The 1,030,449-nt window shown below is 29.5% G+C and overlaps 159 protein-coding genes, 5 long non-coding RNA genes and 1 pseudogene across 255 annotated transcripts; 83 read left to right on the plus strand and 82 right to left on the minus strand.

Moving 5' to 3' along the window:
- The first annotated feature begins 622 nt into the window (after positions 1 to 622).
- Positions 623 to 1,002, plus strand: LOC124495880 (uncharacterized). The gene has a single exon (XM_047059319.2). It carries the CDS (start codon positions 669 to 671, stop codon positions 972 to 974), a length of 306 nt encoding a protein of 101 aa, XP_046915275.2. The 5' UTR covers positions 623 to 668; the 3' UTR covers positions 975 to 1,002.
- A 108-nt stretch (positions 1,003 to 1,110) lies between these two features.
- Positions 1,111 to 5,244, plus strand: LOC124495873 (protein mesh). 3 transcript variants are annotated; one of them, XM_075733779.1, is made up of 5 exons: positions 1,111 to 1,235; positions 1,337 to 2,552; positions 2,608 to 3,241; positions 3,305 to 3,437; positions 3,507 to 5,244. In XM_075733779.1, the coding sequence occupies exons 1-5, from the start codon at positions 1,233 to 1,235 to the stop codon at positions 5,175 to 5,177; spliced, it is 3,657 nt and encodes a 1,218-aa protein (XP_075589894.1). In that variant the 5' UTR covers positions 1,111 to 1,232; the 3' UTR covers positions 5,178 to 5,244. The 3 variants fall into 3 exon arrangements, with proteins under 3 accessions (XP_075589894.1, XP_046915268.2, XP_046915265.2); XM_047059312.2 differs by having other exon boundaries at positions 1,134 to 1,235; positions 1,407 to 2,552; XM_047059309.2 differs by lacking the exon at positions 1,111 to 1,235 and having other exon boundaries at positions 1,303 to 2,552.
- A 3,796-nt stretch (positions 5,245 to 9,040) lies between these two features.
- On the plus strand, positions 9,041 to 14,260 carry Ctl2 (Choline transporter-like 2). 6 transcript variants are annotated; one of them, XM_075733789.1, is made up of 15 exons: positions 9,278 to 9,417; positions 9,714 to 9,961; positions 10,181 to 10,253; positions 10,984 to 11,106; positions 11,175 to 11,253; positions 11,325 to 11,529; positions 11,597 to 11,871; positions 11,934 to 12,377; positions 12,443 to 12,605; positions 12,673 to 12,787; positions 12,854 to 12,956; positions 13,032 to 13,163; positions 13,236 to 13,542; positions 13,620 to 13,704; positions 13,792 to 14,260. In XM_075733789.1, the coding sequence occupies exons 3-15, from the start codon at positions 10,187 to 10,189 to the stop codon at positions 13,890 to 13,892; spliced, it is 2,199 nt and encodes a 732-aa protein (XP_075589904.1). In that variant the 5' UTR covers positions 9,278 to 9,417; positions 9,714 to 9,961; positions 10,181 to 10,186; the 3' UTR covers positions 13,893 to 14,260. The 6 variants fall into 6 exon arrangements, with proteins under 6 accessions (XP_075589903.1, XP_075589906.1, XP_075589904.1 ...); XM_075733788.1 differs by lacking the exon at positions 9,714 to 9,961 and having other exon boundaries at positions 9,041 to 9,417; XM_075733791.1 differs by lacking the exon at positions 9,714 to 9,961 and having other exon boundaries at positions 9,041 to 9,417; positions 12,673 to 12,781.
- A 77-nt stretch (positions 14,261 to 14,337) lies between these two features.
- LOC124495879 (uncharacterized) lies at positions 14,338 to 15,276 on the minus strand. The gene has a single exon (XM_047059318.2). It carries the CDS (start codon positions 15,158 to 15,160, stop codon positions 14,453 to 14,455), a length of 708 nt encoding a protein of 235 aa, XP_046915274.1. The 5' UTR covers positions 15,161 to 15,276; the 3' UTR covers positions 14,338 to 14,452.
- Positions 15,277 to 15,415: 139 nt separating this feature from the next.
- On the minus strand, positions 15,416 to 22,442 carry LOC124495881 (uncharacterized). Its single transcript, XM_047059320.2, has 12 exons — positions 22,140 to 22,442; positions 21,950 to 22,065; positions 21,275 to 21,891; positions 20,612 to 21,218; positions 20,038 to 20,537; positions 19,509 to 19,984; positions 19,306 to 19,433; positions 17,998 to 19,245; positions 17,182 to 17,934; positions 16,533 to 17,127; positions 15,980 to 16,473; positions 15,416 to 15,925 (listed from the first exon to the last, which is right to left on the minus strand). The coding sequence occupies exons 1-12, from the start codon at positions 22,437 to 22,439 to the stop codon at positions 15,493 to 15,495; spliced, it is 6,267 nt and encodes a 2,088-aa protein (XP_046915276.2). The 5' UTR covers positions 22,440 to 22,442; the 3' UTR covers positions 15,416 to 15,492.
- Positions 22,443 to 23,800: 1,358 nt separating this feature from the next.
- LOC124495525 (uncharacterized) lies at positions 23,801 to 24,736 on the minus strand. The gene has a single exon (XM_047058918.2). The coding sequence runs from the start codon at positions 24,659 to 24,661 to the stop codon at positions 23,801 to 23,803; it is 861 nt and encodes a 286-aa protein (XP_046914874.2). The 5' UTR covers positions 24,662 to 24,736.
- Positions 24,737 to 24,752: 16 nt separating this feature from the next.
- Positions 24,753 to 37,780, plus strand: LOC124495523 (uncharacterized). 2 transcript variants are annotated; one of them, XM_047058917.2, is made up of 5 exons: positions 24,803 to 25,417; positions 25,473 to 26,521; positions 26,616 to 28,750; positions 28,813 to 29,552; positions 29,607 to 30,303. In XM_047058917.2, the coding sequence occupies exons 1-5, from the start codon at positions 25,244 to 25,246 to the stop codon at positions 30,123 to 30,125; spliced, it is 4,617 nt and encodes a 1,538-aa protein (XP_046914873.2). In that variant the 5' UTR covers positions 24,803 to 25,243; the 3' UTR covers positions 30,126 to 30,303. The 2 variants fall into 2 exon arrangements, with proteins under 2 accessions (XP_075589529.1, XP_046914873.2); XM_075733414.1 differs by lacking the exons at positions 28,813 to 29,552; positions 29,607 to 30,303 and adding an exon at positions 36,242 to 37,780 and having other exon boundaries at positions 24,753 to 25,417; positions 26,616 to 27,830.
- On the plus strand, positions 30,599 to 33,145 carry LOC124495730 (uncharacterized). Its single transcript, XM_075733415.1, has 2 exons — positions 30,599 to 30,692; positions 30,761 to 33,145. Exons 1-2 carry the CDS (start codon positions 30,632 to 30,634, stop codon positions 33,112 to 33,114), a joined length of 2,415 nt encoding a protein of 804 aa, XP_075589530.1. The 5' UTR covers positions 30,599 to 30,631; the 3' UTR covers positions 33,115 to 33,145.
- On the plus strand, positions 37,738 to 38,351 carry LOC142597750 (uncharacterized). The gene has a single exon (XM_075733416.1). It carries the CDS (start codon positions 37,738 to 37,740, stop codon positions 38,293 to 38,295), a length of 558 nt encoding a protein of 185 aa, XP_075589531.1. The 3' UTR covers positions 38,296 to 38,351.
- A 2,318-nt stretch (positions 38,352 to 40,669) lies between these two features.
- On the minus strand, positions 40,670 to 43,586 carry LOC124496270 (ethylmalonyl-CoA decarboxylase). Its single transcript, XM_047059777.2, has 2 exons — positions 41,654 to 43,586; positions 40,670 to 41,592 (listed from the first exon to the last, which is right to left on the minus strand). Exons 1-2 carry the CDS (start codon positions 42,281 to 42,283, stop codon positions 40,948 to 40,950), a joined length of 1,275 nt encoding a protein of 424 aa, XP_046915733.1. The 5' UTR covers positions 42,284 to 43,586; the 3' UTR covers positions 40,670 to 40,947.
- A 668-nt stretch (positions 43,587 to 44,254) lies between these two features.
- On the minus strand, positions 44,255 to 45,695 carry kin17 (kin17 DNA and RNA binding protein). Its single transcript, XM_047059781.2, has one exon. The coding sequence runs from the start codon at positions 45,584 to 45,586 to the stop codon at positions 44,318 to 44,320; it is 1,269 nt and encodes a 422-aa protein (XP_046915737.2). The 5' UTR covers positions 45,587 to 45,695; the 3' UTR covers positions 44,255 to 44,317.
- Positions 45,696 to 45,725: 30 nt separating this feature from the next.
- On the plus strand, positions 45,726 to 47,389 carry PheRS-m (Phenylalanyl-tRNA synthetase, mitochondrial). The gene is made up of 2 exons (XM_047059774.2): positions 45,726 to 46,436; positions 46,499 to 47,389. The coding sequence occupies exons 1-2, from the start codon at positions 45,825 to 45,827 to the stop codon at positions 47,279 to 47,281; spliced, it is 1,395 nt and encodes a 464-aa protein (XP_046915730.2). The 5' UTR covers positions 45,726 to 45,824; the 3' UTR covers positions 47,282 to 47,389.
- LOC124496261 (uncharacterized) lies at positions 47,262 to 52,004 on the minus strand. The gene is made up of 6 exons (XM_047059767.2): positions 50,415 to 52,004; positions 50,054 to 50,365; positions 49,622 to 49,962; positions 49,168 to 49,453; positions 48,793 to 49,084; positions 47,262 to 48,720 (listed from the first exon to the last, which is right to left on the minus strand). Exons 1-6 carry the CDS (start codon positions 50,869 to 50,871, stop codon positions 47,466 to 47,468), a joined length of 2,943 nt encoding a protein of 980 aa, XP_046915723.2. The 5' UTR covers positions 50,872 to 52,004; the 3' UTR covers positions 47,262 to 47,465.
- A 235-nt stretch (positions 52,005 to 52,239) lies between these two features.
- LOC124496269 (uncharacterized) lies at positions 52,240 to 54,289 on the plus strand. Its single transcript, XM_047059775.2, has 6 exons — positions 52,240 to 52,551; positions 52,603 to 52,782; positions 52,840 to 53,549; positions 53,611 to 53,746; positions 53,822 to 53,988; positions 54,055 to 54,289. Exons 1-6 carry the CDS (start codon positions 52,521 to 52,523, stop codon positions 54,178 to 54,180), a joined length of 1,350 nt encoding a protein of 449 aa, XP_046915731.2. The 5' UTR covers positions 52,240 to 52,520; the 3' UTR covers positions 54,181 to 54,289.
- Positions 54,290 to 54,377: 88 nt separating this feature from the next.
- On the plus strand, positions 54,378 to 55,864 carry LOC124496272 (uncharacterized). 2 transcript variants are annotated; one of them, XM_047059780.2, is made up of 4 exons: positions 54,378 to 54,495; positions 54,556 to 55,312; positions 55,367 to 55,667; positions 55,735 to 55,864. In XM_047059780.2, exons 2-4 carry the CDS (start codon positions 54,632 to 54,634, stop codon positions 55,848 to 55,850), a joined length of 1,098 nt encoding a protein of 365 aa, XP_046915736.2. In that variant the 5' UTR covers positions 54,378 to 54,495; positions 54,556 to 54,631; the 3' UTR covers positions 55,851 to 55,864. The 2 variants fall into 2 exon arrangements, with proteins under 2 accessions (XP_046915736.2, XP_046915735.2); XM_047059779.2 differs by having other exon boundaries at positions 54,387 to 55,312.
- Positions 55,860 to 56,791, minus strand: LOC124496275 (uncharacterized). The gene is made up of 2 exons (XR_012832386.1): positions 56,390 to 56,791; positions 55,860 to 56,317 (listed from the first exon to the last, which is right to left on the minus strand). It is a non-coding gene; the product is annotated as an uncharacterized LOC124496275 (long non-coding RNA).
- A 69-nt stretch (positions 56,792 to 56,860) lies between these two features.
- Positions 56,861 to 62,706, plus strand: heph (polypyrimidine tract-binding protein 1 heph). Of its 2 annotated transcripts, none has more exons than XM_047059769.2 (10): positions 56,861 to 57,162; positions 58,109 to 58,180; positions 58,242 to 58,771; positions 58,828 to 59,815; positions 60,412 to 60,445; positions 60,569 to 60,759; positions 60,979 to 61,259; positions 61,473 to 61,535; positions 61,756 to 61,821; positions 62,049 to 62,706. In XM_047059769.2, the coding sequence occupies exons 2-8, from the start codon at positions 58,172 to 58,174 to the stop codon at positions 61,522 to 61,524; spliced, it is 2,085 nt and encodes a 694-aa protein (XP_046915725.2). In that variant the 5' UTR covers positions 56,861 to 57,162; positions 58,109 to 58,171; the 3' UTR covers positions 61,525 to 61,535; positions 61,756 to 61,821; positions 62,049 to 62,706. The 2 variants fall into 2 exon arrangements, with proteins under 2 accessions (XP_046915725.2, XP_046915724.2); XM_047059768.2 differs by having other exon boundaries at positions 61,759 to 61,821.
- Positions 62,707 to 63,204: 498 nt separating this feature from the next.
- LOC124496259 (uncharacterized) lies at positions 63,205 to 74,670 on the plus strand. The gene is made up of 7 exons (XM_047059764.2): positions 63,205 to 63,633; positions 63,708 to 63,884; positions 63,953 to 64,540; positions 64,608 to 67,007; positions 67,065 to 68,827; positions 68,892 to 70,131; positions 70,196 to 74,670. Exons 2-7 carry the CDS (start codon positions 63,794 to 63,796, stop codon positions 74,494 to 74,496), a joined length of 10,383 nt encoding a protein of 3,460 aa, XP_046915720.2. The 5' UTR covers positions 63,205 to 63,633; positions 63,708 to 63,793; the 3' UTR covers positions 74,497 to 74,670.
- Positions 74,671 to 74,696: 26 nt separating this feature from the next.
- Positions 74,697 to 76,926, plus strand: LOC124496264 (uncharacterized). Its single transcript, XM_047059771.2, has 3 exons — positions 74,697 to 75,025; positions 75,090 to 75,861; positions 75,931 to 76,926. Exons 1-3 carry the CDS (start codon positions 74,772 to 74,774, stop codon positions 76,870 to 76,872), a joined length of 1,968 nt encoding a protein of 655 aa, XP_046915727.1. The 5' UTR covers positions 74,697 to 74,771; the 3' UTR covers positions 76,873 to 76,926.
- A 222-nt stretch (positions 76,927 to 77,148) lies between these two features.
- On the plus strand, positions 77,149 to 80,417 carry LOC124496263 (uncharacterized). 2 transcript variants are annotated; one of them, XM_075733527.1, is made up of 3 exons: positions 77,149 to 77,275; positions 77,927 to 78,907; positions 78,967 to 80,417. In XM_075733527.1, the coding sequence occupies exons 2-3, from the start codon at positions 77,936 to 77,938 to the stop codon at positions 80,044 to 80,046; spliced, it is 2,052 nt and encodes a 683-aa protein (XP_075589642.1). In that variant the 5' UTR covers positions 77,149 to 77,275; positions 77,927 to 77,935; the 3' UTR covers positions 80,047 to 80,417. The 2 variants fall into 2 exon arrangements, 1 of the variants encoding a protein (XP_075589642.1); XR_012832387.1 differs by lacking the exon at positions 77,149 to 77,275 and having other exon boundaries at positions 77,936 to 78,907; positions 78,967 to 80,146; positions 80,219 to 80,417.
- Positions 80,418 to 81,734: 1,317 nt separating this feature from the next.
- LOC124496271 (uncharacterized) lies at positions 81,735 to 82,159 on the plus strand. The gene is made up of 3 exons (XM_047059778.2): positions 81,735 to 81,795; positions 81,871 to 81,957; positions 82,020 to 82,159. The coding sequence occupies exons 1-3, from the start codon at positions 81,760 to 81,762 to the stop codon at positions 82,083 to 82,085; spliced, it is 189 nt and encodes a 62-aa protein (XP_046915734.2). The 5' UTR covers positions 81,735 to 81,759; the 3' UTR covers positions 82,086 to 82,159.
- Positions 82,145 to 83,560, minus strand: LOC124495718 (uncharacterized). Its single transcript, XM_047059146.2, has 3 exons — positions 82,415 to 83,560; positions 82,272 to 82,355; positions 82,145 to 82,198 (listed from the first exon to the last, which is right to left on the minus strand). Exons 1-3 carry the CDS (start codon positions 83,444 to 83,446, stop codon positions 82,145 to 82,147), a joined length of 1,170 nt encoding a protein of 389 aa, XP_046915102.1. The 5' UTR covers positions 83,447 to 83,560.
- Positions 83,561 to 83,798: 238 nt separating this feature from the next.
- LOC124496277 (chymotrypsinogen A) lies at positions 83,799 to 86,031 on the plus strand. The gene is made up of 4 exons (XM_047059784.2): positions 83,799 to 84,481; positions 84,929 to 85,173; positions 85,262 to 85,436; positions 85,538 to 86,031. Exons 1-4 carry the CDS (start codon positions 84,037 to 84,039, stop codon positions 85,849 to 85,851), a joined length of 1,179 nt encoding a protein of 392 aa, XP_046915740.1. The 5' UTR covers positions 83,799 to 84,036; the 3' UTR covers positions 85,852 to 86,031.
- LOC124496265 (myelin expression factor 2) lies at positions 85,882 to 88,090 on the minus strand. Its single transcript, XM_047059772.2, has one exon. The coding sequence runs from the start codon at positions 88,088 to 88,090 to the stop codon at positions 86,354 to 86,356; it is 1,737 nt and encodes a 578-aa protein (XP_046915728.1). The 3' UTR covers positions 85,882 to 86,353.
- A 190-nt stretch (positions 88,091 to 88,280) lies between these two features.
- On the minus strand, positions 88,281 to 89,342 carry LOC124496274 (oxysterol-binding protein-related protein 11). Its single transcript, XM_047059782.2, has 4 exons — positions 89,079 to 89,342; positions 88,892 to 89,017; positions 88,542 to 88,823; positions 88,281 to 88,477 (listed from the first exon to the last, which is right to left on the minus strand). Exons 1-4 carry the CDS (start codon positions 89,235 to 89,237, stop codon positions 88,307 to 88,309), a joined length of 738 nt encoding a protein of 245 aa, XP_046915738.1. The 5' UTR covers positions 89,238 to 89,342; the 3' UTR covers positions 88,281 to 88,306.
- Positions 89,343 to 89,501: 159 nt separating this feature from the next.
- On the minus strand, positions 89,502 to 111,442 carry LOC124496260 (low-density lipoprotein receptor-related protein 4-like). Of its 2 annotated transcripts, XM_075733529.1 has the most exons (16): positions 110,912 to 111,442; positions 102,593 to 103,420; positions 102,157 to 102,460; positions 100,132 to 100,842; positions 97,485 to 97,580; positions 97,216 to 97,365; positions 96,746 to 97,111; positions 95,653 to 95,772; positions 94,887 to 95,547; positions 93,153 to 94,801; positions 91,745 to 93,067; positions 91,192 to 91,674; positions 90,596 to 91,114; positions 90,224 to 90,538; positions 90,042 to 90,129; positions 89,502 to 89,982 (listed from the first exon to the last, which is right to left on the minus strand). In XM_075733529.1, the coding sequence occupies exons 3-16, from the start codon at positions 102,428 to 102,430 to the stop codon at positions 89,553 to 89,555; spliced, it is 7,185 nt and encodes a 2,394-aa protein (XP_075589644.1). In that variant the 5' UTR covers positions 102,431 to 102,460; positions 102,593 to 103,420; positions 110,912 to 111,442; the 3' UTR covers positions 89,502 to 89,552. The 2 variants fall into 2 exon arrangements, with proteins under 2 accessions (XP_075589644.1, XP_075589643.1); XM_075733528.1 differs by having other exon boundaries at positions 102,157 to 103,420.
- A 2,613-nt stretch (positions 111,443 to 114,055) lies between these two features.
- Positions 114,056 to 116,185, plus strand: LOC124495389 (motile sperm domain-containing protein 2). Its single transcript, XM_047058758.2, has one exon. The coding sequence runs from the start codon at positions 114,670 to 114,672 to the stop codon at positions 115,678 to 115,680; it is 1,011 nt and encodes a 336-aa protein (XP_046914714.2). The 5' UTR covers positions 114,056 to 114,669; the 3' UTR covers positions 115,681 to 116,185.
- Positions 116,186 to 116,759: 574 nt separating this feature from the next.
- On the minus strand, positions 116,760 to 125,950 carry LOC124495496 (uncharacterized). Of its 2 annotated transcripts, none has more exons than XM_047058886.2 (14): positions 125,050 to 125,950; positions 123,887 to 124,457; positions 123,232 to 123,830; positions 122,952 to 123,161; positions 122,729 to 122,869; positions 122,118 to 122,660; positions 121,252 to 122,058; positions 120,898 to 121,164; positions 120,494 to 120,817; positions 120,287 to 120,417; positions 120,142 to 120,183; positions 119,883 to 120,067; positions 118,236 to 119,773; positions 116,760 to 118,143 (listed from the first exon to the last, which is right to left on the minus strand). In XM_047058886.2, exons 1-14 carry the CDS (start codon positions 125,744 to 125,746, stop codon positions 117,404 to 117,406), a joined length of 6,795 nt encoding a protein of 2,264 aa, XP_046914842.2. In that variant the 5' UTR covers positions 125,747 to 125,950; the 3' UTR covers positions 116,760 to 117,403. The 2 variants fall into 2 exon arrangements, with proteins under 2 accessions (XP_046914842.2, XP_075589883.1); XM_075733768.1 differs by having other exon boundaries at positions 118,221 to 119,773.
- A 250-nt stretch (positions 125,951 to 126,200) lies between these two features.
- Positions 126,201 to 129,122, plus strand: LOC124495426 (astacin-like metalloprotease toxin 3). Of its 2 annotated transcripts, XM_075733530.1 has the most exons (4): positions 126,201 to 126,482; positions 127,957 to 128,166; positions 128,232 to 128,292; positions 128,358 to 129,122. In XM_075733530.1, exons 2-4 carry the CDS (start codon positions 128,080 to 128,082, stop codon positions 129,002 to 129,004), a joined length of 795 nt encoding a protein of 264 aa, XP_075589645.1. In that variant the 5' UTR covers positions 126,201 to 126,482; positions 127,957 to 128,079; the 3' UTR covers positions 129,005 to 129,122. The 2 variants fall into 2 exon arrangements, with proteins under 2 accessions (XP_075589645.1, XP_046914759.2); XM_047058803.2 differs by lacking the exon at positions 126,201 to 126,482 and having other exon boundaries at positions 127,867 to 128,166.
- A 284-nt stretch (positions 129,123 to 129,406) lies between these two features.
- LOC124495441 (oxytocin-neurophysin 1) lies at positions 129,407 to 130,608 on the minus strand. Its single transcript, XM_047058821.2, has 3 exons — positions 130,340 to 130,608; positions 130,058 to 130,265; positions 129,407 to 129,967 (listed from the first exon to the last, which is right to left on the minus strand). The coding sequence occupies exons 1-3, from the start codon at positions 130,604 to 130,606 to the stop codon at positions 129,909 to 129,911; spliced, it is 534 nt and encodes a 177-aa protein (XP_046914777.2). The 5' UTR covers positions 130,607 to 130,608; the 3' UTR covers positions 129,407 to 129,908.
- A 797-nt stretch (positions 130,609 to 131,405) lies between these two features.
- On the plus strand, positions 131,406 to 134,781 carry LOC124495521 (uncharacterized). The gene is made up of 2 exons (XM_075733531.1): positions 131,406 to 131,566; positions 131,651 to 134,781. Exon 2 carries the CDS (start codon positions 131,733 to 131,735, stop codon positions 134,718 to 134,720), a length of 2,988 nt encoding a protein of 995 aa, XP_075589646.1. The 5' UTR covers positions 131,406 to 131,566; positions 131,651 to 131,732; the 3' UTR covers positions 134,721 to 134,781.
- LOC124495522 (protein Jade-1) lies at positions 134,743 to 138,273 on the minus strand. Its single transcript, XM_047058915.2, has 7 exons — positions 137,986 to 138,273; positions 137,484 to 137,840; positions 137,121 to 137,428; positions 136,470 to 137,060; positions 136,248 to 136,399; positions 136,051 to 136,189; positions 134,743 to 135,989 (listed from the first exon to the last, which is right to left on the minus strand). The coding sequence occupies exons 2-7, from the start codon at positions 137,542 to 137,544 to the stop codon at positions 134,769 to 134,771; spliced, it is 2,472 nt and encodes an 823-aa protein (XP_046914871.1). The 5' UTR covers positions 137,545 to 137,840; positions 137,986 to 138,273; the 3' UTR covers positions 134,743 to 134,768.
- Positions 138,249 to 142,003, plus strand: LOC124495436 (cytochrome c oxidase assembly protein COX18, mitochondrial). Its single transcript, XM_047058814.2, has 2 exons — positions 138,249 to 138,785; positions 138,842 to 142,003. The coding sequence occupies exons 1-2, from the start codon at positions 138,360 to 138,362 to the stop codon at positions 139,337 to 139,339; spliced, it is 924 nt and encodes a 307-aa protein (XP_046914770.2). The 5' UTR covers positions 138,249 to 138,359; the 3' UTR covers positions 139,340 to 142,003.
- On the minus strand, positions 139,348 to 141,919 carry Mcm6 (minichromosome maintenance 6). Its single transcript, XM_047058813.2, has one exon. The coding sequence runs from the start codon at positions 141,917 to 141,919 to the stop codon at positions 139,421 to 139,423; it is 2,499 nt and encodes an 832-aa protein (XP_046914769.2). The 3' UTR covers positions 139,348 to 139,420.
- An 88-nt stretch (positions 142,004 to 142,091) lies between the features above and the next one.
- LOC124495380 (RNA-binding protein 47) lies at positions 142,092 to 144,661 on the minus strand. Of its 3 annotated transcripts, none has more exons than XM_047058742.2 (3): positions 142,878 to 144,659; positions 142,631 to 142,817; positions 142,092 to 142,572 (listed from the first exon to the last, which is right to left on the minus strand). In XM_047058742.2, exons 1-3 carry the CDS (start codon positions 143,535 to 143,537, stop codon positions 142,184 to 142,186), a joined length of 1,236 nt encoding a protein of 411 aa, XP_046914698.2. In that variant the 5' UTR covers positions 143,538 to 144,659; the 3' UTR covers positions 142,092 to 142,183. The 3 variants fall into 3 exon arrangements, with proteins under 3 accessions (XP_046914698.2, XP_046914700.2, XP_046914699.2); XM_047058744.2 differs by having other exon boundaries at positions 142,143 to 142,554; positions 142,878 to 144,661; XM_047058743.2 differs by having other exon boundaries at positions 142,143 to 142,566; positions 142,878 to 144,660.
- Positions 144,662 to 144,825: 164 nt separating this feature from the next.
- On the plus strand, positions 144,826 to 145,862 carry LOC124496092 (E3 SUMO-protein ligase NSE2). Its single transcript, XM_047059561.2, has 3 exons — positions 144,826 to 145,140; positions 145,213 to 145,574; positions 145,650 to 145,862. The coding sequence occupies exons 1-3, from the start codon at positions 144,901 to 144,903 to the stop codon at positions 145,759 to 145,761; spliced, it is 714 nt and encodes a 237-aa protein (XP_046915517.1). The 5' UTR covers positions 144,826 to 144,900; the 3' UTR covers positions 145,762 to 145,862.
- Positions 145,576 to 147,453, minus strand: LOC124496091 (solute carrier family 35 member E1 homolog). The gene is made up of 4 exons (XM_047059559.2): positions 146,996 to 147,453; positions 146,726 to 146,934; positions 146,287 to 146,655; positions 145,576 to 146,218 (listed from the first exon to the last, which is right to left on the minus strand). Exons 1-4 carry the CDS (start codon positions 147,315 to 147,317, stop codon positions 145,880 to 145,882), a joined length of 1,239 nt encoding a protein of 412 aa, XP_046915515.2. The 5' UTR covers positions 147,318 to 147,453; the 3' UTR covers positions 145,576 to 145,879.
- LOC124496093 (uncharacterized) lies at positions 146,726 to 148,169 on the plus strand. The gene is made up of 3 exons (XM_047059562.2): positions 146,726 to 147,042; positions 147,101 to 147,575; positions 147,626 to 148,169. Exon 3 carries the CDS (start codon positions 147,640 to 147,642, stop codon positions 148,093 to 148,095), a length of 456 nt encoding a protein of 151 aa, XP_046915518.2. The 5' UTR covers positions 146,726 to 147,042; positions 147,101 to 147,575; positions 147,626 to 147,639; the 3' UTR covers positions 148,096 to 148,169.
- A 796-nt stretch (positions 148,170 to 148,965) lies between these two features.
- On the plus strand, positions 148,966 to 152,678 carry LOC124495716 (uncharacterized). Of its 3 annotated transcripts, none has more exons than XM_075733547.1 (7): positions 148,966 to 149,545; positions 149,621 to 149,893; positions 150,651 to 150,836; positions 150,892 to 151,404; positions 151,458 to 151,717; positions 151,769 to 152,045; positions 152,145 to 152,678. In XM_075733547.1, the coding sequence occupies exons 1-6, from the start codon at positions 149,069 to 149,071 to the stop codon at positions 152,040 to 152,042; spliced, it is 1,983 nt and encodes a 660-aa protein (XP_075589662.1). In that variant the 5' UTR covers positions 148,966 to 149,068; the 3' UTR covers positions 152,043 to 152,045; positions 152,145 to 152,678. The 3 variants fall into 3 exon arrangements, with proteins under 3 accessions (XP_075589662.1, XP_075589663.1, XP_075589664.1); XM_075733548.1 differs by having other exon boundaries at positions 151,769 to 152,080; positions 152,145 to 152,231; XM_075733549.1 differs by lacking the exon at positions 151,769 to 152,045.
- A 211-nt stretch (positions 152,679 to 152,889) lies between these two features.
- LOC124495580 (glutamate receptor-like) lies at positions 152,890 to 154,283 on the plus strand. The gene is made up of 5 exons (XM_047058990.2): positions 152,890 to 152,937; positions 153,011 to 153,196; positions 153,248 to 153,760; positions 153,814 to 154,064; positions 154,118 to 154,283. The coding sequence occupies exons 1-5, from the start codon at positions 152,890 to 152,892 to the stop codon at positions 154,281 to 154,283; spliced, it is 1,164 nt and encodes a 387-aa protein (XP_046914946.2).
- A 550-nt stretch (positions 154,284 to 154,833) lies between these two features.
- LOC124495579 (putative glutamate receptor) lies at positions 154,834 to 156,457 on the plus strand. Its single transcript, XM_047058989.2, has 5 exons — positions 154,834 to 154,926; positions 154,989 to 155,174; positions 155,235 to 155,741; positions 155,810 to 156,087; positions 156,152 to 156,457. Exons 1-5 carry the CDS (start codon positions 154,879 to 154,881, stop codon positions 156,378 to 156,380), a joined length of 1,248 nt encoding a protein of 415 aa, XP_046914945.2. The 5' UTR covers positions 154,834 to 154,878; the 3' UTR covers positions 156,381 to 156,457.
- A 304-nt stretch (positions 156,458 to 156,761) lies between these two features.
- LOC124495715 (ionotropic receptor 40a) lies at positions 156,762 to 158,277 on the plus strand. The gene is made up of 4 exons (XM_047059144.2): positions 156,762 to 156,842; positions 156,919 to 157,629; positions 157,686 to 157,945; positions 158,031 to 158,277. Exons 1-4 carry the CDS (start codon positions 156,795 to 156,797, stop codon positions 158,275 to 158,277), a joined length of 1,266 nt encoding a protein of 421 aa, XP_046915100.2. The 5' UTR covers positions 156,762 to 156,794.
- A 30-nt stretch (positions 158,278 to 158,307) lies between these two features.
- LOC124495498 (pantetheinase-like) lies at positions 158,308 to 159,888 on the minus strand. The gene has a single exon (XM_047058889.2). The coding sequence runs from the start codon at positions 159,886 to 159,888 to the stop codon at positions 158,308 to 158,310; it is 1,581 nt and encodes a 526-aa protein (XP_046914845.2).
- Positions 159,889 to 160,024: 136 nt separating this feature from the next.
- On the minus strand, positions 160,025 to 162,898 carry LOC124495714 (85/88 kDa calcium-independent phospholipase A2). The gene is made up of 2 exons (XM_047059143.2): positions 160,465 to 162,898; positions 160,025 to 160,372 (listed from the first exon to the last, which is right to left on the minus strand). The coding sequence occupies exons 1-2, from the start codon at positions 162,780 to 162,782 to the stop codon at positions 160,153 to 160,155; spliced, it is 2,538 nt and encodes an 845-aa protein (XP_046915099.1). The 5' UTR covers positions 162,783 to 162,898; the 3' UTR covers positions 160,025 to 160,152.
- A 121-nt stretch (positions 162,899 to 163,019) lies between these two features.
- On the minus strand, positions 163,020 to 163,691 carry LOC124495500 (uncharacterized). Its single transcript, XM_047058891.2, has 2 exons — positions 163,502 to 163,691; positions 163,020 to 163,423 (listed from the first exon to the last, which is right to left on the minus strand). The coding sequence occupies exons 1-2, from the start codon at positions 163,689 to 163,691 to the stop codon at positions 163,020 to 163,022; spliced, it is 594 nt and encodes a 197-aa protein (XP_046914847.1).
- A 126-nt stretch (positions 163,692 to 163,817) lies between these two features.
- Positions 163,818 to 174,762, minus strand: MESR3 (misexpression suppressor of ras 3). 3 transcript variants are annotated; one of them, XM_075733734.1, is made up of 2 exons: positions 173,067 to 174,762; positions 163,818 to 165,350 (listed from the first exon to the last, which is right to left on the minus strand). In XM_075733734.1, exon 2 carries the CDS (start codon positions 165,282 to 165,284, stop codon positions 164,043 to 164,045), a length of 1,242 nt encoding a protein of 413 aa, XP_075589849.1. In that variant the 5' UTR covers positions 165,285 to 165,350; positions 173,067 to 174,762; the 3' UTR covers positions 163,818 to 164,042. The 3 variants fall into 3 exon arrangements, with proteins under 3 accessions (XP_075589849.1, XP_075589847.1, XP_075589848.1); XM_075733732.1 differs by lacking the exon at positions 173,067 to 174,762 and adding an exon at positions 165,473 to 165,552; XM_075733733.1 differs by lacking the exon at positions 173,067 to 174,762 and adding an exon at positions 165,489 to 165,526.
- Positions 168,739 to 171,027, plus strand: LOC124495419 (uncharacterized). The gene is made up of 2 exons (XM_075733561.1): positions 168,739 to 170,007; positions 170,098 to 171,027. Exons 1-2 carry the CDS (start codon positions 169,773 to 169,775, stop codon positions 170,412 to 170,414), a joined length of 552 nt encoding a protein of 183 aa, XP_075589676.1. The 5' UTR covers positions 168,739 to 169,772; the 3' UTR covers positions 170,415 to 171,027.
- Positions 174,763 to 182,245: 7,483 nt separating the features above from the next.
- Positions 182,246 to 186,759, plus strand: LOC124496129 (xibalbin-1). 2 transcript variants are annotated; one of them, XM_047059601.2, is made up of 5 exons: positions 182,246 to 182,495; positions 184,308 to 184,422; positions 184,519 to 184,659; positions 185,974 to 186,032; positions 186,159 to 186,759. In XM_047059601.2, the coding sequence occupies exons 2-5, from the start codon at positions 184,323 to 184,325 to the stop codon at positions 186,174 to 186,176; spliced, it is 318 nt and encodes a 105-aa protein (XP_046915557.1). In that variant the 5' UTR covers positions 182,246 to 182,495; positions 184,308 to 184,322; the 3' UTR covers positions 186,177 to 186,759. The 2 variants fall into 2 exon arrangements, with proteins under 2 accessions (XP_046915557.1, XP_046915558.1); XM_047059602.2 differs by lacking the exon at positions 182,246 to 182,495 and adding an exon at positions 184,007 to 184,135.
- A 2,111-nt stretch (positions 186,760 to 188,870) lies between these two features.
- Positions 188,871 to 190,168, plus strand: LOC124495415 (very long chain fatty acid elongase 6). Its single transcript, XM_047058791.2, has 2 exons — positions 188,871 to 189,372; positions 189,459 to 190,168. The coding sequence occupies exons 1-2, from the start codon at positions 188,953 to 188,955 to the stop codon at positions 189,951 to 189,953; spliced, it is 915 nt and encodes a 304-aa protein (XP_046914747.1). The 5' UTR covers positions 188,871 to 188,952; the 3' UTR covers positions 189,954 to 190,168.
- A 112-nt stretch (positions 190,169 to 190,280) lies between these two features.
- LOC124496083 (uncharacterized) lies at positions 190,281 to 200,938 on the minus strand. 2 transcript variants are annotated; one of them, XM_075733673.1, is made up of 8 exons: positions 200,229 to 200,938; positions 198,922 to 199,739; positions 198,807 to 198,858; positions 195,925 to 196,244; positions 192,780 to 192,963; positions 192,233 to 192,717; positions 191,436 to 192,162; positions 190,281 to 191,374 (listed from the first exon to the last, which is right to left on the minus strand). In XM_075733673.1, exons 2-8 carry the CDS (start codon positions 199,468 to 199,470, stop codon positions 190,977 to 190,979), a joined length of 2,715 nt encoding a protein of 904 aa, XP_075589788.1. In that variant the 5' UTR covers positions 199,471 to 199,739; positions 200,229 to 200,938; the 3' UTR covers positions 190,281 to 190,976. The 2 variants fall into 2 exon arrangements, with proteins under 2 accessions (XP_075589788.1, XP_075589787.1); XM_075733672.1 differs by having other exon boundaries at positions 198,922 to 199,884; positions 200,229 to 200,701.
- Positions 200,939 to 201,043: 105 nt separating this feature from the next.
- Cse1 (chromosome segregation 1) lies at positions 201,044 to 204,119 on the plus strand. Its single transcript, XM_047059231.2, has one exon. It carries the CDS (start codon positions 201,044 to 201,046, stop codon positions 203,996 to 203,998), a length of 2,955 nt encoding a protein of 984 aa, XP_046915187.2. The 3' UTR covers positions 203,999 to 204,119.
- On the minus strand, positions 204,047 to 205,468 carry Echs1 (Enoyl-CoA hydratase, short chain 1). Of its 3 annotated transcripts, none has more exons than XM_075733680.1 (6): positions 205,419 to 205,468; positions 205,155 to 205,258; positions 204,755 to 205,074; positions 204,373 to 204,697; positions 204,245 to 204,312; positions 204,047 to 204,176 (listed from the first exon to the last, which is right to left on the minus strand). In XM_075733680.1, exons 2-6 carry the CDS (start codon positions 205,237 to 205,239, stop codon positions 204,111 to 204,113), a joined length of 864 nt encoding a protein of 287 aa, XP_075589795.1. In that variant the 5' UTR covers positions 205,240 to 205,258; positions 205,419 to 205,468; the 3' UTR covers positions 204,047 to 204,110. The 3 variants fall into 3 exon arrangements, with proteins under 3 accessions (XP_075589795.1, XP_075589796.1, XP_046915192.2); XM_075733681.1 differs by having other exon boundaries at positions 205,386 to 205,419; XM_047059236.2 differs by lacking the exon at positions 205,419 to 205,468 and having other exon boundaries at positions 205,155 to 205,412.
- Positions 205,469 to 205,915: 447 nt separating this feature from the next.
- LOC124495804 (aldehyde dehydrogenase, dimeric NADP-preferring-like) lies at positions 205,916 to 210,840 on the plus strand. Of its 6 annotated transcripts, none has more exons than XM_075733674.1 (6): positions 206,123 to 206,183; positions 206,281 to 206,348; positions 209,021 to 209,164; positions 209,235 to 210,270; positions 210,335 to 210,470; positions 210,542 to 210,840. In XM_075733674.1, exons 2-6 carry the CDS (start codon positions 206,328 to 206,330, stop codon positions 210,711 to 210,713), a joined length of 1,509 nt encoding a protein of 502 aa, XP_075589789.1. In that variant the 5' UTR covers positions 206,123 to 206,183; positions 206,281 to 206,327; the 3' UTR covers positions 210,714 to 210,840. The 6 variants fall into 6 exon arrangements, with proteins under 6 accessions (XP_046915188.2, XP_075589789.1, XP_075589792.1 ...); XM_075733678.1 differs by lacking the exons at positions 206,123 to 206,183; positions 206,281 to 206,348 and adding exons at positions 206,903 to 207,012; positions 207,073 to 207,477; XM_075733676.1 differs by lacking the exons at positions 206,123 to 206,183; positions 206,281 to 206,348 and adding exons at positions 208,041 to 208,335; positions 208,424 to 208,911.
- On the minus strand, positions 210,760 to 212,366 carry DMAP1 (DNA methyltransferase 1 associated protein 1). The gene has a single exon (XM_047059233.2). It carries the CDS (start codon positions 212,364 to 212,366, stop codon positions 210,855 to 210,857), a length of 1,512 nt encoding a protein of 503 aa, XP_046915189.2. The 3' UTR covers positions 210,760 to 210,854.
- A 173-nt stretch (positions 212,367 to 212,539) lies between these two features.
- On the plus strand, positions 212,540 to 220,323 carry LOC124495799 (uncharacterized). Of its 2 annotated transcripts, XM_075733679.1 has the most exons (4): positions 212,570 to 213,559; positions 219,514 to 219,547; positions 219,636 to 219,805; positions 219,873 to 220,323. In XM_075733679.1, exons 1-4 carry the CDS (start codon positions 212,570 to 212,572, stop codon positions 220,287 to 220,289), a joined length of 1,611 nt encoding a protein of 536 aa, XP_075589794.1. In that variant the 3' UTR covers positions 220,290 to 220,323. The 2 variants fall into 2 exon arrangements, with proteins under 2 accessions (XP_046915190.2, XP_075589794.1); XM_047059234.2 differs by lacking the exons at positions 219,514 to 219,547; positions 219,636 to 219,805; positions 219,873 to 220,323 and adding an exon at positions 213,685 to 214,398 and having other exon boundaries at positions 212,540 to 213,623.
- On the plus strand, positions 214,850 to 219,044 carry LOC124495798 (uncharacterized). The gene is given in 7 exon segments (XM_075733682.1): positions 214,850 to 215,738; positions 215,841 to 216,468; positions 217,348 to 217,638; positions 217,702 to 218,074; positions 218,076 to 218,355; positions 218,433 to 218,668; positions 218,737 to 219,044. Coding segments are annotated over 6 exon segments (1,374 nt in total). The 5' UTR covers positions 214,850 to 215,738; positions 215,841 to 216,385; the 3' UTR covers positions 218,848 to 219,044.
- A 1,301-nt stretch (positions 220,324 to 221,624) lies between the features above and the next one.
- Sin3A (SIN3 transcription regulator family member A) lies at positions 221,625 to 229,419 on the plus strand. 2 transcript variants are annotated; one of them, XM_075733671.1, is made up of 9 exons: positions 221,625 to 222,259; positions 222,347 to 224,894; positions 224,959 to 225,048; positions 225,129 to 225,909; positions 225,974 to 226,555; positions 226,620 to 226,889; positions 226,964 to 227,133; positions 227,191 to 228,012; positions 228,158 to 229,419. In XM_075733671.1, exons 2-9 carry the CDS (start codon positions 222,387 to 222,389, stop codon positions 228,746 to 228,748), a joined length of 5,814 nt encoding a protein of 1,937 aa, XP_075589786.1. In that variant the 5' UTR covers positions 221,625 to 222,259; positions 222,347 to 222,386; the 3' UTR covers positions 228,749 to 229,419. The 2 variants fall into 2 exon arrangements, with proteins under 2 accessions (XP_075589786.1, XP_046915184.2); XM_047059228.2 differs by having other exon boundaries at positions 221,625 to 222,255.
- A 12,115-nt stretch (positions 229,420 to 241,534) lies between these two features.
- LOC124495800 (uncharacterized) lies at positions 241,535 to 243,511 on the minus strand. Its single transcript, XM_075733546.1, has 5 exons — positions 243,384 to 243,511; positions 243,161 to 243,291; positions 242,917 to 243,105; positions 241,719 to 242,755; positions 241,535 to 241,632 (listed from the first exon to the last, which is right to left on the minus strand). The coding sequence occupies exon 4, from the start codon at positions 242,703 to 242,705 to the stop codon at positions 241,746 to 241,748; it is 960 nt and encodes a 319-aa protein (XP_075589661.1). The 5' UTR covers positions 242,706 to 242,755; positions 242,917 to 243,105; positions 243,161 to 243,291; positions 243,384 to 243,511; the 3' UTR covers positions 241,535 to 241,632; positions 241,719 to 241,745.
- Positions 243,512 to 243,651: 140 nt separating this feature from the next.
- LOC124495801 (uncharacterized) lies at positions 243,652 to 245,330 on the plus strand. Its single transcript, XR_012832389.1, has 3 exons — positions 243,652 to 243,835; positions 243,915 to 244,912; positions 244,999 to 245,330. It is a non-coding gene; the product is annotated as an uncharacterized LOC124495801 (long non-coding RNA).
- Positions 245,331 to 257,455: 12,125 nt separating this feature from the next.
- Positions 257,456 to 258,422, plus strand: LOC124495430 (uncharacterized). The gene has a single exon (XM_047058808.2). It carries the CDS (start codon positions 257,659 to 257,661, stop codon positions 258,418 to 258,420), a length of 762 nt encoding a protein of 253 aa, XP_046914764.2. The 5' UTR covers positions 257,456 to 257,658; the 3' UTR covers positions 258,421 to 258,422.
- Positions 258,423 to 260,834: 2,412 nt separating this feature from the next.
- On the plus strand, positions 260,835 to 266,903 carry LOC124495350 (uncharacterized). The gene is made up of 7 exons (XM_047058702.2): positions 260,835 to 263,677; positions 263,872 to 264,189; positions 264,250 to 264,861; positions 264,938 to 265,295; positions 265,406 to 265,630; positions 265,746 to 265,899; positions 266,033 to 266,903. The coding sequence occupies exons 1-7, from the start codon at positions 263,497 to 263,499 to the stop codon at positions 266,624 to 266,626; spliced, it is 2,442 nt and encodes an 813-aa protein (XP_046914658.2). The 5' UTR covers positions 260,835 to 263,496; the 3' UTR covers positions 266,627 to 266,903.
- Positions 266,904 to 267,605: 702 nt separating this feature from the next.
- Positions 267,606 to 273,449, minus strand: LOC124496344 (potassium voltage-gated channel subfamily KQT member 1). 6 transcript variants are annotated; one of them, XM_075733687.1, is made up of 5 exons: positions 271,873 to 273,449; positions 271,047 to 271,199; positions 269,559 to 270,101; positions 268,879 to 269,486; positions 267,606 to 268,749 (listed from the first exon to the last, which is right to left on the minus strand). In XM_075733687.1, the coding sequence occupies exons 3-5, from the start codon at positions 270,073 to 270,075 to the stop codon at positions 267,793 to 267,795; spliced, it is 2,082 nt and encodes a 693-aa protein (XP_075589802.1). In that variant the 5' UTR covers positions 270,076 to 270,101; positions 271,047 to 271,199; positions 271,873 to 273,449; the 3' UTR covers positions 267,606 to 267,792. The 6 variants fall into 6 exon arrangements, with proteins under 6 accessions (XP_075589802.1, XP_075589800.1, XP_075589799.1 ...); XM_075733685.1 differs by lacking the exon at positions 271,047 to 271,199 and having other exon boundaries at positions 268,879 to 269,483; positions 273,039 to 273,449; XM_075733684.1 differs by lacking the exon at positions 271,047 to 271,199 and having other exon boundaries at positions 273,039 to 273,449.
- A 1,769-nt stretch (positions 273,450 to 275,218) lies between these two features.
- Positions 275,219 to 276,274, minus strand: LOC124496192 (uncharacterized). The gene is made up of 2 exons (XM_047059685.2): positions 275,464 to 276,274; positions 275,219 to 275,380 (listed from the first exon to the last, which is right to left on the minus strand). The coding sequence occupies exons 1-2, from the start codon at positions 276,265 to 276,267 to the stop codon at positions 275,327 to 275,329; spliced, it is 858 nt and encodes a 285-aa protein (XP_046915641.2). The 5' UTR covers positions 276,268 to 276,274; the 3' UTR covers positions 275,219 to 275,326.
- A 332-nt stretch (positions 276,275 to 276,606) lies between these two features.
- Positions 276,607 to 277,448, minus strand: Mesh1 (Metazoan SpoT homolog-1). Its single transcript, XM_047059687.2, has 2 exons — positions 277,119 to 277,448; positions 276,607 to 277,056 (listed from the first exon to the last, which is right to left on the minus strand). The coding sequence occupies exons 1-2, from the start codon at positions 277,376 to 277,378 to the stop codon at positions 276,744 to 276,746; spliced, it is 573 nt and encodes a 190-aa protein (XP_046915643.1). The 5' UTR covers positions 277,379 to 277,448; the 3' UTR covers positions 276,607 to 276,743.
- Positions 277,449 to 277,648: 200 nt separating this feature from the next.
- On the minus strand, positions 277,649 to 280,085 carry Idh (isocitrate dehydrogenase [NADP] cytoplasmic). The gene is made up of 4 exons (XM_075733690.1): positions 279,907 to 280,085; positions 279,301 to 279,820; positions 278,179 to 279,049; positions 277,649 to 278,119 (listed from the first exon to the last, which is right to left on the minus strand). Exons 3-4 carry the CDS (start codon positions 279,030 to 279,032, stop codon positions 277,735 to 277,737), a joined length of 1,239 nt encoding a protein of 412 aa, XP_075589805.1. The 5' UTR covers positions 279,033 to 279,049; positions 279,301 to 279,820; positions 279,907 to 280,085; the 3' UTR covers positions 277,649 to 277,734.
- Positions 280,086 to 280,192: 107 nt separating this feature from the next.
- On the plus strand, positions 280,193 to 283,450 carry Trs31 (trafficking protein particle complex subunit 31). The gene is made up of 4 exons (XM_047059686.2): positions 280,193 to 280,393; positions 280,526 to 280,802; positions 280,859 to 280,983; positions 281,080 to 283,450. The coding sequence occupies exons 1-4, from the start codon at positions 280,310 to 280,312 to the stop codon at positions 281,173 to 281,175; spliced, it is 582 nt and encodes a 193-aa protein (XP_046915642.1). The 5' UTR covers positions 280,193 to 280,309; the 3' UTR covers positions 281,176 to 283,450.
- LOC124495454 (uncharacterized) lies at positions 280,824 to 283,437 on the minus strand. The gene is made up of 2 exons (XM_075733691.1): positions 281,417 to 283,437; positions 280,824 to 281,348 (listed from the first exon to the last, which is right to left on the minus strand). The coding sequence occupies exons 1-2, from the start codon at positions 282,108 to 282,110 to the stop codon at positions 281,320 to 281,322; spliced, it is 723 nt and encodes a 240-aa protein (XP_075589806.1). The 5' UTR covers positions 282,111 to 283,437; the 3' UTR covers positions 280,824 to 281,319.
- aln (divergent protein kinase domain 1C) lies at positions 282,325 to 283,452 on the minus strand. The gene has a single exon (XM_047059142.2). It carries the CDS (start codon positions 283,432 to 283,434, stop codon positions 282,325 to 282,327), a length of 1,110 nt encoding a protein of 369 aa, XP_046915098.2. The 5' UTR covers positions 283,435 to 283,452.
- Positions 283,453 to 283,528: 76 nt separating this feature from the next.
- Positions 283,529 to 288,914, minus strand: LOC124495453 (receptor-type tyrosine-protein phosphatase epsilon). 3 transcript variants are annotated; one of them, XM_047058838.2, is made up of 11 exons: positions 288,504 to 288,914; positions 287,033 to 288,445; positions 286,737 to 286,845; positions 286,479 to 286,564; positions 285,672 to 286,391; positions 285,520 to 285,619; positions 285,389 to 285,465; positions 284,881 to 285,329; positions 284,676 to 284,811; positions 284,385 to 284,598; positions 283,529 to 284,319 (listed from the first exon to the last, which is right to left on the minus strand). In XM_047058838.2, exons 2-10 carry the CDS (start codon positions 287,912 to 287,914, stop codon positions 284,485 to 284,487), a joined length of 2,673 nt encoding a protein of 890 aa, XP_046914794.2. In that variant the 5' UTR covers positions 287,915 to 288,445; positions 288,504 to 288,914; the 3' UTR covers positions 283,529 to 284,319; positions 284,385 to 284,484. The 3 variants fall into 3 exon arrangements, with proteins under 3 accessions (XP_046914794.2, XP_075589798.1, XP_046914793.2); XM_075733683.1 differs by having other exon boundaries at positions 288,572 to 288,833; XM_047058837.2 differs by having other exon boundaries at positions 285,389 to 285,619.
- A 675-nt stretch (positions 288,915 to 289,589) lies between these two features.
- Positions 289,590 to 291,502, plus strand: LOC124495356 (uncharacterized). The gene is made up of 4 exons (XM_047058709.2): positions 289,590 to 289,818; positions 289,873 to 290,415; positions 290,470 to 290,994; positions 291,048 to 291,502. Exons 1-4 carry the CDS (start codon positions 289,626 to 289,628, stop codon positions 291,500 to 291,502), a joined length of 1,716 nt encoding a protein of 571 aa, XP_046914665.1. The 5' UTR covers positions 289,590 to 289,625.
- Positions 291,503 to 291,524: 22 nt separating this feature from the next.
- LOC124495357 (uncharacterized) lies at positions 291,525 to 292,302 on the minus strand. Its single transcript, XM_047058711.2, has one exon. The coding sequence runs from the start codon at positions 292,232 to 292,234 to the stop codon at positions 291,575 to 291,577; it is 660 nt and encodes a 219-aa protein (XP_046914667.1). The 5' UTR covers positions 292,235 to 292,302; the 3' UTR covers positions 291,525 to 291,574.
- Positions 292,303 to 292,403: 101 nt separating this feature from the next.
- On the minus strand, positions 292,404 to 299,026 carry LOC124495905 (glutamine-dependent NAD(+) synthetase-like). The gene is made up of 5 exons (XM_047059346.2): positions 298,597 to 299,026; positions 298,180 to 298,532; positions 296,637 to 298,115; positions 292,888 to 293,514; positions 292,404 to 292,826 (listed from the first exon to the last, which is right to left on the minus strand). Exons 1-5 carry the CDS (start codon positions 298,965 to 298,967, stop codon positions 292,513 to 292,515), a joined length of 3,144 nt encoding a protein of 1,047 aa, XP_046915302.2. The 5' UTR covers positions 298,968 to 299,026; the 3' UTR covers positions 292,404 to 292,512.
- Positions 294,376 to 296,377, minus strand: LOC124496041 (calcyphosin-like protein). Its single transcript, XM_047059500.2, has 4 exons — positions 295,875 to 296,377; positions 295,216 to 295,557; positions 294,755 to 295,142; positions 294,376 to 294,679 (listed from the first exon to the last, which is right to left on the minus strand). The coding sequence occupies exons 2-4, from the start codon at positions 295,362 to 295,364 to the stop codon at positions 294,578 to 294,580; spliced, it is 639 nt and encodes a 212-aa protein (XP_046915456.2). The 5' UTR covers positions 295,365 to 295,557; positions 295,875 to 296,377; the 3' UTR covers positions 294,376 to 294,577.
- An 87-nt stretch (positions 299,027 to 299,113) lies between the features above and the next one.
- On the minus strand, positions 299,114 to 301,115 carry LOC124495907 (acetylcholinesterase-like). The gene is made up of 3 exons (XM_047059351.2): positions 299,800 to 301,115; positions 299,334 to 299,736; positions 299,114 to 299,261 (listed from the first exon to the last, which is right to left on the minus strand). The coding sequence occupies exons 1-3, from the start codon at positions 301,013 to 301,015 to the stop codon at positions 299,114 to 299,116; spliced, it is 1,767 nt and encodes a 588-aa protein (XP_046915307.2). The 5' UTR covers positions 301,016 to 301,115.
- A 38-nt stretch (positions 301,116 to 301,153) lies between these two features.
- On the plus strand, positions 301,154 to 302,570 carry LOC124495908 (activating signal cointegrator 1 complex subunit 1). 2 transcript variants are annotated; one of them, XM_047059352.2, is made up of 2 exons: positions 301,154 to 301,398; positions 301,452 to 302,570. In XM_047059352.2, exons 1-2 carry the CDS (start codon positions 301,245 to 301,247, stop codon positions 302,561 to 302,563), a joined length of 1,266 nt encoding a protein of 421 aa, XP_046915308.2. In that variant the 5' UTR covers positions 301,154 to 301,244; the 3' UTR covers positions 302,564 to 302,570. The 2 variants fall into 2 exon arrangements, with proteins under 2 accessions (XP_046915308.2, XP_075589808.1); XM_075733693.1 differs by having other exon boundaries at positions 301,178 to 301,383; positions 301,455 to 302,570.
- A 350-nt stretch (positions 302,571 to 302,920) lies between these two features.
- LOC124495910 (fatty acid-binding protein) lies at positions 302,921 to 305,875 on the minus strand. Of its 2 annotated transcripts, none has more exons than XM_075733701.1 (5): positions 305,713 to 305,875; positions 304,101 to 304,357; positions 303,831 to 304,006; positions 303,347 to 303,451; positions 302,921 to 303,221 (listed from the first exon to the last, which is right to left on the minus strand). In XM_075733701.1, the coding sequence occupies exons 2-5, from the start codon at positions 304,183 to 304,185 to the stop codon at positions 303,165 to 303,167; spliced, it is 423 nt and encodes a 140-aa protein (XP_075589816.1). In that variant the 5' UTR covers positions 304,186 to 304,357; positions 305,713 to 305,875; the 3' UTR covers positions 302,921 to 303,164. The 2 variants fall into 2 exon arrangements, with proteins under 2 accessions (XP_075589816.1, XP_075589817.1); XM_075733702.1 differs by lacking the exon at positions 305,713 to 305,875 and adding an exon at positions 304,764 to 304,872.
- Positions 305,876 to 308,023: 2,148 nt separating this feature from the next.
- LOC124495909 (trypsin alpha-4) lies at positions 308,024 to 309,320 on the plus strand. Its single transcript, XM_047059353.2, has 3 exons — positions 308,024 to 308,469; positions 308,541 to 308,934; positions 309,009 to 309,320. Exons 1-3 carry the CDS (start codon positions 308,180 to 308,182, stop codon positions 309,153 to 309,155), a joined length of 831 nt encoding a protein of 276 aa, XP_046915309.1. The 5' UTR covers positions 308,024 to 308,179; the 3' UTR covers positions 309,156 to 309,320.
- A 206-nt stretch (positions 309,321 to 309,526) lies between these two features.
- LOC124495906 (uncharacterized) lies at positions 309,527 to 313,458 on the plus strand. Of its 3 annotated transcripts, XM_047059348.2 has the most exons (4): positions 310,284 to 310,686; positions 310,772 to 310,854; positions 310,965 to 312,606; positions 312,675 to 313,458. In XM_047059348.2, exons 3-4 carry the CDS (start codon positions 310,993 to 310,995, stop codon positions 312,969 to 312,971), a joined length of 1,911 nt encoding a protein of 636 aa, XP_046915304.1. In that variant the 5' UTR covers positions 310,284 to 310,686; positions 310,772 to 310,854; positions 310,965 to 310,992; the 3' UTR covers positions 312,972 to 313,458. The 3 variants fall into 3 exon arrangements, with proteins under 3 accessions (XP_046915306.1, XP_046915303.1, XP_046915304.1); XM_047059350.2 differs by lacking the exons at positions 310,284 to 310,686; positions 310,772 to 310,854 and adding an exon at positions 309,527 to 309,799; XM_047059347.2 differs by lacking the exon at positions 310,772 to 310,854 and having other exon boundaries at positions 310,149 to 310,686.
- Position 313,459: 1 nt separating this feature from the next.
- LOC124495431 (uncharacterized) lies at positions 313,460 to 317,692 on the minus strand. 6 transcript variants are annotated; one of them, XM_075733697.1, is made up of 4 exons: positions 316,864 to 317,692; positions 315,831 to 315,869; positions 315,148 to 315,710; positions 313,460 to 314,697 (listed from the first exon to the last, which is right to left on the minus strand). In XM_075733697.1, exons 3-4 carry the CDS (start codon positions 315,583 to 315,585, stop codon positions 313,912 to 313,914), a joined length of 1,224 nt encoding a protein of 407 aa, XP_075589812.1. In that variant the 5' UTR covers positions 315,586 to 315,710; positions 315,831 to 315,869; positions 316,864 to 317,692; the 3' UTR covers positions 313,460 to 313,911. The 6 variants fall into 6 exon arrangements, with proteins under 6 accessions (XP_075589812.1, XP_075589811.1, XP_075589813.1 ...); XM_075733696.1 differs by having other exon boundaries at positions 315,831 to 316,816; positions 316,902 to 317,203; XM_075733698.1 differs by having other exon boundaries at positions 316,902 to 317,177.
- Positions 317,693 to 319,579: 1,887 nt separating this feature from the next.
- On the minus strand, positions 319,580 to 322,133 carry LOC124496233 (ankyrin repeat domain-containing protein 13C). Of its 3 annotated transcripts, none has more exons than XM_047059734.2 (7): positions 322,063 to 322,133; positions 321,824 to 321,974; positions 321,373 to 321,768; positions 320,802 to 321,310; positions 320,164 to 320,736; positions 319,974 to 320,103; positions 319,580 to 319,909 (listed from the first exon to the last, which is right to left on the minus strand). In XM_047059734.2, exons 3-7 carry the CDS (start codon positions 321,752 to 321,754, stop codon positions 319,686 to 319,688), a joined length of 1,818 nt encoding a protein of 605 aa, XP_046915690.2. In that variant the 5' UTR covers positions 321,755 to 321,768; positions 321,824 to 321,974; positions 322,063 to 322,133; the 3' UTR covers positions 319,580 to 319,685. The 3 variants fall into 3 exon arrangements, with proteins under 3 accessions (XP_046915690.2, XP_075589886.1, XP_046915689.2); XM_075733771.1 differs by having other exon boundaries at positions 322,074 to 322,105; XM_047059733.2 differs by having other exon boundaries at positions 321,824 to 322,104.
- A 302-nt stretch (positions 322,134 to 322,435) lies between these two features.
- LOC124496234 (uncharacterized) lies at positions 322,436 to 323,921 on the plus strand. The gene is made up of 2 exons (XM_075733447.1): positions 322,436 to 322,922; positions 323,023 to 323,921. The coding sequence occupies exons 1-2, from the start codon at positions 322,436 to 322,438 to the stop codon at positions 323,787 to 323,789; spliced, it is 1,254 nt and encodes a 417-aa protein (XP_075589562.1). The 3' UTR covers positions 323,790 to 323,921.
- On the minus strand, positions 323,829 to 325,261 carry LOC124496237 (uncharacterized). Its single transcript, XM_047059737.2, has 2 exons — positions 324,491 to 325,261; positions 323,829 to 324,412 (listed from the first exon to the last, which is right to left on the minus strand). Exons 1-2 carry the CDS (start codon positions 325,042 to 325,044, stop codon positions 323,929 to 323,931), a joined length of 1,038 nt encoding a protein of 345 aa, XP_046915693.2. The 5' UTR covers positions 325,045 to 325,261; the 3' UTR covers positions 323,829 to 323,928.
- A 709-nt stretch (positions 325,262 to 325,970) lies between these two features.
- On the plus strand, positions 325,971 to 327,842 carry LOC124496235 (lysosomal acid glucosylceramidase-like). Its single transcript, XM_075733703.1, has 3 exons — positions 325,971 to 326,101; positions 326,163 to 326,650; positions 326,711 to 327,842. The coding sequence occupies exons 1-3, from the start codon at positions 326,050 to 326,052 to the stop codon at positions 327,704 to 327,706; spliced, it is 1,536 nt and encodes a 511-aa protein (XP_075589818.1). The 5' UTR covers positions 325,971 to 326,049; the 3' UTR covers positions 327,707 to 327,842.
- Positions 327,843 to 329,000: 1,158 nt separating this feature from the next.
- On the plus strand, positions 329,001 to 372,566 carry sick (sickie). Of its 4 annotated transcripts, XM_075733705.1 has the most exons (18): positions 329,001 to 329,134; positions 336,950 to 337,166; positions 338,374 to 338,519; positions 345,339 to 345,411; positions 345,818 to 346,187; positions 346,535 to 346,758; positions 350,341 to 351,054; positions 351,130 to 351,594; positions 351,772 to 351,976; positions 352,061 to 352,369; positions 352,755 to 353,985; positions 354,818 to 354,916; positions 368,980 to 369,175; positions 369,485 to 369,682; positions 369,856 to 371,419; positions 371,477 to 371,763; positions 371,834 to 372,279; positions 372,340 to 372,566. In XM_075733705.1, exons 3-18 carry the CDS (start codon positions 338,496 to 338,498, stop codon positions 372,439 to 372,441), a joined length of 6,507 nt encoding a protein of 2,168 aa, XP_075589820.1. In that variant the 5' UTR covers positions 329,001 to 329,134; positions 336,950 to 337,166; positions 338,374 to 338,495; the 3' UTR covers positions 372,442 to 372,566. The 4 variants fall into 4 exon arrangements, with proteins under 4 accessions (XP_075589820.1, XP_075589819.1, XP_075589821.1 ...); XM_075733704.1 differs by lacking the exons at positions 329,001 to 329,134; positions 369,485 to 369,682 and adding an exon at positions 335,818 to 336,835; XM_075733706.1 differs by lacking the exons at positions 329,001 to 329,134; positions 352,061 to 352,369; positions 369,485 to 369,682 and adding an exon at positions 335,819 to 336,835.
- Positions 330,677 to 334,385, minus strand: LOC124495712 (uncharacterized). Of its 3 annotated transcripts, XM_075733708.1 has the most exons (5): positions 334,267 to 334,385; positions 332,807 to 332,975; positions 332,492 to 332,728; positions 332,310 to 332,380; positions 330,677 to 332,228 (listed from the first exon to the last, which is right to left on the minus strand). In XM_075733708.1, exons 2-5 carry the CDS (start codon positions 332,904 to 332,906, stop codon positions 330,891 to 330,893), a joined length of 1,746 nt encoding a protein of 581 aa, XP_075589823.1. In that variant the 5' UTR covers positions 332,907 to 332,975; positions 334,267 to 334,385; the 3' UTR covers positions 330,677 to 330,890. The 3 variants fall into 3 exon arrangements, with proteins under 3 accessions (XP_075589823.1, XP_075589824.1, XP_046915097.2); XM_075733709.1 differs by lacking the exon at positions 334,267 to 334,385 and having other exon boundaries at positions 332,319 to 332,380; positions 332,807 to 333,421; XM_047059141.2 differs by lacking the exon at positions 334,267 to 334,385 and having other exon boundaries at positions 332,807 to 333,303.
- A 226-nt stretch (positions 372,567 to 372,792) lies between the features above and the next one.
- Ubc6 (ubiquitin conjugating enzyme 6) lies at positions 372,793 to 375,145 on the plus strand. 3 transcript variants are annotated; one of them, XM_075733710.1, is made up of 3 exons: positions 372,835 to 373,622; positions 373,708 to 373,914; positions 373,991 to 375,145. In XM_075733710.1, exon 3 carries the CDS (start codon positions 374,001 to 374,003, stop codon positions 374,493 to 374,495), a length of 495 nt encoding a protein of 164 aa, XP_075589825.1. In that variant the 5' UTR covers positions 372,835 to 373,622; positions 373,708 to 373,914; positions 373,991 to 374,000; the 3' UTR covers positions 374,496 to 375,145. The 3 variants fall into 3 exon arrangements, with proteins under 3 accessions (XP_046915284.1, XP_075589825.1, XP_075589826.1); XM_075733711.1 differs by having other exon boundaries at positions 372,860 to 373,622; positions 373,715 to 373,914; XM_047059328.2 differs by having other exon boundaries at positions 372,793 to 373,914.
- A 1,219-nt stretch (positions 375,146 to 376,364) lies between these two features.
- LOC124495887 (tRNA (cytidine(32)/guanosine(34)-2'-O)-methyltransferase) lies at positions 376,365 to 377,354 on the minus strand. The gene has a single exon (XM_047059324.2). The coding sequence runs from the start codon at positions 377,352 to 377,354 to the stop codon at positions 376,422 to 376,424; it is 933 nt and encodes a 310-aa protein (XP_046915280.2). The 3' UTR covers positions 376,365 to 376,421.
- Positions 377,355 to 377,835: 481 nt separating this feature from the next.
- Positions 377,836 to 379,432, plus strand: LOC124495883 (serine/threonine-protein kinase haspin homolog). The gene is made up of 3 exons (XM_047059321.2): positions 377,836 to 377,929; positions 377,994 to 378,732; positions 378,789 to 379,432. The coding sequence occupies exons 1-3, from the start codon at positions 377,876 to 377,878 to the stop codon at positions 379,229 to 379,231; spliced, it is 1,236 nt and encodes a 411-aa protein (XP_046915277.1). The 5' UTR covers positions 377,836 to 377,875; the 3' UTR covers positions 379,232 to 379,432.
- A 111-nt stretch (positions 379,433 to 379,543) lies between these two features.
- On the minus strand, positions 379,544 to 381,410 carry LOC124495888 (CD82 antigen). The gene is made up of 6 exons (XM_047059326.2): positions 380,998 to 381,410; positions 380,706 to 380,918; positions 380,451 to 380,627; positions 380,152 to 380,376; positions 379,984 to 380,067; positions 379,544 to 379,907 (listed from the first exon to the last, which is right to left on the minus strand). Exons 1-6 carry the CDS (start codon positions 381,076 to 381,078, stop codon positions 379,800 to 379,802), a joined length of 888 nt encoding a protein of 295 aa, XP_046915282.1. The 5' UTR covers positions 381,079 to 381,410; the 3' UTR covers positions 379,544 to 379,799.
- Positions 381,411 to 381,806: 396 nt separating this feature from the next.
- On the plus strand, positions 381,807 to 387,920 carry LOC124495885 (cytochrome P450 4d8). 2 transcript variants are annotated; one of them, XM_075733562.1, is made up of 7 exons: positions 381,807 to 381,852; positions 381,953 to 381,990; positions 385,271 to 385,652; positions 385,725 to 385,930; positions 386,002 to 386,216; positions 386,282 to 386,444; positions 386,513 to 387,920. In XM_075733562.1, exons 2-7 carry the CDS (start codon positions 381,984 to 381,986, stop codon positions 387,169 to 387,171), a joined length of 1,632 nt encoding a protein of 543 aa, XP_075589677.1. In that variant the 5' UTR covers positions 381,807 to 381,852; positions 381,953 to 381,983; the 3' UTR covers positions 387,172 to 387,920. The 2 variants fall into 2 exon arrangements, with proteins under 2 accessions (XP_075589677.1, XP_046915278.2); XM_047059322.2 differs by lacking the exons at positions 381,807 to 381,852; positions 381,953 to 381,990 and having other exon boundaries at positions 384,975 to 385,652.
- Positions 387,921 to 388,686: 766 nt separating this feature from the next.
- Positions 388,687 to 391,526, plus strand: LOC124495886 (uncharacterized). Its single transcript, XM_075733563.1, has 3 exons — positions 388,687 to 389,133; positions 389,381 to 390,074; positions 390,152 to 391,526. The coding sequence occupies exons 2-3, from the start codon at positions 389,642 to 389,644 to the stop codon at positions 390,781 to 390,783; spliced, it is 1,065 nt and encodes a 354-aa protein (XP_075589678.1). The 5' UTR covers positions 388,687 to 389,133; positions 389,381 to 389,641; the 3' UTR covers positions 390,784 to 391,526.
- A 113-nt stretch (positions 391,527 to 391,639) lies between these two features.
- Positions 391,640 to 394,086, plus strand: LOC124495352 (uncharacterized). Its single transcript, XM_047058705.2, has one exon. The coding sequence runs from the start codon at positions 391,735 to 391,737 to the stop codon at positions 393,898 to 393,900; it is 2,166 nt and encodes a 721-aa protein (XP_046914661.2). The 5' UTR covers positions 391,640 to 391,734; the 3' UTR covers positions 393,901 to 394,086.
- A 1,484-nt stretch (positions 394,087 to 395,570) lies between these two features.
- Positions 395,571 to 396,548, plus strand: LOC124495592 (uncharacterized). Its single transcript, XM_075733767.1, has 3 exons — positions 395,571 to 395,885; positions 395,957 to 396,030; positions 396,093 to 396,548. The coding sequence occupies exons 1-3, from the start codon at positions 395,682 to 395,684 to the stop codon at positions 396,244 to 396,246; spliced, it is 432 nt and encodes a 143-aa protein (XP_075589882.1). The 5' UTR covers positions 395,571 to 395,681; the 3' UTR covers positions 396,247 to 396,548.
- Positions 396,549 to 396,719: 171 nt separating this feature from the next.
- Vps11 (vacuolar protein sorting 11) lies at positions 396,720 to 400,543 on the plus strand. The gene is made up of 8 exons (XM_047059140.2): positions 396,720 to 396,841; positions 396,914 to 396,985; positions 397,059 to 397,833; positions 397,897 to 399,069; positions 399,130 to 399,374; positions 399,474 to 399,786; positions 399,863 to 400,229; positions 400,315 to 400,543. Exons 1-8 carry the CDS (start codon positions 396,827 to 396,829, stop codon positions 400,493 to 400,495), a joined length of 3,141 nt encoding a protein of 1,046 aa, XP_046915096.2. The 5' UTR covers positions 396,720 to 396,826; the 3' UTR covers positions 400,496 to 400,543.
- Positions 400,544 to 404,745: 4,202 nt separating this feature from the next.
- Positions 404,746 to 406,198, plus strand: LOC124495382 (uncharacterized). Its single transcript, XM_047058745.2, has one exon. It carries the CDS (start codon positions 404,908 to 404,910, stop codon positions 405,376 to 405,378), a length of 471 nt encoding a protein of 156 aa, XP_046914701.2. The 5' UTR covers positions 404,746 to 404,907; the 3' UTR covers positions 405,379 to 406,198.
- A 1,904-nt stretch (positions 406,199 to 408,102) lies between these two features.
- LOC124496323 (very long chain fatty acid elongase 7) lies at positions 408,103 to 410,299 on the minus strand. The gene is made up of 5 exons (XM_047059836.2): positions 409,883 to 410,299; positions 409,452 to 409,736; positions 409,140 to 409,308; positions 408,669 to 409,053; positions 408,103 to 408,586 (listed from the first exon to the last, which is right to left on the minus strand). Exons 3-5 carry the CDS (start codon positions 409,224 to 409,226, stop codon positions 408,195 to 408,197), a joined length of 864 nt encoding a protein of 287 aa, XP_046915792.2. The 5' UTR covers positions 409,227 to 409,308; positions 409,452 to 409,736; positions 409,883 to 410,299; the 3' UTR covers positions 408,103 to 408,194.
- A 559-nt stretch (positions 410,300 to 410,858) lies between these two features.
- Positions 410,859 to 412,366, plus strand: LOC124496322 (uncharacterized). Its single transcript, XM_047059835.2, has one exon. It carries the CDS (start codon positions 410,926 to 410,928, stop codon positions 411,979 to 411,981), a length of 1,056 nt encoding a protein of 351 aa, XP_046915791.1. The 5' UTR covers positions 410,859 to 410,925; the 3' UTR covers positions 411,982 to 412,366.
- An 8-nt stretch (positions 412,367 to 412,374) lies between these two features.
- On the minus strand, positions 412,375 to 413,886 carry LOC124496325 (uncharacterized). The gene is made up of 2 exons (XM_047059839.2): positions 413,119 to 413,886; positions 412,375 to 413,029 (listed from the first exon to the last, which is right to left on the minus strand). The coding sequence occupies exon 2, from the start codon at positions 412,999 to 413,001 to the stop codon at positions 412,666 to 412,668; it is 336 nt and encodes a 111-aa protein (XP_046915795.1). The 5' UTR covers positions 413,002 to 413,029; positions 413,119 to 413,886; the 3' UTR covers positions 412,375 to 412,665.
- Positions 413,887 to 414,015: 129 nt separating this feature from the next.
- Positions 414,016 to 418,076, plus strand: LOC142597765 (uncharacterized). The gene is made up of 2 exons (XM_075733537.1): positions 414,016 to 414,567; positions 415,926 to 418,076. The coding sequence occupies exons 1-2, from the start codon at positions 414,522 to 414,524 to the stop codon at positions 417,140 to 417,142; spliced, it is 1,263 nt and encodes a 420-aa protein (XP_075589652.1). The 5' UTR covers positions 414,016 to 414,521; the 3' UTR covers positions 417,143 to 418,076.
- On the minus strand, positions 417,453 to 420,753 carry LOC124495492 (uncharacterized). Of its 5 annotated transcripts, none has more exons than XM_075733539.1 (3): positions 420,551 to 420,739; positions 420,274 to 420,382; positions 417,453 to 418,783 (listed from the first exon to the last, which is right to left on the minus strand). In XM_075733539.1, exon 3 carries the CDS (start codon positions 418,562 to 418,564, stop codon positions 417,698 to 417,700), a length of 867 nt encoding a protein of 288 aa, XP_075589654.1. In that variant the 5' UTR covers positions 418,565 to 418,783; positions 420,274 to 420,382; positions 420,551 to 420,739; the 3' UTR covers positions 417,453 to 417,697. The 5 variants fall into 5 exon arrangements, with proteins under 5 accessions (XP_075589654.1, XP_075589655.1, XP_075589656.1 ...); XM_075733540.1 differs by having other exon boundaries at positions 420,543 to 420,739; XM_075733541.1 differs by having other exon boundaries at positions 420,607 to 420,737.
- Positions 420,754 to 421,277: 524 nt separating this feature from the next.
- Positions 421,278 to 421,773, plus strand: LOC124495491 (uncharacterized). The gene is made up of 2 exons (XR_006959296.2): positions 421,278 to 421,520; positions 421,595 to 421,773. It is a non-coding gene; the product is annotated as an uncharacterized LOC124495491 (long non-coding RNA).
- Positions 421,774 to 422,237: 464 nt separating this feature from the next.
- LOC124495490 (neurogenic differentiation factor 6) lies at positions 422,238 to 422,804 on the plus strand. Its single transcript, XM_047058881.2, has one exon. The coding sequence runs from the start codon at positions 422,238 to 422,240 to the stop codon at positions 422,802 to 422,804; it is 567 nt and encodes a 188-aa protein (XP_046914837.2).
- LOC124495489 (BBSome complex member BBS2-like) lies at positions 422,427 to 426,668 on the minus strand. The gene is made up of 9 exons (XM_047058880.2): positions 426,269 to 426,668; positions 426,070 to 426,193; positions 425,555 to 426,001; positions 425,293 to 425,487; positions 424,542 to 425,225; positions 423,756 to 424,469; positions 423,150 to 423,670; positions 422,940 to 423,088; positions 422,427 to 422,876 (listed from the first exon to the last, which is right to left on the minus strand). The coding sequence occupies exons 2-9, from the start codon at positions 426,190 to 426,192 to the stop codon at positions 422,782 to 422,784; spliced, it is 2,928 nt and encodes a 975-aa protein (XP_046914836.2). The 5' UTR covers position 426,193; positions 426,269 to 426,668; the 3' UTR covers positions 422,427 to 422,781.
- Positions 426,669 to 428,974: 2,306 nt separating this feature from the next.
- LOC124495710 (uncharacterized) lies at positions 428,975 to 430,042 on the plus strand. The gene is made up of 3 exons (XM_075733448.1): positions 428,975 to 429,105; positions 429,191 to 429,863; positions 429,955 to 430,042. The coding sequence occupies exons 1-3, from the start codon at positions 429,015 to 429,017 to the stop codon at positions 430,040 to 430,042; spliced, it is 852 nt and encodes a 283-aa protein (XP_075589563.1). The 5' UTR covers positions 428,975 to 429,014.
- On the plus strand, positions 429,976 to 435,323 carry LOC124495709 (uncharacterized). 2 transcript variants are annotated; one of them, XM_075733171.1, is made up of 8 exons: positions 429,976 to 430,038; positions 430,427 to 430,763; positions 431,221 to 431,586; positions 432,457 to 432,698; positions 432,804 to 433,180; positions 433,262 to 433,507; positions 433,586 to 433,738; positions 433,807 to 435,323. In XM_075733171.1, the coding sequence occupies exons 2-8, from the start codon at positions 430,491 to 430,493 to the stop codon at positions 434,607 to 434,609; spliced, it is 2,460 nt and encodes an 819-aa protein (XP_075589286.1). In that variant the 5' UTR covers positions 429,976 to 430,038; positions 430,427 to 430,490; the 3' UTR covers positions 434,610 to 435,323. The 2 variants fall into 2 exon arrangements, with proteins under 2 accessions (XP_075589286.1, XP_075589287.1); XM_075733172.1 differs by lacking the exon at positions 429,976 to 430,038 and adding an exon at positions 430,190 to 430,300.
- LOC124495979 (motile sperm domain-containing protein 2) lies at positions 435,184 to 436,880 on the minus strand. The gene has a single exon (XM_047059433.2). It carries the CDS (start codon positions 436,241 to 436,243, stop codon positions 435,356 to 435,358), a length of 888 nt encoding a protein of 295 aa, XP_046915389.1. The 5' UTR covers positions 436,244 to 436,880; the 3' UTR covers positions 435,184 to 435,355.
- A 257-nt stretch (positions 436,881 to 437,137) lies between these two features.
- LOC124495975 (long-chain-fatty-acid--CoA ligase 4) lies at positions 437,138 to 440,936 on the minus strand. Its single transcript, XM_047059430.2, has 4 exons — positions 439,044 to 440,936; positions 438,405 to 438,968; positions 437,822 to 438,339; positions 437,138 to 437,752 (listed from the first exon to the last, which is right to left on the minus strand). Exons 1-4 carry the CDS (start codon positions 439,792 to 439,794, stop codon positions 437,321 to 437,323), a joined length of 2,265 nt encoding a protein of 754 aa, XP_046915386.2. The 5' UTR covers positions 439,795 to 440,936; the 3' UTR covers positions 437,138 to 437,320.
- A 926-nt stretch (positions 440,937 to 441,862) lies between these two features.
- LOC124495978 (uncharacterized) lies at positions 441,863 to 444,272 on the plus strand. 3 transcript variants are annotated; one of them, XM_075733713.1, is made up of 6 exons: positions 441,863 to 441,948; positions 442,151 to 442,272; positions 442,365 to 443,053; positions 443,122 to 443,260; positions 443,330 to 443,478; positions 443,555 to 444,272. In XM_075733713.1, exons 3-6 carry the CDS (start codon positions 442,663 to 442,665, stop codon positions 444,091 to 444,093), a joined length of 1,218 nt encoding a protein of 405 aa, XP_075589828.1. In that variant the 5' UTR covers positions 441,863 to 441,948; positions 442,151 to 442,272; positions 442,365 to 442,662; the 3' UTR covers positions 444,094 to 444,272. The 3 variants fall into 3 exon arrangements, with proteins under 3 accessions (XP_075589828.1, XP_046915388.2, XP_075589827.1); XM_047059432.2 differs by having other exon boundaries at positions 441,926 to 442,032; XM_075733712.1 differs by lacking the exon at positions 441,863 to 441,948 and having other exon boundaries at positions 442,024 to 442,272.
- On the minus strand, positions 444,234 to 446,404 carry LOC124495976 (pantetheinase). The gene is made up of 3 exons (XM_047059431.2): positions 445,901 to 446,404; positions 445,248 to 445,844; positions 444,234 to 445,195 (listed from the first exon to the last, which is right to left on the minus strand). The coding sequence occupies exons 1-3, from the start codon at positions 446,105 to 446,107 to the stop codon at positions 444,374 to 444,376; spliced, it is 1,626 nt and encodes a 541-aa protein (XP_046915387.2). The 5' UTR covers positions 446,108 to 446,404; the 3' UTR covers positions 444,234 to 444,373.
- A 160-nt stretch (positions 446,405 to 446,564) lies between these two features.
- Positions 446,565 to 449,109, plus strand: LOC124495974 (RCC1 and BTB domain-containing protein 1). Its single transcript, XM_047059429.2, is given in 2 exon segments — positions 446,565 to 447,397; positions 447,399 to 449,109. Coding segments are annotated over 2 exon segments (2,271 nt in total). The 5' UTR covers positions 446,565 to 446,630; the 3' UTR covers positions 448,903 to 449,109.
- LOC124495980 (proton-transporting V-type ATPase complex assembly regulator TMEM9) lies at positions 449,017 to 450,099 on the minus strand. The gene is made up of 3 exons (XM_047059434.2): positions 449,568 to 450,099; positions 449,327 to 449,501; positions 449,017 to 449,261 (listed from the first exon to the last, which is right to left on the minus strand). Exons 1-3 carry the CDS (start codon positions 449,959 to 449,961, stop codon positions 449,120 to 449,122), a joined length of 711 nt encoding a protein of 236 aa, XP_046915390.1. The 5' UTR covers positions 449,962 to 450,099; the 3' UTR covers positions 449,017 to 449,119.
- An 88-nt stretch (positions 450,100 to 450,187) lies between these two features.
- LOC124495708 (uncharacterized) lies at positions 450,188 to 451,717 on the minus strand. Its single transcript, XM_047059136.2, has 3 exons — positions 451,291 to 451,717; positions 450,497 to 451,222; positions 450,188 to 450,434 (listed from the first exon to the last, which is right to left on the minus strand). Exons 1-3 carry the CDS (start codon positions 451,436 to 451,438, stop codon positions 450,292 to 450,294), a joined length of 1,017 nt encoding a protein of 338 aa, XP_046915092.2. The 5' UTR covers positions 451,439 to 451,717; the 3' UTR covers positions 450,188 to 450,291.
- Positions 451,718 to 452,010: 293 nt separating this feature from the next.
- Positions 452,011 to 461,499, minus strand: LOC124495973 (uncharacterized). The gene is given in 8 exon segments (XM_075733714.1): positions 452,011 to 452,408; positions 452,466 to 453,226; positions 453,288 to 453,454; positions 453,517 to 454,367; positions 454,502 to 454,528; positions 454,530 to 455,127; positions 455,218 to 456,349; positions 460,883 to 461,499. Coding segments are annotated over 7 exon segments (2,886 nt in total). The 5' UTR covers positions 455,487 to 456,349; positions 460,883 to 461,499; the 3' UTR covers positions 452,011 to 452,195.
- Positions 461,500 to 468,303: 6,804 nt separating this feature from the next.
- Positions 468,304 to 498,156, plus strand: LOC124495842 (uncharacterized). Of its 4 annotated transcripts, XM_075733716.1 has the most exons (12): positions 468,304 to 468,841; positions 472,931 to 473,117; positions 473,191 to 473,721; positions 490,207 to 490,772; positions 490,847 to 491,779; positions 492,524 to 492,544; positions 492,618 to 492,814; positions 493,328 to 493,593; positions 493,656 to 494,364; positions 494,610 to 494,676; positions 496,960 to 496,997; positions 497,090 to 498,156. In XM_075733716.1, exons 5-12 carry the CDS (start codon positions 491,209 to 491,211, stop codon positions 498,035 to 498,037), a joined length of 2,817 nt encoding a protein of 938 aa, XP_075589831.1. In that variant the 5' UTR covers positions 468,304 to 468,841; positions 472,931 to 473,117; positions 473,191 to 473,721; positions 490,207 to 490,772; positions 490,847 to 491,208; the 3' UTR covers positions 498,038 to 498,156. The 4 variants fall into 4 exon arrangements, with proteins under 4 accessions (XP_075589831.1, XP_075589833.1, XP_075589832.1 ...); XM_075733718.1 differs by lacking the exon at positions 468,304 to 468,841 and having other exon boundaries at positions 473,008 to 473,117; positions 473,208 to 473,721; positions 490,176 to 490,772; XM_075733717.1 differs by lacking the exons at positions 468,304 to 468,841; positions 472,931 to 473,117 and adding an exon at positions 474,969 to 475,238 and having other exon boundaries at positions 473,345 to 473,721.
- A 1,552-nt stretch (positions 498,157 to 499,708) lies between these two features.
- LOC124495843 (uncharacterized) lies at positions 499,709 to 502,503 on the plus strand. The gene has a single exon (XM_047059276.2). The coding sequence runs from the start codon at positions 499,792 to 499,794 to the stop codon at positions 500,845 to 500,847; it is 1,056 nt and encodes a 351-aa protein (XP_046915232.2). The 5' UTR covers positions 499,709 to 499,791; the 3' UTR covers positions 500,848 to 502,503.
- Positions 501,679 to 508,103, minus strand: brm (ATP-dependent helicase brm). The gene is made up of 7 exons (XM_075733719.1): positions 507,787 to 508,103; positions 507,546 to 507,671; positions 504,655 to 507,450; positions 503,365 to 504,602; positions 502,889 to 503,294; positions 502,212 to 502,828; positions 501,679 to 502,133 (listed from the first exon to the last, which is right to left on the minus strand). The coding sequence occupies exons 3-7, from the start codon at positions 507,446 to 507,448 to the stop codon at positions 501,969 to 501,971; spliced, it is 5,220 nt and encodes a 1,739-aa protein (XP_075589834.1). The 5' UTR covers positions 507,449 to 507,450; positions 507,546 to 507,671; positions 507,787 to 508,103; the 3' UTR covers positions 501,679 to 501,968.
- A 199-nt stretch (positions 508,104 to 508,302) lies between these two features.
- LOC124495845 (uncharacterized) lies at positions 508,303 to 509,832 on the plus strand. Its single transcript, XM_047059280.2, has 2 exons — positions 508,303 to 508,856; positions 508,925 to 509,832. The coding sequence occupies exons 1-2, from the start codon at positions 508,418 to 508,420 to the stop codon at positions 509,239 to 509,241; spliced, it is 756 nt and encodes a 251-aa protein (XP_046915236.2). The 5' UTR covers positions 508,303 to 508,417; the 3' UTR covers positions 509,242 to 509,832.
- Positions 509,833 to 510,544: 712 nt separating this feature from the next.
- LOC124495839 (uncharacterized) lies at positions 510,545 to 561,052 on the minus strand. Of its 8 annotated transcripts, none has more exons than XM_075733722.1 (11): positions 560,512 to 561,052; positions 535,690 to 538,633; positions 521,162 to 521,667; positions 520,753 to 520,931; positions 518,447 to 520,547; positions 517,144 to 518,379; positions 516,316 to 517,061; positions 514,823 to 516,205; positions 513,596 to 514,757; positions 512,501 to 513,531; positions 510,545 to 512,429 (listed from the first exon to the last, which is right to left on the minus strand). In XM_075733722.1, the coding sequence occupies exons 2-11, from the start codon at positions 536,649 to 536,651 to the stop codon at positions 512,352 to 512,354; spliced, it is 9,384 nt and encodes a 3,127-aa protein (XP_075589837.1). In that variant the 5' UTR covers positions 536,652 to 538,633; positions 560,512 to 561,052; the 3' UTR covers positions 510,545 to 512,351. The 8 variants fall into 8 exon arrangements, with proteins under 8 accessions (XP_075589837.1, XP_075589835.1, XP_075589838.1 ...); XM_075733720.1 differs by having other exon boundaries at positions 512,501 to 513,534; XM_075733723.1 differs by having other exon boundaries at positions 512,501 to 513,534; positions 535,690 to 536,614; positions 560,512 to 561,050.
- Positions 561,053 to 568,180: 7,128 nt separating this feature from the next.
- Positions 568,181 to 569,746, minus strand: LOC124495705 (fatty acyl-CoA reductase wat). The gene has a single exon (XM_075733449.1). It carries the CDS (start codon positions 569,744 to 569,746, stop codon positions 568,181 to 568,183), a length of 1,566 nt encoding a protein of 521 aa, XP_075589564.1.
- A 36-nt stretch (positions 569,747 to 569,782) lies between these two features.
- LOC124495704 (cell adhesion molecule Dscam2-like) lies at positions 569,783 to 615,936 on the minus strand (annotated as a pseudogene).
- Positions 615,937 to 662,530: 46,594 nt separating this feature from the next.
- LOC124495969 (uncharacterized) lies at positions 662,531 to 663,318 on the plus strand. Its single transcript, XR_006959321.2, has 3 exons — positions 662,531 to 662,832; positions 662,954 to 663,141; positions 663,232 to 663,318. It is a non-coding gene; the product is annotated as an uncharacterized LOC124495969 (long non-coding RNA).
- A 42-nt stretch (positions 663,319 to 663,360) lies between these two features.
- LOC124495703 (uncharacterized) lies at positions 663,361 to 665,766 on the minus strand. The gene is made up of 2 exons (XM_075733613.1): positions 665,218 to 665,766; positions 663,361 to 665,117 (listed from the first exon to the last, which is right to left on the minus strand). Exons 1-2 carry the CDS (start codon positions 665,733 to 665,735, stop codon positions 663,587 to 663,589), a joined length of 2,049 nt encoding a protein of 682 aa, XP_075589728.1. The 5' UTR covers positions 665,736 to 665,766; the 3' UTR covers positions 663,361 to 663,586.
- A 24-nt stretch (positions 665,767 to 665,790) lies between these two features.
- On the minus strand, positions 665,791 to 679,291 carry LOC142597766 (uncharacterized). The gene is made up of 3 exons (XM_075733614.1): positions 677,818 to 679,291; positions 666,489 to 666,892; positions 665,791 to 666,352 (listed from the first exon to the last, which is right to left on the minus strand). The coding sequence occupies exons 2-3, from the start codon at positions 666,794 to 666,796 to the stop codon at positions 665,791 to 665,793; spliced, it is 870 nt and encodes a 289-aa protein (XP_075589729.1). The 5' UTR covers positions 666,797 to 666,892; positions 677,818 to 679,291.
- Positions 679,292 to 700,623: 21,332 nt separating this feature from the next.
- LOC124495968 (uncharacterized) lies at positions 700,624 to 702,892 on the minus strand. Its single transcript, XM_047059419.2, is given in 4 exon segments — positions 700,624 to 700,897; positions 700,899 to 701,124; positions 701,209 to 701,833; positions 702,277 to 702,892. Coding segments are annotated over 4 exon segments (1,395 nt in total). The 5' UTR covers positions 702,614 to 702,892; the 3' UTR covers positions 700,624 to 700,690.
- A 7,028-nt stretch (positions 702,893 to 709,920) lies between these two features.
- Positions 709,921 to 713,566, minus strand: LOC142597756 (uncharacterized). Its single transcript, XM_075733450.1, has one exon. It carries the CDS (start codon positions 713,564 to 713,566, stop codon positions 710,117 to 710,119), a length of 3,450 nt encoding a protein of 1,149 aa, XP_075589565.1. The 3' UTR covers positions 709,921 to 710,116.
- A 1,534-nt stretch (positions 713,567 to 715,100) lies between these two features.
- LOC142597775 (uncharacterized) lies at positions 715,101 to 716,588 on the plus strand. Its single transcript, XM_075733792.1, has 3 exons — positions 715,101 to 715,659; positions 715,726 to 716,420; positions 716,489 to 716,588. Exons 1-3 carry the CDS (start codon positions 715,116 to 715,118, stop codon positions 716,552 to 716,554), a joined length of 1,305 nt encoding a protein of 434 aa, XP_075589907.1. The 5' UTR covers positions 715,101 to 715,115; the 3' UTR covers positions 716,555 to 716,588.
- On the minus strand, positions 716,499 to 718,556 carry LOC124496119 (uncharacterized). Of its 2 annotated transcripts, XM_047059591.2 has the most exons (4): positions 718,412 to 718,556; positions 717,918 to 718,309; positions 717,707 to 717,859; positions 716,499 to 717,637 (listed from the first exon to the last, which is right to left on the minus strand). In XM_047059591.2, the coding sequence occupies exons 1-4, from the start codon at positions 718,434 to 718,436 to the stop codon at positions 716,633 to 716,635; spliced, it is 1,575 nt and encodes a 524-aa protein (XP_046915547.2). In that variant the 5' UTR covers positions 718,437 to 718,556; the 3' UTR covers positions 716,499 to 716,632. The 2 variants fall into 2 exon arrangements, with proteins under 2 accessions (XP_046915547.2, XP_046915546.2); XM_047059590.2 differs by lacking the exon at positions 718,412 to 718,556 and having other exon boundaries at positions 717,918 to 718,398.
- A 210-nt stretch (positions 718,557 to 718,766) lies between these two features.
- Srx (sulfiredoxin) lies at positions 718,767 to 719,300 on the minus strand. The gene is made up of 2 exons (XM_047058819.2): positions 719,157 to 719,300; positions 718,767 to 719,091 (listed from the first exon to the last, which is right to left on the minus strand). Exons 1-2 carry the CDS (start codon positions 719,298 to 719,300, stop codon positions 718,888 to 718,890), a joined length of 348 nt encoding a protein of 115 aa, XP_046914775.2. The 3' UTR covers positions 718,767 to 718,887.
- Positions 718,803 to 732,497, plus strand: raw (NDT-like domain-containing protein raw). 4 transcript variants are annotated; one of them, XM_047058816.2, is made up of 10 exons: positions 718,803 to 719,328; positions 719,395 to 719,746; positions 728,365 to 728,819; positions 728,885 to 729,409; positions 729,490 to 729,728; positions 729,795 to 729,886; positions 729,953 to 731,604; positions 731,674 to 731,824; positions 731,894 to 731,977; positions 732,069 to 732,497. In XM_047058816.2, exons 3-10 carry the CDS (start codon positions 728,455 to 728,457, stop codon positions 732,207 to 732,209), a joined length of 3,249 nt encoding a protein of 1,082 aa, XP_046914772.2. In that variant the 5' UTR covers positions 718,803 to 719,328; positions 719,395 to 719,746; positions 728,365 to 728,454; the 3' UTR covers positions 732,210 to 732,497. The 4 variants fall into 4 exon arrangements, with proteins under 4 accessions (XP_046914772.2, XP_075589582.1, XP_046914773.2 ...); XM_075733467.1 differs by lacking the exons at positions 718,803 to 719,328; positions 719,395 to 719,746 and adding an exon at positions 722,716 to 723,562; XM_047058817.2 differs by lacking the exons at positions 718,803 to 719,328; positions 719,395 to 719,746 and adding an exon at positions 722,716 to 723,152.
- A 5,575-nt stretch (positions 732,498 to 738,072) lies between these two features.
- Positions 738,073 to 753,083, plus strand: LOC124495463 (sushi, von Willebrand factor type A, EGF and pentraxin domain-containing protein 1). Of its 2 annotated transcripts, none has more exons than XM_047058848.2 (17): positions 738,073 to 738,797; positions 745,736 to 745,903; positions 746,331 to 746,516; positions 746,806 to 746,991; positions 747,397 to 747,570; positions 747,860 to 748,033; positions 748,121 to 748,300; positions 748,755 to 748,934; positions 749,005 to 749,178; positions 749,323 to 749,703; positions 749,772 to 751,124; positions 751,200 to 751,373; positions 751,446 to 751,571; positions 751,648 to 751,947; positions 752,017 to 752,277; positions 752,348 to 752,536; positions 752,604 to 753,083. In XM_047058848.2, exons 1-17 carry the CDS (start codon positions 738,254 to 738,256, stop codon positions 752,840 to 752,842), a joined length of 4,989 nt encoding a protein of 1,662 aa, XP_046914804.2. In that variant the 5' UTR covers positions 738,073 to 738,253; the 3' UTR covers positions 752,843 to 753,083. The 2 variants fall into 2 exon arrangements, with proteins under 2 accessions (XP_046914804.2, XP_075589425.1); XM_075733310.1 differs by having other exon boundaries at positions 738,091 to 738,797; positions 747,860 to 748,027.
- A 2,715-nt stretch (positions 753,084 to 755,798) lies between these two features.
- On the plus strand, positions 755,799 to 786,046 carry LOC124495391 (uncharacterized). The gene is made up of 6 exons (XM_075733312.1): positions 755,799 to 758,420; positions 780,654 to 782,159; positions 782,261 to 783,102; positions 783,171 to 783,429; positions 783,534 to 783,637; positions 783,733 to 786,046. Exons 1-6 carry the CDS (start codon positions 757,562 to 757,564, stop codon positions 783,877 to 783,879), a joined length of 3,717 nt encoding a protein of 1,238 aa, XP_075589427.1. The 5' UTR covers positions 755,799 to 757,561; the 3' UTR covers positions 783,880 to 786,046.
- A 269-nt stretch (positions 786,047 to 786,315) lies between these two features.
- On the plus strand, positions 786,316 to 787,902 carry LOC142597742 (uncharacterized). 2 transcript variants are annotated; one of them, XR_012832374.1, is made up of 5 exons: positions 786,316 to 786,663; positions 786,857 to 787,005; positions 787,055 to 787,393; positions 787,520 to 787,558; positions 787,614 to 787,902. It is a non-coding gene; the product is annotated as an uncharacterized LOC142597742 (long non-coding RNA). The 2 variants fall into 2 exon arrangements; XR_012832375.1 differs by having other exon boundaries at positions 786,318 to 787,114; positions 787,169 to 787,393.
- Positions 787,903 to 788,586: 684 nt separating this feature from the next.
- LOC124495379 (pancreatic triacylglycerol lipase) lies at positions 788,587 to 790,497 on the minus strand. The gene is made up of 3 exons (XM_047058741.2): positions 790,298 to 790,497; positions 788,861 to 790,223; positions 788,587 to 788,767 (listed from the first exon to the last, which is right to left on the minus strand). The coding sequence occupies exons 1-3, from the start codon at positions 790,416 to 790,418 to the stop codon at positions 788,662 to 788,664; spliced, it is 1,590 nt and encodes a 529-aa protein (XP_046914697.2). The 5' UTR covers positions 790,419 to 790,497; the 3' UTR covers positions 788,587 to 788,661.
- LOC124495702 (pancreatic triacylglycerol lipase) lies at positions 790,404 to 792,993 on the minus strand. 2 transcript variants are annotated; one of them, XM_075733314.1, is made up of 5 exons: positions 792,699 to 792,993; positions 791,896 to 792,621; positions 791,496 to 791,842; positions 791,125 to 791,435; positions 790,404 to 791,059 (listed from the first exon to the last, which is right to left on the minus strand). In XM_075733314.1, exons 1-5 carry the CDS (start codon positions 792,790 to 792,792, stop codon positions 790,768 to 790,770), a joined length of 1,770 nt encoding a protein of 589 aa, XP_075589429.1. In that variant the 5' UTR covers positions 792,793 to 792,993; the 3' UTR covers positions 790,404 to 790,767. The 2 variants fall into 2 exon arrangements, with proteins under 2 accessions (XP_075589429.1, XP_075589428.1); XM_075733313.1 differs by having other exon boundaries at positions 791,896 to 792,627.
- Positions 792,994 to 793,176: 183 nt separating this feature from the next.
- On the minus strand, positions 793,177 to 797,957 carry LOC124495963 (uncharacterized). Its single transcript, XM_047059413.2, has 4 exons — positions 796,738 to 797,957; positions 796,199 to 796,678; positions 794,110 to 796,140; positions 793,177 to 793,920 (listed from the first exon to the last, which is right to left on the minus strand). The coding sequence occupies exons 1-4, from the start codon at positions 797,651 to 797,653 to the stop codon at positions 793,307 to 793,309; spliced, it is 4,041 nt and encodes a 1,346-aa protein (XP_046915369.2). The 5' UTR covers positions 797,654 to 797,957; the 3' UTR covers positions 793,177 to 793,306.
- A 1,355-nt stretch (positions 797,958 to 799,312) lies between these two features.
- On the minus strand, positions 799,313 to 801,903 carry LOC124495966 (inactive pancreatic lipase-related protein 1). The gene is made up of 5 exons (XM_075733315.1): positions 801,578 to 801,903; positions 801,285 to 801,436; positions 800,121 to 801,199; positions 799,721 to 800,058; positions 799,313 to 799,648 (listed from the first exon to the last, which is right to left on the minus strand). The coding sequence occupies exons 2-5, from the start codon at positions 801,364 to 801,366 to the stop codon at positions 799,522 to 799,524; spliced, it is 1,626 nt and encodes a 541-aa protein (XP_075589430.1). The 5' UTR covers positions 801,367 to 801,436; positions 801,578 to 801,903; the 3' UTR covers positions 799,313 to 799,521.
- A 943-nt stretch (positions 801,904 to 802,846) lies between these two features.
- LOC124495964 (pancreatic triacylglycerol lipase) lies at positions 802,847 to 805,354 on the minus strand. Its single transcript, XM_047059414.2, has 5 exons — positions 805,170 to 805,354; positions 804,898 to 804,998; positions 803,738 to 804,816; positions 803,323 to 803,675; positions 802,847 to 803,247 (listed from the first exon to the last, which is right to left on the minus strand). Exons 2-5 carry the CDS (start codon positions 804,977 to 804,979, stop codon positions 803,103 to 803,105), a joined length of 1,659 nt encoding a protein of 552 aa, XP_046915370.2. The 5' UTR covers positions 804,980 to 804,998; positions 805,170 to 805,354; the 3' UTR covers positions 802,847 to 803,102.
- A 6,961-nt stretch (positions 805,355 to 812,315) lies between these two features.
- LOC124495701 (uncharacterized) lies at positions 812,316 to 817,037 on the plus strand. Its single transcript, XM_047059130.2, has 6 exons — positions 812,316 to 812,584; positions 813,418 to 813,875; positions 814,769 to 814,868; positions 814,969 to 815,113; positions 815,228 to 815,591; positions 815,667 to 817,037. The coding sequence occupies exons 2-6, from the start codon at positions 813,521 to 813,523 to the stop codon at positions 816,956 to 816,958; spliced, it is 2,256 nt and encodes a 751-aa protein (XP_046915086.2). The 5' UTR covers positions 812,316 to 812,584; positions 813,418 to 813,520; the 3' UTR covers positions 816,959 to 817,037.
- Positions 817,038 to 822,732: 5,695 nt separating this feature from the next.
- On the minus strand, positions 822,733 to 825,399 carry LOC124495965 (pancreatic triacylglycerol lipase). The gene is made up of 6 exons (XM_047059415.2): positions 825,265 to 825,399; positions 825,015 to 825,196; positions 824,749 to 824,849; positions 823,589 to 824,667; positions 823,174 to 823,526; positions 822,733 to 823,098 (listed from the first exon to the last, which is right to left on the minus strand). The coding sequence occupies exons 3-6, from the start codon at positions 824,828 to 824,830 to the stop codon at positions 822,954 to 822,956; spliced, it is 1,659 nt and encodes a 552-aa protein (XP_046915371.1). The 5' UTR covers positions 824,831 to 824,849; positions 825,015 to 825,196; positions 825,265 to 825,399; the 3' UTR covers positions 822,733 to 822,953.
- Positions 825,400 to 826,774: 1,375 nt separating this feature from the next.
- Positions 826,775 to 827,913, minus strand: LOC124495700 (uncharacterized). The gene is made up of 4 exons (XM_047059129.2): positions 827,740 to 827,913; positions 827,552 to 827,673; positions 827,243 to 827,487; positions 826,775 to 827,155 (listed from the first exon to the last, which is right to left on the minus strand). Exons 1-4 carry the CDS (start codon positions 827,895 to 827,897, stop codon positions 826,853 to 826,855), a joined length of 828 nt encoding a protein of 275 aa, XP_046915085.1. The 5' UTR covers positions 827,898 to 827,913; the 3' UTR covers positions 826,775 to 826,852.
- A 434-nt stretch (positions 827,914 to 828,347) lies between these two features.
- On the minus strand, positions 828,348 to 829,512 carry LOC124495967 (DNA damage-regulated autophagy modulator protein 2-like). The gene is made up of 4 exons (XM_075733543.1): positions 829,276 to 829,512; positions 829,067 to 829,188; positions 828,760 to 829,001; positions 828,348 to 828,688 (listed from the first exon to the last, which is right to left on the minus strand). Exons 1-4 carry the CDS (start codon positions 829,311 to 829,313, stop codon positions 828,371 to 828,373), a joined length of 720 nt encoding a protein of 239 aa, XP_075589658.1. The 5' UTR covers positions 829,314 to 829,512; the 3' UTR covers positions 828,348 to 828,370.
- Positions 829,513 to 829,539: 27 nt separating this feature from the next.
- On the plus strand, positions 829,540 to 831,434 carry LOC124491261 (uncharacterized). Its single transcript, XM_047053895.2, has one exon. The coding sequence runs from the start codon at positions 829,881 to 829,883 to the stop codon at positions 831,357 to 831,359; it is 1,479 nt and encodes a 492-aa protein (XP_046909851.2). The 5' UTR covers positions 829,540 to 829,880; the 3' UTR covers positions 831,360 to 831,434.
- Positions 831,435 to 842,532: 11,098 nt separating this feature from the next.
- Positions 842,533 to 843,322, plus strand: LOC124495698 (uncharacterized). The gene is made up of 2 exons (XM_047059126.2): positions 842,533 to 843,165; positions 843,257 to 843,322. Exons 1-2 carry the CDS (start codon positions 842,533 to 842,535, stop codon positions 843,320 to 843,322), a joined length of 699 nt encoding a protein of 232 aa, XP_046915082.2.
- Positions 843,323 to 846,636: 3,314 nt separating this feature from the next.
- Positions 846,637 to 859,542, plus strand: LOC124496020 (uncharacterized). Of its 5 annotated transcripts, none has more exons than XM_075733429.1 (7): positions 846,642 to 848,908; positions 851,963 to 852,304; positions 852,385 to 854,403; positions 856,690 to 857,310; positions 857,384 to 857,609; positions 857,679 to 857,971; positions 858,075 to 859,542. In XM_075733429.1, the coding sequence occupies exons 1-7, from the start codon at positions 848,749 to 848,751 to the stop codon at positions 858,548 to 858,550; spliced, it is 4,137 nt and encodes a 1,378-aa protein (XP_075589544.1). In that variant the 5' UTR covers positions 846,642 to 848,748; the 3' UTR covers positions 858,551 to 859,542. The 5 variants fall into 5 exon arrangements, with proteins under 5 accessions (XP_075589549.1, XP_075589544.1, XP_075589546.1 ...); XM_075733431.1 differs by having other exon boundaries at positions 856,858 to 857,310; XM_075733430.1 differs by having other exon boundaries at positions 851,963 to 852,295.
- A 258-nt stretch (positions 859,543 to 859,800) lies between these two features.
- LOC124496023 (dual specificity protein phosphatase 21-like) lies at positions 859,801 to 860,999 on the plus strand. Of its 2 annotated transcripts, none has more exons than XM_075733435.1 (3): positions 859,801 to 860,341; positions 860,410 to 860,655; positions 860,753 to 860,999. In XM_075733435.1, exons 1-3 carry the CDS (start codon positions 859,801 to 859,803, stop codon positions 860,773 to 860,775), a joined length of 810 nt encoding a protein of 269 aa, XP_075589550.1. In that variant the 3' UTR covers positions 860,776 to 860,999. The 2 variants fall into 2 exon arrangements, with proteins under 2 accessions (XP_075589550.1, XP_046915436.1); XM_047059480.2 differs by having other exon boundaries at positions 859,801 to 860,329.
- On the minus strand, positions 860,663 to 862,262 carry LOC124496022 (uncharacterized). 2 transcript variants are annotated; one of them, XM_075733436.1, is made up of 4 exons: positions 862,121 to 862,262; positions 861,692 to 861,725; positions 861,441 to 861,612; positions 860,663 to 861,349 (listed from the first exon to the last, which is right to left on the minus strand). In XM_075733436.1, exons 2-4 carry the CDS (start codon positions 861,705 to 861,707, stop codon positions 860,770 to 860,772), a joined length of 768 nt encoding a protein of 255 aa, XP_075589551.1. In that variant the 5' UTR covers positions 861,708 to 861,725; positions 862,121 to 862,262; the 3' UTR covers positions 860,663 to 860,769. The 2 variants fall into 2 exon arrangements, with proteins under 2 accessions (XP_075589551.1, XP_046915435.2); XM_047059479.2 differs by lacking the exon at positions 862,121 to 862,262 and having other exon boundaries at positions 861,692 to 861,827.
- Positions 862,263 to 863,318: 1,056 nt separating this feature from the next.
- LOC124496021 (phosphoserine aminotransferase) lies at positions 863,319 to 865,577 on the plus strand. The gene is made up of 4 exons (XM_047059478.2): positions 863,319 to 863,930; positions 864,080 to 864,149; positions 864,228 to 864,459; positions 864,690 to 865,577. The coding sequence occupies exons 1-4, from the start codon at positions 863,795 to 863,797 to the stop codon at positions 865,383 to 865,385; spliced, it is 1,134 nt and encodes a 377-aa protein (XP_046915434.1). The 5' UTR covers positions 863,319 to 863,794; the 3' UTR covers positions 865,386 to 865,577.
- Positions 865,578 to 873,097: 7,520 nt separating this feature from the next.
- LOC124495695 (uncharacterized) lies at positions 873,098 to 900,368 on the plus strand. The gene is made up of 9 exons (XM_075733437.1): positions 873,098 to 874,533; positions 886,789 to 887,672; positions 887,770 to 888,438; positions 888,541 to 888,628; positions 888,856 to 889,326; positions 894,061 to 894,218; positions 897,116 to 897,276; positions 897,517 to 897,680; positions 899,184 to 900,368. Exons 1-9 carry the CDS (start codon positions 873,445 to 873,447, stop codon positions 899,556 to 899,558), a joined length of 4,059 nt encoding a protein of 1,352 aa, XP_075589552.1. The 5' UTR covers positions 873,098 to 873,444; the 3' UTR covers positions 899,559 to 900,368.
- Positions 900,369 to 908,513: 8,145 nt separating this feature from the next.
- Positions 908,514 to 916,888, plus strand: LOC124495530 (uncharacterized). Its single transcript, XM_047058925.2, is given in 8 exon segments — positions 908,514 to 909,016; positions 909,356 to 909,576; positions 909,844 to 912,529; positions 912,666 to 913,940; positions 914,024 to 914,949; positions 914,951 to 916,063; positions 916,129 to 916,380; positions 916,455 to 916,888. Coding segments are annotated over 8 exon segments (7,191 nt in total). The 5' UTR covers positions 908,514 to 908,640; the 3' UTR covers positions 916,797 to 916,888.
- Positions 916,889 to 917,397: 509 nt separating this feature from the next.
- On the minus strand, positions 917,398 to 920,102 carry LOC124495355 (uncharacterized). Its single transcript, XM_047058708.2, has 2 exons — positions 919,252 to 920,102; positions 917,398 to 919,185 (listed from the first exon to the last, which is right to left on the minus strand). Exon 2 carries the CDS (start codon positions 919,048 to 919,050, stop codon positions 918,106 to 918,108), a length of 945 nt encoding a protein of 314 aa, XP_046914664.2. The 5' UTR covers positions 919,051 to 919,185; positions 919,252 to 920,102; the 3' UTR covers positions 917,398 to 918,105.
- Positions 920,103 to 922,532: 2,430 nt separating this feature from the next.
- On the minus strand, positions 922,533 to 926,866 carry LOC124495694 (alkaline phosphatase). The gene is made up of 6 exons (XM_075733550.1): positions 925,559 to 926,866; positions 925,184 to 925,491; positions 924,928 to 925,108; positions 924,654 to 924,868; positions 924,413 to 924,593; positions 922,533 to 924,292 (listed from the first exon to the last, which is right to left on the minus strand). Exons 1-6 carry the CDS (start codon positions 925,791 to 925,793, stop codon positions 922,962 to 922,964), a joined length of 2,451 nt encoding a protein of 816 aa, XP_075589665.1. The 5' UTR covers positions 925,794 to 926,866; the 3' UTR covers positions 922,533 to 922,961.
- A 3,545-nt stretch (positions 926,867 to 930,411) lies between these two features.
- Positions 930,412 to 940,202, plus strand: LOC124495398 (uncharacterized). The gene is made up of 9 exons (XM_075733457.1): positions 930,412 to 931,030; positions 931,898 to 932,486; positions 935,440 to 935,621; positions 935,726 to 936,239; positions 936,323 to 936,414; positions 936,552 to 937,662; positions 938,927 to 939,507; positions 939,612 to 939,711; positions 939,780 to 940,202. The coding sequence occupies exons 2-9, from the start codon at positions 932,025 to 932,027 to the stop codon at positions 939,882 to 939,884; spliced, it is 3,147 nt and encodes a 1,048-aa protein (XP_075589572.1). The 5' UTR covers positions 930,412 to 931,030; positions 931,898 to 932,024; the 3' UTR covers positions 939,885 to 940,202.
- Positions 940,203 to 940,347: 145 nt separating this feature from the next.
- Positions 940,348 to 943,136, minus strand: LOC124495550 (uncharacterized). 2 transcript variants are annotated; one of them, XM_075733459.1, is made up of 6 exons: positions 942,443 to 943,136; positions 942,098 to 942,376; positions 941,884 to 942,023; positions 941,692 to 941,804; positions 941,453 to 941,627; positions 940,348 to 941,387 (listed from the first exon to the last, which is right to left on the minus strand). In XM_075733459.1, exons 2-6 carry the CDS (start codon positions 942,246 to 942,248, stop codon positions 940,827 to 940,829), a joined length of 1,140 nt encoding a protein of 379 aa, XP_075589574.1. In that variant the 5' UTR covers positions 942,249 to 942,376; positions 942,443 to 943,136; the 3' UTR covers positions 940,348 to 940,826. The 2 variants fall into 2 exon arrangements, with proteins under 2 accessions (XP_075589574.1, XP_075589575.1); XM_075733460.1 differs by having other exon boundaries at positions 942,919 to 943,082.
- An 83-nt stretch (positions 943,137 to 943,219) lies between these two features.
- Positions 943,220 to 946,371, minus strand: oys (lysophospholipid acyltransferase 6). The gene is made up of 7 exons (XM_075733458.1): positions 945,929 to 946,371; positions 945,211 to 945,711; positions 944,975 to 945,138; positions 944,725 to 944,901; positions 944,390 to 944,660; positions 944,186 to 944,276; positions 943,220 to 944,103 (listed from the first exon to the last, which is right to left on the minus strand). Exons 2-7 carry the CDS (start codon positions 945,244 to 945,246, stop codon positions 943,334 to 943,336), a joined length of 1,509 nt encoding a protein of 502 aa, XP_075589573.1. The 5' UTR covers positions 945,247 to 945,711; positions 945,929 to 946,371; the 3' UTR covers positions 943,220 to 943,333.
- A 2,824-nt stretch (positions 946,372 to 949,195) lies between these two features.
- LOC124496064 (uncharacterized) lies at positions 949,196 to 950,191 on the plus strand. Its single transcript, XM_047059527.2, has one exon. The coding sequence runs from the start codon at positions 949,409 to 949,411 to the stop codon at positions 949,706 to 949,708; it is 300 nt and encodes a 99-aa protein (XP_046915483.1). The 5' UTR covers positions 949,196 to 949,408; the 3' UTR covers positions 949,709 to 950,191.
- A 498-nt stretch (positions 950,192 to 950,689) lies between these two features.
- On the plus strand, positions 950,690 to 951,375 carry LOC124496065 (uncharacterized). Its single transcript, XM_047059528.2, has one exon. It carries the CDS (start codon positions 950,800 to 950,802, stop codon positions 951,097 to 951,099), a length of 300 nt encoding a protein of 99 aa, XP_046915484.1. The 5' UTR covers positions 950,690 to 950,799; the 3' UTR covers positions 951,100 to 951,375.
- A 439-nt stretch (positions 951,376 to 951,814) lies between these two features.
- Positions 951,815 to 958,326, minus strand: LOC124496062 (vitellogenin-5). The gene is made up of 5 exons (XM_047059524.2): positions 957,975 to 958,326; positions 957,741 to 957,913; positions 956,816 to 957,673; positions 953,181 to 956,735; positions 951,815 to 953,122 (listed from the first exon to the last, which is right to left on the minus strand). Exons 1-5 carry the CDS (start codon positions 958,024 to 958,026, stop codon positions 951,965 to 951,967), a joined length of 5,796 nt encoding a protein of 1,931 aa, XP_046915480.1. The 5' UTR covers positions 958,027 to 958,326; the 3' UTR covers positions 951,815 to 951,964.
- Positions 958,327 to 958,882: 556 nt separating this feature from the next.
- On the minus strand, positions 958,883 to 961,317 carry LOC124496063 (uncharacterized). The gene is made up of 3 exons (XM_047059525.2): positions 959,802 to 961,317; positions 959,497 to 959,715; positions 958,883 to 959,444 (listed from the first exon to the last, which is right to left on the minus strand). The coding sequence occupies exons 1-3, from the start codon at positions 960,990 to 960,992 to the stop codon at positions 959,265 to 959,267; spliced, it is 1,590 nt and encodes a 529-aa protein (XP_046915481.2). The 5' UTR covers positions 960,993 to 961,317; the 3' UTR covers positions 958,883 to 959,264.
- Positions 961,318 to 961,425: 108 nt separating this feature from the next.
- LOC124495513 (uncharacterized) lies at positions 961,426 to 968,524 on the minus strand. 4 transcript variants are annotated; one of them, XM_075733463.1, is made up of 3 exons: positions 968,223 to 968,524; positions 962,159 to 962,324; positions 961,426 to 962,061 (listed from the first exon to the last, which is right to left on the minus strand). In XM_075733463.1, the coding sequence occupies exons 2-3, from the start codon at positions 962,294 to 962,296 to the stop codon at positions 961,579 to 961,581; spliced, it is 621 nt and encodes a 206-aa protein (XP_075589578.1). In that variant the 5' UTR covers positions 962,297 to 962,324; positions 968,223 to 968,524; the 3' UTR covers positions 961,426 to 961,578. The 4 variants fall into 4 exon arrangements, with proteins under 4 accessions (XP_075589578.1, XP_046914861.1, XP_075589577.1 ...); XM_047058905.2 differs by lacking the exon at positions 968,223 to 968,524 and adding an exon at positions 962,637 to 963,397; XM_075733462.1 differs by lacking the exon at positions 968,223 to 968,524 and adding an exon at positions 962,857 to 963,094.
- Sgt1 (suppressor of G2 allele of skp1) lies at positions 963,315 to 964,508 on the plus strand. The gene is made up of 3 exons (XM_047058907.2): positions 963,315 to 963,456; positions 963,555 to 963,880; positions 963,940 to 964,508. The coding sequence occupies exons 1-3, from the start codon at positions 963,384 to 963,386 to the stop codon at positions 964,294 to 964,296; spliced, it is 756 nt and encodes a 251-aa protein (XP_046914863.2). The 5' UTR covers positions 963,315 to 963,383; the 3' UTR covers positions 964,297 to 964,508.
- On the minus strand, positions 964,448 to 965,565 carry LOC124495512 (transcription initiation factor IIB). The gene has a single exon (XM_047058904.2). The coding sequence runs from the start codon at positions 965,558 to 965,560 to the stop codon at positions 964,448 to 964,450; it is 1,113 nt and encodes a 370-aa protein (XP_046914860.1). The 5' UTR covers positions 965,561 to 965,565.
- Positions 968,525 to 970,820: 2,296 nt separating the features above from the next.
- Positions 970,821 to 973,079, minus strand: LOC124496082 (uncharacterized). The gene has a single exon (XM_047059550.2). It carries the CDS (start codon positions 972,880 to 972,882, stop codon positions 971,077 to 971,079), a length of 1,806 nt encoding a protein of 601 aa, XP_046915506.2. The 5' UTR covers positions 972,883 to 973,079; the 3' UTR covers positions 970,821 to 971,076.
- Positions 973,080 to 986,589: 13,510 nt separating this feature from the next.
- LOC124496167 (sodium-dependent phosphate transport protein 2C) lies at positions 986,590 to 993,410 on the plus strand. The gene is given in 9 exon segments (XM_047059658.2): positions 986,590 to 986,689; positions 986,875 to 988,058; positions 988,155 to 988,419; positions 989,990 to 990,262; positions 990,364 to 990,602; positions 990,604 to 990,681; positions 990,775 to 990,889; positions 990,955 to 991,078; positions 991,153 to 993,410. Coding segments are annotated over 8 exon segments (2,664 nt in total). The 5' UTR covers positions 986,590 to 986,689; positions 986,875 to 987,848; the 3' UTR covers positions 992,513 to 993,410.
- Positions 993,411 to 994,234: 824 nt separating this feature from the next.
- Positions 994,235 to 1,005,359, plus strand: LOC124495693 (uncharacterized). Its single transcript, XM_075733466.1, has 3 exons — positions 994,235 to 997,817; positions 997,894 to 997,989; positions 1,003,358 to 1,005,359. Exons 1-3 carry the CDS (start codon positions 996,123 to 996,125, stop codon positions 1,004,975 to 1,004,977), a joined length of 3,411 nt encoding a protein of 1,136 aa, XP_075589581.1. The 5' UTR covers positions 994,235 to 996,122; the 3' UTR covers positions 1,004,978 to 1,005,359.
- Positions 1,005,360 to 1,005,484: 125 nt separating this feature from the next.
- LOC124495572 (uncharacterized) lies at positions 1,005,485 to 1,026,944 on the minus strand. The gene is given in 14 exon segments (XM_075733465.1): positions 1,005,485 to 1,006,102; positions 1,006,173 to 1,006,866; positions 1,006,915 to 1,007,367; positions 1,007,426 to 1,007,823; positions 1,007,885 to 1,007,931; positions 1,007,933 to 1,008,141; positions 1,008,196 to 1,008,645; positions 1,008,711 to 1,008,906; positions 1,008,980 to 1,010,471; positions 1,010,538 to 1,010,662; positions 1,021,440 to 1,022,240; positions 1,022,354 to 1,022,754; positions 1,022,823 to 1,022,955; positions 1,026,145 to 1,026,944. Coding segments are annotated over 14 exon segments (5,910 nt in total). The 5' UTR covers positions 1,026,322 to 1,026,944; the 3' UTR covers positions 1,005,485 to 1,005,768.
- Positions 1,026,945 to 1,030,449: the final 3,505 nt, after the last annotated feature.

Below are 1,030,449 nucleotides of genomic sequence, written 5' to 3' on the forward strand. Positions count from 1 at the left end.
TGCTCACCGGTGTGCTCGCGTGACCAATGGTCATCATTTTTTTTCGTCATTCTCTCTCTCTTGCTCTAAATTTATTTTTGTCAATCTTAATGTTTGCAGAGAATTCCATATTCACGAATTCATAATTCGTGTTTCAAATTAAGAATATTTCCATCTGTTCGATTATAGGTGTTTTTTTTTGTTATCATTGTGAATGGATTTTTCATATTTTTTTTTTGCATATAATGAACTAAACACACTGTGTATGTTTTGAAAATGAAAACCTTGTCCCGATATAATTGATATTGTCTTTTTTTTCTGTTCAAAACCCATTAACTAACCATCTGGATTGTTACATTTATTTATTTTTTTTTTGTTTTATTTTGTTTTGTAATTTCAATTTTGTAATGTATGTCAGCAAATGAAAAAAAAACGGTAACAAAATTTCCAATTTAGATTTACCGTAAATACGATAAATGAAGAGAAAAATTTTTCATATCATGACAGCCATCTGGTGAGCAATAAATCTATTTTTCGTTTCATCATTAAAAAAAAACTCCAGACAATTTAATAAATCAACAAATTTAATTTTGTTTTTGCTAATTTCAGAATAAGAGTTCATTTTTTTTTGTTGATAAATTTTGATTATAATTCGAATTCAAAAAAATCTACTCGATCGATTATTTTCAATGGGTAAATATTGCAATGTTAAAAATAATCAATTTTGTGGTATTAGTTCAATTCGTGAACAGACAACGAAAACAAGAGACAATGGATTCTGTAATCATTGCTATTATAGTCGTTGTTGTGAATCCAAATCTAATGATATGAACGATGATAATTGTCATCGGAAATGTCCACCACCATATGATGTATTATGTTTTTATCTTAAACGTTGGTATTCACGTTTAGCCATTATTTTTGGTTATATTGCTATCATATTGATATCGTTAATATTGTTAATATGTGCTGGTTTTTTTACAAAACATTCATGATGAAAATATTTTTTGCCTACTTATTACCTACTTATATACTACTTGACATAAATTAAAATTAAAATATGTTTATTTTTCGTTGTCATTTTATACGATAATCATCATCATCATCATAAGGATTAACATATCATTTTGACTAACGGGGATTAATCGAATAACAACATCAACATAATTTATGGATGTTTTAAAGTAAAATTGATTACATTATCAAAATGTAATCATAAACGTAATTGATTCACTTTCAATGTCCAATCATAAATGGTAACTAATTTTTTTTTTGCTTCTAAATGGTTCAAATCATTTGACTTGTAGAATTTGTAGAAAAATACATCATTTATTTCTGTTTTGTTTTTATTTGAAAGGCGGTGGTAAAAAAAATGCAATCAACAAATTTCTCATTTTCATTTCTTTTGTTTTTTGTTGTTGGCCTAGTTTTTGTTACCAATGGACAGATCACCGGAAACCAAAGTGATAATGTGGTCAAACCAGCATTCGTTACATTTAATGATGAATCGGCAACCAAATATCAGTATCGAATGTCCGGTGATCCACGATTAATGTATCCATATACGACCGATGATTATGTACGTGAAATTAATTCAATGAAACAATTCCATGATCAACCATTGCCATTTCGATTACCATTCTTTGGTTTTGCTTATCATTACATTTGGATACATAAAGATGGTTATGTTTGTTTCAATCGTGGTCTAAAAAGTTATGAATTTCCCTTATCATTCCCAGCTGTTCCAGATGATCCGGAACGTGAAGAAGATCCATCAATGATGGCTATATTTTTTGCTCATCAAGATATACCATCATCGATATCTGAATCAGGTGTATACTTACGGATCGAATTGGTTGATCAAATATCCAATCCTGATTATAAACAAATGATATTGGATAATTTCAAAGAAGCAATGGCTGGTTCGGGCGGATTCACACCGAAATTTATCATCATTGTTACATGGAAAAATATGACTTTCGCAAATCGACGTTATGATCGACCATTAAAAACGAATACATACCAAATGGTTATTGGTACCGATGAAAAAGATACGTTTGTCTTTTTCAATTATGAATGGATAACCTGGATAACTCATCTGGATAATTATGACGGGCTTAATGGTCCTGCCGCTTATGTTGGTTTTAATGCTGGTAATTCCACTCGTTCACATGAATTTGCACCATATTCACAGAATCCACGTATATCACTATTGCCACTCATTGGCTATGCTAACAATATTCCTGGTCGTGCCGTATTTCAAGTTCATGATGTTCTTTTCCAAGGTTCATGTGTGGATAAATCATTGGACCCAACATTGCCCGATCGTATGGGTCTAACTACATCAGTAAATTATATCAGCAGTCTTGGTGGAGAATTGCTTGAAGTAACTGGACCTTGTTTTTGGCCTAACAGCCGAATAACTTGCCGTTTTGATTCTATTTTGGTCAAAGGCCATTATTTATCGACCAATGTGGCCATCTGTGTGACACCGTTGATTATGTTTGAAGGATTTGTCGACCTGATTGTTACTGTTGATGATAAAACCTATTTCTACACCCGAATGTATATCCGTAAGTTCATCATTTGTCAGTCGTGTTATCATGAATCTAATTGCTTCTAGTCTAGAATCTCCAGAAAGTCGCCGAGAATTTGATGTTTGGGTTGATCCGACTGAATTGATTGAAAAAAATCCTGATACAATCGATGAAGAACCTGAACAAATATTGACAATAAAATGGAAGACCGATATTGGTGATGAGAAAGATCCAGTTACTATCGGCATATGGGCTTATCAAGAATTGGATCAAACTCTATATCCAAGGGTCTATTGGATTCTCGATTTGACTCGTGATGCAACCAATAGTGGTGAATATCAATTAGACCTGAATCAATTGCCTTCATTTGATCACCTAAAGCGTTATGATTATCATTTTGGTTTTATTGGGGTAAACATAACCGGACGAGAGCTATCCATGACTGAATGGAGTCAACCAATGCCTTTAGGATGGCTACTTCGACATTATTGGCGTCGTGAATTCGGTCAAACTAAATGGCAGCGAAATTTTTGCCAAAAATGGTTCGAACGGGAAGATCAGAATGAATATTTTGCTACCACATTGTTTCGTTGTCCATGTACTTTGGCTCAAGCGTTACATGATAAAGGCCGATTTGCTCCTGATGAACGATGTAATGTTGTTGATAAGAAATGTGATCAACGCCATTTGGGCGCTCAACATTGTGTTCGTACAGCAAGACCATCGTATGTCATTGTTTCAAATATTTGTTGATTAATTCATTGTTAATATTCAATTCTTATGGCTAGAATTGGTGGATCCGGCCAACAATGCTGCTATGATGATTATGGAGAATTAATTCGTAGTGCTGATACTATGTATTCTGGCAGGCCATCACGAACATTCATTTATGGAAAACATCCATTCAAGATGCAAATGCAGGTTTGTGACTTTCTAATCATTAGCTAACAAATTAATTTAATCTTTTTTTTTTGCTTTCATTTTGAAAAGACACCTACATTGTCTTATTGGCAACATGATGTGATGCCATTCTACTATTGCTGTAAATGGCAACCCAAAGAAGATGATAGCGAAACTTGCATGATGTTTAACTATTTTCGAACGACACAGGATTGTAGTTCATATCAACCACCAGCCATAGCATCTGTTTTTGGTGATCCACATATCATAACGTTCGATCGAACAAATTATACTTTCAATGGTCGCGGTGAATATTCTCTTGTTCATGCTAACAATCCAATACATAAACTTGATATACATGGACGTTTTGAAAGGCTACCTGGTCACGTTAATGCTACTCAATTGACTGCCGTATCTGTACGAGACAATGTCTCATCGATTGTTGAATTTCGTATTAGACCCGATGGCTGCCGTTGGTTCAATCAAATATTTATCATTGCTGATAAAGAATATCTCTACTATTGGGATGATAATATGCGTACGATACATACACGTGGTGTGAGCATCTATCAACCTTCTGGCATTCGTAACATGTCACATTTGATTGCCATGTTTGATTCTGGTGCTGGTGTTGAAGTGTTGGTCAACAGCGCAGGAACTTTAACCATGCATGTATACCTACCGTTGACTTATGTGAATTCTACACAAGGTTTACTTGGTTATTATTCCAATGATCCGAATGATGATTTCATGCTTCCAAATGGTTGGATATTTACAAACGGACAAGACAAAAATATCAAACGAATTCATGAAGAATTTGGTATTAAATATCGTTTGCTCGAAACTGCTCAACAGAATATTTCACAGTCATTGTTTTTTCATGATGTTCTCACTCATTCACAATATGATGATGTAAAATTTCTTCCACAATTTGATTTGGATCCAAAAGAACTGGAACATTTGAATGATGTTGATCGAATCTGTTCGAATTCATTGGCATGTCAATTCGATTATCTAGCCACTGGTGATAGTGGATTTGCTGAGAATACAAAAAAAGAAGAAGCAATCGCCGAAAACATGTATTTAATTATTGCAGAATCAATTATTCGATGTCCAGCATTGAATAAACCGATAAATGGCCGTAAAAGTGAAAATCGTTATTGGCCCGGTACTATTGTTCGATTCAGTTGTTTGGATGGATATCGCCTTCTAGGCTACGAAGTACGTCGATGTCGTGAAGATGGCCTCTGGAGTTGGGGAGAGGATCCATTTTGTATGCCTGTAATACAATATAATATTCAGCTTTTATTCACTTATCTCATACCGATTATCGTAACATTTTTGGCAATATATATGGCTATATTTTTTCTCAAACATCGTCAACAACAGAAGCATAAAATGAACAACACTTCACAGAGACGACATTGGTTATTGTCTCGGCTAATGTCAAATTTTACCAATACCTCACAATATGGTGGACGATCATCCTATATTACCGGTGATAATGTTGATCAATTGATCGATGCTAATCGTTTGAACGAGTTAACAAATTCACCACATGCTGATCAAATTGACCACGAAAGCACTGATGACCAAAATGACGAAGATGATATACAGCAGTCTAATGTAGCACCGCCACCACCAACTGTTCCACCACCGTCAATAGAACATGAACAATCATTCAATAATTTTGTTTCTCCATTCTATCGACAAAATACGACTAATGAATCAGAAGATTCAGATAAAGCTATTCTTGTTTGAATGGCTTTCTTTTTTTCAGAATAGTAATAATAAAACTACTCTATATATTAATAAATCTTCCATTTTGTAATTTAAATGTGTGTTTAAATTTAAATTCTTTAGTTGACAATGTTGACTAAAACCTAAGTAATGATCAGTTTGGGTTTCTTCTTCTTCTTCATTTCTTCTGCTTCTTGTTCATTTTCAGTTTCAAATTTTCGGATACATTTGTTGAACCAAGTAATAGTCCATGTCAAACACGATGGTACATTTTTGAATAAAATAATTGTGTTTTCTACTTTATGATAATTAAATAAACGGTTAAAATAGATTCAAAGAAATGCATTAGATTGTGTTCCAATTAAATAAACGAACATTGTTAACAATGATTACAAGTCAAACACGATACTGTTTTTCAGTTTTGACATTGAATATGTTCATTCAATGTGTTGTGCGCCAAAATCACTATATATCTTAAATTTTCAAACAGTCAATTCAATGATAATTCTTTATACGTTTAGTTTTATTGCTTTGGTTCGATAGAACTTTGTGTGTGTGTGTGCATGTGTTTTTTATTGAAAACGATTTTCGTGCAAAAGAATCATCAAGAAATTCTTAATCCCCATGTTCAATCACATTTCTGAATTTGATGATGATGATGAGTAATTCATGCATCATCTACATTTCACCTATTTTTGTTATTTTTCAACCAGCTATAACCAATTTTTCAAAGTTTGGCAAATCAAACAAATAATGATGAAATTCGTAATGTTAATGAATATTGTCATCAGGTGGATGATTCAGGTTGCCAATTATTTCGAACCAATTATTATGGAATTAAAAGGCCTCGCGCTGCCTTCGCCCTTTCCGCTACAACAGGGCCAGCAGCTCAAAGCATGCTATTGAACAAATGTAAACGTCATACATGAACATCTGATTGTTGCATCGAATGATGAAAAAATTATTTCGTATGAATATACATAATTGGTGACCCTTGTGATAAATTTTTAAAAAAAAAAAAAATTGAAAATTATGCATCATCAACATTACATCAATCGTACGTTCATCATTCTCGAATTATGGATAAACGAGTTTAAGTGTGTTATTTTGTTTGTAATTTGTAAACTTTGTCATTTCAATTCTATTGTCATATCTTTGAATTTGTAATTTAATTGAAATTTTTTTTTCAAATCAATTAAGGGTTAAATCTACTTTATGATCCAACCCGGAAACTTGGTTAAAAACTTACCATTCCGATTGGCCGGTATTTGTACTATCACATAGCATCTCGTTTACCAAGTAAAGTTGCTGAAAGCATTTCCGATATTTTGAAATTCGATTATAAAAAAGGCATGTATGAAACGTTAATCGAACGTTATACGCCATTGAATTGCAAAATGGACATCGAAAACCGTCAAAATACATCAATTTGAGCCAAGACAACTTTCCGATAGACGTAATAATTGTTGCAAAATGTCCCACCAATCGTAGCAGCGGCAACTGAAGAATCAGCCAATGCATTAAACATCAAAATGGAAAAAAAACCATTTTTTAAAATTTATTATCATCATTACCTACAATTGAATTGAATGTTTTTTCTTGCAATTCTTTGCTAAAATTACCATCATCAAACACGACTAAAAGCCTGCTCAAAAAAAAATGTATCATGGCCAATTAACATTGAATTCATGGCTAACTTTTTTAAGTATATGCAATTTATTTTCATAAATGTATCATTCGTAATGAAATTTTTTTATATTGATTTTTACAATTTTTTCGTTGTAAATATAATGATAAGCATTTACATTCTATTATTAATAATATTCGAATGAATTAATTGTGAATAATAATGATTTGGTTATCGAAATCGTATATGGATGAACAATAAACCTAAAAACGATGGTGATGAGGTGTAAAATCATTTTTTTTTTTGTTGAACCATAAACAATGAATTTGAAGAAGGGATTGCTAAACATATTCAAAAAATCTCATTGGTGCGAGGATGGAATTTTCGCCCACCACTACTTCACAATTGAATTAAAACAAAAAGCATGTCAATCACTAATCGGTGTGCTTATATTAGGATCAGAACATCAATACTGATTTCAAACTCATGGCCAATTCAAAGATCGGCGAGATTAGTTTACATATATGAAAACTCACGATTAATCACTTTCAATAATCAAAATTGTGGCTGATTTCTTTGAAACAACTGAATGACAGCAACAATATATGATGGATATGAACCCTATTGATGAAGATAATAATAATGTTCCAATCACATCTGTTATCGAATCTTGGTCAAGATTATTATATTAATAAAGTTTTTACATCAACTGTGTACATAAACATCTCCAAGGAGAAAGGCATGGGCCAATTTTGAGGTTGAAAAATTAACAGTTTTTTTCTTCACATTCAGGCTACATCCGCCATAATTCCGGTTCTGAGCCATGATTTAGTCACTCACGATAGCCACTAATCCTGTCCATTCCCGAAAATTTCATCAAATTCTGAGCTATGGTTCTTGATATCACGCCGACCATGCTAACAGCTGATTTTCAACTGATTGTTTCATATTGAATGAATATTTTTTATTTTTTGTTTATGTTATATTATTCTAGGAATCCTAAATAATTACATGAGTAAGTTTCAAAAACTTCGGACGTTTCATTGAAGAGCAATCATTTAACAAAAAATGCGTTTTTTTACGCCCTCTACAGTTCCTATCCCCCTTAATTAATAAATCTTCCATTTTGTAATTTAAATGTGTGTTTAAATTTAAATTCTTTAGTTGACAATGTTGACAATAGATGTCACACCTACTGTTCTAATTATCATCAGGTTAAATTATAACTCTCAAAGAAATGATTGTGTTCCAATTAAATAAACGAACAATGTTAACAATGGATCATTTGGTAAACAAATTCAATGATAATTCTTTATACGTTTAGTTTTATTGCTTTGGTTCGATAGACGATTTTCGTGCAAAAGAATCATCAAGAAAATCGCGTTATTCTTAATCCCCTCAACACATCGAGTATTATGCAATCTACATCAAGTTTTTCAAAGTTTGGCAAATCAACAAATAATGATGAAATTCGTAATGTTGAATATTGTCATCAGGTGGATGATCAGGTTGCCAATTATTTCGAACCAATTATTATGGAATTAAAACTACAACAGGAAAAGCATGTTGAACAAATGAAACGTCAACATGAACAATTGTTGCATCGAATGATGATATTTCGTATGAATATAAGAAAATCTATGCACATCAACACTACATCAAGTGTAGTTCATCATTCTGATTCAAATATTCCTAAAGATGATGATCACAATTCTGAGATTGATAATTGATTTTTTTTCAAATAATTAAATTAAATCTACTTTATGAATTCGATTATTATCGCTTATATATACAGGAATTAAATTAAATTCTCTCATAAACAACGACGTATAGTTGAATTGAAAATGGCATATACATCAATGTTCATTGACCTTTGTCACAACATCCACAAACATTGATCAAAAAAAAAACCCTACGCCTAAATTGAATTCATGTCAAAAAAAAAAAGTATTTCAACATTGGAAGCATCCATTGGAAACGTCACACAAGTGCAGACAACTTAAAAAAAAAAATCGTGCAGAAGCACAAAAATACTGTCTACACGCGATAGAACATCATGATATCATGAAGAGAGAGAGAGAAAACGAGTCCATTTGTATTGTGGATACAAGATGAAGATTAGTCCGAAAGGAACACACTGCAAATAATTGTGTACAAACACACATATTTTGGTTGTATTTTTCAAAGTTGGGTAGTGTACACTGCCATGTTTTTTCTCTGTGTACATACATCTGAATGACGAAACCACATCACCATTATACTGGTTTGAACGTGTATGATGTGTGATGTGCAGATTTTCTTCATTGACATTTTTTTTCATGTATATTTTTTTCGAAATTAATTGTTTTCATGCCCATTTACAATTAAAAAAAAAATACGACAAACAAATTTCATTCATACGACTCAGACATTTCATCCTAATGGAAATATATAATCATCATCATCATTATAATTTCGCCTAATCGCCTAGTATTATTTCGATTTGGATATGTGATTTGTTTTGCTACTCTCTTTCAATGTCGATGTGAATTCACACAACAACAACAACAACAACGACAAAAGCCAACGACAGAAGACAGCAGGTGGACACAAATCATTGGATACGATCATAATTGTCATCAACATTTGGTACAGGTAAATCATTTTCGAATTTTTTTTTTTTTGACGCAGAAATAGAACCATCAAATGCATGGTGTGTGTGTGTTTGTTTGTTTTTTTTAATTTCTCTCAAGGACGGTAAGGTGCTTTTTGTAGGAGCCAAAAATAAAATAAGAATAAGTTTGTGGTTTTTATTGTTCTTTGAAAAACAGTAATATTATTGCAGAATTGTCGATCTGAAAAAGATCCAGACTGTCAAATCGAAATCGATTGTGTGAGAACACCCTTCGTTAAAATCAATAACCGTTAGCGTCTGTTTTTTTTCTGTTTAGAATTGATATAGAATATTATTGAACAAAAAAAAACAATTTTTTGTCAAGTTTGCAAGTGTGTGCATTTGCCCACAAATCATCATGGTTGACGCGGAAATAGCCTACACTTGACATTCAACAACAATAACCATAATAATAATAATAAATAGTGTATAATTGTCATTCTCTCCTGGGCAACGGCGTCATTGTTGTTTATATCGTTGCCGGACACAGGAAAACCTGATCACAATTGAAACCAGCTATTAAAGGTAAACGATCTTTGAACGAAATTTTCATTCACTCTATTCTTTCGTTCGTTTTTCATTCTCTCTCTCTCTCTTTCTATGTGTGTGCGTGTGCGTGTGTATGTATTGAATAATTTATTGATATACAAAATTTTATGATCACGAAACATACATCTTAAAAACTACTACTAATTTTTTTTATTATTATTATTTCAATTAACATTTATGAATTGGACAATAAAGAAAAACATGGGCCAACGAAATAAATCAAGTCCAACTCGATCATCGAATCCCGGTTCGCCACTCTATAACAAAGGTATGTGTCACAATGATGATGATACATTTGATAGGACTGCATTTCGATACTATTTTTCATTTTATATGTAATGGAATATCTCTAATTTACATTTTACTGATACATGCGATTGCATACATACTTTAATCGATATATGGATGTTTATGGATAATAATGATGATGATGATGATGATGATGATGATGATTATTGAGTTAAAGTGATCAGATATTTCCAAAGCGACAATCAATGTGTGCATATATAAACATCATATGTATACACACAGTAGCTTGAGCTTAGCAACCACCTATGTGATTAATTAAATAAGTAGAATTGACATTATCATTGAAAAAAATACACAATCTCACACTTTATGTGTAATAAACTGTCTGTCCAAAACAAAATTAAAATTAAAAAAATAACGACGAAGAATATTTATATCCATATGATTATCAGATAAAGTTTGGGTTTGTTTGATAAATAAACTGATTGATGTTTAGCAATAATGTACGCTGGACTTCAGCAACAACAACCTCCATTCATAAATAAGAAACGACTATTGGCTAGACATTATTATGGTGATATTATTCGTGTTGAAAATGATATGAATGAATTTTATGATGCCAATCGTCATCGATCAGGATCATCAAAGAGATTCAGTATGAAAACATTATCATGCTCATCCATCCATTCATCAATCAATCATCATCATTTTATTTAATTTTACTCACTTTTTTCTTCTTTTTCTCATAGGTGAATTTACATTTGAAAGCACTCGTCAATTTGGACCAACAAAACAACGACGATGTACAGATTGTGGTTGCTTGTTCATATTCATACTGTTTCTCGGAGTTTGGGCAAGCCTGATCGTATATTGTAAGTTTATTTAGATTGAATATATCATGATGATCATTTAACATTTCATCACTTTCACTGAACTACAGTTTTAAATCATGTAAATATTGAACAAGTGGTTTTTCCGTCTGATTCATTTGGTAATGTCTGTGGTAAAGGAGAATTTAGGTAATAATTCTTTTAAGATCATGCCCATTATATTGTGATTAATAAATCATTTGTTCTATCTAATAACATAGCGATCGTCCATATCTATATTTTTTTAATATTCTTAAATGTGCCGCTGACATAGAAGGTACCATCATAGATGGATGCAATACACCACAGGTGTGCGTCAAAGAATGTCCCAATATAACGTTCAGTGTTGGTGCTTCGAATGAAATGCGTCATATCGAACTTGAACATGCTATCTGTCAATATGGCATTTGGCCCAACAGGAACAATGTATGTAGTTTTTTTTAAACCTGTTTTTAATCCTGAAGATGTTTAACTCTAATCTGGATAATATTAGTTATACCAACTTACCCAGAAAGAATTATGTGCCAAATACTATTTTAAAAGTGATTCAGTTGGTGGACGATGTATCCCATCCATTTTACATTTGATAAATGATCGCTTGTTTGATGAGATTCGCAATCAATCCATTAAAGATGATTCCTCTGATGGTTCAGTCACAGCTGAAGAAATTGTCGAATCCAATAAAGCCATAAGCAAGTTGATGCAAGCATTAACATTAGCTAATCATTTGATCACCGATATTATTAGAACATGGAAATGGATCGCAATGTAAGTTTGGCTAAAGTCGTTTTTTGCTTGGATAATTGAGTTCTTTTGATTCATTTGTTTAGCGGTTTAATCTTGACCATGTTCATCGCTTTCTTGTGGATATCATTCATGCAGTGGATTGCCAGATATATGGTCTGGGTATCGATAATTGCGTTGTTTATATTAAACAGTTTGGTATTATATTATAGCGTCGATCAGTATTTAGATCTGGTCACTAATAAATCCAACAAGACCGATTTGGCTGATATGAATTCAATCATGGCCAAAGTGGTTCATCCAAATGAAGCTCACCGATATCTACGTACATCTCGGCGTGAACCTGATATGATGGATTTTGATTTTAAAAGTTTGCTCAAAGATAGTCTAGAACCTTATCTGGGCAGTACCAAACTATGGATCATTTTGGCAGTTGTGGCAGGTATCGGCCTATTGGTATTGACTATGATTACATTTTGTTTATGTAATCGTATCCGGTTAGCTGTGGCCGTCATTGAAGAAGCTAGCAAGTAAGTCAAATCGTTCAGAAAATTTAATTCTTCAAGTGTTTACAATTTTTTGTTTTGTTTTTTAGAGCTGTTAATAATACCAAGTCAACGTTGATGTTTCCGTTAGTGCCATTCACTTTGAAAGTCGCAATCCTTACATTTGCATTATTTGCATTCGTTACCATATCAACCGGCTCTCAAGCTCGTTACCGTAATCAATTGACTGGAACTGCATGTAGTCCATTGACGGTAATAACATTTTAATAATTTGCTCAATTTGAAAATATAATTCTTATATATTCTTAAAATTTAAAAGGAAATTGATAACAATTGTACGAAAATCCGACCATTCGATCGAAGTTTGGTCTATCTGGCTCATGGTTTTAATTTGTTTGCTCTCATATGGGTGCTTTACTTCATCTCTGGTCTATGTATGTCCGTTTTCTAATTTGAATTCAGCTCATAATCTTTTTTTTCATTTTTTTTCAAACTTTTAGTTTATGTAACATTATCGGGTGTATTTGCCGATTATTACTGGACAAGAGACAAACGTGATATATCATTCTTTGTACTTTTAAATTCATTTGGACGCTGCATTTTGTAAGAAGATCCCCATACTATTAACTTGTTTTTTTGTGTTGTTGACATTCCTTTTTTTTTCACTCATAACAATAGCTATCATTTGGGTTCGATTGCATTCGGTTCATTGTTAATTGCCATAGTTCGATTCATTCGAATTATATTAGAATACATTGATCAAAAATGTAAAAAATATCCGAATAATGTTATTTCTCGTTTCTTTATGGGGTTTGTTTATATTATTATCATCATCATTATATTTTCATTTTTAAAAACAATTTTTTTTTGTTATCATTTCAGCTGCTGCAAATGTTGCCTCTGGTGTTTGGAAAAATTCATAAAATTCATCAACAAAAATGCCTACATTATGTTGGCCGTACATGGAAAAAGTTTTTGTAGCTCAGCACATGATGCATTTCAATTGATCTTTTCGAATGGAATGCGTGCATTGGTTCTCGAATGTTTGAGCGCTTTCCTGTTATTCTTATCTAAATTAGCTGTCACATTCATTTCTGGCCTGATAGCATTTCTGATCATTACCAATCAGATAGAATTTGTTCATTTGGGAGATTTTGATGATCTCAACTATTATTGGGGTCCACTTGGGGTAAAGTGTTTTTACTCAATATACATTGACTTTAATTTGATTCCTTTATTTATTTCAATTATTTCAATTCATAATAGGTCTATCTCATTCTCAGCTATATATTGGCTTCCTCATTTTTTAATGTTTATGATGTTGCAGTTGATACTATATTTCTGTCATATCGTAAGTATTCATTGTGAGGTGGAATTTATTTTATTAATATATCTAATATGTCTCATTTCTTTATCATTATGTAAATGATGGCTACAGTGGAAGATTGTCACATCAACGATGGATCCAATGAACGTCCCTATTATATGACCAAATCATTGGCCAAAGTTTTTGGTCGTAAAAATAATCAAGCTCACTAATCATTTTATTTTCTTATTAACAATGTCATTTTTTTTGGAACAAATTGTAACATAATAGCCAAATATTCCACAAACAAAATCATCAACAATATGGAAGCATATGATCTCCAATTGGTAAAGATTGTGAATGCATCCCACTTCAAGGTGTTTAAATTATCACAACAACAGTCGAAATAATCATCCTCATCAAGAACATTTTTTTTAACATTCTGTTGAGATTGCTATCGTTCCTGTTTTTGCTCAATTTGTCTTTGTTAATTTTAATCAATCTTTGTTCATTAGTCATTAATACTTTGTTGCAATACTTTTCAATGTCTCATATAATTTCATTACTAATACTAATAAATGATATAGAATAATAAACAAAATGAAAATGGATAGATAAACAATTCAATCAACCGAAAAGTTTTAATTGAATCTATAAATTTGTCCAACTTGAATAAAATTCTTTATAATTCTTAATTCTTTTTTTTTATTTTTTTTAAGTTTCTTTAAAAAAAAATCAAAATGTCAATGTCATGATAAATACAATGAATTTGTCTATATTTATATGAGGTTATTCAATAATCATGTGATCTATTCAGTTCAGTGGTTGAAATCATTTCAACTTCTAATGGTTCCAAAAGTTGAAATTTAGCCATAGCCAATTGACGACGATGTTGTTGTTGAACAGTCCAAACAATGTAACCACTAAGCAAAAGGGCCGTTGATAATGTCATTGCTCCAAGTAATAAAACAATTGTAGTCAATGTATTGTGGCCAAAAAAACTATTCGATTCTTCATCACACAATTGATATTCAATATGTTCATTTGTCGGACAGAATCCATGTTGATCGGTTTGATCAAGTATCGATTCGGCACTTGTCACATCAGTTTCATCGCAAAGCATGAGCGAATAAAACGAATTCAATTCAATGGCACGTTTTATACATTTATGATGACGATAAATAATGCAACAAGCTGGCCATCGGCTAGCATATTCACTGCCACTGGTGATCGAATTGTCGACATCTTTATCGATTGCCATGTTTTTTACTTCTTCATCAAAATGTTTTGAACATTGATCGAATTTTTTGGCCATTGCTTTTAGACATCTTGGTCTAATCGCACGTTGTATAGCCTGCATTTTAGCCGGAATAATTTCTGTACGAAATATTTCTGATGTTAATTTTGTAAATTGTTCATCATTCATTTTTCGATCATTTTCACATTTGATCAGATGAATCAACGCTAAAACAAACAACAAAAAAATCAATTTCGAATGCATTATTTCTCATAGGGTGTTTGCGAATCACTTGATAATAACGACGATATAAAATGAACAAACAAATCAACACGCAAAGAAAAAAACTACGCAACTCATTCTAAAATGGAACCCGAAACATTGGCCACACATTGCATTTAATTGATACAGTATTACTTCTACCTAATGATTTATGCTTTCTATCTATTGGCTAATCCTAATGATGATGATAATTACTTTGGTTATCGGGTGTGGCGACAATATCTATGACAACATTGATTATAGTCAATCCAGATTTTATTGCTTTAATAATCTTTAAAATAACAGATGAATGAAATACAATGAGAGAGAATTAATTAAAATTTTTTTCTTTGTAAATTATGACTCGTCATTATCAATCGATTTTTCGAATGATTAATGACTTGTTCATGTTGATTGTGGTTAGTATTCTTGAGATACGTAAATGAATGATGCAATTGCTTCGATTTTTGCACTACATTAGTATTAACATTATCCTCTTCTGACGATGAAGATGATGATGTTAATTGTTCGGCAATCACACTTAAACTGGATGGTCCAGATTTGGTTTGATTCAGATTTGTTGTTTGATTGGTTTTTATAATGGGCATTTCTATCGATTCATGATGACTGCGATTGTTAGTGGATGTCGTTCGATTGGTCGTAGACAAACCATTTGATCTGTTCAGCGTATAAGATCCATTGTTTGGATTAGTATCGAATGAATATTTCATATCGGAAAAATTTGGCGATCTAATGACAAATGTCGATCTAGTGAGAGAAAAAACTTGGTTCATTAATTTAACTTGAACTTTAAACACTCACCGACACCATAGAAAAAGACTAATGATAGCAACCATGGCGACAACGGAAGCGACAACAATAACGACAATCAGCTCTATATGTTTGTTTTCCATATCTTTCTTTTTATTCAGACATCTATTTGTGCGAATCAATTGAAATACTCGGCTAATATCAATGTCCAATATTTGTTCGTAATGTTCGTAAATAGTGTTTTCCTCACATTGACATTCGATTCGTAATTTTTTCTCATAATTCGTTACGTTCCAGTTACTATTACAATGACCAGAGAAATTATTCTCTTGTGGACAGGTTTTTGAACACACATCGCTACTCAATTGACATTCGTAAATGAGCAATCCATTCTGCTCGAATGAATGACCAGTAGCATTCACTAGTTGATCATATTTTTTAAAATGTATACAATCACATTCTATCGATTCTTGTGTTTCATTGGCTGAGAAATTACAAGCAGTTCCAGAATATGGTGCACATTTGTTCAAATTAATATCACATGGCTATTAGGACAAAATCAAAAAAAAATTATTTCATAAATCCAATGAATAAAATAACCTACATTTTGCCATTGAACATTTAAATTTTCGATCGATTTCAGAATGATTGGTTCGCCACCGTAAGATGAATCAATAAAACACTGGTTGACATTTCCGTCGCGGAAAGGATTGCAATCGTTATGAAGTTGATCTGTTATGATCTTGTTCACTTCTTGTTGTTGCGATACATTATCATTTAACGTCAAAGCTACCGAACAATTCAAATAGGAATGCTGCTTGTCGATAGATATATTTGTACATTTTTCAATAACCAAATTCAAGTTAGGATATTTGGATTGTTCGACAGTTATATAACTTCTCATATAGCTTTCTATTGAACGTTCCATTAATATGGGCAAAAGCTTCTTCAATTGTTGACGAATTAATTTAAAATTATAATCATTATTGGCTTGTTGAAAATCTTGAAATAATTGTTGAATATTGAAATCACCCATCTTTGGTCGTAGACGTTGTTTGAACTTTTCCAATGGATTCTCATTTTGATATTGTTGTTTGAGCCATTGATTGGCAATATTGTTAGTCCAAAGAATCGATGCTTTCAATGTTTGCCACATGAACATTAGATTCATTGAATAAACACGTGTAGAATAAGTACAACTATATAGTAATTAATCAATTAATCAAATGAATTAATATTTTCCGCTCACTTACTTTTGTTTATTGTCGGAAATAATTGTTCCATGAGGACAGCGACAAAAATGTAACCAATCGTCATTCTTTGGCACAGAACTATGATCACCTAATGGATCACATTGGGCATTATGTGCGGCACACAAATTAATTATGGCTTGATCTTGACATTGATCCATGCAACGAATGATAGATTCATTTTTACCGTTTTCAGATTTATGGATCAAACGTTGGCCAGGTGGACATGTACACCGGTGATACTGTACATTATTTTCATGGTCAGTCAATTGGATCAAGCATAATGCATTCTGTTGCTGACATTCATCAAGCCCATATCCACCAGGACCGCAAATAGATTTCAGTTGACAATTTTTCCCATCAGACGATTGTTGGAAAACTAAATTGCCATCATCCAACGGGACCGAACAATCGCAACGTTTTGTCGAATTAATCTCGATCGGTTCGCGGAAGCCTGGACATTCAAAATTTTCTTCGGGAATTGGTTCACATTGATTGTCATTACTTGAAATTGCTCGGAATCCTTGATTACAAAGGCAAATATAATTCGCGTCACCTTTGAATGAAACAAAACAAGTTCCATTCAAACCGCAAGGTTTTTCATGGCAAGCGTCTCGTTTTATACAATTTGAAGTTGCATCTTCAATATAACCAAAATTAGTATCACATACACATTTATATCGCTCATCGGATTCTTTTCGCCATACTCGATTTTCTGGACATTTTTCGAGAAAGGGTTTGGGAACATCAGCACATCTTTTCAACAAAAAAAAAATCAAAAGTCAATAATGTTATAATTTTCCTAAAACAATCTACAACCTTAACGATGCATTGTTCCAATATTTACTGTCAGCCTCATGTTCGCAATCACAGCGGAAACGGTGTTCATAATTCTGACATTTCAAATGTAACTTTTGGCAAATTTCATTATTAGATTTGCGACAATAATTCACATCATGACAATATGGTCCAATAAATCCATCAGGACATTGACAATAATAATGATTACTATTGTTGGCAGAAAAATCAACCAAACAATTTGCCGAATGTTCACAATGATTGTCATGGCAATAGTCATCCATATCTAAATGCTTTATAAACAATTTATCAGCATTCTTCATACTATTATCGATGATACGAATTCCAATTCGTATATATTTCATGTCATAGTATGAACCTAGTTCGAACTCTAGTGATGAATTTGAGATCTTGATGGATATTTGAGTTGTAATATCTTGCATTCGATCATTCAGAACAATAGGTTGCCAACTAACCAATTGTGGTGATGGATTGATCACTTTGAAATTGAATTTATTTCGGATGTTCGTATGGTTTTTGCGTGAATAAGTAATCCATTCACTAAGTAGATACGATGTTCTGGGAATGGAATTTTGTAAAAAATTTTGATTGTTTCCTATGTACTCAATTATGTTTAAATCATTGGTCCAAACATTATTAGGAAAACGCAATGGCCATAATCGTTGCATCGTATTATGTGATTTTTTTTCACCCCAACTAGGTAAATAATAATCATTCGGTTTGGTCAGATCAACAACACTTATTGAATCATCATTTAAAATTAATGCGACAATTGATGCATTTGTTTTGTTGGTGGTATCACCTAAATGAGCTGAGAAAAAAGCTTCAACGTGATCAGAATTTTGTGAGGTCCATTCATAAGAACAGATATGCGTTTTTTCGGATATCCAATTGGGTTGGTTTGTCCATAAATAGTCATCGTTGGATGACAATTTTAGACCAAATCGATTCATACTTGACTTTGACAAATATTGCATATTAAAGCAAATGCCTTGATTTTCTAAAACCGTTCGGAAAGTAAAGTTTATAAAAGAATAGCCAGACATCATTGTGAAGTAGATTTTATCCGAATCATTGATTGATTTTCGTAATGATACATAATCGTCCATGAAATTTCCGATCGATTTGAAATTGAAACGATATTGCTCGATTGTTGTAGCTATTGATGTAACATCGGATAAAAATTTGTGTGTTGAATCAGTATCAAAAATAAGTTTCTGTGAGGAATAGGTCCATTTCGGTTGACAGCTAAAAAAATGATTTACATGCAAAATTTACTTCAGCTATGAATAACCAGCATTAACAAACCTTTCTTGTTTCGACCATTCCATTAAGTTTGGCCATGAACATGAACATTCAAAATGAGATGAATTTAAAGGAATACATTGGTTTTTTTCAAATGTATCGTCCAAAATGTTCTGACAAAATGACTGCCGCTGAATTCATTATAAACAAAACAAAAAAATTGAAATCAATGCTATATCAAGAGTTGAATCTGAAATAAAACAAACCTCTATACATGGATTATGATATTGACAATGTTCACCAAAATAATCTCGATGGCAACGACATCGGGCAGCTATGCCTAATTGATAGTCGGCATAACATTCGCCATGACCATTGCAATCGAATTCATGACATTTCAATGGATTCAATTTAAATTCTTTTAATTCAATCTTTGAATTCTCAAATTCTATTTCTATGGCTATCTTGAATAGAAATATTTGTTGCTCATTCGTGGATAGTGCCGTTAATCTATCGAATGTTAGATAATAGTGACCATCTATGTTGGAAGATTTTCCGTTGAGCGTCAAGTTACCAAACTCAATATTAGATTTATTCATCTTGAAATAATATATTAATCCGTCGATACGTTTGGGATTTTGTCCTGCCAACCAAGGTGAAGTTTCGTATTCGAATCTAATCGAATTCAACTTGGGGGCATAAGGGTGCCATTCAGTTTCGTATCGAAAAAGACCGGTTTTATCTATCAATTATAAACGTGATTATTATAGGCAATAAAAGAATTTAATTGCTTACCTATGATTGTTTCAATCTCAATCGCGTCATTATTAACATTTGAATAATTTTGGTTCATTTCTTGAATGAGAGATTTCAATTCAAAATGAATAGATTCAAATTCAATTGTGACATTTGTGTAGCTTTCCAAATAGTAGTGAATGGTGAATGAAGTCCAATTATTGAAGATTTGTTCCCAGATAGTAGAGAAAGCGAATAAATTGTCAACCAAACAGTACTGTATTGTTGAATTCTCTGCGTTCAGGATATTGTTGACGCCATAAAATGGAATCATTGATTCCGAATATTCGATGTATGCATTCAGTCTAACCATTCGGTTTCTTTCTCCAATAATTTTATAATTAATCGTTTGACAAAGATCGTATTGACTATATAAATGTTTAGTTTCCAAATCGATTGACATCACTAATTGATTCGTATGGCTTGTTTCATTTTTACTGTACACGAATGGCATTTTGTTATATTTCTTTATAGCAAAATTAACTTTTGGTTCAATACATCTACAGTAATTTAGGATTAGATCATTACAATATAATCTTGTAGGTGATAAAGATATTCACAAGAAAATAATTACCTTTCCTTTTTGTCATCCCATATGACCATGTCATTTTTCAAACACAAACATGTTGCGCCGTTTTTCGTATTGATGCATCCACTTTTACTTTTATCGGGACATTTTTTTCGATATTCTTGATGAATGCAAAAATCTTTGTTTTCACATCGATCACCATAAAAACCTTCTGGACAATCACAAAAAGCCGATGAATTGTTAGGATCGGATAAACAGCGGCCATTATTTTGACATTTGAATAATTCTGTTTGGCAAGGATCACCAAATCCATGATTCAATCGCAATGATCCTTCCAAACGTGATGATGATGATTGACAATAAGATCTATAGTTTTCAATTATAAACTCCAAACGAAACAGCTGTGTTTGTGGACGTTTGACCATTTGAAAATGAACGATTTTTGAATTAAGATTCAACTGAATTGATCGAACAGAAACATCCGAACAATGACCAAGCTGTGTACAGATTTGTGCAGTAATATGGGTATTATTATCGCTGTCATAGGAATATTCAAATATTCGTGTTGAATTGAAATTGAAATCATTGAATTGAATCCAACGCGATGATATACGCCATGTCATCAATTCATCGTTGTTGGAGAATCGACAATCTGTAGAGTGTTGTATTATATTGATAATAATTTATACATGACATTTAATGTCTTACCCAGATTAAAGTGGATAGCATCACCATTGAAATCAAATGTTCCATAATCATCATATGAGTGAAACCAATCCAAAGGCCAACGATTGATTAATCGATCAAATGATCTTAAAAAGTAGATAGGCGTTGTCGACCGTGAAACGTTCTGGGTTTCGACTTTTAATTCATCTTTATCGATAGTAGACTCGAGAAGAATGGTGTAATTTCGAGTGGAAAAATTGATAAATTCTTGTAGGCATATATGACTGGTAGTTTTGAATGAGTCCAAATTCAAAATAGTGATTGGTATGCGATACTTAGCAAGGGAGTTAATGTTCTTTTGATGGATTGAGAAAATTGGTTGCAAAAGATAGGAAATCCGGATTGTAGTATTGAAGACTACATTGTGACTGATCGATAGACAGACATTAGTTGGTGATTGGGTGAGATTTGTTATAATATAAGTAGAATTTGGATATAGTATTCGTTCGGTTGGTGGCTGTTTTTCTGAAGAAATAATTTGGAAATCTTTGAATGCCAGAAAATAGAATCCTGAATAGTATTCGATTTGAAATTTGGATATATTTCCACAATCTAATCGATATCGTAACGGATTCCATCGTTTTGTATAATTACTTAATCTAACAAAGTGATTACAAGTGATTGGATTCTATATTCAAATTACGAATAGTCACCTACATTGTTCTTAAATCGATACGGCCATACGGTAATGTGAGATACAAATCGTGTAATTCGACGTTACGAGCCATTGGAATTTTGACAGGAGGCTGGACATTTTTTTCGAAAAACCAAAGCTAAAATTGAAAGAGAAAAAGATATAACTCTGCCTGGCTGTTGTTTATTAAATTAGTTTAGAATGAAATGATACCTTGAAACTTATTATACAGTTGGTCGAATTAATCATTTTATTATCGATCATCGATTCATTGATACGTAATCGAATTTTTCTCAGATTAATTAGTTGTTCAATGTGATTATCTTGGAAGTAGAAATTATTCTCTGATGATGATGGTGCTGGTGGCCATTCATTGGTGAGAATATCCCAGCCTTGATTATCAATTCGTTCGATGCCATCATCATTATCGAGTTCTTTTGATTCTAACGGTGAGAATAAAATCGTTAGAATGAAAATCGCTTCAAATAAAAACTTATTCATTTGTGTGATCATTGAATGTTGGTGTTCAAAATCAGAATGCCATACTTATTGTCAAACGCCTAAAATTTACCGTTCACTAATCCTAGTGGCAATATATTTACGAATCCTTTTTTACATAGATAAACCATCTGTTTATTCGATATATAATACAACAATCTGTCTATAAATTGATCGCTAAACCATTGTTTGATTCAAAATCGATAATCGCTAATGGGAGTTTTATTACATACGTATTGTGTATCATTAATTTTATTTTTATTTTTATTTTTCAAAACAATTTATTCCGGCCATTCAAAAATGGAATAAATACCAAAACGTTGAGTAATTGAAATTTTTTTTGTTTGTTTGTTTGTTTTGTGCAACTTTCGTAAACTTTTCTCAATTCAAAATTTTATTTTATTTTTTTTTAATGAAATGTTTTCTAAAATCTGTGAAAACTTTTAAATCTGGCTAAATCTAATCCAAAGATGTTCTAATATATTAATACAGGTGTACTGTGTGTTTTTGTTATCGATATATATCGATATCTGTTTTCTAATTCTTTCTTCTTTTTTTTAGTGTTTTTTTTTTTGAAAAACTTTTGTCTTGTGATTAAGATGAGAATTGATGATAATTTTTTTTGACTCATTCATTACTCATTGTAAAGCAACCGTTTATCTGGCTATAGAAATTTTTTTTTCTAACTTTCGAATGTGCATGGATGTGTGTACGCATGTGCCGGCGCTGGATTTTTTTTTTTTTTTTGTTCGAAACGTAATAAAAACGCTCGATCTTTTTTGCTTCATTTTAGTTTTCGATTTCGATTTTGATTTTTCATTTGGTGTGATTTTTTTTTCTGAGTATATCGACTTGAAGTTTGAAATTTACCAGATTTAAACTTTCACACATTATCTCATTCATTTTGATTTATACAATGAGTTCGAATCGTGGTTATCGTGGTGGTGGCGGTGGTGGGGGTGCAGGAAGTAATGGTGGTGGTGGTGGTTACCGTCAACATAGCTCAAAAGTTACTGTGCAAATGACACGTGAAAATTCTCATGTAAGTATGGATGATTAGTAAACTTCGATTTTTCCTTTTACATTTTTTTTTTTATCAAATGACTTAGGTTCATAATGATGGAAGCCGTTGTTATCAACGTGATACTATCCAAGCAAGTGCACGTTTGCCAGTCAATCAAGCTCGTCAAATCGTATCGAATACCGGAAATAACAATGCTGGTGGTGGACGTTACATACAAGATTCTGGTTCTCGCCGTTAACACATCTATATAAGTTAATGGATATTGTGTTATTATCATTCATACAATAGAATTGAATTTAATGGCAATCTCTATCTATAAGATAAAAAAATAAATTTCAAAATTTCATTGTGATCACATTAGTGCTTTAACTAGAAAACTTCGAGTTATCTTTTTGTTTTCTGTTCGATTTCGACCACATTTTGTTGCTCTATTGTTCTTTTTGGTTATGGTATTCCGACTATATGAAATTGAATATGGCTGTCTTTCACCACCAGTGGTCGTCATGTTGTTATTCATTACTTTATCGGAAATGCTTGGTTCATTCTGATTCTGCACTATACGTTGACTGCCACTTACAGTCTTGCTAATGCCTCCTGTACCAGCACTAAATGAACGTGAACCAGATTGTACTCTAGATAATTTATCCACAACAAATACACTATCAACATTCGGTGTTGTGGCCAATGTAAATCGAAGTTCTGTTCGTTGTGGTTGTTGTCGTTTTCGTTTTTTTTCACTATATTTTATTTTATAAATTGCTTTACATTTTTTATAACCAACCAGACAAATAAGAACGATAATTCCTGTAGCAACTATTGTTGAACCATAGATGATGATTGTCAATAACCATTGTCGCCAATTTGATTTGAATGCTTCACATTCAGGTGAATTACCATTATTATCAATAGTGACTACATGTTTATCATAACATTTTGGTTGTATTCGACATGGATTTTTTCTAATAAACTTACACCATACATCATCAGCATCATTATTCATATCCAGGCGGCAATGTTGTTGTAAACATTTACACATAAAATATTCACTACAACATTTTAATAGAATGATTGATCCAGATTGGCCAGCTATTATATTGTTACGTTCATTATCACAGGTTACATTTAACATGGAAGCATTAACTTTGTTTACCATTTTGAAAACCATTAACAACATTATTATTATAATTGCCATATATCGATTTATTGATTCCATTATTATAAATCAATCAATCGGATTGAATCATAACGATTAATCTTATGCAATTGATCGTTTAATTTATAAAGTAAACCCTTATTCCGCTCGCCCCCCCACAAAAACAAAGTAATAATTCAATTAAAGAATTATTATTGGATCGATTTTTTTTATTATTATTATTCAATATAATTCATGTATACTACTACCCTCCACAGATGTCAGTAATGATTATTGGCCAAAAAATAATTGTCCACTGAATGTAACCTTTACTGCTAGAAGCAATGTTAAATGTTGTATATACCACAAAACGATCAACTATAGATTCGAAGTTTGGGCAACAAGTGGTCGACACTTTTGCTTTTGGGCATATATATTAATAATATGATCTCATTGTTCGTGCACATAATAAATAAATAAATGCATTTATTATGAACCAAATCTACTAATGTCTAACTGTCACAAGGTAAACGCATTTTTTATTTGGAACAATATCACACACACACAATGTAGCCCCACAAATGATCATCACATCAGCCAAAACCAGCTGTTATTTTTTTTTCAAAGAATGAATTTCTCTTACTCACTAAAGCGTAACGTGAAATGAAAAAAAAAATCAAAAAAACGACAACCACAACAACTACTGTCTCGTGTTTGTTTGTGTATGTATGTCTCATACATAACATTTCGGCCATAAAACGCAATCATTTCATCAATCTTTCTTGTCGCATTAATTTAAGAAAGATAGATGTGATTTTTATTATTAACGATCCACAAGTAAGTGAAAATTCAAAACATTTACCTTAAGATTGTGATTGTTTACTGATTTTAGGATTTTGATATAATTGTGTCTATACATTTGGTTGATAACGTATCCATACGTTTGAATGTTATGAAGAAAAATCGATATTCTCAATCGGACTATGAAAAAGTGACCAAAACTAGTCATCATGGGCCATCATTTGAAGATTACTACCGGAACAAATTTTCAGATTTTTATCATGCTCCATCATCAGCAACAACAGCAATCGTTGATGATCGACCATCAGTAATAACAGAATTATTAGTCGATAAAAGATTAAAAAAATCATCCATGTCTTCTTCAACAAACAATCGCAAGATCATGCGCCATGATAACAACGTCCATATTTCATCACAACTACAATTCGGCGGCATTGGTGGTGGTGGTGGTGGTGGTGGTTGTATGATGCCATTTCAATGTCATAATATCAATGTAGAGCAACAACAACATGATCAACAGCAGCTATATCGAACTACCACGGTGACCGATTGTCATAAAGATGATGTTGATGATATGTGTGAAGATCATTCCATGAACATGTTGAACAAACATTCAGATCATAGAAAATTATCGCCTAACATAGTAAAAGTTCGTTCAAAAATTATCACATTAGCCAATGAGAATACCAACAATGGTGATGAGAATAAATGTTCTACGATTACGATGAATATCAAATCATCATCATCATCACGACAACCACTTAAAAGTAACGGTGGTGGTGGTAGTTCTACGACCAGTGGATGTTCCACACAAAGTTCATCATCATCAATATCGATGCCATCAGCATTACAATTGTTTCGTAATCAATCAGCTGCCAATATGCTCATAAAAAATGATGACCGTTTCCATTTGCAAACCAATAATAGTTTAATGGATGTAAAAGAAGTAAAAGATGAAATGTCATCACCTAATTTATCATCATGGGCATCTAGGCGTCATTGTTCGTTAACATTATCATCAGGCACATCATTATCGTCATCATCATCGATTTCGTCAAAACCATCACCATCGATACGTACGTCTGGAACACAGTGGGAAAATGTTGGTGATTTTATTGAATCTTACGAACATAGTTTGCTGTAAGTATTGTGTTTATGATAGATTTATCTTGTATTTCCTGTCTTATATTTTCCATATTTGGTTATTGACAATTGTCATGTTTTTATAAAATAGACAATGTTTATCCAGCATTCAACAACAATGGATTCATCAAAATTCAAATATTTCATCGACTAGTCGAATAATAGATGACAACAACCATAACAAAAATGATTGTGATGATGATGATCACAGTGCCAACGATAGTCATGATGTTAATGACAAACAACAACATTTTCATTCAACATCATCAAATAATGGACATAATAGTTATGAAAATGGTGATTGCATCAAACATACTAACCAAACGCTGCAACAATCATCCAACCAAAACCATGTAAATATGAGATCATGGACATCGTCACCTAATCAAGAGGACAACAACAACAGAAAACATTCTTGTTATAATGTAAATGAACCAAACATGCCTGAAAAAAATTTCACTACCGATTCCGATTCCTCATCCGCACACCAATTACAATTACGTGATTGGATTCGAATACAATTGGCCAAAGTTGCCCATCTTCGCCAACAATACGAACATGGCAATCGATGTCAAGAAGCATTGGTTAAAATGGCCAAATTATCTACCAACAGTAGTAATCGTTGTCGAAAAAATTGCTATCGTGAATGGCGTTCAAATGAACGAATGTTACAATCATTGGCCGCCAAATTACAATTAATGATTGGTTCGTTTGAGATTCGCGTAGAAAACATTGAAGGTTGGGCTCGTATTTGTCCGCGGGATTATTATGAATTGGAATTTCGCCATGGACAACATAGGCAAATTTTGCGGGTTAAAATTGTTGGTCGTCAATTGCAAAGGATATGGGACTTTGACATCAACACTGTCCGATTTCAGGCTTCTCTTCAATCGCATATTACTTGCAGAATAAGAGAAATGAAGTCTGGCCTATGGAGATCGCTAGCAGTTTGGCCAGCCAGATATCGTTATGTCGACATTGGTACAACTTCGATTTCTCTAGCCGAACTATTACAATCAGTTGCCAAACAATGTCCCTTGTTGGTTGATTGTAACCCAAGCGGATCGCTCAAATTACGACTGAATTGTCAATGGAATCCGAATTGTCAGGATGATATTAACATTGAAATGGACAAGAAAGAATCTACCATACGTAGGTCGAGCCGTCGATTGCTATCTTCACCATTAGTTCAGTCAACTGGCCGTTTGATTCGTCGTGGTTCATGGATGACGCATTCCGAAAAATCATCGTCGATGATGAAACGAAAATGTAGTGATCAATTAGAACAACAGCAGCAACAAAGGGGGTCATTCGGTATTAATAAAAATATTGCACGATCATTATTATCATTACCTACATTCATTTCTTCATCAGATTTAAGTGATGCCTCGGGCACACATACACTCCCTTTTCGGATTAAAGCTATTGAATCTAATCATCATAATGATGGCGTCGATGATGATGATGAGAACAATGAATGCATTTCAAGTTCAGATTCATGGCCTCATTATTCTTTAAGACCTTGCTCTCAAACATCATTTTCTCCATCTTCGTCTCAGATTGAAACGAAGAATCAATTGGAATCAATGGTAATGATGCTAAAAACATTGCAAGCCTCATTACAAGATCATTATGGTCAATCGATTGAGATAACTCTCATGTCACAAACGGTGACACGATTGATTACCTTGTATGAACGATTGATGACAAAACTAACAAAATCTCAACCACACAATCAAGATGAGATTTCTGACGATGAACATTCAAATAATTTAAGCTCTGATAATGACAACGAATGTCTCTCTCATGATCAGCATCAGACTAACGAGTTTATTGAACAAGCTTTCGAATTTCTCGATCATTCTGACACGAGTGACCATGATAACTATAGAAGCAAAACCCGTATTCTCGCTTCATTTGATTCGAATGAATACGAACGAATGAATCGACCGCATTTGGAATCATCGCCATACTTGTCAAAAGATCAAGTTGATATCAATGAACTAATATTCCAGTGGAATCGATTACTTGCCATCCACCTTGAATCGGCCACCGAACAACTTAATTATGTTGGCACATGGATTCTAAAATCGAGAGAACAATGTGCACTTTTTCGTTTACAGGCTGACACATTTGCCATGGAACAAATTTATTTAATTTTATCGTCTATTTTTAAATATTATGATCAGAATCGAAATTTCCATTTTCTTAAAAATCAACCATTCGGTATGATTGGCATTAACAATTTATTTTGACCTTATTAATTTTTTATTTTTTTTCGCACATAGGTCAAGATGACCGAGTTTTGGAATTAGTCCGACATTTATGTCCATCAAATCATGATTATTCTTTGATCTTTTCATTTGATCAATTCTTTCATATTCTATCATCGATGATGCACAATTACATTTTGATAAAAGAATCGAGCATCAATGATTGTGAAGAAATAGATACTTTGTTTCAACACTCAGCTCGATGGTTGGCATTATCGATACTCTCTTGTGGAAGCAATTGTTTCATCTCATTTAGCAGTCAAAAACAGTTGTCGAGCACAGAACTGGTTACCATATTTCATGTGCGTGCTTTTTTTGAATTAAATCTATTTGATCGTCATAATTACCATTGTTTTTCAAAAATTGATGGATCAATGAAACAAACCCGAATACAACCAATGCAATTGGCTGATTTTTTTCACACAGCTTTTGATCTGAATTATTTGATGGCTAAAATACGTACGATAAAATGGCCTCTGTTGAATGTAGAAAAGATTTTATTCGGAAAGTTTGATCCACAATGTGGATGGTTGCCACCTGATTTAACATTACTTTTGTTCAATCTACTATATGAACATCATTATATGCATGAATCTACAATTCGTAAAAATTGTCATTCACGCATCAATTATGAATATTCACCATCTAATTCAGCACGATCTCTTGGTGAAGTGAAAAAATCGGACCGTTTACGAGAATTATCTCGTTTAATCAATCAATGGTTAATGTATCAATGGCAGCAATCACGGTTTGAGGTACAATTATTCATTATCCAATATTTTTATTAATTAGTCTTATTTTTGCACTAGATTCGTGAACATATCCTTGCTGGCTTAGAATCCTCATGTCCATCAACTCGCCAAGCATCTTGTTATGGTATAATGCATCTATTTCGTCTCATGCAACGTATCCAATCTCCTAATGAACCATCATTTATGGCGATGAAAGTGTTTTGTGGTAAAGAGATGGATTGTCTTCTTTATCTCTCAGTGGAAGATCCCGATAATCGAGTACGTGATGAAGCTCAAAATTCACTTCAATACTTAAGTTCATCATTGGGTCAACAAATGGAAAGTCGCCAAATGTCTTTTATTTTACCCCGAAGCTACTCTAATAGAGCAGCTAAAATCAGAAATTGTCCAACATCATCGCCAAAATTACGGAATTCATCGCCACAATCAATTACAATGTTCCGAAATGGTCATAGTTGGGTTTCTGATCATTCAAAGAATGCTATGCCTATTACAGTATCAAATCCAATTCTACGAACTAGTATGCCCAATTTATCCAGTCTTGCCAATGATATGGAATCGATCCGATTGAAATAACATAATTTTTCATGCCATATTTTTAGATGTAAATGATGATCGATTTTATGATTGATTGTTAAAATTTTTTTTTGGCATATAGCTGTTGCCATTCTTCCATTTTATTGTTATAACTTATCATAGATAATGTCAAACAATGATTTTTTTTTTCATAAAATAAAAATTGTTCTTTATTGTATATCAACATTTGTGGATTTTTATAAATTCTCAATTATTATGATTGCGATTAAAAATGCACAATGCAGAAACACCCAATTGTAATGATTGTCAATGTTTGTATTGTTTTCCGTATCTGATCAGACGATTAAACAATGAATAGGAATTTGGTAATGATTTGATTTCTGTATTGAATATCGTATATGATAATAACAAACAATGATCATTTTGAATGATTGTCATGTATTTTAATTTTTTGTTCTGGTTTTTATTTTCATATAAAATCATTAAATATTCTCATTAATAATGCAATTATTTTCAAATTTTGTTTAAAAATTAATGAATACAAAATGGCATCTAAATACTTTTTATTATCATTGACTTTGTCATTATTAGCCATCATCAATTTTGGTAAGCAATATTAATTTTTTTTTATTGATTCAATATATTGATCGGTGAATATTTTTTTTTCCAAAAAGTCTATTCTGAAAATTTGATTATTTCGGAATCCAATGATTCATTGATTGAAGAAATTGACAATGTTATTAAAAGAGCTAATGATTTTCTGAAAACGGTAGACAACAGTTCATTTATATCAAAGAAAATTAAAGAATTAATTAAAGATGTTGAAGAAGATAAAAAAAAATATCTTGAATCTGACAAGAATGATTTTCAAAAACGTCACACCAAACACGATATTAAAAAATTGACTGATTTCTTGGATAAATATCAACCTCCAACTTCCACAGTACCAACAACCACAACCACGAAACCAACAACGACAACCAAAAAACCAGCCCCAACAACTAAGAAACCAACAACCACAACCACGGAACCAACAACACCAACTACGAAACCAACAAACTCAACCACGAAACCAACAACACCAACTACGAAACCAACAAACTCAACCACGAAACCAACAACACCAACTCCTGAACCAACAACCACAACTACAGAACCAACAACGACAACTACGGAACCAACAACGACAACTACAGAACCAAAAACCCCAACTCCTGAACCAACACCAACAACCAAGAAACCAGCACCAACAACTACAGAACCAACAACCACGACTACGAAACCAACAACGCCAACTACGAAATCAACAAACTCAACCACGAAACCAACAACACCAACTCCTGAACCAACAACCACAACTACAGAACCAACAACTCCAACTACGGAACCAACAACGACAACTACAGAACCAAAAACCCTAACTCCTGAACCAACACCAACAACCAAGAAACCAGCACCAACAACTACAGAACCAACAACGACAACCACAGAACCAACAACGACAACCACGGAACCAACAACCACAACCACGGAACCAACAACGACAACCACAGAACCAACAACGACAACCACGGAACCAACAACGGCAACTACAGAACCAACAACCACAACTACCGAACCAACAACTACGACTACCGAACCAACAACGACAACCACGGAACCAACAACTACGACTACCGAACCAACAACCACAACTACAGAACCAACAACGACAACTACGGAACCAACAACGACAACTACAGAACCAAAAACCACAACTCCTGAACCAACACCAACAACCAAGAAACCAGCACCAACAACTACAGAACCAACAACCACAACTACGAAACCAACAACGCCAACTACAGAACCAAAAACCACAACTCCTGAACCAACACCAACAACCAAGAAACCAGCACCAACAACCACAACTACGAAACCAACAACGCCAACTACGAAATCAACAAACTCAACCTCGAAACCAACAACCCCAACTACGGAACCATCAACCCCAACGACGGAACCGACAACACCAACTTCTGAACCAACAACCACAACCACGGAACCAACAACCACAACGACAGAACCAACAACCACAACGACAGAACCAACAACCACAACCACGGAACCAACAACCACAACCACGGAAAAGCCAAAAAAAATCATAAACGAATGTCCTGTCTATGAAGAACTTGGTCCTTGTTTATGTTATCCATCATCTAAAACAATAATTTGTCCAAATCTAAATCATTCATTCATCGCGGAGTCATATAATTTTTCAAAATTTATAATTGAGAATCAAACCGGTGTAGAAAAATTGGATTGGCCAGATAATGTTAATATTCTCGTGGAACAACTAATTATTCGAAGATGCGATTTCGTAACAATCGATGCTCAAGTATTGAATATTAATGGCTTAAAAACTTTAACAATAATTGATATGCCTCATCTAATTTTGAACATCAGTATGATTAATATTGAATTATCTACACTGATAATATACAACATTTCTCGAATCGATCAGATAATTACATTGCAAAAACTAAATGGTCTAAATGAATTGACAATCGGAAACGTAACTGGATTTCCTTCGGATAAATTTGAATTATTTTTTCATTCGATAAAATATCTGGCCATTATCGATACAGATCTCAATGGAAAATTCACACTAGAAACAGGAAACAATTGTCAAGAAATAATTCTCAAACAAAATAATCAATTAAAATGGTTAAATATTACCGATTTAGAAATAAAAAATGATATTTTTGTAAAGAAAAGTAAACAACAACCTATAATGATCAACTTGTCTGACAATGAAAATTTCGATCCACAATTTCTTCTTTACATTGCAAACATTTTCAATCAAACTCAATCCAACAATCAGAATCCATCAATTATGATACGTATGAATCATGTACCCGTTCAATGTGATAATTGTACATTATATAAATTAACTGATAGACACAAATCAACATTACGATTGTTAAATGTATACTGTAAAGATGTTGGGGAATATTTAGAATATCTTGGACCAAAATGTCGTGAATAGAGAATAAAAATTTATTGATCAAATCTGGTAATCTTATATTATTTTGCATTGGGATGTGTTTTTTTTTTTGAATTTTTCAGCCTGCAGCAAAAAAAATGATGAATTAACACAATAGTGTGAACCATCATCATCATCATCTATATTCATCCGCATATATTTGCAAACACACCTACACATACACACATAATAATAATAATATACAGACACATACAAACCACCCACAGACAGTTTTTTTTGTTGTATATTTGTATGTTTGCATAAGAGGAGCCGCATTGTTTTTGAATTTATTCGACTTGATGATGATGATGATGAGTGCCAATCATAATAAAACTTTTTTTTTCTTTTGTTTACTCATCGATCCTGTCAAATGTCGAACATTTCAGCTAATTTGAAATGTTCGGTTTTTCATCGATGATGTTGATGATGATGATGATGATGATGATTGTGGTTTGATCGAAGGATCAGATGCAATGATGATGGTGTGGCAACAACAACAACAATGTAAATAAATGGTCTGCCCTCCTATATTTTTTTTTTGTGGTTCAGATTTGTTTTATTTTGTTTTTGTTGGTTGGCTTTTTGATGATGATGCGGCCAATAAAAAAAAACGGCAGTATGATGGCCCCGAACATTGTGTAAACAATATGTAAATCGAGCCATTTGAATCAGCTATTTCGGTTCATTTGTTCATTGAGACCATATGCATGAATTATTACCATTATCATCAACATCAAAAATAACTTTACATCTTCCATCCAATATATTTGGTAACAAATCAACCAATCTTGACCGATCGATCGTTGTTGTTGTTGAGTTGAATGGCCAATCGATAGATTTTTTGTGACATAATTATGTACATTTTTGTCATTGTTCAACTAAATGTGTAATGATTATCACACAAAATTGCTATTAGTTTTTTTTTTTAGTTCTTAGGTCAACATTGAAACTACCAACTATGGTCAGTTGTCTAGTATCAGATATCAAGTGAAATGTAACCCTTAGTATCAAAAATGAAAAAAAAAATTGGCCAAATGGATTTTACTGGATGTGTTGAAAACTTGAAGAAAAATATTCCTAGTATATATATAGAGAGAGAGCTGTTATGCACAAATCATCAGACCAAAACTAATTCCATACTGGTTGACATGATCAATCCAGTCAAGATTCTTTCTTTTTTTCTTCTGTATGATCCGATTTGCGCTAAAAAAAAAGATAGATCGATGTGCGTGTGTATGGAAAAATGTTTAAAAAAAATAAATAAGCTTTAAATGTCAATTCCTAAACAATCAACCAAGTTATCACTGTCATTCAGTCAACGATTTTGATTACATTGAACAAGATGAATGTAAAAAAAAATGAAAACAAAACAAAAAAATTCATGATGATACCATCTGTGGTCGTCTTTTCATTGGACAAAAAAAAAGACAATCATTAAGCAATCCACTCATGAACGAAAGAAACAGTTTATTGTTCAAGAGTTGGTATATCATCATCATACCCATATATAATTTGATTATATGAGAATGTTTTATAGCAGCTCTGTAACATCATACTGCAACAGTATCGATCGTTTTTTTTTCTTTCTCTCTCTTCATTATAGATTCAATTTCGTTTCCATCATTTGTGTGTTTATTATGACGCAAAAAAGTGAAAAAAAATAACCATCAGAGGAGACATGCCTGAAGATAATAATGGTGATGCTTAATATTCGCGGATGGATGCCAGAATCTACAGCATTTGTTAGAATCGGATAAAAATGCTGCTGCTGCTGTTGCTGCTACCATTCATATATATATCCTATTTATTATTAATGAAACAATATATAAAATGTGCCCATCATCAAAGTATCAACATATCTGTAGGCGGAAAGTCTATAGTTTGTTAGTCGCTATATTTTTGTTATTTATGTCTGAAATAGGCGGTACCAATCACTGGTTCAGATTTTACAATATGGATATTGTTCATCTGTGTTTGTGTGTGTTACAATTTAATGTAACTTACATAACATGGAAATGTAGTGATGGTGGTGGTGGTGGTGGTTGTGGTGGTAATGGTGGTGGTGGTGGTGGTGGTGGTTGAAAAATAAACAAAGTGAAACAATTTTCTTTTGATTTTCGTTTTTTCTTTCTGGTTTTTGTTGCAAAATTTTTTTTTCTGCCATCGTTACATCCTACTTGTGTCAGTGTATATATATATTCTGTATATTGGATGTTTTTGTTTTGTTTTTTTTTTGCTTTGTTTTTTTTTTGGTTTTGTAACGAAATTACAATGTTCACATCAAATGAATTGAACCTCCTTATTTGTAACATTGTTCAATACTTTTATATAGCTCCTCCTTTCTCTATATTTCATTGGAATGAAAAATCCAAAAAACAAAAAAAATTGGTTATATGGAAGTATAGATAGATAGATTTTGAACTGATTCAAGTGTGAATCAAATATTTTGCTATGAAAGCTGTGAACGAGAGAAAAAAAAGCAACAACAACAACAACAACAAAAAAAAAACCTCTAAAAGATATCATCAGAGAATCGAAAAAAATATCAAAATTATTGAAAAAGAAGAAACTTGCAAAGGAAAAAAATCCAATTCGTTTTTTGTTACCTTTGTCGTCAACACAACGCAACACACACACACAAACACAATTACAGAAGTAAAGCAAAGACCAATTTGCTACAGTAAATTGAAAAATTATTGGTGGTTCAGCTTTGTTATAGCGACTTTTAAATAGTGAACATCATCATCGGAAACAAAACAACATTGATTGGCCAATTGCTGATTGTTAATTTTTTTTAAATGTTACGTATGAATCCTGAAACACAATTGGCTAATAATAACGGTGATTATAATCATCGAATACCGTCACCACCACTATCAAATGATGAAGAAGATGAAGAAGTTGAAGTAGATGATAGAATTCAATCGACTACAATGCAAATAAAATCATCATCTAATATAATCCTTGATAATGAAGATGAGCTTGATGATGGTGACAATGTTGATGATGATGGTGATGTTGATGATGATGATGATGATGATGAGGATAATGTTGATGCCGAAAATGAAATTAGTATCTCAAAATCTGTTCGAAATCGCCGTAAATCAACCAAACAAATCGACAACAGTAGTGGCCTTCGTAAACCTAAATGTGCTCGTTGTCGTAATCATGGAATGATATCCTGGCTCAAAGGTCATAAAAGACATTGTCATTTTAAAGATTGTCGTTGTGCTAAATGTAATCTCATAGCTGAACGACAACGGATAATGGCTGCACAAGTTGCTCTTAAACGACGACAAGCGGCTGAAGATGCAATAGCTATCGGATTACGAGCAATGGCAACCGGAGCACAGGCCGTTAATGGTTATTTACCACAAGGACCAATATTTGGTCTAGAAATAACGGAACCAGAAACAAAAAGATCTAAATATTGTCAAGATTCAACACCACCACCAGAAATTAAAGAATCAGAAATAGCAGCCGATATTCCAATTGTCTCTAAATCATGTGTTGAAAAGACTAAACAGCCATCACCATCGATAACATCGAAAGGTAATTCGAATATCGGAAGCAATGGTAAACGGAATACAATTAAAGCTCAATCTGGCAAATCAAGTAATGTACGATGTTCAAAATCAGATTCTACTATTATTAATCGACAAGAAAATGAAATGATCATGGCCGACATTGTTACACCTGTCAATAGAGCTAAATTATTGGATGAAAATTTATCATTATTGACTGATGTTGCCGAAGATTATCGTTCTGGACGAGCATCACCAATATCAACATTGACTCGTCTATTTCCGGAACAAAAACTTCAAGTCATAGAACTAGTATGGCAAGCTACGGAACAATCAATGATTAAATCTATAGAACATTTTCTATCGATTGATGAAGCAGCAGCATTAAAACATAATCTAATGCAAAAAGATCATAATCTCAAGAGTTTGTTCTGTAAACATCAAATCAAACAACAAGCAACAACAACAACATCACCACCATCAATTCCTGTTCAACATCAACAATTGAAATGTAATCATCAATTATCATCTCGAATTACGACCGGCAGTAGTATAAATCAGATCAGTCATACCAATCGACAACAACAACAACAACAACAACAATCAAATCAATCATCATCTTGTAATTCAGATATAATAACTCATCAATCAATGCCACAATCATTACCTTATGATTACAATAAAGCAACTGCATTCTATAGCCATCCATCATGGAACACTCATCTTGTACCACCTTCAATATCTACGGCTTCAACATTACCGATGACTGCTGCATCAATTTCCACACGAACAACGACAACAGCACTGCCATCACTTCCGCTTGCAACACCATCACCATTGTTACTATCAAGTCATAATACACTTCCAATTCATGGTAACAATAATCATCATCATCACCATCTTCATTCATTTCCTTTCAATCCAATGTTCAATAGCCCATTCTTTCCGTTTCCAATGAATACGGCGGCCATTCCAGTTAGTTTGCTACCACCGTTGCCTCATTCAATCGATACGGGTCGTAATCAAGCATCATCATAATGATTCCTGTTTCAATTGTGACGATTCTTCTACATCTTTTTCATCGAAAACAAGCAATAAAATAATGCCACAACATATGATGGGCTCAACATCTACACTATATGGTATAACACCCATTGTAACAAAGTCTAATTGCAACAAACTTAACATGAGATCATCTCACGGATCTACATCGACATCAGCCAATGATGAACGAATATTCAATGTGTTAGCTAGTACAAGTCCAATGATACATTCTGAGAATTCAACTACATCTCCTACCTCATTGTCACGATCATGTGGACAGTTATTAACACCGGTGCTGCCATCGATTATGATGCCAATGTCACATACATCCGGATCATTGTTACCATTAGTGGCCGATTCATCGAATTCATCACCACCATTACTTTCGGCAAACGCCACCACCACCACCAATAATTTACCTTCCATGATGAATCATTTATTGTTTGATCCATTCCATCGTCATTTAGCACATAAAGCACAACTACCAAAAACAACAATGATGGACAACAATAGTTTGGCCGATACATTTAGATCTAATCGTATGCATGCAAGTGGTAATAATAATTCGGATGCTGTTGATTTGACCAAAACAGTCTCATCATCATCAGCTACGTAGTAGTAAATTATCGATCAAATGAATGAATTTATCTTTAAATGTTTTTTTTGCCTAAATTTTTTTTGTTTCATTACTCAATTTATCATTGCTAACCCGTTTGAAATTAAACAAAACAAAAACAAAAAAAAATTTTTTTCACTTTATGGATTCCATTTACGTTTTTTTTATGTTAATTCAATATCAGTATGCAAGACAAATAGTTTGATGATCAAATCTTTTGATGGTATTGAGAAAAACTGCTAAACACTGCTACACACACACTCTCTCTCTTTCTTTTTTCTCTCAATCATTATCGAATGAACGATGAACTGAATTTTGATTTGATTCATTGGATCAATATTTACATTGTGAAAATTGCCTGAAAATGAACAGCAGCCAAGCCACTACATACACAAATATTACATACAGAGAGTCTATTCTTTTGAATCGTTTGTTTGGTGTTTGATCTGGCTAGATTTTTTCAACATTGCACGTTAATAGGCCAGCTTGTTTCAATATAATTCGATTGTCGATACCCGAGATTTTATTTTATTTTATTTTATTTTTTTTTCTAGAATTATATTTGGTTCTTCGTTTCTGTCAATTTTTTTTTGTTTGTATATGTTTGATCCGACAAGAATCCAATTAGCATTGTGTATATACCACCAAATCAAAGCTCCACCTTTTTGATGTTTTTACTTGCCAAACTTTGACAAGCTTCTTCAAAATATGTGTGTGTGTTCTGGGGTTAGACACACTAACCATGACCACATCGTTTGTGACACAGGTGTAGCCTTTTGCTGTTGTTGTTGTTATGGATTGGATTCTATTGGAGCCCACCAGCCACGAATCATTTCAATTGTATTCCATAGTTGCACGCAGGTGGCCACAAACATTTTATGGTCTAATTTTTTTTTTATATGTTTGTCATCCAATACACGAACCACTTACTTGGTGGCCTTTTAAATGTATGTCTATGTGATCGTGATCCATGGTAATCAAATAGTCCAAATAAAGAAGAAGAGAGGAGCTCTTAACATAACATATCTGTTAATTTGTAATGTCAACACATCAACAATCATTCTATACAGATACAAAAGAATAGTGAGACTAGACAATAGACCTATGTGTGTGTGTGTTTGGGTCAATTTGTTCATTTTTTTTCTATCTCTATCTCTCTCTATCTCACTTGAAACCGACAGTTCAAGTGGTGGTGATCTTCAAAGAAGATGAGTTATAAAGCAAATTGGCTCATTCAAAGAATCAGGTGGTGTGGCCCTTAGGTGATGATGATGATGATGATGATGATGTGGACCACCTTGGCTGCTTCTACATCCTATCAAATCTTATCTATATATTCTATAAGGCCATATAATAATAAATATGAACAGCAGTGCCGAATAGGAAAAATATATATATTCGGTAAAGTTTTTGTTCATGGGAATATTTTATTCAATCTAATATTTGTCCTTACATTAGTGGCCATTGGCCATAAAGTTTATCTTTGAAAAAAATTTAATTTTACAATTTTTATTTACACATATGTGTATGACAAGTGTTTTTTTTTACCAAAATTCGTTAGGTTTATGACACACACACACACACAACACACATGCATATAGAGAAAATGATGACACTAATCTGACAGTAAATATATGGTTAGTTAACATGTGTTATAAGTTCCTAATCGATTGGACTCTTTTCTCTCTCTCTCTCTCTCTCTCTCTCACACACACACACACACACACACAAAATCTTAAGATCGGATTATATCCGGATTAGTGATTTTTTTTTTTTTTTTTTTTTGGTGATAGTCATAATTTTCATATACACAGATATGGTTCATCATGAGTTCCATAGTTTTTTTTCCAATGTGACTAATTTACATGATAAACACAACGTGTGTGTCCAATGTTTTCATTGGTTTACTTGATTGACTTGTCAAAAAAAAAAAAACATGTCACCATTAATGCATTATGCATATACAGAAAAATTATCCATGTCAAAACACAAAATGAATCTATCGATTATTCATTCGTTTTTTGTTTTTGTTTGAATAAGGTGTCATGTCTATTGTCGCCACCTGTTGTCCATAGTTGAAATGAACATAATGATGACACACACACACACATCAACTAGGTCACATTATCCATGATGATGATGATACATCCTTTGGACTTGGATATTGACTTGACAAACTAGTCTTGTCTCATCAACAAAGAAAATAAAAGAAAAAATTTGAGAGAATAGAGCCAGTCAAATCAATTAGAATATAGTTCATCACTGGACATTTTATATACATTGTTGTATTGTATCCTTCTTTTTTTTCAATGATTTTGTGTTTGTCACACACAATCATAATAATAATAATGGCTATTATGGTCATATTATTAAATTTACTTTCGGATAATTTTTCTGTTTTTTTTAATGTGAATTCAATTTCAGTTTAAAAAATAAAACAACATAAAATATATCTTGTATAAATTGTCACAACATCCATCCATCAATCAATAATATATTGTGGATGAATGATTAGAAATAGAATTCAAATATGACAATATGAATCGATAATAATCTAGTTATTGACAAATAAATGGTAAATTGATTTCTCCGATTAATAGATTTCAAATACACATGAATGGATGAATAAATAAATGGATAATTTTTTTTTTATTATCCATTATGTTTAATATTGCTAGCTAATGCTTTCATATGTTCTTCACGGCCCCAAACTGAACAGAATATATTTGCTTCAATTTCCAATGCTTTATCGGTGGAAATATTACACAGGCTAGTGGCTGCAATTGATTTGATTGCTCGTGATGCAAATGAACTGATTGAACCAAATTCATTACGATACCATTGTTTGGTTGCTTCTAAAGCTTCCATACCACGTATACCAGGCTCAAGAACATGTTGTACGAGACCAATTTTGTTAGCCGTTTTTGCATCGATCAATTTGGCTGATAACATTAATTGTAGTGCTGTACAAGATCCGACTAAACGTATCAAACGAGTACCGCCACCAAAACCTGGTGTAACACCTAGCCGTGCATGAACAAATCCGATACGAGCATCATGAATAGCGACACGAAAATCACAAGCGGTTATTATTTCAGCTCCACCACCTAATGCTTTTCCTTCAATCAACGCTACCGAAACTATAGGGAGTCGTTCCAGTCGAGTCAAATTTGAATGCATTAATTGGGAAATGTAATAGGCACCACATTGATCGGATAAATTATTTTGACGTATAGTTTTAAGATCAGCTCCAGAACAGAAAAAATTATCTGCTCCATAAACTATGATAACTTGACCCTATTGATTGAAATAAACCTTATTATTATTAATATATAGTGAATTTCGTAATCAACCTTACCTTTTTCCAACGTTCTAATTGATCGAGCAGATCTGAAAATTGAGCCATCATGAAACCGGAAAATGCATTTTTACGCTGTGGACTATTAATGCATAATGTGGCGATTCCTGTCGAATCATCCATGTTCAATTCTAGACGACCATTACAATTTGGATCGCATTGCCGTAATTGTTCTCGGATATGTTCGATACTTAAATCAGGTAATCGTGTTAGCACATCATCTGGTATGTGGACATTGTCCAATGTAGACGAGTCATCATGCAATTGTGACGATTTATTATTATGGTGTCCATTTTTGTGTATGTGATTACTATTGTTAACCATATTGTTATTCACATTGGCCATATAATTTGATGATGATGATGATGAAGACGACATTTTACGACAAACACGATGATGAAGACCAATTATTGATGATTCAATGACAAATTGTGACCTATTTAACTGATGTAGACCATTCAACAATTTACGTGCTGGACGATGATGATGATGAGAATTTTGAGAAATATTATTATTGATGATGATGGACACAAGTTTGATTTGCAGATTCCTTCGTAAACACCAACCACAAACTGAATCGATTAGCTGTTTGGCTGGCAATCCGTATGATAATTTCCAATACAACTGCATGTCCAACTAAATACACTACCACTCATTGGCCATCAATACACACACACACACACACACACACACACATACATACAAAAACAAAACAAGCTATCGATATATAATGGGTAGTTGCAAATGCGTTTTGGTCATAATCTATCGAATTCACTTGACGCGTTATATGATGATCATAAGCACATATAATATACACGGTTATGGGTTATCTTTTTAATGGCAATTTAACATCATGGCCATCAAAGTAAATGTTATCAACAAAACAATTATCGACATTGATTCCAATTGGGTATTATAATCAAGATATACATAATTACAAGGCCATATGTGACACTTATAACAAAATGGATTAATCCAATGAACAAAATGGACACAGTTCAGTGTCAAGTTTGATGTGATCGGTCTTTTTTTTTTAATTGTATGTATTATACGATGAATTTCTAATTTTGTTTAGATTGAATTGATTCAATCTAATTCAATTCAGGAGCTCGTTAAACAAACGATGGCCACGACGAAATGTACAAAAAAAAACACCTAAGGCAAACAAAAAAATGAATTTTCAGTTATCATTAGCAATGAGCGATAACGACCGAATCTTCGAGGGCGCAACAAGGAGAGATATAGAATGAAACATTCGTTGATGACAATGACAAAAACACATAGGCAATAGCTACATGTGATACGTTATAACAGAAATAAACATATATAACTTGTATGTTTGAATGTTGAATGCTCAGTGAAAAAAAAAATCTAAAACAACCAATCTCTCTCTCTCTCTCTCTCTCTCTTCGTCTAGTTTTGATTAATAATAATAGTTGTTGATATTCGAAAATGAAAGAGAAAGTTCGAGTTCGAGTACACATACTTTTTTGTTATGAGTTAAGGATTTGTACATCGAATGATGATGATGATTGCACTGTAGCATGTCGAATCTAGTTCAAAACTTGCTTAATTCAGCTCTGTTCAAAAGATGTTGATGATCCATCCCTGATGATGATGATGATGATGATGATGGCCATTTTATGAACGATAACGGGCCAAAATGGTCGACACAAAATGTGTCGACGTTTCGTAGTGAACAAATTTCGATGGGAGAAAAGAATTTTTTTTGTTTGATGATAAATAAAAATAATCAAAAAAAAAAAAAAAAAAAGTCGAAAGAGAAAGGTCGATGTTGATCGGTCGTAATTATATTTACTCATTACTGTGTAGAGGTGCGCCGACTCTTTAATCCATCGTTATTCATTGGATTATAATTTATATATCCAAAATATCATTGTTTGTTATCCAAATTCATTCAAGTCGATTCGATCTAAATTGAAAAAAAAACAAATCAAAAAGAGAAAGAACGAATGAAATTGGTTGATAGATGCGGAAACATATTGATAAACAATATTGTTCACAAATGTCCAACAAACGAAATATCATTTGTATATTTGTATAGAACTTGGTACACGTCACATTGGATCTTGTAAATATATTTACAAGATCCAATGTGATATACGACCATTTTCTTGCATTCATTGACATTATCATTATCGGTAATCAGATTTTCTCACCTGTTTCAAGTTATTGTCTTTCTCTCTCTCTCCCTATCTCTATCTCTTTTCACACTATCTGATTTTGTCTTTATTTCCTTGTTAGTTATAATATGACCAATGAGCATCTAAATAATTTTCATTTTGATATATACACACTCTAATACAACAACTTTGTTTTTAATTTCGTTGCATATATGAAATATATTTGAAATCCGAAAAAACATGATTGTTTTGGAATGTTGTCGTTCTCTTCCTTTCTCTTTATGGAAAGACTTGCTTATTGACCATAATCATCATCGCGTAACATTGATTGTTGTTTTTTTTGGCCATATGTCGTAATTTTCGATGATGGCGTAAGTGGTCATCATTCGAATTAAACATTATCATATTTTTAGGGATGATGGAGATAAATCGAATAATAATTCTAAATAGATATATATATGTTATCTAATTTGGCATATTTTTATTTACAAAAAAACAAAAATTCATAATTTAATTCAAATCAATCATATTTAGAAATTTGGTCGAAATTACAATGAATTGGTTCGGAGGAACCCGATGATCGACTATCAATGGTAACTAAAATTTTTTCGTTTTGTTCATCCACCCGAACAATAGTGGCCAATTGTCCTCGATATAAGCCTTTGAGTATCATCACTTTGGAACCAGATTTACTCGGTACCACTGTCTCTAGATGACGTTCATCCACACGAATCAAATCTCCATTTGATAATAACTTTATGATGGCAGCATAACCTGGCGATTCTATCGATTCGATTCGAGCTTTTTTTTCGTAATATTCAGATCCTAGTTGTTTAGTCACAATTCTTACGATGATGCCCGGTTGCATCCAGGTTTCCGATTTGTATGATCCACTATTATTATTCGAACGATGTTGTGAAGCAGCTTTACGAGCTTTCCATCTTTCTTGTTCTTCGAGTATCTCTTCGAGAGCAGATTTCTTTGATTTGGATTTTGATTCCAATGAGCTTTTCTTTTCAGTATCGACTTTATTCTGTGTTTTACTGGAAATTGAATCCAATGGCTTGACGTTATTGAAAATTGTTGCTATTGGCTGACAATTTAAAGATTTTTTAACAGCCAAAGAAAACGTTATCTTTTGATCTGGATCTTCTTTTACTAATATTTGTTTGGATGATTGATTTGATTCTTGATCGGTATCATCGGTGTTTTGGCTATTACGCAATCGATATTCAATTTCCGAGCGTTTACCGCGTTCAATTTGTTCTTGTATTAATTGTGCCTGACGTTCATCGTCATCACGAAACATTTTTTCTTTTTTAGCTTTATTCTCGTTGCGAAGCAAAGTTTCTGGATCACGATCAATGTAGGTGATAAACCAGCCTTTCTCGTTGTTCTCTACATGACAAATTCCTTTTCGTCCCATCCATTTAACTAATCCAGTTAACGTACACCATCGAGTTGAATTCATATGCAAATGATCACGATCTTTAATGTATTCTTGATATACCTGATTGGCAAGCACTCGTTTTGTAGAATAACGACGTTTCAATAGATGTAGAAAATCTTTGAGGAAATCCGAAGAAAATTCATCCATATAACGATTCGGATTCTCTGAGAATAATAGCAATTGTCGTTGATGGGCCTCCGATGTAAGATGACATTTGAATCCGTTCGCATCACGGCATTGTTTTTGACACATTTGACAATAAAATTTCAATTTTTGTAATCCTTTTGCTTTAATACGTTTGCCAATTGCTTTGGCCGTTAATGGTTCGTGTTTTCCCATTTTTAATTTGATGTTATTCAAAAAATTTATCAAGAAAATTATTGAAAACAAGAAATTTAAAGTGATGCAATTTAACAAATATCAACAAGCAAAACAATAACAAATCAAATGTCCAGCCGAGTTTCAATCCATTCATAGAGTATATGACGGACAAATTTTTCACCATGCCGTGACCGGCAATCCAAGATTCTAAATACAGACTTTGTCGATATTAAAATAAATTATCATCATTATCGATATGAATCAATCTGTCGTTCAAATCATCAAAATTTTTAGCAATTCTAGTCAACCATTTCTGTATCGGTCAACAGCCTATTTATTTCGACAATCGATTCGTTACAAATTCAAGCGTTTTGGTGATCGGCCCGTTGGTGAATCATTAAAAATCTTGGATCGCGAATATCGAACAGATGAATGGACTAATATACCAAACAAGGTGATCGATCTGATTGAACGACCTGATCCATTGTACAAAACACTGGGCAATCCAATTTATTTGATAGCCGAATCATTACGTCAACATTATAATGATTTTGAATGTTTTCATTATCCTGATCCAGTTGTGACCACTTGGCAAAATTTCGATTCTATTCTCGTGCCTAGCAATCATGTATCGCGATCGAAAGCAGATACATTCTATGTTGATAGACAACACGTTCTTCGTTCTCATACTTCGGCTCACCAAAGTGAATGTTTCAAACATCTGAAAAATGTAGCAAATCAAGCATCATATGATCCGAAATTCATGATAATTGGCGATGTTTATCGACGAGATGAAGTGAATCGTACTCATCATGCTGCTTTTCATCAGGCAGAAATTGTTCAACTCTATTCCGAACAACATTGCCGGGTAAATTATCATTTGATATTCACGATTGATGGTATTTGATGATATGATAATCTAATTCATAGATGACAACCAGTTTATTTGATGAATCAAACAAAAATCGAACCAATTATTGTCAAGAACGACATAATTTGGATGCCATTCGAATTGTGGAAAATGAGCTGAAATCTCAAGTTGAATCTTATATACATCTATTGTTCGATTCTAAAGATGGTGATCCAATACAAATGCGTTGGATCCCTGCTTATTTTCCATTCACTCACCCAAGCTGGGAGCTTGAAATTCAACTACCTCGCAAAAATTTCACCGATGGTGATAATGAAGACCTAGATAATTCTGAATGGTTAGAAATGCTTGGTTGTGGTATAGTCGAACAAAGCATACTTGATCGTGATGGTCATTCAAATCGAATCGGTTGGGCCTTAGGATTCGGTCTTGAACGGTTAGCAATGCTATATTATTCCATACCAGATATTCGTCTATTCTGGACACGAGATACCGGTTTTTCTGTCCAATTTGACCGATTAAAGCCTTTCGAACGATATCAATATCAAACTATATCGACGTATCCACAGAAAATTTTTGACATTTCATTCTGGCTTCCATTAGAATGTGTTGAATGGTCAGCCAATGATGTTCATGCTATTATATTAGAAATAGGAGGCCATCTAGTCGAACAAGCACACCTAATGGATGAATGGATTAGACCGAAAGATGGCCGTAGATCCAATTGTTATCGGATTGTATATCGTAGCCATGAACGTGCCTTAACTAACGATGAAGTAAATCTCATACATCATCGAATCGAAGAAACATTGGTAAAAGAATTGAATGTCGAAATACGTTGATATATTCTTTATTTTTTTTTAAATTTTATTTTAATTAAAATAACACAATTCCTATTTCATTATATTATAAGAGTGATGAATACAATAAAAAAAATCATTACAATTACGAAATAAGTTGATATATATCGATAATCATCATCAATTGTTTTAATGCAATTAAAATGAACACAAATTATCTCATGAATCATTCTAATGGTGGTGCCGAAGGAGAAAGTAGGTTTCTATTTTTCGATGATGATACTATTGGTGTCATCATTGTGGTACTGATCATCATGTTATTATTATTGTCATTGTAATTATTACTGGGAATCACTTGATATGTATTGATTAAATGTATAGGCTGCAACATAATAGTAGCTGTTGTATGACGAATTGGACTGATCGATGATCGCTGTTCATCATTATTTGTACTACCCATGGGAATGATTGAATATAGGATATAATGTTTGTCTGCACCAACACCACGGAACGGTTTTTTGCTAGTTCCAATTATTTCATTATCATCCTGATTATTATTTTTGATATCGGTGTTTTCTTGATCATCTTCATTTTCAAATTGAGACAGTATTTCTTGCCCAACATTCATATTATTGTCGATATCATTGCCCAATTTTGGTTCTGGTTTCTGAAGATGCTCGCTCAATCCTGTCATAGGAGATAAAATGAGAATTCGATCGACTATTGGCTGTTGAATTGTTATTGGTGATGATGGAACCGCTCTCATGCCAAATGTACCAGATGAAGCTGATGCCATTTGGTGCGAATGAAGTGTTGATGTCATTCCATATGCCGAATGATTAGCTGTTGTAGTAGATGTTGCCATTGTCGGTGATGGGGGCTGATTAAAATTAGTCCAGAATTTCCAGAACATTCTTGATGCTCCATTAAGTATGGGCGTAATAATACTATTTGTTTGCGGTTGTTGATGGTTCACATTAGCTGATTGATCAACGGAATCAGAATTTTGGTTATCGGATATTGATTCAGCTTTGTTTGTCCGATCACGACCATATGAATGCCGTGGCAACAATTCGAATAAGGGTGGAGATTGTCCATTTTGGTCTTGACTTAGAAATGGTCCACCTGCACTAGCCATATCATAATCATAAGATACATGCATTGGCTGTAAAGAACTTGGATTTGAGATGGCAGTGGTCAAGTGTTGTTCGGCACCTGTTGGTCTTATCATATAAGCTGCATAAATAGAAGGACGGACAGAAGGATGTGTATTGATTATGTTTGGTGGCCACGTTGTACCGGTTCTAACCGGCATTTGTTTTTGTGATTCAGGCACATTTATTTCATTGTTTTTCATATTCGGAAAAAGTCCTTGCTGATGATTATCACCGTTGAGATTAATAGTGCAATTAGTGGCAAATAATTTCAAATGAACCGGTACTGTATTAGGTAATGTGATTCGTTGTCGACAATATGTCTTGCTATAGCGTCAAAATGAATGGTTCTGTTAAAGATTTTTGTTCATCATTCAATGTACAAATCTATGGACTTACATGACAAAATTACTGTCCAATAATTCGATACGATCGATATGCCATTCATTTAGACCATAGTAGATCCAGCCTCGATATTTTGTATAGGTGAGGGTTATTTCACTCACATTCGTCAATTTAGGATGTGCCACAATCAAACCTTGGATTCGTTCCGATTCTTTGAGTTGATCCACCTCTTGGGTTAAAGTAAACGTTTCGTTCATTCCATCTGCATTTATCAATTGCAATTCGATCTGACCCCAGGTTACACCTTGTTCTTTAGTGAATTGTATTTGCACCCTAAACTGATTTACTAGCGATTGACAAAAAATAGAGAAACAAAGTTAAGAAACGCTGGTATCAAATTTATGAGACAACATAATGAAAAATACAAACCACAGAATGGCTCCTTATCTCTGGTGATCAGATACATTTGACCACGACCTTGTGATAGATTGGCAAAATAGCCCATATTCGAACATCGACGGCCATCAGGTCCACAATAGAAACATAGTCCGCGGACATAATCCTCATAGCTAGTGCAGGAGAATGCTCGAAATGTACAATCCTGATGTACAGAATCGATGAAAAAGCGGAAAGCTCGGCGATGATTACATAAAAGATTCCATTGTCCATGATACAGTATGTTGGTTAAGGCTCCCAACGCCGTACTACAACCAACCTGGACACGACCAAAAAAAAAATTGATAAAAACACAACAACAACAAGAAGACAGACTATAATGATGATCTAAATTGCTAAAAAATTATTCTTCACTTCCAATTTTTTTTTTCATTCTTTCAACTGACTTTTTGTTTTGGTTTGGTTTGGTTTTTTTTATTTTTTTTACCTGGACCCTACCACCATTTGGGTAAAAGTCAACGGAACCCATTGGTTCATATACGCCCAGTCCACCGCGTATAAATCCATCTCCATTCGAATGTATGACATCGACGAATTTTGCATCACTTGGATCAAGCCGAACATTAACCGGATATCCTTCAAAAAGTGGCGAGGCAGGATCAAGACCAGTGATGCGACTTATATTCGTTATTTCTTGACCAGCGAATCCAGCAACGTGAGCACCAAGTGAGAATCCAATCAAATGAAATCGAGAAGGAGGAACATAGTACAGGCGTTCAATCTTTCGGATTAGTCGTGCAATTTGTTTGCCCACCAATTGAGTGTTTGCTATAAAATATAAAAGAGATAGAAAGAAAGAGAGAGATAAAGATAGAGAAAAGTTAAAATCCTCGATTTATTCTAAAAAGATAAAACTTACCGGCTGCTTGCACATAATTGGGCAATTTGGAGCCATTTTGCCAATCTACGTTGATGATATTGAAATCATCCAATTGAAGTAGTACTTCGGTCATTTTTTGTACCCATGGCCGTTTGCTTGATGAACCGAAGCCATGTATGATTATTTTCACACCATTTGTACTATTGAATGAACTATGAATCGGTATTGATTTACCAGTCGTCGATGAATCCTGATCATTATCATCATCATCATCATAATCCAACGGTTCGCCTTCTATTGGATTTTTTCGCGTATGAAGACTGAAAGTGGTTCCGATTGATTCAGGTGAAGCTAAATTATAACGATAATAAATTTGCTTGAATGACTACATCATACTTACCAGGTAGAGTGTTGAGATAATCAAAGGGTCCTTTGTGCCGGAAACAGCCAAAATGTTCATAACAAACTTGTTGCTGTTGTGTTTGGGATTGCTGAACATCATCTTCACCTCCCCCCTGTAAAGATGAAAGCTGTTCCCGTTTTGTTCGAATTAATCGCCTATGGCGATTCACATCATTCGAATCAGCTGAGGCAAATTTTTGATTTCGATGCCAATCAGTCAAAGAGGTTTTAATGGCTTTCCATATCTCATAATCGGTTGGCAATGATGATGAAGATGATGAGGAACAATCTAATGAATCATAATAATCTTCGGATAATGGATGAACGCCAAAATGAGTTGATCGCGTTGAACACTGTTGATGACGATCTTCGAATGATTGACAATTGGAAATATGGGCAATGAGTAAAAACAATAAGCCACATATGTTAAGATACATTTGTGTGGTATTGATCATTGTGGGCAAAACATTCGGACATCAATCCGGTGGCAATATTGAATGCACACTATGCATACGTACATTGCCTAACACTTGAATGGATCAAAGTCTGTTGGCTACCTGCAACACCACCACCACCATCACCAATCGAATTGTATGTCAATGGTGATTAGATTTGGTCAACCGAGTAGATTTTTGCAATTGGGCTCTTCACCAATCTAACCACTCACAGGCCAACAAACAGATGATGATCCTGGAAAAAAAACCGAAAAATTCGCACACTCGCTTCTGGCACAGTTCGGTCGATGGTCGTTTGTTTCAAAAAAGACGATGATGGCCATAGCCATTATGACGATTATGCCATTATGGTACCATGAACGAATGAACGAACAAATATACGAAAAAAAGATGATCATCGTCTTGATGGTTGTCGTTTGACATGATGGCTAATATTAGTTCACATTCGGTCCGTTGATCTATTTTTTGTTTGTTTGTTGTTTTTCTTGGTTTTTTTCTGATGGCTCATTAAGGACATCATGCAGTGCTATCATCATCATCAGAATGACACTAGTTCGTTCGGTAAGGCATTTATTCGATTTTCTTTTCTTGATCATCATCAACACACAGGTTGACGGCAATCTAACTTGTTATTCATCAAAAATGTCAGTGAGAAACCAGAACACCTGAACAGACACACTATTGACAGTTATTTTGTCGTATTCGACTAAAATATTTGCCTACACCTGTTTTATCTTTATCTCTCTTTCTCTTTCTTTCTCTCTATATGGTTGATACGATTTGATCATCGGCCATTGACCAACCATTCAAATATTTGTGTGATTTTTCAACTTTCTCTGGCCTCATTTTTTTTTTTTTTTTTTTTTTGATTTGTTCATCTAACCAGAGAAAACGAAAATGAATAGGTCATCAACAACGATCGATCTATGATAAATGAATTGAATATTCAAAAAGAATTGCGCAAGGTATAGAAATAATAAATATGATGATGATGATGATGATGATGATGATAAGGTAATGACGTTATTATGAAAAAGCGCGAATGAAAGATATGAAAAACCAGTGATTAACCTGCGGTTAAATTAATCAATTACATGTACATTTTCAAAATTGAATAAAAATAGCAGATGAAATCATGTTATAGCTTCAATGATGGATTCTTATCGACACTTTTTTTCTCAGAATACGATTTCAATCATCATATGATTAAAATTCAAACTGCTGTCGCAAACAAAATTAGAAAATGGAAAAATGTTTATGGAAAACACATGAACAATGACTGGTGGTCATTTTGATGATGATGATGATGATTATTACTATAATCACTATATATGCTTCTGTTGTTGATTCAAGAGCGATCGTCATCGATTACAAATTGGCAATGCCGTTAAACTATTCATTTTATTTTATTTCAATTATTATGTTCGTCTCTTGTCACAATATACAATTGATTTCTGTTTTTCCCTAAATCAAAAAGAAAAAAAAACAATTTTCCTTCAATTTGTGCATTGTCTTCATTTGTAATTCCAATTTGTAACTGAACTCTGACAGATTTTTTTTCTGTTCATTTAAATCTGGCAACTTCAAATTTTAGTCTTTTATTCATTTGATTTTATTCAGTTTGATCGATCACGGTTTTAATCATAAGAATGTCAAAAAATAACATGGCTATTTTATCAGGTTTGTTTTAATGTGGAGAATTTTTTTTTCTCATTATTATCTCGACATTAGAATCGGTTCCAAATGGTAAAATAATCGAACATCTTAATGCTGAACAAATGGATCGATTATTTATGGAAAAATTTGGATCAAGAATAAATTCAAATGGTGAGATTCGTTTGCCTGATCCATCGGTGGCTGGTGTGTATGAAGTACAAGTGTTAATGCCATCGAATGAATCCATTTTGTATTGTAAGTATGACAATTGATATTGCTAATTTATTATCAACAATAATCATGTATGTTTAGCTGTTGATTTGCGTCGTGGCCGCTTAGTTCGTGGAAAGCCACCATCCGAAGATTGTGATTGTCGTGTTCAGATATCAGCTTATGATTTATTGAGTATGTTGAATGGTCAACTAGATTTTGCTCAAGGATTTCTTCAAAGGAAATTACGTATCGCACACGGTAATCAGGCTTCGGCATTCAAATTCTTGCATTTACTCATTGATATTGCCTCATCAACATCTACTGAAGATAGTAGTAAAAATTTAAAATCTAATGAAAATGATAAGATTTCCATAGTGCCCACTGATGGTCTCAAATCGGATGTTATATTCACAATAATTCAACGACGTTTGAGTAGCGAGCCAGAATTGGTCAAACAAATGCCGTTCATTATAGAGATAAATTTAACCCAAAATGGTCGTCCAATAGCTACATGGACATTGGATACAAAAACAGAAGGAGGTCGAATTTATCGTTATCAATCAAAAAATGATGATTCAACCAATACCAACAACCGGATTAAGCCAGACGCTGCCATCACAATCGATGATAATGATCTTGTTGCCATAATGTTGGGTAATATGAATCCACAACGAGTGTTTATCTCTGGTCGAATGAAAATTAGGGGAAACATAATGCTGCTTCAAAGGTTAAATCAATTTTGGACAAAAATTCAGAACACCCGACGTGGTCCAGACTTTCCATTTGTCAAGAAATTGTTAACAGATAATGTGTGTATTTTTTTTTTAATTGAAACCTATTATGAATGGCTAGAATTAAGCAATTCTTTAGAAATTCGAGACAGGTCTTGGAAGTGAAATGGTATTTTTCGATTGGATCGCTCGATTGGTTCGGCCGCCTTTCCAATTGGCCGACTGTACTATACATTTGATCATCACCGCTAAAAGAGAAAAACAAATCGAATGGGGTAAGAATTGAAGCTAGTGTATACAGTGTAACTATTGTGAATTATCATCTCTTTCTTTGTCCTACATGACCATAGTTATATTGTATGATTCAAATAATCAATTATCATCGATCCAGCGACGACGAATAGTCGGTGTCGAGAACTATGGCAATCATAATGATCATTCTCGATCGATAACATTGGAAATGGATGATCAGGAATTTTGTCGTCTGGTTCATTCTTCGGATCAAAACTTGATGCAGGTATATACACTTGAAACGTACCAAAAAAAAATATGACCATAATGGAACTTTATAATACATTTACAGGCTATTGACAAACGTCTTGTCCATGTCACAGGCGACGATCGACTATTATCCGACGTGTCTAAGTTATTTGATCAAATAGCCGATAACGATCAGACCCCTGTAGTTAGTTTGAAGGCCAAACTTTAAAATCAACTAACAATTGTTTGATTACTTATATTGGGTTTTATTTTAGAAATTGTAAAGAGTTAAACTGGTGGTATCTGTATGTTCTTGGTAATAAAATGTCTTTGTAAAACTATTGTTCGAAACTTATTCCATACAACATGCTAGTATGTGTCATTGCTGTTAGTCTTTGGTCAAACACAATGGTCAAAGATGGCTAGGATCAATAGATTTTTTTTCTCTAGATTGATTTGTAGTGTCACACAATCACTTGACGCTCTGACGCTCTGTGTAATTTTGTTGTGAACGTAAAAAAGTGTTCAACTTGAAAAAATAATGGTAAGTTTCATCGAATGTTGTAATTTTATTGCAATTAAATTGGTTTTTCCAACTTTTAAGAATTCATCGATGCTATTGTTTGGTGATCTTATTGATCACAAGCTATAATGATCAAGCGAATGGACAAAAGGCTGCTATGACAATGGCCAACAATTTTTTCAATCGTACAACGTATCCATTGATCAATGGAATATCAAACTTATTCACATTTTATCAGGCATATCGACCATGTCAAACTGAATTCAATACGACCGGAACTTGCCTGGCTCGATCCGATTGTCTTGCTAGAAATGGTATGGCTGCCGGAGCCTGTGTAGCCGGCGTTACCGTTTGTTGCGATCTTAAATTTACATGTGGTGGCCGTACTGATAAAAATGAAACCATATTTGTCAATCAAATGTATCCAATGGCCGACAATATGACCAATACGTGTCAGATAACGATCGAAAAACAACCTAACGTTTGTCAATTACGTTTGGATTTTGATGAATTCACTTTGGCACAACCGGATGAAAATGGTCAATGTACCACAGATTCATTTATGATTCGAACTTCAGTTGGTGAACGTTTACCAATATTATGTGGAGAAAATCCTGGACAACATCTCTACATCGATGTTGGTAGTGGTTTTATCAATTCAAATCCAGTTGTATTGTCTGTCGTAACTAATGGCGCCATTGGAGGCGATCTAGAACGTAGATGGCGAATCAAAATCAATATGGTTCCATGTGATTCGTTGAATATGGCACCATCAGGTTGTTTGCAATACTTTAGATCGCCATCTGGAACGGTTCAAAGTTTTAATTATGGTTCATCGGTAAGTGTCTTTCGGTCTTGAACATCGAATACTATCTAATCGTCATGAATATAGATTGTTAATAAAGCCAGATATTTGTCCAATCTTCGTTATACGGCTTGCATCCGAACCGAAGAGAATTTTTGCGGAATCAAATGGCGAACTGAACAGCCGAATTCTTTTTCATGGGGATGGCCAATTAACCGTTCTGGTCAAATACGTGAAAATTCCACCGCGTTAACATTCGCTGGTGGCCACTGTAATAGTGATGATTATGTTGGCATCGATCAAGCCACTTATGAGGATAATAACCCATTTGCATTGGATGAAGATCGCTTTTGTGGTCTTGGATTAATGGATCATGGCCAAGTATTCTGTGAGTAGCAATAAACAGACATGTGATGGACATGATTCAAACAGTCCTTTTATCTTTCTTTTTTTAGCTCGTTCAAAGCCATTCCAGTTGAAAGTTCGATCAAACAATGATCATCGATTGAATGGCCAACAATCTCAACAGGGTTTTAGTTTGCATTTTACTCAATTACCTTGTGTGCTTTGAAAATGGTAACAAACAAGCATTGATTGTTTATTCTATCATTTTAAAAATTTTTATAATTCAATAAAAACACAACATTCATTTTTAACAACATACAAAGTTTATGGCATTATATATTGATAATTTTCCTTCATTTTTGCCTTTTTGTCTACGTTTGAGAAGGTAATAAACGTTTCAGATTCCAGCATACCACTATGAGGCCAACAGAATAATTTCGAATACAATCGAATGGAAAGCAATAGTATAGCTAATAATAATGTCATCAACATGCATGACAAGCCAATATCGAATCGAAGATGATCGAGCATTTCTTGTCGACATCGTTTTGTTGCTTTTAGGTTCGATTCAATAATGGACACTTGAATTTCGTCATCATCATTTTCATCGTCAGTGAATAGCATACCTTCGATAATGTGTATGCCATTTTCATTCGATGGCGATTGATTCTTGTTTTGCCAACAATCGGCCAACTTTCATTCGAAATTGAAAAGGTTTATTATTATAAAAAAAACAATCTAACTATTCTATTAAAAAAAACTTACCATCGTGTCATATTCACGCAATGCAATGGTAGGAATTTTGATCAATAACGCACCAAACAGAATAAACAAAGAATAGAATAAAAGTCTTACGATTAACGAACAGGTGGTCATCATGGTTTGAATGGGTCCTGGTTATAAAACGACTTTACAAATGTCGTATTATAACCAATTTCGGATCCATCATTTTCATCATCAATATTTGATGATTGATAATTTCGCTCTTGACCTTTGAGAGCAAACATTATTATTTTTACTTAGAACACCAACAACATATTATTAATCGATCCATAATCCATTCACAATGCATTGACAATATATATATTGTATACAATTCACATTTGAATTTGTTTCATTCGGTGCTTTGGATAAAGAAAGCATGATCTGAGTAGTAGTAGTGGTTCAGATAATACCAAGCGATGTACTTGTATGAATGTTAGATGAATCAACTCATGCGTAATTGTTGCCTGTTGTTGTTGGTGGTGGTGGTCATTATATCTGCAAATCATCAAACGCGTATGGTGTGTATTTCCATTGTAGCATTCGTGGATACATCACAATATATATATATATTTGACTTATTCTCTGTCCATAAATTATCGTTCAAAACTTTTTATTTATTTTTTTTTTATTGGTCATCAATATTTGTGAATCGATTAATCATAATATATCACACACACATCACCAGTGCCTTTGTGTGTTTGTTTTATTGATTATAATCAAAAATTTTGTCCCAAACACATTATGTGATCATAGTGAGCGCATTGTGGATAAAGGTATGTTTATTTTAGCTCAAATCTCGATTTGGGCGTTTGTATCTCTCTCTCTCTTCTATTGGTTTGGTTTTTTTTGTGTTGACCCCCTTTTTTGTTTTTGTTGAACCAAAACGATCACACACACACACATCTGCTATTTCGATCAATAGTTTTTTTTTGGTTATAAAATGGCAATTGAACCAATGATAAAATATGGCATTTGCTCGATTTAGTAGTTAATACTTAAAAAATGAGTATATATGTCCATATTTAGAATTGACCATAACTTGCCGCGTTGGCGCTATCTCATTCTCTCTTTTTTTTGACCATTAAATAATGTCGTGATGGACATTGTTATCGATTCAATCGATTGAAATAGATAATGAAAATGACCGTCTAGCAGCAAAATCAAGAGGGTATTTACACCTGAGCCAAATTGATCATCATCATCATTATGATTATGGTTTTTGTTGTTTGGCTGGCAGCACGCACACCTTGATTGAACTGCTTCCTTTTTGCTGCCTTATATGGCCAAATGTATATACATAAACACTTGTATATTATTACCTTTCCTTAAACCGACCAACAAATGGCTTTTTTGCTTTTGTTTGGTGTTGTTGTGTTTGTATGTGTGTGTGTGTGTAATAGAGTGTGTTAGCTCTCCACAGAGATTCGTTAGTGTTTATGAAAGAGATGGGCTGTATACAATCATCATTCAAGCTATGGCTTTGACTTATTGCACGATTTTCATTGTCAGCAAACAACGCCAGCACCAACCACCACCACCACAATAATCAAAACGACCATCGATCGATTTCTGTAAAAACCAACAACAGTGTTAGTCCATGTTTAGAATCGGCAGATATTCTTTTCTCTCTATATCGATCTCACATGTGACATTTATTGTGTTTCAATAGCTCTAGTGAAAATATTTATCTGAATTAGTTTCCATTTCACCTATGTTTAGATCCAGATCTGTTCAATACGACAATCGCAAGAAACTTGGATACCCCTGCAGAATTTGGCAATTATGACAAAGGTATTTAATGTATATATATTCTGTCAACATTCTTTTGACATAATGTGATTGTATTGTTTAGCGTGGAATTGATGATTTATCATTCAACAGTGGTAATGTAACTGTTGTACAATCATCGACGTCATCAACAACTACAGAAACAATGAATTCGACACCAGCGAATTCATCGGCCATTCCGGTAAAAGTGGAAGACCGTGATTCCAAATCTATCGAAAAAAGCCTTGATTACTTAAATGGTAATGGTAGTAATGGTTCGACAATTCATTTGGAATCATCATCTGGAGCAATGCATCAAAATCATCATAGTAATAATAAGAAATTTAAATCTTCCTTGGAATCATCAGCTGGTATTTTGCCAGCATCGGGCAAATCTCGTGTTGTTCATATTCGTAACATACCAGCTGAAACTTCCGCACAGGAATTGATAATTCTGGCATCACCGTTTGGTAAGGTTACCAATTATCTCTTCGTACGAAGTAAATGTCAGGCGTTCGTTGAGTTTGAGTCTCATTTTTCGGCTATGCAAATGGCTGCTTATTGGATTCAGACCACAATTGGCGGTATACCTACTCATGTTCAACCTACTATCAAGTAAGTCAAAATCTGAAAACATATGTAATTTACTCTCATTATTCTTCTCTTTCCAGAGGTCGACACGTACATGTTCAAGTATCAAACCATAAAGAATTAAGGACACATGAGCAAAACAATGGTGCTAATAATGGATTGCCTTCCTCATTCTCTAATGGAATGGCTGATAGCTATGCAGAATTGATGGCTGAGGCCATTGATCAACAGCAAGCCGACGTTAGTCTTACACCTTCGCCTGTAATCCGGGTGATCATCGAGAATCAAATCTATCCGATCACATTAGATGGTCTATATCAAGCATTTTCTCGTCTTGGTGGTAAAGTGCTCCGTATCTTGACGTTTCAGAAAAATCAACAATTACAAGCATTAGTACAATTTGGCGATCTAGCCACAGCCATCCAGGCAAAAACAAGCTATGATGGCCAATCTTGTTATCCAGGTTCTTCTGCCGGTTTCAACGTGATGCGCATCGAATATTCCATTCTACAGAATCTGATTGTCAAATGTAATAATGACAGATCTCGTGATTATACAGCGAGTACTACGAATGGTAATGGTATTTCTTTAATAAATGGACAATGTGCTGCCACAGCAATCAATGGCTCAACAGGTCAATCGGTCTCGACATCAAACAGCAATTCCGCCGTCACGAATCATCTCACAGATCCTACCGAAATGGCCGCAAGTCTATTTAATCTGACTGCTGGTGCTGCTGCTTTATCAGCCAACAATTTCAGTTCACTAACTCCTTTGGGTGGAGGGGGGCTTACGACCAATGGACATCACCGTCATCATGCCACCAATTCAGCGGCCAGTATTATTTTGAATCAGCAACAGAATGCCTATCTGGCCGGTCATCCTTACACATCATTGCAACAAGCCATATTGGCTAATTGTGGTGCACCATCATTGGCCGCCATCAATCCAACATCAACAGCTAATGCGGCTGCAGCAGCGGCCATGTTTGCCGCTGGTTTGCCTGCTGCTGCTGCAGCTAATTTGGTATTCACTTCCGTAATTCACGTTTCCGGCTTGAATCCAGAGGTATGATGCCACTTGCCATTTTTGTTAATTTATTAACCTATATAGCTTATTTTCCTCATATGATCGGCATGTAATGGATCTAATTTTTTCGTTCATTTTTGGCTAATATTGATTTTTTCGATTTTTTTTTGTTTTTGTTTCCATTTTTTCATCTTTCTATTATCTCTCTCTATCTTTGTGCCTTGATTGATTGATTGACTCACTGACTGACTGACTGATTGACTATCGACCAAATATATCTCTGATCTGAATATTTCTGATGCACACGACAACCACAATCGACACTCACAATCATCTTTAAAAATCCACTTTTCTTATCACTTATGTTTTCTTTATCAATTGTTGATTGTTGTGTTCTACCTTCATTCTTCAATCTTGGACGTCGGTTCATCATCATTCATTCGGATAAAATTGCTATTTCAACCGATACGGTTCCATGATGTGCGTGCGTGCGTGTGTTTTCACCATTTTCCTAAAATAACTATATCATACACAAATATGATTGGAACGCACACACTGAAATCATGTGCTCTAAATTTCTTATATTGAACTTATGCTATCCTCACCCCTGTGTGTCTTGATGTCAAATTATGCAGCACGTCACTCCCGATGCTTTATTTACTTTGTTCGGTAATGCTTATTTTGTTGTTTCTCTCTATTAAGTAATTTCCTATGAACAATTTCCTTTCCAATTTTTTATGGTGTTGCTAAATTCTTAATCCTTTAAATTTACGATCTAATCTTTTCTCGTAGGTGTTTATGGTGACGTGATACGAGTCAAAATCCTTTTCAACAAAAAAGATACAGCATTGATACAGATGGCCGAACCAAATCAGGCACAGAATGCCATTTCTTATCTGGATCGAACTCGTTTGTTTGGTAAGACCATCCATGTGATGAGCTCCAAACATCAAATGGTGCAGATGCCCAAGGAAGGACATCAGGTAATTTAACTAAACAATTTATTCATTCTACCTGAACATTCTACCTTGATTGACCGTTCTTGTCCTTGATTTCTTTGTCTGGACTTTGAATTAGGTCTAATCAAGGAAAATAAAATATTGATTGTTTCCAAGTTCGTGGCAAACTTGTTTGTTATGTTAGCTATTGAATATTTCACCCAATCAACAATTGCTAAATTCTCATCTATTTAACTTGACTAGGACTCTGGATTGACCAAAGATTACGCGAATTCACCTTTACATCGTTTCAAGCGCCCCGGATCGAAGAATTACAATAATATCTACCCACCTTCAGAGACATTGCACGTTTCTAATATCCCACCCACATGTTCGGAGGATGATCTTCGTAGATCATTTCAACAGGAAACGGGCAAGCAAATACAAAAATTTAAATTCTTTCCCAACGACCATCGAATGGCATTGATACAATTCGACAGTATTGAAGACGCCGTCCTCTCATTGATTAAAATGCACAACTTCAAGTAAGTAGAATCATTTTTTTTCTTTATCCTCCTCTTTAGTAGGCCCTAACCGAATACACTGTCAGATTTCGGTTAGGTTTGGACAATAAGAGGTAGAAAATATGAATAATTGCAGTATAAACAAACACGATGCTAGTTTATTTATGCATTGTTTAGTTATTTATCTGCTTTGATCCCACATATTCATTATGAATTTTTTCATTTTTTTTACAGAGTCGCCGAACATTCACATCTTCGAGTTTCATTTTCGAAATCACCTGTTTGAGCATAAACGAGGTATATTTTTTCATTTTCATGATTATTTTCTCTCCTAGAGACGTTGTTTGATCCATATGATTCAAACAAACGTAAGACAAGAGAGACAAATGAAAGCCACTATTTCTTCTGTTCTGGAATCATACAAACCGAATATTTGATCGTTTGTAAAGGATTTTGGGTGGAGAAATACATTACCTAAAACAATCATACTGATTCAATGTTTTTTTCTTTCAATTAGCAGGATTTCGCTTTCATTATTGAATTCGACTTGCTCAACTTTATTTAATGATCATGTTTTAAAAGTGTAAGTATATATTTAATTTAATTACTGCTTTTTTGGACAATGCCTCTTGCTCAAAGGCTGTTCGACTCAACCTATTTTTTGCATGTTGATACGAACCAATGCAAGAGGAAAGTAACCAAATTATGCACAAAGTCCTGATTTTCATCTCCACTGTAAACTTTTATGATGAAAATTTTCGTATTTTGTTGTAACATTGTTTTCTTTTCTTTTTTTTTTTTTTGTTTTAGATTCCAATTTCAACTTCTTTAAACCCATCAAATTATGTTCCAATTCAAACGAAATATGTTGCCTTGTTCTTGGTCCATCCATGAATCGATTCTTCAATTGTGAATTCACTATGAATCATTCCAACACATCAAATTCACATAAAACACAATCGTTGAGCTTGCAATTTGGTGCCTTAGCACAGATTTCTTTTATTATTATAATGAACAGACCAAAAAGCCAACCACAACGCAAATAATAAATGCCAGGAGTATTGTCCATTGGTTCATATTTTTTCATCATCATCTTCACATTCATTCATTCATTCATTTATTTGCCTATCATAAGATTATTTTTATTTTTTTATCATTGTATTGGAAAATCATCGCTTATTCATCATATTTTGCCTTGTTTTGACCAAAAAGATCGATCATTAATTAGCCAAAAAAAAACGTGGTCCAACCAAAATTGCTGAAATTAGTCTTCCTTTTATTTTTTTTCGCCGCTTTACCGTTTGATCGGGCCAATTCATCCGTCCATTTTTTAAAATTAAAAAATTAATCGTTACATTCCAATCAAATGAATATAATAAAATTAATATCTCACACACACACACATACACACACAATAACACACACGTTAATTGTATATGAATAAACGAATTTTTCTTTATCATTATCATTGAATGTCTAATCTTTGATTGAACTTCATCATTATAATTTTGAGCAATCATTTTTTTTTTTGCTTTCTTAAGCGAATTTCTAATATTGAATTTGACGGATACACAAATGAAATTATCAGTGATTCAATCATTCGAAATCAGCAAACTTATGTCCAAATCGTGGCCAATCAAAAAAAAATAGCTGACTATTTTTTAAAATAATTTTCTCATCCATGCCCATAACCATTGTGGTCATAATGTTGATCATCATTTACATTATTTGCTAATGTGTTGATTTTGATTCATTCTTAAAAGAGAAAAGATTCATTAGTTTCATCCTTGTACATCAACAAGTTATATCAACAGTAATGGGTTAAAGTTTATGAATCTTTTTTTTTCAAAAATGATTCAAGTTGACTTTAATTTTTTTTTGTTCGAAAATATTTTTGCAGATGATTTAGAAAAAAAAGGAAGCCAGCTAAGCATAAAATGATGGTAATCGATGCCTCGATCCTTTCATTTTAAATGATCTCAGCATTCCTTTCATCAATGGATTTGTTGAGACCAAGTTTTAAATTTGGCCAGATGTACTTACAGTTGCAAAAGCTAGAAACCTATTCTAGGATTTTATCATTATCACAAATAATGATGATGATGATGATGATGATGATGTACAGTGTAGTGTTGATATCTCGCTGCCAAAATCCATATCGGCTAAGCAATAACAACAGCTAGCCAAGCAAAATTTATCTCGAATGCTTCGAGCAGCATTTTCCTGCATCTTCATTTTCAGGACCTAGATTAGCAGCCAGGTTCGATTGAAAGTAAGTATAAATATTGTTAGGATTCCATCATTTGGATTCATCATCGAAGAGTTGCTGAACATTTTTGTCTTCATCTTTTCGATTATACGAATTTTGTCATCTTCAATTTTTTCAACAAAAAATGTAAATATTTGTTGTTTGTATGACCCATTCATAATAATTCTGATTATCATCATTCTCTATTATATCCATCACAGATTTTTCTTTAATCTCTTCACAATTTCTGTTGGAATCGTTCGAATACCAACCGACAAACCAATCATTCATTTTTTATTTGGCCAACATGGCTAGAACTTTGGCTTGGGGCACGATACTTCTTGCCTCATTGCTTCTTATCAATCTGCCTCATTGGGCTCAATCATTTCGACTTGACTGTAACTATATATGATTTATACTTTATTTATTGTTCATTAAGTAATAATTTTTTTTCATAACTTATTAGCATATAACCAATTTTCTGATAAATCCATCAACTTTAAAGATGGTGATAAATTCACCTGTGCTCAAAGTTGTTCACTCTTGGAATCCTCTAAAAGTTTGATTGAATATCAAACTGGAACAACTTATAGCTATCAAGTACAACTATCAACCAAATTGAATGGTCAACAAGGCTCTATTGATTCATACAATCAAGTTCGAATCGAAGCCATCGCTGAATTGTCTGCATATGGACCATGTGAAATGGTTCTACGGTTACGACAAGTGCAAATCGATGGCATCGAAGATGAACGACAAGCAACAGAAATGAAAACTGAATTGGAAAGCCATTCCACACATTTTGCCGTTCAAGGTGGCCAAATCGAAGAGGTCTGCGCTGAACACGATGAATCTGAATGGACTGTTAACATCAAAAAATCAATCATATCATCGATCCAAATATCAGCCAAAAGTTTGACTGAAAAATCTTCAGTGCTTGAAACCGACATCAACGGCCAATGTTTAACCGAATACCAACCAATAAATGAATGGCGATACGGTCAAGACAAGACAACTATCGTGCAAATTGTCAAAAGCAAACAATTGTCCAAATGTAAGTGTTGTTTATTGTCGGTTTTAATTCGGGCTCATCAATTAAATAAATTAAACACATGTTTTAGGTAACAAACGACACCAAATCAACTTGGGTCTTTTCCCACGATCATACGGCCTTGATCAATTGATTCAATCCTCAATGCCGATCGTGAATGGTACCTATGAATGTCGACAAAAGATTCAGGACGGTATCGTCATCAGTTCAGATTGTTGTGACAAACAGACTATTTGGCCATTGAAAGTTACAGTCGATTCTGATGTTCGTTGTCGATTAATTGGCGAACAGCCAGTTTTGACCACACCAAAATCATCAAGCCGTTCAATGAAACGCCAAAACTTAGCATGGAACACAGCTTTTTCAAGAGAAAATCTGCTTAAAGGATCATTGCAATCTCGGGATACTGCTTACACTGTAGAGCAAGTAGAACAATTATTGCAACAGATTTGCATGCAAATCCAAGATTCAATTAAAATGCAAGTACCAGAAATGTTTGCCCAGTTGATTTATGCCAAACAATCATTGAGCGTTGACGATGAACAACGAATTTATGATCAAGTACAAAGTGGCCAAATTTGTCCATCGTCCAAATTGGTGGACATATATTTGGATGCTTCAGCTTTGTCTGGAACACCTGGATCGGTTCAAGTGTTGATTCAAGCTTATGAAAAATATCAACAACAACAAGACCAATTTGAAATTCTGCCACGATTCTCTTATCTCTTTTCATTGTTAGCTTTCACCAAAACACCAAATGTCGAAGCAGCTCAACGTCTGTTGCAATTTGTACAACAGCAACAACAACAAACTCCAGTTTCCCAAGATTTCGAACAAATCATTTTCGGCGTAACCGGATACGTACATAATCTCCGCCATTACACACAACAAGAACAGCAACAAGAATATAAAGAACATTCAATCAGTTGGACCGATGTCGAGCAAATTATTGGTCAATTGCAACAACAATTGATCAACCATCTGGAACAATTGATGCCACAAGTTGGCCAACAATCACAAGTGAACTATACCACTGTTCTCTCGTTGATTCATGGATTAGAAAACATTGGATACGAATTACCAACCAACTATCAGCAACAACAGCAAATGGTCAAACGCATGATTCAATTGTGTCAACAATATAATGGACAATCTCAAAGTGAATACTATACGCCCATTCGTGTAGCCATCATTCGATCAATCGTCAATGTGGTTGATGATGAATCAACTCGAAACTATTTGTTTGACATTTTCTTCGACCAACAACAACAGGAACCAAATGTCGTACGAATCGAAGCCTACAAAACATTAGTCATGTCAGGTGTGAAAATCTCCGAATTACAAAAGATCCAGCAGTACGTCGATTCTGTCTCCGAAAGCCGTTCTGTCGACTTGGTAAATTATGTTCGTTCTCATCAAGCCAACCTTCGAACCACTTCGGACATTTATCGCCGTTCGATTTTGCCTTTGGGCGCTCCAAAATTCTCTAAACCAACCAACATGTTTGGTGTATCGCGAAATTATGAATTCTCATATTTGAACGATGCATACCAGATGGGTGTAACTGCCGAAGCCGATGTTATCTATGATACCAAAAGCCAATCGAATGTCATCCCACAGATGATCTCTTTCAACCTCACATTACCAATCATGGGTCATGAATTTCAAGCAGTTCAGATTCGTGTCCACCAAAACGGTCTTGAACAAGTTTTAGATGGCAAATATCAACAATTGATTGCTGGTCAATCGAACAAACAGTTTGATGCAATCAAATTGATCAGTAAATTGATCGAAGTAGTCTCGCAAGATGGTGAACGATTATTGCAACAAAATCCTGAATTCAGCCTATTCGTTCAAGTCCAAGTTGACGGCAAAACAGTCGTTTTATGTGACCATAATGAATTGATCTCATTGGTCACTGGCCGTGGTGTTTTTGGAGAATTGTTCCGCAAGGTATTTACTGATCAACAATCAAATCTATCAATTGATCGAGCCTACTCGATTGTTCCGATTGATTTCGTTACATCGATGACCACATCGAGCGGTATGCCAGTCCAAGTGCAAGTGAACAGTACTGTCGTCGTCGGTTTCAAAACTGATATCAACTTTAATGTTGGCCGCCAAGATTCTTCAAACGTTGAATTGGCAATCTGGCCATCATTCGCTGGTCAAATGGAAGCACGTGTTCAATACTATGCTGGCCAACAGGTCAAATCGATCCAACATATGGCACGCCTTTATTCTGCACCACATGTTAACTTAGTAGTTAAGGTAGATGGTCAACAAGGCGTTAGCATTAAATCAACAATGCCCGAACAGAAATACACAGTGATTCGATATGAAACTGGTTTCTATGTGGATCAACAAATTAGTCGCTCTTCATTGGATACGGAAAAACGTAGCTTGATCTCGTCAAACGATGGAGTAGACGACCGACATCGATGCACAGAATTCACCAAAAAAATGCTTGGTATGTTGATTCTCATAAAATGATAAAATAATTCAATTCTAAATGAACATAATTTAGGTGTGGCTCTTTGCTACGATGTTGACTACGAAACTGATGACCGACAAAGTCAATTTGTAGCCGAAGTTAGTGTTCAGAAATTTGACGATCAATTGAACAGCTTCGAGCTTCATTTAGAAAATCCTATCCCATTCTTAAAATCAATTTCCGGTATGTCTTCTCGATCGAACAAAGCAAAACGATCGGTCAAATTTGTCTTCAACACTCCTGGTTCGCAAATCGACCGTGAAACGGTATTCGAATTGCAATTGCCAACTTTTGACAGAGAATCTGGTTTACTGTCGTCTGGTGCACGTCTTAATATCAAAAGTCCTTGGAAACAAATGCTTGCCGAAGCCGTTGTACGTAATCATCAAAGTGAACGATCAGTTAGCGTACAATTAAGTCTGGACAAACATCGTTACTTGCAAATGGAAATGGGTTTCGAAATGGTGAAACGTGGCCAAAAGACTGAATATCAAACCAAAATGATTTTGGATACACCAATTACCGGACAACCAATCAACTTAGTTGGTGTCTGGTCATACCAACAAGGCCGCAAATCGATTTTCCACGTTTCTCTCGAAGATGTAGAACAACAACGAAACTTAATTAAAGGCACCATAGTCAAGACTGGCCGAATCGATCAAGGTGATTTAAAATGCTCAGCCCATTTAATGCTTGATTTGCCAGGTGTAGCCTGTAAAGCCACCGGTACATTAGAACGTGGTGTAGGAGATCTCAAATTGGATTTTTCTACTGATTACGAAACTGAATCTAGTGGTCGTCAATCTGCTCAATTGTCGTTGAAACACCAGAATCTATCTTGGGGCAAAATGATCAAGTTTATCAATCAAGCCCAATGGTCATCTAGTCAGGCACCGAAATACAATGCTCAGTACAACCACCAATTAACTTATGGATCGAATGAATTTCTTGAACACAATTTGCAATTGAAATGGAATCACGATAAAGAACAAATCCGATTTTTTCAATCTATAAAATTGGCAGAACAACGTGGCCAATACGATGGTGAAGTAGAAGCCATTCTTATGGTAAAACCATTGGATATCGACTACCAAATTAAAGCTCAAACAAACATGATCGGGTTTGGCATTGAAAATGCAGAAACCAAACGATATGAATTAATTGCCACCGGACATCGACGTGATCAGCCAGAACTGGACAAAGTTCGTGCCGAATTGTCATACGAACAGCAATCATCGCAGCCATTGAAAATGAGTGTTCGAGCTGCCGTAAAATCCGATGAAATCGATTTCGTCTACAGCGACAACGTGGAAGAAAAACAACCAAACCATTATCATGGTCGTATGATGATCCAGTTGTCTCCTGAACAAAAATACAGTTCCCGTTATATTTACTCGATCAATAAGAAAAATTCTCAATTGACTGAACATCAATTAGATGCCACTTTCAACGATGAAATGACTAAAAAATTGACTGCTCGACATCATGGAATATTGCGTTTGATTCCAAATCGATCAATCGATCTTCAATCCAAATGGACCAACGAACAGGACGAAGATCTAATTGACAGTCGAATGAAATGGGAACATGACGGCAAAACTAAATGTCGATTTGAACATCACCCCAGTGAAACTCGTTGCGAATTTGATTGGGACCTGTATTCAAGCCCACTGAAAGCTAATCTTGACTTTGAAAACAAACAGTACAAACATGCCACAAAGATTGACTTTGATCAAATGAACAAACTGTTCACAATGAACTCGAAAACAAAACACAACGAAAACGACATTTTCTCCGTAAGTTTTGAAATGACTATTTTTCATTTTATAACTTATCACAATTTCTAATATCAATATACAGATTGATTCACGAATCTCGCCCAAACATCGATCTCATTTGGCTATCGATTCCAAAGTATTCAGCAGTGATTGTCACTATGAACCAGAATCGGAATCCGGTAATCGATACAAAAAATCAGCCAAAATTCAATTCCGTTTGCCTCAATCGTGGCAACACGAATCCCAATCATGGATGGACTGTGATGATGGCCGATATCAATTGCAATCAAAAACCGATTATGATGAAAAGAATGTGTTTGATTTGAATGGTAAATACCACCGAAACCAAGCAATAGGTTTAGCAGTGAAAACTAAATCAATTTCTGGAGGCTTGTCTGCTGAAAAAGGCAAACAATACCGATTGCAATTCGAAAACGACCGTTTCAAACATGATACTCGATTGAATTGTGAACAACCAGATTTGATTGAATTTGAATCTAAAACAACCAATAATGGTCAAAATGTCGCTGCCATTCAATATGGCTGCAACCAGGATAAAGTACATGAATTTAAAGTCGATTGTGATCGAGTGGTTAAAGCCAAAGGCCAATGTCAATGGCATTCAAACGAACCATTCGCCAATTTCAATGTCGATTGGATGGCCGGTAAATCACCCTTTCATCAAGAGACTCAGATTAACGCTAATCGACGTGAACAATCAGTTCGATTTGACAGCAAGACCAAATTATCGGACGAGAAAGTAGCTCAAATCAAAGCGGCAATTGCCAAGAATCCAACAGATCAGCAGCCTTTTGCTTCAGCTTCGTTTGAATTACCACAATTCGATGCTCATATTGGTTATGAACAACAGACAAATCGTTTTGATGATCAAGATAAACATCATAAAATTTCGTGTGTTTTTGATGGCAAAGAATGGAACCCAGAATGGCGACACCAAAGTCAAATGAAAATCTTAAAGAAACGATCGATCATAGAATTTGAGAGCGAAACTGAATCTAAAAAAGATAAATCCAATCATTTGCAAGTAAAAGGACAATACCGCCATTTGGATGAACAACAGCCATCACAATTTAATGTAAAATTGGGAAATATTTTGTCTACTGTAGGACAGATCAACCTGTTCAATAACAAGGAAAAATCATTGGATATGCATGGTCACTACTTTAATGGCCGTCGATACGAACACGAATCAAAAGTTAAATACTGGCCAGAAGAAGGTTCAATGAAATGGGACGGTAAAATCAGCAATGAAATTGGCAGAAAAATCGCTTCAATCGGATCTTTCATGAGCACTGATGCCGGTAAGTAGACAATCATCAATACTTATGAATCTTAGCAATTATTTCAATTTCACCTATTTTATAGACAAAACATCTTATTTGCGAGTTGAGTCTGAAGACAAGAAACAAGTGCCTGAAATCAAAATCGAGTTGAATCGACGATTGAAACGTGCTGCCATCGATTTTGATATGGATCAATATCAACACCAAACCTTGATTCATGACGATCAATCTGCTGTCAAAGTGAATACAATCACCACAAAAGATCAGCAAAACGTTTTCAATTTCAACACTGAAATTAACCGATATCCATCGGCCAAATCCCACGTCCATGTCAAAGTTGGTCCAAAATACGAAACTGCTATGCACGTCTACCCGAACAAACGATCAGGTGCATTCTCGATGATGACACCAACTCTAAGACATCAAACCGAATTCGATTTGAATAACCAGGTTGGTGGCCCGGCAAACGTGATTCAATCGACCACTCATTACCACGATGATTTGTTGGCCGATTTGGACGCTCGAATGGAAGGCCTTCGTGGTGAAAACATCATCAAAGCCAATGTGCCCGGTATGATGCGATTAGATACGACCATGGATGTACCTGGAAAGCGATTCTCATTTGACGCACAAGCTGATTCTCGTTACGGTGGCCGTCATGCCATGGGTTCAATCTACTCAAACCATGTTCGACGAAACAGTGCTGGTATTGAAGACCAACAATTCCATTTTGATTTTGCCTGGGATGTTGATCGTGATCCTCGATCTCGTGTCCTCGTCGACGTCTCTGCTCAACGTAAACCAGATCAGTCGGTTCAGTTTGTAGCTCGTGCTGATTATGCTCACAACAAACTCATCTTCGAAACGGAAATGATGCCACGATCTATTTTTGCTCATTCAGCTCGTATGTCGTTGTCATACGTTCCGTACGGTAATATCGACTCATTCCAAGTGATTTACACCCACCTGAACCGAATGCCACAAGTCGAATGTAAAGTTGATTTCATGTTCCGTGGGCAATTAAGATATTCGGCTCGATTGACAACCCAAGTGACCAATGAACGATTTGTCATTGGATTTCAGACCACTTCACCACAAAACATCGAGGCTCAAGTGAACGTAAACGTAATGGGTGTTGCTAATGGACAAGGTCCATACTATTTAAAAGGCAGTTTTCAACGAGCTGTAGAAGAACAGTATGAAGTGGAAGCCACCCTTGAAGAAGATAACGATTATCGAATCTATTCCGGCAAAGTAGAATTACGATTACCAAGAATTGAATCACAATCTATTGAATATCGAATTGATTTTCCAGGACGTTACATCTCAGTACACACTGTCAATCCACAAACTGGTGGTCGATTTGAATTAGAAGCTCAAATACATCCTGATCAAAGCTTGAAAATGTCCGTTAAATCGGATGTGGCCTATTTACCTGTGATTGATGGTAAGATGAGTTACGCTGCAAGCGAACCTGAATTCTATGCCAAACTAGATGTCAATCAAGAACGGTTGATTGAAACCCAATATAAACTGACCGGTATCGAATCGATAGGTAGCGGGCGATTCCATTTGTTGGCCAAATGGCAATCTGTCTTTACACCATCGTTCGAATTGAGCAGCTCAAGTGGTATTGAAAAACAAGCCAATGGACAAGAAGAATGGGTCCTCACTGTTGAAGGCAAATACAATGTTGAAAAGATCTTCTATGGTCAATTGAAACGATTGTCATCACAATCGAACGTCTATGGAAAACAATCGGTCGTTTTCGATATGGAAGGTTGGATTTCACGACCAAACGGTGTCAAACTTATTCGAACAGCTTCGAAATTCGCCTTTGACCAGCAAACAGACTCGTTGATCGAATACATGTTGGATATTGAACCAAACCGTGATGAATTGGAAACTATCGAACCGTTTTACGTTATCATCAACGGTGTACGAAAAGCCGAAGAATCATATAAATGGATCGGATCCATCAAAATTAGCAAAGGAGAAGAACGTCGTGATTTGATCGATGCAGATGTTGTCATTGAACAAGGTCATCACTATGGTCAAGATGTTCCAGCTGTTGTTGAATTGTATGGTATTGTCTTCACTGTTCCAGAACGTGTCATGACTACTGTGCGATATGTACCAACCTCGACACAAGCTACATTCGAAGTTTCAATCATGGAACAATTAGACATCGCCAATGGATATGGTAAAACTTTGTTTGATGAACAAACGATCCAACCTCAATTGCGTAACTTGCGTGTGATACGAAAATATCGAAACCAAGTGGTCGCTACATTGGACGAACAAAAAATTGGTTACGAAGTCATTTCCAGCAAATTGGCATATCGAAATACCTGGGAACATTCCGTTCGTCTTTATTCTCCACAATCAAATGGTCAATCAGTCCATTATCGAACCAGCTACCATTATTCACCTGAAACATTCACTTATGTCTACCGAAGTGAATTAAAATACGGATACCAAAGTGAACAACCAATCTATACTTCAACACAGGTGATCGCTCCAATCCCGAACAAACCGACCTCATACATGTTCTATTACGATCTTCATTCGCCTGTATTGGGTGGTGATGGCCATGTTTGGGCTCGAGCTTTCTTATTTGGTTCCGAGAACAAATATCAGGGTGTGATTGCTACATTGAAAACCACCCAAAATGACCAAATTACCTTCGAAGCTACATCACGAACAGAAGAAGAACAAGCCAACCAGATGGTATACTATGGACAAACAAATAAAGTAACCTACTACAACGTCAGCCTCTATACACAAGATCATCAAATCGATACCGGTGTTGATGGTTACGTTTCTGGTACGGGCTTAGAATTGAATTGGCACAATCAAAACCGATACAGTCACCGACAAACTGGTCAATATCGATTCCGATTTCTCGACAATAAGCAATTTGAAGCTGTAGTTGAACATGATAACCACGGATTTCACTGCAAAGGTCAATTGAGACCTAAACAAAGTGTCTACATTGTCGATGCAGTCGTTGAACAATATCATAAAGTGATCACCAATGGTCGATATTACTATGGTCAGCAAACGGAGAAACAAGTCAAAGGCCAATACAAAATTCACGTTGAAGCCAAAGATCAATGTATCCGTGCCGATATCGTCCGTGATTCGACTGATAAATATGAACAACAACAACAAGAATCTCTTGAAGGAAGCTACACTCAACAATTGAGTTTCTGTATGGATGATGATAAATCAAACATCTTAAACTTAGCTATCGATTCTATCAAAAATGGTCAAAAAACAACCGATTTGAATGTTCGTCTTGACACCCGTGAAGTTGTTAATTCGATCATATTGTCATTGAAATGGAACCCGAGATATGAACAAACCTACTACGGACAAATTTTTGAACAATTGCGACACGGCATTTATGACAAAAACGAAGTTGCTGAAGAAATCAAACATGTTGTGCGAGCTGTACGACGAATTCTTTACGAACAACATGATGGAATTAATCGATACCAAGTTTTGGCTGAACAATTCGTCCGATTGGTAGAAGATTTTTTCGGTATGGATGCTGGTGAAGTGCAACAAGTGATGAACGACTTGGTTGTTGTACCAATATTGTCAACAATTGAATCATTCTATCGATATGGTTACGAATACGGATATGTGGTTGAACAATGGCAACAGAAAGTGCAGCAATTTGTCCGAAAAGTTGAATACGAATGCTACCAGAGTGATGTTTGTCGTCAATCAGTGGAAGCTGTGATCGAAGCCTACAAGACTCCCGAACGATTCGTATCGGTTGTTAGCGATTATTTCGTACAAGCTTTACAGCACACCCATCGTTTCGTTTCAACTAGCTATTCTGGCCGTTTGATTCGTTCACTTATTCCATCGGCTTTTTACGATTATTTACCAGAATTGATTCATCAGATCAACTATTATTTTGTACAATCATACACAAAAATTGTTCATGGTAACTATCCATTGGCCGAATTTATTAACAACTTGGAAAATGTTTCACATGAAATGATGGTCGCCACCCATTGGCGTCAAGTACAATGGCATCAGGTAAAAGAAGCAATCAGTAAAATGATCGAATTAACTGTATCACCATGGCGATATATGAGCACCACTCGTGTTCTTGTATATGATCCACAACAAGGTCAATTTCAAATTGAACTTTATGGTCCAGCCGTAAAACATCCACGATACTATAAACAAATGATTCAACCAATGTTATCCCGCCATACAGATGTTTCAAACATGAACAACAACCAATCATGGTACACTGGCTATGGTTCTTATGGAAAAAACTACAACAAAGGTGGTTTCTATTATCCAGCTGGTGAGCAACAACCATCATCTATCCTCTCAAAAATGTTCGGTCGTGTTTAGAATCAAAAAAAAAATTCTTTTTCAATAAGAATAACAAAAAATTTTATTCAAATAAATAATTATATATTCCATCTAATTGTTTTAATTTATATTATTATTATATGATTTTGTTAACTATTTATAATTTCACTTGAATGCCAATAAAAAAAATGGCGCGTGACGCAATCCCACCTACACACATTCTAATCGATTATTTTTTTTTTTTTTTATTCTAAATGTCAAATTAATTAGATGATGATGATGATTTTCATCATGGAAGAGTACGACGGCAAATCATGAATGATTCACATATTTCATCATCCGTAAAGTTGAATGCAGCTTGGATTGAATTAATGTTGGCTCATTCTTCAAATCATAATTCATCCATGCCAATTCATTTGATCACCGAACAAATCGATTTAGATGATTCAAATTTGTCTAATAATCAGCGACAATTACATTTGTTTGATTTGAGCATATCCGAACAATCGGTAATCAATGTGAGCATGAAAAATGATGAACAACAATTGGACATCGGATTTGTCAGCTTGTAAGTACCAATTAATTAATGCATATTTCAACATTTCATTCATCGATGTGAAATTATTGATCAGTCATTTGCAAATTGGTTCCGATCTTCGATGGACAGCTCGAAATTCAGACAATAAAGATGAACCATTAAATTCAATACGTATACTGGGAAATACGTTTACAGTGTATCTACAAGAAAAGATTAATGAATCTAATTTATGGCTAAATCTTACCTGGACACCTCAGCGTCATCATTTGATCATTGACATTGAATTGGAAAGGCTCGAATCGACAACAACAAACATGACTATAGTGATGCGATCTTTGATTCGTTCTGAACGAAAAGATTCCTTGATGTATGGACAAGTTTCTATGCTTGAATTAATCGATGATGTTTTTCCTGATGATCCGTTTTTTTCTGCCGATAATCTTACCACATTGCTTCATAATGGAATGAATCTTCGGCAATCGTTATGTTACCATTGGTTCATGTATAATCGCATCAATCATAGTGAACCAGAATTACAAGCTTGTCATCGAATCCATGATCTTTGTAATCTTATTGGTCATTTTGTGCAACAAAAACAATTGTTTAGAACACCTAATCCATGTTTGTCTTGTCCTATGAGGCAATCTGTTCCAACCGTTTCATCTACAAATATTCAACGAGTTCGTTTCGGTTCAAGACAGATAGTCGAGAACAATGATCAAGCTCAAGTGATATATTTGCTTGATGGTACTTGCCATCAGCATGAACAACCCAAATTGACTTTGCGATTTTTTCTACAATTAAAACGGCTTTCTAAAGTTATCGAAAAGCAATTTCGTACTCAACGAATCAAAACGGAATTCTCGGTATTTAATTCTATTCTCTTAACCGAGTGCAGCTTACTGATTGTTTTTTTTTTTGACTTAATTATATAGCTAGTAACGGCAAATCGAGATTTTCATTATGAACAAAGCTGGGTACAAACAGAACCACAACTGAAATTTGATCATTTGGTCAAATTCCGATATCGCAATCTCAAACCAATACGCTTGTCTAATGGCTCATTCATATGGAATGAGACAATGTTTCGTCAATCATTATGGCCCGTTGATGGCAGACATTCGCTCGATTTTCTTTATCAATTTGCTTACTCACCAAGACGAACATCTCGACATTTCATCATGATAGATTGTAGCCATCTAGTAAATGTAACTGGCATGGAAAATGGAATAAGACATAATACATGTCAGGAAAATGATGTCGATTTCAATACGGCTCGCAACATACTACTACAATCGGCGAATTATTTTCATGTTATCACCGGAATTGGTTTGACTCAGCGACCATTCAGTTCTCCAAAGATGCGTCGTATAATTGGAATGGATTGGAATCAGGTTATGTTTGAGCAACAAGTTGCTGCCATATCCAAAACGAATGCAAGTTTGAACCAAAATCTGAATTCCAGTCAGGTCACTGTAGCTAGATGGTTACGGCAACACATAACGCCTAATCGTGATCTATGTCATGTGCTAGCATTGGAGACCAATGGATCAGTGTTTAACCATCGAGCTTTAAAACAGGCCAATCGTCAAACATTTGTTCAACGTTTGTTAGCAAACCATCAAACCAAATTATGTCAACGATGTGATTGTACATTAGCAAAAGATTATCTGCTTGCCCAACAGGAATGTTTCCTATGCCAATCACGATTACATACAGTTATGAATCGTTGGAATAACCGAGAAGCGGGAAATTTGAATGTAGATAATCTGTTGGATGGTCCACAAGAATGGACCGATGAAGATGAACAGCAATTTATGGAGAGCGAAAGTCACTCGTATGATAATGATCAGGAATCTGATGATTTAAATTTATGAAAATGAAATGAACTATAAAATCAATCAAGAATGATGTTCGTAATGAAATGAAAATCCATTTAAAATTTCAATCACTATATTTCACACTACGCATGTCTCTATTGTGGTATTTTTATGACGTAGTTGTAAGCCACACAATGCATGCATGTGGCTAATGTAAGGTTATATGCTACTTGATTATAGAAAAACATACCACTACTACTATCCATAAACCTGAGTCAAACACAATGCATTTGAAATTAATGAATGAATGAATGAATTATAGACAATTTGAGTACGTCGTTAATGAACGACAATCGAGTCTTAACGATTCCCTCTCTTTTTTTTTTGTTTGCGGCTTTTCTTTGGTTGTGCTCAAGAGAGTTTGAAGATTCTGTTTCATTGTTTGTTTCCATGTGTATAGGTATGTGTTTGTCAATACAAATATATATTCCATCGCTACTAAATTTGTTATGACAATTCTTTTAGTACGGCTGTGTGTGTGTGTGTTTTAATGTCTTCGATATTATGAATTATCATATATATTAATATAAAAAATGTTATATAATTATTTCAACTAATTTTGTGCATATTTCTTTCAACAATTCAATGTTATGAATTAATTCTGGTGTTGACAAAATAATCATGAAGACTATTGTCATCGGCTATTTAATCGAGTATCATGACCATATTATTGGACATTGTCACAGTAACAAGCCACAAACAGTTATTTAAAGCTATTTTTCACTATTTACAATCAATGAATTTATTTGGAACCGGCATAAGGCTCCTTTCTTATTTTTTTTCTGGGCTATATACTGTACTTGATGTCATGGGCACCTGTGTCAGCTGCTCGATTGTTGCTGCTACTAATAACCAACTGGTCTATATAGAGATAAATTAATAGCATCCAGCTAGAGCCAACGTAATTCTTTATATTGATTATGCATTTGTTTGTTTTGTTTCTCGTGTTTGTTATTGTCCATCTGTTTACCTTGTACTGAGTCGAACCATGTTCATCAAATAGATATTGGTGGATTGATTTCTATGATTATTATATGTTTGAATGCAATAGTGGGCAATCATGATGGCCAACATATCGTTACAAACGCAACAAAATACCAATCTGCAATCGATCATGCAAGTTTCGAATGGTACGGCATCATCAGGATCGGTTGCCAACAAAGTACTCATCGGTGGACATTCTCATCCGTTTACATCACATCATCATCACAACCACCATCATCGTCATACTTTGACATTTCCAAATCTGGAAACGTTATTTGGAACATCAACATCAACGACTAATGGATCATCCCATTCGATTTTAACGCCGACGACCAATGCCACAATAATAAACGGAAACAAAATTGTCGTACGGCCTGTCATCAGTAATCCAAAGTTAAACAAGAATACCACATTAGCTAGAATTCAACAAATAACCAAATTTCCTGATCATCCTTCAACTGAATCTAATAACAAAGGTGTGTGCTCGACAATCACTGGCGGCAATGGAAATTTGGTCCTATATTCTTCCAACATATGTAATTCGACGAGATCTTTGATCAACAATGTAAATTGTGTCATCAACAACAATAGTTCATCTGTCAAACATGCATTGGAACCAATCGTTCTCAAACCGAAAGCGGATGAACTATTGACTACAAATGATCGAATAAAATCCAAATCTTCATCGAATGCTACCTTGACTGATACTGCATCAAAGATCTTGTGGAAGCGGGCCAAATTTAACAATAACACGTGTACACAGCCATCATCCACGAATGCAAAATGTCATATTACGACCGTCAAAATAGAGAATCCCGAACAAATACAAGTTTCAATCAATCCGAAATCAATGTTCTTCACTCAATCAAATGTACAAAAGATGTCCGTTCCTCCTATCCATAATAAACAGCTAACTAGTAGCAATGTTAAATCGACCAATGATCAAATTAATACCGACAACGGTACACAGAATCAACAATCAACCAACAAGAACGCCACTCGATTTGTTGGCATCGTAAATCGGCTTAATTCATACCACAACGAAACGGTAAGATATTCTTTCCTGTAGTAAATATTTCTTTTAATATCATATTTGTTTATATATAGCTACCAGAAAATATCTTCGATACAGACGATGAAGATGATGACGATGATCTAGACATGAATTTCGGGCCTTATTATCATCACGATTCTACCACCATCGCTGGTGTTGATAATCTAACCACATCGAGTGGTTCACAATCTGATCCTATAAACACCAATTCTAGCCAACATTCATCGATTACCAGTCAGCCATTAAACACTATAATTCAATTGACCACACCGGATTCACTACAGCCGACGATAGCCACAAAAATTACGTATCCTAAACTATCGAATTTGTCGCTTGCTACCGATCATAATGATTCAACTACGATTGGATCAGTAAATGTTACGAATGGCAAATGTAATGATACACCTGTTCACTTACTTGATTCATGCAAGGCAGCCATTCCTGTTACTGGCACTATTCAACCACAACAATCCAATCTGACTACGACTCTACCGTTCATATCAAATAAAGTAACCGAAAATGTGGTCAAGAAACAGCCTATACTCGATTCCTCTTTCATTACCAACACCCAAAACCAAACAAATTGTACCATTCCTCATACGGCTACAATTATTTTAGCATCATCATCAACAGGACAGACGGAATTGAATTCATTCGATTCTTCTAAAACCACTTGTGAAAACAGTAAATCCAAGACGAAAAAGTCATCAAAACTCGTGAAAAGGTCGACCATTCATAAAGATGGAACCACAGGTCAATCGAGAAAAAATGGCCAGAGAAAAAAACCATCAGCGGTCAAAGCAACCAACCAACAGCAGCAACGTTTGCAGATGTTGCAACGAAAACGACGACAAGTTTGGTTTCAATTATTACCCCAGATCACGGCCAAAAAAGATCGAATTTCGGCTGCCAAAATCGAAAGAAGACAACGTCTTCGATTGTTAGCTTCCGAATGCCAGAAACAATATAGCAAACAGAAAAATACGACATCCGTACAAGGACCACATAAATTGGATTCTGTTTGCAATACGGCCACCCAATCATTTTTGACTCAAAGTGAAGTCTTGTCAGTTGATCATAGCAAAATACGTGAAACAACAATGGCCAAATTTGGTACATCGATAATGGCTTGATTGAGCTCCCTAAAATAACTAGAATCGAATAGATCTCCAATGTCAGTTGCTGATGGCACAGGAAATCACCATTAACATGGTTTCAAGTAGCAGACAGATTGTACGATTTTTTAACGATTATATCGAGCTTACGACTGCTATCAACAATACGACATTTCTCTTTATGGCTTAGCTTGTCTCGATAATCTTCATCATCATCATCATCTTTCGGTTCTGTGGTCGTCAATTCATCACTTGCGAATTTTTGCATATATTCACATTATAAATACATGCGCATATTGATTTCTTGTTTACTTTTCTATACTATATTATTGCATTGATATCTCATAATATATTTGATAATAAAATGAAGTCATGTTTTTCTTATCTAAGTGATCAACTATTACACACAAAAAAAAATGAACTTGAGACATTTATTTTAATTCAATCGATATTTATTGAAGAAATATAGCTAAAATTCATCAGTGCACAATAAAAAATCAAAACAGATTTGGTTGTCAAGGTTTTTCTTTGTCTTAACATTGATCAATATTTTCAAGTGCACCTTTTTCGATATAAATGTATTGAATGAATGTTTCCAGACTAGATTCGATTATTCAAAGTTAAAACACACAATTTCAACATTATAATCGATAAGTGGAAAAAATGTCTTTAATTCATTCAAACATTGGAATCGAATTCAATCAGAATCATATTCGAATAAACGGAAATGGAAATAAAATTGATTTAATTACTGCTGTCAATCGTTTATTTAGATTATATAATCTTCATCATGATCATAATAACATTCATCATCGAACTAATAATGGTTATGAAAATGTTTTGGCAATCATAATCGTTATAAATGGATTATATCTATTTGTTATGGCTATTATTCCGGATAATCATCAAGATATGTTGGCTATATTCATTAATCCAGGATCATTGATATTAGGTCCGAATAATCACCATTCAGGCAACATGTATTTAGCATTATATCAAGTATTTTTATTAATCATGTATACGTTACATTATTTCCATTATGATAATGGTTGGCTTAATAAAGCTAATTATAAATTGAATCATGGATCAGATTATCTACAAATTGATGAAAAAATTCAATTGAAAATTGATTCATTAAAACGTATTACATTGTTTGCTGTTGGTATTAATATATTATTCTTCATACTATATCCATTAATCATTTATCCAAAAGAATCGTTTAAAATAAATCAATATCCAATCATAAGTCATATTTATTTAATTGTTTTTACCACCAAAGTTACCTTTTATTCATCGGCATTTTTAAATGAATCATTTTTATTGATCGAAATTTGTATGGAATTTCTACGACAATGTCGAAAACATTTAGCCATTATGAATGGTCAATTGAACAGACATGGACGAATCATCTCATTATTTAGATTGAATGGCAAAAAAGTAATGAATGAATTGAAAAATATTTCCAATTTAATAATGTTGATTCAAGATATTGAAATCTATTTAAAACGTTGTTATTTAATTGTTATATTCTCAATCATTTGTTTGACTATTCCATCATATTATGGTGCATTCTATTCAAATTTTAGTCCAATTATTCGATTTATATCATCCATTTGTTGTGGTATTTATTTCTGCATTGTAGTAATCTATTCATCGAAATTTACTTCAATTGATTTTTATGCAAAAAATTTGGCAAATTTTCTATATAAAAATCTATTGATAGACAGAATAATGGAAACAAGAATGAATTTTACGTTTTTATTTGAGGTAATATAATAATAATAACAATCAGGTGTAATAATTATAATTCATTAATCATATTTATTTTTTTTCAATATTAAGACATCAAAATTATTGAATAGCTTAGAGAACGGTGCATTGGCGGTAAAAGTCATGGATACTGCGATTAATTTAAACGTCATAATAACGGTATAGATAAACGGTTATTAAATCTATTTATTATGAATTAATTTTACGATATTTTATCATAGATGATGACCATGGTAATGACCATTATTGGATTGGCTGTAAAAAATCTTTTTGTCAAAGCCTATTAAGATTATCGATAATCGATACTATGGAATTCGATAAACTGGATAATGATGATGAATAGTGATCAATTATATTTACGAAGTATAAGTGTTGAAATGGTGAAAAATATTGTTGTAAACTATATTATTAGCAATGAATAAATTGATAAAAAAATAAAGAATTTAAAAAAAAAATATTTTTTTTTGACATACCGTAATAATGGTTGTAGCATTTACAGGACTACCCATTATTTCTAATCCCAATGGTTTGCAAAAAGAATTTCCCATTCTGATAATCTGATTTATATTTAGAAAATTAGTTAATATTTAAAAAAAAGACAATTCAACCAACATACCTCATTAACATTTTGAAACGACATTCCAATGTCAAATTCTTCCTGTATGTTGGAACCATAATCACGATATTTTATAATATCGATGGCAAATTGTTTATAGATCAATTTTGAGCAACGTTTTGCTTCGATTTCGATCCGATTAGGAATGAGTGAAAAATAAATAATATATGAAGTGAATGTAATCAATGTGAATGCGGCAAAATAATTTAACAATTTATCAATATTATCGGCATAAAAAGTCATATAGAAAAATTCCAATGTTACGCCGAATAGACATGAAATCATTACCAGATAGAATGATTTAAGATAAACTTTAGCATTTTGAATCATCAATACGAGCACGGCAAATTGTTTCATCGTATGCAATTCGGTCATTGATTTTGATTCATATTTAATCCATTCATTATAGGTACGCAATGCACATGCACAAATATTATTGAGAAGATAATTTTGAATGACAAAAAATCCACAAAAATATGTAGTACAAGTGATGATTAAATGATTTAATAGAATTTCTTGCCATGATCGTAAACCGTTAGCAAAATAGCACATACCAAACAATACTATATTATAGATAATAGTAATGGTATTGGTCATACATTGTCCAAAACAAATGAGTTTCTTGTTCGAAGTGAATCGACGAAATTTATCGGGAATATTTTGCATCAAAATTTCAAAATGAGTATTTGTTTGACAGAACCAATCATAATTGTCGAAAAAATAGAATATATTATATAATTGAAATGAAATACAACGATAAGCAGTCATTAAAAAATTGCCATGACGTCGAAGTTTTGGTGAAAGAATTAAGCAACCAATTTCAAGAAAATAACATGGCTGTTTATCATCTGTTTGTAGGCCTTTGATCACTACCCATGTGCCCCAAATAATATCTGACCAACTTAAAATCAATAACAGGATCATTATCCATGTTGTCCGGCGATATAAATTATATTTATCAAAACTGAATCCATAGAATGACATTAAAATTTCATAAGATTTAATTAAATCTATATCAATATCGTTGTTCATTGTTCACTGAAAAGCAAATGCAATCATCAATAACAGAATATAAAATCAAACGAATACAGGAGTTTTAAAGTTTTTCATTCTGATTCTGATAATAATTCTCTAAATTGAATAATCGATTTTTTTTTTTGCTATGAATTCAAAATGTGAAAAACAAAATCTTAACGATTATTGTGATTTCTTTATCGGTTTGTTACCACGTCACCACAAGTTATTATTATTATTATTATTTATTTTACAATATTATTATTATCATAAAAACAATCATCATTTGATTTGAAGAAAGAAAACAATAATAACGAAAATCGATCGATCGTGCAAGGTTTTGCAGTTATTTAGTTCGTCGTATTGTTTTGATCATTGAATTTGACAAAATAATAAAATTCTATATGATTATTTAAATTATCGGATGACATTTAAATTACAACAAAAGATGGCGATACAGTATAAAATTGGTCATGATTTCAAAGATAAAGCAACAAGTAAAACTCTCACTATGGATATAATCAAAGCAAAACATCGTCATCGTCATCATCATCATCAACAACAACAAATTATTATTACTCGATGTTAAAATCATCGCTTATTTCATCATGACATCAAATAACCAAACAACAAAGGGGCCAAATATCAACTCGAAACAAAAATTACCAAAGTTGAACAAGTTTGCGAAAGCTCAAAAATGGTTTAGTAGGCTCAATTTTGCTTATGAATTATCCAAATCGATTAGGAATGATTTTCGTAATTACAAAGAAATAAATGAAGAAATTCTTCGCATTGAAGAGACCATCAATGAACTCGAAAATATCGATGACAATGAAAATGATGATGAACAAGAATTGCGAACAACAATCATTCATAATCTACAACAAAGATTACAAGATTTAATAGCACAAAGAACCAGATTTCCCATAGAAACGGCCCGATCGTTTGTTAAATATTCTGGTGCTGTTTTGGCTGAAACTGGCGTTACTTTAGCAGCAGGTATTTTAATGTCTAATCCACCAGGTTTGGTTATTACTGCCGGTTGTATTGTTAGTACAATGATTGGAACAAAATTATCAGAAAAAGCCTTTAATGTTGTCTATGATGGCATAAGAAGAAGATGATGATGATGATGATGAAATTGAAATCATCACTTTTTTTTAAAGATAATTTATGAATAAGGATTTTAAAATGCGAAAAAATCATCATTATTATTATTAAAAAAATTTAGCCTAATTAAAAAGTAATCGTTATCGATATTTTTTTTTTTTTTTTTGTTAAATTTTGTTTTAATTAGTAAATCTCATCATCATAAGATTTTTGATTGTACATATCTCATATTTCATTATTTTATTTCACTACATACAAAAATGATTAACCATATGATATACTTGGTGTTGATTTTGTTTGTTGTCATCATTTCTTCAACTTGTGATTCAATTCCATGTGGACAAAAAATTGATCTAGATAATGATGATGCACGAATAATCGGTGGTGAAGATGTCCAACCGAATCAATATCCATGGATGGTATACATGAAATTAAATTATCTTCCATTGCATGAATGGCAAAAACCAATGACAAGTTCATGTGATGGTTCCATTATCAATGATCGATGGATAATTTCAGCAGCTCATTGTTTTGCACCTAATGGCTATAATTTAAGTGAAAATATTGTATACTTAGGATCACATAATATCACTAAAACAGAGGAAAAAAATCGAAAAATAATCAAGGCTAAAAAGGTAATATATAAAAATAAACAAAAATCAATCGATCAATTGATTACAAAAATGAATATTCTGATTAAAATTATTTCGATCCACATTCCAGGCCATAATACATGAAAAATATGATAAATGGAATATAAAAAATGATATTGCATTAGTCGAATTATCTGAAATTATTGAATTCAATGAATATATATCGCCTATTTGTATGGCCAATTCATATGAAGAATTTGATCACGATAATTGTCAAACACTTGGATGGGGTAGAACGGGTGAACGTAATTTTTTTTTTTTTTTTTTTTTGTTGAAAATTGAACAATAATTTTTCGATGATGATATTAACCAATTTATTATTATTATTATGAATATTTATGGATAGATATGGAAAAATCCAGTACATTGAAAAAAGTTGTACAAAAATTACGAACATTGGATGATTGTAAAAAATTCTATTCAGATTTAGATGATACACAATTATGTGCCGGCACATTAAATCATGGACCTTGTACTGGTGATTCTGGTGGACCATTACAATGTTTAAATCAAAATCAATCATCATCATCATGGTTTATCAAAGGAATAGTTTCATATGGATCACCACATTATACAGAAAAACCAGCTGTATATACTAAAGTTTCAGCATATATTGAATGGATAAACAAAACAATTGAAAATAATCATCATTGTGAATGACGACGAATCCATCAAAAAAAAAAAAAAATGAAAAAAAAATGCGAGATCTTTATTGATTGTTTTGTTTTTCGAACATGAACATCTCTCCATTATGTGAATATATAATATTATGATTACTGAATCATCATTTGGATATATAATAATATTATATTTTATAATAAAAATGAAATGAAAACTAAATTAATTGATTTTTTTGTTTGTTCAAAAAGGATATTTATATTCATATATAATGATGATGATTGATGATGATTCAAATGTGGATCAAGTGGAAATTAGTCAGTTACAAAATGAAATAGAAAATTAGCAATTAGAATGACGATGAGTAAACCAAAAATTGAAAATTTCAAATGAAATGGGTTAAGATGAAAAAGAAAACAGAATATGCTGATACGTCAAAATTTCGAAGAAAAAAAAAAGAAATTGATGAACATATGAAAACGAATGAAAATGTTTTTTTTTGTTTTTGTTTGTTTGTTTGTTGAACGATAATGATATTATATTATTAATAATAAAGACTGACTTCAATGGCTCGATTTTCAATGCGAATTCCATTCATCAAATCTACTGCTCTTTGTGCATCACGATCAGATCCGAAACGAACAAGAGCAGTACCATGGCCTTTGATTTCAGCAAAACGAACTTCACCAACTTCATTGAAACGGTCACGAAGATTTTGCCAACTAAAATTTGGTGGCAAATTTCGAACAAAAATAGTATCAATTCCAGATGTTCGATATTTATCATCACGATAATCGCCACGTTGATCATATGTAGAATAAGAGCTTATTGGAGCATTAGGCGTTCCTGCATTAGCACTGTACGGAACAGAAGAAGTTGGTGGTGGTGCCGTACCATAACTGGATGGCGGCATCATTGGACTTGTAGTTGGATATGGGGCAGCAGGCTGTGCGGTACCATTTCCATGTGGAACAACCGAAGTATATCCACTATGGCCATAACCAGTAGCAGAAGCACCCGGAACTGTATTTCCAGAACCAGGAATATCATTAGTAGATGAAGGATAGCCAGTTGAAGCAGCCGGTTGTGGTGCAATTGTTCCAGAAGGATTATTAGAAAATTGTGCCAATGATTGAGTCAACGAAGGCAAATGACCGGCTAAGTTGCTCAAAACGTTGATGGCTGCTGTGGCTGCTTGTGGAGTAACATTTGAAGCTTGAGGTGTGATTGGTGATGGTACGGGCAACGACTGACCTTGCATGCTTGGTGCAGGACTACTGATACTTTTAGCTATATTCAACGGCTGACCATCAATACCAAGACCTTTGCCAATACTTTCAAGACCTCGCGGTAATTTGGCAGGCAAACCATCTTTGCCAAATGGATCCTCATTGTCAAATTTATCCAAGCGAACACTAAGAATTCGATCATAAAGTTTTTGATTGTTGAACATTGAAATTGCTTGAACGGCTTCGACAGGATGTTCAAATTCAACAACACCGAAACCTTTCGATTTTCCTTCATGGTCACAATACAATCGAACTTTGGTGACTTTTCCAGCCAATCCAAAAATGTCCTCAAGTTTACGTTCGCTAACTTTATAATCAAGATTAGCAACAAATACACGATTTGTCAATGGACCTTTGATACCAAGTGAATTAAGAAACTGTGGACTCAAACCATATGTATGATAAGGAGTAGAACCAGAATCAGAACCATTAGAATATCTATCATCATATCGATCTCGTCGTCTATCGCGATCACGTTCACGATCCTCTCGACCTGAAGAAAGAATCAATCGCCCGAAACGATCACGATCAATATCAAGGTCTTCTTTGACAACAAGTTCTCGACCTTTGTAATCAAAGCGATTGAGCACATCAATGGCTTTTTTAGCAGAAGCTGAATCTTCGAATTCAACTAGACCACAACCGCGAGGTTTTCCTTCTTCATTTTCGAAAAGTTGACAGAAACGAACATTGCCCACTTTATCGCGAAATAAATCTTTGAGCTCACCCCACTTTACATCAAATGGAATATTAGCAACATAAACACGTCGATGAATTTTGTTTGAACGATCTTCACGCGAACGAATTGGTGAACGAGAACGACGTCGTGAACGATTACGATCACGACGACCACCACTGCTGCTTCGACCAGAATCTTTGGAACGGCCCGAATCATTGCTGCTGCTTTTGGGCAAATCATTGTTTGAAGTATTTTGTTCAATTTTCTTCTCACCGTTTTCGTTGGATTCCATTTTCACAATGTTGTTGTCCATTAAAAGGATAAAAAAAAACACGAAAATAAATTCTTAACAATTCGACCGGCGAGAAAACAAGAAAAATAAGAGAGCCTGTAGCAAAAAAAAAGAACAATGGTTGTTTTAGTGTGTGTGTGCTCGCTAGCATTGATTTATATATAAATACCAGAGTTGGTCTATTTCGACATTAATGGTCGACAAATGTCGATTAAGATTTTTAAAGAATTTTTTATTTTATTTTTTATAATAATTATTATTACTATAATTCAATGATTCTAATACGGAAAAACATTGCTCCAATGAATTAATGGCAGCTAATGAAGTTGCTTTCAGGATTAATAAATCTTCGTCAGTATTGGAAATATTTTCAATTAGTTTCACTATTGTATCATGATGATCTTTGGCCTGTAATCGCAAAAAAATATCATCATTAATCCGTTTTGAATAAAATAAATAAATAAACACATACCACTGATAACTGATTTTGTACACCATCAAAAGAGCTTAATAAATCTGAATTGAATTTGATTGAATTTATTGTCGAATTTTGTTGTATTTTATCTTCTTGTAATTGTACAGCCAAACGTAGATTATCCACCCATATTTGTCGATCTTTTGCATTGGCTGCTTTTAATTTATAAACTTCTCCACCGGCAGAATGAACGGAAAATGTTTGCGAATCTTCATCAGATGGTATCACTTGACAATTGGCAAGACAAAAATAACCTCTCTGTTTATGTCTATCTTTTGACTAATTATAAGATGAATAATTTAAATAGAATACATATGATTGTTTATAATTTATCATATTTTTTTTACCGTATAATATTCAAGCATGCCACCAATAGAATTGATAACGAACCAACGATATTGCCAACCTTTAACCACATTGGTATATTTACATAATTGACCTTCAAAATTTTTTGATTCTTTTTCATCAAATTCCTGTAAACAGATTTTTTTCCAATTAGTTTTTCATATAATCACAAGTTATTCAAAACAATACCTTTGCACGTATCATTACTGAACAAAGATGATCCAATTCTTGAGAAGTTAATTTAGTATCACTAGATAATTCCCGTGTAGATTCATTTATTCTATTCTTCATTAATGTTGGCTCTTTCTGTTGTTTGATTGATTCAATATTTTGTATGTCTATTGGCATAGCATTTAATTTTGATAAAAATATCTCAATTTGATGATTAGAAAATATAATAATAATGAAGAGATAAAGAGATAAACCAGCAGAAAAACAAACAAAATAAATATCAAAAAAAAAAAAAAAAAATAGAAACGAATGTATTAAATTATTTTTTTGTTTGTCACATGATGGAGCTAAAATGCCCAAATGTGGAAAAATTCGCCATCTATCAGTCAGAATTGAAACTTTGAAATTAAAAAAAAAAAAAAAAAATTTTATTCATTAAAATAACGCACAAAATTATTATTGGCAGTTATCAGTAATTAGATTACAAATAATTCATTTTTGAAAATTAATTAATTTTCGATTAAATTGAATGGTTGGTGGATATTGATTGACAGGATTTTCCATACGAATACCATCACCATCATCATCGCCATAGATAAAATGCTGAGATCTAAAAGGATCATCATTAATTCTAATAGTTTTAATGTTTGATGATAATTTTGATTGAACATTGACTACGGGTGTCATATTCATATTCATATTGTTACTATAATCACTATAGATTGGTGGAAAAATTTCATCCAAAATTCGTGGCTGTGATGACAATAGCGCCGTTGTCGCCGTCGTCGGTGGTGGTGGTGGTGGCGGTAATGATGTATTATGATGTTCAATTCGTTTATTATTAAAATCATTATGAACATTGTTCGATCGATGATGATGGTTTTGGTGGTGATGTTTGTATCTATCTGTTTTTCGTAATTTTCTAATGAAAAAAAAATCAATAATCAATATTTATATACAATTATTTCATTAACACATTACCGTTTAAATAAAAACATTATGATGATACAAACAATAACTAAAGTAGAAACAATCAATAAAACTTTGCAGGCAACTTGTAAAAAATCTCCTACATCATGTATGCAATGATGACAAAATAAATAAAGTTTTGGTATTTAAAAAAAAAAATATTCACAATATTCATTGAAATTGATCATAAATACCGGAAAAATTGAATGTCGATGTAATACATTCAGAAATATTGACCATAGGTATATTGTAATTGTATAGATTCAATATACAGGATTGATTTACAACATGATTGTCAATTTCATCAATCAGACTGCTATCATTCAATGGATTGGTTTTTTCATTCGATTCAATATTGATGGAAAATTCATTCGATTCAACGACAATAGTTTTTTGTGTAGTATTCACAATAACATCTAAATTTTGTTGAACATCAATATCTGGATTCCAATCTGATGTTTGTATATCAAATGTTTTTGTTGATGTTAAATTATTAGTCTGTCCAGGAACTGATAGTTTTAAACATTAAAAAATTGTTTGAAATTTTATGCTAATTAAATAATTACCAGTCGAACATGGTGTATCAATAATCAAAGGACATGCACATATGTATCCATGTGAACGAAAAAGACAAAGATGGCTACATTGTCCATTCTGTTGGGCACATGGATTTGAATGTGGTATATTTGGATTATCGGGATTTTCTTCCCAATAAAAATCTATTTTTTGCTTTGATTCAGCAACCGCTCTGATCTGTTTGATGTTTTCAATATTATCGCTAATTAAATCATAATTGAAACCCGTCCAACGATTTGCTCTTTCGACAACTTTATGATAAAGATCCGACCAATAGATATAATCACCCAATACTGTAATACTGAATGGTAATGTCAATCCTGAAGCAATTATGATTCTTCGTTGAGTGCCATCGACAATGGCTGTTTCGATTCTTTTCAACACTTCATCACTCCAATAGATACGAGGCGTTCTATCATGATTTTCAATTCCATCATCAACAGCCAATCCATTAACTAATCCAATATTTGAATCAATCAATTTGATTCGAGAACTACCGTCTAAAAAAGCTTTTTTATGTGATGAAAAAAATGAATAAATAAAAATAATAATGATAATGGAAATAACAATAGAGTATCAATCAAACCTCTTTCAATTTTTTGATTATTGCCACCATTGATCCAGAAAAGAAAACCTGAATTAGGCATCACTTCTAGACATTTTGGCTCATCTAAATCAAGATCGATCAATATTTTTCGTGAAGAACCATCAATTCTGGCCACTTCGATTATATGACGTTCTTGATCGCTCCAATAAATATTATCAGCGATCCAATCGACAGCGATGCTTGTTATTTTTCTATTATTATCACTAGTGATAATAGTTATTGTTTTCAATAAACTTGCTTCAGCTAATTGGCTTAGATTTTTTCCTGAAACAATTTTCAATGATCGTATCTCATTTGTTTGAGAATCAGCATAAAAAATTTGCCCGTGACGATAATGAAAATCAAACGATACGACATCAATTAGGTTATTGATTGGCAAATAAATATCGATCCAATCTTCAATGTCTAATGAAAGACGTCTAATATTGTTTTCACAGGCAATCAATATTTGTTCACTTATTTCTGTGTGTACGAGAAAAAAAGAAACAATAATTTTAATCGAACGATAAGAAATTCTTAGCATACAAATTACCTGATTTACAAGTTGTCAAATCATCTAACAGGACAACACCAGAAGGGCAATGACAAGAATAACCGGGGTCACTATTCAGAAGGCACAAATGTGAACAATTATTATTTTCACGGCATATCGTTTTCATATGATGATTATTAGATAGAATTGATACATCTGGAACTTTATTCACAGCAACAATGTCAACCAAATTGTTCAATGATTTTGAAACCATCTCCATTTTAGAATTCATTTGAGCAGATACATATGATTCATAATCAGAACTTAGATATAGTCGATTAACTGATTTTGTTTGCCAATCAGTCCAATAAATGTAATCATCCATAATGGTAATACCATATGGTGATGGTAAATCTTTGATTAGGGTTCGCCTATTACTGCCATTCAAATCGACCATCTCGATCTTATGAGTTTTTGAATCTGTCCATATGATTCGACCATATTTGGTAAAAGTGATTCCATTTGGCCAGCCAAGATTTTCATTCACAATCAATGCTCGTCGTTTTCCATCCATATCGGCACGTTCGATTCGTACTTGTGATCCCCAATCTGCCCAAACCATGTGACCACTTTTACTATTGAGAGCAATAGCACGAGGAGAATCAAGATCTTTACTTAGCAAAACTTTTCGAAACATTCCATTTAAATTAGACACTTCGATTCGTTTTCGACCGGCATCAGTCCAATAAATTTTATGGCCAACATTATCGATAGCCAAACCATTAACGCCACTAAGACCGTAATTTAGTATTTTTTGAATTTCTCCATTCCGAATATTCGATTTATAAATGACATTTTCGTTAGTATCTGACCAGTACACAGTATCGGATTGAAAATGGACATCTAAAACAAAAGCATTGGATAGTCTTTGATTGAGTGGTAAACGTACATCAAAACGATATTCTGTATCAAGAGATATACGTTTAATATCGTTACGTGTTGTCATGATCAAATATTTTTGCATATCTGATGCACAAGTAATGTTATCGGAAAATAGCCGTATTCCGATAGGACAAAGACATTTATAGCCAGGCTGATTGGATGACAAAACACATAAATGTGAACATTTAGATCTATGACAAATATTTCTAATCGAGTTACGAAAATCATCTCGAGATGTACTATGGTTGTATTGAAATATGATCATATCCATTAGATTGTCAAGATTTTCGGCCACAATGCTACTCATACGTCCGGTGATTTTGTTAGCTTGTTGTATATTTCGAAAATGTAGATCTGACCAATAAACCAAATCATTTTTTATTGCTACAGCGAAAGGCTGACGAATATTTGCTGAATAAAGAGTACGTCGTTCGGATCCATCTGGATACGTGAAAAAAAAGAATAGAATCATGTCTCGGAATAAAATAATTGGTTTGTTCAATCAATTTGATCATTTAAAACATACCATAAAAAGAGTATTCAATTCGTGATTTACTAGAATCCGTCCAATAAAGACGCTTACTTGCATAGTCAATAGCTAATCCATGTGGTCTTGTTAGATTGGTTGAATGAATCTTCATACGAAATGAACCATCCATTCCGGATCTTTCAATATTTGCAGTATGATTATTCCATTGGGACCAAAACATTAGAGCTGTTTGTGGGTCTAGAACAATATCCCGAGGCTGATCTAATGATTGCCATATAACAAGTGAACGAAATGAACCATTGTTTTTAGACACTTCAATTACATTACGTCCTGTGTCGACCCAATAAATATTTTTTGTGATCCAATCATAAGCGATTCCTGATGGCGCTTCCAATGAAGAGCTAATAATGACTTTTTGATGTTGGCCAGTCCAATGAGCACTATTGATAGATTTATTAAGTAGATCGGACCAAAATATGGTTGATGTTGACCAATCATAATCCATGGAAACAACAAAAGAAATGCGAAGAATAGGAAGAACATAATCCAGATTAAATTCTTCATATGGATTATTTTGTTCAATCATTAATTTACGCTTCGAGAGATTTATGGCTCGAATTTCATTTCGACGAGTAAACAGCAACAATGAATCGGAATCTTTCTTACATTTTTTGCTGTTTTCATCTCTGAAACTGAATCCGAATGGACAAAGACAACGATAAGAATTATTGTTAGGCAAACAAATGTCAGAACAAGTATGTGAATGGCAAATATTAAATTCGATATCTGGCTGTCGTAATGGATGAAATACTTTGACATTAATATTCAATTGGTCATTAGTAGAATTGTCATGGCTCGTTTCTATTGTAGATATAAGCTTTCCACTCAGTTTGTTGACAATATTAATTTTTGTTGATTTAAGACCAGTCCAATAAAGATTATCTTCGAATATGGTCAATGTAATAGGATACTGTACTTCATCATGTACTATGGTATAACGATTGGAACCATCCAAATTCGAACATTCAATCAAATTTTGTTTGATATCTATCCAATAAAGTTTGTTGGCTGGGTAATCGATCGTAAGGCCAGTAGGGTTCATAAGCAAAGCACTTATAATAATTTGTCTGGCGGAACCATCCATAAACGAACTTTCAATACGTACAGGTTGGCCCCAATCACTCCAATAGATGGATTTCTTATCAGGATTTATGGCAATAGATTTCGGTTTCTCCACCGAATGGACAAACATTACTTTACGATTTGAACCATCCAGATTGCAATATTCGATTCTTGAAGCACCAGAATCGGTCCAATAAATTCTATCGTTGATCCAATCGACAGCAATACTATTTGGTTCAACAATGCCGGTTTCTATTATGGGTTTCACATTCTGAAGCCTAATCGGCAATAATGGGGAAGGCAGCTGGTGATTGACGGAAGAATGATTTGAAGCAATAAGATCTTTTGGATTGATCTCAACAAAGGCACTAAAAATTTTTCTTGTTTTTGAATTGGTCCAAAAATAAAGATTTTTCTTATAATGATAATCGTTGTAAATGAGTTCTGAATTCAATGAATCTATAGACAGTGAGTCTATAGAATCGATTTCAGAATAAAGTCTATTAAATGATAATGGCGCATAATAATTATTGACTAGAATAGTTGAATCTAGAATTAAAGCTCTATATAAATGATTGAACGAATTTTTGCATAAGAAAAATATGATTGATTAATGTAAAAGTTGGTTAAGAAACATATTTTGCATACCTTAAGTTATTAAAATTTGCGACAAGCAAAATTGGTTCAGGCGCTTGAATGGCTTTACATCGTCGTTTATCGACCCGTAGTCGATATCCATTGGCACATGAACATTGAAATCCTGGAACAGAATTTTCACATTTTTGTGAACACACTTGTATATTTGGCAGTGTCAACGCTTGATTACGATGGTGTTGATGTTCGGGATGATGATGATGATGATCAGTGAAGCGAAAATTGACATAATGTTCTAAATAATCCGATCGAAGGCTACCGACCAAACATTCATCAATGTCAATACATGATCGTCCATCACTAGCTTTACGGTAGCCTTCTTTACAGGCACAATAATGTCCGGTAGTGGTTGCAACACAAATATGTTGACATGGAAAGCCACTTTCATGACAAGCCATAATGTTTGCAATGCACGTCGAATTTGTATCTTCATCTGAACCATCCGGACAATTCGGAGCACCATCACAGACATTGGTTAAGCTGATGCATGTTCCATCACGGCAACGGAAATTACCACTAGTGCATTCTAAATTATCTAAACATCCTTCTTCATCACTATTATCATAACAATCTTTGTCACCATCACAACGGAGACTATTGCGAATACATTGGCCTGATCGACAACGGAATTCTTGTTTTGTACATGATTGACTTGCTATATAAAAAAAATAATCATTAAATGTGAAAAAAATTCAATTTAAGATCTTTGTATTATTCTGAAAACGGATACTAATGATTAAATAATAGTAATAATACATACGACAATTGGATTCATCAGAAAAATCTTCACAATCAAAATCACCATCACAACGCCAATCTTGATTTATACATTGTCCATTCTGGCATGGAAATTCAGTAACACGACACTTGAAATGGCCATCTATAATCAGAAAAGAATTTGTTTACATAATTACAAAAATTCAATTTAGTCAATGTAGAAAAAAATTTTTTTCCTTTTTTCTTTTCTCCTATTGAATATTTGAATATTTGAATTTGAACAAAAAAAAATTTACCACATGTGGTAATTGTTATAAGAAAAATTTTCAGAATATTCTTCGCTTATGAAATCTATTTTACATTTATCTATGAAAAATCAATTATAAAAATATGATGAAACAGAATCAAATGATGATGATGAGGAAAATAAAATTGAGTTTTCCGTATTTTTTTTTCTTTCAACATCATAATTATCAACACACACACACATACGCACACACTAATTATTGTACCAGAATCTGTTTTTGGTGAATGGAAATTCTTCATTAGGTTGAAATGGGAAAAGCAAACAAACACAGGAAAAAAAATGTTCAGACACAAACAAATTGCTTTAATTTCTCTCTGGAGATCGCAAACACACACACACACACACACAATCATCATAGAGGAAATTATTGTTCGTAAGGGAGTAATATCAAGTCAAGTTAAGAAAAATCGAATCGTTTGATTTCAAGATTTTTTTTAACAAACTGCCAATAACAGAAAATCGAACGTTATATACCTATATAGTGGTACCACGGTTATAACGATGGTAACCATTTTAAAGATTTGACCATCGTTATTAGAAACAATCGTTAATATCGTTATAACCAAGGTACCACTGTATATAAAAATAAAATTTATTGATTAATAATTGATTAATTTTTGTTTCTTTCATTGTATCGTTTTATCTTGTTCATTTTTCAAATACAAACGCACACACATACACATACACACACACACCAAAAAGTATAAAATGTAATTTTTGTTCCATAGAACAATAAATTTTAGTTTTTTTTCACAGAAATGCAACAACAACAACAACAACAACAAAAATTTTACATTCACTTCCGGACTAAATGATATTTGTTACTTACCACAATTTTTTTCATCCGACCAATCACCACAATCATTATCATTGTCACAATGATATAATTCGGAAATGCAAAGACCATTATGGCACATGAATTGTCCGTTTGGACATTTGGCTACTACTAGTAGATTATTATTGGCACCACCACCACCACCATCAATTTCTTGTGTTTTATTTTGATTTTTATTCACATTTAATATGGTTATTTTTGATGATCCATACGTATCGTTTGGCAATGATTGTGATGATATCGTACGATAATGGCAATCAAATTCATCAGACATATCCGGACAATCGGTTTTATTATTACATTGATAGATTAATGGAATACATTGGCCAGATTGACAACGAAATTCTTCCGGCGAACAAGCTAAGGAAAAGTTTATATGACATCCATATTTATTCATTCAATTGTTTTTACTGTTCGATTTTTTGTGTGTAATATAAAAAATAAATATAAAAAAGTTTACATACGATCAATGCATCTTTCATCACTTAGATCACCACAATCATCATAATGATCACAAAGCCATTCACTTGGTATACATCGGCCATTATCGCAACGTGTTTCGTTTTCAATATCACATTCTCTTGCCATACAATCGATTTCATCTGAATTATCACCTATTGACAATTATATTATGAAATGAAATTGAGTAAATAAATAAAAAAAAAGTTTTGTTTTTGTTTGTTTGTTTGTTTTTTCTTTTTTTAATTGAAAAATCAATAATCATCATACATACCACAGTCATCAAATTGATTGCAAAATAATTCTTTATTGATACATTTTGATATGGTTACACAGCTAAATTCTTTGCTTGATGAACAATTTGGTTTTTCTATTCAATTTGATTTTGAAATTGGTGAATGATGAATAAAAATAAAAAATAAAAAGAACACATCAATTAGAATTCAGAGAGAGAGAAAGTCATAAACTTGGGTAGAAATAGGAAAAAAAGAACATCAGTTGTTTTTGGCCTGGTTTTTTATGTGATATTTTACGACAACATTATCATCATAACTTTTATGGAACCCCATCATCATCATCATTATTATCATTATTATTATTTGTTGAGAGAGAAAAAAAATACATGCCCAACAATCATACTGTGTCGGAACGATGAATGAAGAAAGTGAAAGAGTGAGTGAAAATAAAAAAATAAAAAAAGTTTTTTTTGCCATGAATTTGATGTCATTTGTTTTCAGTATTTGAGAATCTATTGTACTTGTTTGAAAGAATTTTGTCATTGGTTATTATTTTGTAATGTTATTAATTAATCTTGCCAAGATCGACATCAACACAATAATCATCATCATCATTTGAAACAATGATTCAGAAAAGAAGAATGGGGGGCAGGTACGAATAAATGAATGAATGAATCTCATCACATATCACATCTAAAAAACAAATTCATTCAAATGATAATTCTGTTTGGTTGTTTGTTCTTGGTGTTTTTTTTTATCGCTTGTTATTATTATTTTCATTTCTTTTGCTTGTATTATCTGTCTGCTAATTGTAAAATGAACAAATGAATAGAGAAAAAAAAACAGATGGAATTTTGTCATGATTTTTTTCAAGATGATGATAATGACGATAAATAATAATGATGATGATGATGATGATAATGAATAGAATATGGTTTTAGATTTCAGATCACGTTTCAAAATTTCGTACACACATACCAAGCAACAACCGAACAAAAAGAAAAAACTATAAACTACTAATGTGTCTATTTTGGTTCACATTCGATTCTTGTGTATGTGAAGAGCAATATCTCATAATGAAGAATTTTTCCTTTTGTTTTTATTCTGTTCCCATTCTAAACCAGATGAAATGTAGAAATGTGTTTAGCAAATGATAATGATGAAACAAAACAAAACAAAAAAAAAATTCATTTTTCACTTCACTACACATCTATTGAAGAATTTTTTTTTTTTTTTTTTGAAAATTTTGATGTGATTCTGGTTGAATTTTTTTTTTGTTTTTTTTTTTGCTTCTAGTGAATTCAATGATTTTTTTTTCAATTAATTTTAATCACCAATTTTTTTTTGCGGTCACAAAAAAATTGCCGAATAACAGGAACAAGAAACAAAAAAAAATGATTTCCGTATTTATACAGATAGATAATATATATAATGAAATGAAATAAAATGAAAGTGGTAATTGTTTGTTTGTTATTTCGTTTAATTAAAAAAAAAAAATGAATCCGTAATGATTGTTGCTGTTGCTGCTGATGTTGAATCGAATTATTTATAGCCAAAGGGGTAAAATGAACGAGAGAAAAAAAAAGTTCATTCACAGAATGAATTGGAATGAAACAAAATAAATATTCTTTTCCATGTGTGTTTGTGTGTGTGTGGGTGTGTGTTTGTTTGGGTAATAATAATAATTAGCAACTTTAGTTCAACTGGAAATTTTTCATCATCATAATGATGATCATGGTAATGATGATGATGATGATAATAATAATTTTGTTTCCCTTTTGACTCTTTGGATCGACATATATATTAAAAATCGATGAGATTTTGTTTTTTGTTTTTTTCCAACCCATATATTTTGTATCTATAATTTTTTTTTGTTGTATGGAATTTTTCCTCTTTTTGTTTTTTTTCTGTTTTGTTGTTTTTTTTCTTGGCATCGAACAAAAACCGTATTTTTTTCTATTTATACATGTCAGTACATACATACATACATGTGTCAAAACATGGTAACATACCGTCGTCACCAATAACTTTTGTCTCAATTTTTTTTTTACTCACGTTCGTATTTTTTTTTTATTATTATTACTGCTTGTATACTTTATAATGCAAAACACAAATGTATATTATCGATTTTAATCGCCGATTAAATTGGCATTTTGTGCTGATATTTTTTTCTGTTCTTTTTTTTTGAGTAATAACAAAGTTACAAAAAAAAAAAAAAATTACACATCGTCAATGTATTGTGATGTTATGTGTAGATGTGTATATGTATGTATGTTGGAAAGTAATTGTCATTTTTTTTCACATGAGAAAAAAAACAACCTCTAATTCTTATTATTATTATTGTATCGTTCGTTCGATATATATTATATTTATATAAATTGTTCTTGATCATGTTTTTTTTTTGTTGCCATATATGGTTGTTTTTATTTGTTGACCGATAGAATCATCTCATTCATTCATTCATTCATTTTTTTTATTTATATACAGGATTGAAAATAAAAGAGATAAGAAGATATTCAGTAACGTTGTACATGTATTTATTTTTTTTTGTATTACATTCGAACATGTTTTGAATTTAGTTTGAATGAAATGAAAAATAAATCAACGGATACTATAACGAATGTGCTTAGTTCAAATATATTCGTTTTGATAAGGAATGAGAAAAAATTACGTTTTTTTACTTACCGCATCCGATTTCATCGGAAGAATCCGGACAATCAGGTTCACCATCACATTGCCAATTCAGCGGAATGCATGTACAATTTGTTGATGATGATGATGATGATGTTGCAATGGAATGTCGACGTTGTTTATCGGTGATTGTCGTTTGATTTTCATTTTTGGTTTGTTTCACTTTATTATTATTATTATCATTGTTGTTGTTGTTGCTGTTGTTGTTGTTGTTCAAATAAAATGAATCGATGGCTGTTGTAGAAAAATTTGTTTCAATATGAAAAAACTGTTTTTTTATTTGTGCTAGAGGCTTATATAACAATATTAAATTTGAATCAAAATTCGATGATGATGATGATGATGAATGTCGTAGTTGTTGAAATTTATTTTCATTGTAATAATGATGACCATTATTATCATCATCATCATCATCGGTATTGTGGTCAATCGTATTAAATTTTTGTTCATTATTATTGTACACCTTTTGTCTATTTGTTGTCATTGATTTTGATCCTGATTTTATTGTTGTTGTTGTTGTTGTTGTTGATGGTGGTGGTTTTATTTTTATCAATGATGGAAAAAAAGATGAAGAAGTAATTATTGTACTACCACAAGCAAAAGTATCCGATCCACATAAGCTACATAGATGATTATTACGACCACCACCAATGACAACACTGTTGATATCAATGTTTTTTCGAGCATAAACAAACGAATCATCATCTAGGAAATTATGTAATAATGTATATAAATAAAAAAAAACGCATAAAAGCAGAAATAATATCAAAAATCATAGACAGACAGATAGATAAGACAATGAACAAAAAAAAAAGAAAAAAAAACCAAGAAGAAAAATAAATAATCGAATTGTTTTTAGTTGTTATATTATGGTGGCCATGTGGGAATGATGCATTCGCATGACCAGAATTAGGTTTCACACACACACACACACACATAGTAATGAAAATCGATTCTGTTTGTGATTGTCGATATACATTCGTTATTGTTGTTGTTGTCGAAACGAAACAACAACAAAAAAAATTTCATGCACGGTTTGAAATTTATAAATTTCAATGTAACAACAACAACAACAGCAAAAAAAAAGAATGAATTTCATCTGTATATGTTTATTGTCACTAGAAACTAGAATTTGGGTGAAAATCTAATCGATTATTATTTTTGTTGTTGTTGTTGTCTCTCCCTTTCTCTTTTTTTTCTTTGGTTTATCGGGTTATTCGGTTGATGACCATAAACAAACATCATAGGTTTTTTTTCATGATCAACAAAAAAAAAATTCGACCACCCTATATAATATGACAAAAACAAAACAAAAAAAAACTGCTTATGAACAGAATTTTAATTCAAGACATAAAGAATAGAGAAATAGAATATTTTTTTTTCTCATCCTATTTCTTATCGGTTAATATAGAGAGAAAGACTTGATGACAGGCAGAAAGAAAAGAAAAAAATGTGTGTTTCACAGAATATATATATGTCCATATAGAATATTTGAAAAGAGAAACCTCCTGCGGTTTTTTTTGTGGATATGAGCGGAGAATTCTCAATTCTTTCATAGCCAATCTTATGGGAATGAATTTTTTTTTTTTTTTGGTTCGCTACCGTTTTGAGTGAAAAAAATCATCATAATCGTTTTTTTTTTTGAGATTTACAAAATATGATGATGATGGTGATGATGAGTTTATAAAAAAATTTTCTTTCTTTTCAACAAATGACTATATATGAATTCAATTTTTTTTTTCATTTAAATAATCCAACCAAAAATCGTAATATAATGGAATGATCTGTATTTTTTTTTTTTTGCAAATGTTTTAAATGAAAAATCTCAAAAATCTCAAGTGGCCATCAAAACGTGTCATAAAGATTTCTTTCATTGATTTTTTTTTTGACAATCAGCGTGTGTTCAAATATCATTATGTTATCATTGTGTCATTCTATTTTCATTTTCATTTTCATTATTAATTCATCAAATTCAAAACACACACACACACACACACAAACAAACATTCAAATACAAACCTGAACTTGTTATCAAAGAAATTGTATTGATCAAAATGATTATGATTGTCCATGATGATAAAGACGTTCTATATTTTGTTGTGAATGTTGATAATGATGGCAACTTCCGGTCATTCGTCTTGATTTTGGTCTTTGATTGTTGTTGTTGTGGTTGAATAACATTTTCTGATGATGATAAAATCAAATAGTTGCCATTTTGTAGTCGTCGTCGTCGTCGTCGTTGTTGTTGTTGTTGATTTTGACAAACGTTTTTGATGATGGTTGCTTTTTTCATTATTTTACATCATTCTTATTTTGTTTATACCTAACCAAAATAAAAACAGTTATTCGTTTTTCTTTTTTTTGAAAAATGATTGAATATTTTGAATGTTTTTCCTTCCTTTTTCTTTTCTTTTCTTTTTTTTTCTTAGCTATCTGTCATTCATTTTGTATTTACATTTATAACAAACATCAATGAAATCATGATTCATTCAATAATTTATGGAAACATTGCTTTGAGATTATGAAAATTCTTCTCTCTCTCTCTCTTTTTGTGTGTGTGTGCTGCTATAGCTGCTAAATGTCCATATTATTCAATTTTGAACGCACACACACACACACATGCACACCCCCACCCACAAATTCAGAGAAAGTGAAAGATACAAATATTGGTTTTGTGAAAATTCCTTCAAAATTGAAAAAAAAACTTTCGATACGCTTTTTTTCCAATCGCTTCTATCCAATGTCAATATAGCTTTTTAATATTGCCAGAATATTTGCTGTCGTTGTTGTTGCCCAGAATTTTTTTTTCTTGTCGGCAATAACACAACCGAAAACGTTATTATGATGGCAATTTGGTGTGTGTGCGTGTGTGTGGATGCAAGGCAACAAACGGCGAGCAATGATGATGATGATGTAAACGCAGAGAGATGAAATATTATTCATAGAATCATTGAAATGTTTTTTTTTGGATGAAAATTCAAATTTTTTTTTTATTTCAAACAATTTATTGATAACACACACACAATACACTTATGTGCGGCTGTTTTTTTTTTGTCTATATGATGATGTTGATCGGTTTTTTTTGGATATTCATGATCAAAAAAATTTTTTTTTTTCACATTTAATGGGGTTGTTGTTGTTTGTCAATCGATTATGGTGGCAACGGGACGATGATGATGATGATGATGATGATGAACTGCTGCTGTACCCAATTACAGCGATTGGAATATTTATTGAACAGCAGAAATGAAAAAAAAAATGTTGGCTTCTCCTCATTGCATTTCTATGGAATTATTTATTTTTTTTTTGTTGGAGAGAGAGAGAGAGAGAAAAAGGGAAAAATTATTCACATAAATTATTAAAATAGTGAGATTTTTGCTATCCAAATCTTTTTGCTTTTGTATGAAAGGTTAATGTGCTAATTATTTATTAGTATTAAATTCATATATATATGATGTATGATGGAAAAAGAAATCGAAAAAGAATTTGGAATATTGGGTTAAATAAAATAGGAAACAAAAATTGACTATCATCATCATCATCATCAAAATGAGATTTGCAATGATTGCTGATGATGATGGAAATACAGTTAGGTTATATTTATATTTATATCATATCTATTCAATCTGTACAACATGTCCATTGATGATGTGTGCAACGATTTTTTTTTGTTTTGTTTTGTTGAATGTTTTTCATGAACCAATCTTTTTCTTTTTTTTTGTTCATTTTTTCCCGTTCGTTCATTTATCGCTCATCATTCATTTATTCATTCATTTTTTCCATTTCACATAAATCATATAAATTGCGTTCATTGCTTATAATGTAAATTATTAAATATACATCGTGTAGGTCTACTATTCATACCCAAAAAAAAATAAACTAAATGGATTGTCGCCATATAATGATCATACACACACACACACAAAAATACATCTAATCATTACTAAAATACAATAAACCAAAAAAAAAAAAAAACGAACCAGAAAAATGAATGAATCAAAAATCAAGTCAAATAAACCAACAGACGGCCATATCTTGTATATATATCTTTTGGTTTATATTCACCATGATGGTACATTGTATGGAACTATCATTATTGCATAATAATGATAATGAAACCTAGGCAAATTCTTTCAAGAAAAATAAACAAATAAACAACAGCAGCATCATCATCATCATTATCACCGCTATGATCATCGAGCTTGAATGTTTCTGTGAGACCAGAAAACAAAAAAAAAACTGGTGAAAAATACATTTTATTCTTACATTTTTGGAGCTTTTCAATAAGCTTTTTCATTCATTTTTTTTTCTTCATATTCGTTGCCAAAAAAAAAAAAAAATTCAAAAAGGACTTTTTTTGGGGAAAACCAAAATTTATATAATAAAAGTGATATATGGAGAGAGAGAGTGAAAGAGAGAGAGAGAGAGAGAGAGAGAGAGAGAGAGAGAGAGAGAGAGAGAGAGAGAGAGAGAAAGGAAAACAAAAATGAATCACTTTATATAATAATAGCAACAAGCAAGTAAATATAATGAGACAAATAAGCAAATTGAGAACAAGAATAAGAATAATGAAGTGTAGAAAGAATGAATAAAAGAATGAAAGAGTGAAATTTCAGAAACATGACTGGAATGTATGCATACAAATGAAATATTATTCAACTAAAGGAAAAAAATCTTTATTCATCGTAGTTGTATTGTGCAGATGTATGGTGCAATTTTCTTTGTATTTATTTAGAAATGTTTTTTTTTTTTTTTTTTTGGTTAAATTATTGTCACTTTTATGCTTCATAAACATTCGTGTATTATTTTTTTTTGGGGGGGGGGGGTAGAAGGGCGATGAAGGAAGGAAGCAATGAGGGTTTTGTTGAAAAATGTTTTTCCAAATGAAAGAGTTGTTGTTGTTGTTAACAACAAGAAAATGAAACGTATACCCACATGCACATGCACATGCACACATACATAATGGATCTGAAGTGTAAAAATGACAAACAATAAACAGTGAACACTGATGAATGATGAACAACAATAATAACAACGACGACAACAACAACAACGACAACAACAACAACAATGATGTTTCAAAGGTTTCAAAAGTGAAAAGGAAACAGAACAAAACAAAAAAAAAAGATTTCAAAATAATGTAGAAAAACAAAATGGCAATCTGTTTTTTTTAATATATGAATATCATTTTCTTGATTTTGACACACACACACACACACACACACTTCTGGAACAGTTTGTATTGTTGGATGATGATTATTTTTCCCTTTTCTATTCATTCAGGATTTTTTCTTTTGGTAACATGAGACCAATTAATTTTTTTTTTGTCATAATTTTCTCTCTCTCTCTCTCTCTCTCTCTCTCTCTCTCTCTCTCTCTCTCTCTCTGTCATCGTTCTATTCTTTCCATCATCATCATCATGTGAATTTATGTATATGTTCATCATTCATTTTTCCTTTTTTTATTATCTTCTTTTTGTTGTTGTTTCTTTTTGTCATTGTCAATAAAATGTCTGCCAATTTTTTTGTGTGTGTGTGTCTGTGTGTTTATTTTGCTTCTCTCTCTCTCTCACTAATCCATGTGATATTTTTTTTATTCTTCTCCGAATAATAATGTTCAATGATAGATAGAAATCAATAATCAAATCAGATTAAACAAAGATGGCTAAAATTCATTTATTTATGGCTGATAGTGACAAAACAAAAAAAAAAAAAAGAAAAAATCTTTGATTATCATTTCATAGCCATGATGATGATGATGTGTTGCTATTATTATTATCATTATCTCTGTTATTAATTATGGCCAAAGAAAAAAAAAGTTTTGCTCAGTTCCAAAAAAAAATGATGATGATGATGATGATGACAAAAATAGAAAAGAAAGTAAAAAACACCATCATATTCTCTACCAACAAACAACAAAGGATTATGAATAGGTTAGGTTTATCTTTTGTTTTTAGGCCATAATCTTTTTTTTTATTATCAAGGTGCTGGTAAGATTTCCGTTTTAATTTTCATTTCACAGATTTCGTTTTTTTTCCTCCATTCACCAACATCATCATGGATGTAATCCGAAAAGATTCCGAGAATGAAATGAAGAAAACAGGGGTGAAAAAAATATCACATATAAAACAAAAATGAAAACGTAGGAATCATCATCATCATCATATATATATAGATGGTAAAAAAAATAAACTAATGGAAGGAAGGAAGCTAAAAAAAAAATGCAAGCAAGCATCTTCATTCAGCATTAATCAGAAAATTTTTTATTTTTCTTTTCTTACACAAAGAAAGAATTCAGAAATAGAAACCAGAAACATAGAAACCTTGTTTATGAAAGAACCAAATCATCCTTTCTCTGGTGGTCTTCAATGGTAACAAAAAAGAAAAAAAAATGTATGGCCATTTTTCACCATCTTTATTTTTGGCCATTTTTGTTTTTTTGTTTGTCTTGATAGAAATGAAAAAAAACCACGTTCATCTTGTCATCATTTTGTGTTATTAAATGTAAAAGTTTCATTTCATTTCATGTCTGTGTGTGTGTGTGTGTGTGTGTGTGTGTGTGTGTTTTGTACAATATTGTTATAATAATAATACTTAATGGCTACAATTTATAGTTTCAACAACAACAACAACAACAACAACAAGCAGCGACAACAACAACAACAATAACGATGTGAAGAAAAATTGGTTGTGAAAATGAAAATAAATAAATAAAAAAAAAATTTATCGAAATAGAAAAACGAATCAATGTTGAACCACAATATATACGATCATCATCATCATCAAGAAACGAGATAAATGAACAAAGCAAACATCATAGATTAATTTCAATCAAACACGGGCCAAATAATCATCATCATCATCATCATTATTGGAAATCAGCCACCCACACACTTTGATTAAGTGGCCAGAATTCGATTCAATTCATTCTTTCTTTCCCTTTTTCTTCATTATACTATATTGTCAGATGATCGAAGAAAAAGTTTCTCAATAAACCAGAATGACAAATAAAAAAAAAGTAACAAAAAAAAAACATTCATTTATTTTTGTCATCACTTCACACAAACCACAAGCACACATCAATCCCGGTGGTGGTGTAAGAAAACAAAAAACCACAAATCGATATGTGTGTGTGTGTGTGTATTGTTGTTGGTGTGGACAAATCTTTTCTGTTACTTTGTATTTTATTCTGTTCTATTCTGTTCTGTTCTGTTCTGTTTGTTTGTTTGTTTCAAAACACCAAGAATTCATTTCAAGTGAAACAATTTATTTTTCAATTGATTCGTTGAATCTTGCACACACACACACACATAGCCATCGGTGTTATCAAAGTTATTCGTTCTTGTTTCATTTTCATTCTCACTCTCTTTAGTTCTGTATTTTGTCATGAAAATTTGTTGTTTGTTTGTTCATTCATTTCACTTTGGATTCTTTAACTTTTTTCCATTGTCAAGCAAAATCCACCTTGCCATGTGTGTGTGTGTATGTCGTTGATTTTGATGAAAAATCTATCAAATCCATGGATTTTCAAACATTTTATATCTTGGCAAACAAACAAAAAAAAAATGTAACTGTTTAGATCTGCCAAAAAAAAGACCGAAGAAGAAAAATTGTCATTCGATTTTATTCTTTGGACATTTATTTTTCTTCCACCTCCTCATTATTTTTCAGCACCCGTAAACTTTTGGAAAAAAAATGAGCCAAATGAAAAATTGAAACCACCAATATGATGATGATGAAAATTGCACGCAAACATCAGAATTTTTCTTAACCAACCAACCAACCAACAGTAAAAGGACAAAAAAAAAGATTCATCTCTGTCAAATGTTGATTATGATTTTTCACTATGGTAAAAATCCTATATGCTAGAACCCTAGAGCGATAAAGAAAAAGTGAGTAAAATAAAAAAAAATGAGATTTAGCCTCTCACCAATAGATAATGACACATCTATAGAGAGTTAATGATTGTTCCAATAACATTCCCAAAGCCAAAACCAAAACCAAAAAAAAAAAAAAAAGTTATCAACCGTCAATATAATAATATATCCAAAACTTTACCAAACAACACAAAATTCAATATAGATATCAATGTGGGTGCTGCCAGAAGAATTCAAATTCAATCATTTTTGAATGAACAAAACCGGCCTATGAAAACTATGTATAGTATCGAAAAAAAGCGAAGAAAACTAATCTATTGTTGGCCAAATATTTGCCTTGGTTGGCCTATTTGATTGTTGTTGTTATTTTTTAAACTATTACAAAATGGACAATCACACGATCATTGATCATTGATCATTGAATAAGTGAAGTAAAGTAAAGTAAAGTAAACAAGAAAGAAGAAGAAGGGAAAAAATTCTTTCAATTTTTTTTTGACTAATGATGATGATGTGATTGTAATTTATTTGACCGGAACAATTCGCATTTGAAATTTTTTTTTTTTTATTTTTCGTTCACTTTCATTTTTGTTTTGTTTTGTTTTTGTTTTTGCTTCATTTTATTTATTTATTTATTTTTTTCCACTTGGTTATTATTATTTTGTGTGTTTTTGGGATTCCTGGTTGAAATGTAACTGATGATGATGATGATGATGACCAAATGAGGAAAAAAATGAGAAAAAAACAAAAGTAAAAGTAAAAGGCAAATCTCTATTTCACAAAAACAGCAACAACAACAACAGGAAGATTGAATTAGAATTTAGATTTCAAACAGAAATTTTATTTTCCATTTCACTCAATTCTCAATGCTCATGATCATCATCATCATCATCATGGATAACTTTCATGAGATTTTTCTTTGATTTTTTTTTTTGATTCTTTTTTACTCATCTTTTCTATGGTGAAAATTTATTGTCTTCATGGGAATAATAAAGTTCAAATAAGTAAAAATGGCAATGGGTAACCGAATAGAGAGAAAAAAAAACAAAGAATAAAACAAAAACAAAAGAAGAAAAAAAAATTCTGATCATCATCAAGATCACATTACGCATGCTGTATATATATATTAAATGTCTTTTGAAAATAAAAAAAAAACAAGAAAAAAAAATTGTTTCAGAATTATATTCTTTAGTAGTAAGTAGTAGTGCTGCTGCTGCTTTTGACATATGTTAATTCTGTTGTCGTTGTCATTGTTGTTGTTACACTTGAATCAAATGGCTAGAATGGAGTAAGAAAAACTTACACACACACACAGAGAGAAAGACAAACAATTATGTGGAAAAAATAACCCAAAAACAAAAAAAATGACAAGTAGTGTGTTTCATTATATCAATATATAAGCATACAGAATATCGTAGTGAATCTTATATAATTCTTATGATGATGATGATGATGTTGATGATAAAAAACTAAACACAAAATAACAAATTTTCTTCTTCACTCTCTCTTTATATGCCCACAATTTTTCATCATTTTCATTTCGCTTATTTTGTTTCCACAAAAACCAAAAAAAAAAAAAAAAAAAAAAAAAAAAAAAAAAAAAAGAAAATGAGGGAAATGGAATATAATGGATGAATCAGTCATTGTCATTGACATGGTTCGTTTGTTTTGACTATGTCCACAAAACAAACGAACATACACACACACACACACATACACACATGCATGCATGATAATGTGTCTCAATGATAAAATAAGAATATTTTTCTCTTCAAAAAAAAAAACAAAACCGAATCTTCATGAGATTCAACACACAAATGACAAAACAATAATAACAACAACAACAACAACAACAAAAAAACATAATGAGAAAAATAGAAAAAAAAATGTGAAATGAAGAAAAGCGGAAAAAAATTTCAGTAAAGAAAAAAAGATTCATTCACTTTCATTTGAATTTGTATCTGTGCATTGTGTAAATGCAAGTGTATCATATACATATGAATCAAGAATTTTCTCTCTCTCTCTCTCTCTCTCTCTCTCTCTCTCTCTCTCTCTCTCTCTGAGCATAAATCTTTTTTGAAGAATAAATGAATAAATTTAAAAGATTTTACAGACAGAATTATCCGAATGGAAATTTAGAAATATAAAAAAAAATTCCAGAGAAAAAAAATATATCAGTTTCAAGACCAAAAAAAAAACAAACTAAAAACTGTAAAAAAAATCAACGAATCGGCAATGATGATCATCACAATGATTCATCATAATCATAGTTGTTTTTTTTCTGATTCTATATATGATTTTAAGATCAGAAACGTCGTCGTCTTATTATTATTATTATATGATGATATAGTCTCAAATATTCATTGGAGAAAAGTTTTTACCAGTTGTTTGGGATATTTACAACACACACACACACATACAGAGACACATAATAAAGCTTAATAAGAAAAACAACAACAACAACAACAACAAGAACTTTAGCGATATGGGGAATAACATAGACAACGAATTTGCCTCGATCAGTAATCACTTTTGATGATGATGATGATGATGATGATAGCTTTATAGTTAATAGGGTAGAATTTTTTTGTTTTGTTTTCTCAGTTCCATGATCATCATGAAATGCGTACAAAATACCAACAAAGAAAAGAAATGATATGGCTAAGATGATGATGATGATGATGAAGAAGGAAAAAAAAAGTTTAAATACGATTAACTTGAATTTTTTTGTTGGCTGGCTGATTCGATTCATGTGTTTACCATACCAATATGATATTATCAATGTTTACAATGTAATATAAATGAATCTATAATCTACATTGGATGTAATTATTAGTTTTTTCGCTATTACTGCAGGAGAGAAAAAAAAAGTTTAATTCTACACAAATTCTCTTTTTTTACCGTTTTTTCGTTTCATATTTATGATGATGATCATCATCATTATATATGGATGAATTGATGAATTTTTTAAATTCACATATGAGATATTTACCAGATTTTTTTTTGTTTTGTTTTTTCTTGATAGATTGTTTATCTTTTTGAAAAAAAAACTTTGTCAATCAAATTTTGGATGGATTTGAATTTTGTTTGAATTTTTTTTTTCTTCATACACAAACACACATACACACAGAGTTAAATGAGAAATTTTTACAGATTTAGCATTGCATACAGGTGGTGGTGGTGGTGATGGTGGTGGCACGTAATGAAAAAAAAAATATTTTCACAATGAGGAAAACGATGGTCAAAAAAAGAACAAAAAATTATTAAATTGTAAAATGTAAACATTAGTTGTGAAATGAAGAAGAAAAAGAAGAAGAATCCGAAAAAAATGCGCCAATAAATTCAAAGTTTTTAATGAATGAATATCGTTGTCGATGGATGTGAAGAAAAACATTGACTTTACATGAATTCTTTTCTGAATTCATGTCAATGTGAGAATAAGCATTGCGTGTTTGAATGTTTTGTTTTTTCATTCATACTGTTATTCTTCAAGGAATCAACATCATCATCATCATCATCATCTTGAATTGCTATGTGCTATATTCGATTTCTATATATTTATATATGAATTGTATACACAAACACAAACATATCACATTAGGTTTCAACACATACAAATATATTTGGATCGGTTTTTTACCTATTTTTTTTCTCTTACACCATTTTGGATCCTAGAACATCCTAGTACACACACACACACACACACACACACACACACACACACACACACACACACACACACACACACACACACACACACACACACACACACACACACACACACACACACACACACACACACACACATAGAATGGTATATATGATATTCAATGCCTTGCCTCTTTGTGCATTTACGATGATAACATGGATGATATTGTTATGGCGCAGACACATATACACACACACACACAGAGATAGATATAACATCCAAATACAAAACATTCAAACATTAAAAAAAAAAAAAAAAAAGATACACGAAACATTGTATTGGCATGTCAAAAGTCATGCTTTGATGCATTCGAAATTGTAAAAAACCCACACACATATGACCTAACATGGTATTCATACAATGTTAAAATAGAATCGAATGAACAAAAAAAAGATATATCCCCTGTAACAAAAAAAAAAATGTTTTTTGGGTTCGATATAAATTTACTATATGATGATGATGATGTATGTTGAACATAATAGACCTTACAGACATATAGATAATATTCTGACAACCAGTGAAAAAAAAAGAAGAAAGAAGGAAAAAAAGAATCTACAATACACACACATAGAATTCACAAACCAGATAAAAAGGGAAAACAAAAACAAGAAAAATCAAACCATACTGAATTAAAATGCATTCTCACACACACACACACACACACACGAAACCTATGAAGTGAATTCTTCTTCTATTTTTTCTTTCTTTACATTCTTTGATTCAACCAATTTACCCATGCAGAAGAAATCAAAGAATCAAGAAAAAAAAATAAAATAAAAAAATACAGAATCGAAATATAATAATGGGAAAATGAGAAAGTGAGAATTATTCTGTATTCTTTGATATTGTTGTCATTTCATTCATGTTTTTGAATGATTATGATACAGACCGTATAGGAGAGAGCGAAAACATGCAAAGGTTGACAGACCAGAAATTGTGTCAACACAAAGAATTTTTTTTCCCCATTTATTCATTGATAATGTTCATATATACCGTTAAAATATATGGTTCAATTATATTTATCCATATTAGCTTTTTGCAGTAATTAGAATTCATCATTCCGGAAAGCTAATTTTTATCTATTTTTTTTTTTTTACAAATATAGGTGAATAAACATGAATGAGAAAAAAAAATAACCCAAATAAGAACATTCAAAATACAATGTACTTTTTAAAACTTTCAATAAATAAATGAATGAATGATGATCAAATAATGAAAAACAAATTCAAAAAAAAAAACAAAAAAAAAACATTAAGATAAATGAATGATGATGATGATGATGATAAAGTTTATGGAGCATAAATTATATAAATTCCATATGTGATTATCATGATGATGATGATGATGATGATGATGATGCGTAAAATAAAATTATGATCATCATCATCTATTATATATATAAATATATAGTGTTTTCCGTTCCATTTTTGTTCACATCCATTCGTTTGTTGATCCATAATTTGATTTAATATTTAATTTGTTTAAGGAAAGACAACAACAACAACAACAACAACAACAACAACAAAACCCGAATAAATATATGATGCTTCATAATATTAATATGAATTGGATCCATGTTGATATTTTGTACCAAAAAAAAAATAAAAAAAACATATTATACACCACTATTGTATTTGTTTGGTTTTAGCCAATGTCGCTAATTATAAATAATTTTTTTTTTTTTTGTTATTCATTTCCTTGCAAATATCAGGATATGTATTCATTTTGAATGGATGAACAAAATGGGGAAAAAAATTAATGACAATGTCAATGTATCCGTTTTTTGATGACGTTTGACGATCATCGATGATGATGGTGATCAATGATCATCATCATCATCATCTCTGTAAATGTGCAATGTCAAGCTTTTTTTGTTGTTGTTGTTGTTGTTCAAGGTAACTAGCCTTGAACAACAGAAACAAGTTAATTCTGATTGTTTTGTGTACAAAATGTAAATAATGATGATGATTGAGAGAGAGAGAGATTGTTTGTTTGTACATTGACAATTTAATTGGAAAGAATTTTTTTTTTTGTTGTTGTATGTACCCGAATATTTAAAATAATAATAAACCAACAAATGAATTACACAATTTACAATTACATTTGAAAAATTTTCTGGTCATAAAAAAACTCATTCATTCAATCAAATCAATAGAGAAAAAAAAGAGTTAATTGATTGTTTATAACATGAAAAAAAACCACACCGCATACCGCCATTACCATACTCAAAATCAAATTCAATTCAAATGTCCTTGAGGTATATATATATGCACGCAGATTTAAGATCGAGAGAGTTGTTGTTTTTATTTTCCACCACACTAAAAAAAAAAAAAAAAAAAACACTTGATGATCATAAACATAGTGTGTGTGTGAGGGGGGGGATATAAACGAAAATAATCATGGATTGGCTGTTTTTAAATGATTTTATGATAGTGGTATTCATCATATTGAAATTGGTAGCCGAAAAACAAAAAAAAAAAATCCCTTATCACATTTGATTGCAGCAACAACAACAACAACAACAACGACAACAACAACAGCAACATTCACCACACCATCAATGACCATTATATTATCATTACCGTCATCAAATTTTTTTTTTTTTTTTAATTTCACATCCATCAAATAAAATCGAGTATGAAATATAAAAATTAAAACAAAAAAAAAATTCACGAAAAAAAACCTTGCTTGAATCCTTGGCTTTTTGTTCATTCGTTAAAAATATTGCTTATTTGTTGCGTTTTTTTTGTTTTTTGTTTTGTTGTTGTTGTTAATGTGAAAAAAAACGTTCAGTTTGTTTTTGTTGAAAGTTTCAACGGTGGCCCCAGTGTATATCAAGAAATCATTGCGTGTGACACATTTTTTTTTCTGTCTGTTTGTTCAAAAAACTTTTTTTTTATCACATCATCATTTTTGTTACACATACAGCTACAAAGCTACAAAAAAAAAAATGAAATTACTCAGAGATTTAAATGTTGATCAAGAAATTTTAGAACAGCTACGTAATAAAATCTATGATTATGTAATTAATCATCAAGATGTTGATATTGAAGATGTTAGAAATCGAATCACACCAGTGTTCAATTCAACCAATAATAGTAACAACATTGATGTGAATAATAATAATGATAATGACAATGAAAATGATGATAATAACAACAACAACAACAACAACAACAACAACAATGTTAGTGATTGGATGCTCAAACGTTTTATAATTGCTGGCCATCGTAATGTGGATGAAGGGTTTGAAAAATTTCTTGATTTTTATCGATTTCGTCATGAATATAATGTGGCCAAATTAACACTTGCAAATGCATTGCCTACAGAAATTTTTCAATTACAAGCAATACAAAAACCTGGTATCGATAAACAAGATAATCAAATATTGGTTATACGTTTGAAATATTATAGAAAAATTTCGCAACTAGATTGGCTTATCAAACGTGCATTGTTCTATTATTTTGAACAATTCGATCTAGATTATGAAGCTCGACGAATCGATGGTGTTTGTATTGTTATTGATTGTCAAGAATTTGGCATATCGAATGTTGATCTAGATCTATTACAATTTCTGGTCAAACAGATACCATTTGGTTATTATGGTCTTGTAAGAAATGTACTTGTATATGAATTACCATTTTTGTTAAGCTATATTGTTAAAATTGTTGAATCATGGCTACCAACATATATAGACAAAAATGGTAATAAACAAAAATTTTTTTCCGTCATTGGTAAAAAAAATATCGATGAATTTATTGATAATGATCAACGGCCAGAAAATTTAAACGGAAAACTAGTGCTTCCTGTTACACTTCCAACTGAAGCCCGTCCATTTGGTGAATTTGTCAAACAATTCAATGGCCAAATTAAAGATGCCAATGTTATCAAAATTAGTCAACACATAAATCAAATGACCAAAGAACAACAACAAAACATATATAGTAAACAGATAAATTGAATTTCCTTCATATATGATGATGATGATGATGATGATGGTGGTACTCGGGTCGATCATTTTTTATAAAACAAAATTCCAATTGAAAAAAAAACCGAAGAGGCTCTTACAAAAAATCAAACAAAAAAAAAAAAAAATAGAAATCCACCAAAACTCAATTCACCAACCAACGAACCAACCAGCCAACCATATATTCACTTCATTTCACTTTACTCAAATACCCAATTCTAACTCAATCACTTTTTTTTACTGGCAAATGTTTTTCGGTTGAAATCAAAAAAAAAAAAAAAAGATTGTCGATCATCATCATCATCATCATTCCGGATGGAATCCATTGTCAGCCTTTATCATTTTATCGTTTATCAAATTTTTAATGCTGTGTGTGTGTGTGTGTGCGTTTGCTGCTTATATTTTGTTGTAGGAAATTTTGTTGTTGTTTTTTTTTAATTTTTTTTTTCGTTGAACAAAAAATAAAATAAAAAATAAAATGATGAGATGAAAAATAAAATCAATTTCTATTATTATTTTTATTTTTGTTGTTGTTGTTGTTGTTGTTGTAAGAAGACCAAAACAATTACCTCATTATTACAACAACAACAACAATGAAATCGATTTTTTTTCTCCCAAAACAACATATGAAAGTATTGAATTTTTCAAAATGTTGGGTTTTTACCATTGGAAAAAAATAAATAAAAAAAATTCATTGAATGAAATGATGATGATGATGATGATGAAAAAAAAATTGAAATTTGTATCAAATGACATGTGTTTGATTTGATGATCAATATATCAATATATATATATATTTTTGGCCACCACAACATATAGGCTGTACTTGTGATTTTTTTTTCTACTTCGTTCAAACAATCAATAAACGCGAATATATGCGAAAAAAAATTGCCCATAACACACATGCACAAATATTTTCCACTTGAAAAAAAATTCATCAAAACCCATCCACACCCCCCGCATTAAAAACTATTAGTTTAAAAGAGGGGCAAAAAAAATAATGATGATGATGACAAACGAATGTCAAAGTGTGGAAAGAATCCCCCACAAAAAAACTAAATGATAATGAAAAATGAATTCAAATTTTTTTTATTTACGATGATGAAAAATGGAATTGACATAAATAGAACGAATAAAAAGAGAAAAAGAATTGAAAAAAAATCCAAATTAAATCGAATGTGCGTGTGTGTGTGTGTGTGTGTGTATTATATAACACATGTATATTTGAATAGAAAAAAAAATGAAATCTCTCCACTACTACACACACACACCAATCAACCAGGCACTATAGTCAATTCATGAACCCGACAAAAAAATGGATCGATTCGTGAATGTTGAATTTTGTGTTGATTATATATAGAATAAATTTGTATATAATACAAGAATATGATTGAAATTGAAAATTATCATTTTGCAAGAAATGGAAAACAAAACTAAACAAAAAAAATGCTTAAAAGCGTCAAATATTCGTCATATTTCATTTTTGTTATCATCATCATCATCATTGAATATATGTGGCAAAGAATGTTATGAATGTATATTAAATTTAATATATTAAATGATGAATATATTCAATAATTTTTGTTGGGTTGACAATAATTATGGATGATGATGATGATGATGATGGTGGTGGTGATGTTGATGACAAAATAATTAACACTAAAGGATTGATTAATATAATATATGACAAACATAAAAAAAACCATCAGATCTATTATTATTTGGCCATTGTTGATCCCAATGATGATGTTGATGTTGTTGTACATGATGATGAATTTAAATCTGATGATCGATGATTAGGAAATTGATAATTATTAATACCAAAAAAACGTTGTTCACGAGGACCAGAAAAAAAAATATTACCATGATTAAATGTACTACGAATACTGCCAAAATTTTGTTGTTTATTCTGTTGCTGCTGCTGCTGCTGATGTTGTTGTTGTTGTTGTTGTTGATGATCATCGATGCCAAACCAAGATAATGGTTTTTGTTCAGATTGTTTGTTTGTTTTATTCGTATATTCATCATTAAATCGATTAGATGAATCATTATGATCATCATCATGATCATCAATGACAGCCAATACAGCATTTGGTGTTAATGTATCTTCATTCAAACTAGAACAATCATCATTTCTACTATAGGCTAATGTATTATTTGGTGATAAACAATGATTAAAACCGATAGACGATGAATTTGATAATTGATAATTTGCAGGAGCACCAACAACATTACGGATAAACATTAAATTTTTTCGATTAACATGATTATGGTGATGTATAAATTTTTTCGACTGTTTTAGTTTAGTTATATATAGATAAACACTGGCACCAAGAGTTAAATGTACAATGGTTACAATCAACGTTGTAATGAAAATAATGATTCCTGTATTCGTACAATAATCCATACAAATTAGTGGAAGATTTTCTTTCATTTTTGTTGTCGCTTTTGTTTTGTCTATATTTTGTTTAGATTAAATATAAAAAACAAAATTAACCCAATTAAATGAGGCACGAAAACATAAAGATACAAACCATGTTTTATTGCACCTAAATTATTACGTGTTTCAAGATGACCATGACGAGTCGTACGAATAGCGGCAGCAGCCATGTCAACATATTTTAGATTGTTTTGTTGCCGTAACCGATGGTGATGATGACCAAGGTCATTAGTGGCCATATCAAGATTGAAATTATTTTCTCTTTCTTTATTTTGTCCGTGGATTTCGTCATCTTGACTATGTTGATCATCATCATGATTAATAATTGCATCATCGTGGACATTGAATTCATTATTAGACGACGAATAAGAATTGTCATTGTTGTCATCATTTTCATCATCATGAACAGATGTAACAGCTGCAGCATTAGCAATAGAATCGTTATCTTTATCATCATCAACATTGCCATCCACCATAATTGCTAATGATAACGGTACTTCCGCTGCTAAATTTGATGTTGGCAAAGGAAGTGCAGCATTAGTAACGATAGGGTTAAAGTTTTCCATTTTCATCGTTGTCGTTGTGGCTATATTTATATTATCGGTAATATTTTCATTTTCATTAGAATTGACATTCTGCATGTCATTCATTGTACGGTCTTTGCTGTACGATCCAACAATATATGATTCAATTGTTGTTGTTGTTGTTGTTTTTGGCGAATCAACATTGCCATTGTCAATATTTTCATCCAATTCGTTAATGTTGACGTTGCCTGATAGATGCATGGCTGGTGTAGTGAAAATTTGATTGCCGTACTCATCGATAATATTGAATTCATCAGTTTTTTTCGCATCACCAACATCATGACCAATTGAATGATTATTACGATTACGATAGTAACGGTAATTGTTGGTTGGATATGTGAATCCAATACGAATACGTTGTACAAATTCATTGGTTGCTGTCCAGTTGTTGCCAGGCTTCAATGATGATTGATTTATTTGATCCATGTTCAATAGTCCATGATGATTGGTTGATAAATTGATTCTGGTCCAATTCTCTTGTGACTGATTCAAATGTTTTTTGTTGTTGTCACCATCATTCATATTGATTCGATTAGAATGCCATTTCAGTGATGGTTGTTGATGGAGAAAAAGTTCTTGAAAACTATTCACGCTACGTCGACGTCGTCTACCAAACGAATCGACATGGCCATTCAATTGAGCACACTTGACCGGTTCACAATACTCTTGGCAGAAACGTATTTGTACTTCAAAATTTACCACTCCGGTGGACGGAAACCGAAATGCTTTGAATTTCGAATACAACGATCGATGATCAATTGGATCCAATTGTAATGCCGGAAAGATGGACGAATCAATTGGACAGCCATTATTGTCAATCAAAAAAAGCGATTCACCATTCGAACTACGAGCATATAAATTTCTAGCAAAAATAGCATATGGTGAATAATTTTGGTCTCTTAATTCGATTCGTAGTATCAAATCATCTCCCAAACTGACTACTTGTGCATCTCGTCCACTAGGATCTAGTATACGCATTTGTATTGATGGGGGAGCAGCAGTATTTGCCACAAAAGTAGCCGGTGATTTCCGATCCTTGTAACTTCTTCCATTGGGATTTGTGCTATTTTGAATTAGAAAAAAAAGTGATCAGAATAGAAAACATTATGAATAGCAAATATGGTAGATGAAATAAATCCTAGAATACATTCATTCAAAGATATTTTACATACGAAACATCAATTCCGTTTGGTATAGGAACATTCTTTTGTTGTTGTTGTTGCTGTTCGATATTTCCTAGAGTTATAGTCTGATCGGATACTTCAAATGAACAAAGTACTCGAATCGTTCGATCATTATCGGTCATGATGACCGAATGCTGTTGAACAATCACTTCATTTACATAACTACTGGTACTCTGTAAATTGAGAAAATCTTCTTTCATTAGAATTTTCCATTTTTCTTTGTCTTTTTCCATAGCAAAACACATACCTCTTGATAAGTTCCACAACGAGAATCCAAAGGAATTGCAAACTAATGGGAAAAAATCGGATCATATTTTCTTTAGACAATAGAATCTTTGGACTTTTTTTTCTGTTTGTTTTGTTTATTCAACAACAATCGTGAATCAACATACCTGTAGTTGTAATTGTCCATTACCGTTTATAAAACATTCTGATGGATTACTTTTCGTATAAACTCGACCCATAAATGGACTATCGAAATTCAAAGTTAGCATCATGTCTTCTTGGTTACATTGGACGCTGACTAAATTCATTTAACAAATACAAAAATAAATTGAAAAGCAAAGGTAAATATAATCTATTCTATTGTTTTTGTTCACCTTGTTCACAATTTCCTTTTTCACTATAAATACTTCCATGAAGGTATTCGGTTATTGTTGATGCAGCTGAAACAACTTCTGAAACGGCAATAGGTGATGTTGTTTTGATATCATCATTATTGGCAACATTAAGCATTGACAATGAATCTTCGCTGGATAGGGCACAATCTTGTGTAATTGCATTATAATTAACTGATTTACAATGAAAAGAATATTCGGAATCACATTGCCGTTGACAATCAACCAATGTAGCTGCAATTGATAATTTATCCACATAATTGGAACGACGATCCTTGAAATCTCTATACTGACAAGTGGATAATTCTAAACCAAATAATTAAACATTACATATTCAAACGGTTTTTTCTATGAAAAAAAATTGACTAATCAATCATGTTCCAAACCTTTTGTACATTTGTTTTCAAAATAATCAACATGATCGGATGTCCTTTGAAAAGACTGCGGTTTTGATCGTCTTGTATTATGATATAAGCGGCAAATTCTTCGCCCGTAATCATAAGTCAACGAACGACAGGAAAAACTTTTCTCCAACAAACACAAATCTTGACAAGCTGTCCGAAACATTATTGAGTTGATTTCACGATCGGCCGTTTCATCCATAGTGTATCCAATGATTCTTTCGAATGTCCATATACTATCGCATGTCTTTTCTGTAATATGGTCAAAACAGGAAATTAATTTGTTTTGTCATCATTATGTGAGGGAAAAAAAGTGGGAAATATATTATGATTTCAAACCTCTGAGGCAAATTTTTTCATTATACGTCGTCCCCATTAGCTTGTTCAATTGATTTCGATTCTCCGAAGCAGCCTCAGAAAGGAAAAAACAATTTTGATTCTTATCTGAACCATATTCAATTATGAAAGCCATACATCTATCGCCACGTCGTATACATTCATCTTTGCAATAGTTGACAACACCAGATCGAGATACAATCGGAGCTCTTTCTCTTTGTGCATATCTTAGATCATAGCCAAAAGTTTTTTCAAATGTATATTCATCAAGTGAACAACGATGTGGAATATGTTGAAGTTGTACCATATTATTCACTGTTGGCTGTAAATCATCACTATTGAATCTACTTTGATTAATCATGTGCGTCTTATGAACAATATTAGGTTTAGGCGTTGTTGGATCAATTCTTCGAGCAGTTAATCCTTCTGGTTCAGAAGCATAATTAATAATCGGTCCGATCAATGAAGTTGGTTCTAAGTGATGTTGTTGGTTTAAAGTATTCTGTTCTTGATTTGGACGAAAACTTTTCTGATATAGGCAATCCTTTTCAGCGTATAAAGCTCGTGGTCTAAATTGAATAGATCCTTGATGACTGGTTGCACGATTATCGGCACTAAGTAGACAAAGATTGCCACCAGGAACAAGACTGCCATCCGGATTATCTAAATAAGTATATGAGCGGCAGTTAAATTCTCTTTCATAGTCACAAGCTTGTTCACAATGGAATGTTGATGTACCACGAACAGATTTTGTCACTGAAACAATACTTATATCACGTTCAATAGAATGATAACGACATGATTTGACATCTATACAAAAAGATTTGAAACAATGATAAACATATGAATGATGAAAGGAATCATAATACCTATGACGCATTGATTTTCCATGAAATCGATTCCTTTGCTGAATTGTAGATTTAATGAACCTGAATCTCTGGTTTCTGAATAAAGATGACATTCATGCGTGAATGAATTATAGCTGGCCGATGAACATCGAAATTTTTTCTCCTCCAAACATCGTGTACGGCATTCAGGACGAGAAACAAATCGTACAACTTCCTCTGGACGAGCACCAATTACCGCTTGATCTATGATACGATCGAATGGCCAGAATTTGTCACAATGAACAAAATTTGGAACACAAAATCCTTCAAAATAATCTTTTCCCATTGATAATCGTAGATCAAGTAAACCAACCGAACTATTTTCAAAAAGTCCATGACAGGTTTGATGATAATAATCGATAACAAAAGCTCGACACAATGAAGAATGTTCACAACGTCGGGCACATTCGGTTACAATTCCAGGATTTTGTAAATCTGTATACAATAATGTTAGATGACCACCAATTGGTTCAAAACTGGTGACTTTTTCAAACAAAAATCTTGAATTTGGTGCACATTTTTTATCTAGATTAATGGAAAATGATCATTGAAAAATTATTTCAATGATGATAAATATATCAAGCAATACTAACTGGATGAGTAATTTATTGGAAATCGTGTATTCATTTGATCAACATTTTCCGGTTGTAATGAATCATATGATGATTGGAGTTGATCATTATTCATTGGAGAATCCATTCCCGGATATCCCATTGATCTGGGACTAGAAGTAACTAATTGAAAATAGATAGATAAAAATTATCATGAGAAAGAAAATCAAAAAATAAATTAATTAATAAAATTTTTCATTTTTACTTATAGGAGATATTGTAGGCAAAAGTGATTCTGGAAATCGAGTTATCTTTGTTGTTATAATTCCACCAAGAGTTCCATTGATGATGACAACTTCTTTATTAACGTTACCAGAATCAAGATCTGGTGTTAATGATGAAGGTAATGATGACGATGATGATGATGGCAGTTGTGGTATACCGGGAGATAATGTGGATGTTTCACCTATTCGATCTAATAAAATGAATGAAGATTTCTTGATATAATAATATTATTATTATTTATGCATCCAAATTAATTATACCAGTTAATGGTGTCAATGGAATAGGATATTCATCAGTAGTCGTATCGACTAAATGGACCTTATCACCATTATTAGATGATTGATTTGCATTGAATGTTGAAAGTTTTGAACATTGTCTTTCATAATATACAATGTTTGAACGATGTTGAATGAATGATGAACCAGCACTAACAGAATCATCACCGGATAGAAAACATTGACTATTGCTAGAATAATATGCATATGATCGACATAAAAAGTATCTATTATCATTACATAATTTTTCACATTCTTCATTACTGGCAATACTGTCCGTTTCAACGATATCAGTATAGGTTGGATATGCATTCGTTGTTCGTTGATATGGACAAGATGAATGAATACGGACACATTGATTTTCAAGATAATTGATTTTCATATTACGTGAACGATAATAATGTCCAGGACTGGTTCGTCGATCTTCAGGTGATAGTTTACATTCAGTAGTCTCATCATTATATAATGCTGATCGGCATGGAAATTCACGTTCTTGTAGACAATATTCTTGACAATCTCGTCTACTTTGTACAAAGTTTAATGTTTTCACATACAATACTGGTGCCAATTCATAGCCTAAAACCCTACAATAAAAAATTAATGTTTTATAAATTCACACATATGTATTCCAGATAATGACCTTTCAAATGCCCAAAATTTATCCTGACATTGTGACATGATTTGTGGTACACGAAGACAAATTTTTTCAAAAAAACTTTCACCCTCAGAAACGGTAAGATCAGTAATGCGACCTTGTGTATTACGATCCAATCGTTCACATCTATTATTCTTGTAATTAATAGTGAATGCAGGACAATTTAATTGTGCCATATCACAACTTCCACGACACCAACTAGTCACACCTAATGAACTATATTCAGGAAATTCTACCGGTGTAGTAATAGCCGATCGAAGTACATGGCCAGTGATTTTTTCATATGTAAAAATACCATTAGTACATAGTTCAGCTACACATGTTCGTTCACCATAAGTGGCTCCTTTCATCGTTGTCAATGGATGTTTACCAATGGTCTTTTCATCATCACCACTAAGCATACATCGATTATTGATAAAACCATATGCACGACAATTGAATGATTGTTCACGATCACAATGAAGTTGACAATCTTCAGCACTGGATGCAAATTGAAGTGAATCCATGGAAAAAACATTTGTATTCATTTTGGTTGTGTATACACAAGAAGCAGGACCTAAAGGAAATTATTATTATTATTACGATTATTACGATTTATTCAACATAGTTAAATTGAAATCAAATGGATGGATGGATGGATGGATGGATGGATAATTATTAAAAATTGACGATCCATGACCATCCTATTGGGTACCAAAAATAGAATAATAATTGAATTCTGGGCAAACACCTGAGCATCATGATGATGATGATGATGATGATGATGATGCAATTTACCATAAATATCTAAAATCACTTGACCATGACAAACAAAATAAAGCCTTCATTTTCTATCATAAAATAATAATATAATTTATTCCTCGTTTTATTTATTATAGTTATAATATATTTTTTTTTTCATTTTAGCTGTTTCCTGAATGATGATAATGATGTACATACACACACACACACATCCACACACAATAATATACAATGAAAATATAACTGTATAAAACATCAATGTCATTGACAATTAACATAATAATAAAATCAAATGAAATAAATTGTTTCAGGTTCAACGATTCTCGTGCAATCATCATCAATCATCAAATGTAATGTATGATAAATTAAATTATCGGAAAAAAAAAATTTGAAATCTATAATCATACCTGCAGGAGCACATTGATTTTCAATATAATCACGTTGGCTATCTTTAACATAAACAAATGCTTGTGGCTGTGTACGACGATTTTCTTTGGATAATCTGCATATTCTTTTAACTTCATCGAATTCAGCACTACGACAAATGAATGCTGCTTCAATAAGACATGCTTTTGCACATTCTTCACGATCAACCATATTGGTTAATTCTTTTTCAACAAAACCATCCAAAAATGTATCTTTAACACGTTCAAATGCCCAAAGACGTTCATTACCGCAAACATGATCAAATTCTTGTCTTGAAATACCTTTCAGGCATACTTTTTCAAAAAGATTCGAATTCTTTGTAGTCTGTATATGATCACGATGACGACGAGAGCTTTCCACATATGCTAAACAACGAAATTGTGTATAATCAAGAAAAAATGTTGTACATCGTTGCTGTTGTCGGCAAAGATTAATACAATCTCTAGTCAATGCAACATTATCCTGTTGTAATAAAACACCAGCCATAGGCACTGTATTTGATTCAAAATTAGTTGCCGCTAATTTTTCAAACGTTTCAATACCACCAAAACAATTATCACTTGTAACTAAAGCTCTTGTGATCACCGATAATAGAACAGGTAACATGATGATTATTTTTATATATCGAATGATGATGATAAACATGTGAACAATATTATATTTTATAGGTTTATACATCTTATAATTACAATAATAATAATCATCTAATCACTATTTAAAATGATGATGATGATCGATATATTCATGGATGTTAAGATACAATTACATGATTGAATCGTGAAAAAAACAGAAATAATTCGATAATCAACTGAAATGAACAAATCGGACAATGATCTTGATGTAAACAACAACAACAACGGTATTCAACGTTTTGTTTGTAAATGGCCGCGAAAAAAAAATTAAATTAAACTGAGTGGTTTATGTCTGTGACAAAAAAAAAAATACTGGTTTCTGTCCAATCTATGTATGTGGACACCTGTTAAACAGATTACAATTGACAACTGAGCCAAAAAAAAAAAAAAATTATCTCTAACGATGATAATGGTAGCATCATGTTGATGATGATGATGATGAATATATCGAATCAACATCATCATATATGACATATAATAATATATAGAACTTGTGTATTTGCATTTGAATGCCCTGTGCTCGTTTTGTTTTGTTTTGTGTTGGATGGAATTATCGTTTTTATTTCAACAAAAAAAAAAAAAAAATTTGGACAAAAAAAGGTGGAGAAATATCATCATTATTCTCATCTTCATCCCTACAAAACAAAACAAAACAAAACAATTCGCATTTTATTCTTCTATATTGTAATATATCAATTCATCATCTTTTCTTGTTTGTATGTGAGCTATTTTCAATGATTTGGGCGTGATTTGAATTTTCAAATACACACACACACACATATGTATGTATAATAAATATCCAATGTCCATTTGATGTCATGTTCATTTTTTTTCTTTCAATTCTAAAAAGATTTTAGTGCGTGTTTATAATTTTTGTTGTTGTTGTTGTTGTTGTTGTTGTTGTTCTGACCACACATATATCCATACACACACACACACACATTAAATGTAAAAAAATGCGTGTGTGTTCAAAGTGGAAATAAAATCTAATAAATTATTCTCTCTCTCTCTCTCTCACTCTTTTATGTCATAAGAAATGATATTCAAAAAAACAAAAAAAAAAAATTTCAGCAATTGTCATTATTTATCATTCATTACAATTTACTTGAAACAAAAAAAAAACAAAAAATAAGATTCATTTGGCTATAGATTTCACAATAATACAAATTTACAAATGTTTGATATCGATTTTTTTTTGTTTTGTTTTGTTTGGGTTTCTTCGTTTAGACTCTAAACTTTAGAGATATATATTATATTATATCATTGATTTGAACAAAAATTAATGAGAATGTACAAATTTATTTATTTTATTGTAGGAAGTAAATGATAATCACCATATACCATGAAATATCTACCATTTTTTGCGGTATATTATCATCATCATCAAAATATCAGTATCATAAACCATTGATATATAGTTTGTAAAGTTTTTTTTTTCATAGTCTGAATTTAAGCCTCTCTCTCTTTCGCTCTTACTCTTGGTTTTGTTCATGTTCAACATTAAAGTCACGTAATGAATGGATGAATGAATGAAATAAATAAATTTTTTTTAGTTAGCCCCATGATGAGTTCATTCTTTTTTTTATTATTTGTCTATATCTCTGTATGTGTAATGTGTGTGTGTGTGTGTGTGTGTAATGTACGTTTTCCATCATCATTATCACATCACTATTCATAGATTATATAATAAATACAAGCGTCATAAAGAGATAGATATAAATTCATCATATCGGTATATCACATGGTTTAGGTCAGTCTCATTAATTTTCTCTTGAATCTTCTCTCTCTCTCTCTCTTTTTTTTTGATGATAATCAATGAAACATTTGTAAGTCACTTTGAATGAATGACGAATGACAATGATAGATTTCTAACCTCAAAAAAAAACAACATTGTGTTTATGGAAAAATCATTAAATGAATAATTTCATAATTTGCAAACGCATTTATGTATGTATAATCTATATCGATAAAAAAAATTTTTTTTTTCACACTGACTACAACACAAACTTATATAATCAACAACAATTACATGGTGTTGTTGTGATGATATAATATTTTTCTCACATTTATCTTTTGGAAATCCATTTGGTACTTTTTATTTATTTATTTATTTTTTTTTTTTTTGGCTAGAAAGTATTTGTTTGTTTGTTTGGTTATCATCTTATAAGACAATTGTACGAAACAGAAAAAAAAAATTACTGCGCATTATTAAAGGAAAAAAATTTTTTTCATTTTTTTTTTCTATTATCTCATCAGGAACACCCCAACCCCATTGATTATGGAATTTATATAAAAATTCCATTATCCATTATTTTAAGCAACTAAATCATCAATTTTTTTTTGTATTGAATAATTATTATAAATTATGGCTAAATTCATATGGCTTCAAAAATCTTTTTGTCTTTTTTCTTGATTTTTAACTTATACATCATAACAACAACATTGGCAGATGATTATAAAAGACATGTAAGAGTGTAATCGTAATAATAATTCTTGAATTTATAATAACTTATATATAATTCATATAATAGAATTATACGATATACCTATGGAAGAATGGCCGTATTCCATTTAAATTGGATGAATATCTGTGTAAATAAATTTTACTTTCAATATTTAATATTAATATAATCAATAATTTTGTTTTTCATAATTAGCCCATAAATATAAAGATATTATATTGGAATCAATGAATAATTTTCATCAATATACATGTATACGTTTTATTCCATATGAATCAAAATATCATCATCATCACCATCATCATATATATTATTATACGAATATTATAAAAGGTAAAAAATTTTCAACAAAACCAGGAGTGGATAAAGAAAATTATGTTACCACTGTAACCTTAAATCTTGATGAAGAAAATGGTTATAGACAACGATTAAGAGCCATTACACATGAATTGGCACATGTAGTTGGTTTATTTCATGAACATCAAAGACCTGATCGTGATCATTATATTAAATCAATACAAGAAACTTGTTCATGTACTTTTTTAGTTAATAATAAGGATTGGAATTGTAATCCATACAAAAATGTCCAATATTATAATGATTATCAACAACAATGGATCACAACGATTGATGATAAAAATACATCCAAATGGTTTGATGATTATTTTGATATGAAATCAATTACTTACTATCCGGATTGTTTCATAAAAATAGACTCCATAAGAGATGAACCAATTTTTTATTATGAATTAAGTCTTTATGATATAAAAAAGATAAAAAAACTATACAACTGTAAACGAAGGAAAAGACCGATGAACAACAACAACAAAAAAATTTATTGATTTTGGACAATCTGTATCCGTAAATTTTGTTTAATCCATTTTTGATAAATTGTACATACATATAGTGTATACAAAATCATGAATGAAAATTGTATGAATAAATGATGCCAATATCTGATGTCTGATTCATAATTATGATTATCATGTTGTTGTTGCTGTTGCTGTTGCTGTTGGTTCATTTGTTGTGTATTGATTGAATTGGTACCATCAAAATCTTTATAATTTACAAATAGAAAAATTTGTATCAATAAAAACCATATTAAAATAATGAAAAATTCATTACAAATATCGATATTTGATCGAATAAATTCCCAAAATGATCGCTGAACAAATCGTACTTTTATACCATTTGGTTGACATTGACAAATATCACAAACAAAACGATTATTGGCAATAATACAATTGACAAGACAAACATAATGTATATATTTAATTGTACCATTACAATGGCATGGACTAATTAATTTATTATCAATTTCATCTTGATCAGAATAACATATACGACATTGATTATTGTTTTTTATTGTATCATTATCATCATTGTTGTTGTTGTTGTTGTTGTTGTTGTTGTTGTTAAAAATTCTAGTTGACATTATATATGTTGTTTTTTTCAATATATTTATTTATTTATTAAATCTTTAAGTTCAGCAAAATCTATTTTTAAAATTTTTTTTTTAATACTAATTATAATAAAAACATTTGGATTCATTTATATGTGTTAAATTTTGATTTGCCCTCTCTCTCTCTCTCTCTCTCTTTCCATTCACTTGCTCATTGTTGGTTCGTAATTGAATTTAAATTATGATTAACAGAAAAATAATCAACGATTTTGTTTTTTGTTTTTTTGAAAATACAATCATCGTAATCAATCAATCAATAATGGAATGTGTTGGCAATAGTTAAGTTAAAGATCATTGGAATCGTTCGATAATTGTGTACAGGATTTATCAATAAAACAGCCATCTATATATAATATAATAATTGAATTAAGAATTGTGTAATTGAAAATTTTTTTTTTTTTTTTGCAGTAAAAAAAACAAATGAAATATTTACCATTTGTACAGCATGTTGCATTCAATGCACATACACCTTTACCATTTGGTCCGCAAACAGTACCAGGATTCGTGCATAAAATTGGATGATATGCTTCCAATGAACAGCGTGCAGCAGTAAAACCACCAATATTACATCCAGTCAATGGTGAACAACAGATATTCGGACCATAACATCGTCCAGACAATGATGGACCACAACGTGTACACTTTATTTTGATTTTTTTTTGTTCATTGAAATTATAATTCATAAAACAATAAGAAAGATAAAATATTGACTTACCTCTCTAGCCAGATGATTCGATCCTAAATTAGATTCAGTCATAATGGAACGTTTACCGGCTCGTGGACAATTAGTAATGAAACAGCCACGAACATCATTGAATAAACAGATCCATATTAAACACAATACAAGAATAATTTTCATCATTGAAAATGATTCTCGTCGAAACATTGTTATGTTTTTTTTCCTAGTGATTCTTGAAACAAAAAAAAATATTAAAGTAATGGTCAATAATAATATTCTTTCTGTGGATCGAATTGCAAACATACAGAGTATTTATATACAACCCAATCATCGATTTTTATAACAAAACATCATCATCATCATCATAAATAAATTATTCATCATATACACAACTACAGATCGGATGAAACAATGACCGAAATTGATGAAAATATTCTCACAAATATATCGATATAATCAATCAATCATCATCATCATAATAATAAGAATTTGCGTTGAAATCTTGTGATTATTTTTAATAATCATCGAAAAAAAATAAAAATTATCAATTATATCTAATATGAATGGCCAAAAACAAAACAAAAAAAAAAAAAAACGTCGACGTGGAATCCACAAAATAAATAAATCCCCATAATATTCTAGAATAATCGACCCAATAAAATGATGGAAACAATAATAAAAAATTTATTATTCACAATGACCATCATCATCATCATCATCAATTAAGATTTGGAAACACCATGGATTAATTGTCTATATATATGACCTATATGAATATTTGTGGCAACCAAATGACGCATTTCCGACATGATCCTAAGATAAAAATATCAGAAATAAAAACGAATAATAAAATATGAATGATATTCCAAAAAAAAATTATGATGAAATGAATAATAAAATTGATGAAAAAATATGGAAAAATATGTATATAATTTTGAATTTTGAAAATTTTAATTTGTAAATCAATAACGAAAGATGGCGTTCTCATTTTTTTATGTTTATTGTTCAGCTGATATGATAAAATGATGATGATGATATACGCTCGATAGTTGGCTATATTTTTTTTTTGTTTGTTTGTTTTGTTTTGCTTCGTTTTGTTTACATCTACATACCAATTAAATTGCCATTGATGACAATTCGACATTCAATGATAATGATTCATAAACAGTTTTTTTCTCTTTTCTTTATATTATATATGCATGAATGAGATTGTAATTTGATTCATTGGATACATTTTTTTTCACGGATGCCAAAATCGATTGTGTAAGTCTTCGATAATGTTGGCCAAGAATAATTTTCTAATCAATTTTAATTTTCAATTTTTTCATATATATGATCAAATGTTAGTGTCGTAACAACGCATCATCATCATAATCATATATTGATTAAGCATTTTATTTTCTGCTATAATAATAATTAACACATAATAATGTCTAATAATAAAGAACAACTGTGTAATGAAGATGAAACAATAAAATATGCCTCTGATTCTTGTTCATCAGATGATTCATCCAATTCGGAAGAATTTTATGATGCACCTGAAGTTATTCCATTGGAATTGGTCAATGATAATGACATTTCTAAACAAATACAATCAAATAATAACAACACTAATCATCCGGTATCATCATTGATGGCCGATAGTGGCATTTATTCCATGAATTCAAGTCATGTTGAACCATCTCAATCACCTGCAATCATGGAAACGATTGAAAACAAAATTGATTCTCTAAATTCGTCTGATAGAATCAAAAATGAATCTTTAATCGTTGAGCCCTTTTCAATATTAGCACCACTTCCTCCGCCAAGGTCTAGAAAAAAGAAAAATTTTATCAGAAAAACTAAAGCTTCTGATGAACTTGGCGAAACAAATACAGGCAATCATTCCTCAGCCGAAAGTCAAAGCGTCACTAATTCCATTGAATCTGCTACACATGGATTTCAAATCCATGGACAAAATTTATCCAGCATTCTTGATGATATTGCTAGTATAAAAGGTGATTTAAGCATAACTGAATGTGATAAACAAAGTGCGTTCCATGATGATATTATGGCTAACAAAGCAACAGAAAAAAAATTGAGTAAACAAGATTTCATTTTTTCTAAAGAACAGCTTGAAGAAATTTCAAGAAATTTAATCACTAAAGACAACAATTTACCAAGTCCTAGTAGTAGTGGCAGCATCAATGCTCCTGAACCAGAATGTCTAATGACTGAAAGCACACAATCAAGCGATTCGAATCAAGTAGTTATGATGAATACGGCCAATAATGAAGAAATACAACATATCCAATCGGATGATATTATGCCCAAATGTTTAAATCCATTGAGTTTACATCTGATGAAGCTGACTAATACAGAAATGTCCAACACTTCAATGGAAAAGGAAACTTCATCTACAAGTTTAGCTGATTCAACATTCAAAAGTGTAACATCATTGATTTCTTCCACATTGAACGACATGAAAATCGAGAAAAAAGGAACTCTAGACAAAAAGAATAAAAAGAAATTATTAGATTCAATTGAAAATGACGATGAATTTGATATCAATGATGATGATGACGAATATGATGAGTATGATAAAAATTATAGTGATTATAAAGATGGAAAATTGAAATCAAAAATTCGTGATTTAAAACGTATCGGTTCTGGTCTAATCAAAGGCGTTAAAGGTGTGAAAGCTACATCGGCTAAAAGACGTTCCACATTTCATGTTGATCCAAATGAAGGTGATATAATACCGCCTGCACCACCACGTTATAAATTAAAAGTCAACCACAAAAGAGGAAGTGCTGATTTTGAAGGATTAAAATTAATACAAGAAATCAATGATTGTAAAGGAGCCATTTGGTGTATGAAATTCAGTAATTGTAGTCAATTATTAGCAGCTGCTGGTCAAGATCATCTTTTGAGAGTTTATTGTTCGCAAAAATCATGGAAATATTTTACACAATTACGAAACAAAGCTTCTGGTCAGCATGTTTCACCTAATTCTACTAGAGAACGTAGTTCAAATGGTGATTCTTTTGGTAGAAGCCAAACACAAAAATCATCATCATATTCACGCAATGGAAGTCTCAATACCTGTGATTCGCACAACAATTCATCTTCGTCATCTAATTCATCTGCATTGGCAAAAGAATTCTATAAAGATGAAGACAATACCTTGTCTGAAGAAGGTCCATTACTACTTTTCACCATATATCGAGGCCACACTGCCGATGTGTTGGATTTGGCTTGGTCAAAAAATCATTTTCTTTTGTCATCATCGATGGACAAAACTGTACGTCTTTGGCACATCACTCAAATTGAATGTTTATGTACATTCAGGCACATTGATTTCGTAACCACTATTCAGTTTCATCCAAGAGATGATAGATATTTTCTAAGTGGTTCACTTGATGGAAAATTGCGTTTATGGAATATACCGGATAAACGAGTAACATTATGGAACGAAGTTCCATCATTGTCAAGCCAACGAGGTAGTGGTGGAATTAATAATGCTAGTGATTCAGATATGAATCCATCACATGGTCTTATAACAGCATCATCGTTTGTTCAGAATGGAAAATTTGCTGTAATTGGTACCTATGATGGTCGAATAATTTTTTATACAACAGATCAATTAAAATATTTCACTCAGATACATGTGAATAGCAAAAATTCGATCGGTTCATCAGCTGGCCAGACAGGTGCAGGTACTAGACGATTCCGTACGAATAAAGTAGCCGGTATCGAAAGTATTGATGCTAATAATAAAATATTGGTCACCACTAATGATTCACGTCTTCGATTGTATGATCTTCGTGATTTGTCATTAACATGCAAATATAAAGGCTGCATTAATCAATCTAGCCAAATTAAAGCATCTGTATCGCATGATCATAAATATATTATTTGTGGTTCTGAAAATAATTCATTTTATTTATGGCGTACCCAAGATAATTCGACCATTGGTCAGCGACGTGATCGTAATAAACAATATGAATGTATACGTTTGTTGAATATACCATTACAGCAAACGATTCCATCTGCAGTATTTCCAGCTACTACTACAACAACTACAACTGAATTATCAACTTCATCCGGTGTTAAAAATGATTCTAACAATTCAACTTATACAATTCCTAACCAATCGGAAACAACAAAAGAAGGTAACACAATCATCAATAAAGTGAACAATGTTGAATCATCATCAATGGCTAAATCAAAAGAAAGTTTTGATCTTAATATTCAGCAGCCACCATCGATAGCATCATCGTCAACATCAGCACCGATGGCTAAATCGATTGCAGCCACCAAGATTGTTACATCGGCCATTTTTGCATCGGTACCCGGTCAAATTGAAGAAAAGGCTCGTTATATAATAGCTGCTGCAGATTTCAATGGATACATTCGAATTTTCAGTAAACATTAATTTGATAACAATTTTAAATAAGTTTTTATTTACAACAAAAAATAAATTTTATTTGACTTTATTTCGAAGAGGATATTTTCTACTCAAAGACGATGTATCGGTCGAATCTGGATGATCATGATGTCTAAGTTTTTTGTACTGATGATGATTATTATTATTGTTATTGTTGCCATTCTGTGACAATGGTAAACGATCATCGGTTCCCGTTCGGATAATCATACGGCAATTGGATATTTTTGATGTAGGAGAAAAATGATGATGATCTATATCGCCATTCGAATTATTGATTTTTTCATTTGAATCTATATTTTCATTTTCATCGCCATTTATTGAAAGGCAAACGATCGGTTTTTGTAGCTGAGTATTCATAAGTTTTTTACCATTCTCATACGAACATTTCAGTAATGGTGTAATAGTTGTATTATTTGAGAGGTTATTTTTCGACAGCTGCTTTTTTACTACTTTATCATCTTCAAAGTCTGATTTATCAGAATTTACAAGAATCTCATGATATTTGTCGATAGATGATCCTTCGGTCGTTTCTTCTTCTTGACTATTACAATTGGATAGGGTAGACTTTCTTGATTTTGTAGGATTTAAATATACTCTTGCATATGGATTTTGTTTAGAAATCGGTGATCGTTTTAAACGTTTTAATTGTCTAAGCAAACTATTTGTTATTGAATTTTCAGAAGATCGACGCTTTGTGATGGCTGAAGTCGTAGCTTCAGTTTCGGGATTATTATTAATGGCATGTTGCGCAACTGGCATTTTTTCGGTCGAATTTCGATCTAAAACATTAGAATCAGATTTTTCCGGATAAATTGAATGATGTGTTATTATTTTGGAGAATAATTTTTGATGTTCCATCGATAAAGATTGACCACCATCCGATTTAATGGAAAGATCGGGATTGTCGACAAGATTTGATGTCTTTTGAAGAATCTCACGCTGTGTATTCAACCAATTCTGCTTGATTTTCTCACGTCTACAGACCATATAAGTTAATGTTCGTAATCGTTCCAGATGATAACGCAATAAAAGTATTCGATTTTTGTGAGATTTTAATTGTTCTTGGAATTTTTCCTCGAAAGTCATTTTGATCAATGAATTACCATAATTGGCCAAACGTTTCAACTTCCAATATTCATATATCAACTGTACAATCTGGTTCAATGATGTTTGATTAACAGAATAATTTTTAACAACTGAAAAAATTTCGCTATTATTTCCTATGATGCTATCATTATTGTTATAGATTTGAGAGATCTGTTTAAATAAAATATCTCATTAATCAAAATTTCTCACAAACACAAATGCTAAATTATACCTCTTGACAAATTTGATTGACATCGATATATTTCCAAAATTCACATTGTTGTGCATTCAATTTATCTTGTCCATCTGTTTCATTAGCATTTTCTCCAATGGAACCGGCATAAAAATCGATTTCGTTAATTTTAGTGTCACTATTAACAAAATAAAATAAATAACAATAAAATTAAAACTAATTGAGAAAAATCATACTTGTTCTTTTTTTGGCTGGTACATTGTTTTGAATGTTTCTCGCAATATGATTTCAATCGAATTTCAGATTTTTCATCGGTCAAAACAATTTTCATTTTTAACTTATGTTTAAATGCACAGGTTACATGATATGAACAACGACAATTTTTTTCCTAAACAAAATTCCAAAAAAAATGATAATGAAAATAAAGTCAACATTTATAACAATGGATAGATACATACGGCACAAATGATGGGAGCACCTTTTTTAATATTACAAAGCGAACAAACCAGATTCCATCGCCAATTTGGAATCGATTTAATTTCAATAGGTTCGAGTATATTACAATCAATAAACTTTGCCTCAGGTATCCAATATACACAGGATACATGTGCCCATTTATTTAGTTTGGTTGTCGGTTTTAATGCTCCGCCTACATTCGGACACAATACACAAAGAGGTTTCTTTTTATTGGTATCTAATTCTTGACAAGATCTACAAAGCCAATCACCATCGGGAATTTCATCGATACCATAACAGGCTTGATGTACACATATATTGCAGAGATCACAAAAAACCATTTCATTTCCGTCTTCACCATCTGGATTCTGGCAAACATCACACACAATATGCTCATCATATTCAATGCCAACTTGACGATCTTTAATATTTTCAGCACAATGTTGCTCAAATAGATTGATAACTTTTTCAAGAAAATTTTGTGATAGATCCAAATCGAGATCCGATTCACGAACGGTTTGAAGCCAACATATATCCTGTAAATCAAGTTCATAGCTAGATGTTTGGCGGTTATTCTCAGGAGTATTAATCGTCTGTAATAGAAAAAAATCATAATGAGTATTTCGAATATGTGATAAATATAAAAATCATACAGTTATCCATTCTTTAGGAAGGTTAAATTCTTTACTGCTTGATGAAGGAAGATCATTATTAATTTCACTTATCATTTCAACACTGGAATGTGGCAATGAATCTGGATTTACAGGAACCTGAACTCCTTTTTCCCATTCTTCACGCCAAGAATCAAGAATGAGAAGATAATCATCACGATTTAATGTTTCATGATCGGGCAATTTCATAGCCGATATTAAATCTTTTCGTACCAATTCGGCCGGTTTCTTTCTATATTCTAGATTATAAATTCTAGATTTATTGAATGATTCGTTGAAAAAGTAAGAATCTAAGAAAAAATTGAATAAAAAGTTAATCATGTCTTTACTGTCCATTAAATTTACCATTTTTATATCGTTTTGAACTTTTTGGTTCACTGGGACCAGCGAAATCTTGTGATTTCATATTTTTTTTTACTAAAATCAATCGAACTAGTTCGATTTAAACTTATATATGAAACAATAGTCCAAATTGGCGCCAAAAGTTTCAAAATCATACATGTGTAATGATCAATGGCTAGTGGTAATTGATTCAACAATGAAAAATGTTATATTGAACAAATTCAAAATTATTTTCAAGAATCAATAATATGACAACTAAATGAATGTCCATATGAGCAATTTTGTTTTGATGAAATTGTGGACGTGATTTGAACCATTGAGTATGACAGTATTGATTTTAGATATAAAAATCTTTATATTCTGTAAAAAATTTTAAAAACAATTAACAATATTTATTATTAAAAAAAAATCCATTATTAAAATAGTTGATGACAAATCATCATTCTATTATGTTTTGGGTAGAATAAAAAATCCAAAATCAATGATTACATTAATAAAAACTTACGTAAAAATGCACAGAATGAAGAAATTTTATAAATCAAAATGACATAAACAACCTTTCAATTATCTATTTTATTATTATGGAATATATAAATTGGAACGAAATTATGTCGATGGTGATAAACAATTATAAGTGGGGTGGTAAAAAAAAACAACTCGATATGTAGAAGGGGCGTGTTGTTAAAAAAAAAGACGTTATTAAAGACGACAAAGAATCTAAAAAGCGGGAAAATACGTTTGCGCATTGTTGTTAAAATATTAGAATAGTAAAAAACACATCACATCACTCATTGGTGACTATTTCGATCCGATTGTTTTTCATGATTCTACTGGTGTCTATTTCCACCCAGTTAATTCGTATATATTAATTGAAAAAAAATGATGATGAATTTCATTAATTTTTTAAATCGTCGAAATTTTCTAATAAAAAGTTTTAATAATAAAAATGGACACTATAATCACATTTCATCATTTCGATACACATCATCATCATCATCAACATTGGCCAATTTTAATTATCCTATTGCTAATTCATCAATTGTTCGACATACGATGGATGGTTTGATATCATTACATGAATATTTAAATATTCCATGGTTTTTGGAAATTTCAATAATCACAATAATGGCTAGATCGCTGGTTGCATTTCCTTTAACCGTTTTACAACGAAAAATAATGATTCGATATGAAGCGTTGAGGCCTGAGATTCAAATTCTTTCGAAAAATCTACGCAACCAAATGAAAGAAGAAGCTTATTTATTAGGACTATCATCAAGAAAAACTGAACAAATATATAGAAAAACGGTAATTATCATCAACAATCAAATTCATTCTAATTGTTTTTTTTTTGAAAAAATCAGCTAACTCGTGAAATAAATCGTTTAATTGTACGCGATAATTGCCATCCCATGAAGGCAACTTTAGTAGCATTATTCCAAATACCGATGTGGATAGTTCTTTCCAATTGTTATCGAAACTTTGCCTTATTACAACCGGATCCAAATGATGTAAAAATTATGATGGCACACGAACAACTTCAACATGAAGGTCTATTTTGGTTCAAAGATTTAACAATACCCGATTCAACGGGAATTTTACCTATTGCAACCTGTTTGGTTAATTTAACAATCATACAGATTCATATCAATGAACGACGTCGAAACAATCTACAAGATTCATTATTTGTTCGAATTTTTACCAATAGTGGACGATTGATTAGTGTTGCTCTTGTGCCTATCGGGTTGATGATGCCAAGTGATATGTGTTTTTATTGGTTTATATCATCATCAATGGGTCTTGTGCAAAATGTTTTACTAATGAATCCTAAAGTGAAAAAATTATTGAAAATTCAAAAATAGACCTTGAATAAAAACTAGTCATCATAAATTTTATTTTCAAATCATAAGAGAAAAAATTATAATTATAAAATAGATTATTATTCAAATATCATCGATTACATAATCAGGATGTACGACAAGAATATTATCAGGTTCAACTTTTTCTTGTTCATTTTCCATTTCTTGAGATACAGGCGATTTAAGTTCGATAAGAATATGATCGACAGTGATTAATTTATCAATGATTTTTTCACAAATCATTTTTCTCTGTATCAGTTCAGCTTGGGTTTCGATTTCATTTTCAATTTGTTCCAAGTACCATTCGATTAGTTGTGATTTACGGAAACCTTCACTTTCACCGGCTTCAATTCTTGCCTCTTCTCGTTGTAACTTGATGACCAACAGATTTGTTATTGTTTGATACATTTCATAAGATATTTTCAAACAACTTATTGATTCATTCTGAGATTGAGAATCAACAACATTGGAATCAGTTTGTTCAGATTGTGACATGGTTGTCTCATCCAATAAACTTATGTCTGGTTGATCAATTCTTACAATGGATTTATTCAATAAACGTGATGCTTCTTTAATATGTTTCACTTCGACAATATTTGAACAATGAAGACGAGCAATAGCTTCTGACAATCGAATCAATGATTCCAATTGACGAACAGTGATTCGCCATGATTGTTTGTTACTTTTGAAAACACCACCACCTGTTTCACCACAACCATTCAATCTTAGATGTTTGTATGTTTCCACCAGATATTTTTCTGATTCCAGTATCATTTTCGGTTTGAATTGTTTGGCAAACTTTATGTACATTCGAACCTCATCCAATGTGTATACTGTGTCATCATTATTGGATGGTTTATTTCCACTACATTGAAGATGTTGATCAATAATTCTGTCAGCAATGGCATAATCGACTGTTTCATTACATTCATCAAGCAATACGAAAAATAAATCAAAACGAGACATGATAGGCAATGAAAAAGAAAGATTTTTTCGTAACGATTTTGCACGATCATAGGTACCATTGATTGGATTTGCAGCAGCTAAAATTGAAGCACGAGCATTCAATGTAGCTTTAACACCAGCTTTCGTTATCGAAATGGTTTGCTGTTCCATAGCTTCATGAATGGCGACCTGATCACGGATTTCCATTTTGTCGAATTCATCAATACAACAAATGCCTTGGTCAGCAAGCATCAAAGCTCCAGCTTCAATAACAAATCCACCATCGTCGTCACGAACAACGGCTGCTGTAAGACCGGCAGCTGTGGATGCTTTACCACTTGTATAAACGGCTCTGGTGGGCGCAAAATTCGATACAATCTTCAAGAACTGTGATTTAGCTGTACTAGGGTCTCCAACGATACAAATATTTATGTCACCACGAAGATTGGTGTTTTCTTCAGTTATTTTTGGAGTACCACCAAACATTTGGAGAATGATGCCTTTCTTAATATCATCATTACCAAAAATTGAAGGAAAAACAGATTTGGCAAGATTGTTGAAGAGATTTTTATCCTGGGACATTTCTTCGATTCGATGCAAATCATCCTCTTTGAACATCATAAAATTCTGTTCCATATGATCTGATTCGAATTTTTGTCGTTCTTCTAATTGAATCGGTAATTCAGAACCTTCCAAAATGACTGAACAAGCCATGAAAGCCAATTTGTGTGTCATTTCTCGTACACCTAAAGCTTTAAGACCACGAATACCATCACCAGTGGCACCACTATCAGATTTGATTAATCCAGCCGAACCAGCAATCAATTGAGCAACGTCAGGTACGCTGATTAAACATCCAATAAAATCGGCACGATCACCCGGTTGCACACATTCTACACGATCACCACCACGAATAATGACATCGATACTACGAGGAATTGAACCTCTAGGTAAATCGGCTTGAAGTTCTTGAATACGTAATTTCTGGAAATCAGCAAAACGACTTTTGTGCAAGAGTAAACGAAATTTACTACGATTGTTGCACATTGGATTCTGACAAATCGTAGGCAATGTATATTTGAATTGTTGTTCAACGTTTGGAATTTCCGTACCACAATCCATACATTCGAATGTGCCCGAAATCAATTCAGGATGAACAGAATGTGTTCGAACAACTTGTCCAACAATTTTGACCAATTGTGAACATTTAATTGCTCGTAAACTACGAAGTTTAGTTCGTTCAGCAATACCATAGAAACCGATATAAAATTCTTTATTCATAATCAATCTTGAAGTAATCTGGTCCATTCCTTCCATTGTTTGATGTTTTTCATCGTTGATGAATGAAACCAATGCACGACATAGATATGGATAAAAACGGTAAAAATCCGTCTTGAGATCATTAGCCAGATTTTGATTATAATTGATTATATCACGATAATCAACAAACAATGTGTTACGCTCAGGTTTGATCAATGCCAATGTTTCATCATAATATTTTGGCTTCACATTTGATACATTCGATTCTGATTCATTCACATATTCCAAAAGAAATGATTTAAATAATTTTTGAACCTTTTCGGCAAATTCATCTTTCACTTGCGATACTTGAGCGGTACGATGTTCAGAAACATCCATTATTATGGCTTGAAAATAAATGAAATGAATTTAAATGTGAAATGTTAAAGAGCAGCTTTATTAAAACTCACACAGAACAAAGACAATGACAGTAAAGCCAATATATTGGGCATGCAGGTTGCAAAATTTAGCGCGCCAAAAAACCTGATAAAATGTCTATTCATAAATGACGTTTTTTTGGCGTTTAAATTTAAATTTAAAAAAATTTTATTTTATTCGCAAACATCAGAATAATTACGACAAATGAAAATTAAAAAAAAAAAATCAAGTGAAAATAATTTCAGGTGCATTAAAAATTAATGGATTCAAAACAAACGTATATGGATGCATAAAATTAGATTGATTAAAATTCATTGCACCAATGTTGATGTTGTTGTCGATGGCAGTTGTTGAATCACCATTACAGCTAAAAAAATGTTTCATTGGTCTATCACCACCATCACAAAGATAATTATGAAATTCATCAAAACTTTTTCTATTGGAATCTCGATAATATCTTGGTGGTTGTGAAGAAAATTCTTTGCTTCTCGGTGATCGCATACAATTGGTTGGTGATACGGATGACGAATGGATTGATTTATTTTTAGCCCATTTAATCTCCAATTCTTGATCAATTTCGTTGATCATTGTTTGTCCTAAATTAATTTCTATTCCTAGATTAATATATTCAAACATTTCACTATATATATTGTTTTAATTTAATAAACTTACTGTGGAAATAACTATAAGCCATTTGAGCATCTTTAGGATTTTCATAATGGATGAAGGCAAAATTTCTAATCTTTTTGACACGATTTATATTAAGTAAAGTTTGGCCATTGTTAATGAACGAGAAAAATTTCTTTAGATTTTCTTCAGTTATATCTGGTTTAATGAAACGTACATAAAGTACTGAATTCTGGAATAAAGAAAAAATTTGATTTGATAATAATTTTATCAAAAACAATTTGTCACTTACATTGGATACAAAATCATCATCAATTTCTTCTTCCGATTTGGCCCAATCAACTTTTGGCTGGCGATCAAACAACAGGATAGAGCCAGGAAAAAATTTTCGCCGAGCCAAAGCAGTCATTTTATGATTTTCGTATTCAACAAAACCAAATCCATTTGTTCGAGTAGAACCACCATAATAGATAGCATTAATTATACCCGAAGTATGTTTAGCAACCTCATCAATCATTTCCTGTTTGGTAATGTCATTGGGAAGATTACCAAAAAACAAACGATTATTGTTACGCGAAAGCATCACACCGATTGGCCAACGTTTACGAATTTCAAAATGGTTCAACATTTCTATAGCTCGTTGTGCATCTTTTTTATTAAAATATTGCACAAATCCGTAACCACGATTTTTTCCTGAAAAATCGATCATCAATCTCATCTTATAAATACGGCCCGGTTTTTCAAACAATGGAATCAATTCATTTTCAAAACAATCGCGTGGAATTTTACCAACAAAAACTTCAGTACCTTTTTCCGATATTATCGATTCTTCATTCCAATCTAATGGTGGGCCGAAAATACGTTGACCATTTTCTTGAGCAACACGATAATTAAGATTTTTTGCCAGACTGATGAGCAAATCTTTTGATTGATCTATTGAATTTTGTGTCATTTTTTTTCATCAATTTGTCTAATTTCTAATACAGAATACAGTGATCGGCCGACTTGCAATGCAACGTACGTATAATCATTGAATGAATAATGAGTGAAAAAGTTTTCCATAGTGATTGGTTTTTCGATTGTTCGAAAATTAGAACTTGACCAGCCCGGTACAGGCGCTTCGCGCCTGCCCCAGGCTGGCCCTGCGGGGCTGACTCCTGACAGTCAATATAGCTGGATACCCGCAGGTGTGGCGGCTGCGCCGCCCCCCCTGCTTGGTACCCAGCCAAAGGTATCAATCCTTGACGGTCAATATAACTGGATACCCGCAGGTGGGGACGGCTGCGCCGCCCCCCCTGCTTGGCATCCAGCCAAAGGTGTCAATTTTAACGCTTCGTGCTTTGTGCCTGACGGTGGATTTCTATGCACGGCGTTTTGCTTCCGGCTTTCGGTTTGGTACCGCAGGGTCAGCCATGAATTGTACCTGACACCTTTGAAAATGTTACGTAAATCCAACATCAACTTATCGATATCAAACAGCATACTTATGATTGTTCATCGATATCGATAAGTTGGCGAAATACGATATTTTTGGTGTAGATGCTGCGATCGTTGTTATGATTATGATGATGGTGATGATGATTGATGAATGAATATTATTAGAAATTAGAAATCAGCAATGCACACACAGGCACACAAAATGTTGATTTCATCATCAATTACACACACTGACACACAAAATGATTTCAATTCGAACTCTTTCTATGTTCTATTGAATGACTGCACCATCTATTGGATGCAAAAGCTGCAGCAACGTGTGCTGAGCTAGAACAATGAAAAAAAGCTTTGTCAAAGCTACATACCACAGATTGCGTTTCTTTGGAAGCGACTTCTACTTCTGAGCTGGACGAACTGTTCAGCGGCATTCAAAAGTTTTCCCGCATGCTCAGACACACACACACACAACACACACTGAGTAGCTCATACCAAATAGTTAGGTTTGTACTGAAAATAAGTAGGAATGTCCAGCTCGGCTTCGCCGCATTAAATGCCAAGTTAATACACAGTGCTAGTACACAGTGCAAGCACTTGGCGAGTGTAAAAGTTGCAGTTACACACATCCTTAGCGTCATAATATAGTAGATATATTTAAGAATTTGATATTTTTTTTTTCTATCATCAAAAAAACTTGTATGATTGTGGCAAATGTTGAATGTAACGTTTTTTATGAACGATTATTTTTGTAAATAAAATAAAATTTATTTTTTTGGGCCTCGCCGCGTTTTTTTCTTCTGCGTGTTCGAGTATGTATTTTTTGATGAAATAAATTTTCCTTTTCGCGAAAACAACAACAAAAATTTTCATCAACAAAAAAAATGTCTTATGCAACTATTGAACATGATGATGATGATTTCACTCCATTAAGTGAAGCAATTGATCAAGCTATTGAATGTGTTTTAGTTGTTGGCGAACAATTGTTCGAAGATAAAATTAAATATGGCACCAAGTTTGATGATAATGACAAACAACTATTGCAAGAAACAATGAATATAATTCTCAATTCTAAACATCAATACAGGTTACAATATAAAGTTTTACGATCAATCATCAATCAGGTATATTTATTGAGTTTTTTAAATTTCGAATTTATTTTAATGGAATAATTTTGTATTTTTTTAAAAAAAAAGATTGAATCTGAACAGCGCACATCGGAAGATCCCGATCAGCTATCGGATATTATTGGACAAATGGATAAATATGCTGATATAGAACAAGAATTTGATGAACACTTTCAACAATCCCTTCAAAATAATACCTTTGATATTAACAATCATGATGCCTATAGAAAATTACTTCGTTGGATCGACGATGATGATCATCATGAATCAGAACAAAACATTAGTGATGATGTCGAAATGATGGAATCAGAAGAATTTACCATACCCATTGATCCGATATGTAGAACCGAAATTAATATTCCAATTCGTAATAAACAATGTGGCCATCTTTATGATAAAGAAAATTTGTTCAATCTATTCAGAAATAATAGGTTTGTTATTATTGTAGAAAAAAACGATTTATTAAAAAAAAAAATATCTCTTATTCTCATATATTTCCTGAACAGTACAATCAAATGTCCGGTTTCAGGCTGTTCGAATAGAAAAGTAACCGCCAATGATGTTGAAGAAGATTCTCGACTACGAATTTTGATTGAAAAAGCTAGAGAAAAGGAATGATTGCAATGTGTGTAAATATTATAATAATAATCATTGAGTGACGACAAAAAAAAATTCATTTTACATAATAAAAATCACAGTTCAGGTTTCATGAATAAAAATGATTTTTTTTTTCGTTCTAAATATGCATCATATCTATTCGTCGATGATCACCATCAACATTATTATCAACATGATTATGTGACACATTTCGATGATGATAATGATTGTTTGACAAGTTACCATTATAATAATTTGACGATTGACTTGATTGATTGTAATGATGATGAGGATGAGGATTTATTGCCGTCACAATTGGTTTTGTAAAGTATCGTTCCTGTTCATTCGTGTCAATATAACGTAATAATAAATTTGTATCGCTGGATTTTTTTTTGATTGTCGTTTGAAAATTGTTTATTGCCTCTTTTGGATTTGATGTAGTGGGCAAGATTGGTTCGTTTCGAGCATCAAGTTTAGCCTGTTATTAAAATGGATATTAGAATTGTGTTTACACATTGATGTAAAATTAGATTTTGAAATAAAAACCTTGTTATAGTAGAAAACACCAAAAATTGCTAAAGACATTCCAAAAATATTGGTCATTGTAACGGGATTTTTGAGCAACAAAATCGAACAAGATATAACAGCTATTCTTTTTGATGCATTACAAACAGAATATGTCAATGGTGTGACCAACGATAACATCGTAAAAGCAATCACATTCTGTAGAAAATTACAAAGACCATCCATGAATAATAGACTACCAATGGCCCAGCCATCAATAGTGGAATTTTTTTCACCATAAATAATACTTGGTAAATCTTGATAAGCCCAAAACGGTATGAACATAATTAATGCATGTTTGGCCAGTATATAAAGTAAACGTAAATGATGGATGGGCGTTTCTTTCAATACCTGATTTAGAATAAATAATGAAAAAAATTAATTATGACTTAAGATAGATGATTATGATTATTCAACAGACCTTTTTTGAATAGATATTCTGTAATGAAAAAATAAATATTGAAAACAAAGCGGCAACAAGTCCAATTATGTTGAATTCTAATTCTGTAATCGATGCAATAAATACTCCCAATATAATTGGTATCAAAGAGATGTACACTTTGGTAGTTTGCTTTTCGCCCAATATAACACGAGAAAGTACAACAACAAACAACGGCATTGATGCTTTCACTAAAGAATAAATTAAGATTTAATGGCTATTATTATTATTTGCATATTTTTTTTCCTTTACCGGTATGAGCGTATGATACTGGAACGGCCCAAAGACTTATATGAGAGGTAAGTGATGCAAAAAATTTACCAAAAGATAATGGTATAATCAATTTAAAATAATAAGTCCATGTTATTATTGGTTTTCTTTTGGCACCGGGAATACAACGTAATGCTGGTATGGAATATATGGTGATCGATAAAAATTGAAACAAAGTAATTGTCGTTGGATATGCGAATGATTGTAGCACTAATTTTCCGATAACATTATTGGCAGCCGATGTAATATACCATAGTAGACAAAGGATGACAATTTTAAGTCCCAAATAAGCCGTTTTGGCCATCGTTTAGGACCAATAATTGACTATAGTTTAACATTCAGATATTAAATAATTTTTCCGTTATCACATGTTTGGGATTCAATATATTAAAAAGTTATTTTTAGAAGAAATGGTCAACGTCATTCATTCATTAATATATTTTTGACAACGTGTAAAACAATAATCTTTAAAAAAAATTGGATCAAAATAGCCGCTGAATCATCATCTGAGATGGAAATCATCCTGGGTGGAAATATCTTTCCAATTCATTCTCGAGTTTATGTATAATCATAATTTTTTCTATATTTTCTTTGATTTTATATTCTCGAAAGATTTAATTTTAATCATGGATATAGCTGCATTGAAACTTTTTGAACATGTTCCAACATTAACTGATAATAACTGGCCAATTTGGAAATGGAAAGTAGAATTGGCATTAAAACATATGGAAATGTGGCCATTGGTAAACGATGGTGATTTATCACAACCAAATGATGATATTAAAATACGTTCGTTAATTGGTCTTTGGGTCGATGATTCTTTAGTACCATTAATCAAAGATTGTAAAACTTCGCATCAAATGTGGACAACATTGACTGAACATTTCGAAAATGAAGTACAACCATCGACTAGTACAACAAAATTGCTTTCCAATTCAGAAAAAAATTCAGAATCCAAAAGCATTGAAAAACAAGAGCCAAAAATACGGCTAAAATGTATTTTCTGTGAACGTGATGGCCACAATGAAAAACAATGTTGGCGAAAAAAACGACTCGTACATAAATTGAAACCTGAAGGTTGAAATTACAATATTTTTTTTTTTTTTTTTTTTTTTTTTTGATTTCATGATCTCATGGAAAATAAACACTTGTTTGATTATATTATAATTAATTCCGATCAATGATTTTAATTTATATAAATCAATTATAATATTGCTGAAATTTTGTCAAAACAATTATTTGGCTACGTTTAAATAAATAAAAATTTTAAATTTTTTTGATTAAAATTAAAATTTCATTTGACAAAACAATGAGCGTTCAATTTGAATTTCTCATTGAAAATTATCAATCTGATCATTTATATTATATAGCAGAAAATCAATCATATTACTTGTAATATGATTTTTTTTTTTTAATATCCAGTAAAAGTTCTTCACTCAATAATTAATATTTTTTTTTTCTTTTATTTATCGATTGATTGGTATTGATAATTAACCAAATAATAAAAGTTTGAAACTATTCTTTGTAATATCAGAATAATTGTCCAAAGATTTTCTCCAATTGAAATGTGTCATTGAATGCAATGAATCATTTTACTGATCTGAATTCTTTTAAAGATGGAAAATAAAACGAGATTGAATCTGCAAAACAAAACATTTATTATTGAAGCCAGACCGGTATGTGTGATTATTATTTGTTATTTATATTAACACATTAAACAATATATTAACATGATGATGATGATTAAGCATCCTCCATTTTTACTTCCTATGGCACGTTGTGAGAATACTTGGTGTTTGAAACGCGGTTCTGAAGCAAAAATTATTGAAATGATGAGTTCGTATTTTAATTTTACTTATCAAATTTATCGACAATTGAATGTAAAAAATTCGAACATTTCTTTGGATGGAACGATTGCTAGATTATTCGAAAAGGTAAGTCAATAAATTTTCTTTTTTGATTGTTTCATAGAGCTAAATTGAATGAATAAATACATCTGTCATATATAACACAAATGTTGGCCAGAAAGTTGATATTGGTATTGGTGGAATCAGTATGACATATGATCGTTTACGGCTGGTTTCATTTTTGTATCCACATTCTCTTAGTTCAACTACATTTGTTACACCAGCGCCCAGAATTGTGAATAGTCAACAAATGTTTCGTCCATACAGTATCACTGTATGGTATTCATTTATTATTGCATTATTTATTTGCTTCATATTCGATCGAATACAAAGGAAATTCAATCGTACAGAATCCAATCTGTTTTGGATTTGTTTTGTTCAATTATGTCGACAAAATTATTTGCAGAAATCAATAAATCATTTCCATCAATCACTGTGGATAATATTTTGGACATTCGGAATGTTCATATTTACAACAGGATATGCAAGTTGTCTTTATTCACTAATAGCTATTCCATCGTATTCACAAACTATCAATACTATCGAAGAATTATTTTCTGCTGTTCGATCTGGTCAAATAATTGCTTCAAGTCGAAATAGTTCAGTATACATCAACATATTTAAGGTTTTGATGATGGAATTTTTTATTTTTTATTTTCGGATAAAATTCATCGTCAAATCTATTAATTTTTTTCAATAGGAATGGTTAGGTGATGCTAAAACCACTGTTGATATCGATCGTGTCTGGAATACATCTACGTCTGGTTATCGAGCAATGGCAAAGGTGAATATTTCTCGTATATCAGGAACACCTTATGCATATATAGATCAACGTGAAACACTTAAATTTGGAACAATACAAATAGGCGAAAAATTCTTTTACATACCACCGAACAATATATTTGCAACATTATTCACCGATCTTGTTGCCATTCCTGTACGATCTGATTTCCCTTATTATTCACAATTTAATGTGAGTAAAAATTTTTATTCAATTCGATTATTTTAAATTTAATTGAAAAAATCTTAATTTACACCAAAAAGTTTGAAACGAATTTCTTATTCAGGTCTTATTCATTATTGGACTCAAAATGTTTATTTTCATGAACGTTTGCGATTACATTCATTTCAAGTGAATGCTGAGAACGATGCAAAAACTTTCAATATTAATCAATTGAAAAGTTTTTTTCTTTTTTACATTCAAACCATTTTATTCTCTTTATTCATATTAGTCATAGAAGTGGCATGGCAATTGACCTCTACTGTACATCGATCTATTTAATTTTTCTTCAATTTGCCATCAGTGGAGTGTTTTTTTTCTGTTTCATAATTATTATTTAGACCATAGCAAAATGTTTCACGTGATAAACATTCAATGAAAAAATCAATAACAATCACGATATACTAGACACGAATAATTGAATTTTTATAGAATATCTGAAGAATTACCTGTTTTTCTATTTGCAATAATTTTCTGAATGGTTTGTGAGCAGATTTTTCATTGGACGTTCATACAAATTTTTTCCCTTCTTCATTTATTATTGTTCGATTAGTTGGTCATATGATACACATTCCTGTTCATCGAGTTTTTTTTAATCAGAACAACAAAATGAAATTGAATTTGCAGAATAAAACATTTACCATAGGAATAAATGCGGTATTGATTGATTAATTAATTAATTAATTGTCAATGATTCAATTTAAAAATTTTCAATGGTTATCTTTTAAAGAATCCACCATTCACAATGTTTTTATCATCATCTTTAAAATTAACTCGTGGATCTGAAGCACATTTTATTGAGACGCTTAGCTCGTATTTCAATTTCTCCTTTCGATTGGTCAACTGTAAACTATCATGGGGTAAGAAATATCCAAATGGCTCTTGGGATGGAATGATTGGCCTATTGACTGATAAAGTTTGTATTCTTTGAATTGTTTGAATAAATTTTAATAATGATTATTACCAATTAGAAAATCGACATGGGACTCGGTGGCACGTTGGTTGATTATGATCGTTGGAAAGCCGTTTCGTTTCTATATCCACAAACAGCAACTTCTATTACATTTGTGACTGCAGCTCCTTCTCTAACTCTATCAAGCCATAATTTAATTTTTCGGCCATTTCCTCTTTTTGTTTGGCTATCATTTCTGATTACATTATTTGTCTGTTATATATTCGATCATATCCAACGAAAATACAATCAAAATAAAATAAACATTTTCTGGATAAGTTTGGTGCAATTGTTTCATCAGGATTCATTCCGTAGAATGACTTTTCCACGTCATATATCAATTTATATAATTTTATGGAATTTTGCATCATTTATACTTACAATTGCCTATGCTGGATGTCTTTATTCAATGATTGCAGCTCCATCATATTCGAAAACTATTGATACTGTCAATCAACTATATACGGAAATTAAATCTGGTCATATCATCATAACAAGTTTTAATTCTTCTCAATACGCGAATTTTTACAAGGTTTGGTTATTTTTAAAAATTATCCATAATATTTAATGAATTTTTCCGCAAAGGATTGGCTCGGCGATGTTTCTATTGATTATTGGAAACCCATTCATTTTACATTTGATGGTTTCCAAATGGTAAATAATTCAGCCCATACAGGATTGCCACATGTCCACATTGGTCTACGAGAAACACTTCAATTTGGTGTAGCAGATTTTGGTGAAAAATTTTTATATTTACCCCAACAACCTGAGTCTTCACTCTTCACGGAAATAATTAGCATACCTGTACGTCCCGGTTTCTTATATTACGACATGTTTAATCGAGCGTAAGTTTTCTAATTTATTGGTTTCAAATATCAATATTTTTCAACCTTCAGACAAATACGTCTATTCACCAATGGATTGATGCATCTTTGGACAAATAGATGTTATGACATATTCAGAAATAGATTGATAGTGAACAAAATTAAATCTGCCTACGAACCAAAAGCATTTACAATTCATCAATTGAATAGTTTTTTTATGGTTTATATTCAATGCATAATAATCTCGACCATGGTTTTTACCATGGAGGTCGCTTTCCGATTAACCTATGGCTATCATAGAATTTCAATAAAATCATTGCTATTCATTCTGGACAGATTATTGTAACAAGTATGAATGAACATAGATATATCGAATATTTTCAGGTTTGTTTGGCTTATTCAAATGTCAATAATTTTTTTTTTTTTTGAATTCATTCAAAATAAATAGGATTGGATTGGAAATTCAACCAATGAAATTGATGATATCTGGAAAACCGTTCCATATACATCCACGGCAATCAAAGTGATACGTGATTCATTTATTAATAAAACGAAAGTTCATTATGCGTATATATAGATCAACGTGAAACACTTGAATTTGGAACGATACAAATAAGCGAAAAATCCTCTTTTTTCATACCACCGAACAGTATATTTTCAACGTTATTCACGTTTGCAATTACATTCATTTCAAGTCAATGCTGAGAACGATGCAAAAACTTTCAATATTAATCAATTGAAAAGTTTTTTTCTTTTTTTACATTCAAGCCATTTTATTCTCTTTATATTCATATCAGTCATAGAAGTGGCATAGCAATGGTTGACCTCTACTGTACATCGATCTATTTAATTTTTCTTCAATTTGCCATCAGTGTAATGTTTTTTATTTTCTGCTTCTTAATTATTATTTACACCATAGCAAAATAATTGTTTCATGTATTAAACATTTAATGAAAAAATCAATAACAATCACAATATAATAGACACGAATAATTGAGTTTTTTTATCGAATGTCTGAAGAATTTCCTGTTTTTCTATTTGCAAAAATATTCTGAATGGTTTCTGAGGGGTTGGTTTATTTTGTGGATTTTTGATTGACCGTTCATACAAATTTTTTCCCTTGTTCATTTATTCTTGTTCGATCAGTTGATCATATGATACACTCGAATTTTTTTTTCATTCAGAACGACAAAATGAAATTGAATTTGCAGAATAAAACATTTACCATAGGAATAAATGGGGTATTGATTAATTAATTTATTAATTGATTTTCAATGATTCAATTCAAAAATTTTCAATGATTATCTTTTAAAGAATCCACCATTCTCAATGTTCTCAACATCATCTTTAAAATTAACTCTTGGATCTGAAGCATTTTTTATTGAGACGCTTGGTTCGTATTTCAATTTCTCATATCGATTGGTCGACTGTGGACTATCATGGGGTATGAAATATCCAAATGGTTCTTGGGATGGAATGATTGGCCTATTGATTGATAAAGTTTGTGATTCTTTGAACTGTTGAACAATAATAATTATTATTACCAATTAGAAAATCGACATTGGAATCGGTGGCACGTTGGTTGATTTTGATCGTTGGAAAGCCGTTTCGTTTCTATATCCACAAACTACAACTTCTATTACATTTGTGACTGCAGCTCCTTCTCGAATTCTATCCAGCCATAATTTGATTTTTCAACCATTTCCTCTTTTCGTTTGGCTATCATTTCTGATTACATTGTTTGTCTGTTATGTATTCGATCATGTACAACGAAAATTCAATCAAAATAAAATAAATCTTTTCTGGATAAGTTTGGTGCAATTGTTTCATCAGGATTCATTCCATAGAATGAATGTTCCACGTCATATATCAATTTACATAATTTTATGGAATTTTGGATCATTTATACTTACAATTGCCTATGCGGGATGTCTTTATTCGATGATTGCAGTTCCATCATATTCGAAAACTATCGATACTGCCAATCAACTATATACGGAAATTAAATCGGGTCGTATCATTATAACAAGTTTTAATTCTTCTCAATATGTGAATTTTTACAGGGTTTGGATATTTTTAAAATTTATTCATAATATTTAAAGAATTTTTCCGTAAAGGATTGGCTCGGCGATGTTTTTATTGAGTATTGGAAACCCGTTAACTTAACAAGGGATGGTTTCAAACTGATAAAAAATTCAAGATTGCCACATGCCCACATTGGTCTACGAGGAACACTTCGATATGGTGTATCAAATTTTGGTGAAAAATATTTATATTTATCCCAAAGACCTGAGTCTTCACTTTTTACTGAAATTATTGGCATTCCTGTCCGTCCCGGTTTCTTATATTACGACATATTTAATCGAGCGTAAGTTTTTTTTAATTTATTGGATTCAAATATCAATATTTTTCAACTTTCAGACAAATACGTCTATTCACTAATGGATTGATGCATCTTTGGGCAAATAGTTATTATGATGTATTGAGAAAAAAAAATATCGCTTACAAAATTAGCTACTTATCTGCTTACGAACCAAAAGCATTTACAATTCATCAATTGAAGAGTTTTTTCATGGTTTATATTTAATGCATAATAATTTCGATCATGGTTTTTACCATGGAGATAGCTTTACGATTAACCTATGGCTATCATAGAATTTAATGAAAATCATTGCCATGAAAAATTATGCAGAATTCTGTAATTTTTAATCGATAAATCGATTCTAGTTTTGTATCGAATATAAATAGAATATGAATATCGATTTAATTATATTTAAATATATGATAATTATTTCACCTGAAAACAATTCATAATGAACAATCGTATTTGATTCTTTGGAATGTGTTAGCTTGACGTATAAATTTTTTCTCTGGTTTGACAACAACAACAAAAAAAAATACTCTTGAAAATGTAATTACACATGGATTATTATGGCATTTTCCGACATTAGTCGGAAATTGTTTGTATGTTTTTTACGTTGATTTGTGAGAAAAAAAAATATCACAACAAACAAAAACAACAAAATTGATTGGAATATATTTTTTTTTTTTTGCTGAATCAATAAGATTTTTTTTCCACTATAGAGAACTTTTTTCTCTTTCTTTCTCGTCCACTGATATTGCAATATTTGTCAATTGTTACATGAGTGATGATGATTCATTAATTCATCACAGAATTGGCAATGAAATTAAATCTACAAAACAATACGTTGACAATTGGTGTGAATGAGGTCAGTAATGCAATTACTAATTGATTAATTAATGAAAAAAAATTAATTATAAAATTTTCAAGGTTCCACCTTATACCCTACTTGATAAAGAATATCTTCATATGGATTGTGGATCCGAAATGGGACTAATCAAAGCGATGGCTTCATATTTTAATTTTTCAATAAATTTTATCAATTATAATAAAATTGTTGGCCAAAAACATCGTAACGGATCATGGACCGGTTTAATTGGATCACTGATTGATCAGGTTGAATTTTTTTTTCTAAATTTTATCTTTATAATTTTTTTTTCTTCCTAAAAAAAACAGCAAATAGATATTGGAATCGGCGCCATAAGTTTTGATTATAATAAATCAATTATATTACCATTTCTTTATCCACATTGTATAAGTTCGGTTACATTTGTAGCGCAAGCACCACGAATCATTTCAACACAAGTTTTACATCGTCCATTCGCTTCTTTTGTTTGGTATTCATTAATTTTTGCACTATTAATTTGTTTCATTTTTGATCGTATACAAAGACAATATAATTGGAAAAAAATTGATTTATTCTGGATAAGCTTTGCACAATTATTTAATCAAAATTCTTATCAAAAATTATCCTTACCATCATACATATCAATTTGGATGATATCATGGAATCTGGGAATGTTTGTTCTAAGTATCGCATATTCGAGTTGTTTGTATTCATTGATTGCAGCACCATCACATTCCATGACCATCGATACTATCAAACAATTATTCAATGCAATTCATTCTGGACAGATTATTGCAACAAGTTTGGATGAACCTAGATATATCGAATACTTTCAGGTTTGTTTGGCTTATTCAGATTGCAATAATTTTTTTTTCAAAAAAAAAAATTTATTCAAAATAAATAGGATTTGATTGGAAATTCAACCAATGAAATTGATGATATCTGGAAAACCGTTCCAAATACAATTTCGGCAATGAAAATGATACGTGATTCATTTATTAATAAAACGAAAACACCTTATGCTTATATAGATTTACGTGAAACACTTCAATTTGCTCGGACTGATTTTGGCGAAAGATATTTCTATCTACCATCCGAAAGTTCATTTTCGCAAATGTATTCAAATATTTTAGCCATACCTTTACGTACAGATTTTTCATTTTATAATGAATTCAATCAAATGTAAGTGTGATTTAATCACAATCAAACAATTATTATAATAATAATGATTTTTTTTACTGTTTAGACAAAAACGCCTATTTTCTTCCGGTTTATTAAACCATTGGCAACAAGAATGTTATATCGAATTGAAAGGTAAACGAAAAGCCAATACAACCCCATTGATGACAAAAAAAATGGCATTCACATTGAATCAATTGAATAATTTTTTCATGGTATATATTCAATCGATTCTAGTTTCAATCATAATGTTTGCCATTGAATTTTTTTGGCGTTTATTCTGTCCCATAAGATGACATGTATTTTTTTCTGACAAAAAAAATCTTTCATCGATCGATTCAGTTTTTTTTTACCTTTTCAAAAATCTATGAATTTCTTCCGAGACTAATTTATTATTATTCTCTTTATTATTGATAAATCATAATTATGTATTTTGTGAATAAAGAGATGATTCTGTTCCATAATATATACAAGAATATATGAACAAAAAAAAAACTTGTAAACATTATTGATCGCTTTCCAATGGGTGCACGATTTATGCAAGTGCAACGTTTATGTTGTTATGTTTCTATAGGAAAAAGTCTTTTTCTCTTACAATTGGTAATTTTTGATTGATCAATAATAAAAAAATCAACATGACATGTTCACAAACTCACAAACTTTTTGCCATTACTATTTTCATTTAACATTGTTTGAACAAAACGGCAATAATGAAGTTGAATTTTGAAAATAAAACCTTAACAGTTGGCATCAACGAGGTATGTTGGTTTTTTTTCATTCTCGAACCTGATCAAATATAATGGAATTTTTTTTTTGTTCTAAAATTTCAAACAGAATGCGCCATATACTTTTTTACGTGTAGACGATGAATTCGAAAAATGGTTTACAGTTGGTGGTTCAGAAACTCGTCTTTTGGAAACATTAAGTTTATATTTTAATTTCACATATAAATTGGTTAATTGCCACCGAAATTGGGGACATAAAAATGAAAATGGCACTTGGAATGGCCTGATTGGATTGTTGTTTGGACAAAATGCTGATTTCGGCATTGGTGGTGTGAGCATCAATCATGAACGAAATGAAGCTGTTTTATTTTTATATCCACATCAAATGGATCAAGTAACATTCACAACACCTGCAGCATCAATAAATGATTATTATAGACATTTTTTAATCGAACCATTTGAAACATCCGTATGGCATTCTTTTATTCTGTGTATCTCCATATGTATCATATTAGATCGTATTATCAAGAAATATGATCAAAAATCTGATCTTTTCTGGGCCAGTTTAGTGTTGTTATTTCGTCAACCACGAAATATTAGAACAAATTTATCTAGTCAACCATTTCTATCATGGATCATTTGCTGGAATATTGGAATGTTTATATTTTCAACCGCTTATGCAGGGCAGTTCTATTCATTGATTACTGTGCCAGAAATTCCTGATGAAATAGATTCAGTTCTTCAATTATATCATGAAGTTCAATCAGATGAAATGTTCGTTGTGACCGTTGCCAATTCTCTATATACTTCTATTGTAAAGGTTTGTCACCAAATTCATCAATAAAAAATGAAAAATCATTAATTTGAACTTTTCAGAATTTTCCATTAGATATTGGAAAAAATTCACAAGTCGTTGGAGATGCTAAAGAAGGATTCAAATTGGTTAGAAATAATAGTGAACAATTGCCACGTGTAGCATTTATAGCCGAACGAAAAAAATTGCTATATCATAGAATAATGTCTGGAGAAAAATTCTTTCATATACCACCAGAAAATTTTGATTCTTCATTATTTATAGATATATTATCCATACCAATGAGACAAAACTTTCCCTATGTAAAAGAATTTGATACAACGTATGTCTAATAATAATTTTACAAAAGAATCCATGATTTTTTTTCTTTTAATTCTTTTATTGATATGTTTTTTTTCTAATTACAGTATCCAACATTTAACAAGTATTGGATTCTTTGATTATTGGCATGAACGAGAATATCAAATTCTAACAAGAGTTAGAGAACGAATAATTGGTGATTCATTTAATCGGCAAACAATTGCTTTTGAATTGGTTCATTTGAAAAGTCTTTTCGTCATCTTCATTATCGGTTTATTGGCGGCAGCGATTGCGTTCATGATTGAAATCATTTGGAAAATGATTTACATTTTTCTTGGTTATAGTAAAGAATAAAGATTGTTAATAAAAAAATTTATTCATCATTCAATGTACATATACTGGATCATTATCATAATTTCGTCCATATAATGTTACAGCTACAACCGGTTCTTTTGGTCGAACACGGATAATATTTTCATTCGGTTCTAGATGTTGGTAAATCCATTCTTTTTGTATGGATAAAAGTAGTTCATTATTGCCAATGACAGATGGATAAACATAATGGCTAATGAAAGTAGCACTCATAAATATATAGTTGAATTCGATACCAGTATTTGTGCTGAATTTTGAACAATTTTTCGTTTCACATTTAACCATACCACAATATTCTTGATAAATTGGATATCTTGATTGTCCGATGGCACCAGAAATAGCCGTTCCAGCCAACAATGCATATATAAACTTTTCATCATTTGAAATATGTTTGAGTTCATAATAAAGTCGACAACATAAATATGAGCCAGGAAAACACCATTTTGCTGAACCGGCCTGACTATGTCGAAAATTTAAAATCAATATCGATTGTAATTCATTTGGATCCATGTGATTATTCTGTAATTCTTGACGAGTTTTATTTCGAAATATTATTATTGATTTCGGTTTTGATTCATGAATTACGGATGATGATTCTTTTTCTTTTGGATCAATCGGAATGGTTGCTATAGCTAATTTTGAATTACTATCCGGACTATTTACATAGATTATTGCACCATAATGTCCAGAATAGATACCACTACCGATTGTTCCAGTTTGTGGTATATGTGCACTAGCGCATAAAAAATTGATATCATGTGTCAAAGCAAAAGCTTGTTGCATTTGAACACTGGAAACAAATGGTAAATGATTAAACCAATATGTAGTATAAATGATTGTCTGTACACCATATTCTTTTACAAGCTTTATACCAGGTTGTTTGAACATTAAATCAAAACAAATCATAAATCCTATTCGACCAAATGGAGAATCATAATAAACAATTGGATCATGATAATGGGTTTTTTTCTTCGGTATATTATATTGAAATTCATAAAAAAGTTGCATCTTATGATATTTAGCCACAAGATTTCCATACCAATCGAATAAAGCAATAGTGTTGTAAAGATAATGACCATCTTGTGGACATTCTGAATCGAAATTTCTATTACATCGTACTTTATCACCAAATCCTAATGCAATGAACATTTTATATTTCATTGCCCAGCAACTTACAGTTGCCAGAACTGATTTTTTTCTTTGATCCATTGAAATTGTATCACAAAAATTCACAATCTCACCAATACGTGGATTAGGCATCGATTCTAAAATATGTTCAATCAACATTGAACGATTATAATGTTCTGAATTGATTAAACTATCTTCAGGAAACACAAGTAATTCAACACCATCTTCATGTGCAATATCAACAGCTTTTTCATAGATTTTTAGATTTTTATCAATAATTTCACGAAAATTATCGATTGTTTCATCTCCTTGTGGAACATGTTCAAAAACTGCCACCCGATACATTGTTGTTGATGATTGGCGTTTTTGTATGAAATTTTTCCTTCCATACCACCATACAATACGAGCCACCAACACAACAGTTACAGCAATCAGAAATTTTCTAACCATACTCATTGGAATCATTTTGAACCAACACAAAAGCACAAAACAAAATATTTTTTTAAAAAATATTTTTGCATGTTTCTTGAAAATTAATTCAATTTTATAGCTCTAGATATATATACAATTTAATTTCGATGAAAATTTAGTTATTGCTTATTTCTATTAAATAAAGAATTTTTTTTTGTTCATTCATATTCAACTTTTTTTTCGAATTCTTAAGAATCCTGTGTGTTGATTTTATTTTTCATCTTTATTGATGATGATGATGATGATAATAATCATCTATCATTTGTTGACATTTTGCTGCTCAGGGAATTGGGTAAATTTTTTCAAATATTTCACTATCTGTTCTACTTCATTACGTTTTAGATACATGAATCGTTTAGTTTCCCAAAGTAGATTGACAATTTTGAAATCCAATGTTTCATCTAACTCAATTAATTTGTTGAATTGTGGATTGATACGAAAAAACAGTATGTTGGCTGCTGAACAAAATCCTTCGGCTCTTTAGTAGGTTGTAAATGTATACAATATAAAATGGAAAGAAAAAAATAAAATGAACAAAATGAGCAATAATAATATCAATTATTTACTAACCTGTTTACAATATGATTATCAGTATTACAAAGTTCATACAGAAGCAGATTGGTCATTTGATATATATAACGAATCTGATTATTCACTTCCATTAAACTTAATGAAATTCGTGAAATATCAATCGGTTTACAAGACTCGGTCTGTTGACGGCCAGTGCCTAATGATAATACAAAACGAAGCTTTTCACATTCATCAGATCGGCCAACTTGTTTCAAAGCATTATTATAGAATTCGAATTCAGTCAATGCATCGATGGCCGGATTATTGGACATTATACCACCGTCAATAAATGGTCCAAATGAATTGAAATAGGTTGGAGCAGCACCTGAAGCACGGCATGCTTTCCACACTATTTGATCCTGGCAAGGATGTCGAGCAAATCCACGATCATAATCAGGTTTTTTTAATAGTTCCAAATGTGATGGATAACTACGAAATAAATGTAATTTCATCGGCACTCGATCATGAAGGGTGGCTGGTATGATAACATTTTTTCCATATTTGCCTTTCAAATCTTTCATCATCAGATTGGGGCCCAAATATTCTTTAATTAAACATTCCAATGGTTCTGGATCATATGGACGAGTACCGACAAATACTTTGTCTTTGAATTGAAAATAAATATTACGTATCTCGGCTAATGTTTTTCCAATAACCATATAGGTGGCAACCAATGAACCGGTACTTGTGCCAATAATCCATTTAAAATAATCAATAAATGGTCGTTCCATGTGTTTCTGGAATTCGAGCATCACCTGTACGATTATTAAACCACGTATACCACCGCCATCTAGACAGAGCATATTCACACCATTTTTATCATTGGCAATTTCTTCATCACTTTTTTCCATTTCTTTATCAAACATTTCTGAATTTTTTAGATTACTAAAAATCGCTTCATATTGATTAGTTAAATCCATGATGACAAAATTCCATCGTCCTTCAAAATCTCCATCATAACTACAACCTGAATTACAATTAACCATATCTTTGGGACATCTTCGTGCACCCAATGATGATACTAGATATAGAATGTGTTGTGAAAAAAATGACTGATCTCGTGTACTGGCCAATGCTGCTAAATGTCTGATTGATTCTTTACGATTATTGATAGCATCAATATTGGCATCAAATACGATCAATGCCTGTGACAATGTTATTTCATCAGCTTTAATTGCTCGATGTAATGCCGTGTTACCGAATTTATTTTTTGCATCAATTTTTGCTCCCGAACACAATAGTGTAATGACGCATCGAATTCGTTTACGTCTGACCATAACATGTAACGGTGTTTCACCATTAAGATTTCGAATATTCAATGGAAATTTATAAATATTTATCAATTTTTCCATCAATCGTCGATGTTTAACCCAATGTAATGGGCTGCCCACCATTTCAATATCTTGACGATCCAAATCGCCCAAATCTTGATCAGTGAAACGAATGATTTGTTGATTACCATTATCAATTTTTTGTGATTTCAATCGATTTTTCGGTGGCGATAATGTCAACATTTGAATGGTTAGTCCAAATTTTAGAAATTCATATACAATCAAATAATTTCGAGCAAAACAAGCCAAATGTAATGCTGTTGATCCTTGATGATTTTTCCATAAAATTCTATCAAACATGTTTGGTTGACTAAGAATTAAACGAAAAATATCTCGTCTAGAAAGTGCAGCATGATGTAATACAGAATATTGTTTAAAATCCAATAGATTTAGATTTGGATATAGATCTAGTAACACGATTTCAATTATAGCTTTATGATTATGATGGATGGCCAAATGTAATGGTGTCATTCCATCTGGTTGAATTTGTAGATTAATTTCCTTTATGGCGATATCTCTTTTATTTTTAAAAAATTGACTATAACCAAGCCGAGCAGCCACATGTGTTGTACTCCAATTTGGATTCGTGGATAGAATTTCCATAATTGTTTTAAGATTTTCGAATGCTTCGAATTTTATTGATGTCATATATTCAGATAGATTATTCAATACCGCACTTAGATGTTCAAAATATTGATCTGAATCATTCTTGCATAGACTATGAAATACAAGAAATGAATATTGTAATGGATTATTTTGCCTATAAACAATCTCATAACGATTGATTGTCGATCTATGTTCATAATGCCAAACATTACGATTATTTTTCAATAATATTCGATCTTTTTGTAACAATTTTTCATGATTTTCCCAATCAATTACTTCGATTATACCATAATTGATTGTATAACTTTTCGTTGTTATTGTTGTTGTTCGTCGAAAATATCGTGGTTGTTGTTTATTGTTCATTGAATTTGAATCACTCATTGTCTTTCTGGTCAGGATTGTTTTATGTTGTTGGCGATATACTTGATGACTTGAAAAAATACACTGTCTGTTTACAATACGATTAAAAACATTTGAAATAATAATTCTGTCTATGATAAACGAATTTGAGCATTCGAAATAGCATTGATTTTTATATGAAAAATTATTTGTTTGTTTTTTTTTTGATTATTTTATTATATTAATTTTAATTTCATTTGTTTGTTAATTCATTTGCATTCAAATTGTCAATGATTGTTGTCGACTTTTCAATTCTGGTGGTGTCGCAATCGACGATATATGGCTAAGAAATTTAACAGTATTTTCTTGACTAGATTCGAATGTTTTCCGTTGTTGTTGTTGTGCTTTAAGAATAATGGGTTGTGATAATTTTACTTTGTTTACGTTTGCTACTACCATGATGTTCGGAATTTGTTTAGATGAAGATTTAGTCGTACTTGTAGATCTTGTCATCGTTGCCGTAGTCGTCGTTGACATTTTTGGATTTACATTTATTTTTCTATTATTCGAGATTTTTGTTTGCCGTTTGATGGTTTGTTTATTTCGATAAGTATGAAAAAAACAATCATAAATTACATAGAAAATCAACAGTAATGATACTATGTTTCCAATTATGAAGAATGCTGTGATGGTTGATAATAGAGTGAAATTTTTTTTATGAAAATTTTCTATGAAAACATTTCCATATACACCATACTTACCAAATAGTCCTCGATTTAAACAGGTTAAAATTTCGATTACCGGTTGATCTGTATTTTTATCGAATGGATAAAATTTTTGCTGATTAAATGATGATGATGAATGTTTTTCTTTATGGAATGAATCTGATAACGATATTGGAATTGTTGTAGTAGCTACCAAAAATATTATAATGATTGGCCATACAAACATTTTATGAACACATTTCTATAATGTCAATTTCAGCATAACATTGGGCTGAATTTTATTCAATTTTATTCAATCTACTAATCGATCGAATTTTGATGTTTGAAAAAAAAACAAAAATTGAAATTCTAATTGGGTCAAAAAAAAGAAATTTTGTAATTTTATTTGAAATGATGATAAAAAAATACAATATTTACAATCATGAAAAAAAACAATGAAAAAAAAGTTGAATAAAATAGAATATTTGAAAATTTAACAATTTTAACAGACAAAAAATTTCAAAATATTGTTGTTTCTTCAATGGCACTGAAGAATAAGTTGTTTTTTGTTTCATTTCAATTTACGTTCCGTACTTTACTAGGCACTAGTCGAAGATGTTGTCGTTGATCGATGATTATGATGATGGTGATGATGATGATGATGATGATGATATGGAAATGGTGTCGAATAATCGGAACGTATTCTTGTGGAATAATTTTCAAATTTTTGATTAAAATCCGATTCTGTTGTAGCATTTGAATTTTCATCACCATTTTGACCGGTTATAGTTGAATCAAATTGATTGAAATTATGTAGATTAACGCTGGTTACATGTTGAAATAAACAAGGTGTCGATATATCTGTTTTACCTGGTGGTCGTTTATTTTTAGAATGATTATTCTTACTTTGATCATGTAAATCATAGAATGGAGATGATTCATTAGAAACATTATGATGATGATGATGATGAATATCATTGGATCTTCCAACACTTTTTGATCGTTGTTTACGAAATATACGAAATTTTTCGCCAGATTTTTTTCCAGCCTTTGGCCCAGTCAACGATATATTCAATGGATTGGCGGTAATAATTTCAATTTGACGAAAAAATTCTAATGCTGCAAATTGATTTTCGAATTGAAATCCAGCCATTTTTCGATGATCCATCGATAAATACATTGTATGAAATGTTGGTTTCAATGCATGATAATTGGATAGATTATCAATGATATCGGTCCATAATTGAAAACCGGTACCATGTTCAGCAATACAGATTTGAATCTGTCGTTTATCACGTGATCGTGTATCACCACGATTAAATAATAATACAGGAACACCATGACATATTTGTTTCCAATCTTTACTTTTAGGCCTAGATTGACGACCACCATCGACTAGTTCAGTTTCAGTAAACAATAATGTTACTAAACATTGACCAACATAAACAAATGTACGATGTGAACGATAAAACATTTCAATTTTACTTTGTTCAAATTCATCTAACAAACGACTAGTTGTTGTTGGTGATAATGAATGTGGTGGTGTAGTTCCATTAGAATCATTATCCATATTGGCACTTGAATTTGAAATGCTACTACTTCTTGATGGTGCAGAATCAGTTGAATGATTTGAATTTGATAATCGAGATATATTTGATATTGATCTAGAACGAATAGAATTCTGATTATGATTATTATTGTCTGAAGATGATGTTGAATCAGTTGTTGAATAATATTGTTGTGAATAACGATTTGATGATATTTTCGATAATCTAGATTGTGATGATGGTGGTGGTGGTGGTGGTGCCGGTGGTAATGTTCTACCACGATATGCCATCATGGTTCATATATATTCAACAGAAAAAAATACTGGTGAAATACAAACGAATCCAAATATCTAGTATACCTAGAATTAGAAGAAAAAAAAATAAATGAAATTTTAATTATATTCATTATAAAACATTAATTCTCAAGTGAACAATTTATCTCAATATAAATTCTATAGAATTTTGTTGACAAAATTAAAACCTTTTTTTTTACATACTTGTTGTTGTTATTCTTAATGATTGAATGAATTAAATGAGTTTATTATTATAAATGAATCCCAAGTGATGATCACAAGGGGAAAAAAACAGAAACAACAACAACAAGAAACCTGGCAATTCCCAATGCTTCATCATAGATATCATAACACTATGTCTATGGTGTCCAGGAAATTTTTTTTTCAATTTGAAATAATCAAAAAAAAAAAACGAAGATTCAAAAAAAAAACAACAATCCTACATTTGAATTTGAATACTTTCGTGTAATTCAATATATATATGCAATTTTGATTGAACAACAACAACAACAAAAACATTTGGTTTGTCTTGTATATATGTAATTATTACTCGATAAGGAAATCATCGATTTCAGTAACAACATACACAGACATAATTGAAATGTAATAGTTTTTTTTTTGCTTTACAACAAATATAAACGTTGGATTTATTTAATCATTATTATAATACACCTGAACTAGGCGAAACAAAATTCCATTGAAAAAAATGAAAAGAAAAGTACTACTAAATTGATGACGCCTACATTGAAATATTTTTTTTTTTATTTGTTTTGAATGTTCATGATCATATCTCATCATATATATATATAAAAAAAAAATCACAAGATATAAAATGAAATGGTTGTCCAGAAAAATAAAAAGTTTTTTTTTATATTTCCATTGAAAATTGTGTTAAATCCATTTGGTTTACACTATATGGATATAAAGTTATTATTATTGGTGGTGCTAGTTATTATCATCATCATCACTATACACAACAAGCATCCATATAACATTTTCAATTGTCTTTTGCTGCCTACGGTTTTTTGTTGTTGTTGTTGTTGTTGTTGTTGATATACAGACTTGTTTTGTATTTGGCATATATAAATTGAATCGAATTTCGTAATGTACTACTGTTTTTTTTTTTGTTTCTTCATATAATCTACAGATGATATAATTTGTAGGCGTTGTGATGAGTGATCACTGATCAACAATCACGAAAAAAAACACAAATAAAAATTTCCGCATATGAAATTCATCATCATTAATTGATTGATTCGAATGTTTTAATTGATTGATTATGGTCCAAATTATTTCCAATTCAATGCAATTAGTTATCCGATTGGTGGCCATTTCATTTTATTTTGTTTGTCATTGATTCATGGAATTGAACAAATTAGATCTAAAATCAATCAAAAGATTTACCTTATCATCATCATCATCATCATCATCATCATAATCATTGCCAAATCATGCCATTATCATCATCATGATGATAATTATTTTGAACATTTACTTCTTTTTTTTTATTCGTATGTGTTAATGATCAAAGATTTTTCTTCATATTCTTTTTCATTTGACCTTGTATACAATTTGTTGTTGAAAAAGTGTTTGGAATGAAATTCTTTTTGTTTTGTTTTGTTTCTTGAATTGTCTTAATGTTGTTGTTGTTGTTTTGTTTTCGACCAAAGAAAAAAAAAATGTGAATTAATTATAATTCGTTGACTCACAACAAAATGATTGAATCTAGCCACAATACAAAATGAAAAATGAAAAGGGATCGGCTGAACACACAGACAGACAAACAATGCAAAATAGAAATCAATTGGCCATCTCTTTTGTTTTAGCAATGAACTTTTAATTTTTTTTTTTTTTTTTTGTTTACTGCTCGAGGGGCAGTCTTCTATTAACAATTTGATGATCAATTTTGTTGAATTGATATATATATTTTTCATTAATCATTTTTTTTCGACTACAATCAAATGGTGTATTTTTGGACACACATGCACACACACACACACACAAAATTTATATAAACTTAATAAGAATCTTGAACAAAAAAAAAAAATTTCGAATTATAAATGATGATGATGATGATGAATATAATCTCCAAGATTACTCATTTTTAGACTGTTTTCTTTGGAAAAATAAATAAATAAAGATGTGATGTGATGGTTTTCAAAGTGTGAACGAACAAACAAACGAATGAATTGAATGAACAAATTTTCCATTGTGTGTATGACGATGATCATATATGATTGGAAATATAATAATTTTCTATATTCAAACAAAATGTTACTCTTTTTTTGTTTTGCTCATCCTTGTATGAATGTTAAAAAAAAAAATTCAATTATGATTTTGTCCACAGAGACAGGCCGAGAGAAGAGAAAAAGATTTTACGGTATGACCCGATGATCACGATGATATTGCAGTAGAAATAACAGAAGAAACGAATGGAAAGAATCAATTTGAATTTTGTCTCTCTTTACGTTTTTCCATTGGAATTCTATTCTAAAATTTCATTGTTCAAAACTTGTGTTTGAATAATATAATCGAGTAAATCGAATCGATTTTTGATTATCATTTATTCAAATTTCTTTGTTATTAATCAATTTTTTTTCTGAGAACTGAGAAATTTTTTTTTATTTCATTCATCAAAAGTAAATCATCATTTTTTTCATTCTTCTTCTTCTTTTGATTCAACAGTAGAATGACAGGAAAAAAAATATCGACCACTTTAATTCGATTTATGTTGCCTTTATTTTCGTTTTTGAAAATAATTGAATTTCAAACGTTTTTTTTCATTTTCCCACTATACTAAATATATTCTGTTATTCTAGGAATGGATCCATCAGTGGATAATATTCAACTGAATATATATTTACCATTTATCATTTGCATTTAAAATTCAAAAACAAATTCCATTTAAGAGATTATTATTATTATTTGAATAGAATAACTGGAAAACAGTTATTTATATAATATAACGCCTACGTCTACAAATATATAAAAATAACATACTACCATTTTTTTTATGAATTTTTGCAATCATAACTCATGATGATGATCATCATATTTTTTTTTTTTTTTTTTTGGTTCCGATTCTAACTGGAATCCATCATGATGATGATGATGATGATCATTGTAAACAATTTGATTTATGATGATCCTATATAGACATCATCATCATCATCATCATAATCAATTCATCTTGCAATGTTTTTTTTTCTTCAATTATTCATTTTGTTTTTCTATCTGTCCATCTTTCTCTTTCTCTCTCTATATCTTAGTATCTGTGTCCCTGAAGGTGAATTCGTTTGAACATTCATTCGAATAATAATAATGTTGTTGTTTTACGATTCTAAAAATCAGTAAATGAATAATAGAAGTGGTAGTAGTAGTAGTAACAGTAATAGATTTATCACACATTACGTCTTTGGTCAATTGTTGATGATGTTTTTGTTCATCATTTTTTTTTATTGTTTTGTTTTTTTTTCAGAAATAATTCTTTTTCAACTCCATTATCATCATCATCATCATCATCATCATCATCACCATTATTATTATCATGCATTTTTTTCAAGGATATATATTATTCATAGTCATCCATCACAAGAAAAGAACATTAATCATCATCATCGTCATCACTTATCTTTAATTTGCTTATAAAATTTATAAACAAATGAAAAAGATGTTTTTTTGTTGTTGTTTGTTTGTGTGCATCTAAATTCCATCCATTTCCGTTTGAATGACAATTTTGTTTTGTTGATTTGCTCGCCCCCTCCCAAAAAAAAGTTCATAAATGTGTGTGTGTCCAATTACAAGAATTTTCTATAATTCTATTAAGGAAAAACAAAAGATTCTCTCATTCTCTATCTCATTCTTTATGAAAAAAATTAGTCTTATCATCATCATCGTCACCGTTATTCTTGATTCTGTTTTGGACAGTGATGATCATCAAATTTTCTAGTACTTATCATCTACACATTTTTTTTACACTAAAAAGTCATGTACTCATTATTTATATAATTTTTTTTGTTCCAATTAAATTTTCATTTTTTTTACTTTTGTTTGATTCAATTTGATCTAATTCAAACTTCAAATTTCTGTGTGTGTGTGTGTGTATGTGCGTAGGAATGTTTTTGATGTTTATTTTTTTTTTTTTTTTTTTGTTTTTTTGTTTTTGTTTTTGATTCAATTAACTTCTGTCTTTTCTTTTTCATCGTAATTGGTCGTTTTCGTTAATTGGCTTGCAATTTCGTTGTTGTTGTTGTTGTTGTTATCGTTGTTATTAGTCAAAAAAAAAAAAATTTCATTGAAACAACAAACAAAATGGACCGAATAAACGAATAAAATTTTGTTCGAAAATTAAAATACAAATAAATCCATATAAATAATATGAATGGAAATGTTGGAATTTAATAATTTTTTCTGTGAATTTTGCTTCTGTTTAACTGTTTATTTTTTTCTGTTTTGTTTTCCACTTTTCATTGTGTATAGTGAAAAAAAATGAATACTAAAATATCCAATTATCATCATCATCAATGGCCAATATTTTCAATGAAAATTTGTTCGAATATTAATTCTTTAACATTGATAATAATTATGCTACTAATGATGATATCGTTGTTACCATCATCAGTAATGATGATGAAATCCAATGGTGGTAACAACAACAACATACAAATGGATGTTGATAATCATGGCACCATTACAAGTAATGATTCAGATGATACTTGTATTAGTAATTTTAAAATGAATGCCATATTATTATTGGATATTATTGGTCTATTGTGTTTACTTTTGATTATTTTTCGTAATCGTAAAAAACCAGAATTAAAACGTTCAATACATGCCATACAAACATCAATGAAAACAGCGGCAACAGTTGCCGCAACTGGTGGTGAACAATTAATGACAACAGTTTCACAGAATACACCAATTTCAATCAAATCAAGCTTTAATCGTGCACATAAAGCTATTGTTTCCGGTGCAGAATCATTGACACATGAAGCCGAACAAGTTGTTAAACGTGTACAAAATCAGATTAATACAGCCACTAACGGTATTGTTTCTCATCATAATCAACAACAACAACAACAACAACAGCAGCAACAACAACAACAAACATCACAGGCTAAACACAACTAGCCAATTGAATTGTATATGTGCATATGAATGATGAATGGTAAATGTGTATATGAAGAGATGATGAATGATGATGATGAGAAAAAAGAAAAAGAGAAGAGCAATGAATTTTATAATGATTAAAACAAAACAAAACAAAAAAAATTCCAATTTTACTTCATGAATTTTCATTTCATTGTTCCATTAATAGTTTGAACACGATTCATTATTGTTTGAAATTTTTTTCAATGATTTGATCTTTATAATCAATTTTTTTCTTTTTTACAACAACAACAACAACAACAAGATCGCTTATGAATTCGTGTGTATATGACCTTTTCGCGTGTTCCGTGTGTATTATAAATTTAATTGATTCCAATCAATCAATAATTCATTATTTATTGTTATTTCAAATGGGGGGAAAAACAACTGGCCCATATTAAAAAAAAATGATAATCATTCATGATTGTTTAGCTAAAAAATATTTACAAGATAAAAGTATTTAATATTTACGTTTATATTAAGCGCGGAGATCCAAATGTGATGAGAATCTCTTTTTTTCATGTTGTTTAAACATCCGTATCTTATATATTCATTTAATAATAATTTTCATTTGTAGCAAAAATACAAAATTATGTCATACAAACATATGATGATGATGATGATGACAGTTATTATATATATTGAAGTTTTAACAACCAATTTTTTGACATTCCAATTGGGCAAGAATCAAATATAACTATGTAAACATTCAATGAAAAAGAAAAAAATGTTGATGATGATATTATTTAATATTAAAATGATGATCATTTTAATCAATGTTTTGCACAACGTAATTAATAGTACATTTGACAAAGAATTTTTTTGCTGTGTACAAATCGTTCGTCATGAATATAGAAGAATTTATTCAATTTCTTATGGAATATTATGCTTCAAGTTTGTTCATTATGTTGTTTACTTGAATAAAGCTCAAATAAATGTTGTGTTTTGTTGAATGTGGTTTGTATGTGGATAAGAGAAAATAAAGGTGAAGGTTTTAACCAATTGTAGTCGCTCCCTATTGTGCCAATCTATTCTTTTGTTGTTGATCATTCATTCATTTGTTTGAATGATAACATTTGTGGCCATAATAAAAAAAATTTTTTTTTTTTGACTTTTTAAACAAATGAAACAAAATTTGACATTAGAGATGAGCATCAACCATACAAACAGACAAATGAATGAGAAATCCAAAGAAAATAGTACAAATTTGTTTTGTGTGTGTGCGTGTGTATGTCTACATTTGAATTCAGTGGATGATTCTGATGTTTGACATTTTATTTTCTCTAATCGAATAGTGAAAACTTGTTCCAAATTCGATTCACTTAAACAATAATCGTTTAGTATTTTTTTTTTGTCAAATTTTCCAATGATGATCATTGGGCTTGGTCAAATGAATGATGATGATGATGATAATAATGAGAAATGTAGAAAAAAATGATAAATGCATGTTCTTTTTTCACACATTTTTTCAAAAAAAAGGTCAACCTAGATGGTTTTTAAACAGAAAAAAAAAACATAAATCAATTGTTGTTTTTCTGGTTCATACTAATTAGTTGAGTTTTTTTTTATTATTATTCAAAGATGATCATAATTATCATGGCTTCCCATTGTTTGTTTTTTTTTATCATTTTCAATTAATCGATCTTGTTCAAAAGATTGCGTGCGTGTGTGTGTGTCCTAATTATCATCAAAAAAAAAAAAAAAAAATGAACATCATCGTTCAATTCATTGTCATATATTATGCAACAATCATTTTATAAATAAAAAAAACTTTCAAACAAACTTGACTTGGTATATTTATTGATTGTCACATGATGATGATGATTTATGTATGTCATCATCTTTATATATATATATATACATTATAAGTCATTAGAACAAAATAAAATCCAACAACAATTTTAGCAAGTAAATCAAGAAAAAAAAGAGATAAAATCTAGATGATAAAAATATTTTTAATCTAAAAAAAAAAAATGTCACCGTTATGGTCATCATTTATATTTATGAAAAAAAAAAAATGTAATGAAATGAAACAAAATACAATGTGTTCTAAAAATATACGTCGTGGCAAAATAATAATGACAATGATGATAATGATAATGATACGTTAATGAAAACTGAGTGACCACAAAGTGTGTTTTTATTTTTTCTTTTTTTTTATCTTTAGAAACTGTTATGTTCTCAAAAGGTGATGGATGGATGGATGGTCGTCGTCGTCGTAGTCATTACCGAATGAATGAGGTTAGAATTTCGTATTTTTTTTTTGTAATTATAATCAAAATATATTGAATGAATGAATCACCCCATAGGCAGTGAAATGGGGAAATGAAATAAGAAAAAAAATAATTTTTTTTTCGATCAAATTTGTTCATCATTGATATTTGATGATCATCAATATATTTATAACCGGAAGAAATCCGATATATTCGAATTTCTGGTTATAATCATCGAATCAAGTTTTTATTATTATTATTATTATTTACAACAAGTACATTCACCTTATAAATAGGTTTTATTATTCGAATTACTAGGCGATGAATCAACATCATCATTATCAAAAAAAAAATCGTGATGGATAGGTCACTTGAGATATTTATAGAGAGAGCAAAATAGAAAAAAAAACTTGAAACTTACCAATTTTTTTTCTCTTTGACACTTGATATACAATGATGATGATGAAAATGATATATAAATCGTCAAAAAATAAAAACAACAACAATGGCAATAACAAAATGATGAAACAAATACAAAACACTAATTAACGATTGTTGTAATTTTGGAATGGAAAAAAATTTTTTTTTTTCAAGAATTTGCAATCCAATAGAATGTGATTTGATGATTAATGTTAAGAAAAAAAAATTCCAAAATCCAGTCAGTAATTCATTGGAGTAGAAAATTTTATGTTTGAGAATCAGGCCTTCAATTTATTGAAGCGAACAAACAATTCATCGATGGACAATGGTAGATGAACAGAAAAAAAAATTATTATTAATGACAATGTACAATGATAATATTTGCAATGATAAAAACTTGTTGTTGCCATTGATATCTGAGAGAAAAAAAAATTTTCGCTTGTTTTATAACTTCGAGGCCTCTTGATAAATGTGTGTAAAATGATGATCATCAGAAAAAAAACATGAAAACCATATGACAAACGTGTGAAAAAAAAACACACACACACACAGAAAATTACATAACAAACAGACCGAAAACACGGTAATAAATGTTTGTGTGAAAAACAAAAAACAATTTGAATATTGATGGTCGTGTTACCGTTCAACCGGTACTACGAATGGAATTTTAAACTTGAATATAAATATTTCAAGAAGGAAATTGTCATTTGAAATGAATGGGTTGAAGCTTTGAATGACGATGATATTGCTTTGATGCAATAAAACATACGTTTTTTTTATGGCCACTGATGAATCATGTAGTTGTCAAGATAAATTGATGTTTGTTTATCGATATGGTACACACACACACACACACGACCATCAACATTATTTTGTTTACATATATTGACTGGTTGATAATGATGATTGTATTTAAAATGATCAACAGTTTGTTTGTGATGATTCGAATAAATAGACGGCGATAATAAAAATAACAACAACAAAGACAAAAAAAAACAAACTTTGATTGCAAATCAAGTATATTCGATAACTTGTTGTTATTGATTTGGATTGTTGTTGTTAGGTTGATTGGGGTTTTTTTTTTACTTTTGATTATCACCAACACTACCTAATTTCATCACTAGACAAATTGTTAATTTTATTTTATCTCTGATTGCCGTTCATTGATTCTGGATTCCGATGCAACACATGCACACACACACACACACATACACAACTTTTCTTAATGAAAAATGAAATCACCTCTTAATCAATCAACACAAATAAACAATACACTTTTGTACACACACACACCTGATTCATAACTGTTGGTTGAAACTAATCTCATACGAAAGGAAATAGATTCGATGATCATCATAATAATTTTTCTGTTTTGGCTGGTTGGTTGATGGTTTAGCGTGAAATTAAAAAAAAACAAGATGGGCGAAACAAATGTTTTTTTCAGATGACTTTGTGTGTGTCCAATATGATTGCCATCGAATGAACAAATGAATTTAGTAGATTGAATGAATGAATGAGTGAACAACGAAGCATAAAGAGAAACGCAAAAAGAGTAAAATCCAAACAGGTTTTGTTGTCCATTAAAAAAAACGATGCAGATCTCATCACAATGATGATGACGGCGATGATGATGATGATAATAGTCGTTGGTTGGTGGTAAAAATGGGGAAAACAAGTCACTTTGTGAATGTCCAACAAGTTGTTGTTGTTACTATCTAGTTTTTTGGAATGAATAAATGAATGATTTGGGAAAGTCTAGTCGTCACAACATGACAATCATTCAAGAGAAAATTAAAAATCAACTAAATCAGTTTGTATACAAACATAGAGGACAAGAGAAAAAGAGAGGGAGGGAAAAATGCATAGATGAAAACCGATGAATCTAATTCAGAAAAACTAACCATTTTCAACAACAACAACAATAACAAAAAATATCATGGACATGATGATGATCATCAACATTGAAATAGAGATGAAAAAAAATGGTTTGCCAGATCTTCGTCATTCATTTAACTTCAATGCCATTTTTTGTTAATAATGAAATGAATGAAGATGTTTTATTAGTAGTATCGATCAATTTTTTATATTGTGGATGTTTTGTTGATATATTTGCGTGTAGTTTCCTGGATATATGCACAAATACACACACATACACATGAGGATAAAAATTTTTATTTCTTCCAAAAAAAAAAAAGCAAGTAATCAAAAAATGAAAACCAAAGAGAGAGAGAAAAAAATACCAAACATTTTGGATGAACAAAAAATTTTCATTTCAGATCATCAAATCATGACGATGATGATGATGATGATGATGATTGCTAGATATAAAAATCTCAATTTCTAATTGATGATGTGCGTGCTTGTATGAATGAATGTATGTCTGTGTCAGTGTGTGTGTGTGTGTGTGCGTGTAATATGGAATAAATCATGTTATAGGATTTTGAATGATCATGAATTGGAATTGGATCTCATATAATAATCATCTATAGACTATAGTTGATTATTGATTAGATGATTAAATTATCATCATCATCATGAAAGGATGATGACCCAATCCTTGTGATTGATCTCTTTCTGTTCATCTGATCTTGTATTTATATTAATGATGTGTCTGCATCTCTGAATGGATCCATATCATCATCATCATCATCATCATCATAGATGATAATTGCTTGCTAATACACTGAAAACAAAATAAAGAAAACACATGTTTTAACGTATATTTATTTGATCCGGTTCGATGACTGATTGTTTTGTTGTTGTTTTTGTGTGTGTGTATGATTTGAGATTTTGTATCAAAATAATTCATTCATTTTGTGTTTGTTGTCATGATTTTTTTTCCTGTTGTCGTTTTTACTTTTACTATTGTTATATTGGACACACACACACACACACACTTCCGTTGGCCAATTTCTCCAATTAAATGGTTCATTAACATTATCGGATGAATTAAAATTGACTATGTTTGTATAGGTTTTTATTTCGTGCCATCATCATAAATATAATATATTCATGTTGTACAATGTACATGATGCAATGAAAAAAAATCATGATCATAATGAATGAAAGAAATTTTTTTCCCCATTTTTTCAAAATGAAAATGAAAAATAAATTCATCAAACACTGAATTCATTTAAATTCATTTTCCTCCGGACAACATGGTCAACAATTCATTTGAAAATGGGAAAATTAGATGATGATGAATTTTTTTTCTGGTAATGGCTAAAAATAAATTTTTATAAATTCAAAATTAAGCAATTATCATTCACTACTACTATGACATGTCAATGAATGAATGGATAATCGTAGATCTTGAAAAATTTGATTCAGCTCACACTACTACTGGTTTAATGATGATAGATCATGGGCTTTTTTTATGATTGTGAATTTCCGAACATACACACACACACACACACAAACCGCCTTAAGCATTTATTTACAAAGAAAATACCGGTTTTATTTCTGGAAAAAAACCGTTATTACGAAAATCCATTCAATCAATCAATCAATTGATCAATCAATGGTTTTTTTTTCTTCCATTTTCATCATCATTCTTCAAGCGTGTCGAATGTCAGTTTATGTTTTGTTTTTTTTTTTTTTTTTTTTTGGCAACACGCTCTATCATCAAACGCATCATTGAATTGACAATACTAATAAAAAAAACAACAACAACAATGACAATAATAATGATAAGTTAACCGTTCAATTCTAATTGTTTGATTGATACCATAAATTGATCAATTTACAAACAAACAAACAAAAAAAAAATCAAACAACAATGAGAAAAGTCTGTTTTTTTTTTCGTCTTTCCATTTCTATTTTCATTCATTCGATTTCACACATGTCTTTCGTTCATCAACACTGTCATTTTAGATCAACAGGTGGATAGATATTAAAATGAATGAATGAATGAATGAATGACCTATGAATGAAATGAATAAAGTATCGAATTAAATGAATGAATGAATGAATACAGGTGTTACAAATCATGATTACATATAGAAACCGAATGAAAGCAAAAAAAAAAAAATAGATGGCTGGGAATGAGGGCATTCTATTATTGTCAATTATTGGCTTTGTTTTTTTTTTCTTTATTTCTCAAAAAAAAATGCTTTGGGCATGTATCTTTTATATGGATTTTTCAATAGAATCCATAATTATCCATAACTACCATCTCATTATGATCATCTCCGGTTGATGATTTTTTTTTCACTCGTCATGATCTCTTTATTCATTTCAATGAAATGAAAACAAAAAAAAATTGTTCAACATCCGGTGCAAACAAAAATGAAATTGAATAAATGAAATTAATAAATAATGAAATAAATAATTATCTCCATTATACGCCCATTATAATTATCAATAGATTACGTGGTTCACAATTTGGCCATTTGGTTTTTCTTTCCAAACAATTAAATGTATCGCTATGTTTTTTTTCCATCTATCTGACTTGATTTGATTTAATGTTGACCTATCCAATGATGGTTGACATTCAATTTATATTTTGTTTATTCTCAACAAATTAAAAAAAAAAAAAATTTTCATTCACATTTCATTTCTTTTCCCATATGAGAATACTGGTAATTTCGTGTTTGTGTGTGTTTATGACGGTTGGATAATTATTGTTTGTCGTTGTTGTTGTCGCTGTTGTTGTTGATTTTTTTCTCTTATCTGGTTGATAATGATTATGATCCCGCTGTTATCAATGGTATCACATGTTGTTTCAGATGAAAAATTTTCTAAATTTTTCGATTTGTTCAATATGTCCGTACTTTGTTTGTTTGTGTGTTTGTGGGGGAAAAAAACCATACACATACACAATTAAATAGATAGAAAGATTTATTTTATGACGATAAATTGATTCTCTAGTCACAACAACAATCATAGTATGTCAGTCTTTTTTTTCTTTTTCTTCTTCTCTTGTTAATGAACTGTTGTCTAATTATTTTTTATCTGCCTGACTGGTTTATTATTTTAAACCACATTTTACGTATTCTCTTAGAATTGACCTAAATCTTATTATTATTTTTATTTTTTTATATATACTGAAAATCGTATTGTGAATCATGTGAATTCACTAGAATAAGAATGTATATGAAGATTTCTTAGGAATCCATGGAATCGTATGTCGTCATTCATTGATCATAATGATGATGATATGAAGAAAAAAAAATGTTTATTATAACCATACGATAACGTTATCAATCAAACAGTTATGTATGTATCATATAATCAATTCCGGGTCTATCCCATTATGTAAACTTTCAACAAAAAAAAAAATTTTATTATGAAATAAAATCATTCAATTTTTTTTTCTTTCCTCATGTCACACTACTGTCATATATGTACTAGTTTTTGGTCACCTCTTTCTGATATATCAGGATAAATAAATGAAAATTTATCTTGATGAAGTTTATTTTTCCTTGAAGAAAAAAATGAAATTTTTTTCTTTCCTATGTGTATTATGTAAATATGATATCTGTATACAATTTTGCTTGTCATCAAAACACATGAAAAATCATCACTCACGCACGTCTTATTTATTTATTTTTTTTTTACAATTATGACAATTTAATGATAATATATAAATGAACACAGTTTGATCAAAGTTTATTATACTCGCAGCGTGTTCATGTGTGTTTCGAATATGTGTCAATTATGTTGAATTTTTTTTTATTTCTATTCAATTTTTTTTTCCAAAAAAGCAATTTGATAGATAATTTTTTTTTTGGACAGCATCCAATAAATTTTCATCACAATTATCGTCAATTTGATTCATTCATTTTTTTTCTGTTAATTGAAATGATTCATCGTTATTCAATTCAAATTTTTGTATTAATTAACATTTAAAATAGATTTAAAATCAACCGAATGTTATGATTTTATATTTGTTTTGCCTAGGGCCTAAACAAACTTTTTTTTTGTTGTTGGAAATTTTATTCAAAAAAAAAAATTTTTTTTTTGCCATAAAATTTCACTCATCATCATCACTCATATGGTTGAAGGCTAAATTTTATTATTCATTCAAATAAAGGATGGAAATAAAATTTTTCCATTTTTTCACTTTAATCTCACAGAATTGTATCCAAATTCCGAAAATTATCTAATAGTTTCTTTAAACATGGTTATATTTTTTTTTGTTCATCTCATAAATTCTATCCACATTCAATGGTTCCAATTTGAATTTTGTTATTTTTAGAATTTCCATGATAATCATGAACCAGGGTACTTGAACTTATGAATAGTGACAAAGAAAAAAAATTCTGATTCATGTAACCCATACATTATTCTATAATTCTTTTGTCCATGAAAGTCGGCCTACTAACTAATAAATTTTCATTAAAAAGGCAACCTTCAAAATATCATCATTATTTAATGAATCTCAGAATGAACCATTATTCAGGTGCATTATGTTGGAAAAAAATTCCCATTTTTTTGGTCTTGTGTCGCTTTAACGGCAACGGTTATTAATTATACTGATATTTAATGTGAAATTTTTCATTTAGACTGTTCAGAACTTTCATGTGATGTGATTTGTTATTGAAAATGAAAAAGTTGTCTGTCTCATTAGGTTCTCATCGGAATTTATTTTAAATTTAATGGTCCCACATGTAAAATTATCGCCAAGTTTAAAACAGAATAACCAATAAAAAAAAAGAACAATACCAACTGCCAAATCATCATCATCATCGTTTATACACATACGTCACTATAGTTAGTTTGTTTTTTGTTGCAATTTAACCCGTGATCTTGATTGATGCAATCACCAGGATTCCAATCCGTACCAAACAGAAAAAAAATATCATCACTGTTTGTTTGATTGCTATTTTTAGTTCAATTCAAATGTTTTCTTTTTTTTCTTGTTTTTTCAATTCAATCTTTGTTTGAAAATGATTCTGTTTGTTATTTTTGGTTTTTGAAACAACGAAAACAACAACGAAAAAAAAAATTCAGTTGACATTATAATAGAACCAGAAAAAAATGCTGGTAGAAGAATAATGAATAACAAAACAAAACCAAAAAAAAAAAAAAAAATTCTGTTCATTGTTTTTCCTTTTAGATCTGATAACAACACAGATTAGAGAATTATTGTGTTCATCAGAAATTGTAATTGAATCAAAGGAGAAAAAAATTTCAATTCAATCGATTCAATCCAAAGACGAGAAAAAAAAACGATACCATACCATTTCCGTCGCACATGGAAAATTGTTCCTTTCTTATGCACAATATATATCGTTATATTAAATTAGTCAAACATATCAAATTTCATATCATTATTAATTGAGAAAATGGAATAAATTTCTATTATTTAGCTAAACACTGGATAATTATTTTTGTTTTGAACAAAAATTTCATATTAACATAATTAGCATGAATGCAGTCGTTCCTAACAACAACAACAACAACAACAACAACAGTGCTATGGAATAAATAAAAAAAAAGAAAAAAGAAAAATTTGTAATTATCCAATCATATATGATGATGTAAACAGAATTTCACTTTGATATTCTTCTATTATTCATTCTCATGTGATGAGAATTTTTCCAAAAAAACTATTCAAATTTATGAATATTCGTCACGAAATAATAATAATGATAGTAATGAAAACATCAGCAACAACAACAACAACAACAACAAAAACATTATTCTATTGGATGAATCAATTTCAAAAAAAAGTTAGCTGCTCAAATTCTCTCTCTTTCTTTGCTTTTCAAAGCAAAAAAAAAAAAACGGAACAAATGTTGAATTCCAGCAACAACAAGATGTTTCCACGTCGCCATGAAAATCTAAATCCATCTAAATATACTAGAAAAAGTTTTTTTTTCTTCTTCAATCTATAAAAACAACGAGAATAGAATCTGATTGTGAATTACAACTTTGCATATAATTAATTAATGATGAAATTAGTGATCAAAATCAATTGATTTTTAATCTGCTCGATTCAGTTGGCTAAATGTGAATTTTTCCATCATAAGACCATCATCCATGTACATAGTCCATCATTATTGGCACACTTCCTAGTATTCCATAATCATAGAGAATATTCTAGTTATAAACAAAAAAAAAAACTTTTACCATGTTTACATATATACACGTGTAGGCGGATGACATAATATTTTTCCACAATTTCCTAGTGATGATAACCCAGTGAAAATGAAAATGAAAATTTGATGAAAGTAAACATTTAGCCAGAAAAATTTATTTTCAGTTTTTTTCCAATATTGGCCAAAAAAAAAAATTTCATTACTTGTCGTTGTCGTTGTCGTTGTTGTTGTTGTTGTTGTTTACGTAAGTAAAAGAAAAAAAAAATAAATAAATAAATAATCTATCGACCTGTTTCATATTTAAATTCTATCGAAACTTTTCAACATTAACCTGTTTTTTTTTGTTTATGGTATTATTATCGATTCGAATTAGCCTTAATTGGTGCCTTGTTGATGATATGATAACAAGATTGATTATATAATAAATGGTTTACGGTATTTATTTGGTCATTTTGACTTGATTAGTTATATTATATGATGATGTCGACAATATTTTTTTTTTGTTTATACATGTAGTTGGTTTTTTTTTTGGTTCATCATTATGATGATGGAATTAAGCAAAAATAATATGGTATATCATGTGATTTTGCAATACACACACACACATACACATTATTAAAAATGAACATAACAAATATAAGAAAGGGGTAAATAAACCTGAATGAACAACGTAACAAAAAAAAAAAACGTAAACGTGATTCTGATTATGGTATTCAATTAATGAAAAAAAATTTCTCAGTGTTTGTGTTTTTTTTTTGCATTTGGACGATTCTCAGGACGGGCGTATTATTGTCGTAAGAATCAAAAAGAATCAACACACATTCCTATAAATTCAAAGGCGGAGAAGACCATGGTAATGTGAACAAAAATCATGGGGTTTTTTTTCTTTGATATTTGTGATAATCTTCATTGGGAGGGAAGAACTCTTTTTTTTTCAATGACTGATTCAGGACTACTACTAAACTCCTACTACTACTACAACTACTATTATCATTTTGAATAGCAAAAGATATTGCTAGTCAAAAAAAAAATACCAAAATTCCAAACTGAGCCTGTGTAAAGAATTCATGTAACAAAATAATGAATCCTGAAAACCGATTGCATATATATAAGGGCAATTTATGCCAAGTTGGCCAAATTTATTTCATTGAGAATATATCCACAATATCAAATAAATAAATGCAACAAACGAAACCTGCTGCTTTCCATCAACAATTCTATCATTCGATTGGAAATACTTTCATTTAATTGAACTTTTCATTTCGATCATCAATAATCACAAAAACAGTGTACGAATTGATTAATTTTAATTTCAAATTATTATTGTTGTTGTTGGTGATATATATCTGATCTGTTTATTTGTTTATTTATCACAATTTCCAAAAGTGAGTTACAGTTTGATTGATTTATTTTCATTTACTTATTATATATTGTTATATATATATGACAAACTTCAAGCATTGCCATTTAGCCACATTCGATTTGTAGAAGAAAAAAAACTCACTGATCTAGTGACAGTTTTTGTAATTATAGATAGCAGATTTTCATTTCAAATTAAATCTATTTATAGATTGAGTGGAAAAGATCAATTTTCAATCAATTTTCTATCCATAGTTGAAGTGTACAATAAAATTGAAAATGTTTATTTCATTCAAACAAACAAAAAAAAAGAAGAAAAAAATGCATTACAGTGAAATCAACGTTACAGGGGCCATTTTTAAAGTATTTTTTTTTTTTGAAAAGGAGAAAAGAATGATGGCTATAGTTCCCCAATGAATTGAATTGAATAGAATAATCTTCAATGGAATTCCAATCGTAATATTCCATATCTATATTTGTTTTATTATTCTATGACATGAATTTTGAATGAGTAGTTTGTTGATGATATTTCGGCTACGAATATCATTATCATCATCATCAATAATCAAATCGATACATTTATTCTGTTATTAATAATAATCAAAATGTAAATCACAACATTTTGGTTCACAAGATAAGAATTTCAATTAAAATCAAATCATTATTTATTTTCTGGACAATATTTATCCAGCTTGATATCGATATTATATATGAAATCGATTATTATTTGTCATTTGGTTTTACTATTTGGTTTCTGTAAGAATATGGAATTTTTTTTTCGTAATAAATTTCATTACACAAAATTATTATCGATTGCAATGAAGTGAAGAAAAAGAAAAATTGTCCAAATCATTCATTGATCTGTCGTTTCAATGATCTATGATTCTGTGTCGAATAGAAAGAAAAAACATTCCAGTCAGAATTATGAGTATTTGTATTATTACATCATCATGCAATTTAACCTGACCAAAAAAAAAAAAAAAAAAAAAAAAAATGGATACGAATGTGTTTTATTAACATTGCCATACAATCATTATAAATGGGTATCCTTGTAAAAGTTTGTTATTTTCTTTTTCCATTCATTCATTCATCCATCATTATGATCATCATCATCATCATCATCATTATGATCAAAATCGTTGCCACACACACACATACACACACACACACAAACATGAAAAAAAATCAACTAGAATAGATAATGATAATTTATTAGCCTGATAAATAATAACGGAAATGAGAGAAAAAAAATGAACATGGATTCTGTTGATCTGTATATGTTTGTTTGTAACTGTTGTTTTGGTCACTAACTAATTCCTTTTGATGTTCTGTAATTTTTTTCCCCGTTGTACAATTCTTTCCATATAATGATGGAATTCGGCTTAAATATTTTTTTTTTATTTCATTTGTTGTTGTTTTTTTTTAATATAAACGATGTTTGATTATTGAATGTACGTGATGATTACGATGTTTGTCTGTGTGTGTGTGTGTGTGTTGCTCGATAATGACATTAATCCTTTTTCGACCAGCGTTGTCTACTGACAGGATAGAATTTGCTCTGCACACACTCTGACATATCAGTGCTAGTGTTCATTTCCATTGGCATTAAATTTATGAAATTTTCATTGTATCTCTTTCATTCTCTATTTTTGTCTCCATTGGGAAAGTATGAACGATTCAGTTCATTAGTTTAGTGATATGATATGATCCAGATTCTAAAATTCTTAATTTTGGTTTGCTTATGTTTTTACATCCGAAAATAATCAATTAATTTATCAAGTTTTAATGAGTGAATGAATTTTAATGAATAACTTTGATTGATTTATCCATTCTCATAGCATATATCGAATAAAATGGCCAAAATGTCACGAATGAATTGTGTAACCATGACCATGTTGATTATCAGTATGATTGTTGGATATATGGCAGCCGAATACATGTCAACGGATGATAGTAAGTTTTTTTTTTCGTTCGTATAAAACAAAAATTTTTTTTTGTTGATCTATCAATCAATCAATCAATCATTTTGAATAAATTATTAATAACTAGATCAAGATGATCTTGATTATTATGGTATTATGTTGGCAAATTTGATAAACAATCGACAGCTTTTATCACCAGATAAACGTAGCTGCTTACGACGTGGTTCACCTTGCGATCATCGACCAAATGATTGTTGTCCACAATCAAGTGAGTGTTGTAAATTTATAAACAACAACAACAACAACAAAAATGCTATACATGTCATGCTATTTCCCCCCCCCCACTACAATCCACGGAAACAATATCATTTTTAACAAGAATTTTATTTTCATTCACCATTTCTTTAGATAAATACTATGTGTTTGTGTACAATTCAATATGTTCTTTTTTTTCATATTTTATCCTTTACGTTTAATCTCTCGAGGATTTAGTTTTCGTTTTTTTTTCTACTGATGTTGCTGCTGCTGTCGTTTTCATTTTATTCCATACTTCCAAAAAAAAAAAAAAAAAAAAATGAAACTTAATATCCGCTTTATATGTATGTGAAGAAACAAAAAAAAAACAATAACAGATCAACAAAAAAGTGAAACGTTTTAAATAATTCAAGCTCAGCTCTTTAGTTTTTTTTCTTCTTCTTATGATACGTGTATTCAGCCCACACATACACACTTAAATGTCTTATATAATAATAAATATATGTCGGGCAAGCCAATTGTTTACCCGAAATGGATAGAGTAAACCTCTTGATGCCTAAAGACATTTCATTAAAAATTCTTTGTTTGATGACAATTTTTTTTCTATTCTTCAAAGTGAATGAAAAATAAAAAAAAAATGTCAAATTAGAGCAACGTTTTATGTTTGAATAAGAGATTTTTTCTCAATTTTTTTTGTGTCGAAACAAAACAAAAAAAAATTGTTCCATTTTCGAGAAAGAAAAACAGGCGAAAAAAAAGTCGAATCATAAAAATGGATGAAAATTTCCTCGTTGTTGGTTTATTCATTGAGAAGAAAAAAAATAATCATCCAGAAAAAAAACAGGATTAATTCCCAAGGACGTTAGTTTTTTTTTGCCTTTGTATGACAAAAAATTTCCTTAGTAAAAATGCATTGAGAAATCGTGCCATACGTAAACGATCAATTCCAATATTCGATATTCATACGGTTTGTGTGTGTGTGTGTGTGTGTGTTTGTTTTGATAATTCAAAAGATTTATATAAGATTATATCATTGTCCATTGTGTGTGTATGTGTGTGTGTTATCAAATTCAAACCATCATATCGGATTCTAAACATTTCTTTTCATATTTTTCATAGCCATTCATCTAAATAAATAAATTGACATTTTGCCCGTTGTTATTTTTATTTTTATTTTTGATAGTTTTGAGTGTGTGTGTGTGTGTATTCTTATAATAATTTGACATCTACAGAATTCTTTTGATATGAATCGAATAATTCTAACTGTTTCTTGTGTCATGTATTTTTTTTTTTTTGGTTCGTATTTCATTTTCACCAATAAATATAGTATGCCGATGTAATCTTTGGGGAACCAATTGTCGATGTCATCGGATGGGATTGTTTCAGGTAAGCTGATGATAATTAAAATGAATTTCAATACAAAACAAAAATAAATGACAATGCAAACTCATTTTTGTTAAAAATTTTTCTCCCTTTCTTCTTCTGGTTCACTTTTATAAACATGAATTTTAGAAAATTGGTAAAAAGTAAAAAAATAATCGTGTCAGCTATCAACAATCAACAGACACAGAATCCAGAATACTACACCTACTAGAACAAAAACAGACACACACACACACACATACAAACACTTAAGACAATATCGGCCAAAATCAATTACTCAATCATCATTTTGGAAACATCTAGAATCACACACACACACACACAGAATGAATTAATAATACAAGTTTTTATACTTAATATATTTCATCATCAATAACAACATCAACAACAAAAATAAATTCAATCGATCATAATCTATTGAAAATTCTATCTAAATTTTGGAATCACACATGTCCATCATCAGTGATAACATCAGATTATTATAGAATTTATGAATTGAACAATATTGGACAATACATATCATGGTGATTATGATGATGATGATTATTGAAAACAATAATAAAATGATGATCCATATGAATTCTGTTTCTCTTATTGTTTGTTACCTATCAATCAATCAATCATACATAAACATAAACATAAAAAAAATAAAAATAAATTCTGTCTAACATTAAATTTGTTTGTCTGAATCTCAATCAATAAATTTATTTGTCTATTTGAAACACATAAACATATATGTATTTGAATTTGCATATTCTCTCTCTATTTCTCTACTAATCTTTCCTAATATATCATTGTTGGTTCCCTTGAATTTTAATCGATAACAACCGAATTTTTTTTTGAATGATGATGATAATGATGATGATGATGATGACAAATGAATAAAAAGAAAATTTTTCCGATTTTTTTCGATTTTTTTTTGACATTATGATTGAAACTTTGTCATTTGAACAACAACAACAACAATATAAAGCCAATGTGTTTCTCCTTGGAAATGACATGGTCAACGACGAAAAAGTATATTTTTTTTTCTTGGAAAACTTTACAGGTAACAAGCAAAACTTTTTTCTTTTTTTTGAGGACCATTCATCTGGATTTGTTGTTTTGTTTGACATTTATCGATTGAATGAAATTTTGAAATGTTTCATAATAGAAAAAAAAATTCACATAATCATAAAGATAAAAAAATAGTAATAATCAATAATGGTCGGAATTTAAAACAAATTTAAAGTTTGTAGTATGAAATTCAATGTCTATCCATGAATCATTCAACCATAGCCAGACAAACATGGAAGATTCGGATCTTGATCAAATTTGTCAAAGTTTGAAAAAATATTTTAAAATAAACAATGGAAATCATCGTTCAATATTGATGATTTGTATTGGAATTATTATTTGGACTGATTATCTTATTTTTCTTATCAATTTCGTACGATCTATCCATGCTGAAATCGATGAAGATTGTTTCCATTTTGAAATGGGCTGTATATTTTTTGGCCAATCAATGAGAGTGGTTGGCAATCTTTTAATGATATCATATCGAACGATTCTGTTTCTATTATATAATCGTTGGTATGTTGATGATCATCAATGGCTACGTATGGTTTATTTTCATTATGGTGAATTGGTTAAAGAAGATATTCAACTATCATTCGAAACAATAGATAAAACCATTCGTAAAGCATTGGTTATAACCATAATGATAACTATATTTTTAAATACAAGCTATTCTATTATTCAAGATCTAAATTTCTATGATCAACTATTGAATCATCTTTATATTACATTGAGTACATATTTATCTGGATTTTTTATCACATTATTATTCATTTTAAATAATATCTGTTTATCATTATTACAACAATATTATCAACGATTTCATTTACATCTAAGTGATGGTAGTTTAAAACCAAAATTTGTTCAATCATTCTGGAATCTATATCTAATGATTCAATATGCAAAAGTTTATTTAAAAGATTCATATATGATTATTGTTGGCTGTTTATTGACAACTGTTCTGGAATTTTATTATATTACATTCTATTCTGAAATCCAACCATTTAAACGTTATGTTTGTGCTATTTTACTATTTATTATCATACAGAATATTATTTCATTTTCAGTTATATTTAGCCATATTGATGTTGAAGCTAATGCATTATCCGATTTAGCTTATGAATATGTTAATGTTCGTCGTTTTCTATTACATTCAGAATCTAATCATAATAATGGTAAAGCTAATAATGTACAACCAAAATTTGGCTATTCAGGCTATTCAAAATTACCTGAAATGATTGATTGTTTGAATCAAAATCTTGGTGTTGAAGTGATGAATACACCTATTAATGCTGCTAATATAGTCAAGGTGAGTGAAAATTTTTGTTTTTGTTTTTTGCTAATAATTTATCGTTAATTTTTTTTATCACACAAAGTTCATTTCAGCATTCTTTTCAGTCGTAGCATTAATGTTTCAACATGGAGATCCTAATATTTTGATCGATATAACAAAATCTGAAGAACAATAGAAATATGATGATGACAATTGTTCATCAATACAATGAAACTCATGTTCATCAAAACATACAGATTTCGTACAACACACCCACACCCACACACACAATAGCACAGTAGCACTCTTACAAGATGATATCATATCCACTCTAAATGACAACGAAGTTTGATTATCATCATCATCATCATCATCCTACATGTAGCCATTGCGGTAAAATCAATTTTGCTTAATCATTATTGTCGGCATTGTCGTTGTACTCATTTATCCATTGATATATGTTTTTTTTTTTTTTTTGATTTTCATTCGGAAATTTTATTTTATTCGAGTTCATTCTATTGTATGATTAAAAGTGAAATTAATTTTTTTTCTTTATCAGAAAAAAAATCTCCATTCATCTAATGTGATTGAATCATGATGGATAATAATGATATGATGATGAATGATGATCGACAAGTACGTAAATTAACTACGTATTTAGAGAAAAATTTCCACAATGTTTCATTCGATTTTTCACAATATCCGGGTTTCAATTCAGCATTGAACATTGAACGTTTATTATTGTTAAATCTATCGAAATTAATATATTTTATTGAAAATAATCAATGGCTACCATTTGCCATTTCATTATTATATTTGATCATTGTTGTATGTTGGATTCCAAGATTGATGCGCAATCGTCAACCATATAGATTGAATGATGTACTTTCATTCTGGAATTTAACAATGTCTTTGTTTTCTATTGTGGGCACCTTTCGTATATTACCTGAATTGATTTTCATGATACAAAACTATGGTCTATTTCAATCGATCTGTGACGATCGTTATATTGACGTAAGTGTTGTTTTGACAATCTACGTCATCTAATATTATTATTGTACGCATGTTTTTATCTAATCAATTTTTTTTCGGCATTATAGGATCCAAGATATTTTCTTTGGATGTCTCTACATCGTATATCGAGAATTTTCGAGCTGCTCACCAGCGTCATTATTGTATTGAATAAACAAAAATTACTATCAATCCATTGGATTTATCATATAATTTCATTGTGTTATTCATGGCAAATGTTAGATATGCCAAGCAATTCTCGTTGGCTAATCTGTACAGATTTTCTAGTACATTCTTTTATGTATCTTTATTTTGCCATGAAATCATCCACACCGAATCAATTGCCATGGATATTACCAATGGTCATAACATTATTACAAATATTACAGGCAATAATTTGTTTACTAACCGAATGGGTTAACATATGGTATCCGCAACAGGTTTGCCATAAACAAAAATATCTATCCATCATTGGCTTCTTAATTTATGGCCTATTCTTCATTTGGTTAATACATTTATTCATTGAAAAATATCTTCCAAAAACGGATTATCAAACAAACGAAGAAATGAAGAAAAACGAATAATAATAATAAAAAAAAATAAATAAATTCATAGCCTGATGAATTCATATTGTGCTGCCATCTTCGGGTGGAGAATGAGCATTCATCAATTTTTAATCGTACAAATATTCATCATTTACTTTATTATGAGTGTCTAATAAAGAATTTAAAAAAAAAATGTTTGATGATATTCACAATACAAAAAGAAAACGAAATGATGATCGAGAATTCTATATTATTCATTTAAGTACCAATGTTTTTGTGTGTGCAGGTGTGTGTGTGTGTGTAGGTGTGTGTTCAATTTTATCAAAATCAAATTACACCTGACAGATATTGCAATGAAAAAAAAAATTTTTTTTAAATTTGTTTATACAATTTATTATTTAATGTTAATGATGATGATGACGATGATAAAATTGAAAAAGAATCTTATTCATTTGTTTTTCTTCGAAAAGAAAAAAATTTTTTTTTTTCAAAATACCAGAGAAAAAGTTACCTAGAAACTTATTATTTGTTTTATATATATATTACAATTACAATTTTTCAGAAAATATTTTCGTAAATATAAGTGTGTGGGTGTGTGGATGTGGGTGTGTTGGAGAAATTGGATCAATTAAAGCTTACAATATATAGAGATTATGTGACATAATTTGTATATGTGTATGTGTATGTGAGTTGATTTTTCAAAATAAAACTATTTACAAATGATGATGTTAATGATGATGATGATGTTGATGATGATGATGAGGAGTAGGAGTAGGAGTAGTAGGAGGAAAATGACCAAGCATTTTGAGAAATTTATAATACAACTACAAAGTTTTTTTTGTGGGAAAATTAAGGAAACTATAGGAGTATATATAGTGTCGAAAGAAAATATCACAATGAAATAGAATATATTCATTTTTTTTCCAAGCCGCATTAAAAATTTTGATGCTCAAGCCGATCAAAACAATGCAATATACGTATACGTATAAACCAAAAATGCTAAATAAATTGGATAGAAAATTTGAAAAAAATTCTAAAAGAAAAAAATGCTCAACTATATTTCTATCGTTGTTTTTGTTGATCATCAAATTCATCGATACCATATGATGAAATGGGAACCGGTGGTGTAGTCGTCGTCGTTACAGTAGTATTAGTCACGATAAATCCATTGGTTGAATTACCATTGATTTGGATCTCGTTAGATGATGAATCTTTTAAAGGAAAATCCGGTGGACTAGATGATAATTCAAGAAATGTTTGCCTTGACGATGATGCTTCGACAACAAAATGATAGAGTTTATTATATTTATCTCGAGCCATTTCGCGAACCATTAATAATTGATTATATTGATTTTCAAGGGAATCTTTTTGATTGTACATAGTGTCCACTTCGGATTGTAATCCCATTATTTGATCTAGTTTACGTTTGCGACAATTTTGTGCTGCAACTTTATTTTTACCTATTTAAAATAATCAAGAAAAATTTTTTTAAAATCACAATTATTGATAATAATCACTTACCTCGCCTTCGTATATCACGAATGAGTGATAATTGAATTTCAGTCAATTCATATTTAGTCAATCTTTCATTGAATTCATCAATAGGCAAATTGATAATATCTTCAGTTGATATAGGAATATTTAAAGCACGAGCTCTTTTTTCATCACGATTAAAATGATTATGTTCAGTATCGCTGCTGATACTATCGCTGGCACGTTGTTTCGAATGACGATTTGATTTTTGTTTATTATTGAGCACATTTTCATTCTGTGAATCATTTTCAATGTTTTCTTGTTTAATCCAATCATTCGAAGATGAACAGGACACATTTGTACTAGCTATCGAAGAATGTATTGGTTCATTATTATTAGGCAATTGAGCATATGTATGATTATGTTGTACAGCAGTTGTTGGATAATAATTGATTGAATTATAGTGGCCAATTCCATTCGAATCAATCATTGAATATGGTGTAGAATTTGAATAAAGATAGTTCATTGGGGGATATTCACCATAATAATCGGTCAATTGTACGATATTTTTGCCTTCATCATTCTTATTACTACTATCATCATTGGTATTCATACTAGTATTACTACTGCTAATACTGTTTTTACCAAAAAGGCGATATTTTTTCTTTGCAGCCGAATTATTATTATTATTATCATTATTATTATTATTACCACAGGATAGATTATTCATTTCACAATTATATGATGAAGATTCTGATGAAGTATCAATCAAATCCTATAAATAAATGAAAATGTAAATTTAATATAAAGATTATGATCATAACCAAAAATGACGGCACACTTACATTATCCGATAATGAATGAACACGATCAGAACTCATTGATGATACAGCTGAATCACTACTTTTATCGAAACAATCTTCTGTGTTTGTATGGACGAATTTTTGTTGTTGTTCATGATCGTTATTAGTATTGAGTAAGTTTTGTGATACAGGTGTTGAGGTAGTAGGTGTGGACTGTGTAGGAATTGTAGATAATGAATTATATTCAAAATTCTGTCCATGTTGATTGATATCTGATGGATAATTATATTCATCTAAATAGCCATTATAGAAACAATCCGGTACGGAATTATTGGTTGGAAATGATACATTGCTCATATAAGTACCGGCATCACCATTATTGAAACCATTATAAGACAAATCTGAATTCAAATGATGATCTTGACCATTGGACAGTGTTGTTAAGGAAGAATAAAGTACGGCACTTAAATTGTTGTGACCATTTTCATTTGTGTTATTGCTGTTATTATTATTGCAATAATATTGCCCTATGAAATGATTTATTTTTGAAATGTTTATTTGATCACTCTATCATCATCATTTAACATACCGGAACAATTATTGAGAAGTTGACCGTTGGAACTTTGTTCATAGAGATTACAATTTTGTGTAACATCATAAATCGGATATTCGGGACCATTTTCATCTGTAGCGATTGTTGTAATTGGATTCGCTTGATATCCATTATATGATGACCATTCGTTATGATGATTACCATATGAATCGGTTTCATTCTAGAGAAAAAAAAATCAAACAAAAATTATAAGAATTGAAAAACGTGTTTATAAGAAAAACAAACAAACAAAAAATGAAGAAAATTCATGACTAACAGATTTTTTAATCAGACAATAATCATTAATAGGATTAGGATTAGCTACAGCCGCCGCTGTCGTTGTTGTTGATGCTGTTGCTGCTGCTGATGCTGTTGTGAATGGTGAAGCCGAACTCAATATGTAAAGAGAACTGCAGGCACCGTTAGGATTTTCCATCATCATTTTGCGTTAATTGTCAGATTTAAAGACAAATATAATATTGACGATAAACAAATAAGAATAACAATGATGAACAAAAAAAAATACAAAGAATGAAAAAAAAATGAAAAACCCAAGATCAATTTGTCGATGACAATGTCAAAATTCGAAATGAACAAAATTGGATAAAATTTTTTGCGGCTAGAAACAAACAAACAAGCAGACAAAAAATATATATCGATCAAAGATGTCTTTGACTTCCGACGACGATAAAAAATCCTATCATTAGACTGAGGCCAAACTGTATATGGATTTTATCCAACATAGAAAAAAAAACATGCACCAACTACGACAATAAAACACCTAGGTGAATCATAATTTGGTATATATACCTAGACAAATATCTATACAATGCAACAGGTATCGCCTTTTTATTAAATGAAAACATATAGAAAAATAGGTGGTGGCCTGAAAAGGAGGCGCGGTCTTTATATGTAGTGGCAAATAAAAATAATAACCGATCATTGTCAAACCAACCATTCTATCTATTATTATTGTTCATCAACAGGTGACAATTGAATTATTTTTTTTCTGTCAATTGTCTAACCTACCATTGACTATACAACACACACACAGACACATCATCTTCATTATAGTATTACCAAAAAAAAAAAAAAAACAAAAAAAATCTTCCGATTTCTCATTGAATTCTGTATTCCTAGATTGAAAAAAAAATCTCTGAATCAAAATTTAAGAATTCGTTGGGAAAAAATTTATTATATTCACAACATCAACAACGAGATTGACATTTCACACATACAAATGATAGGATGCCCACCCACCTACATAGTGTCTAAATCGAAACAAACAATGAAAACCAAATACGTGACAAAGCATAAAAAAAATTCATAATCATATACGTATTAAGTGATCTCATTCTATAAATTCTTTGCATCTATTCTATATAAAAGTACGGATACAAATGCCCATCACCATCACAATGGCAATGTAGGATCATAATGTATATATTTTTTTTGTCTGTCTATGTGTGTGTGTGTGTGTGTGGAACTAATCATTGACAAATAATTGAATCATATGATGTATCACGAAAGTGCCAACGACACATTCCAGAAAATTCAAAATTTAAACACAAAAAAAAATAGTAGCTTAAACTAAAGTTCATCATACACACGAATACACGACGCATAATAATGATTTGATTCACATTCACAAACAATGAAGCAAAAAAAAAATTGAATTAATATATCCGTAAGGGATTATCATCATTTGGCTTTAAACTTTTTTATATCCATATATTCATTTCTGGTCATGGATATATCAAAGACAAACATTATAAACAAACAAACAAACAAACAAACAAACATAAATACATACAGATGTGGATGATAATCATAAATAATTAATTTTTAGCCCAAATTTGCGATTCAATTATTTTACCCAAAAATAACGAATGGAAAAAAAACGACAACGACAAGTTGACAATGCTTTTATGAAGTGCTTTTAGTTTTTTTTTTTTTTTTGGAAAAAAAATCCAAGGAAGTAACCCGAATAAATTAATTAAAAACAAAAAAAAATGGTAAAAATGAATCGAATCAAAAATGAATTATGGCTATTCATTTCCAAAAAAAGAAAAAAATTCATTCATTCAAAACAATAACCAATCAATGACCAGAAAAAATAAGTTTATATCCACACACACACACACACACACAAACAAACAAATACAGCTCGTGAATACACGAAGGACAAATGAATATTGAGAAAAAAAAATGGGTTTCCATTAAAGAAAATAATAATGTTCGACCTCCTGGTGGATATTTTTATTTCAATTTAAGATGGAACATGATACTTTCAATTTGAAAATGAAAAAAAACTAACTAAATAACTAGCTTTAAAAAAAATGAAACTCAATAATTCAACTACTACTATGAGCTTAAAGCGGGTCATTCTTATGATCATACAAACCGTATATATATAAATATAAATATATATCGATATTTCTCCGGTATATCGATGAAATCTACTTTTCTCTTTTGCCACTCTATCAATATGTCAGCAGTATGTTCGAGGTTAACATAGTAAATCAACAAGTGTCCTGTATAACATACACACACAAAAACATAGGTCGATCGGCCATTTGTCGCCAAATTTTTTTTCTTTCTTTGTAAGCAGCTGTCATTTTAAATTGCGAAAAATTGGTTTTTTTTTGTTTTAGTTTTGAAACGATTATTACAACAAAAAAAAAACGAACGAACGAACGAAAAAAAATTCTCATAGATCTCACTGCAAATGGGAAAACTTTTCATTGCTACTGCTGCTATTTTTTTTAGCTATATATTGCTGCAAAATATTATTCAGAAACCAAAAAAAAAAAGAAAAAGAAAGGAGATATAAATTATAATACACGTTGAATCATCATCATACAGGTCAATTAAAAAAAAACACTGGTGACTGTTTGTTGTTTTCTGTATAATCAATACCATGGGTAATAGATTTGTGAATAAGAGAAAAAGAAAGGAAACAAAAACAAACAAACAAAAAAAATGATGATGATCGGAAAATAAAATTTACATACAACACAAAAAAAGTCGAATAATAATTATTAAAGTCAATTTCCGTTCTCAAAAAAATAATCAGAGCAACAGAATAAAAACAAAAGATGAAAATATTTTGTTTCAAAATAAAAAAAAAAAGATAACTTACCGATAATAATAATTCAAGTTCATCAAATAGATCATTAACATCACCATTATCACCGGAACCAAGAATAGGTAAAATTTGATCATCATCATCATCGAGTAGAAATTCATCCAATGTTGATTCATCCACATTATTATTATTGTCGATATTGTTTTCAATGATTTCCACTTGTTGTTCTTGTTGTTGTTGTTGTTGTAGATCATTTTCATTAGATTTTTCTTCATTATTTTCATTTTTGTCAATTGTCAATCTATCCGGTTGTCGGTCATCATCATTATTATTATTGAATAATGACGAATAATCTTCAGCTTCGATCAATGGATCTATCCAGATGAACAAGGTATTGAAGGAAAATATAAAGAAAAATTTTTCATTAAAAAAAACAATGAATTAAATCACATAAAAAAAACACTGAAAATCAATCAATTTCAATTTCTTTTCAAAAATAAAAATAAAAATTCAAAACTCGTGTTTGTTTGTGTTGTTTGTGGCGGTGGTGTATGAGATAATAACAATTTTAGAAAATAACGATAATCTAGTAGCCACATAGTATACAACATAGATATTTTATCATTTTCATTCCTTGATGCATTATCATTATGACTTTTGAAAATAATAATATAAAAAAAAAATCTAAACAATCATCAACAAAATATATAAAATCGAATCATATATCACGTGTGTGTGTGTGTGTAACCCACACAAACACACCCCCATTATCATCGACATCATCATCATCGATGACTTGGATGATTCCAAGAAAATTCTGGTCATTTAGAATGCAATTTCGTTTGTTAATAGAAAAAAAAACAAACAACTACAAGGACGTGTAGTAGTAGGGCGAGCAAAAAAAAATCAATTTTTTCTCAACCAAAAAAAAAAAAAAAACAACAGGAAAATGATTTGTTTTTTATTATTGTTTTTTTTTTTGGTTTGCTATTAATGACCAAAATATTAATTGTTTCATCATCATCATCATCTTTGACAAATAGCCAAATCATTGTGAATGAGAAAAACATCGAAAATAATAATATCTTTGGTTGATGACAAAGTGATATGTTATGTGTGTTTGTGTTTGTGTACAAACACCAAAATTGGCCAATATCATTATCATTTTTTAAGATATAAGACTGGTCAATCAAATTGTCAATACATAAAAAAAAACAATGATGATGACATGTGCAAATTTCTTATATTTGATATCCATTTTTTTTTCTCTACAAATTAATTAGATTTTTATTATTATTATTATTATTATTAGAACAGAATAGAATGAATGAATCATCTTTTATAATAATAATTTTTATATCACACACACACACAAACACAAAAAAACAGGTAGTCACATAACATCCTAAATCATTTAGTCGACAAAAACAATGAAAGAAAGAAAAATCTAATCGAATTGAAATGAAATGATCAACCAACAACAGGTGTAAACATTTTTTTTTTGTTGTTCGATTTATCAAATATATAAAAAAATTCAAAAATTTGAAATCTGTAGCGCCATCCATTGATCATGATCATAACCATCAATCAAGTTCATTGTATTCGAAGGTTTTTTTTTCATTTCAATTTCAATCATTCCTCATTATGAATGAATCTAATCACATTCGAGGTTATATATTCTTCTTCTTTCAGGCAGCAAAAAAAAAAATGAAGCGCACTTTTAAAAAAACATTACTTTTAAATGATGAGTTTTTTTTTTGCCAATGTGAAGAAACAAAATTGAAATTACAATTGCTATAATATATTGTCATATGTGTGAACATTGGGGGAGAAACAAAAAAAAGAAGAAATTATTTAGAGGATCTTCACACACACACACACACATCGACGTCGATTTCATCTACAAAAAAAAAAAATTTTTCATCAAAACATTACAAAATATATCACGTACTATATATATATCACGTGGAGAATAATATTAGAGTTTTGTCAATCTGAACGATATATATATTTTTACCTACGCAAGAAAATTTTTTTGTTTTTTTAAGGCCATCTACCTCAGTTTATGAATGTAAATATGTTGCAATATTATTATCATCTAAAGAAAAAACACCTACCTACTCCTCCTACATAAACCTAAACAAAATAGAAAAAAAACAAAACCTCATTAAAGACTTTGTGTTTGTTCTAGTTGAATGCTGTTGCTATGATTATCATCATTGATATTTAAAGATCATTTCATTTTCAATTTGAGCAATAAAAAATTGAAAAGTTTTCTACCAAAAAAAAACAACATGGCCGACAAACAAAACTAATTAGATAGAAAAAAAGATTAACATTAGAAACCTACGACAAATGTATTATCTACTGGTTTTTAGGTGTGTACTTAAATGTGAGTTCAATACGATGAAAAAAAAAATGAAACCAGAATCCAATTCGAACGTAGGTTGTTTTTGCATCGAATGTTCAAATGCAATGTTCTTTTCGGGTTTATGATGATTATCATCATATAATAATCCTTTGATGTGAAATAAAGTTACAGAATCCTTAATCCTTAACAAGAATATTTTCAAGGCAATACCGAAAATACTTGTACAACCTACGATCAATAGGACAGATAAAAAAACATGCAATTGTATATGCAAATACCAATTGTAAGTGTTGTTTGATGCCAATAAACTCTTTAAAGATGAGGCCCCCATATCATTCATGTAACTCTATGGTCGACCTACCAACACCGATATACAATTACATTGAAGAAGGGTTTTTTTCATCTGTGTGTGTATTGCCAAAATTTAACAGAATTACATCACAATAAACATACACTCAACGATGAAAAATAATTTGGATCGATGTCAATGTTATGATGCCAATGTTATATATATGTTATTCGATGGTAGCAAAGAAAATAAATAAACAAATAAACACAGACATACCATCATTAAGATTGGGCCATATTGTATCATCATTGAATGGACAATTTTGTAGCTAATTGAAATGAAAAATAAAAGTTTATATATATATTTTAGTGAAAAATGAATGAATATTTACCTCAAAATCTATTTGATTTAAAATATCTGGATCAATTGATAATGGTGAACTATTGTCATCATTATTGATTGAATTTACATTAACATTTGATGACGATAATAATTGATTATTATTACAAACATCATCATCATTTTCCTGTTTGATGAATACATTGGAAGAAAATCCGCCGCTAACGGGGAATGCAATTAAATTTGAACTATGATGATGATCCAGATGATTATGGGGATTTGAATATCTACCTAATGAATTTAAATCATCAAGTATATTCAATGTTTCTCTTAATAATATCGAAGATTTTGTACGAAAATGTTGATCATGTGAATAATCATTTAAATGTATATCATCATGATGATAGAAATTATCAACACTAATCGGTCCATTATGATTATTATCGATACCAAAATGGTGATAATTTGGTAATAATAATGATCGCCGATAAGGTAATAATGATGACAATTGATGATGATCTGGTGGTGGTCGTATGGCCGTCATCAAAAGAGCAATATAAAACCATTCGGTTAATGTTGATGTTTTCTTTCGTTGTGCCATTATATTATTGTATATTTGGTTTAAAAATTTTCAAAAAAAAAAAAAAATCAAATTTTATGAATCACAAATCCAATACTCGTATGAATCGCATAGACACCGGATAATCGTTGACAATGATGAAACAGCATACAGCACAATAAAACACACTTGAATTGAATATATACATAAAGCCGAACAAAACAGACGAATTAGAATGATGATGATGATCGTTCAACCACTTTGCTCGTATAATAATAATAAAGAATGAATGAATGTGAATCTTTAAGCAGCTGTAAAAAAATAATATATATAATTGCGATTCAATTTGATTGGAGAATATTGAATTCAAAAAATTTTCTTTATCTTAGCTTTTTATGCGATGATGATCATAAGATGATGATGATGATGATGATGAGATCCCAATGCAATGCTTTTCTTTGTAAAAGAGCGTGTTAATGTATATGAACAAAAAACAAAATGCAAAGCATCTATACACAATATATATTGATATTGTTGTATTGAACATATAAAGAGCAAATAACACACAGTCTCAGAAGTCTCAATTTGCCAAAAAAAAAAAAAAAAAATTTTTTTTTGTAATAAAATTGTTGAACATTCACAGAAAACAGACAAAAAAACATACACACACACACACACAGAGAGGAAAAAATCTAAACAGCAATCATCAACAACACAAAAAATAACAGCAATAAAAGCAGAGTAAATCAAATCAGCGCCACCGTTTGGTCACTATTGGCGTCATTTTTGGATTCGAATACCTTTTTTTTTGTTGCATGCAGCCAAATAAAAAATCGAATCCAACAAGTTTTGTTTTTGCCAGTTTTGTCTTCCATCAACATCGATTGTTGATGATGATACATGTGACGCCCATAGGCCAATAGCACGATGATGATGATGATGATGGTGATGATCATAATATTATGATGATCACTTTGGCTGCTTGTTAAATGTTTCTTTTTTTTGTTTGTTTGTTTGTTATTGCTATTGCTTGCAATGACGCCCGATTACAAATCACAATGTTCAGCGTTTGTATAATTTGGGTAATGATGAGCTTGGATTTTGTGTCACCGATTAGTACATTTGACGGACATCATTTCATCATGTTAAAGACAAAAGATGTGATATTTTTTTTTTGTTGTACCCAAAGGAAAAAAATCCGTAGCTGTCAAAATAATATATGAATTGAATACACTTTTTATTGATATACATGGACAAATTGAAGAAATGATATAAAGATGAGCAAGGAAAAAAAAGTATGTCGAATGTATGAAATTTGATTTGATCGAATCAAAAAAAAAAATTTTTTTTTTTTTGTCAAATTCAAGATCAATCAATTTTGAATTTTTGAAAAACGAAAAAAAAAATTGACATCGATGTCCATGAACATTTTCGAAACGTCGTTTATGAATAATACATTCGAACACGGCTGATTTTTTGTTCGATTTTTTTTTCATTGTTGAAAATGCATGCTTGGAAAATGTGAAAAAAAGTTCATTTATTGTTATTCACAAATCATCATCATCATCACCAAAGTTTTTACCATTTGGACCGTTTTACAATCCACTAATCCATTATGGCATCATCAAATGGACAGCAGATCAATATTGAACAATTAATCAATTGTCTGATGCAGACATTGTCACACGATATCAATGTTCGAAAGCCGGCAGAAAATTTCATTGAATCTTGTTCGAATAAACCTGGTTATAGCCAACAATTACTTCAATTGATTGAACGTCCTAATATTGATGCTACTGTCAAACTTTGTGCTGCTATTTCATTCAAGAATTTTATCAAAAAATATTGGACCGTATCCAATGATGATGATGTTGACATGATCAATGCAAATGATCGAATGTATTGTAAAAATGTAATTGTTAATCTAATGTTGAACAGTGATAAAAAGATACAGAAACAGTTAAGCGAAGCTGTTAGTTTGATTGGTAAAGCTGATTTTCCGGAAAAATGGCCAAATCTACTTGAAAATATGATGGTCAAATTGAATGAAAGTTGTCAGCAGTATAATTTTAATATCATCACCGGCATACTTCAAACAGTGGATTCTCTATTCAAACGATATCAATATGAAGCTAAATCGGACAAATTATGGCAAGAAATTAAATATGTTCTCGACACGTTTGCCAAAACATTCACTGGGCTTTTCGTTTGGATCGTCAAATTGATACCTGAACATATTAATAATAAGCAAAACATACAAGTGATAATGCAATCGTTAGTGTATTGTTCGGAAATATTCTTCAGCTTGAATTCACAAGATTTAGCCGAATTTTTTGAAGATAATATGAATGTATGGATGACAAATTTTATTCAATTATTACAATTGAATGCAGAAACATTGGTAACAGATAGTGATGAAGAAATGGGTGTTCTTGAAAGTCTTAAAAGTCAAATCTGTGAAAATATTGCCATGTTTGCTGAAAAATATAATGAAGAATTTGATCCATATCTACCTGGATTTATAAATCAAGTATGGACATTGTTAGATTCGTTGGATACTAAAGCCAAATACGATATATTGATTTCGAATGCTATACGATTTTTATGCATTATTGCTGATCGTGGTCTTCATAAAGAAATCTTTGAGAAAGAACAAATCTTGCAACAAATGTGTTCCAGAGTTATTATACCGAATATGCAATTTCGTGAATCGGATGAAGAATTGTTTGAAGATAATCCAGAAGAATATATACGTCGTGATGTTGAAGGTGCCGATGTACAGACTAGACGACGTGCCGCTTGTGATCTAGTGAAAGCATTGGCAAAACATTTTGAAAAAATTATGACTGAAGTATTCAGTAAATATATTGAAACAATGCTAATGAATTATTCACAAAATCCAAAACAAAATTGGAAAAGTAAAAATGCTGCCATTTATCTGGTCACATCGTTGGTTGTCAAAGGTGGTTCTGTTCGATTAGGCACCACAAGCACATCGGATTTGATCAATATTTCCAGTTTTTTTAATAATGTCATTCGTACTGATCTTGAACGTCCAGAAATCAATGAGATGCCTGTTCTGAAAACCGATGCTCTTAAATACATTATCATCTTTAGGAATCAATTGCCTGTTAATGAAATTCTTTTGGCCATGATGCCGCATATTATCCGTCATTTATCATCACCTATTGTCGTCATTCATAGTTATTCGGCTATCTGTATTGAAAAAATTTTAACACTTCGCGATCCGAACAATATGTCAATACCTTTGATCAAGCCGGAAAATATAAGCCAACATTCTCTTCAACTTCTCGAAGGTTTATTTGGTGTTTGGCAATTTTCTGGTTCACAGGAAAATGAATATTCCATCAAAGCTATATTACGTGTATTCAGTCTGCTTCGTGAACAACTATTGCCTTATTTCAGTGTTTTATTACCGAAATTGACTGAAAAAGTTGCGCATGTTGCCAAGAATCCATCCAAGCCTAATTTCAATCATTATCTATTCGAAACACTTAGCATTTCCATACGAATCGCTTGTTCTAAAAGCACAGCTTCTGTTCATAGCTTTGAAAATGTTTTATTTCCAATATTTCAAACTATACTTGTTCAAGATGTTCAAGAATTTACTCCATATGTTTTTCAAATTTTGGCTTTATTGCTAGAAAATTATGGTAAAACAGAACCAGTACCTGGCCCATACATGGAATTATTTCCTTTTCTTCTTGTACCATTACTTTGGGAACGACCGGCAAATTACGGACCGTTAACTCGTTTGATTCAATCATATGTGAAATGTTGTTCCAAAGAAATTGTCAATCTTGGAAAATTGGAACCATTATTGGGTGTATTTCAGAAGCTTATCTCAGCAAAATCAAGTGATCATTTTGCATTTAAAATTATTGACTATTTAATTGTATTTGCTGATTCAACGGCAATCATGCCAATGATGAAACAAATATTCTTTATTCTTTTTCAACGATTAACGCACGCCAAAACTATCAAATATGTTCGTTCATTGTTGATATTTTTCAGTTTGTTCGTACACAAGTTTGGTGTCAAAGTGTTTTACCAAATGCTCGAATCATTACAAAACAGATTGTTTCGTATGGTGTTGGAAAAATTATTCATTGTCGATGCTCAAAAAGTAACAGGTGTTATTGATCGAAATACAGTATGTATCGGTATGACAGATATATTGACCGATTTGGATCAATTCTTTTCGACAACAGATGATTTGATTACACTGTGGGCACCATTATTACAATGTTTAATTGCTGTTTTTGAATTACCACAAGATAAAACCGAACAAGCTGATGATCATTTTGTCGAAATTGAACAAATGAACATGGGTTATCAGGCCTCATATTCGCGTTTAGTTTTTGCCACAAATCAAGAATTGAACTTAATTGCAGATATTGGACAACCAAAATTATATCTTGCACAAAAACTTCATCAACTTTCAATCCGTTATCCTGGAAAAATATCTACATTAATTTCATCAATGTCACCGGATGCAGCAAAATTTTTGCAAAATTATTTACTTGCAGCCAATGTTAACATTTCCTAAATATCATAATCATAATAATAATTTGAACAATTATGTGTAATCATCATTAAAAAAAATGCTAGCCATTTATTTTTTCAACTATAATCATTGAATACAATACAATAAAATTCATTTAAGAATCAGTGTAGTTGGGTTTTCGTTTCGCAATAAAAGCAGACATGCCTTCTTTTCGATCGTTCTGTTGATTATATTGAAATGAAAAATTTTAATTAATTAATCCGATTTTAATTTCACAAGAATACTTACCGTTGCAAATGTGCTATAAAAAAGTTTCTTTTCCGTTTCCAAGCCTTGTTTCAACGTAGTTTCATAAGCTAAAGACAAATAATAATGATGATTAATGGTAGCAAAATAAAATAAATTTCAAATTTTACCATAATTAACAGATGATTTACAGATGGCAACAATTATTTTAGAATTTTCACCAATTTTTTCAGCCAATTTTATAGCTTCATCGACAACTTGATCGGCAGGAAATATACGGCTTACAAGACCATATTCATATGCTTCTTGTGCATTGATCTGATTACCAGTCAAACACATTTCCATGGCACGAGATTTACCAATAAATTTTGTTAATCGTTGTGTACCACCAGCACCGGGAATGGTGCCGATAAGAATTTCTGGCTGTCCAAATCGTGCTTTATCACCAGCATAGATTATGTCACACATCATGGATAGTTCACAACCGCCTCCAAGCTATTGTACAATTAAACATATGAATCAATGATAAAACATTATGGTCATAAACATTACCGCATAGCCATTGACAGCAGCAATTATTGGTTTGGAGACTGCTGTAATTTTGTCCCAATGAGATAGGAAACCACCCAATGTAACCTGTTCGAAATTTTTATCCACCATCTCTTTGATATCGGCACCGGCAGCAAATGCTTTTTCCGAACCAGTCAACACCATGGCGGCAATATTCTTGTCCTTTTCGAATTTTTGCATAGCATCGACAACTTCATCCATAAGACCACCACAAAGTGCATTCAATGCTTTTGGCCGATTCAATGTTACAAGACCAACATTCTGTTTGGCACCTTTTAATTCAGTCGTGATATATTCATATGCTTTCCATGGATATAGTAATTTAATATTCATATATAGTAATTAATTCGATTTATTCAGATCAAAATAAAATTTCACCTACCTGTTGTTGACAATGCTCGAATAAATTGATTTCGATGAGTATTCAAAATTAAATTCGAATAATTTCTTACTAATGCAGCAGCCATTTTGACTATTTTTTTTATTCTATAGTTTAGTTTCAACCAAAAATGAAAAAAAAAGAAAGGAAAAATATTCGATCAAAAATTCACGATAATGATATCATTCAATAATAAGCAATTTGACATTCGTTCAAGTTCGACAATTAATCTACCAAAATCATGCAACATTAAACATATGAACCCACTAAATTAAAAAAAAAACTTGATCACGACATGTCGAACTAAATTCAGGTTTTGTTTATCTTCAAAAATACAGTAGAGACATCTATTGTTTTTTCTTATAAATTCTGAGACAGAATCATACTTTATATTCGAATTCAGGTTTTTTCTGATTTAAAAAAAAACAGAAAAAATTTTCCATTTGTTTTGATATATTAAAATTTATGACATATTTGATGATGGACATCCTGCATAATAAATAAATACATTGATGATCATATACTAATTTATTTATTTATCTATAAATCAAGGCTGATGTGTTCAATTTGGTAGTTAGCAAAATCAAAAAAAAAAAAAAAAAAAAACCAACATTGTCATGTGATTCAATATATCGATATATGGTGTGTAACATAAACGCGCATGCTTTAATTGTCAAAGAAAAAAAAAAGGATGGTAACAATTATCAATACACGCACTCAATTTTTTTTTTTACATATGAAATCTTTAAATGAAAAAATTAATGCATTAGTTTTTTTTGTCGTTAACTTTTTCTGGCCAGTGATGATAATTTGTTTTTGTGTTTTGAGTGTGTACCGTAAACTTGTTGTGGTTTGTAGTGGTAGATTTTTGTCTCTGTTCAATTAAACTTTATCAAAACAGAGAAAAAAACGCATTCTATTGATGTACCCGAATGTCATTTTTTTTTTTTTTTTTTTTGGTCCATAATAAGATTATTGAAAAAGAAAAAATTTTTTCATCATCATTCAACTGTCATTGTTTGATTCGATCAGGTGTGTGTGTGTGTGATCTGATAGAATTTTTTTTTCTTTCAAATTGATCTAACACTGAATTTTGTTACGACGTTCGATTTTTTTTTTTTTTTTGTAGCCAATAATTATCAATTCAATTCAATATTATTATCTTACTACAAGAAGATGGCCGCTGTCCTTGAAAAGGTATGTGTATATAGAAATCATCTTTGCCTACAAAAAAAATATCTGTGATAATCAAAAATTTTTTTTTTCTCATTAAAAAAATTAACATTTAAATTAATTAATTAATGTTGACAATCGATCAAATCGATCTGGTTAGTTGACCCTAGAAAGGAAACGTTTACGTAGGTTTTCCCTTTACCTCAATATCGATATGGTTCCCTTATCTATATAGGGTTGAAATTGTAAATAATTAAACAATGTTGAGGGTAGCTAACTAACTGGATGTTTCTTCACTATTTTTTTTTTAATTTTTATTTGTAAATTTTTTTTTTTGTTGGAATTCCCTCTTTATGTCATTTTATGTCGTTTTCGAATTTTTATTTTTATGCTTTTTTTTTGGCAATGTTGATAAAAGTGTGTGTGTGTGTGTGTGTGTGTGCGTGTGTTGTGATCAATTCATGTTTTTGTTCGCCTGGTTGTGTTCTACTGTAGTTATATATCAATGCCGTTTTTTTTTTAATATCAATCGATGAATGATGCGATTGATATCTTGGCCGAAAGTGGTTAACCAAAAAATATGCGCGTTGGTTGTGAACATTGAAATACCACATATTTTGTTACATGATCTATCATCATTGACTTAGTATTCGAATCATCATCATATGCATACACAGGAAAAAAAATGGTGAAATTTTTTTGTTTGTTTGTTTTTTGTTTCTGTGATTTGTTTGAATTTTAATTTTAGGTTGTTTTTTGTAACCATCAACCACAAAGAAAAAGACTTGAAGAAGGAACAAAAATATGTTTGCGATTATGATTATTTTCAGTCAATTGTCAGATTGATTGATTATCATCATATTTTCTGATATAAATGATTGCTGGTTTTTTTTTCTCAATAAAAACACTTACTTTGGTTAATCATCGACACTATTCTTCTTCTTTTTTGTTGTTTTTTTTCTGCTGAAATTTTTATTTGATTTTTCCCAATTTATTTGTCATTTTATTGCTAAAACGGTCAATATAATTTGAACGATAATTCACGTATACATTCATTCAATCAACCATTTAATTAGTGATAAAAAAAATGATTATCGCAATTGATGATCAAAATAATAATAATCGGCCAACAACAACGATATTATTCAATCAGGTCTGTGTGTTTGTTGATCATGATAATTTTTTTTTTTAAATTTCCCTGTTCATAATTGTTTCTTTTTTTTCTATCAAATTTCCGTGATTCAATTAAATTATCATCATAATCAGCATCATTATATGATCATAATCATGATTAACGATTATATCGATTATATCGATATATGACTCATTCGAATTTTTTTTCCCACCATTGTAAAACTAAACTATGTTTGTGCATATGATGATTCGATTCGAATGAATTCTTGAATTTGTATTTGGGTGACAAATACAATTTTTTCCTTATTATCATCATTGATCATACTATGTATGGAATTTATTTGTACCATAAATTTTCTTTTTTTTTTATAAAGAAATTGAATTTTAAAAAAAAACGACAGCAAACTTGGCAACAACAGTCTGTGGAGCAATCCTAGATATCCTTGTTATCTGAAGTTTTCCTTCATTTTCATTTGTATCTGTGATTAGAAACGATAGTGGTGGCGGTGGTGATGATGATGATGATGATTACAGGTAAAATTATTGTTAAAATGATTATGATACCAATGTGATGGCCACTTCTCTTTCCGTTTATTTGAATCTTTTTCTCTTTTTTTCGATGCATTGTAAAGTTTCTTGTTTTTCGATCATAAAGATGAATGATGATGATGATGATTGTGATCAGGACAGGATTGTAAAGAAGATGAAAAAAAACAACACTTCAAATCTAAAGAGTATGAAATTTAAGTTGTTTTTTTTCTCTTCTTCTCTTAAACATCAACATCATCGTAATGATTTTATATGTGTATACACACACACACACACAACAGTGTGTAATCACGCGTTATCATCATCAAATGTTTTAAATTCAATTCAGGTTTGGTCAAGCGTTTCGATTTGATTCGAATGAATAGTTTTCTTCTTGTTGTTGTTGTTATATTCTCTTATTTTTTTCCAAATATTAGAAGAAAATAATGTACAACATCATTGCTAAAATAAGCATCCATTTTCTTCCTCTATGCTGTGTTCATCATCATCTTTTTAATATTTTTGTTTCCTACATTTTCAATGGAAATAAATAGATTTTTATTTTCTTCTTGTTACTTGTAAATTGTATACTGCAATCGTCAACAATGATTATGATGATGATGTCAATATCTGAATTTTTACCACCGTTATCATTATTGATAATTTTAACCCTTTAATTTATACAAATTATCATCGTCATCATCTGAATCATTATTATTCTACACTGTTTTAATTTCATTTTATTATTGCAATTTTTTTTTTCGCTTCGATAACATATAGTGTGAGATTAAAAAAAATAATAATGACAAAACTTTTCAGACAAATCAGTGAAAATGATTCAGCCTGTTTGATTATGGTGGAACAAGATGACAACACTAGTCTACCACCACCATATAGTGAATCTTTTGTTGAAAATTATCTACAGGTGTTTATCAAACCTTAATGTGTCCACTTTAATTGTATCATTGTTTTGTTGTAACGACATCTAATCGATGATGTTTTTTTTTTTTTTTTTTTTTTTGCTCAATACATAGGCACTTCTAAAAGCACGTGATGCTTTTCATCGAAATATTACTAAAGATATCAATTTTCGTATCAAACAATTGGAACAATTGAAAAGATGTCTGAACGAAAATCAAGAAGAAATTGTCAAAGCTTTGGATGCCGATTTTCGAAAGGTAAATTTTTTGATTCAATTTATTTGGCAACATTTTTTTTTGTTTTCTCATTTTTCCTCAATTATAATAGCCTCGTATGGAAACTATTATCAGCGAAATTGATTTTGTCACCAAGGATATTGAATATCAATTGAAACATATTCGTGAATACATTAAACCTAGATATGTAGAGAAGAAAGGTGTTGCAACTCTTCTGGACAATTGTCATGTTAAACATGAACCATATGGTGTTGTGTTGATATTTTCGGCATGGAATTATCCAGTGCAATTATTATTGAGTCCATTAGTTGGAGCTATAACGGCCGGTAACTGTGCTATAATCAAACCATCAGAGGTAGCTTCAAATTGTGAAAAATTGATGGCTGAATTGCTTCCAAGATACTTGGATCGTGAATGTTTTCATGTCATCACTGGTGGACCTGAAGAAGCTACACGAATGTTGAACGAACGTTTCGATATGGTATTCTTTACTGGATCTACTTCTATTGGAAAAATGGTTTATAATTCGGCTTCCAAATTTTTAACTCCAGTCGTTTTGGAATTGGGTGGAAAAAGTCCCGTTTATATGGATGATTCAATTAACATGGAAATTGCTGTCCGTCGATTATTATGGGGAAAATGTATGAATAGTGGTCAAATCTGTATCGCACCTGATTATCTACTTTGTACGAAAGAAGTGAAAGAGAAATTCATCAACATTGCAAACAAAGTGTTGAAAGACTTTTTTGAAGGCGATGCAAAAAAATCTGAAAGCTTTGCCCGAATCATCAATGATAAAAACTTTGATCGTTTACAGAATTTGATCAATTCTACTAATGGAAAAATTGTTATTGGTGGTGATACCGATAAAGAAACGCGATACATTTCGCCAACGATAGTCACCGATGTGATCTCTTCTGATTCTTTAATGAAAGAAGAAATATTTGGACCAATCTTACCGATTATTACTATCGATTCGGTGGAAGAGGCAATTGAATTCATCAAAAGAGGAGAAAAACCATTGACAATGTATTTGTTTACGAACAAAAAACAAGTCTATCAAAAATTTATCAATGAAACATCAAGTGGTTCAGTTGCTGTCAATGAAACTATTCTTCAGATGACTGGTAAGTTTATTAATTTTTTTTATTATGAACTTTTTTTTGGATTAACAATTTAATTATTATTTAGTTGATGAGATGCCTTTTGGAGGTGTTGGTCCATCCGGTATTGGAAACTATCATGGCCGTTTTTCATTCGAAGCATTTTCACATAAAAAATCGGTCATGATTAAAGATTATAATCCTATTATAGAATTAATAGCCAGGTATTTGGATTTTTTAAAAAAAAATCAATCATTTCATAATTTAATTAATTAATGTTTTATCATCAAAATAGTTGTAGATATCCACCTTACAACGAAAGCAAATTGAAAAAGTTGAGAATGCTAGTCGGACGAACATTTATTGACGATGTTAATTTTGGCAAATTATTCGGTTATTTGATGACATTTTTGTTTGGCGCCATTGCTGCAATCACAGTGTTCATATTGAATGATAAATTCTTATAATCGAATTACAGAGTGATACTAACGAAAGAAATCAAGACTATAAATGTTTTGTCTTTAATAAATGTTTATTGATTCAATTATAAACTATGGATGGATAATGTGAATAAAGTCATGACAAAAATAAAAATGATAAAGATAATTTTAATTCTTTCGTAATTTTCTCATCAAATTCCCTTGCTCCATAGCGGCTTTTCGTTTACGTGGTGTTGAATTGGTCACATCGATTACTTCGGATATTTTTTTAGAAATATCATCAATTTTTGTTGGTGATTGATTAGTATGATGGTGGCTAGTGGCTGATCCGAATGTAGTGGTCAAATTATCTGGTAAACTGACAGCACTTAACGGCGTTGTGGGCACAAGTTGTTGTGCGGTTTTTTCATTTGTCACCTGCACATTATTCGATTCATATTGATGTTTTAATGATTGTAGATCGAAATCAAGATTGGTAAGAGCCATTTTCAATTCATATAGTAAGACCATATCAGAACGAAGATCGTTGAAATCTCGACAAATTTCTTCGGTTGGCATTGGATGTGGATCAACTTTAAGTTCTTTCAATAATTGATCTATGGCTTTCATACGTTTCTGGCCGACCGATGATGGTAATTTCATACGAGAACTACGAAGCCAAACGCCACAGGTTTTAGGATCTGGAAATTTAATACCGGCCGATTCAATATTGACCGTATTAAATGAATTTGCACCAACATCGCTGATTCGAGAACCTTTTAATTGAGAATTGGTTTTCTTTCTACTAGAACGTGATAATATATTCGATTGTCGAGCTTGATTCTGTTGTTCTTGTCTACGAAGTTCAGAAGTACTATCGGTAGAAATTAATTTCTGAATCTCCTGGGTAATCTTTTCACGTTCTTTTTTACGTTGTTCGATTTTACGTAATTCGGCAATCAGTTGTTGTTCTTCTTCATATTCTTCTGGCGTACGATTGTATAGTTTTTTTAATTGTTCTTTACGTTTTCGTTCATGTTCAGCATCGAATACATAGCCTTGTGGTTTTACATTCAAACTATTACCAACGGTAGATTCGTTACGTTGTTTAGCCAAAATGTCACATACAGAATAATATCTATCTTTGATATTTTCCACTGTTCGATATTTATACTGTGATGTATCCCAACGATCTTGAATGACAATAAAACGAAGATCATATTTTTTACATAAGCTAAATAAATAATCAGTTTCGTTTTTGCTCCATTCATTGCTTTGTAATAATTCTTGATATTCTTGATCAGTATATGAAGGTACGTTGATGACAACATTCATTTTGGCAAATGGATATTCTTTGTTTTTATCTGCTTCACGTCTCCAATGATATAATTGGAAGCCATCTTTTCGCGCCGGATTAGTAAACGGTACCCAATTCCATTTAATCACTTTACGAAGACTTAAATTAGCTTTAACCTTTTTGTAGCCGAAAGGTGGAAATCCAAATTTTGATCCAATAGCAAAATCCGATTGAATGAGCGATGCACTATCTTTGTTTTCGGAACACAACAAAGCATAAACCTCACGGTTCATGCCTTTAATGTTGGATTTCTTGACAGATTGTTCGGGGATACGTTTCTTTTTCACAATTTTCTTCTCACCAGATTCTCGATTTAATTCGAGAATATCACGAACGTCAGACATTTTTGTTTGCAGTAAATTTACAAATCTATTATATCTAATATAGATTTTTTAAAAAAATAAATTTGCAGAATAAAACTCAAAAAATTTTATCCCAACACATGAATATGAAACAAAAAACATCGAAATGAATCGTTCATATAAGAGGTATGTAAATACGGGAGAATCCAAAAAAATAAAAAAAAATTTAGGATCCAAACATTGACATGGATACTACAACGAGTATCGAAGAATTGATCGAAAAATTAACGACAAATGGCGGTGAAGAACTTGATCGGAAACAATTATCAACATTCAAAAAATATTGTAAAGCTGAACGTGATAATAATGAAGTTTTCAAATATTTATATCGTTTAATTTATCATCGTTTAAAACAGAATCATGCACAAATTCGTTATAGTTCTTTTCTTATTATCGATTATCTATTCGAACGATCACGTCTATTTCGATTGATTATATGTGAAAATTTACAAAGTATACTTGAACTTTGTCTGGATATGACACTTTCGAATAGCCGAATCGATAATGGTGGTCGGGAAAATCTTAAACAATCATCAGCTCATCATAAATCATTACGGCCAAAAATTTGGGCAAATAAATTGCATACAAAAATTTTGAATCGTTTTCAATATTGGCTTAGTGAATTTGCTGATGATTATCCTACATTGAGCCATTATCATAAATTATTGATTGAGAAAAAAGCTTTCACAGTACAACAATCATCTGTTCAATGGCAACGAATAATTCCGAATGAAACTATTGAACAATTACGAAAAGATTTCTATGAATTGGAAAATGATGTCAATCTGTTGATTATCCAAATTGATTCATGTTTTGAATTACTTATACCAAAGATTAATATAATTGAAAATAATGAATGCAATAATCAAACTAATGACAATCATTCAAATATTCGTCCAATGCAAGGCCTTTCATTCAATATCATACTTGTTTCAAAGATAGAAATTGTCCGTGATAAATCTAATAATGTGATAATTGATAATCTCCACGAGCTATGTAAAGAATTGAATAATATTGGGCGTAAAATTGGCCTTCTTGAAACGCAATCTAAATTTGCCAACGATGTACTTGGTGATGATATTAAACAATTACGAATGAAAATTGTATCAATATTGAGCAAAGAAAATGATATTAAAATTATCGAAGAATCATCGCCATCATCATCATCATCAGTAGTAGATAATGATGATAGTGATGACCTTGATGAAGATGATTTTGAAGAAGTCGCCGAAACCGAAGGTAATGAGTTTTTATACAATTTGTTATAAATGCATATAATTGAAATTGAATTTTTTTTTAGATAAAATTTTGTTAGCCAAAATGGAACAAGATAAAAATAAAAAAAATCAACAAGTGATGTCTTCAACAATAATTGCCGAGAATCAATGTCGAGCATTATTACCATCGGGACGTCTTTGTCCACGAAGAGATCTTATAAATTGTCCATTTCATGGAAAAATCATACCCCGTGATGAAGAAGGTCTACCATTGGATGGTGAACTTAGGCAACAAGAATTGGATGCTAAATTTCAACGTGAATCAAACGAATGGAAAGATCCACGTTATCTTAGAATTTTAAGCGAACAGATTGGTAAAGATTTACGATTGAATATCAAACGAAAACGAAATATCAGTCAAACTTTAATTAATTTAAAACAATTAAATTCAACTCCACGACAACGTTTAAAATCAAAATTGAAAATTAAATTAAAAAAATAGTTATTATATTGTTCTACTAAAAAAATTTCAATATCATTCAGGTGTTCTGTTATTACGACATTATGTTACGAACATGTCAAAAAAAAAATGGCAACCACCAGTGGCACCATTTACTTTCAAAACGATCGTGGCACATTTTCGTTTTCATTTCGTTTTGATATTGTAATCCAAACTGTATAGGCTGGTGTTTTCAACACATTGCTCAATATATGCTTGAATGGTGGGATATTGGCTCATTTATTATATTGCGTCTAAAATGCCTGATGCCTGGTGTGTGTGTGTGTTGAGTTGTGGTTTTCCTGGAATTTTAAAGCTAGCGTGGATAGTATATATACAAACTTCATGATGATTACTCATCATCGTGATCAGATCGGGCGTCAATATTCCCCGTATTTCTCATCGTGATTGTGCTATCATTTTTGGATTTATGGTGGCTGCTGCTCTCAATATTGTATACTACTACATATTTTATATATAGAAAATTTTTTCATATATATGTGTATCCAGGATTCCAGATACAGAGAGAACTCAAGTTGTTTGCTATGTTCTGGATCGCTTCTCTCTCTCTCTCTCTTTTTTTCTTGTATCACAAAGCGGTTATTGACGTCGGTAAATAGACTCGTGCGCATACATCGTTATCATCATCATCATCATATATAACGGTCATGAGTATAGAGAAAATTTTACCATTCCAAACAAAAAAAACAAGAACAAAATGAGCCAACGAAAGAGATAAATAGACAGATGACATGCGATTTTTTGTTAATTTGTATAACATATAGACTAATAGATAGATTTAATTATCTAAGAAGATTGCTTGTTTGACTTCATTTTTTGCTTCCTAAACAGAAAAATAAACAACAAACAAAACGATTAAAAGGCAAATCGATTAGTAATTTTCAGCTTTTCACTAATTGTTTGTTAATATATATTAGTTATTAATATATACTAAATGATTCGTCAGAAATCGAAATGATCAGTATATATAAAATAACCAACAATTTGGCTGTGATCACCATTTGTTTGTCATCGAAATTCTCGAAACGAATAATTCATCATTCATCATTTATAATATAAAATGTGAAATTTTTTTTCCTCTCTCTCACCCTCTACCTCGTTGATTCAATCACAATACCCGAAATAACCGAGTTTTTTTTTACTTACAAACAACAACGACGATGATGATGATGATGTTTTGTATGTGATCATCATCATCATTTTCATACCATGAATCAACACATATACCGAAAACAATCATTGGAGAAAAAAGAGATTTTTTCGGGTTAGAAAAACAGATACTCAAAATAAACTATTGAACATTGAGTAAACCTCTATTAGTGTGTATGTTCGTGTGTATGTGTGTATTCGAATTTCTTTTATACCCGACGATTTACATATAGTCGTACCGTCTTCGTGATCATCAACAACATCAATTCAACATTGTCGTTCTAGTTCATATATGATTGTTATTGTTCTTTTCTTTTTTCTCTCTATCTATCTTTCTCTCATATTCTCATCGATGTCTTTCTTGTCCTGAAGAGTTCTTTTTTTTCGGCCAACCAACCAACCAACCAAACAAAAAACCAACCAATCAAATCATCAAAACATTAGCCACGAAGGCCGTGTCGAGGTCGGGTAAGTTGGTCGATTCTTATCTTTTATTGTTGTTGTTTCGAGTTTGTTTTTTGTTGTCATGATGTCTCATTTTATTCTGTATAAATATTTTGTTTTCAACAGATTGTCACACCATTTTTATCAATCGTATCATAACGAATTCATCATTAAATCTAAGTGGCTATTTAGTTTGTTGAAAAATTTTTCCTTCACACACACACACACATTGGTATCAATCATCATCATCATGTCCAATTTGTGCATGTGGATACTGTCGTAGGATTCAAGGATCATTCGATTGCTATTGCCCATTATCATACGCCATCGCCATTTTTATTTACCACACTGTGTTTTTTTTTCTTCATGATTTTAGACCTGATGTAACTAAAATTGGAAATCTTATCTTTTTATTAAACGATGAAACATACTTGAGAAAAAAAAGGACCACCACCATCATCATCATAAATTTTTTTTTTCTTCCAATTTGACAACCATTGAAAGTAAACAAACAAAAATTTTCCTTTTTGTCCGACCATTTTAAATGATTTTGTCATTTTAATTTTTCATCGTCATCATCGTCATCATTTTTCAACAAATTTCACAAACATCAAATTGTGTTTTCATTATTTCATCGTCAGAAAACAAAAATCTACTATATATAAAAAAAAATGTCTTCAGTGTTGACGGAAAATGTTGTACTTGTACGTACACGATCTCATGATTTGAATTCAGTGAAAAAACTTAATTGCTGGTAAGTGGTATTTATTATATCTCAGATAGGTCAATTAATTAAATAAACTTTCGATCTTTATATTGATCAATCAATCAATCAATCAATTCTCCTTGTAGTAGATGAAATGATGATTCCAACAAATGAATCTACATGTTTCTTTCATTATAATAAAGCTTCTCGTGTCAATTTTTTTTTTTGGTTGCTCTTGATTAGCCAACCATATTATACATTGATGATTTCTAAGAATTTTTTTTTCGTTACTTTTTTTTGTCAGATCATGAATACTTGATCCTTTCGATTGGTTTTTTTTCATTTTCGTTAGGGCATAATTATCAATGATAAATATAACAGCAAGTGTTGATCTTTTAGCCAAAAAAAAAGAAAGAAAGAAAGAAAGGAATAACCATCTTATCTAATCGACGGATTTGATTATAGAAAAAGATCGAGAGTCTATCTTTAGGCTAGAATTGTTGAAGGGAAAAATAATCTGTCCAGCCATCATCATTATCATGTCAAGTTTATTTCTATTAATAACCGTTATTTTCTATGGCCAACATTCGTTGTGCAGGGCAATCATCATCAGGTTTAATGTTTGTCTGTGTGTGTGTGTGTGTGTGTGTGTGGTTCACCTATATTTTTTTTTCTCAATTCTCATTCCACTAGAAATAGAAAAAAAAACTTTTACGACCAATGCCAAAGTCCATTTTTGAAGATCGGTCAAGCCTTCGATATAGGATGATGATCTTTTGAGCAAAAAAAAAAATCTATTTATTATTTCAATTCACGAATATCTGATCATTGAATTATTACAATTTTTACAATCTTAAAAATAATAATCATCATCATTTTTTTTGTTTTCATTTTCCCACCGCCACCACTGCATCCGATAATAAATAGGGGATGTACATTGGAAGATGTGTCTATCGTGAATCGAATGCCTAATGTTGAAGTTATTTCTTTATCTATAAATAGAATCGATACATTGAAATATTTTGCATCATGTACATTGTTACAGGAATTGTATTTAAGAAAAAATGAAATTGAAGATATTAACGAAATTCTTCATCTATCACAATTACAATTTTTGAAGAAATTATCATTGGAAGATAATCCATGTACCAATGTTGATAATTATCGTTTGACCATACTTAAAGCATTGCCAAATTTAGAATTTCTGGATAATGTCAAGTAAGTTTTGTTTTAAATATAATTTGTTTATTAATCTTGAATCATTTTGTTATATTCATATAGAGTAACTGCTGAAGAATTATATCAAGCAGAAAAATTAGGTCGAGAATTAATATGGCCTGGAACGGAAACGGTGGACGATATTGGTGATGAAATTATTGAGAATACAAGTGGCAATGTCCAATATGATATGTCAAGAAATTATTCAGAAACAAAATCATCGTATCCAGTTTTATATCAGGAACAAGTGTCCAATAATAGCAATAATAGCAGCAGCAGTAACAGTAGTAATTGCCAAACAGTTACCTTAAGTAATGGATTGACACAGCAACAAACAAATGAACAATATCATCAACAACAGCAATCATCGATGAATGTTGGTGGATATATTGATCAACAACAATTGAATAATAGTGGTAGTTCAGAAAATGGTAGCAACTAATTCTGTAATCAATTCATCATCATCATCATCATTGTATGGTAACAATAATAATACATCCACAACGAATGGAAATCGTAATAATTATCAGCCACAACCACCACCAACACCGATGATGAATGGTGGTAATAATAGTTCATCGAACCTACAACATCATCTTCCACAGGCCAACATACAAAAATCGGCTAGTCCAAATAATAATAATCATCATAATAATAAAAAGACAAACATGGCAAAAGCAAATTCTTTATCCGATTATAATATTTATAGTACAAATGGTAAGTGTGTCATCTGTTTGTAATAATTTATTAAGTATTACCATGATTTTTATTGTTTTTTTTTCGGTGGAAAAAAGGCAATTTCCGTTGTTCTTCGCCAGCCTTATCGGGAAATCCTTATGAGCCAATAGAATATGGTTATGAAAATGGACAAAATATTCTGCATAATAATAATAATAATAATACTGGTCAATCATCATATTATATGCCTAATGTGAATTCTACACGTGCAAATCTACAAAGTGCTTCATCAACATCAAATCGTGAACAACAACAACAACAACGAATATTGCCTAAAGGCGGTAGAAATCGAGTAAGTTTTCTTCTTATCAATTATGATTCCATTTTATTGAATATTTTTTTTTGTTTCAAAAATTCTAGAATGCCAATATTCTTTCAGCTGTACTTTGTCTAATCAAAGAACTTGATTATGGAAGCTTAGAAGTGGTTGATACAACCATACATTGTCGTATGGAAGAGATGGAAGATTGAAACTGGTCCACTAATTGAATGATAATATTCGTTGCACATTCTCATCATCATTATCATTTTGATCATCAAGTGAATTGGAATATTCCTTTGATAATACATAATTTTCTTTCATCATCATTCAGATTCAAATTGCGATATTTTAGAATCGTTTTTTTTCCTAATTTATAAAAGCAGCTTAAGTTTTGTGACAATATTCTAACATTCCATTTATGATAATTTATTTTCCTTTTCTTTTCTTTTTGTTGTTGATCCAAAGTTTAATCTCTATATTCAGTTTCTGGTTTTTTTCTTTTTTTTTTTGTTTTTTCCAAACCAATCACACATACTGATTTTGATTGAATTGGATTTTTTTTTTTAATTTGAAAAAAAAATTTATATGCTATGCCACTAGATGGCAGAATGGATACAGAATAAACATTTCCGATTTTTACTGATGCAATTCAAAAAAAAGGCGTGTCTTGCATTTATATATGCACTTTACAGGCAATATTTCTCGTCCGGCAGCGTGGTTGTTTTTTTTTTTTTTTGTGAGCACACAATATTACAAACACGCATCGAATTATATTCGATTTTCTCTGTTAAACCACGACTATCTATTTGTACCAATCATCAAATTTTTGATATTAAATTATTAGAAAAAAAATGACACAAACTATTGTCGATGAGAAACCAGAAGAAGAGGTAAAAATTGAAGATCAAGGTATGTTTATAATAAAGAGAAATTAAATTTTATTATTAATTATTAATCTCATTTTCATATATATTGAATATAGTAAGTGGATCTGAAGAATCTGAAGATGAATCTGATGCTGGTGAAGGTACTGAAGAACAAAAGGATGAAAATTTGGCCGCTGCTGCTGCCAATATTCTATCACAGGATGATGCTGGTTCAAAGGGTAAACAATCTCGTAGTGAAAAAAAGGCCCGTAAAGCTATGTCAAAGCTTGGTCTTAAATTGGTATGACATTTCTGATGCAAATAAATTTACCTTTCCATTGATATATGTCAATTATATATCTATATAGATACCGGGTATCAATCGTGTGGCCATAAGAAAATCTAAAAACATTCTTTTTGTTATCAACAAACCAGATGTTTATAAATCTCCTGCAAGTGATACCTATATTATATTTGGTGAGGCAAAGATTGAAGATCTTAGCCAAAAAGCACAGATGGCTGCGGCAGAAAAATTCAAAGCACCGGAAGGAATTGGTTCTGGTCTTTCAGGTGTTGATGGCCAACCAGGAACTGTTGGTGAAAATATTGCTACAGCAACAATACCTGAAGAAGAAGAAGAAGGTGAAATTGATATGACCGGTATTGAAGAGAAAGATATTGAATTGGTCATATCACAGACTGGTGTTACAAGAACCAAAGCCATAAAAGCTCTACGTAATCATGATAATGATATTGTCAATGCTATTCTGGAACTGACTACATAAATTTCCAATAACCATCTTATTCAACAAGAGAGAGAGAGAGAAAGTAAAAAAAAACATCAAACAATAACAGCAAAATGTCTCATCTTAACTATATTTGTAGCTTTTCTCTTCATTTTATTATTATTGTGAAAGGATTTTTAATATATAACAAATGAAAAATAAATCCAATATACATCTTTTGTAAAAGTGAATTTAAAAAAAAATTTAAAAATCAAAATTTTTGAGACTTATGAGTGCCGCCTATATATTGTTTTTCGTCGCTGGAATAGAATAAAAATGAAAGGCTTAATTGTTGAAGATAAAGATGAACGATGAAAGAATCGAAGTGTGTGTAGCCATGTCCGTAATATTTTTTTTCGGGTTTATTTTTCTTTTGTAATTTTTTTTTTCTTTCTTACACTTTTCCGAAATCTATTGCGAGTATGCGCAAAATTTTCGAAAATCATTCATGAAACCAATTGAAAGACCATGGTGTTTGCACACCACCACCACCACCACCACCACTATAGTACGATATCAGGTTGTATCATGCATGATGATGGTGAATGGTTTCCAATTTGAAATGGCCAAAAAAAATTTAACCATGGCCAAAAAAAAAAATCATGATATATCGAAAGAGGAACTACTATGCTAACCAGCCAACCCAATAAGCATGATGATGATGATGATCATCATTATTATTATTATATACCACTACCATTAATTATTATATATTGGCGGGATACAAAAGTAGCGCCATCGAGTGTTAAAAAAAAAATTTGACCCTATTGAAAGAATGAAAGAATGAAAAAAAATAAAAAAAAAAATTTCCATCCTTTTGATTTTGCGTAGTATCGATCGATTTTAACTTTACCGCGCATAACGAGCAGAGCCACCATGGCAGCCATAATGAATTATTATATGTTATGTTATGTTATGAGTTATAAATCCAAAGAAAAATTTTTTTTTGTTGCGCATGCGTTATTTTTTTTGTTGTTTTAGTTGAAAAAAAAAATTTTTCGCTCGTTTTATTTCATTCATTCTTTGAGAGAGAGAGAGAGAGATAGTTTGTTTGTTTCACTTCTGAAAAAAAACCTGGTTGATTAAGAAAAATTTGCTTCTACCTTCTAAGTCTGTGTGTGTTGTGTTGTTGTTATTGACCACAATCGGTTGTAGTGGTTAGTGGTGGTGGTGGTGGTGGTGGTAGTAATAATGAATGTGGTAGTGGTAGCTATGTATAAAGAAGTAATAATCAATGGATGTATGTATTTGACTTTATCTTCCACATTGATTGAATTGAATTGAATTCATTTTTATTTTTATATGTAAGTGTGTTGTGTTGGTTCAAGTTTTGTTGCTTGCGTGCTCTTTTTTTTTTTTGTATATACTTTTGGTAATATCTTCAGCATCTTTCGACGACAAGACGATTCGTTCGTTTCGTTTTGGATATTTTTTTTCTTTTTTGTATTTTGGCTCGTTTAATGTTTCGATTCATCCAATGAACCCCCCACTTACTACCACCACAACCAAAAAAAAAAAAAACGACTAATAAATCCCAAATATACAAAACAAGCCATCAAAAATAAAATAAAAAATCATCATTGCGACTACCAACAACTGTTTTGTTGCATTTGTATTTTTTTTTGTTTTTCTTCATTCTATCCATCCAATAATATCATTCATCCATCCATCCATTTGGCTGGCATTCTCTTGATTGATATTTTGTATTAGCCTAGAAAAGAAAAGAAAAGAAAAAACCAGCCAAATAGACTCGATCATTTCAAAAGTTTTTTTTTTCTTAAAGAATCTTTTATCGTGTTGCCGTAGTCATCATCATCATCATCATCATAGCCGCTACCATCATCGTTGGCGTCGTGTGTTTTTGTCTCCATTTTTTTCGGCCACCACCATCAAATCAAAATATAATAAAAACAATAATAATAAAATAATTTTGAACATTTTGAATGTTCAGATAAATAAATTTCGTGTTTGTAATCAATTAATTTTTTTTTATATTTTATCTAAAATGACAATTGTTTTTTTTTACTAATCGTTTGTTTTTCTTTTCATGGTTATAGAACTAAGAGATGATGATAATAAAATAAAAATTAAGTCAATATGAATACAGCAAATGTGACGGCCAATAGTATCGTCAATGTTGGTGCTGTTGGTGCAACACAACCACCATTAACAGCCAATATAACGACGATAAAAACGCATCAACCTACCGCACTTTTACATCAACCAAATACCATTTCATTACCAGCCACAATTATTACAGCGGCCACAAATGAAACAACATCAAGGCTCAATAATACATCAACATCGAATCAAACACCACCGACTCAACAACAACCAACATCGGCAACAGTAACATCAAATCATGGTATTCAAATTCAAACTGTAAATGCTGTAGCAAATACGACATCTATAATGCATCCTGTGACAATCACAGGTGTTACAACCGCTGGTCCATCATCGGTAGTTTGTACGGCAACCATTTTACCTACTGGAGCCACAGTTAGTACCGCTGGCGGTCATCCACAAGTTACCGCAATTCCTGTTGGACCGAATACTGTTCTAAAAGCTCAACCTACCATGGCCACAATACCAATTGGACAAAGATTTCAAGCTACTAATGTTGCCATTGGTACTTCCGCTGGTCCACCACCACCCACTGGTACACCAATTAATGCTTTATTCATTCATCAAGACCCAGTTACTGCACAGAAGAATCTTTTGAATAGTTCTGCTCATACGAATATGGTAACGACATCGAATCATCCTCATCAGCAATCACATGCAACCATTCAACAGAATTCAACTACGACAGCGACTGTAATCAATACAAGTAATGTTTCAGTGACCGGTGTGCCTGGTACAACAACGGTTACTTTGCAGCCAATTTCATCACATTCAAACAGTCAACAACATCATACGACTGCTCCCATATTTGTCCAAACTGGTCCAAATACTAATCCAAATTCGAATACAGCAACGCCGAATAGTGCCATTTTCCATCAAATAGGTCAACATCATCCAAATTCGTCATCACAACCTACACCGTCATCTCAACCACAACAACCAACAAATCTATCGACGATTAATTTATCTACCTCTTCAGTGCAACCTTCGTCTCAGCCATCGGCAACAACGCCATCCCAATCGGCACCGCAACAATTTCAGAGATTGAAAGTTGAAGATGCACTTTCCTATTTGGATCAAGTAAAATTCAAATTCAATGATAGACCACAAGTATATAATGATTTTTTGGACATAATGAAAGAATTTAAATCTCAATCGATCGATACTCCCGGCGTTATACAACGTGTTTCAAACCTTTTCAAAGGTCATCCAGAATTGATTGTCGGATTCAATACATTTTTACCTCCGGGTTATAAGATCGAGATTCATTCAAATGATCAGGTGAATGTATCGATGCCAAATTCAACCAATGTTGTTTTAATGTCAAATACCCCAATAACACCATCGACGCATCAACAACAATCGATATCAGCTGCTACAACTCCTGTTGGTCATGCAATTGTTGCTTCAAGCCAAAATATTCATCAGATACCAAGCAATTTAGTTAGAAGTCCTTCGATAGCATCTTCAAACCAAAGCCTCCATCATGGTGGCCCGCCCAGTCATCATTCACTTAATACGTTTGTGAATTCTGTTCCACCGCGAAATGAAACAACAAACTTGGCATCATTATCATCGGCAACGGCCTTACCACATTCAACAAGCCAGAATGCTTCTTCATTCAACCAAAATCGTATTGAATCGACAACAAGTCACAATCATCGATCATCATCTGGACATATTGATTCAAATTCTCGCGGTCAAACTGCGAGCATACATCATCAACTAGCTAATGCTGGACAACAAAATGTCGGTAGTGTACCTGGAAGTGGACCGGTCGAATTTAATCATGCTATTAATTATGTCAATAAGATTAAAAATCGTTTTCTTGATCAGCCAGAAATATACAAACAATTTTTAGACATATTACAAAGTTATCAAAAAGAACAGGATAATTCTGGGCAAAAAATTCTAACAGAATCAGAAGTATTTAGCAAAGTTTCTAAATTGTTTGAGAATCAGCCTGATTTATTGCAAGAATTCAGTCAATTTTTGCCCGATGCTCACAATTCAAGCGGCAGCAGTACTGTTGGAGCTGTTGGTCCACATACGTTACATCAAAATCAAGCTACAAACGCCACTTCTCATCATCATCAACATCATCATATGAACAACAATAATAATAATAATAATGTAATTAATTCTTCTTCATCATATAGCATTCAAAATTCTGCGAATTCGACAACATCATCAATGAATCAATATAGCCAACATCATCAAGCTAATCTAGAACATAGTAGCTCAAATTATACCCATCAACCATCCAGCCAAACAATTCCTATCAGTCACGAACAACATAATTCGATGACATCGAAAAAAACAATTAGCGTAATCAATACCAATTCTGTTCTTCCAAATCGAACTTCAATTGCGAATACAAATACACCGAATGCTTTTCCAAACACGTTTCATCGTACGCCTAAGCGCTCAATATCAAACAATCAAATCGAACAATCGAATTCCACACATGTAACGTTTAAGGTTAGTCAACCATATTTTTTTTTGTTATAAAATACTGATAATGTTTTTGTGTAACAAATTTTAGCGTTCCAAATTGGCACCATTTCGTGAATCAGCTACGTCTGAAGCTGGAAAATATATGGGAGATCTTGTTGAATATGCTTTCTTTGATAAGGTATTATTATTATTATTAATCATTCTGTTTTGATTTTAATTCTAAATTATTCAATATTATCCTGATTATTATGAATACAGTTACGATTGGCAATGAATTCTCCATACAATTATGAAACATTCTTACGTTGTTTGATTTTGTTCAACAATGAAATCGTAAATCGTTCTGAGCTTGCCCAACTTGTTCATCCATTGTTTTCACAATGTCCAGATTTATATAAACGTTTCAAAGAAATGTTAAACATCAAAGAAGGAAGTTTAGCAATGAATTCTGTTAATCTCCAGAACCATAATCTCTACTATAATTTGTACAATAATCCATACATGAATAACTTGAGTAATTCATCATATCATACGAATTCGTATGCTAACAGTAGTATAGGCCATTTGGAAGGTCTCAGTAATCGCATTGCATCATTTCGTGATCGTCGAGATAATGAATTTGCTGAGGTGGATTTTGCTTCTTGTAAACGTTATGGTGTATCATATCGAACCATACCAAAATCCAGTGCTAAACAAGAATGTTCTGGTCGTACACCACTTTGTCGTGAAGTATTGAATGATACACTTGCATCATTTCCTTCATGGTCTGAAGATTCCACATTTGTGTCATCACGAAAAACTCAATATGAAGAATATGTTTATCGTTGTGAAGATGAACGATATGAACTTGATCTCATTATCGAAACAAATCTTTCGACCATTAGAGTTTTAGAATCCGTTCAAAGAAAAATGGAAATAATGTCTCCCGAAGAAAAGAGTAATTTCAAACTTGATGATACTCTGGGTGGTAGTTCGCATGTTATTCACATAAATTCTATACGTCGAATTTATGGTGAAAATTCTGTCAACGTCATTGAAGGTAGGTCAAATTTTTAATTTCTTTTTAAATGATTTGGCATTATCCTTTGTTTTCATTTGTGTAGGAATCAAAAATTCTCCTGCAAATGTCATACCATTGGTTTTACGGCGTCTTATATCAAAAGATGAAGAATGGAGAGACGCACAAAAACAATTTAATCGAAATTGGAGAGAACAAAATGAAAAATATTATTTAAAATCATTGGATCATCAAGGGATCAGCTTCAAGCAGAATGATATTAAATTTTTACGATCAAAATCATTGTTAACCGAAATCGAAAATATTGCCGAAGAACGAAGTGACCAAAATGAACAACAATCTTCACAAAACGAACAATGGTCATCACAACATTCAACTAGTAACGGTAACATGAATGATACATGTCAATCAGATGATCGAAAATCCGACACACTGCAAATGCCACACATGATTTTTGTTTATCCTGATAAATCAATGATAGATGTCGCCTGTAATCTAATCATTCATCATGTGAAGCGTCAAACTTCGATACATAAAGAAGATAAGCGTAAAATAAAGCAATTAATGAGGCATTTTATTCCAGACCTATTTGCCACACCGCGTGGTGAATTATCCGATGATGAAATTGAAGATGAGCCTAAAAACGAAAAAACTAAAACTCTTCTTGGTAAATGAATTGTGATTTCTAATGTAATTTGCAATAATTAAACGTTTGAATTTTTTTTTTTTAGAAAACATCAAATTGGAAAAAGACAGTGATTTGAACAAGAATGAAAAAGTTGAAATCAAACCACAGCCAATGTTTAATTCAAATCCAGATGAAGAGTATTCATTATTTTTCGTCAACAATTTTTGGTATTTGTTTTTCCGGTTACATAACATTCTCTGTGAACGACTGAGCAAGATGCATAAACGTGCTCAACAGATTGCCGCTGAAGAGGTTAAAGAAAATCAAACTCGAAATTCATCGCCATCGATATTACTTCGATTACGAAATAATCGTATGTATTATATATAGTAGCTATATATGTTGCATCAGTCAATTTTTTAATTTCTTTTCTTTTCTTTTCTTTAGTTAATGTAAAAGTTGAAAATTATTTTGCCACTTTGGTTGATATGATCAAACAAGTACTTGATGGAAATCTTGATTCGACCCAATATGAAGATAACCTGAGAGAAATGTTTAGTATTCATGCATACATTGCCTTTACTTTGGACAAAGTTGTACAAAATATTGTCCGACAGGTATTTAATCTTGTTATATTATTGTTTTAAATCAATATTCACTGTTTTTCCTATTAGTTTCAACATATCGTCGTTGATGATTGTAGTCAACAATGTACAGAATTATATCTTGAAGCTTGTAAATCAGGATCAGCTGGCGGATTATGTATTACTGCTCATCAACGAGCCGAAGCTGAGTATTTATATCAGAAAAATATCGAACAAATAATTCCTGATGATAATCGTTATAAAATTGTAATATATAAAGGTGAAGGTAAAATTACCATTGATTTATTAGAATCAAACGATGACGAAGATGAAGATTCAACCAACGATGGTGATGAAGATTCAAATATACCTCAATCGTCGCGTACATTACGATCAACAACGAAAAACATGTCTGCTAAAGAAAGAGAAAAATGTTTAATGAATGAACAACAAAAAGTGAATGAATTGGTAGTGGAAAAATTTCGTACAAATCCACCTTTTTTGAAAAAATATGTCCGTAAACATAAGGGATCATTTGATCCTATTACCCAAATGAATAGCGATTCTAATGAAGTTGAGCAACAATCTCCGAAACCAAATGAAGAAAGCAATTCAACTAGCAACAGTTCTGATAAGGAAACAAATACTAATCGTCCAAATAGTACGAATGATGAGAAAATGGCGAATAAAAATACGATATCGGACACTAACCAATCCACCATTACCACCAGAGGTGATGATGAAAATCAATTGTCAACGACCAATACTTCTACTAATAATGATAAAGATAAGACGAAAAATACGACGGAAGCCAATAATGAATGTGAATTTGACATACATCGTTTCAAATCATTAATATTCGTTCAAAATGAAACTGTACTATACCGGAAAAATATCGATAAACCAAGAATGGTAAATTGATTTTATTTTTTTTAATATTCATTAACAAAGTTGGGAAAATTTCAATAAAAAAAAAAATATTTTTTCTTTTGCTTTATCATTTATCCTTTCCCGTTACATACCTTATGCACATCCGAAAAATAATGAAAAAAAATAGAGTCATAAGAAGATATCACAATCGAAATTTAAACGATTCAATAAATGGTATTCAGATTGGGTCGATGCTAATTGTACCGAAAGTAATAAATACAAATATGAAAAATGGTTACTCGAACAGGACACGACTGATTTCCGTTTAAATCAATCAGATAACGAAGACAACGATAAAACTAGTAATGATAATAATAATAATAATGATGATGATAAAAATGCCAACTATAACGATGATCAAGATCAAAAGCAACCTTTAATAGAAAAAAAATCAAATATTGATATAAAATTGGAAAAAGAAGTGAGCAATAATGATGTAAATAAGCAAGCTAAAAATGATGAAAATTTAAAAACGGAAATATCGGTTAAAATTTCCGAACAAACGACAACATCATCATCCATTGAACAGCAACAACAAGCATCGATAACTACTACTATGACCACAATCAATGTGATTGATTCAACAAAAAAATCATCCAATGAAGATTCAACCAACGGTACGAGATCTGAATCAAATAAAGTGATTCAAAAAGTCAAATTTGATTCTGAATCAGTGATACCATATCGTATATATTATAAATATCTATTTAAATCTTAAACAGAATTTTATTTCACTTCAACACAATCATTTATGACAAATTCATGACGAATTTTTTTTTTCATCAAAACTTGAACCACGCATATTCTTTAATATAAATTTTCATCATCATCATCATTTGAATCGAAAATAAAATCATTTTTTTCCTCCATTTTTTTTCTCTTCATTACAATTTTACACAACATATTTATTTTTCAGAAAAATATTTTGGAACAATATAGGCCTCATTAAATTTTTTTTTCTTTTTTTTCATTATCTTTATTCAATCTGATTATGATTATCGATTGTTATTACATTTGCAATCATTGATCTTGAATTTTTTTTTCTTTTCACCTTATTCTTGCTCGATTTCTTTTCTCTCAAGCTTGATCGATTGTTATTTTTGTATCATATTTTTTTATTATCTTCTTTTTTTTTGTCTCTTTCAATGGATAATTGTAAAAAATTGGATGAAAAATATGACCACCATATATTTAATGATGATAATGACACACACACACACACACCTATAGAGATTCATAATCGATTTTTTTTTTGTTTTTTTTTCATCATTTTCAAATTTCGTTTTATTGATTTTTTTCTTTAAATTCTTTTTTCTTTTTTTTTGCTCATTGTACAAATGTCATCATCGAATGTGTTTAATTAAGAAAAGAATAAAATTATGAACAGAATTTTTTTTTGCTTTCATTCGTTTACTGATCTGTATGCGCATGCATATTATGAATGGCCAGTTTATTTGATTCAAAATGGAAATTTTTTTTACGAAATTTCACCCGCGTAATTAACCAGAAAATTTTTTTTTTTTTGGTTTTCACCATCACCAGTTTGTGTATGTTGAAAAAAAATTCATTGGACGAAATGGGTAGTTGTTTAAAATGATTTTTTTTTTCATTTCTGTTGCTCTTGAGAGGCGTGTATTTTTGTTGGTTTTGATTTTTTTTTAATTCTGTGGTTACCAGAGAAAAAAAAAAGTTGTTCACGATGTTGTATTTTATATTCCATTTTAGAAAAAAAAAATTTTTTCCATCCATTTTAAAAAGTTTTTCTCGTTGTCATTCGCGGCTCATACAATTCTAGCAATTGCACAATCACCCACCCACACATTTAATATTCTTGTGCTCAACTCTTATGTTCATTTTTCGTGTTTAAAAAAAAAAATTTTTTATTGAGTCTCGATCGTTTGTTTTCAAAAAAAAAAAAAAAAAATAAAAAAATTCGACAGAAAACTTTATATATTAGATCTTTTTTTTCGTTGGTATTTTGTACTATACCGGAGCAGTTCTTGATTTATATTCTCAATGTGGATAAAATAAATGAATGACTGTCTACTTTTGTGAATGTTAAAAAGAATTTTGTCATTTGAGAATCGAATTCTGTGTTAATATATGATGAAATGGCGGCGGAATAAGAATTTTGAAACAATTTCGAATAGATAACAGCCAGAACCACGGTTTACTGGTATCAATTCATTGGTTTTTTTTTCTCGTTTCTACTTATATATATCATCAAATAGTTTAAATTGAAATTTTTTTTATGGCAATAACATTCAAATAATTAACGTATTCTGTTGTTCACAATTGAATACATTATTTGTCATTTAAACAAGTCAAGATTTGAATGAAAAATCAGCCAAAAAAATGGAATGTCTGGAATCTGTCATTTCATGTCGGTGAAAAAAAAATGAAAATATTCGTACAAACAACAAAAAACCAAAATTGAATGAATATTTTCTTTGTTAAAAAAAATTTTGGTTTCATTTTTTTTATGAAGAATGTTGAAAATAATGTATTATTATTATTAGATCCATCTATTGAATAATCAAGAATTGTGATAGTTGAAAAAGAAAATTGTTTTCACTATAGTTTTTTTTTCTTGACTAAAATTCAATTCTGTTTTGGACATATTCGATTGTTATTGTTGTTATTGTTGCCAATGTTGTTGTTGTTGTTGCTGCTGTCTATGTTGTCATTCTCAGAATTGTCATTTTGTTTGAAAAAGAATCGACAAAGAATGGCCAATTTTTTTCAGATTATTCTATGGAATATTCTTTTTTTACATATATATTCATTGTTATGTTATTTGAATATATGAATTGTTTTTTTTTATTCCACGAAATCCACGAAATCCAACAGTAGAAAACAGTGAAACCAAAAATGAAATCGGATCAAGAACAAAATGAAAAAAGAAAAAAAAATCATCCAAAAAATAACTCTTTATTTTCCTGGATTTTTTTTTTTTTTTTTTGATTCAAATTTCAATATTTTGGTTGTTGTTGTTGTTGTTTGGATTTTTGTTTTCAATAAGCATCTCTTTACAGAGACAGGAGAAAAAAAACACAAGCACATTCGATTTGAATTTAATTTAATTCACATTCACATTCATTGATTCATAGCCGGGAAAAGTTTTTATTTTTCTTTTGCCTGGAAAATTGATTCGCATGGACGACAACAAACGATGATGACGACGGCGAAAAGATTTTTTTTTATATTCCATTTTTTTCCTGGATTCCATTTCGGTATTTCTTTTTCATCATCATCATCATCATTTGATCATGATGTGGTGATCCATATAGTTTGATATTCTGATTCTTATTCGTTATATCGTTTTATTTTCTTATTATTATTCTTGTGTTACCAAAGATCATGATCGTCATGATGATGATGATGATGATGATGATAAATATTGTATGAGCTCATACAAACACGAAGAATGAGAGAAAAAACAGATTTTTATTAGCATTACATACATGTACAATTTCGTTTCATTTTTTATTTTCTATTTCTATTGTGTTGAATAATATCATTCAACAACGACGACAAAAGATTTACAAAATGTAGAAAAAAAAGTTGTTTTCTCTTGTTGTTGTTGTTGTTGTTGTTATTATTATTCCTGATTTCTTACCCCTGGTATTGTAAAAAAAAATAAGAATGTGTATAGGATTCACATTTTTTTCTTCTTCTTATTATTATTATGGTTAATAATATTCTGTGTCTATAGCCAAAAAAAGAATATTGTTTCAAACATTTTTGTTTTGTTTTGTTTTGTTTGAGTGATTCACGTACGTGTATGAATGTGTTCATGTATTATCATTTAATACCAACAATTTTTTTTTTTTAGTGGCCACCGGAATTATTCTGTTCATTCTGTTGTCGATACTTTTCGGGTCGCCGAACATATTCGATTCATAACATATACAATTCGGTGTGGGTGGTGGCGGTGGTGGTGAGTGGTAAATACATAAATATTTAAAGAAAATATCTAATGATTTTTTATAGGAATGTGTATTTTGTAAATAATAAGTCAAAAAAAAGTAAAAAAAAAAAGTCATTCTCTGCTTGGTCCAAATTCAAATCTACACCATCATATAATCTCAATGGATATGATATTTTGGATGGTGTGTGTGTGTGTGTGTGTGTAGTTCCAGATGATTATTGTTATAATAATTTTGTCCATTACATATATATGTGCATGTTGAAATCATTATGTATCCCATAATGTATATAGAAAAGTATAAAGTTTTTAGTGAAATTTTTTTACTTTAAAAAAAAAAAAAATTCAGAATTTATGTTATGTGTGTACTGATGTGTGATGATAGTTGTATCGTTTTTTTTTTGCCAGAGACACAGAGAGCGAGGGTGGCAAAAACAAATTTCTTTTTGTGTGTGTGTGTGTGTGTGTGTGTCGAAAACCATAAATTGGATTCGTGCTTAGAGTTGTCAATATTTATTCGACAGCAAAAAAAAAGCATTGCATAAAGAAAAAATTCACTTGATATATCGCGGTTACGGATATTGTATATTGAAGAGCAAAGAAAAAAAAATTCCAAAATAGGATATCGTCATTTCCTAAATATTTTTTTTTTAAATGGTTATCTTTTGAATATTATTATTATTATTATTGAAGTGTGTCACAAAGAGTTGCTGATTCAAAACTAAAACTTTATTAATAATAAATGTTCAACAAACAATGAAAATACAATACATGGAAATCATTCATATATGCAGTGATTAAGAAAATATATATTAATTATGTTTTTATATTAACACTCCCCCAAAAACATAATTAATTTACAAAAATGTTTAAATGATGAAATGGATAATGCTTTTGTAAATATATCAGCCATTTGATTGCTAGATTCTATCCATTCCACAGTTAATTCTTCATTTTGAGACATTTGACGGATTAAATGATACTTCAAATTTATATGTCGTAATCGCGAAGAAATACAATCGGCGACAATCGTTGCTACTGTTGACTGATTATCGATAAACAATGTTGGTACATTAATTTCAATGTTGACAATAGAACAAATGTTCTTTACAAATTTCACATCTTTACAACATTGAGCAGCAGCAATAAATTCACTTTCACAGGTGTTATCTACAACACATCGTTGTTGTTTCGATTTCCATATAATTGGTCCATTTAACCAGACCAAATAACCAGTTGTAGATTTACGATTTTCTCGATCACCACCAAGATCAGCATCGGAATAAGCACGGAACGATAAAGATGAAGAACCACCAAATTTTAGCTTATAATCAATAGTACCTTTTAAATAACGAAAAATACGTTTGACAATTTTAATTGTTGTACTATTTGGCTTTTCCAAAAATTTGCTACAATAAGAAACAGCAAATAAAATATCCGGTCTAGTCTTCACTGCCACATATAGTAGACTTCCGACTGCCTGACGATATGGATAGTTTTCAATTACATCTGAAAAAGTTTCATTTAAAGATCCAGAAACAATTGGTGATGGTACAGATTTACAATTTGATAACCCAAATTGATCCAATTTTTGCTTGATATATTTCGATTGATCCAAATAGATTATCTTCTCAGTACGATTTCGTACATATTTAATGCCAAGAAAAGTGCAATCATTTACGATATTAATTTTGAATTTGGATTTCAGAAAACCATAAACGGTCAATAAATCTACTTTGTTAATTGATGCTACAAAACCATCATCGACATACAGGATAAGTAAAATTAATCGATTTTCAATACGTTTAAAGTACAAACAATTATCCAATGCACAATTCACAAAACCAAATTCAGTAATTGCATTATGAAATCGTTCATTCCAGGCACGTGGTGCTTGCTTCAATCCATAAAGACCACGATTCAATTTCCACACTCGACCAGATCCATCATCATAGCCACATGGTTGATACATGAAAATATCTTCTTTTAGAAGACCATTTAGGAATGCAGTAGTGAAATCAAATTGTAATAATTCCATATCATATGATGCCACAATACTAAAAAACCATCGAACCACATCAAACGAAATAACCGGTGCATATGTATCAAAATAATCAACATTATGTTGTTGTTGAAAACCACGAGCGACTAAACGCGCTTTGTAACGCCCATCGCTTTTGATACGATATATCCATTTTGATGTAATAACAGGATTGTTATTCGGTGGATCAACTAATGTGAATGTTTTATTTTCAATCAATGAATTCATCTCACTGGTCATAGCTTGAAACCACTTCATAGATTCCTCTGAATCTACAGCATCATCAAACGTTAGTGGCTCAGTACCAGCTGCAACGACACCAATTACATTTCGAGGTCGTAAAGAATTCAATCGTTCTTGATTAACTTCATATGTTTTATTTTGAGACCCCAATGGTCTCCCCCGTCTCGGTACATCATCATCACCATCACCAGAAGCATCTTCATCTTGATCATCATCATTCTTTTCAGCAACCAAACTAGTAGATGGTTCAGAAACAAAATTATCACCAGGAATTTCATATGCTACAGATCTGCATTTTGCTATTTCATCGAACTTGACAGCAGATATCAGATGGACTTCACGTTTATTCGGTAGATAGCATCGATAAATATGGTCACCTTGATAACCAACCATATAAACATCAGTGGCTTTTGATTCAAATTTGCCAACTTTATCATCATTCAATGCTTTACCATAGCTACCAAAAACAATAAGATTGTTGACGTTTGCCTTTTTGTTGAACCATTCATTATATGGGACTACATTTTTATAATTCATTGTACGATTAAGTACATACACAGTACAATTCACTGCTTCATCCCACAAAAATTTTGGCAAACCACTTGAAACCAAGATCGATGTTGCATGTTCATTGATGTTTCGTACATGACGTTCGGCTAAACCATTTTGTTGAGATACACCAACACATGCAAATTGATGAGTGATACCATTGGATTCAACAAAATCACGAAATTTATTCGATGAAAATTCGGTGCCACGATCACTACGAATACACAATACATTATTACCAGTTTCAAGTTTAATCTGATTGACAATTTTAATAAATTTGTTGAAGAAATCACCACGATTTTTCAGAAATTCCACTTTAACGTATGATGTTTTCTCATCTACACAGATCAAATAATATTTGTTGCCATGAATTGAACGATCTGTATAGCCAGCTATGTCAATATGAATTGATTCACCAGATTTAGCATACGACAATTTTTCAGTTGAACGATGTGGAACATCAGTAATTTTTCCATCACTACACGCATTACAGAAACCAACATTATCAGAACAAATGGTTGATAAACCATCCACAATTTTCGATTTAGCCATTCTGATAATTGTATTTTTGTTTACATGACAAAAACGTTCATGCAATAATGCTAAATCAACAGATGATGATGACAACAATGATACATTCGTAGATGAAGTACTATTCGATGACTTGACACGAATTGGTAAATAATACAAATTATTTAATTCTGATGATCGATAACCGGTAAGAAAACATTTTCCAGATTTAATGATCGAAATTTTACCACTGCTGAATGTTACCAATAAATTTTCATTACTACGTTCCAATTGGCCAATAGATATTAAATTGAAATTTTGATTTGCCAAAGCCACGTTTCGAATTAAAACATCGTGCCATACAGAACCAGTATGCAATTGACAATCAAGATCACCATATCCAACGATTTTAATTTGACCACCAGCAGTTTTAAATGATTCATTACAAGAACGGAAATTGATGAGCCACTCACGTTTATTAACGACATGCGATGATGCACCAGAATCAGCATAGAATCGATCAGTAATCATCATATCAGATTCTTTTGCAATAGTCAAAACAGCATTTCCCGTAACAAACTTTGATCTTGTATTACCATCGTCATTATTATTATTGTTGGAATTGCCATTATTGTTGTTATTGTTATTGCCATTTTTCTTTTCATTAATAAACTTGTAACATTTCTTTTTAATGTGGCCCAATCTATTGCAATAATGACACTTTATATTTTTCTTTTTGTCATTAGTCGTCGTTGTCAATGTAACCGATTTATTTAACGCATCATTTGAATGTTTAGCAATAGAAATACCAGAATCCCGATCTTTGATTCTTTGGCGCAACAATGATTCGATTTTCACCAATTTTAAATCAATATCACCATGATCCATATTGAATTCTGACATTACTCGAACTTGGCCCACAATATCTTGATGTTCTGGTGGTAAAATGGCCAAAACACGTTGACACATGTCAACTTCGTCCAGTTCACTTCCTAAAGCCTTCAACTTGGAATTTATATCTCGGATTTTGCCAAAAAACGAAAGTTGATCATCAAATTTAATGGTATGAAAATCACCTTTTAAGGCCATGATGCTAGCTGATTTAGAACCTTCGTATTTTCTACGTAATAAATCTAGCATTTCTTCTGGATTGTGGCTACTCATAACAAGATTAGCATCTTCCTCTGTTAAGGTTCCCAAAATAATAGCCATAGCACGACCAGATTCAGCTAATTCATCAGGATTTACAGCCAATGTGCCGGTACAATATTTCCAGATTTTAAGTGACATCATTGTCAGCTCAACGGAACGGTACCAAAGATTCCAATTTTTGGAAAGTTTCGGAATGGGTACCACAGAAGCAAAATGGTTCATTTTTAAACAATAGTTGACAATTATTCAACAACAGTTTAACAAAAAGAAACACAAAACAAAATTTGAGCAATTTGGAAAAAACAACAGATGCAAAAATTTTATAACAGCACAAAATTTTAATGTAGAAAATCAAGCATGGCAGGACCCATAACCTGTCACAAAGAGTTGCTGATTCAAAACTAAAACTTTATTAATAATAAATGTTCAACAAACAATGAAAATACAATACATGGAAATCATTCATATATGCAGTGATTAAGAAAATATATATTAATTATGTTTTTATATTAACAAAGTGTATTGTGAGTGTTTTATTTTTCTCATCTTGTATCATTTGGGATTTTTTTTTCTTTTCATTTTTATCAAATCGTTTATTTGTGTCAGACATAATTGTATTTTTTTTTCTCTAGTGGAGAAATAAAAATTCTATAATAGTACAGTTTATTCAATTCGATTCATTTATTTTGCCAGAATGTTCATCATGAAGAAGAAGAAAAAAAAATTTGCAATTCAAAAGATTATTCAATGAATCAAGTAATAAAGAAAATCAATCCTATATAGATTAATCGATCAAAAATCAATCATGATTGATTGTTAATAAATAAAATGGTGTATTATTTTATTGATACATGTATTATTATGTGTGAATTGAATTATCTTGATGATTCGAATATATTTTTTTTTCTTCATGTTTGTATTTCAATCACAGAAACATCCAAGTCATATCATCATTCATTATGAAGATGATAATTTATCAATGTATGTAAATGTAATTAAACAAATTCATACATACACAAATATACACGTTCATATTTGCATCAAATATTTATTTTTTTTTTACCTACCATTCATTCATTCATTCTATATTCGAGAATAAAAAAAAAATAATCACAACATCATTATCATCACACAGAAATAGAATTAGAAAATCATGTGAATCATAAATTCAAGTTAATTAATGTTCTTGGTTCTTGTTCGTTTGTTTGTTTGTTTGTTTGTCGAACGATGATGATGATGATAGTACGATATATATATATAATGATTAATTTGCTTGTAATTTGTGCTGAACCTTTAATTTCTCCATATACACAACCGGGGTTGCAATTCCATAAATTATGACTGAATTTTCATTACAATACAATAGTAGTGCAATGATGATGATGAAGTTTGGTTGCATCATTTTTTTTCTTTACTGGATTATGATTATTGATTAATTGCAACAAGAGCAAATAAAAAATTGATTGTTTTAACGTTAATGATTACCATAGTTTTTTACATGCACACACACACACAAGATGTGCTGACGTGTATTCTATGACTTTGGGTCAGTTATGTAATCAAATAAATGGATAATTACAAAACATTTGTATAAATTTCATGACATTTCATATACATTTCCTTTTTTTTCCTTTGCACACCATCCATTTTCAATAGTAGAGATTCTTTAATTTCCCTTATACACATCATTTATTTCTCCAGGGTATATTATTCATTAAGATGCTCATATTTTCCTTTGGATTTTTTTTTCTCTCTCTCTCTCTCTCTTCATACTATTCATTTGGATTCTCTTGATTTCGGATTTTTTTCATTTTCACCGTGTATATGTGCGTGTTATAATTGTGTTAAAGTTTTTTTTTCTAACTGTGCGTAAATAAGCATCAATGCACACAAACCCTTTTATTGAATGACGCCAGGTTGTGAACAATAACAATAATAAACTAAACGTATTTGTTTTGAACAAATTTTCAAAGAAACATAATAGCAATAATAATAATAATAACAGAATAAAAGAATGGATGCAAAAAAAATTTCATTTTTTTCATTCTGAATAAATGAATGAATGAATATGTTTCAAATTCAAAACAAAATTCTTCTTTTTTTAAATTCTAACCCTTTATACTTGTGGCTATATTATTTTTTTGTGTAATAGAAAAAAGTAAAATGAAAACATCATGTACACACACACAAGCTAATAACAAATTCTGGAAATTATTACAACTAGACTATTATAGAATAATATAACTAGTTAAAGTTTCATTTAAAAAATTTTTTTTTCTTCCAATATTTTTTATTTTATTCCCTATATACAAAAAAAAATCCAGAATATGAAAAACAAAATTGAAGGAACAAAAACTAAACTAAAAAAAAAAAAAATTGGATAGAATTTAGATTGAAAATTCTGAAGATTCTGTTCTATTCAATTTCCTCTATGATGATGCATACATTACAGTATTTTTTTTTTCAATGCTTGTTTTTTTTACATTAAATGGATTCACCTTAATTTTTTTTTCTATTCAATTAATTCGGATAGATGAAAGTTTTCTTCATGTTGATGTTGTTATTTGTGTTTTTTATTTTGGTCGATGTTGTTACAAGAGTATGTGATTATGATCACCACAAACAACAAAAACAAAAACAAAAACAACTGCTGATGCAAAACTCATTCATTCATTTTCACTTTTTGGTTATATTCCACTAATAATTAGATCTCTCTCATTCTCTCTCTCTCTCATCAACTTTACAAATTAGTTTTTCCAGTTGATTTGTAGATGAATACATGCATATATACATTATGAAGAAAATAATGCAAACATAAACCAGAGTAGTGTGTTTCCAAATGGGAATTTTTTTTTTGGCCATATTCCATTCCAGAATTCTATGTGTGTGTGTTTGTGTTTAATAATGCTTCTTTTTTTTGGTATATGATGATTTTCATCGTGTTTTTTTTTGTATTCTGTGAGGGGGTTTGCCCAAAGGCTTATATTATTAGTTTCATCTGGTATATCATATCGTATGGCATAGAATTCATGAAATAATCAAATTTATGATGATGATCATCATCAGTTTCACACATTTCACTAGACAAAATTATTTGACCCGAGTAATTCTTTTTTGTTTGTTTGTTGATTCTTTGTTTTCATTTTTTTTTTAATATTCATTAACTTTATAAAAACAATGGTGTTTTATAATGATGAATAAAATGAATGAATGGTTCTTGATGATGATCTTCTGTCCTATTTTCAACATTCATTCATAATCATTATGATGATGATGATGATGATATTGTTTGAAATGGATTTCAAAGTTTTTTTTTCAAACATTGAATGCATTCATTTTCATTTGTTCATTATAATTATCATCATCATCATCATCATCATCATCTTTATGGATATGATAAGGCAAAACTTTTTTTTCTTGTGCTTTGTTAAACGTAAAGGATTATATAATATGAAGGATTTGGTATATTAATAATAATAATCACCAAGTTGAGTTACAAAACAAAACAAAAAAAAAATCTATTTTATCATATTATATTCACACTTTGAACATTTTTGTTCTTGTTATTGTTGAAGTGGTGTGTGTGTGTGTGTGTGGTACCATGTGTGTGTGTGTGTGTGTGGTTGATGTTCCATAATAATAATAATGGCGACAAATAGAGCTTATATCCGGATTGAATTTATACTACCATTATTATTATTATTATTATGTAGACCTAAATATCATCATCATCATCATGGATAATTGAATTAGATTTTTTTTTTACATTCAGATATAAGATATTCTTCTTAAAATGAGGAATATTATTATTATTATTATTATTGTTAGATAAATAAATTCTGATTCCAAGTCATAGCGCATAATCATCATTATATTCTAAGTATACACACACACACACATACACAAAAACGTTAAATGTATGCATGTGTGTATTTGTATACTTAGGATATTAGAATGTTCTCGTTTCAAATTTATTATTGACTACTAACAACAAATTTCACATAAACTTATAACATCAACAACAACAGCAACAACAGAAAAAATTGAGTCAGCAAGTTACAAGGGCCAAATAAATATGATGATCATGATGATGATGATGATGATGATGAGATGGTCCGGTCGGTCGGTTCAAGTGTATGGCACTCATGTTATTATTCTTTTCTTTTTTTTGTTGTTGTTGTTGTTGTTGTTGAAGCAATTGATAGCAGCATCCTATATGGAATATTTCGAAAAAAAAATAGAAAAAAATCTCTCTCCACACACACACACACACATGCTTTTCATCTAATTCTTTATCGTTCGTTCGTCATCGTATAGTCACATAATGTTGTTGGTTATATATTGTAGCCAATTCTATGAATTCCAAGTTGGCATAGAATCCCTATTTTTATTACCCCCATACTAACATCGTAACCTACCACAACCAAAAAAAAAAAAAAAAAAAAAAAAAATTCTCTACGCACCGCTTATTCTACAAAAACGTGTCCCGGTATCGTATACTTCTTTTTTTTCTATGGGAATTATTTCCACTATACAGAATACATCATCATCATCATTATCAAACATGTATGCATAACAGTGATTCAAAAGCTAATTTGCACACAAACATCATTTTTAGCGTGCGTGTGTGTGTGTGTGTGTTTTAAAAGGGAGAAGGATACGGGAAACGTATGTTTCACCATCACCACCAACACCATCATCATCATTACCTACTGTATATATGGTGTTCCCATGGTGGTTTATCACCATCTTTTGTTGTGTTGTATTCATAATAAAGTAATAATAACAAAAGACAACACATGGACTGTGTAATGTTTATATATATGGCTATTGATGATGTGGCCTTTTTTTCTTGATTTCCTTGAAATTTTTAAAATTTAATTTACAAATCACATCATATACTAATATATAGTTAGTTATACAGTGGCCAAGAAATTGAAAATATCATTGCTGCAATGGTTGTTAATCAGAAATCTTTGTAGACATATTGACACACACACAAACACACACATATGCGATGCTTTTGAAATGATCCAATTTGTTTAAAACGAAATAAAAGTTTATTAAGACAAATTATATTATTCAAAATATGGATTTATTTAATTACTTATTTTATTATGAAATCATTTTTAACAAAAGAAAAAAATATTTGTATTCAAAATTGATTAATCATCATTCTCTATAATCAAAAAAAAAAAAAAAAAAAAAAAATTAGAAAATTTTCGTAATTATTTTCTCGTCTCATTTTGTTTGTTTTATTTTTACCTCAATTTCGTTTGTACAGTCGATCGTTCAAAAAAAGGTGGTCTGTTTTTTTTGCTGTACAAATTTCCAAAAATGCTTGCTTATTAATGATTTCAATTCGATTGGTAAAATCAGATAAAAATCTGATGGCAAAAATTTAACCAACAAATAATTCAATTTTGTTTTGACATTTGTATCGTAAGTTGTTGCAATAATTTCAAAGATCAACAGATCTTCAAATGGTTGATCAGTGGGAATGATTTTTTCATCAAGCGCTTGCTTCCAATCTGAATAAATTTCCAAATTTTGATTGAAACATAAATATTTGGATGAAATTTGTTTACAATCTTTCCATTCGAATAAAATTTCGTACGGTGAGATTAATGGCAATTCATTTTCAATTAATAATTCAAATTTTATGAATTTATCAATCAATTTTTGCACATTATTCTTTAAAGTATTTTCCGTTTTCATTCTTTTATATGGTTCAACATTGATATGAAGCCGACCATTTGATATGAATGAAACTGATTCTTCATCATTGTTTGGATCCGATTCGACACCATTTGATGAATCGATTAATGATTCATCAAAGATTTGATTAATGGTTTGTTTGAAGTATTGGTGAGAGGTGATGGAAAATTTTTTTAACCCGGCCAATGATAAAACCATCATCGGCGCTTCATTGTCTTTTACGACATTGATTGATAATGGGCCAATAAGCCAGCCAATGGAAATAAAAATTTGTGCTTGATTTGATGAATAAAATTTATCCACCACAAGCGTATCAAGCAATATTTTATTCACATTGGAATTTTCACTGGAAGGATCAATTACTGCTAATATTGGGATCCATTTTCTTTCAATGTTCAACAAATTAATCATAAAAAATTGTGATGATTTAATAATGCCAGTAGAAATTTTAAAATCAAAATTTGATGATTCATTTGATTCACCATTAAATTGATTATGATGATCTTGATCGGATTGAAAATTTTCTTCATTCATTTCAATTATTCGTGAATTTTCTGACAATTGAATGTTGTCCAACGTTTTGACTAAATTTTTAAATTCCATCATTAAAAAATGAAACGAAAAAAATAGACAAATGAAATGAATTATTGTTTATGCGATGATGTAATTATGAACTCTGAACAGATTCGATTCAAGCGAGCTCAAGTGTTTAACGAGGGCTTTTCATATAATACATAAAGTATACCTTTTTCGAGCACGAAAAATAAAAAAAAACGAGCCCGGTACAGCTTTTCGCGGCGTAGCCTCAAATATTTTCTGCACTGCCCCCTTACTTGGTATCCAGTCAAAAGTTAATGCTTCGTGCGAACCCTACGATTTTGATGATGATGTTGTTATTGCTCCATTTTTCTTATTTTAAATGATGAAAAAAAAACTATCAGGTATTTTAGGTATAATCAGGTTAAATCGGGTAAAATAAAATAACATACTTTTAGAATAGCAAGTGACTTTGGAATTTGGATTCAATGGTTTGCAAATAATATAATATAGAGTTGAGTTGAGTTTGAACAGGCATAAATACAGGAAATAAACAACGGCATAAATTCTTGACACTTAAATACTATATATATATATAATATTCGTAAGCAAATTCAATTATCGAACACATTCAACAGTGTTATATTAAATAACTGATAATAATCCAACACTTACCAAATTGACCAAATACAAAATGATGAGTAGATTATGGAAACAAAAAAAAATGAAAAAATCAGTCGAATGAATGCAGTCTACAAGCAAGATTTCATCATCAAATACTCACTCACAAACAGGAACACAAAATGAAAATCACACGTGTCACAATAATCAATTCGAATTCGAACTCTTACTATGTTCTATTGAATGACTGCACCATCTATTGGATGCAAAAGCTGCAGCAACGCGTTCTAATCTATAGAACAACAATAAATCACTAAGCAAATAAAGAATACGAATAAATTCCAGTTAAATCATCATCATCAGTCGAAATTCATTTGATAATAATAAATTCAATGTATCATCATCATCATCATCAGTCGAAATTCATTTGATAATAATAAATTCAATGTATCATCATCATCATCATCATCGATTCATTCAATGATGGCAAATTTAACAACGAAATGGTTTTTTTTGTTTTATTTTTAAATTTAATTTAATTACACACATTTCTCAAATATTTAAATTTTTCATTTGTCAATATAGGAAATTTGTGTGCATCATTTGTTCGCAAACACAATCAAATAATCTGATCGACGACCATTTTCATCTTTCAAATTGCCAATATATTTAGTCTCCACAAAATCGCATTCGATTTGATCGAGATGAAGATGAGAACATTTTTAGTTTATAAACAATGTTTATTTATTAATATTTGGCAAATGGTTGATGGTCATTTCATCGAAATTGAATTTGTTTTCTTTTCTCTCGAATCATTTGGGTTTAATAATAATTTAGTTGAATTCTGATCCATGTCTAATGTCTATTATCATCATCATCATCATCATTATTATGATTATTACCAATAAACCCGATAATCATTATCATTATAATAATGATTATTATAATAATATTCGATTTATCGTAAATCGATCAGTATCAAAGTCACATAGTTGTTTCATCCAATTCGTAATGATGATTGACCTTATATTACTTATTTTTTTTTTTGTATATTGGGATTACTTGGTAACCCGGTGATGTTGATGAAGTTGATGATGATTATGATGATGATGATGGCGGTGGCGATGAACGTGAAGAAAACCAAAAAATAAACAAAATGTGGTACTAGGTTATTATTTATATATTATATTTGCAGATTTTGTTCAGCTGTGCTTCATGTTCTTTTTGACTACAAACATTTTTTTTTCTTTGTTACCAAAAAAAACAACAACAACAACGATATCCAAATCATCATTATCATTTATATAAATTAAACAACAATATATATTCTCGTTTTTTTTCGGTTTTTTCCATAGATAAGATGTTCGAATATTTATTACATTTTCTTATTTGGATATGCCCGACTATGCCAGTGTGTGATTCACCATCAGCATAGAACATTGATAACTTGACCTCTCTTTCTGTCTTTTGTCCAAAAACAAAAACAAAAAAAAAATAAAAATAAAAATTCCTGTAATTTTTATCCACTTGTGTTTATATAAAACATTTAGACAATTAACCGTTGGCCATTATCATCATCATAGGTATGTTCTTACATGTCCAGATCTTATTTCCTGTACGATTTTCTAAATTGTTTTTTTTTGTTTTGTTCACTTTATTTCCATCACAGGTTACACTGTTTGCTTTAAATGTCTCTGTGGATTTAAGATAAATTCTTGTCGCAAACATCCAGATGAATGAATGAATGCATGCATGCACATGTATGAATGTGTGTGTGTGTGTATGTTTAAAAACGATCCATTGGCCAATTCTATTATCATCATCATCATCATAATGACCATGTCCAGAATATTATTTTTTTTCTTTTGTTTTTTGTTCATATATTCTATTATTATTTGCACAATAATGGTGTATGTATGGAACCATTGTCATGTTATGTAAAGACTATGGTGTGTATTGTTTTTTGTTGTGGAAATTAAAGAACAAAAAAAAAAGTTTAAATTCATTTTGCCATATAATTTTAAATGATGATGATCATGATGACAAAATATTGATTGTTGCATTGAATTTGCAATCTAGAATTTATTGATCTGATGAAATGAAAACAAAAAAAAAAATGTATCTCTTTAGTAAAGCTAATAATCATCAATACATGATTACAATGATAATATTCTGTTTGTTTCATTTATTCATCATTTGATTTAATTTTTTTTTGTTTTCGTTTTGTCTATTGTAATCATCAATGAACAAATTCATAATACCTCATCATTCATTCATGTGTGAATTTATACCACTAATAGAAATGATTGAAATGATGATTCACAAAGTTCAACGAGTTCCATGTATTCATGCATTCATGTTTCGATTTCGTTATTCGATTTTGTATCCGATTCATTAAATGAATTTCATGTCCATATTGTGATAAAGTGTATTGTATATATATGTCTGTTGTTGTCTATATATAGGAAAAAACTGTACATCTTTTCTTTTTTTGTTTCTGATCATATTTTATTATAACGGTTCCCGTGAGAATTTTTTTTCTCTGTTTTTTTTGTTTTCTTGAACAACAATCTTCTATGTCTTTGTATTTTCGTACATAGTTTTGGTTATATAAAAAAAACCTTCTCCACATTAATTGTTACTGGTTTATTTTTTTTTCGATTGAATTCTGTACTGGTCATTTATCACTAAATCAACCTTGTCTCATATCTTAGTGTGTGTGTGCATGTGTGTGCAAGTGTTTGATAAAAACAAAAACACATTGACTTTTAAAGTTAGCGATTCCAATAATAATAATAATCAAAAAAAAAAAAAAAAACACATCACACACACACAAAAAAAGTTATTCAGAAATTCATTTCAACTTTCTTTTCTTTTTTTTTTTTTTTTTTTTGAATACTTAAAACATTCAATGGTCCTGTTTACATTAAATATTTAAATCTTATTTAGATCAACATAAATTTTGTATATATGACTTTATTTCTACACACAAATCATTAAATATTCATCTTCATTGGAATTTGGTTTTAATTCTCTTCATTCCATTGTTTTTGGTCATTTCAATTCCATGGTTGCCGTTTTTTTTTCTCTATTCTGTTCTGTTATTGTTGTTATTGTTGTCAACATTTTTTTTTGTTTGTTTGTTTGTTTGTATCCAGAATCATACACACACACACACACAATGAATTATGGTCGAAAACAATAGACTTGTTTGCCATACTATATTGTCTTGTTTCCATACGCCCCGTAGAAGAAAAAAAAATTCTACCATTTGTTTGTATGTAATGAAATTTGAGTTCCTTTTTTTTCTTGTAATCAATTCATAATACAATGATTCTGTAGACAATGTTTGTTGTTGTTGTTGTTGTTGTTGATGATGATGATGATGACAGCCACAACAACAACAAACAACAATCTTTTTCTTTAAAAATTGAATTTTTTTGTTGTTGTTGATTAAAAAAATGACTATAATATGTGTGACACATTTATTATTATAGATAGATCGATGTATTGGAAAGTAGATAAATGAATTCAGGATGTTTACCATTGTCCTTAAAATGAACGATTGATTATAGATCTATCGTAGTCTTTTGAAGCTAAATTGATGGCGATTTTTGTTGGTTATTAACAAAAAAAAATTCCTTTGTTCACTGATTCTTGTTCACTGTTTTGTTTTTTTTCCGTAAAAAAATTCTATTTGGATGTTTTTTTTCTGTCTTTGTACGCGTTATGTATATGCCACAACCAACCAACCAACAACAACAACACCACACTCATCACATTTTTTTTAATCATTCGGTATTCTTAATTCTAAAATTTCTATCTGGTTTCTGTTGTTGGATTCGGTATTTTTCTATTTTTTTTTTATTTTACTTTATTAGATTTGTACCATTACATACATTACCACCGACACACACACACACACACAGGCCACATCAACATTAAAAATTATTTATATTTATATATACGATGGTTTGTATATAAAAGAATCCAAGAAACAAAAAAAATGAAATTAAATTAAATTAGATTCTGTTCACATATCCGTGTATAGATATACATATATCGAAAACTATAGACACGATAAAAGATGAAGAAACAATACACAAAACTTGTAAAAAAAAACAACTTAACATTACACATCAAATCATTCAATTATTCACATACAAACACACACACACACACACACACAGACAGACATTGGCATTCAGAAAGGAGACACACACACACACACAAGACACATATATTTCTAGACTAGATTCTACGTTGTTCCAGAATGGATACTATCGTCATCAACTTTGGATGACATCAAACATCCTACTGAAGAAACTGAAAATAAAGCAAACAAAAGATTTTGATTCTTCTTCTTCTTCTTCTTCTTTTTTTTCCATCCCTCATATAATTCTATTAGATTGTTGTTACGGTTTCTATTGTCGCTGGTTTTTTTTTTTTTTTTTTTTTGGTCGTAGGATGGAAAAAAATTGCATTTTTTTTTGTAATTTTATTTTGTCAAATGTCTTATGTTGTTTATGATGATTTTTTTTTTTTTTTGTTGTTCTTGTTGTTGTTGTTTTTTATAATTGAAATTAAAATTTACCACTGTTCCATGGGTATGTGTGTGTGTGTGTGTGTGGGTTCGGGTATTTTCATTTGTTCTAATTTAAATCATCATCATTTTTGTTGTTGTTTTTCCTGAATAATGACATTTCCTTTTTCTCACTCACAGTGTGTCTGATTTTTAATTAAATTGAATTTACATTCTTTAACATTATTTATCATAATTGTTTGAAAACAAAAGTATAAAGAAAAAAAAACGACGGTGCTCATAACGACAGAATAGGATACACACACACACACACATGGTGATGACATTAATAACCAAATTGAAATGATTAGGATGATGATGATGATCATCAAGAGCATTGATAATTTTTTTTTTATTATCATCATTACATCAATTGAACAATGATGATAGAAAAAGATGGCCAAGTTTGGCCATTATGATGGACATTTATGGCCGGTATCAACAAAAAAAAAAAAAATTTCGAACGATTATATTATAATATGTCGATAAAAGAACAACGATAATAATAAAATGATGATTTGGTTGCCAATAATAATAAATTCCAGATTAACTTTTCATGGATAATATATTGGCACATCTGTACAGCGTTATTTCAGTGAATGTTTTTTTTTTTGGTTAGTTGGTTGGTCGGTATTCAGTTGATCCGTTTTGAAAGCCAATTCTAATTATGATTAATATCGATTATAATTATTGAAAAATTTTTCAATTTTATTCGATCTATCAATTGATTTTTTTTTTCATTGGAAATTGCTTAAATGAAAAAAAACTACAACTTTAATAATTGGAAATTTCTAAATACTATTATTGGATATGATGATAGATTTAAACTTTCATTTCAGTTTATTTCAGATTCTGGTGATTCTGTTGCTACTATCACCATCATCATCATCACGAATTTTATTCTTGTTTTACACATGCGTAGTTAAATATATAATAACCAGATTATATTTTATATTTCAACTTTAACTTTTTTTTTTGGATGTCAGCTTATATTCCAAAAGAGCGAGAGAGAGAGACGGAGAGATTCACGATTGATGAAAAAAACACAATAGCAAAAAAAAAATTGTTCGAGATTATCATCACATGAATTATGATTCTGTGTGTGTGTGTGTGTGTTTGAATTGCTTGATTATGAATTATTGATCTATATCAATTCTGTTTATTTTTTTTTCATTTCAAAATTAAACTTTGATCTTGATTTATTGTACAGAATCCTAGATACCTAGATTTTTTTGCTCTCGATTGTTTGTTTTGAAGAATAAATTGACGAAAATAATTCTCAGTGTTTCAAAGTTTCATATATAAACAACAACAACAACAACAACAAAACCTACACACGAAATTTGTTCGTTTGCAAACAAACAAAGAATTCACTGGAATAAAAATGATTGAGAAATCTCTTTCGGTATTTATTATGACGGTATCCAGAATATCGTGTAGCATAACAGTACCGGTGACCATTATTTTGATTCTGGTATTATTTTTTTCTTTGCTTTCTGTTGTTGTTACTGTATTCATCAGCGTCAATTTGTTTTTTTTTTGTTGTTGTTGTTGTTGTTGTTTTTGAAGAATCGTTTGTTATATAAAATTATAAGTGAAAAACAACAACAACAACAACGAATAAAGGCAGAAGCACACATCTGTCTTGTGTTTATTTATTTATTCAATTAAATTTATATCCAAAAAAAAAACCAAAAAAACTTTCATTCTCTCTATTGCTTTTATTCTGAAATCTTTCCATTTATTGTTATGGTTGTTGTTTCACCATCACCATTATTCTTTCGGATGGTTGAACATTATCATTGATATATAAATGAATGATGATGTATATTTTGTTTGTTAGTTGATTATCCATATACACACACACACACACACAAAGTTGAATACAATACACTATTGGTCATGTGTACATCTCATCATCATATCTTGTATTTTCAAAATTTATTCACCAGAATTTTCAGGTATGATTCAGGATAAATGACTGTTTTTTTCTTTCAAAAAAAAACAGATTCATTGACACTAGCCAAATTACAAAAAAAAACTATATAATCATTATTATACGACTTTATACAGATGTTCCATGTTCATTCAAGCCTTTCTTTCTTTTATCCGACATCAAAAATCTTTTGATTTTTGCAAATCTAAATTGAATTTTTTTTCTTGGGGGGAGGGTTTCCTTTTCGCAATTGAAACAAAAATAATGTCAAATTAACTTTTGTGGCATTCAGAATTTTTTTTTATATATCTCAGATCGATTCATGATATGCTTTTCATATGTTTTAAATATATGTTTATATTATTACAATAACGTTCCATAATAATCAATCTTGACATGTAAAAAAAACAACTACTATTTGCCTTTTCATATTTGAAAATAAATTCCATGTTTGATGAATTGAAACGATTTTCTATATACGCGCTTGTGTGTGTGTGTGTGTGACCATGTCAAATTCATTTAGTTGAAATAAAAAAAAAAAAATTCTTGCCGCCTTGTCTTTTGTATTATATTCATTTCGTTTCGACGGTGAATACATTGCGACCAATAACAGAAAAAAAACAAGAGAAAAAAAAATGGCCGATCAAAGTCAGAATGTGAACAGAATTTATTTTTTCAATTAGAAGCCATCAAATTTTACATGTATGCAAAGTCAATAATAATAATAATATGTGAAATGTGTAAACTTCACACACACACACAAAAACACAGGAGAAATTTTATGATGAAAAACAATCCCGATGTTATTGACCATAATTTCTGTTTCTGTTCATATTCAACATTTATTCATAAACTGTTGTTGTTGTTGTTGTTTTTGTTTTTGCTGTTTTTGTTGTTGTTGTTGTTGTTGTTTATTACCTAATTCAATGAGCCCGGTTATTTTTTCTTTATCATCATCATCATTGTCATCATTTTCTCCATGATATTATACATCATTTATTCAATCACATTGTGTCTATATGTGTGTGTGTGTGTGTGCGTGTGTGTGATAATCCTAACCTTATTATCAAATAAAAAAAAAATTTCAATCAGCCATATTCATGTTTTTTTTTGTTATCATCTATATCCACTTTTCTAGCGCGCGCACACACACAAAAAAAAATTCCATTCATTTATGACCCATGTTTGTTAACATTTTTATCGGGCTAGTTTTGTTTTTCCTACTTATAACTTTTCTATATCTTTTCTATCCAATCCAAGACATACGCATGCATAATACATAGACACACACACACAGTGAATCCGAAAATCTGTTCACATATTGTTTCCAATATGAAGTTGATATATCATTCATATCAAAAAAAAAAAAAAAAAAATGCCATACCATCATGAGAATGTGAGAAAAAAAAATATATCGTCAACGGGGTATATTGAATAACGAAGCCGCCAAGTAATGCCGCAATGTTTTAACATACCTCAAAACTTAAAAAAAATAGCAAGCTGTTTGGATTTTTTATTTTCCTCTTTTTCGATCGTTTTTCACTTCTTTTTTTGTTGTTGTTGTTGTTGTTGTTGTCCTCTCCCCTTTTCTTGTCTAGAATTTGTTCGTTTAAAATAATAAAAAAAAAAAATGTAAAGAATTCTGTATGATTCTGTTCCTACGACAACGCCTGTTATATAAAAGTACAAGTGACTGCAAACAACAATGATGATGATGATGATGTAGATTTGGAACGCATGTTCCAAAATATAAAAAAAAAGAATCTCAAAACATTTGAATTTAAACAAACATCCGATAGCAAAATTACGCTTGGTCAACATGTATATAGAATATTTGAATCCTAATACGAGTGAAAGAGAATGAAAAAACGATTGATGTGTTCCAATGTCCTTTTTTTGTTATACTTCTTCCTCTTTTTTTTGTTCTTTTATTCAGTTGACGCATCGTTTTTTTTTTTGATTATTTTTCCAACTGATCACGAATCAGAAAAAGGAGTGATGAACCTCTTATACTAGCACATTTTTTTTTGTTTCTAGTGGCAATGGATCACACATTTTATTCTCATTCTGGGCAGTCGCTTTAGTTGTTCCAATATCCATGACACATTCCTATACATTGTCCTGCCAATATTATTATTATTATTATTATCCACACTATCCATCCACTCTTTCCAGCCATACATACCCAGGACAACAGAATAATTCTCTCTGCTGGTGTTCCAGCAATTCTCTACACTCTTCTCAGGTCTTTATTTTTTTTTCTTTCTTTCCGATGAAACTTCATGGCATTTTGTTCGCCCTTTTTTTTCTCGTTCATTTTTTTTTGTGTGTGTGTGTATGGTGTGAATAAAATTCATTGAAATCTTATATGATTACAACTATAGATATGGTCTGGACCATCGGATGCTCATATTCCGGTCTTGATGATGATAAACCTAACCGTTTGTAGTGGTGGAAGCATTTGTTTAAGCAAAAAATGAAAAAAAAATGAACGACACTCCTAGTCAACGTTTTGTTTTTTTTTCTCACTATTTTAGCTTATATTATCTCGTTTTTTTGGTCTGTTTTCTTCTTCTTCTTTTATTTTTTTTTCTGAAACAACATGGCAATGGCCATATATATTCAACATTCTGGATCATTTTATGTCTGGTATCCGGGTGTGATGGATGAGATTGTTCCAGTCGTTGTTGTTGTTGTTGTTTTTCATTTCTCGAAGCCATTGGCATCAAACAAAAAAAAATACATTTCCATGTATAAGTGCTCTTTGATGAATTGGTGTGTCTGTGTTTGTTATCTTCTCATGTGTATATTTTTCTTTTCATTTTCACTCTGAATTTGATTCAAGCAAAAAAAAAAAATATAAAAGATTTTTTTTTCTTTGGCCTGAAAAATTCGAATCGTCTTTTTTTTCAATTCAATATGTCACCATCACCATCACCATCACCACCGCCGCCGTCACCACCAGCACCACCATCAACTCTGATGATCAATTCAATCGATTCAATTTTGATTACAGAATATTTACTACAGAAAAAAAAATTCCAATTCAATCGAACCAAACTAAATAGGGTAGCTTAAATCATCATCATCATCATATTATAGAAATTTCGTCTGCACACGATACACATCTTTCAATTAGTGGAGCCTGAAAAAAAGAGAGAAAGAATCGTCTTCTTTTGTTTGTTTCATTTTTTTATTTCCATTATTCTTCAATTAAATTGTTCAAAAAAAAAACTTTTTATTTTTTGTTTTTTTTTTCTCGCCCACTTAACCAATCACATTATTTTTATCCATTGCATCGAAATTATTTATTTTTTTTTAATTTTATTTTTGCTAGAATGCATGAAACATCTCAATCAGAATTCTCTATTTGTTTGTTTTATTTTGTTTGAATTCTTAGTCTTTCTTTAGCCATTATCTTGATTCTTTCTCGACACACACACATACACATAGTTGTGAATTGTTTCAAATTCTTATTGTATTTTTTTTTTTTTTTGTTTTGCTTGTCGCTTTGTTTGTATGTTGCTTTTCTTGATAAGTCATGCTTTAGCACACACATACACACACACACACATCTGCAGACACACACATCAAATCTATCCATCTTCTTCTTTATTTTTTTTTCTATCTATAGTTTTCAATATCAATTCCATAATTCAAACTTTCAATGTTGAATCCAAACTGAATCTATCCATGATGATTCTGAATGTTTTTTTTTTCTATCATTCAATTTTCTTTCTTTTTTTTTGTTTGCTATATGATGATGATCAAAGGCATTTATAACTCAAACAAAAAAATAGAATGATGTGAAAGAAGTTCCACATATACATGGTTTGAAATATATGAAAAAAAAAATTCGACGAATCCTCTCTTGTATGCTATGCTATCACAGAACACAGACACATACAAATACAAATACAAAAATTCAAGTACAAATACCATATATTCAGAATCCTAGAATATTCGAATCAGTATGAATCAGCATGACTAACATTGAGTATATAACAAGAATATAATGACAACAGCAGTGATAGTATTTTTTTATTTCTTATTTTTTTTTTGTTTTTTTAACAACTTTGTTACTAGAACATCATTGCATATATACACATCAAATGAGAATGGATAAGATATTGAAATCGATCTTATTTTGCATCCACACACACACACACACACACACACACACACACACACACACACACACACACACACGTCAAGACAATGACCACTAACGAATTTCAATACATTATACACACACACACACACACATGCTCAAAAACAATGAAAAGGAATTTGTTTGGATTTTTTTTTCTTATGCATGGTTTCGTTTTTGTTGTTGTTGTTGTTTTCATTTTTTTTTTCTAGTTCCGGATTGACATAGAAAGCTTAATTTGTTATACAAATGCGATACTGTGGTTATAATGATTTTTTATCATCATCATCATCATCATCATTATCATGATCATCATCTACAACAACAACAACAAAAAACAACATCATTATTATGTTTGTGTGTGTGTGTGTGTGCGTAATTCTTAATGTTTCATTTGGTAACAATTTAGTCTCTCTAAAAAAAAAAAAAAAAAAATGGGAATCGACCTAAATGTTGAAAATTTTCAAAAACAATATTCGAATGTGGAATTTGACCATTAACACTATCATCATCATCATCATCATCATCATCATCATTATCATCTTAATCACGAATTTTAGCTTAACCAGAAAAAAAAGTCTCTTCGTTTCCTTATCATTTCAGCTGTCCAGACTTAAATAGAGAGCTGGACGGAGAACTGATAAGGGCAGGGAAAGACTACAAACTTCGTATATTTTTCACGTCGCATTTTTTTATTTTTTGATATAATAATAAAATTATCAAAAAAAAAAAAAATGACCAATGATAATTGTATTATCATCACCATCAAAATTGTCTTATGATGAGCATTTTTGAGAAAAAAAATTTTTTGTTGTTCACTTTTTTAAACATTCCATTCCGCTTGCGTACATTCAACTCTTTTTTGTTTGAATGTTTCTCACCATATCCTATATATTTGATTCAATTTTGATTTGGATGGAATAAAGAAAAAAATAAAAAAAAATTTTCTTTCCATTCATTTCTATCATTCGAATACAAATCCAATTTCCTTTTCAGCAAAAAAAAAAGTTTCACTTTTATACGCCCATTCACTTTATTTTTTTTTCTTCTTTTAGATTTTGGTCATTATGAACGATGATTATAGCTTTTCCTATGCTATTTTATATTCTTTTTTGCTTGTCATTCTGTGCATGATGATGATGATGATGATGATGGACATACCCATCCGAAATTGTAGAGAATCCATTGATTTCGGGACATTTTTTCTGTTTGTTTGTTCGATTATATCTATTGATTTTTATTATTCTTGCTGCATCAATTTATATATGTTTGAAGTGATGACTAAAAAAAAAACGAAAAACAACAAATGGCATGGATTGTGCATGTTTTACATTTACAGTTATTTTTTTTCTGTGTATTTGACACATTTTCCATTAATGTGGTTTTTCTTTTTCTTTTTTTCTCGTTTGGTCGTCATATGAATATATTGTCTTTTTGTATTTTTTTTTTCAAACATGGAATATTCTGTTGTTGCAATTTCAACTTTTTTTTGTGTGGAATTTTTTTCATCGTTGTATTCTGCCAGTGTGTGTGTGTGTGTGTGTGGTTTGGCCAACAAATTTGAAATTTTTATTTCAATTTGTTGGCCAAAAACGATGAATATCAACTGAAAAATTCTTTGTCCATCTTAAGAAGTGAATATTGTATCTTTGATTCAATTAATGACAATCTTCATTGATATGAATATGTTTAACGATAGAGATAGAAAGAGAGAAAAGGTAACAGAATAAATCAAGTAAATCATTTTGATTTGATTATCTAAAGAATTCATTTACATTTTAATCAAATCTATAGTATCAGTATATTGTTGTATATGGAATGTTGATGATGATGATGATGATGATGATAATCATTTGGTCGTGGTTATGGAACATGATCATTGAAAATGTACCACAAAAAAAAGTAAATAATTCAAATGCATTCCTTTTTCATTCTCGATCAATGAATTTACCACAATTTACATCAATGGAAGATGATGATGATCAAATTATATGGTAATAGCGAATGAAAATTCCTGCTCTTTTGATCGTTTCAATGATGTCAGTGAAAGAAAACAAAAAAAAAAGAGAATTGTATTCATAATGAAATAGAAAAAAAAATGTATACGTGAATGATGAATTGATTTTTTTTTCTGTTTTTCAATATATCCACATTTGTTCACATTTGTGTGTTTGAGCACCAATGTTTCCAAATATATTAGACAAAAATCATTTTGATTTTGTACTTTTTTTTGTTGTTTGAATCAAGATTTTAGCGGGTAAAAAAAAAATATTCGAAAACAAACGATAACAACAACAACAACAACAACAACAACAACAATAACAACAACAACAACAACAATAACAACAACAACAACAGGAAAACACACGCATATAATTTGAATAAATAAAATAAAAAATCGGTATAAACCATTTCACTATTATAGTGTGATTTATGAATGTTGTCGCAAGCTTGTGGTATTTTTTTTTCGTGATCTTTTTCTTCCTTCTCTTTACAACTTTGACTTTTAATGATGGACCATGCTTATATATATTTGTTTATTCATTCAACCCAAACCAAACGATTGAGGCTTAAACATCATACATTGCCATTGACATTTTCATATTTTTTTTCTGGTTGTTATTGTACTTGTTGTTGTCTATCTTGTTAAATATGTGTGTAGTGTGTGTGTGTGTGTGTGTGTGTTTTGTTCAAGTACAATGTTCACGATTAATGATGTTTCCAACATTAATAATCGATCAGTATTTGAAAAAAAAATGATTGAATCGAATTTTTTGTTTTCGATTCATATTTCATTTATTCATTCAGTTTGGTTCTCTTTCGGATGCAATGTGTGTGTGTGTGTGTGCACCTGAAAAAATTGTCATAATTTTTTTTTCTTTACAAAATTTTACTTCAATATGAAAAAAAAATCAATTAATCATCTTCTATTCTGGTCATCATCATCATCATCATCATCATCATCATTATTATCGTTGTTCATGCGGTAATTCCACAAGTTTAAAAAAAAAATATATGAAAAAGTCACAACCGAAATACACACAGGAAAATTCAATGGATTCACACACATGATTCATGAACGTGTAACCAGAACCAGAATGTAACATGAACGAAACAAAAGAAACAAAACAAAAAAAATTGAAAACAAAAAAAAATTTTTTTTTTTCTACATGTCCATTCATTATTATGTGAACAATAAAATGAAAACAAAAAAAAACCATCACCGTCCACACACACACACACACACACACGATGTTTGTATTTTATTTTGTCATAAAATTGTCGATTGTTTCCTTTTTATTTTTTTTTTATTTTTTTTGATAAATGAGTAACAATTTTTTTTTGTTATTTGGTTGTTGACAAGGTTTTTTTTATGTTTTACATTTTTATTCCTATTCTTGTGTTTCACATTTATACACTGTTTGTGTGTGTGCATCTACATTCTTTATGGGATTCCAAATTCACAAATGATGAGACAAGCCAAGCATATATAAACGTGTATGGTAAATGTGATTCATGGGAATATTTTTTTTTTTCGTTTTCGTTTTGTTTTCTGTTTTCTGTTTTTTTTTCTTGTATCATCATCATTTATCTATATCTACCATTCATTCATTACACTTATAATACAATTACGCTGTTAATGTAATGAATCCATCAAAGAATGCCGTTCCAATTGAAACATTCATTATTTGTCATTATTAAACGATCGAATATGATGGCTATTTTTTTGATGATTATTATTATGATGATGATCGATACATCTTATTCAATGCGTAATAGATCAAATCGTACTCGTTGTGTATTATATGGAAATCAACGAAGATGTTTAAATGATGGTTCTTCTGGACATAATTATCATCGTAACCAGAATAATCATAATCCCAATGAATGTAATCGATTTAATTCTAATATTGATAATTTCAATTTCAATGATGGTGACGGTGAAAATAATCAACAATCAAATTGGCGAAATAGAATGAATAACAATAATAATGGTACGAATCGACCATTGGATTCATGGCCTGGACAAAATCAATGGAATTCGAATCGAATGAATAATAATAATAATAATAATAATGGTGGTGGTAATTCTAATCGAAATAATGGCTACGGTGGTGGGAACTCATCAAACCAGAATTCTAATCAAGCAAAAAACAATATGAATAACCAGAATAATGGTGGTAATTCTAACAACAACAACAACAACAACGGTAATAATAAAGAGGTCACTACAACTGAAGCAATCAATGATATTGAAAAATTTTTAGTTGGTCGAAGGCGTCGTCGTAATGCATTGTGGATGAATCCAAGCCTTTATATGAATCGTGCAATTGGTCGTAGTTTATCCAATGGCTATATTCATAATAAAGATGATGACAATGGTGAAAATGATGATGATGAACATAATAATGGTATGAATTGATCATGGACTTTATGATCAAAATAATGGTAATAACAACAATCATCGTCATTTTGGTAACAACAATCGATTTAGTGGAATTCGTACTAGTGGTATTCGAGATTATTGGGAACGTATTGGTTCTGGTGATCGTAAAGATCATCATCATCATCATCAACAACAACAACAGCAGCAACAACAACAACAACAACAACAACAGCGAGATCGACAACGAGATTCATCATCAATGATGAATAATCAACAATATCCGATTCGGCCATTTTTTTCATTACAACAAACACGAACAACATTTCCATTGTTTAGACGTAATATTCGTTTATTTTGATTTTATCAACAGATTCAATAATGATAATAATCATAAACTATCATAAAAATCATACACTCCATTGAACATAATAATTACAACAATTAAAATCAATTGTAATCATCATCATCATCATTATCATCATCATTGAACTCTTAATCGCAGTATATTTTGTTTGTTTTCTTTTCCTTTGATCAATATACATATGGAAACAACAAAAAACAAATTAATTTTATCAACAAAAGAATTTCTTCTCATTTGACATGCAAATTGAATCGATTTTAATTATTCAATTTGTTCAGTGATGATGATGTGTTATTATTATATACAACGGAATACAAGCAAAAAAAAAACAAGGATCACAAACATTTGAATTTTCAATAATAAACATTTTCATCATCATTGTTAAATTCATTCTGGTTGAGAATTTGTGAGAAATGTCTTAATTTTTTGGCACTGCAAAAAAAAAACAATTAATCTTTCAAATTGATTTAGAATCTTGGAATTTTTTTTTCGAGTTCCGTATTTTTTTTTTGTTGTTGTTGTTGTTGTTCATGACCGATCAACCTGCAACAAAAAGAAAAAAGAAAAGAAAAATTGATTTATCATATGCACACATCAGACACATACACAAAAGATCTTTGTTCTTCATGTTTTACAATTAAATGATCATGTTTTGTTTTTATCGCTTCTTTTCTGAATACTGAATATAATAATAATAATAATAAATAGATGACCTTTGTTTGACCATCATCATGATGATCAGCTCATAACTCTTTCCGATCATATTATATTGTATGCAATCATCATTGAATTTAAATGCAAATTATATCACATTCAGAATTTTTTTTTCCTTTCAAAGACCAAAAATACCGCCACATAAAAAAAAAATATTTCAACCAGAAAAGAATACTTGTACTAGGTTTATATGAATATTTTTTTTTTCATCATGTAATTTTGTTGAAGAGGGTATATATCATATTATGCCTTTTTCTGGTATAATATATTGGGCATCTGTTTTTTATTTTGTGTTCTGGATATCAAGCAAACTGTCTTTTGTGTTGTTAGTTTTTGTTATTGTTGTTGTTGTTGTTGTTTGGATGAAAATTGTCCTTGTTTGATGATGATGTTTTAGTGGTAGACCAATTTATTCACTGGCAATCATTTCATCTTTTTCTTTTCTTTGAGGATGCTTGCACCAATTTTTTTTTTTTTTTTGGTATGATTCAATGTCAGGTGTACATAATGATAATGATGATGGTAGATTATTTTGCATATTTTTTTTTAGTCATCATCGTTTCATCACTATTATTTAAAATGATGACCATCATCATCATCATCATGATTCTAAACAATTTTTTGAATTGATGATTTAACCAAACATAAAAATTTATTATGGACAATAGATGATATACAAATGATAATAATCGATGATGTAATCGTTTGATTTTTTTTCTTCATTCTATTCAAATTGAAAATATCGATTAATTCATGTATATATATGAATTATTGACCTTTTCATCTTTACTATGGAGATGTCGATTACATTGACCAATTGAATATAACGCCTTGACAAAAAAAAATTTGCATAAAGAAAATAATCTTTTTTTTTCTTGGCTGAACATCATCATTATCATCATGATGATCATCATCGGTCATTCTTGTAAGTCAGTCAGTAAGTCGGTCTGTTGGTCGGTCGGTCGGTTGTTGGGTGATGGTATTTTGTTGATGGTCTGTATTTTTGTATGTTTGTGAATATTGTTTTCAATCATCATCAATCGTCATTAACATTTGGTTTTTTTTTGGTATGGATTGTGGTTTGTTTTTCTAGTTCACAGGATTTATCTATACTTATCTTTAATCTTTTGAACTTTGTCGACTTTTGAATTATTCAACATTATTTTTAACCTATGCAGGTATAGGTGATTTGTTTTAGTTTATTTTTTTCTACTAATCAATTTTCATTTTTTTTTATATAATGTAAACAGTCATTGTTTAACCAGGAAAAAAAATATGGGAGGAGGGGATAAATTTTTCCATTTTCATTATATTATTATTATCATCATTCACAAGGATTCTCCCATGGGTCAAACATATTAGATATATTTATGTATATGTATCTACTATTACTCCACTATATATGTTATTATTCCACTATAGATGTGACAATTAGTAGCTGGTGTTTGTTTGCAAATTTTATCATTCATTAGTTTGTTAGTTTTTTTTTTTGTTTGTTATTACTGGAAAATATTTATTTTAATTTTCCACATCTCTCTCTCCCTTTCTCTCATGGTTAATATGTTCCATTTACCCATCATCATCGTATAACACCCTTCATTCCAGGGAAAGATTCCGGTCGATGTTTGATGATGATGATGATGATGATGATGAGAATACTCCATTTACCCAATTCCATTTTTGCCATTATTATCATTTTTTTTTTTTTTTTGGTTATTAAAATTTTCACATATACACAAAACACTCATATAATGAATTTACTTTAATTATCATAATTTTTTTTATTCACATTCATGTTTGTTTAGATGAATGAATATAAAATCATCCATAATGATGAGATTCATTCGTTGTTGTTGTTGTTGTTGTCGATATCATCATCATTATCATAATGTGATATGAAATTTTAAACAAAATTTTACATAAAGATGATTTTGTTGTTGTTGTTGTTGAACCCTTATTTTCTCACCATTAATATCAATCAAAGTGAAGAGAACAAGAGAAAGAAAAATCTGTGATATATATAGTAATAATTAATGGTATATGAGAGATTTATGATAACAAGTTTTGTTGTCTGTGTGTAGCTGTACCCAGTGTTCTAACCAGTATCGGAAATCCAATTGTCAAACAATTGACATTGGACAAAAAAAAAAAAAAAGATTTCGTTTTTTTTCTCTACGTTCATGATAATATGATTATCATGAATGATGATGATGATGATGCATTATTTTTTCATGATCAAACAATTTTAATTTTTATTATATAATCCGATCTATTAACTAATGATTGATTGATTGATTGATTGATCGATTGATCGGTCAGAAAGATTCAAAGATTCAAAATTGTTATTATGTGTCGGATAAATTTATTCTTATTATCATCGAAAAAAAAGAGAGAAAGAAATATGAAAAATTTGATCATAGGTCATTGTCCAATCAAAGAGAAAAAAAACCAGATAAAATCATGAGGGTAAGAAACAACATATATAGGATAGGTCGGAAGACAACAAAAAAAAAAATCTTTTCCACTATCTATCTACTCTTTAAAAACCATATAATCTGGATCTTAAAATCCTGAATGAATTGTATTGAAGAAGAAAGTCTGTTCTTCATCATCATTATTATCATGATGATGAAGAACAGTCAACTCATTCACATTCGGTTTACCATCATCATCATCATCATCGATATATGAATTTCTAACCAACCACAATGGGGTCCTTCGATGTTTTTTGACTTCCATCACACACACACACACACACACACACACGATCACATCATTTAGTTATTGTTGTTGTTGTTGTTGTTGTTGAACAACGATGAACACATATCAACCTTGTTCGAATACATTCAAAACTACTTTTTGTTGTTGTGGTCTAGCAATCTTTGTCTAAACACCAACAACAACAACAACAACAAAATAATGGATATTATAAAAAAAATTCGAGCGAATAAAGAGAAAAAAAAGAGAAGAAGACTAGACGTTGGCCACAATGATGATAATATACACATCATATAGATAGGTAAAAAAAAAGAAGAATAAAGAGTTATATAAAGACAAATCTTACAATTCACACACACAAACAAAACAAAACGAAAAAAAAAATTCAACAGCCGAAAAACCACGAGATCATCAATTCAATTCTTTGAAATTGGTCAATGAGAATTGCATGAGTTTTTGTTGTTGTTGTTGTTGTTGTTAGTTGGTTAGATGGACGGCAATAAATTCAATTTTTATATTTGTGATTTTCAACTTCATTTAAACATTTAATTCATTGTATTGTAAATGTCTGCCGGTTATTTTTTTTCGGTTTGATATTTTGGCCACTTTATCGGATGCTTATACTTGAATTCATTTGAACAACAACATTACATTCATTCTAAATGATGATGATGATGATGATCAATGTCGTAAATTAAGTGTTTAGATTGTTGTTGTTTTTTTTTCCATCATATCAAAGGTATTTTTGACTTTATGTTATCAAAATCACTTTATATAGATGGTATACCGATGATATTCTTATAGTCTGATGAAAAGAATTTTTGTTTATTTCATCGATCGAAATTGTACGAATCTGTGTGTGTGTGTGTGTGTTTGTGTTTTAAAATTAAAAATGAACTTGTCATATATATTTGTAATTGTTATTGTTGTGTAAATTAACAAATTTTTTTTCTGTCATTAACTTGAAGCACTAAACGACGATAATAATAATGATGATGATGATGATGATGATGATGATAACATTAATATCATGAATTTGAATTCTTTGAAAAAAAAACTTTGTTAGTAAAAACAACAACTATCAACATTGTATATCTATCTACTTACCATCCGTATCATCATCATCATCATCATCATTATGAACGTTAATTGATGTGTTTGTTTTTTTTACGACCGTTCCATTATTTTTTTTTGTTTCTGTTATTGGATTCATTCGTTCGTTCGTTTGTTGTATTGGTAAATGTTACATGTTTATATGTGAATGAAATTCGTATCGATATATTGAAGTGTGTGTGTGTGTGGGGGTGTTTGTTGGGAAAATGTATAACCAACAAACAACGTTGAATGACGAACGAAAATTGTTTGCAATATATTTCTCATCATTATCACTATCGTCGTCGTCGGCGATTATGATGATTGTCATCATTTATCATTTAATATGTTCAATTGTTTTAACAACAGCTGATCAGTATTCTATACAACAACAGCAGCAACAAACGAGTAAGTTTTTCATCCAAACTCACCTGATTTTTTATAATTATCATTGATATTGGAAATGATGTCAAATCAAAGTTTTGTAGTATTAATTTTGGATCAATTTTCGCTTTTTTTCATCCCAAATGTTTGATAATTGATTCAACCAATGTTGATGTTTTTTATTTTTATTTTTTTTTTTTTTTTTTTTGCTTCCTTAGATCTATCAACAAAACACCATTCTAATTGCAATTTTATAACATTTATCATATATGACGGATATGAGTATGTAATCACAAACAATAATAAAAATGATGATGATCGAATGCAATCATCAATGCCATTTATTTCGACAACCATTGAAAGCAATCTTTATGATTGTCTGAGCTTATGTAGACAGCGTGATGATTGTAATGGAATCAATCATAATGGACATCATTGTCAATTAATTATCAATGTTGATGATGATGTCAATCGATTGATTAAATCGAATCAATCAGCTGTTATAAATATTCATGCTAAAAAGATTTGTATAGAAGGTATGAGAATTTTCAACTTTTTTTTGTTTGATTTTTAACTTTTTTTTTTAAAAATAATAGATCATAATGGTAATTGTGCCGGTAAACCATGGGCATTTGAAACGGTTATTGGATATACGATAACTTATCCAATTTATTTTCATAATACAGTAGTCAAACGAATCATGATCAAGAATATTCCATCTGTTCAACAATGTAGTGAACAATGTTTGAATGAAAAAAATTTTCATTGTCGTTCAGTTGTTTATAATGAAATTGATCAACATTGTATTCTGTTCAATATGAATCGTGAAACTATTGGTTTTTCTTCAACAAATCGTGTCAAAAAAACAGGGCTTAAATTTGTGCCAACAACACCGTTCACACAACAAGTACATTATATTGAAAATAAATGTATTGAAGAACCAAAAAAATTTTGTGATTTACGAAAAATCAAAAAATTCAAACTAAAAACAGCCGATTTGATCAAAACAAATGTCAATACACCGAGTGAATGTCGAGAACTATGTCTTTCAAATAGTGTGGTTAATCCATGTAAATCATTTGATTTTGATTCAACAATTGGTATTTGTCGTATTAGCCATCTGAATGAAGCATCGACCTTACACATGATTCAACCATACATTTATGATGAGGATGTAACCACATTTGAGATATCCACCTGTTATAATAGTATGTTACATATATGACTTTGAAATCTTGTTTCTAACATTTCAAATATATATAATAATAATGAAAATTATTATAGTCACTGTTTTATGTCAATCGAAAGAGATGAAAATTCAAATTGAAACATCTAAATTATTTAATGGAAAAATTTATGCACAAAATAGGCCACGAAGTTGTATGAATGATATTATGAATATGTTGAATTTTGAATTATCCATACCATATACCGATGATTACAATGCTACTACGACTACTACTGGTAATGATGAATTAGTACAATGTGATACTCGACAGCCAACACCTGGTCGTTTTACCAATGACATTATCATTCAACATCATGATCTTGTATTAACAACAAAAGATTTGGCATTGGGCATTTTCTGTAAATTTGATCTTCAAAATTCTAGTATTGCTCAAGTTGATCTTAAAATACAAGGGTATATATTAATTTAATATATGATGATGATGATGATCAAAATTGAAAAAAAAATTGTTTTGTTCTTTCTCATCAATCTTTTTCTTCTAATTTTTTTTTCATATTACACAGTGAAATTTCTACAGATAAATTAAAAGGCACGGCCAAACTTCCTGAATTATCATTACATCTAGTAGATGAAATGGGCAAAGATATTGATGAAGTTTCAATTGGTGATATACTTCGTGTACAAATTCGCATGAGTGACGAAGATACTTATGGAATTTTTGTTAGAAATCTTATTGCAAAAGACAATCAGGATTCGAACAATAATTTCACATTGATTGATAACAAAGGGTTCGTTTGGAAATGGATTTAATGTTATATGGTTCAATGATTATACTCACGTTTTCATTTATTATTATTTCCCATCAAATTCTTCTCCCATGCATATATATATATATAAATATAGCTGCCCGACCCAAATGAGAATGATGCGCGAAGTTCGTCTACTCAACGAGAACGGAAAAACACTTGAAAGTTATTTAGAGGCTTTTACTTTTACAGGCGGCTCTATTTTAGTCATACAAGTTGAAGTGGAAACTTGTCTCGATAAATGCAAACCGGTAATTATTGGTTTTGATAACGAAAATTCAATCCATTTTAATTGATTTCAATTGTATTCTCACTCTTTTATTGTTTCCATTATATTATATCTCTTTCTCCATTTCATTGATTCACACACACACACATATACAGGTTCAATGTCAAGTGGCCAATGGCCGCAGTTATCCAGGTGTTGAGATGGTTACATCATATGGCCGGCGAAAACGTCGTTCCGCATCAATGAATGGCGATTATGATGATGATGATGATGGTGGTGATGATGATCAAACTGAGATTGGTGACGTGGTTTCAATGACAAAATTATCAAAATCATTGCTAATACGTAAGAAACGTGAATTGATTTCATCGGATCTCAAAATAAATGCCAATATAAATGTCAAACAATATGAAGATGCAAATCGGACATTCACTTTAAAAGCATTCGATTCATTTCTTGCACCTTATCAAAAGATATCAATGTCTAGTAAAAACTATCTATGTTTTGAACCTACACATTTATTTGTAATTTGTGTAATTGCGTGCTGTGCACAAATTTCATTATTTTCATTAATTTTCGGTATAATAATTAGAGTGAAAAAAGTTCCCTGCCAAAAACGACATCATCGGTTCACATCTACTAGCCTTATTGGAGCTTCTTCTTCTTCTTCTTCTTGTTCATCATCATGGAATATGAATCCTTCGATCCATAATTCAAGTACACCATACAATTATATGAGCTCAATGTAAATCATTTTGTTGGCAACGATAATCCATATATACATTTGTATTATATTCACACACGACAACAACAACAAAAAACTTCTTCTTAATGGGATTTATACACCATTCGAACTTATTTAAGTCTGTGGTTTTAGAATTTTTTTTCTCTAGATTATTATAATCAAAAACATTATGCAACTTCGATAATTTATTTTGTTAGAATTTCTGTATTTGAAATTAAAAAACTCTTTTTTTTAAAAAGAAGTTTAAACAATTTTTTCACTGAATGATTACGAAATGAAAACGACACTTGGTTTAATTATCACCATAACTGCTGCGGTCGACATTATCATATCGTTATCATGTTTTTTTATTCAATCCAATCCAGATTGTATTGAAATGGTAAATATGCATTGGTTTTTATTCGTTTATTCTTGTTTTATTGGAATTCAAGGTATTCGAATGACAATTGATGGTGTGAAACAATCATTATCAAAATCAAAACATTCATCATCATCATCATCATCATCATCACCATCATTAATGTTTTCCGATTTTGGTATCATGACCATCAAAAGTTTACTATTGATTCTGACTGATCTTATTGTTTTATGCATTTATTTTACATTCACATCTTATCACAATAATAAGCTATTTCGATTATTCACCTGGATAGTGTATCTAACATTGATCATACGTATATTTGTATTTACAATCCAATGGAATCGGATTACAAGTTATGTTTATTATCATCCAAAACAGACATAAATCAATATGATATAAATAAATGAATATTTTAACAATCACAACAATAATCAATGTTAATCAATTTTTTGTTTTATTTTTTAATCCTTTTTCAATGTTCAGTGAAGAAAAAAAAATGGCAGCAACAGGTGTGTGTGTGTGGTTTTTTTAGGTGGTGATCAACCACTGAAATGTCGGCTTCCTTTCATTGACTTTTGAATGTTTTCACCATTCATATCAATCAAGTAAATCATGATCATAATTTATATAATAATAAAGTCATTTATTTCCATTGTATGTAAAGCATAAAACATCAAAAAAAAAAAAAAAAAAATATCAGATCTATATGTAGGTAAAAAAAGGTGAATTTAAATTATAATGAGAAGAGAAGAGATAGAAAAAAAAATTTACAAAAAAAACAAACAAACAAAAATGTAGGAGGCGTTTTGTCAAAATGAAAGCCGCCTTCTTTGGACAATTGTCTGTTGTTGATGAGCATGATTGATTTGCTGCTGTGAATAGGAACAAGAATGGCTATGACAATGATTATTATTATTATCATTGTTGTTGTTGTTGTTGTTATTGTTGTTGTTGTTGTTATTATTATTACCAATAACATGTAACAATACATCTTGATTAAAAGTTTGAAATATTTTTTCAAGTTTATCAACAAAATTTAGTTTATGAAATTGTGATAATAATTGTGTTGTTCGATTATTAGTATTGGAACAAACATTACATTCAGCCATTTGATTCAATCTACCGAAACGACAACGATTATTATTATTATTATTATTATTTGAAAGACATCTCAATGAAATTTGTTGATCAAGTAGATATTTTAATAGATTTTCAATGATTAACCGTGAATTCACCTGATAGTGCATCAAATCATTTAGATTGATTTGCATTTTTTGCATCTCATATTCAAGTTTACTTATATGTGTTAGAAAACGTAATCTAATATCATGCTGTGCTTTAGCTGAAATTGAATTCGATTGAATTTTTTCTAATCGATGATCCATGATTCGTATTTTTGCCAACATATCTGCATGGCCAGCGGCATATTGTTCTAATACATCTTTTATATCATATGGTTTGAAGGCTTTGACAAAATCTCTTTTTGATATACAAAATTTGACGGCAAATACAAAACATAGGCCATTCATTTCTTTCCAACTTAATGTTTTTGATTTATTTTTACTTGTTTCAAATCGTTTCCAAATGACTGATCGAAAACAGCTTAATGTTGATGCTGTATTACCATTGCCAATATTATATTTACTGCTATCTGATGTGCGAATCAATTCTTGTTCGGCGACATATAATTTCCATGCACATTGTATTAAACGAGCTGCTGGTTGTTTACGTTTGCTTATTTTTAGTTGCCGTTGTTGTTCTTGTACCTGGACATAAATTATCGATGAATGAATGTCGACAAACAATCCGATTGAAATACAATGTACAATTTTATATAAAATGAATAATGATAGGGAACAATAATAATAATAATAATAATAATAATGAAGACTTACCTTGAGAGCTAAACCAGTTCCAAGGATGCCGGCAGGTAGAGCAAATATCGAGACGCCTATCAACGAACAGATACATGCTAATAACTTTCCGGTAGATGTTTTTGGATACATATCACCATAGCCTATTGTACATAATGTGATTACCGCCCACCACATTGATGCTGCAAGGCTATCGAAATCTTCATTATAATCTTTTTCAACAAAATATATTACAAATGAGATGAGTATTAATGCCAAGAATCCCATATAGAATACAATGGCCAAATGAATTCGTTGTGAATAAACAACGGAAGCCATCATGCGCCATGGTCTAAATTTGAAATCCAATCGAACCATTTGAAATATTTGTATGAAACGTACACCACGTAATGATGTTATTAATAGTTCACCATGTATATTTGAGATCAACACTGCTAATGAAACTATTATGACGCAAAGATCGATGATTCGGATTGGATTCTTAAAGAAACGAATTTTTCCCTTCCATCCTTGATAGTAGGAAACACATTCTGATGACCATATACGTGCTAAAAATTCTACAATAAAAAATGTTACAATCATATAATCGATCGTATTAAGCGTTTTTGCCAGAGAATTTCCATATTCTGCTACATATTAAACCAGAAATATTAATTCATATATTAATAATAATATTCTTAATGGTTATTCATGCAACTTACTTGATGAAGTAGATATAATTGTTAAAATAAGACAATAAACAACTGCCAATGAAACAAATACATGATAGCCAATTGCCCATGCACCGGTAGGTCTTTGTAGGAAATTATAAACCAAAATTCTTTCATTATAAAATGGTACCCCCACTACCGAATGTGGATAGGTTGATAATCGACGATTTGGTGGTGGTGGAAAGAAAACTGTATCCAAAGAATTGCCACCTTGTTTGAGTTTTCGATATTTATAAATGGTATTATAAAATGAATTAGTTGATGATGATGTTGTAGTGACAGTATTATTATTGCCATTTTCTTCCAATTCAAATAATGGTTCATTAGATAGATCATGATCACAAATACCACCATTACCGGCAAACGGTGTTGGTGAACGAAATTCACCTAAATCTTCTATAGCCGATTCGATATCTATTCTTGGGGTCACTTGAAAACGGGATTTAGAAAATGATGAATCTCGATTATCATTATTATTGTTGTTGTTGTTGTTGTTGAAAATGTTCATTTTTATTTTCCAATTTCTTCTGGTTTCTATTGATATGCAAAAAAAAAACAAATAGCAAAACTTAAAATATCAAAGTATAAACTTGCAACAAAAAAAAAAATAGATCATTTAAATGTATTTTCCCAATATATATTTTTATTGGTTTTTTTGTTTGATTATGGTTGATTTTTGGCCGATGACATCAATTCAAATTCAATTTTAGAATACGAAGAAAAGAAAAGAAATTTTATATTATACAAATCATCATCATACCAAAATGAAATAAAATAGAACACACACACACACATTCATACATTCAAGTTAATTGGCCTGATGTGATTATGATGATGATGATGATTCGAATATTTATGTATTTTTTTTTTTTTTTTTTTTTTGATATTGCAATATCAATTACATAACATATATGAAAAATTTTTGCTGTTAAGATTTTGTTGTTTGTTTGTTTGTTTTACCAATATGGACAAACACATATTATTCGTAGAAAACTGTACTCCAATTTTTTTTTCTCATTTTATGAATGCTTCAAATCAAAAAATTTATCAATTCTCGCTTTAGTAGACACATATGACCATCCGATTGATGCCATACAAACAATGATGATTCAAATCAAACTACATATCTACATTATATTTGAATTTTTGGTCATCTTGCATTTTTTTTTTCATTAATTCTTTTATTTGTAGAAATATAATTAATATATAAATTAAGGAAATCTTATTGCCAATGACGAGGCAAATTGTTTAAACAAAACAAAAAAAAAAATCCATATCCAACATCAATGTCGATTGCATAATATGATATCTTTGAAAACATTAATGATGATGATGATGTGTTGATTTATCATCATCATCGATAAAAAAAATGAAAATAAATGAAAAGATTGTCTAATCATCATCGTCATCATCATAAAAATAATCTACGGGATGTCCTTTGTCATATGTTTATGTGTGTGTGTGTATGTGTGAACATACCTGGTGTCTTTTTTTTTCTTTCATCTGATCACAAGACATTTATCGATTTATTTGAAAACAATTTTGTTGGCCTCAAAAACTTCATGGTCATTATACAATTTTTGAATGATATTTTTTGATCATAAAATAACTGATGATGATGATGAAAATATACTAAAGTTGAAAATGAAATTCACATAAATATAATATATAAAAAATAAAGTCAAAAACAAAATCCAATGCCTTTTTTTCTGGTTGCGGTTGACTGACCATTCTAATGAATGGTATGTACGAGTTTCCGCAATCAATCGAACCAACAATAATATAGTCGATATATTGATAATTCATTATTTTGATGTTTAAGAGTGAATCTTATCAATCAATCAATATAACGTCAAGATTAGAAGACGACGACGACGACGACGATAAAAAAAACGTCATCATCAATTTGGATTAGAGATAAAAATGATCTTTATTTTGAATATATATAAATGAGAGAAAAAAAAGGATTTTCACCAGTGTTGTTTTTATTATTTATATTAAATTACATTAAAAAATGTGTCTGATTACGATGACGAATGCGGAACACCGAGAGCGGTAAAAAAAACCAAGAAATAATGATGATGATGATGATAGTGAGGATGATTTTTATAAAAACCAAAATAAAAAAATTCATTGAAATCATCCTACATTGACCGAAATCAACCAGAAATGATGGCTGTTTATTTTATTTTTTTTTCGAATCATCATCGGCAGATATATTGTTGCTTCCTTGTGTGTGTGTGTGTGTGTATGCAAATTTTGATTGAAAATTTTACATTTTTTTTCAAAAAAAAGTGTTACTCACATTTTTGTTTTGGATTTATTATTCTGGCGATTATTTTCACATTTCACAATTGACAATCGTAGCTGAAATTGTTTCTTTTTTTTCACTCTAATTCAATTTATTTTACAAATTATCAGATTGTTGTTGTTGTTGTTGTTGATTTATCATCGATGAAATTGATGATGATAATGTTCATCAGTTATTATACAATATACATGCAAACAAATTGAACAATAGCTTGTCAAATTAGAAAAAAAAACCACCAAACAAAGACAACACAACAAAATGCAAACAGAATCGTTTGATGTTCTGTGAATACGAACAAAACGAAAAAAAACAAGTAGACGTAATTGTCGTTGTCGACCAATGACTGAATATTCAAATAAAACATATATATGTGCTCAACAAACTAGAAGTCAAGCTGATTTTATCATAACATTAACAACAACAACAACAACAATAACAAATGAAATGAAATAGCCAAGCCATATCATCATCATCATCATGAAAAATTGTCCAATCCTGATTGAATGATGATGAATTTCGTTCGTTAATGTGTTATTATATCAATGTAAAACAATCTTAACAACGACAACAACAGTCACATGTTGTGAAAAAATTTCACATTTTATGGATACAACATGAATGAATGAATGAATGAATGATTGATTGATTGATTGATTGATTAATCAAATGATTTATGAATAATAATAAAAAAAAATCAACACTATTTGATGGGTATAGGGCGAGAAGAATCTATGGTCAAACATGAATATATTCATTATAATTATATATTCGTGTTTATGAAATTTTTCAAAAAAAAAAAGAGTTAAACATGACAACAACAAAAAATTTCATATAGAACACTATTCAACAGGTCTTTGTATAAATAATAATAATAAAAAATGTTTAACATTCAATTCTAGCCATGACAATCGATTGATTCGATGATCAAATGAAAAGAAAAAAAAATATTTCCGAAAAAGGGTTTCACAACAACATATGTCCATATACACACACACACACACACACACACACATCACAAACACAAACAAAAATGGAATGATCATAAAATTTTTTTTGTTGATGATGATGATGATGGTGGTGGTGGTTTAATTTCACTATCATTTACGTTTGATTTATCCACATATACAAACTATGATGAATAAAATGGCAAGAAAAAAAACCTTTCAATCGATTCAACTCAACATAACACATAAAACATCCATATGATTATGTTGGCGTTTAGTGGTGGTAGTTGTCGTCTCTTGGTGGTTGTCGTGGTGATGTATGAATGTGATGATCATGATGATCATGATGTATATGATGATTCTTTTCACATATGTTTAAAAAACAACAACAACAACATATTTTTAATTCAAAATGTGAAACATTCAAATTTCCAAGAATTATGGATGGGTTATGGATGGATGTATTATGGATGTATAGAATGAATCGATTTCATCATCATTATCTTAAAATTGTCAAATACGATCATGATGATGCCAAAATCCTCTCTATATAGACACATTTATGGGTTTACATTACACAAATTGTATATTGGATTTTTATTCGTTTTTTTTTTTTTTTTTTGGTTCAAAATCGAACACATGTTTTATATTCGTATCCTTCGTAACGTGGTTCGTAAAAAAAACACATGAAACAAACGGAACGAACATTGAATGAATTTTTTGACAAATAAAATAAAATAAAAATTGAGAGAAAAAGAAAAATCTGTCAGTAATGTTCATATTTGTGATCATTGATGTTCATGTGATGTTGACATTGTTGTTGTCGTTTGCCATAATAAATCAAATGATGAAATCCCGAAAACAAAAGGATAGTGATTTTATTTTTCTTTGGAACTTCAATGAATTTTTGTGACCATTTGTAATGTGCCAGTGTGTGTGTGTGAGTGAGTGAGTCAGTGGTGAGGGTAACTGTTATTTTGTTTATGTACAAATGAATAAATGGTGGTGGAAGAAATAAAAATAAAAAAAAAACAGAGCAACAGATTTTTTGACAATGACGACGATGAAAGAAGAAAAAAAAATTTTTTTCGTTTAACAAACTACGATAAACTACGAACTCTAGTGTCATAACTATTTTTTTTTTTTTTTTTTGCAATATGGCCATGGATATATACTGATACTGTATACGATTATGTGTATTTGTGCAGCTACAATGAAAATTAAAATTTATATGAACAAAAAAAAAAAAAAAAAAATCACGGCTGTCATGTTGTGTTGTGGTGGCCAAAAAAAAAAAAACAAAAACCAGACAATTCAACCATTCTCATCATATCAAAATTACTAGACATTAAATCATCATCATCATTTGCAATGAATTTTTATTCAAAAAAAAAAAAAAAAAAAATTTTGTGAGGCACCATGAGAAAACACTGATAAAATTTGATGACAATCAATCTATCCAGCCATCAATTCTCTCTTTCTCTTGTCTTCTCTCTCTCTCTTTGTTCAAAGATCCGTTGTTGTTGAATTTAATTAAATTTTTTTTTTATTGATTTTCCACCCTTTTTTTAGGGTTTATTCAAATAAAAAAAAAAAAAGATTTACGACGAAAAAAAAGGTAAAAAAGCAACTTTCACATACACACACACACACACACACACACAAAAAAATGGTAGAATTCAATAAGGAAAAAAACATTCATTTTTTCTGTTTATGCATAATAATGTGTGATGATTTATCTCATGATATGATTGGATTGGAGATTGCCTGAATCTTAGTTCAAACGATCTTGATCACCATCGATTTCGATGCTGATCATGATGATGATGATGATGATGATGATAATGGCAATAATTTGACTATATATAGTGCTCATTTGCTCATTCTTTCCTTAATAATAAATTCATTGCCATGGATAATTCAAATTTTTTTTAAGTTGATATATTCAGACTATTTTCTAATGTGAATTCTATATATGATTGATTGATTGATTGATTGATTTAAAATTCGAATTGAAATTCGCCATTTTCAAAACGCTATTAACGCCATCTATCAACATGAATTGTCATTTGAATCAAATTGTTTGTTTTCATATATTTTTTTCCCAATTATTATGATCAAACCATCAAAGAAAAATTTTATGATCAATGTCAAGGCTATGAATCAAAAAAAAAAATCAATCTTTTTTCATATGTGAACGTTGACAAATGTCATTGATGATGATTATGATTTTGATTGTTTCCGAAAATAATTTGATTATTACATAATCAATAATTCATGTTTGAAACATGTTTGTCAATATTATAGAATGTAGATTTTATTTTTTTTTCATTTTATTTCAACAGTACATTTGTTAGGAAATTAGATTATTATTGATTGACAATAAAATAAAAATTCATTGTATGCAAATTCTGTTTTATCCTCGAAAATGGCCGTATTCTGTTTTTTCTGTTTTGTTTTGTTTTGCAAGAATACATTGTAATCAATATTAAACAAGTTGAATGTTATTTCTTTTTCTGATAGAACAAAGCAGTGATGGAAAAGAATGCTGTAATGAACTAAATAATAATAATGAATTTAATTAATAAAAAAAAATCATTTGAAATATGTAGAGAAGAAAAAAAAATAAAATTATCATTACCTGTAAAACAGTGGCTGCATTGATCGGTGTATCCATCACTTCTAAACCAACCGTTTGATTAAGACAATCCATAAAATCATAATATCTAGAATATTCTGGATGTTTTTTGATTTCATCAGTAGAATTAATTTTACGTCTAGGAAAATATGGAATCCTTTTGACATTGACATCTTCATAAATCATATTGGATAATATTGATGCCTGTTCATCTACACGGCCAAAAATGACAGAAAATATAACGATAACCGAAACCCAAACAGCCAAGATGGATACATTTAAACATTGTATAAGTAGTGGCATATGTGAATAGAATGTCAGATGATACATTTCGAATAACATTCCAAAAAGACATCCCACTAGTATGATGTATGATTGTTTTATATAAATTTTCATATATTGAATCATTAGATAAAGATTGGGAAAATGTTTCAACAGTTCAGTATTCAAATCGCATTGTTTGATATTATCGCAAAATTTTTGATTATATTGTCGAAATAAATTCACACAGATTTGATTTAACAAATAATTTTGAATCAAAAAATAACTTAAAAAATATGTGTGCAAAGTGACAAATAAATGATTGAATATACGATCATACCAGGTTGGATGTTTAGTGGCAAAATTATTTAGATTATAGCTTACGATCAACCATGCTGTCATACGGAATGATTTTTTCACTGTTTTATCGGCCCAATCCATCGTTAAACAAACATCAATCTTGTCCAATTCGTTATAAAACTTATTGGCCATTATCAGCCAATTTTGATCGGTAAAAATCCAAACATTATATAAAAGAAATAGCATAGAACGAAAAAAAGCTAATAAAATGTTGCCTTGTATTCGATATTCTTCACCCAAAAATTGACAGCTCAATTCCATGACAAAACATTCTTGGCCTGGACTAGCATTCCAGGCTTTAAAAAACATTATCCAGAAATGGATATAGTCTATCCAAACAAGACAACCCATCACTAGGGATGCGTGTGAAGATTTCTTACAGAAACGGATTCCATAATATTTGGCCGCACAATCCAACATTGTCAAAAGATCACAATCCATGTTTCACGTTTGATAATCAAATGAATCGACTGAAACGAAGAAAAAAAGAAAAGAATGAAAACAACAACAAAAAAAAAACAAAAATTTCCTTGTTGACATGGCTATCTTCATGTTTTTTTTCATTAATTCTAGAATTTTTTACAAAATTTTCAAGATTACGTCAATAACATTGAAAATTTTTATTATTATTGTCAAAAATTTTATTGGCGAAATTTTCAATTTTAAATTGGAATAGATTTTGATTTGTTCTTTGTGGAGAATTGTTTGAGCGTTTGCGCCAATCGATTTTCAATGGCTTCATTAGTTCCGATCAAACCAGCTATAACTTGCGCAGACCATTCTGCATATTCTTCAACTCGTTTCTCTGACCAACCGATCGGTGTCGTCTGAATAAGATCTTGTAAATTGTATAATTTATCCGCTAATTTAACAAGTTTAGCTTCAATACTTGAATTTGGTGCATTTTCTATCTGTAGACGTTTACGTTCCAATTTTGGCAACGATTTGTCATCGGTTACTTCGGCCACAATAGATCTAAATAGATAAATGATAATGACATCAAAATTCATTTTCCATATATAAATCTATTATATTACCGAATATGATCACCAAATTCTCTTTGAATATCATCAAAAGTAACATCAGTATCTTCCACCGTATCATGCAATAAAGCAGCAGCAATGACTGCTGGATCTGAAACATTGCCCAAATCGGTCAAAATGTTAGCTACACCGATCGGATGGTTGATATAAGGGTTGATACCATCATCACGTAATTGTTGTCGATGAGCTTTGGCTGCGAAATCTGCAGCTTTAACTATCAATTTAATTGCATCTTCAGTTGAATTTGAATTCATTTTTAATTACCATCACACATGATTTAAAATCGAAAATTCAATGTTTATACAATGCAAGGGTTGCGGGTTAAAATAGCCAAATTGAAAATATCCAAGGCAGAAAATAGCCAAAACTGAAAACAGACCTTGGCTGTTTTCTGCCTTGGATATTTTCAATTTGGCTATTTTAACCCACAATCCAATGCAAGTAGTAATAAACGTTTAAATTTATTTGGTCTTTTGAATGAAAGAATTTTTTTTTTTGAAATGAATATGACAATTAAGTACTTAGGACCGGGATGAATTTCAATTTGTTAATTTGACAGTGTTCAAAATTGACATTTGTCAACATAAATAGAGACGAATTTATTGAAATTTTAATTTTTTCCTAGCTTAATGCGCAGATTATCGGCAAGTTTGTCCAAAAATTCAAAAGTGTTAAGATAATCACCACGAGTGATATTACCAGCTTTAGCACAAAGTGCCAAATCCTTTGTCATGAAACCACTTTCAATGGTTTCAACACATATTTTTTCAAGTTTTTCAGCAAAATCTGCAAGTGGTTGATTTGAATCTAATTTTGCTCGATGCAAAAGTCCACGAGACCAAGCAAAGATCGATGCTATAGGATTGGTCGATGTTTCTTTACCATCTTGATGCATACGATAATGACGGGTGACCGTACCATGAGCCGCTTCAGATTCAATTGTTTTACCATCTGGGCATATCAACACCGATGTCATCATTCCCAATGATCCGTAGCTAAAAAACAAAAATGTAAAAATGAGAATAATTTATTTAAAAAATTAAAAAAAAATTACCCTTGAGCCACTGAATCACTCTGAACATCTCCATCATAATTTTTACAAGCCCATACAAATCCACCTTCAGATTTCATAGCCTGAGCTACCATATCATCGATGAGACGATGTTCATACCAGATGCCGGCAGCTTCATATTTAGTTTTATATTGTTGATCATAAATCTGTTGGAAAATGTCCTTAAATCGGCCATCATACTTTTTGAGAATAGTATTCTTGGTGCTCAAATAAAGCGGATATTTTCGCTGAAGAGCATATTGCAACGAAGAATGGGCAAAATCATGAATACTTTTATCGGTGTTATACATGGACAAGGAAACTCCACCACCATCTTTGAATTCAAAAACTTCATGAGTGATCGGTGCCGAACCATCAGCTGGTACAAATTTGATTTCCAATTTTCCATTACCAGGCACAACGAAATCAGTGGCACGATATTGATCACCATAAGCATGACGACCAACCACAATCGGTTTGTTCCAATTGGTGACCAAACGAGGAATATTCTTACAGATGATTGGCTCACGGAATACTGTACCACCAAGAATATTACGAATGGTTCCGTTGGGTGATTTCCACATTTTTTTAAGACCAAATTCTTCTACACGTTTCTCATCCGGTGTAATAGTGGCACATTTTACACCCACATTATACTTGAGTATAGCATTGGCGGCATCGATTGTCACTTGATCATCGGTTTTATCACGATTTTGAATGCTTAAATCATAGAAATGAAGCTCAACATCGATAAATGGTAAGATTAATTTTTCTTTGATTAGATCCCAGATGATACGTGTCATTTCATCGCCTTGCATTTCGACAACTGGTCCACATTTGATTTTTTGATCGGCCATTTTTTTTCGTTGATTTTCTAAATTGATGACAAGAAAAAATGTAGTCAATTAATAATGATATGGAAAAACATTAGACTGATAATAACCAATTTGATAAAGAAAAAAAAACCGACAAATGCAAGTCTTAAATCAAATATATATATCAATATAACAACATGACATTTAACAATTATCTTCATACATGTAATTGATACATTGTCAAACATAGTTTTTAATAGGTCGAGGTCAAAATTAAAGCAACAATAATGATGAAAAAAAACAAACTTACTTGATAATATTTTAATTTCGAAATGAAATTTGACTAAAACAAAAGCGAAAATTTTTTGTTGTTGTTGTTAATCTAATAGCAACCGAATGTACGATTGATTGAATGAATGAGCAAGAAAAAAAACAGTGTTTTCTAACAGGAAATCGCCAAGATTAACGTCACAAACGACACGTCGAATAGAAAATAAAAATGTACAAAAAAATAATTGATTGAATGAATCAAGAAGAGTCGAATGATTTTTGTTTTCTTGTTCAAGCTAAGAGCTAAAAACCTATTTTATATCGATGGTTATTATAAACAAGTTGTGTGAATATTACACAGGGAAAAAAAAAGTTAAATAGACAAGATCACTGAATGTGATGGCTGGATGGAGAAACCAGTTTTTATATATACATTTTTTGGTTTGGATAGTACAAATGGACTCCTAACTGGTGACAATAATAATAATAATAATAACGAGAGATGGTGATGGTGATGACAAACTCGGTTTTTTTTCTGCTTTGACTAGTGATTTTTTTTTCTATATGCAATGAATGTAAATGGAATCACAAATTTTATTATATAAATAAAATACATTAAGTTTAAAAAAAAGAATTTGTACTGTACATTATAAGAAATATCAAAGTCAACATGCGACATAAATTGTTGATTTATTAATTATAATCAATATATTGATTGATGATTGCGAAAAATTTGATCATCGTCCAATTGATAATATCAAAAAAAAAACAAAGTGCTTATAAAAAAAAATTCATGTCAGTTACTCTATTTATTTTGTTGATGATAAAAATCCACACGTTCTATTTGGTCGGCTGATATTATACATGTATACGTTCTTTGTTGATAGACGATATTGGAATTTGGACATTGCGGAGCACGCATGCGTTATTTATCATATGATCGAAAAAAAAACTGACATGATCATGTCGACATTTTCGGAAAACAATAATTTTTTTTGTTTGTTTCACATCAATAATAAAAACATACATTTCAAATTTCAAATTTAATCATGGATACAACGCCCATTTTTTCCGGAAAATCTCGTTCCAGTTTTCTGGATAAATCAATAGAAAAAACTAAATCCAGATCAGATGTAATTATTTTTTATTTATTTATCTATAATTTGAATTTATTGATCACTGATTGTATAATTAATTAATTAACAATTCATTTGTTTATTTTTGTTGTCATCATAAATTTTATTATTATTATTATTTATTTACAGCAAATTAGTTTAAGCGCATTTGCCTTTTTATTTGCTGAATTAGTACAATATTGTGAAAATCGTGTACAATTAGCATCGGAAATGCAATCTAAATTATCGGAAATTGGCTATAATGTTGGCCAACGAATTGTTGATATGATGTTGATAAGGGAAAAAAATTTTAAACGTGAAACACGACTAATTAATATGTTGATATTCATTCGAAGTAAAGTATGGCCAATGTTATTTGGTAAAGAAGCGGATAAATTGGAACAAGCTAATGATGATAAGAATACATGTAAGTCTTGTGTTTCATTGACAACATTATAAACATTTCATTTTTAATTTCTACAGATTATATAATCGAACGTGAACCAATAGTGAATAAATTTATATCGGTACCAAAGGATAAAAAATATATTAATTGTGCCTCTTTTATTGGTGGTATAATCGAAGCCATATTGAACGAATGTAATTTTGTATGTAATATTTTGATTAATCGATTGGTGGGTGGGTTTATGAGAAAAATAATTTTCCTTGTTTTTTTTTTAAATCGATTGATCAACAATATTTAGCCCGCAAAAATCACTGTACATTGGCACGAAGGAACCACTTTTATGATCAAATTTGATGATTCAGTCATCGAAAGAGATCAACTAATTGAAAAATAATGATCAACAATTAATGTAAATGTGTATTTGTGTGTCTATGTTTTTTTACAATCTCTGGTCATCATCATCATCATCATATGAGGAAAAAATGAATGTACTTGTAAAATAAAATAAAAAAAAAAAATTTTCATTTGAATCGTTTTTTTAAAAATATCCAAAAATGTTTTTGTTTTCTGAAATTAAAAAAAAATATAATGATTAAAAAATTTTTATCTAGATGTTGAATAATCTCTGTAACCACCATTTGTATTGGTCATCTCTGGTTGATGAGCATTGAAACGATTATTGTAATGGCTATAACTATTGTAATGATTTAAGAATGATGGTGAAAAATATGGATTCGTACCATAACTCCAAGGATTCGAATATGATTGACTTGAATACGGCATATAAGATAGATGTGGAAGTAGATTAGGTAGAAATGGGAACGGATTATATGGATTCAATTGGAATGATTTTCTTGGAAATAAAGATAAAAATTTACTTCCAAGATAAGGATAAAGAGAATTGGCAAACGGTAAACGACCTGATTCTCCTTGATATCCACTTTGTAGACCACCACCATTTGTAAATTGTCTTTGTTGAATTGTTGCAGCTGAAATTGATGATGGTGATTGTTGTAATTGATTTGGAACCATGGCTTCATGGCTGCTGCCACTAACTTGTTGCTGTTGATTCTGATATAGACGCATTTCCAGATCTTTCATCAATTGTGAATGCATATAATCATCATTAGGTTCCTCTCGAGGAGCCGATCTTTTAAAAAGATATTCAGTTTTTGAATCATCATTTGAATCTTTTGAATTAATAATTTCACTATTAATTGGACGTATACCAGACAAAGTTAGATTAATCAATATAAAAATGGACACAGGAAAAGGTAGAGCAAGAATTCTATGATTATTAGCTTCAATAGATGGTGATGTTAAATTCATGTTTAATTATTCGATTTTCAATCGTAATGATCAAACATTACATAATATAAACATCAGATTTGTAGATTTTATAGGAAAATTGGCCCATAATTTTACAAATCATGCTCATGATCATCATTTGAATCTTGGTGTCATTAATCCGGGAAGTATCATCTTGATTAATCATTCAACAATAGCTCTGAAAAAAAAATCTCAATAATGATTCATCAGATTTTTATTCATGCATCAATAAATTGGATAGAATTTTTTCCATTTCTTTGATTATATAATTCAAATTCTGATGATCAACATCGAAACATAAACGATAGAATTGTTGTATAGAGATTTCGTCATTTTTTAATAATGACCAAGGCATTGCCAATAAACCCATATTTAGTAACGAATATAATTTACCAACGAATAAAATGTTTCGACATATTCGTTTCAGATTATTATCGGTCATGTCCAATAGACAGGAGCCTTGATGGCACTTGCCATGACAATCAATAAAATGACAATCATCATCTATTTTACAATCGGTCACGTGTTCGATTATATCAATCAATGAATGTCTACTTTGAATCAGATCAGAATCGAGCAACAATAGCGTACCATTTTCGTTATAACCAAAATGATAATATTTGACATCACATAATTCCATTGGCAATTTAGTATTGATAAATCGTTTTAGAAAATTCAGCAAATCAATTGCAACAATAATTTTATCGTTTGAAGTTTGTAATGGGAATGGTAGAAGATATGTCCAATCAATTATATTGTTCAATTTGGGTACAGCATAAAAATGACCACATGTGTACAGGATTTTTGGATAAAGATAATCATCATTAAATAATTTAGCCAAAACATATTCATGTTGTTTGATTAATAAATAATGATTGGTATCATTGAGCTGGTCTTCAGAAAATAAATCCTGTCCTAACGAAACATTTGAAAGTCCAATTATATCGTTTTGAATTCCTGAAATTTCAGCAAATTTTTCCTCAATAAGAGCTTTTGATTTGATCACAAGTGATACATTTGGCAATTTTTCGGCAAATATGACAACATCTTTGCCTATATGACTAGATGAACTAGGACAATCGATTAATTTGATTTGATAATCATCATAACTTGTATCACATAGTTGTGGACATAGATTTCCGAAAAAGATATTCTTCTTATAATTAGTACATATTTGAATATACGTTTCATCGATAATATAATCACAGCTATTATTTAATGAATCAAACTCAATCATCCAATAAGTGGAAAAGAAAATTGTTGAACATAAAATAAACCAGAATATTTGAATAGATAAAAACAGGTATCGTTTCATTTTATTCATGACAACAGGTGATTGTATTGACAAAAAAAAATTAATCGAATGGACTTTGATACTGATTTATCGATAGTATCGATAATGTATTTAAAAATAAAAATTTTTTTTATAAATTGCAATTTATTTGGAATATACGGAAAGATAATTGTTATAAATGCATGCATTATTTAAACATTTATTTCATGAAAATTTTTCTTGATCTTGAACAGATAGTTCAACCACAATATCCACGATGACAGGGTCTCCAATGACGAAAGTATGGTCTCCAATGATGTCGCCTATGGTGATATCCATGATGCCTCCATCCATGATGATGATGGAATGGTCTATAATGTCGTCGATGACAATGAGAACAAGCGTCTACCAATAACCCGCCAGCGTATCCATCTTCAGAATTTGTGTTCCATTCACGAAATTCATTCGTAACAAGAATAAATACGAGAAACAGTGCGATCAAATAACGGCCAGATTTTTCAATTTTCATTTTTGTAAAAGTTTTTTCTTGTCCTGATGTTTGTTAAAATCCACAATAAACAATGAAGTCTATCTGAAGCCATTTATATATTTTCATTTACGAATGAATTTAGAATTTCTTGTCAATTTTCTTTCGACAATTGGGTTTTCCTTTCTGTAAAACTCGTTGATTACAAATAATCTAATCGATTCTCGACAATAGATCTACTTTTGATATTATTTCAAAATATAGTAGAAAAGAAGAAAAAAATTTTTGACATTTGTCATGAGTTTAATTTTTTGAAGATGTCTTCAAGAGTCTCTTCAATCATCATCACCAATCCTATTGTCTTGACAAGTATGGAAAAAACAACATCGGTGGAAAAAACGCATTCAATTTCTGTCCAAATGATTGTAAAATTTTGCACTCATCATCAGCTATGATTGTCAAGGACAAAATAAAGTAACCATTGATGAAGAAATTTTAAAATTTCACTACTTACTTTGTAAAATCCCGATCCTCGAAATGGAATAACTTTCATTCTTTGAGAACCAAAGTTCATCACCATCATCAAATCTATGTTTTTTCCATTTTCCAAAAATTCACAACGATGGAGCATTTTTAGTGCTGGCTGCAGTTTTGAATACTTGATTATCTGTATTCATATAGTGGCTAACATAATGTAACGTTAAATCGTAGCAATATTTGTATTCCATCTGTATCGGATAAAATTTGAAAAAAAATAAAATGAGAAATCAGAATTCATTGATAAGTGATTCAATCAATCAATTACAATCGTTTCAATCAATGCTGATCGATGTCGTCGAACAGTTTTAACAGCATTGAATATATCGATCTCTTCATGTGCAACTACTTGTTCGATTGCAAAATTGGCCGCAATATAAACACCCACTCTTGATTTTCCATTCCTGTACGTGGATTTAATGGAATTTTTTTTATAACAAAATTTTCAAGTATTTTGTTTTTAATCAACTAACCCTGAAATAACCAAAACGGGACCATAACTAGTTCTTTGTCTCCATCGTTCAACCATGTGAATCAATTCGACCAATGCGTTTGTAGAGATGGGAACTTTATAATCATATGGCCAGGCTAAAAATTCAAAAAATTGAACGACTTTTGGTTCAGCTTTGATTCCTGCCATCAATTCGGTTAGAGAGGTCAATTTTTTCGTTATACGAAACACCCAACTATTGATCTTTGGTGGATTATTGTGTGATATGGTTTCGACGGTAAATATTGGACCATATTTACAGGTTTTTGAATCTCTGGGCCAAAATTCCTGGAATGATTTATCATTCTTTGGTACGCCACCTAACACTACAACAGTATTACAATCATGATCATAAATCAATGACCAAAGATTTTCCATTGTTTTTTTCAATGGCCATTCGGTCACAATATATTCACGAGGTCTTGAATAACCCTGAAATGAATAGACAGAAATAAACTAGCATGAAAAGTAATTATCACAGCAATACGTACATCAACAAAAACAGCATTAATATAGTCAGATTGATCATTCGATTGAACCGATGTCAAATATGGACGAAAATTGTCAGCTAGAATGAGAAAATTTATTGATTGGTGATGATTGACCAAATACCCGCACTTACGAGGTACGATTGAAACATCTCGATTTTTATCGCGATTTTCTAACCGATGTCCACCGGCACAATCTCCAATAGTAAATTTGGAAGTCATGCACATTAATTTCTGTAAAATATAGAATAGAATGAGAGTAGATTATTAATAAAAAAAAATTTACCTCGAATTCGGCTTGATATTCATTCCGTTTGGTGGCTTTATTCTTAATCGATTTATGTTTCATTTGTTGACTAATCTCACTAACATTGAACCATGTTTTACCGCAAATGTACCATTCTTCGATTGTTTCATAAATGAATCGATATTGTTCGAGATTTTCAATCATATTTGTCCTTGAATTACGAAGATTTTTAGCATAATTGAATATATCGACCACACCTTCATCATCGACAAGATCCAGATTTGCATCCAAACAAACATAAGTGCCACTTCTTCCACATCCATTGCTGCAATGAACGAGCAAAGGTCCAGAATTGACGGCCTGATTCTGATAAAGTTTAACTCGTCGTCGAAATTTAAGTATTGAATCCGAATACGGACATGCGGTGACATTCCAGCTTTGAAAATGCAATTGATAAATAGTTTGAAAATTTTCATTCGATTCATCGGCATTTAAATCACGTATTTTCATAGTACGACAAATATAATCGGCAAGTTGATCTTCTTCAATCAATGTAACTTCAAAACGATCATCAAACAATTCCGGTTGATTCAATTTACTTGGCCAATATTGTATGCACATAACTCTTATGAATTCGTATACTTTGGTCAACATGACAATAACTTGAATATTTTGCTGCCATATCATACGCCAGAAATGGCCCATTGTCTTTTCATTTGGGCCTTGAGCAACAATATAGGCATTTGGTTTGAGTAAACTCTATGAACAACATGAATTGAATAAAATAAACAAATTATATTCATTTATATTTATTTATATAATGTCAATTATTTCAAAACAACATACATCAATATGCGATGCATTAATGTAGTCCGATTCAGAACATTTATTACCATTTGGATTTAGTTCAAGTATCACTCGATTAAAATCATCTATTTAAATATTTATTATTATTGTGACGATTGATTGAATATAAAAATAGAATAAATATATAAAATTCATTTGAAATAAAATATTATGTAATCATCAATGGCCAATGATAATAAAAATAAAAAGTAAAATGTAAATATACTATACTATATTGATATAGTTTTTGTAACTTACAAGGAACGAATTTTTGATTAATATTTTTGCCAAAATTTTCCCGTTTATTTGCATGGCGAATTGTGAATGAATTTCGTTTACCACTGATATTTGATGATGTACGCAAAAACTGTTGAAATTGAGAACAAAAAAAAAAAAAAAAAAAGAAATTGGCAATAAATTTTTTTTTTATCAACACTGTAACTTAATAGTGGAGATGGATGAATGAATTTTTTTTCTATTTCATTGCATATTCAATTCATCGAATTTCCAATATATCAAATAATCAATTCAAAATAGTATTTGAAAATTCTTACATTGAATTCAATAACGGCTAGTATTTCATATTTCCGTATACGTCGAACATGTTTACTCAATGTATTGACCATGATTCTATTATGTGGAACGAATTGATTGAACACAGCATAAAGGAATGAATTACTTTGTAGCATTTCTTTATTTTCACCAGTAGCCGTTTCTTCCAGATATCGAACTGTTGATGCAAATAATGGAAGATTTAGTAATTTGAGCTGAAAACGGCAGAATGATTTAGATTTAGGTAATTTTATATAAATACTAGTTAACCATGATTCTTTAGGAACGTATAAATCATCACTAGTTTCTGTGAAACGATGAATAGTAGATCGACGATTAGTGTTCGATAAATGTGTATTATTAGTAGGAATAAGACCATTATTAGTAGTTTTGATTATTGTTTTTACTGGATGTAATGCCATAGAATTATTGCTAGATTCAATCACATGAATGGAATGAGATCGACGTGTTAACGATGTGCTAGCCATTGATGGAACGGATAAATGATGATTATCGTGTGATGTTTGAAAACGATATCGTGGCTTTGCATAAAGATATGGTTCACGACTCTTGATCAATGCTGGCAAAATATCATTCTCTTGATTGTCATTATTTTCACCATTACAATTATCTGTACCAATTGAAGTGATATCACCCGAATATTTACGAATATTACTACATAAAAATTCTATCGGTGGATCTGATACCATTCGTGTAATGGCTTCATCAATTGTAACGGTCTTGATATTTGTTTGATCAATAGAATTTTGAAGATATGAAGGTAAAGATGATCTAGGATGATCATTATTAGCATCCATCTGATAATTCAAACCGATATCCGCAGCGTTGACATGAACTTCGACAGTATTATTATTATGTTCCATCGTTGAAGTAGGGCTAATGCTGTCACAGGCTTTATTACGTTGGCAAGTTGTTGGTTGATTATAATAATACTTATCATAAAAATTCAAGACAAGTAATTTCAATCATTGTGGTGTGATAAATATAACTTTTTCTATAAAATTTTCATTACAAACATTCGAATGTTTGTTTAGACAGTTTTTTTTTTGGAGATTAGCTCTCACAGAATAATGATCGAATAGAGTTAATGTTTGTCGAGAAGATTTGAGAATTAGGCTCCATAGCTAGTAATACGTTCATCCATTGTGAATGTTACCCGTTGAAAACTCAATATAAGAAAAAAAAATTGGAGCCATCCAGAGCATCATTTTGAAATTGAGCATGAAGAGAAAAAAAACGACAATTCATTCATATACAAATCGAAACATGAATTTTCCATTTGGGTTCAAGTTAGTTGCTTTAAATTGTTATGAACGTCATTGATCGTGAATGCATAGAAACCAAAAAAAAAAAACGAACTCAAAAAACATACAAACATTGTATAAAATGAGAATCTGGAATGAAATGAGAAAAATACTGAAATCAGTGATGATGGAACGAAACATACATTACATTTTTATGTCTTATATTATATAGAATATAGAATATACGATTAGGTTTTTCTTTCGCGGGTACTTAACCGATAGTTATATAAACAATGTAGATGGTGGCCGCATCTAACGATGTTATGGAGACCAAGAATGGTGGTAAGCAATCAATTTAACCCACAAAAAAAATTGAATTAAAAACTATGCAAATAATTGGCGCCATTATGAATGATTTGCTCTTGCAATATGTTGATGATGATTTGATTTTAAAATTAGGACGACTAATAATAATGTTTTGTGAGAATATAGTTGGTTTTGGCGCTATTTTAACCAAATTACAGCAACATGCAAAGGTAGAAAGAGATTTTTTATTTTTTTTTTGTTATTTAGATTTCCGATTTAGAGAAACGTGTTTTTATTTCGAATTTGCATATTTACAAATGAATGCTTATGAAGAAATTGATGGAAAAAAATATGCAAAAAAATTGTGGTATGAATATAATTTTTTTCTGAAGTCTTATTAATAGTTTTTTTTTATTTCTATAGGATAAAAATAAAAATTTCTGTAGTTAAAATAATAGTTAAAATCCATGAAAATCAAAAGACAGAAATTATCAAATTATTGCAAATTGCATTATCTTTAATCTGAGAAGGACCTTTTGAATTAATGTCAATAATTAGATCCATAATAATTGTTTTGTTTAAAAAATATTTTAATAATTAACACAAACAAAAAATAAATAAATAAATAAAAATCAACAGTTGTTATCAGTACAAAAGTTGAATTTGTATATTATGTATGTATTTTATGTTCGAATACGATTCATTCCAACATTTCACATTTATGATTTGTGGTAACAACTCTATAGTGTTCCAGTAGAAATTTCTTAACGCAAATTTTTCATGAATTTAGACTTTTCGAATATGGATAAAAATATTTTGATTTTTCGTTCTTTTTGCGCAAATTTATTTTGCTGTTTTTGGTTTTTTTTTTGATTATTTTCAATATTTGGCTATTTTCAGCCTTGGCTATTTTTACTTTGACTATTTTAATCCACAATCATCCAGAAATATTGTTCAGAAATGAAACAATCACTAGATTCTATACAAATCAAAAAGAAAAACTTCCACCTTCCTCTTATATCAAATGGATCTAATAATGTCTACAGACGATTCTCATTTAGGTGGCGAAACGATCCTGAATGATCAAACTGAACAGTTATTCATAAATTCTTGGCTGAATCAACCACAACGAAAAGAATTGTTAACATCCATGCAAAAACATGATCCAGAATTTCAGCAAAATCATACCAGCAAAGAAAAGAAAATCGAAATAATCGGTAAAATTATCTTAAAATAGATCTGAAAATTTTCTAAACTTTCTTTTTTTTCAGAACTTGGTGATGATGATGATGATGAATTGATTTTATTGCCTTCTGTGAACACTATTTCTATGATAAAAAGTTCTTTCGAAGAAAAAGGAAATGATAAACGAAAGCTACAATGTATAAATGAACGAACAAAAGTTGAAAGTAGTATTGGATCCCGTTTCGTTGAATCTGATAAGCATGCACAATTTAACTATGCTACTGTGACAGAAAATTCCAGTATTAAAATTTCGGACTCTAGTATGGTAATACAATCTCGCTTCAATAAACAATCTGGATCAAAACCAAGAATACCAAGAACACTTCCAACTAAAGATGGAATAATTCATTTCAATCATCGATTTGACGATGAACAAATGGATCTAATAATGTCTACAGACAATTCTCATTTAGGTGGCGAAACGATCCTGAATGATCAAACTGAACAGTTATTCAAAAATTCTTGGCTGAATCAACCACAACGAAAAGAATTGTTAACATCCATGCAAAAACATGATCCAGAATTTCAGCAAAATCATACCAGCAAAGAAAAGAAAATCGAAATAATTGGTAAAATTATCTTAAAATAGATCTGAAAATTTTCTAAACTTTCTTTTTTTCCAGAACTTGATGATGATGATGAACAATTGAATTCATTGCCTTCTGTAAGCACTATTTCTATGATGAAAAGTTCTTTCGAAGAAAAAGGAAATGATACTCGAAAACTACAATGTCTAAACGAACGAGCAATAGTTGACAGCAGTATTGGATCTGATGAGTATGCACAATTTAACTATGCTACTGTGACAGAAAATTCCAGTATTAAAATTTCGGACTCTAGTATGGTAATACAATCTCGCTTCAATAAACAATCTGGATCAAAACCAAGAATACCAAGAACACTTCCAACTAAAGATGGAATAATTCATTTCAATCATCGATTTGACGATGAACAAATGGATCTAATAATGTCTACAGACAATTCTCATTTAGGTGGCGAAACGATCCTGAATGATCAAACTGAACATTTATTCAAAAATTCTTGGCTGAATCAACCACAACAAAAAGAATTTTCAACATCCATGGAGAAACATGATCCAGAATTCCAGCAAAATCATACCAGCAACGAAAAGAAAATCGAAATAATTGGTAAAATTATCTTAAAATAGATCTGAAAATTTTCTAAACTTTCTTTTTTTCAGAACTTGATGATGATGATGATGATGAATTGATTTTATTGCCTTCTGTGAACACTATTTCTATGATGAAAAGTTCTTCCGAAGAAAAAGGAAATGATACACGAAAACCACAATGTCTAAATGAACGAACAAAAGTTGACAGCAGTATTGGATCCCGTTTCGTTGAATCTGATGAGCACTTTGACAATGTTAACAGTGTACAAAATAACTATGCTACTGTGACAGAAAATTCCAGTCTTAAAATTTCAGACTCTAGTATGGTGATACAATCTCGCATTAATAAAAAAACTGAACCGAAACCAAGAATAACACTTCCAATTGAAGATGGAATAATTCATTTCAATCATCGATTTGACGATGATAAATTACCAGCAAATTTCAACTTTAACTTTTCATCGCGTAAAAATAAATCAAAATCTAATAAGGATGATTATGACTTATTGGACATGTCAATTTAATAATCCCATAAATATAAACACATTTCTTTTTGTGAATAAACTTTATTCAATCTTTTTCTTAACAATTCTCTTTTATTCATTACTCAAATACAAAGGAATATTGGATTCAGAAATGGATATTTTTGCAGGTTGCACTTCTTCGATTGTTGTAGTCAATCGATTTTCATCATCGCCATCAAAATGTATAGGAAGATATGCATCTGAAATGGAACATTTTGTCATTGATTGTTCGGATACGATTTCAGATGATTCACGATTTAAAAAATCTTCCATTAAACTAGATGATTCATCATTTATATTGATAATTTCAGGATCTTCAAAAGTAGATTTCTCATGAGATTCCTCATGAGACTCCTCCTCACTAATCATTGATTGCTTAGTAGTTTCGAAATTATTTACGGCAAACAATTTATTTCTTTTTGGTTTTGAACGAATTTTTCGATTTGTTTCTGCTTCAAATGCCAATGGTTTTTTCTTTCCATGACCATTACCCGTTCGTGATCGTTTATCTTTTGAAACAATGTTTCTTTTGTTATTTCGAATCTTTTTTTTGTTCCATTCATCTTTAGCACGAGCGGTCAACAATTCCAGTGGTAAAAATGGATATTTATTTCGTAAGAAAATTGTCGCGTTGTATAAAAAATCTTCATAATTATAATGATCTTTATAAGTTTTGCCTAAAAATTCAAATTGAAATGGAAGTTTTGACTTTTTTCCAGTAATTTTGGCCATTTTGAGCAAATAAAAAAATCGTCACATTCACTCACACAGTAACGATAATGATGAAAAATTGAACAATATTCTATCAGCAGGTTAGCTTGAAGGAAATTGCAAAAAAAAACCAAGCCTCTACTCACTATCGATACAATCAAAATTTTTTTTTTCAATTTAAATTCACAAGTTTCAGTGACAAGTTTTTATTTTATTAATTTGAAAAGAATCTATAAAATAACAAAATGATAGGCAATTTGTATTTACAAAAAAAAGAAAATGAATAATTTTCTATTATATTAATCATCCAAAAATGTTATTTGACCTGGACCACCTTTACGCATATATCTACGATATCGTTTGTAAGCAGAATTTTCAGCCAATTTTGCACGGACATCATCATCTTTTTTCTTTTTCCATGGTTCAAAATTTTCCCTGATCCATAATTCTTCGCGCATATATTCATCGATTTCATATTGATCTTTTTGTGCCCACTGGAATTCCGAAAGATTCATAAACTTTCGCATGATATAATGTTTTTCCTCTTCACCTAATGGCTCTTTTTTAATATCAAATTTATATATCCATCTGGCATGCCAATAAATGTATTGGGCTAAAATCATGAAATGAAAATAGAATTATAAAAATAGAAAATTTTGACAATTAGACATTACCAATAAATACTGGAATGAGAAACAACTGCACCCATAGGATATCTTTGTATGATGGTTTCGAATATGCACCTTTAATATTCATTTTATCTTCGATCACCTTACGTATACATGCTTCTTCTTCTTGTTTCAATTCTTCTTTAAGTTTTTGTTTATTACCCGATCCTCTTTGTTTTACACGACTTTTGCCATCAGATGTTGATGTTACTGTTGGCCATATACCTTCATCGATGGCTATATCTTTGGCTTGAATACGATATTTGGGCACAGTGACAAAATAATCGATAGCTTCTTTGTAACGTGAATTAGATCCATAATATTGATAAATAGATATCAGTGTAATAGTCACAACAATTACGATTCGTACATCAACTTTTGGTGCATAAACACGACGATAATATCGATAATAATGATGATAATATTCTTCAGGATTATCCAACATATAATCATAATCTTTACGTGATTCATCATCACGTAACACTTCATAGGCCTGAGCAATCAATTGAAATTGTTTGGTTGCAATGGCTTTAGCTTCTTCACCACGATGTAAATCTGGATGCCATTTACGGGCTAATGAACGATATGATCGTGAAATTTCCTCTTTACTGGTTTCACGTGTCACTTTAAGCACTATAAACAAAGAAAAAAAACAATTTAAAAAAAGAATCAATTTAAAAATTCATAACTTTACCATCATAACAATTATCTTGGCCACAATATAATCCTTCCAGAAAGGCATGGCAAAAATTTAAATTGTTTATTAATGTTGTGATGAATAATACGATAAATGTTATATTTTTATTCGTTTTCATCGTTGCAAAGAACTGATCAATTCCAATTCGATGATGTATACTATAGTTGTTGTTGGCAGAAATGATTCAGAATAACAAAAAAAATCAATTTAGTATTTGCTCTTTACTTTTTTTTCAAATCGTAACACATTCGATTCGAATCAACAGTTATCGTTAGTGTTTGTTGGTGGAACAAAAAAAAAATTCAACACAGAAAGAAAGAAAGAAAAAACTAAATTAATATATCAATCTTTGAGTAACTTTGGTAACATGAAGGAAATGGCAATGGATCGGTGTGTTTTTTTTACACGCACAATATAAATATATAGATAATTTTGCCACATTGGCAAAGCCAACCGGTTCATGAAATCGTGTGCAATGACATAAAACACATATATAAAAAATGCAATTGAATCAATGTCACCGATTATATCATAAAACAGGAAGTCTAATAATATTAATATTATCGAATTGAGACAAACGATTCAATAGACAATGGAAGATCCAATCCATTTGGAACGATTGGAAATGATCATATGTTGGATTTTTTTCAGCGAGAGCCAGAAATCAACAAAAAAAAACACGATTACGATTCTAACGCCATCTAACAGCGTGTTAATAAAACCAATGTGAAAACATTCAAAAAAAAAAAATTTTTTTTTCCAAAATTTTAAAATTAAAAATTAAAACATTGGGGTTCATCGAAACATATATTTTTATTATATCATAATGTTGAAATGTGTGTGTGGGTGTGTGTATGTGTATCAAACGGAAATTATAGCCAGCTAATATAATGGACAACAACCATAAACGGAAAAAAAAACTTGGGCTAAAATTTAAATTTCAACAAAAAAAAATGTTGTTTCCATTCGGTTCGACGACATAATAAACATATATATAGTTTATAATTTCCAAGCTTGTCGCATCATCAAATCAAAGTACATGTCTTCGTCTATTGAAGCACTTACGCCAGAATAGTAAGCCAAAAATTCTGTTTTGGTTAGCTGTAAAAGTTGAAACAAAAATACAAAAACTAAGAATTCGATTTGGATAAATATTTCAAATTTTTTGATAACTACCTGACCATCAGACGAGTCATTGGATTCGAATTTTTTGATAAAATCCTCCAACAATTCCTGTTCAGTTTTATTTCCATTCAAATATTCTGGATGTGATTTAATATTATAGACACCTTGTAGATCTTGTATGTTGACAATACCATCACCAGTTTTATCCAATTTATCAAATGCTTTTTCCACCAATGATATACGCATCATATTCATTGGTGGTCGAATAGCTTTCAGAAATTCATCATATCTAATGGTACCTGATCCATCTTGATCGAAAATTTCGAAAACATTTTTATATTCTTCATCCGATGCTTGATAACCCAAATCTTCAAGACCATTACGAAATTCTTGATATGAAAGATCGCCACTTCGATTATCATCCATGATACGGAATTGTCTGTCCAAAATAAGAATAATAATTTGTTTATCAAATTATTTGAATCAAAATTTTTAATTATTAATAAATTTACCTTCCCAAGGCCATAATACCGGTAGTACCACGTTGTAAACATAATAATCGAATTTTTTCAACAGGATCACTGGTAACGGCTAATTGACGGGTAGATTTTTCCATCAAAAGTTGTTCATTTCTTGTCTGTGCTGTGATTGGTCGAGGCATATTTGTAGAATTTATTCGATTCAATTTGATACCACAAATTTTGAATTTCAAAATAAAGTTTAAATCTTTGTTGTTGGTTGTTGTTGTTGTTGTAATAACACAATGTCAAAATGAATGGAATGATTTTTATTTGAAAAAAAAATTTGGAACAGATACGAATGTAGCTTTTTCGAACAATATGATTGAGTGTTTTCTATTTGACATAAAAAAAAACAATGTCAATGAAACAAAATAAATGGTCTATATATATATAATGGAATGGAATGTAATCTGAAATTCAACCACTATATGGTGACATATATACAGACGGCAAATAGATTAATTAAATTTTTTTATCTTTTCAATATTGTCACCAACAAAAAAAAACAAAAAGGAAATTGATGGTGGATAACAACGAAATGAAAAAGAATTCGATTTCGAAATTGAATTTTTTTTTGTTTTGATCAGGAAACTGATAGCACCACCACTACTACTATTGACAATGATTATTCGAAATCTTTGATTGCTTACCTCTTTTTTTGTTTAGATGATGAATGGATTTTCGTATGAAAAATACAAAAAAATCGTGTTTATTAATTACAATGTTGATTATCAAATCGGTTGCGTCACTTTGATTGTTGTTTGACTTGTTTGACTAAAATTCTGTTTATACACACGCAAAACAGTGTTTTTTGTGATGAATGTAGAAGTAGATGGCCGCCGCTTTAATGCTTCTTGGCTATTATTTTTTTTTTTTTATTATTAGTTAATGCGTATATGATTGCGAATGTTTGTTTGTGTGTGTATTTGCTGTTTGTTTGTTTGTTTGTGTGTGTTGGTGAATATATGATCCAGACACTTTTTTTCACACCAGCTACCAGGTAGACAATGGTAACCGAAAAAAAAATCGATCAGATTAAACTAAATACTAAACTATAGAAACTAGAGTAGAGTTACTAAAACAAATTAAATGTGTAGTATATAAGTATATTTTCAGTCAATAAACAGGCACGAAAAAAAAAATGTAATTCGAAAACACAAAAATTTGACGGGACCACACCACATATACATTTGTATGATGAGAGTAGGCGTGTATGCGTAAAAATGTATACATAAATAGAAATTACCGTAAAAATACGTCAAAATATTCAAGTGTTCCAAAAATGTAATGCAAAAATTAATGCTAAGAGACCAAAAATGACTTTTTAATTTTTCATATATATGGTTGTTTTTTTTTATTATTATTTTCAGGAAAAAAAAACCTGGATATATCTATCTATCCATTTAAAATTTGTTCAATCATTTTATCAATCTGTTCAAATTGCCATGGCCATTTTGTATTGAATAAAAATTGCCTATGATCAAAACGATTATCATCTGGTGAATAAGTTTCCGTATGAAGACTTGGTGTCAATATTGTTTGTTTATGACGATTACGTGCATATAATGTAAAGAATCGTTTTATTTTTGATGCTAATAATGTTGGTTCAACCAATTGTCCATTAAACACTTGTCGAACATGATCGGCATGACGATCATTCCAGATTTTACAAAACATTCCATATGGCCCATATGTACCATATATTCCACGACGTATACGGCCAAATAAACTCAGTTCATCATATGTTAGTCCTAAATCCTCTTCATCTTTCTGATCCTGACCAGTTAATTCGGCACTAGGAATAGCATTGATAATATGATCTAAAACTTGTTCAGAATTCGGAATAATTTGTTTCGAATAAATCATAAATCTTTTCAGATCATTTTTACTAATTGAACCAATTGGATTTAGATCAGCAGATGAACAATCATATTTGGTTAGATAGCCAACAAGAGCTTCATCCACATTTCCTGTAGCCAATACTAAACGATTACATTCGCTCATATAATAGGTGAGAACCATTCGAATTCTAGCTTGTACATTTTGTTGTTGTATGGTCACATCATCGGTAGATTTTGTCTTAATACCTAATGGTACTGTATCGATAATTTTCTGATAAATATCGGTTAAATCATATGTTTGAAAATCAGCTCCAACCAATTGGGCAAGATTTTTGGCACGATCATAACTATCTTGACCGGAAAATTTAGTACGTAAATAGCAGCAACGTAACAATCGTTGACATATATCTTGTGGTTGCAATTCATGAGCTTCTATATCTAAAATTGATTTCAATGATTTAATTACATTCTGATTTTTAACCGAATAAATTTGATGATGCAGAAATCGACAAAGTGAATAGACAATACAGACAACCGAAGATGAATCCAAGCCACCACTTAAAGGCACAATGAATCCTTTGATTCCACCAGGAATACATCGACGTAGATAATCCCATAACCATAATGAACAATAGCGCATTATTTCTTCTTCAGGACAAAGTCCTACAAAATTTTTGGCAATGTTAGTCTGTGGAATTTCAAAATTCCAATTCTTAAAAAATCCACAATTTTCTATCGTGATAGTATTTACATCAGATATGTTTGAATAAAGCATACTGCTATTTTCATAAGGTTTGCTATCGTTGAATTTGATAAATTTTTCCGAAACAGTACAACTTCGAATTGGAATATTATTTTGTAATCGAAATTGTTGAATATTGATTGGATCCACTGCCGATACGGTAACAGAAACTTCATCAAAAAGTTCATCAGACAATACATTTGACATTGAAAGTAAATTGCCATTTTCCATAACAAAACTTCGCCCATAAAAACAAAGACGACCACCGCCATCACACCCAATATTATTGACATAGGCATAGACACCACCTGAAATTTAATAAATTACAATTTAGAAAATTAATTTGATTCGTCTATGAAAAAATTCAATTACCAGTTTTGCTGGTAACTGAACGAACATGATTATATGCATTGTCTAATTTTCGGAGTTCCCAATATGAACTGGATGGGTTAACAACCAAATGGCATGCTCGTAGACCAAAATGACGATTACTTTGAGTGTCTGCATGCCATAATTCTTCACAGATTTCAAATCCAATTCGGAACACACCTAACGAAGCTTGTAAATCATTGTTTTCGATGACATTATCTTTGATTTCTATGATTGCCCCATCACCAAATGGTACTCGTTTTTGTTCGCATATTTCCGTTATTAACGGTGGCAATTCGAACCATGAAATAGATCCATTCGTTCCATCATTCCAGGGTTTAAAATAACGATTTTCTCTAAAGAATTTTGGATTGAAAAAACTACGTCAGCAGTCTATTTCATAGGTGGTATTAGAATTACCTATAATTTCCATGGATAGCTAATCTATTTTTAGCTCTGATATAAACAATTTTCGAATTATAAATAATCGTAACACAATTATATAGGCAAGAATCCTTAATGACAGGCATACCAATACATATTATAATGTTTTTATAATTTTTCTTGAGAATTTCACCAAGAACTTGCCATGAATGAAATACGGTATCAATTTCATAGAATGCATCCTCACAACCATAGCCAGTAATTTCGAGTTCAGGACCCAAACGAATAGAAGCGCCCAATTCGATGGCTCGATCGATGCTTGTCAAGATTCGAGATAAATTACCTTTGAAATCTAAACATAGTTGATTCAATGTACAAATGGCAATTCCAAATTTATATGAAGACATGTTTGATGATGATGAATAATTTAAAATTCGTGCATAAAAATCATATGACTGTAGAATTTGGAATTGGAAAAAATTCCCAGAAAATTTCCAGCCATTAATTTTTTTTTATACAAATTTCTCATGTTGTCTATTTTCTTTCTTTATAATTAAGTACTTTTATTTGAATAAAAATTATTCCATGTTTTTTCACAATCATAATTCTTGAAATTATTTCCAAATATAAATTTTTCATAATCAGAATCAATATTATAGAATATTTTATGATGAATATCCAACATTGGCCATGGTAGTCGTCTAGTAATAATAATAATAAAGGAAAATCTTGATAAATTCGGAGAAAAAAATAATACAATAAAAAAAATATACCTTTTGTGAATGAAATATTTAACCATTTGAATCAGTTCCATTGAAACTAATCGATCAGAATGATCAAATAATGCAGGTTGTAGAAATGGAATACCAAAAATGGCAAACATTTCAAACGAGTGACAGGATCCCATCCATTTGCCACACCAAACACGTTGGAATGTGTTCCAAAATATACTGGTTCGAGGATTACCTTTGTATTGCCAATAATATTGATATATGGAAGAATTTTTTGTCGCTAACAAAGAATCAATGAACTTTTCCATTGGACAAACAATATATCGATCACCAAGCATATTGGTTATGATACGATGCAGAATAATGGTGTCAACAGTAGTCATATCCATTTGTGTTGTATGAATTTTCAACAAATGATTTAAATAATAATCGATAATTTTCGTCTCTTTGTTGTTAATAATAACCATAACAATTTAAATGTTTTATTCATTAAAAATCAAATACTCACTATTGATCGGCAATGATGTAAACATTTTGTTCAGAAATAATTCGGCCGTACTCATTGCTTGATATAGTGATTGTATATGTGATCGTATATGTGTTCCGAATTGTTCACGATCTTCAAGCATTGCAATCCATGATCCTTCATCATTGGTATAGCCATAAAGTATGGACAGATTCTTTTTGGGTAAGTTGTTTAAAAGTTTGATTGGATTATTCGGTTGGAAATGACCATCAATCATAATCGGAATGTTTACAAATAATTTATCATCAGCCAATTGTTTCACCATTTCCATTGAAACTAAACGGCTTCGATTCTTAGCAATTTTAGAATCAACGCAATCGATCATATTTTCGGTATTATAGCAATTCATATAATGAAGATAATTTGACCAAAATTTGTCAACTTGTTCAGGTTCATTTAGCTCATTAACTTGTAATGGCGAACCACTCATCATAATGGCTTGACTAATCAAACCTTGACTTAATGGTGAAACAATGTGCATTCCTATCGATAGAGCTGCTGACGATTGACCTACCAATGTAATACGATTTGTATCACCATTGAAATATCGTATGTATTTATGAATCCATTTAAATGCTTCTACTTGATCTAACATTCCGACATTCGGTACAATATCGGTCATATTGGATCGATAGAAAAACCCATAGAAATTAAGACGATAATTAAAAGTGACAACAATGGCTTCGGCATGATGTGCAAGAAATAAACCGTTGTATTTGGATTCGGAAGCCGATCCAAATACAAATGCTCCAGTATGGATAACAACGATCACTGGTTTTAGTGAATCATTGCCGCCTGGTGACCATATGTTTAAATAAAGACAATCTTCACTAAAATTATAATTATTCAGCTGCAATGATTGATCAGGTTGCATGCAAGGATTCGGCCAATTAATTGCATCGATTGTTTCATTCCATTGCTGTTTAGCTTTGGGTGGCTGAAATCGTAATTTACCGATCGGTGCTTCGGCATATGGTATACCCAAAAATACCTGCATTCGATCATCATTAATTTTTTGATTGAAACCGGCAATTTTTCCAGATTCAGTATCGATGATGATTTTGTGCACATTCAATTTGGTTTTTATTCGATCATTGTTAGAAATTGGCGTTCGATAATATAGAACATAAATGATGACCAAAAGAATAGCATTCACCGTAGTTAGGCCAACAAGTGATTTATTGTAAATTTTAGACATTTCAAATGTTTACCATAGAAATATTGACGATGAAATGATTGTTTTCATCTTCATTTTGCATCCATTTACTTTAGAAGAAATATTTGTGGTTAAGATTTCGAATTCCAATTGCTATGATATCTATGGACAGACTATCTGAAATCAAATGAGTGAAACCTTGAATCTTCTTTGTTTATATATTTATTTTTAATTGTTTTTATTAAATTTCGATTGCAAAAACACTAGAAAAATGGATTATAATGCATCATTCGCAATGTCTCCTAAATTAATTCAAGTAGGAAATTCCTGCTATCGAAGATTGGATTGTAATCCCGATGGAATTATCGATAATTTGACTATCAATACACGAAAACTTGCATTGCAGCAAAATGTTACACAATCAGGTATTTTATCTCCAATTATATCAACTATATTTTGAATTATTCGCCCTGTATAGGACATGGTAATCCAAATAATTATTCCATTGATCAAATTGAAAGCGAAGATTATATCACATCGAATTCAATGGTTGATGATGATGGCGAAAATTATCAATTTCAGCTAGATGATGGTGAAGAATTGCGTTTTGATGAAAACTCTAAACGATTCATATTGACCATACATTTATGTAACACTTTTTTCGGTTACTTAATCGGTAAAAAAGGACAAACCAAAATGAATATCGAAACCGAAACTCGTACAACGTTGAAGATTCCAAAATTAAGTCAAAATGATAATCGTAATTATATTCAAGTTCAAGGCATGAACAAATCGAATGTGATCAAAGCTTTTAAACGTATTCGAGATTTAGAACATAGTTTTCGTTTGAAACAATCGTTAACACATTTTATCTCCATACCATTATCATTTGAGCCGAATATTAAGAAAAGTTTTATCAATTTCAAAACGGCAATTCTTTCCGATCCAAAATTATCGATTACCAAATCCATTGATGAGTCAGTATTTCAGTCTGAACATCGATTACATTTAACATTGCGTATATTATATCTCGGGGATTTATATGAACAAAAGAAAGCGATGAAATATTTGGAAAATTTTTATCAATCATATTTAAAATCTTTTCTTGCGGAATATCAACCAATAATGTTACATATGAAAGGAATAGACATTATGAATGATGATCCATCAGCAGCCAATGTTCTATATGCTAAAGTATTTGAAATTGGTCAACAAGATTTATTTCGTCAAATTGTCAACAAACTATATGATTGGTTCAGTCAATCTGGTTTAGAATGTGAATCAGATCGTTATGAATGTAATAATGAATGGAAAGTTAAAATTCATTGTACATTAATGAATACAAGATATCGTAATAAAAACAATGATGATGATGATGATGATTATGGATCAAATGATAAAACAACAATCGGTAATAGAAATGAAAGAAAATTACAATCAAAAATGAATGTTAATGCCATTCTGGAACAATTTGGTGATTATGATTTTGGTCTTGTCCATATGAATGAGATACATTTATCAACATTAGATTTTTATGATGAACAAAATCATCAACATTATTATTATCCATTGAATAAAATTTGTTTCTAAAATAAAATAACGGAACTTTTGATAATAATAAATGCGAATGAAAAATGAAAAAAAGATTTCTATAAAAAAAAATATTGAATGGACACTGATGTGTGTGGCCCTGACCGTTCTTCTTCTTCTGATGATGATGACCTGATTATACATTCAAACTGTAAACATGTTGTTTTGTTGATAATCATTATCATCATCATCATCTTATTATTATACTCGAAGGCATCATTTGTTGATCAATCAAATTAAATTTTTTGTGTTTTATTTCAGATTCGGTGTGAAATGATCATGATGATGAACACAAATTGTTTTTTTTTTGTTGTTTGAATACATTTAAATGTATATAATATTTACAATAGAATTAAATTACGTAATAAAATAATAATAAACGTAACGTCTGTTTTTATTATTTATCATCAATCGAATATTTATAAATCATATATGTCAAGTTTGAAATATGTGTGTATGTGTATGTTTTGTTTTGTTTGTTTGTAATAAATTATTGCACGTGTTCACACGGATGGCCAAATATTTTTCTCTCTATGTATTTATAATGATGATGATTGTCGTCATAAATATATATATGTTATGTTATGTTATCATTTATTTTCTATTCAGCAACTCGTTGATATACACGAAGACATTTGACATCATTGGCAATCGATGTCTATTGTCAATCGATTGGTTGATTGATTGATTGATTGATAACAATATTGAAAGAGAAAAAAAATTTCAAATAATCGATTATTAGTTCAGAACAAAAAAAAATTTGATAGAAAAAAAAACACTTACCACTTTGATTTGTTCACCATTAAATTCACGAATATATTTGATTTCCATATCACCATCACGTTGTGTTTGAATTAGTTGATTTCCTCCAACAAATTCGACTACAGACTATTGAACAAGAAGAAAAAAACAAACAAACAAACAAACACCATTTTTGTTACATTGATCAAAAATTTAAAATTTTCATGGTCATTATTAAGAAAATAGGATTATAGCTAATTGAAAATGTGAATGACATATAAACACTAATGACACGTATACGCAATGTAATGTCATAAAACGGAAATGAGAAAAAAAAGACATGAAGAAAGGTTAAAGATAAATATAGCTTTTGTTGTATTGTATCCAGGAAAATCGAATGAGTCACTCAATATTTGTATGTGTTCGTGTGTGTGTGTGTGTAAATGAAGTTTCGAAGTTCGAACAGATCAATGACATCGAACATAAAATGAAAAATATGAAATAGAAAAAAATAGAAAAATCTCACCTTGACCCGTTTACCATCAAGCCGGTCTTCATCGAATTCTTCGCCCAATTTAAATTTAGTTTCCGATGTTTTAATAACCGTATGTGATTTAAAAATTAGACTATCATTTTGATCTTTTATGAATTCAACCGTTGGATATGTTGTGTTGGCTAGTTTACGTTTTACAAGACCAACACCTTTTTCGTTTGGTTTGATTGTAACAAAAACAAAATATTTTATTAATCAATCAAAAAAAAAAAATTCTCAAAAAATGATAATAATCAGACTTACCAATTTCTTTGAGAAAGTTATCAAAATTTTCACTTGTAGCAAGTTTATATTTGCCATAAAAATTTTCAGGTATTGCTTGCAACATTTTTTTGTTTGTTTGTTTGTTTCACCAAAAAAAAAATTTATCAATTTGAATATTTCAGAACACCAAGTGTCAATTTCTTTTTATGTGACTGGATGGATTCGTAACCAAAATGATTATGACAAATCAGATGAATAATATACACGGTATTTATATATAAATGATGAATTCATGTCTGCAACAACAGCAACAACCACAACGACAACAACGACAACAACAACAACGACAACGACAACGATAACAATGTCAAGACATTACCGAACAAACAGATAAGAAAAAAAAACAAAATTTATCAGTCAAATATATAAATATTAGCATTCGATAATTTATCAATCACTAATTTGATTTGGGTGTAACAAATTCAAGCGCACACACTCATACACACACACACACACACACATACATACAACAATATCAACAATCAATGAAATGAGATAACAGAAGTAAAAAGAGAAAAAAAAACGGATGCGAACAAAAGAAAAAAAAATTCAAAAAAAAGAACCGTTTTACGATCTATTTATCTCAACATTATTCATTTCATACATGTGTGTTTTTTTTCTCGTGTGTTCATTTATATATACAAAAAAAATGATGATCGCTAACGACGACAAAATCATCATGAATGGCATGGTACCCAGGATTTTGTTTTGTTTTGTTTTGTTTTGTTTTTAGTCCATAGTAAACAAAAACAAAACAAAAAAAATCAAATGGACTGAAATTCTATATATATATTCTGTATATTCACTGATCACCGGACTATTCTGATATTTTGGATGACACACACACACACAGATACAAAAAAAAGTGCATGCTCCAATTGAATCGTCAGCAATATAAAATCAGATTCAACAATATATAGATTGGATATAAAGCGAAAATTGTCATACAATATTAGTCATCATTTATAAATACAAAATATAACTAGAACAAGCAACAAGTAATCAAAAAAAAAAAAAAAAAAAATGAATCTAATCGATGAGATTAGAACATGCCATATTTCAATCGATGATCATCATTTATATTAATCGTCCAATTTTTTTTCTTATTGATTGATTGATTGATTGCAATGTACAAATGTACCCGAATTGGAATTATTTTATATCCAGTTTTAATAGGATAACCTCTTTGTTCAACAACAACAACAACAACAACGAAATGAACGATAATAAATCAAACATCATTTGGATGAATGATCATAAAGATCAAATATTGAGTTGTTTTAGCTTTAACGATCACAAGTGAAACCAATAGTCATCAATAAAAATTATTTGATGATAATAATACTGGTTTAATGTCGATGTTCACTGAAATGTCATATCATATCATTCGCAATTAATCAAATTCAAAGAAAAAAAATTGCATTCATACAGAACTGATTTTTTTCAGTTATCAACAAGAATGTTATGTTTCAAAGTTCAAACAAACAAACAAACAAACAAAAACACGAAAAAAAAATCATATCAAATATCAATAAAGTTTTAGATTCAATTTTTGTTTTCCATGATGGAATATGAATCAATTTATACATACCACAGGCACATATTGTTACCTTGATCTGATGAAAAACACAACATTATTTAAACCGATAAAAACAAAAACACACACACAAGGAAACGTGGAAACGCGCCCGCACACACACACACACACACACACACACACGAAAATGTTATTTGTCTTGACAACAATTTGACATCGAATGAAGGAAGAAATGATGATCAATTATTTGATTTTGTCATATATGAATATGAATGATAATAATATATGTAATAATAGCCATTTCTGATTTGAGATTCATTTTTGTTTCAATTCAAATGATCAAATCGAATAGTAGTAGTAGAATCATTTTATTTGCCATAATGTCATTTGTGACAAATATAATAACAAGAAAAAAAACAAATACAAAAATGATCTCTTTTTTTCTTGTTTCTTTCTCTTTTTTTTTGTTTGTTTTGTTTTGTTTTACTAATGAATCTTCATTCTCTTCATATACATATGAATGGAATGGAATGGAAAAACAACAACAACAACAACAAAAGCAAAAGAAAAGCTATGATGTAACAACTTGTATATTGATGCAGGATGATGATGATATTGTGTACTTGACCGACTACAATTTAAGAAAAAATTTTTTTTTATTTGATCATGATAATGATTGATGGATGAATGACCATTTTTTTTTTGTGTGTGTATGTACACACACATGTGTTTATATTGAACTAAAATTAGACCACATATGTGGTTGTTTATTATTCAAAATTATTGATTGTCAATTCAATGCCATTTTCAATATGTTCGATTTGAATATTATCATTCGAATTCAAATTCGGATGTTTTTTTTTGATTCAGACCGAAAATAGCGAAAAATAAAATAGCGAAAGTCGAAAATAGCGAAATCCGAAAATAGCGACTGACGAAAATAGCGACTGACGAAAATAGAGAAAGCCGAAAATAGCGAAAACCGAGAATAGAGAAAGCCGAAAATAGCGAAAGCCGAGAATAGAGAAAGCCGAAAATAGCGAATGAAGATACGTATACGAAAAAAGCGAAAGTGATCAAACATATATAAATGAAATGAAATGTCGCTGCGAACAGTTCTCAAAAGCATTGTCAAAGTTACAGGCACGAAAATCATACCACATTTTACCCTCTTTTAGCGCTGTACCACTGTTTCTTTCTGTGGTATGATTTTCGTGTGTATACGCTTGTTTAGATTTTTCATAATTTGATAGTCCTGATAACAACTGTTGAATTTTTTTGTTTTTTATGTTAATGATAAAAATATTTTTTAATCAACAACTTATGGATCCAATTGACATTTAATCAAAAGGTCCTTCTTAGGGCCGAATGCTTTTCACAAATATTTCAATTTCACATCATAAGGCACCGATGAACCGATTTATAGTATTTTAGATTTTGCACCTAGATTGTTTGTCTCGGTTCATTAGTTTTCTCCAAACCTCACCGAAGGTGAGGTTTGGATTAAACTAATGAACCGAGACCACCTAACCTAACCTAACCTAACCTAAACTAAACTAAATTAAACTAAACACATTTTTGATACATCAATATTCGTTCGGCAATCCACCGGTGTAGTTCATCCGCCTAACCTAAACCATCATCATAAGCAAAGTTGAATTCGGACATAAAATTCTACTGAGCATTCGAGCTTTCTCTTTTATTCCACATTTTTATTCTTATGTGTTGAAATTTGAATTGATTAATTTAAATTAAATTGATTGAATAAAAAATTCATTTTTTTTATTTATTGTGTTAAATGGACATTCATAAATGAAATCATAAGTTTATGTTTGATCACTTTCGCTTTTTTCGGATACGTATTTTCATTCGCTATTTTCGGCTTTCTCTATTCTCGGCTTTCGCTATTTTCGGCTTTCTCTATTCTCGGCTTTCGCTATTTTCGGCTTTCTCTATTTTCGTCAGTCGCTATTTTCTTCAGTCGCTATTTTCGGCTATCGCTATTTTATGCCATCGCTATTTTTTTTTTCGCTGTTGTTGGTATGAACCTTTTTTTTTCTCTTTCCAATAACCACATATATGGTGTCGCAATCTAGTGATGAAAATAAGAACTAAGGTTTCAAAAAAAAAAAAAAAATTCATTTTATCAAAAAAAAAACAAAAAAAAAATTAAAAATTTAAATTACCCTACCATAATCATCATTTCAATTGAAAAAGGATGTGAAATTAAAAAAAAATTTTTTATATGATCACAGATTATGGATAAAAAACGCAAATATTGTAATAAAAATGAATATAGATGATAGATTACAAATGAAAATTAAAAAATAAAAATAAAAAATTTTACAACCTGATGATTCATTTTGATATATTTTGACATTATAAAGGTTGAACAATAACCATATTGTTTTTTTGGATATAAAAATCAATGTCATTTTTGGGATAAAAAATTCATTCTTAATCTCTCATATATTTTGAGATTTTTCTTGTTTGAACAAAGAAGAAAATCATCAATTTCATCATGAAATTCGCCACCATTTTTGTATTTATTGCTATTGGAACATCCGTAGTGATCGGTGATCATAGTGAAGAACAAGCTATTCGTCTTCCATTGCCTAAAGCTATAAATGAACGTTTTCCATGGATGATCAATGAACCAATCACAAATGGTGAAAGAATCGTTGGCGGTGAAAATGCATCACCCGGTGATGCTATTTATCAAATTGCATTGTTACGAAAAGATTCATTTACCTGTGGTGGTTCACTTATATCATCAAGAACCGTATTGACTGCTGCTCATTGTGTTTTTGGGTGAATAATTACCTTAATGGTTACCTTTCTAGGATTAAATTTAAAATTGATTTTTTTTCCATTTTAAATAGTGATGAAGCATCACCATCATATTTCAAGATCCGTTACAATACATTAGATCGAACTAATGGTCCAACGATTGGTGTTAGTAAAATTTATCGCCATAGTTTATATTCATCAACGACCATTGATTATGATGTTGCTACATTGATTTTATCTGAACCATTTACACCATCGGCAAATGCCGATATTATTTCATTGACCACAGCCGAACCAGCTGATAATACACAACTTCAACTTACTGGCTGGGGTAGACTTAAATCCGGTGGTACAATACCTACCCTTTTACAGATTGCAACTATATCGAAAATGTCTAGAACAAAATGTTCGAATATTTGGGGTTCAGTAAATGCCATCACTAATCGAATGTTGTGTGCACATAGTAAAAAACAATCAGCATGCAATGTAAGTATCTAACTGTAACAAAATCAAAACAAAAAAATAAACTAATTTCAAATCACAACAAAAAAAATCAACAGGGAGATTCTGGTGGTCCATTAGTTTACAATGGACATCTGGTGGGAGTTGTTTCTTGGGGCCCGTCCACCTGTCTGTCAAACACTTATCCAACCATTTATAGTAATGTTGCAACTCTACGTAATTGGATCATTTCGAATACAGTTTAAATGAAATATTATTAATTAATTATTGTCATTGTCATTCATCCATTAAGTCGCTTATTTTTTTTTTATTCATTATGACACTTGTTTTTGTGTGTGTCACATTTTTTCAAAATAATCCGGTTTACACTGTGCAAAAATAAAAATACTTGCCTTTTAATAAACAAAAAATTACAAGAATTGATTCTGGCGAAAAAATTTATTGTTTTTTCAAATATTCTCAATATTGTTCATTGATTCTTTTGGTTTTATTGATGATTTCATTGAAATTTTCAAAACAAAAAAACAAATCCGAAATTCAAGAATGAACATTGTTCATGAAAAGCTCCATCGGAATACATTTGAATTGTTCATTGAATAGTGCTGCTAGCTTTGCAATAGTGTTGCAAGCAGCTCATTTGTCATGATGATTAAATTCGATTCGAATTCGAATTTGCCAAAGATTTTTTTTTTCTTCAAACTTGATCATCAATTCATCATTTGATCAGTTTGTGTTTGCAAGTTTTGTATGTAAAATTATTATTGCATTACAATATATATCAAACACATTCGATTTGACTAAATATTCTTTCCAAAGTTATTGTGATTTATCTGAATTTTTCAATCAATCATCAACCGAAACTAAACGATTTTGATTTTTTTTTTTAAAGGTAATTATATATTGTAATTAAATTAAATTTTAAAGTGATCTTGGAAATCGTCGCGGTTTTTTTCAAGCGATATATTTTTTTTTGTGAGAAACTGGTTGTTTGATAGGGGTAAATCAGTTTTTTTATCTTTTCTTTCAATCTTCGTTTTTTGGTATCTATATGGAGAATAGACCACAAACTAAGAAGAATTTCTAGTTTTTTTCTTCCTGTTTTATTGTTTCTGCTCTATATACATGAATGATAGTGGATGTTTTTTTTCATGTATATTTCGGTTCATTGAAAAATATAGCATTTATTTATTAGTGGCACCATTTTTTATGAATTTTTTCGAAAAGAAATTTCTGTATAGAGTAGCACACTATATATCCTAAACAACAAAAAAAAATCGACCTAATCATCATTTTGAATCTTTTGGTTGTACATAGTTGGTGCATATAGAATTTTTTTTCCCCGAAAGTGCCTATTTCTATTTCTTGCTTGACAACGCAATTATTATATTGGTTGGTTGGTATATATACCAGAAAGTCTTGTATCCCGTTTATTTTGCTTGATGTGTTTGTGTGTGTGTGTTTGTTTGTGGATTATGCTCATCATCATCATTGTTGTTCGATGATGTTCATGTTTCATGCGTAATTCATTCGATTGTGAGTGTGTGTGTATATTTCATTTCATTTCATTTTGTTTTGTTTTTTTTTCGTTGTTTATTATTATTGTGATTCGATTTGTGATCGACTTGGTGGTTGACGATAATTATTATTGCCAGACATTATTTGTTATTGATTTTTATTTGATTTTTTATTATTATTATCCGAAATCAAAAATATAAATTTCATTTGTCATCACGAATCATATAATCAATCAAATACGCGTTTATAATACAACAAGAGGTTTGTATACGATATCTGATTGGTTGTTGATTGGACAAAAATTTTTCTTGTCATCAAATCAAACAAAATAATTTTTTTTTATTAGTTTCAATTTGAAGATTGCGATTTAATATATTGTTTTTTATATTCAATTTTGAATTTTATTGGTAAATCAACTGTTGTCATTCGGTAATTGGTCGTAGCCAAGAAAATTATTTTAATTTTATATATTCTATCTATAATTTTAAAACTAATTAATTAATGATTGATATTCATATCTTTTTTGTTCATATTTCCAGATTGGTTTCCCTTGAAAAGCATATAATAATGAAGATTCGCTTTGTCCTTTTGATCGTGGCATTCGTGCTTTGCACGAATCTTATTCATTCAACTATTGCCATGCCAGAACAATCAACAGTGGCCACAACCACAACGGCTACATCAAATAATGTGGATGAAAATAAATCTAAACTACATCGTGTACGTTTGATTTCATCATTGGATGATGATAATAATGATGAAAAGCAAAAAACATGGTCATCATTATTTGATGAATCAATGGTGACTTCTGATGAAAATAATAATAAACAGATTAATGCGACTAGTTGTTCAGAACAATGTAAAGATTTTTTCGGTACCACCAATGACGATTCGGAAAAATTTCAATCCTGCATCAATGGCTGTAGATATTATACAATCAATTTGATATTGACACAAAAAAACATTTCGGCCGGTTATACATCATCTTTGTCATCAGTTAAATCGGAATGCTTTAATTCCTGTGTAAAAGTCTATCCAAATGATACGAAATCAATAAGTATCTGTAATTTTGGTTGCCGATTAGCCGATAATGCTCAATCTGAAAAATCAAAAACACGACCAATAATAACGATTTCATCCGTAGCTACACACGACGAGTCCACTGACAATAATACGGTAATTGACGCTACTGAATCGGTAAAATCTGCATCAAATGATGGAAAAGACGAAAAGAAACGAACATTTTCAATGTTCATTCCGATTCGAACAATAACATCGGCAAATGAATTGGATGATAATTCACAACCGGAAAGTTTGGACAGAGTTTTCGCTCAAAACAATATGCCATCATCTTTATCTCAAATGATGATGTCTATGGTTCGTTCGATGGCTGAACGAGCTCGACAAATGATCGATTTCGCTCGTACACAACAACAAAAAATGGAAGATGACCGATTCTCAATGGATTTCGATTCATCGTCTAACACTGGTGAAGCTGGTGGCGAAGCTGTTTCCTATGAACGTTCAATGTCGGTAATGATGACCAAAGATAAGGATGGCAATAATAAATTGGTCGTAATGCGTGAACCACCAAAAATAACCATTCATCGAGCTTGGAATCCGTTAGGATTGGATTTTGATCGATTCAAAACTGAAAAAGCAACTGATCTTAATCAGCGTCTAAAACAGTTAGAACATGAGGGAGAAGAACGATTGAATGGTAATAAATTGAGAGTATTGATGCCATGGAAATGGTCTGGTGGTTGGGATAGCAATCGTGTTCAGCAAGAACAAAATGCTGATGAAGATCGATTAGGAAATCTTATATTTCACCGAATAAATTCGTTTGGTTTGCCTCAAAATCAACAAAACAATGATGATGTCAACCATGATGCTGATGATGATGATGTAATGGTTATCAATACTGTTGATCCGAACAAATCTAATTCACTTCCTTGGTCAACTTGTTTGATTTCCATGATGCCCTTGCTTTATTTGTTAATGGTCATTCTATTGTTGTACATCATCATCTGGCTTTTCTATTCTGTGCCAAACTATGTCATTTGCAAAAATCGACGGGGCCGTTCACATCCATCATCCTCAACGAATGGACGTAATTCATCGGAAACGATTCTACCATTGTCATTAGATGATGATAGTTATCGTGAAAGACGTCGTCGGGTAAGTGTTGACAAATAATCTTATCTATGGTCATTTAACCATTTGTACATTCAACAAAATCTTTATAGCTTTTCCAGAAATTATTCCACTTGAGTAGAGCACAACGTTATTGCAAATTATCAGCATTCACTGGTTTTGGCGAGAAAACTTCACCAATAACACCTGCTACTAAATCACCAAGCAGTGCAACAGGAAATGATTTAAGTCCAACTGGTTCAACATTATCGTTTCCTCCACCATATGCTGAAGCAGCAGCTTTTGATAAAACATTTTCTGTTCCTGAAACCACATTAAAGGTTAACGAATTGCTTACAACATTAAATTCATTTCCAGTTATCCAAAAGAAAAATGAATCGAACAAATAATTTGATTTGTTTGTGAAAAAAAAAAATTTTTTGGCTTGAAGTGATCGATTATATCCCCAATATATATGGATAATAAAGAAAGAACTACATATGAGCATAGTAATAATAATTATTATAATAATAATAACAACAATTATTATAATGAATAACGATAATATTCTTAATCTTTCTTCCTGTTTTTTTTCTATCATAATAACATATATAACACTAATACATACACACAAGAAGAATGAAAACAAATGATTGATGAAAAATTGATTTATTATTATCCAATTATGTTTGATATATATTATTAAGATTTCCACTTCATTATTTTCAGGATTATAATCCTTCAAAAATAAACACACACACACCACCATCACCACCACCACCACCACCATTCTATTCGTAAACACAAACGACATAATAATAATTAATAATCAAATATTATAGTTTAAAAAAAAAGATGAATAAAAATCTTAATTGTAATTAAAAACAAGAAGAAAAAGTTTTCAGTCTCTTGAAATTCATCATCATAATTTTTATTTTTCATTGATAAAAATATCATTAATAATCATCGTTCAATAATAATACAATTAAATTAGCCATTTCGGTGGTAATGGTGAATTTTTTTTTTTTTTTTTTTTTTTTGATTAGAATATTTGAAATAAAATAAATATATAATTCATAACTATTATAGATAGCCATTTTGTCCATCATCATCATAAATCAATAATATCGATATATATATATCGATTTATGATTCGCGATCATCAATAAAATAAAATCAGAAAAAAAAATTTCAATTGAAAAATCATAAGAATTCAAAAAAAAAATGACATCCATCAGTGTGTGTGTGTGTGTGTGTGTGTGTTTGGAACGTTCACACAATATTACAATTATAAGTACAAATATATAATATAATAATCTTATCTCTTTTTCCATATTTTTTTTTTAATTTTCAAACTAAATTAACCACAACATCGTCACCATCAATATCATCATCACGTTCAATATGTTTGATATTATTTTTATTAACATTTATTGAATTTGGCTGTGGATTTAATACTTTTAATTCTTCAGAATCAACATTATCTAATGTTTCTTTGGTTGGTTGTTTATGGCTTAGAATAGTTTCAATAGAATTATTTTGATGATGATTATGTTTATGATGATTGTTCTGTTTATCACAATGATAATGTCCATTATGATTTTGATGGTTATTATTACGATAGGAATTTATTCCATTCATTTTATTTATTGGACCTAATCCATTTTTATATGATGTTGATGATTTTTGTATTGTTGTCATTGTATATGATCTTTGATCACCTGTTGGTGGAAGACCATTAGCACGATATCTTTGTTTATTAATTCTTCGTCGTATACAATAAATTATACCACAACAACAGGATAATATTAGTGTACAAACCACAGTGATAACCACTATAATTAACCAAATCGGTAATGAACATTTACCCGATTCAATTGTATATTCTTGACATTCTTCAACCAATGCTGGCATTATTAGATCAGGTAATTTAAATACCATGTCTGCTTGTATTTTTGTACATTTTTGTCTAGCTGCTTTCATCCAACAATCACGTAATTTCCATGTACCACAGCATTTTAATCGTCTATTCCATTCCTGTGATAATTCAATTTGTCCCAGAAATGATTTGGCTTTTTCTGCACCTTTTTTATTACATTGTTCAAACTCTTTGTGCATTTGTCCGAAACATGATACCTAAATAATTCATTTTTTTTTATTTTCGGGATGACAATGGTGATAAAAAAAAAATCAGAGAAAGAGAGAGAAAAAAAAATTAGAAATAATAAGGAAGTTTATTATCAAATTTTGACATGGCAACTTTTGCTCTACCTATCGGTTGGCTTGAGATAGTGGGTTTGTGTGTGTGGGTGTGTGTAACAAATATTTGTCTATTATGATCACTCATAACTTTATGAGTTTTCATCATCTTTACTGTTATTATTTTATTATTACTTGAACTTATCATCACACATCAAATAAAGTGAGCAAACATAAGTATTTTTCAATCATTGTGTCCACACCCTTAAATGAAACTCCTATCATCTTAGATCTGATAATTCCGTTATTTTATTAGGATTTTTTTTTTATGTGAATAAAATTAAATATATGATGATGTTGCAACAACAAAAAAAAATCAATACTCACAAGTTCATTATATTCCAATAGTTTATCGATATTGAATGTATCACTTTTTGATTCGGCTGCTATCACCGTTCTAAATGACAATGATGAGATCATCATGACAAGAATGATTATTATGATGTTGAGCATGGCCATTTTGATTGATGATGATGATGATAAACAATTGGACAATGATGAATGTGATAATTGTGAATTATTATGACAATGATGATATTTCAATGATTGGTGATTCGAATGTTTTACATTCATTGTTTTACATTCAATCCTCCTGTTATCAATATTGTTATCATTGAAAAATTCATGATTCAACATAGAATTTGTTAATATTCTCATTTTATGAAATTTTCTATTGATAAAAACTGATGTATAACAAATACAACGATTGGATATTGATGAATTTTTGGCACAAAAATTTCGTTGATTATTTTCTTTGATCGGCATTTTATGTTTTGAACTTTGAAATTTTTTCAATCAATTTTTCATATTGATCTTTTCATTACGTTGTTTGGCACGGCAAAAAAATTTTTTTATTTTTTTCAAAATCAACAAAATCCAACGTCAAACTACTGGATAGGTAATCAATGATAAAAGAGTATATAAAAAAATAAAAATAAAATCATTTGATGTGGCAATCAAAACGGTGATGATAAAAAAAAATCATCAACAAAAACACAGTGTTTACTTACCTGTTATAGATAATAATTAATAAAAAGGGGAATTTATTACTATCAACAATGAAAAAAAAGAAAAAAAACGATATAGCACTGTTTAGCAACAAAAATAATCATTCAATCAGTTGATCATTTTGTAATTTTATGGCCATAATAATAATTTTCAATCATAATTCAATAATAATAATAATAATAATAATAATAATAATAATAATAATTCGCGAATTATAGAAGAAAAATTCGATCCGAAATTCGATCTTAAAAATTAATTCTTCAACAACAATGATAATTCAAATGACGATAACAATGAAAAAACTATAGTAATCACCAAATGGATTGAGAATCATATTAACAAACTGAAAAATTCATCTCTCTCTCTTTCTCTCTCTCACTCTATAAATGATTTATATTATCAACACATATCAGACATAAGACAATCATCTATTGAATGAAATTTTTCAATCAACAATCGATGACAAACATTGCAGACAATGTCCTTGTTGATGATGATGATGATGATGATGGCTATTCAAATGTTTGATTTAGTATTTTTACGTTTGTTGTTTGATGATGATGATGATGAAATATAAACAACGAATGAACCAAAAGTTGAATAAAAAGTACACTATGGACCACGTTTTTTTTATATATACTGATCATTATCATTCCAGATGATGATGATGATGATGATGAATAATAAAATAAACCTTTTCGGTCACGTTTGCAATGGCAATATGAATAAATAAAATAAATATATATTCGATTCGAAAACAGTAAACGATGAGTAGAGAGGATTGGAAAAAAAAGTGAAAAAAGAGACATAAATGTTTAAAAACACATAGACACAAACACACACACATATACACAAACAATCAAACAATACAATACAAGGTAATATATAAGATTCATCAATATAAATGTCTTGAAAATGATCACATCATCAACACTAAAAACATCATCTCATCTTCAATGGGCAGCAATGGACGGCTATGATTGAATAACTTTTGTGGGAAATGGAGAAAAAAAGAAGAGAAGATGGAAAACATACAACAGAAAAACCGGCTCTTGAATTTTTCTTGAATTTACCATTACACTTTATTTCGTCGGTCAATGATGCTGATCATCGTTTCTCATCATCGATTTTTTTTCTTTGACTTGAATCAATAGAGATAATGAATGACGATGGTTTCAATGTTCCAGATTTCTTTTTTTTTCCAAAGAAAAAAAACCTGATAGTTTTACCATCAATCAATTTGATTTGATTAATTTGATTATATGATTGTCATGTTATATGGATAAAAAATAAATCACACGTTTTTCAAACGAAAAAAAAAACCATTTATGATAAAAAATAAAATAAAATTCTCATATTCACTCACAATAATAATGATCAATCATGAGTAAAAATAATGATACTAATAATAATAATAAAAAAAATAAAAATGGACAATTTTCAGTCAAGACAGAGAGAATTTTTCTATATAGATTTTGGTTTAAATTTTTTCTTTTATAACATATATATATATATAGAGGATGTATTCAATGGATGCGGTTTCATTGATATATTCATTGAAATATATAATAGAATATATACAGAATCAAATAGAAGTAGAATCAAACAGAATGTTTAAGATATGATGATGCTACTAGAACAGATGTTGTAATGATAATGTCCAATGATTGGACCGTGTTGCTGTTCGTTGTTGTTGTTGTTGTAAAACAAGCAGTCTAGATAACCGCGAAATATACAAAACAAAAGTTATTTTTGGGTTCCACGGACACTGTAAACACATAGAGAAAGAGAGTACAAAGCGAGACAAACAAAGAAAGCAAATCTAGCTTGCTCGATAGTTTTAAATTGCTGGCCATTTTTGTTTAAACTGAAAAAAAAATATGCAGCCATGGACGAGTTAGTTCATGTGTGTGTGTGTGTGTAATTGACCTCGACAAGACATTCAAACACACACACACACAGACACACACAAACACTCTAAAGTACGAAGCCAATTCTTTTGAATAATGGCTAGCATATGCAAGGTAAATCTAGTTTAATTTGTATTTCCATTCACAAGTAAAAAGAAACAAGTGAGAGCTTCAGGATAGGGTAGCCTCATATACCTGTAAATGTAAATGCAACAACTGGCCATCATCGTGTTGGCGTCATCATTGGGGGCAATACAATCGTTTTCGGTGAATCATTATTATTGATTGCGTAAAAAAAAAGGTGAAATTTTTCGGATTATTTAAATGGCCAAACATCTTCAATTTAAATAAATTTTAACATATTGTAGACGCATGCGTGATTTAAAAAAAAATGTAAAATTCTCACAAACACAACAATGTGCGACAATCAATCATTGATCATTTGAAACATTTGAATTTGAATCGATTATTGCAATATATATGGTTTTTTTATTTCGAAATAATAATAAAAAAATTGGTTTCCATTCAATTAGATAAAAAAAACTATTACAGAATAATAGCTAGCAGAATTTTGGTGATTTTAATAAATTGAATGTCAATTACAATAATATGAATGTAGAAAAAGAGAGAGAGAGAGAGATGCTATATCAAATATATTCGATGTATATGTAAGGTTTCGATTCTGGATCCAGATACAACATAATAGGCCATGATGATGTCAACACAGACATACACGATCATTTGATTATTAACCGGTGTGTGTGGGTATTGTTTATCAACAATGAATTAATTTAACAAAAAAAAAAAAAAATATCTAAACATGATCTGTATGAGATGATGATTTGAAAAAAAATTCTTTTTCTATATACTTTTTTTTAAAGTGTATGTGTCAACAAAGTTGAATAATCAATACATTAATATTCGATAATCGGTATTATGTTAATAGTATCGAATGTTTGTTTGTAGTTGATGTGGATTTTGAGCAAATTAAATTTATTCATGTATGATGATTACATCTAAACAAAATAATATTATTATATCATCATTATATTAGAATTCTGTATTTTAGAAATCTGTATCTATTATCATTGTGTGTATGTTGTTTTTTTTGTGTGTATAATAATAAAATGCAGACAAAAATATAATGAAGATTCATCGTTATCGATTTTGCAAAAAAAAAATTGATAATGATAACTGTATAAATAATAAGAATATATATAAATTCCTGAAGTATAACGTAAATGAATATGATGATGATGATGAATATCAATTATTGTGGCTGGATGATATGGGGGGGAAAAAGAATTGGATTAGTATGTCGATTTGGTCGCTAGAAAGATTTGTTGTGGATTTAAAATAATAATAATTGAAATTGAAATTAAATGTATGGTAAAGATTTCTATTGTTTTTTTTGTTTTGTTTTCACATTTCACATTTATGTGTTACGGGTGTAGGCGTTGAATTTCATTATCATGATGTATGTCATGGACATTTGCATTATCAAATCAAATTGTGTGTTCATGTACTTAACATATGTGAATCATGTATGGATTGTGAGCTGAAGTAATCATCATCATCATTTCTTATGGTATGGAATTCATGTGAAGGAAACAAGCAAGCAAAAAAAAAATAGGGAAAACGAAATACAAAATGAAACAAATCATAAATTCTATATATGTTATCACAACAAGATGATTTTGTTTGCATTATAACAATAAATTTTGCAAAAAGAAAAAAAAATTAAAAACAATTTTTTGAAGTGAAATGAAATTACGAAAGAGAGAGAGAGAGGTAACATGTTCGAATGGTTTTTTTTTTCTTAGTTTGTAGAATCTGTTTCTGTGTATTCGGTGTTTGTTTTTTATTTATCATAAAAAAAATGTTCGGTTCTAAATATGTAATGAATTCAATAAAATGACTAAGTTTATCGTCCTTTTTTAGTTATCGTTAATCACAGGGTATATAATATTTATGTATCAACTTTTTTAAAAAAAAAAATTTATTAGAATTCACAAAAAATTTATTGAATATGGTCATTATAGATCCGGGAAATCGATTCGGATCTTCAGTATAATCGGCTGGAATTTCAAACATGTTGGCATCAAGTTTATCATTGTAATTGAAATTTAAAAATGTAACTCTTGCCAATATAGTTGCGATCATCGGAATGTCTGTAAAATTAATATAAGAATTTAGTCATCTGAGTTGTTGAATAAAAAATTTCTGTTAATTTACCAATTTTAACAGGAAATCCTGGTGGTAAATTTAAATTTATGAATTCTTTCAATTTTTTGAAATGTTTAAATGTTGCGAAAACTTCTAATATGTTCAACAATGATTCAATGGACAGTGGAAATTCTTGACTCTATATGAAAAATAGATACAATAAAAATTCTGAATAAAAAAAAATCTGAATATTACTTACCATAGCAATGGTAGCTTTTAAATTTTTTGTTCGTACTTTAAGATCCCATTGGCGACCAAGACATGGTGGCATACCTTTTGGAGCATTAATGTATTGCTCCCATGTGACATTAGTTTGTGTTGGCGGAGGAAGGGACCGCCGTGGTTTAATTGGTAATTGATCATCCTGACCGGACATGGCCGAAACCATAGCTGCTTCGATAAGATTTTCTTCATCATCAGTTTCTTCTCCACCATCACCACCAGAATGATGATCATCAGCATCCGTTTCATGAGATGTATCACCATTAATATGATTATTACCTCCATTGTTAGTCGATAATTGCTGTGTATTATTAAACTTGGAAGGTTGATCGATTTGGGCGATATCATCGAACGATGATGATGATTCTTCCAAAGATTTTTGCGATGATTTTCGGTGATTTTTTTGCTGTTCCAAAGATTTTTTCAATGTCTCATAAATTGCTTTATTCGCATAAATATCTTCTTCACTCAGATGTTCACGACGTTTTTTTGTTTCAATCATAAATCCATTTATGTTGTAGAAATCAGCATCGAATTGACCAACTTTTTCCTAACATTTTTTTTGGTAGCAACACAATAATTGATTCAGTAATATAAATAAAAAATCATTCTTACCGTCTTGTTATAACGATTGAAAAACCAGCCACTTTGTGCTCTTGAAAATGAAATCGCTTTGGTATTGGGTTGAAGATAAACTAAATCCGTGCTCATTAACATGTCGACATCTTCATCAATGTCCATTTCTTCATTATAACGAATGTATTGATAAACTTTAAGCTCATTATCCATGATAACCAATGAATGGCGATCGGCGGCTGTATTAGAACTTGAAGATTTTTTTCCAACATTATTACCGATAAACAAAAAGGTTAAATTGCCACGTCGCCAACGGCGATCATTAAAATCTAAAAGGGTTGTATCCAAACGAAATGAACAGCCACGTTTAGATATAGCACAAACATCCGATGGTAAGAAACGTTTCAATAAAGGAATCCACGAATGAAATTCCCAACGTAATTCCATTTGAAAATCTTTGATCGCTCGTAATGTTTCCATCAATTTAGGTGATCGATTACCCAATGATTGTCGAGCTTGTTTACGGCCAAGCAATAGAATACTTTTGACTATGAGTACAAAGAATTTTTTTTTTGATAAAAATTATCACAATAAAATCAATTTTAATTACTTATTTTACGATCTCCATAACTGATAGCTTCATCTAACGGTGTCCATCCTTGAATATTTTTCGTTTTGATTGGTGCATTCTGTTGAAGTAAAAAATTTATATGATCACGATGACCAAACATGACTGCCAAATGTAATGGCGTATTGCCATGAAGATCTTTTTGTCCAACAATATCGGCAATATCCATAGATTTGTTCCGTTTAGTAATGGACGATAATAATTCTGTAAGAAAGTGCAGTGGCCGATTTTCAAATACGGCACGATGAAGAGGAAAGGGTTCATTTTCAAAATCAGTAATGTTTATTGTAACCGGTGTTGTTTGAACATCATCAACAGCATCGACAAAATCTTCCGATTCTTCCGAACATGTTCCATCGGACATTTTTATGTAAGAAACTAGCGATAAAACTCTATCAATCAAAAGATGATTAACATGAAAATTAATTATTACCTCAAATGATGAACGAAAAATTGATTCGTGGATTTTTTTTTTTTTTTTTGGAAAAAAAATGAAACTTAACTAAAAAATCACTTGGCCTTATTTGGATGAATAATGATGATCGTTTCAATCTACTAAAAGATTGAAAAATTGGTTTGTACACCTGTAATTAGCAAGAAAACAAACAAATGTTGAACAAAATCTGATGAATTGATCAATGAGAGAAAGCAATTATAACAGTAAATAAAAACCTGATCGATACTTATGGAAAGTAAGGCAAACAGATTGACCCGAAATCCGAAAAAAAATATTTCCTTCAAACTACCCCTACCCAATCCGATGAACTTTATCATGATAGAATGCCACTACTATTACTATATGTCATATATGAAAAGGCATTTGCATTTTTTGCTCAATTCATCATCTGTTTATATATAAATCATTTATTTTCGAAAATCAACGAATGAAATTTTCTTGAATTTTTATGTTCCAAAAATGGATCATTTATCCACATCATCATCATCATCATCATCATCATCATCGTCGTCGTCGTCGTCGTCGTTTAACATTCCATTCAATTTCGATACTGTTCGTCCTTCACCACAGAATCCAATTGTTAAAGAAATGATTTCCAAATTGAATGATCGAGATTATGCTAGATTCTATGGCTATTCGATCCGTTATCGAAACGATGCTTTTTTATTTATGCATCAAATACGTAAAAAAGGTTGGGATCGAAAAAATGATAATGAAACATTGGAATCATATCAACAGCTATTGAAACATCCAGAATGGATATTGTTTGAATTAATATATAAAATCAATCAATCACGATTAATAGTAACACCTTTAAATGCTGGTGATGATAGAAAAATGAAGCTATTTTATATAGAATTTTTGCTTTCAATATTGTTGACAATAATGCTGAAAATGAGAGCACTTTCCATGCATAAAATTCATCTACTATTAGAGACAAAAAAAATTTATGCTGATTTGCTCAAGACAATGAAACTTTCTGAACAAGATTTCTTATTGCAAATCGACAAATGTTGGCTGGAAGATTATTTCGTTAAATATGATAAAAATTTTGAGTTAAGATTTAATATTCAAGGTTGCTATATGACAGAAGAAGAATCAGAATTTATAGCTGAAGAATCCAATGCTTTGATGTTTGGTTTTCGTTCGCAAATTCATAATTCTTCTGGATCAAGAATTGCATCGTTTTTTCGAAATGACAAAACAAAGACCAAAACCAATTCGAGAATATAATGGCAAAAAACATGAATTACCTCAATTCTTATTTATTGATTCAGTTTGTAATTCAACACCAATATTTTACACCAATGACGATGATTTTCAATTTGAAGATGAAGATGATTTAGCATTGAAAAATACTGAAGCTTTCAACAATGATTTACATCGAATTACATTGAGTACATCACCATTTCCTAAATCGATTCATAATTTATTTATAAATGACAAAACTATTTGTGATTGTGGCCGCAATGATTGTAATGGATGTTATCCAACATGTTTAAAATGTGGAGAAAAAAAATGCTTTGCAATTTGTCGATACAATGTAAATTACAGCTATTATGATGTATTTCATCAAGCTCAAACCATTAATAAATATGATCCATTATATAAGTCAAAAGATTCTATGAATAATAACAATGTAAATCAACAACAACAACAACAACAACAACATCGACAACAAGAAGACATGATGGAGACTGATGATGATAACAGTGTGGAAACACCGGTCGAACAATTATCACAATCAGACAGTATTGATGATGAACTTACTATCCTATCAACTGTGCCATATGGCCCGCATAACCATGACAATTTTTCATCCGAATTTCCGTCTCAATCTCTTACCGGTGATGAGGTGGAATCATTTTTCACTTGTTCACCTCCAACTGAATCTAATAAAAATTTTCATGAAAATAATAATGGAGAAACAAATTCAATTTGAAATGACATTTTTTTTAAAAAAAAAAAATCTGCATAATCATTTTCATTTTTAAATAACACATAACTTTTACCATCATAATTAATATTTAGTTTTTGAAATTTTTATAAATAAAGGTTTAAATTTAAAAAAAAACTTTCAATCAATTATTGATAAAATGAGTTTGTTGTACATGTCTATGTAATAGATGTGATCGTGTAAATTGTTTATTTGGACAATGTGGACATTGAAATTGTTTGATTTGGCCACTATGTATTAATTTGTGATTGTCAACATCGATTCGACGACATGAATTATAATTACAACCAGGCCAATCACATTTAAATGGTTTGTTAGCCTGATGAATCATTTCATGTTTACGAAGGTGAGCATTTTCCACGAATGTACGGCCACAATTTGGATGATCACAGACAAATATTTTCAAACCACAATGTGCTTTGCGATGATGTTCAAGATTACCTTTGACGGCAAAATTGGCCTCACATCCGGGCCAATCACAATTGTATGGTCTTTCACCAGTATGTTTACGCATATGTACTTTGAGATTACTTTTCTGAGTAAAACGCATATTACAATCAGGCCAATCACATTCATATGGACGTTCGCCAGTATGTGTTCGAATGTGTCTAATTTTAATGAAATGAAAAATGGAAAATTAATCTAAGAAAAAAATCTTAAATAATTGAAATTAATTAAGCACATACAATCGAAGCGATGATAATTGTGTAAAACTATGGCCACAATCATTCCAATCACAACGATATGGCTTCTCTCCACTATGTATTCGACGATGATCTTTTAGATGAACTGAATTGCTTGCAACATAATCACAATCGGGCCAATCACAGGGATATTTTCTTTTCAAAGATTTTCTTGGCTGTTGTAATCGTTTTTTTGTTTTTTTATTTTTTAATGATCTATTATCGATATTTTTATTACTTTTTTCTTGATATGATGTATGGATATTACTGGAATCAATGAACAAAAGTTTCGGAATTTCTGTTTGATTTCCATTTTTATGTACAATAATATGATGATTATGAATTTCTTCGAATGAATCAAACATTTGTTCACATGATTTACATTTATATTTTTTGATTATGATTATTTCGTAAAAATCTTTGGATATTTTTTCATTTGGATCCAATGAACTGGGTATGATGTCCAAATTTATATCATCATGATTTAGTATAAAATTTTCCGACAATTTGCCATCATCAAAATCAACATGTTTTTGATCTATCGTTGTTTTGGACATTTTTTTTGACACCAAAAAAAATGAGTTTTCGATACTGTTTTTAGGTTCGTCAAACAAACACAAAGAGCTTTTAATGTCGAAATAGAATGAAAATTTCAAGAAAAATTTATTTATTCAAACTTTAAAAAGATATATTTATCTAATTTTATTTTTTTTTACATATGGATTAAAACAGAATTGCCGAGCTGATAGTTGTATCATAAGCAAAAAAGTATCAATCATGTTGTTGTTGTTGTTGTTGCCGATATTTTTCTACCAGATCTCGATCGGTTATATATTTGAGTGGATATTTCTGTAAACGAACATCATCAGGTCTGATAACGATATAACGAGTCTTATGTCGTTTAAATGATTCATCATCAGGAATTTTAGTTAGATAATGATAAGCAACGCCAATGCAACTAATTCCAACCATTCCGAGTGAAAAATAAAAATAAGGAACCTGGTACCAACCACGGATTATTTCATTTTTCAATTGCTGTAATCGAAGCCTCAGAAAAATCATTGTTTCTATGTTTGGATTTAAAAATTATTAAAATTTTTATAGTAAATAAATTAGATTCAGAAGAATATCGTACCAGTTTTTTGATTATGATCATCAAATGATGAATTTATCAAACTTGAAAATAATTTTTTTTTTTTCGTAAATAAAAACCAAACAACCTTTACCAAAACAAGAGTATATATCGTGACTATCGATAGTTGTTTACAATCGATTATTTTTTTTTTATTCAAAAAAAAATGTCTTTAGCCAATTTTTTTATCAGAATCTTTTTCAATCATTATCAAAATGGAAGAAAATTGTTGTTGCGAACGATATATTTTTTCAAGTGTTTTGATGTTTAAAGGCATGAATGTGATTGATACAATTGATTAAATTTTAAAAAAAACACTTGAAAAATAAATTTCATTGTTTTTATCACAACTAGACAACAATAAAAGCTTAAAAAGTATATAAAATCCAGATCGAATAGTTAGTTGTGTGAAAAAATCTCATCATTTACAATGGTCGTAAAAATGTTTATCGTTCTTTTTTTTATTGTATTTTGCGTTTCCGGTAATTTTTCATAATAATCAATAAATAATTGCGAATAAAATTCTTTATACATTTCATTTAGATGTAACTTTTGCTGCGATCGGTTGTCAGCACAAAAGTTTTGGCCAAGAATCTACTGTTTGTGTTTGCAATTCAAATCATTGTGATACAATTGATCCAATTCAAAAGTCAAACCCGGGTATTATTCAACAATTTTCTACCAGTAAAAATGGAGATCGTTTTGCACGGAAAGAATTGCATTTTGAACAATCTTTATCCGGTGGTATTGAAGTGAATTTATATCCAGATCAGAAGATGCAAAAAATTATCGGCTTTGGTGGTGCTTTAACCGATACATCTGGATACAATTTTAATCGTTTATCGCATCAACTACAAGAACATTTGATTCGAGATTATTTTGGTGCAAATGGTATCGAGTATTCAGCTGTTCGTGTTACGATCGGTGGTTCGGATATGTCACAACGTGAATATTCTAATGATGATTCCAACGATGATGATACAGAATTTCATCATTTTGCTCTTCAACAAAAAGAAGATTTACAATACAAGGTATGAAGAACAAGAAATCAAATTTTTCGGTGATTAAATTTGTTTTTACTTGCGAAATAGATTCCATTTTTGAAAAAAGCACAAAGTACAAATCCTCATATGAAATTATTTGGCAGTGCATGGAGTGCACCAGCATGGATGAAAAACAATCATGATTTAGCCAATGGTGGTCATCTACGAGATCAACCTGGTGGTAAATATCATCGTGCATTTGCACAATATTTGGTTAAATTTATGAAAGCCTATCAACAACATAATATTTCCTGGTGGGGTTTGACCGTTTTAAATGAACCGGGTATAATAGTTCCCTATAATAGTTTAGAAATGAGTGGTGAAGAGCAAAAAAATTTTATCAAAAAAGATCTTGGTCCAGAATTGGAAAATCAAGGATTTAAAAATATTAATCTAATGATTTATGATTTTAATATTCCTGGAATGAAACAATTTGTCGAAACCATATTACATGATCATGATGCAGCTAAATATGTAAAAGGTATTGCTTATCATTGGTATGCTTCTAATGATCAAAATCGTCATGATTTGAAAGCAATACATGAAGAATTTCCCAAATATTTTGTATTATCCACTGAAGCTTGTGAATTTGGTTTTAGTGGCGAAAGTAGTCTAGGCGTATGGCATACTGCCGAAAATTATGCTAATGATATAATCAAAAGTTTAAAAAATTATGTCACCGGTTGGATTGAATGGAATATGATTGTCGATATGAATGGTGGTCCTAGCTGGATTAATCAACGTCTAAATGCACCGATTATTTTAAGTGCCGATCATCATGAATACTATAAACAACCTGCATTCTATGTTCTTGGTCATTTTAGTAAATTTCTTCCACCAAATTCTGTTCACATTCATTTGACAACAAATTCAAATCATTCTGATTATGATTTAATCGCATTCGAACGTCCAGATGGCGGTACTGTTATGATCATCTTTAATAAAGGAAATAATGAACAAAAATTTTTGATCAATGATCCACGACACGGTAAATCACATATTCATGTACAGGCAAATTCAATACAATCATTAATTTGGTATTGAACAATAGGTAATCCCGGAAATTTGCTGAAAACAAAACAAAACAAAAAAAAATTCCATGTTTTTTCATTTGTATTCACACAAAAAAAATAATGATAAAAATAAAAATGAAATAAAAATAAATTCTTTTGCTTGAAAATCTGTCGTTTGACCGGAATTATTATTGTTTGCGTGACCTTTAGTCATTAGGCAACAAAAAAAAATACATGGCAACACGACACAATTTTTTTTTCTTTCCTATCCTCATTGAATCAAATGAATCTCAAGTAGGAAGATTAAAATAAAAATCACCAAAGAAAAAAAAACATTATTATTTTCATTGTATACATATATAGTCACATTTGGAAGCCATAAAATTGTCACTAAGTACTAATCAAAGAAGTTTTTTTTTTGTCTGGAAAGAAAATCAAATGAATTGGCCAGCAATCTTTTGTGGTCTTCTTTTTTATTTGTGGAAAATAAAATTGAACCAATTTTTTTGATTTAATTTCTGATCATTCACCATTGTTATTTATGGCTTGAAGATGGACCATCTAACCAATAAAAACAACAACAACAACAACAGCCTAAGAATCTTTTTCCAATTATTATTGTTCTTGTTGTTCCAATGTGATCGATATCAATTCTTTATACACATACACACACACACACGTACATACAGAATAAAGAATCGCGCCAAACACTTGGAACTTTTATTTGTGCATCATATTACCATGCGCATAAATCCATGAAATCTATTCATTTATCTGGATCGGGTGTGTGTGTGTGTGTGTGTGTGTGTGTGTATGCGAAAAAGAAAGAAGAATGACGGCGCCGAAACACACAGTGGCTGTCTTTATACAGAATTCAGTCAACATTCAAACACCGGCACGGATAGAACATTCATTGAAATGTGTTTTTAATGTGATCCATAATAAAAAAAAAAAATAAAATGTTGTTGTTGTCATCTTCTATTTTGTATTATAATATCGATTTGTTATAATGATAATATTCATGATGATGGTAAATGATGATAAATGTATAAATCTGCTTATATGACAATTGAATATGTATAACAGAATATGTATTCAGAATAGCCACAATAATTATACCTGTATTATTATGACCATTAATCAAGGTAGAGGAAGACACTTTTTTTTGGATATAAATTTCCGATATTATCTGCTGTTGTATAGATCCTAAATGGTGGCCATGTCACAAAATGTATGTTTAGTTCAACAACCTACGGTAGCTACCACCGTATCAGCATCAAAACTACCACCATCATCATCATCATCATCATCACAATCGTCATCCTCATTATCATCAGCATTCAATTTGGATTCTAATGAATTTAACAATACAACATCAACGACAATCATTGATTATTATACAAAAGAACAATGGTCAAAATTTTTATCATCACGCATAATCCTACGTAAACAGCTTCAAGTAAGAGAATTTGATTTTGATTTTGTTTTCGTAAATTTAATTTCCGTTTATTTTCATCTCATCATTTAGTTTTATTGTGTGTGTTAGGTTATTCAAATGCAAATTTGAAAATTCTTATTTAAAATGATAATGATGTACGTGTGTGTGTGTGTGTGTGTGTCACCATTGGCAATATATGATGATGATAAACAAAGATAAAAAAAAATGTCAAAGATTCTCTTCGTCCAGAGTAGGTGGATGTGTCTGTGTGTGTGTTTGTGTGTGTGTATGGGGAATTAATTATTTTTTTTTCTCTTTTCAATTTCCCATTGGGAATTTCTTTCATCTTTACTCATCATGTTCTGAAATTGGAACTGAACTGTAGGCAAAACTGTAAGAAATGGAAAACATTCTTTTGTTTGATTTTATTGCGTGTAGCCAGAATTTTCAACTGGAAACATTTTTATTACATTTCTATATTCAATACTGTCGTAAATGTGTTTGGAGAAAACTTTTCACTTTTTTTCTCCCCCCCCACTGCATTTATTTACGCAATCATCAATGATTTTCAACCAATACTCGGTGTTCGGGAATATGAACATTTGTTACAATTAAAATGTACTGCATTCTAAATCGATTCGTAATCGATTCGTATGATTTTTTTTTGTTTCTCATTCTTTACTTATTTTCTGTTGATTATTGTCAATTGAACGATCGAATAATTTTCCTTTTTTTCATTTGATTTTTATTTTGAACAAAAAAAAACTTTAATTTTGAATGATTTATCTTCATCAATTGATTCCGAATTTTAAATTCTTTTTTTTTTTTTTTGGTCAACTGGAAAAAAATAGAAGAAAATTCGATGAACATTAAACAAAGAATTCACGAAATATCATTTGTCATCATTTTTTTTTCTTCACATTTTCCTTTTCAACCGGAAAAAAATGATAAAAATTATTTGTTCCGGTAACAATATTGAACAAAAAAAAAACAAAATCAAAGTTTTGGAAAATCTATTCAATCAGAATCTTTTACTTGATTCATCATCATTTATTCCATGACAATAAATATAAAAATGCTGAGATGTATGGAAAAAAAATTCCATAAAAATTCTTTATCATTACATAGTGATAAGAATCTATCTATAGAAAACTTGTAAAAAAAATGAATAATTAACCAGCATCAATAGTTGTTGTTGTTGTTGTTCATTTGATAAGTTCATTGTATGTTGTGAATTATTTATGATTATATAACCTTTTTTTTCATTTCAATTCACTACTAGAGTATACTACAGTAGTCAGGGTCATCAAATTTAATTAAGTCTATCATACACACACACACACGCAGACACACAAAAGATACACATCTCATTGACATCAGAAAAAAAACGTAAAAAAACTTTACCTGTCGTATTTCAATACCTCATTTATATATACAATATTGTTTGGTTGATGTTGTCAATTATTTATCATTCTCTCACTCACTCACACACACAAATTTTATCGATGTGACATGGATGAAATCCGGAAATTATGGAAAAAAAACGACAACATCTTTACATTGTTATTATGATAAATTTCTTATATTTATTCGATAATTTTATATCACATTCATTCGAGTTTTCTTTTTTTTTTTTTTGGTTTACTTTATACAAAAATTTGAGAATTGAAAAAAAAGAATTATAAATTATTTAAATATTATTTCAAACTAATATGGAAATGATGATTCGATTCTTATTTGAATTTGAGTTTTTTCAACATCAATTCGATTCGATGTTTCATAATGTTCTTTCAATAATGCCACGTATCCATGGTAGATAGGACCATGTTTTCATATATACACCAGGTAAATTTGGTTCAGCACATTTTATACCATGTGATACGGTACCAATCAATGTCCAAACATCATCACGTTTCATCATTAATGGTCCACCACTATCACCTTCACATGTATCACGGCCACCTTGTGTATAACCGGCACAAAGAAAACTATTTCGTATATATTTATAATGGCCAGCATCGGCAAACATTGTCTGACATAAGTTATTATCGATGATCGGTAATCGTACTGTTTGTAATACACTTGGTATCGTACCACCATAGCTTAATTTTCCCCATCCAGCAACATATGCTAATTGACCTACATAATCTTCATCTTTATTCGGCATACATATAGGCACAATATGTGGTTGCATTTCAAATGGTGTATCTAATTCCAATAAAGCAATATCATTATCAAATGTATCCGGATCAAAATCACGATGTACAATCATTCTTCGTACAGTTTTAACAACCGGTCGTAGTTGTCGTGAAGTACCATGAAGTTCATGTTGACCTAACATTACTATCAATGATCCCATCATACCTGGTTGACAATGTGCAGCCGTAAGAATCCATTTATAATCGATCAATACACCACCACATTTAGATTTGGTAAAAAATCCTAACCATGATTTTTCTTTGATCAACACTTGCCATGGCCATTCACCAAATTGTGCATTACGGCCACCAACAACACGTCCAGTTGGTCTTAACGGTCTTACACCGCATAGTTTTGGTGATGAAAAAGATCTGGTTGTCGTAGTCGTCGTGGTTGTTATACTTGCAGTAGGTGTCGGTGAAATTATCGGAAAATGTATGGGAATATCTTGAATAAATAAATTTTGATTCGAATTCGATGAATGATTATTATTAGTGATTGTTCCTTTGGTCATTGTTGTTGCTGATCGATTCAAAATAATTTCATAGAATTCATTTTGATTGATTTCAATTGGTCTTGGCGTTGAATATGCATTCATTTTTGTTGCTGTAATGATGGATTCTTCCATCGATCTGGTTGTTGGCAATGAACTTGACCAATTGTTGTTTTTATTATTCGTAATTGAATTGAAAGTCGAATTCAGATCCAATGGAATTGTTGTTGTAGTAGCTGTTTTATTCGAATTAATTGGATTTTGAACGTTTTCATTGCCATTATCTTTATCATTATCCATACAGTCAGCAAAATTTTTGGTTGTCATATTATTAGTGATGGCTGTTTGGTTTTTGATCATAATGATCTGTTCAGTAGTTATTGTTGTTGTAGATGTGAGTAAATCATCCGTTGGAATAGTTTTCTGGTTGAACAAAATTAAATAATTAAATTTTCGGTTTTTCATTCTCTCATTTTTTGGTCTATATAAATAGTGCTAAAGTACATTTCCTACCGAATGATGATTGCCTTGAGCATCGCCAGAATCGACAGCCGATATATGTTTACTTTGTATTTCTGCATGGTCAACGTTCGGGACATTGACCAAAAAAAAATAAAATGAAATTAAATCAAATAAAATTAAAAAAAACCGAATCTAAAACAAACAAACAAACAAAAAAATAATACCATTATTATTTGGATGATCAGAATTGATTTTGAAATGAAAAAATGTTTGCCTATGAAAATTGAGTATATCATCTTGTGGATCTGGTAACATACAACAACTAGCCACAACTAGATTAGTGAAACAATGTCCAATCGATATGCCACGATTTTGTACACATTCATAATGTGGTATACAACGTCCACGAAGATGTTCTAATCGTCGTGAACCACGACACCATTGACGGCGACCTTGACGAACTTGAAAAGTGATATTTTTTTTATAAATTATGATCATAATCATCATCATTAATATGTCATAGAAAAACATAAACTTACCACGAATTCTTGATGCATCGATCGATGTAAAAATCAATGATAATCCGATTATGATTATGATGATGAAAATAGTACAACAATATGATGAAATAAGCTTCATGATTATTATTTTGATTTTTAAAAAAAAATCAAGTACAGATAAAAAATTTATTGATAATAATGTTGTTGACTAGTAATTTGTACAAGATATTGAAGATCAAGTTGTTGTTGTTTTTTTCAACAAAAATGAACAAAATCCAGAAATTGAAATGAAAAAAAAAAATAATTTCAATATCAAATGATGATCAGATTTAATTATTGGATTCATTCATTCATTCATTTTGAACATAATCATTATGATCATCACTGTAGATGCGATCATCATCGATGGTAATGAAAAAAAAAAAATTTTTTTCGTTCAATTTGACAAACTTTTCAACGTTGTTTTATGAATGACAGTTAATTATTAACCAATGAAGACAGATCCTGCAAGCAACTAACGCACTAATAATAATAATAAAAAGATGTTCTTGTTTGATCAAAAATAAGGAAATGATTACAAATGAATGGGTGATTGTTGAATGTCAAATGTGCGTATGTGTGTGTATGGACCTACCATCTCTATATCCAGACTCTATCAACCGATTCACGACGAACTTCATCATCATGGTTATACCGTCTATATCGAGTCATATGTCAAGTTAACAACCTGTTTGATTAAATGATTGTCCGTGTGTATGTATGTATGTATGATGTACATCCCCGTAACTTGATTTTGGTCAAACTGAAGCAGGTATCCATCATCCAATAGCCAGAACAAAATATAAATTGAATATGTAGTGAATGAAAGAGAGAGAGAGAAAGAGAATGAGAATGAGAAAAAAAAATTTGAAAGAGTCGTAGACCGAGCAAAAAGATGACGAATTGAAAAAAAATTTCAAATACAATTGAATTGTGGAATAATACTAATATATATAATGATGATATTCAATTCGTTTCAAAAAATCAATTGAACAAATGAATTACTATTCAACGGGCTATTGGCCTCTCCACACGAATACAATTGAGTGAGAGAGAGAAAGAAAGAAGAATTTTCTCTTTTCAATAATTATTATATCACTAACAACAGATGTTTATGGCATAAATTTGAGCATTATCATATGTTGTTATTGTTGTTGTTTTCAATCCATTGAACATATATCAACAATATATTTTTTTGTGAAATAAAATCAGCAACAATGTTATTATTATATTACTAAAAAAAAAAAAAAATACATAAATTATTCGATTCCGGATCGAAAAATGCCAAAACATCAATAAGGCACGAATAAAAAAGAATCACTACATTCACACACACACACACAGTAGTCCAAACACTAATATATTTATTTACAATATAAATATAAAACATGCTTGAGAAGATATTCTCTATACATTTTCTCTTTGATATTTTGTTTGTTGTCAATTTTCTAGATACATACATTTAGTATTTATTGTCTTTGTCAATTCCATAGTGTGTGTGTGTGTGTGTATATATGTTGAAAAGTTCATTAACATCTTTCATCGACATCGACATCACATCACATCGGTGGTATCCAATAATTGACTACTACTGGATTTTATTCTCACTAATTGATGAACCATTCTCTATTGTTGTTGTTGTTGTTGTTGTTGTTGATGATGATGGAATAAATAACACATGGAGAACAAAAAAAAAAGAAAGACATTGATGATGATAATAATAATTTATTACACGAACCAAAAAAAAAACCGTTTGATTCCCATCTATAAATATGGAAAATAAAGATTTTTATTATAAAATTAAATGATGAAAAGAGTTTCCGTTTTTTTTGGTTGTTTTTTTTCTATCGATCAATTCGATCGATAATCATCGATAATGAACGTTAAAAATGTCTCGAAGATTTGCTGCTGTTGTCGATGTTGTTATTGTTCTGTTCTTCTTCCGCCAATGATAATGGTTAAACAAATGTTTTCGATTACAAAGAACGATGAACTTGTAATGAATCTAAAAATAGAATATTTTCACTATTAGTATCCGTATGTCATTTATTAATTCTTGACCTTTTGAACAGCATCAAACTTTTGCTGCTTTTCATTGCATCATTTACACATGAAGATGATGATTACAACTGTAACAATATTGTTTCAACATCTTCTGTATTCAATTGTTTTGTTTTTTTTCTGTTTCTAGTTATTTGTTATCGAGCCAAAAAAAAAATGGAAAAGAAATTCTACAATTTCAATTATTATAATCTAAAGAATTTTGAATTGTGATTTGTCATCAACAGATTCTGATGTTAAATGCACACATTTATAAAACTAGGTCAGAATTTATAAATTACATCATTCAAATTTTTTTTTGGCCATTTTTTTTATCACAACATTTGATAAGAACACAACAGCTTTCTCTTTCATAAGCAAACAAGAATCAAATACTTACAATAAGAATGTAAATGATGCTAAAAATTGTCACCGCATCGTTTCTATCTTTTTTTTATTATTATTTTCATCATCATCATCATTAGTTCTATTTATATATATATGAAAAAAAAGAATTTATTATTCTCAAAACTACTAAGCATAAGAATCTAAGAATTGAATAAGATGAATGACGACGACATGATACTTATGTCGCGCTATTCTTTTAAATGATGATGATGATGAAAACAAACTATGAACCTTACCAGTAACTGAAAATAAAAATTGGTGGTACACATGAATGGAAAGAATATCAGTTCGTCGTAAATATTATATGTTCGTATGATGCTTCTTAACAATTTTATACTGTGGCTACTGGGCGGCGGTTCCCCATTTTATGGTGAACGATGGCAAAATAGAAGTGGTTTTTTTGATGTGTGATGCAAAAAAAAAGTCGTAGGAGTCATCGCCATCAAAAAAAAAAACTTTGTTTGTCTCTTTAGGACACAAAATGATGATGATGATGATAATAATTATAGAAATAAGAATCATCTAACAAACAGCTAAGAAGAATAGTGTAGAAGTAATAATAATAATAAATAAAACAAAAACATTCTGTCCAATGTGTCTGGATTATTTAGAAATTTTTTTTTCTTGTTCTGTAAAATAAAACAATATTCATTGTGTTTTGGATGGAAGAAAACCGCGAAAACAAATCGAGATCGAATTTTCATCGATTGTGGTCAACTATGATCCAGTAGTTTTTTGTTTACTTCACTTTGTGTGTGTGTGTGTGTCTTCAATAATTTTGGATGCCAGATCAAGATCGAACATGTGTGTGTGTGTGTGTGTGTTTGATGATTTTTTTGTGTGCGGCAAACTGATTGATTGACTGAATTTAAACTTGAGTTTATAAAATAAACATTTCTTCTTGACTTTGAGATTTAATTTTGGATGATGATGATGATGATTTGAACAAAACAAAAGAAAATTTTTAGTTGATAAATTTCATTACCATCATCATCATCATCATTGAATCAAATAGAATTTTCATTTCAAAGTCCAGAAAAATGAAATTTTCATCATTCAACTAAACATTGTGAAAGAATTCATCTTTTTTCAATAATTTTTTTGGCTGTGAACAATGTGGATTATTGAAAAGAAGAATTTGTCTTTATGATGACATTTGTCGTTGTTGTTGTCATTGATGGCAGCAACTGTTGTAGAAAAAAAAATTATCATATCAATTTCAACACAACACAACAATGGTGATCAAATTTATTGATGAAATTAAGTCGCTGGATTCGTAAAGAATTTTATTTTTTTTAAAGAAAAAATAAATAAAATTCCTTGACCAGACGAATTCGAAGAACAAATGGTATAGAAATGGAATGGAAAAAATTTTCCGTAATGATCAATCATTAAAAGTTGGAAAATATTCCGTGCAACAAAATTATTTAGTTGATATTATGAAACCATTTTCATGACGAAAATTACTTGTTTTTTCTAGTACAATGAATGAAAATGAATCAAATTGGTGAAATGAATTCTTCGATAACATCAACAAATATCAACGAAATGATACAGAAACAAAAACAGACAATCATCAAGGTGTGATGATTGATTGATTGATTGATATATTGATATTATTTTGAATATATGCTGATTATCATTGATGTATTTTATCTAATTTCCGATTGTTTGTTCTATTTCCATAATAAACAGATTTATACTGATTGGGCTAATCATTATCTTAAAAAACGTTACTATGAATTAGATAAACAGCAAAGCCAATTATTATCCAACGACCAATCATCATCAAAAATTCCGGCAGCATCATCATCGAAATTGTGTAATAATCGAAATAATCGTCCATTAATCACGTCATTAATCAATGATTTACATGATGGTGTACTACTCATACATCTAGTCGAATCAGTTAGTAAGTAGAATGTTTTTTTTTCTCATTTTTTTTTTTTTTTTTTTGATGATAATTTTTGATTCTTCATCACCAATAACAAATAATTGATAATTATTTATAACGAATGAATGAAACGAAATTCTTTATACACCAAAAAAAAAATTTATGGCCCAAATTCCATTTTTAATATATGGCAAGAATTTCACTAACCATGATGATGATGACGGTGGTGGTTGAAATTCAAGATTATAATCATCATCATCATCATTATTATGGAAATTTTTTTTTCAGTAGAAAAAAAGGGAAAAATAGCTGAAAAATGATATTATACAGCAACTACAGCAACAACAACAACAATATTTCACCATTTGAAATGAGGTTTTTTATTGTTGCCAAAAAAAAAATGAAAAAAAATCATAACAATAATGATGATGATGATAGCTAATGGATGGTCATATAACCATTATAATGATAGATTCGAAATCATTATGTAGAGATGCATTGTCCATCTTGAATTGAATTTTTTTTTTTTTTTGTTCACTAGAATCAATTGTTCTGTTTCATCAGGTCATCTGTACTGATTCTTTTTGTTCAAGAATATTGAATTTAATTCAATTTCTGTCTTCAATTTGATTGATTGATTGATTGTATCGATCGAATCATTATTATTATATTCGATTATTACGAATTGCAATTCATCAATTCAATTTTTTTTTTCTTTTCGAGAGGAAAAAAAAGAAAAACAAAAACGAAAAAACAACAATTATGATGATGATAATGTCGAATAAATCAAAATTAAATCATAAATCGATTCATCTTGAATTCGGTACAACAACAATGAATATATTGTGTACGTCGCAAAAATTCCACAAAGATTTGTGTATTAGTCGTCGTCGTCGTCGTCGTTTTTTTTCTATTTGATTGATCATTTTTTTGTTTGTTTGTTTGTTTATCCATTTGTTTAAATTGTGTGTGTGTGTGTGTGTATGCTGAGGATTCTCTACTCTCCTTGATATAATGATGATGATGCTTTTACGAAAAAAAACCTAAAATTCATTCATTTATTTATTAATATCCTTGGCAAAGAATATTCTCTCTCTCTTTTTTTTGCTTTGATTCTTGATCGGTAAACGATTTATTAATTCCTTTTTTTTCTTATTCTTTTTCTATTCATTCGTCATCATCATCATCATCATCATCATAATTCTCTCTTTCTTTGTAAATTTAGCTGATTCAACATTATTAACGAAAAATGTTGATCATCATACATCAGCTGGAGAAGCTTATAACAATCATCAAACATCAACAACAACATCATCATCATCACTTACGTTGTCGACGATTACGTTGATGCCAAAAAATGTGAATCAAATGGTAAGTCTATATATATTTAATGAAAAAAAAGTACTGATCTCCTGGATCTTAGTATGGATTTTTTTTTGTTTGTTTGTTTGCTCCATGTGCGCTAACTTGCCTGACATTCAGATTCTCATTCACCACTTTGCTTAGATTCATTCAGGATCATTTGACTGAACATTTGAGGCTTACAGGAGCCATTTGAATGAATGGGGCAAATAAAAAAGGCAACATCACCACCATCATCATCATCAAATTTGAATTTATACCGGTGACTCACTTTATTATGGTCATGATGATGATTAGTATACATTCTAACTTTGTTAAGTCTTTTTTTTCTTTGGATCTTTTTAATAATTCTATATCCTGCAGTGAAAAATGTTATGCTTCAATGTGTTTGTGCATGCTTTGAACACATGGATGTTATGTGATTATTATATGTGTTCTATCAAAAAAAAAAAAAAAAAAAATTTCAGCAGTTAGTGTATGACTCACACATTTTATTCATTCGTTCATTCACCACTTATACGGTCAGATTGAATTCGATTATTGGCATCATTGTGTATTGAATTGGGATTTTTTTTTTGAATTGGTTTAATACTCTCGTACACACACACATGATGGTTCCAATTGATGGAACCAAAAAAAAAAAAAAAAAAAACGTTCAACATGATGCTTAGTCATACCTTCTCGATACGTGCTACAGTGTGTACGTTTTTTTTTCATAATCGTCATCATGTTATTATTATATTCTTATTATGAATTGAATTCTTTTTTATGTTATCTTTCAATTTCATTGTTTTATATTATTCTGGTTTCAGTGTGCACACCAGAATCGATGATGACTTTTTGGCTTGTCATAATAATAATTATTTTCTTTTTTTTCATAATGATAATGATCATAATGCTGTTATAATTGTTGCGTGAATTAATGAGTGAGAATAATAATAAAAAAAAATTCCTTCAAGCTTCTGTGTGTGTGTGGATAGTGGAACAATTTTTTTTTTGTTTTTGATTCACCACATCACTACTTATTAAACCATTTTATTGTGATTGTCTACCCACGTATATTCTGTGGTTACTACACATTACATTTCTAGTTTTTATTTTCATCAATTTTTTTTCCAGGTCAAAATATGACAAATTATTAGTCTTATTACTGTTTTTCTTCTGGTTGTTAGCGTAAAAGTGTTCATGAGTCTCATTCTTGTTTGACAAAAAAAAATATCAAATAACATCACTATCATTATTGTCATTCTGGTGAATTGAAATCTAAGCAATATGATGATGATGATGATGATGATGATGATAAGCCAAATGTCGCCAGAATTTTTTTTTCTCTAGTTTACCAAGTTTTTTTTTCTTTTTTGTTATCCAATGAATTGTTTAGGTAATAATAATACAACTAACGAATGGAAATGACGATGATGATGACGACGATCCAATTTTATTTCTAATATACACACACATACACACACACACACACACATGGTATACATCGTTTTTATGTAGGCGCCTAATTCTGGGCGTTATTGTACATGTGTGTGTGTGTGTGTGTGTGCATTGCCCTGGCATCCCATGATGGCTGTTTTGTTCTAATTCTATGTCATGTCTTTCCTTTTCAATCTCTCTATGTTTTGATGTGATGTGAAAGTTTAGAATCAAATTCTATCTCTATCTATCTCTCTCTCTCTCTCTATGTACATGTGTGAATGATTCATTCATAGGATGATGACTCACATATAGAACAACAACAACAATAACGTATAGAGGTATGTTGTACAAACAGGCAAACATCAATTCCATACGGCAATATATGGTTTGGTCCTGAATTATTTTTTTTTCTTTCACCCTGTAACCGTTATTTTATAAACATTCAACAGAAATAAAAATGGCCAGGCTATACTATGCACATCATCTCGTTTGAAATATTCGATTTTCTTACAAAGAATCAATTTTCTCTCTGTACACACACACACAGTAGGAACATTTTGTGAATGACAGAGAAAATAATTTTTTTTTTTTACTATTATTCTTAAGCATCTGCATCATTTAAAACATTTTTTTTTACATGTGTGTTTCTGTCTGTTTTTCCTCGAAATATACTTAAATTAAAAATAAGAAGCCGAAAAAAAACATCAGCTTTTTTGTTGGCTTCTTTCTTCATTTTATTCACTTTGTTTCGTTGTTGTTGTCGATGTATGTAGGCCATGAGGTGATTACCGGCAAACATTTTTTTTTTCGTTTGTTGTTGTTGTTATTGTTGGTTATTGAACCTATAGTGATCGATTTGATAATTCAACGATGACAGCATCAATTTTTCATTTCATTTGACAACATTTATTCCGTTTATATACAATGTAGGTAATATTTGCTTTAAAAATTCATTGGAATGTTTTTGAATCTAATCAATCAACCATCGTCATGTAGTGTCCTTTAGGGCAAACAAGTTGATTTTTAATCATCATCATCATCATCATCATCATCATCAACAACATTTTTAATGTTGTAGTATTTTCAATTTTTGCCAGATAAAGAGAGACAGATAGTGAACATTGCATAACCACCTGAGCCATTCATTTTTTTCCCCACTTTCCAAATGTAATGTTGTATGAAAATTTGATTCATTTGCATGTGTGTAAGCACGAACAAGAACAATGAAAGAAGAAAAAAAAATTCTTCAATTTCAGTTCCGGAACATTACCGGATGATGGAAATGAATCTGGAATTTTTCATTGTTTTTCTCTTTTGATTATCCTGTGTATATGATGACCTGTTTATATCTGTTTCTGTGTGTGAGAGGAGAGAATAAAAAAAAATTTCAAAGTTTCATTTCTTTTCCATTGAGATTGAGAGAGTTGGTTGAATTTGATTTTTTTTTCTTTCTTTCTTCACAACTTTCTTTGCATCCATTCTTTTTATTTTTATTGTAAGTTTTTTTTTCTACTTTTGTCATTATAATAATATCCATTCTATAGAGCATATGTATGGCTCCCGGAATTGTTTCGAATGAATAGAAAACCCAACAAAAAAAATAAAAAATAGTCGGGTGAGAGCCGGCTATTTTTATGTATGGTTTGAGTGGTTAAACCAATTCGACCGAATAATCGTTGTGTATGACGATTCTGTCGATTCTATTCATTCATACTATATCACTATTGTATCATCATCATCATCATTAATTCCAGTTGAATTCTTGATTCTATTCTATATACATGTTCAGATTGTAATAGAATTTTTTTTCCATCTTTATTCTTGAATTTTTTGTTTTGTTTTCATCATCATTATCTGGTGGATCTTATTTTCATGAATTCAAGTGCATTCATGTGATGAAACATTGTTCATGTGTGTATCATGATGCCGGAGTATATCAAGATTATGTTTCTGATTCCACTGATTCTGTGCTATTAGTTGTGATGAAATTGTCTTGAAATAATAATAATTCTGTTTTATTGTTGTTAACTATTACTTTATGGCTAGCCACATTTTCATGATGATGATGATAATGATCATATATGGCCAACAAACATTAATGAAAAAAAAACAAAGACAATTAAAAACTATGTACCGGAACTGTTGTTGTTGTTGTTGTTGTTATTGTTCGGATGTGAAGATTGTAGTTTGCAATATATGCAATTTCTAATTTTTATCTATCCACAATGTGTGATGACTTTATTTCTAAATTTTCATTTTTTTTCTGATTTCATATTCATTGCATCATCCATTTGTAGTAATGTTTATTTTTTTCGGAAAACAAAAGTTTTCTTTTTTTTTCGTTTGTTTGTGTTTTCACAACAACAACAACAACAACAACAACAACAGAACATAATCCAATTTATATATTGATCAAATGGTTTCAATTTGTTCATTTTTATTTAGTTTATCCTTGTGGTATTCTAGTAGTAGTAGTAGTAGTGGTGGTAGTTGTGTTGATTTTTCTTTTGTTTTTCGATAACCAGAAAAAGCGAAAGGAAAAAAAATTCAATTATCATTTGTGTACTGAAAAGAAGAAAAAAAACATTCAAGTCAATTTTCAATAAAAAGGAAAATTGAAAATAAATTTCAAATGTACCCATGTACCATGTTTCAATCATCAACCATGAATTTTCTTATATATTCGATCGATACTAATGATGATGATGATGATCTTTATTGTGCATGTGGATACAAACATCATCATTATAATATGTATGTGTGTATTCAATATCTTAAGGGCATGATTACTTGGAGGATAATCATAAGCAGAAGAAAAAATGAAAAAAAAAATTCCTTTATTTGCCACAAAATTGTCATCATCATAAATACACAGGATATACAGGATATACAGGTACACAAGTAGTAGTATCCTGACAAATAAACAAACAGCAAAAAAAAAGTGAAAGAATTTCCGTGTGGCATCCGAATGATATTTTCATCATTGAAAATGAGGAGAGAGAGAGAAAGAGAGAGGCTAACCAAACAATCAAACTCTACAATGGTGTGAATGACCAAAGTGAAGGTATTCTATTTTTTTTTTTTTTTAGGCAATGTTGATCATAGCGACCACCCAATATGAATTTGTGTTTCCATTCTCTCCTGTTTGATTTGGTTTGGTCATTTTTTTTTTTTTTTGGTTCATCTATAGCTTAATTTATGAATGAAAGTGATTTTGTTTGGGTTTTAGAGGAAAAAAAAACTCACAACAACAAAAATAAATGAATGAATGAATGATGGCCATGGGAAACGTGAAATAACATTTTTTTTCATTTTCATTTTGTTTCTTGACGACAACGACATAAAGTTGTTGTTGTTGATGATGATGATGATGGTAAACTACCATAATAATCATTATGGCCATCATCATCATCATCATCGTAATTCATGTAACATCAAATTCATGCTTGTATATAATGTGGTGTGGTATAAAGAATTTTGATGCACTACACACACACATGAATAAACAAACAAACAAATGTAATGTACATTGGATCATCATCGTCATTTTTTTTTCTAGATGAACTTTGTTCTTTTTATAATATTTGCCAGTAAATTTGAATACGTGAGTATGTAGCTTGAATATACACTTCAACGAAAAGTATATAAAGGTGTATTGCATGTTTATTAATGCAGTGGTTTTCAACCAATTTTTTTTTCTTTGTTTGTTTGTTCACGATTTTTTTGCATTTATGTTTCCATTAAATTTTGTGATCAAAGGGTAACATTTTTTTTTGTTTTGTTTGTACATAGTATGGAAACGCTTAAATCACTGCTTCTATATCGTGTTAATGAATGAATGAATGAATGAATGAAACATTCCAAAGTGTAAAATCTATGATTATCAATCAATCATTTTGTTGCTATTCCCCATACACTTGTGAATGGCAAAAAATCATGATGTTTTCTTCATTCATAAGAAGAAGAAGAAGAAGAAGAAGAAAATCAAAATCTAATCGAATCAGTAAAAAAAAACAAAAATTCATTCAGATCAAATCATTATTATGGCCAATCATTATTTCTTTTTTTTTTTATTCGATTTCGTGATCACGTTCACCATTTATTATGTATGTGGATCAACAAAAAAAAATTTTTTTTTTGTTTGATTTTCGTGTGATTGTTGCTGTTGTTGTTGTCGTTGTTTTTTTTACTTTGACGGATCTAGAAACTCTTTTATATTTCTCATTCTAAATCAAATATAAGAATTAGAAGGGAATTTTGTCCATGTTGTTTTCCATCTCCTGCTGCTGTTGCTGCTACAGTTTTCTTTTGATCTCCAATATCAGTATTTGTTGAATAATATTCAATACACTACACTACCTACCTAACATGTCGATGATTATCATCGACATTTGCTATAATGATGATGATGATGATAATGATCATACAGTGACAAACTAAACCGACAAAAAACATTGGTGGCCGCATCCAATGGCAACGTATGTTTGTAAATATATTTATATATATCGGTGTGATGTGTCTGTGTGTTTTTATGTCGCGATCGCAGTATATGAGGACATTCAACATTATATCGGTGAAAGAACGATGCTGATACTGGTGGTGATGATGATGATTTTGATTTTGATTTCGAAGGAAACAAGATACCACACCATTATATTGAAAATATTTCCTTGAAACACACACACAAACAAACATAATCAGTGCAAATTAATTCATTCAATATTTGATTATATTTTACGGCCACAAATAAAAAAAAAACGGATTGATTGATCCATCTATAATTGATCAATTCATTCATTCATCGATTGATATTATTTGTTAAAGAAAAAAAAATCTAAATCTAAAGTTTCCATTCATTATACACCATTGATTGTATATGTATGTATTTGGTGGTTATTATCATGATCATTGATAGTCAGTTTTTTTTCAGTTTGACATTTTCGAATTATTTTGATTTTTTTTTTCAATGTTGTGTGTGTGTGTGTGTGTTTGCAATTGATGATTAAAGCCATTGCCTTTGAACACAAGAGAATCTGTGTTATATTATTTTTTTGGCTTCATATTTTTTCCTTCTCTCTGTTCAAATTCTGAATTCTTTCGTGATTTTATAATTCTGTGTCAGTCATGTATGTGTGTGTGTGTGTTAGCTGTCAGACAAATGTCTTGAGATTTTTTTTTTGTTCGAGTTTCTCAACCAACATCACCACCACCAACCATCATCGTCATTTTTTTTTTCGCAAACATTTTGAAATTTTAGTTTGTTGCCTGTAGTTTTCTTCTTTATTTCATTCATTCATTCATTCATTCATTGCTGTTCGATAATTTTGTGTTTTAGTATTAATTTCATTCTCGTGTATTTTTTTTCATTCTTTCTTTTCTTTTTTTTCTGTTGAAAATAAATAGATTGCCAACATTGACAGCTGCATTTGTTTTCTGGAACGTTTAGGCATCAACACCAAAGGAATCTATGCAAAAGGTTTGGACATTTTTCAATTGTAAATAAATATACAAAACGATAGATTTTGGGACATATTTTTTTTTTTTGCATTCGTATACCTTGTAGTTTTTTTTAGCTTGTATATCATTTTAAATCGTTTGATGATTCGTTCGTTTGGTTTTTTTTCTGCTTAGGTTTGCTTAACTGGTTTTTTTTATTCTTGATTTTTTTTTCTCTTTGCCTGTTTCGTGTGAAAAATGACCAAATGATGTGTATAATGCTTAAGAATGCTTCGTCTATATATATATAAACTCTTGTGCTCTACTTTTCAATTTCAAAATTTTGATTCTCACCAAGAAAAATTTTCTTTTTTTCTTTCTTTTTTTTTCTTTACTCATTCTCCAATATTACTACGTAATGTGTGTGTGTGTGTGGTATTTATTAGATATCCATGAAGGAAATTTGAAATCAATATTGACCCTATTTTTTAACATTTCAAGATATAAACAAAGTTTGAAAAAACAGCAGCAGCAACAACAACGATACACATCCGGAGCCGGAACTCCGCCTATAGTGAAAAATCCACATCAAAGTTTATATCATAATGGTGATCTAATGACCATATCATCATGTACAAGTGGTGAAGAAGATGATAATAATACGGCTGGTGGATTTATGACAGATTTTTCCATTTCATCATCAACACAATCATTAATACTATCTTCATCATTGCCATCATCATCGAATGGTAAAAATTTCATAATATCTTCATCCAATATGGCACCACCACCGACATCTGGTGTTACGATTTCGAGGTAAGTTTTCAAAAAAAAATTTCTATCAAAAATTCTATACAAAATTGAAAATTTAAAACAAATATAATAGAACCAATCTTTCGGTGTGGTCGCTAGAATGTTCTATATTTATAAAAATCATTACGGGTATGACCGATACCCGGCACTATTATATTAGGTTGTAGTGGCAAAGTTCGTTGTCCTGCCTTTGTTTGTGTGTGTGTGTGTGTGTGTCTGTTCATGTGGATTCTGCTCCTGGAACACACACACACACACATAAAAAAGATCAATAGCCTCGTCTTTTATTTTATATTCTGTTTTATTTAATCGATTTTTTTTTCTAAATTCTTTGTCCATAATATAAATAGATTGCCTAACCAGAATCATATCAACAATAATTTCACTGGTTCAGGAAATCATGGTAATAATCATAATAATAAGAACAATAATACAGCAACAACAACAACAAGTAAACTTGTTCAACCAACAATCAACAACAATAATAATAGTGGCAACAGTAGTAGTATACCAACCATTCCCAGTATCCAGCAGCAACAAAATAATCGAAAATCTTCATCAACTAATGCCAAAGGTTTGTATACTATTTTTAAATTTTTGTTTTCCATGACCATTTTCCATAATCTACATTATAATGTTTCATAAGATGCGCATAAGATCTGTGTGTGTGTGTGTGTGTGTGAAGCTAAACACTTTCAATCTTAATGATGATTGATAGGATTGAATCGATTTAATTTTTTGAATTACAATTCAATTTTTTTTTTCTATTGTACAAGTCTAATTAATCATATCATCGCCGATGGGCGTTCATGCATAAAATATCATCATGGTAATCTGGTTAATGGTCCGAATCAGATTGTCCGTGGGAATTTCCTTCACACACAAACACACACACACACACACACGTATATTGTAACTATTTCTGACAAACTTTGAAGTTAATTTTTTTTTCGTTTTCAATGCAAAAAAAAACCATATGGTCAGCGAATAAGAAAAATATTGTTCGGATAAAATGATTTTAATTATTTACATTGAATTGTGTGATTAATTATAGTTGAATTTGATTAAATTGCTGATTTGTGTAATGTGTAATTAATCATTGAGTTCGCTTGTCCTTATATCTAATGACAATGATATTACAATGAGATAACATTGGTTCGAAAAATTTTTTTTTTCATTTCGTTTTTTTGAAATAAAGAAGAAAATAGTTCGCTAAATTTGGAACTTTAATACACACACATACACATGGGTGTATTAAAGTATTTGTTTTTATTATGAATGATAAGTGCATAATTATGTTTGAAGCAAGATTCAATTGTTCCAATTATATATATTATTACACATTTGCATGTTAATAATGACAATAACACTAGTATCATTGATCATTCCCAATGAAGGCAATGCTTGCGAGATTTTTTCATTTTCATTTTCTTTTGTTTTTTTTTTGCAATTATTTTCAATTGTACATCTTTCGTAAATTCATTTCATTCATTCATTCAGTTATTTCATTTCATCATGATGGTAAAAACATTAAATTTGATCGATACACATAATTCTTGTCATTTCAATTGCATTTAAATACAAGGGATTTTCCAATTTCATGTGTGTGTGTGTATGATGTGATGTTTAGTTTCACTTTTTCTATTGCATCCTATCCGGTAAATTTTGTCTAGGTCTTTTTGGTTTTTTTTTCACTGCATTATCGACAAAAAAAAATAATAATAATTCTATGAATTGATCGCGCATGACAATCTACTGAATGGATACTGAATCCATGCCTGTATTTGGTTCGTCGGTTTTTTTTTGCGCGGCTAGACATATATATTGTTGTATAAATATCATTTGGGTGTTTGTGTTTGCGTGTGTGTGTGTGTGTGTGTGTATGTATCTGTGACCATAGATGCGACAGACTGGAACATGGTCTGAATCCATCAAATGATGAAGGATGATATACATTTAGGCGTGTCAAACATCATCATGTGGTTTTGTTGTTGTTGTTGTTGTTGTTGTATTCAGGGCACTTTACATTTGTTGTCATTGATTGTTAGACTTAATTTTATGTGGTGGATAGCTAGTAAAATGTTCTTTGTCATTTACCATTTTGCCATTTAATTGACAAAATGGTAAATGTCGTTGAATCCATCCAACAGTTCAAATTCATTGAATCATTTAAAACATTCGATTTTCCGATGTAAAAAAAACACATCATTTCATATTATCATGAATAAAGTGATTTTGTTCATTTTTCCTATGTGTGTGTGTGTGTGATCGGTGAAAATGGTCAACTATTCTATTCTATCTTGCATCCATCTAAACAAATTGATTCATTCATGATTTTTTTTTTGAATTATCATTATTATGATAATAAAAATGATATAATTTCAATCACATCAATCAATACAATCTTTGATAGAACAAATGAGATAATAGCAATGAGAATCACGTGTCAAAAAAAAACTGAATGAATGAATGAATGAATGAACTGCCCTGTTGTTTATTGAATTTCAATTTTCAAAAGAAAATTTTTTTTATCTTGGAACACTTATAAAGGCTGTCATTTTTGATTAAAAAAATAAAAAAAAAATAAAGAAAATCCGCTGTCATTCATTCATATTTTACATCAAATTTTTTTTTTCATTTGATTTGATTTTATTTGATTTGATCTGTCCAAATATGAACAAAATAAAGGCGTTACATTTGTTTTTCATTTTGATTTTCAGCCACCATCAATGGTGGATAACCAATTTTGACTATAATAATGTGAATTTATTCTTTGAAAATTTGACTATTTGAAATCGACATCTTCTTGTCAAAAAAATTAAGTTATAGTCAATATCTTGCACCGTTTTTTTGTTTGTTGTTTGTTGTTGTTGTTCGTGTGGCCTTTTTGTAAAAAAATTTCTACAACACACACACACACATCTACAAATATGAGCAAAATGGCAAAATGAAAAATTCGTTTACTTTTTTTTCCATTTCTTTTTCTCTACATTATTATGTTAGATTTACTCTCTGAATTAAATGTTCCACATTTTTGATCCACCATTGTGTGGTGGTTGTTTTTTTCTGTTTTTTTTATTTTTTTTTTTGCCATGAACATTCGAAAAAAAAATCGCGTAACAAATTCATTAACACACAAATGTTAAATGTTGTTCAACAAGTGAATATTTTGTTTGTGGGCCAGGTTTGTTTGAAATATTTTTTGTTTTTTTTTTCAGTGAGAGTTATTGTCGGTTTCCATTCAACCGCTTATCACAATATGTGATAATGGCGCCGAAATATCTGTTTGTATAAGAAGAGGTGCTAACAACGAATCCTTTTTCACTAATCAATTGATCCATCAATTGATTGATTCGGAAAAGAAGTGTCAAATTATTCACTTATAGTTATCATCAACATTTTTTTTTTTTTTGTTGCCTTGAAGTAATTGAATGATGAAAAAAAAGTAAAATGAAAATAAAGTATCCAATGAATGAATAAATGAATGTGATTTGATTATGAAACGATTTTTTTTCTCGCTGTTGCCATGACCCAAAGATCTGTGTCTATGTGTGTGTGTGTGTGTGTAAATTTCCGCATTTAATACAAATCATATCATATTATGTGTGTGTGTGTGTGTGGACACCTACACGTTTTTTTTATTTTGAATTCTCGTTATTTTTTTCCATCTTCATTGATCATTTAATATAGTTTTATATGTGTGTGTGTGTAGAAAGAGTATGAATTAAGTTAAAATAAATAATAGGAAAAAAAATGTCTTCAACTTGGACATCATCGATGTTAGATTTTTATTACAATTTATCATCATCATCATCATCACCTTCATCATCATTGATTTCGTTGTCCACCACCACCACCAGCAACAACATTTACCATTTTTGTCCACAACAACAATTACAATTACGATCACGATTTGATCATTCAGCACATCGTCGTGCTACATCACAGTATTTCATTCTCAATGATCTTCATGATGGTTTGTTTTTTATTGTCATTTCGAGATTATTGGTCATTTATTAAATCTTAATCATATATTTTTTATGTCTGATAAAAACAATCAAAAATAAATTAATTGTTTTCATTTCTATTTTTTTGTTTTCATCATCCGCTTTCCAATCGGTTCGATTACAAAATATTTCCGGATCTTTCGATCTAGTAACAACAACAAGTTCCTCAAATCTTCAACAACAATCAAATAATAATAATTCAACATCCAATATTACATCATCGACTGCTTTACCACAAATCAATCGAATACAGCAACAACATCATCATCATCATCATAATCATCATAATCGTACGACTACACCACCATCAGATAGATTTGTTTCATCAAACACTAATCATTCACGGCCATCACGTCCACAATCGACATCATCTATACCGCAGATTGGTAATCTATCTTCGGTAGTTAAACCTGCTGTTGTACCGACAAAAAAATCTACTTCATCAACAAATTCTCGAATCACAACAAAAAATTCAAAATCTTCTAGTGATAATGAAAGTGTAAAAAATAATAAAACAAAATCATCCAATGGTCTGAATAATTCGGTATCACGTTTGAATCCATCACAAAGTGAACTAAATCTTCGTAAATCAACGACTACAACTGTTCCCGGGAAAAGTGGACGACAGCTTCAATTACGTCGACTACCAACACCAACAACAACCACTAGTGGAAATTCAAATCAACCTAGACGGCCAATATCGACCATAATTGAATCATCGATACCTTCAATGATAACAATGATGACAACAAGTTGTCCAAGTAGTACAACAACAATTACCAATGGTATCACTACAACAATGATGAATCCACAGCAACAACAACAACAACAATCAACTATGAAACCAACGGCCACCGTAAAAGGTTAGCAAAGAAAAAAATTATTTGGCCTGATGTTTAATGTCTTTTTTATTGAATATATTTCATTTCACATAATAGCCATGGTGACGCCAATAATGTCTACAATTGATTCTCCGAATCATAAAATTGATAAACAAACTAAATGTCCACAAAAAGGAATAATATCATCTCGATCGACTGATTCAACACAATCTTTGAATTACAAGAATGATGTCAATTGTAGTAACAATGATCATCATATGAAAAACAATAACATCAATGGATCATCATTGTCGTTGAAAAAAGATACAAATGATATGGATTTACAATTATCATTGAAAAAGAAATCAAATATTAATAGACGTCAAAATTCATTAGGATCTACAAACAGTGTTGGCAATGGTGGTGGTGATAGTACAAGCGATGGTGATGGAAATATTAGTGAAGATATGGAAACACCACCCATTATTCCACCAGTAATGGAACGGCCTTTACAAACAATTTCCTATCTTAAATCCAATGCAAATGTTTCAACATCAAATTCGACTACAAACATTCAAAATGGTAATTTTCATTTGATCATCATCATCATCATCATCTGCAAATCAATTCAATTTCTTATCATTTTTCTATTGATTAGCTTATCATTCACTTAGATTTTCAAATTTAAACTAGTATTTTTCCATTGTTTATCTTATTGTCATATTTTTTTTTCTCTCTCTCTCCGTTCTTATCAATCAGTTGTTGTACAACCAAACATTGGTTCATCGAGGACGACCACACCGACGATCATGTATCGTAAACCGGAAAATCAACAAACCCATTATCAACGTACAGGACGATCACATTATGAACCATTATATTCAAATGGTACGATGAATGTTCCATCCAATATACATCGATTAAGTCAAGGTGCCGATTACTATGGTTCAGATAATGATGATAGGTAAGATGAAAAAAATTGTTGTTGTGTTTGAATTTGTTTTTCTAGATTTTCCATACACGATCCATATAAAAACCCCGAATTTAGTAATAATACGGTTGATTTTCATAGTGAACCAGAATCACCAATGAAAAATCATCTCAGTGATTCAACAACATTGCTAAATTTGCACGTTATTCGCCATTCATCATCATCATCATCATCATCAACGTCTGCAACAAAATCAACTAAACAGCAGCAACAGCAACAACAACAACAACAATTGAATTCTCGTACAGATATTGGTCGTGATGGATCCCAGAAAAACATGATCCGTTTGAAACATTCATTTTCAAATCATAATCATTCTAAAAATAGTAACAATATAATATCACATGGAACCACAAATAATCGAGGGTAAATCATAAATTTTCACTACGAAAAATAAAGCTGGCTGAATGTTTTTTTTTTTTTTTTTTTGACCATCTGTCCGATCCAAATTGTCAACATAATAATAATTATCATAATAAATTGCATTGCATTAACAAATTGCAACTTTCAAATAAATAATCACTGAAATGGTGTTTTTTCTGTTGTCTTTGTGGTCATAATAATAACTGTTACATTCCATATGTGTTATATATTTATAAGAACTAAAAATTCTTTTCACTCATGTCTAACATAAACACATTGCTTTTATTTTATTTGAATATTTATTATATAAATAATCAAACATATGCCAACCATATTGTACTAATCAATTTTTTCAATGTTTTTTTTTCTTCTCTTTTTTTTCCTATAGTTTTGAAGAGAGTAGTTCATTAAGTTCTGATACCGGTGGTGGTGGTGGTGGTGGTGGTATTTGTGGTGTTGCCAATTGCAACGGTGGTAATGGTAGCCATTGTTCGGATGTTAGTACAACAACAACAACGACAACATCCTCTTGTTCATCATCATTAGATCCTCGTGTTAATCATATGCCAAAATCGTCCATAAAATTCAATCAGAATCAACAAAATCGATCAAATTCTAGTCCAAACAAATCATTATCGAATTCAACTACTGAGCTTTATAAAACAATTTCACCACCACAACCAATAACAATGACTAAATTAATGGGTCAGTCTGGAACATTACCAATGAATAGTAGTGGTAGTGGTCATTATACGAAGAATAATAATATCACAAATAATCGTTCAAATATTGTAAATCAAAATCAACGATTTTTGAAAAGTTCAAAATTACGTTCACAAACATTGGCCAATGATGGATCGGTAATCTATTCAGATTCTGAATGTCAACAGCCACAAAATCATCAATCACAGTCTCGTTCAACATTTTCACTATACAAACTTCCAATCGGTCCACAATCATCAAACGTTAATAATTCGCAACAAGTCGGCAATCAATCAACAAATATGATCCAAAACACTACTAACTTTTGTTCATCATCAAAAGATGGCGGCCATTATAGTGAATTGATTTATTCAAACATACATAGCGGCAATAATAGTAGCCGTCCAACTACGGATACTGATTCAATTGATTCATTAAATACAATTGGTTCGGATCGAGCTTCATCAATTGCGTCACAATCAATTTATGGTGTACATCCATCATTGTCACATCATACAAACAACCATCATCATCATCATCATCATCCATTATCTAAACCAGGTGATTTAATTTGTGAATATGAATCTGTAAATCGTTTACGTGAAACTATGTCAGCATCACCAACATCGAATAAAATGTTTACAAATTCAAATGGTGTTTATTCGGATACAAATTCTGGTACAAGCGGTAATAATAATAATAATACAGCTCATATAGGCCGTAGTGGTTCATTTCGTCTTCCAGGAACATCAACTAATCATCATTTACCACCGATACCGGCTCATTTGAATAAAATCAAACAACAACAACAACAACAACAACTACAACATGATCAACAACATCTGCCGCCAACATCAGAACATTCAGCATCATCATTATCATTATTATCATCAAATTCATCGGCAATTTTTACAACGGTAAATAATAATTTTATTTTTTTTTTGGTCCAATAAAATCAATTGCATTGCCGAAAATAATTGTTTGTTTTCTTTTCCGACTTAATTGAATTGTCATTTTTTTTATCATAATGATAACCAGGTTAGGTTGTGTAGCTAACTATAATTATTACTATACCTCATAATGACAAGTACTTTCTGATCATTCGAATATCATTATTGAATCGAATGATTTGTGGCCTGCCTGTTTGTTGTTGATGTTGTTGTCAAAAATCTAATCAGTTTTGTTAATTAATAGAGATTATTGTGAAGAAAAAAATTATTACTTGAACATTTCATTTGACAGCCAACTACATTTGATGTATGTATGTGTGTTTAGGAAGATATAAAATAATAATATCACTATGGTGATGATGGTCGACCTCATTCTTCATCATAATCATCATCAATATGACCATCATCATCATCATCATCATCATTATCATTAATATGTTGGCATTTTTAACGATGTGAACTTGAAATTTTGGTTTTTGCCACTTTTTTTTGAACTCATCATATTCTGAATGAAAATAGACTAAAAGAAGAGAGAAAAAAAGGGTTAATACACACACTCATACACACATTGTTATGGAGGCTGTGAATGTTCCTGAATTTTTTTTTCCTTTCACATTATTTTGCTTTGTCATTATGGCCATAGAATAGAATAGAAATTCGATTGCACTAGATTGTGAATAAGAAGAAGAAGAAGAACAGAAAAAAATTGTCATAATTTAACAACAAAAAAAATAAAATTAATTTTTTTTCCACTTGTCATTTTATTCTTTCACTCGCACACACACACACACAATTGTAGCCCGAAGAGAAATACATACATGAAATTCGACGTTTACGGCGAGAATTGGATCAAGCAAATGAAAAAATCTACACACTTACATCACAATTGACGGCAAACGTAAGTGTCACCTTTTGTTATATCAAATTTTTTTTTTGTTCATTATTATTGTTGTTGTTACCTCGATTTTTAAAAAAAAAAATAAGAAAAAAAATTGAATTCAATGAAAAAACGAAAAATTTCTTGACCATTTTTTTCCAATGATTATGATGATGATGATGATGATGAAATTTTTTTTTCTGGGCCATCTCATCAATAAAAATCATAGCAGCAGGTGTGTGCATATTAGATGAAGGCTTGTGTGTGTGTGTGTATGTCCGATTCGATTACTTTATCTGAATATTATATTATATTAAAAATCAAAAAAGCTAATTCATCACCCATATATTTACTTGATATTAAAATACCTGATATAAATTATGTAGTAACAGAAACAGAAAATGTTTTCCATTGGACATTGGTTGTAATCAAATTTGATTTTGGATAATGATGATGTTATATAGATGATGGTATAAATACAAAAAAAAACATTTCTGGTCTATCATCATCCTACAGATTCAGGTGGAAATTTTTTTTTTCATTTTTTTTCTGGTTGATTACTGATCAACTCATTCATCATAGAGATGCAGAAAAAAAACTGGTTTTTTTTCTGTCAAATTTACGTTTTTGAGTGGAAAAGAATGAAAAAACATTCATGTAAATAAACGAAAAAAAAAAATTTTTTTTTGTCTGTTTAATTTTTTGCAATTAAAATTCCAATCATTTCTTCCTGTATTTATATCAGTTTCGTTTTTCTCCCCCCACAACCAGAAAAGACATTTTAATGGACATTTGAATTTTTTTTCTGATGGTCAATCATTTTCTTTTCAATGTATGTTAGCATTTGATGATCGATTTCAAATCATTAAAAATTTTGTAATTGATTTTCTATTTATGGAATATCAATTATTTTGGATTCGATTTTTCTTTGATTCAATTACGATTTGAATTGAAATGGAGTGGCTGAATGAATGCATTTTTTTTTGCTACAAATTTTTTTTTCACATTGTAATCTAATCTAATCATGTTATTTTGTGTTTGTGTGTGTGTGTGTGTGCATGGTTAAAACTTGAAATGTTGAATTCCGATTCATCACAAAATGTCAGTTGCTTGAAGGTTTCATTTTTTTTTCTAATCCTAAAACCTGATTGAATGAATTCACCGGCATCTTTCTTCATTGTGTTTTGTTTCCAAATTGATAGGATTCTTTTTTTTGCTCCACTTTTTCTCATTGAAAGTGATGGAAAATTGAATTGAAAATTTTTGTTCATTTTTCATGATTCTCTCATATTAATTTCAAATCAAATTGCCAAAGGATTAAAATGACAAAACAATCAAAAAAAAATGTGGATTTTGATCTTGTCAGAAACAAATTTATGACATGAATGGATTTGAATTTATATTAGTAGAATTATGATTAAGTTAAGATGAAATGTTTTTTTTTCGTTGAAAACTTTTTTTTTACACCTCTATTTCACTGTTTATGTGAATATATTTATACATTAATTTGATCCCAATGGTTAGTTAGTTTTTCTTGCCATCAGGTAGTAAACATATGATGGCCATCCATGTATCTATCATCATCATCAGGGATGTAATGTTGATTATCATGATGATGATGATTATGCGTGTGTGTGCGTATAGGTTGCTTTACATTTTTTTTTGCACACCTTGATTTTGATTTTGATTTTGATTTTTTTTCATCTACCAATCCATCCATCGGTTGACCTGGTTGATTCTCTATTTCTATGTGATTTTGATGTTTGTTCACAAAATTTGATTATGATGTGTGGATGATGTTCATAAGCCGGATCAATTCATCATCCGGTGAATTAAATTTTTTTTTTTCTTCTCTCATGTTGAAATTTCAAATTATAATTTATTCCGTTTATTTGTTTGAATATTCGTTAAATATCTTCAAGTTTTAAAGATCAACAAGTGATTTTTTTTCTCAAGTTGTTTGTTTGTTTGTTTTTATAGTGAAAATCATCATTCTCAATATATCATATCATTTTTAAATTTCGCGCACAATACACACACACACGCATACAAACAACTGAGATGAGACTAGATTAATGAATCAAATATAAAAAAAAACCATATCCATGCATAAATTAGTGCACAGCAGCCAAATTCGATTGTCGATTCAATGACAATTTGACCAATTTTCTTAACTTTAGTCTTCAATCTCTAACTCATTATTATTACCATTGTTGTTGTTGTTGTTGTTGTTTTTCGTTTCTTGTTAACTAACCGTTGATTTGTCAATGATTATTCTCATATCCATTTGTTTTTTGTTTTTTTTTTTGCTGATGGTGATAATAATGATCATGATGATGATGATGATGATGATGATAATGATGATCATTTGATTCGATATTTACAGGAAACGTATGTAGAAACACAATTCGTTTATTTTTCATTTTGTCCTAGTTTTTTTTCCTTTTGTTTTCACAAATTATGTATACCTGTGTGTGTGTGTGTGTGTGTGTCAATTCATTTTATCCTAGATCATTCATCTCTGTTTGCGTGTGTGTGTTTACTACCTGATAACCGAATCTAGTTTTGCTTCATGCATGTGTTGATTTTTTTAGTTTAATTTTCAATCCAATTAACTTTTTTTTTGTTTGTTTGTTGTCTTTTACCTCATCATTGATCTTTTATTTGTTTGATGATGATGATGATGATGGCAATTATTATAATGATGATTAAAATCATCATCATCATCATCATTAGCAATCGAAAAGATTTTTTTTTTCTTCAATCGGTTTATGTTTGAGGTGTTTTAAATGTTTTTCGTTTTAAAATTTTTTTTTTTTCATCTAACCATGGCATTGTGAAAAGATTTTTTTTTCTCTCCCCGTAATGGTGGTAAACGGTCAAATATATTGATTTTGAGTTAATAGAAAAAAAAGATGTTTTCTGCGTCCATTTTAAATCCTCTTTAATTATCTTTAATTCATTCGATATTGAATAATAATAAGATGGTTGATTGATTGAATCCTACATTCAAATAATTTCTCTTTTTCATTTTTTTTTTCATTATTGATTTTAGTTTCAGTAAACAAAAAAAACAAACAAAAATGTAATTGACTAGTAAGTGTTGGAATTATTTAGACAGACAGATGTTTTACACCTGGCTAGTGGTCAAGTCAAGTTTGTTTGTGTTTGTGTGTGTGTGTAACGATTATGTTCAAAGTTCAAATGTGTTCTCATTGAATTTTTTTTCAATTTTTTGTTGTTGTTGTTGTTTGAAATTTTTGTCCATATAGAATTTGAAAATCAATCAACAAAACAAAACAAAAAATTTATTCGACTTATCTTGCCATATTTATATATTGATTTTATTATGTTCGTGTATATATGGTGTATTACGCCATAATAATCAACTACTATGTAATCAATTAATCACTGACACATATGTGTCTTGTGAACAATTGAATTCACAAAATTTTCTTTTGGCACGATCCACAGAAGAAAAATAAAAACACGATTAATTTGATTCAATTTCACAATTCTCATAGGATTATTGTGGTATCTATTTTTATCAAAGATAAATTTATTTGTAGATAACTTTTTCGATCTTGATAGTGATTTTTTCTGTTTTGTTTTGTTTTGTTTGGCTGGAAAAAAAATATATTACCACATCATAGTTTTATCAGTGTTAATCTCATTGGATTTTGAATGTGAATGAATGTGAAATTTTTCTCTCTTTTTTTTTCCTCCTTGTAACAAATATTTCCATAATGATTAAATACAGTGGATAACTTGGTTATATAATAATGATGATAAAGCCACAGCTAATGATTAGATGATTTGAGGATTTTTACCATTTTTTTTTTGCTGTCATCTTGCTTCCTATTCACAATTGTCATCCATCAATGGTTCATTCGATTTACATTCATTTAATATAACAATGGAAACTTGATGCTAACAGAGTAGTATATACCACGAATATTATCGTTCCTATTTCATTCATGGTATGAATGGTTTTTTCTTTCACATCCAAAATCCGCTTTATGGTAAATTCAATAATAATTTTTTTTCTTCTTCATCAGGTACATTTCAATTGTCAATTGTTTTATGGATTATGGATATTCATTTTTGTTGTGTTCATTCTATTTGACAATCATTAATAATCGTTATTCTAATATACCACATTGTAGAATTTTTTTAAATTCCATTCCATAAATATATATGAATCGAATCTTGAATAATATCCATAAATTTCTGTACATCTTATCAATGGTTGGATTTAAAAAGGATGGATCACCATCTTGATTTGATTTGATTGTAATGGAAAAAGAAATTGAGAACTCTTTTTTTCTACATTATTGTTGTTGTTGTTATTGTTGTTGTTGTTGTTGTTGTTGGTGTTGGTGTTGATGATGTGCTATTGATGTTGGCCCCATTATAAAAAAAAACGGTTTTTGTTATCCGGTAAATATATTTTCATATATAAAAAGCTTTTCAACATCATCAACACATTTATTTTCAATGATGATGATGATGATGATGATCAAAACAAAAAAAATTTTTTTTTCATCGTTTACTGCTCTAATAGCCTCATTATTTTATTTTTTTTTCATCAATCCATTACAATTACATTAAATCTTTGTTCATTCATTCATTCAAACAAAACATTACGAATAGAGTAATTTGACAAGAATGATGAAAGCCAAATGTCATCATCATCATCAATACATTGATATGAAACAAAAAAAAAAAAAATAACAAACCTCCCACCATTCTGGTCACATTGTTGTTGTTGTTGTTTTCTAGTATCATTTTAGCACCAGTGAATAACTTGTTGAATGGTTTTTCTTTTCTTTTCACAAAATTTTTTTGTATTTTTTTTTCTGATAATGACACCTGTCATTATGCACAACCATTTTTTTTTTTTTGCCACCAACATTGTTAACATTTTTTCTTTTTTTTTTTTTTTTACTCGATTGATTCAAATTATTGCCTGTTTTTTTCTGTGAATATAAATCATCGTTCTATATATAATAATCATAATGATTGTTATTGTTATTGTCACATAGATTTGTCAATTTGTTCGTTCAAATACTTGTGTGTGTGTGTGTGTGTGTGGGGAAAAAAATAGATCACACACACACACACGCTCATTCATACAAGATAATCATCATAGTATTTTATATGAATTTATTCAAATCTCGATACAACAACAACAACAACAAAAAAAATGATGACAAGAATCAAATGATTAATCATCATCTTCTTCTACTTTTTTTTACAGCAAATTGAATAATAATCATTTCAAATCACGATTGATTCCAATGAACTTGATGATGTCGTGCTTGGCAGTGTTATCGATTCAATAAATAGAATATCCAGAAAAATAAAAATTGCTAAATTCAAATTCATTCATCAATTGATTTATGGCTGCTGCCATCAAACAGCAAAAAAAAAACAAAAACAAAAATCAATTGAAACAACCAAAATACTATAGTTATTTTTTTCTGGTTGTTTTCAATTTAACACCGTCAATCTTTTTATTTATTTTTTTTTTTGCTGGTGGTGATCGTTATTTTTTTTCCAATTTGACCGACTTTTTTTCACGAAAAAAAAAATAAATATATTTGGAGCTTCTAAATATATATAAGAAGAAAAATAACTGATAAAATTTTTTTTTTCTCTTGGTGGTATACAGTATTATTGAATTGCCAAACATCGATTTCGATGATGATATGGTGGCGGTGATTGAAAAACGAGTTTTTTTTTGTCTTTCATGTGAAAATGTCTTATTTTACACTGTTGTAGTTTGATTTTCATCAGACACACACAAACACACACACACCTGTATCATCATCATCATCATCTTTATACAAAAGGCAATCGACATTTGTTATTTTATTTTTTATTTGGTAATAGAAATTGATGATAGAAATAGAAAGTGGCCATTTTTTTCCTAGTAGTTTTGAAAATCAAAAAAAAAAATTTTACTTTTTTTTGGAAAAAAAAGTGAAAATAATCAGTCCAATCTCTTTCAAACTACTTACCAGTTATGTAGGAAAATCTCGTGTGTTGTGCTTTATTTCACGAATTTATGTTTGAAAAAAGTTTGCAATCCAATTGACACATAACGAGAGAGTGAAGAAATGAAAAATCAAAAAACAACAACAACAAACCATCATCTGAAAGATTCACAGAATGATAAGCAAAACGAAATGAACAAAAATAAAATAAAAAAAAAATCAGAAATAAATAAGATACAAAAAAAACTTTTTAATGTTTTCATTCAATGATGTCAATAATATGATGATGATGATGATGATTGTAATACATCAGCAATATACATGATTAGATCTTTCAACGCTAAAATAATGTCTCTCGGTGTGTGAAAGAAAATCGAAAAATCCGATGTCAAATTCACTTTCATTTCGTTGTCATTTTGGAACCGAATTTTTTTTTCACTTGTCATCCCAATTTATTCATCGTGGGAAACTTGTATTTCCTATGACGATGACGATAATAATCATCTTCTTACTCGATTATATAACAAAAAAAATAATCAAAAATATGAAACTATCCAAATCAAATGGCATTTGTTTTCGTTTGTTTTTTTTCCACAACCGAGAATTATCGTTTTTTGTTTGAGAATCCGATTGTTTGCTTTTAAGTGCAACAACAACCACAATAACAACGAAAATCTTTTAATGAATAATGGGCAAAATTCCATCAAAATCAAGAAATAAATTTCTTTTCAAAATTCACATCCTTGAACGAATGGTATTTGAGTTTTTAAATTTTAAACTCTAGAAAAAAAAAACAATAAACATAATGACCATCACATTAAAACTATAGTCTGATCTGTTTGTTTTATTGTTTTTTTTGTTTTTGTTTGGAAAAAAGTGACCAAAAAAAAAATTGTTTGGTTGAACAATCATCAGTTTGTGTCTAAACTTGGAACATTATCATCATTGATAACGTTATTGTGCCGTAAATCACCTTGACGTTTTTACAATTTACTGATGTTATAATTAATTTATTTACTGGCTATTCACTAGTAGTTGCATATATGGATATTTCTGGCAATTTTTTTTTTTTGCTATTTTTCATATATGTTTTCATATCATAATAATTGTATATATAAAGGAGAACAAAAAATAAGAAAAAAATGTTGCACATTCTTAAAATAGAAAAAAGTCGAAAATTTTTCACAGTTGTCCAATTTTTTTTTTGTTTTTTTGTTTTTACTGTTTTCCATTTTTTCGCCCTATTTCTTTTGATGATGATCAATTTATTTCTGTGGCAAATTACCATGGATGATGATGATGATGATGATGATTAGGACCAATCGATTTAATCTATGGCGTCAATTTGTTTTTTAAAAAAGAATTAATTGATTGCCAATCAAATTGATATGAGTGTCGATCAATTTTATTTTTTTTTCAATCATCAATGTACACCAATAGGTATGTTAATGAATTTTCCATAATAAAATTCCTTTAATATCCAAAAAAAAAACGCCCAAAGGAGATCAAATCAACAGGTTGTTGTTGCTGTAGTTGTTATTGTTGTTTCTAATTTGTTGATTCTAATAAATCTTTTAGCGGGATTTTCTTTATCAACGATAATAATGATGATGATGATGATGGTTGCTTTACAAAACCGGCTAAACAATTTACTTGAAAATGATGTTGATGTTAATGTTAATGATAATGATGATGGCTCTTACACAATATATTATCAATTTAATTAATTACATTGACCGACGCCAACACTGCCATCGAATGAAAAAAAAAGAAGAAAGAAAACTGGTATTGTAATCTTCTTTCAAGGATTTGATCTTTTTTTTTTGGCAATAAATTTTTTTTTTCATCAAAAAATACCCAATATTATAACCAGATTATTGTAGCAGTGAATCAGTTCAATTGATTGAATGTAAATTTTACAATTTTAAATGTATTTAAACTAAACAATTGAAATAGATAAAAAAAATATGCAAATTTTCTGGTTGAAAAAAAAAATTTAAATCAACTCAAATCATCATTATTATTCAACAATCATAATAATAATCATCATCATCATCATCTCTTCTTTGTTCCTGATGTCAGTGTTTGCGTGTGTGTGTGTGTATGTTTATGCTATTCCATAAAATTCACTGTTCCAGATCGTGTCATTGCATTTTGTTGGCTTTTGCTTTTACATTCCACGTTTGATTGTTACTGCCGTTGTTGTTGTTGTTGTTGTTGTTTTTAATGTTTAATGTTCCGAAAATAGTCAAATATATCAAATATCTATCTAGTAAAAAAAAACGTAACGAAATTATATGGACATTGTTATTTAATGACGATCCGATACGTATCATCATAACAACAACAACAACAACAAAAAAACAACAAGATCCAATCGTATTTTTTTTATCTCTTTCCATGATATGGTGATGATATCGTATGTTTTCCTTTGGATCAAAGATAGACAGACAGACAAACAAACAAAACAAAACAAAACGAAACTAAACAAAACAAAACGAAACGAAACTAAACAAAAATAACGAAAATAAATAAAAAAAAAATTTCATGCCATGGACCACTATGAAGACGGTAAATTGTCCAAACAAGATTCAATTCGTTTGGAATGTATTTTAATGGTAAAATTAAAAACAAACTTTTTTTTTATACATACCATGTCAAAATGGCATCACTAAATTGAATATATTTATTTATTTTTTTCATGAAAAAAAACATTTTCTGTTTTCGGTTTTGTTTTAAACAAATTTCTAAATATAATATGATGATGACCAAAAAAAAAAAAAAAAATCAAGAATCTCAATGATCATTCGATTGGAGAGAAAAAAAATGATTATTTTATTGATTAAAATTGGTTTATTCGGACACACATGCACACGCACACACATACAAACAAAACCTACGCTACATAATTTTGGGTTTTTCATCATCATCATCATGATATCATTTCCATTTTGATTCGATTATGAATATCATAATATTTTGTATGATTCAACCATTTGGTGATTGGTGATGAACACGCGAAATTTGGTTTTTTTTTTGATTCGCATGCTTACATTTATAACATTTACAACGTGACCTCGTGTCATCATATAATTATCATATTTTTTTTTATTTTTTTTTTTTTGGATATGAAAACCAGTTCATTGAATGAATATACAATTTTCTATCGTGTTTGATTAGTATTGGTGTGTGTGTGTGTGTGTGTGTGTGTGTGTGTGTGTGTGTACGTACACCACCCTGTTTGTGTGTTTTTTTTTTTTTTTTAATTTTACTCTGATTTCTATGATCACAATATTAAAGATTATTATTATAACCATCATAATAATTTTGAAACGAAATTTTTTTTTGTTTTGTTTCACACCAAACAAAAGCAAAAAAAAAAATTTGTAAATGAAGCAAAAAACTGATTCTTTGATTTTTATTTTTCACCATCAAAGGCGTTTACCATTGATTTGTAAACAAAAAAAAAACATTATGGAATTTGTGATTCGATCGTATGGTTCATTAGCACAAAACAGGTTTTTTTTTGTTTATTATCCATTGAACCTGTCGGATTTGAATGGAATTAACCGATATAAACAGAATATATATTATATGCTTATCTTGCTTATCTGTTTCTATAATGAAAAAGGGTTATTTTACATCACAAGTGAAAGTAACTGCTGATGATTATTAATCTACATATATCACAAACGTACATCTTAAATGTATGGGATTTTTTTTCAAATGTTCAAGCTATCTATACTTGAGAATCTCATCATGATTCGTATGATGATGATGATGATCATCATCATCATTATATAACCATCAAAATTATTATTACCACAACAAACCATCATCATCATAATCATTCATCAGTGAACATGATGATGATGATGATGATGATTAGGACCTGAAAAGGAGAAACTTTCCTTTTCGATCATTTAATTTTGCTCTCCTTTTCGAATATTTCATTTCGTTCCATTTGTATTTATATTGGTTTCATTATTATTATATGGATGGATAGAAAAAAAAATCTGGAATGAACCAAAAAAAAAAAAAAAAACAACATAGGTTCAATCTTGTTTTAGTTCGATTGCTGCCTAGGTTTCTCTTTTTCTCTTTATCAAGCTAATAATATAGATTTGGCTTCTCTCAATTTCATTTCATTTTTTTGATTGAATTTGTTGCAAACAAACCATGTGATGCATGTATTACTATAGAGTACGACCGATACTGTGTGTGTGTGTGTCAGTGTAGGTTTTCATTTGCTATAACAGCAAACCAACCAACAAGATAAAAACAAAAAGTGGAGAATAATAAAATTCATATATAAACTTATCGAATGAAAAGAGAAAACACCTATACGAACAAACCATAGTATTGCTATGCAATTTTTTTTTCTTTTTTTTTGATGTTGATAGTCGACATCATCGAATGTTTTGAAAAGTTATGTCGAGAGAAACATTGAAATGAGAATTTGTGTATGTGTGAGAGAGAGAGAGATAAGCAAACGATGATGGTGGTGAAGACATCGTCGAATATTTATTTCTGTTTTTTTGTGGGCAATTTGTTTTAGTTGGATTTTTTTGTTCTCCTCTGTATTTTATCTGTTCAGCTTGTGACGGGTTTTTTTTACATCGATATTCCCGTCCAGTTTTTTGTTTTCTCTTGTCAAGTTTTTTTTTTGTTCAGTGTTCATGAACAATTTGTTCGTATCGGTTGATAGTGTGTATTTGTCTGTTGTGTCTGTGTGTGTGTGTTTTTTGTTTGTTTGTTTGTTTGTTTGAATAAAAATGTAGTTTATTCAATTCTGTTCATTCAATCAAACAATGCCAAAGTCAAATATTTTTGATCAAACATGATTGGTGTGTGTGTGTGTGTGTGTACGGTAGTTTGTACAAATACAATGATCAATTCATAATAAATTGTTGATCTCATTATATATAATCATCTCATCGATGAAATAAATCAAACTAAATGAATGAACATGTCTTTATATTGTACATTACCACGACGTAATCGTCGTTCATCAACATCGATAATTTCATCGGTCAATCCAACGTTATTGATCACAAACATTCGTGATAATGCGAATATTATGATGAATAATGATCTGTTATCATCACGTGGATGGATTTGTGGTGGCCTTGTATCATCGACAACATCTTTTGCTAAACCACAATCATTTTCAACAAACACTACTAATGATATATCATCATCATCATCAATGATACCGCCAAGACCTTATGGTAATGTTGGTGAACAATCTTGTAATGGACATTCGATTGAAACAGGATCGATAATGGCTCCAATATCACCACAATCCGATTATCTTAATTTCTATAATACATTAAATTACAAAAATCAAGATTCATTGTGTTCAAATCAAACATCATTGCCAACATCAACTAGTTTTAATGGCCACTTATCATCATGGACATCTTTCAATGATCATTATTATTCATCTCGTGTTGAGAATCATAATTTTCATCCAATAGCCATAACACCACCAACTGAAACATCAGATACAGTGACATTTACTGAATCTGTCACATCAACATTCGATGAATATTCATCCAATTCAGGACCATCAACAAAATTATATTATGCTTGTGATTCAATACAACTTCCATCACAATCATCATCGAATAATAATAATAAATCATCGTTGACTAGACCACGAACTATGCCCAATTTTTATGGCACAATCGATGAAGATGGATTGGATCCAGATGATGACGAAGATGAAGATGAAGAAGATCTACAAAGTTCAAATGAAGATTTTATTACAGGAGCTTCTGTTGATGCATACGGTTGTTCTGTTGAAGATATAACTGAAGTAGATGAAGATCAAGATAGTGAAGAAGATTATTTCGATGAATTAGAACGACAACAACGTGAACGTGTAGCTCGAATGTTTGATCTTAGTATTCCATCGAATTCTAAAAGCCATCATAATCATAATCATCATCATCATCATCATCATACAGGAACGAACATTTTGTCCTTTAATCGTTACTCATCATTTCGTTCACGTTCTAGACAAAGTCTTCGAAATCTTTCTATGCGTTTAAGTAAATTTTATCGTCCAAAAATTCTATCATCATCATCATCATCATTTGTCGATGATGAAAAATTTCGAAACAACAATAATCGAGCAACAACAACAACACAAACATCAACACCTTTATTAAACTCACGTAAAAACAATTACTTTTGTTATCGACCAACAATAACAAATGATTATGTTGAAGATCAATCATCATCGTTGCCTACATCCGCATTCAATGGAAAAAACAATCATGACAAGAACAACAAGATAAAACGACGATTACAAGAAAATTTTAACCATCATAATAGATTGAAAACATTTTGGAAGGATAAAATCTGGAGAGAATTTCTTATGTTGAAATCATCATGGAATTCGACAACTTCATCATCACCATCATCATCGACATTGCCTTCAATGATAAATTCGCGTGTAGGTGTTCGAAGAAATTCCATCAATGACTTTAATTATCGTCATCAAAAATGTTCGACAATCATCGATAATCATAAATTAGCAAACGGTATGCAGCAACAAACACATACATTATCAACACCATCAACAACGTCATCATCATCATCATCATCATCATCAACAACATCATCATCGTTTTCATCGCCATTGAATCGTTATTTCGAACGTTATTTTTCATCCTCTCGTTTTGCCAGTATGAGAGAACGTATATCGATGAAAAAGTTTCGTTCGATAAATCGATCAAATATTTCACTGCAACCAAATTATAATTGTTCAACAATGGTTATCAATGGTAATAATCTATATGATAATCAAAATGTACATCATTCTTCATCATCATCATCATTGATGAAGATGATGGCAAATGGTCAACGATCGAATATTAATGATACGTTTCGATTGCAACCACAACAACCGGAAAAATCGTCAATGACTGCCGGTATTATTAAAAAACGCCCATTGTCCATGACATATGATCTTGTTAGATTTACGAAACCGATCGAAACAAACGATGATGATGATGATGATGATGAAACTATGAATTCAACACAACAACAGCAAAACCAGCACAACGATCATAATAATGAGAATAAACAACAACAACAGCAGCAGCAGCAGCAACACCGATATCTCCATGGCAGTCAAGATAAGGTTGTTGACAGGTTGCAAAACAAAAAAAAATATTCAATTTTGTGTGACCACCACAGAGAACACACACACACACACACAGCGAACGACCAGCATGTTTGTGAACAAATAATTTTAATTATGGGAATTTCAGCTCATTTTTTTTTAATTTCCAATTATAATGAACAGAAAGTAATCTGGCTTGAACTTGAAATGAAAGATTCCCCTAAATGAATGAATGAATGAATTTATTTATAGTTTTGTTTTGTTTTTGAAACGATAATCAAATCATTGTTCGATCAATATTCAAAGAACATTAATGATTGTTGTATCGTCATGGCCAGGAATATATTTAAAATGATCCAAATGAACCATATCAAAAATGGATTTTTGATCTCTGTTGTCATTAACTGTCAACAACAACAACAAGTGTCTGTTGTGTTTATCGTTCAGATAGACAGAAAAATGAATGATTTCATTCATACTTGATTTTTTTTTATTATTATTATTATTCAAGCCATTTTGAATATATCTAAATGAATTTCAAGTAGTAGCGTACAGTTTAAATCAGTTCAAATACCAAATGTATAAAAAAAAACAATCATTAGAAAACATTATGATTTATTGAATTTGGTCAAAATTGGTGTATTTGTTTTACTATGTAAATATTATTGTTGTTTTCCATTGTTGAATATATATGCATCATAAACCGATGGCCTATTTTGGTCAATATAGGCATACCTGTTGACCGGTGATTTCTTTTTTTTTACCTTGAAAATATTACGACTATCCTTAGAGATTTAACAGCTTATATCAGTAATGTTAGGTCAAAATTTTATGTTTTTTTTTCTTTTTTGATTGTTTTATTTATTCTATTTTCAGTTTTTTTTTCGATATATACTAATTTTTTTTCTTCTCATTCATTCATTTATTTATTTATATCAATAAATATTTAGGCACATATGGTAGCCGCATTCGAACAATCATTATCATCGATGACCACACGTTTACAACAATTATCATCAACAAGTGAACTTAAAGATTGTGAATTGGAACGTTTACGTAAAACGATTGATGTACTTAAAAAACAAGGTGGATCATTGGTTGGACATGCAAAATCGGCAACAATCATGAATCCACTTGGTATCAATGGTAACGATGGTTATAATTCAATGATTCAGATATTATCTAAATATAAAGAAAAAAATTCTCATGCTGTGAATGGTGACGGCGTTGATGATGTCGACAATGATGATGATGATGATGATGATGATCTTTCTAACGATTTGATGAATGATGGCGATGATTTGATCACGGTGGACAAGCACGATCAACAAAACAATCACGCCCAATCAAATCAACATCATCGTCATCATCATGGTCATCGTTCGTTGAAGAATGCTAAAAATTTACTAATTCGTCGACATACATTTAATAATTCACTTGTTAACAATATAAAAGCAACCACTAATGCTTATTGCTCTTCCTTTTCCACCACTTTGAAAACTTCATCATTACAACGAAATCCTAAAAATCTTAACCATAATCTTTCTACTAAATCTTCTTTATCAATTTCTCCTTCTCCTATCCGTATTAACGATACTAATCATAATTTAACTAATGATACAACAGTTTTGGCTACTGGCCACATTATTGATGGTATATTTTTCTATTCGTTAATGTTTTTTCTTGTTTTGTTTTCCATTCAGCTTATTCCTTATTTCATTGCTGTTTTTATCACAAACAAATTTTTTTTTTTATTTCACAAAAATCCATATTTTATTTTATTTTATCCATGATTAATTTTCTTATCTTTTTGTATGATGTTTTAGGTGATAAATTTCAACGATATCTTTCCAATGAATCGGTTAATAGTATTTCCAGTTGTGGTGCTGCCACCGATAGCAGTATAGCTAATGGAAAAACGAAAAAGAAATCCAAACTTAAATTAACCGGTTCGAATACCAGTTGGATACGAAGTTCATTTAGTAGAGCATTCAAAAAGAAATCATCGTCCAAAACGCGTGATTCCTCACAACACGGAAGAGATGTAGCATCGGATGTTGAAATGACCAGTGGTACTGGCCAATCCGAACCTGAAGGTGATGTTCATTCTGTACCCAGTTCACCATTGATGTCGATACGAAGTCGTGCAAAATCTGCTGGTGTTAATATGTATAATGATCGAAATGCTTTAAGATCGACCAATCATCCTCAATCATTATCTGAATCGAAAGCTTTTGAATCAGATACTATGGCTGAAACATCAGATCCTGAAGAGATGAAAGATTTGCGAAAACAATTGCGTGAAAAAGAAATGCAATTGACTGATATGCGTTTGGAATCTCTTACATCAGCACATCAACTGGAAAATCTTAAAGAAATAGTCAATCAGATGCGAGCCGAAATGATGAATTTAAAACAAGATAATGATCGTCTTCAACGTCTTGTCCATCATAAATCGTTAGCATCATCACAAAGCTCGATGACCTCAGCAATAGGTTCACATGGTTCCAGTACATTGCCACCATCCGCAATTACTTTGGGTAATAGTGGACTGGTTGCTCCAATGGAAGATTCGAATAGTTTTGAAAGTGTCGATATGGATATGAGTCCATTGCATTCATCCAACACTACGAATTCTAATGATGAAAGTCCTAAATTAGTTACATTAGGATCAGGATCACATACATTAGCCACATTGACTATTACAACCAAAACAAATTGGGATCAACTAGACACATTGATCAAAAAGTGTTTCAAAGATCATTTGATTCGTGTGGATAGTTCATTGGCTTTGGGCATTACTGTTGATTCGTTGGCTTGTTATCGTGTTGGTACAGAAAAAATTCTTAGAAATTTTTATCCATTTAATCACCATCACAAACCAATTGTTCCAGAATTACTTCCTTTTGGTTATTTGGTGAATGAAAATCATATAAATCTTCAATTCAAAACAACTATTGATTCATTGGCGTTCGATACTTTGACACCGAAATCAGTACTTAATGAATTTATTTCGATGCTCATTGAAAATCGTCGTTTAATATTTTCTGGTCCTAGTGGAACAGGCAAAACTTATTTGGCACATAAATTGGCTGAATATATGGCTATTAAACAGATGGATTCTTCATCAGTGGCAATATATTCCCGAGCCGTACCAAACATTGGTGGAGCTAATTGTGTTCCACCATCCGGTGCCATTACAACTTTCAATGTCGACCATAAAAATGCTAAAGAACTTCGTGCCTATTTGACCAACATTGCAGAACAATGTCAATTGGAAGTAGCTCTAACACCATTGCCCACTGTGATTATTCTGGATAACCTTCATCATTCAATCGATTCATTGGAGGACATATTTAATGATCTTGATAAGATTTCGATCGCGAAAAGGTAAATTATATTTATTACTTTTTGATCCAATGATAATTTTGTTTTGTTTTCATATAGCCCTTATATAATTGGTACCATAAACCAAAGTGTTCATCATCATCAAACGATGCCCATGTTTCAACGACACAATTTTCATTGGATAATGTTGTCTGTCAATTCTGAAGCGGTTCGAGGCTACTTAAATCGTTTTCTACGTCGTAAACTTTTGGAGACTGAATCACGGTTAGCATTAAGCCAACAAAAAATTCAGCCTGAAGTTGTCCAAATCATCGAATGGATTCCCAAAGTTTATTCGCATTTGAATAAATTTTTGGAGAATTATTTCGGTGAAAATATATCTATCGGTAAATTTTGTGCTATTTTTTTGTATCTTAAATTCATTAATATATATTACATGTCATATCATTTTTAAAGGTTCACGTCTATTCACCTCATGTCCGATCGATTTGAATGGATCTCAAGCTTGGTTCACTGATCTGTGGAATTATTCTATTCTTCCTTTTATTATTGAAAATCTTCGTGAACATGTTCGACAAAATGATGGAAAATTAAAAGGAAAAATTGCAATCCACAGTTTCATTGATCCTACCGATTGGATTGTTACCAATTATCCATGGAGTTCTAATTCCGAATGGTCAGACCATTTGAATAGATTACGACCAGAAGATGTTGAAGACGATAAACAACAACATCATCAGCTTCCACCACCTTCAATGAATCAGAAAACATTGATTACGAATAGTCGGCCATCCTCATCAAACAATAATTATCATACCAATGATAATAATCAATGTTCATCTAACGGATTGGTTTCAGAACAATTCAATAAATCATCAGTCAAAGATATAAAGGATCCATTTGTAAGTTGTTAGAAAAAAATTCATAAAATTTCAATTCATAACATTGTTTTTTTTTCTTAGTTACAAATGTTACTAAAATTAAAAGAGGCATCCGAATATTCTAGTCAAGATATTGGAACGAATAATCAGAATTTGGCCGAACAAACTATAACAAGAACATAAAAATTTAAATAATTATTATCACTCTCCCATATTCTGTATTCATACATTACGATTCTTTTATATGTTTTCCACTTATATATTGTTCATAATAAAAAAAATTGTTCATATGTGATTCAAAAAAAAAATTCATGTTTTTTTTGAAATTTTATTTTTAAAACTTAAAAATCGACGATCGAATAATTTGATAATCACTGCTTTCAATATTAGATTCTATTCATTTTATCTTACGAGTGTTGCCATCTAGGAATTAAAAATTGTGAAATTCTCACTCAAGTGATGGTCGAATTTATCGATATTAGTGTGATTACGATAAAAAAAACCAACCAAATGCAGACTAATAAACAAAAAGTTGTCCTTCTTCGGTCATAGCCATAATCCTCTACGTATACGTCTACCACACACACACACGCAGACAGGATTGAGAATCGCATCGTTTATTTTGTCGAATAATAAATATTGAAAGGACCGAGGACAACATAACTGACTCACTGAATATTGAATGTTTTGCTATTTGTGAGCAAAAAGCTTGTTTCTTTTTATTTTTCTTGGAGCTTTGAACAATCGTAATACGCCTGTAACGACGACGACAAAAACAAAATAATAACATATAACATAACATAAAACATCAACAATAATTTTTTGTTTACCACTGGCGTCCTTATCGACTCTTCAAAACGAATACACACATCGCATACATGCAAAACAAAACAAAACAAAGAAAAAAAATCATTCACCTAAATATTCAACAACAATAATCATCATCATCATCAATAATTTAATCACAAATTGATTTTTATTTTCATTCATCCAGAATTCATTATTTTCCTGAAAGTATAGTCAAATTTTATTCGCCATTTGTCCATTTATTTGATTTTTTTTTGTTACATTACTATTCATACGCCTTAGCACATATGAGGCGTAACAATTACCCATTCAGATGTGATTCTTTTCTGGTCTCAAATAGATAAATTTCGTCATTTTTTTTCATCTCGTTATCATATTCTTGTTTTGTTATTAATTTCAACATCATCGTTCGATTTTTTTTTGCTCTTTTATACATACCCTGTGTTGAATTCTGTCTTTATTTTTTTTTAATTCTATATACGTAGTAGAATTTTTTTTTTCATTTTGCCTTCACGGAAGAACAAGACGGCGAAGTGTAAAAGAAAGAAAGCAGAATCGTAAGATTTCATATATTGATTACAACACATTTTTTTGTTCATTGCCAATTTTTTTTTGTCATTTGTGTTTATTTATTTATATAAGAATATAGAACCCCTTTGTGAAGGCAATTATTAGAAACAAAAACCTATATAGCGTTATTATCATCATTTTTTTTATTTTAAAAAAATTCATTCATCACAACAATCTTCATTATTATTACCACAAATTGTTTCGATTATTAATTGTAAATAAAATTAAAGAAAAATTAAAAATCATATTTTTGACTCAACTAGTTCTAAGGATTTGCCCGTAAGTACATTGTATTGTTGAACTATATAAATGAAAAATTGATTGAAATTTAAATTTTCTTGTTGACAAATCATAGTTGATCTGTGATGTCTACTCCGGCTCGTCGTCGTTTAATGCGAGACTTTAAACGTCTCCAAGAGGATCCACCTGCTGGTGTTAGCGGTGCACCAACTGATAACAATATAATGTTATGGAATGCAGTCATATTTGGACCACGTGATACACCATTCGAAGATGGTACATTCAAATTGACGCTAGAATTCACTGAAGAATATCCGAATAAACCACCAACCGTTCGATTTATATCGAAAATGTTTCATCCAAATGTTTATGCTGATGGAAGTATATGTCTTGATATATTGCAAAATCGTTGGAGCCCCACGTATGATGTATCGGCCATATTAACATCGATCCAATCATTATTGGATGAACCGAATCCTAATTCACCTGCAAATTCATTGGCTGCTCAGCTTTATCAAGAGAATCGTCGTGAATATGAAAAACGTGTAGCAGCGATCGTTGAACAGAGCTGGATAAATTTCGAAGAAGAAGAAAAATCCGGTAAAAAAGAATCAATCTAAATCACACACATCGCAGATGCACATTAAATATCGTCGATTATTAAACAGAAAGAATTCTTAACTATTCAAAAATAGAGATTTATTCTGATAACAAAATAATCTCAAGGCAATTTTATTTTATCAACCTATTTTTATGTACGTGTTTGTGAACCTGTGTATGTGTGTGTTTGTTTGTTTATGTTAAACTGGAATTCATGCACCATTTCTCTTCACCCAAATGAATGGAATACCATCCAGTCTGTGTGAACCATCACCTTTTTTTTCTCCTTTTCACTCTCCTACTACATTTTTTTTTCTTTATAAATAATTCAAAATTCACTGATCGTTATAATTGGATCTTATATGTTTAAAAAAAACATGAATAATACACTTATACACAAATGATATGATATATAAATTTCTGGCATTGTACATTTCGAACGAATGGAATCGATCGATTTCCTTTATAATCTCTTTTTTTTTCTTTTGTAAATTTTAGTTTTGCTAAATAATATCACACATAACAATACATAAGCTGAAAACATGAAAAAAAACAACGACAAAATGATTTGACCTATCTAGTTTTGTTTGTTATTCAATTTGATTCTAATAATTATTATATTCTTATTACTGATCATTATTATTAATTAAGAATTCTCTTTGATTGATTATTTCTTCTTCTTCTGGGTTAATATTCATTCACTTTTTTTTTCTTTTTATTTTAAATTTTTTCTCCGCTTTCTTCGAAAGATTCATTTTCATTTCGGAATTCAAAATACGAAATAAATAAATAAAAAAAATTTATATTGTTTTCCACTATTTTAACAAAAAATAACTTGTGTTGTTGATTTTGTGTCACACACACACACACACATAGTGCTCATATCCTGTGATTATTGTGTGTGTGTGTGTGTGTGTGTGTGTGTGAAATTGCATCATTGATCATTGATTGATAATAATTTATGAAATCATCATGTCAAAAAATTGGTTTCGTAAAGATTTTGATTATCTTGTTGGCCGTCGATTGCAACGTTGTCCACAACCATCAAGCAATCAAAGACAGAAAAGATCATCCGCCGATAGGCCACAACATCTTCCTCATTTAAAACGTCATAATCGTTTGGCACATTTGAAATGTGATGGAAAAAACTTTCAACAAAAATGTTTCGAAAATCGTCGTCATGTGAAATATACATTCACTGATCAGCCATTCAATTCGCGATTAACCTTGGAACCAAGACTTGAAATTTTTGGCCCGAATAAAATACTAGATGATGACGACATTCAGCTGGGATGGAATCCAGGTATATTCGCAAATAAAAAATCCGTTCGCATTAATGAACGTCGTAAACATGGTGACAAAATAAATAAAAACAAGCAACTTAATTATGTGGATGAATTTCTCACGGAAACGTATGATGAACCTATGAATGAATCGCCATTTCTACATTCACCGACCGTAAGAGCGACTGGTCAACAAATTCCCCGTCTTACAACCACAATTGAGCGAGTGGAAGAAAAATCAGCCAATCTGAATTCAAATGATTTAAATTTTCAAGGCAAATACATTCATGTGAACGAGACCGAATTAGACCTTCATTCATCGAATGATTACTCAATCATATCGTCGGAAGACAATTTATCTCAATTCAATCTTACAACACCGGACCATGAAACGATTTCATTTGAAATGGACGCCAATACTAATAATGATAATGATGATAATCCTTCTCGTAAATTATGCAAACATTCGAGCGGCATTTTTCCTGCCCACTATTTTCAAAATGATCCTTATTTCCATGATCCATTTAATTACAATCGTCATCAAATTAGATATTCATCATTTGATACATTTGATTTTTACAACGATGATGATGATAATATTGCTCATATATTTGAAAAATGAAATTTATTAATGATCAATATTTATTAAATTAAATTACATCATCATGTATCGATGCTATCAGATTTAAAATCCATTGGTTTATCTAAAGCGTTTGCTTTTCTCAATTGAACAGCTACTTTATATGGTGGATCTATTGGTTTTTGATTTGGTTCGTGATATTTATAATCTTTTTGATTGTCAATATTCAATGAATAAGTCGTATCCGAATCGAATCCGGATAGATCGCCACAAGCCATAAATGGAATGATAGTTCGATTCACGTGGAATTTATTTTCATCCAATTGTTCGAAATATTTTTGACATTCGCCTTCCATCAATGTGTTGAACATTGTAGGTTCATATTGATTAGGTGGATTATAGCCACGGCAAACAGTAAAAGCTTCAATCGATGATGTTCGACTACTGCGTGGTTTCGAAATGATTACTTCATCAAAAAAAATCTTCAATTGTGAATACAATAGTTCAACATCTTTACCACGAAAGATTTTAGCCACAAATGTTCCACCCGGTTTCAATATATGTGTGGTAATATTGACGCCTGCTAATAAAAGTTCAGCTTGAATGTATGTATCGATATCATGCAATCCAGTAACATCTGGAGCACCATCACAAACAACCAGATCCGCAGCTATTCCATCGAAATGATCGATAATGGCTGTGGCTGTAGAATGATTGGTTATATCACCTTGGAGCTGTATGACACCCGGTATTGGAGCCATAGCTTGTAGATCGACGGCTACAATTTTGCAACATTCTTTGTTGTCATTTTTATCGTCGGATACAAGAAGACGACGAGCCAAAACTTGTGACCAACTACCGGGTGCAGCACAAAGATCCACACAACGTTTGACACCGTTCAATATATGAAATTGATCATCAATTTGAAGTAGCTTGAAAGCTGATCGTGCTCGATAACCTTCTTCCTTGGCCAAACGATAATAGATGTCACGTTTATCTTTGCCGAATTTTCCCATTTATTTAATAAAATAAAATAAAACCATTTAGTGCAAATTTCTGGTAAAATTCGATGCCACTTTGTTTATTTTTTTTTTTTTTTTTTTTGAAAATCGATTTTTATTATTTGTTGACACTGCTTTAAGTGCAAACATGTGTGTGTGGCATGGATCTATAATGCATGCATGCATGTATCAGTGACACTATTATGCAATACAATCCATTCATAGACAACGTGGTCGAATAAAATATTGATTCACATTTGATAACTTATTTTTTTTATTTTATTCTTTTCGGAAATAATTTTTTCTTTTCCATCTGTCAAAAGACATTCACATATCTATATGGCGGCAAATTTATGTTCTACATTTCATTATAAGACGACAGTGTATTGCAACAATTGCAATTAAATTCAAAATTGATTTAATTTCAACACTAAAAAAAAAATGGAACCAAGTATATACTTCCTTTTTATAAATAGCACCAAATGTTTCGTTATTTTTTTCGTTAATTTTTTTGGTTCTTTAATTTTGTGGCCAAAATGATTCGAAACGATCGTAATCGATTAAAGGATTCACGTTTTTTCACCAAATTGGTAAGTTATATTTTAAATGTTAATTCATCTATTTTGTTATAATGTTCAATATCGATAAACTTAGTATAAACTTTTCCTTGAAAACGATCAAGGACGATCGAAAATTTTGGATGTGACAAGAGTTGATCGTCCAAAATTTGTTGAATTATCATTTGTTGGTTCCGGTTCGTATGCTGATGTGTTTCGTTCGAAAGCAAATGGTGAATTTGTATTGAAAATGATACGTTTACTACCGGATGAAATATTGAAACGAATTCAATCGTCTACTATATCCCGACATACAAGCTATTCAGATGCCTATCAAGAATGTAAAATTTCTGATGCATTATCACAATTACAGAATCTGGTTATCAAAAATCGTTCTTACCGTTGTTCAATATTTCCTCAGATATTCTCCAAATTCCTATCCAAAGATATTTCTTTTAATCATAAAAAAAGTTACCAAACATTTTCCGAAATTGAATGTCAATATTCAATTGATCCAATTGAACATTTTGGAATAAATGTTTCCAGAGAGAATCTTCTGATGGTCATGGAAGATTGTGGTCAATTAATGATCGATCTCATCGATGATCTTCACCCATATGCAATGTTATCGATATTGAAACAAATTATCGTAGGTCTAATGATTGCAGAACAAGTTTTTGAATTCGAACATCGTGATCTACATTCGGGCAATATTTTATTGCAGCCCTTTCAACAGCATTCAATTCCATTCACATATGATAATAAAGTGATATCGATTCCTAGCTATGGCTTTTTGGTAAAGATCATTGATACCACTTTTTCTCGTCTAAAATATGGTAAATGGTTCATCTATTAGTCATTTTTTTTTAATTTTCAATTTATTTAACCATAGATAACATAATTTACTTCAAAGACATGACATGTTTGTTTGAAAATTTTGAGGAAAAAAAATGTCGTCGTGCTAATGAAAAATGTCCAATACGTATGCAGGATATGATTTATGATCAAATGTCACAAGTTATTCAAAATGAATGGCAAAAATTTTATCCAAAAACTAATTGTATCTGGATAAAATATGTTATTTATAAGATGCGAAAATCTTTATCAACTCGTATGCAACAATTTGAATCTTCCACAGATTCGGTAACCAAAAATCGCCGTTCATCATTATCATCAATGACATATGCACATCGTGTTTACCGTTTGTTAGAACAATATAATAGATTAATGGATAAATGTTCAAATTTATTGCAATGTTTTTACACCATTATCAATGATCAATCTGGACTCAATGATTTTGTTCGAATAAGCTTTTTCACCAATGCTGATGAATGAATGGGGTGTGGTGGTAGTAATAATAATAAATAGTGATGAATGGTGTTTGTAATTCTAGATCAAAACACAGCAGTTTGAACACATTTCGTTATGGATAAAATAACATTCGGTCTTTTTTTTCTATTTTAGTGTGGCCAAAATGTGACAATATAAATAAACAATGATAATAAACAGAGTTTGTTTTTTTTTTTAGAAAAAAAATGCACTCAACTATCATTTCGATGATAACGTGTTTTAATCATTTTTTTTTTGTTTTTTTTTTTGAATAATCAATCAAATTTTTAATCTCTGGTGATCGATTATATTTTACAATCAATTCGATTTTTTTTTTATATTATTCGAAATATGTATACAATATAAAAATATAAATTGAATACATGAATGGGTTATCAATTTTGTTTTTGTTTTTTGTTTTGGTATTTACAAAAATAACCTTGTTGCCTGATGTGCACTTATTTTATATAAACAATAATTTTCTGAACAGGAAATTTTCATTATACATCGTTTTTTTTTTAAAAATACAATATATATCACCATCATCATATTTTACATTAATTCTATTCGTTCATCAATGAAAACCATGTCCACGAGTAATAGGAGTTTTTCTTGTTCTTTTTAGTCTTGGTGTTGAATGTACTGAACGACAAAAACAAATACTGGCCAATATACCGATAAACTTGAAATAGTGTAATGAAAAAAAATAGAAAATAGAAATAAATTAATTGAATGAAATAATTTGCAAATTAAATTACCGAAAATCCAGCCAAACCAACACCTAATCCGATAAACATTTTACATTCAGAACGTATGAATTCATCAACAAGTTGCATACATCCCTGTTTTGAAATCAATCAATCATCATTATTTATATAAAGTGAATATAAATAAATATAACATAACACGATATGATAATTAATTACCTTCTGATTTCGAAATGGTCGATTTTCATCATCATTATCTGATTGGCACATTGTTTCATTAATAGGCTTAGGATTAAGATGTGAATTTTTTTCCATACGATTGGCAAGCTTACAACATGTACGACTTACAATAAGTATACCATCAGGTAATCGATTTTCAATCTGTTTTTGTAACCATCGTGAATGTTGATAATCGGCTGGTGATTCAATACCACAACATTCAAACTATAATTTTATAAGAAAAATTTAACAAAATTAAAACAAAAAAAAAAACGAAAATTGAAAATTTGGAAACTAACTTTTGTTTGTGCTAAATCTACAGCTGCTGTAAATGATGAATGAATACCATATTCATTTTGTAAAAGTAGCACAAAATCAATGGTTGATTGTCTAGAAAAAATTCTTTCCTTGAATATAACGGCCAACATACCAATGGTCATTTCCAATGAAAATGTAAGCATCAATAAAAATGTGTACTACAAAGTGATTAAAAATTTAAAAATTTTTTTCATTTTTAATTCTAGTGTCGAAAATAAACAACGAAAACAACTTACAATGAACAATAAACATCGATTGTTTTCCATAGCAGTGAAACAACCACATAAAGCCATCAAAAATGTTAACGTTCCAAGAAAGACAAGAATCCATGCAAGCAATTGTAAAAGGGCCAAATTATTTCTTGGTGCAAAAAATAATAAAAACAATGATGCCAATTCATCTTGTACAAGATAATAAACACCAAAAATGAATATGATTATACTAGAAATCTGTATCAATTTAAATGCAAAACAAAAAACAAAAATAAAATAATGATATGATATTCGAATGATAAATCAACAAAATTACCCAGAATATTATGTTGAACAAAAACAAGAATCTCTTGGCACAGATTGCTTCGTCATCTGGATTAAATTCCATCATCATCATTTGGAATACAAATCAATGGATTAATAATATAGAAATCAATGAAGAAAAAAGTGAATAAGACATATTCATCATTCATCAATGAGCAATGTTGAATAACTAATCATCATCATCATCATGGATCATTGGAGTTATACGACGATGTTGTTGTTGTTGTTGTTTTTTTTTGTATTCGCGAACACTACATCTGGGACACATCAGAAACACAACAACAACAACAACAACAAAAAAATTTATAATACATTCACGATGATTTTGAATGAAGAAATGAAAAAAAAAGACTTTTCATCTATTTAACAATAACCAAATGACGACAACAATCAATGATGACGATGATTATTATTTTTTATATTATTGTTGTTGTGTGTCGTTGTTGTTTGGTCAACAGTTGACGTTTACAGTCGACATCATTATCATATATGACCATAATAATATAATATAACCATCTTTATAATTTTGAATGTTCATATATATTGTGGTTAACAGCATATACTGTATTTCCGTGTATATTTGTGGTGTGTTGTGTTCATTCATTCATTCGGGTAATTCATCTACCGTTTTGTGTGTGTGTGTGTGTTTACTACTAAATTCAAATTTGTTCTTCACTCTATTTCTTTCGTTTCAAAATCCAACTTTGTTCCAATGTAACTGAACAAAAACAACAACAAACAACAACAACAACAGCAACAGCAGCAACAACAACAACAACAACAATAATAATCTTGGGCGTCAATAATTATTTTCTCTGGTCTTTGTTTCATTTCCTTTGCAGCAGCAGTATGTGTATTCGCTTGGTTGATCTGAATATTATTGTTAATAAATAATGTCACTTCTTTTTTGATTTGTCTATTTATTTTTTTTATTTTTATACAAATAGCCACTCAAATCCTGAATACGCCCTTGATAATATGAATGGTGATGAGAATTTTCATAATTCATGAATTTATTTCTATTTCGTCATTCATGTTTTCACTATAAACATATACAGTGCCAAAAAAAAAAAATATTCGAATCCAACAAATCCATGACCATTCTATGATTATGAAAAAAAAACAAAACGACGACTCTGATTTAAATCTTTTTGGTATTTATTTGGAGATAGGTCAAGGTGAAAATGAATAGAATGTAAAAACCTCTTGAAGGCTATCATTATTTGTCACCATGAAAGAATTTCATTTTTTATCTTTGAATTTTTTTTTCCAATTATTGACAGCTGAATTTTGAATATTCAACATTCAACATTTAGATGCTGTTTTTTTTTTGATTAATGAATTTCAGCCAACATCATAATTTGTCAATCATTTCATTATAGGTCTGTTCACAATTCAATCAGTATAAGATTGAGTGTAGAAAAATTGATGAATTGGCTTTTGTATGTTAAAAAATCAATAAAAATTGATATATAAAAAAAAAATTTGAAATTTCTCGGAAAAATTGATGACAATATAGTTTTTTTTCACAGTATATACCATATTAATATTGAAAAATATTGATGATGTTGTGATATTTTTTTTTTTCATTTGTACATTGAATCAAACCCTATAATACACAACCACATGAATTGAATATGAATGTTTTAGCAATTTAATCATTCAAACGATTTGCGATATCGAATATTATGTGTGTATATGTGTTTGTCTATGTGTCTAATTGTGATATGAATGGCGTCATTAATTCATTTTCAGTAGCATCAAAAAAAAAAAAAAAAATTGATCAAAATCTTTCATCTTTTCATTATGTTTTGGAATGAAATTCAAGTAACGTTTAAGTTACTTCCGTCTGCAAATAATAGTTTCATAGTTGTGTATTTCTTTTTGTATTATTTAAATTATTATTATATGATTCATTTGAAATGACAATTCATTTTTTTTTTAATGATTATTATTGACATTTGCCATGTACTGAATTGACCTTTAAGTGCATATTATGAACCTATCGAATGTCTGACATTTCAATGAAATCACAAATGTTTTTCGATTCAAACAAGAAAACAAATGGCTTCTTCATCCATCTTCATCATCGTTATAAAGTAAATTTTCTTCCACTGGATTAGATATTAATAAATATATTAAATCCATTTATTTGTAGGTTTTTTTTAATCTATTGTCAAAGTATTGGTGTGTGTGTGTGTGTGTGAGCATCTAACAAAGAAAAAGATCTAATCACAATTAGGAAATTCCATTTATAACAAATGAGAAGATATGATGAAAAAGAATATCAATCGGTATATATACCATTATTATTATCATGTGATACAATATGAACGGAAATCCGATAATTCTGAAGAATTTCCTGGCAAAAAAAAAAGAGTTGAAATGATGATGATGATGATGATGATGTAACAATTAATCAATCATGACATAATCTCACCTAAATTTTGTCCACCTTGTTTCATTACTTTATTTTCCCCAACATTATTATTGTATTGTTTTTTTTTCATGGAAAAATGTCTCTGACACATCAAATTGATACTTTAAATTTATTATTATTTTTTTCATATCAATTATTGTTGGCACGCTTTTATCAGCTCTAATAAACATTATATATTATGCCATTTGATATATATATATACAATGATGATTTGTAATCATCATTGAAATTACTTCATCATTGTTATCGTTATTCAAATAAAAACAGTAATCAGATTCGTTCAATCACGATTGATCACGTTTTTTTTCTGTTTATTATTTATTATTTATCAGATAATTTGTCCGACTTTGAATCGACCCTTTTCGTACACAAATATTATGAACAAAAAAACAATTGAATGAAATTGCAATCAAATATCAATGTACCCGTTGTTAGGGTTTTCTCAATCAATCAATCAATCAATTCGTTTTACATTCATGATTATTATCATTAAAAAAAAAGCTAAAACTAAAAACAAAAATTACAAATTACACATATAATATAATTCAATATAAATTCAAATCATGATAATCAATATATTTATGATATTGATTTTGTTATTCAATAATAAAAAAAAATGTGATATTGATATTTAGCTATGAAGAAAAAAAGAAAATCGGAAACAACCAGATATGGAGACCAAAGAAAAAAAAACCAAAATAAGTAATATTGTTTTCCAATATTAATAGGGTAATAAATATACACATGCAATGCAATAATCACCCCTTTTTTTGCATTGTTATGTTATTATCGATATTCATTCACAGATTCATTTTTTTTCTTCATTTTTCTTCACTTTGTAAATTGATTGATTTTATTATCGATCAATTAGTAATGAATGAATGAATCTGTTGTGTTCGATCATGTGAGTAGTTTTTTTTTGTTTATCTTTTTCTTTTATTTTTTTTTTGCTTGAAAATAAAAATTCAAAAATTTAATCAAAAAAAAAAAACCGAAAATTTGCATGACGCATCAAAATTGGAACCCCTGATAACAATGATAATCATCAATATAATATATACGCATATGCAAATAAATGTGGTCAAAAATAAAAACCGTCGAATAATTCGATTCGAATGTTGTGATGGCAACAGTTAGTTAGTTAGTTAGATAATGATTAGAACATGAGATGTGTATTTTTTTTTCTTGATTTGAATACACATAAACAGGATATATGATTTTTTTTTGTTTTGTTTATTTCATTCAATACAATCAAATAAGAAATAAACAAAATATAAATCGAATCCAAAAAATATTAAATGATAATGATGATTAGTGGCGCTTCTGATACTAAATGACAATTAAATCGTCGATCATCGATTATCGAAAAAAAAATGGTTGTGGCTTCTTCACTGTAGCCTCACATATTTTTTTTTTTGCAATGTGCAAAAAAAAAATAGTAACAGATACCGTATACATTATTTTTCTTGTAGATCATGTTCACATTGTGTGAAGTAATAAATAAAGTTTTTTTTTTTTTTTTTTTTTGATTTTGAAGATAATAATGATGAACAGTGAAGAAAAAAAATTGAATCGTATGATTCCTGGAAATGGTGGTATAAATAAAAATTTGTGGCCAGCAAAAAAAAAATTCATTCAGAATTGATTCACAAAAATCGTGTGTGTGTGTGTGTGTGTGTGTGTGAAATTTATTTTTTTTTGTTGTTGTTGTTTTGCTCTCTTTCTTTTTCTCATTCATCGTCATTTATTATTGATAAACAAACACAAGTGAAACAAAACAAAACAAAACAAAAAATGATTTTAATTGTCATATTCTTTTTATTAGTGTTCATTATACATAGTTTTATTCAAATTATTCAATGGCTAATCAATCAACATCGTTTATATTTAATAATCAAAACTATACCTGGTCCAAAAATTAATTTTCCATTATGGGGAAACATTAATCTATTGACAGGAATATTACGAAATCAACCAATCGGTTTACAATCTAAAGCATTTATTAATCTAATGAATGATATTTGTGAACAATATGATCCAAATAATCGTATCGGTTTGATTCGTCTTTGGTTTGGACCATTTGTGCCAATCATAATAATAACCAATGCTAATATTGCACAAAAAATTCTAAATAGTAAAGATCATCTTGACAAGGCAACATTTTATTCATTATTTCGTTATGCAATAAAGGATGGTGTTTTCACCAGGTAATAATAAAAACAATTAATCAATATTCATTTTAATATCATGATGATCATTTTTGCTAATTTTCAATATAGCAAAACAGAAAAATGGCTACATCAAAAACGTGAAATACAAAACCATTTAAAATTTAAAGCTTTACAACGTTATATTGCCAACACGGAACGACATCTAGCGACATTGAATGAACGTATAGATGCCGTTATTGATGATATGAATAAAAATGGTCAAATTGATGATATAAAACCGATTCTATCAACATTCGTTTTAGATGTTCTTGGTGGTAAGTATAAAAAATTTTATTTTAAGTAATTTATTATTGATTATCATTATTTTAATTTATATTCAAATCAGAAAATCTATTCAGTACAAAATTTCATTCACAATCAACTGGTGTTGAACCGAAATTTGTTCGTTCGGTGAATCGAATGTTGGAATTAAGCTACATACCATTCTTACAGCCATGGTCATATTATTTCAATAAAAGCATTCTCGTATATCTTTGTAATTTGGCTATTTTTCTAAAAACCATGAACTATGTTAACAATTTTCAATATTCAGTTCGAAAGGTAATTATAATTATATATCCTAATAACCATTGTCACTCTATTATCATCTCTTTACTTTCATTTAGATAATATTGGATCGTTTTAAAATGAAAAAATTTGAACAAAAATCACGAAAACAATTATCATTACTGGATTCAATGATTGAATCACGAATTTCTTCGATGAATCCTGATCGAATTCTGAAACTAAATCAAATTGAAACACAAATCAATACATTTGTCGTAGCGGGTATGTTTGTGATATGTTTAATATGTTATTCTATTGATCGAATTAATAATTGTATAATCATCATTTAGGACATGATACAACGACCAGTGCATTATCATGGGCACTTTATCTGTTGGGTCATCATCCCGAACAACAGCAACGATTAATCAAAGAAATTGATGATTTTCTTGCCGATCTAAATTTGAATGGAGAATCAATTACATTGCTCAGTATGAGACAATTAAAATATTTGGAAAGTGTTATTCTTGAATCATTACGTCTATATCCATCTGGTCCATTTATTGCAAGACGATCACGATCGGAATTCAAATTGAATGAACAAACTACATTACCTGGAAATATTAATTACATTATTTTCATTCAGCATATGCATATGAATCCAGAATATTTTCGAGAACCGAAAAAATTTTATCCAGAAAGATTTTTACGTTGCCGTAAAGAAACAGAATTTGAATGGGTAAATCATCAGGCTTATCTACCATTCAGTGGTGGTCATCGTATGTGTCTTGGTAGAGAATATGGTCTAATGCAACAACGAATGTTTCTCATCAATATATTTCGAAGATATCGTGTGAAATCATTGGATCGTTTTGGTGATTGTCAGCCACGTTTTAATTTTTTACTATCATCAGCACATTTTCCAATACGTTTTGAAAGGCGACAGCCACAATCAACACCGGCAACACCATCATTTATGACTACTGTATCAAGACATAGTTTTCTTTAATAATCGATGATATTTCGGTGACGACGAATGAATAGAATTTTTTTTTTTTTAAACAGATAGATGACCATGTTCATGTTGCATTTTTTTTGTGATTTTTGAATCTTTATCGGATAACCATTACGAAACCACATTACAGAAATTCACAGAAATTATATAATTGTCATCCTCTTATCAATTACAATGTAACTGTTTTACGCCAATATGGAAACCTAATCAATCGATCAACAACCTTTTTTTTCATTTTTGTTGTTGTTGTTATCCTATTATTGTTAGGATAGTTTCTTTTTTCTCATATTGATCGATTTTTTTTCTGGTGATGATAAAAAATGAATAATTTTCAACAATGTCATAACAACAACAACAACAACAAACACATTCTTATCAGTATCATATCATTTTTGTTTTTCTGATTTTTTTTTTTTTGCCAAACGCCCGCCTGTTGCTGATAATTGATTTTCATGCAAACATACACACACACACACACACAAATAATCATATACAATGTGGACAATATATGATTATTCATGTGATTTGATTACAATCCATTTGATATATACATCAGCTAAATCTTTCAATCAAAACAATTAATCCATAATATATATACAGTCTTCCTACGATTATTATGAAATGAACTATGGATGATTCACTGTATTCATCATGTTGTCTAATTTTTTTTTTTTTTAATTGATTGTCGAATCTTTTTTTTTCTAATGATAATAAAAACGCGCGCGCGTGTATATCTTGTTTGTGTACATCATAATGGCCGATCACATTCTATGTTGTCTTCGTCGTCGTCGTCGTCGTTGGTATGGTATAGTAGTGGTGGCCACGGATATTTTTGTTTCTGTGTTTGTGCGTGTAAAAAATATACAAGGAAAACGAATACAAAACACACACACACACACAAACGATCACGAGAAAAAAAATCCTAGTTCGCGACCTTAGGTCAAATAGAATTCACGAATATACCACCACCACCACCAACACCACAACCATTTTATACAGCCAATTCAATCATGTCATTTTTTTTATGCATGCAGGTTTGACCGGCTGAACTTTATAATACCTACCATTTTTTTTTCTTCATTGAGATGATGATCTAGTTTTTTTTTTTTTTTTGATGGTATGTTGTCTTCGACATTTCTCTCTGTCTTATTTTTTTTTTGACCAATCATTCTTCGAAGATGTTTTCGTTGTCAAATATATCCACTATGTGTGTGTGTGTGTGTCTATTTGTTCAATTGATAACAAGAAAAAATTGAGCAAAAATTCGAAAAAAAACTAGAAAATGAAAATTCGAAAAAAAAAATTTTCCTATGAATTCTAAATGGCCCTAGCATATTTGCCACACCAATTTCTGGCTCATTTGTAACATTGCCTCTTCTACATTCGGGTTTCAAACTCTCACATTCTCTCCCACATACGGTGTGTTTTTAATACCGAGTTTTACAAAGTGCACTGTTCGGATTTTTTTTTTGTTTGTCTGTTTTTGTGTATGTGAGTGTGTTTGTACCATTTGGAACCAAATATTCGCTGCAGTGAAAGTTTTTGTTGTTGTTGTTGTTATCCGATGCGACTATTTGTATCTGGTTTCTCTCTTTTTCCATTTTTCTATTTTCTTGTTTGCTTGCTCTGTTTTGCCTGTATATATGTGTTATATGTACAGTACAGTATACAACACAACCAACCATCACATCAATCAAATAGACGCGCACACACACACACACAATAACGAGAAAAACAAAACAAAAAAAAAACGAAGACCTCAATGGACTTGTCGAACTCAAGAATGGTGACTTTTGAATAAATGAACTATGAAAACATTCCAACAATCGGATAAGTAAAGATTTCAAAATTCGTTTGAATTTAATATAAAATGTTGATAACATCATCATGAATATTTGCGAATTAAGAATTTGTTTATCAATCACCATCATTATCATAATATAATCAACAGCATTCGTAAGTGGTCAACGTAAAAATTTTTTATTTATTACCAATCTGATGTGATTGATCCTATTGGAATATATATACTTTCTCTCTTTTTTTTGTTGGTTTTCCATTTGGTCTCACCATTTTCATTCATATTGTTTTCTCCTTCGAATCGAATTTGTATTGTATTCACCATACACATCGTCATTGTTCCTTCTATATGACTGAATGAAACAAAAAAAAAATCAACTACTGCCGAAACAAACACGTCATATAGACATACAAACATACCTTCTTCATTCAACATCATCATCATCATCATCAACAACAACAACAACAACAACAACAACAATCCAACTGAAGACGAGCAAATCATTTCTGAGCATCATATGACAAGTGAATACAAACCTAAACATCATAATATACACAAACAAATACCGATAAGACATATTTTGATATAACAGAAGAAAATTTTCATTCAAATTATAGAGATTTATTACAAACCGAATTATACGTTGAAAAAATAATATCAATTAACATGGACGATTCCAATTCATGGGATTGTTCCGTTTGTACTTATCGTAATAGTGCTGAAGCATTTAAATGTTCAATGTGTGATGTACGTAAAGGTACATCAACCAGAAAGCCAAGAATTAATCCTGAAATGGTGGCCAAACAGGTGGCCCGACAACAGGAACAGATTAAACAACAAGCATTAAAATCAGCTGTTAAAGATCATCATCATCCTCATCATCGTAATAGTAAATCATCTGAACATAGATCATCATTATCATCATCATCATTGAAAAGAATTGATGATACAAATAGTAATTCAAGTGTGGCCAGTACATGTAGTAGTGGACGTAATAGTCCAGTAGTCAATTCAAATTCGAATTGCTCAAATAGTTTGGAATCATCAACGAATCAAAGTTCCATAAATACGATTGCCAATAATTCATTATCATTTTTTGGTATGAAATTTGTAAATAAACAATGTATATTGATATTGATTGATTTTTAAATATTTTCTATCTATTTTTGAAATTAGGTCATTCAATTAAACAACAATCCCAAAATACTGCCAACGCATCATCGAAATTTCAAATGCCTTCAACTTCATCTTCATCATCAAGGCATTCATCATTGACAAATAATTTTGATGATGAAAATGATGAAAATAATGATAATGACAACAACAATGATAATGAATTTGATACAAACAATCACAATGTCTCAGAGGAAAAACCACCAAGTAACAATAAAATTAAAAGCCGAAAAAATAGCAACATTGGTAAAATTATGGCAGTACCACCGAAAGCCAGGCTAAAGAATGTGGACCGAAATGATGTACAAGTGGAAGAAGTAACGGTCAATAATATTACCGTGGTTATAACGGAATTTAAACCAAAACGAAATAGTAAAATTCATCATAATTCAATCGAACATACAAGTCCACAAAAATCAGAAACATTGACTATGAAAAGAGATTCAATGTCGAACAAAGAACAAAAATCCAAAGATGGCCGAAAGTCAAACAATAGTAGTAGTGCAAGTAATCAAGATGGTAAATCATCTAAAACAAAAAAACGTTCTTCAATCGAAATGAATGATCATCTAAATCATTATAATGGTCAATCATCGTCATCAACAAAACGATTAGCTGCAGCCAATGCTGATTGATATTTTTTTCTTTCGTCTGATATTTAAATCAGAATTTTTTTTTTGTAATTCGAACCAAACCAAACGACACCTCTTTTTTTCCATCTACACACACTCACCTTAGTATAACTAATAATCCTTTTTTAAAAAGTATATATTATAATCATACACAAACACACTCATCCGTCTTATAACTATTTTGCTATCTTTAATTTTTTTTTCTTGTTCTCATTCAAATCTACCTGTCAATTCATTTACACTAATTCTCCATTAATATATTGATCTAATCAATTTTCTACCTACAACATACAGACATACATAAATTTTTATTATATATTAATATTAAAGTCAACCAGAATTTAGTGGTTTGTGTGTGTGTGTGTGAGTGTGTTTTATGTGTTGATTGCTCGTGCAAACAAAACAAAAACGAAAAATTCAAATTGTCATCATATTCATGTTTTGATTTTCAATTTATCTATCTTTTTTTCCATATTTCTCTCTCTCACTTTCTTCTTATATATGTATAGAATTGACTGAAATCTGTACATCTGTACATTTTATTTTATTTTTTTTTTTTTTTGTTCACTGATGATTTATCGTCTTCTGTATAATTTTCTGCATCATTCAAAATCAATCAATACAAATATGTTTGATTTAAACAATAATTTCTATATTTGAAATATATTTTGTAATTATAAAATGGTTAATCATCATCATTCAGATGATGATGATGATTAAATTAAATCTTTTGTTTCATTTTCTCTTACATTTTGATGATTTATTTAAATGGAAAGAATTTCTTCATGGTCCTAGTGTTTATGAAATGCTCTTTTTATTTAATAGCCATGCTGCTATCATCATCATCATCATCAATATTAAATCGAGCTGCTCGCTCATTGCGCGGTTTTTTAATTCCAAATTTTTCTCAAATTAATTGATGGAATGAATGAATGAAATTGTTGACGCAATACGATGGCTCCTGTAACACGATCTAGTTTGAAGAATATTGTAAATAATAATGTGATTGATAAATGTAAAGTTAAAAAAAACAAAACTCCAGTGAATAAATCGAAGAAAAAATTGATCAAATCAATTGTTGTTGAAGATTTTGATGATGAAATCGATAATGATAAAGATTGTGATTTTGATCCTGAAGAATCTAGTTCCGAAGAAGATGATGAAAAAATGGTCAATAATGATAGTGATTTTGATGTTGAATCGGATAAAAAATCATTAAAAACGAAATCTCAATCCGTTAAAAGACGAATAAAAAGTGATTCGAAAAACACACCAGCAAAAATGAAAAAAATCGCGTCAACAAAGAAATTAGATGATAATGATGAAGATAGTATCAACGTAAATGTTTCTATTGGTGACAATGATGATACTGATGGCGATGACAATGATGATGATGATTGGGAAGAAGTTGAAGATATTGGTGTATACAAAAATGGTGATGATGACTTTAATCTGGAAAATTATAATCCAGATATTCCGGATAAAATTCAGATATCATTTGGCAATCCAAATGGTCTTCGTCAAAAGAAAAATAAATCAAAACAATGGGATTGGGTTCGTCAATGTATTCGTGTTGATATGAATCATGAACGTAAACGAAATCAAATATATGCACATCAAACACATTTATTATTATCGATATATCGAATTCAATATCTAAATTCAATAATCCAAGATGATCTTGTTCAAGCATTGATTCTATCATCGAAATTATTTCAACAATTGAAAATAAAAAATAAAACAAATAATATGGAAAAAATGATTGAATGGTTCCATGAAATTTTCAATGTATCGATCAAAAAAGGAAAAAAATCAACCGAAAATATTCGTAAAGAATTAATGAAAGCATTTGAATCGAATAAAATAACCTGTCCATTAATTTTACATCTCATAATGATTAGCTTTCTTCGCCATGTTGGACTTAAAGTTCGTCTTTGTTATCTATTGTGTCCAGTACCAGTGAAGGCTATGAATTTGCTTACAGCAAAAAGTAAATTTGAAAAAAACAAATCCGAACCAATATTAGGAGGTGATATTCCAAAAATTGCCGAATCACAATGTTATTGGTTAGAAATTTTAGAAAATGATAAATGGAAAAGTTTTGACCTTTTCAATGAAATTTACAATGATTCATTGGCAATCACAACAAAAAGAAAACGGCTAATAACGTTCGTATCATATGTATTTGCTATAGATAATGGTGGATTTATTGCCGATGTTACACAACGATATTGTTCGCTTTGGTATAGCCGAAATCGTGTTAAGAGTCGTGTGGATGATCAATGGCTACAAATAACTATGCAACGATTTCAACGTATAGAAAATTCACCCGAAATGAAAGCGGATCAAAATGAATTCGATAAAATGTTGGAAAATGCTGAGCTTCCTCGTTATCGAACCAATTATAAAGATCATCCATTGTATGCATTGGAACGTGATCTACTTCAATATCAAGCATTTTATCCACCTAATCCATCAACATTAGGTTTTATCAATAATGAACCAATCTATTCTCGTGATTGTGTTCATCTATTAAAATCTCGTGAACGATGGTTACGTGATGCACGTACGGTTAAATTGAATGAAACATCATATAAAATTATAAAATCTCGTTTGAAAAGAAAACGAAAATCATCATCAATGATGATGGATTTTGATGGCGGTGGTAGTGAATATGGCCGTGAAGAATTGGAACTATTTGGCTATTGGCAAACGGAACCATATATTCCACCTGTCGCCACAAATGGTATTGTTCCTCGAAATGCTTATGGTAATGTTGATCTATATCAGAAATGTATGCTACCTAAAGGTACTGTACTATTGGAATCGAAACCATATCTTATGCGATTAGCAAATCAAATGAATATTGATTGTGCATCGGCTATCATTGGATTTGCATTCAAAAAACAACCTAATCGAGTGAATTTTGGGCCTGTTTGTGGTGGTTATGTTGTATGCGAACAGGACAAAGATAAACTATTGAATGCATATGAAAAATATCGAATAGAACAAGAAACTAAAGATCGATTGGCAAAAGAGAAACGAATTTATGGTAATTGGCGACGATTAATTCGTAGTGTTATTATTCGTCAAAATCTTAAAATAAAATATGGAAAATAATTATGATGATGATAGATGGCGCTTTGTGTTTGTAATTTATAAAATTTAAATTTTTTTATTATTATTATTTTTATTATTCTTTGTTTTTTCTATTTTTTATATATTAATTATTGTAAATGGTAAACAAAAATGCTGTTAATGTTAATGATTAAAATTGTATAAAATAATAATATCATTTATTATCTAATGTTTGTATTTTAATTTTGTTTTTCCAATTGCTTATATTATTATTATTATTATGATTGTTTAAAGCTGTGAAATAGAATTAAATGAAAATTAAATATAGCAGTGGGCATTTTTTTTTTTTTTTTTTTTTTTTTTTTTTTTTGATAACCATAGTTTACTCAGTTATCTATAATGAAATAAATGAAAAAAAATAAAATAAAAACAAATGTTTGGATTTTTTTAGTCATAACAGAAGTTAATGACAAAAATATGTTTAAATTATTACAAATATTGACCCTTTCATTATTATTTGGACTTTTGTTGTTGTTGTTGTTGTTGTTGTTGATTTGAGATAAATTCATTTATTTTTTATTTACATTTCAAATGATCATTTATATTATAAGAGATAATATATTATCAATCAATATATGTGTAATGTTTATATTTCGATTATTCTCTCATTTCATAGAAGATCTTTTGGTCTTCAAAATTAAATTGAAATTTAAAAAAAAAAATTTAAAATGCAAAATGAGAAATTCGAAGGCGTTTTAAAAAAATTTTGGTGCAGTTTTTTTTTAACATAATAACAAAAAATATTAGGATTATATTAAGTGATGATGAGAGGAAATGATGGTGGATTATTATTATAAATTTTACATTGATGATAAAACCATCAAAATATTGTAAAGGATCAAATTACTTTGAAAACAGATTTTTCTTTTCTTTTTCATTTTGCTCTTTCCATCCATTCACCCACCCACTTTTCTCATTCAACTTACGTTAAACACATATACGCCAATGAATCGGAAATCTTTGATCTAATTTAATACAAAGTTAGAGATGACTTGAAAAAAAACAAATGACTGAAGATTTTTTTGATAATAAATTTTATCCAGGTACCTATGGTACCTTTTGAGAAAGTTTTGTAATTGGATTAACATTTTGGTCATCGTTGTCGTCTTTGTTGTTGTTGTTGTTGTTGGCAAGATATTCAAAAACACAGTAGTTAAGAAACATGCATCTCTCGAAATTCAATTTTCAAGATACAGAATAAATCTTATAATTGTCTGATAATAATTAGTATGGTTAATTATTGATTTTTTTTATCAGACTTGTGAGTAATAAATACAATTGATTTTCAATTGTTCTAATTACATTTTAATCTAATTAAACATTGACATTTCTTCGATGGTCATTTTTTTCAATTGTTTTTTTTTGAAATTTCAATTTACGTAGTTTGTTTTTTGGTCCGGTAATAGTTTTATTTATCATCATCATCATTATGTCTGGTTTGTTTGTTCGTTGGTTTCGAACTTCCATAAACAACGACATTTTTCGTTACTTGTTCCATTGTAGATGTTAAACTCTTGGCGCATGGTTAAATCAATTTTTATTTTGTAGTTGTGGTTAAGATTCTTATTGTATCCAAAATAATAATTTCCTGTGGATTAGACAACACGTAGTAGAGAATAAAAACACGGATTCATTCGTAGTTGTTATTCATTCGTAAAACCACTTTCATTTTAAACACAGAACAAAATTCTCTTTTCTGCGCTTCATATTTTTGGGATCTTTTTTCTTGGAAAAAAATTATCACCATCAAATTATTTGAAAAAATGTTGATGAAAATTTTGCTAATTTTCTCGGCCATATCATTGATCTATTCAATGGATCAAAATGAATTGATGTCGGCAAAAAAATCGAAAGTAAATGGTAACAATGATGATAATCTATTGATTCGTTCGCCGATAATCGATTTGGGTAATGATTGGTATCAAGAATCCATTGTCAAAGATCCCGAATATCATGATAAACTTAATGTAAGTTTCAAGAAATAAAAAAAAATTTCTCTCGTTCAAATAATCAATGAGTTTTTTTTTGGTAAATGCAGAGAAAAATATTGTTACGAAGATTGTTGGCACAATTGAATTCCAATGCCGAAACATTGATCGAAAAAGAGAAACGGTAATAAATTTTTAATGACATCAACATTCGTTATTTTCTTTTTTTTATTATTTAAAAAAAAGAGAGGATGATATTCCACCTGGTTTCATTGGTGTTCGTGGTCGTAGATTTCCATTTACTTTACGAGATCTTCGTTCTTTATTTCATTTGGTACCGAATCAGAAAAAAGATGCGTCCAGTATTTATAGAGATGGATTTCTCGGTGTTCGTGGATAATTGAAGAATAATATTTGATCAGCAATAAATATGAATATAGCGGATAATCATCATTATCACCATCATCGCCCTCACTGTTATAATCATCGTTATAACCTTTTTCAAATAAATGAAAGAAGTAAAAAAATTTCAAGTTGTTTCCATCATTATTGAATTCATGAACCAATTTGTTTGTGATAATGTCATGCATCTTTTTCACTTTAGAAACCAAAGAAAAAATTGAGTAAATTGTATTTTATTGAAAATTCTTTCCTTGCAAAAAAAAAACATAAAACCCAAATAAACAAAAGAATACACATTGATTGTTATAATGAATTAACAAATTTTTATTATAATAAATCAATGTGAATGGATGTGTCGTGTCTGCAATTTCTCCATTTGTTTATGTGTTGTTTGATGATGGCGATTTTTGAATATATTTTATTCTATCATATATGAATGGTGCCAAAAATCATCATCAACAGAATCAAATCAAAATAATAAACACACACAAAAACATTTGATTTCTGATTCTTGCTGAATCAATCTTCTTACTGATTTAGTTTGAGAATCTATTTAATTTATTTAAATCCACTTATCAATGGCATTCCTTCAGGTATAATTTGAATAAATTTTTTTTCGATTCATGTTTAATTTCTTTTTTGTATTCTTTATATCATATTCAAAGTGGAGGCGTTTTAATTTTTTTGAAAAAGAAATTTTCAGCGAATCTAAAGATCAATTGATTGAATTGGCCAAAGTATTTCAGAATTATATTATTTTTGAAAATTCAAAATAATAATTTTTTTCACTTGTGTCCATCATATCTCTAGTCATGTCAGATTACTTGTTCATCATCTGGTCAAGGTTATTTGATTCTTGGTGACAGTCTTGGTCTTATCAGTTTTGTCACACGTCAACATTCAATTTCATCATTTACTGCTTATAAAATTGCTGTTACACATTGTGCTAGCATTAAAACAACATCAACAACTGGATCATCGAAAGTTTCAATCAAATCTAATTTTTATTTGATTACAATTGGAACCGATAATGAAGATTTGATTCCAATTCTGAAAATATGGACGGTTAATGAAGGTTTCATATTGGCAGTTAAAACACAATCATCGAATGTTGAACAATCAACATCCGAAACAGGCAGCAATTCTTCATCGGTAAATCCTTTGGCCCAATGTATTCGAACATTAAAACTTTGTTGCCATAATTCAACCATATCACAATTATCCGCTTTAAGAGTTCATTCAATGGTCACAGCATTAGATGTACTTGGCGATTCAATGTTGGCTATAGGTTTCAACGATGGACATTGTCTACTCATAAAAGGTGAATTGATACGTGATCGTGATCGAAATCTTCGCATCAAATTATTAGAAGTATCACAAAATGATTCTGTCACTAATGTTGCGTTTGCTACGAATCTGCGAACTATAAACAAGCCATCGAAATCGCTTCGTGGATCTTCTTCCGGAGAAAATATTGTTCGACAATTTGTCACGCTGTTTGTTTCTACTCGTAAAGAAATTTGTTCATACAATCTTACAACTACTGGACGTGATAAAGATCATCTTGAAGAAAAATTTCTTCTCGGTTAGATATTTATATTCATTTTTGTAATTAATTTCAAATTGTTGAATTTACTAATTGATTTAGATGCTTTCGGTAGTGAAATTGGAGCCAGTTGTTTGAAATGTGATCCGAAAAAGCTGGAATCTATACAATTTATTGTCGGTCGAAAGGATGCTATCTATTTCTATAATACCGATGGCCGTGGACCATGTTTAGCGTATGAAGGTCAAAAACTATTTCTCACATGGTTTCGAAATTATTTAGTTGTGATCACCTTGAATGACAATTCCAATCTTCCAAAATTGTCGAAAAAAAATCAAAAAATGGATGAACAAGAATCAACCACGCCAAATAAGGGTACACCATCATTATCAAATCCAAATCCCAATCTGATTACTATCTATGATATTGAACAAAAATTCATTGCCTTTTCATGTCCGATTCCGGCTGTAAGTCAATTAATTTCTGAATGGAGTGAATTGTATGCAATCACTACAGATGGTCGTGTGATTATATTCAAAGAATGTGATATTCAAACCAAATTAGAAATATTATTCAAAAAGAATCAATTTTCTTTGGCGATCGATTTAGCTCGTACACAGATCTATAGTCAGGATGTATTGGCCGATATGTTCAAACAATATGGTGATCATCTCTATCAGAATGGTGATTATGATGGTGCAATCAATCAATATTGTCAAACATTAGGATATCTTGAACCATCTTATGTCATTCGGAAATTCCTAGATCTTCAACGTATACACAATCTAACTTCTTATTTACAAGAAATACATAAACGTGATTTAGCCACCGAAGATCATACAACATTATTGATTAATTGTTATGTGAAATTAAAAGATGAATCAAAGCTGAATGAATTTCTTCGTTCATCGGATTTGGTTTTCGATGTTGAAATCGCAATTCGAGTGCTACGTCAAGCTGGCTATTATGATAATGCAATATTGTTGGCACGAAAACATCGTAAATATGATTCATACTTTTCTATATTGTTGGAGGATAAAGCCGATTCCCGTACCGTGTTGGATTCATTCACTGAAATGATCCATGAAGGCGAAGATAATTATCCTGTTGTTGGACGATATCTACGAAAATTTGGCAGAATGTTAATGGCCGATGAACCGGATAAAAGCACCGAACTTTTAAAACAATTATGTTTATTTTATATGAAAAAATTATCCGCTCAACAACAAATGGCTGAAAAAGAAAAAACTAAAGATTCTGATTCAAGAAGTTTAGGTTCGTTCAATTATTATGTAAATTTTTATATACATTGACATTAATTATAAACCGTTTTAGATTTGCTAACAGATTTGATCGTTGATATTGATGGACAACAAGCTGAAATTGAACAAAATCGTCCAGAAAAATATCTTCACATTTTTCTTAATCATCATTCAAAAATGATTGAATTTCTTGAATATATTTCAGACAAATGGAAAAAACTACAAAATTCAGATTCTGTAGCCAAAGTGCCTATTGAAATTAGTAACACATTGTTGGAAATGTACATGCATTCATATAAAAATGAAATTCAAGAAGATGTATGATACAAATATATATCTTTCTATTTCTATAAATGTTTAAAAAGGTAACAAAATTCTGATGTTTTTTTATTCTTTTGTTTTTTGGAAAACATTCAGGGACTTGCCGAAAATCGTAACAAAATTATGGCATTCTTACAGGATCCTGATTCTAATTTCGATATAAAAAAGGCGATGATTCTATGCCAAATGTCTAATTTTATACCGGGCGTATTATTTTTATATGAAAAGTCACGAATGTATAAACAAATTCTAACTCATTTTATACAACGAAAAGATAGCGATGGTGTAATGCAAACATGCCGAAAATTTGCTGATAAAGAATGTCCACAATTATGGGTGGATTCATTGCAGTATTTTGCTGAAATTTATAATCAAGAACAAAAGGCAAATATTGCCACTGTACTTGAAAGTAAGCTGTTCGGATAAGATTATTGTAAAAAATAAGGATTATTTCATTTTATTTTTTTGAAAAAAAAAATTTTTAGAAATTGAACAACATCAATTATTACCACCACTAATGGTGATTGAAATCATTTCGAAACCAGGCAAAGTTACACTTGGTGTTTGTCGTGAATATCTTATGCAATGGATCAAAACACAACAAGCAGAGATTGATGAAAATGATCGATTAATTGATGAATATCGTGATGAATGTGAACGTACACGTAAACATATTGATGATATTCAAAATAAACCAAAAGTATTCCAAGCAACTAAATGTGCCGCTTGTTCACATGTATTGGAATTACCATCTGTACATTTTATGTGCAATCATTCATTTCATTTAACTTGTTTTGAAAGTTATATTACCGACAATGATCAAGAATGTCCAAGTTGTCTACAGGAGAATAGGTAAATTTTTAATTGAATTTTTTTTTGTGCATGACATTCAATTTTCTAATTTTTTTTTTACTATTTTATTTTGTTTGTAATCAAGAAAAATCCTGAACGAAATCAGTATGTTTGATAATGTAAAAAATGTAAACGATTTATTCCAAAAAGAATTACTTGAATGTCGTGGCGATCCATTTGATGTGATTGCCAGATATTGTAGTCAAGGTTTATTTAATCCATTGACCGTTGTTACTGATGATGGTGTCATACAATCAAATATTTGAATTGATTAAATTTTTTTTTTTCAATAAAATTCAATTCGATTCTTATTGTATGTGTAATGTATTCGTTTTCAATTTTCAATAGTTTTTTTTTAAATGATGTTGCAATTGAATATTCAAAAAAAAAAATCATTCATTGATTAGACTACTAATCCTTTATCCACAATCACATTCAACATCTTGGTCGTTGTCTTCATATATCATCAAACCGAAATTGTTGCCAACAGATCATCATAATCAAAAAGAAAAATGGAAAAAAATAACATTTTCGCGTGCCATATGAATTTGTTCATTGCTGAAAATTGTTTGTATGAAAGTGTGTGTGTGTGTGTGTGTATGAGTTGGTAACATTTTGGCGATCCTATCGCATTTCATAGTTATTGAATTTATTATCACACAAATATATTGCACGAACGTATTTCGAACGTAGATGGATCACACAATCAATAACAATTCAATTGATGATGATGATGATGATGAATTTTTTTTTTTGCCGATTGCCACAATCATCGGTTACATTTATTATATTTATCTATCGCTGTAATTCTTTGTTTCCAAGAGCCAAATCGAATCGAATCAAAATGATGAACATTCAATTTGGTATGATACAAATAAAGAGGCGTCAATCGAATACTAGTCGGGATTTGGATGGTGGCCAAAATAACAAATTGTTTTTTTTTGACAGAAAAAAAAACGAAAAAGAAAAAATTTTCGTACCGTATGAAAAAAAATGATTTTCGGCATATTTTTAAATAAATGAATGAATAAAATACCGACTAACTAACTGATTGATTGACTGACTGACTGACTTATTGAATTTTTATGGCGTGTGAACGTGTTGATAAGAACGTTGGCCAAATCAACAACGATAATTTATCAAATCATCAAATATTTATATGAAGTTTTTTTTTCGCCATTATCAATTTAGTTAGCCAAATTTCTAACAGAGTAACTTCGATATTAAATGAGTTATTATATTATATCCAATATATAATTCAATGAAAAAAAAATGTTACAATGAAAATATTATTATATTATTATTGAAAATTTATTTCTGATTAACATGGTCATTCGATTCAAAGGTAAATGTAATACTTGGATTATATCAACCAAAAAAAAACGACAACACCATCAATAGGTTTTTTTTTATCATTCAAGGATGTTGTTGCCAGAAATTCGGTCATCTTGATTTTCAATGATCACTGCATACATTCATGATCAATTGTTGATAAACATTTGGCCATTATTAAGAAAGATCTATTATAATTTTATTGAAATAATCAAAACAAACAAAAATCAAAATGATCTTGATCAATTTGTTCCCGATACATTGGGAATTTTTATCATAATTTTTATCCCAATTTTCAAAAACAAAAGAAAAATCGAATGGCCGGAATCTTAAAATACATATGAATATAAGTAATAATAAATTATAAAATCGAAACTAATAGAAAATTATCATGAGAAAATCCTGTACTATTTAAAAGTTTATAGTCTTAGTACACGCTTTACATTTATCAAATGATTTAAAAGTCACATGAATAAATTTCATTGATCGTTCAATACGATATTAACGATGTGTTTTGTGTGTGTGTGTGTGTGTGTGTGATCTATCAAATGAAATCACAAAAATCAATCAAACAAACAATTGGGTTGAATGAAATGTTCATTTTTGGATCATTCTCATCACCGTAGCGATCATCATCCTTAGTGAAGAGAAAAAAAAAGACAAAACAACAAAATTTTAAAGATATGATCAATAAAACTAATCAAACTTATGATTATTGATAAATAAACTAATATATATCATCAAGTCGTTTTCTATGAAATAAAGATAATTGTTTTTGGCATGAATTTGTCAACATTTATTCATCCTCCTCATCATGATAATGATAAAATTTGAATATCATGACAGGATCAAGATTTTTTTTACTTGATTTTTTTTCAATGAAAAAAAAAATCTTCAATTATTGATCATTGAAAGCGAATTTTCTATGAATATATCGAGCCGGACATGAAATTGACAAATCAGAAAAAAATTGCACGTGTCACGTGCCTTCATAATCGATGATATCCATTGAGAATTATTTGGTAAAAAAAAACTATGAATGCTGTTGGGATTGTCCATCAATCTTGAAATAGATTTTTGAAATTTGACCTATTAGATCGGATTCGAATGGCCAAGTGTAAATGATTTTGAAATTATGATAACTTTGAATATTATGTTTAGGGATTTTCTCATAAACAACTTGATGTTTATCCTATGATTATGATGATGATGTTGGTGGTGGTGGTGGTGGTACTTGTGGTGGTTCTCTTAGACCAAATTCCGAAATCCAATTTTTTTTTCTGTTGTTTTGACTAAATAATCTAATCATAATATCAAAGTTTGATTATTTTTCAATTTTTTAATCAACACGAGAAATCTCATCACCATCATCATCTTTTTTTTTCATTACAAATCTTTGGACAATATCATCAATGATTTGGTGAAAATCACAGAAAAACAATTTAATATCACAAGCTTAGATAAACATGTGAATTTTTCATATCATAATGATGGTATGACGGTTACTCGTGATATATATTCATTAGGCCATCGTTTTTTTTCAATAAACAAACATTAAAAAAAATTGACTTTTCATTTATCAAATAAAATCAATGATGCTTAAATCAATCATATCTTACCCTTTGTCGTAATTGATTGAATGTAATCACGGATTAATGAAACATCATTCTGGGGAGCAAAATCTTTTTACAGAATAAAATTGTGAATTTACGAATCGAAAGTTAGCGTAAATGAGAACGAAAAAAAAAAGTTTTTCAGAGAAAAAAACATAACACAAAGACACAAAAGTTTATTGATCAAAATTATAACTGTCCAGGACAGAAACGAAAATCAAATTGAATTATAGAAAAATTAAGACTTTTTGAACAAATACAGTAATCTAATTTGTGCCACTTTGACTCAAACATAATCATTTTCAACTTAAACATATGCATAACGTTTTTATAGTTTTTTTACATACTACGCCAGTGAAACTAACACCAACACAAAAAAAAACAATTCGAGTCAAACGCTTAAATGCAGTTAGACCAATTCTTTGATATTTTATATCGTAGAGTAACAAGAATTGATCATATCCAACAACAACGATACGATTATGACGAATATAGTTGAATATATTTCAGACAAATGGAAGAAAGTACAAAATTCAGATTCTGTAGTCAAAGTGCTTATTGAAATCGAACGATCCATTGATTATTATCATCAAAAACAAATTCAACTGAAATCTGAGCCAACGATAATTTGGTATCATTTGATGTTTTAGCAATACGATTAACATCCAACAATAGAACATTAGCCAAAACAGTATTCGATCTCTCGATTTTGGATATCATTCGAATGCCTACACATGTTATATGGGTATAAATCATCATCATCATCGGTCATGAATAGAATGAATGTTGATTTGATTTGTTTTTTTGTTTTGTTTTGTTTTTGTTTGTATTTTTCTTCTTTTTTTCTCATTAATTCACATTTTTTTTATCATTTTCATCCATTCAATTCAATTAAAAAAAATCAATTAACGTGGGGGTGGAAAAGAGAGAATAAATAGAAATTTTTTTTTTCTTTTTTGGCCATCAATTTGATTTGATTCAACCAATTGGATTTTTTTTTTTTGCTCGATCGTATGCAAGTACGAATATCGATTAGATAAATTTTACTAAAAGCAAAAAATAAAAAATAAAATAAGAAAGCTTTGCCAAAAAAAGTCTTAATCTCTTTATAATTTTAATTATTATTATTATTATTATTATTATCGATATCTTGAAAAAAATTGATTTTTGTGGCATGATATGTGATCACACACAACTAGAGAGAGAGAGAGAGAGAGAGAGAGAGAGAGAGAGAGAGAGAGAGAGAGAGAGAGAGAGAAATGATCGCACGTTCGTACAAACAGAGATATATTCACAATACAATTATTCAGCCTTTTTTTTCTCTTTTTTTCCCTCTATATCCCGCTTTTTTTTGCTAAAACGTTCATGTGAAATGTTTGTGAGAAATCATTTTTTTTTTTTATTCAAATCAAGATTTGATCTTATTTTGTTGTTCTCTTTTACTTTTTTTTTCTTGATAGAGATCATTATGATTAGTTGTATACACTTTTATCTTCTATAGTGGATACACGCCTTTCATGATGATGATAAAAATTTCTTATTGAAACCAATTCAAATTCAATGATTAGTATAAATACCGTTGGTAAATTCTGATATACCATCATAAACCAGTTCGTTTCAGTTATCCCATGAAAATATACTTCGAGCACACGACCAACACATCAATTCGACCAGATATTAAATTGAATCTATTTTTTTAAAAAAAACAACACATCGAAAAAAAAATTTTCAAAATGTCACCATCATTATTTACGACAAATGAAATCATCATTACGGCATCTATAATTTGTTCATTTTTTATATTGTTTAATAATTTAGCCATCACTTGTAATGGTTTACCAATGGACATGATTCAAAGTAAATTATTATTTGATGATAGCGATTCATTTGTACCGGATAGTGGTGATTTACAAAGAAATTCAGCACGATTACATCGTACATTGTTCCTATTGGACACCAGTAATCTATTGAAAAAAGCTCGATTATTAGGTGTAACCGGTGGATCATTAACATCATCAAGTAATAGCAACAGTATCAACAATATGGCTGAAAGATCATCAAGAATTTTTCGATTTAGGCGTGAAGCAAAACCACCAAAAGTTGAATCAACAAAATATATAAACATTATCAAGGTTAGAAAACCATTTTTAAGTCTGGATGGTGGATCACAACGACCAGGATTGTCGGAAGCAGCACGACGTTGAAGAAATAGATAAAAAATGACCGATTTTTTACCATTTATTATTAAGACAAATATGGACACACCCTCTACGCAAACACATATATAAAAACAAACAACTATCCAATGGTTTCCTATTCATTCATTAATTAAATTTCGATTCCTAATCATCAGATCGTCATTATCAAAATCACCATCATAATTTATCCATTATTTACTGAATAGAATCAACATAACCAACCTGATGAATGTGATGACAACATAATTCTTTCAAGCATATTTGTTCATCATTCAACTAAAAAAAAAAAGAAGAAGAAAAAAAAATACATATTACTCTCTACTAAAATGCTACTTAAATGCTTTGTGAGAGTTTGAACACAACAAATGAAAACACAAACTTTACGTAAAATCAGTTACATCTTAATAATCCTGAATTATTCATACAATTTCATTTATTACGACAAAAAAAAAATTTATCAACATTGGCTTCAAACAAATATATATATCGATTCTTCTTAAGTTTACAATTTTTCTTTATTTTCAATATTTGTTTTTTTTTTATTTTACAAAGAATTATATTCTGATTCTATAATTGTAAATGTAAATATTTTTTTTTTCACATTAATTTTTTGTTCCTATCATTATTTCTATTATATCTATTATATTATCATTATTCAACAAAAAAATGAACACACACCCACACCCACAAAACACACAACACAACATTTAACATTTGAAACTCAACATTATTGATATGATTTTTGTAAATTATTATTATTTCTATTTGATAGGAAGTATAATGTTTCATATATGAAATAAATCTTATTTTAATTTCATTTTCTTAATTAAATTTTTGTTTTGAGTGCGTTGATGTGTTTGTTTTTGTGTGGACGGCATTCGTATTGTTATTTTAACACAATGATAATAACATGTGATGATTCCTTAGACAAGCGAATTTAAAAAAAAAATGTCATTGTTTTCAATTTTACATTACTATATAATTTTGAGGAGGTTGAACGAAAAAAAAAAAAAAATTCTTAAATACAGTTAACACCCGACTGACGCGTGATATTCCGCTGAGATACAATGTTTGTTTTAGGCGGTAATTTTTTTTTTTTTTTTTTTTTTTTTTTTTTTTTGGTGTAATCTAACAAAAAAAAAATGTCGACATATGGCCAAAATTGACCATTTTTGTCGACCATTGATGTCAATGTAAACCTTTAATGTTAATCATGGGCTGCCAGTATCAAATAACCTTCATTACCTTTTGTATATCGAATGACATCTTAGATGTGAAATAATCTTTACCATTATTTTTTTTTCCTGATTTCGAATTGGAATGTTTTGTTGCTGGTTAGTTGTTCGGTCGATGAATATACGTCAGCGTAACATACATTCAACGGTTTTTTTTCTGGTTTGAACTAAATTGATAATTGTAACGACTATAAAGCCTTGTGTTATTCTATCTTAAACCAACGAAACTGTATGAATCCTTGATCTTTGGATTCACATAATCATATTTTTTTTTCCTCTGATTTGCATCTATTTGTACGTGAGATAAATTGTGAAAATAAAAATAAGATTCAATTCACGCTATTTATAACCATAATAACGATAATAACAAAACATTGTTTATCACTAGAATGAAATTTTTTTTTTATTTAAGTCATGAAATGAACAAAACAAGACTGCAAATCTGACACTTTCAAATCGTATTAGATGAAATTAGGTCATGAAGTGATTATGTTAGGTTCCATTGTTGGTTGTTTTGATTATTTATCATTGTCGTTTTTTTTTTTGAATTATGGAATTTTTTTTCATCATTGATAATCGAATCTTCGATATGGAATGGATCAAGGATATCAAAAATGATTGTGTGAATGGATAAAGATATCGATCGCAATCATTCAATGTAGAAATTGTCAAATTAAATTTCATCATTTGTTTAATGTACCTTAATCCATCTAAAAAAAAAATTCGGGTTTTTTTCACTTTAATTTGGATGGTTGAATCTTATCCACTTTTTTTTCTCACTGCTGGATAAGTGAATTGAGATCTAAATTTGAAATCTTTTTTTTTTTTTTTTTTTGTTTGACCGAGGACAAAAATGGAAACATGAAATATATGAGAGAAACATATCAAGTGAAATCGAGAGTGTACGAGAACTTTCGATTTTGGTTTAACTATTAATTATAGGCAAGACAGACATGAATAACAACAACAACAAGATCTTCAACCTGATTTTTCATGTCATGTGATTGGTCATTTTTATAATTTTGGACAATGACTTTAGAACAACTTTGGTCAACAATTTTCATTTTTTCTTTACGAAAATTTCGTATATGAGCAAATACATCTTCTTTTTTTTCTGAAGAGATAAATTTACTATTTTAAGCATCCATTCTATTGTTGGCCATCATCATAATCATCATCTACATTATCAGAGATCATTGGGTTAAAAATAGACAAAAAAAAATTTTTTTTTTTTTTTACATTCGTCTTGATTATTTAGTCGGACGACCAATCAATTCGTTCAACTAAATGAAAATTAAAAAGAAAAATTCTCCATAAACTTGTTGCAACATAAAAAAAAAATTGAAATAAAAATCACAATTTGTTTGTTTTTTCAAAACTTGGTGTGCCATCTATTAGCTGCAACAAAAATTACATTGTTTGTAAACAAAAAATTTTTGTAATTTTTAATAAAAACCATCCATAGTTGATCATCAAATTGTGTTGATTTAATTTGAAAACATAATAAAAAATTTATTTAAATTCCAAAAATTAATATCAATCAACATGTCTTCAATGGATTGATTTGTGTGTGTGTGTGTTTTTTTTTCATAAACCTTTTTTCCCATTACCATTCATAATGTATGTGGATTTAAATTTATCATTTTTATCCAATTTTTTTGATTTATCTTGATATGCTTGTCGATAAAAATCATAAAACATGTAGAAAAATATTGGATTCTGTCCAACGGCAACAATAAACCATATCATTGGATAGCCAGTTTGTTGAAAGTAAAGTAATATTCCATATAGTCCACAAACCATAAATTGTAATAATTGTAATTGTGTAATATATTTTTTCCACCATAGATATTTTTGCATTTCTGGTCCAAACGATGCTATTGCATAATATGAATACATAATTACATGAATGACCGTATTGAATGCTGCAAACAACATTATGATCGGTATTAATGGATTTAATTTGAATGAAAACCAGCCTGCATTTAAAAAAAAAAAAAATAATAATAATAATAATAATAAAGCATCAATATGGATATGGATTTCGAACCTAAATCTTACCTAAAAAAGGTACAATCATATGATGATATACATGTAAAAATGTGATTTGATTATATTTTTTTCTCAACACAAAGAATATCGTATCGAACATATCGAAAAATCGTGATATATAACCAAACCATGAAAGCCATAACATTTCCATAGCCAATGGGCTACGATCATTACGATCTGGATATTTAAAATCAAAAAACCATTGAATTTCAACATATTTGATGAGAAAAAAGAAGAATGCAGCATTCGTAAGAATCATCATTAAATTGTAGATAAGAATCACAGTTTTCAGATCATATGGTGGACGATTATGCATATAATTTGGTAGAATTTTTTTAACTAATAGCCAATAGCCAAAAACAACGATGGCAATCTTCCATGCACCGCCGCCGATCTGAAATTTAACGAGAAAAAAAGAAATTATTTGTTCACTTTCGTTGAACGCAAAAAAAAATTCACATCCAATCATTTAACACTAACCATTGCATAATCGGCTGTACGTGGATCTTGAATATCGATCCAATATTGATGACAATAATACCAAATAGTTTCAAGCATATGAGTCATGTTGTTTGTCAAACAAATTGAAAATAAAATCAGTAGATAACCAACCGTATATGATCACAAACAACCAATATATGGTAAATTTCTAATTGAGAACAAGGAAATAAATGATAAAACAAAAATGGACACCAGGAAAAAATTTGATATGATTTTCATTTTTTTTATATACAATTTATTCTATTTCCATATTGATAAATTTCTATTTTCGATAATATACAATAAACTTACCTGAGAATCAAGTTGAAATAAAAATTCGATCCTATTCAATTGAAATTTATCAATGATGAATGAAAAAAGAAATAAAAAATTTTTCGACACACAGAAATGATTGAGATCAACTATATATACGTAATTTTTCGATGTTTCTTGTGTGTGTGTGTGTGTGTGTGTATACGTAATTGTCAATATTTCCAGATCAGTAATTGTGATTTTTTCTTTTTTTTTTCTTTGCTTCAGGTTGATGAAATTCTAATTGAAATACGAACAGATGATGATGATCAACAATGACGATAACTATAACATGGTGTGATAATTTGAAGATACACATACACACACACACATAAATTGACAAAAGTAAAAAGATGACAAAAAAAATGAGAAAAAAAAATCATATTAACCAAGTATATGACAGCTAAATTGTCAAATTGAATTTTTCTTACATTTTTTTTCACGTTGTTAATATTATGACGAAATAGATCAACAATAAATGGAAGGTTGATAACTTCATAACTTTACTTTTTTTTTTGAATTATATCTTTGAAATTCCATCGACCTTATGGAAAATGAATTTAATTTTGTTTTTTTTTTGCCAATCAATCAAAAATTGGATTTAATCGAATAATTGTAATGAAAAAAAAAAATTTTTTAATTTGAAACAACATACAAACAATCAGAATTGTTTCGTTTGAAAACACACACACACACACACACACAATTGATTATTATAGTCAGGCCATAGAAAAAACAGATTCAAATTGTTGTTGTTATCAACATGAGAAAAAACCTTGTTTAGTATGAACATTGTATGATTGGAAATTTTTTTTTTTAATTTTGTTTGACGATTAGATGATTGTTGAGATTCGTGTTGTCGGCATGTTGTTGTTGTTGTTGGTTTGTTTTTTTTCTTTTTTTTTGCACAAAAAAAATATCCATTCATGTCATGTTTCAAGCCTCTTATTATTGGACATTTAGTTTAGTATAATTTTTTTTGTTTCTTTCTCAACTGATAATGCGAATCACATTATGAATTGCCATCTCTATTTGGAATCATTTTTTTTTTTTTTTTTTGGATGCATTGGAAACATCCAACACAATTGAAACCGGTTTCTCTTGTACCATTGTTATGGAAAAAAGGTGCGAGATGGAAAATTTCATCTTAGTTTTTTTTTATTGTTTGCTGAGAAACATTGTCCTTTTATATTTTATTTTTTTTATTTAGCAAAAAAAACCACAATTTTTTTCATTTCCGATTATCTAACCTCAATGTAAAATTTTTGTTAGATTTAAATTTTCCCGCCTAATAAAACTATATATATTTCCATCTATCGTCGAAATGATGAAACATACCGGTAACGTACTCTAATGATAGAGCAACAGATGTTTTTATTTTTTTTTTTTTTGTGCGCGACCGTTAAATTAATATTTTGTATTGGAAATTTTATTTTTAAAAAATTGTTCATCAATTAAGAAAATTATTATCATCATGAATTCACATCGTAAACAATTTAAAGGTTTGATTGAACGTAAAAAATATTATATTCAAGAATTTTTTCAAAAATTGGCTGAAAGTGATCCAGAAAATTTGTATTTCAATAAAAAAGAATTGATTGAAATACATGGATTCCTTAGAAAGGAGGCCATGATATCTCCTTGGCTTTACAAATTGATTGAGACAATCGTTGATGATGGAATTTTTCTCGATGATTCTACATTGGAAATCAACAATAAAGATTCGAACGATGTGGAATGTACGGAAAATCAAATTGCTCAACTACAACAATCATTGGATGAACAAATGGAATACAAAAGATTAGCCGAATTTAATCGTAATCGACTTCAAGTAAAAAAATGTCCAGAAATCAATGATAAAATAGTATTGGAAAATAATTTTGATATCATGGAATCTTGTCAAAAATTGAAACAATCACTTAATGAAACATATGAAAATGGTGTGGGCAGCCAATTTGATAATAATAAATTGGATAATTTTATTAAAGAATCATTAATGCGACTAAAAGACGTCATCGACCAATACAATCAATCGATATTTAAAATAACTGAACGTTTCAAGAATGATATGCAAAACGAAATCGATTCCGTTCTATTGAAATATTTGAAAATGAAATCCATGAATGAATGTGATAACGATTTAACGGACTTGACCGATTTTGTTGAATCAAATTTAATGCCAATCAAAAATCGTTATAGTAAATTAATTGAACAGTTAATGGATTTGAAAAATTTGCTGGAAAAATATCAAGAAAAACTTAATCAATACTATGACCATTGTCAACTTCGAGATGAATTGAAATTGTTGAAAAATCCAATCGAACAACAATTGGATGATATTCGTAACAATTTTATGTCGATGAATGAAATAAACAATCATTCATATGATAATGATACCTATGAAGAAATTTTTTCTGCTATCCAGAATCTAAAACCTGAATCTATTTATGACAAAATTTTACTATTGATTAGAAAATTTGATGCTGAAAAAATGCTTCTTGAACATGAACTGGAACTTCAATCAGCTTAACACAACAATATAAAATGCAAATATAGATACTGGTATCGTTTGTCAATAATTTTATTTCATTTCATTTCATTTCATTTGACAAACTTTAATTCAAGTGTTTCATTGACAGCCTGATTATCACATATCATTTTACACTATTCATATAATAATTTTTATTTGCTAATCGCAATGTTTGTTTGTTGTTTTCCATTGCATACCGATTGTCAATATTTCAAGGTTTTATAATGATCACATTCATTCATTCAGTCATTCTGACAGAAAAAAAAATGTTCAAACTATTCAGATTTTTTTTTATTTACATTTCCACTCATTTTTTTTCCACCAATATTGCTTTGTAATTAATCCAAAAATTTTTCGATTGAAATAAATGAAAATTTTTTTTTCTCTACACAATTTGTTCAATTATCAAATTTTATTCGATACAAAAAAAAGAAGAAAGTAAGGAAGTATATAGGTGATAAACAGGTATGATTAAATGAATATATAAGTGGCATGTGTCTGTGTGTTGACTAAACATATTTAGTTTGATTCTAAATAAATCATCATCAATATAATGATGATCACATTTAGAGCCAACCATTTTTATTGAAAGTTTTATCATTATATTTCAGAAAAAAATTATATTATTGTTTTAAGAATGAAAAATTTCATAGGTGTGTGTAATGTGTATGTGTATAAGTGTTTCTAGAAATGATTTAAACAAATCATCAAAAATACACTGGTAATCATTGCAATCATTGTATTTGCTTGTAATGATGATGATTTATTAAAAGTATTCATTTTAGGCATTCCTTCTGCAACTTTATTGGCCATATCACCAACACCTTCGACTGTTTTATTGACTGCATCTTGTACAGATTCAGCAACATCACCGGCAGCTTCTTTTACTTTATCTGCAGCATCTGATACAGCTTTTTTAGCTTGTTCCATTGATGATTCAGCATCAGTTGGATTACCATTGATCAATAAGGCCATACATAAAACAACCACAATGGTCATCATAATAATAATGCGTTTCATTTTTTATTGTTTTGGTGATGATTTCTGTCTATGATTTAAAAAGATCAAAAAAAAAAAAAAGAATTGAAATTTAGATTTGAAAGTTAACTTTTAAAGATCAACAACAACATATTTTACTTGGTCAAAAAAAAGTGTTGAACAAAAGATGAAAATGTTGAGCGTGAAGAAAAAAAAATTTGATTCGAATCGATTGACGATCTTTTGAACGTAATTTTTTGTTGTGTCGTTTAAAAAAAATATATATATTTGTCACGATTCAATGTTAATATGACGATTATTATTGTAATGATGCTGCTGCTGATGATGAAGATGATGATGTTGTTGTTGTTGGTGATCAACGAAAGCAATAGATGTGCTGACACATTCAAATGTCATTCGATTATTAAAATGACTGACTTTTTAGTTTTTGGTCGGTGTGTTAGAGAGATTGTATTATGAATATTTATGTATGTATGGATGGATGGATTGGTTGCTGAGTTGGTTTTGTCACATATATATTGTAATGATGATGATTGGATTGAATAAAAAAAATTATTTTTTTTTTACTGATATTCAACTCCTTTCATTAGCTATCAGCTATCATCAAAAGGGAACAACAACAACAACAAAAAATGATACCCAAATGTCTTTGGTGGTGGTCTCCTTTGTCGTTTTGGGTTTTTTTTCACTTCTTCTTTTTCTTTTTTACTCCCTTGCTTTTATTGTTAATTGACTCTTTGTATAAAAATAATTTTGTGCATTAAATATAATATATACTCATACTCATAGAAATATATGATGGTCTTCATCTTCTACGCATTCATAGTATTTTGATGTGAATGTTTTATATTCTGTGTGTGTGTGTGTTACATTACATTAAACAGCTATCTATATCTATAGATGATAATAATAAAAAAAAAATTCAACCTTAACATATATATACACATACAACAATAATATCTCATCATATCAAAACCAAATATATAAATACACATTTGTTATCACCATGTGTGTGCGTGTGTACGTGTGTACGCCCTCCGCCCATTATTATATCATCAATACACATTGAAATGATCAAATTTTGTTTTGCCCACACTATCCATTCCATTCCATTCCATTCCATCCATCCATCCGCCGGTACTTGTTGTATAATTAAATTCATATATACAATATGATAATTCGATTTTTTTTTTATATCCGTCGACAATTTTCTGTTTTTATTTTTCATATTATTAATCAAACACATAATCAATCGGCGCATGTATTAATATATCTTTCGTTTGTTTGTTTTTTTTTTGTCTGGTTCCTGATTTTCATAATCTCATTTTTTTTCACTTGCTTTATCCATAATGCTTAGACCTGTTTCTGGTTGTAACTGGACTCTATCGTCCTTTTGGATTCGTCGTCGTGGTCGTCATCATTGTGTCGTTGTTGACAAAAAAAAGAAAAAAAAATCCACACATAAGTGATACTTTTATGTTCTCATTTTTTTTTGTTCTTCTTATCACATTAGATCCTTTCATCAAATCTATACTGGTGAAATGAAGTGTGAAGCCATTTCAATTTTAACAGAAAAAAAAATAAATGGTAAGCCAAGATACAAGTATAAAACATACAAACAAAAAATGTGGGTGTAAATGCAGCACTTGTTAGTTTACATGGGTAGTGGTGGTGGTGTGTGCTATATATGATGATGATGATAACTAACAAAAAAAAAAAATGTTCGAAAATGACGAACAACAGAAGTAAAAATTTTTTTTTCTTTTTTTTTCTTTTGACAACAAATCTATGCATATGAAGCCATTAGAAAATTATGATGAAAAATAAAATGTGTGTAGACAACACCCAAAGTGAAAGTTATGAAGAAAGAAAAAAAAAAGAGACAAAGATATCAACAATCGTATATGTCAAACGAATATTATATATATAAAATGTATATGTATTATCATTACAAAAATTATTTTAAATACAGGAAAACAAAGATTAAATAAATAACACACACAATAGTTCAATAGTGGTGTGTGTGTGTGTGTGTGTTTATATGTCATCATCATCATGATCATTTGGTTGATTTGATTGATTGATTGATGATGATGATGATGATGATGATGATGATGATGATGATGATGTGAAAGAATATGGATGAATGAATGAATGAATGAATGGATAAATGTAACGTTTGTTTTATATTATCCATCCATAATATTATAAAAATATTGTGTGTTTTGAAACAAAACAAAAAAAAAATTCCTGAGTGATTTATGACGGGGCGTTTTCTTTTCTCATTAATTTCACTGTTGTGTTTGCTGTTGTTCATTCATTCATTTATTCATTCATTCGTTTGAAAAATGATGAATCAAATCATTCATTTCCTATCTGGCATATGTGGAAAAAATCTTAATAATTTTTTCTTCCCCCCCCCCCTCCAGTTAACTTTGTTAAATTTTAATTGAAAATTCATTTCATTTTGAATATTATAACAATATCAACATGTTGTTGTTGTTGTTGCTGCTGTTGTCTTTGATGATTATTGCCATTCTTATCTTCTATAGACACTTGTGTAATTATCATTCAAGAGATCAACTGAACGTTGATTTAGACGAAAATAAAAATAAAAATTGTTATGAATAAGATAGGAATCAATGAAAAATTGTTGATAAACTTGATGAAGAAATTTGATATCCAAAAAAATGATGATTGTGAGTTTTTTGTTATTTTTTTTTTTTTATTATTACTCGAATACAAGGACAGATTTTTCTAATTGTACTATTTTTTTTGTGTGTGTGTGTTTGATGATTCATTGAAAGGAATTTCATAAATAATGCGATTGTTAGGATCGATAGAATTTTTAATTACATTCCGATGACTTTTTTTTTGTTGTTCTGAGAAAATTGAAATTCTTGAATTTTAATTTAATTTAAATTCTTGTTTTATTATAAATACAGAAAATATTTGCCAACATTTTTTTTTCTTGATGAATATAATCGCGTTGGTAATGGGTAATGTTGGATTACCATCATCAGGAAATAATGAAAATATTAAAAAACGTGATTATTTCAAGGAAAAAAAATCACCACGACATAATCAACGAAATTCACCATCGAAAACACGACATCGAAAATCAAAAGGTGGTAATCAACGTTCACGAAGATCATCAACATCAAGAACATCAATATCAAGAACATCAACATCAAGGCCATCAACAAGAAAAAATGAATCAAAAAATAAGGATTCAAAAAGATTTGATACCATTGCCAAACAATCTAGTCATCGATGGTCAAATGTTAGATCATCACCATCGGTCGCAATGAAAAAAGAAAATGAATTGCCACCGATAATCACATTAAACAAAGAGAAAGAATCATTACCTGTAATCACATTAAACAAAGAGAAAGATACAATACCTGTGAAACTTGAAGTAAAACCAAAAAGTTTTGATAGAAAAATGGAAAAAATTCATTTGAATACAACAATGAAACAAACTAATGTTATTGAAAAGAATAATAAAGAATTTAAAATTCCAGAAAAAGAACCAATCATCAAACAAACAATAATACAGATAAATCCTATTCCGATAAAATTACCATTTTACTTTACAAACGTTGTCTATGATGTTAATGATGTTAATGATGATGATGATGATGAAAAATTAGATTTTTCCACATTACCTTTGGATATTGTTGAATTTGAATCAATGACATTGGCCAAAAGTATAATCAATAATAAGAATCGTTCGATGATCAAATGTAAAAACTCACCAATTGATGATGATGATGATGATGAAATCTATGAAACAAGACCATGGATTAATGACTATAATGGAAAATATAGGAATCCATTTATACAATATCAAAAAAAACAACAGCAACAATTTCCAATGATTATGAATAAAGAAAATAATCATGATGGTGTTGATGACCAACAACAATTAGGAAAACATAATAATAATTCATTAATAATGGGAATTAAACAAAATAATGAACACCGGAAACAGCAACAGCAGCATCAGGGCCTGTATAAATTATTAAAAATTTTTGCACATAAAATGCACATCAAATCACCAACCAAATTATTTGATTTGGTTGAACGGCAACAAAAACGACAACAACAACAAAAACAACGACAATCAATGGAGAATCGGAAACAAAAAGAATATCAATGACGAAAAAAAAAGAGCCACACCACAACACTCATCAATCTTTGGCAAAAAAAATTTTTTTTTCATGAAAAAAAAATTCAACAAAGAAAAAAAAACAAACAAAATGATAAATCAAAATAATAATAATAAAAATAAAATAATTATCATCGATTATCAAATGTGTGTGTGAATGGTGTGTGTGTGTGTGTAAATACAAAATTTTTTTTTTTGTCAAAAGATGAAATGTTTGTGTTAATCAATTTAAAAATTGTGGAAGTGTGGGTGGACGACATGTGTGAATGTTGTTCCAAAAAAAAAATTAATAGAATATCAATCAAGATCAAATTTTAATGATCAATCATCATTCAGTTTATTAATTTATGAATTCCACATTTATATGTATACCCAATTAAGAATTCATTGGAAAAAAAATGTTTGATAAGAAATAATAAATTATTATCGATTTTGTCATTTTTGTTTTCATTCGAAAATCAATCGATATGTTGAGCAACAATGTATTGTATTGTATTGTACGATTTTCAATGTATTTGGATTATTAAAATAAAATTATTATTATTGTTACAAATTATTGTTCATTTCTTCTTGATATCTTTTAGTTATGAATTTGGCGGCTTTAGTAAAATGACCCATTATTGTATATAATGCCGATAAATGATACATAAAACAACCGGTAATCTGATGTACATGATCTTCAGGTGTTTCATTACCATCATCAAACGTATGGCCAGCGGCAGCCAATAAACTTGATAGACTTGTTGCACGGCTTACATAGCTCAATGATAATGATGGCAACAATGATGTTGGTGACAATAAATCTAATGAAGAATCATCATTAGGTGAATGCATCATTGGACATGGGCTTGATAGTTTACGATCGAATTGTGTTGGAGGCAATAATAATGTTGGTGAAATTTTTGTACCATTTGTTTGTGTTCCATTCGTTGTTGTTGTTGTTGTATTGTTTATCAAACCGTTGCTCGAACCAACTGAATATGAACTTCGACGACTCAATGAATGTGTTGGCGTTACACGACCACTATTCTGTCCACTGTTTGAAGCGCTTGGATTTGGTTGAAATGTTTTATAAAATAAAGAACTGCTGAACAAATCTTTTTTAACCGTATTCAACATTTTATAAAAAGAATATAGATCAGAATTTTGTGGCATCAATTCATTTGCTTCAGTTTCACGAACTTCAATGTCACGTAAACGGCTAGGCACAAGAACCTCATCATTCATTTTACAAACAGCATCAACAAATGCCATAATAGCACGATTTGTATATGAATTATGTGTATATGGTTCAGGTTTAGTATTAGATCCAATCAGATTGAGATTTAATTGTGATTTTCGTCGTGATTGTTGTTCGGCTCCCATTATCAATACATCATCAACATCCAAATGATTAGGACTTGAATTGATCATTTTTAATATTAAATATATGTTGCTTATAACAGGGAAAGAATATTATTTTTTTCTGTTCAAATCGTTGTCTTTTTTTTCAACTTATTGACTTTGAACGTTTTGTTTAAATTTTTTTTTTTTTTTTTTTTTGATTCGTTGATGACGATTGCCAAACGGGAAAAAAATAAATGCAAATAATCCGATTTATACGAGGATCGATTAAAAATAAAATAATTGTGTCTGTAAGAGGAGGAAATTTTAAAAAGAAATTAGAAAAATTTACAACAAAAAAAAATTGAATTAAAATGAAAATTTAAGGTATCGAAACAATGTTACAAACAAACAAAGAGAGAATGACATAAAACTAGCAATACACGTACAATCCGATAATGATTTTGATCTAAGAAGGACAGAACAAGCACAATTTAATAATTTGAAGGTAAAAAAAAATCACAACAACAACAACAACAACAACCAAAGTGATGTTTTTAATTGAACAAAATTTAGAAATAAAAGCAGAACTGTTTGCCACATAGACACACACAGATGAAATATGTTTGAAACAAGAACATACATGAAACATGGAAAAAAACACACAAATTTTTTTCAGATTCCGGTTTTTTTTGTTGATTCAAATAAACACCGATATATTCAATAAGCAATCGAATTTCAATTGATTGAAACACACACACACACACACACACACATGAAAACATTCATATGATATGCATATTTTGATATGGCTGTTTTCCGATGTTAGTAATCGAATATTTTGGGTATGAATTTTCTTTATTATGAAGATAATAATAATATTCGAAATGATAGTGGCGTTATTGAATTAAAATTTTTTTTTTTAACGATTAAGAAAAACTGGTTGAATGGTTGATGGTTTATCTATCTATTGATCATCTAAATCAATGCTTCTCTCTCTGTCTCTTTCTCTTCACAACTTTTTTTTTCTTTCTTTCTTTCTCTAATATATCCATTTAGCTATAGATATCACTGCTTGTGCTATCACACATATTATCTTTTTCTTTCTCTCTCTTTTCTTTTTTTTCACTTTCTCTTTATAGAATTCATCATTTGCAAAAAAAAAAAAAGATTTGATTGAATGACGCACATATATCGACAGGTACATATGATGATGATGATGATGAAGAAATTGAAAAGTATTTCAACATCAGGTTTTTTCCATCGGAAAATAAAATTTTTCATGATGATGATTATAACTCAATGAAATAATAATAATTGAATGAATTAATATATGAAAATGAAATTAATGTCTTTGATGATTGTGATAAACAATGTCAAAATATGAAAAAATGAATTAAAGAGATAGATAGATAGATAAATAAACACTAGCTATTGGCCTATTTTGTTTGATAATGATCATTATTATCATTTGGATATATCTGATATTATTGATAATCATATCTATGGATCATCAATTGTCAATCATAAATAATTGTTGGCTAAAAATTGTCAATACATAGGATATACCAACATTTATGGGTGATGAATCGATAAAATTCATGCATAATAAATTCAATGGTTACTGTATAAGTACGATTGATAAATTTTTTTGTCCTCTTTTTCTTGATTTCTACATTCAATCAATCATCAAGGATAGAATCTAATATCTGTCTGTTTTCATTCATTCTAGCTCAAAAAAATATTTGAAAATGAAACGCAATCATTGAATTGAATTGAATGCAGAAAATTTTACAGACCTTTTTTTTACAGAGAAAATGGTTGGATTTTTCAAAATAAAAAATTTTTTTTTTGCTTGATTTCTTAATTGCTTGTTTGTTTGTTTGTTTGATCATGTGATTAAAATGGCTGTTGACGATTATAGGTGATGTTATGTTATGTTTGATGATAATTGATCAGGTAATCATTGGAAAAACAAAACAAAACAAAAAAAAATTAGTATCGAATCGATAAACAAAATTCGTGATAACGAGAATAACAACAAAAAACAAAAAACAAACAAACAAACAAACAAACAATGGCAAGGTTAACGACAACTTTGAGATTAAAGGAATTTTTTTTTTATTATTCACCGATCATTTCGGTAGCGAATGTGAACGATGATGTCCAAGTTTGAAATCAAGAATTGAATTGAAAAAAAAATTAAAATTTCCAAAAAAAAAAAAAAAAAAAATTTTCTCTTTTTGATGTTGATGGTCAAACGAAAAAAATCGAAATGAAATGTAATGATCATCAATGATCAATGATGATGATGATCATGTTTAATGATGAGAGGATGATTTTGTAAGCAGTAAAACATAAAAAGTTCAAAAACAGGTTGATAAAAAAAAAAAAAAAAATTTTCATTTTGGGTACTCGTAATTGTGTACTTATCGTCAACGACAAAATAGAAAAAATTTTTTTTTTTTTTTTACTCTTCTATTTCCACTACTTCATCTTTTTTTTGTGTGTGTGTATGTTGATTATACATGACGATGTCTGTGTGTGTTTGTGTGGTTGATTCAACACACACACACAGGAAATTATTGATTCATTTGTGAGTGCATCGAATCGAATGAAATGTAATTGACAAAAAAAAAATTAAATGAAAAAAAAAATTTTGTAAAGACAAATAGAAGGATGGTCAAAAAAAAAAAAAGACAAGAAAAGAAAGACAAAAAAAATCGATAGATTCAAACGTCAATAATAATGATGATGATGATAATTTTTTTTCTCTCACTACATACTAACAACTATGGGAAGTCATATGGGATGATTGTTTCTATATGTTCAATATCAATCAATCATTTATTTTGTTGATCAAATTACGTCATTTTTTCGTAATAATCGTTACGTTTAAAACCAATGACGTCATCCACCATTATCATTGATTATCAATCATCAATATATATTGGTATAATTACTACAGCGGAAATTTTTTATTTTTTTTTTTTGCCATTTAGTTTCATAAAAAAAACCCGAATCTATGTATAAATAAAAAAAAGGGGTAAATTTCACACTATTTTGTGTTCATTTGTTGTTTTTTTTTGTTGTTGAAATTTTTTTAATTTTTTTCGATAGAAAAAAATTGGACAATCAAAATCGAATGATGATGGATGGATTTTTTACAACGAGTAAGTCCTAAAATGTGTATGTTTTGGGGAAATTTTCATACGAAAAAAAATATGCAAAAAAAATATTGCATGGCCATGAGAGAAGATCATTTTGGGGGTGGTTGTAATCACCCGAAATTGTTGTTGGTAAGCCCAGATAATCAATGGATATATTGCATATATTGTTATATTGTCATCATTTTGTTTTAAAGAAAATTTTTTTTTTTCGCTTTCCAGAAAATAAATGGATTTCATTTTTTTTTTTTTTTGTTACATTTTATTTATTACAACCATAAATGATGATTTTATTTTATTTTATTTTTGTTGTTTTGATGTTGATATGTGATCCATATTCATCTGGATCCCATTAAACAAGGATCTAGTATGCAAAAGTTCTATGCAAAATCTCGTTTGCATTTGTCAATATTTATTCATTCCAAAAAAAAAAATGATCCAATAATCGATTATTTGGGCTTATCACGATTGCCATAGTTATGAAACTAAAGAATCAATTTGCAATGTAGTTTGATTTATTATGGATCAAGAATTTGTTATTTATATTCCAATAAAAATTCATTTGAAAGTGTATCATTCATTTGAGTGGAAAAAAAATGAGTAAAACAAAAACATCCAATAGTACAAATCCTAAACGATGTAAAGCTAATGCTCGTGAACGTAATCGTATGCATGGCTTAAATCATGCATTGGATCAGCTTCGTGCATGTATACCATTGAAACATCTTCAATTGAATCAAAATGTTTGCAATCAAAAAATACAAAAATTATCCAAAATTGAAACATTACGTTTGGCAAGAAATTATTTAATTCTATTAACTGAAATACTACATTGTCATAATCAGTCACAAAATGATGGTCAATCATCATCATCATCAATTGATAATCTAATGATGGGACAAATATTGGCATATGGTTTAGGTCAACAAAGTTTAAATCATTTGTCCATACAGATGAATGTTTCCAGTGTTCGTATGTTGAGTCAACCATCATCAAGAGTACAGCAAATTTTCGCCAACTATGGTTGTTGTTCACTAAAATCGAATGAATATGTTTGGTCAATGGGTAATGAAAATTCTATTCAATCATCATCATCATCATCATCGTCAATACCATCATCATTTAATTGCATGATGAATTCTAATCCTCATTTATTATCTTGAATAATTGTGAGAAATTTTTCTGTTTAATAGATTCACGGCAAGAATTGATGAATGCCGTTTTATAAGATCCAACTATGAAAAAGAAATTAAAATAATTATATTAAAAATAAATCATCAAATTTTCAAATATCTTACTTCGAAGATTTGATGCTCTTTGTATAATGATATTAATCTGTTTGAGGCTATCGACTAAATCTTGATGATTCTGGCAACGAATCTGGTATTCACGCATTATATCTTTATTCATCATTCCTAAATCATTGTAGATTTGTTTCATTTGATGACTGTAAAAGTATTAAAAACATGAAAATAAAATTCATTTCATTTGATCTATTTAAAACTTACTATTGTTCTGTTAGTCTTGCATCTTCTGCCTGTACAACGGCTGAACGAATCATATTGGCATTGTCAGCCACTTCCACTACTAAATGTTGTCGTACGTTTTGAATCTCTTCAACACGGTCTACTAATTGTCTAAGTTTATTTATTTCATCCAGAAAACTGGCCCGATAACAAGGAAGATTAATGATTTTAAAATGATCACCCAATGATTGTATGCAATTTCCGGCCACCTCAATTGATTCCGAATAAATAGTTATCAATGATTTAAATAATAAATCTGGTGAATCAGATGTTTCCGTTGATGGATCCATTATATCTGAATGATAATATTCTTCGCCATAAGTTTCATCAATTTTTTGTCCATTATTCCAATCTTTCGATTGTGATTTATTCTGCGAACTGATTCTAGTTAATTCAATAATCAAACCACTTTGATCGCGTAGTGAAATAAACTCGAAACGTCGTTCTTCTTCATTATTTTCTGATTGTAAATCAAGCAGGAAATTGGCTGTGATCCATTCAACCTAAAATTGGTATATAATAGCAAAGAACAAAAAAAAGATACATCGATAAAATTAATTATTATCTCATTGACGACAACGGACATACTAGATTTTCTATTTGTTCATTTATACGAATAGCCACATAGCTTGAAGGTTGTCGAACTTCAATATTGGCTGCGATTGGGGATTGTTGAAACGTATTTTGATTCATTGACATCACATCAACACTTTCATTGTATCCTGCATTAATGGCCATACTATCAAAGTTGGCGTCTTCATTCATCATATAATGGTGATTTTCGATATCGTCAATTTGATCGTAATATTTTTTAAGATTATCATCATCTTCAAACAATGGACTTTCATCATCTAAGCCTTTGATTTGTAAATTATCACTAAAATTTTTTCGCCAAAAAGGTTTTGAATCTTTTGGAATTTTGTCGTTTCGTTGTTTTATTTTGGAACGATTATCGTCTACCGTTATGTTGTTGTTGCTTGGCATGGTCAATTTCAATTGATCAGTTTCATCATGACCGATGTAGATTATACGAATGAAACTATACATTGAGAATCGTGGTAATCGTCTTGAAAGTTCGAATACATGATAATGAGTACTCGAACGAAAACCAACCAATGCCTTTACATGCATATCGACTGGTACATCTTTTGGGGGCCTCAAAGGCACACCAATCATATTGCTAACTTCTGATTCGGGTGGATAAATGACAATCGATTCATGTTTAAATATTCCTTCCGCAAATATTATTGCCGCTCGTATACGAGTATTATTAGTTGTTTCCAAACGTAATTCAATAAAATCCTAAAAAAAAGATATCAGAAAATTTTAGAATTTTATCAATATTTTATTTTATTCATAACAGATACTACTAACTGGAAGAGAATCATCACATGATTGAAGAATTAATGATGATCGTAATTTTGTGCTGGCCGGTATGGCGCCAAAATGATCACCTTTTTCTGTTAAAACTTTTCCTTTATTCATCACTAATGGATCGGCTAAATTTTGTATACGGGCATTCTCTTCATAATTACGAAGTTCTTGCATTAATGTTTGTTTTCTTTTCATCAAATCTCTTATTGTATCTTGTTCGATATTAAAATTAACCTGTTGATGTCTTTCTTCTTGATTTTCCATTCGATAACCATAAACATCACCAGAAACGGTACATACAATTAATTCATCTTTTCCATCCATATTATAATCGGCAATCATAATACCAGCTACTGAACATTTATAATTTTCACGATATAAAACCTCTCCAGTCATAGCGATTCGAATGTCTAATTTTCCATTTGACCAACCAGTGAGTAGTTCCATTTGGCCATTATTATTGATATCAGCACCAAACAATGTCATGGCTTGATTTTTTGATTTAATTCGCCAAACTCTTTCCTTATTCTGATAGACACCAACAGTACCGTTGGCTAAAGCATAAGCAAATAATGTTGGTCCAAGTGGACATAAATGCGTAACACAATCAGTTTCGCTCATCTCACAAATAATAGCATCTTTTTTGAATACTTGAATTTCACAATCTTGAGATCCTACTACAAGCTATGAAAAATATCCATCAGATGGCAACACTGTTTTTGATTAAATTAAAAAAATTTTTATTTCTTACTTCATTTTGTTGATCACTATCAATATCAACCAATGCCATTGCCGTTATATTATCACCGGTAACCATCCAATATGTATCATGTCCTTCACGATCAAATCCATGGATAGCACAATTACCGCCGATCAATGCTAATTTTGATCCATTTAATATTTGTCCAAATTCACCAATCACCAATGTATTGGCTCCATCAGGTATCTAATAAATCAAATAGAATATTATTTCCACCAATATTCTGAATAAATAAAATGGAAATTAAACCAACTTCCTTATAGTAAAGATCCGTGTTATGTAAAATATCATATGCATGGATTGATGTTTTTGTTCCGACAATAAGAATATCATTATTCTTATTGTTGTCTTGTTTTTGTAGATTTTTTGTCCTTAGAGAAATTTTACGACCACTACCAGCACTATTAATCGATGTTTTTTTATTCGATGTATTCACTATGACAGAACTGCTAGTATGAGAAGCTAAATCCGTATCGTTTACCGTATCTTTCAACGATAACGACGAAATCGAACCAGCAGCAATACAAGTAATTGTCTGATTAATGTTAAGAAAATTAAGATCAGAAGCGATAGTGGAAGAAGTGTGTTGAGCCAATCGACTTCCATCATTAGTTGGATGATCACGATTCAGTTTTGATTGTTGTTGTTGTGTATCGTATGGATCGTTTAATGAACGATTATGTGGATTATGGACAAATATCTGTAAAAAATGAATGCATTGATTCAATTTAATCATGGCTAATAATAATTAAGATATGGAAAAAATACTTTATCTGATCTAGTTACAGCAACAATACTTGGATGTATACCATCAAAATAACCAATATTAACTTTATCCGGTTTAATTGGTTCACTTAGATTGATAATAAATTCACAATTTAACATAGGCATTCTGATGATCGAAATTATGATCAAAATTATTATTATTATCAATATAGTTATTATTCATTGATATAATCATATTTACATTTATTAAATTTTTCAAAAGAAAAATTATCATTATTATTAAACAAAACAACAATATGGAATCAAATGAAATGAACTTTTATTGTTGTTGTTGTTGTTGTTTTGTGTTTTGGATACCCAAACATTGGTTTCCATTGGTAACAATTCATTTCATTTCATTTTTTTTTTTTTTTGAATTAATACAATATATACGTTATATATATATATACAGATTGTCATTGTGTATTCATTTTGAACAATTCAATTCATAATCGACAATACGGACAATTTATTATTGATATGATGAACCCTCGGAAACAGAGAAAGAAAGAAAGAAAGAAAAAAAGAAAAATCATCATTTTCAATTGAAATTTTCTAAATAAAAATAAAAATTGATCAGACAATAAAAATAAATGTGAAACAATTAGGTTCATGAACATGACTGTTTACCATTTGTTTTCAAAAATTTCCAGCTTTGGCCAATATATTTGGCATCGATGTTTTTTTTCAAAAAAAAATCAAATTGTGAAATAAATTTTTCAACCTCAATAAACAATAAAAATAAAATGGGAGTGATCTGGTTCGAATTTTTTTTTTTTTAATTAAAATGTATGTTATTTGTTCAAGTGGCAAATATATTACACGTGTCAATATATTTATTTTTTTTTCCAATAGACAATGTCTATACGCGTGATATATATATATTGAATATATAAATCGTTTATCAATCAATCAAAAAAAAAAGAGAGCGAAGAATTTATTACCGATAATGTGATAATCAGATTGTCATTATTGTAATCATCAAAGACCATGATGATGATGATGATGAAATCCTCTCCATATCCTACACGTGGCAAGGCATGTACACGCTTTTGGCAAACAGCTACCGTATTACAAAAAAAAAAAAAAAAACACGCGTAGCTTATATATATGCTTTATATTCACAATGGATCATCATCATCATCTTCCAACATTCATTCATTCATTCATTCGATCGTGTTTCGTATAAATATTCAATCACAATTACAATGTCAAAGGTCGTGTATTATTGTTGTTTGCCAGTACTCAAATTGTTTCTGTACCAAAAAAAAAATTACCGATTCGTGCTCTGTGTAATATTTAAATACTTGTATTGTATTGTATTCATTGTATTGCCATTATTACAATTGAAATGAAGAGACAAATAAATCTCATTTTGTTTGAATAATAAACTTTCAACAACAACAACAATGACAATATATTGTACCGTAACATATACAGATATATGGTATGTGTAATCAAAATTATGAAAACGAAACAAAACGTTAGAACTATCTAAAATATCACAGATGAACAAAAGTTAAATTTGTCCATCAATTTCATCATTGTATGGAGAATATCGGATATCTTTTGAAATTATAATTAAAAACCAAAAAAAAATAAAAACTACTACCATCAAACACATTATATTGAAGCATTTCATTTTCATTTTCATTTGTACATAGAATCATCACCAAAAATATAATAATAATGGATGGATGAAAAGAGTTTCAAATTTTCCTCTGACTATGATGAGTATATTTTGCAATATATGATGGTCGTTGAATTCTTTATTCATATTTCTCTTTGTTCAATTTGGTTGGCTAGCATCCATCCAATAAATACAAAAAAAAATAATAACATGCACTTGTGCACACAATCACCAGAAATTGACCAGAAATAATAATAATAACCCGTTTATTCTAAAATTTCATCTCCATCGTGCAAGTGTCCAGTGTGGAATTTTTCTTTTATATTATTTTATATAATAGAAATTCTTTTGCATTCATTGAAGTAAATTTCAAATTTTTTCTCTTCTTTCACTTCTTCTTCTTCTTGTCTCTATGCAAGATTTCAATTCAATTAGGAGAATTGTATTCATTTATCAGGAATTGTATTAACACACATACACACACACATGCATGACTCGATGGCAACCAAAAAATTTTTTTTTTCCATCTCAAATCTAATGTTTGTACCTAGAAAAATAAAAGACAAGCAACACAACATACACACACACACAGAATTGAGCAAGTAATGCATGTTGTAAAGAGTTGTTTCCGTTTTTTTTTCGTTTTTTTTTTGATTGATATTAAAAATAATAAAAGAATTGAATGATATTATTTGCATACCATTGAATGGAATCTTTGATTATTCTAAAAGAATTTGAAAACAAAAAAAAAGAGAAAAGAAGAAAAGAATACCATCTCATACATAGATCAATCATAAGAATCGAAATTAGATAAATCAGATTTTAATTTGAAACAATTGATTCTTTCTATTGATCAATATTAAATTTTATCGATTCGATTTGTTATGTTTATACGATTGCTCGGGTATTTTTTTTAAAGTTTATTTTCCTATTCGAATACCGATTGTATTGTACTGGTACCCGTATCAGTAACCGTAACCGTAACCGTACCATTTGAACACACACACATAGATAAGATCCTCCCATTTTTTTTTGTCATGGATAGCTTTGAATTACCCGCCATAGGATGGCCGCCCATTTAGAATATATATAGTATGAACATTCTTGATTGGTTCATTTTCAAACAGATTGGGCCGTATATCATTGGATTGGATTAGATAGTGAGAATAATGTGAATATAATACAAAAAATATAATCGAGCTTGCCAATCATGGATGATAGTGACAATTTTTTGTTGTTATCATTTGATGCAAATCATCATCATTTAGTAAATGGTGATGATCATATCGGATAAAATATTTGAAAAAAATCAATAAATATGTCTGATCAAGAAGAAACGAATATGGATGATAATTTTAAACAATCATCATCATCATCATCATCATCATCGTCTTCATCGTCGACATCAAGTAATTCATCGAATGATGTGAAAAATTATAATTAATTTTCACAAAAATTAATCTGTAATTTTAACAATTTCATTTTCTAATCTAGATTATCCACATTTGGAAAATCATTTTGAACAAAATTCACAGGCCAATAATCAGCAATCATTGGTCGATAATTGGCCATCATCATATCTAATGCTTGATGAGAATGGTAGTTCATATCATCATCATCAATATCAACATCAACCTAATCATAATCATGATCAACATGGATCAAGTAATATTAAACCAGAATACAATCACTATCCATCTGTTTCAGATAGTGATGTAAGAAATTTTACTAATGAATCGTCTTCATTTGATCCAGCAACATCGTTTCAAAATACCCAAGAACAAAATCAAAAACATTTGATTACTCTTGAAAGTAATTATAGTTCGGCTACCGACGAAGTGCCCAAGCAACATTCAGTGACAAATGGTAAAGAAATTTTGAAAAAAATTGAAACAGTTAAAAACATTCTACCATGTAATGGTAATAATGTACAAAAACCGATTACCTTACGGCCACATTCAACTCCAGCAACATTAATGTGGCTTGAAAATAATTACGAATTAGCCGAAGGTGTTTGTATACCTAGATCAGTTTTATATTTACATTATATTGATTTCTGTCAAATCAATCGTGTTCAACCGGTAAATGCAGCCAGTTTTGGTAAAATAATTCGACAACAATTTCCACAATTGACCACTAGAAGATTGGGCACCAGAGGACAGTCCAGGTTTGTTTTTATTGTTTTGTTTTGTTTTGTTTCAAAATCCATTATAAATAAATTCCTAAATACACGTATGGAATATATATATATATTACAGATATCATTACTATGGAATCGCTATCAAAGAAAATTCACCATATTATCAACTATCATATTCGAAAAAATCTGTACAATTACAATGGTAATCTATGTTTTTTTTCATGTGACTAATTGCCATTACTAATCATAATAATAATCAGATTAAAAACAAAAAAATAGTATGAAGAATGGAATGAAATGACAAAAAAAAATCTAATCAAAATAAGATTATAATATATCTATGTGTGTGTGTGTGTGTCCAAGCAATAATAAATAAATTTAATTGACTAATTTAATAACTCAATTTACCGATTCTGATCCGATTATTGCATTTCATTGGTAGTTATAATCGGATTAAAGTATTTGTGAGTTGTGTGTGTGTGTGAACACGTGCATATTGTGTTATTTGATCAAAAATTAGTGTTTTTTTTTTGTTTGTCTCACATTTAACCCTTTTGATATTTATTTTTTAATTTTTTATACGTAAAAAGTTCTGAAAATGGTCGAAAATATAATAATGGTAATGGTAATAATAATAATAATAATAAATCGATAATGAAAAGAATATCATCACGTACATCATATATGGATAATATATCATCAACATCAACATTGATGACAAGATCACAACAACAACAACAACAACATCAAAATCAATATTTTAACACATCTGATGGTAATCAATCTCAAACAATGAATCCTACATCATCATCATCATCATCATCGATTTTGATCACCAATTCAGAAAACCATCATCAATCCAACATCATTATTGGTTCGAATCAACATCAACAACAACAACATCAACAACAATCAAACGCTAAAATGGTGAGAATTCTTTGGATATATTTTTTTAATCAATCGTTATTACCGCTCGAATTGATAGATACAATGCTATTATAAATAATGAAAAAAAAGTGAAGAGGGAAAAAATTTTTGTGGCCACGCGACCCAAAAACTTTTGCTTGATATAGAGAAAAACAAAAACAAAAATTCATCGCCGAATAAATGAATCTGAATTGTTAAGTGTGTTGAACTCACACACATTCCACAAACACACACACAATCATAGAATTATTAAAAAACAAAAATTCTTTTACGGTTTGCGGATTCTTCATTTTGTTGTTGTTTGTGGCTAAGCATTATGAATGAAAAAAAAAGAAGAAAATTGTTTGCTCGTTTCTTATGTTTTATTTTGTTTTTTTTTTTTGTCTAGAAATTTTTGTTTTTTTACATATTAATTATACTGGTAATGGTTTCTGTTTTCCCTTCCAAATATTCACAGATTGATTTAAATGTCAACTATAATAAAGAAAATAAAATTCGTCCACAATCCGTTCGATTGTTAAATGATGATACGATTAATCATCAACACCATAATGGTCAATTTCAATACTCTACTTCTTCCCCCTCCTCGTCATCGTCGTCATCATCATCATCATCGTCATCATCGGTTATTGAAGAAGAAGAAATAATTGAAGAAGAACCAGAAAATGGTCAACCGAATAGTCAACCAAATAATCTTCAATCGAATAATAATAATAACAATTATTATTATCATTCAACTAATACGGCTAATTTGATGCCCGTATTACCACCATTTCCTACAAATGAAGAATTACAATTATGCCATAATTATCACAACAATTTGGTAAGTGTATATATATGTTTGTTGGATTTTTTTTCTTTCTTTCATCGAGTTCTAGAATCTTGAAATGTTTTTCAACATACATAAAACTTGCATAACAAATCATTTCTGAATGTTTGCATACCATAATGATTGTCAATAATGATGATGATGATACTACTTGTGCTGAAGTCGACAATAATGAGGATATAGAATTGTTTCGACAAATTTTCGATGAACAATTTAAAATAGATAAGTTTGTTGGTATTTCAAAGAATTTTCGTATAGATACAATGGATGAAAAAACATTGGATAAAATGATGACAATAGTAAATTCATGTGAATTTAGAAAGACAATTGCATTTCTCGATCATGATAATGGGTCAAGTATATTTGAGTTTCCGGTAAAACAACAACAACAACAACAGCAACAGCAAAGACAACAACATTCAAATGAACAAATAAATGATGTTGATTTACAAAATTTATTAGCCATCGATGAACAATGTGAATGTGAAATATTATCACGATTAACTGGTATTAATGTTGCATTTCGTAAATCAAATTCATTTACTAAATCTGAATTAAAATCATTAATTCATTATGAAATGAATAATGATAAATGTAAACGGAGAAAAAATTTTGATTTTAAAAAGAAATTTCATAATGGTCATAATTCATATTGGTATCAATGGAAACAACGTTTTCGTATCTATAATTTTTATCTAATAAAGAAAATGTTTGATTCAGTCAATTGTGTGATGATTTGTTGGATGCTTTGTTTTTGTACCAGCATGTTACGTTAAATTATATTATAATTATCATCATTAATAATAATAAATAAATGAATGAATGAATTGGATAAATATGAATAAAATTTCTTATATTTCATAGATACCGACATTTTTACTTATGTATCGTGCACATTGTCAACGTATATTGGATGCAATTGTACGTGCCAATTTTGATGAAGTACATACACTTGTATATCATTTTTGGCAACAAATACCTACACATCTTACACCTGTAATGAATAGCCATTTATTTATCAATCTATTGGCCATATGCGATATTCGTCTATATAGAACAATAATTAAAATTGTTTCAATGACATTTGTACAACCACTTTCACAAATGTAAGTAATTTTTTTTTTTTTTTTTTGAAAATCGATAAAAAAATAAAATTGAATAATTGTTTTTGAATATTGAATTGTATTGTAAATGGTATAATAATCATATAGAGCTTATGGTCAATTAGAACATTTTGCTGCTGCATATGATTCCGTTTTACAGGCTGCTTTACCACGTGAAAATGTTCTATTGATTCAGATTAAATTAGAATTGGCCAGACATTTTATCGTATTGATCAAATGTCTATTAAGACATTGTCGTCTATTTCATACTTTACAGAATCAATTATTCAATAATTGCCATAATAGCGTAGTAGGAAATCTACTTAAACAATTACATCAAGATTGGATGCGAATCGATTTGAATAATCTTTGTGATAAAATTATTGAAATTTATTATAAAACCGGAACGATCAATTATTTGAGCGGAACAACAACAATTTATCCAACAAATGTGTATGAAAAATTACATAAATTATTATATAAATGTAAGATAAGATGATTGTGTGTTTTTCGGCCAAATTTATTCATATACAATATTTTAATCGATTGAATAAAAATGGATTTAGATTTTTCTGAATTTAAATTATTGGTTGCCAATATGGTTGATTGTACTCAATTATTGGATTGGTTTGAAACTACATGGAACGGATCGATGAGAATCTATTTTCAACATCGACAACAACAAACCCAGGAAGAGCATTCAGCAACAACTTTTTTCGACACTGATTTTGCTCGCCATTTTCTAATCATTTGGACATTTGTTAAATGGCAGATTATACAAGAAATGATCAAAATAAAAGCTTCAAGTCATGGTTTGTTTAATTTCACATTTTTGTTTTATGAATTTCGAAACAATTTTAATTCTTTTTATATATACATGCATTATATAGATTTATTCATAACTTTTGGTGGACTATTCGATGATTTTTGTATTTATAAAATCAAGGACATTTATTTTGATCATTGTGTTAAATGGTTTTATGCAAATGCAGCAATGAATTCTAAACCATCGTGGCCACAAAATCATTGTTATGATCCTATGGGTTAGTAGAAACAATCGAATATTAACATTTTCAGAGCTGTTCTTATCACATATTATTTAATTATTTAGAATTGATTCACCATACAACATCATTGGCAAGTAATCTAGCTAGCCAACAACAACAACAACAACAACAACCAAATTCGGATCAATTTATTGAAACATTTAGCGATGGTAATACATCATCTGGCACAGGTTCAAGTTTTTGTTCGAATAATGGCTGCAGTGACAACAACCATTATCATCATCATCATCACCATCAACATTATCATCAAAATCCATATCAAACGAATATAATTTATCCAGAAGTTGATGGCTATGCCAGTACATCTTGTACGACTGAACAACAGCAACATCAACAGTATAGGAATAATAATAATCCTAATCATCATTATACCCAGCAATATCAAACAAGACAAGATAGTTTAATTTGTTTTTCAATGAATTTTCATGCCAATTCTATTCAGGTAATGGCAGCACCTTCATCATCATCATCATCATCATCAATAACGGCTACTGGTATTGGTGATGTATGTCCAACACCGATAACACCAACAACAACAACAGCGACAACAGAAACCACATCATCATCAACATCAATAAATGAATCACGACATCCTCATTATCAATACCATAATCATCATCATCATCATTACCATAAACAATATCAAACATCAAACAATAATATCCCTGTGAATGTGGATACATCACCAACAACAATTACAACATCAACGAATATAGGTCAACAAACATCATCATCATCATCATCAATGGCCAATAATGGTAAATCGATACGATATTATTTCACAACGGAAAATTGTCAAAATATTTACAACACTAATAACAGCAATAATAATAATAATAATCGTTGAAATTAATATGACACACACAGACAGACAACATCGCAAACATAAAATTGAAAGTTTTTATTTGGTCTATGGAAAAAAAAGAATGTTTTTTTTTGTTTCTTCTATATTTATTATATCATTGTTTTTTATCGATCCAAACGGATTGATCGATGTCATATATCGTAAGGTTATATGTATGATGTGTGTGGGAGAGAGAGAGAGACAGAGCTGTGAAATGTGTATTTATATGTGAAAAAAGTAGTAATATTAATAAAACAAAAGAAATAAATTACCTTGACCCAAAAATATTGACCACACACACACACACACACACACACATAGCCAAAACAATGATCTGATGATGATGATGACAATGATGACACATGACCTTGTCTCCGGTTTTAATTTAATGAAACACAAAATGAATTTTTCTGCTTTTGATTTCCATTCTAATAATAAGTAATAATATTATTCAGTGAAAAAAAAATTGGCTGTCAAGATTTTTCAATTTTATTGATGAGATCATGACTACTGAATCACTCGTATTCAACATTATTCTCTCTCTCTCTCTCTCTCTCTCTCTCTCCATGCAATCTCTCTCTCTCTCTTTGTTTGTTGTTTCTGAATCACAATATATATTGATCGGATTAATTTTCATTAATAATCAATCAAAATACCATATAGATAATATAATGTCATAATATTGAATTTATTAAAAAAAACTTGTTTTTTAAATTTTTTAATAAAAAATTTTTTTCTTTAAAAAATCACTATCGAACACCATATTTGGCCAATTTTTCTGCTTCTTCAAGATTTGGTTCAAATATTTTATAATATTTTTCCATCTCTTTTTCAGTGAAACCATGTTTAGGACCCAATTCTTTGATCGATGGACATTGTCTTGTTACTTCTAGATCAGTGAAATCTAAATCACATTCACCACCAAGATAACGTGGTAGATTTTCGGCTGGAATATATTTTAGAATTTCTTGACCATCACAAAATCGTATAGTTCTTTCGGTACTTCCAAGAAAAACTTTAGCAATCGACCACATTGGACGTAATTTACCTGGTACATTATGACATAAAGTATATCGTAAACCATATGGATAATATGATTGTACTAGTTGAATCATAAATTGTAGAAATTCCAGATCTAGATTCCACCAACTCATTCCGACTGCATCAAACATAAAAACAAAACCATTTGGACCACTTTTTTGATCAACATAATCGATGACACCGGCAACAAATTGTTTAAAAAAATTATTTAATACTTGAATTCTTCTATATACTTTGACACGTATATAGATAACATTACGACCTTTGTAATCGGTACCCAATGGAAACAATGCGGCTGATTTGGCAAATTCAATAGGCAAATCTTTAGCATCACGATCATTGATACCAAAAATTTTTCGCCATTTAAAAGCATCGATCATTTGTTTAAGAGCTTTATCTTCATTATCACGATTCCATTTTATGAAACGCAATGTCCACCAATCATTCATCATGATCATATTGATATCTTTTTCATGAAATAATTTTGGATCATTTCGATAGTGATTCAAAAATTTATTACGAACATTTACAATTGTATCGGAATAATTTTTCTGTGAAGAATCGTCATTATCGTTGTTGTTTTGATTTTTGTCCATTATTGTTGATTTTTTTTTGTAAAAAAATAACTAATTGATGATATTTAAACAAAATTTCGATTGAAATGATGACCAGATATTTAGATTAGACGTGACAATCTTAATTTTGTTTGTCATATACTCATCGGTTGACCACGTTGACAACGACGAATAAAAAAAATGACACAAATGAAAAAAGTAGATGCTCATGAATGAAACAACAAACATATAAACAAAAAAATATTATTTACGTAAAATCTATATGTGTTCAAACAATAACGATCAGTTCGTCATTGGGGCCAGATTTTCGCGTTTTCGTTTCATTTCATTTCTTCATCAGATATTGAAAAGTACATTCAAATAAGAGTGTGAGAGAGAGAGAGTGAGAGAATGAGAGAACGAGAATAGTAAAAAAAATGAAAATTGTTTCGTTTCAGCAAACACATCTGCACACAACCACCGTATAGCGCGTAGTTATGTCATGCCGTATTTTCAAGAAAACAAAAACAAAAAAAAAACATAAATTGAACAACTTTGACCAAAAGTTTACATTGGAAATTTGTGTGAAAAAAAAATCTCTCACTCTCTTCGATCGATCGATCGATAGACATTTCCATTAATTATGAGGATGATGATGATGATGATGAGAATACCTTGGAAAATCAACATCTCTCACATGAATGTGTGTACCAACTTTTGTCATATGTAAATTCTATCATAACTTCATCGTCAATATATGTTTTTTTTGGCCATAAAATGATTTGGCAAAAAAAAAATTTCAGAACGATTGCAATCGATATACATTTTGAGTGATGATGAATCGATATTGATGTTTTATATCTCAAGGACAAACGATATTGCTAATGAAGATGATTATGATGGGGAAAGACAGAATTTTTTTTTTACACCAAAATATTCAAGAAAAAGGTGAAAAGTTTTATTATTAAGTCAACTAATTTATTGAATATACATCATTGAATCATTGTTAATAAATGATTGTCATGAAAAAATTTTTCTTTTTCTGTAAAATTTAAAATGTCATTTTTTAAAATTGAATTGAATTAAATTTTCACAACAAATTCAAGTGTAAAAGAAAAATTATTTTTTTACTTGGACACGAATTTTTTCCGGATTAGTTTGTAATGTTGACCACATTCGTTGTAGATCATTATTATAATGTTTGATAATATTAGCTCGTTTCAATTTCATAGCTGCTGTCAATAGATCATTATCGGGTGCCCAAATTTCATTGCACAAAGAAATTATTGATGGTAATTCAATAGATTTCAAACGTTGTCGAATACCGACAGCAATAATATTTTCATGTAAAATTTTTATAATTTCTGGATGATCATGTTGAATATTGTTTGCATTTGAAATGAGTCCATTTGATGATTCGAATTGTTGTTTTTCCAAGGTTTTTATAGACATAAAATTCGGCACAACCAATGCGGCCAAACAATTTAATGTTGCATTTGGAACGATACAAATATTATCCACATAACAGCTACTTTTTAATATGGCTTCAATCTGAATTTTGGAAAAAAAATATAAAGAAAATTTTCAAATTTTCCCAATGAAAATGATATAATTACAAACCTTTCCTAATGAAATAAATTCTCCATTAGCCAATTTTACTATATCTTTTTTACGATCAATTATAGAGAATGTACCGTCTGAATGAATTTCTGCAATATCGCCAGTAATGAACCAATGAAAACCATCTGAATCGAAAAATGCATCTCGAGTAGCTTCTTCCAGATCAAGATAACCGGAAGATATCATTTTACCACCGATGATCAATTCACCACGAGGATTTGGCTTGTCATCAATAAAATAATTGCCTTCATACCAATTCACTACACGTACTCGTACACCATTCAATGGTGATCCAATTCGTCCATAGGAAAGATCTTTGAAATCCATAGAGAATACACCACCCGATGTTTCTGTTGATCCATAACCTTGAATCAATGTTACATTCAAAGCACATTTGATTCGTTTTTGTAGATCATATGCTAAAGGTGCTCCACCAACCACCATATAATGTAGATTACCGCCAAATTGTTCTTGTACTTTTGAACAGAGCAGCTTATTTACTATAGGGGTAGAATAACCTGTAATAAGAAATAAAAAAAATTGATAACTTCAAATCTTTGGAGAAATTCACTCAAAATCATACCTTTGCTAATCCAATGTGCTTTATAATCGATAAGATAGTCAAAAATTGCTTTCGAGAATGGAGTTCGTTTTTGTAATTTATTATAGATCTCTTTTTGCATTCGATCCAAAACTAACGGAACACTGATCATCACAGTTGGTTTTAATAATTGAAGATCACAGATTTGACCTTTAGCTAAACCTGGTGCTGATTCATTCAATGTAAATGGTGTTGCATAACCAACTTTGACACCACCTAGGAATAAGAATAATTCGATGGAAAATTCCAATACATGAGCTTGTGGTAAATAAGCTATATAAGTGTGGCTCGGTCCGGTCATAATAACATCGCGTACAACTTTTCCAATGGTCATTGCAGCTTCTTTCATTTGACGTTGCGTGATTTTGACTCCTTTAGGAATGCCTGTAGTTCCAGAAGTGAACATGACACCAAATAAATCGTCTGGTTCTAAACATTTTGATTCAATATGTCGATATTTGTCCAAACGGCCCAGATTTTTGATCTCATTCAATGTATAAACTTTAATATTGGAATCGAATGTTGGAATTTTTTGCTTTTTAGGTCCTATTTTTTATTATTATTAAATTTACAGATTGAAATGGACTACTAACAATGTATGAATTGAACTGCAAAACTTACCTTCATAATAGATGATCGTTTTAAGATGTGGACAATTCTTCACGAAACCATGAACACGATCCACCAATTCAAAACTAACAAATATAATTTTAACTTTTGTTTGATTGAGAGCATGAATTAATCCTTGATCAGTAAGTGTATGGAATACCGTTACAATTAAAGCACCGGCTTTTCCACTAGCAATCATTGATATCATAAAATCGAATCCAGTTTCCGAATAAATGGCAATAGGATCATGTTTTTTGAAACCAACGGCATACAATCCACGATTAATGGCTTCAACTTGTTCCAGAAAATCACCATATGTTACCCATTTGTAATTACTTAATTTATATTTTCGTAAAACTTTTCCATCAATTTTGATTGGATTACCCGATTGATCATGTTGAATTTCTTCTTCCAATATTTTTCGATAACCAATCGATGGTAGATCATTTGGATATAATTCTGATCTTGCATATATAGCTTCAGTTATTGTATTACATTTCATCAATGGATGATGCGGTATTGGTACATCATGTTCGAATTCTAAATATTCAGCATTTGACAATGATTCTGGTATGCCATTTTGTCGTATGAATCGTCCACGTTTGATAAAATTTGCGCCACACATTCCGGCCATTTTCAATGTTTTCCATGGTTTTTCAAGTAGATAATAGATTGGTATGGTGAAAAATGTATAAACATAAACCACAGATTTGACAATATTGACTACAATAACTACCAAAAATTCTACTAAAGATAAGGCCATTTTAGTGATAATTGCACTGCGAGCGATTTTTTTTTCTTAATAATTTTTTGCTTGTCTTTATGTGATGATGATAGTGGAATAGTTGAAAAATTGAAATTTATTTTCAATTTCAAAAAAAAAGATTTTGAATTAGTCCAAATTATTGATTGTTAAATGTAAATTTCAATTTGTAAAACTTTTTATAGATGATGATGATGATGATGAAAGTACAGGATATGCACAAAGAGGTCACGAAAATTTTTTTTTTATCTCACCCACACACACACACGCACACATTTAACAAAAAAAAAAAATTTAAATTTGTGATTACACAATTTTTTTACGCAGAAATTCTGACCAGATTAGCGGATATGTACGCAAATAAAAATGGGAAGTTATTTCTTCTTATCGATAACTGATATGAACCCAATGAACACGAACAAATTCAAATTCGAACATACAAAATAGATATTTTTTTGTTGTCATTCGTTTGACATTGGTTTGATGAATTTTCTTAGTTTTTCATGTTATATGATGAAAAGTCAAATGATGATAGAATACTGTGCACGAAATACGAGGAGATGAAAAGGACATGCAAACAATATTTTTTTTTATTTTTTTTTTTGCACATTATAAAAGCCCCAAGTGTCCACTTTGTATATGTGGTGTGTGTGTGTGTGTGTGTATTCGATGCACTGTAAAGAGAAAAAAAACACTGCTGGAAACAAAGAAAATTTGTCCTGGATGGAACACAATGGTCATCAAGATTTTTCTTCTTTTCCAATTGTTGTTGTTGTTGTTGTTGTTGTAAAGGGAAATGAAAAATTTATTATTTTTTTTTTTTTGCATTTAAACTTTTAAATTTGATTGTTGTTCATTTCCAATAGACACACCAATTTACACGCCTACTTATTTATTCGATATTTTGAACACTTTTATAACAACGATTAACAACGATGATGATGATGATGTGTGCGGCTTGGAAATTGTGTTTATATGTACCAAATCAATCAATCAATCATTTTTTTTCTGTGGACAAATAAAGGCCATCCAACAGTGATGATAATGATGAAAAATACTTTTAACACACACACACACACACACACACACACACATTCTATTCGATTCGTTTTCCTAGCTATTACATACATACACCATATGCAATGAAAATTTTTGGACAACAACAACAAAGAAAATTTGTGTCAAAGATAAACGTAAGGAAAACGAATAATTGAACGGAACATTTTTTTTCACATTTGCACATTATGGACTTGATCATTTTACCTTTGTTGTTGTTGTTGTTGTTGTTAATCCTCAAGTTGTTGTTGTTGTTGTTGTTGTTGTTCGTTACAAAAACGAACAAAAGATACGGATGACCAAAACGTACTTTGACTTTCTCTTTCACACACGCACACTTATAATTTCTCACTTTTTTTTGAATTCCATTAAGTAATGTAAAAAAAAGACAATTCCAAGAAAGTGAATACAACAACAAAAAAACTGGATACCGAGGCATCCTTTATTTATTTGTCACTACATGTGAACATTTCCTCCCCTCCTTATGTTGTTCGATTGTTGTTGGTGGATCTATTTTTAGGTTTTTAGGTTTAAAAACTCTTGCATATGTATGTATGGCAAATTTGTATTCCATAATTTAAATTATCAAAAAAACAAACAAAAAAAAAGAAAAACCATAGTCATTTGTCTTTATGTTCATTTTATGCTTCTCTATCATCATCTATCATAAAACGGGTGATGATGATCGATTTTTTTCGCCATCATAACCGGTTTTTTTTTCTTTTCTCTATTTATTCAACGATATGTGAGATTTCTTTTGTTATCCAAATATATGTTTTTCATTTGAATTGTATTTGAAAATGAAATTGACCGAAACAAAACTTACAACTATTGATTGATCAGATCATTTGTCATTTTTCTAAGCCATTAAATACCGCCAATTTTGTTGTGTGATGAAAAATTTAAATAATTTCAAATGTTTATTTGTCTACACTAGATGACACTACTGGGATCCAACTTTAATTTGATATTTTGTTGTTTTATGATGATAATAATAAAAAATGACGAATTTCCACATTCAATCAATTCTCATTTTGACAATGGACAATCATTTTTATCATTGCATAATGGAATTTTTTTTATGTTCAATTATGAAAAGTAAAAAAAAATTTTTTTTTTGTTGCTGGTTGAATCGCGTACACTGGCCAGGATGATGGATATGAAAATGACATCATAATTGGGGTTTTTATTTATTGTTTATTTCCATCTTTTTTCCTTTCATTTTTGATCAATTAACAAAGAATTTTTTTATTCATTTTTTTTCATTTAAATTGATTCTCTTTTTTTTCTTCTCTACCAGTTATTCGATTATTCAATATTTTGCATGGAAAAAAAACAATCATTCATATTCGAGTCGATATTGGAAAACAAAGAAAAAACTATTTGAAACAGATTGAAATCTAAATTGATATTTTATTGAATGTATGTATTTTAAATGATATTATTATTTTCGAAATTTTACAATAAGAATTCATTTGTTATCTCAATTATCAATCGAATCGTTTTTAAAATAGTTATGGCTGCCATCATCGATAGACATAATCATTCAAGTTTTTTCAATGTCAATGTTAAAATATCTAATTATCTGACTAAATTCACCTTGGAATTTTTTTTTTTTTTTTTGGAAATTTTCAATTTTTCTCTCATTCATGCAATCACTGGCTTTGAATTCTCATCTTAATTGTTTGTCAGTATCTTTCACACGAAATACGTAAAAAATTTTCCAATTGAATTGTTTTTCTTCAATATACGGTGTATTATTCAATCAAATCATCATCAGCCAATATAGGTAGTTTGTCATCAAATTTAATCATGCATCAATCACAATCTGGCGGTAATCAACAATCGATTTGGTGGTGGATGGCAACCAACCCATCACCATTATCGTCATCAACTGAAGAGAAACTGAAAAAACTTGTTGTAAAAGCAAACAATAATAGCACGAATGAAGATACCTGGTTATTCACAACGAATCCTATTCAATTTCATTATCCTTTGAGTCATCATCAGTTTGATAATAATAATAATAATATTTTTGTGCATCAAAAATTGAATAAAAATAAAGAAAAAATGGACACACTTCCCAGAACATTCAACGAGATGGCCAAAGATCTTCATGATGACCAACATGGAATTGTTCATAAAATCAACTATAAGCATTATGCCATTATGACTGTTTTGTTCACTATTCTTGTGCTTTCCAGTAAGTTTTTTTCAGAATATTTCAACGAATCTTATATAAATTCATTGATCTATTATCATTGTAAATAGTGATCTGGCTTTTGGCTCATGATTCGCATAAATGTACGGTTGATCAACATACAGTCGATACTTGTCTACGACGTTTGACATTTTTCTCAGAAATTAATCATTTTCCTACCAATGGAAAAGAATTGGACAAATATTGCAAGTACGGATCCCCATTAAGTTCATGATTCATTGGTGTTGACTAATAATGATTTTGTTTGTTTAATCAAAGAGATAAAATGGAAAGTGTCAAATGTTTAAGACATTTTGTCGAAGGCTGCCTTGAACCGGATAAACTTCAACGCAGTTATTTCAAAAAATTTGTCTCCAACTATCAACGACAATTGGACAAGATTTGTCTTCGTTATACTGAACGACAAAGTTTGTTTGATTTATATTAACGATAAATTATTATTTCTTCCATAATAACTAATTAATTAATAATTAAACTTGATAGGATTCCTTGAATATTCGGATTGCCTTTCCGAAAGTGATTTAATACACAATGTTTCCACCTGTCAGAATGCATTTCAGAATCAATTGATTTACATTGCACAGAATCTGGATGGCGAACAACGACTTCAAGCTGCATGTTGTGCTTTTGGTGCACGTTCTGATTGTTTAGATCGAACAATATCAACCGTTTCTTGTGCTAGTAATAATCAAGTTAGAAGTTTTGTTCTGGATCAAATCGAAGGACCTTTTCTTGGAATCATCGATTCAGTATGTGAACCATATCATTCAACACGATACGGTTGTCAACAATTAGTCGAACCAACACTGTATGAGAAACTATTCGAACATCCGGAAACATTGATTAGAAAATATGATCAAACAAAAATGCTTTCATCGGATGAAATGGATTTTTCATCACCATCATTGGTCAATGATTCGATTACTAATTCTACGAATTCAATCAGTTCTCGATTCAAGGTTGTTCAATTAATATTCTATGAAAAATTTCTTTCCTATTTTATCATAATCCGGTCAAATTAATTTCAATGAAACAATGAATTCCATTTAATTATTGATTGTTGAGCTTTGTTTAATGATAGATTTGTCATCACCATTCATATATATACTATAGTAATAAGGTATTTATTGTAAATATAATATAACAATAATTTTTAAAAAAATTTTTCCTAAATAAAACATATAACAGAATTTTATTTCATTTATTATTTGAAAAATTTGTTTAGTTCAAAATAGCATTGATTTTATCGTAGATTATTAGAATCCAACACATGAAAATATCACGAGCAAATATAATTAACCATCACAAATTGATTGGAACTGGTTTTTGTTTGTACGTTGGGTCAAGATCATAATTTCGACCATATAAAGCTAATGTGCTTAATTCAATAGCTTTACTTTCCGGATTGTCTTTGGCACCTAATTCAACGAAATGTTCAGGTTTATCCGGTACATTTACTTTCCAATATTTCCATTTATTTTCAGGATTAATGAGCTGATTTTTAGGACCAACGGCACTGGGATATACGGCAGTACTTTCACTAAATGCTCCTCTTAGTTTTGCGTAAACGAATCGAGAATTAAGTTCTTGATTTGAACCAAATTGTGAACAATCTTTTTCCACTTTTCCAATGTTCCAACGTGATGATGGACAGACAACAACGGCACAAATCTCTTCAGTCCAACGATAAGTACCTGGTCGCGTACGATTAGCCACCATTAAATAGTAACGTTCTTCGGGAGTAAAATATTCAAGCATATTTGCTAATAATGGTACACGATCCACCCATGACTCCCGCGGTTGATCTTTCACAGCTAAACGGTATTCAATCTGGCAACAAACACCTTTATAGCAGATATGAAATTCAGAATCTTTTGAAGATAATTCCACTAATGTTACATCCAAAAGATTCATGTTAAGATGATGGTATTTTACAGAATTTGGAATCGGAATCTGTTGAGGTACTTCAATAATTTCGCTATCCAAAGGACAAACAGATTTATCCGTTTCTCGGGGCTTGATGGGAACATTTGCCAAAACTAAACGTTCAACAGAATCATCGTATAATGCTGTAGCTAGTGTTTGATGTGGTCCAACATAAATACCACTGCCACGTGAGCCCAGCTAAAAAATAAAAATTTAGAAACAATCAAACAGAGAAGACTTATTTTTATACCTCGACACGATGAATGTTTGAAGCTAATAATGTGACATTGTTACCAAAGGCCCATGCCATTTGATATTGACTAGAAGATAACATTGGGGCTTCATCAAACCACCACGTCGGAAAAAGCATGGTATCAAATTTGTTTTGTTCTGCTAGAAAATGTCCGGGCGTCTTAAAGATCATGTCGAAACATATTTGCATACCAAGCCGTCCTAATTCTGTATCGATGACCAGTAATTCTGGTTTCGGTGGAATATTCATGGTCATCTCACCGAACAAATGCATTTTGTGATAACGTCCCAAGAGTTTACCTTGGCGATCGAACAAGACGGCCGTATTGAATAAAAATTTTTTATCAGCAGGGCAAGAATCTGATGTGTTGCTAATGCCTAATTCTTCGCATGATTTTCGATCAATCAAATCTGCTACAACGAATATTTCATGTTTTTGAGCTAGACATGCTAACCGATTATACACAGACTTTGTTTCCAGTGTACATGCATTTGTTTCACCATCGGGAATATCCGAAGCGAATTCGTCAGCTTTTTCACGTGAAGCAATATTATAGATGAGACCATCTTCGGGAAAAACGATAATATCGGCACCCTAAATACAAAATTAAAATTTTTAAAATTAATTAGTCAATTTTTTGAGAAAAATACTTGTTTTTTAGCTAAGGCAGCTGCGTCTTCATAGACTTTGAAATTCAATTCTATTATCTTGGCGAAATCGGATAATTGGCGAACATTTGTTTGATGAACATGATCAAGAACGGCGGCACGAAAGCAACCTTCGGGTGCTTTTTTCGTTTCAATCACGATGAATGTCATCAACGATAACAATAACCAACATCTCAATGGTTGCATCATGCTTGTAATTTTATTCGGCAATAATTATGGTTTCAAATGAGAAATTGACTTGATGAGCGATAGAACTAGATAATTTATTCATTCGTCCAGATTTATATATTATGTTTATTTATACAATTTTAAGTACATATTAGTGAAAAATATCTAAGAAAATTAATTAAATTAGATATGTTTCAAGTATCAAGAGGATGTACTGATTTTATCATTGGAAAAAAACCTCTTGAACTCGATTAAAATAACGAAGTAATCAAAAAAAAAACGGATGATTTTTATTATTATTGATGCGCGCATGTCTTTGTTTTTCAAAACACGCAGAATTGTTTCCAAGCATTTTTTTTGCAATGTATTCTCATTTTACGAATACGTCCTTTATGAGGAATTCACTAGTGTTGCAATTTTTCCGTTCAAATGTTTCCTGCTCAAATTTTTTTTTCTCACACATTCACTTTTCGTTCTTTGTTTAATTTTGTTAAATTTGATTTCTTTCGTTAAAAAAAGGTTTTTTTTTGTAATTTTTTCAAAAATGGATCGACGTTTACCACCATTAACTTGTGACAATTGGAATGAATGGAAAAAAGAATCTAAAATCATATTAAATCGTTTGTATTTATGGTCTATTGTCGATGATGATCAACTTTCGGATAAACACAAAGCTTTGGATGATGCAATCGTCGAAATGATTCTATTTTCTATCGAAGATAAATCCTTGATGATTTCATTGGCAAAAAATTGTTCGTCATCAAATAATTTGTGGCAAAAATTATGCGAACATTTCGAATCCTCAGCAAGTGTTAATATTGAAACAAATGATGAAATCGAATCATCTAATTTTGCTGCTATACAGATCAAAAAGGATACTCACGATGTTCAAATACAATCATCATTGTTGGACTTATCCGGATCTCTACCCGATGATTTCGAAGAACTTTTTGCTCTTGTTCAACAATTAGAAATTAAAGTAATTGAAACTTTGTCTGAAATCAAAGATGAATCATTGGTCATCGAAAAAGGCATCAGAATTCGACAGCAATTTTTGGATTTCATTGGTGTTGTCGAAAATTTTTGTGTTCCTTGTGAAACAGAAACTATTATCACATGTGATTCTCCACGATCTTCGAATTTAATTAATGATGTTTCTGACTTTAAACCACGTGAAATTGAAACCATTGATGAAACTAAATGTAAATCGAAAAAGTCAAAACCAACAGTTTCTGAATGTGAAAATGAAATAACATTCGAAAATATCACGACCTGTGAAAATCAAAATAATTTTTTGGATGATCAACATAACAAAAAGTAAAGACGAAGAAGTTATTGATGAAATTTTGGTATGTTTAAAAGAACCTACTGCAAATGACACTGTAGTGGAAAATGACTCATCTTTTTTGAGACCTAATAACGAGAAAAATGATAATCTTCCCTGGTTAAAAACTAACGATTTAAATCTATGGTCTCGTTTGTTGATTCTTGATCAGACATTTTTGTCAAAATTGGATAAATTTTATTGCAATTCTAGTGGTGAATATTGGCTTTTTGATGATGATGGCAAAATATTCCGTTATGGTCATCATGATCGAAATCGAGAAGATTTTACTGATATCCAATCACCAATATTAATCAATGAATTGAGTAATGAGCTTATCAAATCGATTGTCCCTTGCTTTAATTATAAGAGTACTTGGTCTCTGATTCTAACCCAAGATGGACAGCTCTATGCTATTGGCGATAATCAGTATGGACAACTTGGCATTGGTAATACAGAATTTCAACATAGACCAGTTTTTGTTTCGGGAAATATTCGTAAAGTTTCTTGTGGTATATACCATGCCTTGGCGATAACTAATGATGGAAAAGTGTTAAGTTCTGGCTCGAATCAATTTTTTCAAAACGGACACAAAATAAAAAGTCATGGTAAATTAACACTTAGCGAAATTGATTCATTTCGAAATGATCGAGTCATGGATATCACTTGCACTATTAATGCTTCAATAATTATGAAAGAATTTCATGAAATATATCTGTTCGGTTCTTTTAATCGAAACATTTTTTTTCCACCAAAACTCATCATTTTTGATTCATTCATAACAAGAATTGTTGGTGGCCGAGATGAATTTCTTGTTCTTTCCAATGAAATGAAACAAAATCATGATCGTACTAGTGAACAAGCTCATATCTATCAATCGAATAATGAATCAAAATTTATTAGTCACAAGATCAAATTTGATTTTTCGGAATCTAAAATAATTGCTGTTTATCCTCAAATTTATTCCAGTAATTACGTATTTGTTACTGAGGATGGCTTATGCCACATCATCTGTTACCAGCAACCACGACAAATAATAACAACAAAATTTTCATCAGTACCCGATGTTTTTTGTTTGTTTCTTTATCCACAAACGGGATCAATTATTCGTTTACCAAAAGAGTTGACCCAGAATCTCGATCGTATTTCAACATTGAACAATCCAGGTGTGGCTGATATTATTTTTAAAATTCCAAATTCAAATGTATTGTATGCTGAACGTGAACGTTTAAGTGGACGTTCATTTTTTTGGCACAACTCATTCAATTGCCAATGGGCGAGCAAATATCCGGCCACTATTCATTTTAAATATTTGCCATTCTATCTTTATTTACGTTTTGTTTATGAAATGCCCGATTTGAAAATGATCAATTTGTTGGATTTCATTGAAGAATTGTATGATTTGGGCAGAAAATTTGAAGATGGTGATTTTATTCATTATCTTAATAATTTAGCCAATCGTAAAGCTAAAATCAATAATAAGCCAACTTAAATGTTAATTTTTTTTTCGATTTCCGAAAGAACCCTTTAAATAATTTTGATGTTTCATTTTTTTTCCATTCAGATACATAATCTTTTTGTAAATCAAATTAATCGATAAAAATAATTTTTTCAAATATAATTTGTTTATTAATGATAAGATATAATGATAATAATAATGAGATTTAATTGAATAAAGAATTATATAATTCACAATGGATTTTTTCTGTTCAATTCAATATGGTATGATTATCGAAAATATTACGACGCTGTTCTTTTACTTGACGTTTCCATTTGTTTTGTGAATGACCAACACGATTCAATACACCGATTGGTCCGGCTGCCGTTATATTTACATCATCGGTTATACCACTAAATTTGAATGAAAAAAAAAATTGAATGGATTTCTCTAAAAAAAAATTATTAACAATACATACGATGATGATGATATTCGATGTCTAGCGGATTGACTATCCGAATCTCGTTGAGGAGGTTGTTGATGTTCTTGTTGTTGTGGTTGTTGTTGTTGTTGCGATCCATCCGATGGCTGTTGTTCATGTTCTTCTAATGAAACTTCTTCATTGAAATATTTATAACTGTTCCTTGATTGACCTGATTGAAATCGAATAGAATATAAATGAAAAATTTGTTGATAATTGCAATATGAAAAATAGATACGTTTATGAATCCATGGATCAAGAATCATTAGAAACAGCATATAAATGACCAGAAAAGATATGACACCAATGATGAATATGACAAAGAAACGAATAATGGATGTATCTCTTGATTCATATTTACATTCACAGCGTGGACAAAATTCTTTTGCTTTCGATTGAACATCGGATGATAATTGTGGCAGAACAACGAAATCACAATTACATTGATTGGGAGCTACATTTCTAATGTATAATTTTCTTGTAGTACCTTTGGTTGCATTGCTTACAACACTAGGCACTGGACATATACATTTACATCGAACATCTTCATATTGGCCATCGACCGATCCAATGATCAACATAATAAATGGTAAACATGTTAAAAATAGACAGAAATTTACTTGATTTGCCATTTTTTTTACAAGAAAAGTCTCAACAAAAACAACAGAATATTAGGTCATTTTTAAATTTAAGATTTTTATTCAAAAATGATCTTGAGTAGGAGTTTTTTAAAATATTGACATGGCAAAATTTGTCAAATCGCAAAAATTGATGGCAAAAAAAATGTAAACAAAAGACTGTTCAAATAGGACGTATGGAATTTAAAAATGACGCGCCAACAAATTGAAAAAAAATTCCTATGAATTAATCATTTATTTCAATACAAATATAGAAAAAGTTAAAAAAATTTCTGAAAAAACAATCTTCAATAAGTTATGATAAAATTTCAAAAAAAAAAAACATTAATCCCGATGAAACCTTGCGATATATTCCACAATGTTATTTGTCTTGTTCATTGTTACAATTTTGTCTGTCCAACAAATAAAAATTTCTGGAATTTTCTTTTGAAATATTCGTTTAACATTTTCACAACTTTGACGATTTTCTGAAAATAAATTAACAATGAATCTATGAGATCAATATATTCGAAAATTATATCAATCTTACGTTGAAACCAAAATTCTCGCAAATTATTTAAATGATAAACATTATTCGGAAATATGGTTATTTCGTTATTATCCAGATGTAGATGTGTCAAAGAAGATGGTAGTTTCCAATTAGCTGGCAACCATCTCAGTTGATTATAACTCAAATCAAGTGAACGAAATTCTTTGGAATCAGCTGGAAAAAAATTTACATTATCAATGCTTGTCAGTTGATTATGTGCCAACGAAAGCATCCGAAGATTTGCCACATTTTTCAATAGATCTACACCGGCCAATGATTTTATATTGCAACGAATCATATTTAATGTTTTTAATTTGGAATATACTTCGAATGGTTGATTGAATATGAGAAAATGATACGGTGGTTGTAATCGATCATCATCAATCAATTGATATGAATCCAAATGAATCATTTCAAGATGATTCCATGATGATTGTATAAAGTACAATAATTGTCGATACATTCGAACGTTTGATATAACCAATTGATGGATATACAAATTTTTATGCTGACTGGCAAATTGATAGGAATTCATATCAATATTTGAAATTTCTAGCCAATTTATTTCCAATGAATCATGCTGGAATATCAATTCAGGATTCAAACTTCTTATGATGAATTGATCGACAAATATTTTTCCATCATTAATTTTTTCAATCAATTGATTTAAATGTTGTTGATCGTTATGATTATTAGCATCATCTGTTTGTTTACCATCACAGCAAACTGATTTTTTTTTGGCCATTATAATTAGATATAATAATAATAAAAAGATGCCTAATGAATATACTTACGGAAATCAATACGTTGTCGAGCATCTTCGGGTACATTAAAATCATACGAATGAGCTTTACAATTGCATGATGATCCTATGATTGATTCACATTCAGAATAATATGTTAAAATGATCCAAATAAAAATTTGTATAAACATCATCATCATTATCAATACAAAATCATCATCATCATCATCAATATTAATTGTACATTCGTATTACCAATATCGAAACGAAATAATAATTGTCGAGCCAAGTTAAACATAAACATAAATTGATTAATTAATGACAATTATAATTGTATGTGTGTGTGTGTGTATGTGATAAAATGATTATTCAAGTACATAATTGAGCAGATCGAATCATCACATTATTAAAGTGGAGAATGGCTATGCAATTTTTTTTTTAAATAAAATGCTTGTTGTAATTTTTCTCCATCTAATCATTACAATGCAATCGAGTGTCCGTGGTAACCATTCGATGAGTGGTAGTCGTTTTTTTTTGTTGCTGTTTTTTTTTCCATCTAATCATTACAATGCAATCGAGTGTCCGTGGTAACCATTCGATGAGTGGTAGTCGTTTTTTTTTGTTGCTGTTTTTTTTTGCCATCAATCATTTTTTCAAATTCCTTAAATTCCATGAATGACATTGGTAAACATTTACAATTCAAATAAACTAAAAAGTAATCTTTATTATATGGGCATAGATTTTTAATAATAGGGCAAAAATTCGATGAATACAAATAAACTAAAAAGTAATCTTTATTATATGGGCATAGATTTTTAATAATAGGACAAAAATTTGATGAATAAGAAATAACAATAAAGAATTTATATTATAGTTAAATTTTAACAAAAAAAAACTTTTATGAATATCACAGATTTTATTCATATTGGTTCGGAATTATTCACTTTTTTTTCATGTTTAACATTCTGTTTCCACTTTGAATGCAACTTCTGGACTAGATGGTGGTTCTGGACTAGTAGCCATTGATCGTCTTGACAATATGGGTGGTGTCACTCGTGATGATGTTGGTAAACTTGAAACAATCGATGCACGACGACCAATACTAACAACGGAAAATCTACGAGGTGCTATGGTTCTCAATTCTCCATCATTATCATCGTCATCTTGATTCTATTTGAGAAATAATAAATTCATAAAAACAGATCATTTAGATAGATAAAATTTTACCTCTATATTGATGACGATATTGCTAACATGACCATAATCAGCCAATGATTTACGTCGACGCATTTCGTACAATATAGTTGTGAATTCTTCTTTTAATTCTTCACAACGTTGAACAACTCCAGGATCACCCATTTCATATGCTCCGGATAATTGATTAAGTTCATCTTGAATTTCATGAAGTTTATCGGAAAGATCGACAGACCCAGCAATAGCCGGAACTTCAATTAGTGAAGTAGCTTGTTGATTACCATATAATTGTTGCTGTTGAGCAGCCAGTTGATCACCAAGAAACATCGGACGTTTTGTACGTTTTGATTCACCAGGTACACGTCGTTTTGATAACAATTCATGAAGAGTATCAATTTGACCACAAAAATGACGCATCAATTCCTTTGAATTGGTAATCAATTTTGAACTGGTTGCAATTGATATGTAAATATTTTGATCATAACTGAATATATTATATACAAGCGAACAGTATGAAGGCGGTGATAAAAAATAAAACACTTTATTTAAACGATGTGATCCAATACTTAACGCAGTCTCTGGACCCGTCATATTCGACATGTAAACCGAAGAATTTCGATTGACCAAATTCATTAACACACGATATATACTCTGTGGCAGGAATCGACTCAATAAATAATGTGAACCATACATTACTGCCGTATCGGCCGAAGTTTTGAGCTCTTCCATCAGATGACGTACTTCCCACAATCGAGGAATAGCACCCTCTGTATTTGTTGGTATGGGTGATGAAGCTAGAAAAAAAAATCATAACATTAGATATAAAAGTAAGTCATTCATATAGAATACAATTACTTAAAACATAATTAACTCCAGTTAAGCTTGCTTCGATTGGCGTCTGTGGTTTGATATCGACCGGAATAGAAATCGTTAAATCCGGTGGATTAATAATATTAGTTTTGGTTGTAAGATATGAACGTATAGAACCGGCAATACAGGCTAATAGAACATCGTTGAGAGTGCTGTCGATTGATGAAAAAATGATCAATCGTTAAGGTAATCACCATAATCATTGTTTACTTACCTTCTGGTCACTTGTTTGATTCTGTAAATCTTTGGTAAATCTAATGCTGACCAATGTATTGATTTAATTTCTTTAGCTTTGGTTAAATAGTTGTGATGACGACGAGTGAACGCCCACATAATCCAAAGAAAAAATGTTAATGGTCCAACAATGATTGCACGTAAAATATTAATAGACAAAGTGGCCGAGCCAAAACGAGCTTTTTGAGCCGAACACATGGGTACTGAATCGCAAAGATAATGAGTTAAAATAGATACTAAGCCAGATTGTGAAAGGGTTTGATGAACACGAATAATGAGAATAACTTGATCACAATAGGAAGCAAGTGAATAACGGATTTGCCATAATGGCTTGTCCATCGGTAATGATTGACCCATAAAGGCCATTAATCTTTTGCGCAATGATCGTTTACAATCGATAGGTTCATCTTCGATAACATGGTCATCAAAATTATTCAATTCTGGTTCATATTTCCAATATTGTGAACCACATAATCCACGACGAATGAGACGTGATTTAAAACGGGCAAGTTCTGGCTTTGTTAGCAATCGTGTGGCAATAACATCACGAAGTTGTTGTATGGACAAACCTTTGTCCAGATACATTAGGCAATGGGTGATATGTCCCTTTTGAAGCCAAAATGAATCAACTGATGAAATTGGCTCTTGATCGGTAATCGATGTGAATAATGTACATTGAAAAATTCGCTTTATAAAGATGAATATTGGCAATAATATCAACAAAAACAGTACTGTTGGCGCACCGGTTAACAATGCCAATATGGTGAAAAAAATTGTCAGCAAAAATATGCCAACTATTGAACGATCCAATGGATGTATCAAAGTTTTTAGCTATTTTTAGCCAAACAAATAAGAAACAAAAAAGAACCATTAAAAGTATTAGCCATACAAAATCAATAGGTTTCTATGGGTCAGCAAAAATTTTTAATAATTACTGAATTGGCAGTTTTCATTCAAAATGTTACCTTTTTTGATTTTAGACCACCATTTGGTTTTTTTGGTATGTATGTCAATGGTCGTTTGATGTTGTGATTGTTGACGTTGTGAATTAGATTGTTGTGTGGCTAATAAACTTGAATTACAACTGGTTGGATCCGATGTTGATGATGCAATCGAAGAAGCTCGTGATTGATGTTCCGTATGATGATGATGATGATTTGGATGTATATTTGTTGTGGTTGCTGATATTGGAGGAGCTGGAATGGTTTCCAATGAAACAGCAACAGAATTTTTTGTTCGAAATGAAAATCGAAATCTTCGTCGTTTAGAATCACGATGACGACGTTTTTTATGATGATGATGATGATGATGATGATAGGCTCGGGCCGTATCAACTGATTGTGAATGAATAGCACATCCATGATGATGATGATGATGATGGGTAAAAACAGCTGTCGATGAACCTTGTACTGGATGGACAGGATCATGATCAACATCAACATCAACATCAACATCATCAACGACCACAGGATATTCATAATGTTGATGATGATGATGAAGAGGTAGTTTAAAACTATTGGGCGGTGGAGGAGGCGTTGGAACTGGTGTATCACTTTCATTTAGAATTTGATGACTATTATTATGTAAATTATTGGTTTCATGTGTATGATAATGGCTATTCACTGGTGATGTTGATGATGATGATTGTTGTTGTTGTTGTTGTTGATGTGTACTGGTTAGAATTAATTTTTGAGCATGGCTCGTATCAATACTGAGCTGTGGAAATTTTCTCACCGCACTTGTCGGTGTTATCATCGTTGGTGTTGTTCGTACAGATGGCTGTGGTGATCGACATGGTGATGGTAATTCTTTTTGTTGATGGATCAATGTTGATTCTTCATCAAGACCAACTAACATTAAATTAGATCTGGATGATGATGATTGTTTACGTTTCGGTTGTGATGATGACGATGATGATGATGATGATGATGAATGTGATTGCATCATCATCGTTTTTTTTCACTTTTATTGAATTTCAAATAAAAAAAAAATTATATTCCACACTCCAGATAGATTGGAATAATAATAAAAAATAATGATCACTGAATTATAATCGATAATATTTGATCATTGTTATGGTAGAATATTTGGCATTTTGGTTTTTTTTTGTTGTTGTTAATATTGCAATAATTGACAATTTATTCTTATTATTATCATCATCATCATTATTTTTATTAAGTAATAGTGGATTTATATTCTTCATTCGTGAACATTATTTTCAAACAAAGTAAAAAAATAATGTTTTTTGTGTATGAGATGAATGTGTCAGCCGTTATTGTCATTGATATATATATATATACAATTGAATTGAACAATAAAATTGTAATCGATCGATTTTGTTCCGCTTTTTTTTTGGCCCATTCAAAATTGTTTGTGCTATTATTATTATTATTTGCCAATAGCCAAGCCCAAACAATGATGATGATGATGATGATGGAATCATAAAGAGAAACGAAGAGAAAGTGTCATGAAAAAACTACTCATTCAATGATTATGGCCACGAGAGCGACGATATTTTCTTCTGGATTCTGGTTCTTTTTTCTTTTCTTTTCGTTTTTTATGAAATTTGTTTGTAATGAACTTTGAGAAAGTTTTTAAGCTCGAAACACACGAGAGAAAAAAATGTGAACCAATGAAGAGGAAAAAAATTGCTGATGATCGATTAATAAATTACACGCGCGCGCACACACACACACACATCATTGTATTAATTAAACTTCAATGAAACAAAATCAAATTGAATTCCATATGGCCAGACCAATTGAAAAAGGTCACTGTGTGTGTGGTGGATGATTGAATTTCATGATTCAATTCTGCAAAAATTGAAATGAAATGAAATATTAATATTTAACTCAAACTAATTAATAATAAGTGCATAAGGATCTAATTAATCTATATGGATAGGTCTAAAGAATTTTTTTTTTGTTTTGTTTCAAATTTTCATTTCCAATTATTGTTCAAAATTCACTCAACAAAAATCAACATGAAATATTGACTAAACAATAGAAATTTTTTCAATACAAAATTTCATTCAAATTCTGAAACAAATTCCATAAGAATAACCAATGAATGAATGAATGAATGAATGAATTAAATATAATTGAAAAGTTCTAGTTGGCCAGATTTTTTTTTGTTGAAAAAAGTATTATTAATAAAAACTTTTCATATCACAAAGTGAGAATACAGAAGAAAAAAAAAGATTATTATTAGTTCGTTGAAAATATCGTTGAATTTTGTATTTAAAAATTGTGATGAAAAAAAAATGAAAGATTTAATTTTTGTTTTGTTTTTCATATTTGATTCTTGTCATTCTTGTTTGTTTTTGTTTTTCATTCATTTCAATGATCAGGATTATTCTTGAAATAATCATCATGATGATCATTATGATGGTTTTGGTTAGGAATTTTTTTTTTCATTTTCATTTTCATTTTCAATTTATTACTTGAAAACAAATCAAATGTCATACATAGAGTTAAGTAGTTATATTTTTCCGCCAAAATGATGTGGATCAAGTAATGCACTCATATCAATGTTGTAATTCTTCATTATAACTTGGCTCAAAGTGGATGGAAATGAAAATGAAAATGAAAATGTTTTTTCTTTATTTTTTCATTTTCATCTAATAAATAATTCAACATGCCAGACAACTGGAAAAAAATGAACCGATGTTTTTTTTCATCATCATCATCATCTCATCTCCTTGTAAAATGGTTGGATATTCATTGAAAAATTACGAATTTTGTTTACTTACAAACCGAACTCAAACACACACACACACAATCTGCATACTTTCTTTGGGGATTTTCTTTTACATTCCCATTTCATGATGTTATTAATATTGAATTTATTTCTGGCCAAAATAATGAAAAAAAAGGAAAAAAATTAAAAAAATAAAAACATACATCCATGCAACAAAAAAAAGAAACAAAATCCCAAAACACTAATAATACTGACGGATAAGAATTGAAATCATGAATTATCAAGAATTTCATTTCATTCAATTTCAAATTAAAATCGGTTGGTTGATAAAGTCTCTGTGTTTTTTTTTCTTTCTTTCTTTATTTCTTGTTGTTGATAAATTATTGAATATAAAAAAAAAACATTGTGCTGTTGTGCATATTGTATAACAGTATGATGTGATGGTCTTTATAATGGTTAAAATAAAAGTACGATACGATAACAGCACAAATATTGCATTTAGAAGTTTCAACGAATGTTATGTCATAATTTTTTTTTCATTGAAAAAAGAACCGAATAACATTTAACAAGAATTTAAATTTAATCGAAACAAAAAAAAAGATTCGGTAGATGGGTTTTTTTCTTTGAAAAAAAAATCGAATAACAAAATCATCAAACACATCAAATATCATAAAGAGAGAAAATTTAATTCAATTTTATCACGGCAAAAGAAAGGTTGCCTCTTTTATGTTGTTTCAAAATTCGTTGACACACACACACACACACTATGAGCAAACATTATGATAAAAAAAGATGAAAATATAAAGAAAATTTATATTTCAAATTGTGACAAAAACATACCAACCATATCAAACAGGCTATAAAACAAAGAAAATACGAAATACCGGTTTGAACGAGATTTTTTTTCAATATATAAACACCCGACTTTTTTTTCTGTCATTTACAAACACCAAACACCCGGATATAATTCCTTTATTATTTTGAGCCCATAATATCCAACGATGTGTATAAAGATTCGGACATACATGAAAAATAAAGAAAAAAAAAATCTTATCTTACCTCCCACTCGTATAATTTAGCATTGGCTGTGTGTGTGTGTGTGTGTTTTTGTTTCATCTGACATATTATATTATACCCGATGCATCGTTTTACTCATTTTTTTTTTTTTTTTTGGTTTCATTCATTCATTCATTCATTCCCATTTTCCATCAATTCCCATGACATTTATCTTTGAATCAGTTTATTATCATTTTTTTTCTTTGGAACATACTGACATATTTGATGTGTTTATACGTTTTTCATTCATTTATTTTGTTGATTACATTGAAATGGATAGTTAATGTGAATGTTTGTGTTTGTTACTGTCCAGTAAATAAAAAAAAAATTAATTATTAATTATATATCACAACAGTTATATACAAATGATGATATTGATATTGATATTCTTTTTTTTCTTTGTTTCTGCAAAGTTTTTTTTTATCTGACCGGAATTCTTTAAGAATTCAACATAACTATGGGCAGAAAGAAATTTTTTTCTGTTATTCCGATGATTGGAGATCTGTTGTTGTTGTCCATAAATGTCCGAATAAATTGAACCCGACAAATAGATTAATTAAATGAGAAAAAAAATGAATGTATGTAATCCATGTCTATGCGGGTATTATAAGTTATTAGATTAAACAGATGGATATGTTTAATTTACACGATAATATCCCGAATCATATATTTTATGATGATTCATTATAATTGACCAGTCGTCATTTCAAATCTTGATAATGATCATCAAGTTTAATTGACCATGACCAAAAAAAAAAAAAAAATGATGATGGAAGAAAGAAAAAATTTTCTCCACTCACTCTTGCACTCTCATATTACTATGAAATATTTGTAATCATAAAAACATAATAATTTGAATTGATCTAATGAAAGTTATAGCCTGATGAATGTTTCTAATAATTGATTGGAATACTAAAATTATCAGTATCCATTGATTAGCCTGTGATCTATGATTAGGCTTTATTTTATACATCAATTGATCTGATTATCATTGTATTCATTTTCTCATCGATAGAGATCAATGGATAGGAACAATAAACAAAACAAAAAAAATTTATATTCATAGACACAACATTGATTTAATTTTATCTTCTCATTGAATTTTGATGTGATAATTATTGCTATATTTGATTTCGACGAAAAAAAAACGATTTGATTTGTCGACATTCATATTATTATTCAAACGAACGATGATCTTGATCTATATTTAATCAACATGTGATTGATTGATCGATGAATGGTATAATAATAACATTGAGTGGTACAATGAACTTTGATGAAATGAAATGAAAAAAAAAAAAAAATGTTCACCTGGTTAACTATTACATATTCGGGTGATTTTGATTATTTAAATGTAAATTTTCATCAATCATCATCATTCAATGAATTGAATAGACGACAGACATTTTGTTTTATTGTGTGAAGAAAATATTTGTCAATTTATATATAGACTTCTTTTTTTTTTGGATAAACAGGTACAATTTTTGACAAATGTGGTGCAAGTGAAAAATTTTTTCTTCTTCTTCATAGTGACAGATTTACATAGCTACAAAAATCCAATATATATATGAAATGAATGAAGAAACGATGTGTGTTGAAATTAATTTTATTTACACACACACACAAACACATTACTAAAAAGTAAGTGAAAAAGTAATAAAAAAAAATTTTTTTTTTTTTGGTAAATTTTTACCAAATAAATTATCAATATGCAAATTATATTCTGATGATGAAAATGTGTGGGATTCTCCATGAGAGTTGTATGCATGGAATGATGGATAACATCTGTCAACAGAATTTTTCGTTTTTTTTCTTCACCTACAACTTTATTTGTATGGGTTTTTTTTTGGTTGAAAATTTAACCAAGTAGGTAGGTAGGTAGGTAGGTAGTGATGATTTGAGTTTTGGATTGTCATTTTTATTTGACTTGAAATGACAATCTCAATCAAGTGTAGAGATAAAAAAAAAAATTTTTTTTTAATGTCATTTATTCACTTATATCTATGGTATTTTTAGACATTTATAACGATATTGTTTATCTAAGAATCGATAAGATAAAGTAATGTGGAACTAAGAAACTGAAACATTTTTTACTTTGCGTGATATATCAAGTTTTTTTTGTTTTGTTTTGTTTTGAAGAGTTTTTTTTTCCATTTGTTTATTTATCTGTTTGATGACTATTTAGATCAATCTTTCTGTTGTTACCATTTTATACGGAATCATCGACAGCAGTAGCGGCAATTTTTTATTTTTATTCTATGCTTGATACATATATGCGTCAGATGTGATTGTGATTGTGTTGAAAATTTTTTTTTCTTTTCAATTTTTTTTATTATTCTAGACATGGAAATTCGTGAAAAAAGTTTTTTTTTGTTTTGTTTTGTTCTTCTGTAAAGTCAATCACAACAAATTCACATCAGAGATAATTAGTTTATGCACAAAACATGCATACAAAATCAAAAAAAAAAGTTTCATAATTTATGAATTCCAAAATTAGAAACAAACAACCAACCAACCAACCATCTCTTTTGCTTTATTTTTGTTTCAAGAATTTTGTTGCTATGCAAGAAAAAAATTTTTTTCATAAATACCTGATACACTACAATGATGATGATGATGGTTATGTTTTTTGATATTATTTCTTTTTCAACAAAAAAAAAACAAAAGAATCGGCTCTCTCTCAAAAAAAAATCCACACATTTAAAATCACAGCAAAATTGTTCAAACAAAATCAAAGATAACAGAATAATAAAGTGAAGAAAACAGACACACACACACAAACACAGAATTATTCTTTTTTTTCAAATACCAGAACTGGACCACACATTATATTATTATTATTACAGTATAAATTAATGGATGAATAAAAAAAATTCCATGCATTCATGATCGCGGTCTGTTTTCGGTTGATTTTTGCTTGTTTTTTTTCTTCTTCTTCACTGATTTGTTAGCTGTTATGGATTTTGTTGTTGTTTTTGGATGTTGACGGATAATGGTAGTGATGATTTTATATATTCTTCTACTAATGGGAAATTTTTTTTTTCTTCACAATTCTCAAATAGAAAATATTTCACATATAAAAAGGAAATTATTAAATTTTTTTTTTCTACTCTCAATCATCATCAAATATTGAATGTTGAATGTTTAGCTACCAATTTCAATTTGATGTATGCCGTATGGTGGTTAAATGGACACTAATACTTAGACAATCAAAGAACAACAACAACCACCACCACCACCACCAACGACTAAAACTATGATCGGAATCAATCGTATATATACAGAATACATATAGTGAATAGAAATAGATCAAAAAGAGCTCATCAAAACAATAGATTCTTTAGATTCCATCTGGTTCTTGGATGTTTGCTACTACTTAACTACTACTGAACACTTACGCCGATGCAGACAAACACACACTAACACACACTCACACAAAAGATTTGGAACCTAATGGGAAACCAAAAGAAACATACTCAGTTGGTGGCTGTGGCTGTGGCGGCGGTGGCGGTGGCGGTGATGAGGATGTTGATGGCGATGACGAACATCGAATCGTTGGTAATGATGGACCAAATGAAATTCTATCCCACCCGTTGTAAAATTTAAAGAGTCGACTCTGAAAACACAATTATTACTATTATTATTATACCTAAATACAGAAAAAAAAAATGAAACTTCTTTGGATCCTGTGTGTACAAATGTATACAATATCAGAATATATTGAAGATATATACACACACACATAAAGAATTGTTTCCGAAAATAACGAAAAAAAAAACGAAGAAGTGGCTGTGTTATTACTATAACATTGCAGCAACATTGAGCATCCGAATATTTCATCGATATTAAATCAAGGAATAAAATTCCAAAAAAAAAAACAGCAAATTCTCACCATTACTAACTGAATGTGATAACATAAAAAAAAATACGACAGATCAGCATAATACAAATACACGATATAATTTTATACATTCAATTCATTCGGGAAGGATCAATTCTGGTTGACCGAATTTTTTTTCCCGTCAATGGTTGAATTTTAATTTTAACTTTTTTTTCATATATATATATTGGTTTTTCATAGCAACAAAAGCAAAAGCAAAAAAAAAATTTTTGATTTTCTTTTTGTCATTCTTTCTGTTTTCAAATATATAGATCGAATAATAAAAATGTTGATATAATCAAAACAAGTAAAATGTCAAATTGGTGAATAAATTTCAAATGAAAATCATATTGAAAATTTGGTTAGAAAAAGAATTCCATCATCATCATTTTTTTCAATGGAAATAAAATGAAAATCAAAATTTTTTTTCTTCTTCTTTTTACAAATGTTGATGATCGACAGTTGCCATTTGAAAAAAAATTGTGGAATTTATTTATGAATGTCCATATGTGTATGTGTGTATATGTAAATCTGTTTATAGTGATAATATTCCTAAAATTTGATAAATAGCAGTCAGTTATAGACTGTTATAGTTGTTGCAATCAATCTCTAATGTTGTTGATGATGATGAAATGGCAGCAAGTCAATTTATATTATTATTGGACAGCAAAAAAAAAAAGAAAAAGAAAAAGAATGGCAAATTTTATTTTCCCATTCAACCAATATTTGACAGGAACAATATTTTTCTCCGGTTACCACCACCACCTTCAACGAATATATTTTTTTTCATTTTCATTTTCATTCATTACAGATTTATTCTTTGTGAATATATTTTTATTTCACGCCTTAAGAATTTTACCATGGAGAATGCATTCCAATAAAACGAATGATGATGATGATGATGACTACACTACTGAAAGATTGACAACAAACAATGTTGAAACGAGAATCGAATATAAATCAAAATCATCATCATACCAACAACAACAACAACAACAACAACAACAACAGCGACGGCAGCAGCAAAACAAAACGGAAAACATACTAGAGAGAGTGTTTCAAGTTTCGAAAAAAAAGAAACATAAAAAAATGTTTTGATCATGGATTTTTTTCTTTTCACAACAACAACAACAACAATATGCATTTAATATTGATTGTTCATTATGTAAATGAAAACAATTATTTCTTCACATCATCATGTTGCCATTGGCATAAAAATTAGAATTCAAACCAAATGATAATTGGCAGAAAAAGAAAAACACATTAATAATTTGACAATTAAAATGAAATTATTATTAGAATGAATAATTTTACGAATGAATGAATGAATGTCATCATTTTTCAACATTTTCTAATAATTAATTTCTTGGAACAATCAAAATTTTTTTTCCCCGTTCACACGTTTGACACATTGAATGAAAATTTGAAAATGAAAAAAACGTCTTTTTTCCCCCGCCTCCACTGCATAGTTGAACGAGTGCATCATCATCATTATCATCATGTTGTTCTAGGCCCATTTCTTTGAGTGAAAGAGAAGAAAAGTTTCCATTTGTGTATTGGTAAAGAATTGATAAAAAAAAAATTTAAATTTTAAATAATTCAAAACATAAATTTGTTTCTTTTCTACTTCAATTCTCAATATGAGTGTGTCTGTGTGTGTGTCGGTGTGTATGTGTTAATAATGGGCAAATTTTTTTTTTTTTTTTTGTAGCCTCAAGATGAATGATGATGATGATGATGATGATGAAAAATTTGGTTCTCATTTTTTTTTCTTTTGAATCATAATTTGTTCTTCTTCACAATGTGTAATGAAACCATAGAAATTGAAAAATTTGTCTTCAAGTTTATCGATTACTCTCGCTCTCTCACTCTCAGGAATCATTTTACAGTTTTTTTTTTGTTTTTGTTTTTGTTGAACACTTTAACCATGATGGAAAAGATCGAAAGAATATGGCCATTTTTTTGATAAATACTAAGGAATTTAATAATAACCAAAAGAACAGAGACATTAAAAACGAAATGAATGGATCAAAAAAAAAAAAATTTCTTTTCGAATTGATTCTAAAGCATTGTATTCAAGCTGTTGTTGTTGTCACGATCACGATTGCATATTATCTCTCTTTCTCTCTCTCTCTCTCTCATTATGTAGTAAAAACAGTGTTTGTCAATTCCAATTATTTTATACAACTACATCATCATCATCATCGCTATTTTTTTTTGGTGAACCATTTATTCATGTTTGGGTGTGTGTACTCGTGGGAGTATTTGTTTATCAGTATTTTTTTGCCATACAACCAATTATTCATGTTTTCATATATATATATTAATTTTAATGACAAGTTTTGGTTTGTTTTATCTATCCATTTGAATCGATTCTATTACATATTATATTCATAGCATAAATATATTCTGTCGATAAATGTTTTATTAATGATAATGAATCAAAATCAATTTGTTTCATTTTAATGGATTTTATTTTCTTTCTTTCTAATATATTAGTTTTTTATTCACTTTAAATTATAATCATTTCCATTTACGAACTGAACGAATAAATAATAATAATAAACATGTTTATGACGGCTAATTTTATGATTCTTGTTTGTTTTATATAAATTTTTTATATATATACACACACAGATTCTATGATGCTAATTTAGAATTTTTTTTTTGTGTCTAGAATTCTGTGTGGGTGTGTTTGTTTGTCTGTTGTACACAGTAGTATCGTTGACAAAAAAAAAATCTTGACATTGCGCAAATTATCATTCTGATTTTGTTGTTGTTGTTGTTGTTGTTGTTGCTGATAGTAGAGAATTCAATCCAATTTGTGTTTATAGCCGGAAAAAAAATTTCAAGAATTCAACAAATATACAATATATACACACACACATATGTAACATTCAGACAATTGTTTAAAATTTTTCATTGTCATTGACAAAGTGTTGACAAATTTTATATTCATTGACCTAATCACAGATACAAATACATATATTGTAAATGTAAACAATATTTGATAAATTGAAATTCTAACAGAATAGAAAAAATTCTTTTTTTTTCCTTGTTTCAAGAATAATTTGAAATCAGTTTAGATTTGCGTGCTGTGTGTGTGTGTGTATGAAAAGCATCCATTAAAGAAAATGAAATGAAAACAAAAACTTTCTTTCCGCTAATTCTGCTTGAAATTAGTAGTAGTGATTGTGTTGATTGTGTAACGAATTTTTTATTCTTTATTTGTACATTCTAGTCACATTCTAACAACCGAAAGAATGGCATGCAATCTTTTTATTCTTTTCCTTTTTTTTATATTTATTCTTCATCACTTCTTCCTAATAATATCATCATCATGCTTATTATTATTGTTGTCGTTTCAACTCGTTAACGATTGGACAATAACCAATGTTGTTGTTGTTGTTGTTGTTGTTATTCATGTTGAACAACAAATACTTTTTTTTATATAGAATTAAAAGACCAGAGAAAAAAAATAGTATGAGAATAGAGAGATAGAATCATCTTTTCAAGATGAAAACGAATATTCTGAATCTCAAATCTAGAATTCAGAATCGTCAACGGAATTTTTTTTTTCGTTATTGTTGAATTGTTGAATTGTCTTTTCGACTATTTGCTCATGGTGTGGGTGTGTATGCATGTTTCTGTGTGAATTTGAATGTGAATGAATGAATGAATGAATGAATGAATTGGTACATTTGGTAACCATTTTGGACATCATTACATTTTATATTATGTGAGCATTGTTCGCGAACAATTGGACATTACACGACAGAATGAGAAGGAATCAACGAACGGGAAATTTTTTTTTTTGAAATGCATCAGATTATTATTATATACAGAAATGTATGATTTTTTTTCCTTTGTTCGAATTTGAAAATACTAAATCTATTCACATTTATCTCATGTAATTGAATCCATGATTTGATTTGATTTTTTTTTTTTTTTGGTCATTCAAAATAAAAAGAAAAAGATAAAAATGAGATGAAATGAAAAAAAAAATTGATTTTCATGGTCAATCGATCGATGGATAGAATGGCTTAGATGGATATGATGCACGAATTCAAATATTTCGAGAAAAAAAAGAAGAATTGATTAGTGGCCATATACATAACTTCAATGGTATTTTTAAATTGAATTCCACTTCAGTTTACATTCATTTTTATTGTGAAATTTTTTTTTTGTAAGGTAAAATTGAAATAAATTTGAACACACGAAAACGATGATAACAACAATTTGCTAGAAACTTTTTTTCCAATGAATTGAATTCCAATGGATTCGGCATTAGATTTACATGATAATTTTATTCTGATTTAGATTTTAGATGGTGAGAAATCAAAAAAAAAAATTTTTTTTCCTATTAAAATCTTTCAATTCCATTGAATTCGAACAGAAAAAAATGGTAGAATAGAATTTACATTACAAAGCATATTTGATACCGGAAACCAGAATGTTGGTTTTATTTTTGAAAGTGGCACATATTGTTATTTCATCATCATTTGACTCATATTCGGAACTGAAAATCAAGATATATGATGATTATCGAAAAAAAAATTAACATCAAAAATGCAAGGACAACCAGTTTTTTGTTTCTCATTTACCTGATTTCTTTGGCTGTTCTATTTGCCACCATTTATAATTAATCAGGATTACATTAGACCAATTACATCAGCAGAAACAAAAAAAAGAAACTTTTCTAAATGACTTTCAAATCAGTTTCCTTTCATTTTTTTTTTGGTGTTTGGTCCCTTCTCTTCTTTTTCCATACATACGCTATATTTGAATTTTGTAGACGTGATCAAACAACATTCATTGGGAATAACCTAGGGATTGCCATCATCAACGTGAATGTATGTTTGACAAAAAAAAACATTCTCAGACTATGGATGCAGGTGAGATGATGATTTGGGCTATTTGAATTTTATGTGTGTGTGTGTGTACAAACCGTGCATGAACTTTTTTCCTGTTTTTTTTTTTTTTTTTTTTGTCCTATCCATTAGACAAAAAAAAAATAATCAGATTTTATTTGGTCTGACCTTGTTCATTTCCCTTTAAAATTCAATGAGCCAAGCCTATTCGTGTGTGTGTGTATGTAGATTGGAATTGGGACATGGTGATAAAATGATAATAATAATTCAATGCCAAGTCATCAACATTAACATTTTTTTTTCTTTTTTTTTTTTTTGGTTGGTTGGTTGAAAGTTTGATGATGATGATGATGATGATGATGATGATCATTTTTTTTTTTATTTCAAAGTCCATTCTGTCCAAAGTTTGGTATCCAAAATAAAAAAAATGATTAAATTCACTTATGTCATCCATTCAAGAAGAATATTCTGCTTGTCAAAACAAACAAACTAAAAAAAAAAAAAATGTTATCGACAATGTCAAAAAAGTTTCAAACGTATAATTTATTATTATTTGATTGACAATATTATCACCGCCACCGCCATCACCACTACTACCACCACCACCACCACCACCACCAAATGACCAGAATGTATGCCGGAAAGCAACTATTAGAAAATCATTTTAAACACACACACACATACACCCATTTACGAACAGATGTTGGCAATCAATTATATTGTCACATCCGAAAACCAACACATACACACACACACACACACACATAAAAATTGAACAAATCAATCAATCTGACTAACACACATATATATGTGGCACACAGGCAGGCAGGCAACAAGCGAAAAAAAAATTTCTTTTCATACATTTTTGAATTAGTTGTATATATTTATTGTATTAATACATTGCCAGGTAAATTGTGTGGCTTCACAAAACCACTTGTTTGTGTTGAACCTCTACCTTGTTGGTGTGTTCATATGTATGTATGGGAGGTGGGGGGTATCACGTATATATCTCAATTGAAAATCAAAGATTTTGATCTCTCTCTCTCTCTCTCTTTCATTTATTGGATTTCTCTTCATTTCAAACATTCAATGTTTTTTTTCTGGTCATTTTTTTTCTTATTTCTCAGATTTATGAACCACCACCATCACCACCACCACCACCACAATAGCTTACAACCACAATCGATAACAGCATCAAGCAAACAAACAGCTAAGGCCATTCGAAATCATTATAAAATTCAGCAAGCTAAAAAAGCAAATTGATCTTGGATGGTTTGGCGTTTTTTTTGTTTTGTTTTGTTTTCATTGATCGTCATAACAATGGCATTCGAATGATGATGATGATGATGATCAACAAATAAATAAAAATCGCAAGTCAGCCAGCTGTTTTTTTTTTTTTTTTTTTTGATATTCTAGATATCGATCTTTTTCAACTCAATGTTTGTCATATCGATTTGATCAAAAAAAAACATATTAATGGGTTAGCAGCAGCATTCATATGATGATCATGCTGCGCGCGAACAACAACATATTGCCGGCCAATTATTCTTTCCATCCAGTTTCTATCTCTGTATATATGTGTGTTTGATGTGAGTGATATGAAACACATTGTGTGCATATATGCTTTATATGTTGCCGCCACAAATGCACAACAACAACAAAAGAAAAAAAAATGTCCCTTGGGTCTTCAAAAACAATAACGACAAAAATTTACTAATTAAGTGTGTGTTTCTAATATAATAATTATAATTATTATTATTATAATCACAGCAACAAGTCAATGAACTACATTGGAAAAGGTAAGTTTGTTTTTATAACATTTAAAAAAAAAATTCATTAATTCATCATTCCATTGGGGGTGATCCAGAAAGATTTGCTTTTTATTGGACAAAAAATTTGTCATAAGAATTTTGACAATAAACGTAACTGTGTAACAACATATTGTACCATTATCGTGAATGAAACGTGAAAAAAAAGATTCTAAATAACAACATTCCACACACACACGCACACACACACATTGAATTCCTATATGCATCATTGACCATGATGAACTAAACAATATAGAAAAAAAAATTGTTATGGTATGAATTTTCCTGAGAATCAATGAAAAAACAATCATGAATTACAATTTCATTATTGGCCCTTGAATTTTATTTTTTTTTTTTTTGTTATTCAATGATTCAGTTCCTGGGAATTCATCAAGAGCATTTTGTTTTGATTCATCAGAACAAAATATCACATATCACACACACACACACAAACGAACGAAATATAGTGTGATGAGAACATTTGACCGCGATATATTAGTTTCTTTTTTTTTGTAGATAAAAATGGTAGACATTTGATATGTGAAAAAGATTTTTGTTCTTCACGAATTTTTTAATTTTTTTTTCACATCAAAATAAAAATCCGATTGGATATTTTCTGGTTGATGATGATGATGATGATGAAATTGATGATTAGTTTTATCAATATGTAGTTTCTTTTAATTTCTTCTTTTTTTTTTTTTTTTTTTTTTGTTGGATGAAAATATTTGATCTCCGATTCATTGATCCTTTACATATGAATTGGAATTGGAATTTGATTCTAATTATCATCATCATCATCATCATTATACTTATCACGTTGCTTGGTTGATTTCGAATGATCAATTGGTTGGTTCTGGGGATTTTTTTTTTTTTTTTGATTATCTTTTCATTCAACTAAATAAAAACTCGATCACATTTACTGTACATTCATCATTGAAAATCTTTGCTATCCAGAAAAAAAATGCCCACTGAGAGATATTTTTTTTTTCGTTTCTTTATCATCATCATCAAATCTGAACAATTATTTCTGACAAATAGATATGATCTTCAAACGATTCAAATATAATATGTTGATCAATAATCGTTGTATATTTATTCAGTATGCAGTAGCCATAAATGATGACGATGATGATGATGATGATGATGATGACCACTACGGAAGTCATCTTTAATAAAAAAAAAATTGGCAATCGAAATATGTGTATTTTTCATTTTGCAAAAAAAAATTATCATCGTAAATCGTTGGTCAATTGTTGAATCGACATGGTCAAAAAAAAATAAAATAAAATAAAAACAATTGATCCATCGATCATCAAATCCGAATGTCAATGAAGAACAAAAGATAATTTTCGATCATATTGTGGCCACACGTTTATCAATCAACAACAATCTAATCAATCATTTGATCATCATCATCATCATTTTTTTTGTTTATTTCTATTACAACTTCCATATACGATTATGAATGATTTGACCATCTGTTTGATCACCAATTACATATGAATTTGTTTTTCTAAAATGTTGGCCATGGCCAAAGATGCCCTGATGAATTTGATCATCTTTTTTCATTCGATATATGACATTCAATGATGATGATTTTCATTACAAAACAGGTACTGGTGGAAAAAATTATCATAGATCAACGATTCACAAATGGTATGTGTCAATAATGATTGGTATTATACATGCATATAATCATCTTATCATCATTTCATTTTATTTTTCCATTCCTTCAATGATGATGCCTATGTTGATATTCATTTCACTTTTTTTTCTTCTTCTTCTTCTTCTTTTACAGACATCAACGTATAATATTCAATGATGATCAAAATATCATCATTTGACGTATCAAATATATTACAAAAATATCCAAAACAATTTTCAAGATCATCATCATCATCATCATTTCAAGATTAACTTTCACTTTGAAATGAATATTTATGATATACAAATGCGAAGAAAACAATGGTAGTAGTAGTAGTCTAAATTATCTTCGTGGTCATCATCATCAAATGAACATTCGTAACGTCCGTAAAATTTTTTTTTTTACACATTTCACAACTACAATACAATTTTAAAAACTAACTAAATGATCATCATAATCATAATTATTATTGTCTATGATGCATTCATTTTCATTTTCAATCATTCTCTATGTTGTTGTCAATATAAAAAAAAATCAAGGATAATTTTTCATACCATAGTAACAACAGTGAAAGAGGCCAATCGGTATTATTATATTTTTTTTTATTCATTCAGATTCAATTTTACGTATACGTATTGTTTCTGTAATCGCGTATTCCATTTTCAACAATTCATTTGATTTTTTTTAAATTTTATTCTTAGACGTAGAAAATGAGCAAAAACAAGAGAAAAAACTTTAAAATGATGATATAAATTTTAAAAAAAACGCCAACACTGACAACAACAACAACAACAACAACTGAGAATGCAATCAATGATTGTTTTCTCAGTTTTTTTTTTTTGTTCATTCATTGTCCTTAAATCATAAGAAGATTATCGTTTTATATAGTAAAACTTTTGATGAATTTATACCATTTCGCTTTTGTTGATTCTATCAAAGTTTATTTTTTCTTAGTTATATTATATTATTCTGATGTGTATATGAATGTATGAATGGTCACTACCCTCGACATTTATTTCGAAATCAAGAATCGAAAGTTTTTTTTTTACTTTTGATGGATATTTGGACAGTTGGCGTTGGCCAAACAGCATATATATAGTTAATAATAATAATAATGATGTTCATCATCAACATCAAGGCCATAAAAGGCTCTTTTGAATCTTTTTTGTTGTTGTTGTCGTTGCTGTTTGTTGCCAATTATAGCCATTCATAGAAAGATAGTTTTTTTTAATGATGATGAAAGTCTAGTATTTTTTTTTTACTGATCTGTTAAACGGAAAATGAAATCATATGAATAGTATAAACCTACCCCTACTACCACCACCACCAATGCCATCACCACTCCTCAACTTTTGAATTGGATTTATATATGTGAAACAATACTCTACCATCATTATCCATCATAAATCTTGAATCTAATCACCGATTTTCTATTTTCTATTTTTTTTTATATATTAGAAAGACAAAAAAAGATCATCATCATCATCATTTGTAGAAATATAATGAAAAACAATAAATTTTTATAATGATGATCCATATGAAAAATCATTGGACCATTCGATAGTTGTCGTTTTTTTTGTGTGTGTGTGTATGTTTGAATGTTAAGTAAATTGTGAAACACTTATTCAATAGGAAAATAGATGATGAATATAATGGTTTGATAATAAAGTTTTCTCTTTATTTATTAACATTGTAATGTGTATATACAGATGTAGCTGAATATTTCTTGGTTAAATATATCAATATATATATATATAAATGTTTATGTTGTGTAAACTTTGTCTTCCATCATCATCATCGTCATCATCATTTGGATCAACTATCATATAGTGAATATTCATTGTTGAATCTGAAACTTTATGATGGAAACATGATGATGATGATGATGAGATACACTTTTTTTCCAACGAAAAAAGAAAACATCTTTCTCATGAATAAACAAACAATTCCAGTGTATATTTTGGAATTTATAAATATTCTTTTATATACATTGGACTAAAACACATATTTATCAAAATATTTGAGTAAAAAAAAAGAAAAAAAGTTTCAGGAACAATATTACATTTGAGAGCTTTGGATACAACAGTGACAACAACAACAACAACAACAATGATTCAAAGCTAACCCAAATATTTAGATGAATGAATGTGTAAAGATATTTTAAGAATTATTTCTTTGATGACATTTACTATCAAATTCTGTTTATGTTTGTGTTGTATCTATCCATACAATCAATCCGAATCGACAAATTCATCATTTGTTCTATTACATTGACAATTGACAAACCTTGAATTCTATCGGGATGGTTATTATTTTCCAGTAGCAAATCTTGTGTTTATCATTTCTCTTCGATTCACCTAAATATAATAATGATCATTCTCTTTTTTTTTCGTGATTTTTCTATTTTATTTTTTTTTCTCTTTTTTTTCTAGTTTTTCTTCATTCATTCATTCATTCATTCATTGTATGTTTTGTTATCCAACTAAATGAAATTTTCGTCATCTTTGTTGTCTCTTCTGTCTTTCTTTTTTTTTTTTGTTCGAATTGAACGATATTATCTTACTCTCTCTTGCCTTTCTTCAAAATTACTTCATGCAGCAGTATGGTTTATCCATTCATGTAAGTGTGTCTGTATGTGTGTTCATTCTCTTTTTCTGTTATTGTCACTAACTAACTAACTAACCAAAACAAGCTTTCCCATTGCGCCAGCTATCCATCCATCCATCCATCTATCCATAGTTACGAATCAACAGTAGTAGTTCATTGGGATGAAATGGTGGTCCTACACCCAAATGAAGAAAAAAAAACATCCAAAAAAACGATGAAGAAAAAAAATTGTGGCTTGTCTAACTTCGACATCAAAACCCAAACGGGCAAACAACATCATTTACCATCCACATCATTGAATATTTGGTGAATGAAATTGTGAATATGTTTGTGTGTGTTCGTATGTTTGATGTTTGAATAACAACAATCAAAAAGAGAAAGTATTTTTTCTTTCTAATTATATTAGCTGAGATTTCACATCGTATAGTATAGTATATTTGAAGATTTTCATTCGTATATATGGTTAACACAAGAGTGAGAGAAAACTAAATGAGAGTTCAAAGTACGCCCGGATAACATCATCATCGTCATCATCATCACACATATGCTACGATCATTCAACAAGAAACTCTGAACAACGACGACGACGACAACAACAACAATAACAACAACTATGGTTAGTGTCCGTATATTTGTTGCTAATATAAGTGATGTGTGTGTTATGTATGATGTTTGTATTTGAATCAAAAAAAGTGCGGAAAAGAATGATGATGATGATGATGATAATAACCCGACGCACGCGGATATGATCACCATCCTGAAGATGATGATGATATTTTTGAAATAATTTCATCTAAATCATCATCCATTTTGGGTATATATAGTCATCATATAAATTTTTTTTCAGATAGATATATTCTGTTATATCTGTTGTATGTGTTTTTGTGTGTCTGTTTATGTGTGTGTTCCATTTGGAACATTCATTCATTTCAACTAAAATTGTAGTTTCCATGTGGCCATATAGTTTATATCATTGCCTCTTCCACAACATTTTTGGTTTCCCAAAAGTCGACCGACAACGACCCTATTTCATGTTCCATGTTTATTTGGGTGTATATATGTGTGTGTGTGTGTGTGTGGGTGTAAGTGGTATTTCTATGTGGTGAAACAACAAAAGATACACATGTTTTTATAGCGACATATACAACAGCCAGTAAAAAAAAAATCAATTAAAAAATAGAAACGAAAACAAAAATATTTCTGGAAATATTTTAAATGTTTCAAAAGAAAGTTTTCGGAAAAACCATGTTCCAGAAACAATAACAATAATAAACAACAACAACAACAACAATGAAACATTCATTCATAAACACATAAAAACGATCATTATTATTATTATTATGAAAACCGCCCAAATCACCAAGACTACGGCCAAGATTTGATCATATTTTTTTTTTTTGTTGCCGATTACTGAATATAATTTGAACTTGTGAAAAAAAAATAAATGATACACGTTTCATCAATCTTTTTCTTTTCATATGTTTTTTTTTCTATTTAATTTCTTTTTTTCCAGTTAGTTTCAGAACTGATTCATCCATCCAATCCATCCATCCATTCATTCATCATCATCATCAACAACAACATCGTCAAATAGTAAAAAAAAAAGAATTATTTGTTGTTGTTGTTCGTAGTCCATATCCGCTCCAAACAAAAAAAAACAACAACAACAATAATTTATTGCTCCAATTTTCTTTTCTTTTTTTCATTCCATAATTTTTTTTTCGAGTTTTAATGCAATAATTTTGTGTCTGTTTCGTGTACATGTAATTTTTTTTTCACATATATTTTGGTGTCGGTTGGAAATTTTGTTTCATATTACCAAACTGAATGTTTTGATCCAAAAAAAACGAAAACGAAAGAAAGAAAAAAAGAAACGGCGGCCATGTATTATCATCATCATCATATGTATAATAATAATCATTGGTGATTCGAAATCTTTATCTCCACCCAAAAAATATTTTTTTTTTTGTATGTTTATGTTTATGTCTGCTTTTTGTGTGTGTGTTTGTGTTTTTGTGTTAATCAAATGATTCATTGCCTCATATTGGAACACATACATTACGTCAAATAATAACCCGACATTTTACCATATAATCGATTGATTGGAAAAGTTTTCGAAAAGTTTTTCTTTTGGTAAGTTTTCCAATTTTTTTTCTTTAATATTTATTATCTGATGATTGATAACAAGTTACAGACACATACAAAATTGACAAAACACAAAAAGCTTTTGTATATAAGAATGTGTGTGTGTGTGTGTGTGTGGTACACAAAAGATGATGTAATTAAAAATTATTAGGGCATATAGGAAGAAATAAAAAAAAAGAACAACGACAAAAAAGAAAATTTTTTTTTTTATTATTCTTTTGTGAAATTTTTTCTTCTTCTTCTTCTTCTTCCACTTCTTTAGAGTTCAATGTGAAGAGAAAAAAAAATTTTCTTTACATTGAAATATATTTCAACAATCATGAACAAATCAGCCAGATATACAACCAGCTTTCTCACTCTCTCACTCACTATTTTTTGCCATCCAATGTATTATGTGATGGTGTCATTTTGCATCATCGACACAATGGCAATGTTGTATAATTCTAGTACATAGCACACCCCCCCCCCCACAAAAAAAATGAAAAATAAAACATCTGGTGTTATATTTTTCGATTTCGAATTTGTTCGTTGTATCGAATATTTATTGAACAATCTAATAGTTTGAGCCCATGGCCTAACCATATAGGCTCTCCACACATAAATCTGCTCGTTTTATATGTCGTTTAGATTTGGTTTTTCTAGTTTTTTTTTCTATTTAGCTGTGTAACCGGAACCACAATTGTATTATGGCTGGGCAAAATCTAATCCAACTTTATGGGATAGAAATTTTATATGAAAAATTATCTCTTATCCACCACCACCACCATCATTCTTATAATGTGTAGATTAGATGTGTTTGTAGCCAAAAAAAAAAAATGAAAAAAAAACAAAAGACATTGGAATGAGTTAAGAATCTAGCCACTAAACAAAGACAATGATGGACATTACGATGAAAGTTTCAATTTTTTTATTTTCAATATTAGATAATGAATGTTGTCGATATAAGTAAGTAAATCTTGTTCAAAGAATTGAAACTCTATGTCTAATATATCTGTTATATTTGTATTGTATGGGGATTTAATTCAATGAAAGAAACAAAATGAAATGAAAATGAAAAACAAACACCAACAACGATTGCTTTAAATCTTTGCAACGAAGAATGAAATAAACATTTAACGAACAAAGAAAATGAAAATAAGAATCTTGTTTTATCATTTTAATCTGTAGCAATCTGACTGTGTGTTTCTTTTTTTTTTTTTTGCTTTCTTTCTCTTGATGGTAGTTGGCAACGATTTATTCTGTTCTTTTATTCTCATTGTTTAGATTTGTTACTATTTTTTGTTTTTTCATTATTTTTTTCTGGTTCTGGTCATTTTTTTTTGTTTGTGGTTGTGTGTGTTATATATATAACACAAGTATATTAACCGGAAATACAAAAAGACAGATTCATTGATTCATTGGTACAATAAACAATAAAGCTAAAGCTAGAATATTCTATGTGCGTCTGTTTGTTTTGGTTTAATAGAATCTTGAATGGAATCAGATTGAAATATTTCTATATCACTTTCACACCAATACGTACATGCTAATAGCATGGATTGGAAAAAAAGGGTTCAATGTCCATATATTCATCCATTCTATACAGACACATTCAACCAGTAACCAAAACTTTCGTTGATTCTTATATATAGAGAGATTGAAATTCGGTTTTTTTTCATCATCATCATGTTCATTGTTCTTTCGCATACATCGATAATGATGATGACGTTCTGATTGATTGGTTGGTTGGTTCAACGTTACAAATATTCATAATTCTTTGTATACAAAACAAAAAAAGTTTTAATCATTAAAACCAGATTAATTTACAATACGAAAAAAGAAAAAAAAATTCGGTAAAAAAGAAAATGAAAACAAAACAAAAAGCAATCTCATTCTATTCTAGGCACAAAAAAAAATTCTTCCGGGTTTTGTTTGTTTTTTTTTATATCAACAGAAAAAAACCTTTTGGCTTGAATTTTTTGTTTTTTGTTTTGTTTTTTATGTTTGTTCAATGTCCTGATGAGAATGTGATGATGATGATTATTTTCGTTTCTCGTTTGATGTTTAATGTTGTCGCTCATCAAAATCCTTCCTTGTCGTTTTTTTATATTCATACCATTTATTTTTTTGCTTAATCATCATTATCATCATCATGTTAATTATTTTCCCAGTACAACAACAGACAAAAACTTTGCAACAATTGTCATCTATGTTGTTTATATGATGATGAGCCTGCGAAATATGTATCTATCTATATCGTAATTAGAACGAATATAAAAAAAGAGGAACATGATAATTAGATGATGATTATTGTTCATTGTTACAGGTACAGACCACATATATAATAGCTGTCAATAATCGATGTCAATCGAAATTGATTTTTCTTCTTTTTTTAATTTTTGCGTTTGTGTGTGTGTTTGTGACTATCCATCAAATCATTTTTCTTCGTCTTCTTCTTCGTTTTTTCTTCGAGAAAAGATCGAAAGTATTCAATAAAAGATAATTGATACTTAACTCTTTTATTTTTTTCATTTAGTCAAGTTCTCTCTCTCTCTGTGTGTGTGCTGAAGGAAATTGAAGAAATCGAGGTTACGAACAAATCACGATTAGGATCACGTTTCGTATGAAAAAAAATGAACATACACACACTTTCGACACACACATACACACAATATTCATTTCGATTGATCTCTGTATTTGGCTCATGATGATGTGTCTGTAAATGTATTGATGATGATGATGATGATGATGACGAGATTTCCAATCCATTCGATCCGCCAATGATGGCATGTCAACTAATTTTTTTTCTCCTTTTTGATCGACAATGAAATGGATAGAATTGTTCATAAACGATGATGATGATGAAAAAAAGGCTATAACAATCGATGATTGATTGATCGATTTGATGAATCTTTTTTTTCTCCTTTATATCAAAAGGCATGACATTATTGATGAATGTATACTTGATCTGTTGTTGTTGTTGTTGTTGTGTCGTCAATTGTCTAGAAAATGGGCTTGAAATTTAATGATCCCCATCCGGTTTGAATTTGAATCATTCAATTGATTTATTCAGCTAATGGTGTATGTGTCCATCGTATAGTTTTTTTTTTGATGAACAAAATAATCCAAATTTTTTTTTCTCATTTCTTCAAACAAAATTGAGCCATTATCACAATCGAAATATCAATTACAATGGTGATTATGTGCACACCTTTCTATGGAAAAATTGATCTGAACTTTGCACACACACACACACACACAAACATGCACACACAATCCATCGATTGGAATCAATGTTCATCTGGATGGAATGTAATGGTCATTATATATCGATTTTTTTTCATTATTTCCATCTTTAATCCCGTTATTCTATCATTGAATTTTTTTTCAGTGCAAATTTCATCGATTCGATTTGCTTCTAAATATCTGGAATATTTTTATTTTCCATTATTTCATCAAAAGAAAAAATTTTCTTCATTTTTCAACAACAATGATGATGATGATGATGATGATGATGGGCTTCAGTGATGAAAAATGACTTTAAAATCATATATCTTTATATGTTCCATTTGGATCACATTTTAGTTGTCTATGTTGTTGTTGTCGTTGATGCTTTTATCATTATTGATTCGAAACTTTCAAATATCGTTGAAAGCAGGCATACATACACACGCGACAAAACGATGTTCATCTTATGCCATTATTGTCGTTGTCGTCGTCTTCATCATCAGTGTTGTTGTTATTGGTCTAAAGACAATGCAAAAAAGATGTGAAAAAAGAAAAAAAAGTCGTCAGAAAGGATGCGTGACGAGAAGAAATCGTTCGTTCCATACTGCATCCTTACTCATGAAATCATTCTTTTTAAATAAATGAGGGGGATGCTTATCATTTTGGTCTTTTATTTTCAACCGATTCCAAGAATCGGCAAGTTTATTTTTTTGTCAAACTATTGCCGTTAGCTTTGAATTCAATGGAAAATTGTCGTAAGAAACTAAAAACTGAATCTAAATTTCTTTTTTTTTCCATATCATTCATTCATTTATTTTCATCGAATTTCTCTCGGTTGGTGGCACTAACAAATAGTGATAGTATAGTGGAATATAAATTGTGTAATCATCAACGAATGATGATGTTGATGATGTCATCGATTTGATGGGCCAAAAAAAAATTGTTCATTGTAATAAAAAAAAACATTGTCATTCATTTGCAAGAAACAAGTATCATTACTCTTTTGGAACTCTTTTTTTTCATTATTTCATATGGCCCATATATGTGCGTGTGTGCGTGCGTGCGTGCGTATTGATATTGTTATTGTCGACCATGTAGTTGATCACTGAAATTTCAAATTAATCATTTTCTATCCTCAAAGGAGTCAATCAAATTGAATTAAATTTTGAAAATTAAATTTTCCATCTTTTGTTGTTGTTGTTGTTAATCTATATGATTGTTATGTCAATATTTCATCACAATATAAATGTTGAATCAAAAATATTTTCATCTTATATACATCTTGATGATCTTTATATATTTATTTCATTAGTTTAAATTTTTTGAATAATATCCAGATATGTGTCATTGATATATTTGTTTTTCACCGCCAACCCCCCCCCCACTCCCTTCCACATTTCTTCACCTTTTTTTTGTCCGATGTGACATGATTTAGAGATTAGATATACACACTCAAAATATACACAGGACATATGAATTTATATGGTGTAACAAGTTTGAATAGAAAATATTATTTTTGTAAATGTATCCTGTATACTTGTTTAAAATTTTTTTTTTTTTTAAATATATGTGATCGAGGTTATCATTATATGTGAACGGTGCAATACTAACTAACTTATTTTTATTTTTTTGGCTAAGTAACAAGTGAGAGAGAGTGTAGATTTAAGACCAATTTGTTTCATTCGTTATGCTCTAAATTTTGTTCAACAACAATGATATACCACACATTTCATACAGTGAATTTTTTTTCGGGTAAATCCAGTAGATTTTTTTGTTGTTGTTGTTGTTTGAAATGAAAAGACAATTTGGATTAACTTTTTTTTTGCTATTACTTTCCTAAAATGGTAAAATTATATCACATATATGGTCAGCTGGTTCATTTTTTTCATTCTTTTTTTTTGTTTTGTTTCGTTTGAGTCATTCGATTCGGTCAGGGTCATTGAAACTACTCATCAATTATGATTTGTCATGAACAATAAAATATCGATATTGATCGATATATATGAATGATTGTTATGAAAACAAAAAAAAACAATAATGGTCAATGATCTATACTCAATCATGATAACAAGTTCATGGCCATATATTTTTTTATTATTATTTCTATTCAACTCTTTTTTTTGGCATATGGTACAATGAGATGATTATATCGGAACCTTTTTTTTGTTGTCTTTTATGTTTGATAAAATTCTTTTGCCTTTTTTTTCATTCAGTAGTAGCCCATTTTATATATATTATTACATCCGTAGATAGTTAAAGTAGATTTTATTGTATTTTCACTTCAAACAACAATTGTCAAATAATTTAATCGAAGAAGGAAAAGAAAGCCTTGCGGCACATCCAAGTACTATTGGTTTTCAGGTGTTTTTTTTTTTCATTTCTTGTTTGTCCATTCATTTATTCATTCATTCATATCATTTGTTACAAATATCTGAAATGAAGCCCCAAAAAAAAACAAACAAAAAACAATTTCAAATACACAAATAACGAATGAATGCTTGTTTGTTGTTGTAATACAAATCGATTATGATTGCGCCTGTAATATTGTTGTTGTTGTTGTTGTTGTTGTTGTTGTTGTTGTCTTTTCTTCTCTTGGTTTGACCACACACACTTATATATTACTCATTATTATTTTGTTTTTATTGGTGTTCTCGTTATATATGAACGATGCTTAACGAAAGAAAAAAAAATCCGCTATTGTGATTATTGTCCATTGTTGTTGTTGTTGTTGCTGTTGTTGTTGTTTTTTTCTTCACAATAAATACGACAAGCCGGTTTTTTTTCATTTTCTCTTATTTGTTTTTGTTATGATGATTTTTTCTGTCAATTTTTCTCTTCATTTTTTTTTTGCAAATATTTTTTCTTTTTATGAGTACACTAACCAACATTTCCTATTTTTTTTTTTTTTTATCATTATTATGGAAAAGTGGCAACACACCACACCATGGTTATATTATAAAATCTTGAAATTGATCTCATTTGTTGATGCTTGATTTTTATGTTTTAGTATTTTATATATGATGATGATTATTTTATATGATTTATGGTTGATATGGCAATGGGGATTACACACAACATCTAGCCCTACTCTGACAATGGAAGATTACTCAATCCGAATTTTTTTTTTGTTCGTTGAATCTAGTATTGATGTACGCGTGTTTTGATCCTCTATTCATAAAGTGGTATTAGAATAGATGTAAAAAAAAATAATATCCACCTTGGTTGATTCAACTGACCGATTTCTTTCTTTTTTTTTGATGGATTTGCTTATGACGCCCAACATTTTTTTTTTATTTTGTTCAATTGGTAAATGATGATATAATCTTATTGTGGATTTAGATTTACATAAAAAAGATTTTATGATTTCCTTCTTCTTATTCTTCTTTTTTTTGATAATTAAAACAATCGATTTTAGACAATCGAAAAGATGAAAAAAAAAATACCGATTGATATTATTAGCTTATCCATATCAAAAACCATTAACCATCTTTTCAGCTACTATTGAGTCGATTTTTTTCTGTTGTTACAATCACATAAATAATCAGTGAATCATAATCATCATCGTGAATCATTTTTAAAGCCTCTTTTTTTCATGATGATCAATGATCAATGATCAATGATCGATGATGATGATGATGATGAAAACTAGAGGTGAGATAAGTTTTTAAAGATTTTTTTCCATTTCATTTTAGTTGTTAATAATATAAGAGATGGTAGATGATTTTTTTTTCTTCTTACCACCATTAACATATATATATAAGTATGCCAATCATTATTGATGAATCATAATTTTCCGGAAGAAAATGATCATCATCATCATTTTTTTCGGGATTGATCAAATGATCATTTCCTGAATGATGGACATATTTTTATAATGATTATTATGATGATGATAATAATAATGGCCATACTAGCCATTGAATCATCATCATTGGTGGTAATTGTCTTGCATTATCAAAGAAAATATTTAGCAATGTTTAACGCAAAAAAAAAATCATAATCGAATCAGATTTTGTTTGGACAAAAAAAAAATTTGCAACATTACAGCAAAATAAACCGATTGATTAACACTATAGATATAGAAGCACAAAAAATTAAGACCACAGACAATGATTTGTTTCTCTTTTGTCGTTTTTTTCTTCATTCAAAAAAAAAAATGATCAGCGATGAGTTTCAACATTTATATCCGATACACACCTATGCAATATTTCATTTACACATTCGAACAAGACAAAAAATCTAGAACAATCATCAAAATTTTGCTTACTAAACTTTGAATCCAACGAAATCATTGGCCAAAACAAAAAAATCACATCACATCACATCATCATCATCAACATCGCCGTATAGACAATGAGAAAATTAGTTCAATCAATTACTGGTCAATGAAAGAAAAAAAAATCAAATCTGGATAATTTTTTTGATCATCATCAAATCATCTTATCGAATAGATGAGATGACTAGCAATGAAAAAAAAAATTTAAACTAAATCGAAATGAAATTCACGAATTTTATTTTTTGATTTTTTGTTTGTTTTTTTTTTCGTCTAAATATATTATGATTATTACAACCATCCTATAAATAGAGCAAGACCAATTTTTTTTTCTCTCTCTCACACTCCACATTATTGTTTGATTTGTATGATGATTCGATTTTTCAATAATAATGATAATGATGATAATGATGATGATGATAATCATGTTTGACACGAAGACCGTCAATCATTCGTTGTTCTAGTCAAATATTGCGTGAGAGGATTCTTTTTTTTGTTTTGTTTTGTTTTTTTTCGTCACTGTTGTTAACGTCAATTATGCATATGTACTATGTACCCGCCAAACAACAACAATTTTTGAATTTTTTTTTCTCATTTTTTTTCATTTATTCATTTATATTCATTTGGTCCTGATTCTTAATCTTATTTTATTCAAGAATTTCAATTGAATATAATGAAAATGAATAGGAAAAATTCGTAGTGGCAATGATCATGATGGTGAATAATGATGAAAACATCATTCTGAAAACATTCGGCTATCCTTTTTCTCCATTTTTTTTTTTTTTTAATCGCCTCATTCAATTTGTTTATTTTTTTCGGCTTTTTTTTTGTCTATAGAAACAAAAGAGTTAAACATTTCTAAATTTGTTTTTCTCTACTAATCATCTCATTATTATCAATGAAACATTTGAACGAAAAAATAAAAAAAAATTTATGATTAGAAATGACAAATATCCACACACCAAGGAAATGGAATTAATGTTTTGATCACAGTCAATCATTCGTCGATCAATCGTTTTTTTTCGTAGGAGGAGGGAGAGAGAGAGTATATACAGTTTGAAAACTTTTTGAATTTATGAAAAGATGAATGAAAAAAAAATAACAAATTCAAATGAAAAAATTGTATCAAAACACACTTATACACACATGTATGTGTATGGGAAATCAAACAAAAACCATTTACCAAAAAAAAGTATTTCTATTGCATTGGTGTGTATCTAATTTGAAAAAAATAAAATAAAATCAACCAAACAAACAAACAAAAAAAAATTTCGATCAATCAATCAATCAACCAACCGACCGAACGACCGATCAATCAGCCATTCAAAATGGGCAAAGAATCAATCGAAATGAAAATTGAATCTTAAATCAGGAAGAAAATTTTCAATATGAATCAATTTATGATTATTATTCACTCATCTACTATTACGATTTGGTTGTTTGTTTGATTGTTTGATTTGAGAACAACAGCAAATTTTTTTTTCTTCTCCTGGATTTAAATGTTGTTATAATTTTCTCGCCTCGTTTTTTTTTATTCCGATAATCATTTCAATTTACAATGATTATTTGATATATCCGGTTTTATGTTTGTATTTTGTATCCAGTGAAAAAAAAATTGATTTCAACAAACAACAAAGAAGAAAGAAACAATCCTTTAAATTGGTCTACATTTTTTTCCATTTTGTTTTGCAACATTTCCGGTTTTTTTTTTGATTGATTTTCATTCAATTAAAAATATCCATTCGAATGGATCCATTTTTTTATGCTGTTGTTTCGTCTTAATTAAAGATTTCAGTTGTAAATTCTGACAACTGGGATTTTTTTTTTGTCACACACAAAAATACCTACTAAAAGCTATTAATATAACATATAAATACCACTCATTTCGTCAATGTGTAATTGATTGTTGTAATAATAATTTTCACTGATATAAATGATTGATGTATTTTAGTGGGGAAAAAAAATTATTATTACTTATTGGTTATCTATGTGTGTTCTCACATTTTTTTTCTTTTTCTTCTTCTTCTTTATATTCGATAACACAAATTATTTAAAATCACGTTTTGGCTGGCTCAACGGCAACTTTGGTATTAAATTGGCCATGATGACTATATGTTATTGTTGTTGTTGTTGTTGATATTCAAACTTTAATTATCCATTGAATATTTTTGCATGTTTGGGGAAGCTTTTCGTTAACATCATCATCATCATTATTTTCATTGAAATTGTAATCATATCATGTTACAGATAATTGATATTGATTGAATAAAAAAAATAGAAAAAAGAAATATCGATCTCATATATCGACAATGTAATGTTGATGTCTATGTCTATGCATGCCTGGTTGTTTTTTTGTTGTTGTTATTGTTCCACTTGCTACAAATGGACAAAACATGCATACACACATACATCAAACAATTGAAAAAACCAAGAAAATTTTTTACCATTTCCAAACATCTTTTCAATTTCAATAATGATCAAAAATGTAAAAAAAAAACCAAAAAAAAAATTCCTTTCTAGTCATGTTAATATGAATCCTTATATACTACCTTCAATACCACCACACACACATGACCTATGGGGGGTTATATTGACCTGAAATGAAAACTATTTTTGTGATTGTCATATATAATAATTTTATTAAAAAAAAATTTCTTTCCTCATCTTTTGTACCATGTCTCTATTATTATTATTATCATCTTTAATGCCATTTATATCTCTCATTTTTTTTTCTTAAATAATAATGACCTATCATATCGTACATCATGACTTGTGGAAGGCCAATCATTTTTTCTTGTTTCCCACGTTCGACTATTATAGTAAATATCACGCTAATAGCTTTGACCAATTGATTCGTTTTTTTTTATTTATATATATCATATAAACAATTTTTCATGATAAAGAATTTTTTTTTTCGTCTAGGCTCCCGGTTGTTTGTGTTGTATTGATGTTTCTTGACCAATTGTGTCCATCATTGTCATCGTCATCGTTTTTTTTCTTCTTTAGTTGACCAGAATGTACATAACATTGTGTAATAGGCGCCATATATATATATATGCATATTATATACAGTATAAATATAGTTGTCAAATGATTATGACCAAAATGATGATGATGATGATGACAATTTAATGACTACAATAAACCAATATAATATATTGGTTTATTCAATTGTTGTCTTATGGCTCATATAATAATAATATGCGGTGGTCGATGGTAAGATATGACCGTGTATAAAATTTTTTTTTTCTTTTTTTTTTGCCTCTAAATTTTTATACAACATGGTCAATGTTGAATTGCTTATAATAAAAATTTGAATTATTTGTGTCTTCATTTTTTTTTTTTTTTTTTTTTGAATGATGATGCTTATAATGTCAACCCATTTTATGGTGATGGTAAAGCATAAAAATTTTTTTTCGGTTAGAAGGTCTCTCTCTCTCTCCTCTATGAGAAAATGGCTTTTTTCTTGATGATGATGATGATGATATGTTGAAATTTTGCTCTCTCTCTCTATATTTACATGATTATGAATAAACACATCAATGCCATCATCATCATCATCATAAATGCACTATACGCAAATCTTTACCAATCGATTCATTATTTTAAACATATTTGAAGCCTATTTGATGATTTTTTTCGTATTGCTTTTTTTTCTGTTGAAAATTGCTCATTCGAAAAAAAAAAAATTTCATTTTTGTTTTTTTTTCCTTCATAATTCGTAAAATATGAATATGTGGCTTTACAGAATTTATTCTGACTTGATACCATTATGATTGAATAAACATAAGACATTCTTGTTTGTTGACTTTGATTACTGTTCAAATAGTATGGAATTTTTATTTTTTTCATAATAATCATGATGTGTATTTTTGTAAAGTTGAAAAGTTGATTGTTTTGAATCATGATGAAACATTCATCTCGGTTATTAACGGTTTTTTTCTCTTATTGTAAGCCTAATGCCCGATCGAATAGTGTGTGTGTGTATGAGTGTTAACAATAAGAAAAGAAGTAATAAATTGATTATTATTATTACTACTACCGAATCACTCATTTCATCATCCATCAACATAAAAAAACTTTCGGTTCTTAGTAATTCTTTAGTATTTGAGTTCTATCGAAAAAATTTAGTGGTAAAAGTTTTTTTCACACTACCAATCATCATCATCATCATCATTGTTTGAATTCAATCAAGATGCTGCTATAACTTTGTTCTCTTTTTTTTACACAACAACAACAACAATTGATTGAATTCAATAATTTTGACAATGTAGATGAATGAGTTTTTTTTTTGGTTATTTATCCAATATATATCTATCTATCACCATGAGGTGAAAACATCAAAATGGATGATGTTCTTGTATATATAGCGTCCATTTGCAATTTACAAACAAACAAAAAAAAACGATAAACATTCCAAATAAATGAGAAATGATCAAAAAAAAAAAAAAAAAAATGATCGACGGCTAGCTAAATATAAAATTAATGTAATGTGATGTAACGAGAAAAAAAAGAGAGTAACGAAATTGTTTCAGTGCATTGTGAATCTAGGAGCCATCCTAATGATAATGATGATGATGATGATGATGATGACGATGGAGAAAAATCCAATTGAATGATGTATCCAAAATAGTAATCAAAGATTGCTGTTTTGAATGTTGTGCTCTATATGTCACATCAATGAAATCTTTTATCGAAAATCATTTATATATATATGAAAATACTGACGGTTTTTGACGGTAGTAGTTTTTTTTTGTTGATGGCCATGTTTGTATTAAAGAAAAAAATGCAAAGATCTTCATTCGTCATTCATTCGTCTTGGCCTTCGAAAATGGAAGCAAAAAAAAAAAAAAAAGAAAAAATGGGCAAAGTAACGGGAAAATTGTATCTCATGTCAATCGAATCCATTGGTCTATCCAATCAATTCCCCTCAGGCTTATTTGATATTCTGTTTTATTTTGTTCGTTTTTCCTTCTATGTCTCTGTGATGTTTTTTTTTCCATCATCTGTATTCATTATCATCATCATCATCATCATCAACGTTGTTTATTTGTATTAGTTTCGAATGAATTTTTTTTCCATTTATTTGTTGGTATGTTTGTGTGTTAATGAATATGTGTGTGTGTTTAGCGAATGTCTAAATGCCCTTATTCGAATGAATTAGACCTTGATCTGATGGCACATAAAATGAAAATGAAGATATAGTGCAAAAAAAAGAGTGAATGAAAGACAGAAAGTTTTGATGATTGGCTAAATTATTAATTAGATGATGATGATGATGATGATGATGTGTTGATGAAGAATTTGATGCCAAACGATTGAAATTATTATTTAACAATTTTCATTATTCTACAACTCACACACACACATATGTAACACCCTACGGGCATTAATTATTAAAACCTTTTTCTTTCAATATACCAATTTCACATCAAACACTGAATGAAAACACAACACAACAATTAGATATATTTTAATCTATTATATGAAAATAAATAAACAAATCGATAAGATCGAGAATATTCTTGATCTTTAAAAGCAAAAATCTTTAGATGATGATGAAGATCTTTTGAAAATTAAATATTGTTATAGATGTAATAATGAAATTCAAATGTTTGTTTTCCATCAATAATCATCATCATCATCATCGTCATTATTGACCTAAAACTTCAACGAAACGGAAACAAACTTGGTTGCCACACACAATTTGGAGTTCTTTATCTTTTTTTTTTGTTCTTTATTTTGTTTGTTTGTTTGTTTGTTTGTCACATATATTGTAAATGCTTTTATGGTAATGAATATTACTCATCATCATCATCATCATCATTAATACTCATCAATATATATATAGTTTATTGTCAGATTTTTTTTTTGCAACTTAATGGCTGCAATCACCATCAATATATTCATAGTTAAATGAATGAATGAAATGAAAAGAAAAGAAAAATGGATGCATGGATGGACACGATGATGATCGGTTCATACAAATACAAATACAAATGTTTTGATCCAAATGTAAAAAATTTTCTTATTGTTATTTTGTGTCGTTTTTTTTGTCTCTCAATATTCAGGTGTTTTATTGTTGAATAAGTTAATGCACCAATGAATCAAAATCTATAAAAATGAAAGGTAAAAAAAATAAATTTTCTTTATTGACACCAGAAGATTCTAGTTATTAATGATTTTTTTATTATTGAAAATAATAAAAAACAATTGAAATTTACTTCAATAATGAACAGCAATAACAAACTGTCACGCAATGTAGAAATTTTTTTTTCCATTTTAAATTACGATTATGATTATTATCGTCTCGGGAACCATGATTCAAATATAGTACTACTAGACTTTAAAGAGTTTCATTGAGTTTCATTTGGTAGTAATTATGAAAATGTGACATTTTAGATTCTTGATTCAAAAACGTGAAAGATAAACAAGAATGTTTCATTACTATCGAGGATAATGATGATGATGATGCTTGAAATTGATTATGATTATGATTATATGGAGAATTTTATTACTATCCATTTGGGAGATATAATATATAGTTTTGGCTTCACTAATAATGATTGTTGAGAATCTGAAAATGTTCATGATGATAATGATGATGATGATGATGACTGAGAGCAAAAACAAAATCGATTAATACTAATGATTGAAAAAGCCAAATCAATTAATTTAGCTAAATCCATTCAGATATTCTATAGAAGAATAAATTGACAAATATTTTCTTGTCATCATCATCATCATCATTTATCTTTCACACTGCTGGTGATCAGCATAATTTTTCCTTCTCTTTTCATCATCAAGGAATATATTTGCTGCTCAATACGTTTGTAATATTTATCACAACTTGTCACCTAGATTTTTTTTGATGCTCAAAATAGCAAACATATTAATTTCAATATATGTAATAAATTTCATGAAAAAAATGATGAGAAAAAATTGATATAATGAGATTTATTTCGTTTGAAAAAAAAGTGTGGAAAAATAATGTCATTTTTTTTTAGAAAAATTTTTCACTAGCCATTCCTTTTTTTGTATTTGATCCTTGCTTATTGAAATTATCGATTGCCATTATCACCATTACACATCCACCTAATGCATCTGGTAATCGGGTGGTAATACAAAAACACACACACACACACTAATACTATGATGATCGAATGAATATTGGGAAAATCTATCTATATTGATGATGATCGGATATTTTTTTTTTTTTGCAAAAAAAAAATTCAAAGAATGTCTGTATGCTTACTCGTAGGTGGCAAATTCGAGCAACAAAAAAAAATTGATTACATTTTTTTTCCATACTTTTTTTTTATCTATCATTTTATATGATCATCAAAAAATGGATAAAAGAGTGTTCACTTTTTTTTGTTCTTCAATAATATAATTATACAAAAACGAAAAATTCTTTTTTTCTTTCTTCTTTTCATTTATCACAGATTTTTTTTCTTGTTTTTTTTTGATTCACAGACAGGCTTGCCATTGATGATGAAGATAATTGGAATGGCTAAATTTACCACGACCAATTGAATAACAAACGAACAGACGGCCGAACGGAAGTGTACAGTGTTCGAAATAATAAATGGCAAAAAAGAGTGGTATATCGTCAAAATTGATAATACATTGCTTCGTTTTTTTTCTTGGCTACATGTTGCATGATGTGTTGTTTTTTTTATATATTTATATACATTGTTTGGACCATAACCACAATATAACTGGAAAAAAAACAGGTTAAAACACGCGTGACCAAATTGAATAATCATCATAAGTGTGGCATAAATGGCTATTTGCACCACAGGCGGCAGCTTCAACAATAAGAAAATTGTTCCATCATCATCATCATCATCATCATCATGTTGATATAAACATTATTGTGTAACAATACAAGGAAGAAAAAAATAAAGAAACAAACAAATGAAATAACGAGAAAATAAATGGCACACGTCGAAAATGATTTTATTTTTATTTGTTTGAAATGATTTTTTTTTTCAAACAAACAAACAAACAAACCACAAATGATTCTAACAACATTTCTGGTCAGTTTTTGTAACAACTTGTAAACTTATTTTTCATCGTTTTGTTTCTTCTTTGTTTTATATTCAATTTTTAGATGAATATGATACTAACTGGTTTTTACAAACAAACAGCAACAATATTTGTTTTTTGAATTTTGGCGCCATTTTTTATTATTGTTATGTCATAAATGTCGATTCAGCCACATTCGATTTTTGTGTTGTTACCACCAATGCGTTACCATAAGAGGCCATGAATCATGGAATAGAAACAAAATAATTTTGTTCATTTTCCGTTGTCAATATTGAATTATCTGATTTTTATTTTTTTTTTTTTTTTGCTATTTTGCCATCAAGATTTTTATTTCGTCCATTTTTTTTTAAATTTTACGATACGATTTTAACTTAACTTGTCTTATATACATACGTTCACCTCAATTGAAAAATAAACCTCAACCAAATGAAAATGCCATCATCATCATCATCATCAGTGACATCTATATTACCATCATCAACATCGTTACCATCATCATGTACCATAAATGGCAACAATCATCAACTTGACCAACAACAAATGTTAACCATTTCTAATGATAATGGTATGGATGTTGAACATCCTATCAACACCAACGATGTAAAAATGTCATCAAATGGCCATTCGGTTAACAACGATTCACCAACAACAACAACAACAACAACATCGTTGCAACAATCACAATCTATTCTACAAAATGATGAAAATAACGATTTGGACATGAACACATTGACCAGTCGATTAATCGAACGTAGTTCTTATCGTAACAGTCGTCGACGAAATCATAATGGCTCATCATCATCATCACATAGACAGTGTTTCGCCACAACATTTAAACATGATGAAAATGTCATGACAAATATGGTGCCGATTTCTAGAAAATTCGTAGATTGTTCACCGACAACTATGACCGAATTGACAACCGACAAAGATTATCTTGATTATATAGCCAAATTACAAATGGACAGTTTGATTCCACTTAAAGAAGATGTTGCCGGTAAGTTATTGTCATTATTTTTTTTTTCGCAAAAATATTTCTGTATCATTTATCTTAATTATGTGTAATATGAAATGGTCTTTATTATTGAAAGTTGTTTTCGTGGAAAAAAACAACACAGTTTGTATGTCACAAATCTATCACGAATTATCATCATTTATGTGATGACAACAATTGGAATTTTTTTTAGTGATTTGTGACAACGGTGTTTTTTTTGTTGTTGCAAAATAAATTTTTACCTCACTTGAAATGGAACATTTCTTCACTATTTACACTCATGGAATCGATCCGAAAATAGATGGCACTAGCAATTATATATGATTGTGATGATGAGTAATTTTTATTGCAGCTAAAAACTTCAAACACTGAGTACATTTTTTTTATCGTCGTTTAGTTTAATTGCTAGTTGAAAAAAAATTATAAACAAAATTTTGCCTGAAGTGATCAACATTGATCATCATCATCATCATCATCATGATCCGAATGATGAAAATATATATGCATTCAAATTATGAACAATTTGAACCTCTAAAATGGATAGATAGAAAGAAAATATCTGATGAAATTGATCATGTTTTGTATATCCATTAGTGATGATAATGATAAAATCAATAACTATCGATTGATCGATACTTTATAATTGGCCAATATATAATCAATCTAATCGTTAAACTGTTATTTATATTAACAATTTTTCATTTTTCATTCAATTTTCTTTTTCTTTTTTTTTTATTCAATCAACAGATTGGCTTAATCGTACTCTTAGTAAGTAACAAATCTATCATCTATCATCATTTTTAAATAATTTCAAATTTTTTTACATTATTTTTTTCTTTAGATTTAGATGAATCAATTAACATAGATAACTTTATGGAACGTCTAGAAAATGGTGTGCTTGTTTTTAAATTGATACGTGTGATTGAAGATCAAATCTGTGCTAAACATCATTCCGATACGAACATGATGATTGATGGTACACCTATAATGATTAATGATAACGGACGAAAATTGGATGGATCTCAATCAGTCACCAAGGTTTGTGTTTGTTATATCAAAATAAAAATAAAAATATCACCACACACAAGTCCATACGATTCTATAAACAATTTTCAATTTGTTTTTGTCTTGAACTATCCATTATTGTGATGACTTTATAGACTAAATCAAAACACTTGAGACCAATCAATGATCCAACAATCATTCATTTTGACTTTATTATTTGTCATCATCATTCTTTTGTAAACAGCATGAATTCATTGCTATGCATGCATGTTTGCAGGTTTTGTATAATAATGTTTTATATTTATATAATCAGGTACTATAGGTATCAGGAAATGATCGTTGAGAACACAATCTGAATTGAACATTTTTTTTTTTTTGAATTCAAGCTTGATTGATCAACCAAAACACAATCAAACAGAGTTTTAAGCATGGTTATAAAAGATTTTTTTTCACGACTATTCACTTTAGATTCTAACTTATATATATTGTCCTTAAAATCCTAGTTATGTAATCACTCATTTTTCATTTTTGTTTTCCACTTACCAGAAATTCATTACGATGAACAAGATGAATGGTCATCATCAACTTATTGGTACGACAAATTCATTAAATCGTCGATGTTCATTACCGATTGGCAATGAAAATGTTTCTGGTTCACAGCCAATGTTCAATTCTATTGGGTTTTTAAGTGCATATCATATGAAATGCTGGGAAAATGCTAAGCCACATACATTTTTTGCTCGAGATAATGTCAGTAATTTTCTTGAATGGTGTCGTAGGTTTGGTGTAAAAGATGCTGTACTATTTGAAACGTAAGTTTTTCTTTGACTCAATTGATTCGATATTTTGTTTATTTGATCATTATTTTTATTAGTGAGGATCTTGTATCTCATGTCAACCAACGAAACGTAGTTCTTTGTATATTAGAAGTGGCACGAATTGCATGTACTAAGTATTCATTTAGTCCGGCACCCGGTCTTGTTGAATTGGAACAAGAAATTGATCGTGAAATTGAACGAGAGCTTCAACTACAAAAACAAGCCGAGCATACCAGAGTGACTAGCAATGATGATCGGAAAAATTGCCAAAAACCCGAAATTCCCGATAAGCCAGCTACATTAAGAACAAAAACTGCTCAACATCATTCCAGAAATATTTGCCGCCAATTATGGCCTAACAATGAAAATGATGCAACCATCCAACAAGATGATATTGATTCCATCGATTCGACAAGATCATCCTTTGCCAATACAACTCCTTTAACGCTAGTCAATCAACAATCTAACGGTTCAATAAACAGAGAATGTCGAGATGATGATGAAGAAGATATCACTCTTATTTCTGCTCAGAATGATTCAAAAGATGTAGGATTTGTTGATGCTGATTCTGGTTGTTCATATTCATCATCGAATCATTCTGATTCAGTACTGCCAAGATCACCTAGTTCAAATTCTGTATTAAGTTCAACATCAAGTTCAGCAGCATCGGCTACATATTTTGGTGATCATGGTGGTTGTACAACCGAAACATCTTCGACATGTTCATCGACACCTACGCCAATGACCTCTGAACTAGATCACAAGGTAATGACATTATCTTAAATAAACAACGTAAAATGAAATATGCACATTCAAAATGACAAGATATGCATTCATAATTATTCTTTGTGATAACTATACATGTTCCGTTATAATTAATTAACATTTCTCTGGATAATAATCTATTGTATATACCGTGTCATAATTATCATTTGTCGTTAACAATGATTCATTTATCTAACAATTTACTTTATTTTTTCTAATATTTCATTTAAACATTATATATTTAGGTTATGCAAATTGCCAAGACTTATTATGGGAAAGAAGCTAGACAAGGTGTACAAAGACTTTCTGAAGGTAAGTTTGACCAAAGTTACGCTTTTTTTTCTTTCCACTGCCATAAGTTATTATATACGACTATTTTTCCGCCCTTATGCACATTACATTGATGAAACTTTGTATCAATCATATTAAAGGATTTTATTTTATATTTTCGTTAGTAGTGAATGTCTGACAAACAAAAAAAAACTGTTACTGCTAAAGGCTATCATCATCATCATCATTTAAATTGTCGAAAAGCTATTAATGAATGTTCATTTCGTTGTTGTTGTTGTTTGGTTGACTGTTCAAGTATATAGCTTTTAGAATTCTAGATATATAGATTATGAGTAGTGGTTCATTAAAGATTAATTAATTAGTTTTTACTCAGATTTTTTCAAGACAACTATGAAAAAAACAATTATGTTACACTTTGTTGTTGTTTATCATTATTGTTTACCGTTTTGGCGAAAAAAAAAAATTTTTTTTGAATCCCAGAAAACAGTATTGGAGAAAAGCAAACTGATTCAGATTATTCATTTTTGTTTTTGGCATTTAGTTTTTTTTCAAATGAATAATCCTGTGTTCAATTTGGTTTCTATTATACAATTATTATTACATGTTTGTAAATTGGTTACTCACTCAAATCGAATGCAAACGCGCCTAATACCATTATTATCGAATTAAGGATTTAATCGATGATGATGATGATGATGATGATTATGATGTTCAATTGATGGATATTTTTGGTTTATTTTATTTTTTTTCCTGTTTCAATCATGTTGTTGTTGTTGTTGTTTAACACAACATTTGAATCGACAATAAATAACAACAACAACAACAATAACAACAACAACAAAACTCTAATGAAATGACGATGATGATGATGATTAAATTTCATTTCCTATTGAAAAGAATAATCACATATATATACAGACAAAAGAAATTAAAGAAAGAAAAAAAAAATAAAATAAAATAAGAATAAAAACAAATCAGGCTGATTGATAGTTTGATTTCAAGAAAAAAAAATAAAAAAAAAATAAGCCAAGCTAATCCTGAATGGTGGATAGACAACAACAACAACAAAAAAATTTGCTTTGCTTTTTTTCATGGCTTCTTTTATCTTTTTCTCTATGTGTATATAATCATCAATAGATTGGCATTTTTTTTCATTTTCTTATTCCACAATGTGCAATGAATCACGTTCTCTAATAGTTGCACATTGTTCCTACATTTGTTTTACATTCCATTTTCCGGGATTGTTTCCAATGGATGAATGAAAATATTCTTAGATAGACAAAATCCAGATTAATTCAATCATCAAACTATTAAATCAGATATAAATGTGTCTATGTTGTGATGATGTGAAATAATAAATGTTTATCTGTGACAAGAGAGAGAGAAAAAAGAACAGAGAAAAAAAACCATAACGATTATATCAAATGTGTCAAAGATGAACAAAAAAAAGGGTAATGGTTGGAAACGAAAAACAAAACAAAACAAAAAAAAATTCCACACAATATTTGACATACATAATTAAGATGATGATGATTCATTCACATCATCATTATTAATCTCAAATGTCCGAAAACAAAAAACAAAAAAAAATAATTTCACACTGAATATCTTGTTGTATCCTTAATGTGTCAAATAATAAAATGAATTATACATTGTTCTATGTATAATGATGATGATGATGATAGGCACGAACGGGACACAAAAGCTGATAACCGATATATTGATGTTCATTATTATGATTTTTATGATCGGTAGGTTCTATGCACTAAACTAATTTAGCTTTCATTCAATACACATGTGATGATTATGATATTTTTTTTTGTTTTTGTTTTTTTTTCACTGGTGATCCAATTCCCACCAAACACTATTGCATACTATCCATTGGTATCATCATCATCATTATAATTATATCCTGATACATACACGGTATATTATATTTGTTGATGATTAGCATTATGTGTGTGTGTGTGTGTGTGTGAGTGTGTTTTTGTATACGGAAAAATAGCTCTGAAATTGATGGACATTTTTTTCCACTAAAATTATTTTATTTTTGTTTTGCCATTTGATGTTTTGGACACAATAAAGCAATTATTGTCTCGCCTCCTGTATTGTTTTTAGGGCGAAAAAACATCATCCATTGAATATTTCCACCATTATGTTGATGTCATTTATTCGAGTAAAGTGATTTTTTTTTTTAGTTTTTGAAATTAATTTACTTTTCTCATAACTGTCTATTGTGTCTTGTTATCGTTGTATTCATTATGTCTTTTTTTTTGTTTTTTTTCTTTTTAAAATTATAAATAGGTAAATACAAAATAGCCAACCGAATAGTTTTTGTTCGAGTAAGTCATCATTCTTGTATTATTGTAACTTTGATTAGGTTAATTGATTTGACATTTTTTCTTTCTTCCGTTTTTTCCCACATCATTCATAGCTACTAAAAGCTCGTCATGTGATGGTTCGTGTTGGTGGTGGCTGGACAACATTAAGTCATTTTCTTGCACGTCATGGTGGTGACCCGAATCAACAGATATTGCCAGATGAATTACTTCCGTTAGATACAAAATCAAGCCAAATGAATTGTCCGAACGGTGGAATGAATAGTCAATCAAGAACGGCCAATGCTAATCGTCATCATCATAGCCATCGTATTCATAATAATAACAATAATGGAAGTACAACCCATACTCTAGTCATTTCAACGACAACAAAAACAACTACCATTCATAATCCAAATAATAATGTTGGTTCAGCACGAAAATCATCGATGACATCAGATTTATTGAAATTGACCAATAATAATGGTCAACAGAAATTTATTTCGACAAATGGTCGAAATGTTGGTATGATGTCAATCAATTCAACACCTGTAAGCCGTCGTAATTCGGTTTCATCAACAGCTGATAGTCCAGAACCATCATACCATTCGACATCAGCAACCAACTCTGTACTCTCCACTATTGCACCATTATCATCGCAAACAAAAATTCCTATATTGCGACAAACCTCACGTTCAAGATTGCCATCGATGATTGGAAATGAAACAACACCATCATCCAAACAATTACTACGGTCAACCAGTTCCATAATCAGTATATCACCATCTCAGGAACTTTCAACGTATCTGAAACAGCAACAATTACGACAACAAACAATGACCAATGGTAAGATACAATATACACAACATTCAATGATACCTCGATCAACAACCGAATTTGGACAAATGCGTAGATATGCAAATTATCTACGTAGTTCACAACATATAACCAATAAAGAATCCATAGCAAACAGCAACACATCCATCAATAGTCAACAATCACAAACACCTACTATACGGCCAAATCATCGACCTAGCACAGCTTTTGGACAGAAAACATGTTGATTACAATCTGTCATGATTGATATAATTGTTTTAAAATCTTAAATTATAGAAATAATGGTTAATAATTGAAGAAATCCTGTTATTCTGGTTATCCATAATTAGCAAAAAAAAAAGAAAAATATGTGTTCATTGTTTAAAATTTTTATTTCTGTATACATACATGACAATAAATGAATGAAAAAAATGGATCATCATATAATGTTTATAACCATTCTTCAACTATGGAACTTTTTTTCTAATATTTCTTTTTCACATTTTTATCATCATCATCATCATCATCATCATTATAATTATTAGTATTACTATTCGATTTAATAATGATCATTTCAAAACAACATTATCTATGATTTTTCATTTTCGTTATGTTAAATTTCAATTCGATAGTTCTCTCTCGTTTTTTTTTTGTTATAATTTTTTATCATCATCATATTCATTTCTTTTCTTTTTTTTTTGTTCAACACAGCCAATGATTCATTTTTTTCAATTTGTCAATCAATTCATTCAAATAAAGATGGCCATATTGTCATATGGACAAATATAATAAAATAAAGTATTTATATTATATTTATTGCTCACTTCAATTTTTTCGAAATAATGCTTGCATGCCACCATTGACGCCATCTGGTGTTTACAATTTGTAATACAATGAATTCGAAAAATGAAAAAAATATATAATTGGATTTTTGTTTTTTTTTAACAAAAATTAATTCATATGAATTGGTATTATAAATTCTAACTAAATGAACCAAGTATGTCTTGCTGCTGAATAATGGTGAACGTAATGGTGACAATTTTGGTTAATAACCTGTCATGGTTAATACCAATCATCATAGCACAGGAATTTAAAATGAATACAACATATTTTCCAATGGAAATTTTATTTCAAATCTGTTACCGAAAACGTTTAGAATGGCTTTCCGGTAAAGAGCGAACACAATTTGCCGAATGTTGTGGCCAATTATATATGTGTTCTTGTTTGTTTAAGATGTGTGCTAAAGAGTATTGGATAAAACAATCTTATTGGTGTCAAGGAGCACCTTTTGCGGAATGTCATATCGATGAATTTTGTAACTATATATTCGCCAATAAAACACATCCTATAGAAATAATTTGCGCACATCATTTAACCAATCGTTTAGGATTTTGGTCAAACATTTTATTTCTATTATCAACAGTGTTCGTAATGTTCCTAATGATTTTGATGGTCTGGATCGGTAGAATTGTATTGCAGAATAATAACAATAAAAATCAAAATGACAATATGCAAATTTCGCCGTCAAATGAAAGTATCAGAGAAAGCAAATCACGTATCACGAATAAAATTTCATCGATAAATAATTCTGCGACTAAACGACGATCCAGTGAAAAGATAAAATCAAATAGACAAACTCGAAAGACTTCGAAGGTGAAACAAAAACGTCAAAAAAGTGTCAGTAGTAATCTGACGGTATCAAAAATAAATTTTTATTTACAATAAACCAATATATTTGTTTAACAATTATAGTAATTCTATAGAATTCGTTACATCGACTAATTGTCGTTGTATTCATGATCAAGATTTTAAAGTTCAGATGTTCAGAGCGGATTGATGAAACCCATATGTACAACATATATTTAGCTTGACGTTGAACTTTATTTTTTAAATAATGGTAGAAATAGAAACAGCAAATACCCATTTCAACAAAACGATTGAAAATGATTTTCATCTGAAGTAATAAAAAAAATATATTGATTAAATCATACACAACATAAAAATGGTAAACAAAAATTTATCTGATCATCAACCATCTGAAACATCTTTAGAGATGGCTGTTATTCCAAGAAGAACCGATTATTCGAGAAGAAATAATGCCTTATCAGTTGAATATGATTTGTTTTCTTTTAATAAAAAAACAAATCAAAATGATCGAATCATATTCTCATTATTAGGAGCATTAGTTTTGATTTTATTTCTATTTATAATTCATCTATTTATTCTTAAGCCATTGATAATATCAACAAATTCCATTTCTGATCGATTTACGGATGATTCATGGATTCATATGGATCAAATTATAAGAAAAAATGTTGGCTACATACGTCATAAAAACGCCAACACTTCGGATGATGATGACAATCTTATTTTAATGAGTACCGATCTCAAATGGTTGAATCATTTACAATTAAATTCTGCAAATGTTTCATTTTGTTATAAACAAGATGATTTATCATTATTTTATCATTATTGTGTTGATGAATCTCAATATCCGATTATCTATGATCAGGATTGTTGGCCACATTCTATTGATCTGTATCAACAACTCTTAATGACCAGAAATCAAACAAATTTAGCCAAGTTGAACACATCTGTTATTGATGAATTCGTTCAGATTTATCATCGTTTTTTGAATAACAGTGATGGATTAAAATCAATAAAAAATGAACAACTATCATTAGCATTCTCTTATGCGAAAAAAATTGGCCGTGATTGTGAACATTCGGAATTATGGCAGCAAAATTTCAATCTATCATTACCATCCGGTCGAAATGAGAAAGAAATGTGGGAACTATATTGTTTACGTCACATACGATATCCTAATATAGTAAGCATCAATACTGGTAAATATTATGTGCCCGAATATTATCTTCAATTGATTGAAAGTGATTCGAATGGAAAAAGATCACTGGCTTCGGATGAGAAATGGATGCATCGATGGATGGTGGAAAAATTCATTCCACTATATCGATCAAATTTAGTTTTACAAAAACGCTTTGAAAATGAATCAAAAAATTCGATAATTTTTGCAAAGAAAAACGGTTTAGAATGTTGATTATTATAAAAATTTCACCATATGTATTAATTTATTTTTAATCAAAATTCATTTAGTAAAAATATTCATTAAACCTTCATTTTCGCTAGTTTCAGATTTAAATGTGATACGTTTTTTTAATGTTAAATAAAATGTGTACGACGAAAGTGATAATGCTACCAACACTGTAGCCATTCCCAATGTTGTAATAAACAGAATATAAAAGTTGCGATCGAAATAAAAATTATTACATTTAATTTGTGACCAAATATTTTTTGGACATCGTATAATCATATCAGACGAATTTTGTGTTTCATATTGTTTATCCAATCCAATCAGAATCGATTCGACACTTAATACATCAATCTCATCACAGAAATCCAATGAATATGTGTTGATCCTTTCGATTGATTTCATCACGCAATCATTATAATGACTTAAAGCACAGCAAAATGATTGCTGAAAATGTAAACGAACATCGCCATGGTGATCATTATCAAAAAGAATATTTTTTGTATAGTTAAACGTAGATTCAAATTCAACCTTACATGAATGTGAAATTGGCTCCATCAATACTCGACATGCAGGCTTGATTGCTTTGATAATCAGCTCGGCTTTTTTAATTAAAATTGTTGATTGATAAACATTGTATTGCGTAATCAGTGAATTCACGTTTTCATCACCATGGACCATATATTTCATAGAAAAAAGTTTATAAAATACAAATAATATGAATAATAATTGCATTTTCGTTTTTGTAAAAATGGTAAAAACATTGATGGATAGACAATATCAAAATAAAAGAATAACAAAAAAAACCATTATTAACTCGGAAACAAATTCCACGTATTCTTTTTAAAAAAATACTGCGTATACTATTTAATCAGTGATCTTAGACAATAAAAAGATATAAGTATCATTCATAGTGCATTTTTTTAATATTAATAAGCTAGTATTTACACAATTAAATTTCATCCATTTCTCGTAAATAACACTCAAAAAAGATAAAGTCATGCATTTTTTTTGTCGTTACGTTAATCCATGTTTACGTATTAAATATGAAATAAAATGATATTATAGGCAATATAAATGAATTTAGAGATGAAAAAAATCCTTTTTTTGAATATACAATAATAAGAACATCATTCATCAGTATCATCCGAGTCATCATCGGATATGTAGCGTTTAGAATTGGTTTTGGCTTGTCTTCCTGGCCGACCAGGTGTACGACCGGTGGAAGATGTTTTCTTCTTTTTCTTAGGCAAATCTTCTTCATCTTCATCTTCGTCTTCATCAGAGTCATCAATCTATGAATTAAATAAGTTTAAAAAATGATTAAATTTTAAATGGAAACACATTTTCAATCACAAATCGGAAAAACTTACCAAATCGTCATCATCATCACCTTGATCGGTATCACAACCGGTTGTATTTGCACCGGAAGTTCCAGCACTAATTCCTCTTGCAGAGGCAGCTGCAGCAGCCGCTGCTTCTTTGGCTTCAACTTTTTCGGTAACTTCATCATAAATTTTCTGCAACATAAGCGAATCTTCATATATTTGCGATTGTTCCATATTATATGTTTGCGCATTCTGACACATTTGAATGAAATCATCACGAAGTTCTTCTAATGAACGATATTTATGATTATTAATACGTGAACGAATTTTTTTAATATCCAATGGTCGCCGAATAAGTTCATAATAATCCGGCAACTCTTTTCTAGATGGCAGTTCCATGAATGCATCAGCAATATGCCGATATGCCATACCAGATTCATCATTGTTGTCTTTGTTTTCAACATCTTCTGGTTGTGGCGACGCTTCAGGATCAGGAACCTTAAAGTTCACAATCTCGTGGATGATTCGACGCATTTTGTTCATTAAATTAGGTGGATTGGGAGGATTTTTCTCAACCGTTGGACGACCACGTTTCTTTTTAGGCTTTTCATCATCCTCATCATCGTCGTCATCATCATCATCAATTCGTCGTCGTTTGCCACCTGTGGTTAAGAAAAATTGATTAAGAATTCAACATTATCAATAATTGAGAGTATACCCACTTTTAGATTTACGTCGTCTTGATTTACCACCCGTGTTGAATTCGATCTCATCATAATTACCATCTTCAATGGCCTTCAACCATTGACGTTCGGTAAGTGAATCAGAATAATCAACTTCTTTCCGTTGACGTGAACCTCGACCAAATAGTTTATCTTCTTCTTCTTCATTGGCCAAACGTTCTACTTCGAAATCATCTTTCAAAAGCCATGATGGTAGTTCTGATTCTTCCATTAATCGTGGTTTACGTTTTATATTTCGTGCCTCTTCACGACGACGATCCAAATCCATCTTTTGAAACAATTCGAATTCTTCTTCTGTACGAGCGATCATTTGATTGATGGTTTCATCATCTGGTACTTCATTCTCATCATCTTCTTCGTCACCATCGTCTTGTTGTAAAATTGCCTATGAAATGATTTTTTTTGATTAAATAAAAAATTTAAATTCTGAATAAATTAATCAAAGATAAAAATACCTGTAGAAATTGCTTTCGCTCAGATCCAGTAGATTTTTGATCAAACATGCCAGCTTGAATGACTTTTTCATCAAGGTTTAATTTATATTTAGCGGCAGCTAAAATACGTTCTTCAACTGAATTGACGGTAACCAAACGCAATACACGTACTTCATTCTTTTGACCAATACGATGAGCACGATCTTGTGCTTGAAGATCTTGGTGTGGATTCCAATCTGAATCGAAAATTATGACAGTATCGGCTGCCTGTAGATTTAAACCCAAACCACCAGCACGAGTAGAAAGAAGAAAAACAAAATAATCAGAACCAGGTGCATTGAATTTACACAAGAGGACACCACGATCTTCAGCTTTGGTTGTACCATCCAATCTTAGATATTGATACGATCGATAATTAAAATAATCTTCCAAAATGGTCATGGAAGTTGTCATCTGACAGAAAAGAAGCACCCGATGATTTGTGGCTTTGAATTTAGGTAAGATACGATCCAAAAGTTCAAATTTGCCAGCCGCACGATAAAGATCAGGACCTGAGACAATACGATCGCTTAAGCCCAAATGTTCGGCATAAGATTCTTCAATTTGTTGAAACATGAATGGATGATTACAAATTTTTCTCAATTGCATGATACTATTCATCAATGTACGGGTTCCACCACGGCCTTTTTTATCTTTTTCGGAACCATCGGTCAAAAGGACACCTTTACTTTGCATATGGCGATATAAATAACGTTGAAGTGCGCTCATATCACACTTGACTACATATTCAACTTTATCCGGTAACTGTGATTCTACTTCTTTTTTTAAACGTCGTAGTAAAAATGGCCGGAGTACTTTATGAAGACGGCGAATAATAAGAATAGTTTCTTCTTCATTCAATTCAACCTTTTCACCAGTGGTTGCAAACGGCGCATTAAACCATTGTTCAAACGTATTACATGATTTAAAGATTGAAGGCAAAAGAAAATTCAACAATGCCCATAATTCCGGTAGTTTGTTTTGCAATGGTGTACCGGTCAAAAGAATTCGATGAGGAGCAGTATAATGTGTATTCAAAATTTGCGTCAATTTACAATGATGATTCTTCATACGATGTCCTTCATCGATAATCATGTATTTCCATTTTATTTTGGCTAGTACTGCTTTATCTTTGATTATGTATTCATATGTAGTCAATAATACGTTGAATTTATTTGATTTCAAATTGGTCGATAAATCTCTACGAGCTCCGGGTGAACCTAAAAACAAACTTTAAAAAAAAACAGTGAAAATAAATATAAAATACTTTACCTTTATAAGGGATTTTGATGACTGTAGGAGCCCAACGATCAAATTCCAACATCCAATTCGACATAGTTGATAATGGAACAATAATCAAATATGGACCATTGTTACGCTTCTTTTCAATTAGATAAGTGATTAATGCAATCGTTTGGATTGTTTTACCCAGACCCATCTCATCAGCAAGTATACCATTCAAATTATTATTATACAATGAGACCAACCATTCAAGACCATGAATCTGATATTCTTTTAATTTTCCATTACGTAACAATGATGATTGCTCAGTAATACGTTCTCGGATACCATGAGCAATATTATAATAATTAACTTGATCATCACCACCTTTGTATTCATCATCTTCAGCCGAAATCTGTGGGGTAGGTTTTAATGTTGCTGTGGAACTATTTTCACCATCACCATTATTTTTCATTTGAGAATCTTGATTAGATTTTTCATCATCATCGGTCTCCGATTCGGTAGCTTCTTCATATTCGGATTCTGAATCACCACCGGCATCACCACTTTCTCCCGGTTGTTTTTCACATTTAGGAGCAACAGACCATCCAGGATGTTCTTGAAGCCATTGATCTAATTCCGATGCTAATGGTGCATCTTGTCGGGTTAATAATTTGCCCGATTCGGTTTCGATAACATTAACACGAAGTTCACCTCCTTGACTATTTTCATCGAAAGCGCCATCCGGTAAATTTTTAGTTCCATCCTTATTTTCTTTATTTTCACCTTCTACCCCATTTTTCTTTTTCTTCTTTCGTACTTTACGTCGTTCTTTACTTTTCCTTCTTTGTTCTTCTTTGTGTTGTCGTACCATTTCGGTAAGATTACGAATATATTCATCGGTTTGCGATAACAAAAATGCCAACCTTTTATCTTTCTTTTGATCAATCAATTTTCGATAACCTTCTTCATCTTCGGCCATTAAACGTCGCATACGTTCTTTTTCGATTCGTTCTTGTTCTTTTTTCTGTTCACGTTCTGTGTTAGCATGATAAACAGCAACAGCTTTATTAACACGACCGATCTTGGCCTGAATATTACGATGATATTCTTTGAAATCTTTGGCATGTTGCAAAATAGCACTAATATATTCCTGATGTTTTTGTTTACGACGTCGTTCTTGTTCAAGTTTTTGTTGTTTTTCCAATTTTTCAGTAATTCTTGCTTCACGTAGACCAATACGTTTAGGTTTACGATATAATTTCGGATTTTGTCCGGTTTCAAGCGTTGTATCGCGTCGCATACAAGCAATCACATCGGCACGTAATTGTTTCTGAAAATTTAACAATCGTAATGCTCGATATTCAATCATAGCACTAATACGTAAATCTTCGGGAATATTTGCGGCTAAGTCTTGCAGCTCTTGAATACGATGAGCAATACGTTGTGCAATACAGTTTTCGCGCTCTTTTTTTAATTCAATTGGATCCAGACCGGCTGGTTTGGCCACTGGAGTTACACGAGTTAGTTTAGGCTGTTGAAGTTGTGATGCCATTGCATGATATGCATTCATATCGCGTTCATTCATGGTTGGCGGTTGATGAGATGGGGGAGGTGGCGGCTGTGGTTGTCCACCTGTTGTTGCTCCAGGGCGCCAATGTGGCGGAAATTGATGTTGTGGTGGATGATGTGGTCCAGGATGGTGACCATGATGTACACCTGGTTGTTGTTCAGGACCTGCTATCATTCCGGCGCCACCATTCATAATTGGACCAGAACCAGCAGATGGAACATTGGGTAGTTGCACAGAAGGACCATTCATTTGCAATGGCTGTGAAGGAATCATACCCGTTGGCTTCATGGGCATTGGCCCGCCATTCATGCTATAACCACCCGATGATGATGGTGGTGCTATTTGATTAGGTGGACCTTGTTGCTGTGGAGTTTGTGGTCTTTGCTGTTGTTGTTGATGAATTATATCAGGTGTGGATGGAGTTGGTGGACGAGGCCATCCTCCATGTTGTTGCTGTTGCTGATGCATTTGTGGTGATTGAGGAGGAAATTGCAGGGAACGTTTTCCTGAATGCTGTAATGCCATACTAACTTGTTCGGGTATTGGTTGATTTCGTGCCAAATATCGATATGCTACAATTTGATGCCGTAATTGATGCAATTGATGAGCCGCAAATTTCGCATCAGGATTTGGTATGCCACCGTAACCAGTAATAGGTGCAGGATATCCACCAGCATTACCACCTTGTTGTTGGGGTGATTGTCCATATTCTCCATTGGTGATATGCTGCCCAGGATAACTGTATGCTCCACCCTGTGATTGAGGTGGTGGCGTTGAATAATTTCCGTGAGGAGTAGACGATGGTGGACCTGGTTGTTGCGGTGGTCCAGCCATTGGTGGCATAGGTTTGCCTTGGTTTGGAGGTTGAGGACCTATTCCGCCATGATGATTCATGTTACGATGTTGAGGAGATGGTGCCATCGCAGAATTAGGTGGCGGTGGTAACCAAGTTTGTTGTGGTGGTGGACCATAAGGATGATGTTGTTGTGGTGCAATTGAATATGGTTGCTGAGGATTATGTGATTGTTGTGGTCCATGATTCATACCAGGAGGAATTTGTTGCATATGAGATGGGGGTAATTGTTGATGAGGATGTTGTCCAGGAGGTGGTGGTGGCATCATTCCAGTATTGACATGGTGTCCAGGAGGAATTATCTGAGGTTGTGAGGAAGCGGGAATTGATGATGGGGAAGGTCCAGGAGAAGGTTGTGGTACACCAGATTGTGATGACACTGGGACTGCACCCTGAGAACTGTTTGAATTTTCATCCATTTCTTGTCAATAAATTATAAAAAAGACTATGTTAGAAAAAATTTATTTAAAACATATTGAATGATGATCATAAAGATTTTTTTTTTACATTACATACTTAATTTAGAATTTTGAATATATGAATGACAATTACAACAGAAATTGTGTGAGTCGTTTCAAGACACACACACACCGATATGCGACCCCAGAATCGATTCGACGTTAGGTATCTACAGATATTTTACTGCTAATTAATAATAATTCCGAAATTTCCGTACACAACAAAATCGAGCGAAAATGAACAGAAAAATTTTCAATACAATTCATGAAACACATCAGGCAAACACAATTATACTCACTAAATAAATGGCCCCTCCAAAAAAAAAAAAATGCTGAGCTGAATCTTTTGTTTGCTTCGTTGGTTGTCCGTCATTAAATGACGTATCATTCTATCAAGAATTATTATTCTAATAATTCTGATGATGATGATTTAAATATCCATATTATAAATAAATCAAATATATACAAAATTTATGCATGTTTCAAATGAAGCGAAATGGAATTGAAATCCAATTTTGATTAGAAAAGATTTTCTTTTTTCAGAATGAAAAAAAAAAATGGATCTTTATTGTGTAGCTTTTGACTTGATAGAACGCGTTACATGTACGTGTGTGTGTGGTGTGAGAGAGAGAGAAGCAGCTAAAACATTACCGGTATATCGTTGTGTGTGTGTGTCCTTTATTGGCCACAAGCATGCGTACAAAGGTGTATTAGCGTATAGCTCGATGCATCGAACAATGTGAAGGGCGTTTCACTATAATTCATGTACAATGGATAACACTCTCACATACATATCGATGGTATCGATAAAAATTGATTAAAATTTTCATCTATTCAATTCAATATAAATGATTTTTTAATTTTTTCTTTTTTTTGAAATTTTATTCATTTTGATGATTTTTTTTTCATAAACTTTTATTTTTATTATCAATGGGTAAAATACGACGTTCATTCACTGCAAATAAAAAACTTCAAGTGATTAAATATGCCGAAAAACATGGTAATCGTTCAGCTGAAAAACAATTTAATGTGGCCGAATCGAATATAAGATTTTGGCGAAAAAATAAAACAATCATTGAAGCTATGCCTGAAACATTACGATCATTGCGATATTCACGTGCACGTCATCCACAATTGGAAGAAGAATTGAAAACAATTATAATAGCCGAACAACAAAAACATCGTGATGAACAATCAAAAACAACGGAAATGTCGAATCGAATACGAACCTGTGATATCCGTCGATTGGCTTTAAGTTTAGCTCGTAACAAATTCGGTCTTACCTCACAGCAATTTTGTGCTCGTCCTACTTGGGTGTTTAGTTTCTGTAGAAGAAATGGTATTGAAATTGGCAATAAAAAACAATCCCGTAAGTTTGATGATTTGATTTTGATGAAATTTAATTTTTTAATTTTTTTTTTTGTTCAAATATCCAAGTTAAAAACAAAGAAGCACGAAAATTATGGGCTTTATATAGAGAAAATCGTGATCATTCATATTATAAATTGAAATTAGACAGCAAATCGGAAAAGGAAGAAACAATAACTGAAAATAGTGATGATGATGATAATGATATAGATTTTCCCGTCGATATATCCGAACATTTTGTGGAGCATTCAACAAAAAACGACAATACAACCATCGAAGATTCTTCAATAATTATGAAATTACCAGAGCAATCTGTATCGAATAACGATGCTTCTACCACTAATACAATTTTTATCATATTAAATTCACAAACTAAAACATGTTGATATTTGGCTGTTTGTCCTGCAAACAATCCAAAATCTTATCTTCTTTTTTTTGAGGTTGCATATTTTTCATTGCTTAGCATGATAACCATTCATTGGTGGTTCATCACAATCACAAAGTTGTCCACCCAATTCTGGATCATGTTTACATAAATTATCACAAAGTTTTTTGATATCGAAATGGTTATTGTTTAAATCAAATTCAGTGGTCATAAACATTTGCGTCGTATGTTCCAAAATACGCCGCCTGGCCGTAGTTGTCGTTTCAGAGGTAATAAGCATTATTTCATCCTGTTCTGCTTTTTGAAAATTTTTTTGTTCCACAATCGACCAAACAATGATGATTGAACATATTATAATGAATGAACAAATAATAAATGCAGCCAATAATGCCCATCGTGAATGTAATAACCAATGGCGAAATTGTTGAATTTTACGTTGAAATGAATCTAAATATGATTCAATACTATTAATGTAAAACATTTATCAATTTGTAATGTATAAAATCATATTATCATCAGATATATATTTTTTATGGTTCATAAATTAAATCACAAAAACAGAATTCAATTGTTAATCGTCAATCAGATGTGTATTGTAAGATTATTGTCGATATTTAAAGGATGGCAAAATTTTTTGTAAAATATATACACGACAATGGTGGCTATATAATCTTTGACTACGTTTTATTTTTTCTTACACATTACACATTATTATTACATTTGATGATGATTAAATCTTAAACATTATCAATCATCAATAAACGACTGATTTTTCATGAGTACATTCTTTGTGGTTGTTCAAACAAATTGATTGAGCCAAATGTATAAAACAAAACAAAAAAGAAAAAAATCCACATCCCATTCAAATACCCATAGTGATGATGATATTTTTTTTCTTTTTCAAGTTAAAAGTTAAAATTTCAAGTTTCATTTCAATAATTTTTTTTTATTTATTTATTTATTTTCTTCTTTCAAAAATTTATAATAATAATAATATATAGCTTTTCTCATTCGTTTGTTTATTTGAACGTTAATTGTTTGTTTGTTTGTTTGTTGTATATGTTTATATATGTGTCTATGAAGATGAATGTGTGTGTGTGTGTGTGAGAAAAGAATCAAGAATCAAGAATCAAGAATAATAATTATTGAACAAAAAGAAAATAATGAATAAAATGAAATGAACAGAAAAAAATAATAATAATAATAATAATGAGATGCTTTTCAATCATGAGAAACAATGAATGATACAAACGACTGGAATAAAAATATGTAAAGAGAAGAGAAGAGAAAAAAAAAAAGATTGATGAGATCCTCGTCATGTCATTCTTATTTATGGGAAATACATGGATGTGTGTGTGTGAGTGTGTGTGTTTGTTTGTTTGTTTGTTAGTGTGAGGACTCTTGTTGTTGATAATCAATTAATAAAAATAAAATATGAATTTATATTACAAATAAACAATCAATAAATGTGGAAAGGTTTGTGTGTGTGTGTTTGTTGGTGTGTATGCCACGAAAATATAAATTCTTTTCAATCAATCAAATATAGAATTTCTCAAGTAATCAATAATCAATAATGTTCGTTTGTTGTTTTTTTTGTTTTGTTTCAAATGTAGAATATTTTTTTTTCGCTCTTATTTTTTTGTTTTTGTAATTAAATTCTTTGTCAATGGCTGAAAACAAACAAACAAACAAACAAATGAACAAACAACATCCAATAACAAAAAGATATATAGATATTCAAAGGTCCATCATATTTCCATCTGTATATTATTTATAGATCAATGTGAATAATAATAATAAGAATATATATAATAATAATCATTTCAATAGATCAATAATGATAAAATTTTTCTCTTTTACGAAATTTTCGTTTGTGTGTGTGTATGTTTTTTTAAGGAAAAATGTTCAGATGATGATTATGACGATGGTTACGAAACAAAAACAATCTAATGTTTTATGGATGGATTTGATTCCGGATGGTTAATTGATAATGGTCAAATGATGATGATGATGATGATGATGATTTTTTCATGTGATGAATTTATGAGGTACAAGGAGCAATTGAAAAATTTGTTTGAAATGATAAAAATTCTTGAGATTCGTGTGATCACTATGATTCATGATTCACAACATGTTACAAAATATTTTTTGTTTTACTGTGTGTGTGTGTGTATGATGGATGAAATCGGATTTTTTTTTTTTTTGCTTGTTTTTGAATAGAAAAAACAATTTTCGTATCTACAAATGATGAGGCTAGCAAATAATTCTTGAGATTTTGTGCCTACAGGATTGGGATTTACAATTTTTTTTTTGCTTGGATCTCTTGTTTTATTCTTCAATAGTCCAAGACGGCAACAACGATGACAACACATCGACATCATCATCATCATTAACAACAACAACAACAACAATTAATATAATAATGTCAACAAACCCAAACGAAAAAAAACACTTTATCTTTGTTTGTAATAATAATGGTATAGAAATGGATTGAAATCATTTTAGTTATTTAATGACGTGGCGTATGTTGATGATGTAATAAAATGTCAATAATAATAATCAATAAAAATGTTACAAATTAAAAAAAGGAAAAAAAAGAACACAGATAGACTTAAACAAAAAGATGAGATTTTAGCAGGAAAAAAATGAAAATAAAATTGACAATTGAAATCTAAAAACACAAAAAAAATGATCACATCAGACAGACAAAAAAAAATAACAAACGATTCAGAAGAATTTTTGAAAGAAAAAAAAATTTTTCTTTAGTTATATATTCACTATAATATTTGATGATGATTGATGAATATATATATATCATTTATGAATCTCAACACAGCCAACGTTCGAATTCGAACAGATAAGGGATAAAAACTTAAGGCAAGACAAAAAGGGGAAAAAATGTCACATCATTCATGATGAATGACTTAATTGTCACATGATGGATAACGATGATGATAATGATAATGGCGATTTCTACCATGATTATTTCAATGCAAAATGAAATGAAAAATTTCAGATTGAAATCCAATGGATGAGCAAATGTGATTGGGGAGGTAATTTACGAAAAAAAATGGATGAATCTCTTCCGGAAAGTTTCGGATATGATATCATTCAACTATTGCCACTATCATGTGATAATAATCGTTGTAATAAACTTTCCGTATTGGATCTTTGATTTTGATCATTATCCTACAAAATAAAGGTGAATATAAATCTGATATTTAGAAACAAAATTGAATTAATTTACAAAAAAAACTTACCATAGAAGTGCTGCGACCAATTGTCGTCGAATCATTATTATTGCCAACTATTTGTTGTCCTAATGATTCTTGCTGTAATTGATTATTACCGGTGATTGTCACCATATTAATACTGTTTGTGCTAGCTGTATTCGACAATGACATCTGATTCGAATTAGATGTTTCAACAAATTGATCAAAAAATGAATCCTCAAATTCGACATATGATGTTTCGTCCAATGATAGTGATGTTGAATTATTCGGTGTTGATTGTTGAGGTGTATTTGGTTGTTGTATAAGAATCTGTTGCTGTGATGTTGTTGGCACGGGTGTTTGTGGCTGCTGCTGTTGTTGTTGTTGTTGTAATATTACTTGATGTTGTTGCTGTTGTACATTACTACTACGTTCACTAACAAATGAATTCAATTTTTGTTTCACATAATCAGATGTTGGTTTATTATTGGGATTATTGACCGATGATGATGTTGATAAACGGTTATCATTCACTGATAATGCATTATTTCCAGTAGATGTGGTAACATTGACTAATCCATCGAGATTATCGAATCCGGATAGATCATTAAGATTGATTTGTTGAGATATTTGTGGCTGTTGTTGTTGTTGTTGAGAGAACATAGACGAAGCCGAACTAATTGTATTGCCATTATTAGCACCACTAATACCAACAAAACTATTATCAACAACACTGGCCGTTATTTTTTGTTGGGATTGTATCGATAATTTGACATTCGTTTGAGTATTAATTGTGAATGATTGTTGTTGCTGCTGTTGAATTTGTTGTGTTTGTATAGGCATTCGTAATGTCAATCGTCGTGGTTGTATTAAATGTTGAATATTCGGTATGGTCATCGGTTGTTGTTGCTGCTGTTGTTGTTGATGATGATGATGAGTTTGTTGGCCAGCAAATTGTTGCGCTAAATCTCCGTTGTTTTGTGGTTGTTGTTGAACAGTTTGCATTGCAAATTGGCCTTGTCTTGATGGGAAAAAACGAGGTCCTTGTTGACGTGTAGAACGGGCAAATCTTTGAAGTCCTACTATAGAAAAGATGGATATATTTAATTTTAATATATTAATCCAGATTAAAAAAATAATTACCACCAGAAAGCTGAGCATTTAACATCGGATTTGATTGTTGCTGTATCGATACTAGATTAGGAGTTGTAACCGGAGATTTAGGCATTGTAGTCGGTCCTGATGGTGACATGACTTGTTGAGCCGGTGATGGTACATTATGATTATTGCCGGATGAAAGTCGATTCGAAGTAGTTGCAGCTGGTGATGCTTGTTGTTGCCAACTAATCTGTGTGATTGGCTGTTGTTGTTGATTATTTACTGATTGTGGTGATTGTACCAACATTGGAGATTGTGGTGGTGCTGGTGATGGTGATGCCGATGTAGACATATTGGAATTACCAGCAACAAAATGTCCTGGCGACATATGATTTGTTGACGAAAATGGTGATGGAACTTGTTGACCACCACCAGTCGCTAATGTCGTTTGTGGACTAGTAGCATATGAAGCGCTATGATTATAAGATGATGGGCCATTATTACGTAAAACAGCAGAACTAGATACAACACCACCGGAAGTTGGACCTTGTACAGGACTTGGACTAAGAACTTGTGCAGGACATGGTGCTGGAGATTGAGGTAGTATGGGCGGTGTAGAAGGCACTTGAATGTTACCGCTAGTATTATTATTACCACCAATTACATATCTTGGTGACATTTGTGTAACAATTACGTCCTGTTGAACTGTTGCTTGTTGCTGTGATGGCAGAGCTTGTCGAGGTTTGACAGTAATCTGAACATTGGGTGCTACAGTGTTATTGATCGAATTTAATCCATTTATATCGAATCCTCCATCGGATGGTTTAACATTGAAATCTTGTTGTTCTTGATGCATTAATAATCGTTTATGAGCAACATTCAAATTAGGTGGTCCCTGTCCAAGAACAATAGCTTGTGTTCCGGTCACTCCCGAATTAATCGTTCCTTTGGGCATTCGTACTAATTGGATTTGTGGCTGTTGTTGACCTGTGTTGGTTGTAGTTGTTGTCTGTCCAACAAGAAAGGTATTACCGGTTCCAGAAACTTGCTGTACCTGCTGCATAGCAGCCACTCTTTGCATAACTGCTGTATTCGATTGTTGTTGTTGTTGTTGTCCAATACGAGCATTCATCATACTAACATTAGCTCTTTGTTGTTGCATCAATTGTTGCATAGTTGTTTGCTTTTGGGGCATTATACGATTAACCTATGTGGAAATAAAATCAAAATAAAAATAATGGCAAAAAAAAAATTAAAGGAATTTTCTAATACCTGTGAACCGATAGGTGGCTGTGGATTGTTATTGATGAAAGTATTTGATACCTGAGGATAGGATGGCGGTGGTTGATAATTCGGTGGTGGTACCTGTTGCTGCTGTCCAGGCGATAGAATCGAATGTTGTTGCTGTTGAATTGATGATTGACCACCAATAACATTATTCAACATTGGTGATTGAGGTGTAGGTGGTTGTGATGTATTCGATGAAAATATCTGATGATTTGATGAACTGACGTTTTGTTGATTTTCAACTTTCATCAATTCTTTACGTATTTCACTTATAGCTTGTTGTTCATTTGTAGTGGTAGAATTGAGTTGTGCAAGACTGCCAGAAGAATCTGCTAAATTGAATGCAATCAAATCGATATCATCATTGTTAATACGACGATTTACAGTGGTCGTAATGTTGCAAGCATTGCCACCACTAACGCTTGCCATATTAGCTGTATTCGAGAGCAATGAACTCAATGAAGGTTGATTATTGATATTCATCACGTTTCCAACGCCAACAGTACCACTATTAGTATGATTATTATTCAATTGATTAACATTATTTACGATCAAAGATGTTGATGATTGATTGCCACTAATCATTGTATCATCTTGAAGTTCGATTACTTCATCCAAAATCTGTGAAATCAATGCCGGATCTTCCAGATCGATCGAATCATTCACCAGGCTAGCATTATTATTATTATTAGAACTTTGGTTATGATGATTAGCTGATGTAATCACTGGGGCCGTTGTTGTAATATGCTGTTGAGGATTCGTTGAGATCTGTTGTTGAGCTGCTGGTTGATGTGTCACAATCGTATGTTGCTGTGATGATGGTTGCAGTTGACCACCGGATAATGTATGGATAAATCCAACACCAATTGGTTGTTGTTGTTGCGTCACAGATTGCGGTTGAATCGTTGTCATTGTGGTTCCATGTTGTTGTTGAACTTTTGAAAAATTACGAAGCATCGTAACACGTTGATTCGTGGTCGCTGTTAATGTTAACATACCACTTTTTGAAATCATTGCACCACAATTATTAACATTGATTGGATTGACTGTGGCCATAGCAGAACCAGGTACATTATTAGATGATGGTACAGCATTACCAGATGCTGTTGTAAGGATTTGGGTCAAAAAATTTGTTGTTTTTTGACCAGTACTGGTTTGTTGTTGTTGTTGTTGCTGCTGCTGTTGTTGTTGTTTTAATTGAAGTTTTTGTTGTTGAACAATTTGTTGACCAACCGACATAGTTGCTTGTGGCTGAAGAACGGGTTGTTGTTGTTGTTGTTGTTGTAACAATTGTTGTAGGTCTGAACTATTGTTTATCTGTTGCTGTCTCAATTGTAATCGTTGAACAAAATTTCCACCTGCTGCAATCTATATTTTGTTCGGGTGTGTGTAATCATTCAAACGAAACGTAAAATGGAAATACAAATTTAACGATCCATGAAATATGAACAATTTGTTTATTGATAATTGTTGCTTACCTGTTGCTGTAATTGGCTTTGGTTCGTATGATGAATTTGTTGTTGTTGTTGCTGTTGGCCAGATTTAATAGCTATAGGTGCTGGTACCAAACTGGTAGTACCACCAGGACCAATCGTTGTAATTAAATGTTGTTGCTGTTGAGTATGTTGTTGAACGATATGATGCTGTTGTTGTTGTTGTTGTTGAATTTGTAATTGAATATCTTGGATATGTTGTTGTTGCTGCATTAAATTAGCTTGCTGTATCGTAATCTGATGTTGTTGAGATAGATGTTGATTCGAATGCGTTTGTTGTATTTGCGATGATTGATTAACATTTGCTCCTGTAGTTGGAGGCGTTGGAATAATTTTCTTATCTAAATTGGGTGGTAATTTAACGTCCGGTGTCGATGAGATCATTGATGGTGGAATTGTTTGAATTTTTTCCTCTGGTAATGATGTAGGCGTTTTGGCCAACATTGATGCCAACATTGGATTCTGACAGGCCAATAATTGATGTGATGTTCCTGTATTAACACCAATACTATTGTTCGAAGTAGTCGATGTTGTAATATTCGCTGAAACGATTGCCAGACGTTTAGATTCGGAATCTTGCATCAGATAAACATCATTTTGATCAAAAGGTGATTTTCTTTTATTAGGATTGAAATTATATTGTTGTTGTTGTTGTTGTTGTTGTAGTTGTTGTTGTTGTTGTTGTTGCATAGATACATCTTCATTATTCGATGAAAGCAATGAGTTTAATTCTGTATTTGTCAAATAAAATTCCAGAGAAATTATTAATTATAGAATCAATGAAAAACACAAATTGAATTTGTCAAAACATACCAAACATAAATTTCTGGCCATTATTTCCAGAAATGTTGCTAGATGAATCTTGATGTAGATGTTGTTGCTGATCTTTCAACAAATGTTCCATTAGAACATCATTTTGTGAATTCTTATTAACACTGGCTAATTTCATTCCACGTGTTGATTGATTCGCAGCCAATTTGGCACTATCATCATCATTTAGTAACATACGCAACATGTTATTCGATGATGATGATGATGAAGCAGTCGTATTGGTGGCTGTTGTCATTGTTGATTGATTACTTGAATTAACAATCATAGATTTCGTATCATTCAATAGATCAACAAAACTTGATGCCGATCCTATGGATGTTGTATTTGTTGTCATCGTTGATGAGCCACCACATCCAGATAAATGTAATAAAGTGGATTCAGATTCTGGATTACCCGTTCTAATATCACCCGTTACATTACCACCACTAACATTGAGTTGATCATCTGCATTGTCCAATAATTCACGTAAAATATTATCACTACTGTTACTATTATTTGATGATGAATGTTGCAATGATGAACTAGTTTTATTGTTCTTATTATTTTGATGACTTAGATTATTATTGTCATTTGAGGAGAATTCGGAAGTCTGATCAGAATTTAGCGTACCAATACCTAATGAGGAATTCGGATCACTAGTGAGCAAATTTCTGAGCTTATCATCCATCATCACTCTATGTTGTTGTTGTTGTTGTTGATGATGATCACTATTATTTGCAGTGGTCATAATCATTTGTTGCTGGTTGTTCGGCCCTAATTGGCCAATTCCAATTGATGAGTGTATACCTTGTTGTATCAAATTATTTCCACCAATCGTCGAATTTGATGATGAAAACATTTGAGGATGTGATGAGATCATCGTCATTTGTTGTTGATTACCACTACCGGCACTTGTATTAATCATCATCGACATTGATGATGTAAAAGGAACGGATGTATAAATTTGACGAGGGTTCCCTGAAGAAGATGATGAAAATGATGATGATGATAAGACGATATTTTCAACAGTAGTTGTTGGCTCTTCTTGTTGTTGAATCATTGCATTTGATGATGGAGTTGTATCACTAAATTCCCATCTATTCGAAAACATTTCATCAAAATCATCAAGATTCAAATCAATTGCCGTTGGTGTAGCTGAAACAGCAGTAGATGATGAAGATGATGATGAGGTCAATGTGGTCATTGAATTATTGAATTGAGATGCTGATGAACAGGCAACTAATGTGATTTTAGAATTTGAAAAATATTAGAAAATTAAAAGAATTGAATAGAATCAATTACTTACCATTTGATTGTTGCATTTGCATTGATGATGATGATAAATCTGGTGGAGCCTGAGGTTGTTGAAATGGATTATTTGTCCATTTATGATTCTGCATCATTGGATTTGTAGTGATTAGATGATTTGAATTCATCATCCCAGATGATGTAACACAAGAGGATGCTGACGATGATGAGGATGATGTCGATGATGAAAATTGATGCAAATGTTGTTGCGTTGTAGACGAATCGTGTTGTTGAGGATTATTTGTCGTCGATATAGATTGAGATGAGGAGGATGTTGATTGTTGTTGCTGAGACTCGTTGCTACTGGTTGTATGATTCGGTTGTTCATTACCAATCAATGTTGTGTTTGATGATGTTCCAATATTATGATTACCACCACCACCAGCATTGTTGAAATTGCCTGACATAGTCGTATTTGTTCGATTCTCAATCATTGATTGATCATCTTCCTCTTTTTTTACTGGTGATAATGTATTCTGTTCAAAAAAGATGGAATGCTTGGCCATCATGGAATTATTTTTTAATAATTTTGTTTTTGTCAAAACTTTTGCATATTGATCAGGACCAACTTTAAGACGATATAGCTTTGATACGGCTGGCGGTGATGAACCACCAGCATTAATAATGGCATCTTTTAGATGTTGTTGAACCTTATTCAGATCATCTTTATGTACGGAATCATGAAATAAACGATTTGTTGTTAGATTATTTCGTAGGTGGGATATTTGCCGCTGTATATTAATATTATTTGAAGACATTGTCGACCAGTCTACATAGTTAATACATCCATGTATATCCAGACGTGTACTGAAATGCTTTATTTGAAATTTAGTTTGACCAGAATTTCCAGATGGATGTTGTTCCGAATTCGGTAGACGACGTGCAATACATAATACACGCGATTCTTCCGTCATTTGGTGACCACCTGCAGTACTCGGACCAGAGAATCCAACAAATGTAGAATTATTTAGACTTAATGTCGTGCTCAAGGAATCTATTTGTTTGGATTCAGAATTCGAAATGAACCTAGTGTTCACTTGCATCAATTCATATTGAGGTAAACATGATTCTAAATTAGATGATACTTTTTGTTTTTGTTGTAATTTTTGTTTCCGTTTTTGTTGTTTGAGCAACAATAGACGTTGTTTTTGTTTCACAATGTCCTGATTATTATGGTCTAATTTACCCATTGATATTGTCGATGATGATGATTCGGCTTGTGCAGCATCTAAAACAGCAGCTAAATCAGAATCCAATACAGATGAATCATCATTTTGGGCCAATGCTTCATTATCATCGAAATTTAAATTATCTAAAAAATGTCCATCATCATTATCACGTGTGGAGAGATCATCATCACCAAAGCTTTCATCGTCATCACCATAATCATCATCATCTTCGTCATCATTTTCACTTGAATGTATTGGGCCTTCGGATTTGACCAAAAATCTTGAATTGAATGAATTAAATTCATTATGGCTACTGCTTTGGTTCAAACTGGCCAATGTTCCAATTAATGATGATGATGAGCTAGATGATGAAGAGGTTGATCCTGAGCAAGTATTGTTAGGATTTGATGCTGATGATGAACCTAGATTGGCAGATTGATTGGTTGAACCCGAAGACACATTACTTGTAGTGCCGGATGTAGCTGTAATAGCTAAATTACCGGTTATATGGATGGAATTCTGTTGTTGTGATTGATTTGAAGACAACGATGTGGAAGTGTTATTTGTTGACGTTGTCGATAAATTCTGATTCAACGACGATGATGAAGAAAAGTTGTTGGAATTAGTTGTCAATGTTGATGATGAACTATTATTATTATTATTGTTGTTGTTTCGAATCATCTGCGATTGATCCAACATGGATAATGATGATGATGATGAATTGGTGTTGTTATTGTTTGTGCCAGAATTGATGTTATTACTGGCCGTTGTTGATGATGGCCAACATTGAGAATTATTAACACTATTATTATTATTAGAAGATAGTCGTCTTCCATTGTTGCCAATTGCCATTGGCAATAATAATGCATTGAAACGTGGATGATCGTCTGGATGTAAAATATCAAATATTGACTTGTTAATTACTTCACTCTATAATTTTTTTTTGTTGTAATTCATTATCAATAATTTTGATGTATCGAAGGATGAATAAAATTGTCGATGGAGAAAATTTATATGTGAAAAAAAACGACAACAAAAAAAACACAAAGATCGATTAGCAAAAAAAATAAAAAATAAGCCAATTAAAATTAATAATAATATTGAATTGAATTAATAATTTTGCAAACAGACATACCTGAGTGAATTTAAGATATTGGTTAACATTTTCACTAATATATTCAACATAACCATCGGCATTCAATGTGAATAGGAAACAATTCAATGCATCCAATAGCAATGAATTTAGATCCGGTGGTAATATGTTGGGTTTTGATGAGGAGACTTCCGATGCTTGAAGATCATCTGTTGTGAGATCTATATTTTTTATTGTCACATCATATAATGTGAAATTTAGTGAAAAAAAAACAAAAATTAATAAAATATATATATTTCACAAAAGCCAATTCTTTTATTGTTGTTGTTGTTGTTGTTGTTGTTGTCTCAATTTTATTCAATAACAACAACATAATGGATATAATTGAAACAAACAAACAAACAAACAAAAAAATTATGGATCTAGCTAATCCATTTATTTATTTACTTACTTTGTTTATTGATGTTCTGTATCTGTTTAACAGTCTCCTGTAATATGGCACACTTGTCCGGCTTGACCGATAGTGAGTTCATTTCATTAAAATTGCCTGCTGCCGAGATCAGCTCTGCTAACTCTTCAATATAATTTTCTTCGTCGTCGCTGTCTTTTTTAGTATTTTCACGATGATGTTCTTGTTCACGTCGTCGATGTTGTCGCTGCTGCTGTTGTTGTTGTTGTTGTTGCCGAGTTTCAATTTCAGCTTCTTGATGCTGTTGTTGATGTCGTTGATCTTTTTCTTCTTCTTCTCGCTGTCGTCGTTGTTGGTCGTTATTATGATGATGATGATGATGATTTGGATGGTGATCGTGGCTGTTGATGCTGCTATAATGATGATGATTATGATGATGATTTTGTTGATTATTTGACTGCTGTTGCTGTTGATTATAGTGACGACGTTGTTGTTGTTGTTGTTGATGATGATGTTGATACTTCTCATCGAGAATGAGGCACTTGTTCCTAGAAACATTAGGGGAAAAAAAAGAAAACGATGTAAGAATCGAAAAAACAAATAAAATAGACAAATAGAATTCGAATAAATGGGCCAGAAAGAAAATGAAATGAAAAACAAAATTTTAGCAACCAAAAAAAAAAAAAAAAACAACCACCAACATTATTCATCACCGGAATCAGTATGTATCCATTAAGAATTTCTTAGGAATCAATTCATTATAAAAACGATGAAAAGAAAAACATTACACATGCAACAGGCATCTAATCATGAAATCAGAAAATTCAAAAACTGAATTGATAATGACAATAAAAAAAAAGATGTATATTATAAGATTATTAAGAGAGAGAGAAAAAAATTAACATTTTTTCAATTTTTTAATCTAATCTCTTTCTTTCTTTCTTTCATTACAACTGTGTGATGATGTTGGGATCGATCAATCCATCCATCCACATGAATTACATAATAATGTTGTTTGATGATGCGACATCATCATCATCATCATCATCATCATCATCAGAAACAGATATTGATAATGTTGTTGTCGTCCATTTGATGATATCAATTTTACAGAAAAAAAAAATGCAATGATCATCATCATCATCATCATCATCGAAAAAAAATGATGGTCAAGATGATGGTGGTAGTGTTAACGATGATTTGATAGAAATCGGATTATTTTCATCATCATTCCAAGTGTGATATCAGAAAGCAATGGATGACGATCCAATCATTTTCATCATTATGAACGTCATTTTTATATGGCAACGAAAAAAAAAATAAAAAAAAAAAAATTTCGTCTTCATTTTTATATGGACAAAAAATTTTTTTTTCTTTTTTTTGCCTTTTAAAAATATTTGAACACACACACACACACACTGTATAGAAAAAAAAATTGAAACATCATCATCATCATCATCACTGATCATGAGCCAAAAGAAATAAGAAAAAAAAATCAACATAGCTATCGATTTAGAAAAGAATCTGGAATTACAATCATCAATTTAGTGTGTGAAAATTCATATTTCAAATTTTTGATGATTTAATGTAGAAGAAAAAAACAACATACACACGCTTCACAAGACAACAGTTTCAAATACACAAAAAAAATCAAAGAACAAATCATTGTAGGAAAAAAAACCAGGACCCTATACAGAACACATTTGAAATTGAAAACAACGATGAAAACAGACAGGCAAACATACACACACACACACAAAACACACACACCACAAACCAAAAACCAGATAAATAGATAGTTGAATTGATTATTTATATATGATATATTGAAGCTGAACAAAAAAAATGTGAATGAAAAAAAAACATCATTTCTATAATAATCAATAGATGATTTTTATCAGTGAAAAAAAAATATCAACTAACCAAGAAATCAATCAATCAATCATAATAAATCAATCAAACAAAGATCAGCTCAACGTGTTTGTTGTTTGATTAGATTATAACCAGGACATCAATGAATACACACACACACACACAAACATCAATATATGAATAATAATATGAACACAATTCAATAATTAAATTTGAAAAAAAAGACAGAAAGAGAGCGAGAGGGCTTAAAGATTTTTCATTTCATTTGGGAACAAAAATTCTTGAAATTGAAAATTTTTCAATTTTTTTTTTTAAAGTCTTAGCATAGATTTTTTTTAGAGAAAAAAGGCAACTACTTCATTTTGATTGAATAGTAGGAAAAAAATGATTGGAATTCATTCATTTTTTTTTGTCAATTGTCTTTTCATATTTGCTTTTAGGGCATTTTTTTCTCCTATTTTGCATTGCATTGCATTGCATATGTCATCATCATCATCATCATAATGCCATTAAAATGAATCACTATTGTTGACAAAACAAAACAAAATCTCATATTATTCCCCAACTATTTATTCATTCATTCATTCATTTATAATCAAGTGAATGAAAAGCTTTCTGGGACTTTGGGAATTTATTGTCACATCATAAATATATCACAATCAAAATCATTATTACCATTTGGACCGTTGGCATTTGAATCACATTCATCATCAACAACAACAACAACAATAAAAAAGATTCAATGTTGTACAACATCATCATCATAAGCAATGAACCAAAATAAAGAGAAAATAGAATCGAGAAACAAAAAAAAATCAAACAAGAACCATTGATTGTGGTATGCCATGTATACATACACACTTAAATTGCAAAAAATACAAATTACACATTGACAAACCAAGAATTCATCCAAATGAATAAGTGATAGGCCATTAATGTTGTCGACAATCAAAATGATGATGAAGAATCATCATTTTGAATTGAAAAAAACAATTGCTCGTCGCTAATCTGTCAGGTAACTCTTTTCAGTTATTAGATTCAAAACAAATCAAAATGAAAATAAAAACAAATGATGATGATTTTTGATGATTATTTAATTTGATGATGATTGTTGATGATGGATTTCGATGCTGTTGTTGTTATTGTTTTTAATCAATAATTAAATAGTAATTCAATTCAATTGATGATGATCATTGGTTTACATTGATAAAAAAATTTTTTTGTTTCAGTGTTTCATGTTTATACTATTACTCTAATGATGGAAGGATTTTAACCTTTGATTTCAAATCAAGATCAAATCACATCTAGTCTAGTATGATTAATTCATCAATCGATGATGATGGCAAAGATTCAGATTATCTAATCGTTTCTATTTTTTTTTATATTTCAGTCAAATTTGATTGAATATTGATTCGAAATCGATTTTTATGTTATATAATAATATATTGACAATCCGGTTATGGTTATTAAAATTTGTTTGTTTGTTTGTTTTTCTTTCATTTGTAGATTCTATTTGAATTGCCGTTATTTTGACCAAAACAACAATAACAACAAATAAAAACAACAACAACCGTACGAACAATTTGATTTTAATGGCTTTCAAGATTTTTTTGTTTTGTTTTGTTTTGTTTATAGTTGCCTGCTGTTTGGTGATGATGATGATGATGATGCATACATTTCATTCATCACACATTATTGTTGTCATAGTTTAATTTGTTTCATGTGAGATTAAAAAAAAATAAAAAATAAAAATAAAAAAAAACCTCAATACATTGTTCTTGTGAAATTGAAATCTAATTAAATGATGGTACAAACACACACATACACACACAAAGATGATTATTAACGGATTCAAGTTGAGTGTTTTTTCGCATTTCTCATCGTATAACAACAAATAATGATCTTCATTATATAAAAATAATTACAGTATAATAAGAAAAGAAAAAAAAACACTGCCAACAAAATCAAATAAAATACAAAATTCGATCCATGATCGATTTAATGATGATGAAAAGATTTGACGGGGGGACGAAACAGATCTCAAGAGAAAGTGAATCTTTTTTCAGTTAGTTTATGGATCAAAATGAATTGAACATGATGATTCAAAAACACACCGAAAAAAAATATATATACATCCATTGATGTCTTGTTTGTGCATCCAAATCACAACGATCAAATATAAAAAAAAATATATACATAGACATTCAGTTCAGATCTTAGAAAAGAAAAAAATCTCGATGATCATGATCATGGCGATGATTACGCCTGGCATACTAAAAACAAAACAAAACAAAAAAAATTGTCAAAAAGAAGTAGCATCATCATCAATGACAGCCGTTTGTATATTATCATCCACCATCAACATCATCATAATATAATAATCATATTCATCCTCTCACTCTCATATACCATAAATATTACTCAAAGATTTTAGTTATATATATACATGCATTACTATAGTGGAAAAAAAGGTGATTGAAAACAACAACAACAAAAAAAAAAACAAGATCATTGTTGTTGATGATGATGATGATGATAATGTTGATCATGATCATCGACATTGAACAAATTGAAATAGGCAAACTATGAATGAGGTTTTTTTACTTACAGAATTTCCAAATTTTTTGTTTGTGAAGACAACACATGAGATGTGTAGTAGATGTTTAAAATTGTTTTTTTTTATTCTTGAATCAGAAAAAAAATACAACAAACACACACACACACCTATATTATCATAATAGACACACACACAGGTCAATTGTGAAATTGATCATCATCATCATCGAAATTATTTTCAGTGATGATTAATTCGAATAAATTTTTCTGGTCATATTTATGCATATATACATTGGGTGTGTGTGTGTGTGTGTTTATGTGCCTGTGTAGGTCGTTGATGTTTATGCGTGTTTTTTGTTGTTGTTGTTGATTTCAATCATAATAATATCAAATCACCAACACATCAATCAATCAAAAGATAGCAAAAAAAAACACACACACACACAAACACAAAACACATCGAATTAAGATGCATGTACGTGTGTGTGTGTGTGTTTAGGTGAAACAAAAGAAAAAAAAGGTAAAGATGAGTACAATGCACAAAACAACATAACTAAATGATGAAAATATTAAATAACATATAATATATAAATAATAATCTGAAGAATCGATCGTTTTGGATCATTTGGATCATAGTTGAATTTTATTTTTTCATTTTGATAATAATAACATTGAATTTCAAACATTGATTGCCGTTGATCAATTTTGTTTTTTTGGTTGTGGTTGGTTCATTTGTTGAAAATATATCATATCATATCATTCACATACACACACAAACACAACAAAAAAATTCATCAAATTCATAATCACCATTTTTTCTATTACAAAATAAAATTCAATCAATTAAAATTTCTTTCTTTCTTTTTTTTGAGGTTGATTCGTAGATATTCGGCTCTTTATTATTATTATTATCATCATCATCACCAACCATTCATTATTATTACTGCCACATTCGGATGATAATCATCATCATCATCACAATAACAAACAACATCTTGAGTTTTTTTTTCCTTTACTTTCCTAAAAAAAATATATATTGCGTGTAGTGTATTTCTGTTGGAGTAGCATTTGTGGAAACCAAAAAAAAAAAAAGTTTTTTTTTCTATGATTTTTTTGGATGATCATGAAAGGAAATTTGAACATTCACACTCATTGATTGTGTATTATATTGTTGATGAGAACCAAAATGAAACCCAACAATTTCAATATACAATGAATGGTAGTAGTAGTAGTAGTTGTATTTCTTCTACGTTTCCTTCTCCTTCTTCTTCTTCTTCTTCTAGTTTTTCTTTTTGTTCCTTTCTAATTCTCATTTTATATATATATATCCTCTATTTGTCCATAGGTGTTTCATTCCAAAAACCACTACCACTTTGACGGCATTTTTATGACAAAAAAAAAATACCAATACACGTTTCCAAATTTTAAGGATACAAATACTATTCACTTCTGCTTCTGCTACAATCTGAAGCTGAAGATTTTATTGACCGCTACTACAATTCAAGTATATATATGTGTGTGTGGATACAATCAAAAAGATCCTTTTAGAACCATTTCAGAGCGCCGCCGCTGTCAAATATCAAGTAAATTTATGTGGATACAATATCCTCTTTTCTCTAATGCTGATACTAACCATAAATGGTGACAATAGTAGCAGGCAAAAAAATTATAAGCAGGTGTGCGCTGTATATTATATATTTATGGTCACAATGTATTACACAAGACAATTAAACCGGATCTTAAAGAGATACATAAATGTATACGTTCTATGGTAGTAGCATTGATATTTGTGGTCAAAATTGGACGTAAATTCGTTATGGCCATAACTAGAATGTTTATATGTGATGAATGGATTGAAAAAAAAAGAAAAAAGAATCGCCCATTTTGAATGCGCAAGCGTGTTTTTTTTTTTTTTGAATAAATTCTCAAATAATAATAACATGGAATTTGAAAATTGAATTCAAAATATGTAAAAGTTTTCGACTTAAGCCGATGATGATGATGTGTAAATTGAGAATTTCAAAATCAAGAAGATTTTCAAGTTCGTTTCGCAATACAATGACTACATTGAATGCAAAAGAAAAGTAAAACTTTTGATTGAATTGAGATTCGAATCAAAAAAAACTGGATTCTTTCAAAACATACCACTCAAATTGATTATGATTAGATTTTCTGGTTCTATACTACCCATACTTATATGATGGTGTATTGTGTACTGTACTGTAGCCACAACTATTACAAATTATAAAAAAAAATTGAATGGATGAAGGGGTTTTCTTTTCTTTCTTTTCTTTTTTTTTGCAACGATAATTTTTGATGATTGGTTACAACAAATGATGGTAGTCGTAGTAACCAATCAACAACAACAACAACAACAAAATCATGACAGATCTTTGTTATGGCGTGAAACATACATACACAGCTGCATCAACATCAACAATCATCATCATCATGGCGCCAAGATCATTGGCACAATTTTTTTTATATTTTTATTGTTCTTGGCTTCATTGTGTTTCTATATTGGATTGCCAATGTCGATAACATTTGGTTTAGGTTTTGCAGGTATAATACTACATACATGATACTAGTACCTTTTCATCTTTTAATCCACAAGGAATGAATGAATTTTTTTTTTTTTTTTTTTTGGTTTTAGTTTTTTTGTGGAAATACAAATCATTTTTTTTTTTGGATCACAAAAATCATCAAATATCAATCTATGATTAGCTATGATATAACTACGACGCCATGTTTTGGATGAAATCAAAAAAAAAATAAAAAAAATTCTTTCATTATATATTCGACCGGTTTCTCTTTCGTTCATTCACTACTTTTTGCTTGTTTGTTTGTTTGTTTCTTTACAAACAAACAAATTATAATGAAAATTTGTTTCGTAGATATATAATATGCCCAATGCCAACCACACACAGCTTATATAATCACCAAAAAAAAAAACCAGATTCTGATTTTTTTTTTCTCTTCACTGCCACAATGATTCGGTTACCATGTTTATACAAAACACACACACACACAGACAGAGTGAAACACAATCGCTACAAAGAATATATATATACAACAAATAACCTTTAAGCTTTAACATGGAAAAAAAAATTCTAGTAGGTCAAAAAAAAAACGTATTGTTCACTATAGATCACATCGGATATTGGCTGATTAGAAGAATGAGAGAGAGAGGGAGAGAGAGAGCAATAAACAATAAAAACCAAAACAAAAAAACGAAAATTTAAGGTTATTAACCAGTTGTTATATAAACCTATCAAAAACCAACTAAACAATACACAATATTGGCTCCTGTTACCACGAATTGACATTGTCATCATCATCATCATCATCGAAATATATTGCCCATATGATCAATGATGGATTAATAATTTTTTTTATTTTCTAGAGTGCAATAGAATTCGTCAATGGTTATAACCGTTATCATATACTAAGTCTTTGTTTTCTCTCTATCTATCTCTCTTGAGAGGAAAGAATAATGCAAAAAAAAGCCACTGGTTATTACCGGTTCTTGAATATAAAATATATGAATAGATTCATTCATGAATAAGAATTTGATGAATTCTGGAGAAATTCTTAGCCATGAAAAGCAAAAACAAAAAAAAAAATAATAAATGAATACATGAACGTCATGACAAGTACAGAATAATAATAACAACACAACCAAAAAAAAAAAATAACGAACCGGAATAAACATCGATTTCCGAATTTATATAACCGCTAACAACAAACAAAAAAAAATAAATAAATAAATTGAAAAGAACATTTTGTACGATGATGATGATGATGATTGTTGATGTTTATTTTGTTGCTCATCATTCTTATGAGGTTTATTTTTTATTTTATTTCTTTCTGGTGGCCAAAGCACTTATATAAAAAAAAATGGGCGCAATGTGTGTTTGTGTGTGTGATTATAAAAAAGTATGTGTTGTTGGTAATGATAATGATGATGATGATGATGGAACCCAGTGCGTTCAATAACCGAGCTTCATCGTCATCATCATCTAAAAAACACACATAAGTAAACAGGAGAAAAGTAGGTTCATTAGTTTAGATTTTTTTTCTTTCTCTATCTCTCTATGTTTTTGCTTGATTTCGAAATACCAAAGATTTTTAAATTCATTTTATTTCAATATTGTAGTTTTTTTTCCCGTTATAGACAATGATGATATTTTGGATTCTATTTGTTGTTGTTGTTGTTGTTTTTTTTTTTTTTTTGTTACTGGTGCCACAATAATAGATGTGAAGCAATGTTTTTCAATAGAAATGGATTTCAATTTTTTTTGTTGTTGTTGTTGTTTCTGTTTCAGTCTATCGTACAGAATATTAGGCTGTGATTGTGGAATTTTTCAATTTAATCCGATTTTTTTTTCATTCTTTGTTTTTATTCTTCTCTCAAGGTTTCAATACATTCATTCAAGAATAACTAAAGCCATAGGGGGGCGAGCTAAAGAGATAAAAAAAGTGCACTGATTCCATAGACACACACTAGAATCCAGAATAAAGTAAAATAGAAAAAAAACTGATTAGAAAAAGAAATGAACCAAAGAATTTTTTTTGTTGTTTTTTTTCACTATTATACAATAAGTAGCAACTGTTTCGATGATTTTTAATATGCATATGTTTCTTTTGTCATTTCATGTCTTGATTCGATATAATTTTGTTTACTACACACACACACACACACACACACTCTAACGAACTAACGAATAAAAATGATGACCAAACAACAGGTTCATTATGGTTGATAATAATCCCAAATGAATTGAATGTAATTACTAAATGAAATCCATAGCAACAATGATGACAATTTAAAGAATTTGATGTGAAAACAGAAAAATTTTTTTGTTGTTTTTGTTTGATTGAGTACAACAATCTCATTCAACACTAATTTGATGATTCAATTAATATCTATATCTGATTTATATTGTCCAAAAACAATGTTATATTGTCATCATCGTCATCATCATCCATAAAATTGAATTGAACGAAAGAAAGAAAACAAAAAAAAGAGAACCAAAAAAAAAATCTTTTCCAGTCAAGATACTGCATCGTTGTCGTTGTTGTTATCACTATGGTAGTATTTTATATGTTTGGATATAAAAGTATTTTGTGTGAATGATGGAAAAAAAAGGTAAAAAATAAAATGTAAATCCATAGATATTTTTTTTTTATTATATTTGTTCCAAAATATTGCGTTTTGAACATTCCAAAAATTAAAAAAAAAAATTATGATGTTGTAATCTAGGTCATAGAACCCTTATGATGATGATGATGAAAAAAGGGCGAGGGTTTATAATTTTTTTTTTTTTTTTACTATAGCGCAATTATACTCATCATCATCATCATCATCATAAATATAACAATCAAGATTGAGATAATATCCATGCTAGTGTGTGTGTGTGTGTTTTTTTATTTGGAATCACATGTATCAATAAACGTGTATCACTGATCATTATCAATGATGTTCAATATTGATTGAAAAAGAGAAAAATTTTACGAAAAAACAAAGACAAAACTTGTATAAGAAAATCAACAAAATAATGTTCAAAATGAATTTATCGAAAACCATGATTAATGAGAGAAAAGAGAGATAGTGAGAAAACTGTTAAAATTATTGCTATCACATTTCATCATCATCATCATCATCATCATCATCGAACACAAGTAGAAAATTAATTTTGTACGATCGTAATAAATATATATATGTGGATGGATTGTCTGTGGCAATTTTTCTTCTTTTCTTTTTTTTTTTTTTTTTTTGGTCACCGCCTATTACTGTTTCAAATATTATCGTATATATAAATCGATTTACAGACACACACACACACAGAATGACACACTATGTCATTGTCATTGAAATACATTAACGTTATTTTTATTTTTTTTGTTGTTGTTCTAATATTTCTTCTTGATTCTTGATGATCATCATCACCATCATCATTATCACCATGAATAATTTTCATTTTCAGTTTTGGTTTCGTTGGTTCATGTGGTTGTAATCAAAAATAGAGAGAAAAAAAAATATATCAAATGAAATGAAATGAATGCATCATGACAAAAACAAAACGGATGGAAATATGTGTGCGTGTGTGCGGGGAAGAGAAAAAAAATGGCATGAATATGTCGCGCCAAATAAATATTTTGTGTGTTTATAATGGCATCCCAGCAGCAAGGAAACGCGCCAAATTTTTTTTTTGTTTTGTTTTCATCATAATTCGCAGGCAAACAGGCAGGCAGGCAAGCAACCACATTGAACTGAAAAGGGCATTTTTTTTTGTTTTTGTTTCACTTTTACATCATCATAAATGTGTGTGTTTAGAGAAAAGTGTAATTGATTTTTGCGAAATCGATATTTTTCCGTTTTTATACAAATAAACAATATATATTGATTATGAGATAAAGAGTGTGAGAGAGAAATTATTCTTGACATTTGATCATTATTCTCAATGATGATGATATTCATTCAGAAGAAAAATTTTTTTTTTTTACTTTTTTCCACGAAAAACCGAATATACGAATATTCACAGATCGAATGATGAACAAATTCCCAAACACACACACACACACACACACAAAATACAATTGTATGTCATTGTCATTTATCCGGGTGATATACTGGATGATAGTGTAAACCGAAGAAGATAGGTTACCATGACGAATGAAAAGAATAATATAGCCAAAAAAAAAGATAAAAAAAACTGAACAAACGACATATTCATTGGAAATGATCAAAATCAACACAAAACAAAGCAACAACAACGAAAAAAAACCAACGAACATAACGTAACATAACGTAAAATGAACGCATATGAGAGTTCATTGAATTTTTATTCGACAATCAATTTTTGTTTTTCTTTGTTGTTTTTGTGTTTGTTTTTGTTGTTGTTGTTGTTGCAATCGAAACAAGTCGAGTGTATATAAATATATTGAAAATGAAACAAACCAATTGCCAAGAACATGTGAATATTCTGCACGAAAAAAAACTCACACACATATACAGCGAACATAATGTCTATTTGTATTTGTAGAATAAATTGAATGAATCGAATCATATCATTTCATCAAATCATTTAAATTACATTCGACAGACAAGAATTTCGAAGATTGTTTTTTGTTCTGTCATTCACTCTCTCTCTCTCTTCCACATACGCACACACACACACAGAATGGCAGACCAGAAAAAAAATTTTCACCGGGAATCCAAAAAAAAATAAAAACGAAATGAAATGAAAAATAAAACCCTCTTAACATCAACTTCAAATGACGCGTTTTATGAAAACACTCACTCACTATTTTTTTTTCAATTTATCAAATGTTTACATTTCTCTCTCTCTATCTCGCTTTCCAGTAAACTTTTTGTGAATTGTTTATTATTGTTTTTTTTTCTATTTGATTTGGTTTATATTTCATTGGAAATTTAAAATTTGATTTTTTTTTCTCGTCCACTCTCCATTGTGGTTTTTTTTTGCATCATGTGACATAAAATAGTGGACAACGTTTAGTCTTTTTTTTTCATTTTCATTTCATTTTGCTTGTAATTAGCAATATTTTTCTATTTATCAAATTTTCAGGAAAAAAACAACATATGATAAATGAATAAATGATGATCATACTGAATTACGACCAAAAAAAAAAAGAAAAAAAATTCTGTAAATGACATTTCATTTGGAGAAAAAAAAATTGCTCAACAACATGCCATTATATATGGTGTGGGAGTAACTGATTATTATGAAAAAAAAACTGAAAATTCAATGGCAAAATTTCCACATTTCTTTTCCATTTTTTTTCATACAAATAGAATGACGAAGAAAGAGACAAAAATAAATGATCGGTCGATTTCAATACTATCTACCTACCACCTACCTAACTACCTACCTACCTATCTACCACTGACTAAAACAAAAAATTTTCAAGTGAAAGTTTTATTTTGAGAATCCTATCATCATCATCATCAAGATGATGATGACGATGATGACAAAATTGACAAGATAAACATTTTCATATGCAAAAAATAATTCAATGTTTTCGTTTGATGAAAAAAAAAGTATTCAAAATGTGTACATGTGTCAGATTTTTTGAACAAATATGAAAATAAAAATGATGAGAAAAGAAAATTCATAAAATTGGAAAAAAAGCACGTAATCATTTCACATTCACACACACACACACACACATCACTCACTTGATTGGTTGAATGATCTTTGTGAATGTTGAGAAAAATTTTCTAATCTTGACTATTTTCAATATTATTTTTTTTGCCGGAATCATTTGATGACTCCATCTAATAATTTGGCGACATTTTTTCGACTCACTTTGTGACAAATTATGAAAAATTTTCCATCATTAAAACTGCAAAATGAAATAAATACAGAGTATGAAAATTGTATTCAGATTCATTTAGAATCAGAATTAGATGAAATGAGAGAAAAACAAAAATACTGAACAAGAAATGGCCATTAACAAATAATGAATACTGCCAACTACTGTGATTCAAATGATTTTTAATATTGAATTTCATCGATATAAATGATGTAAAAAAAAACAGTGAAAACAACAACAACAACAACAACAAGAACAATAACAACAACGAGGATGTATCGAATAAATAAATTAATCAATGCCAGAATCTAATACATTTTGTCTACATTACATTAGTATGGTATCCTAAATAAAGAATAAAATATGGGAATCTAATCAAAAAAAAAAAACTTCCCCCGGATATTCTACAATGGCAGTACAGAGAACTTGTTAACAACAACAACAACTTAACATTTATATTCAAGAAAATTTGGTGAATAATTAAGAAGAATAAAAAAAAATATGTCCATCCATCTGTCCACAGCAAGTGGGAAAGAGAAAAAAAACTGTCTATATAATGCATATACATATATTATAAACATTCTTTAAGGTTTTTTTTTGGGTCAGGTTCTTTTCAGATATTCTTTATATCTTTACATTTTGGTAATTCTGATGACGATGATGAAGATTTTGCCGTCATTCATTCATTCATTCATTCGTATTTTATTTCTTGCCATTGGATTCAATTTTCAATGGTCCCTAACTTGCAATTGTATTTGGTAGACATACACATACAAACACAACACACACACACCATGCTGACAAAATTGTGTGTAAAGCAGCAAAACAAAGGAAAAAACATACGAGAAACCAAAAAAAAACAACAACACTGTATGGCACCCAAAGAAATGAAATGAAATGAAAAAAAAATGTGACTGACCTACATACAGTTTTGCTATTGCTGCTGCTGTTGTCGATGATGATGACGGTGCACCACAATATATTTTGGAAGGAATAGTACCAAGAACAAAACAAAAAAAAAACGGGAGTACAATTGTGCCTGTGTGTGTGTGTGTGTGCATGGCATTTTCTATATTTCACAAACCTATTTAAAGTCAAAGTTTTTTTGGATTTCTTGGATGATGACGCCAATCTTAAATACTATAACCAATCTAAATAACCAAACTTAACTAACTAACTAAGTAACCAATAAACAGAAACACACACACACAAACATGTACAAAGAGAAATAAGAATCCAACATTTTTGTTGATGGTGTCCATAGGATCAAATTTTGTTGTTGATGACGATGATGATGATGCTGGAGATGTGCAATCAACCATCATCATCATCATCATCACCATAATAATAATCATAAGAAACATTAGACTTGACCTAAAAAAAAACAACTATTAAACAACAGGAACAACAACAACAAAAAAAACCGAAAGTCAAAACCAAACCAGAAGATTAGCGTATTTTTACCATACAAATGGAAAAAAATAACAGAAAGAAAGTAAGGCATTGAAATATTTTGTGTGTGTGCAAAATGAAAATTGTTGCCGGTTATTTCTTGTGACTAAACCAAATGAAAGCAAAAAAAAAAATGTAACATTTGAACGAATCGGATGATTGGTTATATATTCATGGCTCCACACAATGTGTGTGTGTGTGTCTGTGTAATACGATTCTGCATTGTCAAATCAATTTCAATGTTCATTCATTGTTAAGAATCTTAGTGATTTTTATTTTATTCTTAAAATTTGTGTGTTTATTTTTATAGAGTGGGAATTCTTTTTTTTTGTTTTTTTTAATTTTCAACTTACATTTGTTGTTGTTGATATCGTCGTTGTTGTTGCTCTTGTATTTGATGTTCATCATTGCCGTTGTCAACGTATTCTTGTTCGTGTTGCTGTTGTTGTTGTTGTTGTTGTTGTTGTTGATGCTTGACATTGGCATCAAAATCTTCAAAATTACTATTACAACGACAATGATTATTACTAGGACAATGACAATAGTATTGATGATCTACAATGCTACAACAATGATGATTTTGGTCGATGTTGTCGTTATTGTTATTGTTGTTGTTGTTGTTATTATTATTATTATTATTATTATGTATGACGTTGTTATCGAGATCCTCGAAATTAAAATCACAATCTGTTATAGTAGTAGTAGTAGATGCTGTTGTTATTATTGTTGTGGGTGGTATTAATTTATTATTGGTTACAATTTTCAATGATGTTGATGATACCGGTGATAATGATGTTTTTGTTGTTGTTGTTGTTGTTGTTGCTTTATTCACAGATTGAATATTTGAATTTGAATTATTAACCGCCAATATTTGATGATCACAATTATTAGTTATTTGTTGTTGTTGTTGTTGATGATGATGATGATTTGATGATGCTAAAGCTGTCGTCGTATAATAATGATGATCATCATTGACAATATTATCATTATCATCATTATTATTATTATCTTCACTGTAATCATCAACCTCTTGTTGGAGATCATCAAAAAATTGATCCAATTGATCAAAATCAATCAATTGATGATTGATTGAATTGATATTATTATTAGTATTATTTGTTGTTCCTGTTGTTATCGATGATGATGATGATGATGATGATAATGGTGATGTTGTTGTTGTTGTTGTTGTCAATAATCTTGATGACAAATGATGGCGATGACCAATCGTTCCAATTAATGTACTGGTCACACCGCCTATCTGTTCATCATTTGTAACACCTACGGATAATGTTGAAACAGGAGGCAATAAATTCATTTTTTATTAAAATTTTTCTTTGCAATTTAATAATAATCGAATTAAATCGATAATAATAATAATAATTTGGATATTTTATCCTATTCATTGATAATGATGACATTAATGTTGATGATGATGATGATGATACGATTTCAATTTGAAGATTCATTTAAATTGATGAATGAAAATCGATATACACACACACACACACATAAAACCTATTGAGATGATTGAGATCGAAATTGAAATTTGAAAATAAAAAAGATTAAAATTCCAATGATGATGAGATCACAACAAACAAACAAACAAAACTGAAAAAAAACAACAACAGAAACAATAATAATAATAATAAAACTAAAAAATAGGAAAGATGGTGCAAATGATGTGGTTGATGAAACAATTTTCAAATTGGAACAGAAATTTTTTTTTTCATAAAATTTCAAAAAATCCAAAATCGACAACAAGAATCACTGTGGCAACATTAACCGGATAACTGACAATGATTGACTAAGAATCCAGATGCAATGATATTATTGATGTGGCTGATTTTGTTGAGTCGACAAAATGGATTTGATGCATCGTTTAGCATTGTGTGTGTGTGTGTGCACACATACCATAAACCGATGTTGATGATGATGATGATCAAAACGAATGATGAGAAAGAAGAGAAAAGGAAAAAAAAGGATCTCATTGAAAAATACGATTTCTGGATACAACAACATCAACAAACGACATCAACAACAAACAACAACAACAACCACAATCATATAACTACCACAATATCATCATACAGCAACATTAAAAGAAAAAACCACCACCATTAACACAACGATCACGATGACTACTACTACGGCGTGATCGATGAAGAAAAAGAAAAAAAAAGTAGAGAATGAATGTGAATGAAGTGAATGGAAAAAAAAATTTTTTTTTCTTCTTTTTTTTTCCTTTTTGGCCACCAAATTTTAGAAGAAGATATATCACAGTATAATAATCATTGTCGCCGCCACCACCATCAACAACAACGACATCATCAAGTTGACATTATTGGCCGATACGATGCAATGGAATTATTTTATATCTTTCAAATGGAACCAAAAAAATCACATACGATACAATGAAAACATGAAACAGGCAAAATAGCATCGTTATTCAATAAGATGATGATGATGATGATGACGATGATGACAATATCATTGTTGACGACAAAGAAGACGACGACGACGACGACATACATTCGTTTTGATTGTCATTTTTTTTTTGTTTTGTTTTGTTTTGTATGTGTTTGTGTCTAATTTCTATTCACTTAGTTATTTAGTTTTAGTTATCACTTTGTTCTTAGTTTGTTGTTGTCTTGGTTGTTGTTATTGTTGTTGTTGTTGATGATGATGATGCTGATAAACAACTTGTCGTATTTAAATTCTTGTTGCATTGTTATATAGTGAAGGAGTGAGAGAGAGAAAGAGGGCCAAATATCGGAATTCAATTGTCAAATTGTGTGTGTGTGTGTGTGTGTGAGTGTATCTTGTAACGAATGAATTGCCGGTACAATTGAATCAACACGCACATAAGCACAAAAACGATGACAATGATAACGATGAAAACAATAGAATCGAGGTTTTTCTGCTTCGTTTTTTTTTCTATTATTTTGGCCGTTGTTGTTGTATTTTTTTTTGTTATTTCACACTGAACTTGGAATAGAAGTAGAAGAAAAAAAATCGAATCAACGGAATGGATTTTGTTGTTAAGTTCAATGACAATTCTTTTATTTAGTGAGATGAATTGTGATGATGATGATTTGATGTGATGTGAAATTTGCGTTTTTTTTTCTCTCACTGTTGTTATTATTATTATTATTGTCAATGGTCGTAATTTGTTTTTGTTTTCAAGTGAATGAATGAATGAATGAATGGGAAAAAAATTCAATATAATTCACGATTCTTGAACAAACCAATATTCATTTCTCCACCTACGAGAATGACACGTCAATGACATTTATGTATCTAGAATAAACAAAAAAAAAACAAAACAAAAATTCAATATGAACATTATTATTCTTTTTTCATTTTTTTGTGTAGAATTATAGTGGAAAGAAAAGATAGAATTTTTTGTTTTGGGTTTCTCAAAGTATATTCCAGAAATAGAACCAAACATGAATAAGAATTTTTTTTTGTTTTTTTTTGAATTCCAATTCATTAGTACAAATCAATGAGTTTTGATTATGATTTTTTTTTATTGAAACAAATGAAAAAACGACCACCAAGGCTACCCCAGTTGCCAAGAAGAAAATGATGATGATGATAATGAAAAATCAAACAAAAAAAATGAAACAAAAATAAAGATCGAAATTCTTTCGGAATTCATCATTAACTGTTTTTTGAACTTGATTCTGGCAAAAATTTTTTTTGGCCCATTGTCATTATTGATTTTTTGGCACAATTGTTTGTTTCTAGGTTACTATAAAAACCATCATCATCATCATCATTCTTTGGTTGGCAATCATGTTGAATGTTGTCAATTTTTTTTTGTTTTTGTTTTATTTGAAACTTTCTGATAATAATAATAATAAATGACGATGATGATGATGATGATGGAAAAAAATAGAAGAATTTCATAGAATTTTGCAATAATAATAATCATTGAAAAATTTCATTTTGAAACAAACATTGAAAACAACAACAACAACAACAACAACAACAATGACAACAAAAACAATCCGAAAAGTTTTCCCATTTTCGATCCAAATAAAATGAAATTTGATTGAAGTTCTTGTTTTATTTTTCCATTCAAAAACATTTGAAAAGGGGATGAAATTTTTTTTCTTTCTCTCATCATCATTTCAAATCAACCCAAATGAATGGATGGGATGAGTTTTTTTTTTTGTTTTTTGTTTTGTTTTTCATTCATTTCGCATTGATCAAATTGACCAATTTGATTCCTGAAAAATATTTGTAAGATTAAAACTTTTTATTATTTCAAATGACAAATCTCTTGTTGCTTGATTAGTGACATCAAATTAAAATTTGAATCGTTCAGTTTGAAAAAAACCATGAAAAAGTTAAATCAAAGGGCAACTACTATGCAGATGGACCAGGATGTTTTTTTTCTGACCAATTAGCCAACACATTGTTATTTTTGTCAAAATAAAAAACAAAAATTAATTTTTTCCTGTTGTTTTTTTTTCATTGACAGATGTTATCTGATTAATACAGTGGATACAAACATGGAATGACAGGAGAAAAAAAAACAAAAGATAAGATTCGAAATTTGATAAAAAAAAATTCATATCAAAGATTCCAGATGGCAAATTGAAAGTGATGGATAAAAAAACAAGTAAGAGAAGAAGAAGAAGAAAAAAAATCCTGGTTCCGAGAATAAAATGTGAATGAAATGTAGGATAATATATTATTGCATCATATACATGAAAAACTACTACTTGTTGTATACAAGTGAATTTTGTTTCTTTTTTTTTCCATACAACAATTGTGAATAAAACAAATTCTGATGAAATTATGTATTTTGTTACCAAATCATTCATTGATGATGTTGTTGTTGTTGTTGATGATCATGATGATGATGATGATGTTTAATAATAATTTGTAATGTTTATTTTCAAATTTGAAAATGAATATCATTATTATTATTTTGAAGAATAACAAAAACAAAGTATAGAAAACGCAAACACACACACACACGAATTACCCCGATCAGATCATCATCAAATCATCGACCGAAAGCATCTGTCGATTCGTGCGTTTATATTTATAAGTTGTTTAATGTTTTATGATAATCATTTTTTTTTGTTTTGTTAAACATTGAAATAAAAAGGCTATTGTGCTCATCGATTGGCCAAAAAAAAAAATGATTATGATGATGATGATGATGATGATTATAAGGTTGGCGTGTTTGCTTACCATGCCTATGTGGTGGTATGTTTGTATGTATATATACATATATACAACACAAGAGTGCATCAACATTGAAATCGACATTAAGATTTTTCTGTTTTTCCTTATATAAACAGAATTATATATATAAAATTATTATTATTATTACTACGAAATATGTGTGTGTGTGTCTGTGTGTGTGCGTAAAGGGTAGAGAAAACAAAAAAAAAGTATAAGGTGGATGTTTTTCAAAAATTTGAAATTCATATTCATGTTATATATAGAAAAAAAACTATTTTCATCATGATCAATTATTTTGACCTTTAGCAATTTTTTTTTTCCCATTCATTGGAGATATTCGATCATATTATATCAATTAATGATTGGTTTTTCTGTAAGAATAAAATAGGAAAAAAAATTAACAAATTTTTTTTCGGACATCGTAGGCGTATAAAAAAAGGGGTTTTTTCCTGTAATTTGCAAGGATTATCTGTGAAAAAAAAAATGGAAACTTGATCGCCATTGAATTGAATATATATGAAAAGCCAATAGGTTCCTGTGTGTGTGTGTGTGTGTATGTGTCAGATATTGTCAGTGGCGTGTGGTCAATGTCCAATGAAATAACATTAAGTTCAATTACATTTATCATTTATATATGAACAAAAAAAAAATACACTCGTATATCTGATTATAACATTTGACCAGTAGTATAGTATATTATATAAAAGTATAATTTTGGCCAATTCGTTACATTGCATATATTATAATATATATGTTTGAAAATAAAATCCTCATCAGTAGATAGGGATTGAAACAGATCGAATTTGATGTTTAAGATGATGAAATATACGTATATATATCAAGTTTATTTGTCGCTTAAAGCGAATGTAGAAAACAAAAATCAACAGGGAATGTTTAGTGGAAAAAAAATAAGAACCAAGATTATGAATGAGAGTTGCCTCTCCATCAACAACAACAACAACAAAAACAACAACAGCAACAACAACAACAAGTCCATTTCATCAACCAAGTTCAAATTTGTTATTGAAAAAAAAATTAAAGACAAGTTATTATGCATATGTAATGGCCAAAACATCAATCCATCTATCTAGTTGACTGTAAAAAACGAAAAAAAAGCAGAAATATTTTCATTTCATCTTGGACAATATTTCATTTTGATTCACCTGTTTTTGGTTGAATGATGTGGAATAAAATGATGACCATCATAACCAAAAAAGAAAAAAAACGCTATGTCATCCAAACATGATCAACAACTAGTTATCGTCAGCATCATGGTGAATTGGAAAAAAAAGCTCAACATAATCAGTTTTATAATTTGATTTTTTTTTCGTTCAATCAATTTTTAATTTCAAATGAAAATTTTTTGTCAAACAAACACACATAAACACCTCTGTCAGAAGTGATAATTTAATAAATATGTATGTATGTGTGTGTGTGTGTGTGTGTATGTTCCATGATCGATAAAATAACTGAATGATTCCCATGTTCCATTTTTTTTCTGATTATTAATTAAAAATTTCTTTCCATAAAGACTCATATAACTCTAATCATTGGGATCTTTTTTTCATTTCTTCTTTCATCATTTCGATGATCAAAAAAAAAAATGTTCACAGTTTCTTTTTACTTGAGAGAAAAAAATCTGATTTTGACACTTTTGTTCTGTGACACACAGGTATGCCATACATGATGGAACCATAAGTTGTTGACAAACAATCATCATCATCATCATCATCATCCTGATCATTATCGATCGATCGATCGATCCAAATCAATAATTATCGATTAAATTAGATCATTAGATCATTGTTGAATTGATGAGAAAATAAAACAAAAAAAATGTCAACACTCATGTTATTGTTATGAAATTGAAAAACATTCATGCTGTTTTATTAGCAGAAAAAAAATATGAATATGAAGCTTATTGACCTATTTTTAGCGAGAGAAAGAGAGAGAAAGAATCTAATGATCGACTGTGGAGAAAATATAATGAAATTTCATAATTAGCTTTATTTGCTGTTCGGTTTTTTTTTCTCCCAAACTTCATAATGATTGATTGAATTCTATTTTAAAAAAAAATCATCAGCAAAAAAAACACACAACTGTGAATTGATTGATTTCAGAATCGTTTTTTTTTTGTTCCGTTGTTGAGAAAACACACACAATACAAAAATCAATGTCAAGGAAATGAAAAATTTTTGTTTTCTTTTTCTTGAATTGTATCCAATTGATGTAGTTTTTTTCTTTTGGTTTTGGTTTTGTTTTGATCCATTTTATTCGTAAGGCCCTTGGGCCATGTTGGATTATTTACCACTCAACATCAACTTAATCTCACTGTTGATCATTAGAGTTGAACGTTTTTTTTTTCATTCGTTTATATTTTAATCAACTCCATTCATTGTTGCATTATTGATCAATACACAATGAATTTGATTTTGTCATTTTATCGGTTTTTTTTTTTGGTATTGTTGTTGTTGTTTGAAAAAGACTCACTTTAATTAGGAATTTTGATGAACAAAACAAGAATAATAACGGAATATTGCCAACGATTGTACAATTTTCTCATTATATTTATTTTGTTATTGGTGATATTGTGTGTGTGTGTGTGTGTGTGTGTGAACATTATCGTATGAATCACATTTCATCAAGGCCAATGACGTTTGGACAAAATGTTTGGTTGATGATGATCAAGATGATGGTTTTTTTTTGTTTTGTTTTCATTTCATTTCATTTTCCATTCATTTTAAATACCAATATATTCTATTGCTGATCATCATCATCATCATCATCATGATCATTTATTGTAATAATTATTGTAATCATTATCATTGATGACAATAATAATAATGACGATGATGATGATGATGATAATAATGATAATAAACAAAAAGAAAAATAAAAAGCTCAATTGTCATTATATGATCATCATCATCATCATCAAATTATCCTATTTGATTATCTTATGCTATGAAAAATCATCAGCAACAAGGTGTAACGACCATATTTTTATAACAACACAATAAACAATAAACAGACAAACAAACAGACACACGAAAATAGATGCCGTTCAGTGCTAATACGGTCATAGTTACAAGTGCAAAAAAAAGGCAAAAGAATGAATGAAAATTATCTACACAACAACAACAACAACAGAAAGAGAAAAAAACGGAAATTAAATGAATGAAAAAAAAATCCAATTTAAAAAACTGACATACTGACATTTTCATTCAAGATCAAGGTGGTGGTGGTAGTAGTAGTGAGAGGGCATGATTCATGCATACTAAAAAAAAGGATTAATTTCAACTGAAAAAAAAACGGAAAAGAAACCATAGAAAAGACATCATTGTTGAATGAATAATTTAAACCATAAACCATAATGATGATGATGATAATAATAAGAAGAAAATTGTAGATTTATACAAATTTTCAGATAAAACAAGAAAAACAAGTCATCATCATCATCATAAAAGATACTATTAAATGGAAACATTGAATGAATGAATGAATGAATGGATTTTCCCGTAACAGCGGTTATACGTTAGTTTGTTGTTGTTGTTTAATCTTTTTTTTTCACGTTGAAAACTTTATGATATACGAAAATAATGTGAATCCTGTGCATATATCAATCGATGAGAACGAAAAAATCTGAATGAAAAAACGAACAAGCCTCTTTTTGTGTGTGTGTGTGTGTACACATTTGGGTTAGTATTAGAAATACAAAAATCGAGTGTAAACCAATCGAATAGTAGTATTCTAGACAGAAAATCAAAAATCATACAGACAAAATTCGTTTATTATTATAATATACAAAACATCCTGATTATCATTATTACTCGCTGGTGCCATTATTATTATTATTATTATCATCATCATCATCATGGCAACAAAGAATAAAAGAAAAATTCAAAGTTTAAGTTTTCAAGATCATCATCATCATCATCAGGTGTTTTTCATTTTCTACACTAAACTAAATAATAATTACTATCATTTAAAATGATGAAACAACAACAACAACAACAACAACAACAACAACAACAACAACAACAACAACAACTACAACTACAACAACAACATCAGCGTTGAATAATATACTACTACCTTTTACTACTTTATATTATTCACATTCAAATTAAATGAATGACTGAATGAATGAATGAAAGATTGTATAATTGAATGGAATAAAATGAAATGAAATTGTAATTGTATGCACACTGTACACACTGTACACACACATCACCATCATGATCATGATGATGATAATCACCTGAGAAATAAAAATCGTGATGATCATACACCATTATCGTATGTGGCCAAAATAATAACAACAACATTAACGAAACAAAAAAAAAACAAAAACAAAATAAAATAAAATAAAATAAAAACACATGGCAAACAAATCGGTTCATTTATTCAGAATGGGGAATTTGATTTAGAACTACAAAACAAAACAAAACAAAAAGAAATGGCTACAATTCCTAAAATACCATATCATCATCCATTGAAAATAACGGTCATTGTTGAATCATGTAAAGAAAAACCTGTTGAAGACAGAATTTTTTTCCCTCTTGGATTATTCACATTTTTATTTATTATTATAATTATTATGATGACTAGGTGATGAATTTTTTTTTGTTTTGTTTCTTTTACATTCATTTGGTAATTATTATCATCATATGCTTGGTGACAATTGACAATCATCATGATGACAGTGTTGTTGGTGTGGAATGTGAAATCAAGAAATGCCAAAAAAAAAAAAAATAAAAAAAAAATAAAAAATGAAATTCCTAAACATATATGAGATATATATGGAGATTATCCTTTTTAATCAAATGTGTAGAAAATTTCTTGTGTGGAAATAATGATCGTAACAGGAAATGAAATTATAATGATAACATATGTCTGATTTTTGAGGCCCAACAAAACGATTATCATGATGATGATGATGATGACGATGAGAAAGATGAAAACAAATTTATGATAATTTATATCTGCTATTTTTTTTACCTTACCTTCATAATAATGATAATAATTTAAATAATTAACTTCTTAAATTAGTTTGATATATGAATGAAAAAAATTTCAATAAAAAAAAAGTAACCAAAGAAACAAAAATGACCGCTTTGCTTGACTTGCGTGAATATTTTTTTTTTTTTTTTTGGTTTGGATATTAAAATGATATGGCTATAATTTTTTTTCTGTTTTGATTGGATCCAGCATGGATTAACAGTAATTTTGTTTTTTTGTTGTTTTGGTCTTTTGCGCACCTGTCCAAATGTAACGGAGTATAACGGAATTTGTTTGTTTTTTTTCTGTAAGGAACATAATCTTATCATTTTTCTTTGGTTTTTTTTTCTTTTCTGGTGACAAACAAAATAATAATAATAATAATCTGTCAAATGATATAATGTATGATTGAATTTCTTGTTTTGTTGCACATTTTTTTTTTCATTTATTTAAAATGCACCTATTATCTGATAATCTATGCAAGTATGTTTACTGGAAAATGTTTGCTGAAAACCAGAAACAAAAACACGAATGAATTGCACTGTAATATTACGTAATGGAAACAAATTTTTTGAAACAAAAATTAAGTACCAAGTACCAATTTTTTTTTGGCATTGTCTGTTGTTTTGTTATTAAAACAAAAAAAAATGGATTCTTTGTGCATATATAGCGAATCTAATCAATAACAAAAATTCATTTGAAAATATTACATCGATTATCATTGTTGTTGTTGTTGTTGTTGTTGTTGCCATTATTATATGCTATTAAATAACCATATGACCAAAACCTAGAAAAAAAAGAAAACAATGAACAATAGATAACAGAGACAAAAGAAAAAAAAAGTAGTAGCTACTCGAGCTTGATCGAATAATTTGAAATGATCAGATGAGTATAATATTATCAGCAATGTGGAATGATCACACAATGGACCAAACTAACCAAAAAGAAAAAAAAATCAATCGACCAACCAAAATGGCTAAAATATTTTAGACTAATAATAATCACACATATACTTATGGTTTGTTATGATGATAATACACAAACAAACAACACAGGTTAAATAGTTGATTCAAATTATGTTGTATAATAATAATAATAATAGCCTGTAGTCAGCCACATACACATATAAACAATCGGTTGGTGGCCTTCAGCAAACAAAAAAAAAACGAAGAGAAAAAGAAGAATATAAAAACCGATTTTTGTCCTAACAACAACAACAACAACAGCAAAACGATGCCATTGAATTGATGGTGATTTTTAAGAGGCACCAACCAACCAACCTATCAACCAATGTGAGAATAGAGCGAAACACAGAAAAAAAGGTAAAATAATTCTACATTAGCCATATATAACTATATGGCCAGCGAACCAAACTTTCTTTTCATTTCATATTCAAATACAATAGAAATGAAATGAACAAAAAAAATTGGTGTGAACATGCATACACCACCACCACCACCACCATACGCATCATACATATACAACAACAATACATTCTAAACATCCATAGAATAGGCCAGAAGTAAAATAAGTCTTTGGAGGAAGAAAAAAAAATACCGATGTAAAATGTTCCGATGTGTGTGTGTATGTGTGTGTGTGTGTGTGTGTGTGTGTTGAAACATTTCATCACTAAAAAATTTTCAATTCAATATGTGAATGAAAAACTAGCGATAGTGAATGGACGATTGATATTGTTGCTTACAACACAAGATGAAAGTTTGAATGATTTTAGTATGGAGAACAATGGATTATTATGCGTATTTTGACGTTTGTTTTTGTTCTCTTTTCGTTTTTTTTCTTCAATTTAAATTCAACAAGTCAGCATCATCAGAGTTAAATGAAAAAAACGAGAGAGAGAGAGAGAGAGAGAGAGAGAGAGAGAGAGGGATACATTCACTATGTTCGTGTATTTAAATCTTTCACTACCTGATTTTTTTTTCAATTTCATTTTAGCTGCTGAATATATTCATTAATATTCCTTCGGTTCGTTGATTTGAATTGTCAAAAAAAAAACGAAACAAAAAAAAATAAAATTGAATTGGGAAAACGTCGTTTTGTCATTTCAATAATCGATTTATGAAAAAAAAAATAAATGATGAAAGGATGAATTATGGGAAATGTATCGTCAAACACGCACAGACACACACAATGGACCATTCTGAAAAAAGTGTAATTTACTAATGAATTTGAATTTCTTGGAAAAATTTAAATTTTTTTTTCTTTCTTAAATTCTTCAAATCAAGAAATAGCTAATCATCCATTTTCCATTTCGAATATTTATATATATTACTTGGCCTCAATGTTTTCTTTTTTTTATTATAATATATTTATATGCATCATAATCGTCACCATCATCATCATCATCATCAGTCATTCATTCATGAACACACACACACACACACACACACACACACGGCATCGCCATCATCAAACAATGCATACGGATATGAATTTTTCTTCTTTTTCTTGTTCTTCACTCAATTCTCGATGCAATTTCACATAAATATATGAAAAGAAACATTGGAAGAAAAAAAAATATTCAACAAACAAACAACGAAAGAAAAAAAAAGACATTAACTATTCGCGTATTTGAACATTAGTCACAAATACACACACACAGACACACACAGACAGACACACACATCAATATTATGAATTTAGACTACACAGGTATAGATATACAAAAAAGATTCGTCATCATTATCATCATCATCATCATCGTGTATAATATGAATTGTATGATGGTATGCACAAATGGTGGTTGTATTTTTTTTTATTTTTTATTTTATTTTTCACAGGATAATAACACATACAATTGAAGAAAAGTTTTTCAAATTTAAAATACACACAAAGATATTGTATGGTTGAAATGGAACAAATAGAAAAAGAGAAAAGAAAAAAAAATTTTTAAATGAAAGAATATGTATAAAAGCCATAATTGTGTATTTCTTATGATGATGATGATGATCGTCATCTTTGTCATCATCATCATCATCAGTATCATTATGATCATTTTGAAATAAAATGTCGATTATGGCCGGTCGACAATCTGCTGTCTATTTGTGTGTGTGTGTCGTGTGCCGGATATCAATATATTTTTCCATTGTAACCATAATGATAAATGTAGAAAATAGTCGAAAGACATATTCTAGTTCTCAATTTTTTTTGTTCCCGACAAGAAAAAAAAAGGAAATTAAAAAAAAACACACACACACACACACTTCATCAGAACAGAACTACTAAGATATGATATATTTGTTTGGAACGATGAAAAAAAAAAACACAACACCATCAATGATTGAATCTCAATGAATATGAATGGTATATGTATGTATGAATCGTGATCAAACAATTTATTACTCATATATACAGAAAAAAAACATGATGATGAAAAAATTTTATTATTGCACAAACAAACATAAAAACAAAATAACAAGATAAAGATCAACAAATATGATAAGGTCATTATCATCGTTAATTAAATGTAAATACCCAATCATCATCATCATCATCATCATTAAAAGTTGTAATAATAATGGGAAAAAAACATCAATACACTCAAAAAAAAAACAAAACAGAAATCAATTATCGATTATGATAATTGATGTGATCAAAATCTATCGATAATGGTGGATAAAAAAAAAGAAAAGAAAATGTTGAACCGTTATTCTCAAGTGTTAAATTTACGCACAAACTTACACATACACACACACAATGATAATGAATGGTGAAGAATTTCAAGAATTCAAGATAAAATTTAAAATTCTGTTTAAAAAAACATAGAAATCAATCAAAATGAGATAAAATGAAAAACTCATCTTGTGATTTGTGTAGCTCAAGGCCAATGAATGGAGGTATACACAAAAAAAAATTATGCAGTATGTAACAAGTGATTTTTGTTTCCTTCCACCTCTTTCGACATATCAATAATTCCATGGCCAAAGGAAAAAAAATCTGAATGACTGATACTATTTTTTTTCCACTGTCTAGATTGATCTTAGACACTGGAAAAAAACAGCCCACAAATTGCCAATTAACGAATCAAACACATACACACACAAAAAAAATACATGAAAATAAATGAAAACAAAAAAAAATTGAATTTATAGCTAATAATAATGTGGTTGGACCGAATGAGAAAAAAAAACATTAACAGCAACGAAAAACAGAAACAAAAAATTAAAGGAAACTTGAAAAGTCGATTATAGATTTCGTAGAAATGAATTTCGATTGATTGAAAATACTCGTGAAAAAAACAAAAATTCATTGATGGATTGAATTTTTATTTTTTTTCGTTGTTTCGTTCACTCGATTTTCAATTTGTGCCCCATATATCCAATTCGAATTGACTGAATGACCCGCATTTTTTTTCCGGCTGTCGGTCGGCAATCATCAAAACCAGAAGAAAAAAAAACCATAACCAACGTGTTTAGAATTGAAATTTAATAATAACAAAAAAAAATTCCACGAATTTTCTCGTTTCTGTTATGGGGAAAAAAACCATTGGAATCGTAAAATCCTTTGCTTAATGACATTGAAAATGGGCCTCTTGATTTTTCTGTTTTATTTTCAAAAAAAACTTGAAAGAATGTAGAATTTAGAATGAAAAAAATTGAATAATTTTCTCCGAAATTCAAATTTCCTGTATGCTTGAATATGTGTGTGTGTGTGACTGTGCATAAGTTGAAATGGGAAAAAAAACGATCCAGTTTCATTTTTCAGGTTTAGGCCAACTAAAATCCCTCATTATTCCAATCATAATCATCATCATCATCATCATTCATACATCTATCTTTTATATACAGTAAAGAAACGAGCAAAAAGAAAAAAAATCCTAAAACACGAATTCATAGCCGATAAGTAAGAAAACGATTGAATTGAATTGAATGTGGTTTTTTTTTCTTTCTTCTCTCTCTCTCTCTCTCTCTTCTAATAATCCTTATGGCAGATCTAGGGGTCCATGTTTTACTTTTTAAACATGAATATAAATATATGCCGTTTGTACAGGTAAGCACAAAAATGACAACATATGGCATGTGAATGAATGTAAATAAACTAATAATGTGATATATATCTGTATACTTATTATCGGACTATAGGAAAACACTTTATTTTCTTTGCTTGTCATGAATATATATATGACAATACGGTTTTTTTCTTCTCTGACATCCGTATACCTGATAATGTCGTTGTCGTTGTATTGATCGACAATGATAAACATACATTGACACAAAACAGCATCATCGATTTTTTTTCTATTTTGTTATCAGGTTTGTTATAGGAATTTCCGGTGTTTGTCTTTAGTTGTCTTCATGTCAACTTTTAAATCAAAATGAACAAAAAAAAAAGTTTTTGTTTTGTTTTGTTTTATTGAAAAAAAACAATTCATGTGAAATCATCTTTGGTGGTTTTTTTTTCTTCTTTTTTAGTCTTCACATTTCATCATCGTGACAGAATAGAATAGAATATAATAGAAATGGTTGACCGAAACAAAGTAAAAACAAACAAACAGGTAGAATAGAATATATTGTTTTCTAAAATCTACAAATTTTTTTTTCTTTTGTCTTGAACCAATCGAAAAATTTAGTGATAATAGTCAAGCAACAACAACAACAACAAAAACAACAAGTTCTGGTTCTACAACTTTGTCAATAATATATGTGAATGAAAAAAATAATAATAAATTGATTTGTGTCTATATAGCCGAAAAAAACATGCACACACACACACAAAAAGGAAATACAAATATATCACCTGGATGGAGAAAAAAAAACAACATTAAAACCACTTGAATGACGATGATGATGATGATGATGATGATAATGGTAAAAAAAAATCCACCTTTCAAGATCATTGACAATTGATGATGATGATGATGATGATCGAATCTTTTCAGACAGCCCGTTTGACTCTTCAAAACTCTTCACAGGGGTAAAACGGAAAAAAAATTTATATAAAGAGAAAAAAAACGAAAAGCTTCGACTTCCTTTAATGCCATTTTTAGTTGTGTATGATATCATCGAAAGATCGAAAAGATTCAAATCAAAAAAAAAAGATTAAAATGAGAAATTCGGTGAGAGTGACAAACATACATACATACTGAATGAGGGCAAAGGTCGCACACTTTTAATTTTTTTTCCTTTTCCTCTACCTTCTTGTCTATTCAACATCATCATCATTGATCTTATGTGGCCAAAATATTAATACATACATTGTATGTATTGGAAGACCTGAATCCAGATATTCATTGTCGACCAAAAAAAAAAAAAACAGATTGTAGACCAACTACTGAGTGAGAAATTGTCAAGAAAAAAATAAAATAGCCCACAGGTTGGGGCTTATATTTTAACAATTGACAATTCGTTCATCATTTCTATAAGTAAAAGAAAAAGATCAAGCAGCCAGCTAGTCAGCAACCAACCAGCTACAAGACAGACAGGTAGACCAGGTAGCACAAAGTAGACACACAAACAATCAATTCGATGACAATGACAAGGCGAGATTATGATTTAGAGCGAAAAGATCGACATGCACTCATGACTTATACCTCATTCATTCATTCATTCATTCATTGAGAATGAATTCAATTCAATTCAATTCATTTCGTTTCGTTTCAATCCAACCATCCATCCATCTATCCATCCATCTATTCACAATACAATTCATTTGTTCATTTCTTTTGTGTCTGGTGTGTGTGTGTGTGTGTCGATGTGTTGTATTTTGGGTTACAGCAAGTTATAGAAACGATGAAAAAAATGTTAGTAAAATAGAAATGAGAAGAAGAAGAAAAAAAATAGGGGAACCAGAAAAAAAACACGAAGAATATAAATGAAAGTATACCATACCAAGGTTGTTTTATTCAATCCATCCATCCATGCATCCACACACACACACACACACGTTTGTTAGATACCCATTATATATTTTTTTTTTTCATTGTCATTTGACTCTCTTTTTTTTTTGCTTTGACCAATTGTATGTATGTTCAGCGGATTCACAGCAACAACAACACCAACAACAACAACAACAACAACAACAACAACAACAACAAGAAAAACAACGAAAGCAACATTTGTATGGATTTATTTGCCCATAGGCTTACCATATATATGAATGATTAAAGATCAGCTTTTCTTTATTTTTTATTCAGTTTTTGTTTTCTTCTTACCATCATTGGGATCAGGAAATCTAGAACAGCCAATTGAAGATATCAGATGAATGTATGTAGGATGGATGGATGAACAAACAAAAAAAATCAATTGGAACAAAAATGAAATGAAACCTAACAACAAAAGTGTTTTGGTGGTATTTGTTGTTCATGGCCATGATGATGATGATGATGGGGTGTGATTCATCATGGATTTGGTTTCATTTTGGATGTATAGATGGATGAAATTCAATTTCAATCGATTGCTTGGTTGATTTTTTTTCATAAGGTAAAATTATCCTTAGTGTTTCGATCGCGCTTCGATCGTTCACTTTCATATTTTTTTCGGACGGTTTTCTGTTGCCATAAACATCATTGCAGGTTACGGTAAATTACGGCATACGAGAACTTTGAATCAAAATGAATTTGAATGGAAATAAACTGAATGAAATATGAGATGCAACTTGATTTTTCATTCAATTTAATTTAAAATAAAAAATAAAGTTTTTTTTTCACTTCAAGAAAATGAACAGTAGCATCATCATCAGCAGTCAACCGAACCAAACTGAACCGAACCGAACCGAACCAAACCAAACCGAATCAAACTTGTTATTCAGCAAAAGAAAAAAAAATCCAGGAGATTGAAAAACAACCGCAACAAAAATGTCGTCCATAATGTTTCTTTCATTTTTTTTTTTACAAATATACAAATGATTCCATATAATAATAATAATAACCGTAAAGGAGAAAAAAAAACTTTCGAAATGCAGATTTAGCAGAATGAAGAAAAAAAAATGTCGACGTTGAACGCGAAAACATATGGAAAATGAGGACAAAATTACAAAAAAAAAAAAATTTCATAAACTGACATTGTTCACATAGACTTTATTTTAAATTTAATTTTTTTACATCATCAAATAAAGGAAAATTTTTTTTTCAAATCTCATGAATTTTAAAAATTCATTATTTAAATTTTCTAGAATTTCTCTTGAATTAAGTTTCATGATGAAACAGAATATATAAAACTGTTTTCAAATTAAAGTTTCATGTGTGCGTGTGTTGGTGTGGAATAAAATTGGTGGGGAAAAAAAATGAATACAAAATGAGCAAACATAGAATGATGGTGGTGATAACCAAATACCAGATCAAAAAAAAAAAATCGATTGACCTTGAATTCAATTCATTCATGTTGGATAATAAAATTACAAGAATAATTGTGGATAGTCACATCGCTATGATGAAATCATTATATTTCACAGTTATTATTTCCAATCATAAATTCCATTCATTCATATTGATTGATTAGCCAATTACATTATCAAACAATAGTTGTGAAGATGTATTTTCAATCTTGTAAATTGTATCAATGATTTATATTGACAAACAAACAAACATTGTAGAGCAAAGAATTTTTTTAGATCAAATTGATCCAATCAATCATTAATGTTAAGATTCTTGAGCCTCCTATTATTACTAACATGAATAGAATATCATTGGATTTCAATTTCAGAATATTTCGCAACAATGATGCCATAATTATAATGATGATCCTGTTACAAATATTTTTGATTGTAATCATCATCATTTATTAATGTGATTAGAACTGTGTGCATGTAAAAATGGTACAAAATAACACAGCAAAATATCGAACGAATATCGAACATGAATGGAGAAATGAATCGATTATTGATCAGGGAAAAAAGTGAGAGTAAATAATCGATAAAAATGTTCATTTTCAACGGAATTTCCAACAATCAAATAGAATGAAATAATAAACATGATATTGAACATGAAACGGAACTAGAAAATTAGAAAACAACATTGAAAATCATAAAAAACCGTAACTGAAAAAAAGTTCGTTCGCTTCAAAACAACAACAACAACAACTTTAACTGAAGAAAATGGTAATGATAAAAAAAACATTCATAAATTAAAGGATTATCTTTGTGTTTGACCATTTTATTTTTGACTATTTTTGTGTGATAAAAATATCAGATGATAATAATCTTTACGAATAACAACTGGTAAATTATATAACCACCAAAGATGTACATATAATACAAACAATTAATGATAAGCCCTCACGAATTCGTTTTGTATGCATGCATACGGTAGGTTTGTGGTTTTGTTTGTGATAAATAACGAATCACAAAAAAAAGTTAATTTGAATCGGTAACAATTGCGTTGTTCGATAGTGTGTGTGTGTGTGTGTGAATGACATAGATATTCTGTCATTATCATGGATGATAATAAGAATTCTGCTAATTTTTAAGAAAACCTCAATATTCGTTCATCACATTCATTCAATTGTTTCAAGTTTTTTTATTCTATAAACATACATCATCATCATCATTATGAAGAATACAGAAGCATCTTCAACAAAATAGGATAATTAAAAATATTAGTTTTTCGTCGCAATGATGAAATACGATAATGATGACGATAGTCATAATAATAAATAACAGCCATCCTCCCTCCCTCACTTTTTCTCCTTAAGTTTTTTTTGTTTGTTTGTTTGTTTGTTTAAAGCAACAATTCATAGAAATAATGAAATTATCGTTAACAAGACAGAAAAAAAATAAATAAAAACCAGACTAAGTCAGTCTATTAGTTTTTTTTCTGGATTGAAAAATGAAGGAAGAAAATTCAGTTAATCGTTTCAAGATATAAGGAGAGTGAGAGAGAGAGAGAGAGGTCATGTTAGATGAAGAAAAAAAAAACAGAAAAACCCACTGACTTTGAAATGGAATCTTTATTCATTTGTGTGTGTGTGTGTGTGTGTGTTCTTACATGTACGAAGAATATTTCATACATGGCAAGCCTTCTTACAAAATACAATTATGGATATATCATACTAATGGACATGGATATCAAATTGATGATAAAATATGTGATAGTGAAACGAATGAAAAAAATATATATATGAATTATGAACCTACAATTGGCAAATGGTAAATTATTATAATTTAGTCATTTTTTTGTTGTTGTTGTTGTTGTTAATAATAATAATGATGATGATGATGATGATAAATTATCAATGAAATGAATATATGTACACACTGAATCACTGAATGTGAATTTGTTTTGTGGCTTTTTTTTCATTGTTTTTATTATGTATATGCATAAATTGTGGTTTTTATTTTGTGTCTATGTGTGTGTCCATTCGATATATATATTCATGTTTATGATATGATTCTCTATATATATACGTCATTTTGTATTTGATTCCTATCAAAACATTTACACACACACACACACAAAATTCATTCGATTCATTCATTTATTTTTTTATCTTTGTATCCAATGTAAATGTAATTGTGTGTATCAAGCTTGATCTAATGTGTTTGTGTGACCTAGAGACCGATGATCTCTCGACAGGCGGCTTTTTGTTCAGCATATATATATATATACACGGATACAGGTAGACACTGGTGCATACACACACACACCTGAATTTGTTAAACCAGAGAGAAAAAAAAATGTTTGTATATGTTTTTTTTTTGGCTGGTATTAATCAAAAGAAACAATAAATAAAAAAAAACAAAACAAAAAAATTTTTGATGACAACATATATATATTATTGATATTGATACATATATATATAGCGATTGTAAAATAAAAGTAATAATAGTAGTAGTAGTAGTAGTAGTAATGGAAGTATTAGTAAAAGTAATTAGTACCTATAACTTTGACCTAAATCATGGATAGAAAAAAAAATTATTATTATTTATATATCCAAAAACAATCATTAAATCGAATCATAAACATCAGAAGAATCGAATCCATCATCAAATCTTTTTTTTTTGTTTTTTTTTTGTTTTTTATATTCCATTTAGATATTGGTTTCGCCTTATTTATTATAATGGGAAAATATTGCAATTTTATTACTTCTCAACAACAACAACAACAACAACGACAACATTCGTTAAATCATTCGACTAATGCCTAAAAATAATTGGGACTACTGAATGCAAAAAAAAACTGAGAAAAATGTTGTTTGTTAAATTAGCTTTTATTCCTTAACGAAGATTTTGGATAAAGACAACAACAACAACAACAACAAGAAAAGTTGAAATCATGGAATTATGATAAAACAACTGTACTGTACATGTTCCAGTGAAAAAGTTTATACCTAATAGTTTCGACAAACAAATGGAAAAGTCGATGAAATGTATTTTATTTTATTCCATCGTCTTGGAAAGATAGATTCGTACAATTTTATGGAAAACAACTGGTCCACAAATTATTTTTTTTTGTGGTGATGATGGAAAAATAAAAGATGTTGGAGAATAAAGAGAATTTTTTTTGTCTGTGATGATGAAAAAAAAATCCAGATTGAAATGATTCAATAAAAGAAATATCACAAAGAACCAATGGCTGATATCTTGGATTCACTATTTTATCCGGTGACAAATGACAGTGGAAAGAGTTATCACTATGCAATAATGAAGCAACAACAACAAAAAAAACAATTTCAATTTATTTTTTGGATCGATTCCATATATTTATCATTTTTTTTCAATTTACACCTGTGATAGAAATTACCAATCAATCGACATTATGATTGTCATTCAAAATAACTTGTTGCTTGTTGGTGGTAATCATACAAAATTATCAATTTGTCATTTCGTACCAATCGTCAAAAAAAAAAAAACTGTTGAGCAACAAAACAAAACAAAACAAAAGTGGAAAATTGTCAGATTATAACCAATAAAAAAACGAATGAAAAAAAGAAAGAAATTTATTCGTCAATTCTTGTCTTTATTTTATTTTCATCAAAAATTATTGGCTACAAAATTGTCAAACAAAAAGTGACAAAAAAAAAGAAAAATTTATTGAAAAAAAAATCAATCAAACAAAGAATGAGCAAACAAACAAGAAAAAACACAATATTGCACTTCAATATACTTAAATGTAAATGTTTCAAATAAATTCAATCAAATTCAATTGATTAAGTTTCAATGTCATACACACACACACACACACGACAACAACAACAACAACAAACGAATAAATCAAAATTTCTTCTAATTCAAATTCATCATTTGTATCCGCTAATATAATGATATAGTCAGAATTGTGAATCAAAAAAAATTTATGTAAAGGTCGATGACGCCAGTAAAATACAAAAAAAAGGAGAAAAAAACAAGATTAACCAAACACATATATACTACAAAAAAAACGGGATAATAATCATTCATGTAAATTGATTTAATAGAAAAATGGATTCATATGGCTTTTGTTGTTTTGTTTATTTTTTCTATTGCTTCAGACATTTTCCACCTACATTACCACATATATGATTTGTCGCTTACATTGACATGAAAAGAATTTTTTTTTCTGGTTAAATTTCCATATCAACTATTGTTATAAAAATATAAATTGATAGATTGTATCTTTTTTATTCTTGATGATTGTCGTAACGGAGTGATAATGACAGGCAATCAATAAAATTGATTCAAACTAAAATTTTTTGATTGACACAAACAGAATTTTTAAACTAATTTAGTCAAAAAAGAAACAAAAATGTAATGAAATGGATGTTTCGACTGTAATTATGTTAAAGGATTATGTCATTATCATCATCAGACATCACATTTAACATCATCATTCACAAATGATTATCTATCATTTCATTTGAAATCTATCCACATGAACATTAAATTTTCATATACTTACTGTCATATACGATCATATTGGTTATCTAAATACTGGATTTAGCCGGACTTGACCAAAAAAAAAAAAATTCCAATGAATTCAATCAACACCGTATCATGATTATCAACACCACCACCACCACCATCATCATTATCATTATGGAAAAAATATGTTCCAGATTTTTTTTTTATTGAAATCTGTTCAATGCTGATGACAAGCAATGCACATCACTAATCAAATCTAATTCGAATACAAATTTTCAAGATGATAAAATGCAACAGAAAAAAAACTGAAAAAAAAAGTTTGACATATATTGAAATTGAATACATTTTTTTTCGTCAGTTCTTTTCAAATGGAGAAAAAATGGCAATTGCTCATTCGAGCTCCCGACACACAAGCAAAAAAATTTATCACACGGAGGTTGAACGAATTTTCTATTTTTTCCATTTTTTTTTTTTTTTGCTCACCAATTATTAGAAATCGTCAACCACAATCAACGAATCTGAAATTTTGGCTATTTACCCATACAGAAATATTTGTGTGTTTGTGAGAGAGAGCGAGTTGTTTTGTAATTAAAAAGTTGATCAGCACAATCCCAATGGAATTTTATAAACTTGAAAATTCTTGCCATCAAATGGACAATGAACATTTTTTTTCTTTCGAATTAAAAACTTTTTTTTCAATCATCAATTTCGATTCAATAACAATAATGTGTGCGTGTGTGTGTGGTGTACATCGACATGATGGTACTGGCTGAAATCAAATTTTGATTTTGAAACTAGAAGCCAGAAAAAAAGGATAAAAAAAATCGAACCAAGGTCAAATTCAATTACTAAAAACCAACCATCATCACATTTTGACTGAACAACTTTATAATCATCATCGTTACTTCGTTATTATCCAATCGGACATGAAGCAAAAAAAATAAAATAAACGGGACAAAAAAAAACTTTGCCAAAATCATCACCGATCGGCTGAATGGTTCGTTGGTCAGATGAAGAAGAAGAAGAAGAAGAAAAAGACTAACTGATTAAATAACACTAACAAGCAAAAAAAAATAAAAAATAAAAAACTAGCATTTCCAGATATCAATAATTATATCATGATGATACAAACAAACTGAACTTAATTAAATCTAAACACACAAACTCACAGACACACACACACACACACACAAACATAATATTTATAGCTGACGAAACTAACGAATCAAGGATTTTCATACATATAAAAATTAAGACTAAGTAAATGGGCAAAATTTATAAAAAAAAACTTATCATTCAAACGATAAACTAAAAACTATGTGGCTGCAGATATAGAATCTTGAATCAATTTTAATGGAAAAAACAAGAAAAAAATCTTCATTTTAATGATTATGAATCTATTTTGATTGCATTTTATGCACAAATGTATATGTGTACAAATCAATAATTCCATACATTTGGTCATAAATAAATGGAACCATATGTTTTTATCCGGTGTGGGAAAAAAAACAATTCAAATGGATCAATTTCAAATATTGTCATTGTCATTTCTATTTAAACAAAAAACTGAATCAAAATGGTCAAGAAAAAAAGAAAAAAAAAGAAAAAAATTTATTGTCGTCATCATCATCATCATCATCATCGTCAACAACGATGTAAAAATCATGATGATCATCAATTGACAATCATATGAATGAATTGTTGGATATGGTCAGCTAAGAATTTTTTATTTTATTTTTCTTTTGATAATAATAAAAAGCCAGACAATATTTCATGATTGAATAGATGGACTGAAATGAATGTACCATTGAATTGTCACATAGCGAACAACCAAAAAAAAAAAAAAAAAATGACCATTAAATCATGAATGAAACAAAAACTTTTGACTTGAAATTCTAGTAGAAATGAATTCAACATTAAAACAATAACAACAACAACAACAACAACAAAATGCACCAAGACAAAATAAGATAAATAGTGTTGTAAATCATTGAAAAACAGTATATAACAACAACATGAATTGCTGCTAATCTGACATAGTCTGATTTCATCAAAATGTTAATGATCTTTTTGATTGTGAATGAATGATATAACAAGAATCGTATTTGTTTTGGATTCTGTATTCTGTATTCAGATCAATCAATAAAATATTATATGGCTGAAATATAAAAGAATCGACATACCCGACATTAATTTAACACATAAATGACACAAACAATCAAAAAAAAAATTCTTGGAGATTCTCTATTTTACATTAGAAATTAATTGAATTGTATTAAACGACAAAATAATGATGATGATGATGATGATATTCAATTGTGATTATGATACGCAAACACAGACACACACACACTTACACAAACACTAATGAATGAGATGATTGAAATTCTTGGAAGTAGACGAAAAAAAAAAAATTTAAATGAATGCACTACACATTTCAGGTTGGCAATTTAATAATAATATTGTTATTATTACACTGTAATGAGATGATGATGGGGTACTTATTTATTTTTTTTAAATTGAAAAATTTAAATTTTTTAAATAATTTCAATTTCACAAAAAAAAATAATACACAATGAAGACAAACAAAATTCTATGACTAGTGGATGTGGATGTGATGAAATCAAAAAAAAAAATCATTCATAAATGGACAACATTATCATACACTTTAGATCCACACACACATACACACATATACAAAGAGATTCATCGACGTTCAATTTCAAAATGATAAGACCGAATGGTTGTTGTTGTTGTTGCTGTTGTTGTTGTTGTTATTGTTGGTGTATGGCGCGCACAAACTACATTTCAACAAGATTGCTTTTATTTCCTTTGCTTATTTTGTTCACTGCTTTTCCTTTTTCTATGATAGACAGAAAAAAAAATACTTAACTAAAGAAATGGCAGGAAAAAAAAAGTTGTTCAAGTCGTCGTCATCGTCGTCGTCGTCGTTATCTGTAAAAGTATTGAACAAAAAAAAAACTAGAAGTGGGAGAAAGAGAGAGAGAAAGAGAAAGAGATAGAAAGAGAAAAAGGAAAATCCAAAAAAGCAGCAGCTAAATGATCTGAAACTAAGGGTATTTTCATTGAACAAAAAAAAAAAAAAAAAAAAAAAAAATACAACAACATTGCTGCCTGCTTGCGGTCTCTATGTGTTTGTTTGGGTCTGGTTTCGTCGTCGTCGTCGTCGTCGTCAACTTTGTCGTTCAGTATCCCACCAAATATACGATATATATAATGAAAGATTTTGTATGTTTATTTGACTATATGTTGTGAAATTAAAATTGCAATTTGAATTTTTTTTTTTTTTTTTGGTTGCAGCAAGAAAAAGCAGCAGCTGTTTATATATTGTTATATGCATATGTGTGGATATTTATTTTTCCAATGATTATTTCGTTTTTTTTTCTTTTTTTGTTTTTTGGTTGCAAATATAATAGATGGATATTCGTGGTTATGGCTCCTAGGACTAGTGCAATTGCACATGATTATTGTAGTGGTGGTATCAAAAAAAATGAAATGAAATTGGAACAAAATTGTTATCAATTGAATTACTGTACACACACATATATATATATGTAGTATAAATCCAAAATAAAATTATCTATATAAATCCATTCAATTTTTATTTATTCATTGATCTATTCGATTAAATTGAAAGTTTATTGAAGGCCATCCATCTATATACATTCATCCATATATATGTTATCTATATTGTTTATTTAAAAATGACATTTTTTTTTGGCGCGATCAAAAAAAAACAAATTGACGTTTGATTCAAATGAATTTGATGTGATCATCATCGATTGGATGTTTGGGCTATTGACCTATTGATGGTGATTGCAAATTTTTTGTTTGTGTGTGTGCGTATGTGTTTTAATGATGATCAATGTGTGTGTGTGTGTGTGTGTATACCAGTATATTCTTAAACAGTATATATATTCTTTAGGTAATATATGCATCTCATGTGATTATATGAAAACAAAAATCATCAAATCAATCAATCGGCAAATGATAAATAATAAAAAAAAACAGAACAAAAAAACATAATCATCATCATCATCATTATAATCTTTCGTGAATTGTTTCATTTTATCTTTCAAATGATGATGATGATGATACTATATTTGTAACATTATGATGTCCAATCAGAACATCCGATATTTCAAATGCAAACAAAAAAAAAACACTCAATGCTATGAACTAGAAATTGAATGCATGGATTGATAAAAAAAAAGAAATATAATCCAAACGAACAAGTTTGACGATCATTCGTTGATAATCAATGCCATAAAAGTACGATTGTACCAAATGTTTGTTTGTTTTTTTTGCCAACTTTTTTTTCATTGGCTATGATAAAATGTTTTGTATTGTTTTTTTTTCCTGGAACAATATTTGTATCATTAATCCTATTCTCATTAGTATGGGCAATATTTTCATCAAATGATTGCCGTTTCCAAATTACGCAATTACGGATGATGGTGGAGAAAATTATTTTTATCATATTCATTCAGAAATCGAGCTACCATCACCATCATCACAGCAAAATGTTTTTTTTTGCCTGCTTGTTTCTCCCACCTGTAGTCAAATATGCACTGGATTTAGTGAAAAAAAAAGAGAAAATGAAAATCAAAAATTGAATTCACATAACATACACACACACACACACTGGCACATCCACATTTATGTAGCGTTGAAAAAAAAGGAAATCGATAAAAGGCAAAATAACAAACACGTACTATAGCACGAAAACAAAGTACGATTCATTCGACATTTTATTAAATTCCAATCCAATATTTATGTTGTCAAAAAAATTTGAAATGAAAAACGTATTTGTGTGTGTGTGTGTGTGTCATATTATAGTTGACTGTCACCACCACTATCAATCGGTTTACCTGTTGCCTGTAGTAGATTTCATTTCAATGATTCTTACGTTAATCTCATACATGATTATGATGGAGCATAAATAAATATCATAAGTCACGATCAGATTTTTTCCAAGAATCACGATCAACGAATTGATGTCTGAAAGGATGAAATTATTTTTTCTTCTTCGTTCTTTCTTTTCAACAACATCTGTCATTTTCAATTTCCAACATTCATGTCATCTTCATTTTTTTTTTATTCGAACCAAAAAAATATAAAAATTCTAATCACATCAAAACAAAACAAAAAAAAGGAATATATCATGACAACAACTCTAAATTCTTATCGAAAGCATTTTATTTTATTTTTTTGATGTAAGTAAATCCTACAGGACTGATAAAGTATCCGATCCCCAATTGGGGATCATGGGCAAAAAACGGGTTCATTTTAGATGATTCTTTCCATTCATTTCAAATCAGAAAATCAGAAGCAGTGAACAACAACAACAACAACAAAAAAACATTCATAAAAGTAGATAGAATCGTCATCATCATCATTTGTATGTCATCTTAATCAGAAAAAAAACATTAGCGTTTTTTATTTTGTTATATTGTCAATTTTAACTTCATAAAAATATGATGAGATCATTTTTTTTTCTACATCGTTATTCGTCTTATCAATGCCATTATCATCATTATCGTTGTCATCATCATCTTTTTAAAATGTTTTTTTTTCATGGGGGTGTTTTTTGTCTTTTCAAATGAAAGAAATGGCGGGCCAACTCAATCAGATTTCAAATGTGGCAAAAATGCAAAACGGAACAGGATGAAAAACAAGGCCAAAATCTTAAAAAATAATGTGTTGATCAGATTAAAATAACCGTGTAGACGTATTTCATTGCCATATATATTTTATATGGACGTAGGGTTGTCGAACACTTTGTTTCCACCGTTTACACACATTGGCCCGAAAAACAAACAACTTGAATTATAAATTCTACAATCCTGTTTCGTTTTTTTCCCTGTTAATTATACAAACATTAATGGAAAACATTCAAAACAAGATTTGATAATATATATATATGTGTCTGTGATTAAAAACAAAAGAAATTCACCATGTGTGTGTGTGTATCTGTGTGTCTGTATGTATGAAATGAATATAAAAACAATTATATTAACAGAAAACGAGAAACAAAAAAAATTTTCATTCAAAATGAAAACAACTAGAATTAATGGGAAAAAAAAGAACAATAGAAAATGCTACCATCATCATAATCAAAATCATCGTATAACAATAAAGATGATCATCATTCTTTTTATATATACGAAATGAAGATTCTTCAATAATTTGCAGAATAATTTTTTTTCAGTTTGTTTCCCATTTGTTTTTGATTTTTTTTTTTTTGCTCAATTCACGTTATAGACATTCATTTTCTGTGTAGTAAAAAATACAATACAATGAATCTATTGTGTTTACACACACACACACACACACATGTGTCATGAAAAATGAAGTCATCATAAAACATTTTTTGTTGTTGTTGTTGTTGTTGTTGTTGTCGTTAAAATCATTAATCAATTAACATCGTGGTTACCATCAGGATGATGATGATGATGATCATGGAAAAAAATATAGAATATTATTATCACACAAATGAATCATGGTGATCATGGTTGTTGGTGTTTTTTTCAATGCGAAATATAAAAAAAAAATTTTTTTTTTTTGTTCCAAGTTTGTCATAATAATAATGGATGGATGGATCGTTTAAATAAAAAATTTTATTTGGCTAGATTTGGTTTTTTTTTTAGTATTGATGGTCTCACTCATTGATGTTATAGATTGGTGATATATACATTCTCGTTTTCATTACTCATTTTCGATCTTTATGATGAACCTTGACACAGAAAATCTTGTAGTATATTTGATGATGATGATGATGGTTTGTAATCAAATTTACGGCGACAATCATGACAATAAATTTTTTTTATTTTATTTTATTTCTGACGCCTTTGTCATCATCATCCTATAAAAAATAATTGTCAGTAACTTTTTTTGGATATTGTAAATTGAATTGAATTGTTGGCTATGATGATCATCATGATGATGATGATGATGATGATAATTTTGGCCTATTTTGATTAATCAATCATAATTTAAGCTAAAGAAGAAATGAAATATGAAAAAATTTACGGCTACCCGAGAATATCCGGTAAATATCATCATTTTTTTCTCTCTCTCTCTACACACAAATCAAACAAACCGTTATTTTTTTCTGTTTTGTTTTTTATTTTATTTTTTTTTTGTTTCTATTCAGTCCGTATAAAAAAAATCATCATTTTTCTCCATAATTTAAATTGACAGTAATAGCAAAATAAAATTGCGTTTGTGGATCATATTTTTGTATGAATGTATGATGAAGATGAAAAAAAGAAAAAAAAAATTCATACATACCTGCAGGGTTTCAATACTACTCATGTACTGGATAAAATACATAGATCATATCATCATTTCACAGTGATAGCATGATAATTGAATTTCATTCATTCATTCACTCAAATATAAATGGTAAATGATAAATAAATGTGGAAATGAAATGGACATTTGAACTTGAATGCATTCATTCTTCATTCAATCTACAAATATAAATTTATTTAGTTTTTTTTTCATTTTCGTTCAACTTGTTGCTTATAAGATTTTTTGTTGTTAGTAGTTTATGTTTGGGGAAAGAAAAAAATTTTTGTGGGCATGTGATTTTTTTTTCTCGTCTTGTGATTAAGATGATGAAAAAATAAAATAAAAAAAAATCCAATCCAAGCCTTGAAGCAATGTCCATTTGTTCATGTTGTTGGTGATATAAGTGACTTTTAAATTTTTTTTTTTTACAAATTCAAAAATATAAAGTAAAAACTTCCTCAACGTCGATAATCAAAAGCCCAGATTTTTTTCCACCATCATCATCATCATCATTGATCTTGATTTTGAAGTGATTGAAAAAAAATTTTTTAGTTTTATTTTTTTCTTTATTGACACCTTCAAACACTGTAAAAGTTAAAGTCTAGTACATGGAAACTGAATCGAATTCAATTTGTGATAAATAATCTGTTTTTTTTTGCGAAAAAAAAATAAAATCCGTTATCACCGTTGAAAAAAAAAGATTTAATTTTCGGAATTTTTGAAAATTATCAGATCAATTTACAACGATATAACGACATTATAATGTGATGATGATGGCTCGTCGTTTTTTTTCCATCTATAATGGCGAAATTTTTTTTTTTTTTTTTTTTTGATTTTTGATTTCTGATTTTGATTTTCACCCATACAAATAATTGATAACTGTAAATTTTATCATTATAATATGGCTTTTTCGTACCTTGTATGTTAATTCATTCATGATTAACATTTTCATCATCATCATCATCATTTTAATTTGGAACATCATATGCGATAGTGATAATCATCATCATCATCATCATGCAATGAAATTAAATGATGGATCATCATTGCATTGAATGAATAGAAAATGTTTGGAATATAATTTCAGCGTCGTAACAAGACGATAAAAATGAATAAATGATCAAATTTCAATGGCAATTATTTGAAAAACTAAAAAAAAAAAACTAAAAAACGTTTTCATATCGCAGTCTATATAATCATTGTCATCGATTTTTTTTTTATTTCAAGCCATATAAATATATATAAGGATAAATTTCAAATCAAATATCAATTTAACGGAAGTACATTTTAATCAAACAACAGCTATACATATATTCATTTTGAATCCAACAAATAATGGGGCCAACGAGAGATTGTTCTCCAAAAAAAAATGGGTGTTGGTGAATAATGTTTGCTGGTGAATATAATAAGTTTTAAAAAATAACAAAAATTTTGAAAAAAAAATCTATCCAATCATATTAACATTGTCCATTGACATTGGCCACTTTTAAAATCATTCACATTCATCAGCCACATACTTTAATTGGTCAATTAATATTCGATTATCAAATGGATTGATAATTTTACCATTATTATTATCATAATGATATGATGATAATAACAAGTTATTATGAACAAATTTTGTATTCGGAATACAAAAATAATAATAATTTTCCATGTTTAGCATTTTTTTTTTTTTTTTTTGGTTCATTTTTGACGCCAATGATGAAATGTTTATATTATACATTGAATCATATATATAATAGGTCTATATATGATCCGCATACAATGTAATATTTGTGAAAAGCAATGCCAAAAAAAAAATTATTAAGATTGATTGATGATGATGAATGAATCGATAGGAAAAAGGATTGTTTATCCGTCTGTATCTGTGTGTGTGTGTTTGTGAATGGATATTGATCATTTTGATCCAAAAATTGGAATTATCGTATCACACACAATACTAATATGAGAAAATTGTTTGTGATTGTTAACACAATGTATGTGTGTGTGTGTGTGATGAATAATGAATCCAAGTATTTTATTTTATATCACACACACACACACACACACACAAAAAAAACCCATAGACAAGATGAATGATTATCACCATTCATGTTGATAGAAAGATGGACAGAATATTGTTTGTCTTTCTTTCTCACTGTTTATACAATAAATCTACATCCGTTTACACAGTAGCCATAATGATGATGATGATGATGATGAATAATAGATTTTCATATTCATTCATTCATAATAAACATTTTGGATTAAACTGTCAAAATCTGAACGAAGAAAAAAAAATGAAATTATCATGAGTGTTCGAAACCAAACCAAAAAAAAAAAAAAATACATTACGTCTTTTTGTCCAGTGTTAATCCAATCCAATAATAATAAAACAAAAATCTCAAATCAAATTGATTGATTGAAATAAAAATTCATAAAATAAGGTTCGCCATCTATTGGTTGGAAAATAAACTAATGAAAAAAAAATTCAAACAAAAATCAATTTTATTATGTAAACCAATGTTTATAAATCATTTATTAAATTTAAATTTAGCCATAAAAATTTAAGAAATACAAAACAATGCCAATACAAACTGACAAATCTACAATGTATGAATAAAAGATATCCACCAAATGCAATGGTGATCGTATTAGCCAATAACAGAATAAAGTGACAATTATTTTCATCGTAATCAATATATATTTAATCCGATGTTGACGATTAATGGCCATTTTTAATGTTGAATCCGGATCTTTCAATATATAACGTCGACAACCTAAAATAAAATTATAAAAATATAGTGGCCAATCAATAATGTTGATATCGGTACAAAAAACATCACGTTCATTTTTATCCATGTGTTTGGTAATGAAATTCAGATTTTGATATCGGAAATTCCATTCACTACAAGAAAATGGCTTCAAAACATGTGAACTATTATTCAATCTTTTGATCAATTTGATCATAAATGGTTTTTGACCAATAAGAATGCAGATAAAGTCAAAAAAATATGCAAACAAATAATGCGAGAATATCAATGAAAATTTATAGTTGATACGATCCATAAACGATTGATGTTTGTTACCATGCAGTTTGATTGGTCGAATCAATTTCATTGGTGGTAGTGTATCGGAAAGATTGATTGTCATATTGAAAAATTCACCCCATGTAATCTGATTTTGTCCCAAAGTTACATGAATAACTTGTTTATCGTGAGTAAACAATGATGATGCTCGATATGCAGCAGAAATTATCAACGAATTGACCACCATGTCCACTGGTATTATGTCAGCCTTGCAATTAACATCGAATATAAATGAACGAGCGATACCAAGTGAAGTCAAAATGACTGCACCAGCGCAACCGGCTAATGAATCACACCAACCTGGTATTGGTTCTCTGAAAGAATTGCTCACAATTGAAGGGCGGCAAATTATAATAGGAAGTGATGGATATCGTTCTTGAATCATCCATTCAGTGATCGATTTTGATAAAGTATATGGATTAGGTCGGCCAAGTAATGAATGATGACCTTTTTTAAAATTTAAATTGCTATAATTTTGTTTTAAATGTTCTAAATATGAATCAAAATTTTCGTCTTGAATAACTGGATAGATTTTCTCTTTGATTTCTCTCAAATGACAATTACCATAAGCCGTCGAAACATAAACAATCGATTGAAGATGAATCATTTTCTGACACAATTGCAGCATTGAATTTGTGCCATCAATATTTTGTTGAATAAATTTTTCAAAAATGCCGGTAAAATTAACAGTTGCAGCAGAATGAAATACGATATTCACTTCATCAATCAATTTTCGACGATCATTTTCGGATAATGCCATGCCTTTAGCAGTAATATCACCATTGATTGCATGAACAAGATCAATTTTGTCTTTATGTGGTTCAAATATCGGTGATTGGAAAAATAATTGAGCCAATCGTTGTTCAGGTGTTTGAGATTTTTTTTCTCGAATCAATACATAGATACATTTTAATGATGTTGAAAATTCTCGTAAAAGTTTTTCAAGTAAAACTTTACCAACAAAACCGGTGATACCGGTCAGTAATAGTGTTTTATCATTATAAAAATCTTTAATCGATAACTTTGTCATGTTTTTGTAGGAAATTAATGAAAAATGAACATGGAATTGATTCGAAAGAATTTATTTATATAGATTTAAATCGAACATCATTTTTTTCTCTTGTTGATATTTGAATTGTTGTGTACATGTGCACATTTGATTGCATATTTCAAGTAATAGTGAACAAAGGGTTTATCAACAGAAGAAAAAAGAAAAATTCACATAAATTCCAATTGAAATTACAAACTAATTAATCATTTCAGATGAATAAATCAATAATAAGAAAAAAAAAACAAAACACCAAAAGTTAAATTTGGTTGCAATAATTGTGATGATGAAGATGATTATGATAAAGGCACAATAAATGGCTGTGTATGATGTATGTATATTTGTAAAATATCAAATGATCACAAGATAAATTTTCCGAGGATAGACACCATAGGGAAAAAAATTTGTTTGTTTAACATAGTCGATAGAGGAAAATTTACGTCATTTAGCACAATTATCACTGACGTACAATAGAAATGAAAATGAGTTAATCGAAAAAAAAAAATTTCAAAAATTCTGCTGATGAAAACTTCGCAAGTTTCCAATTTGATCGGTTCTGAAAAAAAATGGCAAAAAAACAAAAAAGTTACTTTTTGTCGTTCGTCATTTCCATACAAATGTTACCTTAATCGATGAGGACTTTGTAATGTCACTTGATTACGATTCATTGTTCCCATAGACGATTGTTGTTGTTGTTTTTGTTGTTGCTGTTGCTGCTGCATCATCAGTACAACCAAATTTGCATCCTAATGGGAATTTAGAATTGATTTATGAGAAAAAAAAATCCAAAAATATCAAAATCTAATGACTTTTTACATTTTGTTCAACGTTATTCGATGGATTAGATTGTTGTTGCTGTTGCTGCTGCTGCTGCTGTTGCTTTGGAAGTTCATAGATATGATCTTTGTCCGATTTTTTCTTTGATAATTGTTGCAACGCTAAACTAGTGGTATTTGTATCATTTGAATTTGAAGGACATGGATTTAAAAATTGTGAATGTGTATAATATGGATGCTGTTGTTGTGATTGTTGTTTGTTACCATTACATTCATAAATTATTCCTGATTCTTCATGATGATGATGATGATGATGTATATGATGAGGATGATTAAATTCATCCAAAAGTTGTGATGATTTTGTTGCCGTATTTGGTTTGCTCATTGTTTGTGTACAATAAGAATTGGTTAATTGTGTTGATTGAGGCGGCGGTTGTTGCGGTGTTTGTGTAGTCAACATTGAATTGGATTGTGTAGCAATACATGGTGTTGAATAAAATGATTCAACAATAGGTTTACTATTGGCTAATTTACTGATTCTATGTGATGGTGTACAAACACCATCCATAATTGGTGGCAAACTATTTGGATCACAATCACTTGTTGTATAAGTGGTCAACGATGTTGGTCCTTCAACATATTGTGATGTAATATTCATTATTGGTCCACCATTGATCATTTCTGTTGATTGACCACAATTCAATGTTTCAATTTGAGTTAATTTATGTGGATCACCACAATTACCACCTTCATTATATGAACGTATCAAGTCAGATTTGGAATAATTTTTCGTAAACAAATTCAATGATAATTGATCAGTTCGGCTATTTTCTCGATGTCGACAAACTAAAAAACAATTAAAGAAAAAATTATTATTAATCAGTGAATTCGTTCAAAATTGCATCAATTACAATGTTCAGTACGCGATAAGGCTTCTTTACTTCTAGTTATAAATATGAAAATGGTTGCAGCACCAATCACCAACAATACAAGTATGGCACAAGTAGCCGGTATCAATATCATTGGATCTTCAAATATGCTGTCCGTTTGTGTAACACCACCAATAACGCCCAAATGTCTACGATTATAATCGGATGCATATAATGGTTCAACGGTTGCACCATCCAATGTTAATGTTGAAAATAGATAACGGGATTCACTTTCACCGGCATCATTGGTTGCAATAATACTCAATTCATACCAAGTACCCGGTATTAGTTCTCGTATAATATACATGGCACCATATTCAGGTTTTAAATAACTAGAAACTGTTATCCAATTGTTATTGTTGTTTATATTATCATTCGATGATGATGATAAAAATTTCGGATCCTTTATACGATAACGTAATGCAAAGTTAATTATAGGACATAGGCCATTGTTCCAACGATCCAAATCTAACATGACCGAAGTTATATTCGATATGATGAATGCATTGCTATTTGGCACTGCTGGCGCTACCATTAGCCATTTTTATACAAAAAAAAAAAAAAAAAATAAAAATAAAATAAAAAAATAAGCGGGATAAAAATGAGATGAAATTAGATTATAAATTAAATTTAATGTCAACTGTCAAGATTCATCAATTTTTTTTTTTTTTTTTTTTGTTTTTTTTGCCATTTGAAGTCTATATTTGTGTGAGTATGATGTGAAAAACATCATCATCATCCACATCATCATTATATAATTTGAAAAGGCGTCATGATTTGTTTTATTAAGTTACAAGTGTAGAGAAAAATGTTTTTTTTTCATATACATTCTTCAACTATGAATAAGTTCAAATTCGGATGAGAAAGCAAAAGCGGAGAAAAAAAATTGGTTGTGTGATGACCAAGAAAAAAAAAACAAAAAAAAAATTCTGTTTTCACTAGATTCCTATCGTGAATCTCTTCACTGAAAAAAAAGAATAAAAAAAAACTTTATTGGAAACAAAAATCTAATTTACACTCACAGAAACATGAAGAAAAAAAACAAAGATAGAAATGAAACTATCAAATCAAATCAAAATCTATTTAAAATAACAACATTTTCAAAATGTAACAACAACATTATTATTTGCTTGCTCCATCAGTGTGTCTAGAATTTTTTTTTCTTTTTTTTTGACAAACATTTCAAGCAGAAAAAAAAATATTTGAAAACCAAATACAACATATATTTTTATATTAGAAAAAAAAACATATCAACATTCAAACCTCAGAGAAAAAAAAATTGGTTCATTTGATATCAAATCAAAGTCGATTCGATATCAAATGATCCAAAGATGGGTACCACTATTACTACTTTTCAGCTGTTAATATTGTTGCTGAAAACTTGAAGATTTTATCGTTACTAAAACAAACAAACAAACAAAAATTGCCCAGCTCCTCAGTGAAAACTGAAAATCCACACAATTTTTCTTTCTCTCTCTCTCACATCATTTGGTCTAAAATAGCCAAGTCATTGCCAAACTATAACTGAGAAAAAAAAAATCAAAATCAAATCAGGAAAAAAATGGGAAAATTCCATCTACATAATCGTTTAAATAAAAAAAAAAAAATTTTCGGACAGAATTTATCAAAATCATGATCTTTTCAAATATTCTTTCTTTAAATCGAATTTTGTTTCTCACTTCATTTTTGTTGAGTGATTGCATTAAGTAGATTTGAACGAATCAAAATTCTTCTATTATATAATTTTTTTTGGATGCATAATCATTGATAAAAAAACATGAAAAAAAAGATAGTGAATCACCAGAAAAGATGATGAATTGATTATATGAAAGAAAGAAAAAAATATTACAGTAACCTGAATCAAAAATCATCATCACAATGAATTGTGTGGCCATTATTATAATAATAATAATAATAAAACAACAATGAAAAAAAACAGCCTAAACGAGAAAAAAAATCGATCATCAAAGCAATGACAAGTTTTTTTTCTCGATTTTCTTTTTTTTTTTTATTTGCGAATAAAAAAAAAAGATAATTTGTTTTCATTGTATGAATTGAAACTGAGTTTAAATCAAATCACCCACTCACACTCAAACACACACGCACACCAAAAGAATGTAATCGGAACAGAACAGAATAGTTATATAGTTGAATATCAATATAGGATTAAGAATCATGGGAACCGATAACACATTGTTGATGTGTGTATGAAGTGTGTTAGAAAAAAAAAGAATTGATGAAAAATCTTTTTCCATTTTTTTTGTTGAAAGTATTTATGTGTTTGCACCAAAGATCAATAATAATCAACGATGAGAAAAGTGGCAAACAAAAAAAAATTCAATCAAAATTTTGATTAATTGGATTCAATTCAATCTTTATAGCCTGGTGTGTGTGTGTGTGTGTTGTGATTTGATCCGCTTTTCAATCATTCATTCAAGTGCAGCATTGTCGTTTTTTTTTTATTTTACTTTTTTTCCCCCATTCCTATTCATACTAGGTATTTGCAATTAATCAATTTTTTAAGCCTTTTGTTTGCAATTTTCGATTGTAAAAGTGTAAAAAAAATTAATAATTTTTTTATGGTTTTAATACGGTATAATACCATAATGGAATGAATATTGCTTGCAAAAGAAAAAAAAATATTTCATTTTTTACCTTGTCCAAGTGTAGAAAATTGTAGCACATCCGATGGTTCACCATTGCCCATTTCATTGAATGCCTCTACACGAACCTGATATAATGTACCACAACGAAGATTACGTAATGTATGTCCTTGAATTTTTTCCGAAACGGATATTGTTTCCCAATTATTAGCCTGATATTTACGACCATATAATTGTTGTTCATCATTTTCATCATCAATAGAATCCGGATGAATAAATTCAGCCTTGATCGAATAATGTATCATCTACTATTGATGAACCGGAAAATGCTGTGATACGTTTGATCAATGCACGATATGATATAATATAGCCTTCAATATTGATCGGATTTTGATTATCCATGTCAAAATCATTTAGTATTTCATTGCCAATTTCATTTCCATTATTATGATTGACATGTGGCATTGACCATATGAATGATGCCTCATATAGGCTTACATTGGTTAATTTTATCACAGGTTTTCCCGGTGGATCTGAATTCAAGAGAGAGAGAGAGAGAGAGAAAATGTAATTATCCAGAAAAAAACGACAATCAATATGATATATTACCTTTGAGTAAAGTTTGTGCATACACTTCAGTGCTTACCGGGCCAGTTCCTTTAGCATTGAATGCCTGAATAATAAATCCATATCTTGTTTTTCGTTGTAAATTATTCACAACAAATTCATATACACAACGAATCTGTGTATCATCACGTGATTTTAATCCATTCAATTTGGATCGTTGATTTATTGTCATTGTGGACCATTGTTGTTGTTGTTGTTTGGTTGGATAAAATTTATTAGGCTTATTAATATTGCCATTATCTGAATCGGTTGATGTACGTATCACTTCACAAAATGTTGTCATATTATTATTATTCGATGGCTGTTTATTTTCATTGTTTTGTCGTTGTAATACATTCGAACCATTATAGATTGCCATTGATAAAATGTTTGATGATACAAATTTTGAATGATCTTCATACATAATTTTAAACGTATATGGTACTGCTTTTCCATTATTCAGATTACTATTGACTGCACCATTGTTTGAAATGATAACGGGTTTGTTGTTGTTGTTATTATTGTTTGTACTTTGATCAACACCACCATTGTTTGATTGATCTATCATTGTTATTCGTTCAACACCACCAACACCACCACCACCACCAGAAGCAGCAGCAGCAGCATTTGTTCCAATCATCATTATAATACCAGTAGATGGATCGATGATTGATCCACTTGATTGTACAACATTATTCGTTGTAACACCATTACTACTAGTAGATGAAATGACAGGTCGATATCCGATATAGAATCCATCGATCTGTTCGATTGGTGGTTCTGTTGTTAATACAATTGACCAAATCAATTTGATCGACCGTGATCCAAGCACCAATGTTCGCAAGTCTAATGGAATCAATGAAGGAGCTGGGTTTCACCAGAAAGATAAGAAAAAACAAGAAAAAAAAACGATTCGATATTGAAAATTCAAACAAACAACAAATGTGAAAAAGAAAAAAAATTCGCCTAAGAATTAGCATATATAAACAGTTCAACAGCTTTATTCGATCAAACTTAATGAATAGGTTTGAAGATATCTATTTTTTTTTATCAAAATAAAACTTTTCCACACCATTTTGATTGGCACTTTTAGTTGGTGCCCGAGAAGCAAAAAAAAAACTTTTTCGATTTTCTACTCTTTTTTTTCGGACATTTGATTTAAAAATTCCTATGATTAAATGTGCATGAAAAAAATAGTGAATGAATGAAATACGAAAACAAAAAGTTTTCAGTTTCCAATATTATAATCATCGTTTTTTTTGTTGTTTTTATAATAATAATAATAATAATAAATGTTTACAACGGTAACGATTCTATAAATACATTTTCTTTAATCGATTTTTCATTCAATTCGTAGGAAAATAAATGGGTGAAAAAAAAATTGGAAAATTCGTTATTTGATGTATGCACCAAACAATTTTATCATACAGAATTGTAGTAGTAGCAATAGTGGTAGTAGCTAATTATTATATACGCAGATATCATATTCGATTACATACACTTGAAAAACACATACTAATGTAGTGATAGAATAAAAAATCAATCGATAAATTTCTAGTGTTTGGAATTTTTTTTTTTCGTTAATTCTGGAACGAATGAACGAAAAAAAACCGGAACATAGAATGAAAGATAATCATTACTCTTATTATAACAAGCCACTTATCAAGTTTGTGAGCTCTTCACATAAAGTAAAACAAGAAACAGTGAGAAAGAGAAATAAATAGTGGATCGATCGATTCTGGATGATTAATCAACATCGTACGATTCTGCGCTTCTCATCATCATCATCATCATTATTATTATCACTGATATCAGCAGGGATAGAATTTTTTTTCTATTGATTCAAACGAAATAAAAAAAAATAAATAAATAACTTACCTTCCATTTCGGTGTTAATAATCAATGGATCAGAGAATGGACTGGCGCCCAATTCATTAATGGCACAAACACGAAATTCATATGTAGTTAGAGGATTAAGTGCATTAATCGTAATGGTAGTTGTCAATGATTTAGCTGTTAAAACTATTTTGATTATTCAATTATAAAAATAACATAGAAGAAAAAAAAATTAATAACAAATTCTAGAGATTCTATAAATGAATAAATGATGTATAATCATAATAACAATAACAATTTGATTAGATTCTTGCAGCTATAGCTATAGCTATAGCAAAATAAGCCTTATATAATTAAAACAAACAAAACAGTAAAAAAAAATGAAACATAAAAAATATAAATGGAATATGTATGGATAAATTTGTTTAACAATAATACCCATTCGATTATTCTAGTGTTTCCAAGTGTGTTGGTGTTGGTAATCATCATCATCATCATCATTATCTCAGTACAAAAAAAAATTCATACAAACAAGGTCCATAGAGATTCTATAATAATAACGATTCAATTTGGTATATATGTGATCACCTCACCAATAAACGATGGTATCTAAGCATCTTTTTTTTCTCATTTCATTCTTAGTGATATTCTACTACTACTAATGGTCTTAATCCGGACCAATTGAAGAATCAGAATAAAAAGCATATTATGAAAACTAATCTTTCCAAGAATAATAAAAAAAAAATAGTGAGATAGTCAAAATCTGGCTCATTAAAAACAGCTTTTTGGATAAATATATGAATGTTATCAGACAAAAAAAAAAAAAAAGTTCAAGATACATTTTCGAGTAGTTGAATAGAATAAAAATAAGAAAAAAAAACAGAAAGAATGTAACGGAAAATATGAGACACTTACTTTTCGTTTCAATATCGTTACTATTATCCGGTTGTTGTCCATTCTTATGTTTGATATTATTATTATTGTTATGATGATGATGATTATTATTATTGTTGTCATTATCATCATTATTATTATTCGTATTCGTATTTATATTTGTATTTGACATTATTGTTATTGGTCGATATTCAACCACATAAGATGTGATTGGTGAATTACCACCAAAACTGATCGACCAATTCAATGTAATCGAACGGCTATTGATTTCTTGTGCATGAAAATTGACAGGCATATCTGGTGGTTCTTGTACAAGAAGCTCGATAAATGAAACTGTATAACCATTACTATTGATACCCATACAACAATAGATGCCAGTATCCATACGACCAACATGGCTAATATATAGATAAGCTCGTTTTTCATTCATTTTACTTTCCTCTCGTAATACTATACGCGATGAATCAAGATAAGTTTTTGTTTTTGATTTTTCATTCCATTCATCACTAGTCTCGCCATTAGGTCGTAGCCATTCGGCAACCATCGGTTGTTCCAGACCAATCACTGAACACATCAACTGTGTTTGTGATCCTTTACGTAAAACTAATCGATCCATTGTGTAGCCACGATACATTGAATTTGACCCTTTGGAAATTAAATTTGGTATCGATGCGGCTGCATTACCCAATGTATTCTGTATGGACACTTTTGGCAAACTGCTGACAGTTACATAGGCACGAGATTCGATCGAATGTTTGCTAACTTCATTGGATGCATCACAGATATAAATTCCTGAATGTTTTGGTTCTAAAGCTCGTAGAAATAATGAACCATTTTCCAGTACATGAATCTGTTGGCTACTCAATATTGGTATTGGTTCATTTCGATAAGGCTGAAATTGAAATTCAGACATAAAAGAGTTATTAGCTATTCATCACAATTTAAAAAAAAATCCAAAATAGTGTACCTCATTTTTTAAAAATTTCCAACGAATTACAGGTGGTGGTTGACCTGATGTTTGACAATCAAGTGTAAGTGATTCACCTGCAACAGAGTTTTGATCGGCCGGTTTCAATAACCATTGTGGAGTTGCCTTTACCGATAAAAATGCCGATACATTTGTCGTCGCAATTGGTGATGAAGCCATACAAGTATAGGTACCTTGATGATGACGAGAAATATTGGCAATAATCAATGATGACATAAATTCATTAATTGGTACAATTTGAATCTGATTCAAATGATGAACATAATGATGAGATTTATTTGGTCGACCATGCGTTGATGAGCCAATTGTTTTTATTGTTTCTAATGGTATTCCATCTTTAAACCAAAAAATCTGTATAGGTGGATCACCAGAAGTGACTGTACAAACAGCTGATCCACGTTTTCCCTCTTCAAAATTATCCGAAAATACAATCGGACTGATGACCGGAGCAACTAGAACGAAACAAATTCAACAAAGAATGAAAACAATGAAAAAAGTATGATTATTTTTTCAACATTCTAATTATCCACACGCTAATAATCATAATAATGAGTAAATAGGCGGAAGATTTAACAAGGGTTAAAGTGAGAGCGAAAATCCAGAATGAATTTTTTTTTTCTTGACAATTTCCGTACAACACAACACAACACACTTACCAGCAACATGAAGATAAAATTCTTGTTCAGCTTTTTGTCCACTACTGGTCACAACCACACAACGATAATAATCTTGATCACTTTTTTCCACTATTGTTATAGTAATTGAACCAAGCATTGGTACTAAATGTCGTTCATCAAATGGCATTCGTTTTAGTTCACCATTATTACTTGATGACACAATACTACCGGTAGATGATGATTTTCCACCAACACCACCACCACCACCATTATTGCCAATTTTTCCTTTAACAAAATAAACCTCTTCTAACGGATATCCACCATACGTGCAATTAATAGTATATGGTCGGCCAAGTACGGCAGTTTGATTATTCAATGGTTTTATAAAAGGTGGACCTATTTGATTGATTCGTGCACGATGTGATATGCTAGCTAAATAATTATCCGCTATGCATTCATAGATTCCAACATCCTATTGAATGAATAGAGAATGGTAAAAAATTGTTTTTTATGGCAACAAAAAAAAGAAAGAGGATTTAGTTAGTATCCAATTCAATAAATATTGTTTTCTTCAACAAACAGACCTTTGAATGTAAAGAACTTATGTTGAGATACGATACAGAAAGCATAGATCGTGATGCTGTTGTTGAAGATGATGACGAAGACGATGAAGATGATGGAGATGATGATGAGGAAGAAGAAGAAGATGATGGTTGAGATCCAACCATATTATTGTATGATTCGGTAAAAGTTTCAATTCGAACGTGACCATTGGAATATAATTCTATGCCATCAAGAAACCATCTAATTTGTGGCATTGGTATACCATAAGCGGAACATTTCAATGAAAGATAATCACGTTTTGGACCTTCAGTCTGTTTGATTTGATCCGTAAAAACATCAACAAATTCTGGTGGTTTTTCTATAGAAATAAAATAAAATAATAATGATAATGGTTAGAATAAAATAATGTTCACTTATTACAATTGTGATTTATTGTGACTAATTGTTTTCAATTTTTTGTTTTGTTTTATTTTGTTTCAAATACTAACCAATAGAATTAATATGGATGGCAGTCATAAATGATTCTTCATCATAATCAGGAGCAGTCAATCGTATTGAACATTGATAAACACCATTATCTTCTGGACCACGAAAATCTCTTATTAGTAAAAGTTCTTCAGCTGAACGTCTTTTACGATGATCATAATTGATCATTCGTCCATTATGATACCAATTAATGTTGAGCATAAAATGTGAGCTAATTAATTCACGAAAACGTTTCTCCTGTTGTCGTTGTTGATCAAGATGATGATGATGATGATGGCTATTTTGATTGGAATTTTGTTCACTGGCAAATATATTGGAACTAGAAAAGGCACTTGGTTGAACGGTAGAAAAAAATGATGATACAGCTGTCAGATTACAGCTTAATGTGACATCTTGTCCAGGAAATGGCATCGAAGATGTTGTATGTAATGAAACTTGTAAGAAACCTATACAAAATAAAATGATCGACATGTCAATCAAATTAGATCAATTTAGAATATAATTAGAACTTACTTTTGACAAAAAGAAGCATTTCATGTCGTATGATGGAATTAGAATTGTTAGCCACACAAGAAATAATTCCCGTATCTTCAATCGAAACTCTTTCAATTGAAAGAAAATTACGACCATAAATATATTGACCATTGGCTAGATTTGATGTTTGTTTCGATATTGGAATGGGTCCATTACGATCACCATTGACATTATTATTATTATTATTATTGGATGATGAATGAGCAACATACGGCTCATAGCCGATAGAATATGATGATTGGGCCAAAGATTCAGAACCAGTACTTAATGTTTTCAGATCAGTATGATACCATTCAATAGATGGTGTTGGATAACCATCAAATGAACAATAGAAAAATGCAGATTCACCTTCATTAATGGCAACCGTATGTCGACTTTGTAATTGTGGATTAAGTCTTGGACCGGAATTATAAAAATCATTTGTTTCTAATAATATTGGTTCAACAACAACAACAACAACAAAAAATCATCTTGAATCATGTGTATGGAATGAATTAAACTTACTTTTAAATAAAATATGTGCCCATGATTGAGAATATTGTCGACGATTTGTAATCTGGTGACGAATTTGGCAACGATAACGATGTTTAGCATCACGATAGTTAACGCTTGAAATGAGCAAATCACCACTACCGGGTAGAACAAAATGTTTGATTGTGGAAAAATTTACTGGAAATAAAAAAAAATGATGATGTTATTTAATCATTCAATGTGACACAATATAAATGATGGGTTCATATTTAACTTTTTTTTCCTTTTTTTTTTTTTTTTTTTTTTTTTGATTACCGATATTTCAAAACAAAACAAAAAAAATGAGAAATAAATAACACACAAATTTTAATGCATATGTCGGTAAAAATTGACCATAAAAATTCATTCCATTCGCGATTCGATTTGGATTTTATTTTTTCGTTTCAATTCAAACGTTCACATTATCATAAATATTATTGCGTGAATGTGAGAGAACATTCCATAAATAACTTTTTTTTTGTATGGTTCGAAATTCTTTTCAAATACCAAAAAAAATATATGAACACATGAAAATAAAAAAAAAATTTTTTTTGAATTCAAACTTGAAATTGATTGACAAATTCATGTGATAAAAAAAAAACATTTTTCATTATTATTGAGACCTGAAAAAAAACCTGAAACAAACATTTGTCCAAACATTGGCCATTATCATCCCAAACGACAAACAAATAAACTTTTCATATATATGAACATTGTTTTCACATCCATTATCGATTTGATTTCACATCGTCGTCGTTATCTAATTATTATCATTATTTTGTGTTCAAAATTAACGTGTTTTGTCATCACACACATTGTCCTTGGTTTTGCAATTCGATTTAGTTTTTTTTTCTCTCTCGTTCTCTTGCTCTATATTCTTGATTTGATCTGATGTGTGTGTGTGTTTCTGTGTGTGTATGTGATATGATTAGTTTGATTAGCTTTTTTTTTTTGGTTGTCGTTTTTTTTCTCCCAAAAAATGACGACAACGTTCAACGACGTTTCATGTATGTATGTATAGTGGCCAGACCAAATTCAATGATGGCAAGCTTAAGCCAACCAATGAATGAGATGAAAAGAAGAAGAAGAAGAAAAAAAAATCGAATGGCTCTTGTTCCAATCATTTGTTGTATTGAATAATAAATTTTTTTTTCTTCTTCTTCTTCTTCATCTACCATCGACATTGGTCTGTTGTCCATTTTACCGATTACAATCACGTACTGGCCGCTACATTTAATACAAAAAACATACAAACTATACGACAATATCGACAACAGTGAATGTTGCTACTGCTGCTGCTGCTGCTGGTAAGAGCTCCAATAATAATGGTTCCAATCGCTAAATGAATTCATTTCAATCCATAAAGAAGGATCAAAAAGAAAGAAAAACGCATACATTGGAAAAAACAAAAATAAAGAAATGAAATGAAAACAGACGTGAACTTGTATGAATGAATGAATGTATGTATGTATGTTTGGTTGGTTGGTTGGTTGGTGAGGGGGGGGATTGGTTCAGATTCAATTTAATCCATTCAGAAGCCATTATTATTATTTGTATTTTCAGATATTATTTACAACAAAATCGATGACGACAATTCTTATCCGGGAATAGAATCACAAACAATTCGATATTGTAATAGGGAAAAAAAATGAAAATAATAACCGAACAAAAAAAAACAGAAATGAATCGTTGACCATCGTTGAAGAAAAAATAATAGTTGTTTGCAAATCGGTGAACAGAAAAAAAAACAATTTTAAATTCACATATTGAAATTGAAATTTGTTTTCTTTCAATTATTAATTCTGTTTTTGTTTTTCGTCTGGCTATTGAAGAGAAAACAATTTGGATTTTTGGATATGAATTTTCTTGGTTTATGGAATCTAATACATTTCAACCCATCTGTTTTTAAGATTCAAACATTTTGGTAAACAGAGAAAAATTCTTTCACAAACATTTAGCCATCATTATTATTATTTTTTTTTTTTTTGTTTCTTTGGTACATTATTCCCAATAGGGAAACAAGAGAATAATTTATTCCTTTACTCAAAAGTCCAGATGCTAATTTATTCCAGATGAATCTCGCTGAATTTTATATTATTATTATTATTATTAAGAGTTCTTAATGAATTTTAAAAGCAAAGTTCTCTCTCTCACTCTCTCTCTCTTTTTTTATTTTCTCAATTCACAAAGAGAAGAAAAAACAAATTCTTGCACTTTTTCAGGGCTTGTTACCGTTATTTTTTTTTACATTGAAAAACTAAATGGCTAATTTGTTCGAATTGGAATTTCATGGCAAATTATTTTTTTTTCTGTGCCAAGTATTTTACATTTGAATTGCAAACAAAGAAAATAAAAATTAACAGCTACCTAGTATTGAAGATTTAGAATTCAAAATGGTGAAAAAAAAAACACAAACAAATTCGCTAATTAGCCCAATTTTTTTTTGGATGTAGTCAATATAACACAAATAATGATTAAAATGAAGTTTTTTTCCCTTTCGTTGTTCACCATGGTAAAATGTCAACATATATATCACAGTTAGTTTAGTGTAGATTCAAGAATTTCTAACATTCTAAACTTACCATAGTGAATTTTATTGGACGATAATGATGATGATGATGATGATGAGGAAGATGTCGATAATCCACCGGACAATGTACGTCGTATACTGGATACAAGACGTTCTAATGGTAAATAAATACGGCCATCATCACGAAACCAAGCTGCTACTTCATATAATGAATTATAACGATTGTATTCACATTTTAATATTGCATCATTTCCTTCATATACTTCTGATGAATTTAACACTCGTACACGAATCATTTGATCATCATCATCATTATTCATTGATGTTTGTTCACGTTGTTTGGCACTTGTTGTTGTATGATGATCAATCATCATGATATTTGTGGATGATGCTGATGATGATGATGATGATTTGATCGATGCTGTATTTGTTCGCTCAACCACTATTTTGAAAAATATAAAATGAGCAAAAAAAAAAAGAAAAAGAAAAACAATAATAATTACCAAATCCATTAACATTATTGAAATGAAAAATTAATTTTTTTCAAAAAAAAAAACTTTCAAATTTTTTCGATCCATTGATGATGTCCAAGAACAAAATTCATGAAGAATCATTGAATCAATCTAAATTGCAAAAAAAATCGTAAATGAACCGAATCAAACGTTTCTTTTTTTTTTTCTCTCTCTCTCTCTCTTCTAATTTTACTTTATCCATTGTTTTATCTTTTGATGAATTTCCTTTCCAGCAGAACAAAACAAAAACGAAAAAACAAACACCACCCTACTGTGTGTATTGACCAAATTGTCTTGTGTGGATTTTGGTTGTTGGAAAATACTTATCCACGCAGTGATCATCATCATCATCATCATCATCATCGAAAGTCGAGTGCTTTTCTCTTTCAAACAAATCTATCGAATTGTTTTCGAAAAATTTTCATGTGTAACTTGGTTTTTTTTTTACTTCCATTCTGATCGGAACTGATGTGTATATGAACGAACACACACACACACATGCATGAATTTTTTTCTTTTTCCCGTTTGGTTTGAATTGTGTTCAGACAACCGTTTCAGGATTTTTTTTTTTTTTTTTTTTTTTTGCTTCCCCTATCCATAAACCAAGAATATTTTTTTCTTTTGCTTACGAATGCTAAAAGAAAGAAACGAAAAGAAAAAAAAATCAAGTTCGGAAAGCTCAAACCATGCGAAAGAAACTGATATAGTATAAGTGTGTTTTTGTGTGTATATGGCAATCGTTTTCATCTAATATGCATCCAACTATCGTCGGCATTTTTTTTTTCGTCGTTGTTGTTGTTGTCGTCGTCGTCATCGACGTCGGTTACAAACGATGAATGGATGAACGTGCATTTATGTCAATAGAAATGCAAATAATGTATACAATGGTGATGGTGGTGGTGGTGGTGGTGATGGTGGTTCTGCATTGATTACCGCACTAATATCATTATCATTGATGGCTGTCGAGATGTTTTTTTTTTTAGCAAAGCCATTTTTGAGCCATTTGAATTTTGTCTTAAAATTTTTTTTTTTACCCAGATCAAATGGAAATGAAATTTATTGTGTTTAGTCATCAGAATTATAATCATCATATAAGATGAATATAATTAATTAATCATCAACATCATCCTGTACAACAACAACAACAAAAAAAAGACAAGAATTTTTTTTTAATTTCAGATTCATCATCAAGAATAATTGAGTATATATGAAACTTGAATATAAAATATTCATTTGAAACAGAATAATCAATGATTACATCGATGTGGAATTTTTAAAAAAAAGAAAAGAATCGAAAATTCATACTGTGAAAATTGATAACGTTTTTTTTCGTTGGTTGGTTCTGTGATTGCTATTTTTTTTTATGAATCATTATCATTGCAATTATATATTTGAATATTATGAATGTTTTTTTTCCAGTGGGGTCGTATTGGATTGTCTTTGACGTACAAATGAATTGTGATGGCCTAGTTTATTTTTTTTTTTTTTTTTTTGTTTCCATTATATATACACATTATATTGGTTTAGTGATGATTATGGCAGCCGAAATAAAAAAAAAAACGATTTTTCTCTTTTTTTTTCTCAATTTCCAGTAGTAGTAAAACTAACTAACTAACGGAGGAAAAAAGAAAAATATATTTTTTTCGGGCGTCGATGTGATCAGATCGACCACACGATCATCAGTCATCAGTCATCCATCATAATCATCATCATCATCATCATCATAATGATTAGGTTAATTTCTATTTCAACTATGGGATTTTTTTCGCATATTTTTTTTCACTTTCTTTTTTTCTCTATTTGTATCCAATAATTTTGACGACCTTTTTTTTTGTTATTTTTCCCCATTTGCTACTATATCATTCTGGAATAAAACGTTTCGTGTCTGTGTGTGTGTCTGTGTGTCTGTTTTCACATGATTACCATGTTGATGATGATGATGATGATGATAGAAATCTATATATTGAATCCATAAACTATAAAATGAAATTTTTTTTTCTTCTTCTCATTCATCTAAAACAAGGCCATTATTCTGATCACAATCGTCATCATCATCATCATCATCATCATGATCAATGGCAATAGGAAATGAATGTGGCTACCGCTAATATTCATGTGTGTGTGTGTGTGTCTGGCGTAAAAAAGTATCTTTTTTTATGCTTTTTTTCAGCAAAAAAAAAATATCAATTATAATCATTTTAAACAAGAATGATGATGATGAAAATTTTTAAACAAATTTTGAGAAGAAAAATGATGTAAAAGTTGTAAAAATTTAATTAAAACTTGATGTTCTGGAAAAATAAAATGCTTCAGGACATAAAAGACAAATGTGACAAGGTGTGTTTCAATTTAGTATAGTAATAATAATATCATTACATTCGTTGACTTTTTTTTTGGGGGGGGGGGAGATAACCAATGTCTAAATGATGATGAAAATTTTTATTCATAGTCGTCAGAAGAAAAAAAGAAAATAAATCAAGAAAAACGTGAATTTTTTTTTGTTTTGTTTTGTTCAAAATTATTATTATTATTACAAAAACGAAATCAAAAATGACAGCAATGAAAAGAAAAAAAAATATGTAAAAACGTAAGATCTATAATACCTTCAGGCTATATTGTGTGAATTCATATATTCATATTATTCCATTCAAATTATTACAAAAAAAAAAAAAAAAAAATTTTTCCTCGTTTATTTACACCCTATTTTTTCTCAAGGAAAACGAAATATTCATCGTCTGACAGCAAGCAAATTGAATGAAAATTGTCGTTATTCATTGCATTTGTTCATTTGGTTTCTTCAAAAAAATTGAAATCCATGAACAACATTTCAATTCCAATTACAAACATAGTATTTGAATATTTCCATACGTTTTTTTTTCTCTATACCATTTTGTTGTTGTTGCCACCATTTTTTTTTATCCAATAATCAAACAATTTTCATATATTGAATGATATGACACACACGTTATAACACGCGGGTAAAAACCTTCATGTCGTTATAGCATATATGTATGAATATATATATGGATGAATGAGCAAAAATTATTGGCATTAAAAAATGAATTTTTTTTTCACCAAAATTTCAACAACAACATGCATCAATATACCAAGTGGTAGTTTAATTTTCTATTGAAGAAAAAAAATTGCCGTTTATTGAATGTCAATCGATTTATGATTCATATTAATTTGGATCCATAAAAAAAATCCTCTCCACGACGACAACAACAACAACAACGGGAACGAGAACGAAAACAGGAAAATAAATTTTTTTTTCTACTTAAAAAATGAGACAAAATAATACCCATAGGATTGAATTTTTTTTTTTTTTTTTTGGCTCTCAATCCAAACAAATTATCATGATCATTATATTAGCATTTTTTTTTTTAAATAAATGTTTCCGTCATTTTTTTTCTCACATCCATTGATGATGTTTAAAATCGACGGCCAATTTTTTTCAACCAAAATTCACACAAACATTATGTCTGGGTTGAAATGAGTTGAAAATTATAAAATTTTAAAATTACACTCTGACCAACCAATGGTCATCATGTAAACATGATGACAATTCCGGTTCCAATTTAGTTTATATCACGGTAAAAAACAGACATGTATTCATGAAGCAAAAAAAAAGTTTCCCTCATGTTTACGATTCTATTGAAATTGTTGAAAACATACACAAACATAAACATCAAAAAATGCCATTAATATCGACCATTGTCATGTTTGTTTGTTTTTTTGGTTTTGGTTTTGTTTTACTGTTTTTTTTCTGTCGTTTATTTTATTGTTTCCTCTTTTCTTCAATCATCATCGTCATTCAAACATAGGAAAAAGAATTGATGGAAAAAAAATTAACAAAATCCATTACAAGAATCACACAACAAAATTCTAATGTTTTTGATCAGATTATTATCTATCCAACAAGAATCATCGACTATCAACAACTTGAGTGAAAAAAAAACCATCAGATGCAGATCAAAATCATAATGATGATAATGATATTATTTTCTCTCTTCAATCCCTCGTTATTCATTTCTTCAGCATTGTTTTATATCATTCTATTTCCAACAATGTCAATGTTCTTGTTTGTGGTGCAAAACTAAATGATGAAGAAAAAAAAATAGTGCAAAAAAAAGAGAGAACAAAAAAAATTTGAATTTGAATTCCAGAATTGATGAATAATATATATATATAGATGAATATGTGTATCTTTAAAGCCAACAATGATGATGATGATGATGATGATGACGATGATGGAATACCAGCAAGAATAAAAGAAATAAAATGTATTGAACAACAAAACCGAAAAGAAGAAAAATAAAAATGTGAAAAAAAAGATTGCTATTTAAATAGATATAAATTGATTTAAATTTTATGTAAATTGGCATTCTTTTTATTCTTCTTACAATTCTAGTCGTTTGGTTGCAAATTCTTTTTTTTCAGATCTGATCAGAGAGCTAGCTAGCTAATACCAATGATGGGTTGAAATTTTTTTTTCTCTTTTAGATGCCAATCGAATAGAACAAAAAGATAAAAAAAAAAAAAAACAAAACAAAACCAAAACCAAAACCATGGAAACAAAGCAAAAAAAAAATATCAATTTATAACCACTTTTTTTTGTGTATACACTAACCATACTCCTTTCTTTTGATTTTAATATGATTCTTGTAGATATATACTGAAATGAAAATGCTCTTAACAACAACGTAAATAACAACCATTTTGTTAGAAAATAAAAATCAAACATGCAAACCAATGGTGGATCCAGGAGAGAGAAAAGAAAAAAAAATCACAAATAAAAACAAAAATAAACAGTAAGAATATAATGGCTTTTCACTCATTGCCTGATGATGATGATGATGGTGGTGGTGGTAGAAATTGTTTTAAATTGGATCGAATGTGATTTTCGTGTGTGTATGTGTGTTTTTTTGTCTAACCCGAATTGTCTACATTTTCATGCATGTTTCATATATCGGTTGCATGCATATCGTGAAGAAATGAAAGAATTGCAGAATTTGGTCTGTGTGTTTGGGTGTTTGTGTGCATTAGAATGAATATTTTTTTTTTTTTTATTCTACAAGCTGGAACTAAAATAGCAATTTACAATGGTAATTTGTTTGTAAGAATTTAAGCAAAAATTCAGCATAAAAACTTGATACTAAAAAAAAAACCGATGAGAAAATCACCAAATAAAAATGAATACAACTTCCTTTATTTTGAAAATAAACACTAAAAATAGAAATGCGTTTGCGTGTTTCAAAATCGACCATTATTGTGGTTGTTTACAATAAATGAATTCATGATTCTAATGTGTTCCAGGAATTGAACACCAAAAAAAAAAATTCCAGTAAATATGAGAATATTTAGGAAAAAAGTAGGATAATGTTGCTGATGTTTACGAGGAAAAATATATTTTTTTCCTGCTGATTTCTCAACATCATCATCATCACACCGAATGAATGATGTTGATAAATTCTCTAATTTTTTTCCAACCTGTACATTTGTCTGTTTACTGACATGACATAATCAAATGAATTTCATTTGAAACGACACAACAGCAGCAGCAGCAACAACAACAACAACAAAAACAACACTTAATTACAAGTTTTCTATTTTTATTCATTCAATTACATTTGAATACATATGATGTGAGATATGCAAACAAAGAATGTAATTCGAGAATATGAATTCAAATTCACACCCACCCACACACACACACACACACACACACACAATTTGTTGTCATCATGTTAATTAAAGTTTAGTGTTTCAAGGATTTATATATTCGACAAAATGTAGACAATTTTCATAAAATTAGCATTGAAAAAAATAATGTATAAAAACGAACAAACGAAAAGTGAATTTTTCTTGATGAAATTAAAACACAAGTTGAAAAGGAAAGAATGAGAATTCAAATGGAAAATGTAAAATGTAACTAAAGAGAAATAGAAAAATTTTTTTTTCCTTGGTTAAACTGTAGCTTGTGTAGCCATTTATGGTGGTGAAGCTCACATTTTTTTTTTTTTTTTTTGAAAAAAAACCATTTCCACTTATCCACAATTCATTACTATCCATCCCAAGAGAGATCGATGTTGAATCAAAATAAAAAAAAACACAGCAACAACATAGAAAGCTAAACCTCTGCCAAAATGAGAAAAAAAAACTAAAAAAATTTCAAAGTTAAAGGCCAGCTAAACATTGAAAACAGAGCTAGAGAGAGAGAGAAAAAAAAAGAGATTAATTTGAATTTAAATAAATAGTACCCTGATTGCCCATTTGCCCAAGTGAATCACAAATAATGATAATGTATAAATGAACTACTGTACTATTTATTGTAGCCGAAAATTTATTTGACGATGATGATGATGAACAACAACAACAAAAAAAATTCAATGGAATTTGGTACACGAGTTTGTTCGGGTTATTGGAACATTTCATGCATAGAATAAAAGTTTCAAACAGAAAAAGATTCTTAATTAGAAATTTGAAACTGAAATGAAATGTACGAACGAAAAAAAAAATCATTTGCTTTCGTTCACAACCATGACCTAAATGGCTGGTTTTGATGATCGATTCGTATGAAACGTGAATAAAATTTGACGATCAAAACACACACAAAAAAAGATCAAACCATATTCATTGGAATAAAACATTCATTACAGTGATTCAAAATAGTAAAAAAAAAACCAAACTGAACGAGGCTCAATGTCGAGAGACCAAAAAAAAAAGAAGAAAATTTAATGACATTTGAAATTTAGATCATTAGATTATCATCATCATCATGATCATCAAATGCTATTAATTAATCAAGATAATTGTGATAATATAAAATGTGAAATAATGAAACACAAGTTTACTAAACAGAAGAAAAAACAAACAAATGATAACAAGATGAATGACAATGAAAATGGACAAGCAAACTCAATGGATAATGAGAATATGAGCAACGAAAAAAATCCTTGGATTATTAGTGAATTTTTTTTTTTTTTTTTTGATTTTGTCAAGAAAAAAAAACATTCAAAATACTTGACTACATACAGGTCAGACGACAGCAGAATTGATTTATGTTGCATAATGTCCGAATCGAATGGACGTGTAATTTTTTTTCCTTTGATATTCTTTCGATATGTTTGTTTTTGATTTTTTTTTTCCACAAAACAGAATCACAAAAAAAGACTCGCCCATTGAATATTTAACCAAAAGAAAAAAAAATATTCAATGCAATTCAAATCAATGGAATTGATTGCCATTGTTTGCCAGGAAGAAAGGTTAGGTTCTAATTTTTTTTTGCATTTTATTCTTTTGTCAGTTGAAATCTTGGTTATTTTGTAGTGGAAATAGTTACATTTTAAGCGGTTTCTGGTAGCACCATAAACAACAAATATACACCAAATACACCAAAGAATATTCAACTAAAATTATCATTTGAATTGATCATAATAATAATATTCATCAATTCCAAAAACGTCTTTTTTTGTTTTGTTACATAAAATGGAATATATAAATGACACATAAAAAATTCTGTGTGAGAATGAGAAAAATGATTGATTGTTTTCGATTTTGTTGTCTTTTTTAAACTTGAAAGTATTTACTATGCCAAAAAAAAAATTTTTTTTTTCTTTATTCATTCATGATTGAAGATTCTCTTATGAATTTGAATCTGTTTTTTTTTCGTCGTTGTTGCTGTAGCTGTTGCCTAATATACATAACAAATCCTGTGATAAAATTCAATTTAGAGATTTTCAGGAAAAAAAATATCAAAATTTGATTGGAAAAAAAGTGATGCAAAAAAACAAAACTTTATAATATGAATTGTGGTTACAGAAATAATACAACGACAACAACTGCTACTACTACTACTAATACTTTCAGGGAGGAGAACCAAAGTCAAAATGATGAATTATCATTCATTTTCTCTAACCACAAACATTCCATTCCAATAAAAAAAATTCTTGGTTCTCATAGCCAATGAATGTTGAATCACAAATCACAATTTCAAGACAATTCATAAAATAAAGATATCTCAATGATAATAATAATAATAATAATAAAATAACCATCATGAAGATGATGACGATCAATAAATAATAATTAATAAACAATTTGACAGATTCATTTCTGTATTTTGTTTTTTTTTCTGATGCCAAAAAAAAAAAAAATACAAAATATTATGACTATATGAATCTTCATCATATTCTTCTTCGGTCAACGAATATGTGCTGGTTGGCTAGTTATCCAATATAAGAACCAATGTTATAAATAAGAATTTTTGGACAATTCATCATTTATTACTTATGAATGTTACCAATTGAAGTTGTTGTTGTTGTTGTTGTTTTCCTTTGCATTTCATAATAATTTTCCCTTTCATTCACAAATAGGCTGTGTGTGTGTGTGTGGCTCATCCGCCATCGTGATGCAATAATGAACGGATAAAATGTGTTGCAGAAAATAATAATAATAACAACATAGAATAGAATCATCAAGATATGGAATAAAAATAGAGTCATCAATTAATCATAGTCACACACACACACACACACACACTGTGTTAGTAAAAACATTTGGTTCAATTCATTTTGTTTTCATTTTAGTTTTGCCGTAAATTTTTGTTCCATTTTGTTGAGATCTCAATTTCATTATCTGTAATACATTTAAACTGTATATTGTGTGTGTGTGTGTTTGCAGAGCGAATTCTTTTTCCTCGTTAAACACACACTCACACACACACACATTGAGATTAAACTTTTTAATTTATCAAATTGATGTTCAGTCGTTGTTTTTTGTCATTTTGAACAACATTGAAAACGAAAACGGATGCATTGTATTTTCAGTCATTTATTCATAGTTGTGATTGACTTTATGTATGTATGAGAATAATTATAGCAAAAAAAAAATTTCTAGTCATCAAGATTAGCGTCATAATAATCTAAAGGAGATCAAAATCAATCAATTCAAACAATATTTAATTGAATAATGATTGAAAATAGTCAATTTAAACATGAATTGAAATGAATCATATCATATTTTAATTTTCTAATCTCAGAATAATGAGAAAAAACAATGAATAAAAAGATTAGTGATGAGTGTAAAGTGATATTTTTTTTACTATTGAAACTTTGGGGCAAGAATATTTTCTCATTTCCCATCATCAGCAACAACAACAACAACAGAATCCAAATCCAAGATGACAAACAAGAAAAACAATTCAATGATGAAACCATGACGAAAGACAGATATATAGGATTCTATTCTATTCTAATCCTCGAAAAGCTTTATTGTTTCAATTTTGTTTTGGAACAAAAAACCAAAATGAAACAAGAAAATCCAGGCATCTTATAAAATCATCAGAAAAAAATAGATGGAATAAATTCTGGATATAGCCTAATTTGAAAGAAAAAAAAATTTTGATATCCTAAATAAAAAAGTTTTTTTTTCCTTTTCAGGCAATTTGTCATTTTCTTGTACAGCAACAGCAGCTACAACAACAACAACAACAACAACAACAACAACAACAGCAACGACAACAACAACAAAATCAAGCTAACGAACCAAGATGGATACATCTTGGTGACGATCAGTTTCAAAATGGAATTTTCTATCGTAAATATATGAAGTATATAAACGATGGCCAAAAAAAAAGAATAACAATAAATTTTCTGCGTTTTTGATTTTGATGTTGTTTTTTTTTGTTTGTTTTTCATACCATGATTTGACCGTTATTTTTTTTTGTTGTTGTTGATTTCACGACTGGCCATTTATATGAACAAAAAACTAATTTATGTTTATTGAATTCGATACTCGCGCATTGCTTATTTCTCTCCATCTCTCTCTCTGTCTCTAATATTGTTAACATAAATTATTTATCAGGTTTTTCAACTAAAAAAAATAAAAAATTTTCAAGGAAAAAAAACTTTGACATGTTTGGATGATCAAGTTCACCAAGAGCAAAAAAAAAACAGCAGCAGCAAACTTGTGATAATAATAATGATGGACCAATGAAGCAAAAAAAAAAAAAATTTCAATTTTAAATTTTGAAAACAAAACCTCAACATCAAAATCAAAATCATGTCCTGACATAAAACGATGGATGTCGTTTTTTTTTCTTTTTCTTTTTGATTTAATAAGAATCGTCATCCGATTATTACGTTGATTACAAGAATCCGAGAAAAGAATATTTTCATTTCATCAGCAGAAAAAAAATTATTAAATTTTATTCTGGCCCAAAGCAATGAAAATCAAAAAAAAAACCAAACAAACAACAAATCATATTACAGGAATTTTTCAATTATGGCTCCAACGTCATTCGTTAGAAAATAATTTCAATAAATAATATGGCTGGAAATGATTCCCAAAAAAAAAAATCTTTTTATTTTCAATTTTGCGTTGGTTTCAAGTTGACTTGAATATAACTTTTAATTAGACTGTATATATGATTATAAAGACGATGATGATGATGATTATTTTTTAAAAACATCAATGTCTTTATCATGTTGAATTGGATTTAGATATTCTCATTTTGCTGAGTGTGTATGTGTGTGTGTGCAAACATAATAATAATAATCAAAATTAAACGAACCGAATAGAAAGATGATGATGATGATGATGATGAGAATAAATGGTTGAATAAAGTGAATGAAAATCTCGTTATATCTGGTTACGTTCTTTATAAATACATGACCGTTGTTGTATGATTATTTTCAAGTAATTTGATTTTATTATTTGAAAGCAATACAACGATGGGTGAATAGTGAGAAAAAATTTTCATTTCAAATGAATCATCAGAATAAAATAAGTTTTTCATAAATAGCAAACATTTGGATTTTTGTCATCAACGAACAAAAAAAAAATAAAATAATATTCTTAGATGATGATTATGAGTACAAATTCAAGTGTGTTTGCAAATAAAAATTTAATTTAATTTTTTTCCATTTCCATTTGCCATTTCCTGTATTCGAATAATTCAAGTATCAGCAATTCTGTGTGTGATTACAATGAAAAAAAACAAGACAATTTTCAACAGTAGACGCTTGATGTTTGTTTATTGGTCACCATTTAATCGTTATTCAATTTAAAATCAAGTCAAATTGTTGAAAATAGAAATCAAACCGGAAAAAAAAATTTGAAAAATGGCCGATAATCGAAATGTATGTGTTTTTAGGAGTGTAAAAGAAAAAATAATTTTCTGATTAAGATGTTTCCGTTCAAATGGACGTGTGAAAAAGAAAGAAAGAAAGAAAGAGAGAGAGAGAAAGAGAAAATAAAAAAAGAAAACGACCAAATGAAAATCAAACTTTCAATTTTGACAAGGCAAAAAATAAAAAAAAAGAATTGAGATTGAAAATAGAATCGAATGAATTTTTTTCCTTTTCCTGTTTGAATCTCTCTCTCTCTCACTCTCTTCTTCTTTATTTCGTGTAAAAAAACATATTCACTTGAACATTTCAAAGTATTGGCGGAATTTTTTTTTATTTTTATTTATTTATTGAAAATTTTCCTTCAAACTAAATGAACGAACAATAGCGGAAAATGTTTTCGTTGTTGTTGTTGTTGTTGTTATTATTGTTTACTGTGGAACAACCAGAAAAATGGACCAGGAAAAAAAATAGTGAATAGTATTCGAAGCCAAAAAAAAAAGAATAAAATTCTCTGCTTCTTTCGTTACTTGTCTATAGTGACGAGCCAATCATGTGGAAACAAACAACAACAACAACGACAACAACAGCGGCAGCATCAGCAGCAATTGAGAATTCAGATGAAAAACACTACGAAAATAATTGTAGTGAAAAAATTTTCTTTCAAATTTGAAAAAAAAACTAGAAACAAAATCCAGATGAAATATATATATATATAAAAATGGTGACACGCTTGAATTTCAGGCAACACAACACAACACAAACAAACAGACAAACAGACATACATTTAAAAAAGGGGAGCAAATGACTGAATCCGGATGAAATGAATTGTTTCATTTTTCATCACTCAATTCTGGCCATACATGTTTTTCATTCACTTTCTTTTCATTGCCCCCTTTTGTTGGGTGTGTGTGTGTATCTACAGGACCATTTTTTATACTATAGAAAATTCAATCATCATTTCATAGTATACAAAATGAAACATGAAAAAAAAATGAAATTTTTTCTCATCATTTTTCATCATTGTCATCGGATAAGCTTGAACATTCGAATGTTTCACAAAAAAAAACAGAGAAAAAACCAGAGAATTTGATGAAACAAAATTAAATAATATAAAGGGGAAAAATTAATTAAAACCTACGTGACTTTGCATTTTAAAACATTTTTTTTTATTTCTCACTTTTATATACAAAGAAAAAAACGGAAACAGTATACAGTAAACTGGATATTCTGGATGCTAGAATCATTTCCATGAAAATTGAAACGGTTTATGATGATGATGATGATGTCGACAACCTGGTTTCCGTCATCAACGGTATATTGGCCAACAACAGAAAAAAAACCCAGAAAAATATTATTTATTATGATCACACACACACTAACATCTTGTTTGTTTCGTTATTTATTTTCACTGTTCGTTCATCGTTCAACTCAAATCATCATCATTATTATCATCATTCTCGTAAAGATGATATATTTCCGTTATATATGTTTTGAGAATTTTCTGAGAATGAAAAAAAAACGTAAAAAAAGGAAATAAACGAATTTTTCCACACTATTTGTTTTATTTATTGTTAAAAACATTCATCATTGGCTCGAATTCAGTTTACATTGAATTCAAGTGGGCAAAATATTTTTACTTATGAAATTTAAATTTTGGAACAGAAAAAAAAGACTGAAGTTCGATCCAAAAAAAAAAAAAAAAAAAAACAACAACAACAACAATCCATCATTCATTTGTATTTTGCATACCCAAATACGTCTAAACTATTAGGGTGAAAAAAATAACTTGCCATTGACAAGAATATATAGTTGAATAACAATATATGTGTTTGTCAAGAGTGGTTGAAATTTGAAAGTTGAAACAAAATTCTCAATTTTTGTTTTTTTTCCATCATTATTGCCATTTCAACATAATCGATTCTCAATTCTATAGAATCGATTATGCATATTCTATTTGGTCATCGTTTCATCGGTCAGCAGAACAAAATTGAAACTTTTTTTCTATTGGAAAAAAATATGAAATAAATTTTGTTTGGCAATTTGAATTTTTTTCCATTACAAACATCATCATCATCATCATCATCATCGTTCATCAGCATTTGATTTATTCATACAAATTCATCATTCGTTTATTCATCAAAAAAAATGGGCCACATTTTTTCACTGTCCTACATGGGTCCAAGAAATGGCCAGATGTTGTTGTTGTTGTTATTGTATGATTTCATTTTCAGTTTGTTTTAATAAAATTTTCATACAAATTCATAAATGATTTTGGATACAATTTGTGTGTGGCCGTTTGACAAAAATATAGAAGCGTCAAAAATAACAATTGAAAATAAATTTCATCAAGCCGCACACACACACACACACACACACAACAACAATCAATTGGAAATTCATGAATGAAAATTGACGAAATAAGAATTTCTGAATTAAAGACTTTATGAATATTTCATCAACTTTTTTTCTTGCCTCTGTATACAATACAGAATTCTATTGATTTCAAACAAAGAAACAAAGATATATAGACACGCGACAATGTTTCTATCATCTGGTCTATTTGATTCAATTTTGAATTTCTTTTTTTTTTTTGCTTTTATTATAAGAAACTTTTCCTTCATTTTCAAGTTATAAAAGAACAAAGTTTTTTCTGCCGTCCATATTGACTATGTTCATATACGGGTGTGTGTGTGTGTATTATACTGTTCAGATATATATGTCTTAAAAAGTCAAAGAATCCGGAATCTAAACCACTTAGCCAAATTAACCTTTTTTTTCATTATTCGCTCACTATAATGATGACGAACATGGTAAGATACAATGCATTTTTTTACATTATGATTTCTACTATCTCATGCTGTGTGTGTGTTTGCGTCCTTGGATTGATATACATGACAATGTCAAGTGTGTGTGTGTATGTGTGTGTGGCAAGATAGGAATGGCAGACAATTCTCAGTGCAACTTCGTAATATTGTTCCCAGTGAACACATTGAAAACACATCTTCATAGAGAAGCCATATCTATACATTGAAGATAGGAATTGATTAAGATAAATTATTTAGACAGAAAACTAAACAACAGAATATTGACTATAGAGAAAAAAAACAATACAGCCAATGTTGATATGATATACTCGATGTATTATGAAATTTTGAATGAAATGTATTTTGTTTCTGTTTCAAGTTGTGTTGTATGTGTGTATTGATCAATATTTCATGATTTGACTTTTGAACCATCACACACCGAAACTATGAACTTGGATGAACGGAAAAAAAATTGACAACAATATTGATCTCGATAATGGAGACATCAATTTAAATTTATTAATAAAAAAAAATATAATGAAAATAGACAAAAAAAAGTTATGAAAAAAAAACAAACAAAATGTTGTTTGTTGTTGTTGTTGCCACCCATTGAGGGTTAATAATAAAGATATTGATGATGATCAAAACAAACAAATGAAAAAAAAAACTTTTTTTTTCAAATTGAATTTGAACCATTTTAATGATGATGATCATCATCATCATCATAATATGTACCGTTTTATCTAGTTTTTTTTTTTGGGCACGTATCACTCGGTTGTTGTTCACCAATGATCATCATCATCAACATGATGATGATCATGATTTTATGAAAAAAAAGTTGATATTTTTTTTCACTTTTCATATAATCCAATTAAATTCTGTGTATGTATGCATATATATAGATATAAAATTTTTTAACCAACTGTATGATGATGATGAACAAACAGGATTATATATACCCGGCATCCATATACCTGACATGGTCTCTGATCTATTGATGAAAAAAAAAGTTCATCATGAATATGAATAAAGAACAAGAAAAAAAAAGATTAAAAATAAACAGCAACCGAAAAGAAACAGGCAAAACGATTCCGTTATTTCAAAGTTTATATGGAATTAAATTGCCCATTGCAGATACACACACGAACACATTCATACATTAATATAACTGAATTGTAAAAAAAATGAAATGAAATGTTATGTGAATTTTTTTGAGAGTAACAACAAAAAAAAAATGAATGATCTAAATGTGTTTTCCATCATTTTTTTTTTTACTGGAATCATCAAAGACGATCAAGAGTGAGAAAGAAAGTAAACCTTTTTCTCACCCCCACACCTTCATCTCTCTCGCACACTAACTTAGAATGTGATATATATATATATAAAGACCACATCAACATGTGCAATGATAATCATTAATCATTTTGTTCAAAAGACTGATGGAACTTGAATGGTTGTTTGCACGCACACACACACACACATATACTAACATATTGGATGTTTTTTTTTCTAGATATCTAGTATTTTAATTTTATTTTATTTTCTTTTCTTTTCTCGTTTCAATACTTCATAGAATGTCCATTCTTTTGTACATTTCAATTTTTCATCAAAAAAAAAAAAAAAACAAACGAAAAGAAAACAAATGGCCTGAAAATGTTTCCACTAACCGAATTACTTTTATTCACTATTTTTCGAATAAAAAAAAAAACAAAACAAAACAAAAACAAAAAAAACAAATGTCATTTATTGAACTCTGACAGTCGCGATCTATTTTAATCGTTAAAGACTAGCGCATATATATCATGATGATATTTTTTTTTCTAATATTTTGATAGAAGCTGTTGTCATTTTTCGATATTTTTCCAATACAATCGATATAATAACGTGAATGAATGAATGAATGAATGAATGAAAAAAAATTTGTAAACAAAAAAAAAATTTCAAAATTCAAACAGAATGCTGCCCATTATTTATATATGTATGATATGCATGATTCAATATTATTATTTTTTTTTTTGTTTCGCATCATAAATTCAGATATAAAAATTGTTATTATGTTGGAAAAACCATTATCGTACCAGATGACACACTAACTATAATCGGTTTTTTTTTGTGTGTGTGTGTGTGTGTGCCGTTCATTTTTTTATTTATTTGAATTTCAATTACAAATTGTTGTTGTAAAATTGGTGTTCAATTGAACAAATTTATGTCCAGTTGAGAAAAAAAAATATGTCAAAATAAATTAGTTTCAGTGCTCGCAGGCAAATGAAATAACTGGATGGTCAAAAATTTTATTTTATTTTTTCTACTTTTGTTTGTGAAATTTTTTTTTTCTTTCTTAAAACAACATGGTGTTTCATTTAAAGATGAAAAAACAAAATACCCAATTATTTGTAATTGGACTTTTGGCAATTGTAGTTAACATTTTAGCTTCTTTTTTTTTTTGTTACACAAAGTGAAAACTGGAAAAAAAATCCATTCGTATATATCAATAACAAAATCATCATCAAAATCAGAACAAAAAAAAAAAAAAAAACAAAAACCACCATCATCAGTGAGCATTTAATTGTCATCACAATTATTTCCACCCAAAAAAACTCTTCAGTAAAATGTAAGCAAAAACAAAAAAAAAAACAATCCACATGTCCAAGTTTTAATTTTCTACTGTAGTAACAAACAAGAATTAATTCAAAAGCAAATTCTTTCACTATCAGAATAGGACAGATGAGTATTGTGTTTTTTTTCATTAGAATTGGTTAGAATTCTTATAATATGGTTTTCGATGATCGCTTGATTTAACTCTTTTCATTTTCATTAACATTCATTATCTGCCAATTGGGCGTCTTGTCTTGACTTGAATTGACTTGAATCCAAATGAAATCTTTTGAACAATCTTCCAGCGTAAAAGTATCATCAGCAAGTTCAAAAATCCGGAACAAAAAAGTTGAAAAATTCACCATTACCAATACCAGAATTATTTGATCACATATGTGTAAGTCTTATTGAAATACGATCTATACAAGAAAAAAAACCAATACCATACCATGCCACAATGATAGGATATGAAACCTGAGCCGGAAAAAATTACCCACTGGACAAACCGAACCAAACCGAACCGAACCGAAAACCGAATTTTTTTTTGAACGTTTCAGATTTTCAACAAGATTTGTGAATGAACATGATAAAAAAGAAAAGAAAATTCAATTTACCAGTTTACAGTATATTTTGACACTGAAAATGGAAATTTTTTATATTGAACAAAAAAATAAATGCAAAATGATGGTCATCATAACCATAATCATCATCATCATCATCATCATCATTATAATCATCACCATATTGGCCATTCTTTTCACATATATATAATATAATGGGCAACATTGATGCATTTTTTTTCTCTGATGCCTGTATATATAAAAATAAAAATGACCAATCACACACATTATCACTGCTTTATTATGGCATTTTGGGTTCGTTTTTCTTTGTTGGTAGTCTTCTTTCTTTTTTTCCATTGGATTTCATGATTACAACTAAACAAAAATGGAGAAAATTTTGACCATGTTAGTAAGAGAAGCAAAAAAATTGCAGACTTTGAATGTGTCCATTATATACACACACACACACATATACAACATGTATGGATAAAGATTTCTGTCTTTTTTTTTTGCTGGTTCCTTATTTCAAAGTCCAAATATAAATACACTATACAATTGGAAAGGAAAAAAATACGAAAAAAGCCATTATACTCAATGTGTGTGTGTGTATACTGGTGTTGGCGTGTTTATGGCGGTATATATTACATATATGTAGATTGAAAGCCATTATAACCATATATTCTGGTTTCTAACTGCAAAAAAAAAGAAAACAAAATTCTTGGCCAGCGTTTCAGCCTTTTTTCCTTTTTTTTCTGTTCCTTTCTCTCACTCGCTGGTGATCGTCTTGTTTGATCTCATCAATGTTTGTGTGTGTGTGCATGTATGTATCATGCTATCATCAGCAATTTTTATTCCATTTTATTTTATTTTATTTTTAATATGGTTACAGCATTTTTACCGTTATTATTATAATGAAAAAAAAATAAATAAATTCTATCACATAAGAAAATGTGGTTTTCATATATGTATGTATATTCTATGGATTGGATTCAATTCTCAATGGATACACGTATATTGTATATAATAAAAATAAATATTTTCAGAGGCATTTTTTTTCCTGAATGTATCCAATTGTGAATGAATGAATGAATGAATAAACGTAAAAATAACCAAAAAAAAAAAAAAAAAGATCCACAAGGCGTCATTATTGCCACCGATTACAAATACAAGTAGTGACACACTATAGTGAAAAAAAAACCAATGATCAGGAACGAAAACGATAAATGAAGATGAAGAAAAAAATTCTGTATACTTTTTGGGGCAAAAAAAATGAAAATAAAATAAAATCTTTTAACCACCAACCATCACAAAAACGAATAAAGAATCTTATCAAACATTTTTTCGATGATGTTTTTTTTCTTTCATTCTTTCATTCTTGCTCTGAATGTCATTGAACGAATGATAATAATAATAATAATAATAATAATAATAATGACAGCTGAAGATACAAATAATAAACATGAAAAATGAAATTATCATCATTATTTTATTGGAATTTAGAAAATTGATCCACATGATGATGATGATGAAATCGATTTTATTTTCGTTTATATTAACTGATTTTTTTCAGTTGTTTTTGTTGTTTTTGTTGTTGTTGTAAAGAATTTTTTATTTTATTTTTCAATTTCTTAATACATTCTCAATCATTCGATATCAATCGACAACAACAACAAAACACTTCATCACATACTTAGTCATCAATTTGAACAGGTTTAATTGTGCTTAGCTGAGCTAATTTTTTACTCACTTTTTTTCCATTCATTCTTGCTCTTCAGATTCTTTGGAACCGTGTTTTTTCTCTCCCTTTTTCTCTTTCTGTTCGTTTAGAATCACTTGACAAGTCTCATTAATTTCAAGAGTCGAAAACTAGTTGAATAGCAAAACAGGAACAAAAAAAGATGCTAAAAGTGTAATGAGATAAAGGAATTGTGATCAAGATAAATTGTGTGCAGTGAGAGAAACAAAAAAAAAAAAAAAATACCGACCAACAATGTGAACAATGATTATAATCAATGGATTTTTTTTTATCTCCACGTTTACGTATTTGGTTAATTTTTTTCTTTTCTCTCACACTTCAATTCAACATTTATCGACAACAAAGATGGTGAAGAGTAATGACAATGATGAGATTATCCAAAAAAAAAAAAAAATAGAATAATCGACTTTAAAGCTAAAATTCGATTAAGAATGTTGGACGTTGAGTTTTTTTTCTGTCCATCATCTACTCAATTATTCTGTTCATCATCAAATCTATTATCACAATGGAAAAAAAGAACCATTATCCAATATGATGAGTAAATGAAAATTTCCAAAACAAAACAAAAAAATTTTCGATTTGAATTCTGGACATTTTTTTTATTCTGTAAATATCTATCAATAGTGATGTGGAATCTTCTTCTATACACGGTCTTGAATTTTATCGGCTACGAAACAGAATAAAAACCTGTGATGAAAAACAATAGACTAGCTTTTTTAACATATGAAACAAAAACAAAAATTACCCATAGAAATGTTGTTCATTTTGAATTCAGAACGCAGTATATAGATTTTTGTTGCCCAAAAATATATTTGCATCGATAAATCGACATAGGTCTTTTTTTTGGCTAAATTGATCCAACAAATTGTTATTTGCAAATGAAATATCAATAATAAAAAAATACCCGATGATTCAAACAAACGGGAATGGCAAGCAACAAAAACAAAAAAGACAAAGACAAAGACCTAATTAATCTAATCTAATTAATAGAAAACATACATAACAGTCAGTTCATTCGCAAACTCTTTTTACATTTACTTTTATTTTTTTGTCATCAACATCATCGTTGTCGTCTATAAGAATTGTGAATTGAAACGATTGTCGTTGAAGCTACAGCTAGTCACTATAGAATGAAGTTGTGTGTGTGTGTGTGTGTGTTCAAATGTGTTTTAGTTAATTAATTTTTTTCTTTTGCTTTTTTTCCTGTATACGTGTGTGTGTATGTGTGTTAAGGATGTCATTTGTCATTGGGTTCCGTTTATTTTACTTTTTTTTTCTCTCCATTTTTCCTGTTTGGATTGTGGTTTTTTTTCTGGTGTAGTTTTTTTTTCTCATTGTGTGGTTACAAAGAAAAAAAATGATATCAAAAGTTGTTCTCATTATCGACATACAGACACACACACACACAAGTTGAATTCTTAGGGTAAGAAATTATTCCATGTGTGTGTGTGTGTGTGTGTGTGTACAAATGTGTCTGCGAGGAAAAGTTGTCCCAAAGAAAAAAAAACATCACGATTGAAAGAAAATGTGAACTTTTTTTTACATATAAATGGCAAACATTCATTTTTTTCGCTTCGTTTCATTCAGAAATACGTCACTAAGATGAAACATATTCACGAATAATTATCACAGGTTTTTTTTCTATCAATGAACATCTTAATGATGATAAACGTGAAAGCACCTGGAGTCGTTTAATGAAATATACTTATCACTATGTTTTAGGGTTAAAATCTAATTATAACTTCAAACAATTTTTCTTTTTCATTCATCCAGAAATAGAAATTTTTTTTTTTCGTCATTAATATTTTAAATTATTATTTACCTGCTTGTAGATGTAATTCACGACTAGTGACAACACCAAAACCATTGGGCATATGTAATAAACATCGATAATATGCATCATGTATTTCAGGTATGAATGAATCCAATTCAAATGGTGATAATGCTAATGTACCATCCATTGGATTGGTTGAACGTAATTGTGCTAAATCGATTGCTTTTTGATATTGTAATGATGACGATGATGATGATGATGATGATGATTGTTGTGGTTGTTGATGATAACCAACTTGCCATTCAAATGATATATTATTTGAATATTGATGATAGGCTAGTTCAAGCATCGATTGTAGATCATGTTCATATCCATTATCCATCATTATTAATGACGATGATGATGATGATGATGGCCGAGGCAACAAATGGCTCATATGATGATTATTGGAATTTGTTGTTATTATTGGTTGTAAATAATCTTTACAATGAATAATTGTTCCATAAAGATTTGAGAATCGATGGACGGATGACCGTAATGAGGATTGAATAAAATGTAACGATGACTGTGAACTTGATGATGATGATGATGACGTAGACAAGCTCAAAGAATGGCCAGAATTTTTATCGAATATATAGCCATTTACTATTATTGATGTTGAGTGTAAAAAATAAATGTTAAACAAAATGGTCAAATAAAACCACAACAATTTTGATGATAACTTTATCATCATCAATGATGTTGTTGATGGTGGCCACAATAATAATAAACATTTATTTTTGACATTATTGAATTGATGAGCCATTTTTTTACGATTCAATTCACTGTAGTAAAGAAACAAAAAAAAACGATTTAAACAAAAGAATCGGTGATTAGTATTTCTCTTTCTCTCTATTTTTCTCAATCAAACATAATGAACATTTGCTTTCAAATGTTTTTCATGTGTGTGTATAACTCTACTAATTGTTTCACTATATACTATTGTTGACAAAATGATTACATTTACTCGAAACAAAACAGAAAAAAAAACTTTGAAAATCTAAATTAAAAAAATTGAGATAAAAACATAGTTGATGCGGTTGACTTGTCAAATCGACCAAAAAAAAAAAAAAGAGAGCAAACAATTATATGTATCTAAAATAATCATTGTCCATAGTGATGATGATCATGATCATGATCATCATCATCAACTTGATGGCCATCTTCATTTTTTTTGCTGTTATTCTGGTCAGCATGGCTATCTTTGCCTACAAACATTAAACAGGAAAAAAAATCAATGAACCAAGTGGGACCAAGCGTTCCAGACAGAAAAAGTATTTTTCTATTAGAATACAGATAAAAGTCCATCTTTTTGTTTTTTTTTTTTTTTTTTTTGGTTACATTTACCATTATCATGATCATTCGGGTAATGATGTTTGAAAATAGAGAGACCAAATGATTGGTCAAGTTTTTTTATTTTTATTTCGGAGCATTCAAAATACATTTCGATCGACTAAATATCGAGTATTTGGACAATTTTCTCCGCCTTTTTTCAAAGAAAAAAAAAGAAAATGGACCTCAAAAGTAAAAGAGATCATCACTTTTGAATTAAAAGTTTTTTTCGTTTTTGTGAACAAAACAAAATCAAAAAAAAAATCAAACATTGAACTGGAAACAAGTAACTTGAATTTTTAGAATCCGGAACCGGATCGTTTTATCGTTTCATGGAAGAACCAAAAAAAAAACTATCCAAAAAGATTAATGGTTAAGATACACACACACAGTAAATGACATATCTCAACAGAGACAATGTGTGTGTGTGTGTGTGTGTGTGTGTGTATTCCAGCCAAACGGTGACAAGAATCAAGAAAAAAAAACAAAGACAAATTCATGTCCAACAACAATTGCAATGATGATTATAGATGGAAAAAATTTTTTTTTTTTTTTTTTAGACAAAAAGTTCTTTATCATCATCACAACTTATAGTAGTTACTTATTATTATTATTATTATTATATGTCCAGCGTTCCAAAAATAAAAATTTGGAACACGTTATTATCTTTACCAAATGATGATGAACTTTATCGGTCATTTTTTTTATTGTTCAAAAAAAAAAATTCCATTCATATCCAAGACAATGAACAACAACCGTATAGAGGGAGTATCCGTATACGTAAGAACCATCAAAGAGAGAGAGAGAGAGAGAGAGAGAGAGAGAGAGAGAGAGAGAGAGAGAGAGAGAGAGAGAGAGAGAGAGAGAGAGAGAGAGAGAGAGAGAGAAAGTAAATTCGGGTCATATAGCCAGAACAAAAAACAACAACAACAAAACAGAAAAGGAACAAAAAAAAAGTTCAGAATCAATTCGGTTTGTTTTTCTTTTTGTCACTATGTAGTTCAATATGTCGATCATCATTGTATTCATTGTCGTTCATCATTATCATCATCTTTTTTTCCCCTGTGTTAACAGGATAGGGGTTAACCAAGAAAAAAAAATTGAATGAAAAGTTCTACTTTCATTTGCACAAATTATTATTATCATCATCATCATCATCATCGATGAATACAATAAACCAGAAAAGTGTATATATTTTTTTCCAGTGTTTAACCAAATATATTACACCGACAGAAGAAGAAGGAGAAAAAAATGATGATCCTATTATATATTTAGCAGTACCGTTTTTTTTTATTTTGTGGCATTTTCTGTCTTTTCTTTTGCACATTCATTTTTTTTGCCATTATATTACAATATATACCAGCACACACACACACAATTCTAATGGAATGCTCAATGAACAAATGGATCCATTTCATTGGTTACATATATATGGATCATAATCATCGTCAAGTCAACTCATATAATGATGATGAACTTGGTTTTACATTGAAAAACAACAACAACAGCAACAGCAACAACAACTTGGTATTCATATATTGGAAAAGTTCTATTCATTGATGATATGTGGAATATACAAGCCAATAAGCCAATTTTAGTATGAAAAAAAAACAACATAATAAATAGAAATTATGGCTACAAAGAAAAATACATATTTTCTATCTCTCTCTCTCATCAATAAGATTAATAATTAATCAATAGATTGTTGGCCTTAATCATCATCATCAACAACAACAACAACAACAGACTAATATGGTTAAATTATTGGAAAAAATCTCAATTTCAGTAGTTTGGCAGTTATTTTTTTTTTTTTTTTTTTTTTTTTTGATGAGTAAATGTGGAATGAAACTTTTTTTTTGTTGTTGTACACTGGTCTTCTTTCTACATGGTCAACATATATAGGTTTTTTAACTTTTTTATCCACAACAACAACAACAACACAAAAAAAATGGAAAAACTTTTTCATGGCAAATTGAATAAGAAAACAAAAAAAAAGTTTCCGTATAGCATAGCATCCTCGTGAGAAATTCAAGATAAAAAAGATCTTGTTAAAACATCGAAAATGAAAAGTTTTTCTAGCATCCAGAAAAAAAAGTTTATTCAATCACCATCATCATCATCATTATCATCTGTATACAATGGTACAATGGATATTGTCGTCTTGAAATGAATTGTTTCATAATTGTTGTCAGCCTGTATTCAAATTAATCATCATTTTCAGAGAGAGAGAGAGAGAGAGAAAAAAAAAAATTGAAAATTTCAACAAATTTAACAACAAACAACAACTACCAATGACCAATGAACACTGTTTTGAATAAATTAAACGAACCAGTGAAAAAAAAAATAATAATAATCATTATCATTATTAAATTATTAATTATTGAATAGAAAGATAAATCCAGTACCGTAATTCATGGTCATCTAAAAAAAAACAAAATAATGTAATGTATCCGTGTATAGAATGCATATATACACAGATGTTTGATTTTTTTTTCTTGTCCTTTCATTCCCTACCTTCTTCTTTTCACTTACTACAATATTCATATGCATATTGTCCGTTCCATATGTCAATTTGAATATATTTGAAATTCATATATGAATATTTGCATATTTGATCAATTATTCATCATCATCATCATTTCTCATTACTGATTTTGGTCATTATTATTATTATTTGATTTCTATTTATTTTCGTCCAACAACATTCATGTCCAGAAAAAAAATAATAATTTATGTAAATGGTCAACCGGAATGAATAAACGTTTTTTTTATTTGTTGTTTTCTTCGCCATTTTGATTGCGGAAAAAACAAACAAACAAACAAACAGAAAACAACTCGTACATCTTTATTGAAGCACAACTTTTTTTTGATTTGATTTTGTTTTTTCATTTCAAATTAAATTCATCATATTCAAATTGCCAGTATGTGTATGTATAATCATCAGAATCCAGTACAATGATCAGCCAAAAATAATGATTTCATCGAATTTGAAGCAACAAAAAAAATTGAAAATTCTTTGAAAATATTGAAATTTTTTTGTTTGTTTGAATATCTGGTTTTGATGTACTTGAATAATGTAAAAACACGTCAACAACAACAACAACAACAGAAAATCCAAACAATAACAACAATCAATAATGATGATCTAACGGAATGGAACGAAAAAAAAAATTGGACAAACAATTTGAATATGCTGTGGTTTCGTTTGAATATTTTCAATGATTATGATTATGGTGGCGGTGGTGATGGTAGTGACATGTGCATATTTTTGTTCACAATTTTATTCTGAACCTTCAAAAAAAAAATTAATAAAAAAAAATAATCATATCCAATGCACAAACATGATGCCGGATCTGTTGTTGACATGTATTTGCATTCGATGTGTGTGTGTGTGTTTCTTAGAAAAATTTTTTTCATTTTTTCAAAACAAAATTTTTTTTTTCATACTCAAATTATAATCAATTTAAATTTTAATGATGATGATGATGATATCTTGTCGATTTCATTCGATTCATATTACACCTGTATTTCAAGAATATGGATAAATTGAGACATTTACGGTTGTCATTTCTTTGCATTTGATTTTGATCCCGAAATCATCATTATCATTGCTTTTATTACAGTTATTTTATTATTGTTAAAGTCAACAGAATATCCACAGAAAAAACAGAAAAAAATGCAAACAAACAAACAAAAAAAAGAATGAGAAAAGAATCGCTAAAATGGCAAGAAAAAAAAGCTCAAAGAGATTGATACTTAACACACACAAAAAAAAAACGAAGCAAAGCAAAACCCCGAAACGATCATACACAATGCACACACACACACAGGAAATCTTGAATATAACCATCATTATAAAAAGCAAGAGGGAGAGAGAGAGAATATCCTAAACATCAATGATGATGATGATGATGTATATGAATGAAACCAAGTGCAAAAAAAAAAAATAAAAAGCTTAATATTGTTGACATTTACGTCGTCTTTTTTTTTGTCACAAACGACCATCATCATCATCATCATCATACATGTATAGACGAAGAAAAAAGTGTTGAGAATGGAAAAAAAAGAATTGAAAACAAAGATAATGCGGCAAATAAAACGAAAAAAAAGCAAACAGAATCAAATTGGTCTGATGTGTGTGTGTGTGAAATGTTAGTTTTTTTTTCTCAACTTATAGCAACAGAATGCTATGGATTGACATAAATGGAACGAAAAATTTACACATTGTCAAATCCGATGGCTGTGTGAATGGAAATTTTTTTTTTTTTGTTCAAAAAACTAAATTACACACAGCCAAAAGGAGATGATAGTTTTTGTTTTGAATCAAAATAAATTTGTTACTGCGGAAAAAATAAAAAAAAACTGGAATCGAAGGATTGAAAATTTGTGATTGTTATAGCTCAGAAAGAGAGAGAGAGAAAGAGAAAAAGAAACCGTTACTCATAAGCTTTAAATCTGATTATGATGATCATTATCATCGTCACACGTTTTTTGTTTGTTTTCCATTGATTGAATCAACAAAAAACAAAAAAAGTTTTGTTTCAGGCAACGGAATAAAATCCGGAATAAGAGAAAATCAAAAAAAAAAAAATTGAATTCAAACCAGAATCCAAAATTGAACGGACAAATGTGAGGAAAAACAAAAAAATTTAAATTTTCTATACAAACAAATAGCGGGAAAAAAATTGAAACAATTGAAAAAAAATAAGCTTGTATCAAAATTTACTCCATTTAAAACGTGTCTGAATGTTTCAAATCAAACATTCTAACGAATTTGCAGATCAGCCGGAATTTTTTTTTTTTTTGCTTTTTTCTACACTCAAAAAAATGTGCTGCAAAATAGCTTACAATTAACAGGATGAAATACAGAATGCAGAAAACAAAAACGATTATTAACAATGAGCTCAGTTTGGTTAGTGATAAGAATTTCACAATGAATTTGGCAATGATCATTAGATAATGGACATTTAATGCTCAAAAAAGAATTTATCCATTGCAATTCTTGATTCTTGATTCTTGTTTGTTTGCTTTATATGTATTTAATCATCACAGTAATAGTTGATGAAAATTTTTATTTATTTATTCAAATTTTTTTTTTTTTGGTTGAATGATAATTGAATCATTTTTGTAAGAAAAGAAATCTGATCAAGTTGACAATCTCTAGTCATCATCATGATAATCAACCATTATTATTATTGATTTTCTCAGAAATTTTTGGGATGTAATTTAATCTTGGTGGTGGTAAAACAAAATTCTGTTGTCTTTTAAGATTGAGGAGAGTAAAAGAGAGAGTCCCAAGACAAATTGTGATACATGGATCGAATGTGATCAAATTATTTTTGATAGATTTCTATTTTTTTCTCGAGTGATCGTTGCCGCCATATTCTTCATCATTATCATCATATTTAATCATCTAATAAAAATTCTGCATTTTTTTATCATCATCATCATCATACTCAGCTATGATATCGAATATTGGTTGAATGAATTTCACTTTCATATTTTTATTCCATGTTCCTTGTTGTTCGAACCTTATTTCATTTTTTTTTGCAATGGTTCAATGATGAATAAAAATGATCAGTGAGCCAAAAAAAAAAGAAAAAAAAAACGCAATAACATCATCATAGTTGGTGGACTGATTGATGGTCTCGGAAATAGTCGTTGAACCAAAAATCGAATCATCATCGTCGTTTTTTTTAGTGCCTGACCATTTTTCCATTCAATCATTTTTTTTTTGCGCAACAAACACTGTTCAAGAATTTGACTTGAACGTTTAGCTTTCAAATGACCAATGACGAATGTTGAACTTTGTGTTTGATTCACATACACCAAAACCAAAATCTCTTCGATATTTTTTTTCCTCTTTCCGATTGACATGTAGCAATTTTTTCTCCAGAATTCTATCATCATCAACATCAACAACGTATAGAATCGCAATCGAACCGCCAGCCAAAACGAATAAAAGCAACAAAAAAAAACACAAACATCGAAAACAAGCGAGAATGAATGGCAAAAAAAAAGAAAAATGACGACCAAACCGAATCGAACCAAAGAATTTACGATGTGATCAATTAAAGTCAATCAAGCATGGAGCTCACGATGACGATGATGATGATGATGATGATGACGACAACAACGATGAGGATGCGAAAATTCGACCGTCAAGAAAGAAAAAAAAAGGACGAATGAAAAAAAAATAAAAAAGAAACTCATTTCATATACGGCAAAGGAAGCCGAAATATATATAAAAAAAAATATAATCATCCCACAAAAGCAAAAACATGTCGATCTTATTTTTTTTTCTTATTCCTTTGAACATGGCATCGATTATTGCCTTGTTGTCGTCATCGTCGTCGATATTGATGATGATGATATTATTATTATGATTAGTTTGAATTGATTTCTCAGGAAGATCGAGGTCGATCCAAAACAAGATTAAGATGTATGATTTTTTTTTTTTTTTGGTATACCCATTGATGATGAAGGTATCATGCGTGAAACGAAAATTTTTTTTTCGAGTCAAGTGGACACACACACACACACACGCACCAGATGAACCAGAAATATTTTGACAGATTGCTTTGATTCAAGAATGAATGAATTGAATGGGAAAAAACACACACACAACAACAACATCCGAATGAATGATGATTTAATAATTTAATTGAAAACTAACAGGAAAAACAAAGATGAGAATGTGTGGGGAACAAAAAAAAAAAAAATCTTGAAGAATCTATTCATGTAAGCCATAAATTTATATAAATAAACATTGTATTTCCACCACCATGACCATACACTGACCTTTTTGCTCAAAAAAGAAAAAAAATAAAAATCATTGGTGATTGATCGAGTATGGCCGTGTAGTGAGTGAAAAAAAAATTTATTTCCAAGATCAATCATTTCTGGAATGGACATGCAAAAATTTTTCTCTCTTTTTTTTGCCATCTTTGCTAATTTTTTTTTCATTGGATAAATTACTGTTATGATGAAAAACATTTTTAGTGCAACGAAAACAAAAAAAAAACTGAATAAGATTTGAACAGAAAAAAAAGATTCACTTGCTGGCAAATGAATTTATTCAATTTGATTCTTGAAGAACCAGAAAAAAATGAGGAGGAGGAGGAAGAGTAATGTTATTTTTGGAATAATAATGGAATGATATAAGCTTAAATTAGTGTATATCTAGGATCAAACATCAATGTAATGAATGAATGAAAGCCAGCAAAAAAAAAACCAGAAAAGGGATTAACAAAATGATGATTCAAAAAAAAAAAAAACAGAATGACAATAACTAGAAAAAAAAGATTCCACTCAACCAATCCAGAATTATATCATAATAGTTGAAGATGATGTTGATGGTGATGGTGATGGTGATGGTGGTGGTGGTGGTTTTTAGGCTTCAGTTCTTGTCGTTTGAAATGTGTATGTATGTGTGTGTGTGTGTGTGTGTTAAGGCAATTCTAGGCTGCTAATTTATGACCACTTGTCATTGTAATTCTCATAAAAAGTGCTCTTTTTTAGCTTTTTTTTTATTTGGTTCACCGATTATACTTGGGATTTTTTTCTTCTGCTATTCCCTGAACATGGATTGGCTTCTGGTATATTTAACTCTAGAATTTTTTTTTCTTCCCCACTAGTCTCAAATATCCGAAACCATTCATGATTCAGATGATGGTGATGGTGGTGGTGGTGGTGGTGGTGGTGTGATGGAAAATGAGTATACTCTTTATACCAATAATACAAATCAAATTAAAGTTTCTCGTTCTCATCATTTTGAAAATGAAACAGGACAAAAAAAACCAACCGACCAAACAGTGGCCATACACACATAGAAGAAAAGAAGCAGAACATCAAATAAAAAAAAGTTGCTAAAGTAAAATAAAAATGAAAGAAAGTGGGTAAGAAAAAAAAACAACCAGTCATTCAAAACAACAACAACAACAACAACAACAAGAAAAAAGTCAGAATAATTGAGCAATAGAGAGAGAGAGAGAAAACCCCAAATAAAAATGACGATCATGAACAAATCAAATTAAGAATCAACCAGCCCGAAAAAAAAATAAAATAAAAGAAATGAAGAAGAAAAGACAAACAGAAATGAAAAAATCCAGTAACAAAAAAAAAAAAAAAAAAAATGAAATAACCAGATCGCCGGACGGACGAACGGACGGACCCTAGAGTCGGTTGAATCATATCACATCGTAGAAAATGTTGAAATAAATAACGTCAAATGAAAATAAAAGAAAGAAAAAGAAAATGGACAAAGATTTTGTTCACACACACACACACACACACACACACACACACACACACACACACCCATAGGCTTATAATCATTGTTATATACAGTATAAACAAGCAACGATTATGATCATCAAGAGTTGAGAAAAAATTTACTACCACCACCGCCATCATCATCATCATCATCATCCATTGGTCATCATGAATCGCATACAATTCTCCTTCATAATTTCTGTTTTTATTGCACTAGATTCATTTTGACAAAACACGAATCAAGAATGCAGAACCGAAGATCAGTAAATTCATTCATTGCCATTTAGTATGGATTGTCAGAATGAAAGAGGCCTTCATATTGTTATCATCATTTTATACATGTATCATATACATGTTACATGTTTGGTCAATCATCAACCATTGGGCGATTGAGCTTTGTGTTTTTTTTTGTCGGCAAAAAAAAGTCATTTGTAGTTTTTTTTCTCTCTCGTTTTATCCAGCAAACACAAACGAATATCTATGGAAAGAATCGAATAAAAAGCAAAGAAAAACAAACAAACAAACAGACACACACACAAAAAAAAACCGAAAGAGAATAAAAATACAAACAATATAACCACACACACATATAAAAAAAATCTCTTTGCCGTTATTTTTGTCGTTGTTGTTGTTGTTGTTGTTGCTGTTGTATAAAATATCTCTAAATTCTCATCATCACATAATCAGTAGAAAAAAGCGGCGATTTCAATGATTATCATTACAATCATCATCATCATTCGATGATGACCAAAATGAAAAGAATAGCCATATATGATAAAAATGGATAATAAAGCTTTATTCTTCATTCATAATAATATACTGTAAACGACAGAATTTTGTTGTTGTTACTACTACTAGACTAACAAACAAGCAAATAAAAATATCAAAATCATTACATTGGCGAAACTTGGATTTATTTTTTTTTTATTTCACTTGGTGCGTTATTATATATTTCGTTATTATAAGCTCAAATATTGATTGTTGTAACAATGTTCAAACGCAAAAATTAACCACTGTTGTTGTTGTTGTTGTTTTTTTAATGTTTTTTTTTTGTTTGTACCATTTAAATAAAGACATAGATATGATGATGATGATCATCATCATCATCACCAATATTGGACATTTGGGAAACAAAAATAAATGATCAACATACGTTGTCGTAGTAATAATGACAAGTAGATAAGAAAATAAAATAACAAACAAGATCATAATAAAGAATTCTGGATGATAAAGACAAGAATTCTGGCCAAATCAAAACAAGAATTAAGTTATAAATAGTGAAAAAAAAACATTTGCGTGCTAGCCACTAATTATTATTATTATTATTATCATTACCAACTCAAATGAAGATACTTACATTTTCATTTCACAGATGAATCAGTTGAATTTTTTAAAATTTTTTATTTCAAGAAACAAAAACAAAAACAAAAAGAAAAGTTTCACAATTATTCTGTACAATGATATTCTATAAACTTTGTCGCTTCCTGTTTTTTTCTATTTGATGATTGACGTTTTAATCAAGTCATGTCACGTGTTTTATGCATGATTTTCATATTTTTTTTTAATCAATTTTCATTTTCACACTTTGAATGATGCAAAAAAAAAAAAATCAATTTCCTGAAGATATATACAATGTGGAAAAAAAATTTTACAATTTTTTTTTCAATTCTACCACCAAGATATCAATACAATAATCAATCAAGAAAAATGTAATTTTTGTTGTTGTTGTTGTTGTTGTTGTTCTTATTTTCGTTGTAAAAAAAAAGAAAAAAATGTTCATTCATTTTTAAAACACCAGACACGTACACACACAGTGAATTCTGGTATTTTTTTTTTTTTTTTTTTGAAGAAAAAAAAATCAATAGATTTGTTTGTCTATTTCCGGAATTGAATGGTGAAAGAAAACATTTTTTTTGTTTGCTTTTAAAATCAATTTATTCTTACATTCGTTCATTTTTTTTTAGGTTGATAAATTCCAATGATCAATGAATTGAATCATGGCCAAATGGGCGAATGAAAACAAAAACAAAAAAAAAACAGTCACAATCACATGGTGAGAATTTGAGAAATTCGATACGAATTGTTGAATATCATTAGAAAAAAAACCAGAAATCATCACAAAATTTGAGAAAAAAAATGAATAAAGTTTCAGTGTAATTTTTTTTTCTTGCAACAGCAGCAACACAGAATTTTAATACCAATATATTAGAATCCGGAATTTTTTATTCGTACCAAAAGAGTGTATGTTTGTGTCCTGAGAAGTGGAAAAAAAATTATTCACAGCCAAACAGCTTGAAAATAAACCAAAAAAAATCAAACATACACACACACACACGAGAATAAACACATTGAAGAAAAAAAAGAAAGAAAAAACACTAATATCCATGAATGAATCATAACCAGTTTGTAGCTATAAATGGATTGCCGAATAATATTTGTACCAGTTTTTATACATACATACATTGCACTAAATAACATAGAAATGATCCAAAACAGACAGAAACACACACACACACACATGCACACAACACATGGACGCCCAATGAATGGAACGTTTTCATTGCTTAAAGGTTTGGTTTGGTTTTAGAGTTGGGTTGTTGTTGTTGTTGGTTTCCAATGGCGCCGTCGTCGTTGGTTTATGGCAATAATGAAAAAAAAACTTGAAAAAAACGGATTGGAATACTCGCACACGCAGGAATAGCACGGCTATTAGATTCAATTTCTTCAATGAATTTTGTTTTTTTTCCACATTTATTTTTTCTTATTTGATCGATTTGCATTCTACCTACCGAATAATGGAATATGAATACCGTGAAAAAAAAACAAATAAGAAAAAGTGAATATTGTTTATGTATGTGAATATTTGTCAATGTATATTTAACTCATCTCAGGTGATGATTATGATTATGATGGTGATCTTTACTAATTATAAGCCAACGAAGCAATAAATGAATAAAGTTAATTATGAATGCCATATATTCCATGTGTGTGTGTGTGTGTGTGTGTAAACGAGACAAGAAAAAAAAACAACGCACAGAATACCAAATAAAAATCACAAATTCACAACGTATACTGTAATGGATATTAGAATTTCTAGTGATACACCAACAACAACAACAACAACAACAACATTTTATACAATGAGAATGCCTTGATTATAGAATGGATTAATTGTTGTTGTTGTTGTTGTTGTTGTATTTAATTTTGCAAAGCGGCATACAAATACAAATCGTATGTGTGTGTTTTGGGAAAGAAAAAATTAGAAAAATTCGCTTGAATGATTGTATTTGGTTGGACACCACCACCATCATCATCATCAGATTAATCAGGCTCCAGATTCTGGGTCCTTGTAGAGCAGTTTTTTTATTCTTTTCTCTCTCTCTCTCTCTCTCTTTCTCTATCTTTCGAGCTAATTGGCTTATTCCAACTTGTGTGACTGCCATAGCATAATAAAACTGTAGTATAACTATTATGTTGGGATTAAAATTCTCCAAAAAAACCCAGAATGGATACAATACCACACATATGAATGAACGAATGAATGAATTGAATGAAAGCTTGGAAACTTTTTTCTCGTTTCAGTTAGAATTCAGACTACTTTCAATTGTTCTAGACTTTATTATTATTATTATCATTGTAACCGTGTTGGTTTTATGATTTTCCTGAATTTCACATTTTTTTTGTCGGTGATTGGTTTCTCTTTGAAGAATTTCAAACGAATCTGTATAAAGTTAAAACTATGCAGAAAAAATCCAACAATTGTTTTGAAATGATGAGGATTATTATTTAACACACAATCAATAAACAATGAAGCCGAATTTGCTTTCAAATTTTGGATTTTAAATTTCAAAATCGGTCCAATCTTTTTTTTTTGCTTTGTTTTGGTCTCAAAAGAAATGAGAAAAAAAAACAATTCGAAAAGTTTATAAAAGCTAAAATGAATTTGAGATTCAATTTTGTAGCTGAAATAAAAAAAAAAATTTAAATTGACTGAAAATGAACGGCAAAGAATAGAATGTATTAAATAGAATGCAATGAAAAGAATTCAATAGTAATCATCGATAGTCAATATAGAATCGTTACCATAAATAAGTCTGATCGACCGGACAGTCTATCACTAATATTTGGTCTGAAATTCATCATTGCTCATTAGATGATTCACTAAAAACAACAACCCCTTTTTATCATCAAAAAAAAAAAAAAAAAAACACAGACACACCCATATAGAAAAGAAGAAGAAAAAAATGCTTCATCTCTCAAGTGTAATCATTTTATCTATGATAATGTTGTTGTTGTTGTTGTTGTTAATGTTTGGAATGTTTGTTTCCACAATTCTTTATTCATCAATACATTTGGGATCCACTTGTGACGATTTGTGATTTTTGCCCATTTCTATTTCTCTCTCTCTCTCTCTCTCTCTCTCTCTCTCTCTCTCTCTCTCTCTCTCTCTCTCTCTCTCTCTCTCTCTCTCTCTCTCTCTCTCTCTCTCTCTCTCTCTCTCCGTAACTCAAATTAAGGATAAGAATTCAAACGAATAAATGATGCTAAATGAAGTGAAATAAAAATGCTTGAGCTATATGGTATGTTTCGGTACAAAGATGTTTGTTTATTCGATAAATTGCACGAAATAAACGAAATGAATGAATGAAGATAGATTGAAGTAGTAAATGTAGTCAACTCTTGTGAATATTCTGGACATTCGTTTGTATTGAAATTCATTCAAAACAGCTTTTAATTAACAACAACAACAACAACAACAACCAATGTGAAAGTATAAAATGCAATGCAACAACAAACAACAAAAAATACGATTCGACCATTAAATTTTACTATATTTCAAGTAAGTGAATAAATGAAGAAAAACATTTCCATCCATCACTAACATTAACATCAAATGATAGTGATTAGAATTACGAAATTAAGAAAATTGTTCAAACAAACTGGTCAATCAGCAATAATTTGAAATTAGAAAAAAAGAAAAACTTTTTGTAAACACTTCATTAGATGATTGTTGGAATTTTTTTTGTTGAATTCTGCATTTTAAATGATATGGAAAAAACTTTTTCAACATCAACGATTACCACTCTTTAGGACAAACTTTGATTTTGAATAATTTTGCAATGATGATTGGCAGAAAAACGATATATGTTTTCGTAATAAAAATATGATGGTTTTTCTCTGTTCAACAAGAGAATTTCGATTCTTGTTCATCAACATCATCGTCATCAGAAAAAAAAATCGACATACGACAAACGAATGTGAAATAAATATTTCATGAATCGACTAAAACAAATTACCAATGCCAATGATCCATAGATTTGATCAAGAAAAGTAATTAGTCAACATGTATACAAATGCAGAATGTTGAAACAGAAAAAAAATCGAAAATGAACTTATCATGTTGTTCGGTTCTACATCTTGATGATAAATGGTGACCATTATCAGTTTAGCTGCAACACAAATTATAATTTATATGGATTTTTCTCTTTCATTTCTTTTTGTTCTGTACCAATTAGAATGATCGTTTTATTTATTCGGTTATTCTTATTAACTTGTTCCAGATTCTTGGAATTATCTGGAACTACTTAGTTAGAAAAAAAACATGGAAGAAATTTATTCATAAATGTGACATTTCTCTATCGATATAATAGAATGATCGGATCTATGCGGATTTCCCAAGGGTAACTATGTCCATTTTTATTCTTTCAATCAGTTCAAGTTTTCAAAATGATAATTATCACCAGAATATATTTCTGTTATGATGAATGAATAATGAATATATTCACAGAATCATTAAATTCATTTAAAATTGTATTCAAAAAAAAAAATTCAATTTATTCATCGTTGACCCATGAAAAAAATTTGATTTATGAAATTAAATGGCTTCAAGCATAATTTTTTTTTTGTCTTGCTGGTTTTTTCTGGTTGATAATTTTAAACAGTGTGTATGGGAAAAAAATCATGTGATTTTTCTTCTGTAATCAACACCTAGACTAGTGAATATTCATGGATAATGCCTTAATATTAATTATTTTATCATCTTTTATTGGGAATTTTTTTTTGTATTCTTCTTTCCATATCAGCTTTAGGCCTGATTTTTCTAATCATGGATGTTTTGTTCATTTTATATTTGGATTTTTTTTCTGGTATACGTTTTGTGGTAACAAAACACATATAGAATGATAATGTTCTTATCCGGTATACGAACGGGTTTCCGTTCGAAAATTGGCTACACTTCCTGTATATTTCATCAACATCATCAACATCATCGTCTTGAGTCAATGTAATTAATGTGAATCCTTTACATTTGGTTTTTTTTTTACCAATTTACCATCCATGAATCAAGAATATTAATCAATTTTACAATCATTGTATTGTACATCAATGAAGTTTGATCTGTTTGCAATTGGCCAAAAAAAAAATTCCATGATTAAACGGAATTCAAATGAGAAAAAAAAATTCCAATTTCAATTTGAATTACTAAAACAAATGTGACGACCAAAAAAAAAAAAAAAAATTGAAGCTAATTATTTGATCATTTTGAAAATTTTCATCATCATAAAAAAATCACAAAACAAAATGATGATGATATTCAAAAAAATTTTGATTTCATTTCATTTTCGTTTTTTTTTTAATTCTAAATTATACCCTTCGGGGATCAGGATGCAAAAACAAAACAAAAAAATTATGACTAATGATATAATGATAACAGTTGCGTTATCGTTTGAGTAATCACTTAAGTGATGATACACACAACATGGCCAAAGTTGCAACAAGAAAAAAATGAATGAGACCAAATTTTGTCAACCTATAAATAATAAAAAAAAAGATGGAAAGAAAATATGTCTGATGAACGAATAACCAAAAAAGCATCTTTCAGAATGATTCAAGAGTGTACACACACACACACTCGAATCATCGAAGATAAATGATCTTTTTCTATTTCATATGGCAACATTTTTTTTCTGTTCATTTCTTTCTTTCTTTTTTTTTGTTTTCATTTCATTTTTTGTTTTGTTTTTTGTTTTTATTTCTTGACTCTATGGGTCGGGACCGTATGTCGTATGTGTGTGTGTGTGTGTGTGTGCGTTCGAATCCATTCAAATTGAAATATCAAAATATGCCAACCGTCTTTGGTTGTTTAAAGACAAAACAAAAATGCAAAACCAGAGTATACATTGATGTAGATGATGATGATGATGATGATAAATTCATAATAATCATCTTAATGAGCTTATTTATCATTTCTATGAAGAGAAGAAAAAAATTCGTCCACAATGGCTGAAACATTCAGTGCATCATCGTTTTGGGGTTACACACACACACATACACACAAGAGACCATTTTGGACCGATGATGATGATGATGATGATGAACAGTTGATTCTTGATTCTTGATTCTCATACATCATCATTTTTCTTTTTATTCTAATATTTTCTATTTTGTTTGCCACTGATTTATATGGAAATTTTTGGATTCTTTGTTTTTTTTTACTTTTCATGATTTCTCTTTGGCTGTTATTATCCGGATTTTTTTTTCTCGTTTGACTATTTCTTAGGGTTTAAAAAACAAAACATTTCAAACGACCAAATTCATTTGTTTTGTTTTGAATAATAATCCTTAGAATTTTCAAAGGTTTTTTTTTTGGTCGAGTTTAATTTTTTAAGCAACATTTTTTGGTATTGTATACACAAAATGTAACCTAAAATAGACTCGTAACATCAACAATCGATAATTTTAAAATAATCAAATCAAACAATGTATAATTCCATTGATATCCATCGAAAAAAAATGACATTCTCATCAATCAATCTGTATTCAGGAAACATCTAAACATTTAATTTTTTGTTGTTGTTGTTGTTGTTGTTGTTGATGCTTAAAATACAACAGAAAAAAAATATAACATCGGATAAATATAACGGAGTGGAATAAAAAAATCTCTCACGATAGGCGGTGTATAATTCCAAGAGAGAGAGAGAAAAAAAAAACAAAACAAAACGTTGAGCAATGAAAACTGATAATTTTCTTGTCAAAACATAAAAAAAACGCCTTCACACACACACTGTGTATCGATATAAGAATTACATCGATATATCGACAAATTTTCCAATTTCTAAAAGTGAAAATAAAAATATTGTCATCATTTTCCAATTGATAATTGATCATCTGTTGTTGTTGTTGTTGTTATCTATCATTGATAGAGAAAAAAAAACTTAATCAATCAATTTATTGTTATATAGAATTTCCAACAAAAAAACTTACGTAATTTTAGTATCCTTCCATCATCAATATCATATATGATGATGATGATTGGCAAAATCAAAATACAAAAAAGAGAGAGAGAAATGTAAACGAATTTTAGATCCAAAATCAAAAACAAACAATATAGACAAACTGTCAAGTATATTCTATTCAATGTTTGTTCTTATAGATATATATATTTTTTCTTGACATTAAACAATAACAAAATATACAAGATTGTGTTGCAAAAAAAACGGCCAAGATTGTCGAACACACACACAAAGTCTATAATCGTTTGTTGTTGTTGTTTTTTTTTCTGTATTCTGTATTCTGGTTTCTACGGGAATTTTCATGAATCAAACAACGAGAAATCAACCAAACAAAAAAAAGAAGCTAAAACACAAGCTGTGTGTATGTCAATGTGTATGTGTGCGTGAGTGTTTGTTTGTTTGTTTACACATCACTGACAATTACGTTTATTACTATTCATATAATAATAGTTGAATTGAATGAATGAATATAAAGAAAAAAAAACCAAAAATAAGCTTTTTGTTTTCATATATTAAATCATTCAGCCAAACATTTGGTGGCAAAAAACAAAAAACAAAATATCAGTAATTCTCAACATTGAACAATGTTCCAATGTCTCAATGATCAATCCTCTTGTATCATATATGATGATGATGATGATGTTGGTGATGATCAAAGAACAAAAACCAATATTTACTCTACATACTCTATTGGTACATATGAACAACGTTTCACAATAAGTAATCATTACATCGATTGATGGATCAATATATTGAATGAATAACGGAATATTGATATCGTAATAAAGTGGAAAGAAAAACCATAATTGATATGTTGTTTATCCATTATTGTTGTTGTTTGATCATTAAAATTTTTTGTAATTTTTTCCTTTTCAATTTCTTAAATATTGTATAGTTGTTGTCACAAGAAATGTTCCCGGCAACAAAATACAAATGTAAATAAAAAAATTTTTTTTTCTCACTTTTTTCAATATATTGAAACAATAAAATTCACATATTGGACTAACTAATCATCATTGCTGCAGAACTGTTCTGTTGAATGAATACTATACACACATTGAATGTCAAATGAAACCAATCATTGTATTCAAAATCAATGCTCTTTCACTATAGTATGCTTGAATGGATCCACTACTTGGATTTTTTTTTTATTTATTCTCGGGTGTTTCATTTTATTCATCAATGATGACGATTGAAGATGATTCAAAGTCACACACACACTCAATTGTATGGACAGACAATAAAAATGAAATGAAGAAAAAAAAACTGAACAACATTATAGCAATGTAGAGAATACATCGACCGAAACTGTGTAAAATGAATCTAGGAACAAAAAAAAAAAAAAAAAAAAGAAAGAGTTCCATTATTCGTTCATGATTTTTTTTCCACCATGGTTCTATTTTTTTCATGAATGTGAAACGATTCTAACATTCGAATACTGAAAAAAAATGAGAAACCAACACACTAACTATGGAATCTGAACCAAAACCATTCATTGATGATGATGATGATGATGGCAATGATGATGACGATGAATGAAAGGTTTCCAGTGCATTAGCCAAGCGTAAGTAAACATTACACAACGACAACAATAACAACAACAATGATGATGACAACAACAAGGACCCAAAACAAACAGAAAAAAAAGGAAACAACAAACAAACAAACAAATAGAAAAAAAAGATGATTCTGAAGACCATGATGATGATGATGATGATGAGAAAAGAAATGTTGAAATAAATAAATAAAAAAAACAATCGCTTCAATAACCAAACGAAATCCGAATTTGAAATCAAGAACAAAGAAAGAAAAAAATTAAATAGAAAAAAAATAACAAAATTGCAATTGAAATATCAAAACTATCCGGTTGGATACTTACGGTAGGAACTGATATTTAAAACCGGAACCCACACACACACACACACACACACACACGGTTATGGTGAATCAGAATTTATTTTTTTTGTTTTGTTTTGTTTATCATTCAACTTTCAGAAACATTGTATAATCAAGAAAACGGATGATGATGATGATGATGATGATCATGGCAAGAATGATTTATTTGTGATCAGAATGAAAGATTTTCTGTTTGTTTTTTGTCTTTCTATTCACTTTTTTATGCTTGTTGCCTTTACATTGAAACACAAACAAACAAACACACACACACAGGAATTAACTTTAGGTCAACCAACAAAAAAAAACAAATTCATTAAAAAAAATGTTGAAAAGAATCTGTTGGTCAAATAATGGTCACCCGAGAGGATTTTTTTTTGTATCAATGTTTGTTGTTGCCATTTCAAATATTGAACTTTTGTTGTATCTTTTTTTTTGTTCTGGATACATACTCATAACCGAATGTTTTTTTTTCTATTTTGCACGCAAATTTTATTTCCATGTTTTGACCAAAAGATGCTGATGATGATAATAATTAAACTAGCCATGTGTAGATAGGAATATTCTTCATTGTTGAATATTGATGTTTATTTTTTTCATATTTTGCATAATTTTGTTGTTGTTGTTGACCTTTAAACAAATCATAGTCGTCGTAAAAGTTTTCACAAGTATTCAAATATTCACATGTTTATTCATTATTTTTCAGTTTCTGGTTTTTTTTCATATATCCCAATATCATCATGGCAGTTTCGTTTAATATTAATGAATATATGAATCTCAGAACTGTGTGTGTGTGTGTGTGTATGCCCACTACTGTGTAGTATTTATTGACAACCAAGAAGAAAATTTAGCCCTATGTGTGAATCGAAGCATACCGATCCACCAGAGAGAATGGAAAAAAAACAACAACAGCAACAACAAGCGAGAATTTCTGGTTTGTTGTATCCAAAATGAAATAATAATAATAATAATTCAGATGAAAAGAGACCCGAAAAAAAAGAAACAACAACGATGATGATGATGGTAGAAAAAAAAACTTTTTATGGTTTGGATTACACACATGACCAGTAAAAAACTGTGAATCGAAGCTTCTAAAATGTGAATGTGTGAGTGTGTGTGTGAGTATGCCCACTACTGTATAGTATTTATTGACAACCAAGAAGAAAATTTAGCCTTTTTTTTTGCTATGTGTGAATTCAAAAATTCAAAATCGAGAAAATGACCAATATCCATACCGATCCACAGAATTCAGAGAAAAGAATAACACGACCAGAAAAGAAAACAACAACAACAACAAGCGAGAATTTCTGGTTTATTGTATCCAAAATGAAATTAATAATCAAATAATAATTCAGATGAAAAGAGACCCGAAAAAAAAGATCAAAACATTGTGTGGAAAAACAACAACATTTCTGAAAATTATCATCTTCAATTCTGGAAACTATTTTATGAATGTAACGAACTATTCACCAACCAATGTGTGTGTGTTGTGTGATGTTTTCTCGATTCTACGGAACTCTTATTATCAACGATCATCATCATCATCATCATCAACAAACGACAGCAAAATTGTCAACGACATTCGAAAAACATTTTTGCTAATCTCAGGGATTTATTAATCTAGCAACAGTCGAGAGGGGCGAACATTGCCATTGTTCTTCAAGCCGGAAGTTGTTTTTGTTGGATATTTCAAGTTGGCTCATTTTGAAGAAGCTGGTCTATGGTTTTTTTTCACTCTCTCTCTCTCTCTCTCTCTCTCTCTCTCTCTCTCTCTCTCTCTCTCTCACACTGACTCTGGACCGTTAACCATTGTATCTTGCTCATAAGATCGTTACTCGTGCTGGCGTTCATAGTTGTTGTTGTGTTTGCACTAATTGTTTCTTTCACTCATGATCTTCATGTCGATTGTTTTGAACAACAACAACAACAACAACAACAACAACAACGACAACAACAACAGAATAACCCGCGTAAAAAAAATTTATGGTAGATGAAAAAAAAAATCCAAAAAAAAGAAAGGCTTGAATCGAGTTTTTTTTCGGATCGTTATTTATTCCAAATGTAAATGGTGTAAATCAAGAAATGAGGACAACAAGAATTTTTTTTTCGTATTTCTTATCGTTTTTTTTTATTTTGCTTTACATCCAATATCTTAGTAGTAGATCATCAACAACAACAATAACAACATTAGATTCTATATATATATATTGTGTGAAAAGCAGAATTTCTTATTTCATACAATAGCCATGACAATGGAATTTTATTGTTTTGTTTTGTTTTTTTTTTTTGGAACAGTTCATCATCATTAGTTGATTGTTGTATAAATTTTTTCAAATTAAAAAAAAACAATCGTCTTAATGAATTCAAAAATTTTTTTTTATAAAGAATCAAAAGCGCCATCTATTGTGGTAGCCAATGAAATACAAAATATTCATTTTCAATTCGGAAAATAAAAGTTCCAGGATCCAGGATTCAGGATGGTTTATCATTATTTTTTTTTTAGTTTAGTAAAAAGTAAATCTCTGATGTACTTTATGATGATTTTTTTTTGTTTTGTTGTTGTTTTCTTTCATATGTAGAAACCGCACATAAATTTAGCTATAGCTAGATAGATAGATAGATTCTATTTCCATTATTTTATCGAATAAATTCATTCACAAGATGATGATGATGATGATGATGCCAATGGATGATGGTTCAATTCCATGGAGCAATAGATGAACAATAAAAAAAATGGAACCACATACACACTGGTTAGAAAAAAAACTATTTCGGATTCGATAATATGCAAATGATAATTAAACTTTTTCTTTTTTTCTTCTTCTTCCTTTTTTAGCTTTTCGTTATCGGTTTCTATTTCGATTCTATTTGGCAAACTATTTTTTTTATTATTATTTTCGTTGCATCGTGGCATTGGTGTTGCACATTCACAGAGATCAGATCACTATCTTCAAAATAATAATGATAGTGCTATTGCTGATGTATATGCTATCTATCTATATGTGGATGGTTTATTTAGGAAAAAATTCTTATGGATCTTTTTTAGTTTAAGGATAATTATGTAAATTAGATGTTGGGTATCACTATCACATTTTCACAGACTGATATATATATGGATATATGGTATATAATGTGAAACCACGAAATATATCCTTTTCTTCATCAACGACGATGATGATGATGATGATGATCACTTATCGAATCAAGCTAAATTCATTCTCAATCAATGAATCTAATCAGAAAAACAAAAAAAAAGAGTTTCCTCAAGAGTTACTATTGAAAACTTTTTTTTATATTTCTTGATACCAGATTCAAACGTTTTTTTTTTCTTTATAAAGTTGATAATTATGCATAATGTTAACAAAATAATCCAGTCTGTGTGTATCGAAAAAAAGTGATAGTGAATATTTAAATGAACCTAAATCGATTGAAAGCTTAGATGAAAGAAAATCAAATCAAAGCAATAACCAAAATGGATCATCATGTCTATTTTTTGTTTTCCAGAACGGATGAATGGATTCATTTTAATTTTGGCTGTTGTTTAAATTGAACAATTTAGCTCCCAAAAAAAAACTCATAAATTGAATTGAATCAACTTGAAAGAATTTAAATCAGCAAAAAAAAAAAGAATTTTTTTCTGATTCGTTTAGCATTGAGAATATTTTTTTTCTTCATTCTATATTCACTTTGATTGATGATGATCATTGACCGGGTTTGATGTAATAATAATAAAAAAACAAAAATTATTGATTGTTTACGGCCATGTAATTTTACGTGTAAATTTGTATCCATCAATGATCACCGCAATCAATTTTATTGTTCTACAACCAGATAAAAAAATACAACAAATCTTTGTGATGATTTTTCAAATAAAAATGTCATGATGATGATCAACATCGTGATAAACTTTTCCCTGGAAAAAGTACCATTTTTTTCGTTTGTTGTTGAATTCTTCAATCATCGATAACAATCGTATAGGAATTTTCTTTCTTTTTTTTCTGTTGTTGTTGTTGTTTTTGTTGTTGTTGAATCAAGTGGAAAAAATGTAATAAAATTAAATTTATTATTACATCACAAATAAACAAACAAACAAATAAAACGAAAGAATAAAGATCAAATCCGTTATGGTCCACTATCATCATCATCATCAATATTTATGGATGAAATACAAACAAACCCAAAATACATACATACACACACACACACACACAATCATTTAGATTGAACAACAAACAAGAAAATTGGCGCCCCAACAGCAGCAGCAGCAGCAAAAAAAAAAAAGAAATAAAAATCTGTATAATTTTTTTTTCTTTCGAATCTATCGGATGAATGGATTCATAGATTCTTCACGATGTATATTTTGATTCAACCATGAAGAAGAAAAGAAGCAAAAAAAAAAAATTTTTTATGATTCTGCTTCATTGAACAGGATGGTGATTGATGTCGATCAACTATAATACATTTCATTGATAGGCGTAGGGCGTGTGTGTGTGTGTGTGTGTGTGTGTTCGTTTGTTTGAAATCGAATCATATTCTTTTGAAAATCGGCGATTGAAAAGATTTTCGGACCCACAGACACACACCGAAAAACATTATATTTCATTGAAATACAAAATCCAAATCAAAATCACAATCACAATCATGTATTGATCACAAAGGTCATTCATATTATTATTATTGCAGCTTAAATTTTAAATAATTCATACGACAAATAATTTTGTGTGTGTGTGTGTGTGTGTGTGTGTAACAAATAACAATTGAATTCAGTGAATTACGTATATTTTTTTTCTTGTTCATTCATAGAATAAAAAAAAATAGAAACAAATTCTGTTGATTCTGTTTTTATTTTTCTTGTTTATATTATTGTTACCGAAACAAGGTGTGTGTGTGTGTGTGTGTACACAAGTTTTTCTGTTTCATATTAAAACGATATGTTTCGTATGCACAACATTATTGAACATGTATTGCATACGAAATCAAGTTCTATGGATGGAATGATGGAGAAAATATGATACGATATACCCATATGATGATGGTAATAAAATTTAATCTTTGTACATATTTACATCGACCAAAAAAAAAGGGAAAAAAATTCATGTATCTTCCAACAGTTGTTTGATTTTTCCATAATAAAATTCATATATGTTCACTGGGAAAAAAATGAAATGAAAGTTCGAAATTCATATCAAAAACGAATAAAAAAATATTTGGAAAATGTAACAAAAAAAAATGTTTTCACAAAAAAATGTAGAATAAATATATAAGAAATGAATGATTGAAAACCACGAAATATTTGTTTTGATACATACATACATACATGCATTATTGTTTTGGCCCATAGCAAACATTTTTTTTTTGTTGTAAAATTATGGACCCAGACAACAACAACAACAACAACAGTAGCAGCAATGACAACATATAAAGAATCCCGTATGGATCGTGAAAAAAAATTCTTTTCATTTATCCACCTTGGTTCATATTATTATTACACACACACATATATAATATTCTTCACGTCTCATAAAACTTATGATCAATCATCATCATCATCATCATCATCATGATTATGGCCATATTTATATAATGGTTATGTGTGTGTGTGTGTGTGTGTGCGTGTGTATGTCTGATGATGAATTCTTATTGGATTTCATGGTCATAATTTTCATTTTTTTTTTTGAATTGTCTTATCTTATCATTTTTTTCCCTCACTAGACAACATGAACTAATTTTCACAAATAATATTTTGTCAACAATAATGATGATGGTGTTGAATGTTGTTCTCATGTGAATCACATGGACAAATCTATCTAAATGTAAATCACCAAAAAAAAAAAAAAAAAAAATAATAGAATTCATTATTGCCAACTAGGAATAATGTATTCTCACATAAACTCATCATGGTTCAATGATTTGAAGTCTTTATTTTCAATGCAAAAAAAAGGAAAAAAATTAAATCCAACTTGTGAACAGTAGAAAAAAAAATAGCCAAAGACATTGCAGCCAATTCTATTATTTAATTTGAGTTCTTGTTATTCTCTTTTGATCACTTCACACTCTAATAATTTGATGATCATGATGATAAAAAAAAAACATGAAAATAAAAAAGGAAAAGTTTTTTAATCATCATTTTGAAATAGAATTCTGGAAAATGAAACATTAAATCAACATAGTCGATTGGAATTGAGTTTGTGTCCATTCGATTTTTTGGAACATTGAAGTATCAATGAATCATAGAATGTGTTTTGTTGATTCTGAATGTATTTTCAAAAATCAAAGATTTAGCAATAATGAATGCAAACAACAGACAAAAACGACAGTAATGTGTCAAATGTGGGTTTTGTTTTGTTTTTTGGTGTATTGACATTCTATGAATAAATGATACGTGAATCAAATTATAACCAAAAAAACAAATTATCGATTGGATCTTACATCATATATGGAATTGGAATTTGAAGCAAAAAAAAAAAAACAAATTCCGTTGAGAATTGGCTTAAAAATCTTGCCACCGTAATGAACTCTGAAGTTGTATTATTTAATGTGTGTGTGTATTGCTAATTTTAATTACCAAAAGTTGGAATTCATTTTCTACATTCTCATTCTCTGTTGAAATACGAATATTTTCTTTTTTGTTTGTTTGTTCATTACATGTACAAATTAAATCAATCACCATCCTCTTGTTTATGTGAACTGTCAGAATCCAGTTATATAAATGGTCAAATTTGTTCGTTTACAATTTGATACAAAAAAAAACGAATACTAAATGGTAATTTGATTGGAAAATAATTTTCCTCACCAAAAATAAAACTTGTTTGTTTGTAATTTGGAAAAAAACGAATCGAAAAAAAAACAATAATAGAAAGAAAAAGAAATAATAATAACATTCATTCTTCATTCGATAACTTTTTTGCTTTTTTATCAAGTTTTTTTTTCATACAAATCATGATGATGAACGGTCCGAATCGACCAAACAACAATGAAATGAGAAAAAAAACAAATAAGAAAGAATCTCTCCATTTCGTAAAATGTGACAAACATTGTCTCGTCCATGTTGAATGAAATTTTTCCAAGCGGAAACAATGTTGTTGTTGTTTTTTTTATTTTGCAAGAATCCAAACATTGAATCCATTCGAACGGATAAAATTCTTGGTCATGGAACGAAGAAAAAAAGAGAAGAAAAAAATATTTTCCGTTTTGTTTTGTTTTTTTTTGTTTTGTTTTGTCATACTACCCCTCCAGTATTTCGATGGTCAATCTTGGCGCGCGGAAACAGAATAGAAAAAAAATAACAAAAGCTCTTTAAGAGTTTGTTTGGTTGTATTTAATTTCTATTCATTAAAAATAATTAATTGTTCCGATTGAAGAAGAACAAAGAACCACAAATGACAATGTATAAAAGAGTGTGTGTATATGTGTGTGTGTTTGGTTCAAGTTTATTTGACCATTTGAAATGAAATCCAAAACTGTCCAAAATTGTACGGAAATGAACAAAAGAAAAAAAACAAAAATGTTTGTCAAACAAACTTGAGAAAAAATGCAATGAATGAAATGAGTATCACAAATGTCCATCACCATTGAATGACAAGATGATTTTTTTTGGAGAGAAAAAAAACTAAAAAAAAACAAAATGAACCAGAATAAATCCAATTGGATCATTGGACCATTCTCCAGTAGCAGCTAGCTAGAATGAAAATAATAATTTGAAATTTTTTTTTCATTTTACTTAAAAAAAGACTACTTGTGAAATGATTCGAAAAAAAATTGAACTACAATTTTGGATAATTTCTCAGTGAAAAATAATTGACAGTTACTAGTTGCGAATCAAAGATCGATTCTAATTTAATTATTATTATTATTACATCATAAATATAGTCTTTTTTTCAGTTCCAGTGAAAAAAAAGCAGTCTAGTTCATAAACATTCAAGCGAAAGAAAGAAAAAAAAATTTAGTTTACAATTCACCAATCTTTTTTTTTGTAAAAAAAAAATTAACACCATTTTTCTTCATTGTTTTCGACAAGAACAAGAAACAAACTCGGCTGCTAAATAAAATTTCTACAAACTAAATTAAACACTCCATTGATGATGACGATTGTTAATGATTCATTTCAATAACAAAAGATTATACTGATGGGCGTACATTGTTTAATGTAACTAAAAACTGAGACCAGTGAGTTGTTGCTTGTTCAGATTTTAGATTTTCATTTCCTAATGAATTAATTTGTTATTTTGTCTTTGAGAATTTTTTCATTTATATATATTGAATATTCTTCATCATCATCATCATCAACATAATAATAATATACATTGATTTAAATGAAAATGAAGAAAAACAAAAAAACAAAAATAATGAAATCTGGTTGTTGTTGTTGTTGTTGTCATTATTCTTGGATCATCGTCATCATCATCATCATCATAATTATTCCAATGGACTAAAAAATCATGAGTTTACTAGGATAACAACAACAACAACAACAACAAGAAAAAAAATGCAAGCTGTTTCTATTAGTAACAAAAAGACAAAGAAAAACAACAACAACATGGCTCGGCTATTAACATGATTACCACTAAACAACAACAACAACATCATCTCGAGAAAAAAAAAGAACAAATTTTCAGCTAAGAATATTCGATTGTGAACAGGATTTTTTTTTCTTTCTCTCTCCATTATTTTTCCCCTTTTTTTCTTTTTCTCTATTCTATTTTTTCTCGAGATTCTTGATTCCAGAATTTCATCATCATCATCATCATCATTTATAGTTGTTGTTGTTGTTGTTGTTATTGTCTATATAATAATAATGTAATAAGCTGTTGTGTTTCATCATCATGGAACATAACTGACATACAAAAAAAAAGAGAGATGGATACAAGAGAGAAAGATCACGAAACAAACATCGACCATACAATGTTATAATTTTTTCACATCTTCTTTGAGTGAAAAAAACAGAACAAAACAGAACAGAACAGAATGTATCATCATCATCATCAACAGCCAGCTCATATCATCTTTAACAATTCTAATGGAATAATAAAAACATTGTATCATATATATATATGGTGTATGATAGTAGTAGTTGTTGTGAGTGTAAATTTATTTAATTAAGACATCACAACTATCTGAACAAGCTGAATTAGCTTTTTCTCATAACAAAAAAAAAATAAAGTAAAAAAAAATATGATGATCATATCATTCTCATGATAAATTGAACACGCAATGAAAAAAAACAAAAGAAAATGTAGATGATGAAAAAAAATATGGTTCCAAAATGGAAAATTCTTAGATTCTTTTATTAGTATTTGATTATATCTATAATAAAGATAAATAAAGAATTAACATTCAAGAATATGTAGATCTATTTATCTGAATATCGGACATTCTCTCTTTCTGGTTTTTGGGTGTTGGTATGGGTGTTGGGAGGACTATTTTTCAGTTATTTGCTTGATTAATTTTCTCTCTCCGATACACATAAAAAAAACAAACATAACGAAAAAAAAAAGAAATACAATTACAAATACATTTAACGGTGTGTATAATAATAATACAATGGAAAGAATTATATAAATTGAATCGTTTGCACAGGCAATTTTTATTTCAGAATTTACAAATTTTATTTTTGTTTTAATTGAATAATGAACATTAAAATACAAATGGAAAAGAAATGAATGTAAAAAATTATTCACGTATGTATTTATATATGAATCCCAAGGAATTAAAACAAATATATACATCCTTTCACCTATAAGTAATGAGAAACATTTTCTTACTTTCTTTCGTTTTTTTTTTTTTTGTTGCACAGGAAAAAACATTTATTCACTTCATTCACAATGATGATAATGATGATGATTGTAGGTCTTTTTTTTTGTTTTGTTTTTTTTATTCCATTCTTGAACAAAAAAAAACAACAAACAAATAGAAAGTTTTTTTTTTTTGACATCCATTAAAACACACACATTGAACAGAGAGGAAAAAAAATTTGCCAACTGAAAAAAAATATTAGAAACCATATATATAGTATCATCATATACTCAAAATGACGACAAAAATGGCTCTAGGGAATGCATTTTTTTTTTTTTTTTTTTTTTTTTTTTTTGGTTGGATCAATTTGTTCTTGAAATGTTCACTGAAAATGAAAAAAAAACCCAGAACAAAAAAAAACGACAAATAGAAGCAAAAAAAACACACACACACACATAATCGAAACGAATCGAATCATTCGGACAATATTCGAAGTAATTTAATCTATTTGATCTTTTCCATTTCGACTACTGTTTCTTAATCATCATCATCGTCATTGATCAATATGTATTGATGATTGTAGCGTTTTTTTTGTTGTTGTTGTTGTTGTTGTTGTTATCTACAATTGTTCTGGAACACATATCCATTTTAATGGCAAAGTGAAAATATATGATGATGATGATGATGGTAGTAGAGCAATAAAATAGCCCGCTAGCAACTTTATCCATATCCAATATAACTAAAGATGATATCGGTGGTAAACACACAACACACACAGACACAGGAGAAATTATCCAATTTCAGTCAATTAGATCCATTGTGTTCATTTTCTATATTGGGAATTATGATTATTATTATCATCATTATTATTATTATGTGCAATTCACTATGAAGTGTGTGTGTGTGTGTGTGTGTAATAAACAACATACATTTATTTTTCGCTTTGTTTTTGGTTCCAAGTTTATTTTTAAATTTTCAACTTTTTGATGATGATGATAATAAAAAAATATTTCGATCCAAATGGAATGAATTTCAATTACAATTATTATCTTGTCTGTCTGTATGTTGTTTTTTTTCCAAATGATTGTGTTGATTAAATTAAAAAATGATGAAATTATCAACAAAATATAAATATAAAAATTATGTCGAATTGGAAAAGCTAATCATCATCATTTCGAAAGTGAAAAACAATGTAAATGAATCGATTATATCGTGTTAAAAAAAAAATATAAACAAGCTTATGCCGCCATCTGACGATCATTTTTGTATCATTCGTGACATTTTTTTTACCATTTCAACACTAGATGTCAGTATTTATTAGGGATAAAAAACAGAATTTTTTTTCAGTTTAAAAATTCGGAATTCAAAAAATTTTTTTTTTCATTTTATAAAATTAAACTGAAAAACAAACAAACAAATAAAATCTGTTTTTGATTGAAATATCAATCATCAATTTATTTATGTTTTTATTGTTAACACATAATTCTAACCAGCCAATTTTATACTATTAAGAATTAGATTACCTAAATCTGATTATGGTGCCCATCTTTGTATCATCATCGTCATCATCATCACGGAATAAAAAAAAAGTTAAAACCATTTTTATGTCTTTTTATTATTATCAGAAACCAGAATGTTGAATCTTTATTCTACCTGTGTTTATTGTATACAGTGATCTTTTCGAAAAATTTATTTTTCTCACAATTTCTGTCTTGTTTGTTTGTGTGTGTGTGTGTGTGTTTGTATTATGTGTCGCATTATTATTTTTTTTTTATTGATTCAATCTATCGATTCATCAATCAATTGATATTTTTTGTTATGATTGATTGATACATCGTACATTTGTTCATTCATTGTGTATTGATTGAAAACAATGATTTAATAGTTGTATAAAAATTTTTTTGTTTTCTAATAATTTACTTTCATTTCAAAGATTTTCACACTAAAAACACAGACAGACAACAACAAAAAGGTATTTTCGTTATCTTATAATAGTTTACCATCACATCATCTTGTTGTTTTTGTTGTTGGCTGATGTTTATATCTTCTTTTTTTCTCCAATCAAACACACACTGAAAATCATTTACATCTTAAAAATGATGATTTGATTTGTATCACTGAAGAAATTTAACATTTAGTGGACATCAGTACAGATAGGGCAGATTGATGGACAATAATCATAATAAGAATAAAAACAAGAACAACAACAACAACAACAACAACAAAAAAAAAACCATAATCCGATCAATTGATCAATTGTTCAATTGAAATAAGATGATGATCAAAATCTTTGTCGGTTTTTTGTTGTTGTTGTTGTTGTTGTTGTCGTATTTACCATTCATTCATTGGACATTATCATCAAAATATTCTTTTTAATATTGAGTGGCTACTTGTGTAAACGATTGTATTTTTTTTTCTCTCTCTCTCTCTCTCTATCTTGAAGATTTTCACATCTCTTATGGTTCGGCATTTTTTTCTTTATTTTATTTTTTATTTTTTATTTTATTTTGTTGTTTTCATTTTGTTCGTGATCAATGTCTTTGTATTTGGATTGTGTTGTGTTGTGTACAGTTTTCAATATATTAACCAATATGCACATCACTTGGACACTTACCTGAATTTGTTATTCTTCACAAGTAGTGTCGTTATTATTTTGTTCAGTTTGCCGACATTATATATGCAGTATATGAGAAAAAATTTATCTCAAATTGATCGATTGTTTCGATTTTTTGTTTTATGTTTTGTTGATTTCCATATTGATGACCTCAGTGTCAAACCTTAGAGAATTTTGCCACATCTAGTTTTTTATATTAAATCTTTGTATATTTGCTTTAATGTTCAGGAATTTGTATCCATTTTTTTTGGGGAGAAGGCAAACTTTTTTTTCGCAAAGATTTTTGGAATGTTTTTTTTGCCATTTGCATCTCTGTATTGTTGATTGATGAATTTTTCATATGTTTGTGATTAATCTTGTTTTTTTTGTGTGTATCGAATGTTTTTTTTTCTTTTTTTATTTTTTTGGTTCCACTGCCACTGTCATTTTGAATTTGAAATAAATCATTTTTGTGTTAATCCTTTTTATTTATATGTAAATAAGATTCGTAAGATTTGTTGGAGATTATTATGGAAGAAAATGCTTCTGGATAGATATGGATAGATCATAGAAAATGATTTTGTTTTTTTTTCGTCTTCTTGTTCTGTTTTTTTTTTCATCTGTTTTACAGTTTTTTTTTGTTGTTGTTGTTCTACCTGTAAACAATTGGTAGCTACTGTGAGAATACTGTATATCATTCTTGTTTGAACCAGAAAAATAATACATGGAACTTTGTCCATTTTTCTATTCACTTGTATACAACAATAATTAGAACAATCAATTGATTTTTCTCTCTTTCTCTCGTATCAATGATGATCGATTGGTAATATAATTATCCCATAATATGAGAACAACCAAAATGGATGACCAAAAGAAGAAGAAGAATTCGTTTATTTTTCCTTTCTTCAATATAATTGTCATAATTGTGTGTTTGTGTGTGTGTATGTTGTTGATAATAATATTCAAATTACTCTTTCATTTTTTTTTCTTTTGAAAAATGTAACTGTGTGTGTGTATGTGATCCCAAAAGTGATTTGTTTCCAATCAGTTCAATTTTGTTTATAGTCATTTAAATTTTTAAAGACTTTGTTTAATCGATTGAGTTTGGCTATTTGAAACTTTTTCTCTGTGTATGTGTGTGTGCCCGGAGAGAATAAAACAATTGTATTTAATTATTGGGTCATTTTGTTGTTAAATATAAATGGTACAAATGATATTTAGTTTGTTGTGTTTGCTGTGTTTGTTGTTGTTGTTGTTGTTGTCGTATTGCAATTTCGACAATCACTTGAAGATGGAAAGTAGCTTCTTTTTCTTTACTTGAACAGAGAATGAGATGAATGAGAAAAAAAAATTTGCCCGCATTATTTGTGTTCACCAAATTGAAACAAAAAAAAAAATTTTCTGGTTCAATAATATGAATTCCATGAATTTACCAGTTCACCAAAGAAAAAATTATAGCAAAACATTCATTGAGCAACTACTACCTGGTTAATGACAGGTTTTTTTTCTCTCTCTGGAAAACAACAAAAACAAAAAAAAAAACAAAAATCCAGTCAATCGTTTAACGACTTAAATTGCTATACTAATTCTTTGCCTTGAACATTATCACACACACACACAGACAGGCATAAAAAAAACAAAAACATTATCTCTAAATAGTCTGAACAATTATGCTACACATTTATATTTTATTTCGCAAGAATTGATGAAATTAAAATTCTTCAAGTTTTGTTTGTTGTTGTTGTTGTGAAAAAGAATTTTTGTTTTTTGTTTTTTTTTCTATTTTCTTCACCAAATGACATCCGTCGCGTGTCCTGTTTCAACAATAATACTGGTAATTGAAAACAACTTGTTTCTTGCATTGATGACAGTGATTCCAGCATTGACATTGATTCAATAAGAATGATGATGAACGATGAATTGCTTGCAAACACTTGTTGTTGTTATCATTATCGATGAGATTTTTTTTTTTAGTTTCCATTTTTTTTCAGTCTTTGTTTTAAAATTTTTCCTACTTGTATGAATGATCGAAATAGATAGCATCACATTTCAATTCAATGTTTTTTTTTACTATCCATTCATTCATTTATGTCTAGTTTTTAACTTGGAGAAGAAAAATTGTTTTGAATGAATGGAGCCAATGATGATGATGCTTACATTTTGAAGAAAAAAAAACCACGAAAAAACACAACGATCGATCACGACATCGATCAATATGGTCATATATATACTATGTTGCAGTAGAATCATTTTTTGTTTCTTCTCCTGTTTTTTACGTTACGTTATTTCATCATTTGTTCATTTACTCACGTACTTTGTTCATTATCAATATATTCGATCATCATCATTTTAATTCTGTATTTCTGTATTTGGTTCCATTCATGAAAAACAAAACAAAACAAGAAAAAAAATCTCATGAACCAATGAAACGTTTTTTTCCATCATCATCATCATCATCATCATTGTAGCTTCTATTTCGACCTTTGACCGGAACCGATTATATCAGAGGTCGATGATGATGATGATGATGATCATGATAAGGAGAAAGAAGGAATTAAATGAATGAAAGATGCGGTCGATCATCATCATCATCATCATCACCATAGCCATATTGACTGTTGATGATGATGATGATGATGATGATGATGACGGACACGATATTTTAATTATACCATATGTTTGTAGTGGATGTTTTATATTCAAAAAAAAATGAATCGATCTTGATCCATTCATTCATTCATTCATCCATTTGATTGCCCATCATTTTTTGTTTTTTTTTATGGTTTATTGTGAATGTTTCCATTGCATTGTTGTTGCTGTGTAGACATACAAAATGAATCGTGACCAAAAGCAGTAAAGAACAAAAAAAAAATTGTGATCCATTTTAGAGTATATAGTAGTAGTAGTGAAATTCATCACAACACAATCAATAATTCACATATATGGTTAAAAAGTTTCATTTTTTTTTACTTCACAAAATTGTTGGTTTAAAATTCAAGTAACACAAACAAATAAACAAACAAACAAACGAACAACAGGTTTTTTTTTGTTACATAGCATTCGGATGAATGATTGAATCGAGAAGCAAAAAAAAAATGATTGATCTAATTGGCAGTTTGTTATGATGACAACATCAACAGCAACAGCAACAAAAATCAAACAAAGTTGATTGAACTTTGACTGGCATTAATTGGCATATGTATTGATCAAATAATAACAGATCAATTTCCACTTGAATCTATCATCATTTCTTATGATGATGAATGAAAAAAAAAATTTGAACAAACAAAAAAAAACAATGGTTAACCCGTTTTTTTTTCGTCTTTTCCTCATGATCAATTTGTACATTTTTGATATGAAAAATTAAATGAAAAAAAAAACAAAAATAAATCGTGATCCACATTGGCCCGACCTGTGTTCTGGATGAGTGGGGGGAAGGAGGGGAGGCAAAAAAATTTTTAAACATGATGAATTTTGAAATTTTATTTTTTTTTCTTCAATCCTCGACTTTAGCATGATCGTTCAAATCGTTCATTGACTGATGAAATATAATTGTGTGTACGATAAACATAATGTAAACATTTTAACATTCCTATTAGATTGATTGATCAATCATCATCGTTTTTTGTTCCACTGAGATGATGGCCAGATTGGTTCTGTTATGGCCAATGTGAATTTTTTTTTTATCTTTCTTTATAATGATCTTTTGATGTTTGACAAGGACAAAGTCAACAGAACAACAACAACAACAACAACAACAGATTTATGATGACCACCCGTTGATTTTTAATTGTAGCTTAATTGTGTCATAACACTTTACATCATTATCATTTGAATGTTAATAATGAAAAAAAAAATATTTCGAATGAAAGCCAATAGAATTTGAATCACATAACAAAGTATATAGTCATATATGTATGTTTTATAGAATTATAATCAACACAACCTGTCAATCAATCGATTCATATTGGATGAATGAACATTCCATCATTATCGATTGCTGATTGAAAGATTGGTCGGGAGCCAAGAAAAAAAAATCACCAGAAAAAAAACTCATTGCCGAAAAAAAAAATTTTTGACAAGATAAAAGTGGAGAAGAATTTTTTTTTTATCCAGCTGTGTTTGTGCTCGTGCCTTACAGATTTCCACACCATCAATCTATTCATTTGTTCATTCATTCATCCATCTAGCACCATATGAATGGTATATTCTTCAACATCATTAATTCTTGTCCTAAGTGGCCATTTACTTTTATTATCAGTAGAAGAAGAAGAAAAAGAAGAAAGATTTGCCGACTTAAAAATCAATCCATCTGGCTTTGCGTATGAATTGTACGGGATTTGTCGTTTTTTTTTCCACAACATTTTAAGTTTCAAATATACAAAATTTATATTGATCAAAATGCAAAGAGTTTGAATTTTGATTCTGATTATGATGATGATGATCATCATCATCATCTTTATATAGACCTTCAACTACTACCTGATAAAACTATGAAAACAGCAGCAGCAGCAATAGCAGCAGCAAAAGCAGGATTTAATATCCCAAGAATATATTACGACTTTTTTTCCACTGTTTAGAACAAGAAAAGTACAATCATCATCATCATCATCATCATCGTCGAAATTTTAAAATCCGAAATACATAATGCTGTCAGTTGTTTTTTTTGCGGTTTAGTAAAACATAGAAGAAGAAGAAGAAAAAAAAAAATTCGTTCAACATTGCTTGCTCAGCACGCGACCGGATTTTGTGTTCAAACGAGGGAACAAAAAAAAAATGAAGAATGAGAAATGAAAGAAATGATGTACAAAAAAAGCTTGCGCATCCATAGTTCGCGCGCGACCCTATTGGATTTGATCAACATCATCATCATCATCATCATCATTATCATTCCACAAATAAAATGAGATGACCACTGTGGATGATGATGATGATGATGATGAAAGCGAAAAAAAAATTTTTTTCTTTATGATCAATACCAATGAGAAAAAAAACGACACAGCTTGTGGTGATTGTATATGGTCGATGGTTCATGGCCAGGATTGTATATGGAATGTATATTTCATATGATGATGATGATGATGATGATGACATAACTTGTAAATTCTTCAACATTATTGATAATGATGTTGTTGTTGCTGAAATTGTATAGTTTTTGTTGATTGTTGTTTCTAATTCATTCTTACATAACACTGATTATTGTTGCTGTTGTTGTTGAATAGAAAACCCGGAAATAGCATTTTTAAATTAAAATCATAATAATCTAGGTCGAATAGACCTAGACCTGTAAATATTAATCAAAAATCAAAAAAAAAATTCCATAGAAACTCAATTATCGTTCATATCAACAATTTTGATTGAAACATTTGATTTTTATTTTTAAAATTTCGAATATTGTTCGTGATTATTTATATGTTTCGGTTATCAATCGGTTGTTGTATCGAATTAACTCTACACAAATGGATATTTTTTGTTTTTTTTTCACGGATACGGTTAATGATTAGTACAAAAGATTTAGCCAAAATTTCATTGGCAAATTCACCCAGTGTGTGTGATTAATGCCCAAAATGACCATTAAATGACCATACTAATAATATGATGATGATGATGATATGATATTTTCGGACGCTCAATGTCCGACTATTTAAGCAATAAATTTATTCACATTGTCTGTATATTGTCGGGTATTTTTTTATTCTCGACCTTTTTCAAAAAAAATTATTTTTCTTCCAAGACAATGGACTTGAACTTTGAATTTTTCTTTTTATATTTTTTAATGATGACCATTTTGTTTTACAGCCATTGCGAATTGAAGAAATGAAAATTTTGTTTTCCCGTTTTCATTCAACAAGCCGACAAAATTCGTTCGAACTTTTTTTCTTGTGTTTGTTTCATGTATCTTTAACGCCTTGTGTCTTTTTTTTCAATATTATTATAATGATGATGATGTGGATGGTGATAATAAACATGAATTTCAATCACAATGATGACCTGAAAACAAAAAAAAAACAGATCATATGACACTTGTTAGCATTCATGAATTCTAGAAAATGAATATAAAAATAAAAAAAAATCAAATAAATTACACAACATTTTTGGTCGGTATTTCAGTCTTTTGTATGTCATTGTCGTCCGATTTTTTTTCAAATGGTCAATTTTAGATGGTTTTTTTTACTTCGATTTTTTAAAATTTCAATTTCATTTGTGATGGTTTTTTTTCTTGCATGAGATATTGTTGTTGTTTGTTGTTGTTTTTTTTTGAAACATCATTAACAACATAGTGTCTCTGTGTGTGTGTGATGGAGAAAAATTAAAATTTTCAATGATTCTGGTCGTTAGCAAGAAATAGTTGGAAATTGTAGACTTGTCATCAATGATCATTGGCCTCTCTCTCTCTTTCTCTGTATGTGTGTGAGTGTCTTTATTGTGTATTGGATGATGTCATTAATCTTCTGAGCCATGTCATCGATATTTGTTTCCTTTGACGCGACCCACAAAAAAAACAATGATCAAACTATATATATTGAACACAGCATAGAGAAAAGGGAAAAAAATCCGTAGGGAAAAAGCATTTGCGAGAATTTTGGTTAGTTTGATAATAAAATTCTTACTTGTTTCTCATCCTCAAATGAGGAGGCTATATTTCTCTGTGAAAGACCTAGATTTTGATGATGACCAACAAACCAAAAAAAATTCTTGGAATCTTTCTTAGCAATTTTTTTATGCTTACATTGCACAAGATAAAACAAAACAAATGACTACTTTGGATTGCAACAACAACAACAAAAAAATTGTAGATCCAGATTTCGAGGAAAAAAATTTCAAATGATTATTTCCTGACGATTTTTCTAAAACTCTTTTTTCAATCCAATTAATTGGCACATAAATCATTAATTGATGTTATGATCAACAACAGTAAGGCCTCTTAAATTTTTTTTTCTTTACTTAAAGACCTAAGGCTCTAGACATGGGACATATAAACATTTGGTTTGTTGGCGCCGAATCTCAAGAAAAAGATCGTGACCACAATATTGTTTGTTGATCTGTATATGTGTTGGGATGGTCCATCACGGTCAACATGATGATGATGATGATGATAATTGTCATGGATCTTTATGGTCGCGGTGGCGGTATCACTTTGTGTTATTTTTTTTATGTCTGGATCAAACAAAGAAAATAATAAAAAAAAAGGTTAAGAAAGGAGTTGTCCTATGGCCTGATTTTCTCTGATATTGTTTGTTTGTTTGTTTGATATACAAACATCAATTTAACGGTTATATACAAACAACAACAACTGCATATGTGATAAACACTAAATTGATCCAAATTTATTTCATATATTTTTTTGTGTATATATTGGTAATAGTCAATCTGGCGAAAAAAAAATCGTGATCTGAAACACCTTTTTTTCTTTCTTGTTTGCTTCAAACTAGTCTTTCGCGATCATTTTGGTAAACGACGATTATGATGATGATGGTGGTGGTTGTAGCGATGGCGGCGGCATCCCATACCGTGATTGACTTTCACAATAACCAAATAGACAGGAACGCCTCTTTTGACTCTCATTTCATCATTGTAGATTTTTTATTTTTTTGTTTGGATTCATCAATTTTCACAACCGAAAAAACAATATTATTAATTGGCTTCATTAGTGGCAACAATATAATCTGTCTATGATGATATTGTCTACCTGTGTATCTGTGTGTGTGTGTGTGTCTAGTCAATTGACTTGAATATTATTATTCAAATTAATTGGCATATAAATTTTCTTTTTTGATTTCGACAAAACTGGACACGCGTTAGATATTTATGTGTGTGTATATGCATAGGAATTGCAAAAATAATTTGCTTTCGGCATTGTTACTGTCGCCAGCCAACAATTTGGATGATGATCATCATCATCATGATCATAATTCATCTTCACAATTCTTGATGATTATTTTGTTTAGCCATCCATATTTTTGTTAAATCTAGCCGCTATTCAGTATTGGAATCATAAAATTCTAAACAAACCACACAAACACACTCATACACACACGATTACCTTTTGGGCAAATGTGATTTTTGAAAAGAAAAAAAAATTTATGCAAATTTTCCAGCTGGTCATTGGTTTTTTTTTGTTGTTGTTGATCAAATGACATTTTATTGAAATTGAAAAAAATACCCATTTGCTAATCGTATGCAAATTCATTATCCAAATGATGATGATGAAATATTCATTAAGTAAATTGAAATGATTATTATTACCATGAATTCTATGTATTAAGCCAAAAAAAAAACAAATTAATTTTCATTTTTCTTGTTTCAATCCATTACAATATTTTTTTTTTGTCATCATCATCATCATCATCATCAAGATCCTAAATAGGATTCTAATATGGAACATACATGTGAAATCACAGTACAATTCAAGTCCATTTCCAAACATTGTATCATCTATCAAATTAGATTAAGTATTATAGCAAGGATTCTTTTCATAATCATCATCATCATTGATGATGATGATGATTATAAGTTTGCGTGTCAAAAAAAGTCAATCATTTTTTGTTATTGTTATGTGTTGTTTTGAGCCAATAATAATGTCTATTATACAATGATGATGATCCATGAACAATATTGAAACAAAGCAAAGCAAAAAAAAAAAGAATCCGTGTGAAGGGTGAAAAAAAACAAAAAAATTCCAGCAACCATACCGTTTGAAGCAGCAGTAGTGTTTGTGAAGCCAAAAAAAAATCTAATCAATGGAATTCGTGTACAAATAAAGTAAAGTAAAGTAAAGCAAAGCAAAAAAAAAAAAATTTCTGGGTTGTTTTGAAAAAACCTGATTGCGTGCCCTGACGCCATAAATAACGGCATCATTATTATTATCAACATTTTTTTCGTTGTTGTTGTTGTTCATTTTGTATCACAACTAACAATGATAAAAAAAACTCTATAGAATAGAATAGATATGGCAAACACACACAAACACACACACACACAACTGAACAGAAAAATCATATTCATAATAATCACCGGGTGTTATGTATGTGATGGTGAATTTTTTCATCATCATCATCATCATTCAAAGTTTATGAAACACACACAGTTATTTTTTTTTTGCTCTTCACTGCTTATTTCTTGCTTTCCAGCCTTTTTCATTATTTCACCATTTCAATTCCATTTATATTTCAATGGCCTTTTACATATGATGATGATGATGATGATGATGATGGAACTCTCGATTTTTTCTTTTTGTTCTGTTTTTTTTTCTCATTGTAAAACTGATTTTATTTCATTTCTTTCCGCTCTAATTACAGGATTGTTGGATAAAAAAGACACGATAAAGATGATGATGATCATCATCTCCATGATGATGATGATGATGATTATGATGTGTAATTCATTCGATTCATTTCATTCCAGAAATTTTTTTTTCTTTCGTGCCATATCTTGCCATTCAGCAATGAATGAATGAATGAATGAATGGCCATTTTTGGTCAAAAAAAAAATTTTTTTCTTTTTTTTTGCTTAAATCTTGCTCGAAACTTGGATTCATCCATACAACCTGATGATAATATATGAACATTGTACATTTGTTCTGAAGAATCACATTAGCCAAAAAAAAAGGAGAAACGAACCAAAATCGAATCAAAAGGACGCACGACAAAAGGATGTAATGGATGGAAATGAAAATCGACTATCAAATAAACAGAAAAATCGTGTATCAAAAACCAAGTAAAAAAAATGGAAAAAATTCATCTCATGATTATACACTACATAGATGGATAGATAAATGAATGGATGGATTCCATGGAAAACAAAAATTTTTTTTTTTTGAGTTCCAATAAATGACGCCCATTTTTTTTTGTTGTTGCATTCACCAACAACAACATAATGGATTGATGAAATAAAAAAAATAAAAAAAATTTACGCACGCAAATACTTTTTTGTTGGCATTTCATACTTTCAAAAAAACCAGGGAACGGCCCATACACAATTTGAATTCGATTGTTCATCCTATTTATATATATATATAGGCAGTGTGGTTGTCAGTTAGATGGTAGAATCTAGAATTTTTAATTTGAAACCAAAAAAAAAAAACAAGAAGCGGTAATAGTAAGATTTTAATACCGAAAATCATTATAAAAAAAATCTCGAATAATTTCTGGAACAGCTGCTTTTTTCAATGATAATCAGCTATCATCATCATCATCATCATCATCAGCAGCATCATTGGAGTGATGATCTGAATTATATACATGAATTGTAATGTATCAGCGATTATTTTTTTTTTTTTTGCATTTGTATACTCGATTCACAAGTTACTGCTTCTGCTTTCTACTACTTCATTTTTTTTTTGTTTTGCCTTGTTTTTGTCCATCATATGACGAAATATTGGCTATCGACTTATGCGGTCAATTTAATTTTTATATCGTCTCGTCATCATCAGCAGCATACATTGCTCCTGATCCAATGGTTGTTCCTGATTATAATCAATATGGCCATTCGTAGCATGACGGTAGATCAGAACAAGATGATCAAAACATAGTGTTATTGTATATCACGCCAAGATTGAAGATGAAAAAAAAAATGTCAGAACTAAAAAAAAAAACATAGAATGACGAAGATAGATGTGAATGCGTGCGTTTGTTCATGATTTTTTTAATGATTATGATGATGATGATGATTATGATGGTTATATAGTCGCTATACACTCAATTCAACTTTGCACACACACACACACACACATATTACATGAATATATACTCCACCTTTAAAATTCTAAACCAATTGAAGCCGACGGGCGCCACCATCATCATCATCATCATCATCATCATTGTCTATACAATCAATCTTTTTTTTTTAGTTTCAAAATCTTTTTCTTCAACCATATATGTTTGTACATTTGTACATTGAAAAAAGTTGAATAATCTTAATTCATTCATTCTTTTCTCTCTGACTGATGGTCATGCCGGTAATATTTGGTTATAGATGATCGGCTATTCTCATCATTATCAATATCTTGTATTATATAACCGGAGATGTAGTAGTAATTGTAATTTGTGCAAATTTTTTTCTAGTTACTTGATTTGAATCTTTTGTTCTTTTTTTTTTGTTTTGTTTTGTTTTCTAATCTCAATAGTATAGTTGTTTGTGTGTGTGCACATAGTCAAGATTAATGTTTGCTGTTGTTATTGTTGTTGTTGTTGTTGTTGTAGAAGATCTTGATGACACCTACTTTTGCTTCTACTTTTTTTTTTTTCGTATTTCGGTGGATATAAAACAGATATATATATTAGATGGATAGATAATGGTGTATGTTGGTTGGTCATTCTTATTCTCATGCTCTTGTTGTATAGTCATACCGAATCTTTCTGTTTTTTTTTCTTTTTGAATTTTTCTAATCTTGTATCACCATTTTTGATTAGTTTAAATCGGATTTTTGAATAAAAATAGAGAAAGATAGGTTTGAAGACGATTGATTTGTACAATACAAATCATTACACACACATATATTGAATTCATTGAAAATTTGATTCGGTGTATTTGAACACTAATAATGATTTGGAGAAAAAAAAGAATAAGAAATGGTTGATTAAATGGAATGTACAATAAATGAGAAAAATTTTTTTGTTGGGCAGCCTACTTGTACATCATCATATGTAATGCATATTCATTCAATTCATCAGATTTATTCGTGCATGACGGACCATCAGAAAAAAAAATTCAAGCATCCTATATAGTGTAGTGGCCAATCTTTTCTATATAATACAATCTGATGATGATGGTGTGTGTGAATGAACAACAGAATTTTTTTTCTTCACTCATCACCATATAATATAACGCAAGAATCGATTTGACTCTATATCCATCCATATATACATATATTGTTCAGGCTTATATGTTCGAAGAGAATAACATTTCTCAACCGGAAAAAATATCAATCCGGTTAAAGACCCGGTTTTTTTTTATTATATCACATAAAAATATGAAATTGCAGACAAATGATGATTTACACACAAAGGTCATATAATACAATTGGTGTGATGATGAATAATGATGATAAATGTAATTGTATAGTAAATGAGATTGTCTGATTTTGATTCTCAACAAATAAGATGATGATGATGATGATGATAATGGTCATTCAGACAGAAGTGTGGAAAGAATTGCTACACTTTTTTTTCCACATTTATATTTTTTCATGATGATATATAATATGCAGATTTTTTTTTCTTGATCGTCGTCCACTACACCCCCACCATCGTTCGTTATTTATATCCGTGTTTTTTTTTTGCACAAAGATTCATCATCTTATATTTGATTCATCATATATGAATCATAAAGATTTCGCTACAGAACATGTTATTATTCATCATTGTATTTGTATATCATGGTTGGTTGATATATCGGTATGTTGTTGTTGTTGTTGTTGTTGATCCCTATTACTATTGGTAGTCGTCATCAAAAACACAATAAATTCGCGTAATTGGCAGTCTCCCGTTTTGTTAAACAGAAAAAAATATGTTGCTATCATTGATCCGATCATTATGGTCTTCTTCATCATCATCATCATCATCAGGTAAGATGCAAGTGTGTGTGTGTGTGTGTATGGTAGTCAAAGATGACGTGCACGATTTCTTTTCTATCAATAATAATAATAAAAAAAACTACCTGAAAGATAATAATGTGTGTAGGAAAAAAAACCTAACCTAAAAAAACCTGAATTCTTTATGTTGTTGTAACCACACACACACACTCGCAAACAAAAAAAAAACACGAACGGACACCACCTACACCTCCTCCACCGCCACCGCACATTTCACAATTTATATTCCATTTATATTTAGTTAGTTTCAGGTCGAATTCGGTCAATCCCAATGATGATGATAGACAAAACGGAATAATTTTTTTTTTCTCATACATCCATTGAGAAAACAAAATAATAGTGTTGTCTATAGATGGCAAAATCCTTGAAATTTTATAAAAATCGTGAGCCTTAAAAAAATTTTTTAACCATAGCTAACGGAAGCGATTTTCTTACACACACACATCCGCCATGATGATAATGATAAGATAATGATTGGAAATGAAACAAAAAATCCAACAGAAAATACAATAACTTAATATAATAAATGAATGGATTTGGATACAATATCATTTACAAGATCGATTGGAATGTATAAGAAAAATTTTTTTTTTTGGTTGTAATAACTAAACATCCATACTGTTCATTTGTATATGAGTTATTGCTGATTTATTTGACCGATAAAAAAACGACGTCCAATTTTTTTTTTTCATCATCATCATCATCTTCATCTGATGATCTTAATCTGAATATTGGGCTAAATTAAAAATCTCCACTGATCTTTATCATCATCATCATCAACGACAGTAACAATAATGCAGAAGATCCGTTCGTATACTATTACCACTCCTTGATTGGTGAAGAATGAAAAAAAAAAACAAAAAATAATTGAGAATAAGGATATACGGGAACGGTCACAGGCAGCATTTTGTTCTTTATTTTTATTTTCTTTTGATTCAAACTGACAATTATCATCAACAACAACAAAAACAGAAAATAAAACGGATTTTATGTTTGTGTGTGTGTGTATGTATGTTGAATCCGACCACAATTCATATATATGGCAGACACACAGTAGATCACAAAAAAAAAATTTATCAAAAATTTTGATGATAATACCATTGGATAGGCTGATCTTTCATATATAGATGTTTTAACATAGTGTATCTTTCGAAATTGCATCCGTTTTTTTTTCATAGATTGCCAGCTTGCTTGTCAAGTGTTTCACCCAGAAAAAAAAACAAAAATCAAAATTGAATTTTATCAAATTGAAAAAAGCAACTAAATGACCAATTATTATTGAGTATAAGTCAAGTAAATTTTAATCCAAAAATGATTAATAAATCATTGGACGATAGTAATGGACAAAATCTAATCGATTTTATCGATATATTATACAATCACATATTTTTATCTTATTTCATTGATAAAGATGCAACACACACACACACACACAATGTCATATCGGCTTTGTATCAAACACAAAAAAAAATGGTGGTGAAGAAAAACAAAATCCCGATCCCAATGGATTGGGCGATCATTTTTTTTTCATTTGATGGTTTTCTGATTTTTTTTTCTCATGATGATGATCTTTTTGACAATTGACATCGTGTATTTTTTTTTGCCACATTTCTTCATCCATACAATCATTTGAATAACAGAAGCCTTGACCTAAACTTTTGAAATCATTTAAAATCATTGATTGTTGTTGTTGTTGTGTGATCAGATAAATTGTACAATTTGAAAAAAAAAATTTTATCTTTATTTTCGATTGTTCAATAATCATGATTTGTGTATATATCAATCAGATTTGAAAAAAAAAATTTTCATTGATCAGAATCAATGTTTTGGATGCGAAAAAAAAAATTTTTATTTTATTCACAAGAATCGATCATTGAATGTGATCAAAAAAAAAAACATAGGAAACCACATATACACGTGTATCCAGAAAGATCATCAAATGGATTGGGCGAGATTAATACGTCTTACAACTACTTATTAGTTACAATAACAACAACAACAACAACAACAAGAAAAAAGAAATGATGATGGTAAGAAAAATAAAATACATGAATACAGTTGTAATCATGTTACGAAATATTATCTCATAAATAGATTGGTCTATTGTTCCAATTGGAACACGCGTAGATTGTCCAGCCATAATTTTTGTTATTACTTCAATATAATGATGATTGAACACATACTACTTTGATGCCATTTTTTTTGTTGTTGTTTACATTCATTTTCGTTTCAGAGAAAAGAAAAAAATCATTGAAATCTATCATATTTGAATGATCATTATTATCAAAAAAAAAAAAAAAAAATTTTCTTTGTTATAATAATCATTCATCCATATGGTGCATGATAGTTTTTGATAATTTTTTTTTTCATGTCAAAGATGCTCTCATTATTATTATCATTCAGTTTCTTCCACCTCTAACCCCCAAAACATGAAAAAAAACAAGTAAACAAAAAAAAAAATAATAATAATCCATAAACCAATAGAATGGATGAAAAAAAAACAAGCAGCCATAGCTGAATTTTTTCCTGTTTCATTCCTTATTACCAATCTTACAACGATATATGGTATCCACATCATATAATGAACATTCAAGTACGAATGACTGAAACAAATGATTAGAATATTGAACAACAATGGATGAATGAACGAAAAAAAAACAAGCTCCCATATATTTTGTGTATTATTACCGAAAAAAAAAAATTCATCTTCATGTCTCTCGAACAAGATGAAAAATGTTTACAGTTGTTGTTTTTGTTGTTGTTGTTGTTATTCGAGTTTATTAATAGATCATCAAGCTAAAATAACAAATCATTTTCATGTATGTATCATATATTTGTGTGTATTTATACAATAACGACAACCACACACACACACACACACACATATTTACGATTAAGGCGCGACGATCAAAGTGATCAAAAAATGAAAAAAAAGAAGAAGAAGAAAAAATGACGAATTATAACGAAACGATAATCATTATGATGATGATGATGGCTCCCTATGGATAATGAAGATGGCCCCTATGGTAGTTGGTCCATGAACTATATAAAATTATTATTGAGAAATGAGTTTTTTATCTAAAAATTTTCAATTAAGGCCATTCATCTATGTATATCCATCGTCTTTGTGTATTTGTGACTACCAAAAGACCTAAAACTAAGATGGATAAAATAGTTTTATTTTATTTTTTTTTTTAACAAACACAATGGGTGAGTTATGGGCATATTTATATGCGATGATGATGATTTTTTTCATACGAAATATATGAAAAGAAATCATAGTTTTTTTCTTTCTTTCCAATGCCCGATTTGTGACGCCCAACACATTTTTATATAATACATACACACACAGACACACTGATGGCAGATACAACAACAACAACAACAACAAAAATCTCTAGAAATGTGCAATGTGAATGTGAAAATTTTTTTCATTTTTTTTTATCCATCTTGATTTACATTTTTGATTATAAATTCGAGAAGCATCATCATCAACATTGTTTTTGAATTTAAAATGAAATTTTTTTTTTATTCAATTTAACCATGTGACTTGTGTGTGTATAACAAAAAAAAACAATTAAACGGCTATTTAAATGAAAAAATCTTTCGCATAACAAATTACCTGCTGTTTGATATAAAATTTATTTAACAAACAATCTTGATTTGATTTGTAATGTTTCAACCCGTTCGATTTATAAACATTGTACATTTGTATATATTAATGATAATTAGATGAATGAAAAAATTGTTATCTATTATATATAGACAAGGCCACAAAAATCATATAATTGGAAAAAAAAACAGTCCCCAAATCGAATGGGCCAGAACGAGAAGAAAAAGAAACAATTCAATACAAACCACTAATTAAGATTCATTTAAAATTTTAATTGAAAATTATTCATTCATTCATTCGTTCATATACACGTGTTGAAAACAAACTGCAGTGCAACAACACACACATCAATTGGACATCGATTGGACATGAAAGCAGATGATCATACGAATAACAATCATTTGGCCATCATCGTCAATTGAATTTTATTCAATTAATTCAATACGTGAAACAAAAAATACACGCACACACACACAAACATTCTACACTTTTTTATCATCGTAACATTATGGAAAAAAAATCATACTACATTCAAATCAAGAAGCACGAACAACCAAAAAAAAAAAATGATAAGATACATAGAGAAGCACGGAGGCATCAGCATCAGCAGCAGCAGCAGCAGCCAGAGATGAGTAAAGAAAAAAAATGGCTCATCATAATAGCAATCCTTACGAAAAAAAAAAAAATTTTTTTTTCTTTCCACAATCATTGTGTGTACAATATGATGATATGGTCGAGAATACCGATTTTCATTTTTTTTTCTCGGACAAATCCTTCTGATCATTATCATTATTTTGTTGATCGTGGTTGAATAAAAAAAAAAAAAAATATTCAATCTATGATCTCGATGAACACGCACCATCATCATCATCATCAATGAACATTCTTTTTTTTTTGTCCGGCAGCATCAACAGCGGTTATCATGACGATGATGATGATGATGATCAGGTGAACAAATGAAATGAAGAAGACGAAGAAGAAGAAGAAGAAGAAGTAGGAAAGGAAAAAAAATCGTGATCCACCCGCAATTGTGAATTATGGCTGCTGCTGTTGTTATTTTTTTTTGTTGCTGCTTTGCTGCTGATTGACTTTCTTTTTTTTTCTATATTGCTGCTCTGATAAAGTATCCATATGGATATATTTGAATTTGGTCTGGTTGAATTTTTTGATTTTTTTATTTTTTTCATCATCATCTACTTGATCATCATCATCGTCATCATTATTCAACCATACACTATGATCAAAATAATAATAATAATAATAATTGACACACGAAATACATCACGAAATCTAGATAGGATTTTTTGTTGTTCGCTAGACTACTCCATTCTTTCTTATCTTTATTTGAACACCGAATGATCATCATAGACAATCCATATCGTTCATACATATATTATATTATTATTCCACTACAAAAAAAACAAGTATATGGATATATTCGCTCCCAGTTCTTTCGTTCAATATGTGAACAATCTCATTACAAATCCATTTTGTACATTACATTTTGTTGTTGTTGCTGTTGTTGATAAAAATTTAGCCATTGAAGATGATCCAAACTGAAAACAACAACCAATGATGATGATGATGATGATGATGATGATTACTATGTCCATATATCTTTCATTCATTCAATTCAATTCAATTCAAATTTATCCATTCCATAAAGTGATCGTGCATGCATGCATCAATCCAAATGTATGTGCCTATTTTTTTTCTACTTTACTTCCAAATTGCAGAGGCAGCCAAGAAAAAAAAACATTCAGCTGCTTCTGCCTAACAAATGAAACAAATGAAATGGTAAAAAAAAATTGATGAATTATATATCATGATGATGATCGTTGAACATCCATTTTGAAAATCATTATAATGATCATCATGATACAATGCAGTAGTAGTAGTAGTAGTAGTAGTTGATCTTTCTATCTAGATTGCCCTAAAACAGGTAATGCACACAGGTTCATTCATCTTATATCCAAAGTGTGGAATGAGGGGATGAAAAACAAAAATTTTTTTCATTATTTTTCTTCTTCATTATTCACCCAGTTATGAATTTTCATTTTCAATGAATTATATGGAAAAAACCAAAAAAAAAGAAAAAATTCCATTCATCTATCCGATCCATGATTCAGATCCATATCTTTGATATAATCATTCATTCACTTTGTGGAATGGATTAATACCATTTGGATTAGCGATCTTTTTTTTTGTTTTTGTTTTGTTGATGAGTTTTCGATCCAATCAGCATTTTGTTTTCGATTTATTTATAATTCATCATCATAATCATCATCATCATCATCATCATGAGCGAGGTTTATCCAAGTGGATGAATTTTATCCGTTTTTTTTCACTCACTCATCACCATATGGATATTATCAATGATTTTTTGATGATGATGATGATGATGATTGAGAAAGGAAATTTTTATTATGAAAACAATTATAATGTATCTGGTAATACTGAGTTTTTTTAGTTTACAGCAACAAATCCTTTTTTTTTATTTATCTTTGTCTTTTGATTTAAAAGGATTATTTTCCATTCATTCATCAATCAATCAATGATGATGATGAATGAATGAATGAAAAATACCATTGTAACAATGAATATAAATTTCTAATCTCTCTCTCTCTCTCTCTTCTCTCTTTTGATTTGAAAACAAAGTAGCAAACAAATGAAGAAAAAAAAATTTTCATTCTTTCGGAATCAATTTGAATTTAAATTTTAAAGGAAAAAAAATCCCAAATACAAAAAAAAATTGATATTCTTTGATTGAATGTTGCAAAAAATAATGATGTAACCAACCAATCATCATCGATTATCTATCTAATAATCAAAAAAAAATCGAATCATTTATTTATGTCAATGTGTGTGTGTGTGTGTGTTTTTTTTTCTATTTTCAATGATAAATCTTCAGGTAAATCACCGATCAATGTTAATAGTTGTGATGAGGATGATTTTATATTCGTTGTCTTTATGCCATTTACCATCATCGTCATCATCATCAAAAAGAACAGCAACAACAACAACATTAGTAACAAAATATAAAATCTGAAATCCGGATTCCAATCATCAACTACATCATCATCGATAGTTTTTTTTTCTTCGTTATCCTACCATTCTAATCATCTTATGATTCAGAATGCTAATGATGATGATGGGACCAAGCAAATAATAAGCGTAGGCAGGTAGATATTAGGTTTTCTTCTTTCTTATTTTTTTTTGTTTTGTTTTGTTTCACATCCATATACCCCCCTCATTTATATAGTAAAGATAAAGATGAAGCGAAAGAAAAAAAAAATGAAATGGTATGATGTAGTATTGGTTATATTCTTATCGCTGTATGTATTTGTGAGTGAGAAAAACTTGCTTGTCAGTTGGTATATATATTATAATGATAATCATAAGTAGCTTGAAACGATGACGACAACAACAACATGATGATCGACAACGATCATTGGAAACTTGACTACTACTTACAACAGAATGATGATGATGATGATGGTGATCATCATTCTCTTGTACTACAAAAAAAAGCTATCATCATGAACCGATGAATGACCGAAGAACAAGAAGAAGAAGAAAAGAAAAAAATACACCCTCACCGCCACCGCAATGAAGATGATGATGATGATGATGATGGTGATCCCGGATCTTGAACAAAAATGCAGTTTTCCTTTAGTTCAATAGCCATGGCAAAAAAAACAAGCAGAACAAAAAAAATGAAATTTTTTAAATGATTCTACCACTTGGTAGTAATTGTTGTTGTTGTAGGAGTATAAGTAGCTGATATAAATTCGATTTGGTAGCACATTCTGTTCATTATAATCATTGAATTTAGGATAATATTTTTTTTTTGCAAGAAAGAAATTCGTTTACATTGAAATCGATATGTACATACTGAATGGACAAGTCAAATTGAATTGAAAAGAAAATTTTTTTTTTTTTGCATTATTTTACTTGTCATTACCAATGATAACCGTTGTATATAGGATTATTGTTCGATTGATGATCATCATCATAATCTATTCTGGTAAGATTTCTCCTTTTTTTCTCATTTTCTTTTCATTCACTTAAATAAATGAATTGAATCCATTAAAATTCATTTGTTTGGAAAACTTTCGGATTGTCATCAATGGTCATCAACTACCAAGGAAATTATTGTCAATTTTTTTTCATCTAAAATAAAATGAACCACACCTAATGTGTGATAGGAAATTTGGCAAATTTTTTCTCAAGTGTCATCATCAACATCATCCATGTAAACATTCAGCATACAATAAACAAAGATAAAGAAAGAGAGATAGTAGAAACTTGGTTCCGGTAATTCACATCAACAAATATTGTTTAAACAGTATGAAAACAAAAAAAAACATATACTAACATAAAAAACCATTGTGTAATCGATATCGATATGGATCGATCATCGTTGACAATTTATATATGTCCATCTAATAATATTTGTCGGTGTGTTGTTTGATTTGATAATTGACAAGTTTTTTTTTTACTTCGTTTATTTTTTGTTGTTGTCTTTTGTTTTTTTTTTATTTGTTGTCATTTTTTCCCATTATAAAAAAAAACTTTCCTAGAATGACAATCATGATGATGAGTATTCTTTGCGGAAAATTGTGTTGTGTGGCTGTTGAAACTGTTTTTTTTTTTTTTTTTTTTTTTTTGGTCAATTGACCTAAAAATGGTTATTGACCTGTTCCACTTACACACAGCCATGATGATGATCTAATAGTGAAAAAAAATAGTAGAAGGGTCAGAGGCTATAATTTTTTTCTCTTTTCATTACATTTTTAATCGATATTGCGTGTCATCATAATCATCATCATGGAAATGATGATAATTTCAAATAATTTCATATTGTGTGTTTATTATTCCATAAATGATGATCTTAATTAGTACTACAAAATCTGAATAAAAACGTTATTATAATAATGATGATGATGATGATCCATAATGGGCTTGTAATATGTTGTTTATCCGTTAATTCATTAAATTATTTTTTTTTCATTATATGATTTATAATTATGTCTAATGATGGTCATCACCATAATTTTTTTTCTCTATTTTTTTTTTATTACCACCGACACAGTATTTGAAGATTTGTGGATAATCCCAATTCATTTCCATGTTCCATATGCCACATTTTTCTTCAAAATGTTGAAGATGATGATGATGATGATGATGATGAATTTGCATCCATTTTTATTCACATATTCATGTCTATAAAAAAAAATTTCTATTTTTTTGAATATTTTGGTTTTTTGGATACAAAAAAAAAATGCCGAATAGAAAAAAAAACAGATAGAATGCAGATGGTCGGTCTGTTGTTGCTGCAAAAAAAAAAAAAAATGATTCATTTGGTTGCTTGTCAGATAGAGTCCATAAGCTTTACCCGAAAAAAAATAAAAAAGATTTATTTCATATCAACACTTGGTAAAGTTTTTTTTTCTGTTCTCAGAAATATTTTTTTTTTGCTCTCTCCCAAAAATAAAAGATTCACATTCAAAAAGGGTACATAATAATAATGGCCAAATGTGAATGAATCCTGATGATGATGATGATGATGATGCGGATATAAATCATAAAAATGTTCGTCATTATCCGAACAAACAAATGTTGTTACAGGCTTGATAAAATTCAGAACAACAACAACAACAGCAACAACAATTTAGGCCCCCTCTTACAAACAATTTTCTAAACACCTGAAATTGTCACAAAAGACAAAAAAAAGTCTGTCTACTTACCTACCTACCTATGTGTTTTATGATTATTATCACCTAAATATCACTATTTTTTTTCTATCAGCCTACGCATAGACATGTATACACACACGCACTCACACACACACACACACACCTACACATAAACATAAACAGTTAGCAATAATTGAATGAACAATACGAATTTTGAAGAAAAATAAAACAAAACAAAAAAAATTATAACATCTGCCTTTTACGGGTCAAATAAACTATTCAGTAGATGGTAAAAACATACTGCTTTTTGCCATAAACCTGGTTATCTATCAATTCAGTTTTTTTTTGGAAACCCAGGTATTCTTAAAACTTTCGTTCACATTGTTTATAAATACGGAGAAAAAAAACAACATAAAGAATTACGGTAGAAAAATAAAAAAACCACTCTGATATTGATACCAGTATCAATAGATCAATATACAATTAAATCAATTGATCATTATAATCATATGGAAATGGATTCAATATGGGTGGAGAAGGTGTGAATATGATGATGATCACCAGAAATCACCATAGCCATAAATAGGTGCGACTTTTATTTTCATAGTTTCGGTTTTCAATGTTCTTTTTCGCACATTTTTTTTCAAATATGAGAATATACAACAACAACAACAACAATATCATTATTCATAACCATAATGTCAATGTTTGTGAATAAAAGACGAGAACTTATCGACAAGAGTGGTCCAGAATCAAATTGAATCAGGATCATTGTATGAGTCACAAAGCAAGTACTTTTTATGCATTAGATTTTAGGAGGACCATCGTCACCATCATCATCATCATTATCATTGACGTCATTTACGGTCAATTTGGAATGACTTTCATATATAATAATGATGGTGGGCTTTAATTGACTCTTATCACAGAGAGAGGGTATGAGGGACACGTGCTTGAACTGTTACATCATCTGCTCGCAAACATACACACACACACACACATTGATAATGAACCAATTTGTTGTTGTTGATTATATTATTTGACATGAATACAATGATCTACCAATTTTTATTTTTTATTTATATTTACGCACAGCCAATATTGTATATATTCAAAGAATCTTCTTTTTTCTTTTTTTGTGCCTGTCATTTTTAAATTTTTTTTTCTCTTTTTTGGATCTGTAAATAATTGGATCATTACGTTTGACGTTTTGATGATGACGTGTGACGTGTTGTCATTGATTCTCATTCGTTTTTTTTGACTAAATGCATGAATGTCGATGACAGGCATGCTTTTTCATTGAGAATGAATGGAGAGAAAAAAAATAGTGATGATGACCACACACAACGTCATTTGATCCAATTTGAAGGTGGGTAGAATCAAAAATATTGTGACATTTTCAACATTGGTGAATAGAATTATTATTTACATGATCAAGTAAAAGACGATCATTGTCATTCTGTCGTTTGATGACAAAAGCACAGCATTGTTTGTTTTCATGAAAATTCTGTCTGATTCACACACCAGTTAAATATTTTTTGTTGTTGTCCAACTCTATGGACAACAACAACAGTTGTTGTTGTCGCTGTTGGGTCAAACACACACACACCTAAACCTACAAAAGCGCAAAACCTTTGATTCTGTTGTTGTCATTTTATTGCTCCAATTAGCCTTTGTTAGTAGATCATTATTTGATTCATTTTAAAATGAAAAATTTCCAAAAAAAACGGGGTAATATATGTTCGTTGTTGTTGATATATCTATTTAGGATTCATTTTAGGCAAATGTTTTTACAACAACAACAACAACAGCAAAAAAAATTTCATTGATCTTCAGAAAAAAAAATTTATCGTTTTTTTCTGTTTAGTGAGAATTTGTGTCGTTGTTCTTTTTTTTCGTTATTTTGGATCAATTGAAATATTTATCAGCCAATTTCATTTGAGAATGATCAATAATTTAGTGAATAAAATTCTTCGTATCAATAGACGCGTGCCATTTGCCATATTGTCAATCAATGTTTAGCTGTTCATTTGTGTCGATTTCAATTTCATTCTCATTCTCATATACAAATATCAAATATCGTGTGTTCAATTGTTGATGTCGTCGATTTTTCATTCTATATATATATATATTTGTATTTAATTAGATCAATCCAGAACATTTATTGATAGTCGTCATTGTCCAATTGACTCATGGCAGCTGCATCTGCATCTGTGTTTGTGTGTTTAATATTGATGGTGATTGCTATAGAGAATTTTATTTTGTTTACTAATTTTATTTAGCAAAATCCATATAAAACATGATGACAATACATGAAGACAAGCGCCAGACAAACAAACAAACACACGAATTGTGTACAAAAAAAAAAAAAAAATTTCTTGTTTAATACCTTGAACATGGATGAACCATAATACACATGATTATCTTGTACCTGTATGTTTGTATGTATGTATACGATCGATCCAGGTGTCCAAAATTATTTATCCCAAGCCGTTCACAGGATTAATTCAGATACAGATGCCCAAAAAAAAAAATTTTTTTTTCAAAGATGGAATTTTTTTCTCTCTGTTCCTTGTTCTGATTATTGATTATTTTAGGACCATCAAAATTTTCCAATAAAAAAAATGTGGAATAGATATAATGTTTGTTGGATTCAATATGCCACGGTTGAAATCAATGAAAAAAAATTTTACGATTCAATTTGTTGAAACTAGATCAGGTAAAATTGTAATAAAAATCTTACACACACACACACACAGGTAATAAACGTTCATTTTTTTCAATCATAAAATTGGATAGGAAAAACTTTCACCGTTACCGGTTTTTTTTTGGTCCACCACTTCAAAATTCACTTTTGTTTTTTAAATTTCTTCAGGGCAAAAAAAATCAATCAATTGAATTTTCAACTAGTTCATCAAACTATTTTTAGATGTCACACATTTTTTTTTAAAGAAAATTTGATTTTTTTTTCTGTTGTCACCAGTATAACTTTCTTCTATTATTTGTCAACAGAAAAACTTTCTCTTTTTCCATCAATTGACCAATTTGACTCTATTTTTAGATATATTTGTTTTGTCTGATCAATTTACCTGGATTTCAAGTGAGCCAAAAAAAAAAAAATTCTCTGTTCTGATAAATTACTGAAAATAGAAAATCAATTTCAAGGTGGCCCAAATTTTTAGTTTCGTTTTCATTTCGTTTGTTTTTATTGATTTTTTTTTTTGCTGGTGATTGTGCCGCATTTTTTTTTACAATTGAAAATGATCAAATAACAAATGAATAAAAATGGTCCCAAGTGTTCCTGATGGATATGAAATTCAGCAAAAAAAAAAAAAATCAAATCAAGATCTGATCAAAAAGATAATCGTACAGATATCGATATAAGTGACCAAAGTTGTTGCTTTATTTGTTATTTATTTATTTTTTTTTTTTGTTCCACAAAAATCGTGATTTCCGTTGTACGTGTTGTACATACTACATGTATATATATACAAGTGAATCTTTGGTCAACAAAACTTGGTCACGAAAAATGATGACGAAGTCCAACAGACCGTGATGATGATCATCACATTCACTATCTTTCAATGATGATGTTTTTCTTTTTCTTTTTTTTTTTTTTTGCTTACTTGGCAAAAAGAATCATCATCATACACGTCGATCATTCATCGAGTTCTTCATTCGTTCGATCGATCGATCGATTGATGGTAAAAGTCGGTGCTAAGAGGTTTCAATTTGAGCCATTTAGCAAGACAAACAAACACTATGTGTGTGTGTGTGTGTATGTGTGGATGTGAATCATCGTGAAATTCTGTCGAATATATATTGAATGAATGGACAGCACGATGATGGCTTAAATTGGTACTGTTTTTTTTTTTTTTTTTTTTTTGGTTCATCAATGCTGATGACGATGACGGCGGTCAAATACAAACAACAACAACAACAACAACAACAACAACAAGAACTAAAAATTGACTTTTGACTTTTTTTTTCGTTCATTGAATTTGGTTAGTATATTTGATAGTAGGTTTTTTTCTTACTTTACTAAATTCGTGATCGATTTGAACGTTAATTTTTTTCTGTACTTTTTTTTGGTTATCATTGCCGCCGACGACGACGACGACGAAGACGAAGACGAAGACGTTAGTGAAATTTACTATTCCCCTTTATTTTAGGTGTTACGATCATCATGATGATGATACTGATGATGTCCTAGGATTCGTGTTCTGCCTGAATTCGGTTTTAAACACACTGATCAATACAAACATAAACGATGGTCATCAATTAAAAAAAAAATAAAATACAGAGAATCATGTGTATGTGAATGGAATATATTTAGAAAAATTATATTGAATCAATGAATTTTTTCCACTAATTTTCAATTCATTCAAATAATATATATATAGATACATTCGCAAAATCGTGCACCAGAAAGCCAAGGATTGAAGGGTCCTAGACGGTTTTCATTTTCATTGAAAACTTTTTTGCACCAATCTTTTTGCTTGCTTTGTCACGAATTGTTACACACACACACATTTGTTCAATCATAAATTCAATTATTATTATTATAGTATCTATCCGGAACATTTAATTGTAATGTGTAGAGAAAAAAAAAACAGGAAATCATTCACAAAATTTTCGTCTTATGATGAACAAATTTATTTTCATTATCTGACATTTGTTTTAATTTAATTTTTGTGAACGAAATGAAAAAAAAAAATAATTTACAGACAAAAAAAATGATAAACAAAAAAAATTCATTCAATTTTCCACATCAATATCATCATCATCATCATCATCGTCATCATATTCATCGATTGTTGATTTTATTATTGTAGTTGTCAAAATGTCATCATCAACATTTGATGGATGTTGATTTTTGTCGATCGCTAGTAAATGGTCACCATTATCGTTGATATTATCATGTTTTTGTTGTTGTTGTTGTTGTTTTTGTTGTTTTAGTTTTTCATGTTGTCCATTATTTTCCGTCGTTAATGATTGTCTTTGATTTTGACGATCGATATTTGATTTTTGTCGTCGTCTTTGTTGTCTATCTTGTACGGATGATGATGCTTTTACCGCTGCATTCATAATAGCACAAATTCTTTCACGATCATTTTCATTCAACTTTTTTTCATTCCAAAGCTTTTCATCATCATCATCAACATCGATATCAATATCTTCATCCTCCTCCTCCTCTTCTTCTTCTTCATCTTCTTTTTCTTCTTCTTCAAGTATCACTTCATCGATTTCGTCTTCTTCTTCAGCCATTACTTCATCATCTACCATTTCTTCCTCCATTTCAACGACAATTTCATCATCACCATCAATAAGATGTTGTTGTTGTTGTTCATCTACATCAATCTCAATATTATCATCATCATCATCATTTTGTTGATAATGTTTTCGTCTTTTTCGTTGACGTTTGCTTTTAGTTGTTGAAATTTGTCGTTGTTTGTCATCATTATGATGATGATGATTGTCATTGCCACCATTATGTCGTACAATTTTGTTGTTGTCATCATCATCATCATCATCGCTCTTATTATTGGGGGTGTTCATTATGGATGATCGATGATGATGATCGTTATCATTAGGCGTAGGCGTTTGATGATTTAATAGTACCTTTGATGAGTTGGGTGTCTTTTTTATTCGTATATCATCATCATCATCATCATCATCAACATCATCGTCATCAACATTCAATGTTGATATTGTTGTAGGTGATTTGGATTCAAGTTTTTTCTGTTGCTGTTGATAATATTGACGTGAACTATGTAATGGTGGACGTCCTCGTACCGGATTTTGACTATTTGGTTGTTGTTGATGATGATGATGATGATGATTGTTTATATCATTAGCACCAATCAAAATTTCACCATTCATCATTGTAGTGTTGGTAGTTGTAGATTTTTCGCCAACGCTTAAACGATTTGTATTCGTATTCGTTATTGTCGTATTTGTATTGGTCATTGTAGCTGTCGTAGTCAAATTATTATTATTATTCTCATTTGCTACTATACCAAATGAATGTGTCAACATATGTCTACGTAGATCACAATTACGACGAAATTCTTTACCACAATCCGTACAATTATATGGTTTAATATCGGTATGTGTAAGTAGATGTGTCTTTAAATTAGATCGTTGATTAAATGATCGTCCACATGTTGGACATTTATGTGGTGAATCATCCATATGTAGAATACGATGTACGGCCAATGTACGTGATTGACAGAATCCTTTTCCACATTCTGTACATTTGAATGGTTTTTCTTTTGAATGTATATAACTATAAATATATAACAATAATGAGAAAATGGAAATTTTTTACATGAAAAATATTCTAAAAAAAAACTTTTCAATGATAACCAAAAACAAAAATAACTTACCGATGATCACGAAGATGATCCTGGCGACGAAATGCTTTATTACAGATATCGCATGTATATGGCCGTTCATCTGTATGTGTACGTTCATGTATTAATAGATTATAGGATTTAGTAAAACGACGTTGACAATAACGACAAATGAATTCTTTTTTCGGTCGTGATGATATTCTATTTACACGTGCTAATTTTCTTGAAAAATAATCAGCTAAATGTGGACTTTGATGTTGTAATGTTGATAATAATGTTTGTGGATTAAAATTTGCTGAAGCAAAAAATGGACTAGCTGTATTGACTGTTTGTGATTTACCATCCTGTGATAATGTTGCAAATGGTCCTGAATTCAATAATGTTAACATCTTGTTTGCATGTTCAAATGCATTTGGATTGGCAATAAAAGATTTATGTGTAACAACTATTGGACCATTATCTCGACATTTTGTTTCGGTTTTTTCTTCAGTATCTTTTTTTCCTTCGGTTGCTGATTCGGCTAGTCGTGAAAAATCAAATTTTGATTTCATTTTTACATTATTATTATCATTTTTACTATTACTATGAATTGATTTAGATTTCTGATTATTTTGACTTAGATCTTGAAGCTTGATGATGATGCTGATTATGTTTTTCTATTTTATTTGTCAATGATTTAGATCGACCATTGATCGTATTATATCCATTCTGATGAGGATGATGATGATGATGATTATGATTCATTTTGAATTCTTTTGTTTTTATATCTGAATGTAATGAACGATTCTGTTGTGATGATGGTAATGGCATGATTGGCCGAATAAAATTATTCATATTTGATTGTCCAGTCGTTGCCGTTGGTGGTGTTGTTGTAGTTGGTGGTGGTGGTGGTGGTGTTAGAAAATCAGCTGCACTTGAAGCAAACGGTGGTGATGATAATGGTGCAAAAGGATTGGTTTTAGGATTAGCGATCATTGTCGATAATGGATGTGATGGTTGTCCATTGCCAACAACATTACTAACATTATTACCACCAAAAGATGCAGGTAAAAATGGAAGAAATGATGCCAAATGATTGGGTAACATTGTTAACAATTGATTTTGGATCGCTAATGAATCATTCAGATTCGGTGGCATCGACGATGTACGATTAGTTACTGCCGTATTAGATGATGATGATGGTGGTGGTGGTGGTGGCGTTGGATGATGGTTTGCTGAACCATTCATTGATGACGGTTGTGAGGAAGGAGGAGGTTGAGAATGAGTCTGGAACAAATGAACGGCTACCATTTCGATGTGAAACACCACCAACGTTACTACCATTGGTTAGTGAAAATTGGCCAGTTGTTACTATTGGTACAGCCGTTGTGGGTGGCTGTTGTTTACCCTGAAATAATCCAGGAATCTCTACGGGTGGTGACAATGGATGATGTTGACCAAGATTATGTAGCTGATGTGAATGATTGTGGTTGGTCAGATGTCCAAGATGATGAGAATGGGAATTCGTATGATTATGATGATGATGATGTCTAGATGTTGGTCCTAATGGTAAATGTGGATGTCCAGAAACAGCAGCAGCAGTCGGATTGGCCAAATTGGTTGCATGTACCATCTCGTTTTTTTTCCCAGTATCTTTTTATTTTCTCAATTCAAAATGATGGATCGGATGTAAGAAGGAAGATGAGATCAAATATAAAATTGATAAAATCTAAAAAAAAAATTTAGAACGAAAAAAAACAACGGTCATAAAAAATCATTTCAAACGAAAAGAAAAAAAAACGATCAAATTTCCAACAAAAAAAAAAAATAAAAAATTCATCATTCGATAGGTATAATATGGCTGTTTGATTGATTGGTTGATTGGTTGGTTGGTTTACCATATTGCTTGATTACTAATCAATTTACTAATCATATGATCATCATAATCATTGCTAATAATGATCATAAAATTTTTTTTTCTCATTATTGATGTTCAATCATAATCAATACATCAATTTAATCACCATGTTTGAGTATTCTTTTTTTGTTTTGTTTTTTTTCCAATTGAACAATTCTTTTTGTTTCCATACAAATTTAAATTTAGTGTCCAAATATAATTACAAATTACTGAAATCGATAATCATAGATTGAAATTAATGATAATGGTAGCCAGTGTGTGTGTGTGTGTGAGTGGATTGAACATAGAACAAGGTTATAACCGATCATCATTATCATCATCATTAACAATCATCATTAAGACATATATGAAACAAAAACCGATAAATAAGAATTCATTAATGTGTGTGTATGAGTGTTTCAGTTGCACCACGCCTCTTATTTCCTATTCATTTTTGTTTATTCTTTTTGTTTCTTTCATGAAAAAAAAAATTCAACGACAATTTTTTTTTCTTGTTTCAGGTTCCAAATGATGATGATGATGATGATGATGATAATGATAATAATTCTGTAAAAAAAACAATCACATTCAAATGATGTTATCATCATATGATAAATCAAGATATAGAAATCGATCCTTTTTTCCAGTCTTTATGTGTTTTCACATTCGTAGAAATTTTCGTTTTTTTTTCTGCTGTATTTGTTTAGTTCTCATAGTCATTATTTGATAGTTATCAGAGAAAAAAAAATTATGAACCGGCCAAGCGACCCGAAAATTATTACATCCACCTGTGTGTGTGTGTGTGTGTGTGTGTGTATAATGATTGGCCATCATAATCGTTTTGAATCATGCTGATGCTATCTTAATTTTGTGGTACGATTTAGCAGATGAGATTTCTTATTTTTCTTTGTATATTTTAAACAAATAAAATCCATCATCATAGAAAACAATGGTAAATATTATATGTCTTTATTATTTTGGTATTTTGTTTTCTTAATTTGTTCAAATGAAACAAACAGAAATTCGTTCAAACACAAAAAAATCCTCTCTGTAATTACTTATGCTACTTGATTCGTTTATATTTTTTGTTGTTGTTGTTGTTGTTTTGTTTTTTATTTTACCTCAGGTCAAGCAGATGTGTTGTATTTTGTTTTGGTAATAATTTATTTATTTGTTTTGTTTTTTTTTATTAGTTCTTCTTCAAAGCGGTTTAATAATTTTTTTGTTTCACTCGTTTGAATTCAAGGTATTATTTTAAAACTAATGTACTGGTTTACAATTCAAAACAACATCATTTCGTTTATTTCCATCAAAACCAAATTAGAATCAAATTGACAAATCAATCTATCATCATATAACAAGAATGACAAGAATTCATCAAGATAATGATGAATTAAATCATATGATGATGATCAAAGTTATATTTCAAAAATCAACTTTGACACTTTTTTCTGTTATAATCATCATCATCATCATCATCATAAGAGACGATAAAATTTGTAAACATGAGAAAATAAGATAAAGGTCGAAAAAAAATTACGTAAAATGTTCGTATAATGTCGCTGTTGTTGTTGTTGTTGTTGTTAATGTGTATGGATTCTTCAACAAAGAAAAGAATGGCCAAAAAAAAAACACTTCTCATAAATTGAACACTCGACTATCATCATGTCAAGTGGTTTTTTTTTTTGGTTTGTGTGTGCATTTAGGTTCGTTCATTAACACTCGTCATTTCCATATAATAACCATAAGTTGGTTTTTTTCCCACAGATATTTTAGATTTTTTTTTCTTGGATAAACGATCATTACCATACAAACAAACAGGCCAAAAAAATAACAACAACAACAACAAGACATATTGGCTTTTTAATTTTTTTTCTTTTTTACCTTTATCCATTCAATGGCCATTTCCTTTATTTCAAAGAAAAATAAAAAACGGTATAAATAAGCCAAGAAAATTCATGAAAATAAATGATCCGTGTATGTTTCAATTGTTTGTCTGTAAATGTAGGAGCCCATAATTTGTCTCATGTAGGTTTTCTTTTCTTTTGGCGACATTTGATAGACTTGTATATTTGTATTGCCGATGTCATTGATGATGATGATGATGATGATGATGGTGCTACGGTGGTGTATAGAGTGCTCTAGTTACCATCACCATCAGTATGATCATAATCATTATATTGCCTCCCACACATAAAACATACACACACACGAACAAATGATCCAACAATATGATTGTTGCACACGAATTTTTTTTTATTTTTTTTTGGAGAAAAAAAAGGCGCGACAGATGATCATAGTCTACAATTTTTTTTAGGCCTCATGACTGTCGGTGTCGAACACAAGGGACACAATATATAACGATTAAGTTCAAAAAAAAAAAAAATGAAAAACGACATCGACAAATTAATGTGTATTTGTATCAAACAACCAACAGCGGCAATGACAATTAATCAAATTGTTGTTGTTTCCCAAATTTCCTTGATCTTTCATTTTGATTTCTGAGTATTTCTTTTTCTTTATATCTTTCCTGTTTGTAATAAAATTCCAATAAACTTGCAATTTTTTTTGTGCTATTTTTGTTGGAACAACTTTTCAAGTATATCCATCGTCTTCACGAACAATAGCCGATATATTCGGTTGACCGTCAGTTTGACCACAGGACCCTCTATTGTTATATTTTTTTTTTTTTTTTTTTGGTTGTATCCAATACCAAAATGGCATTAATGGGCCTTTAATTGACTCTTGATTTCGAGTGACTTTTTTTTCCTACTTTCTTTTGATTATCATCATGCTTATATCTGGTATTAATCGTTAATGGTTTGCTTCAATGGTGGTCATGACCATCACTACACAATTGAATGAAAATATAGAAGAAAAAAAGAAAGAAAAAACTATATATATGCATACCAGATGACCAGTGGTCATATTTTGTCCCATTGTCCACATTGGTTTATTGTTCACCATCATCATCATCATCATCATCAATGTCTTCGTTGGTTTCTTTTCTTTTTTTTTCTCATGACTGCATTAACAATAACAATAACAACAACGAAAAAAAGTTGATTTTTCTTGTTCACACACATACACACACACAAGAAACAAGCAAAAAAAATTGACTAAAATGTTACGACATGATTTTTGGCTCGTGCATATCTGTCTGCGATTCTGGAACAAAACAATGTTCAAACAAATTAAGGCCACACATAGTATACCACTTTTTTTGTACGAAAAATTAATGCATTTTTTTCAGTATTGTTTTTTCTTTGTTGTTGTAGCATTTTTTTTGACAAAATTTCACAAGATAAGAATGCTTGTCACATTGTTTGATGATGGAAACAAAAAAAAACGATGATCATGATGATGATGATGATGATGATGATCATCATCATATATTTGACGACATGCAGTGTATGTGATAAATTATGAACATTTTCTACTGTAGGTTTCAATGGACAGAACAAAAATTTATTCGAATTTTGGTCAAGTGGTTGGTCGGTGGCCTAGAAGACAAAACAAAACAAAACAAGAAAAAATTCCTCATAACAACAAAAAATTTCTTAGGAATTTTTATTCTTTTTTCATTTCATTCCATTTTATTTCATTTCATTTTTCGAAGCTACTAGTCATTAGCATTTCGGTCAGTGGTCTTTAGCCTCATTTTCTTTCAAGGGTCTTTTGGTTGATTGTGTTCATATTGGAACATTCATTGTAAGTTCAATGGTCTGCCAATTAGCGAACGGTCATTTTGATCGATCTTTTTTTTGTCTATAGTTTACAGTTTAAGGGTGGATATCTCTGAAAAAAGGGGGCCAAAAAAAAATTTTCAAACATTGAATGATTATATATCGTTGATCGATCAAATAATATACTTGTTTTTGGTATGAATAAAATCGATCAACTCTACATTTTTCTTTTATTTTCTTTGATTGATCAATAACTTGACTTTTCAAACATCGATCGATGGATCGATCTATGGTAAATTTTTCTTCTTTTTTTCCATGCATGGTCAAAGGTCGATCAATCGGCAGGGAAGAAATCAACTTTGTGAAAAAAAAGTCAACTGCAAATACAACACACACACACACACAGACATATTGATGATCATGGTTATTACCAAGTGACGATAGAATATTTTGATCAATATTTGATTACATTTCATTTTTGTACATCTTGACAATAATAAATGGTCATCGGTCAATTGTCATATGATTTTTTTCGTCTTGTTCATTCAATTGACTTTAAACAACAACAACAACATTCCTTGACAATATGAATTTGATTGTTATTGTGTGACCACTTAAAATGTCAATTTGATTATTGAAAATTTGACCAAGTAAAAGAAAAAATCAATTGTTCATTCGAGTTGTAATCACCTGTGTATGTATGTGTGACCTTTTTTTTATCTCTTGTTAGCTTATTCCTTGTTCAATTTGCACTTGACCGCAAATAATTATGATGATAATAAAAATTTCGGATAACTCTTTGAATAAATACCGACTGACCTTTGAAGAATATTGGGCCTAAAATTATTATCGATCCATATAGACCTTAGATATTATCAAACATTTGGCCGAATGGTCAAATCAGTTTTTTTTTGTTTAAGATGATGATGATGTTCCGCATCCATACATACATCACACTAACTGTGTGCGTGTGTGTGTGTATGTGCACATGTTAATAAAATAAAATTGCAGGTGTGAGAAATGATCCTAGATCACACAGGTGAGAATCAGAAGATCAAAAAAAAAGATAGAAAGGTCAGGTAAATTCCAAAATTTTTTTTTATATTTTATTTTCACATTTCAAATCGTAATTGTCAATGTTGATTTGAACCTGTGTTTGATGACATTGTGTACACCTGTGTGTGTGTGTGTGTGCACATCTTATAATTGTACATTTTGTTGTTTTTTTTCTGTACGCTCGTACTTGTTATCTTTAATTTTTTATACCTCTGTGATATAGCTAGGCACACAATATGTTTCAAGAGATTTTGATCTCAATTCTTAATGTTGGTGGCAGTGGTGGCAGGTAATCTTTGACCCTTAAACACACACACACACACCACTTACTGTGAGCCATCACAATCATCATTGTCTATGTCATTACTATTGTCAGGATAGAAAAGAAAAAACCGTCCTAACCGTTACCGAATTCTTTTCTCGATTACAGAAATGAACTTTTCACTAATCATTATCGTAGACATTCTTTTCATTCCATAAGATTTTTTTTTCTTTCTTTTTGATTTTCCAGCTGTTTTATCAACGAAAAAAAAAAACAAAGAACGAAAGAACGAATTCAAATGGGCCCGCAAAATTTAAAAATTATCGCTGCTGATAACATGGCAAAAATCAGCTTTCAGTATCTTATTCATTCTTAGTACATATTATAAATATATCGAGCTTCTGTGCATCGATTTTCATTTTCATTTTTGTTGTTGTTCTGTAAGCACCGTTTATTTTGGATACCCAAATTTGATTAGCGAATTGAATTGTATCTTATCATTTGGATTTTTTTTTCTTTTTTTTTGCTTTACTATTGAATTAATTAATTGATTTATTATTCGATTAATATTTAGTATCTATCTAATATATTAATGATCAATAATCGATTGATTTGTTTGTAACAAAAAAAAAAAAAATGAAAAAAATGCCGACAATTATTGGCCAAATAGTTGACCCGTTTGATTAATTGATTGATTGATTGATTGACAATTGATGCCGCAATAAAAAAAAATTGACGTATATCACAAATCATTTTCACTCATCATAAACTCACACACATAACAACAGCAGCAGCAAAAAAAAAAATTGGTGATAAAATTAAAAAAAAAAAAATTTTTGTTTTCGATTGTCTGGTTTATCACCATCATCAATATATATTATTATTATTATCGTTGTACTTAATAAATGATGATGATGATAATCATAATTTGATGATGGCAATTTCGGCTTTTTTTGATCATCAATTTTTTTTCATTCGATTTTAATCAGAAACAAAAAAAAATGAAGAAAAAAATTTATGCTTTCTAATGAGATTGCTGCTGTATTCTGGCTGTAGTTGTTGTTGTTGTTGTTGTTGTTATTGATGTTGTTTTTTTTCTCTTACTTGGCTTACCGTTATCAGGGCAATAAATATTTGTATATGTAGATAGATAGATTTGGAAATTGGCTGCTGGCTTTTTTTTTTTTTTTTTTTGTTTTGTTTTTTTCACTGATAATTGCATTGAAAATTCAGTTTTGTAGTTTGTGACAAATTCAATTAGATTTTTTTTTTTTTTTGCTACAGAAATTATTCTGTTCAATTAGATATTAGAATCGATTCCTGTGTTTTTTTTTTGTTTACTTATTTAACTGACTGAATTCTTGGCTAATCAGATATGGCTAATCAAATATTTACAACTGTAGCAAAAATTAATAATTCTAATAAATGTACACAATTATCATCAAACAACAATCATCATGATCATGATCATCATCATCATAATTATCAAATCAAAATTGCATTTCATGATAGAAATAATAATAATAACAACATACATTACTCACTGGGTGTTTATTTGATGATTGGCTGAAGCTTATAATCTATCTATATATCTATTATATATATCAACTATTATAAACTATTTGGTTTTCTTCTGTTTTGACTCATTGCTTTGGTCGGAAAATTTTCTTTGAAGTTTCATCAAATCATCAAATGTTGACGCCAACTAAACAACAACAACAACAACAACAACAACAAACCATAATAATAAAATATTTTATTTTATATATTGGCCAATAACCATAAGGATCAAGTTGTTTTAATCCAAACATTTATTTGTATTTGTGTGTGTGTGTGTGTGTCCAGGCATTTTTTTTCCATCATCAGAACATGACAACGTTGATGATCATAGAATAGGAAATTTGCAGAAAAAAATCTGTGATTGTGTTATTATCAAAAGAGAAAAAAAAAATTTTTTTTCACTGTTTTTTTTTGGCGTCATCATCATCACCATTATTATCATCATGACAAATTATATGAGTTTAATGTTATAAACACACACACATAAACGACAATATTTATCACCATCATAATGATGATGATGATGATGATATTAATAAACAAATTCAAAAAAAAAACGAAAAAATCAAAATTATTCATCTGTGGGCAATATGCATTCAATATGTATTCACATTATCATTTTCAATGTGATAAAATAAAAAAAAAAATTAAATATCAAAACATGTACTACTGCAATTTGATTGTTTAATTATTAATTAATTGATTGATTGATTGATTGATTATTGCTGCGAAATACACATGCTTTTGCAAATATATACCGGAACAGTAGAGTGAGTGTGTGTGTGTGTTTTTTTTTAAATTTTATTTTCATTTATGCTCAACAAGTATCCCTCTCTATTTTTGCAATTATTGATTTTTATCATTTTTTTTTTGTATGAATTTCCCACACTATTTTTGGTTTTTTTTACATTACACATCATCATTTAGCATCTTTTACTGCTTCTACTACTACTACTACTACTGCTACTCATCATCATCATCATCATCATCATCATAGTTATTAGCAATCGCAAATATTAAAGGAAAAAAAACAAAGAAAGAATGAAAAATAGACGAACAAATACTTGAACAAAAAAAGAATCAATAAAGACTGTGTGTGTGAGAAATCAAATATCGTTTAATTATCACTTTTTTTCTGTTGATGTATAAATAAAAAAAAAGAAAGCAAATTCTATGTATAAATTGTCGGTGGACAAAAAAAAATTCATATTTGTTCAGTATTTTCTTGGTTTTTTTTTTGCTTTCTTTTCGATTCTGAATGATCAAGATTTGTTTGCACATGCATCCATTGTATAAATACACGATATTCATCTTTGTTTGTTTGCATATAAATGCGACATTTGTCGTTATGTAAATTTGCATCTACCAAGATTTCTAAAATTCAGAAATTTTGATTTGATTTGATATGATTTGGCTTTTTCTTCTGATCATCATCTTACTGAGAGAGAGAGGGTAATTGGATCCACATTTACCATAAAAAATGAATGAATGATGATGATGAATTAGTATAATCGAAGCAAAGTCGGTTTTTTTCCTGGCTAAAATATCAAAAGATTCAAGCCAGTCTTCAGCCGCGACAGGTACTATTGGTTTGAGAATTCAATTTCCTGATTGTGATGTTTAGATTTAACAAATCAAAAAAAAAAAAAATGCACGAAATCAATTGACCAAAGACCAGAAAAAAAATCCAACGAGAAACATAATCCAAAATAAAATCTAACATGATTTTCATTGAACAGTATACCAACAACAACAACAACAACAACATGTTACCATCATTGTAAAATCGTAAATGTTTTTTTTTCTTTCTTTCTAGTAGGGGTTATAAACCGACAAACAGAGACAACGAATATATAAAAAAAATCCAACAAGCCGACAAACCAAAGCCGCGCTAGTTACACAGGTAAAAAAAAACAATAACAAACAGAAACAACAACAACAACAACAAAAACGGCAAGAATCAAAATTTTTTTTTGTTTTGTTTCTTTGCTCAAAAGATATTTTAAGCCAAAGAATTGAGCTCGTGTGTGTGTGTGTGTGTGTGTGCTCACGACCGTTCAATCTATAAAATCTTTTTTTTTCAAAGCTAAAACCATCAGGTTAAGTAAACGTAATGATTTTATGACACCTGATGATTTTGAATCATCAATGATGATGATGATGATGAGGATGATGATGATGACTGATTGGCTGACTTTTGTCGCCAAACAAAAAAAAATCTTTTTTTCTGGCTTCTGAATAGCCGATTTTTTGTTTCTTGTAACTGTCTACCTTATTGTAGCTGTCTTTTTCTGTGTTTGAAGCAATTTTTTTTTGTCTCTTATTGCTTGTTATTACATGGATTTGGATTGGTTATCTTGATTTTGTTTTTTTTTTTTTTAAACCCCGCCATTGTTTTTAACATCAATGATGGTCAATTTTAACTTGTTTTTTTTTTGATTGAATTTATTTCTCATTTGACCAAAAAGATCGGATTGAATGTAAATTTTCCACGTAAATGGAAATTGAATATAAGATAATTATAAACGTTTCGGTTTTTTTTTCAGGCTTAAATTTTATTTCATATCCATTAATGTTTTGATGTTAATATGAATTCATCCATATACAAATGGATGGACGTTGTCCAAATTGTAAATTGAAAATAAATTGCCCACCATATTCATGTCTATGTCCATGACTAAATGAATCCATGCCATATTATCATATATGCAAAAATTGACAACTGATATGATCAAGACCACACACACACACACACACACACACACATACCTGTATTTATATTGGCGACAATTCTGATTAACACTATTGTAAAATTCAGAAAAAAAAAGAATTCTAATTGATTTATGATTATTATCATTGGAATATCAATATATAATCAATTATATTGTACGTGTGTTTCTGTTTTGAATAATTAAAAATTTTTTTCCATTCAACAGAAAAAATCAATTTTGATTGATTTATCAAATCAAAATTAATAATCGTTTCATGTTTTGAAATTGAATTCAATATTTATGCCACATACAACAATCATCCATAGACAAACCAAGACATATGGCAGCGAAACAAAGGAAAAGAAAAAAAATTACCGCCAGTAAATTCATTTTCATAATAAATAACAATAACATGTAATAACATGAAACAAAACAAAAAAACAAACAAACAAACAAACCGAAACGAATACGAAACACACAGGTAGATTACTATACTACCCCAACGTACACACACACACACACACTGACACTAATATTACCTCGTTCTTGTAGCATATGATGAAGAAAACAAAATAAAACCGTGAAATAAAAAAAAAAAAAAAAATACCGATCGAAACAGAATAAAATCTAGCACCCAAGTCGGCTTTCTTTTTCTCTCTCTCTCTTTCTCTCATTTCTGGTTCAATGTTTGTTTAGTTGCCATGTTGAGAATATGATGATGATGATGATTGAAAATATTGTTTTATTACCAATATATTGGTGTTGAATAATTACATTTTTTGGCAATCATCATCATCATCATCATCATCAACGATAATGATGATAAAAAAAACTGTGTTCACACAGGTATGCAAACTAAAGTTATTTGGTTTTTTTTCTGTTGTTGTTGTTGTTTTTGCTGTTGTTGCCGGTGTTTGTTTATGTTATAAATTCATAACTAATAACAATCATAATTTAAATGGGTAATGATGGTGGTGGTTGTGGTGGCGGTGGTGGTGGTGTTGGTGGTGGTAACAGCGGCAATAATTGCGTTTTAATTTAATTTTTTTTAGTTATATTACTTTATGGCCCATCATCGTTCTCATGATGAAACCACCACAATGATGGCAACAACAACAAAAAAAAGTTTTCAATAATAAGCAATGTTTGTGTTTTTTTAGAATCAGAAATGAATGCATTTCCTATTTATTTGAATCCACCGGTATCATGGCCATTATTTTACAAATTAAGATTTGTAAAAAAAAAGATAAATTAGAAAACATTGCCAAACCAGATGTATAATAATAATGACCAATATGACAGTGAAACATACTGTTGTTTAGTGATTTATGTGATTTATAAATTATAATAAAAGGTGTGTAGTGTGTTTTTTTCCCCATTGTTGTATTATTAAAATTCAAGTTGAAAATGTACTCAATGATCTCATAACGTAAATTAGAAATAGAAACAAATCCAAAAAAAAAACAACAACAACAAACTAACCTTTTGAGTGTTTGATGAAATTCAGTTGGCCAAATTCAAATTTCAATAGTTAGTATAACAATAATTTCTTCAATATTCAAATTTCAATAGTTCAATTTGTCTTCATCATCCGGTTAATTATTTATTTGACATTTCATCATTTAAATCAATCATTCAAATAATGATTCCGTTGAATTTTGATTAAAATTGATTGCGAAAATAAATTGCAACACACACACACATACACAAACAAACAAACAATATATTTGCATAATCGCTTAACCTTTGGAAATAATGATCATTTTTTTTTTTAATGGCACCAAGTCATTGATTTAGATTTATATCAAATGAAACATGGAAGAATTCAAATATCATTCGTAGGAGTTGATTCGTAATAATTCATTACAACAACAACAACAAAAAAAACTGGTTGAGATCAAATAAACATTCAAATTGAAACACAGATGATAGGACACACAGGAATTAGGAATTGTCTATATTGATGATGTTTGTTTCTTCGGATGACTAGAACAAAAAATCATTCGTGGATTAATTTTTGAAATTTTTTTTTTGTTGTTGTAGTGTGTTGTTTACAAGTTCATTCGATTGATTGAAACTGTAAATGGCAGCCAGCCACGTTTTCGTTGATGATGATATGATGATGATGATCAGCGTCTGTTGTTGTTGTTGTTGTATGGTCGTCACTAATCGTCTGATGATTGGTTGTGTCTGTATTTTTATTAGTATTGACGGTCAAAATACCAGAATGAATGAATATATGTATGTGGTATATGTGGTGGTATATTACTATGATCAAATATAGTGTGGTATATGTTTTTCTTTTTTATTTTTTTCTTCTTCACGTTGTATATTACTTACATGAACTCAAATGAATAATCTCATAGTTTAGACCGTTCGTTTGTTCATTCATTCATTCATTCACGTTTGTAAATAAATGTTCAAGTGGTATATAATGGAACATAAACACAGGCATACACACATACAAATACAAATTGCACAAAGAGATCATCAGGAAAAACCAAATTAAAATGATATAAAATATGAGCACGAATTTTTTTTTTGTTGTTGTTGTTGTTGTTGTTGTTGTTACAGAATAAATAGATTCTTAAAATAGATTCAAGTTATTGATAAAAAAAAAAACAAATCATTATCAATATGTACAATATGAATTTTTTGAATCATTGTATCAGATGTTTATTTTCTGTTGTTGTTGTTGTTGTTGTTGATGTTATGATGATGCGGAAAGCATATTGTATACTGTGTGTGTGTATGTGTGTGTGTGTAATATCATCATCACAGCCGCAAACCAAAATCATTCCAACAATCATCCAATCGTCAATCGTCAGCCATCACACATACACATTGGGAGAAAAAAAAAATATGAAATCATCTTTATGTGAGCATCATCATACAAGATACAAATAAATGTACAAACATATCAAAACATATATATCTAGCTATTCAAGTATGAAAAAAAAACTTTTCTCTATCTCTCTCTCTCTCTATTTCTAATACACTTGCACATCTTTAACCAACTGCAGTAGACACTCATACACACACACACACTTTCATATACAATATATAATCAACGATGATTCCAGAAAAATAGTGTCTATGTGTGTGTGTGCGAGTGTGTTTAGTTACTCAATGATCATAGATGACGCCTTCTTTTTTTTTGTTTTGTTTAGATTTTATTCCTCTTGTTTCTCTCTATTACTGGTTATCTATTTGGTTGTTGGATCTTTTCTTGTTATTTTGTCAGTTTTGATGTATCTGTGTGTGTGTGTGTTGCAATGCTCCCGCTTTTTTTTTACTAGTTCCTCCTGGTTACCTTAATATTATTGGTTCCCTATTCAAAATCATCATCATCATCATCAAAATTTATGGCGCCTGGATATGCTACTACTGCTGCTGACGATGATGATGATGATGATGCAATAGTGGATAGATCCACTATCTATAGCAATTGAATTCTTTTACATTCAAATTTTTTTCTCTTTCAATCTTTGAATTTTTTTTTCTCTGTTTGTTCTGTACGATAATAATAACCAGAATTTTTTTTTATTTTGTCAGCAACAGCAGCAGCAGCAGCAGCATATAACAATGGTTCCAGTAGATGCTGATGATCAATAATATATTCACAGAAGCGCTGCAATTGTAAAGCAAGTAAGCAAGCAAGCAGTTGCAAGTATCTATTCACATATATATATGATATGAACGTATTATTACGGTAGCGGTACAGTTGAATTGGCTACCGCCATCTCTTTCTTGCTTGTATTCTGCATTCAGTATTTGGTGTGTGTGTGTTTGTGTGTGTGTGTTTATGCATGCATAGGAAATGCATACATATATAAAAATGAGGAAACTAAAAAACACCAAATCGACCAACCGAAATGCTTCCGAAGAGAAGCCCAGCCCATTCACATTCACATTCAATAACATACTATTGGTCAATAGACAATAGTAGAAGGCGTGTTTTTCTTTTTCATCTATTCTTACTTTTTCTCGTAAATAATACTCTTTTTTTCCCAGAGTTACTCAGCAGCAACATTTATATATATATATATATATATATCTACTAGTCTATTGTATAACATTCGGTAAATATATTTAATACCCGATCAAAAAAAAAAAAAAAAAAAACAAAAAAACATGGTAGTTATCTAGACTAGGTATCATGTTCGTCGGTTAATCTTTTACTCCTTGTTCTGATTCTTAATTTTCTATCCTTTTTCTTATATTATTTTTATTCACCCCAAAAAAAAAGATATTCGGGCTAGATCACATTTAGAATATTGTCGATTTGCATTGAATTGGCCACCAAAAAAAAAAAAAAAAAAAAAAAACAAACCATTATAATAATAGTATATATAATCTATCTATATATCTATTGTGTGCATATTTTTTTTCAAGCGTCCGTACAATAATGTATTGATGATGATTTGTCATAATGATCAAAAAAAAAAAAAAAATAAAAAAAAATATAAATTCTGACTATAAGTGTGCAGAAAATAGTCATATGTACATTGACAATACTATGTTTCAGGTTCAATGTAATTTGATGGATTTCAATGTCAAAAATTACCAATCACCAACATTAAATACATTGGAGATGGATTCATGGAAAAAATCATTTTTTTCATATATATGGTGAATAATCCATAATCTAGACGAGGGAAAAAAAATAAATATGACAAATATACGTGTGATCATAATTTCCATTGACTATAGTGTGTAATGCAATGCAATGCAATTGAAGAGATGAAAATGAACAGGGAATAATGTGAACCAAAAAAAAAAAAAAAAATGCCATGTCAATAAATTATATATACGTTTATTATGTCAAAAAATCCGGTTGACATTTTTTGTTTTCATTTCATTTTTTTTTTGGCCATAATCATTATCATCATAATTCGTATGAATTTTTTTTTTTTTTTTTGATCATCTTTTTTTCATTCGTTTTTTTTTCTCTTGACTAATAAATTTTCAAATCAGCGGTAAACTTAGTATGTCATTACCATACTGATGATACAATTAATTATTTTGAGCTTCTTGTTCATCCATCGTAGAATGAAAAAGAAGAAAAAAAAGAAAAAAACTTTCAGGCTATAATGATGTTGATGACAGCGGGGCGACAGAAGCTTGAATGGATTTTTTTTTTTTGCTCCAGGTTGAAAAAAGAAATGAAGTAGAGAGAGAGAGAGAGACCTGACAATGACAGGCCACAAAAGACAAATGGATATCGTGTGTGTGTGTGTGTGTGTGTGCATGGATGGCGCCTATGCATTTTTTTTTGCTGTGGAATTTTTTTTTTGGCTAAAAAAAATTCAATGCCCTCTTTTTTTTCCAAAAAAAAATCATCGAATGCGTGGATGATCAATTCGCAAAATTGGTTGCATTAGTATTTTTTTTTTTTTGTGAAATTTGTGTGTTCAATCATTGATCCTAAGAATTCATTTGTTCCTTGCGTCGGCGTTTTATATGTCATCACCATTCATTTTCATAGATTATTGCCACTAATCTTATAAGTATTCTTTTTGAGTAGGAATAGGAATAGAAACATATTGAACAGGAAAAAAAATCTGTCAACATTCTTGCAACAAAAACAACAACAAAAAATATCAATTCACATTTCAATCTCCATATAACATTTTTATATCGCACGTATTGTGATGACAGGATGTTTTTTTTTTTTGATTTGAAACGGAAATAAATTCCATCCATTTTGTCTAGGATATATATATTGTATCCTAGATACAATGGTAGTAGAATAACAAATGAAAACATCGTATTGAACCCTAACCAAAAAAAAGTGGGCTGTGGTTTATCTTGGTTATATAGTTTGTTTATTTGTTGTTGATTGGTTATGGTCCAAAGTATATTAATAAACAAAACACATCAGCGGCTGTTTTTCATCTGTTGAATGCATTATCACCACCACCACCACAGCCACCACCAGTATATTTGAAGACCTTTGATCTAACCACCGAATGGACGACCAAAAAAAAAGAAAAAAAGAAATTAGATGCAAAGGTATCTATTGCCACATATACACAAAATCATGTAACATCAACAAAAAAAAAATATTAATAAGACCGACATAACAACCAGCAAAAAAAAAACCAAGTCAAACGAAGAGATTTGGCTGCCAAATCCATAATTAATTGCATTGAAAACAATCTTATGTAAATATAAGATAAAATCACCGGCATCGGCATTGACTTGATCGACTGTAGCTAAAGCTAAAGTCATATCGAAACCGTAAAGATTCAATTGCGGCATTGTGCAAAGTAAATCTCAATATTATTCATCTTTTGCTTTCATATATATATTATTTATATGGTCTCATCGAAATTGAAAATCCATCTTTGTCCAATCATGTGTATATATATTATGACTTTGGTTTAGGGTCGTCATAATCATCATCAGCTCGTAATTTCCACACACACACACACACACACAAAAAAATCATCCAACATATATATCCAATCAACTAACAATAAAGCACGTCGCTAAATAATCAAAGAAAACAGTGAGGAAGAAAAAAAAAATTTTTTTTTCTTATTCTCTATCAAATAAAAATGTCGCTGTCGATAATGATGATGATGGTGATGGCATTTCATTTTATTTTCATATTTATTCCATTTGATGTCTTGCCGATATTCGGTTATTTTCAATCATCATCATCATCATCATTATTAAATATGCAAGTTTTTTGTCTATAAATGTGTTTGTATGTACAATTTGCCGCCATCATAGTCAATGTGTAGACAATGATTTTATAATGAAGAATTTTTTTCTAAGCATTTAATAGGAAGCCATTTGTATTTCATGATAATTCTTTTGTTCCAATATTAATAATAATAATAATAATTTACCAATTGAATTCAGTAGAACAACGCCCATTATAATTATACTTTGAATGTAGAATGATTCTTGATTTATCTGATTGATAATTGTATTGGTTAATAATTCTTACAATGTTTGTGTAAGCAATTAATAAAAATCAAAAATGAAATGAGAAATGAAATGAGAATCATCAGATTAATCAGACAGTAAGCGATAGAAAGAAAGGAATAAATTTCATGATTAATGATCTAAAATCACGATGATTGGCGACATTTTCTTTTTTTTTGGTTTCGTTTCGTTTTTTTTCTCTGCTATATGAGATCATTTTATTTGCCTGGATGTAGATTGGAATGATTGGTTGGGTAAATCAAGTAGATCGATAGATATCGACAAAATCAACAATAATAATAATATTGATAATTTATCATCCATTTTTTACTCAACCAGCAACAACAAAATATTGGGCGTTTATTTTATGTACATACAGACAAATATACACACACAAACACGCACAGTAAAACCAAGTAAAACATGGATCAACATTGATCGATCACCAATTTGTTTGGCAACTTTTTTTGGTTGACATTCGCACACACACACACACACACGGACAGAATGTATTATAATTTTGATTTGATCAGAAAATTTTTTTTTGTTGCACTTGATATGGTCGGGAAAAAATATAATAAATCGACCTAGCCTATAGACATTGAAAGTTTATGGCTATTTTTTTTGAACATCCTTGTGAAATGAAGTCATTTTTTTTGAATTTCTCGGGTTTTTTTCTGGCTGTCGTCGTCGTCGTCGTCATGTAGTGTACATAAATCATTGACTTTATTGGCACAAAATTTAGCTTATTTATGTCTTGGACAATATTCATCACTTTCACTAATTTAGTCAATTATTCGGTGAAGCATCCTCCTCCTCCTTTCCTCATCATCCACCTTCACATGATGATCACTGGTGATGAAGTTCAAATGAATACACATCTACAGGCATCTATAGAATGAGAGCGCTGCAGCAATAATCAATTAATCAGTCTTAATTAAAATTAAGACACGATCAACGATCAACGATGATGATGATGGCAAACATTGGGCCCTAAACTAGAAATTTATATATTAAAATGGCTGAATAGAAAAAATGTTTGTGTGTGTGTGTGTGTGTGTGTGTACGATACATTATGATAATGGTTAGTCCATTCGGATAGTCGTCTAGTTAGAAACCAAAAAAAAAAAATATTATTATTATCATTTTCACAAAATACAGCACAAAAATGTCATTCAAACATGTGGAAAAATGCTAATTTTTTTTTTCTTGTCTGTTTTATATGTATGTTTGGTCAACAAAAAAGTGAAGAATTTAAATATTATTTGACCAAATACGGAATGGTTGAACAATTTTTTTCCACTCTTGTTTGTTTTGTTGAGAAATTTTTTTTTCTCTTGATGTTCATTCTACTGCTGATAATTTAAAGACAAAAATTAATAAAAAAAAAATTTTTTTTTGCTCTCCCTCCCCGTCCAGTTGTATTTTACATTTTTCAATGATGATTTCGGATATGATATAACCACCACCGTGTGTGTGTGTGTCTATCGTTCATGCCTGTAATATTTATACATTTTTTCCAACATGAACAAATCGAAATTGAAATTTACTAATTTAAATTCAATAATTAATAACCAGAAAGACAGAGAGAGATATTGTAGGTAATAATATTAATAAAGATATCGGATATGGCAAATAGAAGCCAATGTTCGACAGACATGCATAATAGATACAAATCGTTGGTCTGTAGTAGTAGGAGAAAATAAAAATTGAATTTCAACTGAAAGCATTCACCACATATTTTTTCATTTTATCATTCCATTATCAAATTCAAATGGCGCCATTTTGAATGTCATCATATATGCGATAATTCACATTCAATGTAATATATTCAAAAAAAAAAATAAAAAAATTCCAATCTCATCTTTCGTTATTTGGTCAGGTTGTTTTTTCTCATTTGTATGATTGTGAAAACGAGAAAAAAAAAACATTTTCTCCATCTACGATTATATTCAACTTATGACATTTTGTTTTGTTTTGTTTTGTTTTGTCTACGATATGTAAAACGATGAATGGGAATACAATAAAAAATTCACTTTTTTTTGTATCCATACAAAATTCAATTCAATTCACAATTTTATAACATGAGAAAAATTGATTCAATTGTAATTGTTGATGGATTCACCATCACTTTATTTTTTGTAATTGAATTGAAAAAAAATGAATGAATAACAAAATGACCATCATCATCATAATCATCATAATCATAATCAATTATTATGTCATCATAATAATATTGCAAATCATTCCTATGTTGCATCCATCCACTTCCTTGTCCTCATTGTAATCATTGATTTATCATAAATAATAATTTTCTTTTCTTTTCTTCATAGCCAACAACAGGTTACAGATATACAGATTTTTGTTTCCCACGGTTTTCATTTGTGTACATTACGGGTTATGGCCATCGATAATGATGATGATGATGATGATGATGACAATCAATGAATAAATTGTCATCATATATCCAAAAAAAAAATTGATAATGATAGTGATTCAATAATTCGTGGGTGGTATGTGGAATGAAGAAAAAAAAATTCTAATTTTGTAATGATTCATTTTCAATGTTGTCCATAGATGATCTAAAAGTTTGATATTATTTACTAATTGACCAATTAATATTAGTTTTTTTTTTAAGCTAACTTGTCATTGAAAATATCATATTAATCTCATTCATAGCTGGAATTTATTTCCAATTTACATTCTATATATAATATATAACTAACCGCAACAAATTGATCGATCGAAACATTCATTTATTATCAAGAAAAGAAAAAAAAATGGAAAAAATTTTTCTCTTAAATTGTCGACTAATGATGACGATTATAGTGATTATGAACATGAAATGAATAAGATAAGATCCTTTTCAAATGTTCATTTGTTGATAAAAACCAATGATCATTTCATGTGGAATGAAATCCAATGCAATTTGACACCATCATCATCATCAGTATGATGCCATTATGAATGGTTTAGATTAACCAAGATGGACATTTTGATAAACAACAACATAACACCTGTAATTTTTTTTCTCTTCTTCTTCTATTCTTTTGTATGTATGTCAAAGGTCAAAAGAAATTCACATACCAAGTGAATGTTTAAGCAAAGAGAAAAAAAACACTTGTTACTTATCATTGAGCCAATATGATAGGATCAATATGGAGGCGTGTATCATCTCATTACAACAACATCCAACAACCACCCTCTATTTTTTTTAATCCATATTTTTTTTTGGAATTTATTGAAGATCATAGGTCACATACACACACACACAGTCGTGCATAATTTCAATGTGTCATGAGAAATTGACATTGCCTGTATCTGTATTTGTGTGCCTTATTATTAATCTCAAATACAAATTGCCTCTAAATCTGATAACTGAAATTTTATATATGTCAAATAAATCTGAAAAAAAATCTGTTAAATCACCTGGAATATATATATAGAACTAAATAAAAATCTGTCTGTGTCGATTGATTTTACTTTATGATGCAATTCTATAAATTCCCCAAAAAACAAGTAAATCACTACAAAGCAATCAATCTGGCCATCTGATCATATGTCATTTTCGATTTATATTTTATTTTTTCTTGAATTCTTCTTTAATCTGACCACTTGTTGTTTGTTGACGACAAAATAATTCGATCGTTGTATGACATTAGTGGTGGTGGTGGTGTTGGTGGTACCTCTGGTTATTTTTCATGTTCCCGATTTTAGACAAATTAATTTCCATCTATTACAATCATCATCATCATGGATAGATCACTAGAATTCATTTCAGATTAATGTGATTTTTTTTTCATACTTGTCGCATGCCACAATTTTTCATCATTTATTAATTTATTATCCAACAATTTTGTGTTTTAATCCGATTTTTCAAATTGTTCAGGCAGCGTTTCTTTTTTTTCTATTTTCACTTTGGGCGCACGACAAATCATCAAAGAATTTTATTTTCATTTTTTTTTTTCTTACTCTCATCAAAATTAAACAGATCTGGACAAACAAACAAACAAACGACAAAAAAAACCTTCAAACGATGCTCAAATTTCATCACACACACACACACACACATTACCAACACAATAAATGGTCCATTTTTATGGCAATTCAAAGAAGAAGAAGAAGAAAAAAAAACAGACACCATCTCACCATTTATGAATTATTTCATCAGTTTCAGACATTCAGACAAACAGTTTCAATTTTTTTAATGGCTGACAATTAAAATTTGAATTTTTTTTTGTGTGACAAAAAAAGAAAACAAAAATTGTCATTTTTTTTCAATATTCTCAATGAATGAAACAAAGTTTCAACAAAAAAAAAAAATAAATAAAAATTTTCCTTGTTCATTCAATTGTGATATATATTGTGATGTGTTTATGGTCCATTTCCATATTTTTGAATAATCAAAAAAAAAAAAAACAGACATTATCATCATTTAAAATGATGATAACTAAAAAAAAAGAGTTTCGTTCTAGATATAATGTGCGTGTGGTCTCTCTGAATCAAAATTCAAATGATGATTCTGTTGTTGTTGTATCTTCATTTTCTCATCATCATCATCATCACCAGTTGTTGTTCATGTGACCGGAAATTTGACCTCCCAAAGTGTTTTTTTTGTTCATATCAAAAAAAAAAAAAATAATAATGTTTGCCAGCCAACAACAACGAAAAAATAATCATTCACCTTCATTGAAAAATTTCAAATGTCAATACAAAATTTCAATTCTGGCCATAATACCAGAATAACCAAACTATTTGCCAGTCTGTTATGGTTGTTTCCTTTCCCGTTCTCTCTTTTTCTCTCTCTCTGGTTCATTTGAAACAAAAATCATTTATTACAATCATTTTTCATCAATTTTTTTTGGTTTTATTTTCGTTCACATACAAAAAAAAAACTTTATCAATGTCGTTGTTTTTTGTTTTTCCTTTTATTTTCCATCATCATCATCAATATTGACCAAACGAACAAAAATAAAAAAAAACAAAACAAAAAATCTGGTTCATTTTGTGTTTTTGTTGTTGTTGATGTCAAAACATTATTTTTATCGATTGGCACTATTTTTTTTCTGGTTGTCATTTTATTGTAACATTTCAAATGCATGATGTTGAAGAATGAAAGAAAGAGAAAAAATGAGAGCAAAAAACTTTTAACAAAATGCCAGACACATAATTTGAGTTGATGATAAAAGAAAAGAAAAAAAATGATCACGAGCAGCAGCAGCCTGTTTCACACACACACACACACGCATGAAAAATTTTTGAAACAAGTGGCCTTCAATATACTGGAACAACAAACTAACAAAATTGTCATCATCATTGTTTGGTTATCACCCCTCCTCCCCCCAAAAAAAAGAGAGAAAAAAACAAAATAATCAAGTGTATCGGGTGCTTTATAGCTGCTGCTGCTGCTTTGCTTATGGTATATCACAAGTAACCAGTGTGATAGTGAAAAACAAATTTGTCTGAATCAAATTACATTTAGTTTCATTGGAAACTGAAAATTCAATTTGTCTTCAGTTGATTTTCATTTTTTTTTTCAAAAAAAAAAATAGGAAAAAATTCAGAAAAAAAAATTTTAAACGATAAGATTTTTTTTTTGCAGCCAAACTTTACATATATGAAACCTTGTTGTTCGTTGAATCTTATCTTGGCCAATAATAATAATGATGATTATTATTTGCCATTTGCCTCTCCAAAATGGTCGTGTTTTTTTTTTTGCTCTTTTTTTTCGTCATCATAGCTTGTATATATAGCAATTATTATTATAATTCACTGCTTCTGGAATGAGATGAACTTGATGAGAAAAGTATATCTCGTGTGTGTGACACTAACCAAACTGTTGAAAATGACACATGATGTTAATGATGATAACATTGTAAGAAAAAAAAAGAGATTATTCTAACGAATCATATCAGATCCATATGCATGCACACATACACACACATTTGAAACAGACACATTTGAATAAATCAAATTACTAATTGTAATTGATATCATTGAATTTCAAAGAAAAATAACATATCATCAATAATGACAAAATTATTAGTATTATTATAATGTTCATGGAAATGATGATGTACAATAATTGTAAATGATCAAAAGAAAAAAAGAAAAATTTGCATAGAAAAAAAAATGTCGAATTTAAATCCAAATTCAGATTCCTTGAGGGCAACTTCAATAAGATAACAAAAAAAAAAAAAAAAAAATATGTCCAAGTGCAAGATTATTATGTTCGGATTGTTGTTGTTGAAAAAAAAATTATTCATCTTTTAATGAGATAACCGCCATTATTAGAGAATATTCATACAAAAAAAAATTAAATTTTTTTTTTGATACGGTCAACAATGCGGATGCATGTGGACTTACGTGGAATACTTATCATACACACACACACACAGAGAGAGATTATCAAAAATTTTTTTTTCTTTGAAAAGATTCCCTGGTGATGTTATTGTTTTTATATTCAATGTGGTCATTGCATTTTTATACGGATGTTGGCCAAACCCAACCACATTATTAGAATAACAAACACATATTCAAGAAAGAAAGAAAAAAACTTCAAGGCAAATCTCAAGATGTAATCATGGTCATAATGCACATACAAGAGCTAGAATAATGGTCAAAAAAAACAGAACCAAAAAGAAGAAAAAAAACAATTAAAACATTTAATAATATGTTTGGTTTTTGGTTTTTTTTTCTCTTTCTCTCTAGGTTTCTATTGGATGGACAATAAATTATTTTGGCCCTCATTCATACTTTCTTTCGTTTACAGTTATTCAAATGAATGGAAATTCTTTTGTTCTCTTCACCAATGTGATGAATATGCTAAACCTAGCAATTAAAACATTATTCAAGTGCCAAATATTGAATCAAAAAAAAAAACCCAGTGAGATACGTCCACCACCATCACCACCACTATTTTATACTTGTCAAACCAAAAAAAAAAATTCTCTTGTTTGATTGTACTCGTCATTGTTTAATTTTTCATCACGTTAAATGAATATACAAGGAGAAAATGAAAATCAAATTCTAGCTTGTTTTTTTTTTTTTTTGGTTTGTTGGTCCTAGGGGCTAGAGAATTTTTTTTTGAGGTTCGATTTGTTTTCATTTTTCTTATTTTTTTTTTTTGGCTTTGTCCCAGAAAAAAAAGTTATAATTATAGCCTACATATACATTTCTTGGTCAACAAAAAATTGAATCAAAAATGGCCACATTTTTTTTTCTTTGGGCCACTTTGTTTGGGCGATGATATGGTCATTTATCCAATTGTTTGTGTGTGTGTGTGTGTGTCGGTGGTAAAAAAAGCCTCACTAAAAATTTTTTTCATAGAAATTTATTAAGGATTAATTGATGGTTACAATGATGATTACAATGTTAATAGGTGTGTGTGGTAAATTGATCATCATCATCATCATTATCGTTGTTTATTTCGTATAGTTTTCTTTTCAGATTTTAAAAGAAAAACAAATTTTTCGTTCTATTTGGATCACACGCCCAACATTAAAATCATATATTGGAATGCGTCATACAGTAGTCTTGGACAGACAAAAAAAAACCCTGGAAAAAAATACATGTTTCAAATCATAGAAGTTTGAATAGCTCGAAAAAAAACCTTAAATCTCAACATCATAGCCATATTGGATCAATACATAATAATGTACATTTACAGAGAAATGAATGGAAAAAAAATATTAAAATTCAAATGAAAAAAACTCCAGTTTTTTTATGACCAAAAAATTCTTAGTAAAAAATTCACAACAATGACCTCGAACCAGAATGTCACACACACACACACACAAACACACTCCATATGCACTTGTTATTATTGAGAGATTTTCTTTCAAATTACTACTATGGTGTGACAATTTTTTTTCACTTCTTCATTATCATTGTCAATGTTATATTACATAACATGACCATTTTTTTTTGTTTTTAACACACGATGATCATATTGAAAATGATCCGATTTTTTTCCCTCCATCTTAAAAGATTTACAAAAAACGACATTTTGACACACACAAACACACACACACAGTTGATACGTTTATTTTATTTCATTTCATTTCATTTTGTTTTCACGCGCGGTTTTTTTTCTGTTCACAAACAACAACAACAACAACAACAGAAAACATTGAAAACATTGCTTTGAATGTGGATAATGATGATGATGATGATGGAGAAAAAAAATTGCTGCATCAAGATTCTTTGGAAAAGAAAATACTTGGTGAAAACAGAGAAATTTTCGGCAACAACAAACATTTTTGTTTTTTTTTTGAAAATAAAAAAAAAAGAAAAAGAAAATAAAAATTCTAATCATTATCATCATCATCATCATCCTCATCATGGTCATCAATGGTGACCAAATTATTGTCAATAAATTTTCTTTAATGTCTTACCACTCTGACCATTTTGTTTCTCACTTTATTTTATTTCATTTTCGGTTATTATTGTCTTTAACAATTCTTTTTTTTGGTTTTTGCATCAACTCAAATTTTCAAAAAAATCAATCAACAACAACAACAACAACAACGACAACAAAAACGATGATGACGTAGTGGTTTTTTTTCCATGATGATGACAATAAATTTCCTGAAAATGTTTCAATTACTTCGTAGAAAATGGGAAAGAAAAAAAAATTGAAATTCAAAATTTTTTTTTCCACTTGGATCACCATTATCATCATCATCAACAGAAATGGTTAATTCCAGTTTTTTTTTCAATTTTAACAAAGTCCGGTTTCGGTCTCTGTGTGTGTGTATGATTTTTGAAAATAAAAAAAAACGAGCGAGGTGTGTCTCGTATTCAGTTCATCAGATCTGATAATGATCATCATCATCATCATCAACATCAAAACCATAACCAGGCTAACCAGAAAAAAAACAATAATCAATTGGTTCATTTTTTCCATTTCTTGTATATATATATATATCAACAGAGAACAGAAATCCTATCACAATTGTTAAGATTTTTGTATTTAAAATTTTTTTATTTTTTTTTTACCTGAAGCTAATTAACAAAAAAAAAGAGAAAAATTTTTTCTACTCAGTAAGATAGTTTTATGTTTGTTGTTGCCTCAAACGTTTATGAACACACACACATACACACACACACACACACAAACAAAACCTGTAATTATAATCTCGATGAGAAATGAAAAATTTTTTTTTTTTTTGTTTAAATTCGTTTTTTTTTTTTTTGGTTTTTGTTTTCAGCCAGTAGCCAAACATGAACACAATATGTCCATAGAATCATCATCATCATTAGATATTATTTTGTCCGTATAGTGGCCCATATAGTGAATCATGGTTGTGGTTTACCATTTTACCGGACTTCATGTGGTCGAGCATAAATTTTTTTTTCTATTCATTCTGATTGTTATATGCAAAACAAAAGACAAATGATCATAACGCTATAGTTGAAATAACGACAACAACAACAACAAAGTATTTTTTAATTTATACCTTGTGTTTATACATCATCATCATTTTTCAACAATTCGACAAGTAATTCAATCTGTCCTTAGGGTCTGGAATGGTTTGGAACCAGCTTCAAAAAAAAATCCCTAAAAAATTATTGAAACATCTTTAAGGCATTTCCCGGGACCGAAAAAAAAAATTTATTCGTATAATACGTTGCATCTTTTTTTGTTTTTGTTTTGTTTCTCGAGCAATTATCATCATCATTTAAATTCAAATAAACCACAATTTTGAACCACATAATCAACAATAATTTTTTTCAAATTCCAATATGATGAGAATTTTTTCTTCTTATTCCTTGGCAAAAATTTTTATTATTTCATTTTCAGTGGAAAAAAAATTTAAATGAAAATTTTGTGAAAAAAGTTTTTTTTTGCATTTCATTTTCATATACATACATGACATACATCGCCGATTGGCGACGTCTTGTCGACCATGTCTTTTTTTTGGTTACTGCTCTTGTCATCTTTATTTTATTTTTATTTTTTTTTGGCATATCGTGACTAGGCAGATCACATTTGTATTCGAATTTGAGTGTTTTTTTTTTTGTTGTTGTTGTTGTTTAATGTTGACGCAGCCTTTGTTGTTGTTGTTGTTGTTGTTTATGATGAAGGTCGATTATTCACGTGTGATTTATATTTATTAATATACTCAATTTGGTTGTGCTCTATGATGATGATCATCATCATCATCCTAAGAATCATGATGATCAGTGGTTTTGTCCCTAAATGTAAAAAATTATTATCATTATTATTTGTCAACAAATCGAATCGTCGAAAATCATGATCAATATAGGAGGTGATCATTATGATTCGTTTGAAAGAGAAATTTCATTGAAACGACAAATCATCAAAATCAACAACCATAGTGATTTCAATTCTACTAATGATTCGATTGATATTGGTTTGGTCGATGAAAAAATTGCCGACCAAACATTGATTGAACTTTCACTTAATTATCTTTGTTCTTTATACACTTGGCTTTATTATTTCTTGAAACTTTTTTTTTGGTTTGGTTTGGTTTGGTTTTGGTTTTTGGAATTGTAATCGGATATCGAGCAACTAAAATAATGTATGTCGTTAGTTAGTGGATAAAGTCAATTCTTTTCCCCTTTTTGAAAAATAAAAAAAAACACACATATTGACATTGTAACTGGTGTGTGTCATGTCCTTGATTTTGGCCATTATCATTATTATCATCACTATGTGTGGACAACAACAACAACAACAACAAAAAATGTTATTTGACACTTGATTTGACTTTTTTTTCATTTTGGGTGATGATCATCATGATCATCATAATCATAATCATTGATTATGGTAAAGACCTTGATCTTTTGACGACTTTTTTATTCATCATTGACAATATATGATTCAATAGTTAAAAATCAACCCATTATAATGGTATCCGAAGCTAATCTACAAAATGGTTACGGTAGTTGACTCTAGAGACGACGATGATGGTTTCAAATGTGGCTAGACTTATAGAAACACACACACATACACAATGATCGAGACGGCATACCGTTTTAGCAAAAAAAAACGATAAAAAAACAAACTTTCATTTTTGTTCAGTTTATTTCGAAAAATTTGATCGCAAAACAAAAAAACAGAAGAAAACAACAAAACGGCTTCTGTGTCCCAGATTCCATCCATGTGTCGGTGTATGTGTGTGTGTGTGTGTCTGGAACTAACAAACTTTAACCAGGCTATAGCCCGTAAAAAAAATGAAGTACGAAAGCCGAAAACAAAAAAAAGAAAAGAAAAAGAGGGCGAAACATGTCGTCGTTTTTTTTTCTTGGTCCAAATCATCATCATCATCATCATCATCATCGTTCATTTTGACATGTGTGTGTGTGTGTGTGTGGACACTTGCTGAGAATTCACTATACTATCAATTGGTTGAATATCAATATCAATGCATATCAATATGACTATCACTTGTTGCTTTGCTCTGTTTGACTTTTTTTTTTTTGGTTTGAAAAAAGTAATAAGAAAACTAATAATAAACTAGAAAGAAATATTCATATGAATATTCTTCCAATACAAAGATGAAAATGATGATGAGGAAATTTATTTTATCGCTTTTGAAGAAGCTTATTATTTTTTTTTTTTTTTGGTGATGATCCGGGTTCAACAACAAAAAAAATAGACTGCTAATATGGCAATTCAAATTTACAATCATAATTTATCCATGAATAACCATCATTATATAAAACACAGTATACAATACAATGCAGAACAGGATTTTTATTTTCTTTTTTTTTTGGCCTCGGATTTTAATTTTGAAAAAAAAATGATGTAACTGATCCAATTTTGTTTTTATTTTCATTCATTACATGATGTGAAGTTGATGACGGATAACATCAATTGGTCAATGTTAATTTGCATTGGGTTTGGTTAAGAATCCAAATCCAATCTTAAGAACCGAAAAAAAATGAAATCCATTTATTCATATTGTATGTCATTTTAATAGTGGAAAAAAATTCATGAATTTAACAACAAAAACAACAACAACAACAACAAAAAACTAAACTGTCAGACGGCGCCGTAAAGCTAATTAAAATGGTCAATACAAAAGCAAAAAAAAATGCGAATTAGTTTGCCATTATGAATCAATCAACACGAAAATGAAATTGATCAAATAAGAATAATAATAATAATAAAAATTACGATTGATTAGTTCACGAGTGAATTTTTTTTTTTTTGGTCTCATTTTTCACTTGAAATCCATTCATCTATAGACAATAACCAAACACTACTACTATTGTTGTTGTTGTTGTTGTTTTTTTTTTTTTTTTTGGTTGTTGTTGTTATTGATATACTTTTCATTCAAAAATGGACACTTGAATGAGAGAAAAAAAACAAATATCTATACTAAGAACTACTTGTGTGTCACAGAAACCGGCAAATGAACAAAAAAAAACCATGACCACACAATGACGGTAACTATCATCATCATCATCATCATATACTATATGGCGTCTTTGGGTTGGATTGAAAAGCAAAGCAATGCAATGCAATGTAAAAAAAAAAATCTTTTGTATATACCACCAAACACCATTGCCGTCACCGCTTTTAAATTTGATTTTGTTGTTTCATAGCGAGAAAAAACAACAAATATACATAGACACACACACACACACACACACTTGACCTTCGCCCAGATATTATTATCCATAAGGCCTTAGTTTTTGATCTGTAGACCGCAAAAAAATAAGAAAAATTTGGTCTAGCCACCATAGCTGTTGGTGGTGGTGGTGGTGGTGATTGAAGTTGTTGTTGTTGTTTTTCATATGAAATCATATTCATCGAATTGATATTGTCTTATTATATGGGACATGATTTAGTTCAAGTGATTTTCTAAAACGATGGGGGTGTGTGCTTTTGTGTGTGTTCATTGAGATAGAAGAAAAAAGAACCGACTCATTTGTTTTTTGTTGTTGTTTGTGTTTCAATATTATACACTCTATCTCATGTGAGTCATTTAGTCACAATTCGGATTGTCAAAAAAAAAAACAAAAAAAAGTCAAGTTCATAAAATCAAAAAAAAAGATGGCTAAATTCCAGAATAAAATTTTGGTCGGCTTTTCTCTGTTTTTGTTTTCCGAATCACCACGTCATTTGATTTGATCTCACACGAAGCAAGTGATTGCATTTCATTTTGTCATTTTTTTGTTTGTTTGCTCGTCTTGTGTGCACGATATTTATCAATTCAAAGAATCAAATTCATATCAGATGAAAAGAAGGGTGAACAAAAAAAAACACTGAGGTCTTTCTTTTTTTTTTTTTTGGCCGCAATCGAAAACTGATCGATCATTGTTTTAACTACATTAGTATCAACAGCCGGTTAGCGGTATCACTATGTGCACCATTAACCTTGTTGATGATGATAGCGATCATTATCAAGAGAAAAAAAACCGATGATCATCTGGTTTGATTCACAAAAAAAAAAATTTTCGATTATTGACACAACGAATCATCAATTCGGTCTATACTTATTATCATCATCATCATCATCGTCATCATCCACCTTGATAATTGACCATTTTTGAAGTTTTTTTCTCTTTGACACAAAATATCAATTGAAATGGCCTCTAATTTTTAGCTCCATCATTTGGAAATTTGATAATCGATTGTGTATTTTGGCTGATTTTTTTTATTTTTTTGCTTAAGGACAAACAACATTTCAAAATTGACGTTTACTCGTCATTCACTCATATTTTCATTCATACATAATAATAGGATACATGTTCATAAACACATACATACACACACACATTAAATCCAGACATAGAACCAAAATGAATATTATGTCTGAATCTATGTGCGATTTTTTTTTGCCATTTTGGCCAGGTAACGTAATCGATTGGAAAAAGAGAGAAAAAAATAATTTTCATTGAAATTGAGCAATGCAAATACACAGTGAATGTGTGTAGTATATAATTCAATTAACACTTTCCGTGCGTATTTTTTTTATATTTTTCTTTTTTTTTTTGACCATCGGTTCCCAAGGTACCAATCAACTGATCATCATTAACTGAACATAGTACAACGGAAATGGCCTATTAAGGACATTTAGTTTGCCACTGGTATTCTGTTATACATTGACCGACGTCATTAGTGTCATTCAATGATCATCGAACTGGTCAACCAAAAAACAAAAAAGAAAAAAGAAAATGAAAAGTTAATCATTGACTATGGTTTCTTTCTCTTTCATTTACTCATTCATCGATTCAATTTGAATTCATTCATTGAATTCAATTCATATATACAAACAAGATATATATAGAGTGATTGAAAAAAAAAGTTTACTAATGAAATTTTAATGGAATCAACTATGAATGAATGAATGAATGAATGAAACTTATGTGGTTCACACGCACAAACACGATCTACAAAAAAAATGGCAAAAAAAAGACCTCTCTATGATTATGTCAGCGGTGTTCGATTGCTTAACTCTTCCTTTCATTTGTGATTCTTTTTTTCATTCACCGCAAAATAAAAAAAAATCGTCAAAAGCACGAAATTTGATTCCAATGAAACAAAAAAAAAAAAAAAAAAAATTAGAGCTTCACAATTTGATACCAGAAAATTTACTCATTTTAATGGACACCGACATGGCCTTGAACACAATCGATGATCATTGATGGTGGGCTAGGCCTACAAACAATCCTTCAAGATTAGCTTTTCCAATGAATTTGTGACAACAACAACAACAACCAAAAATCAACATTTACCCAACCACACACACACACACACACACACACACACACAAATGACCAATTTTTCAAGATAACTGTTATTTTACGATATGTGTGATAATAATCGAAGTGGAAAAAAAATCGAAATTCTAAAAATAAACTCAGAATAGGCCGGTAGCCACAGTAGAGAATATAGATAATTAATAGTTCAGTTATCATCCATCATATATATGATTGAAGATTCTCAACGAATAAAAACAAAAACAGGCCGATATAATCAATACTAATGGCGGTAGCTATAAGATTTATCAATAATATGATCATAATATATCAATAGGAAAAATAAAAATGATAACAACAAGTGGCCACCCGAATGTTTTCTGATTGTTTTTTTTTTTGTTGATAGAAAAAAAAGACAAGTGAAGATAATTAAATTAGCAGAATGGCATTTTTGTTAAAGAATCAAATTTAAAAGTAAAAAAATGAATACATTGGCTACATATATTCTATCATGATTGAAATCAATCAAAATATGTTCATGGCCATCATCATCATTATCATCATCGTTTGAAAGTTTATAACAGTGAGGACCGCGCCCATATTTATGGTTTAAAATTTATTATTGGAAAAAACCATAAGGCCACAAGGTTATCATCATCATAACCAATGGATAATGATAATGATGATGATAATGCTTACCATATGGTCTTTTCTTGTCATGATATGGTATGTTTTTCTTATTGCAACAACAAAAGAACCAATTATAACACCTTCCGATTTTTGTTTCCACTGCCATTAACCATAGTATTTTGGTATTCAAACAATCAAAATTGATTGAATGAATAATTGAAAGTGAAGGTCAGATTTTTCCAGTGTTTTTGTCTTTTGAAAGTTCAAAAGGCTAGTTTTTCGTTTTTTTTTCTGGAATTCTATCGTTCGAGCTATTCTGAACACCTTATTTGAATACTAATAACGGTGTATATGTGAATATCATTCATTCTGATGCTTTTTTTCACACATTTTTGTTTCATTTCCGATGTTAATTTATAAATATAATTCAAATTGACAATATCTCACATTGGAATTGGCGGGATTCTTTTTTGTATTTTTTTTTTTTGTTTTGTTTCTTATCAAAAACAAATTTTTCTTTCCTGTCTTATTTCTTAGATTTTCTGTTTGTTTGTTTCTTTTATTTGTGAATTTAGCCGGCATACAAAAAAAAAATTTCCAATGAAAATTGTTGAAAACAAATTTGAAATTATTCAAATTCCAAACCGCACCCGAAACAGAAACATATAAACTATTCATTTTCAATTTTCAAATGTCTCTGTGTTTTTTTTTAGTCATTCTTGGTTAGTTTGTTTGTATATATTTCGATTTCATTCAAGAAATTTTTCTTTTTTTCATTCATTTTTAAAATCATTATCATTGAAGGCGTCACATTATCGTATGAAAATCAAGATTTTTTTTCTTTTTCTTCTTCTTCATCGTCTTTCATTGAGAGACCTCACTCACTCACTCACTCTCGTCAAGCGTTGATTGACTACTTTAGGTGTGATGATATTTCAATCATCAACATCATCATGATCGTCATCAGAATCGGCATCTTATTTTACTATTTAATGGTTCATAAGGTCAAATGTCAATTAAACATCATCGACTATGATGATATAGATCAGATTTTTGATCAATTTCATCATTTTCACGGCTGAATGCACAAATATTGTCTATTTTTTTTAAACAAAACTATTCATTCATTCTTCAAAATAAATGTTAAAGCAATACGAAGTGAACAATTTAAAAATTTCAATTCACAGAAGCGATCATTATTATTATTATTATTATGTTTTTTACTACTATTAAATACAATGATGCTATCAACATTACTATTATTATATCAGACATCATTTACGTTTCCGGTCTGGCTCGTGCTCATGTTATTGTTACACACACATACACACGCACAACCACTATGGTCATTCATTGACCATTATCGATAATCATTGGTATGAAGTATCCATAAGACAAATCATAATTTGTTTTTTTTTCATTTATTGTTTTTCTCTTCATTCATTCATATATCGTAAGAATAATGGAATTTTAAAGGTACCAAAAAAAAAACATTCAAAACCCGCAAACATTTAAAACATTATAATTTATATTTATTATTATTCCGGTCATCGATGAAAAAAAGTTTTTTTTTTATTTTTGGTTTCGTACGATAAGATCTAAATAGTCTAAATCAAAGTTGACACAACTATAGTAAAACGATCAGAGACGTTATAAACTTTTTAGGCATGAAAAAAATTCTACCACGTGGCTAAGGTACAAATTTTTTTTTTTTTTTTTGATTCACCAGACTTGACCAGACATCTGAACATTTGCCATTTGATTTCTAAAAATTTCAAATTCTCATCTCTACATCGTAAAAAATCATTGATCTATTTTCCTATCTATCAGCCAACTAGAAAAGGTGATTTGCAGCTGCATTGAACAGAAATTAAAAAAAAGTGTGTCACACACACACACACACACAAACAGACCTGACCTGTGACCAGACAAATTTATTTATTGGTGTAAAAATATTTGACTTTATTTATTAGTTTTTTATTTGAAATTTGTTTTGGTTTTGTTACAAAAAAAAGACAAGCATGTACATAACGAAAATAAAAAAAAATTTTATACACGATAAACGAAACGATATTTTTGAAAATTTTAAAATTTTCAATTTTCCACATCAATAATTACGTGCAACAAGTGACTCAATTGAATTATATTGATGAATTGTTGATGGTTGCGATTGTGATTGATTAGACGTAGTTGTTGTTCCTGTTGTTGTTGTTGTTTTGATCAATGATTTTTGGCCATCCAACAACAATTGTTGACATTGAATCGTATTCGACATAGAATGTATGAGCATATGTCGTCTAAGATCACAGTTACGGACGAAATTCTTTACCACATTTATCGCAATTAAATGGTTTAATATCTGTATGTGTTAGTAGATGTGTTTTTAAATTTGATCGTTGATTAAATCCACGTCCACATAAATGACATTTATGTGGTGACATTTCTTTATGTAAAATTTTATGTACAGCCAATGTACGTGATTGACAGAATCCTTTACCACATTCAGTACATTTGAATGGTTTTTCTTTTGAATGAATAAATCTATGTGATGATTACAACAACAACAAAAATAAAAATTTGTTTTTAGCACAGTTATTTTATTGATTAAAACAATCAAACACTTACCGATGATCACGTAAATGATCTTGTCGTCGAAATGCTTTACCACAAATGTCACAATTAAATGGCCGTTCATCTGTATGTGTTCGTTCATGTATCAATAGATTATAAGATTTAGTGAATTGTCTTTGACAGAATCGACAGATGAATTTTTTCTTTTTACGTTTACCACCATTACTGTTATTTGCTATTTTTCTTTCACCATTATCTCCCGTAAATTGATCGCAAATCTGATTTTTAATCTGTTGATTTGTATTAATTTTCGAATAAAGAACATCATCATCATTATCGGGCTCGGTAGCCGATTTTGCTAGATTAGCAAAATCAAATTTTCGTTTTTTCATTGGTTCAGTATGCAGTTGTGATTGTTTATCAGGATTTTGTTTAATTTTTGTCAAATTTAAAGGTGGTGGTGACATTGCAGACACGGATGATGATGATGATGAACCATTTTCCATTGAACTTGCTCCAGGAGTATGTGGAGGTGTCAATAATAAATTCGATGATGTTGTCTCCATCAATGATTGTTTATGGTGATGATGATGATTGAACATGGCAGCAGCCGTCATCATATGTGGATATGATGATGTAAATGGATTCATTGAAGCAACCAAATGATGGGATTGGCATTCTATTTTGTGATTTCAAAATAAAAATAAAAATAAAACAAACAAACAAACCAATGGTTATTTTAATCGATTCTTGTTTTGAAATATTTGTAATGAAAAAATTTAATAAAACACGGATACAAACATACACACACACACACACATAATTATATGTCAAAGGTCATCGACAAAATTGATTCAAGTGTTATTTTTTTTAATTCAGAAAAAAATGTTGTAACAGATGCCACACCTTTGTGAATTATCCTTGAATATATATGTGTGTGTGTGTGTGTGTTGTAAATAAATAACAATCATTGATCATCCAATAATGATGAACATTATAACTGTTGGTGGATATCTTAGCTACTGTATCAATGTCCACACCTAATCCTATTTGGCCTAGCCCAATAAGGTCCGGGTTCCTTGTTGGATTTTGATTTTAAACAAATTTTTTTTTTACACTTACGATTTGTTTCATGATTATGATGGTCATGATGGTGATTTTGATGATGATTATGATTATGATTATTGAATGAAGCCATCAATAATGATGAATATAGATTCGTCGATTGTTGTGGATGAAGATGATTTAAAATTTCAACACTTTGTTGTTGATGTTGAATTGGATGTGATAATAATTTATCAATCGATTGTTGCTGTTGTCGTTGTGCCAAAAGATAATGTTGTAATAGAATCATATTTGCCAATGAAGATGATTGTGATGTTGATGACGATGACGATGATATTTGATGATTTTTCATATTGATCATTGATCGATCCATTATGTTTGTATCGTTGATCATTTTTCTTTTTGTTTATTTATTGTTTTTCAAAGTCACAAGTTGTTTGCAAAAAAAAAATTAAAGTTTTTTTTACGAATTCAAAGTTAAAACACAAAGGTAATGGTGAATATATTAGCTGTAGGGTATATATTACTATTAGGTGCTTGTTCTGGATGGTACAAAGTCACGATCGCTACTGAAGATTGGCCATCAACTTGTTGCACTACTTATTTGGGTTTGAAAACTAGTCTTTGTGTGTGTGTGTGTGTATGCATGTATGATGTATTCTTGGCTTCAATGTGCGTGAATAGCTACTGTGAACATTGGCCAACGCCATCACCATTTCACTGTTTGCTTTATATTGAAAGTGCTATAGCTTCTGCATTAGTTTGGATTTTTTTTTTCATTCGTTCGTTGTTGTTGAAAATGAATTTTTTTTCCCACTATTCACATTCAACCAATGAATGAATAGATACTATGGTACTGCTGCTGATGATCATGATGATGATGATAAAAAGGGACAAAAAAAAAACAAATGTACCAAACTAACCGAAAGCAACAGTTACAGGCTCCACCTCTGGTTTTTTTTCCACATTCATAATTCAACTACTATTTTACGCATCAATGGGGCTGTGGCTAATGTACAAAATATTCGAACGCCCATTGTTTCGCCCATAAATAAATCCAAATAGATGGATGTTTTTGCTTCTGTTATTCAATATTCAATATCACTTGTTGATTGAACCAAATATTCCAACTAGGAATTTGCATTTTGGAAATTTTTGACCATGATCATTAGAAAAAAAAATGAACAGCGATTAAAGCTTACGTTGTAGAAAAAGTTGACATTATAAAAAATCTATTTCGATTTCCGATTTTTTTTCTTTTTGGATTTTTCCGTTATCTGAGATTAAATATGGACATTGAAAACAAAAATCCCGATGTTGTTTGATTGATTGTCAAATTGATTATCATTGAATTCATTTATTCATTCATTCATAATTGATAGCAAGAAATTATTTGTCTAAACATACATTTTTGGGGATTTTATTCACTCTTTGGCATATGCCGAAATCATAATCCGTCAATCAAAATATTATATCAAAGTAGTATTCATTTCCGTCCAAACATCAATGAAAAACAAGGAGAAAATGAAAAAAAAAATTTTTTTTTATTGAAAACTTATTGCCAATAACATAATGTAAATATGTTTCGAATTGGACAAATGTTCTAATGTTCTAAGTTCTATAATTCCACTGAATTGATCCATCAATTTTTGGAATTTTATATTTTTTTTCTAGTTTTCTCGGGTCACACTCTGCAGGTGATTGTTTTTCATTTTTTTTTTTTTTTTTGGTTTCATTCGGCCATCATATTCATTGTAGAAACGAAATGAATTCAAACTGTGCAAAAAAAAAATGAATTGTGTAAATGAAATGACATTGTATTTTTTTTTAATGATGAGCCAGAAGAAAAAAAATTGATGGCTGCATATTATGCAAATTTTTTTTTTTTTTTTTTGATCTCAATGATGATTGGGATTTCAAAGTATTTTTTTTTCTACTCTTGTTCCAAGTTTAGTTTTGATTGTATTCAGTTATTGCTAGGTCTTTTTTTTCTTCCTACTGGTTCATTAGATTCTATATCGATGATGATGATGTTTTCTATACGAAAACCACCTTGAGTGTTTTGATTGATCGATCGTTTATCAATGTTAATCTTGAATATCTATGAACTGATTTTTTTTCCATCATATGACTAGCTTTAATTGATTAGCATACTGGTTTTTTGTTTAAGATCTGACATTCAATTGAATGTTGGTTAATTGATGATGATGATGATGATGACCAGATTCAAAGATCATAGATCCTACTGTACTACACGCATACACACATGGTTTTTTTTCTTATTTTTTTTTTTATTTACATCCATGAATCATTTGAAAATGAATTTATGAATCACAACTATCAGAATAATACTGGAACAGATTGCAAATAAATATGGCCTAAAGGTAGATGATGAAAGAAAAAAATCAGACCAGACGCGTGACATCGTCATCACACACATATCATACACGAATTTTTTTTCATAAGAACTCAATATATGCACACACCTGGTCTAGTAAGATAATAAACCCAAAAAAATGATGGCCATATGGTTTTTCATTTATAAATATGATGATCATCATCGATATGATATGATCAAAGTCTGGACATATTGATCCAAACATGAACCATTATTTTACGTCACGTTGGTTCATTATTACTTTGGCAAAAAAAAAAAAAAAAACACAAGACAATGTGATCAATTATGAATGGCACGATTGTATAATTTTTTGCTACTGACAATTATTTTACGGAAGGAAGGAAACAATCTTCATGGACCTTGTTTATTCCAGAGAATGGTAGAATTTATTATCTCTCTGAGTGTGTGGTTGTGCAAATTTCAATCCAATATTCGTATCGACCGAAGCATCTGGATTTTTTTCTTTTTTCATTAACAAGCAACGGTAGTTAGTTGTAAAAAAAATGTGAATAAAAATCGTGACTTATTTATATATACAGCATTGGTGAACATCTGAACCATTTTGTTTTGTTTTTTTTTTTTTTTTGCTTTATCAATATGATCCATCCCTTATATATATTTTTTATGACCTGATCTGCATCTATGTGTGCAGATGTTCTATATGTATGTATTTATATGGCTAGAATGAAGATTATATCTACATGGCCTGTTTGGATGGCCAATTTTTATTTTTCAATTGATTTGATTTGTTTTTTTGTGGGAAAAAATTGAAAATTTTTTTTCTTCATGAAATCTTAATGCCATCTAGCGTGACAGATTCGAATCATGAAATTGAAATTTTTTTATTGATAATTTTCCTAGCTACTGATCGTATTCAACTGATTAAAACTTTAAAAAAATTACTGCCGATCACTCCGAAATTATTGATTCGAATAATGGTTATAATTGTTTCTTTCTAAATATCGATTGTTTAATTTTTAATCATTCCATTTCATTTTCATCTTTGATATTTTTTTTCTTCCTATTCGGTTATTGTTATTAATATCACCCATGAAATTGTTTCCGTGTTTATTTTAATGTTCACATTTTTTTCCAGGAAATAATGTAAAAAAACATTTGATAATTAAAAAGTGATCTATTTTGTATGCAAAAAAAAAACACCACATTAGGCTAGAAATTGATTATTATTTTTAAAATACCTGTCAAATTAATCGAAAAATGAGTGTTGACTAGAAATAAAAATTCAGAATGTTACATAATCATACCAAAAAGAAATCAATATATTTATTCATTATACTTGGGAAAATTGAAATTTTATGTTCTTTAAACATCATAAACATATTAAAATTTCAGAAAAAATATTGAACAAATTCATACAGGAGTACAGAAAAATTTTTATTCCAAACATTTTATCATCATTCTGGTTTATCTTGTGGAACCTAGAGGATTTAATGTCTAGAATTTTTGCCAGACATATTGATGATTGTTAATACGAAATTTGTGAAAAAATGTATCTCAAAATCCGTCATCTATGTTATAACCATGCAAAAGAAATTTTCGAGCAATATCATACAACTGGATATCGAATCAAGCATTCAATAGAGATTACTATCACTAATTTCTGGCTCATTCGAATGTCATTAGCGATATTTAGTTATCGTAGACAAGAATTAAATTATTGGCTTTATGATCCATGTACTGTATTGTTTCATTATTTAAACCCAAATCTTCATATTCATTATACATGTATTTTGGCCTTTATTCTGTTGACGACAATAATTGAAACATACTTTATTTTCTTCTATCGTACCAATCCATCTGTTTATCAATATTTATATGATTTGGTAGTTGTGAATACAAAACAAATCACTCATTGTTATTATCCACAAGATATGATAACACAAATGGTGGAAAAAACATATCGAATTAATCTTAAAATATTTCAATGCAACAACATGATATTCAGTCATACAAGTCCATTACATCATATTGGACAATTCTATTGTTGGCATATGACAAAAATTCAATTTAAACTTCAACTTAAACATTTGAATCGAAGAAAATTATCATCATTCAAATTGAAATCATTACCATATTTATCAATTAATAGTCGCTCAATGTTACAGCTTGGACTTTATTGTATGGATACGATTGTATATTATTTCCATTTTCTTATCGGTCAGTATTCTTTGATGATGATAAATTTTTATTTTTCAAAAAAATTTTTGTAGGATTTTTTTTGGTAATAGCATTGATATTCTATTATTATACAATATGGAATATTTTTCATCTTACTCATTGGTATCATCATTTATTGTTATTGGTTGAAATAGCAATCATTTTATATGATACATTTCTTACTTTTCAACTAATATGTATAATATCGACATTAAATATTTTGGTCATCATTTCATTTTGTTCAATTCAACTTGAAACAATTAATAATCTTTTAAAATGTATTCACATTCAATCATCAAATCGTTTAAAATCACAAACTTTAAATCTTTTATCATCACTTTATCTTGAACATGGAAAAATCTGTCAGTTCTATATGATAATATTCACAAAATTATATGGCAAAATGATTTTTATATTCTTGTCATTTACATTACCAATGAATGTATTATTTTTGATTGTTTTTTGTACAAAAAATTTAAGTTGGATTGAAAAAATGCAAATCATCGCCATATTTTGTTTTCATTCATTTATTCTAATACAATCACAATTATCATTAGCAATGCAAACTGAAGTCATTCATCGTCCAGAAAAATATTTAGTATCCATTATTCAAAATGTCACTCGTTTAAGATTAAAAATGAAACTATCCGATTTACATTATCGCCTTACAGAAGGACCAAAATATGGACCAATCATATCGTTATTTGGTGCAATAACCAATAGAATAGTTTTAGAGGTAAAGTAAAATGAATTTTAGTGTTGATTATACCAAATTAATTTTTTTTTTTAATTTTTCTCGAAAAAAGATGGTCAGCATTTATATTGGTTATTTATCTTTTATTCTGTCTAATTTTCAAAATATTTTCCAGTAGAAGTATAGTTTTTTAGACCATAAAAATTGTCGATATATATAATAATTAAGTTTCATAGATTTTATCTTTTAACAATTTATTTGTTTAATAGAAATGTGAAAGCATACGTTGTTTATGAATATAACATACATTGTATATATATATAAATGAATTATTACATTAAATAAAAAAGTGATAATGAAAGTCTTGAAAATTATTTTTTACTTCTTCTTTTTCTTCAAGCAAATTTCCAAAAAAAATTAAACAAAAATTGACATTTTTCAGGTAAAAATTTGTCATTCAAACGAGAATCAATTTTGTATTCCAAGTCACAATATACGGAATAATATTCTTCAATAGTAGTAATTTCATCGCCTTCAAATTTTAAAATAGAATCATTAAATAATTCTAAAGTAGATGAAAGAGCATTCTAAAAAATTCATTCCAAACAAACCAATTCGTTTTGGTTTCAAGAATTGGTGCATGTGCGATTCTATATTGAAACTTTTTTCAATTATGAATAACTTATATCAATACATATGCAACAGCAACACGTTGAAGAAAAAATCGATTATTCAACTGTCCATTGAAGATTTGAAAAGAAAAAAGAAAGATTAGATTATATTTTTTTAATTTTCTGTATTACTTGTATTTCATTTCTTACTTTTATTTTTTTTCGGTTTATTAATACAATAAATTAAATATAACTTTATCAATTTTAAAATGTCAGTTTTGCCTTTGTCCAGTTGTTGTGAATTGAATTATTATATTTATTGAATTATTGTTTATGTATTTAAGCACAATTCTTGTTGAGTCATAGCTCAGATTTCTTTTATTTTATTCTTATTAAAAAATTTGGTTATTTCGTGTTAATCCTTTGTTTTTAACACCAGTATAGCTTTGTCATAAATCGCAATAACAGAAAATTCATTAATAAAAATAACACATTTAATGAACTGGGCGTATTAGTTTAAATTTATTCAATGAATCTGATGGAATATTCATAAGCAGAGAATTGGTAATCTGAACACATACTGATTTATGATGACGACCATCACAATTACCACATTTTATATGTGATCTACATGCCATGCTTTAATATAACAATCCGGACAACAACAAGCACGCCATCCGTTTCATTCTCTTGCTCAATCGACACGTTCATAAAGAACGTTACCCTTGATTGCTGAAAATCCGGACGTTTAGTAACCTTATAGTGTTAAAATAGTAAAAATAGTTTTACATGAGTATAAAATATGTTGTGCTGATGGTTTGTTCTATGATGATCATTAAAAATAGAGTTTTTTCTCCAACACGTTATCAGCACCATCGCATTTTGTGCTTCAGTAGAAAACTGATTTTTTATACTTGTGTTTTTTTTTGGTAAAAATATTCTACGGTATTTACCGTTTACAATTAACAAGAGTCTTGTTACTGGATTCTACGACGATAGTATATATACCGATGATAGTTTTGGACAAGGTAATACTAGATATTCAACTTCCGGTATCATTATATGCTGTGGTAAGTCAACTTTAATGTGAAAATGTAACCGACAATCAAAATTGTCTACTACTTTAAGTTGTGAAGCTGAATCTCGGGCATTATTGGATGGCTATAATTCAATGAAACCAATGCGAGAAATATTGAATTTTCTGAATTATCTTACAAATGTTGTTTTTCGGTGTGATAATTTGTGCTTCTGTGTTCATGTTTCTCATCTCTCAACAGTAATCAACGATGACACAACTAAATCCAAAAAATGTTCAATTTCTATCTTTGGATTAAGTGCCATATCACTACTGGTATGAATCAATCAAAGAGTGCTCAATCGATATGGAGTGCGAGGACTACATCGATCCAAAATTCGATTACAAGCCAAAGGATGGTTTATCAAAAAAAAAAAAAAAAAAAAATTGGTATCAATAGCACCTCAAAAGCCTCATCAAGTCTTCATTAAATTCCATGGACCGAGAAACGGTGATTAATTGTGAAACGCCTCTTGAAATGATCAACAATCGGAGAATAACAATCTTATGATGATTTATCATTTTGTTCAAAGCCTCTTGCTCGATATCGACCATCTTCATTTATTGTATAAACCCATTTTACCCATATCACACATGTATCAGATGGTGGTTCAATCAAAGCCCATGTTTTGTTTTTCAGAAATAATCTTTGTTTTTGTAAGTCATCATGAAACAGGGTAGTATTTTGTGTAATTGTTTTCCCCTGTAGCAAAACATGCTCAAAAGAAAAACAAACGATCGCTGATCAACAAAATGAAAACTTTATTTCATATAATTTATTAATACGATGTCTTTACCGATATAAATCATAAACATAATAATAAAGAAAAATCAATACAGCATAAAAATAAACGACGAAGAAGAAACTCTATTCATCTTCATCACGGTCAATACTCAATTTCTTGTTAGTTAATTATCGCCACCTATCGACCGATATTTTTTCAACATTCCTCCCCGTTTTTTGGCGATTTCCAAGATAGCCAATTATCAAAATTCACAGACACGGGCTTGGTTCTCCATTGACGACATCTGTCATTCATTGACTTAATTCGAAACATTATTTTTGTCATTAACATTGGAATTCGATTGCTCATCTCCTCATTGATACTTCGCTTCCACGGATCTGGGGGCACATCAATTTGTTGAAGCCATTCGTTATAACATTTTCTTTTCAGGTCGATATCGGTTACTTTCGATTTGATGGTATACAGACGTACAGCCACAGGACACTGAAATTGGTTGATATTGCGTTCAGAACGTTTTACATTGTTCGTCACATTGGAATACAATATAAGATGTTTAGGTCGAATCATTCCTTCAATCGATTTGGCTCTAATAGCTCCATATGATAATGCGATTAATTCACCAATAACAATTTTTCGTTGGATTAAGTTTGATTTTCCATAAATTAGTGATATTATTTCGTCATCCGATACGTTTACGGCAATTCCAATCGTAACAAACGGGCTAGACGATATTCTAAATGGCCGACGGATAAAACGATAGCACATCGAATTGTCTTCTAGATTCAACCACAAAAACTGTACGTAATCCCGATGTTCCTTGTCGATTTCGATATTATGAAAAACAGATTGTATATCATTGATTATACCGATTGGTTTCATGCAAAACTTCAATAATGGTCGAACGATATCCCACAATATGATTTCTTTAAAAATCGCTTTATTCCATGGTTGTTTTTCATCATCTCGACTAATCACAAAATGCGGTATACGATAGCTGATGTTCGGTGCTATTTTCGTCGGTTCGATTACTTCTTTTGTTTCCATATCATTCATCATTGAGCGATACTGTTTTCGCCGGTCAACGTTCATTTGCATCAACATATGATTCATCACTTCTTTAATTTCATTGACATTTGGATCGATTTTTTCGTTGATAATCAACGGTACTTTGATTGAATATTGTTTGCTCGAATCGTCGTATTTAACATCTTCAGTTTTACAATAGTTTGTCATAACTTTATTCATAATCAGTTTGGATTCTTTATCGACATTGTGTTCTGGACCAATTTCGTTACCGATGTTCTTGCATGATGACAATACTCCGTTCAAATTTCTTGACAATCCAAACACTGTCCAACCTAATGTTGTTCGTTTGGCCACGAGATCGATCGATAATCGTTTTTCATCTTCCAACTGTATCTTGTTGATGTTGTCCAGACCAATCAAAATATCTACCATCTTTGGTTCATCATAAAACGGAATATTTTGTTGTCGTATCAATAATTGTTGTTCATGATTTACACAATCGAATCGTAATGTATTTATTTTATCGTTGATGCGGAATTTCAAATGTTCGTTGCTTCCATCACAGATTGGGATCGATAATGAAACTACTTTACTTCCGGTAATAGTAGGCGTTGATTGACTTAGCGTTTCCATACAAATCGGTTCAACTTCATCGGTTCGCAATTTCCATAATTCGGCTAATCGTCGTGAAATGAATGATGATCCTGATCCATCGTCGAACAACACTCTTACGTTACGTCCGTTAATCGTAGCCATCGTTGTCTTGTATAGACTCGTGCTGTTTTGTGTCAACAAATTGTTTGTTACGGATTGTTTCGATGATTGATTCACATTTGACGCCGATGATTCAGCAATTTGTTTCGGTACTGTTTGATCATTACTAGCATTATTCGTTGATTCAATTTCGTTTGTCGTGGTTGGTGGAAATGATTTGGGTTTCAAATCGTTGCACAAATACGTTATATGATTCTTGTTACAGATGTCACATTTGAATCGTCGATCACAATCTTTACTGTTGTGTCGGAAACCACCACACCTGAAACACATTCGTTTATCGATAGCAATTTGTCGTCGTTCTTGTATCGTCAATGGACAATTCTCTGTTTTATGATTACCGTCGGCGAACATGCACGTGTTTGTCGATGTAGTCATCATTACATTATTCGTCGTTCGATTTGCAACCATGCTTGGTCGATTAGTCGATTTTACATTCAGATCACTGGACGCGATCTGCGATATAGCCGTTCGTTCTCGATCGAGGCCTGTTTTAAAGTACTGTAAGATTTGCTCCAGTGTGATAGCACGTTTATCGCCGATATGCATGAAATGTGCTCGATCGATTTTCTGTAGTAGCACGCCCACTAACGATCTCTCTTCTGAAGCGAGATTTGCGCTTGATAATGTATTTCTTATCAGTATGGTAACTTCCACTAATGCCTCCCAGTCTCGTTCTAATGGTCGCAATGATAAGAACGGCGCCTTCCGAAGTCGGTCCACTAGCGCGGGAATTATCCGATTGGGACTGGCATAATGTTCGTCGAGTTCAGCCATTATTGAAACCATTGTGCATGTATTTGGATTAAAGCACTCGATGATGTAGCGATCTTTGTGCGGCAGCAAATCAATGATTTCCATGATTTTATTAGCATTTCCTCTGATTTGTGGATTGTCGACGACGTAATGTTGAATCGTTTTCCGAAAAGTATGATATGCTAAAGGATCACCGTTAAATTTTTCAAGCTTCTTCGCGGCCACTTTGGCTCCGCCCGACCAGTTCGTCTGATATTGATTATAATCCCACCAATAAGCTTGATCGTTGTAATAATAATATTGACCGTTATGATAATATGGAACGTTTGGATGTTGATAACTGTTATACGATGATGACGATGGTTGAGGATTATTTACGTACGGTGCATTCGGCTGCTGTTGTTTTTGATTATCGTTCGATGTTGATTGTTGCTGTTGTTCACTTTCGCTATTCGATGTCGATTGCTTTTGATGATGATAAATCGTATACAACGGTTGATTGTTTTCGTTACTTGACGTCGATGGTTGTGGCATTAATATTGGTGTTGCATCAGGTGGCGTGACATCGATAGTATCGTATGATTGATTGTTTTGGGTAGCGCCCTCTCGTGATGGATTCGTTTCGATTGTTTTCGTTCGATTTTTCGTTACATTCAACTCGTGGAATCGATTGACGACTTTGATTACATGATCCGCGATACATGGATATTGTTCAGCGATTCGGCTGATTTCGTTACATTTATCTTCGGTTAATTGTCGTTCAAATTTCGTTAAATCATTCCTTTCGGAATTTCGTTCGATAACATCCATACTTTGTGCGTATTTAAACGCTAAATCCACCATCGATTTCATTTCATCAAACGGTTTCTCTTCTTCGGATGTGAACTTTCCATCCTCGATAATCAACTTACTATATTTGTAGTATTCATCGTATAATAATTTTCCCGTTTTGATTGCAGCCTTTACTCCTTGGTGAAATATCGATATATTGTTTATACGTATCCGTTTAACCAGATCCTTTACTTCGTTCCTCAGCATTTCCGGATTTATATCGTCACCGTATTCGGTACCCGCCCTCGTAAGAACCATCTTCGTTCTCGTTTCGTCGTTGCGGTTTTCGATTATTCGAACGTTTAATTTCGTAGCTCGTTGATTATCGTTATTCGTTCTCGTGCTGAATCGTTCGTCGTTGTTTACGTTCGTCGTGGTCGTCGTTCATTCGTCGTCGTCGTCGTTATCGTTCGTCGTCGTTAATTTCGTTCGCTATCGTTAATTTCGTTTGATCGTTATCGTTATCGTTCGCCGTCATTCGTCGTTGATCGTTCGTCGTCATAGATCGTCGTCGTTACCGTCGTTTGTTATTCTCGTCGTTCGTTACTTTCGTTCGTTCGTTCGTTCGTACGTTTGTCGTTCGTTTGTCGTTCGTTCGTTCGTTCGTTCGTCGTTCGTTCGTTCGTTCGTTCGTCGAAAACCAATATGTTGCTTAGCGAGGCAATCATATGGTGCTGATAACGTAAATGTAGCAAAACATGCTCAAAAGAAAAACAAACGATCGCTGATCAACAAAATGAAAACTTTATTTCATATAATTTATTAATACGATGTCTTTACCGATATAAATCATAAACATAATAATAAAAAAAATCAATACAGCATAAAAATAAACGACGAAGAAGAAACTCTATTCATCTTCATCACGGTCAATACTCAATTTCTTGTTAGTTAATTATCGCTACCTATCGACCGATATTTTTTCAACACCCCGATGACTGTTTTGAACGTTAGTGTTTTATATACTTTGTATATTATGTTCTTATTTTTTTTACTGTATATAAAATGATTGTTAATAAAATTTATTAGTTCAGTTCAATATTTTAAATTGACTGCTTCACTTATTTTTTCTTATTTCTTCTTTTGATCATCATTAAAACCCCGAAAATATTGATTCGAATAATGGTTATAATTGTTTCACCTAAATATCGATTGTTTAATTTTTATTCATTTCATTCCATTTTCGTCTCTGATATTCTTTTTCTTCTTATTTAGTTATTGTTATTAGTATCACTACTATATATTTATTTTCATTTTCATATGTTTTTCCTAGGAATAATGTACCAAAAACAAATGATAATTAAAATGTGAACTATTTTGTATAAAAAACACCACATTAAGCTAAAAATTGGGCGTTATTTTTTTTAAATACCAGTCAAATTAATCGAAAAATGAGTGTTGACTAGAAATAAAACTTCAGAATGTTACATAATCATACCAAAAAGAAAGATCAATATATTCATTCATTGTACTGGGGAAAATTGAAATTTTATGTTCTTAAAACATCATCATATTAAAATTCCAAGAAAGAAATTCAACACCAGTGTACAGAAAAATTTTAATTCCAGACATTTTATCATTATTCTGGTTTATCATATATCTTGTGGAACCAAGAGTATTTAATACCTAGAATTTTTGTCAGACTTATATTGATGGTTGTTGATACAAAATTCGTTAAAAAATGCATTTCAAAATCCGTCATCTATGTTATAATCATGCAAAAGAAATTTTCGAACGATATCATACACCTGGATATCAAATCATGCATTCGATAGAGATTATTCTTTTCAATTTTTGGATCTTTCGAATGTCATTAGCGATATTTAGTTATCGTAGACAAGAATTAAATTATTGGCTTTATGATCCATGTACTGTATTGTTTCATCATTTAAATCCAAAGCTTCATATTCATTATACATGCATTGTGGCCATTATTGTATTGACAGCAATGGTTGAAACATATTTTATTTTTTTCTATCGTACCACTCCATCTGTTTATCAATATTTATATGATTTGGTAGTCGTGAACACAAAACAAATCACTCATTGTTATTATCCACAAGATATGATAACACAAATGGTGAAAAAAACATATCGAATTAATCTTAAAAAATTTCAATACAACAACATGATATTCCATCATTCAAGTCCATTACATCATATTGGACAATTCTATTGTTGGCATATGACAAAAATTCAATTTAAACTTCAACTTAAACATTTGAATCGAAGAAAATTGTCATCATTCAAATTGCGATCATTACCATATTTATCAATTAAAAGTCGATCAATGTTACAGCTTGGACTTTATTGTATGGATACGATTGTTTATTATTTCCATTTTTTCATCGGTCAGTATTCTTGTTATTTATTTTTTGATGGTGAAAATTAATTTTTATTTAAAAATTTTTTTTTAGGATTTTTTGCAATGCCAGCAATGATATTCTATTATTATACAATCTGGGATATTTTCCATCCTACTCATTGGTATTATCATTTATTGTTATTGATTGAAATAGCAATCATTTTACACAATGGATTTCTCATTTTTCAACTAATATGGATAATATCGACATTAATTGTTTTGCTCGTCATTGCATTTTGTTCAATTCAACTAGAAGCAATGAATAATCTTCTGAAACGTATCCACATTCACTTATCAAATCGTTTACCAATCTATTCAAAATCACGAACTTTCAATCTTTTATCATCACTTTATTTTGAACATGGACGAATTTGTCAATTCTATATGATTATATTCACAAAATTATTAGGCAAAATACTTTTAGTATTTTTGGCATTTACATTACCAATGAATGTATTATTTTTGATTGTTTTTTGTACAAAAAATTTAAGTTGGATTGAAAAAATGGAAATCGCAATCATATTTTGTTTTCATTCATTTATTCTGATACAATCACAGTTAACATTAGCAATGCAAACTGAAATCCTTCATCATCCAAAAAAATATTTAGTATCCATTATTCGAAATGTCATTTGTTTAAGATTGAAAATGAAATTATCCGATTTACATTATCGCCTTACACAAGGACCAAAATATGGACCAATCTTATCGATATTTGGTGCAATAACCAATAGAATAGTTTTACAGGTAAAGTAAAATGAATTTTAGTGTTGATTATACGAAATTAATTTTTTTTTTATTTTTCTTGAAAAAAGATGGTCATCATTTATATTGGTTTCTTGATTTTTATTCTGTCTAATTTTCAAAATATTTACCAGTAGAAAAATAGTTTTTCAATAAAAATTGTCGATTATAATGATAAACGTCATGATTCATGTCTTAAATTATCAATAAAAATTCTATACAATAGCATACATAACATATGTATTGATTCCGCAAAGATTTTTTCCACGTTTCATATGGAAAAATCCTTTCTCACCCCAATTACGTCCATAACTATTTTTTATTATCCAGGAATGTTCATCCCATCCGACAATTGTAACTGCATGATTTGTTTGTTTAGAACAACTATCATTGTCGTAGACACCAGTTTTATAATGTTTCATTAATGAATTATCCACATGAATGGTTGTATATATTGGACCAAATTCTCGTACAATATACATGATCTCTTCATCCGTCAACTCTTCTTGTTGACCATTCAGTTTAACATATTTTCCACGTAGACAATAATCTTCGATTGTAGCTGCCTTTCTTAATCGTTCACTTTTAGGACATTCATTATCTTTAGCTTTATATGGTAATGATGTTTCCCGTGAAATACCTTCACGTCGTATCATATATTTATAAGCATCAGCACCGGTACCTCCTTTACAGCCATTATGTTTAGCACAGGCTAATATTTCTTGTTCACTTAAATCAAAATGTCGTTCACCAGTCTTATTATTGATGAGATATGCACTTTCAACATTGGCTATACTGGTAAATGCCCAACAACTACCACATTCACCTTGAAATTTCACAGGTGTCACAACATTTGCTTCGCGCCAATCCAATTTTGTTGGTAATTTTGCACGATTTTTTACTAAACATTTTTTTGGCACCTCTGCCGCTCTTTTGGATCGATTTCCATCATTTACAGATCGATCAAATTTCTGTCTATCAGGATAATCATTTGAATTGTTTTTTTGATGATGCTTCTGCTTGTCTGCGATTTCTTGCCGATTCATTTGTGGCCTGGGATGTCGGTTAACTCCACTGAATTTATTGATGAAAGAATTCTTGCTTCGTTCATCAGAATTGTTTGTTGTTTCCACTTGATTAGTTGTTCTACGATGTTGATCTTCATTATCATCTTGTTCTGAAATTTTTTCTCCTTGCATTTTATTGAAATCTTCATCACTCTATGAAAAAAAGTTGCAAAAATTAAATTTAAACGAAAATTATGTAATTAAAATTACACACACACATACCCAATCAGAAAGATGTGTGAGTCCAAGTTGGAATCCACCAGGTTTCACTACACAACCCAAAGTATGTTTGGCAATTCTATGCATTGAATCGAGTAGATTTTTTATACGTTCTGGAAATGGTTTACTCTCAAATTGATCGTTGGAATAATGTCTCTATTGTAATATATTATGAATTAGATTTTCAATTTACAATTAATTTTCCACTACTTACATAGAATGATTTCACTGTTGTGAGAAATGTATTTTCAAAAATATTATGCTCTTCCTGTTCACCATTATCATCATCATCGTCATCATTCATAATCATATTGTAACAGGATTTTAATTGATCAATTTTAAATCGGCTCATATTTGGATATAATGATGAAAACATTTGATCTGGTAGTATGCCTGATCGTTTTAGCAATGAATCCACTTCATTTTGATTTTTTTCAATCAAACTCATTATCTTTTCACGTAATGGTGACATTTTTTTCAATTTATTCAACAGATTATTTGATGCTATTTTTGTTGGTAATGTTGCCAATTTTTTAACATTTTCTGGTGTTATATGTTTAACACCAGGTAATTTAAACAGGTCACAATGGCCATAATTAATGATGGCTAAATGAAACAAGATTAAATTCGTGATGAATAATAATTTCATTATGATAATTATCGATTGATGAATATCGATTTAAGCTAAAGCTTTTTATATATACATACTAATAATCAGGATATAGGAAAACATTTTTATTTTTTTTTTCGTTCGGCTTTCCTTGAAATTTTGATCCCAATCATGTTAAAATTTTTGAACAAAGTCATCGTCCTTGAATGACATTTATCACAATTAATCAGACAATTCATCTGATTTGTTGCTCAATTTGTTGATGTTTAATTGCAAAAAGCATTTTTTTTAATGTCCGGAATTTTACAATCATTAGATTCCAAAAGATGTCACTACTAACGAATTAAATTTTTGTTTACATTTTTTTTTGGCAGATTGCACGAATGTTGCCCAATCGGGCTGAAATCATTTGTTCCAAAAAAAAAGAAAAAAAATGGTAATCAATATTTAATATGGGCTTTGAAAATGAAATTTATTCCATTGCATTTAGGATCTCAATGAAAGGAAATTTTTGGTACAACAAAAATTGTAAAAACAAAAATAAACAAAACTGATTACTGAATTTTCAACCTAATCATTGTAAATCTGGTGTTGATGAACCCATGTAGATACGAAGATCATCGGCAGTTGATTTTACCAATTTGGATCGTATTGTTTGTAGACCAAGACGTTTTGCAGCATCAAAACGATGACAGCCACCAAATGAAAAATAATGATCACCACCATTACGTCCTTTGATCCATAATACATCGATCGGTGGTATTTGTTCAGGATTGTCCTGAAATTGAAAACAAAATCGAATCTAATCTAAACTTGTAATACGTCTAAATTCAAATCACAAACCTTAAACGTTTGCATCAAACTTTGAACTTTATTTTCATCCAAAACGGGCGGTATTGGTCTATGTATGACCGACATTGGTACATCATGTATTTCATTTATCTGTGCCGAATGAATACTACGATTTTCTGAATTCGATGATGACATTGTTCTTTTAATTAATCGATATCGACTGGTAATGAACAAATGATTTTTTTTATAAAATTCATCGACTAATATGACTTTTCCCTAATAATTTTAGTGATAATATAACTACAGTTTTGCAATTTCATTAAAAATTTGAAAAAATATTCAAAAGACAATTCTAGAATCTTTAATGGCTTCCTACAATACAGCAAAATTTTAATCAATCAAAATGGCACTTTTCGACATCATGACAATTGTGGCTTTGGCATACATCATCATCAACAATCATAGCCACTACTATTCTGCCATCATTATCATCAATGTAAAGGAAATTGTAATTGTACAAAAGAAGAACGACGTCATCGTCGTCATGGTGAACATGTATGGATTCATGGATTTTGGACTCATTTTAGGCGCCATTTTTTCAATCGAATCTACGTTAAAATTCCAATTGGAACAACCTATAGGTATGATGTTTTTTTTTATTTCATATTCATCTCAATTGTCATTTTTTTTTTTTGTTTATAAGTGTGTTTATGTTTTCACATTGTAAGATCGAATGTCATGTGCCGGCTATTAACATCAAAATATTCATCATTGTTATATTGGTTTTTTTTTAATTATCACCTTGACATCTTGAATCTAATATAGATTGACAAATAGAAAAAAATTTCAACAATCCTATCATTTGATTGGATTGTTGATTGATCAAAATTTTATTTTGTTTTTAGTCTTTGACTCTTATCTCCAACAATTTAATTAGTTTAATCATCATCAATTTATAATATCCGTAGCAACAACAACAACAACAAAACTTGATGGCCATGTTTATCCGTATATATTATATATTAGTATTGCATTTTTGATTGATTTTTATTTTATTTGATTGATTCAATGAACAATTTGATTAGTTATCATTCGATTTTCAGACCAAGTAAAGGAAAAAATAAAACAACTTTTTTTTAAAGAATCCTGTCCGTTTTATTATGATGATGTTTGTGCTTTAGGTACATTCTAATCAAACAGGATTCAACATTTCATCGGTTTATTGATCCGTATTTCACAATTCATTCAGTTCAATTTGATTGAGTTGAGATTTGTTTTTTTTCGAATAAAAAAACAACAAACAATTTTTTTTGATTTTTTTAAAAAAAAAACATGTTTGTCAATTTTAAATTTCACTGGAAATATGATTGCATAATATGATTAAATGAGGAAAAAATTGTAAATAATTACGTTTTGAATTTCACTTTAAGTACAAATCGAATCGATCAACAACGAATGATGTGATTCTGTGAAAATTTGAAAATTTTTGACAATGAATTTTATTTCTTTAGAAAAGTGGGAAAAAAAACTAGACAAAGGTGAAGAAATCATCTTCAAATTATTATTAGAAAATTTTCTTTGATGAAAGGCTAAGGTTAATTGAAAAAAACAAAAAAAAATTTCAATCATCCGATTATATATAATCCGATAATCAAATATGTGAATGCAATCTTATCATACATGAATAATTTTGTTGTTCAAATTGTTGTGCAAATACATGTCTATTTTGTGTACTTGTGTGTGTGTGTGTTTATCTATGTAATAATAATTTCTATCAATGCAATCAATAATAGATAATTGTAGAATCATCAGTAATTGTATAAAAGATCATTATTTGTACAAACTAAAGTGAGGATGAATTCTATTCATTTTATTTGATGTTTGTAAGAAGAAAATTGATTGATTTATTGATTGATTGAAATGGAAATTAATAATAATATAGAAATTAAGATGTTGATGTTCGACCAATGATTGATTGATTGATTGATTGATGGATGTATTGGTCATATAGATTATTTAGATAAATAAAAACATCATTAAAAATGATGGTAATGGTGATGATGCAACTATGATCACAATGCAATCAATCAAACAAACATTAACTATTTGTGGATGAAAAATTATGATGATGGTGTTTTTTTTTGTTGTTAATTCAATTTCCGTTTGTCGTTTTCATATTGTAAATTTTTATTTATGTTGAATAATAACGATAATAATATTGATTTTAATGATATTAGAAAAAAAATATGGCGTCCATACATATTGTGTTCGTGACTTTTGAATATATGAATATTTTTGTTTGTTTATGTTTGAATTTTTCAAATGTTTGTTTATGAAATTTTTTTTTTGTCGATATCGATAATTTCTATATCATGTTTTCATCATCATCATCATCATCATTATCGTCGTCATATATATCTAATATTAATAGTAAAAAAAAAATACGATTGTCATGTGTACGTTGACCATAAATGAAATCTATTTCTGTATATTGACAAATAAGGTTTAAATGATGGCAATATGATGATGATGATGATGATGATCAACAGTTTGTTATGTCAACAATCTCAATGATATCATCGATATGAAAATGACATCCAAGTCCAATCTTGAATTCAATTTCCATCGATGTTGATGACGATGTTTATGTTGATGTTGATGTTGATGTTGACAATAACAAGGAATAATTGGCTCAATTATTGACGTTTATTTTAAATTATATTCATATAAATGATCGTCATCAGATGAATTCAAAAAAAATTATTGTGTAGTTAGTGTGTTACGTCGAAATACGTAATAATCTGTAATTAATTAATTTTGTATATGATCTTTATCATTTGTGATATTATTATGAGTGCAAAATATGGAAAGAAAAATTGAAAAAACAATTCGGTCAATGTCATCATCATCATTGATGTGTACCAAAAATATCATGTCGGATCATGCATCAGATTTATTTACAATCAATGAAACAAACAAAATAAAAATCATAGCTTCAAAAGTGTCAACCATTGTTTCTATTTCTAGGCTATATATATATATGAATGTGTACATTTATTCTCATTCTTGTTATTTTAATGTTTGTTTTTTGATGCTACTATTTCATCTGTGTATTGTGTGAGAATAATATATTATATATAATATATAATATATGTGTATCGATGATTTTGCTTTTTGTTTGCACTCATAATCAAAAAAAAACTTGCTTGTCACTTGTGTATATACAGTTGTAACATATGGCCAAATGTGAAAATTTTCATAAATAGTTCAAGAATCTTCATCATCATCATATGAATTATAATAGAAAAAAAATTGTAGTAGAGCAAATGTAAAATGATTATAATCCTAACCAGAGCAATTAATAACAACAACAACAACAACAACAACGACAAAAATCTGAACCAAATTAAATAGGAAAAAAAACTAGCAGCATAGAAGAACTTGTTGCATCGTACAACAAGCATATTAACCATTGTCTCCATGTTTCAGTTTTTTATTTATTTTTTTTGGTATTCATTTTGTTGTTGTTGTTGTTTTTTTTTTTGAATGGATTATTTTGGACGAAAAAAAATACTCTATCATTATGGTTAATACTTCAATAAAAATTATGATTATCTGATTTGAATAATCCGATAATTTCATGGGATATTCCATCATTTATAATTTGGACGAATGGCGAATATGTATGAACATCATCATAACCATTTTCATTTGAATTTTGTTGCAAAGCCGACGACGACGACGACGATGATGATGATGATGATTATGTTGGATATATGATTCCAACATTTTATACAACAAACATACAATCATCATGGTGTTGATGATGGCAATGATAGTGGTGATGGCGCCGCCATGATATTATTCAAGATTTTTTTTTCCTCTTTCTTTTTTTTTCTCACTCTTTTTTTTGTACGGTTCGGTTCGTTTTGTTTCGTCGAATTTCTTCGAATGCAACATCTTCACCAATTCGGCAAAACATACTAAACTTAACATCTCGTTTTTTCATCATCATCATCATCGTCGTCTTGGTTCGTTTGTTAAATGGTATGTTTATGATTCGATGTAAATTTTTTTGTTTTTGGCCGACAAACGGTATAATAAATTTTCATTTGCATAATAATATAAAATCATCAATTTCACAACTATGAAAATTTCAGATAAACATGATGTTGTTGTCTGTTTGTGTTTGAATTTTCAATCATATGATATATCGATTTTTCATCATCAATAATAATTGATTGAAATGAAATGTTTTCTTTTCCAACACTGATAATGATAACTGTTTTTGGAAAAAATTCAAGTTATTTAATCAATGTTTTGAATGTGATTTTTGTTTCATTCAAATTCATTCATCTTGTTGATTTGAATATGAATTTTATGTTATATTTTGAAATTCACTAGTAATTATTGACAAGTCATTGTCCTTTCATTTTTTTTGTGATTATTGACAACAGGTATGTTACCGTTATATGTTTTGGATTGTTATTATCTGAAAAATTTCATGTTATTGTCTATCAATATAATGATAATGATGATATTTGCGAATATTTATCATTTCATCAAATGTAAATGATTTTCAAACATTTTTCATTCGTTTGTCATTTTGAAAAAATCTGAATTTTCATTTCGTTAATATTTGATGCTTGTGAATTGTATCATGATTTCTCTTGATGTACCGATTTGTTTTTTTTTCTATTTTTTTGTATGTATAAATTGATTATATAGGTGTCAACAGACCCTCTGTCCATCATATAATAATCATATATTAATATTAATGACGATGAAAATGAAAGAAGAAAAATTTGCAATACCATAAATACAAATATGTATGGTGGATTTCCTTCTTCATTTGAGTATTGTTTACCTTTGGACCTTTTTTCAGGCAAGATTAATCCAATATTTGATTTTTTTTTTGTTGGCTAAAGATATCACAAAATCAAATATTGATTCATTTGTTGTTTTTGCTTTGTGAATGGAAAAATTTTTTTCGCCGATCCCGGAACAAAAGAGAGCATCATTTTAGTTTTGTTGTCTACGATTGACATTTTTATTTTGATTTTTTTTTTTGGTAACATAACTGTGATATCTATATAGCGAAAAAAAAAAATTTTCATACAGTATGATGTAATCAATCGACTTGTCTGTTTTTAATCAATTCATTCATTCATTTACTGTTTAAATTGTTTAGATAGATTTTATATGATTGTGACCAATTGTATGTCGTTCATATTTTTTTCCCGGTTTTCAATTTGTTTATCGATTTTTGACCTCTAATTGTTTGTTTGTTAGTTTGTTTGTTATATTCCTCATCATCATCATGTTTCTTTGTTCGACCTGTTCTTAAAATAGAGAGAGAGAGAGAAAAAAAAAAACCTTCAGGTTTTTCTTTTTCTCTTTAAATTTAAATTGCATGAAAGAAAAATAAATAAAAACTTGACATTGCTCAGAGTGGTTCTTCAACTCTTTCATTCTAATGGTTAGGGGAAAACACCTTTTTTTTCTTCATACACATTTGTATGGCTGAAAGGCATATAATTGCATAATATAACAATTATAATATTGAAATGAAACTAGTTAGATAGAAAGATAAAGATAGCCTCTTGTCATAGCAAAAATAACATTACCATTGAAAAGAATATCTGAATTATGAATTAAAATTCTCGATTTAATTTACTACTACTACTAATAATTAGATTCGGCATAAAAGGATTGGTATTCCATAAATAAATTTTTTTTATTTGATACTCCCCTTTTTGGTGATGATGAGATGAGAATTTGCATCGCATTCTTTTTTTTGGATGAATTCCAATTCTTCAAATTCATTCTATAAACGATCTTTTTTTTGTTGACGTTAACGTTGTTGTTGTTGTTGTTGTTTATACAAAACATCATTAAAAACGTAAGAGAGGAGGGAGTATACTGTTGATAGAATTTTTTTTTCTTGTTCATTTCATTCTGATGACGAAATTGAATATTTCAATCCTAATAGAATATATGTTCATATGATGACGTTGATATTTTTAGATTTTTTTCTCCCTCTCTCTCTCTCTCTCAAAAAAAAACCAATTCTTTCTTCATCAAAGAATCATCTTTGTTACTAGCATTCGTTTTTCCTGGTCGATTATGAAATATTTGACTTATGAAAACTGAATTACTGAATAAACAAAAATTTTTTTTTTTTGAAAAAAATGAGAAAAATTTTGTTTAATCCATAAAATTTCAATATATTCTTAATGTTTATGGCCATACAATAATGATTGCAAACATTGGCCACAAAAATTTATGTACATTTTTTTTATATAAATTGTACAAGAATCCATCTAAATGGCTAGTGTGTGTGTATGTGTGTGTGTGTGTGTGTGTGTGCGTCTTTATGTTTAGATTTTGATTGCAACCATTTGTCATCATACAGTTGCCTAGGTCACCTACGAAAATATTGATGCTGACCTACAAATAGATAAATTGGCAATACAATAACCATCTGCAATCGATCAAAATTCAATTTGATAACAATGATGAAATGATTGTGCAAAAAAAAAAAAAATAGGTCCCTGGATCAAAAAATGAATGCTACATGCTAAATGTTTGTTACCCAATACCCAATTTATTTATCATGATTTCATGATAATTATGATGATGAAATTATTGAATATAGCCATACAGTTAGGCACAAATTTTATATACACACACACACACACGCTCATAGATAGATGAAATCGGTTTCTTTTTCTCAAACCATTTTTTGTTTTGTTTTGTTTTGTTTGATTTACTGTTGACTGATTTTTATATGAATGACATTTGTTGCATTTCGCCCTTATATATGATGGCCTCGTGATTATGACTGAAACTATTTCGCATGTATTTATGTATTGCACATACTCAAGATAATTTAAAATCAGTTCATTTTTTTTATTTAGTGACAAATTCATAGAGTTATAAAATTAAAAACTATATCGATCATACGATCATTCTTTAAATGATTTTTTCCTTTTCCTTTCGATAATGGAAATTTTTTTTTTTTGGCATTAACAACCACCCATTTCGATGATGATGAGATGATTGCAGATGTGTTGTTACAAAATGAACAAACAAATTTAGATAACTTATCATAAATGAAATCACATTAAAGATGAAATCAAATTTCCATCTTTTTATTTATCAAAGGTTATTTCCAGAGAAAATTTCGTATAAATGCACTCGCACGTGCTACATATTGATGATTTGATTATACATATGATTTGTCCATATTATATACAGAATTCACTAAATTCAATAGAAAATTTGTATTGGAATTTTTAATAGATTCTATTTTAGGCGAATGAATTCTCTTCATTATATTTTTTTTATCGATAATCGTGATTTCAACAAATGATGATGATGATGATGATGATTGCAATTGGAAATTGAAAACCATTATATTTACAATAATTACAACAATTGTAAATTGTATTTCATGTTTTGTTTAAAAATGAAAAAGAAAAAAGACAGACGAGCGAACCTCTTACGTAAAAAAAAGGAGTAACTAAAAAACGTAAACGCTATTTGATTATACATTGGTCGATTCGATAAAATTTCGAAATTTTTTTTTCATTTTATTTATTTATATGCAAAAAAAAAATCCACCATTTTTTCCCATGTATATATTTCATTATGATGATCAATTTTATTCATATAACGTATAAATATTTTTTTTTTTCATTATTTCAATTTCAAAGGTTCCCAGGTTACACACACACACATATACATAATTACACGGTTGTTAATTAATCCATTGGCTATATATTAATTGAAAATGTGTGTGGGAGAAAGAGAGAGAGAGAGAGAGAAACAACATAAAAAAAAGGAAAAAGAAATCAATAATCAGGTGCAATCCACCATCAAAATCATCATCACCACCATCATCATTGGCAATAAAGATAAGGATTTTTTTATTGTTGTTGTTGTTGTTGTTGTTGTTGTTGTTGATTGGATATCATTTTTTTTGTGGACCCAAATAACAATGTTGTTATAATTATTATTATCCTTGGATTTGGATTTGATTTTTTTTGGCTAGTAATTCCTTTGAAATTATAAATACAATACAATGATTTTAAAATTTAATGAAAAAAAAAAAAATAAATCGAATGTGAGTAAACTCCCATCATCATTTCTATTTCTGTAATCCCGTTCTTTTTTTTCTTTTCGTTTGGGAATATTACCAGAAATAAATTAGATTTCTATTCAATTAAAAAAAAAAATGTTGATCAATCATGATTGACGAAGGTAGATTAACTTTGATTTTCTTTTTTTTTTAAATTTTTTTTAATCCAATACATCAAGTTATCATCATCATCAACATTGGCATCAATATAATAATTTAATTGATGATGATGATTTTATTTAAAATCATTATGTCCATCCATCCATCTATCCAATCATCCATACATCGCATTATCATCATCATCATCATTCCATATTCTTATCACGTGTGTATGATGATAACAGTGTAATATCCAGTGATTTCCATTACAAGAAGGAGTGTCTTTTTTTTATGTTCTCTTATTTTATTGTCTGTTATTAGATTTTTTTTTTGTTTTGTTTTGTTTCATTCTTCTACCTCTACATTCAAAATGAAAATTTTGATTGAGAAAAAAAGATTGAAGATTTTTTTTTTGGTAGCTGCTTATATATATAAAAAGGTTTCGTTTAGTGTCGATAAAACTTTATAATACAAATGAAACTTTCGATCTATCGAAATATATACACTGATATATTGTGAATAATAAAAGAAAAAAAAACTTAATCTGATTACATTCTTCGTTGAAAAAAAATGGCTTTAAAATTACTTTGATTTTTTTTTCTACCCATTACTTCGACCGATTTTTGGATTTTTTTTTTTTTTTAATGTTTTCTGATTGATTTAATCTGTGAAATTTTTTTTTTGTTACAAAATGAGTTTAATACTAACGACCAATTCAATTCATAACCATGGTTTCAATTTTATCAGTGACGATTATCGTCACTGTGATAATGACCGCATATTGATGATGACCAATGTGATTGATGATGATTCTCATTCAAATGATGGTGATGATGATGAAAAAAATTTTTCCAAATCATTTCAATCATCAATATTATCATTAATTGATGATGTTGATGTTAATCTACATGATAATGATCAACATGATGATGATTATCAATTTAAATTTGACAACAATGATGATTATGATTTCAATATTAATTTATAATAATAATAATAATTTCGATCAATCTAAAGGAAAACAACTGTCACAATCATTAACATCATTATCGAAAACATCCGATAAAACATTGGCAACATTGGTTTCAACAAGCGTCAAACATCGTCATGATCATCATGGAAAAAGTATTGAAATGCCAAAAGAACAAGAAGCAATCGTTGATTGCAATCAATGTTCAACAACCACAGCAACGAAAACGTTTCTGTTCATCATCTTTATCGAAAACTTCATCATCATTTGATGAAATTAAACAACCATCAATTAACAATATCGATAACATTCAATACGAACAAAAACAAGAACAATCAGAATCATTCATCATTAACAAAAAACAGGCAAACGTGGATAGTTGCTATTTTTCTGGAAGTGATTCTTCATTATCATCGACATCTAGTATCGAAGATATTAATCAATCATCTATGAAAATGTCACCATCATTGCCTTTGCCATTTGTATATGGTGAATTGACAAGGTATATTTAAAAAAAACGAATCTTTTCAAATGTTTTCATTTTAATTCAAATTATTATCAATCTAGACGTTGGCATGATGCTTGGTTATTAGATAACACAAACGACAGAGGAAATATTAATAGGAAGGAAATAAACACGGCCACTGTCAAATATGATGATGATGATGATGATGATGATGATTGTGATATTAATGTTAATCATCATCATTTTATGACGAAACAAAACTCAATTGCTTTTGACAAACAAAAATATGTACAATCCAAATCAAACAATTATAATAACAATGATGGCAATAATTGTAATAATCATAATCATAATAATAATCCTGTTACATATCAACGACGTTTGATTAGAGATATTCAATCAAAATTTCATTTTATTGATCTTTATCCAACTGAATCACAAATTTATGAAATGATACAATTTGCATCGAAATGTTCTCGACGTAAAACATTGCATACAATTTCTGAAGCGGCCACAACAGAAGCAATTAATGTCAAACAATCGAATAATAATAATAAACCAGCTGAAACTGGATTAACATTTGGAGAGTTTTGTTTTTTTGCCAGTGTTTTAACAACAAATGCTCGGTAAATTGACTATCGATTTTTTTCTTTAATTGTACAATTATTTGATAATGGATTGTTTCTTTTTTTGCTATTTAAATTAGTGCATCACATAATTCACGTCAATTCATGTCGAATCATGTGTCGCCAATTCGTATGGAACATTTTCAACAACAAACATCCAATCATGGTTTTTCAGCTGCTGTAGCTCATTATAATAATCGTAATAGCAATCAAACACCGGGTCATTATAGTTATCCTCATCTACGTGGTGGCTATCCTAGCCATCATCGAACTAGTCTAGTCGACGGTCATGTTAATTCTAATCCAAACAAATTTGATAGTAAGTTGTTATCATATTAAACATCGAATTAAATTTAATTATTTTAATTCGAATTCGAATCATCAGTTTTTCTTGGCGGCTCCTGTAACCCAACACGTTGGCGTTTAGATCTGGTGATGCCCGAGTTGAAAAAGAAATGTCTCACCTATTATAATCCAGTAAGTGACTGAGATGCTTACAATGAATATACTTATATTGATTATTTATCATGAAAAACAAATTAGCAAGTCGATCATTGGGGACCAGAACTTATTGAAATGGAAAGCTATGCCAAACAAAATTCTGATGTATTATTTTTCGTTGTCGATAATCAAACACGTGCCATTGCATCGATGATTGAAGTTGCATTTATTGCTGCATCATCGAGAAAATTGATTCTGGTCATTATTGATCTCGAACCATGGTCTGAACAAACAACCATTGGTGATGATCATATTTGTAAAGAAGAATATGAATATTTACGTCGTGGTCGTCAATATCTTCGTGATATTGTAGAACGTGAAGAAATCCCTATATTCTGTGATATTTCTAAAGCTCTTCGTTCGGCTATTCAAATTCTTGATGAAAATGTTTGGCCACAAGATTTAGCTCATAGTGATGATGTCATACCAGTGAAAAATGGACGAATTTCATTGGGTGAAAAAATTATTCAAGTTAATCATGTATATAATCAATCGAGAAATTCTAAAGAAGAAGTCACGATGAAAGAATTGAGTTTTGCTTATCTTAGTTGGACACGACGAGTTATAACATCGGATTTGTTGAGACAAATCGCTAGATGGCATTTAGCTCAAAAATCATCAGATGGAAAAACTGTTGATATACTTCCACCTTTTGATCAGATTCCATTAGATTTTAATGATTTCTGTATTATTGTATCCGAACTTGAAATGCAATGGAATCGGATGCAAAATATTTCTGATGAAAATGAAATCAATCAAAATATAGATTGTGATGTTGAACGAATTTCGGAAGGATCTGAAAATTCTGAAACAACTGGAAGAGATAGTTTTACAAGTACAACAACAATTGAAACGGATTCGGATAGCTGCCGAACATTGAATTCGAAGAAAAAAACCAAATCAAAGAAAAAATCTTCTAGCAGCCATAAACGATCATCTTCTAATGAAACTACCAATACAGTCATTAATCAAGTTGTAGAGAAAATTTCCACTCTATTCAAATCATGGGGAATAGATCCTGGCATTAATAACAATAATGAACCAAATGTTAATTCTGAAAACACAAAGAAAGAAAAAAATAGAAAACATCGTAATTCTTCAAAAACAAAAAAATCAAATTCTTTGAATAGAAAAGTATTTACTAGCGAAACGGATGTAATTGAAAAATCTTATGCACCAATGTTTAATTCTCCATCAACGGCAATGATCAATCCATCCTATATGCCGCCAGAAGAATATATGATGAGATCTAGTCAATCATTGAATCAATTGAATTTGGATATCGATTATCGTAATCAACAACAACATCAACATCGTCATCATCGACAATCATATCATTTGAATCCACCACATCAACATCATCTAAATCATTACCATCATTATCCTCCTCGTCATCGTAATTCTGTATCACCATTTCGTAAATCATCATCACCTCGTCTTGCCTATATGGACCAATCCAATATGAACTATGAAGATCCTCATGTGAATTATCGTCGTCGTTCCTATAATCAACATCGATCATCGACAGCATTTTTACCGCCACTACATTCATCACATCGTCAGCAAACATCACATATGATTTCGTCATCATCACAAACATCAATTAATTCCATGAACGAGAATGGCTATGATCTTTATCTTGGTGGTTATTTGGATTCAACATTGTTACAGGATAAGATTATACCATCGCTCAAGTAAGTCTAATCAGTGAATCCTTTAAATCCTTATTAATGAAATTTACCCGTTTAATAAACAAATTACAGAAAGAATTCGATCACGTTCAGTTTGCCAAAGTTTGATAAACTAGCCAAATATGAACGTATGACACCATTAGAAGCGATAAATATTGAAAAATGTCGGCTACTTTTTTTCGTGATACCGGAGGATTCATTAGATATTTCATCAATGATTGTGGTAAGTTTTTTTTGTCGTGCATTTTCTCTATTGATTTTAATCGAAAATATTTTTCTATCATAAAAATAGGCCGCCCATTATGTTGGATTGGGCTTTCAAGTGGTACTCTGTATTCAATATATCGATCCGGTTAAATCAAAATTAGCTTCAAAGGTAACGATTTTTTTTATCGATTATTGATCATTTAATTAATTGTTTCTTTCCACTTGTTTCCACAAACAAATCGACATCATTATCTTAACAGTTGAGTCCAATGGCAGTCAAAGATTATAATCGTGGTCGATCATATCTTTCGGATATGGCAACCAAATCTCATGTACCGGTTTTCGATGATATCGATGAAGCAATTCAATGCTGTATTGATTGTTGTCTCCGTGAACGATGATATATTTCATTGCCAAATATTATTATATGAAAATTCGAAATTCTAGTCGTTTTTTTCTGGAAAAAAAACACGCACACAGATATATACACCATCAATCTACCTGTAACTTATTCTTTTAGCTGTCGCTATTCGATTTTTTTTCATCTATGATTTTTCATTCACATTCTTACGCAACGACAGCATATTTATTCGATTGAAGAATTGTGTTTTATTATATTTTTTTGTTATTATTTTTTTTCGCTGCTATGCTATCTATCAATGATTAAAAATTGTCCATTTTTTCTTCCATTTCATCATGTTTTAATGATTTTCATTCAAAAATCAAAAAAGGAATAAAAAGAAAAAAAAATCAGCTTAAATCGTTAAGTTGATTCGAGTTTTTACATTTTCCAATTTCTATATTATCAAGAGAGACAGACAGGGACAAAATAAAAATGTCTGCGTAAACAGATTTTTTTTTTTGGTTCATATAACACAAGCATCATCATCATCTAGGTTTTATGCAAGAAAAAAAAGAACTGTTATTCAGTGTTCCTGGAATGTATGTTTACTCTATATTTATTTCTATTCTATGATATTATTATGATGATGATGTCACAGAGTTTTCAAATCTCTTTAGATTCAAAACTTGTTCATTCATTTCAACATACACACAGACACACACACACTCAATTTCGAATCTTTTCGATACATATTCTCTGTATACATTTTTGTGAACAAAGTTTAATTAGAGAAAAATCGAAATTCAAATGGTGATCCAAATTCTGCTGATTCATTGGATCTTTGGATGTTGTGTTGAAATTATTACTGAGTTATTCCTTTCCACTGTCCTTGTATTTTCGATGTTGTTCATCATTGTGCCAAAAACTTTCCAGTTTTTATTTTGTTTAGCTCGATTCATGGTAAATTTTCGCATCATTGCAGCAAGTTTAATTTATTTTTCTATATATGTGGACAGAAGAAAGAAAGATTTTTGTTTTGTTTTGTTTTGTTTCTGCTTTAGAGAATTTTCATTTCATTTTTTTTTTAGATTCTCGATCCAGAGAATTCTCCGGTGACACTTGCCAACCACTATTTACTATGAAAACTGATTGTTGATGTTTCGTGGTTATTATTATTAAAATTTTTTTTTCATTTTTTTTTATTAATTTTTTTTCACTTGTTTTTCTCTCTCGTAAATCATTGGTATCGTGGCCGTTGTATGTATGAGTGTTTCATGAATGTGAATGTCTCGATCATTTTTATCTTTTTTTTTCTTTTTTGTTTCTCTATTCAGGATTCATTTCATGGCACAATATGGACAAACATTTGATATGTCCAATTTTTTTCTAAATGATGATAATATATTTCACCGCCATACACACTGTACAATGTTAATATGACCGGGCCATAATCATAATTCTGGACAAACAGCAGCCAATTGAATATTTTGCATTTCGACAATCTGTGTTCACATTTATGGAAACATAAGTTATGAGGTTCTTTCCCTATTTCTTCCTCATTTCAACATTTTTGGATATTGGAATATTCTTCAAGTAGAGTGATGCGTCCCTTGTTTTTATCCATCGAATTTTATTATAATTGGCCGTCTATTTTTTTCATTTCATCTAGTTTTATCTGCTTACCGGTACAATTATTCCGAAAATTTTTATCTTTCATTAGATTTTGTGCAAATAATCACAACAGATCATCATTATAATCTCAAGTGAAGCCAGCTACCAGAATCCTAAAGCTGTTTTTGATCCGGCATCTAATAATGATCATTTTCAATTATTAATCAACGATTGATTGCTTTTCATTATTATCAATTATTATTTAGAAATTGTTTTTCTATTTTCTTTTCTGATGATTAATCTCAAATTTTCTTATGATGATGATTACTTGATTACAATCAATTTATAATCGAAACTTGTTAAGCCAACTTTAGGAATTATTCTGCACGATGATGAAGAAGAGAAAGAAAAAAATGGAGAGGTGAAAGCATAAAGCATTAATAACCATTTGATGACATTCTTCATTGATCAAAAAAAAATTTTATTATCATGTAATTTTTCATCACTTGGGAGCTAAAGTTTATTTCATTTTTTTTTTGCTGTTTGCTAGGCAAAATGGACGTAAAAAGAGAATTAATTTTCAATTTTTTTTTTTGTTGAACGAAAACTACAATTAGTTATCCAACTTTTCCAATGTAATAAAAAAAAATTGTTTCTGAAACTTTTTTTTGCCCGTATGTAATATGTAATATCAGTGAGAATCATTTTTTTTTATTCTCCACTTTTAACGACATGAAAAAATGTTTAAATTCTTGTGAATTGCAAACAGTGGAAAAAAAAGTTTGCACCCGATTCGTATGAAATTGTTAATAAATTTCATTTTTTTTTCCAAATAGAAATTTGTAAAATTGATTTGACTTTGTCAATCACAGACCAGAGGAGGAAAAAAAATCAAATACCGATAAGAAAATAAGATTTTCAAATTAGACTGAAAGCTTTATTTTTTGTTTCTCGGTAAATCATTTCAATTTTTTCCCAATCATTTTGTGAGGACTCTACGAATGTCATTTGGACGTTTTTTTTTCTTTGTTGCTGTCAGAAATCTGCTTATCGTTTTGAATCATCATTATATGTATGTATGTATGTCTTTTGCAATTTATTTCATTACATGACAGAACCGTGGATTCTTTATTCATCGCTAACGATAGAGATTTAGATCAGTGATCACTAATCAGTATGGCCAATTTATAAATAAAAAAAATCATGAAGAATTAAGAAATATTGGAAAAAGAAATATATCATAGATAGGTTAATTAAATTCCAACCCAATGACAGATAAAATCCAACAACAACAACAAATGTACATCCAACAAAAAAAAATCCAACGAAAATCTCATCTTTATATTCATTTTTTCTCTGGTGTTCCACCAACGAGAATAACAAACAAACAAAAAAATGATTCAATATTTAGTTTAGTCAACTTGAATCTTTAAAAATTTTTCATCATCGATGACAATATTTGGTGATGGTGATGATTTATATCTTTTAATTAAATCAATTCACTTTCCGATTGAAATTCCGATTGAAATGCTGTTGTTTTTTTTTGTTTTTCAACAATTCATTGAATTCTTATCATAATCTTTTCGTATGAACAGTTTGGTATGGAAAAAAAGGATTGAAATAATATTACAATATCCATTGTGATTCATTGGAAAAATTTTCCATACATTTTTTTTTACCACTTCAGTATGTATTGTGGAAAAAAAAAATTCTTTACGGTTTTGATACAATGACAACGACACTGTTTTAGTGGTGATGATGGCAATATATTATTGTTTTAAGAAGATTGTTTTCATAAAGAGAGAAAAAAAAATTTGAAGCCAAAAAAAAAAATTGGAAAGTTTCTCCGAATCATATCATAACTATTATCTTTTTCTGAAATAATTTTTTTTCCAGTTTTTTGCCGTTATCTTCATTCGACCAGAGACAGAACCAGGAGAACCAGATGATGTGGTTTTAATTTTTGCGGTTTTTGTCCTAAATTTTTTTTTTTCGTTTCTTCTCAACTTTATCGTCTTGTGTTTTCTTTACTGTATTTTTTTTGTGGTTGTCATCATTGTAACTGCCATGTGTGTGTGTGTGTGTGTGTGATTTTTTCGTTTGGTTTGTTTGTGTTAATTTTTTACATTCAATCACTTGATAATGATTATGATGATGTTCCGTTTTCTTTCATTCGAATTTATTTTTTTTTTTCATTCTTCCTGTCAAGCAACTGTGGAGCAGATTAAATTTTTTTTTCTCTCTCTTTCTCTCTTTTTCTTTGTTGCATTTTCCTTTTCATCATTTTCTTATTTTTTAGGTTTCAGTATTTTTTATCATTTTTTTTTCTATTTCAACATGTGATGATAATGATCCAGTTGAAATTGATCAAAGCACGGTCGGTGTCTATTTTGAACCAATAATGGATGGAATTTCCTATTTTTTTTTTGCTTTTGCTTTCACTATGTGTTTGTTAGTTTGTTTGTTCCCGGCCCAAAGGAAAAAAAATAGAATTTTCTCTTACTTGGTCAAATCGGATGTCCTTTTTCTTGTGTGTGTGTGTAAGTTATTTTCAAAAAAAAAAAAATTGAATGACATGGTGTTCAGAATAAAGATACGCAATAATGAATATAATGGGCCGAAAAACCAAACCAAACCAAAACAAAAAGTCAGTTGAAAGAATGAAAAAAAAATTGGAAGTGAAGAATAATTTTTTAGCAATTTAGATCATCATTATATTCTGTCTTCTTGTTGTTGTTGTTGTTGTGTGTTTGTTTGTTGGGCACCACAAGAAGAAATGATGATGGAAAAAAAATTTTCTGTTTTTTTTGGTAAAGTCAATTTTTTGAATAGTCAGATCACGTAAAATAAATGTGTGTGTGTGTGTGTGTGTGTTGTAGGTTGTAGGCTCGAGTTTTTCATTTTTTTTCTCTTCTCATACGATACAATATTTGTGTGTGTGTAGTATATGTCACGATACGGGAATCCATTGGCAAATTCCATAATTTTCATGTTTTTTTTTTGCTGTCTGTATGTAACCATCATCATCATCATCATCATCATCATTATTATTATTATCATTTCGTTAGTATTATTATCATTATTACCGTACTATTCTGTATACAGAATTTGATTATGTTTTTTTTTCTCTTTCATCCGGGTCAATTCTATATCATGTGTAAAACATACATACATATCTTTTAATATGTTACCAGTGTTTTTTTTTGGTTTTATTTTGTTCATTCAATCTTCAATGTCAGGTGATCTTTTGAACATTTATATTCATTTATCTTCATTATTCTTCTAGAATTTGTTGAATATTCTTAATTTCAGTAAATTCTTATTCATACATCATCTTGCAAAAACAAAACAAAACAAAACAAAAAATCACGAAAACAATATATGAAAATCAATCAAATTCCATTAACCTTATTGATTTTCTTCTTACCCTATGCTTATTATTGGGTACATCAAAAAAAAAAAAAAAAAAAATTCGGGGCGTTTACCGATAAATATTTGTTTTTTTTTTGTTTTTCTTTGGTTTTCATATATGTTTTGCATACAACGTTTGAATTATTATTCGTGTGTGTGTGTGTGTGTGTGTCATTATTTCAATTATTGTAATTTGTAATGTTTTGTTGTTTTCATGCCAAAATTATTTCATCATTTCTCGTGCTTTTTTTGATGGATAGAATCAATGATGATGAGGACGGTTATTCAAACGGATTGTTTTTTCATTCATTCATTTTTTTTGTTCGCTTGATATTCGATCGTTTCAGATCATTTTTTTCCTTTCTCTCTCACTCTCACTGTGTTCAATGTAGCTTGACATCGATGGCATATAGTGTTTGAAACTGAATAATGATTAGATGGAATGGCAAATAAGGCAGAAAAAAAACCGTTGGAAATATTTCAATTAAAATAATTGTCTCAAACTACTCGATACATAAAACGGTAATAACGATTCGAAAATATATTTTTCATTGCAAATTATCAATGATGAAAATAACGAAACGAATTCTACTAAAATTAGAACGAATACAGAACATGTTGACAGTGCACATGTATTATTGACAAATTGTACAATATATTCAATATAATGAAAAAAATAGGAAATGGATCAGCAAAACTGGCGGCTATAGGGTTGGTAAAGCCAAAAAAAATTTTTTTTTTTGTATGCGTGCGTTCATTCGAATAAAGCATTTAAATTGTGTATATCATGCGTTCATCATGTAGTAGGCATGTTTATTGTTGGTATATGAAACATTTACCCGGCAAACTCAACTGCAGACCTATTGAAAGTAATGTAAACACTTTGGATCGTTTGAACTGGTTGTCAGTTGAAAAAAGTCAGCCACTAGATTCAGATCGAAAAAATTGAATGTTTTTTTTTTTGTACAAAATTCTAATGCGTATGTGCGCGTTTGTGTGTTTATTCGTGTGTTTGTCTTGGCAATTTTTTTAGAATTGGCGGCAAAATTAATAATTAAAATAACAAAAAAAAAATTCTGAATGATCATTCACATAATAATGATGTTGAAATATATAATTCCATCATCTGTATCCATATCATCATCATCATCATCATCATTACAAATGTTTAGAACGTTTCAATTAATTCTAATCATTTGTTGTATCATTCCATTAATTTCATCATCATCATCATCATCATTATCAACATTAGATCATTCACAAAAACATTATCACAATAATCATCATCACATTAATGAACACAAACTGCATCATCATCGACAAACTGATGATTATTCGACAAATATCGTTAGCCATGGTCATTCAATTCGATATTATGATGATGAAGATGATGATAATAATAATAATAAAATCTATAAACGAATACGTAAACATTCACGTTCATCGTTGATTGACGATGATTCAACATCATTACCAATAAGTGGTGATGATCATGAATCAAACATACCAGTTTCGGATATTAGTGTGCAGCCAGAATTATCATCATCGATAATCGATTTCAATTATATAACTAATGGTGAAAATAATAATATTACCGATCATTTGTCAACAATCGATGGTGAAGGTATGTGATGAATTTTTTCTTGTTTTTTTTTTAGTTATAGTACGACAAACAATGTGGATATATTAATATTATTAAATTAATTTTAAACATCATACAGAACAAACAAAAATGCCAGGTGAACATATTTATCATTTTATTTATGGAATTTTTATTGTCTTTGCAAATATGTTGAATGGATTGAGGCAACAACAGAAAAAAATGAGAATCGCAATAGAATTCCGTGAAATAATCACTGGAATTCTTTTCAGATTTTTTTTCTTCGCTTCGAGCATCTGTCTTTTGTTTTCTCAATATAACTCGATCATTTTTCCATGATTGAAATTGAATGAAAATTAAATTCATGTGTTCATGATCATGTTTTCCTTTGGGCGATTTTTTTTCTTCGCTTGCCATTATTTCATAATTTATTCTGTCTGTTGATATACATATCATTCATTCATTCATTCATTCATCAGTTATGTGACCAATTATTCTGCCTTTTTTTCCAAATATTAACACTTGTTTTTTTTCCTTCAACCATCAACAACCATTGATTCTTTATGGTCGTCTCTTTTTTTATTTGGATACAAAATTTCAATGTTTCCAAAACAGTGAATGTATCAATTACGATGTACAGAGAGAGAGAGAGAGAGAAAAAAAAATTCAATAAGATTTTTTTCAATAAGTGCAAAAAAAAAGTTAAAACTAGAAATAAAATAAAAAATTTGCAATTCAAATCCGTAACAAAACAGAATAAAAAAAAATGCCAAACACAGTACTTTTTTTTTGTTTTTCGTATAAATAATCACGGGTGAAAACCAAAAATGGAGAAATGAAAAAAAAAAATTCTACTAAAGTTGAATGAATCTTGAAATTCTAAAGAAAAAAAAACTACAGTGGTATTATTTTTTCTTTGTAGAATATCATGCTTGTTTGATATATACAATATTAAAATAATGATGATGATGATGATGATGATTTGAATATGGTTTCTTCCCCCCCGCACGATTTTTTTTTCTTCTTTCAAAACATAAAGTATCAAAGCAGCGGAAAAAAACTTTGTTGTCATTTGAACAAGTGACAATGATGATGATGATGTTGGTGCCCGATAGTTTTCGATCATTTGTTGAACAAATTTTTCATTGTCGTCAGAATTCTTATCATTCGGCAATGGGGGGAGGGTTGTGAAAAAAGTCTATTCAAATCCCTAAAACAAACAAAATCATTCACTTCTTTTTGTTTCTACAAACAAACGAATATTTGCATGAATTCTTTTGGTTCTCGCCTCTTTTTTTTACTGCGAAAAAAAGATCAGAAATCATAGAAAAAAATACCGAAGAAAAAGTTTTCGTAATGCATTATTTGATGCCCAGAAAAAGGAATAACCGTCTTTTTTCCAATAATCATTATAAAATTGATTTCTGCAATATTAACGGTAAAACAAAACAAAAAAAACAGAAAAACTCAACAACAGGATTGATTGAAAAATGTATTGAATTTTTCAGGAAAAACAAAATCATAATTCAAAATTTAAAGTTATTTTTTTTTTGCTCGAATCAAACAAAATAACCAGAATTGGCAAACATACTTTTTCAGATATATTTTTCATTTAATTTTCAATTTTTTTTTCCATTTTACGTTTTGTTAACAGTGAACGATTTATTTTATGAAAATGGATTTTTGTCATCATCATCACCATCACCGTTGCAACATTGTGCTGCTGTTGTTTGTCGTCGATTTTTGTTTTTCGTTTTTTTTTTTTTTTTTGATACTTTAAAGTTTGTACAAAATCTTTCAGTCAAATCTAGCTTTCTGATGATGGTGACATATATAAACGGTTTTTTTTTCTCTTCAATAATGATATTACTAACATTGGTTATACACCATCATTATCACACACACACACACACAGAATTTCAAATGGTATTCGCTAATTTGTTTTATTCTCTTTACCACTTTCATTGGTATTCACATTTATTCATCGGCATTTGCCTTTTGATGGTGATGGTGATGATTTTGGTGAAAAAGCTACACTAGCAGCTTGAACAAGAAATGTTGTTTGCATCCATGAAACAAAAAAGTCCATTTTGAAAGTCATTAATGAAATAATATACAACAATGGTGACATTGATATGGACAGGAAAAAAAACCATTTTTTTTTCTCTCACTCAACGCTTCATCTACAAAATGAATATGAAAATGTGAAAGGTAGACGATAAATGTATCCAAAAATAAATCCATTTATGAGAGAGAGTGAGAGAGTGAGAGAGAGAGAAAATGAACAAAAGCAGAATCCATGATGGAACCAATTAGTTGTTGACATTGTGACATTGTTTCGACAATGGTAATGTGTGTGTGTGTGTGTGTTGTTTAATGTGTTTTTGTTTATCACTATCCAGTGGTTTTATTTTACTTGTTAAATGTCATTTTATATATTTATATTTATATTACACTGATGACAAGATTTTATCCATTTTTTTTCTTCACATCTATTGTTTAATGAAAAAATTCTTTTCAATGTTAAAATCACAGTTTTTATTTTCCATTCAATGGAACTTGTTATGGCGTTTGGAAAAAAAACCATCATTAATTTTTCCTCATCATCAATTTTCATAGTCATCATCATCATCATCATCATGATCATTATTGAATTGAATTTTTTTTTTGTTCGCCACAATTGTTAAAATACCGTTTTGAAATCATTTTTTTTTTTTTTGATTCAAGAATCGACATAATAATACCGTTCCATTTATTGATGATTCAAGTTTCACACTTCATTCACTTTATCATCAATTTATAGGCAATATATTTAGACTTATTTATTCACTTACGCCCATAAAAAAATAGAATTTTTTTTCGTATACAATTGAAACAATCTACGAATCGAAAAATGAAGCTAAACAAAAAAAACAACAACAACAAGAATCGATGAAAGTATTTCAAATCTCTTAGTCAAATAACGTTTGTTTTTTTTTCTTGGTTTGATGATTGAAAATAATTTGATTTTTATTGCCATTACCATCTCATCATCATACGCCTTGTATAGATATTATTGTTGTTATTGTTGTTGTTATGATGATGGAACCTGATTCATGAATCATAGTAGAATTTTATTGCATTTTGATATATAATGGTTCGTTTGCCATTCTTAACTTAGTTTTTATCAATTTTTTTATTGCCCATCATCATCATTCCAGTCTAAATATTGGAATAGAAGAAAAAAGAAAGAAATTTTCATTGCACAATGATGATGATGATGGCCAAGAAGAATTTAACAATGGCCACAGTAGTTTTGAATTTGAGAATATCATAAAAAAAATGAATTTTTAACACAAAAAATTTCAAATTCAATTTCATTTTTTTATTCATTCCTTGCTGCTAAGATTTTTGATTTTGTTTTTTTTGTTCCATTCGTTTTTCATCTTACCATCATCATCATAATCGGGATTCGTTTCGAATGCAAAAAAAATTGCCTCTTGGGAAATGTTTCTTTACTCTCAAATGACTAGGTATTGTTGTCCGTTATTTTTTTCCGATGTTTTTTTTCTGATATCCACATTGATTGACTATCGACTACGTATATATATTGTCCGGATTCGAATTTTCATTTTTTCAATACCAAAAAAAAAAAATTGCTCATCTTTTTTTTCTGAACAAGCAAAAAAAAAAATCCCAATCCAAAGGTGAATGAAAAATTCAATTGAATCATTAATGTTCTAAAAATAGGAAAAAGCAAAAAAAAAAAAAAAAGATTTCTACTCTCTTGAGAACATTTTGATTGGTTTGTTTTTTGGCCTTTTTTTCCACTAGCTGTTTCACGTGGAATGCACCTTTTTTCTCTGAAAAAAATGTACATCACATTGGATTTAAGATTTTTGATGGTCAAAATTTCTCAAAAGATTAAATTCCGCTTATCGAATCCATCTATATCAACATTGATAGAGAATAACATAGAAACATGTATTGAGTGGTGAAAAAAAAATAAAAAAAAATACAATGTGTATTTGAATGGTCGTTTATCATTTACACATGGTCGATTTGTATTTGCATTTGTTTTTTTTTATTGTATAACAAACAACAAGAATGGTGTGTGTGTGCGAGTTATTCTTTCGAAGAAAATCATTCTCACTAGAATTGACTTTGATTACAATGAACACGAAACATTTGTTACTAATAGTTATTTTTTTTCTGCTTCATTTTCATCATTCCACATCATCATGTGGACCATTATTTGTGGTAATGTTTTTTTTTCTTCTTTCAATTCTTTTTTTTCTTTGCAATCATATACCACAAATACCGGAAAAATGTTCATTGAGTTAAATGGTCATTTAACCAGGGAAAAAAAATTGTCACTAACTATGACAATCATACTATGATACGTAGCCGGTCAGTAGTTTCACTCTCTAGATTCAACTCGATTATTATTGAATCCTCTTGTTTTTGTTCATGGCCAATATAATAATTCATGGCCTTGTTCCCGTGGGCAACTATTAGCTTCTTTTTTACCTATAAAAAATTTTTTTTTCTGTCACATTCTCAATGCTTGTTGATGATGTTTTTTTTCTATGATATGTGAGGCTAGAATAATTTTCACCAGAATCCATTGCTCTCATCATGTTTCTTCATTCCGAATTCTGTGGAATTTGTTCCATTTTTTATTTTTTTTTTCACAAAATTCATGTCGTTTATTATGAAAAATATGGACAACAAATGACTCACATATATATATATGAGAGGCAATAGATCATTTATTCCAACTTGAATCAGTCGACAATGATGAAACGAACCATACATCATATATAATAACATCGATGACAACAAAAAAAAATCGAGACATTTGTATTGAAAATAAGAATACCTGGCCATAATAATATTATTAATGGACAGAATATTCTACTTTTGCGCTTGTGTGTGTGTGTTGAAGATGATAGTGAAAGGGAAAAAATGAATAGTGGAATTTTTTTGTTGTTGTTGTTGTTGAACAACAAAAATAGAATCAAGTGGCTTATTGAAGTTTTTTTTCAGCCTGGTTGATCAGATGATTTTTAGAGAATTTCATATACAAAGTTTTTTTCTTCTCAAACAAAACAAAATTATATCCAAATGATGATGATGATGATGGTGTTGATGAAGATAAATTGTTGTTGGTAACTATAGAATTTCAATCTTTTTCATTTTTTCATTTTTTTTTTTTTGGTTGTAATGGACGCATTTCGTTTGTTTGTTTGTTGATGATGAACGATGATGACAAAAATTTTTGTCATAGCAATTTTTTTTTTTACAAAAATACATAGTTGCATGAAAAAAAGGGGCTATGAGTAAGAGAAAAAACTCTGGAATTTTGGATTCTGGTTGTTGTACAGTGTACATATCGTATGTATAGCCTCTGGGTTCATAAATGAATGTGTGTGTGTGTGTGTGCGTTTTTGTTTGTTCTCATTTTGTAATGAGCGAGAAAAAAAATTTCACTATGGTTGTCCGGTTTTTATCTGCATTTATTCATTAATTCATTTTCATTCATGCCTCACACAAAAACATTTTGTTTGTATGTCCAGTGACCGGATTTCCGTTTTAACCAACGAAAAAAAAAATAAAAATACTTTTTCTGCCATCGGGTACATTTTTTTTTTTTGCTTTTCATAATTTTTTTTCCCTTGATTTTCTAGATAATTCTCAAGAATTTTTTCTCAGGAAAACCACAAAAATATTATTTGCTTCGATTATTTCTTTGAATAGTTTCACTACTGATGATGATATTTTTGTCAAAAAAAAAAAAAAGTTTTCAATTCAAGTATCATTACATTGAATCGTTGTTCATACAAAATTTTTTTCCTCTACCATCATCAAACGAAAATATTCAATGACAAAATTTGTACCATGAAAAATTCTTGTCATTTTGTCATACCATAATATTAACGTATTTTTGATCGATAATCATTTCAACAAATTTCATAAACTTGTTACCAGAAAAAAAATCATCATCATACTACATTCTGACCTTTTTATTCAGACATGTCAAATCATTTTTTTTTCTCACTTCTATTACGAGAAAAAAAAATGTTTTGTCACACACACAAACATTGATTTAGATATGTTTCAGAATTTTTTTTTTCTTCGTTTCTTATAACAACTTCGTGGTTGTCATCGCGTTTGTCATTGATTTATGATGACATAAACATTGAATGTTACAATACAGAATTATTTTTTTTTCTGTCTAGAATGATGGCCAAAAAAAAAGTGAAAATCAAATCGGTCCACAACTAAACCGAAGACAATATATCTGACAAACTTGTTTTTTTTTTTGGTGATTGGATTGGACACATGCATATGATGATGGAAAAAAATTCGTTCCCATTGAAATTAGTTATTTTTGATGGATTTTTTTTTCATTATTTATAGAGTCGATAAAGCTTTGGATAAAATCGATTCTATCATATGAATATATCGATTCTCTGTTTCCGCAGATTTTCATATTGAATTTTTTTCTTTTTTTTTCTCTCTATTTGACGTACAAAATATAAATTCACGTTGGCAATAGGTAAAGCTTTGCCAAATTTTTTTTTCTTCAGTTCCGCGATGGGCTCTATTTTTTTTTTTTTTTTTTTTTGTTCGGTCCGTTGGTTTTGCATGAATTGATTGATCGTTCACGTTGATCTAAACATCGATCAGAATTGTTCGTGTCACTTTGTGTGTGTGTGCGTGTGTGTGTGTGTGGATTCAAAGTGATTACATAGCTTTAATCATGAAAAATAAGTTAATTCCTGTGAAATTTAGTTTCTCTCCAATTACATGATTGCTGGTTGACTAGGCAAAAAATTTAAGATGAATATTACGATCAACATTACGGAAGAGAAGTGTATATTCAATATTAATGTATCTGGATCTTCTTTTCCATTTCTTCTGCTGGTTTTTTTCTATTCTGGATTTTGTTTTCACTATTTTTTTTTCATTATTCATAGATGATACATCGATAACATATGATGATCGTCTATGTCCAAGAGATCGTGAAGAAGCTAAAGCACGTGGCCAATCATGTTTACGTAAATGTAATTCACATAAAGATTGTATATCATCAAAACGTCGTTGCCTTTGTGATGGTCTTTGTGGTTGGAGCTGTATACGACCCGGTATGTAATTGGCCAATTCTATGTTGTTTTTGTTGTTGTTTTGTTCCAGAATATTTTCACAATTCCCAAATTTTTTTGCATGATGTCATTTTTTTTCTTTCTTTCTTGAATCCATTTTTTTTTCGTTGTTCGAAACGAAAGGTTTTTTTCCAGATTGTTTTGTACTCCTGAATCAATTCAGTTTTTTTTCCCCTATACCTTTTGCGCATTTGTTCCTGTCTGAACATCTGAGTCTGAATTAAATTCAATTTGAAATTCAATTCAATTCAATTTTATGCTTATTTTTTTTTCATTTTCCTATTTCACGCCATCGGGTTTGGATACGGTGCCCATTTTTTTTCCTCTTTGCCACTGCTGAATTATATTTGGATCGCAACAACAACAACAACAACAAAATTCCTTCAACTGATGATGTAATTCAATTCAGATTTAAATTGTGAAGAATTACCAGGCGTCGCTAACAGCCGTTACACATTAACGAATGAAAATTTTTTCCATTCAAAATTGATTTACGAATGTGACCCCGGTTTTATTATGTCCGGCACTGGACGTGAACGTATTTGTCAAGGTGATGGTTCCTGGAGTGGTTGGCCACCACAATGTAAAACTAGACGTATGTATTCATTTTTTTTCCTGTGGAATTTTCTTTCCTATACTAAGGAATTTTTCATTTTTTTCCAATAATGATGATAACAAAATTTTCTTGCCATTTGCTTCTACATTCAAATTGATTCTCTCATGAATTAATCATTTTTTTTTCGATTCTTTTTTTTGATTCCATCCACCGCCGTTGCCATTATCATCATCATCATCATTGATAAATTTGTCTTTACTGGCCTATTCAATTCATTTACTTTCGACAACAAACAATAATTTTCTCTTCTCTTCTCTTCTCTCGACAGCTGTTTGTGGAACACCACCATTCATACCACATTCAAAACATTCAGATTTAGTTGGCACCGAATTTGAGCTAAATAAAACCGTTATATATGAATGTTTCAATGGTTATGAACCAAATGGTTCAACTGAAGCATTATGTGTCCATCGTAATGATACAGTATTTTGGTCGATCGATTTAATTTGTGTTCGTATGTATTTATTCATCATCATCATCATCATCATTTCATTATTATTATCATCATGATCATGATTATTATAAATTCTGCATGAAATTTTGTCTATTCCTATTCTGATGCACATTATTATCAAAAAAAAAGAAAAAAAATTTTCATTTTCTACTCATTTTATTCAATTTTTTTTTATTATGATCATAAAATTGAATTACAATGCAATTCGAGAATTGAAATTGAATTTTTTTTTTTTGAAAATGAACTCGACTGTAGAATACAATTGAAAATTTAATTTTTTTTTCTTTTTGCCAATGATAATGTTCATTTGTTCATTATACAATGTAAAATTGCCTTTTCTTCTTCTTTATTTGGCTTTTTCACCATTATTCTGTATTATTTTTTTTCTACTACTATTTTTGTCAGGTAAAAATTGTGGTGATCCAGGTAATATTGAAAATGGTTATAGAAAAATATCTGGCTATGTATTCACATCGAGTGTTAATTATTTTTGCAATGATGGCTACATATTGGCTGGACGTGCATTACATTATTGCCAATCCGATGGACATTGGGGCGGAGAATTACCTGTATGTAAACGTAAGTTTCAGTCAATGATCATAACAATTTTTTTTTATTGATAGTGATTCAGGAAAATCAAATTCGTTAGAAATTAGTTGAATACAAAATTCAAAAAGAAATTTCATTTTCTGCCCACAAATTCTTGGAAATTACTTGTGATTAGTTTTGATTTATAACAAGATAGTTTACTAATAAAAACTTTTTGTATTTTTTTTCTTTTTTTTTTTGGTGTTGTTGTTGTCGTACAAATCATGTGCTGTGGTTTAACTTTTTCTTTCAAAAACAACAACAACAACAACAACAACAGCTGTTAAATGTAGCCAACCAAAAGATCCACAAAATGGTCGAGCTTTCTATGACAATTATACTTATGGTTCAATAGTTAAATATCAATGTAAAAGTAATTTTAAACTACATGGACCACAGAATCGTACTTGTCAATCGAATCGTGAATGGTCGGGTGATGAACCTGAATGTAAAAGTTTGTGAAAAATTGAAAATACAACAATTTTTAAAAACCAAAAACGATTGATTTATTTGATTTGGCTCTTTCTTTCAATATATATAGTAATTGATTGTGGCCAACCGGATCCATTTCCAAATGGTTACATTGAAATACAATCAACAACAATTGGTTCGACAATTTATTTCTATTGTTTTGATGGCATGATTTTCGATGGTCAATATACAAATAGTACTTGTACAATAAACGGTACATGGAATCCATATCCATTTCCCAAATGTTTGGGTAAGTAGTTCCTTTTTTTTCCTATCCATTTTCAATTGTTTTCTGTTACCCCTTTTTTATCCGTTGTTGTTGTTGTTGTTTTTTCGGATTATTATTCTTGTCGTCATTGGCTTTATTGTTGCTGTTGTTGTTGTTGGTTCCGGGAATATAGAATTGCAAATCATTATTTGTATGACGGAACACAAGAAATAAAAAATAGAAAAAGAAAAACGCAAGCTTGGCGCAAACAAAAAAAACAAATTGGATTTTTTTCCCATTTGCGGTTTATAAAATAATGATGTTTCAATTACCATCACCATCACCGATGATCATTAATATCGTTTTTTTCCATTCTTTTTCTTTTTTTTCTCTTTTGTATTTGTTTTCATTGTTTGGTACATTTCCAAAATACACATACCATATTGGTCATTTTGGATAATTTCTTTGGAATACTTCATATTCCATAACAATATAGCACCATGTTCGATACCGCAAATTATCAATGGTATGGTTGAAAATCTACCACCACGTACAAAGATTCAACATGGCCAACCAATAAACGTGACATGCATAACAAATTATGATCTAGCATATCAATCTAATCCAATTGTTTGCTATAATGGTAGCTGGTCACAATCACCGACCTGTGTGCCAGGTTTGTTTAGTATTTTATTTTTTTTTATTCAACTTCATTGTGTTAAAATTGAAATAATAATTTTTTCTAGCACGATGTAAAAAATTGCCAACACGACCAAACAATGGTTTTGTTGTTGCACCAAAAACTGAACATGGTATGCGTGCCCTTTTCATATGCAATGATGGCTATATATTGGAAGGACCAAATATTACATATTGCCATTTTGGTGTTTGGAATATTTCATCGCCAACCTGTAATCCAAGTAAACGAATAAAATATTTTTTATAAAAAAAATTGATGTTAATTTCTATATAATATTCAAACATAAATCATTTATGATAATGATGACTATCATATCAGATTGTAATAATAATTTATTATATTTCCTTGTTTATTTATGGTGTAGTTTATTGCCAATTTCCTGGCTATATTGAAAATGGAAAAGTAATGCTTGTTGGCCATATGGGAATGTATGATTATCCACCATATGTTAAACATGTAACCAATAATAAACAAATAATATTTGAATGTGATCGTGGATATCATATTGTTGATGGACCACCGGGTGCCACTTGTGTGGATGGCCAATGGTCACCATCTAAATTACCAAGATGTGAAATTTATTCACATCCAAAATTATTACGATGGAATCGTTCAGTGAAAACATTGATGCGATATAATGAAGAATTGGATACAAATGAACGTTTTGAACAACAACAGGAATCAATGATTGTCAAATCAACATCATCACAACAACAACGGAGACGAAAACGTCATCATTCTAAACGTAAGAATATGTAATTTCAATCAGCTAAAACGCAATCATAATGATGAATTTTTATTTTAATTTCATAGCTTCTTGTGCACGATTACCGGAAAAAAATTGGATGACAATTTCAATTGTACGCCTTGGAAATGGTAATAATACATATCCACATGGTACACGTATACGTATAGCCTGTGATGATGGTTATGTAACGACGAATCCAAATCGTACTTTGATAAAATGTGCAAAAGGCCGATGGAAACCAGAATTACCGGATTGTATTCCAGCTCCATGTATAACACCGACAGTGCCAAATGCACGTTTTCATCTTCATCGTCGGCTTTTACAACCAGGTGAATTGGTTAAACATGAAAATCGTATTGAATTTATTTGTGAAGATGGCTATCATGAACCAATACCATTAACTAATGTAACATTACGTTGTTCATATGGTTCATGGGATTCATTTTCATCCAGTCAGATTTGTGTACCAAAACCATGTCGGCTACAACGACGTCATCTACCAAATGGTTATTATCTTGATCTTACATTCGATACGGATGGAACATTTATCGACCATGATAGTGCAGTATTATTCGAATGTTTACCTGGTTTTAAATCGAATAAAACCGGTGAATATCGATGTTCATTTGGAAAAATTGATCCAGAATTACCGCAATGTGTGCCAGAAAATTCCAATAATATTGATCATTCAACACCGTCTCCACAATTTTATAATGATGGTTCCATATCGAATCGATGTCGATCACCGGAAAAGATTGAAAATGCACTAATTTATTTTGATCAATTACTTAGCCAACGTTTAACATTGATTGGTGTTGCACAAGTAGATCATTTAATGTCTACATATGATGATTTTAATTTGACAAATGGCCGGAACTTGGACTATCGTTATGTTCAACAATCACCATTACCGTTTGAATATGATCATGGAACAGAAATTGTATTCCGTTGTGTAACGTATGCTTCTAAAATGGCCACCAAACCCATTAATAATGATGATGAATCGGTTACGGCTAACCAAACAACATCGACACGTAGTACATGGATTATTCGATGTGAAAACGGTAACTGGATTGGACGATCATTTGAATGTGAAAATGATTTCATAGAAATGGAACCTGAAGAGAAAGAAGAACTAATGATGTTGAAAGAATCAAATGATTTGAATCTATTCCATGGATTCAGTGGAAATGGTTCATGTATGGCTTACACAAATGATTCGAATATTCGAATGTATAATGGTGAACAGATCATTTTGAATGGAACATTCGTCGTACATGGAACGGCAATTAAAATAAGTTGTTCAGATATTGGCCGTTATCAATTGATTGGATCAAAAGATCGTATCTGTCATAATGGTATCTGGTCACGTAGTGATCCATATTGTGCCGGCCTTTCACAGGAATATGATTATTCTTGTAAGTTTTTTTCTTTATTAATAAATTGATTCAAGAATGAGAAAAATCTGAAATTTTTTTCCTCTTCATTTTCAGTGGATAAATCACCAACAATATTATTTCGTAATCAACTTGGACCAATAGCTCAATCATATCAAGGAAAATTGATTGTTTATCCTGGAACAATTTTACATCTGGATTGTTTATGGAAACGTAAATATGGTACACCACAATGGTCATGGAAATTGGCACAACGTCAATATCTTCAATGTGAGAATTGTTTCTTTGTCCAGTATTACAATGGTTGATTGTTCTTTTTTTTTGAAAATCAAATAAATAAAGATTGGACAACGGACTCTTCGTTAGAATATCGGTTGACCATATTTCATGCACAGGAAAGTGATTCCGGCCTATATACATGTCAAACTCCTAATCTACATATACATACGGTTGAGATTAAAGTTCGAGGTATGTGCAAAAAAAATCGATCAATCATTATCAATCTTTAAATCTACATTTATTTTTTCATGTAAAAAATATATAGCGATCCATTGTCCTAATTTAAATCTAACAACAACAACAACAACAACAACAATGGCCAATAATGTTGATTATATGGATGATAGTAATGATGCAAATTCAACAAATCCAACAACAACATCAATACCGACAATGTCAACATCGTTATTACGTATAGCTGAAACAATAACTAATGGAGAGAATAATAATAAAATGGGTACAATCATCCATTTTGAATGTACACTTGGTACGATTTTGGTTGGCCAACATTCAATACAATGTCTACCAAATGGACAATGGTCAGATTCCATTCCCACTTGTAATGGTTAGTTGGTAATGTTGTTCATAATTTTTTTTTTAAAAAATTCTTTCTTTTTCATTAAATTAAAACAAGTTACACAATGTTATGATCTAACATCGAATTTGACAACCATTGTACAGAGGCAAAGGAATCAATCTGATGATGATGTAGAATCACAAACATTGCAAAGAAATTCACCAAGAATTGAATCAGCACAAATTGTCGAAATAAATCGTACGATTGGATCAAAAGTTATATTCACATGTCCACGTGGTTATGGCCTAAAAGGTAGTAATCATGAATTAGAATGTTTACCATCTGGTCATTGGTCTGGATCGATTCCATATTGTCAAGGTATATTGTTGATCAATTTTTTTTTTTTGATAGATGAAATTTTGAATTTCAATCTTTATATCTCAAATAGAAGTTCGTTGTGGTGATCCGATGATACCAAAAAATGGTTACATTGAAGGCATTTCAATGGATCAACAAATGAATGTATATTTTGCTGGTGATATTGTCCAATATGCATGTAATGATGGATACATGATCGATGGGAATCCAATATCGATTTGTCAAGAAAATGGACGTTGGTCAGGGCCGATTACAAAATGTATGTGATAATTTGTATCAAAAAAAAAAGAAAATTTAATTTCATTTTCAATTGTCCACAAAAAAAGGTAAACCTTCCTGTAATTATCCTGGTCTAATGCATGGTTCAAGATTAGTTTCGGAAGTAAAATTTTTCTACGAAGTCAATGAGACTATAAATTTTGAATGCTATGAAGGTACACGAGTGAAAGGAAATCGTTCCATTAAATGTATATCTAGTGGCCGTTGGAGTGGTCCAATACCGGAATGTATTCCTATCAATATGAATTTAGATCAAAATGATGATAATATTGATATCTATCATTAATCAAAAAAATGGATGATGAAGAAACAAAAAAAAAACAGCAAATAACGCAATCATTTGAATCGATTTGTCGTGCCTTCACCAATCACCATCAATTATCATCAACATCATAATCATAATCATCATCATTATCATTATGATTGATTCAGATACAATTACCATTTATATGGAAATCAATTTGTACAAACAAACAAACAAAAAAAAAATTTTTCTTGATTTAATAAAAAAAAAATTATACCACAAAGTTTTTTAAATCTCACCCAATAGATGGCGTCTGTATCGATTGGTTTGAGTACAACCGAAACACTTGAAATCAATCAAGAATCATCATCAAAGGATTCTTGAAGAGAAAAACAAAAATGATGACGAATAAAATCATTCGCGTCATCATAGATTATGGTATAAGAAAAGAAAAATTCTCGAAGATTCCAGTTTGAAGAAATTGTATTCAGAAAATAGTTTTTTCACCCCAAACATCATTATTCAAGTGCATTAATCATCATTTTTATTTATTTACAACAACAACAACAACAACAATGACAAAACAACAACCAAAAAACACAATTTGTTGTTTGCAGTAGTAAAAGTTGTTGTTGTTGTTGTTGTTGTTTGGACCATCAAATCATTATCATCATCATCATCATCAAATCATCATCGAATGATTCCATAAGGATGGATTGAAATAAACAAAAAAAAATTTTTTTTTTTTGGTTTCTATTCTCCATCATACACTCCAATTAAATGTTGATGAGGATTTTTTTTTCTAAGAAAATTGATATGGTCGTTAATTGTTTGTCGTTTTTTTCTTTTAATATTCATTTAGACGTTATACTCATCCGTCTATCATTGTTATCTCTGTTTTTTTAAAATAGGATTTTTCAACGATAATAATTATGAACAACAACAACAACAACAACAAAAAATGAAAATACAATGTTGTTCCGGGAACGATGCCATTTTCTATAGAAGAAAGAAAAAAAAAATCCTGACAAAGAATAATTCAAGGTTGACCAATCAATTTTTTTTTGTACAGAATTATAATTAATTATGATGAATTTATTATTAGGAATTTTGTTCAAATGTTGATTGGATTTACATTGCTTAACATGGAATGATGATGATGATGATGATGAATTGGCTGATAAAAATAGTACCAATTATATAAAATTCAGATTCAGAAATGTCAAAATCATTTCATCAATTTCATTTCCATTTTCATCATGTACGTGTTATTTTATTAACAACAACAACAAAAAAAATCAAAAAATGGACAAAAAAAAATGTCAACCTATAATGAAATTGAAAAATTATGAGGCAAACAAACAAAACAAAACAAAACAAAAAAAATACCCATTTCCAGTTGAAAAAGGCGATTTTTTTTTTTACTTTTTAATGTCTTTTGGTTTCCTTCCTTTTCAGTTCATCGTGTGTTTGTGTGTTTGCAAAGACATTTACTTTTTTTCCACTTTGTTTTTTTTTCTTTTGGTCATAAATTTTTTTTTTTTTTTTTGCTTTCGTCATATATCGAATTATTATTATATACATCGTTTCGAAGATGATGATGATATGAAGGTAAGTAGTAGTTGGTTATGTTAGAAATTCTGGTATAAACTAGTTATTTTGATTTAGGGTCGGATGTTTCTCTCTGTCTCTGTGTTTGTTGTTGAAATAAAAATCCTTAGCCTTTTATTTTTTTTTCTCGGGGTCTTGTTCATTTTATTCATACATAAATATGTTTTAGATATGACCAAAGAAGATAAAAAAAAATACGAATTATCCAGACAATAAGATAAACAAATCTTAACAGACCACATGGGTGTATCGGTGTGTGTGTATGCTGTTGTTGTTGTTGTGTCAACCATCATCGTCAAGGTCAAATGACGACTCTTTGGTTCCAATAAAATTAAAAAATAAAAACATCTGTCTTTCAAGGACAATCGGATGCTAGTATTTTGCTACATAATTTCGAGTTTGCGTTCATTTTGTAATTTGAATCAAGAATTCAAAACATTCGAAAAAAAAATTCGTCATGCGTAATTTAGATGTAGGAATCGGATTTGTTTTGATTTTTTATTCTGGGTCAGAATAAACACACAAACACAAACACATGTTAAATTGTTTACACATTACAAAGAATTTGGCTTTCACTTTCAATGTATAAATCGGTCACAATTTCTTATGCAATTGTTTTAAACATACAAGTACCTCCCATTGTAACAACTTTCACTGTGAATTCCTCACCCTTAAAAATGATGAGGGTGAGGAATTTAACTTTAATGCAATGTGAAAAACAATTTCTGATACCACTACCATTGTTGAATGTATCGGTATTTTTTTTTTTTTTTTTTTTCTCCATGACCAAGTTCTAAATCTGGGTCCGTTTAGGATTCAAAGAGTTATTATAATCATTAATATTCATCATCATCATCATCATCCAAATCAACCTGGTTGTTTTTTTTTTTTTTTTTTTTTTTTTTTGGTAAAATTTCATCCAGCAAATTATTAATCAATCTTTTTTTTAATTTTATCTCGAATAAATTTTCCATTTGCTTCATCACCAACATTACAATGCACCTCTACTTTCAAAAAATGATATCACAATTCTTATCATTCAAAAACGTTTACCACTTCTTTTTTGTTGTTGTTGTTGTTGTTGTTGTGTATCTATTGATTGTTGTGAATCGATCCGTGTGTGTGTGTGTGTTTTTTTTGTACAACAACACACACAATAATAACAAACCAACCACACTATCATACACAGCAACAACATATCTCCAAACTCCAAGCAAAAAAAAAAAAAATTGAAATGAGATGAAACTGCCCCTCCTCAAAAATATAACTTTCTCTTTTCAAATTACAATACTTCCAATGTGTGTATGTGTGTATCTCTCTCTCTTTTTTCTTTGCCATTACTTTCTTACTCTCTCTCTCTCACACGCATGTTTAGCAAAACGAATGAAGATTTTTTTTTTTTTTTTGTTGGCTTTCGCCGTCGCCGTCTTCATCTTCTTTTTCTTCTTCTCTTCCATATGAATTGACCTCGACCGACATAAGGACATTATAATAATCACACAAACAAATCAAATCATAATAACAACAACAACAACAACAAAAAATCAACAAACGAACAACCAAGATTATTTGATGAAATCCAGTAATAAAATAATGAAAAACCAGAAAAAATTTTCATTAGATAATCATCATCGATCGATCATATATATGATTTTTATCTGTTTTGTTTTGCATGTTTTTTTTTTGATGGTGTTTTGGTGACAGTGCTGGTGGTAAACAACGTCGTCGACAACAACAACAACAACAAAAAAATCTAGAAAAATTTTAGAATCCAGTACGCGTAACCTGTGTCCATGTCCATGTGTGTTCACAAAGTGTATCATCTTTGGTGTTCAAGAATGTCTTGAATCTTTGTGTGTGTGTGTGTGTTTGTTTGAATGTTGAAAATCATTATTCAATCAATATTTGAGAATTTTATTCTAGTTTTTTTTTGTTTCATCAATTCAATGTATCATCAGTGTGATTAAAAATTTTTTCTTTTGTTTTCAAAATCAAAATCACAACCGCTTGTCAATGTTTTATGTGTTTGAATTTAATTTCATCAATTTTTAGTGGTTAATTCATAAATGAATGAATTTTATAAATTTTACCTGTAAATGGATTTTTGGATCAATTTATTAAAAATTTTGAATGAAAATCATATCCTTGAAATACAAACATACATATTATCATATCATATCATCATTATTATAGACAAAATTCGACCGACTTATTGAATTATATATTGAAAAATGATATAATCCAGAAAACAACGAAAAATAAAAATTCATTTACACACGTAAGAGACACAAAAAACACACTAGCACACACACACACACACATAACATCAATATAAAATATATATACGAATCCACCCGTTTTTTTCTCTTTTTGGCCCAAACAAATTTTGCTCTTTTTCTCTTTTATTGTGTGACACAATCCTCCCAAAATTATTACACACAACATTGTACTCGGTTTACACTTGAACTTGAAATAATTTTTTTTTCGTCTCTTTTTTTGTTGAAACAAAAAAAAAACATGAATGTCAATTTTACTTTTGGATTTTTTCTTTTCTTCTTCTTCTTCTTCTACTTTCACTGATTCGAGGACAAATCGACATTGACTGATATATATTGGTTGAACATCGTTTATTCGTTTTTTTTTTGGAACAACAGGTCAGCCATCATCATCATCATCATCGTCATTATCATCAACAACCGTAGAAATTTTGCCATTTCATCAATTGTGTATGTGTGTGTGTGTGGGATTTCGGTCCTCGTGTATTTCCAGTGTGTGTGTGTGTCTATTATGCGTGTTTATATTTATATGTTATAAAAAAAAGTGTTGTGCAACATCTATTGCAACGAAGTAAAAAAAAAGCTTTTTTTTGCCATGTCATGATCATGGCCATGGCCGTTAGCAAAAAAAAAATAATAATTTTTTTTCCACATTGATTTATTGATCAATTGAATGATCTCTTGTTACATTTATCATCGTTCAATTCGATTTCGTTTCGATGTTTTTCCGTTTATTTGTGAAAGTTCCATCGCGTCAATTGAATAAGTTTTACACTTTCCGGCCAATAAGAATTGAATTTTTTTTTTGGAAAATTATTTTCAATCAATCAAAGATTTTTATTTCTTTCGATATTCATAAAATTGTGATTAGAAAATGGCATCAATGACCACAACAACAATGTCCGCTGATGATTGCGGTGTTGTTGTGGCAACCGTTTCATCAAATCATCATCATCAACAACAACAACAACAACAGGATAATGATCATATGAATTTAGAAAATTCACCAACAACAACAATGATGATGATGGATTCAAATAATAATCCACAACATCAACAACAACAGCATGATCAACAATCATCGAATGTTCAACGAAAAGAATCTATCGATGATGATGATGATGATACAATGATGGATGAATCATCAACTTCAATTATAACATCAAGGGAAATGAAATGTATAGACAATTCTATTATGAATCAACAACAATCACTAATCAAGAATACCTCAAATGTTGGTGATCATTATTGTTCTTGTCCATTTAATTTGAATGATGATGATCATCATCATAATAATGATGATGTATCAAATGATATGAATAGTCATCATCATCATCAGACAGCTTTACAATCACAATCATTGTGTCGATTCTGTGGATTAAATATTCAATCTCGAATCAATGATACTAATGAACAATTATTATTAAATAATAAAACCAATAATGAAAATGAACAAGAAAATATTGATCAAAAATTACCATCATCCTCATCATCAAATGAATCACATTTGATTAATAATAATAATGATAACCAATCGTTAATTACTATTCAAGATAATAATGCTAAAAGAAAATCCATCACAATGATTGATACTCATCAAAATCATCATCAACATATCGATGATGATGATGATGATAATAATAATAATAATAATAATAATAATCCCATTGAAAATAATCATCAAAATCATAGTAATACCAATAATAATAAAAATAGTGATGAAATGTTATTTGGTAAGTATTGTAATTTTTGATTTTTTTTTTTTTTCCAAGAAATTTTGACTATTTCCTGTTCTTCAGTAGTTTGAATCCGTCATACCCATGCGTATCATCATTTTTGTTCCAGATTTTTTTTTTTTTGTTTCTTTGTCATATTATGTGGATGTTTTTGTCCACATTTCATTAATTTTTCAATCATTGATCAATGATAGAATAAACTCTAGAATTAGGTTACTCAATTCTTTCGGTCAAATATACCAGATTGATAGTGGATGGTGAACCGCCACCACTTTTTTTATGTTATAGGTGTATGCACCTGATACTATTTTTTTTTTTTTTTTTTTATTTCTTGGAAAATCAAAACATAAAAAGGAAGCTAAAAAGTGAGAAAATAAATAAAGCTCGTGTGCGCGCACGTTTTTTTCTGGTTGTTGTTGTTGTTGTTGGTCTAATTGTAGATATTGAATTGAAAATTGAATGAACCCAATATGTGTGTGTGTGTGTGTGTGTATATATAGAGAGATTTTGGTGAATTTCGTTTTCTGGAGCAAATATTATTATGGAATAAATGATGGTTACTGTTGCTGTTATTTGGTGTAGTGGCCATGTGAACTAAATCTTTTGCAATTTTTTTTGTTGTTGTTGTTTTGTTCCACTTGATAATGATAATAATGTTTGATGTTTGTGTGTGTGTGTGTGTTTGGATATGGAAATTGAAAAATAATAAACGAAAACGACAAGCACGAGTCTGTGTATATGCAATTTTCTCTCTGTAACATAGTGAACACCATACAATCATTTGGATAGAATGTAGGTCAGAGTTCGACATAGTTTTTTTTTGGTCATACTGAAGACATGTATATATTTTTTTTTTATGTTGCCTCTGTCTCTTTTTCTTTTTTGTTCTCGTTTTCTCGATGTGTGTGTATGTGTGTGTTGTGTATATGTAAATAGAAAGAGCTGGTTGTTAGTCGTTTTCACTTTCTTCCATATATTGGCATTAGGATATATAGAAGATTTATATTATGCATGTGAATGTGAATGTGAATGTGAAATTCACTAGAAAATGAAAATGAAAGCAAAAAATTTTTTCTTTCTTTCTTTCTTTCTAATTATTTTAGGTGAACCTGAAAAAGAGACCTATGTGTGTACATGAAGAAGCATGTGAGAAAATAGCCAAATAAAACAACAGACAGATGGTTCAATTGAAGGACCTAGCTCACTATGGTGTTTGTTGTGTGTGAATGCGGAACAGAAAAAAAAATCATTGATAACAATGTAAATGTTTCCCACACACACACGCACATCAATGAATAAATGAATGGAAAGAAATTCGTCTTACGAATTACGGTAGCTTTTGATTTCATTTTTGGTTATCAAATACAACAACGACGACAAACAGTGATGATGATGATGATATAACGCTAAGAAGAAGGAAGAAATTTTTTTTTTTTGAATTTGAATTTGAATAAGATGAATGACATATGAACCACTGGCTGGGTCTTAGAAAAAACTAGCCGGTGACCAGAAAACATTTCTGTGTGTAACAAAGAGACAATCCTCCTCTTTCTTTCTTTCTTTCATTAGAATGGATCGATTGATCCCTTATATAATAAAAAAGTTTAGTTTGATCTGATTTTTTTTTCTTATGATCTCGATTTAATATTGACATCTTAAAAAAGTATATATATGAAAAAAAACAAGAAAAGACGGTAATATAATAATGATAAATGTCTTTTTAAAATGTGTACAATGTGTGACCTGACAGGTCATCGAACATACACACACACACATGTATTACATTTTTTTTCCAATACACACGAATAGCCAAAAATGACATACTAAAGAAGAATGAAAGACGAAAAAAACCAGACACCCTCATTGTATCAGATTTTTTGAATCTGTGTCACTAGGACCAATATTTTTTTGAAGGTTTTTATATGAAATTTTTCGATTCCGGATGAATGAATATTGATAATTGACAATGATGATGATATTTAAATCAATTTCTAGAAACGAAAATTTGTTCTGTATGTTTTTTTTTATAAAATTATCCACAAAATTTTTCCTATTAAAATAAATTATCGTTCCAACAACAGGTGTGTGTGTGTGTGTGTTTGATCCAATTCAATAGCGCATTGGTCTTGCAAACATTTTGATAATTAGACCACTGTGTGTTCAGTGTGTGTCTTGTGATCTCATTTCTCTCAATTGATCTTGAATAATGGAAAAAAAAACTTTTCATTTTTTTTCCTCAAAGTCCGTCACTTTGTATATACAGCCAATACCATTCATCAACATCAATGTTCAGATGTCAAAATTTTATGTTTTCTGTTTTCATATCGATATATGTGTTCCTGGATGAAAAACCAACAAAACCATATAATAAATATATACATTGTGGATCGACACTTTTTTGTTTTGTTTTGTTTTGTTTGTTTGTCAAGACTGGTTAATGTGGATCACCTGTCCAACGAATATATATATGTATAATTTGAATATAAATCCATCAAATTCAGTTTCACGTGAATTGAGAAAATTTTCTTTTTTCTTTCGAGTTTTCATTTGTTTTTTCTTGAGAAAGAAACTATTAGGATTCGTTTCAGGTTTCTGTTGCCCAGCCTGTGATTATGATTGATGGATTTTTTTTCTGTTGGTAGCATCACCAGTTTTTTTTCAGATAATAATATAACACCTATTAGGTCAAGATTTCTATTACTTTGTTTGAATCCTGTTTTTTTTTCTTTTTGCTTTCATTTCATTTATCACTGATCCCTGCCCTTTTTTTGTCGATTCGATTCGATTCGATTGGTTTTTGTCATCGACACCACAAAATATTATTCAAACTAACAACAACAACAACAACAACAAAAAATAAAACACCGTCATGTGTCATATACCGGATCATATTTTTTTCCTTGTTGTCGTCGTCACCGCCGCCACAGTATATAGACCGTTGTAACCGTAGTAACACATTATTGGGCGCCATTTGTATAGTTTTAGCTAACATTTTTAGATACTGGATATTAATAATAATGGATTTTGATTCAATATAAATTGACGATCAACTAATCCGTTTAGTTTGACCTAGATTAATAATCATCATGCCCAACAAAAAAAAATATCGAAATTGAATTGAATTGAATTTAGTGTGTGTGTGTGTGTGTGTGTGATAAAAACATTAGAATAAGTAGAAACAAAAAAAAACCAAAACATTACGATGATGTTGGTGGTGGTAGTGGTGGTTGTATTGTTATTGGTGGTCGATATCTTCTTTTTTTTGATTTGATTTGAATTTTGTTTTGTTTTGAATCGTAATTTATTACATATATTTATCACATAAAAACTTTATACTAGTGACCTAAACGATAATGATGATGATGATGATGTAGTTGTATGGAATTATCATCCATTTTGATATATATATATTCAATGTTTATATTGATTCTATAATATTAGATGTACATGTTTCTTGTTTTTGGCATTTATTTTTTTTTTGTTTGTTGCTATGATTTATTAATTAATTAATTAATTAATAAAAAAAATGCTTGATTCGTGTTTCAACTTTAAACGTTGTTTTTTTTCACAAGATGATGATGACGAAGAGATGCCAAAAAAAAGGAAAATATCAATTTTCGTTTAAATTTTATATGTATATTTGGAATTTTTGTTTTCGTTTTTGTTGTAATGTATGTATGTATGTATGTGTATGATTAAAGATTTGCGATATATACAAGTCATGAGATTATTAATTTTTTTTTCATTCATTCATTCATTTGGATTTGTTTGGTAGTGTGGTAGTTGTTTGGACACTACCAATATATGGATACGATGTATGGGTTGATAGTTGAAAATGAATGCAGAAATATGTTTTTTTTTGTCTTTCATTTCCAGAAAATTTTCATTTTTTTTTTTATTTTGTTTTGTTGAAAATTTAATCGATCAAATGAGTGATGAACGATGCCATTCGCTTTTATATATAGCTGTGTGTGTGTGTGTGTGTGTGCACATGGAAAAAAATGTACATTTATATACAAAACATAAAAATGAAAATTCATGAAGAAAATTAATCTTTTTTTTTTCTTCTGGACATACAAAAAAAAAGTTGTTTGTCCAGTTTTTTGTTGTTGTTGTTGTTTTTGTTATTGCTTTCAAATTCATTTTTGTATTCTCATTTTGTTGTTGTTGCTGTTGTTGTTGATGTTATTATTATTGTTGATATTTTGAATATATATATGATGATTATATGATGATGATTGGAGAGATGACATAAAACGGCACCATCATCATCATCATCATAATCATCTTGGTTGGTTGATTTTCTGAATGTTGAATTCATCTATACATACACACAAACATTCATCGATTCGTTGATTGGCGAAATATAATAATAATAATAAAATATGATGATGATGATGAAAAGACACGCCAATGGCTTCCAAGGTCAAGATGACTTGGTTTCTTTTTTTTCTTGATTTTTTTTTCTCTCTCTTTCTCTTTTTTTGGCTTGAAATTTTTTTTTTTGACGGGCGCCGTATCTAATACTATTGTTACTTGATGGATTGAATCAATTTTTTGTGTGTGTATGTGTGTGTGAGGGAGAAAAAGAGAAAATAAAAGAGAAAAATTCAAGTAAAAGTGCTGGTTCTTCTATTCATCATTCATATAACGAACAAGTTTGGCCACTTTTTGTTTCAGTTTGCGTGTGTGTGTGTGTTTTGGGTTCCAAACAAGGAAATTATGCTTATTAATCGTGAAATAATGTTGTTTGTTTGTTTGTTATGATGATGATGATTGGAATAAAAAAAAAATAAAGCTCATTTTCTGGTAAATACGCGCCAAAAATAATGTTTAGAGAGATATTGATTTCACACACACACACACACATAGAAAATATGATATATCCATGACCATAGCGACATCTGTCGGATTCGTTTAGAACGTTGGCTGATCGTCGTTTTCTAATATGGAAAATGTTTTTTTTTTCTTTTCTTCCTATATACTAATGAATATTGAAATTGACCTAGAAATTGAATTGTTTTTGTTTCATTCCATCACCACCATCACCACCACTGCCACCACCACCCACCCCCCAGTCGAATTTATTTCTATGTCAAAAAAAAAATACAATTACAATAACAAATTAATTATTGAAAAAATAATTTTTCCACATACACGACACACACGCACATAACCAATATAGAATTGTGAAGAAAAAAAAAAGAATCGAATCTTCAATATCTTTTTTTGTATTTTTTTTCGTAATTCTGTATTTTTGCTTTTTTTTTGTTTTGTTTTGTTTTGTTTCGCAAATGATGACGATGACTACTACGTATATATAACCTGACCTAGTTATTATTTCTGTATATATAGGCTAGCTATAGAATAGTTTTTTCGAATACATATATTTGTCTTAAAATTGAATATATAACCACCCAAACTATTTCATTTCATTTGGTTTGTTTATACACTGTTGTTGTTGTTGTTGTTGTTGAAAAGAATTTGGGTCAAAATATTTCACTAGATCACTTTGTTTCTCACACATCTACTCACAAATACACGCACAAAAAATACATATACTGAATTTTAAAGAATTTATTCTTGGGAATTTTGTTGATTATTGATCAATTATTTTGGTGGCTTCAATTTTTTCTTCATCTTTATTGCTGTGAGCTAGCATTTTTTCATGTCAATTGTATCACTTGTGAACGATAGATGTCACTGGTGTTGATAATTGAATTTTTTTTTTCAAAATTCATTAATTGGCGCTTTTTCTTTTTTTTTTTGCCATCTATTCTAATATTTCTATTCTATAGCTTTCACCTAGATTCTCGAAATTCTTTGTACAACTAAGAGAATGGCAAAAAAAAAACAAATTTATCATTTCAATCAAATTCTTTGAATGTTTTTCATGTTGAACTAATTTTTTTTATTTATTTTTTTTTTTGCTGAATGATAAACATGACGATGAAGATTTTTTTTTGTTTATCGTTGATATTGAATCAAATTCATATTTTTATCATACCGATTCAACTAATTTGAATATGTCATTTTTGTTTGTTTGTTTTTTTTCAATATCTAGAGATGATGATTAAAAGAATTTATTATAGTTTTTATTTTGCAAAAAAAAACAACAACAAATTCTATAGAATCAGTGTCGGTAACGGTGTGTGTGTGTGTGAGGATCATGATCATGATCGTTATGAATAAATTCTTGTTCACATGAATGAATGAATAAATAAAAAAAAATTGAAAACAAAACCCTGACCTCGTTCTACATCATCAGTTGATCCGAATACTATGAATTTTGTACAATTTTTTTTTTGTTTATTTCGGGAAACGATTGGATTTTTTTTTCGTTGACAATTTTAATGCAATCGTTGACGACTAAATAATGATTTATTTTCATTTTTTCATTTTTTTTCTGCCAACAACAAAAATTCAATTCAATTTTTGTTGTTGTTGTTATTTTGAGTTTGTTGAAATTTTACCAATCAAAATAATGACGATGATGATGATGATGATGCTATTGCACTCTGATGACATTCATTGTTACTGTTATATTCCATATAATATTTGAATGAATGAATGAATTTTTCTTCTCTCTTTCTTTCTTTTCTGTTTGTTACAATATGCATCTCGTGATCTTCCTCATCATCATCATCATCATCATCTTCCTTATTATTATCCTCGAGATTTTCTTTTTTGTTTATTTCTTGTTTCTAAAAATTTTCTTTTTTTACAATTTTATTTTCAATGTTTTTTTTTCTTCAGTCTTTTTTCATTGTTGCATTAATGTTGATTGTTTGTTTGTTTGTTTGTTGATCAATCGACAAAAAAAAAAATTTGTTTTTCCGATCAAGATGCATAGTAGAAAAGTAACTGAATTGATTGTGAAGTGACAATTGCAATATTGCAATTGATGATTATATGTGTATGCAATATATATAGATATATAGAAATGAAAATGAAAGTAACCTAGTTTTTTTTGGCTATTTTGTAAATGAAAATATCCATCTCATTTTTTTTTCTTTCTAACAAACTATGTGTAGTTTGTTAATTGAATTTAGTTGTATTTTGTATACAAAATATCAATCGTTAATGAACATTTGTATATATACAATCTGTATGTGTGTGTGTGCACAGTTGTTTTGAGATATTGTGACACTTTTTTTTCTCACTCTCCTTTCGTTTGTTTTTATAGTCATTTATATCACTAAACTGTATTTTGATCATCGTAGTAGTTTGTAATGGTGGTTTCGGTTGTTAGTCTTTTATAATTTGAATCCAAATTTAGATTTAAAAACTTTACTTCATTATCACTTGATGATGATATTTCTATTACAAATATATATACAGATTTATTGTTTTTTGTTTTCTTATTTTTCGTATTAGTTAATGTATTTGTTGTTGTGTTGGTGGTGATGGTGGTGGTGGTGGGAGTATGTTTATGTTTACTTGATTGGTTTTTTTTCCAGTGTATATAATAAATAAAATGAATAGCGGTAGATATATTGTTTTTGGTTTATTTTCTTTCTATCTCTCTTTCTCTCTCTCTCTGCTATTTCACAATGTAAATGTGAAAAACAAAACAAAACATATGACATTTTTTTATATAGAAAAAAATATATTGGATAATACGCGCCTAGGTTTTCAATTCCCGGCACAAACACATACACACACACACACATGATTGTATACAGGATTGATGCCTCATCCTACGACACACAAACAAACAAACAAACAAACACACACACATACACACTCAACCTATGTCATTATCATGACCTCCAATTACATTTATTATATCACATTTATGTTTGTTTGTTTGTTTGTTTTTTAAATGGTATTTAGTGCCATTACCAGAGTAAAAGGTTAAGGTAATGGTGTCGAGATTTGTTTGATTTTTTTTTTTTTTTTTTTGGTTTTGGTTTTTGGTTTTTGGTTTATCTTCTCTATAGCCTTTTTCCATTTGTATGGATGTTTGATTAATTTCAAAGAAGCCAGATAAAATCAAATGTAAAGGTCAAAGTCACACACGATAAAGATAGTTTAGTTGACAATGATTATTTTTTATTTTCTTTCCATTTTCTCATTATCATTCATAATCATATTCTACTAACTAGTATATATAGTTATGTAATTTTGGCAGAAACAGAATTTCTCTCATCTCTCTCTCCCACAACAGAGATTCAATGGATTGAATTTCATGGATTGTATAGATGAATGAAATATTATTATGGTGCAGAATTCAATGTCCTAAATTTATTGTGAATCATGCATTTGAAATCCATTTTTTTTGTTGTTGTTGTTGTTGTTTTGCTGGTAATAATAACCTAGGAAACACAAAAATTGTAAATTTTTGTTGCTGTTGTTGTTGTTGTTGTATTTCATATCATAATCATGTCACGCATACTCATACACTATCTATCTTTTTTTTCTTCAATATCAATCATTGATATATATCATTTGTCTGTCAATACTAATCATCATAATCATAATATATGAAGATTATGTCGTTGTGTTTGTATGATGATCATGGATTTTCTTTATTTTATATAGCTGAAATAATAATAATAAAAAATAACAATTACTTTTTGTGATACCAAAAACAATATCATCATAATCATCATCGTCATAATTATCATATATATATCTAAAATTGATGATGATTATCAGTGAAAAAAAAACCAAAACCAAACCATACATAAATTGTCATGATAGGGCCGTGTATGTGTGTGTGTGTGTGTGTGTGTGTACAATGACCCAATTTTTTTTTTTTTAATTTTTTTCAATTTTTTTTGCCATGGACTTTTTTTTCCTCCTCCTCCTCATTCCTGGTTTTTTGTTGTTGTTGTTGTTGTTGTTGCTATTTTGCTTTGAATTTGTTTCTGGTAGTTACATGGCCAATTTTTTTTTGTTACCGCTAAAATCAGTCACTAATTTGTTCGTAAATCCAAAATTATATTGCTGTATATATGTACAATGTTGGTGGTTTGATTGTTGTATGGATTGAGATTGAAATTGACCCAATTAATTTTTTATTTTCATTCATTTTACGGATTACAGTTGTTGAAATTCGTTTTTTTTTTTTTTTTTGATATTGGCCATGGTTTTTTTTCTGTTGGATTGTTAAACTTTTTTATTTTTTTTTTGCTCAGGAATCAAACTTTTTTTTTGTTGTTGTTTATTGGAATTTTTTTCTTGTATATTCGATTTAGCAGTAGTGACTAATTTTTAGTGATTGTATCTATTTTGAAATGTAGAAACTTTTTTGTGTGTGTGTGTGTTTGTCTTGTTATACCTGTATAATCTTGTATATAAATATTCGTTTCATTTGTATGGCCAAGTGGCGATGTCGTTGATGGTGATTTTTTTGTTTTGTTTTCTTTTGTTTTTTTTTGTTTGTATGGTATTGCGTAAACCTTAAATAGCGTCTTGTATGTATTGATGATGTCTATACATGAATGTGATTTTGCATGCGATCACATCATCATCATCATCATCATGATCATTATATTTCGTGGGCACCATGTGTTATGTGCAATTTTCATTTTCATTTCATTTTTTTCTTTTTTTTACTCCTATTCGAACATATTAACAATGAAATTATATACAGGATGTCCGTATATATGAAAAAAAAATAATGTTGCAAACATTTATAAATATGTGTATATATATTGTATAGATAATAATAATGTAATGTAATGTAATGGTAGTGGCGCCTTATATCATATGTTTGTGTGTGTGTGTTAGTGAAAGTGAGTGAGAGAGAGAGTGGGAACATGAAATGACGAAGATGATGATGATGATGATGATCCATGACCTAATTTTTTTTTCTTTCAGTGTTTGTAAAATTTTTTTTTCTTGTTTGTTTGTTTGTTTGCCTCATCGTTTTTTCGTTCCGTTTTGATTTTTTTTTCTCCACTTTTGTTGTTGTCGTCATTTCATCGATGTTGTTGTTGTTGTTGTTGTTGTTGTTATTGTTATTGTTATTGTTGTTGTTGTTTTTGTTGTTGTTGATTCACGTGTATTCATAATATAATATATCATCATTATTTTTCAATGTGGAAATCTTTGCTCATGAAAGAAAAAAAATGATGATAATTTTGAAAATAAAGGAACAACAACAACAACATCGAAATGCAATTTGAATATATAAATCTAAATGCGGAATAAAAAAAAATGATGATGATGATGATGATGATGATAATATCTTTATACAAACAAAATATTTGTGTCTGTGTGTGTGGTGATGATTGGGGGATCGTGGGGGGGGAAAGGAAAAAAAATATGAAAATATGTACCAAGTGATGAAAATAAAAAAAAAATCAAACAAACATTATATCTGATAGAGAATAAAGATCAAAACAAGCAACGAGACGATATATATTTATATTCAACTATGGACTATGGATATTTTTTTTTTTAATCAATTTTTTTTTCTTTCATTTTCAAGGTAAATTATCGAATTATAAACACAAACGGAATACGTGTTTGTGTGTGTGTGTGTGTGTTTTTTTTTTCTTCCCATCATTGTATCTCTCTCTCTGTCTCTGTCTCTGTCAGTGCATGTGATTTGTTGACAAATTTTTTTTTTTTTTTTTTTTAGTTAACTCTGTGTTCAACAGTTATTTTTGTAGAGAAAAAAAAACTATAATGAATGGATCCATTTAATGGATCGATGGACTTGAAAATTTTCTTTATCGTGGTTATACTTGAATTTAATTAATTGAAATTGAATTGTAAAAGGAAAAAAAATTTAAAAAATAAAAAAATACAACAGTGATTGATTGATTCTTATCGCTAGATTGATCCAGTTGTTGTTGTTGTTGTTGTGTGTGTGTGTGTGTTTTTTTTTGTCATTTCAAGTTTTCACTTGTTGTTTTTATTTTTATTTACTAGCCACGTGTTGCCATTTGTTTACTTACCTATTTTCTATTTTAATGTATATATATGCTATATATATGCAATGTAAATAGAAAATAATGTAAACAATCATCATCATGGACATTGAAAATAAATATGGCCATATATAATAAACAATTTCCATATAGAATATAATAATCAAAATCAAAATAGATACCTTAAATAGAAATTCATATCTTGAAATATAATGTTTGTTTGAGGAAAAAAAACTATACGTTATGGTGGCGGTGTTGGTAGTAGTTTTGGTCCGAATCATATTGGAGACAAATTGCAGAAAATTGTTATTGATTCAAGATGCACAACTCATGTGGGTGTGTTGAAGTTTGTTCCAAAAAAAAACCAAAAAAAAAATCTCGATCATTATGCTATTCATTGAATGCTGACTTTATTTGGCAACAAACAAACTGAAAAAAAAATTCCAATTCCAAACATTCATTTGTTCCAGATTGTAAGATTCTACAATTGTTGCGTGTACTGAGTGGATTTGTCATTTTTTTTTTTTTAATTCTCAGTTGGAATTCATTCATTCATATTTCAGATTATTAATTAATTAATTAATAAAAGTGGCAATATGGCTATTTTTTTTTTTTTTTTTGGATATTGCGTTTTTTTTCTTGGTTTTTTTTATCTCTCTGTAAATTATGATAATTATTAACTAACGTTGAAATATTAGTCTTTTTTTTCAGTACACATTGCGTGTGTGTGTGTGTGTTGATTATGCAATTTTTTTCCACTTTCCTTTCCATTGTACACTTTGTATATGTGTGTTGTTCATTTTTTTTTTTTTTTTTTTTTGACTACAAATTTTCTGTGGTTATGAAATGGATCCATTTGTGAAATTTATACCGCACGCGGGCGTGAAATATCTTTTTTCTTTGCATCTTTTTATTATTTTATTTTATATTTCAATTTACACCAGAATATGGTTAAAATTCTCAGATGAATAAAATGAAATTTTTTTTTCGTTTGTTTGTTTATGTGGATTATGTCCATTGTTCAATATTGGATTGAGTAAATATTTGATCATAATCTTTTTTCGATTGATTTTCGGATTTTTTTTTCTCCTTTGTTCAAAGGATCATTGTCCCTATGGAGATTGTTATTTATTATTTCTTTACAATTTTTTTTTTGGTTCTTTTCCACTGAATCACCCTTAAATTGTTTTTTTTTGTTTTTTTTCTGGTTTTCTGAGAAAATTACACATTACGTCCAGATTCTCGAATTGACGCAAACTCATTTCATATTCTGTGTGTGTGTATGGATGAAATTTTTAGCTACACAACATACGCATACATATATATATATGGTAGGATGTGCAAGAATGCTACAAGATATTTTTTCTTTCTTCTTATATTAATTTGAATCATATAATTTTGGATACTTTTTTTTTTTTTTGGTTGTTCCATTCTTTTATTCTTTTATTCTTATTCTAAAATTTAATAATCACATTCAGTTTTGTTTTGTTTCCACTATTAAAATGATGCGATTGTGTGCGCGCGCACATTGTCATGGATTTTATTTTGTTTTTGTTTCTACAAATCTAAATCATATCACATTCATTTCCCACCATATATATATTGATGATATATACAGACAACTTTTACAATCCATACAAATGCTGCTAGTGTTGCTGTGTATCTATGTGTGTGTGTGTGTGTGTGTGTGTGTGTGTGTGTGTGTATTTGGCTTTGGATGATTTTTCATTTCTAATGAACAAATGCACAATGCTTTTTAATTTCATTTCGACCAGAACAACAAAAAACAAAAACAAAAAAAAAAAAGTTTGTGAATCAGAGACCGAGCGAGAGAGAGAGAGAATGATGGAAAGAGAAAAAAAAATAGACAGACGATAGAGATAGTGAAAGTGTTTTTCCAACAACAGAAAAAAAATTAAAATAAAATAAAAAAAAATGAAATGGAATTCACTCCCACCATTTTCATCATCATCATCATCATCATTCATTCATTCATTCAATCAAAAGGAAAAAAAAATTTTTTTTTATCCATCCTCCACTGCCGTTTACCGCTGCCGTGTCTACTAATTTATGTGTGTTTGTACTTTCAATTCAATGTTTGTTGCAAAATTTTTCTTTTTTTTTCTTTTTTGTTTTGTTTTTCTTCATAAAATCTTATGTATGGTGATCCTGAATTGGATATGATGATGATGATGATGTTGATGATGATAATAATAGAAAGAACGGTTATTATTATATTGTGAATAGTGGTGGTGAATACCTATTTCAAACAATTTTTATTCAGCGTCAATGTTTGTTTGTTTGTTGTTGTTGTTGTTTTGTGTTGTACACAGTTTGCCGCAAACAATCATGATGATGATGATGATGATGATAATATTCGTTTACATACAAAATTAAAATGAATAAAGAAATTTGAATTTTTTTTTTTGCCGCGACAGTTCAGTGATCACCAAGTTGAATTGTAGTGAATTTATATATCTATAATTCATTCTTGTGTTTTTGTGAGTGCGTGTGAGTGTTTTTTTTTTTTTTTTTGCTTGTTTGTTTTGAAAAGTGATTTTTCGCAAAAAAAAGGCGACAACGTTTTTTTTCATTTTGTTAAATCATAATCAAATTGCTGAATGTCCACGTTTCTTTGGTGTCTCTCTCTGTGTGTGTTTGTGTGTGTTGCAAATTGATATTTGTGTCTTTTTTTGAAATCTAGAAAATTCTTGGAAATTTAGATTTTTTTTTGTTTTGTTTTTGTTCATCATTCTGAATTCTTCATGGAATTTCGTGTAATCATTGTGAATTGTAATAATGATCTTTTGGGACTGATTTCAATGAAATTGAATGGATATTTTTCTACTTTATTATTGTTGATGTCTTGTTGTTCCACTAAACTAATCATCAGATGATGATTCAATGTTTCTTGGTTTGAATGTTTTTGTTTTGTTTTTTTTTTTTTTTTTTTTTGGTTAATTAACCAGTTTGAAAATAATGTTGATTTTCGTTTTACTTTAAAGCTTTTGATGATCAATCTGCAGATACTTGATGTGTGTGTGTGTGTGTGTATGATTGTGTGTTGGTGGGTATTTTTGTAAACATTTCAAACATCATCAACACCATCATCATCATCATTAATTTGATTCATTGTAATTGAATATTGTGATCCACCCTTTTTGAGTCAACAAAATCATCAAAACAATCAACGATGATCAATGATGGTGAACAAATGATGAAAATCACGCGCTCATTATTCATCTCAATATCATGATTGATCTATCATCTTATGGTTTTTTTTCCGTTGTTGTTGTTGTTTTGAATTCTCTTCTGTTTGATTTTTTTTTGTTTTGTTTCAAACAACCAATCAATTGTGATTGAAATTGAATTTTTCTTTTCAAATTTTCCAACTACCCTCTAATTTTTTTTCACTGAATTAAGGCAGGTAAGCCCATATTTTTAACGATAATAAGAGTGAACAAAAAAATTTATCAGATTATCAAAATTTCTACGCTGTTTTGTTGTTCATTGCATCGTGTGTTAACGGAAGAAAAAAATTTTTTTTTGTTCTCTTACTTTATTGGATGCATTATTGATATGTAATGAAATTTTTACCATATTTTCCATGAATAGAAAAACAAAAATTATTTCGAAAAAAAAACAAAAAAAAAATCCCGTTATATGTCATCATCATCATACAATTTAATGGTACAGTAAATTGCAGCAACAGCAAATTACACACACACTTACACTATAAAAATGAAACAACGACGACGATGACCGTGACCTGAATCTTATTATGGCTATGTTGCTATTCACAGTTATATCCCATATATACATTCAAGTAATGTTGGTGTTTGGCTCCAAGATACCATAAACACACACACACACACATACACACATATCAGATGATAGAGAGACAAGTTTTTTATATATTTTATATACCACTACACACACACACATACATACAAGCGGCATGTTTTTTTTTTGTCTATGATATGATATGTACATGTGACGACAATGATAAAAATTGGGTCGTCGATTTCTTTTTTGTTGTTGTTGTTCATTGGATTTTTTTTCCTGTGTGTGTGTAATATTTTTTTTTTTTTTTTTTTTTTTGAAGATCCATAGTTTTGAATTTTTAATTTTTTTTTAATTTTATAATATTCCTGAATGATGATGATGATTGAAGAAGGAAATGATGCTTGTTTGTTCATTTGACTATTCAATGTGTCTATTGAAGATGATAATAGTAATAGTAGTATGGTATGGTAGTAGTTTAGTAATTATCCATTGATCCAAAATGATAATTAGTATAAACGTGATTCATTTGTCCATTTATAAGTATGTTGTAAATATTTTGATTGCGACAAAATTAAACAAAAAACAAAACAAAAAATGTTGTTCCATGTTCCATGTTCCATCATCTTTTTGTTTATTATGTTGAATCAAACAATCAACGTTTTTTTTTTCTCTCTCTCTCTCTCTTTTTCTATTATTTTTTTTAGTTGTAGAAAACAAAAATATTCACCTGTGGCTTGTATTTGTGGTGATGTTTTTTTTTATTTTTTTTTTTTATTTTACAACAAGAGAATGAAATATATTCATGTTCATATATAAATAGAAAATATTTCGTAATTCTTTTGCTTTGTTTTCCTATTTGTTCATTTCCTTTTGCTGTTTTTTTTTGTTTCTATTTTCTATTTTGCCAATGGAATGATGATGATGATGATGATGATGATGATAATAGTAATCTAATATATCCACCGATATTCGAGGTCAAGTTTTTATAAATCATTTATTTATTCATCCATTTCCATTTGAAATCTTTCGTTGTTTGGCTTTTTGTTTTCTCTTTCTGTTTCTTTCCATTTTTGTTTTTCACTTTATTCTCTTCCTTTATGTACTCTATGCTTTTATCTTTTTTTTCCCCACAAACTTATTTATTTAGAATCCTGTTATTCATGATTATAATGATAAAATGTACCTATCTACGTGTTTTTCTTGATTCAATTGATTGATGGATTAATGTTGTTTATTCATCGTCGTTACATTATAATGGATAATGATAATCATGATGATGATGATCATCATCATCATTCAATCGATTCAATATTCAAGTCATCATCATCTTCATCATTATTAATCGATCGATGTCGTTGTCATCAGACAACTATGACGATGGCATTAAATGAATGTGATGATGATGGTGGAGTGCAAAACAAGCCATAGAGACAGAGAGAGAGAGAGAGAGAGAGTAGTTAGCATTGGCCTACTTTACATTGTTTACAATGCTTTTTACTTTCATCTTTCATTCATAGTCACACACAAGCACACACATGTACACATTTGACGTTTCATCAAAATGGCAAAAAAAAAGAAGGGATGGATATATGAAGAGAAAATGAATGAAAAGAAAAAAAAAATATATTGCGATAGTGAAAATTCATTCACATGTGGATTGAAAAGATGTGTATTGATGAAAGTGAAATGTGAAATATAAAACGCATAATATGAAAAAAAAAATTTCATTTCTAAATACATTGAATAAGTTAGTTTAAAAAGAGAGAGAGAGACGATATTAGAAAAAGTAGGTCATAGCTTATTGGAACACTTACACACACACACATGTTGTCGTTGTATACATGTAGTTGTGTGTGTGTATGATTTAAGTTTCTAAAGTTGGCGCCATAGGCTCCATAAATAAATACTGTGTTTGTGCGTATGTGTGTGAGAGAGAGAATTGATTTGATGATGTCGCAATCATCATCTTTATAATCATCATACAAACGCTTGTTGCTTCCCAAATGTGTATTGTAAGATCCTAGGTATAATAATAATTTCTGGCTGCTTGTTTTTTTTTCTTGTCGTTGTTGTTGTTGTTGTTTGACCTCCAACACCATTCACGGCTTATGCTTCACAATGTGTTGGAAACTACGGAAGATAAAACAACAACAACAACAGCGACAACGAAAAAAAAATGCGAAAATTGGCCACGAAATGAAAGTGGAATGAAATATGAAACGACAACAATTACGACATTTTGTGGTTTTGTTTCTTGTTCTGTTTTTTTGTTTATTTATTTGTTTAGGATTTTTTTTTCACTTTTTTTTCCCCCAATAAACATTTACATTCAGATCGATTACGGCAATAATAAAAAAGATTGTATGTATTTGGAAATGGCTAAAATTGAAAAAGTGGTGTATTTTTGTTAGAAGTGGGGAAAAAAACAACGGAAAATCATTATTATGTAATGTATTCATAAATATTTGCATATTTAAAAATCTTGAACCCTTTTTTTCCTGTACAAATTTCAATCATTTTTTTTGTTGTTTGAAAAAAAATCCATTTTGTTTGCGCTTCAACAAGCATGTCATTTTTTTTTGTTTTTTTTTCATTTCATTTCAGACGTTTTTTTTAATGTGTCGAAATTATTATATTATTAGTATAATCTGTGTTACGAATGAATGGGGAAAAATAATTACAATTCTCGTGCTATTGACCGTTGGCTTTGGTTCAATCATTCGAGACGTTTTTGATTTTTTGAATGTGAATTTTATTTTTCAAATTGTAAACCCAAAAATATAATAATGAAATTTGTATATTTGTAATCGGTCGGATGAATGTGTGTTTGTGTGTGTTGAAAAAGATTTCAAGTTCAAATTTTCAGATTTTTTTTTTTTTTTGTTCGTTTCTTCACCTAATTCGCGTATGTATGGCTTATGGATCAGATTAGATTTTTTTTGTTTTTAGATTAATTCTGATGAAATTTTTTTCTTTTTTGGAACAACAACCTGTTGAAAAGGATTTACAAAATTTGTTTTTTTTTTGAAAATTTCACAAAATCATAACACTTCCTTGATTTTTGAAAATTTTTCTTATGAAAGATTTTCCCTGGAATTTTCATCCATCGATTTTATTATTAAGAGGGAAGAAATTTTTTTTTTTTTTTTGTTTCTTAATTTCAAACGTGTGCGTGTGTGTTTGTTTAGTTTTTTTAAATGAAAATTTTTTTTTTGCTAGTTATTATTATTGTGAAATCATTAGTGGTCCATCATCACATCAAATGATGTTCATGATCATCATTTTTCTTGTTTAATGTCCAAAAATAATATAATATGGATGGATGCTTTATTCGTGTATTAATGATTTTGAGTAGTTCTTCCATATCATCGTTGCTTATTTGATTGCGTAAAACACGCATTCATTCATTCATTCATCATGATTATTGTCATCAACAATTGATGGTAATGATGAATGAATTTTTTTTTCATGTTTTTCTAAAATTTTTTTAGAAATCTTTTCCGACACAGCAACAGCAGCAACAATTTTCTTTCCATTCCATATTGATCAACAAAATGAAAAAAAAATTGATCAATGAAAAGATCTGCCAATAAAGAATGGATCATAAATCTATTAAAATTCATCATGATGATGATGATAATTAGAATAAATCCCATTTCTTTGCATTTTTTTTTTCTTATTTTGTAAACAAAAATTAAAAATTCAGCCTGTCCTGTTCCTTGTTCCTATTACAATTATCATCTCATCATCATCATCAATTATATCTGTGCGGATCATATGATGATCATCGATGATTTTATTTTTGGATGATTTTTTTTTCTTTATTTTTAACTTTCAGTTTCCATTTTTTCATTTTTCTCTCTCTCTCTCTCTCTTTCCAATCATCTATTCAACATTTCATTTACGAAATTTATTTTTTACTGTTGATGATGATGAAAAAAAAGAGAAATGAAAATCCGTACTTGTTTGTAGAACAATAACAACAACAACAACAACAAAAAGAAACTGAAGAGAGAAAAAAAATTTCCAAGGTCAAACAGGTGTGTTTATGAGTGAGTGTGTGTGCGTTTTTTTTTGTTCTTCATTCATGTATTCAGTGTATTTTTTTTCCCAAAATGAATGATGATTTTCTGTATGAAAAAAAAAAATTCATTCCGGTAGTTTTTATTTGGTAATTCATTTTTTTTTTAATTTTAATTCCAAAAAAAAAAAGAAAAGTTGAATCACAATCGATTCCTTATTATTATCATACATAAGAATCCAATTTGAATTTTTTTCTTTCCATTTTCATATATCCAAATCATATGTCTATATTTATCATGAATTTTTCATTACCAAATATTTTTTTTCATGATCTAATAGCGAAAATCTACACATTTCGTTTTTTTTCGTTTTTTTTTTTTTTGGTTAAAATTGTAATACTCAACGATGGTTTGTGTCTCAGTCTCATTTCTATGTTTTTTTTTCTACCATTGGTAATTGAAAAAAAAATGGGCGATATGATGATGATGATGATGAAAAAAAACATGTGAGAGAAGAGAGGATCCTAGCGATAGTGAAATTTTTTTGCTATACACGCACATTGAAATTTTTTTTTTGTATTATAAAAAGAGAAATGAGGTCACTGAGTCGAGGTCTCCATTCATTCACATTTATCCATTCATCCACACACACATGGAGCCCAGTCATTTTATATTATCCCATATAGCCAGACGCCTGCAATTTAGATCTCATTGAATTTTTTTTTTTTTTTTACTACAAGCCATTATCATTGATATTGCCGCTAGCTTTATACATATATAACACTAATCTAATGTTCCACTATCTATTTGTCTACATCTATCTATCCATTTTTTTTTTTAGACCCAAGGTCAATCATTTATGTGTCTCTCTGTGTGTGTTTGTGTGTTCCGTTCATTTAATGTTCCGATGTCTTTTTTTTTTACTTTGGTCCCTTTTTTTGTGTCATACTGTAATAGAATAAATGGCGCCATAAAATGATGATGCGCATTTTTTTTTACCAAATGATTCCAAAAGAAAAAAGTACACGTGTGTTTTATGTTGATATAATAAACGACTTTGTCTTGTCTGGCCATGTTTCAAGCATTTATTTGGAATTTTTTTTTCTTGTTTTTTTTTACATTTCTAGGTCACACAAATAACAACCAACACTCCCTCCCCCCGTCCAAAAAAAATTTATATTTCCAGAATAAGAATAAAAAAAAAATTGGAACACTAATGAATGATGATTGTTTTTTTTTTTTTTTGGTTGCTGTTGCAAACACGCAAATTTGGAGCACTTGTAAAACCACACACAATACCTCAAACAAAATAAAGAATAATAATGATGATGATCATGATGATGGCTGTGATCATCATCATAATCTGATTCTTTCATATACACATACATTCAATATAGAATTCAGAACGATTTAGAATATAAAATACTTTTTGTCATAGTTTGTTGTCGTAGTTGATGATGATGATGAGCAATTTACTATGTTGATTGGTAAAAAAGATAAAATGGGTCAACAATATTGCAACCAACATACATACATTACCGATTGATGATAATGATGATGATGATGATCAAATTGTATTTCTATTTAGCCGTGTGTGTAAAGTAACTAACAAATTTTTTTTTTTTTTTTTTGCTATCCATAAAGCCATATCCAGATTATTGAATTTGAATTGAACATCAACAGTATTCTTTTAGCATTTATTTTTTCATCATTTATCCATCCATATATACGCGTATAAGTGTTTATTTTTTGGTGTCCTACTGACACATTGACTGAGTGAAAGTGTAAAAAAATTATCGTGTAAAAAATTTTTCAATTTTTTTTTTTTGAAATTTCTCCAAATGGACTCATAAATTACTTTCGTTTTTTTTTTGATTGAAAAATTTGCATTTTTTGTAAATTCGTTTTTTTTGGTATTGAAAAAATATTAGGTCCCTTATCTCTTTTGTTTTTCATTTCATTTTTTCATGTCTTGAGAATTTCCATTATGTGTGTGTGTGTGTTGGTGTTTGCTAAACGATCCAAAATGTGTTTCATCCATTCATTAATAATCGTGAATGGTGGTCGTGAATGTGATTTCAAAACTATATTGGATGAGAAAAAAAAACAAAAAAAATGTAGCAATATATATGTAGCTCACTGTAGTTGGAATGTAAATCAACTCGTGCGCATTTTTTTTCACTTATAAACCTCAAAAAAAAAAAATAGCAAGAAAGAAAAACAAAACAAAACAAAAAACAATCGAGGATACTTGTCTAAAAAAAAAATTGTATATTTATATTAACGCGCGCAATATATGAGAAAAAAAAACGATTTGGTCTCAGTCTCAATATATATATATATGTATGTATGCGTCTGCTATATGTTGTATCTATGAATGGCTCCCTTTGAACAAAAAAAAAAATTGGTGGCAAAATATTATACATGGAGCAACGAGAAAACATACATTCACATTCACATTCACATTTTATTTTATACACACTTAACAGACTACAAAAATAAAATATAAAAAAAAAATCTCGCGCGCGCGACTTAAGCCAACACTTTATATATTTTTTTTATTTTATTATTATTATTACAAACAATGATTGTCATCATCATCATCATCATTTTGTTGTTGTCGTCGTTGCCGTTGCCATCACGAGTCCTCGATTCAAATTCAATATATATATAACAAATCTATGTCTATGTCAGTAGACATAGAGTGAGATAGAGAGAGAGAGAAAGAGATACACATTTTTTTACACACACACACACACATATCATTTATACCACCAATATCATCATCAAAATAATCATCATTCATTATTGAAAATTACTATTTCCAGCATCCGCACGCATACACACACATACACACGCAGCATCTTCATATTTTTTTTCTCCTTTTTTTTCTTATTTTTCCCAATATATCTGTGTATGTACACATGTATGTGTTGTTTGTTTGTTCCAGAAGACAAGACAACAACAACAACAACAACAAGAAAAAATTCACAAAACTCGCGCGTTTGTTTCAACATACACACAAGACAAAAAAAAAAAAAAATGAATCAAATCGATTGATACTTGTATTTGAATAAGACAAACAACAAAACTGCCATTTGACACTGCCATCATCATCAATCACGTTATCATTCATCGATCGATATTATCGATCCATATAATTATAGATATATTGTTACATTTTAATTATTATGGTGATTATATAATTCTAGTCAAAAATATTCTTATATCGAAAATTCTCTATTCTAAATTCTTGTGTGTGGGTGTGAGTGTGTGTGTGGTATTTGTGTATCAAAATTCAACAATATTCATGATGGATATGATAAAGAATGAAAAATTATTAATGATACGTTGTTGGACTCGTTTTTGGCTTTATTATCGTTGTGTTACTGATTAATCAATTTAATATTCTGAACATTATTTGTTTTTAATTTTGGTGATTAGAATCATTGCAAAAAAAAATTCCTCATCATAGAATATTTTTCATTTCATATCTCATATTTTTTTTTATTTTTTTTTTCTTTGATTTTATAAAGAAAAATCAACATTGGCCAATAATTCTAGTGACAATAATCAAACGATATCGATAACGAATTTGAATTCATCGGCTTCTTCATCATCTTTATTATTATCATCTTCATCTTCATCATCATCATCATCATCATCACCACCACCACCACCACAACAACAACCACAAGCACCAGCATCATCAATCACATCTTTTTCTTTGTCTTCATCATCATCATCATCGTCAACAAATATAGCTGATGATAATATTAGTAAAAATGATAATAATCAAAATAGGTCTCCAACATTGTCAATTTTAACAACATCAACAACAACAGTATCGTCAATTCTATCAGTGTCAACAACGACCTCAAATTCATCATTATCAACGACATTGACATCTACACAATCGACATCATCTGTATCATTGAATTCATCAATAACACCAATAACGACGACTGCGACAACATCTTCGATTATAGTTAATAATAATAATACGGACCAAATCATTAATTTTACACAGCCAACAATAATATCGGCTACAAACGTTACGGTATTATCAACTACTGCTACTGCTGCAACAACAGCAACAACAACAACAACAACAACATCGACAACGAATAATAATAATAAATCAAAAAATTCAATGCTCCCTCCACAATCAACACCTAATATTTTATTAAATATTAAATCTGAACCGGAATCACCGCCGGATAATCTGAAAACTGCGAAAAATAACACTGCCAATCGTTTGAATCAATCACATCATAATCAACAACAGACACAACTACAGCAACAACAACAACAACATATTCAACATCAAACACAGCGACAATTAAGTTCCAATTCCGAAACATCGACTGAAAATAATACTAATCCCAGTCCACCAGCACCTTCATCATCATCATCATCATCTACGGCATCTCAATCACCAGCTAATAATCTCAATAATTCAAATAACACTGCAAATACAGTATCTGGCACCATGTTAGCCTCAAGCGGTCCCTTAACCGCTAATACTCCAAATAATAATCATATGATGGATTATCATACCCAACAACAACAACAACCACCCCCACCACCTTCATCATCATTGACCAGTGGTCATCATCATCATCATCATCAACAACAACAACAACAACATCATCAACCACAAATGGGTGGTGGCCAACATCCAAATCTAACATTAACAACACCACAACAGCAACAAACAATGTTACCGTTAATGGGTAATAATAATCAACAGCCAACAATAAGTGTTGCAGCAGTTGTTACTGCCGCTAGTTCATCACCAAATTCTGATCCAAAAGATTGTATTGAAGAATTATGTCCAGTATGTGGTGATCGTGTTTCCGGCTATCATTATGGCCTATTAACATGTGAATCATGTAAAGGTTTCTTCAAACGTACTGTACAGAATAAAAAAGTTTATACTTGTGTTGCTGATCGTAATTGTCTTATTGATAAATCACAACGTAAACGATGTCCGTATTGTCGTTTTCAAAAATGTCTTGACGTTGGCATGAAGCTTGAAGGTATTATAAATATTATAACTTTCTATTTTTAAAAATAGCCATTTATTATTTTGACCTTGAATTAATTGATTACTTTATTAACATCATGAAAATAATTATAGCTGTTCGTGCTGATCGTATGCGTGGGGGACGGAATAAATTCGGACCAATGTACAAAAGAGATCGAGCTAGACGGCTACAAATATTACGACAAAAACAATTGTCAAAAGCACATCATGTTGTTGGTGGTGGTAATAGTCTAGGACCTCCTACTACAATATTACCTGGATCTGCTGCTGCTGCAGCAGCCGCTGCAAATGAAGCCCTCAATTTTTTAAATGCCGCACCTGGTTCACACGGTGGCTCCATATTCGATGGAGTAAAACCAGAATTAATACAAATTCCGCAATTATCTTCATCAACATCATCACCGGATTCATCACCATCGCCAGGATCAACAGCCGGTGTAGCTGCGGCTGCTGCAGCTGCAGCTGCTGCTGGACAATTACCAAATGCTGTTGCAGCGGCCGCTGCTGCTGCTGGTCATCCACATTTCATGTCACCTTTGGTTCCATCCACCCTACAGCAGCAATCATCAAATCTGGCCGGTGCCAATCTATCACAATCAATGATGAGTGCTGGTGATCAACATGTAATGAAATGGGGACCAAATGGCCCTGGTCCAAGCAATATGAGCGCTAATAATACAGGTCCAAGTGGAAAATCTGGCCTACAACAACAACATTACGATACCAAATTGGTGATGCCACCATTGATTAGAGAATTACAATTATCAATGTTGGATGATAAAGAATGGCAATCACAATTATTTAGCCTATTACAAAATCAAACTTATAATCAATGTGAAGTAGATCTATTTGAATTGATGTGCAAAGTTATTGATCAATCATTGTTTGCTCAAGTTGATTGGGCTCGTAATTCCATATTTTTCAAAGATTTAAAGGTTAGCTTTGATAATGTTTGTTTTGTTTCTAATATTTATTGATGTATGGATTTTATTATTTAATTCAGGTTGATGATCAAATGAAATTATTACAACATGCCTGGAGTGATATGTTAGTTTTGGATCATATACATCAACGGATACATGCCGGTCTGCCAGATGAAACTACACTACCGAATGGACAAAAATTCGATTTATTATCATTGGCATTATTAGGCGTACCACAAGTGGCCGATCAATTACATCGAGTTACGGCACGATTACAAGAACTTAAAGTCGATACTAATGATTATATTTGTCTTAAATTCTTATTGCTACTCAATCCAGGTGAGTTTAATATAATTTTTTTATTTATTTTTCAATCTAATTGTTTTATTTCTTTTCATTTTTTTTTTTGGACAACAATATCAATTTAATAAACACAATAAAAGCCGAAGTTCGTGGTTTAACAAATTTCAAATTAGTTCATGATGCACATGAACAAACTAAACAAGCATTATTGGATTATTGTATCAATTTTTATCCACAAATTACGGTAAACAATTTTTTTCTAAATCCTAAATATATAATCTGTTTACGAATACAATTGATTTACATCATTTTGTTTTTCTTTGTTCATCACCAAAATAGGATAAATTCAATCTTCTATTAGCATTGATGCCCGAAATACATTCACTTACATTAAGGGGTGAAGATTTTCTTTATTATAAACATATGAATGGTTCAGCACCAACGCAAACATTATTGATGGAAATGTTACATGCAAAAAAGAAATAGATGATGAAACTGAAATTTTTAAAAAAAAAACAAGGATACATATTTTTATAGACAAAAAAAATATAATTTTGTTATTAATTGATTATCATGAATCTATTGATATTGAATTCTATGTGTATAATTAAATCCAGATTAGATTGACAGTTATGTGCTCATCATCATCATCATCATCATCAAAAATGTTCATTAACACATGTTCATCAACATTATGACATTGCCTACCATTGAATTTTTTTTTTAAAATTTTAATTTAATAATAAGGTGTGTGTGTGTTGTTTTTTTTTTTTGTTTTCTATAAGAATTTATGTGTGAAAATTGAAAAATTTTATGTAAAAAAAAAAATATTTCTCTCTTTTCGAGTGTTTACTAAATTCTGTCACAGGTGTTCATGACATTTATTATACACACACGCCCACATGAAGAATATTTTTTTTTCCTCTTCTTCTTCTTCTTCTTTGTTATTATAAATGTTGTTGTTGTTGTTGTTGTTGTGTTTACTTGCACATAACGGTTTTTTTTCTTGTTCAAGATTCTTTCTCTTTATAATTAATATTTTTGTTTCATACAGACGAAAAGAATAATTTTTCACTTGATTTCGAATAAGAAAACGCCTTGAAAATTAACCATGATTACAGAAATAACAATAATGAATGAATAATAAACACTGGTATATATATATATTCCCTTCCTTTTCTATCCACCGTTTTTATTTGGCCCAAAAATTTTTACTACGTATTCATCAATCAATGTATTGAGAATAACCTTTCAATCGGAGAAAAAACAAAGCAAATCAACAAACATCATCAACATTGCACAAACACAATACCTATCTGTTTCTGTTGTAAAAAAAATCATCATCATCATCATATATTTTATAATTATCCATCGATATATACTATATTTTTAAACAGATGAATTATGAAACAAACGAGAGAGAGAAAGAAAAAAAAATTTTCAATCAATTCATTAACTTTTCACATATACTGAAAAATATCAACATCATCATCAATACACTGATTTCGTAACACTGTCTTGTTTTGTTTTGTTTGTTTAGCTTGGTTGTGTTTTCTTTCCATTTATTATTATATATGTAAATTGTAACAAAAAAAAAACGTAAATTATTTTTATTTTGGGGGGAGAGGGCCTAAAAAAAGGGTTAATAAAATCCATACACACACACAAACACACACCACTTCCTCTAAATAGTCTATCATTCATTCATCATCTTATTTGCCTCTTCTCATTCATTCCAAAGTGAAAGCACATTTTCTTTATTGATCCATCCAATTTTAAAATTTTACAAACAAACAATATATGAATATTGTGGTTAGGAAAAAAAAATTAAAATGATGAATCTTCATGTGACAAACAAACAAACAAACAAAAAAAAAATCTATTTTTTTATAATTTTCAACAAAACACAAATAAATGATTTTGGAAATCTGTAAAATGTTATTATTATGATTGTTACTAATTATAAAACATAAAACATACTCTTTAATGTTAACAAACACACACACACACACACACTCATTCTTAATGATGTATGATTGATATCATTCGATTATCATCATCATTATCATCATCGACACATCTTATCAATATTATCATCATCATCATCATCATTAATCATTAATCATTAATAAATCATACCAATTGTAAATTTGGCTAATTTTGGCTCTATCCTTTTTTTTTATTTTGTTGTTTTCATTTTCACAGTTTATTACTGCACACACACACACCCACTCACTAACAATCACTAGCAATTTGACATAATTTAATCTATATACATGAAATCAAATGGAATTTTTTCTGGTGTGTGGTTATTATTATTATTATTTGAATTGTATACACAAATCGAAAACAAAAAACAGAAACAAAAACAAAAATATTCATTCTATATGTAATAAATAGACTATTTTTTGGTCTATTTGGATTTGGCATTTTTTTTTTAAATTTACAATTATTATAATCACCTGTAAAATGAATTCTGTTAAACACGCTCATCATCATCATCATCATCATATTCACAGACACACGTACGAAATCATCATCAAATGAATGAATGTTTTTTTTCTTGTTCTCTTTATTGATTTATTATCGATTCTGATGATTATTATTATATTTAAAAAATCTATTTTTGAAATAAATGATTTTAATGGATAAATTGATTGAAACCATTCATACATAAACACACACACACACACAGACACAGAGAAAAAAGCATGTAGTGTACTATTCGATTTGGTAGTGTACAAATGGTAGTGCACACTACCAAATGTATAAGTACTTAACAATTAGGTAGTGTACTATTCGATTTGGTAGTGTACAAATGGTAGTGCACACTACCAAATGTATAAGTACTTAACAATTAGGTAGTGTACATTACTAGTTGGTAGTGTGCAAATGGTAGTGCACACTACCAAATGAATAAGTACTTAACAACTAGGTAGTGTGCAAATGGTAGTGCACACTACCAAATGAATAAGTACTTAACAACTAGGTAGTGTACACGACCTCAGCTAGGTAGTGTACACGACCTCAACTAGGTAGTGTACACTATCATTTTTGAAAGTAGTTTACAACAATTTAAAAAATTACAACATTATAACATTGTCTATGAACGGCATTAAATATATTTCATACATGTATTGACTTATAATTGCAACAACTATAAAAATGCCCAATCATCATTCTCTGTTTCAAAAAATTTCAACATTGAATTTTTTCATGTTCGAAATGTTTAACTTTGATATTTTTTCTATTTTTTTGCCATGGTAAATAGTAAGTAGCTGATTGATTTTTGGAGCAAATATGTAACAATGTTTTGTTGTTATTAAACATATTGTAAAATATTGGGGCATTTATTCATTTATTTATTAAAATAATAAGATGCGAAGTGTCATGCACTATTGCATCATTTTTTTATAAAAAATCAATTAATTAATATTTTTACAAATATCTCTAATATACGTAGATTAATATTGTTTTTTGGAAAAAGATAAAATATTTGAACAAGTTCTGGTTTCCTAAAAACGAAATGAATATTTTATCGTTTTTGATTTCATATATGTTGAAATTAAAGACGTGACTTTTTTCCCATTAAATCCAAGAGTATGAATAATGGTATGTATCTGAATTGATTAATGATAACGACAAATGTCTTTTCGTTTAGTATTTGAGTCTTAGATCGAATTCAATATCGGCTAGATTTCAATCAAAGAGAACCAGATAAGTTATGTTTTTAAATCATGCTAACAACTGATTTTTTCTTTACTATGTGTTGTAGATTGATTGTTCAATAATTATTTGAACTGTTTGTTTTGTGTATTTCAATACGAACGTGTTAAGTATAATATAACTATTTTTATTTTACTATTAAAAATTCTTCCTATTTTCAAGTCATAATCAGATTCAGATTTCCGTCGATGTTGATGCATTGAATCTCAACCAATTTCAATTTATCAATGACCACGGAAATCAAATCACGTTTGAATCATCGATACAAACACAGGTATTTTTATTTATATTTTTTTCTAATATTTTTAACTTATTGTAATTTGTTGTTGTTTATTTTTTTTCTTTTTCTTTCTCTTTTTTTTTGTAATATTTACATGTTTTTTCCCCTTTTTTTGTTAAGATATAGGGGTAAATAAAGTTTATTTAAAAAAACAAACAGGTATGTAATTGAATTGAAAATCCACGGTTACAACTAATCCTTTTCAATTATTTAGTATAATGCCATGTAGTCAAATCTCTCAATGCCGCTGATATGATTCGAATTGCAATATTAACATATTTTTGGGATTTGTAAACTCGGACATTGTGTTGAAAACATTTAGAACTTGGAGAACGGAACAATATATCTTTTCTATTGGACAACAAAAATTCATACCATAAAATGTTGGATTTTGGATCAGCATAATACAATTTGTGCATTATCATGATATTTTGTTTTTAAAAATAATTTATAATTTATTTATATTCATTTAATTTTACAATAAAATTTAAATTCAATACAAATAATGAAAAGGAGGTCGAAAGGGTTAAAAAGGGGGAGAGGTCAAAAATCAAAGTAGTGTACTATTCGATTTGGTAGTGTGCACTATTTTGGTAGTGTACTATTCGATTTGGTAGTGTGCACTATTTTGGTAGTGTACTATTCGATTTGGTAGTGTGCACTATTTTGGTAGTGTACTATCGATTTTGGTAGTGTACTATCGATTTTGGTAGTGTACTAGCTGATTTGGTAGTGTACTATCGATTTTGGTAGTGTACTAGCTGATTTGGTAGTTTCGCCACTCCACTACGATTTAGTAGTGTACACACAAGGCTATTTTTTTTTGTGTGGACACACGAATCAACTACACAGAAACGGCATTATTGTTAATTATTTGATTGATTGATTGTTTTTATTTTATTAATTTGATTCGATTTTGGATTATTATAAACATATAATTATAATATAATATATATAAAATTAATATTAATGGCGAGAATTAATATTTTTCTGTGTGGTTTTGTTTTTGTGTATGGTTGAAAAATTGAGTAAAAATTATATCAAATTCAAAATGCATTGAATATGCAAATACGACGTGTAGATGGCAGCACTTGAATGAATTGAAGAAAGAATTCGAAAAGTTTTTTTTTCTTCTGATTGATTCATCGAGAAAACAATGTCGACAGGATCAAAATCATCATCAATTGTTTTATTGTTAGTGGAATAAATGAAAAAATTTTATTTAATCTTTTTTTTAAGCTAATATTTTCATTTCATTCATTTTAATTGTCTACTAATCGAAATCTAGAAGCTTCAAGTGTATTGACAAACATTTTTGAATCTTTTTCGGTCATTGGTGCCAATTGTGATGATAACTGTTGACGTTGACTATTGAAAGAAATAAGTATTAGTAAGAATAACATGTTGATAATAATAAACGATTATATTAATCATAAAATTTGTATTATTATATTCACATACCTTTCAGAATAACCATTCATATAATTGACTTTTACATTATCAACAATGATAAAGGCAGATTCTTCAGATTCTGTTTCTGATTCATCATCATCATCATATGATATTTTCATATTGATCGACTGGATCATTCCAATTGTTTTTTCCACAAGAAATAAATGTGTATAGATTTTATTCGGTTCAAATATTGCTTCTATTGTGGCTTTTGGTGAATAATCTGATCTTAAACTTCCAGTTATGTTCATTGTCAATGTTGCATTTATCGATTCAAATCCATTGGCAGTTTTAATCATAATTTGATAATGGAAATATGAATATGGCTCAATATCACGTGTTTCAACAAAATATTTTATTGGTTCAGTCCAAGTTTCGGATAATTTTTGTTCTTGCCAATAATCAAACCAGCCACCCCATCGTTTACAATCATCCAATTCATTACATTCACCACATTTACCGGCAACGAAATCATTATGATTATTACAACGATATGCTATACTCTGAAAATCATCATATTTTGATTCAAAATTGCTAAACAATAGATAAGCTCGCCGATGTGAACATGCAAATGTATCGGTCAATCCAATTCTTATACCATGAAGCAATATATTGAGTACACCTCGTACAGGTTCACACCCATTTTGATTCTCGCCACCATTCGGGTAAAAAGAATAATGACCTGATGGTTTTAGAATACCAAATCCGTTGGCAATATTTTTCCCACCATTGGTATGAATCGATATAACTAATTGAGCATCATTCGGATTCAGACAACTTTTTTCAGATACATTGCTAAATGCTGGTCCAGCCGGATCTAAACCAATTATAAGACGTAATTTTTCAGGTGTTTGTAAATTTTTTCCAACAAAACCAGAAATTTGTCCACCCAAACTATGTCCAATGACTGTGAAATGATCATTGGTCGTTTCATAAACTTTATTCAATTTTTTGATCATTGATGCAACAACGAAACCAACTAAACGAGTGTTTGCAACAGCTTTTAAATAATTTTGAACAATTGAACCACCTCGCCAATCAACAGTGATAACATTAAATCGGCAAGGTTCCATAGTTAGTATGCCATCCTTTAGATTGCCCATCCAATTAAATTGATCATAAAAATCAGTGAATCCATGTATGATGAATATCGTTCGTAGGTTTCGATCATAATTTAAATTTTTCATTTCATCTTCATTCGCTTTATACGATAATATTGATGGATTGTATCGATTTTTACAAGAAAACACATAGAATGTAATGTTTTGTTTTTCCGGTGGTTCCGGATAAAAACTCATCAGCTTTGTTATTGGCCATTCAGAACCTATTTCAGATGCATTGTAACATCCAAAATTTTCATAACATACCTCGCCTATTTTTTTTTTTAGAATTTTTTTTCAAATTAAAATTCTGTAATCACCATAATATTTTTTTTTAAATATATACCTTGATTAATTGGTAAATTTTTCAATAAATGGTTATTTTTCAATAAATCACCAAAACCAGAACCATTTGCCATCAAAATGGGTAATACAAAACAAAACGACAAAATAGTGGTTATTTTCATTGTTGATTTTCGGTCTAAATATTTTTACACACTGGATATGAAATGAACAGGTAAATTGTTTTTGTATCACAAATTGACTAAGAAAAAAATGATAATATCATATTGCTTTTTATGTAGAATGATAATAATAATAATAATAGTTTATAATCTACCTATCTAAATTTAACCTTTTTTTTATAAGTCACACAAATTCATGTTATGTTATGTATATTGCATATACAATATACAATATTCATCATGGTTGGTTGACAATCATTGACAAATAACAGACAATCATTGAAACTGAATGCCATAATCTTTCAACATATGATATTTATAAAAAAAAGAAATTATTTTTTCGATCCAAATTTTAATTGCGATTAGTTTGATTGATTACATTGCCACGGTTGTTGTCGTTGTTGTTGTTGCTGCTGCTGTTGTTGTTGCTGCTGCTGTTGTTGTTGTTGTTGTTGTTGTTTCTGTTGTTGTTGTTGTTGTTGATGCCGTTGGTATTGTTGGTCGGCCGTTGTGGACGATTGTTTGTCCTGTTTTTGCTACCATTATCATTATTATTGTTTGTGGATGGCTGAAATGTAACAATTTCATTTGCTGTAATAATTGTATTTGGTTTTCTCATAATGGCCGATAATTGTCGACGTTTACTATTATTCAATTAGAAATATAATATTCATAATAATTAATTTTCCATTACAAACAATACACATACCTTTCTGTATATCCATTCATATAATTAATTTGAATCTCATCAACAATAATGTTTTGTTCTTTTTTCTTTCCAACTGCATTGCCAATTAATTTTTTAATTCCGGATTTTTGTTCAACTTTGTCTTGTAGTTGAGCATCAATTCTTATTATTCGTCCTAATGATTTGAATGATTTATGTAAATAGGTATATTGTTGATTTGGTTCAAATCTATGTTCCATATTAATATTTTCGGCAAAATCGTTTCGTAAAGAACCAGTTAAATTCATTTCCAAACGTCCATTATAGCTATCGAAATTATTGCCTGTTTTTACCTAATAAAAATTCAATTTGTTGAAAATTCACAACAACAACAATAACAATGCCACATTTACCCTGATTTGATAGAAAAAATATGAATATGGCATTTCGTTTCGTGTGTCTACAAAATAGACAATTGGTGATGTCGATTCTCGTGACGGTTTTTGTCTTTGCCAATAATCAAACCATCGTCCAAATGGTTTACAATCATCTGAACCATCCCGACAAATTCCACATTTACCAGCTTCAAAATCCGTATAATTATCACAACGATAAGCATTGGTTTCAAAATTATCAAACATTTGTTCTTCATAAGTCATCAATAAATATGCACGTCTATGTGAACAGGCAATAGCGTCTGATAAACCTTCGGCAAGACCATTTATTAAAACACCCGGTATACCATGTACTGGTTCACAACCTGGTACAAAAAAAATTAAAAAATTAAATTAATTAAAAATTAATTAAATTTACCTGGTTGGTTTTCGCCACCATTTGGTACAAAGCTATAATGACCAACAGGTGTTAATATTCCTAATCCATCCAAAACATTGATGCCTCCATTTGTATGTACCGAGAGAACCAATTGTGCATCATTCAGATTCAGACGATTCTCTACACTTACATCACTGAATGCTGGACCAGCTGGATCAAGACCAATTATTAATCGTGCTTTTGGTTGCCGTAAACGTTTTCCAGTGAAACCGGCAGCTTGTGCACCTAAACTATGGCCAATAATTGTAAAATGATCATTGGTTGTCTGATAAACCTGATTCAATCGATTAATGAATGATGCTACCACAGCGCCAACTACTCGTACATTAGCTGCTGCTTGTAAATAATTTGGAGATGTTTTTGATCCACGACTCCAATCGACTATGATTATATTTAAATCACAAGATTTCATCGACAAAACATGATCTTTTAGATTGCCCATCCAATTGAATTGATTATAAAAATCCGTATAACCATGTATTATGACAATTGTACGATTTCTTGGTTCATAGTTCATGTTTCTTATTTCATTTTCAATAACATCATATCTCAACACTGTTGGATTATATCTATCTTGGCAGGAAAATAAATTAAAAGTTACATTCTGTTTTTCCGGTGATTCAGGATAATGTCCAATCTGATTTTTTGATGGCCAATCTTTATGAATTTCAGATTTATTAAAACAACCATATTCACCAAAACAGACTGGCCCTTAAAAAAAAAATTCAGTCAGATTAATAATGAATGACAAAAGTTCAAATTCAAACATTTCAAAACATTACCTGTATCTTCTGGTATTGTTGAACACACATGGATGATTAAAATAAAAAGGACAAAGGTTAATAAGCTCATATTTTGTAACATTTTCATTTTCATAATGTTTTAAAATGTCACATGTATACAATTAAAATCTTAATGTCGTTGAATGTTGAAGAGAGAGAAAAAAATAGCTTTGATTTGTTCGTTCTTATGCCAAGGTCGTCAACAGTCCACAACATTAGACAATTTTATATTTATATATTGACAATTTTATTATTGAATTTCATTTTTTTTATCGCTCTTTCTGTGGTGAAAGTGCATTCTTTTTTTTTTTTGGCAAAATCAATTGCCTTGATCAATCAATGATGATAAATATTTGTGAATTTGTCATGATCAGTTGATAAGAAATTAATAATAACTTTCTGAATGAAATGTTTAGTATTTCTGAGAACGAAATTTTTGCAAATACTTGAATAAAACAAAACAAAACAAAAAAAAAATTCAAAAGAAAAATTTTAATTTATCAAATCATTATACATACAGTCAACCAATTAATCAATCAATCAAAAAGTAAAAAAGATATATGAGGAACCAAACAAAAAAAAAATCAATATAGTTGATGATAATATAGTCAATTTTCATAATTTTCATTTCGATAAAATTTTTCCTGATATTTTTCAATTTGTGTTACACGTTCACGGCGATTAATTAACGGATTAAATTTGATAATTAATAATAATAATGCCATTACATGATAGAATATGACCAAAACGATCAACATTATTATGGCCATAAAAAATGTTTCTTTTGTATTCGGTATCATCAATAATTCCAATATTGATTGTATCTCATATGGTTGACAACGTTCGCCACCAAAAACAAGATAAAAATTTGCATTATTCAAATAATGTATTGGTGAAAATGTAGCCAAAATTTTCGTTATTAATGGCATTCGTATGACTGGATTGAAAAAATTCGATGTCATTACAAAAATAGCGATGCAAAAGAATAGACAAATCATCAATGGAATGAAAAGACCATTGGTTAATAGTACAACAATATGACTAATTGCATGGAATATATTGCCACCTAAAAATAATACGAAAACTTTCCAAAAATAAGATCCGTTTGGTGAATTATCGGCATTGAGATCAATAATGTAAATGTACATCATCATAATCGGAATCAATGGTATGGTTTCGAAAATGAATTTCATTGCATAGAAAGCACCACTACTATACCAGCCTAAAAAAAATGGATAAATTCAATTCAATTAAGAATGTATGGATAAAAAAAGAAAAAAATGAATGAATGAATGAATAAACGTAAATCCGATCAAAGTTATTATAATCTCATAGTTTGGCCATTTTTTGATCATTGATTTGAGCCAATATTCATCAAACACATAAAGACATAATAAATAAATAAACATACCATTACGATGTTCGCTGGCAAAGTACTTTAATTCATTTCCGAATGCAAACATTGATTGCATCGATATAACAAAACCAATTACAGCCACAGGGATTAATATGAAATTGATATTGTTGACTATCTGGATCTCTTCTAATATTTTGGCATCGGATTTATTCGTACAGTATGATTGAAAATCGTCTTCAATATTTATACAACCATTTGGTTCAGCAATGGATTTGTCAAAAACATTTACTGTTAATATTCCGGTCATAAAATATACGAATAAAAATGTAAGCCATTCTTTCCATTGATGTCGAATTGTATACATGCAATAACGTTGACATAATATGGCAATTGATAGTAATGAAAATCTTGTACGATTATATTGTACACCTTCTGGAATAGCAACAGTATCGATTAGTAATTCTTTATCCGTTTGTTTGATTTGTTTTTCAGTTTGTATCACTAATCGTTGTACAATTGGATTCATATAACCAGTACAAGAATATTTGATCAATGTTTCAATCGGAAAACGTGTATAAAATGATGAATCGGGTATATCTTCTAGATAATTTTTGATTTGATTTGGTGGCCCAGAAAATATACAAACACCATCACAAGCAAGAACATAACATTGATCAAACATCATTAATTGATCGGTATTTGGCTGATGTATACTGGCAACGATTGCAATATCTTGATGTCGATAAACAAATTGTTTAAGACATTCAATGACTAGATGAGCTGAATTGGAATCCAAACCACTAGTCGGTTCATCGATACAGATTAAATTTGGCATTCGTAATGATGTTAATTCTAATGCAAGAGCAATACGTTTTCGTTGACCACCTGAACAATTCTGCACTAATGTAGTGGCTGCATCGGTCATGTTCAATTCTTTCAATAGATTCCAAGCAAGTTTTTCATGATCAATTTTTTGTTCTTCATGACAATTTTTTAATTTTGAAGCATAAATCAGACTTTGCATTGTAGTAAGTCCAGGCATTAAATGATTTGATATTTCTTGCGAAACAAAACATGTACGTAATTGTTGAAATTTACTAAGATAGAACATTGTTGATTTTGGTATGCGGATTTTTTTACGGCCATTCAACACTTTCAATAATGTTGTTTTACCGGAACCAGATGGTCCCATTAATGCATTTAAGCTGCCAAAATGAATCTGTCCATTAAGATTTCGCAATATTAATCGTTCCGAAGACAATTGTGAATGTAATGATTTTGGATGTTCACGAATTTCATAGATAGAATTGGATTCAAATAGGCTTAAATTTCTCCAACCAATTATATAACGTTGATTATAAAAGCTATTCTGCGGTTTTTCGAGACATTCAGATTTGAAAACAAAATTATCATTTACATTGTTGATCGGATTAATTTCAATGCTTGTTGAATAATTATAATCGATTGCAATAAATTTCGATGAAAATGTAGATGTATTTTTACCGTTCTTCAATTGAATGCTGTTTGTTGGGAATCGATATTTATAATACATAACAATATAGGTGATGAAACGTGATATGATGCAATTAATAACCGATGGTAATAGATTCCAGTAAATCAAATCTGGATTGATAAACAATTTTTTCAATTGTAACGATTCTTCACTGTCAATATCACAACGATCAATACCATAGAATGTATAATAAAGACCATGAATGATTGATCGATATCCAAACATTTGAGCAATGACCAATAAAAATGGCCGATTCATTATTTCCAATGATGAATATAAACCACTGAGCATAGTTATTATGACGAATAAAATTGTCAATGCTGTAGCCATTAATTGGACATTCTTTGCATATATAACACCCCATACTTGTGCATATGATTGCATTAATACTGTCAATAACCATACGAATAGAATTTGATGTGCAAATCGATTCCAGTTAATCATATAGTTATCCAGTATATAATATTCCGATAGTACATAGCCAATAAATGCTTGATTGAATGCAAAAAAGGTCAATTCAATCAAATGAATAATTTGGAATGCCCAGAAAAAAGTACCCAAACTATACCATCCTATTAATGTGATGAAATTACCTTTTAATAAATATTTCAGAAACAATACAATACTTACCATTTTTATGTTCATTACAGAATACTGAACTCAATTCAACGACCAATATGGAACTTAGACCAATCGAAACTAATGTCGTTGTAATGGCCATTGCTAGCTGATAAATCATAAATGATCCATCAATCAGTGATTCTTTTAATTTTTCATTACAAGTATGATTAAATTGTTCCATCGAAACAATGTGACATCCACGTGATTTGATCATATCTTCATAGCTGGTATAACAGACAAAACCAACACAGATTCCTTGTAGTAATAAATAACAAAGAAAATATCGAATATCGGCAACAAAAATTAATCGAAATAATCGTTGTAATTGTATAAGTAGATCGTCGAAAGAAAATAATTTCGGATAACGTGCAATTCCATTTGGATTCCATTCATAGTTTTGATCATTGAAATTTTCTTCCAATTTAAAGCGACTAGCTTCTTCTTGTAGAGTATTGTCAGCTAAATCACGTACCAATTGGTCATCAATACCTTTGAAAAAATATTTATTTATCTTTTTTTGGATATTATCAAATTGAAAAAAAACTTACCATTATTTGCAATCCTTAAATATTCTTCGATTGGAGAGCGATCATCAGCTATTCGATGTTGTTGTACACATTCTAAACGGAATGACATTTCAGCCGGTGGACCAGAGAAGATACAAACGCCACCTTTGGCCAATATATAAAGATTATCAAATAGACTTAAGATTTCTGAACTAGGAGCATGTATCGAAACAATGATAGTTATTGGATTATGATTGGCCAATTTTCGAAGGCATCCCATAACAACCAAAGCAGCTTCACTATCTAAACCGGTAGTTGGTTCATCCACAAATAAAAACGGCGGTTTTGATTCATAAGCCATTAGTTCTTGTGCAATGGCTACACGACGTTGTTGGCCACCCGAACATTGAATGAAAGGTGTACGTAATACTTTTGGATCGAGCATCAATTCTTCGATAGTTGATTCGATATGAGCTTTAGCTTTATGACGATTTTCATATAGATTTTTAAAACGAAATGAATAATAAAGAATTTCTTCAACCGTAAACCGGCCAAATATGATTTCATGAACAGATTGAGGAACAAAACTAACTAATGGTACACGGCTATTTCCTGGTATAATCATTCTATTTAAATAGATTCCAGAATCTGAGGAAATGTTTTGAGTGGATACATTTCCAGTAAGACATTTAATCAATGATGTTTTGCCCGCACCAGATGGACCAAGTAAAGCATTCATACTATGATGACGAACAAAACCATTCAAACGTCTTAAGATAACTTTACGTTGTTTAATTGGTAGCCAACTGCGATCATTTTCAAAATTCCATTCATCAACATCATATTGAAGATTTTTCCACAATAATGATACCGGTTGATGAATCGATCTGAATGATGAATGTTGTATTTGATTATCATTTTGTTGTCGATGATCATCATCATCTAGACCATTGGCCATTATTTTATAAAATAAAATATGATTTAAACACACAATATATTTTCAGCACAACAAGCAATGATGAATAAGCAGATTTTTTTTTTAGAAGAAAAACCACCAACAATTTGACAACCTTTTTATATTTCTGTTCATCCATTTTTATAATACCGTCGAACTTTTTTTCTCTATCTATTTTCACAGCATTTGTTTGTTTGTTTCTTTGTTGTTATTATTGGGTATTTCAATTTTTAATTATCCATGCATGCATGCATATCTTTGACACTGTTGTACATGTGTATGTGTGTGTGTGTATGTTTATGTGTTGTTTTTGTTGTTTACCATCATTAATAGCACTTAAGCAAGGTTAATGGTTGGTATCATGTCGTTTCATATTTCGTTTATCGTTATTTTGTATATCCATGGAATGTATCATCTCCCTTTCTTTAATTAAACTCCGCCTTAAATCGGAAATAAATGTTTATTTATTTTTTTTTTGCCAGTTCGACTGTATTTTATATAGATATTATCATTCTCAAACCCTTGTACTTTCTATTTCTGTTCGGTAAAAATCTTGATGGCATGATAATCAGGTTTTTTTTTTGGTCCCCCTATTCAAATTCACTTTTACTGTATTTGAATGTTTATGATAAAGAGAATTTCTAGAAAAAAAAATTGATCCTACCAAACAATTACTCCATCTCAACCACCTGGTGTGTGTTCAAAATAGTATTCCAAATGAAAAAAAATTCTATCAAAAACTAAGTTATTGTCCTTTTTTTTCAAGAGAAAAAATAAATTTATTCGACAAACCTAATCATCATGACAATAATCATGTTATCATGAGAAAAACATGTTTATTTTTCACATGTTGTTGTTGTTGTTGTTGTTGTTTTGTTATTTACTTATTTTTTTTATTTTTTATTTATTCTTTTTTTTTTGTTCATCCAAAAGCAATAAGTACAAAATGTTTTACGTCCATCCATTAATGATTATGATAATGTGAAATCAAATCGATTAATCGAAATTAAATTTAAAGAAAATAACTATGAAATCATCTGTGAAATCCAAAACGTATTGATGACGTATAAATTATCCTTCAATCAGTCATTTTAGTTAAATCAATAATAACGAAATTATCAAGAATGAACAACAAGAAGTGCAATTTAATACTTAAGAAATATACATGATGAAATCAATAAAAAATAAATGTTTACGAATTCATCAGTATTATTTCAATGAGATAAGCAACAGTTAACTATAGTTGTTTGTGTGAAGTATTTTGAAATAATAATGCTCATCATCATATAATTTAATTAAATTAAACAGGATGGGAAGAGATTTAAACAATATCGAAAAAAAAAATCAAAAACAATGTTCGTGAGAATGTACGATTATTTGTTGTCAAAAAAATCAATTGATGTTGGATAATGAAAACAACATATCCGACAAAAATACAATATAAACACGAAACAACTAGTATCGAAACCAAATGCAAAGCGAAAGAAGAAGAAATAAAATCAAAGAGAAGGGAACCTGTTTGAAAATGAATAGGGGCTAATCGATACGACCAGTTCTAAAGTACGAAATGGCTACTACTTAGAGCAATTTGAATAAATTTGAATTAATAGGTACATTGAAAAAAAAAGAAAGTGTGAATGATTTGGTGGCAATCTCTTCAACAGTTCTTTTTGATTATTGCTTATTTTATTCATTTCTTGATTATGAATGCATTCAATGGAAATGAGCGATTCAAATGGCTATATCCAATTCATGAACATGAATTTTAACGAATAAAATCCTATTCAAAAATCTATTAGTTAAATTTTTCAATTTTAACCAATCATTGTGCTTTGGTGGTGATTATTCTCGATCATCATCCCACATAGGTTTCATTTATGATTAGTTTGATTTCTTGAGTTGGATGATCTGGATCCGGTAAAATGTGTGATATCTTTGCCTGTTATTTCCACAGGTCCATTGCGGCTTTTCAGCACTGATGATAGTGAACGGCGTTTACTATTGATTTTTTTCCATTTTAAAATTAAAAAAAAAATAAATTCTTATTACAAATTAATCAATAAAACAAACCTTTCAGTATAGCCATTCATATAGTTAAATTGAATCTCTTCGACAATAATTCGACTATTAGTTGAACTAGAAAGACCACTATTTATACCTGGAATCGCGGTAATAGCTTTATCAATACTAACTGCAACCACATTCGGTAACACCTTATTTGTCAATGTTGCATCTACTGATTCGATGCGACCAAGTGATTTTTTGGATTTATGTAAATAGGTATATTCTTTGTTTGGTTCAAATTTTCTATCCATTAGAATATTTTCGCTGAAATCGTTTCGTAGACTGCCAGTAATGTTCATGGATAATCGACCATCAAAAGTAGGAAAGGAATTTCCGGTTCGAAGCTTATTTTTAAAAATTAATAATTAATTCAACACCAAGGATAATCTAAATATTAAAACTATACCTTGATCTGATAGAAAAAATATGATAAAGGTTGGTCTTTCTGTGTATCAATATAATAGATGATCGGTTCTCGCCATTCTTTTGATAATTTCTGTTTTTGCCACCAATCAAACCATCTACCAAAGGGTTTACAATCATCTGAACCATCACGACAGGTACCACATCGGCCAGCTTCAAATGCTTCATAGTTTTTGCATCGATAACCCATTGATTCGAAATCATCATCTTTCAATTCATCATATTTCATTAATTTATAAGTGACAAATAGATGCGAGCAAGCTACTGTTTCTTGTCCTCCTTCATATACTCCTTTTGTCAATGGTGCCGCAATTCCGGAAACGGAATCGCAACCGGGCTGTGTTTCACCCCCATTGGGAAAAAAATTATAGTGACCAGACGGGGTGAGTGTTCCTAAGCCATCGAGTAAGTTCTTACCACCATTTGTATGGATGGATACAACTAATTTTGCATCATTCGGAACTAGACGACCGTCTTCGCTAACATCATTGAATGCTGGACCAGCAGGATCAAGACCAAGTATCAATCGTACTTTCGGATTACGTAAACGTTTGCCAGCAAAACCACTAATTTGTCCTCCTAAACTATGTCCCATAATTGTATAATGATCATTGTTTGTATTGTAAACGTTGTTCATTTTTTCAATAAATTTTGCAATTATAGCACCAACCAATCTGGTATTGGATGATGACTGTAAATAGTTCACATGAATTGAACCACCACGCCAATCGACAGCTATAACATTCAATGAACATGGTTGTGCTCGTAGAATAAGATCTTTTAAATCTCCCATCCACTTGAATTGAGTATAATAATCTACGTAACCATGTATTATAAATATTGTACGTTTTTTTGGATCATAGTTGATATTATGCAAATCTCTTTCAGTTACGTTATATGGTAAAATAGTTGGATTATAACGATCACGACAGGAGAATACATGGAATTTCGTATCAATATTTTCGGGAGAATCAGGATAATGACCAAATACATTTGCCGTTTGAATGTCGTTGCTCAATTGAGCTTTTTTAAAACAACCAAATTCACCATAACAAACTTCATCTATGATTTGAATTTTCAAAAAAAAAATATGTAACTTAACATTGTATACAATTAATGATGATTTTTAAATAAAAAAAAATTATACCTTTATTTTGACCATTGCATTCAATATATGTTATAGAAATAATGAAGATTACAGATGAAATACAAATGAATGATTTATACATTTTTAATCCAATTCGTTAACTATATATTCAAATTGTTCAGATGGTAAACAATAAAACGAAAAAATAAACGCTAAAATAGAAAGAAAAAAAAAGATGAAATTAAAATTCATGTTCACACACACACAAGTGTTTATATAATAATTTTATATAAATTAATCATCAATAATCAATAATGATTGATTTATGATCGTTGATGTTGAAATGATTTTACCATTGATTTTTAAATTTAGTACAATTATCAAAAAAAAAAAAAAAATTAGAATTTCAAAACACATAAACAGACAGAAAAAAAATTGATTGAATAAAAAAATCATTCGATTCGAATTAATAGACACACATAGATACACAAAATGTATGTAACAACCACTACGTTAAAAATATCGATGGCATTCAATGATGACTGATTATAAAATTTAAAAAAAAAAAAAATTTTGGTATTTTTTTCCGATTGGACTTTGAATTTACTCATAAACCTGAATGAATTGTCTATATATCTTTGTTTCAGTTCACTAGCACGTATATATGGGCAATCCATGTGATTATCAATGTCTGTCAATAGAATTTTTGTTGATTAATTTTTTTTTTCAAATTTTCATTCAATATAATCAATGATTAGTAGGAAAAAAATAACCAATCATTACCATCATCATCATTATCATTATGATGGTAAAAAAAACATGATAATTATAAATTATTTGATTTGATTGATAAATAATAAACTTTGTGATTGGCCTTGAATTTTTTTTTTGTCAAACATATGACCAAAAAAACAACAACAACAACAACAACCAAATTCTTTTTATCTTTTGGCATGTGTCATTTTTGTGAGAATATGTTATTCAAAAAAAATTTTTTTGTAAAAACATTTAAGAATAATATATAAATCTTCTTAACCTCAACATACAAAAATAATCAATTCAACAAGATTTGTATTGCAAAATCACTTGAATAGCGTGATGGTTTTTGTTTCTTCCCATATCGCCGCCAGTATTTCATTTGAAATTTCATTTTTTTTCTCTTGTGTACAATGAAATAATTATGAAAACAAACAAACAAACAAACAAAAAAAACGATAAACACTTGTTGCTTGTAAAAAAAAATGGAATAATTCCAATGGAATATTGGCCCCTCTCTCTTTTTTTTTATCGGTTATGAATACAATATATCCGAGGGCATTGTATGTGAGATATTATAAAATCACTAATATCACATGTCAATGTGCTATGTTGAGAGGCGAAAAAAAAATGAAAAAAAAAATTCGAACAAAGCTTTATGACGATTTTTATGTAGATTTTTTTTTTTAAATGAAATTCATAATAATTTCTTCCATAGTAAATTGGCCAAATATAATTTCACATAAACATCATGAAATGCTGGACCAGTTGGATCAAAACCAAATGTTAATCATGCATTGACCAATCTGGTATTAGATGATGACAATCAAAATAATTTGAATTGAGTGATACATTAAAAAAAGGTGTGAATAATTTAGTGACAATCTCTTGGACAGTTTTTTTTTTTTTTGATTATCACTTTTATTCATTTCTTGATTATGAATGGATTCAATAAAAATGAACGATTAAAATGGCTATATCCAATTCGTGAACATAAATTTTAACGAATAAAATCTTAGACTTTTTTCTAAATTACTTTTAAAAATCCTATTCAAAAATCTAATAATTAAGTTTTTCAATGTTAACCAAACATTGTGCTTCGAGGGTGATTATCTTCGATCATCATCCCACATGTGTTTCATTTATGATTAGTTTAATTTCTATATTGTTAGATGATTTAAATTTGGTGAAATGTGTGACATCTTTGTTTGTTACTTGCACGGGTCCATTTCGGCTTCTCAACACTGATGACAGTGAACGGCGTTTACTATTGATTTTTTTCATTTTAAAATTAAAAAAAAATAAATTCTTATTACCAATCAAATAAATAAATAAAACAAACCTTTCAGAATAGCTATTCAAGTAGTTGAATTGAATCTCTTCGACAACAATTTGACTTTTGATTAAACTGGGGAGATCAGCACTGGTCACTTCACTATTTACCTCAGGAATCGCGGTGATAGCTTTATCCATACTAACTGCAACCACCTTCGGTAACACCTTATTTGTCAATGTTAAATCTGCGGATTCGATACGACCAAGCGATTTTCTAGATTTATATAGATAGGTGTATTCTTTGTTTGGTTCAAATTTTTTATCCATTAGAATATTTTCGCTGAAATCGTTTCGTAGACTACCAGTAATGTTCATGGATAATCGACCATCAAAAGTAGGGAAGGAACTTCCGGTTCGAAGCTTATTTTTAAAAATTAATAATTAATCCAACACCAAGGATAATCTAAATATTGAAACTATACCTTGATCTGATAGAAAAAATATGATAAAGGTTGGTCTTTCTGCGTATCAATATAATAGATGATCGGTTCTCGCCATTCTTTTGATAATTTTTGTGTTTGCCACCAATCAAACCATCTACCAAAGGGTTTACAATCATCTGAACCTTCACGACAATTGCCACACTGACCAGCTTCAAATGCTTCATAGTTTTTGCAGCGATAACCCATTGATTCGAAATCATCATCTTTCGATTCATTATATTTCATCAACTTATAAACGACGAATAGATGCGAGCAAGCTACTGTCATTTGAAATCCTTCATATGCACCTTTTGTCAATGGTGCAGCAATTCCGGAAACGAAATCGCAACCAGGCTGTGTTTCACCCCCATTGGGAAAAAAATTATAGTGACCAGACGGGTTGAGTGTACCTATGCCATCGAGGGCGTTCTTACCACCATTTGTATGGATAGATACAACTAATTTTGCATCATCCGGAACTAGACGACCGTCTTCGTTAACATCATTGAATGCTGGACCAGCTGGATCAAGACCAAGTATCAATCGTGCTTTCGGATTACGTAAATGTTTGCCAGTAAAACCACTAATTTGTCCTCCTAAACTATGTCCCATAATTGTATAATGATCATTGTCTGTCTTGTAAACATTGTTCATTTTTTCAATAAATTTTGCAATCATAGCGCCAACCAATCTGGTATTGGATGATGACTGTAAATAGTCGATATGCATTGAACCACCACGCCAATCGACAGCTATAACATTCAATGAACATGGCTTTGCTTGTAGAATAAGATCTTTTAAATCTCCCATCCACTTGAATTGAGTATAATAATCAACATAACCATGTATTATAAATATTGTGCGTTTTTTTGGATCATAGTTCAAATTATGAAAATCTTTTTCAGTTACGTTATAAGGCAAAATAGTTGGATTATAACGATCATGACAGGAAAATACATGGAATTTTGCATTAATTTTTTCGGGAGTATCAGGATAGTGACCAAATACATTTTCCGCTTTAATGTCCATGCTCAATTGAGCTTTTTTAAAACAACCAAATTCACCATAACAAACTTCATCTATGATTTGAATTTTCAAAAAAAAAATGGAATTCAACATCGTATACAATTAATGATGATTTTTAAATAAAAAAATTATACCTTTATTTTGACCATTGCATTCAATATATGTTATGGAAATAATGAAGATTATAGATGAAATACAAATGAATGATTTATACATTTTTAATCCAATTCGTTAACTATAGTACAATTATTATATAACAACAAAAAAAATTGGATGAATAAAAAAAATCAATCGATTCGAATAAATTTATTATAATAGACACATACACAATGTATGTAACAACAGCTGCAGAATTTCAAAACAATAACATTTAATAAAATTCATCATCATCATATAAAAACATTACCGAAATATGAACATTAACATGGAATATGTAAATCTTCACGATGAATATTGAATATTTTGAAGCTTCAAGATGTTAATTTACAGATTGTGAAAACAATTTAAATTTTTTTTGTTGAATTTATTTCAATTCTTCTAGGTGTGCAAAGTTTTTTTTGTCAACAGTGAAGAAACAGAAAATTTTTTGTGAAAAATCTTTTTCAGATTTGCTGTATTTATATAGATTTCAATGAAATCAGTATCCATTATGTATAAGTAGACCTACAACCTAACCACTAATTGTCAAGCTACCACCGAAAAAAACCGTTTCAAATTTTAAGTTAATCAACAGAAATGGATTTGAATCGCTTCATCTGGATAATTCGACAAATTCCTAGTCGCCATAATAACAAAAATGTGAACTGACATCCAAGTATTTGTATGCTTTGATCGATGACAATCGTAAATCCACTTCTGAAAGAATTAAAACAATTTATTATTATTATGGATCTATGCAACCATGTCAGCTTGAAAACATACAAACGACAACCGTATAGCTCAATCAAATTAATGGAGCTTGAAATTGTTTAAAAAGTGATCACAGTGTTTGAAAAAAAATCAAATCTCAAAACCAAACAATCCAAATCAAATAAAAAAAAATGAATGATATCCTGAAAAATAAATTGAGTGATTACCCATCCCGTTGATGTGCGAATGTCATCAGCAAAAAAAAAATAAAAATAAAATCCATAAAATCATCAACGAATGAAAAGCTGTTGGAAAAAAAATTAGAACAAAGAGGCATTAGAAATATATGAAAATATATTCCTTACGATGAATTTGGTTTGGTCATTGAAATTTGTGTATGCATAAATCAGAGCTCAACACTAGCTATTCATATTATTAATTTCAATCATTGGATAGAGGGAGAGAGAGAGAGAGAGAGCGAGAGTAAAAGAATTAATTCTTTTCTTGAAACAATGAACAAAAATTCTAATCATGTGATGCAATCATCAATCGTCATCATCATATGTGTATCGTAATAATAATATAATTCTAGGTTAAGCCTCATACACATCCATGACAAGCAAAAAAAAAAAAAAAGAAAAATTCAATTAAATGAATAAACCCAAAAAAAAAAATTGTCGGTACTGATCTGATTTGAATCGTAGTAGTATGGAAATTTTTTTTTCTGGACCTTGATGACCGAAATCTACATTCAACTATATAGATTTGTATATTTATTTGGCAAGCAAATGTACTGAATGAAATCTATCTGATGGAAAATATGTCAACAAACAAATGTGGAAGACATGGATAAAGATAGCACACACACACACACACACACACACATACAAATGTCCGGAGATGTATTTGCTTTTATCAACATTACAAAATTCAATCATCAATTTTTTTTTTTCATAATTCCTCATAAGAATTTTAGTTCTACAATGTTTTTCAAATGATAATTGAATTTTCTCAATGTTCTCCCAGTGAATTCAATGATTCTGTACTCGTTTTATTTTGTTTGGTTTCAATCATAATCGATACCACTGATAAAGTATGTTGGCCACAGATGTTATGTGCCTGAATTGAATTTGAAAGAAAAAAAGAAGAAAACAATTTTTTTTTCACTTTGATGCATCATCAAAGACAATTGGAATCTCATTCTTATTCGCTTTTTGTTGGTCAGAATGATGATTATTATAACATGATGATCATCATAATTTGTTCATTCTGTTGTACAGTAATACCCCGCTTAACGCGGGGGTTACGTTCCAAAAATTCTGAGCGTTAAGCGAAACAGCGCTAAGCGGGGCTATCTTTACATAATGCATTTTTACCCTTCATATACAATGTAACAATGTAATGCAATGTAGGGTAATTATACAGCGTTATATCGAATCAGCGCTAAACGGGGCAGCGTTAAGCGGGGTATGAGTGTATATAATTTTTCTTTTTCATTCTATCAACAAACAGAAAAAAAAATGTGTGAAAAGAAAATCGAATCATCCAATTTTAAAGCTAATATGTATCTGTTTCATATCAAACATGGCCTTTTCTGGTTTAAATTCTAGAAAATTTCAAGGTTTTCTACCATCCTGTTTGAGTGTAGGACAAATGTGACAAAAATCTCTAAATAGTAAATGAAACCCAAACTAGATCATTCACAAATTATGTTTACAATGCCGGAAGGATGTTTTTTTTATGTATATTAAAGTATCCAAGATAAATAGTTTTTTGTTTTCTATTGTTGCATTTTTTTCACAACTAATTACTCATAGAAATTTTCACCATAATCCTTTGAGCAATATTAGATGTTTACACATGCACATTTGATCAATTTCAATTCGTTTGTATACAAATAATAATAATGATGATGTTTATAACAACAAACAAACAAACAACAGGGTTAACCAGAATCGTGACAAAAACAAAATAGAAAATAATTCTTCTCTTTTTCTTTCTTGATTCAAATTTTTATAATTTTGACACCATTCACACATTCATGCTGTAATGATCTTTTCAACAACAAAAACAAAAATTTTTTTCTCTCTGTTTTCATTGTCAATATCGCTATCTATAGATAAACTATAGCATACAGTATCAATACAATAATCAATGTGGACAGATCAATATTTTTTGTTTGTTTTTTTTGCCTAATTTGTTTTTTCATTTTAACAACAATAAAATTCATAAATAATAATATTTACAGCAATTAGTAAATTTAAATAATATCCATAGGACTATTATTATCATCATCTTATTAATCAACAAGCAATTTTGATGAAAAAAATATGAATTTGAAAACAAAAACAAAAAAAAAAATTTCGAAAAACTGCTGCTGAAAAAGTATCAATAGCCATTTGATTTTTCTATTTTTTCCATTCATTCAAAAAAACAAATTTAGATATCGAAATATAGTCAATTTATTTATATTTACTATAGTCAGTTATCAATAAAGATGAATTTTATGACGCGCGCCGATCAGAATTCAAGAATGAAATGCTATTGAAAAGAAGATTCTGCGCTTTTCAAAATTCCAAAAACCAAAAAAAAAAAAAAAAATTCTCATGAGTATGGTTTATTTTCCGACCAATTCCATTCAAATATGGTCGAATGTTTAAAGATAAAGATTAAATTATTCCAACTGAAAATGAATTGGTAATTTTGTATTTTTTTTTTTTGTATTTCAAAAAAATTTTATTCTATTCAATTCTTTTTTTTTGTTGAAAAAACTGCCTGAAGTGAAAAATTCGTGCATCGATTTAGAGGCAAAAAAAAATCACATATTTAATCATCATCATTTGTTTTGTTAATGTTTTTGTTAATCATTTGGTGGTGGTTTTTTTTGTCAAATTCTGTTTGTTCATTTTTTCGCACATCATTCAATTGATGATCATCATGATGATGTTTTCATATTGGATATATTTGTAATTTACATTCGTGAATTCAATTCACCATTATGGCAATCAATCATAAAGAAATAGAAATAGATTCAGGTGAGTGTTCAATATCATGATGACATTGTAAAACATTATATCAGTGAAATTGTTTAATCATCAAAAATTCTGTTGTTGTTAATGTCAAACAAATGGCAAAATTTTCATTGAAAAAAGTCTATTTTATTTATTTAAAATTCTATCATTAAATTCAAAACTTTTCAGTTTTTTTTCCATCAAAATTCATCATTGGAATAAAACTTTTTTTTTCATCTGGTAAAGTAAATAGAGTGAATTTCATTTTTTACCATTATTTTGTTATTGTTATGATTTTTTGAGGCATTAGTAGTCTTTTACGAACCTTTGAATTTATTGCAGAAAATTCAGTCTAAATAAGATTGTTTGAAATGAAAGCAAAATCGTAATTTACCAAGAATTTCGACGAGTAGAGAAAAAAATTAAATCCAATTCAATCAAAAAAAAATCGATTTAAACCTGTAAATACTGGAAACTAAATAGGGAAAAATTGAAACCAGAACCGTGATTATATTCAATATATGCATAACAGTTATCTTTTATCGACTGTAAACATGAATAATCCATGAGGGGCAATCTTTTGCCTGATAAAGAAATCTTTTGAAAAAAAAGTATTTTAAGGATTATGAAATTTTTGACATAATGTATTCAAAACAAAAACAAAAAAAAATATTAAATTCTTTTCACGTGAATGATATTGAAAATAAATTTACTTTTTGATCATTTCACTCGCGATCATTTTTATCCATATGTGCATATCAGGAAAATCAGTTGCTGTTTCACTCAAATCACCAATAAAATTATCGTACTTTATTATTCTTTTTAGATTAGCTTATATAGTAAATTTCAGAATTATAATTTGTTTTGTTTTATCAATCGGATGTTCAAAGGTTTACTGATGTTCATCGCATCCTTTGATGTTCGGATGTTTAATTGGTCATTTTGATTCCATTCGTGGGATTGTTATGATTTTATGAAAATCATAATTCCCTGACATGCATACATATTTTTATTCTGTTCTTTATTTGACATTTCAATTTTTGTAATGTGAATGGCATACACAATTGTCTAAATTCTTATGGTATATATATTCTTAATAGAACAAACTTGGCAACAAGAAATTCCAGCGAAAATCAACAAAACTTGAAAAATAAACATAGAATCTATATTTAAATCGCAAATTAATCATAATATATCCTTACATATTTATCAACTTACTAATTTGGAATTTGACATTTTTTTTATTTTTATTAATAATAATTTTTTAATAATAACATTTTCATTCACAATCAATCAAATTTGACAAAAATATTTGACAATCATCTGCCACAAAAAAGGTGACATGGACAACTATGAATGAACTTGAAATTATCGAGTTGTAGTGGACAACAAAATTATCTTAGGAAAATTTTGCCAGAAGCAAAATTAAATTGAATTTTTGTTTTTTTTGTTATGATTTATAAAATTTCATCAATTTTACAAGCACAGGGTAAATTTTAGGCAATTTTTTTTCTCTCTCTCTCCTTCCCTTCCTCACTTCCCCTCTCTCTTTCTTTTTCTGTACAAATAAAAAATGAGAAAAATATGTCATTGTTATTCTCAAAAACAAGAAACCATTGGTCCATTATTATATTAAAAAAAATTAAAAGGAAAAAACTATTATTTTACTACTAATTTGGAATAAATACAATCAATATAAACTAAAAAATAAAGGCAACGGTCTACCTTGCAGCAGAGCAAACACATTAACATTAATATAGGATCAAGATTAGCATCATTTGCAAATCGAAACCACTCCAAATGGAAAGCAGAGAACTGGAGCAATAAATTCAACGAGAACTGCGTCAATGATGAGCAAAACGAACAATCGGAATTATGCATACCAAAACGATACAAATATCCGCCGAATTTTTCGTGATTCAAAATAGATTGTGTTAATACAAATTTAGGTCGAAGTTCGGGATCTAAGCGTAATTGAATTGTTGGGAAAAGAGAGAGAGAAAGAGAGATTACAGAACCAAAATTATTACGATCATATAAATCATTGATTTTCGAAACAATAGAATTCAGAGCCAATTTTGCAGATTGTTGTGGTAAAAAACCAAACTGCCTGGATGATAAACAGTGATTCGTGTGAAGAAAATGCGGCAATCAGCGTAGATAGAAATAATTGAACAATTTTTCAAGAATTCATATTCAATTTCATAGATTAAAATATTATTTTTATCATATTATTCAGGTTTTTCCCATTGAAATACTATGATAACGATAGAATGTTCATTTTTTTCTCATTTTAACATATACGAATTACCCGAAAATCACTACTATAAGAATAATCTTATGATAAAATAAAATTGCCTCTTATAGTCACGATTTTAAGATATATAAGCATTCTCTATTGAACGTTCACAAACATCACCATGGACATTGACATTCGACGACGAACTAAATTTCAGGTTTTTCATGAAAGATGATGATGAACTTTAAAAGTCGTAATACATATCAAGAAAAAAAAATGATGAAAAAAACCTGTAAATTTTTGAGGAGAAAGTATTTGTTAAAAAATTTAATGATGATGAGATTCTGATTTTGATTTAGCTGCTGTTATTGTTGATGTTATAATTATTTATACATTGAAACAAAAAAAATTTTTTTTCTTTTTATCTCGTATTTCTATCATTTTATATTCTATAAATCCTAAGGGATTTTCATTTGAATTTTGATGATATCAGTTGGGTTTTTCATTCAATGCATAATTGTTATTATTGGAACATTTTTGCTGTAATCAACAATAAAACGGAAATCAAATTTTGTGCAAGCGTTTTTTTTTTTTTGCTTCTCATTATTCTTCAAATGCATTCCAGTAATAATTTTGTGTTTTTAATTTCATTTTTTTCTTTGGATTTTTTTTCTAGATTGCCCATTCAATTCAAAGATTGGATTTATGCTCAAGGCAGTTGTTTGCACTCAAAAAAAAAACCAAATGAATGATGATCAAAACAAAAATTCTATCTGGTAAATTGAAAAAAAAACCAGAAAAAAAACAAAATAACGAAAACAAAGTTAGATCATTTTAATATAATGAATACTTGAATTCATGAGATTCATTCATCTATTGGTCTAAATTAGATAATCGTTGGGATGAACCAGAATCAGAATTAGAATTTTATTATCAATACAATTTGTTCTGTAAACGAATGTGTATCGATACGGTGAATCTCACACGAATTGTTTTATTGTTTCATCTCTATTGTTCTCTATTTTTAATTTCACTCATTGTTTTTTTTCCAATTTTCATCTTCAACTAATTACTATTTTATCCAATGGCATCCAATGCGAATGAATTCACTATCATCATTAGTTGATAAAAATTTCAAAAAAAAAGAAATTATTTTTCAAGAATCTTTTCATTTTACATTTATAAATAGAACGAAAAAATTATTTTTTCCACTCTATTTACATATTGTTTATTTTGCATCATTCATGATATTGAATTGAAAAATCATCATTCATTGATGTTGATAGATTTTTTCACTTATTTTTTTTCAATAAAAAATAAATATTTTTCACATTATCAACAACGAATACACATCAATCAACAAGAAAAAAAAGTGTGAACAAAAAAAAAAATTCAAACAAATATCGGTTTTTGTGTCAGCAGTGTAGGAAGAAATGATACAAATTGCCATTGACATCATTTATTTCTCTTGGGAGAATTTATTTTTTTTTTTTTTTAGTTGTTGTTGTTGTTTACATCAAATCAACAAAGTAAATGGAGTATGAAGAAAAAGATGAATTAATGATATTTGGCCCAGAAAAAAAAGACATTTTTGGTTGCATATAAATACAGAACATTCTCTAATTCGATTAATCATAATCATCGCTGATCACCATGGTGTAGATATATTTGTTATGAAGCAACAATTCCGATCCAGAATCACGACAGTAAAGAATATATATTGTAAGTCCTATTGATTGATTGATTGATTGATTCTGTTCTTTTTGATTTCATGTATTTTTTTTTATCTTGCTATTATTATTTTGTTGCCTCTTTTATCTATGTACATTATGTAATTTTGGACTACTATTTTTGAAAATATAAACCAATTATCGTTATTTTTATTCTTTCCATCTATTCGTTTCATTCATCATCAAAGAAAAAACAACAAAAAAAACATCAATGGATAAAATAGTACAAGAAGTAGGCAAAACATTGTACATTTTATGCTTTACAAAACAATGCAAATCTTGTTTTATGTATGATTCATACATTCTTGAGTCATCATAACTAATTAAGAGAAAAATGTGATGCTAATAATTGTGTGTGGGCATGTTATTACGTTGTGACAATTTTATCTTGATCTTGGACATAACATATTTGACTTGACAACGTAAAAAAAGAAAGATCCTTGACCATTTTTTACAATCTATATGGCTCCCTTTTAAGTATTTTATTATTTTTTTTTTTGCATCTCCGTATACAATCATGATATCATCATGGTGACCAAAAATTGTCCATCAATATTTCAATGTTAAAGATAATGTAGAGAAAAATTTTTTTTTTTAAATAAATTGAAAACGGAAACCGAAAAAAAAATTTGGCATTTATGTTCAGTTAATAATAGGCCAATGTCCATCGTCAATCAAAATATTATTCAATTTGATTATCAATAACTTTGTATTGAATTCTAATCAATTCTTTTTTTTTAAAATTTTTTTTACATGGTCAATCGAAAATTGAACAATCATATCATTGACCTTTGATATAATTTATTATTTCAATGGCCATCAAAGCTAATTAACGGAAATGAAACTTATTACATTGATTTCACAAAAAAAATATTAATCTAAATCCAATGTAATTTATTGAGACATTAATTCATCATTAGCTGCTACAATGGAATCATCATCATCTATGACAACAGCATCAGAAATTGTTGAAATATTGGAATCACCTTTAATTTATAATCATGATAATAATCAGGCCACAGAACCACAATGGCGTTATTCATTGATTTGGACCATTGTACTTTGTATTGCCTATTCAATTGTATTTATAATGGGATTAATTGGCAATAGTGCTGTACTATTGGTAATCAATATGATGCGTCATAATACACCGAATTCAAATCAAATGATGGCCAACAATAATAATAATGTATTCAATTATTTCATCTGTAATTTGGCATTGGCCGATTTGTTGGTCATTTTATTTTGTTTAATACCAAATCTGCTTGGCAATATATTGACAAGTAAGTTTTTTTTTTAGTTGTTATTGTTTATCATTGATTTATTGGCTATTTTTATTTTCAATGATAATTGATTTTTAACAATGTTTTGATAATTTTATTGATTTGATTTATTGTCAAATATTGACGTTATTCAATGAATATTTTGGTAATTGATTTGAAAATCATTGAAAGGTTAATGGAAAAACGAATAAAAACAAACAACCGGAATCTGATGAATGAATTTTATTATAATCATCGAACGAAAACAATTCATCATTATATAAATTGATTGAATTTGTGAATTTCTTGTAGTTCAACAAAATAATCGATAAAACTGATAAATGAGATAGAAAATAAAATGAAAAAATTACTAGTAAAAAATTTTCTCATTCGATTCTTTTTTTTTCCCAAGAAGTTTTTATAGCTAAAATGTATTTGTAAGAATAAAAAAAAAATATCAACCAATTCCAAGTCCTACGCATAGAAAAAATTAATTCCAAATGAATGAATGATTGAAAATGATGTTGACATTAATGATGAAATCATTAGCAAGTAAAACGACCAAGCATTAAAAATTTTGTTGTAAACAATTTTTTTTTTGACAAATGGACGTTTTTTTTCGTTCAAAAAATATTTGTTGACAAATTTTGTTTGCCATATGCCAATATGTTATTAACTAATCAGTATTTATGCTAGTTCACATGGGCGCTACGGGTTTTTTTACATTTTCATCATATCGAAGATGATATTGAGTTAACAGATTGTCACCATCATTCACTAATGGACGACAATGTTTTAACAAAAATTGATAATTTTGAACAATTTTCAATGTTGTCTTTATCATTTGTAATAATAAACAATTTTTACGTTGAACATTAATTAAAAATCAAATTTTGAATTTTTCTTTTTTTTAGCCTGGATTCTAGGACGTCTTGTATGTAAAGCCGTTCCATTTCTTCAAGGTGTTGCCGTCACTGCATCCATATATACTTTGGTTGCCATTTCGATCGATCGGTATTTTTATTTTTTTATATCGATAAAAATTGATTATTATAAAATCGCAATATTGATTTTTCTTTTCATTATTTTTTTTTCTACAAATCGATTTTGACAGTTTCTATGGAATTTATTATCCATTTAATAATGGATTCAGCCCATTAGTTCGCCGATATGTTATCGTATTCATATGGCTATTCAGCTTTTCATTGTCAAGTCCGTGGTTAATATTTTTCGATGTTTATACCGTCGATAATCAAGTGGTAAGTGTGATGAGATAAAAAAAAATTCAATTGATTTGAATGAATTTGATACAATAGATGGCAGCATCGTTCTATAATTTTTTTTTGTTTATTTATTTTTCCTGATTTTTATAGATGTGTCATGAAAATTGGCCTGAAGAATGGATTTCAAATTTTTATTTTATATTCATTAATTTTGGTCTGCAATATTTATTACCTGTATCCGTTACAATCTTTTTCTATTTATTATTATATGTAAAAATTTCTCGACGTCAATTACCATTGATCATTAGTAATGGTGATGGCCAAACAAATGCTATAATGAATGATGAACATTCAAGTATCAATAAAATGAATAGTCGTATTGTGGAAAAATCCAGGCTTAAAGTGCTTAAAATGTTGATCACAATTGTATCCGTATTTGTACTCAGTTGGCTACCATTATATGTTATTTTTTGTTTTATTAAATTCACACAAATTGATGAAAATTCATTCAAAGGTATGATTCATTCTATATATCATTCATTTTATTGTTCAATATCAAATCTGTTTGTTTCAAAATTAACAAATAAAGGACTTATTATAATTGGCTTAACACCATTGGCACAATGGCTAGGAGCAACAAATTCCTGTATAAATCCAATACTTTATTTTTTCTTCAATCCAAAATTTCGTACCTATCTACGGAAAACTATAACGAAAAATTGTTCAAGAAATGAAAATCTAAATCAATTCAATATGAATTATCAACATAAAAATGGTACAAAATTTACGATCAATTGTAATGGAAAAAATTCATATCATTCACGTTTAGCTACAGCTAGCAATACATTGAATCAACCACCGACGCCAACAACATTTGAATTGAATAATTCATCATATAAACTGCAAACATCACCGAATATTTCTAATTTTTTGAAATTATCACCAACATTGGGAATTACGAAAAAGAATAATGATGATAATAAGAATAATCAGAATCAAAATAGCCAAAAAACTTATGAAAATACAATGTTGTTATCACCAAAAAAGATGGCCATTTCAAACCAAACTAATGATAGTCAACCGGTATCGAATATAGTGTCTGAATCAATTCATAATTTTGATCATCAGATGATTAATTTGGATTGTGGCACCGTTTTAACATCGCCAACAGCAATGAATGAAACAACAACATATCCAACACTGAGAATGACCAATTCATTACCATTGACAATCAGTAATGTTGGTGATGGTCTTTCATCATCATCTTCTTCATCAGCAACATCATCATCATCATCATCAGCATTGTTCAATCATTCATCATCATCATCATCATCAAAACCATTATCATCAGCAATAACGACAATCACCAAAAATGTATGTACACAACAACAATCAAATAACTATGGGAACATTCATAAAAAGTTCAACATTATTAATAAAAATGATGTAAATTGTAATCAGAAAACAAAAACTTTTGTAACAGAAAATGTTCAAACAAATAACAATATCCTCAATAATCATAATGATGATAATGGAAAAAAATTGACAACTGTTGTTGGATGTAATGAATTTCCCTTGAATCATTTAAAAAAATTTCATTGTTATCATAATAATGATAATGATAATGATGATGATGATGATGATGATCAACATTTTCAACAGAATAATTATCATAATAGGATTATAACATTGAATAATAATTGTTATCATCGTCCAAATAATGGTAAACAAGCAACAAATATTAATATTAATAATAACGATGATGATGATGATGATAATTCCTTATTATTTCATCGATATGATCAAGGCTATTCGAAGATAATTTCCAATTGTTTTATCAAAATATCGACAACATCATTGAATCTTGAAACATCTGTTTAACGAATGAACAGAATCCTCCCCCCCCCCAAAAAAAAAATCATCCACAATTTTTCATTGAATTTCCAATCGTTTTTTTCTATTGTTTTTTCATCATCATCTTCATTTATAAATCAACGGGTTTCACAATCGATTGTAAATCTTGTCATCCTGTTGTTGTTGTATGCATGAATCATATGACATTTAATATAAACTAAGAAACTTATATATTCACATCACCTTTTTTTTCACACTGTCATTTTTTTTTTGTTTTACTCAAAAATTGATCTCTAAACAACATATAAAATTTCCTGATCACCTAAACAATCATACAATGTCAGTGATTGTTTTTTTTCTATATAATATTCACACATACACATAAACATATACAAACATACATAATATATGAATAAGAAAGGCCAGATCAACAATTGAAAAATCCATACATCTGTCTGATGCCAATCAATGTCTTATTCACTATAGTCATAAAATGTTCATGATGTGCCATATGATGCATCCTACAACAATTGTGGAATCGACATATTGTATATTGTATGTCTACACTGTGTTTGTGTTGGTGGTAGTTGATTCCTGTTCGGGACAAATCGTGGTTCAAGTTTCAAAATGGAAAATGAACACATCCACATCCACACACACACATACAGCAGCAGCAGCATCCAAAATTTTTATAATTTTCAAACAACAAAATTTGATTCAGAATTTCAAACAAGATGATCACATTGGATAAATTATTTTTTCTACTATTATTATGTTTCACATTTCACATTGATATTTTTTTTTTACTGTTGTTATTTTGTTATTATTATTATGATTTTTATCTTTGTTGTTTCTTACCATTAACATTATTATTATTAATATGAATCAAAAAAAAAAAAAAAAAAACAACAACAATGCTTTCAATGTTTGATCATTGTTGATTCAGTTTACATATATGAATTCATTTTTGACAAATCATCTTTAACAATTTCGGGGGCATCATTTGTTGTTGTTGTTGTTGCTGTTTCAAACATTTGAATTTAGGCACGTTTTCCTATATTATTTGATGGTATCGATTTTAAGATTCAAAAAGTCAATTGTAGCTCAAACAATCATGGTGAATGGAAGAAGACAAAAACAGAGATATACAATGATTTAAGAGCCAAATCCAGCCTCCATATGAAACATGATCAAATCGTCATCATTGAACATCAGTAGTAAATAAAAAAATTTTAATTTTTTTTTGTTTCAAAACAAATCCAAAAAAAAAAAATTTAAAATCATCTTGAACCATCACCATATTAATCAATTAATATTTTTTTTTATTTATAATTTATTTTGATGCTTTTAAGATGAAAAAAATTGGCAAAATATGATGCTACTAAAATTGATCTAAATGGATGAATAAGAAAAAAAACACGTGCAAACAAACAAACAGACAAACGCTTGCCATCGAATAAGACAAGGTCACCGCGAATGAATAGTGTACATTTGTGGTGATTTTTTTTTCAATATTTGGCCTGATGATGGATGATGTGTGATACGGGCAAGCGATTTTTTTTCCATTATTTTTTTCCATTGTTTTTAAATGGAATGTGAATTTGAATGTTTTTTTCCGGCCTTTTATCATTCCATAAATCCTATAATTATTTTCCAATTGTAAAATATGATTTTTCTGTTTTTTTTTGTTCGAAAATATTTTTAAATTGAAGAATTTTTCTTCTTTTTTTTTGATTCTAATTGTCTTGAATTGAATCGATGATGATGGTGATGATCTACATGAAGAGTGAGAGAGAGAGAGAGAGAGAGAGAGAGAGAAAAAAAATCTTTGTCTGCTTCAAATTAACTCGAAAAACGATCATTTTGTCCAAAATGAATACTATCCGACATTGAAGTGAAAAATGAAGTTGTTTTTGATGTATTCATGGTTTTTATTGTTGTTAATGTTTTTGTTGTTGTTGTAATCATGTGAAAATTTTCAAAGTCAATGATGTATAACAATGAAAAGAAAATGTTGCCAATTTGCATAATGTCAATTATTATCATCATCATCATTTATTGTCGCCAATCATCGACCATTTTCAATGTGAAACATTGTTTCTTATTTTCCCATAACAAAATTTTATTTTGATCTGATTGAAAAAATTGATTTGATGATGATGATGATGATAATAATGATTATGATTAAGACAGTTCTGGTCATTTAATGTTTGGAGCTAATTTTCTTTCAAGTTGTTTATATATAGGATAAAAGTAGTAGTTGAAAATCAATCTTCGAGGTCTTTATCACTATTATCATATAGTCAGGTGTAATGATTTTGACAATTTGAATTTTTTTTTTCGTGTGAAAATCTATGCAATTTCACATCATTTTTAACTTGTAAAATTTTCCAAAATACTCATAAGAAATCTGTTTAGGAGTTATATATGCGACAACAGTATTGAATTGAATTTCGAAATACAAAATATAAGATGAGCTGCCGGCTCTCATATGGTTCGTATTCGTTTTTTTTTCATTTTTTTCATTTTTTTTCTGATTTCTTGTTTGTTTTCTATCATAATAATGAAACGTGTATGCACGATGTATGAATGAACACACACACACACACACACATGGGGAGATATGTCAGCTTGTAGCTTGGATCATCAACTTATTTGTAGGTCAAACAGGTTCCAAAATAAAGAAAAAAAAATTCAGTTCATTGCAGCAGCCATTATTATTATGGCCCAATATGATTTTTATTTTTTATTTTGAAGATGATGATGATGATGGCATCATCATCATAATAGATGTGAAATAAATATGGCAATACAGAAACGGGTAAACAAGTAAAAACTATTGTATACGGATGGATAAATATGATCATCATCATCATCAATGCTTAAGTTGAGGCTATTGAAATGATCCATTTTTTTATGATTGAATGAACTGAATGGATATATCAATCTACAAAGTGATTTCATTCAGAATTAAATCAATTTAGATTTTATTTTGGAACATATACAATTGTGGCTAGTTTTGTAGAAGATTCAGATGAAAAACAATTTTTTTTTTCATTTCCTTTGAAAATTTTTGGTCTTTATTTTGATTTTTATGGTGCTGAGAAAAAAAACCGATTTTTTTTTTGAAACGACAGACAGCATTTTACTTCCATTTTCAATTAATTTTTGTTTTTTTTTGTACTCATCTCTTTTCTGATTTTGGTGACTATCAAAAAAAAAAAAAAAAAAAAAAATGATCAATTGTATGGTCAAAAGGGAAATAAAAATTACTCAATATCAATGATAAAGATTTAAATCGTAACTTGATTGGCCATAGATAATAATACTTAATGGTAGATGAAATTAATATCAATTCAATTATTAGCTAATCACAATTATTTTGGTCATTTTTCGTATGTATCCACAAAACAAAATTGATGCTCAACAATTTTTTTTTGTGTGTGTGTGTGTGTGTGGAGACAATCATCATCATGTACATTTAATTCAATTTGAACAACAAGTCAAATGTTTCTAAAATCATCATTTTTCATATTTGTGACTACTTTATGATTACAAATGATTACTGGAAATTATTGTTGATAAATTTAAAACAGAACTTTCAAAACCATCATCGTCATCATCATCATTATTTATTGTTTTTTTTTTCTTGGAAAAAAAACAATTTTTCAATATGTAAATGATAAACAACATGATGACGATGATGATGATACTGAGACATTTTAGATGCAAATAAAACGAGTTTCTGATGATGATGATGATAAGGTCATCCGTAGCCATCATCATCATCTTTATTATGAAGATCATCATTCAGATGGTTAACGACCACGATCATGATGATGGTTATGATGATGATGATGATGATGAGTAATAAGTATTATATATAATAGACAACGATGAGCTTCTGTTAACTGTATGTGTGTGTGTGTGTGTGTGTGTGTATGTTCATGATTTGTTGTGGTGACATTTGTTAACCTGAATGAACATCGTTATATCGGTGGAAAAAAAAGACAAAATTTTTAAACAAGGATGATTATCATTCAGACGATGATGATCATGATGATCATGATAATGATATTGATATGTTATTAATGAGACTGGATTTTCATTTTTTTTCCTTCTTTGTTTTGATTATTACATAAAGATATCCTGTTTTTTTTTCTCATTTCCATTTCCATTTTTCATGACCTTCAAAATGATGTACAAATATCATGTAAAATAAAAACAGTGACAACGACATTTTTTTTTCTTATCAATCAATATGATTTCCGATTCATTTTGGATATTATTGAAAATTATTATCTGTTAAATTTGTAATATCAGGATCTTGTGTTAGATTAGATTTCATTTTTTTTCTCAGCTCATTACATGGATTATTTGTCTGTTTCAAGGTGATAATAGTGTCCATAAAATCATCAAAAAAAGATTAATTAATTTTCAATTGAATCTTATTCATATTCGTATTACAATAAAATGATTGCTCATCAGTTGGAATGAAAAAAAAACAAAATTAAATGGTCTTTCATCATCATTTTGGATGTCATTTTTTTTCCTAGCTAGAAAAAGGATTCCACCATTAAATATTAGCTATAAATTGATTTCTATTTGATTATTCATCCAATCATGATTTATTCATATATGGATTATCCAAATAGATGATTATCGTAGATTTCATACAACGATAATGATTATGATGATAATTAATTAATTCATTCTGGCAATGGCCAAAACAACAAAAAAAAATGCAATTTGAGCAAATTTACGATTAGATCACGATGATGATTGAATAGGCCATTGGTAATTATAATTGCCATTATCACTGTGTGATTTGTATTGATTCCAACATGTGTTTTTTTTTTCTATTGAATTCAATTTTCATTACATTTCATATTTTTCATTTTCTATTCAACATTTTCTTTACTTAATTTTTTTTTTTTATTTCATTCATTTTACGCCTAATGACATGCTGCGCTAATGCCCCAATGCATATCAAATTATTCGCATCCGCATCGATCTATTTTGTTCGGTTTCCATATGTGTGTGTGTGTGTGTGTGTGTGTTGTGATGATGTTTTGAATATTTAATCATGGATGGAAAAAAAACAAACGAAAGAAAAAACCACATTTAAAAGTGAATTAAAACAAACAGGAAAAAAATCGATTTCAATTTCAATGAATGAACGATACGATACGATAAACATGGCCACACGAATTTTGACAATCTGATTTATGATGGATATCATCATCAATTCAAGTGTCACATGGTGAAAAAAAAAATTTTTTCGTCAATCATTTTGTTTGCAACATTCAAAGATTAAGATTTCCACCAAATGAACATTGTAATCAAATTCTTCTTCATATATACTTTGGCTATTATGGACTGGCAAAATCATTAAACATTGGAAATTGATAATTAAAAACAAACAAAACAAAACAAAAACCGCTAAATCGAAAAAAACGTGTTTGACGAATTTTCTTCTTTCTTGGTTCCTGATTTCCATTTCATTTTATTTCTTATTTATCATACACACATACAAACACAATACATCTATCTGATAATCACATGATGACGTTATGACGATTTTTTTTAAAACGAAATTCATAATAAAGAATTTCTTCCATAGTAAACTGGCCAAATATAATTTCACATAAACATCATGAAATGCTGGACCAGCTGGATCAAAACCAAATGTTAATCATGCATCAACCAATCTGGTATTAGATGATGACAATCAAAATAATTTGAATTGAGTGATACATTAAAAAAAGGTGTGAATAATTTAGTGACAATCTCTTGGACAGTTTTTTTTTGATTATCACTTTTATTCATTTCTTGATTATGAATGGATTGAATAAAAATGAACGATTAAAATGGCTATATCCAATTCGTGAACATAAATTTTAACGAATAAAATCTTAGACTTTTTTCTAAATTACTTTTAAAAATCCTATTCAAAAATCTATTAGTTAAATTTTTCAATGTTAACCAAACATTGTGCTTCGAGGGTGATTATCTTCGATCATCATCCCACATGTGTTTCATTTATGATTAGTTTAATTTCTATATTGTTAAATGATTTCAATTTGGGGAAATGTGTGACATCTTTGTTTGTTACTTGCACGGGTCCATTTCGGCTTCTCAACACTGATGACAGTGAATGGCGTTTACTATTGATTTTTTTCATTTTAAAATTAAAAAAAAACAAATTCTTATTACCAATCAAATAAATAAATAAAACAAACCTTTCAGAATAGCCATTCAAGTAGTTGAATTGTATCTCTTCGACAATAATTCGACTTTTGATTAAACTGGGGAGATCAGCACTGGTCACTTCACTATTTAACTCAGGAATCGCGGTGATAGCTTTATCCATACTAACTGCAACAACTTTCGGTAACACCTTATTTGTCAATGTTACATATGCTGATTCGATACGACCAAGCGATTTTCTAGATTTATATAAATAGGTGTATTCTTTGTTTGGTTCAAATTTTCTATCCATTAGAATATTTTCGCTGAAATCGTTTCGTAGACTACCAGTAATGTTCATGGATAATCGACCATCAAAAGTAGGAAAGGGACTTCCGGTTCGAAGCTTATTTTTAAAAATTAATAATTAATTCAACACCAAGGATAATCTAAATATCGAAACTATACCTTGATCTGATAGAAAAAATATGATAAAGGTTGGTCTTTCTGCGTATCGATATAATAGATGATCGGTTCACGCCATTCTTTTGATAAACTTTGTGTTTGCCACCAATCAAACCATCTACCAAAGGGTTTACAATCATCTGAACCTTCACGACAATTGCCACAATGACCAGCTTTAAATGCTTCATAGTTTTTGCAGCGATAACCCATTGATTCGAAATCATCATCTTTCGATTCATCATATTTCATCAACTTATAAGCGACGAATAGATGCGAGCAAGCTACTGTCATCTGAAATCCTTCATATGCACCTTTTGTCAATGGTGCAGCAATTCCAGAAACGGGATTACAACCGGGCTGTGTTTCACCCCCATTGGGAAAAAAATTGTAATGACCAGACGGGTTTAGTGTGCCGAAGCCATCGAGTACGTTCTTACCACCATTTGTATGGATAGATACAACTAATTTTGCATCATCCGGAACTAGACGACCGTCTTCGCTAACATCATTGAATGCTGGACCAGCAGGATCAAGACCAAGTATCAATCGTGCTTTCGGATTACGTAAATGTTTGCCAGTAAAACCACTAATTTGTCCTCCTAAACTATGTCCCATAATTGTATAATGATCATTGTCTGTCTTGTAAACATTGTTCATTTTTTCAATAAATTTTGCAATCATAGCGCCAACCAATCTGGTATTGGATGATGACTGTAAATAGTCGACATTCATTGAACCACCACGCCAATCGACAACTATAACATTCAATGAACATGGCTTTGCTCGTAGAATAAGATCTTTTAAATCTCCCATCCACTTGAATTGAGTATAATAATCAACATAACCATGTATTATAAATATTGTGCGTTTTTTTGGATCATAGTTCAAATTATGAAAATCTTTTTCAGTTACGTTATAAGGCAAAATAGTTGGATTATAACGATCATGACAGGAAAATACATGGAATTTTGCATTAATTTTTTCGGGAGTATCAGGATAGTGACCAAATACATTTTCCGCTTTAATGTCCATGCTCAATTGAGCTTTTTTAAAACAACCAAATTCACCATAACAAACTTCATCTATGATTTGAATTTTCAAAAAAAAATTGAATTCAACATCGTATACAATTAATGATGATTTTTAAATAAAAAAAATTATACCTTTATTTTGACCATTGCATTCAATATATGTTATGGAAATAATGAAGATTATAGATGAAATACAAGTGAATGATTTATACATTTTTAATCCAATTCGTTAACTATAGTACAATTATTATAAAACAACAAAAAAAAGTTGGATCAATAAAAAAATCAATCGATTCGAATTAATTAATTATAATAGACACATACACAATGTATGTAACAACAGCTGAAGAATTTCAAAACAATAACATTAAAAAAATTCATCATCATAAAAACATTACCGAAATATGAACATTAACATGGAATATGTAAATCTTCACGATGAATATTGAATATTTTGAAGCTTCAAGATGGTAATTTGTAGATTGTGAAAACAATTTAAATTTTTTTTTGTTGAATTTATTTTAATTCTTCTAGGATTGCAGAACAGAAAATTGATTGTGAAAAATCTTTTTCAGATTTGCTATATTTATATAGATTTAAATGCAATCAGGATCCATTATAACAACGTTAAACATTAGTTATACCTACATTCTAACCACTAAATGTCAAGCTACCACCGAAAAAAAACCGTTTCAAATTTCAAGTCAATCAACAAAAAAACATTTGAATCGCTTCATCTGGATAATTCGACAAATTCCTAGTCGCCATAATAACAAAAATATGAACTGACATCCAAGTATTTGTATGTTTTGATCGATGACAATCGTAAATCCAATTCACCAAAATGATGATGATGATGATGATGATGATGATGATGATGGTTATTACGAAATTCACCATCCATAATCCGGTGAATTAGAAAAAATGTGGCAACAGTTAAAAGTCACGAAATTACTTAAACATTTTCTGTTGATATATTATTCATATATATTATATATCAGGAAGTTACTTTTTACGTGTTTTTCTTGTTTTGTTTTTCTCTCATTTCATCATTGATTTATGTATTTTTTTTCTCATTTATCTTCAAACGACAACAACAATAATGATACTGATGATGATGTTGATGTTGATGTTGATTGAATGATTCATTCGACAATTTTATTTGAAAATTTCGATGAAAAGTGAAAAAAAAATTCAAAAATTTTCAAGGAATTTTATTCATTTCATTCAGGCCAAACAAAATAAATAAATAAAAATTGATCATCGACCTAATTTATAGAGTATTTGTTTTTTTTTTTGTTCGTTTGTTGACCTGATCGTATCGTGATTTATCGTTATTTGTTTGATTAAATTTGATTCGATTAAATTATTGATGACTGATGTGATTAGCCTGATCAACAGTTGTTGTCTAACAAATTTACTTTCTCACATTCACATTTGTGTGTGTGTGTGTTAGTGTTCATATATGTTCGTGCCATTCATTCATTCATTATATTTGAGTATATCTGGACATACGTTTGTTTTTGTTTTTTTTTATTATTATTAAAAATTTTTTTTTTTTTTTGTTTTGACTTGAACAAAATAAAAAATTCAATGAAGAATTCACAAAATGGCTTTTTTGCCTTGACTTTTGTTTTTTTTTTTTTTAAAAAACACATTTGAAAACGAAATATCTTTGCCGTTGACCCGTATCATCCATGGACCATGTTTACCATTCAATTTGATGAATGATTGATTATTTTATTTTTTTTTTCGTTGGAAATTTTACCTGGCTCATTTTAATTTGATCAATCGTTTGAAGATTATCATTGTGATCATATATGCAAAACAATTTTTTTGTGCAAAAAAAAAAAAAAAATGTTTGGACATTTGGTACTTGAATTTTTGTTGAATAGTTGAAATGAAATAAAATTGATAGAAATTAAAAATTCAAATTTTTTGTTCCAGGAAAACAAAAACAACAACAATTTCACATCTTAATCAATGTTGTTGAATTGACACGACGTTATTTATTTTTCATTTTATTTCCATGTTTATTATTCAACACTATGCTTTTTTTTAGTATTATTATTCAAAATGTTTTGTCATAAAATTTTTTTTAATGATTATATATCTGACGATATTCGTGCTTTATAAGCGTGTGTATATACATAATCACTAAATTTTTACTAAATAATAATAATAAAAAAAAGACAGGAAATGGATAAGATTTTTTCTTTCTCAAGATTTGGATTTATCATTTTTGAAATAAACGAATACGTCTTGCAATGGAAAAATATAACAAAGTACTGGAATTCATACAAAAAAATTCTAAAACACTTGCCACACTATATGCATAATAACCTGGTCGATTTGATGTCCAATTAAAACGTAAATCATTATCAAACCATTTTAGTACTGTATCTTGTTGTAATGTAGAAATGCCCAATGAAAAGAAACAAATCCACCAACTGATTGATACGATAAAATAACAATATGTAAGTGTAATTGGTTTGGTTTCGATTTTTTTCATTGAATATAAAATTTCAACAATTTGCACCTTTATTAGGTAAAATAATTAATGATGAATTGAACATTATCATTTAAATCTATATAATTGATTGATTAATATTTAATGATTGCTTACCTGAAAATATGTCATGGCCATAATCATTAAGCTCAGTATAACACCAAACGAATGTATCATTGGTTTTTCTGTATTACGAAAATTTCCAACTATAATCAAACCTAATGAATATAATAATCCGGATATGTAAAAATATCTATTTTTTCTATACAATTTTTTAGCCAAATTTTGATCATCGACATTGTTGAAATAATGTTTTCGATAATATTCAATATGTTCACAACGTATCCAAATGGTGATAAAATCTTTTAATAAAATTATTCATTTGTTAAAATGATGAAAAATCATCATATATCAATCAATTCTTACTGAAAAAAGCAATCAAATCTAAACATTGTGAAACATGTGCAGCAACAGCTGGTATGCTGCCCATATCGCTGATTAATTGTAATGGTGGATATTCATTATCAACAAATAATTTATATCCAAATCTGTTGAAATTGATTGAAAGAAAAAAATTAATGAAAATTTCATTACAAATTCAATAAATTACATACGGTATTATGCCAATCAATGGGATCAGAATACAAATGATCAATGGACAGAGCCAAATGTATTTTTCTAACCAAATTTCATATACTTTCATTGTTTTATTACAATTTGTTGGTGTTGAATGATCATTGATGGAAATGCTAAAAAAATCAGATTCGACCATTGTTTTTTTTTCTTTCAATATTCATCTTTAGGGATTGTTGTTATTGTTGAAATTAGTAAGAGAAAAAAAATCACTAGCTACTTATATATTTATAGTTTGAACACTTTTTTTTCGACGTTATCAATTTCGTATTTTCTTAAGAATTGACAATCAATCTCTCAATTTTTTTTGTGTTTTAAGTTGTTACTTTGAAAAAAAATAAACCTTTTGTTTAATTGAAACTCATACATCATCATCATCATCATCATCATCATCAAAATGATTGAATGCTATAACGGTTGTAAATCAATATTGGCCAATCGTTTTGAATATTAACACATTCTAACAAGTTTTCTTTTCTTTTTCTTTTTTTATAAACTGTAAAAAACTGTTTTATTCTACTGCGTTTTTTTTTTTGCGTCATGAAATTAAATTCTGAAAAGTGAAATTTAAAAGAATGCAATATATAAATATATTGTATATTGGATTAATTTTTATTTTACTTGATGCCATTGTTTGAATAAATGCATACGATGACTGATTGAAAAAAAATATAATGAACAACAATTAACATGAAACCATTCTAGAAAAGTGCCCATTGTAAACCATATGTATCCTGGTTGATGTGGTTGCCAATTCATTCGTTGATTATTGTCCAACCAAAGTGATATTGAATCTAATTTTAAAACAGAAATTGTTATGAAAACGCCACTCATAAATAAAATAATAATGATAAGCCAAAAACAGAATCGTATTGTAACCGGTTGTGATTCAATACGTTTGAATGAATATAATTTATTACAAATGTTTGCCTATTCATAAAATATGATGGAAAAAAAAAGTTAAACATTAAATTGTATTGTAAATAAAATAAAAAATTTACCTGAAAAAAAATTTCTCCTAGAACACATGTCATAACCACAAAACCAATACCATGTTCGAATGGCTGTTCGGTATTGCGAAAATTTCCCAATATCATTACACCGAGAGAATATCCGCAACCAAAAATTGCAAAATAACGATTGTTTCGTTTTAGCCTTTGACTGATGCCGATACCGACGTTATTGAAATATTTTTCAATGTAAAATTTTACTTGTTTATAACGAGCCCAAACGGTGATAAAATCTAGATGAAATAATAAGGCATTCAATAAATAAAGATAAAGGAAATTTTTTTTTTGTTTTACTCACTTAGTATTGCGATTGAATCAAAAATTTGTGCTATATAGCCAGCAACAGGTGGTTTTGCACCTAAATCACTGATCAATGGTATAATTGGATGTAAATTATCGTTAAATAATTTGGTGACATATCTGATAATTGGAAAAAAATTAAATTTTTTTTTTAATTAATAACCATCATCATCATCATCATCATCACAATTATTTATGAACACATACATGAGTAAACAAAATGATGGAATAAGACAGCCAACCATAAAAGGAGCAATCCATAGATAACGTTTAATAATATGATAAAGTTTTTTTTATAAGGCTTAATTTCTATAATAGTTGGAAGACAATTATGTGGAACAGGTGTTATTGATGTTGTGGATAAACCGTTATCGTAATCTTCTACGACTATCAAATGAGATTGGTTTTGATCCATTCTTGAAGAATTGTAATTTAGAAATGGTTAGCCAAACATCATCGAATGGTATGAAAAGAAATTTGGTATTTTTATTTCGTTGGATATATCTGCTGCTTTTGATTCTGTTTGTTTTGATATTATTGAATCGAAATTACGTGATTTGAACATTCCACCGAATTTATATTTTATTTTTGTTGATTATCTAAAAAATCGTTTTGTCAAATTACCCCTTCAAAATTATGTTGCATGTAAACCGTTACGTCGTGGCTGTCCACAGGGTGGAAAATCATCACCATTACTTTGGAACATTTTTGTAAATGATATTTTTCATTTATCTCTACCATATGGTTGTTATCTTCAAGCATATGCCGATGACTTTATCTTGTATTGTGACCATCATGATCTAAATGTTTGTATGAATCGTATATCAATTGCTTTAAAAATGTTGGAATCATGGAGTATACAAAATCAACTTTCCTTCAATCCCAATAAAACCGTCGCTATGATTGTTACAAGAAGAAGAAAATTTGATATGCCTACAATTTATTTTAAAAATTCTCCTATTTCCATTGTGAAGAATATCAGATATCTTGGTGTTATTCTGGATTCCAAGCTTTTGTGGAATGATCATATTTCATATATTAAATCCAAGGCTTTATCGATCTATAACATGTTAAGGAGGAAGTTTGCATCATCTTGGGGTCTAAGTTTTGATGTTCTACGATTGATTTATTTACATGCAATTGAACCATTAATTACTTATGCATCACCTGTCTGGTTTTATTCTTTATCAAAAACGAATGTCAAATCTCGCTTATTATCAATTCAGCGTATTTTTGCTCTGTCAATAATAAGAGGATATCGAACTATCTCTTTAGAAGCTTCTTTAGTGTTGGCAAATATCGTACCTATTGATTTAAGAATAATTTATCTTGCCAATATGTATCGCATTAAACATTGTTTACCAGTGGATCACTTATCAAATTTAAAATTTCAATTAACGTTGCCTGTTGAGGATTTTCACCATCCATCTGTATCTTTTAATTTTTTAAATAATGTTTGTAATTTTAATCACAATTATCATATTTATACTGATGGTTCAAAATTGGCCGGTCATGTTGGGTGTGCAGTTGTGATTTTTCCTGCTAATTCTAATCAATCTATTGATATTTTAAAATTTCGTTTGGCTGATTCATGTTCCATTTTTCAAGCTGAATTATTTGCAATCTATCAAGCATCTGAATGGTTAAAAAGGAATAATCAATCCGCGAAAATCTTTATTGATTCTTATTCTGCTCTTCTTGCTTGTTGTTCAAGTAAAAGTAATGATTTATTGGTTCATGGTATTCAATTAAATTTGGTTGGAATACATTTTTGTCTTCAATGGATACCTTCACATTCTGGCTATCTTGGTAATGAACTGGCTGATCAACATGCAAAAGATGCTACAAATCTCTCTTATATTTCGTATGATTTTTGTCCAGTTTCCTTGGCAAAATATTTTTTGAAAAATATAATGTTTTATTATTGGGATAATCGCTGGAAAACAAGTAGAGATGGAAGTGTTACAAGACGCTTCTTCCCGTCTATTTATGATCGTTTATCATACTATATTGATCTAAATTTTACTTTAGTTCAATTTTTATCCGGACATGGTAAATTTCGTCATTATTTATATAATATTGGGTATTCTACTGACTCATCGTGCTGGTGTGGAATAGATACTCAAAATTCTATACATTTAATTTGCTATTGTCAACGATTTGCGAGTCCTCGTTTCCAGATTGAGAACCGGTGTGGTTTATCTTTACATGAAGAGACCTTGCCGATTTGGATTACAAAATTTCCTGTGCAATTATTTGAATTTTTATTATTGATATATAAATGTTTATAATTTATTATTTTTGTATATAAATTTTTATCCCTATTTATAAAGGTATAGGGGTTTATTTCTATAATAAAAAAAAAATCATCGAATGGTAAGCTTTATATTGTTATATTAGCTATTAGTGGTACCTTTCGACAAAGAAAGATTGCATCTATTTGATAAATGATTATTTTTTTGTTTCATTCTTCTTTGATAATTTCTATATTACGCCCATATACGTCATATTAATATTGTAGTACACATACATGGTATTTTCTTGAAAAAAAAACCATTTCTATGCATTTTCAAGCTTTTTTTCGCACTGTCCATTTCACAAGATCAATTAATAAATTCTGTGAAATCAATCTTTTGACTTGTTATCTACAATAATCGAAGATGAATGAATAGTTTTGTTGTCATTGATGCGGTGTGTCATTGGCCATTTCATTTGTTGTCAATATTTTGTGATTTTTGTGTTTATTTTTCATCACCTGTTGAATTTAGCGGAAAAAAACAAGAAAAACCAATCTATAATTCAACAAAATCAATGGATTGGAATAAAAAACGTTTGAACCCAAAATTGCCCATGAAAATATATGAGAAAAACCTTGCATAAAATGTTCATTACACATATATATATATGAACATAACATAAATTGCCACAAATGGTGAAACTGATGACAAAAAAAAAGTATAAATGACTGTTTAAAATATCAACATCAATGGTATGAAATTTCAATACAGATTCAAGTAAATGATGATGATTTTCATTACTAATATTTCTACTACTGTGTGCTGATGATATACGTTTCGGTCGGGTATTTGGGAATAATAATTGAAAAATAAAACAAAAATAAAACTTGATAATCTTATTATTTATACTAATAGTGTTTGAGTATGTAGTGTTTTTATGATTTTTATTCTGAAATACATTACAAGTGAATATTTGTTAAATGTGATCATGCCATGATGATGATGATGATGATTAATTTTGTTTGGTAAATTTTATTGTTTTGGTATAATAACTGCAATAAATTTCAAACTTAATTTGTACTTAAATAACAATAATGAATGGTGTGGGTGTACGTTATTTATTTTTATTCAAACATTTCGTTTCATTACACCTAATATAGAAGCTGTTGTCTTGTCTTGTTGTTGTTGTTGTTGTTTCTCACACATTTGTTTTCGGATGGTTTTTTTTCCTTGTGAATAAGAAAATATGCAATTTTTTTTTTTTTGTTTTTTTAGGGTGTCTTATTATCTGATGAATTCAATAGTGTTGTTGTTGGTTTTGATTAAATTTATTTTATTCATCATCATCATCATCATCATAATCATCATATAAAACAATAAGGAACTTTCAGTAGTGATGAACAGTAGAAATTTGTGTGTTTGTGTGTGTATTTTTATTGCCTTTCTTGGTGTTTTTTTTTTCATCACAAAATTATCAACATCATTGCTACTGCTAGCCAAGTAGTGAAATAATTTTTCATCAATTTCCTAGAACGACAACATAATTTGCATGTAATTTTGATTTTGATTTCGATTTCGATTTCATTTTTTTTCTCTCTTTTTCTTTCTGTTTATACTAATATACTATCAAAAAATGGCAGCGATGAAAAAATTCAACAATTTCCTCAATAATATCAATGAATTTTTTTGTGTGTCATTTCTTTTTGTTTTTTTTTTTTTTTACTTACAGTTCAATTTCTTGTTCCACTTCCTTTACACAGAATTTAAATTTGATTCATATGAGTGGATTTGAATGGATTTTTTTTCTTCTAATTTTTTTTTTAATTTGAATCACCAACAGACCAATAAAAAAAAAGAAAAGAAATCCATACATCTATTTTGAGAAACAATCAGTTTTTTTTTGTATATGTCCAAAATTCGAAAACAAAACAAAATGGGCAGACAACATGAGTAAAAAATGAAAAAAAAAAATTTTCCCGTTATGGTCGAGCTGAAATGTAATTTTTTTTTTGTTCGTTTTTCTTTCATCCATTATCACCACATAGTTGTCATATTTATCATTAACACCTTCCTGTCTTCTTGGTGATTATGATGATGATGATCGAAAAATGGTTTTGAATGATTCAAAATCACAATACAATCAATCTATCCATGACACGAATCCATGATATTAATCAATGATATTACCTTGAAACGAAATTTTTTTTGTTATTATTATTATTTCATTTTTAGAACAGAATTTAAATTTTCTTGTCTATATGTCAATGTCCTGTTATTATTTTAATCCATTTTAGGTTTCAGATTTTCAAAAAAAAAAAAAAATTCAAAATGAAGGTAAACCATCATCATCAACTACAATTATGGATTATGAGTGACAAGCCACAGTTTTAAAATTGATTCAAAACAGCATCATTCTTACCAGTTGATCATCATCATCATCATCATCATCAAAAAGCTGTTATTATTTTTAATCGAATGCTAGTTCGAAGAAAGAAAAAATCTATAATGATGAGGGCTCATGAAACTTCTTTTTTCGTTGTTGTTGCTGTTATGGATGACAAATATATGCCGGTCCGCCTGTCTTTATATTTGTCTGTGATGTATTGTATTCAAAAAATAAAATAAAAAAATCCCACAAATCGACTCATCGGTTCATCATTCTAGATCCAAATTTAGACGACAAATGAAACAAAAAATCCAGTACATAGGATGACAGAAAACAAAATCATTGTTCTGTCAATGTTAAATGTTGATGATTATTGAAAAATTATTTCAACAAAAAAAAAACCAAGAGGATATCATTGACCAAACCAAAAAAAAAAACAAATCAGATAATTTTATTCAAATTATCTCGGTCGGTCGTATGAAAAACATTATCTTCATTATAATTTGACCAACACATGCACACACACACACACACACACTTTTTGATAAATCAAAACACTTCTTCATCGATAATTTGAATGCCGATTAACCGTGTGTGAATGTGTGTGTGTGTGTGTGTGTGTGTGTATTACAGCCATAGCCAACAGCCATCGTGTGGGCATTAATTTTGGATCAATTTTCCAATTTTCGTAACACTTTTTTTCAATGTATATAATCTAGACATTTGTGTGTGTGTGTGTGTGTGTGTGTGCGAGCGCAATTATCATCATTACACTTTGTATAATCATTTTCAAATTGATCATTTCTATATAATGATGATCTATTTATCGAATAAAAAATGAAAAGAAAGGAGAAAAAAAATCGATATAATTGACGATCAAATGGGATCTTCTTTATCTTGTCTTTTGCAACTTCTAAATATTAATCTTGAATGATGATTTGTATCCATGTTTGTGTTTGTGTTTGTGTTTGTGTGTGTATGTGTATGTTGTTGTTGTAAAAGAGAAAATAGCCAATCTCTTATTATAACAATTTTAATTGGTCACTATCCTGTACTTTTCAAAACAAATTTTACCATTTTTGATCAGATTGAATGCAGATTGGTGATTCATAAGATTGTGTGGTAAATACTAATGCCAAAATTATCTCGTTGCTCTTTCTCTACTGGTCATGTTTGATGTCATTGTTTGGTGGAGTATCTCATATATTGTCTACGGTTTCAATTTTTTTTTTTTGTTTGTTTTACTTTCATTTTTGGGATCACATCTTTTTTTCAATTATATATATTTGTAAAAGATAAATGAAAACAATGATGAAACTATTGAAATAATGACCACTTACAACCTGTTGCATTTTTTTGTTTTTGTTTTTTGTTTTTCATTTTTCATTTACTGATTATGATGACGATGAATTTGAATACCGGCTTTCAGATATCAATTTTTTTTTTGTTCATAATTGTGCGTTTGTTTACGATTTCGGTGCCAACTTCTGTAGATCGGCAACAATGTACTGCCTTTGATTATAATGATAGCTGGTAGATGATGATGATGATAATATATATATATATGAAACAGATACCAAAATTAGTTGTTGCCTCTTTTTTTCCAAATATTAAAATTGCCATTGTGTGTACTGATGGATAATGATAATCGAAAACAAACAACGATAAAAAAAAACAAACGATACAAGATTGCCAAAAACAGATTTGACCATTCTTTTTTTTTTTTAATCGTCCGACAACAATCAACAAAAAAATATGATTCAAAGATCTAATTCAACTTTGACTTTCGTTTTTTCTTTGTTTTGTTTTCGTTGTTATATGCCCAGATAATGCCAGCCATTTTTTTCTGTTGAAACATTTAAATTTAGAAAAACAAAAATGCAATCAACAATAAATGAAAACAAAAAAAAATACGAATACATTATTATTCTGTTAACAAGAAAAAAAAAAATTCATTTTCTACGACAATGAATTAATGCAAAAAAAAAATAAAGTGAAATGGCTATGGAAAAAAAGATGATTTCGTGGTCAATTTCATTTACCTTCAATGTGTTTTTTTTCCTCTCGAATATTTTCTTGTTTTTAATGTCACTGTTGGAAATCCGATTTATCATTGATCAATGAACAAGAAAAAATAAATAAATAAAGGTTAATTGGATTAAATGTTCATTGGAATGTCAACTTTGTTTTTATGATTTTGAAAAAAAAAATCAAAACTAATTTGTATGATGATTATAAGATGGATTAGTTGGTTGTGTATAGAAGAAAAATTCTGATATTTTTCCCCATGAATATGTCTTATTGGATCAATTTTAGAAAATTTGGAGACGACAAAACAAAACAAGGTCAACAACACCCATTTAGATTCAACCAAAAAAAAAACAAACAAACAATCATTATCCGTTTAATTTTCCACAAAGAATATGATTCAAATTTCACTTTCAATCAAAACAAATATTTTGACCTCACATGGTTTTCATGGATTTTTTTTATCCTATACAAATCCAATTCCATCATCGTCATCATCATCATCATTATTATTAGCATTATTAATAACAAAAAAAAAACTTTTTCATGTTGACATTGATTAAAATCAACCATATCCATAAGAAATAATGATAAAAAGAAAATAGTATCATCATCAACGATGGACAATGGATTTTTTTTGTGATGAAATTCTTGTGTGTGTGTGTGTGAATTCACAAAGACAAAAACAAAACAATAATTTGTTCATATCGATTCAAATTTTTGTTGTTGTTGTTGTTTGAACAACAATCTGATTGATTGATAATCGTGTGTTTGTGTGAAACGAAACAAAAAAAAAATCTTTCGTAATTTATGGAATAAAAACACGAAAATAAGTGACGTTCAAAAATGTTGTCAACACGCGTGTTGCACGAACACATACACACACACACACGCACACATTATATTCTCAATTATAATGGACTATGTGTCTCAGGTAATCATAATTGGGCATCTACAATAAACGAAAACAAAGACAAAAGGATCATTACACAAGGTTACACACACACACACACACTAAATCTTTGTAAACATTATCATGATTATGATCATAATGATAGATGAATGATGATGACGCTTCTTACTTATATACGTTTATCTTTCAAATGTCATGATTTGAAAATTCATCAAATCAAACCAATTATTATTATCTATTGATCATGTATTAAAATTTAAATGATTAAATTTAAAAATAAAACAAAACAAGAGAAATTATTTCATAATCGATATTGTTCCAATGTTTGCAAAAAATGTTTGTCGATGTTGATCAAGGTTGATTGCATTGTTGCATTGTGCGGAGAATCATCATCAACATCATCATCAAATCCCATCAAGTTTAGCGATAACAAACAAACAAACAAACAAAAATTAAATTTGCAGTTGTCCTTGATGTTGACCAATGATGATCGTTATCGCCATCATAATCACTTGGAATTTTCATTTTAAAAAAAGCAAAAAAAAAAAATTGACCACATCATCTTCCAAAAGATTGACATGTTTGGATCATCATTTAGATTTTATTTTGTTTTCAATATTGAATCAAATCATTTTGGACTGAAACTTTTGCAATTTCAGGATCAACAAAATCGGAAATCGGCCAATTATCATTATTTTCAATAAACATTTTTTTATTATTATTTCTGGAACACAAAAAAAAAAATATTTCCATCAAACATTATCTTCACAAACAAGACACACACACACATATATATATGTATAAGTTTAGACCAATGTAACAACAGGATGTCACGATTTCCATCTTTCCAATAATAATTTCGATTTCATCATTTTTTTTTCTTGTTCACGGCAATAATAATAAGTTTTTTTTTTGTGGTTTATGGTGATCATCATATACACACAATAGACATATGTGCACTGTTACTTAAATTTGATCAATGAAAACTCGTGTTCAACTAATTATATAACATCAATGATTTAAGTTTTACCATAAACAACTAATTAATGGTTAGAATTTAATGATAAGAGCCATAAACATGTGTGTGAATTTTAGGAAAATTTTTTGCTCTGTGCATGATGTGAATGGGAGGGGGGGGAATGGAGAAGCAAAAACAAAAAACGAAAAAAAATTTTATTGATCATATATTCCAAATGATGATATGAACATTGATTGAAAATCAATCGAAAAGAAAAAAAATTTTTTCCAGGAAATTTTATTTTTTCTCACACTTCCTTTTTTTTCTGTCGAACAATTAATCTTTTCGGAATGAATTTTTCCGATATTTCATTGATGCAAATGTCCAGGTTATTTATCGGATTAGATTTATGGGGATTTTGTTTTTTGTTTTTCTAACAAATGGTTTCGTTTGGTAAAGCATCAATTAATCTTGAATGTCCGTTTCGAAGATGCGTTTGTTTTTTTTTTGGCGTATATAACCATTTTGTATTGTCCTATGTTCTATATTCGTTGAAATCAACAGGTTTTTTTCTGTTGTATGAATGATATTGGTAGGCTAAAAATATATATCGAAATATGAAATTCAATTTGATTGGATCTACCCAAATTGTATGTGCCTTAGTTGATTTGATTTGATTCGGTGATCGAATGTATATTCGATGATGATGATGATCGCCAATCATATCAATCGTTTGTCAAATTGGTTTACAATCTTGGTACAGGCATAAATGAATGAAATATGGCTAAAATATGATCTATGCTCGAATATTAGTTTTGAAATTTAATAGATTTTTTTTCCTATGTGATCGACTAGAAATAAGATTGGCTAAATAAATTGCCTTTCAAATTTTCTAATTATTATTATTGAATCAAAATGAACACAACAAACTCATCCTAATGATGATGATGATTGTGGAAATATAAGAACAGAAAATAACAGCTAATGCATGTCAGTAATAAATCAAAAAAAGATAATTGATGTGAAAAAAGAAAAAAAATTTTTTTTTCTTTTGGCCTTAATTAATTAATGAATAAATGTTCGGACAACAACAAACATTTCAGACAAAACTTATTAGACATTCATAATGATATATGAAACACATCATCATCGCCATCATCATCATCATCATCATCATCATCACAATGATGGAACAGCAAATCAAATCAAACAAGTTTGAAAGAAACAAATTTTGTCTACAAATCATTTCCATGTTCTCTTGCAACAACAACAACAACAATCATTGAATGTTGTAAAGCTGTCAAATTATCCAAATTGCTTGTTGCTGTTGTTGTAGAGATGAAAAACAATTTTTTTTTTTTCAAAAGTGATTGACTTGAATTCAAAATATTTATGTTCTAATCTTATATCCAAAAAAAAAAGAAAAAAATTCATTCCAATGCAACTGAGAAAAAAAATTCAAAAATTCAAGAATTCAACATTTATTGATATCGATCACGATAACGATTATGATTGAAAAGAATCATCATTTGCCCATGATTCAAAAATAGACAAGCAGAGTTGATCAAATCATCATCAATGTCGAATTTGATTGAGTTTTGATTCAGTTTTGTTTTATCTTGTTTTCCATCTATTGCATAAATAATCATCATCATCGACCACAACTAACATGTTGGAATTAAATATCTGCATTGAATCGAAATTTTTGCTTTTTTTCTATTTCAAAATAAAAACTGAATACATTAATAAATGAATATGAAATGACCATATACACAAACATGATCTGAACAAATTATTCAATTATTTACTCGATCGATAAGATGAAATAGATCGACTAAATATTAAAAAAAAGGGAGAGAGAGAGTGAAAAAAAAATTTGTTATGGCTCATACATCGTGTACATGTCATGTTGTTTGATCGGATTAAAATCAGATATTGCACACACACAGACACACACATCAAATTGATGATTTATGGTAAAATTGCCTAATTCGTTTCTTTTTTTTTGTAGAGATGAATAAATAGATTGAATGGATCATCATGTATAATTGATTTTGATTGATTTAAAATCACAATCATCTTAATGATGATGATGATGATGAGAGGCATACATAGAGGCATGTTGTTGTAGTTGTTTTCATCTGTTGATGAAGAATGATGATAATAATTTTGTTGTTGATTTCAAATTTAAAAGTCATCACCATTATCGTCATATATATAATCATCATGTATGTATGTTAATCATTCAATGAAGAAGAAAAAAAAATTTTTTTTTTGTTTGTTTATTTGCATGTGCGTTTCCCGTTAAATGCTCAAAATATGATGCTGATATTGATGAACAAAGGAAACAGGTACATTTTTTTTTCTTTTTGACAAAAAAAAATTTTTTTTTTTTTGACACTTGTTGTTGCTTGTTATGTCAACATGGACAGACAGTAACTAACTAACTAAACATGATGAAAATTATTATGAAAATAGAAAAAAAAACAAACAATAATGACATCAAAAGTAAGAGAAAAAAGGGAAATTTAAAACAAATTATCCTGAAAAAAAAACAAAATAATAATAACAGTGATTGCGGTTAGTTAAAGAAAGAAAATAGAAAAAGAAAATGGAAAAGAAAAACATTTCAAACATATATGATAATCAAAAAAAAAAAAAAAAGAAGAAGAATGAATGACCACACCATACGTCATAGAAACAAACATATTACATATTAACATGAAAACATTAATCTATCTATATGTGTATGCAAATGTGGTATGTATAATTCAAAATGTTTTTTTTTCGCTGGAATTTCATTTCATTTTTTTTATTTTTATTTTTGCCATTCATATCCGACAACAAATCAGACAGGTAGTCATGATGATGATTATGAATATAAAAAAGAATTGCATTTAATCCATTATGACATGATGTGTGTGTGTGTGACAATTAGTAAAAAAAAAGAAAAAATGATTATGGCAAGAAAACATGAAACAGTGCATACAGTCTTTTTTTTTGTCTTCCATAAAAAATATAAGTATACATACTCTATAGGTATGACAATTAGACAATTATCACAAAATGCAGTGCTAAAAATGAATCAATTGAATTCACTTTGTAAATGAAAGTAAAATAAAATCTTGTTAGATTCTGTCATTCACATTTTGTCATCTTCATTCATTTTGGTTAAATGAATGAAGATTTGAATCAAAAAAAACAAAAACAACAAGGTTTTGTTTTGTTTTTTTTTCGCTATTTTCGGCTACCACTGTTATCAAATTGGAGTTATTTTTTTTTGGCAAACAACAACCGTTTCCATTTCATTGAAAATGACAAATAATTTTTCATTGTGTGTGGCGCTGGTAATCAGGTATGCATTTTTGTTTTTTGCCAGAATGGTAGAATTTTTTTTTGTGTGAATAATAATAACAAATATTTAAAGTTCCAAAATGAAAATGAATGATAAAAAAAACAACAATATGATAGGAATCAAAATTTCAACTTATTGATTGGCTGATATTGTTTATGGAAAACAAAATTGCATGAAAAGTAATTAAAACTGAAAAAAAAAATTTCTAGAAATACACTATTATTGATCTATGATAATCGATTCACCTCTCTCTCATAATAATTGTGAATACGGTGTTGGTTTTTCAATAATCAATTTTTTCAAAACAACAAGTGACCACGTTAACTAGTGAATGATAATGAACCGATTCTATATTAAATACCGATCTGTTCCGAACAATGAACATGAAATTCACGTTAAATCAACTCTTCAAAAAAAAAGTTGACGAACTATAAAACAAACTTTTAGTTTCCACAAACATTAATGGCCATTTGGAGAAAATAATTGTAGAATTAATTATAAATTTTAAAAAGAAAAACCTTTTTTGTACAAACATTCGTGCATTTATAATGGTTATTCCTCATCATAGAAATGAATTCTTTTAATTCTTGAAAACATTTTAAATTGATATGTTATGAGAAAAACAAGTGAAAACTTTACCGAAATTGTCAACAACAAGGTAAAGTTTGACGTATTCTATTCAGTTTGTTTAATGATCATTCACAGTTCATTACAATCGTAAGATTCATTTGGAACATTTGAAAAAATGTTTCTTAAGATAAAAAAATTTTACTATTGTCAATTTGAAGAAATTATGCATCCGAAGAATAAAAAATTTTATCTCTGGAAACATCGATATGAAACTGGTGTTATGATTTACTATCAATTACGAATAATCATCTGTTTAATCATTCATTTTACTGGTTATTCAACTGATTATACATGTTATGATCCGATATGTTATCTAGTGAAAAAATATAAACCAAATCTTTATCATCAATATCTATTCTTCATGTTTGGATTGCCTGGTTTAGGTATTCTTGGTAAATATGTTTTTCATTTCAATCCAACTGATTCATGGACATTTCAATTACCATATGATATTGTTGTACGTAATACAAATCATCTGAAACAATATGAATATTCACAAACAGAACAGGAAAATTTATTACGTTTAAAATATCAACAAAATTTGCAAAAATATTCATCAAATAATCATTTATTGGGTAAAAATTTAACAAATTGGATTGGCTGGCATTTAACAAGACTATCATATTGGTTTAATATGGAAAAAATTAATAAACGTTTAGCACAGGAAAAACGTTTACGAACACATTTATATTTCTCTATAGAATGTCGAATATTTATCTGTAAAACATATCTGATTATCGATGGAATCATCTATCAGATTCATATGTTTCTTGGTAAGAATTATATATATGTTTTTATTTGGAAAAAATTTCATCCATGTGAAAAAATTTTCAAATAACAGGACCAACGGTTTTCATGTTTTCCATATTATATTATAAGATTGTTATGAATGAATATCATATCGATAAATTATGGCAACATATGATTTTATTGTTTGAAGTAATAACAATTGGCAACATGATCATGACCGTATTACAATTGGGATTCTTTTTCGTATTGTTTGCATCATCACCAACATTATTAAAAGCATTTCAACTTCGAGATTATGATCGTACATTATTAATGGTGGTAAAATATTGTAAACAATTAACTAGAATGTTGATCAATGATGTAAGAATGAATCCGAAAACAGTCAAAACATTTGTATTAGATCGATCGATATATAATTTTCTTAATTGGTTCATTTTGGAACATGGTCGTATATGTGTGGTTACAATGAAAGCATGGCGTGGTCAATTTATTAAAAGTTTTCTAATTTATTTTATCATCAGTATACCATGGAATGTTCTTTGTGTTACAACATTGATTCTAAATGAAACATTAACAGGATCTGATGAATTTTTCATCTATTCGTTGACCATTTTTCATTCTTCATTGACCATATCATTATTGGAAGCATTAGCCATTCAAAGTAATTCATTACATCGACCAGCCAAACATTTAATACCAATTATACAGGGAATCAATGGAAAAAATTCTATTTGTATGAAAACAAAATATGAAGATCTTTATTCACGACTTATTTGTGGTCCACGTTATGGTCCTCGATTGGCCATGATTGGTGCCATTACACATTTGGTCATTTTTAATGTATGTACATCTGAATGGTTAACTAATTGTTTTTTTTATTTTTGATTTCTAAATTTCATTCCATTTTTTTTCTATCCACCTGTAAACATAGATGATTGGCATGTATATTGGATGTTTTATATTCGTATTTAGCCATATTTATTTTCAATTAAAATGAAAATAAATTATAATGTTTTTTTCACCAATTTGTCACTAAAAAAAATGAATCGATAAAACTATAAATCAAGCCAATTTTTTTTCTTATTCGAAATCAAAATTGTTCATAAACAAAAAAATTTGGATGAAAAATTTCATTTTTCCCCTTCTCCATTATTCATTCGAATTATTGATAATTGTATGTCGTAATTCAGTGATGAAAATTGATGATGAAATTAGATCTAAGGGAAAATAATTTTTCTATCGATCGTTGTCGATAGAAAAAAAAACATTTTCATTCATTCTATTGTTTAACGATATTATTACGAAATAATAATTATCATTTGAAGAATGAACAAAATGTGAACACACACACACACACATAAACATTCGTCATAAAAAAAATTGATTGTTTAGTCACCAAATTTCATTTTTCTTTTCTTTTTTCGTTTGTTTTTCCATTCTTTACATACGTATACACACACACACACACACACACATATGATCAACTTACTGGCACTTAACAACCACATTTCATTTCATTTGTTTCAGAAACAACAATTACAACAACAACGAAATAGAAAAATAAAACACCAACACATGTACAAATGAACATTTTTGTTATTACCAACAAAAAAAATAAAAATAAAAAATAGGTAGTTTACAATCGTGTGTCAGGCGTTTGATTATTTTGCTTTTTTTTCTTCGTTTCCTTTTTTTATATAAATTAAAAACCTGGAATTATATAAAATGTTCCAATTAAATCCTAGACTAGGAATGATATGGATCCGAAAAATTTTTTTAGGGCACCCTTTTTTTCAATGATTTTATTGGTGCGATATTGTTTATGAATCAATTAAAAATTGATTCATCATCATCAACGTAGCCATTATATATTTACAATAAAATAAACGACAATTTCTTTTCATTTTTTTTCGTTGTTGTCTTTGTCTGATTTCCTTATTTCATAATCTCGGTGAAAAATAAATATAAAACATGACGATGATCATATGAGCGGCAATGAATCCAATGATGATGATGATGATGATGATGGTAGCCATTGATTTATGATTGATAGATGGATCGTTTTTTATCTTCTTCTTCTTTTTCATTTATTTATTTATTCATTTATTTCTCTACAATCTTGTATATATAACGGTAAATGACATAAGTTTGATGGATGACAATGGCCGCAGGCTTCATATAAAAAAAACAAAAAACAAAACAAAATCGTTTGAATGATTGGTATAGCCAAAAAAGTAGTAGAAAAAAAAACTTGGTACAACTGATGTAATTGATGATCACAATGTGTCAAATTGTGTCACATCAGCATCGGTGTTTTTTGGTTCAATAATAAGGTGGTTTGTTGCAATTTTGTTTAAAATATTTTACATTTCTGTTGCTTCTCATTTTCCTTTTATTCATTTCATGTTTTTATCACTTTTTGAAATCCGAAATAAAAATCGGATTTTTTGGGATATTTCTTCTCACATTATTTCTTCACAGGCCAAACATTTGCAATTGTAGCTTAAATGTTTTGGCTATTAATCCCCTTACCACAAACGAAAAAAAAATCTAATCCAAATTTTGGAATGATTGTGTGATGATAATGATGATAGAACCAGGAAGATCAAATTATCATATTTTTTTTCTTTAATTTTAAAAATCATTTTCATATATTTCCCGCTGGTTATATTGGGAATGTCGAATATGTGAACTGATTACATAATTTCGAACGACGAACACACACTATAGTGACAGACAACTTGTATATCTGTATGATTTTATTATCATAAAATATCGATCGGATGTTAGTAGCTGGCGATTGCGAAAAAAAAAATTGAAAAAAAAATTTTCACACCACCACCACCACCACCATCATCATCACTTTTTTTTCATAAATAATAATTTGATGATTCAAAGAAACCCGTTCATATAAATGGTAAATTAAATCAAAGAAAAAAAAAATATTGACCGAATCAAAGATCATCAATTTTGTCGTCGGCGTCGTTGTTGTTGTTGTTATCATCATGCACCTAGTCATTCATTTTTGATCGATAAAAATCAACACCATGCTGATCAAACTTGCATCATCATCATCATCGTCATCAATTGACCATATGATTGATCAGTAACAACAACAACAACAACAACAACTGGCATTATCATCATCATCATCATCATCATTAACGTCATCACATCCTGGATTCAAATAATATCTGATCATATAAAACATACAAGCGATTGATTTAAACTTGGCAAAAAATAATAATTAAATAAATGTGAGGCCTTTCACACCTGTTTGTTACGAACAAAACCAAACGCCCAATCCAATTGCACGCGATACAATCATGCCCTTCGTTCAACACTTTTTTTTCAATAATAAATTGGCTTTATACAATCAGCAGAATGTGAATTAAGTGATGAATCAAAATTGATTGATTGATCATTCAATTTGATCTACATGTCAACTAACCAAGTAGATTTTTTATTTCATTCACAATTTGGTATTACATGATTCAAATATATCGGTTTACCGATTTTATTTATCATTTTTTTTATCTCAAATTCAATCTAATTTATTGAAAAGATCAACATTATTGATTGAGAAAAAAAAGTGGAAATCATGAAAATCACCATTATCCCCATCTCAATATCGTTTATCATTTAGCTATGGATAAAATTTACTCACGTTTGAAACTTTAAGCAATCAACTATCAATTCTTTCAATCTATGGATCAGATCTTCATCATCATCTTTGATACAATGATGGAAAGCAACAGAAATAAAATACCAAATTTGGTGGGAAAAAAATTTGCAATCATCATCTTACAAGATCGGTTTGAAATCCTCTATATATATTTAAATTAATCTTCGTGTGTTTATGTTTGTTTTGTGTGTGTGTGTATGCGGCCAATGTCCACCTGGATCAATAAAGAAAATGAAAAGAAAAAAAAGAAATCGATTTCACTTTCGAATTTTTTTTTCTCCATTCAACAACAAGAAAAAAAAATCGAAAGTGAATCATCCAATGATTATGATGATGATGATGATTTGGATTTTGAATTTGAAGAGCCACACAGTTGTTTATGTTAAGAGTAGCAATAGCAACAGCGAAATTTAACCAAAACGAAAAAAAAATAGAAAGAAGAAGAGAAGACGAGCACAAACTAAAACGATGAATTGAATGAACAAGAAGTGCAATACAAGAAAAAAAAAGAAGAAGAAGAAAAAAACTCTACATTTTGACTGAATAAAATGAGAGTCAATATTAACATCTTGTATATTACACATATAGATACGAAATAAGAAAATCCCAAAGACGTGAAACCATTTTGTACGTTTGTTTCAACGTATATGTCTGTGTGTGTGTGTGTGTAAATTCATTGTTCAATTTGAATCATCTTGGCCATCATCATATGGTGCGATATAAAGGATCATCATCATCATTTCTCTTTATGAAAAAAAAAGAAATAATATTCTCTTTGGTCCACAGATGTTTGCAGTGTATGTGTGTGTGTGTGTGTGTGTATACGCGTTTGTTTGTATGGAGAATAAATGTAGAATGAATGAAATGTTCCAAATGCTGAAAAAATTTTTTTTTTCACTTTCTATTAAATTCAACTCTTTCAACCTGTTCATTTAGTCTGTTCATTCAATGATGATGATGATGATGATGATGATGATTAAAAAAATTTCTTTGTTTTTTTCTCCCAATTCATTCGGGAGTGATGTTTGAATTCATCATCACCATCACCATCATCATCGTCATCATCATTTTCGTTGTCTTTGTTGCCGTTTGTAGTTGTTTTCACTAAATTAGTGATGACCATCATCATCTTCATAACTTGGAAAATCTCATCTTTACCTAAAATAATATAGAAAAAAAAACTTTCATCAGCCATCGACATCAACAACAACAACAACAAAATTATTTGATCATTGCGTGCCATCATGTCATTCAGTTATTGTTATCATTTTTATTATTATTATTATTATTCGTACAAATGAATGAGCGTCGGTGTAGAATGTGAAAAAAAGAAGAAGAAGAAGAAGAAAAATATGGTGTGTTTTCAACAAATTTCCAAGTTTGAAAATGAAAATGAATGATCCACAACAACAACAACAACAAAAAACAATGATGATGATGATGAGCGTGTTTTTTCCCCTATATGAATGAGTTTATGATTCATTTTTGTTTTGTTTTGTTTTTTTTTTTGGATCATCGTCATAAGCAACAAAACAAAACAAAAAAAAAAATTTCTGCTATTTCTTGACCAATTGTCTTTTTTTTTTTTTTTTTTGTTTTATTTTCATGTTTCTGTGTGTGTGTGGCACCAATTGTTCAAACGCGCGTGTGTGTGTGTGTGTGTGTGATTGTAATTTGTGTATGTGCTCTGAATGTGTCTCCTCATGATAAAAGAAAAACTTCAAAATCTCCCATATACCAACACATATGATCTGGAAATGAATTAAATCTACTATAAGGATATAAGGATTCATCATCATCATCATCATCATCATCATCATTTTTTTTTTTTTTTTTGATAATCTTTAGGTCAACATTACGATTGTCGGCAATTATTATTATTATTATTGTAACAACAATTTCATAGGCCATAATAATAATAATAATAATCTCATCTAAAATTATCACACAATCACATCCAAACAACACCAACAACAACAACAACAACAACAACAAATTGGATGAAAAGAAAAAGTTATTATTGACCAATCTCATCTTTATCATTGTTTCTGTTGTAGGATTTTTTTTTGTTTTGTTTTGTTTTGTTTTTTGTTTTTTAATCGTGTGCATAAACACTGTTTGCCTTCCATATTGTCGGTCCGGTTTTATATTTATATATAGAATAGAAAAAAACACGGATATATAAGTGCAAATTGAGGAAATAACAACAACAACAACAACAGTCAATTCATGATTATAATGGCAACGATTAGATTAATTTGATTTTCATTACAATTCATCACCAACCAATCAACCAACCAGCCACCCACTCACCCATCCCATTACACCTTGTCATTATCGCATTGAATTGTATTTTTGTGCGTACCAAAACGAAAACAAAAAAAAATTCCTTGGAATTATAAATCAAGAAAAATCTTTTGGACCATCAAATAAAACAAAAATTTAAATCCGTTTTTGAAAATAATCAAACAAAAGAAAGAAAATATAGTAATCTGCAGATGCATCATCGTAATCAGCATAATCGTAGCAATCATCTTATCACATCTTGTTAGCTACACACACACATCAAATTATCCATGAATTGATGAGAATTGAATCGGATCAAAAACTGAAGAAGAGAGAAAAAAATTTTTTTTTTCTACTACATTGGCCGTCACCGGGGAAAAAAAATTAGGGCCATAATATTATTATTATAACAAAGAAACGTACACACAAACACAGAGAGAAAAGACACCATCATGTATGACGTCCAAATTAGAACGATTTTTCGCCACCATCAACACCACCACTGCTGCCATCATAATCATCATCACCATCACAACCATCATCATCATCATAGACATCATATTAGAATGGTGCCAATAAGCTCTTGGTTCATCGTACTACTTATATCGATCAGTAAGTGTTTTTTTTTGGAGGGGAGAGGGGGATTTCTTACTGAATAAAAATTCTTCATTACAATCCATGAATGTGAATAGAAAAAAAAGAAGAGAAAATTATATACAACTGGTATATATATCTAATTTAGTTTGACAAACACAGTAAAAATAATGAAATCAATCGTATCTCTGATTATCATCATATTTTTTTTTTTTTTGATCTGAATTTTGGATTCATTCATTTTTTCTCAACTTTTTTTTATGATTGATTAGTTTCACATGGATATATTTTTTTTCCAATTTTCATTAAATACTGTAATCCAGAAATCAGGACCTTGATTAGGAAAAAAAAGATCATTCGGCAAATGCAAACGAATGAAAATGTTTTACGGATACAACATTCGTACAAATGTGGATTAATTAAAATTTTTATTAATTGAGACATAAAGTAACACACACACACACACACACAGTGAGCTGTTGCTTCCTTATTGATGATAAAATATTTGAAATAAAATTTGTGATTGTGGTCTCCACTGTGTGAAAGAAAAATTGAACATTATTATTTATATATCCAGAAGATTGAAAAAAAAATTGATAAAATCTATTTTAAATTGAATTTTTTGTTTCATCTTTCTCACTATCACTTTTTTCTTCACATCAAAAATGTTTATGTCATGATATAAGATACGATAAAATCAATTTATGGTCAACTTTTCCTCTTTTTTTCCATTTTGAAATTTTGAATTTTTTTTCCACTTTCATCATCATTCATTATTATTCATTTTGTTTTGATAATCAAAATTTTTTTAAACAGAAAAATAAAAACTTTTCTATAGAAGGTGACAAACTTGTTCATTTATTGCAAACAAACAAACAAAAAAAAGGTCAAAACAGATGCTAATCAATCATCATCATCAAATTTAATCGAGTAAAAACGAATTATTATAAAATTTAATTAGAAAAGTTTAAATTTTTTTCGTTTGTTTGTTCAAATTCTTGCTGTTTAAAAAAAAGATGATTATAACTATAAATATATATGTAAAAAGGATCAATCAAATAGGATTATGGCCAATAATCAAGGTCGTAAAAGTAAAAAAAAATTTTTTTTTCATTCAAAATCCGCTAAACAAGAATTAATTATTCACAAAATTTGCAAAAACGAAATTCAACAACAACTAATTATAACTATCGACATATTGTCCATAATCAAGGATATCATTTCATCATCATCATCATCATCATCATTATTAGGATTTCAGAATCTTCATCTTTCATTTTCATCATCATCTAATATATAAACATATGGTGTTCTAATCGTTTGAAGGAAAAAAAAAACAAACTTTTACTTTTTTTCCAACAACAACAAACAACAACAACAACAACAACAACAACAAATTTCAATAAATAAATATCATGACTAAATCATGGCTTTTATGGTGATAATAATAATGGTTCTCTTCATTGAAAAAAAAATTGAATGAATGAAAAAAAAATTCAAATAATGTTGTTGAATGGAACCATAAAAAAAATGAAAAAAAAAATGAAAGTTCATTGTCACTGAAAAAGTATTATGGTATTATTGTCTACATTTTAAGAATATATGCCAGTGGTATTTTTGATTGGTATGGCCGATTTTGGATTATTTCGTTTGTCTTTTTTTTTTCATTGTCATTTCGTTGTGTTTTATGTTACAGATGGTGAATAGTGGATGATGAAACGCATAGATTACAGGATTGTGTTTGTCTTTAAACATCCCATCACCATTGTCGTTTGTTTTTTTTTTCATTCATTCATTCATTGCCAAGACCCAGAAAAAAAGGCGATCTTTTTTTTTTGTTCAGAAAATTTTCAAAATAGAATTCATTATTCATAACAAGAAAAAAAAAATTTTTTTTAATCGATAAAAAAGATGGTCACACGTTTCGAAATTACAGAAAGCAGAACAATTTCTGTAATGGTAGCTGCTGTCCACAAATTGTTTACATTCTGGCCAATCCGGATGAATATCCAGTTCATCATTTGATGTGAAATGATATCCACCTTTTCACAATCACAATCGTATGAATTTAAATTGATCTTCATCTCGAATGTAAATTTTCCATAACCACAGCATATTCAGGATTCAAATTATTCAATCGTTTTTTTTTTCTTTTTTTTGATTCATAATAATTATCTTATAATTTTAAATTTTCATATATTCATAATCTTGGCCTGATGATCTTTCATTGTATTAATTTCGAAACATGTGCCAAATATGATCATCATGATTGAGATTTAATCATTCTATTCTTACAAACATTAAGATAATCAAACAAACAAACAAACAAATAGACAGACAGAAAAAATTAATGTTTCAAAATTTAGAAACGAATGACCATTATTGGCCATATGGCAACAACAACAATAATAATGATGATAATGATAATAATCGAAACGAATTTATTTTTCTGAATGTCATATTTCATTCCATAATGTGGTAAAGAATAGATAAAAATTTTTCAATAAAAATAAAAAAAAATTTAAGCAAAGATGTATTATTGTATTATTATGAGCAATATGTGATGTAATAATAAACTCGTTTAACGATAGAAAATTGTTTTTTCATTTCATTTCAATATTTTTACTTTTTAATGTGATGATGATGTTTGTTCGAGAATTGGCTTTTAATTTCGCTTGTCATTTTCATCATTGTAGTTTTCTATCACCATCCAATAATGATGATGATGGTTCTGTGGATTCAATCAATCGTTTCATGATTATTTTCTTTGTTTTACATCATTGTTCCCAATTATCATTATGTAATCAGATTTTCTTCAACAACAACAACAACAAAAACAACAAATGAACAATAATTTGACCCGATAATCAGTGAATGTTTTGTTGTTGTTGTTCTTTTGCAATCAAAGAAAACAATTTGTATCGGAATAATTTTTTTTTTTTTTGAAGCAAGATGTCAGGCAATTTTTTTCCATCAAATTTCGAAATTTTGATCATCAAAAAAAAAAATCATTTACATCATTTTTCTAATATTCAATTATAATAAATTCAATTTTTTTTCAATCATCAACAGGTTCAATTGGAACATTGATTGATTGCCGTCGACAGCCACAGCCATCAACGATAACGGAACGTTCAAAATTTATCGATGACAATGATTCAATTGATTATTTTAATATAAATAATAATAACAACAATAAATATAGCGATGAAATTGATGAAGAATTTGATGATTTTGATTGTCCAGAAAAATTTGGTTATTATCCGGATGAAAAAAATTGCTCAAAATATCATCTTTGTGATCATGGAAAATCGAGACTAAAATCATGCGATGATGGATTAGTATTTAGTACTATATTGAAAACATGTGATTGGCCATACAACGTACATTGTAATCTTGCCAATGGTGATAGAGGTTTGCCATTTGTTATTATTTTGAAATGATTTTTCTCAAATGAAAAAAAAAATTTCTCTTTTTTTCACATACAAAAAAAGGTGATTTTGTTGGTAGACATCTTCGTTTACGCAATAATGCTGGTACAGGTGATGTTGATGACAATAATAATAAAATTGATCAATCATTGAGTAATCGTCGACAGCCAGTATTGTCTAATGAAGCTGATGATAGTTATTGGCTTGGTCGTCCAAATACTGATCTATTAGCATATTTAAATGATGATAATGATTATCATGATATTCATCATGAAGAATTTCATCATGATTTTGATATTCCACGACGACCTGTTGCAAATAATCAAAATCGTTTAGAATCACATCGATCACTGGACGATGAAACGGAAAACAATAAACGAACCACAACCAGTAATGATGATCAACCATGGTTTCAGAACGTAAATTTTGATCAACGTCGACCAACGACGACGACGACGACGACAACATCAACATCATCACAACCCATTATTTCGATTAATCAACGTGGAAATCAAGGCTGGCGAAGCACTACACCAGCTATAAACACACAGACAACTAGAACACCAACAATGTTGCCACGAAAGGCTTTACGTTTCGGTGATAATGGTGAACAGGAAGATTTTCTTGTTACTGATGGTGGTGCTAATCGTCATGTACCAGATAATGATCTCGGTGATTATCGACGTAAACCAGCGAAAAATGATCGTGATAGTTATCGAATTGTTTCATTTCAACAACAAAATCCAATAACAACAACTACACCACAAACGACGACTACAACAACAACAACACGATCACAACCAATTTGGTTTCAACAGACAACACCACCACCAACAACTGCAATACAAACCGCAACACAAATAGAATCACGACCTAGACATCTTGGAACTTCTGTACGCCGGAAAGTTATTCGTAAAAAAGTTATTCCACAAATTACCACAACAATTTCGACGACTTCAACAACAACTACAACAACAACACCGGCACCAACATTTAGAAGTGTAGCCGATTTTTGGAACAATAATGATCCATGGAAATCTTTCCGTTATGAACCGGTTAATCGTGGTCAATCGAATCCAACCACTTTGAATCCGCCGACAACTATTGGCCCAAAACATATTAGTTCAATTCGACGAACCATACCTAAATTTGAAAATCGACAACGTTTCGAACGAAAACCCGTTCTACGAGATGAAAGTGAAGATGCTAATGAACGTATAAACGATGATGATGATGACGATGATTATGTTGTTGGCAGAAATTTTGTCTACAATACACCAGAAATTGTACGAAATAAAAATTCAAGCCATCGCCTTCATATGGATGATGATTTATTATTGCCAAAAAATAAGGTCAAAGATGTTTCCAATAATATAAATAGTGGTGGTGGTGGTGGTGGTGGTGGTGTAAGATTTAAACCGGTCAATCCAAGACCAGTAACACCATCAACAATAACAACAACAACAACGACAACAACAACAACAACCGCCCATGGTAATAGAAGAAATAATAATCGAAACAATAATCAAAATTTAAACAATGCATTCGATGCTGGTTTCCGTCATGCAATATTGCCAATAAATCGTCCAATTAGTTCATCATTACAGCATCAACCACCACCGCCACCACCACCACTCCCATCATCGAATACCGATATTGAATATGAAGATTTAGAAAATGAAGATGAAGATGAAGATGTTGATGATATCGGTGCAAGTGATCATGATGATGATAATAACAACTTCAATAACCGGTCGAATGATGAAAATAGTAATAATCAATCATTGAATAATAATAATAATAATAATAGAGAAATTATTGTTCGCTATGATGATGATGCTGATGATAATAATCATCATCATCATTTGGATGCAACAAGACGGCGACAATTGCCATCTAATCATCATCAATTTATAAACAATAGTAATAATAATAATCATTTTTTAAACAACAATATTCCAATAGCAAGAAATATTGCATCACAATCACCAAATAAATTAACAACAAGAATATTTAATGATGATAAAAATATCAATACATTCGTTCATCATAGACTACCATCATCAACGTTAAATAATTCAGGTAAGCTTTAATTTTTTTTTACATTTGAATTTTTCTACACACACACACACCCACACACACACACGTACACACCTTTGAACATGCAACTTTAATATATACAGTTGAATAGCATAAGTTCCTGCTATTTTTTTTCGTTGTTTCTATTATTTTCTGAATGGCTTACAACACTTTGAGATCTTGTGATCTTGAATCCATGAAAAATATATTTCTTATTGGTCGCATATATGCAAACACACACACACACACACACATATAAACACTTGAAAATATGAGTGTGTAGAATATCAGAAAAATTACATAAATATCCGATCAAAAGAAGTGTATAATATTGCCCATTTAGTGATATTCAAATATTTCATTTCTATGCATGTGCATCATCATCATCATCATTTGTCACCATTCGATGTGTTTATATTGTTTCAAATTTTATCCATTAAATATCGTCCAGTTGGTTATGGGCAGAAAATTTTGACCACTACAACAGCAACAACAACAACAACAACTACAACAACAATAACTCCTTTGACGACACAATCTGTGGAATCCACAAAAAAACAGCCAACATTATTGGCCGCTAACAATGGAGAAAAGAAGAGTAGAAAATCTAAAATTTTTAACCCAATTGTGAAACCAACAACAACAACAACAACAAGAACAGAGTCAAAATTACCGGTTATAAATAATAGTACGACAAAAATTAGAAAAATATTGAAAAAAATTTCATTACAAAATCAACCAAACAAAATAACTACTACCAAAATAAAACGACAAGAATCAAAGATTCGAAAACAAAATAATACTATTTTAATTGAAAATTCTAAACATGTTTCATCATCATCATCATTAATGAGTAATGATACTAATAGTTTAGATAAAAATGTTGGTAATAATAGTCAGAGTAATAATAATAGACAAACTATCAAATCAATAGGCAATACAACAGCATCAACGATACGATTGAATGAATCGAAAAATATAACAAACGGAAATAATTCATCCACAATAGCCAATGGTCATACAAGCGGAAATAAAAAAACATCCGAAATTGGTTCACGAAATCATAATAAAGTTAATTTAAAGAAATCAAATAAATCCAACAACAAATCAAAAGATCGTACATCAAAATTAAAACCAAAAACGGATGGTAAGAAAAAATTAGATAATGATCCATCAAGACCAGTGGCAAGATTTTTTTTCGGCTCAAATCAAGGCCGAAAACGTTTTCAAATAAATGTACCGGATAAAGAATGGCGAACATTTGATGTTTCATCACAATCCATATCATCATCATCATCGAAATCATTGATTCCAGTGGTTCGGCCACCAACACCGCAACGAATTTTAACATTCGTACCAAAATATGAAAATTTTTAGGGTTAAATTTATTATATTATAAATGTGAGCTTAAGTATCAACTTTTCATTTTCAAATTGGTTTTGGTTATTCATACATTATTAAAAAACATTCACAGTCATCATGAACCATCATTGTACCATCATTCAATTCTGAATTCTCATCAAATCAAATTATAATCAATCAATGTTTATGATTGTAGAGAAAATTAAAATGATATAATAAAATTTCATATTTCATAATGTAAATCGTAATTTCCTGTCTCTATCCATCTCTCTCTCTCTCTCTTTATTTCTTCTTTCGTATTTTTTTTTCTGTCCCAATTTATTTTATTTTTTTTCAATATATAGATTTTAATGAAGATAAATAAAGGTGCTTTACACCAAATGTTTACATATATCTTCCTATACTCAGTTTTTTTCTTCCTTTACGTTCCCTTCATCCATCCGTCTTCCTCTTCCGGGCATATAATGGCAAACTAAATGATTAAACAAATCAAAAGCACGCACCGTACTCGCACACACACACACACACACACACACACCCAGCTACCCACATGCACACACACACAGTTGCTTACCCTTTTTTCATTCTAATTTTTTTTCAAATTAATATACCTCTCTTCTTGGTGATTCCAGAAACAGACCAGAAAAAAAACCAGGAGCCATATACACACACACACACACAGACACAATCACAGTATTGAATTGATTTCTACTTATATATAAATTAATACTAAAATTTTACTAACCAATATATAATCTTTCTTTCTTTCTTTATTATTATATTTCTATATATATATTGATTCACGATGATATATTTGCTACTAAATTATTAAACAACCACAATATATTTGAATATACAATTTCGAAAAAAAAAATTTTAAATAAATATAAATGAAAAAAAACAAAAAAAAAACTTACGTATATATAGCCAACATACGTATTGTGGATCTGACATCGAATAATAATAATAATCGACCAATAAATCCATTACGTTTATCGAATCAATTTTTATCATTACCACCACTAACATCAAGACAACAACAACAACAACCACAACAACCATTTATACCTAATCCGATTCCATTTGTAACCATAGTAGGTCCATTGCAGAGTAATGCAAAAAACAAAATCAACAACAACAACAACTATAACAATAAATCAGCTGCATTTCAGTTAACAACAAAACCACCTGATTCATTACAACAACAATCGAATCAATTTTCATCTGGTCAAAATCATCATTTATCAAATAGCTGGCAATTATATGATGTTCCTAATCCTACCAATAAGATAATAACAAATAAAAAACAACCAATCATTATTTATCCTAATAATAATAATAATAATAAAAAACAACATACAAACAACAACAACAACAACAATCATAGAATGTTGAAAAATGAAAAACGTAAAAATCCATCATCATCATCATCATCATCATTGGTCAACAATAAAAAATTGTCCAATGTTAGCTATAATCGTGCTAAACGATGTATACCGGAACGTTGTCAACCACCAGATTGTCGTTGTGGCGGTCTTGATATTCCAGGTTTGATTTTTTTTTTTACTTTGAATTTAATTTATGGATCGCTTATAATCAATAACAAAATATTTTTTCTTAGGCGGTTTTAAACCACGAGATATTCCACAAATAGTTTTGCTGACTTTTGATGATTCGGTTAATGATTTGAATCTACATATTTATCGTCGTCTATTTGAACAAGGACGTACAAATCCAAATGGCTGTCCAATATCGGCAACATTTTATGTTTCACATGAATGGACTGATTATGCACAAGTACAAAACCTATATGCAAAAGGACATGAAATTGCATCACATTCAATTAGGTAGGTTTCATTTCATTATCATTCAGTCAATTTAACTTGATTCAATTCATTTGTTCTTATCGATTTTAGCCATAGTTTTGGTGAAAAATTTTCTAAAGAACGTTGGCTTGATGAAATTCTTGGACAAAAAGAAATTCTTCATCTTTACGGTGGTGTTGATACAAATGAAATTCGTGGTATGAGAGCACCATTCTTACAGACTGGTGGTGATACAATGTTTGAAATGTTATATCAAGCAAATTTTTCCTATGATTCATCATTACCCGTTTATGATATTGATCCACCATATTGGCCATATACATTAGATTATTCTATTAATCATGATTGTATGATTGAACCATGTCCAAGTAATTCATATCCAGGTAAAAATTGTTGTCATTATTGCTAGAATCTATTATTTTTGCTCTTGTTATTTTGAATATTTTTGAATATTTTGAAAAAAAATCATTCTTTTTTGACAATTAGGATTCTGGGAAGTTGGCATGGTCATGTGGGAAGATCTACGTGGTGGCCGTTGTTCAATGGCTGATGGCTGTTTTAATCCATCGGATGAAGATGGTGTTTATGAAATGGTCAAACGAAATTTTCTTCGCCATTATACATCAAATCGTTCACCATTTGGAATGTATTTCCATTCAAGATGGTTCTTAACTGAACATAATATGAATGGTTTCATTAGATTTTTAGACGAAATGTTACAATTAGATGATATTTATTTGGTCACAAATTGGCAAATGATACAATGGATGCGTAATCCAACACCATTAACACATATGAAAAAATTTTCACCATTCGGTTGTGATTATATTAGAAATCGGCCACCATTATGTAAATCACCGCATACATGTAAAGCACGTTTCCGTAGTGAAATACGTACATTAAAAACATGTCAAACATGTCCACAATCATATCCATGGACAGGTAATAATGGTAGTGAATAGTAGTAGGTAAAAATTATTATTAAAAATAGGTCAATAGGTTGTTTTTTGTTTTTTTGTTTCCTAACTTTTATTCTCAAACACATAAATATAATATAAAATAGTAAGGAAACAAAACAAAACAAAAAATTCTTAATCAATCAATCAATCAATGACAATTTTGGATTTAAAAATGAGTCTCATTTCAAAAAAAAAGTGTGATTTTCAAAGTCAGTTAGCTCTTATGCTCGCACACGAACACAGACACACCCACCACCCATCCATACAAACACGCACATACATTCATCAATCATCATCATACAGACACATTTTGTTTCAAAGAATTTGATTCATTTGGCATATCGAACATTTAATTTTTTTTGCATATTCTACCCAATAATAACATTGGACATTCATTTTCGTTTGAAACGAAACCAGATTTTCTTTCCATTGTTGGAAAATAATCCAAAAAAAAAAACAATCGGACCCAGCAGTTTTTTGTTGAATTGACCACTGGTAATTACAATCCACATCCATATATGTACACTTTATTTTTGTTTACTGTCTGTGATTTACATCACCAAAAAAAAAAAAACAAATTTGAAACATTGTAATTTTTTTTTAAATACACATTCTGCTACTATTTCCGATTTTTTTTTCTTTGATTGATCATTTTTTTACAAACGTAAACAGTTATGATTTATGTAATAATTGTCAATGTGTGTGCGTGTGTTTTTTTTTGAATTCGAATTCAATTTTCATTGAATTTGGCATTTTTTTATCTTCGTTTTCTTTGAACAAATTTTTTGCCCGATTTTTTTCATGTTTGTGTGTGTGTGTCAAACCAATTAACTCTTGCAATTAATCGGGTTGTACCATTTGAAATTTTTTTTCCATTCGTTTTTCCTCATTCACTCATCCATCCATTCATTCATTTTATTCGTTAAATAAAAGATAATTGCAACAACAACAACAAATTGAGAAAATTAAAACCAAAAAAAAAAAAAAAAAAAAAATCCAATAAAGTTGGTAAATTGAATTGGAAAATTGGACAAAAATTAAATAATAATAAAAAAAAATTCGAAACTTGTCTATTGTTTCTACGTTTTTTTTGTTCGTTCGAATAAACTGATTGTTTAAATTCATTTGTTACAAAAAAAAAACAGCAAGAATTTTACGTTGATTGTAAGCGAGGTTAAAAGCCACGTTTTTCATTTTGATCAATCAATAATCAGACAAAATAAAAAAAAAAAAATACCGATCGATACGTTTCAATGATCATGAATAGAGGACCACATTCACCGCCTATTTCATCGACAAAGATGATTAGATCAAGTGAAAAATTTTTCACATTAATAGCCGCACAACGATTGTTTCGTACTGATAATGGTGAAGAAATTAATAATACACAAGCACGATTAATGGACAATAAAGGTTTGGAACGAATGAAAAATGATAAAAAATTATCAATTGAACGTAAATTGGTATTAATGTTACCATTTTCAATTGTCAGTAAAATTGTCGAAAGAGTATATCTTGGTGGACTAGCATCATTGACAATTGAGAATTTTCTTCTCTATTCCATACGATTAGTAATCAATGCTTCACATGATTTACCATTGTTAAAAGAAACTGATATTGAATCATATCGTGTACCGGTGAATGATGAAATTACCGGTGATCTTCTTATGTATTTTGATGATGTATCCGATAAGATTTATGAATTTTTACAGAAATTTTCCGAAAACAGTGTACTTATACATTGTATGGCTGGTGTAAGTCGATCAACGACATTGGTTATTGGTAACAAAAATTGTGGCTAAAATATTAAGAAAAAAAAAATTAATAATAAACTAATCAATTGTCAATTTTCATTCATATAGCTTATCTGATTAAATATCATAAAATGACCACAAGAGATGCATTCAAATTGGTAAAAACAATACGACCATTTATACGACCAAATATTGCATTCATTGGACAATTGATGGCATTTGAAGAAAAATTGAATGATTTTTGTACAAGTAAAATAATTAAAATTTATTTTGACAATCACCTAGTAAGGATGCCAAGTTTTTATGAAAATGATCATCCAGAATTATATAAACTTGAAATACGTAAACAAACCGGTATTAACATATGATATGATTTTTTATTTTTATTTTTTCTTTTAAAAAAAACATCATATATTTTATTAATAAAAAAAATAATTCTTTCAACCAATAGATGGCGATAAAGTAGAATTATAATTCATATTTAGCAGCAACATCAATATTGGACATGACTATTGAAATATATTTCCATCGTCGACGTAATGTTTGTGAATCTAATTCAACAATTGGTTGTTGAAGATATTTTTGCCAAATATCTTGAGGAAAATTCTTTGTACAATTGTCTTTGGTTTCATGACCATAACAAAAAAGGCCAACATCACCGGATATTTCATCAAATGTTTTCGACCAAAATTGACCATTATCATCATAATCATTGCATAGTTTACGATTATTTTCATCAACACATGAATGAAAATAAGCCATTGAACAACAAGCAGCCAATATATGATAATCACGATCTGGTATTTGTTGTATTTGATGTATTCTATGGAAATAATAATCACCACATTGATGAAATTTTTCCATTTTACTATGATCACGTAAACATTGTGAATGTTCAATAAATTTTTTCCCCATAGTTTCATTCATACATCTTTTATTGTATTGTTTGATAATGGTACCATATAATGCATCAGCTGCCATACGTGCTGTACCATGTAAACATTCATCAATATAATCACTCAAACAAATCATTCCATCTTCAAAGGCCCTTTTTTATCAATGAATTATATATGTTTTTTTTTCAATTACAATCAACTAGTAAAAACAACAACAACAAAAAAAAGTTTAATTATACTTACTCACAATTTTGAATATAAAGTCCATCATCGAATGTCAATATTGAATCTCGTTTGCCAAAATAAAGAAATTGTGATGCACATTCTCGATCGATTTTTAATGGTGATGGACAATCACCATTAGTTGGAACATTATTCATTATGGTCAATAATAATGTTATGGCCAGAATCCATACTGAATAATCAATAATCAAATTTAAAATCAATTTATCCAGAATATTCTTAAGATTAATGAAAAGAAAACACACACACACCTGTAAATGGTTCCATGTTTTTTTAGCTTGGTTGCTGATGAATTTCATGAAAGATTCACACACATCAATCGCACGAGTACGAAAGAAAAGAAAATGAGAAAAACAAGAATTTTTTTTTTTAGATATGCAAATGTTTTTCTTGTCTTTCTGATTTAATTGATTTTAATCATTTTTTTTTCTTCACTAACAAAAAAAAAAACGATTAATAAATCATTTCAATGACAATTAATGATTTCATATGCATCGTAATTAAGAGAATTAATTATTCTGTGTGCTACTGACATTAATTATATTCTTTTCTCCTTTTTTTTTTTGTTAATTTCGATGACATCATCAAATCTACCCTCATCAATTCACTCCCTTTTGTTTCATCAATAATTAATCATCATCATTTATAATCATACGTTGATGTAATGATAAAAAACTTACCATTGGCTTCAAAGATATGGTTCATTGGTTGTCATTGAAAATTCAATTCGTTCAATGATGGAATTCAAAAAATTTTTTTTTTTTTTTGCAAGCATGAATGAAACAAAATATTGTTTTTGATTCATAAACATGTGCAAATATTTTTCATATGATGATAAAACAAAAAATTTGATTTCATTCTTTCAATACATTTATGATGATGATGATGATGATGATGATGATTATGATCAATCAATCTCCTGATGATCATCAAATGTAATTTTAATGATCATATATATTCGATTATAATGATTATGTGATGTGTTGATTATGTTGATTGATTGTTGGATTTTACAAGAAAAAAAAAATTTCATTTCTGTCTACAAAAAACAAAACAATTCACCAGATTATGATCATTCAACGCTTAATCATCAATAGTATGATCATCGATATATTTTTTTTTCTTCTTTTGATGATTTTTGTCATCAAATCTAAATGATAACGAACAAGTAAATTTTTGAAATTCATATGAATACAAAATTCTCATGGAGGAAAAAAAATGTTCCAACTGTTTATATCTATTTTAACTTTGATCATTACCATTACTGGTTGATTCAGAAAAAAAACAGAATATTCCCATTTACAAATAAACTTTTATTTGACCAAAAAAAAAAAGTTGTTGCCCTCGGAATTTTCAAATATGCAAAAAAAAAACTTTATGTTAGCGATAAATGTTCAAACATTTACGGATCCATCCTATCCTATATTCTATTCGTGGGCGTGTGTGTGTGTGTGTGTGTGTTTGTGCCCAAAAAACACATCAAAAAGTAATGATTTCATACACAAAATACATTTAAATTAGATTAGATAATGGAAAAAAAACAGCAAAATTGTGTATAATTTCTTTTTCGTTTTTCAATCTCTTATTGTTAATTCCAAATAGTTCAACGTACATGATATGATGATACGATTCTTATGTGATAAGCCTGTCAAAAATAAAATTGTGACCAAGTGGTAAAGTACGACGACTTGTTGTTGTTATTTTTCTTTTTTTTCGGGTCATATCTATCTCATCATCATCATCATCATAATATATCGATGATGATGATGATGATGATGATGACAAGAAACTGTATACAAATGAACAAAACTGGTTATTATAATATACACCATATACTTGTTGAACATGGACATCATGATTATGATGATGATGATCATCATATATGAAGACAAAACAGTGCTTGTACAGTGTACAATGTACACACTGTACACACATACAAACAAATATGACGGCTTGAAACAAACAAAGCATAATGCCATGGCATGTGAGTGAGCCGAAATTTTTTTTTTCTTTTTCTTACGTTTCTCCACTGTTTATCATTTATCATCAATATTTGATGACGATTTTTTTTTGAGATTAAACAGTAAAAAGTGTTCAACATGAACATTGAATATAACTAACATTTTTCTAATATCTTCTCTGTTATAAATATTCGAAAATCACGATCGTCGTCGTCAAAAAAAAAAAAAACTTTTGTCGTCATTTTTTTTGTTGTTGTTGTTGTTGTTCATTCACGTTGCTCTTCAACATTGTACACATCATCAAAAATAAAGAAAGTAACAAAAAAAAAATTCGATTAAAAAGTTTTTCAACATTCACGTTTCATTCAATTTGTTTGAAAAAAATATCAAAATATGGCTGAAAAAATGAAAAAAATTTCCAACCATGTGATCAATTGTAATGCTGGACCAGCTCGTGTTCCATATGATGTTTTACGTAAAGCACAAGAAGAATTAATTTATTATGAAAATACTGGAATCAGTGTTATGGGTATTGTTTTTTATATACATTTTTTTCCCGTGTGTTTGTGTGTGTATGATGGCGGAAATTATGGCCACATCCGTTCTGATCACAGACACACACACACACATATCCATGCATATTTATTAATTTTACTTTGTATATATCATTTTGCATAGAAATGAGCCATCGTTCACCGGAATTTGACAACATTATACGTACGGCAGAAAAATTGCTTCGTGAAATAATGTAATATATAATAAAATTGATTTTTTTTTTAGTTTAATATTTTCATTAATATTGATTTGAAATTATCGATTAATTAAGGACCATTCCCGATAATTATCGAGTATTATTCGTACATGGTGGCGGTACCGCACAGTTTGCATCGATACCATTGAATCTTTGTCCAGAATATAAAGGTTGTAAAGTTAATTATGCAATCACTGGTACATGGTCCGAAAAAGCAGCTAAAGAAGCTGAAAAATATTGTCATGTTTGTCGTGTAACACCAAAACTTGATAAATTTACTTCCATACCTGATGTGGATACTTGGAAGGTATTCTAGTATATTTCTATTTGTTTAGAAATTTTTTTTTTTTTTTTGTTGTCGAATGTTATTGATTATTTTTTTTCTTTCATTTCTTTCATATTTTTTTTCCGTGCACCGTTTTTCTTAACATTGGAATATTTTCCTTCCATGATAAAAATGGAAACAACGATGATTTGTACAACGGTTTTTTTATTTGGATTCGGCATCAAATACATATATTTATGTAAACAATGTAGATAGATCCTGATGGCAAATATTTATTCTATACTGACAATGAAACAATCGCTGGCGTTGAATATCAATATCAAGTTAAACCATTCAGTGATACAATGCCCGTTGCTATTGATATGACATCGAATTTTCTTTCAAGACCTATTGATGTTTCTAATTATGGTGTTATTATTGCTGGTACACAAAAAAATGCCGGTATTGCTGGTCTAGCCATCGTTATTGTTCGTGATGATCTACTTGGTAAACCTATGTCCATTTGTCCAACAATTTTGGATTATACAATATTGAACAAAATGAATTCTCTTTATAATACACCACCATGTTATCCAATATATATGACTAGAATTTATTTACAATGGATTAAAGATCAAGGTGGCCTTGAAGTAATGGGCGATCGTTCAGATCAACGAGCAAGATTAATCTATGATACTGTTGATCAATCAAATGGTTTCTATTACAATGGTGTTAATCCAAATTGTCGTAGCCGTATGAATGCAGTATTTCGTATCGGTGGCCAAAAAGGTGATGAACAATTGGAAAAACAATTCATACAGGAATGTAAAGAACGTAAAATAATTGGTGTCAAAGGACATCGTTTGGTTGGTGGCATACGTGTATCAATGTTCAATGCAATGCCAGTTGAAGATGCTAAATTTATTTCCGATTTTATGATTGAATTCATGGAATTGAATCGGAAATAGTAAGTGAAAAAAAACCACATTTATTCTGAATGAATTTCTGTTCCTATACATTGCATATATATATTCTGATTTAAAAAAAAAACCAAAAATGGAAATTTTTTTTTCACGTTTTTATTGAATGAAATATTCAAATTTTATTTCTGTTCCATTTCTATTTTTATATTTCAATAAAAAGAAATGTGCCAAACAAAACGAAATAGTCTACATTATCAAAATTGTCATTTACAAAATGGAAGAAAAAAAATTAAATATGAAAATTCCATTGCCATCACCATCAAAAAAAAAAAAAAAAAAAAAATGAACGATAATTATTGCTGTCAATTAAACTGAATTCAATTCAAGTATATATATTGTCTATATAAGTAAGTAAGCTTCTTAAACGATTTATATTTTTCTTCGTCATCATTATCAACTTCATAGATGCATACAAATTACAATAGTCAATTTGGATTGAAGCGAAATATCATTCATCAATCCACTATGACTATGTTATGGATGAATATATGTATTTTGCTTTTCATATATATATGAATTGAATGTATTGTGTTGAAAATAAACAACTTTAAATGTATAATAGTGATGATGTGATGTGATGTGATGTGTTTGTTGTTGTTGTTGTTGTTGTTATTATTGATGATGTTGTTTGTTGAAATTTATTTATCCAGTAATTTTTTTTTTTTCGTTGTTCAACCAACCACTATTCATTTGTTGATTTGTGTTGTTGTTGTTGTTGTTGTTGTCATATTTTTTATATTTATTTTTTTTTATTTCTCTCTCAAACCAAAATGGAACTCCATTTCACTATGTTGATCGTCAACAACAACAACAACATCAGCTGACAAGAAGAATACCATTGTCATCATTATCATCATCAACAACAAACTTCCGTTGACACATGTGAACGTTCTTTTTTCTTCCAAATGGAATTTGGTTCTGAGTTTTTTTTTCTTCACTCTTTTTTTTCTCGTTGTTGGATCTATTATTCATTTTTTCAATATACATAACCATGAATAATGAGTTATAACTGTCCCATATATTTTCTTCTTCACTATTACTGGTTTTGTATGTTTGTGTTTGTGTTTTTTTTTTATCTATCGCAACCAACATGCTATACAATACGCGCGTCCATTAACGCTATTGAGCGGATTTATTTTTGCTGTTGTTGTTGTTGATGTTGTTGTTGTTGTTGTCTATCTAAAAGCCAAAGAATGGATGAAAAGGATAGTAAAAAAAAAAAAAATTTCCAGTTAATCTATGTAGAGATGGTTGGATGTTTTAACCAAAAAAATTCTTCTTGTTTCTTCCTATTCATTATTGTTCATGATGATTTTTCAATGTTTGTTTGTTTTTAATTTCGTTGAATCGATGTTCAAATTTTAATTATAATTCCTGATTAATTTATTGCGATAATGATGACAAAAAAAAACGGGATAATGATGACAAAAAAAAATTTAATTTGAATTTTGAATCCCATGTTCCAGTGTTTTTAATCTTCCTGTATTTACTGTCTATTATTGAGATTGTATTTCCGATCGAGCAATTTGAATTAATCACTTGAATTTTTATTTCCATTGTCATTTCTGTTGTATGTGGTTGTTGTTGTTGTTGTTGTTGTTATTGTATTTTGAGTCCTTCTGTTCTCATAATTTGGTACTTGATTTCGTAACATATCACATGATTATGATTCAAAAAAAGGGAAAAAAAATTTTACGGCATTTTTTTTCATTGGAATTCTGTCAATCAATGTGAACTTTTTTCTGTCATTTTTTTTCTACCATCATCATCATCATCATCATTCAAGATTTAGACACTTCAAATAATAATCATGATGATGTTTATGGTGATAATAAGAACCGAAGAATATTTTTTTCCAATTTTTTTTTTCATATACACCGACACATCAAACTAAACGTTAATCATTAAAAAACTGTTGAATTGAAAAACCATTGAATCTTAATTCCATATAGTAAAAATTCTGAAAAAAAAATTGTAAATCAATTTTCTCAGGAAAGAATCTCTCTCTCACACACACACGTACACAGTACACAGACAAGTGAAAATATTCAAATTAAACAATCTTATTCAAATGGATTTTGTTTGTTGAATAATAATCACATGTGTTTACTGTCAAAAAGTTTTGGAATAACCTGTAATTTGTTATTTTTATAAATTTTTCATTCAAATATGGAAAAAAAACTTATTGTAAATTATTGTATTTCATATCAATCAAATGGTAGAAAAAAAATTTTTTTCAATGAAAAAATCAATAATTTAAACGTGGCAGTTTTTCTATACGATACATTGATCAATGCTCGTTAATATTATGATGATGTCTAAATGGTAAAGAATTTGAATCGGAATCTAATTCCGCTACAATTTGTATAAATTTAAATATTGTTCATTTGTGTGACATAACAACAACAAAAAAAAAATTGAAATGAAATGAATTGAATTGAATTAAATTAAAATGAAAATTTAAACATATATCAATTGTCATTGTCATCATTGTTATTATCATTATCAATTGCTGCATCGTTATATTGCAATCAAAATGAAAAAAAAAAAAAAAATTGCATTACACATCTGTCATTCTCTCTCTCTCACTTTATATATACATTTCTATATTTCAATTGGATTCATTTCAATCATATATGAATTGGTTGGTTCAATGATTACTTTAGTATTTTCAAGAGATGTTTTCATTTCAATTTTTTTCCAATTTATTTTCATTTTTTTTGTTAGTAATATTTGTCATCATCATAAATAGAATGATAATGATTTGTTGCTCAAAAAAAAAACTTACAGGCGTGTGTGTGTGTGTGTGTGTTTAATGAAGTTCATTAAGTTTGTTTCTCAATCACATTGGATTTTTTTTTTTTTGACCATCTTTTACCTATTCAGATGTGTTTTGAAGTGTATACAATTGTGTACACTTGAATAATGAAAATTGGACTAGTGCTGGAATTAGATTCTTGGTTATTTTTGATGTATTTTTTTTTCATAATAAATACCATGATGAATGATAATCATTATGATCAAAATATATATCTACATCGTTGCTAGTGACACACATACACATCTCCACCCACAGACACACACACACACACACACACACACTATACTAGGCATTTGAAAATGATTTTATTTTTTTTTTTTTTGCTCCATTATAATTACATGCAATTCTAGGAATTGTTTCCTTTCATCTTTACAAATTAACATAAAGATGGAATACAGAATCAAACGCACACGCACACACAAATGGTTAGATGAAAAACTTGTACACAGAAATTGTTTCATATTTTTTTTTTTGTCGATAATATTCACTTGTTTCATCTTTAATTTCATCAATCCTTGGGTTTATTATATCGCCCACACACACACACACACTTGTAAAATACAATTACTAATGATGAAAAATTCTGATCAGTAAACAAACAAACAAAAAAATCATCAAGTGAATCCAATTCTACATGAATACATACATTTATTCTATACATCATATGATTTAGTAAACACATAACGAATAACAATAATCAACTCGGAATCTTTTTCTTCTTCTTCTTCTTAGTCATTCAAGTCTGAAAAAAATAAATAAAAGTTTCTTAGTGTCCAGTTTTGTATATTTTTTTTTGCTCTTTTTTTTCTTTCATTTTTTTCCAAAGAAAATGAGTTATGAAGAAGAAACAAAAATATATAATTCCTAATAGGATCTTGTTCATACATTTTCATTTTATTTTTTTCACATTCAACATTTACATCCACATCATCCATATTCTTGTAGAAAACAAAAGCAAAACAGCTATCGTTTTTTCGCGCTTTTTTTTCACCACATCAAATACATTTATATATACAATATACATATATAAATGCAACGCAGACATATGGTCTCAGGCAATCACTATCCATCAGTCATGGATATTTATTCTAGTTTCTTGTTGGACTGTTGAGTCAGCGGACCATATATTTGCAAGAGAAAGAGAGAGAGAGAATATTAAAAAAAAATATCCATACAATCCAATCGTAGAATAAAGGAAAGGAAGCCAACATTCCATGCAGTGTGTGCGCGCATCGCCAGCATTATTGTTGCAACCACCACCAACAACAACAACAACAATCCAAGCCCACAATATAACCAGAAACAAAAAAAAAATCCATGAAACTATCATCATGGTTATGGTTAAAAAAAGAAGTAGTAGAGGCTATAGATTTTTCTTTCCCAAAAATGTAAAAGGTAATAGCAAAACGTGAAAAAAAAGATGAAAACTTTTTTTCCATCTATATTCTTTCGACTGTTTTGTAATAAGAAGAAAAGTGATGTGAATATATATGGAATTTAAAACCAAAAAAAAAGCAAATGAATTCTTTTCATCATTTTTTTTCTTTCTCTCTTTCTCTCTACTATATCGACATTCAGTTGGTGTCGAATGCATCATTCATTCAGTTTGACGTGCATGCTTGTGTGGTTCATGTCTCAAAAAAAAAAACAAAATTTCAATATTCTTATTCATTACTACATAATGTAATTCTGTTATTACTTGTTGTTGACAGGTAGATTAAATGGATATTGTTGTTGTTGTTGTTGTTGTTGCTACACTGAATGATACATGATACAATGATTATGTTGATTTTAAGTCTGCTTGAATTCCAGAAGATAACTTGAAAATAAAAAATTAAAGTTTTTTTTTTCCATTGTGCAAATGTATTTTGTACGTGTACGTGTGTGTGTTATTCAATTTAATTGATTTAATTTTTTTTTTGTAAATAATGAAATGAAAAAATTCTTCGATTGAATATTCCTTTTTTGAACAAAAATTCTTAACTTGTTGTTTTGTGGCCATGCAATGTGATTCAGGCAATTCAAATAAGTAAGTATATTCCAATGGTAAGAATAACCTAATAATGATGATAATATTGTATGAATGTGACGAAGAATTCAAATTATTTTCCTGTAAAGAAATTGTTGAGAAAAAAAAAGTTTAAAAAACTTTATAATATGTCAAAAATCATGTAGTTTTTTTTTCTATCTCTTGAGGATATCTTTTTATTCTGTCATATAAATGTCCCGCATGAACATCACATAATTCCATCATCATATATTATATTCATGTTGTAATAAAAAAATGATGACAGTATTTTTTTTTATAGGTGAACTGAACTGGCAAGAATTTCTTTTTGTTTTTGCATGGATTCTTTATTTTATTTTGATTATTTTATTATAATACAAGATTATTTTTGGCCATTTTTCGTTTGATTTTCGAAAGAATTCCAAGCAATTTTCTATCTGAATCCATGAATTCAGTGATTCTATTGTTGTATTTCAAGTTTTGAATTTTATTATTTCATTATTATTATTATATGACCATATTATATATGGTGGGCCTATTTTTTTTTTTATTATCATATATCATTTGATCCGATTTCTATTTGTTTGATTGTTATTTCTCTTTTGTTTTTCTTCCACTTGAATAACCACATGAAATGATTTTTTTTTTTGCATAGACGCAGCTGTTTTTATGGAAAAAAAACATACCTTAAGGATAAAAGCTTTGAGCTAACATTCATTCTCTCATCATTCATTTGTTTATTGCCATTTCATAATCATCATCATCATCATTGTTGTTTTTGCTATTATTATCATAATATTCATATATATCATATAATATTGAGCATAAAATTATCATCAGTTTCATCTTTTAGCCACGAATAGAGAAAAAAAAATATTGCCATTCATTCTTGTAAATATATATATAGATTGTTTAAATTACAAAACGATAGACATTGACATATTTACATTGATCTACTCTGCTATTACTATAGTATATAATAAACTTTGTTTGTGTGTGTGTGTGTGTGTTTGTTTTGGAATTTCATTATATAATGTATATACATACAAATGAAGAAAAAAAAATTGAGATTTCATTATAAATATGAATGAATAAGCTTCTGAAACAATGTAAACAAATGAAGAAAAAAAAAAGGAAATCCATAGAGAACAAAAGTGTGAAAAAAAAGAAAGAAAAATGATCGATTGGATAGTGAATCAATAATGATTCTGTTCAAGATTCTTGATTCTTATATATATATTCATTCATTCAACAAACAAACATATATATAGGTCCATTGTTATTACTTGCCATCTTCATAATAATAATTATATTTATAATTCTCATATATTTACACATATAGGTATTATTAAATTTCATCTTCATTTCCGTTGTTTGATGCCAAGAATAATTCATTGAATCATAAATGGCTATAGGTGTGCATATGTGTGTGTGTATGTAAATATATGTCAGGTAGATTGCTGTCATTTTGCATATCAAATATTTAAAAAGACATATGGTGTTTCATTGTGAATTAGTGTATGATTTTTTTTTCTGTATGCCAGGTGTACATGTCAGATGATTTGGATCAACGAAAAAAAAAACGAACAAACATAACCAAAGTGGAATTTTTATTTTTTATTTTTTTTGATCTGATATATTTCCCTTTGCTCATCTATTTTTCATCCAAGTAAAAATGACATCAACCACTTTTTTTTCAAAAAAAAACCTTGCATCAATTGTAACCAGTATTAGATTATTGATAAAAGCAACGAAAAAAAAAATTTATAATGATTTTCACCTGAATTTTTATCCACTTTCTTACCGTGTACGAATTTTCATCTAATTACTATTTCATCATATTCTAGATTCATCATAATGATTGCTTGTGTTTTGGATTACGTCATCCATTTCAAAAGGAAATCTCATTCAATAAAAAAACAAAAAACAAAACAAAACAAACACCAACAATGGGCCCACAAGCATTGTTGAGTATAATTCACAACTTCAATTCAATTTTGCAGTGTTCATCATCATCATCATCATCATCATCATCATCATCAACATCATCGTCATAATTATTATTATCTTCAAATGATTAAAATTAATTTAATCTCATTCAGTATGGGCCATTCATATATTTTTTTTTCATTTCAATAGTCTGTAATGGTTTTTTTTCTCTCTCTCTCTCTCTCTCTTCAATTTGTCAAACTGCCATTAACCCGATGATGATGATGATTATTATTATTTTTATTTTTGTTCCGTTCTGTTGTTGTTATTGTACAAAAGTGATGTTGTTGTTGGCATAAACGGGACGAAAAAAAAAATTATTATTTTTTTTTCATTCTGATCATAATATCATCATCATCATCATAAAAGTGAATCTAATTTACCATACCATAAGTTTTGTTTTTCATATTTATATGTTCACATTGTTGTTTTCAACTTTTATGTATGCGTGTGTGTGTGTTTGTGCATGCAGAATAATGCAGAATAAAATTGTCGAGCCATTTTAGCGGCAATTCTATACATGAAAGAAAAAAAAATTATATATCAAATGAAAATGAAAAAAAATGTCATATGGCTAGAATAATTATGAATTTTTTTTTCGTTGGTTTCATTTTTCATCATCATCATCATCATCATCACGACCACCACCACCTAAAACTTGATGAGTGTTTTTGCCGGAACAAATTGTAAAAAGATCCAATCAAATCAAACTATCATCAAATGCCAACTAAATTAACCATCCATATGAGAAAATCATTATAGAAATTATTGTTTTTCTCTCTTTTTTTTCATCATTCACCATTTGTTTCAATTGGAACAATAACAATAATAATCATCATCATCATCATTACTGATACCGGATAAATAAATAAATAAACATCCTGGAGAAATTAAGGCAAAAATTTTGTTGCTGCTGTTGTTGCGGCATTATTAATGGTAGTGGTAATGGTGGTGGTGGCGGTGTTGGTGGCAGCACTCACAATGGAAATATCAACGGATGTATCATAAGATCTAGACAACAACAACAACAACAACAACAAGAATGTGAACAAGGTTCAGGTGTAACAAATACCGACAATAATAACAACAATAATATTGGTTGGCGATCACAAATTACACCAAATATTGTTATTATTGATGAAGATGATAATGTAGATTTAAATAATAATAATAATAATGAAAATGAATATGATGAACAACAACAATGGCCATCATCATCAACATCTATGATAACAAAAATACAGCAAGGAAGCCGTATGGTGACAATGAAAAATTTGTCATTACAAATACCAAATCCAAATTATGATAATTACAGCGATGATGATGATGATGATACGGATGATATTGATGACGAAGACAACGACGACGACGACGACGACGAATACGACTATGATGATGATAGTGATTACAGCGAAGATGATGGTAGTATTAGTATTGATGAGAATGCTAATCAATCCAATATGATTGATGGCTGTAATAAAAATAATGTACACCAACAACAACAACAACAACAACAAAAACAAAAACAACGAATAAAACAACAAAATTATGATGATGATAACAATAATAATTATCAGAATATTGATAATAAAAAATGTAAAAGAAAAAGTTTTGAAATTAAAAATCTTTGGTTCTATCTACGTCATCATAAAAATCATAGTAGTAATTGTATAACACCATCATCATTATCATCATCGGCGATACAAATTGTTACACAACAACAACAACAACAACAACAATCATTATCATCATCATTGTCGGCAATACGTCCAAATTTGGTCAAACTTTTTAATCGAAATTATGCAAAAAACATAAATTCAAATCAAAAACAACAACAACAACAACAACAGCAGCAGCAATTCCGTAATTCATCAATACCGGAAACCGTTTTCTTAGGCAGTTTACGATCATTATCATTTTCAATAAATAATCAACAACAAATAAAACATTCTAGATATTCTGTACCGACAATCATACAGAAAGATAAAGCACAAAAATCCTGGGAACGTATGATGAGAATGAAAAATGATGAAAAACGTAATAAAAGAAAATCATCACGTCTTTTGTTATCATCAACATCATCGGTTCAACAACAACAACAACAACAACAAAAACAAAAACAAAAAAACAATGTGATCAATACGAATAATAATAATAATAATAATCATCATAACAACAAAACAAATGTTGTTGTCATCATTGATGAAAGTTCACCAACAAAAATACTTTGCATCGATTCAATGGAATCAATAACAAAACTTTCAGATTCTATACAACAAAAACAATCGTCAACGGAACAAAATCAGACATTCAAGGTAGGCAACAAAAATTTTTTATTCTTTTTTTTGACTTTTTTTACGCCTGGTTTTATAATTGACATAGAAACAAAATGTGTTTCTGACAGGTTTGTTCCGTCATTTGTCTGTGTTGAGTAATTTTTGAGTGAGAATCATTGTGTAAATTTAAAAATCTGTATTCTCAAACATTTTTTTTCATTAATTTTGGTAATTTTTTTTTCGCAGAATTTCATTAAAAAGATTAGGATGAAAATCTGAATAATAAAAAAAAAAATTCGTTACATTTGTTGCATAATGTTGTTGTTGTTGTTGTTGTCCTTATAATTTTGAACCATATAATATATATTGACCGGTCAAACTTTTTCATTTGTTTTTTTTCCGTATTCTCATAGTGAATCTAGTGTGTTTCTAGTATGTTTTTTCATTAGTTGTGTCAGTTGTTTCCATTGGAGAATACTACAGTTATCGTCGTTGTTTTATGAAGATTAAAAAACATGAAAATTAATTGCATTTTCGTTGTTTTTTTTGATGTCAAAACATGAATAAAACGATGGTGATGAACATTTGGAATTAGATACAAAAAAAATTAGATAGAACACAAACTTTGTCGTTCAAACATTTTTGAGTGAAACAAAAAAAAAATTTTCTATAGAATTTACTATTGATTTTTCTTGCTTTTGACTTGTGTTTGTCTTGTATTCGTGTGTGTGTGTGTGTGTGTTTGTGTGTTTTTTATTTGTTGATTTTTTCTTATTCCCATTTCAAAGTTTATTTCTGTTGGGAAAATTCTGTATTTCATTTTCCCAATGAATGTACCGCACATCAACATCGCCTACACACAAACACACACACACACACAATATCTATCTATCATTGTAGCAGACTATGTAGAAACATCATGTTTGATTTTTTTCCTCATTTTTTTTTCAATTTAAATTTCTATTTTATTCCTGTCTATTTTTTTTTTTTTTTTTTTTTGGTTCCATTTTATTCATTCTAACAGCTAGCAGAATCTGGTGGTGAAATTTGTAATAAAAAAAAATGAAAATTAAAAAAAAATTCATTGTCGCTTTACGATTCTTGATACTAGATGGCGGTGTTGTTTTTTCAAATAAAATTTTTTCTCGATCACAAATTCTTTGATGATTAAATCTTTATAACATTTATATCGATATTCTGGAACATAAAAATCTGACAATGACAATGTCATTTTGAATTTGATTTTATTATATTGTTAGCAAGGACAAATTTTTTTTTTCATTCATTCAATCGCTGTAGCTAAGATTCTGTTTTCTTTTATAGAATTAATCTTATGTATGTATATTCTAAATGATGATGATGATGATGATGATGAAAAAAAAGTGAAACTTACTGCGCCATGAAAAAAAAATCGTACGTGTCGCTATTAATTTCATTCGATTTTATATTTCACATTGGAAACAATGTTCACTCATATTGAATGTTTCTTGTTTTCTCTCTCACTTATCGATACCAGGATTTATCTTTTATACATGTGTGTGTGTGTGTGTGTGTGTGTGTGCGTGTTTACGTATTTACGATGATACACAAAGTGACCATGGTATTACGAAATCATTATTGATGCCGTTTTTTTTTTCTTCATTTTTTTTTCTCTCTCATTCCATTTAATTAAAATTGAACCAAATTCTTGATGATCAACATCATCATCATTGAACAAGTGATGAAAAATAAAAGCAAAAAAAAATGCAACGAAAATGTGACCCAAAAAAAAAGAAGTAGCCTTTAGTGTTAATTATCATTTAAATAGAAAAAAAACTATACACACTGTTACACACATGAACCATTCATATGCCCCAAGTGATTTGGATCATCATCAAATGAAATGAAATGAAAAAGAAAAAAGAACAAAAAAAATTACACAATAAATAACCATTTGTAATTTGGATAAAAGATCTGAGAGAATTTCAAATTCAATTCACACACTTACACACACACACACACAAACAAAATCTAAATTGTTTGAAACAATAAAATCGATGCATTTCATTTCTGTTCATATAAAAATGTTGATGGGTGTATTTATAGAATAAAATGATCAGAATTTTTTTTCTTTGATAATCATTGAATTCATTGAATTCTAAAATTATTCATATCTCATAAGAATTGAATTGAATTCAAAATTATTTCCATCATTAACATTCAATAAATAAAATGAATGAATTAATCATCAATTTGAATGTTGAATTAACGATTCAATTTGATTCAATTCATTATCATTATCATTATCATTATCATAAACAACAACAGCTATGTCGTCATCGATGGATTCGTCAGTATAAACAAATATAAACATATATATATGAATTGAATTGCTCTAAATCACACACACAAACACACACACAAACACACACACACACACACACACACACAAATATTTAATCATTCATTTTGACCTTGAAAAATGGAATGAAAATAAAACATTTGGCTATTAATAGTATCGGAAAGAAAAACCATATGATCATTAATGATTGTGGATGATTTAAAATTAGCTCATCAATGATTTTGTAAATCAATAAATGTAAAAGGAATTATTTATTTTTCTTTCTCTCTTTTTTTTTATTTTTGCTAAAATAATCCAATGTTGATCAATCGATCATCTGAATTTTGATATGAATATTAGTAGCAGTTAATTAACATTAATATCTATCTGATTGATATTGATGATATTACGCCATAATGACCATCAAAATAAAATCTTTTTCGTTTATTTGAATTGATAGTGTGGAAAAATACCTGTAAACAAAACAAAAAAAAAATTGAAAACACACACAATTCTAAACATCAGTGAATATGTAAAAAAATAACCGTGATCATGATGGTCAAGATGATTTTCATATAATTTTTTTTTGGCAACAGAGAGAGAGAGAGAGAGAGAGAGAGAGAGAGAGAGAGAGAGAGAGAGAGAGAGAGAGAGAGAGAAAGAGTGAAAAGAAATGTTACATTCATCAATATCCTCATCAACACTATCATTTAATCAATTGACGATGGTCAATTTTAAGTGATTGTGGAATGAACAAAAAAAATTTCTATTCATTTCGTCATTCATTCACATGATGACGTCAATTGAATAGATGAAATTTTATAAATGACCACTTGATGCATCAAAATCATCATTTCCATTTTATTGTTGATTCTTGTTTGTTTGTCCACACACATATATGTGCGTATATGTTTGGGCGCGCGTTTTTTTTTTTTTTTTTTGGTTCGTCATTTTTTAACATTTCATATTTATTTATTCATTTTTTTTTTGTCAATTTTTCATCATTTTGATTGTTTTTGTTGTTGTTGTTGTTTTGATTTTTGTTGTTTTTTTTTTTGTTGTTGCTGTTGATGATTGGATCATTTTATAATTAATTTTCATTATCGTCATCGTTATCATCATCATCTTCATCATCATCATCATCACGAATCCGAATATTGCTGATGACGATAATGGTAAATGATTATATCTATTCAGACAAATTTCTTAGATAATTATTACTTGTTGAAAGATGAAAAAAACGACTATGATGATGATGCATAATCCAAATACGAATTTTTCATCATTGATGTGTTCATCATAATTGTGATGATGTACATTTTTTTTTTATTTGTCCATATCGATGTCGATGTGGAATTATTGATTGATAAAATGAAAATTTCTCCCATCATCATCATCATCAACTTTGAAATGTTTTTTATGTCTTCTATTCGAATATCTTTTATTTGAACAAACACACACACACACACACACACATGATACAAGTATTATATGAGAAAGCAAAGCAAAGCAAAACTCAAAACATGAAAAATGATTCCATTCCAACAACCATGAAACCAGAATGCGGAAGTGATTTTTTTCTTCTTTTTTTTCTTCCTTTCTATTATCATTATTGTTATTATTATTGTAACATCTTGTATCATTATGAAATGGGTGTTTTATGTTTTGGTTTCGGTTCATTTGTGTTCAATGTTCAAGAATTGTATATGAGGCCTAGAATTTTTCTTTGAAATGGCAATCCATACAATCAAATGGCATGTGATGTTTGTTTGTTCCATTTTTTGTTGTTGTTGTTGTTCATTTTTGTATACAAATAAAATGAAAATTGTGAAAAGAAATTCGGAAAAAAAGCCGACAATTGTTAACTGTATAAAAAAATAAATAAAATGTGCACCACCACTATCAAAGCTACAAAGACAATCAATGAAATGGATTCATCATCATCATCAACATCAAGATCAAAATTATCGATAAATTCGTTATTCAATGATCGTTTATCATTACGGCCTACTACTAAGACGAAGACGACGACAACAACGACAAAGACATCATCATGGCGAACAAATTTGAAAAAATTTTCGACAAAATTTTTTCATTTTTTTCCATTTCATTCTTCAATTAATGATTCAATAATGATTACCAATGTATGTTTTTTTTCTGTATATAAGCCGGAATTTTTTATCACAAAAAATTTTTTTTCCATCCATTATTTTATGATTTTGTTTCCTAGATTATGATAATGATAATTTTATCGTTTTTTTCCATCATAACTGATGATGACGATGATGACGATGATGATAATGTTTGGTTTGTGGTGGGTGTGTTATTAGTGCTGGTAATATGAATGTATGGAATCATTCAATCTGTCATTAATGATGCTCATTTTCGTTTTACTCATACTTTTCCATCAAATCTGGTTGTTTGGTTTTTTTTTCTTTCCCAGTTAAAAGCGATTATGACCGATCAGTACGATGACCATCATAGATAGGGTGAAAAATAAAATAAAAAAAAATGAAAAGATGAATAGCCGACACAAACAAAACTAGAAAACCAGAAAAAAAATGTTTATTTGTTAACAAAGTGAAAAAAAAATGAATTCCATTTCTATGATTATAATGATAATAATAATATGTTTTTTTTTCCAAATGAAATGAATCACATTAGACCATAATTTTTTTTTCAATCAAATTCCATTATTATTCAATATCAACTGTACCATTTACTATACAAGAATTGAATTGACAAGCAAGATACACACACACACACACACATGAAAACAAAAAATTCCAGATAAAATCGATTACAATAGGAATAAAAATGGTGGTATTTTTTTTTCTTTCCTTCTGGTTCTTATTGGAATAAATTTGTCATCATTGTTTAGGATGTAAAATGGTAATTGAATGAATGAATGAGAAGTAGAAAAGATCTATTTTTAGCTCATTTTCTTTATCACGCGATCTTTATTATTTTCGAGTAAATTTTTTTGCTATATTTTTTGCGTTTCTTTTTTTTTGATTTTCAAAAAAAAAATCGAGTTCCAATGAAGCAATTATCATTAGCATAATCATCATCATCATTTTTGTTGTTGTTGTTGCTATTGTTGTTGTCATGATTTTGGTCGATGGACTGTTTGAATTTGTTTTTTTTTGTCATTTCGTCCAATTCTCCATTTCGTTCAATGTTCTTAAATATTTTTATGTAAGAGTGTGTGTGTGTGTGTGTGTATTTTTTCAGATTGAAATTTTCAAAAATTGAATTTCGTTTGTCATTATGTTTTGTTAAATATGTATTTAAATTCTATAGAATTTGACAATAAGGTCCAAACAAAAAAAAATTCTGAATTTTTTTTCCGTCCAAAAAAAAATTGAGATTGATGATGATGATGAACAATGAATGAATGAATGAATGAATGAAAAAAAGAATCTGTACACGTTGACAATAAAAAGTTTAAATTATGTCCTTCGATTCTAAAACTTTGAAAAAAAAAAATTTTTACTCTTCTTTTTACATAACAAAATCCTTGAACTAATAACAATCTATAAGTATCAGAAACAGAATTTTTTTTTAATGCTAAAAGTTTCATGAATAAAGATTCCGTTTACATTTAAGAATATATATATTCACATCAAATTAGTAGTGTGAATTATATATAAATTATAAATTAGATGTAAAGAGATTTCATTTTTATATTTCATTGTCATCCTTATCATCATTTTTGTTTTTCATTTGAAACAAACATCAGTTCCATGATGATGACTTTCCATGATGATGAGTCGAATCGAAATTAACGAAAATTTTTTTTTTGTTGTTGTTGTTTCATATGGCGTCTGCCCATGTTTATTCCTATATTTATTTGTAATGGTATCACACGTTCTGAATTTTTAGTTCAGGGTTTTTTGGCCCATCTTACTTGTGCGTCGTCGCTTTCATATTGTATAGTATATATCAATATTATTGTTGTTGTTATTATTGTTCCAACATTGGCCACATATGAATCATTGAAAACGAGATAAAAAGTATCGTGGCAAGAATTTTCAGAATTTCCAAAATTCTCATTTTGATTGGTGACAGCAGTGGTAATAGTTCATCTCTATCTAATACATAGGTCTTGATTGTATGTTCTGTCTGTGTGTATGTGTCTGTGTGCATGTGTTGAAACTTTTCACGATTCTTGTACTTTAATAAATGTCGTTTTTTTTTATTTGGTTCATTCCATTCTGGATCAATGAATTGGTGAAATAAAAAAAAATCTCAACGAGTTCAATTTGTTTTTTTTATTACTAAATCACATCAACAATAATAACAACTTTTCACTGTCTATGAATTGTTTGTGGCTGTATACTATACGACCAAAAGTTTTATTTTGGATGATTTCATTTTATTTAATTTGATTGTGATTCCACATTGATTCGCTGTTATAATATTGAAAAAGTGATTTTTGAATTTTTTTGAATACAAAAAAAAAAAAAAAAATTCTGCCAAATTTCAGTTGTCAGCATGATAGCTGTGGTATTTTTTGTATGTAAACTTTGAATGTGAAAAAAATTGATGCTGTTATATAACACTGGTGTTGATGAATATTCAAGTAGTCAGTATTCATTTTCACATCAATTGCCTGAAGAAATTCTCATGTTTTCAGTAGTACAAGTTTCTATCATGAAAAGAATCTTAATGTGAAAATCGTTTCATCTATTGACATCAGCCCAGGGTCAGTATATCATAATAAGATGATTTTTTTTTTCTCTGAACACTTTTTTGGTTTCAAATGGCAAATTTTTTATTCCAATGAATTTGTTTAATTTTTTATTATGAACATTCATTCATTCATTCATTTATTCATTTTTCAACTCTTTTTTTGTCGGATTCTTCTTCCATCCAAACATGATTTTTTTTTTTGTATTTTAATATGCAATTCTAATTTATTCCATTTTCATTTCCATCATAACCATATAATTTTTTTTTTCTCTCTCTCTCATTCACCAAAAAAAAAAAAAAAAACGACGAGCAAATCATTTTTCTCTTGTTTGTTGTTGTTGATGATGAAAAAAAAGTTGTTTTTCATCAACAAAAAAAAAGCAATGGCCATGTTTTTTTATTATTATTATTATTTATCATCATCATTATTATTATTATTATTCATGTAGAAAAAAAGTGGATTTATGCTCTTTTTTTGCAATGATGCTCATTGAAATGTATTTCTCATTAATAGCTTGAAAATTATCATCATCGTCATCATCTTCACATCACATTTATTGCATACAAATTTTATTTATTGTCGACGTTGTTGTTGTTGTTGTTGTTGTTGTTTATTTCCATCTAAATATTCTTATCCAGTTGACAAATAACTATCAAAAGTAGTGAAAGTAAAATTCCTGCTAATAGAATAATGTTGATGAAATTTCCTTTTTTTTTTGGTTCTCCTCCTTGTTGTTGTGAATTCCAAGTCAAAATCAGGCCACATGATTTTTACCGTTGAATTTAAAGGCCATATTTTTTTATTTGTTCATTATGAAAAAAGTTTTTTTTTCATTCATAAAATTTTATCACACACACACACACATAATACCACAGAGAGAAAAAATAAAAATAAAAATAAAAAAACACGGCTGCCATTTCGAATTTTGTTCGCTATAAAAATGGCAAATGGTGTTGGAAAATGAAATTAAATTCAATTGAATCGAATCATATATAATTTTCTTTACCAAAAATTAACCAAAGGGTTAGTTTGATGCTTGGTTGAACATGAAAATAGCAAAATAAATTATACCAAAAAAAAAAAAAAAAAAAAAAAAAAACAGCAAACACCCAAATAAAGTGATGATGATTCTTGAAATTTTTTTTTTCACTTGGCTTTCCATTGTGGCAAACCGAAAAATGAAAACATTTTTTCTCATCTGTATTTTTGTGATTGTGGAATTTTTTTTTTTTTTGAAATTTTGTTCATCTTAATGTTTCCAATTGTTTATATTTATGTGTGTGCCAGTATGTCTCTATCTTTCTTTTTAGCCTAGTTTTTTTATGTTTATTTTCATTTTTATTTCTTCGTTCAACATTTATTTATCATTATTATCGTTGTTGTTCAATATAAAACCGGAAAAAAATCGAACTAGAATCAAATTGAGAATATATACCCCAAAGAAAAAAAAACAGAACGACCATATGTCATAGAATCAAATGTCATACGACTACCGGCTGTTACAATATGGAATTTCAATTCAATTGAAACATTCTTTTCTCTATGTCTGTGTGCGTGTGTGTTCATTTAGCTTTTTGGTTATTTCATCGAAATAAATTGATTAGGAATTTGTTGTTTTCTTATAGATTTTCTTTCCATTCCATAACTATTCATTTGTGTGCAGCAGTTTTTCTTGAAACCTGTATCTACACTACTATACATCATCATCATTGTTTATTTATTGCCATAAATTCAATTATTATCATCATTTTTTTCTCCCCATTTCTTTATACATGTAACTACAATTTGTATGAATTCATAAACATTGTCATCATATTTACAGTGGGGAAAAAAAAGTGGTTTTTTTTTTGTCCTTAGAAAATGGATTTACTACCATTTCCGGACACAATAATGTCAATGATGTAAATGTCATATTTCATTCATTTATTGAACATAAAATATGATACAAAAAAAAAAAAACAAGACAAGACAAGACAAAAATATCTGGAACAGAACAGCACGAAACAAGAAAAAGATTTATTCTCATTGCATTTTATTCTTCATACACGATGGTTTCTTGGAATTTTTTTTTTATCCAAAACAAAAAAAAATACCTTGGTTTTTTTAAAAAAAAGTGGAATGAAGAAAAATGCTTAGTCATCTATTATGAAATTTTTTTTTTAAAAAAAACAAACATCGTGAGCAGTTACAACGTTGAATTAATTTCCTTTATTTTTATTTTTTTTTTTTTTTTGACTCAGCTTGAATTATTTTTACCCTTTATGAAATGGTAGTTTGTTTGTTTGTTGTCGCCAAAATTATCTTTAAATCCGATTTGCTAGGTTGTCATTATTATTATAATTACTGATAAAAAAAAAACCTTGAAATAAATTGAAAAAAAAATTAAATTCACGAATTGTTATCTTGTCATTTGCAGTGAATAACCGTTTTTTTCATCATACACACACACACACACACACACATGAATGGCGATGTGTCACTGTATTTTTTTTTTTTTTTTGTATATATATAATATCATTGAATATTCTGATTTTTTTTTATTCTGCTGTTATTTGATGTTGATGTTGTGTGTATTGATGTTGTATCTTATCGTTATGTTTTCAGCAATACATTTTACCTAAATATATACTCATTATTAATCAGTCTAACATGTTATTCGTATATAAAAAAAAATTATTCACATATAAAACCAAATAGAATGAAATTATCAACAGCTTTAAATTGACTGATGATGACTGACTGTAATTGGATCCAGATTGGTTTGATAACTTTCTAATCATTTCATTCCTTTTACATTAATATTCTATCACATACATACAATCCATAATTAATAATGTATGCAATTTGTGGAACATTGGAATATATGGTTCTCAAGAATCTTGATAATGTATCTTACATTATGGCCTCTTTTTTTTCTTCTTGAATAATCAAAAGATTCAAAATGACAAGCTCATGATTTTTCGGCATTTTTTTTTTATTTGCATGAATCTTGAATTTGATTATCATCGTTGTTTTTTTTTTTTTTTTTGGTTCCAAATTTCATGTTTCATGTTCGTGTATGCTTGTATACACACACACACACACACACACACACACACACACACACACACACACACAGCACACATGGAACAAATCAAGTTAATAATTTATGAGGAAAAATCTACTGAAATGTGGATTCTATGATTTCCTATATGGCTGTGAATATTTTATCACTATAATCAAAAAAAAAAAAAAATTCAATTTTGAATAATTTTCCTTCACATCATCATCATCATCATCATCATCATCATCATCATCATCATCATCATCATAATTATTGAACAAATTTGATTTCCATTTATTTCCCACAAAAAAAAATCAATTATAATGTTTCATTTGTGTCTATTTCCATATAGATTTTGGTTGATCTGTCGATCGGATATCTGTTAGTGTCAGCAGCAGCAGCAGACATTTATATATTTATTCATTTAGTCAGGCCAATCAATTCCATCTAAGCTGTCATATAATATAAAGCTGTCTGTGTGATTTCTGTTTGATCTCTCTCTCTCTCTCTCTCTCTCTCTCTCTCTAGCTCTCTCTCGGTATTTATTATTCTGTTCATTTCATTCAAAACAATCAAAATAAAAATTGTTTCAAAAAAAAATAAAACAATAATTCTTCATCAATAATGTTTTTACGTCACAAATTCTTGTTGTTGTTGTTGTTTTTTTTTTGTTGTAACCTAACTGCCAATTGTAGTGATCATTATCAAGCAAGAATCGTGAACATACATTATTAGTTGCTGTGTTCATTTAAAAAAATTCTCTGTGTGTGTGCGTGTGTTTGTGTGTGATTCTAATTTTAACTCGAAGCTTTTCATGATTATTCTGTTGTTTTTGTTTTTGTTTTTTTTGTGGATCAATCAATTGTTTGTTTGACCTTTTTTTTATTATATTTCTCTTGATAAACACTTCAATATACTACAGTGGGTGTACTTGAATATTCTGATTACGATTATTTGGACTTGGCACCAAAAAATAAAAAATTTGTTTTTTTTTTAGTTTCAAAATTCTTGACCTTTTCCAATGGAGAGAACAAAAAAAAATGAAGAATGTAGAACCAACAGATGATGATGATTTTTTTTTTTTGGCTGGCTGTCAAATAAATTGATAAATCATTATGATTGATGAAATTGATGAAATTTCAACTGGATATTGAAACATTTTTTGTTTTTGTTCTTAGAGTAGAGTGTCCGCTGTATTTTTTTTTTTTGGATATTGTTTTTGTATGCATATGATTATTGATCGTTTTTGCCAATCATCACTATTCGATGATGATTGTTGTTGTTGTTGATGTGTGTGTGTGTGTGTGTTTTTTTTAAACATTTTTCAACATAATTCATTGTTCACAGAATCACTGTTGTTATTCGTTTTTATTCGTTTTTTTTTCTCTCACATCGTTTGTTGTTGATGATGAAAGTTGTAAGAATTTTTTTCTTTTTCTTTTTTCCAAGTGAGTGACGGATGTAAGCAAACAATACACACACACACACACACACAAACAAAATTTACACAACTTCCTCATGTGTATAAATGTGATATAATTCAATTCGATTCTTGTTGTTGTTGTTGTTTCGATTTTTAGCTGTTATTTTTTTTCATGTTTTTTTCCCAAGCATCATTGTTTTCAATTACTTGTTTTGTTTTGTTTTGTTTTGTTTTTTCCATCCATTCAGCTTTTATTGTTTTCATTTTTTTTTCTGTTTTTGTTTGTTTGTTTTTAGTTCCATTTTTCATTCTTTTTCTTTTGTATAAATGAATCAATCATTTGAGATCTTATGGTGTTGAAAATGTCATGATCAAATTCTATTATGTTTGTATATAAAAAATAATCTAAAAGATTAAGATTCATTTCATTATCTCAAGCCATGCCAAACCAAAAAAAAAAAAAAAATCAACCACCTACTCATTCACATGACTTGTATGTATGTGCGTATATCTGTATTTGTCGTCATCAATTATTATTATTATTAGAATTAACGTAGTTGATCCAGATTTTCACCAAAGAAAAATCAACTTTAGAACTCTTTTTTTGTTTTTGTTTGATCACATTCGAATTTGGATAGTTTAGAATGTGTTCGTGTGTGTATGTCATTTTTTTCGATTCTCAAAACGATATTCAATCGATATTCACAATCGATTGTTGTTTACTTTTGAAAGTTATTTGAATTTGAAAATCATTTGTATATTTGTATTCATTTTTTTTTTGTTGCTGTTGTTGTTGTTTACTTTTATTCTAGGAAAAAGATAAATTCAATTCAATCAATGGTGATAATTGTTTGGAATATTTTGATCAAAATTCTATTGAAAATATTTCCAATAATCATAAACAAACAAATATTGAAGAAAATCGTTCATTGTCATTGAAAGCAACAACAGTAGTAACTTCCGCATCATCAACAACATCACAAACTAATAATACTATTATTGTGGATCAAATACAAAATTGTCAGCCACAACAACAAAAACAAGAATCTGGTTCAATATTGGAACAAGAACAACTAGTTCAATCGAATAGTAAAACAAATTATTATTGTTCTGAATTGATTACATTATCAAATCAGAAAATAAATGAAAATCATATGACAACAGATGTGAATTGTACAACAACAGCCGATAAAAATAATATGGAAACAATGATGACAATGATGATGGCAAATAATAATAATAATAATAATAACAATCTCAATAATAACATTAACAATAATAATGATGTTGATCCTTTTGAAGATGATGATGGAATTATTGATGATTCAAGACAAATTGTTGATAATCAAACATCATCAGCCAGACAATCGGAAGATAGATCCGGTGGTTCCGGTAATACTGGTAAAACAAAACCGGATAGCTGTAGTAGTTATAGTAGTTTAAATAATGATGAAATGAATAGTGCAACATCATTATATAGTCAAGAAAGTGCAATCGATACACGTATAACACGTGCAACGGCATCAACTAGACCTGTGAATATGAATTATCAACGTAAATATTCATTGGCTGTACCTGGTGAACCAAGATATATTCATCGTCGTGAATCAGGTTCACGATCACCATTAAATTCAAGTTGTGGTGGTCTTAGTCCATCCGAACTAAGTACACCAAGTCCTAGTTGTAGTAATAGTATGTAAGTATTTTTCGTACGGTTTTTTTTATTCCATTTGATAAATGATGTTATTTTGTTTAATTTATTTTTTTCTTGGAAAAAAAATGAAAAATTATAGAAATGAAGATCATTCTTCATTAAGTAGCCATTCGATACATTCTAAACATTGTACATTATCGGTGGATGAATTATTCCTGAAATCATCACATCATCAACAAACGGCAGCAACATTGTTACAAGCAGCTGCAGCGGCAGCTGCAGCCGGTATTGGTGTCGGTGTAGGTACACCAGATGATGATGATGATGATGACGATGATGATGATGATGGAGAAGAAGGCATCTATGAAGATCTAATCCAAATGGATTCAGATAATAATAACAATAAAAATGATAATGGATGTAGTAGTAATGTTGGTTGTAGTGGCGGAAATGAAAATGTAGTTAGTAATAAAAAGAACAAACATTCACGATTAATCGATGAATTATGTCGTAATCTTATACATTTAAAAACAACAACAACAACAACAACAACAATGGCTACATCATTGGATAATTGTAGTGATATTCGTAAATCGAATTCCAATTCAAATTCAACAATAAAATCAATAATATCGAATAAAGACAATGAACAATCGGACAAAGCTAACAATGATTCAACCAATAATGATATTGATGATCATACAAATGTCAATAATAATAATAATAATAATAATCGACATCATCATCGTGAATCGATAGCAACGACAACTATAACAACAAATATGAAGAAACCAAAACAACGTAAAAAGTATGTAGAAATATTTTACTTTATTCTGGCATTTATTTCCATGAAAAAAAAACCATGAAAAACACAATCATTCATCAATTTTTGTTTTTCATATTCATATAGTAGTATGACGGCCATAATAGCATCGTTATTATTACCAGATTCTTTGTGTCAAAAACTTGGTGCATCATTAAATACCGATCGTTCTTTTGTAAGTTTCATTTAATATATATCGATAAATACAAATATACAATACAATATAATTAATAAAATGAACAATAAGAAAATAATGAATAAGAATTTTGCCATTGGCCTTTTTTTCTGTGCCAATAATAATTCTGTTTGTTATTTGTTATTATTGTTGTCATATTTTTACCACTAAAATATATTCGATTGTTTGTTTGTTTGTTTTTTTTTTCGTTTCCCAATTCTATATAGGAATCACATCGTTCCAATTCAAATAGTCGCAATAATGTAACATCAAATGATGACCAATTTAATAGTGATCAACAACAATCAACAACCGCAACAACAGCAACGACAAATTCAACGAAAAATAAAACCACTCATACAAATGAATGTTCATCAACATCATCATCATCAAAATATCGATCAAATAATGATAATAATGTTGGCAAATCGATAAATACAAATCGTAAACGTAAAGGTTCTATAGCTCAAATTACTTCCGCATCGGCAACACGTCTTGTACGATTATTGCGACGTACACATAGTGCTGGTGCAAGTAAAGATGTACCATCATATGCATTATTTCTTGCTCATGAACCACCAAATGAACATAATAATGTATCATCAATGTTTGCGGCTTCAACAAAATCATCTGGCCATAATCATTCATCACATTATAGTAGTAGTAGTAGTAGTAGTAAAAATAAATCAAAATCACGGGTAAGTCAAACTTTTTTTTCCGGTTTTGTATTACTATCCGTTTATTTTATCATCATCATCATCATCATTATTGTTCATCAAACAAACATGAATAAACCCTATATGTTAAGAACAAAAAAAAAATTAATTAAGTTGAAGTTCATTGGAACAAAACTTTTTTGTGTTTGTCTGCTTTTTGTTTTTTTTTTTTGTTTGGCCTTATATCCGTTAATCATTCACATGGTGATGTTTGTCATGGAAATTTTTCCATTTTTTTTGTTTTTTTGGCAGGATCCTTTTTTTTCTTGTTCATGGATCCGAATCAATCAATCAAATAAATGTTCATCTTGATGCTGCCCGAACAAAATTTCATTTTTTTTTTTTTTTTTGGTTAGTTTGGTCTGGTTTTATTCTGACTTCAATGAAGATTGATCATCATTGTCTGTGTTCAAAAAAAAGGCCAATTGATTTTTGAGAAAATGAAAATAAAAACTTTTCTCGTAATCCAAAAAGGTCTTCGAACTTTTTTCAGGTTTATTATGATATTTGTTCTTTTTTTTCAAGGTTAGATTATTGAGTTTCTTGCTAAAATTTTTTAATTTTGTTATGAAAATTATTATTCTCATTAAATTTCACAAGACAAGAGTCCATGAATTGTATGATTCCTATCACACTATTCATTTGCTCTAGTCTTTAGAAGATTTCATAATTGCATTCTCAACATAAAGATTTGTTCTTAAGAGGATTTGTCCACTAGAAATCGATTTGCCAATATTAATGATGATGATGATGATCTTTTTTTTGGGGGTTTGCTCATCAAAACTTTCTCGTTTTTCTGTAAATCAATCAATTTAAATGAAGAAAATGAAGATTTTTCTCGAAACAAGACCAAAGAAAAAAAAACGATCATTTCTCTAATTTATTTTTTGGCCATGTTGATTTTAATAGTGAAAAGTAAAAGAAAAAAATCTGGATCAACCACCAAAACCAAAACTAATGGCTAGAATACGGTACACATATATATATATAGTTTGACATTCATTTGGATGCTAATGAAAGCACAAAATGAAAGTTTTTTTTTCATATCGTTATTGTTTGCTGTTGTCATTGTCAAATGGATTCTGTGATGTGGAAGAATTCTTATCATCATCATTGAATGTGGTTTATGCCAGATCGTACTTAAATCGGTTAAAAGTTTTTTTTTCGTTAGGTGGAAAAAGTTTCTGAAAGAAACTACTGCATCTAACCCTATCATGAAAACACTTAACCATTAACTAGGAAAAAAAACATAGAATTTAAATAATATGAAATGAGAATAAAAGTTTTTTTCATTGCATCAAAGTTTCAACAAAAAAAAAATCGAAAAAAAACCAGTAGAGGGTGAAAAAAAGTCTGAAAATCCTAAAAAACAGCAAGATTCTTCTTTTTTTTTTATTCATAATCATTATTGTTATTAACGAATTTCTCCGAAATTGTTGTTTTTTTTCTACATTTTCTCTGGGCTTTCTCAGTTTTTTTTTCATCGATTTATTCGGAACGATGAAGCAGAATCTTTCTTATGTAATAATTATTTCAACTAAAAAAAGATTCTTGTCACAGAATCACAGAAAAAAAAATTAGTGATGTACACAAAATCGATTTCATCATCATCATCATCATCATCATTATCAACATTCGAACATATCTCAATCAATATTCATCTAAATATGAATGAATGAATGAATTAATGAATAAAGTGGAACAAGAAAATAAAAATCAAAGAAAATCATCAATATTCTGATGATGATGATGATGATGATGATGATGAAACCGTAATGATCATAATGATTACGATTATATATTGATGAAATAGGAGAAAAATTGATTGATTGATAATAAAGATGATTAAATTGTGAATGTATGTAAATATATGATGGCCATTATAGATTATGATGATAACAACAAAGTTCACATGATTTTTTTCTTCGTTGTTGTTGTTGTTGTTATGTAATATAATCTTTTCTTTTCAATGAAATTTTAATTCCGATGATTTTGTTTTTATTTTGATCGTATTAACATGCATGCATGCATGATGCATTCACTACATTTATTAAAAATTATAAAACATGATTCTAGGACACAAATTCATTCACTACACTCAAACTTTATGTATGTGTTGTTGAATGTTTTGATGAAAATGGAAAAGTAACAAAAAAAAATTACGTATTCACATGATAACATTTGATCTTTGAATAATATAAAATGGTTATATAGTGAATTCGGAAGGAAAAAACAACAACAACAACAACAACAACGACAACAACAATTCATTGGTATATCTACTCGACATTTTTTTACATTAACATGTAATATTTTTTTTCGCCCACTATTCACAAACACACACACATACACAAATCTGTGTAGTTTTTATGTTTAGTTTTGATGTTTAGTTTTTTTTTTTGTCTATTGGTCAAAGAATTCCCAAATGAAGTACAAAAATATAAACACATTTCATAAATAACATGACCAACCAAACAACAACAACAACAACAACAACAACAAAAAATTTGCTATTTTCGGATATTATCAAAATGGAACCTGTTTACTGTTTCATTTCATTTTTTTTTTCGTCATCATCATTGTTGTTGTTGTTGTTGTTGTAGTCATTCGTATCATTCGATTTTATATCAATGAATGTTTGCTTGTATACAATAATATACAGTTGGTTAGAATTTTTTTTTTTTTTTTTTTGGAAGTCAACAATAAAAAAATAAAGAGAGAACAAAAAACCAAAGGCTAAAAAAAAACAATGAAACAGAATTTGTAAACTACAGTATATATAAATGGTTCAATTTAACAAGAATCTTGATCTCTTCGTTCCGATGATGATGTGTAAATATTTTCATCAACAACAACAACAACAACAACCAACGGCCATCAATCAGAAATTCATTCAAACACACACACACATATATATACACATTATATACATTATATAACAACTATATATTGTGACAAATGATAAAATAATTCAGCCATGAAAAACGTTATTCCGGCTATTTCCATTATCAACGAATATTGAACTCAATATGATTTCAGATTTGTCTGATCTTCGGTCTCTTTCTCTCTTTCTCTTTCATTTTCTTTTGTCTAACTTGAATCATTGAGACTCAATAGTCACACATATGAAAATGATGATGGCATTCAATCTATATTGTGTGATTCACCCGAAGAACATTCTCATTCTCATTCTCATTCTATTTTTTTTTCTTTGTTGTCTACACATGCCAAAAATGGAAAAACAATCTTCTGGCTTTCTGTGTACTGTTCTATTTTTAGAAACTTCCTTGAAAAATAGTGGAAAAAAAGAATAAAAATAACGAAAGAGAACGCGAAAAACGACGCCATCGATAAGAGGGGACAAATCATTTTTTCATTTATTAATGTACACACACACACACACACACAAAAAAAAAGCAAAAATCGGCTTCATTGAACCGTTCATTTGATGACTTTGATAACCGGATTCGAGTGTAGAAAATCAATACTAAAAAATTCATTGAAAATGTTTTTCCCGGTTTTTTTTTTGTTTAGTTTTTTTCGTGTGTTGTGTACGCACACACACACACTCACACACAAACACACACCGGAAATTTGCATTTGAAAATACCTTTTTCTTAGAATGAAATTTAATGCGAACCAAAAAAAAAAATTCATAAAAAAAATCTTATGAGCCTCATGATAATTGTCATGATGATGAAGATAATGGAAACGATATTTATAGAATCCATACTGAATTCATCTGAATCATAATGAACTTTCTCAGTGATTCTTTTGTTGTTGTTGTTGTTGTCGTCATGGATAATGAATCGAATTTAAATTCATTCAAATCAAATGAATAAAGAAACGATTCTGGCCGAAAAAAAGCCATTGTCTATTATCTTGTGATTTTTTTTTCATTAAAAAAAATAAATCAAAGAAAATGTATGAGTTATCGATGCTTCCGAGGAACCTTTTTGCAACTTTTTTGCTTTAATGCGTAAATTTTGAAAATTTCATTGATTCATATCCGTTCTATTTTATCATATTAACTTTTGTCTTTGATTATATCATCGGTATTATTAAATTCTATGGAAATTTGATAAAAGAATGAGATAATGAATAATAATTTTTTTTTATTTTAGCCTAACAAAAGACAAAAAAAACTTATATTGATTCATTCAAACTTTCTATCAGTCTCTATTTATTTATTTTTCATTGATTTCATAGACTTTTCCTATCTCATTTCATCATTTTCACTATCGCGGAAGTTTTTTTTTTTTTTTTTTGGTTTTTTTTGTTTTTTGTGTCGACACACACACTATACAATCTTCGATTAACCTATTTTGGCATTTTGATTGTGATAGAAATTATTCAAGAAAACACACATGCATAGAATAAACATATAGTGAACGCGCATGCACAGTGTATTTATTGAGATTTTGGACTGGTCTTGGTCTTGGTCTTGGAAACCCAAAATTAAACACACACAAAAATCAGTACAGCGAAAACAAAAACAGTTGAAAATTAATCGATTCATTCTATGAGCTGAATAATTAATTTTTCTTTTTATTTTTTTTTTTGTTCGTCATCAAATTGTACTTAGTGACAGACATTATTGTTGATTGGTGTTTTTGGTGAATGTTTATCTTGTCTTGATGACTGAATTAATTTATTTATTATTATTCGTTGATTTTCTGTTTTGTTTTTTGTTTTCTTTTCAAAAAAAAAACGTAGTCAAAGAAACGACGATTAAAAGATAAATCAACAAAGAATCGTCCATCATCATCATCACCGGGCAATAATGGCAATGATGAACAGGATCATTCACGTCATTCACGTCATCACTATTATCATCATCATCATCATCATCAACATGATCAACATGATGCAATGTAAGTAAATTTTTTTTTCTGTTTTGTTATCTTTTATTTTTCGTTTTTTTTTTATTCGAATGTAATTCGATATAATATGATACCTTAGAGATCGATAAAATAGAGCTTATTATATTCTTGAAATGAATTCATTATGGAATCGAGAAAAAAAACCACTTATTGCATTATGAAAGTGGAATGAAATTGTTTCGAATTCAATTATATTACACACACACAGACACAGACGTTGATTTAGTAGTCATCACCTGATTTAATCGAGTCCTCATTAATTCATGCAATTCTTTTGAATTCTTTTTTTTTTGAATCATACCTCCTACTTGATGGCCATTGACATTTAGTAGTTAGATTATCAAAACTTAATTTTTTTTCCATTGTAAATGATGATGACGATTGTCTTGTAAACAAAACAAAAAAAAAATGGATTCACATGTTACATGGAAAAACTAGCTCACCACCATTTGTTTGTTACGCAATCATAAATTGTAATTATTATTATTATTTTCATCTTGTGCATTCAACATTGACACGCACACGCAATGAATGAAAATGAACAATTTGAATCATTGGAAAAAAAGAAAATGTCCAAGTATATGAACCATTTGGAACTTGTGGGCGAAGTGTGTGTGTGTGTGTGTATGAATGAAAGAATTGCACCCATTTTCATTATCATCATTTTCGATTATTTTTTTTTTCGTTGTTACTGTTGTTGTTGTTGATTCAACATGATGAAATTAAATGTTTGTGATCAAAATTCTTTTTTTTTTTTTTTCTTGTCTTTCCATTATTGGTGAATGTGGTGGGTAGTTATATTTCTTCATCATCATCATTATTTGATCCTGAATAAAAACAAGAACAGTTGTTGTTGTTGTTGTTGTTGTTGTTTATTTTTTTTTCGTTTTGTTTTGTCTATTCATTCATTGTTAGTTGGACGTACTTTTTCATTGTTTACACAATTGTGACATCCTTGTTTTCATTTTGTTGTTGTTGTTGTTATTATTATTATTATTCAAGTGCATGTGTGTTTAAATGTATGTTGATCGTTAATTCAAACCAAAAAAAAAAAAAAAAAAAAAAAAAAAAAGAATAAATTATCATATGCTTTTATTGAAACTTATTCATGTTCAAGAGCTAAATTGCATAATCTAACTATGAAGAAATTTGAATCAAATTCTGTATTGGATGTCAATGAATATTTTTGAGACCTACATACACCTAAACACTACATTCATACAATGAAGCGCAAAGATCAATAGATTCAAATGATCAAATACTATTCATTTCGCTTAAATTTTTTTTTCGGTGGTTTTTTTTTCTCAGCCGTAAATGTAACTATTACACACAGACAGACAGAATATTCCAAAAATTCAATGAGACAATCAACAACATGTTAGAAAAATGTTTAATTCTTCAAATTTTGAGAACATTTTTTTTTCTTGATTGTTAAATTTTTTATATTAATGATGATGATGATGAATTTGAATAATAATCAGAAAGGTAATCAGGAATATTCTCATTATTCTTGTTCTGTTATTTGTCTTTGAAATCTTTAAGGAATATTAATTATTTCATTCTATAGACAACTAATAATAATAATAACAACAACAACAACAAAAACAACATTGGCTATAAGAAAATCAACAAAAAGAAAAATGAAAATTTTGTCATGTCACTTACAAACATACACCACTTAAACAAATATATAATATATAATAAACAAACTTTATGTTTGTGATGTTTAAAATTCGTGTTGTTTATTTATTTTGTTGTTGTTGTTGTTGTTGTTTTGTTTGAGTTCTCTCGAGAGCCATCGAAAAAAAAACACCCACCATAGACTTTCTCTGTGTGTGTGTGTGTGTCTGAGTTTATAAATAATACAATTGTAAATAACAGATGAAAATGAATTGAATGAATTCTTTAAGATGTAAACACACAAATTTTGAATTTTTTTTCTCGACATCATCATCATTGTGATGATTGTCGTTTTTTTTTACATATATACTGGATCGTTATTGAATGCAAATGACGTTTTTATGGCATTTTTTTGTTTGTTTGTGTAGCTCACTACCATGTTTGGGCTACGTAGATGTGTGTAGTAGTAAAGTGATGACAAAGCCCGCGAGGATTTTTTTTTTTTTTTTTTTTTTTTTGTTAACTACCGATAAGCAAATCTCAATAAGAAATTGTTTATCAAGGACTGATGGATAAAGGAGGGGGGAAGAGAAGAATCGGGGGAAAAAAATACTGAAATACTAACAACACAAAAAGTTGAATAAAAACTAAAAATTCTCAACAGAATCTAGTGAATGAATCAATTTTCTTACTACAAAAAATGTAAAGAAAATGAAATAAAATAAAATCTAGTCAGAAAAAAAATAGTGAATCAGAATATTGAAAAGCAAAAAAAAAAAAATTTAGATTCAGGCTATTATTTCTATGGAATAAGAGTAGAATAATAATCAAAGAATGAGAAAAGTTTGTTGTCAAATTTGGTTGATGTTGTTGTTGATTTGGTGGTGGTGGTGGTGGTGGCTGAAGATGATGATGTTGGTGTTAATATTACATGATTTTTTTCCTGCGTTTTTTCAAATAATTTTCATATATGCCAAGAATCTACGAGAATCGATAATAAGAAATAGATAAATATTTGTTGCAAAGATTTTCTGTCTCACACACACACACACACACACGCACATAAAGCAAATCAATAATATATGAAATGTTTGTGTGTAAAAAAAAAAGATTGGTAAACAAAACGACTAAAGATTTTTTTTTATTTCGAAAATTTCATGAATAAAAAAAAATTGTTTTTTACGTGGTAATTTTACAGAATTCCAATATTTTTATTTTTTTCTCAATTTCATTATTTTTCTATTTTTTTTTTGTTTGTATATTCATAGGTCGGGTAGTGGATCAGGCGGCCTGGAAGATATGAAACAACGGCTACGATTTTTGAGTCGTCGTCATACAGATTCATCATTACATGCATCGACTGTAAGGCCATCCCGTGACGAAGTGGAAAAATGGTCAAAATCATTTCGTGATCTTATGGCTAATCGATGTACGTTTTTTTTTTTTTGTTTTTTTTTCATAATTTATTTCTTCTTATTATTACATTTGTTTTGAATGAAAATTGAACAAATGAAAAAAATACAGAATTACTAATAATAAAAATCTCTATATTCTTTCCGGTTAATTCTTTTTTTTTCTTTTTCTTTTTTGGTCGAATTTGGCATTGGTCGTACAATTGTACTTTCGACATTGTACACAAAACTATACTGTACGAAAAACACACACACAGACGGTTCAGCATTATTTCGGGCGTTTCTTTGTCGTGAATTCTCTGACGAGAATATTGAATTTTGGTTAGCCTGTGAAGAATATCGTAAAATACGATCAAGTAAATTACGACATCGTGCAAAGAAAATTTTTGACAATTATGTTGCTGTTGGTTCACCAAGGGAGGTAAGTTAAAATTGATTGTCGTCGATTGTCTATAAGTTGTTGTCAAAAAAAAAAAAAATTCTTTTTTTTTCGTTATCTAGTTTTTTTTGTTTTCATTTTCACTTTCCATAAATTATTGTCGAGAATTGTGGATTTTTTTTTTGCCCAACGCACCCTCCTCCTGTATGTGTATGTGTGTGTGTTTGTTTATATTGATCGTATCGATTCTATTCTAGCAATTTTAGATTCATTCATTACAGAATCCAGAATGTATATAATGATAAATAAAACGTAGAAAAATCTATTTACATTCAAATAACTGACGGATATTGACTAAATTCCATAGCTATGAAAAAATGATCATCATCATCATTATTATTATTATATTTCAAACTAAATAATGACGATGATGATGATGATGATAACGGTACTTGTTGTGAGAAAAAAAACAAGTTCATTGAAAAATAGAGATAAACAACAACAACAAAAAAAACAAAAGTTGTTGAATGTGCACATCGTCATTTGATTTATTATACAATGCACACACTTATACACACAACAAATAAACATCATTATATGATTTAGCTACTCATTTAGCTCTATAGTTCATAGTCAATTCTTTATCGTTTGTCCACAGAAGAAATGAAGTGAAAAAAAAATATAGAAAAAAAAACAAAATCGATAATTCCTATGTGCGCGTTTATGTGTTTGTGTGTGTGTTTATGTGTCATGTATGCACAGGTTCCAATCGATCCAAATGAAAAAACACACACACAGGCCGATATTAATGTTTTTTTTCCTCATTTATTTATTCCTGAAATTTATGCATTTTTTTTTTTGGCCAATTCTCTATTTACTTTCACCAGACCATTAGCTTTGATTGTCTTTGTTTCGGAATATTTTGAACAATGAAATGTCGATCTTGGTAAAATGAACAAACAAACAAACATTGTAATCAAGTGCGGGTGCATGTCCATTTATATTTATTATTTCATTCCAATTAGTTTCATGTTTTCGCTGGTCCTTTTTTTTCAATTTATTTCAACTTTTTTTTTTTTGATTCAATTGCATTTGACTTTTTTATTTCTTCTTTCATTGCAATAAATGGTGATTCCATTTTGGATGATGTTTGAAAAAATGTTTTTTTTCCACTTTTCTTTTTTTTTCTTTCTCAATTCCTGGAACACACATGAACACACACAAAGAGAAAGAGTGATAGAGCAAGAGAGAGCGAGAGAGAGAGAGAGAGAATTGATTTATTACCTGAACGAAAAAAAAAATTCGATGACAGTATAAATCGATTAAAGATTTTGAAGACGAACGAAAAACGAAAGATTGAATTTCCATCAAAATGTCCGAATGTTTCTTATCATCAATAGTAATGAAATTGAAAAGCTGTCGAAATTTTTTCCATTTTTACTTATATTCAATTTAAATGCAATGAAAAATCGAATAAATTTTCTTTTTTTTTTTTCTCTCTCCCACTTTCACCAATCATCATTTTCTATATTTATTTAATTTCAGGTCAATCTGGACCATCAACTACGTATGGATGTGCAAAAAAATCTGACAACACCATCAAAATTTACATTTGATGAAGCACAGAAAAAAATTCAAAGTCTATTAGAATCCGATTCATATGTACGATTTTTACAATCCGATCTATATACTGATCTTGTTGTTTCAGAATTAAAACGTAGTACAACGGCTAACAATCATAATAATAGTGATAATAATCATGATGATGATGATCATGATCATGATCATCATGATGATTGTGATAATAAATTGAAAAAAAATTGTAAAAATTTCAAAGAAACATCGGCATCAAATTCACGACGTCATTCAAAAGATAGTGAAAATCAACAACCAACATCACCGCCGCCATTTTTTGCATGATTTTATCCACTGGTGAAACAAAACAGACAAAATGATTGTTTTATGGATACAAAACACCAAGAAAAAAAATAACAACCTGAAAAGTCAGGTGTTCCAGCGATTCGAATTTTTTTTTCGCATATATACACTTTATTTGAGCACAAATCGTGTAGTTTGAAAACACACACACACACACATCAACTTTACCACCAATACACACATCTTATCATCAAATAATCCTATTTTTAATTGTCACATTCTCTTCATCACAATGAGAATACGGCATTGTTTTTTTTTTCTTTGTCCACATACATCGTTCCAGTATTATTATTATTATCATCATCGTTATCTCATTATAATTGGATCCACCATCATTATCATTGTCAATTCATCATATATTTATTTTTATTAATTTTCATCATCATCATCATTATCATCAACATATTTGTCATCAGAATTGTCTCCCTTTGATCACATACACACACATTAATTTTCATTTGGAAACTCAAAACAACAAAATATCAAAAAACACAAAAAAAAATCTTCTATTCACAACGACAGCATACAATACACTAATAAGTCATCACCGTTATCATCATCATCATTGTGGACCATAATTTCATGATTCGAATAATAACTGATGATGTCAAAGAAAAATTAAACAAGAATTTCGATTCTTGTTGTTTTCTTACTCATTTTATCATCATTTTTCATGGAAAATCTTTATATTTATGTCCCAAATTCCATCATTTTTATTTTTCATCTCATGTCATTGCATTTTTTCTCCCATTTCATTCATTGTCATTACACACACACGAAAAAAATAAATAAATGAAATCCAAAATGTCTTTCTGATAATGAAAATTTTTCCCTCAATCATGTCATTAAATAAATTTTTCTTTTTTTTTCTCTCTCCTCACCCAAATGTTTCTTACTCAAAATTGATGAGTTTTCTTTTCTTTTCTTTTTTTTGTTTCTTGGAATACAGAAAATGAAACACTATGGATTCGTATCTAGGTGTGCCCTATTCAGGAATTTCTTTCTCGCCCCCTCTCTCTCTCCCTTTCTCTCTATAATGATGATTTGTTTTTCATCGTCTGTGTGTGGTATCGAATTAAAATCGAACACACACACATTTTGATTGCTCATCATCATTTAAAGCTGAATTTTCATGTAGCATAGATTGGTATTTCCTTTTGCACATATTCAATTACACATTTTTTTTGTTTTTCATTTTTTTTTCTTGAAACAAAATACATTTCACAAACAATGAAATTAATTTATACATCATAAAATGATCATCAAAATTTGCATAGAATAACAGAACAAACACAAAAAAATTACACCTGTAAAAAATTCATATAAAGAGACAATAACAATGACAAAAGAATAACCAGAATTTTCTTCTTCTATTTTTTTTTCGTTCCTGTTCCAATGAAAATGAATTTCCGTTTTTTTTCAATGGAAAAAAATCTTCCATCTACATCGTACACACACACACACATTACACATGCTGATAAACAACAATATTGTCATGAAAGAGACCACCAAGAATTTGCAATATAAAACTGGTGATAGTGAGCAAAAAAAAAAAAAAAAAAAATAAAGAATCACAATTCTTCACTGCTAATCATCATCATTATCAATAAGTATATTGTATTCACACACACAAACAAACAAACACAATTGCTGAGAATGATGATAAAATCATTGAAAAGATTGTTATTTTTTTTTCTTCATCATCACTGTCATTGAATTCAAATATAAAACAGAATTCTTTGAAAGATGATTGATTGTATAACGAGTATTCGGGTATTCATCTCATTCCATAAAGAATTTTTTTTTTTTTACTCACACCAACACACTAAATGCTGAACGATCCTTTTTGGTCAATCAATTTTTTTTTGTTGTTTCATCTTCATTCATTCATTCATCCAATTTAATTTCATAATAATAATGATTGAACGGATCGATACAAATAATTTGCGTGTGTGTATGTTGATCAATTTCATTTCAGATTCTTCTTTTCATTTTTTTTTCTTTTGTTCCAAATGAAATTCATTGAATCATCATTATATAATCATTGTAATCTTGATGAAAAAAAAATGAATAAAAATTGCTGTCGTTTTCATCACATTTTGTTTGATTTGATAACATCTTATAAAGAAAAATAAATAAATAAATTCAATTTTGTTTTCAGACATATTCCATCATTATCATTCTAAGCTTTTATGGTCATCATTAGGATGGCAGTTTTGGTTGGTTGCATTTCCGAAAAAAAAAAATCTTTTTTTCTCCACTCATCGGATATATCTTCTTTGAAAATTTTTTCACCATAATTATAGCCCATTGTTCTTGTAGATCTAATATTTTTCTTTTCGTCTTCTTCCTTTTTTTTCTCTTTCACATTTGTTTCCGCTATGATCATGTTGTTGTTGTTGTTGTTGTTTTTTTCTGGTTCTTGCCTCTATTTTTTTCTTCTATTCATTCATGAATATAATCGTTCACTAAATATAAATATAGAAACAAAAAAAAAAAAGACAAGTGGACAAGAATTTGAATCCCAAAAGGCCACCATTCACCATCATAAATATATGATGTATGTAATTGCGGAAATCTAGATTCTTGGACTCTTATATATGGTAAATATAAAAATATAACACCTATCAATGGCTAACCAAGCCAAGTTATGCATTATTGTATGAATTGTTTATTTGATTTGGTTATGAATATTATAACATTTCATATTTCTATTTCTCATGAATTTTTTTTCTTTTGTTTTCCACTTCAATCATATATTTATATCGATATGAATGATATTCCGTCAAATGAATCTTGATTACCATTGAATAATTTATATATTCATATGAATGATGATAAATGATAATAAGAATAATGATCAATAGTGTATTGTGTGTGTGTGTCACATGTCATCGACTTTTCATATATTTGATTATTAATAATACAAAATAAACAAATAAATGAATGAATAAAGAATTGTATAGCTTTTTTTGATTTGACATTGTCAATTTTTTTTTCCAAGAATCAAGATATTGATCGATTCCTTGTCTGTGTGTGCGTGTGTGTTTGTGTGCGCCCGTTTGAACATTAAAAGCTTATATGAATGTCATTCTTATTATTCTTTCTTTCTCCATCTTGATGTCATACACATGAATGTGTGTACATTATCATGAACATTAAATTGAAAACAATTGTAATTATCAATACATTCGAAAAAAATGTGAAAAAAACCTCAATATAAGAATTTGATGCAAATGTTATCATCATTATTATTACTTTGCGTAGGAATGTTGCCTTTAGAATGATAATTAGAATTTCAACTTGAAAGAAAAAAAAATTTCTAATATCATCTAGGTTTCGAATTGATTCTTTTTTTTCAATTTATTCTGTTACAACAATACATTCACAAGAATTACAAATTTCGTAATCGCCGGCATTAGAATGAATAAATGAATCCTGGATTATCTGGAATCCAATGAATCAAATATATCTCAAATATAGACATTTATGTTACAATTGAAATGTTTTGCGTAAATGACAACATTTGACTCTTTCTGTTTCACTTTATTTTATGAAATTATGAATTCATGGAATTGGAATCCCCTATTATCATTTTAGATGATCCTTTTTTTTCTGCGGAAAATCTCGAATTTTTTTTCTTTCCAACCACATGGATTCTTATTTCATAAAGTCTTTTTTTCATAATATCTGGGCTTTATTTTGTTCAAACTATCCGAGATATATATGAATTAAATACTTGTGATTAAGTAAGTAACTGAGGGTTGGAATTTGGGTTTTGTTTGTTTGTTTGTATCTGTATATTGGATATTTCATAACGTGTATTAATCTTGAAACAAAAACAAAAACAAAAACAAAACAAAACAAAACAAAAAAATGTTTTTCGAATATTCATTACAATTTTGTCATCTCATTTTTCTTATTCTCTTTGGCTTATAAAATGGCAACAAAATTGTTCCATGGTTGAGTATCCCTTTTCGTTTTTTTTTCATTCCATTACATTCATTTTGAATGGCTTTTAAATTAATGTATATAAAGCTATCTAATCCGCTCTTTAATATCTTTAACAATAAGAACGAACAAACAAACAAACAATTTAAATTCAGTTCTCGTTCATCTCAAGTAGTACAATATTGTATGAAGAATTGAGGGGAAAAAAATGGCCAACTTATCTTGAAAATTTACATAAATTCCATCGTTGACATTTCATTTGATTTTTTCCACCTTTAAATTCTGCACACACAAAAAAAACGATTTCATAAATTGTAACTACAGTGAAGAAAGAATAACAAAACAGCCACTATGTTTTGGAATTTTTTTTTATATTCATTGTTGACTTTTTTTTATGAATTTCAAGGTCAAATTATGATTTGCCAAGTTATCAAATTATCTTTAAAAGGTTTAATCGAACTCAATGGACAGAGTTAACATGAAAAAAATTTCCAAAATTCAAAATTTTTCTGATTTCATTCATTCACTCATTTATATTCAAACAAACAAAAAAAAAGAAAAAAATTTAAATATTTCAAAATCAAAATCAAAACGAATTGATTGCACCAAAAAAAAACAATCATTGCACCATTACGACAAATGTCATCATCATCATCATCATCATTTCCAATGAATAGAATTGAAATGGAATTCATTCCAAATCAAAAAAATGAAAAAGAATTTGCAATCTGTCAATTCCAAGTCCCTTATCATTATCAAATATCATTTTTTACACTTTTTTTTGTCTTTCAACTTTTTTTTCGATTTGATGATTTGTTTGAACATATCGTATCTTGACGGCAAAACTAAAAAAAAAAAAAAAAACAGAAAAAAGAAGAAAAATAACGATTGATCAAATAAAGTGGGGGGAAAAAAAGAAAAATCAGAACCAAACAAAAAAAAACTGCTGATAAATGAAAAGAAATGATAATGCAAATTCATTCAAATTAACCATCAATATTCTTTCATCATGAATGAATGAATGAATAAAGTTGTCAATTTCATCTAAACATCTAGACAGCAGAAAACAAAACAAAAAAACGGAATTACATTTGCAATTAATGACATCATTTTTTTTGGTGTGTGTGTGTGTGTGTGTGTTCAGAATATATCTAGTTGTGTTGAAAAAAAAAGTTGAAAACAAGGGAAAAATTCTTCCGTTTCATATTCCAAATTTTTTTTTGTTTGATGTAGTATTTTCTTTCCATTAAAACAATAACTAATGATGATGATGATGATGATGATGATAATAGAAATAAGGAATGACTGAAAATGTACTTGAAGACAAAAAAAAATTTCAAATTACAAAAAAATTTTCAACTAGAATATTCTGCCTGTGGTAATTTTGATGACTTGGATTTTTTACATCCATCCAGATTCATTATCAAGATTTTGAGCAAAAAAAAAAATTCCAATATTTGATCAAACGCAAATAAATAGAATAGAAAAAAAAAATTCAGCCACCATAGTTGATGATGACGAACAACAACATCCCTTTTTTCATTATAATGACCCAATGTTTTCAATTACTGTGTATTATATACAGGAGTTGAATGTACTTGGAAAATATTTTTCTTTTGTTCCTCACCAATTATTAGTGATAGAGTAAGTTTTTTTTTGTTTTGGTATTATTTTTCACTCCCATTTTTTTTTTGGAATCCAATTCATTCATTCAATCATATGGTCATTGTACTATTCATCGTTCACTCTTTATTTAATCAAGCTATTCATTCAATGCCATATTTGTGTGTGTATTGGACATAAATTCAAGTCGAAACGGAAATTCCAAACTAATACCCAAATCTGTTAACAAAAATAATAAGTAATGATGATAATGATGATGAAAAATGTAGACAAACAATAGAACAGCACCGAAATGAATGAATGAATGTGTGAACAAAAAAAAAGAATCCACCAGAATATATAATAGGGTATAGTCATTGATTCTGTTATATATAACTAACTAAACTGCGGGTGATTCATGACATTAAAATAGAATCAACATTCATTTTGGGAACATTTATTCATACTATAGGAAAAACAAATAAAAGAAAAGTGTGAGAAATGAAAACAAATTTACACAACATAAAATTCATTACTGATGATGGCTGCACTATCATCATCATCATCATCATCACAGAATAACTGTTAAATCGTGTATAAATAAAATCAAAAAAAAAGAATTGACAATTGTATTTGAATCAGAAACAATCACAAATCTTGGAAAAGAAAAAAAAACAGAAATGACTATAGAATGAATCAAAAAGTAAAACCATCATCAAAAACATTTTCATTGAAGAAGATAACTACTACTATCATTATATTCAACATTCACATACAATAGAAAAATTCAATTGAATAACCAAAAAAAAAAAAAAAAAAAATCTCTGTACAGTGTAATGACATTAAAGTTGATCGAACAAAACAACATACGAATAAAGAAAAAAAAACGTAAATGGATCTAAAATTCTTTAATCAGAAATTTTCATTGAAAATGAAATCATTGACAATGTGTGTGTGTGTGTGTATGATGTGATTCAGTGATTGTCACCTAACAACATTTAGAAAGCAGAAAAAACAACATGAAACTCAATAGCCTACAGAATCGAATATAAGACAGTCTGGTTGGCATCAAACAATGGAGAAAATTTTTTTTTTTGAACCAAAAAAAAAGTAAAATGATCCAAGATGAAGATGTAGTGACATTTACAAGATTATTTTGATTATTATGTATGTATGTCTGTGTTGATTTTGAAATGTTTAATGTGTGTGTGTGAGTGTGTGTTTTAAAGTGCGTGTGTCATTTCATTTCATTTGATATAAAGATGTATGTATATGTTGATGATGTTGAAACCAGAGATTCATGTTGAATCAATCCAATGGTGATCATAATCATTATTCGATTGACGCCGACGCTTTAGTTTCGATTCGATAAAACGAAAAAAAAAATTCTTACAGATCATTCAACTCAATTAGCTTTCGATATAAGGGATTTTTCTTTTTAGACAACTTTTTTTTTCTAAATACAAACAATACAAACATAAAACGTATCATCATCATATATGAAAGAATGTGAAAACCTAAAGTTTGAATGATGATGATGATGATAATAATAATAATAAAAATAATGGAATACAAAACAAGTTCAATTGAATTGAAATATAGTAAAGAATCTTTAGATGTTTTTCTTTCTTTTTTTTTTGTTCGAAAGAATGAAAAGAAAAAAAATGGTCTCTAATCTTGATAGTGTAGAATCCTGGCATTCAAAATAAAGGGAAAAAAATTTGCTATTAGAATTGTAGCCACTTTATTCTTGGTTAGTTAGTTTTTTTTTCTGTTGGCCAAAAATTCCATGTTTGTATTTCGTGTATTCAGTTGATTGGCAGAAATTGGTATTATTTGTCATTTTTCATTTTTTTTCTCCATTTCCATTGTCGAGTTGTTGTTGGCAATTTTTTTTTACATTTATTTTCATCAATGAACAACAACAATATATGAGGTCCTTCACATGTATTTATACAGGACTTACTACTTATATGAACTCTATCATTACACAAATTTTCATTTTTGTTATAAATTTTTTTTCCCTTCATTCACTATTCAAGTTAATTTATTGATGACAACAGTATGAAGGCATAATGGAGAGAGAGAAAAAAAAATGTTTTTCTTCATTCGAGAAACAAAAAACAACAACAAAGTTCAAGATGATGATGAAAAAAAAAATATTATTATCAAAGTTTTCTTGATTCTTGATTCTTGTTTATATATGGTAAATGTAAATGTTATCAGGAGAGTTTTTTCTTTTTTTTTTGTTTTTATTCTGGCTACGACAAAAAGACAATGTCTGCAGACATCAACATAACAAATATATACTATATAAAAATGTTAGATAAAGTTTTTTTGTTTTTGTTTTTTGTTTTCCAAAATAAAATACAATCAATTCAATATACCAAGTGGACTTGACTTTTTTTCATTCTGACATGGGTTTATGTTTTTTTTTTATTCATTCATCTATGTATTTTATGTGATTTTGAAATTGATTGATCAACAAAACACAATTGTTCAGTGGAATATAAACATATCCGTGATCAGATTCATGATGGCAATGGTGGTGAAAAAAAAAACAGAAAAAGTTTAAGTGAAGGGAAAAGCAATAACTACAAACAAAAAAAAAAAAAAAAAAAACATAAACCACATCCATTCGGAAAAGATCTAGAATTTCTTATTTCATTTCATTTCCTTTATGTGTACATTATTTATTGAGAATTCATTTATTGATTTGGATTCAGATTTGTTTGTTTGTTAGGGAATTCATCCATCACCGAACCATAGTTCTATTCTTTTTTTTTCCTCTCTATATAAACCCTAATTCGGTTTTTATTGTGTGATTCAACTTTTTTTTTTTTTTTGACTGATGTAACGGAATTCGGTATTCTGTATTTTGTCCGTTAAAATATTCATATAAAAAAAAATGCAAATCATTTTAAAGTAGGGGAAAAAAACATTGAAAAACAGTAAATAGGAAAACAATATAAAACTGAGAAATAAAAAAAAAATTCTTGTTTCGATTTCAGAATTGTATTCGGTACATGTTTGAATTCAAAATCATTGTTGTGGTTTTGAATTTAAAATTCTTTTATTTCTTCAAAAAAATTTTCAAAAATTGATTTGTCCGGAATTCGATAATATTTTTTGATTGATTCTCCAGACATATAAACAACATATGATGATGATTGAAACGCACGCACACACACACACACGCATATACCAAAGTATTGAATGCCATCTATACATTGGATTTTCTTTTCTTTTGAACACTGATTTTTTTTATCGATGAAAAAAAACTTGAAACTTAATTTTTGGTATTTGAGTCAAAAAATTAAAATTTTGTTTTCCATCATCAAGTTTTTTTTTCTTTGGAATGAAATTTTTCAAATATTTATTCAGTACACAACACAGCACATTTTCATTTTCATTTAATTTTTTTGTTTTTTTTTTTTTTGATGTTAGTAAAAAATCACTGTAAACAACAACCCTTTTTTCGTTTTATTTCTTCTGTGTGTGTGTCATTATCATGGATCGTATGAAACATCATCATCATCATAATTATCATCAGCATCATTTTGGAACAATTTCATTTGTTTGGTTTCTGTTTGTTATATTATTGTTTCAAATATATTATGATGGAATGGTTTGGGCACAATTTTTGCCAAAAACAACCAAAACAACGACAACAACAACAACATTCATTGGCAATGACAGCAGCAACTATTATTATAATGTTAATAATGTTGATAATGATAATGATTTCAAAATTGTTACAAATTTTCCATCATCAGCATCTTTGGGCAACATATTTTTTGATCACAACAATAATTTGGCCAACAATATTGTCATAATGGCAAATGATGATGATGATGATAATAATAATGAAAAACTTTATACTTATGGTTAGTTTGTGTGTGTGTGTGTGTGGATTGAATTTTTTTTTTCATTTGTTTTGTTTCGTTGTTCATTTTCATTTTCATTTTGTTTTTGTTTTTTTTTTTTTGGTTGTATTGTGTTACAATGAATGCATGCATGAATTTTATTTCATTCAATACGGTTTTTTTTTTTGGTTTTTTTCTGGTTTTTTTTAATGACGATGATAATTGTAATTACGAAAACCAAAACCAAAACCAAAAAAAAAAAACCAAGTTAATTCGACTGAAAAAATTAAATAATGAATTAAACACGAACGAATGTTTTATTTTTTCTTTTATTTTCGTTTTTTGGATTTCTAAATTCAGATGAAATTGTTGGCGAAATGGAAAAAGCTACCGACGAATTTTATAATGAACTAATTCATATTAGAAACATGTTACCATCACTGCCTCCATCTTCGTTGACAACAATAACGGATGATGACGATGATGATGATGATGATGAGGACATTTTGGAACCAGCTCGAAAAAGAAAACGAAGATCAATACAATCGGAAGATTATTTTGTTCCAGATTTCATTCGTGATGTATTTATCTTTTTAGCTTTTTTTTCTTTTCTTTTTTTTGTTGTCGTTGTTGTTGTTGTTTTTCCTGTTTTGAAAACAAACTAAAAACAAATGAAGCTGAAATAGACAATAAGAAAGAAAATATTCTTGAATCTTATTCCCTGACCCCACCACCAGCCCCATTGAATTATAATAGAACATTTTTTTTTGACATTTTTCATTTTTTCATTTCATTTCATTTCATTTTTCCTTTTTTCTTTTTTTCTTTTAACCAATCCATGTGTCCAGGGAATACAATTGATTTCAGAGATTGTACCAATTGAAGAATATGATGGTGACAATGAACAAAATGCTGATCATAAAGGCCAACAACAAAAAAATCAAAATAAAAGTCAACCGATCAAACGTTTGCAGACAATTTGTTCGAAAAAAGGATTCATAATCGATTTTGTTCTTGTCAAATTCAATCGCAATCAATATATTGTTTGTTTGATAAAAGAAGCCAATAATAATGGCCAACAACAACATCAGCAAACAATGAAAATGTCGACAACAGAAGCTATGGCAGATAGTGTACAAAAAAATAAACTATTCTTTGGTGCCATTGATGGACAAGACACCAATAACAATAAAAAAATGGACAACGTCAATGAACCAATAATACACGAATACACATTGGTTGATATGGTTAGGCCAAAAAAAGTTTTAGCCTTTGTCGATAAACGTCGTGCTTCATCATCATTCACACCGTTATCATCATCAACAACAAATGAAGAAGAGATATTAGTCATCGTTTTGGTCAATGAAAAACATACAATAAATGAACAGAATATTGAATGGATACAGATCGATAGCAACAATAAAATCATTTATCAAAATCATTTGGCTAGTTTGAAAAAAATTTCTACAACAAATGTGGCCATCTGGGAAAAACGTAACATGATTATTGTACATGATATATTTGAAGGCGTATTGAAAATGTTCAAATTTGTTGGAACCTATTTTGATCACGTCGAATTTGTATGGCCAGTTACCAATGATTTGAATTCTATTTATGCATTCACATTAAACGGTATATCATATCTTGTATTAGGCTATGGTCATAGCTTGGATAACAAAACGCCTAAAGATGTTTCCATTTTAAGCTATAATGATTATATGGAACGATTGGAACCAATTCAATCGATTCAATGTAGTGAAAAAGTTATCGGTATTGAATATTTCATTATTGGTCATGGCATCAATCAGGAAAATTTTTTGGCAATAGTTGAAGAGAATCATATTGTAATGTATAAATTTTTGAAATCTAAACGTGAATTTATCGTATTCCAACGGATCACATCTGGACCGATTCGCCATGTAAAATCATATGGTGATGTGAAACGAATGTTTGTGATGGCCATAATATTACAAAGTAATGATATCTATTTTATCACATATAATTCATTACGTTTCATATATTCACCCATAAATATTCGCGTTTATGTTAATCCTATGCAACCAATTTATTTGAAAAAAATTCACGATTCACATCACATGGAAAGTTATCATTCTGATGATGATGATAATGATGAAAAAATTTCAACATTAAGCAATGTTCATCTTATGATTGGTGGCATGAATGGAATCCGTTTATATTCGATTCGTTTTTTTCATGATAATAATCTATTCAAATTATGGACTGAACATTTAAAATGGTGTCATATGAAACGAAATGAAATTGCTGATCTAGAGAAACATAGTATTCAAATTGAGAAACGTTTTCATGAATCATATTTTAAATCTGATCCATTAATAATTCGAGGTACACTTACGGTGCCTGGACATCAAGGAACAACCGTGGAAACCAGTGATTATCGTAATATAAACAATGAATTATCATTAAATAGAGAATATTTCAACGAATTATATAATATGAAACGACAATTGATTACTATTGAAAAAGAGATTCAAAAAGGCCATGAATTACTTACATCGAATGCTGTGTTTATCAATTCAGCACATGTACAGATAATAACGGGAAATTTTTCATTTCTATCACTGTCCATAATTAAATATGACGGTAATCATATACGATCACAATGGCCATTACCAACATCATATCATCATCAATCGTTTTCAACAATACCATCATTACCAGCAACAATGAATATAATTACTGATCATCTTAATGATAAAATGATTCGTGATTTATATTTCGAGATCATCAAAATTCGATTGTCTGATTATGATAATTATAATAATAATAATAATAATCTACAATTACAAATCAATGAACCAATGTCATTTGATTATATTGATCAAATGAACAGTTCAATTTGGTTAAATACATTGATTAATGAACGATTCAATGCATCAAATATTGTTACTGTTAATGGAAATCATGTGATAAGTGGCCATAAACGTTTTTATCGTACATTAATTGTTGATGATTTAATTCGTGCTCAATTTGTCAATAGAAAACATTTTGATTCGGATAATGTTTTGTTGACTAATGGTGAACAACGTATACGTAATCCTGTACATGTTGATAGTCGAAAATTACGATCCGGTCAAATGAATGTTATCAATATGAATGGAATGGATTTCGGTTCCCTTTTACATTCAATCATTAGAATCGATCAACCAACATCATTGACAATGGCTATAGAATTTGTTAACAAATTAATTGTTAATGAATTGATAATCGATTCTGGTGGCCGTTTAAATGGCTTTAATATTGATGACATTTATGATCAAGCATTATGGCTTAATAAACCAAATCAAACAATAACCGGTGATTGTCATTTTGAATCTAATCTATCAATAATGGCCAATTTAAATGTACGAAGAATTAACAATCAAAATGTACCCGATGATTTTGTACGAACAGATCAATTGGAAACGATTGTTGGACAAAAAATTTTTCATGATCAAGTTTATATAAAAAATTTAAACATTTCAAAAACATTAAACGGTTTGGCATTGATTAATGGTACGTATCGATTATTATTATCATTTTTTTTACTTATTTATTTATTCCATTTAATTTTTTTTTGCCTAACCTTCATATTTCGATTCATCTGCATTTTAAATATTTATTATTTATATGAAAAAAAAAAATTTTTTAGACATTCCAGATATTGTGATCAATGATGATGATATCGAACAAAATATAACTGGTAAAAAAATTTTACATAATCTATCGATTCGTAGTAATAACAATAACTACATTGGTGGACTATTGAATGGTATGAATATTGGCGAATTGGAACAACGTAGTCGTAGACGGCCATCAATATCATATATTGATACATTACATATAGAAAATATTGCCCGTTTTGAAGGTGGCCTATGGTTTGAATCAATAAATTCGATTACAAGACAACAATTTCATAAATTGATAGAAGAATCATTGACTTTGGACAATCAATGGGCAAATTTAGCGTTCGAACATGTTCATTTTGATCGACTTCATGTCAATTATCTTGATTGTAATACGATCAATGGTATCGATTTAGCTAATGATTTGCTAACCCGTACCACACCGCAAATGATAAATTTAGCTCACTATTCATTCAATGATATCGTATTACATAGCCATGCAAAAATCGATCGTTTAAATAATTATAGTATGACCATCATGTTGGATAATGTTCTGAAAAATTTCGGTAATCAATTAGTGAATGGAACTAAAGAGATCCATGGTGATGTTCATGTTCAATCATTGATTATCGATTCTTATGTTAACGATATTCCAATTGATGATATTGTTTTCAATGATGATTATCAACCAACAAAATGGATAAATGGAATCAAACAATTTAATAATCAAAATAATTCTACAACATTCGAATCAATTGTAATCGGTGATTTGATCGTCGAAAGTATAAACAAAATTAATGTGAATGCAATAATCAATTATTCGATGCGTCGCCGTGAATGGCAGAACATTTCAAATGAATTTCATTTCAAATCATTGGTAATTGCACCAAATGAAGAATTTACAAGCCCATCTATAAATGGAATATCATTGAAATGGCTTGAGGATGATATTGTTACTGCGCATCCAACAGCAAAACAATGGCAAAATATATCGGCACCTAAACATTTTATTGGACAAGTTTCGTTTGATCAGATTGAATTTGATCATTTATTTGATGATATTACCGTTTATGAAATGCAACACAATTGGCTAGTAAATGGCCATGGATGGTGGTCATCACAGCCACGATATTTGCGAGCAAATTTTTCTATCGATCATTTAACCGTACAAAATGTTCATATTCATGATGGCCATCTAAACAATATTGATCTGAATTGGTTATTTGATGAAGTTGTGTGGTTAGATCGTAAAACATCCATTCTAAGTGAAATTGAATTCTTTGGAAATGTCAAAATTATGGGTAATTGAATATTTGATCATTATTTCCATTATGATTGACAAATTTTTTTTTCTCTTTCCAAAAAAAAAAAATTCCAATTATAGGAGACATTCTTTTTAATGGACGACTGAACGAAATCGATCTCAGACAAGATGTCGTGTTGAGCAGTAATTATACAGGAGCACAAAAAATCAAAGGAAATATTCGTTTTGTCAACAATGTAACTGTAATTAAAGATCTAAATGTTAAAGGTTCAATCAATCAGATTGATATTGATTATTTTTGTGGACAAGTTTATAAACCATCATATGAACCAACAAAACCATTGGTGATCAATGGAAATGTTGATTTTTTTGCACCAGTACAATTTGAATCGATTAATGGATTAACATATAAAGATCTTAGTATTCGAGCATTACGACATGATCATAATGAACAAAAAATTACGGGTAAAAAAATGATCGATATACTCGTATTGAATGGACCAACCACTATTAATGGTTATATAAATGATTTAAAATTGGATTATATTTTCGATCATTATATGAGCATAACACGTGATCAAGAAGTGCAAGCAAATCTTGTATTACGTAATGTACGATTTGAAGATGATATACAAGTGGATAATCTGCAATCGGATACGGATATTATTAATGGTGTTGATTTAGGCCGTATAAATCGTAATGCATTAAAACAATATGGTGATCAAACCTATACTGGTAATATACATTTTGATACAGAAATAATTATTGATAAACATTTGAATGCAAAATGGATCAATGGAATTGCCACCGATCATTTGATGCATAAAAAACGTTCAATTAATACTTTTACTGAAGAAATTGAATTCACACAAGATCTAAATGTCAATCATAGTATGACGATTATGAAAGGTAAAAAAATTTCCAATGTCAATATTGATCGTTTTCTTAAGGATGCTGTACTTGCACAAAGTGATAAAAATTATACCATTTATGGTATGAAAACATTCGACAAAGTTGATGTTTATATTCTACATACACGACCATTGAAACAATGTTACAATATCACGTGAAAATCTATTACTCAAATCATTCGATCAAACTGTATATGGACAAACAATTCTATCTGGTGATGTTTTGATTAACAAAACATTTTTGGTCGAAAAAATCAATGATATCAAACCAAATGATCTGAAACGTCGTCTAGTTAAAAAGAATGCTGATAATATAATCAAAACAAAAGTTCATGTCAATGAATTATTCGTGAACAATGTTGATGTACAATCATTTATTGATAATGTCAATATAACTATATTGAATCAATTCACAAATACTACAAATTATTTACAACAAATGGATCATGATATTCGTCGTACGCGTATCCATTTAGATTCTATACGTCAAAATCTTCAGGTCATTGGCTCAAAATTATTATATTTTGATCATCTACATGATATTGAAATGGCTAGAGATTTGAATCTAATTCATAGTGATCATGATCATCATCATCATCATCATCATTCACGGCCATTGTTAATTTCATTGCTATCAAATTCTTGGATTTGTACATTCATATCAACCGTGGTCAGTGATTCGGTAAATAGCCTCAATCCATCATCAACATGTAATCAAATACATGTCTATTGTAATTATAACAATCAAACTACCAGCAATAATGGTTGGAAACATCATCATACATTTTATTATCCAGGAACATTATTGGCATTCGAACAAATTGACAATGTATGGTTATTATTTTCATATTTAGAAAAATCATTCAACAAAACAAATCTTCATGAATGTTTACAATTCAATAATATTTCAACATACAAGAATTCATCGTACTACAATAACAACAATATTGGCATATGGGTACAGAATATACGATTTTTTAGTCAAACAAAAACTTTTCAACACAATTATCATCATTTAATGTCTATGCCAGAAGTTTCGCTAATTCTCAATGATAATCAGCAGCAGCAACAACAACAACAACAGTATCCGATTATGAATCAAATGATTTTAGCACTTGATCAAACACCGTCCTACGCAATTCTTGCTACCGGTAATATACTGAATATTCTACATATTGGTCATATGAATCGGATTGAAATCTATTCAATTAAAGATGGCCAATATCAAATGTATGGCCGTATAGAATCGGTATGTCTGTGTGACAATCTTTTATTTCTAATTAATTTTCTGTTGTACATTTTTTTTTGTCTCAGTTATATCGTTGGCAGAATTTATTATTGGTTTCAATATATCAGCCATATGAATCACATTTGGATATTTTAACCGTACTACCGGATTTTAGCTTAAAAACATTGGATACTATATTAAATGTCCATGCCAAACATATGGTTATCATGGCTAATCATCAGATTAGTGATTATAAAAATTTTATCATTTTTAACAATATTTTAAATTCTGAATTGTTGTACGTTTTTGGAACAACAGATGGCGAACGATATGTCAAGGTACGATTTTTTTTTTTGAAAAATTCAAAATTACCGAAAAAAAAATTCATTTTCATTTTTTTTTGTACTTGAAGGTTCAAGAAATTCGTACTGGTCCGATAAAAAATATGGCAATATATTCCAATTATTATACACAACTAGATTCTTCCGATCTATTGATGGTACATCATTGTGACCAGATACGATTTTATCGTCTTTTCGGTCTAGAAGGTATTCGTCCAGTATTGGAAATTCCTATTGCCAATAATGTTTATCATGCCGGTTTTACTCCAAATCCAAATTGGTATCTCTATCTTTATCATGGAAATGATTGTCGATCAGTGAAAAAAATGGAAATTCTCACACCAATATATCGTAATAATCGGCCATCATTTGAATATTATGGCCAATATCGAAAAAATCAATCAATGTTTTAGTAATCATTTTTTTTTGTTTTGCTTTTTCTGCTTGAACAATCTGTATTTATCCCATTGAAAATGTATTACGAAAAAAAAAATTTAAATTTTTATTCGATCATCAGGCCTGATTGTGTGTGTGTGTGTATGGGTTGTGTATTGGGTGTGTGTTTGTCCGGTTATTATGTATGTATTCATATTTATATATGTTATATCAATCGCTATTATCATCAGTGAAATTCAGACAGGAAAAAAAATCAAATTACAATTTTAATGAAGAAAAATTAATGATGTAATAGTAATAGTAGTAGTAGTAGTAGTAGTACAAGAAGTAAAAAATGTATGTATCTAAATCTGATTTGGATTTTTCTTTTCGTTTTTTAAAAGAGAAAAAAAAACCAATACCAAACAAATAGTTTTTGAAATATTTACAACGATTATATGTAATGATGATGATGATGATGATGATGATTAAAAATGGAATCCAAGAATCGATATAGTATAACAAAAGTATAACCAAAATGAACACCAGAATTTTTGTTTTGTTTTTTTGTTGTGAAAGTGAAACTACTTTTTTTTTGTTTGTTTGTTTTTCTATCATTTGTTTGTGGATAGCAAAATATTTTTGGAACATGAAACATTGTTTTTGGTATTACAAATCAAGATTCAAGGTATATTATCTGTGTGTGTGTAGGTGTGTGTTTGTGTGAAAATTTACAATTCATTTTATGAGAAAAAAAGACTAGAACAACAACAACAACAACAAACAAAAAAACCTGAACCAATGAAAACCGAATAAGAAAATTGAAGAAATTCATTTTTTTTTCTCTGTTTAATTGTGTTTTCTTCATACCAGATTCTAGTAGATTCGTTGTATTTGTGTGTGTGTGTGTGTGTGTATGTATCAGATGTCCAAATGTTTTTGTTTTCCAAAAAAAAAAAAAAAACAAATTTACAGTCAAAAAAAACGTGTGTGTATCAATCAAGTTTCATGTTTTTTTTCAAATGGATGATTTGATATTTTTATATAATATAAAATGAATGAATGAATTTATGTTATATTTATATCATCATAGTATAGTACTTGTATGTTTCAAAATGATTGATATATAGGGTAATTGATATAAGGTCAGAATGTGAATGTGTGTATGTGTGAGTAGATGAATTTAGAAAAGGCGGCAAAAAAAATGAATAAAATGTTTGATGATGATCGTTTATGACTACCAATATTTTTTTTTTGTTTTCAAAATTTAATTTATAAATAATAAAAATAGTTTTGTTATTCTTGTTTTTTTTTTCGTATATGTGTTTGTATATTATTTATAGCTAGCTAGCAACGACGATTCATTATGGTTGTATTACGAATTGTTTGCAATAATTCCATTTCCTGTGGTGAATACTGTGAAAATTTATGTCGAAATAGATTCTCATATGATGTTATCTGATTGGTTTGATTATTATTATTATTATTATTATTATTTGAATTATGATTATTATGATGTGCACCCGGTATAGCTGGTCCTGTTGCTATCGTAACCATTGTCGCTTTATTTGGATCCATTGTATCGGATATTTGTACAAGAAATTCTTGTGTTGATGGCATTATCTGTGTTTGTTGTTGTTGTTGTTGTTGCTGCTGTTGTTGTTGTTGTTGTTGTGTGGTAGTAAGATTTGCCACTTTTATTCCATGTGTTGTTGCATGATTCAATAGAATTTGAGCTGATGTTTGTTGTGGTTGTTGTTGATGATGATTATGTTGTTGGTGTTGGCCATGCTGATTGACCGTTGTTGATGAATGTGAATGATGATGATGATGATGATGATGATTCGATGTTGAAGAGGTACTGCGGCGTCTTTTTGAATTTACCATTGATCTTTGTTCAGCTGTCATTGATGATATACGCCTTTTTTGATTACGACGTTCACGTTGTTCCTGTGTCAATGATGATACACGTCGTTTTTGATTACGTTTTTCACGTTGTTCGGGCGTTAATGCAGCTACCCTACGTTTAGCATTGATTCTTTCACGTTGTTCCGCTGACAATGATGTGACACGACGTTTTTCATTACGTCGTTCACGTTGTTCAGCCGTCAATGCCGATATACGTCGTTTTGCATTAATCATTTCACGCTGTTCATGTGTTAATGGTGAACGCAATTTTTTAGTTAAATTACTTTTTGAACTATTATTACTACTGTTACTATTGTCATTTTGATTTGAAATGATTTGCTCAAAACGTCGTATATAATGATTATCGTAGATGGCAAAATCCATTTGTGATTTGCGATTTTTTTTTTCGTTATTAATTGAGATTCAAAATCGAAATATATCGACTATGCGATTTGGATTTGGTGGTGAATAAAAACATTCAAAAATGAAAATTGAATTGTTTTTTTTATTGGTCACTACCTGAATAAATTGAATGAAAATTTAGAATTACGTTTTTCTTTATCAAATTATTGACCAGATACTCACCAAAAAAAGAAGGAAATTTGAAACCAAATTTAAAAAAAAAAATGTGAATGTGATGCAAATTGGAATGATTGTGAAAATGCAAATGATTTTTTTTTCTTTCTTTTGATTGATGTAAATAAATCTCAAGTGACGACAAAAACGTGAGGATATATGGTAATAGAAGAAAATTGGTAACAAGTGAACAATATACAGGTCACATTTATAATAATTTGAATCCAATTTTGTTACCAATACACTGAACCATTTATGAAAATTTACCGATTCACAATCGGAATTACAATCAATGATTTTCACATTCTCATTTTTAATAAGTTTTCACAGGTATTAAAAAAAAAACTACACAGCAAAACGCCAAAAATCGACAACGATCATAGACACTTGAATTGGAAAAAATTGGCCAAGTTGGCGACAATCTTTTTAGCACCAGAAACACAAAAACACAGTTTTCATTGATGATATTTTGATGATGGCAAAGAAAAAAACAAAACAAAAAAAAAATCTGATTAAACTTGATTGATTTTTTCTCAGGTCGGATAGATTTTACGTTTCAATTGTAGTCGGGTATGCGAAATGTGTGTATGTGTGTGTTTGTGTGTTTGTGTGTTGTTTGTCTGTGATGTATGGTTTGTGTGGGTGGGTGGCTTTTGTTCAAATAATAAAAATTGATTGAATAAAGAAAAAGACAACCAGGACCAAGAACCAGGAACGGAAAACAAAAAAAAAATAAGGCTAACCTAACTCTTGCTTGTCTTTGTGGGTTTTATTTTTATTTTTATTTTTTTTTCATTATTTGCCTTCGGTGTATTGTGTGTTTGTATGTTGTATATGTGTGTGTGTATATGTGTATGTGTATGTATTACATTTGGGCCTTGTTTTGTTATATCTATCAATCTTGTTTTTCTCTCTCTCTCTCTTTTTTTGTTCACTTTCTTGGTTAGTTTTTTAGTAGCTGCTGTATTGTGTGTGTGTGTGTGTGTATATGCATGCAGGCAACTATTTGTGTAATAAGTCAGTCAGTCAGCCAGTTACAGCTATAGCTCTTTATGTGTGTGTGTGTGTGTATAATATATTTGTATATATATATCGTTGATGATGAAAATGGCTGCTGTTGATGCTGTTGACGACTCACCCATGCTTAATGACAATACGCATGCGTTTATTTACAAGTATTTTTTTTTTTATTTTCTTCTTTTTCCTTTTTAGATATACAGACATTATATTATTTGATGAAATACGCGTATTTGTGTGTGTGTGTGTGTGTGTGCAATTCTACAATAAGCTAATTGACGCTTTTTTATCCTATACATATGCTTCTTCCTTTTTGTTAAATTTAACTGGTTAAAGTCACAATGATTTTTCAGATGTAAATTATGTCGAACAAAACTGCAATTATTACATACCACTATTATATAAAGTTAAACTTTTTTTTATTCATTGTGACCGATTTGATGTGTGTGTGTGTGTGTATGACGTATTCATTTTCATAGAGACTTCTGCAACACACACACACACACACACACACACACACAGTTATTACTTTCGAAATTCGAGATGGTGGTGCTGTTGTCGACAATTTGATATCATACAATACAAAATACAATATATATACTTTGATTAATGCCGATTCATATATAAAAAGTATTATTCTGAATATCATGGATTATGAAATTTGTATTTGGCGCCATAAATTTTTTTTCCGATCATTTATTTAACCAAATGTGAATAATATGTCCGAATTAAAAAAAAACCGAATTTTAAATTGATATATTAAAAAAAAAATATTTCAAATGGCATACGATATACGAGGATACGTTCTATGTGAACAATCTTTTCTCATTTCCTTTTATCAAAAGAATTTTTTTTTGTTTTGTTTTTTGTTTTCAATCAAAGAATGAAATATATAAATTCATAAATGAACATGGACTTTTTAAGACTTTTTAAGCCAAAAGTTCGAATATATTTTTTTTTTGTTGGTTGTTTAAAAGAAAAAGAAATTACATCAAGGAAAAAAATGGCTGTATTTTTTTTTTTGTCTGGAAATAGCCAAAATACTGCAAGACCAAGTTGATGATGATGATGATGATGATGACGGTGATCATCATCATCATCAACTTGGTCTTCGTGGTAATCATCATCATCATCAAGTATAATGGCAATGGAATATAACTACAAAGACGACGGCGATGATGATGATGATGATGATGCCATTAAATTTGCTATAACAGACCCAACAAAAAAAAAAGACATCAGCAACAACAAAATACGATCATCATCATCATCATCAGGATGATGATGTCGTTGTTGAAAAATTTTTTTTTTCACTCAAAAAAATTTCATTGATGATGATGATGATGACTAGTGTAGCGAATGAATTGAATGGATCGGATTTGGATAGTGCCATAAACACTAACTATATTCAAACAAATGGATAGAAAAAAAACGAATGTTTCGCGCCAAATGTCTACGATGATGATGATGATGATGATGATGATGATGATGATGATGATGATAGTCGTCGTCTACATGTTGTTGTTGTTGTTTTTTGATATATCCAACACAATCATAGCATCATGTTTTGGGCCCCATTTCTCTTTCTCTTTTTTTTTTTGCTCTCTCCTTTTGTCTATATTTTCGGGGTTGGTGAATCGGTAATGATGATGATGATGATGATGATGATAGTGCATAGTATCCACATGTGCGTGTTTGTGTATACATGTGTGCCCATTGTTGGATTCATAATAATCACCAAACACACACACACACATCACATAGCATAGTTAAAGTTTAGCTATGAAAAAAAAATACGACTGTAAAGCCGCCTGACCGAATCTTTCAAGTTCGGCTCTCTATCTCTCTTTCACTGTGTTTTGTGCAATTTTTCTTGCTTGATGATGATGATGTCGTTATTGTTGTTGTTGTTATTCGGATACTGATGATGATGATGATGATTATTACCAAAAGAAATAGAAGATAATCATCATCATCATCATCATCATCATCATTAAGGGGAGGAATAGCTACGCGCATAATAATAATTCCATCATCATCATCATCATCATCATCATCAAAATAATAATCAACAGAAAGACGAACCAAAACATTGATGATGATGTGTGTGCACATGTGTGTGTGTGTGTGCATTTGAATGATTTTGATTTTATATTTTGTTGGAGACCAACTTCCTTTTTCCGGCGATATTATTATTGCACAAACAATCAATGATGATGATGATGATGATGATGATTTTTTTTAAACAAGAGAAAAATATTTAAAAACAAAAATAACCCCAGTCATAATTATTTTATTCAGAAAAAAAAAACTTTTTTTTCGATAATTAAAAAAAAAAAAAAAAATAGAATGATTGATGAGTGAAGGTGTGTGTGTGTGTGTGTGTGTGTGTGGTGTATCTTTTCATGATAATGATGAATAACAAATGGAAAAAAAATTTGATGACGATGAACCAGATATATGGATATTTAAAGAATAAATGAAAAAAAAATGACCAAAAAAAAAAAAAAAATAAAAATAATGACCATTGATGATGATTGTCTGATTGTGTTGTTGTTGTTGTTGTTGTTGTTGTCATCAACAATATATATATATTGACAATAAAATGTGTGTTTGTGTTTTGTGTTTATACTATCAAGTTCTTAACATTATCACTTATTATGATTTATGATTATGTTGTTGTTGTTGATGATGATGATGTTTTATAAAGATTTATTATTACATTGAATCATAGCTAAAACCATCATAATGATAATGATTATTATTCTTAAATTTTTTTCCGATTTCAATGTTGTTGTTGTTGTTGTTGCTGTTGATGATGATGATGATGTCAATATTCTTGGATGATGATTATCATCATTTTTTTCAATATTTTTATCATTTAAAAATTTTATTGGTCGTCGTCGTCGTTGTTGTTGTTGTCGTCGTTGTTGTTGTTGTTGGTGTTGCCGTTGTTGTTGTTTTGGTTGTAATTTTGTTTTGTCAATTTTTTTCTTCATATCAACAACAAAATCATTGACATTGTCCATGTGATTATTTGAAAAATTATCCATAGATTTAGTCATTGATGAAATTGTTGTTGAAAACATAGACTCATTATGACTATGACGATGGTCATGGTTTTCTATTTGCTGCTGCTGTTGTTTTTGTTGTTGTTGTTGTTGTTGTTGTCGATGTTGATTTTGATGACGTTGATTAGGTTGATTTTGATGCCAATCATCATCACCGTCACCATCATCAACAACAACAACAACATTATTGATGTCTACATTAGATTTTTGTTCATTATTATCATTGTTATTGACAATTAAAATCGATCGTAATTGATGTTTATCATCATCATCATCATTGTAATTATGATTCAATTCATGATTATGATTATGATAAATTGGAAAATTTAAATTTTTTTTACAAAACAATGGTTCCATTGGCCCCATACAGGTGGCGTAACTGATGCCATAAGGAATAAATGTTTGATCCATAATACCGGCAAATATTTCTGATGATGGACCAGAAGCATATAATGGTACATCTTCACCGCCATGTGTTTCCCATCGTTTTGGTATGGCTGTTTGTTGTATATAATCACGATCAATAGTATTGATTTCGGTTAGATTTTCACGTAATTTACGATATCCAGGTCCATTTGTATACATTAATGTTGTATAGGCTAATTTATCTGAATCACTTGTTTGATCATCAATACCTAGTATAGGATTTCCACGTGCTGGAAATCCACCAAATGTAAATACATGTGAATGATCAGCTGTAACCAATATTAATGTATTGGATTTATTAATTTTTTGAACAACATGTTCAACTGCATCATCTAATGCAAGTGTATCGGTTAGCGCACGATATGCATTATTCAAATGATGTGCATGATCAATACGTCCACTTTCAATTATCAATAAAAATCCTTGTGGATTATGTTTCAAAATTTCGATTGCTTTCAATGACATTAATGCTAATGATGGTTCAATAGTATCATTACGATCAGCTTCATGTGACATATGATTATCGGCAAATATTCCTATATATTGATGATTCCAACATTTTAAAAGATTAAAATGAAGTAAAAAAAACAAAAAAATGGAAAATAGAAAATTTAAAAAAAAAATAAATAATGCATCCAAATAAATAATCCGATTACCTAAAAGATAATCAATTTTATCTGTATCCAATTTGCGTAATGCTTCACTATTCGATACAAATTTTGCTGTTAAACCTCGTTGTTTTTTATCATCAAGCCAAACATCAATAAGATTACGACCATCTTGTCTTTGTCCATCATTTTTTGGTATTAAATTCCTTTTACCACCACCCATTATAACCTAATTGATTTTTTTTTCTTAAATTATGACTGAAAAAAAATTTTGTCAATAAAACATTACATTAAGATTTTTGCCTGGTTCATCTTCAATCAATTGCCGGGCAATATCTTTACAGAATTCTGAATTCCATTCGTTGTGTTCAGATCGATTGACCGTTTTCATCATCATTATCATACGATCATCTGATTCCCAATAACGGCTTGCTGAATGTGCATATAAAGCGGCTGGTGTTGCATGTGTTACACGGGTAGTTGTGACGAATCCTGTTGATTTACCTGCAATCAAATTCAACATAAACAAACAAACAAACAAAAAAATTAAACAATGCACATACCTTGTTGCTGTGCCCAATCAATTATACTGGATACTCTGACCATTGGATCCATAGTGGCTAGACAATCATTCAGTTTTACTTTACCACTGACGCCGACTGTTTCAAAATTAGATTTAACACCGGACATCATTGCCGTTGCACAAGCACCAGAATCACCAACTTGACTATCCAATATATAAGTCTGGATGAAACATGCAAAAAAAAATTAATTGATCAATCAATAATAAACAAAGAATTTATTGATTTGTCATTTTACTTTAACTAAAGCCACCGTTTCAAATGATTCAAATGATAATGATCCATCTTCGGATTGTTGTAATTTTTTCCATAATTCAGTCATGTTTTCATCATTCATTTCATCAGAATTTTGTTTTTCTTGAATTTTTTTCAAAATTGGCAATTGATTTTTCAATATACGAGTGGCTGTAACGGTTGATATGCCCATACCATCACCAATAAAAATGATAACATTTTTGGCCATTTCTTTTTCATACATTTTTGTCATTCGTTTCGATTCATATTGTAATATTCTTTTTATGGCCATATTTTGCCAAAATTTATTGTCTTAAAATTGAATTAAAATCTTAATATATTAGTTGAGAAAAAAACATTCAATATTGCCATAACAAACCTGATGGATCTGGATCACATCTGGCAATATATACAATTGAAATTAAAAACAACATTATTATGGCCATTAGATAATGATGACAATAATTTTTGTTTTTATTCTTGGTCATCATCATTATTACTGCCATGAACAATATTTGTGAACTGTTACTGTAACTATAATTGACCACAATAATTATCATCAACAACAATTGCAAGTTACTCGATGGAATATAGAATACGATTGTCATGAACATTTGTGAATGGAAATATCACCAATCAACATATTCAGAATTTAATGTTGTGAAACGACAACGACAACAACAACAACAACAACAAAAATGTGACAACATGAATGTGGATAGAGAATTCTGAATGTAAGAATCTTCTTATTCACATATTCTGATGACCGATTCTCAATAGAAAAAAAAATCAAATATATTGTGTGACAGATTTTTTTCACACAATCGTAGCCATTTTGGAACAAAAATTTTTTTTTTTGGAATGAAAAAAGTTTTTGTTGTTATTATCGTTGTCATCACTGTTCCATGCTGTCAACCATTGAAATGATAATAAAGTGGTGTAGAATATATATAACTCACTTATTTTTCAGAAAAAAAAATCCGGCAAAATGAAAATCTTTGTGGTTATAATATAAACACAAACACGAACACACACACACACGATACAATGTTGTTGTGCTTATGACCACAGAATCATGAACTGCCATACAAATTGAAATCAAGAACCGAGACGTAATTATCACATAGAAAAAAAGAATCCGGAAAAAAATTCTAGTTGAAATTTGCCAACATACGCCAGCAGAAAAAAGAAGAACTAGTTTTTAAACATTAATTCCGGAAAAAAACCAGCAATAGCAATATCAAATTACAATGATGACCATGCTAGAATTCAGGAATTTTACCCAACATAAAAGTACTGTGCTGATGTAATAACCAATGTAATCGGCTTGTTTTTAACTTCATGAAAATTGTTTAATCTTCAAAAATGAAAAAAAAAATTCATTTTTCATCGCCATGATTAAATTACATGATGCTGATGATGATGATGATGATGAAAAATGGAATTCATCAGCAACAAAAGAAATGTTGATGAAAAGGTTGAAATTTAAATGTCAAAAAATTTACTGAATTTTTTTTTGTTTATTTGTCAGACTTTTCAGTAGTCAACCAAAAAAAAAACCGAATATATCACCGTTATCATGATCATCATCGTGTCAAGAATTAGGAAACAGTCTTGCAAAAAAAAAAATTGTTCATCGTCGTAGTTTGATGACTTTTACCACCATCATAATGATGATGACGACGATGCAATGATACATACTAGTTAATTTTTATTCTTTTTGATTTTTTCTCAGAATTCATCTGGTTCTTTTTTATGTTTATATACAAATAAATTCCTTTTTTTTTGTTAGAGACTAAGATATCGCCAAATATCGTTGTGGTTGTCTTGGTAGTAGTCTCAATTCATATTAACTACATTCAATTTATCCATTCAATGTGATTGTATGTATAAAAATTCAATGAAATTTCATTGGTTCAATTTATTTTTGGCTTTATTTGCAGTCGGTTGTTGTTGTTGTTGTTTTTTTTTCTATTCTGAGAATTGTTAAAATAGAGCTGGTCGAACTGAATTTGTATTTCATTTTTTGATTAATGCACTTGTGTGTTTGTAAGTGGTTATTATGATGATGATGATGATAATAATAATAATCCGATTCTCGCATATGGCAATCGATGATTTATATATTCTTGATGATTTCATAATCAATTTGAAAAACGAAGAAAGAACAAAAAAAAACATTTCATTTTCATACACATTTTGATCGAATCAATCAATGTTTGCACTAAATAAATATACATCAAAAAAAATGACCAGACATTGAAATGAAAAAAATTTTTTTTCTTCCACCAAGTTTTCAATACAAAAATGTTTATCTGGAATCAACATGTGTGTCTGTGTGTGTGTGTGTCTGAGTAAGAGTTTGCACTTGTGAAATATTTTTGTTTATACAATGTCGAAACAAAAACATCACCATCATTCACTGTGTGATAGCCACACAGTTAAACATAAATCATCATATTGATGCCATTACCAGAATTGTCTGACAACTTCTTTTTTTTTGTTTTGTTTTCTTTTATATGTATCATATAAATCATGATGATTGTAAATGAAAAGCAAACTAACTGGATATCTGAAAAGACCTTCGGTCTGTTCATTTTTATTTGATCAATGTAATATTTTTTCATTTCAAATGTACTGAATTATTGAATGTTCTTATATATATTCTATATGTACAATAACAGAAAAAAAACCCAGTAATAATAAGTATAATAACATTGTCATATAATGATAATAGATAATCATGATAAAAGCAAGAATTGTGACAAAAAAAATTTGTGTTAATGATAGATCAACATATATATAAGAATCATGGTGATCATAAAATAGAAATAATTTGTTCAATTCAACTATATATCATCATTACTACCATCATGATCATGATCATCATCATTGACCATGTCCATTTTTTCTGATTATTATCACTATTTTATGATTTATTTACCACCATCATCTTGAGAATTGTTGATTTGTTTAATGTTGTTGCCATATTATTATGTTTGTCAAGAATTTTTTAAAAAAAAAAGTTCAAGAATCAAAAATAAAGAATTCAGCTTACGATGTTTAATGATAACAAGATGTGATGATGAGAAAATGAATGTGAATCTATTAAATGGATATAGATTTTTTTTTCTTCCTTTTATCATATTTTATTATTGATACTAACAAGTTTATTGATTGAATAAAAATCATTTAATGTCATCATTATGGAATAATTTGGATGGATTTTTTTCCGGAATTTCTAAATATATGAGCAAGAATAATCTGATTAACGTCATCTTGTCACTAATCCTATTGCGTAGTTAGTATGGGAATTCTGTGCATGCATATTCAATGATTGCATTTTTTCGTTTATCTTATTTCTGATGATGGAAAATTTTTCTTTTATTGCGAATCTAAATTGAAAGCATGATGGTGATGATTTCTTTTTTTTTGTATTGGAACTAACTTTTTTGGTGTGAACAAAAAAAATATATATGTGATTTGAATTGATAAATCTGCAATTTTAACGATAATTATAATGATTTTGTTGATGTTTTCTACATAGAATCCAATTCATTATATTGAAATTTTCTATCTGATTCTCTTTTCCATTTGTTTTTGTTGTGGCAACCTGTTTATATTCACAAAGAATATATAATCAAACAAAACAAAACAAAAAAAAAAGACCAAATGGAACATCAACAACAAATGACTTGAAAAGATTTACGATAGAAGGTTGATTGCCTTTTTATTCTGTTTATTTAAATGCATGAGCAATGGAAATTCATCTGAAATAAAACAAAAACAAAAAAAAAATCACATTATCCAAATGAAAAGATTTTCTTTGCCAAAAAAAATAGATTTTTATTCCAGTACAATTTCATTTCTGTTATTCAGTTTTTTTTCTTTCCAAAAAATGGGATAAAAAAAGAAAAACAACAACAACAACAGCAATAATGAACCAAAATAATAATGGACAACCGAGTGGACACAAAAAGGAATCAGATTTTTTTTTGTTGTTGTAGTGGTGGTTGTTGTTGTTGTTGTTGTTGTTTTCCTCTTTTAATTATATTTCGATTAATCGAGATTATTCTGGTGAATGTGTGATTCCAAGAACAACAAGCATTAGAATTAAATGATACGTTGTTTTATGGAATTTTTTTTCCTCTATTATAGAACATCTTTCACTCTCACTCAATTCAAGATGATTATTGAAAAAAAAAATTTGAAAATAATAACGATGATGACCATTAACAGAAATGTTCGTATGAAATAAAATAAAAGGTATTCATTCGAATGAATTGATTGATTCATTCATTCTTTAAATTCTGTTATGTTTTTTTTTCTTGTTTTTCTGGAGAAATTCTATTTTTCAAGTTTTTATTCCACAGATCTAATACTTATACACACACACACAAACACAGATACACACCGATTCAATTACTCAACTAAATCATGATAGCATTGATAATTGAAAAAAAATCTATTAAGAATGAATGAATGAATGATGGCCAACACGATTCATTTATTCAATTCTTGTCATATTGATGATGATGATGAAAGTGATAATTTTCTGTTTTCTTTACAAATTTTTTTTTCTTCTATTTTTTTCATTTTCAATATCTATTCAATATATCAATAACAAGATATTTGACATGGTCACCAATTTTGTCCAATTTTAAAATGATGTTAATAGCCAAAACAAACAAAACAAGATCTCACACACACACACACTGACTGATTGACTGAATAGCAACAATCGATCAAGAAATTGGAGAAAAAAAAACGAGTAGCATTTTGAAAAATTTTATTCGCGCCATACAATTCCATTTCAGAAGGATTTTGTTTTTATTCAAAAAAATATAGCCTTTCCTCAGAAATAGTTGTAAAGGCAATGTGTACACACACACACACACACAAAAAAAACTGGTGTGAAGACATATATTGAATATATGACGCCCGAATTCTATGGCCCATGTGATTATGGCGATGATGATGATGATGATGACAACAGCTATAATAATGTCTCTATGGTTCTTATATGTATCGAAAGCATTTTAAAAACCGACATTGAACAGCCAACATTATCACCATCATCAATATTGATTTCATCATCATCATCATCATCATCATAATAATCATAGATTATGCGTAAAAGATTTCATTCTTACCATAAAAAAAAAATTTTCCAACATCATCATCGATTCACATTGTTCATAGTACACATTCTGTGTGCATGTGTGTGTGTATGTGTGCGTGGAAATCTTGTTTGTGAAAAAAATTTGAAAATGAAAAAAAAAATTTTATTACACTTAACGACCTTAATTTTTTTGTTTGTTTGTTTGTTTGAAATGTATGAAAGAAAATAGAATTTATTTTTCAAAGAAGAAAATCAACAAAACGTCCTTACTTGCAATCGAGAATTTATATATATCCAAATTATAATGAAAACAACAAAAAAAGAAAATCAATAAGATTTCAACAACAACAACTGTCGATCGATCGATCCATTTCGTTGTGAATGAATGAAATGAAAATCTTTAGTGTTACGTTATTTATGAATTTTTTTTTGCCCATTACCATTTTTTTCAATTGATTTTATCTTCTTGTTGAATATGTGTGTGTTGGATAATTTATGTTACACTTTTCCACTATTCTGACAACGACGGAAATTGCTTTAAATTTTTTTTTTCAACGATAAATTTCATTATCATTTTCGTATATCTTGATCCATTCATCCAGTTATCTATATTTTATTTGTGGCACTTTCATCATGAATTTCATGAATTGGAACAATTTCTTGTTCATTTCAATAAATTTATGGCATACGAATATTCATTAAAAAAGAATAAGAAAATGAAAATGAATGGTAAGTTTTTTCAATTTCTAGTAAACTTTTTTTTTTGTTTTGTTTTGTTGTTTCATTCATGTCTTGTTGTTGTTGTTGTTGTTGTTTATTTCTTTGTATGATGTCAAAATGAAAGTTCATGGAATTTTTATTCATTGATCTTGATATGAATATATAGTAAATAAAGAGATGAATAAATAAGTGAACGGAAAAAAAACTAGAAGAAAATAAACGACATTGGAATTTTTTTTTTTAAAGTTCAGTGTTGCCATACATTTTAGCATCGGGAAAAGATTTATTCCATCTGATTCTTGATACAATTCTTGTATTGAAAAGATTGCGAAATTTGTCATTTTCATTTTTCATTTCAACAAATCTTTTTTTTTCAATTTTGATGCGCATGATATAATGTTTGAAAATGAATAGTAGCAACAGAATAAATAGACAAGTGTGAATCATTTGATTTGAACACTCCAGTGTATTGTATCACATGAGAAAAAAAAAGACAAAATTCTATTCGAAATTTATTCAGTGCAACTAGAATTAGATTCAAAAGTCAGACTTTTTATCATTATCAATTGTAGTATTATTCTAATACTAATGATCAAGAATTGTCAAACAAACAAAAAAAAAATTTGCCCAAAAATATGTCATAGATTTAGTCAAATGATCAATCACATAATGCATCATGAATTGAATGTTTTTTTTTTGGTTAAAGAATCAATTATGAATTCATTTGTACTGTATGGTAACAATAATTCTGACTGATTAATGAATCAAAATGTTGCTGTTGTTTTTTCGTTTTGTTTTGTATGAATGAAATCATTATAATTATCTTGTTTTTCGTTATGTTTTTCACATCATCATCATTATTTTTCATTTAATTAGACTAATAGCTTCAAGCAATAACATTGACTAATTCGACATGAAAATTATCATTAACATATGAAATCAATGAAGTGAAAGTGATTATCATCATTTTGAATCATCATTATATATATAAAACAATACAATCATGTCATCAAAAACTAGTTCATCATCGACACTATTGATTGATAAACAAAAAAGAAAAATTATTCCATCCATCATTTTGACAATTATCATCATTTTTATTTTGGCTATTTATCATTCAGATTACATCGATAAATCTTTATCGTTGATATTTACAGTGAATTTTTTTCCATTCATTCACTGTCATCATCAATTGCCTGTGTCAAATGGATCAATGAATCATTATAATGAACAGCAACAACAACAACAACAATGGATAATCTCATCAATTATCGAAAATAATAACAATCCCATGATAAAAACAGGGTCAATTATTTTGAATAAAGATGAACAAAAAATCAATAAATCAATAATAAAATCAAATGGATTAAATCATCATCAACATCATCGAAAACGGCGACAACAAAAAGTTTCAACTAAAAAAATCAATGCTGAAACTTTGCAGCGACAAAGATATTCAAATTCGGTATGTTTATATCCAATTGATCAATCTCAATTTAAATAAATGATTCACTTGTTTGAATTTTTTTTCTACAAATTTGACTTTTTATACGATTGACTTGAAATTTTTGAAATTTTTTTTTCAAGGAATTTGAATAAATTTTCTCAATTCATTCATCTATCGACCATGGTGATGAATGAAAATGAAATTTTAACTTTCTTGTCTCGATTTTTTCTTTTTTTTAGTGGCCAAAAATGCATTTTAACATTATCTATGGCCATAATGATGAGCATGTGATTCTATTTAAAGGAAATCAGACCTTCCAGGCTTTTATTCAGCAGATGTTTTGTACGTGAGTGGCAAAAGTTTGAAAAAAAATACAAAAATTCTGCTTTCTTATTCTATGAGTGTTTCTTGTGTTTTTGTTTCCGTTATTTGCCACTTATTTTCGTGTTTTTTTCATCATCATTTGCTCGTTTGTTTTATCATTCATATCAACATGATGGTCAAAACAACAACAACAAAAAAGAATGAATGTATTGAATGTATTGCGAAATAAAAAGAGCAAAAAAAAATAATTGTAGAAAAGTGCTGGTTATGGCAGATATTTTTTTTTCTCGCTATAAATCAAAGAAGTTCGTGATGATTTGTGTATGTCGATGTGAACAGGAAATAAGCACAAGAATCGCTTTTTTATTATTATTCTTCTTCTTCTATCATCAGACCATTTATCGTCAACAACAATTTTGACGACAAGCAGAATACACACACACAACTTGGTTTTCAATCATTTTGATTATTGATAAAAATGATGATTGATTTCATTTATCATCAGATACAAAAAAAAATTTTTTTTTTTGAAAACTTCATTCGATTTCATCGAAATCGATTATTGAAATTGATATACTTTTTTTCAACGGCACGAAATCAATATATTCATTTTGTTTTCGGTGATAAATATATCATTCAACTGTTTCCATCTTTTTTTCTCATTGTAAAAAAAATGGAATGGAATCAAAATGAATGAAAAAAAAAAATGAAAAACTTTCAAATTATTCCATTCTTCACATGATTGACCATTTTCTATCATTCAATGAAGATAATAACTGATAATAAATTCCCTTTATTCTGGTGTGTGTATCTGGGTTGTATCAAAAATTTCTTCTTTTTTTTTATTGGAATCGTATATTCTTATAGGAAATATTTGAATATTCTCCCACCTTTATTGAATGATTTTGTGTGTGTGTAGAATATTCTTTTTTTTATGTTGATGATGATGATTATACAAATTTATTGCCTACTCCATGCATGTGTGTTTGTTTGAATAGTTGATATGTAATTTGGTCTTCTTTTTTTTCTTGGCAGCTCATTTGACTTTATGCCTGTATGTTTTTATTTTTATTATTATTATTATTGTGATCTAGAATATTATTATTACCAATGAAGAGATGAAGAGAAATTCTTTCCAATATGGAAAAAAAACATTCGAAAACACCCTATATATATGTACAAAGGGGTACCATACATTGATAACTGAGAATAGCCATACTGCTGTATAATTATACACATGTTATTAGCAGATATGAAAAATGAGAAATAGTGAAAAAGTGGGTAGACGAAAAAAAAAAATCCACAATATTCTTTTTCATATTCAATCTCCATATACATGATTATGATGTTCGTGTGTATGCGGCATAGTAGAGAGCGAAAGGGGACAATGAGATTCTCGAAATATTATATGATGAAGAATAAAAGCAAAAAATAAAAAATAAAGTTTACGATCTGTCGATTTCTCATATTAACATATGAGAAAAAAAAACAATGCAAACAGCCTACCATTGAAAATAAAGGTCATTTTTCCAACTTTTTTTTTTAATTAAACTTTTTTTCTCTCATTTTTTTTCATGTTCAATTCATTGGAAAAAAAAGAATTTCTTCTGGGCGTTTTCTATCGCTCTCTCTATCTATCTCAATTTCTTTTTCATTTGTTTTTTGCCCATTATCAGTGATAATAATATTGGAAAACCAGTGAAAACTAAAAATGCCTCGAGAATATTTTTTCATCCAGCTTTCAATTTTTAGCTTTTTTTCCATTCGATTGTTTGTAAAAAGAATTTCGAATAATAATTTCAATGAATGATGACATGAAAAAAAACCTGAAGTTTTTTTTTCCAATGTTATTCACAGTAATGTTTGTGTCTGCTTGTCGACCGATTCGATCCATTATTCATCGAATCCGATGTTCGTTGTTCGTTTATTCTTTTTTTTAATTTTCAAAATATTTGCTTTTATCATTATTCGACAAGAAAAAAAAACTTTTCTTTTGTTTTTTTTTCATCTCAATGTCATTACATTTTCTTGAATTCGTTGCAAAAAAAAATGAAAGAAAGAAAGATGAGAAATTCCTTGAAGAATTTTTTTTTTCTGACATCACAGTGGTCTTTGCTGAATTAACATTTATGGATTGGTATGAAAAATATGGCCAGGAACTATGCAGGAAAAATATTCCATGTTCTTCAGGGAAATACTATTTGAATGTTCTGTTTTCTATTTCCAACATTCACAATTTTTTTTATCCACTGTTTAAGTCATTTGAACAGTCAGATTTTATTTTTAAAAAAAAGTTTCTTTTTTCATATCCTATCCAATTTCTCTTTTCAGTAGCTTTTCATTTATTTCTTGTCATAAGATTTGTAACAGAAAATTGCAACAGTCTTCTTTTCTCGAGAGAGAAAACCATCATTTCTAATGGGATGTTAAAATGGAACCAATGTAGAGATATTCCTATTGACGAGTTCATTATTCACAGTTCCCTTTTTTCCTCATAATCTGTTCATCTTGACTTGTCATCAACAATGTTTATTTGAATATATTGATGTTGTTGTTGTTTTTTTTATTCTTGCAATCTGTTTTTCTTGTTTCTGCCTGTTTTTACCTATCGTTTTTCATTATTTATATATTGTCAACATATTCACAGAACATGGATGTCAATACAATAGATATGATGGATTTGATTCGATTAATCATCGATCGAATCAGTATAACTTGTCGTACAGAATGGGGCATTGAATTACCATTCGATATATATCGTTTAGATACCTGTGCTCGTTGTTATCATTATATGCCCGAAAATGTTTTCAAAGCTGGTGCTAAATTCAGGTGAATATAACAAATTGAATGGCAAATTAATAATTGATATCTAAATCATTTCTTCCTTTTTTTTTCTTTGGTTTATCGAATCAAATCAAAAAAAAACCACACAGTTACATGCAATTTGGTCATTTAATACATCCACATCATAATATAACATTAGCATCGAATGAAACGAAAAAACTATCACATACATTTCAATCAATTTCAATGATTTTAAAATGGCAACAATGTTGTTATGATGCTATTCTTTGCTGTATTAATTATTATCATAAATATCATCATGAATTTAATATGAAAACAACAACAATAACAAATCAGAATCAAACTATTGTCAATATTGATGATGATGGTGATCAATCATCATCAATGGATTCAACTAAACAAAATAATAACAATTTACATATAAATGAATGTCCACCAACATGGGATGGTTGGCTTTGTTGGGATGAATATGCAAAACCATCACAACAATTAGAACGTCCATGTCCAAAACATATATATTGGGATCAACATACACCACCATGTCGTGGTTATGTAACAAAATTATGTGACAAAAATGGCCATTGGTTTATGAATGATGATCATCGTGAATGGAGTAATTATACAATGTGTGCACGTGATGATGTATGTATATATTGTTATTATTGTTATTATTATTATTATCCAATCAATCACTATTAAATAAAATGATGATGATGATATGATAGATTTATGCAGGAAGGATACGATATTCGTTAGTGACCAACATTATATCCATGTGTGCACTAATACCAGCATTATTTATTTTCAGCCATTACAAGTAAGTCTGTTTTTTTCAGTGGTTGATGATCATTCTTCAATTCTTATTACCATATCATATAACCATTATTTGAATGAAAATATCTTGTATTTCATACCGCTAATTTTTTTTCCTCAAAAAAAAAAAAAAAAAAACAGACAAGTTTCATCAATATCTCGTATACGATTACATAAACATTTATTTACATCATTACTATTTCATGCCATTATATCGGCATTATTAAAATGGCATCTGCTTGGCGGTTTACAATCCACTATTGAACCGGATGTGGATTTTTCAACAGTTGTTGTTGTTGTTGAAAATAATAGCACCATAATGATGAAAGAAACGGAAAAAATATCAACAACAACGATTGAATCTATGGCTGTAAATGATAATAATAATAATAATAATGATGGTGGTGGTGGTGAAAAAATGGCACTTATATCTTCATATCATCATAATCTACCTTCATTCTGTTTGATATTATCTATATTACAACGTTATTTTCGTTCAACCAATTATCTATGGATGTTCAATGAAGCTGTTTATCTACATCAATTAATTAAACATGCATTTGTACAGCCATCATTACGACCATTAATCATATTGGCTTATAGTCTACCATTCATAACAACAACATCGTATATTTTTGCCAGAGAATTTTTCCTACAACAAATAAATACAATTACAAATGAACAATCACAACAAATATCATTGACAAACAATATGACGAATAATTTTGCCACAATCGATAATGATGTTGTTCATTCATATACATCATCAATAAAATCATGGAAAAATTATCCAATAATCAGTCGTTATCAACAAGAACATTTGATTACAGTATTACTATCAATTGATGATAATATTCGACAGGATCTTGTTCAAGAATTGAATATTCAACATTTACATTTGAAAGATCCACAATTAGCATATGAATCTGTTTATAATCATCCTCATCATCATCATCATCATCAATATTTAGATCAATCATCATTGATTCAATATCTATTATTAAATCATCGTGATGTAGATGTATTTGCCGAACGTTATGTTTCCAATCTAGATTATGGAAAAAATATTCATCCAAAACATGATTATAATAATGTAAATGATAATAACCATTATGATGATGATAATCATTCCGAATCACTAACATTGGAAGAAGATAATCCAATAACAAAAGTGGATGACTGTTGGCTAACACCATCCAATCAACCATGGCATGAATGGATTATTAATGGACCAAATTTAGCCGTATTAATTGTAAGTGTATATATATAATATATACTTATATGAGGTTTTTTTGCATAATCGCTGACACACAAAAAAAAAATCAAACGCATAAACACAGAAACAAACAAAACAAAATAAAAAAAAAACAAAAACAAATTTATGACCAGAATTTTAATTTTGTTTTGTGCACTTATTCTGATTCTTGAATCAAAACAAAACATAAATGTCAGCAATAATTATAGCTTCATTGGAAAAAGAAATCTAGTAATCAAAATAAGAATAGAATCTTTTACGGATAAATTTCGTGTTCGTGTGCGTTTGGATATATAACAACAACAACAACAAACAAACAAACAATAACAAAAGTGAAGAAAGAAGGGAAAAATATCAATAAATCAACTCGATAAATCTGTCAGTTGTATAAATATCTATATATGAAACAAAACAAAAAAAAATTGTTTGCCACAAATGTTTGCCATGATTTTTTTTTGTTTTCAGATCCAATGACAGCAATTTCCGTACATAAAACAAACGCATAGAAATAAAATTCACATATTCCAGGCGTTAAGTTTTTAGAATTTTTTTTTTTTTTTTTTTGCTGAATAAGTCATCCACCGAAGAAAGGCAAAAATCATCCCCCTTTTATTTTTCTTTATTGTTGATGTTTATCACATCATTTACATCATGATATACACTATATTTGATGATGATGATGATGATGATGAGAAGATCCACTTGAGAGGATTTTTTTTTTTGTATCAAAATAAAATGTTGAATTCTTGAGAAAATTCTGCACGCAAAATAATAAGGAATTTAATTTTGAAAAAAAAAATTTGGCGGCATGTGATTTTTAGAATTCTTGGTTGAATGGCCATTTATCATTATCGTGTGGAAAAACTGTCAAATCGTTAATCATCAGTATGAACAAATGTGTATCAGAAAAAAAAAATTTTCAATCATTTTCATTCATCTTAATGGAAAAATTATTCACAAAAAAAAAATTTCAATATATCCATTTTGTTTGATCAAAAAATTGAAAACGATTTGTTTGAATACATCACTATTATATTTGTTTATGTCAATACAACAAAAAATCTTAAAATTTCTTGCGCATAGACATCTTCAAGAGACCAACCGCTGATTATGAACACTTTTCATTTTTAATTTCATTTCATTTCATTTCATTTCATACATACATATATGAAAATTAAATTACAAAAACAAAAACAAAATAAAAATCTAACATTTCTGGTTTGTTTCTATTTTTTTTTTGTTCTCTTAAAATTTTCTTTAGATAAATTGTTTCTTCTTAATTTGGTTATTGCGTGTACTTTGTATAAAAGCGGCTGCTACATCCATTATGGTTTCAACATCACCACCACCAGTACCACCCCCACTACCAGTATCCGCTTCATCTTCACGTCGTGGTTTTCTTCATAATAATAGCAATAACCTAAATAATAAAATTGATACATCATCGACTGGTTTTCATCATCATCATCATCATTCATCATCATCATCATCACCACCATTGGCAATGGAAAATAATGATAATAATAACAACAACAACAACAACGATGATGATGATGATGATGGTGATTCTTGTACAACAAAATTACAACGTTGTTTTCAACGTACATCATCGATACATTCGTCCATAACATCACAACAACCACCTACACAACCACAACCACCGCCACAGCCACCGCAACCGCCACCACCACCATCATCATCATCATCAATATCAAGATATAATCGTACATCATCAACATTATTCAATAGGCAATCATTTTTAGTATCACTTCGTGCTGCTGTATTATTATTACCATTATATGGTCTCCATTATCTATTTATTGTATATCGGCCAAAAATTGAGTATGATGATAATTTCAAAAATTTTTTTTTTTCATTTATATTCGTTGTTTCTTTTTTTTTTTATTCATTCAACAAACAAACAAACAAAAAAATATTGATGATAGAAATTGTTGGCTTTCCGAAACTTATCACTATTTATCACTTAGCTTTGATGGCCTACAAGGATTGATGGTTTCAATTATTTTCTGTTTTGCCAATAGTGAAGTATGTAATATGATTGTATTCATATTCTTTTGATCATTTCACATTTTTTTACATTTATTATTTTTTAGATACGAAATCTACTCACACGATCATTTCAACGTGTCAGTAATCGTCAACGTAGTGTCACCATTTACATGAGTGATATTGGACAAATAAATGGAAATCGTGACTGAATGAATAAAATTAATTTATCGATAAAAGAATTTCGATTGGTGGCTACACACACACACACACCACACACCAGCACCACAATTCTGCAAAAATCATACACCGAATGTGTCAAGACTGATAAATAAAAAAAAAAAAAAGATTTGACACTTTTTTTTTCTTGAAAAGTTGTCAACAAGTTGTGATAATGAATAGCCACTATATATATGTATATGGCCAATGAATATAATAAGATTATTATTTGAATATATATCGAACCCCTGTTTATTAAACAAACACATGTCAACAGCGATGAAAATGCGGACCAAAAAAAAAAAAAGAAAAACAAATTCGTTTTCGACATTTTTTTTAATTCCCAAATTGTAAACATCATTTGATGCAAACATATTTACCCGTTTCGCTGCCTCTCCATGGTGGTCAGCGATAAATTCAAAATGTTTTTTTATTATTATTGAAAATAACATTGAATTTTATTTGTTCAATATGAAAATTGGATTTTTTTTTTACTGTTTTTTTTTCATTCAATTGAAAATAAAAATAGCCAAGATTTTTTTTTCTGTCACTGTGTATGTTCGCTGAGTATGTGTGTGTGTGTGGTTTAAGTGTTTTTGATGTGTTTTCAATGATAATTTTTTTTTTAGGAAAAAAAAACAAAAATTCTGTTTGTGTGTAGTAATGTGTAGTGTTGTGTATTGAAAAATCGGTAAATAGAAAATTTTACACGCTTCATTAGCCTAAAAAAAAAGAATCAAGAAAAAAGAATTTGAATATAATAAATCGGATGGTGATGACAATGTTTTACTTGTGTATTTTTTTTTGTTGTGGTTGTAATCTTTCATTCTAAATTCATATTTTTTTTTGTTTTTCATCATCATCATCATCATCTTTAAAAATTAGTGTGAAAAAAATTCAATAATAATTGGCCATATTGATTCAAGTTTTTTTTTCTAATAACGAGAATTTGTAACTGTTTTCCGATTTTGTTTCGATACAACAGCATCAGTTGTTGCCATAGCTGCTGAATGTGATGTTGAAGATGCTGTAGGCAATGATGATGATGATGACGACGACGACGACGACGACGATGATGTTGAATCCTGTGGTGAATTCATTGTTTGAACATTTCCCATTGATGAAGATAAATTATTGATCAATGTCTTCGTCGTTGAAATTATTATATTGTTTATGGTCGTTGTCTGCGCTGTTACTGTTGTTGTTGGTGTTGGTGGCGGTGGCTGTGGTGGAACTGGTGATGATCGTGAACCAGCCTGTGATGACGATGATGTTGTTGGTGATGATAATGTTGCCATCGTTGAATGCGGTGATGATTCTTTCGATGTATTATTACTACTATTTTTACTATTATTTGTATTGTTGTTCGATGTTGTTGCTGTTGTTGTTGTTGTTGTTGTCTTATTATTATTCTGGTTCATCATTATATTCGATGTTTGACCATAACTAGCCAACGTATATGGGTCTTTATTTTGATCACGCCAAAATTTTTCAACCTAATTTCAATTTGTAAATTAATCGATTATTTAAAAAAAAACTTATTATGAATGAATTGATTTACCAATTGTCGAGCATATTTAACCGCTTCAGTGGCCATAGGACCAGCCGTTTTATTTGGAAATACAACTGCCTGTACACAATCGGCACTGAATGGTGGCATTATTTTTGTATTCTTTTTGATCACTATACAATGTCCTTTATTATCATGAAATGATTCTAATGTAACCGAACCACCACTGGAATTTTTTTTTTTTGTTATTAAATTCAATTTTTTCTTAATGGTTAACATATGAAACTTACATTGTTTTTATCAACGACAAATATAATGATATACCATCGGAACTGACACCAGATTTATATGCTTCAATTAAATTGTTACGTTCTTTCAAAGCCGATTTGACTCTTTCTTCAAGCTATATAACAATAGAAAATATATTAAAAAAAAAACAGATTAAATTCAATGGAATCATATGAAAATATGATAAAACCAACCTTATTCGTATTCATATCAGGAAGATTTACATTTGTATTCGATGTTGATTCAGGCATTTCTTTAATAACATCAATATGTACACAAAATTCCAGATTGATACATGCAATGTTACAGGTTGGTGGTGTTGATGATGGAATTTCTATTCAATTATTGAAAAGAAATTATTAATATATATATAAAACGAATTTGATTACAAATATTCATACAACTTACTTAGAACCAGAATTTTATTGTCATATTCAAATGCCATCACTTCACCGGTAATGTTCTCATTATAACATGTTTTACATTGAACAATAGAACCAACATTTAGAACCATAATATCATTGTTCAATATTCGATCGGTAGACAATATGGCTGCCATCTTTTCAATGTTGTTTCAATCTTGATGTTTATATCGTATTATTATTATTCTGAATTGGAAAATGAAATCGATCGAAAAAAATGATGACGATGACATTAATTCAACAAATGATTGTGGAAAAAATTTCACTATGAAGACAATAAAGAAAAATTAATTAATTTTCAAAATTCAATTCAAACATTTATATTACATACCAGTTTGTTCTCTTTAATTTTTTTTGTTTTTTTTCTGGTTAAAAAATATTTTTGCAAAACTAAAATCTAACTAAATTTAGAGCAAAAGTGCGTTTTAAATTCCTGATATATTAGCTATAATCCTAATATATATTGTATATTGAATATAATTATGTTAACAAAACTTGATGATAATGGATAGAAATTAATAATAATGATGATTTATAATATGGAACACTGGAAAAAAATTGCATTCATCAATGTAATAATAATAAATCAAACATGTGGTTCATCATCATCATAGTCAGATGCAACACATCGATAACAATCAAGTAACAAACAATTATCGATTAATGAACAAATGCTAAATAAATTCTTAACTGATTCAGAGAAAAAAAAAATCACCATGTTTAGGTCAAAGTTATTCGTTTGAATATGATGATTTCTATTTATGATAATCAACGGAAATGATAATAAAATTTCATTCCAAAACATACAATCAATACCATCGATTGTTGCCAATATTGAATGGTGATCGATAATGATGAGGATTTAATTAAATTTTAAAGATTTTGGAATTTTTTTTGTTTTTGCATTTAAACCACAACATTAAAAATGAAACATTTGGCCGGATTATGATATGGGATAAGCCAACTGCTGACACCACACATACATACACAAACACACCGAAGAAGCAAGCACACACACACGACTCGTTTTTTTCATTAGCACACACACATTGTGATTGATTATGAGACGCTTGCGCTCTAATACAAATCATTATCGGATACCAGTGACATCTATCATCGAAGATTAGATTTAATTTCCAAAAAAAAAATTATCATCTATTTTACATTTTTTCCACTAAAAATAAAATTAAAAAAATTTATCACAAATGTTTCATGGATCATTTCAATGTTCATGATGATTGATGAAGCCATTCTTTTTTTTAAGATTATTATTGTTAGTCGTTGTTATTGTTGTAATATCGTTTTTTTTGCCATTCCCATTCATTTGTTGATATTCCTTATGATTGTCTTGATTTTTTGATTCAGATTTCAATATTAATGGCACAATTAACCAGGCAAAAATAGCTACTAAATGACCAGACCAATAGATGGATTGATAAACACGAATTGATTGATGAAGACTAAGTATAACAAATGGGAAGGCAAAATAAGCAATCATTATACGTGTGATTAACCATGTTAAACAATGGTAACCATTCAAAAAGTGTTTGGAATGAACAAAACGATATCGAATACATTTTCGCATCGTTTTTGATATAGCCATAAATAGACCGGCAGTAGCAAATGTAAGATAATAACCGGGATAGAATCCATGCCAAAATGCTGATAACGCAAAGGTAGCCATTGCACTGTAACGTTTAGGCACACGAATATGGACGGCAGCACGAAGCCATCTAACAGTCGATATATTCCATGCTGCAATTGCATCATGTTGTGATAAGGACATTTCGAAATCATATATACGAATATTTGTTGCTAAATCATATATTGGTTGATTATCTGTACCAGTTAATGTGGTGAATCCTAAACCCGAAGCATTACAAACAGATTCGGCCATTTTCCATGCAAAATAATATTTAATTCGGGCACCGGTTGTCACCAGATAGATAATTAAAATTTTATAGACAAAATTTGCTTGCAAAAATTTCTCATCTATAGTTATTGAATTAAAAAAAAAATAAAATAATTAAAATGAAATAATCGGATATATCAGACAAAAATAAATAAATCAAACCTTGTAAAAAGGAAATGGGAAAAAGTGGAACAAATTTCATTGTGAGTATTGCACAAATTGAACACGTTAACAATGATTTCCAAATAGTTTTCTATATCATTTAACATGAAACAAAAAAAAAAAAAAAATACACAAACAAACAAAAACCGATAGGTTAATTATTTTTGTTTGCATGAGGAAATCAATATAATAATATACACATACGGCAACTGGTGGGAAATGATGAAGGCCATATTTTTTGATTGTATTTCCATCCAAATAATCATGATAATCATTATAAAAAATCATTGGACCACAAAGTATTGTTTGAAAATCAAATACATATGAACAATATTGTAGTAATGATGGTTTTTGTCGTATTGAATATTTTTTCCGTTCATGATTTATGATCTGATTTGTTGTTGTATCAATTAGCCAACCATCATGTAATGAAAAAGCAATTAATGTAATTTTTTGTACCAAAATCATTATCGGTCTAAGTTGAATGAGAAAAAAAAATTTTTTAAATCAAATCAATAACGAATATGAATAAAACTTACGCTGAAATGTCCATTTGATATGTACCGGCAAAATCACCAAATACAAGACGATGTGTATGGATGGCGGATAAATAAATCATGGCCAAAAAAAATGTCATTAAATGTATCCATTTGTAATCAAATATGTACAATAATAAGTAACTGGTTAAACTTAACAAAATAAGATGAAATATTTGGCTATGTGAAAATGAAATGAATTTTAATCAAAAAAAACATAAAAAACATAATCAATTATTATCAATTGACTTACTTTCCAAAACAAAACCATGAAAATATTAAACCAGGTACAATGGTAAAAAAATGGATAAAATTTTTCGTTATAATCGATTGTTTTTGATGAATATGATTAATAAGAATTTGACGAAATATGAATGCATATGTGAATGATAATAATTGTGAACAAATAAAATTGGCCTAAATTTTAATCAAATTTCGATTGATGAAAAATAATTCTTTTTTCATTCATTCATTATACACTATTCTTACTTGGTCCTGAGGTATAATATCGAAAAATGTAATCATTTTTGTCTATTTTTTTCGTTGTTGTTGTTTAATCACAAATTTTTTTTTTTCGTTAGATATGTTTCATTATGAAATGAAGACTATTTCCATAAACTTATAAGATCAACAATTTTATCAACAGCGATGGTGTGTGTGTTGACGATGTTGATTGTTTTGTTGATAATAAAATGATGATGATGACGACGGTGATGATGATGATGATGAAATATAGAAAAAATATTGCATTGACAGTCATTCAAATAAAATATAATCATCAGTTTGATTTATTTATGTCCGTTATATTGATTTCGATGGTGATGATTATTATGAGAATTGAAAATTAGAAACAGTATACAAATGCTTACTGCAGTACAGTGCTTATTTTTTTTTCCTTTGTTCTGAGCAAAAAAAAAAGGGTTTTTGTGTTGATTTTCGAAAGAAATGAATGGGGAAAAAAGACAAGAAAAATAATTTCCTTTTTTTTCACTATAGAAATAAAAAAGAAAAAGAAAAAATGAAATTGAATGTACAAAATGATGCAAACAAAAAAAAATTCAGCAATCAATATATATGCACATATATGTTGTCTATTTAAATATATTGGCATCTAATATGTTAATCGGTTATTGATTATCGTTCGATTTTACAGATTATATTATTAGTATATATATGATAGTTAAACATGGGAAAAATCTGTGTATACAATTTGCCATGACTAAACGATTTTGTTGATAATAATGATGATATATTATTGTGACAGTTGAATTTTTTTTTAACAATAATCAACAAACAAAAATGCAATGATCATCATAAATAAATTGGTGGCAGTAGCAGATATTTTGTGGCAGTAGCATTTTATTCATTGATATAATATCGATTGTCGGTTGAATGGTTGCTTCTTTCAAGTTATTTGATGATTTTTTTTTTCGCTTTCAGTATATCGTCTTCGAACATGATGATCGATCGTTTGGATGGCAACACACATAAATTCCAAATGTAAATAGGCTAAAAATAACAAACTAATATGTATGTATGAGCAAAATTAATTGATTGATTTTTTTTGCGTATTAAATTTTCAAAAAATTCCAGGTTTTTTGAATCCATGTTTTTTTCAACAGATTGAAATAGCTTGTTGAATGTAAATATATTTAGCCACCACATGAATTCAAGCTATTCAAGCTTGAATGGTTATATACAGTAATACCCCGCTTAACGCTGCCCAGTTTAGCGCTGATTCGATATAACGCTGTACAATTACCCTACATTACATTACATTGTTACATTGTATATGAAGGGTAAAAATGCATTATGTAAAAATAGCCCCGCTTAGCGCTGCTTCAGAATTTTTGTAATGTAACCCCCGCGTTAAGCGGGGTATTACTGTAAATATAAATACAGCCACAACAACAACAATAGGTAGAAGACATTCATAGAAGATGTAATAATGGAATTTAATTTTTTAAATTCTGTTTTTTTTTATCGCTCTTTTAGATCCAAAAATGACAAATTTGACCTTAGATTTTAATTGAATGAAATGAAAAACAAAAAACGGCCCTTTTAATTATACAATGTGAATTATTTTTTCTTCTTCACACTGATCATGTGACGCAATACGAATTTTTTTTAAAGCAACAACAACAAAAACTAAAATAGCACATTTATGGCCATAAAAAACTAGATTACAGCGATAAATATCAATTTTGGCTGAAAATACTGAATAAATTATATTCATTTGATTTGATTTGATTTGATTTGTTGATGAAAAATGAAAAATTATGATCCATTTGTATCATCCATCTATGGGCAACTCTTTTTTTTTAATTTTTTTTTTTTAATTTTGCCTCATTTTTTCGATTCCATTATGAATGAACAAGAACATATTGAACGACATAGTTTGATGATGTTGATGATGATAAAATTTTTTCCATTCATTCATTCATTCATTTTGGTTTAATTTATTCATTCATTACAGAGTAATGACAGGTAAACGAGGAAAAAAAAGAAGAAGAAGCTAAGGACAAGGACCAATGAAGAAAAAAAAAGAAAGAAACGATTAATGAATGAACAAAATGTCAATGTCAATTGAAATTGTGTTTGACAATATGTATGGCCTTCAACTTTTTTTTTTTTTTTTTTTTTTGATTAAAAGTTCCAGAAAATTTTTGTTTCTTTTTCATTGATACAATGTTTTTAATTTGTATATTTGAATCTGAATGAATGATTCTAAAAATAACCAATTTTTGTAAAATCAATCATTTTATTGATTAAAATGACAATCATTCATCGATGAATAATATTGTATAATAGAATGTTTTCAATGAAATCATCAAATTTCATTTGATTATTAGATATCATCATAAAAAATATAATTATTATATCCGACTTGTGTCGGTGTGTCGGCGTGTCGGTGTGTTAGTAATAAAATCGTCAACAAAACAAGGCCTTATGAAATCTGAAATGAAACTTGTCTAAATGAAAATAAATAGTGAACAGAGAAACAGAGAAACGATTAGCAATTTTATCCATTGTTCCATTGTTGAAACAAACACTATATATATGTTTAATATACATAGCAGAGGTCGCCACTTGTCATTGATAAAAACGTCGTTTCAATTGGATCGAACATTGAACATCTAAATGAACAAAAAAAAAAAAAAAAATAAGGTCATAATAATTGTATATATATTTTTCATTTAAAATTGACAGAATAATGATGAAAATAAAGTTATCTTTTCTTTTTTTTTTTTTTTGCTTCATTCGTTAAATTAAGATCCAATTTCGTTTCTTTTCGTTTGCTTGTAGTTTTCAAATTGTTTTTTTTTTTGCTTGCTTGTTTGTTTGTTTGTTCTGATTTATCCACATCGCCACACAAAACAATTTCTAACGTATGCATATATATGTGTGTTCCAATCATAATGCGTTCATTGATCTTTTACGAAATGTTGATGGAACACATTTTTTTTTTTTTGGAATGGAAATAAAACAACAAAAATACTTTACCACTTCCAAAAACAGTGGCCATTTTAATTTTTTGTGAGAGAAAATGAAATGGATAGAAAAAAAATTATTATTATTACAAAGTTCCAATATATGGCCAAGGTTTCAAGATCATTGAAACATTCATAATTTTTTTTTTTTTTTGATCCATATCGTTTGTTTGTTTGTTTTTTTTGCTGGTTTTTTATCATTTTTTTTTTATTTGATGGAAAAATTTTTCCATCTGGTTCAAAGTTTATTATTATTGGTAGCCACAAACAAATAAAAATTTGTTTGCAATGAAAAAAAAAATGAAGAAAATTTTTTCCAAGTGGTTTCAAAGTGGACATTATCATTCATTGACCGATTCGACAAAGAAACCTTTTCACATGATCAAATAGATAGGGTCAAAGACCATAATAATATATAAATTGCCATTATTTAAAAAAAAAAAAATGTCCAATCAAATGTTGTTGTTGTTGTTGTTGTTGTTGTTGCTATGACAAAATAAACCCCTATGCCTTTGATAAATTGGTCTGTACACATTGGACAACTTACAATTTGAAATGGATGGATATTATTTCTAGAATAATAATATGGATTGATAAAATCTTTGATTCACATCAAAAAAAAAAAAAAAAAAAAAAAAAATTCATTTTTCTGAAAAATTTTTCAAACATTTAGTACATTCATGTTATTTATCAGATAACTGACAAAAAAAAAATTCCCGAAAAAAGCAATACATGTATACATCTGCCAATCTAATATATCAATATTAAATAGAACTCTCTTACAACAACAACAACAACAATGAAAATGCAATGCTGCCATTTACATCATTTTTAGGGTCATCCATACTATTTTCTATAGAAAAAAAAATTCATGTATCGAAATCAATGAAAATAAAGAGACGATAATATTTGGCCATGAGCAAGAAAAAAAGTGAAAGAAAGAAAAATATAAAGAGAGAATGAGAGAGAAAGCTCGTTAATGAGATATATTTAATGCCATTGAACATCGAATTCGATCATCACAATCGATCTGGACGAGAACAGTTCGTGTATCGTGGTTCATAGACGACATCTTTTTCTTTTATCAATTTTTTGATTTGTGTTTAAAATCATCTTTACCCGTGATTATTGGTTCTATATTCTGTTGATTTTTTTTTTTGTTTTATATTCTGTTTCATCAATAATCGAAATAAATAATGGCTACATCAGATTTTGAATCACAACTACGACAATTGGTTGCACAATCTAAACCATATGTTGGTAAAGAAATTGCTGAATTAGAAAGTAATGTCATTCAAGGTTGGCTACAAGAAGAACAGAAAAAAGTGAATAAATTGTATCAACAAATTGATCGTATTTGTCGTTTACATGGTTCATCATTGCCAGCAAAATTATTCAATGAATCACGTGATACAGTGGAAAAATTGGAAGAATATATTTTCAAACTTAAAGATGCACTTTATGATTTGAAATTTGTTGGTGGTTGTCAACGTTAAATATTCCATTGGATGGCTTCAATTGGACCGAACAAATGACCTTGTACCCCCCTTTTTGGATTATTGGATTATCTCGATACACCAACACACCCACACACATACACAAATGAAAAATATGTCTATGAAATTTAAAATGAATTTTTAAGAAAAAATTTTTTTTTTTTTTTTTTAAACAATAGAATAGACAAATCTTGTACACACACACACACTCGCAGTTAATGGGTTAGCCTAATTCACGAAGGTCAATATCATATATGATCAAATGATACATTGTAAATCTTTTTTTTAACAAAAAAAAAATGAATAAAATTTGTACAAAAAAAAATTGCTTAAATTTTTTTTTCAGGATTGCCGTTTTTTTGTGAAATTACAACAATTAAAGATTTCGAAATTTCAATTTGAAATGTGTTGTTTACAGCAGTTTTTTTTTCGTTCTAAAATTACACATATGTAATGAATAATATTAATTTGAATTTAATTCAATCAATCAGATGTGATTGCAACTTTTGAATAAAATTGTGAAAATTATTCATGAATATAATATAATGGTTGTTGAAGATGTTGGACTTGTTGAATATTTAAATCTCAGATTTGCAATAATTACCAACAAGCCAACATGATTCAAACAAAATGAACTATGGATCATCCATATCAGTTCCAGATGATGGTCAGAAAACTAGTTTTAAAATATAAGATAAAAATTCATTTGATCAAATGTTGATTGCTAATTTTATCGTAGAAAACTGGTTCTAAAAAAAAAATAAAAAAAATAAAAATGAAAAATTCAATTTAGATATGACAATATTTTCACTTTCATTGGATATTGGATTTATTAAAGTTTAAACTGGTTACTGTCATCTTGTTCAAGTGTCCGAAGAGATTTCCAGTTTCTTTTTGCAAATCAAAATATTTGGTATTTGTAAAAAATTTTTCTGTAAAGTATTTAAACACGTTGAAAATGGATGAATTTGGATTCACAAATTCTAGTTTTAAATAAATAACGTGTGTTTGTATGTTGTTTTTTGTTTTTTTTTTGTTTTTCAACTTTGTTTCAACATTTGAAACACAATTTCATCATCATCAGAGTAATCATGTCTCTGTCTTTGATCAATATTGAATCTGAACTTCGACAATTAATGTCTAAATCACAGCCATATATGGCCAAAGAAATTATCGCACAACATAGTACAACAATGCGTGGCTGGATCCAAGATGAACAACAAATTGTTAATAAATTGTATCAACAAATGGAACGCATCATACGTTTACATGGTACAATGTTACCAGCAAAATTATTCAATGATTCTCGTGAATGTTTGGAACAATTGGAAGACTATATTTTTCGTCTCAAAGATGCAATGTTTCATTTGAGCCGTATTGCTGGCCGTTAATCAAATGAATCGATCGATCATATAGACAAAACAATCCATATTCATAGATTCCATTTGTTGCTGATATCACCGAAATTTGTTGCTGATATCCTACTCTTGTCACTTGTTTACTTGTACACACACACACACACACAGTGAATTTTTCTCATCCATTTTTGACACAAAAGTTTACGAATTTAATCAAATCAAAATTTGTTTTTATTTGTGTATAATTAAAAATCAATTATCCATAAATTTTAAAATGAAATAAAAAAAAATCATATTTTACAATTTCAAGGATTTTTTTCATTTTTTGTTTCTAGTTTGATGATTTGTGAAACATTTTTTTTTAAACTATAGTTAAAATCAAAACACAAGCAGATTTAATAATGACTGAGTCGCTTTCTGATTTGTATATTGATGGGAATAGAAGAGAAAAAAAACTTGTTTGTTATCGATTTAACAAAACCTGATGCCATTTTTTTTTGACTTGTTGCCGTGGTTGTTGTCGTTGCCAGGAAAAGTCATCATGATTTTATGACTCATTTTTTCGCAGGGCAATATACGGAAATAACCAAAACTTATACTTAATGTTTTAAGAGACAAACATAATCAGATCCGGAAATCAAACCACATCACTACAACATTTTATTTATCGATTGATAGATAATTTTCAACAGGTTTTTATGTTAATGTTATCATTAAAATAAATTGTCGATAAAATTATCCTGAATGATGAGCGAATGAATTTTGCGTCAAATTTATTTTTCCCATTATGGATGAAAAATTTTTAAAATTAAATATAATAAAATACATGTGTTTTATTGAACATTTAGAAATTCAAATATTCGTGAAGTGTAGTGTGAGTTTTGTGGTGAAGAATAATTTATGCTTTTTGACAGGCAACAGGTACCTGAAGTGTTAAAGCTAATTCGGCTGGTTTTTTGCCAAAAATTTCCAACACACGATATTGTGATTGTTCAACAAGTCGTTGTGCTGATACCGATTGTGTAGGAAGACAATGGAATTGCAATAATTGTGGTCGCATTTCAGTTGGACGAGATTTGCCTTCAATACAGGCAAGAACTGGCTGCATTGAGAAACAATATCGATCACCATGTCTGATTGCAATTGTTCGATAACGTTGAATTTCATCTTTAATTGATTTAGTTTCACTTTCTGTAGCGGCATTTTTTTGTTGTTGATGTTGTCGTGCTAAGGCTTGTTCTAAAAGTTTTTGCTGTGCACGGGCCATTTCTTCCTGTTGTGATCGTCGTTCAATCTGGCTCATTCGATTTGTTTTCTGTTGAGCTTTGTATTCACCAATCATTCGGGCAAGTGATCGATAACCTGGCGATACGTATTTGTTGATTGTGGCTTCTTTTTTGGCACAAATTTTTACACCTTTAGTTCTTGGTGAGCGCTGACAATGTTGACCAGCCATACCATAACTATTGATGAAATCCTCGCTATTCTGATATTGACAGGTATCAGGTCCGGTAAATTCGTTATCGGATTCATGATTATTATCACCACAGATACCACAGGTTTCACCTTTGTATTGTTGACCAACTTTAACTTCAATATTTTTACCATCATATACAACGCTAAAATCATGTTGTTGGTGTTCCAAAACGACCATTGGTGATGATGTTGGCGAGCTAGTTTCACGAACATAGATGGTCATTTTTTTATCCGACATAACTAAAGCTTTAGAAACAGTCAATTCTTTCACTTCGCCATCAACACGGATTTGTGCCGAATTTTCACTGGTCGGTGGTGTCAATACAATTTCTTTACCATCAACATAAATAGTGGCTTCTTTCGTTTTTGCTTCGGTATCCAATTGTCGAGCTAAGATTGAGAATCGTTCGGATGATGAACAATCTTTTGCTAATAAATATTGACATGTTGAATCGGGCAATTCAATGCTAACATTATCGAATGTACGGATGTAATCTTCCATCATTGAACAACGGCCAGTACTTTCGTATGCGGTCAACAAGTTTTTGTACACTTGTACTGTTGAATACAAAGCAGAAACCTAATGAGATGATTAAAAATGAATATATTTTGTTCAATTAAATAATCAAACAACTTACCGGTCGGAAATATGGAGTGTAGACTTTTTCGAAACATACATTCTGTTTGTGTGTCTTAAAATCAACATTGACCATTGGAGCGTTGGCAAATCTGGTCGAATATTGAACGGTAACTTTCATTTTACCAGCTTCATTTTCGACCATTTGATTTTCATCTAAATGGCTATAATAGGCAACTTTAGCTGCTGTAGCTAGTTTGTTGGTCAAATTGAAAACTTCATCCGGAATATCATCATATTCAATGTCAAGTGTTAATTGTTTGAAATATGAATCTTCAACCAATGCACGTTGGCAAGCAGAGCTTGCGGTTTTACCATCAGCACGATCAATCTGACATTGTTGATAGAACCAATCTTTTTGTGCTGGTCCACGAGTTTCTTGTGTGCTTTCGAGATCACGTTCCGAAATCACTTTCTCTTCACCGGTTTCCATATGACCAGATATTTGTACACGGCTGCCAGTTTGACAATCATGACCAAAATTAAGTTGAGCTTTGATTGATGCTTTCATTTCTTGATTAGCAATTGGTTCATAATAGAATTCACTTGGTTGTTTTGGGAATGCAACATATGAATCGAAGCAAACATTCTTTTGTGATTCTTTGGTTTCCGATTCGGTTTCCAATGATTTGGCAACAGCACGAACATTAGTCCAATAGTTTTTCAAATCATAGGTATGAGCCAATAAAAATTTTGCGGCAAAACTGGTAGCCTTTGCGCTTTGTGTTTGAGCTTTAACTTCAACACAATGAGCTTCAATATCGGTTTTATCCGAAACTGAATATTCAGAACCGGATGCTACTTTGTTCCATTTTTGTATCATATTTTTGATTGATTGTTTCATTTCTTTTGATGTTGACCATTTACCAATCTTTTCGTTTTGATTCCTTTTATTCCACAACATTTGTTGACGATTACGAGCAAAGTATTCTTGATTGTCATTTTCTTGTTGATATTCATCGTTGTCATAGTTTTCTTCAGATTCCAAACGTTCAGCAAGGTTCAATTTTTTGTATCGGATAGCCATTTCCAAACCAGTTACCGGGTTTTGTTCATCAGCATCCAACATTAAATGAACAGAACATGGTGTCATTTCATCGTTGTTCCATAATTCAATCAATCCGGCTAAATAACCGTATTTTTCAGCTGTTTCCGATTTATACCATGGTTGACTGAAACGATTAGCACTTTCGGTTGTAACTTTAACATTCAATCCAATACCTAATTCTTGTTTGCCATATTGTTTTTCATATTTGAATGGAATAGGCTGAGTACGAATAGTAGTACTAGTTTCTGATAACCATTCACGTTCGGGGGATCCGGCAATTTTAGCTTTGTTGATAAAAGTTTTAGCTTCAGTTTGATGATGATATATTTCTTGTGGTACTTTTGGTGTAATCGACCAGCTAAGTTGTTTGGTTGGATGCCAATAACTGACACTCAAATCCACTGGAACGGCAACACGTGATTCTCTTGAAATATGGGCACCAATAGCTTCGGTGTTGATTGGTGTAAGAGCAAAGATAAAATAATAGCTACTATGATGAATTGATGGTTCAATTTGAGCGGTAAAGTTGACACCTTGTGGGAACGAGGATGAACCAGATGATGTTGATGATTCTGATGATGATCGATCTTGTTCTTGTTCAGATTGTTGTCGGTTAACAAATTCAACTTTAGCTTCATTGATTTTCACTGAAACGATGGTTGGGTATCGTTGTGTGACAACGATGGGCAAACCGATTTCCGATGAAACAACCTTGTACAATTGTTTGGGCAAAACTAATTTGATGTAATGATATTGCTGACCTTTAGACAATTGGCCAATAATATCTTTGATAGAATCTTCAGCTGAATCCAATAATTGTTGAACATATTGACGATCAAATGCATAATAGCTGGTTTGTTCGAATAGTTTGAAAAAGACGGTTGCTTTCGGTTCTTCTTCTGTTCGTACAGTGAGATCTAATTTTTCTTTCAATGCTTGCAATGTTTCCTGGGCAGATCCAGCTTTTCGTTTCAACAAACGACGATCTTTACCATAAGAGCTGAATGATTGAAGAACATCGTTGATGATTCCATTCGATGATGTCAAACGTTCAATGATGCTGTCCAAACCTTTAACATTGTAGCCTACTTCAATTGGAATTTCTTGTGTTGGCCCATCAGTTTCACGAACGGCAAGATAACCGGATCGTGGAATTTTCGAAACATTACTGGAAACCCATTCGGCCATAATGTTCATACCGTATTGTTTGCTTTCATCGTAATAACTTTCACCGACCATTTTAGAATAATACATTCCGTATTCATCTTTTGGGGCAAATCCCAAAGCAAATCGTACATCTTCAGCTAATTGTCTGGTTGATGGTTCAGTAAAGTTAGCAATTGTTTCCAATGAAGAGATAACAAATGATTTCACTTGACGATTGGTTTCATGATGCATTTCAGTACTGATTCGTTCCAAAACATATTTACCCGGATTACAACCAAGCAATACAGTGAAGGCAGCAATACGTACTTCATATGGTTCATTTTTGTTCTGGAATATTGGCAACATCAATGCTCGAACTTGTGGTGTATTAGCCGGTGCAATATGGGTCAAAGCATAGATGCAAACTTGACGGATAAAGTTACGTTCTTGACTGATTTCGTTATCATTTTCAACTGGATATCCAGGCATTTCTTCATTCAAAATTTCATCTCGAACGTATGGAGCAAGAATGGCCAATGCTTCGGCAGTTCCAGTATGGGCCAATGTTTCAATCAATGTAACTTTTTGATGGAAAGTAGTGCATGTTTTCAAGGCTTTAGCCAATACTTGCATCACTTGTGAAACTTCATTTTGTTCCAACAAATCGTGGCGGAAATGTTGATGCCATGGAGCCGATCGTCGAACACGGATAGTGTTTCTTTTCAATTCAGCCTGTGCATGTTGTTGTCGTCGAATTGATTGTTCATCATGGATGTCACCTTTGATTTGTTGTCGTTTGATGGTAGCTTGATTAATCAATTTACCCAAAGCAATACCAGTCGATGAGGCTAAATGTCGTTGTTGTTGAACTTTTTCACTGAGAAACATGTTCAAATATTCTTCAACAACTTTAGCATCGACTAAGAATAAGTTTTGTGGAACAGATTCAATCATTTCTTTGACTTCAGTGGTTGTAACACGATCTTGTTCGTATAATTTTTTGATAAACAAAGCAGCGTCGGTGGTACCAGCGTAGCAGAGTAAATCCAAAAATAATTTTCTATTCATTCGTTCGTGTGCAGTAGCACGATGTGATCGACCTTGTTTGGCTACTGTTTCGAATAATTCTTCGAAATGTTCAGCATCCAAAACGGCCATAGCGTTAGCTAATTGTACAACTTTTTGCATTGTGTTTTTCGATGGTTCATTCAATGTGGCTTCGATATCAGATGAAACTGATGCCAATAAACCTGGAATGAGTTCTTTCAATTCTTGTTTATCAACTTGTCCAAACAAATGATAGTATGGGATGTCCAATTGAGTTTCAGTTTCTGGAATTCGGTATGACAATTCTTGATGCAACTGAAAAGGAATAGAGAGAATGTATTTTATTAGAAATTCAAATGTGAATTTTAGAATATATATGGAATAAAATTTCTTACCAAAATGCTTCGAATTTGTCGAATGGCACCCAATTTAGCAGTTGAAACGATATCCATCAAGGTAGCATTCTGCTCCGAGATGATTACCAATTGTTTACCTTTGGTTTCATAAACAGTTTTACCTTGACCATAGACTGAATCAATTCGTGTTGTTTGTTTGGAAGATGAAATGTTATATTTAACATAATTATATAGGTTGACGGCTGAACCATCTTGGCTAGTTTGATCTTGGTGTTGTTGACAGCCACCAAGTTGATGTTCTTCACTCAATGATGGATAATAACCATTGATCAATGGATAGGATTTACCTTCATGACAAATGACGGGTGCACCACGATAATCAGTGTTTGTACTTTCCAAACTTGGTCGTGTCAAACAATTATTATAGTTTCGCGTTTTAGTTACGTTGAATACTTGGATCGATTCTTCTTCATCTTGTTCGCCATTGGCTGTGGTCCATTTATCTTTAGCTGAGATGACCTGATATACGGTTTCACAGACACCATTAGTACCATCTTCATATACTGGATAGACGACTAATCGTTCATCGTTTAAATGTTGTTGCTGAATACCAAAAACATTGTTAACTTTTTGAACCAATTGTTGTCCAGTCACAACACGTTTGGGAACCAAATTGATATTGAACAAACTAAGAATGGATTTCTTAATATTAATCGACCATTCCTGTTCATTACCGTCGGCTTCAAAAGCTTTAATCTGACCATTATCCCAATAGAATCGGATTGGTCTCGAAAGTTGTTCTTCATATTCTTTTTGTGGTTGATGATCAACAACAACATGACCGAAAAGTTTTTCCGATACAGGACCATTGTGTTTGCCAATACGAATGTTTGTCATCTATTAATGTAATCAATTTAGTTCATTCATTTCGTTCATAGCTAATATAATATTTATCATTTATTACCTGCATGGCAATATGTGAACCTTGTTGTTCAGCTTGAAGTACAATATCGGATTTGATTTCCATTAAGGCTGCATCCGAATCGAATTGTGCGATACCGGAGATCAAACGACCACTATAAGAATAAATATAACTTTGTCCAGGTGCCAATCGGATCGGTGAAATGGAACTCCATACTGTAAGTAATATGTTGTCAATTAAATGTTGAACAATTATCATTTAAAAATTTCACAATACCTGCCGATACCAAAAGGCCTGAAGTAAACAGGAGACCCAATAAGGTCTTCATTGTTGTTGTTGTTGTTGTTGTCGTAATAGATTTAAGAATCAAAACTGATTTGGATAATTATTTACTACACTTGAAATGTTGATCAGTTTTGTCTTTGTTTGAAACAAACTAGCATTGAATGAAAATTCAATCGCTAACAAAGTTCTGATGATGATGATTGAATATTTATAGTTTTTCTATGAATCGTCAATTCATGTTGGCCCCGAAAACATCATTTAATCTATCATTTTTTTTACTAATAAACATAAAATAGCAATCATTTTGCTTTACTGGCAAATTTGACAATTGCACCAATATAAGCTAATGACAAAAAAAGAAAAAAAAATTAATTTTTCAGCAAAAAAATGAATAAATCTGCAATTGATCCAAATTCAATTCTCAATCAAATCGATAAAAAGATAACCATACTCAAAGAGAGTTTATGGGAAATCGATTAATTCATCATCATCATCATCATTAGTTTAATTCATCGTTTTTATTCAATGTAATCGATACATATCAATCATCAATTGGTATAAAGCTCAATGCTGATATCAATGAAAATAATGACAGTGTCATCAAATTTAATTGATGATGATCTTTGTGTATCATCGAATGTTTGAATGGATTATTTTTTTTTTCTTCATTTCAGGCTGTCAATTATCAAATGTTCGTTTGCTTACCTAAGCTCCCTGTGTGAATTTCGCTTACGAATTTTTTTTTTTAGTTTCCATAGCACTTGAATGATGATCTGATATTTGATTTTTTTTAGTCAAGAAAAGACCAAATAATTTTAGTGAATGAAAATTTAAATACGTCATAAAGTACATATGTACTATAAATTATAACATGAAAAATGATGATCATATGGTGGTCATTTAGAAAAGGAATAAATTTTTAATTTTTTAAAGTGCCCGTGCACAATAGTTGTGTATATTAGGGACAAAAAAAAAGAAAGAAATTTCAAAAAGATTTGATAGGATATTCAAGATATTAAAAAAAAAGAAAATGTTAAATAAATCAAACTATATATGAATGGTCCATGGTCCATTATGAATTAATTACGGCTACAAATACAATGATGATGATGATGATGATGAATTTGTGAATTTTCAGTCATTTAAGATTACAAATGTGATGATGATGATGTATTTCGAATTAGAAATAAAAAAATAAAAAAAAGAGAATTCTGAACATTTTTTTTTTGCTGTACATAAAATGAATGTGTGTGTGAATGATGAAGTATTTATAAATGTTAATTATTTCCATTGTCTTTTCACCTGTCGATGTCTAGTTGTATGGCCATATATTTTTCGATTTCTGGCCAATTCTTGTGATAAAATCGCTACACATTGATCACGAATACGAGCAAGTTCTTCTTCAGTACAAAGATAATTAACTTTTGGATTTTGAAGATGATGTGATAATGAAGCTATAATCTATTGATTGGTTGATTAGAATGGTAAAAAAAATTCAATTAAAAACACTTACTTTTTCCAAATAGTTTATATAAATCGAACCAATCCGTGTAAATTGTTGAAATAGATCTACAATTTGTTGTTCTTTTTCATCATTATCGGATAAAATTTTTATACACAATTGACTCAAACCATTCGCTATGGATGATATGAAACATTCATCACGTATCATTGTTGTTTCAATTTCATATGGTACCAGACAATGAGCTCGTTGTGGATTATTTCTTATTGACTATTGTGTGGTAATGAGAGAAAAACAAAATTATTATTATCATCAACAAAATTAATACAGACAACAGCAAAAAAAAATTCACATACATCTTTACTGTATTTAGGAGAACTAGCCCAAAAACATTTGATCGTACTGGCTAGTATGGAATTTAATTCAGGTGTAAAATAACAATAAGATGAATCATGACGATGATGATAATCATAAGGAATATTATTAGCAATAAATTTTGAACCAATCGAACGTTCAGAGTGTGGCTGATATCTAGTGAATGATTTCGATGATAAGGTTTGTCCAATCGGTTGAACAAGAAATGGTGTAATAATGAAACCGACAAATGTTCGTTCATTTTCTTCAAGTGGTTGTTGTTGTTGTTCATCCTTCGAAAGATTGTCATTAATTTTTTCCTGTTTATTATTTATCGATTTATTTTTTTCTTCATTAATGTAACGTTCCAAAAATATTCCTTGATAACATTTCTGTGTTTGTATATCCAATATGGATGGTTTAGTAGAAAATTTAGGATGTGAATGATACCATCCAACCATTTTTAAATTCTGTTTTTCTATAACTTCAATTGAATTAACATATGAAACGGAATCCAGCTCACATTGATTAAAACGATCTTCAATAGATGAACCAGGCACTGTAGTTAATACATATAATGTTTTCGTTACACGACAATAATAGCCACCAAGACAACCGATTACTTCATTATGAGAACAATGTGCATGTAAATCCATCAATAATAATGCTTCTAATTTAATTTTAACAACCACTGGTGATTGAATGGAATCATCAAAATGATGACATTCAACCAATGTAAGTGGATCACGTACTTTTTTAGTTGGATCAAAATATGTCAGAATATTGGTTTGATCTTGATATGAAGATATTTTTTTCTGATTATTACTATTATTAGTTTCATTTGCAGATGATGATGTTATGGCAGAGGCGTTGGATATAGTAGAACCATTCATTTTACTTAATTTTTTATTCTTATTCTTATTCGAATTTCGTTGTCGTCGTCGTTTTGATTTTAATTGTTTACCATTTTTAATGTTTTTAGATTTGACAATTGTTTTATTATTTTTAACTACAATTTTTCCATTCGTTTTATTGGATAAAGCCGGTTTTGATTTCTGTTTATGTTTAGGAATATTGTTCGATAAAGTTGACATGAAACCATTCAATTTTGAAATTGTCATTCGAATTTTGTTCCGATGATTGTTGTTGTTGATGATTATTGTTGAGATCATTTGTTTTGATAATATTAACATTATTATCAACGATGGCAGCTATTTTTCCCATTCTTAGAATGTGATTTTTTTTTCTCAAAATTAACTTTTATAATATTTTGATGATTGATGAAACAATAAACAAAGAATAATAAATTGGTTAACTATAAATTTAAATGAATTTGATCAAAATTGAAACGATCTATATTGGAAAATGATTGTTTTCGATAATGGTCTTTTAAAATGTCCATAATAATCACGAAGAAAATAAGGTGAAGATAATAAACAAAAAAAAAAAATAAAAACAAACCCAGAATGATAAAATGAATCTGGGTTGGCTAATAAAACAATGTGTTAGTGTGTGTGTGTGTGTGTGTGTGTGTCTGAGAGACAGTGAGTTTTAGCGCAATACAAAAATTACCCTTCATAGACAATGTTATGATGAAATTTTTTTATTTTCAAAATTTTCACAATGTTTCATATAAAAAAACATGGGTTTTTATTATTATTATCATTATTAATACAACAATGAAAGTCAAATGAATTATACAACAAAATAGTAAAATGAGATATATAAATTCAAAATGATGAAGGAAAAAAAATGAACACATGAATAAAATTTATCCACTCAAAGATAAATGGTTGAATACTCTGGAACTTTGGCATTATTGGCTTCATCTTGTAATTGTTCTGATGTCGGTGGTGTATGAATCGTATCGAATAAACATGGATATTTATCCGGATGTTTAATAACCTCTTTATACGATGGTGGCATTGGTTGGCGGAAAATATTTTCCTGAACATTAAATATTGATCCACTGTTTTGTGTCCCGTGATTCATTGTTGTTGGATTTAGATGTAATTGTACCAATTTCATTCGCAATAAATGACAATAAACAAATGATACCATTATTATGGCAATATTTATGGCAAAATAACCGGTAAATAATATTAATTGTGATGTTTTTGTCATGACAACAATTAAATGTCCAAGATTAGTGACAGCAAAACAACTGATAAAGCAATGATTTTCAAATAATGCCACAATTAAACCGGCCAATGAAAATGAAAGGCCAAAATATGTAATGAGATTAAAGATGAACATATCATCCTATGTATCATATGATTAAAACAGAGAGAGAGAGAGAGAGAGAAAGAGAAAAACAGCAATTATTAAAATAACCAATGAAATGAACAAACAAACAAACCTTAAGATTAGATGATGATGATGATAATCTTTTAAGATTATCCTTGATGGTTATATAGATGAATACGACCAACAATTGTAACAACGATAATATGATTAATGAAATTTTTGCACGTTTCAATTTATTATCCATCAGCATTATTGAACGACCATTATTTGTAACATAACTGGTCATTGTTATTGTTACAAGAAACAAATGAAAAAAAAATAAAGAAAATTTTCAATCAGTAAAAAAATATGATGAGATAGATCACAAGAAAAAAAATAGAAATCAAAATATATGGTAACAACAACGAAAAAAAGAAGACAGGAAGATCAAATCCGCAAGAGAAAAAAAAACCAAAACAAATGACAATGGATTGATGATGACACGATGACAAATAATATATAAGTATATATAAATAAATTTTATATAATAAGCTTTCATTCGATGATAATAATCTTGAAATACAATTTTTTTTTTATATTTTAGCTTTTACCTTTTTTTTCTAGTTATGATAATCATCTAAAAATCATTTGATTTTCTGTTTTATATCTGGTTCCGTAAATGTATTGCGTTCGATGTTTGTCAATAAGAGTTGCAAAATACACACAACGACACACACACATACATCATACAATTTTCATAAAAAAATCAACCATTTGTTAGTGTAGTTAAAAGGCAGTTAACAACAATAACTTTTAGAGAAAATTGCATACATTTCAATGTCATTGTCATTCTCATCATCATCATCATCATTATTATTATTATTATACGTTCGATTGTAGGTGCGAGGTATAATGTGATATTTTAATAATAACAACAACATAAAAAAAAACAAAAGGACGATACATGACGTTGCATGAGAGAAGAGAGTGTGACTGGTGTATTCATCATAATTTTTTGCTACTTTAAATTGTCAAAGACAAATAAAGAGAATGGGGGGGGTGATGATAGAAATAAATGAAGGGAAATAATGTAAATCCCATCAAGGATTGAGTGAAAATTTTTTTTTCTTGATTAATCAATTTTTTTGATTTCAAAAAAATCCACAATCAAAAAATCATTGAAACGATTTATATTGGCCAACATGTTTTAAAGTAGATTTATTTATTTTTCACTTATTATCAGTCATGATGGTTGAATAAACTTTGTGGATTTTTGATCTTTAATTCAGCTTTTGATCACAATAACAAAGGATTGAGGTTACGTAATTCTTGGTTTATACACACACACAGATGGTTTTATGGTTTACGTTCTATATGAATATGAATTTCGTCCTCGTTGTATTATTTTGTGTTTTGCACGCATGCATCAATGTGAGTTTTGTTTACAACTTTATTTTGCAAAAAAATCTAGAAATTTCTTTTTTTTTATCGATTGATTGATTGATTTTCATACTGACATCTTGGATAAGACCACTTAACAAATGATAATGGAATCCAACACAACAACAGCAAAAAAAAGCCACGATTTGATTGGTATGAAACTGATCAATTAATTGTCATCGGTGTCATGATCAAACAGATTGATAAATCAAAAGTTCATGTTGAATTTCAACCACGACGTATAATTTTCACTTATGAACATCAGACGGAGAATGATAATGAAAAAATTCATTACGAACTTATTCTCGATTTGAATGGTGAAATTATACCATCGGAATCCAATTGGAAAGTAACATCTGTAAAAGCCGAAATTAAGCTACGTAAAGTGGCCAATTATCGTTGGCAAAAACTTGAGGTTGTGTGATCATGGATTTTTGTATAGCCAGAGTTTTTAATTATTTTTTCTTTACACAGGCTGTTCCATGCAATCAACCGAAAACATGTATACCGATGAATTCATTGTCAAAAGTTACTAATACGGATTCAGGAGGATCATCATCAAACGATAATGTCAAAACAAAAGGAATGATGCGTAATTGGGATGAACTAGTCAAACAAGTCGAAAAAGACGATGAACAAGAAGAAAATGGTGTTGAAGACTTATTTCGTCGTATATATTCTTCTGGTGATGAAAATTTACGTCGAGCCATGAATAAATCGTTTGTTGAATCAAACGGTACGGTTTTAAGTACTAATTGGAATGATGTAGGAAAAAGTACAGTGGAAATGAAACCACCGGATAATTGTGAATATCGTAAATGGAATGAATGAAAATTCCAAAAAAATTATATCCATCCATCAAATTTTTAAAAAAAAATCGAAGCAAATGAGATGTAAATATGCCAAATAGAAAAAAAAACACATTTTTTAAAATGTTATTTTCGATCGAATATCAATGATCGATGATGATGATTGTTAATATTTATTTCGATTCTTGTGAATTAAAAACATCGGGAAATAATTCCTTATATTTATTATTCTTAGCAATATGATAAACTTCTTTAATGGTTGTTTCCGCTGCACCGGTTACCTCTGATATTCTACGAATTGTTTGTGTCATTTTTCCGGTACAACATTTACAATCATTACTATTGTTGTTATTTTCTGTCGAAACGGTGGTTCTTGTTTTCGCCATTGTTTGATTCTGTTCTATACTTGTTCCGGTCACTATAATTGCAAACAAAATGGCCAATGATGCAATTGTGCTTGGATTACGACCGGATAAAATTGATTCAATATTCGGTATAAATTCTTTTGCACATTTTTCAATCCTATTCGAAAGACCTAAATGTGCTACAAAACGTGGAATATAATCAATAACCGATGCCTGTAAAATTGTTTGGCCAATTTCTCTCGATATAATTTTATAACATTTAGCTATTTCACGTTTAGTTGCTTTAGAAACGGCACAGATTTCTTTAAATGTTCGTGGTACATTCTGATTCCTGTATGCAACATATAAACATGCCGATGCTAATGGCATATGTATGTTACAGGATTTAAATATATTCAAATTAGTTTTCATTTGTTTGAATAACATTTGTGCACTTTCAATCACCGGACGTGTTGTCTGTAGTTTTTCAGCCATTTCGGCAATATCTTTAAAACCGACAATTATAGCACGTTGATTATTGTTTAAATATTTTTTATTATAATATGGCCTTGTTGGATCACGACGTATATAAGGATTTTCTATGAATTGTCCATCAGTGGATTGATCATCATTCAAATCATTTTTAGTATTTTGTTGATGTGATGTACAACTAGGACGATTCGATATAAATGTTGATAAATTCATCGATTCATATAGTTCACTATCTAATGATCCAACACGTGATTTATTCACTTGATCATTGGAAAATTTTCGCCATTCAGCACCAACATCGATAATACGATCACCAATAACAAGACCACAACCAGAACATATCATATCACCAGCATGATAATCTTCAATCAATGGTGTTTGTTCGGGACAATATTCACATTTTATCAATTGTTTACTACAATGACCACCATTATTATTATTGCTTGTCATTTTTCTTTTCCTGTATTACGAACGAAAACAAAAAAAAAAACAAAAAAAAACAAACTATTCCCACTATACCAATTGAATTTCCTATTTCTATCGATTCGGTTATTTACATTTCAATCGAATCGAATATTCGAATGTCAAATTCTAATTTATTATTGTTTTTGTTGTTGTTGTAATTGAGTTTTTTGTTTTGTTTTGTTTTGGTCAAGAATTTTTCTTTTGTTTTGTTCACATATTTTGTCTTTTTTTTATGTGCAAATTCATTAAATTAACTGTCTCTCTCTCTGTGTGTGCGTGTAATATGATCTGATCTGAAGCAACAAAATAAAGTATAGACAAACATTTGGTCCAAATGTGGAATGATGGTCATCATATGGAATCAAGTAGGTGCGATTCAAAGTTTTTTTTTCACTTTGCATAGTTTTATGAGTTATCCCTCTTGATGTACAACGATATTCTCATGTTTTAGACAGATTTAGATTATATGCAAAGTTCCGATTATCTCATTGTGGATGATATGCATGTTTTTTTTTGCAAAAAAATAAATAAATAAACACCATTTTGGTAGACTGCTTGACGACGCTATATCTTCAACCATTTTTTTTTTTGGTTCAACTGTAACAAGTTTAAATTTTTGTTTGTTTGTTTGTTTGTTTGTTCATCAAATGTATCTCACGAATACAAAAAAAAATTGTTGAAATCAAAGCAATTTATTGTTATTTCAAAACATTCATTCATTCATTTTATATTCACTCGATGGTTCTATGGGCTAGCAAAACATTTCATTTTGGGTCCATTTGCTTCCATGACCTTTTATGAATGTTTAAGATAGTTGAAAAAAACCGAAAAACAACGAATAAAGAGTATATACCATGTGTAATTTTGTAAGCCAAATGGTTAATGACTTTCATTTCTCATTCTATCTATATGAAAATTTACTTGATTTTTATTTTCTGGTAATGATGATGGTAGATCTTTAATATCTCACCACCACCACCACCATCATCATACAGTGGTAATATCATAGTTTTTTTTATACTCAAATTGAAACAATTTTCTTTGAATAAGATCCGGCCATTTTTTCTTCTGTGTGTGTGTGTGTGTGTGTATTATTATGTTGAATTCAAACAGTATGGTGATCATGATCATCATCAGTATTGTCATTATCATATCAGATTACCATGAAGAGAAAATATCTTACATATTGTATGTGTGTCAGGTCAAAGGTGATGTTATGAACTTATTTTTCAATTTTGGTAGACTGCATGGCGACATTTGGTATGGATTTTTTTTGGTTTAGTTTGCTGTTTTGTTGACTTCATTTCCTTTTTTTTTGGAGGGGATGATGAGATGAAATTCTCATTTTTCAACAAATGAGAAAATTCATCTTATTTGTTTGTTGATCGTTTTTTATCCAAAAAGAATTTGTTCTCTCTTATTTAAATGGTCAATTTGTGGTCATCATTTAGCCATTCGTCATTTGGGATTGAAGAATAGAATGGAAAATTCCAATGTACCAGAATTAAATGCAAAATGATTGTTGTTGTCCAATAGAGTCATTTCTTTTTTTCCTGCACATTAAGATTCTGGAATTTTTTTTTCTTTTTATTGATGATGATGATGATGATGATGATATTTATGGCCATTTTGTTGGCTATAAACATGTTATATGGTTCTGTTTTGCAATTGAAAATGATGATAAATTTCATAATAATAATATATGCTTGCTGCTATAAATCAAATTGTTTAAAATTCAATAATTCAAATTGATTGAATGAATTCTTCGCTAGAAGAATGGATGTATTGTCAATGAATCATTTCATTTCCATTCGATTACTGATGGTGAATTTTCACATTATCGAGAAAGAGAGAGAGAGAACTCAATTAGATCTTTATTAGATCGAAATCAGCTTAAGAGCGGTTTTTTCTTCTTTATATTTACACTGATTGAATAATAATAAAATTTATTTGTATACATTTTACCACTTATGTTTACACACATTCAGGTGTGCATGTATGTCGGTCATTCTGAATATGACTGAATTATTTTCATTTTTTTTTCATTTTGACCACTGTATCTATAATAATACAATGGACAACATGAGTAACAAGTACCTGTTGTTACCGAAAATCTGAATTTTTTCTCTTTGTAATTTTTTTTTTATTTTCATTATAAAACCAAGTGCCAACTGTCCATTCAACCATGTGTATATGTGTGTGGGTTTCTGTGATAAGTGAACACATACACGGTTTGAATTGTTGAATTTTGATTCTTTTTTCGGTATATATTTTTTTTCTCAATATTTTGACCATAAGAAAAAAAAGTGGAAGGCTGAAAAAAATTATTCAAGTGGGTTCATTATTGTGTTATGAAGAAAATAGCCGCAATTATAAAATAAATGGTTGAAATCCATGACCGGAATGGCAAAAAAAAAACAACAACAACAACAAATCATTACATGATCTGTACACCTGAACAAGTAACAATTTTCCATTTAGTTTTTTTTAAATATAAATTTCTTATGTTGATTGTAAGACAACATAACATTTGATCATTCGTTTATTTTTATTTTTTGATGAATAATTGAAACGAAAAAGACGAGGGGAGGGGATGAACAATGAAAAAAAAAAATCATCTGAATATCATTTAATTATGACTACTTACCAAATTTCATCGATATATAATTTGAATGAGAAATTAATATCATGCAAAAACAAAACTAAATAGTCAAATATCAGGTCACATTATTATCACATCAAAACATGCACACACACACACACATACACAAACATAAAGATAATTGTAAAATAATAATATTTCTTTGTTTTGAAAAATCAATGATTCTAAATATTCATTCAATCGATCAATCAATTATAAATATATTTAGCTTTTTTTACACACAAATTTTTGTTGTGATTTCTTTTTGTGTGTGTGTGTGTGTGTGTGTGTGTGTGTATGTTTGTATTGCATTCGTCGTACGTGTTTGTAATCAAAGAGGAATTTTATTGATCAATAGAAGAAGAAGAAAATGATATCTAAGTTTGCAATAAGATTATTATTATACACACACACACACACAAACAAATATTTGGCATCATTTTTGGTTATCCAAAGCCCCTTAATCATGATCATACGAATCAGTTATTTGATATATCAATTCAATCAATCAATCCATCAATCGATCAGCAGCAGCAAAAACGTAGAATTAGCTAAATTAGCATTTAATTAATCATTGAATAAATAACAACATTTCAAATGACACAAACACACACACACAGACAAGAAAAAAAAATATCATTTGATTTGCATCAAATTTTCAAATCAACGGTTTTCTTTCACTATTTGGTAGATAAATTTTTTTTTCTCTGATGCATTTTATCATTATTATCATCATCATACGGTGAATCTAATGATGATGATGATATTGTCCAGACTTTGTTGTTGTTGTTGTTGTTACAAAAAAAAAAATTTCCGTTTTGTGTCCTCATTCTGTTGTCATTGTTGTTGTTGTTGTTGTTTGTATTATTCATCAAAAAAAAAAAAATCATGGTTGTTATTGGTAATTGGATCGTTTTGTTTTTCACTTTTTATCCATCATGGTTTTTCATAATCATTGTGTGTTTAGTTGAATTAGTATGAAATTCATGGCAAAAGATAAAAAAAAAATTTGATCCATCAATTTTTTTCATTTATTTATTTATTTATTTTAATCATCATTAATAATTGTTTTTATTATATTGCCTCTTGATTATTGTGACCCGGATGATCTCTCTTCTTGATTGACGATATGTGTATATATGTCTATGTTTGTCGAATATCTTTGCTTTTGATTGATTGACATATTCACCAAAAAAAAAAGACTAGATATCACTTGCTGACAGTAAAAAAAAAATTGACAAAATTACAAAAACAACAACAACAACAACAACAACAACAACAATGACAATTACAACAACAATTATTAGAATTGAAAACCATTTGAAAACCACATGACACTATCTATTTTTTTTTTTTTTTTTTTTGACAAGATTAAATTAAGACGATCACTATGAGATGATGGTCTAAATCTTGTTCAAAATATTTATTTAAAAACAAAAAAAAATTTTCATTTCATTTCACTTAGAATAATGTTTATGCGATCAAAGAAGAAAAAAAAATAATAATCAAATCCAATTGATACAATCAAATCAAATCGAAATGATTCAAATCTGTGTGTTTGATGTGTGTCTGTGTGTGGAAATACACATCATATCAATCAATGGGACACATTATCAATTTGCAAGAAAAAAAAATACTCGAAATTCAAATAGTTTATTCATTTTTCTTGTTTGTTTGTTCTTCGTTTGATCATCGTTTCTTCTTTTTTTTTGTTGTTGCATTCGAGATATTTCTATAGACATGATCAATCAATCAATCAATCAAATTAATGTGCAAATCAGAATGATTTTCATTCATTCAATCAATTTATTATCATTATTATTGAGTCATTTTGAAAGAGAGAGAGAAAAAAAAATTTATTGATTTCAATTCAAATCAACATAGATTACAATTGTGATCGTCGGCATGTCTTTTTTCTGGTGTTGATTGCTGATTTAATGATGATGATGATTAGCCTATTAGAAGAAAAATCGATAATTTTTTTTTTAATTTCTAGTGATTGAAATCAGAAATAAAGTTTTTTTTTGTTGTCATCATTTTGAATGATTGTTGAATTGAAAAATCGACTTGCAATACATGTCATGTATGGGTCACCTTTACTCGATTTTTTTTTTTTGCTATTTTCTACATTGTTTAAATATATCAGTGTCAAGTGTAGATTACGACATTTGTTCAAAAATTCATTATTACATCATCAAGATTTGAATGTGAACATTCTTAAATATGAACAGATGTTCAATATTTGAATGATGCGGCCAAACAAAAAAAAAAACCGTGTTCGTTTATAAGTTACGCTTGTTAAAAATTTTTTTGGTTTGTCCACAATTGTATAATCCGATGCAAACATTTACAAACAAAATATTAATGGTTGAGCATCTGTCCACATCAAATGTTGTTATTGACATTGTCATTGGATCATTATGTATTTCATTGTAGTAATTTGACATCAAATTAGCCATTTGGCTGTCGTATGATTTTAAATTTTTAGTTTTTAGTCATTTTATTTTTTCAACACCAAATGGATACCACTTGAAATCAACAAAAAATAAAGTAAGCCACTTGGCCAACAAAACAGGTTTTTTTTACGAGAGAGAAAAAAAAGGATTTATTATTTAGTTTTGAATGGATTAATTTATTTGGAGTAGTATATTATATTATTATTATAAATTACAAATAATAAGCATGTTTCTGTGTTTGTGATACACTGTGATCTACCGTTAATCACGGCAATCAATTGTTATTTCAAAATTCGTGTGTATGTAAATGATGATGATGATGATGAGGATGATGATTTTTTTTAAATTAAAAAAAAATTGGCACTTTGTGATTATATAATGGATGATTATTGATTGAATGATTATTATTGATAATGTCTAGATGCCATACGACTTAACATGTTTCCTGCCGATTCTTGATCAGATGATTTTATATGATCATTATTATTTGGTTGCTGTTGCTCAATTCGTGGCCTTTTAACACTATTTGATTCTTGACTTTCATTCGATCCATCACTACCAATTATATCATTGATGGTGAATTTTGTACGATGATTTTTTTCTTTATTATTAATCGATATCATTGATGATGGATCGTTATTTATACCATTATTTAAACCGGGTGAACATGATGAACCGATCAATGAAACTGGTGTTAATGTACCGGATGGACTTGGACTTTGATGATTGTTTAAATGATTATGATGATTTGAGCCATTGTTTAATGATGATGATTGAGATGATGGCGATGATGATGATGCTGATGATGATGGACAGGCGATAGGAATATTAGAAATTTGACTTAGAATATAATTATCATTTGTACTTGAAATATTTGCTGAAGATGATGATGATGATGATGATGATAATGGTGGCATATTGGTGGTTGTTCTAGCCATATTATATGTAGACATTGGATCCAATGAATCAATCGATGCTGTTCGATTTGCCGCTTGGAATGTAGTAGGCGTCATATGATTTAATATTGTATGATATGGATTCAATATAGGATGATGGTGATGATGTGAATTGCCATTTCTAGCCGTTGTTGATGTTGTTCCATTTAATATGGCTGCAGCTGCCGCAGCTATTGCTTGTTGTCTATATGTATCATGTACAACACTTGCAGCGGCTGCTGCTGCTGCTGCTGCAGCCGCTGGACCAAATGCCGCAATTGGACAGGCAGCATATGCTTGTAATAGATCTAAATGTTGTCGTTTAAAACGTTTACGACGTCGTAAAAAACTTCCATTTTCAAACATATCTTCAGATGCTGGATCCAATGTCCAATAATTTCCTTTACCAGGATTACCAGGTTCACGTGGAATTTTAACAAAACAATCATTTAATGAAAGATTATGACGTATACTATTTTGCCACATTGGATATTTTTCTTTATAATATGGAAAACGATTTCTAATGAATTCACATATACCACTAAGGGTCAATTTTTTACCAGGTGATTGTAATATCGCCATTGTTATTAGTGCAATATAGGAAAATGGTGGCTTTACTGTAGATGATTTTTTTGTAGATTTTTTGCCATCCGTTTTGGATTTTTTTGTCGATCCACTACTACTATCATTATGTTCATCACTTATATCGTCATCATCATTATCATCATCATCGTCGTCGTCGTCCTCTTCATCGATTATATCGATATCGGAATCCATATCTGTATTCTGATCGGACATTTGTTTAATATCATCAGCATCATCATCATCATTATTTTCATCGTCAACATTAGCATGAGCTTTAGTGTCATTATTTTTTTCCAATTCAATACTATTTCTAATTTCATTTTCTAATTCCGTTAATTTTGTCAATGATGCATTCAATTGATGTTGATTCGTAATGGATGATTTCATTAACATTGGATGATGATGATGATTATAAGATTGTGGTGGTGGTGGCTGTGGCTGTGATGGCACTAATGTTGAATATGCATTATGTCCAGCCGTAATAAATGGATCGATGAATAAACCATTTTTATGGCTTTGTTGTTGTTGTTGTTGTTGTTGTGGAATTCCATTCAAAAAATTATTCGTATGATGATGATGATGATGATGATGATTTTTTTGTATATTAATTTGTTGCATTATTTCCATTTGTTGTCGTACTGTTTCCGATAATTGTTGTGCTGCTGATGCATATAATAATGGATTCATCATTGTTGTTGTTGTTGAAGTTCATTGAATTTTTAAAAAAAAAATTCGTAAAAAAACCAATTCTTCAATATCAGATTTGTCTTTGTGTGATCAAATTTTCAAACGATAAATGAAAATATATATCAATATTCATATGCGAACTGAATGAATGAATGAATATGTCGAACACAAACGCACACATAGACACACATGATATATACGAGAATAAATGAAATTTTTTTTTTTACTTTTTGTTTCCAAACACAATACAACTGAGCAATCTCGTCGTAATATTCTTCTTCTTCGAACATACACACAACACACACAACACACGAAAAAAAGGCAGTTAATTAATAATCAAAATATTAATACAAGAACATTCGAATAGATAAACAAACTGTAGCTATTTGCTAATGAAAATTGTTGTTGTTGTTGTTGTTATTGATGTTGATGTTGTGTTATTATTATCATCATTGTCGACTGTGTGTGTGTGTGTGTGTGTTGTGTTGTGTTGTTATTATTGCTTCTGCTGTTATTTTGTTTTTTTTTTTTATTTGTCGTTTTAGATTTTTTTTTTCTGTTCATTATCATCATCATCATTGGTTGGTTGGTTGGTTTGTTCAAATGTTTTTTTTTTTCGTTCATTTGTTTTGTGTTGTTATTTTATCATAGTGAATTTTTTTTTGATTATGTGACCATGTTTCTGGTTTATGTGTGTGTGTGTGTGCTATGTGTGTGTGTTACTCTAGTTTCATTTCTAGTATACAAAAAAAAATTCGAAGGAGGTCGTACAGGAAATACAATCATATCATATCATCAAAATGTATTATAATGATGGGTTGGGCTTAGTTTTTTTTCAACTATATATATTTTCTATATATGTGTTCTGAACTAAACGCCTTTTGTTTACAGCTACTAACCAATAGAAATTCATCATGATCTCTATTATATACATTTATTATCATTATTATCAAACAAAATGTAACTGTACTAATATCATCATCATCATTTTTATCCACTAACAAAAAAAAACGACGATTGTTGAACAAAAAAAAAATTTCTTTATACATTGAATACAATGTATACATACAGAAGCAGATGGGCAGGCAATATTTGTGAAAATTGAATGTCTGTATGTCTGTATTCGTGTAAAGCCAATGTATTATTGTTGTATTAAATACAGTGAAAGAATTCTTTTTCAATGAATTGAAATACCAAAACAAAGCCCAAAATTACAACCCCCCAATTTTTCCATCCAACACGTTTTTTTTTCTCATTGAATGCTATGTAGAAGAAGGATGCTATAATAAGTGCGAAAAAAAAAATGAAACGCATGGATGACTTGTATATATCATCATCATCATTGCCAACAACAACAACAACAACGACAAAGACATCGACATCAAAATAATCATCATTGGCAATAATAACAACAACAACAACAACAAAAATCATTTGCTTTTTGATGTTAAATAAAAAAATTGTTGTATTTGTATAAATACTGATGTTCTTTGTGTGTATCACTTTCTCTCTTTCTTTCTCTCATTCTCTTCAAATAAATCAGATAAATCGAAAATGTCAGCATAAATCATCATGGATGTTTTTTTTGTTGTTGTTGTTGTTGTGTACATCGTTTTGTCCATATTCTTTTTGTCGTAGTCGTTGTCGTCGTTGTCGTCGTCGTCGTTGAAAGTGGGAGAAATGAAAGAAAGAAAAAAATCCAAAGTCAAATTCAATGGTTAAATGAATGAATGAATAAAAAAAAAGTTGAGGGAAAAAAATTGTCGAAAACAAATGTTTAGCTTGTAATTGTTTGTCATTTGAACATCATCATCAATGATGATGATGATAATCATTATCGTTATCTTTCGTTTTTATTTTCTCGCTTCTTTATTTGGTCGAATTTCTTTTTATAGATCAAAATGTTTGCTTGGTTTTTTTTATTTATTTATTTATTTATTTATCTGTTTGCGGTTTTTTGCCGTTGTTGTTGTTGAAATGAAAACCAATCATCATCATTATTATTAACTGGCTTCTGTGGGTTTGTCATACGTATATGATGATGACCTAAACCACTGAAATTGAATCAATTTTTTTTTTGCTTATTTTTTTACAATTGAATTTAGTTTGATTGGTGTGGTTGTTTACGTGAATTTTGTATTTTGTATTTTTTTTTTAAATAGAAAGCAAAATGTTTTTCATTTTTATAAAAAAAATACAAAAGTTTTTTCCTTTTTCTTTCATCACTATTTTCTGTTGTTGTTGTTGTTGTTCTGATTGAAAAACATTTTTTTTTTGGTGTTTAGCAAACATGAAAAATTCATTTCAGCTGCTGTATTTTTTTTTTGTTGGTGGCTACACAATAATATGCATATAATATGAATAAACATGTGCCATTTGGTTTTATATGATGATGATATGCAAATCGGTAGTATTATTGTTCCAATTGTTGTCAACTGTTTATGGTAGATTTTATATTTATGGGAATGGCCATCATTTTGATGATATTTTTGTTGATTTTTCATACTTTGAAAATGTAAATTGTTTTTAATTCCGTATTATTACTCATTATCACTGGTGTTTGTTATTATTATTATTATTGGACTATTGATTGATTACAAAACAAACATCCATTAATGGCGTTTGATACACACAGATAAATACCGTTAGTTTTTTTTTCTGCAAACAAAAAATTTTTAAATTATTCAAAATAAATAAACAAATTCTGCTGCCAATTTGTTTTTGGATTTTTTTTGTTTCTTTGCTTTTGTACGTTTCAATGTGGCTATTAAGCTACAGATAATTGATCACTTGGCATTCATTTTTGGACTTTGACTTTTGAATTTTCACCAACCATCAAGAATCATGTTTGATCTTTCGACCCATACAAAGCAACACATTCACACACACACACACATACAATCCAAACAAAACAAGGCAAGACATTTTTTTCTATCTGTCTGTTTTATTTTTGGAATCAAAAATAAAGAAAAAAAAAACGTGAACAAAAATTCATTTCATTTGATTGATAGAGTGCAACTTGCATGGAAAATTGTGAACCAAAAAAAAAAAAAAAATCACACTGAACACAGAATATTATTTGTCAGCAATATCAAATTCATTAGTCATTTTTCATTTCATTTTGAAATTTGTTTTTTTCATATTCAGAATTTTCATTTCATAAGTTTTTTTTTTTGTTTTTTGAATGAAGATAAAAGAAATATTATGAATTGCATGTTAAAAAAAAAGCTGTTAATCACTTTATTATGATGATGATGATGATGATGATGGTTGTTGTTGTTGTTGTTGTTATTGTCATTTATAATCTACTCCTACGACAATTAACAATATACATCCTAAAATAAAAAAAAAAAAAATTAAACTATCCACTGTAGTGATAATTATATTCCATAGTTTCCATGTTGTTGTAGATTTTTGTTTTTTTGTTTGTTGTTGTTGTTGTTGTTGTTGTTGCTGTTGTTGTTGTTGTTCTAAAAAATCTCATATAATGTAAACACCTCCCTATTTAGTGTTAAATATTTGATAAATAAATAAATAAATGAAAAAAACTTGGCAATGATTAATGATGATGATTGCGCATCTATTAAAAGTGGATGTCAAACAAAACAAAACAAAAAACGAAATTTTTCCATTTCTCTTCATGATGAAAAAAAATTTCCAGAGTTTATGATCGATAACGAATTAGTGTTTTATATATTGCAGATTATTACAATCCACAATGTCCAAATGTTTTTTTTTTTTTTTTTTTTTTTTGGTTTTACAAATTGTTTGTATTTTATAAACACTTGAAATTTGAATCAATCAATTCAATATAAAATGATAAATAATTTATCAATAAAATCAAAAACGAAACTTTCATTTTGTTGTTATCCACGGTAATTTTTTTGATTCTTCTTATATATGGCTACTGCAGTTTATAATTGTTTGAATTGGTTCATTCATGATGATTATAGCTCATACACACACACACCCGGACTAAACAAGCCACTTGAAGTTTTAGATTTTGTTTTTTTGTTCTGTTACGAATAACATTTTTTCCATGAAAATAGTGATGAAAAAAATAAAAAAATTGATACTTGGCCATTATGTATTGTTAAACTAGGTAGAAGTTTGTAGTTTTTCTTTTTTTTTTCACCACCACCACCACTACTACTACTGCATTATTTAAGTGTATCGTTATCGATTATTATTATTATCGTTATTAATAATGAAACGCTATCATCATCATCATCATCGTTGAGTGTTGATTTGAAGTGTTCTTTTTTTTTCATTATAAATTGCAAACACACAGACATAAATAATAATAAAAAAATGGGTACTTGTAAGTGTTTAGATCCAGAAAATTTCGGTTTCGGTTTCTGTTTCTTTCTCTCTCAATGAATTGTTTGTTTGTTTCGATACTTTCAATCAATACAATACAACAACTTTGACTGGACAATAATGATATTGATGATGATGATGATGATGACAAGAGCAATTTATATCGATTCAATTGTGAATTGAATTATGAGTGAAAAAAAAGACTCGAAATGAACGGAAAAATGTTTGAATAACTTTGTTTCATTGAGATTCATTCTGTATTTTTTTTTCTCATTTTGGTTTTTCATCATAGTTTGGACATTCAGTCAAACATTTTCAACACCATGTTTTCACGATATTGGATAAGCTAATAATAATAATCATCATCATCATAATCATTGCCTGGGCAACATTTTGTTACTTGGCAACGTATCTGTAGAATTGTATAAATTATTCGACTGTCTCAGGTGTTAGAATACATCTTCAAGTGTATATGCTGGTGCTGTTTTTTTTTTTTTGGAATTTTCAATTTTGAATTGTGAATTCACAATTCAATCTCGGTTGTGTGTGTGTGTGTGAATGAATGAATCAGTGAATCAATGGATTAAAATTGTTTGTATCTTACATATAGAAACAAATGGTGTGAATTGAAATAAAGTGAAAATGAGAATATTACAAAAATAAATGAATGAATGAAATGAAGTGATTCACAATTTTCTCCATTACCACCAACATATTTGGCTTTTGTCACATTTATTATTTACTAAATGTCCATAATTTTGGTCAATTTATTTGATTGATTGATTGCATGATTGATTACCAACCACACACACACACACACACACACACACACACACACACACCAGTTAATTTTGCCTCTTCAGGGGGTTCAGATTTTGGTCCCATGAGTGTCATTAACACACACACACACATGGAGAAAAAAAAACGGCTGGACACTTAATATCACTCTCCAATAATAACAACAAAAACGAAAAAAAACATTTACCGCCACAATATAAACTTGCGGAAAATTTCCCAAGAATATATTGGTCATTCATTCATTTATTTATTTAAATGTAAAATTCGTTTCTCTTCTGAACGATTATTATTTGTATTGAGGAAAAAAATTAATAAATACTAAGCGGCACACGTAAAAATTCAAACAGAAAATAAAACAACACACCTTTCCACCCACACACACACACACACACACACACACTGATAGAAGCATTTAAAACTTATGAAAAATTTTTTATATTTTCATTCAAATGCGGAAAAAAAATCTTTAAAAAGCTTAAAAATTTCACATGATCTCACTTAACACAAAACCTATCCCCACCCGCCCCAAACAAAGGATTAGTTTATATCAATATTTATGGGATTTATAAATACTGATCGATCATTTTCAAAAGAAAAAAATGAATGAATGAATGAATAAACAAATAAATGGTCGAAATAAACAAACAAAATGAAACAAAAACACCAAAAAAAAATCATTGATGAGAGTCGGAAATTCTTTCGGTGAATTTTTGTGATTTCCAAGAAAACCAAAAAAAAAGTCGAGATGTTTATATTGAATGAAAAAGTGAGAAACCGATAAAGTTAGTCGACCCAAGAGACTTGATTGAAATAAAAACTTACTAAACGTTCATTTCCGTGCCACACACACACGCACACACACACACAAACAGCAGCTAATTTTATCAATGACATCTCGATTGACAGGTGACAATTTTGTACTAAGTTAAAAGTCAATTTTTTTTTCTCTGTGCAATCACTGTTTCTTGTGTTGATCATCGATCAAATGTATTGACAATTTTGATTGATCATTGTATTTTTCAATGGTCAATATCTTTGTTTGTGTATCTGATTAGATATAAACTTTTTTGTGACAAACAGAAACCACACACAGATACACACAAACAAAAAAAAATTTAATTAAACAAAAAATCAAGTTCAAAGAATCTTGGTTTCCAAAAAAAAAAAAAAATTATTCATTGTCATTGTGATCATGTGATTGATTCAATTCTGTTATTAGTCTCAATTACAACAAATTGATCAAACACACACACACACACACACACACAATAGACTAAACACTGATTTTTCTCAATGATCAATGGTAACGAAAAAAAAATTTACCGACAATAAAAAAAAGACTAGATTCAAGAACAGAATGATTAAAAAAAAATCTCCCCACATGAAGGAATATATATGGCTTAATCATTTGGCTGAAAATTTGAAAACTATACGGTTAATTGCACAGATGATGACAATCATCATTGGTAATATATACAATGACAACAACAACAACAACAACAACAACAACAACGACTACGAAGAAGAAATCCACAGTGAATAATAATGACAATCATTGTGTGGTAATTTTTTATTTCTCTCTCTCTCTCTCTTCATTTCTGTGGTTTGGTTTGTTCATTGTGTGTGTGTGTTCTTCTCTTTTTAGGTCCAGGTCCTAGGGACCAGGGTTTTTTTCCGCATTTGTATGTGAGTTCTTTTTTTTTCTCATTATAATAATAATAATAAGCCTCTTTCTGATAGTTTTCAATACATGTATGTTCATTATTATCATTATTATGTCAATGTTAATTGTGTGTTTAATAAACATGTTTTTTTTTATATTCCATTTTCAATCCTTCAGTTTTTTTTTGGGGGGAAGATTTGGATATGAATTTCTGGTTTTTTTCCTGTTGTTGCACATTGGTGATCCAACTGGATCATTTCATGAAAAAAATGGTTAGAAAATCGATCATCATTCTAATAATAATAATAATAATTGATCGATCAAATTTTTGAAGCTAAACTTGATTGAATCATAAATTTTTGTCGTATTATTCATTGTTATTATATTTGCGGCTATTTAATAAATAAATTCAATATATATAAAATGGAAATGAAAACAAAACAAAACAAAACAAAATGAACGATTGTATTGAATATTTTCAATTGAAATGAATATGGTTCGATTAGCCAATTGTTATTTTGTTGTTTGTGTGGTTTTTGTTTCCATAATACTGGTGTTTGTGTGTTTGTGTGTGTGTGTACGGTATACCGAAAAATTTTTCAATCGATTCGTTTAATTTGTCGGTATATATCGCTTTTAATTCAAAAAAAAAAAAAAAAAAATTCAGGTTTGTGTGTGGCGGCTTGTGTTGTTTAGGCGGATTTATTTATTTGAAATTTATTATTGTTCCACTGTGTGTGTGTGTGTTTATTCGATGATGATGATGATGATTTGTATTTGGTAGCTAAATATTTTCATTGTTATAATAGTTGATCCAAATGAACTGAATCAAAAAAATACGGTTGACCTGTGCACACACACACACACACACACACACACACAGTACATTAGATTTTCAACGTCGTTTTTAACGTGTTGTGTTTACTGTATTTTTTTTTCTTCATGGTCATCAATATGAGATCTAACTCAATCAATGTTGGTTGCGTTAGATCCATATCCAGAGAAACAGCTAAATCATTTACCAACAACAAAAAAAAGGAGAAAGAAAATAAAACCTTCATGCTATAGATTCACCAGTGTTTATGAATTAATCTTTGATGGTGGTGGTAGTTGATGATGAAAACAACAAAACAACAAAACTAATAGACCAAATAGACCACACCAAGAGGATTAATATGTAGTTTTCTTTTCTTTTCTTTTTTTTCTCATCTGATATATATAATAATGAAAATGAACAAGAAAAAAAATGAAACCAAAATATTATGAACTAAGGTTTTTGTTATATAGTTATTGTAATGATAAAATACGAAATGAAAATGTTTCCATAAGCCAAACAAATAAAAGATTTAGGATTTTTTTTTTCTTTTTCCTTTCTCTCTGTATATAGTCTACATGTCCGTGGCTAGATATATAGTGTACCACAGGATCACAGAGACCACCAGATATTCAGGAAAAAAAACCGATTGAATGAATGAATGAATTACAAAAAATCCAAAGTGTGAAAAAAAGATTATATTTATATTTGAAACTATAAAAAAAAAAATTTTTTTTTTTTGTTGTCACAGTTAACATAACCAATGAATTCAATGATGCAGAAATTGTTTTTCACCATTATCATCAACATTTGTCAATTTAATTTCAATTTGATGATTCTGGTCATCATCATCATCATAATCATCATCATTGGCAACAGTAGTAGCAATCAGCCATCGATCAAATATCTTCAGGCAATATTCTTGTGATTATAGTTTTAGTTTGATTTCTTATTCCTTTTTTTTGTTTGTTTGTTCACGTTACATCAAATAGCAAACGCCACACACACACACACACATACATTGGATTTATTCATTTTCAATATGTTTATCCATTATTGTGTTATTAAAGGAAACAAAACAAAATAAAAAAACTTTACATTCATTTGAATTCAATCGTTGTTTGTATTTATATCTGATTTTTTTTTTTGATAATGGTATGATCCAAATTTTTAACTACCGATTACCCGACATTTTTCACTCATACACACAGAATGCAATGTTTAGTTGATGAGAATTGTTTGTTGTTGTTGTTTTTTTTGCATTATTGTTGTTGTTGTTGACATTCTTGGAATTCTTTGCAGAATATTTATTGTATTGGCAATTTTTTTTTTAGGTGTCAAATGCATCTATATTACATGCAGGTATACTAAACAACATCAGAATGATGATGTGGATGATGATGATGATAATAGAACAAATCAGAATAAATTATTCATCACACATCACATACACTAGGCAATGTTTATTCAGCCATAATAATCAAATGAAAAAGAAAAATTGATGAAACAATTTCTAGCGACAATAACTTGACAACAAATCGAATGACAAATAAAAAAATGAATGAATGAAAATTACAATCATTTACAAATGAATGATTTTCATAACATTTACACCACATGATATTGATTGCTAAATCAAAAAAAAAGAAAAAAATTGTACAAGTGTAACTGTAATCAAATTTAATGATGTTAGCAGATTCATATCATGTGTAAATTTACCAATTGGCAACAAAAAAAAATGATTTGTTTCGATTGTTGATAATGTGCAAACATTTGGATTTTTGTTTTGTTTTTACTGTTCAGTAAATTTTCTTTTTCAATGTGTGTCTGTGTGTGTGCGTGCATGAATTTTGTTTACTTTTGTTGCAGTATCATTGAATCCATGAAGAATATTTTTTTGGTGGTAGTAGGCTATTGTTAAAAAAAAAAAGAAAAAGAGAAAAAAAATTGAAAGAATTGATTAATTGGGCGTGTGGATAATCAATTTTATTCATATCTATCAATAGTCATACCATTATATATTAATATTATCATCATCTCAATGATTTGTAATCATCATCATCATCATCATTGACAAATTCAATTTGAATTGAAGTAGAAAAAAAACCAAACGAACAATGAATTTTTTTTCCACCAAATGTTTGCCCATTTTGTTTGTGAATGTCAAATGTTCATTTACATAGACAACAACATACAAACACCACTTACACTTGCCATATTACATATAACATCCAATTGAAATGATGAACCAAACAACAACAAAAAAAACGACTCATATGGATCGTTCGTTTTTTTCCATTCTGGTCTTTGTCATTGTTGTTGCTGCTGCTGCTGTTATTATTATTGTACAAATGAAATTCTTCAATTCATTGAATCCACCGTAGATTGAATGGTAAAAAGCAAAAAAAAAAAATATTTAATTTTGACATCACAAATTGACTGACTGGCATGGTATTGTATTGTACATATGTGTGTATGTGTGTGTGTTTATTGCACGTGCCATGAGAAATTTGAATTGAATTGAAATGAAGAAAAAATTTTGGAACAATCAAAACGTGTGTGCCATATGTGTTTTTTGTGTGTGTGTGTGTGTGTGTGTATGTGTGAACATTAATTTTATTCTTTAAGTAATGTGTGAAAGAATTAGATGAGAGAATTTTTGTTGGTTGTCTCCCTTTTGACATATTATATTATATATATTATTGACATTTATAGCTGTTGTAATAATAAAATGATGATGATGATGATGACAATCAAAAATCCACTTGAAAAAAAACAAGAATAATATTGGTCCATTTTTTGTCAGGAGAACAAAACAGAAAACAATGACAGAATTTTTTGAGAATTCATTTATTTTTTTTTCTATTTTGACATTACCAGAATCGATTGAACAGAACAGAGTTACTTTCCATTATATGATCAATGAAACAATGGGCGCCAAAGGGAATTTAAAATTTTGCCGTTTGCATGATGTGCCATCTATTGATGGGAATTGATGATATTTATTATCGATATTTTGAATCAATTTTTTTGTTTTGTTTCATATATGATACATTACCAGAAAATAATTGTTCCATTGCCGTGATAATTAAATAGTTCGTTGTTAGAGTCCTTTGATATCGACTCGCCAAAAGATGCATAATATTTTTATAGATCAAAATAGAAATGAAAAATTTTTTTTTTCTTACTCATTCTCTCTATGTTGAATTCAAACGAGAAGAAAAGAAAAATTTTTCCATTTTTATTCGGGCCATGAATATTAATTTAAAAAAAAATCGTTTCGAACGGCCAATATTATGCAAATTTTGACGAAGCGATTCAAGGTTTCAAATTTCAAGTTTTTTTTTCTCTGCAATAAATTCTGCTAACTGTAGATGATGATAATGATGATTATCGAAATGGGAACAAGTTGAAAAAAACGACCAGTGAAAAATTTACCGTTAAGGTTTTTTTTGTAGCGTAAAAAAAACAAAATTCAGTCCAATGAATTCATATGACACACACCGCACACACACTATAATCATCATCATCATCATCATCATGATCATAGTCTTAAAACATCATCATTGTATGATGGCAAGAATGAGAATGAATGCAGATCCAGAAAAAAAAACATTGAAACATTATGGATATATAAACAGGTTTGACTTACCAATTTGATTTGAGTTTGGTATTTGGTTGGCTGGTTGGTTGGTTGATGGTTGTAAATGAGATTACTTACTATAGTCAAGGCAAAAAAAAAAATTTTTATTTGTCTCAAACCGATCCCGATGACAACGATGATTGTTGATAATAATAATAACAATAATATAAATGGATAGGCAACAAGGCAATATATTTTTTTTTGTCGTTGTTGTCTTGTTCCCGAACGCTTATCTCGACGGATATATAAATATTAGAGACGAGATCATCTTTTACACACACACACAAACCGTGTGTTTAAATATGTTGCAATAATCAGTAAAAAAAAACCATATAATAATAATCCAAACATTGGATGATTGTCACCAACCGTTTTTGTCATCATCATCATCATCATCATCATCATCATAGGTTTAGTAGTTTGATTTTTGGTTGTTTGGTTATTTTGAAACAACTAACCGACCGATCCAATTGGCCATAGTAATAGTGAAATGAAATAAAAAAAAAATAGTGCAATCAAATGCCATTATTTGATTAGTCGGTTTGATGATGATGACGATGATGGTGATGGTGATGGTGATGTGGTTGTCACCGGGAACTATTATCATCATCATCATCTTATGGTTATTTATATGACTGTTTGTGGTTGGTGACAATATTTACATTTGAACGTAATATATTCATGTTTTGTAGTGTTGTCGTATAGTAGTATATACCATTGATATCAATATGGATCAGTATCATTTATTGGTTTATTTATGTATTAACTAAATATATAAATAAAATGGTATCTGGAACATGTATGGTATGCACAAATATTATAATAATGCACATGGCCTACATGCATGAAATTGTATGTGTTTTGTTTTATCTTTTATTTTTTTTTTTTTTTTTTTGTTACATATTTCAAACTATAATCCATTAATCGATAATGATGGTGAATGGAGATGTATTCGATAATTTTAGACATTGTTGTTGTTGTTGTTGATTATTTTCATTTCATTCAATTGATCTGTTTTATCTTTCATTTTTTTTTGTGCATTCAATATCAATCCTAACATTGTGTAATGATTACCATTCCATTATCGTTCATATTGTTGACATAAGCTCCATAAGGTGTGTCCCACATGCATGTATGCATGTATTTAATGGTACAACCTCGAAACGTTTATTTTACTGATAAGGAATTTCAAGTGAAAGTTCTTTTGATGATGTATAAATTGAATTGATATGTGGTATCTAAGCAACCAATCAATTTCCATCAGCTAACAAACACCTATTGTATTTGGTATTTTCATTTTCGTTGTAGTTCAAATATTAGAAATTTTTTTTTTCTTTATAATACAAGAGAATTGTTTGAAAAAGATTGGGATGACTAAAAAAACTGCCAAAAAATCAACCGAAAATCAAACAAAAGGAATCAAAAAAAAAAAATTAACCTAAATTATTTGAGTGTCTAGCCAATATTGTTGTGTCTGTTTTGTTGTTGTTGTTGTTGTTGTTGTTAGTTTGATTTCATTAATCTAATCAATTTCACAATATCTATAATGAGGAGATTAAGATCAAATAGAAAAAAAATTGAATCAATCAAAAATGAACAAACAAACTAATAAATTGATTTTCACTTCAAAACCAAAATGTCCGTTTTACACACACACACACACACCAAATTGCAATTGATTTGAATTGTGATCAATACATTGATTATTGTAATCTTTAACATAATATTTTTCGAGGAATTATGTTGATTTTTGGTTATAGTTAGCATATTGATTAGAGCCATTTTTTCCATTGATTATCCATGTGTTTTTTTTAAACTATCATTGAAGCACAGTCAATATTTTTTTCATATCATATTGATGTGTGGCTATATAAAATAACAAATCATTTGTTTTTCAATTTGATTCATTTTTTTATTATTATTATTGTTTTTCATGGCAGATTGGAATTTTTTTGTTTTCAAATTCAATTTGTTCAATTTAACGATAATAGATGGCGTGAAAGTCGACGGTTTAAATTTTTAGATTCCCAAATTCTTGAAAACTATTTTTTTTTTTTTTTTGAAATTGCATTAATCGTTACTTTCATATTATATAACTAACCAACCTAAATTCTCTAAATTATTCTATATTGTTCATAGAGATAGACGTCATATCAGTGTTTGTATTACATAAAATAAATGTTTATTTTTAGAATAAATTCATTGGCAATTGTCTGGAATCGATTTTGATCACTGATCATGATGATGACGATGATGATGATTGGATAATAACACAAGTCAATACAGCTATCATTTCAAGTTCAACTACTGTTTTTTGTTTGTTTCAGTCTTTCTATGTGAATTCTTAATGAAATAAAGATAAAGCACGTGTGTGTGTGTGTGCATTGTTCATTGTGTATTATATACAATGAACAATGCACAGAATTTTTCTTTCTTCTTTTCCACTTTGGTATTATACTTCATTTCTAGCCATGAAAATGATATCATCATCATCATCATTATTATCAGAATCGGTTGGCGTTTCAAGAATCATACGATTCTGTCTGGCCAATAATGGTGGTGGGGGGTGGTGGTAATGAATCTTTTTCATTGACAAAACCATATCAAATATCTGTTCATGAATTATATATCATATATACCACTATTATATATGTTGTAATGAATTTTTCTTTTCTTTTTTTTTACTTTTGTATGAATTATTCCACTACAACTGAATTTTATTTGAAATGTTCGATGATATTATTCAATATCACATAGCGATATGATGGAGACGTCGCAGAATCAAGAATCGGATACAACTACCACATTATCCGTGCGGTATTTGTGTGTGTATGTATCGAGTCAAGTCGAGCCCGAATATATTGTCTATGATGATTACCGAAAATGTGTGTATTTGATTTGGTATATGTGTCTGTTTATGATATTCTGATATCGTTTATTTTATGCATTGTCACATACCAACCGCTGTTTTTTTCAGACAAAAAAAAATAATAATAATAATGACGATGATTAAAACTTTGTCAATCATTCAATCATTCGATATTTAATTCCATTCAACTAACAAAAAATCACAACCAAACAAATTCCATGACAGATCCTGTGATTTATTAACAACAACAACAACAACAACGACAACAACAACAACGAATACATCTACAACGATATATTCTACAATTGAAAATTGTTAATGATTGAAAATTTTTCTAATCATTGAATTATTTGTAACATCATCATCATCATAATCATGTTGTTGATCTATTTATCCTTGTCAATGTTATTATTACAGTGGCCATTTTTATTGCCAACATTTATATCATCATATCAAATCAAGAATAAATTCATACCATCCTTATTATTATTATTATTATTTACTATTATTATCTGATCAATATATTTATTGATTTATTGCCGTTTTTCACACACACACACACAAACACACACATAGACACACACACATTTATACCATCATTATCATACAAAAAAAAAGAATGAATTCTGAAAAATTCTGAAATATGATTCTGAAAAAAGAGAAAAAAAAATTTAAATATTAATTGAGTGCCTCGATTTTATATTTTTTTTTGTCCCAATTTCTAAAAAAATTTCATTTATTAAAACACACACACACATAGACAGATACATAGACACACAGAGACATCTTTATATTTTTATTCATTGTTTTTTGACTTGTTTGTTTGATTGTTCATTTGATCGATTTCATCATCATCATCATCATGTCAGTATATTCAACTGTTCCAAATTCAAAAATTTTTTTCAAACAAATTACCGATAGCAATAGTAGTGATCATCAACATAATTTTTTCAACAATAATTTTAATAATGGATTCATGATAAATTTAAACCAAATTAATGGTAATTCTACGATGATTTCCACTTCGAACAACCATGCAGTGGCCAATGATTCATCATCATTAAATCGAGAGGTTATTTTCTGTTTTCTGTTGTTTTTTTTTTCTTCATTGCTTGTTCATTCCATATATATTCAAATGAATTTTTTTTTTCTTCTTCTCTTGACATAGGAATTTCATATTGCATTGACACCGCCAAATACACCAACACATGGTGTAATAATCAATACTACTGGACCACCAGATGATGAACCATTACAAACGGAAGCGGATGATGATGATCCATTTGGACAACCACGAGCATTTATTCTGATCAATAATAGTGATTCAACACAATCAACACCATCGGATTTACGATCACTATGTGATACACCAGATTCACAAGAACCATGGAATCTACCACAATTATCACAATCTAGTGGTCCTAAATGGAATGGTAATTATTGTATAATTTAATTTAGTTTTACAAAATACAAAAAAAAACATTACTTTATTTTTAAAACGCCCAATCAGCAACAAGGATTCCCACTACTAAATGTTTAGAGGTTATTTTTGGGTTTAAAAAAAAATAATGTACGCGTAGATTTATTGTTCCTTGTTTTGCTTTAGTTAGTTAGAAAGCAGAAAAGAATATCGGGTATAGAATGTAGTCTTTTTTATGCCATTTTTTTCGTTTTATTGTTTTTACCATTTGAATTACCGGTGCCTTTGGCATTTTTGAATTTTATTCTGTATTCGTAGTGAATGATGAAATGTGTTGCAATGCAGTATATATATATATTCTAAACATAATACCCCGATACCCGATTATATAGCGTATCGCTAACAGATTTATATACACGAATCTATCTATATCTTTATGACGCTAAGCATTTTGTGATTACACTCTACACACTTTTTTTTCATTGCTAGATCTAGCTCAGCATACGTTGATGCAGCTTTTGCATCCAATAGATGGTGCAGTCATTCAATAGAACATAGAAAGGATTTAAATTCAAATATTTTTCGAATTTTGATAGTGACACACGTGATTTTCATTTTGTGTACATGTATTAGTATGAGTATGATGATGAGTATTTGATGAGTATGATTATATATGAGTATTATTTTTATCAATTCTAATCTAATCATCATCATCATTTTTGATTTGATTCTGAATTCGAATTTGAATTCGAATCATTTTCATTTCATTGTTTGTTCATTCATCATCATCATTTCATTAGTGATTTTGTTTAACAAAAATAAACAAAGAAAAAAAATGCCAAACGAACAAGAAAGAGCACGTAGGCATGAATATATGCGTGCTTATCGCGCCAACCAAAAAGATTCCTGTTACAAGAATGAAGTAGAAAGTCGATTTGGAAGAGTTGTTATTCTCGCTTCCTCCTTTGAAGGTAGTGCTCGAATTATCATGACGCTATGGCTATTGTTGCAAAGTATGGTTTCTCAGAATTATTCATAACCATGACTGCAAACACGGAATGGCGTGAAATTATCGAAAATTTGCATCCAAATCAAACTGCTTTTGAACGACCAGATTTGATTGATAGAGTTTTTAAAAAAAAAACTTAATCATCTGATGGAAATCATATACAAAAAGGCATATTTCGGTAGATGTCAAGCCTATGTCTATACAATTGAATACCAAAAACGTGGATTGTATTGTTGGTTAATAGATGCGGATAAACTTGACATAGTGGAAAATATTGACCGATACATTTCGGCTCAAATCCCAACTGACAATCCAGATTATGAGTTTGTCAGAGAAATTGTTCTGAAGCATATGATACACACATGTATGCCTAATTGTTGTCTCGAAGAAGACAGCGAATATAATAAAAAATTTCCAAAGCCCTTCGAGGCTGAAACAGTGATTGAAAACGATGGTTATACTGCTGTACTGGGCTGATCCTTCAATTTCCTTTAATTTATATCAATAAAATAATTTAATAATTCACTGTTGTTGTTGTTGTTTATCTTTTTGTCATTTACCCAAAAAAAAATAGAATTGGATTACAAAAGAAAATTAGTTCATATCACCATCATTGTATTAAAATTGATAGCCATTCTATTATTATTGTATTCATTCATTTGTTCATTGGAATTATTGAGTACATCATTTCGTTTACTTGGTGCACGTGTGATTGGAAATTTTTTCCAAGATAATGAATTATTACAGAATCCTATTGTTGGCCTAATGATTGGTGTATTGGTCACCGTATTAGTACAATCATCATCAACATCAACATCGATCGCTGTTACTATGGTTGCATCAAGAAGTATGTTTGAAACAGTAAACATTCATTCATAATTAAATGTCATCATCATTAACCTAATTGAATTTATTTATTTTTTATCTGATATATTCAATTAATATTAGTTATTCATGTACGTCAAGCAATACCAATTATGATGGGTGCAAATATTGGCACATCGGTTACGAATACAATTGTATCATTAATGCAATCGGCTGATCGTGATGAATTTGGACGTGCATTTGCTGCCGCAACCGTACATGATATGTTTAATTGGTTAACTGTAATGGTTTTATTACCAATTGAAATGACTACACATTATTTGGAACGTCTTACAACGTTTATGGTTGAAAAATTTTCTGGTGAACTACAACAAGGATAAAATGGCAAATCATCAATTTCTTAATCATTTAACAAAACCATTGACTAGTCGTATTATACAGGTTAGTATATAGAATTTCAATAATTTTTTTTTTGTTTTGTTTCGTATTGACTATCGTTTGTTCATCAATAATAATAATAATAATAATAACCAGATTGATAAAGATCTATTGGAAGAGATGGCATATGGTAATCATAGTGCATTGGATCCGAATCGTCATCTATTGATTCGTTGCTGTAGTTCGAAGAATCTTCCATGTTACCGGAAATGTAAATTTAAAAAAAAAATTTTTATTTCATTTTAATTAATATATAAAACATTTCTCTTCGTTTAGGCTCATTATTTGGTTGGCTTAGTTTTGCCGATACGCCTACCGGTTTGATATTACTTGCTATTTCCATTCTGGTTCTGTGCCTTTGTCTAATGTTATTGGTTAAAGTTCTTAATTCCATGTTAACGTCAGTATATAATTGATTAATGTTTATATTAATATAATTCGTACTAATGATAAATTTTCTATAAAATCAAATAGGGGCCAAATAGCAAAATTAATTAAACGTACCATGAATCGTACATATGCATTTCCATATTCATTGATTGCCGATTATTCAGCCATTTTAGCTGGCTGTATACTTACCATATTGGTACAATCATCATCGATATTCACATCGGCATTAACACCATTGGCCGGTATTGGTATCATTTCATTGGAAAAAATTTATCCATTAACATTGGGTGCAAATATTGGTACAACAACTACTGGTATATTGGCAGCATTAGCTGCTGATCCGAATCGTTTACATGATACAATGCAAATTGCTCTTTGTCATCTATTTTTCAATATTTCTGGAATATTATTATTCTATCCAATACCATGTATGCGTATACCGATTCCATTGTCACGAATGTTAGGACATATTACAGCCAAATATCGATGGTTCTCCATATTCTATTTATTAATGATGTTCTTCATGCTTCCACTTATTGTTTTCTCATTATCGACATTGGGTTCGTTCGCAATGTTGATCATTGGCATACCATTTTTATTATTGGTCATGATTATCGTTGCAATCAATTTAATTCAACATCATCTTCCACATTGGCTTCCATCATGGTTAAAAAATTGGCGATTCTTGCCACTATGGATGCGATCATTAGATCCATTAGATCGACTTATAACACGTTTAAGTAAACAATTTGGATGTGCAAATTGTTGTGCTACAAGTGGCCAATTACAACATATGCGATTTGAACGTGGCCATGATGGAACCAAATTATTGGGTCATCATTCTGATACACATCATTCAAGGCTACATATATTGGGTGCAATGTATCGTTCCAATAGTGAACAACATTTAAGCGATAGTCTTCTAATTGAACAACATCGACATCATCGTCATCATCAAACATATGATCGGCCAAGTGTTCCGGAAACAATTAAAAGAGTGATATCGAAATTAGCTAAAGCAAGTCAAATTAATTCAAGTCATCAAAATATTAGTAGTAGTGGTGGTGGTGGTGTTGGAAACAACATAAATCGTCGACATCGATATAGTAATGGTTGGCAACAACCATCAACAACAACAACAACGACCACAGATGATTCACATCCGAATTGGTCATTATTTAATTCACATACAGTACATGCCGGATCTCAAGTACATCGTTATCATTATCCTAGTTCACCATTTTCACGTGCTAGCACACAGATGGAATATATTACTAGAAGAAATATTGATCATTCAACGGATCAAACTATTATTCCATTGCCATCATCATCACCACTATCATCATCAATACCACTAGAATCAACAACAACAACAACAACATCATCATTATTATCACCAAATAATGATCCATTGGCCACAGTGGACGAAACAAAAATTCTTTGAATGTTTTCAACTTATATAAATGAATACAAAAACAAATCAACTGAATCCAAATCATCGTCATCATCATCAACAACAACAACAACAACAACATGAACAGATGAAATTTTTTATTTTTTAAAATTTCAAAAACAAAAAAATTAAATTTAAATTAAAAATTTGGCTGTTTCCAATGTGATAAAATTTGGCTCTCTTTATCTCTCACCCCTTGTTTGGTAGAATCCATCATGAGTTCTATCACTAAGAAAAAAAAAATTTTTTTTTGGATATTTTTCTAACCCAACAATCATCTAGTCACATTTTTTTCTGTTTCTGTCTGTGTAATCAAATCATTTGAATATTATTGTAAATATAACTCTCTTTTTTTTGTCAGCAAACAAAAAAAAATCAATTTATTAATTTGAATACAATCGATTGATTATCGATTATTCTTGCATTCATAATATTCACAGCAACATTTATTCATGTTCAAAAAAAAAAAAAAAAAAAAAAAACAACAGACAAACATTATCTCAAATACACGGCTACAAATTAAAATTTATAAATGGAATAAGTTTCGAATGAATTGTTGAATTGATTTTTTTTGTTGTTGTTGTTGTTGTTCTGTTTTGTTTTCTTACATCTTTGTATTCTCATTATATATTTGTGTTTTTAGCTGTGATATTTTATAATTTGATTGCTTGATATTTTCTCTGTATTCTGGTTTGTGTATATTTGGTCAGTGATACAGACAGACATAACTACTGGATAAAATGTTTATTTTTTTCCATTATCCGTTTGTTATTATAGGTTAATTAAATAAATTGTAATGTAATATTCTGAATTATGATTCGTAATGGAAATTTTTACTAATTTAAAGAATTTATTTTGATATATGAAATAAAAATCGAAAGAAAGAAAATATCTGAATTTTTAATTTTATTTTTAGCCACTGGATGGCTCTGGTTCAATTCATTGATTTAAATTTTAAAATTTTTTGAAAATGAAAAAAAAATCTTTTTCCAATTTGGCAAAACCAGTTTGTCGTTAGAATTGATTAGATTTTGGCAAACATATATCTACAATAACAATAACAACAACAACAACAACAAAACAAAACAAAACAGGAAAAAAATAATCAATCCTTTTGGGAAATCAACAACCAAAATTTGTTTGAATGAATTGGGTGGTGGCTGATTGAATTTCAAAAAAAAAACACATCAAGTGATAGATGTGGGGTACCCTCACACACACATAAAAAACATGCCAATCAAAAACAAAACGCAAGGCCAACCACTCGTTTATCATTTCTGTTTGGTTATAGTTGTTGTTGTTGTTGTTGTTATTGTTGGAACAAATCCACAAAAACATCATTTCAACTACCTTATTTTTTTGATTATTATTCTACCTCCCTTTTTCTATATTTGTAAAAAAAAACAAAAAAATTATTTCAACTACGTCGTCGTTATTCTCATTCTCACATTTTTTTTTACTTTTATATTTATAGCTGTAATGTAACTATACTAATACTATACTTTCATTTGTTGTTCTGGTATGGACAGGTTACTCTCTCTCCTTCACCATATACATATTTATTCATTCACCGTGTTGTGTCGTATACGACGATGCTGCTAAATGGTAATATGGCTTCATACACACACACACACACACACACACACAGATAGAAACAGCTGCTTAAAATGAAACAAAAAAATCGATTTAACCACTAACTAAGCAAGCAAAAAAAATAACGAATTTCAATTGAAAAAAAAATAAATTCGTGTGTTGCACATGAGCGAAAAAAAATGAGTTGTTTTTTCGTTTTTTGGTTATCAATCAGTACAACTACAATAATAATAACAAATAACAACAACAACAACGAATCCCTGAATTATATCTTCTTTTGAAAAAAAAACAGAACAGAATATATATACAGTGTTGATGTTTTTTCACGCACAAACACACACATATCACATATATATTGAACTGGCAGCATTATGTGATGATGATGATGATATATTGAGAATGTGTGATCAGAGAATCCAAAATGAAAGAAACAAACAAATAAAAAAAAAATCATGACAACGAATTTTCTCTTCCATCTTTCTCTCTCATTGTGTGTGTATGTGTATGTGTTCGATCATCTTCGTCATCATCATCATCATCATCGATTTTGGCCATATGATGATATGAGAGAAAAAATTATTATTTTTTTTTCATACAAAACCATCTATTATGTGTGTATGTAATTCTGACTGTTTTGTTTTTTACTTAATTTTCAATTTTCTTATTATTCAACAAAAAAAAATACATCGCTTTTGGCTGTTGTTTTTGATCATTAAATATATATATATACAGAAAACAACAACAACAAAAACAACCAGAAATCAGTCGTACATCACATATTAGTTTTGATGAGTGAATCGCATAATATGATTCATGCGACATAATCATCATATAATCATCGTAGGATTCAAAAAAAAAAAATCAATGTCGACATTTGATTCATTTCATTTGAAAAAAAAAATCTACAATTTGATCACCAAATTTGTCAATCATCAACAGTATACATATGTGTATGAATTTGATGAAAGAGATGAAAATTTTAATTTTTTTTTTCAACAAATGAAATTGGTTAGTTTTTTTCCCCCCATAATATTCAACAAAAATAAAAAATAAAAATCCATTTCAAAAGTTCATCAGGTCATTTGTGAATTCATCATCATCATCATCATCATCATCAACGATTGCATTCATCATCCATTTGAGGCCATCATGTCATTTTTCGTTTATAATAGCCATTGATTTATTTTCTTCTCATTCCATATATACATGTTAATGATGGATTTTTTTTGATGATCATCATTGAATCCATTTTTTTTCTTTTTTTTCGTTTGTTTGTTATCATTATTAAACCATTCAAATCGATTCTTCATTTTTGTGTTTGTGTGAATTTTTTTTTTCTAGTGCAAAATTGCAATTTTACTCTTTCTCAAACGTGTGTTTGTGTTTGTGTTTGTGTTTTATATAATTTTTAAAATTTCTGTCAATATTATATACATGAATTATTTGACGGTATATATGAATGTGGTAACAATTCTTGGAAAAAAAAATTTGAAATTTTGTTTTGTTTACATTTTTATTTTTCAATTTTTATTTTCTAATGAAAACGCATTTACATTGCGATTCGATCGTCAATATCATCTATTATTGTGAGCCATTTGTTTTTGTCAAACAATTGGTTAAATTAGAATTGATCTACGAGAACAAAAAAAAAACGTCAACCGAAAAAAAGGGGACATTTATAGCAGATTGAATTGCTATGGAAATGAAATCCATTCGTTTAAATTTAGATTAGAGTTCGACAGAATTTTTGAATTAAACAAAACAAAACAAAAAATTGTGATACAATTATCCATAATGATGATCAACATCGCCAACCACAACAACTAATCTAATAAACTATATATATAAAATAGTAGCCATAATCAAAATCTAGTCGAAATTGAAGAAAAAAAAAGAGAACGACTGCAACAAGTATCTCTCACCAACAGCACGATTATCACTATCACCACCACCACCACCACCACCACCATCACCATCAATAGATAGTATCGTTGTTGTTGAATCCACCATGAACAACAGCAACAATAATAATTCATGTATAACGGAAAATCGGTGGAGAAATTCAACAACAACAACAACAACAACACAACAATCAACATCGACAATGTTGTTCCCATTATCGATGATGATGAAAAAGGCGGCGGTGGTGGTGGAAAATAATAATGGCAATGATGATGATGATGATGATGATGATGATGGTGGTGATGGTGGCGATGATGTTGGCAGCAATACAAATGCCGTTATTGTATCATCATCATCAGCAATAGCTATGGCTTCTTCGGCTATGGATTATTGTGGCCAACATGAACAACAGGACAATCGACCAAACAATAATAATGACAACGATGACGAAGAAAATGGCATCTATACAGAAAAAGAACGAGTTCATTTGATTGAGAGAAGACAACAACAACAACAACAACAACAACAGCAAAAACCGTACGATGACCACATACATACATTTTCGTCATATGAAGATGTTTTAGTAGACAGTGGTGGTGATGGTGGTAGTAGTAGTAGTACTGTTGTTGATAATAGTTACCGTAGTATTTTTAATGGTGGTCATCACCTCCAGTATATCGATGAAAATCCTGATGTTAAACATCCTCATACAACCTCTGAAGATGATGATGAACTTTTACAGAAAATTTTATCCGTTTCATCGCCATCAGCTGGTCATCATCATCATCATCCTCATTCGATTATTTGTGATCAACATTCAATGATTAATCATCATAATAATAATAATAAAAATGTTCAAAATTATAAACATAGTGATTCATATGGTGAAGATTATGATGATGATGATGATGATGACGATTATGACGATTATGATGATGACATATCAGAATCACGACAATTAACAAGACCAAATAATTATGCACGTATCGTGAAATGTTCATCAATTAATAAAAGGCAACGATTCTTAACCAATAATAATAATAATAATAATAATCAACAAATGTCATCATCAACAGGAAAAATTATGATTACATCAATGGACCATGGTGTTACATCTAAAATGTTATTGCCAAAAATTATGATGAATCCTAATAATAATATATTGGCCACAGATATTACCGTACATGCAATCCATAATAATAATAATAATAATAATAATAGTGATGATAGTGAACAAATGGATTCATCAGCACCATCAAGTTCAACATCAACATGGACATCATCAATGTCCGGTTCATCATCATCAACAACCGGATCATCATCATCATCATCAGCAAGTGTTGTTGTTGGTGATAATAGTGTCTATATAATGGCTGATACAATATCAACAACTAGTTCATCATCATCATCATCATCTTCATTGGTAACAACACAATCGACCTCATCATCGATGATAAATTCAAATAGTTTGGATGGACAACAACTACAACAACAACAACAACAACAACAGAATAGTCGTCAATCTGGACAGCCATTATTAGCACATAATCATCATAATTATCAATATCTACATCCATATAGACATTATCGTAATGGTCATGAATCGATACGTATAGGTTCATCATGTATTTCGGTACATAGTGCTGTATCGCAAGCATCAAATGATTCATCATTATTGGATTATCCAGCTAATACACCTATTTGTAAATTCTGTCATCAACGTGGTAAAGCTAATAATCCATTAATATCACCATGTCATTGTCGTGGTACTATACGTTATATGCATGCAAGATGTTTAATGGTAAGTTTTAATTAATAAATTCTGGTTCTTTAAAAATTTTTTTTTTACATAATTTGTATTTATTATTATTATTAAGAAATGGCTTGACAAATTAAAACGGCGTAATTCACGATCTCAACCGTTAAGCTGCGAAATATGTAACTATGAATATCGTTGGCGTAAACAATTCAAGGTGAGTGGTTTTTTTTTCTTCTTTCTCTCTTTCTTTCTTTATTTAGTCAGTCTGACCATCATCATCATCATCGTTTGATCGATGATCGATCAGAAAAACATGGATAATTTTTGTTCCTTTTTTTATGATCAAGCGAAAACAAGATTTTTTTTTTTTTTTTTGATCACCATTCATTGAGTTCATTTGAATTTAGAGACTTAACAAAAAAAAAAAAATTAGGCCAAGTGTAAGATTTTTATTTTCACAAAACAAAACTAGTCGAGTAACTTTTTTTTGTTGCTGTTCAATTTTTTTTTTTTTTTGTAAATATGGAGCTCTGAAAGAGTTCAGGAAGAAAATGATGAAGGCGCAGAAAAAATGGATACATGTGGTGCCCATCGTTTTTTTTTTTGATCTCTTTGTTTATCATCGAATTTTGGTAAGAAAATCACATGATTTTCTTACCAAAATTTTCTGGTGTGAGTCACAAATTATGGTTCACCGAAAATTCAACCATCTATAGTTGCAAAAAAACAAGTTTTTTTTTACTTTCCAGATTTCAGTCAATTTCAGTCAATTTCGGCATTTTTTTTTTTGTTGATTATCCGGGTAAAGCCCAGAGGAGAAACAACATTATAGTCAGCCAGTTCAGTCGGTCAAATGTATGATGGCGATGGATTTATTTTTGACATAAAATGAAATTATTATCATCCAACTGGTTTTTTCAAGATAAATAAAAAAAGAGAGAAGAAAAGACAAAGAGATTTTTCTAGAAAGTTTCCATGAAACATTTCTTGGGTTATAAAAATGGCACCATTTTTTTTTCTCTCTCTCTCTCTCTCTCTTTGTATACAATTTATATATAAGAGAAATGTCTTTGTATTTTTATTCATTTGAAATCAGATTTTCAGGATCAATCAATTTTTTCTCTTTCTCTTTTTTTTCTTATTCTTTAACATGAATTTTTCGGGCTCTTTTGTTGACTCTTTTGGATTTTTTTTTTTTTTGAAAAAAAACCAGATCGTTGACCCTAGGGTGTTTGGGTCAATGTTTCCATTTTTTTTTAATATTTTACATCAAATGTAAAATTAAACAAAAAAAAGGCTCAATGTTTGGTCAAATTGCACGAATTTATTTGATGAAATGATGAAAAATTTGGACATTTTAGTTACCCGAGTGCATTATTTATTTTTTGAGTGTGTGTGTGTGTATTTGAGGCGAAATCTTTTCTATATAATAACTATGATGATGATAATGATAATGATGGACTACAAAAGTAAGACGCGCGTGCACACGGCCATTTTGAAGGCATTGACCTTGGTTATATATTATTTTATTATTTTCACAAAAGATTTTTCAAGCTTCTGCATCTTTTTTTATTATTTTCTTCTTTTAACATTGTAATCAAGAATTTTGAATTGATTGAATTTTTCCGGTTGAAAAAAAAAATTTTGTTTGTATCTTTTCTCGTATATACGATTCAATTTTAAATCAAGTATAAGCTATAAATTTTTCCATTTAAAATGAATACACATTTTTTTTCAAGTGCAAATGTGGGTAGTAGTAGTAGTAGTAGTACCTTTATTCTATGATAATTTTTCATCATGATCATGATCTTATGATAATACAATGAACAAAAAATGTCGATGATGATGATGTGTTGAGAGCATCGACCAGATGATTGAAAATCATTTTTTTTTATTCGCGTGTGTGTGTGTGTGTGTGTGTATGTGTGATATATATAGATAGGCAATGAAAAAAAAAACAAAGATGTCTTCGTTTGGGTATGTATGCGTTTTACGAAATTCAGCATATTGTGTGACCATAGTGATATATATTCTGACATCATATATATATATGTAAATTGTTGTATGGTTCCGGGTTCTCTGCACTCCATTCATTAGAGATGAAGAAAAAGAAAAAGAAGAAAAATCCAGTCTGATTCGGTTTGGTTTGGTTTGATTCGGTTTAGTACACGCGGGTGGTTGATATATATCATCATCACCATCATCATTATTCGATCGGGTTATCTTTAGATTAGATACTATAGAATCTGTTGTTGTTGTTTTTTTTTTTTTGTTATTTTGCTGTTTTTTTTCCCAATATTAGACCGTTCCAATAATTCAGATATAATTTCATTATTCGTACTAGATGAAATGTTCTGATTTTTTTTTGTGACTCACTCATCTCTTTAGCGGTCATTGAACGGTAAATATAACGGTAATTTTTATTCAATTTTTTTTAGCGCTTGCGTCAGTCAGCTCGTTAATAATAGTTACAGTGCTGCATATACAATAAAAATTCTGAATTATCAAATTCGTTGTGAAATGGATTTGAATCAACTTTTTTTTTGTGTACAAAACAAATAGGAAATAAAAAGAGATTTGAAATTAATAGAATACATCCAATGAATCTGTCATCAACAACAAAAACTTTTTTTGAATTTAAAAAAAAAAGAAAAACAACAAATGAAAAGGAATTTCATTTCCGTGATGAATCTCATTTTTGTTTAGTTTAGAATTGTGTATAGTCTGTTTCATATTCGCACATAAATTCACTGATACTGTGTAATTATTATTTCTTCATTCATTCATTCATTCATTTTTTTTAATGGAACACCTTGGATTTATCATTTTGTCTACTTTCTCACTTGTTGAAAAAGGTTTTTAATTCAAAGAAAGAAAAAAATTCCAGTTGACATTGACAATTCATTTTCATTTTTATTGTTTATATTGTACTTCTTTTTTTTGTTTTGGTTCTTTTTTTTCACTTTGTTTCCATTATCGTCATCATCATCATTCTTATTAGTTTCTTAATGAAGAACAACAGCAACAACAACAACAACAAAAAAAACGGAAAAAAAAATTTCAATTTTCGAGGCTATTGCTGCTATACGCCTAGCTACTATTTTGCAAATGAAATTGAACATACACACACACACAAAAAAAATCAACGATTAACGATTTCTCATTATCATTGTTATCACGTGTAAATGTGGTTGAAAACATTTATTATTCATTTTCAACATACAAAGCCGATTCGCATACTATCCATTACATTCTATGAGTCATTAACGAATGAATGAAATGAAATGAAATGAAAAACAAAAATAAAAAATCATTGTGAATCATCATCATCATCATTCATAAAGGATCAATTAGAAAAAAAAATTCAACAAAATCCGCAAACAAAATTCAATGTTTTTCATCCATTCATTCATCTCATTATTATTATTATTACAACGTGTGATGAATGGCTTTGCCATTTGTTTTCATCTTTTCTTCCTCTCTGTCTCTTGTTCTCTTCCATTTGGATACAAGACAAAAAAAAATGCAATTAAAAATGCAGACAGTTTTTTTTTCAATGTTACTGGCCGAATTTTTTTTCGATCATCATATATCATTTTCCATGTTTATTGATTTTTGTTTCCATTATGAATGATTTTCTTTTCCATATAAAAAAAACATGCACACAATATCCTTCGATGATTGATTCAATACACATAATAAGGTGTCATCTTGATGATGAATATGATGAAGAAAAAAAAAATTTTTTTTTGCATCTGTGTGTAATTAATAACACATCAATCGATGATGATGATGACGATGGGAATGAAATAAAATTGTCAAATTGGTGAAAAATGTGAATGCGAAATAAATAATGTGATGATGATGATTGAATAATTGAATTTTTTTTTTCTTCAATATAAAAATTTCTTCATTCGTTTTTGGGTTTTCAAGTTAGTTTTTTTTCTGTTCATTCATGAACAGAAAAAAATTTTGATGAAAATTACATAATCATCTCATCATTTGATTGTTTAATCAGTTGTCAGTTGTCACTTTTTTTTGTTGTTGTTGTTGTTGTTGCTGAGAAATTGGCAAAATTTTGACAAACAAATGATGAATTTCATCAGGTGTTACCTTTAATTATTATTAATTATTTCGAAACCATATTCATCAACCAAACGATAACGAAATTTTTATATCTAATCAATTGGGAAAAAAAATTCATTTCATCCAGCTGATATGATATGGTTATTTGATATTTGTTGATGTTTACGAAAAAAAAATGATGATGATGATGATGATAATAAAAACAAACAAATTGTCAAACACGAGGAAAACATGATCTATGAAAAATTGATGACAATCGATTTATCATTCGAATTTTGTTGATTAACGTTTCAATCACGTATTATAAATTCAAGCTTGAATGACAATATGCGTACATACATACATTACGTGTTTATTGTTATTATTACTGGGCAGCTAACATTCAATAATAACTACCACATTATTATTATCGTCATCATCATCATCATCATTAAATTGATGATGATAAATTGTTCCACACGTTCACATCATCATCAGCATCATCATCGTCATTTTCTTTAAACAATCCATCAAACCATTGTTTGTAACATACATGTATTTAGCGTATCAAATTATTGTAGCTGTTGTTTTCCAAGAATAAAACAAAAAAAAAGAAACAAAAAAGATTTCACATTCAAATTCTTCCTTATTTTCGGATCAATGAATGAAAAATAATAATAATAATAATATAAAATTGGTGGTTTGTTTGTTTGATTGGTTGGTTGAAAAATAAATTAACGAAAGAATCAAATGAAATTGTTTTCACTGGTAAACTATGAATGAATGAATGAATCGATCAATCGATTGATCGATGTTTGGATACAATTTGACAGCCTAAGTTATTTGTCCTTGGTCGGTTATACATAAATAGGTAGGGAAAAAAACCTGTTGCAATAATAAATTACGATTCTTTCCCATTTTATATAGTTTATATATATTCTATTCCATTACATTCATAGATTTTTTTCATCCCCACTTATTTGTTTGTTTATTTCATTTTTTTTCTTTATTTTCAAAATTTGTCAATCACCAATAATTGTTTTTCACTTTTTACCTTCTTCTTCCATACACACATACACACACTACGTCAATGCACTGGAAATAACCATCATCATCATCATCATTATTAATATGACTGGCTAGAATCATGATGATAATGATGATGATGATGATGGATAAAAGAAAAAAAAACGAATTAATTTTTATTGGTTATAGATGGGTGACAGTTTTTTGTTCATTATCAACACACACACACACACACACACACACGCGATAATCGTTCATAATAATGATAATGATGATGATGGAGCCAAGAAGAAAAAAAAACTTCATAATCATTATGAGAATTGCGTGTAATTTTGTAATAAAATAAAATTTAAAAAAAAAAATTTTCCTGCTTATGACGATGATGATGATGGTGGATTTATCCATTTTTCGTAATAATTTTTTTCAATTTTAAAAATTTTTTAATTTCTTTGCTTTTTTTCATTTATTTATATAAATAAATATATATATAGTCTCCAATTGATTGGACATTACCACCATGTATGGGCAATGATCGTCATTGGCATACAATATTTGTGATATGCGCCATATTGATGGTGATCTCAACAATTAATCTTGTTATATTTGGTGATGATGAACATACACATCATCATTATCATCATCATAGTCATCATAGTTCACGTTATCATTTTAATAAATCATCATCATTATTTGGCAATCATAATAACAATGTGGCTGATGATTTTTCTACAGCAACAACTTTGTTGCCTTTTTCATCAAGCCATAATAATGATATTGATAATGATAATATATCGATCTATGGAAAGGAACAAATAGGCATTGATAATAATATTCATAATATGGATCATTCTTGGCTATCATCATTAACAGATCCAGCAATATTGATTGATTCAATGTTACAATTGAATTCGAATGATACACATGATGATCATCATGATGATGATGATGATGAACAAAAACAACAACATGATGATCAATTTACACAATCCAATTCAATGTGGTTATCATCATCATCATCTACATTGAATACATCTTCATTATTGACAAAATTATTGTTTCGTAATAATTCAACATCTGATTGGATATTTACATCATCATCAATGGCCGATAATAATCAAACCATTGACAAACAACAACGAAAACATCATCAACATCAACAGCAACAATTAAATTCTAATAATAATAATAAAGGTGCTAGTTCCTTGAAAAATTCAATTAATACAAAAAATCCAAATAACAAAAAACGTTTACATTTACTCACCGAAAAAGATTTTTTGTCCACTGTCTTTCAACATCATCAATCATCATCGAATACAAGCAATTCACAATTTAATAATAGTAATGATAATGATAGTAGTATAAATCATCGGAAACAAAATCATGCTATCATAACTAATCGTGTTACCGGTACGATGGTAATAAATACTGATAAACAGAATGGTTTCAATCCATTTCATATAACATCCGATCCATGGCGTCGACGTAAAACATATCCAACTAAACCACATGAAGTGATATTGGTCATTAGTGGTTGTCTATTTTTTATATCATTCTTTTTGGGCACATTTGCACAGATAAAATCCGAAATTAGTTTATATAATATGATTATGCGTTTCATACATTGGAATCAACAATGGATTATTGAAGAATATGATCCAAGTAATGATGATTCCAATGGAATAGGAACAACATCAGTAGCAGCATCAACAGCAGCAGGCACCGTTAATGATTTAACATCTACAACCATCACAAACATTACCACCAATAATAATGATAATGATAGTAAAATAGAAATGACAAATTGTCTAGCTCAAACTCATCATCATTCATCACAATCACCATCATCATCATCATCATCATCTTCAAATGGCATCAATAATAGTAGTCATCAACAACAGCCGCCATTAAGATCATCACCATCACCATCAACATCATCGACGACAACAACAACAACAACAACAACAATTATGAAGATGAATCAATCACCGGTACATACATTATTGATGATCGAAACACAAATTAATAATGGTAACAATAATGATGGACAAATTATTTCAGCTATAAATGAACGCACAAACAGTATTGATAAATCGGTCATCGTTGATATGTGATTTGTATTTTTTGACATTTTAATTCAAACGAATAAAATATATCATATATGATCATGATGACATCGATAATAAATTCTTCTATATCTTCTAAATTCCGGTGCAATTCATTCGAAATTTTTCTATTTGATTGAATTTCTTTTTTTTTTACTTACTCATTCGATCTATTTTTTTTCATTCTTGATTTTTTTGATGATGATCATTTTATATCATCTGTCATATTTTTTTTTTTTTTTTTTTTGATTGTAATTTTTATTCTTCCTCAATAGAATTGCTTTGTGGAGCAATATTTTGTTCCAAGCTCTTCAATTTTTTTTTTGTTCTTCATTGTATATGCATGATTAATCGATTGAAAATGTGAATAAATGAAATTTTAGAAAAAAAACAATCAATCAATCAAATAATTTATATATTATAATTATTGAAAAAAAAATACAACAAATAATAAAAGAATCGAATTCGAATGGAAAACATTTGTTTTCATTTCATTCGTTTTTTTGATTGGCTCCAAATATCCAAATAATATCGCCATCTATTGAGAGTCATTGTGACTAAAAAAAATTGTTAACATTTTTTTTTTTTTTGAAAATTCTATGTGCATCAATTTTTGTGTTAATTAATTAATTAATTATGATGATGATATAATAATGAAATAGATGTGTAAAGGCATTTATAGTATATATATGTGTGTGTGTATTTGGTGTGTAGTAACCTAACTTGTCTTATTTGAATATCTAATCTGCTGACTAGCATTTAATATAATATTATTATTATCGAAATTTTTTTTTTTTGAATCAGATAGATGAAACTGTTTCAACATCATCATTATCATTAATGATTGTCTTATCTTCATCATCATTATTGTGATTATTACAATCATCATTCATATTCATATCAATCATATCGCATGATCTCCATTGATTTGGTCTTGTTAATGGATCACAATAATCATGGCTAAGCAATGAAAATATTCTTGATTCGTTTGGACGATTTGGATTATGATGTCCCATCATCATTGGTCCAACACAGGCAATCGTACGACTTTGAAATGATTGTTGTTTTGGTTTACAACGATTTTTTGATGTTCGTTTTGTTATGAAACATTTTGACCATGGTTCAGCTCTCCATCTATTTAAGATTTTTGCAAAAATTTTTAAAAAAAAAATTTAACCCAAATAAGACAAAAAAATTCCCATACCTTCCGATACAATCTCTTTCTTTACATGTTTCAATTGATTTATGTATTGGTTTAGTTTGTTGATCACAAAATTGTTCCTGTACGGATCGTTGTCCAACCGTACAGACAACTCGTACAGTGCGTATACCTTCACCACAAGGACGATTACATTCGGATAATATTACACTCCAAATGTATGGTTCAACACGAAGTTGATCTTCATCATCATCCTGATCATGATTGATTGATGATACAGTTGAATCTTCCTCACCATCATCACCATTATTATCATCCAAAAATGTGGACATATTTGCCGTTGTGAATGGACGACGTGTCGTCATGATGATAGGTGGCCATGATTCATGTCCCATAGAAAATTTTGCTTTAGATTTTTGATTCATTGATTTATGATTAGTCATCGTAAGATTTGTTTTTGTTGTGGATGACACTTTCATTTTTGTAGTTGATTTTTTATCATTTTGTTGGTCATCGTCTTCGTCATCGTCATCATCATCTAAGAATCGAGTAATATTCTTGACTAAATGGATCTTTGGTTGAATGAATGATGTTGATAATGATGGTCTAGTTCGAAATCGATTTCGACTTGGTTTAGCCACCAATGTAAATGTTTGAAAATGGCTATCCAATGATGATGATTGTGGTTTACGTTTTCTTGTCACCGAAGTTAATCGTATAGGCCGTAATGGTTTTATTACTAATGGACTCCAATCGATTGTCATGGATCTTGCATTTTTCATTGTACGTGTTATTGGCCTCCGATATTGTCGATGATGATGTTGAGGATTGAATGAATGTTGTGGCCGATTATGATGATGATGTTTTAACATTGTCCAACTAACATAATCACCTTCCGGATCTGTTTGTTCTTGTACGGATGCTTTACGAAAAATTCCTGTCGCTGCTGTTGTTGTCGTAGTTGCCATGATTTGTCGTTTTATACGACGATGTGATGATATAAATGATTGATATGCTGGTTGAAGTTCGATTGAACCAATCGAAGGTGATGGTGTTGATAATTGTAATGTTTTCGAAGCTCGTTTATAAATTTCCTGATTAAATATGGCCGAATATAATGAATCCGATGGTGTACTTGTGGTCATTGGTGTTTGACTGGAACCATACAATGATGGTTCAAGCGGGAATATAGTGGATGGAGCAAATAATTGCAATATTTCATGACGATAGAGGACGCTCTCTGTTTTGTTAATAAATTGAAATTAGAAATGAATTTCGTTTGGTTTTGGATTACTTACCAGCAGTATCATATGAAATATCAGCACTATCAAAATGTATACATTTACCATTTAGACAATAACCACGACGATCCTTAGTGGAACAATCAGTTCCAAACGGGAAACGACCATCAGTAAATGCATCCATCTGATAATGGACATCTGGCCATAAACGATCTTCACAAGCAACAATACAACCATGATTTAATTGTCGTCCATTACCGGATAATAATGATGAAAATTTTGTCTGATATTTATGACATATTGATTGTGCATATTCATTAGCCGATCGTCGAATCGATATTGGGCAATATTGTTCATAAAGATTATACATTGTTGTCATGCTTGGATCACGTATCGATTTATCTGTCAATACTTCGGGACAAACCTGTAGAGCTTCACGTCGTCCAAGACAGGTTCTAAATGAATGAATCATTCTATTAGTCTGGATTTCAATGACATTTAAAATTCAACACTTACTGTCGACGACATTCTCTGGTGACTAAACGGAATCCTCTACCATTACGGAATACATGATATTGAATATTGACATTCGGTGACTGGATGCCAATCTGACCAATTATTCTGTGGTAACATGTATGGATTAGTTGTGACCAATAATAGTGGAGACGAAGATGGCGGTGATTGAGTTGGAGAATTCGTAGACATTGTATGTGTAGGAACGGATGGTATTTGTGTTGAACTTTCACTTTTTGATATTGGTATGGTATTTTTAACTAAAAAAAATAAAATTAATCCAAAAATTTGTTGAATAATAATGTTAGACAAACCTTTCTCTATCAATCGATAAGTGAAATCATAATTTTGATCCCAATCATCAATTTGATCTTCAAGATCTTGGATAATATCATCTAAACGATAATTTGATGGACAATTATCTCTCAGTAATCGATTTTCCAATTCTTGTTCCAACATAATCGAGGTTGTTGAATGATTTTGATAGACATTATAGACATTTGTTGATGATGTAGATGGAATGATTGATTGTCGATGAAATATTTCACCACGACAATTAAAACGACGACATTGACCATTGTAACAATAACCGGTAGTTTCAATTATATCTTTAGAAGCAGTACTAGTAGCAGTCGGATCATCCGAATTAACCGATGATAATGCCAATTTACGTCCACATGGTGTACCATCCGGTAATCGCCATCCTTGTGTCATGAATCCACCACCACGTTTATAACACCAAACAAAACATGAATGTGAAGCAGCTATTTGGAAAATGGAATTTTTTCGAATGAAATTCTGTTTCTATTTGCTTATTATATTTACTCACAATCATAACTTGGATATTGTGTTCCATGATTCTCGATTTTATCATTGAATTTTGCAGCCATTAAACATGTATCGGAAATGTATTCATCCACTGAACGAATTTGATATCGATGTCCTGCCGTTATTGGATCTAATTTCGTACGATGTTTAGCACCAGAACCAGTAGCTGCTGATGTAGCTGAATATGGACTACAAGTCTACAGTCGAATACACAATTTCATTATTGATTTAGAATTTTTTTTTTTTTTTTTTTTGGTCGGCTCAGCTTACCTTTACTGCATTACATAATTTTACTCTTGTATCCGGTCCATGACATTGTTGGCCACCATTCAATGGTGATGGACTATTACAACGTCGTAATGATGTTTGTACACCTAATGGCACCATTATTGACGATTGAAATCGGCCATTTTCACTACCCTTTTTATTGTTATTATTATTATTATTATTACCGGGTGCAACACATTCCGAAATACAAGGACCATAATCTGACCAATATGACCAATTACCATTTACTGTAATTGATTTCTGTTTATGATGAATCTGTGACAAACGATTCGATGACCAATTAAAACGATCTTTATTGGTCAATTTATTATATGGATTATATTGATCATCTGATAGATAATTTGCTTCAGCATCAACAATTGTTGTTGTTTCTTCGGTATTGTTCTTTGTATTTGTTGATTTACTTTTATATACATTATCAACGATTAATATGGTTGATGGTTTTGCCGTTGATGATGAACTTGTAGGTTTAGGTGTTGAACTTATGAATTTAGGATCATTTGATAATTTATAATGATATGGATCATTTTTCAGATGATAATGCCAATTGGTTTGTATGTTGATCGCTGGTGAACCATCTGCAGCACCATCTGTATTCATTGCATCATTATTAATTTTTCCCAATGTTGGACGTTTTTTATGTCTATTCGATATTCGTGTTGATTGTGTTTTCAGTTTAATTTTATCACCATTGTTTTTTGTTATGGTCGTTGCATTTTTTTTACTCAATTCCCATTGAACATAACGATTAATATCGGATTGTTGTTCATTCGAATCGTTGTGATCATTATCCGAAATTTCATTATTTCCATGAAAATTTGGTTTTGCTAAACATCGACCTTCACGGCACCATTTTTCATGGCCACATTCTGTACCTTCTAATGCTGGATGTGTATTATATGTTGATTTTACTGGATATGCATAAAGACCACGACCTGAATAAAATCCATGATGACTATTTGATCCGTTACTTTTTACTGGTGATTTAACATAACATTTTATTACACGACATATTTCAGATTTTGGTTGCGATGAATGATGTCTGGCCGTTGGACCAAAACGAAATCTACATTGATCATCAACATTAAATCTTTCACCAGGTAATCGATGTGGTGGAATGAATTGATGAATTATATTAACATGTGAACTACGTCCTAATACACAGGTTGCTTGTGGTGTAAGAACGAATTTATCTAAATAATTTTTCGAACATTCTGACCAGGTAGTTTTTCCCGGTCCTAATGTTGGTGACATGACAAAATCATCTTTATTGCAAACATTTCCATCTTGTGAACCATCATGTTCCATGCCTAAACTATGGCCCATTTCATGACCGGCAACCAAAACTGTTTGAAAATTTGTACCTTCAGAAATTGTACATGAATTCAGTGAATTACACATTCCAGAAACTGGTGCCAATCCAACTACATGACGTTTTCTGCGGCCATAACCATCGACAACATACATGTTGATACTGAAAAATTGGTTGCAAATGTGAAAAAAAAATTAAAATAAGATCAAACCAAAATAAATATCGTACCCTGAAAGCAATAATGCATGATCCCAATCGGGCGTTGGTCCACCAGTTTCACGTAAACGTTTTTTATGTTGCCAAACACAAAAATTTGTCAAATATGTATCGATATTATCCGATGGCGTAAGATTCTAAATAATAGTAATGATTGGAATAAAAAACAATCAAATTCATTGGCATTCAAATTTTTTTTTGTTGTTCATTGAGATAAAATTATTAAATTTCATACTATTGGAAAAAAAATAGAAATTGTTTCACGTTATTTTGGATTATTTATAATAATAATAAAAACGATGATGATTACGATTTCGTAATATGAAAAAATCGATTCAATTTGTAATCGAAATCCTGAAACCGAAACAAATTCTACTTCAATCAATCTGAATCTATTGGTCAATTATAATTATTTTCTATGGTATAAATATGGTGAGTGTGTGTGTGTGTGGATAATATACATTCATCATCACTAACAAAAAAAAAAAAAAACGAAACGAATCAATCTTTATTTTGTTTCAATTTCTAATTTGGGCGAATCCTGAATTATGGCAATGTGAAGGAAAAAAAATGTTTTTCAAGGCTATGGATGCAAGGATATGGCCAACACCACCACCATCATTATTATCGTTGATCGATCCAATTCAATTCAATTTCAATCTGATCTATTCGTGGGCGTTTTTTTTTCGCTTTATCATTTTGATGTGTGAGTAGGCAATGAAAATCAATCTTTTTATATTCATCCATTCATATTAGTCCATAGCTAGTAGTAATAGTTGTCCAATGAAGATCAATTTCTAATCGTTGACCAAAAAGAACAAACAAAACAAAACAAAAAATTTCTTGCTCCAAATATATATTGTCTGTTTTTTTGTTAAAAAACATCGTATACCACACAATGCCAACATTATCATCAATGATGATGATCATCATCATCGTCATGATGTTTACATCATGTATTTTGGATACATATTGATATGTGTGTCGAATAACTATCATAATCGATGATGATAATGATGATGTGAATAATTTTTTTTTTATAGAGCAAATTCGAGCTATAGATTTTTTTTTGTTCCACTTTGATTGATTGGAACACACCATGACTATGACTACGACGACCGCACATATACATAGAGACTGAAACATTTACTTCATTCAGGCTTCCAAAATCAAAAAAAAAAACAAAACAATCCACTACACATGGCTTGTTGTTAGTTTTAAATGTTCATATATAACTTGAATCTTTTCATACACAAGAGATATACATTCGATTATTTATTTTTTTTTTTTTTTGTCCCCACCAAAAAAAGATTCATAATATCAATGAACATCATCAAATACATGAGTTATTTGTTTGTTTGCACGAAAATCAAAATCTATCGATCATCGGTCATCATCATTTTTATATATGGAATCTTGATTGTTCATCTTGTTCAATGAATGAATATATATCGATATAAAGATTGAAATCTTGTTGTTTATATAACTGGCTTAATATTATCGATTGTCGATAGGTTGTCAAAAAAAAAAAAATGCATTTCGGCCATATAATTTGCCATAGTTATACATATAAATAAACATACATTCAGCATGTTGACGCCCCAACTTTGTCCATCTACATATACCTGTCGATTGTTCTTGTTATACATATACACATTCATTTTTACGTTCCATCATTTAAAATGATTAGGTTTGGCTTGTCTTGTCTTGTGAATTTTAACTAGAATTGATTTGAATTTGATTAATCGATTTTATCGTCTCTCACTCACTCACTCACTCACTCTCTCTTTTTCACTTATGATCAAGAAATAAAAAAACAAGTGATATAGTTTATCAACATTTATTTTCTAGGGAATTCCAGTAGTTTGTTTTTTTTTTGTTCATCATGTTCCTGGAAAAAAAACTTTCAATACAACCTGCTGTCATACCTATATAGGTAAACACGCCTAATATCTTAACTTTGGCATTTTTTTTATAATTAATATTATCATCATTAAATGGTCATTTTTATCGATGAAATCATATAATATAACATATGTTTAAGCCAGATATCTAATTACATATGTTTTTTTTTCGCCATTTTTGATTTGATCAATAATCAACATATATTTATATTTGAAATGGCCAATGGCTTATTATGTGTAAAGGGCAATGATTTAGATGTCAGATTTTAAATCTGCAAAAAAAAAAATAGTTAAGATATGTCTAAATGAATCATTTCGATTTAATTTTTTTTTTTAGTAAGAAAATTGAAAATTGAAACATAAACTTTTGAGGAAATTATCATTTGTTTTTTTTTCATCTTTAAATGAATTTAATTTTTTCGTTTTGCTAGCTAGTCAAAAGACAAATATTCACTCATTTGATTCATTCAAAAATTTCAAAATTTTCATTTTTTTTTCACACGTTCAATTGTTATCTTTCATCTTTACATTGATGGAGTTACACGAAGTGAATATTATTACCGATAAACACACACACACACACACACACATATTCCGGTTGTCCCGTTTTTTTTCTCCTAGTTGAAAATGAAATTATTTTAAATGTTAATTATCATTACCGATAATGGGACTATTGTCTTCACACAATCGGGAACAAACATACAATCATCTTTGTTTTTATTTCAAACGGAAAGCAATTGGAACGAGAAAAAAAATGAAAGAAAAAAGACAATTCAACTTTCAAGACATTTAGCCTCGGCCATACACATCATCATCATCATCATCATCATCAATTGGTTTATATTTATTGTGTCAACAATTTTCAGCTGCATTTTTTCACACACACACACACACACATCATCATCATCTTTATATATATGAGTGAGAAAAAGAGAGAGTTTTTATTCAACCGGTGGCTGTAATAAGTTGTTTTGTGAATAATAAACATTATCATCATCATCATTTCTCATCTATTTCTCAACTATCAATTTACCATTTTATTATTTTATATGATGATAAATACACACACACACACACATAATATGATAATATAGACAATTACATTTGCACGTGGCTAAATTTGATGAGTTTATTTTAATTTCACATTCATCATCATCATCATCATTATCATTATCAACAGCGTATAATAACAATGAACATATAACAAACACGTTTTTTTAAATTCTCTCTCTCTCTCTCACACACACACACTACAAACGTTCATAGTAATTAATTATGACCAAAAAAATTTTTTTTTCATTTCATTGCTAATGTTTGATGAAAAATTCAATTACAATTGTGTTTATTTGGGCGACAAATTGATGATCTGATAATGATGATGATGATGATGATGATGATGATGGTCGAGTTGTATTAGTAAGAAAATCTAAAATGTAATGAAATGATGTGAAATGAGAGAAAAAAAGGTTAAATCAATTTGTCAATACAATTATCATATGGATGAATGGATATATGTGCGACATTGTTATAACACGTAGTAAACATACATACATATATTACTTATGTTGAACAATTTATATATTCATTCTTTCAATCTGATCCAATTCAATTCAATTTAAATCAAATTTTTCAGATTTAATCCTTAAAAACACACGTATAGTAGTAGAACGGGAATTTTTCCATTTACATTCACTTTTTTTTTACTTGTTGCTGATCAATATTGCATAACCACCAGCAAATTATATTGTAAAAAAAAAATTAATCCAATCACATACATAATCAAAATCAACACATTGGAATTTTCATTTTCATTTCAGCAGCATATGAAAATCCAACTTTGTCAATATGATTCACGAATGAAAAGAAAGAAAGAAAAAAATCTGATAATCAACACACATGTTGTCATGATTTTTTATTTCATTTTCAATTTTACGTATCATTAAGGAAAACTCATCGAATATAATAATATTAATGATGATAACAGCGGTAAAATAGATCAAACGATATACACAGCGGATAGGATAGTGTGATGGTGGGCAAATAAGTAAAAAAAAAATCATCACCTATGGCCAATTTCATTTGGTTCCAAACAGTGGAAAATGTATGTTTTTTTTCACTTCATTTTATCTAGCAAACTTCTCTTTTTTTTTCCCCATTAGATTTTTCTTCATTTCAAATAATCCAATAAAATAAAAGTGAATGAAAAAAAAAAATTTACCATTGCCATTTCAATGATTCGTTTTCATTTGTGATTAAGATTTTTTTTTCCTTTTTTGATTCAAATTCAAATGTCCAAAATCATGATCATGGACATTGATCATTATCATATTTAAATGGCCATTGGCCCATTGAATAGTAGTTATTTAATAGTTATTGTTGTTGTTGATAGATTTGGATCAATCTATATGACTTTTGCTACCGAGATATTGGTCAATATGACCATAGTGAGTGGTGGTGATGGCGGTGATAGTGGTGGTGGTGCTTTTGTTCATTTTGATTCAGTTCAGTTCATTCAACGATTTATATATTTATATTCGTTTTTTATAATTATTGTTCAATTATTGTACAACAATCATTTCCATATTGTATAAACTTGAACTTGCAACTTTTCAAAATTACACATTGCTTGTTTTCTATATGTATATTTTTTTTGCAATAATTTTCAATGTCTACTGAACTTTTTCAAAGAAAAATATTTTCCTTTTTTTTTGCCAATTTCCTTTTTCTTTTTCTTTTCTTTTTTTTTTTTTTTTTTTTTTTTGTTGTTGTTGTCTGTTGCATACACACACACACACACACACCCATGATGATGATCATATTAAATTGTCTGTCTGTCTGTCTGCGTGTGTGTATGGATAAATCATTTTCTTTTCTTGGTATTTGGTAGACGAATATTATAACATTGATTTAATCAGTTTGTCTCCCTCTTCACTCCCCCCATAAAATGATAATAACAATTGCAATACTGATGGCCACTCCTGCTAATGGCACATTTTTTATCATTCAGAAAAAAAAGAATGATAATAAAAACGTTATAATTCTTTCCCTTATTTTATATGGATATCGATTATATCGACAATTGATTGATGCACATTGATAATATCAAAGTTAACTAATACATGATTGGATATCAAAGGAATGGTTTAAACTGTAGATCAAAAGAAATCATAATTTATTTTTTTTTTCATGATTATAGAAATATGAACTGTTGATTTTTATCATCATCATGATGATGATGATGAAAGAATATTATTTTTCATTCAAAAAAAAAAAAAATAAAAAAAATTTTCCATGTCCAACGATTGAGATTAGTTGGAAAAAAATTATTATTTTGAAATTGAAAATCGATCACAAGATTTCCGAAGAAATTAATTCATTTTGTAAATTGAATTTTTTTTTTCGTTCATTCACATTGATGATGATTTTCAATTCAATTTTTTTTCATATACAGAATATATGGAATTCAATTTTCAATAAAAAAAAATCCAAAATTGTCAATACGCAAACAATTATAAAAAATTCACTTTTCAATTTCGTTATCAATATTTTTGATTACAATTTCAAGTGAACATTTTGATTATCGATGAACAAAAAATTAGTTCAACATTAGTGAATATACCTTGTCATCAATGGATATACATGGAAATTAAATTTTTTTCCTTTCCTTTCCTTTCTATTCACATTTTGACAAATGACCGGATGATCTAATTTTTTTTTTTTTGATTGAATTAATGCTACTACTACCATGTTAATCGGGGATTTCTCAATTTTTTTTCTTTCTTTCTTTCTTATAATTATTATCTAATTGGCAATGCTGAGTGGATTTTTTTTTGCCGGTAGTTCAGATGAAAAAAAAAATTGTTGTTGATCAATGATGATAATAATGATGATAAATGATTATGTGTTATGCTCATATGATTATGACATTAATTTTTTTTTCTGTTTTGCTTTCACTCATCACGATCATTCTTTTTCAATCATTTCGGTAATGATTCAAAATCATTTATTTCCGATATATCCAATATATACCGGCATCATTTTATAAATATACAACCAACAATTATATGTTATGTGATTGATTTTATTTTTCTGGACAACGAAAAAAAAACTAGTGAAAAAAAAACAAAATTAGACAATCTATATATGATCATATGGATATTATTATGATTCATTCAGTAAATTAATGAATCAACTCTTTGAAACAAATTATCGGACACAGTTAGTTTGTTGTTGTTGATGATCCAACATAATTTTCTATCGAATTAAATTTCCAAAAAAAAGAAAAAAAAAATGATCAATGGACACATCGATAAATTGTTGTCATGGAATGTTTTTCATTTGAATACAAAAAATTCTTTTTATTTTTTTTTTTACTTGAATAATAGTGAAAGCTTGTTAAACTGTTGTGGATAACTTCCACACACACACACAGAAAAAAAAATAAATTCATCAATCTCGTTGACAACGCCTCATAATTTTCATTTCATTTTCATTTGTTTCACTATGGTAATAAATAATGATGATGATGATGATGATGATGATAATGACAACGCCCTATTGGATTTTGTTTGTTTTTTCTTTTTTTTTTTACTTTTCTTGTTTGCCATATTGATCGGTATGTTGGACCACACACACACACACACACATAATTCCATGGACAAACACACACACCTAGCAATTGAAAATCGTCATTAAATTAGACCAAATTCTTTTTTTTTACTAAACACTTTTACTTTTATAATTCGATTCAATGACTAAACGAAAAAACAACAACAACAACAACAAATTTTCAAATGAATACAATAAGTAAGTATACCACGACAACAACAGCAGCAGCAACAAAAGAAAACAAAAATCATGTGTTTGTATATTGATCATAATTGGTAATTACATAACAAAAAAAAAATTCTTTCATTTTTAAAAAAAATTTTTTTTGTTGTACATGATTAAATATGGCGCCGTCCATTGACCTTCATCGATTAAATTGTCGAATATGGTGTGTGTGTGTGTATGTGGTAAAAATCATAATTGTGAGAAATGAAATCACTTCTGTATGTATGTATGTATTATACAACACTATGAACTATTCGATTAAAAACGATTTAATTGAGATCAATAATAATCGCGGCAACCCCATTGAAATCATTCATTCATTCATTGAGGCAATAGGGCAAATCCTTTTTGTTGTTATTACATTCCCATTAAATTAATCCAGCGATTTGAAATTCACAACAACAACAACAACAACAACAAAAACAACAACAAAAAACAACAACGTATTTACATATACGGGCGACAATTTATAAGATTATATTAATATTATATATATTAGATTCAAGAAAAGAGGAAAAAAAAGGACAATATTATCGAACCATGATCGATATTTATTACAATTCTCGATTGAATATTGTTGAATACTTTTTTATGAGTTTTTTTTTGTTTGTTTGTTTAGCATTTTCCACTCATGGAAATGATCGACAAATATCGTCTTAAAATAAAAAAAAACACCCGCATCAGTGGAAAAAAAATCGACAAAATATAAAACTCTTTGTGTGTGTGTGTGTGTGTGTTGTCCGAATTGTGAAGTATTTTTTTTTTTCATTTTCATGATTGCAAATTAACATATATAGGATATATATTCACAATTTGAACACTGTGGTCAATAATAATAATAATAATAATAATCACTTTTTTATGTAATTCACTAACCAAAACAAAACAAAACAAAAAAATTTCCAAGTGTGATAATAATAATTGTTGTTTTATGCAGTGTCGATGGAGGTGCAAAACGACAACTAGAAAATTTTTCGCTTGATTGGCTAACTCTGAGTATGGACAATTCACAATTTTTTTTTTTTTTTGATTTCACATGATCCAAATAGGAATTGATCCACTTCATATTTTTTTGTTGTTGTTGTTGTTTTTTTTTTTGCTTTAAAAAATATATATAATTACAATGACTGGTTACTGGCTAAATTTAGAAAATGTTCAAAAACACACACACACACACACACACACTACACACGATTCAATTTTGTTTTTGTTAGAAAAAAAAATGCAATTTTCCTTTGCAAGCCTAAAATCGTCTTAACAAATTATATTGAAAAAAATTTGATCCTAAAAAAAATATTAAAAACAAATGCCAGATGTTTGATTGGGCGCCATTTGTCATTGATATCATCACATATATATTGTTGTTGTTGTATTTTGTTTTGTTTACATAATAAATGACCATATCAATAATGGCCAACGCCAAATATTGTAGGTGTTTTTTTTCTTCTAGTTAAAAAATTGGAAATTTTAAATCAATCAATGATTTGATTGATTTTCCACTGTGAGTAAGGTCAAAGGTGAGAATTTGATGAAATGATATGATTTTTATCTAATGCACGTGGTGTGTTTTTATGATATCAATAATCGTTTATTTTCACACCGTGTTCATGGTCAATTTATCTTAGTTATTTTTTTTCTTGACTGAATGACGACAAGATTGTCATCAGAATTGTAAGCAAAAAAAAAAAAATCAATCGATCGATCCATTTGATTTTTGGTGTGAAATCAATTGATTGATCAAAATATCGATCAATATAAACACCTGTCGATGATGTTGTTGTTCTCTTGTCATTTTTTATTTGTAGTTTGGTCCAAAGAAAAAAAAATGAAATGAAAATGTGAAAAAAAAATCTTCATTCAAAAAAAAAAAACAATCAAACATTCATTCAAGCAAATAGTCAGTTGATCTAGATTTGCCTCTTTTTTTCTTTCCTATCGTATTCCATTTTACACAATTTGTTTTCATTTTCTTTTTTCTGTCCGTTGTCCAATCGAATTGATTTATTAATATCTTTATATATTATACACATATGAAAATGTTTTTGTTGTTTTATTGTTGTCATTGATTCGAATTTGCTTCAAAAAAAAAAAAAAAAAAAAAAATACGCGCGCATTCCACAGTATATACGCCCGAAAAAAAATCCTTGCATTGTGTGTATGTAATAATCACATTTTTTTTTTTATTTATTATTTTTATTGACTTTGGCCTTTTTTTTTGTTTCAATTCTCAAATACACTTTGATCGGTTCAATGTTTATCTTTGCTTTACTTTTTTTTTGATTAATAAGAAAAAAATAATCATTGAAAATACTTGTAGAAGATCAATTTAACTTTTTTATTTTTCTCTCTCTCAGTGGAATATTTCATCATCAAATCGATGATTATAAATTGAAATTTTTCATTTCCAATTCCAGATGATCATAATGATGATGATTGATCATTTGTTTTTGTTTTTTTTTTGTTCGTGTGTGTAGATATATAGCAGCCAAATAACTTTCTGATTGATCAAAATATCATCATAAACAAATATATAACTCATTCGAATTGATCTATTTCGAATGAATACATATATACAATTGAGAAATAATAATTATTAATTTTTCATTTGACACTGGATTTAGTTAATCTATCCATTTGTGTTAACCTTGCAACATTGAAACTATTTTTACAAATTTTTGATAATTTTCAAGAAAAAGAATTTCGTTTTTTTCATTCATTCATTTATCATTTTTGAGGATTTCCGTTGCGATTTCTTTGGAATTTTTCTTTCTTTTTTTCTTTGTTTGTTTGTTGAAAAACCATGATGGGTGCCACCTGTGTGTGTATGTGTCTGATTATCGATTGTTTTTTGTTTTCATTAAATTGATTTTTTTTTCGTTGATTCAAAAAAAAAAAAATAAAAAATAAATGCAAAGATATCATTTCATTGTTTAGTTGTTTTTTTATTTATTTGTATCTTTATCAATCACACAAGATGAATGCGATTGTTTTTTTGTTGGTTGTCTTCGTTTTTTTTTCACCATTATTAATCTCATATTACGATCATCATCGATCAATTCATTTTTTTCCGAAATAAAACCATCACACACATCATATGGTCACACATTCATAAATATCGTGATGATTTTTTAAACTTTTTCAAAAAAAAAATCGAATCATTCATCGAAAGATTCGAAAAAAAACTTTTTACAAAATTTAAAAAAAAGAATTTGCACCGAAAATCGGAATTACATTCAGGAAAACATAACTTTTCTGACAAAAAAAAGAGAAAAAATTTTGTTAGATTGTTGGATTTATTTTTGGTGTGGTCAAGGAAATGTTGATTTGATTGTTATTTTAATTGTCAGATATGATGTATATATAAATACATCGATATGATGTTTTGATGCAAAGTAAAGCAGAAATAATGATAATAAAAAAAAATCAAATTTCCATTCAATAGTCATTGGAATAATTTAAAAAAAAACCTAACTCACACTTGTTGCTAGTTTCGCTCCTACGGCGGCTAAAGAAATCATCAACCAAAATGCCGATTTGACCACAATGATTATTGTTGTTGTTGTTGTTGTACAAAAAAAAATATCGATAAAGATAACAACAACAACAACAAAATTCATCTATAATCAATGTTTTATATAACCACCAAACGAAAGAAAACAACAAAAAAAAAATCAAATCAAACAGTTCGTTGCCATCATCATCATCATCATCATTATCATTAACATGATAATGATCAATAATAATAATTAACATAATTACTCATTGAACTCTTAAATCGTATTCATTCATGATAATAATCATAGAAAAAAAACCATAACATGACATAATTTGATCAGATATAATTATAATAATTGTAACATTTCAGTTGATTTATTCACATTTATTAAAAATCAGATAGATCAATAATATATATATTGCCATCAGGTATTATTTAAACAAATCAATCAATCAATCAATCCTATTACACAACACAAGATTGAAATTTTTTTGATTTGATTTTGATATATAAATAAAATAAAATTTTGTATTATGAATTTTTTTTCTGTTCGTTCGTTCGTTCGTTTGTATCTCAAATTCAAATCCATCCATTCATTCATTATTATATAATAAGAAGAAAAACATTCAATTATTATCTGTATATGTATATTGAAAACGTTGTGTAGACGTGTCAACTTACTTTTGGTTGTTGTCTTAGTAGATCCATTAATACGACGGAAATATCTACTGAACGGCCAATAGATGGTTGTTTAAATAATAATTGTACAGCATTCATTATTGTCAATACATAAAGAACTATTTGCTGTTCAGTATCTATAGGAAATGTTTTCGATAATATATGATATAAACTTTCATCAACAAATACAGCCGTTTCAACTGTTATATTAAACGTTGGTTTTGTTGCTGTTGTTGTTGTTGTTGTTGTCGTTGTTGTTGTAGAATTTATATGATGATCACCAATAATTTCATTAATACTTTCCGGTTGATTTTCTAATGTTGATGATGAAAATGAATTGTCCGTTGTAGGCATCATAGTTGTTGCTGATATTGTCGATGTGGTAGTTTGACTTGTTGTCGTTGTTGTTGTTGTTGTTTTATCAGCATCGAAAAAATTTCTATTCGATGCTACAATATCGATCGAACGTTTTTGGCGTTTTTTATTTTCAATCATTAATGATGATGATGATGGTGATGATGACGATAATTTTGGGATCAAATCTTTATAATAATTATAATGATGATGATGATGATGATGATTATGATTAGAATTAGTATTTGATCCATGTGGACATTCATAATGATTATAATCATTTTTTTTCAACACTAGATGATAATGTTCATGTTGAAATGATGATGATGTTGTTGTTGTTGATTGATTATTACCATTACCATTATTTGTGAGAAAAATAATCCTTTTACTTGTCGTTTCAGGTATTGGATTAATCATATAAATTGATGGATTTGTTTCAATTACACCTTGCTATCATATCATATAAATGACAAGAAAAAAAAAATAGATTAATCTAATTATATATATTGGTCCTAATATACAATGTGAAGATGAAATCTTTCTTTCATCGATCATTTACTTACCATACCGCTACAAAGTGAAATAGCTGCCGCACCATTTTGATGTGCTTCATCATAACCCTGATAAAAACAATTGGATAAATGTTTACGCATTGACCAATCATCATTATCTTCATTGACGATTGATCCATTAGATGATTCACGATTTTGATTGATTAGATGAAATCCCGGTGATAATAAACCATGATTTGGCCATAATCGTAACCGAAATGGTTCACCAAATGCTTCGAATTCAATTTTGATTGGTTTATCTTTATCCGGTGGAATATCATTATTATTATTATTATTGAAATTTGAATTAATTGAACGTTTTGTTCGTTGATTGTGATGAATTTGATTTGGTTGATGTTGATGATTAGATGATGTACGTAATGATTTCGATGATATCACTTGATATTGAGGCACTAATTTTAACCAAAATCAAAATTGAAATCGATCTAAATTTGTAAATTCAATGAAAAAAAAATCTTACCTTCATCATGATGGCCCAACAAAACGATTCGTTCTTCAGCTGTTAAATGTTGATGTATATCACTGTTGAAAATATTTTCATTCACATTTATTGTCGATGATGATGATGATGATGTGACAAACATTCGATGACACTGGTAAAAAAAAAATGAATGAACAAACAAAAAAAAAATTAAATCTAAACAATTCAAATATTCATCATGCTCATTGATTGATTTAATTGAATTTCGTTTTATTTAATCTGATTTTTTGTTGTTGTTGTTTTTTTTCAATTTCGTCCAATAATCACAAGTTTTTTTTTGTGTGTGTGTGCGAATTCAAGTGTAACATCAAATTTGATGAATGGTGTGTGTGTGTGTGTGTGTTTGTTTTCTGGAAAAGTTATTTATTTATTTATATTTGGGGTCTCATGGGCCATTTATTTATTTATTTTGATTTTGATTTTGATCCGGCTGATTATACATTTGTTTTAAATGAAATATAAGCGTTTTTTTTGTGTTCCTCATTGTGTTGGTTACAATTTTTTTTTCTCTTGCCTGACCAGAAATGACAACGGGGAAACAAAAACAAAAAAAAAATAGAATGAAAATTGGAACACTTATCAAAGTTAAATTCAGGAAAAATAAAATTTTTTTTTTTTGAATGAAATTTATGAATTATTTGATACTATACTATGGCTACAATCATGATTTTGTTTTGTTTTTTTTTCGTTAATCAAATCATGATGATTGTCAGTTATGTCCAGTATATATCTATTTTGTCCGATGGTGATAGAGCGGATATGAACAAAAACAAACAATTCCTGGCCGGCCAACACAATGTTATAATCACAAACAAACAAATGTATGTATGTATGTATGTATTTGATATTCATATGTCATTTTTTTTCTTTGTTGAAACATCCAGGATTATCATCATCATCATTATTCGTAAATCAGGTTGGATGATGATACATTGTCAGGTATGTTGTGTTTGGCTGTCATATATTCATTATTTTGTTTGTTTATAAAAAAAACAAAACTGAGAAAAAATAAACAAAAGATAAACAAACGAGTTTAAGTGGGTGGATGGATAAATGGATGGATGGATAAAATGAATGAATGGATGCATATCCATCGGCTCATGGTACTGGATTCTTGTATCTTTTTTGTTGTTGTTGTTGTTGTTGCATGTTTTTTGTTTTTTGTCATAATCTTTTTGTTCATCACTATATTCGGTTAGAATTGAAAATATTATTTTAATCTAGGTTTTCATCTTTTTTTTTGTTGTCAACAGCAACAACTTTCAACTTTCATGGAAAGATTATTTCATTTATTTATTTTTTTTCACATCTTTTTTTTCTCTCTCTCCCTCGTTATTTTCATTCATTCATTCATTGTTGATCTGATGATGATAATGATGATGATGATCCAAATAGAATGTGATGTGATGATCATTTTATATGTCTATATGTAAATATGTTCACACGGTTTATCACCTACGCCTACGCATATTAAGTTTATGTTTGTGTTTGGTAGGTGTAGTAAGAAAAAAAAAAAATTTTCCAACATCTAACTCGTCCATTGATCAACATTGTATTGAAAAATTTTTACCATCACATTGTTAAATGATTAATGGCGGAAAAAAAATCAAAATCAAATCATAACAACAACAACAACAAAAAAATCGAAAACGATTTGACCGGTACTGCACATACACACATGCACTAAAAAAATTGAATTGTCCAGTATGTGAATTCGTATGATGATGATGATAAAACTGGACCAGAGTCCAAAAAAAAAAAAAATGGTTCCTTCGTTTATTGCCATTATTTATATCCAAATGACCATTTCATATCATTGTCGAGAATATGTGAAAAAAAATGAGGAAGATGATGATGATGGAAAGAAATCTTTTTTTTTTCATCTTCTTACAACCAACAATGATTTTTCCATAATAATCGGAAAAGAAAATCTTTCCTTTTCACTTTCTAATATATATATATGATGATATTGATGTGTGATCCGTTTTATTTTTTTTTTTTTGCTTTCGCTTTCGATTCGATTATCAAATGATGATGATCATCATCATCATCATCGCATTATCATCATCACATTGTTGTAAAATATGTGAGAAAAAAAAATATTGAATGATTGTAAATATGTGTCTGTGAACAACAACAAGGTGTGAATTTAATGATGAAAAATCTCGTCACCCAAATGTGTTTGATATACGTGTATATGGATTGATTATTGCCGAATTTTTTTTTATTTTTTGTCACCAAATTTTATCTTAATAGAATCATTTCCGTCGTTTAAAGCTTTTTAAAAAATAACCAATCTATCTCTATCTCTTTTTTTTAATGTCCATCTGTTGTCAACTAAACGTAGCCGTGTTTTTTTTCCCCTGGTAACACATTTGGAATTATACCATCTTCATTGTCATAATCGACCGAACGAGCGAGTGAGAGAATGAGAAAAAAAATCAACTAATCGGATCATTATTATTCAGTTTATAGATGATATAATATTTTTTTTTTTTCAAAAAGAAAACGACAGAACTAGCATTAGCATTTTGTTGATGCATTGAAAAATACACTTTATCAATCGGATTTGTATGTTTGTTTGTTTGTTTGTTTGTCTGTTTCAATCAAAATTGTCTACGATGGTGACATTTGTGTTCATAATAAAAATTTTGTAATGTTTCATTCTCGTTTGTAATAATCGTCATCATCAATATGAAATGCATAGGAAGAAAAAAAAATTTGTCGAGGTCGTACAAGAATTTTTTTTTTTTGGACTAATTTTATGCTTTTGAACACTATCACACAGATGACAATTGTATTAATTATAAAAAAAACCAAGGTAACAGCACAACACAATAATGATGATGATGATGTGTTTTTGTTGCTTTGGTCTCATTGAATATAAAGAATTCCCAATGCGATCATTATTGTCATTACAATAATAATAATAATAAAACAATTCAAATCCATCGTTTGTTTAAGTTTGGTCCTTTCATTATTCAATTTTTCATTGTCGAATAATTTTTTTTATTGCGCATATACAAAATACAAAATGAACAAAATGAAAATTCGTCAACGAATATTTTACGGACCAAACAAAAGAATTGAAAATCGAATCAAAATCACATGCAAATCAATGTAAATTTAATCACATTTACATCATCATTATTCTTTTTTTTTGTCTGTATTGTATTTTTTTCTGTTTTTCTGTTTTATAATTGAACGGATTTTCTACAAATTGAATCAGGTAATTTTTTGTAATTGTATTCATATGATGATGATGATGATAATTATAATAATAAAAAGAAAAAAAACTTACCATCCATTCGAATGGACATATCACAACAATCATTATCATTAACAATTTGATGATGATTTGTTTGTTGCTGTTGTTGTTGTTGTTTTTTGGCCATCTTAATGATGTTGTTTTTGATGTTTTTGTTGTCCATGATGATGATGATGATGACGATGATGACCAAAATGTCCTCGTCGACATTTTGTTATTTTTTCGTTTCGAATATTTTTATCGATTAAAAATGTATATTGTTCGTAGAATGATCATGGAATCTATCAATATTGGTTATCATTATTGAAATTGCAGAGAGAGATATTCAAACAAAACAAATGAATCACCATGAATAAAATCTGATTATCGAATGTCAATGAATCGAACATTATTTATGAACAGCACACACACACAGCATTTTTTTCGTTGAATAAATCATCAAAACACTCAAACTCAAACTCAAAAATAAAGATTATTTCACCAACTAAGACATTGATATATATATGGTGCGAATAAATTTTTTTTTGTGGAATTAAAATTGAAAATCTTGATGCCTAAAATTTTGACATGAAAACAAACAAACAGATAATAATTGAATTGAAATTAATGTGTGTGTGTGTAAACAGATTGATGAAAAACACAAACACAAACACACACACGTTTCCCAAAAACAAAATATTTTGATTCGAATCAATTTCATAATAATAATCATATATAAATGGTGAAAATATTTTCATAAATTATCAATCTAACTGACTGATTTATTGAATGTTTCAAATACTGACTAACTGACCGTGTGTTTGTGTGTGTGTGTTCTGATCTTGTAAAAAAAAAATGTAAGCCAAAACATTATTTACCTTCAATATATTCCATTCCATTCCATTTGATATTTTTTATTTTGAACAATAAAAAAAAAGAGAGCATCAAAATGTCCAAAACATGCGGAAAACGAAAGAGAAAGTGAAATGTTTGTTGTAATGTGAACTCAACAACAACAACAAAAAAAAATACTTGTTGAAATGATGATCAGAAAGAGAGAGAGAAAAATTTCTTTTTCTTTTTTTTTTTTGCTTCATTTCAAATTGTCATGGCTCACCATCATCATCATCATCATCATCATTACTTATTTACTTACACTTAGTTTACACATCAATGATTCGGATATAACCGGGCGTCATCATCATCATCATTCGAACAAAAAAAAAAAAAAAACTTCACTTCCATTATTACACATGTGTACACAGAAAAAAAAATACTGACAATTCATTATCAAGAAAAAAAACCCCGGTTTTTTTTCGAGAAATAGCCGCATAGTTTAAAGTTAGTTCATTGTGTGAAAATTGGCACTGAAAATTTGTTTTTTTTTTTGAAACACAAAAAAACTCGAATGAACATCATCAAACCAATTATTATTGTTTTTCAGCAAAATAAAAAAAAAAGATGATGAAAAACAACAACAACAACAACAACAACAACAAATACAATGAAACAAATTAATCTCCTGCTACATATATTGAATAGTGGAAATAGCCTCGATTCGTAAAACTTGATTAGACTAATGATTGAATAATTTTGTTTTTTGTTTTTTTTTTGTTTTGTTTATTCAAATTAGACAATTTTGTTACATGATTTATTTCACTCTCTGTGTGTGTGTGTGTGTGTGTTTGTGTCTAAAAATGAATTAAATTCCCTGAAATTGGCCAATTTCAATTTGTCCATGTAGAATGAATTTTTTTTTTCTCTCTCTCTTGGTAATTGTCACCGAATGTTGATTGTTTTAGATATATAGGGACAATAATTTCTTTATATAAAATACACACACACACACACACACAAGGACAAATGATGTTGATGATGGCAATTTTTTTTCATTTATATCTCTGTGTGTGTATTTGGTGTGTGTTCAGGTATTCAATTTGGTCAGTAGAAAACTAATTATTATTATAATAATAATAATAATTAAACCTCGATCATCAAAAATGATAATATTTTTATCAACTTTGACATACACACACACACACACAATAATGCATACATACATGGCGACAAATGATTTTGAACATACAAAAAAAAACACCCACTTTTTTTCAGTATGTTCTCGTTTTTTTCCCCCATTTTACATTGCATTTATTCTGATCTACTAATATTATTACCAAGTTTATATAGCCAATCAATCGATTGATCATTTCAAATGAAACAATAATTCCAAATTTAGATTATTTTCTTGTAATTTTTTTTAGTGAATGAAAAGGAAAAAAATTTTTTTCATGTTATGGTTATTCAAATGAAATGGATAAAATACATGAAAAAAAAATTGCAATGTCCACTTTTATTTTCTCAAAACAATATTTTTGCTGCTACTGTTGTTGTTGTTGTTGTTGCTGTTTATTTATTTCTGATGAAAAGATCAAAGAATCTGAACTGAATTTGAATTGACAATTTTTTTTTCTAATACAAATTTACGATAAAAACAATTTACGGAGAGAGAGAGAGAGAAAGAAGAAAAAAAAAACAAAATCAATTCAAACGGATCACTTGAATATAAAAGTGATCATTATCACCATCAGCAATAATATTGATTTGGTGTGCATTCTTGCCCTCGCTCTCCCTCACAAATAAACAATTAACACACAACGCACAGTATGTGTTAATTACAGAATACACATCGTATGTGGAAACAAAAATATGCTGAATAAATGTGAAAAGAGATATTCAATATCCAATATATATATATATTATAAGCCGGAAACAATCAAAATCAAACAAAACAAAACAAAACGATTACCATTTCACAGATATATATTCTCTATATTCCATTCTGAATTCTATCTGTTAACAATAAGAATATGAAAAACAAAATTAGTAATTCCTAATCACACTACAAACGTATTGAATCAATTCGTATTCATTTCGTTTTCTTATACACACACACACACACACACACACATATATATATATGATAAAAAAACTGATCAATCCGATTTATTTTGATCCACTAATTTTGAGTTACTGGAATAACAGCAAAAAAAAACACCATTTGAAAAGAAATGGAAAAAAAAGCCAAATAAAAATCACATCATCAAGGAAAAATAAAAATAAAAGCGACTTTCATTGATGCATTAACATTGACCTTTTGCATTTTTTTTTGTTATTTTTATTTTTATATATTCCATCCATTACAACCTGATATATACAATCTAAAATTGTGATCCATGAATGAAAAAACGAATGTTGGTTAAATAATAATCACATTGCCAATTGCTGCATCTATAAAGAGATATGATGATGATGATGATGATGATAGGCAATAAAATGAAAAAAATTAAGGCCAGAAATAATAAAATGGAATTCAATACAAAAAAATTGGGTAAGCATTCATGATGATGATGATGATGATGAATAAAAAACTAGCAGCACATCATGTTGATGATGATGATGTCAATTATTATTGAAAATAATCATCACCTACCTGTATGTGTGTGTGTGTACATACTAGGGTGACTACGATTATCATCATCATCATCATCATAATTTTATTGTTATGATTATTATGTAACACATCATTGATTCACTTGAATTTTACATTGCATTTGATATGATTTGTCATTTTCAACAGAAAAAAATGGATTTTGTTTTGTTTGTTCGTTCGTTTCAACAACAACAACAACAACAACGAAAAAAAAATTGAAATCTCAACATCAACAAAAGAAAAAAAAAACAGATGGATAATATAACTTTGGTAGCTTTGATTTCATTTCATTTCATTTTTTTGCATTTTTTTTTTCTTTTGTATAATCGTCATCATATGTGTAAATTTTTTTCGTATTGAAAGTGTTTATTAGTGAAAAAATTCACAAATATAGTGTTTTGTTTGTTCGTGTGTGTGTGCGCGTGTATGTTATTTCTTTTGTCCCGTTTTGTTTTTGTTGTTGTCGTTGTTGTTATTCCAATCATTGCCATCGACCTGAATATTTTTTTTTTTACTTTCTGTCAACTTTTCACATTTTGCACAATTCAAATTTTTTAAAATAATCTGAAGACTTGAAAAAAAAATTGTATTGATTAATCATTGATTGGTGTTGTTTGATTGTGTGTCCACTCTGTCTTTCTCTCAAACACACATCCACACCCACTCACACACACACACACACTTGTTTACAATCGAAGAGATTGATTTTTTTGATCAAAATTTTAATTTCATATCAATAATAAATGCTAAATGGTGATATATTATTATTTTCAATTTCATTCCATTTTATTTTTATTCTAATTTTCATTTTTTTCAATTGTTTTACATTTCAAGATCATCAAACAAACAAAAAAAAGTGTTACTGTGTG

This window comes from Dermatophagoides farinae, chromosome 8 (genome assembly GCF_024713945.1).
Source record: "Dermatophagoides farinae isolate YC_2012a chromosome 8, ASM2471394v1, whole genome shotgun sequence".
NCBI classification, from domain to species: domain Eukaryota; kingdom Metazoa; phylum Arthropoda; class Arachnida; order Sarcoptiformes; family Pyroglyphidae; genus Dermatophagoides; species Dermatophagoides farinae.

What these genes read in the sequence shown, in the direction of transcription:
- Ctl2 (XM_047059313.2), top strand. Translation starts at nt 10,736, where the DNA reads ATGTACGCTGGACTTCAGCAACAACAACCTCCATTCATAAATAAGAAA. An exon ending in GGCAAGCCTGATCGTATATT is followed by an intron (nt 11,107 to 11,174) that starts GTAAGTTTATTT and finishes ACTGAACTACAG; the next exon opens with TTTTAAATCATGTAAATATT. An exon ending in CTGCATGTAGTCCATTGACG is followed by an intron (nt 12,606 to 12,672) that starts GTAATAACATTT and finishes AAAATTTAAAAG; the next exon opens with GAAATTGATAACAATTGTAC.
- LOC124496259 (XM_047059764.2), top strand. Translation starts at nt 63,794, where the DNA reads ATGGCTAGAACTTTGGCTTGGGGCACGATACTTCTTGCCTCATTGCTT. An exon ending in TCAATCATTTCGACTTGACT is followed by an intron (nt 63,885 to 63,952) that starts GTAACTATATAT and finishes ATAACTTATTAG; the next exon opens with CATATAACCAATTTTCTGAT. An exon ending in ACGAAAACGACATTTTCTCC is followed by an intron (nt 68,828 to 68,891) that starts GTAAGTTTTGAA and finishes ATCAATATACAG; the next exon opens with ATTGATTCACGAATCTCGCC.
- LOC124495454 (XM_075733691.1), bottom strand. Translation starts at nt 282,110, where the DNA reads ATGAATTTAACATCACCATCTATTGAAGCTAATAATCATAGAATTCTT. An exon ending in AGAGATGACCAATACAAATG is followed by an intron (nt 281,349 to 281,416) that starts GTGGTTACAGAG and finishes TTTTAATTTCAG; the next exon opens with AAAACAAAAACATTTTTGGA.
- LOC124495693 (XM_075733466.1), top strand. Translation starts at nt 996,123, where the DNA reads ATGAACAACAGCAACAATAATAATTCATGTATAACGGAAAATCGGTGG. An exon ending in TGCATGCAAGATGTTTAATG is followed by an intron (nt 997,818 to 997,893) that starts GTAAGTTTTAAT and finishes ATTATTATTAAG; the next exon opens with AAATGGCTTGACAAATTAAA. An exon ending in GTTGGCGTAAACAATTCAAG is followed by an intron (nt 997,990 to 1,003,357) that starts GTGAGTGGTTTT and finishes ATATATATATAG; the next exon opens with TCTCCAATTGATTGGACATT.
- LOC124495906 (XM_047059350.2), top strand. Translation starts at nt 310,993, where the DNA reads ATGAAGATTCGCTTTGTCCTTTTGATCGTGGCATTCGTGCTTTGCACG. An exon ending in ATCGTGAAAGACGTCGTCGG is followed by an intron (nt 312,607 to 312,674) that starts GTAAGTGTTGAC and finishes AAATCTTTATAG; the next exon opens with CTTTTCCAGAAATTATTCCA.
- LOC124496234 (XM_075733447.1), top strand. Translation starts at nt 322,436, where the DNA reads ATGATTTCCAAATTGAATGATCGAGATTATGCTAGATTCTATGGCTAT. An exon ending in GTTAAGATTTAATATTCAAG is followed by an intron (nt 322,923 to 323,022) that starts GTTGCTATATGA and finishes TTCTGGATCAAG; the next exon opens with AATTGCATCGTTTTTTCGAA.
- LOC124496192 (XM_047059685.2), bottom strand. Translation starts at nt 276,267, where the DNA reads ATGCTATTTCTTTTATATAATGTTTGGATTTTTACCGATCAAAATTGG. An exon ending in ATGCAGCCACTGTTTTACAG is followed by an intron (nt 275,381 to 275,463) that starts GTAATGATAATT and finishes ATTATTATTTAG; the next exon opens with TTCATTACAGCATTCTTTTC.
- LOC124496237 (XM_047059737.2), bottom strand. Translation starts at nt 325,044, where the DNA reads ATGTCCAAAACAACGATAGATCAAAAACATGTTGATTTTGATGATGGC. An exon ending in CAATTATCATCGCTTCGATT is followed by an intron (nt 324,413 to 324,490) that starts GTATGTGCTTAA and finishes CATTAAAATTAG; the next exon opens with ACACATTCGAACACATACTG.
- LOC124495513 (XM_075733462.1), bottom strand. Translation starts at nt 962,966, where the DNA reads ATGTTGTTGTTATTATTAAAATATCACATTATACCTCGCACCTACAAT. An exon ending in AATGACAATGACATTGAAAT is followed by an intron (nt 962,325 to 962,856) that starts GTATGCAATTTT and finishes AACAATGACCAG; the next exon opens with TTATGTTACAAATAATGGTC. An exon ending in CATCATCATCTAATCTTAAG is followed by an intron (nt 962,062 to 962,158) that starts GTTTGTTTGTTT and finishes TATGATACATAG; the next exon opens with GATGATATGTTCATCTTTAA.
- LOC142597750 (XM_075733416.1), top strand. Translation starts at nt 37,738, where the DNA reads ATGCCACAACATATGATGGGCTCAACATCTACACTATATGGTATAACA.
- LOC124495698 (XM_047059126.2), top strand. Translation starts at nt 842,533, where the DNA reads ATGATCATGACCGTATTACAATTGGGATTCTTTTTCGTATTGTTTGCA. An exon ending in CACATTTGGTCATTTTTAAT is followed by an intron (nt 843,166 to 843,256) that starts GTATGTACATCT and finishes CTGTAAACATAG; the next exon opens with ATGATTGGCATGTATATTGG.
- LOC124495883 (XM_047059321.2), top strand. Translation starts at nt 377,876, where the DNA reads ATGATTCGAAACGATCGTAATCGATTAAAGGATTCACGTTTTTTCACC. An exon ending in CACGTTTTTTCACCAAATTG is followed by an intron (nt 377,930 to 377,993) that starts GTAAGTTATATT and finishes CGATAAACTTAG; the next exon opens with TATAAACTTTTCCTTGAAAA. An exon ending in TTTTTCTCGTCTAAAATATG is followed by an intron (nt 378,733 to 378,788) that starts GTAAATGGTTCA and finishes ATTTAACCATAG; the next exon opens with ATAACATAATTTACTTCAAA.
- LOC124495382 (XM_047058745.2), top strand. Translation starts at nt 404,908, where the DNA reads ATGTCACCATCATTATTTACGACAAATGAAATCATCATTACGGCATCT.
- LOC124495525 (XM_047058918.2), bottom strand. Translation starts at nt 24,661, where the DNA reads ATGGAATCAATAAATCGATATATGGCAATTATAATAATAATGTTGTTA.
- LOC124495441 (XM_047058821.2), bottom strand. Translation starts at nt 130,606, where the DNA reads ATGTTTGCAATTCGATCCACAGAAAGAATATTATTATTGACCATTACT. An exon ending in CGAATCATCTGGCTAGAGAG is followed by an intron (nt 130,266 to 130,339) that starts GTAAGTCAATAT and finishes ATCAAAATAAAG; the next exon opens with TGTACACGTTGTGGTCCATC. An exon ending in TGCAACATGCTGTACAAATG is followed by an intron (nt 129,968 to 130,057) that starts GTAAATATTTCA and finishes TATTATATATAG; the next exon opens with ATGGCTGTTTTATTGATAAA.
- LOC124495716 (XM_075733547.1), top strand. Translation starts at nt 149,069, where the DNA reads ATGACATATGATCGTTTACGGCTGGTTTCATTTTTGTATCCACATTCT. An exon ending in CTTATTATTCACAATTTAAT is followed by an intron (nt 149,894 to 150,650) that starts GTGAGTAAAAAT and finishes TATCTTTTAAAG; the next exon opens with AATCCACCATTCACAATGTT. An exon ending in TACGACATGTTTAATCGAGC is followed by an intron (nt 151,718 to 151,768) that starts GTAAGTTTTCTA and finishes TTCAACCTTCAG; the next exon opens with ACAAATACGTCTATTCACCA.
- LOC124495730 (XM_075733415.1), top strand. Translation starts at nt 30,632, where the DNA reads ATGGCATCTAAATACTTTTTATTATCATTGACTTTGTCATTATTAGCC. An exon ending in ATTAGCCATCATCAATTTTG is followed by an intron (nt 30,693 to 30,760) that starts GTAAGCAATATT and finishes TTTTCCAAAAAG; the next exon opens with TCTATTCTGAAAATTTGATT.
- LOC124495398 (XM_075733457.1), top strand. Translation starts at nt 932,025, where the DNA reads ATGTCATCAAAAACTAGTTCATCATCGACACTATTGATTGATAAACAA. An exon ending in AAAGCTGGTGCTAAATTCAG is followed by an intron (nt 935,622 to 935,725) that starts GTGAATATAACA and finishes AAAACCACACAG; the next exon opens with TTACATGCAATTTGGTCATT. An exon ending in CAATGTGTGCACGTGATGAT is followed by an intron (nt 936,240 to 936,322) that starts GTATGTATATAT and finishes ATGATATGATAG; the next exon opens with ATTTATGCAGGAAGGATACG.
- LOC124495701 (XM_047059130.2), top strand. Translation starts at nt 813,521, where the DNA reads ATGGAATCATCATCATCTATGACAACAGCATCAGAAATTGTTGAAATA. An exon ending in ATACCGTCGATAATCAAGTG is followed by an intron (nt 815,114 to 815,227) that starts GTAAGTGTGATG and finishes TGATTTTTATAG; the next exon opens with ATGTGTCATGAAAATTGGCC. An exon ending in TGATGAAAATTCATTCAAAG is followed by an intron (nt 815,592 to 815,666) that starts GTATGATTCATT and finishes TAACAAATAAAG; the next exon opens with GACTTATTATAATTGGCTTA.
- LOC124495880 (XM_047059319.2), top strand. Translation starts at nt 669, where the DNA reads ATGGGTAAATATTGCAATGTTAAAAATAATCAATTTTGTGGTATTAGT.
- LOC124495881 (XM_047059320.2), bottom strand. Translation starts at nt 22,439, where the DNA reads ATGATCACACAAATGAATAAGTTTTTATTTGAAGCGATTTTCATTCTA. An exon ending in TGAGATTGAAACAATCATAG is followed by an intron (nt 19,985 to 20,037) that starts GTAAGCAATTAA and finishes TATAATTGATAG; the next exon opens with ATAAAACCGGTCTTTTTCGA. An exon ending in TGGAACAATGCATCGTTAAG is followed by an intron (nt 17,935 to 17,997) that starts GTTGTAGATTGT and finishes TTTGTTGAAAAG; the next exon opens with ATGTGCTGATGTTCCCAAAC.
- LOC124495592 (XM_075733767.1), top strand. Translation starts at nt 395,682, where the DNA reads ATGTTGATGAAAATTTTGCTAATTTTCTCGGCCATATCATTGATCTAT. An exon ending in AATATCATGATAAACTTAAT is followed by an intron (nt 395,886 to 395,956) that starts GTAAGTTTCAAG and finishes TGGTAAATGCAG; the next exon opens with AGAAAAATATTGTTACGAAG. An exon ending in TTGATCGAAAAAGAGAAACG is followed by an intron (nt 396,031 to 396,092) that starts GTAATAAATTTT and finishes TTTAAAAAAAAG; the next exon opens with AGAGGATGATATTCCACCTG.
- MESR3 (XM_075733734.1), bottom strand. Translation starts at nt 165,284, where the DNA reads ATGATGGCATATCGTGGTAGAACATTACCACCGGCACCACCACCACCA.
- LOC124496129 (XM_047059601.2), top strand. Translation starts at nt 184,323, where the DNA reads ATGGCCAAAATGTCACGAATGAATTGTGTAACCATGACCATGTTGATT. An exon ending in ATACATGTCAACGGATGATA is followed by an intron (nt 184,423 to 184,518) that starts GTAAGTTTTTTT and finishes ATTAATAACTAG; the next exon opens with ATCAAGATGATCTTGATTAT. An exon ending in TGATTGTTGTCCACAATCAA is followed by an intron (nt 184,660 to 185,973) that starts GTGAGTGTTGTA and finishes CAATAAATATAG; the next exon opens with TATGCCGATGTAATCTTTGG.
- kin17 (XM_047059781.2), bottom strand. Translation starts at nt 45,586, where the DNA reads ATGGGAAAACACGAACCATTAACGGCCAAAGCAATTGGCAAACGTATT.
- LOC124496233 (XM_047059734.2), bottom strand. Translation starts at nt 321,754, where the DNA reads ATGTCCGATGGAACATGTTCGGAAGAATCGGAAGATTTTGTCGATGCT. An exon ending in TTATGGAGATCGTAAAATAA is followed by an intron (nt 321,311 to 321,372) that starts GTAATTAAAATT and finishes TTGTACTCATAG; the next exon opens with TCAAAAGTATTCTATTGCTT. An exon ending in TAAAAGCTACCATTGCTATG is followed by an intron (nt 320,104 to 320,163) that starts GTAAGTAATATT and finishes TTTTTCATATAG; the next exon opens with AGTCAAGAATTTCCACTGTC.
- Ubc6 (XM_047059328.2), top strand. Translation starts at nt 374,001, where the DNA reads ATGTCTACTCCGGCTCGTCGTCGTTTAATGCGAGACTTTAAACGTCTC.
- LOC124496093 (XM_047059562.2), top strand. Translation starts at nt 147,640, where the DNA reads ATGGATATAGCTGCATTGAAACTTTTTGAACATGTTCCAACATTAACT.
- LOC124495391 (XM_075733312.1), top strand. Translation starts at nt 757,562, where the DNA reads ATGGCATCAATGACCACAACAACAATGTCCGCTGATGATTGCGGTGTT. An exon ending in TAGTGATGAAATGTTATTTG is followed by an intron (nt 758,421 to 780,653) that starts GTAAGTATTGTA and finishes GATTTTATAAAG; the next exon opens with AAAAATCAACATTGGCCAAT. An exon ending in CGTTGGCATGAAGCTTGAAG is followed by an intron (nt 782,160 to 782,260) that starts GTATTATAAATA and finishes AAATAATTATAG; the next exon opens with CTGTTCGTGCTGATCGTATG.
- LOC124495463 (XM_047058848.2), top strand. Translation starts at nt 738,254, where the DNA reads ATGATCATTCACATAATAATGATGTTGAAATATATAATTCCATCATCT. An exon ending in TTGGAGCTGTATACGACCCG is followed by an intron (nt 745,904 to 746,330) that starts GTATGTAATTGG and finishes AATTCAATTCAG; the next exon opens with ATTTAAATTGTGAAGAATTA. An exon ending in TGATGAACCTGAATGTAAAA is followed by an intron (nt 748,034 to 748,120) that starts GTTTGTGAAAAA and finishes CAATATATATAG; the next exon opens with TAATTGATTGTGGCCAACCG.
- LOC124495355 (XM_047058708.2), bottom strand. Translation starts at nt 919,050, where the DNA reads ATGGATTTTGCCATCTACGATAATCATTATATACGACGTTTTGAGCAA.
- LOC124495695 (XM_075733437.1), top strand. Translation starts at nt 873,445, where the DNA reads ATGATAACAAAAATACAGCAAGGAAGCCGTATGGTGACAATGAAAAAT. An exon ending in TAAATACCGATCGTTCTTTT is followed by an intron (nt 888,629 to 888,855) that starts GTAAGTTTCATT and finishes AATTCTATATAG; the next exon opens with GAATCACATCGTTCCAATTC. An exon ending in CATGATCAACATGATGCAAT is followed by an intron (nt 894,219 to 897,115) that starts GTAAGTAAATTT and finishes GTATATTCATAG; the next exon opens with GTCGGGTAGTGGATCAGGCG.
- LOC124495430 (XM_047058808.2), top strand. Translation starts at nt 257,659, where the DNA reads ATGCCGTTCCAATTGAAACATTCATTATTTGTCATTATTAAACGATCG.
- LOC124495978 (XM_075733713.1), top strand. Translation starts at nt 442,663, where the DNA reads ATGCATCAATCACAATCTGGCGGTAATCAACAATCGATTTGGTGGTGG. An exon ending in CACTATTCTTGTGCTTTCCA is followed by an intron (nt 443,054 to 443,121) that starts GTAAGTTTTTTT and finishes CATTGTAAATAG; the next exon opens with TGATCTGGCTTTTGGCTCAT. An exon ending in TCGTTATACTGAACGACAAA is followed by an intron (nt 443,479 to 443,554) that starts GTTTGTTTGATT and finishes TAAACTTGATAG; the next exon opens with GATTCCTTGAATATTCGGAT.
- Echs1 (XM_075733680.1), bottom strand. Translation starts at nt 205,239, where the DNA reads ATGGCTGCTGCATTAGTAAGAAATTATTCGAATTTAATTTTGAATACT. An exon ending in TCGAGCATTGTCAACAACAG is followed by an intron (nt 205,075 to 205,154) that starts GTAGGTGAAATT and finishes ATCCATGGAAAG; the next exon opens with CATATGAATATATCACGACT. An exon ending in CTGCTGTCAATGGCTATGCG is followed by an intron (nt 204,698 to 204,754) that starts GTAATGTTTATG and finishes ATTGTACAATAG; the next exon opens with CTTGGAGGCGGTTGTGAACT.
- LOC124495521 (XM_075733531.1), top strand. Translation starts at nt 131,733, where the DNA reads ATGTCTAATAATAAAGAACAACTGTGTAATGAAGATGAAACAATAAAA.
- LOC124495804 (XM_075733676.1), top strand. Translation starts at nt 208,789, where the DNA reads ATGACAAAACTTTTCAGACAAATCAGTGAAAATGATTCAGCCTGTTTG. An exon ending in AACTATTCTTCAGATGACTG is followed by an intron (nt 210,271 to 210,334) that starts GTAAGTTTATTA and finishes ATTATTATTTAG; the next exon opens with TTGATGAGATGCCTTTTGGA. An exon ending in ATTATAGAATTAATAGCCAG is followed by an intron (nt 210,471 to 210,541) that starts GTATTTGGATTT and finishes TCATCAAAATAG; the next exon opens with TTGTAGATATCCACCTTACA.
- LOC124496277 (XM_047059784.2), top strand. Translation starts at nt 84,037, where the DNA reads ATGACATCAAATAACCAAACAACAAAGGGGCCAAATATCAACTCGAAA. An exon ending in AAATAATCAAGGCTAAAAAG is followed by an intron (nt 85,174 to 85,261) that starts GTAATATATAAA and finishes TCCACATTCCAG; the next exon opens with GCCATAATACATGAAAAATA. An exon ending in ATGGGGTAGAACGGGTGAAC is followed by an intron (nt 85,437 to 85,537) that starts GTAATTTTTTTT and finishes ATTTATGGATAG; the next exon opens with ATATGGAAAAATCCAGTACA.
- Srx (XM_047058819.2), bottom strand. Translation starts at nt 719,300, where the DNA reads ATGTCATCATCGAATTCAGAAAATCGTAGTATTCATTCGGCACAGATA. An exon ending in GTTTGATGCAAACGTTTAAG is followed by an intron (nt 719,092 to 719,156) that starts GTTTGTGATTTG and finishes TTTCAATTTCAG; the next exon opens with GACAATCCTGAACAAATACC.
- oys (XM_075733458.1), bottom strand. Translation starts at nt 945,246, where the DNA reads ATGATTACATTTTTCGATATTATACCTCAGGACCAA. An exon ending in ATATTATACCTCAGGACCAA is followed by an intron (nt 945,139 to 945,210) that starts GTAAGAATAGTG and finishes ATTAAAATTTAG; the next exon opens with GCCAATTTTATTTGTTCACA. An exon ending in TCCCATTTCCTTTTTACAAG is followed by an intron (nt 944,104 to 944,185) that starts GTTTGATTTATT and finishes CAATAACTATAG; the next exon opens with ATGAGAAATTTTTGCAAGCA.
- LOC124495523 (XM_047058917.2), top strand. Translation starts at nt 25,244, where the DNA reads ATGAAAAAAAAAATCAAAAAAACGACAACCACAACAACTACTGTCTCG. An exon ending in TCTTACGAACATAGTTTGCT is followed by an intron (nt 26,522 to 26,615) that starts GTAAGTATTGTG and finishes TTTATAAAATAG; the next exon opens with ACAATGTTTATCCAGCATTC. An exon ending in GGCAGCAATCACGGTTTGAG is followed by an intron (nt 29,553 to 29,606) that starts GTACAATTATTC and finishes TTTTTGCACTAG; the next exon opens with ATTCGTGAACATATCCTTGC.
- LOC124495975 (XM_047059430.2), bottom strand. Translation starts at nt 439,794, where the DNA reads ATGGCCTTATCTTTAGTAGAATTTTTGGTAGTTATTGTAGTCAATATT. An exon ending in AGCACATTGGATTAGCAAAG is followed by an intron (nt 438,340 to 438,404) that starts GTATGATTTTGA and finishes TTCTTATTACAG; the next exon opens with GTTATTCTACCCCTATAGTA. An exon ending in AATTTATTTCATTAGGAAAG is followed by an intron (nt 437,753 to 437,821) that starts GTTTGTAATTAT and finishes TCCAAAATTCAG; the next exon opens with ATTGAAGCCATATTAAAAAG.
- LOC124495799 (XM_075733679.1), top strand. Translation starts at nt 212,570, where the DNA reads ATGGATACTACAACGAGTATCGAAGAATTGATCGAAAAATTAACGACA. An exon ending in CATCATCATCATCATCAGTA is followed by an intron (nt 213,560 to 219,513) that starts GTAGATAATGAT and finishes ATTGTCGATGAG; the next exon opens with AAACCAGAAGAAGAGGTAAA. An exon ending in GGTAAAAATTGAAGATCAAG is followed by an intron (nt 219,548 to 219,635) that starts GTATGTTTATAA and finishes GTGGATCTGAAG; the next exon opens with AATCTGAAGATGAATCTGAT.
- DMAP1 (XM_047059233.2), bottom strand. Translation starts at nt 212,366, where the DNA reads ATGTCTGACGTTCGTGATATTCTCGAATTAAATCGAGAATCTGGTGAG.
- LOC124496323 (XM_047059836.2), bottom strand. Translation starts at nt 409,226, where the DNA reads ATGACTCATATGCTTGAAACTATTTGGTATTATTGTCATCAATATTGG. An exon ending in GTACAGCCGATTATGCAATG is followed by an intron (nt 409,054 to 409,139) that starts GTTAGTGTTAAA and finishes GTTAAATTTCAG; the next exon opens with ATCGGCGGCGGTGCATGGAA. An exon ending in TATGATTGTACCTTTTTTAG is followed by an intron (nt 408,587 to 408,668) that starts GTAAGATTTAGG and finishes TTTTAAATGCAG; the next exon opens with GCTGGTTTTCATTCAAATTA.
- LOC124495885 (XM_047059322.2), top strand. Translation starts at nt 385,240, where the DNA reads ATGATTTTAATTGTCATATTCTTTTTATTAGTGTTCATTATACATAGT. An exon ending in CGTTTTAGATGTTCTTGGTG is followed by an intron (nt 385,931 to 386,001) that starts GTAAGTATAAAA and finishes TATTCAAATCAG; the next exon opens with AAAATCTATTCAGTACAAAA. An exon ending in CAATACATTTGTCGTAGCGG is followed by an intron (nt 386,445 to 386,512) that starts GTATGTTTGTGA and finishes ATCATCATTTAG; the next exon opens with GACATGATACAACGACCAGT.
- LOC124495350 (XM_047058702.2), top strand. Translation starts at nt 263,497, where the DNA reads ATGTATAACCAACAAACAACGTTGAATGACGAACGAAAATTGTTTGCA. An exon ending in ACAACAGCAGCAACAAACGA is followed by an intron (nt 263,678 to 263,871) that starts GTAAGTTTTTCA and finishes TTGCTTCCTTAG; the next exon opens with ATCTATCAACAAAACACCAT. An exon ending in GATATCCACCTGTTATAATA is followed by an intron (nt 264,862 to 264,937) that starts GTATGTTACATA and finishes AAATTATTATAG; the next exon opens with TCACTGTTTTATGTCAATCG.
- LOC124496263 (XM_075733527.1), top strand. Translation starts at nt 77,936, where the DNA reads ATGATGGCCAACATATCGTTACAAACGCAACAAAATACCAATCTGCAA. An exon ending in ATTCATACCACAACGAAACG is followed by an intron (nt 78,908 to 78,966) that starts GTAAGATATTCT and finishes GTTTATATATAG; the next exon opens with CTACCAGAAAATATCTTCGA.
- LOC124496269 (XM_047059775.2), top strand. Translation starts at nt 52,521, where the DNA reads ATGTCAAAAAATAACATGGCTATTTTATCAG. An exon ending in AGAAATTGTTAACAGATAAT is followed by an intron (nt 53,550 to 53,610) that starts GTGTGTATTTTT and finishes GCAATTCTTTAG; the next exon opens with AAATTCGAGACAGGTCTTGG. An exon ending in CGGATCAAAACTTGATGCAG is followed by an intron (nt 53,989 to 54,054) that starts GTATATACACTT and finishes ATACATTTACAG; the next exon opens with GCTATTGACAAACGTCTTGT.
- LOC124495905 (XM_047059346.2), bottom strand. Translation starts at nt 298,967, where the DNA reads ATGTCTTCATATAAATTTGGAATTGCCATTTGTACATTGAATCAACTA. An exon ending in GCTATCCATGGAAATTATAG is followed by an intron (nt 298,533 to 298,596) that starts GTAATTCTAATA and finishes AAAATTCTTTAG; the next exon opens with AGAAAATCGTTATTTTAAAC. An exon ending in TTCAGTTACCAGCAAAACTG is followed by an intron (nt 298,116 to 298,179) that starts GTAATTGAATTT and finishes ATTAAATTTCAG; the next exon opens with GTGGTGTCTATGCCTATGTC.
- LOC124496270 (XM_047059777.2), bottom strand. Translation starts at nt 42,283, where the DNA reads ATGCAGTTGTATTGGAAATTATCATACGGATTGCCAGCCAAACAGCTA. An exon ending in AATTAGAACGTTGGAAAAAG is followed by an intron (nt 41,593 to 41,653) that starts GTAAGGTTGATT and finishes TTCAATCAATAG; the next exon opens with GGTCAAGTTATCATAGTTTA.
- LOC124495965 (XM_047059415.2), bottom strand. Translation starts at nt 824,830, where the DNA reads ATGTATAAATCATTCACTTGTATTTCATCTATAATCTTCATTATTTCC. An exon ending in ATTTTTTCTATCAGATCAAG is followed by an intron (nt 823,527 to 823,588) that starts GTATAGTTTCGA and finishes TTTAAAAATAAG; the next exon opens with CTTCGAACCGGAAGTCCCTT. An exon ending in TTGAATGGCTATTCTGAAAG is followed by an intron (nt 823,099 to 823,173) that starts GTTTGTTTTATT and finishes AAAAATCAATAG; the next exon opens with TAAACGCCATTCACTGTCAT.
- LOC124495512 (XM_047058904.2), bottom strand. Translation starts at nt 965,560, where the DNA reads ATGACAAGCAATAATAATAATGGTGGTCATTGTAGTAAACAATTGATA.
- LOC124495426 (XM_075733530.1), top strand. Translation starts at nt 128,080, where the DNA reads ATGGCTTCAAAAATCTTTTTGTCTTTTTTCTTGATTTTTAACTTATAC. An exon ending in CAGATGATTATAAAAGACAT is followed by an intron (nt 128,167 to 128,231) that starts GTAAGAGTGTAA and finishes TTCATATAATAG; the next exon opens with AATTATACGATATACCTATG. An exon ending in TAAATTGGATGAATATCTGT is followed by an intron (nt 128,293 to 128,357) that starts GTAAATAAATTT and finishes TTTCATAATTAG; the next exon opens with CCCATAAATATAAAGATATT.
- LOC124491261 (XM_047053895.2), top strand. Translation starts at nt 829,881, where the DNA reads ATGAATCGTATATCAATTGCTTTAAAAATGTTGGAATCATGGAGTATA.
- LOC124496265 (XM_047059772.2), bottom strand. Translation starts at nt 88,090, where the DNA reads ATGGACAACAACATTGTGAAAATGGAATCCAACGAAAACGGTGAGAAG.
- LOC124496119 (XM_047059590.2), bottom strand. Translation starts at nt 718,352, where the DNA reads ATGAAATTATTATTCATCACGAATTTAATCTTGTTTCATTTAGCCATC. An exon ending in CAACAGTGAAATCATTCTAT is followed by an intron (nt 717,860 to 717,917) that starts GTAAGTAGTGGA and finishes ATATTACAATAG; the next exon opens with AGACATTATTCCAACGATCA. An exon ending in TCACACATCTTTCTGATTGG is followed by an intron (nt 717,638 to 717,706) that starts GTATGTGTGTGT and finishes TTTTTTTCATAG; the next exon opens with AGTGATGAAGATTTCAATAA.
- LOC124495431 (XM_075733697.1), bottom strand. Translation starts at nt 315,585, where the DNA reads ATGCCGATCAAAGAAAATAATCAACGAAATTTTTGTGCCAAAAATTCA. An exon ending in TATTGGAATATAATGAACTT is followed by an intron (nt 314,698 to 315,147) that starts GTGAGTATTGAT and finishes TGAATTATTTAG; the next exon opens with GTATCATGTTTCGGACAAAT.
- raw (XM_047058816.2), top strand. Translation starts at nt 728,455, where the DNA reads ATGATCATCATGGAAAAAGTATTGAAATGCCAAAAGAACAAGAAGCAA. An exon ending in GTCTCACCTATTATAATCCA is followed by an intron (nt 729,887 to 729,952) that starts GTAAGTGACTGA and finishes AAAACAAATTAG; the next exon opens with CAAGTCGATCATTGGGGACC. An exon ending in ATATTTCATCAATGATTGTG is followed by an intron (nt 731,825 to 731,893) that starts GTAAGTTTTTTT and finishes TCATAAAAATAG; the next exon opens with GCCGCCCATTATGTTGGATT.
- LOC124495842 (XM_075733716.1), top strand. Translation starts at nt 491,209, where the DNA reads ATGAAAATGCCATCATCATCATCATCATCAGTGACATCTATATTACCA. An exon ending in GATGCTGTACTATTTGAAAC is followed by an intron (nt 493,594 to 493,655) that starts GTAAGTTTTTCT and finishes TATTTTTATTAG; the next exon opens with TGAGGATCTTGTATCTCATG. An exon ending in TGTACAAAGACTTTCTGAAG is followed by an intron (nt 494,677 to 496,959) that starts GTAAGTTTGACC and finishes AATTATAAATAG; the next exon opens with GTAAATACAAAATAGCCAAC.
- LOC124495490 (XM_047058881.2), top strand. Translation starts at nt 422,238, where the DNA reads ATGAGTAAAACAAAAACATCCAATAGTACAAATCCTAAACGATGTAAA.
- LOC124496082 (XM_047059550.2), bottom strand. Translation starts at nt 972,882, where the DNA reads ATGATGAATCCATTATTATATGCATCAGCAGCACAACAATTATCGGAA.
- LOC124495845 (XM_047059280.2), top strand. Translation starts at nt 508,418, where the DNA reads ATGGGTAAAATACGACGTTCATTCACTGCAAATAAAAAACTTCAAGTG. An exon ending in TGGCAATAAAAAACAATCCC is followed by an intron (nt 508,857 to 508,924) that starts GTAAGTTTGATG and finishes CAAATATCCAAG; the next exon opens with TTAAAAACAAAGAAGCACGA.
- LOC124495712 (XM_075733708.1), bottom strand. Translation starts at nt 332,906, where the DNA reads ATGAAGCTTATTTCATCATATTGTTGTACTATTTTCATCATCATAATC. An exon ending in TGATCATCCAAATAATAATG is followed by an intron (nt 332,381 to 332,491) that starts GTATTATTTTTT and finishes TTGACCATGCAG; the next exon opens with AAATACAAAGTAAACATATA. An exon ending in ATCATCATTCGGTAGGAAAT is followed by an intron (nt 332,229 to 332,309) that starts GTACTTTAGCAC and finishes TTGTTCAACCAG; the next exon opens with AAAACTATTCCAACGGATGA.
- LOC124496062 (XM_047059524.2), bottom strand. Translation starts at nt 958,026, where the DNA reads ATGAAGACCTTATTGGGTCTCCTGTTTACTTCAGGCCTTTTGGTATCG. An exon ending in AGGCCTTTTGGTATCGGCAG is followed by an intron (nt 957,914 to 957,974) that starts GTATTGTGAAAT and finishes TATTACTTACAG; the next exon opens with TATGGAGTTCCATTTCACCG. An exon ending in GTTCACATATTGCCATGCAG is followed by an intron (nt 957,674 to 957,740) that starts GTAATAAATGAT and finishes TTACATTAATAG; the next exon opens with ATGACAAACATTCGTATTGG.
- LOC124495389 (XM_047058758.2), top strand. Translation starts at nt 114,670, where the DNA reads ATGAAATTACTCAGAGATTTAAATGTTGATCAAGAAATTTTAGAACAG.
- LOC124496021 (XM_047059478.2), top strand. Translation starts at nt 863,795, where the DNA reads ATGGCTGAAAAAATGAAAAAAATTTCCAACCATGTGATCAATTGTAAT. An exon ending in TACTGGAATCAGTGTTATGG is followed by an intron (nt 863,931 to 864,079) that starts GTATTGTTTTTT and finishes CATTTTGCATAG; the next exon opens with AAATGAGCCATCGTTCACCG. An exon ending in CTGATGTGGATACTTGGAAG is followed by an intron (nt 864,460 to 864,689) that starts GTATTCTAGTAT and finishes TAAACAATGTAG; the next exon opens with ATAGATCCTGATGGCAAATA.
- LOC124495718 (XM_047059146.2), bottom strand. Translation starts at nt 83,446, where the DNA reads ATGAACAACGATATTGATATAGATTTAATTAAATCTTATGAAATTTTA. An exon ending in CGTTTCAAAATGTTAATGAG is followed by an intron (nt 82,356 to 82,414) that starts GTATGTTGGTTG and finishes AATATAAATCAG; the next exon opens with ATTATCAGAATGGGAAATTC. An exon ending in ATGCTACAACCATTATTACG is followed by an intron (nt 82,199 to 82,271) that starts GTATGTCAAAAA and finishes CTAATAATATAG; the next exon opens with TTTACAACAATATTTTTCAC.
- LOC124495702 (XM_075733313.1), bottom strand. Translation starts at nt 792,792, where the DNA reads ATGAAAATGAAAATGTTACAAAATATGAGCTTATTAACCTTTGTCCTT. An exon ending in AACAATACCAGAAGATACAG is followed by an intron (nt 792,628 to 792,698) that starts GTAATGTTTTGA and finishes TTTTTTTTTAAG; the next exon opens with GGCCAGTCTGTTTTGGTGAA. An exon ending in ATTTTTTCTATCAAATCAGG is followed by an intron (nt 791,436 to 791,495) that starts GTAAATGTGGCA and finishes AATTTTTATTAG; the next exon opens with GTAAAAACAGGCAATAATTT.
- Trs31 (XM_047059686.2), top strand. Translation starts at nt 280,310, where the DNA reads ATGGATACAACGCCCATTTTTTCCGGAAAATCTCGTTCCAGTTTTCTG. An exon ending in AAACTAAATCCAGATCAGAT is followed by an intron (nt 280,394 to 280,525) that starts GTAATTATTTTT and finishes ATTTATTTACAG; the next exon opens with CAAATTAGTTTAAGCGCATT. An exon ending in TAATGATGATAAGAATACAT is followed by an intron (nt 280,803 to 280,858) that starts GTAAGTCTTGTG and finishes TAATTTCTACAG; the next exon opens with ATTATATAATCGAACGTGAA.
- LOC124495498 (XM_047058889.2), bottom strand. Translation starts at nt 159,888, where the DNA reads ATGATTCCAATGAGTATGGTTAGAAAATTTCTGATTGCTGTAACTGTT.
- LOC124495909 (XM_047059353.2), top strand. Translation starts at nt 308,180, where the DNA reads ATGAAATTCGCCACCATTTTTGTATTTATTGCTATTGGAACATCCGTA. An exon ending in GCTGCTCATTGTGTTTTTGG is followed by an intron (nt 308,470 to 308,540) that starts GTGAATAATTAC and finishes CATTTTAAATAG; the next exon opens with TGATGAAGCATCACCATCAT. An exon ending in AAAAACAATCAGCATGCAAT is followed by an intron (nt 308,935 to 309,008) that starts GTAAGTATCTAA and finishes AAAAATCAACAG; the next exon opens with GGAGATTCTGGTGGTCCATT.
- LOC124496083 (XM_075733673.1), bottom strand. Translation starts at nt 199,470, where the DNA reads ATGGCACAACGAAAGAAAACATCAACATTAACCGAATGGTTTTATATT. An exon ending in TAAATCAAATAGATTTTGAG is followed by an intron (nt 198,859 to 198,921) that starts GTAAATATTCAT and finishes CATTTCAATTAG; the next exon opens with CTACAAAATTGTCCATTCAA. An exon ending in ACTTCTCAATAATTGTTCCG is followed by an intron (nt 192,718 to 192,779) that starts GTATGTTAAATG and finishes ATCATTTCATAG; the next exon opens with GGCAATATTATTGCAATAAT.
- LOC142597766 (XM_075733614.1), bottom strand. Translation starts at nt 666,796, where the DNA reads ATGGTACATGCAACCAATTTGGCCAATCCGACTGCTGCTGCTGTTTCT. An exon ending in AATGGTAGTAACGTTGGTGG is followed by an intron (nt 666,353 to 666,488) that starts TGTTTCACATCG and finishes ATCATCATCATC; the next exon opens with TAATACGGCAGTAACTAATC.
- LOC124495967 (XM_075733543.1), bottom strand. Translation starts at nt 829,313, where the DNA reads ATGGTTGGCTGTCTTATTCCATCATTTTGTTTACTCAT. An exon ending in CCATCATTTTGTTTACTCAT is followed by an intron (nt 829,189 to 829,275) that starts GTATGTGTTCAT and finishes TCCAATTATCAG; the next exon opens with ATATGTCACCAAATTATTTA. An exon ending in TGATTCAATCGCAATACTAA is followed by an intron (nt 829,002 to 829,066) that starts GTGAGTAAAACA and finishes TATTTCATCTAG; the next exon opens with ATTTTATCACCGTTTGGGCT.
- LOC124496041 (XM_047059500.2), bottom strand. Translation starts at nt 295,364, where the DNA reads ATGCCTCGACCAATCACAGCACAGACAAGAAATGAACAACTTTTGATG. An exon ending in GGTATTATGGCCTTGGGAAG is followed by an intron (nt 295,143 to 295,215) that starts GTAAATTTATTA and finishes TATTTTGGACAG; the next exon opens with ACAATTCCGTATCATGGATG. An exon ending in ATGACTCGTCTGATGGTCAG is followed by an intron (nt 294,680 to 294,754) that starts GTAGTTATCAAA and finishes CAACTTTTACAG; the next exon opens with CTAACCAAAACAGAATTTTT.
- LOC124496260 (XM_075733529.1), bottom strand. Translation starts at nt 102,430, where the DNA reads ATGAAAAAAGCAACCATCATCAAAAACGTTTGTCAAAATCAACAACAA. An exon ending in TGATGAAAGATGCATTGATC is followed by an intron (nt 97,112 to 97,215) that starts GTATGTAAACTT and finishes ACTTTTCCTTAG; the next exon opens with CTTGTTCGCCGGAAGAATTT. An exon ending in TGATACACCATGTTCGACTG is followed by an intron (nt 90,539 to 90,595) that starts GTAATTATTTAA and finishes TAAAACTATCAG; the next exon opens with TTCCTGGACAGACTAATAAT.
- LOC124496063 (XM_047059525.2), bottom strand. Translation starts at nt 960,992, where the DNA reads ATGTTAATATTATCAAAACAAATGATCTCAACAATAATCATCAACAAC. An exon ending in CTCCTAAATACAGTAAAGAT is followed by an intron (nt 959,716 to 959,801) that starts GTATGTGAATTT and finishes ACCACACAATAG; the next exon opens with TCAATAAGAAATAATCCACA. An exon ending in ATATAAACTATTTGGAAAAA is followed by an intron (nt 959,445 to 959,496) that starts GTAAGTGTTTTT and finishes ACCAATCAATAG; the next exon opens with ATTATAGCTTCATTATCACA.
- LOC142597775 (XM_075733792.1), top strand. Translation starts at nt 715,116, where the DNA reads ATGTCATTAGCGATATTTAGTTATCGTAGACAAGAATTAAATTATTGG. An exon ending in TTATTTCCATTTTTTCATCG is followed by an intron (nt 715,660 to 715,725) that starts GTCAGTATTCTT and finishes ATTTTTTTTTAG; the next exon opens with GATTTTTTGCAATGCCAGCA. An exon ending in CCAATAGAATAGTTTTACAG is followed by an intron (nt 716,421 to 716,488) that starts GTAAAGTAAAAT and finishes TCTTGAAAAAAG; the next exon opens with ATGGTCATCATTTATATTGG.
- LOC124495694 (XM_075733550.1), bottom strand. Translation starts at nt 925,793, where the DNA reads ATGTTCATGACAATCGTATTCTATATTCCATCGAGTAACTTGCAATTG. An exon ending in ATGTGATCCAGATCCATCAG is followed by an intron (nt 925,492 to 925,558) that starts GTTTGTTATGGC and finishes TTCAATTTTAAG; the next exon opens with ACAATAAATTTTGGCAAAAT. An exon ending in TGATTGGGCACAGCAACAAG is followed by an intron (nt 924,869 to 924,927) that starts GTATGTGCATTG and finishes ATTTGATTGCAG; the next exon opens with GTAAATCAACAGGATTCGTC.
- LOC124495715 (XM_047059144.2), top strand. Translation starts at nt 156,795, where the DNA reads ATGAAGTTGAATTTTGAAAATAAAACCTTAACAGTTGGCATCAACGAG. An exon ending in TATATACTTCTATTGTAAAG is followed by an intron (nt 157,630 to 157,685) that starts GTTTGTCACCAA and finishes TGAACTTTTCAG; the next exon opens with AATTTTCCATTAGATATTGG. An exon ending in GTAAAAGAATTTGATACAAC is followed by an intron (nt 157,946 to 158,030) that starts GTATGTCTAATA and finishes TTCTAATTACAG; the next exon opens with TATCCAACATTTAACAAGTA.
- LOC124495705 (XM_075733449.1), bottom strand. Translation starts at nt 569,746, where the DNA reads ATGACAAAGTTATCGATTAAAGATTTTTATAATGATAAAACACTATTA.
- LOC124496065 (XM_047059528.2), top strand. Translation starts at nt 950,800, where the DNA reads ATGTCTCTGTCTTTGATCAATATTGAATCTGAACTTCGACAATTAATG.
- LOC124495908 (XM_047059352.2), top strand. Translation starts at nt 301,245, where the DNA reads ATGGATTATAATGCATCATTCGCAATGTCTCCTAAATTAATTCAAGTA. An exon ending in GCAAAATGTTACACAATCAG is followed by an intron (nt 301,399 to 301,451) that starts GTATTTTATCTC and finishes CGCCCTGTATAG; the next exon opens with GACATGGTAATCCAAATAAT.
- LOC124495356 (XM_047058709.2), top strand. Translation starts at nt 289,626, where the DNA reads ATGGATCTAATAATGTCTACAGACGATTCTCATTTAGGTGGCGAAACG. An exon ending in AAAGAAAATCGAAATAATCG is followed by an intron (nt 289,819 to 289,872) that starts GTAAAATTATCT and finishes CTTTTTTTTCAG; the next exon opens with AACTTGGTGATGATGATGAT. An exon ending in AAAGAAAATCGAAATAATTG is followed by an intron (nt 290,416 to 290,469) that starts GTAAAATTATCT and finishes CTTTTTTTCCAG; the next exon opens with AACTTGATGATGATGATGAA.
- LOC124496064 (XM_047059527.2), top strand. Translation starts at nt 949,409, where the DNA reads ATGGCTACATCAGATTTTGAATCACAACTACGACAATTGGTTGCACAA.
- LOC124496023 (XM_075733435.1), top strand. Translation starts at nt 859,801, where the DNA reads ATGATCATGAATAGAGGACCACATTCACCGCCTATTTCATCGACAAAG. An exon ending in GGTTATTGGTAACAAAAATT is followed by an intron (nt 860,342 to 860,409) that starts GTGGCTAAAATA and finishes TCATTCATATAG; the next exon opens with CTTATCTGATTAAATATCAT. An exon ending in TGAAATACGTAAACAAACCG is followed by an intron (nt 860,656 to 860,752) that starts GTATTAACATAT and finishes TTCAACCAATAG; the next exon opens with ATGGCGATAAAGTAGAATTA.
- heph (XM_047059769.2), top strand. An exon ending in CATGTTCAACCTACTATCAA is followed by an intron (nt 58,772 to 58,827) that starts GTAAGTCAAAAT and finishes TTCTCTTTCCAG; the next exon opens with AGGTCGACACGTACATGTTC. An exon ending in TTTCCGGCTTGAATCCAGAG is followed by an intron (nt 59,816 to 60,411) that starts GTATGATGCCAC and finishes CAAATTATGCAG; the next exon opens with CACGTCACTCCCGATGCTTT.
- LOC124495964 (XM_047059414.2), bottom strand. Translation starts at nt 804,979, where the DNA reads ATGTATAAATCATTCATTTGTATTTCATCTATAATCTTCATTATTTCC. An exon ending in ATGCAATGGTCAAAATAAAG is followed by an intron (nt 804,817 to 804,897) that starts GTATAATTTTTT and finishes TTCAAATCATAG; the next exon opens with ATGAAGTTTGTTATGGTGAA. An exon ending in ATTTTTTCTATCAGATCAAG is followed by an intron (nt 803,676 to 803,737) that starts GTATAGTTTCAA and finishes TTTAAAAATAAG; the next exon opens with CTTCGAACCGGAAGTTCCTT.
- LOC124495800 (XM_075733546.1), bottom strand. Translation starts at nt 242,705, where the DNA reads ATGAATGAAGAAAATTTTCAATCCGATCAAGATCATCATAATCAATTT.
- LOC124495708 (XM_047059136.2), bottom strand. Translation starts at nt 451,438, where the DNA reads ATGATGATGATGTTTATACAAATTTTTATTTGGATCATTTTAACATAT. An exon ending in TCGACAACGTATTGATTTCC is followed by an intron (nt 451,223 to 451,290) that starts GTAAGTATATTC and finishes AAAAAAAATCAG; the next exon opens with TTTGCTGTGATGGTAAACAA. An exon ending in GCGAGAATTTTGGTTTCAAC is followed by an intron (nt 450,435 to 450,496) that starts GTAAGATTGATA and finishes ATTTATTTTCAG; the next exon opens with AAAATCGTCAAAGTTGTGAA.
- LOC124495979 (XM_047059433.2), bottom strand. Translation starts at nt 436,243, where the DNA reads ATGGACAAAAATCAAAACAACAACGATAATGACGATTCTTCACAGAAA.
- LOC124495489 (XM_047058880.2), bottom strand. Translation starts at nt 426,192, where the DNA reads ATGCCTATGTTAAATTGTGAATTTATTATCAATCTAAGTGAACCAATT. An exon ending in CGGATCTTTACTATAAGGAA is followed by an intron (nt 425,488 to 425,554) that starts GTTGGTTTAATT and finishes TTGATTTATTAG; the next exon opens with ATACCTGATGGAGCCAATAC. An exon ending in AAGAGCATCAAATCTTCGAA is followed by an intron (nt 422,877 to 422,939) that starts GTAAGATATTTG and finishes TCTTTTTCATAG; the next exon opens with TTGGATCTTATAAAACGGCA.
- LOC124495419 (XM_075733561.1), top strand. Translation starts at nt 169,773, where the DNA reads ATGAATACTAAAATATCCAATTATCATCATCATCAATGGCCAATATTT. An exon ending in TTCAGATGATACTTGTATTA is followed by an intron (nt 170,008 to 170,097) that starts GTAATTTTAAAA and finishes GTAAAAAACCAG; the next exon opens with AATTAAAACGTTCAATACAT.
- LOC124495550 (XM_075733459.1), bottom strand. Translation starts at nt 942,248, where the DNA reads ATGGCAGCCATATTGTCTACCGATCGAATATTGAACAATGATATTATG. An exon ending in TTGTCGTTGATAAAAACAAT is followed by an intron (nt 941,628 to 941,691) that starts GTAAGTTTCATA and finishes AAAAAATTCCAG; the next exon opens with TGGTGGTTCGGTTACATTAG. An exon ending in TTAAATATGCTCGACAATTG is followed by an intron (nt 941,388 to 941,452) that starts GTAAATCAATTC and finishes AATTGAAATTAG; the next exon opens with GTTGAAAAATTTTGGCGTGA.
- LOC124495714 (XM_047059143.2), bottom strand. Translation starts at nt 162,782, where the DNA reads ATGAGTGATTCAAATTCAATGAACAATAAACAACAACCACGATATTTT. An exon ending in GATAATCATATTGTAAACAG is followed by an intron (nt 160,373 to 160,464) that starts GTTAGTAAATAA and finishes AACCTACTAAAG; the next exon opens with AGCCGAAGGATTTTGTTCAG.
- LOC124496264 (XM_047059771.2), top strand. Translation starts at nt 74,772, where the DNA reads ATGAATGATTCACATATTTCATCATCCGTAAAGTTGAATGCAGCTTGG. An exon ending in GACATCGGATTTGTCAGCTT is followed by an intron (nt 75,026 to 75,089) that starts GTAAGTACCAAT and finishes ATTATTGATCAG; the next exon opens with TCATTTGCAAATTGGTTCCG. An exon ending in GAATCAAAACGGAATTCTCG is followed by an intron (nt 75,862 to 75,930) that starts GTATTTAATTCT and finishes TTAATTATATAG; the next exon opens with CTAGTAACGGCAAATCGAGA.
- LOC124496272 (XM_047059780.2), top strand. Translation starts at nt 54,632, where the DNA reads ATGACAATGGCCAACAATTTTTTCAATCGTACAACGTATCCATTGATC. An exon ending in GTTTTAATTATGGTTCATCG is followed by an intron (nt 55,313 to 55,366) that starts GTAAGTGTCTTT and finishes TCATGAATATAG; the next exon opens with ATTGTTAATAAAGCCAGATA. An exon ending in GGATCATGGCCAAGTATTCT is followed by an intron (nt 55,668 to 55,734) that starts GTGAGTAGCAAT and finishes TTCTTTTTTTAG; the next exon opens with CTCGTTCAAAGCCATTCCAG.
- LOC124495963 (XM_047059413.2), bottom strand. Translation starts at nt 797,653, where the DNA reads ATGGCCAATGGTCTAGATGATGATGATCATCGACAACAAAATGATAAT. An exon ending in TTTAAGGATTGCAAATAATG is followed by an intron (nt 796,679 to 796,737) that starts GTAAGTTTTTTT and finishes ATTTTTTCAAAG; the next exon opens with GTATTGATGACCAATTGGTA. An exon ending in TGCCAGCGAACATCGTAATG is followed by an intron (nt 793,921 to 794,109) that starts GTATGTTTATTT and finishes CATTTTTTTTAG; the next exon opens with GCTGGTATAGTAGTGGTGCT.
- LOC124495907 (XM_047059351.2), bottom strand. Translation starts at nt 301,015, where the DNA reads ATGTCTAAAATTTACAATAAATCACTTGTTGGCCTAACTACGGTGAAT. An exon ending in TACATCATTGCCGATCAATA is followed by an intron (nt 299,737 to 299,799) that starts GTGAGTATTTGA and finishes TTAACAACAAAG; the next exon opens with AGACGAAAATTATCGATTAT. An exon ending in AAATATTTCATTCACAAAAG is followed by an intron (nt 299,262 to 299,333) that starts GTATATTTTTTT and finishes TATTATTACTAG; the next exon opens with ACGACTACCATGGCCAATGT.
- LOC124495873 (XM_075733779.1), top strand. An exon ending in CTACACCCGAATGTATATCC is followed by an intron (nt 2,553 to 2,607) that starts GTAAGTTCATCA and finishes CTTCTAGTCTAG; the next exon opens with AATCTCCAGAAAGTCGCCGA. An exon ending in CATTCAAGATGCAAATGCAG is followed by an intron (nt 3,438 to 3,506) that starts GTTTGTGACTTT and finishes CATTTTGAAAAG; the next exon opens with ACACCTACATTGTCTTATTG.
- Cse1 (XM_047059231.2), top strand. Translation starts at nt 201,044, where the DNA reads ATGGCATCATCAAATGGACAGCAGATCAATATTGAACAATTAATCAAT.
- LOC124495886 (XM_075733563.1), top strand. Translation starts at nt 389,642, where the DNA reads ATGGACGATTCCAATTCATGGGATTGTTCCGTTTGTACTTATCGTAAT. An exon ending in TAATTCATTATCATTTTTTG is followed by an intron (nt 390,075 to 390,151) that starts GTATGAAATTTG and finishes TTTTGAAATTAG; the next exon opens with GTCATTCAATTAAACAACAA.
- LOC124495843 (XM_047059276.2), top strand. Translation starts at nt 499,792, where the DNA reads ATGGTAAACAAAAATTTATCTGATCATCAACCATCTGAAACATCTTTA.
- LOC124496235 (XM_075733703.1), top strand. Translation starts at nt 326,050, where the DNA reads ATGGTCGTAAAAATGTTTATCGTTCTTTTTTTTATTGTATTTTGCGTT. An exon ending in TATTGTATTTTGCGTTTCCG is followed by an intron (nt 326,102 to 326,162) that starts GTAATTTTTCAT and finishes CATTTCATTTAG; the next exon opens with ATGTAACTTTTGCTGCGATC. An exon ending in AAGAAGATTTACAATACAAG is followed by an intron (nt 326,651 to 326,710) that starts GTATGAAGAACA and finishes CTTGCGAAATAG; the next exon opens with ATTCCATTTTTGAAAAAAGC.
- LOC124495496 (XM_075733768.1), bottom strand. Translation starts at nt 125,746, where the DNA reads ATGTATAAACCTATAAAATATAATATTGTTCACATGTTTATCATCATC. An exon ending in GGAAAATCAATGCGTCATAG is followed by an intron (nt 122,059 to 122,117) that starts GTATTATGATTC and finishes CTTTTTGTATAG; the next exon opens with ATGTCAAATCATGTCGTTAT. An exon ending in CCAAACGGAATTGATGTTTC is followed by an intron (nt 119,774 to 119,882) that starts GTATGTAAAATA and finishes AATTCAAAATAG; the next exon opens with CACAAATCCCAATGGAAGAA.
- LOC124495500 (XM_047058891.2), bottom strand. Translation starts at nt 163,691, where the DNA reads ATGTTTGTATGGCCAATCATTATAATATTTTTGGTAGCTACTACAACA. An exon ending in TTTAAATCGAGGACTATTTG is followed by an intron (nt 163,424 to 163,501) that starts GTAAGTATGGTG and finishes CAACCATCACAG; the next exon opens with CATTCTTCATAATTGGAAAC.
- LOC124496271 (XM_047059778.2), top strand. Translation starts at nt 81,760, where the DNA reads ATGGAAACAAGAATGAATTTTACGTTTTTATTTGAG. An exon ending in ATTTTACGTTTTTATTTGAG is followed by an intron (nt 81,796 to 81,870) that starts GTAATATAATAA and finishes TTCAATATTAAG; the next exon opens with ACATCAAAATTATTGAATAG. An exon ending in ATTTAAACGTCATAATAACG is followed by an intron (nt 81,958 to 82,019) that starts GTATAGATAAAC and finishes ATTTTATCATAG; the next exon opens with ATGATGACCATGGTAATGAC.
- sick (XM_075733704.1), top strand. Translation starts at nt 336,743, where the DNA reads ATGAAAATGAATCAAATTGGTGAAATGAATTCTTCGATAACATCAACA. An exon ending in TCTGGTGTTACGATTTCGAG is followed by an intron (nt 346,188 to 346,534) that starts GTAAGTTTTCAA and finishes TAATATAAATAG; the next exon opens with ATTGCCTAACCAGAATCATA. An exon ending in TTCATCAACTAATGCCAAAG is followed by an intron (nt 346,759 to 350,340) that starts GTTTGTATACTA and finishes CTTTCGATCTAG; the next exon opens with TAACAACAACAAGTTCCTCA.
- LOC124495352 (XM_047058705.2), top strand. Translation starts at nt 391,735, where the DNA reads ATGGCTCCTGTAACACGATCTAGTTTGAAGAATATTGTAAATAATAAT.
- LOC124496325 (XM_047059839.2), bottom strand. Translation starts at nt 413,001, where the DNA reads ATGAAACGCATTATTATTATGATGACCATTGTGGTTGTTTTATGTATG.
- LOC124495436 (XM_047058814.2), top strand. Translation starts at nt 138,360, where the DNA reads ATGATGATGAATTTCATTAATTTTTTAAATCGTCGAAATTTTCTAATA. An exon ending in AACAAATATATAGAAAAACG is followed by an intron (nt 138,786 to 138,841) that starts GTAATTATCATC and finishes TGAAAAAATCAG; the next exon opens with CTAACTCGTGAAATAAATCG.
- LOC124496092 (XM_047059561.2), top strand. Translation starts at nt 144,901, where the DNA reads ATGTCTTATGCAACTATTGAACATGATGATGATGATTTCACTCCATTA. An exon ending in TACGATCAATCATCAATCAG is followed by an intron (nt 145,141 to 145,212) that starts GTATATTTATTG and finishes TTAAAAAAAAAG; the next exon opens with ATTGAATCTGAACAGCGCAC. An exon ending in AATCTATTCAGAAATAATAG is followed by an intron (nt 145,575 to 145,649) that starts GTTTGTTATTAT and finishes TTTCCTGAACAG; the next exon opens with TACAATCAAATGTCCGGTTT.
- LOC124495453 (XM_047058837.2), bottom strand. Translation starts at nt 287,914, where the DNA reads ATGGAACATAATAATAATACTGTCGAAGTTCATGTCAACGCTGCGGAT. An exon ending in TAGCCGTTATTGAATTCAAT is followed by an intron (nt 286,846 to 287,032) that starts GTAAGAATTTTC and finishes CAATTTCAACAG; the next exon opens with TTTTTGCGTACATCATCAAA. An exon ending in CAGCATTGATTGAAACGATT is followed by an intron (nt 284,599 to 284,675) that starts GTAATTGATTGA and finishes TATCCGATACAG; the next exon opens with ATGGAATACAAATATTGCTA.
- LOC124495700 (XM_047059129.2), bottom strand. Translation starts at nt 827,897, where the DNA reads ATGGTCGAATCTGATTTTTTTAGCATTTCCATCAATGATCATTCAACA. An exon ending in CCATTGATTGGCATAATACC is followed by an intron (nt 827,674 to 827,739) that starts GTATGTAATTTA and finishes CAATTTCAACAG; the next exon opens with ATTTGGATATAAATTATTTG. An exon ending in TGGCCATGACATATTTTCAG is followed by an intron (nt 827,156 to 827,242) that starts GTAAGCAATCAT and finishes TACCTAATAAAG; the next exon opens with GTGCAAATTGTTGAAATTTT.
- LOC124496022 (XM_075733436.1), bottom strand. An exon ending in CTTTATATTCAAAATTGTGA is followed by an intron (nt 861,350 to 861,440) that starts GTAAGTATAATT and finishes TTGATAAAAAAG; the next exon opens with GGCCTTTGAAGATGGAATGA.
- LOC124496344 (XM_075733684.1), bottom strand. Translation starts at nt 273,069, where the DNA reads ATGTGTTATGTTGAGTTGAATCGATTGAAAG. An exon ending in TGAGTTGAATCGATTGAAAG is followed by an intron (nt 270,102 to 273,038) that starts GTTTTTTTTCTT and finishes GCATATCAATAG; the next exon opens with AAACCAGAAGAAATTGGAAA. An exon ending in GAACTGGTTTAGCTCTCAAG is followed by an intron (nt 268,750 to 268,878) that starts GTAAGTCTTCAT and finishes ATTTATGTCCAG; the next exon opens with GTACAAGAACAACAACGGCA.
- LOC124496091 (XM_047059559.2), bottom strand. Translation starts at nt 147,317, where the DNA reads ATGGCCAAAACGGCTTATTTGGGACTTAAAATTGTCATCCTTTGTCTA. An exon ending in AGTATCATACGCTCATACCG is followed by an intron (nt 146,935 to 146,995) that starts GTAAAGGAAAAA and finishes TTTATTCTTTAG; the next exon opens with TGAAAGCATCAATGCCGTTG. An exon ending in GTGTTTTCTACTATAACAAG is followed by an intron (nt 146,219 to 146,286) that starts GTTTTTATTTCA and finishes TTTTAATAACAG; the next exon opens with GCTAAACTTGATGCTCGAAA.
- LOC124495976 (XM_047059431.2), bottom strand. Translation starts at nt 446,107, where the DNA reads ATGATGCAACCATTGAGATGTTGGTTATTGTTATCGTTGATGACATTC. An exon ending in CTGCCTTAGCTAAAAAACAA is followed by an intron (nt 445,845 to 445,900) that starts GTATTTTTCTCA and finishes TTTTGTATTTAG; the next exon opens with GGTGCCGATATTATCGTTTT. An exon ending in CAAACATTCATCGTGTCGAG is followed by an intron (nt 445,196 to 445,247) that starts GTATAAAAATAA and finishes TTTATTTTTTAG; the next exon opens with CTGGGCTCACGTGGCAGTGG.
- LOC124495710 (XM_075733448.1), top strand. Translation starts at nt 429,015, where the DNA reads ATGTCTGATCAAGAAGAAACGAATATGGATGATAATTTTAAACAATCA. An exon ending in GTCTTCATCGTCGACATCAA is followed by an intron (nt 429,106 to 429,190) that starts GTAATTCATCGA and finishes TTTCTAATCTAG; the next exon opens with ATTATCCACATTTGGAAAAT. An exon ending in GGCACCAGAGGACAGTCCAG is followed by an intron (nt 429,864 to 429,954) that starts GTTTGTTTTTAT and finishes TATATATTACAG; the next exon opens with ATATCATTACTATGGAATCG.
- LOC124495579 (XM_047058989.2), top strand. Translation starts at nt 154,879, where the DNA reads ATGAAATTAAATCTACAAAACAATACGTTGACAATTGGTGTGAATGAG. An exon ending in TTGGATCACTGATTGATCAG is followed by an intron (nt 155,175 to 155,234) that starts GTTGAATTTTTT and finishes TAAAAAAAACAG; the next exon opens with CAAATAGATATTGGAATCGG. An exon ending in GATATATCGAATACTTTCAG is followed by an intron (nt 155,742 to 155,809) that starts GTTTGTTTGGCT and finishes CAAAATAAATAG; the next exon opens with GATTTGATTGGAAATTCAAC.
- LOC142597756 (XM_075733450.1), bottom strand. Translation starts at nt 713,566, where the DNA reads ATGGTTCTTACGAGGGCGGGTACCGAATACGGTGACGATATAAATCCG.
- Sgt1 (XM_047058907.2), top strand. Translation starts at nt 963,384, where the DNA reads ATGGTTTACGTTCTATATGAATATGAATTTCGTCCTCGTTGTATTATT. An exon ending in TTTTGCACGCATGCATCAAT is followed by an intron (nt 963,457 to 963,554) that starts GTGAGTTTTGTT and finishes ATCTTGGATAAG; the next exon opens with ACCACTTAACAAATGATAAT. An exon ending in ATCGTTGGCAAAAACTTGAG is followed by an intron (nt 963,881 to 963,939) that starts GTTGTGTGATCA and finishes TTCTTTACACAG; the next exon opens with GCTGTTCCATGCAATCAACC.
- Idh (XM_075733690.1), bottom strand. Translation starts at nt 279,032, where the DNA reads ATGGCCGATCAAAAAATCAAATGTGGACCAGTTGTCGAAATGCAAGGC. An exon ending in AGTGATTCAGTGGCTCAAGG is followed by an intron (nt 278,120 to 278,178) that starts GTAATTTTTTTT and finishes TTTGTTTTTTAG; the next exon opens with CTACGGATCATTGGGAATGA.
- LOC124495522 (XM_047058915.2), bottom strand. Translation starts at nt 137,544, where the DNA reads ATGAAATCACAAGATTTCGCTGGTCCCAGTGAACCAAAAAGTTCAAAA. An exon ending in TTCCTAAAGAATGGATAACT is followed by an intron (nt 137,061 to 137,120) that starts GTATGATTTTTA and finishes TTTCTATTACAG; the next exon opens with ACGATTAATACTCCTGAGAA. An exon ending in ACCAGCCAAAAAAAGAACAA is followed by an intron (nt 136,190 to 136,247) that starts GTATGATTTTTC and finishes TTTTGTTAATAG; the next exon opens with TGACACTAAAATTAACGAAA.
- PheRS-m (XM_047059774.2), top strand. Translation starts at nt 45,825, where the DNA reads ATGAATCAATCTGTCGTTCAAATCATCAAAATTTTTAGCAATTCTAGT. An exon ending in ATTCCGAACAACATTGCCGG is followed by an intron (nt 46,437 to 46,498) that starts GTAAATTATCAT and finishes TCTAATTCATAG; the next exon opens with ATGACAACCAGTTTATTTGA.
- LOC142597765 (XM_075733537.1), top strand. Translation starts at nt 414,522, where the DNA reads ATGAAGTGTGAAGCCATTTCAATTTTAACAGAAAAAAAAATAAATG. An exon ending in AACAGAAAAAAAAATAAATG is followed by an intron (nt 414,568 to 415,925) that starts GTAAGCCAAGAT and finishes TTATAAATACAG; the next exon opens with AAAATATTTGCCAACATTTT.
- LOC124496274 (XM_047059782.2), bottom strand. Translation starts at nt 89,237, where the DNA reads ATGCCAATAGACATACAAAATATTGAATCAATCAAACAACAGAAAGAG. An exon ending in CAGTAATGATACGTGCAAAG is followed by an intron (nt 89,018 to 89,078) that starts GTATTGTTTTGA and finishes ATCTGTTTACAG; the next exon opens with GAATTTGATGAAAAAGAATC. An exon ending in TACAAAATCAGTTATCAGTG is followed by an intron (nt 88,478 to 88,541) that starts GTATGTGTTTAT and finishes TTGCGATTACAG; the next exon opens with GCCAAAGATCATCATGATAC.
- Mesh1 (XM_047059687.2), bottom strand. Translation starts at nt 277,378, where the DNA reads ATGAATTCAAATTCAACTGAAGATGCAATTAAATTGATAGTTAAAGCT. An exon ending in GAATTTGGTGATCATATTCG is followed by an intron (nt 277,057 to 277,118) that starts GTAATATAATAG and finishes TTATCTATTTAG; the next exon opens with ATCTATTGTGGCCGAAGTAA.
- LOC124495703 (XM_075733613.1), bottom strand. Translation starts at nt 665,735, where the DNA reads ATGAAATCAAAATTTGATTTTTCACGACTAGCCGAATCAGCAACCGAA. An exon ending in GATCATCTTCGTGATCATCG is followed by an intron (nt 665,118 to 665,217) that starts GTAAGTTATTTT and finishes ATATATTTATAG; the next exon opens with TTATATACATTCAAAAGAAA.
- LOC124495492 (XM_075733538.1), bottom strand. Translation starts at nt 418,564, where the DNA reads ATGATCAATTCAAGTCCTAATCATTTGGATGTTGATGATGTATTGATA.
- LOC124495888 (XM_047059326.2), bottom strand. Translation starts at nt 381,078, where the DNA reads ATGATGATGATGGAATTTAATCCAGATGACGAAGCAATCTGTGCCAAG. An exon ending in TGTTCAACATAATATTCTGG is followed by an intron (nt 380,919 to 380,997) that starts GTAATTTTGTTG and finishes AAATTGATACAG; the next exon opens with ATTTCTAGTATAATCATATT. An exon ending in TAGATTTAGCACAAACAAAA is followed by an intron (nt 380,377 to 380,450) that starts GTTAGTTTCCAA and finishes ATAAAATTATAG; the next exon opens with TTTGAATGTTGTGGTATTGA.
- LOC124496322 (XM_047059835.2), top strand. Translation starts at nt 410,926, where the DNA reads ATGAATTCACATCGTAAACAATTTAAAGGTTTGATTGAACGTAAAAAA.
- Vps11 (XM_047059140.2), top strand. An exon ending in TTCTGATTCAAGAAGTTTAG is followed by an intron (nt 399,070 to 399,129) that starts GTTCGTTCAATT and finishes AAACCGTTTTAG; the next exon opens with ATTTGCTAACAGATTTGATC. An exon ending in AGTTGTCTACAGGAGAATAG is followed by an intron (nt 400,230 to 400,314) that starts GTAAATTTTTAA and finishes TTTGTAATCAAG; the next exon opens with AAAAATCCTGAACGAAATCA.
- LOC124495580 (XM_047058990.2), top strand. Translation starts at nt 152,890, where the DNA reads ATGAAATTGAATTTGCAGAATAAAACATTTACCATAGGAATAAATGGG. An exon ending in TTGGCCTATTGATTGATAAA is followed by an intron (nt 153,197 to 153,247) that starts GTTTGTGATTCT and finishes ATTACCAATTAG; the next exon opens with AAAATCGACATTGGAATCGG. An exon ending in AATATGTGAATTTTTACAGG is followed by an intron (nt 153,761 to 153,813) that starts GTTTGGATATTT and finishes TTTTCCGTAAAG; the next exon opens with GATTGGCTCGGCGATGTTTT.
- LOC124495887 (XM_047059324.2), bottom strand. Translation starts at nt 377,354, where the DNA reads ATGGGAAAATTCGGCAAAGATAAACGTGACATCTATTATCGTTTGGCC.
- Mcm6 (XM_047058813.2), bottom strand. Translation starts at nt 141,919, where the DNA reads ATGGATGTTTCTGAACATCGTACCGCTCAAGTATCGCAAGTGAAAGAT.
- aln (XM_047059142.2), bottom strand. Translation starts at nt 283,434, where the DNA reads ATGAATAAAATGAAACGATACCTGTTTTTATCTATTCAAATATTCTGG.
- LOC124495839 (XM_075733720.1), bottom strand. Translation starts at nt 536,651, where the DNA reads ATGAATTTATTGCCTCCTGTTTCAACATTATCCGTAGGTGTTACAAAT. An exon ending in CGATATCAACAACAACAAAT is followed by an intron (nt 521,668 to 535,689) that starts GTAAGTTGAAAA and finishes TAATGTTTCTAG; the next exon opens with GAACAAGTGCCTCATTCTCG. An exon ending in TGGCCAGAAATTTATGTTTG is followed by an intron (nt 517,062 to 517,143) that starts GTATGTTTTGAC and finishes TGACAAATACAG; the next exon opens with AATTAAACTCATTGCTTTCA.
- LOC124496020 (XM_075733429.1), top strand. Translation starts at nt 848,749, where the DNA reads ATGTATGACGTCCAAATTAGAACGATTTTTCGCCACCATCAACACCAC. An exon ending in CGTACTACTTATATCGATCA is followed by an intron (nt 848,909 to 851,962) that starts GTAAGTGTTTTT and finishes AATCATCAACAG; the next exon opens with GTTCAATTGGAACATTGATT. An exon ending in TCCAAGTAATTCATATCCAG is followed by an intron (nt 857,972 to 858,074) that starts GTAAAAATTGTT and finishes TTTGACAATTAG; the next exon opens with GATTCTGGGAAGTTGGCATG.
- Sin3A (XM_075733671.1), top strand. Translation starts at nt 222,387, where the DNA reads ATGAATACAGCAAATGTGACGGCCAATAGTATCGTCAATGTTGGTGCT. An exon ending in AAAAACTAAAACTCTTCTTG is followed by an intron (nt 226,556 to 226,619) that starts GTAAATGAATTG and finishes TTTTTTTTTTAG; the next exon opens with AAAACATCAAATTGGAAAAA. An exon ending in ACTTCGATTACGAAATAATC is followed by an intron (nt 226,890 to 226,963) that starts GTATGTATTATA and finishes TCTTTTCTTTAG; the next exon opens with TTAATGTAAAAGTTGAAAAT.
- LOC124495966 (XM_075733315.1), bottom strand. Translation starts at nt 801,366, where the DNA reads ATGTATAAATCATTCATTTGTATTTCATCTGTAATCTTCATTATTTCT. An exon ending in ATGCAATGGTCAAAATAAAG is followed by an intron (nt 801,200 to 801,284) that starts GTATAATTTTTT and finishes TTCAAATCATAG; the next exon opens with ATGAAGTTTGTTATGGTGAA. An exon ending in ATTTTTTCTATCAGATCAAG is followed by an intron (nt 800,059 to 800,120) that starts GTATAGTTTTAA and finishes TTTAAAAATAAG; the next exon opens with CTTCGAACCGGAAATTCCTT.
- LOC124495379 (XM_047058741.2), bottom strand. Translation starts at nt 790,418, where the DNA reads ATGAAAATAACCACTATTTTGTCGTTTTGTTTTGTATTACCCATTTTG. An exon ending in AAATTTACCAATTAATCAAG is followed by an intron (nt 790,224 to 790,297) that starts GTATATATTTAA and finishes AAAAAAAAATAG; the next exon opens with GCGAGGTATGTTATGAAAAT. An exon ending in ATGAATGGTTATTCTGAAAG is followed by an intron (nt 788,768 to 788,860) that starts GTATGTGAATAT and finishes TTCTTTCAATAG; the next exon opens with TCAACGTCAACAGTTATCAT.
- LOC124495380 (XM_047058742.2), bottom strand. Translation starts at nt 143,537, where the DNA reads ATGACACAAAATTCAATAGATCAATCAAAAGATTTGCTCATCAGTCTG. An exon ending in ATGATGATTTTGTATCCAAT is followed by an intron (nt 142,818 to 142,877) that starts GTAAGTGACAAA and finishes TCTTTATTCCAG; the next exon opens with AATTCAGTACTTTATGTACG. An exon ending in GGCTTATAGTTATTTCCACA is followed by an intron (nt 142,573 to 142,630) that starts GTAAGTTTATTA and finishes ATATTAATCTAG; the next exon opens with GAATAGAAATTAATTTAGGA.
- LOC124495709 (XM_075733171.1), top strand. Translation starts at nt 430,491, where the DNA reads ATGAAAAGAATATCATCACGTACATCATATATGGATAATATATCATCA. An exon ending in ATAATTATCACAACAATTTG is followed by an intron (nt 431,587 to 432,456) that starts GTAAGTGTATAT and finishes TATATTTCATAG; the next exon opens with ATACCGACATTTTTACTTAT. An exon ending in ACATAAATTATTATATAAAT is followed by an intron (nt 433,181 to 433,261) that starts GTAAGATAAGAT and finishes AAATGGATTTAG; the next exon opens with ATTTTTCTGAATTTAAATTA.
- LOC124495415 (XM_047058791.2), top strand. Translation starts at nt 188,953, where the DNA reads ATGATGGATAATAATGATATGATGATGAATGATGATCGACAAGTACGT. An exon ending in GTGACGATCGTTATATTGAC is followed by an intron (nt 189,373 to 189,458) that starts GTAAGTGTTGTT and finishes TCGGCATTATAG; the next exon opens with GATCCAAGATATTTTCTTTG.
- brm (XM_075733719.1), bottom strand. Translation starts at nt 507,448, where the DNA reads ATGGATGAAAATTCAAACAGTTCTCAGGGTGCAGTCCCAGTGTCATCA. An exon ending in CATCAAAATCCCTTATAAAG is followed by an intron (nt 504,603 to 504,654) that starts GTAAAGTATTTT and finishes GTTTGTTTTTAG; the next exon opens with GTTCACCCGGAGCTCGTAGA. An exon ending in GTGATGATGATGACGATTTG is followed by an intron (nt 502,134 to 502,211) that starts GTAAGTTTTTCC and finishes TTTAATTCATAG; the next exon opens with ATTGATGACTCTGATGAAGA.
- LOC124495980 (XM_047059434.2), bottom strand. Translation starts at nt 449,961, where the DNA reads ATGGCAAATCAAGTAAATTTCTGTCTATTTTTAACATGTTTACCATTT. An exon ending in TGATCCATGGATTCATAAAC is followed by an intron (nt 449,502 to 449,567) that starts GTATCTATTTTT and finishes GATTTCAATCAG; the next exon opens with GTCAATCAAGGAACAGTTAT. An exon ending in CATCGAATATCATCATCATC is followed by an intron (nt 449,262 to 449,326) that starts GTATGTATTGTT and finishes ATTCAAATTTAG; the next exon opens with TGGTATAACCGATGATGTAA.
- LOC124495910 (XM_075733701.1), bottom strand. Translation starts at nt 304,185, where the DNA reads ATGTTGCAAGCAATACCTGAAAATTTTTATGGCAAATATAAACTTGCT. An exon ending in TAACTTTCTCAAAGAAATTG is followed by an intron (nt 304,007 to 304,100) that starts GTAAGTCTGATT and finishes CAAACGAAAAAG; the next exon opens with GTGTTGGTCTTGTAAAACGT. An exon ending in TTGATGGTAAACGGGTCAAG is followed by an intron (nt 303,452 to 303,830) that starts GTGAGATTTTTC and finishes CTTGTTCAATAG; the next exon opens with TCTGTAGTCGAATTTGTTGG.
- LOC124495879 (XM_047059318.2), bottom strand. Translation starts at nt 15,160, where the DNA reads ATGCATTCGAAATTGATTTTTTTGTTGTTTGTTTTAGCGTTGATTCAT.
- LOC124495357 (XM_047058711.2), bottom strand. Translation starts at nt 292,234, where the DNA reads ATGGCCAAAATTACTGGAAAAAAGTCAAAACTTCCATTTCAATTTGAA.
- LOC124496261 (XM_047059767.2), bottom strand. Translation starts at nt 50,871, where the DNA reads ATGATCAATACCACACAAATGTATCTTAACATATGTGGCTTATTGTTT. An exon ending in TTATCTCAACACTCTACCTG is followed by an intron (nt 50,366 to 50,414) that starts GTAAGTATGATG and finishes GTTATAATTTAG; the next exon opens with CTTCACCTGAATCAATCGGA. An exon ending in AGATAAGGAGCCATTCTGTG is followed by an intron (nt 49,085 to 49,167) that starts GTTTGTATTTTT and finishes GTCAATCGCTAG; the next exon opens with TAAATCAGTTTAGGGTGCAA.